We start from the raw sequence: 990,867 nt of genomic DNA, 5'->3' as shown, positions 1-990,867 counted from the left end.
TACAAATATCGAATCATGTTGTAAACCTGAAACCAATATAATATTATGTCAATTATACTGCCATAAAAAGCAAAGGGAAATAACTTTCCATGGGAAACAGATTCTAACTTCAGTGGGCAAATCACTCCAACTTGCTAAACTACCTTCTGTCATAAAGATATGAGAAGGTTGTTTTTCCTCTGGATAAAGCTGATTAGTTAACACAGATGGTCACCCCAATTACAAAATAAAATTAAGATGAATTATGCATGCAAATGATATTGTCAAGGCCTCTTATTTGAGAACTGGTTATTGTTTATCTTGAAAACTTAGGTAATGGGTTGTATTTGCTTGGGTATACAAAGGGGTGAAATTTCTTTCTGTCTTTACAATCTCTTTCCTAATTGCCTATAATGCACATCACATTCTGGTTTAATGCTGTGTTTTATTCCTTCATTACCTTTGTGGAGAGGATTTCTGGGTTGGGAGAAGATTTTGTTTTTAATTCTATCTTCCCGTATACTTATGGCCAAAATATTGAGACTAGGAAGCTAAGGAAAGTTGTTATATTTTAGCTTTTAATTTGTTCTCAAAAATGATCTCAGATGATACCTAATTGCTGAATTACAAATACATTTTAATAGAATCAGAAATGATAACAAGGTTAATGTTTGGTATGTATTTTGTAGTGACTGCTAACTGCACAAACTAAGCATACGTGAATAAACCTCTTAAAATGGAAATTAATTTTATGTGAATATTAAGTGTTGTGATATATATCATGTCAATATAAATGAAATTCATGAATGTCTGTGCATTAAATAGTTAGGTAAAGCCAAAATAACAGCTTTGGGGATTGCTCCGCCGAGGCATATCTTTTCCAAGACCCTGAGGATTTCTCTATCTTTATATAAAGGGAATCTAAATCTAGAAAGATGTGTTTGGTAAATTAGTTATTACATATTTGGAGAAAGTAGTTTCAAATAAAAGTCTAATGGTGAATTAGAACGGTTTGATATACATTGTGTGTGTGCCTGTTTATATGTTTATAAGGAACTCAAATCTCTGAAAACAGTAAGAATCTTTCCAGTTCCTCAACAATTTTCTTGGCTCTCACCTATTCACTCAAGAAACTTAAAAACTGCTTGCCATATGCCAACCATTGTACTAAGAAATGCAATTTTGAGTGAATGTACTTGAAGTAAATGAATATGGCAAAAACCTATACTGCATTTTTGAAGCTGAAAAAAGCAATTACAGCAAATCCAGTTTAAATTTCCCATCTGTTTTAATTATCACTTTGCATTGCAACAAATTTAATAAACACTTGATTTCATCTGATTTCAAAAATACTATGCAACTTTTCTTACATCTTGTAAAGTAGGGAAAGTATGGAATAATAAAGGAAAATAATTTCCTGTCTATGTGATCCATAGGCTTTATAAAATACTAGACACCCCCACAGGGCCTGGAGGGATATGTATCTTAGTTGAAGTTGTTAGCATAGGATTTAAGAGACTCTTCTGTCATTACATCTATACCAAGTACTACCAAGACTTTTAAAATGCCACAGCACTGCCTAGCTATAGATAAAAAAGTCCTTAGTATAGATTCCATTTTACCAAATACCAATTTTTGTCTGTTCTAATAACATTACTTACCTGGACAAATGAATATAATAACGTGGATGTCAAACCTTCAGCAATTAATTAAAAATTATTTTAGGGGCGCCTGGGTGGCTCAGTCAGTTAAGTGACTGGCTCTTGACTTCAGCTCAGGTCATAATCTCAGGGTCATGGGATGGAGCCCTCTGTGAGGCTCCATGCTCAGTGGGGAGTCTGCTTGAGATTCTCTCCCTCTCCCTTTTGTTCTTCCCTCCCCCACTCTAAATAAATGAACAAACAAACAAATACATAAAATCTTTTTTAAAAATTATTTTAGAAGTTCTTTCCTTATCCTGTCTCTCCACCACTTACACCCTCCTCTCCCATTTCCCTGTTTAATAGTTTCTCATAATTCACTTCATGGCTTCCTTTATTTTACAAATGTGTGCAAGGAAAATAAAGGAGGGGAGAAAAGAAGGTGAAATAGAGTTGGAGGAGGAAAATCTCTATTCTGTCTTCAAACTAGTCTCAAATCCATTAATGCCATCTCACAACCCTCCCTCCTAGCAAAAGACTGGCTGTCCTCTAGCACTCTGATACTGCTTCCCCTGCTTCCCTGCCCTGCTCACCATTGAGAAATATGACTATCAACATCCCCAATCAAGATATGTCCTCCCCAAAATGCCCCTGGATCACTCAAGGCCTGTCCCTTTTTATGTCATCCTTTTCTCAGAATTTACCTATCCTTTTCCTCATTCCCTTCTTCCTAGTTCACTGGGACTTCAAAGGTAATTGTCAAATGTGTACCAGAGGGTTAGCGCTGGAGTCATGACTTCCAAATGTGGATTAGTACACTAGCTTCATCAGAAGTACCTGAGAACATTTTCAAAAATACATACTCCTCAATTTACCCTCCAAAGATTCCAACTTGAAATGTCTGGGAAGAGTTGAGAAAATCTGTCTGGAATGAGAACAGTGAATCTGGTCAACATGGTGGATTAAATACAGGCACTTATCTCTGCTCCTTCCCCAAACTCCTTGTCACAACATAAATACAGATCCAGATCAGCAGGAATCCAAGGCCCAGGGATCTCTGAAGGCATTAGTGAGAAGAAAGGCTGAAAACAACAGAATTGGTTGATAATCTATATCAGGAGTCAGTAAACCTTCACATCACTTCCCAACCAAACAGCTGGGTAACATACTGCCCTAACCTAATCCAGAAACAATAAGATATACTCCCTGGTGAGGGTGAACTGGAGAAGCCCTGGCCTTGAAGACATAGAGATAGCTAGCTGAGTGTAAGGGTGAGGTGACTTACTGCACACTGGGGTTAAGGGAGTAAGTGAAAATCTGCATACTGAACTATGAAAGTTCCTCTCCCACTTGGCTCCTATAATGGCACTTTCCAGATTTGTATCCAGCAGACAGGATATCAGAGGATTCCTTTCAAAGGAAACTGACTTGCCTAAGGAGAAATACTTTTATGGATACTGGGAGGTGGTTTTCAACAGTGTGATCACCTGCCTAGTCACATCAAAATGAGGTCTGCCAATCCACAAGTTCCAGCTAGGTAGACAACTTCTCTCACTCTTACATATGAATAGACATCTGGGGATCACCAGGCTTTTTGAGGAAACCCACAGTCATGAAAATCAGACAACAAAACAAACAAAATCGGGGTGGGGGGGTACTGAATGTAACCACAGCAGAAAAAAAAAAAATCTGAGAACTGTTAGTGATAGTCTTAAACAAAGAAAAGATCCATGATTGAAAACAGATGGTCTTTTTTTAAAGAAATTTTCAAAGGAAAAAAATGATCTTTGGAAATTAAAAAATAAGAAATTTTAAAGTTCAAAAAAAGATGATAAAATGAAGTTGTGAAGTCTCCGAAAAAAGAACAAAAAGACAAACAGTTGAAAAACATGAGAGAAAAGAAAATCTAGGATCAATCCAGCTGTGTCCGGTATTTTCATCATAAGCATCTTTGCTGTAAGTCATCATTGCTGCAAGCATTTTCTCACATAACTGATTAGCTGTAAGGCAATTTTGCCATAAAAGATAAAATAACTGGCTGACAGTTTGGTTTCAATTCTCCAGTGACAAAGTTCCCATTTTTATATTCTATAAATCTTAGCCAGCCCTCATAATGGTCTATACAGTAGACGTGGTGGTCTTAAAATAGTGGATGATAACAACTATGTTTATCGACTTGATAGAAAATACGGTGATAAAATTTGCTGGAAGTGTGAAATAATAGAGTGTAAAGCCAGATTACATGCTGTCCTAGAAAATGGTAACATATCAGTTACAATGATAACAAAGCTCAGAAATGCATTACAGCATTAGCATCTCTTCCACATTTCCCATTGAACTTTAGAATATCTATCAAGGAGCATGTGACAATATGCCAAGAATAAACAACAGTGTAGAGGGCTTTCACAACGCAATACAAAGCTCAGTTAAAAATATTGCATCTTAGGGCGCCTGGGTGGCTCAGTCAGTTGAGCATCTGCCTTCACCTCAGGTCATGATCCCGGAGTCTTGGGATGCGGCCCCGCGTCAAGCTCCCTGCTCGGCCAGGAGCCTGCTTCTCCCTCTCCCTCTGCCCCTTCCCCTTGCTCGTGCTCACTTGCTCTCTCTCACTCTCTTTCTCTCAAATAAATAACTAAATAAAATCTTAAAAAATATATATTGCATCTTAGTATTTGAAAGACTGATGCCTCTCTTAATGAATGAAGAAATTAATAATTTTATTAATTTTTTCATGTTTTGCTAGGACCTTTTTAAATGTCCCTCTTTTATTTTTATTTTATCTTTTATGCAAAATTGCTTTAGGGCCAATTAGTTATGCAGCAAAAAAGTTTGTGGCAAAATGCTTGCAGCAAAGATGTCTACCACAAAGATGTTCATGGCAAACTACCTAGAACCCAATCCAGGAGATGGACCATCCAGCCTCTAGGAGTTCCAAAAAGAGAAGAAGAGGTGGATTGGGTGGGCGGGGGGTGGGGGGGGGATTATCAAAGAAAGACATTTTCCCAGAAGCGAAAGGAGTATTTTTCCAGATTGAAATCCATCTAATGAGTGCCTTGCAAAATGAATAAAAAAGACTCACAGAAAGGCATTTAATCCTGAAATGTCAGAAAAACAGAGATAAAGAGAATCCCTTAAATACTTCAGATACAATAACAGACTGCAGACAGAGGATTAGGCATTATAACAGAGAAGAGAACTGGGCTTTTCAATAATGATACTGTAAACCAGAAGAAAATAGAGAAATATCTTTAAACTCCAAGGGGAGAGTATTTACAATCTAGAATTCCCTACACACCCAACCAATCAATCGAGTCTAAGATTAAATAAGCAATCTTAAAAACAACTTAAGGTTATATATGAAAATGATTAGCCAAGAGTAATAATAATTCTGACAGGAATGAAATGAAAATGAAACTTTTACGAAAATATACAGGTTATCGTTAATTATTTTCTACCAAACAATTCATTTGCTAAATTTAAATGCAGCCTTTTTGCTAAGGATCAACTGAAGAGCTCTTAATAAACTAATACCTTGGGCAGTGGTGTTCCAGGGACCCAGGAAAATATGTAAGCTTGATGCTTCCCTCAAAGATTTTAAGATGGTAAGTTTACTATATACAGAGTTTTCCCATACATACATTAAAGGAAAGGTGGGTGCAGCCAGGGAGGTTGATACAGGTAACAGTGCAGGTACAATGCAGTTATACAGGTCTCTGCATTCAGAGAGGCACAATATATAAAAGAAAAAAATTGGTAGATTAGACTTGATCAAGGTTAGAAAATTTTCTCTGTGAAAGATACTGGCAGGAGAATGAAAAGACAGGCTAATGAAACAGATAGACATCCCAGAGATAAGCCCACACTTATATGGTCAATTAATCTTCAACAAAGGAGGCAAGAATATACAATGGGAAAAAGCTAGTCTCTTCAACATATGGTGTAGGGAAAACTGGATAGCCAGATGCAAAAGAATGAACCTGGACGACTTTCTTACACTATAGACAAAAATAAACTCAAAATGGATTAAAGATCTAAATGGGAGACCTGAAACCATAAAACTCCTAAAAGAAAACATAGGCAGTAATCTCTTGGACATCACCCTTATCAAAATATTTATGAATATGTATCCTCAGGCAAGGGAAACAAAAGTAAAAATAAATTATTGGGACTACACCAAAATAAAAAGCTTTGCATAGCAAGGAAACCATTAGCAAAACAAAAAAGCAGTGAATGGGAGTGGATATTTGCAAATCAAATATCCAATAAGGGATTAACATACAAAATATAAAAATCTCATATGACTGAACACTAACAAAACAATCAGAAACCAAGAAACAGACTCTTAACTCTAGAGAACAAACTGATGGTTACCAGAGGGCAGGGGGTATGGGGGATGGGTGAAACAAGTGAAGAGGATTAAAGAGTACACTCATGATGAGTATTGAGCAATGTATGGAATTGCTGAGTCACTATATTGTACACCTGAAACTAATATAATACTGTATATTAACTGTACTGGAATTAAAATTTAAAAATTAATTTAAAAAATACCAAAAAAGAAAAAAAGAAAGAAAGAAAGAAAAATCAAGGAAATAGAATTTCAAAGGGAATACCAAGTGTGAACGTCCTGAGTGGGAATGTAAATAATAAAAATGACAGCTTCGAATTAAAAAAAATAGGAAGAGGACATGAATAGACGTTTCTTCAAAGAAGACATCCAGATGGCCAACAGACACATAGAAAGATGCTCAGCATCACTCATCATCAGGCAAATAAAAATCAAAACCACGATGAAGGTATCACCTCACACCTGTCAGAATAGCTAGTATCAAAAAAACAAGAAATAACAAGTGTTGGCAAAGATGTGGAGGAAAGAGAACACTTGTGCACTGTTGGTAGGAATATAAAGTGGTGCAGCCACTCTGGAAAACAATATGGAGGTTCCTCAAAAAATTAAAAATAGAAGTACCATATAATCCAGTAATACCACTACTGGATATTTACCCAAAGAAAATGAAAACACTAATACAAAAAGATATATCCATTTCTATGTTTATTGCAGCATTATTTATACTAGCCACCATATGGAAGCAACCCAAGTGTCTACCCATAAATGAGTGGATTGAGAAGATTATATATATAATATGTATAATAATATAGATAATAATCTAGATACTATATAATGGATAAAGAAAAGGGGCGCCTGGGTGGCTCAGTCGTTAAGCGTCTGCCTTCGGCTCAGGTCATGATCCCAGGGTCCTGGGATCGAGCCCCGCATCAGGCTCCCTGCTCAGCCAGGAGCCTGCTTCTCCCTCTTCCACTCCCCCTGCTTGTGTTTCCTCTCTAGCTGTCTCTCTCTCTGTGTCAAATAAATAAATCTTAAAAAAAAAAAAAAAAAGAATGGATATACATACACACACATATACATAATGGAATATTACTCATACAAAAGAATGAGCTCTTGCCATTTGTGGCAACATGGATGGACCTAGAAAGTATTATGCTAAGTGAAATAATTCAGAAAGAAAGATAAATACCCTATGATTTCACCTATATGTGGAATCTAAAAAACAAAACAAACAAACCCAGACTCTTAAATACAGAGAACAACTGGCAGTTGCCAGAGGGGAGGTGGTTGGGGGGATGGGTGAAATAGAAAAAGGGGATTAAGAGGTACAAATTTCCAGTTATAAAATAAATAAGTCATGGAGTTGAAAAGTACAGCATAGGAAATATAGTCAATATTGTAATAACATGGTATGGTGACAGACGGTGACTATACTTATGGTGAGCTCTGACTTACCATGTAATGTATAGAATTGTTGGATCACTATGTTGTACACCTGAAACTAATATAACATTGAATGTTAATTATAGTTCAACGACAAAAAAAAATTAGAAAATTTTGCTCTGTGAAAGATATTGACAAGAGATGAAAAGATAAGCCAGAGAAAATCTTTGCAAATCACACATCTGACAAAGGGCATGTAGCCAGTATAAAACTCTCCACTTTCAAAGAAACACTTTCCATTCTTTCAGGCTTAACTCAAATTTCATCTCTATGAAAACATCAATGACCAGATGAGCTAGAATTCATATGTCTGAACCACTAGTGGATGAATGAATGAGCATTTCTCAGCCATTATTACTTCCTATAAAATAATACACTCTAATAAACATACACTAGTGTAGGGCGCCTGGGTGGCTCAGTTGGTTAAGCGACTGCCTTCGGCTCAGGTCATGATCCTGGAGTCCCGCATCGGGCTCCCTGCTCAGCGGGGGGTCTGCTTCTCCCTCTGACCCTCCCCCCTCTCATGCTCTCTCTATCTCAGTCTCTCTCTCAAATAAATAAATAAAATCTTAAAAAAAAAAATACACTAGTGTAATAAACATATACTAATATTCTGGTCCCCTTTTTAACTAAAAACCTATATGTATTTGCCAAACACTTGTCATATTGCAGTATGTTACCATGGAATGACAGGAAACCCTACTGACTGAAATAAATAAGTACCATGGTTGGATGGGTTCACCTTACAGATCCCCCATTGCTCATTTTAATGGCTTAGCTCTAGGGAAGTTATATCTAATCAAGGCAAGTCTCAAAAGGTGTATTTTTTAACTGTATATAATGTCTTGCATGGACCTGTGAATGCATATTTGTCTATACACAGTTATAGAAAGTTTTAAAAATTGGAAAAATTCTAAGTTACATATTTCATTTATTTTGTTGAAATAGCAATGCTCCTATTCGGTTTTAGCTCTTACCAAATACGCTGTTGCATTATTACTTTCTTTGAAAATCAAAAGCTTTTGGCTTTTGTGGAGACCATTTATTCTGACCTTGTTTGTTAAAAAGCCTTGATTTGCTAAATTTAAATGCAGCCTTTTTGCTAAGGATCAACTGAAGAGCTCTTAATAAACTAATACCTTGGGCAGTGGTGTTCCAGGGACCCAGGAAAATATGTAAGCTTGATGCTTCCCTCAAAGATTTTAAGATGGTAAGTTTACTATATACAGAGTTTTCCCATACATACATTAAAGGAAAGGTGGGTGCAGCCAGGGAGGTTGATACAGGTAACAGTGCAGGTACAATGCAGTTATACAGGTCCCTGCATTCAGAGAGGCCCTGACCTTGATTTAATGCTCTCCCATCACCATCTTAAAATTTTTTTTTTTAAAGATTGTATTTATTTATTTGAGAGAGAATGAGATAGAGAGAGAGCATGAGAGGGGGGAGGGTCAGAGGGAGAAGCCGACTCCCTGCTGAGCAGGGAGCCCGATGCGGGACTCGATCCCAGGACCCTGGGATCATGACCTGAGCCAAAGGCAGTCGCTTAACCAACTGAGCCACCCAGGCGCCCTTAAAAAAATTTTTTTAAGACTTAAACTCACAACCCCAAAATCAAGAGTCACATGCTCCATTGACTGAGCAGGCCAGGCGCCCCACCATCTTGAAATGTTTAATAATTTTATCTTTGAACTTGTGTTTTGTAAATAAAGTCTAAAGGGACAATGGAGCATAGAAGTAAACAGAGAAGATATGCACAATATGTGTGTCCACTGTTCCTTTCCCCTCTATTCTCATTAGTATTCTCAGGGCCTCATGAGTACAGCGTTCCAGTGGACTCACAATGCGTGAGATTCAGCGAGTCTGAAGTGAGTATAAGATCAGTGTGTTATATCTGTCAGTGAGTAAAGAGAGGCACTGACAAGCCCGAGAGAACATGCTTGTCATTCAAATCAGAACTTGCTTCAAACGCAGAGAGAAGCAGGGGCATTCTAAGAAACATTAGCATCCAAGGAACAGTATATTCTTTGTCGCCTGTGTCACTTCCTGTATTGGCCAACTACTTATACTAAAATGAAGACACAGGAGGAAAGGGAAAGACAGGACACCAAAGATTTAATTTCCCTTTTTGTCCTTTCTTACTTATCAGAGAAAGCTAGAGAGGGTTGATAGATGTGCACATATCCAAGAAGCGAAATTAAAAAGTTGAGTTAGTTTTGTGTAGTTTTCACTATCCTGGTATACGAGCTACAAAATGTGAATTCTGTAATTTTGCTGATTCCACATACAAGTTAAATGATCTTATATTTGCATGAAAATTGCATTATACAATAGAAAGATGAACAATAAAAGTCATGCTAATAATTTAAAATGAAAGATTCTCTACTTAGCAAATAAAACCCACCATCATAAATTGGGGGAGAGAGAGAGTGGCTGAAGAAGAAAGGAAAAAACCCTTCTATTTTAGCACCTGAGGCATTTTTTTCCTGCTTTTTGAGCAAAGGGAAAATTTCATTTTATACTGAGGGGTACTGCACAGGTCCATCAGCTTAATGAGAAGGAGAAGCTATTGACAGAGCCATTCATTTACTGAGCCAATCTGTTTGTGCTGGCATGTAGTTTATAACCATAGTTTACAATTTGGATTACTACAAAAGCCTCACAGAGGGCAGGTGAAATATGTATCTCAGTAGTTTGTGTTTGATCGCATTTCCAATTCTAAGTTAAAAAGAAATAATTTGAGATTATAATTTTATCTACATCATCTCACTAACTGAAGGATATCTAGAATATCAAAAGAAACTAAATACAGGAATATTTTTTCATTATTTATTTCTAGGGGCATTTTTGAGGAAAACAATTGAGTTTGTCCTTACTTGAAACATAGTCTGCTCTTTAACAGCTTGATTATCACTAAGAAGAAACTGAGTAAGGACTCATATTTAAATAACTCATATTTAAAATTTTTAATTTATCATAAAGTATTAACCTGAGAGACCTTCTCCAAATAAGAGTGATAGAAATTATATTCTAGTTATCCAACCTCCTTCTCCCATCCTGGCCAAAACTACAGTCCCCCCCACTCCCCAGAAATCATTATGTTTCATTTACAGAGAATTGTTTTTTAATTGTAGTTAATGGGATTTTCCCTTTTTATTTTAGTGAGCTCTAATTAACACATAACACTGTATAAGTTTAAGGTGAACAACAGGTTGACTCAATACATTTATATACAGCAATACGATTACCACCTTAATGTTTAACACCTCCATCACATCACATAATTATCATTTCTTTTTTGTGGTAAGAACAATCAAGATCTAGTCTTAGCAACTTTTTAAGTTTATAATACATAATGTGGACTATAATTACTGTGCTATAATTACCGAGCTACACATTAGCTCTCCAGGACTTATTTACTAGTTCTAAGTTTGCACCCTTAAACACTAGATCCCCAATTCCCCTATCCCCAAACTCTGGTAACCATCATTCTACTCTGTTTTTGCAAGTTCAGCTTTTTTAGATTGTACATATAAGTGATATCATACAATATTTGCCTTTCTCTGTCTGACTTATCTCACTTTGCATAATGCCCTGTAGGTCCATCCTGTTGTCACAAATGGCAGGATTTTCTTCTTTCTCATGGTTTGAATAATATTTTATATATATTTAATATATATCACATCTTTATCCATTCATCCATTGCCAGACACTTAGGCTGTTTCCATAACTTGGCTCTTATAAATAGTGCCATAATAAACATGGGAGTGCAGATACCTCTTCAATATCCTATTGCATTTCCTTCAGATATATACCCAGAAATGGAATTGCTGGATCAACAGTTCTATTTTTATTTTTTTGAGGAACTTCCATACTGTTTTCCATAGTTCCTGCACAATTTATATTCCCACCAACATTGTGCAAGGGTTCCCTTTTCTCCACATCCTTCCCAACACTTGTTATCTCTTGTCTTCTTGATTATAGCCATTCTAACAGGTATGAGGTGATATCTCATTGTGGTTTTGATTTGCATTTACCTGATGGTGAGTGATGTTGAGCATCTTTCCATGTGTCTGTTGGCCATCTATATGTCTTCTTTGGAAAAATGTCTATTTAGTTTCTCTGCCATCTTTTAATCAAATTTTTTGTTATTGACTTGTATGAGTTCTTTATATATTTTGGATACTATCCCCTTATCCAATATATGGTTTACAAATATTTTCTCCCATTCAATAGGTTGCCTTTTCTTTTTTTTTTTTATTGTTTCTTTTGCTGTGCAGAATCTTTTTGGTTTGATATACCCCCAATTGTTGATTTTTGCTTTTGTTGCTTGTGCTTTTGAAGTCATACCCGCCCCCCCCCCCCCCCAAAAAAAAGTCATTCCCTAGACCAGTGTCAAGGAGCTTCTTCCCTGTTATCTTCTGGGAACTTTACAGGTCTTATGTGTAAGTCTTCAATCCATTTTGAGTTAATTTTTGTGAGTGGTGTAAGATAGTGGACCAGTTTCGTTGTTCTGCATGTTTCTCCAGTTTTCCCAACACCATTTGTTAAAGAACTATTCTTTCCCCACTGAGTGTTCTTGGCTCCCCTGTTAAATATTAAATATGACCATACATGTGGGGGCTTATTTCTGAGATCTCTATTCAGTTCCATTGGTCTATGTGTCTGTTTTTTTTGGCAGTACCATATTGTTTTAATTACTATAGCTTTGTGAGAATTTCACATTTAAATAAGTACTTTGAAATCCATATTGCATTTTATGTTTATGACTTTACCAAGTGGTACTTTATTAAGTTTCTAAAATGTACTAGCAGTTAATCTTCCATTTCAGTGGGGGAAGGATAATAAACAATTAAGTAAATAAGACCATTTTCAGATTGTGCTGAAATTATGTAGAAAATGAAACAAAGTAATATGAGAAATGGCTTATGTGTTACTAGGTGCAGAGATGGTCCTGCTAAGTATTAGATGAAGAATCCGAGAAGGTGACACTTGAAATGAGACTTGGAAGAGAAAAAAGGAGCCAGTCATAGGAAGGTCTGGAAGCAGAATGTTCTAGACAATGAGATGGGAACAATTTAAAGTGTCGCAGGGTGGCCCCTGGATGCTGCAGTTGGTTAAGCCTCCTACTCTTGGTTTCCGCTCAGGTCATGATCTCAGGGTTGTGTGATAGAGTTCGCACTGGGCTCCACGCTCAGCGGGAAGTCTGCTAAAAGTTTCTCTCTCCCTCTCCCTCTGCTCTTCCCCGTGCTCGCATGGTCTCTCTCTCAAATAAATAAATAAATCTTTAAAAAAAATATAGTATCCCATGAACAGAAAGAAAGAGGACCAATGTGAATGGAACATACTGAACCTAGGGGAAAGGAGGCAGGTAGATATACCGGAAACTGAGCACAGCCTATGAGTAAGAACAAGACTTTACATTTTATTCTAACTGCAATAAGAAGCCAACAGAGTTCAAAGCAGGTTAATAATGATTAGTTTTACTTTTTGAAAAAGGATCATTTATGCTACTACGTGGAAAATGAATTGCAGGAGAGAAGGGGAGACGGTGGAAGTGGTCTAGGAAGTGGTGATGGTGGTTGGTTTGGATTACCACGGTAACATTAGGATGGAAAACAGGGAGGGAACACAGGATATATTAAGAGGTATCTTTAAGATGATAATATTATTGTAAAATAATAGATTCTAATATACCCAAACATAATTGTAACAAAAATGTAATTCAACTTGATCCAACAATGATTTATTACATAACGTGTCCCTGGTTTTTTGTTGTATGAATCCTTACTCATAAAGTATCTCTGCTGTCAAGAAGCATAGTACTGTATTTGTGGAAATATCTGTAGTGATAAAACAATCTCCAATAAAGGACAATTTTTAAAACTTATCCAAAAACAAAGTCCATTAAAAACTTAAAAATAAAAATAAGTAACTTTATCACAGGCTGTCTCTAGAAGAAGTAATAAAACTTTAGGGAAAGAGTTCTGACCTCAGTTCTCTCTCTCTCAAACTGTCAAACTTCTGGCACTTAAGGAGATTCAGATACCTTTTTTGGGCACTTTGAGAACTGACAGAGTTCTAAATAATCACCAGGAATCCTGTAGTATGATATACAAAAGTAATATGTAATTTTTCTTACGCAATCGTTAGAAAGAAGCTCCATGGCATGCTCTGTAAAGAAAATAAACTTGGTATTGCAATGTGCAAAAACCCAAAAGCTATGCTGTTATGGGCTAAATTGTGTCTCCCCCAAATCCATATGTTGAAAGCCCAGTACCTCAAAATATGACTGTATTAAGAGATAGGCCATTACAGAGGTGGTTAAGTTAAAATGAGGCCCTAATCCAATCTGACTTGGTGTCCTTATAAGAAGAGGAAATTTGGACATACAAAGAGACACCAGGGATGCGCACCCACAGAGGAAAGACTGTATGAGGACACAGCAAGAAGGCAGCCATCTGCAAGCCAAAGAGAAAGGCCTCAGAAGAAATCAAACCTGCCAACAGCCTGATCTTGGACTTCTAGACTCCAGAACTGTGAGAAAATAAATTTGTTTTTTAAGCTACCCAGTCTGTGGAATTTGGTTATGTCAGCCTTAGCAAACTTAGATATAAGTCAAAGCATTGACTCATACCCATAATGTCAGCTCAATAATATTTTTTATAAAATAAGCATTTTAAATATAAAATAATATTTTGAATATATTTTAACATAAATACAATTTTAATATAAAATATAAATATAAAATATATTTTAATATAAACACAATTGGGGCACCTGGGTGTCTCAGTCAGTTAAGCATCTGTCTTCAGCTCGGGTCACCATCCCGGGGTCCTGGGACTGAGTCCCACATCAGGCTCCCTGCTCAGCGGGGAGTCTGCTTCTCCCTCTCCCTCTGCCTTGTTCGTGCTCTCTCTCTCTCTCAAATAAATATATAAAATCTTTAGAAAAAAATAATAAACACAATCTTTTACTATAAAATAATCTTTTTAAAAAAGATTTTATTTATTTATTTGAGAGAGAGAGCAAGCGAGCACAAGCAGTGGGGAGGGGCAGAGGGAGATCGTGACCTGAGCCAAAGGCAGACACTTAACTAACTGAGCCACCCAGGGGCCCAAACACAATCTTTTAAGACTTAACACAAATGAAAATAAAACAAAATAGAAAAATAAAATAGAAAAATGAATGTAATAGATATATTTAGAAGTACTATTAAAATAATAAAAGCTATAGTGGCATGATGCTTGCAATAGGCAATGTCAAAAGATGATAACGTGTCATTAAAGGAAATATATTACATGCAAGCTAAAATCTGACAATGTTAGAACCTTAGTGTATGGCAGCATCTGCTGGAATCACACAGCTTAAGTGGACAAAGCAGTTCTCCAAAGAAGGGATAGGTGCTAATACAGACTACCACTACCAGGAGCTACAGAAAAACTGATTATGGTTCACTAAAAGAGGACAGTGTGGGGATTCTGTATGTTGTTTTCCATTTCAGAACATTAGAACCTTTATATAATTAAAATTTTCCTAAAAGATTGTTTATATTTTTGGAATACACACATGTACATTAGAGATATTTACTATTTGTAGTAGGTTTTATCATGGGGTTTATAATTGGACTTCAGGGAGTCCATGTGCCCTAGAATGGTATGGAAAATTGGAAGATTATGTGATATGGCTGGGTACAATAAGGCACACTTTCCTGGAAAATGTTTGAGTCAAAGCTCTGGCTCTGGAGACAACCTGCCCAGGTGAAATCATAGCTAGGTGATCTTACTCAGGTTATTTAAACTGTGCACTTCAGTTTCCCAATTTGTAACATTAAGATAATAATACAAACAACTTCAAAGCGTTATCTTAAAAATAAATACACTAATATGTATAAAAACTTAGAATGGTAAGAGTTCACTAAGCTGGGGCGCCTGGGTGGCTCAGTTGGTTAAGCGACTGCCTTCGGCTCAGGTCATGATCCTGGAGTCCCGGGATCGAGTCCCGCATCGGGCTCCCTGCTCGGCAGGGAGTCTGCTTCTCCCTCTGACCCTCCCCCCTCTCATGTGCTCTCTCTCTCTCTCTCTCTCATTCTCTCTCTCAAATAAATAAATAAAATCTTTAAAAAAAAAAAAAGAGTTCACTAAGCATTCACTACTGTTTTATCAATAGCACTCGATTCACAGTAAAATTCAAATGCCAAATAAGGTTACAAATAATGGATTTAAAGAAATCCTTTTATGAATCCTTTTTAAAATAAACTTAGACTAATTATATCCATAAGTATTTGTTTTCCGAATCTGGATGTTCATACTAGGCTTTCTACAAACCACAGTGCAGCAATAATGACCATCAATATTATGTGTGTTAAGAAAGATCTACCAGAAACCTTAATAAGCCAGGTTTGATTGGTATGACAAAGGCATTCTTTATAAATAGCTTCCTTAGAGAGTGAGCCTGAGTTTTTACTGCGTATTTAGTGATGTTAATGAGTGTTCAAATTTAGAAAGAACTCTTCAGTACTTAGTCCATCACTAATTGTATGCAATATCCAGAAATTGCTTTTCCTATAGCAGTCATAGATTGTATTTAGTCACCGATAAAGTTTTACTTATCTCCTCTTCCCCAACCCTGAGGGAACTACTCACACATTCCAAAGGCAGGTAGAGGGAAACATTTTACTTCTTTCTCCTACAGCAAATGCCAGCTTTGCCTCTGAGTCTTCACAGACTCTTGTTATAGAATGCTATCACACGCACTAGTGGGTTTCAGTAAAAATGAGAAACTGAGTACTTACGTGCTCAGATACTTACCAACTGTTTTTATACACACTCTCACTTAAGTATTATTAAAATCCTATGGGGTAGGCACTAATATTATCAGATGTAAAAAAAAAAAAAAAAGCAGAGAGGTTAAATACATGATTCGCAGTCTCACAGCTTATTATTAGTAGGGATATTGTGATTTGAATCCAGGTGATCTAATGATATGCAAAAGTCAGTCACGCAGCTGCCTGGGTAACTAGGTCTATTGATTCAGAAGAAGAGGAGTGATTTTGAGAGGAAAGAAGCATGACCACTATCTAGGCAAAATGACAAGACAGTAAGGATGATCAGCTCTTTTAAAGTAAAAATGAACATAGCTGATATAAAAATCCCTGTATAGCTTTAAAAATCAGACAAACCTAAGTTTGAGAACATGCTTCACAATTTACCACCTTGGGGAAACTACCTAACTAAGTCTTAATGAGGATAATAAAAGCACCAACTTCGTAGGGTTGTTGCGAGGATGAAATGGCATAATGCACATAAAATGATTATCATGGTGCCTGGCATTTAATAAATGCTCCATAAATGTTAATTACTGTTACTATTATTTTTAGTATTGAGCTTCACACCCTCAAATACCCTTTTTCTTCTGTCTTTGTGATCTAAGTAATTTTTCCTACAATGCTGAGCGGGACTTGAGTCCTACTAATAAAACAGGCAACCAGGTATCTTCACTTTCTTCCTGCAATTCTATTTGCCACCCACTATATCTCCACTGATTTAGTGCCAGATTATAGATTTTCATCCACACATTTTAATTTAGAACCTTTCCTTTTATCTGGGTTTAAGCATATTGTATTAAATTCCCAAATGATACCTTTACAGTTTGCTACAAAGTCCTTATCATAGCTTTCAGAAAACTTAAAGTTGTTCTTAGGGGAACAATCATTGCTTTGCATTTCATTATTGAATAGAAAATCTAGAATACCAACTTTAAATTAAATTATACTCCTGGAAGGGGAGTATAAATGTAAAAAGGAGAGCACCTCATTATCACTCTTTCAAGCTGCTAGAGTGAAACTTGAGTCATTGCATATTCCAACATCAAAAACTCTCTTGGATATACTAAAGAACATCATTATGCACACAGCAATAAAATGAGGACATTATTAGAAGGAACCACTAAGAATAAAAGATTGCCAAGACAGATTCCTAAAATGGATAATATAATAAGCTCGTTAATAAGTATTCTGAAATAGCTCTAATACTTTCCAACTGAAACTGAATTCCTTGGGGTTTTTACCTAGTCAGGGGCATCAATTTTTTTTTTTTTTTTTTCTGTTTAGTTAAAGTATCCATACCTCTTTGCTGACCCATGCAAGAATGTTTCTACCTATACCTATCTAAACATAAAGAAACATTTAATTTTGGTATTGGTATTTATCAGAGTACACCTATGAAAATAAATGGAATTAGGCTTCTTCTTAAAGACCGGGGGAACTGACAAAAGCCTTTTGAATGAAGAATAAGCATATGAAGGAGTCACGCTTCACCATCTTGTTAAAATCTTCTAAATTGCCTTCATAAGGCAGAACCTCTTCTAACTGCAGAACATCTAAGAACTATTAATAATTCTTAATACACATTTTTAAAAGTAATCTCTACACCTAGCATGGGGCTCGAACTCAGGACCCTGAGATCAAGAGTCATCGACTCCGCTGACCAAGCCACCCAGGCATTCCAATAATTTTTCATAAACCTGGTCATGAAGACTGTTTTGAATCAATAATTGTACATTTAGAAATACACATACCAGTTCATTTTCCTTGCTATTTCCATTTACCTCCTTTTTTGGTTACCATTTATTTCTATTTCCTTTTGCGTTCAGTGCTCTGGACTCTATGCCTGCTCATCTTTAACGTTTGTGGTTCTAATGGTGCAGCCTTTTCCCCCCTCTCCTCCATCGTTGTGTACTTAACAAAGTCTGAGCTAATTAATTGAGTTGGCTACAGTATAGGTAGTAGAGCAATTGTTTGATCCTTTCTTTAAGGCTGTTAGCTCTGCTTGGAGAAAGAAGTCCTGGTGCCATATTCAGCCCAATGTTTAGGGAATTGCAGAAAGGGTAACTTTCAAAATGCTTCCATCACATCAAAGCTTCTACAGCAACAATTAGAAACAAAATCAAGGGAATACACAAGAAATCCCTGGAAAAGAATAAAGACTAAGAAATGGTAGGTTTTGGTTTTTTGGTTTTGTTTTTTTTTTTTTTCCTTCCTGCCACGCAACAAAGGAGGCGGAATTTTGTGCAAACCTGACTGCGCTGTTCTCCAGGATATTAGGAAATCAGGTCTTCCAGAGACAGCGAGTGCATGGAGTGGAATACAGAGGCCAGAGCGTCCCCCGCTCCTCCTCGCCTTCTCACAGGTCCTGCCGCAGCTCGCGGGCTGGAGAGTTGAACGCCTGGCCTGCGCCTCGCGACGGACTCGGACCAGGCCCAGCCCCCAGGTGGGCGGCTCCCGGCCGGGCCTCCCAGTCCCAACCACAGAGAAGAGACCCGCCCCTCGCCGGCGTCCTAGAGCGGCCGCGGACCGGCCGCGGGGTCCGGAGGCCCGTTGCGGGTCGGGGAACTTCCGCTGCCCGCTCCAGGTCCTTGAGGTGGCGAAACCTTTAGCGTTCTGGGCGCTGGCCACCCGAGTCCCCAGATCGGGATGCGACCCTCAGGCGGTGCAGTTCCCTTCCACGAGCGGGGTTCCCGTCCGCCTGCCTCCTCTGGAAGGTCTTCTTCGCGACCTCGGCGCTGCCTCCCGCCGGGGACTCCTTCCCACCGCGGAAACAGGCTTCATCTGCGGCAGGCCGGCGGGGCGGACCGAGCCGCGGAGGGCGAGCCTGGAGGCCGCCGCCTGGGGTGACCGAGAAGAACCCGGCCGGGGGGTGGACGGGGCTGGCACCCACGCCCGGCGCTGTTGCTCGGGGGTCGCCTGACCTCGGCGGGTTGCTTACCTTGCCTTAGTTTTCTAGACCGCAGTACCGGGTTTAATAAGTCTCGGGTTTTGTGCAAATTAAATGAGATAATGAATGTGTATATCAGTAAGTTCCGTTTATTTGTGGAGTCCTTCCTATGGGAGCATTGTTAAAAGTTAACACAGGCCCATTCATTGATCCAGTAAATGCTTATTGATTACATGCTGTGTCAGTACTGGGAGGCACTGAAGATGAATGCCCACCCCGTGGTGAGAAAAACTGAGAGTCACCAACCTCTGCCCTCCTAAAAATTATTTAAGGATGAGAGGTTGATTGGAGTATGGAAGAGAGAACTAATTAAGCACGGAACACATTATTTAATTACAACTTTGAGAGCTTATAGCAGGGAGATACTTCTAGGATGGGGATGGAGACGGGGCAGAACAGAAAAGGGAAGGCTTTCCTGAGGAAGTACTATTTCAACTGAGACCTGAACGATGAGCAGGAATCAGCCAGACTCAGGTGGTATTTATCTAGACCTAGGGAATCGAATGTGTGAGGAATTGAGCTGGAGGACTCCGGTATTGGCCTAGCACCAAGAGTGGGACTACTCAATACGTTCTTCTCTGCCCATTATCTTCAGTAGCCCCATAGTAGGGCAGTGAAGCGGGCAGCTAATTTTGGTCCTAATAGTTTTTCCTTACAGTAAGCACCATGCAAGTCCTTCCTATCTCCTGTTCGATCAAAACATATTTTTGAAAAGCTGGAAAAAAAATAGTATATCAGGGCGCCTCGGTGGCTCAGTTGGTTAAAGGTCGGCCTTCGGCTCAGGTCATGATCCCAGAATCCTGGGATTGAGCCCAGCATTGGGCTCTCTGTCCCCCTCTCCCTCTGCCCCTCCTCCAGCTTGTGCTCTCTCTCTTGCTCACTCACTGTCTCTCAAATAGATAAATAAAATCTTTTAAAAAAACAGTATATCCTCTATGGTTTCTTACTGTCTTCTAAATCAAATACAGTAGGAGATAAGACCCTGGCCCCCAGGGGATGCCTGAAACCTAATCCTATATGTACACAATGATTTTTCCTATACATACATACCTATGATAAAGTTTAATTTATAAATTAGTCATAGTAGGGGCGCCTGGGTGGCTCAGTTGGTTAAGCACTGCCTTTGGCTCAGGTCATGATCCTGGGGTCCTGGGTCTGGTTCCCTACTCAGCGGGGAGCCTGCTTGTCCCTCTCCCTCTGCCCCTTCCCCTGCTTGTGCTCTCTCCCATGCTTTCCCTCTCTCTCTCAAATAAAATCTTTTTTTTTAAAGATTTTATTTATTTGACAGAGAGAGACACAGCGAGAGAGGAAACACAAGCAGGGGGAGTGGGAGAGAGAGAGAAGCAGGCTTCCCGCTGAGCAGGGAGCCCAATGCGGGGTTCGATCCCAGAACCCTGGGATCGTGACCTGAGCTGAAGGCAGATGCTTAACAACTGAGCCACCCAGGCGCCCCTCAAATAAAATCTTTTTAAAAAAATTAGTCACGGGCGCCTGGGTGGCTCAGTCGGTTGAGCGACTGCCTTCGGCTCAGGTCATGATCCTGGAGTCCCTGGATCGAGTCCCGCATCGGGCTCCCTGCTCGGCGGGGAGCCTGCTTCTCCCTCTGACCCTCCCCGACTCTCATGTGCTCTCTCTCATTCTCTCTCTCAAATAAATAAATAAAATCTTTAAAAAAAATTAGTCACAGTAAGAGATTAACAATAACTAATAATAAAATAGAAGTTATAACAATGTACTATAATAAAAGTTATGTGAATGTGGGCTCTCTCTCTCGCCCTTAAAGTATCTTATTATCCTGTCCTCACCTTTCTTGTGATGCTGTGAGATGGTACCTACGTGATGTGGTGATGTGAGGTGAGGGACGGTGGCGCTGTGACATAGCATTAGGCTACTTGCTGACCTCACAGTGTATCAGAAGGAGGATCATCTACTTCTGGACCACATTTGACCACTGGTAAACAAAACCGTGGAAAGAGAAACAGAAGATGAGGGAGGGACTCCTATATAAACAACTAACTTGCTTGAAAAGTTCTCTGTCAAACCAAGGATCCATATTCAATTCCAATTCTGCTGCACCCTTCACTATATTCTTCAGCTGATGTTGACTTCTTTTGGAACTATGTACTCTTCCTCTCAATAATCTACAAGCTATTCAAAGCATAGCCCATTATGAAGCACATTGATTCATGGTATCCCAAATATCTCCTTACCTCCACAAAATGTTTATTTCTTAACCACTTTCTGCTAACACAATGGAGTAATAATAGCACTTTAAATAGTTGCAACTATTTATCCCAGTCCAACACATAAATTATTTATTGTGCGCTGATTCTTTTTCTTCCCACTCAGGAACCTTTCATCTCCTACTTTTCCACCCCAGATGCCAGCCAGGCATTTCAGAACCATATGATGGTAACAGGATGGAGACTGATTCAACATCATCCCACCATCTACCTTCTGCCTCTTTGATTTCCTTTGCTTACTGCTGCTCACAACACTGTAATTCTACTTTAGGCACCATCTATACAGTCATGTCCATTTTTTTCCTTCTTTCCTGTTTATGATTAGAAAATTACTTTATCAGTTTTATTTATGAACCAAAAAATAGAGCTAAACATGAAGATGGTGTAAGCATAGTACTATAGGATACTAGTAATACTAGCTAGTACAGCTAATTGTTCCTGAGCTTTGTTCCCATAATATTGTGTGGATGTGTCTATGATTGTATTTGCTACGTTGTGCTATGACCGGTTGTGTTGTTCTCCACTCATTAATTAGACTTCCTTGAAGATAGATTGTTTTTGTTCCCATTTGTTTTCACTGTGCTTAATGTATTCATTGATGTATTTTGAATGAAGAAAAAAAGGAATTCATTGTTAAATCAGAGTTTTTAAGTGAAATAAGTATAAATGGGAGGCTAACTTCTACATTGTGAACATGCCTAGAAATTACCTTTAGAATCTCCACACACCATCTATCTTCTTACCCTATAAATAAATATACTTTCCCTCAAACATTAAAGATAGTAGTAAAATGAATTCTTACTCAAGTTTTTCTTCTATTGAGTTGGGGTGTGTATGTGTGTGTTACTTGTATTTAAACTAAAATAAAGAAAAGGACCAATATGAGAGGTATCAATTCCCCATTTTACCAAAAGAAAACAGTCTCAGAATGCTAAAAATAGTAATACTTTCAGTGAAAGACAACCAGTGTTCAAATCCAGTTCCTTCTGATACCAAAACCAGTGTTCTTTCTTTCTTTGATAGAAACTAAACTTTGTATTTTTCTTATAGTTCAAGTAATGTAATTAATGATAGAAAAAATCAGAAATTTCAGATAAGCAAAATAAAAGGAAAAAGAAATAAAATTCATCCAAGATTTCAGCATTCGCGGCCAACCACTATTAATTTTTGCACATATATACACTGTACTTACACTCACACTTTTTTTTTTTTTTTACAAAAAATGGGACCACACTAACTTTAATCTTTTTTGTTTAACAATATGTGATAACTCCTCTCTCTTTGCTCATTTATTCCAGGGTTTTTCAACCTCAGCTTTATTGACATTTGGGGCCAGATATTTTTGTTGTTGTTGTCAGGGGGCTTTCCTGTGCATTGTAGGATATTTAAGAGCATCCCTGACCTTTACCCAGTAGGTGCCATTAGTACCACTCCCCACTTCACTGCCCCAACCAAAAATATCTCCAGACATTGCCAAATGCCCCCTGGGGGACTGATTAATTAATATAATAACATAGTAGAATATACAAATTTAATCATTTTTTCCTCAATACTATCTACCTAATGGCTATTAGAAAATCAATTGCAAATGCTTTTCTCTTTGATTTATATATATATATATATATACACACACACACACATACATATAAAATATATATATATTTAGAAATAGTTAATATCAAATGAATACTATAAATGTTTAAAAATTAGATGTTAAACACTTTTTATTAAACTCTGAAGTAATGTCACCAGACTCAGAGGAATTTTTCATCATTTTAGACTATGCCCTCTTTATGACCCATGGATTTGTTGTTTAAAATTCAAAAGTTGATTTTGAATGAACAAAGCAAAAATTATCTCAAAGCAAAGACATAGTAGCATCATAAGAGCAATAGGATTGATAGCCTTTGAGAGGAATGAATTTGCTAAATGAATGATCTTGATAAAGTCTCCATGGGCAGATATAATGTATTTGACAGATTTTTTTTATCATTGTAACCTCTTATATTTTTAGTTTTCAAGACTTCTAAAACAAGGATATTCTTTTTTATAAAGATTTATTTATTTATTTGAGACAGTGAGAGCGGAGGGGAAGGGCAGAGGGAGAGGGAAAGAGTCTTAAGCAGACTCTGCACTAGGCACGGAGCTGCTGATGGGGGCTCGATCTCACAACCCTGCGATCACGACCTAAACCAAAACCAGGAGTTGGATGCTTAATGGACTGCACCACCGAGGCGTCCGTAAAAGAAGGATATTCTTATACTAAAAATTCATAAATATCTTCCAAAGTCTATTAAAAAATTCAGGGGAAGTTTTTAGAGTTTGTTATATTTTACTTTAAAATGTTTTTACTGTTAAATAAAACATGTAAATAGAAAATTGCATGAAACATAAACATGAGTTTAATGACTAAACTACTGTTAACATCGTGTAATCACCAATTCAGGTCAAGAGGTAAATCAGTGGTAAAGCTCAAGAAGCACTACTTCCACACGCATTCCCATCCACAGCATCCTCTCTCTCCTCTCCTCCCCTCCTACCTCCATCTCTCTTCCTCCCTATTCCCTTCTCTCCTCTTTCTTATTTTGATGGGAAACATTATGTAGAATTTCCTTGTTCTTTTTATTCTTTTACCATCTAAGTGTGTATATACTTACATTAAAGTTTAGTTTCACTCGTTTTTGAAGTTCATATAAATGGAATCAACACTGCGTAGTCTTTTCTCTTTAGACCAACATTATGTTTGTGAGATTCATCTGGGTCATGGCTCCCATTATAATTCATTTATTTGCATTGGTGTATTGTTTTACACTCTATGAATATATCACTACCATTTACAAACATTTAATTGTTTCAGGTTTTTAGCCAATGACATTCTTAAACATGAGTGCTGGTAATCATATGCACACATTTGTGCTGGGTATATAGGTAGAAATAGAATTGCTACCTCAAAGAGAACACATTCTTCAACTTTATGACATGATATAAAATTGCTTTCCAAAGTGGTTCTACAAATTTATACCCCACCATCAGTGTGTGAGACTTCTCACATCTCTGTATCTTTGCCAATACTTGGTATTTTAAGTCTTTTTTGATATTTAGCCATTCTGGTGGGTTTATAGAGACTTTAATTTGTATTTTCCTATTAATAATGAAGTAGAGTACCTTTTCATGTGTTCATGAAAAGATATACTCCTTGATAGTATCTGGGCAAGTTTCTTGCCCACTTTTCTATTGAGTTTTCCTTCAATCTTTCTTAATATTTTGTAGGAAGTATTTTCTCAATCGGTTATTTGTTTCACTCTGTGACTTGCTTCTTTACTTTTTAATTCTCAACTCTTCTAGGTAGTTTGTATTAGGTATATCTTTTATCTCATATTTAATTAGATTTTGTTTCATAATCTTTTTGAGGGTCATTTTGTTTCCATAGGTAAATTTATTGATATAATAGACATTCCTTCTGATGTTTTCTAATTTCTCTTTTCCTGTATATGATATCTATATTTTTATATTTGTATTTTATATTTTATGTGTGTGTTTCTTCTGAACATGTAAAAAAATTTGCATTTTAGGTTGTTTTTAGGCTAAAATTTACCATAATTTTATATAATATACTTTATTTTCTATTTCTTTTTACTTTACATACACTCCCAACCATGAGTAATATCTCCCTTTTCCCACTCCCTACCCTCTAAAACCTGAGTTTAATTAACTGAATTATTTTTCTACATTTTCTAATATTTATTTTTTTAAAAAGATTTTATTTATTTATTTGAGAGAGAGAGAGAGCCATGAGTGGGGAGGAGGAACAGAGAGAGAGAGAAGCAGACTCCCCACTGAGCAGGGAGCCCAAGGCCGGGCTTGATTCCAGGACCCAGGGATCACGACCTGAGCCGAAGGCAGATGCTTAACCAACTGAGCGACCCAGGTGTCCCTCTAATGTTTACTTTTACATCTTGAAATGTGGTTGTAAATTTATGACTTGATCTGTCAACTTTAAAAGCTGACTTTATAACCTTCATGGCAATATAGAGAAAATCAACATCTCATCCACACACCCCACTTCTTCACCCCTTTCTCCTAACCTCTTTTGTTAGTTACTTTGTTTCTACATTGTCATGATTCATACACCTTACATTCTAATCTGTAACCATAATTTTCATGGTTGTTTTAACCTTAGTCTTAAATGGATTTCCTGCTTACAAGCACTGTTGGAAACAATACTAGCTTCCCAGGATTGTCAAGAGGATCAGATGAAAATACGGAGTCAACCTTAATGAAATTTAACTGCGCATTTAATATATTGCAGGCCCTGTGCCAGGGACCTGAGAATACAGAGGGCAACAACATTTCCTCTGCCCTTAGGAAGCTCCCATGACTCACGGAAGAGACAAACCATTTCAGTGTGATAAGAGGTGTGCCAGAGAGAAGTATGATGTGCTCCAGACCAGAGAGAAGATGTCCTAATCTAGGCTTGGGGATGAGGCAAAGAAAGAATTCCTGAAGAAGATGGACTGATAAGACATGTCCCCCCGATGTCGGGTGAAAGGCATTCCTGGCCTAGACCACAGCAAAGGAGAAAGAATCTAAGTTCAGGGATTGGTAGTAGTCCTGAATGTCTGCACTTGAGCGTAAGGTGTAGATGGGAAAAGAGAAGTGATCAGGCTAAAGAAACAACGAGAGGAGAGTCATGAAGGCCATGTGGAACCACTGTGGAGTCTTACATAAAGAAAAGACTAGTTGAGAATGCAGCATGAAGTTCCCACTTACTGAAATCTAAAAAGACTCAACAAGTCAAACCAAGAAGGTGGTGAGAGTAGCTCCTGGAACAGCAGGGCACAGGAGAGGGCAGGCAGAGGCCGGTGGGGGGAGAAGGGCTGCCTCAGCCTCACCTGGGCCAGCCCAAGTGGCTTAGGGACAGACATCTGATGAGCCCTGCCTGAGGTTCTCAGTACCTCCCGTGATGGACAGGCCAGCTGAAGGTGGGCTTGGAAGCTGAATGACTGCTAGCCACATCTCAGGTCATGGCCAGGCAATCAGCAATTATGTACTCAGTGCGCTATCTATGAGTACCCTGTGGGTGAGCTTGTTGAATCCCCCCTAGGGGGACAGGAGGGGGAAGGACACACTGAAGGACTTTTTTCTCTACACTGTTCCTATCAGTTCCCCGCTCTGGGCCCACATTCCTGTCCATTAAACTACTTGGAGTCAACGACCATGTCTCCAAAGCCATGAAAATACATGATCATGGGGCCACGTTTCTGAAGCTGGGCTAGGTCAGGGTTGAGCCCTCTATCAGCAATATCTTCAACTTTTGCCCAGGTTCCTGCTTTTAAACTCCTGAAGATAAGCACAATTTTAATGGAATTAAAAAGAAAAGCAGCAGCAGCAGGAGCTACTGATCAGATTTGCACTCCTTATGGAATGTTGGCTGCAGCGAAGATGTGGACTCAATGAGGCCAGACTGGAAGCACATTGGTTGGAAAGTCACCTCTGTTATAGCAGCGTGATTCGTTGGGAGACTGACACCAAGATCTCAAACCCTTTGGGAGGAGAGACTGAAAGTGAGCTAGAATGAGGTTGACCCAGCCCAGCTTCCTCTGAATTACTGATGTCCCATGAAAGATGATTTAAAACGGAATTATCCAGACTTTAGGAAATGAACTGATATTGGCTAGTATATTCTGATGTGATTATCTTTGGGGGCTGATCATATCCCTATTAGGGAGGTGGTGAAGTTTTGTCTGCAAGGAATGTAAATTCTTCTGTCAATCATACTGAGAATGGAAACTGACAGATCTCAGACAGGTGAGGGGAAAATTTCCTTCTATTTCTGGTGCCAGAATCCATGTGGCATCGACTCCAAGTCCTGGAGATTCCTAGGGCATTTCTAGAGCCTTCTTGGCCAGGGATGGTTGGCTAGGAATGAGGTCCTGTATGAAATCTTTGCGTGGGTCTGGGCTTGTGCAGGTTGTGCGTGACTACATCATTCTACATCCTTTCTTTTTATTCCTAAACCTGCAGCAAAATTTTGTCAAAAATTATGGTCTGGATTTAGTTATACTGTGGGGAATTGGGAAAGGGCTAGTCCCATCTTCAGAAAGAGATGAAAAGGCCAACTCCTCCTCGAGATCAGTGTGCTGGTAACTGTTGGCAGAAGGCCAGGCCCAGCTGAACGGTCAGCGGGACCTTACAGGAAGACGCTGCTGGTACTCAGGGTCCTGCCTGTGAGTACCCCATCCAGCCTTAGTGGGCCCAAGAACCCCATGCATATTTTCAGGAGACTACACGGTGGAACCCTGGGAGCTCTTACAGGCACCTGGCAGGTAATGTGATGACAGTTGAGTTCTGGGAATTAGGATGGAAGCTATTATAATTTGTGCACTAAGAAGAAGGGCTTTCCTTATTTTATAACTCCAAGATGGTACGATTGTGGACAATGGAGTCACATAGTAATCCGGACAAATAAGGATGAGGCCCAACCAATGCAGTGGTGGTGAGGGCAAAGGGCGGTAGAGAGGAAACACCGAAGATAGAAAACCAGCGGGATGTGGTAACACACTGGAGTCTGGGCTAGAGATAAATATTTGAAAGTCATAATCATAGAGATGAAAATTGACTCTATGGGTATAGATTATATTATGTGGGAGACAGTGTCAAGAAAGTATTTATTCTATAAACAGTAAACCATTATGTAAATGTTAGCAATTAGTTTCACATGCTAACAAAGTGGTCTCATCATTTTATAAGCCCATCTCATAACATGTGTATTCAGTGTGAATAGATACACACATATGTGTATATATCTTTTATCTTTTTTTTTTTTAAAGATTTTATTTATTTATTTGAGAGAGAGAGAATGAGAAAGAGAGCACATGAGAGGGGGGAGGGTCCGAAGGAGAAGCAGACTCCCTGCTGAGCAGGGAGCCCGATGCGGGACTCGATCTGGGGACTCCAGGATCATGAGCTGAGCCGAAGGCAGTCACTTAACCAACTGAGCCACCCAGGCGCCCCTCTTTTATCTTTTTTAATATCCTAAACTTTTAAAGACAGAAATCTGTAGTGAGTCCTTTAGTTTGGGCTAGAGAAGGGTTTCTCAGTCTTGGCACCATTAATATTTTGGTTTGGGACCAGATAATTTTTTATTGTGGGGGACTGGCCTGTGCATTGTAGGATGTCTAGAAGCATTTCTGGCTTCTCTACCCACCAAGTGCTGGTAGCACTGACCCCCACCCACCATAACAAATAAAAATGTCTCCAGACATTGCCATATGTCCCGTGGAGGGCAAAATCAGCCCTGCTTGAGAACAATTAGAGGACTATTTATACCTGTTAAATTTATCGGTGAGAAAGAGATTAAAATATTTTAAAATAACAGATTCTTTAATAGGATCATTCATTCATCATTGCTATAATTATATCTAATTGTATCTGTTCTATATACCATGCTCAGGCATTCATAAGATCAGAGATACATTTCCTATACAGCATATTAAAAGTAGTATCAGAAGAATTAATGTGCATCAAACTAATTTAAAAATTTGTCAGTATTCAGATGGAGCCCAAGTTGAAGTATGCCAGTGCTTACTTAGTAAGTCTTTTCTTTTTCAAAAAATTAAGAGTAAATAAGTGACAAGAAGAATTTTTAAATTATTATTATTAAGAATCTAATTTTTAAAGTATCCTTAAGTACTTTGAATTACCATTTAGATTTTAGCAACTGATACACCAAGCAGAAATCTTTCCATATCATTCATTATATCTGGATCATAAAAGTAACAACTAGGTATTGTACTTTTAGATTGATCAAATAATTCTGAACTGAGTTTGAAAATGAGACATTTTGTCAAATATATAATTTAGACTTTTAATAAATTTATCCTGGGTGTTTCACAGTTAATGTGATTTAGAGAGAAGTCATCATAACAAACAAGCATTAAAAAAATGGCCTTCTGATGTGAGAACCTGGCTTGTATTTATGTTTTTTTTCTGTTAGTTTAATCCAGTTTCCAGTTTCCTACCCATAACCAAAAAAAAGGAATCTAAAAGTGAATGATAGTTTTATATTTTCATGCTTAAATAACACAGACTTTTAGTATTTAAACAAACTATTATATACCTAAAACTAATGCAATGTTAGATGTCAATTATATCTCAGTTTAAGAAAAAGTAATTATTTTTAGACTCTTCATTTTGAACATTAAGAAAGTGAATTTTGGAATAAGTAATTAATTCCAGTGTCCATAGTTTGGTATCATTTCTTCCTAAAAAGTCCTAAAGCTTCCTCAGAAACACATATGAAAAAATATACCCAAAGACTATAGGAGAGTGAAGAACAGGACCATCCTGTAATATAATTGAAAGCATCCCAGATGGGGGCTCAGATGACCATTAGTTCAAAGGGCTTTATTGGTACGAACTGGCTATAGGCCAAGTGGCTGGATTATTTGGAGTCAAGTTGGTTAACTTAGGTTTTCAGTGTCTTTATTTAAAAATTGAGGATAGTGATGTTTAACTTTCAGATAGTTGAGGAATCAGAATATGTGAATAAATATGTCACATATGCAAACACTAATCACAGTTGAGCCATGTAGTAAATGCTGATTGTTATTATGTATTATTCCTAACCATAAAAATATAGAATTAATATACATAATATGTAATATAGATAAAAGTCTATATCTGTATTTTTGGTTATTTTAATTTTAATGTAGTTGAATTAACTAATATTCTCTTTCATAGGTAATATACAACTATTGTATATATATATAAATTAAATGTATTTTTTCTTTATTTTTTTAATTTAAGAAATGGGTTTGAATGTATTTATTTAAGTGGGCTGATGGTATAATATCATATGTAAACCATTTTAACAAAGGGAGAATATATGTTTTTTTAAATTGTGAAGTATATATACATAAGAGTATATAAAATGTATACACACAATTGAAAGAAAAATAATAAGCATTGAGTATCTACTATTCAGGTTACAAAAAAAAAAAAAAATTGTCAATACTTGGAAGTCCCTAGTGCTTTTCACCTGAACATATCCTTTTCCCTCTCCCCAGAGGTAACGGCCATATTTACTTTTATGATAATGTTCTCTTGCTTTGTTTTATAGTTATATAACCTATGTATGCCTCCCTAATGACATACTGTTTATTTTTCTCTGTTTTTGAAGTCCATATAATGGAATCATATTTTGTGTATTCTTTTTTTTCTTGCTTCTGTCACTCAACAATATTTTGTGAGATTCACTCAATGTTGCTAAGGGTCTATTCCGTTGTATGAATAAATCACAATTTATCTAGCAACTCTACTGTAATGGATTCATTAGTTATCTCCAGCTTTTGCATATTATGAACCAAACTGGTATAAATATTATATAAAATCTTTGTGCACGTGGGCAAGAATTCTTCTAGGTCACTTACCCAGGAGTAGAATTCCTTTGGGATAGAATATGACTATAATCAACTCTACTAGGTATTGCTAAACATTTTCCCAAGGAAATTGTACCAATTAACAGTTCTACTAATAGGATTACGAGTTTCCAATGTTCACTAATACTTGGTATTGTCAGATTTGCTATTTAAATTTGCTTTTTCATGATTACTAATGAATTGAGCATCTTTTCTTATTTGTATTAGCCATTGGCTTTCCTCTTTTGTGAAGTTCCTGCTCAAGTCATCTGCCCATTTTTCTAGTGGGTCATATACCTTTTTCTATTGTTTTGTAGTTTTTCCTTATTCTATATACTAGTTCTTTGTCAATAATTGCATTACAAATATTTCCCTTCTTTGTCTAATTTGTGACTTCTCTTTTATTCTCTTAATCATGTCTACTAATTAAGAATGGAAGTTCTTAATTTTAAGGTAACCAAATATATAAATAAATCTTTTTCTTTATGTATTATACATTTTGTGTCTTGTTTTAGGAATTTTTCCTATCAAAGATCCTAATACTTTTTGTAGGATTAAAAAAAAAGTTCTTCCTTATACTAAGATCATAAGGATATTTTCCTATATTTACTTATTACATATTTACATTTTTTCTCACATTTAGGTCTTTAACTCACCTGAAATTAATTTTTGTATATTCTGTGGGGTGGGAAGTCAAAAATTTTATTTATTTATTAGTAGTAATTTCTACACCCAGCATGGGGCTTGAACTCACAACCCTGAGATCAAGAGTTGAATGCTCTTCCGACTGAGCCAGCCAGGTGCCCGCGTCAAAATTTTTTAATCCCCATATGGATAACCAGTTTTTTGGCATCATTAACACTCATCTCTTACTCATTGTTCTATAATGTCACCTCTGTTATATATTAGGTTTCCATATATATGGGTTTGTTTGTGGCCTTTAGTAATGTCTTAATTATCATAAGTTTATAATTAGCCTTGAGAATTCTAGGTTAAGTATCCTGTACTTTGTTCTTCAAAATTGTCTTGGCATTGTTCATTTGTTTTGTTTGGTTTTTCTTATACATTTTTTTAAAAGTAATCTCTACACCCAACATGGGACTCAAACTCACAACCCAGAGATCAAGAGTCTCATGCTCCACGACCTGAGCCAGCCAGACACCCTTGGTTTTCCTTATACATTTTAGAATTAGTTTTAAAAATTCCATCAAGGAGCTAGAGAGTGTTATGCTAAGCGAAATAAGTCAGAGAAAGACAAATACCATACGATTTCACTCATATGTGGAATTTAAGAAAAAAAACAAACGAGAAAAGTGGGGAAAAAAAGGGAGGGAGAGGCAAGCCAAGAAACAGACTCTTGAGGTGCCTGGGTGGCTCAGTCAGTTAAGCGGCTAACTCTTGATTTTGGCTCAGGTCATGATCTCAGGGTCCTGAGAAGGAGACCTGTGTCAGGCTCTGTGCTCAGTGGGGAGTCTGCTTGAGAATTCTCTCTCTCCCTCTGCCCCTCCTCCTGCTCGCACACACTCTCTCTCTTTCTCTCTCAAATAAATAAATCTTAAAAAAAAAGAAACAGGCTCTTAAATATAGAGAACAAATTGATGGTTAGCAGAGGGGAGGTGGTGGGGGGATGGGTGAAATAGGTGATGGGAATTAAGGAGTGCACTTGTTGTGATGAGCATGAGGTGTTGTATGGAAGTGTTGAATCACTATATTGTATACCTGAAACTAATATTACACTGTATGTTAACTAACTGGAATTTAAATAAAAACTTAAAAAAAAGTTCCATCAAATACTCTTGGTATTTTTAAAAAGTTGCATTAAATTTATGAATCCATTTTTGGGAAATTGACATTCTCAGAATATTGAGTCTACTTATCCATAAACATGGATTTCTGTTTAGAAAATTTTATATTTTTTCACAAACATCTTACACATATTTTTTACATTTGTTTCTATGTATCTGTGTTAGATATCTCCCATTTGGCTTCTCTATATCCATTCCTCACTCTTCTCCACTTTGCTCTCTACTCTGGGAGGCTGAACTCTGGGGACTTATCCATGGTCTCTTATGCTCTCAGCCAATAGGGAACCCAGCAGCTGATCAGAGAGAAGGAGAAGAGTGAGGTCCAGGTATTATTGACTACTCCAGCTCCTGCAAGGGTTGCCTTGGGTTGGCTCTGTCCCACTGAGTACCACTGAGGGTTACTTATCTCAAAGTGGTACAACTTTCTTTCCTTTTTTTTTTTAATATTTTATTTTACTTAGAGAGAGAGAGAGAGAATGCATGTGTGAGGGTGCACGGGGGAGGGGCCAAGGGGGAAGGAGAGGGAGAGGGAGACAATCTCAAGCAGACTCCTCACTGGCTGAGCACCAGCCTGACACAGGGCTTGATCCCAGAACCCTGAGATCATGACCTGAGCTGAAATCAAGAGTTGGATGCTTAACCAACTGAGCCACCGAGGTGCCCCAACTTTCTCTCTTTCTAAGTCCCTCCTTTCATCACTTTGGGCAAAGACTGATAACAGCTTCTTATAAAATAAAGAATAGCAATCCAAGGATTGGACATTAAAGATTATTTAAGGTTTGTGGCCTAGAAGAAGAAAGAAAACATATTTAGTAAGTATGGAACAGTGACATTTTTCACATGCTATAGAAATGTCAGGAGAAATAAAGACTGTGAAAGCCTTTAAAAAATAATAATCATGAAATTATTGGGCAGCAACTATGTGCCTTGCTCTGTGCTAGGTGCTTTGCATATTTTATCTCACTTAATCCTTATGATACACTTATGAGATTGATTTAATTATCCCAATTTCACAGATGAGGTTTTAAAATGCTTTCTCAAGGTCACAGAGCTAGTTAGTAAGCAGTAGACTCAGATTTTAAATGCAAGTCTGCCTGATTCCAAGCCCATTCTATTAACTATCTTGCTGGTCTGTCTACATTTTACCATTAAGTTAACAATCAGGAAATTATGTCCTTTTAGAATGTAGTTTCAGTTAAGTGATCAGGAGGTAGTTTCAAAGGAGTGATCAGGCTGGGTGATCTCCAGAGCTTAAGGAATTAAGTGGTGAGGAAATCAAGATGGCAGTGGATATGAGCTGTTTGATAAGTCTAGGAGTAAAAGTTGGGGGATTGATCGTATTAGTTGCAAAAAGTCCCATTTTTTTTTTTTCTAAAAATTTATGTCACACAAAGTCTGATCTTTCTCAACCTAAGATATGCTCAACCGGCTTTCTCCGAGAGTTCTACTACATTATTCCAACAGTGATGCCCAGATCTATAGGGGTTTCCCATCTTCATAGGAACAAGGAAGCTACACAGGCTTCTTGTAGCCAGAGTATCTCATTCATCTTTGCATTCAGACCACAGAGCCTAGTGTGCCTGGAACTAAAAATGGTGATTTGGACTCTGCTATCTGAGTCTTGTTGAAGGGCTTGTTTATCCTCATTAACATTAATACAGTGACTATCTTCCAGGTCACCTTGTCCTGGAAGCAGAGAAAAAGATATTTATGTTTGCCATCCTCCTGGCTTTCCTTCCTAATAGCTCTGGTATCTAATATATAAGCACAGACAGATGCCATTTAATAAAAACCCTTATAAGAGGGTTGGGGAAATAATTAGCTTTGACCTTGGATCAGCAACTCTAAGAGAGAAAAACCATTGCTATCACAAGAAAACAGGAAATTTTCCAAGGATAGTAGTCAAACTACAGAATGAAAACTAATACCCAGATTATTGGTGAACAGATACTGGATCAGGTAACTAGAAGCTATTTTTCCTGCTCATCTTAAGCACAGATCAAGAAGAACCTATATCAGCCTATCTTTGACTTACGGCAAGTCTCATAAGAAAGATACAGAACTTCTCGGGGCACCTGGGTGGCTCAGTCAGTTAAGTGTCTCCCTTTGGCTCAGGTCATGGTCCCAGGGTCCTGGGATGGAGCCCCGCATTGGGCTCCCTGCTCTGTGGGGAGTCTGCTTATCTCTCTCCCCCTGCCCCTCCCCACTGCTTGTGCTCTCTCTCTCAAGTAAAAAAATAAATAAATAAAATAAAATATTTAGAAAAAAAGAAAGATATGGAACTTTCCCAGTAAGAGACCACAATTCAGCTAACTAAACATTGCTTCTTTCTTTTCCTCTATCTTTTTAATTTTTATTACATTTTTACTTCCTTCAAATCACATATTTATGCTATTAAAACATGTTTTAAACAGTGTCACTGTAGTAACAATTGTTAAATCATGGAAAACAATAAATAAAGTTATTCAAATGATTGGGAAAAGCAAATATGGGAAAGGAGGTTTGTGAAGACTATAATAAAAGCCTGTTAACAAAAGATCACATACATCTAACTAGCAAGAAGGGGGGGAGATCAGCAGAACATAAGTTGTACTTATGAAAGACTAGTGATAGGAGTAACAATGACAATAATTATAGGGAAAGCTCCTATTTGAGAATGGAAATAAATAGGAAGCCACGAAGACTGCTAAAGTCTAATACAAATGTCTCCTTTTTCTGGTTTAAACTTTAGAAAGTGAATTTAAAATAATTTTTTTAAAAGACTGATTTACCATAGCATGGATAAGGAAAAGTGGTGCTTGGCATCACAGGTCCAGTAGCTTGTTTTAGTCTCCATAATTGGATGACATGACAAAGTACAGTACATGAAAATATCTGGTCTAAGTGACATTAGAGAGGTTTTCACAAGAGAAGCCCAAGAACTATAAGGTAAAAGACAGTTTGGGGATGACGCTGGATGTCTGTGTTCTTGACAACAGAGAGAAAGTGAGCCATTTTTAAGTGTAGGAGGATTCCAAAAGTAAGAATCTCTCCTATTTCATTTGGCAAGTCAATTAAATTTTTTTCCAAATAAGTGAAAAATTAGATGCTTTGTAATCTATTTCCTTACTATAAGGCATTTCTTTCTCTTGAACGTAGCCCATTATATTTGAGGAAAAAAGATGTTTCTTCCTAAATAAAGGAGAAAACTTAAAAATTAATTAGTTAGTAAAAGTTTGCTTGCAATAGTGCAAAACAAACCCTTCTAAGTTGTAGTTCAATATAAATTTTAATACATCTTTCCTTTAAGATTTATTTGGTTCATCTAAAATGTTACCCTATTGACAATATAATTTTGAATTATGATAGCATCACAATGATAAAATTATCTTAACAAAATGAGGATGAAAAGTGAATTCAAACTTCGCAATGTTTTACATAGATTTGACCTAATCAGATCCTTAATTTTGGTGGAAAAAATTAAAATCAGATCTCTACTCCTGGACTGGACTAGAATAATTTATCTAAAGTTGTTCAGAAGATCATTAGCCACTTAAAAAAATATATATCAGATAAATAATATTTCAATGAAAATAAATGACTATTATTCCAAGCTCAGTAAAACAAAAATATCCTTATTTATGCTCCTTTTCTCAGACACTGCAGCCTTTAGCATCTCATAAATCCTAGCTAATTACATGTCAAGAGAAAAGGTTAATTATAAGTTTAATAAGCTCCCCTTTTCCTATCTAATGAATCAGTATCACACGGAGAATGCTAGGGGAATAGAATAGAAATGCAAATATTTTAAAATAACTACTTTAGTGGGTTCTATATGTGAAAAACCTCCTAAACAATGATGCTGTCCCACAGTGGAAAACACTGTCTCACTAGATAGACTATTCATTCAAAAACATTTATTGAGCGCTGAGTCTGTTCCAGCCACATTATGCTAGTTTCCAGGTTGTATAAGGAGCAGGGAGTATGTCTAGCTCCCAAAGCAATGCAGTGAGCTGCCAATATTCACAACTGGTTATTATTCTCTTCATTTATGATTATAATCTTACAACATTATATTAGAACATGTTTTGATCAGTCCTAAATGAGGGAGTACAGTAGCCCTGTCCACATCTTGATTTTGGACTTCTGGCCTCCAGGACTGTGAGAGAATAAATTTTTGTTGTTTTAAGTCACAAAAATTTGTGGTAATTCATGATGGCAGCCACAGGAAACTAATACGACCTCTGAGAGAATAAAGTAGAACACAGAAACGCATTTCCATTATAATCTCAGCTATATGAGAAGATCTATGGAAAAAATTGGAAAAGAAACTCACCACCCTGTTGGCAATGACTGCCCCTTGATGATGAAATCATAGTAACTACTGTTTGCTTATTTATAATTTCTGTATTTTCCAAAATTTCTAGAATAAATATTATATTTTTATTAGAAAATAAAATATATCCCTTTGGGTCATGAAAAGCCATATGCATTGTTATGTTAATTGCACAATTTATGGTGGAAAAATTAGAGGCAATCTAATTATCTAATATTTGATAATGGTTAATTAAATTCTGGTTTGTCCTTTTGATGGAATACTAAACAGCTATAATATGAATATTATATAGCAATAAAGGAAGTCTTAAAACAACAAGGAGACAACATAGCTTAATGGTTAAGACGGTGAGCACTGGAACCAGACTGACTGCATTTTAAAAATACCTGTTTTGGAATTAGGAAGCACCTCGATAACCTCTTCATTTCTCAGCTTTCTCATTTGAGGACTAACAATTGACTTACAGGTTATTTGAGGATCAAATGGATAATATTTTATCTATTCTAAGGAGACCTTTTTCACATTTTAACATCTCTGATACCGGGCTATCACTGACGGTTGATGGTATCTTACAAGCACAGAGTTGCCTACACATGTCAACTTCATCATCACTGTTGATGTGGTTGTCACATCAACTGAATTATGTACATTGTGGTACTCTATAATTTGAATTTAATTGCTGTTTAAAATTACATTGTGATTCAGCATGGAAATAAAGGTTAGTGTGTATGGACAAAGGCACAGAAGGAGAGTAGGAGGGCTTAAATTTGATATTAGCAGAACAACCATTTGTCCCTGGAGGCAAAACTGCAACTCCCTACTTTCATGCAAAACAACCTTAAAGGGGAAGCTGTCTTACATTTTGGGACTAAAATATGAGCTTATCATACATCTGCAATGCCACTGAAAGCAAGAGAACTATGAAATCCCTTGAAATAGATGAAAGAAATTCAAAGTAATAGAGGCTGGTATAACCAATTCATGCCTTGTGAGGAACCATCATTAAAGTGTCAAGTGTCAGTATGTCAGAAATGTCCTGTTGCCTTTAGACAGAAGTTGCTTCCCTCCTAGAGATAAGAGGTTCAACAGAGGGAAAAAAGCCTAAGTGTTGTTTGTGTTAGAGTTTTAATAAGCAGTTTTTTTTTTTTAAGTTCTGTCTTAATGATACACAAGATAATGGTGCATGTTACAATCAATAGTATCTCACTTTCAATGAAATAGGATTCAAGAAATTTCTAATCACCATGCCTGGCACACGGTAAATACTTCCTAAGTGTTAGTTACATATACTGAAACAAGCAAAACAAAACAAAACAAACCCAAAAAACAAAACAAAAAACCCAAACCCCAAAAACGACTATAAAGTTGTATGCATACATATCTCACTGTAAAACTTTAATCAACAAAGATTTAGAGGGAATATGTAAAAACACAAATGATATTAAGTTAGATTGATGGGTTAATGAGTGCTTTTTTCTGTTTGCAACTTGTTACAGAAACTTGCCATTTTATTATATTTTAAAAATCTTTAATTGAAAAAAATGTATTTGATGAGCATGGTAAAAAAAAAAAGGCAACACTTTAAGGGGTATATAAATGAAATGTAAATCTCTCTCCCATCTCAGACTTTATTTCTGGTTTCCCAGAAGCAATTACTAATTTCATTTATTTAAAATCTTCTTGATTTTTTTCTACGCATAAACAAGCATGTATGTGTGTGTATATTGTTACACAAATAAATGTATACTTTACATACTTATTCTCTACTTTTAGTTTTCCACTCTAATAGTTATTGTTCTGTAGCCTATATAGATTTTAATTCTTTTTGACATCCACATAGTATCTGTCAGGGTACAGTACAGGGAAGGGAAATCACTCTAGGTATTTCAGACAGAAAGGAACTTAAAGCTGGAAACTCGGTACTTACAAAATTGCAGGATGGTTTCAAGAAGTAGAAGACAGTGGTCTGCTACCAGGTACTGATTTCCAGCACACACCACTTTAATCCACAGGTCAGTAAACTGCGGCTGTTTCCACTGCTTGAGTGCTGAACTGCCTGAATTCCCACGGAAGTTGGTGACTAGTGCCTCTGGGACACTGCCTTTGAGCATGACAAAGCTGGTAACTCAACCCTGGGATGCTGAGTCTGGCTGCAAACGCTAATGAGCTGGCAGCTCGCTATGAAGACGAAGGCCTCCCTCGTGCTTCCAACATCTCATTGGTGGAAGCAAATTCTCCCCCAGAACCAAAGCTGCAAGAGAGTCAGGGAAAAGCAGTTCTAGCCTGTGGGAAGGAATATAGAAAGGGGTAGACATGGATGCTGAGGGCTAACTGACTATAAACAACACAGTGTTCCACAGTATCCATCAACAACGTGTGTGTATGTCTGTGTGTGTGTGTGTGTGTGAAGTGGGGTGATATGTAGGCCACTTACAGTATTTTGTATTACAAACTATATGGCAACAAATGTCAGCCTAAATATGTCTTTGAGCATCATTGAGAATACCACAAATTCTGGGAAGTAAAGTTAGCGGCATTATCAGTTGGTTGTACACTTCTTTACATAGTAAGAAAGGAAAAAACACATCCCACACTGCCTAAACACAAAATGACATTAGTAGTTCAATTATGTCATCAAAGGTAGATTTAAAAATTTTTTTAATGTTGATCATGTAACATTTAAATCCTACAGAAGAATGCTCCCACCCATATTTGCTCTCCTGTATCAGGGATACACAGAAATGTTTTAGAAACACCTTCATTCCTCTATCTTAAAACCTACAGTAAAGCTGAGCTAGGTTTACAGGCTCAGGCCTCTCACCAAAGTCTCTATTTCCCTGTGGCTTCATTCTGTTTACCAGTTCTGCCCTAGGGACAGCACAAGAAGGGTGTGGCCAACAGTTCGGGGCAAAATTAACTTGGCTGCCAGGGCTGGAACAGATGAGTTCACCAGTGCAGTGTGCTTACCACCTACACCACCCACAGGCAGGAGTCATAGCGATGATTAACATTCTTGGAGTGCTTGCCAGAGACCTGACACTGTTCTTCATTTAATCCTTAGTATGATCCTATGAGGACTAGGCACCTCTATGAACCCCATGTAGGAGTGAGGAACTAATCCTCAGCAAGGTGAAGAATTTGCCCATGGTCAAGGCTGTTGTTGGCCACCCCTTAGAGTGAGAATTTATCCTATTTTTCATGATTAAGCAGGAATTCATGAAATATGAATCCAGCTGAGACAAAGGAACTCATATTTGCTGTAGCCAAACACAATGGACCCTCCGCCACAGGAGAAGTCACTTGTTTTACAGCCACAAAGTCCACCTCATGCCAATGGTTCTCATGATGATGACAAGCAAGAAAGTAACTGCAGATTAGAATAAATCTACTCCTGGAAAAGCAATGCATGGTACATATATCTATTCATTTAGTTAGCCAGCCAGCCAGTAATTCATTCATTAACTGGATGCTCTTCACAGAATCCTGGAGGTCTGTGGGGACAAAGAAAACAATACAACCTGCAGCCCCCTTATGCTGTCAAGGAATTTACAGCCACTTTGTAGAGAATAGAGAAATACATACCAAACATCTGACTAACAATTCAAGTAAAAGACAGCACAGTATCTTTGTAATGTCCTGTGCAACTTAAAAATGTATACTTTAAATTTTTTAGAGATTCTATTTATTTATTTGAGAGAGAAAAGGAGAGAGCACGAGTGGAGGGAAGGGGCAGAGGGAGAGGGAAAGGGACGAGCAGACTCCCCACTGAGGGCTCCCAGGACCCTGAGCTCATGACCTGAGCCGAAGTCAGAGGCTTAACTGACTGAGCCACCCAGGCACCTCTTTTACCCCTTAATTTTTAAACATCATTTTGAATATGTTCCTATCGTACAATCCTATCAAAGTTACAGTTTGTAACTTTATTAACTTACCAATGTGGGTTGTATGATAGGGAAAAAAATCTATAAAGTGGGCTGTAACAGTGACTGAACAGGTTTTAGCACAACTAGAATAACCAGAAAGCCATCATTATATGCTCAGTTCAAATTTCAACTCTATGAAAACTGCGTGTATTTTTAATCTTAGTTCTACTTTCTACTAAAGACAATAATAATCTTTTCAAAATATACTAGTAAGAAGTTCCCATGAAAATGACAAAAAAAAGGCCCCACTCCCATGATTGAACTTCAAGAGTGGGAAATATTCCCTCTCCCAGCAGCTCACTGACTTGGAGAGGGGGAAGGAAGAGGTGGAGGTTACCAGTCTTGGCCAATCAGATATTCCTATGTGAGGCGGGGATGGCCTGCAACAGTTGCCTCATGACAGCCAGCGCCCAGAATGTGGAGGCCAGCAGGGTGGCATGAGTGTCTGGTGGCAGCAGGCTGCTAGTGATGTGATTTTGATGTGTAACTTGACCCTGCTGGTTCCCGTCCATTTCCAGATCAGGATCCCAGCTACCCTACCAGCTTGGTGGGCTACTCGATAACTTTCCAATAGATTCATTTTGTTTATTTTTAGACTAAATCAGCCAGAATCAGTAGCTGTGATTGTCTTTGCCATGAAGAATCTAGAGGAACAGGGAACTTTGGGGCAGGGGCTTGAGAGTGATGAGTGACAGTGTGTCTCCAGTGGCAGGGGTGGGTGGGATGGCTTGAAGAACATTCCTGGGTCTCTGCTATGAACAACAGTGGCAAGAGAAGGGGCTCTAGGCTACCTCTTGAAGGTCCTTGCTTTATAGGGAAGTGATAGGCTGAAATAAAAGAACACTGAAGCCCGAGTTCTAATTCAAGTACTGCCCATTACTAGTCATAGGTCTAAGTTTCTCACTCACACTTTACAGTGAGGAGGAAGGACCAAGCACCCATAAAAGCCCATCCTGTGTTAAGATTCTATAAGGGTCTTTGATCATTACAGACATCCAAGGTTTGGATTTTTAAATCCAGTTTATTTATTTATTGTTCAATAAATATCTATAGGTTATGGGTTTCTAGTAATAAACAATAAACTTTGCTTTTATTGCTGACATAATTTGTTTTCCTGACCCTGAAACATTAACTTTCACCAAAAAGTCTGAAGAGAAAATAATTTCTATGTTACTCTGTAATATAATTGTCTTAAATATGTGTATTATAATAAAATTAATTAAACTTAATTTTATAAATTAATAATTAAATATTAGTAAATATGTTATTAAATGTCATCCAAAGATGGTTTCTCACATACTATTTCCTAAAACACTGAATTTTGAATGTGCATTAAACTTTATGAAGATTAATTTAGTCAGGACACTCTAGAGAGAAAGAACCAATAGGAAATTTTAGACAGAGATAGATTTTTTAAAGATTTTATTTAATTGACAGAGAGAGAGAGAGATTGAGAACACAACCGGCGGGGGGCGGCAGGCAGAGGGAGTGTGAGAAGCAGGCTTCCCGCAGAGCAGGGAGCCCGATGCGGGGCTGGATCCCAGGATCCTGGGATCATGACCTGAGCTGAAGGCAGACGCTTAACTGACTGAGCCACCCAGGCACCCCCAGAGATAGATTTATTTAAAAGCATCAGCTCACAAGATTATGGAGGCTGGCAAGTCCAAAAATCTGCACAGCAGCCTGGCAGGCTGGAGACCTGAGGAGGAGTCAGTGTTGCTTTTCAAGTCCAAAGGCTATCCACTGGCAGAATTCCTCCTTCCTCTGGGGAGGTCAGTCTTTTTCTATCCAGGCCCTCAACTGATTGGGTGAGGCCCACCCACCTAATGGAGGGTAATCTACTTTACTCAAAGTCCACTGATTTAAATGTTAATCTCATCTAAAAAATACTTTCACCGAGACATCTAGAGTAATTCATGACCAGATATCTGGGTACTGTGGCCTAGCCAAGTTGACACAGAAAGTCAACCAGCACGATGCATGTGGTTAAGTGTTAAAATGGAAAGCGTGGATAGTAAATGCTATCTATCCTCACTGAGGGAAAAGAACACCCACTGAGCTAGAGTGCCTGGGGAAAGTGTCATGTAAATGGTGTGGCTTAAATTGTGCAGAGGGGTAAGTGGAGCTGGCAAGAGGTTCCGCTTTCCTTTTCACCACCGAGACAGTTGCTGACAGGGCTATAGGAAAGGAGGCTGCTTCGAGATGTTCCTTGGCATATCATACTCAGTGAGTAACCACTTACCTCCCCTCTGAGCCCATTTGAAGCCTAATTTTTTTAAAAGATTTTATTTACTTATTTGAGAGAGAGAGAGACAGAAATAGCAAGAAAGAGCACAAGCAGGGAGGAGAGGGAGAAACAGGCTGAGCAGGGAGCCCGATGCGGGACTCAATCCCAGGACCCCAGGATCATGAGTTGAAGGCAGACACTTAACCTACTAAGCCCCCAGGTGCCCCTGAAGCCTAATTATTTACTTCAGATGAACACAGACTTATTAAAAATCTTTTAGAAAAAAACAGAAAGCTATGAAACCACAGCTAATGTTTATTGAGTATCTACTATATGTATTGGGCACTGTGCTAAGTGTATTATCTAACTTAACAGACCCAAGACACAACACCTTAAAGTAGGTACTGTTATTAACCCCATTTTACAGACACAGGAGACTGAAACTCAGAGAGGTTAAGTCACTTGCCCCAAATTACACAGCTGAGTAGATGGAAAGCTGGGATTTAAATCTAAGTCTGCTTAATGCAAAAGCTCATGATTTTAACCACCAAACGAGATGTAAAAAGCCGGAGGGGGGAGGGACAGTGCTACCAAGATAAGAAATTGCCAATGCTCCAAGTTTATCTTAGTTTGAATCCTCCTCAAAGCAAACTTGACACAAGGTGTTGGAAGTATGTAAGCTCATGTGGGAGGTGATCTCAGAAGTCAAGTATGAGGAGGTAAGGCAGAGAAAGGAGGGCAGTCGATAAAGGGTGTATTAGTACATTGTGTGGGCTCAGTCCCCCAGGGAACTCTGACAGAATGTAGAACATGGCTCAGAACTGACCTGCCAAGGGGCAAGGAAGCTGGCACATTAATCTACCATTTCTCATCCTTTGCTGATTGGCCATTGTTCCTAAAGGGAGGAGCTCCCTGGCATCCCTGGCCTCCAGCTTGAATGGGCTGAGCAGGAGATGGAGTCGCTTAAGGAAGGAAGCCCTTGGTGTCTGTGAGAACCACTACTGAAGTTACAGGTGAGCTGCACCTTAGCTCACTGGATCTGAGCGGGACACTAACAGCATCTACTACCGGATATTAATTAATTCAAAACAACTAATTACCAGAAATTTTACTTACGGTGTTAGAACAGTTTATTTCATAAATAAATGGATTTCTGCCTCAGTGAAATTGTATCATAAAACAAATTAGCTTTCATCCTTCCAATTTCCATTTAAGGAATCCTTATAATATAAAAAAGAAACAAAAATGATATCCATTTCTAAGAACATACTAGAACTGATTATAGAGTCACGTATTACAAAATATTTGCAGCATCAAGCAGGCCAACCAACCTGTTCTAGGCAATAACTAACCACTGTCAAATAAATTGTCGCTGCTTTTACTCATGCTGGAGACATATGGGATATGTGTGCATGTGTGATTGGATTGCCCTTTGCAAACCTGAAAGCCTGCAGTTGTCCCAGAGGACTTTCTTGTCTCTCTGAAGTGCCATCCTAATCACTTTTCAAAATGAATTGTGTGGGCACACTTGTAATGTCATTTTTGCTTGTTTTTTATTTGTTTTTTGTTATATCAGACCATCTTCAATATACCCTTCAAATTTGGTAAAATCTGCTCAGCAACTTTTTTCACGATGTCGAAGTAAGCAAGCAGAGACTCCATTTTATTTACAGAGCCCATTTTCTTTATGTCGGTAACAAACTGGATTTCAGAACTAAAATAAGCTAACGTAGTAAACAGTCAAATCACAATTTCCCCAAAGGACAGAGCTGAAGGCTGTTTTAAAATTGTTTATTTATTTCTGTATCCTAGGACTATAGTTTTTAATTGGTTTTAAATCCCGGGATCTAATAAATGTTTTCCCTGTGCTTCTTATAGCTGAGGAAAAGGAGACCCAAGCCCTTTCTTTTATATTTTGAATGCTGTGTGATGACCTAAAAATTAGCAAGTTCGCAGGGGGGTTAAGGACTGACAGTTTAAAAATAAGGCATTTGTTATGGCCAAAGTGAGAAATTTATGACAAAATTTGAAGCTACCTACTAAATGGGGAGAAAGTCAATAAAGATCCTGAAGAAAAATGGAAAGGTGGAGAGACATGCCAGTTGAGTATAATAGAGTTAACCTGAGGGTGTGCTCCTGGAAATACTCAATTATCATTCTATCCCAGGCTAAAAACACCCTTAGCTTTTTAGCCTTGAGTTTATTTCCTATAAATACCTCAGCCTCTGAGTTTATTCAGTAGAGACTGCCGTTATTACCTCATAAAAGGAAAGCATCCACAGCCTATCTCCTTAAGGAGAGAGATTGGTGTTTAATCCAGAAGTGGGTCTCAGAGGACTAAAAGTCCTCAGAGTTGGGAAAGTTGAAAACTATAGTCGTTGATGGGAAATGTGTGTACTCATTCAAGGTAATTTTTTTTTTTCTTTCTAATAAAAGTGGAGAAAAGGTCCAAATGTCCTTTAGGATGTAATTTTTATTTAAAATATGGTTGTCACTATGGATATTTTCTTTAAATCTAGAAAACTACCTCAAATGGACAATTAGACTGAAAAATAAATTGAGAATAAATAATAGAAGGCTATAACCTTTTCCATCATAATCAAAGTCAAAATCACGTTTCTAATTTAACATTCAGTATTTGAACCCACCTAAGTGGCCTATTCTTTGGGAAGATGGGGAATCTTTCTGTTGCAAGTTCATTAGGCAAAAACTTAATCTAAAACCACCAGACTTTGCACCCTGTAAATATATTACTCTTGAGAAATTCTCTGCTTGTCTGCTTTGTCTGCATTGATTTCTTGAGTCTCAGCTGCATCTTATTTTAATAATCTGTATATGTTAGGACACCGGGAATGCAGAACATATTCTACCTGTCCTTTGCAACTAATATTACCCATCTCACCATTAGAATTATTATATAGGATTATTTTGCTATTAATACCTGCTCACCAGATACAGATAAATATCTGAGGTGAAAAAAAGTCCTTTACTAGAAATAATAAAACATAACCATTTCCACAACATGACATAAAAATTTTAAATTCTACTTAGGGGGTGGTAAAAATAGCCAATCTCAGAGTCCATCTTACTTATTTTCAAAGCTGAAAAAACAAAACCTAACTACTGTGGAATGGATAAGAATGCAGGACTCCGGCATATAGATTTTTAGGATATTTCATTTGCATAAACACAAGCACAAATAAGTTTCATATAATGTCAATTACGAGTGTTTCTTTATTGATAACAAAGTCATTAAATTTCTGTCTCTATTTTCTTTCACTTTCAATTTTCACTACAAACATTTCTGCTGCTGTGTTTTAACCTATAAATTCTCTTTGAATGAAGCTTCTTCCTCTATCTTTGGCAGCATCTTTCTTCCAAGGATTTCCACATATTTATTAAGTTGTGCACATTCCACACTCTTTCATTAAGACAAGAGTTCCTAGAAGAGGCCTTCTGTAACTACAGCTTCCCTGTAACCCAATTGTAATCACACAGTACCATTATAGCTAAATAAGACAAAGAATTTATAAATACTTCTAAACGTTCAGGTATTGTTTTGTGAACGTTCTGTTATTGGCTCTGTGAATTTCAGCTTCCTCATCAGTAAAGTGAGGGGTAGGACATACAATCTCGAAGTGTTTCTTTCAGCTCTAACATTCCAGAACTTAGCTGTGGCATCAGAATGTTTAGGTTCGAATGCTGCTTATTTCTTCACCACTTGAGGAAACAGACTTAACCTATCAAATAGTGAAGATGAGAATACCATCTTCCTGATAGGGCTGTTATAAAAATTAAATAAGCTAATGCATGTAAAGCACATTGGACAGTGTCTGGCACATAAGTGTCCTTTAATAAATGTTAGCTTCTGTTATTATTTTATAATATCCTCATTTTATAAGTAGGTATTCATTTCATCTTTCATTTACTTACTTAACAAATATTTATTCAAAACCCACTTCATAGAGGTATCAGGGATTAAAAAAAAAAAAAAAAAGACCTTATTCCTGACCTCAAGGATCCTAGAATGTCATGGAGAAGAAAAACAAGTAAATAAATAATTATGATTCAGTGCAGTAAGTGCTTTAGTAGCAGAAAGAGGCTTGGGCACAGGTGGGGTGGGGTGAGGGAAGGCTTGTGGGATGGATGAGGTCATATCTAAGTTGAATCCTCTAGTTTGAGCTAGAGTTAAGTAGAGTTAGCAAGGGCACAGGGCAGTAGCAGAGGTAAGGGCTGGGGGTGGAAGGAGTGAGGAGGTCCATGGAGAAAGAATACCAAGGGCAAAGACTCTGATGCATGAAACAGCATGGACTATTTAGAACTGTAGATGATTCTGCAGGTGTGGAGACAGGGATGCATTTGGTAAGTGGCAGACAAGCTAGTGTGGTAGACGGGGACCAACATGTAAGACAGGAGCAGAGGAAGGCAAAAAAGACTGAGAAGGAGCAACCAGAGGGGGAGAAGAAAACTCCAGGTTAGCATGCTCAACTGTGTAGGGTGCAGCAGAGAGATTATGACTTTATTCCTCTTTTTCTACCTTTGGATTAAGTTTTTATGTTTCCTGTTTTATCTCCACTATTGACTTATTAGCTATACTTCTTTGTTTTATGGTGTTTTTTTAGTGGTTGTTTAAGGCAGGGTTGACAAATTTTTCTCTAAAGTTTCAGAGAATAAACATTTGAGGCTTTGTGGACCATACAGATATGAAAACAAATGGGCTTGGCTGTGTTCCAGTAAAACTGTATTTACAAAACAAATTTGGCTCACTGTCCTAGTTTGCCAACTCCTGCTCTAGGGTTTACAATATACATCCTTAACTTATCACAGTATACCTTTAAATAATATTGTACCACCTCAAAGTATCTTTTCAGCACTACACTACAGTAGGCCTTCATTTCTCACCTCTCTTTGTGCTGTTGTCATATTGTCATAAATTTTACTTCTATGTATGTTATAACCCCCATAATACACTGCTATTATGTTTGATTAATGTCAATGATCTTTTTTAAAAGATTTTTTACATGAGAAAAAGATAATTATTTTTTATTTCTGGACATATTTGCCATTTCTGCTGCTCCTCCTCTCTGTCCAGATTCAAATTTCCATCTGATATCATTTTCTTCTGCCTCAGTTGGGAATGGGATTCTGGAACCATTGGGGTTAGTCAGACTTTTGACTCTTTCTCCACATGCCCCCTTCATGTAACTAGCATGGCTGTCTAAGGGTAGTCAGATTTGTTACATGACAGCTGGCTTCCCCCCGAGCAAGTGTTCCAAGAGGGAGTCATTTCAGTCATCCAGAAAGAAACTACTAGGTTATTCATTATCTAGCTTTGGAAGTTACCCAGTTCCATTTCCATCACATACTATTGGTCAAAAGTGAGTTACAGAGTCACCCCTGACCAGGGCTACCCAGGACCTTGTATCAGGAGTTTGGTTCATGGAGGCAGCGGGAGGAGAGGGCATATCCTCAAAGACAAGCTACCACAGCTCAATGACAGTAAGAATTATTGCGTTTAGGAGATTGAGGAAAACATTTCACTGAAGAGATGGGACTTAAGTAAGGCTTTGAAAGATGCATGGGTTTTTCCTAAGGAAAGAAAAGTGCTCACAGTGAAATGAGCATATCCTCTCAAGATGATCTGGATTTGACTCCTGCTCTTCCAATTACTAATCACCTATGTTTGGGTTCAAAACCTCACTGGTTAGTTTAGGGGGTAGGGTTGGGAATAGTAATAATCTATCCCAAAAGCCTGGATTCTAGCAAGGGCTCATTAAAAGGGGAGTAATTATTAATTAAAGGACAACATTTCAAGCTGTATAAAAATGAGAACCAAAACATATGCTGAAGGCATAGTGAGTGGACTCCAACATAAAGTCAGTGGTGTTCAGAATCTTCCCCCTCTGGATGCTTTTAAGATTTTTATCTTCAGGAGCACCTGGGTGGCTCACCAAGTAAAGTGTCTGCTTTCAATTCAGGTCATGATCCCCAGGGTCCTGGGATCCACCCCGAGTTGACTCAAGTTCCCTGCTCAGCAGGGAGTCTGCTTCTCCCTCCCTCTCTGCCTTCTCCCCCTGCTCAAGCTCTCTCTCACTCTCTCAAATAAATAAATAAAATCTTAAAAAAAAAAAAAAAGCTTTTTTTCTTCAATATTCAATGTGCTCCTTTCTTTTTTCTGACTACTTTTAAGATTTTTCTGTGTATCACTTATTTTTGGCAATTTCTCTATGATGTACTTAGGTATTCATATAATTTCCTATTGCTGCAGCAACAAATGACAAATTTAATGGCTTAAAACAACACAACTTTTGTGTGTCAACTATACTTCAATTTTAAAAATACAAATTTAGGGGCACCTGAGTAGCTCAGTTGGTTAAGCGGCTGCCTTTGGCTCAGGTCATCATCCCAGGGTCCTGCTCACTGGGGAGTCTGCTTCTCTCTCTCCTTCTGCCCCTCCACCCCACTTGTGCTCACTCTCTCTTCAAATACATAAATAAAATCTTTTTTAAAAATAAATTAATATATATACAAATTTATCATCTTATAGTTCTAGATGTCAGAAATTTAAAAATCAGTCCAATGGACCTAAAATCAAGGTGGTGGCAGGGCTGCCCTCTTTTAGGGGCTCTAGGGGAGAATCCATTCCTTGTCTTTTTTAGCATCCAGAGAGTGTGTGCATTCCTTGGCCCATGGCCTGCTCCTTGCATCATTGCCACCTCTTTTCCACTGTCACATCTCTTTCTCTCTGACACTCTTGCCTGGGTCTTACAAGGACTTTATATTGGGTTCTCCCAGGTAGTTCAGATCATCTTCCCACCTTCAGATCCTTAATTTGCAAATGATATAAGGTAACATATTCACCGGCTCCAGGAATGAGGACATGGTTATCTCTGGGGGACCATGATTCTGCCTGCCAAGTGTTGAGTTCTTTTCATGTTTCTTAGCTTGAAGTGTGTTGAGTTTCTTTTATCCGTGAGTTTACAGGTTTCATTAAACTTGGGAAAACATTTCTTCAAAAAAATTTTTTTTCCAATTTTGCAGCCCACTTTTCCTTTTTTGACTCTGATACTTGTGTATGAGACTGCTTGATATGCTTCCTCAGGTCACTGATGCTCTATTAATTTTTTTAGTCTTTTTTTTTTTCTCTCTGTTGATAATTTCTGTTGCTAGTCTTTAAGTACAGCGATCTTTGTTTATCTGTAGCATCTGATCTGCTGTTAACTCCATCCAATGTAGTTTCCATTTCAGATATTATTTTTAGATTTCATTCCAGATATTGTATTTTTATCTCTAGAAGTTCCAAAGGTCTTTCTTAAATCCTTAATTTCTATTCTTATCATGTTCACATTTCCTCCACTTTCTTGAACATATGGAATATGTTTACAATAGTTGTTTCAACCTGCAGTTTTTATCTGCTGATTCTAACATACATGTGATTGATTTTCTCCTAGTTAAAGATCCTATTGTCCTGCTTTTTGCATGTCTGATAGTTTTTTATTGGATGCCAGACATTTTGAATTTTATTTTGTTGGGTGTTAACATTTGGTTGCTTTCACTTAACTATTGTTGGGCTTTGTTTAGGGACATTTAGAATTTGTTTTGATCATTTAGAGGCTTGCTTTTAAGTTTTGTCTGATTTGGCCCAGAACAGTCTTTAGCCTAGAGCTAATTTGGCCCCACCACTAAGGCAATAGCCATTTGAGAGGCCTACCTAATGTCTCACATATTAGGAAATCTTTTCATTTGGGCTGGTGTGAACATGACCCTCTCCTAGCTATGCATTAATTCTAGTGATGTTTATGCCTGTTCCTATTCCTTTATTCAGATCATTACTCAGATGAAGATTTGAAGAAAACCCTTTGCAGATTTCCAGAGTGCTCTTTCTTTGCAGCTGCCTTCTCTTCATCACTTTGTCCCACAAATTCTAGCCACCCTGACCTCCCTGGACTTTTAACTCATGAAACTGCCGGGCTCTGTTTGGGTTCTTTTACCTGTGCTGTAGACTCTCCAGGCAGTAAACGGAGGTAATCACAGGCTTCCTCTCTTGTGGATCACAGTCCTGACACTACCCATTATCTCATGTTTGAAAACCATTGCTTTCTATATTTCATCTGATTTTTTAACTGTTGAAGGTGGGAGGGCAAATCCAGACCCTATTACTCCATCATGGCAGAAAGTTTTCAGTATTTATTAAAGTACAAAACAAATATATATTAAATATATACACTTACCAGAAGAATTTATAAGCATTTATATAACCACTCCTCAGAAGTATTCCTTAAGACAGGAACTATGCCAGTTACTGTCTTAAGACTGATCTTAACTCAACTCAGTCTACTGTCCTTACCGATAGCTGGGTCCATAGATCAAAGACCAATCTCAATATGGAGCAGGCAGTACATTGAGAGCCTCATTCTTCCTCTCCAGTCCAATGAGATTCAGATTTTGAGTAGATGGCTCACAATAACCTTGAGTAGATGGCTCCAATCCCCAGGGTTGAGTTCCCACAGTTCTGTCTGTTCACTTTGACCCTACCTGCCAAGAATACAAATGACTGGACTAGAGCTGGGCTTATCAGTGAATAGAAATCATAACAGAATATTATCTATCTATCATCTATCTATCTATCTATCTATCTATCTATCTATCTAATCTATCTTCTACCTACCTTTCTAGAGAGAAAAAATTGCAGGAGACTAAGGGTAATAAAGAGACATTCAGAATCTGTGTGGCTGGAATATGATGTATATTCTAGAAGCTAGGAGATGCCACATTCTTTGTGAACCACAATGAGTTATCCACACGAATTAGGAGAGAAGAATGTAGCAGATGTACATTGAGAAAAGAAACGACAGACCATGACCTGAGTTCCTGGTGATTTTCCCGTTCTTAATTCCAATCCCTTCTTGAATTCCTGCCTTTGGGTCCTACGATACCACTTTGTGTCCCTGTCTTCACTAAAACTGGTTTGTAGACATTTGTTACCCTTCAACAGATCTGGAATTTGGGTTTTCCAGAGTCAACCACTGGGAGCCCACATTTCTGAGTGTCCTTTGCTGCCTGCCAAATCCGGAAGAGACCTGTTGTGCTCTGACAGAAGCTCTTTCCACCACTGTGTATTTCATTTTCCAGGATATGCTTTTTTCTCTGGTCCTGCTACTCATCTTTCCCTTGCAGCTGCTCCTGGGTCACTAACGTCCTGCCTCCAAACCTCAGTGATTATAGACCTTCTACCTGACTTCTAGGATAAGGCCCATCTAACTCAAGGACCACCCATTCATGATTCCTGGCTCCTGCACTCTTGCCTAAGAGGGGCCTGTTGAGTCACACTGAAAAGGCTGCCACACTTTCTACATACAAGCCAGACCCAAAGGTGATACAGATTTTCCTTCTAACGTCTGGGGCAAAGCAGACTGCTATACTTTGTAATATTCTTCTCTACAACCCAGCCAAAGTTATGGGAGGAGTTTGGCAATGAAGGAATGAGTATCATTCATCATGTCTCCCTTTTTCTCTCAAGAGAGTACCTAGCTAATGCCAACCTATATAAAAAGGTATAATCGAACACATTAATAATGAAGACTGCATTATGCTATTTTCCAGGGTTGCAGAAATGCTGAAAACTGGCACTTTCAGAATAAAAATGAACCAGTGTTGCCTCCTATACCTTGAGTATGTATTATTATTAGAACTCATTTTTCCTTTCACATACCCATATTTCTCTCCAGCTGATCATAAATTTGCTAAGCCCTGACATAAAACAATTTTTAGCAAGGGTGTGCATGAGAGTAGTCATAGTGGGTTATTAAAGCAGTGAAGGGAAACCTAAATATTGTCGAACAGGTCATAAATGAAGCTTTAAAATGAGCAGTTAAATAGCCTAACAGTACTGATTAGAGAAATAAAAAAGTGAGAAGACTTCATGTGAATTTGGATTGTAACTATTAAACTCTTTCATTAATTTACCCAAACTCCATAGATACGAACATCTTTTATTTTTTTTTTTAAGATTTTATTTATTTATTTATTTGTCAGAGAGAGCGTGAGCACACAAGCAAGGGGAGCGGCAGGCGGAGGGAGAAGCAGGCTCCCTGCTGAGCAAGGAGTCCCATGCAGGACTCGATCCCGGACCCTGGGATTGTGACCTGAGCTGAAAGCAGACAGACACTTAACCGACTGAGCCAGCCAGGCATCCCTGATATGAACATCTTTTATTTATTTTATTTTTTTTAAAGATTTTATTTATTTATTTGACAGAGAGAGACACAGCGAGAGAGGGAACACAAGCAGGGGGAGTGTGAGAGGGAGAAGCAGGCTTCCCGCTGAGCAGGGAGCCCGATGCGAGGCTCGATCCCAGGACCCTGGGACCATGACCTGAGCCGAAGGCAGACGCTTAACAACTGAGCCACGCAGGTGCCCTATGAACATCTTTTAAATAAAAGAAGCTTTTTATGTCTCTAGTGAGTTTCAGGGTTTTTTTTCATTTTATAAACTAAAAAACCAAGATCAATGTCTGTCCTATGATAATATGTCTTTCATCCAAACCACAAATATATCAAAATGAAAAGTATATTATGACCAACTTTTAAAAATGACTACATATCCTTAAATTTCACTTAAGAAAACAGTAAGAAAAAGTAGTCAAGGACATGAATAGACAATGTACATTTCACTAAATACAAATGACTAATAAATACTATTATGAAAACATGTTTAAACCCTTTAACAAAGATGCAGATTGTGATATCACAGCATGGTACGATTATTTCTCTACCACATCAATAAAAACTTTTAAAATGAGGGGCGCCTGGGTGGTGCAGTTGGTTAAGCGTCTGCCTTTGGCTCAGGTCATGATCTTGAGGTCCTGGGATCCAGCCCTGGTTGGTCAGGCTCCCTGCTCAGCAGGGAGTCTGCTTCTCCCTCTCCCTCTGCTTCCTCCCCCCTGCTCATGCTGTCTCTCAAATAAATAAAATCCTTTAAAAAAAAAGTTTTTAAAAGATAACATCTGATGCTAGTAAAGGTACATTGAAATAGTTGTTCACATATTGCTGATAGTGCAAACTGATGCAGCCTTTCTCAGAATAAATTTAGCAACAGATATGAAAAATATTAAATATGTTCATTATCTTTGACTCAGGGTTTTCTCTTCAGAGATTCTATCCCGGGAAATAATCTGAGATGTGGACAAAGATTTATGCACAAAGACGGCTGTAACAGCAAAACTTATAAAATATTTTGTGTCCAAATACAAGTACCAGAAATCCTGACACAAGCTGACTCAAATACAAGGGAAACTTATCTCACAGAACAGGAAGAACAGAGGAGGTAGCTTTCACGGTTATGATTCAGTAGTTCGTCAATGTCATCAAGAAACTAGGTTTCATTCATCTCTCTGTGATCTTCAGAACTGGCAGAAAGTAAGATGGCTAAACATTCACAATTCACAATGTCTACAAGAAGAAGAGAGACTATATCTTCTTATAGCTCTATCTTAGATATGAGAAAAACTCCCCAAATCTCTTCATCAGAACTTCCCTTCACATCTTATGGGCTAGAAGTGGCCACATGCCAGAGAATTATTTTTAGGCCACCCAGGTCCATTCCTGGAGCTCCTAATAGAATTCTTTCTCTTTGAGGTGCATGGTTATATGGAGAAGGAGTATATTCCTGAACAAAATCATTGTTCTTTTTGGAAAACAGAAAGAGCAACCAAAAGTGTATATTATATATCTAAATGAATTAAACTAGCAGTTTGGTAGAATTAGTATGGTACATTTGTGCTATATGATGGATGGCTATCTGGCCATTATAAATACTGTGTTTGAAGAATGCTTACCACAGAAAAGTTTTCATTATAAAATGTTTTCTTAGTCTGCTCAGGATACCACAGAGTGGGTAGCCTAAACAACAGAAACTTATTTCTTACAGTTCTGGAGGCTGGGAAGTCCAAGATCAAGATACTGGCTGATTCAGTTCCTGCTGAGAGCTCTCTTCCTGGCTGCCTTCTTGCTCTGTCCTCACATGTCAGGGAGAGAGAAAAGTTAAGCTCTCTGCTATCTCCTCTTATATGAGCACTAATCTCATCATGAGGGTCCCACTCTAATGACCACAACCCTCATTATTACCTCCAAAAGGCCTCATCTCCAAATAACATCATCACATTGGGGATTAGACCTTCAACATATGAATTTGGAAAGGGACACAAACATTCTGTCCATAACAAATTTTATGTCCAAAAAAAAAAAGATTAGAAAACCACATGCACATTATAGTTATATGATACATATGCGTACTGTGTTGGTATATACAGAGAAAGTCAGAAACAAATGATAAAATATTAGCTGTGGATATCTCTGTGTAATAAGATTATTGATGATTTTCATTGTCTTCTCTATTCTTTTTTTTGTACTTTTCATTCCTTTCTACATGGATACACATAAAAAAGCATAAAAGTTATTTATAAAAATTCTACTCATGGGGTGCCTGGGCAGCTCAGTGGGTTAAGCGTCTGACTCTTGATCTCAGCTCAGGTCTTGATTTCAGGGTTGTGAGTTCAAGCCCTGTGTTGGGCTCCACACTGGGTGTGGACCCTGCTTAAAAAAAAAAAAATTGCACTAATATTTGAGGTTAATGTCAGCTCTAATTCCAGTAAAGTCAATTCTTCACCTCTAATTACTCACTATATATAGTATTTTAAAATATTTGAGGGTATTCTCTTTGTCCATACTTGTGGGTTGGGTCTACAACAGACCAAGTATGCTGGATTATTTGATCAAGAAGTCTTTAAAGCCACTTTGTTTTAACGTTGACAAGTACTCAGTCGAATAGCTGTCAAGTTCGACTATTCACACCACCCAAAGATCTAGCTTATCTTTGATATCAGGACCTGCAACACCTGTGATAAACTTTTGGGTAGCTGCTGGGGCTTGAGTAAACTTTTGGTAAACTGTTGGGGCTTGAGGACATCTATTTCTAAGAGTATTGCTTAAGGTGGTGAAATATTCCTTTACAAGTCCATGGCTCAATGGCCTTCTAATTGTTGCCCTACTAACATACTGGAATAAGTGGGACCCCTCCATTCTCAGCCAGACCAGCTCATTCAACCTTCCTATCATCTGTGTCTACCTTAAAGGGATACTAAAGGAGTTAGAGGGGTGGGATGCCTGGGTGTCTCAGTTGGTTAAGCATCTGACTTCGACTCAGGTCATGATCCCAGCGTATCAAGTCCCACATCGGGCTCCCTGCTCAGCAGGGAGTCTGCTTCTCCCTCTCCCTGCTTGTGCATGTTCTCGAGCTCTGGTTCTCTCTCTCTCTCTCTCTGTCTCTCTCTCTCTCTCTGTCTCTCTCTCTCTCTCTGTCTCTCTCTCTGTCTCTCTCTCTCTCACACACACACACACACACACACACACACACACACACACACACAAGGAGTTGGAGAGGAAAAAGTCCAAGAATTGGAAAAGAAGGCTTTTAGGGTACCCTCCCACACACAGGTAGGGTGACCAACCATCCCAGTTTCCCAAGACCAGGAGGTTTCCCAGCTTGTGTGCTAAAACCAGGGAATTCCTGGGAAAGCTGGGATGGGTTGGTCTCCCTCCTGTAGTCACAGTTCCATAAACTGCTCAAGCCAAGAGAGCCACACCTGGAAATCATTGAAAAATGATTTGGGGAGCTAAATTAGTAGTTTTGTTTTCCTTTGTTTACTTATTAAAATCTCCCTTGGAGTATTCCAGGCTGTTTCTGTTGCCCTACAAAGAAATGGAATTTTTTTTCTTTTTTTTTTTTTTGCCACTTTTCAGTCAAGAGCCAAGGGAAGCAGAAAGACTCAAGAGGCTGGGTGGAGTGGCAGCATCAGGAAACCTTAGGAGGCAAAGAGAGAAGTAAAACCCAGTAGGGAAGGGGCCTACTTGCCCAGGGAGCTACAGAAAACTTGTGCATTGGAAAATTTATTTTTTAAAAAATTAAGGATTTGATCCTTTTATGAGGTCCACAAACCAAATTTTTATTCATCTTTATCCTCACTTTCAGTTTTCAAGATCTGTTGTCATGGCAACGTCATGAATTGAGTTCAACCTTAATGTTTGTTGGTATCTGCTATGTTATTTAAAACTGCAAGATTTTCTAAAAAAAATTCTTGATATTTTATTGCTCAACCTCTTCAGAAATCATTCCATGGACTTATTATAATGCTTATTCCTGACAGGAACATCAGAGCCATATTTGACAAATAAATGATCTCTAAGAATTTTATCATAGGCCTCATTCTCATGTAGAGATTATGTGCAAAATCAAACTTTGTCTTTGTAGAATGACACAAATAGATACATTCTACGTGGTATGTTATATACTGCCCTTTTTTTTTTGACTAAATGTGATTATCAGAAACATCAAGAAAAAACCTTAAATTATGAAAATCCCTATACAGCTAGCAATAGCATGTAATCAAAAACTTTTAAGAGTATGAAAGTAAAAGCATATTTAAAAAATGAATGATTACTATGGTTTCTAGTATTAGGCGCTACTGAGGAAAACAATTATATATTATTTAAATTTACTGCTCCAATTCAGACAAATCCTTAAATACTATATAAACTATATGAATGGATGGCTAAACTCAGACTCCAATGACTTTAGGCTAATGAGATGCATTTTCTTTGTTTTTCATAATTGGCACATAAATGCACAACATTAGCATCTTAATGCTTTCATGTTTGTTGAATGAATCAGCCTACACTTTAGGATGTGTGGCAGAAAAAAAATGTGTTTGAGAAATTAACTATATTATTTTTCTTTTTATTTCTTGTACCCTCTTTCTCTCCATCAAGTTATGTTAGTTTGATCAGATGAAGAATAACTCTAGGAACTACAGAATACTCATGAAAGAAATTGAAGAAGACACAAAAAGATGGAAAAACATTCCATGCTCATGCATCAGAAGAATAAACATTGTTAAAATGCCTATGCTGCCCAGAGAAATCTATACCTTCATTGCCATCCCGCTCAAAATTCCAATGACATTTTTCAAAGTGCTGGAACAAACAATCCTAAAATTTGTATGGAACCAGAAAAGACCCCGAATTGCCAAGGAAATGTTGAAAAAGAAAAACAAAGCTGGGGGCATCATGTTGCCTGATTTCAAGCTATATTACAAAGCCGTGATCACCAAGACAGCATGGTACTGGCACAAAAACAGACATATAGACCAATGGAACAGAACAGAGAGCCAAGATATGACCCTCAACTCTTTGGTCAAATAATCTTCAACAAAGCAGGAAAAAATATGCAATGGAAAAAAGACAGTCTCTTCAATAAATGGTTCTGGGAAAATTGGGCAGCTTTTACAAAAGAATGAAATTCGACCATTCTCTTAACACCACCCACAAAGATAAACCCAAAATGGATGAAAGACCTCAATGTGAGACAGGAATCCATCAAAATCCTAGAGAACATAGGCAGTAACCTCTTTGACATCGGCCACAGCAACTTCTTTCTTCTTCTTTTCTTGAACTTCTTTCAAGATACATCTCCAAAGGCAAGTGAAACAAAACCAAAAATGAACTTTTGGGACTTCATCAAGATAAAAAGCTTCTGCACAGCAAAGGAAACAGTCAACAAAACTAAGAGGCAACCCACAGAATGGGAGAAGATATTTGCAAATGACACTACAAAGGGCTGATATCCAAGATCTATAAAGAACTTCTCCAACTCAACACCCAAAAAACAAATAATCAAGTCAAAAAATGGGCAGAAGACATGAACAGACACTTCTCCGAAGAAGACATACAAATGGCTAACAGACACATGAAAAAATGTTCATCATCATTAGCCATCAGGGAAATTCAAATCAAAACCACAATGAGATACCACCTTACACCAGTTAGAATGGCAAAAATTGATAAGGCAAGAAAAAACAAATGTTGGAGAGGTTGTGGAGAAAGGGGAACCCTCTTACACTGTTGGTGGGAATGCAAGTTGGTACAGCCACTTTGGAAAGCACTGTGGAGGTTTCTCCAAAAATTAAAAATAGATCTTATGAGCCAGCAATTGCACTACTGGGTATTTACCCCAAAGACACAGATGTAGTGAAAAGAAGGGCCATATGCACCCCAATGTTCATAACAGCAATGTCTGCAATAGCCAAACTGTGGAAAAAGTCGAGATGCCCTTCAAAAGACGAATGGATAAAGAAGATGTGGTCCATATATACAATGGAATATGACTCAGCCATCAGAAAGGATGAATACCCAACTTTTACATCAACATGGATGGGACTGGAGGAGATTATGCTAAGTGAAATAAGTCAAGCAGAGAAAGTCAATTATCATATGGTTTCACTTATTTGTGGATCATAAGGAATAACATGGAGGACATTAGGAGAAGGAAGGGAAAAATGAAGCGGAGGAAATCGGAGGGGGAGACGAACCATGAGAGACTATGGACTCTGAGAAACAAAGAGGGGAGGGGTTGGGCAGATGGGTTAGCCAGTGATGGGTATTAAGGAGGACACGCATTGCATGGAGCACAGGGTGTTATATGCAAACAATGAATCGTGGATCACTACATCAAAAACTAATGATGTACTGTATGGTGACTAACAAAACATAATAAAATTAAAGAAAATTAAAGAAAATAAGTAAATAAAAAAAAAAAAAAGAATGTGTCAGAGAGAAAATCATCCTGGTTATCTAGGTAGACTGGCTCATAGACCATTTAGAAGTAAAATTCCTGTGCCCCAAATCTGGCATAGAAGCATCAGAGAGCTGCTGGCCTTGTAAGGAGTTGTGCTAACCCAGCACTATGGACCACTCTGACATAAACTGGGCTGTGGACAATTGATATTCAGAGGAGTCTACCTTAGCCCTTAGTGCCTGGAACCATGGAACAACTGGTGGGAGGTAGGTAGGGGTTGGAATGAGTCTAGCTGTTGGGAAATAAAACTCTTCAAAAAGACTACATTTACATTTTCTGAAGGCTAAGCAAAAGAGGGACTGACCAAGATGGCCTTAACATTCCCTTCAACTTGACCAAATTTCAAACTTCTTCCTGACTACAGGCTTCTGGCTGTCTTATTCTTTCCCTTCCATTTCTTTTTTTTCAAGATTTTATTTTTTTTTTCTTTTCAAAGATTTTATTTATTTATTTGAAAGAGAGAGTGAGTGAGAGAGAGAGAGCATGAGCAGGGAGAGGGGGAGAAGCAGACTCCTCGCTGATCAGGGAGCCGGATGTGGGGCTCGATCCCAAGACCCTGGGATCATGACCTGAGCTGAAGGCAGATGCTTAACTGACTAAGCCACTCAGGTGCCCTGAGATTTTATCTTTTTTAAGTAATCTCTACACCCAACATGGGGCTCATACCCACAACCCTGAGATCAAGATTCACACCGAGCCAGCCAGATACCCCTGGCTACTTTTTTCTTAGAACATTTACTTTAGAAAATTTGCAATTGTAAATTCTTTCCCTTTCTCCTTAAAATGTAAATTTTCTACTACCAGGAATGTTTTTCTCCAGGACAAGGGAGCCATCCCTTTGAAATGGAATTATCAAGAAAGAGCCCTTCTCAGTCTTTGTGGAGGGTAGGACCCTAACTTCAAAAAAAAAAACAAAAACCAAAAACCAAAACAAACAAACAAAAAAACAACACTTAGTAAATGCAGATGGCCTAATGTCATTGACTAGCTTCCCGTCAAGTTCTCCAGTATTTTCCATTAGCTCACCCCAGCATCTAGGAATCCTCCTGCCTTTTCTTTCAGTAGGGTTCACTTTCTCTCTTCTATTGCAACAGTCTTTCTCCCCTTTTGTAATAATCTTGAATAAAGTTTTCCTGCCTGTTTAACTGGTCTGGCACAATTTTTCTTTTACAGGACTCAAAAGTAAACAATTAAGCTGCCATATAAAATTAAAAATTTATATTTATTATACAGTTCAGTTTGTGGCCTGAAATTCATTAGCCTTAAAAATAGAAACACTTCAGCTCTGTAGCTGGTTTCTGAAATCCTGGATATATTGCATACTAGAATCAGATTCAAAAATAAACTGTTTCCTTATATGCCTGCTTCCTTTTTGAATGTTTTTTGTTCTTTTACCATCAGAGATGGTTGTTATTTTTCCCCCAATATAATCATTTATATTCCCTTGTAGCACATAAGTTGTTACAAGGATTCAAAGTACGATCTGTAAACTGAATAGTATAGAACCTAGTCCTTAACAGTCATTCAGCCAATGTAAAGAGAATTGAATTCTTTCTTCAAAGTGCTAACACATTCAACAGCCCATTGGTATAGAAGGAAACGTTCTAATTTAAGGACTTATTTTTCACAGCTTGAGAAGGAGATAAAAACTTTCTTTTTCAATTATAAACAACAGAAGAACTGAAATGAAAACAGCTTAAACAGTAAAGACTTTTTAAATCCTACAGTAGAAAAATTAATGATATAATAATTTCTATAATTGTTGCTGTAAATAATGACTACAAACATAGTTGTGTGGTCCTCAAGTCTGGGTCCAGCATTTCTTTCTTTCTTTCTTTCTTTTTTTAAAGATCTTATTTATTTATTTGATACACAGAGAGAGACAGCGAGAGAGGGAACACAAGCAGGGGGAGAGGAAGAGGGAGAAGCAGGCTTCCCGCTGAGCAGGGTGCCCGATGCGAGGCTCAATCCCAGGACCCAGGGACCATGACCTGAACCGAAGGCAGACACTTAATGACTGAGCCACCCAGGCGCCCCAGGTCCAGCATTTCTTAACTGGGTCTTCTACTCAGGGCCTCACAAGACTGAAATCAAGGGATCAGCTGGACTGGGTACTTATCTGTAGGCTGTTAGGAAGATTCTGCTTTCAAACTCATTCAGGTTGTTGGCAGAATTCAGGTCCTTAAGGGTTATAGAATGAGGCTCCCCTTTCCTTGATATGGCCTCTTCATCTTTAAGCCAACAATGGCATATTAAATCCTTCTCAGGCTGCAAATATCTGACTTCCTCTTCTACTACCAGCCAGAGAAATAGCTCTGCTTTTAGGAGCTCATTTTGATTACATTGAATAATCCAGGATAATCTTCCTATTGAAGGTCATCTGATTAGTAACCTTAATTACACCTGCAAAATCCATTCTGCCATGGAAAGTAACATTCCCAAGAGTAAAATCAGGAGGTAAAGGTCATGCGGACCAAAATTCTGCCTATCGTAGATGGATCTGAAATATACTTTGGAGGTAGAAGTCAAAAGCTTGTTTTGGAAAAGTATTTAACGTTTTATCTAATGAGATGTTTATCCCTTACCTAGAAACTTATTAAAGTCCCCCACCATTTCCTTCAGTGCTTGCATTCCTTAGTTACAGATATCCTGTTTGTGGGCTTTCAGTGTGCAGAAAAAGAGGAAAGACAACCTATCAGTCAAGGAAAATTTGAATGTGGTGTTAAAAAGAAACAACAGATCCCAAATGGAGTCACTTTTGCTAAGCCCCTGCAAGACTTAATACCTACCCTAACTACAATTTCAGCCTCTCCCAAGAGTGGATTTTAAACCAATCAGACTGGAATTTCCTGATCAGCACTAGTGAAGTAATCTGCAAAATAAGACCCCTTGCCCTTGCCCCGAAGGGAATGTGGCCCTGTCTGAAACAACCCTTTCTTTTCTTTTGCTAATAACCTCCTTGGCCTGCCCTATTTCTGCTAATAAAAATCCTTCCATTTTGTACAACTCCTAGGAGCTCCTTTCTGCTTGCTAGATGGGATGCTGCCCAATTCATGAATCATTGAAGAAAGCCAACTAAATCTTTAAATTTACTCAGTTGAATTTTTTTTTTTTAAGATTTTATTTATTTATTTGACAGAGAGAGAGACACACAATGAGAGAGGGAACACAAACAGGGGGAGCAGGAGAGGGAGAAGCAGGCTTCCCGCGGAGCAGGGAGCCCGATGCAGGGCTCCATCCCAGGACCCCGGGATCATGACCTGAGCTGAAGGCAGACGCTTAACGACTGAGCCACCCAGGCGCCGCTGTTTGTTTGTTTTTTTTTTTTTTTTAACAGTGGTAATAAGAATTGTGGTTTGTGAGGCAAAGACATGATGAAATTAAGCAGGAGTTTGTGAGTGTGGAAGTCACTTTTCCACTGTTCTCCCTCCATATCGGTGTGCTGGCATGAACAGAAGCAGAAGAAATTAATGCAGAGGAAAGTGATCTGGGGCTTGGGGTTACATATAATATGTAAGGAGCGAAAACCAGAAGGGTATCATATCAAAGAAGGTAAAATGTTAAAGAAGACCCAGGAATTCTTAAGTAAGAGGAAGCCAGATAAAAGTAAAAACAGTATTAGGACCACACAATGTCATCAAGTAGCTAATCTCTTTGGAAGAAAATTTATTGAGAGGTGTACATTAAAAAAAAACCAAAAAACAACAAAAAAAAACTTTTTCATAAAAGATAATCTCACTACGTAGAATCAACTCTATTTTCATAATTATATTCAACGAATTATTGAGATCCTTGTCAAGTACACTGTATACATACACATGTACATACACACATACATATTCTTTGTGGGGAGGGAGGGCTGCTATTTTGCGGAGGAAGAGCCCAAGTGAAGACCAAGTGGACAGCCTGATAGATTTAAGACAGGAAAATACACTAAAGCAAAAGGCCCCTTGAAGTGTGCTCTATTTTCTCTCATAAGCCTAGGGCCTCTGCAAAAACATCCACAACAACCACAGAAAATGCACATTTTATTCTGCTGCTCCTTCCAGCAGACAATGATTTGGATTTTTAATGAAAAACAAGCTTGCATTCATGATCCAAATTTTAAAACCTCTAGGTCACTGTGTAATAAACAGATTAATAGATTTTGCTTTCCATTGCCTTGGATCAGCTAAAACAATTATGCCCTCTAGTCTCTAAAATCTGTACTACAAAAGCCATTTTAACTGTGTGCTTCAGCTTTATCCTCTTCAACTTTGGTTCTCGAAGTCAAAAGTTGGCAAAAGTGTGGTTCAGATTCACTAAGACTTCTCCAGTTGTAAGCAAAAGCAATTAATCTCATTTGGAGCATAAACATGGCTATTGTGAGGTTCATTTGCCCTCCTAGCTCTACCAGAAAAAAATAAACTTTAAATTGCTTTTATGCTACTACATGTTTGCAGTCATATTTTTAATTTTTTACACATTATAGAAAAAAATACTCCCTAAAAGTTGCTAAGGAAAAAGTTATCCATTATTTTCCTAATAAAGGCGTATGAATAAACACATAATGGCAAGTTGTGGAAGTTGCCTGCCTGACCTTCATTAGCCATCTGGCATTTAGGATGCTGATCTTTTTTATTTATTTATTTATTTATTTGAGAGAGAATGAGAGACAGAGAGCATGAGAGGGAGGAGGGTCAGAGGGAGAAGCAGACTCCCTGCCGAGCAGGGAGCCCGATGCGGAACTCGATCCCTGGACTCCAGGATCATGACCTGAGCCGAAGGCAGTTGCTTCACCAACTGAGCCACCCAGGCGCCCTAGGATGCTGATTTTTTAAAAAAGCCACCTTGGCATCTTTTAAAAAATGCTTTGATTTGATCTATTTCTACTTCTTTGAGGCAATCAGGCCGGGATTTCTGAGAACACCTTCTGTTTGTTTATTTGTTCCTTTGATCCCTTTAAACCCTGTCTGCGGCAAGGGCACACCTCACCTTGAAAAGAACTCATCAGCAGTTCTCAGGAATGGAAGCTCAATGCCTTCATCTTGGGCCATCTTTAACAGAATTTCATTTTTTTTCCTCTTTGATTTTGAACAGTGCATATATATGAACACCCTACCAACATTCTGCCAAGTCTCCTTCATGGAGTTGGAATTCAGATCGGTTGTCAGGTTATCAAAATACCTTCCCACCTAGATAGGATCGCTGTTAATTATTCTGATCAATTGTAATACATGGTTAAGACAGAAAGAAAATATTGCAAAGAAACCTTAGTCGATTTAATTTTATTTCATGGACAAAGACTAATGACTGGTTTATTTTAGTTAGGGAGACCAGGAAGGAAGAGGAGGCAACATTAAGGATTAAATGCTTCCAGCAATCAGTTTCTGGGTCTTTAAGTCTAAATGACTAATCTCACTTGGTTATTTTAAAGGCTATCTGGAAATAAAATGGGAACAGTTTGAGATTTCTTCCTTGGTATACAGAGGATATACAGAGGATATGATTCATAGCAACAGCTATGTGTGCCTGGGCATTTTGTGTCAAACAAACTTCACATTTGACATCTCCACAAATAAACAAACGAAAATCGCCTTGAAGCTTTAAAAAGCTCAAACCACCTTGGAGCTTTGAAAGATCTCGTTATTCCAGAAATGGAGGAACAGGGATCCTAGGAGCAAGGGCAGCTTAATGGATCTTCTAAAGCCCTGGATGACTATCTTACCATGACTTAATTATTCTTTTTTCTTTTTTTTTTTTTTACATTGCCTACAATTCTCCTCAATGAGGAATTCATTTAATTTTTTAATGTCAAATCCTCTTGCAAGGATAACAAACACCTTTGGGATGGTTAAGGTAATCTCTGTCATTCACAAATTTATGTATATAACTAGGTTAGATTGGTTTAATAAATCTTGGGACAAGAAAGGATTTTTTTTTTCTTAAGTTTTCAAAATCGTATCACATGATAGGAAATTCAGTATCAGTCATGTTTAGGAGGCCCTCCTCCCGTCTAGCATTATATAAGAATCCCAAGCAGCTTGTGCAGTTCATAAAACTGAGAGAGGAGAATCTGGTGTTGCACTCATCATAGTTGCACTGAGTTCCTCCTTAATTCGTGCTAATGTGGTTTTCTGCTAGTCAGGACCCCTGCCACCTCTGCACCCAAGTTAGCCACTGGCACAATTGTCAATCCCCAGACCCCACCAGCCTTCTACTTTTTCTAGTCTCTGGAGGAAGGGCATCCATTCTAATAGCTAGGTTCTTCTCTCTTGCTCAATCAACAGAGCTCTCCCACTCTACATAATAATCCTGCTGTTAAAAAGAGGGTGGAGGGCGCCTGGGTGGCTCAGTCGTTGAGCGTCTGCCTTCGGCTCAGGTCATGATCCCAGGGTCCTGGGATCGAGTCCCACATCGGGCTCCCTGCTCGGCAGGAAGCCTGCTTCTCGCTCTCCCACTCCCCCTGCTTGTGTTCCTGCTCTCGCTGTCTCTCTCTGTCAAATAAATAAATAAAATCTTTAAAAAAAAAAAAAAAAAAAGAGGATGGGGGTGGGGGCAGACCTTTGAAAATTAAAACTTCTTAACCTTCCCTTGAGCAGAGAGGGCTCCAGGCCTTCAGAATATTTGCCATTTTGAGAAAGGAAAAGTAAAAGCCTCTTTTTTATAGAGAGATAGTCTGTTCAGGTTGTCTATGGCTAGGTAACAAACCACACCTCACCGGCTCAAAACAAAAGCAGTTCTTTATTTGGCATTCAAATATGGGAGTTGACAGGACTCAGGCAGTTTTCACTTGGGTTCTCTCATGTGGTTGCGGTGGAAAGGTGGCTGAGCCTGGGGTCATCATGAAGGCTTTTTCACTCACAGCACTGATGCCTGGACTAGGAAAACTCCAACAGCTGGGGCTAGAACAGTTTGCATTCCTTGGGCATCTTTCTCTCTTTCTGTGGTCTCTCCATGTGGTGTCAGGTAGAATTACAGCAGAATTCTTAAAAGGTGGCCAAGACCTCCCACAGTGAGTAGAGCAAATATCCAAAGAGATACCAGCACAAGCTGCAAGGCCTTTTCTAATTTAGCCTTGAAAGTGACTCAGTGTCACTTCCACTGGATTCTGTTCACGGAGGTAGTCACAAAGGTCTAGTCAGGTTCAAGGGGAGGCTCTACAGATTTCACCAGTTGATGAGAGGAGAGTGAAAGAATTTGTGGATGTACTTAAAAACCACCACAAGAGCTTATAAAATAAAAATAAAAAGAAGAAATGACTTGGTTCTCCATTAGGTTATCCTTCTCTCATAACTACCCATAACTACCCATAACTACCAGGCTGCTGCAAACTCCTTCAGGCTTGGAAATTCATCACCCTTCCATTCTCCATCCTCTTTGTAGACTTGCTTGCTCTCAGTCCCACTGCCACAAATCCTGATTATCTCTCTGCCTGGGGACTAAACTGAGCTGGGCTGGGTTCTGTTTCTAAACAGTTTTTGCAGTTCTGTGTATGTTAGAACCCATGGGCAAATACTATTTCTACCCCTGGGCAGGCTGCTGGGGAACCAGGTTCCAGCACAGGCAAGAAACAGCTTCAGTTTTTCTGGAAGGGAGACTGGGGAGGTGTCAGAGGCACCAAAATTTGAAGAGGGCTGAGCCAGAAAGAAAGATTTGCATCTGGAAGTGGCATCTCTATCTCGGTAGTTCACTGGACTAAGAATTGGGTAGAATTTCTCTGAGCTTTGTGTCTTTCCTCTTGAGTGCCATGGCCCTCTCACAGGACACACAGCACACAATGACACCGCTGGTCCTGACTGTAGCTCCATGCAGGTTACACGGGCCTCCACTCTCGCTTAGAAAATGGGCAGCCTTGTGGGATTAGGTATCTAAATGTTTCAGTATCTAAAACTCCTCTTGTGATAGCAATCTGGCCCACGCTGGCTCTCTGTCAGTACTTTTTCCTTAGCAAGATGTATCCTGAGCTCTGAACTGTCCACTTACAAAATAAATGGAAACATAAACCTACTGTAAATTGTGTATTACTTGTAAGTGAGGGTCTTACCTCATTAACAGTGATCCAGAATCAACTGGCAGCATAAATTCTTTCTGACACTGTTATTGAACTATTTTTTTAAACAATTCACAAAAAATTTAGCAGATTTGACTCATTTTGGATTTTAAAAACATTATTTTAATAAAACTTGCCCTCCAAGAAGTGCTTATTCATGACACATAATTCAGCAAACTCGTTCTTTCAGCTCCAGTAGGAAAAACACAAGGAAAGCAATTCTCTTGCCTCTTTTGTGTATAATGAATCTTTTCACATTTCTTCTAGTTAATTTCTTAAAAAACAAAAAAGACTGACAGCCTGAACCATGCTTCTCATATTTGTCTGTAATGTTGTGTACTTAATAGTCCAGTCTCACATTGGCAGGAGGCCAGCTGTCAGAGATGGCACCACAGGGAATCCACGATAATTTTAAGACATGTTGCAGAGTCACATATGTCCATAAATCTAAATTCACTAGAATGCTTATGGGAAGATAGTCATCGTCAGATTTGAAAATGAATCCTTTATTGCTTTCATTTTGAACTTCACCCTTTACTTGACTCAAATTGTCTTTATCAGATAATGGATGAAGGGCCTCATAATGAGTAAACAAGTTTCCAAGAGCAACCTCATTTGCAAAACTTCTTAAAATTCTTGTCAGAGCCCATTTTGAACATAGCCAAGGGCAATTATTTCTGTTTTCTTTAACAAAAGCCTCCTTGACCTAGCTACTATCTATGAAGTGTTACAGTTAACATGTAATGAGAACAACAGTCAAAACCATAAACTCACTTAATAGGTGCACATTAAGAAATGTGAAATTCAGGGGTGCCTGGGTGACTCAGTTAAGTGGCCAGCTCTTGATTTAGGCTCAGGTCATGGTATCAGGGTCCCTAGGATTGAGCCCCATGTGGGTCTCTGTGCTCAGCAGGGAGTCTACTTGGGATCCTCTCTCTCTCTCTCTCCCCCTCCTTCCCCCCCCCATGTGCGCTCTCTCTCTCTCTTAATAAATTAAAAAAAAAAAAAAAGAAATTTGAAATCCACATCAATTGTCAACCACACCATAAAAATATGGTGTCTCATCCCACACATAGCAAAGATTGGTATGCTCACCTACAAAACTGTCTCTACCTGCTTGATAACAATTATTTTTTAATTTATATATAAAACAGCCCTGATGTTTGTTAAAAGAGAGGGAAAAAAATGGAATTCAGCCCAAACACTTGCTCATCAGTTTTTGAAAAGTCAGTGCAGTTACTATTTATTCAATGACCTAGTATTCTAACCATGTAAGTTATAGCCTCCTTTCTTGAATATTCCTAAGAATAAGTATAAAATCTTAAGTACAGGGGTGCCTGGGTGGCTCAGCTGTTAAGCGTCTGCCTTCGGCTCAGGTCATGATCCCAGGGTCCTGGGATCAAGCCCCGCATCGGGCTCCCTGCTCAGCGGGAAGCCTGCTTCTCCCTCTCCCACTCCCCCTGCTTGTGTTCCTGCTCTTGCTGTCTCTCTCTCTGTCAAATAAATAAATAAAATCTTTAAAAATAAAATAAAATAAAATCTTAAGTACACATTCTTAAAAGTATAAAATAATATTTAGATGAGATTTAAGCATCTTCTCTCCCCACCCCACCCTAACCCCAGTCAATTCCAAACCTTGGAAGAGTTTTTCCACACACACAAGTTGAGGGAACTTGGTCATGTTTCTTAAACCTCTCTGAGCCTCCAGGACTTCATCTGTGGGCGGAAAATACTTTCATGTGGGACAATTAGACAAGATGCAGGAATAGAGATGGTCAGTTTAATATTCCTTCAAGTGGGAGTAGGTCTCTTTCCTCCAATCTGGATTTTGGTAAATCACTGTTTAAAATAAGTTAACAGCACCTTCCTCTTGCTCACCATTGTTCCACCTGACTCCCTGCCAGAGCCTGCCACTCCAACCCTGTATTATCATAGTTGTCTAACATTTCCATTCTACGCAGGGGCCCCTAGGAGATGTTGAAGAAAATTCCATAGCTGATTTTACAGATGCATGGTTCCAGCCTCAGCAGAGGCCCCTCCCCTCAGTTTTCCACATGTCCCAGAATGTGCTTGTCCATTCACCATCAGGGGCTATTTCACCCAATCTCCCCTTGGTCTCCACGATCCCTTGCTCCCCATTCTCTCTTTCAGCAGACAATCTTTTGTCCTGTAACATTAGAAAAATAGAGACTCCAAGGCAGTTGCTCAACTTCCCACCCCTTCCCTGCCCCCATCCTCACTCTGTTCCTCATTTCTTTAATTTTATCCCATTTCTGGTGTAACTTCGGTCTTTCCCTCATCCTTGACTTCTCCTCAACTTATGTGACTAAGCCTCTCTAAGCTCAAAAGAGCTCATTTCATACTGCTTTCTTTTCTAGTCACCTTCAAGACCAAATCTTACTTCTCTTTCACTTTTCTTTTTCAGTATTCCTGAAAGAGTTGTAGACTTGTCTCCCTTTCCATCCAGTCTGGGTCCCACAGCCACCATGCTATTGATGCTGCTATGATTAATGAGTGCATTGATTAATTCAATTACCAGGAATGGTGCTAGGCACTGGGGATACAGTACTAAACAAGGCAGACAGGATTCCTATTTTCTGGAACATGTAGTGGGTGCATCAGTTTGGGACCTCTGACAAACCGTTACCAAGATGGGATTAGACATGCAAGAGATCTATTGGGGGAAGTGCCTGTGCAAGATAAAGGTGTTGGAATAGGCAGAGAGAGTTTTTAAATCACATTGCAGGTCTGATACCTGTGAAAGGAGAGAAGGAAGGAAGGATTAGATGGGAGAAGCCACAGACCACAATGCAGCTCAGAAGAAAATCTCAGCTGTGCTGATTAGACATCACTGAGCCAAAGTTTCCTATTAGAGGAATCCCGTGTTGAGCAGAAGTGGACTGGCTCTAAGACCCTGCTGTACTCAGTCAGTGATTGGGGGCAGTCTGTGGAAAGTATGGCCTTAGTGCTTCCAGGGTAGAAGACAGAATTCATCCATCAACTGTGTCTCTTACAGTAGTGTGGAGATATGGACCATCAACTGTGTCTCTTACAGTAGTTTGGAGATATGGATCACCATATCTCCATGATTGCCACACTTTACACAGATTACTGCACAGATTCATTTCCCCATTCATGTTTTCCGTGGTCCTCATGTACCTCTATTCCTGAAGGGAAACTTAGAAGAGGGAGTTCTCCCATAGGGATAAACTACAGCCCCCATTGCTACCATTGATCTCAAGCCTTAATGATAATCATCTTCTCCCTCCTCTCTCTCTAAGCTATCTCTTCTGCCAGTCTTGTTGGCTGACCTAGTGCCATAACCCAAAACCTCAATCCTAAGGGATGATTTCTCTTGGAAATCATAACCTTCTCAGGCTGTGGCTGCTGCACATGTTCATTCACAGTTACAACTGGGCAAGAAAGTATCAAGACACACCCAAGCAAACCACCTTGGTTGCATACATCTACTTTCCTGTCCTCATTTTGTCAAAGCAGCCCTACCTCTTCCTGCTGGTTGTGTTAAGTTATCTCTGCCAAGATGGTGACTCCACATCTTACCTGCCAGTACTTGGACACAAGGAGTCCACAGTGATCTGGCAGCGATCATAGCTTTTAGTTCATGGGGATCCTTATTCTGTTTCTCACAAGAATGTACCCTGTTGGTGACCAGGACCTCTAACCTTGCAGAGTCCAGAGTTGAAGGAATGAGAAACACAGAGATTTCCACTGAGCCATTGAGAGTGATGATAAGTGAGGCCATTTCTATTTCTACTTCTTGGTTTCCAGATCCATGTATTCTTCCCACTGAGGTCATTTAGAGGTCTCTGATGGCATCCCATCCTTACAGAACACTGCATCTAAGAATGTTATTCAGATGTGTCTTCAGTAGGTTGTTCTTTTACAGTCCAGTATGAGGCTGGCTGATTCTGGAAGGTGCAATGGGTGATGCAAGCAGTGAATTCTTTGCTGAGCCGTGGTTTCCCTGATTAGATGCTATGTTATGTGGATTTCATCCTATGGATCAAGTATCCTGTAAGCCCCCAGATAGTGATGCCACTTGAGGACCTATTGAAAGAAAAGGCAAATTCACATCCAGAATAAATATCTATCCCTGCGAGGGTGAACCTTTTAAAGTGAAAGGGGTTCAATGTAGTTCATTTACCACCAAGAAGATAGTCAATTTGCTGAAAGGATAGTGCCAGATTGGGGGATCAACACCCCTGGCAGCCAGGAGTGAAGGTGGGATGAGCTCCCAAGGGGGTTATCTATTGCTTCATGGGGAAAAGAACTCAGCAGAATATTTCCTCTCAGGGCTTTTAACTCTTCCTCCAGAGAGCTGGGCCACCTCTTCAAGCTCTGAGATTTCAGGGGGCTCTACAGAGTTAAGAGCCACAGAAGCTCTCACTCAGATGTCTCCATTTCATGTTTCAGGGTCCCAGGTTTTCCCAACGTCAGCCCTTACCCTAGTACATAAGACGTGCTTTGACTGTGAGCATTTAATATCAGTAGAGTTCAGCAACCTCAACGATCATATTTTGATCTTGCTCCTCAGCTGTGACTGCTCTCGCACTGCAGGAGATAAGGGCTTTTTGGCAAACTCTCAGGCTTTCCAATCACCCCTCTGTAAGGCTTCAGTACAACTTAGTACTAACCAGCTAACTCCACTGTAGTCTTTTCCTTTCAGTATTTACCAGATGTTTGCATCGTCTCACTGACAAGGGCATCCTCCTCCACTGGGTATTTCCCAGGTCCTCACCTTTTCAACATCACCTCAAACAGCCTTTTCATTCACACTGTCCTTTCCATTCTCATCTCCTGCTATCTGTCTTCTCCCACAAGACCTTAAGTTCCTCATCATTCTCAAGCAATTTTTTGCTGCATCATGCCTACATGCCTTTGCCTATGGTATTGCCTCTGCCTACAGTTTTCACTTTCACCTCTCTGACCCATCATTCAAGTTCAGCTCAAGCATCATCTCCTGAGAGGGACATAAAGTAGACATGTATTTGCTTTAAGGTCAGACAGACCTGGGTTGTAATCCCAGCTCCATCTTCTTACTGCTGCAAGAACCCAGCAGCTTCCTCAGGATGTCCGTTCTGTTCACGCTCAAACTGCAGGGATAATGAGTCTCCTGGTGAGCCACAGAGTGCAGCTCTGGGCTATGGTAAGGATGTATATAGTAAGGTGCCTAGATTTGGTGTAGATGGGAGCTGGACTGGGGTTGGAGCCTTTTAAAATGCATCCAATGACTCCTGAAGGCTAGACTACCTCTATAGGCTGACCCCACACCAGTGAGAAGAGTTGAAGTAGTGATTGCTGGAGTGCTGAAGCAGTTGAGTTACTAGTTAAGACTCTGGAACCAGATGCATCTAGACTCAAATCCTGACTCTGCTACTCAGCTGAATGACTGTGGGCAATTTACTTAAACTCCCTGAGCCTCAGTCTCCTCCTGGGAAACCTGGAAACAGTAAGCCTACCTCATAGAATGGTAGTAAGGGCTGACTGAGAAAATGCATAGAAAGTATCCGGTACTCTGCTCAGCACATTGTAAGAGCTGAATGAAATGAAGGAATGACATTGATTATTCTACATTCCTGTCTCAGGTGATGGTCTCTCTTTAGGACTGAGGAATGGTCATAGATGGTGAAAGGGATATCTTAAGTTGGTTTCTTGCTTGATGTAACCTTTGTATGTAAGCTCTTTGCTCCTCCTTCTTTCCTGATCTTCTCCTGTGTATTTTATGCTCCATTTCTGCCCAAATTGCTGAGGACAGTTCTTTCTCCCCAGCTTGTGCCCAGTGCTTTGAATCTCATTTACTCTGTCACTTATCAACATTTACCTGTTCTGCCCCCCTTTGATTAAGGCCCTGCTGGGAGCCACCCAATTAATCTGGTGAAGCAATTAAGGGCAAGTCATTTGTGGCTGATAATGCTGCATTCCTCCTAGGGAATCTGCTGTACTTTAATAGGAGTCTCTTTAACTTGAAGCAAGGAGTGACTAATGGGCTAATTTCAGAACCCTTGCAAGGCCACCATCACTGGGACAACAACCTACATAAAATCCAACTGGAGGACTGAACAGAAAAGTGAGTGCCAGACACTGGCTGAGAATAGGGCTCTCCTGTCCCTGGAAGTTGGTTAATGTTGCCAAAAGTCCGGAGCTGCTACAAGGAGCACACCAAGCTAAATTGGACAGTGGAGAGTGCCCAGAAAGGTACATTTCTGAACCTTTGATTCAGAGCCTCAGCCCCTCTTGCCAGGACTGGTACAGAAGCCTTTACTCAGGTCTCCCTGACTCCTTGAATATGTCTCTTTCTAGTCTTTCTTCCATACAACTGACAGGGGACCTTTAGGCAATACCATTCTGAGAATGTCATCTCCTTGCTTAAAATCTTTCACGGGGTCCCATTACCTACAAAGTAAGGTCTGAATCCCTCAGCCTGACACAAGCCCCTCCTGCCTGGTCTTTACTCCCTTCTTCAGGCTTATCTCCTGCCACTGCCATCACACACATACTCACATTCCAGACCAAATGGGAAGAGCTGCCATTCCCTAAAGTCCCCTGGACCTAGCATTTGCAGTTCCCAACACCCAGACTGTCTTCCTCCCCCCTCACTCCCACACCACCTCATCTCCTCCTTCTCCTCATCTCAGAGATTGCCCCATGGGTGCTTGTGTAGTTTTTCAAGACTCATCTTCCTCATCCTGAGGAAGTCCTCACTATTGCCCACCCTCACTTCACCCTGGCAAAGTGAGACATTTTCTCTTTTGTCCTACCAAGCATACCTCTGTTATAATAGTTTCACCTTTTTGGGGGGGTGGGGGGGCAGATGGAGAGAAAGAGAAAGAATCTAAACAGGCTCCATGACCAGTGTGGAGCCTTACACGGGGCTCCATCTCTCAACCCTGAGATCATGACCTGAGCCGAAATCAAGAGTCGGATGCTTAACTGACTGAGCCACTCATGCACCCCATAATATTTTTACTTTAAAAAAGTTACTTGTTTTATATGTATCTTCCCACATTAAGTGAAAGCTCTTTGAGTATTTGGAGCATGTCCTGTTTGTTTGAATCCTCAGCCTCAGGGATTCAAGGTGAACAATAAATGTGTTCTGAGCAAAATGAATATGGCTATGAATGACCAGAATTTAATTTGCATTCTGGGTCTACCACTTATTACTGGACAATTTATTTAGTTTCTCAGTGCCTCCATTCCCTATTTTGGCAAATGGGAATAAAATACCTACTTATGAGGATGGAAATGAGATTTTATGTATGTGAAGTGTCCTGCCCCATTCTGGGCACAGAATACTGTCACATTGGGCTGCTGTCCCTACCTTTACCCACCTTAGTGTACATCTGAGTTGAGTTACAGTACCTTTGAGGACATGTCCCCAGAATCGTAGGAGGAACCAAGAAACTGAGGGGAAAGCCAATATTTGCTGAGTGCCTTTCATGTGTCTAGCCTTGTGCTTGACATTTTACATGCTGTTCCCAAGGCTCTCTCTTCCACCTTGGGTGTCTGACTTGATGACTGCCTATAGTTGGAGAATAATAGCGGTTGTTCAGTAAACATTTTAATTTAAATAAATTGAATAGAATCTTTTTACACTGATTCAGAGTTTGAGGACCATTCCCTTCTGCTGTACTTTCCCAGTAATTTAGTTACAGATTTTCCTTGAGTAAGTACTATTATGCAGACAGATTTTTAAGCTATAACTGCTGAGTACTTGAAAGAGACTAGTCCTTCATACTGGAATGAATGTGTTTGGCCCCCAGTTTTTGCCAGCTTTGTGAGTAAAGAATTCAAAGATATAAACTCCTATTGTAAGTCGAAATTTTCTCTACCAACAACAAATAGAGGAAATGAAAGACAGAGAGAGATTGATTCCCATATATGTATAGATACATGGAGAGATAAATGTCTCCTCCACTTGACGGCTATTCAGAGCACCCTCCAGCCTGGTATCTTAGAATGGTTTATTTGTTAAATACTAGGAGAATCAAGTAACTGTAAGGGATTCAAATTGCTATGGAATGTCAATCTTTGCAATGTATTATTTGTTCAAAAAAAACGGACAAGGAAATCTTTTAGGAACTAGAACCAAAAGGCCTTTTAGATATAAAATGAAAAACACTACAGTGAGCTCTTGGTTACTGAATAGTTTTAAAACAAAGGGAAATGACAATAAGACATCACTTCCTTGGCTTTGTGCAAATTCAGTCTGTCAGTACCTGGGCAGACTCTTTCAATCCTTCACTACCAGGTATAAATCGTAATATATGATGTTATTTATTGCTTATACATTTCTCTTAAGAAATGTATGCCCCAAAGGGTAGATATATAATGGTACTGTGCTGATGTTTAATTTGTATGTGTTCATTTATGATTAAGCAATTATTTATAGAATGCTTAGTATGTGCCAGATAGTGCTTTAGGCACTGGGTATATAGCAAAGAACAAGACAATGTCTGCTGTCATGGAGTTTACATTCTGAGGGATGGAACTGGGGGCAGATGGAGAAAACATGGCTGTTAAATAAACTAATGAACAAGAAAAATAGAGAGTGAATAGTGCTATGCACAGGGAACACAGAAGTCCCTACAATGGGAATGGGCTTGGTATGCTGAAGGAACAGAAGGCAGATGAACATTGTTGGAGAGAAGCAATATGGTAGGAGGCGAGGTAGAACACCAGACTTGGAAAATCTGAGCTTTGTATTGAATTTGAGCTTTATTCTCACTGAAATGAAAAACTGTTGGAAGGATTTTAACCTGAGTAGTCACAGAATTGGAAGAACATTTAAAAATGAGGGTGGAGAACAGATTCCAGTGAGCCAAGAGTGGAAAGAAGATTTCCAGTTAGAAGGATTCTGAGTTAGAAAAAACATGATGGTAGCATAGACTATGGCAAACTAGTGAAGACGGAATCAGTGGAAAGATCCTACATATGATTCACATTTGCTTCTGTTTATTAATCAGTCATGAAACTTTTCTAAACAAAATTTTAGGCATGGGAACAAATTCCCATGAGAAAGTATTCCAACCCTGCCAAAGAGGTGGCAAAAGAACTGAAGTATCTTTGTGTTTTTAACATTTAAATACTAAATGTAAGCCAAGCACTGTGACTTGTGCTTCATCACATTCATTCCTCATTACAACCCTATAGATTGATATTATCATTAGTCCTATTTTACGAGGTTTGGAGGTCTAAGGTCATACAGCTACTAAGAGGTATGGTCAGAACTTGTAATCCATGTCTGGTTCTACCAAAACCAGTGAATTTATACCTTAACTACAAATTTAAACTGCTTTTCAAAAATGAAATATATAAATGATTTGCTATAAATATCTAGAACATTTTCTTCCCTTCCGTCATAATTTTACCAAGGACTCTAGATTTTACCGTTGAATAAATATCAGGGTCAGGAGCACATAACTTGAGTCTATAGCCCTAACTGTGGAATGGGATATAACAAAGAGGACCAACAGACTGCCAGATGGATCGTGCATTTCTCATAGTACCTCACCAAGCACCTACAGCAGGTTGAACAATTTACTTTGAGTTGACAATTCTTGAGTTGAACAATTTACTTTGTGCTCTGATTTTAAAATCCTATTGATTCTATTTCAGTGCCTCAACCTTGTAGCCCTTTTTCTACAGCCTCTTTCAATACCCTTGTTCAGCCCCTTATCACCTGGTACCTCATCAAAATACTTTTGGTGGTGCTTTATGGTTTATAAATCATCTTTTCACATTATTACCTCAACTCTGGTAACAATGTGAGACAGATAGCAATACATTTTGTTGATTTGTTAATAAATAAATCTTTTTTCACATTTTAACATATTTGCAAGTGAAATAAGTTTTACACTCTGGGGCCCCTTACAATTGCTATTGGCCAGATAGCAGTTGCAGTGCATTTGTCATTGACTATGTTAGCTCAGTCTGACATATTTTTCCTGGTGGTATGAATGGAATTCACTGTTCTCAACTGCTAGCTCCTAACAGACTGTTTAAGGAAGGATTATGAGTCCTGATTATTATCTAAAAACCTCTATTAAACACCCTGAGATGTTTTCCAGAAACAAAATTTTCAGAATGAATGGGGCTTGGAAAAGACTGCAGTGACTCTAGTGGAGCACTCTTTAGACAATGAGGCATCACCAATGCTTTTAACGGCACACAGAAGATAACATATAGATAAAACATCGGCGCGGACTGCTCTGAATCAAAGAGTGATCCAGAAGAGTTGCTCTATGAATGTGAAGAGGTTTTAGGAACACCTCAACCCACAGATTCCTAAACTTCCCCGGTTCACTGCATTTCTAGGGTCTCAGTACTTTTTCATAGCACGAAGCCAAGAGAAATATCTAACAGTTCCATTTATGAAATACTTAGGTCCAACAATTTAGTAGCCATTTGAAAATCTGAAAAAATAATATTTTTGTTTCATTCTTAAATAACTAGAATTACTCTCTAATGTGGTAGGTATGCTTTTGGGCACCACACAACTCTTAATCCTGTTCCACATTATTTTTGCATTATTTGCTTGTTTTATGACTATAATTGACATACATATTATTTTCAAGTGTACAACATAATGATTTGATATTTATTTATATTACAAAATGATCATGACAATAAGTCTAGTTAACATCCATCACCATAGCTGTAATTTTTTTTCTTGTAATGAGGACTTTTAAGATCTACTCTCTTCACAAACTTTCAAATATCCAATAGAGCATTATTAACTATAGTTACCAAGCTGTACATTACATCCCCATGACTTACTTATTTCATAACTGGAAGTCTAGTATTTCCTTTTTTCTCACAGCAATTGCCAATACTCCGGCTTCACAAAATACAGCGTCATGAAAAGGAATGTAGAATGTAGCCTGATCTAATGTTAAAATTATGAATAACCTCAAGCTCATTGTTGGCACCATGAATAACAGATGTCCAAGGGTCACTGTGTTTCCCTTGAAAATATAAAATATCCCATGATACCGCTGTGAGTTCCTTGAGGTGGCTTGGTACATATTTTGGGAACCATGGCCTTAACCAATCCATTTGGCTCATAGTTTACTTTCATAAATGCTCAAGAGTAATATATGATAAAAATGAGAACGTCTAAATAAGTATACAAGAGCAATTCAATATGCATAAAATAGAATTCCAAAATGATAAATCATTTTGTTATAATTTTATTGATAGGAATTTTTCTTTCTTTGGGGTATGTGCTTCTTATAACTGATGGCATCTTAGATTCTATTTTATAGATGAAGGTAATCAATCATTAGATTCTGAATCCATCTCCTTGCCTCTGGGCACTTATGCTGTACTTTGTTGCCAGATCAGTTGCCCCAACTCATCATTTTCATTATGTCACTTTCCCTTATCAAAATATCCCATAATTTGCCTTTGCCTATACTATAAAATCTAGGTTTCTTAATGTGACTAAGTAAATGCTCTCTGCAGTGTATTTTAATGTAACTACTTTTGTAGCCTTAGCTTTTACCTTTCAGGGCCAGGAGACTCTCAGCCTGCATCTTCTATTAATTGGTAAAGCCACTCTATGCCTCAGTTTCCCCATCTATAAAATGAGAGTTTGGATTAGATTAGTGGTTCCTAGGCTTTTTGGGAAAAAAAAAATTGGAGACTGACATAGGGTTGCCAGAGTTTTAGTCTATGATTAATTCTGATATTCATGTAGTCTATCTTAATAGTATTGTGTTACAAATAAGGTGAGTTATAACAACATAAATAACAAGAAAAAACTGAATAAAGTTAACTATATAAAAAATTCAGTTTGTTATCTTTATTGTTTCCATTAACTACGGACTTCATAGACTGTTGAGCACTGGTTCTTAGACCGGCATTTGAGACCAATGGATGACTCCTACTACTCAAATTGAAGCCTTTGACCAGGGGCATCATATCACCTGGAAGCTTGCTGGAAACGCTGAATTCAGAGTCTGCATTTTAAAATGACCCCCATGTGATTCGTATACACATTAAAGTGTGAGAAGCCTTAGACCAGATGCTATCCAGCAGGAACATTCTCTGTTATCTATGATTCTCTTGTATGGGCTTGGCATAGCTGCCAAACCATGACTTGCCCTGTGACTTACATCAAACTAATCTTGTACTTTTCTTCCACCTCCTCGGGGCCATGCCCTCTTACCTGTTCTTCGATGGCTGGCTCAGGTTTCATCTTTGCTCCTCTGTCCTTCTGCTTTGTGTGAAGTCAGGCAAGTTGACTTCCCAATCCAAGTCACAGTTTCCTCAGCCGTGAAATGGGGATAATATCTATTTCAAAAGGCTGGTGAAAGATTAAATGAGCTAATATTTGAAAACTGTACCACAGTGCTAGACATCAATAAGGAGTAGCTGCTACTGTTGCTGTCTTTGTTCTCACTGCAACGGTAATACTAGTCTACCAAACACACAAAATTCCCTGCCCCATGGGGCTTACTTCCTAATGGGTGCTGCTAAATAAATGTTTGTCGGATACTGTAGTCACATCTTGATTTGCCAGGCAGTCGCTCAGCAGCTCAGTGGGTCCCAAAGATTGCCAGAAAGCTAGCTGTGAGATTTTTGTATGCTTATGATATTTTCCATATAATGTGTTATACCATGGATGTATTTTCTCACTTTTCAAATTCTTAAGCACCTTGCTTCTACGTACAGTCCCTTGGCACTTGAAGCATAGTAGGGATGCTTAGTGGATGAGAGAATCTTAGGAAGCCTCTCAGCTCTCTTTATCCTTCTAGTGGGAGGCTGCTGTGGTCAGGGCTGCTCAAGCAGCCATCTTAGAAAAAGGTGCTCCTAGTTCCAATCAGACACTATTCTTTGAATTATGCTGTGGGTCCCAGCTGTTCAATGAGGACATCTGTATTTCTAGCCTCACTATCTTTAAATTGCCTTGTCATTGATGCTGATGGCTTCAAGGAAAAAACTTCTAGCTAGAAAAAAAAACAATGCCAACCACAGGCTGGTCCCAAGTGCATAGGTTTTTGACCATCACATATCATTACAACATACATTATTCTCTCAGGCTTTCCAGTGTGGCCTTTCTTGTAGTGTCAGATGACTATCATTAGAAAAGATCTTGGAAACTTTCGGTTTAAATATAAAAACTATCTCTAAAGCAATTTCAGGGAAATAAAGAACTGCCTTATGGCTCCTTTTTGGCTCTGTCTGCCCCATGATCTAATTGATACCCATTCTTTTTCAATTAAATCATCAGATTTGTTTTAGCATATCTAAGGTTAATACAATTTGTAATCTTTCTACTACCCCGTTTGGTAAGGTCCAGGCTGGTGCTTCTGTGAATCAGTTTCCTGAAACCAGTTCAACAGGAGCAGAGAGGGCTTAGAAACCACAGTTCACTGGAACAGCCTAAAATCACCTCTCCAGCTGCAGTTGCCTTCCTCACTTCAGTCTCATCACCAATTTGCTGATATACTTCTCTCTCTCTAACAAGCCCCAATAAAGCTGCATCCCTCATTGAAAACACCCATGTTCTCTACATCTTCAAATCCACCATCTAAATCCGAGACGCTTGGGGAGATCATTAATTCAGACATTTGACTGAACAGAGCCCTTTATCCTATTTTCCCCCAGATAGCAAGCTATGCTAAGTGCAGGGTACGAAAACTCAGTAACTCATGGCAAATGCATTCATTTTACTTTTAAATTTCAATCACCAGGGTGAAGGGTCAAAAAAGGCCATGACAGAAATTCTTGCAGAAGAAAATCTCCCTGTTGCCCTGTAGCCAGTCATCTTCCGGCTGAATAAATCATTACATTCTGTGGAACGTCAGCTCCAGCTGTAATCCGAGTGCTGAAGAGAAGGGCTTTTCTTTAAGGCTTCTATTTATTTTGGTCAGCTTGACAGATGAACAGTCTTTTCAAAACAGCAAGATTCATGAAGGAGTCATTCCTATGCATACACTTGGTGCTGGCCTGGTCCCACTGTGGGAATGAGGAACTGCTCCGCATCTGCAGCACACGCACACTTCCTGGTCCCCTCCAACATCACCTGTAGTGGCTGTCCACATCCTCCTGCTTTACTCCTTATGTCAAGATACCACAACATTTAAAAGACAAGGAGGATGTAGACTTTGACTCTAATCTGTAGCAAATGGACAAAGGAGAAAGTCCTGCCTTTTGCCTCTCTCCCAAATGACACCATTTCCCTTTCCTCACCTGTTTTCCCAGCCTACCTGTACACCTGAGCTCATCACCCTCCCCCCAGTGCTCTGAGACTCCCACACCCGCACCCAGCCCCTTTCCTATTATGTGCCAGGCTCCTTCCTACAGTACGCCTAATGACAATATACCCCCACCATACCCCTATGTTCTTGGTTAGCACTAATGCTAAAACAGTATTCTGATTTATTCATGAAAGCTGAGAGAAAGAGATAGCAGCTCATGGGTTTGGAAGGCCCTCCCACCTTCCTCTGCTTCTGCACACCCAGAACCTGATGAGGGTCTTCACCATGACAACAGCCTCACTGTGCTCCCAGTGAAGGTGAAAGGGGAGGCATCTCATGCTTCCCTCTGTTCAGGCACAATGACCCTGTGGGAATGAAGACTGTCCATAAGACTCTCAAACTGTTTCCATGTGCTTCTGGGTTAGGGGGAGGTTGGGAGGAGGGAGTGAAGTGAAAAATTCAAGAACAGAAAGACTGAATACTTCTCCGGCTTTGAACTCCTCCCTTGCCAATTATTTTTCACTAGGACACACAAGCAAGCAAGTTAAACACAACACTAGTGCTTCTGTACCACATGTATTTCACTTAATCTTCGGGACAACCCTATGAAGCAGGTATAGTTACTAACTCTCTTTTTTCACATGAGGAAGCAGGTTTCAAAAGGCTAATAACTCAGCCACAGTCACCCAGCAACTCTGATCCACAGCAACCATCTTAGTCCCATTTTAGATGGCTTCCTTCACAGGAGCCACTGGAATGAATGTGAAAAATGTGGGGAAACGGATAATCCACAGAGGAGCTATTTTGACAACAACTAACCAGAGACTGGGGAATGGAAAAATTCTGCAGACTGGCTAACCAACTTGGAGAATTAGAATATACATGAGGAATGAAAAGGAAGAAAGTGGAAGAAATGAGAACTTTTGATTGTTAGAGGAGAGATTATGAAAAGAATCAGTTATTCACACAATCTGCCCTGTACTCCTTCCTTGTCCCTGTTACGCATCCATGGTGACCAGCTGGGCAAAACCCCAGGCCACTGATTGTCTTCATTACTGGTAGGGCCCCTACATACAACTTCTGGCCATGAACATAAGAAACAATTGGACTGGTCACTCCCTGCTTCAGGACGCTCTTGCCTATCCTGACCTTTCTGTCTCCTGGGATTACATGGGTGTTTCCCACTGTTTGGGTCTGGCTCTGCTTCTGGATTTTACTCAGACTTCACTTCCCAGCTGTCTGATAAAATCTCTACGGGGAGCACCACTTATCCTTAAACTCAGCACTGACAAGCTAAACTAGCTTCATTCCCAAATAACTTCTCCTGGCAACCCTGTTTCTCCAGTTGACCAGATTTGAAAACAACAATTATCTTTGATGCCTCATTCTCTTCCACAGAGTTTAGCCAATGACCAATTGATATGACTTACAAAATGTCTCTCTAATCCATTGTCTTTCAAATATCAGGGCCAACATTTCTAGTTCATGCCCTCATTTTCTTCTTCAAACATTATCACTGGCTCCTCTCATCTCTTGTCTGACTTTCAGTCACTCTCACCTCTGGCTCAGGGAGAGGCAGAAATGACTTAAATCAGAACAATGAGTCTCTATTCTGAGGCTTTTGCCTAAACATTTGAAAGAGAAGCTCATTTTCTGTGGAAACTGTTAGAAATAACAATGATAAAAGATTGGAGCTGCCAGGAGTTAACAAGTATAGCATGATAATGAAGCCAACAGAGAAAGGAGAGGTGAAATTTGGAGAGCAAGGTGGGAATCCCTGGATCCAGCTTTACTGAAGCCAGAGCACCCGGTCTTCCCAGTGAAATGGGCCAGTGCATGTCTTTTTGAGCTTTGTCCAGTTTTACTTGTGCTGCAGTGACCTTCAATCTAAAGAATTCTGACCAATACAGCTTCCATTTATCCTTTTGAACGTCTCCTCCTACCCTTCTACAATTATGTTAAACTATTTGCTCCTGTCTTAAAGTACAATGATTTTACACATTTGTGCTTTCGCTCCTCCTGTTCTCTGGAACACAGTCTGCAGCCATCTCCACCAGCCCGATCTTAAGGTCTCTTTCAGATGTTAACTCCCATCTGATGTCTTTTTTGCCCTTCAGCCACAGAGTGTTGTCCCCATTTGAATCCCCCCACTAACCACAGAGCCTTCTGTGCCATTAAAGATTTAACATCCTTCAACAGGGACCTACCTTAGATGCTCAGTGAGTTCTTGTGAATTAAGTCAAACTAAAAAGGAGGGGGCTTCCCACATAGAAATGAACTGACTGACTTTAAGTCCTGAGGAAAATAACAGGAAATAGCTTATCCTTCCTACATTATACCTGGCTTTTGTTTCTAACAGCAGATACGTAGACATTTTCACTGCTACTTCCTTAACCACACGTGCCACTGTAAACTGTAATTTTGCACCGTAAAAACGCTTTAGTTTGAACCTGTGGGAAGCAGCACTTCAGGGTACAGGACGGCATTTTATTTAATATTGGCTGCTTTCTTTTACATAGAGACTTTGTTGTTCTTCTGTTGGTGTCATTATCGTGTTGGTGTTTGTTTGTTTTTTCCCTCAAATTTGAAGTTGTAGATTTATTTCACTAATAATATCAGTATTCCTGAGGCTTTTGTATTGCTTTCTTCTTTGGAGTACTGCAATTCTTTGAGCCTTGTTGGTTTTACTATGGCACGATTTGTAAGGAACGTTGCCTTGTATTTGGTGTTTATATAACACCTGTCAATTGAAATGATTTTCAGCTCCTCTATGGAAGAGGAAAGTAACTACACTGTAGTCTGACTGAAGAGGGGCTCTTTCTATAAATACTAGCCTGAGTGGTTAAACATAAAAAATCCAATCCAATGCCTTAAGTCTCTTTTCTATGTGATGCCACAGACCCACTTTTTGCCCCTTAAGTTAAAATAGTTACTTTGATGTCACATAAACACAACCTATGGAATCAGACTTTGAATTGAAAAGAAATCCTAGGACTGAAATCCAGACTTTCTTCCCCCCGCCCCCTCACTGCCATAGGCTACATCTCCTTGAAGAACTGCTTTACAGTTAAGCACAAAAAAAGAATCAGAGAATGTATGTTTGTCTTGGTAAGCAGCTTAGAAAAAAAACTCTAGATAGTCTATGCTCTTCTCCATATTCAGCTCATAATATCACTGGGAAATGTTTTCTTACTGACACTGAAGCATAGGGAACTTGTAAGTTTAGGGTTTATATGTATGTGATGTGAATTTCTGAACTAAAATGATTACTGTTCCTACCTGATTTTATAAGCAATAAATATTCACTATTAAAAAAGCAAGACCCATAATGAAATACTATTTTATAACTACTTTATGGGCAAAATTTAAGAAATTTGGCATTCTGTGTATTGGAGAAGATGTAGAGCAACAGCATATTTCATATGTTGCAAGTAGGAGTGTAAATTGGTTCAACTACTTTGGAAAATAATTTGGCATTATCTTGTATAGTTGAGCATTCACATACCCTGTGGTATGAAACTGTACTCCTTAGTATATACCCAAAGGAACATGCACCAGTTTTATACAAGAATGTTTACAGCAACCTTGTAACAGCAATAAGCAAACAAAAACTGGGAACAACCAAAATGCCCAGAAACAGGGAAATGTACAAATTAATTATTGAATATTATGCAACAGTGAAAATGAATGAATTGTAACTACAGGCATAGTATATACGAATCTTGGTAATATACTGTTAATTGAGAAAAGCAAAGTTTAGATTACATACAACATGATACCCTTTTAGCAAAGTTCAAAAACAAATATTTTGATTAAGCATACATTCATATAGTGAATAAGAAAGCAAGATAATGGTAAACCCCGATTTTAGGAAAATGGTTATTTCTGGCAGGAAGGCAAGATCATGCTAAGGGAAGACATGGGAGAATCAAATCATTGTTAATGTTTTAATTCATGGATTGTGTAGTAGTTTGTAGGTATTACCAAGAAATAAAAGAAAATGAAAGAGAGCTATGAATGGACCAATGAGGGTAGTATGCCATTAACCAAGATTTAAGGTGAATCCAATTCTTTGCTTTGAAGTCCATAGTTAAACAAAGGACAACAAATAAATACAAAGATAAAAAGGAAAAACACATCACCTGAAACTTTTCGTTTTTAGGTAGTGGAAAACTCAACTACAGTGGCTTAAGCAAGATTCCTTATCCTTTCCTGCACTGACATTCTTGGTGTATAGGACTTTAATTTTCATGAAAGGTTAAAAGCCAAAGAAGCATGCTGACTAAGGCTGTCCTCTTTAAAAGGATTCCCCAAAGCCCCATCTAGCTTCTATTGGCCCATTCATTTACTTTTTATCTCTGCTTTTACTGCTCCTGCTGCTTCCAGCTACCTTCTCTCTACTTTCCCTCTCTTTTCTACATCGCTTCTTTTTATTGCCCCTCATTGCTCCTGATTATTCATGACTTCAGTGTCTTACCTTCCCTCTTTGTGCATTTTACTTTGTTCCCGAAATGAATGGTTCATTCTAATGCCATAAGTTCAGAACTCCTTGAGAGAGATCTATTTAGCCAAAGCTCACATATTGGCCCCCTAAAGTGTCCCTAACCAGTGGGTTTATTGATTGGCTACTCTGGTTCATTCCCCTGGGGCCATATACAACAGTGAGGCCCCTTTAGGGATGATCTCTTCTGAAAAAGATTGTGGGCATGGCAGACAGTCTGAAGCTTGACCCATCAAAGACAAACCAGCTCATAATGTATAGCTGACATATATGGTCAGCAGTATAGCCTAGAAGAGCATATAAATGGTAAAGAAGAGGGAGAATTTCTACATCCTTATGGTAATGGGAAATGTTACCAACTCATTTTAGAGAAATGTGTGAAGGATTCTTGAAGGAGATTTTTTTTTTTTTTGAAAGAGCAAAAGAAAGGATGAGTCTCACGTATTATTATGGGTTTATCCCTCTTCAGATATCTTTCCTGTCATTTCTATGGAGAGAAGAAATAAATACACGTTTTCAGTCAACTTCCTAAACCAGACCCTGGCTCCTGCATTTTGATGAGCTTAGTTCATTTCAACATCAGTTGCATCCTTGAAAGCAATATATTTTCACAAAATAATCCTTCTTATTGCTCTGGTAACATACTCAACAAGAAACTTTACAAGAGGTGAAATTTTGGGAAAGGCAAAGTCTGAACACTACTGTAGACAACTGAGTCAATGGGCTAATTTGTGGCTTCACTATGTGGGGAAGAACTCATCCCTTGGTAATTTTGCTGTGACTGACCATCAATGGGTTTTTCCAAATATACCTTGCACCTGGGAAAGAAATGAAGACTAATTCCTAGATGGCTGAATCATATTTTCAGGATGGGCTGAAGTGGATAAGAAAAATCTAGAAACTCAGCTCAGGTGGGCCAGCAAGTAGCATTTGTTGTCTTGTTAATTATCTTAGTGTTATCTTTTTTTCTTTTTTAAGTAGCAGCTAGTATTGATGGCAGCATAACACAACCACAGAACAAGCAGCAGCAAAATCCTAAAAACAAAAAATTGGTAATAAATTCAAATGCTTCTTCCCCTCATCTCTTACTGATATTCTTCCTCAGTGGTATAATAGGCTGTACTAAATCATTTACACTTGCTCAGCTGGTTCCTGCTCTAAAAGATGGGATACATTTGTAGGGCAGTTACAAAAGGATAAATATTTAGCCTTTGGCTGTGGGATGGAAATTTAATCTGAGTGAGGACAGTGACCCATTTGAGATTTAAATACACAATCTTGCCTCTAATCCATGGACCCTATATGGGGAAAAATCAATAGGCCACCACAAAGTACTTATCTACTTAAATATTTATTTACTATTTTCTGTAGTGTGTTCAGTATTATGGCATGTGTTAAGGATGGAGGAGTGGAATGGGCTCAGCAATCAAAAAGTAGATACACCATTTATTAACTGGCAATCTAATTAGGTAGATAAGATAGATAATGAAGCAAATTGTAAGGTAGAATGCCAAAGATTCTCAGTCTTTACCATACATTGGAATCACTTGGGGAGTGTTGATATTGATTATACAATGTACTTAGTATGTAGTAAAGTATTTGTCTGGTGAGGACTGCAAGTCCTAGTGTTTGTTTTCAACATTAGCATCATATTTAGAGTCACCCGGAGGACTTTTAAAAGTCCTTGCACCCAGCTCAATAACATGAGAATCTCTGGGGATGGGACCCAGCCATTAGTATCTCTTAAAGTTCTCAAAGGTTGAGAACCATATCCTTAGAGAAATTCATAGTAAGGGGAAAAAAACAATGTCTGGTGTAGTCAAGAAGATCCCACAAAGAAGGGCATTGATGTTTTTGGCACAGAAGAAGACGATAGACTTTCATGTGGCAATAAGCATGGGCAAAGGCACAGAGCTGGGACAGAGGCTGGTGGGAGCTCAGAACACAAGCTACACAACAATAGGATGCTCTCGTTTGAGAAGAGTGAAAATGCATTTGGAAAGACAAAGTGAATTGAAAGAGGGATTTAAAAATCACACTGTACACCTATTAGAATGAAGAAAACCCCAAATGCTAGTGAGGATGTGGAACAAGAGGAACTCTCATTCACTGCTGGTGGGAATGCAAATTGGAACAGCCACTTTGGAAACAAGTTGGGTGGTTTCTTACAAAAAACCAACCAACCAACCATATTTTTATCATACATTTCAGCAATTGCACTCCTTGGGATGTACCCAAATGGGATGAAAACTCATTTCCATACAAAAGCCTACACACAGATGTTTACAGCAGCTTTATTCATAATTGTGGAAACTTGGAAGTAACCAAGATGTCCCTTAGTAGATGAATGGATAAATAAACTGTGATACATCCAGACAATGGAATATATTATTCAGTACTAAAAAGTGCAAAAAGACACGGAGGAAACTTGAATGCACAATTCTAAGTGAAAAAAGCCAATTTGGAAAGGCTGCATTATATATGATTCCAACTATATGACATTCTGGAAAAGGCAAAACTATGTTGAAGGTAAAAGGATCAGTGGTAGCCTGGAATTAGGGAAGAGGCAGAGGAAAAATAGGCAGAGAACAGAGGATTTTTAGGGCAGTGAAACTATTCTATATGCTACCACAATGGTGGATACATGTCATTGCACATTTGTCAAAATCCAAAGAATGTGCAACATCAAGAGTGAACTCTAATATAAACTGTGGACTTTGGGTGATAATGTGTCAATGTGGGCTCATCCAGTTTAACAAATCACCACTTTGGTGCAAATTGTTGATAGTAGAGGAGACTGTGTATGTGTGAGATCAAGGAATGTGTGGGATCTCTTTATAATTTCAGAATTTTGCTGTGATCCTAAAACTACTCTAAAAAACAGTCTATTTTTGGGGACACCTGGGTGGCTCAGTCAGTTAAGCGTCTGCCCTCAGCTCAGGTCATGATCCTGGGCTCCTGGGATCGAGTCCCGCATGGGGCTCCTTGCTCAGAGCGGAGCCTGCTTCTCCCTCTGCCTGCCACTCCCCTTGCTTCTGCGCTTTCTCTCTGTCAAATAAATAAAATCTTTATAAATAAATACATAAATAAATAAATAATAGTCTATTTTTAAAAATGGGGGAAGTCAGGATGAGGAGTTGAAGGTTTGGATTAGAGGCAGCAGGGTGCTCTTACATCTCTTGAGCAGGGAACAATGTGGTAAGAGCAATGTTTTAAGAATACTTTCGGGGCGCCTGGGTGGCTCAGTCTGCCTTTGGCTCGGGTCATGATCCAGGGAGTCCTGGAATCAAGACCCACGTGAGGCTCCCCACTCAGGGGGGAGTCTGCTTCTCTCTCTTCCTCTGCCCCTACCCAGCTCCTCTCTCTCTCTGACAAGTAAATAAATAAAATCTTTTTTTTTTTTTTAAAGAACACTTATGTCACAGTGTATAGAGTGGATCAAAACAGCAAGACACTACGGCAACAATATAAGATGCAAAATGATGAGAGAGGATCGAAGATTTGGTGATGATCTGAGACTCAATGGGAAGGAAGTTTTAATGTTGACATCTCATCTTGAGTCCTATGGTTCTCTTTTCATTACATGATAAAGAAAAGCGGTGTTGGAATTATTTAAAAGGGAAGGGGGAAAGTATGAAAGAAGAGTTGAAATGTGTACTAGGCTCTGAAAAATCTGTGCTTCAGAATGAGGCTAGAAGGAGGCATATGGGAAGCACTTGAGTACATTAAAAAGCCACCATGTGAATTATTTTAAAAATCTAATTTGCAAAGGCCATTGGCATTGCTTGGGTGCATTTGTAAATCAGGCAGTCGCTAAGTCATCTTGAACAGCTAAAGCTATAATTTTCATGAAAAGGCTCAAAATATTAAAACATTAATTGAAAAAGAGCACTTTGAAAATCCTGTTTGCAGAGTTCATTCAGCCGGGCAGGATAGGGTCAGGCTAGTTTCTCATCTGCAGGGTAGGCTAAGCCTTTTTGCATGATTGCCCTGGAAAACAAATCCTTCATACTGTAAATGAATGACTCCTTGGTCTGTTTGCTTTATTAAAGTCTATTGCAGTTCTTTTTAGTTATTATGCTCTCAGATTCTACTAAACTCTCAAACTTGAATATAAAAGGTCCTGTGTTATTTAATCTGCTAGCTATTGTTCATCCCCTCGTCTTGTGAAGCCAGGGCTGGCAGACTCAGCTTTTATTATAATGGCCGTAAAGTGTCTGTGGCATCTGTGATGGGGATCAGCCTGGCAGATCAGGGGTCTGCTGTTCCCTGTTCTTCTCCTGTGGGCTGCTGGCAGGTGGGTACAGATGCTCCCCAAGCGCTCCCGCCCCAACAGCTCCTGCCAAACCTTAGATCACCTTTACAGAACAGAGGGTAACTCAATGTCAGCAACTCACAGAGCCTTATCTTTCCTCCTAGGCAGTTGACAAAAGCTGCTGAGAACAAGAAAACTGACTCTGGGTCTGAAGGTCTTTGCTGTTTCAAGGTCAGGTAGGTAATGCACATAGTGTCTTAATTAGAGTAGATGCTACAAAGTCTGGAAGGGAATGGAAAAAAAGGAAAGGAGAACTGTATGCCTCTTCTAGTCCAGGTACTTTACATTAGCAGAGTTTATTCTCTTACCATGTTAGGAGAGAAGAAACACTATTTCCCTCATTTTATAGGTGAAAAAAATGAAGGTATAAGGAAATAAAGTAACTAGCAGGCAGGCATGCTGGTAAGTTATTAGTAAATGGCAGAACTGGGGGATTAATCTAGGCCCACCCAATTTCAGACCCTGAGTACTTTTCACTCCACTAATTCTTTTTTTTTTTTTTTAAGATTTAATTTATTTATTTGACAGACAGAGACAAAGCGAGAGAGGGAACACAAGCAGAGGGAGTGGGAGAGGGAGAAGCAGGCTTCCCGCAGAGCAGGGAGCCCGATGCGGGACTCGATCCCAGGACCCCGGGATCACGACCTGAGCCGAAGGCAGACACCTAACAACTGAGCCACCCAGGGGCCCTTTCACTCCACTAATTCTTGTCTTGGTTCTGTTACCAGGCCCATCTGGACCTGCCAGTGCTCTGTGCCTCCTGTCTGTGTGACCCATTTCTGCATTACTTCTGAGGTCCTTGCCTGAATGGCAGAGCCCAAGGACTCACCCATGGAAAGTTACTTCTCTGTCACTCCCAGACTTCAGGTCAGCTGGGAAGTCCTCATTCTTGTCACACACATGGATTTTTGTCAGTGGTAGGATTAATTTAGCTCATTAAGCACCTTCCCATTAGGCTTGTGGCTTAAGTGAGGTGTCAAAATTTGATAACTAATATTTTATGAATTACACTGATGTGTTACTTCTTTGATCCCTTTTCATAGACCATGTTATGGCCATCTGGACACTTCCTTCTCTTGGAGGTTTTGGGATGGCAGCCAAAACAAGTACAGAATGCTCAACAGATCAATATAGTTAAACACATTACCATAATCCACAGACATTAAAACATCAATACCTCATTCCCCTGACAAAGCTTATATCAAACAGAAGGCTCGATGGCACAATAGATAGATTCATTAGGCTTTCACCTCTGGGAATGGGTTTCAACAGGGCTTAGGTCACTTGAAAAAGATGAGTTTCATGGTGTTAACTTTGCCAAACTTTGTTTATTGGTATTTGGGCTCCAATCACAATCCAATCACATTGGCAGCTTTTCCTTACAAAAGGGGTACTCTCCATACTTGTCTCATCAAACACAGGAATTCATTTGGGCTCTGTGTGACTAGTATCCTGTTCTACTAAAAACATCTGCAAACATTAGACTGTGAAGCTTCACACATAACCATATCAGTATGTTAAGCCAAGACATGAAGAATTTTAAAACTCAATGAATATTTCTCTGGCACTTAATCTATGTGCATAGCCCTGCTCCAAGTGCTGGAGGTGGGAGAGGGGTACACAACAGACTAGGGGCTTCCTCTACAGAATTTATGTTGTAGCTGGGGAGACAGACAAGCAAATATATACATAAAGTAAATTCAGGTAACTATAGATGCTATGAAGAAAGCAGACCTGGAAATGTGGAGTAGGGTGGTGAGGGCAGGGCTTGCTGAGACGCTGGATCCAATATGTGGAAAGAGGAGCCTGGAAGAAGTTCAGAAGTTGTGGGAGAGGGGTTCTAGGTGGGATAGGAAGTACAATGCCCTGAGGTGAGAATGAGCTTAATTCACGCGAGGAACAGAAATAAGGCCAATGAGGACTGAAGGTCAAGCTGAAGTTGGCATGGGCTAGATCATGCAGAGCCTTCCTAGACATGATGAAAGACGTGGCAAGTTACTGGAGGGTTTAAATTAGGGAAGTGACATAATTTTTTATTATTTCATTTTTTATTTTAATATTTGTATCATTATTAATCATGATTCATGTTTTAGATAAAAATTGTTCTGACTATGGCAGTGGTTCTCAGCCCTGGGTGACTTTGCCCCCCAGGGGACATTTGTCAATGTGTGGAGACACTTTTTGGTCATTACAACTGGGGAGTGCTACTGACATCTAGTGGGATACTGCTAAACATCCTATAATGCCCAGGATAGCCCCCACAACACGCAGCTAGCCTAAAATATCACTAGTGCTGTGGTTGAAAACCCCTGAGCTATATATGGTATGGAGAACAGATTATTCAGGAAGGGGGAAGAGTGGAAGCAGAAGGCTAGGACAGTAACTGATGAGAAATTATGGTTATTTGGACTAGAATGTCAGCAGGAGGGTTGGGGAGAGGTAAAATGACTCAGGATTTATTTTGGAGATAAAGTTGATAGGACCTGCTGAAAAAATTGGCTGTAGGAAGGAAAGGAAAAATGAGTCAAGGATGCCTCCCATGTTTTCACTCTGAGCAGCTGGGTAGACAATGCTGTCACTTACCAAGATGGGACAGAATAGACAAGGAACAGTTTGAGAGGGGAAAGATCAAGAATTTTATTTTGGGCATGTTAAATGTAAGATCTGTTAGACTTCTCAGTAGTGATGTCAAGTGAGAGGCTGAATATATGAATCTGAAATAAAGGTAGGGGCCAGTTATTCAGCATGTAGATAATATTTAAGTCTGTGGGACTGGGGAGGATGGCTAAGAGGAACAGAGAGGACAGTGCTGCTCTCTCCAATATTTAGGGGCCAAAATGAGGAGGGAGATCAGCAATGTACACTGAGAAAAAGGTGTTCGGGAAGGAAGCAAAAGGGAAACCAGGTGAATGTGGTATCCTTGAAGATAAGCAAGGAAAGGGTTTGTGGAAGGGAGCTGTCATCTATACTGAATGTTTCTGAGAGGTCACATAAAATGAGAAAAAGCAAAAAAAAAAAAAAAGACCTTGAATTTGGCTGGATCAATTTGGCCAATAAAGTAGTGACAGACTAGGGTAGCTCTGGTGATATGGCTGATACTGAACCCTAACTGGAGTGGGCTGAAGAGAGCATGTTCAGACGTAATCAAAGAATATGAATCCTTTCAATAAATATTGCTAAAAAGAGGAGACAAATGAGATGGTGACAGAATTCTAATTGTAGAACAACAAAAGGGTTTTTTTTTTCCTAATTGGATCCTTCCTTTGTAAGTTACAATGCATTGTTTACTTATGAAATTAACCAGTAATAATTTAAACAGGTAATTTCATGATTTTCTAGGCGTTGGTTTATAACACAACCATTTTATCAACAGAACTCCATTTCATGAATGAAACCAAAATAAAACATTCCAGAACCACTGAACAAGCATGAAAGCTTCAGAACAGTAGTTTTTCTAAGAATGTATTTGGAAAACCACTACATAAAGTTCATTTAATTTAAACAACAAAATTTCATGCACCAGTCAGTAGGGGGATAAACTTGTCCTCCCAGTAAGTTCCTTCCCCTAAACCTGAAATTATAGCAAGAATTTAATCTTGCTGTTATCACTTCTTGGTTCTTTGGCTAAGTTGCTTCGTCTCTTGACACACAAGATTCTTCATTTATAAAACAGTAGAGGTTAATGTGAAGATTAAATGAAAAAATACATGCAAATTTTGTGTGTCCCCATGTGGGGCCTGACCCTCCCTTCTTTCTGGCACCTTCACTCCAGGACTTTCTGACTGAGGCTAGCCTTGCAGTGATTTTGTGCTAGAATATCGTACGTGGCAGTGCTGGTCATCATGGCGAGTTCTGTTTTTTCCCCTGCATCTCACCTGTGATGTTTTCCCACCTGAGTTAGTACACAGTCCAGAATGCAATGGAATTTGCCTACACTTGCTGCCTATTACCCTGAAGCCTCTAAACAACATTAACACCAAAGCAAGATTTGTTTCTGTGGTTTCTGGATTTTAGTGTATGAAACATTGTGGCTTACCAAATATGTAAGCTGTAACGACTTCGAAGGGAGAACACCAAATTTTTGGTTCAGAGGTTAGATACAGCCAGGAACATAAGCAGTTACTCTTCCTCAACCATTCAACCACAAACAGAAGACTTCTCTAAGAAATAAGGGGAAAAAATTACAACAGTAGCTCTTGAATTACTTATACAAGTAGAAGTGAGAAAGTCTCTTCAAATCTAAAAAAATTGCTACTGACCTAACATTTTGATTTTCGAAAAGAATTTGTTGATTGTATTTTCTTGTCAAAAATGGGGATTGCTAGGAGAAATCCATAAAGACAAGCAAATTGTAATAACGAAATCTTTGGATAATTTAAGTAAAGCAATCAGTCCTCATACACCAAACCACAGGCCTCTAGAGTTCACCAGTTCAGAAGAATGACATATTCACAAATGTATCATTGGGATGAGCTAAAGGTTTCTGGTTTTGTATTTTATTTTTAGACAATGCTGGGAATATCTGCCAAACAGTGTTCATCTTTCTGTGCTTTCAATAAATGCATGCTGATAACTCACTCCAAGTCTCCAGATTTTTTTTCTGACCACAAGTATTTTGGAAATTTCTTTTATTTCTGAGTTGCCTAGACTTTACCCTGTCTCATAGCATACATTTAGGGAACAAATTTGATGTGAACATCTCAATAATTACCTCATTTTTAGCTTATTTCTGTGCAATTCCCAAGTTCTATCCAGTATTCAACTGATTTAAATGAACAAAAGACATCACTAAGTCATAGACTAGCATTGAAAGAAAGGTGATAAACCCAGAGGCCCATCTTTTCCTCAGCAATGTCTACAACCAGTGGTCATCTAGACCCCCATTCCACCCTATAGAGATCTAGAGCTGAATATACAATTAGGGAGCCCATGCTGATTCCAGTCTGTTTGAATGGCTCTAAATCTATCCTCTGAAGCCACTCAAAACCAAACCAATTTCCTTTTCTAGGCAGGCATTGCCCATAATGCAACTCAGCTCTGGCTAGTACAGAGTGAGGGCTAGGGGGATCAGGGGATGAAGAGGAGCTGGTTGCTATGGATAGGTCACCAGGCATAAGGGGAAGTACCTTTGCTTAACCTGTGAGAAGAGTATAGGTGAGTGGGGATCGTAGGAGTAGACAATGTCCTTTGTTAATGCTAAACACTTTTCAAGTCATGGTTTGAACCCTATGCATAGACTGAAGGATGTATGCGATTTTAGGTCCAGTTATAGCTGTTAACAAGTGAGTGTCACACATTTGTCCTTTCCAGTCTCAAATTCCCCACTACCACTCTACGTTTCTTACCTTGGAGCCTGAACATTCCAGAACACCACCTATGTGAATATTCTGAGCTGTGCCTAATGGAGGGGGGATAATGCCCTTGGATTAGAGGAAAGACTGTCATGGAGATTCTGACCTATGTTCAACAACCTTCCTACGGCACTTTCCATAATGAATGAATCCTGTCTTCAAACACGGAGCTCACTTGGGCTTTTGAAATAGAAGTCAGAACCAGGCAGAACCAATCAGGGTCTGGTAGCAGTTTCTGTCATGAAAATCTCTTTTATATAAATTGTCTTCTTAGGGAGCTTCCAAACTCATGGCGGTGGGGAGTGATAACAGAAAGTCCACAATCCTTTCTGAATTACCAGCATCTTTAGTACAAGACTTCTGATACAGACATTAACAATAAAGCAGCAGGAAGAGAAATTAAGAAAACAATCCCATTTAAAATTGCACCAAAAATAATAAGATATCTAAGAATAAACTTAGCCAAAGAGGTGAAAGACCTATTCCCTAAGAACTATAAAACACTGATGAAAGAAACTGAAGACAACACAAAGAAATGGGAAGACATTCCATGCTCATGAATTGGAAGAATGAATATTGTTAAAATGTCCTTACTACCCAAAGCAATCTACAGATTTAATGCAATCCCTATCAAAATATCAACAGCATTTTTCATAGAACTAGAACAAACAATCCTAAAATTTGTATGGAACCACAAAAGACCCCAAATAGCCAAAGCAATCTTGAAAAAGAAAAACAAAACTGGAGGTATCGCAACTCCAGACTTTAGGTTGTATTACAAAGCTGTAGTAAGCTGGCATAAAAATAAGATCAATGGAACAGAATAGAAAACCCGGATATAAACCCACAATTATATGGTCAAATAATCTTTGACAAAGGAAGAAAGAACATGCAATGGGAAAAAGTCTCTTCAACAAATAGTGTTGGGAAAACTGGACAACTACATGCAAAAGATGAAACTGGACCACTTTCTTATACCACACACAAAAATAAACTTAAAATGGATCAAGGACCAAAATGTGAGACCTGAAACCATAAAAATCCTAGAAGAGACTACAGGCAGTGATTTCTCTGATATTGGCCAAAGCAACATTTTTTCTAGATATATCTCCTGAGGCAAGGTAAATAAGAGCAAATATATATATATATAATAATTGGAACTACATGAAAATAAAAAGCTTCTGCACAGCAAAGGAAATGATCAACAAAATTAAAAGGCAATCTACTGAATGGGAGAAAATATTTGCAAGTGACATATCCAATAAAGGGCTAGTATCCAAAATCTATAAAGAACTTATCAAACTCAACACCCAAAAAATGAAAAATCCAGTCAAGAAATGGGCAGAAGACATGAACAGACATTTCTCCAAACAAGACATCCAGATGGCCAACAGACTCATGAAAAGATGCTCAACATCACTCATCATCAGGGAAATACAAATCAAAACTAAAATGAGGTATCACCTCACACCTGTTAGAATAGCTAAAATCCACAACACAAATAACAACAAGTGCTGGTGAGGATGTGGAGAAAAAGGAACCCTCTTGCACCGTTGGTGGGAATGCAAACTGGCAGAGCCACTCGAAAACAGCATGGAGGTTCCTCAGAAAGTTAAAAATAGAACTACCCTACCATGCAGTAATTGAACTACTGGGTATTTACTGCAAAAATTCAAAAACACTAATTCAAAGAGATACATGCACCCCTATATTTATTGCAGCATTATTCACAATAGCCAAATTATGGAAGCAGCCCAAGTGTCCATCAACAGATGAATGGATGAAGAAGATGTGGTATATATATATACAATGGAATATTATTCAGCCATTACAAAAATGAAATCTTGCCATTTACAACAACATGGATGGAGCTAGAGAGTATAAAGCTAAGTAAAATAAGTCAGCCAGAGAAAGACAAATACCACATGATTTCACTCATATGTGGAATTTAAGAAACAAAACAAACAAGCAAAGGGGAAAAAAATAGAGAGAGACAAACCAAGAAACAGACTCTGAACTCTAGAGAACAAACATGGTTACCAGAGGGGAGGTGGGAGGCGGGGAGATGGGTGAAATAGGTGAAGGTGATTAAGAGCTCGCTTATGATAAGGACTGAGAAATGTACAGAATTTTTGAATCACTATATTGTACACCTGAAACTAATGTAGCACTGTATGTTAACAATACTGGAATTAAAATGAAAAACTTAAACAATTACAAAAAAGACTTCTGATATAGAAAAGCTCCAAAAGCTCTAAGAAAGACTATTTATTCTTTGGGGGATGTTTCTCCATTTTGGCCATATTTTATTTCTATCTGCCTTGGCATCATTTTACGTTCTTAAAAAAACTGTTTTAAGTTTCAGGTTGTATGGATTAATTTTTAAGCCTTGAGATAAAAGTCAATTCATAGCAATTTAGTAGTGTCTAGTGATTCTCAGGATTGTCCTACTCAAGACCCTTTAACAGGTTAAAACTGTTTCTGGATCCCCACATTATCATTGCAGACATTTAGTATCCATTGCTTGAGAAATCACATCATGACAAAAGCAGAAGCATTTGAACACATCACAATAGCAACTGAACAAGTTCACTAGTTTGAAAGACAGTACAAATACATGAGTCATATTAATCATACATTTTTCAGGAAGTAATTTCCGTGCATAAGAATGAGCCAGTCCTTTAATTCAGTGGCTGCTCAGGAGTCTGTCTTTCCTCACACTCCCCCACCACCCCCATAAAGACTGCCTTAAAGCACTGATACCTTTCTTAAGCAGTGTCCCAACTGATAACGTTCACTGGTTTTTCCCAGAATGCAAGATAACTCTTCTGGCTTGACCTGATTAGATCCTAAGTTAAAACCATAGAATTTGGAGGGAAGGAGACAGTAGAAATCATTCAGTTTAACCATTCAATTCCCCAATAAGAAACCCAAGGCCAAGGCACAGGGCATGGAGAGTAGGACAGAATCAGGTCCTTCTTGTAGCATTATGGTGCCCAGTACCTGCCTATGTCTTATGTACAGAACAGCCAGGCCTACATCCTGAGCACTGGCTACTCCCTGAGGCCTGAAGATTTCCCAGTGTGCCAGGCTGTGTCCTGCTTTTAGCATCCTACTCATAGAACTCCTCTTGCTCACAATCTATTTCTTCCCACAATTATCTCGCAGAAATTTGGTGCATTTTCAAGACATGGCAAGAGTAGAGTCTTCCCATGAAGCATCTTTAGACCCTCACAAGTCAAAGATGATACCTCTTTTGTGCTTCTACTGTGGAAAAAATAATAAAATGGCTAACATTTATTGAGTACCTACTATGTGAAAGTAATGTTACAAATTATATCTCACTCAATTCTCATAACATCCTATGCCATAGGAACTATTATTTATCTCCAGTCTGAATATAAGAAAATTGAAACTCAGAGAGATTAAGTAATTTTTAAGAAGTGCTTAGAAGTAACTCACAGAGTGAGTTAATTATCTACACACTTAAGCACTGTGCTATATTGATGTATTATTATATAGTTATTGACGTATATCACCTATAACATGGGAATGTACTTATGTTTGATATTTGCCTTTCTTTCCCACTAGACTGTAAGCTCCTCAGAACAAGGGCTTGTGTTTTGACTTGTTTTCTCTCCATACCTAGTAGCTTCTGGCAAAGAGTAAGTTCTCAATAAACATTTGCTGAATGAATGCATGAATGAAAGATTCATTTTTCATAGGTGGTCCTTAAAGTGCAGTTCCAAAACAGTTCATGCATAATGATCACATGATAAATGAGAGGGCCAGACTAGTGATTTATGATTGAATAATGACTTCCCCAAATACACACTACAGATTGTTGGCAAAAATGTCAGACAATTAAAAGGCTTTATATGTTAGCAAAATCAAATACTTCTATAGATCACTATGAGAATTTCAGATTTCTCTCTCTTCTTTTCTTGCTAAGGAAGAAACAGGAGCAAGAGAGGAAGCAGGGAACAGTAGAAGTTGTATCAGAATGGAGGTCAGGAGAGATAGCCCCACTCTCTGCTCTGCAGTCACTTGGCTTCCTGTGAAATGCAAGCATGGGAGACAGCCTGTAAAAACAGCTCTTTCCATTTTAAAAAAAGATATGTTTTTAAATGCTCTCTAAGGCCTTTTAAATGCAAATGTTCTGGAATTCTAAAATTCACCTCTAAAATTCACTATGGCGGGGCGCCTGGGTGGCTCAGTCGGTTAAGCGACTGCCTTCGGCTCAGGTCATGATCCTGGAGTCCCGGGATCGAGTCCCGCATCGGGCTCCCTGCTCGGCGGGGAGTCTGCTTCTCCCTCTGACCCTCTCCCCTCTCATGCTCTCTGTCTCTCATTCTCTCTCTCTCTCAAAAAAAAAAAAAAAAAAAGTTAAAATTCACTATGGCCCATGGGCTGATCCAAAATGCAAGTCATAGGAAAAACCTTCGTTAACGTTTCTTTTAAGTACATATTTTCTTTTAAGTACATATTTTCTATAGTACAGATTTGAAGCCGCTCTTTCAAAGACAGAAAATGAAAATTTGTAAAATAAAAACTAAACCTATGCTTCATTTCCAGGGGCAGGGCCTTCAAAGATTTGTGTTTGTGGTGCTGAGAACTAGAGAAGTTCTCACCTGTAAATGGTCATCAGCCAGCAAGAGCTGAACAGATACTGTGACCTGTAGCTAACCCTCCAGCCCACTTTGGTCTGCCTACCTGTCAAAGGCCAGGTGGGAGCTCATCAAAGGTCCCTTCCAGGGCAAATGTTCCAGGATTTCACACACTCCTGAAGTCAACTCATCGCCTCCCTTTGTACGACAAGCACACATAAAAACCCCCTGTACAACACATCACTTCTTTTCCCACTGCCTTTCTATTAATGCTGTAGCTCTGGTCACAGCCATCATCTCTCCATGATTGCTGAAGTTCAAAGTCTTTCTTTCTTTGGACTTTAATTCCCCCTGCCCTTCAATTTTTTTGGATGATTGGGAATTATCTGAGGAAATGTCAATACTCACTTATGTCATCTTCTAGACATGAATCTTGGGATTCATACCCATTTCCTTACAATGACAGAAATACAGTACATATGCATTTAAAATATTACTTTCTTTGGGGAAAAAATAGTCTTAATTTCACAAACAGTTTATTGGTTTGACATTTGAAATTATCTTGAGTTTTTAGTTTTCATGATTTTCTCTTGAAATATATTTGCTTTAAAAAATACAAGTAATAGGGGCGCCTGGGTGGCTCAGTCGTTAAGCATCTGCCTTCAGCTCAGGTCATGATCCCAGGCTCAGTTGTTAAGCATCTGCCTTCGGCTCAGGCCATGATCCCAGGGTCCTGGGATCAAGCCCCACATTGGGCTCCCTGCTCCGCAGGAAGCCTGCTTCTCCCTCTCCCACTCCCCCTGCTTGTGTTCCCTCTCTCGCTGTGTCTCCCTTTGTCAAATAAATAAATAAAATCTTTAAAAAAAAATACAAGTAATAAAAATTTAGTGTTTGGAATTAACCATAAATGAGTATTATTTAATAAAAGAGGGTATGACATTTTCAACGATTAACTATGAAGCTCAGAGCATACAAGTTCCTGATAGATATTTTTGGACAACTCATGTCAGCTATTCTTAATATTATAAGCTTCCTTTTATCCTCTACCACTTTCCTTTTTAAACTTGTTAGATATATCCACAGAATATCACATTTCCCCCACAAGCTGTTTTAATTTGCATTTTTCTCAATGACTAATCCGACATACCAGATAGGGGATTCTTATTTTTTCCATCTTAGTAAATGCTAACGAAGTATTTTGTTTTGTTTTTGTGAATTCTGAGAAATCTAGCAATAATAGACAAGAAATAAAGAGTCCAATGTCTGCATGTTCTTGTTCTCAAGATGGCCATATTTTTGAGATTATCCTTTTTTGCAAAATGGCAGTCCGTGTTTCCATTTTAGTAACTTTGCTGTAATGGAAAGTCATACAAGTGTTGCCAGAATCAATATTTTAAATTCTTGAGCTGGTTTCAGACGGCAGGATTCACAGTGGTAATGCTGTATACTATGTGTTTCTATTTGAAATTATCTGAGTTTCTTATTTGTAGTTATCATGCAAGATGGTGTGATTCTGAGTCTCCTTTTCCCAAAGATTTTATTGCCTTGTTTTTTAGAAGAATGAATTTTCTTATTTGTAAGACATCGAGAAATTATTCCATTTCTCTGAATTTTTACCAGGAAGAAGGAAGCAGTTATCCATTTCTATTTTTTCTCTTATCACATTAGTTGCCAAGCTAATCTTCCTTGTGCTTCCAGCGGACGTTTGTCTCCCAGTTATTTATAGTCAACTAATGATCACTCTTCCAGAACTCTGTCTGGGTTCCACATGTTTGGTTGAATTAGGCAGTCAGTTGGCAAGAAAGTTCAACGAGGAAACCCCTCAAAAACTGACTTCAGTAATTCCATGTTTATTGTTGGCTAGAAATAGGACTCAGGAAGTACTCATTCTGCACAAGTCATCTGTAACACACCAGGGATTTATAATAAATGGAGGCATCCCCATGTGAATAGTAGTTTCGGTTCCTAAATGTAGGCCATATGTGTGATTGCACTTTTGCCATTGGTGTTTACATACCATAAGTAAATCTTGCATCTGGAAGACAGGATAAGTCTTCTAGAAAACTCTCCCGACTATGGCTGTAGAAACCATAAAGTTCAAAGGGGAGTGAAGAGTTGAGGCTGGGGGAATAGCAAAGATTGAGGAAGAGAAACTATTTCAGTTTGCAGAAGGAATGAGACAAGTAAATGACCTGACTTACTGGTAGCTTTATTTTTGAAAGAGTCATCAAGATTTTGTGAGAAATTAGGCAGAAAGACCTCAGGCTGAGAATAGGGGTGGAGATAGAGGTTAAGCAGACACCTCCAGACTAAGAGAAATGAGTAAAAACCATTTCTTTTTTTTTTTTTTTTTTTTTTTTTTTAAGATTTCATTTATTTATTTGACAGAGAGAGACACGCGAGAGAGGGAACACAAGTATGGGGAATGGGAGAGGGAGAAGCAGGCTTCCCGCGGAGCAGGGAGCCCGATGTGGGGCTCGATCCCAGGACCCTGAGATCATGACCTGAGCCGAAGGCAGACGCTTAACCGACTGAGCCACCCAGGCGCCCCAGTAAAAACCATTTCTAAAGCTGGAGAACTCAAGACTAACCCATCCATTTAGTAGCATTTATTGAGAACCTATTGCATGTAAGTCACCAATTATATTATTATGCACACTCACTCACCTCGCTACTGCACAGATTGTTCCCCTCTCCCCTTCCCTTGGGAATTGCTCCTCACTCATTTCATCCATGTGACTCTCTTGAGGGATGCAGATCATCATCCTCTACCAGGAGAAGTGGGCACCTGCCCAGGTCAGCCAAACCTTGTATCCCTTCCCCCTGGCCACAGTTTGACTGCACTAGAGTGTGTGATATATGTCAAGTCAATGAGAGCCCTTCCTCAGGATTTTCCCAGCTGGAGCTGGCCAGGAAGAACACTTTCATATCTAGTCAAGAACTTATTGGGATGTAAGCCTATATCTGGCCATCATTAGAGACGTGAGGACAGCTCTCAAAGACCAAAGCTGACATATAGAAAGAAGCAGAGAAAAAATTCAGAGACACACAGAGAGAGATTGTCCTGTTGATCTTTGAGTCTTCTATCCAATCATCCATGGGGTCAGAGCCCAGATTTTCCATGGTGTGTAGTGTGAGCCAAATAATTCCTTCTTCAGGTAGCTGGAACTGTGTTTCTGCACTTTACAACTGAAGTCTTGAGTATCCATGGAAACTTCTGCTTTACTTAAGAAAATGGAAAAGACTGCCCTATAGTTGTTATGACCATCCTAGAAGGGGTTTTAAAAAAAGGGTTGGAGAGAAAATGTGTATATTGAGAAGTTGAAGACAGAAAACATATGAAGAACTACATTCCCAATGTTTGGCCCGCTGGGTGAGAATTCACCAAACCCCTTTCTTGGTGAGAAATCACCAAGCCCTCAGTAAAAACCAGGGAAGGCAAGAACCAAATCACAAGCCAACACCAAGAAGAGATTGCTGGTTCACGATTCAGATACCAGATCTGTCCAGAGCCAGCCTCAATGATGACCACCTAATCATGCAGTAATTGCTAAAGTACAAACTCAGGTTTCTTTTCAGAATTCTAATTTGTGATTACGTGGTTTAAGAATTTACCCAATTCAAGCAGTGTAGCATTTAGTTCATCCATTTTTTCAGATCAGGCAGAAAAGCCAGGCACTCAAAAGAAGAATATTCAAACCTTGAGTCTCCTGGAAGAGGCAAGAACAATAGAATAGAATAAAGATTTAAAAATAATGACAAGGGAGGAGGCAAGATGGCAGAGAAGTAGGGGGCCCCGTTACAACTGGTCCCCTGAATTTAGCTGGATATCTATCAAACCATTTTGAACACCCAAGATATCAGCCTGAGATGTAAGAATATGTATCTGGATCTTATACAAGCAGAAAAGTGACTGCTTTTTGCAAGGTAGGATGTGCAGAGTCATGAACCTGTGGGGAGATAGCAGCAGATAAACAGAAGGGGGAGGGAGCTTCCATAAGTTGGCTCCTGGAAAGTGATATAACACCAGAGCACAAAATCAGAACCCTTAGAAACTTGCTCTAGTGAGAGACGTCTCTCTCTGAACAGGGCTCTGGAAATGAAAAGGCAGAATTCTAGGTAGGGCACTGTGGTCTCGGGATATGAGAAACCACAGAGCAAAAGGGAGTTCCTGAACCGACAGAGTGCCCGAGCAGTGAAGTCAGGAAGCAGGTTATGGTCAGTGACCCCAAGAGGGAACTCTCAGTTCTGATGTTATGTGTAACCCGCGAGCCGGGCTGGTTAATCGCTCTTTTCTTGAGCAGCCTGAAAAAATCTAGAAACTGTGCCCACGACTGGGCAAAAACTCAGAGTGGTAGTGGCCAGGAAAGGTCTTTAGAGTGGCGTCCAGACAGGATCCAGGAAATTCAAGCATGCGCGTGAGCCCACAGCCGTTTGCGGTTTTAGAAGCACAAAGGGCAGCGGCACTTCGGAGCCCCTGGGTCTACCTCTGGGAGAGTTGCTGTGGGCGAGCACTGCAGGAGGCTGCGGTTTTCGGGGCGCATACAGAAGCGAAGACTGTCCTGGAGGGTTTATTACAGAGGACAGACTGCGATTTTTCTGCTCTGGGCCAGGGGTTTGGGTGCGGTGATTTTTGCTCTGATCCTCAGAAGAGGCACGGAAAGCCTCCAGGGAACAAAAGTCACAGAGAGGACCAGTTTCCACTGAGCCCATCCCCCTGACAGGAGGCGGGGCAATTCCGCACAGGCAGGGATACCTGAGAAACAGCAGGGCAGGCCCCTCCCCCAGAAGACCGCTTGAAAGAACAGGTGGAGGACAATCCTATGGATCCCATAAGATTGTAAAATCCCAAGGCTAGGGGAATATTGTATATTGAGCTCCAGGTGTGGCCTCAAGACTTGTTCATTTTTCAGATAAAATTCTCCTTTTCTTTTTTTCTCTTACGCTTTTTCGCTGTTTTTTTTACCTTCTCCTCATTTCAACTAGATGTTTATTATATCAAATTTGTATTTCATAGTCACTTTTTAACTTGTATTTTTCACACCTGTATTTTTTATAGATATATGCTTTATTTTAGTCTTTTTTTCACTCTATTCAATTTTGCCTTTATATATATACAAGTTTTACTTTCCTTGTAATTTTGGGATGTAGTGTCCTCTAACACACAGACCAAAATACACCCAGGAACAAGTGAAACACCCTGCTTTGTCCACACTGAGAGATTATAGTCCTCCCTCCCCTCTCCCCCTTAATTAATTAAAAAATTATTTTTTTAATTTTATTCTTGTGTTTCATTTTGGCTTTGTTTTTCAGTGGTGGCTTCTGGCCACTCTGGATTTTGCTAGGGTGCATCTTGCTTAGGTCATGGTTTATATTTTGGACACTGCTCAATCACTCAATCATCCCTCGACAAAATGACTAGGAGGAGGAACTCTCAACAAAGAAAAGAACCAGAGACAATGTCCTTTGCCACAGAACTAATGGATATGTATATAAGCAAGAAGTCAGAGACAGAATTCAGGATAGCAATCATAAAGTCAATAGCTAGGCTTAAAAAAAGCATTAGTGACAATACAGAATCTCTAAGAGCAGAAATGAGATCTAATGAGGCCGAACTAAATAATGCTATGAATGAGATGCAATCTAAACTGGATACTCTAACAGCCAGGGTAAAAGAGGCAGAAGAATTAGTGATCTAGAAGATAAGCTGATGGAAAGGAAGGAAGTTGAGGAAAACAGATATAGCCTGCTAGTAGCATATGAAAAAAGGATTGGAGAGAATAATGATGCCATGAAACGTTCCAGTGTCAGAAATTACTGGGATTCCCCAAGGGGGTGGAGAGAGAGAGAGCTAGAAGGTATATTTGAGCAAATCACAGCTGAGAACTTCCCTAATCTGGGGAAGGAAACAAGCATTCGAGTCCAAGAGGCAGAGAGGACCCTTCCCAAAATCAATAAAAATAGATCAACACCCCGACATATAATAGTGAAGCTAGCAAATTTTACAGCCACAGAAACTATCCTAAGAATAGCCAGGGAGAGAAGGTTCCTTACATATGGAGGGAGGAACATCAAAATAACATCAGACCTATCAATAGAAACCTGGAAAGCCAGAAAGGGCTGGCAAGACATATTCAGGGTACTAAATGAAAAGACCATGCAGCCAAGAATACTTTATAAAGCAAGGCTGTCATTCAGAATGGATAGAGATAAAGAGCTTTCAGGACATGCAGAAACTGAAAGAATATGTGACCACCAAGCCAGCTCTGCAAGAAATATTAAGGGGGAATTCTGTAAGTGAAGAGAGACCCCAAGAGTCACATAGACTAGAAAGAAACAGAAAATCTACAGAAACAGACTTTACTGGAAATACAATGGCACTAAATTCATATCTTTCAATAGTTACTTTGAATGTAAATGGGCCGAATGCTCCCATGAAAAGAAACAGGGTTTCAGAGTGGATAAAAAAACAGGACCCATCCATATGCCTGTCTACAAGAGATTCATTTTGAACCTAAAGACACCTCCAGATTGAAGGTGAGGGCATGGAGAACAATTTACCACGCTAATGGGCCTCAAAAGTAAGCTGGGGTAGCAATCCTCATATTAGACAAATTATAGTTTAATTTTTTTTTCAGAAAAATTAGATTTTAAACCAAAGACCATAGTAAGAGATGTAAAAGGACACTGTATCATACTTCAAAGGTCTATCCAACAAGAAGATCTAACAATTGTAAATATTTATGCCCCCAACATGGGAGCAGCCAAATATATAAACCAATTAATAACCAAAATAAAGAAACATATTGATAATAATATATTAATAGTAGGAGACCTCAACTCTCCACTCACAGCAATGGACAGATCATCTAATTAAAAGATCAACAAAGAAATAAGAGCTTTGAATAACACATTGGACCAGATGGACTTCGTAGATATATACAGAATGTTCCATCCTTAAACGACAGAATACTCATTCTTCTCGAGGGCACATGATATTTTCTCCAGAAGAGACCACATACTGGGTCACAAATCAGGTCTCAACCAATACCAAAAGATTAAGATTATTCCCTGCACATTTTCAGACAACAATGCTTTGAAACTGGAACTCTACCACAAGAAGAAATTTGGAAGGAACTCAAAACACTTGGAAGATAAAGAGCATCCTTCTATAGAATAACTGGGTCAACCAGGAAGTTAAAGAACCTTCAATTTATTGAAACTAATGAGAATGAAAACACATCATTTCAAAACCTATGGGATACTGCAAAGGCAGTCCTAAAAGGGAAATACATAGCCATCCAAGCCTCTCTCAAAAATTTAGAAAAATACCAAATGCACAAGCTAACCTTACACCTAGAGGACCTAGAGAAAGAACAGCAAATAAAGCCTAAACCAAGCAAGAGAAGAGAAATAATAAAGATTAGAGCAGAAATCAATGAATGCACAAGCTAACCTTACACCTAGAGGACCTGGAGAAAGAACAGCAAATAAAGCCTAAACCAAGCAAGAGAAGAGAAATAATAAAGATTAGAGCAGAAATCAATGAACTAGAAACCAGAAAAACAGTAGAATAGATCAATGAAACTAGAAGTTGGTTCTTTGAAAGAATTAATAAGATCGATAAACCTCTGGCCAGACTTATCCAAAAGAAAAGGGAAAGGATCCAATTCAATAAAATAATGAATGAAAGGGGAGTGATCACAACTAATAACAAGGAAATAGAAAAAAATATTAGAAATTATTACCAGCAACTATATGCCAAGAAATTAAGCAATCTGGAAGAAATGGATGCATTCCTGGAAACTTATAAACTACCAAGACTGAAACAGGAAAAAATAGACAATCTGAACAGACCAATAACCAGCAAGGAAATTGAAGCAGTAATTAAAAACCTCCAAAAAAACAAGAGCCCAAGGCCAGATGACTTCCCAGGGGAATTCTACGAAACATTTAAAGAAGAAATAATACCTATTCTACTGAAGCTGTTTCAAAAAGTAGAAATAGAAGGAAAACTTACAAATTCGTTTTATGAGGCCAGCATTACCCTGATCCCAAAACCAGACAAAGACCCCATCAAAAAGGAGAATTATAGACCAATATCGCTGATGAACATGGATGCCAAAATACTCAACAAGATCCTAGCCAGTAGGATCCAACAGTACATTAAAAGGATTATTCACCATGACCAGGTGGGATTTATTCCTGGAATGCACAGATGGTTCAACAATTGCAAATCAATCAACGTGATAGATCACATTAACAAAAGAAGAGACAAGAACCATATGATCCTCTCAATTGATGCAGAAAAAACATTTGACAAAATACAGCATCCTTTCCTGATTAAAACTCTTCAAAGTATAGGGATAGAGGGAACAAACCTCAATATCATAAGAGCCATTTATGAAAAGCCCACAGCAAATATTATTCTTAATGGGGAAAAACTGAGAGCTTTTTCCTTAAGGTCAGGAATACGACAGGGATGCCCACTCTCACCATTATTGTTCAGCATAGTACTAGAAGTCCTAGCCTCAGGAATCAGACAACAAAAAGAAATAAAAGGCATTCAAATTGGCAAAGAAGAAGTCAAACTCTCTCTCTTTGCAGATGACATGATACTTTATGTGGAAAACCCAAAAAACTCCACACCCAAGTTACTAGAACTCATACAGCAATTCAGCAATGTGAAAGGATACAAAATCAATGCACAGAAACCAGTTGCATTTGGGGCGTTTGGGTGGCTCAGTCATAAGTGTCTGCCTTCAGCTCAGGTCATGATCCCAGGGTCCTGGGATCGAGCCCCGCATTGGGCTCCCTGCCCCGTGGGAAGCCTGCTTCTCCCTCTCCCACTCCCCCTGCTTGTGCTCCCTCTCTCTCTGTGTCTCTCTCTGTCAAATAAATAAATAAAATCTTAAAAAACAAAAAGAAATCAGTTGTATTTCTATACACTAACAATGTAACTGGAGAAAGAGAAATTAGGGAATCGATTCCATTTACAATAGCACCAAAACCATAAGATACCTAGGAATAAACCAAACCAAAGAGGTAAAGGATCTATACTCCAGAAACTACAGCACACTTATGAAAGAAATGGAGGAAGACAAAAAGAGATGGAAAAACATTCCATGCTCATGCATTGGAAGAATAAACATTGTTAAAATGTCTATGCTGCCCAGAACAATCTACACTTTCAAAGCAATCCCTATTAAAATACCATTGACATTTTTCACAGAACTGGAACAAACAATCCTAAAATTTGTATGGAACCAGAAAAGACCCTGAATCGCCAGGGAAATGTTGAAAAAGAAAACCAAAGCTGGGGGCATAACAATGCCTGACTTCAAGCTATACTACAAAGCTGTGATCATCAAGACAGCATGGTATTGGCACAAAAACAGACACATAGACCAATGGAACAGAATAGAGAGCCCAGATATGGACCTGCAACTTTATGGTCAACTAATTTTCAACAAAGCAGGAAAGAACATCCAATGGAAAAAAGACAGTCTTTTCAATAAATGGTGCTGGGAAAACTGGGACAGCCATATGCAGAAGAATGAAACTGGACCATTCTCTTACACCATACACAAAGATAAACTCAAAATGGATGAAAGACCTCAATGTGAGACAAGAATCCATCAAAACCCTAGAGGAGAACACAGCAGTAACCTCTTCAACACTGGTCACAGCAACTTCTTTCAAGACATGTCTCTAAAGGCATGGGAAACAAAAGCAAAAATGAACTTTTGGGACTTCATCAAGATAAAAAGCTTCTGCACAGCAAAGGAAACAGTCAACAAAACTAAGAGGCAACCCACAGAATGGGAGAAGATATTTGCAAATGACACTACAAAGGGCTGATATCCAAGATCTATAAAGAACTTCTCAAACTCAACACCCAAAAAACATATAATCAAGAAATGGGCAGAAGACATGAACAGACACCTCTCCAAAGAAGACATACAAATGGCTAACAGACATATGAAAAAATGTTCAACATCACTAGCCATCAGGGAAATACAAGTCAAAACCACAATGAGATACCACCTTATACCAGTTAGAATGGTGAAAATTAACAGGACAGGAAACAACAAATACTGGCGAGGATGTGGAGAAAGGGGAACCCTCTTACATTGTTGGTGGGTGTGCAAGCTGGTCCGGCCACTCTGGAAAACAGTATGGAGGTTCCTCAAGACGTTAAAAATAGAGCTATCCTATGACCCAGCAATTGTACTACTAGGTATTTACCCCAAAGATACAGATGTAGTGAAAAGAAGGGGCACATGCACCCCAATGTTCATAGCAGCAATGTCCATAATAGCCAAACTGTGGAAGGAGCCAAGATGTCCTTCAACAGATGAATGGATAAAGAAGATGTGGTTCATATATACAATGGAATATGACTCAGCCATCAGAAAGGATGAATACCTACCCTTTGCATCGACATAGATGGAACTGGAGGGGATTATGCTAAGTGAAATAAGTCAAGCACAGAAAGACAATTATCATATGGTTTCACTCATAGGTGGAACATAAGGAATAGTGTGGAGGACCACAGGAGAAGGGAGGGAAAACTAAATGGGAAGAAATCAAGAGAGGGAGACAAACCATGAGAGACTCTGGGCTCCAGGAAACAAACTGAGGGTTACAGAAGGTAGGTGGGTGGGGGGATGGAGTAACTGGGTGATGGGTATTAAGGAGGGCACGTGTTGTGATGGGCACTGGGTGTTATATGCAACTAATGAATGGTTGAACACTACATCAAAAACTAATGATGTACTATATGTTGGCTAACTGAACATAAAAATAATAAGAAAGAAACAGACTCTTAACTATAGAGAACAAACTGCTGGTTACCAGAGGGGAGGTGGGTGGGGGATATGAAAAAAACAAAGCAAAAACAATGACAACAACAACATATTTTAGGGCTTGTATCGGTTTAAAGAAAGTAACTAAACGTAAGTAAAAATTCAATGGAAAATAAGTAACTATAAATAACTGAAAATGCAACTCAATCTTGCTTAAGCATGGAAGGGGGATTATAGCTTATATCACTTATGTTTGGGGATTCAGGTGAAGTTTGATCAGGGTTTCATCCTTCTCTCTGTTATTCTCTGGGCTTTTTAAACACTGCCAGACTCCAGATTATCAGGCTTCCAGAGAGGCCCTCTCTTAGAAAGTATATACTTTCTGCTTTGTTTTTGTACAAACCCTCTTATGCCTAAGTTTGCCTTTTTATTTTAGAATCATATTGAAGACCACGTGGCATTCTATCCTACTGAATTTTTCTTACCAGGTTTTCTAATAGCCTCAGCAGGCACATGATAACAATTCCTGTGTTTAACTAATTGTTTTGCTATCACATGACAATTACTGCCAACTTCCCAGCCTAGAATAAAAGTGTGTTCACTGCCTTCCATCTAATTTCCACTCAGCAACTCCCACTTTTTATAGTTCTTTTTTTTTTTTAAGATTTTATTTATTTACTTGACAGAGAGAGATAGCAAGAGCAGGAACTACAAGAAGGGGGAGTGGGAAAGGGAGAAGCAGGCTGCCCAAGGAGCAGGGAGGCCCATGTGGGGCTCGATCCCAGGACCCTGGGATCATGACCTGAGCCTAAGGCAGATGCTTAACGACTGAGCCACCCAGGCACCCCTATAGTCTGTTATTTTCAACACCTTATTTCTGGGAACTAATTCTGGATCCATTAAGATGTATTTGGTTGGAAGTAATACAACATGCATAATGGCTTAAACATCAAAAGTGATTTATTGGCTCATGTAATAAACAGTTTGGCGATCATGTAGGCTTCAAGCATGGTTTGATCAGGGCTCTGGCTCCTTTTCTCCCTGGTCCTTGGCTCTGCCCTCCTCCTTGTGTTAGTTTGGTCTCCAGGCTGGCTTCTCTCATGGTAGTGAAATGGCTGCCAATGGCTACCAAGGTTACATGTTTACAAATAATAAACTTCTCTCTAAATTTCACATCATTTCTGTCACACAATAGAGAGACAGGAGCTGTGGTTCACAATTGGGTTGTAGTTTATGGTTTCCACATCCTTATGTACTAACTCAACAGGTACCTCCTGACAAAATGTAATTCCTCACCAAATAAGGAGATAGGAAATCTCAGTCCACTTACCTATTTTCACAAGCATTTTATTTCAGGATACTTCATATTAAGCAAGCTTTTCTCTTACTAGACTCTAAGATCCATTTCAATTTTCCTTTTGCCCTCAAATAGAACAATTTTTCTTATTTCTAAATTGATGTCTGAGAGCAAGAAGGATGGCTGTTGCTAAAAATGGAAAAGCTTTGGGAAAGAGGTTGTCCCAGGACAGAATATTTTATTATGCTATTTCTTCCTTTATGACTCTCGTCCTGCTCTTAGAGAGGTCAGTAGACAGAAAAGTCATCCTTCAAAGGAGAAACAGCTGTTGAGATGATGTTACCACCTTACCCATACACTCTGGAATTTAGATATCTGGTTGTGATGAGGAAGTCTGATCCTTCACCTCTATGTCAGCTCTACAGAGGGCCCCTGGGCACCACTTTGTACCCAGCACAGCTATATTTTAGAATCAGTTCTTGTTACTCTATTCCTTTTCACTAAGGTATAAGCAAACGCATTATGGTTTTCAAATAGAATTCAAACCACTTCCTTATGAACAGACTCAAGTATTAGAAGTTAATGTATAATATGGTTTCACTTAGAATGTCCAACCACATGTTCAACTAAGAAGGAAATAAAACAGGTTATGAGAAAGATATAGTTAGAGTGGTACCTAGAAATCTCCCAAGGCAGAGGTCTAACCCTCTGACTCCGTATCTGTGAAATGTATTGAGGTGTACAGAAGAAGACCTGGGAGGAAGTCAGGGGAAAATGCCTTTTCCTTCTTAGAACTTCTGAGAAATTCTAAAAGAGACCAAGTAGAAAGGAATTTGGAAATTTAGAAAACACAACACAAATAGCTCAGAAGTTGCAGCAAACATTATTAGATTTGGTGGTTCAAGTTCATAATTCTCTCCGAAAATGCCATTATTGGGGACCATACATGGAATTATGTCTTACAACACAGATTTTCCCCATCACAATGCCCTTTTTGATTTAGATACCACAACTGAGCTGAATACAGTCTGACACCACCTCAGTAGTGACAACAAATTAGACTATTCCATCCACTGCTGGAGTTCAGTTAGTGGACAACAGGTCTAAATGGCTCAATGCTCAGGTGGCCAGGGTACCCATGTAGTCTCAGAAGAGCTCTCACTTCTCTCCTAGACAGCTCTCCTGTTTCCCAAGCTGCTCAAATGGCCAGAAATTCAACCATGTGATAAATACAAATTAAACTTTTGGCTATCCCCATCTTTCCTTATTATGATCACTCGGGTGGAGCCAATTTAAGGGAATAAGCATTCAAGGAAAGAAACAGTTATTCTGTTATCATTGTGTACAAAAACAGGTGGATGCAAATTCCTTATTTTATTGCTTTGTTTGCTTTGCTTCCTTTCCTCCTATCAAAACCTTCTCCCTCTTTCTATAACCTGTTTTATATTCTGCTGGTAGATCTGGTTCCTCCTCAACATAGAAAGAAGGCTAAATTGTTTTTAGATAAAAATGTCATCTGCCTCCCTCAAAATGGGAAATTCAATCATACAAATGACTGTACAAATGACTGTGGAGGCTGGTTCTCCATTTTCAATGTGGTGTCACTTAGAATGAGATGTTCTTCAGCAGCTGTTGTGCATTATTATGGAGGCTGAAAGCCCATTCCTCCAATCATGGCAAAGGACACCCAAAGCTGCTGTTCCCTCCCTCAAACAAATCACTCCAGGCTGTAAAATCTTAATTGTCAACAGTAACCAAGAGAGCAGACTTCATTGGGGAAATCCAGTGCACCCAGCTTAGAGTATGGGCCAGAAACACAAAATAGGAGCGAAGACTTGCTGTGTGATCTGGGGACAAATAAGTACCTCTCCCAGCTGTGACATCCTCTGTGAGGTTAAGGTATAGAGGGTCTGAGAGCCCTAAGAGGGAAAGGAACCACAAAGCTTGGTAAAGCTGGCTTCAACCAAATTTCCACTCCTGCATTCCAGCTGAATATTTCCTTGGGATTATTGCTCTTCTCTGTTCAATACTTTTCTTTAGGTAATTCAAAACATGTTTTAAAGACCCTCCCTTTTAGTAGATGCAGCTTAAAAATAACTTTAATTTATGAAATACCCATATTATACAGACTCATGATTGGAGGGGAAAAGGCTAATTATTAAAGACATCTGCCAAGGAACAAGTCTATGGGAATGTATAACCAATTCATTCTAATATGTTCAGATATCTGTTATCCCCATCAAGAAGGGGAGCAATAAATTAAAGTGTACTAGTTTCCTCATTTGGCATCCACAAAGATGGTGAAAGTTGCCTATTTGAGTGCTTATTTGAGGCCAGGCATCAGAGTAAGGGATTTTCATATACATTATCTCCTACAGTCCTAGAAAACCCTGTTAGATAAAAATTATAAGTCCCATTTTTACAGGTAAGAATAGTGAAGCTGACAGTATTTAAAATGACCAAGTTTCTAGGCAGAGAGTGAGTGAACTAGAATTTGACCTGTCTAGCTCTATGCTCTTTTCATTACATATTTCAATTTTGGGTATGTGACTTCAAGAAAGTAGATTTAAGTAAACCTTTCCCACTGTGGGCCTTATCAATTTTAAGAGTAAGTACTATATGGGAATATTGTGCCTGGGGGGAGCAAATTACTAATACCTCAAGTAATAAAAACTTCTCTCCTGTTTTTCCACCTCTACAACCTTCTCTTTCTTTTCCCCATTTCCATAAGCACGGGAATTTGCAATAGAATAAAACAGTAATTCTAGGGCACCTGGGTGGCTCAGTTGGTTAAGCGACTGCCTTCGGCTCAGGTCATGATCCTGGAGTCCCTGGATCGAGTCCCGCATCGGGCTCCCTGCTTGGCAGGGAGTCTGCTTCTCCCTCTCCCACTCCCCCCTCTTGTGCTCTCTCTCTCTCTCTCTCAAATAAATAAATTAAAAAAAATCTTTAAAAAAAAAAAAAAGTAATTCTAGGAATTCTATATTCCTCTAAAAAAGTGGCCACCCAGGAGAACCCATATAATTTCTTCCTTCATCAAAGTCACCATTCTTGGGGCACCTGGGTGACACAGTTCGTTAAGCATCCGACTCTTGGTTTCTGCTCAAGTCATGATCTCAGGGTCGTGAGATCAAACCCTGTGTCACGCTGAGCGTGGACTCAGCTTGGAATTCTCTCTCCCTTTCCCTCTCCCTCTGCCCTTACCACTCATGCTCTCTCTCTCTAAAAATAAATAAATAAATCTTAAAAAAATAAAAGCCACTATTCCAAAAAACAAATACAAAACAAACAACCAAACAACAACAACAACAAAAAACCCAGATGGGAATGAACACACACACACACACATACACACACACCTCTCAGAAAATTTCTGAATGTGTCTCCTAGTCTGGCTGGTGAACTTACAGAAACAAATCATTGGTCTTACCTGGCAGGCCAGAAAGGACTGGCAGGATATATTCAGAGCACTAAATGAGAAAAATATGCAGGCAAGAATACGACATCCAGCCAGGCTGTCATTGAAAATAGAAGGAAAGATAAAAAGCTTCCAGGGCAAACAAAAACTAAAGGAATTTGCAAACACGAAACCAGCCCTACAAGAAATACTGAAAGGGGTCCTCTAAGCAAAGAGAGAGCCTACAAGTAACATAGACCAGAAAGGAACACAGACAATATACAGTAACAGTCACCTTACAGGCAATATAATAGCACTAAATTCATATCTTTCAATAGTTACCCTGAATGTAAACGGGCAAAATGCCCCAATCAAAAGACACAGGCTATCAGATTGGATTAAAAAACAAGACCCATCAATATGCTATCTGTAAGAGACTCATTTTAGACCCAAAGACACCCCCAGATTAAAACTGAGGGGGTGGGATGCCTGGGTGGCTCAGTCGGTTAAGCATCTGCCTTCGGCTCGGGTCATGATCCCAGGGTCCTGGGATCGAGTCCCGCATTGGGTTCCCTGCTCTGTGGGGAGCCTGCTTCTCCCTCTGCCTCTGTCTCTCTCTCTGTCTCTCATGAATAAATAAATAAAATCTTAAAAAAAAAAAAAGTGAGGGTGTGGAAAACCATTTACCATACTAATGGACACCAAAAGAAAGCTGAGGTGGCAATCCTTACATCAGACAAATTAGATTTTAAACCAAAGACTATAATAAGAGATGAGGAAGGACACTATATCCTACTTAAAGGGTCTATCCAACAAGAAGATCTAACAATTATAAATATCTATGCCCCTAACATGGGAGCAGCCAACTATATAAGCCAATTAATAACAAAAGCAAAGAAACACATCGACAACAATACAATAATAGTGGGGGACTTTAACACCCCCCTCACTGAAATGGACAGATCATCTAAGCAAAAGATCAACAAGGAAATAAAGACTTTAAATGACACACTGGACCAAATGGACTTCACAGATCTATTCAGAACATTCCATCCCAAAGCAACAGAATACACATTCTTCTCTAGTGCCCATGGAACATTCTCCAGAATACATCACGTCCTAAGTCACAAATCAGGTCTCAACTGGTACCAAAAGATTGGGATCATTCCCTGCCTATTTTCAGACCACAATGCTTTGAAACTAGAACTCAATCACAAGAGGAAAGTTGGAAAGAACTCAAATACACAGAGGCTAAAGAGCATCCTACTAAAGAATGAATGGGTCAACCAGGAAATTAAAGGAGAATTAAAAAATTCATGGAAACCAATGAAAATGAAAACACAACTGTTCAAAATCTTTGTTATGCAGCAAAGGCAGTCCTAAGAGGAAAGTATATACCAATACAAGCCTTTCTCAAGAAACAAGAAAGGTCTCAATTATACAACCTAACCCTACACTTAAAGGAGCTGGAGAAAGAACAGCAAATAAAGCCGAAACCCAGCAGGAGAAGAGAAATAATAAAGATCAGAGCAGAAATCAATGAAATAGAAACCAAAAGAACAGTAGAACTCATCAATGAAACTAGGAGCTGGTTCATTGAAAGAATTAACAAGATTGATAAACCCCTGGCCAGACTTATCAAAAAGAAAAGAGAAATAACCCAAATAAATAAAATCATGTATGAAAGAGGAGAGATCACAACCAACACCAAAGAAATACAACTATAAGAACATATTATGAGCAACCATACACCAGCAAATTAGACAATCTGCAAGAAATGGATGCATTCCTAGAGATGTATCAACTACCAAAACTGAACCAGGAAGAAATAGAAAACCTGAACAGACCTATAACTACTAAGGAAATTGAAGCAGTCATCAAAAATCTCCCAACAAACAAGTGCCCAGGGCCAGATGGCTTCCCAGGGGAATTCTACCAAACATTTAAAGAAGAATTAATACCTATTCTTCTGAAACTGTTCCAAAAAATAGAAATGGAAGGAAAACTTCCAAGCTCGTTTTATGAGGCCACCATTACCTTGATCCCAAAACCAGACAAAGACCCCATCAAAAAGGAGAATTACAGACCAATATCCTTGATGAACATGGATGCAAAAATTCTCACCCAAATACTAGCCAATAGGATCCAACAGCACATTAAAAGGATTATTCACCACGACCAAGTGGGATTTATCCCTGGGCTGCAAGGTTGGTTCAACATCCACAAATCAATCAATGTGATACAGTACACTAATAAAAGAAACAACAAGAATCATATGATCCTCTCAATAGATGCAGAAGAAGCATTTGACAAAGTACAGCATCCTTTCTTGATCAAAACTCTTCAGAGTATAGGGATAGAGGGTACATACCTCAATATCATAAAAGCCATCTGTGAAAAACCTACAGTGAATATCATTCGCAATGGGGAAAAACTGAGAGCTTTCCCTCTACGGTCAGGAACACGGCAAGGATGTCCACCATCACCACTGCTATTCAACATAGTATTAGAAGTCCTAGCCACAGCAATCAGACAACAAAAAGAAATAAAAGGCATCCAAATCGGTAGAGAAGAAGTGAAACTCTCACTCTTCGCAGATGATATGATACTTTATGTGGAAAAACCCAAAAGACTCCACTCCAAAACTGCTAGAACTCATACAGGAATTCAATAAAGTGGCAGGATATAAAATCAATGCACAGAAATCAGTGGCATTCCTATACACCAACAACAAGACAGAAGAAAGAGAAATTAAGGAGTCGATCCCATTTACAATTGCACCCAAAACCATAAGATACCTAGGAATAAATCTAACCAAAAAGGCAAAGAATCTGTACTCAGAAAACTATAAAATACTCATAAAAGAAATTGAGGAAGACACAAAGAAATGGAAAAACGCTCCATGCTCATGGATTAGAAGAACAAATATTGTGAAGATGTCAATGCTACCTAGAGCAACCTACACATTTAATGCAATCCCTATCAAAGTACCATCCACTTTTTTCAAAGATATGGAACAAATAATCCTAAAATTTGTATGGCACCAGAAAAGACCCTGAATAGCCAGAGGAATGTTGAAAAAGAAAAGCAAAGCTGGTGGCATCACAATTCCAGACTTTAAGCTCTATTACAAAGCTGTCATCATCAAGACAGTATGGTACTGGCACAAAAACAGACACACAGATCAATGGAACAGAATAGAGAGCCCAGAAATGGACCCTCAACTCTGGTCAACTAATTTTCGACAAAGCAGGAAAGTATGTCCACTGGAAGAAAGACAGTCTCTTCAACAAATGGTGTTGGGAAAATTGGACAGCCACATGCAGAAGAATGAAACTGGACCATTTCCTTACACCACACACAAAAATAGACTCAAAATGGTTGAAAGACCTCAATGTGAGACAGGAGTCCATCAAAATCCTAATGGAGAACACAGGCAGCAACCTTTTCACCTCAGCCGCAGCAACTTCTTCCTAGAAACATCGCCACAGGCAAGGGAAGCAAGGGCAAAAATGAACTATTGGGACTTCATCAGGATAAAAAGCTTTTGCACAGCAAAAGAAACAGTCACCAAAACCAAAAGACAACCGACAGAATGGGAGAAGATATTTGCAAATGACATATCAGATAAAAGGCTAGTATCCAAAATCTATAAAGAACTTATCAAACTCAACACCCAAAGAACAAAGAAATGGGCAGAAGACATGAACAGACATTTTTCCAAAGAAGACATCCAAATGGCCAACAGACACATGAAAAAGTGCTCAATATCGCTCAGCATCAGGGAAATCCAAATCAAAACCTCAGTGAGACACCACCTCACACCAGTCAGAATGGCTAAAATTAACAAGTCAGGGAACGACAGATGTTGGTGGGGATGCGGAGAAAGGGGAACCCTCCTACACTTTCGGTGGGAATGCAAGCCGGTGCAGCCACTCTGGAAAACAGTATGGAGGTTCCTCAAAAAGTTGAAAATAGAGCTACCTTATGACCCGGCAATTGCACTACTGGGTATTTACCCCAAAGATACAAATGTAGGGATCAGAAGGGGTACGTGCACCCTGATGTTTACAGCAGCACTGTCCACAATAGCCAAACTGTGGAAAGAGCCAAGATGTCCATCGACAGATGAATGGATAAAGATGTGGTATACATATACAATGGAATATTATGCAGCCATCAAAAGGAATGAGATCTTGCCATTTGCAATGATGTGGATGGAACTGGAGGTTATTATGCTGAGCGAAATAAGTCAATCAGAGAAAGACATGTATCATATGATCTCACTGATATGAGGAATTCTTAATCTCAGGAAACAAACTGAGGGTTGCTGGAGTGGTGGAGGGTAGAAGGGATGGGGTGGCTGTGTGATAGATATTGGGAAGGGTATGTGCTATGGTGAGCACTGTAAATTGTGTGAGACTGTTGAATCACAGACCTGTACCTTTAAAACAAATAATACATTATATGTTAAAAAAAAAAAAAGAAGAAGAAGATAGCAGGAAGGGAAAAATGAAGAGGGGGACATCGGAGAGGGAGACGAACCATGAGAGACTATGGACTCTGAGAAACAAACTGAGGGTTCTAGAGGGGGGGGATGAGTTAGCCTGGTGATGGGTGTAAAAGAGGGCACGTACTGAATGGGTGTTATACGCAAACAATGAATCATGGAACACCACATCAAAAACTAATGATGTAATGTATGGTGATTAACATAACGTAATTAAAAAAAAAAGAAATCATTGGTCTTAGACTTCATCAAGAACTGTGAAACTTGTATAGGAAGTGAATGGTGGTTTGGCTGGCTTGGCCACTGCTCAAATTGCTGGGGTGGATCTGAGGATTTGTCCTGAGGTTGGTTGCTCAGGGTTTAGAGAGCCAAGGGATAAAGGAAGCCAGCCAACACTCTGCAGGAGATGTGGGACAGGGTCAGAGGTAGGACTGAAGCTGAAAATGCAGAGCCAAGAGGTTAGTATCTGGTGGAAGCAGAAATCTAGGTAAGGGGACCACCAAACAAGAGTGAGGACAATCACCATAACAGCTTTGAATATGTAAATCTTTCCACTTTGGGATGGCCCGATTTTTAAAATATACCACATGTAATGTGGGTGGTATCTGGTAGAACGCACAAATACCTAGGATGGAGACTCACAGAAACGATCCATAAAATACATGTGGGTTTTATCATTGTCCTTGTTATATGACCTTAGGTCAGCACTTCCCAGTCCCAACAACTAACAGCTGCATTCCTTCCCCTAGAGAATGAATTTGTTCTTTTTCTTTCTGTGAAGATAATCTTCCTGATGCACACATGTCATTTCACTTCAGTCTTACATGTTTTCTTACCTCCCTTTTCTTGACATGTTTTCTATTATCTACATTATTCCAAATGTAACTTGCATGCATTCACATTTCCTACTTAGTTCTATAGTCATTCATCTGCCTCCTTTTCACAAAATTCCCTGAAAAAAGATTTACAGTCTGTGGAAACCGTACATTATTACCTGTAAAGTAAAATGGAGACACTCAGAACATCAGCATCCAGATAATTCTTTAGCCATGAAACCCATGGAAACCTGTTCTCTTATAAAAACATTCCCCTTTAGTATTACACATAGAATAAACTGGTACATAAAGAGTTCTCCTAGAAATTAAATAAGCACTATTATAAACATTCTTTGCAACACCTATATAAGGGACATTGTGATTCAACCTTGAATAATAAAACATTGAAGTACAAAACATTTTTGAGCCTGCTATTGTGCTCTAAATAAAAGTGACACAATTCTTAAGCTAAAATTCAGAAAGTAGATTGTTACCATCTAAAAGTGGGCTTGGGTTGGAATGAGAACCCTCTCAAAGTGTTTGCCTGATTCCGTACTCCTCCTTAAGGAAGAGTAGCACTTGGAGCTATCTTTCCCTCTGTGCACACTTCAGAGAATCAGAGAGGTGTCGAGACCCTAGGGTCTGCAACCAGGTTGATTTCAGCAAATCTCTGAAACAACTCTAAGTCCCACTTGGGGCAGAAATTCAGAAGGTGATATTTTCTGCCCTCTATAAAAGGCAGAGCTATAGCTCTGGAACATACTTGTCTCAAATAAATACAATGCAAGTCACACTCTAAAGTTCTTTAGGACTAAAATGTACCTGAGAACAGGTTGCCAGCATATGGAGCCAGAATTCAAAAATTTCTTCTTTTGAATGAAGAAAATCTCCTGAGGTCGCTTCACTACATCACCACACAGTCCCCTTAGTGGGCTCATGGTGGTTGGGCTGGTTAAGGGCAAATCTGAACGCTACCTCCCCTAAAATATCTGCTCAAGGCTGAGAGACTCTAACTTAGTATTTGTTGTGTTTGCAGATCTTTTTTGGTCTCTTATGGTTTGGAAATGGGAATGCACAGCTGCAGTGTGGCAATCAAAGTGGGGGAGGTGATCATTTATATTCTAACACACAGAGACTTCCTAGTCAAGGTTACTTATAAATCAAATAGATGTCATTTCATAAACACCCCCAAACAACTGTACTCCATTACTGAAATAGGAAGCAGTGCTGTTAATGGGTATCTAAGGACTGAAATCAATTTAACTTACAGGCACTCAGCTGCTACAACAGTTGTGAACATGTCTGAATGTTAATAAATACTGATTAGTATTAATATCATACAAGGCTTTAAATGTGGCTGGCATGAAATTCTCAATCTAATGAATAGATAAGCCTGTTGACAAAGATTTATCCCCTATTCCAATGTCTAAAGAAATTTTCCATAGGTTTGACAGTATTAGCATCAGTTTCACAAAGATATTATGGCATTTTTTTCAGTTTTAGATACTATAACACTCTCATGAAAAGAGAGAAAGTTGAAGACTCACTTGTCACTCAGAGACAACACTGAAATGACACACAGCAAACCCAGAAGCAGCAAGTGGAATGTGAAAATTAGGAGGAAAGACAGTGAAGATATGCAGACCGTGATGACACACACAGCTGGGGAATAAGGGGCTGCTCCTTAGAGGAGAAGTTGACAGCAGCCGTGACCTGCGTAATAAGCGATAATGCTGGGACATGGCTCCACTTTTGTTTCCTTTCAGCTCGAGTGTAAAGGAGCAAAATGAAGGGAAGTGAAACATATCAATTGGAATTGCAAAGAAGTCTGATTTTAGCAAGTTTCATGTGACCCCTGAACTCCTTCTCTTTTCTCACTCACCATTATTTGCCTTGACTACCTCGTGATGTGAAACAATTGGACTCAGAGTGGATAGTTAATGTTAGGATTAATATGAATCAGTGGGTTTTACTTGAATAATATCTGTTATCTAGCATAGCTATATATATGTGTATATATATATATTTAAGAGATATACTGAAGTATAATTGACAAAAATTATATATATTTAAGGGTACTACTTGATGTTTTGACATACGTATACACTGTGAAATGATCACCACAATCAAGCTAAGTAACACATGCATCACCTCACAGAGTTACCATGCTTTTCTTTTACTTTTTTTTAATGGTGAGAGCACTTAAGCAAATTTCAAGTATACAATACACTACTGTTAACTAGCGTCACCATGTTCTACGGTAGGTCTCCAGAACTGATTCATCACAAAGGTGACACTGCAGTGCAATGGAGGAAAGGATTATCTTTTTAATAACTGGTGCTGGGTAAATTGGATACCCGTATGGAAGGAAAAAAAAGAATCTATAACCCCTCCCCAGCCATATACAAACAGAAAATTCTAAAAGGGCTGCAGAGGCTAATGTGAAAGGTAAAAGTTTCTGAAGAAAACAGAATATCTTCATGACTGTGACTCGGGCAACAATTCCTAAACAAAACACACCAAGCACTTAACTGTATAAAGAAGACAATTGACAAATTGGACTATAAGATTAAAAAACTGTGTTTCAAAGGACACCATTTAGGAGTAAAACTACAGCCCATGGTGAGAAGAAAGATATTGGTAATACAGAAAACCAACCAAAAACCTGGAAACAGGTTTGTAAAGAATCTGCAATGTAAAGAATGTAAAGAATCATGCAAATCAATAAGAAAAGGACAGACAATACAAAAATAAGCTTTTACTTGGACAGAGAATATCCAAATAGCTAATAAACACATGAGAATGTATTCAAGACTTCATTGGTCACACACACACACACAAAACGCCACACTGAATTAAATAAAGCAAACCTGTCGAAAGTATGTTTCTTGTCACCTTTGAAGACATTTAATAATTTTATGTTCTTTCCCCCATGCCCTTCTGTTAGTACAATATGGTCCACTGTAACAGGTAGGTCTTGTGTTAGTACGCATACTGGTAAGGAAAGCTGCACTTACCTTCTTCTTGGCTCATGTGTATAACCATTCCCCCCCACTCGGTACGTTGACTCAGAATCTATTCTACTTCAACACCATCTCCATTCCTTATTGTATTTCCACTTCCACAGTGAAAATTCTGGTTCTAAACATTAACACATTTAATCATTGGCTGCATTCTATAATAAAAACAAAATTATTTCAGAGTCAGGATACTTATACTACTACCGAACTTCTATTGGCATATGGAGTTAAAGTAGTAATCTAACCTTTTCGTGTTTCTAAATAGATAACTAGTTGATCCAACTGTTACTAAATAACCTGTCGTTTACTCACTCATTTAGAACATCTTCCTTACCTTATTCTAAATACCCATAGACACTTGGATTTGTTTCAGAACTCTCAATTCTGTTCCACTGATATATTTTTAAATGGCTCCTCAAATACCACACTATTTTTAATTGCTATCTAACGTTATACTATTTTGGGGTATGTCCTCCACTTGTTCTCAGTTTGTGAGTTTCAAGATTCCTTGTAGGCAATTTTATTAAACTTGCTAATTTTGTGGGCGCCTGGGTGGCTCAGTTGGTTAAGCAACTGCCTTCGGCTCAGGTCATGATCCTGGAGTCCCGGGATCGAGTCCCGCATCTGGCTCCCTGCTCGGCAGGGAGTCTGCTTCTCCCTCTGACTCTCCTCCCTCTCATGCTCTCTGTCTCTCATTCTCTCTGTCTCAAATAAATAAATAAAAATCTTTAAAAAAAAAACTTGCTAATTTTGTTATTTAAATACTATATACTGTTACTTATTTTTCTGAGAGAAGTTGACATCTCCTATTAAAATTGTTGTGTTATTGATTTTTCTTTGTTAACTTAGAAGTTTACACATCAGTAACTGTCAACATACTTCAAATTTATCTTTTCAGATACATACAGTTTCCTAACTATTATGACTTCTTGGTGGATAACTTTTTGCTAAATTGAAGTATCACTCTCTGCTTCTTTTTCTTTCAAATCTATTATGTTTGTTTTCCTTTGTATAGCATTTGTCTGAAGTATCTGTTTTTCACGTTACTTTTTAAATTTCTGTCACTTTGTTTTAAGTTTGTCTCTTGTAAATAGCATATAGTTGGATTTTCTTTCTATAAACCTGGAGTAGTATCTTATTTGGAATTTAACTCATTCATATTTTTGGCATTATATTTAAGCTTTTTCCTTTTACCTTGTATTATTTTTTTATTGACCATTTTTATCATTTCTTTTTTCATATTCCTACCATTTATCGGCCAGACTGAATTTTTATTTTCTCCTCTAATATTTCAGCTAATAATCTGGAAGTCAGTCATATTGATTCTAGTCTTCTAGAAATTGTTTTTATGTATTTAATGGACAACATTATTATTATTATTATTACTTTGGGATAACTTTCCATGTATCTTCAGTTTTATGCCTTCTCTCTCTTTCTTTCATTCTTTCTTCCCTTACTTTTTCTCTTCTTTTTCTTTGCATTCTAGGATATTTTCTAAACTTGATCTTCTGGATCACTAATTTGTTTCAGTCTCATTCATTTTATTATTAAGCCCTCTTACTGATTTTTTCAAATTATAACAATCATATTTTTAACTTAAAATAAGTTTTTGTATTATTTTAAAAATCATTATTTTCTTATAGATACAAAATCTATAATCTTACATCTTTCTGAGAATACTGGTAAGATTTTTTTTTTTAATTCAATTAGCCAACATACAGTACATCATTAGTTTCAGATTCAAAGTTTAGTAAGTCATCAGCTGCACATAACACCCAGTGCTCATCATATCACGTGCCCTCCTTAATGCCCATCACCCTGTTACCCCATCCCCCCCCACCCCTCCTCCAGTCACTGTCAATTTCTTTCCCGTAGTTAAGAGTCTCACATGGTTTGTCTCCCTCTCTGATTTCCTCCCATTCAGTTTCCCCTCCCTTCCCCTATGATCCTCTGTGCTGTTTCTTTCTTTTTTTTTTTTTAAAGATTTTATTTATTTGACAGAGAGAGACACAGCGAGAGAGGGAACACAAGCAGGGGGAATGGGAGAGGGAGAAGCAGGCTCCCCGCTGAGCAGGGAGCCCGATGCGGGGCTCGATCCCAGGACCCTGGGACCATGACCTGAGCCGAAGGCAGACGCTTAACGACTAAGCCACCCAGGCGCCCCCTCTGTGCTGTTTCTTATATTCCACATATGAGTGAAACAATATGATACTCGTCTTTCTTTGATTGACTTATTTCGTTCAGCATAATACCCTCTAGTTCCATCCATGTCAATGTAAATGGTAAGATTTCATCCTTTCTGATGGCTAATATTCCATTGTATATATGAACCAGATCTTCTTTATCCATTCATCTGTTGATGGATACCTTGGCTCTTGCCATAGTTTGGCAATTGTGGATATTGCTGATATAAACATTGGGGATCAGGTGCCCCTTTGGATCATTACATTTATATCTTTGGGATAAATACCTAGTAGTGCAATTCCTGGGTCATAGGGTAGCTCTATTTTTAGCTTCTTGAGGAAACTCCAAACTGTTTTCCAGAGTGGCTGGACCAGCTTGTATTCCCACCAACAATGTAAGAGGGTTCCCCTTTCTCTGAAACAACAAATGTTGCTACGATTTTTTTTTACAGTTCTTTTCTGTCCTCTGAATTAGCTTTGCTTTCTCAGAAGCTGTTCTCTTCATTCCTCTTGGTCCTTCTTGTTCATGCATTTGGTATCCTTGGTTATCAGGGCACTTCAATGACTGAAAAAACTAGGTCAAATAAAAGGTAGTACATTCCTTTTCTATTGCTACATAACAAATTTCCACAGATTTAGCAGCTGACAACAATAAAAATGTGTTATCTCATAGTTTCCATGGGTCAGGAATCAGCATGGGTCAGCTGGGTCTTCTATTCAGGGTTCCACCAGGCTGAAATGAAGATCCAGACCCAGAGTCTCATCTGACACTCAGGGTCTTCTTCCCTGCTCACTGGTTGTTGGCAGAATTCAGTTCCTGGAGGTTGTAGAACTGAAGTCCTTGTTTCCTTGGTGGCTTTCTGCAGGGCCACTGTCACCTCCTAGATATTTGTAATAAGCAGTTGACCACATGATTTTTTTCTTCTTCAATGACAGTAGGAAAATACCTCTGCTGCTATAAACTTCCTGGCATCTTTAGCAGGTTCACCGGATAATTCTAGGCCTATCCAGTGCAATCGTCCTTTTTTTATTAAATCAAAGTCAAATTATTAAGTAACCTAACCAAGGGAGCAAAATCCCATTACATTCATAGGTCCTACCCACATGCAAGGGAAAGAGATTAGGATGTGTACACCAGAGGGCAGATATCTTAGGTGCCATTTTAGAATTCTGCCTATCACAAGTGGCATGAGTTTCTATTTGTAAGTCTAGATCTTTTCCCCCTACAGGCTCTCATTTCTCTTATAGGATGGTGAACTGAAAACTCTAGCAAAGTGGATTGGGAGTGAAGGCATGCTGGCTGGCTGGTTTTACAAATTATTTAAAATAAGGAAGCTTTACATTAGGAATGAAGGTCCTTAGGACATTTTATTCCAGGATAAAGGAGCTTTTTCTGTTGGATATCCAGTAACCATAAAGTCCGTTCTCCTTCCCTTAATTCCCTACACTCAATGGAGAACTTCTTTAGTAGGTAGTTCACTTCCTTTAACACGTAGGTCTTGGGTTTTAACCTAAGATCAAGGACAGAAAAGAACTGTAAAAAAAAATCGTTGCTACATCTTACTGCTGAGGCTGAGTTGGGAATCACACTGGCCCTGGCATTCTTCATTCATCTCTTTATTTAATATTTCTAATAGCTGCCCCAAGACCCCCTCCTGAACGTGCTATTCACTCAGTCAGAGCTTGAAGTTTCTCTGGATGTGTCATTATTACCTTTAAAATTGTTGTTGGTGGTGATGGTGGTGGTGGTGGTGATGGTGGTAGTGTGTGTGTGTGTTTGTGTGTGTGAGGCTATTTTTTTCCTCCATTTTTGTCCTATCTGCTTTCTATATTCCAGGAATTTCCCACAATTTTTTATCAGTTGATAGCACAATTTTTAGATTTGCTTTCTTGTGCTGCTAAAGATTTATTCATTGTAAAATATATTTTCTATTGCTAAAAGGGATTTGAGGTAGTGAGAGAAGTAAATACATGTGCTCTTTCCATTATTTTGCTCTCGTTTCTATTTTGATTCTTTTAACTTTTCATCAAGATTTTTTGCAATTAGAGTCAACTGTGTACAAGCAGATGATTTAATCAACTCTCAAGTTGATATCCCCACCTAATTCTTATTCTTCCCTCCTTAGTTCCCTAAATAAAGAGAACAGAGAGAAGGTAGTTATGAAAATCAAATACCACTTCTCCTTCTGTGTTCATCCACTGTGGGAAAAAGCTGATTTTGGTTGAAATTTCTGGCTAGAATGAAGGCCCTGCAGTATTAGTAGATTTCCTCCCCATCTGAATACCCAGTGCATGGATAACAGAAGCACTGTCATAACCTTCAAGTGACTAGAATATTTTGATGAAATAGGCTTATTCAATAAGCCATCAAAAGCAAAAAGAAAGTGGAATCAAATTGGTAACCTCTTTTAGGGAACCAAGATGAAAGTACTGACAGAGTACAACATCACAGAGAATAATGAAGTTTCCTAATTGGATTACAAAGTGCAGAATGTCTTATCAACACATAACATGGCATAGTTTAGCCCATGATTTAAGGGAAAGATGTTAAAGAATCGGGTTTTGAAAGGGACATGAAAGTATTTAGATCAAACAACATATACGACTTATAAATATATACAAATATATACACAATTTGTTTGTCCAAGTCACAGAACAAGATGGTTATATTTGAACTAAATTTATAGCAGACTTGTATGCTAAATGCATATGAGAGACCAGAGCATAAATTCAAGCCCTGAGAGAGTAATAGTAACTGACATATAGGACAGAGGAGAGCTGTTTTACACGTTCTTTCAGCAGAAAGTACAGTAAAGGGAATCAGAGGATAAATGTTTCAGAGAAATCCAAGTCTTGCAAAATGGACCAGGTGAAAAGAATATTAATTCTAATATACAAGGCAAGCATTCAAGGGTGAAGGACTAGAGATTATAATCCATTCTTTTCTATGCCAGATTGAGTGCCACCCATACCATGCCAGGAAAACATTCTATTTAGGGCCATGAACTCTGTGGAAAATTGAGTAGCATCTATAAATTCTATTCCCTCCCTTTTCCAGATCATTAAAGGCATTAAACTAGACCAGACCCAACACAGACCCTTGCAACACCCGACTACACATTGCCCTAGAGTTAATTATGCTATCATTAATCATTTGCCCATTGTTTATAATCACCCAAGCATTTTTAATATAACTAGATTCTTATTCAAGTCTGTTTTAAATTAATTTTGCAAATAAAATTTGGAGGGCTCACATACAATGATAGATTGACACCCACATCCATCAATTTTGCAGCATTCTCCCTCTTTCCTCCCTGGGAGTTTTTTTTGGTAGGATGTACCCTCCCCACAGATCTAGCTTTATGTTAGACATAGCTCCTCTGTCTAGTTGTTTACAATTTTTCTCTTTCAGTAGCTGCACCATAACTTTTTAATCTGTTGACATAAGAACAACCAGATGATAGTGACCTGAGTCACACTTGTTTCTTAAAACCTGATTACACATTTGTTTTGTTCTATATTCACTTTTCTACCTACCATGCTCCTGTCTTTGTTTTCAGCAATATGCCCTAGTTCTCCATGGAAGTGACTAGTTGATATATTTCTTTAACACCATTTAGGTCCTTTTATGCTCAGATGTGTGTCATACATTGCCATTTTGGATTTATTAAATAAATGTCTTATAACTTTCTCAGGCTACATTTTGAAAAGAGCTATTTTTCATATTATTTTTCTATAGACTTTAAAAACATTCCATATCTTCCTTTTTAAATAAGGTATGCACCTCTGCATTTATTACTGATTTTATTTTTCTGGACTCTATTCTTTTCTAGCTCTTTGTCTCTTTCCCTATTTTTAATTAATAAAAACTAAGTTTTATATGCATATACTTTAGAATTAAATAGTTCTACAAGGTTTGTAATGAAACAGAATACTCTTCCATCCCCACCCCAAAATTTACCTCTCCAGGAAACAACCAATTTAAACCCTGTTAAGTATTTTGGTATTTACCTCCATGACTCAAAATAATGTACTTGGATTTTTACCATTGATTTATATTTTAGACATTATCTAATGTCTTCCCACTATGGAAGATGAAGGTTTTGCTCTTTTTCCTTCTATATTCCTACCATACATGTATTCCCTTTCCTTTATCTCATCCTTCCAATATGATCGTATCATAATTTTAATTAGGTTAATACCAGAGTTTATTTTGATTAAGTAAAAGTTAGCTCTAGTAGAAATAAATGGTAAACTCTAATGGCTTATTCTTTCTTGTATAACTTTTTTTCTCTGGAATTAATGACTGTCTTAATTTTTTTATTTTCTTGATTTTTTAATGTACTTTCCACTAATTCATCCCTAGACTTCTCATCAAAAGACTGTGAAATTCATTAGCATTACCTCCATTTTATCTTCCTAATGAAGGGCCTTACAGAGCCTCTGACTGCCTCCAATCTGGAATGGTAGCACCCTAGGTCTAAAGGACAGCTCTCATCCTGGGACCTTCATTCACCATCCTCCTGGCATTCTTTTACTCTCCTCTTCGGTTGGCTCTCCTGGTCTTTGTCCTGTGTTTTTCTCCTTCTTGACTTAATCTCCAAGAGTCCTGAAAATACAGAAATGGGAGGTGATTTTCTGTGAAAGCTGCATGTTCTGAAGATGCTTTATGCTGCTCTAAACATTATTGGCTGGGAACAGAAATCTAAATTGGGACAAAATTCTTTCAGATTGTTTGAGGCATTACTTCTATCAACCTCTAGAGCTTCCAATGTTACTGTTGAAAAGTCTGAAGTATTCTGAGTCTAGCTTCTTTAGTATTAGACAAGTTCTTTTCCCCCTCTCTTTGTTTTTGTTGTGCCCTATGTTCTGAAATTTCACAGTAATAAACCTCAGTATAGTTCTCTTTTCATCCATTGGTGCTATATACTTGGTGCACTCTTTCAGTCTAGAAAAATAAGTTGTGCAATTCTAGGAATTTCCTCCCTAATTACTTTGTTGATGATTTCTTCCTTTCTATTTTTCTTTTTTTCCTCTTTCTGGAATTCCAATTATTTGAATATTAAACTTAATTATATATACATATATATATTTATATACATATATATATTTATATACATATTTGTGACAATATGGATGGAAATAAAGGGTATTATGCTAAGTGAAATAAGTCAGATAAAGACAAATACTGATTCCACTTACATGTGGAATCTAAAAAACAAAACAAATGAATAAACAAACAAAAACAAACAGACTTTTAAATACAGAGAAAAAACTGGTGGTTGCTAGAGGAGAGGTAGGTGGGAGGATGGGTGAAATACATAACAGGGATTGAGAGGTACAAACTTTGGTTATAAAATAATTAAGCCATGGAGATACAAAGTACAGCAGAGGGAATATAGTCAATAATAATTATAATACTGTCATACAGTGATACATGGTGACCACTTGTGATGAGCACTGAGTAATGTATAGAATTGTTGAACCAACATATTGTACACTTGAAGCTAATAAAACATTGTATGTTAATTACACTTCAAAAAAGTTACTTTACTAAGATTTTCTTCAAGTTACATTGTATAATAAGAGATTGATTTCTCTTGATGGTTTTTTTTTTTAAAGATTTTATTTATTTGTCCGACAGAGAGAGTGTGAGAGGGTACACACAAGCAGGGGGAGTGGCAGGCAGAGGGAGAAGCAGACTCCCCACTGAGCAAGGAGCCTGATATGGGACTGGATTCCAGGACCCTGGGATCATGACCTGAGCCGAAGGCAGACGCTTAGCCGACTGAGCCACCCAGGTGTCCCCTCTTGATGGTTTTAAAATGAACAATGTATTTGATCATTTTCCTATTGCAGTAATATTTAAAATTAAAAGTGATTCCTGGCAACTTATTTTCTAAACTCCCACACAAAACATCAGATATATTTTTACATATGTTAAGAACTATCTCTCTAAATTTATTTCCTCTTTCCAAAATGCAGTATTAGTGGAGGTGTTTATCAATGTGGCCTCTCTCTTCCCTCTAAAGGTCAAACCTCACTAGATCTGGTGGGCATCTGTCCCAAATGCTGGTGATCCAACCATAGACATGTGACCTCCTTAAAAAAACAAAACAAAAACAAAAAAAACTGGGTCAATAGGATTCCTCTTCTGTGAATTTGGAATTGGGAAATCAAGAAACTGAATCAGTTAGTAGTGACACTGAAAGAAAAGTAGGAACAGAGAGGCCTTGATGATCCATGTTAAGAAAGCCAAAGTTAGGGGCACCTGTGTGGCTCAGTCAGTTAAGCATCTGCCTTCGGCTCAGGGCATGATCCTGGAGTCCTGGGATTGAGCCCCGCATCGGGCTCCCTGCCCAGTGGGGAGTCTGCTTCTCCCTCCCCCGCTGCCCCTCCTCCCTGCTCCTGCTCTCTCTCTCTCTCAAATAAATAAATAAAACCTTAAAAAAAAAAGTCGAAGTTATGGGAGGAAAAACTGTAAGCAAAACTGAGAAAAGCAAATCAAGTAGACTGCTGCACCAGGGCAGTTTTCCTCCTCCTGTTCTCCCTTTCAGGGAATGGCACCATCTTAGAAGAAAACATAAGTATAGATTTTTGTGACCTTGAATTAGACAATGGTTTCTTAGATATAACACCCACCACACAAGTCATCAAATAAAAAATACGTAAAATGGATTTCATAAAGATTTTTTATTTCATAAAGAAATACATTTATATATTTCATAAAGATTCTATATATTTCATATATGGGAGAAAATATTTGCAAATCACATCTAAAAAGCATCTAGTATCCATAATAAATAAAGAACTACTGCAACTCAACAATAAAAACAATTTTTTTAGGGGCACCTGGGTGGCTCAGTCATTAAGCATCTGCCTTTGGCTCAGGTCATGGTCCCAGGGTCCTGGGATCGAGTCCCACATCGGGCTCCCTGCTCTGTGGGGAGTCTGCTTCTCCCTCTCCCACTCCCCCTGCTTGTGTTCCCTCTCTTGCTGTGTCTCTCTCTGTCAAATAAATAAAATCTTAAAAAAAAAAATTTTTTAACAGGCAAAAATTTGAATCCACATTTGTCCAATGAAGACATACAAATGGCAGATAAGCACATGAAAAGATGTTCAATACTGTAAGTCATTAGGGAAATACAAAACAATGAGATATACTTAGCATCTACTAGGATAGCCATAAAAAAAAAACAGAACAAAAAAGGAAAATCACTGTGGGTGAGGATATGGATAAATAAGAATCTGCATACCTTGCTGGTAGGAATATAAAATGGTGTAGCCACTTTGCAAAATAGGTTAGCAGTTCCTCAAAATATTAAACCCAGAGTTTCCATTTGACCCAGCAATTCCACTCCTATGTGTATACCCAAGATATTTGAAAACATATGTCTATACAAAAGTTTGTACATTAATGTTCATAGTAGCTAAAAAGTGTAAACAACCTAGATGTCCATCAATTGATGAATGAATAAACAAATGTGGTATATCCACACACAAAATATATTTATCCATAAAGAGGAATGAGATATTCATGCTACAGCATAAATGAACCTTGAAAAAATTACACTAAGTGAAAGAAACCTGATACAAAAGACGATATATTGTATGATTCCAATGATGCCATTTATATAATATTCCCAAAATAGATAAATCCATAGAGACAAGAAGCAGACTGGTGGTTGCCAGGGGCTAGAGTAGATGGGGAATAGAGAGTGACAGTTAATGGGTAGAGGTTATCTTTGTGGGGTAATGCAAATGTTCTGGAATTAGACAGTGGTGATGATTGCACACCAATGTGAATATACTAGAAAAATCACTAATTATATACCTTAAAAGAGTAAATGTGGGTATATGAATTATATCTCAATAAAAGAAAAGAAAAAAACCCAAGTACAAACTACAAGCACATTAAAAATATTCCAGTACAAGGGCATTATTAGTTTTCTCAATTTGAGCCATAGTTTTCTTTTCAATTATTTATTAAATGTTTTAATTAGCTTTGGAAGACAACTAGTGATAATTTTCTATAAAACAAAGTTAAGGTAAAAAACTTAGAACAAAATAATTTATGGGGCACCTGGGTGGCTCAGTCATTAAGCGTCTACCTTCGGCTCAGGTCATGATCCCAGGGTCCTGGGATCGAGCCCCGCATCAGGCTCCCTGCTCCGCTGGAAGCCTGCTTCTCCCTCTCCTAATCCCTCTGCTTGTGTTCCTGCTCTCGCTCTCTCTCTCTGTCAAATAAATAAATAAAATCTTTAAAAAAAAAAAAGAACAAAATAATTTAGGTCATTTTGTACTTCGTCATTTTGTACTTCCCATGTGGCCACTGTATATATGAAGAAATCTGCTCCATAACCTGTTGCCTTCCCAGATTTCATACTTGTTCTCATGATGTCCTGCTATAGTGTGGTTCCTATCTCTTGATTTCCATAAGAATCTTGCCTCTGTAGCTAAAATAATCGTCATTTAAATGGACTGACATGGTTGAGTTACTGAAATTTGTAGTCATACAAACATGATAAGAACAACCATTTATGGAATACTACTCAGCCATCAAAAAAATGAAATCTTGCTATTTGCAAGCACATGAATGGAACTAGAGGGTGTTATGCTAGAAATAAGTCAATCAGAGAAAGACAGTTATCACATGATCTCGCTGATATGTGGAATTTAAGAAACAAAACAGAGGATCATAGGGGAAGAGAGGAAAAAACAAAACAAGATGAAATCAGAGAGGGAGACAAACCATAAGAGGTTCTTAATCATAGGAAACAAACTGAGGGTTGCTAGAGGGAAGAGGTTGGGGGGATGTGGGTAACTGGATGATGGACATTAGGAGGGCATGTGATGTAATGAGCACTGGGTATTATATAAGACTGATGAATCACTGACCTCCACCTTTGAAACCAATAATACATTATATGCTAATTAAATTTAAATAAAAATAAATTGGAAAAAACAGAACAAGCATTTACTCTACCTTCTGTTTTTTAACTTTTTTTAGAAGTTTTTTTTTCAAGATTTTATTTATTTATTTGACAGAGAGAGAGAGTACAAGCAGGGGGAGTGGCAGGGAGAGGGAGAAGCAGGCTCCTGCTGAGCAGAGAGCCCGATGTGGGGTTCAATCCAGGACCCTGGGATCATGACCTGAGCCGAAGGCAGATGCTTAACTGACTGAGCACCCAGGCACCCCCGTGTTTTGCAACTTTTTTTCACTTAATCATATAGTGTGAAAAATCTATTCAATTTCAATAAACATATATATGGATCATTTAAATGATGACATAGTGCTCCATTGTGTGACTAAAACAAAATCTGACCAGTCTTCTATGATTACACTTTTAAAGTCAGGGCACGTGGGTGGTTCAGTTGGTTAAGTGTCCAACTCTTGATTTTGGCTCAGGTCATGATCTCAGGGTGGTGAGATTGAGCCCGGTGTCAGGCTCCGCTCTAGGCATGGAGCCTGCTTAAGATTCTCTCTCCCTCTCCTTCTGCCTCCCCACCCATCAATCTCTCTAAAACAAAACAAAAACAAAAAACACTTGCCCACTTTCTCCCATTTATTTTTTTATTGAATCCCAAACAGGTTTTTGATTAGATGAACCCTGAAAATTTTCTTTGGAGAAAACAAAAACCTAAAAAGATGAAAGACCCATAATGAAATGATTAAAATTAACATTTTGACATTTTACTTTTCCATGGGGACTATAATATGATTGAACATGGACCAGAATTCTATCAAAGAGAACTAAAGTCACAGAGTTAATGTCATACAGCCTGTGTCCTGACTGGTATTAAAAAATATATATATATATGGAGCCAAACAGCAGCTCTCTAATCTCCTAGGTTTGGCAGAAGAGTGTGCTTTTAGAAGCTAGATTTTAAAACTTGGATACTAATTATCCATAATGAGGATCCTTCTTTTGCAAGTGTAAGTTTGAGAAGTGCTTTACTAAAATGTCTTATTCCCTAAAATTAATTTTATCTTTAACTTTCTTTTCAGTTAACCCTAATCCAGCTATGGGAAATTGGACTCAGGTAAGTATGGATGGTATTGGAATTCTTTTTCTTTCTTAGCTTGCTCACCTCATTATTAAGCTTTTAAGAATAATACATTCTAATGGCTCAGTATTTGTCTGGCCAAATTGCTTATTTCAGATAAACTGGATTTTCAGGGTTATATACATTTAGGAAGAAAAATGTCAGAGGAAAGTGTCTGACCAATAAGAAGGACAGAACTATGAGCCTAATGAAAGGGTTGGCTAGATGCTCTCTAGTACCTCCTTAAACTGAGATTTCTTACCCAGTTATTCAAGAGAAAATTTGAAACCTTCTTTCACCCAAATTCTCACTTACAAAATGGATTTGGATATTCCATATGTAGGATTAATATTTTGAAAAAAATCATTCCCTTAGTCATTCCCAATGAATTGTTTTTAACCTGGCTTAGAGCAGGGAATTAATTCTGAGTTTTATAGTAAATGTATTTTGTAATGTCTAGGTGTGTGGAAGTAAAGCTCTGCTCAAGGGCATGCCAATTTTCTAGTAGCTGCTACACATTACTTAAAATATTAAGAAAGAGTGATTCTGAGTTTTCTTCTAATGTTCTTCCAACCTGATTTTGTATCTTGGTTTTTCTTCTTTTCTTTTTTTAAGAGTTTATTTATTTGACAGAGAGAGAGAGAGAGTACAAGCAGGGGGAGTGGCAGAGGGAGAAGCAGGCTCCCCGCTGAGCAAGGAGCCAGATTTGGGTCTCTTATGATCTTATGATCAAGCCCCACATTGGGTTCTGTCCTCAGTGTGGCATCTGCTTCTTGCCCTCTCTCTCTTCCCCTCCCCCTGCTCGAGCACACACTCTCTCTCTAAATAAATAAATCTTAAAAAAAAAAAATCTCAGGGCGCCTGGTTGGCTCCATCCGGTTAAGCGTCTGTCTTCAGCCCAGGTCATGATCCCACGGTCCTGGGATCGAGTCCCGCATCGGGCTCCCTGCTCAGCAGGGAGTCTGCCTCTTCCCCTCCCACTTCCCCTGAGCTGAAGGCAGACACTTAACCTACTGAGTCACCCAGGCATCTCTCTTGGTCTTTTTCATTCACAATCAACTCTTTGACCCACCATTGAGCCAAGTTAGGATTTTAGACTTTTCTGGGAAGATTTATTAGATTTTTGTTGTTGTTGTTTTGGGTTTTTTTTTTAAGTACATAAAGATTTGTAGTTGAAAGTTCTTTCTTCCTCCATGTTGAGGAAGCATGTTGAGCCTGCTAAATGACTGGGGAAGGAAAAAGGAAAGTACATTCGTATTCATTGTGTGCCTGTACTTCTCTGCCTAGATGAATCCAGTCTATTGGTATCACGACAAAGTTTATTGTTGGCATCTTTGCCATCTGCATGCTTTTCACAGTCGTGCTGATTGCTTTTCTCGGCTTCAGATTTCAGCCTTCATTTCACATGGGCAATGCAAAGATGTGAGTCACTGTGGCTTAACAGTGTGAATAATAGCCCCTCAAATAGGATCTTTGTGTACTCTCTGCTTGAGCAGAGACTCTCCTTGGCACAATGGACATGCAGCCTATGCCCTGTGTGAAGTCAAGAAAACAGTTTGAAAAACAGAGAGGTTAGATTTAGTATCTTGGTTGTCCTCTTTTAACTGGGGTTGTGACTTCATAAGAAGAATGTTCTTGGCCTGGTGGTCTGTGAGTCAGGGCAGCTTTGCTGTCATTTCAAAAAATTCCATTGAGTTTAATACCAAGTGTTTAATTCAACACACTGAGCCCTCAATCTGTCCTAGGCACAATGTGGGCATAGACATGGGTCTCTGTCTTGTGTTTATTCAGCTGACCAGGTGAACTCTTGCCTGAGTTAGAGACTTCTCTAGCTGTTCCTTCTTCTCTTTCATGGTTGCCTTGGGGACAGTGAGGTGGTCTATAGGAGCTGTTCGGAGGTCTGGGGGACAAATAAGAAGGATGTATAAGTCAGACTATAGAGAGTTAACTTGGTTCTCTTTCTCCCTCAAAGCAAAACAAAACAAAAAAGAATGTCTGTTTCTCCAAAACTTCGTCAATAGCATATGTTGTCAACTTCTGAATTTTTGTCTATCTAATGGATGAAAAATGATATCTCAGTTTCGAATATGTACCCAAAATAGAGCATCTCTTCCTATTTAAGAGCACCTGCCTTTCTATACAGGTCTTTTGCTAATATTTCCTTTAAATTTTTGTTCAATTTCTGCTGTTTTCAAGACCTCTTTATATATGAGGAATATTAGTTCTTTATCTGATGAGTTGCAAAAGTTTTCTTCCAGCTTGTCATCTGTTTTTGACATTGGATTTTTAAAATTGCTTTGATTTTTGGTAGCTTTATTGAAATATTATTCATACACTGTATAATTCATTGGCTGTAGCTTTATTGAAATATTATTCATACACTGTATAATTCATTGGCTTTTAGTATATTCACAGAGTTGTATATTCTTTACCACAATCAATTTTAAAACATTTTCATTGCCCTAAAAAGGTATCCCACACCTCTTCCTCCCAGCCCTAAGGATTGATTAGTTTCTATAACTATTGGTTGAGGTTTTTTTCTCCCAGTTTTTATGTAGTCAAATTTACCTCCCTTTTTTATTGCTTCTAGATTTTGAGAGTTTAAAAATCTTTCCTTATTCTCAATTTATAAAGGAATCTACTCTTGACTTCTTGTAATACTTGTACCATTTCAATTTTTACAGATAGAGCTCTAATTTATTTGGTGTTTATCTGGTAAATGACACAAGGTATGGATCTAATTATTTTTTTCCAAATACCATATAGTTATAACACCTTCATTGAGAAAAGCCTCTCATACTAGTTTCCTATTGCTGCTGTAACAGTAAAGTCGCTCTCCTTTTATTAGATATTTCTATTCTCATTGCATTTCCTATAATTTCTGTCTTATCTAGCTGCTGTGTTATTTGTGCATAGGTAATTATAACTGTTACAGTTTCACTGTGAATTATGGCCTCTAGGATTATAAAATGCTCTTCCTTATTATTTACTGCTTTTTTTGTTTTTAAGATTTTATTTATTTAAGAGAGAGAAAGAGCAAGAGAGAGGGCAGAGGGAGAAGCAGGCTCCAGGCTGAGCAGGGAGCCCACCACAGGGCTTGATCCCACGATCCAGGGATCATGACCTGAGCCAAAGGCAAATGCTTAACCAACTGAGCCACCCACATGCCCCTCATTTACGGCCTTTTTAGTTATTCTACCATGTTACATATCAAAAACACACTTTTTTTTTTTAAAGATTTTATGTATTTATATGCCAGAGAGAGAGAGCACAAGCAGGGAGAGTGGCAGGCAGAGGGAGAAGCAGGCTCCTCACTGAGCAGGGTGCCTGATGCGGGACTCAATCCCAGGAACCTGGAATCATGACCTGAGCCGAAGGTAGACACTTAACCGACTAAGCCACCCAGGTGCCCCACTTTTCTTTTTTCTATTTTTTTTTAGCCTAATATACCTTTACCTATTTTTAGTCTTTTGAAATTACTTTGTTTTAGGCATATGTCTTTGCTTTGTTTTATAAGACATTGAAATCCTTTATTTTAATAGCTGAGTTAAGCCCACTTATATTTATGAATAAAGATGCATTTGATCTCAGGAGTGTAATGTGTTTTATGTGAATGTATCTTTCAATATGTAATCTGTTCTCTTTGCTCTTTTAAAACTTAAAGAAAAAACTAAAAGTTTGTTTTTGTTTCATGGCGACCTTTATACTAATACCTTTAGATAATGTCTAGCCCCCCGTTTTCTTATAAACTTTTTCTATTCATGAAAACTTTACAGTCTATGCTTTGACTGCCATCAGTTCCTTCTACAGCAATCAATGAGATTTTTCTACTTCCTTTCTTTCCCCTTTTTCCTCATATTTTAGTTTTATTATTTTTATTGTCAAAACATTTAACATTTTTATACTATTCTTCCACTCTTCTCATCGTTTTAATTTTAGATCTTCAATTAAATACTTTCAAAGCGCACCACCAGTCCTTTTGCTGAAGTTTCTCTTTAGTTGAACTCATTTCCTATAGATTCTTTAAGAAGAGTTTTAGAGTTCTGTATTTTTCTAGTTAACTATTTTTGCACAATAAACTTCCCCCAAACCTAGTGACTTAAAAAAAATCATGTTAGGGGTGCCTGGGTGGCTCAGTCGGTTAAGTGTCTGCCTTTGGCTCAGGTCATGATCCCAGGGTCCTGGGATGGAGCCCCACATCGGGCTCCCTGCTTGGCGGGGAATCTGCTTCTCCTTCTGCCCCTCTCCCCTCTCCCGGCTCATGCTTTTGCTTTCTCCCTCTGAAATAAGTAAATTAATTAATTCTTTAAAAAAAAAAAGGAAGAGGGCGATAGGTTTAAATCTATCAATCAATCAATCACATTATCATATTTCATGATTTTGTGAACCAAAGCTTCAGATGGAGCTTGTCTGGGTGATTCTGCTGCCCCATGTAGTACTGACTGATGTCACTACATGGTATTCAGCTGGCATCTGTGCTAGTCTTGATGGTTCAGTGTGGCTTCACTCATATGGCTAATGCCTTGGCAGGGATGGCTGGAGGCTGGGCTCAGCATCTTTTTCTCCGTGTAGTCTCAAGGCCTCTTCAGCTCTTCATATGGTCTTCCCAGTAGGGTACTGGACTGCTTAAGTTGTAGCTTTAGGGCTACTAGGAATAGTTTTTCCAGATATAGGAAGTGGAACCTCTCAATATCTTAAGGCCTGAACCTAAAAACTGACACAGCATGACTTCCACAATATTCTATTGGTCAAAGTAGTCATGGAGCCCAGATTCAAGGGGAGGGAACTTAGAACTTAGAACTCAGTGGGGTATTATGCTGAGCAAAATAAGTCAATCAGAGAAAGATATGTATCATATGATCTCACTGATAGGAATTCTTAATCTCAGGAAACAAACTGAGGGTTGCTGGAGTGGTGAGGGGTGGGAGGGATGGGGTGGCTGGATGATAGACACTGGGGAGGGTATGTGCTATGGTGAACGCTGTGAATTCTGTAAGACTGCTGAATCACAGAACTGTACCTCTGAAACAAATAATACATTATATGTTAAAAAAAAGAAGATAGCAGGAAGGGAAAAATGAAGGGGGGGGAATCGGAGGGGGAGACGAACCATGAGAGACTATGGAGTCTGAGAAACAAACTGAAGGTTCTAGAGGGGAGGGGGGTGGGAGGATGGGTTAGCCTGGTGATGGGTATTAAAGAGGGCACGTACTGACTGGAGCACTGGGTGTTATATGCAAACAATGAATCACGGAACACTACCTCAAAAACTAATGATGTAATGTATGGTGACTAACATAACATAATAAAATTTAAAAAGGGAGAAAAAAACACAAAACTTAGAACTCAATGGAAGGAGTGTCAAAACAATTTGTGACCATCTTAAATCCACCATAAATATTTTCTGAACTATTGCATTTAAAAATAATGAGAGACTATGGACTCTGAGAAACAAGCTGAGGGTTCTAGAGGGGAGGGGGTAGGGGGATGGGATAGCCTGGGGTTGGGTATTAAAGAGGGCACGTACCGAATGGAGCACTGGATGTTATACGCAAACAATGAATCATGGAACACTACATCAAAAACTAATGATGTAATGTATGGTGATTAACATAACATAATAAAATTTTTTAAAAAGTGAATCCTCAAAAAAAAAAAAATAATGTTTTATAGCCGTGAAAACTTAGCTGGATTTAAAATCTTTGGCTCATATTTTCCTTAAGTGTCTTGAAACTGTTTCTCCACTACTGTCTTGCTTTGTTTGTTGCTATTGAGAAATTTGATGCCAATTTTATTTTCTTTTGTAAGTGACCAGAGAACCCAAAGAGTATTTTTTTTTTTTAGAGATTTTATTTATTTATTTGACAGAGAGAGACACAGTGAGAGAGAGAACACAAGCAGGGGGAGTGGGAGAGGGAGAAGCAGGCTTCTGCAGAGCAGGGAGCCCGATGCGGGGCTCGATTCCAGGACCCTGGGATCATGAACTGAGTCGAAGGCAGATGCTTAACGATTGAGCCACCCAGGCACCCCTGTCTCTGCCTTAATTTTAAAAAATTTCTTGGCTCTTTTAATTTCTATTCTCTAAGATCCTTACTGTACTTGGTCCTATACGTTTTTTCTGGGCACCTTATATCTAGTCTTCACCATCAAAATGATTTTGTCTTTTAAAAAACTTTTTCCCTCAGGGCGCCTGGGTGGCTCAGTCATTAAGCGTCTGTCTTCGGCTCAGATCATGATTCCCGGGGTTCTGGGATTGAGCCCCGCATCAGGCTCCCTGCTCAGCGGGGAGCCTGCTTCTCCCTCTCCCACTCCCCCTGCTTGTGTTTCTTCTCTCGCTGTCTCTCTCTGTCAAATAAATAAAATCTTTAAAAAAAATTTTTTTTCCCTGAGTTTATTCAGATCCTATATCATATTTTCCTACTACTTGTTCATTTCTATTCTGAATTTTTAATTTCTGATTTGTGGTGTTCATTCACATCTGCAATTGTTTTTGTGATTATATTTAGTTCGTCGTAGGATTTTTGTTTCATTTTTTATTTTCCTTCATTTTGTTTTTTAGTGTTTTCATCTGCAGTAAAGTTTTGAGTGTCACCTTTTTTTTTCACATAACTTTGCATGTATCCGAAGTAATTTTTCATGATTATTTGTATTGTGTGTTCTAGGTCCAGAAATAATAAGCAATCCAAAGCAAGTAAGAAGGAATTTGGTGGCTTACTTTGTTTCTTAGTCCAAGATTACCTTCTTTTGTTGCTAAAATACAGTTCCCTTAATAAACTTTGCTTTAAAAAAAATGTTACTTCTAATTTTTATCTTACTTTAAAGGTCCTTGTATTGAGCCACTTCCTTCTTTGCCTTTACCGCTAAGCTAATAAGAGACACCATCTCCTTCTAAACCAGAATTAGTGCTTTCCCAAGACTGACACCTCTGGCTTAATACACTTTCCAACCCCTTTCTCTTTTCTTTCTTTCTTTTTTTTTTCTCCAACTTCTTTCTTTTCCCTAATGTTCCAGCTCACAGATTTTCTGTTAGGATCTTCCCATGCAAGTAGAACTCTCCCCCTTTTTAGGTGAACTCCATCCTCCACATGATCCCTCCCCACATGCTCCCCTCTATATGATTTTTTTAGGTGAACTTCTCCTCCACATAATCCCTTCCTAACCACTAAATCTCCTGTGTGATTTGGAATTGACAGTGCTTGTCTTGGATATTTGTTTCTTATGTAAACTGAAGTTTATTCTGTCTCCTATTATGATATAGATATGGGCTACAGGTAATTTTTACTGTTCTGCCCAATGCTTTTATTATAAGTAAAATATAATAACTACCAAAATAAATAACTACCATTTTCCCTTCTCTCTCTCTCTCTCTTTCTCTCTCTCACACACACAAATACTCTTTTCTGAAAGTTCTCCTTGAAGAGTCTGTTGCATCCAAACAGCTTTCTTTTGTTTTCTTGTTTTAATCTGTCATGTTGGAAGTTCTCACCCAATGACTGGTTGTCCTCTGAAGCTTTTAGCTTTCTGTATGGAAAAACAATCACTTAATTGCCTCATTCTCAGTGTCATCTATTCTAGATACCTTCTCTTTTATTCTCTTCAAAGAAGCCTTTTGCTGCCACAGGGCAGCATCAGGTACCTGGCTAAGCAGAGCTGGGGAGAAAATATGGGGATCTAATTGCTTCTTAGACTGTCACCCAGACTTCCTTATTTTCAGAATTCCCCTTACTCTCACCTTTAGAGATACCTAGTGCTACCTTTTTCTGAGGCTTTTGGGGATTCTGTGGTATAAATCAGATTGTTTCTCTGCTTTCCTCACAGCTGGCTTAATGTATAGTTTTTTCATATCTGCCCTGATACTTAACACTTACTCATCTACTTTCTGGCTTCCAAAATGTTTTTGCTGTTTTGCTCCTAAACTGTTCTCTAATGTCCTTATAGGTATAAGTCTTTTTAAATCCCATCACTGACTTAGTGAGGATGCAAGAAAAAAATATCTGTTTTTTGCAATGTGCTACCTTTATTATGTGTCCTCAGTCTGGAACTTTCCCTCAAGGTATATTTTCAAATCATATTTAGTCTTTATCCTACTAGTCAGTATTACCTCATTCTAATGTAATACCACTCTTACCAAATCCCAACTCTCCATTTTCATCTTTATCCAATGCTTTTTCTGAAAAAGCATTTTCTTATTCAGCTGCTCCCTCTCTTTTTATCCTACATTCAATAGTAGGAGCCTCAGTGCTCCAAACTATTCTTCAGGGAACTGTATTAGAGACTCCTTGTTTGTCACATTTCATTTTTCAGAAGAATCACATATAGATGGGCTTCTGGGAAGATGATAGAGTACGAGGATCCTAGGCTCAGCCCATTCCATGGACATACCTAGATGACAACCACATCAGTGTGTCCAATTCAGAAAATGAGCCAAAGACTGGCAGAACAGACTCTCCACAGCTAATTGTAGAGAAGAAGCCACATAGAAAAAAGGGTAGGAGGGGCAGAGATGCAGTTGGGAGCCAAACTCCCAGTGAGACTAACCACAAATGGGAGGGACTCCACAAGAATGAAGAAGGAAGAAAAGAAGACCCCACACCAGGCACCCTGGACATGGAGGACATGCACTGGGAAGATCAGTCCCCATAACATTTGACTTTGAAATGCAGCTGGGCTTAACTTTGTAAGTATTTATAGCCAGCAGGGCTTAACTCCCAATACTTTAAAAATCAGCAGTCTTAGCTCTGGCAGAGCTGGAGGGCTATAGGAAACTGAGTCCCCACTCTTAAAGAGCCAGTATAACAAACAACCCTGCTGAGATACAGCATAGAAGTAGAAGTTTGAAAAGCACCTGGAATTTACATGAAGATTTATTTACTGAATACAGAATGAGCATTGGAGGGGCAGGGATCTTTAGGAGACTTCTCTAAGAACAGAAGAGCTAGTGGAAGCCATTTCTCTCTCTCCCCACCCCACCCTGAGCCTAGACAGTCAGACATTTGTGGGAACCAGCATGAACACCCTCCACCTACCTTGTTTACTGCATTCCTGCATTCTTCTGGAGACCCACCCCATCCAACCTGCCCTACCTGGCAGGAGTCCCTCCAAAGTGGCTCCTACCATGTCCGGCAAGCAGCCCCAGTAGGGACTGACACTACTCCAAAGTGACTCCTGTGCTGGGGAGAAGAGAAGATAACCACACACACCAGTTTGACTGCAGCCTCAGCAGACAGACAAGAAGCAGCCATCTGGTCTGACCGCTGCTCAGCTGACCAACAAAAACCTCTTTTGTTGGGGGGACCACAGGGAGAGAACCCTGCAGTTTGGTGCAACCACAGCCTTGGCAGACAGACTAGGGGCAGGCATTGGGTCCAACTGCTGTCACCTCCCAACTACAAGCCCATGACAGCCTCAGACTTGCCCCTCACCAGCACAAGAATCAAGCCTTGCCCAAAATAGGCTAAAAGAGCCACTGCAGCCAATTGGACTGAAGGCAAACACAGCTCAGCCACAATAGGATACACACAATACACACAGAGATGCTCTTAAAGCACCTGGTTCTGATGAATAGGGCACTCTGAGCTATAGGACACCACAGAACCTCTTCTTCATAAGGGCATTACTTTTAAGATCGGGAGATGTAACTGACTTTCTTAATACACAGAAACAAATAGAGAGTTAGACAAAATAAGGAGAGAAAGGAATATGTCACAAATGAAAGAAAGACCACAGCAAAAGAGCTAAGTGAAATGGAGATAAGCAATATGCCTGATAGAGAATTCAAAAGTAATGCTCATAAAGATACTTACTTGACCTGAGAAAAGAGTGGAAGATCTCCGTAAGACCTTTATTTAACAAAGAGATAAAAAATATAAAAGAGAACCAATCAGAAATGAAGCACTCAATAACTGAAACTAAAAATACACTAGAGGGAATCAACAGAAGTTTAAAGGAGGCAGAAGAAAGGATCAGCAATCAGGAAGACAGAGTAATGAAAAGCAACCAAATTGAACAACAAAAAGAAAAAAGAATAATAAAAAATTAGAATAGGTTAAGGGAACTCAGTGATATCATCAAGCATAATAACATTTGCATTGTAGGAATCCCAGGAGAAGAGAAAGAAAAGGGGGCAGAAAATTTATTTGAAGAAATAATAGCTAAAAACTTCCTTAATCTGGGGAAGGAAACAGAAATCCAGATCCAGGAGGTACAAAGAGCCCTCCTCAAAAAACCCCAAGAAAATCCACACCAAACACATAATAATGAAAATGGCAAAAAGTAGTGATAGAAAGAGAATTTTAAAGCAGCAAGAGAAAAGAAAGAAATTATATACAAGGGAAACCTCACAAGGCTATCAGGTGATTTTTCAGCAGAAACTTTGCAGGCCAGGAGAAAGTAGCATGATATATTCAAAGTGCTGAAAGGAAAAAAAACCTACAACCAAGAATACTCTATCCAGTAAGACTATCAGAAAAGAAGGAGAGATAAAGAGCTTCCCAGACGAAGAAAAGTTAAAGGAATATATCACCATTAAGCCAGTCTTACAAGAAATGTTAAAGGGGACTCTTTGAGTGGAAAGAAAAGGCCATAATCAGGAGTAAGAAAATTAATAAGAGAATTAGGAATTTTCAGATAAATGCAAACATAATAAAAGCAATAGATTAATCACTTATAAAACCAGCACAGAGGTTAAAGCACAAAAGCAGTAAAATCAATTCTATCTATAAAAATCAGTCAGGGAACTCACAAAACAAAAGGATGTAACCATCAACAAAACAAAAAGACAATCTACTGAATGGGAGAAGATATTTGCAAATGATATATCCAAAAGGTCTTAATATCGAAAATATAAAAAGAGCTTATACAACTCAATACCAAAAACACAAACAATTCAATTAAAAAATGGGCAGAGGACCTAAATAGACATTTTTCCAAAGAAGATACACAGATGGCAAACAGATACATGAAAAGATGCTCAACATCACTCATCATCAGAGAAATGCAAATTAAAACCACAATGAGATACCACCTTATACCAGTTAGAATGGCTTGTATCAAAATGACAATAACAAGTGCTGGCAAGGATGTGGAGAAAAGAACCCTTGTGCACTCTTGGTTGGAATGTAAATTGTTGCAACCACTGTGGAAAACAATATGGAGGTTCCTAAAAAAAATTAAAAATAGAAATACATGAGCCAATATTTCCATTACTGAGTATTTATCCAAAGTAAATGAAAACACTAATTAGAAAAGATATGTACATCCCTATGTTTATTACAACATTATTTACACTGGCCAAGATATGGAAACAACCTAAGTATCCATCAGTAGATGAATGGATAAGGAAAATGTGGTATGTACACACACACACACACACACACATTAACTATGGAATATTATGCAGCCATTTAAAAAGTTGAGATCATGCCATTTGAGACAACATGGATGGATCTAGAAGGTATAATGCTAAGTGAAATAAGTCAGTCAGAGAAAGACAAATATGTGATTTCATTCATATGTGGTTTAAGAAACAAAACCTATGAACAAACAAAGGAAAAAAGAGGCACCCCAAAAAAGAGACTCTTAAATACAAGAACAAACTGGTGGTTGCCAGTGGGGAGGTAGATGGGGGGATGGGATTAAGAGCTCTCTTGATGAGCAAAGAAATGTATAGAACTGAATCATTATATTGTACACCTAAAACTAATATAACACTGTATGTTAATTATACTTGAATAAAAAAAAGAAGAATCACATACAACTCTGTTCTTATTATGATACCATTTAAAAGAGCATATTAAAATGCTCTTTTTAAAAATTTTGGGGGCATATGTTCTACAACTTACAGATTTCATTTGATTTCTAAATTCCATAGAAAATTCTATTCTCTGACTTAAAGACACTGAGTCCATTCTTTTTAACATGATCAAGAAATATGCCCCATGTTTACACCTAGCCAATGGAATCCCACTCATGACGATGAGCAAAGCAACTTTCTTAGCACTATTTTAAAATTATCAACTTCTTAAATGAGTATTCATGGTTCAAGCAAAGTTAATGGAAATTAAAATGTGAGAAATGTTCTTACACTAAATCTTGACAAACCAATAAAACTTTGAATTTCTTTCCAGTTTCTATTCATATGCATTGATAAATTTTTCATAGTTATCAAAGTGTAAACACAATTTTATGCTCTGTTTTTCATTTAATGTCTCATAATAGTTTTCCTTCTTGTTGAATAGTCTTCAAAATTTTAAATCATAATGACTACACAGTATCACCAACAGGTCACTTTGAAAAAATGCACAGAAAGGTAATAGGGAAGTCCACATAGTTTCTCCCAAGCATGCCTAAATATATATGAGAAATCTGAATGGAACTTTTTATTAAAAAAAAAAATACGCTTTTTTCCCTAGTCACAGTTTTCCCTAGTGTCAGGGAAACTCTCCTCCCTTCTCATCCGTGATTGTTTCAAAATAGATCTACAAAATCTCTGACTGCTCCTTTCAGAAAATGGAATCGAACTCCCCTCTTCTTGATTGTAGACAGAACTCCTAACAAATCATGGTGGAAATAATGCTCTGTGACTTCTGTCTGGTTTCTCTTTTAGGATGCTAGCCACTGAAAAACAGTCACCGTGTTGTGAAGCCCAAACCATATAGAGATGCCACATGTGGGCCTACAACCTCAGCTAGGTCCTCAGCCAATAGCCAGGACCATCCACTAAACATGTGAATAAATAAACCTACAGAAGATTCTAGCCCATGGGTTTCAAACCTTGCATCTGGAACTCTAAACACTGTGGAGTAGGGACAAGTCATCTGCACTCATAGAAACTATGAGAGATAATAAATGATTATTATCGTTCTAAAGGCAAGCCTCTTCAGTGAGCCTGAAATAGAAAAACACTTAACTTCCCCCCAGGAGATGTATTGAGACTTCCAGAAACTTTGGGTTGACCTCTCTTTCAGGAGTCAGGACAAGAAAAAAAAGTGCAGTAGTTGGCTTTTTATTTCTTAGCAAATCATCATGTTGTTCAGTTGATCATTCATGACTCTTTTGGTTACAAGTTTCAGAAAATTCAGCCCCAAAGTAGTTTATACAAACAAAGGAATTTTTTCTTGTATCTGAAAGGTCCAGTGTGGATCTAGCTTCAGAGACAGCTATATTAAGAAAATGAAACAGGGGATTAAGAGTACACTTATCATGATGAGCACTAAGTAAGGTATAGAATTGTTGAATCACTATCTTGTACACATGAAACTAATATAACACTGTATGTTAGCTCTACTGGAATTTAAAAAAAAAATGAAACAATCTCATCACAACCTAGTGTGTCTCAACTTTTTGTGGCTCTGCTCCTCTCCATTTCTTCATTCTTAGTTTCCCAATGGTGACAAGATGGCACCAATAATTACAGGCCAACAATCTTCCAGGTTTATTTAAGTCTAACAGAAACAAAAATGTACCTCCCTGTCAGCAGACCCAGCAAAAAGTCTGATTATTGGCTCTGACTGTGTGTGTCCATCTCTGAACCAATTATTACAAATTAGGAAATTTAGTGCTAGCTGAGTCACCTGAATTTCCTTGAGGCATATGAAATGAAAATTGAGATTATTCTGGGAAGAAATCAGGACTTAGTAACCAAAGAAGTATAGATAGGTGGGTAAAAATAATTGTACAGTAAAGTTAAATGAAATGAACATAACATACAGAGCAATGGATAGACTGAAATTTTCTAAGACACACTAGCAAAACACCTTCTGCAATTTCTTTCCTCCACCTCCTTCAATCCAATGAACAAGTACAGAGAGTATACTATTCATAGAGGTGGTTTAGAATTCCATTTCTAAAGGCTACATTTTCCATCAATTTTTTAAAGCTATTTACAAAAAGTATTATTCAACTTCTACTTTTAAATATATCAAGCACTTCTAAATATCTAGAAAGATTAGATATTTCACATAAAAGCTTACTTGCCCACCATGTACACAGCACTGTTAGATAAAATTGAATGCATGTAACAAGTTATAATCTGAGATATCTTCTAAGTGTAACCATTTGGTCTTATCACATTCCCTCTTCAGTGCCCTCTTTTCCACTACACCAGTAGACAAGCATGGGCATGTGTAATGCTTAGAGGTGATTCAACAAATTCATATCCAAAGGCCACTTACAAAAGACAAGCTTTCCTATGAATTTCAAGACAAAGGGTACAAAATGTGCTAATTTTACTACTTTGTTGTAGATTGGAAACCTCTTTAACATCTAGAGACTAGATGTTGCAACACTAGGATTCATTTGTTCATTAAACTATATACACAGCAAAAAAAAAAATGCACGTAACGTATAAAAAAATAGGGGTTTTTTTGTTTTTTTTTTTTGTTAAGATTTTATTTATTTATTTGACAGAGAGAGACACAGCGAGAGAGGGAACACAAGCAGGGGGAGTGGGAGAGGGAGAAGCAGGCCTCCCGCGGAGCAGGGAGCCCGATGCGGGGCTCGATCCCAGGACCCTGGGATCATGACCTGAGCCGAAGGCAGATGCTTAACGACTGAGCCACCCAGGCGCCCCTAAAAAAATAGTTTTGTTGGAAATGTCAAAGAATGAACATATTAGCATATTAACTTTTGCAATTCTTTCCTTCCAACTTTCTTCAAACCACCGAACAAGTACAGATAATAGTATACTGCTCACACAGGTGATTTAACAATTCCATTCCCAAGAGACAATATTTCTTATGAATTTTAGCAAAAAGATATTTACAAAATGCTATTTTACTACCTCTTATACTTTAACATATATCTGATATTTCCACTAGATATTTCAAATAAGGACTTAATCTGTTCACTGTATACATAGCAATCATTGAATTAAACTGTACACATGTAACAACAGTTATAATCTGAAAGCGTCTTCAAACTATGAACATTCTGGCCTAAAATCTTCCTTTCTCTCCTTCTTCCACTAACCTGGTGGACTATAATATTCAAATTTTCAGAAGACAATCTTTCGTAGGAATTTTAGCACAAAATGTAGAAAATGTATTAATTTACTAACTCTACTTTTGTTGTATACTGGCAACCTCTTTAATATCTAGAAAAACTAGATGTTGTAAAGGATGACTCAATTGTGTATTTATACACTATATATCCTGCCGAGTTAAAAGAAATGCATGAACATAAGGAACAATGGTTAATTTTGCCTTACTATAAACACACTGGCATAGAATTCTCTGCATTTCCTTCTCCTCCCTCCTCAAAACAGTGCACGAATACAATGTGTACTGCTTGAAGAGACAGTTCCTCCATCCCCTCCCCCCCAAAACAATATTTCATATGAATTTTAACAAAAATATATTTACAAAATGTGAGATTTTATTATCCCTACTTTCAACATCTATCAGGCACTTTAGAACATCTAGAAAGATAAGATATTCAATAAAGCACTCAGCACTCTCAACCATATATACAGTAGTGAGGAAAATGCACACACAAAACAATGGTTATAATATGAAGATGTCTTCCAAATATGATCAGTCTGGCATAGAATCTTTTTCTTTTCTTCTTATACAACGTGAACATCTAACATCTGCCTGTCATTCCACTTCTTGATATTTCTAGTCCTATCATGCAACCTGCTTGTGGCTGACATCATCAATTATCCGTGATGCTGGGACCACTATCTGATTTTGTGCTTAGTTTTCCTTCCCAATTCTTGGCCTGTATTTGATGTTATGGCATTAACCTTCCACAAGGCTTCACTCTTTCGGCCCTAGGCCAAATCCCAACTTTGGAAATAACATCCCAATAGAAATCTTTACAGACTTTAAATTTCCCTAAGTCTCAGCCAATATGCTTGTATAGTTTGCTTTTTTACAAGTTGAGGCTGAATTCTAGATAAATATAGCATTTGGTTAGTCCTTGAAAGCCACCCTAATTGGATTTGATTTGAAGATTCATATTATAAAACTCACTCAACCAGACCTTTCAGTCTCTGAAATTCTTAACCATAGGAGGATGATAGGAAGTCAGAAGTGTAAATTCAATGACATTTTTTAACAGCAAGAAAATTGAAAAGTAATCTAAGAATTGGAAATTTCTTCATCACATGTAAACTTTTAAGAATCTGCTGTACATGGCTAAGTTTTTATTTGCAACATTATATAATTCAATTCACCAGTGTTTATTTAAAAGAAAAAAGTGGCCTAATATTAATTTTTAATCATTTATAATGAAAAAATTTCCATATTATGATTTGTGAGTCAAAACAAGCAAATTTTTTTTCTTTAAAGGTTTTTTTCTATGTTCTGCAATCATGCTAAACAAAAAATTTTCTATTCTTCCCCCCATTTTGAGATTTGTTTACTAAATAAATCATAGGATGTTTTATCATATATTCAAAGAATATCTAGCCAAGGAGCTTATATGTATAAACATAAGTGACACAATATTTTACAAATACTGACCTACCTCTGAACCGCAAATATGTTTTGCTCAGTACAGTGATACAACTATGACTATGGATCTAATAGCACAAAGAGGCTTAAATTTACATACATTATTCTTTAGGAAATACATAAGATGCAATCACAAAAATGTGTTTGGAGTATTTATTTTTCTTTGTAGTTACATTTTAAAATACATACTTTCCAAAAAGTTTTCTGCACAAATTTGACCATTTTAATTATTAAATTTCTGCTATCAGAAGACTGGTCCTTTATCTACTATGTGCAAGAACCAAAAGAACCCTGAGTTAAATAAACTGAGGCTTTGGAGCTAACAAAAAGAAAGGTGTATTTACACACTGATGCTATCTATGCCTCATGAAAATAGAGAAAGTGTTGAGCTCTGGAAATGGTGATCTCTTTCACTTACCAGTTAGCAAACCCAAAGAAGGATTCTAAATTGCATGTAATTCTATGTAGCTGACAAATACATACACATTTAGGATCTAGATGCATTCTGGTTTAGGTTTTTTGGGTTAATGCCTACTGGTTGTCCCTTTTCTCCACATGATGGTACTCCATAAAGTGGGACATGTAGTGTTGGTTCCCATACACGGGGCTCACAAGGCTTATAGCTGGGCTGATGACTGCCACACTGTGCCAGAAATTTAACTCTTGTAAGTGGAAAGGAATGTTCAGGTCTGAGTAGGCCTCTTGCTTCTATACTCTCTAAAACTATTTTATTTGGTAGATCCACTGATTTCATAAATCTATATTAGGTTAGGCTGAAATCAGAAATATGTGTCTTACTTTGACCATCAAACATTTCTGGATATAAGTGTCAGAGATGAACTGCATAAAAAAGATGAAAGGCCTCTCCTGGTGGGCCTGCTTCTTTTCTTGCTCCATTTTGGTATTAAAGGTATTTGGCAAATACTGCTAATTATCCCTCATTCATTCTCCTTAATTCCCTTTAATAAAAAAAGATGCCCCAAGTTTTAGCTTGGCACATCAACTAAGCAGCTAGATATTACCTTTCTCAGCCTATCTTACAGCTATGTGAGGCCAAATGGGATTCAGGTCATTGGGATGGGAATATAACTGATGTGGGAACTTCTGATTATGTCCTTAAAGAAAAGCCTCTTCCTCTGGGCTCCCTCTTTCCTCCTTCCCAACATCAGGGAAAATGGCAACAAATAGAGGAGCTGTCTTGGACCTAGAGATGGAGCTGAATATTAAGGATGGTTGGGCCAACCCAGCAGCCTGGTCTCTAGATGAACACAAAGAGCGGAATCATCCCTTTAGTCTCACAGATGTTTGCTTCTGGACTGTTAAATGAAAAGGAAAGAAACTTCTATCTAAATTAAGCCACTGTATTTTGAGATCTCTTTGTTACCACAGCTTATTCTCTGTTCTAACTAATGAAACAACCCAGAAAACCTCAACTACTAGCACATCATCATCATTTTCATTGTCATGATGATATAATATTTGTTATCAACTGATGTATCAACTACTAAACTGCTCATGTCAAGATTACTTTCTTAAAAATCCACAATAACAGCATACAGGGTAATATATGCAATAGAACACACGGTGCAGGTTATAATGACAATGGCAAATGTGCATCCTGAGCAGCACGTTTGTGCTGAGTACTGTGCATGTGCAGACTTCACATCTCTTCATTAAAGACTGGAGTATCAGAGAGGAGGTGACATGCCTATGGATCCTTTGAGAAAGGCCAGAATGTAAATGGGAAATGAAAATGGAGAGATGTGACTAAAGTGTGGAACCACAAGTTCTATCTCTCTTAGACACACATTTGCTGCTAAGGAGCTGGTACTAAAATAAATCGTTAAACTAACATTGACAGTTTCAGTAAAACTTGAGGGCAAATATACTACCCACAGAGGGCAAAAAGGCACAGGAATAACATGCATCATCCAATTTGTGCCTTTAGGTAAAATCCATCAAGCGTTCAGACTGCTGTGGATCAGACCTGTGTTCTGCCACTCCTCAGACTCAGAGCAGCTGCAGGCTGACAGGAATTCCTGGCAATGAAGTTGTCTTTAAAGTTTTCTGTGTTAACAGAATTCCATTTCCAAGGATTTTTAATGCAGCAATGGAATATATTAGAATACTTGTATTATGCACTAGTCCTGCTTAGCTACACACAAAAGAGTTTATTCTGGATTCAGGGCAATGTCTCTGGATCTTAGAAGTTTCACAGATGTGTGTAGGGTGCCTGGGTGGCTCAGATGGTTGAGCGTCTGCCTTCGGCTCAGGTCATGATCTCGGGGTCCTGGGATGGAGTCCCGCACCGGGCTCCCTGCTCCTTGGGAGCCTGCTTCTCCCTCTGCCTCTCTCTCTCTCTCATGAATAAATAAATAAAATCTTTAAAAAAAAAAGAAGTTTCACAGATGTGTATATTCCTCTGTACAATCTGGAAAAGGGGCCAATGTGAGAATTTCTCCTTGGAAGAGAAAACAGCCTCAAGCATCTGAGAGCTTCCTGCCACAATTGTGCCCTCCCCTGAGAAGCTCTAAATCTCCTCTCCAAATGTATGAATATGTATAGAGGATCTTACCTTTCATGCCTGAATACATGGGGCATGTACTGCTGAAAATCCCTGAAAAAAACAGACAATACAGGAATGTGTCTGAAAACACTCATATAAGGACAAATCAAATGACTCTAACTTTGTACAGCCCAGCAAACTGAATGCCTCCTGCCCACAGATGTTGAAAATACAAGTTATTCATTTTAAATGTGTATATTTACAATTCACATTAGTGAAATTATCATATTCTAGCAAGGTCACTCTAACACTTTTCTGACCTCTCTATTGTGTCTCATCAATCATTCAATGTATTAAGTCACTCTTGAGGGCCAGGCACTGTGACAGGTCCAAGTCACCCGTGACAGGAATGCCTTCCCATTTATACCATAATACCAGCTTTTACTGTGTGTTAGAGTTGGCTGGATCCAGGGGTACCTGGGTGGCTCAGTTGGTTAAGCATCTGCCTTTGGCTCAGGTCATGATCCCAGGACACAGAATCTCAGGACACAGGATCCCAGGAGGCAGGATCAAATCCTGTGTCGGGCTCCTTGCTCTTCAGTGAGCCTGCTTCTCCCTCTGCCTGCCGCTCCCCTTGCTTGTGTGTACTCTCTCTCTGACAAATAAATAAATAAAATCCTTTTTTAAAAAAAGGGGTTGGTTAGATCTAAAGAATAATGACAATTTGTCCCTGCTTTTATGAAACTTAGAAGAGAGTTAAAGAGAAAGACACAAATATGACAAGTTTAGCACTTTTTCAGAGATTTCAAAGGCCAGACTAATTAACTGCTAAATAGAATGAGTGGTATAAAAAATTAGTCAAATTCCTAATAAGGCGCCCCTGCTGGGGGCCAAGAAGGACTTTCCAGTTATTGTCTCACCTAATCTCCACAACCTCTGAAGTATTATCCCCATTTGGGGAAAATGAAGTTAGAGAGATAAAGTAATTTGACTAAATTCATGCAATGAGTAAGTGAGGGGTCTGGGACTGGGATCCAGACCTGAATCCTCCAATGACTTGAATTCAGTGGACCAGTTAGACTCTTCAGGAAAAGTGACCTGACCTAAGCAGAGTCTTAGAGGAAGGCACATTTGAACAAAAGAAGAACAAGGGCCTTCAGAGTTAGTGTCTGAGGTAAGAAAGGACTGGTAGGTGGGAGCCTGAGGCTTGCCTGCCTATCCAGGAAATGCCTCAAATCCCAGGAGTGGTTACTTCCCTTTTGTTACAGTATACAGTGAGCTAAGCACTGTACTCACTTCCCATGTTTACATTTGCTTTCTGTTGCACTGGTGGTCTAATCATGTGGGTTCACTTTGGGGACAGAAAAAACTGCATTCTATAATTCAAATTAAAAGCTCTCAGTTTCTTTCTATAGAAGGGCATCTGGATATTAGCATTTCCAATTGTGCCTAGGAATCAAGAAGTAGATAAACACATCGAAAAGTTGACTTTTCATTATGTCCTTGAGCAGATCATTGCCATGAAAACTTTAGTCCAATTACCGTTTATGCTGAAGACCTAAGGTTCCAATAAAGCTACTAAATTTGTAAAGAAGATTCTGTTTTAAACCTGCTGGAAATTTCAAGCTGGTATCTCCTAGTGTTTCCAAGATACAGTTGTCTCCAAATTGGCCCTTTGTGTTGTGCCCTAGGGCAGCACAGCAGTGCTGCAATTGTGTCTAATTAACCTCCTGCTAAACGCAAAATGTCAGAAAGGCAAATCACCAAACTAGAGCAAGATGCTGGGTTGTTGTTATTTTCAACAAGGGTAGAACTAGCTGTTTTAGGTTTTGAGGCAACTACTCAGAAATCTGGCAGGATATTAGCTCATTAGTATTAGGGTATTTGCATGTCAAAGATGAGATTTGAATAGGTCTTAACTTTGATGAGGTTACATTTTAAAACCAGTAGCTGAGAAAGACAAAGATTATTATAGATGAATATTAATTTAAAGGAGAAGACTTTTTAACCAAGTTTGGTTCCATGCAAAATTCTGTCCTTTGTGTAACCCGAGGTGACTATCATATATCACAGCTGGATTTTTTCTTTATTTAATAATGTAGGTAACCAAGGGGGGGGGAAGCAAAAGACAGGCACTATAATTCAGCTGGTAGAGGCCAAACTATTCTGCAGCAACAACTCCTAAATCACAGTGGTTTTAAATACCAAAGTTTTCTTTTCTTTTTTTTTTTTAAAGATTTTATTTTTTTTAAAGTAATCTCTACACCCAACATGGGGCTCAAACTCACAATACTGAGATCAAGAGTCGCATGCTCCACTGAATGGGCCAGCCAGGCACCCCCCAAAGTTTTATTTTTCAATAGCACTACATTTTCACTGGGTCAGCTGGGACCCAGTTTGTAGGAGGTTACATCTCTGTACTGCCACAATTGCCAACTAGTTTTCTATCGTTGGATATCAAATTATCACAAATTTAGCAGCTTAAAACAATACACACTATCATCTTACAGGTTCTTTGGGTCAAAAACCCAGTCATAGTTTAACTGGGTTCTTGGCTACCTGGTCTCTCACAGCGCTGACATTAAGATGTCAGCCAAGGCTGGGACTCTCATCTGAAAACTTGAATGGGGATGGATCCACTTCCCAGCTGATGTGGTTGTTGGCAGGATTCAGTACCTTGCAGGTGGCTGGAGTGGGGGCCGTAGTTGGTTGCCACGTGAGCCTCACCACAGAGCAACTCAAAACATGGCAGCTTGCTTCACTAAAGCCAGCAAGGGAGAGAATGTGCTAGCAAGACAGAATTTACAATCTAATGAATATAATAATGGAAATGATATCCCATCAGCTTCCCTATTTTCTATTGGTTTGTATCAAGTTACCAGAATAGCCCATACTCAAGAGGAGGGATTGCACAAGGACATGAACCGCAGGGTGTAGGGATCATTGGGGGTCATCTTAGATTCTGTCCACCACCCAGCAAGACAAAAAAAAAAAAAAAAAATAGTGAACATGAGAGGCCATGGACTGGCTCTTAAAGATGTAACACCTCCACTTATATTTCATAGGCCACATCAAGTCAAATAGCCATATCTCTCTTGGGAAAGGGGGCATGCAATCCTATGATATGCTTAGAAAGAGGAAAAACAGCGGGTATTTGGGTGGCTCAGTTGGTTGAATGTCTGACTTTTGATCTCGGACCAGCTCTTGATCTCAGGGTTGTGAGTTCAAGCCCCACATTGGGCTACATGCTGGGAGTGGAGCCTACTTGAAACAAAAAAAGAAAAAGAAAGGAGAAACAGAACATTTGCCAATAGTCCCAATTACAACCACATTTTGTCTATGAAATAAAATCACTTTGGTCTCTATAAGGAATTCACTAGTTACAAACAGTGCATAAAATAACAGGTTAAAAATTAACCAATGGGAAGCCAGGCCTGCTGAAAATGTCTCCAGATTTTATTTCTTTAGAAATATTCCCAGAGGGGCCCCTGGGTGGCTCAGTTAGTTAAGCATCTGCTTTCGGCTCAGGTCATGATCCCATGGGCTCAAGCCCCAGGTGGGGCTCCCTGCTCAGCAGTGAGTCTGCTTCTCCCCCTGCCCCCCTCCCCTGCTCATGCTCGCTCTCTCTCTCTCAAATAAATAAAATCTTTTAAAAAAATTAACCAAGAAAATTACACCATTACACACCATTGTCTTAATTTGGGTTCCCCTAAAAGCAGACTCTGAGATGAGAAATTGAGTGTAAGTATTTATTTTAGAAGTGATCACAGGGAGTGAGGATGTGAAAGAGGAAGGGAAGAAAGCTAAAAAAGGGTGTGTGTGTGTGTGTGTGGGTGGGTGGGTGGGTGTGGGTGGGTGTGTGAGTGAGAGAGAGAGAGAGAGAGAGAGATAACAGTTGCTATTGTGGGCAATTGGGGCTCCAACCTTGTGGAGTATTTCTTGCACATGCAGGAGGAGCGGCAGAGGGAGAGGAAGAAGCAGTCTCCCCACTGAGCAGGGAGCCCAATGTGGGGTTCAATTTTAAGACCGTGGGATCATGACCTGAGCAGAAGGCAGACACTTAACTGACTGAGCCACCCAGGGGCCCCTCTGGGAATATTTCTAAAGAAATAAAATCTGGAGACATTTTCAGCAGGCCTGGCTTCCAGCTCCAACATATTATTCAAAGAAGCTAAGACCTCTTGAATCTTATTTTCCTTATCTATAAAACTGAGGAAATTTGCTCCAAAATTTTCTTAGGTCTTGTAAAAATAATTTATTTCTGATACACATACATCATTATGTTATTTAATATGAGATCTACTTTACTCTGGTGCCTTTGAGTCTTTCTGTGACATTAGAGAGAAACTGAAGTCCCACCATGACAATGTACTATGCTAGACACCTTTAGGCAGACATATGAGTAAGAATCATGACACCTCTCCTCAGAAAAGCTTTTAGTCATATAGGAGAGACAGACATGTACACCTTTATCCCACCCCCTTCCCCCCTCCCTCTTAATATCACCCACGTCTGTACTTAGTATTCAGAAGAAATATGTGCAGCAAAAGATACAATAAAGTGCTATATTATTTCTCTATTTATCTTTATTATCTCCAGAGAGAAAAACATGCCAACGTGAAAATCAGTGACAGGTTAACTGTCCCTTTCTCCTCACAAAGGAAATGTTTCAAATGGTTTCTTAGAAAAATTCAGTCTTGGACCCCTTTGTGACTTCCTTTAAAATAAAATTAGCATAGCGAACTGAATTACAAACAAATGCAGCGCCATAGGCAAGTTTGGACTAATCCCAGAAAACAGTGTCCTGTGTTAGAGAACTTCTGCATGTTGCGGGCAGTGGATGAAACAAAGGGAAAGCGGCTCTGCCTCACAACCTATGCTGCCTCTTCTCATGAGATTCTCACTGTTCCCTGGAGTCATGATTCCAGATGTTGAGGTCTTGAGAGTAACTTGCTGAGCAGAGCTTCTCAAGAGATTGGTACCTCCATCTAGGGTATGGTTGCCAGATTTAGCAAGTAAAAATACAGGATGCCTAGTTAATACGAATTTCAGAGAAACAATAATTGTTTTTACTGAGAGTATGTTCCAAATATTGCATGAGACTTATTTATACTCAAAAATGTTTTGTTGTATCTCTGAAATTCAAATATAATAAAGGCATCCGTGATTTAATCTGGCAACCCTACCCTACAGAGCCTTTCCAAAATTTGTGGAGGGAAACTTTTTCATCACAATGATGGAGGGAGCAGGGATGCTGGATATTATTCATGTGTTGAACAATCTTACATAATAGAGAACTGTCTCATAGCCACATGACTTTTGAATATCTCATTGGACACTCATTAAAACAAAGTAAGCTGGGATGGTTTTAAGGTACAATGAGGTTTGTTTTTTTTAACATACAATGGAATCTTAAAAATAAGAATGCAACAACTATGTAAATTAAGGGATAATTTTACTTTTTGCTCAGTATGTTACCAATAGCTGTTCATCATTCCAGAAAACCGTGTATCACCTGTGGCAACAGTGTCTGTGGTATTTGAGTCACCAATATACCACACCTGAATCATTTGTAGCTGTCACCATCACAGTGCTTGGATCTGTGTGTGCAAGCACCTGATTCTTCATTATTCTTGCAGTATTATTGAGCTCAAGTTCTTACATGTTAAAATATTGTATTATGAATTACTTCCTTTTATTTCTCTTTTACATTAAAATTAGGGCGTTATATATTTTGTTCATATTGCAGAGACAGATTATGTTACCTATGAATTTCATCTCAGGACAGTAAAGCGGCTTGGGTCTGATCAAGTCAATACCCACTGCTAGAGGTGCCCAGGAATTTAGATTTGTCTACTATGCCACATGGGTAGGCTCCAGGGCAAAAAATAACTTTGAAGGGAGAAAGGCTCTAAAATTTTAATAGGAAAATCAAGATGACATCACTATGCAAACACACTGCAACCTCTTCACCTCTTCCTTTCTCATCTCTATAAATCCCTCTAAGAAGCATAGATGCTCAATCTTGATTCTGCTTTAAAATTTTTTAAGCGTCATTTTTTTCCTAAGCTTTTGGATAAAAATTACATCATTGTATGTTGATGTATTTCTTTGCATTAATCAAAATTGTGTTTTATGAATCCTAGCAGATCTAAATGTAAAAGAAATCAAACCCTGAGGCTGTCCAAGGTTTATTAATACCAACACTTCAGTCAGCATAAGTAATGATAGTGTTGATGAGGGCTTTTAAAAAAATCTACTTCTGAGTGAACACAATGTCTTACCAAGTAGAAGACAGATCTAGATCCTAAAGATATCCAAACATAATTATTACAATTCATATCCTATGCCATTAAGCAATTTGTCTGGCGATTAGCTTTCTATATGGTTCCTTGAAACACTGTTATCATAAAAATAGCATCTGGATATAATCAATGTTGGGGATGCTATGAGACTGTCCTCAGGAGAAGGGGAAAAAATAGATGCTGGTGACAAAAAGGAAAGACAGCAATGAGCCTGGGTGTTCTGGTTATGAAATGTGGTGTAATAAAGTCCTCCGAAAATTGGTGACTTAAAACAACAGTTAATTTAATTATATCGCATAATTGGGGAGGGGTCAGGAATTCAGGTAAGGCTCAGCTGGGCAATTCTGCTCCACAAGACATCCACTTGAGTCACTTGGGTATTCAACTGGAATTGGTCTGGAGGGTTCAGGCTAACTTCCTTCACATGCTCAATGCCTTGACAAGGAAAGTTAGAAGCATAAACATAGCTGGACTCCTTGTCCTCTGCATGTGATCTTTTCTGCAGGGGAACTGGGCTGCTTCCATGGTGGTTCCAAGCTGCAAAAGTGTTTCCTATGAAGTGATAGTAGCTGGTCTTTTAGGGCCTTGACCCAAATACTAGTGCAGTGTCATTTCTGCTGTATTCTATGTTGCTATCACAGATGGTGCACGGATTCAGAGGGAAGGAAAATAGTCCTCACTTCTCAATGGGAAGAGGATCAAATAATTTGTGGCCACTTAACCCATCAGATTTGAAGGAAAAAAGAAGATAAGCAGGTTGATGTACACACATTACACCACCCCAAGATGCCAAGTACCATGTCTATGCAAGAAAGACACTGTAAAAAGAGAGAGAAATGGTGCAATGCAGAATGAACAATAAGATCAGCAGAGATACTGCTTATACTGTGGTTCTGAAGAAGTCTGACAATAGGTTAAATTTACAATGTCATGAAAGATAACAGCATGATGTAACATGATAATGTCATACTAGCTAACACAGAAAAGTACAACAGGCTCATATTTTGAAATACTATACCATGGAGATTACTTCTCTAAAGGCCCTCTTCAGAATAAGGAAAGAGCACAGCAAAGACAAAAGATTAAATGTTCCCATTCAGACTTCCAAATTAAGTTCACGAAGTTCACTTCATACAAGAGTGTAAGGGTCAGGTTGTTTAGAGCAAGAAGAAATTGCAGTATTAAATGAGCCTGAACTTAGTGAAATCAAAAGGAACAGAGGCTATAAAGTTGACCACAGAGTAGTAAGGATACAGATGTGACAGTTTTGCCAAGAACTTGGGACATGTTATGCCACTCGCACAGTGACCTACAGTGACCTATTCTTTATATGTGTATACCGCAGACATGAGGCTTCTGGGCAGAGAAAAGAGTTCTCTATTGATACAACCAGATCAACAGGAATAACATTACAGCATCTGTCCCCCACACCGATTTCCCAGAATTCTCAATGAGAGCCTTGGAATCTTTTAACTTAGGTGGTAGGGGGCAGAGACTAATGGATTTTCTCCATGTATACACAGGAGAGAAGCAGCTGCCTCAGTGCCCATCCCCAAATAAGAAAGGAAAAAAACCAAAAAACTTCTGATCTTTTGAGGATGGAAATGATGCTGAGTTCTCACCCTAACTGTTTGGATTGTAAATAAAATCTTCCTAGGTGTCAGAAAGCCTGGAGTGTTCCAACTTAGAGAGGTCCTGGTTTCATCTCTCTCTCTTTTTTTTTTAAAGATTTTATTTATTTATTTGACAGAGAAAGAGACAGTGAGAGAGGGAACACAAGCAGGGGGAGTGGGAGAGGGAGAAGCAGACTCCCCGCCGAGCAGGGAGCCCAATGTGGGGCTCAATCCCAGGACCCTGGGATCATGACCTGAGCCGAAGACAGACGCTTAATGACTGAGCCACCCAGGCGCCCCTTCATTTCTTTTTATATATAAATTCCTAGGAGCTAACCTAGGCGGCCATCTCAGAATGTTTGGCTTTGGGGGAGATAAGAGAAGTTTTATGATCCTTTCAGATCAGAGCTTTAGCTACATCATTAGAAAAATAAATGGCTACAGAACACGAAAATGCATCCAGGGGAAGTGAAAGCCAATATTCTCGATCTTTGTATCTTTTACATTTCTGTGTTTCAGGAGACTACAGCTTTTTGCAGGAGCACTGAACAATCCAGGGAAGTTTTATTTACCCACAATGATATAACAGTGGTTTCCTGACACACAGAATGTCAATAAAAACACTTGCTAGTCTGGGGATAAAAGTGGAAGTTGGGAAGCCATACATATTTTAAAATGGCAAGACTAGGATATATATGGTGCCCAAGTTAATCAATTTTTATTGCTTTTAGATACATGTACAAGTGACATGATCACAATGACTTAAGTAAATAGGGGTTATTTTTTCCCCCTAACAAGAATTTTGAAGATAAGTAGTTCATCAGCAAGTCCAGACTCCTCCCGGCATCCTATTGCAGTGTTAGCTTATGGCTTGCCAGTTACAAGAGGCTACTCTACCTACTATCATCATGTATGCATTTCAATAAGCAAGAAGGAGAAAAGTCAAAGGCAAAGGTTCATGTCAGCTTTTAATTTTTTTTAAGTCCTGGAAACAAAAGCTTCTGAGAAGCCTATCCAATTATTTCCATTTATATCTTTTTTTTTCCATTTATATCTTATTGCCCATCCCTAGTGAAAGGAAATCTGAGAAGGTGAATATTGATACTAATCACACTGGTACCCTGAACAAACTGGGTTTCTTTCAGCAGGAAAGACCAGAGGAAGAGCTATCAGAACAGCAATCAGCAATGTCCCCCATCCTCTAGGCCCCAGTCTAAGGAAGAAATGTAAGACTACAAACATCCCAGGTGACTTGGAAGTAGGCTGGACATGGAGAAGGTTTCTGTCCCACTTGCCGTCTGAATCTGTGAAAGGAGATTTCCTCTCAGTGTGTTAGCATTGTCACAGGGTGGATGGAGTGGGGTAGGAAGGCGGGAATGGCATGTTTAAGCAGGGAGAAGACCTAAGCACAATATGGTGGTCATCCAGAAGTCCATGCCTCCCTTACATGGTACTGAGAAGGGCCATAAGGGCCAGAGGAATGAAAGAGGCCCCAGTTGGGGTGAGGAGATATAGAAGACATGGACTCAGTCACCAGAGGCTCTGGCGGGGACAACAAACATCAGCATCATATTTCTGTCCAAGTTCCCCAAGCTCCCCATATTTTTGCCCAAGCAGGTGTGACCAGATACACCAGCAGCAGATATAGTGCTTCAGAGGCCGATCCCTAAAGAGCCAAAGGAAGCTTCTGAAGAGCCAAGGCAGGTCTGTAAACCAGACATGCTACCCTGACATAATAGTACATATTGAGGAATGGAAAGAAAGGCTACAAACTGAATTGTGTGACTCTAAATCCTGAACTGAATATAATTAGCTGAGAGACTAAATTTTAAACTGAATGTGACTAAATTACCTTTAATCTGCAAAATCAAGCTCATCTTTCCCAATATCTGAAGAAATGGTGAGTAGAGATAGGGTCCTGAGTTAGTTGAATTAAATTAGGGAGATATAAAAAAAACTACATTTTTGCACACTTCAGTAGTATATAAATTTAGAATCTACGGTCACAGGTAGAGTTATGATTATGGTGTAAAAGTTATTAAAAGTTAGAAATAAGTGACCATTTCTGATATCTAAGCAAAGTGTAATGATTAAGCTAATTCCTTTATTCAGGGCACAAACAATGACTGGGCTTCCCATGAAGAGATTCAGTGCTTCATGCTGGTGGCCTGATTTGAACTACTACAGTGGAGCTACAGACTATCTCTGGGGCTTTCTGAGCATGAGAGAGGGGGTTCCACACAGGTGAGTGAAGCAAGACAGCTTCTGCATGTTCAGGTTCTGAGTAGGGAGACTCTTGTGGAGTATGCATTAGAATGAGGAATTCTCAGCAGTTTGAGGTAAGTTTGGGGGCTAGACCACCTGAAAAGAAGAAACAGAATGTTCCTCAGAACTTGCCTGTCACTGGAGAATTTGTAAGAAATTCTCAGGAGGAAATGATTAAGAGAGGGAGCTGGTAAGTTAATAACAGTAGTAATAATAATTATGAATACTTACAACAGCTATTATTGGCTATGAATTTCTACTCCGTGGGAAACATGAAAAATAGTTTATATCTTCAATTCTTACAACAATTCTTTTTTTGAGGAACTAAAAAAGGTATTTGTTTATTGAGGGTAAGAGGGTACAAGCAATATAAAAATCAAAAGCTTATCTGACTTTCTCTACTTCTCAAATGGGGGTTGGATTTTATTTGTACATTTTCTGAGGGTCCCGATCTGCTCACGGAATCGTTTACACAGGGTGAAGCTGTGGGACAAATTCCTAAAGAGACCCTTCGGGAGAACTCTCATTGGGCAGGCGGGAGTGTTGCTCATGTTGCCTACTTCTTTGCCTTCTGCTTCATGTGTATTACGAAATAGTCATTGCATGCGATGGTGAGCCCAGCAATTAGCGAGAAGTTCTGGAAGCCCACTCTGCCGTCTCGGCACTGGTCCAGGTCCTTCATTATTTTGTCCACAGCCAGAGGGTCTTTTTGATTTTCCAAAAATCCAGGGAACTCCTTTTCCATGAGTACTCTCAGGTCCTCCTTTGTTAAGTAGCCTTTATCCCCAGCAAACTTGTGAAACGTGAACATCATGGTTTCCATGGCATGTTCCATTTGAGACGGCATTTTGGTGAGGTCTGTTGAAACCTTGACCTGAGGCGTGGCAGGGACGATTGGCTGGCTGGGACCTCTCACAACAATTCTTGCAGGGTAGGTATTTTTATCCCCAATTTTGCATAGAAGGAAACAGACTCAGGGAGATTGAGGCATTTTCCTAGGGCCACACAGTCAGTAACAGGCAGGGTTTAAATCCAGGTCAGTGAGTCTGATACCCAAGCAGGGTTCTTTTCACTGTGCTGTGTCTACTGCACATAACCAGGGAAACAGTCATTTTTAGCCATTTACCTAAACCCTCTCACTCTGGAAATGGGAAGAGGTTCTTAGACAGAAGCGGTGGGGTTTTACCCCATGTCCCTAGATATCCCACCTCCCATTCCTGCCAAAAAGGCTGTGGCTGAAGGTCCCCCATACTTACATGAGTTCCTAACCAACAAAATCTGGGTATATAAGTAGGAGGAACAGGATCTTCTTCAACAGACAGTTTTGTGGTAACAACAAAAGACTCTTGATTCCTAAAAGATGTTCTGTCTTCCTAGTGTAAACACAGTGAACTTTCTGGGATTCATAACCAACTACATATGCATTTGGGATTTTTCCATTACATTCTTTGAGCTACTCCCTCTTAACCTCATAACAAGTGATGTCAACCCTGGAGGGCCACCAGGGAGCACAGGGATTTCATGTGTTTTAAATCTGTAATCTAGATTACAATGGTGTAACTAAGTCACATTACAGTATTGGCAAATATTCAACTCATTGTTTTCTTTGGATCACTGGAGTGCAGCACTAAAATAATCCAAATTTCAATTTTTGGTTTATTTCCCAGAATAGAATTCATTATGTCCAGAGCTTTATGGGTCCCTTTAGGAAGACAAGGGCAGATCTCATTCTACTCAACACAAAGGAAAACAACAATTAAAAACAACCTGTGGCTTGCATCTCCTATATCTAACTTCCTCCTTTGATCCAAATTTCTAAGGGTTCCCTGGGGTGAAAAGATAGGGGAGCTTGGACAGAAAGGAGAGAATGACAGTGCAGTTTATGTCACTAGCCTACCCAGTGCAAATCTTGAGAAGACTTTGTGCTTTTCAAATACAAAAAAAAAAAAAAAGAAAAAATGTGGTATTTATTGACATGTTTCATTAATTAAATTTAAAACTTTGCTGCTGGAGGCTCTTAATTGAAGTTCTTTATAACTTAGCCCACACTTAGATGTCCGATGATATGGATTTAAAATGGAATAATGTCATATCTTGTGTTGCTCACCAGATCCTCAAAAGTGATCCTGCAATGGTGCACCTGGGTGGCTCAGTCGTTAACTGTCTGCCTTCGGCTCAGGTCATGGTCCCAGGGTTCTGGGATCGAGCCCCACATCGGGCTCCCTGCTCAGCAGGAAGCCTGCTTCTCCCTCTCCCACTTCCCCTGCTTGTGTTCCCTCTCTCTGTGTGTCTCTCTCTGTCAAATAAATAAATAAAATTTTTTAAAAAAGTGATCCTGCAAGAAGAAGGGAATAAGCCCAAAATGGCAGGATCAAGGCTGGGCATGATTTCACAGTAGGACAAATCACAATGTTTTAGGGGGCAAGCACACCTGGCCTTGGTCTTAATTGGATCTGACAGATGAAGTTTGCCAGAAAGAATTTCTGGAGTAGATTAAGGCAAATTATGCTTGCTGGGCCAAGACTCTAGCCCAGTGTTGGAGTAGAGCACAGGGTGGCTATAGGAAACAGATTCTAGTCCCCTAGAGAAGGGAATGAAAAGAGCTAGGTGGGGCTTAGGCTAGGGTTCTAGTATAGCAGGACAGAATACATTCAGAAACTAAAGCAAAAGCCAAGTTATAAATTACAGAAGCACCATCAGGGTGAAGTCTGTAGCTGGGTAAGCCCAAGAATGCCTGGGGGCTTACCCTGGGCACCACAGGTCATGCCACATGCAGGAAGGGGGCATTTAATAGGTTCATGAGTTGATTCATGGATGGTAAGCAACAAGGCTGCCTCATTCCACAACTTCCACGGGACATGTGAAGGACACTCCTTGGCTATCTAGTGGCTGGGACTCAAAGACAATACAATATGAATGAATGGTGTCTACTGGAGTTGTTCCATGCAGTGGCCCTGAGTGCCAGATATTTAGTCTGTACACTGGAGGTCTTTAGCATGGTGCAGATAGAACAGAGGACACTGAGTGCAAATTTCTATTTATTTGTGCACATTTTAGACTGATTTAGAAATAATTCTAAAACATCTTGCTCTAAGTTGAGCAGAGCATATTGCTGAATGTGAAGAGCCAGAGATGCAGTTCAGTTGATGCAAAATTTACCGGTTAAAGGTAAGGACCACAGATTTTTGAATACTAAAGTGCTTTGACTCTGATCCTTAGATTTATTTGTACAAATTGCTCACATGAATCTAGACATTTTTACACAAGGGAGATGAACAAGCAGCTAAGCAGTGAAGCTAAGGAGGCTGAAAATTTGAACCCACAGCATTTCCTGGCTAGTGGAGTACATTTATTTCCCTTCATTGCTAAGTCTTCAGGGTATGTCTGTCCATAACTCCTCTCTACTTTTTTATCCTGGAGTCCAAACTCACCCCCACTCAGACAAAATGATAAACTACACTCTGAAGAATTGTAAAGATATGCCCAGAAAATAATTCTCGCTCAGATTTTTTTCTGGCATCTTGTTTGGTCCAGTGTCTGAAACTATGATTGATGAAAGCTGATTGTGATGGCACAAAGCTGGAGTTGTGATCACTCAGTGTTCCTTCATCTGAGAAAATAAATCAAGAGGAACAGCATCATGTAGTAGGGAAGTGAGGTATCCTAGAGCTATTTCTGTGGCAGGCCAGGGAACAAGTCACAGTCTCCCACAGAGCCTGAGCCTCTCAACTTCATTTTCATAATCAGGTTAGCTACTTTTCAAAGATGCTCTATGACACTCACATGGGGAAAAGCACGTGTTGCTTGGCTCAGCCTAATACGCTGACAGTGAAAGACTTAGGAAAGCACTTCCCCTCCTTTTTTCCCTTAGTGAATTGAAAGGCACTTTGAAAATATATTTAGTGTCTCTGAACATTTCTGGGCTCACTGCTGGTAGCATTTATAGAAGCCACATGGTGATATAGAAGCCTCACTCTTAAAAGCAAGCTTGAGATGAGTGAAAATAATGATCTAAATATTCTGCCCTAACTTGGGTGAGAAGGCGAGCTGAGATGACAGTGGATCCTAGTTACCAGAAACCCAACACTCCCTTTGAGGCCTTCCTCTCCGTCTGTACCCTTTCAATCTATCACCTAGCCCTACTGAGGTTTCCTCCTAAATCTCTCTTGAATCCCTCTACTGTTTCCATCTCCATCACTAATACCCAGCCTTCAGTTCTCATCAGGACACACACACACACACACACACACACAGTGCACTAAGCCATGGTCTCCTTCCTCCTGTTCTGTGCTCTCACAGTCCATTCCCCACACAGCCGCCATAGGTGTTTTTACAATATCAATCCATTCCTTTACTGGCCTCCATTCATACTACAAATACAACCCAAACTTCTGACCATGGCTTTCCAGGCCTTCAATTATCTGACTTCTGAATCTTTCTCCATTTTCATTTCCTACAACTCTCCCATTGTTCATAGTGCTCCAAACACCTTGACCTTCATCCTGTTTGTCCTACCTTGCACTTACTTCTTTCTCTTTCCAGAATGTGCTTCTTTCTGATATTGGCTCTTCTGTACCACTCTGATAATCAGATTAAATGCCCACTATATACAGAGTTATTCCTGACCATCAGTAGACTTTCAATCCCTGCCAATCTGTCATATTTCATAGGTTACTTAATCATTTACCCATTTACTGTTAACCTCCAACAGACTATAGGATCCATGAGAACAAGTGTCTCACCCTTATGTCTAGTACTAACTGGCAGGTAGTAGGCACTCAGTAAGTATTTATTAAGTGGAATGAAGTGAATAAATGAAGGAATGACATTCTGGCTCTAACACCTGACTCCTACTTGCTGAGTCCTTGTTCCAGCTAACTGGCTAACCTGCTGTCCAGTACTACATTATCTTGCTTTCCTCTGGTTAAAGGCACCCGAAGAGAGAGTTGAATATATCAGTCCCATTTTGACCTATTCTGCTTTGACTGAGCTCTGCTTATCTCAGTGTGCTAAGCATGTGTATGGGGACCTGACAAAGAGTACCAATATTCCTAATCCAGTTTAACTAGCTAACAGGGGAAAAGGATGGTATGATGGATTAAAGACTGTAACAAATTCATCAACCTTCCTTCTTGCTATATGTTCAGGAAGATATATTCACTCCCCTTGAATGTGGTGACTTCTGTGACTTCTTTGGCTGAGAGAACACGTTGGGAGTAAGGCTGTGCCAGTATGGCGTCCAGGCCTTGGAAGACTAGTAGCTCCCACTTCCTGCCTCTAGGAACACACTCTCTTAGGGCCTTGAGCCTCCATGTGAGAAGTTCAGTTACTCTGTGGAGAGGCCATAAAGAAGCCCTGAAACTATAAAAATGGGAGAGAGGCCCAGCTGAGCTCAGACATCAGTCAGTACAAATAAGGCACCACACCATGAATGAATCCTTCTTGGAGTCTCCAAAGCGAAACAGCCATTAGGTGAATACAACTGAGTGATCCCAATCAGGGCTCCCTGGGGCAGAAGAGTTGCCTATCTGAGCATTGCCCAAAGAATCCAAAAAAAAATCTTCCAGCAATCTCTACCAGCCATCTACCAAACCCATTAACAGCAAGTAAGAGAGTCTATTTAGCAATTTTTCTTGCAGAGTCAAGATTTCCTTTAGATTGTCTGAATCTGATATGCACTGGATTATAGTTTCTGTCTGTTTTAATCATTGATGTATCTCCAGCAACTAAAACAGGGACGGGGACATAAATACCTCTAATAAAATAAATCATTGCAGGGCGCCTGGGTGGCTCAGTTGGTTAAGCGACTGCCTTCGGTTCAGGTCATGATCCTGGAGTCCCGGGATCGAGTCCCGCATCGGGCTCCCTGCTCAGCGAGGAGCCTGCTTCTCCCTCTGACCCTCCCCCCTCTCATGTACTCTCTCTCATTCTCACTCTCTCAAATAAATAAATAAAATCTTTTAAAAAAATAAAAATAAAAAATAAATAAATCATTGCATTAGAAAAAAAATCAAAGAGGCAATTCTGACCTGAGGCAGTCACTCTCTAAAGGTATCAGATCACCAGCATTTCTTCAGGGCCTCAAGCATGCCCAAGTGCTGTTCAGAGATTATGACACCAAAATATTTCATTATAAAAGCTTTACAGTATATTTTATAATATTTAAGAAATAAAAAAAGAGAATGAAGAATAATGTAACTAAAACTCATACACTACCACTCAGCTTAAGAGACAATATATTGCCAAAGTTGTTCAATTCACCTAGTGTGGCCCTTTTTAGGTGTCTTCCCCACCCTCCCCTGCAATATAACCACTGTACTTAATTTGATGTTTATCAATCTCCATATATATATATGTATATATATATATGTATATATATATATTTCACATATATACATACACACCCATATATATATTTCATATATATACATATACATACACATATATATAGCATATATATAACCTCTTATACATATGATCGTTTTATAATAATGGTATTATGTGGATATGTATCTTTAAGTACTGATAGTATTGTTTCATGTTTTAAATTGTGTTACTTTACAATATGAATTCTTCTGCAATTTGTCCTAGTCTATATTTAAGAGTACATCCTTCTAGAAATATATACAGTATATATATATAGAGAGAGAGAGAGAGAAAGAGTATATACATGACACACACTGATACAGACATACCATATATGCTACTTTGTAACATTGTTTTTTTCTTTATGGTCTTTCATTCTGAAATACTTCACAAATACAAAAATGTAACAAACTCAGGTGGACATACTCCAAGAGGTAAAACACTGCAAATATACTAGAAGCCCTATGTGTATCCTTTTTCCATTGCATTCACTTCCTTTACTCTCCCTCCTGGACTCCTCCCATAGGCAGAATTTGGTATTTATATTTTATATCTCCCCCAAATATCTAAGATAATTTTTTATTTTTATAAAATATATCATTCTCTTCTACAAAGAAAAAGAAAATACTGACTTTTTGAGGGTCTGGACTTTATGCAGGTGTGTAAGTTCTTTCTTCCTATGTGGAGAAGGCTCTATACCAAGTCTCAGGTCTCTTCACAGCCATTAAACCTCTCCTCTCTAGATTCCTTAAGACTTGAGATGTCCCAAGGCAGCCTGTGGGCATCACTACCACTCAGGTTTTCTCTCTCTCCATTTTTGACACTTGTAGATTTCCAGTGTTTTCTTGTGAGTTTATCTATATATTTTAAAAGATGTATATTTGACCTTATGCAGCACTCCTAGGTGCTTATAGCAGGAGAGTTTTCAGAATATCTACATCTGCCAAATTTCTAGAAATAAAAGCCATGAAAATATTTTAAATATATTGTAGTCAGCACAAGCATAAAGTCATTTCCCATAAGAATGTCACAATTTAAATAGCTGACATTTATAAAACACTTGCTTGCTTTTTAAAGAGGTGTATCAATTTCATCTAAATAATTTACTTCATTTCAATGTTAATATCTTTATATGATCATTTTGCTTACATAAATATATTTTTAATTTTTTAAAATAAAGAATAACAGGGCGCCTGGGTGGCTCAGTTGGTTAAGTGACTGCCTTCGGCTCAGGTCATGATCCTGGAGTCCCAGGATCGAGTCCCGCATCGGGCTCCCTGCTCGGCAGGGAGTCTGCTTCTCCCTCTGACCCTCCTCCCTCTCCTGCTCTCTCTCTCATTCTCTCTCTCAAATAAATAAATAAAATCTTTAAAAATAAATAAAAATAAATAAAGAATAACAACACATGCCTAATATATTAAAAAAGAAAACTAACAGACTTTCCTTCATTAGGATAAAAACAGAGGGAAGTATTTCAGAGGCAATAAGTAGAGAAGAAGAAAGAAGAAAGAAGAAGAAGAAAAAGGGGACAATCTCCAAAGTGGTTCGGCCAGGCTTAGAGAGAGAACATTTGTGAATTGGGTTGACTAACACAGATATGAGGAAGGGCCCAACGTCTGGAAAAAGGAGGGTTCTAGTGATGATGGTATAAGCAAGTATAACTCTTAGTTATGGCCAGTGGAAAAAGGAACTCTGTGATACCTGGAAGTCTTGTTCTAGAACTGCACATAGCATATCAAGCAGACTATTATTCCATCTGAAGTTCAAGTATTATGGTTATAATTGTTTTTTATTGGATGTATGAAGTTGTTTTTATTTTGCTTTGATACTCTTTCTATATTTGAAAATTCTTCCTGATTTACTAAGTATCCTAGCTATCTTCCATTTGTCCCTTCCCCATTATCTAGCCTTTGCCCTGTTCTGGAGGGCCCCTGGAGGCTGATGCACTGTCACCGTGGTCTCTTTTGGACCCAACTTTCAGCTGAGTTCAACCAATGAGAGGTACCAGGATGGGACTGGAGTGTAGAAAGAGAGTAAGTCGAGTTACTTATTTCCCCAGCACATTCCCTGACAAATAGTCATAGATTATCTGCCTTCTTCTACTCAAAGCCACAGCTCCTATCAGGCAATATTTCTATACAGTTACTGTCTCCTGGTTAGGGTAATTCATCTTTCAGGCATCAGGTGGTCCCAGTATTATTACTACTAGCCCCAGGGGGCATTAACACTGCCTATAACTTTATTAGCCTCTCCTCAAATTATCCAACTTGATTATATCATCTCATTTGTGAAGGAACCCTGCATGATATAGAAGAATAATTTTGGTGTAAGATGAGACTGAAGAGATAGCTAAGGAAACAATCATACTAATATGATCAGATTTTTTTTTAAAGATTTCTCTGGGAGGAGGCTGGAAAGATGCTAGAGTAGGAGGACCCTAGGCTTACCTCATACCACAGATACAACTAGATAACACTCTCATCAGTATAAATAACCAGAAAATGACCCAAAGACTGGCAGAACAAACTCCACAACTAAAAGCAGAGAGGAGAGCACACTGAAGAAGGTATGAAGGGCAGAGACATGGTTTGGGAGCTTAACAGACTATCTTCAGTCAGGAGGGAGCCAGTGGTATGGAGAAGGGTGAGAAACAAACTATCACACTGGCAAGTCCACAAGGAGAAGCTGAATCCCCATAACATTTGGTTTTGAAAGCAAGAGAGGCCAAATTTCATGAGTTCTTACAAGCAGCGGGACTTAAACCCTGGAATTTTAAATATCAGCAGCTTAGCTCTGGGAGAGCCCAGAGCGTGTTAGGAAGCAGAGTCCCTACATCTAAAGAAACAGCAGACAAACAGCCCATGCAAATACAGCATAGAAGCGGCACTTTGGAAAATATCTGGGGCGTATGAGAGGGAGAGTTATGTACTCATCTCAGAGCATGGGATGGCAGGGAGAGCCCTCCAGGAATAAAGGATCTGGCAGGTGCCATTTCCCTCTCCTGCCCTCTAGCATAAACACACAGCCACCTGTAGGAACCAGTGCAGCACTGATTCTTGCTATTTAACTTGCTTACACCAAGCCCCGTGTCACCCCATTTCCTCTGATCCACCCTTCCCAGTCTGCTTGCTTCAGTCCCTGTGCTGTAGGGCCCCTCCCCCAGGAGACAGGTGCAAATCCTGCCAACACCATGACTGACTCTTGCGTTTAGTGGGGGCACTGGTTCCAGGGGCAGGGGCAGGTCTCATTTCACAAGCAGACCAGCGTGCACACTGTTAAGATGTGCCGCACCCCAGGTGGAACTAAACATTGCCTACAACAGGCAAAGAGAAACTCAGCAGATGACTGGACTGAAGAAAAAGCAGCCAGGACATACAGGGCATAGGCAACACACACATACTCCCTGAAGCACCAGGTCCTGGGGAACAGAGGACACTGTACTGTAGAGCACTACAGAACTTCTTCATAAGACCATTACTTGCAAGAGCAGGAAGAGTAGATGACTATCCTAACACAGAAACAGATACAGATAGTCAGACAAAATGAGGAGACAGAGGAATATGTCCCAAATGAAAGAACAGGACAAAACCACAGCAAGAGACCTAAGCAAAATGGATGTAAGTAATATGCCTTATAGAGACTTTAAAGTAATGATCATAAAGATACTGAACTTGAGAAAAGAGTGGAGGACCTCAATGAGACCCTTAACAAAGAGATAAAAAAGAACCAAGCAGAGATGCCGAACACAATAAATGAAATTAAAATACACTTGACAGAATAAATAGCAGGCTAGAGGAGCAGAGGGATGAATTAATGACCTTGAAAACAGAGTCATGAAAAGGACTCAAGCTGAGCAAGTAAGAGAGAAAATTATGCAAAATGAGAATAAACTTAGGGAATGCAGTAACTTCATCAAGCATAATAACATTTGCATTATAGGGATCCCAGAAGAAGAAAAAAAAGGAAAGGGGGCAGAAAATTTATTTGAAGAAATAATAGCTGAAATCTGGGGAGGGAAACATATCCAGATCCAAGAGATACAGAGATACCTCAACAAAATCGACCCAAGGAGGTCCACACCAAGACACATAGTAATTAAAATGGTAAAAAGTAGTGATAAAGAAAAAAATTTTAAAACAGCAAGAGAAAAGAAGACAGGTACATACAAGAGAAATACTATAAAGCTATCAAGGAACTTTTCAGCAGAAACTTTGTAGGTCAGAAGACTGTGGCATGATATATTCAAAGTGCTGAAAGGGAAACTTCTGCAGCCAAGAATAATCTATCCAGTAAGGTTACTACTCAGTATAGAAGGAGAGATAGTTTCTCAAACAAACAAAAACTAAAGGAGTTCATGACCACTAAACCAGCCCTACAAGAAATATTAAAGGGGACTCTTTAAGAAGAAAGGAAAAGACCATAAGTGAGAATGTGAAATGTAGGAATCACAAAAGCAGTTAAAAAAAAAAAAGTATGTCTATAAAAATCAGTCAAGGGAGGGGTGCCTGGGTGGCTCAGTCGGTTAAACATCTGCCTTCAGCTCAGGTCATGATCCCAGAGTCCTGGGATTGAGCCCTGCATCGGGCTCCCTGCTCAGGGGAGAGTCTGCTTCTCACTCTCCCTCTGCCTGCCGCTCTGCCTACTTGTGCTCTCTATCTCTCTGTCAAATAAATAAATAAAATCTTTTTAAAAAATCCAGTCAAGGGATTCACAAAATGGAAGAATATATGACACAATATACCTAAAATGTGGGGGGAGAGAGTAAAGAATAGTTCAAACTTAAAGAATCATCATCTTCATATAGATTGCTATCTACAGGGGTGCCTGGGTGGCTCAGGTCACGATCTTGGAGTCCTGGGATGGAACCTCACATCAGGCTCCCTGCTTGGCTAGAAGTCTGCTTCTCCCTCTGCTCCTCACCCTGCTCTCAGGCTCTCTCCCACTTTCTTTCTCTCTCTCTCAAATAAATAAATAAAATCTTTTAAAAAAGATTGCTATATGTAGAAGATGTTATATACAAACCTAATGATAAGCACAAATAAAAAACCAGCAATATATATGCAAAAAATAAAGAGAAAGAAATCCAAGTATATCACTAAAGAAAGCCAGCAAACCATAAAAGAGAGCAAGAATCAGAGAAAAACTACAAAAACAACCAAAAAACAAGTAAAAAAATGGCAATAAATACATATTTACCAATAATGACCTTGAATATAAATGGACTAAATGCTCCATCAGAAGATATACAGTTACATTAGAATGGGTAAAAAAACAAGACCCATCTATATGTTGCCTATAAGAGACTCATTTCAGACCTAAATAAAGACACCTGCAGGTTAAAGTGAGGGGATAGGGACGCCTGGGTGGCTCAGTCGGCTAAGTGTCTGCCTTCGGCTCAGGTCATGATCCTGGGGTTCTGGGATGAGTCTCGCATTGGGCTCCTTGCTCAGCAGGGAGCCTGCTTCTCCCTCTCCCTCTGCCTATCACTCCTCCTGCTCATGCTCACTTGTGCTCTCACTCTCTCTGACAAATAAATAACTAAATAAATCTTTAAAAAAAAGTGAGGGGATGGAGAAACATTTATCATGAAAATGTATGTCAAAAGAAAACCAGGGTAGCAATACTTTTATCAGACAAAATAGACTTTAAGGCAAAGACTATATAACAAAAAAACGAAGGACACTAATAATAAAGGGGATAATCCAACAAGGAGATATAACAATTGCGGTCTTCCCCCTAAGATTTTATTTTTAAATAATCTTTACACACAATATGGGGCTTGGACCCACAACTCTGAGATCAAGAGTTGCACACTCCATTGATTGAGCCAGCCAGGCAGCCCTTAATTGTTTTTTGGAGATTTTATTTATTTATTTGAGAGAGAGAGAGAGTGAGACACAAGCAGGGGGGGAGAGGGAGAAGCAGGCTCTCCGCTGAGGAGGGAGCCTGATGTGGGGCTCAATTCCAGGACCCTAGGATCATAACCTGAGCTGAAAGCAGACACTTAACCAACTGAGCTACCCAGGCACCCCTAATTTTTTTAATAAGTAATCTCTATGCCCAACTTGGGGCTCAAACTCAAACCCTGAGATCAAGAGTTGCATGAAGACATAATAATTGTAAATATTTATGCATCCAACATAGAAGTACTCAAAAACATACAACATTTAACAGCAAACATAAAGGAAGTAATCAATAGTAATACAAAATAGTAGGGGATTTTAACACTCCACTTACATCATTGGACAGATCATCCAAACAGAAAATCAACAAGAAAACAGTGGCTTTGAATGACACACTGGACCAGATGTATTTAACAGATCAATTCAGAACATTCCATCCTATAAGAGCAGAATACACATTCTTTTCAAGTGCACATGGAACATTTTCCAAAAGAGATCACATATTAAGCCAAAAAACAAGTCTCATCAAATTCAGTCATACCACGCATTTTTTTTTTTACCAGAACACTATGAAACTAAAAATCAATCACAAGAAAAAATCTAGAAAGACCACAAATACATGGAGGTTAAATAGTATGTTACTAAACAATGAATGGTTCAACCAAGAAATCAAAGAAGAAATTAAAAAGTACATGGAAACAAATGAAAATGAAAATACAATGGTCCAAAACCTCTGGAATGCAGCAAAAGCGATTCTAAGAGGGAAGTTTATAGCAATACAGGCCTACCTCAAGAAGCAAGAAAAATCTCAAACAACCTAACCTTACACCTATGGGAGCTACAAAAAGAACAACAAACAAAGACTAAAACCAGGTGAAGGAAGGAAATAATAAAGATTAGAGCAAAAATAAATGCTATAGAAACTAAAAAAAAACAATAGAACAGATCAATGAAACCAGGAGCTGGTTCTTTAAAAATATCAACAGAATTAATAAACCTGTAGCCACATTCATCTAAAAAGAGAGAGAGAACTCAAATAAACAAAATCATAAATGAAGGAGAAATAACTAACACAACAGCAATACAAATAACTGTAGAGAATATTATAAAAAATTATATGCCAACAAATTGGACAACATAGAAGAAATGGGTAAATTTTTAGAAACCTATAACCTACCAAAACTGAAACAGGAAGAAATAGAAAACTTGAACAGACTGATTACCAGCAATGAAACTGAATCAGTAATCAAAAATTCCCAAAAAACAAAAGTCCAGGACCAGACGGCTTCACAGATGAATTCTACCAAACATTTAAAGAAGAGTTCATACCTATTTTTCTCAAACTATTCCAAAAAATAGAAGAGGGAGGAAAACTTCCAAATTCACTTGATGAGGCCAGCATTACCCTGATACCAAAACCAGATAAAGACACCACAAAACAAGAGAACTACAGGCCAATATCTCTGATAAACATAGATGCAAAATCCTCAACAAAATAATAGCAAACTGAATCTAAGAATACATTAAAAAAATCTTTCACCATGATCAAGTAGGTTTTATTCCTGGGATGTAAGGGTGGTTCAACATTCACAAAGCAATCAGTGTGACAAATCACATCAATAAAACAAAGGTTAAAAAACATATGATCATTTCAGCAGATGCAGAAAAAGCATCTGACAAAGTAAAACACCCATCCATTAAAAAAAGAAAAACAAAAAAAAACTCAAGAAAGTAAGGTTAGAGGAAACATACCTCAACATAATAAAGGCCTTATATGAAAAACCCACAGCAAACATCATACTCAATGATGAAATACCATTTTCCTTAAGGTCAGGAACAAAACAAAGAATCCACTCTCATCACTTCTATTAAACATAGTACTAGAAATCCTAGCCACAGCAATTAGACAACAAAAAGAAATAAAAGGCATCCAAATTGGTAAGAAAGAAGTATAACATTCACTATTTGCAGATGACATGATACTCTATATAGAAAACCCTAAAGACTCCACCAGAAACTACTAGAATTGATATATAAATTCAGTAAAGTTGCAGGATGAAAAATCAATGTACAGGAATCTGTTGCATTTCTATACACCAATAATGAAGCAGCAGAAAGAGAAACTAAGAAAATAATCCCATTTACAATTGCATCAAAAATAATAAAATACCTAGGAATAAACTTAACGCAAAGAGGTAAAAGACCTGTACTCTGAAAACTATAAAACACTGATGAAAGAAATTGGAAGATGACACAAAGAAATAGAAAAGCATTCTGTGCTCATGGATTGGAAGAACAAATATTGTTAAAATGTCAATACTACCCAAAGCAATCTACAGATTTAATGCAATCCCTATCAAAATACCATGAGCATTTTTTTACAGATCTAAAAAAAAATCCTAAAATTTGCATAGAACCACAAAAGATCCTTGAAAAAGAAAAGCAAGGCTGGAAGAATCACAATTCTGGGCTTCAAGTTATATTACAAAGGTGTAGTGATCAAAACAGTATGTTACTGACACAAAATAGATACCTAGATCAATGGAATAGAACAGAAGACCCAGCTATAAACCCATAGTTATGTGGTCAATTAATCTTCGACAAAAGAAGAAAGAATATGCAATGGAGAAAGGACAGTCTCTTCAACAAACAGTGTTGGCAAAACTGGATAGCTACATGCAGAAGAATGAAACTGGACCACTTTCTTAAACCACACACAAAAATAAACTCAAAATGTATCAAAAACCTAAAAGTGAGACCTGAAACCATAAAAAATTCCTAAGAGAGAGCACAGGCAATAATGTCTCTGACATTGGCTGTAACAACATTTTTCTAAATATATCTCTTAAGGCAAGGGAAACAAAAGCAAAAATAAACTACTGGGACTACATCAAATGCAAAGCTTCTGCACAGCCAAGGAAACAATCAAGAAAACTAAAAGGCAATAAGAAAAGATGTTTGCAAATGACATATCCAATTAAGGGTTAGAATCCAAAATATAAAAGAACTGATACAACCAAACAACCAAAAAACACATAATCCAATTTAAAAACGGGTAGAGGACCTGAATAGACATCTCCCCAAAGAAGACATCCAGATGGCCTACAGACACATGAAAAGATGATAACATCACTCATCATCAGGGAAATACAAATCAAAACTAAAATGAGATAACACCTCACACCTGTTAGAATGGCTAAAGTCTACAACACAAATAACAATAAGTGCTGACGAGGATGTGGAGAAAAAGACACCCTCTTGCACTGCTTATGGGAATGCAAACTAGTACAGCCACTCTGGAAAACACTATGGAAATTCCTCAAAAAGTTAAAAATAGAACTACCCTATAATCTAGTAATTGCACTACTGGATATTACTGCAAAAATACAAAAGCACTAATTCAAAAAGATACATGCACCCCTATGTTTTTTGCAGCATCATTCACAATAGCCAAATTATAGAAGCAGCCCAAATGTCCATCAACAGATGGATGGATAAAGATGATGTGATACACACACACACACACACACAGTGGAATATTATTCAGCCATAAAAAAGAATGAATCTTGCCATTTGCAACATGGATGGAGGTAGAGAGTATAATGCTAAGCGAAAGAGGTCAGAGAAAGACAAATACCATATGATCTCACTCATATGTGTAATTTAAGAAACAAAACAAATGGGGACGGAGCAAGATGGCGGAGGAGTAGGAGACCTGGATTTCGTCTGGTCTCAGTAATTCAGCTGCATAGGGATCAAACAATTCTGAACACCTACAAACTCAACAGGAGATCGAAGAAAAGAATAGCAACAACTCTCTGAACAGAAAAGCAACCACTTTCTGGAAGGTAGGACATGCGGAGAAGTGAATCTGAGGCGATAGTTGGGAGGATAGATGGCAGGGGAGGGGCCTTCATAGGCCGCTTCTGGCAAGTGATAGAGCCGCGGAGAACAAAATCAGAACTCCGCTGAGGGACGTTGCTCCAGTGGCTAAGCGGGGGGTGGAACCCTCATGGGACAGTATGGTCTCAGGACCCTCAGGGTCACAGAAAGACCAGGGGTGCCTGAGTGTGGCAGAGCTCCCAGGTATCGGAGCAGGGAAGCCTGTGACGGAGACGGAGCAGAGGAGCGGGCTCTCAGCTTGGGGTTGCCATAAACCGTGATCTGGGGCACAGTCGGTCCACTGCTCCTCCAGCGGGGACACAACAAGTGGCAGATCCGGGGAGACTCACCTTCCTCCCCCGGGAGGAGCGGCGCGAGAGCACACCGCATGGATCTGCTGGGTTTGGAGACTCCACACTGAGTTGGGTGCCAGATATAGAAACGCTCGGTCACAGGCCGGGTGAGCACGGAGTATGGCTGGAGACCCGGGAGACAGGAGTGATTGCTTTTCTCTGGGGGCGCACTGAGGAGCGGGGCCCCGAGTTCTCGGCTCCTCCGGGTCGGAGATTGGGAGGCCACCATTTTCACTCTCATCCTCCAAAGCTATACGGAAAGCTTGCAGGGAACAAAAGCTCCTGAGAGCAAACCTGAGCAGATTACTTAGCCCAGACGGGCAATTCCGCCTCCGCAAAGACATTTGGGAACCACGGCAACAGGCCCCTCCCCCAGAAGATCAGCGAGAACAGCCAGCCAAGACCAAGATTACTGATCAATAAGAATGGCAGAATTCCCGCGCTAGGGGAATACTGCACATAGAATCCATGGCTTTTTTACCATGATTCTTTAGTCTTTCAAAGTTAATTTTTTTAACTGTTTTTTTTTTTATTTTTCTTTTTCCCTTTTTCAACCAATATCTTATCAATCCCTTTTTTAAAAACATTTTTATTTTTCATTTTTAGAGTCATATTCTATCCCTTCAGAGTAGTTACCCGTATTTTTGGCATATATATATAAGTTGTTCTCTCTTTAAAATTTTGAAATACAGTTTCTTCTAACAGATCAAAATGTACCCTAAATCTCTAGTGTATGGCTTTGACCTACTCTCCTGCCTGATCACATTCTCTCCCTTTTTTTTTATTCCTCTTCTTTCTTTTTTCAAACAACCTCATCAATTCCTTTTATAAAATTTTTTATAATTTTCATCTTTACAGTCATATTCCATCCCTTTATCATATCAACCCTTATTTTTGTACATATGTAAGTTTTTCTTTCTTTAAAATTTTGGGAGGCACTTTATTCTAACACACCAAAATACACCCAAAATCTAGTATGTGGCACTGATCTATGCACCAGCCTGATCATATTTGATCATATTCTGTTTTTTTGTTTTGTTCTGTTTTGGGTTTTATCTTTTTCTTTCTTTTTCTTTTTTCTTTCTTTCCCTTTCTTTTCCCCCGGCTTCAGGTCTTTCCTGATTTGTTTAGAGTATATTTTCTGGGGACGTTGTTACCCTGCTAGCATTTTGTTCTCTTATTCATCTATTCTCCTCTGTACAAAATGACAAGATGGAAAAAATCACCTCAACAAAAACAACAAGAGGTAGTACCAACTGCCAGGGACCTACTCAAAATGGATATTAGTACGATGTCAGATCTAGAATTCAGAATCATGACTTTACAAATACTAGCTTGGCTTGAAAAAAGCATGGAAGTTATTAGAGAAACCCTTTCTGGAGAAATAAAAGAACTAAAATCTAACCAAGTCGAAATCAAAAAGGCTATCAATGAGGTGCAATAAAAAATGGGGGTGCTAACTGCTAGGATAAATGAGGCAGAAGAGAGAATCAGTGATATAGAAGACCAAATGATGGAAAATAAAGAAGCTGAGAAAAAGAGAGATAAACAACTACTGTATCACAAGAGCAGAATTCAAGAGATAAGCGATACCATAAGACGAAACAACATTAGAATAATTGGGATCCCAGAAGAAGAAGAAAGAGAGAGAGGGGCAGCAGGTATATTGGAGCAAATTATAGCAGAGAACTTCCCTAATTTGGGGAAGGAAACAGGCATCAAAATCCAGGAGGCACAGAGAACCCCTCTCAAAATCAGTAAAAATAGGTCAACACCCCGACATCTAATAGTAAAACTTACGAGTCTCAGGGACAAAGAGAAAATCCTGAAAGCAGCTTGGGAGGAGAGATATGTAACCTACAATGGTAGAAACATTAGATTGGCGACAGAGCTATCCACAGAGACCTGGCAGGCCAGAAAGGACTGGCATGATATATCCAGAGCACTAAATGAGAAAAATATGCAGCCAAGAATACTATATCCAGCTAGGTTGTCATTGAAAATAGAAGGAGAGATAAAAAGCTTCCAGGACAAACAAAAACTAAAGGAATTTGCAAACACGAAACCAGCCCTACAAGAAATATTGAAAGGGGTCCTCTAAGCAAAGAGAGAGCCTACAAGTAACATAGACCAGAAAGGAACACAGACAATATACAGTAACAGTCACCTTACAGGCAATATAATAGCACTAAATTCATATCTTTCAATAGTTACCCTGAATGCCCCAATCAAAAGACACAGGCTATCAGATTGGATTAAAAAACAAGACCCATCGATATAGTGTCTGCAAGAGACTCATTTTAGACCCAAAGACACCCCCAGATTGAAAGTAAGGGGGTGGAAAACCACTTACCGTGCTAATGGACACCAAAAGAAAGCTGGGGTGGCAATCCTTACATCAGACAAATTAGATTTTAAACCAAAGACTATAATAAGAGATGAGGAAGGACACTATATCCTACTTAAAGGGTCTATCCAACAAGAAGATCTAACAATTGTAAATATCTATGTCCCTAACATGGAAGCAGCCAACTACATAAGCCAATTAACAACAAAAGCAAAGAAACACATCGACAACAATACAATAATAGTGGGGGACTTTAACACCCCCCTCACTGAAATGGACAGATCATCTAAGCAAAAGATCAACAAGGAAATAAAGACTTTAAATGACACACTGGACCAAATGGACTTCACAGATCTATTCAGAACATTCCATCCCAAAGCAACAGAATACACATTCTTCTCTAGTGCCCATGGAACATTCTCCAGAATCAATCACATCCTAGGTCAGAAATCAGGTCTCAACTGGTACCAAAAGACTGGGATCATTCCCTGTCTATTTTCAGACCACAATGCTTTGAAACTAGAACTCAATCACAAGAGGAAAGTCGGAAAGAACTCAAACACATGGAGACTAAAGAGCATCCTACTAAAGAATGAATGGGTCAACCAGGAAATTAAAGAAGAATTTAAAAAATTCATGGAAACCAATGAAAATGAAAATACAACTGTTCAAAATCTTTGATATGCAGCAAAGGCAGTCCTAAGAGGAAAGTATATACCAATACAAGCCTTTCTCAAGAAACAAGAAAGGTCTCAAGTACACAACCTAACCCTACACCTAAAGGAGCTGGAGAAAGAACAGCAAATAAAGCTGAAACCCAGCAGGAGAAGAGAAATAATAAAGATCAGAGCAGAAATCAATGAAATAGAAACCAAAAGAACAGTAAAACTCATCAATGAAACTAGGAGCTGGCTCATTGAAAGAATTAACAAGATTGATAAACCCCTGGCCAGACTTATCAAAAAGAGAAATGACCCAAATAAATAAAATCATGTATGAAAGAGGAGAGATCACAACCAACACCAAAGAAATACAAACAATTATAAGAACATATTATGAGCAACCATACACCAGCAAATTAGACAATCTGCAAGAAATGGATGCATTCCTAGATGTGTATCAACTACCAAAACTGAACCAGGAAGAAATAGAAAACCTGAACAGACCTATAACTACTAAGGAAATTGAAGCAGTCATCAAAAATCTCCCAACAAACAAGTGCCCAGGGCCAGATGGCTTCCCAGGGGAATTCTACCAAACATTTAAAGAAGAATTAATAACTATTCTTCTGAAACTGTTCCAAAAAATAGAAATGGAAGGAAAACTTCCAAGCTCGTTTTATGAGGCCACCATTACCTTGATCCCAAAACCAGACAAAGACCCCATCAAAAAGGAGAATTACAGACCAATATCCTTGATGAACATGGATGCAAAAATTCTCACCCAAATACTAGCCAATAGGATCCAACAGCACATTAAAAGGATTATTCACCACGACCAAGTGGGATTTATCCCTGGTCTGCAACGTTGGTTCAACATCCACAAATCAATCAATGTGATACAATACATTAATAAAAGAAACAACAAGAATCATATGATCCTCTCAATAGATGCAGAAGAAGCATTTGACAAAGTACAGCATCCTTTCTTGATCAAAACTCTTCAGAGTATAGGGATAGAGGGTACATACCTCAATATCATAAAAGCCATCTGTGAAAAACCTACAGTGAATATCATTCGCAATGGGGAAAAACTGAGAGCTTTCACCCTAAGGTCAGGAACACAGCAGGGATGTCCACTATCACCACTGCTATTCAACATAGTATTAGAAGTCCTAGCCACAGCAATCAGACAACAAAAAGAAATAAAAGGCATCCAAATCGGCAAAGAAGTGAAACTCTCACTCTTCACAGATGATATGATACTTTATGTGGAAAACCCAAAAGACTCCACCCCAAAACTGCTAGAACTCATACAGGAATTCAGTCAAGTGGAGGATATAAAATCAATGCACAGGAATCAGTGGCATTCCTATACACCAACAACAAGACAGAAGAAAGAGAAATTATGGAGCCGATCCCATTTACAATTACACCCAAAACCATAAGATACCTAGGAATAAATCTAACCAAAGAGGCAAAGGATCTGTACTCAGAAAACTATAAAATACTCATGAAAGAAATTGAGCAAGACACAAAGAAATGGAAAAATGCTCCATGCTCATGGATTGGAAGAACAAATATGGTGAAGATGTCAATGCTACCTAGAGCAATCTACACATTCAATGCAATCCCCATCAAAATACCATCCACTTTTTTCAAAGATATGGAACAAATAATCCTAAAATTTGTATGGAACCAGAAAAGACCCTGAATAGCCAGAGGAATGTTGAAAAAGAAAAGCAAAGCCGGTGGCATCACAATTCCGGACTTCCAGCTCTATTACAAAGTTGTCATCATCAAGACAGTATGGTACTGGCACAAAAACAGACACATAGATCAATGGAACAGAATAGAGAGCCCAGAAATGGACCCTCAACTCTATGGTCAACTGATCTTTGACAAAGCAGGAAAGAATGTCCAATGGAAAAAAGACAGTCTCTTCAACAAATGGTGTTGGGAAAATTGGACAGCCACATGCAGAAGAATGAAACTGGACCATTTCCTTACACCACACACAAAAAGACTCCAAATGGTTGAAAGACCTCAATGTGAGACAGGAGTCCATCAAAATCCTAAAGGAGAACACAGGCAGCAACGTCTTTGACCTCAGCCACAGCAACTTCTTCGTAGAAACATCGCCAAAGGCAAGGGAAGCAAGGGCAAAAATGAACTATTAGGACTTCATCAAGATAAAAAGCTTTTGCAAAGCAAAGGAAACAGTCAACAAAACCAAAAGACAACCGACAGAATGGGAGAAGATATTTGCAAATGACATATCAGATAAAGGGCTAGCATCCAAAATCTATAAAGAACTCATCAAACTCAACACCCAAAGAACAAAGAATCCAATCAAGAAATGGGCAGAAGACATGAACAGACATTTTTCCAAAGAAGACATCCAAATGGCCAACAGACACATGAAAAAGTGCTCAATATCGCTCGGCATCAGGGAAATCCAAATCAAAACCTCAATGAGATACCACCTCAAACCAGTCAGAATGGCTAAAATTAACAAGTCAGGAAACGACAGATGTTGGCGGGGATGTGGAGAAAGGGGAACCCTCCTACACTGTTGGTGGGAATGCAAGCTGGTGCAGCCACTCTGGAAAACAGTATGGAGGTTCCTCAAAAAGTTGAAAATAGAGCTACCTTATGACCCGGCAATTGCATTACTAGGTATTTACCCCAAAGATACAAAAGTAGGGATCCAAAAGGGTACGTGCACCCCGATGTTTATAGCAGCAATGTCCACAATAGCCAAACTGTGGAAAGAGCCAAGATGTCAATCGACAGATGAATGGATAAAGAAGAGGTGGTGTATATATATACAATGGAATATTATGCAGCCATCAAAAGGAATGAGATCTTGCTATTTGCAACGACGTGGATGGAACTGGAGGGTGTTATGCTGAGTGAAATAAGTCAATCAGAGAAAGACATGTATCATATGATCTCACTGATATGAGAAATTCTTAATAATCAGGAAACAAACTGAGGGTTGCTGGAGTGGGGGGTGGGGTGGGAGAGATGGGATGGCTGGGTGATAGACACTGGGGAGGGTATGTGCTCTGGTAAGCGCTGTGAATTGTGCAAGACTGTTGAATCACAGATCTGTACCTCTGAAACAAATAATGCAATATATGTTAAGAAAAGAAAAAAAGAAGAAGAAGATAGCAGGAGGGGAAGAATGATGGGGGGGAATCAGAGGGGGAGACGAATGGACTCTGAGAGACTCATGAAAGACGATGGACTCTGAAAACAAACTGAGGGTTCTAGAGGGGAGGAGGGTGGGAGGATGGGTTAGCCTGGTGATGGGTATTAAAGAGGGCACGTTCTGCATGGAGCACTGGGTGTTATGCACAAACAATGAATTATGGAACACTACATCAAAAACTAATGATATAATATATGGTGATTAACATAACAATAAAAATTTAAGAAAAAAAAAACAAATAAGCAAAGGAAAAAAAAGAGAGAGAGAGACAAACTAAGAAATAGACTCTTAGCTCTAGAGAACAAATTGATGATTACCAGAGGGGAGGTGGGTGGGGAGATGGGTGAAATAGATGATGGGGATTAAGGAAGGCACTTGTGATGAGCACCGAGTGTTGCATGTAAGTGTTGAACCACTATATTGTAACACTGTATGTTGACAATACTGGCATTAAAATGAAAAACTTAATTAAAAAAATTTTTTAAGATTTCTCTGGCTGTAATTAAAAAAAAAAAAGACAAGAGTAAGGAAAACAGAATGACTGGATAGATGGATTAGCAAACTTTATCAACTGTCCAAGAAACACTAGTAGCACTTGTCATAGATTAGATGAAGAGATAATGAAGATTAATCCTAGGTTTCCAGCTTGCATACCCAGATAATACAGTGGCTGTAACATGGAGGATGCTGGAAAGAACCATGTATGTCTTCAAAGTCCATTCAAGCAAGTACAATGAGAAGTTCCTTTCGTCTGATTTAGAATGTTTAGTATGAGAAGCATTTGGGACATCTATGATGAAGGCAGGTAGCCAGCTGGATGTAGGGTCTGGAGCTTGGAAGAGAGGGTTTGAAAATGTACATTTGTGAGATATGAGCATGGATTAGATAACTAAAGGACAGAGTAAAGAGTAAAAAGAGAGGAGAGGTAGGGATGAGATTTGAGGAATCCTATCATTTAATGACTGGTTGAAGACAAAATATGCAAATGAAACTGAGAAGAAACAGCCAAGAGAAAAGAGGAAATCCAGCTATTGAAATAGGTCTGTGTATATACAAATATCCAACAGTCAGAATGCTGAAGAGTTTTCCCAATTCAGACCCAACTCACCTGGTGATGACAGCCCAGAGTTACAAAGTTAGGTTTGCATTAGGTTTCTCTCCAACCCTAGAAGGCTATAGAGACAGTGTAGTGAGGGCAGGCCTTAGGAATAGTGGTACGGAGTCAGATAACCCAGATTTGCATCCTAGCTTCCCTCTCCATTATGACCTCAAGCAAATTGCTTAACCAATCTCATCAGTAAAATAGGGATAAATTATTATTTCTATCTCAAAGTTTTGTAAAAATTAGACAACGTAATGTATTCAAAATCTATAGCACAGTGTCTGACACACAGTAAATGTTGGATATCATTCTTATTTTTCATGAAGAGATTAGAGAATTACACTAGGAAAACAACAACAAAAAATAGAAGAGGGCTAAAATCCAATAATGGAAAGCCTGGATGCACATCCGTCAGTAGGTTTGAGATACTGGGACTGAGGGAAAAGCAGGGTCAGAACACCAGTAGCAGCCCTAACCCACAGAACCAACAGTTTTCCCACTAGCTTCAGTGCCCTCTCTGGTGCTCTTGCAAAAAAAAACAAAAAAACAAAACAAAAAAAAAAAACAGTGAAGTGGCCAAAAAGGTAAAGTGGGAAAGTGAAGGAGGAAGCTGGGCCTTCCATAAACTGTGTAATTAGATTTCACATGACTGAGAACATGGTATATTTTTTTCTCCCACATCATTTTCCTTCACCATAAGCAAACAAACTCACAAATGCACTTCTGCAATTCAGTGACAATAATTATATGTGTCTTACATTGAAGTTTCTGATTCTAGAAATTTTAGAGACCTACAGAATCATTCCATTTTGGGAAGTGGCTGCCCTGTCATGGTTTGTCTAGGACTTTCCTGGTTTTAGAACTGAAAGTCCCATGTGCTGGGAAATCCCTCACTCCTGGAAAAATTAGAATGGTTGGTCACCTAGTGATATTTCCCTCTAACACTGGAAAAGAAGACTCATCCCAATCAGTCTGACAGCATGGGATATAACCAGCTTGCTGTTTGTGTAGAGAGAGGAGTTGATCCCTACAGGGTATAATTTTAAGGGATATCAAAATCCTTTTGCCTCTAACCCAAACTGCTCCTGACCCTCAGCCCTCTTTCTACTCCCATTCCATTGACGGAGACTGCCTCAAATTCTGAACTGGCAAACTCTTGGGTTGGGGCTACCTGAAGCTTCCTTGCAATGCTAATGTGGTTTGGGAAGTAAGAAAGTTCTTATCAGGACATTTTAACTGAATATAATCTATCAGATTAGCCAAAACCCTGGCAGATTATGGTGGAAATGAATGGAAATCATGTAAATTTTGATGGCATATGGAGCAGGTCAAGAAAGATTTGGATGATGGAAGAGATTCCACATGCATTGGTGTAGATAAGGTAAAACTACAGAAACCTCTAGACAAGAATTTCTAAAGTGTTTTCCTTGGAGTACTTGTCCCAATTTTCTCTGTATAAAAGTGTTCCATAGTAAATTAATTTTGGAAAACCCCACATGCTATCTTTCCTTTCTTTACAGATTAAACATGAGAGCAGAACATTAAGAGCTCTGAGAGGTCCAGCATCAAAGAATTCTGTTAAATTTTAACTCAGCATTTCCCCAGTTTATCATTCAACCCTCTGTGGTAGCATCATTCAGATATAATACAGCATCATTCAGAACAATTTTGGGAAAGATGCTATTATTTTTGAAGAGGAAAGAAATTTTTCCTTAGCCTATTTGAGGTAAATAGGTATTAAAGGAATAAAATGATAAATCAACCAGATGGGTGGTTCTTTAAAAAAATCTTTTCAGGCGTGTGTGGGTGGCTCAGTCGGTTAAGCGTCCAACTCTTGATCTCAGCTCAGGTCTTGATCTCAGCGTTATGAGTTCAAGCCCCATTTTGGGCTCCAAGCTGGGCATGAAGCCTACTTAAAAAAATTTTTTTCATGTACTTTACAATATGATGAGACACATATTCATTCATTCATTCATTCATTGCACAAATACTTATGATTACTCGATATTTAGGATCGTCCACTATGTGGCAGGCAAAGTTCTAGATGCTGGAGATACAAGCAAGAGCAGAGAAAACCCTGCTTTCATGGAGGTATCATTCTAGTGTGAGAATAAAACATTGAACCCGAGCTTTTAGCACATCTTGAAACATGTTTGTAAAATAAACCTCAAGACCATTATGTGAGTTAAGAGCTCCTACCAGTATTTGCTAACTCTTGACCTCATGGACTTGGTTCTGAATCCCCAGCTCTATAAGCCCTTCCTTCAACTCTTTTCCTATGTATTTGCATCTCAGCTTTCCTCCACAGAATCATCATTCTGGATGTCAGCATCCTGAGGTAGCTTCAGCAAAGTAATCAGCTCTAGCTCTTGACGGACAGTTCCTACCTCTGACATCTCAAATGTATGAGCCCTAGATCTTCAGAGGGCAGGGTGGTGATGGGGTGGTAGTGCTGAAGGAGGTATTCAGAAAGAATGGGTCCCACAGAGCAGCAACAGTGAATAGCACATTGTGAGGATTTAATAAATATTAACATTATTAGTGTTAGATGCCACTTCCAATGAAATAAAAACATCACATTGTTAATTTAGGGGTTGGATCAGCGGCAAAGGATGAGGGGATCTTGGCACACTAGAGTCAGCAGAGAGGAGTGACCGGCAGAGGCTGTACTTGCTTACCCAACAACCAAGAATGGTCTCCCAGCCCCACAACTTACTGACTTTACCTCTCTAAGAACAAAATTTCTCATATGTAAAACAGACATGATAATAGCACCTACTCATAGCATTGTTGTGAAGATTAGTATAAATACATATAAAACACTTAGAATAGCATCCTGGCATACAGTAAGAACTCAATAAATATTAGCTATAATTATTTTTTAAGTCATAGGCTATGTCGAAGAGGGAGTATGCTACAGTTGTAACTTGGCTAAAAGTACAAGCAGCACCAAATGATGGCAGGTGACTCTAAATATTGTTACTGCCTCCCACTGGTACGGACTCCAAATGGTGTGGAATTGCATATAAGGACAATTGTTTGAACTAAATCAGGAAAGAAGAAAAACAAGCAAATGAGTTATTGCCTGAAAAAAATAATTTCATACCTTTTCCAATAATTAATCCTAAAATTGTTATGATGACATAGTTTAGTATTTCTCTGGCTAATTCTCCATGTTGTATTAATAATTGTCTTCCAACTTGTCTCAAATTGTCTCTGGGAGCTACATTGCTCCTAGAAACTGTACTGTGCATTATCCCATCTGGAGTAATTCTAAAACACACTGATGCCTAGGAACTTTCAGTTATTCGCACGTAGGATCTGAACATCTGCATTTTTTTGAAATAGCTCAGATCATTTCAGTGTGCAGGTAGGCCTGAGAACTTCTATCCTAGAAGACAGTTCCAGAATCAAACCAGTGGTTATCAAAAACCTTTTTCTCACTGCTAGCTCTGAGTACTTTTTAGCATAATGAATAATTACTGTGACTGTCCCTTTTTCTAACATTCTATTGAAATCAGATTTTAATTTATATTTCTTCCACTAAACAAAGGGAGAGAGGAGAAAGAAAGAAACACTTCCTTAACCCAAGTTTTTACCTTCCTTCAACCAATATTATTGAGCATTTGCTATAGGACAGACAAGCATTTGTTGGGTTCTAAGGATCCAGTGATGAATAAAGTGGATTTCACAGCCTGGTAAAGGAATTGTGGTCTAGTACTTTGCTTACCTAATAGCTTCACATTCTACATATATGAAGTTCAAAGTGTAACCCTTACCTGGTTAAAATTAATCTGTGAATTCTTTATGTGAATCTTTTTTCTTTAAGTTTTTTATTGTGGTAAAACACACATATCATAAAATGGTACCATCTTAACCATTTTTAAGGGTACGATTCGGTAGTATTAAGTACTATAATATTAATATTTTCATATTGCTGTGCAACCATCACCACCATCCATCTCCAAATCTTTTAATCTTGCAAAAATGAAACTCAATTTGCATTAAACAATAACTTCTCATCCTCCATCCCTCCAGGCCCTGACAACTACCATTCTACTTTCTGTATCTATGACTATTACCACTCTAGGTACCTCATATAAGTGGATTTATATGGTATTTGTCTTTTTGTGACATAATGTCTTCAAAATTCATTCATTATAGGCTATGTCAGAACTTCCTTCCTTTTTAAGGCTGAATAATATTCCATTGTATGTATATTCTGCATTTTGCTTATCTATTCATCTGTCAATGGACACTTGGGTTTCTTCCATGTTTTAGTTATTGTGAATAATGGTTCTAGGAACATGGGTATACAAATGTCTCTTTGAGATCCCACTCACAATTATTTTTGGTATATACCCTGATGTGAAATTGCTGGATAGTATGGCAATTCTACTTTTAATTTTTTGAGGAACCACCATACTGCTTTCCACAGTGCAGATGCATCATTTTACATTCCCACCAACAGTGTGCAAGGGTTCTAATTTCTCCACATTCTCACCAACACTGTTATTTTCTGGTTTTGTTTTGCTTTGCTTTTTATAGTAGCCATCCAGTAATGGACGCAAAGTGGTATCTCACTGTAGTCTTGATTTGCATTTACCTGATGATTAGTGATGTTGAGTATCTTTTCATGTGCTTGTTGACTACTCATATATCTTTTTTTGGAGAAATGTCTACTCAAGTCCTTTGCCCATTTTTAATCTGGTTTTTTTGTTGTTGTTGCTGTTGTTGAGCTTTATGAGTTCTCTATATTTTCTAGATATTAATCCCTTATCAGATACATGATTTGCAAATATTTTGTTCCGTTCTGCAGGTTGCTTTCCACTCAGTTGATTGTGTTCAATGATACACAAAAGTTTTTAATTTTCCTGAAGTCCAATCTATTTTTTTTCTTTTGTTGCCTGTACCTTGGTGTCATATCCAAGACATCACTGCCAAATCCAGTGTCATACATCTTTTTCCCCACATCTTTTTCTATGAGATTTATAGTTTTAGCTTTTATGTTTAGGTATTTGATTCATTTAAAATTAATTTTTGTATGTGCTGTAAGGCAAGGGTCCAACATCACTGTTTCGAAGTTTTTTTTTTATTTGAGAGAGAGAGCAAGCATGAGTTGGGGGTGGGAGGGCAGGGGAAGGGCAGAGGGAGAGGGAGAAGCAGACTCCCCGCTGAGCAGGGAGCCTGATCCCAGGACCCCAAGATCATGTCCTGAGCCAAAGGTAGACACTTAACCTACTGAGCCACCCAGTGCCCCTAACATCGTTTTACATGTGGATATCCAGTTTTCCCAGCACCATTTGTTGAAAAGACTATCCTTTCACCCACTGAATAGTCTTGCCACCCCAGTCAAAAATAAATTAATTATATTTGCAAGGGTTTATATCTGGGCTCTATATTCTATTCTGTTGGTCTGTATGTCTGTCTTTATTCCAGCTCTCCAGGTGAAATTTTGATGAGAGAAAAGTAACTATAGTATCAGTAAAGGATCAAAAGAAATATCAGAGCTATAGAAATATGGGCCAATATTTTATTTTTAGCCTGGCAACATTTAAGCCATATATACTTATTATAACCCAGCTTCTAGCCACCTCCAGTTTGTGTTGGTCTCTTTAGAAGAAACAGAAGCAAAAGAAATAGCACCATATAACCTCTGATGTTCTCTTATCATCCCTCTTCTTGCATGCCTATGTGGTCTCTGCTTGCTTTCTCTGCCCTTCTCCTAATTCCAACAAACAGGCTGAGATGGGAGGGCAGACTTTTATTTTTAGGTTTTGAATGTATTCTGTGTGGGATAAATTTAAAAACCTAGTTGTCAGTCATTTATACTTTAGTGTAAAATACAGAATGCTGAGACTTTGGGATACATAGAGACCACTGAGATGTAGAAACATCTTACCTGACATCTACTTCATTGTAGGGTCAAAACTATAAACACCTAGATATCCATTCAGTGTTTTCCTCACCCTATTGCCTCTTCATGGTGGAGACACGAGTACGTGTTTTACCAGAAGGGGGGTTAAGAATCCTCAATGATTTGGGCTAAGTGTGAATGCTAACAATGTGGGAAAGGGTACAAAAAAAATAGAGATGAAAAGCATTTCCTGGCTTTTGTATTTTGCTGAGATCTAGCTCTTGATCAAATTTGATTAAGAGAGACAGTTGGATATTTTGGAATACTGAACTAGCCTCAAAAAAGCTGATGTGTGCCTCTTCCTAGTGAAGTTTTGCAAGATGCTCTGAGGCTCTTCAAAGCACACATACAGAGCATGTATTTGAATATCAACAGTGAGGATAATGCTATTCTTGTCCTAAGGTTGAAGAGAGGATTTCTGGCTCATGATTTCACATTCTGTTTGTTACAAAAAGAGAGAGGTGAAATTCTCTCACAGCTGCTAAAGCTATTTCCTCATCTGTAAAATTTCTTACATGCATTATGGCTTTTAGCTATTCTCTTAATCTCTGTTCCCTTGATTTTCTGATTTCATCATATTTACATGGAAGTCTTATACAAAGGGCATCACCCATGATGACAGTTTAAAATAATGCTATGCAAAAAAATAAAAATAAAAAATAAATAAAATAAAATAATGCTATGCAAGAAAGAAGTCTTTGGTGGGTTTGATATGTAAAGCAGGCAAAAAAATAAAACTAAATAAATTTACAAAATTCATACATTTTCTTCATGACATCCCAGGGATTCAGCCAAAGTCAAAAATTAAAACTGATCAAATTTAGGTGGGAACACACTGTACTGCTACAGCTTACCTGGACTTCCTGCCTTTGGAGCTTTTTTGTTCCTCATTTGTTATTTTCATGGGCTATCACACTGATATAAATTTGGGTATTTCTAAAATCCAGATTGGGTGTGAAGATTTCTTATTAAAAATGAAGTTAGAACAGGAAGACAAAATGTAATTCCACCAACTTGAGATTATGATTGGATTGTATTTATTCAAAGAAGAGTTCTTCTGCCATCGTTCTTAATAGCCATTAGTAGTGGTATAAGGTCAAACTTTATGCATGCCTTTTAAAATCAAGATATTTTAAAGAGGCCTTTTTGACACTGTGTGTTCAGCCTTGAAATTATTTGCTTGGATGTTGCTGCCACAGGCTCTCAGTGATGTACTTGGAGAGAAGTTTCAATGGATAATCATCTAGAACATTTAGAATACTCAGAGGAAATGAGCATTTGAATGAAATCATTGACCCAAACCAGAAAAGCTTCCATGTTATTTAAAATGCATCAGAAACTCTAAAATAATTAGTAGCAAATTTGAGTACAGTGGAACATCCCTAGATCTTTGCTCCAAGAGCAAAGTGATGAATCACTCTTCTGGGGCTCATCTAAAATTAATATTCTTCAAAGCTCTCTTTATAGCACTTACTGTAGGGTTTGTTTTACTTTACCAGAAAAGAATACAAGTAAGCTAGTATTAAAATATGCAATCTCGGGGGCACCTGGGTGGCTCAGTTGATTAAGCGTCTGTCTTCGGCTCAGGTCATGATCCCAGGGATCGAGACCTGCATCCGGCTCCCTGCTCAGTGGGGAGCCTGCTTCTCCCTCTCCCTCTGCTCTCCTGCTCCTGCTTCTCTCTATCTCAAATAAATAAATAAAATCTTTAAAATAAATAAATAAAATATGCAATCGAGCCAGAAAAAAAATCATTATTCCTTACAATTTTCTGCTCTTTTACAAAATACAACTTTTTGATATCACTATCCAAACAACTCCACTAAATAAATAACGAAAATTAACATGCTAACTGTCTATAGTCACTAACCTATCCAGAATGGTTTATCTGTTTGAAAGATTTATTTCTGCATTTCTTTTTGGAATTAACAATATTTCCACAAATGCTGAAAACATTATATTTCTTGATCTGGATGGTATTTACATGAGTATCCTCGCTTTAAAAAAAATCACTAATTTAAGTATGTTTTGTGTGTATGCTATACCTCAATAAATTTTTTTTTAAAAACAGCTACTATAAAAGCCTCTACGGTAACAGACTTGGAAAAAGTATTCTCAGATTATATCAAAGACCAAGGGTTAATTTTTCTAATTATATATAAACCTTCTAAAATAAAAAAGATCCACAACCCAAGGAAAAAAATGTGCAAATGATATGAACTTAGAGTTCACAGAAAAAAGAAATACAAGTGGGTCTTAAACATATAAGATAATGTTAAATCTCATTTAGAACAAGAGAAATGCAAATAAGACTTTATTGAAATAGCACTTTTTGTTTACTAGCTTGTCAAAAGTCAAAAAAGTTTGATAACACTATGTGGTAGGATCAAGGAGATCAATAGACACACTTCCACACTGTAGAGAAATGCAAACTGGTAACATTTTCACAGAGGACAATTTGATGGTATCTATCATCTTTACAAATGGATTTTTTTGACATAGGGCCTCCACTTCCAAATATTTAACCTATAGGTATGTTTAAGCATGTGCAGGGTGACACATATACAGATATATTTATGGCAGCATTGCTTGCAAAAGCGGAAGATGGAAAACAACCTAAATGTCTATCAGTAGACTGGTTAAACAATGGTACATTCACACAATGAAATATTCTTTTTTTTTTTTAAGGTTCTATTTTTTTTTTAAGATTTTATTTATTTATTTGGCAGAGACAGAGCGAGAATGAGAGTGAAAGAGAGAGAGCACAAGCAGGGGGAGGAGCAGAGGGAAAGAGAGAAGCAGACTCCCCGCCGAGCAAGGAGTCCGATGTGGGACTCGATCCCAGGATGCTGAGATCATGACCTGAGCCGAAGGCAGACGTTTAACGAACTGAGCCAACCAGGCATCCCCACAATGAAATATTCTTAACTCCAGAAAAGAATGGAAATGTTCTTTATGAGCTGACATAGAAGGATCTCCGAAATCTACTGTGGGTGAAAAATAAAAATAAGGTACAGGACAGTGTGTATAGATAATACACTATCATTCACTCAAGAGAGAGACAGTATATATTAATATTTTCATGTATATTCACAAAATATGCCTGGAAAGATATACCAGAAACTCCTATCATTGATTGCCCAGAGAGGGGAGTTGGGTGGCTTGGGAACAAAGGTTCAAGGAGGACTTTTCACTATTGGTCTTTTGCACCTTCTCAATATTGAACTAAGTGAATGTATTGTTTCCAAAATAAAAGGATATATTTTTTTAAATATGCCCATGAATTTCTTCCATTCAAGTAATCCTAAAATGCCTTACATATTGGAATAGATAAGAAGCACTATAAGTGCATAAACTGATCTCATCCTGCTCTAAAGGTTCAGAAGGAGAGGTACCTGGGTGGTTCAGTGGGTTAAGTGACTCTTGATTTTGGCTCAGGTCATGATCTCAGGGTCATGAGATCGAGCCCTACACCGGGCTCTGCTCTGGGAGCAGAGCCTGCTTAAAATTCTCTCAGATTCTCTCTGTTCTTTACCCTCTGCTCCTCCCCACCCCCACAAGCTCACTCTTTCTCTCTCTGTCTAAAAAAAATAATAATAACTAAAAATAAATAAAAGGGTCAGCGGGAGCACACAACCAATGTATGGGGTACAGTTATGTGAAAATTCCAGAGATTCTGTTTTGTTTTGTGCTGTATGCTGATTTTTAGAGATTGTTCACAATCCTAATGAGGTGTTTCTAGCGAATCAAATTACTAAAAGACTACAAAAATTGTGGTAGAGAATTATGCTTTCTCTTTCAATAATAGTTCCACTACTCTAAGAAATCCCAGAAATCAGTTGAAGAATGTGGGTGTTCATATTCTAATTCTATGTATTGAAATACTGCTCATCTTTCTGAAGAATGCCCTTTTACAAAATGCCCTAAATAGAAACTATAGGACATAAGAAAAGACAGTCTTGGGATTAAGACAACCAACTTACTGGGTTGATGTCATATCTTATTTTGTGTTCAGCAGGCTTCTAACACTCTGAAAATAATCAAAACTGGTTTTGGAAGTTGATTATTAAATGGTGGGACTATACAGCCAATCTGAGTTTATTTACATCATTTATTAAAGTAGTTAGAAAAAAAATCAGACCACATGTAGCAATGGCCTTAATTACTCTATGGTGGTAAGATAAATGCTTAGGAAAATTATTTAAATTTTTCATACCATTAGGGCAGAGAGATCATTTTGTAGTGACCACATTAGGTTTCCTGCATGCAAAAAAACTAAGCAGATAATTATCAGTTAGTGGTCCTGCTACAAAAGACAAGACATGTATTGAAGGCCTACTCTGCACCAAGCATTTAACTTGGGCTGAGTAGCTTTATAACCTACATGAGGTAAGTTTAGTTATCTACATTTTCAGAGGAGGAAACAAAGACACAGAACTCATACATTTAGGAGTTGTGGAGCTAGCATTAAAACCAACCTCTGGCCATAGGGACAGACCAATCTTCTTTTTATTTATTTATTTATTTTTTTTTAAGATTTTATTTATTTATTCATGAGAGACAGAGAGAGAGGTAGAGGGAGAAGCAGGCTCCCAAGGAGCAGGGAGCCCGATGTGGGACTCGATCCCAGGACCCCGGGATCATGACCTGAGCCGAAGGTAGACGCTTAACCATCTGAGCCACCCAGGCGCCCAGGGACAGACCAATCTTCTTATGCCACAATACTTTTATGTAAGCTACTGACTGCCTATATTTCGAATTTGCCAGCTGACCTATATAGCACTTTTTCCTTCTCCAGTACAGGACTGAGTCTAGGGTTGGGTAACTGCATGTAATTGCCATGCCTCATTAGCCTCTTTTAATCTGAAACATCTCCACAGTCTTTCTCTCTTTCACAACATTGACATTTTTAAAGAATACTGTTTCTCTGCACACTTTTCTTTTTAAATAGAAAGTTTCTCCTTTTGTGTTTGTCTGATGTTGTCTCTTGATTAGATTCAGGTTTTGTATTCTTGGGTGGAGTACTACATAGGACAGTGATGTTGTGTTAGAATATATCATTTGGAAGCACACAATGTACATCTGTCCCTCACTGATGATTTTCATCACCTGGTCAAGATGTTACCCAATTTCTCCACTCTATAATTCCTGCGATCTTTTCCTCAGTTGCAACCAATAAGTCTGTGGGGGAGATACTTTAAGACTATGCAAATATCTTGTTCTTCACTAAAATTTCATCCTAAGTTTAGCATGCATTGATGATTCTTGTATGATCCAGTCTTTACTATTATAGTTGCAAATGATGATTTCCTAAATCCAGCACTCCATCTACATTTACCAGTAAGGCCCAGTCATTCTACTTTAAGCAAGAGAAGTCATCTATCTATCTACCTACCTACCAATCATCAATAAAAATTCATGAGTTCATTTTTTTTTGACCATCGGTAAATGTTTAGATGTTCAAATTGTCAAGATTTGGTGGTGGATCCTTTCAGCCAGCTTCTACATCCTTGTGACATTTCCCTATCATGTGTTTGGGTATTTCTTTACTTTCTGGAATAGCAAAGGTTGTTCCTGTATCATCTTGTACCTACCTGCTCCAACCCTGGAATCAACCATTTATCTGAGAGGCCCTAGTAGTTTTTACTGAGAACGGTATTAGAGACCAAAATCTGGATGCTAGGTATGCTGATTGCTACTGCCATGTCTTTGCTTCTTGGCTCTTTTGGTAGACAGAGCCAGGAAATACATGTATGTGTAGCCATATATACATGCACATCCATACAAATAAACATATGGACATACATATATATATATACACGTACACATACACGTGCATTATGACAGCCAGACTCCAAGTTGGTGCCCAACGATCCCTGCCTCTTGGCATTCACACACTGGTGCGAAGTTTTGTGAGAGGTTTGGTCTGAGTGACCATCAGGACAGAGCAGAATTGATGATATGTCACTTCTGAGACCAGGTTATTAAAGACACCGTGGGGCTTCCATTTTGGTTTCCCCCTCTTCCTCTCTCCTTCCCTTTACTCTCTGGGAAGTCAGCTACCATGGTTTAAGCAGCCTATGGAGAACCCCACATAATGCACAACTGAAGTTCTCAATCAACAACCATATTAGTGAGCCTGGAAGTGGGTCCCCCGGCCTCAATCAACCTTTTAGATGACTGCAGCCTTAGTCAACAGCTTGACTGCAACCTCATGAGAGACAGAGTCCGAACCAACCAGCTAAGCTATTCCTGGATTCCTAACCCACAGAAACTATTAGATAAATGTTTGTTGTCTTAAGCTGTTAGCAATAGATTAATATATGCATCTACACATACACATATACATAATAGAAATCATAAGTATACCCTGACATCTCCAATTCCAATCCCTGCTCTTATTCCATATTTGTATGTCCCTTCTTCCTCACTGAGAACTCTTGCTTCCAACATCAACATATTTACTCATTTGCTTAATCCTACTATACATCCAAAGTCATCTCAGAATTTCTTTCCATTCTACCACATAAATAAACCTACTTAAAAGTGATCACAGGGGTACCTGCCTGGCTCAGTCAGAACATGCAACTCTTGATCTTGGGGTTGTGAGTTTAAGCTCTCCATGTTGGGTGTAGACATTACTTAAAAATAAAAAATCTTAAAAAAAAAAAAAAGTGATCACAGCCTCTTCCCTATTCCAAACTGAGGGTATACAGGTAAAGTCCATGTGCATAAGTTATTTGTATTACTTCTTTATTGATTTCTTTGTTTTCTCTCCCTGGGTATGGTTCTGGCATTTATTTGATATAAAATCAGTATAATTTCTTTCAATTTTAAGACTTTTTCCCCTGTTCTCATACTGATTTAATTTTACTTTTGAATATGTAGGATATTAACATGCTTTGAAAAGCCAAAACTATACAAAAAGTTACACTCAGAGAAGTGTTACTCTCACATGTGGCCTTTCCACTTTATCCCCTCCCACATGTTAAAGATTAAAAAAAAAAGATTTATTTATCATTTCTGCTTTTTTACTTTGCAACAAGATGCGAGTATGATGTTCTATTTTCCTTTCTTTTACACAAAATGATGCATACACTATATACTCTTTTGCTATTTACTATTATTTCCTGGAAATCATTCTATATAATTTCATAGAGATTGTTCTCATTCTTTTTTACAGTTGCATAGTGCCCCATTATATGTACCATAGTTTATGCTGGAATATTTACACAATTCCCAATATTTTGTAATTATAAGTAATGCTAAAGTAAATAAGCTATGCATACATATTTTTATATGGTTGGAGGTGTATCTTGAGGAGAAATTCCTACAAGTGAGATTTATAGTCAAAGGATAAATGCATGCATAATTTTGTTTGACATTGCCAAACTCACTTTCATTTTGCATTCCCACCAGCAGTGTATGAGAGTGCCTATTTCCCCACAGCCTTATCAACAGAAAGTGATGTCCAGCTTTTCAATTTTAGTCATTCTGTTGAGTGAGAAATGCTGTCTCAGTGTAGCCTTATTTTGTATTTCTCTGATTATGAGTGATGTTGAACATCTTTTTATGTTAAAGAGCCAGTTTTATATCTATCTTTATGAACTGTCTATGTCCTTTCCTCAATTTTTTCTATCAAGATTTTATCTTTGGGGAGTGCCTGGGTGGCTCAGTCATTAAGCATCTGCCTTCGGCTCAGGTCATGATCTCAGGGATCTGGGATCGAGCTCCACATCAGGCTCCCTGCTCGGCAGGAAGCCTGCTTCTCCCTCTCCCACTCCCCCTGCTTGTGTTCCCTCTCTCTCTGTGCCTCTCTCTGTCAAATAAATAAATAAAATCTTTAAAAAAAAAAAAAAAGATTTTATCTTTGGGGTGCCTGGATGGCTGTAGGTTAAGTGTCTGCCTTTGGCTCAGGTCATGATCCTAGGGTCCGGGATCAAGCCCCATGTCGGGCTCCCTGCTCAGCAGGGAGCCTGCTTCTCCCTCTCTCCCCTGCTCATGCTCTCTCTCAAATAAAATATTTTACATTAAATGGCAAATTTACTTTTTGTCTCTCAGGAGTGTTTTATAGTTTTTTTTTTTCATATAAGTTGTAGTAGGCATAAAATGGGTCTCCCACAGATGCTGATCTACTTCCTAATCCTCAGAACTTACGGAAATTTTACATTAAATGGCAAAATGGGAATTAAAATAGCAGATGAAATTAAGATTACTAATCAGCTTCTCTTAAATAGGGAGATTATTCTGGATTAACTGGATGGGCTCAGCATAAACAACAGAGAGAAAGAAAGAAAGAAAAAGAAAGAAAGAGAGGGAGAAGAAGAGAGAGAGATGCAGAAGTGCAGAAACGCAGAAGAGGCAGGCAGAAGGGTCAATGTCAGAGTGACATGGTATGAGAAAGACTCAACCAACAATTGCTGGCTTTGAAGGTGGAAGAAGGTCATGAGCCAACAAATGCAAGCAGCTTATACAACTTAAAAAAGACAAAAACCAGATTCTCCCACCACCTCTCCAGAAATCAATGCAGCCCTGTAGATACCTTGATTATAGGCCATTTCTCACCATTTTGGACTTTGAACTTCCAGAACTATGAAATAATAAATTTGTAGTGCTTAAGCCACTTAATTTATAGCAATTTGCTATAGCAGCAACAGGAAATTAATAATAAATTTTGAACATTTCTTGTTAGGTTTACTCCTAAGTATTTTCTGTTTATTGCTATTATTGTGGATAGGGTTTTTCCTATTTGTTTTACCTTGTAACTTGCTATTACTCCTGTATATAAATGCTATTTGTTTTTGCATGATAATTGTATATGCCACTACCCTTCTGTACTCTTTATTTTGGTTTTATCATGAATCTCAAGAATTTTTCAGGTACACTATCATGTAATCTGCAGAGATAAGTTTTCCTTTTCTTTTTGTACTTACATCTCTAATTGTTTTCTCTAATTATATTGGCTAATGCCTCCAGAATAATGTGAAATAGTGGAGTTTTATAGACTCAATGTTTGTATCTCTTTAAAATTCATATGTTGAAACCCTAACCCCTAAATATGATGACATTAGGAAATGGGGCTTTAGGGAGGTAAGTAGAATTAGATGAGATCATGAGAACAGACCCCTCATGAATGGCATTAGTGCCCTTATGTGAGTCATGAAACTCATTAACTTTGAGCCTTTGAGAAGTAACATGATAGTCAAGACAAACTCTTGTTTAAAAACTCAGGATAAGGGCACCTGGCTGGCTCTGTTGGAAAAGTATCTGACTTTTGATCTTGGGTTCGTGAGTTTGAGCACCACATTGGGTGCAGAGATTACTTAAATAAATAAAACTTCAAAAAAGAGGGGAAGGGCAAAGATGGCAGAGGAGCAGGAGACCCTATTGCAACCAGTCCCCTGAATTCAGCTGGATATCTACCAGACCATTCTGGACACCCATGAAATCAGCCTGAGATGTAAAAAGATATATCTGGATCTCTAAAAACAGAATATCGCTGGTGTTGGTTTAAAGGTATGAAGCGGGGGCACCTGGGTGGCTCAGTCGTTAAGCGTCTGCCTTCGGCTCAGGTCATGATCCCACGGTCCTGGGTCCTGCTCTGCGGGAGGCCTGCTTCTCCCTCTCCCTCTGCCCCTGCTTGTGTTCCCTCTTGAGCTGTATTTCTCTCTCTGTCAAATAAATAAATAAAATCTTTTTAAAAATAAATAAATAAAGGTATGAAGCGGGGAGCTGTGATTCCATGGGCACATATCAGGAAATAAATGGAAGGGGTGGGAGCCTCCAGGATCCTGCACCGCCAGAGCGCAAAAGCCTCCCATGCTGTGGGATGGGGCACAGATTCGCAGACTGGTAGCAGCAGGGAAAGGACATTAGGGCAGCCCCCCAGACTGAAACCTGGAGTGGCGGGGCCACGCATGCAAACTGGGAGCAGCTGGCAGTTTTAGGAGCACAAAGGGCAGAGACATGCCTGGACCTGGAAGCAAGGGCTGGGAGTGCCGCTATGGGGCGTACAACCCAGGAAGCTGTGGTTTTAGCAGCACAGACAGAAACAGAGACAGTGTGGCCTGGAGAACTCACTGAAGAACAGACTGTGATCTCTCTGTTCTGAGGCAGAGGGTTGGAAATGGTCTCTTCTGCTCTGACTTTCAGAAGAGACACAGAAAGCCTCCAGGGAAAGCTGCCAGAGAACAAAAGCCCCCCAAAAATGGTTTTCACTGCCCAGACAGGGTTGCCTGAATAACAGCGTGGCAGGCCCCTCCCCTAGAAGACAGGCTGGGAGAACAAGAGGCCAACAACCCTAAGGTCCCTATAAAACAGGTGCATCTTGCTTGGGTTATGGTCAATAATTTGGACTCTGTACATTCCCTCAACCACCCCTCAACAGAATGACTAAGAGGAGGAACCCCCAAAATAGGAAAGACTCAGAGACTGTGATTTCTGCCACAGATTTACAAATGGATACAGATATAATAAGCAACATGTCAGAAATAGACTTCAGGGTAACAGTTAGAAGATGATAGCTAGAATGGAGAAAATGATTAATGGCAACACAGACTCTCTAAGGGCAGAAATGAGAGCTGAACTGGCAGAACTTAAAAATGCTATCAGTGAGATCCAATCTAATCCAGATAATCTAACAGCTAGGGTAAACAAGGCAGAAGAATAAATTAGTGATCTAGAGGACAAACTGATAGAAAAGAGTGAACATGAGGAGGCCTGGAAGAAACAGCTTAAAATCCAAGAAAACAGAATGAGAGAAATAAGTGATGCCATGAAACGTTCCAATGTGAGAATTATTGGGATCCCTGAGGGGGCAGAGAGAGAGGACTAGAAGATATATTTGAGTGAATCATAGCTGAGAACTACCCTAGTCTGGGGAATGAAACAAACATTCATGTCCTAGAGGCAGAGAGGACTCCTCCCAAGATCAAGGAGAACAGACCAATGCCCCAGCATGTAATAGTAAAACCCACAAATCTTAGAACCAAGGAAACCATCTTAAGGGCAGTTAGGGGGAAGAGACTCCTTACGAACAGAGGGAGGAACATCAGAATAACGTCAGACCTATCCACAGAGACCTGGCAAGCCAGAAAGGGCTGGCAAGACATATTCAGGGTACTAAATGAGAAGAACATGCAGCCAAGAATACTTTATCTAGCAAGGCTGTCATTTAGAATGGATGGAGAGATGCAGAGCTTCCAGGACTGGCAGAAACTGAAAGAATATGTGACCACTAAGCCAGCTCTGCAAGAAATATTAAAGGTGGTTCTATAAAAGGAGAAAGACCCCAAGAGTGATATAGAACAGAAATTTACAGAGACATCTATAGAAACAAGGACTTCACAGGCAACATGATGACAATAAATTTGTATCTTTCAATAATCACTCTCAACGTGAACGGCCTAAATACTCCCATAAAATGGCACAGGGTTGCAGATTGGATAAAAAGACAGGACCCATCCATATGCTGTCTTCAAGAGACTCATTTTGAACCTAAAGATATATCCAGACTGAAAGTGAAGGGATGGAGATCCATCTTCCATGCCAACAGACCTCAAAAGAAAGCTGGGGTAGCAATTCTCATATCAGACAAATTAGAGTTTAAGCTAAAGAGTGTAGTTAGAGACACAGAAGGACACTATATCATTCTTAAAGGGTCTATCCAACAAGAAGATCTAACAATTGTAAATATCTATGCCCTCCCCAACATGGGAGCAGCCATCTACATAAGCCAACTGTTAACCAAAATAAAGAGTCCTATTGAAAATAATACGTCAATTGTAGGAGACCTCAATATTCCACTGTCAGCAACAGACAGATCATCTAAGCAGAAGATCAACAAAGAAACAAGAGCTTTGAATGACACACTGGACCAGATGGACCTTATACATATATACAGAAGATTCCACCCTAAAACAACAGAATACTCATTCTTCTCAAGCACACATAGAACTTTCTCCAGAATAGACCACATACTGGGTCACAAATCAGGCCTCAACCAATACCAAAAGATTGAGATTATTCCCTGCATATTCTCAGACCACAATGCTTTAAAACTGGAATTCAATCACAAGAAACATCTGGAAGAAATTCAAACACTTAGAAGCTAAAGACCACTCTGCTCAAGAATGTTTGGATCAACCAGGAAATCAAAGAAGAACTTAAACAATTCATGGAAACCAATGAGAATGAAAACACAGCGGTCCAAAACCTATGGGATACTGCAAAGGCAGTCCTAAGAGGGAAATACATAGCCATACAAGCCTCACTCAAAAAAAATAGAAAAAATCCCGAATTCACCAACCAGCTTTACACCTTAAAGAACTGGAGAAAAAGCAACAAATGATGCATAAGCCATACATTAGAAGAGAAATAATTAAGATTAGAGCAGAGATCAATGAATTTGAAACCAGAAACACAGGAGAGCAGACCAATGAAACTAGAAGGTGGTTCTTTAAAGAATTAATAAGACCGATAAACCACTGGCCAGACTTATCCAAAAGAAAAGAGAAATGACCCAAATTAATAAAATTATGAATTAAAGGGGAGAGATCATGACTTACACCAAGGAAATAGAAACAATTATTAGAAATTATTATCAACAACTATATGCCAATAAATTAAGCAACCTGGAAGAAATGAATGCCTTCCTGGAAATCTATAAACTACCAAGACTGAAACAGGAAGAAATAGAACCATCTGAATAGACCAATAACCAGTAACCAGATTGAAGCCGTCATCAAAAACTTCCCAAAAACCAAGAGCCCGGGGCCTGATGGATTCCCTGGGGAATTCTACCAAACATTCAAAGAAGAAATAATACCTATTCTCCTGAAGCTGTTTGAAAAAATAGAAACAGAAGGAAAGCTTCCAGACTCATTCTATGAGGCCAGCATTACCTTGATCCCCAAACCAGGCAAAGACCCCATCAAAAAGGAGAATTTCAGACCGATATCCCTGATGAATATGGATTCCAAAATCCTCAACAAAATCCTAGCTAATAGGATCCAAGAGTACATTAAAAGGATCATCCACCACGACCCAGTGGGATTTATCCCTGGGATGCAAGGGTGGTTCAACATTTGCAAATCAATCAATGTGACAAAACACATTAATAAGAGGAGACAGAAGAACCATATGGTCCTCTCAATTGATACAGAAAAAGCATTTGACAAAATTGGCATTGAAGAAGTCAAACTCTCTCTCTACACAGATTACATGAAACTTTATGTGGAAAACCCAAAAGACCCCACTCCCAAATTACTACAACTCATACAGCAATTCAGTAATGTGGCAGGATACAAAATCAATGCACAGAAATCAGTTGTTTTCTTAAACACTTACAATGTAACTGTAGAAAGAGAAATTAGAGAATCAGTTCCATTTACAATAGCACCAAAAACCATACGATACCTTGGAATAAACCTAACCAAAGAGGTAAAAGATTTATACCCTATGAACTACAGAACACTCATGAAAGAATTTGAAGAAGACACAAAAAGATGGAAAAACTTTCCATGCTCATGCATCAGAAGAATAAACATTGTTAAAATGTCTATGCTGCCCAGAGAAATCTATACCTTCATTGCCATTCCGATCAAAATTCCAATGACATTCTTCAAAGTGCTGGAACAAATAATCCTAAAATTTGTATGGAACCAGAAAAGACCCCAAATCGCCAAGGAAATGTTGAAAAAGAAAAACAAAGCTGGGCGTATCACGTTGCCTGATTTCAAGCTGTATTACAAAGCCGTGAACACCAAGACATCATGGTACTGGCACAAAAACAGACACATAGACCAATGGAACAGAATAGAGAGCCCAGATATGGACCCTCTACTCTATGGTCAAACAATCTCCGACAAAGCAGGAAAAAATATGCAATGAAAAAAAGACAGTCTCTTCAATAAATGGTGCCGGGAAAATTGGACAGCTATATACAGAACAATGAAACTTGACCATTCCCTTACACCATACACAAAGATAAACTCAAAATGGATGAAAGACCTCAATGTGAGACAGGAATCCATCAAAATCCTAGAGGAGAACACAAGCAGCAACCTCTTCGACCTCAGCCGCAGCAACCTCTTTCAAGACAGGTACCCAAAGACAAGGGAAACAAAAGCAAAAATGAACTACTGGGACTTAATCAAGATAAAAAGTTTCTGCACAGCAAAGGAAACAGTCAACAAAACAAAGAGGCAACCCACAGAATGGGAGACTATTTTTGCAAATGACACTACAGACAAAGGGCTGATATCCAAGATCTACAAAGAATTTCTCAAACTCAACACCCAAAAAAACAAATAATCAAGTCAAAAAATGGGCAGAAGACATGAACAGACACTTCTCCAAAGAAGACATACAAATGGCTAACAGACACATGAAAAAATGTTCATCATCATTAGCCATCAGGGAAATTCAAATCAAAGCCACATTGAGATACCACCTTACACCAGTTAGAACGGCAAAAATTGACAAGGCAAGAAACAACAAATGTTGGAGAGGTTGTGGAGAAAGGGGAACCCTCTTACACTATTGGTGGGAATGCAAGCTGGTACAGACACTTTGGAAAACAGTGTGGAGGTTTCTCAAAAAACTAAATATAGAGCTACCCTATGACCCAGCAATTGCACTACTGGGTATTTACCCCAAAGACACAGATGTAGTGAAAAGAAGGGCCATATGCACCCCAATGTTCATAGCAGCAATGTCTGCCATAGCCATACTGTGGAAAGAACCAAGGTGCCCTTCAACAGATGAATGGATAAAGAAGATGTGGTCCCTATATACAATGGAATATTACTCAGCCATCAGAAAGGATGAATACCACATAAAGTATCATATCATCTGCAAAAAGTGAGAGTTTCACTTCTTTGCCAACTCGGATGCCTTTTATTTCTTTTTGTTGTCTGATTGCTGAGGCTAGGTCTTCTACTATTGTGTTGAATAGCAGTGGTGATAGTGGACATCCCTGCCGTGTTCCTGACCTTAGGGGAAAAGCTTTCCGTTTTTTCCCATTGAGAATGATACTCGCTGTGGGTTTTTCATTGATGGCTTTTATGATATTGAGGTATGTACCCTCTATCCCTATTTAATCAAGAAAGGATGCTGTGCTTTGTCAAATGCTTCTTCTGCATCTATTGAGAGGATCATATGGTTCTTGTTCTTTCTTTTATTAATGTATTGTATCACACTGATTGATTTGCGGATGTCGAACCAACTGTGATATGATACTTTATGTGGAAAACCCAAAAGACTCCACCCCAAAACTGCTAGAACTCATACAGGAATTCAGTCAAGTGGCAGGATATAAAATCAATGCACAGAAATCAGTGGCATTCCTATACACCCAACAACAAGACAGAAGAAAGAGAAATTAAGGAGTTGATCCCATTTACAATTGCACCAAAAATCATAAGATACCTAGGAATAAATCTAACCAAAGAGGCAAAGGATCTGTACTCAGAAAACTATAAAATACTCATGAAAGAAATTGAGCAAGACACAAAGAAATGGAAAAATGTTCCATGCTCATGGATTGGAAGAACAAATATGGTGAAGATGTCAATGCTACCTAGAGCAATCTACACATTCAATGCAATCCCCATCAAAATACCATCCACTTTTTTCAAAGATATGGAACAAATAATCCTAAAATTTGTATGGAACCAGAAAAGACCCCGAATAGCCAGAGGAATGTTGAAAAAGAAAAGCAAAGCCGGTGGCATCACAATTCCGGACTTCCAGCTCTATTACAAAGCTGTCATCATCAAGACAGTATGGTACTGGCACAAAAACAGACACATAGATCAATGGAACAGAATAGAGAGCCCAGAAGTGGACCCTCAACTCTATGGTCAACTGATCTTTGACAAAGCAGGAAAGAATGTCCAATGGAAAAAAGACAGTCTCTTCAACAAATGGTGTTGGGAAAATTGGACAGCCACATGCAGAAGAATGAAACTGGACCATTTCCTTACACCACACACAAAAAGACTCCAAATGGTTGAAAGACCTCAATGTGAGACAGGAGTCCATCAAAATCCTAAAGGAGAACACAGGCAGCAACGTCTTCGACCTCAGCCACAGCAACTTCTTCGTAGAAACGTCACCAAAGGCAAGGGAAGCAAGGGCAAAAATGAACTATTGGGACTTCATCAAGATAAAAAGCTTTTGCAAAGCAAAGGAAACAGTCAACAAAACCAAAAGACAACCGACAGAATGGGAGAAGATATTTGCAAATGACATATCAGATAAAGGGCTAGTATCCAAAATCTATAAAGAACTCATCAAACTCAACACCCAAAGAACAAAGAATCCAATCAAGAAATGGGCAGAAGACATGAACAGACATTTTTCCAAAGAAGACATCCAAATGGCCAACAGACACATGAAAAAGTGCTCAATATCGCTCGGCATCAGGGAAATCCAAATCAAAACCTCAATGAGATACCACCTCAAACCAGTCAGAATGGCTAAAATTAACAAGTCAGGAAACGACAGATGTTGACGGGGATGTGGAGAAAGGGGAACCCTCCTACACTGTTGGTGGGAATGCAAGCCGGTGCAGCCACTCTGGAAAACAGTACGGAGGTTCCTCAAAAAGTTGAAAATAGAGCTACCTTATGACCCGGCAATTGCACTACTGGGTATTTACCCCAAAGATACAAAAGTAGGGATCCGAAAGGGTACGTGCACCCCGATGTTTATAGCAGCAATGTCCACAATAGCCAAAGTGTGGAAAGAGCCAAGATGTCCATCGACAGATGAATGGATAAAGATGTGGTATATATATATACAATGGAATATTATGCAGCCATCAAAAGGAATGAGATCTTGCCATTTGCAACAATGTGGATGGAACTAGAGGGTATTATGCTGAGCGAAATAAGTCAAACAGAGAAAGACATGTATCATATGATCTCACTGCTATGAGGAATTCTTGATCTCAGGAAACAAACTGAGGGTTGCTGGAGTGGGGGGTGGGGGGGAGGGATGGGGTGACTGGGTGATGGACACTGGGGAGGGTATGTGCTCTGGTAAGCGCTATGAATTGTGCAAGACTGTTGAATCTCAGATCTGTACCTCTGAAACAAATAATGCAATATATGTTAAGAAAGAAAAAAAAAAAGAAGAATGTAGCAGGAGGGGAAGAATGAAGGGGGGGAAATCGGAGGGGTAGACGAACCATGAGAGATGATGGACTCTGAAAAACAAACTGAGGGTTCTAGAGGGGAGGGGGGTGGGAGGATGGGTTAGCCTGGTGATGGGTATTGAGGAGGGCACGTTCTGCATGGAGCACTGGGTGTTATGCACAAACAATGAATCATGGAACACTACATCTAAAACTAATGATGTAATATATGGGGATTAACATAACAATAAAAAAATTTTAAAAAAATGTAGGAAACTAGGTCAAATTTAAAAAAAATACTTTGTGGGCTAAACAATTTGTAATTAGGGCTGCATTCAGACTCTCAGTTTATAGAACTGACTTACAGTGACCTCATGATTGTATAAGTATAATAACTGAGGTTAGGAGACCTGCCCAAACATCACTGAAGTCCTCAATGTCAGGGTTTAAAATAGAACTCCATTCTTGTGATCCCTAGCCCTCCCTTTATCTTAAATAATCATTCAACTTGTTCCACTGTTATGTATTCAAATAACCCACTTGAAATTCACAGTGCTTTAAAGAGGTTGATCATTTCTCAAGATATTCACCTTTCAAACTAAAAATTTTGAATAATTTTCCTTTCCTTTTATCTTGAAATCAAATACCAAAAGGCAGATTTTTATTCATGGTTCCTCTATTAAGACAAGGTATAATTTATCAAGTATTTGTAACACTTTGAGTATTGCTTTTGAAAAAAACATCTGCCAAGAGATAAATGATGTGTTATCTGGATAAACAGCTGCCTACAAGTTGAGAAGCAAAGGTTCTTCTCAATTAACTTGTATCACATTAGACATTTATGTCAAGGGGTGCTTCATGGAATTTGACATCAGAACAAATATTATTAATAATAAATCTATCTTTCAGGTGTATTATAAAGTATAATTAGTTACCATCTGAAGAGTACTTTGTACGTAGAAATTACTTTACAAATCCCAAGTACAGTTTCTCATTAATAACCCTGAATGCATTTGACATTAATCAAATGTGAATTAATTTGACATGAAAATTGCCCATGACCCAGGAGTGGTATAAATGATGTAATTATACAATACAGTATTATTAACTATAGTTGCCATGCTGTAAAGGTGCTAAGAGAGTAAATCTTAAAAGTTCTTATCACAGGAAAAAAAAGAGAATCTGTAACCACATATGGTGATGAATGCTAACTACACTTATTCTGGTGACCATTTCACAACTTACATTGTACCTCTAAAACTAATATAATGTTGTATATCAATTATAACTCAAAAAATAAACAAATGATATATTATGAAACTCAATGATTCTAGCCAAATAGGAAGGAATAAATAGTGGAAATTATAAGTATTGGGAAAATAGTTAAACACTAAACCAAAACAATTTGGAAAAACCCAAGGAAAACTGTTGCACAGAAAAATAAAATTTTAGGGGGAAACAATAAGATTTAGGTATTTGACTATGGTGTTGGGTTAAAATGAGTCTCTTCTTTTTTAGAATTAATCATTTGACTTCATGTGAAAATCCCAAAGGAATCAAATCAAGAAACTAACTAACCCCCATAAATCCTTGAAGTACTGGAAGACTCATAAGAACATCCCAGGGGTTATAGACAGGCATATTTTATTACTGAGCTGAAGAAGAGCTCCTTTTCAAACCATTGCCCAGCAGCTTTGGATTAAAACTACTGCTGTGGGGGGCACCTGGGTGGCTCAGTCATTGAGCGTGGGCCTTCAGCTCAGGTCATGGTCCCAGGGTCCTGGGATCAAGCCCCGCATCGGGCTCCCTGCTCTGCAGGAAGCCTGCTTCTCCCTCTCCCACTCCCCCTGCTTGTGTTCCCTCTCTCGCTATGTCTCTGTCAAATAAATAAATAAAATTCTTTAAATCAATCAATCAATCAATCTACTGCTGTGGGGCACCCGGGTGGCTCAGTCATTAAGCGTCTGCCTTCGGCTCAGGTCATGATCCCAGGGTCCTGGGATCGAGCCCCGCATAGGGCTCCCTGCTCAGGGGGGAGCCTGCTTTTTCCTCTCCCACTCCCCCTGCTGTGTTCCCTCATGCTCTCTCTCTGTCAAATCAATCAAGCAATCTATCTTTAAAAAAAAAAAAACTACAGCTGTTAGAACTTATATGACTCAATAATAAAAAGACAAGCCAATTTAAAAATGGGCAAACGATCTACATAGACATTTCTTCAAAGACATACAAGTGGCCAATAAGCACATGAAAAGATGATTAATATCATCAGTCATTAAGGAATTGCAAATTTACTTTTTTTTTTACAGATTTTATTTTTTAAGTAATCTCTACACCCAATGTGGGGCTTGAACCCACAACCCTGAGATTAAGAGTCACGCACTCCCACTGACGGGGCCATTCAGGCTCCCCAAGGAAATGCAAATTTAAATCACAATGAGATACTACTTCAGACCCAGTAGGATAGCTAGAATCAAATCATCAGGTAACAAGTGTTGGCAAGGACATAGAGAAATTGAAACCATATACTGCTGGTGGGAATATAAAATGGCATAACCACTTTGGAAAATAGTTTGCCAGTTTCCCCAAAAGTTAGAAATAAAACACCACTTCATACCTACCAGGATGGCTATAATTTTTTTTTAATGATAATAACAGGTGTTGGCAAGAATGTAAAGAAACTGGAATACTCATATATTACAGATGGGAACAGAAACTGGCGCAACCACTGTGGAAAACAATTTGATGGTTCTTCAAAAGGCAGACATAAAATTACCATATGATCCAGTAATTCCACTCCTAGATGTTTACTGAAAAGCACTGAAAGCAGGAACTCAAACAGATACTCATACATCAATGTTTATTGAGGCACTGTTCACAATAGTCAAAAGGTGGGAATGACTCAAGTATCCATCAACAAATGAACTGATAAGCAAAATGTGATATGTATATATACACACAAAATGAAATATTATTCAGCTACAAAAACAAAGTTCCAATATATGCTTCAACATTAATAAACTCTGAACACATTATCTAAGTGAAATAAGCCAGACATAAAAAGACAAATACTATATGATTTCAAATATATGAGGTACTTAGAATAGGCAAATTCAGAGACAGAATTTAGAATAGAGTCTACCAGGGGGTGGGGGAGGGGAATTGGGAATTACTGCTTAACAAATACAGAGTTTCAGTTTAAGGTGATGAAAAGTTTTTGCGGTGATGGTTGCATAACACTGTATTAATGTATGAATGCAATTAGTGTCACTGAATTGTACAGTTAAAAATCATTAACATGGCAAATTTTACAGTTATATATATACAAAACCACAATTAAAAATTAATAATGTAACATACCAAAAACTGTTGGTTTGTACACTTTAAATGGGTAATTTGTATATTATACTTCAATAAATCTTTTTTTTAAAGATTTTATTTATTTATTTGAGATAGAGAAGAGAGCATAAGCAGGGGGCACAGCAGAGGAAGAGGGAGAAGCAGGCTCCCCCCTGAGCAGGGAGCCTGACACGGGGCTCAATCCCAGGACCCTGAGATCATGACCTGAGCCGAAGGCAGACACTTTACCATCTGAGCCACTCAGGCGTCCCTCAATAAATCTTAAAAAAAAAAAAAAAAAAAAACAACTATTGCTGGGGTGCCTGGGTGGCTCAGACTGTCAAGCGTCTGACTTCAGCTGGGGTCATGATCTCGGGGTCATAGGATTGAGCCCCACGTGGGAATCTCCTAGAAATTCTTTCTCTCTCCCTCTGCCACTCCCCAAGCTCATGCTCTCTCTCTCTCTTTCTATCGCTCTGAAATGACAGAGAGAGCATGAGGGGGAGGGGCAGAGGAAGAGAGAATCCTAAAGCAGTGGAGTCCAATGCAAGGCTTGATCCCAGGACACTGAGATCATGACCTGAGCAGAAATCAAGAGTCAGCCGCTTAACAGAGCCACCCAGGCGCCCCAATAAATAAATCTTAAAAAAAAAACCAAAAAACTATTGCTGCTGAAGCCGATACTTCTCAAATATCATTTACACACATGTACCCAAATAAATATATTTGCATATTGCATCTGTGATCCCAAGAAGCTTTCCTGAACACCTCTTATACCATCAGAGTTAATTCCATGCTTTTCCTTTACAGCACTTATCACATTTGAAATTTTTTCCTCTACTAGACTCTTAACTCCATGAGAGCAGGGATCAAGTTTGTTTTTAATTCACTACTGCTTCACAGTGGCTAACACAGTGTCTGGCACGTAATTGGTGTTGAACAAATGAATGACTGGGTGCAGAGTTTGCATGAATTGCTGTGGGTTTATCAGTTGATAAAGTAACACTTGCAGAATCTATGAGTTGACAGCGCAAAAAGTTCATATACAGCAGTGAATAGCACATGATTTTCAAAACTGCCTTAGGAGCCCGCCCCAAAAGATAGATCTTTAAACATACTAATTACAATATGTGTATCTATTAAAGAAAGGTTCACCCAATTGTGATTGGAAAAGTGATGCAAGGGTTTTCACTACCAAATGGTTAGGGTGCTATTTTATATTTGGATAAAAGATGCATTTAGATATTATGTGAAAATTGAATTTCGCAGATAAAATATTGAGAGAAACCTTAAATTCTAGAAACAAACAAAAATAGTTGCTGATATGAGAAAAAAGCTACCAAAAAGAGGTCAAGAGATCTGATTTATTTAGATTAAAGAAATGACATTTCGGGTAGAAAAACACTTTAAAAATGTGCCTGACTTCAGAGGAAAACAGACTTCGGAATGAAGAGGTCTGAAGAACAGTAAAACAAGAGCAAAGGGCAAACTCAAACTGAAACTGGGAAAATATTCCTGGAGCTAATTACAGTCAGAAAGTGGAACCATTTCCCTAAAGAGGTAACTATAGCAAACTCAATAGCAATGTTCAAATGAAATTAAATGTTTATGGAAAATGTGGTGGTCATTTTTCTGATACAAGAAGTTCTACTAGCTGACTCATGAATTCATTACCTTCTCCCATCTACTCCTTTTATACTTTTGCTTCCTGTGAAGTTTTTCATTTTATCTGAGCCTGGGTCTGATGAGTGTTTTACAATTGTGTGCTTAGTCAGCATTTTATATTTTACAGGAGGCATCTGTCTGAATGCCATATTTAAAACTTCATCAAAAGACTAGGCCAGTGAAGGTTATACAATATGATTTTCTCAGCTTAAGTTCAGTGCAAGAAGCTCTACCTTAGGCCAAGATTTCCCAATCTAAGTGACACTGTCACTTAGTAAAATAGTTATTTCTCTTATTTAACATTCTATGGGAATACAACACATGTCTTATATATTTCAAGATACAAATTGGGATTTCTGGTTCAAGTAGCAAATTCAGAACAAGTGCTTATCTCCTCTCTCTCCCTAGACCCCAATCATCTAGTAAAGGGATAAACCTAGTGACAAATGGTAGCTATACTTACTGTGGTGAGCATTACACACTGTACAGAATTGTCAAATCACCATGTTGCACACCTGAACCTAATATAACATTGTACATCAACTATACTTCAATTTAGAAAAAAGGAATAGATGTATAAAGCATCAATGTAGAAGAGATTTTGAGAAATTTCTGGAAGATAAAAGATGCTATAGGAAGGTAGGAACCTAAAAAGAGAGGGGTTGATGGACCACCCAGCAGCGTCCTCCCCCAGCTCTCCACCCCTCTGTCCAGGCCACTCAGAAGTTATTCCCAGACAAAAGCAGTAAAATTAATATATTAATAGTAAAATTTAGTGAACATCCTAAGTAGAATTAGAGTTATTAGGATAGCCTAATAATTGTAACCATTACCATTTTGACATTTTTTTCCCAATTAAGATCAGATTTTTTTTCAATACATATATTTCATTTTTTTAATAGTTACACAATCCACTTCTTTAGGTTTTTATTTAAATTCTAGTTAGTTAACATTACATGGTATAATATTGATTTTAGAAGTAGAATTTAGTGATTCATCACTTACATGTAACACCCAGTGCTCATCACAAGTGCTCTCCTTAATACCCATCACCCATTTAGCCCATCCCCCAGTCATCTCCATCAACTCTCACTTTCTCCTCTATGGTTAAGAGTCTCTTACCTTTTGAATGAGATCTTGCCATTTGCAACGACGTGGATGGAACTAGAGGGTATTATGTTGAGCTAAGTAAGTCAAACAGAGAAAGACATGTATCATATGACCTCACTGATATGAGGAATTCTTAATCTCAGGAAGCAAACTGAGGGTTGCTGGAGTGGGGGGGGTGGGAGGGATGGGGTGACTGGGTGATAGACACTGGGGAGGGTATGTGCTCTGGTAAGCGCTATGAATTGTGCAAGACTGTTGAATCTCAGACCTGTACCTCTGAAACAAATAATGCAATATATGTTAAGAAAAAAAAAAAAAGAAGATAGCAGGAGGGGAAGAATGAAGGGGGGGAATCAGAGGGGGAGACAAACCATGAGAGAGAGACGATGGACTCTGAAAAACAAACTGAGGGTTCTAGATGGGAGGGGGGTGGGAGGATGGGTTAGCCTGGTGATGGGTATTGAGGAGGGCACGTTCTGCATGGAGCACTGGGTGTTATGCACAAACAATGAATCATGGAACACTACATCTAAAACTAATGATGTAATGTATGGTGATTAATATAACAATAAAAAAATTTAAAAAAAAAAGAGTCTCTTACCTTTTGCCTCTCTCTCTTTTTTCCCTTCCCTTATGTTCATGTTTTGTTTTCTTAAATTCCACATAGGAGTAAAATCATATGGTATTTGTCTTTCTCTGATTAACTTATTTTGCTTAGCATAATATACTCTATCTCTCCCCATGTTGTTGCAAATGGCAAGATTTCATTCTTTTTGATGGCTGAGTAATATTCCATTGCATATCTATACCACAACTTTATCCATTCATCAGTCGATGGACGTTTGGGCTCTTTCCATGGTTTGGCTATTGTTGATAATGCTGCTATAAACTTCAGGGTGCATGTGCCCCTTCAAATCTGTGTTTTTGTATCCCTTGGGTAAATACCTAGCAGTGCAATTGCTGGGTCATAGGGTAGTTCTATTTTTAACTTGCACTCCATTCACATGGCTTTCTTTCCTTCAGTCTGGGAACACAATTCTTTCTCCTGCCTCAGGTCTCTGGCATCTGCTGACTACCTACTGTGGCACCTCTTTCAGCAAACTGTGTTTTATTAAACCTTTGGATTTCATTTCAAATGTCACTTCTCAAGGAGAACTTTTCTGATTGGGTCAGGCACTGATGCCATCAATTCTTGTGCTTCTCCTTCCTCATCAATCTCTTAAACTCTGTGATGGAAGGAACAGTATCTATTTTGCTTAGAGCCCCAGCACTTACAACAGTGCCTGGCATACAATAAGTCTTCAGTAAAGTTGGCCTTTCCCTCTCAAGCCCCCAGCTCTGTATCAGTTCACCACCACTGAGGCAAAACTCCCAGGTCCAAAGACAAAGCTCCTACACCCTGTAGAATGGGGGATAACAAGTACAAGAGGCCATTCAGAAGTCTTTTAAATAACTGCAACAATACTTAATTTTTTTAAAGATTTTATTTATTTATTTGACAGAGAGAGAGAGAGAGTACAAGCAGGTGGAGCAGGAGAGAGAGAAGCAGGCTTACTGCTGAGCAGGGAGCCCAATGTAGGGCTCGATCCCAGGACCCTGGGATCATGACCTCAGCTGAAGGCGGACCCTTAACCAACTGAACCACCCAGGCACCCAACAGTACTTAATATTTATTGGGCATTTAGCATGTGACAGGCACTGAGATAAACATTTATTTTATCTCTTTTTAAAGACTTTATGTATTTATGTGAGAGAGAGAGATAGCACAAGAAGGAGGGGCATGGGGAGAGAGAATCTCAAGCAGATTCCATTTTGAGCACAGAGTTTGATGGAGGGCTTGATCCCAGGAACCTGAGATCATGACCTAAGCTGAAACCAAGAGTCAGACACTTAACTGACTGCATCACCCAGGCTCCCCAAGATAAGCATTTTAAACATATTAGCTTATGTAATTCTATCAATAATCTGTGAACTAGGAACTATTATTTAACCATTTTACAAGTGGGATACAGATTGAGAGAAGTTCAGTAATTTGCCTTAATCTCACAGATAAATGACAGAATCAACTCTCCTATAAAAATCACTGTGCTATACTGTGTTGTTACAACATGGATCTTCTAATGGTAAAAGTGGTGTAAATTACTACAATTTGTGAAAGCTTGGCCATTAACTAGGCAGTAAAGAGGTACTGTTGGGCAATTTTTTTTAGCAAACATAGACTCATGCCACCTTTTTTTTAAGTCACAAACTCAGAATCTTTGCCTTATATTTGTGGTTGTGTTTAAACCAACATTACACATATGAACATAATATACATGATTTTAGACGTGCCAGGCACTTCTATAGGAATGATTATTCCAAGACACAGAAGCTGTAAATGTGTTAGAGAGGACATGGACTCTAATATGTTCCAGTATTGAAGAGTTTCTGTCTTACAGTTCCTATAGCTGGATCAATACTGGACCATTCTGATTGGCTTGGTATCAAGCACTATATCTGTGCACTACAATGGCTAAAACTCCCAATTGTGGGTATATGCAAAGTGGTGGAAATTGATGAGTGCCTTGTATCTACTCACCCCCCAACCATGAGTGAGAGACATGGCCCTGCAACTAGTCCCCACCACTCCCAGATTTCACTAATTTTCTGTCAATGTGGTCCTGGGCAGCACAGAGAAGTGGAAGAGCCCAATGCTGTCCATACAGAGGATTTCACGGAAAAGATTTTAACCTTTGCCTTCTCTATTGTTTTCTAGTTTTGTGTTCCATGTAGCTCTACCTTCAAGTAAGAAGGGAGGTCTGGCCACATGCCTTTAAGTCTATATAGATGGTGCCCTCTCCTGGCTGCTAAAAGTATGACATATATAGCTAAATCACTTAACTCTACCCCAAAAATGCCCAAAGGATTTAGAGGACTAGTTGACAAATTAATAGAATTACAGTTGGCCCTTGAACAACACAAGGGTTGGAGCGCTGACACCACCCCCTCCCTTTGCAGACAAAAATCCATGCATAACTTTTAACTCCCCCAAAACTTACCTACTAATAGCCTACTGTTGACACGAAGCCTTACCAACAACATAGCTGATTAACATATATTTTGTACATATGTAATATATACTGTATTCTTATAATAAAGTAAGCTAGAGAAAAGAAAATGTTATTAAGAAAACCATAAGGAAAATAAATTTACAGCGCTGTACTGTATTTATCGAAAATATCCATAAATAAGTGGACCCACATGGTTCAAAAAGGATTAACTGTATTTACCGGTTGTAAGGAATTACTCTAGTGTTGGCACACCATGCAATGCAATAAGAATACTTTTAAAAATTCTGAAAGCTGGGGTGCCTGGGTGACTCAGTCGCTTAAGCATCTGACTCTTGATTTTGGCTCGGGTCATGATCTCAGGGTCATGGTATCAAACCCCATCAAGTCCCGTGTCAGGCTCCACGCTCAGCATGGGGTCTGTTTAAGATTCTCTGCCCCTCCTGGGGCACCTGGGTGGCTCAGTTGGCTCAGGTCATGATCCTGGAGTCCTGGGATCAAGTCCCACATTGGGCTCCCTGCTCAGTGGGGAGTCTGCTTCTCCCTCTGACCCTCCCCCTTCTCATGCTCTCTCTCTCATTCTCTCTCTCTCAAATAAATAAATAAAATCTTAAAAAAAAAAAGATTCTCTGCCCCTCTACCTGCACCCCATTGTTTACAGCAGCAATGTCCACGATAGCCAGACAATGGAAAGAGCTCAGATGTCCATCAACAGATGAATGGATAAAAAAGATGTGATATATATATACATATATATATAATGGAATATTATACAGCCAACAAAAAATGAAATCTTGCCATTTGCAACGATGTGGATGGAACCAGAGGGTATTATGCTAAGCGAAATAAGTCAATCAGAGAAAGACAATTATCATATGATCTCACTGATATGTGGAATTTAAGAAACAAAACAGAGGGTCATAGGGGAGGAGAAGAAAAAATAAAACAAGATGAAACCAGAGAGGGAGACAAACCGTAAGAAACTCTTAATCACAGGAAACAAACTGAGGTTGCTGGGGGCGGTGGGGTGGAGGGATGGGGTAACTGGATGATGGACATTAAGGAGGGCATGTGATGTAATGAGCACTGGGTATTATATAAGACTGATGAATCACTGACCTGTACCTCTGAAACCAATAATACATTATATGTTAATTAATTGAATTAAAATTAAAAATTAAAAGCATATGGTCACAAAAACTTGTACACAAATGTTCAAAGCAGGATTATTTATAGCAGCGAAAAGGTGGAAATAATCTAAAGGTCTACTAACTGATGAATGAATAAAAAATGTGGTATATCCATAAAATAAAATATTATATATATTAAAAAAAAGAGAGATTCTCTGCCCTTCTCCACTGCTTGCGTGCTCCTGCTCTCTCACTCTTAAAAAAAAAAAAAAAAAAAAAAAAGGATTCTAAAAGCTTCCTACCACATGGTTTCTCAGTGTAAACTATTATTATGAAAACAGTTCACCTTTGCCTTATAGATGAGAGGGTGAAAAGTCCAAACTACTTGTATCAAGCAAGATCTGACAATTAAGGCTTTGTCAAACCAAAACAGTGAAAACGTATTTCATAGGCTCTGGACCCAGCCAGCAGTTGGGGTCTGAACCTGGTTCTATCATTTACCATCTGAGTAGCTTTTGGCAAGTCACTTTACCTGTCCTAGTTTCAAATACCATAAAATGGGATCATATACACTACCTACTTCATAGAGTTTATTGTGCAGGTTAGATTTAATACATTGTGACATAAAGCACTTAACACTGTCCCTGGCACATATTAAATACTCAATAAATGGCAGCAATTATTATGATAATGAAAATGATATAAAACTAAGATCTCCAAAGGTCTTTGATTATTCACTTCTACCAGAAAAAACTTTTTGAATAATGTATCCCCAATATATATATTTCTTTATAAATTATATTCACATACACCAATGTGTTATATATAACATTTAAAAGAACAGGACTGTTTGAAGGGTGCAACACAGTGTTTATATTTATAAACACAAATATAAATAAAAGTTCTACTATTTTCTTTCCACATCCCAATGAATTGCCTTGTGCAACTCCTGGTATGTGTGCATCCTACTGGAGACTACTGATCCAAAGGCTCAAAATAAAAGGCATTTCCCAGATGATCTACGTCCAAGTTCAATTCATGTTTCTCCTCTAAAACCCCTTACCAGCCTTCTCTCTAAACATATCTTTCACAAAACATGAAGTCCTATAGACTAGTGTGGGGAGCTTGCTTTCTGCCTCTCCCATAAGTCACAGTCACTTGATGGCTTTGCTCACATCCAACCTAAACCCAAATAGTAGGGCCCACCTTAGCAGTCCTGTCCTGTCTATTGTTAACCCTACATGAATACGTGCTATCTTGGTCTCTACTTAGTTTATATTTCTACACATCTTATCTCTCCAGCAAGGCTATAAGACCTGAAGACAAGAACCATGTCTTAGGCTTCTGGTGATCTCTGGTACCCAGATAGCCCTGATGCTGGTAAATATGAGATCTTCAAAAAATATTTGTTGAAACATTTACATGCAAGTTTTCTTTTTTTAAAAAGTATTACAGGGGCGCCTGTAACCAACTCAGTTGGTTAAGCGACTGCCTTCGGCTCAGGTCATGATCCTGGAGTCCCGGGATCGAGTCCCGCATCGGACTCCCTGCTCAGCGGGGAGTCTGCTTCTCCCTCTGATCCTCCCCCTCTCATGCTCTCTGTCTCCCATTCTCTCTCTCAGATAAATAAATAAAAAATCTTTAAAAAAAAAAAGTATTACAATGGCTTTCTTGTCTAAAAGTTTGTTCTATCACATAAATAAACCATAAAAATTGAAGTTTCTTTCTACACGTTATTCAAATTTTTTTTTTTTTTAAGGGAGAGAGAGAGAGTGCGAGTGGGGAGGGGCAGAGAGAAAGAGAGAATTTTAAGCAGGCTCCATGTCCAATGCAGAGCCTGACGCAGGGCTCCGTCTCACAACCCTAAGATCATGACCTGAGTCAAAATCAAGAGTCAGACGCTTAACCGACTGAGCCACCTATGCGCCCCTAGAATCTACTTCTTAGAATTAAGCAGTCTTAGAGGTGAAAAGAACTGCCTTATTTTTCAAATATGAAAGGCAAGATTTGGAGATTAAGTGATTTCATTTTTTTTTAAACACTTTCCAAAGGAAATTTTCAGAGTTCAACATAATTCTTAGTTCATCAGAATAAAAATGTCTGGAGTGGCTGGGGAGAGAATTTAGACATTCCTTTTATATCTTGGTTCAAATGAGATCCTTGAGGACAGGAAAGCCTTTTTCTGTCTTCCTTGTCTGTGTACCTCATTTGTCTATGGCTTTAGGTATTTTTTTTTTTTTGTACAATAGCATGAGGCTTTCAAAATCTGTCAAAATAATAAATAAATAAGCTGTCCTTGTTATATAAGGTACGCTGAGAATTGAACATAAGCAGTACTAGGCAGTTAGATGACCTAAGTATAAGATGATGACTATCGAATACAGAAAATCAATTGCCTTTTTTTCCCCTCCTCAGAAAGTGTCCTGTAGGGGATAGATAAGTGCAGGCTGTAAATAGTTTATTACTTGGTAGTTCTTCCTAATGGCAGGCAGCACCGAAGCTGACAAGGTAACAAGTAGTCACTCAGCCAAAGGTCACTTTCTGTGGCCCAGCAGCCTTTCCACTGGAAATACAATCTGGGTCTAACGCTGATTTGAAAGGAGAGGTCATTATACCACCCAGCTCCAGGCATCAACTTTCTAAAGGTTTTTAAATTGTGCTTCTTTTAAAAATGAACTCAAACCTGTGATATTTGTGCTTTATTGCTAGTGAAAAGACCTGATTACTGTGGTCAGCTTAACTGCTTTTATTGAGAAGTGGAAGCCAAGTAGTGGAAAATAAATCTTGTGGCTCCGTGTAGGAAGTCTGAAATAAAATTCATCACTCCAGTTAGCTTTCAGAAATAAAAGGGATAAGGATGGGGCTCTGGTTTCTTCTGATTTACGACTGCCTGTGCAAGTATAGGGACACTGTGTGGGGTCTGAAGGCTGCTGTCCTGAAGAGGGTCACTGGGGACTACTGAGCAGAAGGGAGAGACCTCTGGACAGCACTGGCTCTTGCACAGTAGCAAAAGACTAGTTCTGAGTCACGCTGCACTGAGCAGAAAGACTAGACCATCAGAGACAATTAGATTTACATTTGAAACTCCCCACCACCCTCCTCCCAAATAAACCTACCCTTGAGGGTAAAACCTAAGCAATTCTACTAGGAAGGGGACGTGGAATCTACATGTAAAGATATAATTTGATACTAATAACAAAAGTGATGCTGGCCACAGTCAGTTCAGTCATTTGGCAATGATTCAGGTTTGGCTATTTGGGGCCAATTAGCTCCAAGTTGAATAATGCTGATTATTACATATGATCTGTTTTTCCTAATTATGTCCCCTGTTCAATCTCTTACACTATCTATATTCACAAATTGTATAACACTGGCTTGAATATATCTCCCATACCTGTGGGTCTTCACAGCAACTCTGAAAACAGAGGTGGACTAACTGCTTATTTCATAATTCAGCCCATATTGCCTGAAGAAGGAAAAGGACTCAAGCTGTGCACTTCCACGGTTTACATTCTGAAACCTAACTACAGGCAGATTTATCAGCACATTCAATAATTCTTTTGGGAATTTTTCTTGATTATGTGAATATACTTCAGAAGTAAGTTATTCAAGCTAGCTTGGGTTTGTGTGCTAAGCATGTAATAACTCTACAATGTATCAGCCATCACGACTTCAGGTGGATAGCCCCTACTTGTCCCTTGCTGCAGCAATGCAGCCTTATCTTGGGGACATCATTGTCATCTCCACTCTTCAGAAGCACAGCATTACAGGCCATTTTGAAGCTCACCAGGCTGAAATCAGAGCTGCAGCTTCTATATCTCCATAAGGAAAATGTATTCCTCAGTTTTAAGCTGACTAAAATAAACAGAGTTGGCTTTGCTTCAAGGAGAGTAAGTGCATTCACAGCAACTTACAGTTTAAGAAAACCAGAGGTTGGGAGAAAAACTGCCACAAAAATGATGACGGGTTTTTATCAGTATTATGAAAGGAGTGATACGCATGAATAAGAAAAACAAAAGACTCTAACAAATGAAGTACAAAATGAACAAAAAGACAACCCTCAAAAGAATAAATATAGCCAGTATGCAAACTTGGGAAAAATGTTCAGTACTACCAGTAATCTAATAAATGCAAATTTTAAAAAGATATTGTTTTCATCATTTAAATCAGCAAAAATAACCAATGCTGCTGAAGTGGCAGTCTGTCAGTCTGACGCAAGCTACCACATTTTAATTGCCTCATCCCTTTAAAGAACATTTTGACAATAAGCATTGAGAATGTTAAAACTACATATTTTCAGTTCAGTAGTTCCTAAGAAAATAACCTAAAATGAAGAATCTCATGCATAAAGACATTCATTTCAAAATTATTTACATTAGCACAAATTTGAAATAACCTCAGTTGTCAAAAATAGGAAAATGTTAAACAAATGGCTTATTAGATAGCCATAAGCCAATTCTATCATGAATATTTATTCATACCTAAAAAAATTGTTTATAGACTTTTGGTCAGTATGACAGTTTTGAGCTGTGTGAAATATATCTCCTTTGACTCAATACATTAAAATTTTGCTTAAAATATAACTTAAAAAATTTTAATCTATAAATAAGCTCAATTAAAAATTTTTTTAAAGTCTCAATGCACAAGTTGAACAATAAACTAAATACATCCTAAAAGGAAGTAATGAATTGGGAGACAGATCTAGAAATCTCACCGAGAATTCAAAAGCAACATAAAGACAAAGAAAATATGAATGAGATAATAAGGGACATGGGGGATTAGAAAGATCAGGACCAAAATGTAATTGATATTTTAGGAATAAAGAATAGAGACATTGGGAGAAGCAATATTTAAATAAAAAATGGTTTAGATTCTCTAACTGTAGAGACATGAGGTCACAAATAAAAGGGATACACCATGTCCTGAGGAGAGTAAAACCAATGCACATCTAACCACATCATAGTGAAACTGAGAATGTTAAAATCAAAGAGAAAATTCTAAAAGCTACCAGAGAGAAAAGTCAGATTACCTACAACAGAATAATAATGGGCTTGGGTAACTCACCTCTGAAGTGTATTCACATAATAAAGAAAAAATCCCAAAGATACTACTGGAAATGCTGAAGCCCTTCACCAGCAGTTGGGTTTTTCAACACTGCTTATCTGTACCTATGCAGGGATACTTATTTCTATATGATTGTGTATCCTGCTGCTTTACTGAATTCTCTTGGTGTTTACATAGTTTTTCATTTGCTTCTTTGGTATTTTCCATTATATCACCTAGAAATAACAATATTTCTACCTCCCTTTTATTAATGTTTATTCATTTGGTTCCTTGGTTTTACCTAAGTGTGTTAACCAGAACTTCTGGAACAATATTAAATAGGGACATCCTTGTCTTGCTTGTCACTTTGTGGACGATTTCCAGTATACAATCTTTTTTTTTTAAGATTTTATTTATTTATTTGAGAGACAGAGAGAGCATGAGCAGGGGAGGGGCAGAGGGAGAGGGAGAAGCAAGCTCCCCGCTGAGCAGGGAGCCAGACGTGGGGCTTAATCCCAGGACCCTGAGATCATGACCTGAGCCAAAGGCAGACACTTAACCAACTGAGCCACCCAGGCACCCCTCCAGTATACAATCTTAAATTAACATGATGTACTTGAAGGTGGAGATGAATTCTTCCTTAACATGATAAAACACATCTACTGATTCCTATTTTATATATTATTTAATAATGAATGGATGTTGAGTACTATTAAATACATTTTCAGCATCTATGAAGATAATCATGTAATTTTTCCATTTTGATTATTATGATAAATTTTATTAATAGTTTTCTGATGTTGAATTATTCCTATACTTCTAGATAAAATGCTGTTTATGATTTATTATCCTTTTAATATGCTGCTGAGTTTTGCTTATTAATGTTTTATTTAACTTATTACATAGATAGTCACAAGAAAGAATGACCTGTCTTTTCTTTTCTTTTTTGCTGTCTTGGGTTTTGGTATCAATGTTTTCTCGTTTTAAAAAAGGATTTGGAAGCTTTAGTTCTTCTATATTCTGTAACAATTTAGATAGTATTGGAACTATCTGACTTCTAGGAGCTAAATAAAATTCACCTGTGAGAACATCTGGACCTGATGATGTTTGGGGGGTTGCTTTTTGACAACCTTCAATGCTTCTCTGGTAATTCCTGTTTGAATTTTCAAATCTCTTCTAAGATCAGTTTTGCTAATTTAATTTTTTTCCTATGAAATTAACCAATTCATCAATATAGTTATATTACATTATACATCATATATATATACACATATGTATATACATAAAATCTCAAACTTACAGAACAGTTGCAAATACAAAGTTATTTTTCTTTTCTCCAAACCCTCTGAGTGTGACTTGACATGATGTATCATCATCCCAAGTATTAGTGTAATTTTCCTACAAACAAGGAAAGTCTCCTCTCTAACCAAAATACAGCATCAAATTCAGGAAACTAACACTGATATAATACCACCATCTAATCATCAAACTTCATTTAGGTTCCACCCATTGTACCAAAAATGTGCTTTACAGCTGAAAGATCTAGTACAGAATCACGTGTTCCATTTAGTTATTACATCCCTTCAGTATGGAAAGAGACTCACTCTGTCAGTGAGTTTCATGATCTTGTCACTTTAAAACATTATCGACCAGTTATTTTGTGGAACACCCCTCAATTTAGGTTTGTCTATGATTCCTTATGATTAAATTCAGATTAAGTGTCTTTGGTAGGAATATCACAGAAGTGATGAGAAAAAATACTGATTTTTGTGATTAAATTCATCCCTCTTGGGATGCCTGGGTGGCTCAGTCGGTCAAGCGTCTGCCTTTGGCTCAGGTCATGATCCCAGGGTCCTGGGATCGAGTCCCGCATCCGGCTCCCTGCTCAGCAGAGAGCCTGCTTCTCCCCCTGCCTACTGCCCCCCTGCTTGTGCTCTCTCTCTGACAAATGAATAAATAAAATGTTTTAAAAAAATAATAATAATAATAAAATAAAATAAATTCATCCTTCTTTTTTATTGTCTCTAGATTTTTATTCATAATTAGATTTTCAACACTAAGATTAAAGATGTATTTACCCATTATTTCTTTGTACTTAAATTGTTAGAACTTTACACTTTGATCTCTGATGAACTTGACATTTATCCTTGTGCATATTGTAATATCTCATTTTATCTTTTCCCAGATGGCTGCCCAAGTCCATCTATGACTCAGTGATTTGAGATGCTAACTTTATCATATACTGGATTTCTGTATGAACGTGGATCTCTGTCTGGGCTCTCTATTCTATACTACTTCTCTATTTGTGCACCAGTACCATACTACTTTAATTACAGGAACATTGCATTGTGTTTTAATGCCTGGTAAGAGTAGTCCTCCTTCATTTTTTGTTTGGTGTTTTTTTTTTCCTAGAAATTTTTATGTTTGTTTTTCCATAGGAACTTTAGGATCAACTCTTCTAACTCCATATCAAAGCATGGTGGTGTTTTATTGGAGTTGTACCATATTAATAAATTCACTTAGGGAGAATGTCATATTTTCCTATTCAAGAATAAGAGGATATACTTTGCATTTGTTCAAGTCCATGTTTGTGTCTTTCAGAAGTGTCTTAAGGTTTACTTTGCATAGGTTTTGGACATTTCTTAACTTTATTCTTAAATACCTGTTGCTATTATAAAAGGGAATTTTCCCTATTATGTAGAGAACTTTATTTTGAAGCAAGACAAAACTGCTTCACCTTACAGTTCCCTCTCTTTCTTCTTCTACCTAATATAAGTTGTTTACTCTGTAAGTCATCCCTCCTAGGCACAGGGCCACCACATCTGGTCTATGTAGGTAGTGCATTGCCTGTCTCCAGAGCATACCATGCACCTGTAATCTATGGTCGTATGTGAAGGCCTTGTCAGGAAGCCTACAACATTACCTATGATATCCATACAGAAAGGATATAGTAAGATCTGTAGAGTATGACTTGTCAGAGTATTACATTTGGCAATGTTTAGCAAACATTAGTCATTTTGTTCTCTGAGCAGCTCATCTAAGCAGTTATAATTAATTATTTGATTATATGTCCATCCTCCTTCAATCTGAATCCCTCTTTGAGAGGTATGATGCCTTAGTTATTTATGAATTAACAGTACTTGGCACGTATAATACTAGTTGCTCAATAAATGTTTATAGATCAAATAAGTGAATGAGTAAATTATGTCCATCATAAACAGGCTCTACTCTATATAAGACATAGATGTTGCCTCTTGTCATGGTTTTATTTTCTGTCCCATGAAAATTTAAAATTGAGAATATTTTCCTCAGAGTAAGAAGAGAATATAGAATTTTATAGTATTACATTATAAAATGTGGTATTTCTCCCTAAAGTGTCCTCAGAGTGTAGCTAACCCTCCACAGATTGTTAGATCTTCCCAGTGCTTCTCCTTAGTAGTCATCTCGATGTATCAAAGCCACTGAATTCCTTATGAACATTTCACATGTTTTCAGACCTCACAGTTTGTAGATTTGCTGTCACTATCAAAACTCCTCAAGCTAGGGACACCTGGGTGGCTCAGTTGGTTGAGCATCTGACTCTTGATTTCGGCTCAGGCCATGATTTTAGGGTCATGAGATCGAGCCCCGTGTCAGGCTCCCCACTCAGCACGGAATCTGCATGTGTCTCTCTCCCTCTGCTCCTTCCCCCAATCCCAGCTTTCAGGTGCATACCTTCTCTCTCTCAAATAAATAAATAAAATCTTTAAAAAATAAAAACAAGGGCGCCTGGGTGGCTCAGTTGGTTAAGCGACTGCCTTCGGCTCAGGTCATGATCCCAGGGTCCTGGGATCGAGTCCCACATCGGGCTCCCGGCTCAGCGGGGAGCCTGCTTCTCCCTCTGACCCTCTCCTCTCTCATGCTGTTTCTCTCTCACTCGCTCTCTAATAAATAAATAAATAAATAAATAAATAAATAAATAAATAAAATCTTTAAAAATAAATAAATAAAAATAAAAACAAAAACAAAAAAACTCCTCAAGCTAGGCAAGAAGGATTTCTCTCTGATATAAAAACCAAGGATATTAAACAAGAGTAACTTTTAGTTGAAACCCACTGAACTGAGCACAACTACATTCTCTCACTCTAGTTCTCACCTCCTCTAAAATCTGAAATTGAATTCGTGGAGAGTTTTTAAAGCTTCCGGAGAATACAGTGCTTTCTCACATTTTCCTGGTTTTCTTTTCCAGGCAAAGTTGTTCAATCTCATTCTGAGAGGCATTCAATTTGGCAAATCTCTTCACAAATCCAAAAATAAATAAATAAATAAAAATGTTTCATGGCTTTTCCAAGCACATAGCATTTTTCTTCCAAGAATCTTCAAGTAGTAAGCAAACAAAAGCCATATTCTTAGGAATGATTATGAGAGGAAGTAGATGTTACCATTGAATTTCTTCTCCTGTTGAGAAAGTATGACATGAGAAGGTAAAGCAAAAAATGTCAAAGAAAAGGAAAGAACTTCAGAATCTGATCAAATCAAAATCTCTTAAGTATGTGCCATCTGTCTTTCAGAATCAATATCCTAATGGTCATCTGTCACCTGATGGGCTTTGGTTTTCAGAGTGTGGGAGTAGGAAATGTGAGGGAGAGGGGATTGTATGATGACTAAGGCCAGCTCATTTCGGTTGAGCTAATTAGGTGGTGGATCTTCAGCTCTTCTGACTGGATGGGGAAAGCCAGTGCTTCTCATGAAGCATGAGGAAGGGACATTACGCACCACAGTAGAAAAAGGAGGGGAGAGCATTCCACTTTGCACTATGAGAAAATGCACTTGAAATGGCCAGACAGGAAACACCTACAAAAAAACAGTAGAGGACATGCCACTGTGGCTAAAGCCAGACTGAGGGCAACTAAAAAGTGGCCTTTCATTCTTGCCCCTAAAAATATAGATTGTTGTCTTCTGTATTCTAACAAAAAGGGTTTTAAGAAATGTCACTTGACAGAGTTTGTGGCAATGAACCTTCATCCTTATAATTTGGGAGAGAATATTACATTTCAGACTTCCTAAATCCATTTTATCTCTGTTTATATTAAAAATACAATTTAGTCATGAAAATTATCTCCAAATATTAGGGTCTGGGTTTCCTGTCATTTCAGGAAAAAAAAAAAAAAGGTAGACAAGTTAACAGGTGATCCTAGCATAGACAGCATGTGTTTGGGTATACAATTATTTCTACAACTACTATTTGATCTAAATATACATTTTTAATTCAAAATGCATAATGTCAAGGTGAAAAAAGATCATTTTCTTCCATCTATTTTAAATCTTTCAGTGTTTCAAAATGTAGAAGTTAAAACTTTTCTTCAGATCCAAGCCAACACAAGAATTTTTGAAAAACACTTGGGACTCATTTTATTGGAACTCATTTTACTCTAAGGGAGGTTTGCACAGTCTATGATCACTAGAGGCTTAACGGCATTTAGAGCTGCTATTTTCGAATTGCCTGAGAATCTAAATTAAGTCTTGATCATAAGATTAAAGGTTATCATCACCTTAATAGTAAAATCAGGATTTTTAATGTTATAGTTCTATTGATACATCTTGGTTAACTGGAAAATAATTCACCCAGTTGTCTTTTATATTATTGCAGCCATTCTTTTGATTTTCCCTACAGCAATAGAACATACGATATCACAAGAGGAATGACCATTTTCTCTGCTTTGGTCAACTTTCTTTCTAGGAATCAAAACAATAAGTAAATGAAGCTACTTTAATATACATAAACGTACCAAAAGTTTTCAAGTAAGCTTTATAAGGGATCCATAATTACTTCTCCCTATAACTTGAAAACAAGGAGAATATGCAAGAAAACCAAAAAATATATATATGGATTTAAAATCCCTGTGGCAACTGTTAATCAGCAAAAATCAGGTTACCTATGGCTAAATTCAAGTGATTATTATGGTCAACAATTCTGATATGAAATTGTTGCTATCTGCCACTACACAGCTTATGTACTTAGTTGTGGAGAAACAGCTAAACCACCTTTGCCAACTTTAGAGACTCAACTTGTGACTTAAGTTCAGTTGCACTGTATGGTATAGCCAGCACCTCTCTGATCAACAGTGGAAAATAAGAATGTTCTCTTGTAATAAATATTAGCAAAGGACACGTATATTTCTGCTCTTCAGATGACTGTTTCATTTTAATCTAATTTTAGTTCAAAGAGTCATTCATCTCTGGTTCTGCATCAGAGACAAAAATTACTCTATTTGATTAACTGTGAGGACTGGGAAGAAGTCTTCCATATATCTTAATATTCAATTCTAATGCATTCATTAGGAAGAAACAATTCCATAACCTCAAGTAAATCGTCTCAAATTGGAATGGTCAAAACAAAAATGTTAATATCCAAATAGAATTTAGTGTGTTACATAAGCATGTGCAATCATCTAAATTAAAACTAATCACTCTGTATCAGAAGCAGTAATAAAAGCCAAGTTCTGCCTCATTGTTCTCCAGCGAAGCATAAGTAATTCATGACTCAGGTAAGCTTCCCATCTCCCCTGCGTCTTCCACAAGATTTTACCAATTTTATTATTCAAACTGTGCCTCTTTAGAGCACTTTAACCAGGCTAGAACTGAAATACTAGACGTCACAGCTTCTGATGTTATTCTTTGTAGATCTGTTCTTAGGCCCTGATGCAAAGCAGAGTTTGACCAGGTCTTACTGGACAAAACAAGATCCCAGAGCTGAGTCTTGCCTCAGGGCTTTCCACTCTCCCTGAGATTCTGCCCCATTCCTCTCCATATTCTCCAACACTTTCCGTGGATTCAAATCTTTTCTCATTCAGAAGTATCTTGTCCCACCTAGTCTTTCCAGAAAGCTGCTCTATAGTGGAAAATTTAAATTACCCTGTTTTATAAGCTGAAAATTCTTTTAATAGCACTTTCTACTTTACATTAAATGTGCTCATCAATAGTATCACCAGTTTCGTCTATCACATTTATGCATTCAGCAAACCTTTATTGAGCTCCTACTGTGGGTGCTGTGCTAATGTCAGAAAAGACTCAAACTCTGCCTCCAAGGGGATAACAAATGTAGTGAACCAAATGTTAAAATACCAGTGGTAAGAGGTGCTATCAAGAACAGGAGATGTGAAGAAGGATTCCCAGAGAAAGACACTTTTACTCTTCTTTAAGGATGAGCAGGAGTATCCAGGTGATTGCAGAGGAGAGAGAATAAGGAAAAGAACTCTAGGAGGAGGGGATGAACATCTACAAAGGTGGACAGTTATGGACAAAAAACAGATTTTAGGGTAGAGGTTCCAAAGTCAGTATAGATGAGCAAAGCCAGCTCAGTGCAGAGCAGTAAGAACTGGGGGGCACAGAACTGACTGGAAAATGCCGGCCATTTCAAAGGCACGAGCCTATAGCAGCCATGTGGGGAGCAGGCCCATAGAGGTCTCAAAAGAAGCCAAGTATCTGGATTTTCATGTAATAAATTTTTCCATGGTTAGCAAGTTTTCTCTTTTTTTTTAAATTACCACTCTGTAGGCAAAATCAAACGTATTATGTATTTTGTGGGAGGCTGAATAATGGCCCCTAAGATAGCTAGGCCTAATCCCTGGAACCTGTACATGTTACCTTACATGGCAAAAGGGACTTTGAGATATGGAGATTATCCTGGGTTCTTTGCGTGGACCCTAAACGTAATCCCAAGTGTCCTTAGAACGGGGGGGATGGGGAGATTTGACTATAGGTGGGAAATGGGAGAGAAGATAATGGAAGCAAGAGGCTGGAGAGATGTGAGGAAGGGATCAGGAGCCAAGGAATGTAGGCAGTCTCAGAAGTTAGAAAAGGCAAGAAAATGGATTCCCCCCTAAAGCCTCCAGAAGGAACCAACCGGGTAACACCTTGATTTTAGCCCAGTGAAACTTCAAATTTGACTCTAGACCTAGAAAAGAATTAATCTGTTTTTTGTGGTTTTTTTAAAATCTGTTTAAGATTTTATTTTTTTTTTTTTTTGTTATCCTCACAAAACACTTTTATTACCGATTGAGAAAATGGGAAAATATTTAATACCCAAAAGATGCCATGAATTTAGTTATACTTTTAAATACTTTTTTATCATTCATAGCAGTTTACACATGCATATGGAAGATGATTTTTAAGTAATCTCTACACTGAATGTGGGGCTCAAATTTACCACCCTGGGATCAAGAGTCACTTGCTCCTCCAACTGAGCCAGCCAGGTGCCCCAATCTGTGTTGTTTTAAGCCACCAAATTTATGGTAATTTGTTATAGCAGCCGCAGGAAAATAATACATCTTCTGACCTGATTCAGCTCTTTGTCAATTGCATGTATGTTTATGTGCCCAGCTTGACATTAGACTACAGAGGTGAGCCTGGACCAGGCTCTTGGTATTCTATCTGCTACCCCATTTGGAAACATTTGTTTATATGTCATTCTACCCTATTCCTTAGAGACAGGGACTGCATCTCACTTTCTCTGTGTCTCCATTGCCCAGCAGAGCACTTCGCACATATTCTTTGCTTACTAAATAAATAAAAGGCAAGGTAGAAAGGGAGGCTAGAGCCAAATCACCAAGGGCTTAATACTGCCATGCCAAGAAATTTGAATTTTATGTTAAGATGGGGAACAAATAAAATATTTTAAGCATAAAAGGGACATGATGGTTTTGCTTCTTAGAAGCTGACAATACCCGGGGTGCCTGGGTGGCCCAGTCAGTCTTCTCCCTCTCCCTCTGCCTGCTGCTCCCCCTGCTTGTGCACATGCTTGCCCCCCAGCCCCGTCAAATAAATAAATAAAATCTTAAAAAAAAAAAAAGAAAGAAAGAAACTGATAATACCTTAAGGACAATTTAGAAAAGCACAAATGAAAACAGGAGTTTGGTTGGAAAGCTGTTACAATAATATAGTAATCCTATAAACCAAGACTAAGTCAGTGCCAGTGGGGATATAAAGAAAATTGATCATACATTGGGGTTTAAATTGATGGTACTTGACTGGCTCAGGGGCACGTGGCTGCCTCAGTCAGTAGAGCATGTGACCGTTGATGTAGGGGTCATGAGTTCAAGCCCCACACTGGCCATAGAGCTTACTTAAAAAAAATTTTTTTAAATAAAAAAAATAAATAAAGACTGATTCAATAGTAAGAGAGGGAAAAGGAGAAGTCTTAGTTGACTCTCAGGTTTGTGGTGGTGAAAGTAAGGTGGTTTGTGGTGGTGAAAGTAAGGTGGAAAAGGAGAAGTATGGGAAAGATGAGATCGGTTTTGACAGGCTGAGATTATAGTGCCTATGCGAGATCATGACCTGAACTGAAATCAAGAGTTAGACACTGAACCGACTGAATCACTTAGATGCCCCTCACCAGTTCCTTTTTAAAATAAAAAGTCTCAATTCTTATATCACAGAGAAATAAATGTTGTGAAAGCCATTTGTTTTACTTGCCCGACATCCCCTGCCCAACATTATTTCCCACTGCTTATCTATCATGTACCTCTGCAATGTGTCACCTGCTTCCCTGTCTGATTCATAAATGCTCATATTCATCCCCACGTGTTCTCCATGTGTCTCCCTCATCTGCAATATTTCTCCCAAATTTTCCATTTAAGTTAGTTCATTCTTCATGGCCTAGCTGAAGTTCCATTGATCCTATGATGTCCTTCCTTAACTATCTCTGAATTAGTTTTCTATATATTATAGCTTTTAGAACCATGCTATCTCATAATATTCTCTGACAGTTCACATGTGCTAGACCTATCTTTTTTTTTTTAAAGATTTTATTTATTTATTTCAGAGAGAGAGAATGAGAGACAGAGAACATGAGAGGGAAGAGGGTCAGAGGGAGAAGCAGACCCCCCGCTAAGCAGGGAGCCCGATGCGGGACTCGATCCCGGGACTCCAGGATCACGACCTGAGCCGAAGGCAGTCGCTTAACCAACTGAGCCACCCAGGCGCCCTAGACCTATCTTTTTAAATAAGGTTCCTGAGGACAGAAATATTGCTTTATAACCCTAGACTCCCATAGTGGTTTGTAAAGTATTGAACACACAGTAGGTGTTTCAGAGGCAAATTAATATGGTAGAAAGTATATGAGTCAGACCTCATTTTCTAATTCAAGCTTTGCTCCTCAGACTAAATTCTTTTTATTTATGAACTGAGGAACCTGTATCCTGATCGCTCAGATCCCTTTCACCTGCTGCAGTGTGATTCTAACAAATACTAATTATTTTATTTGACCAGAAGTTGTGATAGTGTACATCAAGCACATCTTATTACTTTGATTCTAAGATTCTAACACATAGCATGCACCATATTTAAAAGGATAATGGGTAAATCTTCAATGTACACTTTAATTGTAAGAGTCAAGTTCATTGTAGGGTCTAAGATAGACATTTAATAAATATTTAGTAAATTCATTCATTTATTCAGCAAATATTTATTGAGTTATCTAGTACATGTCAGGCATAATTCTGGGCTCTGTAGGACACAGTGGTTAATAAGCTACACAAGGTCTTTGCTCTCTTGGAGCTTATAGTCTAGTGGAAACAAACAGTAAATAATCATATAATATAATGTCAGATGTGCTATATTACTTATGTCAATAAGTGCCATGAAGAAAAAGCATAGAAAAGGAATATAGAAACATGGGATTGGCTATAGATGAGGCAGTCACCCTAATTTTAACTTTTCTTTTTTTTAAAGATGTTATTTATGTATTTGAGAGAGAGAGCATAAGCAGGAGGAAGGGCAGAGGGAGAAAGAGAAGCAGACTCCCCACTGAGCAAGTAGCCTGACACGGGGCTCCATCCCAGGACTCCAGGATCATGACCTGAGCCAAAGGCAGACACTTAACAGACTGAGCCACCCAAATGCCCCAATTTTAATTTCATACAGGAAAGATATGGGCATTCTTGTAGACATGAACACAGATATGTATATAGATATATAGATATAGATACACAGGTAAATATAGATGTAAATGTTCTAAACATAGCACTATGTGCCATGTAATGAGCTAAAATGTGTCATGCTCACAAGTTTATTTAATCTTTCCAACAATCAATCCTCTGAGATATACTATCCCATTTTACAAATGAAAAAACTCATATTCAGAGAGTAATATGCCCAAAGCCACTTAGCTAGAAAGGTCAGTACTGGAAACCACATGGCATTTGCATAAGCATGCATATTATGTTAATGTTCTTGAGCAAAAATACTTTAAATTAGAATAGGAAGATAAACTGATTACCAGGAAAATAAATGTATTTTCGTTTGAAATATGTCTTAAAAGATCAGAGGTCCTTTGTGCATTTAAGAATTGTGATGGAATATTATATCCACCATAAAAGTCAAAAGAATTGCTGAATATGAAGAGATCCCCAAGATATGTTGTTATATGAAAAAGCAAGGTGGATTTCTTTGTGTATATATGCATAGGATATCTCCAGAAGGTAAAAGAAATGTTGGTAACAGTGGTTGCCCTAGAGATGAGTAAGGAGGCTCACTTTTTACTGCATATATGTTTTTTATAACTCTTAAAATTTTTTCTATGTAAATGTATTGCTTACGTAAAAATAAATTTTTAATTTTTAAATGGGATAACTGATGTCAATAGGACACCCAAAATTGTTAATAGAATAATCTTGTACAAATAGATCCTTTTTTTAATAAGCCATAAAAATTTTCCATGAGAGAGCTTTCATTAATGTGTGGCCACACTGAAAATTGATAAAGATGGTCTACCGTATGATTGCTGAACCACAATCCTCTATAAGCAAAGAGTAAATGAACAACTGGACAATACCCAGAAAGTAGAAAGTGACAACAAAAACTAAGTACTACAGTTATAAACAGTTATTTTCCACCAGACATCTAAAAAATAAGAGCTCAAAAGTTGCTTGTAAGTGTAACGGAATAAAAATTTGGATTATTTTTCAAACCTTTCCGCTTATATGACATTTTCCCTTCAAATTTTCAAATCTCCACCAAGAACCTATGAAGGAACATGTTATTCACAAGAAAGGGGTGGGAAATAAATGAGAAAATATCAGAATTCTCTTTGAATAAAATTATAAGAACACCAAATGCCAGTATTATCCTGTTATTTAATGTATTTTAAATACAAAATACAGTTTATACTAATCCTTTAAATCAAGAAATATAAGTTTTTAGCTATAACAGGTATAGTAAGAAGTTTTACCTAATTCAAATTCATGCCTCTACATTGAAATAGGAGGGAGTACAGGATACAACCTCAGTATAACCTACTGGGAATTTAGACCTGTAATTATCCATCCTTGGGTATCCTCACTTGCCATTCAATCTGACTGCAACTGAGAAAGCATTTACCTGGCAATAAAAAGCTTTTATGTGTTATATGTGTCTGCTTTGTGTAGTTAGATCTGTAATTAACTCTCCTTTATAATAAGCTTTGGGGAAGAATGTAGGAGTACAGGTGGTGAAATCATGGCAGGTTGATGCCCTGTGTTATCTTGTGGGCCAGTTATGGCGCCAGAAGAAGAATGGGGCTGGGTCAACACAAATTAGAACACAGCATTGCAGAAATCTTTAATTTCTGAGATTATTTAGAAATAAATATCCATAGTTTGACATACACTGACCCTGAATCTATAGAAATGTGGGCTCTTTGCTTTGGAACTTCACACACAGTTATGAGGCTGCCACTCAGTTCCTTCCTGACAGGGCAGGTGGATCATTGAGATAGCTGCCTACACTGAAAAAAACAGTGTACATATTTAGAGCAGAAATTTCAGCAGCATAAAACTAACTGGGCTGAAATGAGGCTCTTTTGACCTTACCATCACTAGCATCCTGTTGTAATCAAACAACTGAGATACCTTTGAATCCTTTACTGGGTTCCATGAATTATTAAGTGGAGACTCTGATGGCTTGCCCAATTAATGATATACATTTTATTTCCAGGAAGGATTTTATTCATCTCTAATAAGTGTTTACCATGTTGTGAGATTAAAAAAAAAACAACACTTGGAATTTGGGTCAAGAAAACCCATAGGATTTATGTGACTCATTAACATGTAGTTAGAGTAAGAGGAAAATAACTTTCATCTGGAAGGTAAAAAAAATCAGTAGAGCAAATTTTCCATTATAGTGGTTTCAAAGTGGAGAAGAAACATAATGGAAAAGATTCCCTTTGACAAAACATAAAGATGGGAGACGGGAATAACAATTATAAAAAGATGCTCTTCTAAAAAATGATGCTCTTCCATAATTGGACATATTAATGGTCCATGATTAGAGAATGAATCAATCATATATCTGAACCATATGCTTAAGACAAGAAATCCTCTATCTGAAAAAAATGCCTGAAACCATCCTATATTTACAAGTGGACCTGATATCTCACTTCTGTGTAAGCAACTGGATCCTTTGAACCCAAGTTTCCTTTAAAGCCATATACATGAGTGATCAAGGAATTGCTTCTTTCCACCCACTCCAATGAAGCATGACAACATCCAGACTCCTTTATACAAAGAAGGCTTTGTATAAAGATAAGACAAGATAATGGGAAGAATATAAAAGAGATATTAATAATATTCTTTTCTTCTCTGCACTGAAGAAGGAACATACATTTGCTCAGAGTAGAAAACAGCATAGAGATAATAAGCATATATACACCCAAATAGAGATTGATAAGTAATAGTATTTGATCAGCTCCCCAATGGGAAAAACTATGTAGTTACAGGCAGTTAGAATGGGAAGTAATTCATGTGGTCCAGAGTTAAGAGTCAAGAAAACATCTGTCTGTGAGATGACTTAAGGAACATGGGAAGAGGGGAACCTGGCTGGCTCAGTTGGTAGAGCATGCGACTTTTGGTCTTAGGGTCATGAGTTCCAGCCCCACGTTGGGTGTAAAGATTACTTTAAAAGGAAGGAAAGAAGGAAGGAAGGAAAGGAGGGATGGAAGAAGGGAGGAGGAAAGGAAAGGGGAAAAGAAGGAAGGAAGGAAGGAAAGAAGGGATGGAGGAAGGGAGGAGGAAAGGAAGGGAAAAGAAGGAAGGAAAGGAAGAAGGGAAGGAAGGAAGGAAGGAAGGAAGGAAAGAAGAAAAGAAGAGAAAAGGAAAAGAAAAGAAAGGAAAGAAAGGTAAGGTTGCGAGGATAGGAAAACATGCCTCAACTCAAAGCAACAGTTTAAATATTACATATAAGCAAGGTATACCCAGGAAGCAATAATGAGGTCATGATTGTCTTGGACTGATAGAGAAGGGAAAGGGATAAATTTGGAAGAACAAATGATACAAAATATAGAATCTAGATATGTTCCTCTTGACATTAAATACTCCCATTGGAAGGACATACTCCCATTGCAAGTAAAAATAAATTATGTATAAGTATAGAGCTTAGCTATAGAAAAAGTCCCTGAAAATTTTAATTTGTTATTAAAGCATATTATTTAACCAAAGGCTACATCCTCATCTGGATATGAAGAGAAAATTGGAAGTCAGTAACTTCAGAAGCCTTTAAATATACAGGGGGAGGGGCACCTAGGTGGCTCAGTTGGTTAAGCATCTGCCTTCGGCTCAGGTCATGATCTCAGGGTTCTGGGATCAAGCCCCATGTGGGGCTCCCTGTTCACTGGGGAGTCTGCTTCTCCCCCTCTCCCTCTGTCCCTCCCCCTACTCATTGTTGTGCACTCACTCTCAAAAAAATAATAATAAATAAATAAATACAATTTAAAAAAAAATATCCAGGGGGAGAAAATCACAAACCAACACTCTAATGTCACTCAAATTCACCGTTACAAAATTGACTCTTATTCAGAGCGTGTTTACTTTTATTTTAGAAAGAATCTGGGGCACGTGGGTAGCTCAGTCCATTAAGCATCTGAATCTGGATCTCAGCTCAGGTCTTGATCTCAGGGCTGTGAGTTCAAGCCCTATGTTGGGCTCCACGCTGGGCATGGGGAGAGGGAGGAACCGAGGGAGAGAGAGAGAAAGAGAGAGAAAGAAAGCAATCAATCAATCTAATTTCCCTCTCCACTGCAGATTAGAAGCAAGAACCTTGGCAGTCTGACAATGAAGGAGGCAGAAAAGTATTAAAAGCAGTCATAAATGAGAGATATGGGTAACTATTTACTCAAAACTGTTATCAATTACCTTGGTAAAAAAATCACTAAATTATTTTAATGCTTTATTTTCATTCTCTAATTTTTGTTCCTATATCAGAAGTTCACACTGAGCAATTCAAGCTAACAAATAATGGATAAAAATGAACCAAAAAGCCAAGCGTTCCATGATTTTCCCAATTTTAGATGTTACATCCTTTTACTTATTTCCCATTATAACATGTGGTTGTACTTACACTAGACATCTACAATATTTGCTTGAAGAGAGCTGAATGAAGGCTATTGTGCAACTACAATGTCTTCCTTGTACTGCTATAATCACATTTTTGCAAGGAAATAAAAATTTTTCAATAACAATATTTAAAGGCATACATAGTCTAAGAAAACACTTTTTCTAAAATTTACTAGGCATAGTTCTTGCCAACACAGTTCTCTTCTCATTGATTTCGTATCTTATAAACTGGTGTAAGTGAACATATAAAAATGGAAATTGCTTCAAGGCTGAATACAATCCTGATACAGCAGTCATACTTTGTTACATTTCTATATCAACCATTAACCCACAAGAAACTGAAAACATGCTGAAGTCTAGCCTAGGGTCTGTCTTTGTACCTTGAGCTGCCAGACTCATGTCCAAACTTGTCTAGAGAAACAGATGAGGATGGTATCATCATGTACAAATCTGGAGTTCCTCTCTGGGACCACATGTTGTAATGCCTAAAAACACAGGGGAATGATAATCATAACCAATGTATTTTGAGTACTTACTATGCCCAGGCACTGTTCTAAACTTGTTCCTTAAATTAACCCATTTATTTTTTGTAAAAAGCCCTATTAGGCAGGACTATTATATCTAGTCTAAATATGAGGCAAATGTGGCTGAGAGATTAAGTAACTTGACCATGATCACAAAGCTGGAAAACAGAGCCTAAATTCAAAAGCACGTCCATCACAGGGAAATTCTTTGGTACCTCAAGTGAAATTTCCCCTTCTACTGATTAATTACTGTATCTTTCAACCAAATACTACGATTTGTTTTATGATTACAGAGTTGACAAGATGATATACCACCAGCATTTCCCTAATTACTGTTCTCTGCCACTCTAGTTTTACAAATAGGATAAGGGATAGAAAAGCAGAATTCTAAAACACAGCACCAGCAACCTGAAGCACACTTTCTGCTCTTCAGGAAAATGTCAACTGTTTACATCCTTGAGAAGGCAAATATAGCCACATCACTGTTCTTGAGATGTGGTTTCTAGTCATCCTCATTATGTTATTCAGGATTCTTTTGGTTGCAAAAGGCAGAAACCAACTCAACTAACAAGCTAATGTAACTTAAGCTAATGTAATATTAAGGTTTTACTACCGGCTTCCGGTGAAGCTAGTAGGTACTCAAGCAATGTAGTTTGTATATTCTCCATCTCCCAGCTTGGCTTACTCCATGTTGCTTTCATTCTCAGGCTGAGCTCAAGTGGTGGCAAAATGACCATCAGAAGGTGTAGGCTTAGCAACCCCAGCAAACAGAAGACTTTCTCTTTCCCACTGGTTCCAGCAGAAAGTCCTCAACTGATATTTACAGCTGTGACTGGACTGCCTGGATCACAGTCTTTATGAACTACCTCTGAACTAGTCTCTACGGCCAGGGCATATTATTGCTCTCAACTTTCATGTACCAACTACTGGCTCCAGAGGAAGGTTCAACTCCAGCTGAACCATAGGCCTCAACTGAGTCAATGAAAGACAGTGGTTCCCTAAAGGAGGATATTTTTACCTCAATATAGGGGAATCGATGCTGAGTATGGATAAATCACAGATGTCCATTATATCTACCCTGGCATGCCAGAAGAAAATTGCCATCTTGTCACACCACTTTAAGGAGATTTTAAGTTCTCCATCAAAATGACCTCCCTATAATGAATTAATCTGTAGTGAGTCAAAGCAAGAGTGAGCTGAAAAACATTAACAAGGTTTCACAGAATCATATCAATGCTGATGTGTAGACAAAGCAGCAGCAAAATTAGCCAACTATGGCAATCACAGATGATGAGGCTATTTGGGCAAAGGCAAATTTTAGCAGAGAGGGTAGAGAGATACTGCTTCTAAAGTACTTTGCCACACCACAGTCAAGAGATCAAATTCACATGGATGATGTTTATTGTGAAAGTAACTGCAAGTAATGCATGCATCAGACTTTGTAGTTTTGCAAACAGGCAGAGAACAATGCTGTCAGCATTAATATCTTTAAATGCCAAGAACACTATTTGGAAATAAAATATTCTTCAATATTCTCCTGCACACAAAAGTTATTCTAATTTAATCCAATTTGTCATGCTGCATAGGTTTCCATTCATTGCAGTCACCCAATTTAGGTAGTTCTCTTCTTATAAATATATTGTGTTAAGAAGTTTCATTTGTGAAGAAGAAGAAGGAAAAGGAGGAGGAGGAGAAGGAGAAGAAAAAGAAGAAAGAGGAAGAGGAGGAGGGGGAGGAAGAGAAGGAGGAGGGAAAGCAGGTGGGGCAGGAGGAGGGGAGGGGGGAGGAAAAGAAGAAGAAAAAGAAGAAGTTGTTTCATTTGTTAAGTCAGTGCTTTTAAAGTTTGAGTCCATTTTCTCATTGAAAATGTATCACAGATAGTGACTGGGTTCCGAGGCTAGTCCATTAGTATCAATCAAGTAATCTGAATGTGCTTGATTAATGTGCCTAGCACATTGTAAACACTTTATAAATTATAGATATTACTGGGGCTCCTGGGTGGCTCACTTGTTAAGCATCTGACTTCGGCTCAGGTCATGGTCCCAGGGTCCTGGGATCAAGCCCCACATCGGGCTCCTTGCTCAGTGGGAAGCCTGCTTCTCCCTCTCTCACTCCCCCTGCTTATGTTCCCTCTCTTGCTGTCTCTCTCTCTCTAATAAATAAATAAAATCTTAAAAAAAACTACAGATATTACTATTAGTTATAATATGGTAAGGATGAACAAAATAATCAAAATTATTTTTTAAAATACTAAGAGCTAAACTAATGAGCATTTACAGAAATGACAGACAGGAACACTCAGTGAGTTATAATGAAAGAACAAGCTATTTGTTTTAATTTTTAATTCCACTTCATATAAGAAGGTATTTAATAGTTTTCAGCTTAACGATTGTTTATTATTGCTAAAAAAAAAGAATGTAGAGAATTATCTTAATATATTTCAGAACAGAATACTATTTAAGTTATATTATAATTAAATTTTGGGATTCTATGTAGTTGCAAAACTGAATCAAATATTCTGAGTACACTAGATCCATACAGCTGGGAATATTTAATGAACTGCTTTTTATTTACCAAGAACTTTTCATAATTTCTCCTTCCACATGCTTACATCCAATCGAATTCCATTTATAAATTGAGAACACGGTATATTGCTATTACCAAAAAAAGAACTGTAATGGGGACATAGCCATAATTGAATTTACATCTTAATTATTTACACTCTTCTCTTTGCAGCCTGAATATTCTATGCCTCAGAGCTGTTTTGCAGACAAAATAACATCCAGGATTAGTAATGCAGATACTCTTGACATAAGTGACAAGTTCTTTTTGGTAACTTGCATAACTTCTCAGTAAAATTTACTTCATCTAAGAACTAATTCCACAGATCTATTATAGAATAATCTGATGCTAATTTTGATGTTTTTGAAATTACTTAAATGCTAAAGATACCTAATTGCTATCATTTATCTGACCATTTTTGCTTTAGTGACAATTCGGGAAAGAAATCAAATGTCTTTAATAAATAAATAAACAGAGATAATCATGGGTGTCTAAAAAAATTCAATGAATTAGTGTCAGTAAGCCTGCCTCATTAGGGTTTAGACTGCTACTTTCCAAGTACCTGGCATACTGCCACATACAAAAAGAGATGAAATAGAGACAGCAGGGGTGCCTGGGTGGCTTAGTCAGTTAAGCGTCTGCCTTCCCAGGGTCCTGGAATCGAGCCCTGTATTGGGCTCCCTGCTCAGTGGGGAGTCTGCTTCTCCCTTTCCCTCTGTCATTCCTCCCACCCCAGCTCATGCTCTCTCTCTCACTCTATCTCAAATAAATGAATAAAACCTTCAAAAAAAAAAAATAGAAACATCAGATTGACTGAACTTTGATTCACTTTTTCATTCATTCAACAACTAGTTATTGAGCACCTATTATGTGTCAGGCATATTTCTAGGTCCTAAGAGGAGACGGGAGTAAACAAGACAAAGTCCCAATCCTCCATGGAACTTAATTGTGCTCGAGAAAAGCAAACAATAAATTATTAGGTAGTATTATTCTTCCAATGAAGAAAAAAAAAGCAGGGCAAGGGTAAGGTTGGGGGGAGAAGGACAGTGATCAGGAAGTCCTGTCTGAAGAAGTGACACTTGAGACTTAAATAAGAAAGTAAACTACGCAAAAATTAGAGACAATCGGGAATTGCAAAGGCCCTGAGGTGGAACAGTCTCACTGTGTTAAACAGCAACAAGACACTGGTGGCTAGAACAAAGTGAAGAGGCAAGAAGGAGAATGATAAGAGATGAGGTCAGAAGCAGGGAGGGCCAGAGGTCACAGAAATAGGGAGGGCCAGACCCTAGAGAGTGTGCAGGTAAGGAGTTTGGCTTATTTTAATTGCAATGAAAAGCCACAGGATGGTTGGGTATAAGAGAATGACATGATAGGAAGTTTGGAAAAGAGGCTCTAAGGAGGCAAGGAGACCATTTCAGTCTGGGCAGGGTCTGACACTATTACACTATTATAAAATTGACTCTCTACTGCCTAATTTCTAAGATGAAAAATAAAATTTGTTTCTATGCAAGTGGCATGTTGGGAACAGAAAAATCAGCTATTTAGCTGGAGTGGAACAGATGTAGCTAGAATAAAATACCTGAAATTGCTTACCTGAAGGCTTACCTCAAGTACCAATTTACAGAGGTTCTTTGTGGATGGTAAATTAGAGAAGAATGTAAAAGGTCAGAATATTTTGAAATACATACACCACCTTGTCTCCCTTCCCCTCTCCCTATCGACAGCCTGGCTCCTGGGTGCTGTTATAAATAGAAAAGCATGATAGGTACTACAGGCAATAAACACCTTCTTCTAAAGTAAAATGCTGCCATCTTGAGGTTTCCAGAGAACAAAAATAATGCAAAAAACAAAACAAAAAATCCTGTTTCTGTTTGTCATTTCTATATACAAGGTATTTGATTTGGGGAAAAAATTATAAAGGCCATTAATTTAAAAGAATCAAGAAGTAATCTAACCAGTCACACTCTCTTGCTTTGCTAGATCCAACCTGTGTGCTATTAAATAAAAACTGTTTACAGTTGATTTTGAAAACTTTTTTAGTGGGCCTTAAGTTCATTATAGGAATGTTTGTTTTGGATTTTTTTCCTCCTTCGTAGCAACAAACACTAGGCCTAGTACCATTTCGAATGATAAATCTGCATCCCTTTCATGATGCTGGACCTATTCAGATTTTTTTGTTTATTCAATTTTGGTAATTTAGATTCTTCTAGGAAAACAGCAATATCTCAGATTTCTAAATTGTCAGAGTTATAGATAATATTCTTCCATAAAAGTTTTAGTCTCAAAAAAATGTTTTTAAAGGTTTAGTCTCCATCTACCTATTGATATATATTTATTCTTTTTCTTTTCTTACTTTCTCCTTTTATTGTAGGATTTTGAGCAGAAGAATGATAAACCTGGACTCTGTCCCAGAAAGACAACAATCATGATAATGTACAGAATGGACTGAAAAGGAGAAGACATGGGAACACCATTTAGGAGACAACTATGCCATCTCAAATTACTGATGACCAGAGTCTGAGCCAGGAAAAAACAGACTTAATGGATCCTGCAAAATAAATCAGTAGGAACTGATGACTACTGATATGTGTGTTTATAAGAGAAAGGAAAAGGTTAACATGATCTGCAGTTTTTAGCCTAGGATGATGGGAATGTCCTTAACCAAAGTGGGGAGAATAATGATTTCCTCTGAGGACAGTTGAGTTTCAGGAGACAGAAGGATAGCCTTGTGAAAATGTCCAATCAGTTTGGAGCTATAAATATAAATCAAAGCTAGGGCTATAGCTGAAGCTGTGAGAATATACGAGATCAGCTGGAAAAAATACACAGAGAGAAAAAAGTGAGTGTATTAAAATGTCAATAATTGAGAATTTTTTCTAACGACTTACACTTTAGGGCACCTGAATAAAATCACAGAGCACATAGAGAAGCCAAAAAAGTACAGAATTTTAAGGAAGAGGTTTAGAAACAGCATAGCACAAAACATGTAACATACTAAAATGATGATGTGACTACACAAAAAGAGAAACTTTGATGTGGAACAAAGTACCATGAATAAACTAACATAAAAATTGGAAAACTACTTCCAATACCCCTGACTGTCATAGGACTATTTCCCTAATACATGAGCATTTAAAAATCAATAAGGAGGGGGCGCCTGGGTGGCTCAGTTGGTTAAGCGACTGCCTTCGGCTCAGGTCATGATCCTGGAGTCCCTGGATCGAGTCCCGCATCGGGCTCCCTGCTTGGCAGGGAGTCTGCTTCTCCCTCTGACCCTCCCCCCTCTCATGTGCTCTCTCCCTCTCATTCTCTCTCTCAAATAAATAAATAAAATCTTAAAAAAAAAATCAATAAGGAGGCCATAAAAGAAAAACTGATAAGCTAAAGTTTATCAAAACTTAAAACATTTGCTCTGTGAAAGGCTCTGTTAAGAAGGTGAAAAGACAAGCTGCACCCTGGAGAAAAATAGCTGCAAACCACCAGGGAATTTCATCTGGAGTATATAAAGAATTCTCAAATCTCAATAGCAGAAACAAACAAACAAATAACCTAGTAAGAAAATGGGTGAAAGGGACCCTTGAGTGGCTCAGTTGGTTAAGCGTCTGCCTTCAGCTCAGGTCATGATCCCAGGGTACTGGGACTCCTTGTTCAGCATGGAGCTGCTTCTCCCTCTGTCTGCTGCTCCCCCTACTTGTGCTCTCTCTCTCTCTGACAAATAAATAAAATCTTTAAAAATAAAAAAAGAAAGAAAGAAAAAGAAAATGGTGAAAGACATGGGTAAAGAGACATTTTACCAAAGATGAGTTATGAATGGTAACTAAGCCCACATAAAGATGTTCAGCATTATTAACTGTTAGGGAAATGCAAATTAAAACCACAATGAGGTATCATTACACACCTATCAGAATGTCTAAAATAAAAAATAGTGATAATTATCAAATACTGGCAAATATGCAGAGAAACTATATCATTCATACATTACTGGGGGGATGTAAGATGGTACAGCCACTCTGGAAAATAATTGAAAGTGTCTTATAAAACTAAACATTCATCTGCCATACTACTGCCCAGTAGTCACACACTTAGACAATTATCCCAGAGAAATGAACACTTACATTCATACAAAAACCTGTGCATGAATGTTCGTATCAGCTTTATTCACAACTGTCAAAATTGGAAGCAACCCAAATGTCCTTCAATGGGTGAATGGTTAAACAAACTCTGGTATATCCATAGAGTGGAATACTACTCAGGAGTAAAAAGGAATAAACTATTGATGCAAACAACTTGGATGGATCTCAGGGTCATTAGTAGAAAATTCCAATCTCAAATAGTTACATACTATATGCTTACATTTGTATACCATTCTTAAAATGACAAAACTAAAGAGATGGAGAACAGATCAGTGGTTGCTAGGGGACAAGGACAGGTGTGAGTGCAACTATAAATGCATAGTACAAAGAAGTTCCTTTTTGGGGATAAGAGTTCTGTATCTTGATTATGGTGGTGGTTACACAAATCTATATGCGAGATAAAACTGCATAAACTTTAAATACACAGAGGAATAAAAATTGAATAAAGTCTGTAATCAAGTTAACAATTTTGTGCCAATATCAATTTCCTGGTTTTGGTATTGTACTATAGCTATATAAAATGTCATGATTGGGAAAAACTGGGTAAGGGGTTCACAGAGCTCTGCATGCTATTTTAGCAATTTCCAGTGGAGTCTATAATTGTTTTAAAACAAAAAGTTTTTTTTTTTAAGTTATGAAGAAATGTTATTGCCTAGACTGAGGGATTGATAAATATGGAAAAATTGCTTTTAACTTTATTTAGGTAGTATATGCGGCTGTTTTTGCAACATTTAATTTCATTATTTAATGTGTGAAAATAAGGGAAAAATCACTATGAAAATAACACATCAATAGGAAAATAAGCAAAGAATTGTAACAGGCCTTTCAGCAAGAGACATACAAAATGGTCAATAAACATGTGAAAAATGATCACGCTCATTCCTTAATAAAGAAATACCAGTTAAGGGACACCTGGGTGGCTCAGTCAGTTAAGCGTCTGCCTTCAGTTCAGGTCATGATCCGCCCTGCATTGGGCTCCCTGCTCAGTGGGGAGCCTGCTTCTCCCTCTCCCTCTGCCTGCTGCTCTCCTGCTTGTGCTTTCTCTGTGTCAAATAAATAAATAAAATCTTAAAAAAAAAAAATACTAGTTAAAATCAGATATCATTTTTGCCTAGCATATTAGCAAAAATTTAAAAGGTTTCTAATATTTAGAATTTGTGTGACCCTGGGGAAATAGGGACTTATATGTCCTTGGTATATTCTTGGAAGGCAATCTAGAAATATTTATTAAATTTGTGAGTGGTCATTTTATGTAATGCTACTATCCTTCTCAAGAATTTATCTAACAAAAACAGCTAGTGTTCAAAGATCTATGTACACAGATGATCTCTGCAACACTGTTTATCACAGATAATTATTACAAACATTATAAATTTCCAACAATAAGGGACTATTTAAAAGTTAAGATATGGCCATACAATGAAATATAACAGGGCATTCAACTAATGCTACTTACTTACTAATTACCTATTATTTGTTCTAATTGCTTTATAGATACTAACTCAAATAACTATCACAGCATCCCTATATGGTAGATACCATCATTATCTCCATTTTTCAGGTGAAAAAAAATGAGCCATAGACAGCTGAAATAACTCACTCAAGATACTCAGCTAGATGCAGGTACTTTACATAGTAATGTGGACCATAAAATGACCATGCATGCTGAATATGGTAAAGTGAGCTTGATAATCAATGAGAAAATAATGATTTAAAGTTTTTTATCAAAAGATTACAAATAATTATACTGTCTATTATAAATGCACAGAGAAATGAAAAGAAAATAATACAAATGATAGGGTGCCTGGGTGGCTCAGTTGGTTAAGCCACTGCCTTCAGCTCAAGTCATGATCCTGGAGTCCCAGGATCGAGCCCCACATCGGGCTCCCGGCTCAGCGGGGAGCCTGCTTCTCCCTCTGACCCTCTCCCCTCTCATGCTCTCTCTCTCTCTCAAATAAATAAATAAAATCTTTTAAAAAGATAATACAAATGATAGTACACTCCAATTTAAGTATTAGAAATTAAAAGTGTTTTCTTTCTTTGTAAAAATACTCATCAGGAATAGTTTGAACATTCGTTCAAATTGTATCTCATATAACTTATGTTAGGGAGCATTTTTCTACGCCTTGGCAAATTGCAATGTCATTTTCCTAATCTCCTTTTTTTTCGGGGGGGTGGGGCAGAAGGAGAGGGAGAGAGAGCATCTTAAGCAGCCTCCATGCCCGACACCAAGCTCAATCTCACAACTCTGAGATCACGACCTGAGCTGAAATCAGGGGTTGAATGCTTAACCAACTGAGCCACCCAGGCACCCAAACTGTAATGTCATGTTTAAGTTTGGATCACTTTCTAATATTTTATCCTTTATGCTTTCAATGTTGTGAAATATCTCCCATGGTGTCTATGATGTGAAGTTTTTGCAGGTGTCACTTCGATATCTTCCTCCTTTCCATCACAAGCACTTTCCTCATTTAGGTCAATGCACCCTCACTAAGTCCCTTGGCTGCATATATAGGTTCTCTCACATGGCAGCAATGTCAACGTTCCCCGGTCAGTCATTTCTTCTAGAAATTCTACTTGAATTTCACTTTCAGCACTATCACTTTTTGTTTCTTTGCTGCTTTTTCATCTTTGTTAGCCAATTCTCTCTTTTTTATTATCCACTTTTCTAAAATGTCACATGGGTTTGTTAATGGGAAACATGGAAGCAACATAATTATGTGCTTTATTGTGTGTGGGTGAACTGAATAACAGATGTACAATGACCAATCGCCAACAGATTTTGAAAGAAGTGATGTGATTGGTCACTGGTCTGAAAAGCTAGCAGCAACATTTCTTCTTTGAGCAATTAGTTACACGGTAACTGAAATCTGAATTGTGCTCAGGTTTTTGTTTTTGTTTTTTTTTAAGATTTTATTTATTTATTTGAGAGACAGAGTGAGCGAGAGAGACAGCACACAAGCAGGGGCAGAGGGAGTAGAGAAGGGAGAAGCAGGCTCCCCTGCTGAGCAGGGAACATGACATGGGGCTCTATCCCAGGACCTGGGATCATGACCTGAGCCGAAGGCAGACGCTTAACCGACTGAGCCACCCAGGCGCCCCCTGAATTGTGTTGTTGAGAGTCTGGTATTGTTTAACTAAACCACAGCAACTGAAATTCATGCAAAACAAAACTACACAAAGAAAGGACTGACTGTTGTAGCTTAGCCAGGCTTTGAACCCAGGCAGTCTGACACCAGAACACTGTCTCTTAATCATATGGCAATAATACCTCTTAGAAAAGAAAGGGCAGATATATTAAAATTATAAATATGTCATTAACAATGGAAAAAAATTAATGGCCAACATATAATATGATCTGATATTTGAAAATATAAGTTATTGCAAAAACAGTCATTTATGTGTGTATTAATGTATGAAAAATCTGTAGGAATATCCACAAACTGTTGACAGCAGTAATTATCACAGGGCTCGGGTGCAGATTCTGAGAACTTTATATTATATGTTCTCTCTCCATACAGCCAGCATGAAATATTAAGTCAATGAAAGGGAGGACAAGAAGATAAAGGACAAAGGAGGAGGAAGTGATGGAGGACGAGACTGTTGTCAATGTGGGGGGCTGTACAATGCAAATAAGACAAGGCTTGTGACACTGAGAAATTGCCCTCATAAATCCTCTCGTCTCTTCTCTTTCAGTCCCTCTCCTTTCTAATATGCTCAGATATCCCTCATCTTGGTTAAAAATTTAAAAGTTCCTTCACCCTGTGGATTCCTCTACTTCCCATTCTTGGGATTTTTTTTTTTTCTTTTCTTAACGGCCAAAATCTCAAATGAACACTTTTTCTTCTCTATTTCCTCTCTACCCAGTCCTTCCCGTCATATCATAACCCCATTCCCAGAACAATATCTATGCTGATACCGTTCTCTCAAAGGTCAGCACGTGTAGCAAAACACCCTCCTTCCCACTGCCGCCCCTTCAAACCTGGTGCAGACATGGCGTCAACCTTCGGGATCACGGAGCAAAGTCTGCTGTGTTCTGCGAGCTGTTATGGTGAGACGGCCACCGCGAATAAAGGCCGCCAATCACTCAGGAACAAGCAGGTCCCCATCCCTAGACCGGAAACCGGAACTCAGAAGGGGACATAGAGGCGGCGGGCGGAAGTGCAAGCGGAGGAATCCTGCCTGCGCTCAGGCCCTCAGCGTTGCTGCAGGACCCGGATGTTGGAAATGGCTGGAGCGTGGCCGGAACGAGATGATGAGCTGCGAGTTTAAAAAAAAGGGGGGGTGGGGGAACCTTCCCCGCTCTGGTGTCCTCCAGCATGATCATTGCAGGACAGGATGTGATTTTATAAAGAAAACAACAGTCTTTCCTTATAAAATGATGCCTTTATTACCAAATTCAGAGTACTGTTATCCCCTTTTCCGATACGTACGTATAACGCGAGTTAATCAAAATTGGCGGGTGGGGGGGAGGGAATGTCCCCAGATCTTACACAGGTGAGAACATAACTCATCTTCCCCTCTGATGGAAGGAATAAAGGAAAAGCCTAGTATACGGAAACCCCTTTCTTCTGGCTTCACGTGTTTTTCTCCCTCATCCAGAGCAGCCCAGAGTGGCGGCCTGAAGAAGCTCCAGTCCATGGGGCTGTGACGAGCAGAAAAGGGGAGAAGAAGCCCTAGTAGGGGCAGCCACTGGGTCTCCCCTCTTCCACCCCGGCCTTTTGTGCTTTGAAAAAGGGTGGAAATGAGACCCCGCTGGCTGTGCAGCAGGGAAAAGGATGGATCCAGAGGAGGGGTTTAGATTGCATCAAAGGGCATCTACCACAGCGCTTGGGACTTCAGGCAGTGATCCTGGGGAGGCCAAGTCCCCGAAGACTACCCCCAAGCTCCTGTCGTGCCTGACCCCAAAGTAGTAAAGCCCACACTGCTCCGCAGACCCCCTTCCTTCTCAGTGGACAGAGTCCAAATTCCAGAACCAAGAATGGTGCTACAACCAGATATATTTGGGCCCTGTGGGGATGGGGGGCTGCTCTGGAAGAGAAAGAAGTATCCCTAAGAGCCCTGGGATTGTGGTGACAGGAGAAAGAGCTTCATGGGAAAGGAATTTTCCCTCTATCTCTTCACATACCTGGCTCCTTCTTTTCAGCCTCAGCTTATAGGTCACCTCCTCACTGAGGCCCTCCAAGATGGCCCAGACAAGGCCCACTCCCTTCCAACTCTCCAATAATCCTGGTTATTACCTTCTTTGGGTCCTGACAATAATCAGAATAAATTATTTTGTATATTTATTTCTTTGACTTGTTTATTGCCTCTCTCCCAAGTGATAAGTTCCATAAGAAGAAGACCGTATCTGCCTTATTTCCTGCTGTCTTAGTTTGGTTTACCCCCCCACCCCAAAACTGAAAAAGATTTGGTGATGGGGAAATAAGCCCAGACAACACTGCAAGGGAGGGAACAGGGAAGAGAGACAGGAAAGGGAGGAAAGGCAATGAAGAGAACGTCAATGAGCAGGTCACCACTGGGAGCGAATTGGGCCTCAATCCTCCAAGGGTAAGGAGACTGGGGCATTTATCAAACATCTCCTGGGTCTCACTGGTTGAGGAGCCCATCAGAGGTGTTAACACATTTCTGAGCATATGCCCAGGCCTGGCAAAGACCCTCAGCAGAGAAACTTAGACAGCCATCAGCCTGCGTAGGAGCTGTGTACAGGCAGCTTCCAGAGAAGGCTGGGTAAGCATGGGCTGGGCAAGAATGGTGCAGACTAGGCCTGTTACAGCCTCAGTTCCCAGATCAGGCTCTGGCACCTGGTGTGTACTCCATAAACTATAGCTGAATAAACAGAAGATTGATACATGAATGAATAAAACAGAAAATGAATGGGATTCTAGTAATGATAATGTCAGAGAGGACTGGGTTTTCTTTCTTGGTGTTGGCCTTAATTTTTTTTTTTTAAGATTTTATTTATTTGAGAGAGAGAGAGCATGAGCAAGGGGGGAGGAGAAAAGGGATAGGGAGAGGGAGAAGCAGACTCCCTGCTGAGCAGGGAGCCCAACATGCAGCTCGATCCCAGGACTCTGAGATCATGGCAGATGCCGAACGCAGATGCTTAACCGACTGAGCCACCCAGGCACCCCTTTGGCCTCAATTTTGACCCCAATTCTTTGCATTGCCTTTCTGCCAGATTGAGAAAGATCTATCAGATTTTTCCTGCCATGTGCATTTTACTTCTTTTCCTCCTCACCTTCACTGCTTTATACATCTTCCAGAGAGAGGCGTTTCCCTATGCTCATTCCACCCTCAAAAAAAGCACTTTATGGGGCACCTGGGTGGCTCGGTTGGTTGGGCGACTGCCTTCGGCTCAGGTCATGATCCTGGAGTCCCGGGATCGAGTCCCACATCGGGCTCCCTGCTCAGCAGGGAGTCTGCTTCTCCCTCTGACCCTCCCCCCTCTCATGCTCTCTCTATCTCATTCTCTCTCTCTCAAATAAATAAAATCTTTAAAAAAAAAAAAAAGCACTTTATGATTGACTTCATCCCTGCTCGTTTTTCACTGAGAAAAATATTGCTAGGTTTCTTGAAAATAAATACAACATTACTTATTGATCCAGTTTTCCTGGTATGTAAGCTATTGCCTATAAATTAGTTGGCCTACTTTTAGAAGTTGCATTAATTCTTTTGGGCCAATTGAGTACCCTTTAATGCACAAACAGCAAGAAAAGTTAAATTTACAACATTGCACACTGCAACCATTAATCTAGATCAACACATACTAAGGATCACTTCCACCCTTCCTCCTTTTTATATAGTTTTCATCTGGACTATGAATAGGACATCTTGTCCTGGGCAAAGAAGTATTGTATCTTCAGGGTTTTCAAATTCTTGATTAATAATAGTAAAAATCTTTTAATTAAGTGAAATTGCTGATGCGCATATTCTTTTTGCTTTTCTCCCACAACTCTTGGTTCACATGAGCTTGGCTTAATTCTATTACATAGGAAATGCTCTGTGAGAGTGAACTTTCTTTGTGTAAGCAGTAATAATGAATGTGAGGTTATCAAACACATCTGATTATATTTTCTGATTGTTTTCTATAGGACCTCTCTCTCATTTGTCATAATCAATAGTTTTTTCTGGCTTCATGGTGACCTGCTATAATACTGAATAATAAATGCAATTTTCCTGGCAAAGGTCATCTAAATAGTATTACTTGAACTTAAAATTATTAAATAAACTCACTTCTCTTTACGCTTCCTCTGATGGTTAAGTTTATGTGTTAAATTGGCTAGGCCATGGTACCCTAGCTTTTGATCAAGCACCAATCTAGATGTTGTTATGAAAGTATTCTTCAGGTATGATTAGTATTTAAATCAATAGACTTTGAGTAAAGCAAATTACCCTCTGTAATAAGTCCCATTCAATGAGCTGAAGGTCTTAAAAGAAAAGAAGGAAGAAGGAATTCTGCAAGTAGATTGCCTTGAGATGTGAGACTGCAGCATCAACTCAATTCCTGGGTCCCCAGCATGCCAGTCTGTCCTGCAGATTTCAGATTTGCCAGCACCTGCAATTTCATAAGCCGGTTCCTTAAAATAAATCTCTCTCTCTATATATATGCAGTTCCTAAATTGCAGAGAAAGCAAATCTTCAGAGGAAAGTCCTATATCAATTTTTGTACATTTGGAAGAATTGCTTCCTTGCTTCTCCTCTGTCCTTCCAGCCATCATATTGAGTACTAAGGACACAAAAATGAAAAGTCATGGGCACTGTTCTGAAGTTCCAATATGATAACATGATGGCAGAGCTAGATATAAGGGATGCAGAGACATACTCAGGGAGGTAGGCACTACCTAATGTCAGGAGAAGCTGGGGAAACAAGTCACAGTTAAGCTGGTTCTTGAGAGATTTAGTAGGAGTTGACTAACTGGTATAGGAACAAGATCTTCTAGACAGGTATAATATTTGATTGAAAAATATGACAACTACCTGTTATATTCATTAATTCACTCAACAAATATTTATTGACTGTATGTTTTGTGCCAGAGATGCTTTTGTCCTTAATTTTGACTCATATTTTTACATCCCTCTTCCCAGGCTACAGAAAGTCCATCACATTTATTCTGCTAGATGGCTCTCTTTCACAGTTCAGCTCCCATCACATCTCATAGCAGATGTTGGGGATAAAATAGTGAGCAAAAACAAGCAAATAAAAAAGAATTGCTTAGGATTCACCTTAGCAACCAGTGACAGAAGCCCCAAAATAACAATGGCTTAAGCACAATAGAATTTTATTTTTCTCTCTTCGAAATGTCCAGATCTATGATCTAGATTGGAATGATAGAATTAGACTTCATTTACCTTGCTGCTCTTTCAACCTCATCCTGCAGCTATCACTTGATTCAAAATGGCTGCTCCAGCTCCGATTCTCTTGTCTATCTACATTAAGCCAATAGGAAAGAGAAGAGGAGGAGATGAACATTCATCTTCTCTTTACAGACACTTCTGGAAGTCACATATATTACTTTCACCAAAATCCCATTTTCCAGAACTTAGTTATACAGCTACAACTAGTCTTCATTAGTGGCAGCCATATGCCCAGCTAAAAATTGAAGAAAGAAAGACAAATTTTGAAGACAATGGACTGTGTTGCAGAAGGGAGAGAATCAGAATGAATATCACTCTGAAGACTACACCCTTAGGCTGAAAAATAGAGTTGATAAACAGAAGTTAATTGTTGTTTTAATGTCTTTTAAAATCTTCACTATATAATTATATTGTTTTATTTTATTTTATTTTAAGGATTTTATTTATTTATTTGAGAGAGAGACAGAGAATGAGCAGGGGGAGGGGCAGAGGGGGAAGGAGAAGCAGGCTCCCCACTGAGCAGGGAACCCGACATGGGGCTCCATCCCAGGACCCTGGAATCATGACCTGAGCCTAAGGCAGACGATTAACTGACTGAGCCAGATGACCCTACATTGTTTTAATGATAGTCATTTAGAGCTTAGTTATTTAGAAGAAAAGTGTACTTGAATTCCTCCAAAAATCAGAAACAAATTTATATTTTCTGTGCAAGTCAATTGATCAATGGTTAAGACAATTGGTTTTTTGAAGGTGAATCCCTACCCAATAGGTATATCTTCATTCTTTCTTATTTTGAATCCTTTAAATGATACATGTGAGAGGACATCACAGGCATTGAAAACTCAAAATAGAAGTCAATAACAAGGTTTCTCACTAATAGCAAAAGTCTGAAACATTTTTAATTATTGTATTAAACCATATCTATGTGGTGGCCATGGAGGAGTGCTGCTCATTCTTCCTTCTCAGAGAAACTGCCATGAGGAGTATTATTGACTAATATGCCTCTTGATCCTTGCAAGGTTCACACCAAGGCCAGAGAGCCTCCATCTGTTCCTAGCCATTGGCTGAACACAGTGAGAGTATGAGAGAAGTAACCTATGAATTTCCAAGCCTGCCCCAAGGAACCTTTCAACTTCTGCTCTCAGTTTTCACATGCCAACACCACATGAAGAAGCCCAGGCATCATTCTTGAAGACCAGAGACTATATGGAGAGAGCGGCTCAGTCAATAGCTGGCAGTAACTGCCAGACCTAAAAGGATCTTGAACCAGCTAGTGCCAGTCAGATTGCCAGGTGACTTGTAACCACATGAATAATTCCAGGCAAGACCTGCAGAAAAACTGTTTGTCTGAGTCCAGCACACATTGCTGACCCACAGAAACATGAACAAATCCAGTAGTTGCTCTAATAAGCTACTAAATTTTGGAGCTGCATGTTAAGGAGCAAGAGATAACTGACACACACCAAAAAAAGAAGGTACATGGTGCCTGAAGATTGACTATATATACACACACACATACATATATATACATATATATGGCAAATGCTAACAAGATGAAAGTTCAACTTTCTATATTAATATCAAACAAAATAGATTTTAAGACAAAAGCCATTGTTAGAGTTAAAGAGAGTCGATATAAATTTAAACTGTACAAACCTAATAAAATGTTCTCAAAATATATAAAACAGGAGAAAAAGAAAAAAGATGGAACTACAAGAAGAAACAGATACACCCATACTCCACACAACTGCATTAGTGATTAAAATACATCAAGCAGACAAAAAAAAAATAAGCATAAAAGAGATTTGAATGCACAGTTAAAAAGCTAGATTTAATCAACATATAAAGATCCTTACACTCTGCAGTAGGAAGAATCTGAGGTGGTCCCGAAGATTCCCACCCCTTTATGTGCTTGCCTTGTATAATCCCCTCCCCTTTAGCTTGTGCAGAGCCCATGGATATGATGAGATAGTTACTTATTTGATTATATTATGTTACATAGGACTCCCGCTTTTCAGACTGGACAGAGATTTTCCTCCTGGCTTTAAAAAAAGTAACCTGCTTGTGTGAAAGGACCACATGGCTAGGACCAGAGGGAGCTCTAGGAGCTGAAAGCAACCCCTGGCCAACAGCCAGCCAAAATATGAGGACCTCAGTTCTATAATGACCTGAATGAGTTTGGAAGACCCTGAGCTGCAGATGAGAACACTGCTAATAGATACTTCGATCTCAGTCTTATGACACCCTGAACAGAGAAGCCATGTCCAGACTTCCAACTTATACAAATGTGAGATAATAAAAATGGATGTCATTTTAAGTCCCTTAGATTGTGTTAATTTGTTACACAGGAATAAAAATCTAATATACACTCAAACATTAGAAAAGCATATTCTCGGGATGCCTGCGTGGCTCAGTCCTTTAAGTGTCTGCCTTCAGCTCAGGTTACGATCCCAGGGTCTTGGGATCCAGTGCCACATCAGGCTCCTTGCTCTGCAGGGAGTTTGCTTCTCCCTCTGCCTGCCACTCCCCCTGCTTGTGGTCTCTCTCTCTGACAAATAAATAAATAAAATCTAAAAAAGAAAGAAAGAGAGAGAGAAAAAGAAAGAAAAGAAAGAAAGAAAAAGAAAGAAGAGAGAAAGAAAGAAAGAAAGAAAAGAAAGAAGGAAGGAAGGAAGGAAGGAAGGAAGGAAGGAAGGAAGGAAGGAAGGAAGGAAGGAAAGAAAGAAGGAAGGAAGGAAGGAAGGAAGGAAGGAAGGAAGGAAGGAAAGAAAGAAAGAAAAGCATATTCTGGGGCGCCTGGGTGGCTCAGTCAGTTAAGTGTCTGACTTCGGCTCAGGTCATGATCTCAGGGTCCTGGGATAGAGCCTGCTTGTCCTCTCCCTCTGCCCTTCCCCCGACTTGTGTTCTTTCTTTCTCTCAAACAAATAAAATCTTTAAAAGAAAAAAAAGAAAAGCATATTCTTTTCCACCCCACATGCAATATTTATTAAAATTGATCACAAACAATATCTTAGAGCTGGTCCCAGCAAATTTCAAATGATTGATGCCACATAAACTATATTCTTTGATCCCAGTACAATTAAAACAACAATCTGTTCATGAATTTCAGGGGATCCAGAAGTTTTCAGTGTCCAAATGTAGCCTAAAAGTGCTAAGACAGCTGACTATACGTGAGCAAAAGCCTGAGGTCAGGAGAAAGAGGCCACCGTGAATGGAAATGTTGGACCCAAGGACAGATGATTATGATCAAGGACTCAGCAGTGGTACCTGTGCCCAAATAGCTCACAACAGGCCAGGGACTAGCTTCCCTTCCATAGTCAGTGGTCTGGGGCAGCCAAGCAGCCACTTGGCAGCAAGACCAGCAATGAGTCTGAGGATATTTTTCTCCCTATCATCCCAGAGTCAAGAAAGCCCCCCAAAACACCTAACATTATCTGAAGAGAAGCAGGTAAGAAGGAAGAGAAATAAAAGATTGAGCACTGAGCCCAAAGAAAATGAACATCCTCAAAAGACAATTAAAATGAAAACAGATACTATTTGATACAATTGATTGACAAGTTTAAATTTTGTTTATTTTCCCTGCCATGCAGCACAGGTGGCTAGTGAGGTATTTTTTTCCATACCTGAGAGGAATGTAATTAAGAATTTTTTAACACACTACAAAAAATTTTCTTTAAAGCTCATTTAAAAGAACAGTACTTAAATCAATTATAAGATAGCATCTCGCAGCAGGTGTCTGTCGATCCTGTCTCTATGCCAGGATCTCAAACTCAAGAGCTTAACAAGGACCAGGCATATAACATAAATGAAAGAAGCAGACTAAGTTTCAAAGAATAGGATATGGTGGAGTTTTTGGTAACCTGAGGAGCATATGCCCCAAATAAAAGGATCTCAGATTCTGTGGACTGGTTCCAATGGGCCACTATTTTGCCTCTTCCATAGTATGTAATATGCATGCATATTCATTATCTCTAATACAGCTTGATCAAAGTAGTTCATAGTTACATATTTTTGTATTTGTTTCCCTTGCAGTGATATATTCCAAATGCTGGAACGGTTTCTTATTCATCTTTATATCCCCAGGACATATCCCTTAGCATACAGTAAACCTGTAGTGAATACTAGTGGTGGAAATCATGAATGAGGGACGCATAGCAGCAAATCATCCAGATCAATGCATTCAATGAATGATGGCGAGTGTCATCAAATCACAGACATGAGCATGAGGCACCTCACAAAGTTCTGCCTCTCTGTGGTGTGACATGCAAACAGCTGACAGCTCTCTACTTAATGACAGTCTGTAACCTGAGATTCTAGAAGCTCAGTGTTTGGAAAGGCACTAATTTCTTTCATTTTTAATTAGGTGACCAGTGATTAGATTATTATTGCTAGAGACAAGCTGATTAAGAAGTCACTGACAAGTCGTTTGTCCTCCTCCAAGGGCTGTCACAAAGATACATTTACATAATGACGGCTTCCCAGCTGGGAACTCTACTCTCTGCTAGTGTCACTTCTGGCAATAAATGCTGGTCCCTCACTATTTGGGACTTCAGTAAATTTTCCAAGCAGGTGATCTTCTAGAGGAAATTCTTATTGAAAAACCTTAGAAATGGAAATGCACCCAAAAAGAATTTGCTAAGCTCTCTCTCTCTCTCTCTCTTTTTCCTAGAAAGTAAGTTTCTTAAGGATGGTGATGATAGGGTGGTGGAGGAAGGGGAGGGTCCATCAGTTCCATCTTAGAAAGAATGCTTTGGGGAACTGATTAAAAGAGCATTACCTTAAAGGGGGTGGGAAGTATAGGGGAGTGAGTGAGAGAGTGTGTGTGTGTGTGTGTGTGTGTGTGTGTGTGTGTGTGGCTGGGGTAGGAGTTGGAGAGTGGGGGGATGAGTAGGAGGTTCTCTCCTAAATATTGTTATATTTGAAAAGCAGGAAAACATCTTTTCACTTAATATTTGTTTTAAGTAGTCTCCATGCTAGAGCCCAATGTGGGTCTTGAACTCACAACCCTGAGATCAAGACCTGAGCTGAAATCAAGAACCAGACGCTTAACTGACTGAACCACCCAAGTGCCCCTCACTTGATAAATTTTTCTAACTAGAGCAGCCCCAAGCCTCTAGGTTGCCTTGTTACTTTTATTTTTGCTTATTTTTCATTTTCAAAGGCCTTTCAAGGTTCATTGCGTTTCTCCATTTTTACATAAACAGTTGATTACATTCATTAAATGAAATGTTCAGTGGTATAAGACAGAGAGAGAGAGTGAGAAAGAGCAAGAGAGAGAGACAGTCCCACCTTGGATCATTTCAGATTAGTGAAGCCTCAGTTGTTTTCTAAATGGAATGCCATAATCAAGTCCCTAAGTTGAATCACAAAAAAGACAAATGGAAAAACTGAACTTCAAACACAACCTTCAAAATAGCTGTAAAATATAGGAGAAACTAGCTCGTTTGGAGGAAGTGTTCCAAATTAAAGAAAATTCTAATTATGTAAAATAAAGCAAACTGTATTTTTCAGCGTTGCCAGCCAGGAATTGCTCTGGACTACTTAATGATGTTCTACCCATATGTCTGAGATTTTCTGAAACAGGTGAAACATCTTTCATGCATTTTTTACGTTATTAACTTGTTTGGTAAATTCGTTTTTTTCCATAAGTGATGATGATGCTCAGAACAGTGTCCAAATGGTGGGAGTGCATCAAGATAGAAAAGGGTACGTTCCAAGAACATAGGAGTTTAATATCAGAAAATCTACTTATGAAGTTCACCACATTATCAGATTAAAAGGAAAAAATGTGACACCAATCATTTATTTGCTCATGAACTTGTGATTTGGTCAGGACTTGGTAGATATACTCCACTTCTGCTTCCTCCAGCTATTTTGAGGTGGCTTGGCTGAGGCTGGCAATTCAACTTCCAGGTTAGCTCACTTCGATGGCCAACAAGTTGGTACTTACTGCTGTCTAGAAGGCTAGCTACAATTTTCAGGGGAGCCTCAGTTCCTTTCCACAGGGCTGCTTGAACTTCTCTCCAGCATGTAGCTGGATTCCACAAGCAAGTGTTCCAAAAGACCTGGGTGGAAGTGGCAAGGCTTCTTAGGATTTAGCCTTGGACATCAAATGCCCACAGCAATCTATTAGTCAAGCAAGTCTTTTAGGCCAGCCTAGACTCAAGGGGAAGGGACTACATAGCCTGGTTTGGGGGTGTCAGCTTTTATAGGAGTTGTGTGAGAATACTAGCTGCTTGTACTTGGGGATGATGGGGTCTGTGGAAAGGGATAACACCCCCTTTTCCAGGGAACAGAAGTCACTGATCCCATGGGAAGCAGCTTCTCCAGTTGGCAGAGAAAATAAGCTGGATGCCAGGTAGCTTGTTGACCAGATGAGTCAGTGAACACCACAGTGAGAATTTTAGCCAATCTCACTGCCTTTCAGGTCTATTTGCCTATTTTCATCTGTTGTCCTTGATGCTTCTTGGGCCCCTTCAATCAGGAAACTCACATCCTTCGATTTTTTGAATGATTCTGTTCTCTCTTTTTTTCTCTTCTTGAAATTCCTATTATTTGGACATTGGATTCCCTGGACTATTCCTCTAATTTTCTTATCTTTTCGTTCCTATTTTCCATCTCTTTATATATTTGCTCTGCTTACAGGGACATTGTCTCAATTTCATCTTCCAACATTCTATTGAGATTTTTCCCGCTGCTATAATGTGTTTAATTTCCAAATCTTCTTTTTTGTTGTTGTTGTTCTTTATAAATTTTTTAGCTTCCTCTTCTTGTTTCATAGTTACAACATTTTATCTCTCCGAGAATATTAAAGATATTTTGATTTGGGTTTGGTTTAGTTTAGTTTTGTTTTTTAAGTTTTCTTCTACCTGGATAGCTTCTCTTTCCTCCAAGCTGCTGTTTTCTGTTTGTTTTTGTCCTTATTTTCTTTGTTAGCTTTCCTCATAAACCTGGAATCCTTGGCTGTCTGCCATTGATTAAGATATAGGGAACTAAAAAGCTCATTAAGAAGCTCTGGGCATGTGAATGAGACCTATCAACTATGGGCTTCTCTTAAAGTTTATCTGGACGAGTCATTTGTTAGGAAAGCCCTGGTGTTGTTATATTTAGGTATTTCATTTTTGCCTAGTCATATTTCCAAGAATCTTCTGACCCTGCCTGGAGAATGACAGTCTGGCTGACTCTTCTGGAGGCCAAGTAAGGGTTCTGCATTCAACACTAAGTATATGGTAACTCATTCCCTGTGTTTTTGGCATTGTAGCCATGTTCCCTCAACTGTGCTTAAAATGCCCTTCCCCATCACCCCCTGTGCAGAGATCCTGTTTTACACTCTCTAGAAATAAACCTCTAGTCTTCTATCCAGATGGACAATGAGCAGTTGCACACAGCCAAGGAAAGGAGGAAATTTTAAAATCTAACAAACAGCATTCACCCATCCTTTTTATTATAGCATGACTCCAACACACACACACACCTCCACAACCTGGCACACTTCACATCCAGTTCCAAAGGTACCTGGAACTAACAATTCTAGAGCTTTTTCAAGACTCTGGAGTTTATTGGGAATTGTATTTGTTCTCAGCCTTCTAGGCTGTTAGCTTGAGATCTGGTCTTCCAGTTAGTTTGCTCTCAACCATCTGATTTCCACCCTACAAAATTTTGTTGCTGTTTTCTCCTATCAGGTTGTCACCACATTGAGTTTTTGATTATTTAAAATATATCTTGTCTGTAGTTTTAATATGGTTTAGGTAAGGAATTAAATTAGATGCACCATCTTATCTCAGTCAGCATCTTTTTTTTTTTTTAATTTTGGTATAGTTGACACGCAGTGTTGCATTAATTTCAGGTGCACAACATAGTGATTCGACAAGTTTATATATTATGCTATGTTGACCACAAGTGTGGCTACCATCTGCCCCATATATCTCTATTACAATATCATTGACTCTATTCAGCATCTTAACCTAGAAGTCTTAATAGTTTTGTTTTAACAACTAATTTATATGTATATATATATTTTTTTCTTCTAGCTGCTGAGCAGTGTTTAAGTTTCTTCTCCACTAGAACATTTGATTCTGAAAGTGAGTAGGCAAGACTGACACAAGAATAATCTGGCCTGTAAGCTGAAGTACATAGGTTTCATTCCATATCACACTTGTAAAACCACCATAAAATGGCTAACTACCATATATTCTGTGGTAGCTTAACTTCTACAAATTTTTAAAAGTTGATTGGTGTATAAAAGTTTACTGGATGGCATAACAGTAGGTTGGAATATGGCATGGAGCAAGAGTGACATCTGGTGACCATATAAGTTATCACATATAATTATGCCCTTGGAATTACATTTGTGCTCTAAGGCCCCTTTTTATTTAAAAAAAAAAAAATTATAATAGAAACAAAAAATTTTAATTGAGTACTTTTATATTTTATGAATTTCAAAGTTGTTTTTAGGTAAAACATGTAGAAGATTATGAAGGTAATAAGAGATTTGCTACAATGAAAATCAACTAGGGGATATTTTGAACTCCAAAAGCACAAAAAATGGCAATTAGATATATTTTATTTCATTGGTAGGAAAGGCGAAACCTGCTTTTTATGCTACAAAAAGTGTATTCACTCTTCTGAAACTATTTGGGGACTTTGTAGAAGACTCCTCCTATAAATGAATTTAAAAGAATTCAAAACATGAAGGGGGGAAATTGGAGGGGGAGATGAACCATGAGAGACTATGGACTCTGAAAAACAAACTGAGGGTTTTAGAGGGGAGGGGGTGGGGGGATGGGTTAGCCTGGTGATGGGTATTAAAGAAGGCACGTACTGCATAGAGCACTGGGTGTTATACACAAACAATGAATCATGGAACACTACATCAAAAACTAATGATGTAATGTATGGTGATTAACATAATAATTAAAAAAAGAATTCAAAACAAAAAAAATCCAACAACAAATAAAAGCAAAGTATAAAGAATTTATCAACACTGAACAAAGGAAACATATCTGATTTTTGTCTACAAACTTCATGAGGTATCAATGAAGAATAATTCAATTTAGAGCAGAGTAAATGTAAATATCAAAAGTCAAAGAGCATTTCCTTTCTGGAAAGGTCAAAATGGTAGAGTAAGATATTGGAAAAAACTTCTTTGGTGCTGTCCAATTCAGAAATACCAGGACTGATGACAGTAGCATTCTAGGAGAAAGATACGGAATATATTCTTTGAAGTCCACAGATTAGAGTAGATGAAGGAAGCATGACAACTAAATGCAAAGTGGGTTCCTGAATGGAGTAGAAAAAGGACATTAGGGAGGAAACTGACAAAATTTAAATAAGAGCTAAAAAAATGGGGGGTGCGCCTGGGTGTCTCAGTTGTTAAGCGTCTGCCTTCGGCTCAGGTCGTGATCCCAGGGTCCTGGGATTGAGTCCCACATTGGGCTCCCTGCTCAGCGGGGAGTCTGCTTCTCCCTCTGCCCTTCCCCGTGCTGTGTTCCCTCTCTCTCTCTAATAAATAAATAAAATCTTTTTTTTTAAAGATTTTATTTATTTATTTGACAGAGAGAGACAGTGAGAGAGGGAACACAAGCAGGCAGAGTGGGAGAGGGAGAAGCAGGCTCCCCGCTGAACAGAGAGCCCGATGTGGGGCTCGATCCCAGGACCCTGGGATCACGACCTGAGCCGAAGGCAGATGCTTAATGACTGAGCCACCCAGGCGCCCCTATGTAAATAAAATCTTTAAAAATTTTTAAATAAGACCTGCAGTTTAGTCAATATTATTGTTTCAATGTTAATTTATTGGCTTTAATAATTATGATTATGTAGTATGCTGCTAACATTAGGGGAAGCTGAGTGAAGGGCATATGGGACTTCCTCTACTATTTTGCAACTTTCCTGGAAGTCCAGAATTATTTCAAAATAAAAAGTGTTTTTAAATCCATATAATTCATTTAATCCTGACATAAATCTCTGTAGAGGTACATTGTCCTTTGAAAGGGGATGGTCCCTCCCCTCAGTGCCTTCCCAGCCAAGTTTGTCCCCCACTTGGGCTCCTTGGGAGAGGAGTTTTTGGTGCTCAGCTCCTTCCATTTTTCATATACAGACACCTCTCAGGGTTTCTCTTAGGCCAGAAGTACTGGGGCAGGACTGGGTTCTGGTTATGGTCTCTTCGTAATGTCAAAACCATGTCTGCATTTTTGTTTTTAATTCTTAAAACACAAAGGGTCTGGGGGCACCTGGGTGGCTAGTCGATTAAGTGTCCTGGGATTGAGCCCTGCATCGGGCTCCCCAGTCAGCGAGGAGCTTGCTTCTCCCTCTCCCTCTGCTGCTCCCCTTGCTTGTGCTCTCTCTCTCTTTCTCTCTCTCAAATACATAAATAAAATCTTTAAAAACAAAACAAAACAAAATTAAAAACCCCACGAAGGGTCTGATTATTATCCTTTTCCTAAGCTATCCTCCCACTACTTTAGTCCCTCTGTAGTCAGCAAGCATGGTTGGTCCCCATCCCCCGTCCCCTGAACCCCATGAGTTTACTTGCATCTGCCGTGGACAGTTTCCAACATGGTGGGGTGCCCACCTCCAGGGCCTCTTCTCACTTCTTTGCCTGAGGCTCTTGATGGCACCCGAGAGCTTACTCCTGGCCAGCAGGAGTAACTGGCAGTATAGGGGAGTAACAGCCCCTGAGGGGCAAAGCAGGGAGAAAGGAAGTGGATGAATAAATGCTCCATCCTTCTTCCCTCCAGGACCAAACTCAGAGGTATTTTCTAAGCACTTACTCATTGGGCTCTGGGGGCCTCGAGCCACAGCTGCTCCCACTTTTATCCTGTCCACTGTCCACTTTTATCCTTCTCACTGTCACCCTGTCTCACTTTTACCACTTTCTCCACGTGTCCCTCCTGAGATCACCCCCCCAAAGAAGCCACTTGCACACAAATTGGGACAGTTATATTTAATGATATAAAAAATGTTTTCAAGTTATTCTGAACTGAAAATAAAGCATATTAGAAAGCAGTATCGCCAGTTCCTAACCAGCATGGCCTGTGGCTTCCTCCCCTACAACCAACCACATATGTGGTGCTAAAGCTAGAGGGCAGTTGGTGTGTCCCAATGCTAACCCCAACTGTGGGAAGCACACGGGTCCTGGAGAACGTGCCTGGAGGGGATAACTTCATGGAAGGGAGGGGGATGTGTAGGTTAGAGTAGATGAAGGCCAGACGCAAGGGACAAGCATGGGCCAGAGAGGGCTTCATTAGTTCTTCTCCTGGATCTCCCCACATTTCCTAGACAAGCCCATTGGCTATTGCAATGCCTTGGGTAGCAGCTCCATCCAAGTGTCAGGCAGGGGTGTTGGGTACATTGGTTAGTGTAAGAACTCAGCTACAGGCTGGAGCCGATAAGGGCCAACATTCTCCCTTTCATCACCTTTCTATGTCATCAGGGATCCACCCACACTCCCCACCCTCCACAACCATGGACTAAGTCGTTACAATAAAGGGAGGCAGCCTCTCTTCCCTGAGCAGTAGTCCTAGGAGATAAATGAGTGGTCCAGCCCCGATTGCTTTATTCCTCAACACAACACCACTTCTAACTAATCTAAGATGGCACAAACTAGGCCCTAGGTTTATATGTCTCCCCCAGCTAAACATTTTCAGTCAAGGCTATCAGGCCCCAGGGAATATAAAATGCTAAAAGGAGACCCCGGAAAAGCGCAAGCACTATAAGCGAGATTACTTTTGTAATTTTAAAAAAGTTAGAAAAAGAAATTATAAGACCCACTTCACATGATTACTATGATGATAAAGTGTAATGCATGGACAGGACTGCCCAGTATAAAGTTCTGTGTCAGCGTAACAGGGATACAGAGTATGGGGGAGGCTGAGTTTGAATGTTTGGAAGTGGGAAGAAAGCCTCCCTGATTGCTTCTATTTTCTTTGTGAAGTAAGGGATGAGGTAATGACTTAGAGCAAAGGGGAAGGTTTTGGGGTGCTTGAGGGGATACAGAGGGGAGCCAGGAAGATTGGAAGTTTAAGGAAATAGCCTCGTAGAGCAAGACTGTGAACTGCCCAGATAAATCCAGCAGGACTGAAGTCAATAATCACAAGTTTGTAGTAGGGACAATCTTCTCTGTTGTGTGACTTCTGTCATCATGGTTCAGCTGTGCTTTTGTAGACATGAATGGAGCACGTAGTTGGGTTTATCCAGGATAAAGATTTTGCCAGACATGGACGAAAAGATAAGAGGGCATAGGAGTTTAGAGAATTGCGGAAGGTGTTATTAAAACAATAAACCATTTAAGTTAAGCTGGATAAAGTGAAATGCAGAAAAATGCCTGGCCAACAGGGAGAACAAGGAGAGGCCAATGACTAAGTTTATCCTTATGCATTTCTGTCTTTACAGATTTCCTGCAGCTTGCTGAATGAATCAGTCATTCTTCTTTCAAGAGGCTGAGGCTTTTATTTTATTCTTTATACTTTACATGTTATATACCCTTGTTGGTGTTTAATTTTAATTACCAAATATTTTATAAAAAGAGAACGCAGAGGTGAAATTGTAAGATTTATTTCTCTAATAAATCTCTTTGTATGGCAGATTATATCGACAAGCCTTTTGTTTTACAACTGATGACACCCATGCTTTGTTTCTCAAATAGAGGATTTCCTTTTCTTTTGAAGAGAATAATCATCCTTAGTTGATAATTATTGACTAGAAACTCTGTATCTTCAGGTGCCAGTTGGAGCAAGAAGCTTCCAGTTGGGGCAAGAATTCAGTTGCAGGTAAAACTGACAAAATGAATGCCGTATCCCTCTCAGAAGCCTTGCTGATCAGATGGTCACCATTTTCCAGGGACACCACCTGAATCATGCTAACGAACTCTCCTGCTGCTGTGGCCTGTCCAACAAGGCCAGGTGGAGTTACATGACAGTCCAGGTAACGTCAAAATGTCACTGACAAGTTGGCATAACCCTGGGGCCGCAGGGGAAAACTTCATAGAGATCTGCCAAACCCTCTCTGGACGTCTTCCGAATGCAGCCAACTCAGCATCCAAACCAAATCTGCGGCTGCCCGTGATTTTGCAGATTAACAGCCCACTGGAATCTAATCAGTATCCTGCTGTCATCTAGTGACCATTGATGGAAATGCAGACCCAAAAAACTCACGGAAAGACTGCAGAACAATGGTATGGCTCTGGGTTAGAGGGGACCATAAGAGAAATAGGGAAGAGATTTGGAAAGTTAGAAGTGAAGCGGCAGCCATTGCTCTCTCAAGGTCACTGGGGTTAGAGACCACGTGTGAGACAGACACAGAGGTGCCGAGGGGATCCAGTTTGTACTCATTCTTTCTGGCCCCATTCCCAGTCCTGCCCCACAGCTGGCAGTTCTTACCAACAGCAAAGCAATCGCAGGCCCACCATCAAATTCTTTGCTGTGAACCCAGAGATGACAGCCAAGGTGAGGGAACAGCTTTCCATAGACTTCAACACCAGCCTTTCAGGGTCCCATTCCAGCAGCTGGATGTGCCTGGCTTCCCACAAGGTCTGACTTGTTCACCTGTCCCAGGACTGCAGAACCACTGGCCTTTTCCTTGATCTTCCAGTGTTGGAGGGGATCTTTACTGCCCCAGCCCTTCTTCCAATTGTGAACTGTCCAATTCCTACAATAAATCCTTATTTCATATACTCATAGTGATTCCTCTTCCCTGAATGAACTTCACTGACACACACCCTCTACAATAATCTATGACAGCAGAATGGGATGCCCTGTACCCTACTCATATCCCTGCAAAACTCAGCTCCAAATGCAAATCCCAGAAGGTTGCATCTGATTGGTGGAATCTAGTTCATGTTTGCATTCAAGCAAATAAGGAAACTGGGAAATGTATGGGTGTTGTCTTTTTTTTAAGTATTAAAATGTGGAGATTGTGCTTGTCAGGGTCCTGTTTGGAACAGACATCAACCTTAAACGGGGTAATTTGGCAAGAATTTAAAATGTGGGTAGGATTTAAGGAAAGTGCGTAATGGTTGGCAACCCCTTTACTTGAGAGGTAAGTAAAGGGAGCAGATAATACAAGCAAAAGGAAGGGCATGGAGGGGGCATCTGACAGGCGCTGGGGCCTTCCAGAGAGGTACAAAGCTAACCCACTTCCACATGGCAAGGATAAACATCCTGACCACTTTCTCTTCCTGCCCTCTGGACCCCCTCTGGGGTCTGTATGACTACAGGGCCTTTGCTCATGCTATTGTATACACTTCTCTGTACAGTTAATTTCTCAAGACCCTTCTTTTTTTTTTTTTTTAAAGATTTTATTTATTTATTCATGAGAGACAGAGAGAGAGAGAGAGAGGCAGAGGGAGAAGCAGGCTCCCAAGGAGCAGGGAGCCCGATGCGGGACTCGATCCCAGGACCCTGGGATCATGACCTGAGCCGAAGGCAGACGCTTAACCATCTGAGCCACCCAGGCGCCCAAGACCCTTCTGATATTACATCAACTATTACTTCCATCAAGAAGAAAAAATAATTTGCTCCTTCTGCTAGAAAAAGACTTTCCTGTATTTTCAGCAAAATCTTTAAAATCCATGTTGAAGGTATTTAAGCCCTTTTAATAATGATTCTCAGTTTTAAAATTTCACTTGATTATAGATCAAAATGTTGGTAAATTACAAATCAATTAATTAGAAAAAGAAATAAAAATAAAAATAAAAGCAAATAAAATACAAGTCAAAATATTTTACCATCGAGACGCCCAGGTGGCTCAGTCAATTAAGGGTCTGCCTTCAGCTCAGGTAATGGTCCCAGGGCCCTGGGATCGAGCAACGCTTTGGGGGTCCCTGCTCAGCGGGGAGCCTGCTTCTCCCTCTCCCTCTGCTGCTCCCCCTGCTTGTGCTCAATCTCTCTCTCTGACAAATAAATAAATAAAAATTTTCTAAAAAACATATTTTACCATAAAATTCAACAGCATAAAACTATTCTGTCAAATTGGCCTTAACAGTTTTTTGTCCTTTAAATTTTATTTAAATTCAATTTAGTTAAATAGTGTATTATTTAGTTAAATATTGTATTATTAGTGTATTATTTAGTTAAATAGTGTATTATTAGTTTCAGAGGTAGAATTTAGTGATTCATCAGTTGCATATTACACCCAGTGCTCATTACATCACGTGCCCTCCTTAATGTCTATCCCCCAGTTACCCTATCCCCCTACCCCCTCCCCTCCAGCAACCCTCAGTTTGTTTCCTATGATTAAGAGTCTCTTATGGTGTACCTCCCTCTCTGTTTTCATCTTATTTTATTTTTCCTTCCCTTTCCCTATGTTCATTTGTTTTGTTTCTTAAATTCCACATATGAGTGAAATCATATGGTATTTGTCTTTCTCTGGCCTTAACAGTTTCTTAATACATATCCTCAATTCTTTGCAACCATTGATTTATTACCTCTGCTACATTCACAAGGATAACTTGAAAGAATCACCTGGGAAGATTTTTTTTTTTTAATAGTGCTAATTCTTTATACCAGACCAACTAAATCAAAATCTCTGGAAATGAGGCCTGGCATATGCATACATTTTTAAAATTCCCCTCTAGGATTCTAATATGAGACTATGGTTGACCATCAATTACCCAAACTGATAATAAGTTAGCTAAAAAGAGAAACTGAATCTTCTTTGTATTTGCTTAGTCATAAAGTCTAGGATGGGTTTGCTTTTTAATACCAAAGGGAGGCCTGAATGAGAGCTACCCTCGTAGCCTTTTGCCTGTACAACTCTGCCCCCTCTTGGTCTTCCCGGGAACCTGATCCAAGTTTCTACCGGAATTTCTGTCTCCCAGATTGCAATTGTAATTGCCCAAATATATGCCTATTTGCTTAAATTGTCAGTGAATTCTTTCTTGGTCAACAGAACTCTAAAGATTTTAAAGAGTCTTCGTGATGGTTTTAGGGGTTCTGGAAAATTATTTAGGAGAATTTGAAGAAGACGTTATTTTTTCTTTGCCAAATTTATAGTCTTAAAGACCTACGTAGATTTTTCTAAATGAGAGGCTTCAAAAAATTTGATCTCTTTTTCTCCCTATTTTCTTTCTTGACAGAAATTGAAAATGTCATAGGAGACCCTGGGGAATACTTTAGGAGGCTGTCTCCAAATCTACGTCCTTCTCTTCTACTTAATAGAAGTTTTTTTCCTTCTTCTGGGTTAGAAAGAGTTTTTTAATGAAAAGTTTTCCCCTCCCAGTAGCCTAGTTTTAGAAGTGAGGGTGAATTTCTTAAACATGACAATTTTCTGGGGCTCACTGCTTCTTTTTCACCTTTAACAGTTACGGGCTTCTTGTGAGAAGTCTGCTTTAGTAAATCTCAAAGGCACTGGGGAATTAATTATTGAAGAAGTTTTGCATGAAGCCGTATCCTTCCTTTCCCCTTCAAATACCCTGCTCTTTCTGCAAGCCCTAAGACATGAGATGGTGTTCTCTGATGAAGAACGGCATCACGTAATGAAAAGCACTGACGCAACCCAGTGAGGCCTCGTGGTTGTGAAATTGAGGGAGATGAAAGAACATGGATTTTAGAGTCAGAATACAGAGTTCAAGTTTTCTGTCCCTACCCCCTATTAACTGTGTATTTGTAATTGATTTGCTTGGTCTCTCTCAACCTTATTTCTTTTATCTGCTTGGAGAGGGGATTATATCTACTCCCTCAGAGTTCTTGGGAGAATTAAATTTAATAATATACGTAAAAGGGCCAAACACTTGACTTGGCACCTAAGAAGGCATCCAGAGGAGAAGTAACCAGGTCCTGATATGCAAGAGACCCGACCAGGTGGCTGGGCTATTGACTGGTGGGAAGAGAGAACATCAAACAAGTCAGTCTCTTCGACTACCTTCAACTATGCCTGTGAGAGTCTTGTTACATGCCTTCTCTAACATGGTAGTTTTTAATTCTGGCTCCGCAAGTAAAGACTTAAGGATCTTGAAAAAAACAATTGGTGGAGGGGGGTCCACTGACAAATGAAATCAGAATCTTTGGAGGGGGCAGGCAAAGATATTCATTGTGCAAATGGTTCCAATGTGTAAGTCAGGATTAAGAATAATGAAGTAAGCAATTTTATACTAAGGAAAGATATGGTGACTTTAAGAACAATTGTCTAGGGGCACCTGGGTGGCTCAGTAGGTTAAGTGTCCCACTTGTGATTTTGGCTCAGGTCATGATCTCATGGGTCTTGGGGTTGAGCCCCGTATTGGGCTCTGTGCTCAGTGGGGAGTCTGCTTGAGATTCTCTCTCTCTCTCTCCCTCTGCCCCTCCCCAACTCTCTAAAATAAATAAGTAAATCTTTAAAAAAAGAGAAAAATTGTCTAATCGTTAACAAAAAGACATGTCACAGTTGGGAGACTATATTTGCAAACCACAAATCTGATGAAGCTCTATTATCCAGAATTTATGAAGAACTCTTACCGCTCAGTAGTAAGAAGACAAACAATTGAATTAAGAAGTGAGCAAAAGATACGAACAAATAATTTCAGTAATCATTTTTTTAAATTTTTCTCTATTTTGTGATATTTTGACATCTTACAAAGCTTGCTAGCCTGGGAGAAACTGTCCCTCCCAGGGCTAGCCAATTCTTAGAGATAGCAAAGACAGGGCTGGGAGCACTTCATATGCAAACCGATCAATCAGAAGTCTGTAGCTCCAACCAGCTCCTTGTCTAACTCTTACCCCCCAAGTCAATATTTCCCCTGCTTAAATCATCCCAGGGCCAGGTACAGACAACCAGAGATCACTTCTGTATGTTTGGAGCTGGAATTATTCAAACTAGCCAATCCTAAACTGTTACTCTGCCCAAGGAAACCTCAATAAAGCTGATTTCCACTTCCCTTTCTTTTTGCCCAATCTCAAATGGAGGGGTGGGAAGAGGGTAGATTTAGATTTAACAAATGGCATTAGAACTGCTCTTTTTGGAAAATTGCAAAGTAGATGTGTATGTTTGGATTCTTCGGCAACCTCTTTGTGCTCTCGCCCAAGTTTCCCAAGGTCTCCCCTTCTCCCTGTCTTCTTGTTCTCCCTGTAGGAACCAAAGGCTCCTCCCAGTTCTCTAGAACAATTGTTTTCAAACATTTTTGTTCATTTATCCCTTAAAATAAATATGAAAATCTGTGTACCCTCCTGCTCGTTTTTAAGGTAACAGCTAAATTGTTATCATATATTTAAATAAGTTTGTTTCTTGTTAATAGAACATACAGACGATTAAGTATTTTATAAGATGAAATAGGATGATTGATTATAATTGGAATCAATGACGGAAGGTAAGATTTGATGAAACAGGTCTAAACTACTTTTTGAATAAGCATATTCCACCTAAAGAAGCAATATTACATTTTTATCTGTGGGTTTTATCCAATATATCTCAAAATTTTGGTAGCTTCACAAAGCATTCCATTTCTGTTTAAAAGAATAAGAATCAGGGCGCCTGGGTGGCTCAGTTGGTTAAGTGACTGCCACCGGCTCAGGTCATGATCCTAGAGTCCCAGGATCGAGTCCCGCATCAGGCTCCCTGCTCAGTGGGGAGTCTGCTTCTCCCTCTCCCGCTCCTCCCCTCTTGTGCTCTCTCTCTCTCATTCTCTCTCTCAAATAAATAAATAAAATCTTTAAAAAAAAAAAAGAATAAGAATCATCATCTACCCTTACTTTCTGTTGTAAATTCAATGCTTCAACACGGGTCAAACACCCTATTTCTCAGAACTTCACCTTTTTTCTTTTAAGATTTTATTTTTAAGTAATCTCTACACCCAACATGGGGCTCAAATTCACAACCCCGAGATCAAGAGTCACGTGCTCCACCACGTGGAGCCAGCCAGACACCCTTCAGAACTTCACCTTTAACAGAAATGTGTATAAGATACATATGCCTTAATTAATCACTGCCAGGGATTTCCTTGAACAAAAAACTTGAATATTTCTTTGTTTGATTCATCATAGGTGTTTACATTCCTGAGCCAAGCACTGTAGTGAGATTTGGGGTGGAGAAGGAGATGGGTATGCCATTCTTTTATACCAATGGCGAGTCAGACATCTCAGACATCTTTTATCCTCCAGGCAGCAGAGAAGCTTTCAGAGAAGGAAAACCTGTGTCTTCTGATAGAGGAAATGGGTGGCATTGATAAAATTGAGGCTTTGCAACTTCATGAGAACCCTCAGGTTGCTCTGACTGCTTTGAACATTATCGAGAACCATTTTTCTGAGGGAGAAGAAAGTGGCACAGTATTACCAGCCCTGGACCAAGATCATGAATTCTTAAACCGCTTAACAAAGCAATACCAAGGCCCTACGACTCCTAAACCAAGGAGCAAACCCTAATGGGTAACTTCTTTAAGAACCTTCTATGTCTTGGCATGGCACAGGTGTAAAGCTTTTTAAACTAAATGTTAATAAAATTTTCGACACCTTCACCTCCATCTATCAAAAGTGCCGTTAAACTGCTTATGTCTTGAAGTCCTGTGGAAGTCATCTCCTAAGAATGTGTAAAAAATAATAATAATAATAATAATTAATTAATTAATTAATCAATCACTGCCAGGGATTTCCTTGAACAAAAAACTTGAATATTTCTTTGTTTGATTCATCATAGGTGTTTACATTCCTGAGCCAAGCACTGTAGTGAGATTTGGGGTGGAGAAGGAGATGGGTATGCCATTCTCTTATACCAATGGCGAGTCCTGTGGAAGTCATCTCCTAAGTATGTGTAAAAAAAAAACCTCCCCTCTTGTGCTCTCTCTCTCTCATTCTCTCTCTCAAATAAATAAATAAATAAATAAAATCTTTAAAAAATATATATATGCACGCACGTGTGTACTACCCTGCTTGGTTAGTGAAAAGATTTAAGGCAGAAAAAAAATATGAGTAAAACATCTGGGAACTGTGAAGACATTTGAGGATAAAACTGAATAACTATTGGCCAAACTACATAAAACCCATGATAGCTTTGGAGCCTCGGAAGCCAATCACAAAGGATCCATAGTGTGCGGAAAAGGTGCCTTCGAACTGGGCTGGAGCAGAACTGAGTTGATTATGAACCTACAGGCTGTGAGTTAGGTAGGGCCTCTGAGAATTGTTCATTAACCATTTCAGAGATCTGTGGTGCAGAGCTTTTTACAGATAAGAAAATTGACTCCCAGAGAAGGAATTTGCCTTAACTTTCTCTTTCTTATGCACCTAAACTAGCGATTTATAAATGGTAGGATTACCAAGCGAATTTATAAATGGTAGGATTACCAAGCGAAAAAACAGTACATTGGTGGTGTTTTGCAAAATGAAATTTTGCTTTCCTGGAATTCTTCCAAGCAGAAAATGCGGATAAAGGGGACCAAGGGCTGACATTATCGTTTTTCCTAACGATTTGCAATGGAAGTAAGACAGGGAAATGGGTGGGATTTGTTGAAAACTGAAAGTCAGCCTGGAGAGAGGAAGTGAATGGAGAAGATAAATGAGAATGTGAAGGCTTCATTTCTTAAGAATTAGTGGTATTATCCGTCTTACTTAGCATCTTTATAAATGATCTGGTGGAGGCTCTCTCAGAGAATTAATGGATTTAAACAGACTTTTCCTTTGCATAGCAGGAAAGTTTTAGATAAGAGATAGCCATCATTGGGTTGTTAATGAATCCTATCTCCACCTGAGGGATTTGAATAGCTGACATTGAACAATTAAATGCACTATTACCATCCAAAAGAGGATGTGTGTGTGTGTGCGTGTGTGTGTGCGTGTGTTGTGGGTAGTGGGGGGAGTATCCACTGACTGAAGTACTGACTCACTGACGACTGAAGGTAGAACCAAATGGAAAATTTTGGAAGGCATGGGGACAGAATGAGTTTTAGGTTACAAAGACTATTAATACTTTCTAAGAGGTAACTGAAACCTCTCCTAGGAAATTCTGACACCACCACCACAAATCACAAAAACAAACCCTCTTTTCCTGTTCTTATGTAAAAGTGTGGGGTTGATATAGTTGGAATATTGTGTATTCTTTATGATTGTTCATTGTGACAGATGGGATTTTTGAAGGGCCACTAAACTTACTAGGAAGCTGTGGGTAGGAGGTAGTTGTGTTATGGCATCTGAGAGAGCTTAAAATACTCAGCTAAGAAGAATAGACAAATAATCATAAAGGGTGAGGAGAACAGTGACTTCTGTCAGGTAGATTTTGCCAGTCAAGATCTGCTAAGGTTTGCATATCTATTGCTGAGTCCCCAGTGTAATTCCAGACTTAACATAACTTGGATTTAAATTACCTTTCCCAAATTATCTTTCATTCCAGCCTCAGACCACCACTAGGCAGCATCGAAGAGCATCTAACTAATATGTGTTCATTGTTGTCATTGTCAGTATCATCCTTTAAAAACCAATTCAACTGCCCTATTCTAAAGAAGCCTTTTCAAAAGATCTCTCCCCCTCCCCCAATCGGGATTGGTCCTTTTTTTTTCCTGCCCTTCCAAAAGATTTGTTTTACTCTTCATTCTCAGTATTCCTTTTATTCTGTCTCTTTCCTAGCTACTTGTTTATTCCTGTCCCCTCCCCATTATTAGTTTTTCAAGTGAGGGCATCTTGACATATTCAACTTCAGTTTGTTTGTTTGTTTATTAAAGTAATCTCTACACCCAATGTGGGCTTGAACTCACAACCCTGAAATCAGGAGTCACATGCTCTTCTGACTGAGCCAGCCAGGTGCCCCTCATGTTCAGCTGCAAAATTTGCTATGTATCTCCTTAAGATTTCTACCAGATGTACAAAAAGAGGGAACACTTTAGTGTTTTTCTAAGATGCAACTGATTTCTCACAAGATTTGAGGAACATTTAAAAGACTTGGGTGATGGTATATATATATATATATATATATATATATATATATATATATATATATATATATATATTAGATTTTATTTATTTATTTGAGAGAGAGCACATGAGAGGGGTTAGGGTCAGAGGGAGAAGCAGACTCCCTGCCGAGCAGGGAGCCCGATGCGGGACTCGATCCCGGGACTCCAGGATCATGACCTGAGCTGAAGGCAGTTGCTCAACCAACTGAGCCACCCAGGCGCCCTATTTATGACTTTTTGACACAGCCAGGGTGAGCCATTAATTCCTGTCAGAGGCAAATGATGGCAAATGAGAAAAATTTGTTATGCTATGGCTTTGACATATACCTTTGGTACTTCCTCAAAATAGTTTTAGAAATTCAGTTTGGAGAAAGGAAAGAGAGCTAGAAATGAATTCTAGCTGTCTGAAGATAGTAGATCATAAAATAGAGATTGAAGAGATGATAAGATGAATACTAATCTTTATTGATTGCTTTCTCACAAAAAGGGGAATAATGAGAATCTTTCCCAAAATAACACCTGTCAACACTTCTTTCTTTTCTTGTGTTTCCTTAATTAATGAAAATCAAATACATAATTTTCCCTACAGAGTTTTTCTCTAAACCATTGCTAAAGAAAATCAAAATCAATGACACTTGTTAAAGATGGTAAGGTAGATTTTATTCAGGACCATCAAGTTAGGTGTAGGGGTCACTGCAATGGGATTTTATAGTTGGTTTGGGGAGAGGGCTTGGGTTCCACTCTATAAAGCACAGGCCAGTGGTCACTTATAGTCAGGAAGTAGGGTGGGGGTCAGTGAATGGAAAATTACCAAGGAAACATCAGGGGTGAGGGCGATCATGGCTAAACCAACCTAACAGGATTCTTGCTGAAGACAGGACAGGGTGATCAAACATCATGGGGTTGGGAGGGGGGTGATGAGGAACCTGATCAGATATCAGGGGTGATCAGATATGCAGGGTTGTGGGTTCTAGTTAAACTAACTTGAGTTCTTGGTAAAACTAGATTTTACGAGGAAGTGCGTGGATGGGCCTAGGAAAAGTTTCAGGAGCCTGACTAAAGTTTAGTGAAGCAAAGAATATGTGTCACCATAATCAGTGAGAGAAAATATTTCAATAGCTTAAAAATAGACATATGTAGGGGTGCCTGGGTGGCTCAGTCAGTTAAACTTCCAACTCTTGGGGCACCTGGGTGGCTCAGTTGGTTAAGCGACTGCCTTCGGCTCAAGTCATGATCCTGGAGTCGCAGGATTGAGTCCCTCATTGGGCTCCCTGCTCAGCAGGGAGTCTGCTTCTTCTTCTGACCCTCCCGCCCTCTCATGCTCTCTCTCTCTCTCTTTCTCTTAGTCTCTCTCTATCAAAGAAATAAATAAAATCTTTAAAAAAAAAATGTCCAACTCTTGATTTTGGCTCAAGTCATGATCTCAGGGTTGTGAGATCAAGCCCTGCTTCAGGCTCTATGCTAGGCATGGAGCAAGCTTAAGATTCTTTCTCTCCCCCTGTCTCTGCCCCTCTCCCCCTCAAAAAAAAAAAAGACATATGTAGTAAGTTTCAATAAATTCCAAAATGTTAAAAATGCCAGGAGATGGAAAAAATGTGAAAATAAAAATAATATTAAAGAATGCAACATTGAAAATTTAATTATGTTAACTCTTTTTAATAAAAATAGGAAACATTACCAAATTAAAGTACTCTAAATCACCACATTGAAGTATCTACTTTTGTTTTAAGTAAATAAAAAAACTTCATAACAATTCTACTTTCTACAAAATTGGAAACATATTACTCATAGCATTTTGTCACCACAAGATGACTTGCATAAACAAAAGATTTTCAATGACCAGAACTTAGTCATTTACTTAGTGATTATTGTCCCCTTCAGAGAACAGACAATTACAGATTTCTAAACATGCCACTTATAAAAAACCCACGAATATACCGCGGGGTACCACTGACCTCCCCTTTACTCCCCTGACCACTGAAACTCATATGACCTTTGCTGTGAATTTGTCTCTGAAATTCTGAAGTCAAGAACAGCCAGGGTTGGACTGCCTAAGGGTTTGCCCCACATCAAAAACTTGTTCCCTGTAAACAGTCTGAAGAATTTTTACTTCACTTTGCTAACCATTAAAAAATACTTTGAACTAGAGATTTCACTTAGGACAATAAGCAAGCATCATTACTATTGTTACTGTTAGCAAATCCACACCTTTGGGCAGATAAGGTGTATAGGGTTGATAGAGTCTTATAAATTCTTTCTTTTTTTTTTTAAGATTTATTTATTTATTTGTCAGAGAGAGAGAGAGAGCGCACAAGCAGGGGGAGCGGCAGGCAGAAGGAGAAGCAGACTCCGCACTGAGCAGGGAGCCGGATGCAGGGCTCCATCCCAGGACCCTGGGATCAAGACCTGAGCCGAAGGCAGATGCCCAACTGACTGAGCCACCCAGGTGCCCCAAATTATTTCATTCCTAGTGCTTCTTCTGAAAGTTAATGGAGATAAATTAGATAGAGCTAAAGGTGAACAGGACTGATGTTGAGGGAGGAAAAGGATGGAGAAGCAGAAGGGTCAGCCTCCCTGAGCTGCCTCTGAGGATACCTAGGAAGAGGCTTGCTGAATGGTGGAGAAAATGTGTCAGAGAAGATTGTGGAAAACTGAAAAGAGGAGTAAGAGATTCCTGGGGGTTCTGTGGAATGCTATGATGTCTAGCCTAGTCTTCCTGGTTATCTACAATTTTTGTTGTCTCAGAGCTATCTTACTGTTCTGTTAGTTGTAGTAAGTAGATAGTGATATGATGGGGTTAAGAACACATTAGCCCCAAACACAGCAACTCAGCAGATTGAATACTTGAAGCTGTGTTTGAGGAAACGGCAGAAGCAGAAAGGTATCTCTGACCTTCCCATCCACTGCCTTTCTCACTGAAGCAGGTTGTAAGATTCTCATGTGAGAACTGCCCTCCTATTCCCAGAAGAAAGGAATTATCTTCATCTCCAAGACAGAGGGACATTGAGAAGAATCCAGGGGCACCTGGGTGGCACAGTCAGTTAAGCGTCCGGGTGGACTCTTGATTTTGGCTCAGGTCATGATCCCAGGGTTGTGAGATCAAGCCCTGAGTAGGGCTCCACACTTAACGGGGAGTCTGCTTGGGATTCTCTCTCTCCCCCCCACCCGTCCCCCACTCACGATTGCTCTATTTAAAAATAAATAAATAAATCTTTAAAAAGAAGAAGAATCCAAACCAGCAGGTCTTGCTCAATTTCCCATTTATTACACTAACCTCATACTCTCTGTCCTATCATATTTTTCCATGACTGTCCATCTACTCTTCATCATACCTAGCATGTAAACATTCAGGTTTAACCACTTCTTTAGGTCTTCATTACCTTATAAAGTCTCCCATGTCATATAAAACTAATATTAGGGGTATTTGGGTGGCTCAGTCCGTTAAGTGGCTGCCTTCGGCTCAAATCACGATCCCGAGGTCCTGGGATCAAGTCCCACATGGGGCTCCCTGTTCAGCAGGGAGCCTGCTTTTCCCTCTCCTTCCTGCTTGTGCTCTCTCTCACTATCTCTCTCTCTCAAATAAATAAAATCTTTTTAAAAAACCCCTAATATTAAAAGAACTCATGCTTTTCTCCTGCTAATCTGTTTTGTCAGTTTAATTTTCAGACCCAGTCAGGCACCTAAGCTTGTAGAAGAAAATTTCTTTCCTCTCCAAAAAACCAAGTAATTCTTGTCCATAGAAACAGGAGTGAAGTTTTGATACTCGGGATGTGATTCATTATTGCCCTGTGAATGTTACCCAATTTTGCTTCTCTTACCAACCTCATTTCCATGTGTCTGTCTTTATCTTTGTCTGCTCTTTGACTTCTCCTTTGACTCGTTTTTTAACACTGGCCTGATCCTCTCATTGACTGATGGGTTTTTAAAAATCTTTGGCATGTGTTCGTGTTACATTTGATTGACAACAGTGATTTTCCTTGTATAAAATTTTAAATTTCAAAAGTTTAAGAGATCATCCTCCAAGATGCCCAATGGCTTCACCTGGCAGAGCCAAGAAACATGCACCATGGAGACATGTATCTCAAAAGCAGCCCCCCAGCTCATCTGCTGTGGCTCCCACAGGTGAATACCAAGCAACAACAAAACTAATTTTGCCGACTTTTCCCTCCATTAGCATATATATACAGACCAGGGCACTTAAAGGAAAATGAATGGCTTTTTAGAAAGATAAATAGGCAATAGATGGGAGATATATTTATGACAATGTCTGTTACAGGTGGTAGAAACTCTCATCTTTTATGATAAGAGTCACCAAAGATGAGAGTTATATGGTTGCTCCGAGGGATGGGATTTATGACAGTTGGGTTCCTTTGAGTTTCAGGGGGGTCAGGGGTTTCTGCTTTTAGGCAGATAAGGAAATTAAGGAACTCAAATACCTTCTGCTCAAAGTAACTTTTATTCCACAGTGGGTGGCATATTTTGGACTCCTTCATGTCCATTTTATTTAATTCGGATTTGTTTTATCCTAAGCTTCAGGTTTATTAATCAAATAAGCTGACATCACTCCTACATGATGTATAGAATTTTTTTAATGTAAATATTGTTCAACTAAATTGAGCCATTATTCTGACACACTTAATTGCAACAGTAATTTTGTTTTCTAGTATGTCAGCTTCAAGATAATTTCCAAGATCTTTAGGTAACTTAAAACATTGGACTGTTATTAAATTGAGTTAATTAATAGGTAATCACCGAATACCAGGACAATTTCTAGATAAATCAGAATACTGGACCATTGATTATGAAGCAAAGTTTGAAATTTATCTACTTTTCATCCTATTTCATATGCTACAAAGAGGCTGTAACTTTCAGTCATGTTAATGAAGTGTTCCTTTTTGCCATCTTAACAAGATGTAAAAGAGATATATGTTGCTGTAGAAGTTATGTTGCATGTGTTCACATGCTAGTTTGCTCAGATGATTGTGTATGACAAACAGTTCAACAATCCATCCCTGTTGGGAGAGAAACTTTTCCTATAGCCATTTAGGTTCCTTTCATAGGGACCTGCAAATCAACTAACAATAGACAGGAGAAAAACAAGGTTTTTTTAGATATGCTCACAAAAGTCACCAGTAATGAATGACTTGCTGAATAGACAGAAGTAAAGGTTTATATACCAAATTAATAAAGAAATAGGTTTAGGGCTTCAACTGGAAAGTATGGAAGGTTTCATTGCTCTTTATTATTTTTTTTTCTATTGGTCTTTATGATGCTAATGGACAGCTGACTTTGTACTTCCTGGTGGTAAGGGCCAATCTTCTTTCCAATGAGAAAATCTCTCAGAGAGAGGTCAATGGCAGCTATATTTGGGGGGAGTATTTGCTTCAGTTTAGATGTTTCTTTCTGTGGCTGCTGATTGGTCAGATGTTCTAAGTTTAAAGTAATTTTAATCACTTCCCCCCACACCATCATTTTCTCTGTGAAATAAAAGCCAATTTCTTTTTTTAAGGTTAAAATTACTAGGCGTGGTTGAGGCCATAATAGGAGCAAGAGTGACAGAGAAGTAAAATTATGCATGTGCTTTTGTTTTTCAAAGAAAGAGTAGGGTTTTTTCCCTTAAAAATGTAATTTTTAGGGGCATCTGGGTGGCTCAGTTGGTTGAGCGTCCAACTCTTGATTTCCTCTCAGGTCATGATCTCAGGGTTGTGAGATGGAGCCATGCATCGGGCTTGTGCTGGGTGTGGAACTGCCTAAGATTCTCACTGTCCCTTTCCTCTGCCCCTCCCCCACCCTTCTCCCTCTCTAAAAAAAAATTAATTAAAAAAAACCTCCATATTTGTTTACACTTAAAAAATTATTGAGGACTCCAAAGAGATTTTGTTTATGTGAAAAATGTAAAAAATATTTATTTTGTGAATCTTTGGAAAAGAGAAATATCATATGAACCTATGAACCTATTGCATGTTAAAATAAATAACATTTTAATGAAAAATATCTATATTTTCTAAAACCAAAAAATTTGAGAAGAATAGCATTGTTTTACACTATTGGGAATCTCTTAAACATCTAGCTTATTAGAAAATAGATGGATTCTCATATCTGCTACTGCATTTAATCTGTTGTGACATCACACTCTGTATTATATACTTGCAAGAGAATGAGAATGAAAAGGGCAAATAGCATCTTAATATTATTATGAAAATAGTCTTTACTTTGTGCATCTTCTGAAAGAGTTTTGGGACCCCTACAGGTCCTGAGACCACACTCTGTCCTCTCCATAGATTGAATGTTTGTATCCCTCCAAAATTCATATATTGAAATCTAATCCCCAATGTGATAGTATTAGGAGGTGAGGCTTTTTGGAGGTGATTAGGTCATAAAGGTGGAGCTTTCATGAATAGGTTTAGTGCTTTTATAAAATAGACCCCAGAGAGCTCCCTTACTCCCTTCCAGCCATGGGATGACATAAAAGTTAGCTGCCTATGAACCAAGAGGAGGGCTCTCACTGGACACTAAATCTGCAGTGACTTTATCTTGGACTTCTTAGCCTGCAGAATCATGAGAAATAAATGTTTGTTGTTTTAGCTGCCCAGGCCATGGTACTTTGTTATAGCAGCCCGAATGAACTAAAACAATCCTTAAGAAAAGGGTCAGTTTATCTCAGAATATAAAATAATATAATGGAGAAGACTTATAAAGGGAATTTTACTTTCTTTGGTTTTATAATACTTCAGTCTGTAAGAGGCTATAACATATGTTAAATTTTAGCAAAGACTACTCAGTTTTAATAGCTTATTTCCTTGGCTCATTGATTAACAGCTAGTACTTATAAGATGAAAGCTCACTCTTCACCTTTTGTATTATCTGTCTACATAGCAAAAATTCTGTGGCTTACCAGAATAATTTTATTTGTGCTTTATGTTGATTTTATTATGTTCTTGATTATTTAAGAAAAAAAAGAACAAAGTCTCCCCACTTTTGAAAGTGCTAAGGTTCTTTGCAATCTTATTAACTTTCTAGGTTTACTTTAAAAATCTCTTATTGTCACTTGGATTAAATAAGAATATTTAAGTATTGTTTCTCAGTAACCCATGATCCTATCTTAATTGTCTACGTATCCTCTGACAACTCTTTTGAAATTGCCTTCCTCAAACCAGAACCCTAAGTTCACAAATAAATAAGTAAATATTTCAAGATATCTTTTATACCTATAAGCATCTTTGAGATTTTCAAACGACCCCAGGAAAAAAGTCACAAAGATTTGCTTTCTCACCTTATAGAAAGAGAGATGCTAGAAATTATTCAGTTTGTTTGAGATGTTTCTATTGTGAGAAGTGGATGGCAAGAGTTGTCAGATCAGAAGAGATGTTCCTCTTCTCTACATAGATTTGTAGAGAGAAACGTTATTGTGATACATTTTCAGAACTTGCATGCTTTATGGGACATCCTTAGATGTTTGCTGTCTATAACATTTTTGCTTCCAGGGGAAGTCAGAATACAACTCATGAAATAGTTATGCAGTGCAACTCAATAGAGAATTTTACTTTCTTCCATTCTGATATTATTGGCTGCAGTAATAAATGAACCATAGCCACTGAGTCTTTGTCATCTACAGATAGGTTTGTTTTGTTTTATTTTGTTTACTCTGAAGCTTGCCTAAGGACTGTTAAAAATTACAGCCAGAGTTTGTCTTCAACAAATAAGGACTGTGTTAGAGACTAGTGGAAAAGGACTATAATAGGTACTTTCAATTATCGGCAATTCAAAAAAGAGACTCTTGCTCAGGCTTCTGAATTGATAGCACTTAGATAACTTTCTGATCTTACAAATGAACTGAGTCAGAATTTTCCAACTCTTTTTCGTTCAGAGGCTGGTGTCTTCATGAGCACAGACTACTAACCAAGATCCAGCAAAGCAAAAGTTAATTACAGGGGGATGAGTGGAGTGATGAGGGAAATTTTATTGTGGTTATTTGTTTGGAATACTGTTTTTTGTGTTATTATTCTGTTTTGTTTGTTTTTTAGGTATATGAAGATGTCCTTTTTCTTTCTTCTTAAGCAATCTGTAACCCAGAACAATTTATCTATTTATTGTTTTTATTGTATTTTCTTTTTTTTTTTTTAATTGACTCCATGCCCAACATGGGGCTTGAACTCACAACCCTGAGATCAAGAGTCTCATGCTCTACTGACTGATCCAGCTAGGAGCCCCTGTAACTTACAACAATTTAGTATACTGCTTTTATAAGCTGAAATAAAACATTTTCACATATTTAATTCTCACTGACACACCCAAATTCAAAAACTTTACTAAGTCTCATTGCTTTTCATAACCATTTAGTTGCATATGTTCAATAAGAATCTATCTACCTTTAAACCAGGATATAATTAGAGAAATCGCCTGGAGTGTATGATTTGAGAGTGGTGCTTTTAAAATTAGCGATGACAGGTCATTTTAATGGAAAACAAAGGTTGACAAATGGTAAGAGGAAGTTCACTTACTGGCAAGCCAGAAAACTTGGCGCATTTTGAGGACCTCAAAAATGAGGCAACCACTGAATTTATAGGTACTGCAGAAGAAGTCCGGTTTTGGGAGAGAGGTTTTGGGACTTGATTTCTTAGCCCTAGGATAGCCAATAGTAGAAGCTTTTATAATTCCAGTCCAAGACTCCTTATTAAATCTCCCAATCAGAGGTTTATTTTGTGGTCTTGAAGCTTAGTGCTTAAGTTGAAATAGCAACCTCAAGGCAGCTTCTGTGATTGGTTAATACTGTTATTCATAAACTTTTCTCCAAAAGCCAGTAGTAAATAATTTAAGCTTTCAACAGAGCCAGGAACAGGGTGAGGTGAGGTGAGTGAGGTGTAGCACTGCTTTGCCAAGCTATACTGGAGCCTGAGGCAAATGGAAAAATGAGTAATAGTCATTCTGTCTTTGTTTAAAACTTGGACATTTTGGTTTGGTTTTTTTGTTTTTGTTTTGTATGTTTTGTTTTGTTTTTGCATTCCTTTTGATTTTTAAAAATATTGCATCAAAGTAAAATTCATTCATTATTCATTCCTCAGGGTTTTTTTTCTTTTTCTTTTTCTTTTTTTTTTTTTTTAAGATTTTTTATTTATTTATTTGAGAGAGAGAATGAGATAGAGAGAGAGCACGAGCAGGGGGAGGGTCAGAGGGAGAAGCAGACTCCCCGCTGAGCAGGGAGCCTGATGCGGGTCTTGATCCCTGGACTCCAGGATCATGACCTGAGCTGAAGGCAGTCGCCAACTGAGCCACCCAGGCGCCCCCTTCAGGTTTTTTTTTTCAAGTTTATTTATTTATTTTTTTAGTAATCTCTACACGCAACGTGTGCTCAAACTCACAACCCCAAGATCAAGAGTTGCATGCTTTTCCTACTAAGCCAGCCAGGCACCTCTGTTCATTACTTAGTTCTTGGTGCCCCCTCAAACCTTGTGCCCAAGGCAAGTACCTCAATTGCCTCACCCTAGTTCTGGCCTTGTTTTGTGAGCTTGTGACAGCTTCTCAGCTCTGACATTGTCGTTGGAAAGCAGCCACAAACAATATGTAAATGAATAAGCATAACTGTATTCCTATAAGCCTTTAATTATGGAGACCAAAATTTGATTTTCACAGAATTTTCATATCACAAAAAATTATTTATCTTTTGATTTAAAAATGTAAAAAGTACTTTTAGCTCCAGGAAGTACAAAACCAGGGTTTGGGCTGGAATCAGCCCACAGGTTGCAGCTTGCTGTGTTTAAAAAAAAAAAATTCAACTGAGATCAAATTGGCTTTATTCAACAATTCACGAATCAGGCAGCATCCCATCTAGCAAATAAAAAGAAGCTCTGAAAAGCTGAACAAAACAGGAGACTTTTATAGGCAGAAAGAGGCAGGGACAAGGAAATAGTGGATTGTCTCATCTTTCCTTGGGGGACACAGAAGAGGTCTATCTGGTGGATTACCTCACTGAGGCTGACCAGGAAATTCCAAATATGCTGGTTTAAGATAACATTCCTGGGAGAGGTTGAAACTGCAATTAGGTTAGGTATAAGTCTCAGATTGGTGACGTTGGTTTAGCACTCCATTTGGGGGCTGTCGTCTCTTTTGTAACAGCTAACTCCTCCTGCCCTTGCTTCAACTATGTAAACAATGAAGCCAAACCTAATAAAACCGGTCTTTTTGTGTGATTAAGAATAATCTTTGAAATTATTATTCTCACAAGAAGAGACTGTCCAGAAAAATTGTGAAAGACTTTGAAATGACAAAGGAAAAAATATCACTGAGTGTCCTATGAAAGACCCAGTGTTGCCTAGCCCACTCTTCCTCATTATTTGTATCTTTCATTGCATCTGAGTCTTTATCACTCTGTTAGTTGTAGTAAACTACTGGTAATGCAAATGACTTTTTTAAGATTTTATTTTTAAAGTAATCTCTACACCCAACATGGGGCTTAAACCCAGAACCCCAAGAGTCACAGTTTCTACTGACTGAGCCAGCCAGGCACCCCAACACAAATGATTTTTGCTGGTGAAGATGTAATTGATTATTTCCCTGTGAATTTTGACCATTTTTTTCATTTATTAACAAATTCATTTTAGCACTCCTCATTGCCTATATTTGTGTCTTGTCTTCCCAATCTCCTTGAACTGGCTTTTACACTTTTCTAGTTCCCTCAGTAATTGAGTTGAAACATTCTTTAACAAGTTTATTTTATTTTTGTACAAGGTTCGTGATTCTATCTTTAATTTAATTTTTTTTATTTTGTTTTATTTTTGGAAGATTTCATTTATTCATTTGAGAGAGAGACAGACAGAGAGAGCACCAGCAGGGAGAGAGGCAGAGGGAGAGGGAGAAGCAGACTCCCTGCTGAGCTGGGAGCCTGATATGAGGCTCCATCTCAGGACCTGGAGATCATGACCTGAGCCAAAGGCAGATGCTTAACCATCTGAGCCACCCAGGCGCCCCTCATGGTTCTATCTTAAAAAAAAAAAAAAAGTATCCTTTAGCAACAGGTTAAGACAAACATAACTTACTGTTAAAGTCCAGTTCCATACCCAGGTAAAATGAGGATAGCTTTTGGATTATTCTATTCATTCAACACTTATTGATGACCAAGTATGTGGCATAATGTTGGGGATACAAACATGAGTAAGGAAGACCAGTTCCTTTCTCCCAGAGTTCACAATCTAGTGAACCTCCTGGTCCTTTCTATTGATTTATCCATTCACTCACTCTCGCATACTACAGATATTTACTGAAGCTTACTGTTAGTACTATAGCTCCGTCATATTTTGGTTAAATAAACTTTTCCAATCTGGCTTTCATGTCTTACCAACATGTTTAACAATGTTGTGTGGGGGAAATGGTGTTACGGATTCTAAGCAGCTTTTGTTGATTATATAAAAACATTAGTAACATTTCTACAGCTTTCTCAAACAAAAGAGGAAAAGGTCCTGCTTTCATAATTTTGTATCATTACAAGACTAGTAATAATTTACAAATGAATTTTCAACTACTCTGTTGTATTGGAAACTGCCTATATTATTCATGGATTGCATATCTTTTTCCAATGATGCTGTTATTGCTGAAAATGTTTCTTGAAATTCTTCTTTAAGATTGCTTTGAAATGTAGACATGTTCTATTACGAATACCTCAGAGTAGATATTCATTTGCTTGAGGAGGATTTGGTTTTAGAAAGAGTCAAAAGTCTTTTGGAAAGAATTTTAATCTCATTGTACAGATATGAAATTAAGGATTAAAAATAAGGTTTTAGATGACCTCCTTTTCTACTTTCTTTCCACCTTGAGTCTTCTACCACAAGAAAAGTAGAAATCATCCAAAAGCCTTTCAGCATTTTAAAGTGTAATAAGTATTTAAAGTATTAAGTATAGAGTACTAAATACAATTTCTATTTGGGTGTTCCAATTTCTGCTCCTTCACCTCATTTACCAGTAGGTACTACTACTTCATTATCATGTGTATCAACACCAAATTATTTGGGAACTTAAAAAGATTGATCTATACATACTAATCACATATATATTTTTAAAACCTAGAATCATGCAATATATATTTTCCTAGAATTTTCCTTTTAATCATAACCCCTAAGGGCATTTGGTATATAATAATGGTAATATCTTGGTCAGACTGTTATCACTACACTTAAAAGACATTTTTCTGATGAGTGCAACTCATGTCAACAGATTCCTCACCTCGTTTTAAAGATGATCAGCATTTGGGGGCACCTGGGTGGCTCAGTCTGTTAAGCATCCGACTCTTGATTTTGGCCCAGGTCATGATCACAGGGTTGTGAGATAGAGTCCCGGGTTCTGCACTAAGCACGGAGCCTGCTTAAGCTTCTCTCTCTTCCTCTGCCCCTCCCTGCTCCCCGCCTCTAAAAAAAAAAATAAATAAATAAAAATCAGCTTTTTTGTAGTACCATTTGAAAGTAAATTATAAATATCATATTTCACCTTAAATATTTCTTTTTTTTCTTAAAGATTTTATTTATTTATTTGATAGAGAGAGAGACACCGAGAGAGGGAACACAAACAGGGGGAGTGGGAGAGGGAGAATCAGGCTTCCCGCGGAGCAGGGAGCCTGATGCGGGGCTTGATCCCAGGACCCTGGGATCATGACCAGAGCTGAAGGCAGATGCTTAAAAACTGAGCCACCTGGCGCCCCTCACTTTAAATATTTCAGTATGAGACTCCTAACAAAAAAAGACATTCTTCTATATAATATTCTTTTGATGCTTAAGAAAATTAACAATAATTATATAATATCATCTAAAACCCAGTCCATATTCAAATCCCCATTGTACAAAGATAATTTTCTTAGTGGTTTTGTTAGATTATTTTAAACCAGAATCCATTGTAGTCTCATACATTTCATCTGGTATTTTTGTTTCTTCAGTTTATTTAAATCTAGTTCAGATATCCTACTTCTTGTTTTCATAACCTTGAATTTTGAAGAGTCTAGGTTAGACGTCTTATAAATTTATGTCCTAAATTCCTTCTTTTAAAGTCAGGTTTATGGAGATATAAATTATACAGTGTAAATTTCATCTTTTTCAGTGTATAGTTCTATGATTTCTGACAAATGCATTTAGTCTTGTAACCACCACCACAATCAAGTTATAGAATACTTCTTTCCCAAAGGTTCCATTCTAGCAACCATGGCTCTATTTTCTGTCCCTACAGTTTTGCCTTTTGGGGAAGGTCATATAAGTATAATCATACAGAATGTAGCATTTTGAATCTAACTTTTTTCACTTGGTGTAATGTGGTTGAGATTTATCCATTGTGGTGGATATGTTTATCCATTCAGCAGTGGAAAAATGAGTTGTGTGCATCTCATATTCATATTATAAATAAAGCTGCTATAATTATTTACATATAGGCTTTTGTGTAAACATATGTTTTTATTTCTCTTTGGTAAACACCTAGGACGGAGATTGCTGGATCATATGGTAACTATGGGTTTAATTTTATAAGAAATTGGCAGCATGTTTTCCAAACTGGCTACCATTTTGCATTTCCATCATCAGTATATGAGAGTTTTAGTTGTTCGCTATCCTTGCCAACACTTGCTATATTGATCTTTTAAATTTTAGCCATTCTAGTAGGTGTGTGAGGCTATCTCATTATGAATTTAATTTAAATTAGTTTAAGGATTTTGAGGTCTATGATTCGGGGATAGGAAGGGATAGTTTCTGGACTACGTGCCATTAGAAAGACCCTACCCCACCAAAACATTAAAGTCATTCCTCTATTGTCTTTTTTGTTTCCTCCTTTCAAGCTTTCTCTTTTTTTGCTGAGATTATAAACCCAGCCCCAATGCCTGTCTCAGTCTTGTCAGAAGGGTGCTAGAATTTTTCCAATCCTGAAAATTTTTACTTGCTTGTATGTATTAGAGTTTCTCTACTAAAGGAAGAGACTGAATTAAAGGTAGGAATTGTTTGGTATTTCTTGAAAATTATTATTGATGGTAGCATAATACACAAGGGGAAGCTTTCTCTTTCTCTCTCTGTCTTTCATACATACACATTCCCATATACCTCATGTAGTCTAAAAACTGATGGCTTCCCAGAAAATGTGTTGCAGGTTCATATTTTATTTGATTTTTAAAAACAATTTTTTAAAGTTTTTATTTATTTATTTTAGTAATCTCTACACCCAACATAGGGTGTAGGGCTTGAACTCATGACCCTGAGATCAAGAGTTGTGTGCTCCCCTGACTGAGCCAGCCAGGCATCCCCATATTTTATTTTAGAAACTATTATTCCCCCATTAACCCATTCTTCAAAATTTCTATTCAGAGTAATCATTATCTAACTTGATCTTAGCAAATATTTCCTATAATGTGCCTGAAAAGGATTGTTAATTTTCTTCATAGACTATTCTCTAAAACCACATCTCTAAGAAGAGACTATGAAGCAAATTTTAATATTGTTGAGGTGTTGTCTGGAATAGAAAGGCAGTTAGAAATGAGACATTTCTGGAGTGAAGGGAGGCTGGTTGTTAATGAAAGTAGATGAAACAGCATGAAATAGGCAATACTATTTAAACTAGGTCTTAGGGTTAATTTCCCTTAGAATTAGAGTTTTTTTTGAAATAACAAATTTATTGTAATTCTCTGGTCACTTTCCACTGGCTATGTGCTCTATATATCTTTTTGGTGAAGATCCTAATACACTTTGTGGCCCTAAGACTTCTAAAGTAAATTTTCTTCTTCCTTGTCTTCTTCTTTTTTATTTATAAGAATATGTAGAGTGTTGGTGATTGGGGGAACTACTTATCCTTTCAAAATTGACATGGAAAATGACTATATTAATTTTAGAAATAGAGTTCCTCTAGATCCACAGCACTTGAAAATGGCATCTATCACTATCTGCATTTGTTATCTGTCAGTAAGCCAGGAGTGAACACCTTTGATTTGTAGTCCAATAAAGATTCAAATTACTTGGGGCTCCTGGGTGGCTCAGTTGGTTGGGTGTCTGCCTTTGGCTCAGGTCATGATCCTGGATTCCTGGGATCAAGCCCCGCATAGGCTGGCTCTGCAGAGAGTCTGCTTCTCCCTCTACCCCTCACCCTGCTCATGCTCTCTCTCTCTTCTCAAATAAATAAATAAATAAACGCTTTAAAAAAAGATTCAAATTACTCAACCTAGACCTAATTCATTACTGTTTCAGGATGTTACTTTTTACAAACATGGAAGAACATTGAGGAAATATATTGATCTGAAAGGGAAAAACATTGGCAAAACAATAGGAACTGGAAAGAAGCCCTGACTCTCCAACACACAGAAACATACACAGACACACATACACACACACTCTTCCAAAATAAGATTGAAATTAATATATAAGGCAGTGGGGAAAGGAAAAGAAGTCACAAAGGACAGTATGCTTCTTATAACAGTGGTTCTCAAGCTCTGGGGATCAGTTCCCTTGGAGGGGACAAAAGACCCTGACATCCATATTTTACTCATTCCCATTTTTCAGATGGGGGTAGGAAAGGGGATTCAATAACAAGTGTTACTGACCAACCAAATTAAAGAAGATGTTTATGTTTGCTTTAACAATTAGGTTAAAGATAATATAATTTTTAATCCCTGTACTTGGATCTTAACATGTAGTTAGTAGAAAATAATGGACCCTAAACTGGGCTGATGCATTTGTATCATTATATACTGTAAGCATAACTGGACAAAAATACACAACAAACTAAATTTAAAATGATTAAACAAATGTGTAATTAAAAAGCAAGTGGAACAAAATTGAAATGCAAAGCTTCTGGAGATAACAAAGGTGATATATTGATAAAGTGTTCTTCCAGAAAGTCGAGGGAATTTATATAATTTATGAGGTTAAAGAGAACTGATTCCCAAATCATTTCTTCCATTGTTTTCACACTTGGGTATGACTCTAACTTTCTATTTTTAGAGAGGAAAAATAACTTAAAGTACTTTCGCCCCTTTCTATACCTAAGGAGTATTATCAACTCTCTGAGGAGTAACAAAGAACAATGTCTCATCACTTGGCTAAGGAGGCAACATAAGGCAAAAAGTCCCCTGATCCAGGGATTAATAAAGCCAGCGTATCAGAGGATCAGAGGAGAGGTGGGTTTTACCCCTGCATCTCCACTCCTGCCACCCTTCCTGTGTCCCCTACCTGTGCCAGGAGGCATTACACATGTAACTTGAAAGGTTTTTTAATTTTTTTTAAAAGATTTTATTTATTCACTTGAGAGAGAGAGAGAGAATGAGTTGGGGGAAGGACAGAGGGAGAAGCAGACTCCCCACTGAGCAGGGAGCCTGAAGATGCGGGGCTCCATCCCAGGCCTCCAAGATCATGGCCTGAGCCACAGGCAGATGCTTAACTGACTGAGCCACCCACACACCCCGTGAAAAGGTTTTTTTAATTCCTTCAGTTTGTGGATCCTGGTTATGAATGGGAGATAAACCCATTTTATATAGGGAACTGGTTAGGAAGGGGCAACCTGTGACAAGTAATCAGACCTGGGAATGAAGCAAACAAAGCTAGAGCCCTGACATTCAGTTGATTATTGTACTGATGCCACAAACTGTCAACACATAGAATTGTGGCTTGCCATTTGTGAGTCACTAGAAGTAATTATTTTAGGGGGGTGAGGGGCCGCGGGAGAGGGAGAGAGAAAGAGAATCCTAAGCATGCTCCACACCCAGCGCAGAGCCAGACGTGGGGCTCAGTCTCACAACCGAGATCATGACCTGAGCCAAAATCAAGAGTTGGACTCTTTATCGAGACACCCTTAAAAGGAATTTTAATTATCTGGCCTTTCTTTGTTTATTGTGAGCAAGTACGTATTTTAAAATTATCTAATAAGAAACCCAAATGCTTTAAACTTAGGAGGAAAAACACAAAATTTGACAGGGAGACACATGTAACTCAATTACTTTATCTAAAGTCCCTGTTCTAGCAGTTGAAAATGAGAAAAACATCAATTACAATGGAGGATATAGCTGGACACAGAACTGAGGGATTATAAATAGAAGAACATCTTTGTATTGTATTAATTTCATTTAAGTAGAAGAAAAGATAAATACGTGAATCTTAAGCGAAAGAAAACTAAACCCCCAGATTGCCTCAATTATCCCATTAAATTTACAAAAAAGTGGGAGAACAATGAATTCTCTGTTAAGTCCTGATTGTCTCCTTTCTTGACCTTGAATTAATCTTTGCAGTGGTATGGATAATTGATTGTTTTGCTTTCTCCTGATAAACTACATGAAGTCTTGGTTTCCACAGGGCTGTGTTTGCTGGCTGAGTATATTTCCTATCCCCACCACAACAAATTATTACAAATGTAGTATTTAAAACAGCACTTATTTACTATTTCATAGTTACATATATCAGAAGTTCTGGCAAGGGGTCAATTGGATTCTCTGCTCAGGTTCTCACGAGGCTGAAATCAAGGTGTCTGTGGGTCAGTGCTCCCTTCTGCAGCTCGCGATCTTCTTCAGAGCTTATGCATTTGTTGGCGTAATTTAGAACTCTATAGGACTGAGGACTGGCCTTCTTGCTGCCCATCCACCAGGGCTACTTGGTCACCAGCCACATAATTCTCTCCACAACATAGGAGTTTGGTTCTTCAAGGCCAACAGTGAAGCACCTGCTGTTGCTTTGAATCTCTTGGACTTCTTTACTGATTTCTAGACCTTCTTTTAAAGAGCTCACCTGATAACATCATGTCTACCCAAGATAATCTCTCTTTAAAATGCAACTGATTAGCGAGTATAGGTGCTAGTGTTTCAGGAGTAAGCTTAATTTGGGAGTAGGGATTAATTCTGATGTAGGCAACAGTCAACCAATACAGAAACACTGCCACTGCGGACTGTGGGAGCTGCTGAGACGGAAGGGAACGGTGCACTGTGACAGAGCAACTAGGGAAGAGCTCTTGTGACAGGTGATATCTGGGCTGAGACCCAGCAGAGTAGCATCAATCAATCATGAGATGAGCTGAGGGAAGAACAGTGCAGGCAGCAGCTGAACTTTTTTTTTTTTTTTTTTTAATAAGCTCTATGCCCGTTGAGGGACTTCGATTCATGACTCTGAGATCAAGAGTCGCATGCTCTAGCCATTAAGCCAGCCAGGCGCCCCAGCACCAGCTGAAATTTATACTGTGTCTGAAACAAACTGTGCAAGAGTACAGCTTGTCCTCCTGAAGGGAGGTCTCTAAAAGCTTGATTTCTTTGGCTTTGAGTATTTCAAAAGTGATTTGTGTATTATTTGGTTTTGAGTATTTCAAAACCACAATCCAATCAGGAATTGAATTTATTGAACACTTGGGGTGCTGCATGCTTTTTCCACACATAAGACAATGTCTTCTGCTCCTAGAGTGTTCTACTAAGCCATCTGTTGCACCTACTGCAATCAGTGGGATCAATGGCATTTTATTTGTGTTCTACTTCTATCACTGGTGCTATAGAATGTTTTAGCTGTTTTAACAACTATCATTACCCAACTGCAAGCATACTTAAGTGTCTTCTTACAGATAAATGTGAATTTCAAAGTGAGTATATTCTATGTCAGCAAAGAAGAAAGAAGAGGTTTTTCTTTAAACTGTCTTTCAACATTTTAAATTTATATACCGGCTTTCAGTGTGGATCTATGTCATAACACAAGTCAACCCCAGGTTTGAATTTTATTCAAATATGAAAATATTTTATATTATAGAACCCCTATTTCACCACAATTAGCTGTACATTGAAAAAATCATTTGAATAAACAAGTCATTATTTTGGTGTTCTTCATTTCCTCCCTATCCATCATCCCCTCTTCTCTACCTCATTCATAAATTATGAAATCCTGAAAACTCCACATAAGAAATAATTCTGAATCCTACCCCTACTTCATTCTCCCTGCAATGATTGCCTTATCATGCCATTAAGTTCTCTCCATTGACCCTTTGAACAATCTCAACTAGTCTTCCTGCTAAGAGCCTCTTCCTTCTCTAGTTCATCTTTTATACAGTTACCAGATTACGTTTCTAAAAACTGAACAAAGTCACTGTCCTCCTGAAGGTTACAAAAGTCAAAATAAACGTGATAATGAGGTATAAAGAAAATAAAAACAGGATAAGAGGAAAGAATAAAGGAGGGAGTAATTAAAATTTTAATGATAAAAATGACATATAACACTATATAAGTTCAGGGTATATGCATCAGGAAGGAGTAATTTCAGGTAGGGTGGTGACCTTTGATTATAACAAGTGTTAATGACCTTCAGCCAAAGGCCAGCAGGAACACACCCATAGTCAAACCAAGTTGGGTTTATTGACTTGTCACAAGGACACAGATAGCACACCAAGAGGAACTGTGGAGAGTCTCAGTAGAAAAGATGTTGTAAAAGACCTATTAAAGGATTGGGCTTGCGTTAGGTGATTCTAGGAAAGTTCAAGACTTTGCTCTGGATTGGGTGCTGTCAGGAAGCAGGTAATTCTATGATTGAATATTTTAATAATTGTTTTCTAGAGGGTAGGAAGAACAGAGCAAGGCTAGGTTATAACTGGTTAAGAAACAGAAGTCATTTATATTAGCCAGAATGCTTGGTCATTTTTGTGGTTTGGGGAATGTTCTTGTATTTGCTTTGTTCAGACATGATTATAGAAGGGTCTTATTTTTGGTTGGTCTATTACGGTTACAGAGTAGCCATGACTGATGTTGATGTTTTGTGAGATTATTGATGTTCAACAGAACACTCAGACCTAGCTGAGAATGCCAGTAACACCAAGGCCTAGCTAATAGTTCCAGGCCAGCTCCTGGTTGTTCAGGACCTGCTTTTCTTTTTCTAACTAACAAAACCATGAAGTGCTATAATTGTCTCTAAATTGCTATTTATAACTCTTACTCATAACTCTTGTTTCCTGAATATTTAGAATATTTATCAGGGTTATTATTTAGAGATATTAGTTCTAAAACTCATCATAGCTCTGGTGACCACAATGGTAGCTTACTTAATCATTCCTAAAATACACAAGATCCTCTGCTACATGCTGTGGTCAAGAGAAAATCAGCCACCTCTTTATGGCTGAACAGCTCTGGAATTGGAAGAACTAGTGCTGTAAATTTCAGAAACCACTTCAAAAGTCTGCCACTTGACTCATGTTCTGAAAGCAAGAAGTTAGAGTTAGATTATAGGTGTAATTCTGATAGGTCTGCATGGTGCCTAGCTGTGTAGTAATCACATGGGGAGCTTGTTAAAATCAGGTAGAGACTCTAAGGCCCCAACTCTAGAGTCTGATTCAGCCTAAGTTTTTGACATTTATCCATGTTTTAAAATTTTCTTTCTTTTTAATTGCTGAGTGGTATTCCATTGAATGAGCTTATTTATCCATTCTCTATTGATGGACATTTGGGGTGTTTACAGGTTTTGGTGATGGTGAATAAAGCTGCTATGAATATTTTTGTGCAAGTCTTTTTGTAGATATATTCTTTTCTATTTCTTAGGTAGATATCTGTAAGTGGAATTCCTAAGTATTAGTATATGTTTAATATGAAACTAATGGGTCCACAATTTTGACATGAAGCAATAAGATTTAGAACACCTCCTACATTTGCTCCAAGTGCAGCTTGGTAGAGATGGCAAAAGACCCGTTATAAGGCCTCAGGCAACCCCTGTCACTACTAACCTCTTCACCTCAGCATCGAGCTCTGGAGCCCTAGAAGATTCCCATACAGTCCCAGAGGGATGAAAGCTATGTGTATAGTATCTGTAGAAAATGTAGTTTGGGCAATGCATTTGATAGTAATAAATATGTAAAACCCTTTGACAAATCTTTGCCTCTAGGTTTCTTGGAATTCCACCTCACTGTGATCAAGTTCAGAAACAGAGATCCCTGAATGCTGGCAGACCTAAAATAAAAGTCATTCTTGACAAAGAGGCCATTATTAGCAAAAGTTTGATGGTATGTTTGGGCAAAGGCAGGGTGAGGCTGGCCACAGGAGTGGGAAAGTCACACAGGCTCAAACAATGGGTCTCTAAGCTGAAGGGCCTTGAATCTTGAAATACTGCTTCCTCAGTTCTCTCAAGTTATTCTTAGCAGCTTTTTAAAATACTGCCACTTTCCTTCCACCCTTTAGCAGGTAACCAGGCTCCACTTAAAGTAAAATACAGACCCGGTGAAAGGAACTTTTTCACTTTCATATCTTTCAATCTGCGTCCATTCTTTATCTGTCTTTCCCTTATCCCTCCTACTCAATGAAGACGGTATCTCTCCTAAGGTACTCTGCCATTCCACCATCTCAGGGGCCTTGTTGTATTATCTTTTTTCATCTCCTCACCTCCTCCTTTATACTGACGCGCGTATTCCCATCATTTCAGCCTCTTTCAATTTGTCTCTCAAGACAGGTACCGCTCTAATCATTGCCCTATTTCTTTGGTCTCATGAGAGTCAAACCTTCTAAATGGTTGTCTGCAAAGCCTATTTCCTCTTTCTCATCTGGGTCACCAAGGTCCGCCTAGAACCGTTTATCATATAGTAGGCACTGCACAATCATTTTTAAGGCGTACGATGGATGGATAGGTGGAACTCGGAGAGTGCAGAGGCTCATCTATAGCTTGCAGCCTGGAATGCTGGATGACTCAATCGGTTGAGAAACTGTTTATCTTTTTGGCGTGCATAGGTAACCTGATACATGCTTTCACTTTTGAAATAAAGTTATGAAGTCAGCAGTCGGCCACAAGCAACAAGTATAAGAACAAGTGGAATACACAGCGGTGCGGCACCACTCATTAGCCCCTCACGTGAGAACACAGGGCCACACATCTGGAACTGCACCGGAGAAGCAGCAGGGGACCCAAGTCGGCCTTCCGGCGGAACCCTGTTTACGGCTCCTCGGTGGCCTCGGTCTCCGAGTCTGGGGGTGGGGGTGAGGGGAAGAGCGCAGCGGCTCGCGGCCAATGGCAGTTCTTGAACTTACACCTACAGACGTCAGCGCGGCTGTGCAAACGGATGTCACACAGCTGGCTCGGAAGCGTCTCCTCCCGTCCCAGAAAAGAGGCGTGGACCCAGCGGCCTCCGCGAAACCTTGGGCGAGGGAGGGAGGAGCGCGCGCCGCTCCCCGCGAGCCCCGCGCGCTCACCGGCCCGCGTCTTCCCAGCAGTCCCTGCCTAGCGGCCGTCCCCGGTGAGCAGCCGGGCGCCCGCGCCCCCGCCTCAAGCGCGCCGCCGCAGCCAGCTCCGCCCCCTCCCCGAGCGGGCCGCGCGCTCCTGCGGCTCCGAGCTGTGTCGCGGGCGCGCGCGCCGCCGGCGGAGCCGCAGTTAAAATGGTCCGAGCGGGACCCCGCGTTCCCCCCGCCGCCGCACTGACTGACTGAGCCGGCGGGCCAGGCTTGGACTGGTCGCGTAGCCGGCAGGCTCGCTCCCTCCGTCGCGTCCCCAAAGCTCGCGCCCATCGTTCTCCCGGCTTCCCGGGGCAAAGCATGTAGCCCCCGTCGGGCGCCCGGGCGGCCCGCAGCTGACGCCCACCCCCCACCGTCGCGTGTGTGCCCGTGTGTGCGTGTGTGTGCGCAGGGCGGGCGACCCCGCCGCGGGCCCGAAGCCGAGGCAGCGAGCGGCCTATCCCGCTGCCGGAGCTCGCTTCTCCGGGCCTCCCTACTTCCCCGTCCCGGTCCCCCTCCTCGGGGCCTTCTATATGGGCCACCTTCTCTCGAAGGAGCCGCGTAACCGCCCGAGCCAGAAGAGGCCTCGCTGTTGCAGCTGGTGCCGCCGCCGCCGCCCTCTCCTCAGGCTGCCCCGCCGGACCCCGGCCAAGGCGCCCCCCCAGCCGGCGGCGCCCCGGAGCCGGGACTGCTTCTTCCGCGGGCCCTGCATGCTCTGCTTCATCGTGCACAGCCCCGGCGCGCCCGCCCCCGCCGGCCCAGAGGAGGAGCCGCCGTTCTCGCCGCCGCCGCGGGACGGGGCCTACGCCGCGGCCGCCTCCTCGCAGCACCTGGCGCGGCGCTACGCGGCCCTGGCTGCCGAGGACTGTGCTGCCGCCGCCCGCCGCTTCCTGCTATCCTCGGCCGCCGCCGCAGCAGCTGCCGCTGCCTCGGCCTCGTCGCCCGCCTCCTGCTGCAAAGAGCTGGGGCTGGCTGCGGCCGCCGCCTGGGACCAGCAGGGCCGGAGCCTCTTCTTGGCCAGCGTGGGGCCCGTGCGCTTCCTGGGGCCGCCCGCTGCCGTGCAACTCTTCCGGGGGCCGCCGCCGCCCGCCGAGCCCCCTACGCCCCCAGAAATGGTGTGTAAGCGGAAGGGGGCCGGGGTCCCCGCCTGCACCCCCTGTAAGCAGCCCCGCTGCGGCGGTGGGGGATGCGGCGGCGGCGGCGGCGGCGGAGGGCCTGCAGGGGGAGGCGCCTCGCCGCCGCGGCCCCCCGACGCCGGCTGCTGCCAGGGCTCCGAGCAGCCACCGCAGCCGCTCTGCCCCCCGCCCTCCTCTCCCACTTCCGAAGGTGCCCCCACAGAGGCCGGCGGGGACGCGGTCCGAGCGGGGGGCACCGCCCCCTCGCCCGCCCAGCAGCAGCATGAATGCGGCGACACGGACTGTCAGGAGCCCCCCGAAAGTCCCTGCGACTGTCACAGGGATCCACCCCCTGAAACCCCAGACATCAACCAGTTGCCGCCATCCATCCTGCTCAAGGTGGGTCTGGGCGAGTGGCGCAGGGATGCGTGCTTTCCCCCAACCCCGGCCCCCACCTCGGAGGTTTTCTCTCTCCTCCCCCTAAGCGCGGAGGAGGGGGTTCCCTCATAGCCAGAGAAGTCCGAAGGGGAGAAGCCAATGGGGAAGATGCTTATGGCCTGTTTTTTTGAAGTAGAAAAACTTGGGAGTTTGGTCAATGTCTTTTAATAGCTTGGGTTTGTCACCACAATTCAGGATTCATCTGTTACTAGATTCCCAGTGGTTTAGAAACTATTCGTAGATTTTCTGGGAAATATTTTTATCAATTGAGCAATTTACATTTACTGCTAAAGATTTTGTATATTAGTATTTGAGTCTTCAAACAGTACTTACCGGTTTGATAGCTGCTAGTTGATGTCAGTAACTGTGACCTTTAATTGAACATTTATTATGATCCGGCGCTGTGCCTGAGCTTTATATACATAATATCTCAATCACCCAGTTAACGCTGTGAGATAGGTATTAATAACCCCACTTTATACAAGAAGACACTGATATTTCAATGCTGTGTGCCTACAGTAGTAACTCAGGCAGAAGTGGTCTGTGCTCTGTGGAGTTTAGAATCTAGTGAGGCTTGAAGAGGTTGAATGACTTGTCCAAGGTCACACACACAAAGGGGTGATTTGGGGAATTTAGGCCTGCTGGAGTTGAAAACCGTTTGGTTTATGTTACGCTTTGTTGCCTTTCTACATTTTAATTCTTACATACAGTTTGTCAGAAGGTAGAGACAAATGTATTTTTGGGGGGGAATATGGGTGAGGAGGAGACGAGGGTGTCCTATGGGAGCTTTGTCTCACTTTCAACTAAGTAAAATTTGCAATTTTGTTAATGCTAGTGAGAAATTTAAATAAGTGACAAAGTTAGTGTTATTATTACTAGCAAGTTATTTTTTCCTCATGCCCCTCCCCCTTCCTGGAACTTAATAAATATAAACCTTCTTTTTCAGTGTAGGAGATATTTAATACCAGTCAAAAATAACCTAGATAAGAATTTGGCTACTTTTATTGTTACTGATGGAACTGTCATCAGTTACAATTGTTACTCTCACAAATACACCTTTTTGATTAGAGTTTTTGCACATTTATAATCCTGTGTGTTTAGATCTGTTTTACTGTGATATCAATGTTCTTGTAAATAATATAGCAAAAGAATGGGAAAGCACAACTTTTCCTTGAGTCAAAGTGTAATGATTTAACTCTTAGCGAGGTGTACTTCCTGGAGGAGTAATTTCCTCCTCTGTGTTCAGGGTGCGCTTTTTAGGCCAGAGGGAGCTTTCTTGAGTTCTCTATCTCAGCAAATGACAAATATCAGCAAATATTTGGTATAGAAGTTTGATTGCTGTCTTGTTATTTGGCAAGTACGACTGTTTAAAAACCAAAACAAAACCCAGGTTCTTTCTCCTTTCCACCCAAATCATCGTATCAGGAGGTAGAGAAGAACATTTTAGTGCCCAACAAACAACCAACCCCCAAAAAACCCATGATCTCCTAATAAAGAAAATTTCTATAGAATAAATTTTGCTAGCATAGATTATCTGCTAAAAATGTTTTTCAAATTTTGCTGTGGACTGTTGAAAACTTGGTCTGAAGGACATTTGAGGATTTTACTCATCAGATTTGCTCTGTTGTGTTGGAGTATTTATTTATTTATTTAAAAGGGAAGTATTCTTTTTTTAAAAAAGATTTTATTTATTTATTTGACAGAAAGCGAGAGAGGGAACACAAGCAGGGGGAGTGGGAGAGGGAGAAGCAGGCTTCCCACGGAGCAGGGACCCGATGCGGGGCTCTATCCTGGGACCCTGGGATCATGACCTGAGCCAAAGGCGGACACTTAATGACGGAGCCACTCAGGCACCCCTTGCTGGAGTATTTAGACACGTTAGGTAGATTTCCTTGTATTAGAAACTTGAATAAAGATTGTGTGTGTCTTATAGTCATGGTGGTATTCAGCATGAAATGAGTTAGACTATTGGAATGAATTGAAATTGAGGTTTTTCAGTGTTTACCAATCCATTCCAACTTTTAGGAATAGGGCTTTTGATGGTAGAGGCTCTATCAACATAGATTTTATTCACTTTTCTATCCCCTCCCCTAAGTGCAGTGGCTGGTATTTAGTAGCTCTGAGTAAATATTTATGAACAGGTGAATGGCTAGGTGCTTAGGGAGTCTGGGCTGATATTCTGGGTGAATATGCCATGCCACTAAGAGAAGCCTCTTAGAAATGTTTATATCCTGCCTGAATTGTTTTTTGAGCCACAATAAAAGCCACATGATGGTGAATGGGTTCTGGCTCAATTTTTGGTGAGAATCGGAGGTGTTTGGCTTGTAGAAGAGAAGACTGGGAGCTATGATGATGTTTTTATTTTTAAATTTTATTTATTTATTTTTAAAGGATTTTATTAGAGAGAGAGAGGGGATGAGCAGGGGGAGGGGCAGAGGAAGTGGGAGAAGCAGTCTTCCCGCTGAGCAGGGAGCCCAATGCGGGACTCCATCCCAGGACCCTGAGATCATGACCTAGGCCAAAGGCAGATGTTTAACTGACTGAGCCACCCAGGCACCCTATGAGGATGTTTTTATAGTACAAGAAGAATTGTTGCGTAGAGAGGTAAAAATCCATCACCTCTATTGGAAAAATTCTTAGAAAGCATGCCCTTTGTCCCTAATAATGGGTCAGTAGCCTTTATGACTGTATTGCTGTATCTTTTGTACCAGAAGTTACTGTAGTTGTAAAAAGGGGGGAGGGTGTGGAGGAGGGAGAGTTTGGAAGAGAAATGTAAGGAAATGCGATTTAAAGGTTGTTTTTAAGGAAAACTACCAACTTTTTCCAGGTAACTTCTTTTTTTCCAGGCAAAAAGAAAACAAAAAAAAAAAACCCAAAACAAAACACAAAAAAAAATCCTACCTAAATTCTTTTTATGGCAGTTCATAGGGCAGATTTTTGGTTCAATATCAAAAAGATTTTCCTTTTAAATTTTATATTTATGTAACTTGCCTTAAAACATTAAAATAATGCAGGTAGGGCAAAAGTTTGCCTAGATTCACCCTTACCTTCTCATCTGGTTTCCTCTCCAGAGGTAACTAACCACTGTTACAAGTTTAGATTATTCTTCTAGAACAGCTCTGTAGAGTACAGTGGCTTAAAGTAGTTAAAATTAAATCAAATTTAAAATTCGGTTTCTCAGTCACAGTAGCCACATTTCAGAGATTAGTAGTCATGTGTGACTGGCTGCTACCATACTGGACTGTGCAGATCCAGAAAATTTCTCTCACTGTAGAAAGACCTGTGTAAACCTTCATAGCTTTTTTTCATAAATGGCACCAAAATGTACATGTTGTGAATTTTTTTGTTTTGTTAGTAGTATGGTTTGGAAGTCTTTTCTTATTAGTAAGTAGTGTATATGGTTTCCTTCATTCTTTTTTTTTGGTAAAAGTTTATTTATTTAAGTAATCTCTACACCCAGCCTGGGGCTTGAACTCACAACCCTGAGATCAACAGCTGCGTGCTCTACTGACTTAGCCAGCCAGGTGCCCCTTCCTTCATTCTTTTTAACTGCTGCATAGTATTCCATAGTTTTATACCATACTGTATTTTTCTGTTATTGAATGGTTCTAACTTACTGCTACTACCAACAATGCTAATAGATGTTTTCTGTGCACATATAGTCATTTTTTTAGTGTAGATTTCAACAAAGTGGAATTTTAGGGTTGAAGAATGTGTACATTTGGAAATTTAGAAAATCCTTTCTAACAATAAGAACTGTGTAAAAACAATGAATTCTTTCTTGAAATAGTGAGCTTCACTGGAGATCATAATTTAACTTCAGAACAGGAAGAGACCTTTGAGATCTGGGTATTCCCCACTTCTTTTACATGAAAAAACAGGCCTGGAGAAGTGAAATGGCTTACCCCAAGACATTTTACATAGTGAAAGGCAGACCTTGGTCTAGAACCCCTCTCAATATTTGCAGGCCTAGATATCTTTTCAATATATTATGAAAGAGGGTCTCAGTAATCTTCTCTCAGAGATTTTATGAAAGAGATTTTCCTGAATTGGGGGTGGCAGGGAGGAGCTTACACCAGACAACTTCTAAACTATTATGAGTCAGAGGCTAATTTTATAATTGGGTCTGTAGGGTTGAAATGTGGTCTTTAAATATAAGAAATCTGAGAAGTAGGGAATGGCTCTTCAAAGGTCATCTATGGAAATAGCATTTTCTTAAGGACTCAAGCCTGTTATAGTTGATCTTTGTTTGATGGACTGCTTTGGATCAACTAAGGTAGCTTCAGTCTTTGGTACCTGTTGCCTTTATAACTTAAAGCAAACCGCCATGTGATATCACAATTAGATTTTTATATTGTGGAGCCACTATGCAACAATTTTACCAAATGATAGCAGTGGAATACTTTTCTTTAAGTGTTACTATTTGAGTAACTGGTATTTGAGATCTGTATTTAATATTTAGAGACTTTGTGTGCTTTATGTTGAGATATCTTGCTCTCTGTCAGCAGACCTCTTCCTTTCCAGAGGAAACGAGATGAGAGGTCCAGAATCTATCACCACAGTTAGAAAACTGCTGCACCATGCGTGCACCCCTGATAATGTGTTAGTAGGTATTAAATCTTGATTTTTACAGCTTTATTGCCAACAGGTTCCTTTAGTTATCAAGAAAGAATTTTGTAAGAGAAATGTACTTTGGGGGAAGGCTTATTTTCTTGATCTGTTTGGTTTTTTTTAAATATGAAAATAAGGTTAAAAGCAATGGAAATGGGAGTCAAAGAAAAAAGTAATACTGCTTTTTAAAGCTTTGAATGTAGATTACTAGTAGGTAAGAGGAACTAAGTTTTATGTAGCATTTCATGAATGCTTGACTTAAGGACTCCAGTACCAGATAACCTCTAGAAGGTATATCTCTGTAGTTCTAGGGATGAGTTTAGTCAACTCTGAAATGGAATGTTGTTAGTTAGTCAGGTTCAAAGTTTTTCTTTGTTGAAGAATGCCAAGTAATCTTGATTAACTTAGGCCACAAAAGGTGAGATTTGTTTTTTTCTTGAGAGGTCTAAAAATTTTGGTGCCTTGTAATGAGTAGCTGTCAAGGGGATAACCCTGAGCCTTTTTTTTTTTTTTTTTTTTTTTTGGCCAGCTTTGGGATACCAGCTTGTATAAATGATAGCAAATACGAAAAGATAAGTGAGGGCATATATGAAAGTATTTAATATTAGCATAATAGTTTCCTAAAAAGTTGCTTAATTTTGACTGAATATTATTTTATGTTTGTCAAGAGTCTTGCCCAAGTTTGGAGCCAAGTGGTGTGCTAAGAGAGTAGTGATGGGTGATTGGTTACCTACATACATATATATATTCCCTAGCTCTGTCCACTTGAGAGGGCCTTAGAGAAGCAATGCCCAATAACAATGTGTGCACTTAGTATCCAGATCTTAGCTTCTAAAAATCATTCTCTGCTAAAAGGAATCAGTGTTGTTGGAGAAATGGCTGATTACAGAGCTGGTACACCAGGAAAGTACAAGATAAGCCTAGAATATTTTGTCCTAGAGCATAAGGAAGTGCTCAAAGAATAATGGATATATGTCAGAAGGACACATCGTTTCATAGTATCTCCTCCCAAAATACTTAAAAAAAAAAAAGTTTTGTGCTTTGTTCAATTTTGTGACTGGCTTTAGAGTAAAACTTATTCTTGTGTAAATTTCAAAATACCTGACTCTAGAGTAGCACTCTGTATAATAGTTTGGATTTTATGTTTGCTGTGCCTTAAATTTTAATAATTAAATTGCAAGAAATTATTTTAAATTATAGATTAGGAAGTAGTTTTAGAGTCTGTGACTTCCCTGTGGCTGTGTGGTTAGAAAAGTACCAGAAATATGTTTTGTGCCTCTTTTTCTAAACGGTGCTTTATTCAAGACACTATTTTTTTTTTTAAAGATTTTTTATTTATTTATTTGACAGAGAGAGACACAGCGAGAGAGGGAACACAAGCAGGGGGAGTGGGAGAGGGAGAAGCAGGCTCCCCGCAGAGCAGGGAGCCCGATGCGGGACTCGATCCCAGGACACCGGGATCATGACCTGAGCCGAAGGCAGTCGCTTAACCGACTGAGCCACCCAGGCGCCCTCAAGACACTATTTAGTAAATGTTATTTTCAAGCTTTTGGTAGGTAATATAAGTAGAATATTTAAGAAGCAAGGTATGATATACATGGAAAAAAATTGAAAAGGGCAGAAAAGTTGATCTTGGTTGAAATAGTTAATTCTGAGAAGATTGCAAAGAGGGAATTTATATGAATCTTAAGGATATTATTTGCTTAATTATTTATTATAACGTGTGATGTTTGTGTATGTGCATATATGTTTTCTCAAATAGGAATTCAAAGATTCTGGGAAGGAAAATGATAGAATGATAGAAAGACACAGCTTATGGATGTTTTTAAAAAACAGCTATATTGATATTTAATTTACTCATTTTAAGTATACAGTTTGAGTTTTTTTTTTTTTAAGATTTTATTTATTTGAGAGAGAGAGAGAGAGAGCGCATGAGCAGGGGGAGGGTCAGAGGGAGAAGCAGACTCCCTGTTGAGCGGGGAGCCCAACGTGGGGCTCAGTCCCAAGATGCTGGGTTCATGACTTGAGCCAAAGGCAGATGCTTAACCAACTGAGCCACCTAGGCACCCCTACAGTTTGAGTTCTAATAAGTGTTTAGTGTTGTACGACCATCATTATAATACAGTTTTAGAACACCTCAAATAGTTTTCTTGTGCCTCTTTGCAGTCAATTTCTGCTCACACCCCTAGCCCCAGGCAACCACTGATTTGCTTTCTGCCTCTATAGTTTTGCCTTTTCTAGAAATTTCATATAAATGGCGTCATACAATATGTAGTCAAGAATATTCTGGGTTTTTTTTTTCTTTTAAGATTTTATTTATTTGACACAGAGAGCACAAGCAGGGGGAGCAGAGGAAGAGGAAGAAGCAGGCTCCCCGCTGAGCAGGGAGCCTGACACGGGGCTTGATCCCAGGATCCTGGGATCATGACCTGAGCTGAAGGCAGACGCTTAACCAACTGAGCCACCCAGGTGCCCCAAGAATATTGTGTTTTATCTTGAATACCTCTGTATCTCTCATGACACCTAGCATAGTCCGTGACACAACAGGACTCAATATAAAATAGCTACACAAATTTACTTCTTTTCAAGTATTATTTCTATAACTTGCATGCCATCTGCTTACTCATAAACTTTTACAATAGTATTTGATAGCAGATAAGATCTCCTTAACAAAAATTAGATGGCCAAATGTAGGTATTGGCCTTGTTGATTTTCAAGTACTCCAAGGTTCTGTGGAATAAGTATGATCAAGTGTTAAACAACAATGCATTTTCTGGAAGTTTTTTCAGTCTGAATTCTCTTCTGAAATTTTACACTAATGCCTTGCTCAAAAATAGAATCTTTCAAGGCTCAGGAATATTTGGATGTTGCTGGTAGTGATTATTTCAGATTATATCTGTAATATGATATGTACCTTTTCTGGTAATTCATATTTTAGTTGTGTTTTCCAGGTCTGCCACTAAAGATAAAGAATATTACGTTTGTTTTCAACCCAGGTCCTGACTAGAAGTCACTGCTGTTTCCCGGTATCCATTCCCCTCATACTCTTTCTAGTAACGGAATTTACCATGTTCTAGCTTGGCACATGATCACCTAATTAGAGGCTGGTTTTCAGCCTTTCTTGTAGATAGGTGTAGCTCTGTGACTAAATATTAGGTAACAGAATATGAGTGGAAGTAATGTGTACAACTTTTTAGTCATACCATAAAAGCAGCTGCTTGCCCTTTGCTTCCTCTTCCCCTTTTCAGGGCTAGACCACCTGGATTATGAGAGTAAGCCATCCTCTACTCTGTAGCTGAAGGCAGTGATGGCAGAGCAACAAGGTACAAAATGATAGATCCTTGGATCTTCCACATCCGTAGAATACCTACACCTACTTAGTTTGAATTTCTGTCATGTTCAAGCTATTGCTAACAGGCCTGTGTTAAAGTAAGCAATTTCCTGGCTTGATGCAAGTGACATCCCAGTTTTTTTCAGTGTCCTTCTTCCCCTTCGTAGTTTTCTTTATTCAACAAAAATGTTGTTACAGGTCAGTCCTTGACAGACCAACATTCTCTTTCTTCAATCTTTGAAATACTCTTTCTCTTGAATCTCTCAAATTATCCAAAGTTAATTTGGAAATGCCTTTGACTATATAATCTTAAAGCCAGTGAACACATCACAAGTTGTAGTGTCTCTCACAGAAACCTAGGTACATGTGCACAAATGTTGGTTAAATGAGTTAAGAAGATAGTTTGGAGGAGAGGTAGTTACTTTCTCAGGAGTTAAGATTTGAGAGAGAGGGCATTTTAATGACAGAAAGAAAAGCAGGGATATTTAAATATTGTGTTAGGTATCTTTATGTAACAAATTATGCCAACACTTAGTTTAAAACCACAAATTTTATTATTTCATATTTTCTGTGGGGTAATAATCCCTTTGAGACTTGGTCCCATTTGATCCCGGGTCTCTTATGAGGCTGTATTCAAGGTGTTGCCTGGAGCTACTCAACTGGGGCTCAAGAATTCCTGTTGAGACTTCCTTGTGAAATTGTTGGCAGGCCTTAGGTCCTCATTGGCTGTTGGCTCTGTGCTTAAGTTCCTTGCCATGCCCTGTGGCTTCTCCATAGGGTTAATAGCAGCATGGCAGCTCATCCTCCCAGAGCAGCAGATCCAAGAACACCCAAAATTGGAAGCCATTTTTTTTTTTTAACCTAATCCCAGAAGTAACATCCTATTAGTTTTGCCATACTCTGTTCATTAGAAGTGAGTCAGTCGTTAAATCCAGCTTGCACTCAAGGAGAGGATTGTACAAGTGTAAATAAATATCAGGAGGTGAGTTCATTTGGGGCCATTGTGCAGGTTGCCTACCACAAACAATATGCAAAGATCTATTATATATGCATTGGAATATAAGCTTAATATTTTGTCTTTTTATTTTTATCCATCTTTTCTGGTACCAGTTTTATCTACCCTTCACCCACTTATTAGATTTCCTTTCAGCTGGATAACTAAAACTCATAGAGATCCACCTAGATTTAGTCAGTTATCTGTATATTATAACAATCATCTCACTTTAACAAAATAGAAAACTAATGTTCAAAGAAAGTACAATCCAAAGTCAGATCTATTTTAAACAAGGTGCTTCTTGGTTCCAGTGACCATGGTCTACATATCTTCTATTTGTTAAGGGACAGATTACCCCTTTAAAACCACGGAGTTCTTTTTTTTTTTTTTTTTTTTTAAGAAATCATATGATTATGTTTTAATCTAGTCTTTTTTTTTATTCTTATGTTAATCCCCATACATTACATCATTAGTTTTAGATGTAGTGTTCCATGATTCATTGTTTGTGCATAACACCCAGTGCTCCATGCAGAACGTGCCCTCCTCAATACCCACCACCAGGCTAACCCATCCTCCCACCCCCCTCCCCTCTAGAACCCTCAGTTTGTTTTTCAGAGTCCATCGTCTCTCATGGTTCGTCTACCCCTCCGATTTCCCCCCCTTCATTCTTCCCCTCCTACTACCTTCTTCTTCTTCTTTTTTTTTTTTTCTTAACATATATTGCATTATTTGTTTCAGAGGTACAGATCTGAGATTCAGCAGTCTTGCACAATTCACAGCGCTTACCAGAGCACATACCCTCCCCAGTGTCTATCACCCAGTCACCCCATCCCTCCCACCCCACCCCCCACTCCAGCAACCCTCAGTTTGTTTCCTGCGATTAAGAATTCCTCATATCAGTGAGGTCATATGATACATGTCTTTCTCTGCTTGACTTATTTCGCTCAACATAATACCCTCCAGTTCTATCCACGTCGTTGCAAATGGCAAGATCTCATTCCTTTTGATGGCTGCATAATATTCCATTGTATATATACCTCATCTTTTTTTTTTTTTTTAAAGATTTTATTTATTTATTTGACAGAGAGAGACAGCAAGAGAGGGAACACAAGCAGGGTGAGTGGGAGAGGGAGAAGCAGGCTTCCCGCCGAGCAGGGAGCCCTGTGTGGGGCTCGATCCCAGGACCCTGGGATCACGACCTGAGCCGAAGGCAGACGCTTAACAACTGAGCCACCCAGGCGCCCCTATACCACATCTTCTTTATCCATTCATCTGTTGATGGACATCTTGGCTCTTTCTACAGTTTGGCTATTGAAAACCATGGAGTTCTTTAACCTTAAACAAATGATCTACATTCCCTGAATCTTTACTTTTTCATCTTATAAAATGAGGAGGATGAGCATAAAAATAACCACAAAAGAGGGACTTCCAGCTATAGTTGCAGGAAGAGTTTGGTGAATCCTCTCCACAAAAATAAAGTAAAACTAGGCAAAATTGCCTACAACTATTTGGGCTTCAGAAATTGACCAAAGGCAGAAAAAAATTGAGAATCATTTATTCTTAGGAAAATTGCTAATGCTTTTAAGAACAGTTGATGTCTACAGCATTCTTGCTTTCCCCAATTCCTTTGGCAAGAACCAGAGTTTGGGAAACCAGCAGCCTTGCTGCCAGAGGCTAAGTCAGTTTGTGGCAACAAGTAAAAACCTGTATTTGTCAACTTAAAGTGATAAACTTGACAGGAAACAAATAGTGAAAACCCACATATTTGCAAGTCTTAGGTTTTGATGCCAATTGGGATGGGTCAGGGGATTTAACAGGCAGACCTTGGAAATGAGAAAACCATAAAGGGATAAGCTCTCCACATGTCCCTCGTTTACTGTGAAACCGTGCACATATACAGGGGAGACCTGAAGTTTCTAGCAGAAGGCAAGGGCCAAGGCAGACTTGAGAAATGGCTAAGCCTTGAATGTGCTCTTCCCATCCCATGCACAGATTGAAGAGCAGTTTTGAGATGTGTGAGTATACCTTTGCCCAGATAACTAGCTGAAAACTAAGCTATGCAGACATAGGATAACCTCTTTAGGAAGCCAGAGTAAAAAAATATGTAAGTATTAAAACCTGAACAGAGACATCAATACTTCAGGGGACATAGATCCCATAGTTTAAGGCCAGGGAAATTAAAATGTCAAAAAAATTCCAGGGGTGGCTGGCTGGCTCAGGTGGTAGAGCGTATGACTTGATCTCAGGGTTGTGAGCCTACCCTGGGGCTTGAGTTCATGACCCTGATATCAAGACCTGAGCTGAAATCAAGAGTCAGATGCTTAACTGATTGAGCCACCCGGGAGCCCCTAAAATGTCTAGTTTTTTTTTTTTTTTTTTTTAAAGATTTTATTTATTTATTTAAGAGAGAACATGAGCGAGAGGGAGAAGCAGATTCCCCATTGAGCAGGGAGCCTGACGTGGGGATCGATCCCAGGATTCCAAGATCATGTCCTGGGCCAAAGGCAGACACTTAACTGACTGAGCCACCCAGGTGTTTCTAAAATGTCTAGTTTTTAAGAAAAAGCTATGAGACATGTCAAGAGACAGAAAAATGTGACCTATACTGAAAGAAAAAAAAGTAGTTAATAGAAAATGACTCTGAGTGGGCTCAGATATTAGACTTAAAACTGTAAACATGTTAAAAAATAGAAGGAAACATTTAAATTATAGGAAAAAATATGATGACACTGACTCTCAACAAATGGTGAATCTCAATACAAAGAAATGGAATCTATAAAAAGAGTATTTCATTTTTTGGGTGTTATAAATGGAAATGCTTTCTTAATTTCATTTTGAATTATTCATTGTTAATGTGTGGAAATATTTGCATATTAGCTCTAAAATTTTTTTTGTGTTCTCTAGGATTTTTTATATATAAGATCATGATATCTGTAATTTTAATTCTTCCTTTCCTGGATGCCTTTCATTTCTTTTTCTTGAATAGTTGCCCAGGTTGGAATCTCCAGTACACTGGAGAGAGCAGACATCCTTGTCTTGTTCCTCATCTCAGGGGAAAAATGTTCCGTCTTTCACCATCAAGTATAATGTTAGCTTTGTGTTTTTAATAGATGTGCCATCTATCAAGTTAAGGAAGATTCTTTTTATTTCTAGTTTTCTGAGTATTTTTATCAAGAAGCGGTATTGGATTTTGTTGAGTGGTTTTTCTGCATCTATTGAGATGGTCATTAAAAAAAAAAAACTTTTATAACATCTAAAAGCAGTGAGAGGAAGATAGCGCTGTATATAAATGGAACAATATTTCAAAGGATTCATGGCTTCAAAAATAATGGATTTTAGGGAATATTGAATGAACATTTTTACAGTGATGAGTGGGGGGAAAAAAGCACAAAAAACCAAAACTGTCAACCCAGAATTCTTTATACAATCAACAGTTGTATTAAGAAATAAAGAAACAAAGAAACAAAGATAATATGTCATGAACAAAACCTAAGAAAATGTTCATCCACTCATTTGAGGTACAGGAAGTGCTAAAAAATGTACGTTAGGTTGAAAAGCAATGAAACAGATGGAAACTTGTATATTCCAGAAGGAATGAAAACCATCAAAAATGCAATTGCATCTGTCTTCTTGATCTACTGGAGAGAGAGTGGAATTCATAGGTAATAAAATAAAAATTTGATATCAAAAAATCTCCTTTATTTTATTAATATGGTGTTAAATGGGTTTCTTTCTACATTTGGGCCACTTTTGCATTCCTGGGGTAAATCCTACCTGGCCATGGTATATAATCCTTTTAATATGTACTGGATTCAGTTTGCTAATATTTTGTTGAAGATTTTTGCATCTGTATTCGTAAGGGACATTGGTCTGTAGTTTTCTTTTTTTTTTGAAGATTTTATTTATTTATTTGAGAGCGAGAGAATGAGAGAGAGCACATGAGAGGGGGGAGGGTCAGAGGGAGAAGCAGACTCCCTGCCAAGCAGGGAGCCTGATGCGGGACTCGATCCAGGGACTCCAGGATCATGACCTGAGCCGAAGGCAGTCGTTTAACCAACTGAGCCACCCAGGCGCCCGGTCTGTAGTTTTCTTGTGATGCCTTTGTTTGGCTTTGGTATCAGGGTAAACCTGACCTCATAGAATGAGTTAGAAAGTGTTACCTCATCCTCCAGTTTGGAATAATTTAAGGATTAGTCTTAGTTCTTCAAATGTATCACTAATTATTTCCTCTGTTCCTTGGCTTTTCTTTGTTGGAGGTTTTTTGAGTACTGATTTAATCTTTTTACTTATAGTTCTATTCAGATTTTCTATTTCTTCTTGAGTCAGTTCTTTTGTACTTTGTATGCTTCTAGGAATTTGTCCATTTCATCTAGGTTATTTAGTTGGCATAGTATTCTATAATTTTTTCTATTTCTGTAAGGTTGGCAGTGGTATCTCTTTTCATTCATGGTTTTAGTAACTTGAGTGTTCTCTCTTTATAGTCTGGTAAAGGTTTGTCAGTTTTGTTGAACTTTCCAAGGATTTTCCAGCTTCTGTTTTCATTGTTTCTATTATTTTTCTAGTCTATATTTTTTATTTGCTCTGATTTTTAATTTCTTCCTTCTGCTTGGCCTGTATGTAGTTTCCTCTTCTTTTTTCTGTAAGGTGGAAGGTTAGGTTATTGGTTTGAGATCTTTATTCTTTTTAATACAGTTATTTACAGCTATATTCCATAAATTTTGGGATATTGTATTTTTGTTTTCATTTATCTTAAAATATTTTTTATTTTTCCCTCTGAGTTTTTCTTACTGTTTTCAAGTGTGTTGTTTAATTTCCACACATTTCCAGATTTCCTTTTGTTACTGATTTCTAATTTCATTCCACTGTGGTCAGAGAAGATATTTTGTATAATTTCAATCTTCTAACATTTATGAGACTTGATTTGTGGCCAACATACAGTTTATCCATGTTCACTTGAGAAGAATGTATATTCTGTTGTTGTTTAGTGGAGTGTTGTATAAAATATCTGTTAGGCCTAGTTGGTTTAAGTGTTCAGATTTTCAATTTCCTCATTTATCTTCTGTCTGGTTGTTTTATCCATTATTGAAATGGAGTGTTGAAGTCTCTAAGTATTGTAGAACTGTTTATTTTTCCCTTCAGTTCTGTCAGTTTTCGATTCATCTATTTTGGACCTCTGTTGCTATATGTACATATATAATTCTTTTATCTCTTTTAGGGGATTTACCCTTTTATCATTCTGCAATTTTTTGGTCTCTTGTAACAGTTTTTGTTTTAAAGTCTATTTTGTCTGACAGTGTGGACACTACAGTTCTTTTTTGGTTACTATTTGAATAGAATACATTTTTCCATCCTTTTACTTTTAACCCATGTGTGTCCTTGGATCTAAAGCGAGTCTCTTATAGACACTATGTAATTTGATCATCTTTTTGTTCCATTCCTTCATTCTCTGTTTCTAAATTGGAGAGTTTAATGTTTTTATATTTGATGTAATTACTGATAAGGAAAGACTTCTGCCATTTTCTTATTTGTTTTTTCTGTCTTACACTTTTTGTTGAATTCCTCCATTGCTGCTCTTTGTATTAGATATTTGTAGTGTACTATTTTGATTCCCTTCTCTTTTCTTCGTGTGTGTGTATATTTAGTTACTTTTTAAATATTTGCTGTGGGGTTATAATTAACATCATAATTTAACAGTCTAGTTTGAGTTAATACTGTTCTGTTGATCTTGAGCCTATTGATGGTAGTACCCCCTGTCAGAAATGCCTGTAGTGTTTTCCTAGGCACACATTACTTATGGCAAGCTACACAGATATTTCTGCTACCAGGGCCCCTATGTATAGCTGGGCCAGGTCTTCTGCTTTGTATTATGACATATGTAGCACACCAAGCACCATCTAACTAGGTTGAGGGTAGAGAGAAAGAGTCTGGGAGCTCTGCCTTTATTAGAGTCCAAGGGTGGAGTGTCTAGGGTTTTGCAGGTTTACTCTCTATTGGCTAATTTAAAGCAGAAAAGCAGGAATTAGGGCATAAGAAGGGAGAAACAGGGTCACTCAATCAGTCAGTTATCTAGGTAACCTGGGGTTTTCTGAGAGACCTTAATTGGTGGTGGTTGTTTTTTTTAGTAGCTGTGTCATACAGCTGGCAATATGTTTATTCAGGATAAATGTTTTTTTTTTTTTTTTTTTTGAAATGGGCGTCATGGCAATTAAAAGCTTAATATTAGACATAACAATCAAAAAAGCTTATTGTCAAACACTTAAACTACAAATACCAATATAGTTTCAGTGGTATATAAAACCTTGGTTCCTATAGTTATGTTGTTATTGTCACAACTTAGACTTTTATGTGCTTTGTGCCCTTTCATAAAGATTTATAATTATTATTTTATGTAGTTGCCTTTCAGTTGTGTAGAAAATAAAAGGGGTACAAGCCCAAAATACATTAATTCTGAATTTTATATTTACCTACATAAATACCTATCTTTATTGGTGTTTTTTATTTCTTCCTGTGGTTTCAAACTATTGGCTAATGTTCTTTCAGTTCAGCCTGAAGAGCTCCCTCCAGCATTTCTTACAGTTAGGTCTGCTAGTGTCATACTCCCTCAGTTTTTGTTTATCTGGAAATATTTTAATTTCTCCATCATTTTTGAAGAATAATTTTGCCAGATATACTGCTTTCTTTCAGCACTTTAAATACGTTATCTCATTGCCTTTTGGCTTACATAGTTTCTGACGTGAAATCAGTTGTTAAACTTATTGAGAATCCTTTGTACGTGATGAATTGCTTTTTTTGCTGCTTCCAGGGTTCTCTCTTTGTCTTCTGACAATTTGATTATAATGTGTCTGGGTGTAGAGTCTTTGAGTTAATCTTACTGGTGTTCATTGAGTTTATGAATGTCTAGATTTATCTTTCATCAGGTTTGTCAGGGAACAGCATTGTTTTATTGATTTTTAAACATTTTTTAAAGATTTTATTTATTAGATCGAGCATGCACAAATGGTGGGGGGGGGCAGAGGAAGAGGGACAAGCAGACTCCCCACTGAGCAGGGAGCCCGACATGGGGCTCAATCCCAGGACCTTGAGAATATGACCTGAGCTGAAGGCAGATGCTTAACTGACTGAGACACCGAGGTGCCCCAGCATTGTTATATTTAGACTGAAATTTCTATCTTACCTTCCTTGGCCTGTGATTATAGTTTTGGCTCAGTTTTTTTAAAAGACTTTGCTATACTACTGGGTTTCTTCTGTACAACTTTGGGTTTCTTCTGTACACATGCAGCTTTGTGGTTAACTTGGGATTTTTGTCACTTTATATACAGTTAGAGGTCTTCTTTTCTGATCCTTCCTTTACTCTTTGACTTAGAGTCCCCTTTCCTTGGTTCTCTGGCTGGAAAGATAGAGTTTCTCTCAGAGTTAGAGCCACCTCTGCTGCTATCACTTTTGTATAACTAGGGCTAATTTATTTTATTTTATTTTTAAGATTTATTTATTTTACAGGGGGAGGGGCAAAGGGAGAGGGAGAGACAGAATCCTAAGGAGACTCCCCGCCGAGTGTGTAGCCTGATGTGGGCTTGATCCCATGACTCTGAGATCATGACCTGAGCCTAAACCAAGAGTCAGGTGCTTAACCAGCTGAGCCACCCAGGTGCCCCTGGGGCTACTTTTATGGTGAAATGTTAAGAAAAAGGTAGCAAGGATTCCTTTCACACTCTGGTCACAGAGTTCTCTGCTAGTTCTACTGGCTGGAAAATGGTTTCATTTTCAGGCTTTTAGGTGCCTATATAGCTGCCACTTTGCAGCTCTGTGACTGAGGCTGTATTTGGAACTTGGCCAGCAGAGAGGAAAGAGAAAAGGGAAAGAAAAGAAAATCCCAAATGAGGATTCTTCTTATATTCTGTTTCACATTCTGTCCAGAAAGATGGCTTTCTCTCTGTGTTTTAGTTGTACCTTACGTATACTTCTGCACAGGGGCCATCCTGTTCCATGATGGGAGATAAAAGGAGAAAAACCTCAGGAAACTCATTACTTTTATTAGTCATTCATTCATTCATTCATTCATTTATTTATTTATTTTTAAGATTTTATTTATTTATTTGAGAGAGAGAGAATGAGAGAGAGCAAGCACATGAGAGGGGGGAGGGTCAGAGGGAGAAGCAGACTCCCTGCCGAGCAGGGAGCCTGATGCAGGACCTGATCCAGGGACTCCAGGATCATGACCTGAGCCGAAGGCAGCCGCTCAACCAGCTGAGCCACCCAGGCGCCCAGTCATTCTTTTTTTTAGAGATTTTGGTTTTTTTATTATTTATTTGAGGGAGAGAGAGTGAGAGAGCATGAGGGGGGGCTCAGAGGGAGAAGCAGACTCCCCGCTGAGCAGGGAGCCTGATGCGGGACTCGATCCCTGGATGCCAGGATCATGACCTGAGCTGAAGGCAGTCGCTTAACCAACTGAGGCACCCAGGTGTCCCTATTAGTCATTCTTTAAGTTTTGGCTCACCTCCCCAGTCCATCTGTTATTAACCTTTTAGAGTCCTTAGTTAGTTGCTTTTTGTATGTTGTCCCGAGGTTTTAGTTGTCATGAGTGGGAGTGAGAAGTTTTAGTGGGCTTAACTCCATCTTTGCTGGTGATTCTTAAACATATATTTTATTTCTCACTAGACCCTTGGAAGAGGAATGATAGTTGTGCAGAGGAGGCAGTTATTTTCCCCAGGTTCAAGATTTAAGCACAGTAGACTTTTTAGCTTAGATGTCTACAACTTTTGGCTGCATGGAGGTTTATCATTTTAGGTCATAGTTGTGATAGGAATCATTTATATACTACTTACTCTGTTTCAGATCTTGTTCCCAAAACTTTACCTATACTTGTTTGGTCCTCACAGTAACTCTGTCAGGTCAATACTATATTATCTCAATTTTAAAGATAAGGAAATTGGGGGGTCTGGGTGGCTGAGCCTTCAGCTCAGGTCATGATCTCAGGGTCCTGGGATCGAGCCCGTGTCAGCTCTCTGCTCAGCAGGGAGTCTGCTTCTCCCTCTCCTTCTGCCCCTCCCCCTGCTCGTTGTTCTAACTCTCTCTGTCCCTCTCTCAAATCTTAAAAAAAATAAAGATAAGGAAATTGAGGTACAGAGAGAGAGAGAGGTTAGGTAATTTGCACAAGGTTACATAGATAATAAATGGTGGAGCCATGATTTAAACTTAGCATAAGATAGTTTAGTTTTAGAGAACATGTGCTTGTTAAAATTTTCACTTAGTATTATGGAAATTTTCATATACAGACCAAAGTAGAAAATACTATAATGAACCTGCCCCCTGCCATGTATCATTCAACCAGTTTTAATAGTTTTCAATATTCTGCCTTTCTTGTTTCTTTCACCAACTTTGTTTTTGATCAAGTATCTGAAAGCAAATTCTAGATATCATTTTAGTTATAAACACTAAAGTATGTATCTAAAATGCATAATAGCTTTTAAAACATAATATAACTACAGTATGAATATAACCACTATATAATCAAAACCTACAAAGTGAAGACTAATTTTCTTTAAATCATCTAGTATCTCTTTTGTGTTCAGTTTTATCTGATTGTCTCAGAAGATTCTTCTTATAGTCCAGTTCAGGATTTCAATATGGTCCACACATTGTATTTGTTGATACATATCTTAATTGTAAAAATTCTGTATTGGTCCTAATCCTTTACCCTAGTCATCTTTTTGTGATTTTAACTTTTTTTTTTTTTAAGGATTTTATTTATTTATTTGACAGAGAGAGACACAGCGAGAGAGGGAACACAAGCAGGGGGAGTGGGAGAGGGAGAAGCAGGCTTCCCACTGAGCAGGGAGCCTGATGTGGGGCTCAATCCCAATCGTGACCCGAATGAAGGCAGATGCTTAATGACTGAGCCACCCAGGCACCTGCGATTTTAACTTTTTAAAACTCTTAAAAATAAGCCTTTTATTTTAGAATAATCTGAGAAAAGTTGCAAAGATAGTAGAGTTCCCACATATTCCTCAACTATTTTCAATTTTCCCTAATTTGATTATCTTACATTACCATGGTACATTTACCAAAACTGTGAAATCAGCATCAGTATAGTTCTTCTGTTGATGTTTTTCCAATTCAGGATTGCATTAGTTGTCATTTCTCCTTATTCTCCTCTGATCTGTGATAGTTTCTCAATCTTTCCCTTTTTTTCTGACCTTGAATTTTTTGAGGAGTTCTTATCAGGTATTTTGTAGGATGTCCCATAGTTAGCATATATGATATTTTTCTCAGGATTTGATTGGGGTCATGAATTTCTGGAAGAAATACCATAGAGGTAAAATGTCTCTTATGATTTATTTTCATTATTCTTTTAAAAAATTATATAAAAGTTCACCAGGCTCCAAGGTCAAAACTGTAAAACTATATACCTTTTTTTTTTTTTAAAGATTTTATTTATTTATTTGACAGAGAGAACAAGTAGGCAGAGAGGCAGGCAGAGGGAGAGGGAGAAGCAGGCTCCCCGCTGAGCAGGGAGCCTGATGCAGGGCTCGATCCCAGGACTCTGGGATCATGACCTGAGCCGAAGGCAGCCGCTTAACCGACCGAGCCACCCAGGCACCCCTATATACCTTTAAAGTAGTTTCACTTTCATCATTTTTCCCTTCCCCTAAAGGTAAGCATTTTTATTAATTTTTGGTTTCTCCTTCCCATCATTTTTTTTTTTAAATATTGGTAAACTCTGTTCCCTCTGCTTCCCCACTCCATCTTTTTACATGAAAGGTGATATTAGCACATGTTCTTAGCTTTCATACTGTACTTCCTCTTTAGGGTACTCCTTAACAATGACTTTTCTAATAATGGCCCTTGTATTCAAGATGGTTTTCTGTTTTAAAAGTTAATTTTTTGGGGGGCTCCTGGGTGGCTCAGTCATTGAGCGTCTGCCTTCAGCTCCAGTTATGATCCCAGGGTCCTGGAATCGAGCCCCGCGTCGGGCTCCCTGCTCTGCGGGGAGCCTGCTTCTCCCTCTCCCACTCCCCTTGCTTGTGTTCCTCTCTCTCTGTGTCTCTCTCTGTCAAATAAATAAATAAAATCTTTAAAAAAAAAGTTAATTTTTTCTAACTAATAGAACCTTTTCCTGTGCCTTTAAAGTGTTTAGCACATATTATATGGTTCCTTTTTTATTTACAGATATTTTCCAATTTATCCCTGGATGAGCGTTGCCTTTCTGCCTCATTGGTTTGCAAGTACTGGCGTGACCTTTGTTTAGATTTCCAGTTTTGGAAGCAGCTGGATCTTAGTAGTCGTCAGCAGGTATGGAATCTAATTCTAAGAAACACTCACTTTGACCTACTCAAAAAATATCTTTATTCCTCTTCAGAAATCACTTCTTTCATGTTATAGTTTTTAAGATAGTTCAAGTGGATTATAATTTATAATTCCACGCTTTAGTAATTTTTTGTGTGTGAATTATGTTAAGCTAGGTTCTTGTGGTAAAGAAGGTATTTTTTAATGTGGATTGGTAATTTTGGGTTGCTTCTTAATCTTTGTCTAAGTCCTCTTCATCTTCTCCCTTTTTTCATTACCTTCAAAGAAAGTTACTAAACTTTTTGCCTTTTTTGGGGGGGGTTGTATCATTAATATTAGTTTAATAGAAAACGATGGCAAATGTTTATATAGTACTACTGATATGCTATATACTGTTCTGTGGGCTTTACACATAATAAAGCATTTGATCCTTCTAACAATGTCATGAGTCGATACAATTATTATTCCTTTTAATATATTATTGCACTATTGATAGTATTCCTATGCTGTTGTTATAGGTGAATAGTATAAATATACAGTTGTTATAGTTGAAGAAATAGAAGCAAAATGGGTTAAGATACCTTGTTTTAATTTTCCAGTCCTCCCTATTGCCTGGCTTCCTAGTGTGTTTATATGGTGGCATAGATTAGGAAAAAAGGTAGAGTTAGTAGTATTTATTGCAAACAATTTGTTGGAATTGTTGGATTCTTCTTTTAGACCTGGTTGTTAGTACTTGGCATTGGAAATACATAAAATTATCTAATAAGAATAGAATTTTATTGGAGTACTGAACCTGCTCTAAATTCTTCCATGATATTTTTAGGTAGTGGTGTGCTGGTACATGCTGAACAACTAGCTGTGTATTATAGTATTTGCTAGTTTCTGTGGTGCAAATTCTCCCACCATGGCCAATTTCAGGCTACCAATGTGATACCACTGAATGCAGGGATGTCACTGATTTGGAAAGAGGTATACATTACAGGCTCTTGTAAGTTCGTATAAGCCAACTTCAGCACACCACTGGTAGTTTGTGTGTGTGTGTGTGTGTATGTGTGTGTGTGTAACTCATACACTTTAAACAAAATAAGCGAATTCCTGAGCATTTGTATGTAAGTTTCCTTTTTGTTTTTCTGCCTCGTTGGTTAGAAGTTGAAATAATTACAGAGTTAGTAATTTCCCTGCCTGGGTCCATGAAATTTGTGTCTAGGAATGGTGAGTATTTAGTTAGTTGTTGCTGGTCGAGTGGAAAGAAGTAATGTGAAATAATACATTGGCTCTTTACTTCATTAGTCTTGGATATCTGAGCTATTTGTTTTAAACTCAGACTAAGAATAGCTTTTCACCCCTACTGGTAGTTAGGTCTGGAGATGGAAAAAAAAGAAAATAAAAGGAGAGGTATGTCATAATTTTAGCTTTGAAGGTAACTGTCTGCATTTTTTTTTGCTTTTTCCAACAAGCATAAAGGTAGTTGCAGCCTTGGCTCTTACTCTTAGTGCTCCTGAACACTCCAGTTCTTTCCTTCTTCTGTTCTAAATTTCATCATGTGCATTTTCTTTCACCATTATTTGTACTCAAGGGACTTGAATAATATTAACTTTGTTTTCTTTTTTCTTTTTATTTTTTTGTTAACGTTTACTTGATGCACAATGTTACGTTAGTTTCAGGTGTACAACATAGTGCTTAGACAATTCTGTATGTTCTGCTGCGCTCATCACCATACAGTGCTGTTGCCACACCATTGACTATATTCCCAGTACTGTACCTTTCATCCCTGTGATTTATTCATTCCATGATTGGGTAGGGAATATGTAGAGGTTGATTTTTTAAAAATTATGTTTAAAATTCAGATGGCCATGTGAGTTTTTAACCACATGAATTTTAAGGTTACTTATATTTAAATATGTTTTGAGTTTTCTGATAAGAGCTATTTGATATGGACATTTGTATGTAATCTTTCGTGTGCTGATAAACAAAATGATATATTTTCTAAGCTATGAATTTGTTATATGAGGTAGTATTCTGAAATAAGTAGTAAAACAATTAAAATTTATATTTTGTGGTAGGTATCATCTAATTTGATTAGGTATAATAAGTTACGATTCATATAGCATGATGACTGATACACTATTTGCTGGGCTAAAAATAGAGAACAGAACATTTAAAATCTCAATACAGTTTTGTTTATGTGGATTTTTTGGTGAGTTTGAAGTTAAAGTAACTTTCCTAATAAGGATAGATCTTTAGGCTTCTAATGAAAACTAACACATACGTTCTTGCTTGGTGTTTTTTGACAGCACTTCTGACACCAAATGTGTGGAGTTTTTTTCATTCTAACAAATTCTCTGATAACACCTGGGTGTCCAACAATTCAGTTCAATTCTGAAACTAACTCCTGGGGTTAGTGCAAAGCCTCTCAGGTTATTGGCTTAGTCCCGTAAGCCTGTCTCCACTTCATAGGCCAGTCACAAGTCCCAGGAGTCACCTGTACTTCTCACTGACCAGCTCTTAATTCAGGAGTTCCCTTGACCCTTTCCTCAGGTTTGATAATTTGCCAGAATGACTTACAGAACTCAGGAAAATACTTACGTTTACTGGTTTATTGTAAAGGATACAACTTAAGACTGGCCAGATGGAAAAGATGCATAGGACAAGATAAGTGGAGGAGAAGATGTGGCACTTCTGTTCAGTCTGTGGGCATGTCACCCTCCCAGCACTTTAAGGTGTTCACCAACCCAGAAGCTCATCAAATCTCAATGTTTAAGAGTTTTTATAACCCAGTCTCTACCTCTTCTACCCTCCTAGGAAGTCAGGGTTTGGGGTTGAAAGTTGCCACCCTCTAATCACATGCTGTTTGGTCTTTCTGGTGACTAGACCCCATCCTGAAGCTATCGGGGAGCCTCAACTTAAGTTATTTCATTAGTATAAACTCCTGTGTGGTCAAAAGGGGCTTGTTATGAATAAGAAAAGACACTCCTCTTAATCAGGAAATTCCAAGAGTTTTAGGAACTCTGTTCCAGGAACTGCAAGAAAGACCAAGTATGTATTTTATATTATACCACAGTCCTTGTTATGTTTAATATTAAATAAGGTTTTCTTTTGATTGTGCTATTATATTATTTATTAGGGAAAATTTAATAAAAGAAAGGAAAGTAAGTTTCCTACTTGTAACAAAAGTTTAAATTTATTGCTTTTTTTCTCTCATAGGTCACTGATGAATTATTGGAAAAAATTGCATCAAGAAGTCAGAATATAATTGAAATCAACATTTCTGATTGTCGCAGTATGTCTGATACTGGCGTATGTGTTTTAGCATTTAAGTGTCCTGGACTTCTTAGGTATACAGCCTACAGGTGTAAACAGCTTTCTGACACTTCTATTATTGCGGTTGCCTCTCATTGTCCTTTACTTCAGAAAGTTCATGTAGGCAACCAGGACAAACTTACTGATGAAGGACTCAAACAGGTAAATTTTAGCATCTGTAAAATGGTTTTACTCTGATTAACTCAAAACGTTTGCCTGAAGCTACACTTTAAAAGATTATTATGTTAAAAATAATGCACAGAGACTAAAATAAGCCATCTTTTTTTTTTTTTGTACCCATGAATGTTTGTTTTAGTGAACTAGAATGTCATGGTTATAATTGGTAAGTTAACTTTGTTGTGTTTTGTAGTGAGTGCCTGAACTTCTGTGACAAGCCATTTATTAATTCTTTTGTTACTTAAATTTTATACCAAATTTTGCTTTAGATACCAGTAGTGTGCAGTTTGGGTCAGCATGAGATTGTAAAAATTAACTTTTAATTCCCCTTTTATGTTACTAGAAGATACACTTATGTGCTTTAAAATGTATGTTTTAAGGCATAAATGGAAGTCCAAATTAAAGAGTATAAAATGAAGTAAAAGGTGGTCATTACCTATATTTAAAAAAATACTTGTATTGAAAATACTGTTATATGTATTTTTTTCTTTGATACACTTGCTTTGGAAATGGCGTTTAAGATTTCTTGTCTCAGAGTGGATTATTCATTCAGTGAATATTGAATGGATTCCAGTGCCAGGCCCTGAATTTGTGAATATTTAGTTATGTTCCCACTATTGTACTAGGCCCTTACTGTATTTTAACATTTAACCCTTGAAATAACTTTGTGAAATAGTTGGTATTAAACTCATTTTATAAAGGAAGAAATTAAGGCTTGGAGAGGTTAACTTGCCTAATGTTTAGCAAATGATGGAGTTGGGATATAAAGCCTGGATTCTTCAAAATCTCTTCCATCTTTAAACTTTTCCACTCCAGTAGACCTACTCTAAAAGACCTTGAATAAAGGGGCCATGCACATTTGCATGGCCATGCACATTTGCCATTCTACCTACCGTTCCTTTGGCAAAAATTTTTGGAAGAAAGAATTAATAATTTCATTCAAGAACTTTGTTAGGATTAATGTTTAAATTCAGAATTGGGGTGCAGTTCTGACATTTCCCAATGAAAGTAGAATATTAGTAAAGGCCTAGATTTAAATCTGATCTGCAATGAACTTAGAAATAAATTGAAGAGCCCTAAATTTAAACACTACGTATGAATTAATTGGAAGCTCAGTATTAGATGAAATTTGAGAATATTCTGTCCTAAAAAGTACTTGGGTGTGTCAGTCCAATTTATATATTAAGAATGCTAAAATGTATATGGGAGCCTGTTCTGTCTGTAAAGGGAAATTGTGCAGTAACATTGTTACTTGTTTTAATATTTGTCCTGATCCATTTCTTTTATATGTAGGATTACTCACTAGCAGCATGAAGTTCTTTTTTTTTTTTTTTTAAGATTTTATTTATTTATTTGAGAGAGAGAGAGCACACCATGAGCAGGGGAGGAGCAGAGGGAGAGGGAGAAGCAGATTCCCCACTGAGCAGGGAGCCCTATGCCGGGGCTTAATCCCAGGACCCTGAGAACATGACCTGAGCTGAAGGCAGACACTTAACCGACTGAGCCACCCAGGTGCCCTGTACTATGAGGTTCTTAAATGTATTAGAACAAAATAATCTTTAATGGGGAAATTATAAATTTTATTGACATGGTACGATTTTTTTATGGTAGAAATGTCCCAGCAAATTATACTTCACAGTGAAACATTTTTAAAGGTCTGTGTATTTATTAAGAAATGGACTAAATCTGTTGTATATTTAAATATGATATAATATGAATAGGTAACAGTTGAGCAGAATGTTAAGGGTGTTCCTATAAGAATAAGATCCATAGTTATGGTTGAAATAAAGGGAAAATAAAAAGTCCTTTAAGGAGCTAGACTTAAATATGCCAGTCAAGTATCATGAATTTATCTTATCTTTACAACTTTGAGATTAATTATGTTAAATCTTCCCTAGGATGTAAGGTATTTTGAAACCCATTAATTTATGATAAATTAGATGTTTGCTTCAGATTTTCATGGTTTCTGAATTATAAATTAGTTATATATGAGGTAATCTGATAAAAGTAGTAAAACAGTCTAAATCTTTTTCATCCATAAGTAACTTTCTTAAGTAATTAAATTATGTTAAGTAATTACATAGGAACTTCATTGCAGTATATTTTCCTATACATAATACTTTCCTATGCTCAATGTATTATGTACTATAGCAGGGTGTGTCCTATTTTAGCTTCTTTTTTCTGATAGAATAGTGTTGTGGTATAGTAGAAAAAGAATGGCCTTCATATATACATAAAATAGAATAAAAGTTTAGTGAAGCAATACATAGCATTATATGCAGTATACATTAATATTTTCTGTTCTATACTATTATGTTATATAAATGTTGGCTTGACCCACTCAGTAAATTTATTTCATGTCCTATTGATGTTTGATGAGGTGTGCTGTGGAATATGCTATAGTTTTAGTGAACTAACAATTTAGAATTATTATATAATGTTTCACAGACCTAGAATGGAACTGTTCATGAATGATGGATTTTCATGGGATTATTTTTTCTTTTTTTACTCAAACATAGCATTTGATTGAATGGTTGATCCTTCAGCTAAAGTTGCAGGGTTTTGGGTTTTTTTTCCCCCTCTTCTGTTAGTAAAAACTGACAAATGTTTTAGAATGGTATACATGTATTGATGATAACGTCTTTATATTTCCATCATAATAGTTATAATTTTAATTGACTTTAGCAAATACATGAAATGTATTTTTGAGTTCTATATGTTTTTAAAAGTAGTTACATAAAGTATTTCAATTTGGAGTTCTAATGGATCTAAATTTTAGTATTTTAAATATTGCATTCTACTTAACAATGTTTCTCAAACTTAGGTGAAACACCTAAATATCAGACTGTTCTTAGCTGAACAATATGTTCTTTGTGAAATACCACCTTGAAATCTTGATATTTTTATTTCCATAAAAATATTTATTTGAGAGAGAGAGCATGAGAAGTGGGAGGGGTCAGAGGGAGAAGCAGACTCCCCACTGAGTGGGGACCTGACACGGGGCTCGATCCCGGTACTCCAGTATCATGACCTAAGCCGAAGGAAGACTCCTAACCAACTGAGCCACCTAGGTGCCCCAAGAGTCTCATTTTAGATACAGACAGAATGAGGTTGAAAGTAAAAGGATGGAAAAAGATATTCCATTCAAATGCTAAAAACCAAAGAGAGCTGGAGTAGCCATATTATCAGAAAAAAATCAATTTTAAGTCAAAAAAGTTTGTTATATATTGATGCAGGCTTCAATTCCTCAGGAAGATGGAACAATTATAAGCATATATGTACTTAACAACAGAGTGTAATATATGAAGCAAAAATGGAAAGATTTGAAGGGAGTGACAGGTAGTAGTTCTCCATTAATAATTGGAGACTTTAATACTGCATTTCAGTGATGAATAGAACAACCAGACTGAAGATCAACAAAGAAATAGAGGACGTGAACAATGCTCTAAACCAATTATACCTAAAACAGACATATTAATACACTGTACAACAGAATATATATCCTTTTCAAGGGCACATGGAACATTTTTTTTTTTAAAGATTTTATTTATTTATTTGACAGAGAGATACACAGCAAGAGAGGGAACACAAGCAGGAGGTGTGGGAGAAGGAGAAGCAGGCTCTCTGCAGGCTCCCTGCAGAGCAGGGAGCCTGATGTGGGGCTCGATCCCAGGACCCTGGGATCTTAACCTGAGCTGAAGGCAGATGCTTAACAACTGAGCCACCCATGTGCCCCAAGGGCACATGGAACATTTTCAAGATTAGACCATATTTGGACCACAAAACAAGTGTTAATAAGTTCAGAAACATTAAAATCATGCAAGTGTCTTCTTTGATCACAAGGAAACAAATCTAGAAATCAGTAACAAAAGGAAAACTCAAAAATATGTAAATATGTGGAAATTAAACAACATACTCTTACACAATCAGTGGGTCATAGAGGAAATCATAAGAGAAATTGGAAAATACCTTGAAGTGAATGAAAATTAAGATGCAATATACCAAAAGTTATGAGATGCAGCAAAAGCAGTGCTCAGAGGCAAATGCATGGCTGTGAAAGCTTACATTACAAAGGAAGAAAAATCTAAGATAACCGAGAAAACTTTTAAAGGAAGAAAAATCTGAAATTAGTAACCTAAATGCATACCTGAAGGAACTTGAAAAAGAAGAGCAAACTAAACCCAAAGTTAGCAGAAGGAAGGTAATAATGATCAGAGCAGAGATAAATGAAGTAGGAAAAGGAACAACTATAGAGAAAATGGGTGAGACCACAACTAGTTTTTCTGAAAATATTAACAAAAATGACAAACCTTTAAGTAGTCTAAGAAAAAAAGAGGGAAGACTCAACTTACTAAATCAGAAATTTAAGCATGAACATTACCACCAACTTTATAGAAATAAAAAGCGTTCTAGAAAATGATGAGCAATTACACACCAACAAACTGGAGAGCCTAGATGAAATGGGCAGATTCCTAGAAATACACAAATTACAAAAACCAACCCAAGAAGAAGTAAAAAATCTGAATAGACTTCTAACAAGTAAAGGAGATTGAACCAGTAATACAAATCCTCCCAACAAAGAAAAGACAGAGACCAGATGGCTTCTCTGGTGGATTTGCTGAATCATGTAAAGAGTTAATACCATTCCTCCTTAAACTTCCAAAATGTTTGAGGCAGCAGTACTTCCTAACTCCTATGAGGACAGTATAACCCTGATTCTGAAGCCAGACAAGGAACTACCAGAAAAGACAACTACAGACCAATATCCTTAATGAGTATAAATGCAAAAATTCTCAACAAAATAGCAAACAGAAGCCAGCAGCATATTGAAAGTGATTTATTCCTTGATTGCAAATGTGGCTCAGCATATAAAAATTGATCAATCTAATATACCACATTACTAGAGTGGAGGAAGAAAAATATAATCCTCTTAATTGGTATAGAAAATGCATTTGGTGATTCCAGTACCTTTCCATGATAGAATCACTCAATAAACTAGGAATAGAAGGATACTTCCTCAACATAAGAAAGCCCATTTATGACAAAATTTGGTTAATACCATACTCAATGGTGAATGATTGAAAATTTCCCCTAAGTTCAGGAACAAAACCAGGATGCCCATTTTGGAAATTCCAGCCGGAGTAATTGGGCAAGAAAAAGAAATGAAAGGCATTAAAATTGGAAAAGAAGTAAGACTATCTCAGTCTGCAGATGACATGGTTTTATACAGCATACCTCAGAGATACTGCAGGTTCGGTTCTAGACCACTGCAGTAAAGTCAATATTGCCATAAAGCAAGTCAAATGAATTTGATTTCCCAGTGCATATAAAAGTTAAGCTTACACTAAATTGTAGTCTGCTAAGTGTGCAATACATTATGTCTAAAATAATAATGCACATACCTTAATTAAAAGCTACTTTATTATTGGAAAGTGCTAACCATCATCTGAGCTTTCAGGGAGTCATAATCTTTTTGCTGGTGGTTTTGCCTTGGTGTTGCTGGCACTGATCAGGGTGGTGGCTGCTTAAGTTTGGGGTGGCTGTGGCAGTTCCTTAAAATAAGACAGTAGTGAAGTTTGCTGCATCAGTTGCTTTTTCCTTCATGAATGATTTCTCTGTAGCATGCAGTGCTGTTTGATAGCATTTTACCCACGGTAGAAATTCTTTCAAAATTGGAGTCAATCCTCTAAAACCCCACTGCTACTTTATTAGCTAAGTTTATATAATATTCTAAAACTTTTGCTGTCATTTCAACAACCTTTACAGCATCTTCACCAGGAGTAGATTCCATCTTAAGACTTTCTTTGCTTATCCATAAGAAGCAACTCTTCATCTGTTAATGTTTTATCATGAGATTGTAGCAATTCTCTCACATCTTCAGGCTCCACTTCACATTCTAAAGAAAGTATAAGTGTATATCTTTATGACCTTGAATTTGGTCATGATTTCTTAAATATGACACCAAAAGGACAGGCAACAATGTAAAAAACATAAACTGGACTTGATTAAAATTAAAAACTTGTGTTTCGATGAATATTCTCAGAGAGTGAACAGACAACCCACAAAATGAAAATATTTGTAAATCGTATATCTGAAAAGGGTTTAATATCTAGAATATCTAAAGGACTATTACAGCTCAAGATCAACAAAACCTCTCCCAAGAACTCAATTGTAAAGTGGGCAAAATACTTGAATTGAATATACTTTTATCCAAAGAAGACATACAAATGGCTAAGAAGCACATGAAAAGATACTCAACATCATTAGTCATGAGAGAATTGCAAATCAAAACCACAATGAGTTGCCACTTTACACCTTCTCTGATATAAATAAGCCCAAACGAACCAAAAAAACCCAGAAAATAACAAAGTGTTGCTTTGGATATGGAGGAATTGGAACTTTGTACATTGCTGGTGGGAATGTAAAATGGGGCACCTGTGTGGAAAACATTACACAAAAGATTACAGAATTACCATATGACTCAGCAATTCTACCCTAAATATATACCCCACATAATTGAAAACAGTGACTGAAATAGGTACTTATTTATATTAATTTTCATAGCAACATTATTCATAATAGTCAAGGTGTGGAAGCAACCCAAGTGGCCATTAAGAGATGAGTGAGTAAACAAAATATATGTATATGTGTAATGGAATATTATTTAGCCATATAATGGAACGAAATGCTGATACAGGTTACCACATGAATGAACCTTGAAAACATATGCAAAGTTAAATAGGCTAGACATAAAGAACAAACATAGTATGATTCTACTTATATAAAATATCTAAAATAGACAAATTCATAGAGATGTAACATAAATAGAGGTTTTCAGGGGTTGGGGGAATTAGGGAATGGGGAGTTGCTTAATGGGTAGAGAGTTTGGGGTGATGATAAAGTTTTGGAAATAGATATGGTGATGGTTGCATAACACTGTGAGTGTAATTAATGTCGCTGAATTAAATACCTAAATATGAGTAAAATGGCAATTTTTATGTTCTATATATTTTACCACAAAGGAGAAAAAGAAATATGTGCTTCTAGGTTCTAGATTTGTATAAGATAAAGGAAAATGTCAGTCTCATCTAATCTATCTTTACATATCCCAGTGATGTTCAGTCAATTAGGGAATGTATTGAGCATCTACTTTGTGTCAGGCACTATTCATATATTCTACCTATATTTTCATATGTTTAATTCCTTTTGTGATTCACATCCACTCTATGAGATAGGTATTAATCCTTTTTTATAGATGAGGAAGCAGTTACAGAGAGATTATAAGTAACTTATCTGAGGTGAAGTAGTAAGTGATAGGACTGACACTCCTATCCAGGGGTGTCTAGAGTTCATACTAAATCTACTTAGTTCTTCCCTCCACTTTTCAGATGACATGGCACATGTTTTATCCCTATAATGATAATTGATGTTTATTAGACTGAAAAACTAGAGATCTTGAAAAGCCTTTTTTATCAAAATGTGTTTAGTTAAAGGATATTTTAAGTATTCTCTTTCTAAATTAGCATCACAAGTAAATATATGTTGGTTGCTTTTTGTATATGCTACACAGTTGAGTCTTCACAACAGCACTGAGATGGTATTTCAAGGTGAAAAATGGAATCTCTTGTAAGTTAAGGAACTTGTCCAAGTTCATATAGCTGGGAAGGTACGGAGCCAATATTCTCTTTCAATTCTGCTTGATCTCTGAATCATATCATGTGGTATCATATCTAGGATTTTATGCTGGGATGTCCAATTCTAGAGAGTCCAATGACTAGAGAGTATTTTTCATCTATAACTAGAAATGTAGAGCCTTTATTATAAGGCCAAGAGGCTTTTTTGTCCTGGAAATTCATCTTTATAGCATTTCTGAAACATTCCCTTTACATGGACCCTAATGAAGAGTTTTCTAATAGCTTCCTTCTTTATCCATTAATAATAATTAATAATGATACATAACATTTATTAAGCACTTTTATATGTCTTACAGTATGCTACTTAGCATTTCTATGTGCACTGTCATTTTTTAATCTTCTCAACAACTCTGTGAGTATAGGTAGGCATTGTTATAATTCAGTATAAGCCTGATGGGCCTGAGAATAGAAATGTGTATCATAAACATTTTCATTAAAAAACTATATAAATGTCATTCATTAGTGAGTCTTTTGATATATGGTTAAGGCCTTTTTCTAGAGTTAGAGATGGAAAGAGTTTGGAAACTTTTTTTTCCTTAAACTATAACAATGATGTGGCCTCTGTGATTTTTAGTTGTTTTTTCATTGAAATGGTACAGGAACTTAAAACTACTAATGAAGAAATATGAGTGCAGCTTTGTTCAGAATGTGATTTTTCCAGTATAGATCTTCTTCAGCTTACCATGGGATTACATTCAATGAATCCATCATAAATTGAAAATCCCCGAAGTCAAAAATGCATTTAGATTTTTTTTAGAGGAGAGGGAAGGGCAAAGGGAGAAGGGAGAGAGAGAATATTTTTATTTTTTTAAAGATTTTTTTTTTTAAGTTATTTGAGAGAGAGAGCAAAGTGAGTGAGAGAACATGAGTTGGGGGGGAGGGGCAGAGGGAGAGGGAGAAGCAGACTCCCTGCTGAGCAGGCAGCCTGATGCGGGGGGCCCCTGGACCCTGAGATCATGACCTGAGCCAAAGGGAGATGCTGAACCCACTGAGCCACCCAGGTACCCAGGGAGAGAGAGAATTGTAAGCAGGCTCCATGCCCAGTATGGAACCAGGTGCTGGGACTGGATCTCTCGACCCTGAGATCATACCCAAACTGAAATAAGAGTCTGATGCCTAACCAACTGAGCCACCCAGGTGCCTCCAAAAATGTATTTAATACACCCACCCTACCTAACATCATAGCCTAGCTGACCTTAAACTTGCTCAGAGAACCCTTACATTAGCTTACAGCTGGGCAAAAAACGTGTAACACAAAGTTTATCTTGTAATAAAGTATTGAATATCTCATGTAATTTATTGAATATTGTATGAAAGTGAAAAACAGAATGGCTGTATGGATTAGAATGATTTTAAGTGCACTGGTTGTTTACTGTTGTGATTACATGGCTGACTGGGAACTGCAGTTCCCTGCTGCTGCCCAGCGTCAAGAGAGAGTATCTTACTGCATATTGCCAGGCTGGAAAAAGATCAAAGTTCAAAGTTCGAAGTAAGGCTGAATGTGTATTGCTTTCGCACCATCTTAAAGTAAAGAAATCATAAGTCAAACCATCCTAAGTTGGGGACCATATGGTTGTCTTACCCAAAACTAATTCAACAGCAGCTTTTTATGGCTTGCTTTCATTGAATGCAAAACATTCAACCTAGTTTTTATAGCAACAGCTTTCTTTTTCCTTCTCATTGAGTCAGTTTATTTATTTCTTAATGTAATTATGTTATAAAAATTACAATCAGAAAAAACAGGTTTGGGAACAAACATCCCTGCTTCTTGGTAGTTTCTTTTCTCACTTTTATTGACACTTGCTATTTCAGTGTGTTGATAACATTTACCATTTTAACCATTTTTAAGCATACAATTCAGTGGCATTAAGTACATTTACAATGTTGTGTAACTATCACCAATATCTATTTCTAGATCTTTTTCATTATTCCAAAGAGTAATTCTATACCAATTAAACAATTACTTTGTATCCTCCTTTCTTTCTCCCTCATCTCCCAGTAAGCTATTTTGAGTTCTCTTTTTATGAATTCTATGCCTGTTCTAGCTATCCCATATAAGTGGAATCATACTATATTAATTATTTTGTGTCTGGCTTATTTCACTTGACATGTTTTCAAGGTTCATGTATGTTGTAGCATATAACAGTTTCATTCCTTTCCATGGCTGACTAATATTCCATTGTATGTATAAACTACATTTTTTTCTATTCATCTGTTGATAGACACTTAATAGCTTTCTGTGTTTTTAAAGTTAAATTGGAAAAGTTTTGTTCACAATATTTTCCTAGTTGAAACATAAGTGACAGAGGCTTTTGGGGAATTAGTGCTAACATAGCATTTTTGTTGGTTTTCTAAAAAATAAAATATCTTTTCAGTGTAATAGAGTAATCAAGTGATTAGTCCATATATGTTAAAATATATTATTCCATATATGAATTTTCATTTACTTTGAATTTTAATTATACACCATGCCAATACAATGAAAAAAACTAGTATTGGTACATATTTTGGGAACTACGTGGCATATTTTCATTGTATTGAATGGAATTTTTTTTAAATAAAGCAAAGGTGAATGATATAAATGTAGGGAAAAGATTCAAATTTGAGTCCTTAAAGTGGGTCAGATGAGTGGCATTTTGAAAAATTTGCATTGCTTTCTTCCATATCTCATTGTCTGTGCTACTGTACTACAAATGATGAAACTAATGAATCAAATTATAAAATTGACATTTTTATGATTTTTATAAATATGAACAGTTAGCCTAGTTGGGTGAAGTTGCTAGAAGATATGGATTGAATTTTATTCACTGTTCTCATTTGCGTGTGTATAATAATTACAGTGGTGACAGTTGGGAGTGGAAAGTAGAAGGAATAACTTTGCTTTTCTATCAAAGGCAGCATATTTTAAAAATACTTTCTTAATAATGGTTTTGAGCAACTTTCATGTTGACATTGGAAAACCTAATCTTATTTTTATCCCATAACACTGTTGTTTCAGTTGTCTAGATCCATTGTCCATTGACATGGATTGTTGTTGATTTTTCAGTTTGTTAAGATTTTGTTTTATTATAAAAATAACCTGGTGATAACAGATAGCTTCTTTTTTTTTTTTTTTAAGATTTATTTATTTTAGAGAGCGTGAGAGATAGTGAGCAAGTGGGGGGGAGGGGCAGACAGAGAGGGGGAGAAAGAATCTCAAACAGACTCCCCGCTGAGTGTGGAGCTCTATGTGGGGCTCGATCTCACAACCCTGAGATCATGACCTGAGCCGAAACCAAGAGTTGGCTGCTTAACTGACTGATCTACCCAGGCACCCCACAGATGGCTTCTTAAAACAGATTCTCTTTTATAAATTCTCAAGGGTAGTGTGCAATATTTTAATTAAAATTTGAAATGGCTGGGAAAGTCATCTCCCAACATTTTATAGAAAAATTCGAAAAAAAGCTTTGGATGTGTTTGAGCAAATTTGTGAATAATCTTGAATGATTATTATAAAGAAGAAGAGAATGAATCAAGAACAATCCATTTTCTATTTATTTACTTCAGTTCATTTGTAGTTCTGATTGCTGTCACATGTGAAAATGAACTATGGCTTAATGGGTGGATGGAGTAGATTCTTTTAAGTGATGGAGTGACCACCGGCACCCTTTTCATTAAACACTTTCCTTCAGGGTGGGTGCCTTTGACACATTATATTTCTTCCTGAGTTATAGAGGGGTCTTCTATCACTATTCATCTGACTTTTACCTTTTATAGGTACCCAGATACTGAACTGATGTTGGTAAAAATTCAGAACTTCTTAAATGATATACTTGGGTTCTATGTCTTAGGTCCATAAGACCATTTACTTGGGTGAAGAGTGAGAGTTAGGACTATACCTGGTATGAATGCCAGATACAAGTAGCAATGAAGGGCAGGCTGGTGAGAATGGAGAGGTGTGGTTAGAGCTAAAATTCCACAAGGTTGATAATCTCCATTACCTGGAAGGGCCCACAAGCAGCAGTTTCCCAGTACCCAACCAAGGTAAGTGGTGATATTCATCTAGTCAATATCAACCAGATAGGTATTTTTATCTGATGATGAGTAGTTAACATTTCAGAGTGTTCTTTGGTAAGGTAGAAAGTAATATGGAGATAATTTTGAGGTGTTTGTAGATCCTTTAGGTACTGATTTTTGCTGAGATAAGAATTAATGAGGGTAAACTATTTACTTGATACAGAAGGAGATGGATTATAATTTAGGGTTTTCTACCTTGGCACTGGTTCCTGTGGGGGTTTCTTCTAGTGGATTTCTGCTCTGGTAAGTTGTTTTTCTGTGTCCACCTTTTTGTCCCTCCAATTTCGGGGACAGAGGTTTTCTTTGTAACCTCACTTCTCTAAGAAGAGTTGTTGATTTTTCAGTTTGTTAAGCTTTTTACTGGTTGTTAGTATGGAGTGGTGACTTCTAAGTTCCTCACATGCTAGACTGGAAACTGCAGGTTGATTTTTTTTTTTTTTAGGCATTACTATTGTATGATGATCTTGATCTTATTTATACTCAGTTTTATGCTTTCATATGGTATATTTGTGGAAAGTCCAAGGTCTTTAACTTGAATAATCTAGAATAGTCCTTTACTGGAGCTTGGTTCTTACTCCATAGTACCACCTTTTTGGTACCTCATCTGGTAGCCAGGACTCTCCATCTTGGTAGGGCCAGAGCTTCAATGTCTCTAGCACAGTCTTTCTGAATAGAGAATTCCATACCTAGAAGAGTTATATACCCTTTCTATGGTTTTTAGGTAGAGGACTGATTGAACTAAATTTAGGGCATGCTGACAGGGATATGCATATAAGGCTTGGTTGATGCCCTCTGAATGTTTTCCTATGGACAATGGACAAGACAGTTGCAGCATTGAGAGATCTGAACAACATTAGCAAAACTGGGGAACATACTGGATAAAATGACTGATTCTCCAATGACTGTATAGTTGGAACCCTAGGACATTTATAGTTGGGGTAATGTGATTAGTTCAGATAGGCACTCATGGAAATGCAGTCTTGTCTCTCATGCCCAGTGATGATGTCTAGAATAGAACATCAGTTTCTGCAGTGAGAATAAATGACAGTAATTATTCCCTGAGACACTCTTTTCTGATAAGTTTCTGGGGCTCTCCTACTGCTAATGTCTGTTGAAGCCATCCACATCGTTCTTATTTGTGTATGGCTACCCATGTAGCCCCTACTTATATGGAAAGTCATTTGTTTGTGTATAAGTCCATCAAAGACACTTGTTAAGGTCAAAATACCAGGTAATTAGCTTAAAACGTTCTTGTAGGCTGCAGCAGTGTGACTTACATGTGTTAACATGAGACTCTGCCAACCTGTCCACACAAACTAATGTCTAAGACCCTACCAGATACTTATTCACTCCTTTTTTTTTTTAAGGTTTTATTTATTTAAGAGAGAGAAAGCTTGAGCGCATGAGCCGGGGGGGGGGGGGGGAGGGAGGGGCAAAGGGAGAAGCAGACTCCCTGCTGAGCAGGGAGCCCAATGTGGGGCTTGATCCCAGGACCCTGAGAGCATGACCTGAGCCAAAGGCAGACGCTTAACTGACTGAGCCACCCAGGCACTCCTCATTCACTCCTTCTGTGTAGATTCTGTTGTATATTTCAGTGATCCTGGTTGGTGCTCTAAGTGTTGAGGCCTCTTTACTTCCTAGGATCTGAACAGATTAAAAGGAAAAAGGAATAGAGATAGAGGAAAAATATCAAATCAACTTTATTACTCAGAAAGCCTAGATTGGAGAATACTGCTTAGAGATAGAGTTAAATGGGCTTGTTAACTCCAGAGTTTGACCAGCAGACCCACTCATCATCACCTAGGCCAGACCAGCAGAGTGGCCTGCAAATGTAGAAGGGATGCTCATTTGCCATGGGCAGTTTGTTTCCAGGGGAAAGAAGGATAGAGATGAGCTGAACATGTCCAGTTCATTAAACACAAACTAATCAGTGGAGAGACAAGGAATTAGACAAATTGGACTTTCTTCAGAAGGAAGCAATTCCCTTCCAAGCCCATCTGTATTTTCTTGATTTATCCATTTTAGGCTATCTAGGCTGATTCCTTACTATGGAAGATGAGAATTTAGCTTATTTACCCTTCCTTGTCTAGGATCCTATTTTCTTATCTTCCCAAATAATTCTTTTAAATTTTGATTAAATAAGTATTTGGTATTTGTATTTTATAATTATGTACCTACCTTTTTTTGTCTATGGAATTTTGTTATTATTGCAATTAATATTGCAATTGTCTTTTCGTCCCCTTTAGTTTACTTATTTTTAATGGTCTTAACACAAATGGAGCTAAAAGTTTTTCCACAGTTGCATTAGTATATTGATATATAGATACTTAGTCAAATATATCTTCTTATAGCAGATTTTCTGGGGATAGTCTGAAGGCACCATTTTGAACTTTTTGCATACAAGTGCTCTTACATTAATGGTCATCTGAGTATCTTAACCTTTACCATTATCTTTAAGGTTTTCCTGATCTTGTAGTTGTATTAGATATCCTATTAGATGTCCTATGTTCTTTCTCTTGGTGTACTCTTATGTTTTGTAGAGCACAGATTCTAGTAGCTTCCTGATAAAGAATATATGGGAGGTAAATCTTTTGAGAACTTGCATGTCTGAAAACGTTTCTGTTCTATCCTCACACGTAATTCATAGTCTGAATCCTGAGTATAGGATCCTAGGTTTGAAGTGCTTTTCCTTCAGAATTTGATTGGCATTGCTCTGTTGCCTTCTCTCAGTGTTGTCATTAAGAAATTTGAAGCCTTTTTAATCCAAACCCTTTGTATGCAATCTGTTTGTTTCTGGAAGTCTGTAGAATCTTTTTTGTACTCTTTAATTCTGACATTTTGTGTTGATTTGCCTTGCCATGGGTCTGCTTTTGTCATTTGTGCTGGACATGTAAGTGAGCCCTTTCAGTCCATACCATTTCATCCTGGAACATTTTATGGAATTATTTATTTGAATTTCTTCATTTTCACCTTATAAACTTTCACATCATCCCCACGTTTTTAGCAGTATGCTTTTGCTGTCAGCTATGCATGGTGTACCCCAGTCCAAAAACCCTGTGTTTTACTGACCCCAGTGAACTCGTCTTTTTGCTTTGTGGGAGAGTGGACTTTGCAGTGATGGGGAGGTGATCTGAGTGGTTAACTACTCTTTAAATAGACTTTAAAGAATCCTGGTGTTTTTAATGCCAACTGCATCCTCAATGACAGACGTGTGTGAGCCTATGAGGAATTTTGTTGTGATTATCAAGTTGCTTTTACATTTTGTCCACTGTTGGCTTTGGAGTCAGCCTTTTTAGGTGTAAGTAATGTGCCATTGTACATTTGTTCTTGAAATATATGTGCTTTTATGCATTATAAGATCTGGTAGTGGATCTAATGAATATAATGAATACTGATGAACAAAAATGGTGTTTCATGATATCTGCAACAGCAGTAATATTACAGTACACAAAATCATATGTACTGCTAAAATACTGTGATTTTTTTGTTTACATTAATAAGTGAAGCAAAGGCTAGAGTTCATTTAGAGGATAGTATGAAAATTAAAATGTATTCCTTTTTCTCATCTGCTTTCCTGGAAGTCTATCTGTGGACCCAATTTAGAATTCCTGAATTGATTGGAACATGGTGGTATATGAGACCATAATCATGGTTTCCCACATTCGTCCATTTTTCTCAAAGAGGCCTCTTTACATTACATAATCAGGATTAGCCTTTTCATTCATTCAGCAAATATTTACTGAGTATCAGCTCAGTTAAGCATGAGACACTGGGCTGCAGGGATAGTTATCAGGCAAACTTCTGTCTTCATGGAGTTTACATTTCTAGTGGAATATGTAGTTGGTTATAGTGTGGCCTAGATGAAAATAACATAGTGTAACTATATCAGTGCTCCTGGAAAAATAACTGAATTCACATATCATTGCTTTACTTGAAACTAGAACTTGAAAGTTTTATTTAATCATTAAAGTAACATTTATTTTTAAAAAGATGTGAGAAGATTGATAGGCAGAAAAGAAAAAAAAAAACATGCATTACTGCACTAATCAGAAAAAAGCACTGTTAACACCTTGGTGTAATTTCAGTCTCCTTTCTATACACATATGCATGTATGTATATTTATGCATAATTTGTTAATGAAAATTGGATTATATTATAAAAACTTGTGTAAAATTTTCATTTTTGTCAAGTGTGTACTTCATTTTTAATGGCTGTATAATCAGTTTTCTGAAAACACTGTAATTTGTATCTTTAGGTTGTTTTCTATGCTTCACTATTAAAAAAATCCCTTTTGCTAATTTCTTATAGCTAAATCTTAACCAAATACTTTTATTTAATTCCAACAGTTTATTAAAAAATTTATATAGAAAATTCAAAAGAATTTTACAGGGAACACCTATATAATCCACTACCTCGATTGTATAATTAACATCTTTTTTTGTATTTCTTTTAAGATTTTATTTTAATTGCAGTTAACATACAGCATTATGTTAGTTTTAGGTGTACACTATAGTAATTCAGCAGTTCCATACATCTCCCTGTGCTCATCATGACAAGTGCACTCCTTAAACCTCATCACCATTTAACCCATCCCTCTACCCTATAATTAACATTTTAGTATGCTTACTCTATCACATAATCTATCCACTTATCTATCCCTCTGTAGTTAATTTTTTGGTAAAGCTGAGTCATATTTTTTCATTTATGCTGAGTAGCCCTCCAGGAAGTTTTTAGTATTAATTTATACTCTTATTACCGGTGGTATATTGCACACTTCAAATCCTTGCTGACACTGAGTTTTATTATTTAATGTAATTTTTTAGATAATATTTGATATGTAGGTTTTTTCTAAAATTTATTTTATTTTATTTTTTACTTTTTAAGATTTTATTTATTTATTTGACAAAGACATAGTGAGAGGGAACACAAGGAGGGGGAGTGGGAGAGGGAGAGAGAAGCAGGCCTCCTGCCAAGCAGGAGCCCGATGTGGGGCTCAGTCCCAGGACCCGGGACCATGACCTGAGCTGAAGGCAGATGTTTAACGACTGAGCCACCCAGGTGCCCCATAAGTTTCTTATTTTCGCTCTAAAATGACTCTATTCATATGTAATACTCATAAAACAGCATTCATTTATAGTTTGCTTTGATCATCTAATCTCCACTGTAGCTTTTGAAAAGAAATGTATGTAATTTGTTCTTTGTGATACTTAATGGTTTTAATGGAAACATTTTACCTGTTCAGTAACTATTTAAGGTACATTTGGGATTTCAATCAGGAAATCATTAGTCCTTTTGTTTTCAGTTTATGCACTGCCTTTGTAAGTACTCTAAAATATTATCTATAGCATATTCAGACTTTTTTCTTTTTCACAGAGTAGGTGAGCTGATGGAGAGAAATTATTGGGGTAATCAGAAGTAGAAGTAGAGTCTAATGAATTAAATATTCTTTCACTCATTAGACCTTTGTCTCACTTCTTGGACCTTTGTTTTATTCCTTGGAACTGAGTCCCACTAGTGTAACAATATAACTGATTCAAGAGAAATAAAAATGTTAATTTGAGGTAAATGTTAAGGAATCTAGGCATCTTGGGTAGGCATATAGTATGAGGTAGTTGAAGCAAGGAAGTAATTAGAAGATGATAAGGCTTACGTAATACTGTTTTAAGTTATAGATTGCCTACATTCTGTTTTATTAAAAGTAGTTTATATTTAATTTTGGTATGGCTATTTAAAAAAATTATATGGAAATCCCACTAGGAATATGTTATCTTTGTTATTTTCTGAGCATTCAGTCAAATCTCTTTGTTTACAGCTGGGCTCAAAGTGCAGAGAACTCAAAGATATACATTTCGGCCAGTGTTACAAGATCTCAGATGAAGGCATGATCGTCATAGCTAAGGGCTGTCTGAAATTACAAAGAATATACATGCAGGAAAACAAATTAGTAAGTACTTGTTATCATCCTTGTGTTTTTTATTTTGTTTCTAACCTTTGATTTCCTTATAACTTAGCTTACAAATTTTTATCCACTTATTTTGGTGGTTCAGAGGCAAATACTACTTAAAGGAAGAATCCTCTCAAAACAATGATTTTATAAATTGATCCTATAACTCTGTAGGTGCTTTTATGTGGTACTGCATGTTAAAATTCCTCATTACCATATGCTAATATGTTTTTGTCTAAGTTCTGACACTGAACTAACTCACATAAATTGGAAAAAAATATATTTAGTTGCTAAATATAAGTATGTGGTTGTTGTTCCTTCTGATTCCCTAGGGATTGTAATACTTCTAGGTAGAATTTTTTACTTTTAAGGAAGATGTACACATGTTAAATAGAGCCTTTCACTTAGTATGGTGAAAAATGGGATTTAGTAAACTGAGGCAGATAATCTTGGTAGTTATATAGATTTTATATTCTAAGCGCATACATATATAGCTCATTCACACTTAATGTATGATATATATTTAAAACCATTTAATTTTCTTTTATTGAGATATAATACACATACCATAAAATTCTCCCTTTTAAAGTGTTACAACTCATTGGTTTTTAGTATATTCACAAAGTTGTGCAATCATCATCACTAATTCTAAAACAGGTTCATTATCCCCAAAGGAACTCTGTGCTCATTAGTTGTCACTCTCCATTCCACCCCCCTTCCTCCAGCTCCTGGCACCTGGTAATCTACTTTCTGTCTCTATGGATTTGCCTGTTCTAGGCATTTCATACAAATGGAATTACATAGTATTTGGTATTTTGTGTCTGGCTTCTTTCACTTAGCAATGTTTTCAACATTCATTCATGTAGTAGCATGTATCAGAGCTTCAATCTTTGTAATGATTGAGTAATACTCCAAATCTTTTAAATTTTGATGATAGGTACATAGTATAAGTTAACAGAAAAAGTTGTCACTAGGGAGGCACTAGTAGATTTCTTAATGTTGAGAAATAGTATATTTAAAATGTAGGCAAGGTGGTGTTGCATATTTACAAAGGAGACCTGCTATTTAATTGTATTTCCCAAATAAAGAGATTTTTTTGTTGCCCCTTGGAATTAGTTTACAAAATTTGATAAACATATCTCATAAATTAATATAAGTTTTGAAAGGTCTCTAGAAGTGTCAGCACTTCAAATGAGATAATGCTACTATTTATTTATTTATTTGAGAGAGGGTGGGGGCAGAGGGGCAGAAGGAGAGGGAGGGAGAGAATCTTAAGCAGGCTCCGTGCTCAGCACTGAGCTGGCCGCGGAGCTCGATCTCTCAACCCTGATATCATGACCTGAGCCAAAATCAAGGGTCTGACACTTAACTGACTGAGTCACCTAGGTGCCCTAAGATAATGCTACTTTATTATTTTTTAAAATACTTATTTATTTTTGAGAGAGAGAGAGCACAAGCGGGGGAAGGGGAAGAGGAAGAAGCAGGCTTCCCGCTGAGCAGGGAGCCTGATGTGGGGCTGGATCCCAGGACCCTGGGATCATGATCTGAGCCGAAGGCAGACGCTTAATGACTGAGCCACCCAGGCGTCCCAATAATGCTACTTTAGCAGAAGATTCCAGTTAGAAAAATCAAAGCACTATGAATTAAAAATAAATGCTTTTGTTACTCTATAGAATAATATTTGCAAGTAGAATTATATTTTCTTCTGAAATTATATAGTAAAAATCCTTTACATTTAATACAAATTTAACAATTTCTTTTAAAACAGCATGATCTTGCAGAATGAATAAGGTCTTCTGGGTCAGAGAGAGTGAATTTTTTAAACCTGGTATTCACTCGCTTGTATTGTGATTTTGGGGAAGTTACTTAAGCTCTGTGAACCTCCTCTGCAGATAGGATTATTAATACTTGTGTTTTTGAAGGGTGTACCTCTGAGAATTAAATGACAGTGTCCTTAAATTGTATAATATAAACTCTAACCCATAGGAGGCACTAAAAAACTAGTAATTTTTATGACATTCTGTCTGTATTTGTCATCTTTGGTTTCCACTTTATACTCAAGATAAATTGAAGGATGGTAAACCCAACTTAAAATTTTTATATTCTTCACATAATGGGAGTATTTGTTGAGTAGTTAGTATTTGTTTCCTTGTTGAGTAAACACAGAGAAATATTTTTCTTAACACATGAAAATTTTTAGTCAGTAGTTTCCCAAAGGAATTAACTGTATATGTTTTGAAGGTTCTACTTATGTTCACATTTGTTTTTCCCTAATATTGTGGTCCATTAAAAAGATGTTATATATGGGCGCCTGGGTGGCTCAGTTGGTTAAGCGACTGCCTTCGGCTCAGGTCATGATCCTGGAGTCCCCGGATCGAGTCCCGCATCGGGCTCCCTGCTCGGCGGGGGGTCTGCTTCTCCCTCTGACCCTCTTCTCTCTTGTGCTGTCTCTCATTCTCTCTCTCAAATAAATAAATAAAATCTTTAAAGAAAAAAAAAAAGATGTTATATACTTAAATGCTAAGGGAATCGGTTTTGTATGTAGTATTACTCAGTGAACATTTGATTTCATTGGAAAGTTGAAGTAGTTTTAAATCTTAAAGTTCAGTTCAATAAAGTTCCTTCAATTCAAGGTTCTAGAAAGGGGAACTTAGAATCATTTGAGCTCTTTGCACTGAGCAATTGAATTATTAACTATCCTTCTATAGGAGCTTTGCTCTGTAATTTTAGAATTTATGAAATAATGAGAAATATTTGAATTCTTACAAAGTTGTAATTTTAAGTAGTTCCGTTATTTTCATTCTGAGAACTATTATTAGTCCTTTAACAACAAATGTTTTATATGGGGTGAATAGAAATAGTCTGGTTAAAGGCAAATAATATTTATATACTTTTATATATTTATAAAATTATACTGCATATGTAATAATAGGCAGGAAATATCACTAAACATCACTAAATAGGAAAGATTTTTTAAGTTAACAACCAACAGAGATATTTAGGAGAATGCTGTGTCTGGAAGGATGCAAACAGAATTTGACCTGTACAGATATCGATCATTAATGAAATTATTTTGCTAATTCTCTTATTATATTGTATCTTCTCAAGAGTTTTAGAGCTTGGTTGTATAGTCTAAAAATAATAATAGCATAGTGTTTCTTTAAAAGTGTATCAAATTGACTGTTTTTATATATTGGTAGTATTTGTTGACTATTATATATTGGCAGTATTTGAGTATACGTATTTTTCATATTCTATCTTGGCCTTTAGATGGCAGCATTGTCTTTGTATATTTCAGTGACATAGCTTTTGTGTCCTTGATATAACTATAAAGATATAATGCTTGTACATAGTTTCTGCAGGTATTATGTTTTATTTTTAATTTATGTCCTTTAGATGGGTTTAATAGGAAAATTTCTTTAAAATTTTTGAAATATTAGTTGCATCTAGAATGTTACAAGATAAACTTGCTATTTTACACAAAATAGAAAGCTATTTGAACATTCTTACTTGTGGCACCGATTTAAGTAAGATAAACTTTAGGGGAAGGATTCCTGTGTGTGTTAGAGGGAGAAGTTTTATTCAGGTGGAAAGTGAGGACAATGACTTCACATTTTAAGACTCAGTGAGTTATGGTGAGGTAAAGCATTGAGAGCTTACATGTAAAATCTTCCTCAACAGAAAATGGATTTCTGTTTCAGTCATTTTTGAGTGAGACAAGTACCATGCTCCTATATGAAGTATTTTGTATTTGCTATAAATCTGTTGTATAGACTTTAGAAATAGATTTAAAGAATGCAACTATGGTGATCTTCTAGCTTATTGTATACAACTATCTCCCTTCTTCTGGTGATAGCTTTTATATCACTTCTGTGTAGTATTGGCTACAAAGTTATTATTATTTTTTTTAAAGATTTTTTATTTATTTATTTGAGAGAATGAGAGACAGAGAGCATGAGAGGCAGGAGGGCCAGAGGGAGAAGCAGACTCCCTGCTGAGCAGGGAGCCCGATGCGGGACTCGATCCTGGGACTCCAGGATCATGACCTGAGCCGAAGGCAGTCGCTTAACCAACTGAGCCACCCAGGTGCCCGGCTACAAAGTTATTTTTAAGTCATATTTTGTTTGTGTGTATAGTTATTGATGATCTGGATATGTCTTTAAGTATATTCTCTTTGCTTTTTTACTCTTCTTGCTCCAGATTCTGCTTCTTTACTAAAATTTGGACAGAGAAGCTCTTTGGGCATCTTCTTATTCAGTTGTGATGGGGTCAGATGGATTATCTGTCAATTATTATTCAACCTGACATTTTAAAGTACTACGATTTTATAATTTATTTAAAAAATAGCTTCTGTGTGGGTCAGTATATTTTATTTAGATCTGTATTTAGTCTTTTTTTTTTTAAAGATTTTTATTTATTTATTGAGAGAGAGAGAGCATGAGAGAGAGGAGGGTCAGAGAGAGAAGCAGACCCCCTGCTGAGCAGGGAGCCCGATGCAGGACTCGATCCTGGGGCTCCAGGGTCATGACCTGAGCCGAAGGCAGTTGCTTAACCAACTGAGCCACCCAGGCGCCCCTAGTCTTTTTTTTTTTTTTTTTAACACCTTCTACTCTATAGAGTTGGGTTGTGAACTAGTATAAGTTTCTGAATTACCAAGAAAGTAGTAATGTATTATGTGGATGCTAGTACACATAATGTATTTTTAATAGATTTTTAGAAAGTTTTAGGGAAGTGATAAATGTTTCCTGGTTAAAACTTGATGTCCTGAAAGTTAATTGTGAACTTTTTTTGTTGTTGTTGTAAATATTTTATTTATTTGACAGAGAGAGGGAGGGAGAGAGAGCACAAGCAGGGGGAGCGGCAGGCAGAGGGAGAAGCAGGTTCCGTGCTGAGCAAGGAGCCTGATGCAGGACTCGATCCCAGGTTCCTGGGATCATGACCTGAGCCGAAGGCAGACGCTTAACCGACTGAGCCAGGCGTTCCTCTTTTTCAATCTCCTGATGAATTGTTACTTTATTAGTTTTATAATTACATGACATCTCATAGAGTTCTTTGGCTGTTGCCATGACATTTTTTATGATGTTGTTTTTTATTGTTTCTCATTTTATTATATTTTTGGAGGCTTACATGTATGAATTTATCTCTTCAGGCCTCCTTATAGGCTGTAATAAGCATTTTGAGGGGTGATTGAGGCAAACATCCTATTTGAGTTGAACTAAATTCAGTTCATATCTTGATCCTAATGTTTCTTACTCAGGTGACTTGGGTTAGTTATCTTAACTTTTGTGCTTTCATTTCCTTGTTTGCAGAAAGGATATAATGCTACCTCAAACATGTTCTTATGAGCACCAGACTAAATGAGATTTAGAGGTAAAGTACCTAATGTGTTTTATGGTCCCCAAAATAGGAAGTCATCAATAAAGGTTACTTTACTTCTTCTTCCTTCCAGAGTTTACTTTCTGGAGTCTACCAATTTGAATTGGGCTGTCACTGCCTAATATTACCTACTGTATTCTGATTTCACCCTTTAGCTATTCACAGTTTCATTCCTCTTTGCTGCTTGGTGTGATTTGAGGTTGTTGCAGCAGCTAAGTAAATACACTGGTAGCCATGTTATTATCATCAACTGGTGTGTAAGGTAAACATTTGCATCAGAATTTAAATAGCAGTAGCTAATTCAACATTATATTAAGGCTTGTGTTTCCTGATTCTTTTGCTTTTCAACTTAGAATTAATATATTAAGGGATTTAGTCCCCCTCTTCCCATCAATTCCCCCACTGCATTTCTTCTGTCTTATTTCTCAAACACTCCTTGTGTAATGAATTTACTTGTAATCCCAGACTTAAGTTTTAATTTTCATTTGTGAGGGATTCCCTTTTCTAAATACTCATTTCAACTTCCAGATCTCCTGGGGTAGATATTTGCCTTCATTGTCCCTTACCCTCTTTTTTTTTTTTTTTCCTTTTTTAAAGAGGGAGAGAAGTGGGGGTGGGGGGAAAGGGCGAGGGGAAGAGAGAGAATCTTAAGCAGGCTCTATGCTCCCAGCGTGGAGCCTCATATGGGGCTCGATCTCACACCCCCGAGATCATGACCTGAGCTGAAATCAAGAGTTGGAAGCTTAACTGACTGAGCCACCTAGGCACCACCCTTTCCTCTCTTAATGGATTAGGCATTTACTTACATCCAGAGTGGTAGTTTCCAGTAAACACTGGTGCATGAATGTGGCACTCTAAAGAAGGTGACCTAAAGATACAGAACTTTATCTAATTATTGAATGCTACATTTCAGGATTTTGCTGTCATTTGTTGATATTTAAAAATATTTAATAATTACTTTTTGAGTATAATGTGTCACACAGTATGCAGTTTTACATAATTAATCCTCAGAACCATCATATGAGGCAGTCTATTTTTATTCTATTTTACAGATGAGGAAATTGAGACCTAGAGAGGTTAAGTAACAAGTAAGTGTCAGAGTCAAGATTGTAACCCAGATCTGTTAGATACCCAAATTTCTGTCCTCAAGCCCTTTCATGGAAATCACAGATGGAGCTAATCTATTTGCCTTTTAACCGTGCAGTAATTTCCAAAAGACATTATCCTCCTTTAAAACACTTACTGACAGGTGCTCTGAGACATCAAAGGAAGAAGTTAATTATTAGCATGAGTAGAAAAGCAGCAGATCTTTTTGCTAGGATGATAACTGATTTCAGGGGACATACCAATGGAGACATATTGAAATCTTTTCCAGGAAAATTAGTAAAATTATCAAAGGAAAACTGTTTTAAAGATGGCATTTAATATTCATCTTAATCCTATATGAATATGAACATAATTAACTTTAATAGTAGAATTGCCTTTTACTTTGTAAAATCATAGTATTTTATATATTTTGTGAAATTTGTATTCAGAAGCTAAATACCATTTCATTTTTGTCCAGATTTAAAAGAAATTTGAATGAATCAGTGAACTGATAGCTTTCTACTCTGTTCCTTAATGTTGTTTCAGATGTTCATTCAGTTCATTTAGTATTTGAATATCTAACATGTGCCAGCCTCTATGAGAAGTGTTGAGAAATTAAGTTATACTGCTAAAGGGAGGAGATCCCTGTCTAGTTAGAAAGTGCTATGGAAATGCCAATTACAAAAGTAGTTACTTATATAAGAGATAAGAGAAGAATCTGGAAATCCTGTAAATAATAGGTGACATTTGAAATGGGTTTTGAACTATATATAGTGTTGTGATGATTATGGTGCAGGTGACCATTTTTTCGGGTGATTGCAATTGTGGGAAACAGTACTAACAAAGACAAGACACTGGGGGAAAATATGTGGAATGTTTAATATGTTGTAGGTGTTAAAGTAAGATTAGTTTTATAGGCAGGGCAGGGGGAACTGTTCATATTTGGGTCTGTAAAGGAAGGTTGGGATCAGGATAAGACTTTTGAGTGTCATGCTAAGGAATTTGTATGTTTCTAGGTAATGGGGATTATAGCATGGGATTTCAGCAAATGTGAAATGTGATCAAATTTTGGGATCTTGTATTTTTTTTTAATTTTGAGAAATTAAGAAAAATACAGAATACCAAAAAGAGTGATAACATGTATATGCCCATTACACATTGATAATTGTTTAACATTTTGTTAAATTTGCTTCTTTTTGAATTAATAAACAAATAAACTTTAAGTCTCTTGTCTTGCTCCCCATGTCATTCCTACTGTCTCCTAGAAACAACTACTATGCTGACCTAAAATGCTTTAAAAATTAAAAAGAAAACTTTAACATACATAATAGATACCATGAACAATATAGTCTTGTTTAGTTTGTAGTTATATATAGTTTATATCTGATGTCATAATGTTAAATATCTGTTCTAAAAAAGTATTTATCAGCATACAGTTTGCATTTTTCCTTTTTTTAACAAAAGATTTTTTTTATTTGACAAAGAGAGAGAGAGCACAAGCAGGGGGAGCGGCAGGCAGAGGGAGAGCGGCAGGCAGAGGGAGAGCGAGAAGCAGGTTCCATGTGGAGCAGGGAGCCCCATGCAGGGCTCAATCCAAGGATCTCAAGATCATGACCTGAGCTAGTAGGACGCTTAACTGACTGAAGCACCCAGGCGCCCCTGCATTTTTACATTTGAGTTGTTTTTTTTTTTTTTCCTCTAAAGATTTTATTTATTACTTTGACAGAGAGAGAGAGAGAGCACAAGCAGGAGGAGTGGCAGGCAGAGGGAGACAGAGAAGCAGGCAGAGGGAGAAGGGGAAGCAGGCTTCCCGCGGAGCAGGGAGCCCGATGCAGGGCTCCATCCCAGGACCCTGGGATCATGACCTGAGCTGAGGGAGGACGCTTAACAGACTGAGCCACCCAGGCTCCCTTAAGTTGTTTTTGACATCCAGCTATAATGAATATGTAATTCATTCTTTGTAACTGTTAGTATTCTATATAGGTATATATCTCCTGTTTATCCATTCCTTACTTACTGGAGGACACTTCTATTGCTTCCAGTGTTTTACTGTTAATAGGCAGTGTTGCTGTAAAATCCTTGTGGATCCTGTGCTTATCTGTAAGAATTCTCTAGGATCTATACCTAGAAGTAATTAACATATGTATATTTTCAAATTTTTACTACATCATGCCAAATTGCTCTTCATGAGTAATTGAAATCATGGTTTGCAGGTTTATCTTGATAGATTGTCAACTCTTTTGAGGGCAGGGAGTATCTAGTATTCTTTTATCCATTCCCCCTCATCATGCACATAATAGACTTTCAATAAATGTTGGTTTAGTGACAGATGGATTACTACTGAATTGAACATACTTTTAAAATGTATTTTTTCAAGTATTTTGCGAATATGCTTTAAAAAGAAGATGGATTTAAGTATATAAATAAAAGCTTGAAAAATAGCTTAAAGATTTCGGAGTCAATTTCTGACTTCTCACATAAGTAAATTTCTTTGATCTAGATACTATATTAGTGATACCATTCTTTATATATCAAATGTATCCAGCCAAAGTCATTAATATACTAAAGGAGTATTTTCTAGGATGGTTTCTTTTAACAACATGCAGTTCTGAGCCACTAGAATATAATTTATATTCTTGTCAGAATTACATGGACTTGTACATTCTTACTGTTAATAAAATTAGTTTTATTTTGTTGAATGGTATTTGAAAGACCCACTTTAACTAAAAGCAAAAGTTATTTGGCAGACAAAAATTTGAAAAACAAAGTTAAAATGTTATTTGGCAGATATTTCAATCTGAAGAATAAGTATGTTTTTACTCATTATATATTCTTTGCTAGAGCTTATCCTATTTCTTTTTAATCTATTGTTATCTTTTTCCTGTGGGTATCCTTTCTTTTATGTTTTTTTAAATTACTTTCTCTTTTTAAAAAAATCATAAAAATTTTATTGAGTTTTTTATTTTAATTCCACTATAGTTGATATACAATGTTATATTAGTTTGAGGTGTACAATGAGGTGATTCAACAATTCTATACATTACTTAGTGTCATCAAAAGTATACTCCTCTGGGTATCTTTATCAGGTATTTTGGTAAGAACATAAATGAATTGTATTCCATCATTTGAAAGGCATAGAAAACCATAAAGAGTGTGATCCCAGGGCCTGGAATTGAGCCCTGCATCAGGCTCCCTGCTCCGCGGGAAGCCTGCTTCTCCCTCTCCCACTCCCCCTGCTTGAGTTCCCTCTCTCGCTGTCAAATAAATAAATAAAATCTTAAAAGAAAAAGAGAGTGTGTGTGTGTGTGTGTATTTTGTGTGTGGTGTGTGTACTTTTTCCTTCCCTGTGTACCAGTGTGGCATGGAGGACAGGCAGTGAGTTGGATAATATCCAAAGAATTTTTATTCAAAATGCAGTAATTTTTTGCCCAGCATATTTACTTGCCTAATTGTATTAGTTTAGTAAAATTAAAATTAGTTCACAAACTTGGGACTTATCAAGTGATGATAGGAGTTGCTCAAATGCAAATAGCATCTCAGGAGGAAGCTAACCTATTATTAAAAGTTCCAATACAGATATTCCAGTGTTGACAATGCAGAATTTATTATGGTTAAAAATGGGAGACTCCAAATGGTATTTACATAGTCTTAAAAAAATTTTTTTTCTGGATGAAACTCTAGATTACTAAAAATATCCAGCTTGTTTTGGGTTTAAAAGTTATAGTTGGTAGGTTATTTCTAGTGTTGCAATTCTTTTGCTGGTGTTATTTTCCACTTACATATTCTTTACTTTAGATATTATTTTTTTTTAAAAAGATGTAATTTTTGTTTACTTTCTTTTAGCACCTCATGTTTAAAAAATCAAAGATTTGGAGCAAATCAAATTATCTCTCAGATATAAGTGTGAAAGTGCCCTAGGGTTTGTGCTCAAGTGTTGGTAACAGGAGATAGTGGATTGAGATAAAGAGCCTAGTCATTAGACTTAACAAATAGAAATTTTATAGCATTGGATGGCATTGGGATCCTGGGAGTGCATTAAGCCTGTCATTTATGAGCACATGTTCTTCAACTATCTTTCTAGACTGTCAGTCTACAAGTAAGATGTATTGTTTGGATCTAGAGAGAAGTTTTGGTTTGCGTTTTTTTTTTTCCACAGTAATGAAGTGCTAAGGTCTTAGGATATCCAAGACTGAGTCCCATTTATTATTTTAGTGGTTAAGCTTAAGGGGAAAAGAATTAGTGGGTTCAGTTTTATTTTTTGTTTGTATTTTTAGATTTGCCTTTCTGAATATCATTTACAAACTGTAGTTGAATTTGGCTACCAGGTGATAGGATGCTTTTCTAGCATTTTTTTTTACAGTTATTATCAAAAAGATAAGTTGTCATAAAAGTGCTATGCCACTTGGGCTTTCAGCAGTGATCCTGTCTTCAGGCAAAAGGTCTGCAGATTGTGATCCTGTCTAGGTAATTTGTGTGGTAAGTACTGTTCGTATTCCTGCTACCAGACTTTGCCCATTCATATTACTGAGGTTGTCTTCCTTTGCTGTCTTTCTTGAAGTTCTTGTTAAAAGTCTAAATATGAAGTTGCCTGCTGGGCAGTAGAAGGATGAATCGTCATGAGAGTATTGGGGTAAATTCTTTTCCTTGGACTGTACCTTCTGGTTTTTAGTAGTTGAGAATTTGAAAAGCCAGATGAAGGTTGTCCAATTTGGTATGTACTTACTTTTTAAACTCTCTTATTGCATCTTATTTGTGTAGCCACATCAAATTTAGATCACAGAAAATATCAGTATAGTATTTTTCTTTAGTAGCTACTGTATTTCACTATTTTGGGTTTCTAAAATATGATAGAAGTGGATTACTTCAGGGGAGTTCTTGGCGATAGAAAATTTACAGTGTCTATTACCAGGTTTTCATGGACTGTTTTTGATTTAAGCATAAAATCTAGATCTTTATCATTCACTTTAATATAGTATATAAATGGATATATTGACAATGTGTAATTCAAAGAAAAATAGTTACAAATCAGAGTCTTTCTAGTTGAACTACATTTGGGTGATTATTATCTTTTACTGAGTATATCTTTGAGAAAATAAAGAGGAAGTAGTTTATTTATGTTCATTATTGCTTAAATGCCTATCTGAATGCACACAGATTGTAAAATTATTTGCATGATGTTATTTTAGCTTTTTATTTTGACTCATCTGAGAACATGGTAGAATTAGGTTAAGTTTTGATTTGTAGATTCTCTGAATGGGGAGTCAAAATATATTTCCAGTCTTCTTACTAGGTTAATGTTAACTTTAAATATTTGAATATTACCTTGAGTAGTTTGATATTTCATATGTTTTAAGGTGTTGCAGGACATAATTTTGTGCACATGTACATGCATCTCTACTGTTGATGTATTAATAAGTATTTTTCTCATTATATATAATTGTGGGCAGTTCTATTATGTGATCTAGTATATATTCCATAAATTACAGTTGTTTTAAGCTTATGAGTAAAGAACTTAATGCAAAACAGTGTGAAAGGTAAAGATATATATTCTACTGAATTCAGTCATGACCTAAGACATTTCCAAAGATTGACCTTTTATTTTTCACATACACAATCCAGGAATGCTCTTGATAAAATACTATTTTTATCATTTCAGAAATCTGAAATGGCTAACTTCAAGGAATTTTCCAGTTACTAATCTCTCTTCTCATTACATTCTTTTCTATTTACTCTTCATTTTTTATCATCTTTCTTCTAATGTTTATATGTTCAAGCTCAGTTAAATATTATTTTTTGTCAAACTTAAAGAATTCTACCACATTTATTACTTTCTCGTATACTATTAGCTTTTCCTGTATTTTATAATTTCTTATTAATCCATTGATACCTTGTTGTAAGTTTCAAGGCCTTAGTTTAATCATGTAATCTCCTTGTAAATGGGAATGATAATGTCTTTTTTTCAACATGTAGTTAGTATCTGACCATATTGTCAGTGTTTTATCTAAGTAGATTTTAGGAGTTCTTAAAAATTAAAGGTCTTCTACATAAAAATCGTAAAGTTTTTGAAAAGGACTATTCATGAAAATGAACCATTCTATACTCAAGTCCTTTTGATTTGGTTCTGGAAAAATTACTTTTGTGACAAGGAAGAAAGCTGTTAAAAATTAGCATTTTTAATGAGACACATGTCAGTAACTTTTTAAAAAAAGCTTTATTTATTTGACAGTGCGAGAGAGTGCAAGCGCACAAGCAGTGGGAGAGGCAGAGGGAGAGGGAGAAGCAGGCTCCCTGCTGAGTAGGGAACCTGATGTGGGGTTCGATCCTAGGACCCTGGGATCATGACCTGAGCTGAAGGCAACTGCTTAACCAACTGAGCCACCTAGGTGTCCCCACTTGTCAGAAACTTTAAAGATGATTGTTTATACTTTGGTATGTATATATAGTGTAGCTTTTAGTACATATGATTCAGTTTTTATTAGCAACTGAATTGGTGAAATGTGCTTTATTCTGTAGCAGTGTCAAATGATTCTTCATTAGTGTTCATACCAGAAGAATGTCAGTGATAGCTTGAGGAAGCAAAATCCCAAAGAAGTCTGAACTCTTCAAGAATTAAGTAGTTTTCAGGAAATGATTTCTTAAAAGTGAACATTGAAACCTGTGTCTTTAAAATTTTTTTATTGCTAATTTCATTTCTTAGTTTACATCCCATTGAGGATATTTGACTTTAGTGCTTCCACCATGCATTTTTTCCCTGCTTTCTGACAGCTCTAACAAAAATCTCTCCAAGACTGCTAGGAATTGTGTTTTTTTTTTTTTTTTCTTTTTAAAAACTTTAATCACTTGTTCTTGAGAAGATGAAAGTTATCAAGTTGCTTCTGTGGGTGAGTTTGTTTAGAAGAGCTTGATTTTATTGTTGCAATTAGAAAGAGATAGATGAAATATAATATTTGATAAATATCTTGGTTGCTTGGTACCAACAAAATGCACCAAGCAAATCTGGTATTAAACTTAGTTAGAATACTGATGTTGCATGGTTAGAGATTAATATACTATGCATAAATGACACTGGCAAGTATTCTTTCAAAAATCCTTTTTTTTAAAATATTTTTTTAAATATTTTATTTATTTGACAGAGAGGGAGAGAGAGAGCACAAGCAGGAGGAGTGGGAGAGGGAGAAGCAGGCTTCCCGCAGAGCAGGGAGCCCGATGCGGGGCTCGATCCCAGGGCCCTGGGATCATGACCTGAGCCGAAGGCAGACGCTTAACCGACTGAGCCACCCAGGCGCCCCTCTTTCAAAAATACTTTATGTAAAAGTCTTAGTTCTTAATTTCATAAACTGATTCCATTTATATTATTATCTTTTTGTTCTTTAAAATGTCCTGATGGTTTTATAGAGTCAAAAACTGGGGAAAGAATAACCAAAAAGAAGCATAAATAAGCATTTTACTAGGATAATGCAGTTTGTATCTTCCTTTTCTTGGAGATTGAAGTGGCATTTGGAAAACTTAAGGAAAAAAAAAATAGGCAAGTATTTGGTCAGCCAACTGTATTTTAACCTTGGATTAAATTGTGATTTTTCAATCGAGAAGTGATATCTTTTTCTAGTATGCCTAGATGGCTTTCGGCTGTAAAGTTAGTCCAAGCATATAGGAGTCATCTCTGTTTCATATATTAAAGTGTATTTAAACCAGTCATATTTTCTAATTTTCTTTACATTATGATATTTTTTGATTACAAAGTCAGAGTCAAGAAGTTTTTTTTTTTTTTAAGAATATACTTGTGCAGACTGCTGATCAGTATAAGAATAGGAGATATTTCATGTATAATCTTTTCCATAGTGGTAAATCATTTTCACTCCAGTGTATGCATTTGTCTAGTGTCACAGGTTAATTCTTTAAATGTTTGTGCCTTTCTCTTTTCTTTCTATTAAAGCATACCTTTCTCCAGCTGTTGTAGAAACTAACTTCTTTCAGTTATTATAATCAACTTATAATCACCTTAACGCTTACCTCCCATCTTTGAGATTCTGTATTTACACATGTCTAATTATTTATTTGTTTTTATGCATTATAATATTAAAGATGCATTAGATTTGCTTGCATATGTTATTGATCATGCACTTTCTTCTTTTTACCTTACTTTTAAAAAGTTAAGAAAAGTCCTGTTTCTTAAAAAAAAATGATGACTTAACCTTGAAAGTGATCTTAAAGGCTTCCAAACTTGCTTCCTATAAATCCCTTTATTGCATGCCTAATAATGAGCTATCCATCCTTTTGCATGTGTGTGGAGAAGGTTATTTATTGATGAATACTCAAGAACTCATGCAATATTTTGATGACAGTTGAAAAATTACTAATAGAATGGTGCCCAAATGATACTTGACCAGATTTTTCTTCTTTCTAGCATTTAGAATTATTAATGTCCTTTTTTAAAAAAAAGATTACATAAACTTAGCACATGATTTAGACATGACTAGGGAAACTTATTCTAACACCAGATTAATATGAGAATCTAATTTAACAATGGAAATGATTGCTTCTTGTGAATATGTGCATTGTTTTAGGAGATCTTTACATTTTTAGGTGGTGTATGACAATATCCACTAAATCATGGTCCCCATAAAACTTTTGTGGTTTCATTTACTATTAACATGCTCATTGACAGCTGGCCTTTACTAATCTCACACTATGGGTTTGAGACTTTTTCCTTAAAGCTTTATAGTTGAATTACAATACAGTTTGTCCTTTGTTTTCTCCTGGAAAAGGATTTAAACAAACTTTCTATTGCACTTGTTGAATATGTATTTCATAGTAACCACCATGAAGTTTGCAGCATTTAAGAAGATGAAGAGGCAAAGATAAAAGATACACATTCAAGAATGCTTGGTTTCACAGTTGCTGCATAATCCTTTCTGCCGTCATTGGTACCCTAACCCTGTACCTACCAGAACAAAAGAAACTGAATTGGAAATTATGGGAGCTGGGGAACATTCAGTTGGCAGCCCATCGCATGGCCCATAGGCGTTGTCAGGTCTCAGTTTGATGCCCTTTATTCTTTCTGACAGATGTGAGGTAGGGTCTATGAGGGGGAAGTCATTACTAGAGAGAGGGCAGTGTCAGATCAAAAGTAACCAGTGATCAAACAAGGTAAAGGGCTGTGGAAAATAGGCTCTCTTTCTGGCCTCAACACCTGCCTGATCACTGAAGGGAATAGTCCTTATGTGTCAGGGAAAGTTGATTTTCTTTGATGTACAGTGAATTAGGAGTCAGAATGGAAGCTTAACTGGAGTACAGAAGATTTTTACTTCCTAGTTCTTGGGCAATATGGGTGTTTAAATTTTTTACTTTAATTATCTAGAAGTTATAGAAGTCATTCTCTGTTGAATAAAATATTAAAGTTTTCCCATATTAACTTTATTAATACTAATATATTTAGAGGTAGTACTAATAAACAAGTTTTAGTACAGTATTGAACAGGCTTTAGAAGTCACCAAACTCTTCTTTCAAGCATGAAGCTTTAATCAGAGCATTTGTATAATTATAATAGTGAATACAAAGTGGAGAGTGCTAAGCTTGGCACATAGTAGGTCACTGCATGATAAAGTTTTGGAAGTTACCTTGCTAAGTAATCTCAATAAGTTTGAATTAACTCTTTCTCTGTAAGTGCTTATTGTTATATTTTCTCTTAAGGTAACCCTTTCTAATCAAGTCAGTTGAAAGAAAATTTAAAGAGAATCTCATTGAGGTTTTGTATGTATGGTTCTTTTTCTATGCCCTTTCATCTTTAGACAGCATATGACTAATCCAGAAGAAGGATGCTATTTTTATCTTTCATTAGCTTGCTGTGTTGATAAATTGACAATTGAGACATATTTCTAAAAATTTCAATTATGTTTTCCTTTACATTAATCGCAAAGATTTAATCTCTACTAGTTTTCATCGTCTCAACTTTCAGTTTTTTAAATACTGCTGAATTTCATACAATTTATAAGTAGTTAAGTCATTTTGTCCTCAAATTCTAGAAATAAGATTTTTTTTAGAATTACTGATTTTTGAGTAAGAAGAATAAAGAGTCTTAGTGCCTCAGCCTTTTAAAAGTGATTTTTAATCTAATAATTTGTCTGACTCTACATCTTTTCATGAACTCTTATATTTGTTTTTGATACTCTTAGATAACCTAAATCTTTCTCCTTTATACATTTAGAGTTATAAAAGAATGTAAAATATCATATATATTATGTTGTATTACCTTCATATTAAATTAATATTTGGCTTCTAGGCTACTCTTAGCTATAAATATATTTTATGCTTGAGAAATTTCAGAATAATATATTTGAGCATACTCCTAACTACTGATATTTCTGATTTGGCTTTTAAACAAACTTTGCTTATAAATTATCATAAATATGTTTAAATTTTTTTAAAGGAATTTGACTTAGGAGTTCTTTTTATTTTTTTTAATAAGATGTATTATAATTTTTTATTTTATTTTATTTGGAATAAAATGTCTTATAAGTTAAGATTCTGCATCTAGTCCTGCAGCTTTTTGAAATTTAACAAGTTTTAGTACAGATGCATCACACATTTAAATACAATTAGACTCATTTTTTTACTTTTTAAAAAATTATGTAAGTTTTAGGTGTACAGCAGTATAACATTTTTAACATGTTTGCCCTGAACAGCCTCCGAAGGACTGCAAATTGAAACCAATATGATAATGTTACTCTGAGTTAGGGAGGAGAATAATTTTGGTTGGAGACTTGGTTCTTGAGAACATTTCTCCAGTCTCCCCTTCATTCTGAATATTTGCAAAAAGGATTTGAGTGTGCTGATATTTTAATAATATTAAGAAGAAACATTTATGAAAAGTAAATTTCTGTAAGTAAATGTCCATTGTTTTTTCAAAAGGGACCTCAGCAACATAAAATTTTACTAGTCATAATCTTTGGTTTATGGCATACTATCATAATTGGTCCATGAGTGATCTTATTTTCTTATAAAAGTTAATTTATCTAAAAATTATTTAACATTTACTCAAGAACCTCCTGTCTTAAAGTAAGAACTAGTGTATTGCCAGTAACTTTCATTTACCCATGTATTCCTCCCTTTTCTCATCTCTGACTCCCCTTTATAGGTAACTAGAAGTAACCACTATCCTGAATTTTATGTTTATCATTTTTCCCATTTTGTTACATATGTATATATGCCTGAACAATAAATAGTTCAGTTTTTACTTGTTTTTAATCAAGTAAATTTCTGAAGAGGTCATTGATGAACTGGTAAAAACAGTGCTTTCTCAAATATTTTAATGTATTATTTAAGAGTAATCTAATTTAGTCAGTTAATATAAGGAAATACCTTTCTGAACTTAAACTTGATATTATTTACATTCAATTTGTGATATAGTCTCTGGTGTATTTTCATGTTACTTTAGATATTTTGATTAAATGTATAATATCTATATGTTGGTCCCTTACAGTTTGCATCTTTCATTTATAAATGATACTTATAAAGAAGTCTTTTCTTAGTTTTGATTTATAGCAATTGTAGCAATTTCTGTGACCTGATGTACAGGTTTGAAAAGTTCCTCTTCTAGGTGATAGAGGTAGTTGGTTAGGAATAGCTAAATAATTACCAGTTTGGTATGGAAGTAAGTGAATTTTAAGCTTACCAAATGACTTTATGTTTTACTTATCAGTTTATCAGTGTCATTAGTCATATAATAAATCCAACCATTGCCATTTTTCATAGGGATAAAGTGATTGAGCTAAATTTCTCTGATTGCTAGATATACTGTTGATTTAAAAACAGCTTTTGGGGGCGAGAAAAATTGTATTAAATATTTATATTGATTTTTAAGACTTCCTGTGATTTCAGAGCTACTAATTTGCAGAAAAGCATCTTTTTTCCCCCCCAGTGTAGTTCATTAGGTTGGTTTGTAAGTAAGTATTGGTCTGATACACAAGTTTTGGTGAAATCAAATCAAACAGCAAATTTGCTTGACTACAGGTGGATTTTTCTCAAGTTTCTATTTTTTAATATGTAGTCCTTGTAAAATAAAAATATTCATATTACCTTCATGTTTTTGGTAATCCTTTGGAAATATGGTTGATTATACCTAAGAATACTCAGTATTCAGAATGGCTAATGATTTGCAAATATATTGAGTGAGCTCATTAATATCATTGGAGAGCAAATTAGCACATTTCAACTTTGATTACAACAGATTTTTTTCCCTCTTGAGCAAGTTATGATCAATCCCATTTACAAGAATGTAGGATATACGTTTAATTTTTGTACCAGTATTCATTTTTAGCAGATTTTTCAATCCAACTGGAAAGCTCATGCATATTTCTGTGTGTGTGTGTATGCATACATACATATATTTGTATAAGTATATATTTATAAGATAAGGTTGGTGAAGTGACTTCAGATTAATGTAATTGGAATTTAAAAGGGAGATCATTTTTTTCCCTTCTTTATACTGATGAACTATGCTTTTCTTGCTCTATAAAGGAGTCCAAGAAGTTCATTTAGTGAGTGTTGATTCATTTTTTCTCTCCAAGATATATCTTGGTGAGATTGCTTATAAAGGATAAATGCATTGGCAAAAAGCATTTAGGGTTGTAGTTTGAGAAGCTACACATAGTTCCTTCCATTGCGGTTTATTCAGTGTTTTGTAATGTGAGGTACACCTGAAGAAGCAAAACAGTGTGCCCTTGCATGCTTTTTAAAAGAAGTATCACATAGTTTTCTAAACATATAATGGTATTGTTCCTTGTTTTTTCTCAATGTAGACCAGTCACTTGGATGATTTAATGGAAAAAAGTTATCACATGGTTTATAGCAGTCATTAAATACATTGATTTATGATATTTGGGAGAATAGAAGCTAACCTTACAGGTAGAGATTGAAGGTGGAGTGACATTTTATGCCCTAGAAAATGATATGAAAGCTTGGAAATAAATGATGCTGTAGTTTCAGTTGGTATAATTCTGTAAAATATATTCTCTTTGGTTTCTTTATGGTTAGTAGCTACATGGATCAATTAAATTTTTTTATAAGCCCTTGGGGCACCTGGGTGGCTCAGTCAGTTAAGTGTCTGCCTTCAGTTTGGGTCATGATCTCGATCCTGGGATCGAGCCCTGCATCGCGTTCCCTGCTCAGTGAGGAGTCTGCTTCTCCCTCTCCCTCTGCTCCTCCCCCTGCTTGTGCTCTCTCCCTTTCACTCACTCACTCTCTCAAATAAATTAAAAAAACTTTAAAAAAATAATTTTTTTAAGCCCAATATCATACTATTCACTCATTTATTTTTAAGCATTTCTTGAGTACTAATTATAATACACAGCACTGTGCTTCTAGACCCATTTTTGGGGGGTCATGCCAGCCCATTTTATAGTAACTTTTAAGTAATATGAGAAATTTCTTTGTATCTTGTATTTACCTTGAAAGAACCTGCTGCAGAGGAAAGTAATACCCCTTGTCAAAGCCATTGCTCCAGGGCCTGTACTCTTAACCTTTCATATGTTGAATATTACATTTTAAGACTAAGAATTTGAAAATTATGGCATCTAGATAATATTTTATTTGCTAATAATCATAACCCTTGTTTTTTATCTTACCTAATTAAGATGAAATATTTTGAAGGTTAAAATTAAAGGAGCTTTTATTATATAGTATAAAACATGTATTCATTACAATGGCTTGTTCTGCTAGTTTTTTTTTTTTTAAGATTTTATTTCTTTATTCGACAGAGAGAGAGCACAAGCAGGGGGAGCTGCAGGCAGAGGGAGAGGGAGAAGCAGATTCCTCGCTGAGCAGGGAGCCTGATGTAGGGCTCGATCCCAGAACCCCGGGATCACAACCTGAGCTGAAGGCAGATGATTGACTGAGCTACCCAGGTGCCCCTCTGTTAGTTTTTTTAATTTAAAAATTTATTTTTTATTTTATTCATTTTTAAAGATTTATTTCTTTCAGAGAGAGAGAGCAAGAGAGAGAGAGCATGGGAGGAGGGGCAGAGGGAGAAGCAGACTCCCCGCTGAGCAGGGATCCCGCTATGGGACTCTATCCCAGGATCCTGGGATCATGACCTGAGCTGAAGGCAGATGCTTAACTGACTGAGCCACCCAGGCGCCCCTTTAAATTTTTTTTAAATTGAAGTTTTGTTAGTTGTTTAAAAAGATATTTTGCTTTAAAAAGATTTTGTTTATTTATTTGAGCGAGAGAGAATGTGAGAGAGATCATGAGCAAGGGGGAAGGGTAGAGGGAGAAGCAGACTCCCTGCTGAGCAGGGATTCCCACTATGGGACTCTATCCCAGGACCCTGGGATCATGACCTGAGCTGAAGATAGATGCTTAAAGGACTGAGCCACCCAGGTGCCCAGGATATTTTGCCTTTTTTTTTTTTTTAAGATTTTATTTATTTATTTGACAAATAGAGACACAGCGAGAGAGGGAACACAAACAGGGGGAGTGGGAGAGGGAAAAGCAGGCTTCCCGCCGAGCAGGGAGCCCGACATGGGGCTCGATCCCAGCATGGCCTAAGCTGAAGGCAGACGCTTAACGACTGAGCCACCCAGGCACCCCAATATTTTGTTTTTAAAGAAAAACTTGTTTCATTGAGCCACAGTAGTACTTGGATAATATAAGGTTGCAATACTTAAATAATTAAATATAATGAATTGAGTTTTGGCATTATTCCATTGAGTTAATGTTTTAATTATTAGGATATTTATAAGGACATTGTTAACTATATCACATAGAACCCTCCCTTATGAGAACTTTCAGTTAAATATTCCCCTTGGTCATAGTACTAGTGAAAGCTAGGCTTCTGAGCAGTTGTTTTCCTTTATTATTTTATTACTGTGAATTTTATAAAAGACATTTTGGTTTACTTTCCATCTCTACTTTGGCATCTTAGAAATCAAGAAACAAATTAGTAATTAGTAATTCATCTAGGGCAAAGCATTCAGGACTTTTGTCCTTTTTTTATAGAGTAACTTTTATTTTTAACCCTTATTTTCCGTTGCCTCAGTTTTTATTTCTACCTTTTTTTCTTGTAGGGTTAAAGTTTCCATGAACTGCCTCAGTTCCTTTTTGGAAGAGGAGGGATATACCTGAATAACAGAATTACTTACCTAAGCACACTTTTCATGTTAACACTTACCTTCTTTGAATAGGCAGTTGTGGTATAATGGGAAAAGCTTTGGAGCTTGAATTAGGAAGATATAGGTTTAAATATTATCTGTATCCCTTAGTTGAGTAACCTTGAGCCAGCGTTTTTGAGGTGGTTTTCTTGTTTGTAGCATGTATAAAAATATTACCTTAGGTAGCTTATGTACAAGTAGTAGCCTCATGTTAATGATCAATAAGATTTTTCCTGTAGTCATTTATCTGTCAAGTTATTGTTAAATATTAAAAGCTGATCATAATTTAAAAAATATTTGGGGGGCTCCTGGGTGATGCAGTCAGTTAAGCATTGGAGTTTTGATCTCAGCTTAGTCTTGATCTCAGGGTTGTGAGTTCAGGCCTCGCATTGGCTCCATGTTGGACGTGTAGCCTACTTAAACAAAACAAAACAAAACAAAACAAAACATTTGGGAGGATTCTACAAAATACTGAGAAATAACCCTGTAACCCAGCAATTGCACTACTAGGTATTTACCCAAAGGATACAAATGTAGTGATCCGAAGGGGCACCTGCACCCCAATGTTTATAGCAGCAATGTCCACAAATAGCCGAAATATAGAAAGAGCCCAGATGTCCATCAACAGATGAATGGATAAAGAAGATGTGACACACACACACACACACACACACACACACACACACACACACACACTGGAATATTACTCAGCCATCAAAAAAAGAAATCTTACATTTGCAATGACATGGATGGACCTAGAGCGTATTAGGCTAAGCAAAATAAGTCAGTAGGAGAAAGACAATTATCATTATTTCACTCATATGTGGAATTTAAGAAACAGAACAGGATCATAGGGGAAGGGAGGGAAAAATAAGACAAAATCAGAGATGGAAACAAGCCATAAGGGACTCTTAACTATAGGAAACAATCTGAGGGTGGCTGGAGGGGATGTGGGGGGATTGGGGTACCTGGGTAATGGGCATTAAGGAGGGCACATGATGTAATGAGCCCTGGGTATTGTATGCAACTGATGAATCACTGAACTCTACCTCTGAAACAAAACACTGGATGTTAATTAATTGAATTTAAATAAAATAATATTGAGAAATATAAGAAAAGAGGCCTAAATAACCCTTACTGTCATAAAACAATACATGTGCATGGTTGTGAAATTCTAATAATATAGAAAAGTAGAAAATGAAAAGTGAAAGTCTTTGCTAATCGTTCTGGTAATTATTTCCAAACAACTTAACTTTTAATGAATATACCAATATGTATGCATATATCATTATTTAAAAAATTTATACTACATATTCTGTTCTACAATACTTCATTATTGCTGGATACTTAGGGTCTTTTTTTCCCCCATAACAAATGATAAAGCTGGAAATTTCAGGTTTTCTATTTTCCTATGGGCCCCCCCCTTTTTAAGATTTTTATTTATTTGAAAGAGAGAGCACACGCTTTTGAGAGAGAGCAGGGGATAGAGGGAGAAGGAGAGAGAAACTCAAGCAGACTCTCCGCCGGGTATGGAGCCCGACTTGGGGGTCAGTCTCACGACCCTGAGATCATGACCTGAGCTGAAATCAAGATTCAGATGCTTAACCAACTGAGCCATCCAGGTGCCCCACTATGTGCCCTTTTTATGATGTGTTGTTGTTAATTTTGATTAAACCAAGAAGAAGCATGTCTTCTCTACATATGGCTTTTAATTTCCATTCATAATGTTTTTGTGGTTTCTTTTAAACAGTGACTCTTTCATCTGCTGGAATTTTCTGAGACCATCAAATAGTTTAACACCTGGAGGCAGAGATAAGAATAAACAAGGTGCTTTAAAAATAATTGATACTCTATACTCAGTCATGTCATTAAGGAATGTATTTTTCTTGCGAAAAGTAACTGATGCTTTCCTTTGGGCCAGGCCAAAGGGACACATTGTGACAGACCTCTTGAGGTTTACTCTTACCAAGAGTTTTGCAGAAAGGCAGCTTTTGTGCCAGACAGATATGGACTCCAATTCTAGCATTACCAGTTTACACGTTGTGGATTCCTTATTAAGCACTTAAATATTTTGGGAGATTGGATTCCTTTGTTTATAATTGGAGATGATACCATCTGTTTTGATCATTGAGAAAATTAAATGGACTGAGATATAGTATATGTAAATTGCCCAACAAAGCATCTTGGCATCATGAAATAATAGTTTTTTTCATGTTAACTTCCCAACTGCCATATCCCTTCTCTCTCTTCATGACCAGAGAAATTGGGCAGGAAATCATTGCTAGAGCTTTGCTGGTAGTGAATACTTTTGTTACTGAACAGCTTGGCAAGGAGGAGAGGTAACTGCTTTATGTATTTGAGAAGAGTTCAGTGAGCCTTTCATCTTGGGGTGAATTCTGCAAGAATCATCTTTAACCATTAGTGTTTATTTTTTAAAACTCTACCTGTCCTTTTTACTGGTTTTGTATTTTGTATTCCTAGTAACATATACAATTGTTATTCTAGTTGATTTTTTTTTCTTGGGTTCCTATGATTTTCTTTGTCATGAATCTTCATTCTTAGAAGTTAAATTCTCTTACTATTTAATGGGAAATACTGAATTCATTAAGTTATGAGGTACATCATACCATCTATAATTCATTTGATTGCAAGAAAACCTCGCTCAACTTGCTCAAATAAGTTTATTGACTCATGACTGAACTGTGTAGAAGTAGTTCAGGCTTTCGGGTTGATTTGATTCAGTGTCTTTTACAGTTTATTTATGGAACTGGTTCTTTTGACTCTTACTTTCTGCTTTGCTGTCTTCAATCTCAGTTTGGATCCACTTATAGTTCAGAGATTATTGACAACAATTCCTAAGTACATTTTGTGTGTGTGTGATCATTAATTCCTTTTTATTGCTGAGTATGTTATACTCAATTTGATGTTTGGTACAAAATGTAAACATACAACAATTTATCCTCTCACCTGTTAATGGATATTTTGGTTGTTTCCAATTTTTTAACTGTTGTACATAAAGCTGTTATGAACATTCATGAACAAGTCTTTGAATGGACAAAGGCTTTCATTTGTCGTTAGTAAATGCCTAGGATTGGTATAACTGGGTTATACAGTAAGGGTTTGTTTAAATTTTACCTTGTGAGAAACTACCAGAGTTCAACGAAGTGGTGTTCTGCTGTTTTATGCTCCTTCCAACAATGTTTGATAGCTCCTCGCCAACAGGTGGTAATGTCAGACTTTTTGATTTTAGGTATTCTGATGGGTGTGTGGTGGTACCTTACTGTAATTTTCATTTGCTTTTCCGTGATGTCTGATGATGTTGAACACCTTTTTACGTACATTTTAGCCATTCCTGTCTCTTCTTTTGTGAAGTAGCTGTACAAATATTTTGCCCATCTTTTTTTTTGTTTACAAATTTGGTTTTATCGAGTTATAAGAGTTCTTTATATGTTTTGGATGCAAGTTACTGTATCAAATATATGCACTCTGATTACTTTTTGTCTGTCTTTTCATTTCCTTTCATTTTCTTTTGAAGAGCAGATTTTAATTTGGATGAAGTCAAATTTATCATTTTTCCCTCAATGGTAAGTGCTTGTGTAAACTCTTTGCCTAGTGTCAGCTGTTTTTTTCTCTATTACTGTGTACTGTGCTGCTCCACTAGGGTGTGAACTCAGTAGGAGTAGGGAGCTTCTCTGCCTTATTCACGGATGTATCCTCTGCCTAGAAGATTGCCAGGCACATGATAGCTGCTCTAAAGTAATTTTTGAATGAGTGAATTTTTTTGGTCTCGTAAATTAAAAAATTTTAGCCATTATGTCTTACTCTCTTCTGTCTTCTGTATTTCACTCAGGGTTAGACTGTCTTGTTTCCTTTAACTGATATCTTGCTTTTCTAGTCCAACTGCTAACTCTTTAGTCCTAGCCCCTTTGTTTTTGTGTGAATTGTGGTATCTCATTATGCTTGTCAGATGTCACCCTTTCCGCCTTGGGTTTACCTATAAATAAATTCCAAACAAATCAATAAGATATTTTACTCTGTTTCTCAATGATAATACTTTCTTGCTAAAGAACCAGTTAAAGCTCTATTATAGATGGAAAGTTGTAGAAGTTGCTATCTTAGTAATTCTCTTTTCCTTTGTTCTTATTTTTCATAGTTTTTCAAAACCTTTGTTTATTCTTCTCTTTCCTGGAGTACTGTCCCTTTCCCTCCTATCAAAATAAATCCCAGGTATTCTTAGGTCTTTTCACTTCCTTTTAAGATCTGGTTTTTGCCTATCATCTTGCTGAGTATTGCTCAGTATTGTATTTTTGCCTGTCTGTATTGTTTCTTTCTTGAGGTAACAGTTGATGCATTCTGCTTCTTTTGTAGGGTTTGATTACAAGGTGTTACTTTTTGGTTGATCACTCCTTTTGTTCTGTGACTGAATTTGATGGTGGCACTGAATGGGAAGGTAGAACCTTTATATCAGTTTTTCACCTCTTTAAAAAATTATTTCATTTTTAGTTGTGGTAAAATATGGTAAAACACATATAAAATTTGCCATCTTAACCATTTTTAAGTATGCAGATCACTAGTGTTAAATTAGTTCACATTGTTATGCAACCAATCTCTAGAATTCTTTTCATCTTGCAAAATCGAGACTTTATACCAATTAAACAATAAGGTTTATTCCTTCTCTCCCAAGCCCCAGGCAATCACCATTCTACTTTCTGTCTCTATGAACTTGATTCCTCTAGGTACCTCATATAAGTGGAATCATACAATATGTGCCTTCTTTCACTTACCATAATGTCCTCAGAGTTCATCCATGTTGTAGCATGTGTAAGAATGTCTCTCCTTTATAAGGCTAATAATGGTTTATATACCTCATTATGTTTATCCATTCAATAATCAATGGACACTTGGGTTGCTTCCATGCTTTAGTCATCGTGAGTACTGCTTCTATGAATATGGATGTACAGATATCTTTTCAAGAGCCCTACTCTAAATTCTTTTGGGTATATAACCAGAAGTGGAATTGCTGGATCATATGGTAAATTCTATTTTTAATTTTTTGAGGAACTGCCATACTCTTTTCCACAGTGGCTGCACCATTTTCATTTCCACCAACAGTGCAGAAGAGTACCAGTTTACCTGCATTCTTGCCAACATTGTTATTTTTGATAGTAGCCATCCTAATGGGTGTGAAATGTCATCTTATTGTGATTTTGATTTGTATTTCCCTCATGATTAGTGATGTTAAGCTTCTTTTCATGTGCTTGTTGGCTACTTGTATATCTTTGGAGAAATGTCTATTCAAGTCCTTTGTCCACTTTTAAATTGGGTTATTTTGTTGCTGTGGTTGAGTTCTATGAGTTCCTTTGTTTATTCTGGATATTGACCCCTTATTAGATATATATATGGTTCACAAATACTTTCTCCCATTCTGTAGGTTGACTTTTCACTTTGTTGGTCATATATTTCAATGTGCAGACATTTTTAAATTTTGATATAGTTCAGTTTATCTCTTTTTACTTTCATTGCCTGTACTTTCGGTGTCACATCCAAGAATTATTGCTAAATCCATTGTCATGAAGTTTTTCCCCTACGTTTTTTTTTTCAAAGAGTTAAAACTCTTTTTTATAGTTTTATCTCTATGTTTTAGGTCTTTGATCCATTTTGAGTTAATTTTTATATATGGTGTAAGATAAGGGTCCAGCTTCATTTTTTTCGCATGAATATCCAGTTTTCCCAGCACCATTGGTTAACTAGATTTCTCCATTGAATGGTCTTACCACCCTTGTTTTGAAAATCATTTAACTTATACATATGAGGATTTATTTCTGGGCTCTGTATTCTATTCGTCTATATGTCTTTATGCCAGTATCACACTTTTGATTACTGTAGCTTTATAATAAGTTTTGAAATCAGGAAGTGTGAGACCTTCAACTTTGTTCTTTTTCAAGATGGTTTTGACTATTCAGGGTTCCTTGAGATTTCTTATGCATTTTAAGATAGATTTTTTTTTTTTAAATTTCTGCAGAAAGTGCCATTGGGATTTTGATAGGGATTATTTAAATCTCTAGCTCAGTTTGGGTGGTAGTGACATTTTAACAGTATTGAATCTTTCAATCCATGAACATGGACTATCTTTCCATTTATTTATACATTTAATTTTTTTAAACAATATTTTGTAGTTTTCAGTATACAGGTCTTTGACCTCCTTGGTTAAGTTTATTTTTAAATAACTTATTCTTTTAGATGCTATTGTATGTGGATTGTTTTCTTATTTTGTTCATTGTTAGTGTAGAGAAATACAACTGATTTTTGTATGTTGGTTTTGTGTTCTCTAACTTTGCTGAATTCCTTTATTCGAACAGTTTTGGTGTAATCTTTAGGGTATTTTATATATAAGATCATATAATCTATGAACAGGGATAATTTTACTTCTACCTTTCCTATTTGGATGCTCCCCCCACCCCAATTGCTCTGGTTGTGACTTCCACTATATTGAATAGAAGTGGCAGAAAATGGCATCCTTGCTTTGTTCCTTATCTTAGAAGAAAAGCTTTCACTCTTTCAACATTGAATGTGATGTTAGCTGTGGGCCCTTTCTATCAGCTTTTATTGAAAAATACTAGTCACATTCATTGTAGAGTATACTTTTTTCTAGCTATAAACGAATCATGCTATATTGGCATTAAGTAAAGTTTTGGGGGTTTGTCTTTTTTATTTTTGCAGGAGGCTTGCATACAGTAAGTTTCCAAGTAATATTTTTAATGACTGTATAGGTGTTGATATGACCCTTGCTATTTCATTACTTTCTTTGGAAACATCTATTAAATAATTGATGGCAGTATTACAAATGATTTAAGACAGCTGAAGTAGTGGTTTTTCCTACTCACATCTAGCAAAGTCAGCACTTTTTGGAAAGGTTACTGGTTTGAAAGGTATTTACACAAAGTATTTACACATAGGATAGCATGCTAGTTATACAAGTTAAATTACTATGTGTACTGCACTTTTATTTTCTTTACTTCACATATCTCTCAAAACAGATGCATAATATCTCATTTTTTACTCTTCTATAACTGATATAGTAGTTTATTATTTGGAGGTGGCATAATTCAGCACATGATTGTTGGATACTTAGGTTATATCCACTCTTGCTATTACAAGAATTGTCAGGTCATTTACACATATATTATTTTGTACAAAATATAAGTGTATTTGTCGAGAGATTCTGAGAGTGGGATTGTTAGGTCAGGGGGTACAGACACCTGTGATTTTGGTAGATATTGTCAGATTTCCCTCCTTAGGGGTTGTGTTGTTTTGTGTTCCTATAAGTAGTGGAAATGGATGTAGAGTGCTTGTTTCCCACAGCGTTGCCTGTAGTGTGTTGTCAGTGTATTAGATTTTTGCCATTCTGATTGGCAAGAAATGGTATCTGACTTAGTTTTAATTTTTATTTCCTCCTTTATAAGTGTGATTGGGCATCTTTTCATACGTTTAAAAACCATTGGGATTTCCTTTTCTGTGATTATTCATCGATGGCTCATTTTGCTACCAAGTTGCTGATCTTTCTCTTATGTGTTCCTGAGCACTTTTTATTTATTCAAGATTCTAGTTTCTTGAATGTGGAGTCTAAATATTTTTTCCCAGTTTGTCATTTGGCTGTAGCCCACTTTTGCCACATATAAGTTTTTTTGTTTGCTTTTTTTTTTTTTAATTTATCACCTTTTCCTTTTCTGGCCTCTGAAGTTTGTTATATAGTTAGAAAGGCAGAAGCAGCACTTTATGAATGGACTGGAATAGCCTCAGGTAATAAGAACATTAGCAACATGAATTGTACAACTTGTGTGGCAGAGACATTGGAACATTTTTAGGACAATAGAATGCAGTTGCACTTTTATATAATAGCATTCAACATCAGTCTGCGTTTCTGTGAATCAGAGGCCATTTTTTTATGTGAAATAAATGTGGAAAGGATGTGTACCCATTCTTTCAAATCTGCACCAATAAAAGACACACTTAATTTGGTCAGCATTTGGGAAGAAGCCCCTTTCTCCACTCTTCTGTCCTCAAAGAAGAAACAGAATGAATATTTTAAAACTTGTGAATATATCTCTGGTTGGAGTCACTTTGATAGCAATTTCTTATAATTCAGTGCCATACCAATTCAATAATTAAAGATTTTAACTGTGAGTATTGCTATAGAATTAAACATATAACACAACAAATGCATATATGCCATATGATAGGTAAGTAGTAGTAATATAATATTTTTATAAGCAACAATTGTAGGCAACATCAAAATTATTCTCATTAGATACGTTATTGAATACATACCCTTAGGACATCCGTGCTAGGTAAACTAGTTGGTCATCATTTATTTAATTTTAGATATTTGTCATAAAGCTTTGTTTGCAGATAGGCATTAAACTGTGCTTTTCCTTTAAATAAATTTGTATGATTGTTCTGAAATTAAAATCAGCATTCTCTGTAAATTGTTAAGAGTTAATCTGTTTTTAAAAACACTGAAAGTAGCCAACTCAAATATGGTATGTCAAAAATAAAGTTTTTAAAGGCTTTGGGAATTACTTTAGTTACTTGGTTTTTTTTAGTTGCAAATCTGGGGTTTTCATTTTTGAATAATCAAGCAATTACATATTTAGTAATTGATACTCTTATTAGTTGGAGCAAAAATGTGTGGGAAGCAGAAAACAGTTTAGCCTTCCCTCAGATGTTTAAATAAAAGCGATTAAATAAAATTAAAAATTGTCAAGACATTTAGAGTCCTAGCTTATAAAGATTTTATTTGAGACATTTTTGTGTTCAATAAACTTGTGAAAAGAGATTGAATTGTTATAGCCCAATTATGTTTTTAGTTCTCTTTTCTAGACAAGAGAGAGGACACCAAAAAAATTTTTGGATGCTTTCCAAGAGCTCTATGTGTGTGCACGAGAAGTTATAATCACTTGATTCGAGTCTGAGTTTTATTGGACAGGCTTGTCTGGTGGGTTAAACCCCTCATCCTCTCCCCAGTGATAACTGGCTTGTTTTTCTTCCCTTAAAAACAGTAAGAATCTGTTTCTTATAGCTATCATAGACCTAGTGTGACATAGGTCACTTTGACTTCATATGCTGCTGGCTTAAAGAATGAAATATGAAAAGACAAAAATAAAGAAGAGCGTAAAAGAGAAGGTAAGGAAAGGAATAATGTTCAAGGCAAAGGAATAGGAGAACACTAAGGATTAAAAATGATGAAATAAGTTGAAAGTAGTAAGAGATAAGTATACAGTGCTAAATGAAGAAAGATCTCATTATCATCTTAGAAAATGCTTTTTTAGCTAAGAGAATGGATTTTTTTAAAAAGAATATAATATCAAAATTGAGTGTTTTTTATGATGTATAAATAATATTCAAGGCCAGTAGATCACTTTTGGATCTTAGGAAACAATTTTAGGTCATGTTTGATAAACTTATTTTTTGCTGCACACATTTCAGACATACTTATTTGAGGAAAAATATTGCTGTTCACTTTTTGGTGGTGTCTAGCCTAGATTCTAGAGGTAATTATTCTACTTTGTGTGGTAATAGTTACACATTTACAAATAACTAATTTAAAAAGTGAAAGTTATCAAAAACTTTAAATTATATTGTTTTTCTGAGAGATAATTTTATCCAACTAAAATAATTTTCGATTATTGATTTTTGTCTATTTAAAATATATTCTTAGGGGTGTTTATAAGTATTTTCAAAATTATTTTGCATATAAGAAATACTAATTTAATGCTGCTATGAAAACACTGAAATGTTATTTCAAATGTCTTATAAGTAAATTCTGTTGAAAAAAATTAAGTAATTCAAGTTGTCTCATTGTTAATACTTTTTGCATTGCAGTACACAGTTAAAATTCATTAGATACAACCTCCCATAATGGCGGTTGTTTGTTCTAATCAAATTGGGAATGCTTTAACCCAAGAAATATGATGCTTAATTTTGTTTTACTGTAGGAGTAATGCAACATTGATAATTTTCCTATCTAGGAAAATTTCATAGAAAGTACATATTAATGTATTTAAAAATGTCTTAATGGGAATGATGTTTTTTTCCCTCTGTTACTATCTCTGCCCATTCTGCACTTAGAATGATCAGTTTCAAGAATAGGATTGGTTATGTAATTTAACACTATTATGTAGAAGAAAAATTTAAGTAGAATGGCTTATTTAAAATACTTGCTTTGTTGTCTGTATGTGTAGAATAAAACCATTGGAAGGCAGCACTGTTTGTTGCCACCTTGTGTCTTTTAGGGGGAGTAGACAAAGCAGAACGTTCCAGCTGTGTCAAATCAAGCATAGTCAGTCATGGTTGGGTTTGGCCTTGTTTTGGGGATGTGCTATAACTTATTTTTTAAATGAATATTTGATTTCTTTTGTGATTTTCAAAACAGTAATGTTAAAAACCTTTTAATAATTAATTGCAGTTGTCCTATCATAAATATAATGGATGTTAGGCAGTTGTTTTCATAACCATTACTTGTTTGGCTTATGATTTTAATGCTGTGGATGGGAATGTTAAACATTTCACTCTGAGAGGAGTTGTATTATATCTTTACCTTGTGTGCTGTTGACATGTACTCTGATTCTAAGTCTCACAAGCCTGTAATATTGGGCTACTGTTTTCTGTTTATGATTGCATACAATACCCAGAAGAGCTGAATTAAATACAGTTTTGATGAGGAAGACCTAAGATAAAACCTATTTGAAAATACCATATACAAATAGTAAAAGATACTAAATGCTATCAGTCTTATTTAAAACCAGTTTTCACTTCTTGCCTCAGAAATTTCAGGGCCTCTTTGCATGTTGGTTATTGAGGAACACTTTTTTCTATATACTTTTTTTTTGCTTTAAGCAATATTGGATTATTTGGGATTTATTTAAAAATAAAAATAGAAATAAAAATGACTGCAAAAATATTAACACATAGCACCATGTAAGGTGTATAATAGGAGATTAGTAAATACTTTTGCTTGATATTTGTGCAACTTACTGTTTCATTAAAGACATAGGAAGGGTGAAAACCTGCTAAGACATTAAGTTACTGGATGTGGTATAGTTCTCTTTTTGAGTGTGATTTGTGGGTATATAACTCATTACTATTATTTTAAAATAAATTAGTTGAAAATGATTAAGAATACAATACATCTTTTTGTTGTGTGTGTGGGTCTTCTATCTTAGAGAACCTAGCGTCCATCTGTTAGAAAGGAAAAACGTTCACACTCTTTATGGCTGTCTCTTAGTATGTTAGTTTATTGTATGTACAGGCATTGAAATGTTTTGTGAACTGTTTCATAAAAGTCATTTTAGGCTAGAACCATGTATTTAATTTTATTATTTAATGATATTTTAAGGATTTTATTTTGACAGATACAGTTCCAATAAAAACAGTTAAGTTTTATGTGGTTATTTGCTGATACATAGACTGGATAGATAGGATGCATACATAAAATGCTTTTGCATTTAAATCACTGGATTTGTAAGGTACACATACTTTGACATTATATTATACTGTTCCATTTGATCGCAGGGATAGGTCTTGGGATAGAAATTTAATCATATTGCTTTTAAGATAATACATTTTTTTAAAGATTTATTTATTTATTTATTTGAGAGACAGAGAATGAGAGAGAGAGCGTACATGGGTGGGGGGGCAGAGGGAGAAGCAGGCTCCCCGCTGAGCAGGGAGTCCGATGCGGGACCCGATCCCGGGACTCCAGGATCATGACCTGCCTTAAGCGTACGCAGTCGCTTAACCAACTGAGCCACCCAGGCGCCCCTAAGATAATATTTTTAATATGACTAAGTGTTATGTGCATACTGGTATAATTTTTTTATGAATTTGGGCATATTAAGATGTATGGGAATGTTTTCTTATGTACTTAATTAAGGTGGTTAATCTTCAGTATAATACATCTTAATTTTTATACCAAAAATACTTGAGTATTTTCTTCAGCAAATTGTAGAAAAATCATTGTTATCATTGAAAGTGCTCTTTGTATCTGATTTTTAAAGAAGTTATGACCAAAGTTTTGGTAGTATGACTGTAACAAATAAATGAATACACAGAGGATTAATTTTTGGAGAACTAATATGTCAACTTTACATGTTTTTAAAAACTTTTTAATGGAAAATACAATACAGAAAATTAACATTTAGCAAGACACCCATTCCACTTAATACCTGATAGGATTTGATAGAAACATAACTCAGAACTAGAAACTGAAATCATTTTGTATGATTTGTAATTATTATCATAAAGAATTTTAAATGTGATGGATAAATACACAAGTAATTTTTAAAAACCTAAATTGGAGCAAATTATATTGGCTCAATGTTAAAATTGGTATTTTGTGTAATTGGGTTTACAGTAAGTTACAAGATTGCTAACAGTTTGATAATTTGGTGTAATTTAGTGATTACTGATCTCTAAAATGTCAATAGTATAATTTCCAATATGTATTATTTATTTATGGTCTCTTCTGATGTGCTGTTATTTAATTCATCATTTGTTTATTTGTATTTAGAACATGATAGTGCTGTTTAAAAATGAATACCTGATTGGCAAGGCTAAACTATATGGAATCTAGTTTGTTTAATAATGAGTAGACATCATCAAACACAAGAAATCAGTATTCTGAATTTGAAGATGTTTCTCACTTTTTTGTTTTGGTATTTTAATGTTAAAAGCAGTTCATATTTAAAGACAGCTATTATTTATGTATCAATTTTTGAATGCCTACCATACAAATGCCATCTACACAGTGATGACTAGTGCTTGTGTTGTGAAAGGTAGGATTTTACTCATCATCTATTAAGTGTCTTTTAGGTTTAATTTGTAATCTATGACAGAAGTAATTTGTTATAAGGAGTTATTTCGTGAGAAATTAGAACTTAAAATTGATATTGCCATATAAACATGGGTTATATTTCCAATACAATTCTTTGGTTGTTGGTAATCTTTTAAAAATGTATTTGTCTTGTAAGTATTTTAATAATAGTGGATCACCTTTTTATCTCCTTTAAAGTTTTTAGTGGGTCAGGTAAGCAGGATGAAAGTCTTAATCTTTCTTATGGGTAGTTTCATTGGCTTGATATTATGTCATTTTTCATGAATCATAATACATCCCATTTGGGATAGATATGTGTGGAACATGATTCAAAGAGGTTTCATTACTGATGACCCTTGTTAAATAGATGTCATGAGATAGCCTCATCAATAAAGTGTGTGTGTTTGCAGGGCAGCATTATCATCAGACTTCAGTTATATTTTGTGCTCATTTTGGGACATTTAAAAATGAAGGCTATTTACTTATTGGATTTATTCTATATATCAAAGACAGATGTTTCCTATTTATCAATTCTAAAGTATTCTGTAGATTTAGAACATGTTAATTTGTTTTTAAATATTCTAAATATTTTTAAATACTTGGAAGACATTAGATTTATATTCTTTTTTTTTTTTTTAAAGATTTTATTTTTATTTGAGAGAGAGAGAATGAGAGAGAGCACATGAGAGGGGGGAGGGCCAGAGGGAGAAGCAGGCTCCCTGCTGAGCAGGGAGCCCGATGCGGGACTCGATCCCGGGACTCCAGGATCATGACCTGAGCCGAAGGCAGTCGCTTAACCAACTGAGCCACCCAGGCGCCCCAGATTTATATTCTACTTGAATTTCAAATGATATAGATTAGCAAGCATAATTTCAATTGTATTTGAAGATTCTTTGAGTTTTTATGAGACTATGATGCTGAATTAAATAAGCATTTGCTTGATGCTTGGTTGCTTAAAGGATATTTTTTTTGACAACGTTCATGTTTTTGGAAGAAAATAAAAAGTCTCTTAGGTTGTAATTGGAAGAAAAATACTGAAGGAAAATTATTACCAGATTTGATTAAAATTATGCAAGTTTGGGGTGCTTTTTAGTGTGTTATTTCAGTTTTTTGATATAAGAAAATATTTTGAAATACAGTATATCTAACACAGTTTATTGATTGCAACACTACCAAAATTATACATAAGTATTTTCACCTCACCGTTCAGAAGCACAAAATATTAAATTATAAGTGAGAGAATCTTCATGATCTTACTAAGGTATTTCTGTTTTTAACAACAAATTCAAAACGAATAAAACTGAAAATAGATTGCTCAAGAAAATTTTCTTCTTGTCTAGATCTCATAAGTTCTAGATAGATTCTAAGGAAGAGACATTAGAATTTTTTGCAATGTGTTTATCTTTTTTGCTTCAATAATAATCTGACCTAACATATGCTGTTTTCTAAGTTTGGATAATTTTCACTTTCTAATGAGCTGCATTTTTGCAACCTTGCTAATTGATCAGTTTCAAAAAAAAATTCATTTATCATTCTTGATTTTTAGAGAGCTCATAGTGAACATAATGATGTATAGCATTTCTCTTTTTGTTCATAAAAATAAAAATGGAAAAAGTTTTTTAAATAGGAAAATAAGACAATAGATGGTCTTAAATTTAATATTACAATGGGTTACAAAATTTACCTATTAAATTGTTATTATGATACCTGTCTTACCTAGCATGCAAGATTATAGACTAAAACAAGATTATAAATTTTAGAGGATTTTATAAAGTATAAATGTTATACAAATATGATACTATTATTTCTTAGGACTCCAGAGATTTTCTTGCCTTATTTTAAAATAATAAAATGAAGTAAACATATTTCATCACTCTTAAAAGTAGTAATTTCAGAAACTGAATGTAACGTTTTAACTTTTTTTTTTTGGCCTAAATTCTAGGTAGTATAGACCATTTAATTTTCTAACACTATATTAATCTGAGTTAAATTTATAATGGGGAAGAAGAAATATTCAGCTAAAAACAAAATTTAGGATTAAAGAAAATAATACCAATTTGTTATTTGGAACACACCATATGCCAGTCATTGTAATAGAATGGTAAATTATAAATTATTTCCCTTTTTCTGCTAATTTTCTGAATTCCCTTATGGGAAAATCTTAGGAATTTGCTGTTTCATACTGAATTATTTTTCTTTTATAAATCTAGTCTTACTAAACATAATTTTACATTTTTTTTATTCTTATGTTAATCCCCATACATTACATCATTAGTTTTAGATGTAGTGTTCCATGATTCATTGTTTGTGCATAACACCCAGTGCTCCATGCAGAATGTGCCCTCCTCAATACCCACCACCAGGCTAACCCATCCTCCCACCCCCCTCCCCTCTAGAACCCTCAGTTTGTTTTTCAGAGTCCATCGTCTCTCATGGTTCGTTTACCCCTCCGATTTCCCCCGCTTCATTCTTCCCCTCCCGCTACCTTCTTCTTCTTCTTCTTTTTTTTTTTCCTTAACATATATTGCATTATTTGTTTCAGAAGTACAGATCTGAGATTCAACAGTCTTGCACAATTCACAGTGCTTACCAGAGCACATACCCTCCCCAGTGTCCGTCACCCAGTCACCCCATCCCTCCCACCCCACCCCCCACTCCAACAACACTCAGTTTGTTTCCTGCGATTAAGAATTCCTCATATCAGTGAGATCATATGATACATGTCTTTCTCTTTTTGACTTATTTCACTCAACATAATACCCTCCAGTTCCATCCACGTCGTTGCAAATGGCAAGATCTCATTCCTTTTGATGGCTGCATAATATTCCATTGTATATATATACCACATCTTCTTTATCCATTCATCTGTCGATGAACATCTTGGCTCTTTCCACAGTTTGGCTATTGTGGACATTGCTGCTATAAACATCGGGGTGCACGTGGCCCTTCGGATCCCTACTTTTGTATCTTTGGGGTAAATACCCAGTAGTGCAATTGCTGGACCATATGGTAGCTCTATTTTCAACTTTTTGAGGAACCTCCATACAGTTTTCCAGAGTGGCTGCACCTGCTTGCATTCCCACCAACAGGGTAGGAGGGTTCCCCTTTCTCCGCATCCCCGCCAACATCTGTTGTTTCCTGACTTGTTAATTTTAGCCATTCTTACTGGTGTGAGGTGGTATCTCATTGAGGTTTTGATTTGGATTTCCCTGATGCTGAGCGATATTGAGCACTTTTTCATGTGTCTGTTGGCCATTTGGATGTCTTCTTTGGAAAAATGTCTGTTCATGTCTTCTGCCCATTTCTTGATTGGATTCTTTGTTCTTTGGGTGTTGAGTTTGATGAGTTCTTTATAGATTTTGGATACTAGCCCTTTATCGGATATGTCATTTGCAAATATCTTCTCCCATTCTGTCGGTTGTCTTTTGGTTTTGTTGACTGTTTCCTTTGCTTTGCAAAAGCTTTTTATCTTGATGAAGTCCCAATAGTTCATTTCTGCCCTTGCTTCCCTTGCCTTTGGCGATGTTTCTAGGAAGAAGTTGCTGTGGCTGAGGTCAAAGAGGTTGCTGCCTGTGTTCTCCTTTAGGATTTTGATGGACTCCTGCTAAACATAATTTTAAAACTTGTTGATTTTACCACTTCAAGACTGACAGTGCAAAGTCCTTGATTATTTTTAGGAGTGTTTTTGAAGTCATAGTTTTTTTTCTTTTACCACAGTTCAGGAGACTATATTCAGAAGAATGTGAAAAAGTGGTAGCATTGAAGGCTGCTCAGTTACTTATTAAATATTGGTAGTATTAAAGAAAATGTTTTAAATATGGTCTTTTTTTGCTTTCATTTTAGGTGTTTAAATTGTTTTATTTTGAAATAACTTTAAAGTAGAAGTGTCACAAGAATAGTACAAAGAACTCATATATGCTTTACCCAGACTTACTAATTTTTAACATTTTGCCACCAAATATGATATTTCCCATCATCCTCTATTTTGATTGTGAAAGTATGTGTTTTTCTTTATGGTTAGTATTCATAGTACTAGGAATTTTATTTTTTATTTTTAGATCTTTTTTTCATCAGGTCCTTCACCTAATCTTTGTAAACTTTTTATTATAAAGTAAAATAAAAATACTGTAACTATTGGATGTTCAAAAAACATTTTTAGATATGGTTTGGGACTGAGGCATTAAATAACTACAATGTATAGAGCTGTAAATGGTGATATTTACCTAAATATTTCACAGAATGTGTTGTGTTCATTATCACTGAGGCTGATGAGTGAAATGATAGCCCTTATTTTAGTGTAATAGGTAGAGAAATAATGGAAATATAGTAATATATAAATATAAATAATTGAAGATAATCATCAAACTCAATACTAGCCTTTGTTTCATCCTTCTTTTGCTACTATGCAACTCCTTCTGAAATGTAAATGAGCAGAATAGTTTAGTATAGCTACTTAAGGGCATATTTTGCAGTTGTTAGCTTGCTGTAAATGAGTGACGGAACTAGGTCTTTCTGTTTTAATTTCTCCCTCACTAACACAGGGATGGACTTCCATGTGGCAGAAGTTAGAGTTAGAATTAAATGGCCTTCAGCTTCTACTTTTTGAAGATACATGCCCCATTGTTTCCAAACTGAAATATGTGCTCTCAAAGCATGTTTATCCAGTCCAGGTACCCAAGTTTGGAAGTGAATGTAGGTGGTTGGTAGGACTTATTCCAGAGGAGTTGGGATCCCAGGTACTTACCTGAATAGGACAGCTTATACATCAGTGTTGTTAGGATTATCCATCAGGTAGAAAGTTGGAAGAGGTGAATTCTTCTTTCTAACAACTGGTAATTGTCTAATTTATGCAATGTTTAAAAACAAATTTCTCCTGTCTATTCAGTGAAGTAAGAAGTGAAGAAGAACTGAAAGTGGAAGTTGGAAAGACAAATAAAAGCAGTGTGAGCATTGGATAGTTGGATCTTCAGTAACCGATATTTGGCTTTATGTGAATGTTCACTTTCATTTAAAAATATGACAGATATGATTAGGTGGAGTTTGTTAACTGATTACATTTAAATTCAAATTGTATTTCATATGAGTAACTTTGGTCTGACCTAAAAACAAAAGTCAAGGACTGCCATTAGCTTATTGTGGTGCAGTGAAGGAAGAATATGTTAACCACTACAGTGACTATGTACTAACTTAGAAATTGTCAGTATTGGGGCCTTTTAATAAGAGGGGCCTGAAAAAAAGGACATATCTTTGTGAATATGTTATATAGAATAACATGTGTGTGTGTTTCCTCAGAGTAGTGAAAAATTTCCATAATTATTTTTAAGGATAGAAACAATTTTACCATATTATCTGTACATTTGAAGTAACAAATTCAGGATTAGAATTGCAGGCTTTAGTTTTATAGAGCTCTTCAACTGAAACTTAAATTTATAAGAGTTAGGTTTTTTGCTCACACTTTGGCATTTGGGCAGTGTCATAACATGTGTGACTGCTTAAATAGAAGATACGTGTGAAATTACTCTCATCCCACTGTTGGGTTGCCTTCCAGGAATGGCTTGGACTGCTACAATGAGGCAATCTGCTACTCAAGATATTTAAGTTTAGAAACCGGAGATTCTTTTTTTTTTTTTTTTTTTTTTAATAGGAATAAAGGAAACTGCTTTTCTACATGGAAAGGTTGCCATACTAGCTGTGGTTGTATCAGAAGTATGGGTAGTTCATGACCTACAAATGAGCAGTGTTTTAAGAGTTAAATTTTTAAAGATGTGCATTTTTAAGGAGTTGAGTGGAACTAGGAACACTTTTTCTTTCTAGTATTTTATGTAATGTGTTTCTAAGCTCATCTATAATAAATACCCTTTCATATGAACTATAATAATGCTGGTATCATGAGGTCTAGCTACATTTAATAAGAATGTTTCTATAGAAAAATATCTTCAGAGCACTAGAATAGGAGATCCAGAGGACACATTTCTGTCTTCTCATGGTGACTCCAAAGACCTGGACAGAAACTGTAGTAATGAGGTAGCTGGAGGCACAGGAGAGGAAGCTAAAGAGTCTGACTAGAGCTCTTCCATTGAAAATACCTAGAGCACACTCAGTATTTCGTGGCAGTGGGCCTTCATCTGTCTTCTCTTCTGTAGGTTTGTTACTAGCCTCTTATCACCCATTCTTTTTGTAACTAAGGTTTCTTTTCTTCAACTAAGACACAAAATAGTGTTAGCATGTCCTTCTCTTTTCCTGTCATCAGAGCAAATTATCTTTTTGGGGGGTTTTCTAACAGTATATACAAATAACAGATTTGGAGAAGGAATAAAAAGATTCTTATGGAATAAGGTAGTAGTGGTGGGTATTTGGAGATCCAGAAACCAAAAGTCATTTTCTGTGTATTTGGAAGAACATTCAGGCAGACTTCCTTGGAGCATTTCCAAGAGCATGTAAAGAATTAGTGATAAAAAAGTATGTGAGTGAAGGGTAGGTAAGTAACTTTTCTGTAGTGAGGAACTGAAAGTAGATTGTGATGATTTCAGTGGTACTTACCTTCCCATTATTTCCTTTTCCCCTTTAGTCCCAAATTTAATTTGTGTTGACCTGGTCCTGAATTTTTCCCTATTTCAAGCTAGAATGGTGATGGCTAGTTACCTGAAGAAGTTTGCCACCAGTGTGGCTAGGAGAGGAAAGGAGGCTAAGTCTATATTAGCATCCACAGATAGTGAAGGAAAGTTATCTGTTCAAGTTCAGTCTTGGGCTGTGTAGGACATGTGTAAGTAGGGGATGTTTGCAAGTCACATACTGCTTTTTGTTTAAAACAAAAGAAACTTAAATTCCACACTTTGATGTTAAATAATGATGTAATGGTTTTTTAATATGGCAGTGGCAGAAGGCCCTACAATAAAATTAAGTATTCTAATATACATAATTTATTAATTCTTCAGTAGATATATCTCTAAAGTGGTTTTTTGGAAACAGTTTAAAAAATATCTCAAAGTTCTAATGGAATTTATTTTTTTTATAAGCAACTTAATAGAATTTCAAATTATATACAGTGTAACCACAGGTTGTTTATTGAAGCTACAGAGTTTTAAATGGGCAGTTTCTGACATAATTAAACATCTTGGGATACAGAGCCTAACAGGATTATTATTATTTTTTTTTACAAAGTGTGTGGAATCTTTTTTTTTTTTTTAAGATTTTTATTTATTTGTTTGACAGAGAGAGAGAGAGAGAGAGAGCAGGAACACAAGCAGGGGGAGTGGGAGAGGGAGAAGCAGGCTTCCTGCTGAGCAGGGAGCCCGATGTGGGACTCAATCCCAGGACTCTGGGATCATGACCTGAGCCGAAGGCAGACGCTTAACGACTGAGCCACCCAGGCGCCCGCCTAACAGGATTATTAAATGAAAACAGGGTGAGTAAATTTGGGGCAGAGGCTGTTTTAAAAAATTATTTCTTAGAGTAAAACAATTTTTAAATTTTGTAATAGGGAGCTACTTTGGGTAAAAAAAGAATGTTTAGTTCATATTTTAGTGGTCAGGGTAAACGGATAGTGTGGAAAGTGCTTTTTCTTAACCTTCCTGTCCTTTTGCAGCTATTGAAAAGGGTAGTCCACTCAGAAATTTTACCTGTTCTGTGAGACCTCACAATTTTGAAACTGTGATCTTCTGTAGGAAATCCTATTCCAGAAAATCCTGGTGATGCTCAGGAAGATCTGGAATTATTCTCGAACAGACTTATTTGAAAGTAACCCGTGATGCACAGAAATTCACCTGCCTTAAAAAAACTTTAAATATTTAATTTATAAAATGATACATTGCATTTGATAGAAATTTTCAATTTAAGAAAAACTTTTTAGTGATTTTTAGGTGTCGGACTTATGCTAAATAGAATAGTTTTAACTTGAAGTATAGGATATAGAGTATTTGTTATTTTAAACGTAAGCAGTTGAGAAGAGGTAGAGAATCCTCTTATTTTTTTATTTTGCTTTTTTAAATTATAAAATTGATACATCATCACTAAAGAAAGCTTGGAAAACATAAAGCAAAAATGGTAGAAATCACAAATTTCCCATAACCCACCACCCCAAGACAAATCAATCACTGTTTATACGTGAATGAATATTGTCCATATTTTTCTATGTAAATATAATTTGCATTTTTCAAAAAATGTTATATTCTATATATGACTTCACTAATATATTTTAAACATTATCCTATAACAAGAAATAATTTGGTAGAACATCTACAGAAGGGTTTACACCCTAGACTGGATAACTAGAGGTCACTCATTTAAATTTAAACCTTTTCAATCTTTCTAAAATATTTTGTTAAAGAGAATATATTAAGATAGACTTTTCTGGTTCAGGGTCGTCACTATAAATATCAGTAACATTTCTGTGCTATTCACAGTGATATACTCAGGGACAGCTGAGAGGTATAGGATGACTTGACTCATAGTTGATGGTCCTAGACTATTATTTTTTAGGTTTCATGATGGATACCTAAAAACAACGTGTACCACACAAAAGAGAGAGATAGTATAAGAACCAATAAATGACAGTGATTGAGGATGTCATAATGATGACAGTGAATTAATACATTTAATGGCATAGGGCAATTACTAGTGTCAATGTTTTGGATTTTTTATATACTAACTAGTGATAATTAGGGAAGAGAGAGAGTATGAAGGTTCAAGTTCTCTTTTATTTATGTAAGACCTTTAAGTTGCACACAGCTGAAAATACTATGACTCAGCACTCTGTGGACCTCATGATGGAAAAATGGCAGCCTTATTCTCCATACTGAGAATGATAAAATACTTGACAAAGCCACAGTGAAAGGCCCCTTTACTTAAAAGAAGTACAGTCTGGCTGGATAACTTATTCTAAGGTAAATAATAATAATATTTAACATTTGAATCCAACACTCTGTGATGACTTCACGTATTTTAACTAGTTTAATTCCTAGATCATTCCTATGAGGTAGGTATTGTTATTATATTCATTTCTCAGATGAGGAAACTTGAAGCTCGGAGAGATGAAAGCTAGTAAATTTCAGGGCCAAGCTTAGAATCTGGGCAATTTTGTCATTAAAATCCATGTTCTTAACCACTGCTCTGTGCTGCCTCTATTATAGCAAATTAGGTCCAATGTTTTAGACATAAAAGTAGTAAAAATTCCTCTTGGAGACTTATATCCTTTAATAATTTATATAAAATGTATAACCACCAGTGTTTCTTTCTTATTCATTTCAAAGCATTTAAAATTAAGTCTTCAGGCCTACTTGAGGCATTGGGAAATATATTTTCCCTATATCTAAATGCTCACAGAATAATAACAACAATAAATACACTTATGTATTTTTCAAGAAAATGTATAAAAACTTACCTTTAAAGTAAAAAGATCCTTTAAAAATATAGAAATTCATGTATTTCTCCATTTATGTAGACAATTATGGATAAGATTTAAAAATTCAAATGGAATGGCCCTTAGATATCATAGTCTGTTCTGAGTAAAACAGTACCTTAGATCAGTATTACTCTGCTGGTAAAGGTGCAGGTAGTAGGTTTTGCTATTAGACCCAAACTGGCAAGTTGGTTTTTATTTTTGTTTTTGTTTTTAAATAGAAATAGAAGTGATCAGATATATTACACAGTAAAGGTCAATATTGTTTTAACAGACTTTAATTTTTGGAACTAAATAGATAAACGTATGGATGTTTTTTTCTGTGGAGGTTGGTCAAAACAGTTGGAAAAGGCCACTTAACAACTCCTTGAGTTTTGACTTCAGCTACTTCCTGTAAACAGAATGCTGAATATGTCTTAGTCTTATTGTCTTTATGTTTGAACCTTTATTTTCAGTTCAAACTGAGCAATGCTCACAGCTCGACTGGACTGAATTAATAATCTTATCTACCTCTTTCTCTCAATTTATTTTTCTTTGGTGTTCTCATTCTTGACTAAAACCGTTCAGTGTTTTTTTTTCCTCTCATAAAAGGTAGAGACTCCACATTCCTTAGAATGGTTGGCAGTATTCCTCTTGGCCTGACTTCTGCTTAGCAAATCTTGGTCCTACTGTGCCCCTACAAACCCACTCTGTCTTAGCTGAATCCATGTGTGGTTTCCTGAACATGCTGTTTGCACTTAATTCTTCCTGCTCAAAATTCTCTTTCCTCTCTTTTCCATCAGGCTCATCTTTTAAGACTTGTTGGTTTATGACAGCTTTATCAGGTAGGTATTATTATCTGTCCATCTTTCAGATGAGGAAATTAAAGCTTAGAAAGTTTACCTTTCTCAGGAACTGATCAAATTCCACTCTTGGGAATTAGAAATTGGGAAAATGAATCACTTCCTCATAGAAAAGTCTTACTGTAGACATACAGTAGAGAATCAGTTCCCAATGGAAAAGTTTTATTTTTATTTTATCAGAGAGAAAGATCAGGAAGAGGTCTCCCTCCACACAGGGGTAGGAAATTGTTTTTTTTATAGAGTATGTATGAGGCTGAGACAGAAAGTAACAGGAAAGAAATAAACAAGTAATTGAGTGTGAGAGATCGAAACACCAAGTGAGGGAGAGAGGATAAGAGCTCTCCTGGTTCGTAGGTCTTTTCATTCTTGTGTTAATAATTGTAAGAGATTTTCTCTCTTTGGATTTCATTTGAGTTGATTTTTTTTTTAAAGATTTTATTTATTTATTTGACAGAGAGAGACATAGTGAGAGAGGGAACACAAGCAGGGGGAGTGGGAGAGGGAGAAGCAGGCTTCCCACTGAGCAGGGAGCCCGATGAGGGGCTCGATCCTAGGACCCTGAAATCATGACCTAAGCCGAAGGAAGACGCTTAACGACTGAGCCACCCAGGTGCCCCATTGAGTTGATTTTTTTATCCTTTGCAACCTAAAGGGCCAAATTAAAGCGGATGTATATATTTGTGTATATTTGCTAACTTAGTTTCAATTAAGTAGAGGAAATCTTCACTGAAAAGCGATTATATTCCATAGATGTAATTATGAATTCGATTGGAATCTTCATGAGAAAATGGTTTCTCATGAAGACAATTGTAAGTGATAATTGTTTCGTTTGGTTAGCTCATGTAGGTTTTATATAACTGATAAATATAATATTTGCTAAATATTATAATGTAATAAAAATAGATAAACTATTGAAGTGTGATTATTAAAGTAAAGTCAGTGATTCAAATGAAGACAAAAATAGTTTTTCTCAAATGCTAGTACCTGAAGAAAAGCAGATTTAATTAAAGAAGCATAGGGTAGTAGATAAAAATTTACATGGCAATTTTGGCTGCTTCATATTTATTTAAAACAACTGTATTGAAAGTGTTTAGTGTCCATGATAGATTATATTTGTTTTGTGTTTAAAACTGTAATAAAATTGAAACGGATGGAGATACATGTTTTCGGGCTATGAAAGATAAAGAGGAAGGAACATGATACATGATACTCCCCTCCCTTAAAAGCAGTATTGGCAGGGACCAAATTTCTTCTGTTCAGTAGTTCTCAAACTCTTTGGTCTATGGACCACTTTATACTCTTAAAAATTATTCAGAACTCCAGAGAGCTTTTGTTTATGTTTTTATATCTATTGATATTTTTTGTACTTAAAAAAATAAATTTTGAATATAGAAGCATTCATTCCATTAGTCATCAGAGTGATTATGTTATCACAGGGTCATGTAATTTCTGAAAAACTCCACTGTATACTCAGAAAGTGAGTGGAAAAGGCATTTAACCTATTATTATTAAAATAGTTTTGATTTTATAAAGATACCCTGAACAGGTCCTAGGTGAGAAACCCTGGACCAAACTTTGAAAACTGCTCCTGTAGTTATAATACTTTTGTTTTGAAATTCTTTATTTTAAATGGGAGACGACTTTAGTTGAAGCAAGAAATAAACCATCTTCAGAATACATATATTTTATGTTGAACAAACTCATCTCTTTTAAAGTCATTTATTTTCCACAGTAAAAGAAAGCAATTTGACTTGGCTTTGTTTATACTTACTTTTAGATTGACAGACCAAAATATGAAAAGAAAAAAAAAAAAAAGAGATGTATGTGTATGTGTGTGTGTGTCTGTGTTTTGAGAGAAGTGATCTAGTCAAATGGAATCGAGCCTGGTACTAGAAATGTAGTCTGGGTGGCTCATCTAATGGTAGTTGTTTGCTTTCTATTTTTAGCCATACATTATGGTTCACTATATGGCTGTTATCTGAGCCCTCTAGCCGGTAATTTAGAGACCACAGTTCGTAAAGGGAGTATATTTTGAAGCATTCTTATATATGAGAGAATCTCATGATCTTTCTGAGCCTTAGGAAGAATCTTTATATTAAGACCTCAGCATTTTGTGTTGTTACTAACCCTAACTGGATTAGAACTAGGGACTTGAATATAATGGTGAAGCTGTACAATTTCGTGTGCAGTTGTATTTTTATAGGTAGAAACCGAAACGGTAGTATTTGCAATTTTATATGTTAAGTACTCTAGAAAGTTAATGCAAGTCATCTTCTCTTTTTCTTTTACATTGAATTACATGTTAATTGTAACACTTTTGACTGAAAGAAATTCTGTGGCCTTTTTTTCTTTTTTTTTTAAAGATTTTATTTACTTATTTGACAGAAAGAGACACAGCGAGAGAGGGAACACAAGCAGGGGGAGCAGGATGGGGAGAAGCAGGCTTCCCGTGGAGCAGGGAGCCCAATGTGGGGCTCGATCCCAGGACCCTGGGATCATGACCTGAGCCGAAGGCAGACGCTTAACAACTGAGCCACCCAGGCGCCCCTTTTCTTTTTTCTTTTTAAGTAATGCTATGCCCAGCCTGGGCCTGGAACTAACAACCCCAATTTCAAGAGTTGCATGTTCTATTGACTGAGCCAGCCAGGTGCCCCGATTCTTTGTTTTGTTTTGTTTTTTTTATAAAATAAAAAATTATTTTGAACTGTGAATTATCACTGATTTTTCTTTTAGCATAGGTTTGTCTTAAAAAAAAAGAATTATATCTATATATGAATTCCATAGGGTGCATTATAGAAAAAACTATTACTGTATATATATATATAAGGGCTAAATGCCAATATCTGAAAAACATTTTGTATTAAAATATCCCACAAAATACAAACATCCTATTCCTTTAAAGTATTATTTAAATGTAGTAAATATCACATAAATTAAAATACTGCATATATTTCCTAAATGGTTCAATTAGATTTAGGGGTTTGATGAGGAAAATTATTATATTAATTATAGTTGTTTTGTAAGAAAAAAACTTCCAAGTTTTGTATGTAGAATTACATTTTGTAAGTATCTTAATTTTTCAAAGCTTCTCTTAAGCCTAGGCAGTGATAAGCTAATTCACTTTTTTAAAAGGGCTAATTTGGAAGTGATTATTTCTTCAGGTTCAAGATTTATTTGGAGAGTCTTTTAAAGACTTACCTGAGTAGAGTCAGGAAGCAATCTGTATTTCTAACTTTCTTTCTGGGACTTTGAAGTAGTTATTCCAAAAATCATAGATGAACCTTCCACTCACTTCTTTTGAGGGAAATTACTCTTCAATTACGATGTATTGATATAATTCACAGAAGTATTTTAGACTAATGATGACTTTATATTCATATAGGTATAATCATTACACTATCTTTGTCTCTATTGTAGTGTAAACTTTTGTTTTTCCTTGGATGTGTCAATTTAGTTACATTGATGACATCTGTATTTTCAGCTAAATTAGCCTTGACCAACTGCTTTATTGATTGGTCCAAATTTGTGGCATGTTTTTCAGAAAGACTTATGATGGGTTGGCGCACAGAAATGTCATATTCCAATCACGACATGAGAAATGGTTGGATTGCCTGTCCTACTAGGAGGTATTCTTAAAATTAGTTATCCTGTTATATTATATCAATACTTACATCTCCCATTAAGAATGAGAAATATTTAGATTTTGTTATTAGCAGAGTTTATTTATAAATTCGTAGAAATTATCATTTTAGGAATTAAATTGCCAAACTTCTTTGGATTCCAAATTTTTGATTGTTCCTCTAAATAGAAAAATATGTTTCTTAGTAAATAATTATTAACCTACTCCATTTATGCTGATAACTTATAATTGATATAATTGACTCAAACTGGTAACTCCACTTACTGATAACTATAATTTTCCAGGAATAATGAAGTTTTGCCACTTAGAATTGATGCAAGAATGAGTGTTATATCTCCAGTGTTTGTCTTTTTTCTTAAGACTAGATCTGTGGTACTGCAACTAAAAACAAAAGTACAAAACTTACCTCAATTAATTTCCATTACATACTCAGATAGTAGTTAACATAGTATTTAAATTTTTGCCCATGAGAAATGTGATTTCAAATACTGTGTAAGGAAGATTTAAGAATCTTGCAGCATAGGTAAGCTGTAGTAACTGTGTGCTAAAAGAAATTTAGTAAAATTACTGGCTTAAAATTGTTTTGCAATTCAAATGATGCCAACAATTCTTCATGAAAAGATGACTTGTTTTTAAAATTCTCTTTATTAATATGCATTTTTAAAGCTTTTAAACTCATTTTAGGTTTTTATCAATTTATTTATATAAATATGTGCCTCCTCCATTTTAAGACTAGTTAATAGGAAACCGAGCAACAAAATAAAGCCAAAGGTTACAGAATTAACAAGTGGTGGAAATAACAGAATTCAGAGATCCCTGAGTTTTATTTGTTACTGTTTCTTAAATTCAGTAGACAAAAATGCAGTGAAAAGCTACAATTAAAATGCTACGGTGGTTACTCCATGAATCAATTTCATTTCATAGAAAATACCTTTGGTAGGTCTGTTGCTTTTTATTATGTTCGTGTATATGTATATTTTAATATATTTTACTTTCTATAAGCTAATTATAGACCATATTTTAAGCTATTATTTTAAACTATAAACATATTTAAACATATATATATTCTTTAATATTCATTTATTTTCCTAACTATGATCTTATAATTATAAATCATTTTGAGTCAGCAATGTTTTGGAACTAGCAGAACTCTACCCTTATGTATATAAAACAATCCATATAGGCTTTCATTATATAAATTCTAGGTAATAAAAATATTGCCAGATATATACATCTTTATTTTTTCCTTTTTCTTTGTTGCCTTTTTTTGTGTAAAAGAAGCTAAGTGAATTATTTCATACTAATGAATAATTTTTAGGGCTAGGAGCTGCCCTCCAGGTTTTCTCAAATTGCTGCCATAGCAAAATAAAACTAAGCAAAACTCCATAGAATGAGTACATCTCTTCTGTATATAGAACATTGTTAAACATATTTAGTTTACAGTAAAAATCTCCATATGGAGATAATTAAGTAATATAAAAGAAATATCTTTTATAGTCATTAATTTTTAACAACTGCCCTGTAATACAGCAGGTAACTTGGTCTGCACGTTTAATTAAAACCATTATCTTTCTTTTTGGAAGTATTTATTGTACAATTCCAAAAACTGTTCATGAAAAAAATCATGGATCTATTTGTCTCTAAATTGGGCCACTTTGAACAAGTAGGAGAAGGAGAATGTGTGTCTCTTGTATAAAGAGTTGTTCATTTTAGATATTTGACATAGCTGAATATTAAAGTATTTGAAATTATTTTAGTTATGTCCCTAAATTTTTTGAGTCAGAGATATAAAAATGAAACCATTTAATCTAATCATTAGCAGAACCAACAATTAGTTTAAAACATTTTTTTAAAATTTCAAGCAAGACAATGATAAGTAACCATCTATTTCTGGCTTTAAAGAAAACTGTAATCAGAATTCCCTATGATAATGGATACATTCCTTTTGAGCTCTAAGAAGTTCATTTTCTGAAACCTTTAAGTTTAGGGTCTAAACTTGCACATTTAGGTTCATTTGCCCATCATTTCAGATGTTCTGGGAAGAAATATCTAATGATTTTTCCATGACATCTACCCTTTTTTTCAGATTCTCGACTGACATTTTATCGTGTGTTATTGTGTTCCACGCTATTTAGTTCCTCCTGGAGCCTTCCGAATTTCACATGCACTACTTCCATCAGCTCCTGCAGAGTGGATAACTTACCTAGGGATCCAGGTCTTACTGGACAAGCAGGCAATTGTGAACAGGGGCAGACTGGCTTTGTTTGGTTTTGTTTTTCTTTTTCTTTTTTTAATTTAAATTTTTATATTTTTTTGTATTTTAAAGTGTAGATACTCATTTTAGCAATTTATTGGAAAGTAAAAGCCAGTGAGTTTTCTTTAGGAAATATATGTCTTAATCTAAAATGGAAGGATTGTGTAGAAATGAGCCTACCTGCATGCTGGCTTTTCTTTCCATATTCAATAACTTTTACATTGTAATTGAAGCATTTTTCTATCTCTAAAAACTAAGTATATCTTTGTTTTCTAGTACATATTTCTGTAATGTAAACATGCTTTACATTGTGTAGATATGAAAACAGAAATTGTTCTGTATGCACAAAATATAACTTACTGGTATCTTGTTGGGAGATAAGAACCTCAAGTTTACTAAGGAAGTAGAAGAGAGGGATTTATTTAAGGAGCTTTAAACTAGTTGCAAATTGGGAATTTATCTTGTATATCATAAAGATAGAACTCTGCCATCAGTTTAAAAGAAAAACAAGATTTTGGTAGAATCTCGACTATATGACTTTAACAATATTCAAGGATTCTAAAAACTATTGTAAATCAGACTGCTTTAGAATAGCAACAAAAAATTGGGGCTACTTTTTCAGATGTGTATCCATTAAAATGAGGTGTCTCTATTGGCAATTAGGTAACAGGAAAAATTGCTATGTTGTGTTTTAATGAAATACTGGCACTTTATAAAACTGAAAGTTAATTTTAAATATTATTATTTAGATCAGTGAGCCAGAATTTCAATGTGGATATGGAAGAAAAGACTCACTTTATTAACTTCAAGAATAAATATATATATATTTTAAATGCTGAAATACTAAGTTTAAATTTTTTGTTGCATTTTGAAAATATGTAAGAACTAAAATAGGTTTTTGATTAGTGGCTAATTAGTGACAGGGACTAAATCATCATGAATCTAAAAATTAGAATGAATTAGGAATTGTTAGACATCTGATGCTTTAAAATTCTGTATGAGGGACGCCTGGGTGGCTCAGTCGTTGAGCGTCTGCCTTCGGTTCAGGTCATGATCCCAGGTCCTGGGATCAAGCCCCGCATTGGGCTCCTGCTCGGCGGGAAGCCTGCTTCTCCCTCTCCCACTCCCCCTGCTTGTGTTCCCTCTCTTGCTGTGTCTCTCTCTGTCAAATAAATAAATAAAATCTTGAAAAAAAATAATAAAATTCTGTATGGGAAAATAGTATATTATCAAGGGATGAATTGTGTTTTGTGTTGATTGAGAACTTTGCTATTTTTAAAAAGTTCATTTATATATTTTCTACCATTACAACATTGTTTCCCATCTCTCAGACTGAATTTGAGCTGATTTCTTCTTAGCACCATTAAGTGACTTAGTAATCAGTGGCATTGAATTTTTGTAAAGCAAAACTTAGGGCTTTAGATGCTTCCAGTTGAACTAAAGCCCATTGAAATTGTTTTGTTTGGATTTTAGTGTAAATCTCTGTCTATCCTGCTTTATATCTCCACCTTTGACTAATAAATTGGTAGTATCTTTTTCTATATACAAGTTTTATGCAAAAAAGTAATTTTTCTTAATGTCCTCTATCCTTTTTTTTTTTTGACATTCAGAAGTCAAGTACTGTGTGCCTTCTTATCTTTCACATTAAGTAGCAAGAAGACTGTAACTTGAATAGACTAAAAATTACTGTGTTGGGGTATTTTCTATCATATAATGCTCTATGTTTTGTAGAATTTCTGTAGTACTTAGAAGAAAGAATTAGTTGTATAATAGATAAAATTGTATAATAGAAGCTCTAATTGGATATTTGTGGTAGTGCAAGAGTGAAACTGTTTTAGCATCTTTCCGGTAAGAAGTAACAACATTTCTTTTGGTGAGAGTGGCACTTAGATTTAGAATTCAGCCAGACAATTGGGTCTTAAACTGTTTTTACAAATAAAAAATAAAATGCCATATAGAAACCTGAATTTTCAAAAACATACTGATTTCTGGCTTAGCTGAATTTCTTAGCTTTTGTTTGTTTTTAAAGCATCTTTCTAGCAAAGGACAGAATGTTAAATAGTAAGAATTTTGAAGCATGAATTGGTATAAAATGACCTAAAATTATTTCTAAATTTATGATGAACACTGGGGTAATTTTTTAAGGTGTATTTCTGAATTGCTTAACAAATTTTTATAGTATTCAATGTTAATTTTTAAAAGAAATGTTTCCACAACATTTAAACTGTTTTAGCAGGCTTCTATAAATGAATGGGCAGTGTCAGTCTTAAAATTCTTTTGCAAGGTAACCAAAATAATTTTCCTCTGCACAGTAGAAACAGTTAAAATAATGTTTATGCATTGGGTTTTTTCCTGATGTTTGAGTTTTTAAAATTGCCACATAGTCTGATAATGATTTCATTATGTTGGAAATGCTTTTGGGAATGTTTATCTTTATAAGTGGAGACTGAGCACCACCTGTTGGTCAAAAAAATATTTTAATTTGTGATTTCAGCAAAAATAGTTTGTTGTGAAAAATTACATTCCTTAACAATTGAGGTCTTATATAATTCTATCACAGTATAGATTTATGTCTAAAAACTGTACTTCATAAAACCCACCAGAATGCCTTTATCATTATAAATAATAAAATGATCCACCTTTAACATCTTTACTATATAAGTTTTCCTAACTTTATTGCTGTATTTTACTGAATTACATAAGTTATCCTTTTAAGGAAGTGGATGGTCTTAACCCTGTGTTTACTTATTATTAAGAGGGATGATTCTTTTATTTGCCTTATGTGGAAATTATCAAATTGAGGAAGAACAGTTTGGTGATTCCTGTTTTATGCATTATCTGAATGATGCTAGATTTAATATTTAAGAAAAAGAAATCCTTTTTTGTTTTTCTTAATAGCAGTTTGAAGTAGAAAAGTAAGAATTTTTGTACTAAAAACAGCAATTACTATTTTTCATTACAGTTACTTTTTTATAATTTTACACTTTATCATATTGAATGTTTTATTTTGTTTGAAATAGATACCACTTGAGGTGGCATTAATAAAGCAAATTATTAATTTTTAAATGTTAATTTTAATAATTGATATGAATACAAATATTAAAACAAACTACTCAGAACAAAGCAAAAAATATCTGAAGTGACATTTGATACTCTCAAAGATGTGAAAATTATATTTTCATTAAGACTAGATACAGAAGGCAGCTGTGGTATTTCTTTCACTACTGACATCAAAGTAAGTGCTACAGCTGTATCAAAGTCTTAACCCTTCATCCATTAATAATGTACAGTAAATAAATCAGTCCTTTTGGGTTTTAGGGAGGTTGATCTTTTTATTTTAGGTTATACTAAGAAGAAATTCCATGCTTAGTATTAGATATATTCTTACCAGGAAAACGGTATAAATAAAGCCAAAAAGATAAGTTTAAGAAATTTACATTGATCTTTTATGTATCATAACAAAGTAACTGATTTTTTATATAAAAATTAAGACTGGTTGGGCGCCTGGGTGGCTCAGTTGGTTAAGCGACTGCCTTCAGCTCAGGTCATGATCCCAGGGTCCTGGGATCGAGTCCCGCATCGGGCTCCCTGCTCTGCGGGGAGCCTGCTTCTCCCTCTCCCACTCCCCCTGCTTGTGTTCCCTCTCTCGCTGTGTCTCTCTCTGTCAAATAAATAAATAAAATCTTAAAAAAAAAAAAAAAGACTGGTAGTGTCAGCTGTATTAGATTGTTTCAAATCAAAAATCATACCCTGGTTTCCTTCAACTCCTCTTGCTTTTTCCTATATCCATTTAATTTCATCACTTCTTGCTTGTTTTTTAAGCTAGAAACTTCAGTCAGTCCTGTCTCTCATCTTCACCATGAAATTCAGTTTCTAAACACTGGAAGTGGCTCCTCATTCTTCTCTCCATACTCTTGCCCTCCTTCAATCTTCCTCATCCCTCTGACTATTCCAGTAGCTTACTAACTAATTTTATTGTTTCCAGTCTCTTTCTTATTTCACCCTATCTTCGATAGCACTTAGACGTTTTTTGGGTTTTGTTTTGCTTTTCTACTAAAACACTTGGCTGGTCATATTAAAATTTTTTTGGATCTTAATTGCCTACCACACAATCAAATCTAAATTCCTTCAGGGTGGCATTCACTGGGACCTTAGGGTCAGGTTCCAGTCTAACCTTATAGCTTTACTTTGCCCCCTTCCCTTTCCCACCCTTTGAAACCAAATGTTATCTCCTTTGTGAAGAGTCGCTTTTTAAGAATGAATGATATTGATTTGAGCTCTACTAGCAATTGGGTCATATTACTAGAAGGTCTCTTATCACTAGAACAATTCTTTATGCAGGTATAAATAGCTAGGAAGTGTCTGAAAGCAGTGACTGTGTGGTTTGTTTGTTTGAATTTTGAATTTGAAGTCCCAACCATAGTCTGTGGCACACAAGAGGTTGTAAACTTATGGTAAAGAGTTTGTCTACTTTGTCTCCTGGAGCGATTTACTTACTCAGACCCTAAATGTGTTTATATATGTAATATGTTTAGAACAATGCCTGGTATATAGTAAAGCCTCAATAAATGTTAACAGTTATTATTTTAAAAAGAAAATGCATCATTTAAATATATTCCAGTATTGGAGAAAGTGTGCAAATTTGAAGCAAAGTTCTTAAAGGCTTTTTTTTTTGCAGTGAAATATCACATTTTAAAGCTGATTTAAAATCTTGAGTATATGAGAACCATTTTGTTTAAAAGCTTTGTAACAGAATTGAATTATGTAAAGTTTTATTGAGTTTGTCTTTTAGAGTTAAAAAAAAATGTACACATATATAAGTAACTGCTTAATCTTGTCTTAAAGTTGTTGCTGTATTATGTTAAAGTAATTTCACTCTAAACTATTTACCAAAATGGTTTTTGGCGATAAAGAGAAATAATGTTAAGAAAATAAATGAAAAATTGACATCTTATTTTTTTAAGTAGACATTTAAATTACAAAATGAAGACCTAGCATAGGGTTTTTTTTTTCTTTCTTTCCAGATAGGCTGGATTATACTAATGTTAGTAGAAGGTTTTGAAGGACAACTGTGGGATGTTTGAAATAAGTCATTCTATCACAAGGCTTATGGCAGAAATAGATTTGGTTGTGACTTGACAGTCTTAGATTTACTGTTTTTTTGGTTTGTTTGTTTGTTTTACTTTCTTCCATCCTTCTTTGCTTGATGAATTTTCTCATTGGTTCCAGTCGAGTTCAAAGTGAAGATTTCTTTGACTTTCTTTCAGTGGTTTTGAAGGGAGGGTAGGTGGGTACATGAGGAGATGTCAACAGAATATTTTTTATAATATATGTTACAGTTAAATCTGATTTCTTTATTAGAAATCTTTATTTACGATGTGGCATTGGAAGATGAAGGTTAAAAGCATCCATTGGGATATAGGCCTCTGAATCTAGACAGTTCTCAAAAATTCATAAAAACATAATGAATGAGAATCACTGAGTAAGGTTAATATTAGCTTAGGTTGTAATGCTAAGTATTTTTAAGGAGTTTACAACTTTTTGGAAATATAAAAGGTATTTTTTCAGACAATAAAGAGAAATTTGATTCTTTGTTGGGTTGGATCTTATATTTTGCAATCTAGTATCATTAACAGTATCCATATTGCATAACTTTAAAAATATCTTTGATATGTATCATTTTCTTTCTGTGATTGAATGCCTATGTTGGAAATAAGTATAGCGTTGAAAGTCTGTGTTTAATATTATGTGTGTCTGCTTTGAAATTTTATTTGATTGACATACATTACTCCTGAGTGAGACGCTTACTGTTGATAGTATTCTTAAATAATTTGTGCAGTCTACAATTAATAATTTAACTGCAGATGGCTTTCTTTTGACTCTGTTATTTCATCTTATGATTATAAAATATGCCATAATTTAGCAATTATTTGGGGGATTTAATTAAACATTCAAGGATGAATATAGTTGGAAGTCTTATGATCTTGAATTTTATTTTATTGTTAAGTAAATTGTATGTTATTCCCTAAAAGTTGTGTGCTCAGAATAATGTAGAGATGTTAAAATATAGAGGAAACAGAAACATTTCAAAACTATTTTCTAGCAATAAAATTCTACATGTCTCCCTATTTGAAAATATCTTTAATTATTGGGTTTACAGTTTTCACAGTTTGGTTTAGATCAGAAAGTTTTCAATATTCCTTAAATGAATAAACCAACTAAAATTAGTGTAAAATATTTCAATATTATATTTTTATATCCAATATATAACCCATATTCATTTGTAGTATTTTGCTTTATATTAGAAATTTCTCATTGTAAGATGTAATCATTCCTACCAAGAAATATTTTAAAGTATCAGTGATAGTCATATTTTCAGATTAGTAAGAAGCTAATAGAAATATACAGTGCTTATTCAACAAATATTTTGTGTCTGAAAAATACTGAGACTCTGATTTAAGTTGGGATATTTCCTAATTAAGTATTATTTAGGAAGAAAAAAACATTAATAGAGAAGTAAAATGCAGTGTTATATGTGCTATAACACGTAATGCAAAAGAAACTTAGAGCAGTGCTTAAGTCTTCTTGAGGGTTCACAGAAAGTTTTTGTGAGATTATGATGCATCAGCTCATTTAGAAGGAATTGAAGCATATTTCCAGATGGTAAGAGAAAATAAAGAAGGGGTTTGTTGTTCAGGGAGCACTATGTGCAGAGGTGTGGAGGCATTTAGAGAGCAGGGCTTTGGAAGAGGGGACTATGGACCATGAGGCTGACTGGAGATGTGGGTGTTATGCCAATAATTTTTGATATTATCCTGTAAGCATTGGTGAGGGATTAAAGAATTTTGAGCAGGAGAAGAACATGTACCCACTTACATTTTTGGAAGATTATTGTGGGGTCATACTGTGGAGGATGAGGGTAGAAAGGCCGATTAGGGAAATTACTACAGTACAGGAAAGAGAGTACTTGAACTAAGTGGCAGTGAGAGTAGAAAGGGAGGGTATTAAGGAGACAGAGTCAGCCCACAGGTCTTGATGATTCATTGGTTGTTGAGGTTCACAGTCATTTTTTTGGAGTACTCAAGGCGGGTATCTAGTTTGAGCTACTATTACTGACATAGGGACTGATGGAAAGAAGGCATAGTTTTGGGATAGGGGTGGACTTAGTAGTAAACATGTCCTTTTTTGTAATTTAAATTCAGTTAATTAACATATAATGTATTATTAGTTTCAGAGGTAGAGTTCAGTGATTCATCAGTCTTATATAACACCCAATGCTTATTACATCACGTGCCCTCCTTAATGTCCATCACCCAGTTACCCCTCCCCTCCAGCAACCTTCAGTTTGTTTCCTATGATTAAGAGTCTCTTATGGTTTGTCTGCATCTCTGATTTCATCTTGTTTTATTTTTTCCTTTCTTCCCCCATGATCCTCTATTTTGTTTCTTAAATTCCACATATGAATGAGATCATATGACAGTTGTCTTTCTCTGGTTGACTTATTTTGCTTAACATAATACCCTTTAGTTCTGTCCATGTCGTTGCAAATGGCAAGATTTCACTTTTTTTTTGATGGATGAGTAATATTCCTTTGTATACCACAATTTCTTTATCCATTCATCTGTCGATGGACATCTGGGCTCTTTCCATATTTGGCTATTGTGGACATTACTCCTGTAAACATTAGGGTGCAGGTGCCCCTGTGGATCACCACACTGGCATCTTTGGGGTAAATATCCGGTAGTGCAATTGCTGGGTCATAGGGTAGCTCTATTTTCAACTTTTTGAGGAACCTCCATACTGTTTTCCAGAGTGGCTGCACCAGCTTGCATTCCCACCAGCTGTGTAGGAGGGTTCCCCTTTCTCCTCATCCTCATCAACATCTGTCATTTCCTGCTTGTTAATTTTAGCCATTCTAACTGGTGTGAGGTGATATCTCATTGAGGTTTTGATTTGTATGTCCCTGATGCTGCATGATGTTGACCATCTTTTCATGTGCTTGTTGGCCATTTGTATGTCTTCTTTGGAAAAATGTCTGTTCATGTCTTCTGCCCATTTCTTGGTTGGGTTATTTGTTCTTTGGGTGTTGAGTTTGATAAGTTCTTTATAGATTTTGTATACTAGCCCTTTATCTGATATGTCATTTGCAAATATCTTCTCCCATTCTGTCGGTTGTCTTTTGGTTTTGTTGACTGTTTCCTTTGCTTTGCAAAAGCTTTTTATCTTGATAAAGACCCAATAGTTCATTTTTGCCTTTGTTTCCCTTGCCTTTGAAGATGTCTAGCAAGAAGTTGCTGTGGCTGAGGTCGAAGAGGTTGCTGCCTTTGTTCTCCTCAAGGATTTTGATGGACTCCTGTGTCACATTTAGGTCTTTCATCCATTTTGAGTATAGTGTAAGAAAATGGTCCGATTTCATTCTTCTGCATGTGGCTGTCCAATTTTCCCAACACCATTTGTTGAAGAGACTGTCTTTTTTCCATTGGACAGTCTTTCCTGCTTTGTCGAAGATTAGTTCACTGTAGAGTTGAGGGTCCATTTCTGGGCTCTCTATTCTGCTTCATTGACCTTTGTGTCTGTTTTTGTGCCAGTACCATACTGTCTTTTTTTTTTTTTTAAAGATTTTATTTATTTGACAGAGACAGAGACAGCGAGAGCAGGAACACAAGCAAGGGGAGTGGGAGAGGGAGAAGTAGGCTTCCCGCTGAGCAGGGAGCCCGATGTGGGACTCCATCCCAGGACTCTGGGATCATGACCTGAGCTGAAGGCAGCCGCTTAACGACTGAGCTACCCAGGCGCCCAGTACCATACTGTCTTGATGATTACAGCTTTGTAGTAGAGTTTAAAGTCTGGAATTGTGATGCCACCAGCTTTGGTTTTCTTTTTCAATATTCCTTTGTCTATTCAGGGTCTTTTCTGATTCCATACAAATTTTAGGATTATTTGTTCCAGCTCTGTGAAAAAAGTTGATGGTATTTTGATAAGGATTGCAGTGAATGTGTAGATTGCTCTAGGTTGCATAGACATTTTAACAATATTTGTTCTTCCAATCCATGATCATCGAATGTTTTTCCATTTCATTGTGTCTTCTTCAATTTCTTTCTTGAGTGTTCTATAGTTTTCTCAGTACAGATCCTTTGCCTCTTTCGTTAAGTTTATTCATAGGTATCTTTCAGTTTTTGGTGCAACTGTCAATGGGATAGACTCCTTAATTTCTCTTCTGTCTCATTGAGTGTATAGAAATGCAACTGATTTCTGTGCATTGTTTTTATATCCTGCCACATTTTTGAATTCCTCTATGAGTTTTGGCAATTTTGGGGTGGAGTCTTTTAGGTTTTCCACATAGAGTATCATGTCATCTTCAAAGAGTGAGAGTTTGATTTCTTCTTTGCTGATTTGGATGCCTTTATTTCTTGTTGTCTGATTGCTGAGGCTAGGACTTCTGGTACTATGTTGAACAGCAGTGGTGATAGTGGACATCCCTGCCATGTTCCTGACTTAGGGGAAAAGCTCTGTTTTTCCCCATTAAGAATGATATTTGCTGTGGGCTTTTTGTAAATGGCTTTTATGATATTGAGGTATGTTCCCTCTATCCCTACACTGTGAAGAGTTTTAATCAAGAAAGGATGCTGTACTTTGTCAAATGCTTTTTCTGTATCAATTTAGAGGACCATATGGTTCTTGTCCTTACTTTTATTAATGTAGTGTATCACATTGATTGATTTGTGGATGTTGAGCCACCCTTGCATCCTAGGAATAAATCCCACTTGGTCATGGTGAATAATCCTTTTATTGTGCTGTTGGATCCTGTTATCTTGGTGAGAATTTTTACATCCATGTTCATCAGGGATATCAGTCTGTAATTCTCCTTTTTGGTGGGGTCTTTGCCTGGTTTTGGGATCAAGGTAATGCTGGCCTCTCTAGGTGTCTCTAGGAATGCATCCATTTCTTCCAGATTGGCATATAGTTGCTCATAATATGTTCTTATGATTGTATTTCTTCAGTGTTGGTTGTGATCTCTCCTCTTTCATTCATGATTTTATTTATTTGGTTCCTTTCTCTTTTCTTTTTGATAAGTCTGGCCAGGGGTTTATCAATCTTATTAATTCTTTCAAAGAACCAGCTCCTAGTTTCGTTGATCTGTTCCTTCGGTTTCTATTTCATTGATTTCTGCTCTAATCTTTATTAATTCTCTTCTCCTGCCTTATTTTAGGGCTTAGGCTTTATTTGCTGTTCTTTCTCCAGCTCCTTTAGGTGTAAGGTTAGGTTGTGTATTTGAAACCTTTCTTGTTTCTTGGGAAAGACTTGTATTGCTATGGACTTTCCTCTTAGAACTGCCTTTGATGCATTCCAAAGGTTTTGAACAGTTGTGATTTTATTTTCATTTGTTTCCATGAATTTTTAAAATTCTTCTTTAATTTCCTGGTTGACCCATTAATTCTTTAGTAGGATGCTCTTTAGCCCCCATGTATTTGAGTTCTTTCCAAATTTCCTCTTGTGATTGAGTTCTAGTTTCAAAGCATTGTGGTCTGAAAATATGCAGGGAATGATCCCAATCTTTTGGTACTAGTTGAGACCTGATTTGTGACCCAGGATGTGATCTATTCTGGAGAATGTTCCATGTGCACTTGAGAAGAATGTGTATTCTATTGCTTTAGGATCCAATGTTCTGAATATATTTGTGAAGTCCATCTGGTCCAGTGTGTCATTCAAAGCCCTTGTTTCCTTGTTGATCTGCTTAGATGATCTGTCCATTGCAGTCAGTGGGGTGTTACAGTCCCCTACTATTAATATCCATGTGTTTCTTTGCTTTTGTTATTAATTGGCTTATGTAATTGGCTGCTCCCATGTTAGGGGCATAAATATTTACAGTTGTTAGATCATCTTGTTGGATAGACCCTTTAATTATGATATAGTCTCCTTCCTCATCTCTTATTACAGTCTTTGGATTAAAATCTAATTTGTCTGATATAAGGATTGCTACACCAGCTTTCTTTTGATATCCATTAGCATGATGTCCATTAGCATCATCCCCTCACTTTCAATCTGGAGGTGTCTTTGGGTCTAAAATGAGTCTTTTGCAGACAGCATATCCATGGGTCTTGTTTTTTTATCCAATCTGGTACCCTTTGTCTTTTGATTGGGTATTTAGCCCTTTTACATTCAGAGTAACTATTGAAAGATATGAATTTAATGCCATTGTATTACCTGTACAGAGATTGTCTCTGTATATTGTCTCTGTTCCTTTCTGGTCTAAGTTACTTGTGGGCTCTCTCCGCTTAAACGATCCCTTTTAATATTTCTTGTAGGGCTGGTTTAATGATTACAAATTCTTTTAGTTTATGTTTGTTGTGGAAGCTTTTTATCTCTCTTTTTATTTTGACTGACATCCTAGCTGGAATAGGTATTCTTGGCTGTGTATTTTTCTCATCTAGCACCCTGAAAATATCATGCCAGCCCTTTCTAGTCTGCCAGGTCTCTGTGGGTAGGTCTGCTGCTGGTCTAATGTTTCTACCCTGGTAGGTTACGGACCTTTTGTCCCAAGCTGCTTTCAGGATTTTCTCTTTGTCTAAGAAATTTGCAATTTTCCCTATTATATATTGGAGTGTTGACCTATTTTTATTGATTTTGAGTGGGTTTCTCTGTGCCTCCTGGACTTGAATGCCTGTTTCTTTTCCCAGATTAGGGAAGTGTTCTCAGCTATAAATTGCTCCAATATACCTTCTGCCCCCCTCTCTCTTTCCTCTTCTTCTGGGATCCCAATTACTTTAACATTGTTTTGCTTTATGGTATCAGTTATCTCTCAAATTCTCCCCTTATGATCTAGTAGTTGTTTATCTCGCTTTGTCTCAGCTTCCTTATTCTCTATCATTTTGTCTTCTATATCACTAATTCTCTCTTCTGCCTCATTTATCCTAGCAGTTAGAGCCTCCATTTTTTGTTGCATCTCATTAATAGCCTTTTTGATTTCGACTTGATTAGATTTTAGTTCTTTTATTTCTCCAGAAAGGGATTCTCTAGTGTCGTCTATGCTGTTTTCAGCCCAGCCAGTATCTTTATAATTGTTATTCTGAACTCTAGTTCTGACATCTTACCTATATCCATACTGATTACATCCCTGGCAGTCAGTACTGCCTCTTGTTCTCTTTTTGGAGGTGAGTTTTTCCATCTTGTCATTCTGTCTAGAGAAGAATAAATGAACGAGAGAACAAAATACTAAAATGGCAACAGGGATCTCAGAGAAATATATACTAAACCAATCAGAAGAGGCCTTAAGGCAAAAAAATAAATAAATAAAAATTAAAAAAAGGAGAATATAAACAGGTGAACAGAATAGAGCAATACACTGGACACTGTGTATTTTTGTCTGTTAGAAAACTAGATCCCAAAATTGTAAAGAAAGAAAAACTTAAATATGTACAGAGATAAATTTAAATACAATGAAAAGATAGAATGAAAAGATAGATAAAAATGAAAAAAGAGAAAAAAAAGTAATAGTTTATATTGAATAGAACAGAGCAATATGCTATATCCTGGGTGTGTTTTGGTCGGTTTGTTAGAAGAAACTACATCTCAAAATTGGAAAGAAAGAAAAACATATATATACCAAAAAAAAAAAAAAAATTGAAAATATAGAATGTAACTATAAAGATGAAAATTAAAAAAGACTAACAAAAAACAAAAAAGAAAAAAGAGAGAATATGATCAGACAGGTGAAGAGAACAGAGCCATACACTAGATTCTGGGTGTATTTTGGTCTGTTTGTTAGATGAAACTGCATTCCAAAATTGTAAAGAAGGAAAAACCTATATATATGCAAAAATAAAATTAAATACCATGAAAGGATAGAATGTAACTGTAAAAATGAAAATTTAAAAAGATTAAAAAAGAGTTGATAAAATAAATTGGTTGAAAAAGGAAAGAAAAAAAACTTAAACTTGAAAGACTAAAGAATCATGGGAAAAAACCATGAATTCTATGTACTGTTTTCCCCTAGTCAGTAGTTTTGCAGTTCTCTATGATCTGTAAACTTGGTCTTAGCTGGTTGTTCTTGCTGATCTTCTGGGGGAGGGTCCTGTTGTGTTGATTCTCCAGTGTCTTTGCCCCAGTTGGAATTGCACTACCCTTGCCAGGGAGCCAGGTTTAAGTAATCTGCTCAGGATTGTTCTATGTGGCTTTTGTTCCCTGAAGGCTTTCCACACTGCTTTAGAGGATGAGAATGAAAATGGCGGCCTCCCAATCTCCAGCCCCAGAGCCGAAAGCTTGAGGCCTCACTCCTCTGTGCACCCTCAGGGAAAAGCAGTCAATCATTCCTGTCTCCCTGGTCTCCCTTTGCACTCTGTGCTCACCCAACCTATGACCCAGCATTTCCATCTCAGGCTCGTGACCCCACTTGGAGTCTCCAAACCCTGCAGACTCCTGCATCGTGCATCCGTCCTGCTCCTCCTGGGGGAGGAAGGAGGGGTCTCACTGGTTCTGCCCCTTGCTGGGCTCCTGCTCCATAAGTGGTTGCCCAAGGGTGCTTGAGTTCCTGGTTTATGGCAACCCTGAGCTGAGAGCCCACTCCTGGGCTTGCTGATCGCAGCCGGCTTCCCTGGTCCAATGCCTGGGAACTCAGCTGCACTGAGGCACCCCCTGTCTTCCTGTGACCCTGAGGATCCTGAGACCAAACTGCTAGGATTCTGCCCTGCTTTGCCACCTTTCAGGCAGGGATGTCCCTCACTGGAGTCGACTTCTAAAAGTTCTGATTTTGTAGTCCACTGCTATATCACTTTCTGGTAGCCAGCTTAGGGAGGCTCCCCCCACCCCACCCCCGCCCCAGGTTTATCTTCCCATATATCGCCTTGGATTCACTTCTCTGCACCTCCTACCTTGCAGAAAATGGTCACTTTTCTATTTGTAGGGTTGCAGCTATTCTTTTCGTAGCTCTCCCGTTGAGTTTTCAGGTGTTCAGAATGATTTGATAGCTATCCAGCTGAATTCCTGGGACTAGGTGAAACTAAGGTCTCCTACTCCTCTTGGACCTGTCCATCATTTTTGAGATGTCATAGAACAGTAGCTTAAGGAATGTCCAACAAGGCGGTTGAATGTCTATAGATCTGGAGCCCAGGAGATAGAAATTTGGAAGTTAGCATACTATTCCCAAACTCATTTCATCAATTTTATTTTTTAGTTTGTTAATGGCTCTCTAAGAAAAGGGTAAAAATAATGAGAGTAAGAAGAATTTAGAAATTGGGTTAGAGAAATTTTGGAAAAATAAATGTCTGTATAGTCTGTTTTGGATTTTAAGGAAACTGTCTGGGATTCACTTCTACTGCCAGTAAATTTGAATTCTCTGCCACCAGCTGTTTCATGTGATCAGTGAAGTTATCTTAAGGGAAAGGAGAGCAGATAATGACCCAGCTGTTCTGGATACATACAAATTTAGGGGATGCCTGACTTTTTAATGTGTTTTCAACTCACCTGGGTGCATTATCTGTGGGGTTTTTTGTTGTATGCGCCAGTATTTCAGTTGGTGTGGGACATTGAGAGTTGACAGAATAAAATCACTACAGTGAGCAAGAAAAATTGTTTTGATGCTCTTACCACTCATTTATTTCAAGCCTGCAGAAAGAAACTTGGTCCAATATTTAATAATCCAACATTTTTTAATGTATCATGTATTATACATGAATATGAGTTTTGGATACTGTGTTATTTCCAGGACAATTTAAATCTGTGCTTTAATTATTTTAAATGAAGTTGCATATGAGTTAAGAATTTTATATTTGGACTTTTGAAGTTTCAATATTCTGTGTGTCATGGAAATATTTTTGTTAATTTTTAAATTGTGATATGTATGAACATACAGAAAAGCAAGCTTAAACATATTGTATTGCCATACATATTTGAGATTGCTGAATATTCCATCAGCTTACAGAACATAATTTAAACACCATTTATAATAACCCCAAAAATAAATACCAGGGACTAAATTCAACAAAAGATGTGCAAGACTTCTATGGGAAAAATTGAATAAATTTATTGAAAGATGTAAGAGCTAAATAAATGGAGAAAGATACTATGCTTTTGGCTGGGAAAACGTAAGAATGGAAATTCTTCCAAAATGAAACCATTAAGTTCAATATAATTCTGATCAAAATCTCAACTAGTATTTTTTTTTTTTTTACAGCGTTAGACAGTCTGATTTTAAAATTGACATAGAAGAGTAAGGGCCAAGAAGAACGAAACAGTTTTGAAGTGCAATATTGTAGACTCCTCCTACTACATATCAAATTTATACCTTGCCATATAAAACAATAGTAAATGAACTAGTGTGATAATGACACAGTTATTATAATAATATAATGGAATTATATTATTGGGATAATGGAAAGGCTACCCTTTCTGTCTTTGCCTAACTCCTCATCATATACAACTACGTGCTAGCCAACTCAAACTGTATATGCCAACATCATGCTGGGAATTGCAGTACTTTACCTTTGGTATTGCTACTCTCTGCAGAATTCCCTTCATCCCCATAGACTGTACTTTACTGAATCTAAGATGCATTATTATTTTATGTACTCCTAAGAAAAAGTTGCCAATTAAACTGACAATTAACTGATCATCATTGCTGGTATATTCTGTTTCAGAGGTTTTGAAACATGAAAATATGTGTCTTATGATCTTTGGAACATGGTATTTAAAATGCCAGGGTCTCCAGAAAGAATATTCCCTGGTTTTTCTTATCTGAAAGTAAGTTCTCTCACTAAGAATTTGCAGAGCATTTATTTTATCTTTTTGTGAAAATTATACAACCAATGTATACAAAACCTTTTCCTCTCAGTTTTTCTCTTTCTGAATGTATGCCTCTTTGACAATAATCCTAATAAGACCAAGAGTTAACAAATATTGAGCACCTACTGTGGGGTGCCTGGGTGACTCTGTCAGTTAAGCATCTGACTCTTGATTTTGGCTCAGGTCATGACCTTGGGGTTGTGAGATCTAGCCCCATGAGACCTCTGAGCTAGGCATGGAGCCTTCTTGGGATTCTCTTTCTCACTGTGCTGCACCACCCCCCTCCTGCCTATGCTCTTTCTCTTTAAAAAAAAACAAAACAAAAAAAATTGAGCACCTACTGTATATCCTGTGGTAGTTGCTTTAAGGATATTATCTTGATCTTTAGGCAACTCTGCAAGGCAATTACTGTTATCCAAATTTTTATGTAGGAAACTGGATCTTGGAGTTTAAGATTACAGAACCAGGATTGGAACCCCAGACTGCTTGACTTCAAAGCCATGACGTATCACATCACACTGCATTCCTGCCTCTCTACTTCCCTACCCTGATTACAGTTAGTTGAGTGTAGAAACCATGTATTTTGGATCTTTATATTCTCCATACCTTCTTACTCATTTCTTGAACATACTGAGTGGTTATATCTATAGATAAAATTAGAGGAGGAGATTAGGGCACCCCTTCAAGAATTCTTTAAATATTTGTTCAGTGTTCATTTCTGTGTGGGATCAGCACAGGGCAGGGAAAATTGAGGCTGAACTATTCTTTTGATATCAACTAATAGATTAAATAATAAATACCACTTCCCAATTCAATGAACTTTTGAATATTTAAAAAAAAATAATTTCAAGTAAGAACTTATATATTCGGGTACCTGGGTGGCTCAGATGGTTAAGCGTCTGCCTTCGGCTCAGGTCATGATCTCAGGGTCCTGGGATCGTGTCCCGCATCGGGCTCCCTGCTCCTTGGGAGCCTGCTTCTCCCTCTGCCTCTCTCTCTCTCTCATGAATAAATAAATAAAATCTTAAAAAAAAAAAACTTATATATTCATGATAGAAAAATTAAAAAGTGAAGAAAAAAAGATTAACACATATATCAAGAATACACTATCAAGTACTTCACTTGCATTATCTCATTTAGTTCACAGAATAACATAATCATAATCACTAATACTATAGTTATCCTTTTTTCATACATAAGAAGACCCAGGCAAAGAGCTGGTAAGTCATTGTCCACCATGTCACTGTTGGTAAGTAGAGGAGTTCCAGTTTGTCTGACAAAGGCTACATTCTTCCCTCTCTGTTTTGATTTTTTTGTTTTTAAACTTGGTACAAATGGTATTAATAGTGAACTTAACAGTCTGAAATTTCCCTTTTTTTTGCCCAGTATTATTTTTGAGATTTTTGTCAGTGTTGATTCATGTAGCTCCACTTCATTCGGTTGATTTAAAAATTTTCAGAAACTGTAAATTTACATAGTTTAAAAGTAAAGTATGTCAGGCTTAGAATGAAAAATGGATACCTCCCTCTCCGTTCCTTAGTCCTTCTCACAGAGACAACTGCTTTCAACTTTTTGTTGTTGTTTTCCCATTTTTATTTACTTCCGTATCTGCTCTTCCCATCCATACTAGCATTTCCCGACATTTCAGTTTTAATTATGTTGTAATGTCTTTCTACTGTGAAAGAATGATTTTAGCATCTCCTTTCCCCCTACCATTTTGTTTTCTTTTCTGTCTTCCCATTTTCCAATGTATTTATGTCACATTATTATGACTATGTAAACACTTAGAGCTATATGTAAAGCATGATGTTCACTTTTTTCTTGTGTGAATTTTTTTATGTTAATAACTTTCCCCCGTTTGCTCAGTTTTCATTGTACCAATTTCTAATTCTTACCTTAAACTTTGACCAAACTATAAACTCTTTTCAAAATGACAAACCAATAATATAGTGTTGTTGTTATTGTTGTTATTTTTTCTTAGAGACATTCCTTCTGGATCCCTAAGCCCTCTTGCTTCAATTTAGATTTCTTTTGAATCTTTTCTTTGCTAGATCCCTGTTTTTCCTGTTTTCTGTATTTCCTCTTGTTTTAGTTCCTCAATTTTAATTCCTCTAATAGTTTTTTGAGAAAAAATGCATGAAGGTTACATTCTGCCTCCCTGGAGAATTTAAAATGATATATTGATGTGGAGTTAATTATTCTCTAACTGCAATAAAATCTGATATTTTTTTCAAACTGCCCAATAGTAAGAGTGAATTGTTTCTTATTCTGTAGTTAAATACTTCAGGAGGAAAAATATGATGAACTTTTAGCTTGTTGAAACTTTTTTCCTCCAGTTTACTACTGTCAAAGATTTCAGGTCGAATTTAACAAATGATGAAACACATGGAGATTTAGAGAAAGCATGGTTAACATCACTCCTTATATAAAAGAGGTAATGTCAGTTGTAAAGAGTGTCATGGTTCTGTTTTCATTGATATAATGGCATTTACTTTAAATAATTCTTGGTTTAAATGAAAACATCTAAGTTGTAGTGTTTAAAGGCAATTATAATCTAATTTCCATATAAAGATGTCCAAGGTACAATCTAAATATAGGTTAAATGGAAAAAAATGTCTTTTATAATTGCCTATGGAAAAAAATTAACCAGAGTATGCATGTTGCCTTATCTTTTATGGTTTTTAAGTGGAAGCTTTCTGTTTCTGACATTGCAGAGAAGCCTTTTCACATAAATAACCTCCCATAAATCATTTCAAAATGTCTAAGTAAGGACCTGAATAGTTTTTTTCTTGAGTAGTCTGCAAATGACATCTCAGTCATTAACTACTTTAGGATAAAAGCATTTTGCTAACATTGAGCTTCACTCAGAATTCTTAACTTGTTTAGATTGGCATATGCTGTTTATAGTATTGTATTTGACTTGTTTGCTAGATGTCTTTTTTTTTTTCCCTTAGTAAGAAATTTTACTGTTAGTTAGCTTGTCAGACATCATTATAAATAGGGGGATAAAAATCTTGGTGTTAGATTGCGGTGTTTTGTACTGAGCATTATTGATCCATAAAGACTTATAGTATGTTATTCTAAGGTTGTCATTGCTAGAAAGGACTAAGGAAGGATTAAGGAACTACATTGACAGAAGTCATCATTTTAATGACAGGCAATTTAGTTTGAGGTAACTGAAGCAGGGAAAAATGCAATCAATCATCACAGCAAGGATTTTCACAAATGTTTACCAGTCTATAATGAATGTTGTGTAGATCATCAAGGTCATTTGATAGCTTCTCTGAAAGTAATGTTTTCATATTCTAACAAAGCAATTCTAGTATTTTAAATAAGCTATGTCCAATTCCTAAAGTTCTATGGTACATTGCATTAGTGAAATATGAAGTTTTAACAGGTTGGGAAACATGAAAAAAAATTTCAGCTAATTCATTAAGCATTTTATTTCATTCTTGGAATTAGAAATGTTATTTTCTCCCCAGTGATAGTTTCCTCAAGTGTCTGGCTAAGGAATACACATAAAGGGTAATTTAGTATTGGATCATATTTACTTTATTGTTATTTGTTTTCAAGTTTAATACAGTGTTAAAAATTTTATGTGTAACAGCTCTTCAAATTGTTTTCTTTTGATTATCTTGAAGGGGAAATCTACATGCAGTATATAAATTCCCTTCTACCTGGGATTCCCCATCCAATTAGTTCTGGAAGCGTACATGTTAGGAGACTAAAACCAGTTAAGAAAGTGAGGGTATATGTTGCTCACTGGTTGAGAAAGTTTTGGGTTCAAATTTAGGCTCTTTTACTGGATGGGTGATCTAATCAAGACGAATAAATCTTTTCTGCAGATTAGGAATAATCATACCTTGCCCATGTGGTGGTTGTGAGGATTAATCTCATAGTTTTTATAGGGGTCTTACAGTTCTTGACACAAAATAGCACTTCAAAGATGTTTAATTTCATTCTTCTCCACCTCTCCTGTATGAGAGCAGAGATAAAATGGTTGATCCCTTCAATGGCAATAGTGGTAGGTAGAAGGGAGGCATGGTTATTATTTTACTTTCCAATGAAAATATACTCAGGGTAAGTCACAATAGGCTTACAATAAGCCAAGACTATTAGAAGGTAACAATTGTGACTTAAAAAATTGTTTTAATGATTCATGTAACTGTTTTGATTTAAGTTACTACATCCCCTCCCCACCTCCCCAAACAAAACAAAAGCCTGGCTTAATTTATTTGACCAAATGGTTTATTGGAATCTTGTTCATAAGTACTACCTCAGTCAACCAGAACTATCATTGTAAGTTTTATGGTGAAGGAAGTATCCTTGTCATCTACTTTATAAGTTACACATTTGCATTTCATTCAGCATTTATGTAAGTAATCTTAAAGGAAATTAAATTCTTTCTGTCTTTTCCCCTACCTATCTATCTAGAATTCTGAGTGAATTGATAGTTATTTGTGGAGGGAGTGTTCATATAGTTGAGGAGCTCTGGTTTTGGGTTTGCACAGACCTGAACTTTAATTGTGAGTCAGTCACTTCTTGTGTGGACTTACGTAGTTATTTAACCTCTCTGCTCCTCAGTTTCCTTATATCCTGAACTAGAATACTAATAGTACATGGGGCACCTGGTGGCTTAGTCAATTAAGCATCTGACTCTTGATTTCAGCTCAGGCCTTGATCTCAGTGTTGCGAGTTCAAGCCCCATGTTGGGCTCTGCTCTGGGTGTGGAGCCTACTTAAAAAAAAAAAAAAAAAAGAATGCTAATAGTACCTATATTTATGGTTCTGTTTTTACTTAAATAAGATAATATATGTGTTTTGAAAAAAGAGAACAAAGCTGGAGGATCGCACTTCCTGATTTCAAACTATGTTAAAAACCATAATAATCAAGGGGCGCCTGGGTGGCTCAATCACTAAGCGTCTGCCTTCGGCTCAGGTCATGATCCCAGGGTCCTGGGATCGAGTCCCATATCAGGCTCCCTGCTCAGCGGGGGGCCTGCTTCTCCCTCTCCCACTCCCCCTACTTGTGTTCCTGCTCTCACTCTCTCTGTGTCTGTCAAATAAATAAATAAAATCTTTAAAAAAAAAACCCATAATAATCAAAACAGTATGGTATTGGCATAAAAAAGACAGGTTAATAGAACAGAATAGAGAGCCTAGAAATAAACCCCACATAGATGGTCAATTAGTTTATGACAAAGAAGCCAAGAATGTACACCGGGGAAAGGATAGTTTCTTAAGTAGTGATATTGGAAAAATTGGACAGCCACATGCAAAAGAATGTAACTGGACCCCTATCTTACACCACACACAAAAATTAACTCAAAATGGATTAAAGACTTGAAAGTATGACCTGAAACTATAAGACTCCTAGAAGTAAAGATAGGTGGTAAGCTCCTTGACATCAGTCTTGGCAATGATTTTTTTGAATTTGATACTAAAAGCCAAAGGCAACAAAAGCAAAAATAAACAAGTGGGACTACATCAAACTAAGAAACTTTTGTACAGTGAAGGAAACCATCCACAAAATGAAAAGACAACATACTGATGGAAGAACATATTTTCAAATCCTATATCTGATAAGGGGTTAATATCCAAAATATAGAAAGAACTCGGGGTGCCTGGGTGGCTCAGTCGTTAAGCGTCTGCCTTTGGCTCAGGTCATGGTTCCAGGGTCCTGGGATCGAGCCCCGCATCGGGCTCCCTGCTCGGCAGGAAGCCTGCTTCTCCTTCTCCCACTCCCCCTGCTTGTGTTCCCTCTCTCGCTGTGGATCTGAATAGACATTTTTCTAAAGAAGACATACAGATGGCCAACAGTTTCATGAAAAGGTGATTAACATCATTAGTTACCAGGGAATTGCAAATCAAAACCACACAATGAGATAATGTCACACCTGTTAGAATGGCTGTTATCAAAAAGAAGAGATAATAGGTATTGGTGAGGATGTCGGTGGTAATATAAATTGGTGCAGCCAGTGTGGAAGTTCTCAAAAAATTAAAAATAGGACTGCCATATGATCTAGCAATTTCACTTCTGGATATTTATCTGAAGGAAATGAACATGCTAACTTTAAAGATACATGCAACCCTCATGTTCTGTGCAGCATTATTTACAATAACTAAAACATGAAAGCAACCTAAGTGTCCATCAATGCCTGAATGGACAAAGAAAATGTGGTTATATATACAGTTGACCCTTAAAAATCGCAGGGGCTAGGGGTGCCAACCCTCTGTGCAGTTGAAAAATCCATGTATAACTTTTGACTTCCCCCCAAATTTAAGAAAATGTATGTGTATTATGTACTGCATTCTTAAACTGGAGAAAAAAATGTTATTAAGAAGATCATAAGGAAGAGAAAATACATTTGTGATACTATATTGTATTTATTGAAAAAAACCCACACTTAGGTGGATCTCTGCAGTTCAAAGCCATGTTGTTCAAGGGTCAGCTGTGTGTGTGTGTACATATACACACAGTGGAATGTTATTCAGCAATAAAAAAAGGAAACCTTGCCATTTGTGACAACATGGATGGGCTTTGAGGGCATGATGTTAAGTGAAATGAGGCAGAGAAAGATAAATACCTTATGATCTCACTTACATGTAGAATCTTAAAAAAAACCCAAACCCAGCCTACTCATAGATAGAGAATAGATTGGTGGTTCTGAGAGGTGGGTGAAGGTGGTTAAAATGTGCAAACTTCCAGTTAAAAAATAAATAAGTCATGGGATACAACGTATAGCATGGGGATTATTGTTAATTATACTATGTTATATATTTGAAAATTGCTAAGAGAGTAGATCTTAAAAGTTCTCATCACAAGAAAAATTTATAAATATATGTGGTGATGGCTGTTAACTAGACTTGTGATCATTTCACAATATATACAAATATGGAAAATATGGAATCATTATATTCTATACCTGGAACTAATGTAATGTTGTAGCTCAATTATATCTCCATTTAAGAAAGATAATATATGTAGAAGTCCTAATATGCCAAAGTACCTATTGTTAACTGTTAATTATGATTACTTTTTTCATACCATACTCTGGATTAATTTATTTTTATATACATGTATACATATATGTATAAAAATAACTATTCATAATTAACTTTTAACAGATCACTAATATGTAATACATTTCTGTCAAAGAGAATATTGGTCATATTTTAAGTGATGTAAGAGACCCTGTTACTTGGAAAGTGTGGGATAATTTTTTATAAAAGTCATAGCTAACGTTTGTTGGTTGCTTTGTAAGTGCCCCACATTATGCCAATATATTAGTTCATTTAATTCTCACTATGACCCTATGAAGTCCATATTGTTACTAGCCACATTTTATAGATGAAGAAACTGGGACACAGATTAATTTGCTCAAGGTCACATAGGTAGTAAGTGGGGGAGCCAGAAATTCTTGTTCTGGAGATCTTTGAAGAGTTCTTACCTATGTTTCCTCTCTGGTTCTCTTACTAAGTACTTGGAAGGTTTTTTCCAACAGGGTGAAAGGAATTTCATGAAATATTAATATGTCACAAATAGATAACATGGCAAAACCTCCCATTTATACCTGAGTCTCCCTGAGCAGGTTATTTTATAGTTGTTATAGTTTGTAATCTGTTGCAGGGATATCAAACTCAAACCATGTACCAGTCCATAAATGTGTTCTCATGAAGTTGCCTGTAATGATAGTTTCCTTCATGGGAGAGGCCCATCTCCACAATGTGTGCTTTGTAGCACCTTCCAGTCTTTTCTCCACAGTGTGATTGTAATGAATAAAGATAACTTCTATGGCTTTCCCAGGTTCAGGGGCTCAGCAGCAATCTTAACCTGCTTTGTTCTTTGTGTACATGGTGTGTGTGTGTGTGTGTGTGTCTGTGTTTCTATCACTAACCAAATTACTGAGTGGGTAGAGGAAGAACAGAAAAAGCCTAAGAGAGTCCAGAATTATTTCACGGAGTAAGTCTTGGGTTTGGAGCAACCTCTCTCCTTTTCAGTGTTTCTTCTCCGCAGCAGTGATCCTTCCCTAGCTGAGCTTGGGCCTGGAATTTAAGAGGCCCTTAATAAAAGTGTGATGAATAAATATAAATGAATGGGTGAACTGAATGTTCTCTTGAGCCTGTAGCTTTCTTTTCTCATCACAATCAAACAGATACTGGATAGAGAGTGGGACGAGAAGCAGCTGCCACACATGGATGTGACTTGGATCTTTGTAGGATTATTAGAGAAGATAGGCCTTTAACAGACAGAAAGGGAAGCGAGCTCCAATTTTAGTGATTTATTTCAGTGGTTCACTAGGGATAGTGAGCCTATCAGATGTCATGATTTCTATCATGATTTGCTTAGTTATTAGGTATTGATTTTCATTAACTATATCCTTTCCTGTTGCTATTCTTATTTTTCTTTTTTACATCATCCTTATTCACCGAATCATTTGTCTTCATCATTTCTACTGTTCACTTGGATGTAATTATTGGGAAAGAGTGGACATGCATGTGCACACCAGGAGAAAGGCAGAGGAGACAGAGAAAGATGTTTACCAAGAATTAGACTTTTGGGGGTGAATTTCAGCAATCTGTTATTCTTTATCATTAAGTGATTTTCTTCCTTCTGGTAATATTAAAAGGGGATATGAGAGAAATATTTTAAGAAAATATTGTTAACATAAAACTTTATATAAACTTTGTACTGAGAAAAGAAATTTTAAATGGCATTTATTCTCAAGGTTTATGGCTAACGAATGCTGTTTCTTTGGTTTTAATAGATAAATTTCCTGAGGAATGTGGTTTTTCACACAATGAATCTAAAGCTGTTAAATGCACGACTTAACTGCATTTGGAAATGTGTTAGGGAGGCACCCTCTTTTCAGCTGGTCACTGTAGTGGAGTGTAGAGAAATGCATCACTTCTTCATGGGTGTCTGCAGACATGGAGAGTTTCTCAATCTTTAAGGCTCCCTTTTCATTCTTAAGTGCTTCTACTGTTTTTAAGAATCTAACTCTTTGTGTGATAACATGCCTGACATCCCTTCTTTTTACCTCCCATGGACGTCTTATAAATGACTGGGGACTGTTTACTTCTCTAGTATCTTTCAATCTACGTGTTTGAAAACTTCGTTTCAGAGTTGTTGAGGGAGACCTATTAGCTTTGGATACTTGCTACTGCCGCTTTTTTTGGTTTTGTCGGGATCCGCCTAGTCTCCCATGAGGGGGCTGTAGCCACGATACTTCACACTGATACTTGTAGTAATAGTAGAGGGAAATGCTTTTCAGGGTAGTACCAGCGTTTTTTTGGTATTTCAAGTAATAAATGAACTTGGTAGGAAAAATCTCATCTAAAAGATTTCAGCTGACGTTCTTTATTCTTTGAATGTTTGTTTTGTGGCAGTACTATCTTAGGTGTTGGAGATTCAAAGATTAACAATGCATAGTCCTCTTTTTGGGGAGATCTTTGGGTAGTAGTGGAGGAGTAGAGAGGATGAGGAGGAGATCCAGTAATACTTTCATGTTTTTGCCTCACCTCAGATTGCTACAAGTGTGGAGAATTGAGATTCTTATGTGCACCAGCTTTATGATCATATGGGGCCAGTGCTGATATTAAAAATAAAAATGGGGGCACCTGTATGGCTCTGCCGGTGGAACACGCAACTTGATTTCAAGGTCGTGAGTTTAAGCCCCATGTTGAGTGTGGAGATGGCTAAAAAAAAAAAAAATAAAGTAAATCTGCATTAAAAAAAAATAAAAATGAAGGAGTTTGGTGGGAGGAGGCACAAATAGGTAGAGCTCAGAGGATTTTTGACAGTGAAAATATACTGTATGTTACATAATTATGGATACATGCCATTCTACAGTGTCTAAACCCATAGAATGTACAACACCAAGAGTGAACCATATTGTAAAATATTATGGACTTCAGTCATTGTACGTTCATCAGTTGTTAACAAATGTACCACTCTAGTGGGGGAAGTTGTTAATGGAGGAGGTCATGCATGTGTGGGGGCAGGGGATATCTGGGAAATACCTGTACCTTCCCCTCAATTTGTTATGAACCTTAAACTGCCTTTAAAAGGAAAATTTTTAAAAAGATTTTATTTTTAAGTATTCTCTACACCCATCGTGGGGCTCAAATTCACAGCCCCAGGACCAAGAGTTGCATGCACAACCCACTGAGCCAGCCAGGCACCCCCAAAAAAGAAATTCTTCATTAAAAAAATGAAGGAGTTCACACATTTATTCATTTGTATCCAATAACTAAGCTTGATTGAATTAGCATATTGTGTACATCCTTCTTATTAAATTCTTCAGATTATTCCTGTCTTGGATTATCTTGGGGTAATGATCTTAGTACTTTTGCTCTGATCATGGATCTCATCTAATCTATTGATAGAAAATTTTCATAACAGTATAAAGAAATAATACATTCCAAGATAATTCATATAGTTTATTTTAAAATCCTTGGATTAAAAACCTATAAAAAAGAGTTATAACATGTAATAATTGATACCAACCTCTTTTGAGTCGTGTTTATAGATCATTAAAGAAATGAATCTCTCCCCTTTGTCATTTTTTTCAGGGGTTGAAATTCTAGCTTTTTAGTTTGATACTTAAAAATAAATTCAACATAGTTCTGACTGAACAGTTTATCAGGGAAGGAGTGAAGAATCAGGCTTTCTGAAATGACTGAAGCATTGTGCCAAGTGGCTGATGCATCTCGGAAGAAAAACATGAGAATTTATATAATCTAAAGTTCTGGTCCTTTTCTGATAAGGTTGAACCAGAGCCATTTCATAGTTACAGATTTGCCTTTAAACCTTATCCTTTGAGATAAAATGCTTTGAAAATAAAAAGAGGAAAGTGCTAGGTGAAGTTAGGTATAAAAGCCATGGCACATATATGCATGTATGCATACACACACCCCACTCCATCAAAATTGCTACCTTTTTGGAATAAAATGAAAATAGAAATGTCATTTACTCATGATTTATTCATGAGCTGCTTATCCAGTTTATGGATCATCCAGACCCTTTATTTCTCTTTATTCTTCTCTTCTCCCATCAGCTGCCTACTCATAAACCTCTAGTTCTTTTTCTTATTACCAACTCTGCTAGAGGGTGGAACATGCCTGCCTGGGACACACAATAATTTAGCCAACTTTGTACCTTGTTAACAGTGATCAAACAACCAAAATTAGTTGGGAATTATCTTTGGCATATTGCTTATGCCATCCCTGTTTATTATTATAAGGAATAAATGAAAGTTGATTTTTTAAATAATAAAATTTAGAAAATGTATTTGAAACAAAGAACGTGATCATTAGTTTTTCATAACATCCTAAAGGTAGGTCTCCACTCAAATGTTACTTCCTCAGGTAGGTCTTCCCCGATATAACATGGTCTAATAAAGCAGCCCTACTCATTTTTATCCTCTTATCCAACCTTATCTGTCTTCATAGGATACATTCATCTACTTGTCCATCCACCTGTATATTGTGTTCGTCTTTTGGTTTAGATTGCAAATGCTGTGGTGGATAGTTGTTCTTACTCACTCCAGCACAGTGCCTGCCTCAGAATAGGCACAACATTTTTGTTGAATAAACCATAGACAAAGAAAGCAATTTTTGCCATGCTATAGACATGAAAATTAATAATTAAAGATAATAACTTTGCCAAGGTTACATTACTACTAGTAGGGGTAGGACTAAGTAACACCCTGAATCTTACAATGCATATCTTGAAGTGTTCACAATTTACATAAACAAGAATTTCCAACTACTTAAATTTGTTAATCTGTATCTAAACTAGAAGTTGAACAATTTGTGGTTATGTATTGGGCGCCTGGTTGGCTCAGTTGGTTAAGCAACTGCCTTCGGCTCAGGTCATGATCCTGGAGTCCCAGGATCGAGTCCCATATCGGGCTCCTTGCTCAGCAGGGGGTCTGCTTCTCCCTCTGATCCTCCCCCCTCTCATGTGCGCTCGCTCTCTCAAATAAATAAATAAAATCTTAAAAAAAAAAAAATTTGTTGGTTATGTATCATTTCATAGTGGAGTTTTGTTTTTTTTTTAAAGATTTTATTTATTTGAGAGAGAGAGTGAGAGACAGCACAAGAGGGAAGAGGGTCAGAGGGAGAAGCAGACCCCCTGCCGAGCAGGGAGCCCAATGCGGGACTCGATCCCGGGACTCCAGGATCATGATCTGAGCCGAAAGCAGTCGCTTAACCAACTGAGCCACCCAGGTGCCCCATAGTGGAGTTCTTTGATTTTCAGTTCAGTAGTAAAAATTTGGTCTGTTTTATCAATGTGTTCTAAAGCATATCTTGGAAATATTGCTTTATGTTTGGAGAATTTTGTGCATAAATGTTTCAGAAGTGCTGGATTTTCTGTTACATGTTAACTGAGAAGTCTGTTGAAAAAGTAATCTCAAAGATTTAGATTTGTGTGTGTAAATTTAGAAACTTTGGACTAACAGTAAGGATAAACATTTTAGAATATACACTTTCAAACTTAAAGGTATCAAGGTGGCATTTGCAAGTGATGTTTAACAAATTTACAGTCCATACCAATCCAGAAAATTAAGATTGGATGTACACATTATGCAGAATTTTCTACAAATACTTTGAGTATTTAGATATAAACATGTTTTGTTGTTTGATAGATTATGTAACATAATGCCAAATACACAAAGTATTAATAATAGAATTAGTTTTTCTTAATTTAGGTTGTTATTTTTATTTAGGGAAATTGGTTCTCTAATGCCAACTAGATTTTTAATGATTCCCTACATAATTTTTAATATTTGTTAGGGGAAAATCCTGAAAATATTATGCTAGTTAAAAATTTTCCCAATGTAATGTTAAATACATTTAATAGTAAAAACCTTGTTAAAATAATTTTTTGTGGGAATTGTAAGTAGTTGCAACTTATTATGCTATAGAATAAATCTAAATTTCCCAATCATTAGAGTTGTTAAAAATTATTTCCCAGTATTCAAACATTAAAATTAGTAATGTAGTTACTGTTAATAGTTGCACCTTACTTCAAGCTACAGTGTGAAATTTCAAGCAAATTTTGCTTCCTATTTTTAAGTCTTGAAAAGATTCTTATATTTATCTATGCCTCAACTCTACCACACTCATTCATCTATCACATTCTAAAATTTAAAACTTAAAGGAATTTGATTTAGTTCACCTGTGTCAGAGAAAGCCAAAGGACATTTAAGTATCTAGATGAAAAGAAGTATGTTGCATTTCTGTAAAAGTTAAATTTAATTGTGGTCTTGAACCTTGCTATTCAAAGTATGATTTGAGAACCAACAGCACTTTAAAGTTTGCTAGAAATATAGAATCTCAGGTCCCCACATCAGACTCAACTATATCAGAATCTGCATTTTAACAAGATGTGATGTGTATACACATTAAAGTTTGAGGTGCTCTGGTTTAGAATAAGCTGGTCAAGTAAAAATGAAAACAGGACTGGACTTTATGATAGTGAATGTTGTTTTTCAGAGCTTATTAAGATATTTAATAATAGCACAAGTTCCATAAGTCTTGTTGGAAGTAAGCATGTTACTGTATATGTGAGCCCTGAGAACAGTGGTTGCTTAAGTTATCTCTTGTAAATGATACAGAGATTGATAAAATGTAATTGAGCTTTGGGAAATCACAAGTAGGATCTTTTCAGTGTGTGCTGATTTTTTTTTCATTAAATCTTTATAAAGTGGTATTAGGTTGAACATACTCTAGATATAGTAAATGGGAATAGTTGAGAAGAGTAAGTAGTTTTGGCTATAATGGCTTTTGTCTTCTGTCATTTAAAAATGTATATGGTTAATTGGGTCATTGTCTAGATTTAAGAATTGTATTAGGATCTCTAAATGTCAAAGTGAAAGTCCTTTCCTGAAGATTGACTATCAATAGTTTTGTTTTGTTCTTTTCCTTGATTAGGTAGAAAGATAAATCAGTATTTCAAGAAATCAGGGAGCTACCTTAGGTTAGTCATATCATCAAAGCAACTAAAAGGGCAATGAAATAATAAGTGTCCAAACATGAAAACAGAAAAAATCTTTTTAATGTAGACAAATCATTGATTAAAACAAAATTCTAAATTATTCTTTTGCTTTTTCTAAAAAGAGTTTTGTGTTCTTGACAGTATTAATTCATCTAATAGTTTTTGAATATAGAACTAATCCGTGGATCATGGATAAAAGAAATACAGCTTTGACCCTATCCCAGTGTCAGTGAAAGTTGAAAATATATTTCTTATAATTGTTGTTATAATTGTTGTTATAATTCTCTTCAATTTTTTTTTATTTACTAATATTACATAACATTAGGAAATATAAACTAGGGAAGTAGAATATAATCAACTGGTGGAGGGCCTGGCTGGCTCAGTTGGTAGAGCATGTGACTCTTGATCCTGAGATTGAGAGCCAGGATGGGTGTAGAGATTGAGTTCAAGCTCCATGCTGGGTGTAGAGATTACTTAGAAAAGTAAAATCTTTTTTTTTTTTTAAAGGAAAGAATTGACTGGTTTATTCTTCTTTCATTGAAATTTGAAGAGTTATAGTTGGTACTTTCATACTAGTAGATTTGTTCTACTGAAGTTATCGTCGTGAATCTGTAAAGCTAGCAAAGTTTAAAGAGCTGATCTTGTCTTTTCTCTCAGCCTTGAACCTTTTTTTATTTAAACAAATGAAGATCTACTTAGAAAGGCTTGCAGAAAATCTTGAGTACTTATTCACTTGAGTGTCAGGAAATTTTAACATTTTGGATTGGAATCACTTCATTTTCACTTTAAGTCTCTATCTTCCTATAAATTTATAAACATTGAAACAAAGAACTAGCATAGAGACAGGGACCAACTTGTTACCTTACTTTGTGTAATAATTCATAAATTTGAATATATTTTGTCTTTTAAATAATTTTAGTTCTGTCATTGGTTCTCCCCTTATCTTTTGATCATTTGGGACAGAGCACCTGACCCATTGAAGGTGCTCTTAAATTATAGAGACCAAACTGGGACAAGAGTACCTACTGTCTTTCTGACTCAGTTGGGACCAAATGATTTAATTGAAAAGAATGTGTTAATTGAAACAGGGTGTAGAGATTCTTTAAAAAAAAACTTTAATTACTGAACATTTCTTTCCATATTGGGTGGTGTGTTCAAATCAAGATAATTTTCTCTTTCTCCTTAATTATGGGTTTTGAAGAATTGATTAAACGTCATGAACATGTCATGGCAATCTGGTGGAGACTGTGGAAACTTTCTCAGGATAATGTTAGAATACAAAGATGTATAAAAATACATAGATGTGCATTTCTTTTTAATGTATTAAATAATACTACTGGCCAATAACTCTGATAATTTTGAAATAGTAATGAAAATTAATGCTATTTCAAGATATCTGCAACAACTGTAATATGATATTGAAACAACTATAATTTCTGTTGGTGATAACCACTGTATTTTGTTGCCTATATTCATAATAGAAGTAAGTGCTAAATAGAGGAAAGTGAAAAAATGTAGTAGAAGATAGGGATAGTAAATAAAGGTTGTTGAGTATAAAAATGTAATTTATTTTCCATCCAAATGTATGGGTCCTTTAGAGCTTACAGACTCAATGATAAGAACCCTTTAATTTATCTGACAACTCTCCTGAACTCTTCTGTTTGAAACTTTAAAAAATGTTTTTGTTCTTTTTTCTTAGGTGGATATTTATATCACCTAAAAATAATGTTTTTTCCCCTTTCTTCCCAAGCTTCACAAATTTTCTTTTCTATTTTATTTTGACCATAACCTCTAGAACTGCATTTACGAGTGGTGATGCTAATAGTTTCCCTTCTTTTGTTCCTGATCTTAAAAAGAATAAAGATTCTTCATTAAATATAATGTTCCATGTAGGTTTTTGCTATACAGATATTCTTTGCTATCCAAGATTACTTGGAGGCTGAATTCAGATAGTTGGTTGGTGGTAGAGCAAGGTGATCTCAGTTAATTGGGTATATATGGTTTATGAATTTTGGATAGTGAGTGGTGACAGCTAAGATAGCGAGGAAGATTGAAAACTGAAAATTTATTTGAATTGATTTTGTTACTGACTTTCAGCAGTAGGTGCTCAGCTAAGTTCAGGTGGGACAGTATCCCTGTATAGTTTATACCAACTTAAGGAAGTTCTCTTCCATTTTTTTTTAAATTGTGACTAGCAAATTTACTTTATTAAGTGCTTTTCCTGTATTAATTGATATAATCATATGATACTGAACCACCTTTGCATTATAGAATACCTCATGATGTCATTATATATTATCATTTTTAAATGTAATCATGGATTCAGTTAGCTAATATTTTATTTAGAGGTTGTTGTTTTTTCCTCTCCATTTAACTCATAAGTGAAATGGACCCGTATATTTTTTCTTCTTTATAAAGTCTGATTTTAGAATCAAGATTCCATTAATCACCTTCTGAAAATGAACTGGGGATTTTCACACTTCTATTTGCTGGTACAACTTATAAAGTCATTAATGTTTCTTAAAACCTGATTGCAACCCCCTCTTTTTGGGCCTTGGGCTTTTTGAGAGAGGAGTTTTGACTGTTTCACATTATTTCATGATACTTGGTTTATTTAGGGTCTCCATTTCTTTTGCCAATTCTGGCGTGTTATATTTTTCTAGGAATTTATCCATTTTATCTTGATTTTCAACCATTAGCCTCTACTTGTTTTACCACTTAAAAAAAAAAAATCTAACACTTAACACTCCCCCTTTTCATTCTGTATTTTACTTCTTTGTTCTATAACCCAGCCTCACACCTATCTTTGATGAAAGGGTTGTCAATATTAGTTAATATTCTTAATCTTCAGAAAAGCAACCTTTGTTGTTTATATTGCTTTTTTGATTGGTATTTTGTTGATTTCTACTCTTTATTATTTCCTAGCTTCTTGTTCTTGTTAATGTTATATCCTTGCTTTTTGTTCTTGCTTAGAGTTTTGGTTCTCAGTTATTGTGGGTATTCTTTGTCTTTTCCTTCTCTTTGTGTTTAGTTTATAAGACAATAACAGTAAGATATTTGATAACCGTTATAATCCTGTATACTTGCATTATCTTCCTGATTTAGTTTTGCTTGCTCGGTGTTTTGAAAGTTTATTTTATTTTTTAGTAATCTCTACACCCAATATGGGGCTCGAACTCACAACCCTGAGATCAAGAGTTGCCTGTTTTTCCGACTGAGCCAGGCAGGTGCCTCTGTTTGTTTGTTTGTTTTTTAATAAAAGTTTTATTTATTTATCTGAGAGAGAGAATGGGAGACAGAGAGAATGAGAGGGGGAGGGTCAGAGGGAGAAGCAGACTCCCCGCTGAGCAGGGAGCCCGATGTGGGACTCGATCCCGGGACTCCAGAATGATGACCTGAGCCGAAGGCAGTTGCTTAACCAGCTGAGCCACCCAGGCGCCCTGTTTGTTTTTAGTTTAAGTACCTTCTCTAAGAATGTTCTCAGTTTCGGTTTTTGTGAGCATCTGTGCTGAGTAATTTTTATTCTGCTCCACCTTTGAGAAATAATTTGACTTGATATAAAACTCTACAGTCAAAATTATTTACTATTAACACTTTAAAATGTTACTATATTGTATTGTGTCCAGTGTTGTTCCAAAGTTTATCTTCTTTCTCTCTGGAGGCTTTAGGAATTTTATCTTTTTGTTTTTGCTTTAAATTTAACCGTACTATGTCATGGAATAAAGTCTTCTGTATTTGTCCTATTAGAGACCCCTTATATTTCATCTTTCTTAGTGGAACATTTATTTCAATAATTTCTTCGAAGATTTTCTTTGTCTCTCTACTTCCCTCCACCATTTTTCCTGGGACTCCTGTTATCTGGCTGTTCACATCTGCTTCCATCTATTGGCTTCCCTTTCATGTTGTTAGTTCTTAACCTTTTGTATTGCCTTTTAGGAACAATGTCCCATCTGATTTTGTAAATCAGTAGTTCATCCTTTAGCTGTATCCATCCTGCTATTTCTTTCCTCTATTGTATTTTTTATTACAGCTGCTTTATTTTTATACCACTATTTTAAATTATTTTTAATGATTTCTTATTTATGACTCACACTGCTGATAACTTTATTGCCTTAGTCTATTGTGTTTTTTTTAATTATTGGTACAATTCCAATAATTCTGCTCTAGTAGATACATAAAACTCCTCAAAAGATCATAAAGAGAGTTCAGATTTTTAACTGTGTAGGTGCCAAAATATATAAACTTGATATTGATGAAATGATCAGAGGAAGCCTGTGCAGTTTGCCAGCCAGGATTTCTGGGCCTTGGTCTGAGAGCCCAAGTGATCCTAGTCCTTGCTGTGGTTTGGTGCCCTCTAGCGGCCATTTCCTCTTTTGGCTTAAATTTCCATGAGCACAATTTAGTTTTCTTTCCTGAGCTCCAGGACAGCAGCAGTAATTATAATTTTAAGTTAATTGTCTTTCATTTTGTGTGTCTGATTGGAATGATTAGTCTTTGAAAAATAGGGGAATGTAGGAACCCACTTTCCCTCACTCCTTCTAGGAATGGTGTTACTTGACATGGCTTTGCCTGCCCCTTCACTTCCTATCTCCTCCTCTTTCCTTACTCCTACCAGAAAGGGAATCCAATGCTATATGTTTATATTTGTGTATTTATTTAATTATGGATGTTCTTTATAGTTGTCCAACTATCTAGATACTTGTTCTCAGGACATAGCTACTATGTCTTTTTTTTTTATTATGTTATGTTAATCACCATACATTAAATCATTAGTTTTTGAGGTAGGGTTCCATGATTCATTGTTTGCATATAACACCCAGTGCTCCATGCAGAACGTGCCCTCTTTAATACCCATCACCAGGCTAACCCATCCCCCCACCCCCTCCCCTCTAGAACCCTCAGTTTGTTTCTCAGAGTCCATAGTCTCTCATGGTTCGTCTCCCCTCCGATATTCCCTCCTTCATTCTTCTCCTCCTGCTATCTTCTCTTTTTTCTTGACATATATTGCATTATTTGTTTCATAGGTACAGATCTGTGATTCAACAGTCTTGCACAATTCACAGCGCTCACCATAGCACATACCCTCCCCAGTGTCTATCACCCATCCACCCCATCCCTCCCACCCCACCACCCACTCCAGCAACACTCAGTTTGTTTCCTGAGATTAAGAATTCCTCATATCAGTGAGGTCATATGATACATGTCTTTCTCTGATTGACTTATTTCGCTCAGCATAACACCATCTAGTTCCATCCACGTCGTTGCAAATGGCAAGCTCTCATCCCTTTTGATGGCTGCATAATATTCCATTGTATATATATACCACATCTTCTTTATCCATTCATCTGTCGATGGACATCTTGGCTCTTTCCACAGTTTGGCTATTGTGGACATTGCTGCTATAAACATCGGGGTGCACGTACCCCTTCAGATCCCTACATTTGTATCTTTGGGGTAAATACCCAGCAGTGCAATTGCTGGATCATATGGTAGCTCTATTTTCAACTTTTTGAAGAACCTCCATACTGTTTTCCAGAGTGGCTGCACCAGCTTGCATTCCCACCAACAGGGTAGGAGGGTTCCCCTTTCTCCGCATCCCCGCCAACATCTGTCATTTCCCGACTTGTTAATTTTAGCCATTCTGACTGGTGTGAGGTGGTATCTCATTGAGGTTTTGATTTGGATTTCCCCAATGCCGAGTACTTTTGAGCACTTTTTCATGTGTCTGTTGGCCATTTGGATGTCTTCTTTGGAAAAATGTCTGTTCATGTCTTCTGCCCATTTCTTGATTGGATTCTTTGTTCTTTGGGTGTTGAGTTTGATGAGTTCTTTATAGGTTTTGGATACTAGCCCTTTATCGGATATGTCATTTGCAAATATCTTCTCCCATTCTGTCGGTTGTCTTTTGGTTTTGTTGATTGTTTCCCTTTTGCTGTGCAAAAGCTTTTTATCCTGATGAAGTCCCAATAGTTCATTTCTGCCCTTGCTTCCCTTGCCTTTGGCGATGTTTCTAGGAAGAAGTTGCTGTGGCTGAGGTCGAAGAGGTTGCTGCCTGTGTTCTCCTCAAGGATTTTGATGGACTGCTGTCTCACATTTAGGTCTTTCAACCATTTGGAGTCTATTTTTGTGTGTGGTGTAAGGAAATGGTCCAGTTTCATTCTTCTGCATGTGGCTGTCCAATTTTCCCAACACCGTTTGTTGAAGAGACTGTCTTTTTTCCATTGGACATTCTTTCCTGCTTTGTCAAAGATCAGTTGACCATAGAGTTGAGGGTCCATTTCTGGGCTCTCTATTCTGTTCCATTGATCTATGCATCTGTTTTTGTGCCAGTACCATACTGTCTTGATGATGACAGCTTTGTAATAGAGCTGGGAGTCCGGAATTGTGATGCCACCAGCTTTGCTTTTCTTTTTCAACATTCTTCTGGCTATTCGGGGTATTTTCTGGTTTCATACAAATTTTAGGATTATTTGTTCCATTTCTTTGAAAAAAGTGGATGGTATTTTGATGGAGATTGCATTGAATGTGTAGATTGCTCTAGGTAGCATTGACATCTTCACAATATTTGTTCTTCCAATCCATGAGCATGGAACGTTTTTCCATTTCTTTGTGTCTTCCTCAATTTCTTTCATGAGTATTTTATAGTTTCCTGAGTACAGATCCTTTCCCTCTTGGGTTAGATTTATTCCTAGGTATCGTATGGTTTTGGGTGCAATTGTAAATGGGATTGGCTCCTTAATTTCTCTTTCTTCTGTCTTGTTGTTGGTGTATAGGAATACCACTGATTTCTGTGCATTGATTTTATATCCTGCCACTTGACTGAATTCCTGTATGAGTTCTAGCAGTTTTGGGGTGGAGTCTTTTGGGTTTTCCACATAAAGTATCATATCATCCGTAAAGAGTGAGAGTTTGACTTCTTTGCCGATTTGGATGCCTTTTATTTCTTTTTGTTGTCTGATTGCTGTGGCTAGGACTTCTAATACTATGTTGAATAGCAGTGGTGATAGTGGACATCCCTGCCATGTCCCTGACCTTAGGGGCAAAGCTCTCAGTTTTTCCCCGTTGAGAATGATATTCGCTGTAGGTTTTTCATAGATGGCTTTTATGATATTGAGTATGTACCCTCTATCCCTATACTCTGAAGAGTTTTGATCAAGAAAGGATGCTGTACTTTGTCAAATGCTTCTTCTGCATCTATTGAGAGGATTGTATGATTCTTGTTCTTTCTTTTGTTAATGTATTGTATCACGTTGATTGATTTGTGGATGTTGAGCCAACCTTGCAGACCAGGGATAAATCCCACTTGGTTGTGGTGAATAATCCTTTTAACGTACTGTTGGATCCTAGTGGCTAGTATTTTGGTGAGAATTTTTGCATCCATGTTCATCAAGAATATTGGTCTGTAATTCTCCTTTTTGATGGGGTCTTTGTCTGGGATAAGGTAATGGTGGCCTCATAAAACGAGTTTGGAAGTTTTCCTTTCATTTCTATTTTTTGGAACAGTTTCAGAAGAATAGGTATTAATTCTTCTTGAAATGTTTGGTAGAATTCCCCTGGGAAGCCATCTGGCCCTGGGCACTTGTTTGTTGGGAGATTTTTGATGACTGCTTCAATTTCCTTAGTGGTTATAGGTCTGTTCAGGTTTTCTATTTCTTCCTGGTTCAGTTTTGGTAGTTGATACATCTCTAGGAATGCATCCATTTCTTCCAGATTGTCTAATTTGCTGGCATAGAGTTGCTCATAATATGTTCTTGCAACTGTTTGTATTTCTTTGGTGTTGGTTGTGATCTCTCCTCTTTCATTCATGATTTTGTTGATTTGGGTCATTTCTCTTTTCTTTTTGATAAGTCTGGCCAGGGGTTTATCAATCTTGTTAATTCTTTCAAAGAACCAGCTCCTAGTTTCGTTGATCTGTTCTGCTGTTCTTTTGGTTTCTCTTTCATTGATTTCTGCTCTGATCTTTATTATTTCTCTTCTCCTGCTGGGTTTCGGCTTTATTTGCTGTTCTTTCTCCAGCTCCTTTAGGTGTAGGATTAGGTTGTCTACTTGAGACCTTTCTTGTTTCTTGAGAAAGGCTTGTATTGCTATATACTTTCCTCTTAGGACTGCTTTTGCTGCATCCCAAAGATTTTGAACAGTTGTGTTTTCATTTTCATTGGTTTCCATGAATTTTTTAAATTCTTCTTTAATTTCCTGGTTGACCCATTCATTCTTTAGTAGGATGCTTTTTAGCCTCCGTGTATTTGAGTTCTTTCCGACTTTCCTCTTGTGATTGAGTTCTAGCTTCAAAGCACTGTGGTCTGAAAATATGCAGGGAGTGATCCCAGTCTTTTGGTACTGGTTGAGACCTGATTTATGACCTAGGTTGTGATCTGTTCTGGAGAATGTTCCATGGGCACTAGAGAAGAATGTGTATTCCGTTGCTTTGGGGTGGAATGTTCTGAATAAGTCTGTGAAGTCCATTTGGTCCAGTGTGTCATTTAAAGTCTTTATTTCCTTGTTGATCTTTTGCTTAGATGATCTGTCCATTTCCGTGAGGGGGGTGTTAAAGTCCCCCACTATTATTGTATTGTTGTCGATGTGTTTCTTTGCTTTTGTTGTTAATTGGCTTATATAGTTGGCTGCTCCCATGTTAGGGGCATAGATATTTACAATTGTTAGATCTTCTTGTTGGATAGACCCTTTAGTAGGATATAGTGTCCTTCCTCATCTCTTATTATAGTCTTTGGTTTAAAATCTGATTTGTCTGATAAAAGGATTGCCACCCCAGCTTTCTTTTGGTGTCCATTAGCATGGTAAATGGTTTTCCACCCCCTCACTTTCAATCTGGAGGTGTCTTTGGGTCTAAAAGGAATCTCTTGCAGACAGCATATCAATGGGTCTTGTTTTTTTATCCAATCTGATAGCCTGTATCTTTTGATTGGGGCATTTAGCCCATTTACTTTCAGAGTAACTATTGAAAGATATGAATTTATTGTGCCATTGTATTGCCTGTAAGGTGACTGTTACTGTATATTGTCTGTGTTCCTTTCTGGTCTATGTTGCTTTTAGCCTCTCTTTTTGCTTAGAGGACCCCTTTCAGTATTTCTGGTAGGGCTGGTTTCGTGTTTGCAAGTTCCTTTAGTTTTTGTTTGCCCTGGAAGCTTTTTATCTCTCCTTCTATTTTCAGTGACAGCCTAGCTGGATATACTAATCTTGGCTGCATATTTTTCTCATTTAGTGCTCTGAATATATCCTGCCAGTCCTTTCTGGCCTGCCAGGTCTCTGTGGATAGGTCTGTTGCCAATCTAATGTTTCTACCATTGTAGGTTATAGATCTCTTATCCCGAGCTGCTTTCAGGATTTTCTTTTTGTCTCTGAGACTCGTAAGTTTTACTCTAGATGTCGGCTCTTGACCTATTTTTATTGATTTTGAGGGGGGTTCTCTGTGCCTCCTGGATTTTGATGCCTGTTTCCTTCCCCAAATTAGGGAAGTTCTCTGCTATAATTTGCTCCAATATACCTTCTGCCCCTCTCTCTCTTTCTTCTTCTTCTGGGATCCCAATTATTCTAATATTGTCTCATCTTATCTCTTGAATTCTGCCCTCATGATCCACTAGTTGTTTATCTCTCTTTTTCTCAGCTTCTTTATTTTCCATCATTTGGTCTTCTATACACTAATTCTCTCTTCTGCCTCATTTATCCTAGCAGTTAGAGCCTCCATTTTTGATCGCACCTCATTAATAGCCTTTTTGATTTTGACTTGGTTAGATTGTAGTTTTTTAATTTCTCCAGAAAGGGTTTCTCTAATATCTTCCATGCTTTTTTCAAGCCCAGCTAGTATCTTTAAAATTGTCATTCTGAACTGTAGTTCCAACTTCTTACTAATGTCTGTATTGATTAGGTCCCTGGCAGTCGGTACTGCCGCTTGTTCTTTTTTTTTGAAGTGATTTTTTCCGTCTTGTCATTTTGTTCAGAGGAGAATAGATGAATGAGAGAACAAAATACTAACAGGGTAACAAGGACCCCAGAAAAATATACACTAATCAGATGAGACCTGAAACTGGGGGAAAAGAAAGGGAAAGAAAGAAAAAAGAAAAAAGAAAAAAGATATAAGAAAAAAACCCCAAAAAACAGAATATGATCTAATATGATCAGGCTGGTGCATAGATCAGTGCCATACACTAGATTTTGGGCGTATTTTGGTCTGTTTTAAGAAGGTGCCTCCCAATATTTTAAAGAAAGAAAAACTTATATTAGTACAAAAATAAAGGTAAATATGATGAAGGGATGGAATATCACTGTAAAGATGAAAATTAGAAAAGATTTAATAAAAGGAATTGATAATAAGTTGGCTCAAAAAAGAAAGAAGAGGATTGAGGATTTAAAAAAAAATAAAGGGAGAGAATATGATCAGGCAGGAGACTAGAACAAAGCCATACACTAGAGATTTAGGGTATATTTTGGTCTGTTAGAAGAAAGTGTATCCCGGGCGCCTGGGTGGCTCAGTCGTTAAGCATCTGCCTTCGGCTCAGGTTATGATCCCATAGTCCTGGGATCGAGTCCCACATCGGGCTCCCTGCTCAGTGGGAAGCCTGCTTCTCCCTCTCCCACTCCCCCTGCTTGTGTTCCTGCTCTCGCTGTCTCTGTCAAATAAATAAATAAAATCTTAAAAAAAAAAAAAATCTTTAAAAAAAGAAGAAAGTGTATCCCAAAATTTTAAAGAGAGAACAACTTATATATATATATATACCAAAAATAAGGTTAACTACTATGAAGGGATAGAATATGACTCTAAAAACGAAAAATAAAAAAGATGTTTTTTAAAAAAGGGATTGATAAGATGTTGGTTGAAAAAAGGAAAAAGAAAAAATAAAAAAAAAAAGAAAATTTAAAAAATTAACTTTGAAAGACTAAAGAATCATGGGAAAAAAGCCATGAATTCTATGTGCAATATTCCCGTAGTGCTGGTGTTCTGCTGTTCTCATTGATTGGTAAACTTGGACTTGGCTCGCTGTTCTTGCTGATCTTCTGGGGGATGGGCCTGTTGCCATGGTTCTCAGATGTCTTTGACCGAGGCAGAATTGCCCCGCCCTGGCCTTGTCTGGGCTAAGTAATCTGCTCGGGTTTGCTCTTGGGAGCTTTTGCTCCCTACAAGTTTTCCCTACAGCTTTGGGGGACTTGAGTGAAAATGGCAGCCTCCCAGTCTCCACCTTGGAGGAGCCGAGAACTCGGGTCCTCACTCCTCAGTGCACCCCCAGAGAAAAGCAGTCAATCACTCCCGTCTCCCCGGTCTCCAGCGGCACTCCGTGCTCACCTGGCCTGTGACGGAGCATTTCTATCTCTGGCACCCAACCCCATGTGGAGTCTCCAAACCCAGCAGATCCCTGCGGTGGGCTCCCACGCCGCTCCTCCTGGGGGAGGAAGGGGAGTCTCCCCGGATCTGCCACTTGTTGGGTCCCTGCTGAAAGGGCAGTGGTCCGACTGTGCTGCAGATCAGGGTTTATGGCAACCCTGAGCTGAGAGCCCACTCCTCGGCTCCGTCTCTGCAGCCGGCTTCCCTGCTCCGATACCTGGGAGCTCTGCTGCACTCAGGCACCCCCAGTGTTTCTGTGACCCCGAGGGTCCTGAGACCACACTGTCCCAGCGAGAGTTCCACCCCCCGCTTAGCCACTGAAGCGACTTCCCTCAGCAGAGTAGACTTCTAAAAGTTCCGATTTTGTTCTCCGCTGCTCTGTCACTTGCCAGTAGCGGTGACGGATGTCCCCTCCTCCCCATCTATCTTCCCAAATACCGACTCGGATTCACTTCTCTGCATGTTCTACCTTCCAGAAAGTGGTTGCTTTTCTATTCAGAGAGTTGCTGCTGTTCTTTTCTTCGATCTCCTGTTGAGTTTGTAGGTGTTCAGAATGGTTTGATCCCTATCTAGCTATATTCCTGGGACCAGTCGAAATTTAGGTCTCCTACTCCTCCGCCATCTTGCTCCTCCCCCCCATTACTATGTCTTTTAATGTGAATTGGGAAGGGCTGAAGGCCAGCCTCTGGTTGTTAATCTGGCCTTGAACTACAGGCACCACTGGCTTCCTGTTGATCGATGGGATTTCATCCCCTCCTCCCAAGAACCTTTAAACTGCCCCATATTACCCTGCTGACATTAACAACCAGCTCTCTACTGCCCAATTTCTATGTTGTGGTGGAGGTGCATACTTTGTTTATCTCAGAGGAGAGGTGGGAGTAGCACTGAAAAGTTTTCCAACAGCCTGTTTCCTTCCAACTTAATCTCCAGCACCCTGACTCCAGCGTACATAGCTTTCTTTTGGTTGGTCAGCTTTTCTTTCTTTTTTTTTTTTTTTAGGTTCCTTGTAACTACTTCCTTTTCCAAGCTGTAGTTTCTCCAGGATTGATTTTTGTGGAGGAAGCCAGTAGTGGAGGGAGTTTACCATCTTGATAGAAACAAGAAAATATATTACCTTATAGGTAACCACAAAGCAAGTTTTATCTTAGCCTAGGTTAAAAAATGATTAATCTGAAGTTGGTAAATTTAAAAATAGTATTTTGTTGTATTGCCTTCTGGGATTTAAGTTTTGATTTCACTAGCTATTGAAAAAATTTCCTTTTGTGGTACTCTATTCTCATATGATTCTTCCACTTTGGGAATTCCTTTTGCCTTTTATTTTGTTTTGCTTTGTATTTTTTATCTTATACTGTCACATCTTTGACATTGAGAAATTGAATATGCCTTGGACTTCTTAGAAGCTCCTCACATTTTTTAGCAACATTTTTACAAAGTCCTTTCACATATATTAATTGTATTAATTTATAACTGACATTGTGTGGAGGTGACTCTAAAGCTCAGAGAGGTCAAGTTTGTTGGACACAGTGACACAGCAAGTAAATGTCAGGCCAAGGATGTAAACCTAGGGCCAGCTTCAGTTCCAGGGCTCTGTCTGCTACACTATACCTACACTGGGAGTAATTTTTCACATTAGAATCCTCTGATTTCTTTGAAAATTATTCTTTATTTTTTATAGTGAAATGAGTCTCACAGTTTTTTGCTGCTTAGAAACTTTTAAGTCAAAGACTTTCACAAACCCACATATTCTATATTGATAGGAATTTTTGATGGATTGTACTGTATTTTTTCTTAAACCAACATACTTGCTTTGTACTTTACTTTTCTCCTAGATCAGTCTCTTCAATTCTTGATTTTCACAGCTGGAAAGCACAGTGTTTGTGCTTTCTTTTTCCAATTCAAATTATGCTGAGAAAATAGTTGATAGCAGCCAAGGACTTATTGTTGGTGGGGGGCATCTATCACTTTTGAATCACAGAAACTGGTTATTTAAATGGAAATTTTGTAATTGCTTTCATTATGATCTATAGACTGCCTTGGAAATATGTAGTCTGGATATAGCCTCTCGTTTTTTTTTGGTTTTTTTTTTAATATGTTTAATTTTTCTCTTGATTACTGGGATCTAATTTGTGTTATTGGAATTTCTTTTAAATTATTTGTTACCACTTTAGGAATATATCTTGAACAGACTCTTCATTGGTTAATTTTCCACCACCTAGATTATAGGATCCTACAGTGTTTTAGCAGAAAAGAAGTTAAAGGTCAGCTAGCCTGACTTCCTTGATTATATCTGAGCAAATGGAAGATTAAATGACTTGGCCAAAGCCATTTTGCAAATAAGGGCCCAAGCCTCCCCAGGGCCCAGGTTTTTTGACTCCAACTCTTGTTCTTTACACTATATCACTTAATCTCCTTAATGAATGGTACACAGAAATTTTGTATTTTTTATTTGATCTGTTTCTCTTGTGGGAATCTCACATTATTTTTCTTTTCAACAACTGACTAGTTCTTTGCTATTTATTTTTTCCTCCAACATATGGAGTGTAGAAAGAAGAAAAGAGAGCTAACATTAAGTCCCTTCTACATTGATGCTCTCTGTTAGTTAGCTTGAGCTGCCATACAAAATACCACAGACTGGGGGGCTTAAACAATATAAATTTATTTTCACACAGTTCTGGAGTCTGGAAAGTCCAAGATGTAAATTTAACAGAGTTCATTCTCTTCCTGGCTTTCAGACTGCTACTCCTGCTGTGTCTTCACCTGGCTGGGAGAGGGAGTGGGAAGGGAGAGAGAGAGAGAGAGAGATCTTTCTTTTCTTATAAGGCCACAGTCTGGTCTCATAAGGGCCCCAACCTTATGACCCTATATAACCTGAATTAATTCCTAAAGACCCTGTCTCCAGATGTAGTCACATGGGGGTTAGGGCTTCAACATAGGCATTCTGGGGGAACACAATTCAGTCCATAGCTTGCTCTGTGTATCATAACCCTGTGAAGTAGCTAGTATTCCTTACAGCTGTTGATATGGCTGCCTCATCATCCTTAATGGGTCAAAGGTCTGAGGAGATGGCAGGTTGATGCAAGCACAGTTTCTTCTGCAACCTTTGGCAAAGCACACACAACTTCATAGGATTTTTCCCAATTCCCTAATTCAGGCACAAACAGGGTTTTCCTTTAAAAAAATTATAGTATGTGTGTGATCAGTTTAAGATCATTTTACCTATTTAAATCGCTGTTTAAAACTTAGTGGGAGGCATTGTGTGTACATGTGCACGTTCTTTGGCATCAGAATTCCTAGATTTGAATCTTGGGTCTGTCACTTAGCATCTATGAACTTGGATAGGGTATTTGTCGCTCTGCTTCAGCTCATCTGTAAAGTGGACAAAATTACCTCTCAGCTGACACTGAGGAATAAAGGAGTCAGTGCCTGCTAAATAGTAAGTATTCAGTTAATAATGATTATTATCTTTATTTGCTACTCTTCCTGACTGTTGGGGCCCAAATGACTCTAGCTTATTTACTTTCTGTAGTAGCCCTAAATATGCTTCCCTTTGTCATTTAGGGCCTTGGTAAATTTCAGTTAATTCTATATCGTGTCTTGGAAAGATAAATGATTATGGGCAGTTTTATCTCAGTTTTTTTATTCTTAAATTATTCCAGTGGGTAGAGAAATCAGAAATTAACCTATAATATGCCAACAATCCCTATGTTCTAGATGAGGAAACTGAGGCTCAAAGAAGTGAATGACTCCTTGTTCACTTACGATGAGCCAGAGTGCCCTGTCAGCTCTGTCTGTCTCCATCTCTTGTGCTATTTCCTTTATAGTCCATTAAAGAAAATTCAGCACTTTAAAAAAAAATTATATATTTATTTTAGAGAGAGCGCACGCGTTTGGGGGTTGGGGGAAGGGGCAGAGGGAGAGGGAGAATCTCAAGGAGACTCCACTCTGAGCATGAACCTTGACGCAGGGGTCAATCTCATGAGCCAAAACCAAGAGTCCGACGCTTAACGGACTGTGCCACGCAGGCGCCCCCAAAACAGTTCAACACTTTTACATGATATCTGATTAGTGTAAAGTTCGTAACAATCTGTAACCCATATAAAGCCCAGGCAATTTGTTATCCAGGCCTAACAGAATCCTATTCAGTGAAACAAGAAGTTGGTAACTAAAATACTGTTAAAAACAATTTAAATATTTGTGGTGCTCCTAAAAATGTCAAACGGTCACAACAGTCATAATGAACATCAAAATAATGAACATAATGAACATCAAAATAATCATCTGAAAGAACTGAAAATGCTCTTACTTCTTGGAAGGGAAATGGGGGTGAAGGGAGAGGAGTCTGCTATTTTTTTAAAAAACCTTCTGAAGTTATTTGCTAATTCAAGCCAGATACATATATAATTTTAATAAAATGAAAGCTAAAAATAAAGAAAAAACAAACTTTTGCCCAATCATAAATATTTTGACTTTAACTTAGCTGATGTTTTGTTTGAATGTCAAGATAAGCATTGATTTTCTTTAGAAGGCATCATAATTAATTTGCCTAATATTAACTGAATGTCTGCAATGTGCTAGGCATAGCAGGGGATATAAATGTAAATTAGACAATAATCCCTGCTTCCAAGGAACTTGTGATCTAGTCAGAGATGAGATATATGTAAATAACCTAAATGGAAGATGGTACAAAATACCTGCCGGGAGAGCAGGCTTCCTGCGCCTTCTTGACTCTGTGGTTTGCCTCAGGCCTTGGGTTAATAATACAGCTCATATTTCTAGTGATACTGGCCTTGTTTATGATTTGCAGACTTGGCCTCATTCTAGATCTTAATCTGTTTCTAGTCTTGGTGATCTTGACCATTTTTTCTCAATGGCTTCTCAGCATTTTGTTTGGTTTGTTTTTTTGAGTGGACTTTACCTAGGAAGATACTTACCCAGTTGGAGAAATCCAGTAGGCAGGATGTCTTCATCTGTTGCTCCATTTTCATTTCAAATTTTATTCTCATATGAGGACAAATGTTTCCTCATTTGTGGACCTGTTTTTTGAGTACCTATTTTTTTTTCCATTTTTTTATTCTTATGTTAATCCCCATACATTACAACATTAGTTTTAGATGAAGTGTTCCATGATTCATTGTTTGTGCACAACACCCAGTGCTCCATGCAGAATGTACCCTCCTCAATACCCACCACCAGGCTAACCCATCCTCCCACCCCCCTCCCCTCTAGAACCCTGTTTGTTTTTCAGAGTCCATCGTCTCTCATGGTTCGTCTACCCCTCCGATTTCCCCCGCTTCATTCTTCCCCTCCCGCTACCTTCTTCTTCTTCTTCTTCTTTTTTTTTTTTCCTTAACATATATTGCATTATTTGTTTCAGAGGTACAGATCTGAGATTCAACAGTCTTGCACAATTCACAGCGCTTACCAGAGCACATACCCTCCCCAGTGTCTATCACCCAGTCCCCCCATCCCTCCCACCCCAACCCCCACTCCAACAACACTCAGTTTGTTTCCTGCGATTAAGAGTACCTATTATAGGACAGAGATAAAGGTGCTGAAAGCTTGTTTATAATATTTATATAAGATAAGAACAAGATGCCCTCTCAGATTTTCTTCCAGACCAGTCCTTTAAGTCAGAAATTCTTCTAACCAGAATGGTTAGAATCCAGGAATATGGATTGAGATTACAGATGAGAAAACAGGCCTAGAGAAGTTTAATAGCTTATTTAAAGGAAGGGAACTGGTTATTTTTGGAGTCAACAGGGAAGCCAGTATTTGAAGTTTTTGTAAATGCTTATCATGTGCCTGTTTTTTTGCTAAGTACTTTTTAATAAAGATTTTATTTATTATTTGACAGAGAGAGAATGAGAGAGAGAGAGCACATGAGAGGGGGGAGGGTCGGAGGGAGAAGCAGACTCCCTGCCGAGCAGGGAGCCTGATGTGGGACTCGATCCAGGGACTGCAGGATCATGACCTGAGCCGAAGGCAGTCGCTTAACCAACTGAGCCACCCAGGCGCCCGCTAAGTACTTATATAAAAGATTCCCACTTTATCACAAGATCTCTGTGTTTTATTTCTGCCTTCCCCAATGACCGGGTTAAAAAAAAAAACATGGAATCTGTTTTTAGCAACACCTTAAAATTTGAGTTTTCCTAAGTGATTTGTCTAAGGTTGCTTTGCTAGAAAGATGCTTTCGAAAAAAAAAAAAAAAGATGTATTGTTTATAAAAATCCTTGGAAAAATTTGCATTATTTTGGGCTTTAAGACCCTTGGTATTTGGTTTACAGCCAATTTAAAGCAATATAATGTATGAAAACAAACTTAATGTGTGGAAATAAATTAACATGCTGGGCAAGTTACAAATGACATCCTGGGAGGTGGATCTAGATCATATAGTGGGCCTGGTCAGTCTTTCTCTGAAAAGGAAGCCAGAGGACTGCTTGGGGTTGGGCCTAAATATGAACCCAACATAGTTCTATTATATTCCCATAAACCTACTGTGGGAAAATAGGAAGTTGGAAAATCTTTTGCTACTGAATTAAAAGTCAGTTATTGGATTGTGTTACAAAACAAAACAAAACAAACCACCCCAGCCCCCTGAAACCTATTCTTTCTCTTTTATGAATTTGCCTTTGAAATGCCTGCTTAAATATGGGATTAACAAGCAAGCATTAAAAATCATATCATTTTCTAAGTTTCTGATTTTATAAAATATTACAAAGAAAAGATTATAGGAACAACCAGATGAAAAAGTTAAAATCCATTCTATGGGCCACTTGGGTGGCTCAGTCGGTTAAGCGTCTGACTCTTGGTTTTGGCTCAAGTTATGATCACAAGGTTGTGAAATCAAACCCTGAGTCTGCTTGAGATTTTCTCCCTCTGTCCCTCCCACCCCCTGCTCATTCTCGTTCACGCTCTCTCTCTGTCTCAAATAAATAAAATCTTTTTTAAAAACCCATTTTACAGTGTATATATATTAAAACCCTCTGCATGTTGAGCCTTCAGGACACTGGAACACAACTTCTTTTTATTTATAAAATAATTATCTTCTGCCACAATTATGTTCTGCCTTAATGTTCTTCAAGATTTTGAAAAAAAAATGTATTTCAAGTTGCCAGAGAATAAACAATAAATGTATATTGAGATATATGTATGTGAACTCTTCTTCAAGATTGATTACATAATCTCTTTGATGGAGATAATGCTCAACACTCTTTTTCCATTAAGTTATACAAGTTCTTCATGCACTCAAAAAGCCACATTAATTATCTCACATAGCATAGATATGTGTGTAAAGCCACATATTTCGTATGCAGATTGCACAGTGCCCTATTGCAATAAATCTAGTAGCTGAATAGCATATGTGTAGTCAATTTGAGGAGGAAGACATTAGGATTAATTTAAACACTGAGACTGAATGGTTTTCTGAAGAGTATAATGCAGTACCTCTGATAGCTCTAATTGAGTAAAAAGCAGAGAGTAGGGCTGTCCTTTGTTCTCTGTTCTCACCATTATAATTTAGCTCACCTTTGTGGGATAAAGCTATATTTTTGTGAAAATATAGCTTATCTTAAATTATTAAGTATTATTCCTACAAATTATTATATCTTTCCTTGAATTAAATAGGAATCTGTCACTCTTCAACATTATAGAATTGATGCTTGAGAAATTAGAGGCATTTATGATTTCCATTTTCTCTCAGTGTTTGATTCATCCTTTGGGAATAAGTGATGCCTTTAGGATGTCTTGATGATTATTTCATATCCTTGCTAGATCATCAAACTTAGTCACATCAGTCTTTTAAACAGTGGAATAATGGAAAGCATGGGGGACAGAGTTTTCTTTCTAGGTGGATATTGAATTAGGGAAGAAGCTATGTATAGGCAGAGAATTTTAGACATTAGTAATTGGTGTCTTGTCTCATCTGAAACATGAGAGAATATGTAATTTAGCCAATTGAGGCTCAACTGGGGAAATTGACTTGAATATGTTGCAATTTTTTTTAAACCTTATTCCTCTTTCTTTTTTAGAAGCACAGTTTACACTAGTTAAGAGCTGTTTTACCAGTAAGTTTTTTTTAATATAATGCAATTTGAAACTCCTTCAATTTGAAGTTTTAGATTTTATGAAAAGTATTCATGTCTTAATTGTTACCATGAGTGCAAAACACAAATTTGCCTAAGGATACCTATATTGTGGGAAAAGGTGGTTTCACATTTATTATTGCTTTTATGTGGATACTTCTTTGCAAGTTTTAAATTATTTGCCCAATTACTTCTTGAATTATTCCTACCTCTAATTATCTATTATGGCTAGTGCTAGGTGTTAGAGCCAAGGACGATGGGCCAAGGAAGGGGGTCAGCTGGTGGCAAGATCTGGTATACTTTATTCATTTTCTCTTGTAAAGAAAACAAAGAAATAGACTTTTATGAATCATATTGGTAAGCAACATAACATTGAAGCAACCATTAAATGATAACGTAGTACTTTTGCACTTTATATTATACTTTAACAAATATAAAAATACTAGTGAGGATTTAAAATAATACATTTAAGAGTATGAAGCGTTTGAAGACAGTCTTCAATGAGCCAATTCTACATGCTTAAACACAAGAATTACCATTATAGAAAATCTGCTGAGGCACGGAAGAAGAAAAAATAACGCTAAAAAAACAAATACCTTTTTTTTCTATAAGGTGTCCTTTTTAAAAAAAAAATCGTATGACCTGTCTTTAAAGGAAATTTTCATATCCAGGTTGGGAAAGCTCTGCTTTTCTACATTAGCTTCAACAGTTGCTTTGATCATGCAGTAACAATTTTGAATGTTTGTTTTGGGAATGTTTTATTGATATTGTGATATGCTTTTACTTGATGAGCTGGTTTAATGATTGTAGTTCTTTGTAATCTTTTAGATCATTGATAAAGAATCTAAGTAAGTCTTGTAAAAGATGCAAAGACTCGAGTCAGGGACTTCAGATCATCTTCACATTACTTACACCTTATCTAAGACTGCAGGTGTAATATATTTATCTGGATGGTTGTTCAGATTTGCTATGCATAATGAGAATTTGAGAATTTTCTAATTAGAGCATAAAGAACAGTAGCAGTACCTTTTACCCAGTTTTGTGAATAAAATAGTGTTTACCTCCCTGCTTTCGGGGAAATTTGGTATCTATACAGCTTTCTTGCGGACCTAGAATTATTTCTTTGACTTTTTACCCTCATATCAAAGCAAGGCATAGTCTGATAAATTTTCATGCATCTTTCTGTATGTAGTAGAATATACTTAAGTGGTATTAAATTGTCAGGTATATGTGCATTGCCAACTTTCAGATAACAAATGACTGCTGGAATCCATACCAAATATATTACTATGTTTTTACCTCATTTTAATTATTTCATTTGTTCTAGAAATTTTAGGAGCAGTTTGAAAGTGATGTTCTTTTAGAATTCTGGTTTATCAGAATTTGTTATCAACATGGTATTCTGTCTTAACAAAAAGCTTGCTGATTTGATTTTGTGCTTATGATGCTTTTTAACCCTATCAAGCACTGTTCTTCAGTCATGTATTAGTATGTTTCCCATTGTTGCTTAATTGCTCTGAATCTTCAATACCTAAGCCAGTTCTGTATCTGATAACAATAACAACAAATCTCCTGGTTAGGAAATTATGAATGGGAAGAATCTTAGGAATAAGCTAATTCATAGTTACAGATTAAGAAACTTTATCAATATATGGCCAAATTGTTCTCCAAAGTGCCTAAGCCATTTTATGCTCTCACCAATAATGAAAGGGAGTTCTCTTTATATCCTCTTCCACACTCGTGCAAGAACTTTTTTAAGATTCAGCAATTCCACTGCTAGGTACGAACTTGTATACACATAAATGTCTTACAGAGGCTGTTGTACATGTGTTCAAAGAGACGTGCAAGAATTTTCGTTGCCACATAATAATTTAAACATCAATTAATAAGATAATTGACAAATAAATCACTGTATATTAAAGAATTGGAAATGGTTAAATTAGTGGAGTAGATCTACATGTATCACCATGTCTGCATCTCAGCAACATAATATTGAATGAAAAGATGAAAGCAAATTGTAGAAGGATATATACAATATCCTATTTATATAAATAGTAAAACCTGTAAAATACCACTGATAAAGGATGGTGGAATATTATTTGGCTTTATACAAAGGGTTTATACAATGTGGAGAAATGTGTGTTATGTATAACAGGGTAGAAGATTGTCTGTGATTATAGCTACAGGAAAATGGCTGTATAATGTGTTTACTGTTCTGTGTCCTTCTGTTTGTAACTTGCTTGTCCTGTAGTTTTGCCAGCTTCTTTTGGCTCAGTGTCAAAGAATCTTGTGAATTTAGAAAACCAGATATTAGATTGTATCAGAATAATAAAGTCTGGCTGTGGGAAGATTTCTATTAAACTGTTGTTCGATTCATCTGATAAGGGATCAGGCATTTATTGAGTAGCTGCTATACATCAAGGGATCAGACTTGATTTTCTTGTTCTCATTAAACAAGAAAATAACTGAAAACAACCATTTTTGAATAAACATACGAGATTTACATCCTTATTATAGTGAAGAATCTCTAAATGAGAACAACGTTGAGATCTTACTTTGCAGGGTGGTCAGAGTAAGAAGTGAGATAATTCCCTCTGGTGGATGTGCAGGAATGGGCATTCTCTTCAGTGGCTCCTATCAGTCAATTCAGTCTTCCTGAAAGACAGTGTAGCAAAATCTCTCGAAATTAAAAACACACGTATTCTTGGACCCAGGAGTTGCATTCTAAGGAATCATTGCAAATAACTACAAAATGTACCTATCAGGATATTCATTGAAGTATTGTTTGCAGTAACCAAACAAAATAAACAACAAAAGGGGAGACAACTTAGATACCCGTCAGTATAGGATTGGTTAAATAAATTTGCATTTTCACATGCTAGAACACCATGCAGCTCTTCCTGTGCAGTGACCAAGATAGACCCGTGCATGTTGAGATGGAAGGGTCTCCAGGGGGTTGTAAGTGAAAAAAGAAAGCTGCAGAACAATGTATCAAGTATGAAACAGCTGTATAAAATTAAAAGGAAAAACAAACAAGTACCTAAAAACAAAACAAATACATTAAACAATTTTTTTATAAGCAATTATAAGGAACCTAAGGGTGATTACCTTTGGGAAATGAAAATGAAGAAGAGATGGCTTTTACTTTTCATTTTGTACCTTTCAGTACACTTTATACTTTCTATAGTAAGACATGTTTATCTAATATTTTTTGAAATGGCAGTAGAGATTACCTCAGATTTTTGTCCCCTCACCCTCCACCCTTATTCCTCTTAATGATAAAATAATACCAGCTACAACAAGGAAACAAGCAAAAATGAGCAAGTGAGAGGTTATGTAAAACACAAAACAATTATGTTTTCAGTGAGCATAGATGGTCACTGAAAAACACCCTTCAAAATAGGTCATTATTAATAGTTATTTATTGTCTTGATAGTTTAAAACATGATGTAAAGGGCAGGACAGTAATGGCTAAAGCCAATTGGTCATTAACTGTGGTAATCATTGACCTTAAAAAGGAGAATTGGTCTTCTAAATGATTTTCTGAAGTTGTTAATAACTGTATTTGAAGATTAGCAGTTATATTGTGTTGGTGACAAGTGTGCCAAAAGACATTGGCCCCATTCATATGAAAAATTATGTTTTTAGTGTGTAATTTGCAATAGTATTCAATCAAAATTATTCATTCTTTCTAAAAAGAAAAAAATTGATTGGTAGCAGTCACAGTGCCAAGGTTAGCATTAATGGTGCTGAAACATCTAAATTTCCTGGCTTTTAAACCTTTTAAAAACCTTTGAAGAGATTTATATGGCTGCTTAGATATGTAACAATTCTTAAAAAATAATAAGGTCACTTTTTTCTTGCATGCAAAAAACGTGTTTTGCTAGATGTAGAGGAGAGTTGTCAGCTTTTCCTAACTATTTTTACAATCTCTTCATTCATTGGGGTTTACTTTTGGGTAAAGGAAAGAAGACTTACTTAGTGGTGGCTCTGATGGGATTTTCCCTGCACTCATATTTTGTTAGTATGGGAATATGTCTAATTGTGGGCAGGTGACCTCTAATAAATAGCATGTTCTTAGAAAATATGAGTCATAATATGTTTTGTTCTTAGCTTTACACTGCTCCTCAGGGCATCTTGCTTGGAGTAGTACATTATGAACTGAGGCCAGAGTAGATAGCATTTCTGAATGCAGGGGTGCAGTGCTCCCTTTTCTTTCTGTTTCTGTGTAAGTTGCATTCTTATGCAAGTTTATCGCCTTACAAAGGTAGCAGATCAACCAGCTTCATTCTTTGAATAAGTTAAATGTAGAATTCTCCTAATTTATAATAAAATATGCATGGTGCTGTTTGTAATACTGATTAGATATGTTTTCATAAATTAACATATTGGTACAGAATAAAGCAGTATATTTTGTAGTGTTTGGCCAGATTGTAAGTAGAATCAGCCTTCACTTTTAATCATTTGTTCCTGCCATGATTGAAAATCATCTTAAGGGTTTTCTATCAGGCAGGTGCTTTCCTGGCTTGTTGCATCCCTTTTGTAGAGGGAGAGAAACTGAAATCCCCCTTTCTTAAAGCAGTAACAGAGACAAAGCATGCCTACTCCTTACAGTGCAGGATCAGGAAGGAGTTAGGTCTCTAGGCCAGGGGATCAAGATCATGTGTCCTTTTACTGGTTGAGAGAGAAAAGGATGGGAAAGGGAATTACGATGGGTTGAACCTGGCTTTTGAATTTTTCTCGGTCTGTTCTTGCTTTAATGTTTCGATGTCAAATATAATACAGAAAACTCAAAAGGAGAAGGAAAGTCTAATTTATTTATCCATATTTTAACTTTTTCTGTTGCTCCTCTGTACTTTCTAATGTTCCAAGATTATTTTTTTTTATTGTGTCCTTTCCATTTCAAGATCTTTCTCTTGTTCTTTAGAGTAGATCTGCTGGCAACAAATTTTGTAAGTTTTTATCTGTGAATGTCTTGGTTTCCAATTCATTCCTGAAGGATATTTTTGCTGGCTACAGGATCCTGGCTTGAAAGTTCTTTTCTTTCATCACATGAAAAATAGTTGTCCCATTTGTCTCTGGTGTCCATGTTTTCTGATTAGAAACCTGTTGTAACATTGAATTGTTTTTCAAATTCTAGTGTGGAGAGATTTTGCAGCTTTCAAGATTTTTTTTGTCTTTGGTGTTTAGGAGTTTAATTATGATATGTCTTGGCATGTATTTTTGGGGCTCATTCATCTTGAATTTGTAGGCTTATTTCTTTAAATTTGGGGAAATTTCTTCTATTATTTCTTTGAGTACTCTTTAGTTCCACATTCTTTCTCCTCTTATTCTGGAATTCTGATGATATGAATGTTCAATCTTTTGATTTAGTTACACAGGTACCTAAGGCTTTTGTCATTTTTTTTTTTTTTTGTCTATTTTCATTTTGTTTTCCAGATTGGATACTTTCTATTGTTCTGTCTTCAATTTTATAGATTCTTTCCTCTCTTGTCTTTATTCTGCTGTTGAGAGTATCCAGTAATTTTTTTGGTTATTTTACTTTTCAGTTCCATTTGGTTCTTCTTTATATCTTCAGTTTCTTTAGTGATACTTCTATTTTTTTTATTTGTTTCAAGAATATATGTAATTGTTCACTGAAGCATTTTTATGATGGCCAATTTAACATTCTTCATCAGATAATTCCGACATCTGCATCATCTTGGTATTGGCATCTCTTGATTGTCTTTTCCTGGGAACCTGAATACAACACAGTGGTGAACTCTCTGGATTGTCTTTTTTCCCTTATATATCCTTGACTGGGTGCTGGAGAAGCCAGCAATCTGGAAACATCACTGAGCATAGACAACAAACAAACACCCTTCAAAAAATGGCCTCAGGAAAACTCTGCTGTGCTGATGTTTCTAGTCAAAGGATCAGAGTCTGAATGTGTTTGTTTTATATCTGATGCCCAGGGTTTTTGCTGTACTTAGTGGGACGAGTAGAATAGTTCGTCCTATTCTGTAACCACAGTGCTAGCTTGAATGTTAATTCCTGACACCTGACAGATAGGAATCATGTCCCACTTCCTAGCTTTGTGTAGATAAATGATACAAGCTGTCAGAAGCCATGAATACTCTGAAGATGTTTAGAAGGCAGTAAAAGGTAAATGGCATGAGTAAAACTAAAATATGCTCAAAACTTCGTAAAAATCAACTTTGAATATCAGAAGTTTATATATTAATTTTATAAAGGCATATTATGTTAAAAATTTCAAATCTGAGTTTAGAAAGAATCTGATATTAATAGTAAAATAAATTTAATTGTAGTATCTTATATTTTTATGAGAATGAACTTATTTATGGGAAAGCCTTAATCTGATAGTCTTATCTCCATTTTACAGAATATGAAACTGTGGTATAGAAGATTCAGTATTATATCCAAGCTGGCCACAGTCCTGCCTAGGGCAGAGCCAGAATTTGATACCTGGATTTTTTCATTCTTAGCATGTATTTTGTACATTCACATCTCTGGACCCTTGTACCTCTTGTTCTGTCATGGTCCTACCTTATCTCCATGCCTGTGATGCTCTTTTAAAGGTGTCTCCTTTTGCAACTTTTCAGATACCTTTTGGTCCCTCTACAAATTTATAAAACAAATTGCTTTGTCTTCTGTGATCCCAAAGTAATTTTGCAAAACTATTTTAGCATTTATTTCATGTTATTATGGGTATTTGTGTATATTACCTTCCACTACCACGTATACACATACATACTAGACAGGACCTTTACATAGCTGATGATAAACATTTATGAACTGAATTCAGATTAAAATCTGACTTCCAGTTAGGCACTTTACTATGTTCCTTTGCATCCTCTGAATATAATGAACTATACAATGTTAGGTGAGTACAGATTGCCCAAGATTTTAAGAGACCAAGCCTCCTCAACTAAACCAAAAACTTCATTGAACAAAGCTATGTTTGTTTTGATGCTTTAGTGGTTTTTTTTCTTTATGAAACTGAAAATATAGGTTTCACCCCAGACTAACATATAATCTTTTGCATCTTTTGCCAAATTAACAGATTCATTTGAAAGCAATTGTACTGAGCTTGTATTACATGGGTCCTTTATATGCATTATCTCTTGTAATCCTCACAACAACTTGATGGGGGCAAATCATATATAGTAGCTCTATTTAAGATGACAGTATTGGGATTTGGAGAGATTAAGTATGTGGCTAGTGTATAGTGAAATGAGTGATTCAGATCCAGTTTTTGTGACTCCAGATTATAGAGATGCCTGTTTCACCCATTTCTTTTTATATACATGCTTGTACACATAGCGTTTGCCAGTTTCTGATGTCTACATTTTTTTTTTAAGATTTTATTTATTTATCTGACAGAGAGAGAGAGCGAGAGAGCACAAGCAGGGGGTAGCGCCGGGGTTGGGGGAGCGGCAGAGGGAGAGGGAGAAGCAGGCGCATTGCTGAGCAGGGAGAGCAACGTGGGGCTCGATCCCAGGACTCTGGGATCATGACCTGAGCCAAAGGCAGATGCCCAACCGACTGAGCCACCCAGGCGCCCCTGATGTGTACATTTTGAAAACATGCAGAAGTGGGGGAGATTTGTGGTAGAAAGACTAAGGAAAGTTACAAGTTGTATGTCATCTCTTCCTCATTCAACCCCTTGTACTTAGTTTTAATTCCAGTGGTTAGAGGGAGAGGGCCACAAATTGTATATGAGAGACAGACAGACACTGTGAGATGGTGGGCCCCAACAGAAAGGCTCTGGGGACTCAGGTGGGGAAGGTTGGCCAAAGTCAAGGAGGACGGATTCCCCTGGTTCCGTTGGTTCTACTTCTGCTGTGCAGGGGCACTCCCAAGGGCTAAAATCTCAAGAGCTGCAGGAGATCACACTGTGACACTGGGGTGGTGGTGAGAGGCAGGACAAACCTTCAGCTCTGTTGAGTGGCTCTGCTGTAACAGACACGGAGCAACAGGAACCAGAGAAGGAGGAGCAGAACAAGTCAACACCTTGTGGGAATAGCAGCTAACAGATGGGCATTGGGCAGGAGTGAGGCATTGCTTTGGGCATCTCAGATATGACTATGGAGAAAATTAAGAGATGCTAATTTCCATCAGACTAGTGGGGTATTTTAGCTCCCTAATTAGGTCATTAGAAGCAAATTTGACCCTATTTTATAGTCTCATATGAGTGAGGTCTGGGATACATTTGGTTTATATTGTTTTCAGACAAAATACAGGTGAGAAACTATGTGATACAAGCATCTTATCACCATGTTGCTGAAGCAGTTGGCTTTGTGAACTTCTGGAATGCATCCCTCCACTACATGTCTCATATTTGTGTACATTAAAAGTACCTTTTAATACTGAGTTCTAACTGTATATCTTGTTTTGTAATCTAGCTGCATGTTGGAAAAATTTCTGATTTGTATTTTGGTTCTAAACTAGTGAATTGACTCTATACAGTATTCTTCCTGTTCCTTAATAATTTTGAAAATTTTACATTTTTTTTAAAGATTATTTATTTATTTATTTGACAGAGAGAGAGAGAGAGCAGGAACACAAGCAGGGGGAGTGGGAGAGGGAGAAGCAGGCTTCCCACCGAGCAAGGAGCCCAATGCGATGTTCGATCCCAGGACCCTGGGATCATGACCTGAGCCGAAGGCAGATGCTTAACGACTGAGCCACCCAGGCGCCCCTGAAAAAATTTTACATTTTTTTAAATGTAAAGGAAAAAATATAAGCAGATTCTTAAAAACTTGGTTTTGGTCTACCCAAGCAAAGTGTACCTAGATGTACTGTATATTGCTTTATAGTACATTTACTTCTTATTGCATAGTTTATAGAACGATTTTAGAAGAAGAAAGGCCACTGGGGTGCCTGGTTGGCTCAGTCGGTAGAGCAAGCAACTCTTGATCTTGGGGTTGTGATTTTGAGCCCCCCACTGGGTGTAGAGATTACTTAAAAAAAAAAAAAAACCTTAAAAAAAATAAAGGCCAGGGGCGCCTGGGTGGCTCAGTTGGTTAAGCGACTGCCTTCGGCTCAGGTCATGATCCTGGAGTCCCGGGATCGAGTCCCGCATCGGGCTCCCTGCTCGGCAGGGGGTCTGCTTCTCCCTCTGCCCTCTTCCCTCTCGTGCTCTCTGTCTCTCATTCTCTCTCTCTCAAATAAATAAATAAAATCTTAAAAAAAAAATAAAGGCCAGGTAGACATATAGTACTAATTTATATTTAATATCTTATATGTTAAAATAATTTATATTCTATTTTTTCTGATTTCTAAGAAAATGTCTTTTTTTCCTTAAATTTTTCTCAAAATGTACAAAAATTTTAGGTTAAAATAAAAGAATAAAATTTAAAAAGCCCTCTCCCATGTTTTTTTCCCTGCATTAGTACTTTTCTTCTGTGACTACAAGAATAAAAATATTGATGTAGAACTTTGGAAAATAAGATAAGCATAAAGAAAATTAAAATCACATTTATATAATCCCAGTACAAAGATGTGGTTAACATTTTATCTCTCAGTTTTTTCTCTCTGCATATATGCTTAATAGAATCATATATCTACTCCTAATAATTGTATATTCTGCTTTTTCAATTATGTTGTGTTTTCCTCCTTCATTAAATGTTTTAAAAAATATGATCTTTCCTGGCCACATAGCACTTTATCAAAAATATACAGCATCATTCAACCACTGTAATGTATTAGGGAGGTTTCAGTTTTTCATTACTATAGATAGTGCTGCAGTAAGTATTCTGGTCCACAAATCTGTCTGCTTCTCTGCTTAGCCTGTTGCCTAGAGGTACCCAGAAGTGTTTTTCCTGTGTTTAAAATGTGTAAACATCCTTAAGACTTTTACACTGTAGTTTAAATAAATATAAATGAAATCATCTAGCATAGTACCTGGCGGACAGGCACTCAAATACTGACTTTTTTTTAAACAATAGAAATTCAGCACTTTATTTGTTGTTTCGTCCTCAGTGATGATGGTTTTTCCAGTACCTGCCTTTCCTGTAATGTTTCAAAAGTAAACTCTACACCTGAAGTGGGGCTCAAACTCACGACCCTAAAATCAGAAGTCGCATGCTCTACCTACTAAGCTAGCCAGGTGCCCCTCTTGGATTTCTTTTATTCATTCATTTACTCCATTCATTCATGCATTCATTCATGTACTCAGTAAATGTTTATTGAGCACCTACTATCTGTCAGGCCCTGTGCTACTGGTACATGTTAACTTGGACTTGGGGAAAGCATTATGAAAATACTTGAAAACGTCCTTGATCCCTACCTGGAGAAATGAATCTGTTCTTGACCTTGTACAGCATGAGCTCTCCCCTTTCTGAGCTTCTAATTTAAAAAATGAAGTGATTTATACAATATGCTTTCTTTTCTCTGCCAGAATGGACAAAGAAAATGCCTTCTTTGCATTCATGTTACTTAGCATGGCTGCTTTTGTGAAGGTTAAGTGTGCGTACCAAGTGGACTGAGTCAAGGGTGGGTGACGGACTCACCGTCTTACTTCCAATTATTGTGGAAACCTTATTAAATGAGGTGGGATTTTATAAGCTGTTTGAAATGTAAGAAAGAACATTTAGTGAGCTATGAATGTATTTGTCTGACATGATGAAAAATGTATAACCTAATTTTAGGTTTTGTTTTTTGATGATAGTTTTTCTTGTTTAAAGAATGTTAACGTGAATATGTAAGAAATGTTCTATATTCATACATTAGATGTTTGTACTTTTTTTTTAACAAGTGATTATTGTCTTTCATTTATGATTAAAACACAGATTGTTAGGGCTTTATACCTTGGTTAGATTTTATTCATCCTGGGAAGCATTTTCTCCTGTTAAAATATTAAAGCTTAATCTGAAATATTTTCACAAACACAAGTGACTTTTTGAAGGTTGTGCTCTTGCTTCTGTGCATTTTCTTTTTGCATATTACACATTAGCCTCCCAGAGCAGGGGGGTGTTCTTTGTTGCTATAGAATATTAAACATTTAAATGAAATCCACTTATATATTCATGAGCTAAAACACCTTTGTAGAAACCTTCCTTATAATTACAGATAAAAAACTTCGCTATTCTACTTATTACCCAACACCATGTATATTTAAAAGCATTACAAAGCCTAATTTTGGGTGTATATACTTTGTTATGCCTTACAAAGCCTTTAACAATAGGAATGTGCTGTCATATCTAAGTGCTTAGAGTAAAATAATTTGTCAAGTTCAAACATTAATAATAGAATCAATGTACCCTAACAAAATTATTTGGGTTATTTCCTTTTATTACCTGTTACTTAAAATATATTGCAAAATACAGGTGAACCTGTCGTGTGCTTGTTAAACTTGTTACTGATATTTTACCAACCAGAAGTCTCATTTAACTTGTGTTCTCCACCCCACCCCCCCACCCCCGCCATACGTAACTTCAGCCTGGTGAACATGTAGAGAGTAGAACAGTTTATGAATTGTTATTTCCATTTACAATGACTTGGTGGTGGCCGGTGGGACATATTACAACAGAGATTTTCATTAAGTGCTAATCTATTTCTATCAAGTATAATGATAAGAGTAAAAATTAACTTAGTACAATAATGTTCCAGCTTCATGGAATTGGGGAAAGGAAATGTATACACTGAGTAGTGGCTATTGTTTTTTGAGCACTTTGCATGGTAGGTGCTTAGCACATTGATTCTCTTGGAATGCTCACAAGAATTCCATTAGGTTCATATCTTATTTTCACACTTTTTAGATCATAAATAACTTCCTTAAAATGACACAGCTAGGAAGAGGTGGAGGTGGATTGCAACCTAGGCAGTCTGAGTTCAGTGATTTCTTAGACAGCCATATAATCTGATGTTTCTATTTGAGATAAATAAAAAGTTTAATATCACTGATTTGAAATTAATACAGTAACTGCATTTAAGGGATGCCTGGTTGGCTCAGTCAGTTAAGTGTCTGCCTTTAGCTCAGGTCATGTTCCCAGGGTCCTGGGATCAAGTCCCGCATTGGGCTCCCTGCTCAGCAGAGAGCCTGCTTCTCCCTCTGCCTGCTGCTCCCCCTGCTTGTGCGCGCTCTCTCTCTCTGACAAAATCTTTTAAAAAATTGTGTTTAAGGGGCGCCTGGGTGGCTCAGTCATTAAGCGTCTGCCTTCAGCTCAGGTCATGGTCCCAGGGTCCTGGGCTCGAGCCCCACATTGGGCTCCCTGTTGGGCGGGAAGCCTGCTTCTCCCACTCCCCCTGCTTGTGTTCCCTCTCTCGCTGTGTCTCTCTCTGTCAAATAAATATCTTTAAAAAAAAAATTGTGTTTAAAATGCTTTCATTCCATATTATGACCAGCCGCTTAAGAAACGGTACGACAGTGGGCATAAAAGATTCAGGAGAAACATGAGGACAAGGAAAGGCAAGACCCAGAGAAAGGAGTTGAGTTGAGGTGAAATGACAGATGGAAAGGGGAGAGGAAAACAAATGGCTTTCAGAGAAAGAGGGATTCTGGCAGAGGTTGGGGAAGGAAGCAGAGGATGCCTAGTTACATAGGTAAAGAAAGAACCAGAGAAAGTTTGGAAATCTAAGTAAAATTACTTTTATTATGGCTGGCTTTTCCCTTTGTGAATTTTAGCACGCTTTTTGAAATACTAACTAGCTTTTCTGCTATTCAGAATTCTTCCACTCTTCTTTGTGTGTTAGCCCTCTGGGACTTAATTTCATTTCACCCTTTATGATGAAACTTCATTTAAGGTTAGATGATTCAGAATTCAAGTTATATGTATTACTTCTATTTTTTCCTATTTTCTTACATAACACGATACACATACGCATAATGAAATTTTCGTAAGTGATCTGTCTGATGGATTTAATTTAGTCTTCAATCATACTCTTGTGAATTTCTCTTTTATGCTCTTTGAAATGAATCCTCAAACTAACCATATCTGTTAATTTAAAGGATTTATTTAGAAATGAAATAAAGTTTGACAGAATGGAAAGACTTTACTTTCAGAGAACGGAAACTTTTTTTGGTGATAGGACCAAAGAATTAATTGTATGTGTATGAAACAACTACTTTGTTTTCAATTATGTGTACTTATTACTTAATTGATCCCAGATTTAGTGCTTAAATAGATTCTTTGGTTTTATTTTGAGTATATTATTGATTTTGTTGTAATGAAAAGAGTATGGGGCTCATATGTAACCTTGGGCAAATTACTTTAACTTATCTACTTCTTCATTAGTAAAATAGAAACCATACCTGCCCATTTATCTTACTGAGTGAGTGTACAAATGTGTATGTGTACTAGAAAATACTTTATAAATATTATTGCTAAATACATCTATGATTGTTACATTAGTAGATTGCTTTTAGATTCACCCTTCCATTAATTAAAGGATGAGCAGATGCAGAATAGACTAATTCTTCTGTTTCATTTAGATTATCCAAATATTGAATTTCAATAAACTAAAGCATTATTAGTCAAAGAAACTTGGTCAGCAAATTACAAGGAAGTGGTTAAGTTATACCCAGCCTATCATAGATCTTTTTAATAGGGACAAATATCTGTGCCATTAGTTCTGGACCAATGCCTTTCCCTTTCACAATACTTTTAATGCATAATTTATAAATCTCTTTTTATCAACCAATCTGACTTTTCCAAACCCAGACTAACATTAAGCAAGATAGAATGAGCAAAAATCAGGGAAGGTCAAATAAGCCATCAAATGATCAGATTCTCATTGGACGCTAATGGAATTTTAGACTTTTAGAAAATGATTAGTTATGAATTTCAATGCCCTTGTTGACAAAGGGTCAGTTTTTATAAAATTATGGTAAAATCTTAATGAGATTTTTAAAGCACTGTGTTGGATTATTATCTCCATAAAAACTATACATGGTTCATATTAAGTCTTACATGAACATTTTTGCTGAAATGATAATGACATCATGGCTATGATCTTTAAAAGAGCCTTATCTTTTAGAGATATACTAAAATATTTGCTGATAAATGTGATGTTTTATAAGTGGATGGGGTTATTGATGAAACAAGGTTGGCCATGAATTAGCAATTATTGAAACTAAATGATTGGCAAATGGAGGTTTATTTTACTAGTTTGTCTTCTATTGTATATTTTTGAAATATTTTTTAATAAAAAGCTAAAAGAGGAGAGGTGGGTAGGGGGATGGGTGAAATAGATGAAGGGATTAAGAGAATTAAGAGGTACAAACTTCCAGTTATTATAGTAATAATATTGTTATAATGTGGTAGGTGACAGGACTACATTTATCATGGTGAGTATTGGATATATAGAATTGTTGAATCACTATGTTGTACACTTGAAACTGATATAACATTGTATGTCAACTATACTTCAATAATAAAAAAGCTAAAAATTAAATTTCAGTGCTTTGTGCTTCTGATTTAATGAAATAATTATATCATGCTAATTTAAAGTCAGAGTTGTATTAGCAAATATGAGGTCTTGAATAATCCTTGTTTTTCTCGTGATATATAAAATCAGTATTTATTATATCTCTCTACTGAAAAGATATCAGGCATCTAATTAAGACTTAGCTTCAGATGTTTGGAGGAAATCTTATTTGTAATAATTAAGTGTAATTTTTAGTCATATTTTTGGTTCCTTTCCATGTGAACTACGTAAGAATGCCATATATAGAATGTAATAATTCAGTGACTGTATTAATATAGTGATCACATTTGCATCAAATGTTAAACATTTGTCCTCCTCACTAAATTGTTTATAAACTCCATGAAGGCAGTCTGTATGTCTTAACTGTTGTGTGGTACAGTGTATGTGGCATATAGCATGGGCCCAGTAAATATTGTTGTCTGATCATGTTTTAAAAGAAAATGATGTTTAAATAATCTGCCTTTAGATTTCTTTTAAAAATCTATTAAAGGTATGAAATTTTTATTAAATGAAGAGCACCGTGGTGAAGGTCTTAACTGAAATGACTTATAAAGCAAATCTATACTAAGTGTTTTGTCTCCATAATTATTTCCTGTTATGTGACAATTGCCATTTTTTTGGTGTTTTTTTGCAATATTGTTTCACAGAAGGCTTTCTAGTCCACTAATTGTGAAAGATATACAGAAAAGCAAAGGAAGATGAAAATGAAAATGAAAGATCTTTTGTAGATCTTCAAGATTTGATGAACAAATGGAGAAATTTTTATTGTGTTCCATTTTTAAAGATCCTATACGTATAATGTGTATTTACTGGGTATTTAAATAAAAGTTACTCCATTTGGGATTTTCACCATCGCAGTACTTGACATACTCACTGTCAGTTGTCAGGTGTGGGTGCTCACTGATTCTGGTGTGTGGCTGTGCCTCACCAAGGCGACATGGACTCTGCTGTGGCCACAGCCTTCTGACCAGCTTCTTTGAAGCCAAACTATCCATTTGGCTGGTCCTGTGTATACCTGCTGGACTTTGCTGTACAACTTTCCCTTCATCACCCTTCTCTTAGAGCCTTTAATGAATGGCTCCATTAGTCATGGGCCTGCAGTATGTTTTAGCTCTACATTTCTTATATTACCAATAAAACAGATTCCTTCATTATCAAGTCAAAACCATTCTGCCTGGCTTTCAGCCCTTCATAATCTGGTTACGTCTTCAACCTTGGTTTTCAGATCTAGTCAGAAGGCCTTGGGAAACTGAACTGAATTAAACTGGGATGCAATGTACAGACTGAAATATTCCCAGGAATCTCTCTGGTAGTTGTGGGAGCCAGACCTGTTCCTATACAGCCTTTAGCTTCTGCTCTTAGAGGCAGGGACTGTGCCTTATCTTCATACTGTGTTAGTACTTAACATGAGGTGACCTGCCCTCCTCTCATGCTCTCTCTCTCAAATAAATAAATAAAATCTTTTTAAAAAAAAAAAGGGATTTAAGAAACTGAGCAACTCTGAATGAAATAAGCCCTTCATTAAATACTGTATAAACATGACTTTTTTATTTTTAAAGATAGTGCTGATTTAGTAGCCTGGGGTAGTCATTTACTACTGGGGTCACTTCTCTTCTGCTTTCTTAAACCCATAATCCATTCAAATGGTTACTCCCAAATGGTTCCTCAAACAACCAAACTCTATTCCACCTGGCTCCTGCCTGGCATCCATATGGCTTTTCTTGTCTGGTGAATCTTACTAAACTGGAACACATGGAAATGTTTTGCCCTTCGGTTATAATGCTCAGTTAGAACCCCACCTAAGCAGATTGCTTTATGCTGGCTCTGTTTTGCATTCAGAAGATGAGGGCACCCCACAGGCCCACTGACCACTTTGGCTGTAAGAGATGAAAAAAATAATCAAAGGTTAGCATTCCTCCTGAAAAATTCCCTAGGAAGTAGACTCGTGATGCCCTTGATCCCTGTTGCTCTTTTTCCCTGAGTTAGAGAGAAAGCCTTGAATGGGTTCTGAGGTCTTGAGTGGGATTTACCAGGGATGCCGCTAATTTCCCCACTGTAGTTTTCCTGTCCACTCCAGATTTTCTTTGAAAATCCCATCCTTAGCTTCATGAAGCCATTTGTCTCATTCTTTGATGCTTGGAACAAATAAGATAAACAATTCACATTTTCTTGGCATTAGAAGGATTTGTTGTTTTTCAGTACTGAACCAACAAGCCATTAACGTGCATCAAAACAGTACTTCAGGTATTCATTAGTTTTTATTTTGGGGGCTTCTGTGGTATGCCAGGTCCTGTGCCCAGCACTGGGGGTAGAGTAGTAAATGGGATAGATGGGGAGACCAAATATGAATTTAAGAAACAAAACAAATGATCGTAGTGGAAAAAAAAGAGAGAGGCAAACCAAGAAACAGACTCTTAACTACAGAGAATAAACCAATGATTACCAGAGGGGAGGGGGGTGGGAAGATGGGTTAAATAGGGAATGCGGAATAAGGAGAGCACTTGTGATGAGCACCAGGTGATGTATGGAAGTGTTCAGTCACTAAACTGTACACCTGAAACTCTTATTACACTGTATGTTAACTAACTGGATTTTAAATAAAAACTTAAAAAAGACCCCCAAAATAGGACTGTTTCTGGATTGATTCTGTAAGAATCATTAAGAAAACTTATTAAAAGTATGTATCTCTAGGTCCTGGATTACTAGGTTTGGGTGAAATATTTTTTTAAGTTTTTTGAGCAAGGTCAAGAAATAGTTTTATATTAGTACACTCATGTACATTCTATAATGCCAGCAGTATAGCCATGTCCAAAGGGTGCTCTACCTTTTTAGAATTAGTACTGCAAATTCCTTTCATTCCCAGGTATCTGATGAAGACAGATCTCTCCCACATTCCAAGGAAACATTTAAGTGTTAAAATAAGAATAAAATTGCATCTCTTCATTGAGAGTCCTGAAATTTATGTAAAAGCTTCTCCCATCCTTACTTTTTTTTTTTTTTATTCTAATCCTTTCTAGATGAGGGCGTTTTCTTGGATTATCAGTTTCTACTTCTGTGGCTTTGTAATTCACTACTATTAATCCTGCTTCTTTAACAGTTCTGAATTAGATTACTCCAACCCTCTCCTATGCGTCCCTCTTTTGGGAGTGTTCTCAGAATATACAAGACTATCACAGTGGTGGCATCACACCTCTCCTACCTACAGAGATGAAAAAAGTAATCAAGGGTAGCCCTTCTCTTCACCCTTCACCCTAGCACTTCACCCATTGTGCCTTGATCCCTGCCACTCTACTTCTTTGGGGCTGAAGGGAAGACCTTGAATTTGCTCTTGCATTTGAGTGAGATTAGCACCATGAAATGAATCACAACCTAGTTTGTATAAGGTAAAGAACATGTGTTTTAAAACCTAAAAGACTGAAGTTTAAGCCCCACCTTTTTTTGCCACCTTGTAGTTGTGTAATTTTGGGGAAGCCCGTCTCTAATAGGCTTATGTTAGTTACCTATGAAATGGAAGTAAGGGTACCTCTTACAGTTGTAATGAAGATTCCAGATGATGCAGAGAGAGGACTTAGCTTGGCATAGGGTAAGGCCTTGATAAAGTAGGCATTTTTATTTTCTAGCTGTTTTATCACCTACTCCTCTTCAACTCTGGCTGCGAGGACCCCAAATCTTTACTGAGTATGAGCTGTGTGCAGAGACTGAATACACAGTCCAAAATCACATTTATAAACAGCTACTTTCCAAGCAAAATTAGTGACCCTGTACTGCTCATCTTCTGCTCTTTCTCTTCCAGTCAAAAGAGTTTTTTAGTCATATATGGCCATCTCCACCACAGTGACTATTACACTTCTCCCCTATATCAGAATTTTTATTTTTTATTTATTTTTTATTTTTTTATTTTTTTATTTATTTGAGAGAGAGAGAATGAGAGAGAGAGCACATGAGAGGGGGGAGGGTCAGAGGGAGAAGCAGACTCCCTGCCGAGTAGGGAGCCCGATGCGGGACTCGATCCCGGGACTACAGGATCATGACCTGAGCCGAAGGCAGTCGCTTAACCAACTGAGCCACCCAGGCACCCTATATCAGAATTTTTTAGGCCTATTATTTCTACCTCCTGGAGATGTTTCTCTCTTGTCCCCATGTTAGATCTCACAAGAAAGATATCTGATGAGTGCAGCTCCCAAGAGTTTATAAGAAACAGCATCCTCTTCCTTTTTCCCTTTGCTCCCTGAATTACTGGTTTTCATTTGCTTCTAGGTTAGCCAGTGGAGAAGGCCCCCTTAAGATTCACAAACCGAAGCTCTACTAGAATCTTTGTGCATGTTTGTATTATTTAGGCTTTTCATGGTTCTCTCAACTCTGAAGACACAACCGACATTCCTTACCACCAATGCTTTTCTCATCGTAACACTAAATGCACCTGCATCCTCTTTATGCAGGAGTAAAAGTGTAGCTTTTAGAATACCAATTTAGGGATATGGTCCTTCTCTACCTCTGCCATGTGAGGAGATAACACTATTGAATCTGAGTTCATCTTCCTCTTTCTCTCCATCACAGCTTTGACTAAAAGATCAAAATTTGCTTTGCAAGCTGATCTCATTCTCCCCTTCTTTTATGATGTTTCTTTCCAAAACCTGAGCTACATTTCTGTTTGCCTACCAGTTCCTGTCTGCTGCCTGGTTTTCCCAGTCTTTGAGTATATATGATCCTTCAAGGCCAACCATTCCAGGTTGGAGTCTAGTTTTGTTTTGTTTTGTTTTGTTTGTTTTGGGGTTTTTTTTTCCCCCTAAGCAGGCTCCATGCCCAGTGTGGAGCGCAACATGGGGCTCGAATTCACGACTGTGAGACTGAACAGACTGAGCCACCCAGGCATCCCCCAAGTTGGAGCTTTTTAGCATTCTTCCATAGTATATGGTTTTTTAAACAAATGGTGATAGGACAATTGGATGTTTGTATGCAGAAAAATGAACACTTTGCACTATTGACACAAATTAACTCCTAGAGCACCGTAGACCTAAATGTTAGAGCTAAGATCACCATTAAGAAAATGAAAAGACAAGGCACAGAATGGAAAAAAATATTTATGAAACAAATATCTGATAAAGGACTTTGTATCCAGAGTATATAAAGAGCTCTTACAACTTAATAAGACAACCCAGTTTTTAAAATGTGTAAAAAATGAAACTTACATGACTCAGAAATTCTTCTAGATATTTATCCAAGAGAAATGAAAATGTATGTCCATACAAAGTATTGTATGTGGATGATCACAGCAGCATTCTTTACCAAAGCCCAAACTGGAGACAATCCAAATATTTATCGTCTGGTGAACAGATAAAAGGTATTGTCACTATATAACGGAATTCTGCTCAGCAACAAAATGAGCCAACAACTGATACATGTAGCAGCAAGGATGAACCTCCAAAACATTATGCTAGTGAAAGAAGCTAGAAACAAAAGACTGCTTATGGTATAATTATTTTTATATGGAATTTCTAGAAAAAGCAAAAGTACAGTGATGGAAAGCAGGTCACTGGTTCCCTGGAGTGGGAGCTGTGTTTGACTGCATATGGGCAAAAGGATAAAGAGAATTTTGGGGGTGGTGCAATGGAAGCACTCTAAAACTGGATTGTGGTGATGGTTGCACAGCTGTATAAGTTAATAAAACTCAATGAATTATGCCTTCAAATGAGTGAATTTTATAGTATATAAATTATAACTCAATCAAGCTGTTTAAAAAATTGTCCATAGCACTTGGGTTATGAGATAGCTACCCAGTTTTTGCTTCTTCTGTCCCCAAGAAGATGACATAATCCCTTGTCCCTTCAGCAGTATTTCTCAAGCTTCTGGTGCATAAGAATCACCTGAGGGGGTGCCTGGCTGGCTCAGTCCATAAAGCATGAGACTCTTGATCTTAGCGTTGTGTGTTTGAGCCCCATATTGGGTATAGAGCTTACTTATAAATAAATAGATTGGAAAAAAAAATCATCTGGGGATCTTATTAAAATGCAGATTAGGATTCAGTAGGTCTGTGGTGGGGTCTGAGATTTTGCATTTTTAACAAGTTCCAAGTGATGCCAATGCTGTTGGTTTGAGGACTGCACTTTGAATGAAAGGCCTTGGAACTTGTTTATAACCCAGGCTGCATGCACATTAGACTGTCTTGGGGAGCTTTTCGAATAAAATTGATGCAGCTCTCTGCCAGAAATTAAATTGGGAAGCTCTTCAGGTGATTCTGATGTGCAGTCAGGCTGAGAACCGTAACAAAATGGGATTCTTTTTACCATAGTGGATCAATAATAAACTTCTACCTATGTCTCCCTCACTCTCATCCCACAGTTTAGCCCATAACCTAGAGCCCCCAAATTATGATCAGAATCTCTTGGAATAAGTAGGTGAGTAAGCTAGCACACTTTGACTACACTTTTTTTTGAATTATTTTCTTACACATGACAACCCCTTAGTCCTGGCTAAGAATTAGAATACAGAAGAAAGGAGAACATGCAATGATTATGATGATAATAGCTAAAATGCATTGAGCAATTACAATGTACCTTGCACTGTTCAAAACATTTTACATGCATTATCTACCCTCATATTTTATCCTGTGAGCTAGGTACTAGTATCTTCTCTGTTGTATAGAAGGAACAAAGTATAGAGATGAAATGACTTGCTTAAAATCACACAGCTAATAAGTGGCCCACCTGGGATTTGAAAAGAGGCAGTCAAGCTGCACGGTCTCGGAGAAGCTGACACTCACCAGTACCTGCCTCTTGTTTTTGCCAGACGTTTAGCCTCCAATTTCTAACTGATTTTCTATCCTTGGGAATGGAACCAGACCCCACCCAAATCTTCAAGGCCCTTTTATTAGTCTTCTAAAACACACCCAAGCCTACTAGTGTTTCTGTACCCCAAGGACTTACTCGGTCTTGCTTGACTTATGTTGATGCTGGAGGCTCCTCTGAGCTCTCTTATTTTGATTGCTTGAGCTGAACGAGAGAGACCCGCAAACCAAATTTTTAATACCCTTTTTTCTTCTCTGTGAAAGATTTAACACCTTGTATCTGAGCTTTCTTGTGTCCTAAATCCTTATCTGAGTTCCTCTTCCTTCCTTGACGACAGATGCAGGAAAGGCTAGATGTTAGAGTGAGACTGGGCAGGGTATTTAACAAACTGACCACATGTATTTAACCTCTGTTAGCCCCCACCCCCTTTTTAAATAAATAGAAATTGGTTTCCATTGGGGTTTCAGGTGATTTTAGTGCCTGCAATATTCTTTGTTAACATAATGTTTTTAGAAAGCTGAGTGTCAGGAAAGCCCATTTTTAATTTATCAATGGCACCCTTAGTCTTAATATGCTAAAGCATACTTTACTTTTGAGCAGAATTAATCTTTTATCAGATGTACCATGGATGCTGTTGGTTTCATTATTTTAGGAAAATGTTCTTGTGATTGTTTTAGAATTAATGCTACCCACATACCTTTATTTTCCAATATCTATTCAGAATAGATAAGGAAGATACAAAGAGTCACCCATAATAAAGCTAATGCAAAGGAGATTTGTCTCTGCTGTTTGAAAAACTAACAAAGGTGTTTAACTTGTTGATTTCATCTTGACTGCGAGGAAAGTGAATCTGAAATTAAGCCTGTGGTAGAGAATATTTGGACCTTCTTTTACAAATTACCGCTTTGTGGAACAGTGAAGAAAATTTTAGCACAATTACAAGAGGATAATTTTATACATTGAAATTTTCCAGAGGTTGGGGGGAGACAAAAAAGCAGTTTCACTCTGCCCTTTGTTTAAAGCAGGGTCAGGTAGAAATGTCAAAAGCTGTCAAGGTAACTTCTTTGCAACACTTTTCACACGCCTACGAGTCACTCAAGAGCTTTTTAAAAATACAGATTCTTTGGCCTCACCCTTTTTGGTTCTGAAGTTTTAATAAACTCCTCAGGGGATTCTAATATGTATTACATTAGTCAGGGTTCTCTCGAGAAACAGAATCTGTATGAGGGTGTGTGTGTTTCTATAAAGAGATTATTGTAAGGAATTGGCTCACACGTTTATGGAAGCCAAGAAGTTCCAAAATCTGAGGCTGCAAATCTGGAGACACAGGAAAGCTGATGATAGAGTTCTGATCGGAGTCTAAAGGCCTAAGAACCAGTAGAGCCAACAGTGTAAGTTCCAGTCCAAGTCTGAGTCTGAAGGTAGGAGACTGCTGTCTCAGCTTGAAGATAGCCAGGTAGAGAGAGAAAGAGCAAGAGAGAGAGAGAGGGAGTGAGCAAATTCTCCTTTACTCAACTTTTTTGTTCCATTCAGACCTCAAATGGATTGGATGAGGCCCACTCACATTGGGGAGAACAGAATGCTTTACTCAGTTTACCATTTCAAATGGTAATCTCATCAGAAATATCCTCACAGTCACACCCAAGAATACTGTTTAATCAAATATTTGGGCACCCCATGATATAGTCAAGTTGACACATAGAATTAATCACCACACTACCCAAATTAAAAGAATCTGAAGCCGTGAGGGGCAAAATTGGATTTCCTTGGAAGAAACACTTGAAAGGAGAAACCTTATAAAGAGAACTTTGTTGCATTTTAGGAACCAATTAGATAATTTGCATTATAAAAAATGTTCAGACTTGGCAAATCCTTAGAGGCAGAAAGTTGCCAGGGGTTGAAGGCAAGGGGTGGAGTAGGCGAGTGACTGCTAATGGACATGGGGTTTCTTTGGGAGTGATGAGCATGTTCTGGAATTAGATATTGGTGATGTTCGCACAACCTTGTGGATATGCTAAAAACCACCGAACTGTACCCTTTGAAAGGGTGAATTTTATAGTATGAGAATTATATGTCAGTAGAAAATTTATATGTTGAGAGAGATTGGATAGGAAGAAGTTATGGTAGAGATGTTGACATCTTTGAAATACTGAATGGAGCACTGGGTGTTATACGCAAACAATGAATCATGGATCCCTACATCAAAAACTAATGATGTAATGTATGGTGATTAACATAACAGAATAATAATAAAAAAAATGTTTTCTATGAAGACGTAAAAAAAAATGGGGTGATAGAGAAAAGGGGATGTGAGATGAAGGGAGACTATTTTTTAACTGCAGGAGATGGGTCCCTGGCTGGCTCAGTAACAAGAGCATGAGACTTGTGATCTTGGGGTTGTGAGTTTGAGCCCCACGTTGGGTGTAGAGATTAAATAAATAAACAAAAAAACTCAGAGGAGATATTGCTGCATGTTTGTAGACAGATTCAAATGCTCCAATGGAAAGGGAAATATTAATGATGCAAGATAGGGCAGAGGGAATTTGCAGGACCAAATCCTTAAACTGACTGGAATAGCACCTTGAATAACGTTCTTCACGTCCTTTCCCTAGGTGACAGACCAGTCGGTGAAAGCATTTGCTGAGCACTGTCCTGAACTTCAGTACGTTGGCTTCATGGGTTGTTCAGTTACTTCTAAAGGAGTCATTCACCTCACCAAGGTAGGTGCCGTGGCTCCATCTCAGCGTTCTCTTCTTCCTTCCTTCCTTCCTTCCTTCCTTCCTTCCTTCCTTCCTTCCTTCCTTCCTTCCTTCCTTCCTTCCTTCCTTCTTTCCTCCCTCCCTCCCTCCCTCCCTTCCTTCCTTCCTTCCTCTCACTCTCTCCTTTCATCCCTTCTTTTTTTTTAAAGATATTTTTATTTATTTGGGAAAGAGGAGCATGAGCACGAGTGGGGCAGAGGGTAAGGGAGAGGGAGAAGCAGACTCCCTGCTAAGCAGGGAGGCCAACGATGCGGGGCTCCATCCTAGAGCCCTGAGATCATGACCTGAGCTGAAGGCAGATGCTTGACTGAGCCACACAGGTGCCCTCTGCTTATCGTTTCGATTATTCATGTCAGTGCCCTGGCATTGTTAAATGTCCTTGAGTGAGGAATAGTCAGACCATTACAGAAGTATACTAGGGTTTGAGAGTTAAAATCAGTTTAAAGCAACAATACCAAACTTAGCTTTTCTTAAATGGGACATTCATTTAAACAAGAAGCTTACTTTTTTGCTTTTACATTGCTAATGACTATGAAATATATGCATTAAAGAAAATTATCTGTATGACAAAAATTATTTAAATGTTAATTTATTGCATTTAGAATATATTTTGATTGAGGTTTTAACTGCTTACATATAATTAGGTCCTTTGAGCATTTGGCTTTTAAAAAGTGAATATGGTCAGTGCATATGATTAAGCTGAATATGTAAGGTGAAATGAGAGGTAAATGTGTGTCAGAAATTAACCTTCTAGTTCAGAGAGTTCACTTATGTACCAAATATATGAAATCTTATATTTTAGCAATGATGACAATGCCAGTTCCTTTGTAACCTCTCACTTATGTGTCATCTTCACTCCAGAGCTTTAAAATAATTAGGAACAAATTCTTACATGTGTGTAATGGAAAACTGGCTACTATAAAATTTACCTGTGTATTATCTGAAATTTGTCACTGAATAGATTTTAACTGTACCGTACAGTACTTAGGAGAAATGGGTATGACTCTTGCCCCTCGCATTTAATAGCTGAGTAACCTTTTCATTCACCCTTTCTTCATTTCACCACTGTTAGGAAACTGCTGTGTTAGTAGCACAATGTTGAAATAAAACAGGTGAGATCCCAGGTCTCTGTGAGCTTAGTCTCTTCAGGTCTCTTTAAGCTTACAGTTTAGTGGGAAATAATCTTTTTCTTTCCTTCCTAGGAAAAAAGCAAATGATTGTGAGTTACTTAGGACTCTGGGGGGAAAAGAAAAAAGGACTCTGGCAATAAGACACAGTGGATAGGAGCCTGGGCTCTGTTGTTAGCTTGAGTTTGAATCCTGGCTCTGGCGCTTATTAGCTAAGTGGAGAAATTTTTTTTCAGGGTATTAATTGAAGGCACTTGACTCAGTGGGGAGATTGCAGTAAATGCTAAGCAAATGTTAGCTATTAATATTAAAATGGATTTTGTGATATCTAAGTTGCTGAAAAGTCAGAGCAAACTTTGGGAAAAAAATACCAAATCACTGTTTTGGTCCAGTATTTCTGAAACAGATCCTGTGATTGTCCTGCGTCTCCAAGTCTGATAACTGATCAGCTTTAGTTGTATTTTGAGGGTCAGAGCCTAAAGCTAGTGGAGAAGAAAAGCATGTTATTCTCAATAACTGTTCTATCAGAATGTCTTAGTGTAACCAAAACCATACATAACCATAATTTTTATTCATTTCCTATAACCTTGGCCTGAACATCTTGGTGGATGAATGGTTTTCTAATCACATCTAATGTTGTTTGTAGTGTAGAGGAGAAATGCCTTTGGATGAACAGATTGTGCACAACAAGTGTTATAATGACCATATGTGGGATTTTTAGGATCACTCGAAATTGTACTCATTTAAAGACAAAACAAGACTTATTAGATCAGTAAGTGCTTCCCTGAGCATTTTGAGATGGCCAAAAATTATGGTACACTGGTTCTTAACAGATCAGAATGACTCTCTGACAAAATAGCAGCTATAGCAAATAGCAAATGTCTGTGTTGGAAGGCTCAAATTGCTGAGAATGTTCTTCTAAAGATGATTGGCCAGAATGGGTGGTTTGGACTGTCAGTAGTCCGAATCTGCTGGATTAATATCAAAGTTGGTCCACAAACTTTTGAGGATCATCTTTGTTGCTCAACAAAGTCTTTTGCTTTGATAAGACTGATTTGTGGTATAATATTGCTTAGCTTCCTGGTTTCAAGTGAAGGCAAGGTAGCATTTTAAGCATGCATAGCTTCTGCAAAGCTGTTTTAATTGTTTTATCTATTGAAAACTAGGAGTAGAACTCAGATTTTAATAAAATAAAAGCTTTTTTATGAAAATATTTGCATTCTGGCAGTTTTCATACTACGACATTACACAAAATGTAATTTACATTCACAAAATGTTTATTAATATATAAATGCTCTTAGGAAGTTGTGTTATCCTTATTATCATCATGGCGTGTTATTTTTAAGTAAATGATTAGAGAGATGTGAGATACAGAGTGTTGAGAGCTATTGGTCTAAATATGTTTAATTTTATATGGTTTAGAAATTCTCTCCAACATACTACTTTTCTAAGTCTCGGGCTCTCGGTTTGCTAAAAGGCAAATGGCATCTCCGTGCCTTAGTTTCCTGTCTATGAAGAGATGTGCCTGAATTAGATGATCTGTCTCTAGAGTTTCTTGTAACCAGAAGAATCTATGCATTTAAGAATCATTGACCTGGAAGGGACTATGGGGGGCTCTCCCTGAAACTAAGAAATGTCAAGTCTTTAGTAATTTAGAAAGGAAAATTGGGGATTTGTGATAGCTCAGATTGTTATACCAAGGGCAAGGAGACAGAAGATTGGGAATAGGTGGAAGGATATTGATATCCTATAACTATGGTTCCTTGGGCCTAATTTTACTTTGATGTGCTCAGTATCGGCTAGACTCTTATTCACTGTGCAATATTTACTGACGACACACCTTTAGTCTTAAGAGAACTTCTGCTAATATCAAACAATATTGGAGTAGGAGGTCTTCCTTCTAGGCTCCTATAACTGTAAATTAGAGTCCAGAAATAGCTAAGACTGGATAAGCCCAAGTTGAGAAGATAGTCAGGTTCACTAGACTGTGTTTGGAAACTTTAGATCCATATTTAGGAAGCAATACTAAGATCTTCATTTAGCAGTTGAGAACGTTAGTGACTTCTTGTATGTGACAACTGAGTCTTTTCCAACACAGGTGTGTTTGTTCTTTTCACTGCAGTGTACCTATTTATAAATATAAAATATTTTTATCTTGGTCTCCCTCCTATTTTTTAAAAACAGATTCAGCAAATGCAAATATGTAATCAACTCCTGATATCTAGACTGTAGTGCCTAAATATCATTTGCCACTAAAGGAACTAGTAGAAACATGTCAAAAGGACCCAAAACGAACATGAAGTTTTTCCCACTGGCCTAGGCTGGCATACTTTGAGCATCGAGAAGGAAAATTACTGCAGTGGATTAAAACAAACCAAATATATAAAAATCTTGAATTCGTAATGATATATATAAAAAAAACCTTTCTTTTTCCAGCTAAGATGGAGTCATAGGGACCAGATTTACTCTTTTCCTTGAAACATCCCCAAAAACTAGACAAAATATATGAAACAGTAGTCTTTAAGACACTGGATGTCAGACAACTAAGGACAGTGATCCCTGAGATAATGAGAAGCAAGAGCAGTCCTATGACCACCTCCATCTAATGCACTGAAAGAATTTCCAGTTTGCAGCACGGGAAGGGGTAACCCAGGCAAAACTAAGCAGACACTCTGAGTTGAGAAAAAACAGAAAGTCCAGGGAGACCAAGGCAGCCAGAGTTCAGGGGACAGAATACTGGAGTGGACAGAACTCCATAGAGAACTATGTAGGGAATCCCAGAGATCTGTAGATTCTGAATGAGAATTAAAACACAACACTGATGATTTAATGTGATGCTGCTAAAATACACTTTAGGTAAAATTAATAGCACTAAGCACCTATATAAGAAAAAAGGAGAGACCTCAAATTAGTGACTTTCTACCTCATGAACTTCTACCTTACGAAACTTAAAGAAAAAGAGCAAATTAAACTCAAAGTAAGCAGAGGCAAGGAAGTAATAAAGATCGAAGGGAAGTCAATGAAATGGAAAACAAGAGTAAAAGAAAAAATTATTGAAACCAAAAAGTTTATCTATGATAAAATAGATAAAATTGATAAATCTCTATTTAGACTGATTAAGAAAAGGAGAGCGAGAGAGACTAAGACACAACTTGCCAATATCATGACAGAACTACGGATTCTACAGATGTAAAAAACTATGGATTCTACATCTACATATGTAAAAAAGATGTTATCTACAGATAACAAGGGAATGTTATACATGTTTATGCCTATAAATTCAACAAACCAGATGAAATGAAAAATTTATTTGAAAGACACAGACTACCAAAGCTCACTCAAGAAGAAGTACATAACCTGAAAACTCCTATATCTCTTAAAGAAATTGCATTTGTAGTTAAAAACCTTCCCTCCAATGATATTCCAGGCCCAATTGCTTCCCTGGTGAATTCTACCAAATACTTGTTATATTTAAAAACTTTGGGGTACCTGGCTGGCTCAGTCGGTAGAGCATGTGACTATTGATTTCGGGGTCGTGAGTTTGAGCCCCATATTGGGTGTAGAGCTTACTTAAATAAATAAATAAATAAACAAACAAACAAACAAAACCCAACCTTATCTGTAAGAGATACACAAGAGTATTTACTAGTGAAGTGGCACAGTGTTTAGGCATTTGGTTTAAAATACTACAAAGAAGATAAAAAGAAGAAAAAGAGAAAAGTGGATAAGCCAATAAAGGAGACAAAAATGGCAAAATATAGATAATTGAGCTGGGTTTTAGGACATGGGGATTTATTACCTTATTCTCATTACTATTATTTATATTTAAAAATTTCCATAATAATAAAAAAGGCTTTTTAGGGGTCAAAAAATTAAAAATGTTGATATTAATATCACATGATAAAAATCACACTATTCAATATCATACTTTTTTAAGAATGCATAATAACATAGGAGATTTTCAAGATAATAACTAATAATGTATATTAACATATAATATTTAAAAATCAGTTAATTAAATAGACCTATGGAGCTGAAATGTCAAAGTGGCAAGTTATTTTTATCTGTAGAGTACAAACTTCAGAAATGTGGGTTCCTGAATTTAATGCCACAGACCCATTGTGAGTTTACATCAGATCAGTTCAAATGATTTTAATCTTTTTCTTTTCTTAAAAAAGATTATTTATTTGAGAGAGAGAGAAGAGAGTGCCCAAGCAGGGGGAGGGGCAGAGGAAGAGGGAGAAGCAGGCTCCCTGACATGGGGCTCGATCCCAGGACCCTGAGATTGTGACCTGAGCCGAAAGCAGAAGCTTAACACACTGAGCCACCCAGGTGCCCCCAAATGATTTTAATCTTTTATTAGATCTTATTTTAAATGACTACTAAGAAAGATGGAGAAAAATTTTTGATAAAAAGTTCATTTTTATTATGTGACATATAAAAATTCATATTTGCCATAACTTAGTGGTTGATGTATTTTTTTTAGATTGTTGATATATTTTAAAGTTGTGTTAATATTATATTAAAATATGAATAATATAATAAGACTACTAAATATTATAAGGTATTACTTAATATTAATTCTGATGCTACATTAGATCTTATTGTTGCTTTATTCAATTTATAAGCATGATCTGAATTTTTAGGATATGTCAGGTATGGGTTTGGTTGAAGTTTTTAATGTTTGTTTCTGTTTTTAAACAGATTTTTTGGGAAAGGTAACAGACAACTAAACAAAATGCCCAAACTTCTGATATTTTCTTGGACCATAATCATATTTAAAGAACTTAAAAAAAAACCCATATATTTTAAAAGTGCTTATGGTTGAAAGTATGAAGTGTTTTCTAAAGGAAAACAAAATTGATTTTTTTCAGTCAATTTAACATAAGTAACTGAAAGAATGTTCATTCATGCAACTAACTCAATTTTTGTTTTCCTTTTCTTGTATATCCAGAGACTAGAAATGAAAGATGAACTTTCTTGCCTTTTAAATTTCCAAACAACTGATTAGTTTAGAATTCTAAAGGAAGGACATACTATTTTGCTACGGTAGGGGTGATAATGCTGTTTAGTCATAGTTTATCATTTCATTTCTAAGTAATTATAGTACTTGAGTGTTATTTTGAGATAGGGAAAAATATATATTCTTAAATTCATTCAGCTCTAAAATATCTTGTGAGTATGAGCCAGTGAGTATTATGAAGGGGTGTTTGTTGGATGACCATGCTTTTGGTTCCTTTTAGCCTTTCAGAACTTAAGAGTTCAGTGCAAAACCTGAATGCTGAGAATATAAGCAATGATTATCTAGTTTTGGCTTGATCCATTAATCAATTTTTTTTTTTTTTAGAAGTTTGCAGGGGACACTAAACCACTTATTTCTGTCATCAAAGCTAATGGCATGACTACTGATTGTATGGCCAGGGGCAAATCACCAAATTTCTTTGCCTCAATTTCCTCATCTATAAAATAACAATAATAATAGCATCTACCTACCTCTAGGGTTGTAGAGTAAGAGTGCTTGGGACGTAACTAAAGATGTAGTTGAAAAATAACTAAAGTAATAAGAAAAATATTCATCTTGGTGTACAAAAGTTCCCTATAACTCTTTAGTCCTAATCTGCTCCTATTCTTTCATCAAAATAAAAATGTACAATAATTTTCATGAAAATAAATCTTATTTAAAATATTTGTGACCTTTTTTTCTACCTGAGTGCCAGTGCTAAACCTTAAGATTAATGACTGTGTGTCTGCTCTTCATTGTTTTGTTTTGTTTTCCTTTCCCTGCTTAACCCCTTAAGGGTTATTTAATGATTTAAGTTCATGCACTGAACAACTAAAATAGTATTTTTAATAAAATCATTTTAAATAATTCCTACTCTAGCAATATACTGAATTGGGTGAATATACTGTTGTGTACCTTATTATTACTGTGTGAATTAGTGACTTTGATTTTTACTTTTTTAAATTAGTATAGGCAAGGTCTACATAAGCTGTAGCAATTTATCACATTTAGTTTTTCATTCTGTTAAATCAGTAATCCCTGTTCAATGATGCTAGTCTTTTTATATTTTAGAACTCTGTTACTCATACTCCAGTTGTAATATATATTTGTTTATGCTGCATTTTCATTTCAACATCTACAATGGCAGGGTATATGACACTAGTAAAAATGAATGAATTCATCTTTCAAATGACTCAGTTTGTGAAAGTCCTAACAAGTATAATGAACAAATGAGTTTCTTTGTTGTATCTATCCTTTGATAAAATGGTTGCTTCAGGCTTTAATATAAATATACAATACAAAATGAGAAAGTTGGCAATCTTTTTTGAAAGAGCCTTTCTTGGATCTTGGCTTTTATATTTTAAATATTATTTTACTTTGCTTATATTATCCTCATTTCACTCCTTGAATTTTTTTTTTTAAGGTTTTATTTATTTATTTTGACAGAGAGAGAGAAACAGCGAGAGAGGGAACACAAGCAGGGGGAATGGGAGAGGGAGAAGCAGGCTTCCTGCCGAGCAGGGAGCCCAATGTGGGGCTCCATCCCAGGACCCTGGGATCATGACCTGAGCTGAAGGCAGACGCTTAACGACTGAGCCACCCAGGCGCCCCTCACTCCTTGAATTTTTATCACACACTTATTATTCATAAATTGTGGTTTTGTTGCAAATATTCTTATAAAAAGGGATTCCAGCTTTATTTATCTGGTCTCTAACACATGAGGTCAGTCTTTATCTAAGAAAGATTAGGAGATGTTGCTTTCATGCTTTCTTAGACTTTCAAATTCGTTCACACTGTTTCGTGAGAGAAATTTTATTTAGGGATCAGTGTGAGTCTACTTCACTTAGTCTTGTGGTTTATACATAAATAGTGATATTAGACACGGATGAGGTCCCAACAGAACAGACTGCCCGAATTAGAGAAACCATATTTGGAGTCTAATGAGAATAAGTTATAATGAAACTTAATGAGGAAATATATTACTGAGAAAAAATAAAGTAAGCAGATCTCATTTATTAATTTAAAATAAACATTTATTGAGAATTAGAGTTAAATAGAATCCAAATTGATTTAAGGGACATATTCAATTATATAAAACCATCGACAGTTATATTCAGTTAATAGTTTTGAACGATTATACAATATTTAACAGTTCTTTTATTAATTAATTTAACTACCAACTTAAGTACTATTTTCACTGCACCTGGGCAGGTCTTGTCAGCCACAGAGAAGTGCCTGTGTATGAACACATTATGTATTCATTCACACACATACTTAAACACAGTACACGCCCACACCATGTCAATCATTAATCATTACTCAGAACACAAATAATCAGATTTTTCTTTACAGTTTTGGGTAACATTGTGTGATGTTTGTAATGAAGATCTAAGGGGGCTCCTGGCTACTGAAAGGAAGATAAATTATGTTGTATCTTTATTGTGGTCGCGTTCTTGGACAATAAGGAATTCATTTCCATAGTAACTCTCTGTTAGTCAAAAGCTAATTTATTTATGTGACAGTAGGGGTGTGTGTTCTGAAATTGTAGCTTGAATCCTCAATATTTAATCAGAATTTGGGCCTATATAGTATTACTCATTATTTTCCACAACAATTTTTGGAATGAAGTTTGGTTCTGAGCTCCCTGTTCTCCAGACACACTGGCCCAGTAATAGAGGACAATAGAGGCCACTGACTGAAGGCAATTGAGCTCTTCGCATGTTTGCTCTCCAGCCCAGAGGTATCACAGGCATTTACACAAAAGCTGTTGATCACACTGTATTTACAAAACCTTTAGGAACATAGCTGCTTCCCTACTGTAGACTTCCCTTCAATTGATTATATCCTAGTGGGATGATTGGCCATCAACATTTTTTTTTCTCCTAAAGAAAGCTTCCCACTGGAACTTTCTCTATTATATTTACTAGAAGATATGCTTGGTTATTATGTTTGATCAGAAGTACTTTTTCAACATGCAATTGGCTCTCAATCTTGGATCTTTAAAAATTAAATAATACCCCTGTGCCTGAGAAAGCAGTGCAAGTGATGACTTTTACAGCTTTCATCTGGCTCGAAAAAGAAAACAAAGCTGGTTAGCACCCTGTGTTTCTCAGGCAAGTTGCAGGAATACTCTGGCATAATTATGCTTCTGGGTTGTTATAAAGAACTCCCATTAGATTGACTGCTTTTTTTCATTGTTGGAAACTGGATCCCCTTTCCCCCTTCTTTCCTTTTGCTTTGTTCTGATCCTAGGTCTCTTAGCCCTCAGATCCTTTTTCTCTCTAAGCATGCATTTCTACATCACTGGGGGCTTCATTCTCCAGGCTGCATTTAGTGCGAGGCAGCCAGGCCAAAGGGAGGGGGAAACTAGGGTATTTCTTTCCTTCCCTTTTTGTCTCAGAAAATGTTACTGGCAACAGCTGTATTTCCTCCATGGTTCTAGCCCTGGACAGATCCCCTGCAGCTCCAGCTTGTATTGAATGGTCACAGCCTGTGGGTTTCAGTAACACTGACTCTTCTTTTGTCCCTCCAGCTTTGGGGTACATATTCTTCCTGCTGTTGTGAAATCTCTGGCTTACACTAGCCTCTCCAGTATTTCTTCTCAGCCTCTGCTTCACTGGAATAACCAATTTCCTTAATGAAATTCCCTTCATGTAATTTAATGGATACTTATAGTGGTTTCTGTTTTCCTGTTTAGACCCTAATACATCTTTCTGCATCATTCCAGGTTTCTTACATGAGAGCCCACTTAAGAGAATAGAGCCAATATTTATTTCCTTTCAGAGAATCTTCTAACAATGGTGATCAAAGCACAAAGCAGAGAATTACACATAATGTAAGATTTAAGTTAGTCTTGACCCTTCCTCACACTATCACTAGCCATACTTCTGTTCTGGATCTAGACAAGCTATAGCTAGAGAGGTAAGGGCAGCTAGCTATGTGACAGTTAAGAATAAGGAAGCTACAATGGTGACTCCCAAAAATAGGATAGTGGGCTAGCTGCTTAAGTATAGAAAGAGTTTTTATACACGCTCCTAGCAAAAACAAAATTTAAATATTTTCTTAGTGCTATAATCCGTAATGTCAATTCACGAAGGTAAATGTAAAGAAAAATATTTGACTAAACAAGAAGCTAAGTTGTGAACTGGTCATTTGACTTACTGGTTATCAGGTACTAGTTAATTTAAGTTCTATCTTAGATGGTTTTGACTGATAGTTTAAACATAACATGCTATCATGTCTACTTCTGTTTATTTTTTAATTTTCAAAAATCTCCGTCATGCTTTTTTCACTGGTATGAGAAGATATAAGTGACTCAGAGTACATATTATTAGAGTTCAATCATAATTCGATATTTAAAATTATACCCTAGATGTACACTAGCTATTGTTATTTTAAATTCATCTCAACTGGTTTAAGCTTTTACTCTTAGATGGACAAAATAGATTGAGAGGGTAGAATTACAGATGGATAGTTCTTTGTATCAGAAAGTAGAACTTTAATATATAAATCAAGTTGCAAAATTTTTGCAGTTTATTTTGGAAAAATTTGTATTATCTGTTTTAATGATAATGTGATTTCATGATCTACATTACTTAATATCATAGAAAATTTCCTAAAGACCTTCTTTCTAAATACCATTTCTTTTTTTTATATGTTTTTTTTAATTATGTTATGTTAATCACCATACATTACATCATTAGTTTTTGATGTTGTGTTCCATGATTCATTGTTTGCATATAACACCCAGGTCTCCATTCAGTAAGTGCCCTATTTAATACCCATCGCCAGGCTAACCCATCCCCCCACCCCCCTCCCCTCTAGAACCCTCAGTTTGTTTCTCAGAGTCCATAGTCTCTCATGGTTCGTCTCCCCCTCTGATTTCGTCCCCTTCATTTTTCCCTTCCTGCTATCTTCTTCTTCTTCTTCTTCTTTTTTTTAACATATAATGTATTATTTGTTTCAGAGATACAGGTCTGTGATTCAGCAGTCTTACACAATTCACAGAGCTCACCATAGCACATACCCTCCCCAATGTCTATCACCCAACCACCCCATCCCTCCCACTCCCCACCACTCCAGCAACCCTCAGTTTGTTTCCTGAGATTAAGAATTCCTCACATCAGTGAGGTCATATGATACATGTCTTTCTCTCATTGACTTATTTCGCTCAGCATAATACCCTCCAGTTGCATCCACATCGCTGCAAATGGCAAGATTTCATTCCTTTTAATGGCTGCATAATATTCCATTGTATATATATACCGCATCTTCTTTATCCATTCATCTGTCAATGGACAACTTGGCTCTTTCCATAGTTTAGCTATTGAGGACATTGCTGCTATAAACGCGGGGTGCATGTACCCCTTCGGATGCCTACCTTTGTAACTTTGGGGTAAATACCCAGTAGTGCAATTGCTGGGTCAGAGGGTAGCTCTATTTTCAACTTTTTGAGGAACCTCCATACTGTTTTCCAGAGTGCCTGCACCAGCTTGCATTCCCACCAACAGTGTAGGAAGGTTCCCCTTTCTCCGCATCCCCGCCAACATCTGTCATTTCCCAACTTGTTAATTTTAGCCATTCTGACTGGTGTGAGGTGGTATCTCACTGAGGTTTTGATTTGAATTTCCCTGATGCCGAGTACTTTTGAGCACTTTTTCATGTGTCTGTTGGCCATTTGGATGTCTTCTTTGGAAAAATGTCTGTTCATGTCTTCTGCCCATTTCTTGATTGGATCATTTGTTCTTTGGGTGTTGAGTTTTATAAGTTCTTTATAGATTTTGGATACTAGCCCTTTATCGGATATGTCATTTGCAAATATCTTCTCCCATTCTGTCGGTTGTCTTTTGGTTTTGTTGACTGTTTCCTTTGCTGTGCAAAAGCTTTTTATCCTGATGAAGTCCCAATAGTTCATTTCTGCCCTTGCTTCCCTTGCCTTTGGTGATGTTTCTAGGAAGAAGTTGCTGTGGCTGAGGTCGAAGAGGTTGCTGCCTGTGTTCTCCTCAAGGATTTTGATGGACTGCTGTCTCACATTTAGGTCTTTCAACCATTTGGAGTCTATTTTTGTGTGTGGTGTAAGGAAATGGTCCAGTTTCATTCTTCTGCATGTGGCTGTCCAATTTTCCCAACACCATTTGTTGAAGAGACTGTCTTTTTTCCATTGGACATTCTTTCCTGCTTTGTCAAAGATCAGTTGACCATAGAGTTGAGGGTCCATTTCTGGGCTCTCTATTCTGTTCCATTGATCTATGTGTCTGTTTTTGTGCCAGTACCATACTGTCTTGATAATGACAGCTTTGTAATAGAGCTTGAAATCCGGAATTGTGATGCCACCAGCTTTGCTTTTCTTTTTCAACATTCCTCTGGCTATTCGGGGTCTTTTCTGGTTCCATACAAATTTTAGGATGATTTGTTCCATTTCTCTGAAAAAAGTGGATGGTATTTTGATAGGGATTGCATTGAATGTGTAGATTGCTCCAGGTAGCATTGACATCTTCACAATATTTGTTCTTTCAATCCATGAGTATGGAACATTTTTCCATTACTTTGTGTCTTCCTCAATTTCTTTCATGAGTATTTTATAGTTTTCTGAGTACAGATTCTCTGCCTCTTGGGTTAGATTTATTCCTAGGTATCTTACGGTTTTGGGTGTAATTGTAAATGGGATCGACTCCTTAATTTCTCTTTCTTCTCTCTTGTTGTCGGTGTATAGGAATACCACTGATTTCTGTGCGTTGATTTTATATCCTGCCACTTTACTGAATTCTTTTTTTTTTCCATTTTTGAAATGAAAATGAAAATTCTTTTCATTTTACTGAACTGTATGAGTTCTAGCAGTTTTGGGGTGGAGTCTTTTGGGTTTTCCACATAAAGAATCATATTGTCTGCAAAGAGTGAGAGTTTGACTTCTTCTTTGCCAATTCGTATGACTTTTATTTCTTTTTGTTGTCTGATTGCTGTGGCTAGGACTTCTAATAATATGTTGAAAAGCAGTGTTGAGAGTGGACATCTCTGCCGCGTTCCTGACCTTAGGGGGAAAGCTCTCACTTTTTCCCCATTGAGAATGATATCACTGTGGGTTTTTCATAGATGGCTTTTATGATATTGAGGTATGTATCCTCTATCCCTATACTCTGAAGAGTTTTGTATTGTTTTGTTTTTTTTAAAGATTTTATTTATTTGACAGAGAGACACAGCGAGAGAGGGAACACAAGCAGGGGGAGTGGGAGAGGGAGAAGCAGGCTTCCCACGGAACAGGGAGCCCGATGCGGGGCTCAATCCCAGGACCCTGGGATCATGACCTGAGCCGAAGGCAGACGCTTAACCGTCTGAGCCACCCAGGCGCCCCTGTAATTCTCCTTTTTGATGGGGTCTTTGTCTGGTTTTGGGATCAAGGTAATGGTGGCCTCATAAAACGAGTTTGGAAGTTTTCCTTCCATTTCTATTTTTTGGAACAGTTTCAGAAGAATAGGTATTAATTCTTCTTGAAATGTTTGGTAGAATTCCCCTGGGAAGCCATCTGGCCCTGGGCTTTTGTTTGTTGGGAGATTTTTGATGACTGCTTCAATTTCCTTAGTGGTTATAGGTCTGTTCAGGTTTTCTATTTCTTCCTGGTTCAGTTTTGGTAGTTGATACATCTCTAGGAATGCATCCATTTCTTCCAGATTGTCTAATTTGCTGGCATAGAGTTGCTCATAATATGTTCTTGTAACTGTTTGTATTTCTTTGGTGTTGGTTGTGATCTCTCCTCTTTCATTCATGATTTTGTTGATTTGGGTCATTTCTCTTTTCTTTTTGATAAGTCTGGCCAGGGGTTTATCAATCTTGTTAATTCTTTCAAAGAACCAGCTCCTAGTTTCGTTGATCTGTTCTACTGTTCTTTTGGTTTCTATTTCATTGATTTCTGCTTTGATCTTTATTATTTCTCTTCTCCTGCTGGGTTTCGGCTTTATTTGCTGTTCTTTCTCCAGCTCTTTTAGGTGTAGGGTTAAGTTGTGTATTTGAGACCTTTCTTGTTTCTTGAGAAAGGCTTGTATTGCTTTCCTCTTAGGACTGCTTTTGCTGCATCCCAAAGATTTTGAACAGTTGTGTTTTCATTTTCATTGGTTTCCATGAATTTTTTAAATTCTTCTTTAATTTCCTGGTTGACCCATTCATTCTTTAGTAGGATGCTCTTTAGCCTCCATGTATTTGAGTTCTTTCGGACTTTCCTCTTGTGATTGAGTTCTAGTTTCAAAGCACTGTGGTCTGAAAATATGCAGGGAATGATCCCAGTCTTTTGGTACCGGTTGAGACCTGATTTGTGACCTAGGATGTGATCTATTCTGGAGAATGTTCCATGGATACTAGAGAAGATGTGTATTCTGTTGCTTTGGGGTGGAATGTTCTGAACAGATCTGTGAAGTCCATTTGATCCAGTGTGTCATTTAAAGTCTTTATTTCCTTGTTGATCTTTTGCTTAGATGATCTGTCCATTTCAGTGAGGGGGGTGTTAAAGTCCCCCACTATTATTGTATTGTTGTCGATGTGTTTCTTTGCTTTTGTTATTAATTGGCTTATATAGTTGGCTGCTCCCATGTTAGGGGCATGGATATTTACAATTGTTAGATCTTCTTGTTGGATAGACCCTTTAAGTAGCATATAGTGTCCTTCCTCATCTCTTCTTATAGTCTTTGGTTTAAAATCTAATTTGTCGGGCGCCTGTGTGGCTCAGTTGGTTAAGTGACTGCCTTCGGCTCAGGTCATGATCCTGGAGTCCCGGGATCGAGTCCCGCATCGGGCTCCCTGCTCAGCAGGAGGTCTGCTTCTCCCTCTGACCCTCTTCCCTCTCGTGCTCTCTGTCTCTCATTCTCTCTCTCAAATAAATAAATAAAATCTTAAAAAAAAAATCTAATTTGTCTGATGTAAGGATTGCCACCCCAGCTTTCTTTTGGTGTCCATTAGCACAGTAAATGGTTTTTCACCCTCTCACTTTCAATCTGGAGGTGTCTTTGGGTCTAAAAGGAGTCTCTTGCAGACAGCATATCGATGGGTCTTGTTTTTTTTATCCAATCTGATAGGCTGTGTCTTTTGATTGGGGCCTTTAGCCCATTTACATTCAGAGTAACTATTGAAAGATATGAATTTATTGTGCCATTGTATTGCCTGTAAGGTGACTGTTACTGTATATTGTCTGTGTTCCTTTCTGGTCTATGTTACTTGTAGGCTCTCTCTTTGCTCAGAGGACCCCTTTCAGTATTTCTTGTAGGGCTGGTTTAGTATTTGCAAGTTCCTTTAGTTTTTGTTTGCCCTGGAAGCTTTTTATCTCTCCTTCTATTTTCAATGACAGCCTAGCTGGGTATACTACTCTTGGCTGTATATTTTTCTCATTTAGTGCTCTGAATATATCCTGCCAGTCCTTTCTGGCCTGCCAGGTCTCTGTGGATAGGTCTGTTGCCAATCTAATGTTTTACCATTGTAGGTTACAGATCTCTTATCCTGAGCTGCTTTCAGGATTTTCTTTTTGTCTCTGAGACTCGTAAGTTTTACTTTAGATGTCGGCTCTTGACCTATTTTTATTGATTTTGAGGGGGGTTCTCTGTGCCTCCTGGATTTTGATGCCTGTTTCCTTCCCCAAATTAGGGAAGTTCTCTGCTATAATTTGCTCCAATATACCTTCTGCCCCCCTCTCTCTTTCTTCTTCTTCTGGGATCCCAATTATTCTAATATTGTCTCATCTTATCTCTTGAATTCTGCCCTCGTGATCCACTAGTTGTTTATCTCTCTTTTTCTCAGCTTCTTTATTTTCCATTATTTGGTCTTCTATACACTAATTCTCTCTTCTGCCTCATTTATCCTAGCAGTTAGAGCCTCCATTTTTGATCGCACCTCATTAATAGCCTTTTTGATTTTGACTTGGTTAGAATGTAGTTTTTTAATTTCTCCAGAAAGGGTTTCTCTAATATCTTCCATGCTTTTTTCAAGCCCAGCTAGTATCTTTAAAATTGTCATTCTGAACTGTAGTTCCAACTTCTTACTAATGTCCGTATTGATTAGGTCCCTGGCAATTGATACTGCCGCTTGTTCTTTTTTTTGAAGTGATTTTTTCCATCTTGTCATTTTGTCCAGAGGAGAAGGTAACAAGGACCCCAAGGTAACAAGGACCCTAAAAAAATATACACTAAACAAATCAGAGGAGACCTGAAACTGGGGGAAAAGAAAGGGAAAGAAAGAAAAAAGAAAAAGATAAAACAAACAAATAAAACAGAATGTCATCAAATATGATCAGGCTGGTGCATAGATCAGTGCCACACACTAGATTTTGGGCATATTTTGGTCTGTTAGAAGAAAGTGCCTCCCAAAATTTTAAAGAAAGAAAAACTTATGTATGTACAAAAATAAGGGTAAATATGATGAAGGATTTAATATGACTATAAAGATGAAAATTATAAAAGATTTTATAAAAGGAATTGTTAAGAATTTGGTTGAAAAAAGAAAGAAGAGAATTTAAAAAAAAAAAGGGAGAGAATGTGATCAGGCAGGAGACTAGAACAAAGCCATACACTAGAGATTTAGGGTATATTTTGGTCTGTTAGAAGAAAGTGTATCCCAAAATTTTAAAGAGAGAACAACTTAAATATATATACCAAAAATAAGGTTAACTATTATGAAGGGATAGAATATGACTCTAAAAATGAAAAATAAAAAAGATTTTTTTAAAAAGGGATTGATAAGATGTTGGTTGAAAAAGGGAAAAGGAAAAATTGAAAAAAAAAAGTTAAAAAAAATTAACTTTGAAAGACTAAAGAATCGGGGAAAAAAGCCATGAATTCTATGTGCAATATTCCCCTAGCGCTGGAGTTCTGCCGTTCTCATTGATCGGTAAACTTGGTCTTGTCTGGCTGTTCTCGCTTACCTTCTGGGGGAGGGGCCTGTTGCTGTGGTTCCCAAATGTCTTTGCCAGAGGCGGAATTGCCCCGCCCTTGCCGGGTCGGGCTAAGTAATCTGCTCGGGTTTGCTCTCGGGAGATTTTGTTCCCTGCAAGCTTTCCGTACAGCTTTGGAGGCGGAGAGTGAAAATGGCGGCCTCCCAATCTCCACCCCAGAGGAGCTGAGAACTTGGGGCCCCAGTCCTCAGTGCACCCCCAGAGAAAAGCAGTCAATCATTCCCATCTCCCCGGTGTCCAGCTGTACTCTGTACTCACCCGGCCTGTGACCGAGCGTTTCTATCTCTGGCACCTGACTTGATGTGGAGTCTCCAAACCCAGCAGATCCCTGCGGTGCGCTCTCGCGCTGCTCCTCCCAGGGGAGGAAGGTAAGTTTCCCCAGATCTGCTGCTTTTGGGGTCCCTGCTGGGAGAGCAGTGGCCCGACTGTACTGCGGATCACGGTTTATGGCAACCCCGAGCTGAGAGCCCATTCCTCTGCTCCGTCTGTGCAGCCGGCTTCCCCGCTCCGATCCCTGGGAGCTCTGCCGCACTCAGGCACCCCCCGTCTTTCTGTGACCTCGAGGGTCCTGAGACCATACTGTCCCACGAGGGTTCCACCCCCTGCTTAGCCACCGGAGTGACGTCCCTCAGCAGAGCAGACTTTTAAAAGTTCCAATTTTGTGCTCTGAGGCTCTTTCACTTGCCAGAAGTGGCCGATGGAGGCCCCTTCCCCCCTGTCTATCCTCCCAAATATCGCGTCGGATTCACTTCTCTGCACGTCCTGCCTTCCAGAAAGTGGTCGCTTTTCTGTTCAGAGAGTTGCTGCTATTCTTTTCTTCGATCTCCTGTTGAGTTTGTAGGTGTTCAGAATGGTTTGATCTCTATCCAGCTGAATTCCTGGGACCAGACGAAATTTAGGTCTCCTACTCCTCCGCCATTTTGCTCCGCCCCCTGATTACCATTTCTTATTGATAACTGATACACTGCCTGTAGCATAGATAATAACCTAGAATTTAGGTTGTTCACTTTTAGCTCTTGAGTGTGATTAGCAGAGTCAGGAACTAAAACTTACCAATTCCAAATTTAAATATATTTTAAACCAAATGCTGTTGCTTCTTGGAATAGTGATTACAGAACAAAGGTAAAACAATTTAAATCTGATTTAGTGTTTGGAGAGTTCCTGACTTGGATTTTGAGTATACATCCTACATGCCCTTTAGAAAGTTTGAGTCTTCTAAGATTTTTCTTACCTGAAAAGTGTTCATTCTTTCATTATCATAGGCCATTGGGACACTTGGATAATACCATGAACAGTTAAATCAAGTACAATGCCAGAAATGAACAAATAGTATTTTTTCCAATCTTATATCTTGATTTAGGATGGATTCTGTGACTCCTTTCTCACTAGTAGTGATGACCCGATTGATTAATTTTTAGATTGTTAGTTTCAGATGTGTTTTCCAACTAGAAGGAATATTTGGGGTTTTATTTAGGGACTAGAAGGGGGACAGTAGGAAAAAGAGTTACATATATGTTTTGGAATATTTCTTCTCATAAAAATGGCTTAGCGCTTGAGAGGAGAGAAAGCTGCTGATGGATGCCTGGGTTAGCCTTTTCCTCCTTGGTGACTCAGGGTGCTCCAAACCTATAGGGCAAACTGCAGAGAGAAGCTGTAGGTACCTATTGACAGAGGCCTCATGGTGTTTCTCCATGTGTCAGGATATCTTTTTCTGGTGGTATGGAAAGCCCAAAGATGGGAAGTGGCTCAGCTGGTGGTTATTCTGTGCACCAGGGATTTTTGGTTCCCACTCCCTGGAACAGTACTGGTCACAGAACAGGAAGAATCATTTCTGAAATAAAAGTTGAGGCACTTTTTACTCTGAGCCGTGGCTTTCGGCTGAGGCCCAGAAATGAGAGTGTAAGGCCAGCTAAGATATTCTCAATGTGAAGGTCAGTCCCAGTTGCATATTCTAAACCAGGAAGAAAGAAAAAAAATAGACATTTTATTTTAGAGAGTAGGTACAAGATTTCTGTAATATTTCTGGAATGCCAGAAAATAAAAATATGTCAGAATATTTTTTAATTAAAAAGCATTAATGTCATTCCTTTGTTTTCCAGTTGCACACATTTAAAAATAAAGAATGGAATAATATGGTGGTTTTGCCTTAATAGTATATGATCAAGAGGTCAATGTACAGGTCCCTTGGTTCGGATATGCTAAGCTTTTGCCGTGCGCTAATGTTCGGGTTGTCCTGGGTTAAGTTTCATTTATTTTAGTACTTTAAAAAATCAGGTTTTAAAACTTTTATTTGGAATGCACTTCCAAAACTTTTGACACACTAAAGCACACTCTACAGTGCTAGTGACTGAAATGGGTTCAGAATTCCATGAACTGTCTTTTTTTATAGCAGATCTCTGACCTTGGTCTGAGGAAATGAAAGAGAAGTACACAACCAGTCCAGTGAGATGAAATAATCTCTCCTGGCTTGCATTCACATTTGACTTAATTTGCCCTTAATTTATTTAAGCTTTGATTTTTTTTTTTTTCTTATTTAAGTGAAACAGTGTGAACATTTTATTTTTTTAACTGAAGAGAAGTTCTGTAACTTAGCTCCTGCTGGGTAAAAAAGTGACAGGGCTGCTTCGTGCAGCTGTTTGTAGTTCGTTCGGTGCTCCCAAAATCTTCTGTGGAGAAAAGGAAGGGATTTGGGGAAAGGAAAGTCCTAGGAAAAAGTCAATTAGAGACTGCTGCCTGCCAGAGTGAGAGAGAAGGCGCGGAGCATTGGTACACTAAGACGCAGAAATCCAATTAGCAAATTCACATTTCTTCAGCAGAATACAGTGAGTAAAATTTTGGTGAACTAGTCAGAATTCCTGCCACAGACATCAAAACGCTGACAATTTACAGACTCTTAAAAAAAAAAAAAAAACTGTTCTTCATTTTAAAAACGAACACGTAAATAGGGAACTGATTATACTTCTTGTTCTAAAATGACCTTTAATTGTGTGGAATGAGATTGTCGCTTTTCATTATTTAATCCTCACATGTTGTGAAATTTATGTTCAAATATATCACCTTTAAAAACATGGAGCTTCAGAGCTATAGATCTTGCATTTGATATAGTTAGAGGGACAGATACCTGATCTCTAGAAACTTAAATCAATGAAATTATCTTTAAAGTTTGGTCCTGATGTCAGATTTACTCACTCAGCCGTAAGCAGTTAATAAATGGGTTTGATGCACCTAGTCCTGTGTTAGGCCCCAGTGACACAAAGGTCATGTCCCTGACCTGTAGGAGCTTGCCTGTGACTCTCGTGGGAGGAACAGTCTCCTAGGCTGTGGTGGGAGAACGAGCAACATCAGTGGGTGTACAGAGGGCAGTCTCTTACTCTGACCGTGGGCATCTCAGGCAGTTGTACAGAGGATGTGCACGGGAGCCATGAAGGCTGAATTATGCTTTGATAGGGAATGAAGCCAGCCTGTAACTGCCCCGGGTGGCTCAGGGTACTATTGCTGTTAATGCATTTTTAAATTTTTTTTAGAATCAGACTAGCTCACTATATATTATATTTTATGACTATGGGTTTGTATGCCTGCATGTTAATTTAATCAATTATTTTATTTTCTTTACTCACTACAAATTAGAAGGCTACTATCATTGTACCCAAAGAATTTAACATATTTATATATAATTTATATTTAAAAAATGTATAATTAAATATATTTATACATTTATATTTTATATTAAAAATATGTAATTGAATATAAATATATATAATTTGTATATAAAAAGGATTTAGCATATTTATATATAATTAATACTTTTATATATTAAATTTAGAAGTATAAATGCCATTTGTGTGTTGATGACTTCCGAGTTTACTTGACATCTTTTCTAGGCTATCTAATGGGCGTCGCAGACATAACATATTCAAAACCAAACTCTTTTCCTACCTGCTACCAAAACATCTTAGTTATTGCAACGGTGCCTTCCAGGAGCTCAGACTAAAAACCTTAGCATCAGCTTTGATTCTTCTTTTTCTCTCATGTTCCTTCATATATTTGTCAAAAAATTCTGTTGATTCTACTTTCAAATATATCCAAAATCTGATCTTCATACCACATCCAGCTGCTGTCACTGTGTTCCAAGTCACTGATATTGACTGGGTTGATTCAATGTAGCCTCTCTGTGCTTCCACCTTTGCTCCCATTCTAGACTCATACATAGCTTGAGGATCACGTAAAAATGTAAGTTAGATTATGTCATACTCCTACACAGACCCCTCCAGTGGCTTCCCAAATTCCTCAGAGCGATCCGTACTTGGTCCTACAGGGTTTCATATAGTCTGTCCTTCACTCACCTCTTTGGCTATGTCTCCTGTTAGTTTTCTTTCTGTTCACTCTGCTACAGCACCTCTGACTCCTCACTGATCCTCCAAAATATTCTGCCTGTTCCCATCCCAGGGCCTTTGCACTAAGTCTTGCCCCAGACATCCCCATGTTTTGTGTGCTCCCTCACCTCCTTTGGATCTGTGCTCTGTGATCACCTTTTCAATGAGATCATCCTTGACTGCCTATTTATTTATTTATTAAAAAAATTTTACTTATGTATTTGAGAGAGAGAGTGCACAAGTGAGAGAGACAGAGAGAGAGCATGCGCACAAGAGGTGATGGGGTGGGCAGAGGGAGAGGGAAAAGCAGGCTCCCCGCTGAGCAAGGAGCCCAACTCCGGGCTCCATCCCAGGACCCTGAGACCATGACCCAAGCCGGAGGCAGACACTTAACCGACTGAGCCACCCAGGTGCCCCTTGACTGCTTATTTAAATTGCATCCCATCTCCCTTCCCTCCACTGTTTTCCATCTGCCTTGCCTTGCTTTATTTTTTCTCTATAGTCCTTAGCACTTCTAACATACTGTATAATTTGTTTACTTATTTTATTTATTGTACCCTTCACCTGTTTCCAACTGGGAGTATAAGCACCCCATGGATAGGGGGTTTTGTCTGTCTTGTTCACTGCTGTATTTTTAGCAGCTAGAATAGCCTCTGGTATATAATAGGTGCCTAGTAAGTACTTATTGATCATATGAATAATATCTTCTGCATTCTTTTTTGAGTGATTGAAAGAGGCTGAGCTTTACAAATTATTTTTACACATTTAGGGTTTAAATATCAGTAGCTGTGCATTAGAGAAGTGATTCCCAATTCAGGCTGGGATCAGCTGGGTATCTTTTTTGGAAATACTAACAACTGGCCTTACCCCAAGCCAATGAATCAGAATGTTTAAGGATGGGGCCTGGTTATCAGTATTTTTTAAAAAGTTCCCCATGTGATCCTAATGTGCGGCCAAGTTAGAGTCAGGTGCTTAGGAGACGTTTAAGTAAGTGAATGAATGGATGAAAATTCACAACTATCCAGATTTGGACCAGCTCAAGCATTAAGATTGGATGTCAAGTGTTTGGGATGAGAGCTTGGTCCTGAACAGCACAGACTGGGAAGGGCTGGTTGGGGAGGAGGAGGGGACAGGGAGGGGAAGGTGAAGGAGTTGACAAAGAGGGGACTTCCACGTACTTGTCGCAAGAAGGGAAGGTTGTTCCCCTGGTCCCTTGGCAGCTGCTGCCAATTGATGATTCCTATCTAAAGGGCATAGTTATGTTGGGGACTGTCTAGTTAATAATTTGTGTTAGGCAAGTATATTGTATTTTGAAGCCTCACTGATTTTCTGTGAAGTAATTGAGAAGGCTTTGTGGAGAAGATGAGGTAGGAACCAGGCAGTTGAATAAATGGCAAGGAGAGAAGAAGACACAGTTCCAAGTTATCTGAGTAAAAAGAGTAAATCGAGAGCAGTTTTAAAGTAATGAGCACAGCTCTTTGAGTACACTGAGAACAACCTCTCAAAATTTGGGGAAAGAGATTTCAGCTAGCTGAAAGATTTCAGGAAATGGTGGGGTAGACAGTGAAGGGCTTTGATAGGCAAGTTCTGGGATTCTTTTTTTGCAGTTGAAATATTTTTGTTTCCTAAAAGTTTCAGAGAAGGTGAGAGATAGGTCAGAGTTATTTAAGGAAGATTAATCTGGCTGGTAATGTGCCAAGAAGGAGTTAGAAGGGACAGCTCTGGGAAGCAGTGCAGTAAAGTGTGCTAGAAAGCAAAACAGGATGTGAATAAAATGGCAAAAGATGTCAGATCTAGTAAGAGAATGGCAGAATGAAACAGACCTTGGATTTGGGAATAATGCAAAGAGACAGCAGCCCAGTGTGATTAAGAAGGCAGTGGTTGGAAGGAATTCATAGAGAAGGTGTCAGAAAATTAACATGGTAGCCACCGTGGATATGATAGCATCCAAGACCCTGGGAGTCCTTTTTTCATGGTTAAATTTAGAAATTTTTATTGTCTGTACTGGGATCTCAGGCTTTTTGAAAGATTTCAGTTCTACCCTGAGGTTCCTGGTTCTATGAGGTGCTGCCCGATATCCTAAATGTGGCTTATCTAGCTCTTATTACCATTTCTATACTTGAGCGCAAGACTTAATAAAGCTGAGGTTCAGACCAAGGTGATGAGTAGAAGGGGTGCCCTTCATTCTCTGCCTTGTTCAACCAAGTTCTCTAAATGTAGATATCAGATCCTGTCAAGGTGGAGAAGCCGTCCTGTGCTCATGGACAGAAATTCCATCTCTGCCCCTTTCTTTTCTGTTCCCAGCAGTCTTAGTTTCTTCCCTTTTTTCCCTGTTTTACCCATATGAGACCTGTGCTGCAACTCCCTTCCTTTATTACTTGTGTTCCCCTCCTTGTCCTTAAAAGGAGACTCTTCCCCAGGGAAACTGCCTTTCTCGGACCCTTCTGTCTCCCATGTGCCTCTGCTCTCTCCCATGATCTCCATCTTGGCAGGTGACAGATACTTGCCAGATGAGTGTGTGGTGCTGATCTACATCCCCAGTAACCCTGTCATCAGCAAGACAGCCTGTTTTAACCTTTGACTTTTCTCCCTGCAGATTACACCTGATTGCTTCGAAACCCAGTCCCAATAAAACCAACATCTGCAGGGCTGGCAAGAAGTAATTTAGGACTGGTTGGCATTTGAACATATTTAACTATGCAGAAGTTTTTATTCTTCTTAAAAATTATCACCTCCAACTAGCTTCACCTAAGTAAGTTGTCCTTGTTAGCCCGAAATGGTGGTCCTGTGAGGCCTCTTACGTTGGTTCATCCACCATAGTCAATCTGCACAATTGAGGATTTTGTTTAATTTTTTACTTTTCCAGGGTCTTAAGAGAACTTGGAAGCCATTTGAGGTCTTTTTATAATCCTTCAAGACTCTGTTTCCTAGGTAACATTTTAGTGTCTCATTTTATACTTAAGTACATACATGGCTGTACCAATCATTGACTAATTTTAGTCTTTAACCTGAATTAGTTATAAATAATATTTTTTCTCAATAAAAGAAGAATTAACCTGAAAGTTGATTACCTGCAGTCTACATTCTGACTTGAGTTTCTTTTAAAATACCTTACTAAATGTTTAAAAATTAGAGTGAAGCATTTAGGAAATCTTGATTGTAAGTCTTTGTTTATTCAGATCCTCTGTGATTTGTATAACCCAAGACTACCAATGAATTTATAAGGAAAGTAAGTTTAATTAAAATGTCAGTTTCCTAAATGTAATTGTTTGTTTCACACTATGAAGGATTAGTTTAGGGAGCTTTATATGAAACCCTGGAGGGCGCTTTTATGACATGCCTATAGCAAGGGAAGAAGTGTGATGGATTTGACAGAGCTGTTTGTAGAGTTTTCAATAAAAATGCTGTGTCCCATAGAGGAGCTCAGTACGTGTCCTAGTAATAATGCTGGTTTCCAGGAACTTGCCTCCTGGAACTGCCTTTGGATACTGTCAGATTTCATGTTGAACTGGCCAGAGTAGTCATAGGGAAGGCCACATGAGCATAGTCAGTGACTGTCACCTGATCATAAAATGAGCTTTAATTGAATCCGAGAGTAAAACACTCTCAAGATGTCAGAATGCTACCTGTGAGAGCCGAAGTAAATCTGTTTCCTCATGTATGAGTTTGTGCTCCATTGGAAGGGTGAGAAATGTTCCATTTATGGATAGTAAACAGGGCACTATCAGCCAAAAGTGGGCCAGTGTCATTTTTTGACCCACCTTGCATTGAAGAATGGGGCTGGATGCAGGATTTCTAAAAGTTAAAGAGTCAATCAACTAGAATTAGAGTTTTTATTACATATAGATAGTTTTGGGAATTGTTACTTTTTGCTTTTCCATGAGTTGTAGCAGATATCTTTGGATTTCCCCACATCTGTAAGATAATTTAGATTTACCAACATCTCTCTCCCCATTATCTGTACTCTGATAAGTTATTCAAAACTGTTTGGTCCTCAGTTATCTTTCCTAATGTGAGGGGACTGAAATGGCATAAACAATTTTAAATTTTCCTCTCTACAGAGATTTATTACAGCCTCCTTCTATGTCCTGGTTGATGAAGTGATTTTTTTTTTTTTTATCGTGGTCAAATGTACATAACCTAGAGTTTACGTTTTAAACATTTTTAAGTGTACAGTTCAGTGGTATTAAGTACATTCACAGTGTTGTGATAAAGATAATTTACAGTGAAGGAAGCTAAGAGCTGTGTAAGAATTCACATAAAACTTTGTGTCAGAAGCTGTGCTAGCCCCCAAAATATACATGTGTAGGAAATATTTATGTGGCTGGGTAAAATTTTTATGATTTTGTGTCCTCCTAGTGACTATAATAAAGAATAATTGGAAAATAAAGTGATGCTATGTATGTATTATATATGGCTATATTTGATAGTTCACATATGCATATGGTTACACATAGCAAAATTCATCCTTAACATTCATAGGCTTAATAGTCATGTTTCAGAGTATTTTCCAGCATCTCTAAGGTCCATTTTATATATTTCTGATTTTGTATGGTACGGATATGAGTAGGGCTGTACAGATATGAGTAGGGCTGTGAGGACATAAGCCCAGCAAGCCATCCAGCACCTGCCACTCAGAGAGGCTATTTGGTTCTTTTTGTGTTTCCAGATAAGTATATCTCCAACAGTAATAAAGACTTTTGGATGTTGACACCTAAAAGAGCTAGAAAAAGAACAAAGTTCAAAGCTAGTAGAAAGAGGGAACTAATAAAGATTAGAGCAGAGATAAATGAAATAGAGAACAAACAAACAAAAAAACCAGAAGAAAATATCAATGAAACCAACATCTGGTTCATTGAAAAGATAAACAAAATCGACAAACCTTTAGTCAGACTCATCAAGAAAAAAAGAGAGGACTCAAAATCAGAAACGAAGGAGGAAAAATCACAACTGACACTACAGAAAAACAAAAGATTCTAAGAGAATATCATGAAAAATTATATGCCAACAGATTAAACAACCTAGAAGACATGGATAAATTTCTAGAGACATACAATCTAAAACTGAATCAGGAAGAACTAGAAAAGTTGAACAGACTGATTACTAGTAATGAGATTGAATCAGTAATCAAAAAACTTGAAAGTAAATGTAAACTAAACAAAATGAAATAAGATAAAAATTCAGGTCCTCCCTCACACTGGTCTCATCTTAAGTGCTCAGTAGCTGCATATGACTAGTGGTTATCATACTGGACAGCAGAGGTATAGAACATTAGCATCATCAGAAAGTTCTCTGGGACAGTGCTGTTTTAGAGTATTTCTTTCTCTCTGACCCAGCGGCAGTGGAGATTCCAGTGTCTTGTCTTATCTTGGGGTTGAAGCTCAACTGACTCTCGGGTGGAACTTGGCTGTCTCACTTCTCTGAGGCCTTTGGGTAGGATTACAGCTGCAGGGCAGCTTCCTGCAGGACTAACCTGCTCCCTCTACAGAAGGATTTGAGGGTGGCGTAGAAAAGACTCGCCAGTCCTGGGTAAGAGGGGATAGTCTGTTTTCTTGCTTCTTCAGGTTTTTGATGGAATTCAGTTCTTTAAGGTTGTACATCTGAAGCCCCTATTTTTTTTTTTTTTAAGATTTATTTATTTGGCAGAGAGAGAGAGAGAGAGAGCACAAGCAGGGGGAGCGGCAGGCAGAGGGAGAAGGGAGAAGGAGGCTCTTTACTGAGCAGGGAGCCTGACGTGGGACTCCATCCGAGGACCCTTAACGAAGGCAGACGCTTAACGACTGAGCCATCCAGGCGCCCTGAAGTCCCTATTTTTTTACTGGCTTTCAGCTCAGGGCTGTTACCGTTTTTAGAGGATGCCGACATTCCTTAGCTCCTTGCTCTCTTTCTCCATACTCAAAGCCAATCGAGGCAGGTTGAATCCCTTTCACAATTCACATGTCTCTTGCATCTTCTTCCATTACATCCCTCTGATGTTAGCTGCGAAAGGTTGTCTGCACATAAAGCCCAGTAATTAGATTAGGACTACCCTGTTAATCCAGGATAATCTCTCAATCTCAGAATCCATAACTTTATTTTATTTTTTTTCTAATATTTTATTTATTTATTTGTCAGAGAGAGAGAGAGAGATAGAGAGGCAGGCAGAGGGAAATGCAGACTCCCTGCTGAGCAAGGAGTCCAATTCAGGACCCGATCCTAGGACCCTGGGATCATTACCTGAGCCGAAGGCAGGCGCTTAACTGACTGAGCCACCCAGGCGTCCCAGGAATCCATAACTTTTTACATCTGTGAAGTTTGTTTTGCATATAAGTAACCTATTAGGGCATAGACATATTTGGAAAGGGTGTTACTTGGTTTGCCACTTGCCTCCAGATTAATTCTTTGCATGTTATTAAGCAAAAATAGCTTATTTGATTTGTAGCTTATTTGAAGAAGATAATTTCTATCTTTGTGTAAATAGTATTAGTAATTTTCTTTGGAGACTAAACATCAGGGGAAGACAGGAAGCTTCAGGAAAGGAGAGAAAATAGAGAAATGGGGAAGGTGAAACCTGGAGAAAATCTTTTTTTTTTTTTCTTCAAATTTTTATTTAAACTCTAGTTAGTTAACATATAGTGTAATATTGGTTTCAGGAGTAGAATTTAGTGATTCATCACTTATATATAACACCCAGTGCTCATAACAAGTGCCCTCCTGAATCCCCATCACCCATTTAGCCTGTCCCCCTGCCACCTCCCCTCTAGAAACCCTCAGTTTGTTCTCTATAGTTACGAGTCTCTTAAGGTTGCCTCCCTCTCCTTTTTTCCTCCTTCCTTTATGTTCATCTGTTTTGTTTCTTAAATTCTATGTATGAGTGAAGTCATATGGTATTTGTCTTTCTCTGATTCATTTATCTCACTTAGCATAATCTACTCTAGCTCCATCCATGTCATTGCAAGATTTCATTCTTTTTGATGGATGAGTAATATCCCATTGTGTATATATGACACCTCTTCTTTATCCATTCATCAGTTGATGGACATTTGGGCTCTTTCCATAATTTGGCTATTTTTGATAATGCTGCTGTCAACATTGGGGTGCATGTACCCCTTTGAATCAGTATTTTTGTAACCTTTGGGTAAATGCCTAGTAGTGCAATTGCTGGGTCATAGGTCAGTTCTATTTTTAACTTTTTGAGGAATGTTTTCCAGAGTGGCTGCACCAGTTTGCATTCCCACCAACAGTGTAAGAGGGTTCCCCTTTCTCCACATCTTCGCTAACACCTGTTGTTTCTTGTGTTTTTAATTTTAGCCATTCTGACAGGTGTGCAGTGGTATCATGGTTTTGATTTTTGTATTTCCCTGATGATGGGTAATGTTGAGCATCTTTTCATGTGTCTGTTAGCCATCTGGATGTCTTCTTTGGAAAAATGTCTATTCATGTCTTCTGCCCATTTCTTAAGTGGATTATTTGTTTTTTGGATGTCGAGTTTGATAAGTTCTCTGTAGATTTTGGTTACTAACCCTTTATCAGCCATGTCATTTGCAAATACCTTCTCCCTTTCCATAGATTGCCTTTTAGTTTTGTTGATTGTTTCCTTCAGTGTGCAGAAGCTTTTTATCTTGATGAAGTCCCAATAGTTCATTTTTGCTTTTGTTTCACTCACTTCCAGCAACATGTCTAGTAAGAAGTTGCTACAGCTGAGGTCAAAGAGGTCGCTACCTATGTTCTTCTGTAGGGTATTGATGGTTTCCTGTCTCACATTTAGGTCTTTCATTCATTTTGAGTTTATTTTTGTGTATGGTGTAAGAAAGTGGTCCAGTTTCCGTTCTTCTGCATGTATCTGTCCAGTTTTCCCACCACCATTTGTTGAAGAGACTGTTTTTTTTTTTTTTTTCCATTGGCTATTCATTCCTGCTTTGTCGAAGATTAGTTGACCATATAGTTGTGGGTGAAAATCTTTACTTCTTAAACAACATTTTATATTGCTTTCCACATGGTGAAACACACCACCCATAATAGTTCAATTTGGAGTACATTGATAAAATATCATCAGGGTATCCCTGAATTAACCATTTACTCATATCTCATCTTTTAAAAAGTGAGAAAACCTATATGAAAGTGGCATTATAATCATGAAGATAAATATCCGAAATTGAACAATGTTAGAATAATCTTATCAAACTGTAGGTACTTAATGTAATATATTTAACAGCCCCCCCCCCACCTATTAGGTCGCTAACTTTTGATTTTCATGAAACATTAATAAAATCTGTTTGATTTTAATGTTTATTGCCATTCATATATTTACCATAGATGTCTGCATTCATTTCTAATTTAGTATGTAAAATATTATATGAATGAGTGTAATTTAATTAGATATTATCTATTTTGAATATTGCATGGTGATACTCTACCTTGTAATAAACTATATAATTTTTGAGAATGAATATAACATTTACCTTTCTCATCTTTCATTTTATTTATCTTATTAGCTACGAAATCTTTCCAGCTTGGACCTACGTCATATCACTGAACTGGATAATGAAACCGTGATGGAAATTGTCAAAAGGTGCAAAAATCTTAGCTCTCTCAATCTCTGTCTGAACTGGATCATAAATGACAGGTAACCATTGTAACATCTTAAAAACACTTTTCCAGAGGGAAACATATGTTCCATTGACCAATACTAATTATCATTATGACAAGGCATGTCAATTTTAGAAAATTTAATGTAGCCATGCCTTTTAAAATAGGTATGTTTAAGATTTGAAAGCCATCTAGCTGTATACTTTTCATCCATCCATTGCTCATATTTCTGACAAGGTTATATGCACTTTGATTCAAATGCAATGATAACAACAGCAGTCTGTCGAATTTTTCTTTGTCACCCACCCAGGTATATTGCTTATTTGTTACTTTAATATTTTTGCAACTTTGTGGTTGATTTGCTGTTCACTTGTCAAAGAAAATGATTCTAAGAAACCATTTCAAACATGAGACGCATCAAGATCCTTTCTAAAGGATGATATTTTGTTCTTTGTATCAATATAGTTTGTTTTGGAAATGGAAGTCATATGATAGACAGTTTAACATATAGTGTAAAAATGTGTAAAATGGATAGTTTTCTTCTTATAAACAGTGATGAACCCATTTTTCTTTGAAATATTGCATGAAAGAAAAAAGATGAAAGAACCCTTGAGAGTAGACTTCTTTATAACGAAAACAAGCACAGAGTAGCACTATTTTCATTACTGTCGATTAACTGAGGTGGGTTCTGAAATACAGGCATGAGACAAGATGCTTGCACAGTGACTTTTAGGGGTAAGTGTTTTCTTTTTGAAGATAAGCCCCCCAAAATATTTTGCTTTCGAAATAGAAAGTAATATTTCGGCTAAAATTAGAACCTATTTAGATTTAAAGACTTTTTCATAAATAGGAGCAATGATTTATTAAGTTTGTGTCAGATAATGCTTTAAATTCAAAATACTTTCTCTTTCCTCTTTTAATTTCCTTTTGTACTTAAGATGAAAGCTATATGGACTCCATTTTCTCCAATTATGTTAAAGTTCTAGTGACACTTTCTTAACTTGACCCACGTGACTCTTATGATTATATGATAGCCTTTGACTTGGCTCTTTCTTAGTAAAATTTCCTTGAAAAACTTTCTAATCTAGTCATATGGTCATCATTTATAAAAGGTGTTTATTGGCTTTGAGTAATAGTCATACAAAGTACATCGACAAAATCTACAGAGAATTGATAAGAATTAAAAAAATAAAATTTTTCTCTGTAGTCAATATTCTTCTACATTCGATTAGATGACAACTTAAAATAATCTTTTAAGCGTCTTTTGTAACATCTAATGAGATAAAGTGCATAAGGAAACATTATCCTATGGTGTTTTGCATTACTTTAATATTGAGATAAACCGCTTAGTAATGTATCAAAAGGAAAAAACTGTTTCTCCAACAAAATGAGTAAGAAAATGATTGCCTTTTATTCCACAACAGTTTTCTGTGTACTTGACATATGTAGAAGAATCAGTAATTAGAGAATACAGGGGTAAATAAGAAGTGGTCCATATATGATTAGAAGGGTTTTCTTCTAAGAAGTAAACATTTTGCTTAGGTTTATATCATTTAAATAGAGATATTTAGAGATTTCTAATCTTCTAGCTCTTCAAATGCTTATTTAGTCGTAAGTATTTACAAATGAGAAAGTGGGCAGCCCTCACTTTGTCTTTCCTTCCCTTTGTTAGGCGCCATGTATTCAAAGCTCTTGCTATTTCGATAATTCTTTCCTACTTAACTCTGATGGTTATTTGGTATTTGATCCTAAATATATGTACTGTAGAGATTTATTTGCGAGGAATGAAAGTGTATTTTTATGTTTTTAATGTAAAAGTTTGGATTAATTGAGAAAACATGCATTTTAATGAGGCTGAGCGGTAGAGTTTTAAAAATCAGACTCTTTTAGGTTTTAATTACACTCCTTGCACTTATCCTGTGTACTGTAATAGAAGTTTCAAACATTAAAACCCACTTTGCAGTATCATCTAAATTACTCATCTCATTGTTCTTGCCATACTCTATCACTAAGCTAAGTAATATTTGTAATTATATTGGTATAAATCTAGGACTTCCCATCAGACTTAATTATAATTTCAGCACTTAGCTGAGATGGGTTAGTCACCTTTCATATAGAGGGCACTGGAATGCACTAATGCATTTAGCCTATCAATTAGCGTGTTTTACATTTGTTCGTTATTCTTATCCTCTAGTAAATCAGGAAGCATTTATTAACCCTCTACTAAATAAGTGGAACTATGTCTCAGACTCTTGGACACTGAGTCCCTCCTGTTCTCAAAGGTGCTCTCTTGAGGTGACATAAGACTTAATGAGTGAGAGAATAGTGAGCCTTGGAAGGATAGAGGAGGAGGAAAGTAACCTTTATTGCCCAGGTAATTGATAGGCACTTTACATGTGTTCTCTTTTAATCCTTTCAACATCTTTTGTTTAGTGGAAGGTCATACTATTCCTATTAAATGCAGACCATTTGTACGACTTTTCTTTGGCTTTGCCAACAGATGTGTTTTTCCATCATTGCTGCCTGAAAAACTGGGGGAGGACAAACGAGAAAAAGCAAATGGTGGTTGATGGGTCACTTTTCGATTTCATAGTTGGGATTCACATAACTAACATTTCTATGTAAAATTCTTAGTTTTTAAAAGTAATGTCATTTTCTCTTTCATAATAAAAGTGTAAGAGGAACTTTAGATGTTATTTTATATATTGCACATATGAAAGGGATCAATGTTTAATGCTGCTGGCTTTGAGAAAGGATTCCTTGCACAAAGATAAACTTTGATAGTCAGATCTTTAGATATAAGACTTATCTTGGACTTTAAAAGTTCTTATCTGTAAACTTTCTTTTGAAGTTCAAAATTTTAAAATATGTAGTAATTGAAGGTCTTTAGTATTACACTCTTGGTATCTTTTAGCATTTTGTGGTTCTTGAAGTGATGTGTCTAAGACACGCTGTTCTTTATCTTTGTTTTTCTAAAAGCACGTTTTGTGTTTAGAGAGTTAAACAGCATGATATTTTCTTGTATTCAGAAGGATGGTCTAGTAGTCATTTGACATTTACCATTGCTTTTGAATACAAATAAAATCCAAGTGGTTTATGAAAAGAGGACACTGACTATTTCTATCAGTGACTTAAATTAAACATCTGGTTGTTACATCTTCTCTACTGTCTCTGACTCTAAGTTTATTGAAATGTTTATTTGTCTTTGATATAAATCTTTTGTTATTTCACATCCAATTTGGTATTCATCGTTTTTGTATGTTTGGCACAGAGTTAGCCTGCTTTGGATGTAACAAGCTGATAATGTGAAAAACTGAATGGTTCTGAACATCTTTAGTGATAGACGTGTAATGGCTCTTTTGTTCTTTTTTGCCAAGAAGAATTAAATGAAATCTAATAGATCTTTACAAAAGCTATTTAAAAATTTTTAATTGGCGATCAAAGAAGGAATTAATCTCCCCATTTTCAGTTTTTAACATTAGTCCTGAGAAAAGTTGAATCACATGATCTATATACCCATTATCAAATATATGATCCATTCATTAACTGTTGACCATGCTTGCTAATGAATCAGGATAACAATTTAAGAGAAATGAAAATTTCTCTAGCATCCATCAGCTAATGTTACAAAACATAACAAATACCAGGCTGGTTGTTAAAATAGGTTATGTTGCCAACTAGTCGAACTTGCCTAGCTAGCGATTTATTCTTTGAATTTGCAGTAAAAAAAAAAAAAATTGAATGTATTAAACTTGTTGAACATCAATAACTAAGGACACTTTCTTTAAAGAGTTAATTTTGTTGTGTGAATTTTATATGTATGTCAAGAGAGCTATTACATCAGTGGACATTCTAAAATTCGGAAAATTATAAATCTTAAACTATTGTGACCAGTTTCTTTCAAATATAAAATAGCATTTATAATATGTTGCCATTTCACTTTATATGTACTGGTGTTTGGAATAATAACTATGGGTATTTTCTCTTAAAATAAAGCTTTTTGATAAGACCAGTTGAAGTTGCAAACGTGTGGGCTACGGCGGAGTCCTGTCCATGAAGCTATTTTGTTTGGCCTATGGAATATTTAAAAGTTGAAATAGTTGTGAACACTTTAAAAATTGGAATAGTTTGCATAAAATTCCGAAGTTGGGCTCCCTCTTGGAGAAGTTGCACATCTAGCAACACTGGACTCACATTCTTTCCAGGATGAGGAATAGGCTGTTCTCTCTGGCCATTCTCCAGTCCTTCACCATTGCTACCGGGCATGATACATTCTTTTGTATTATCTGTCTATTCCCAGTCTACAGACTGAATTCTCCTTTACCAAAATCAAGATTGTAGAGTTTTGTTTTGTTTTTTTTTAGATATTTCTTATTTCAAACCAAAGAGTTCTCTTTAAATGGAGTCCAATAAAATATATTAACAAATAATAGTTAATTGGTCTACCTACATTAGTTCTTCATTATTTTAGACATCAGAACTTTGGCCAATGGGTGGAAGTTACAACAAGAAATGGAATTCAGCTTAAAATGAGTTAAAAACTTTATTTTCATCCACTGCCATCCAAAATGGACACCTCCACTTAGTGTTCAAACAAGAGTGTTATCCAAAAGTCTCCTGAATTACAAAGAGAGCTGCTGGTTTATAAACTTCCCTCCGAGTTCAAGGCTGTGATTTAAAATTATTTATTTATTTATTTAAAGTTATTTATTTATTTATTTGACAGAGAGAGAGACACGGCGAGAGAGGGAACACAAGCAGGGGGAGTGGGGGAGGGAGAAGCAGGCTTCCCACTGAGCAGGGAGATGGATGTGGGGCTCGATCCCAGGACCCTGGGATCATGACCTGAGCAGAAGGCAGACACTTAACGAGCCACCCAGGTGCCCCTAAAATTATTTATTTTAAAATGAATTGATTTCCAGTGTGCAGTATTTGACTCATGATTTCTTTGTTGATAGCATTAAGAAAAATCTTAACACTGTTCTTTCTCTTTTCTTCTTCTGTGTATAACCCTTTCTAGTCTTTTAGGGGTACTTGGGTTGAAGTAGTAGAATGACAGATTACTCCACCACCCCTTTCAGGGAGACTGACAGTGCCCTGGCTCATGGAAAACTCAATGAGGCTTTCTATAAAGATTTTTCTAACTCCCTTGATCTTCTCTGGATGTTTATTCTGTTTCTTCTTTCAAATTTCCGTTGATTCAATAAAAAACGGTGACATTTAGAAATAAAGTTCAGAGAGGATTTGAGCAGGTGTTGGTGATATAAACTATTTGCCGAGTGCCCATTGTGTTTTATTTCCAAGAATTGTTTTGTGAACATATGCTATATATTGTATTTATAAGTGTTCGAGGACTGGGCGGATAATCTACCGTCTTCCTGTGAATGTCATGTCACAGTGGACTTAGAATTTTATTTCATTTCAATCCCCTAATATTACTTAATTCTCCTAGAGACTGAGGTTTAAAGATTGCCCAAGGGGGACAGACCTATCCATTAAATCCAGCAGGCATAGTTGAATTTGAGTTTGAGAATATTTTGTTTTCTATTAAAGTTAAGTGGTCTGGAGGAGAGGAATACTTTTCACCTTGGAGTATTGAGGGTGGAGTTTGAACACTTTTCTCTAGTAAAAGTCTGAAAACTTGGACATCAAGAGGCGGCAAAAATCACACTGGCTTTGGAAGCAGCTCCGAGGTGGTGTTTATAGCAGCACTGTCCTGCCTGTGTAGAATGGGGAGAAGTCTGTCTGCATGCTTTTGGTACCTAATAATGTGGCTGGGCTGGTCAGCGGGAGCTTTTGTAAAACTGAGTTCTAGCTTATTCTTGTAATCTACTGCATAATCTTATACTTTCTCTGATATTTATTCATATCTTTGCAAAAAGAGTAAGAAAGGTTTTATTGAGTTCTGAGGGAGTTGTAGAGACACGGTGGAGTCTTTCTGTGCTAGTGACACTTATTTAAGCTTGGCATATTTTTTGACACTCTTTTTATTTACAATTATTTGTAAGACCATCCCTGGAAGAATAGTATGGTATTAGGGTAACTACGATTCAGGTTCTCAAACCATCTGTAAAAATATGTCTTCTGTGTCTTTCTACAGAAGGACCCTCTCTTTTAAACTATGATTGGTGCTAGGGGCATCTGGCTGGCTCAGTCATTAGACCATGCGACTCTCAATCTTGGGGTTGTACGTTCAAGCACCCTGTTGGGCATAGAGCCCACTAAACCAACCAACCAACCAACCAACCAATCCCTAATTGGTTCTTGTAATACTAGAGAGGTCAGAGAGTATAATATTTTCTCTCTTTTGTTTTTTGGACTAAGGATCATAACAATAGCTAATAATAGCTATATCATTTATTATAATTTGTGCCAGACATTGTGCTAAGTGTTTACACACATTATTTCATTTAGTCTTTACAACAACCTTGAGGAAAAAGTTAACCCCATTTTCAAATGAAAGAATTAAGGTCCAGGTAGCTTACAAGTAGTTACTGGTGGAATCAAGACTGGAACCTATTTTAATATGTCTTCAAAGTCTGAGCTCTAACCACGAAGGGCTCATCTCTCTCAGTACCTTATTCTGCCTCAGACCTGGAATGACCCTAATATCTGGATTTGCTTATGTCATTTCTGGTCCATTCTTGTTATTTTGAAATTCTGTCAGGTTTAGTATCTGTGCTGTGCTGTTCTCTTCTGTGTTCCAAAGTGTCCTGGTTTGGGTGATAAATTACATGGTCATCCTACCTCAGGCATCAGACTATGTTTGATCATCCTAAACATCATTAGAATGTTACCTTCTCTTTTTCCAATGGGATATCTGATAGGTGACAAGTTTTGGATATCTTACATAGAATTGTAGATTTTCAAAATAGCTAATTTTGTAATGAAAAGCAGTTTTTCCCCAACAACCCCATTTGTAAATACTCTTCATTTCTTACTAAGTTCCTTGAGGAAAAGTAGAAAGTCTTGCCCATTTTTGTGTCTTGTACCATGCCTGGTTCATAGTTGGTATCAAAAAGAATTTCACAAATGATCTTTGAATAGGCATTCATTTAAGCGTATGATGACACACATTTATTTTTTAATTTTTATTTTATTTTATTTTATTTTTTTAAAGATTTTATTTATTTGACAGAGAGAGACACAGCGAAAGAGGGAACACAAGCAGAGGGAGTGGGAGAGGGAGAAGCAGGCTTCCCGCGGAGCAGGGAGCCCGATGCAGGGCTCGATCCCAGGACCCTGGGATCATGACCTGAGCCGAAGGCAGACACTTAACGACTGAGCCACCCAGGCACCCCTTAATTATTATTTTAAATTTAAATTCAAGTTAGTTAATATATAGTGTATTATTAGCTTCCGGGGTAGAATTTAGTGTTTCATCAGTTGCATATAACACCCAGTGCTCATTACAAGTACCCTCCTTAATGCCCATCACCCAATTATCCCATCCCCCCACCCACCTCCCCTCCAGCAACCCCCAGTTTGTTCCCTCTAGTTAAGACTCTGTTATGGTTTGCCTCTCTCTGTTTTCATCTTATTTTATTTTTCCTTCCCTTCCCCTATGTTCATCATTTTTGTTTCTTACATTCCACATATGAGTGAAATTATATGATATTTGTCTTTCTGACGCAGATTTATTTTTGCACATATTTTATTATCTATAAATGCTCCATGTCAGTTGTAGCAAATACTTAATCATTGCAGAGTAAAGGAGAATACCGGGTATATATACTTTGAGCAAGTTGTCACTGAGCTAAAAAGAAGTTGACTATACTGAAGGTTTCAGTACCTTTGGTAAGATATGATTGCCATAACTAATTTGTACCGTTTCCCCTAGTATATGTGATTTTTTAAGTAGCTGATGATATAAAATAATTTTTGCATCTATCCTCAGATGAAATTTTTAGTGCATTCAAATTCAAGGAACTTTTTCATTGTTTGGTACACAGTAATACTGAATATTGGTTCTTTCGGTACTTCTAGTAATTGTCGTTTTTAAGGAACTATTAATTGATATATATTCTGGAGTATTTAATCTAATAAAATCCCTTGAAAGGAAAAATCTATATGAGATGTATATGTCTCAGCTTGCTTTGATTTTTAACTCCAATTCTGGAGAAAGGTCGGAAGCTGGATTTGATGTGGATTAATTTGTCTTTTTGGTTCTCCATGTTCACATTATTTTGTCTTAAAGAGTAATGTGAATTTTTATGGTAGTTCCGACATATAATGGTAATTTTAAATTTCTGCTTTGTCTTTGGTTCCTATTGAGCAATAATACGTAAATAAACATTTCTACAAATAATAATTAACAGAGCTCCTATAGAATTATATTGTTAACTTTTCTGGATGTGCTACTCTAAATGCTGCTATTGCTTTGTGTTTTTGTGTTTTTCAGGCAATATAAATGTGAGTAAACATATATTAATCATTTCATTTGGGAGATTAAAAAACGTGTGTCTTACATGGTATGAAATCAGAATTCATGATCAGATTATGGGAAGAATGGGACATGTTTTATGTGATGATGAATGCAGTGCTGTATCCTCATGGATTTGGAGGCTTCCTAACCTCAAACCTGTTTTAAAATTGCCAACAGTGAAGAAAAATCTTCATTTATTGATGAAAATGATAATAGCTTATTGATTGCTTGGACGAATTTAGGACCATCCCTCGCTTCTCCAGTTCCCCCGGGAGTTGTCTTATTCTTAATCCACAACCAGAAATGGTAATTAAAATAACTCGCTGTTGTCAAAATTTTTGAACGTATGATAAATGAAGCCGAGTAAATAGTGAAAATATGAGAAAGGTGATTAAATCTGACAATTTTCCTGTAACACGCTTGAGATGATAAATATATCTTGTGATTAGTTATTAATTTAGTGCAAGGGATTTGCTTCAGCCTAAAATATTTTATAAACTGTGGCATAAAGAAATATTTTAGAAGATAGGTACACACATGTTTAACCAGAGGATAAATTGCTGGAATTTGATTGGTAATAATTAAAAATGGCAGAGCTGACACATATGTGCCTGGGCTATTTTCTGTGTGACAGTCCTTTGAGAAATTAAGAAAGAAGACATGAAGATGTGAAGACAAGAAGAATGACAGAGTACTTTCTGCTTGAGCCCTTTGCCTCATGAAAATGGAAGGGCTTTACGTCTATTATTCCCCAGCTGATAAAATATTTCATTGAAGGTAGTATAAGATAACTCCTCACTTACTGAAGTCAGAAGAGCAAACTTGTTTCATTAACAGTTATAGTTGCACTACTGACAGTTTCCCTTAAAATGAATGGGAGTTTCTTTAAAGAAAAGATGAAATAATAGTGGTGGTTGTAACGAGGTCTGCGTCATGTTACTGTCTGGCTGAATCTGCGGCAGTCACTCTGCAGGTGGCATCTATCATTTTGTGGCTGCATAATGTTTTGTGTAGGAGTTTCTCTCCTGGTAAGGAGGGCCTGTGTCTTCGTCTTGGGCCCCTGCCCCCATCTCAGCCCCTGGCACCTCGCATAGGGCCGAGCTCAGAGAAGTAATTTAATACCTGCGTGGTGAGAGAATTATAAATGCTGCTTTTGTAGGATGTATAAATCTGCTTTTAAATTTGGCTTAAACTCTGGCTGAAATCCAGGCAATTGGTTCAAGTGCCCTCTTTCTTCCAGATTTATTTATTTCTGAATAAAGTTGATATGTAATAAGGTGAGGATTTAATGTCATTGTCTGGCTTCAGATAGAGCTTGCTTTATGTATTGCATGCTAGTTATCTGAAAGCCATAGCCTCCCTTTTTGAACAATAAATAGGATTTTAATTTTGAATCACTGGGTTTGCCCTTTTAATAGGGTTTTTGGAATACTTCTAAATGAAGAACCAGCAACTTCACTTGCCTTTCATATGTAATGATACTTTGTGTTAATTGAAAAGAGGCAGAGGAGACTGTTACAGCTTTTTTCTGCTTCTTGGTGAGAAAAGTACGGCTGAGAAAAAAATTGCAAGTTTTTCCTTAACTCTTCTTGTAGCACTTTTAAGTGCTGCTCTTTAAAGTATGTTTAATATTTGGTTAATTGCTACTGTGAACCTAAACACTGATTAAGGCCAGGTTCACATTACAACAATTATCTGGTTAATTGCTCTGGTGCAAAAATAGGCTAAAAAATCATCAGAACATCAAGTTGTGAAAGCACTGGCAGGAGTTTCAAAACCACCAAGCATACCTACTGCAAATCACATCAGCAAAGCAATTAATTTAGGCTAATTGCTTTTCTGTTTGTTCAAGATGCACTTTGGAACTGTCTTTTGAAATTGTGGCAATTAAGATTAGTAAGCAGTATAATTAAAGAACGTTAGAATAGTCACTATTTTTCAAAAGTGATAACTATTCCATACGAACCTGTAGAGTATATCTATCACTCGTGTAGGGCTTTGAAATAATTAAAGCGAAATAAGAGTGTTTTAGATATTTACAGGATTTCCTGTAAAAATAAATTGCGAAGTAGATTATCTGTACAGGAGCTATAGCCTGGGGTTATCTTTAATCTGAAAGTATCAATTAGAATGATCTAATTTCAATATGCACGCTAAATTGCCTTGTTGATGCCAGAGGAGAAATAACCTCGCCCCCAAAGATGGCACTGGCTAGCGATATCTTCTCTAGCTGAATGTGTATTTGGCTTCTTATGTGGCTTCTCATAAAATAATCAGGACTTTTAAATGTCTTAAAAACCGGATTAGGCACACTTCATGTTACTGAAGTTTTCCGTTATTGAGTATTATAATTTTGGCAGCATCAGTTTGTCTAAAATTGAAAACTCCTTGAGTTTCCAACTGTTTCTCTATGAAGCAATGTTATAACAGATTCTCAGCTGAAAAAAAATGGCAAGTTTAGGATCGGTTCTTCACTGGAAAATGTAGAAATGTCAGTGGGGGAATTAGCCATTCCTCAAACTGCTTCTCGGCTCGCCATATTGTCAAACAGCAAGAAGCTCTTTCTTTCACCTCTCTCCTTCCATAAGGAGCAATTCTTATCGTGCGGTGTGTTTAGTGGCATATCCTGCCCCGTGAAATTCTCCAAAACAAACAGATTTTATTGTATTAAGGACTGTGACTCTCAAGATAAATCTTTTGGAGACACACATCTTAAAGGAATTGTAGCAATTATCATTTTGTGACTTCCTGTGGCTGTGATAAGAAAGTGAGAAAGATATTTGTTAAAATGATATTTGACACAATAAAGTAAAGATACATTTCAGGTTTTGTTTTGGCATTCTACTTTTTGTTTCTTACAAGATATAAAAATTATTTTCTTTAATTTATTTCTTCTTAGTCTCTCCTTAATTCAGTATGAATAGAGCTCTGGGCCTTGCTAATTAACAGCATCACAAAACTGAATTTTCCTTTGTGATCGTTTTCATGGAGAAGAACAAAAGTATATATACTTTTTACAATGATATATTTTTCTTTATTTTCTTTTACATACTACATAGTTTCTAGAAGTACTTCATACTCGATCCTGATTTCTATTTGTTGTGGAATCTTCTATTAGAAAACTGCTTGTTGAAGGTAAAACTATTAAATCAGATGAAAATAAATTTATTGAATTAAGCCAATAGAAAAGGTTAGCCCAGAAAAGCAACCAAAGAAACCTACATGATGGTATCAGTCACTGGGACTGGGTTCTTCGTCTTTTGAAATCTGTCACTGAAGCAACAGAACAGATGTTACTCTAGTTTGGAGTAAACTCAAACTAGCACTTCTTTTTGGCCTTCAGAACTTGAATTCTGCAATTATTTAATGTTGAAAGATAGCCTAGGTGCTATAAAAATTTGTCACCCTTTTGCAGACTTTAGAACATTGCAAATTACAGCCACAAGTTTTCCCCATCCCTGTATGCATGCCTTTGTGTGCTGTGACATTGCCTATCCTCCCAACAACAGGTGGCACCAATTTCCCTATCCTCCTGCATCTAGGCTGGCTTTGTGACTCTCCCTGACCAGTAGTACCTAGTGGAAGTTATGTTGTGGGCCTCCTAAGCTTTGGCTTCAGGATCCCTTGCAACTTCTGTTCTTGCCTTTCCGGAATGCTGCCACCACCCAAAGAAGCCCAGGCCAGTCTCTCTGAAGATGAGAGACCACATGGGAGATAGAGGGTTGGTCAACAGCCAGGATCAACTGTCATATGTGTGAGTGAAGTCATCTTAGACTACCTAACTTTAGTCAAGCCTTTGGACTCCTGCAATCCTGTGAATGAAACCAGCAGAACTACTCAGCTAAGCCTAGTCCAAACTGCTGGCCCGTGGATTAGTGAGCAAATAGAGCGTTTTTTGTTTGGTTGGTTTTTTTTCTAAAGCTACTAAGTTTTGATTGGTTTGTTATATGGCAATCAATTACAGAGACTTTGTACCTACTCTTTGTTGAGAATTTTATATTGTTAGGCAAGGTGCCAAGAGTGTTCTATTTATTATCTTATTTAATTATCACATTAACTCTATGACATAGGTATTTGACATAACCTGTTTTATAGATGAACTAAAATGATACTCACAGAGGTAAAGTATCTTGTTGACGATCACAGCTAATAAGTGCAGAGTCGGGACTGAATGTAGATCTGTTTGACCTCAATCCCATCTATCAAACTGCCTCCAACAGCTTATTCTGAGTTTAAAAATATAGTCGGTTGCCATAAGCAGTTAAATCTACCAACGGAGTCTGTTGAATATAAGTGCTAGCCAAATAGCATTATAATAAAATAAATATCATTGAATAAAATAAATATTATAATAAAATAACCTCCATTTGCAGTTTCTAGTGTTACTATTTAATCTTGAGTATTTGTCTAAAAAATGCATGGGAAAAAAGACAGCTCTTCTGGTCTCATAAGAGCTTTGAGTCTGAAGGGAATAGTTGAATACAGATTTAAAAATACATGAATATAAGGCCTCAATTCTATGTATACAGTTGAGCCTTGAACAGTGCGGGGTTAGGAGCGCTAACCCCCTGCACATTTGAAAATTGGTGTGTAACTTTTGACTTCTCCAAATCTAACCACTGCTAGCCTGCCATTGATTGGAAGCCTTAAAGGTAATATGAATGGGCAGTTAACGCAAATTTTGTATGTTGTGTGTATTATGTGCTGTCTTCTTACCATAAAGTAAGCTAGAGAAAAGAAAATGTTACTTAAAAAATCATAAGGAAGAGAAAATACATTTATAGTACTGTATTGTATTTATAAAAAAAATCTGTGTATTAATGGACCTGTGCGGTTCAAATCTGTGTTGTTCAACTGCTATATTAAAACAGTTTTAGGGGTTTTATAGTTTCAATAATATATTCTTTTTTACTCAACTGTCATATTAGGGAGAAATGGAAAGGAAGAGACCCTTCCTTGGAAGTGTTGTGGCTGAGGCTTAATCACCATTATATTTTTACCTTCAGCACTTATGTCTTCTAATAATCAGTCTTGTAAGGACTTAGCTTCTATGTCATATGTAAGCAGTGGTACTTAATACCTACCACAAAAAATTCCACAAAAAGAAGTGGGGGTCTTTTCATTTTTGAAATACTTTTATTTTTAATTTTAGGTATCACTTTAATAACTATACATCAATAAACTGGTTAAGAGTAGTAGTTGATTCTGACATATCTATCATTGCTCATCTTATCATTTACCATAGCGGCACACTAATCGGACCTGCCTCAGGGCTTTATTGTCTGTTAAATAAAGCCGGGGAGCATTTCCTCCATGATTTATTATAATATTTTGAGAATTAGTTTCATTTGGGAAATACAATCTCCATTTCTTTTCCTTTTAACTTGAATTTAAGCTGAATTCTTATTTTTGGTTTTGATTAATCTCCTTTTCCATCAATAAATCACTAGTGTATTTTAGTATTTTGATGTTTTATTGTATTACACATATACAGACAAACATTTTGCTTTGTGTGAATATATATCTAGAAAATCTCACTTGATGTTTGGGGAGAGGAGAGAGAAGTTGCATTTTTGTCTTTTAGTTTTAATTTACACTCAGGTGGCTTATAAGTTTCTTAGAATGTTACAGTGATAGCAATATAGGTATTAAAACTATATCTGGGGGGTGCCTGGGTGGCTCAGTTGGGTAAGCCACTGCCTTCGGCTCAGGTCATGATCCTGGAGTCCCGGGATCGAGTCCCGCATCGGGCTCCCTGCTCATCGGGGAGTCTGCTTCTCCCTCTGACCCTCCCCCTTCTCATGCTCTCTCTCTCTTATCTCATTCTCTCCCTCAAATAAATAAATAAAATCTTAAAAAAAAAAAACTATATCTGGGAATTGTGACTTTTCCACAGTCCTGGACTCCTAACCAGAAGCTCAGTAAATGTATATTGATTGATTACCTGGCAATCAAACCGTAAACCTGTGTTCAAGGTAAAAAAAAAAAAAAAGGAATTGCTTAAGTTGGTCAAGAAATAGAGCAAGTCAAAATAAGTCATTCAAAATAATCAAGTTCATTTAATGGGTAGAGACATAACCTTTAAAGATGCTTTATAAATGTAATTGAAGAGTTAAAGAGGCACTAACTGAATTCTCTAATAGAGAGTGGTAGTTTGTGTGCGAGGGACATGGATACAATTTTAGTCTAACTGACAGCATGTTAACCTTCCTGGATTAAGAAAACTGAATGAAGAAGGGGGAGGGGAGGAAAAACCCTGGAGAAACATGATATCCTTGTGGCAGCAATTTATTCGGAAAGGGGATGACAAAATGTGTCAAGACAATGTCCTGGCTTCATTAAATTGAGTAATGAATTTGAAAAAAAAAAAAAAAAGACTAGAGTTGTGTTCTGTAACATTTCTTTCTGCAGATTTATAGACTTTTGTGGGATAACTGTCTTTGAAAATATATATTACTAACCATAGAGTTAATATTTTGGTTATTGTAGTCTTACTGAAATTAGAAATGTTTAGTAATTTATATATTTAAAGAGATGTCCATCTTCTTTTTGGTTCCAAGAATCTTCTTTCACTAGTTTATTCCCAGTACGGAGACATCATTATGTTATAGAGGAGCTCTTTTGGGGGTGATGGCTCTTGGCAGCCATCCATCTCCAAGTAGAATATAACAGTGAAGCTTGTTAGAAGAGGAGAAGCATAAAGTATCACCAAGCAGGCCCTGACAGACATTTAGACATCGACACAGACGTTGCTGCCACTTGATGGTCCTCTCCCATTTTGAAAATGTAGCTATTTAGAAAAGGGACAAGGTTCCAGTAACTTTACTGTGTTACACTCCTGTTGCTTACTCTATGCACATTTATTTTACTTGTGATTTTTTCCCCCATTGACAGTATTTTTCTAATGTTCACTTTGAATGGCTGCATTTATCTTTACTAACTTGTCACTGTTAGTTGTACACTATATTTCAATCCACTAGGTAAGTTCTGTATGTGCATATTGCATTTGATAAAGTTTTTAGAATTTGTGGTGAACCACATTGATGAGCTTGGGGGGGTATGTATGGGAGAGAACATAGGATAGTAATTCAGGGTAGCAAGAGATCCCAACATGCACTTCTCTCAGCTTTATTAACACTCCTATTAGAATTGGTTTTGCTTCATTGTTAGGAGGATGGGTGTCCTGTAAGCATTTAGTTAGAACAAACTGCCTAAGATTAAATCTGGACTATGGTTAATCTTGAAAACAGTTTATCCTCAGGCAGATAATCAAAAGTGTGTAAACATGTTATTTTGAAGGTTCTATTAACGCTTTAGTTAAAAGTGCCAATCATATACAGATGAAAATTCCAGAATATACAAAAAATATATCCTAATCATCAGTAATGAACTACAGTAACTGATTTCAGTAATCACATTTGAAGCTAGGTCCATTTTATTTTTTTAATTTAATTTAATTAATTTTTAAAGCTAGGTCGATTTAGAAAAAAATCCCATGTCTTAGTAAAAATAATTTTCTCAGTGAAATCACATACATATGTATATATAATGCATATATATGATGTATTTATATAAATTTCAAAAAGGTAGACATGATCCAACTGGATTGTTTGACCTTAAGTATTTGTACAAGTGAAACTTAACTTCCAAAGACTTCTGAATGGGGAAATCAACAACTTTTGACTTTATATTTTAAGGGCAACAAGGAGGAAATTTTTGTTCAATTTCTATTTAATTTGCTGTGACTCTTTATGACAGTCACAAATTATGCCATTCATTTTGACATGCAAATGAGAAAATGAGCGACTTTGGGATTCAGATCTGAAGAGCTCTCACAGGTGCTTAGACATGTTGCCTCCATCTCCCTATTCCTCTTTCCCCCAGAAACAATAGGGTGATCTCTAAATGAAACCTAGTTTTTCCACAGGCCTCCATAAAAGGAGTCTTTTTTCTCCTTTCTGATCCATTAGCGAGCATTGGATTCTCAGGTAATTTTTTTTCCCCTTTGATTTGTGTCTTCTTCTTTTATTTAAAGCTGTGGTCTATTTTACTTTTTTGTTGCTGTAGTCACTGATGACATTTTCTCAGGTGATTTTTTTCCCCTTTAACTTGGATCTTCTTCCATTCCTTAAATCTGTAGAATATTTTCTTTTATTGTTGTCAGTGTCACCGATGACATTTTCATCTGATTCTTGACATATTCATTTTATAATACATGGCATTGTAAGGAGTTTTTTGGTCAGTGACATTTTGGCAAAACTTGCCAGTGGCCACCAGAGAAGGTCAGTTAGAAATAAATTACTCTGAAAGACTTCTCTGAAATACTAATGAATAGGGTTTGCAGTGGGAGTTAGGAGTCTGGGGTCCTTTGTGTTGTTTATTTTGCTGTTATTCCAAACTTTCATCATTGAGTCATTCACCGTGTTACCTTGGTAAACTTATTTAAGTTCTCTTTTTTATAAGATTGGGGTAATGAGAACCTACCTTAGTGGAATGTTTGGAGGCTTAATCATGTTTCAAAAGCACCTTGAGTATGAGTCATTTGTTCATTATTAGAATGGTGACTTGGGGGGGTACCGTTTATCACTGATGCTTTATCACCATTGTATCCTCATGGTTTCCTGCAAATTGACAGCGGACGTCTTAAATCAAACTTTGTAAAGTCACGAGCAGATTCTTGAAGGTTATTTAATTGCTTATTGTGTAGTGACACTGAAGTGTTCACAATTTTACAATTATCTGAAGAAAATAAGACAACTAGAGTATACTAATTATTATATATTTTCCTAAGTGTCTGTTTTCAGCTTAAATGCACAAAGTACATTCAGATTTAGAAATAGAGATTTAAACAAGAACAACAATGTTCCCTACTTATATTGCTATAAAATAAGATTCCTTAATAGAGAGCTACATTACCTTTGTGAAATGTTTTTCACTTGCAGTTTTTATCCAAACGTATTTTAATGAGTTACACTATTCAAAAATACTTTCACATTATCCACACACCTACACATATATGCACGATAGGGGTAATGAGAGATTAAATAAAATTCAAAATATTCTAGGAAGCAGGGCTTTTAATTTCTAATTTCTAGTTCAGTTGAGAGAATATAATGATTAAAATTTAAGAAAAATTGACTATTTACTTTGAATGTTTATGTGTAATTCTGAGTTTGATATATTCCAAGAGTCACAGGATTTGATTTGGAAGTAGTTTCAGCCTTCTGTGTCAAATCTCCTTGTTCTCCGTCTTTTGCCTATATTCTCTCTCTTTGTTTTTCCATCTTCTTACCACTTTTTCCTTCATCTATCATCTGGGTCCATTAAGTTAACATATAAAATCACAGTCTGACTACATGACACTCAAAATGCTTCTTATAACTACAAGATCAGCAGTTTCTTAGAGTATTTTAAAAATCAGGTTATTTATTCTTGATTTAAAAAAAAACTGTAATGCATTCTTTTAACTTTAGAGCTTGGGCAGGTCTATAAGAGGTTTTAAAATACAGAGAGGTCTCTCTGGAGTGCGTGTTTTGCGGGAGTGGAGCGGGGAGGACATAGTGGACTGCCAAAGGGCAAACCGCTGGAGGGAAGACATTGCACATGCTGATTTCCTTTTGCTCTGTCTTGCTCAGTTTTTCCAGCCCTGTGGCTTGCAGGTTTATTAAAATGCTAATGATGTTTATTCTCTTTTTATTGGCAGCTCTCCAGATTTGATTATTGATATATTTGAATAACAGTGGAATGCAACATCAAAGTCTCACTTGACTATTCCTTAGGTTTTTGTCAGTAGACATAGAAATACCACAGTGTCAGATGGATCATATGTACTTTCTTCTTTTAAATCTGTATAGAAGTGAAATGTTATAAATGAACTGTCAACTGTTTGGAAATGAACTTTTATTGGGATGATGAGGTCTCTTCCTTAGGAGAGTGTACTGTCCCCACTCTCTGAGGAACAGTCATATTTCCAATAACAAGTTGCCCGACTGTGTTTGTGAGTTTCCACTGTTGTTCTCATTTTCTGGACTTTGATATTTCACGTCCTGTACAAACAGACTAAAGTGTAGACTAGTAATTAATCCAGTGTGACTAGCAAGGGATAGAGGAGTTGACCTGTTCCTTCCTACCTGTTCTTTCTGAAAATTTTAACCAGAAACCCTTAGAAATGAAAAGAACTTCTCAGAACACCCCTATATAACTCCTTCATTTTGCAGTCTTGAAATAGGTTCAAAGATCATCTGTAACTTGTCTGGGTTTACTCAGCTTGCTCGCAGGGAAGGTAGAGCCGACTGCTCCTTCCTCCTGCCTCAGAGTTTGCTTCGGCTCCTTGCTCACCTTTCTTACTAGCTCGCCACCTACTTGCCACCAACACTTGTTTCCGTTCATGTCCTAGAATGGACGGAGTGTCTCTGGATGGTAGGCTCTTGTATTTCTTTTATGCCCCTTTGAATGACAAAATAACACACACACAAGTAGATTTTCGTAAATATTTTTAAAACAATGAGACTACCTAAATTCCTGCTATCCAGACATTTCTACTGTTTACCTTTTGATGAACATGTTTTCAGATAGGCACATATGTGTGTGTACTCCCCCTACCTCCTTTTGGAATTTCATTATGCATACTGTTTTGTAGACTAAAAGTCAGCAATATATTATGGATTTATTTTTGTTTTAATAACTATAAATCTATGTTACCATTTCTTATGGATCCACATTAGTGTGTTAGCACACTGTATTTAACCAGTCTCTTACTGGTAGACATCGAATTATTTCCGATTTTTATTCCTATAAATAACTGTACAATGACCATTCTTATGCTTGTTTCTTTGTATACTTTTATTTTTGTCTCCTTAGGGTCAAATACTTGAAATGGAATTTCTGCATTGAAATGTATACATATCTAAATTTCTTATACATCTTGCTTAATTCCCTGCAGAAGATTATATCAATACATAAGTCTAGATTCCTGCAGAAGAGTGCCCATTTCTGCAGACCTGTGCCACTTCTGGATGTTATTGCAACTATTCTGGAGAATTTAAAAATGGCTTTAAGGTTTAATAGCTGAAAAAAACATGTAATAAATTATTTAGGCACGAGTGTATTTTCCACCAAGAGGCAGGGTAGCTTAGTGGTGATAAGCCCAGGCTCTGGAGCCGGACTGTCTGGATTGATACCTGGCTCTGCTACTTCCTACCTGCTTGTCACTGGGCAAGCTACTTAACTTCTTGTTCTTATTTTCTTTTCTGTAAAATTGGGATACCAGTAGTACTTAACTTATGAAGTTTTTGTATGATTTAAATGTGCTTATACTTGTAAAGTACTCAGAACAGCTTCTGGCACATAGGTAATAACTCAATACATGCCAGCCACAATAATGAATATTATTATTATTTTTTAAGATTTTATTTATTTATTTGACAGAGAGAGACACAGCGAAAGAGGGAACACAAGCAGGGGGGTAGAAGAGGACGAAGCAGGCTTCCTGCAGAGCAGGGAGCCCAATGCAGGACTTGATCCCAGGATCCTGGGACCATGACCTGAGCTGAAGGCAGACACTAAATGACTGAGCCACCCAAGTGCCTCAATAATGATTATTATTGCTATCAGCCAGTGAGCATTTGATTTCTGTCTACAGTTTATAATACAGAATGCTGGAATGTGGAGTTTGAAAAGAAACATGAGACGTCACAGTGATCAAAAACATTCACCATATACCAGAAGAAATAAGGCATAAAGTAGATGAAAAGTTGCATACTTAAGTTACATATAACAACACAAAACTACAGCATAAGAGCAGACTTGGGCTAAAACATTAGGAGTTACCAAATCTTTGATATCTTCATGAAACAGGATCCTTTTATAGTACTTGGAAGGGCAATACCGAAGTTTACTCTCCTGTTTTGTGTTCTTATTTTCCAACAGCACCAAAACTTCTTGTAATGTAGGGTGACCATTTGTCTCAATTGGTATAACACAGTCCTGATTTATGTCTGGCTTAATGTCATGGTTGGATGATCAGTTAGATGGTTACCCTGTTTCCAACTGGTATCTTCTTTCTGTTGATGTCATCGTGATGATGTGATGTCAAATTCTTGTGTGGCCTGGGAGCTATTTTGATTATTATCATTGCTCATTTGTTCTATTTTTGATGCATTTCATAGTTTAATTTAGGAGACAGTCTTATTTCTAGGTGCTCAGGGGAAAGCTCATTCTTACCTATCATGTACTGCTTAAAATGTTAGGAAAGAAACTATGGAAAAATGTTATTGCCGGGTTTTAGATGATCCAGCATGTTATATCAGGGTACTAATTGAGATTTTATTTTTCTGAAACCAAAGGGAGAAATACTTCAGGGTGAATAATGGCAGTTAGGTGGAAAATTTTAAATTTATAAATAAAACAAATCCACTCTTTGTTAGAGTTCTAACATGTTATTTTGCACAGAAGTGTGCTTGTAATGCTAACTGCATTTGGAGCAATGTGTAGTTTTCCATATCTTAAGTACAGATTTTGAAAAATGTTTTAATGTCCTGCATTGTTGACATCTTAGCTCATTTCCCAATGTTTGATTGTCAGTTGAACCTTCTTATCTGCTATCCTTGTCATTGATGTCACAGTAGTACATTTAAAGGATTGAGAGTTTAGTTTTTGCATGATGAATAAATGGTAAGGAAGAGTATAAAGGAATAGAGGTTGACTGTATGATGGGCCCTGGCAAAAATGAAATATTTTAAGCTCTTTCATTATAACTGTCTCGTAATTAGATATTATCAAATGTTAGAGGGAAATGCTTGTCACATTTGGATTTATTATGTAGGAAATTCATGCTCTGAATCATAATGGGCCTAGATAACTTTTTTCCTGATGAGAACATTGTAATATTAGGGTTTGATTCAATACAATTTGTATTCCTTTTTTTCTTTTGGACCACTTATGTGCCAGGCGTTGTGCTTAGTTAGTTATAGTTAAATAAGAAATGGTCTCTGCCGGGGGCCAGGAGAGGGACTAATAAGACCAGTGAATAGCCATAGGGTTTTAAAGACCTCCCTGAATATTATTACAGAATAATGGCAGAAACCACTAACACTTATATAGTATCGGCTCTGCTAGTCACTGTTCTAACTACATTCCATATACTGAACTCCCAAAGACGCTGTGAGGCACCTACTGTTACTATTGCCATTTTTCAAGGGAGCGAACCAGGGCACAAGAGATTAAGTAAGTTGTCCAGAGTCACATAGGTAGAATACAGTTTTCTATCCCAAGTGAAGTCTTTAGAGAAGCATTGTTCACATCTCTCCGTTTTGTGTCTGATAAACATTATGAGAAGTAGTTACTTGTGTGATCCAAGACTATGTGAGGGAAAATTACTGAGTCTGATTTCATTTATTTTTCATTCATTCATTTATCAGGTATTTAGTAAGCATCTACCAGGACTAGGCATTTGGGATAGGGCAGTGAGCAGAAGATTTGTGTTCCCTGCCTTCATGGAGTTTATAGTTTAGTAATACTTACCTCTGACACGGTCAAGGGATTTCTGGATAATTGTATAATACTTTTGTCACTTTTCATTTTCATTGTTTGTACTCACCCCTTTTAACTCCACTGAGCACACTCTGAACCTTATTTGCTATTCCTATAATTTGGAAAATGAATGGTCTCCAATTTGCATGTGTGGATAATTTTTAATTACTGTACATTGCACTTCTCTGTAACCTGGATTTTCACATATTGTACAGTGACTTCATTAAACTCCCTTTCATATACCAAATTTCATTGTTCTAGTTGATAAAAGATGGTCCCCGGCTCTCATTGAGATTTTCCAACTGATTTTCAGTGACAAATAGAAATATATTGTTTAACTAAAATTCCTATTACAACTGTATTTCTTTTTACATATCGGGAAAATGAGTAAGCTTTTACTGTCCTCACGAGAACATAATCCTCCGTCTTGAGTTGATTGATCATTGCCCAATGGTGTGGCTACCCTGTCAGCTGCCGCAGCTGGAACACAAGAGTCTAACCTCTGTGAAGGCCTTAAGATGCCACTTGCAACAAAAACTGACTCACTGGTTGAGCTTGCATTGGTTTTTCTTTCAGCATGCCATGATTTTCTCCCCAGGGTCTCTCAGACAGGTGATCGCTTATGAACAGTCTTGGCTGCAAAGAAACAAATCTTGAGCCTTTCCTCCAGGGACCTAGTGTTTCCCACTGAGGAGGCTTAAAGGGTTGAAATATGGCTGACCTTCCCCAGAGGCCCAGAAACAGGGTGGAAAAAAGGGTGTTTGCTCTCAGGTAGGAGAAGCAGCTCCCTTCACAGCCTGAGTCATGAGTCCTCTGGGATAACTGGCAGCTGACTTTTCCCCAAGGCCTCAGTCAAGATTCTTACCTCCATGTGGAATTATGTGAGCCCAGGGAAGGCATGTCTGCACGGATCATTATTATTTTTAGATCTCTGGGAGCAAACCTTCTGTCCACTCCTGCCCTTCTTCTGACTGCCTCAAATAATATCCTTAATTCAGGTTTTTGACTTTTTTTCTTGCCTTTTTTAAAAGATTTATTTATTTTTATTTTGAGAGAGAGAGAGCATGGGGAGGGGCAGAGGGACAGGGAGAGGGAAACTTTAGCAGACTCCTCGCTGAGTTCAGAGTCCAACACGGGGCTCTCTACCATGACCCTGAGATCATGACCTAAGCCAAAACCAAGAGCTGGACACTCAACCAACTGAGCCACCCAGTGCCCGCCCCCCTTTTTAAAGTAACGTCCTGCCCAACGTGAGGCTCGAACTCATGACTCCAAGATCAACAGTCACATATTCCACCAGTTGAGCCAGCCAAGCACCCCTTGACTTTCAAACTTGTTTCCAGAATTGGTTTTTGTTCTCAAGTAGGGGGATTGCCTAAGTATACAAAAAGGGCTTTCCTCTGGGATTTTTGTCCTTAGCTCAGATATGAAGCTAAACATAGAACATAATTTATGAAAAACTGTTTTTCTTATTGATAGCTCATTTTTCCCCAGTAGAATGCCAATCCACTGCATTCTCAGAGCTAATGACTGAAAGCTTTCTTCCTCTACTCTTTATTTCAGAAGTAAGTAGTGGTTTGTCTAATTACTGTACTGTAGTTACAATTATAGAGAAAAGGTCAGTCTAGTCATTGCCAATTAAAGTAGGAAAAAAGCTACATTTATAACCACTAAGAGCCATCATGTCAATTTAATGCTGTTCATCAGCATGTAACCCATTTTCTAGGATATATAAATCTAATCTTGGTATTATAGTATATGCACCCTATTACAGGCCTTTGGTACTGCGGAGAAGAGATTATTGCAAGCAAGTTGTATTAATTGTGCATCCTTTCACTGTGTCTTGTCATAGATTTTAGGACCCTTTTATTTTTAGGTATTGGACAAAGTAAAATAACTTGTTGAGATTTAGGTTTTCTAACTTTTTTCAGTGACTTTTTCATGGATATACAATTTAACTAAAATTCTCATTGCAGTCGTGTTTTATTTTATATATTGGGAGAATGTATGAACTTTTACTCTCCTAATGAGAAAATAATTCTGGGATCTAAGTTGATTTATCATTGTTCTTTTCACTTTTATAACAATGTAGTATATATGGATTTTTAACAAGACATCATGGATTTAGTACAAGTTAAGAAAATATCATAGAAAATGAAATATTTGTGTTAATTTCACCCCTTATGAAAAGTCTGAACACTTCTCAGTATATCTTTATATGTTGTGTAGGATGTGTCACATATCACCAGATTTATACAAATCTGAAATGTTGTCTTCCTAAGTAATCCTTTTGCTTTAGTAGTTTTTGAGTTGAATTGCATAGTGTTTTGTTGAGCAAAGAAAAGGGGGATGAGAAAGTTAAGTTTGTCTGCTTAGACCTGTGGAGGATATGAGAACATACCTACAACTCGATATTCTAGAGTACATATCTCTATTCAGAGTATTTATTTATGATATTAGGCCAAACACATTCTGATCTTTATTCTTTGAGACCTTTATAAATCTGAAAGATGGATTGCTGATTGAAATACCACCATTTACTTGCTGGGAACCTCCTTATTACCTTGGTTCCCTTTTCCTTGTTCCAGTAGGGTTCAAGGTATACCTTTGGGCCTTTGAAGCTTCCCATAGCTGTATTTGCCTCTTCTGGTGTCTTCTATCCCCAAGAGAAAAATGTAAGACTGAATAGATTTGCCAAGGCTTTCTTTTCTAGTTTTAGCTCTCAGATGCTATTGTCTTCAACTCCCTAATCTGAATATGTCATGGTTGATTACATTCAGTTTTTAAGAAAAATCAAAGTTGAAGTCACTGGTTATTGAGTCTTCACAGACTGTTCCTAAAACTCCATAGAACACAACAAACACGATCTTTTAAAATAAAAAAGTGTTGTATTGATTTTGATGCATTTTCTTTAAAAAAAAAAAAAGGAACCTTCCTGTAGGAGATACCGTGGGCTATTTCCATGACTAGATCTGTATATAAAACATACTTTCCTAGTGATTTAGACTTATAGAATATTTGTTGACAGAATGTATTTTAAAACTCTGTGTTGCACAACAAAATGAATTATTTGGAATGGAAAAAAATTAGGGAAAAAAACCCCTGCCCCCTTCATTTATTTATTTAAAAAAAATTCCCCAGTTATTTCACATTTGTATGTTGTCCATAGCTTACTCTTTTTTTCCAGTTTGTTCAGTGCCATTCATAGGAGTGCATGAAGTGAAAAATCGAATACTACATGATGCATATTATCAGATGGTGGATATTTGCATATCTAACAGCTAAATCTAACTCGTGCTTTGATTCATTATATAAAGTAGATTATTGAAACTCTTGTTTTTTAATTTGAATAAATAGATCATTTCAAGAATGATTAAAAATAAAATTATATAATTTAAGAGGTTTTCAATTTAGCCCTTTGTGTAACTAATACTCATCCTCACTATTTTAATTTTCTTATTTTTTTGGTATTTGTTTGCCATGCAACAGAGCTAACATTGCATTAGAATCAAATTGTTATTTTTGGAACTTCAGAGTAGAGCAGAAGTATAATTGCTACTACTATTTTTTATTTTTGTTTCTTATTTGATATGTAAGGCTAGAAGTATATTTTAAGAAAAACTTCATCTAAACAGAATCATACAATGATTCCTAAACTTGTTTGTATGAAAATAGATGAAAACTTGTTGGTATCAAGTGCTTTTATAACAACACATTTATAATTTAAGCAAGGAAAAATAAACAATAGAGGTTGATTTAGAGCAAGATGGTAAAATATCAGCAAGCTTTGATACTCCAGGAATTTTTAAATCCTTAAGTTATAAAAAAAAAAAGACAACTGTTCTTTTTTATACTTCAATATAGTATGTCTAGGATATACAAGTAGGATTTTGTAGCTAGAACCACATTAATGTACATTTCTCCAGAAATTATTTATTGATAGCAAGTACCTAGATTTTGTTCCTAGGTTGAATATATTTATATTTTATATTCCATGGAGGATTTTGCCCTCTCAATTGATTTCATGAACTCAAATTTATATATATTGAGCACCTATTAGATGCCTGTTCTAACACTGTGCTAGGTGCTGGGCACAAAAAGGTAAATAAATAATGTGATTTCTTGTCTTAAGTTGCTCATAGGTGTCAATAAGGGGAAAGGCAGATTTATGAATAAGTAACTCTAGCATAATATGATGCTTATTATACTAGAAGTCATAAGAAGCAAAATATTGAAAACAAAAAACCTAACAGGTTAGAGCAAATATGCACCCTACGTTTTAATAGTTCGTGATGGATAAGGCTTGTAAACAACTAATCAGAACTACAATTAAGTTGCTTCTATAAAATTAAAATAGGTTTTAATCAGTGCCCCATTTTTGATAAAAGGTAGTCTCTTTATTTATAATCTCTAGTCGTAGTTTCTTGACCCCGATCTTTGGTTTCTTGCCTTCAGAGCAGTCTGGGAAGATTATGGTCCTGCCTGATTTCTTTAGGCAGGTCTGTTCAGAGGTAATGTCTGGGTAAATCTCCATGTTTCCTCTTTTGACCCCTTTTATTCATGTTCTTTTCCACCATCCTTTGGTCTCTTTTTTCTTTCTTTTTTTTTTTTTTTAAAGATTTTATTTATTTATTTGACAGAGAGAGACACAGCGAGAGAGGGAACACAAGCAGGGGGAGTGGGAGAGGGAGAAGCAGGCTCCCCGCAGAGCAGGGAGCCCGATGCGGGACTCGATCCCAGGACGCTGGGATCATGACCTGAGCTGAAGGCAGTCGCCCAACCAACTGAGCCACCCAGGCGCCCTGGTCTCTTTTTTCATATCTCCTTCACCCCTGCCCAGCTCTCTCATTTCATCTTTTTTTTTTTTTAAGATTTTATTTACTTATTTGAGAGAGAGAGAATGAAAGAGAGAGAGCACATGAGAGGGGGGAGGGTCAGAGGGAGAAACAGACTCCCCACTGAGCAGGGAGCCCGACGTGGGACTCAGTCCTGGGACTCCCAAGATCATGACCTGAACTGAAGGCAGTCGCTTAACAAACTGGGCCACCCAGGCGGCCCTCTCATTTCATCTTTGAGATTATCTGTAACCCTTTTCACACCATTTTCTTCTTTCCTCTCTTGAATTTACCCATCTCTAGTTGTGTATTTTACCTTTCTCTTGTCTGTCTTCCATCCTTCCATTTTGAAGTTAATCTTGTCTTCCAAATCAAGTGTTCACATCTCAGGTATCTCGTAGTGGGTGGAACACAGTCAAGTCAGTCTCTTGATACAAACATCACGCTGACATTCACTTGACGGCCCAGTTAGCAGATTGGACGAGCGGGCCTTTGGGGTATGTGGGAGTCCCTACACAGCCCCGGAAGAAAGCACTGCCTGCAAGGGGCAGCTTTTACAAGTTGACTGAGCCCTGGACACCAGTGTAGTACACACAGACATCAGTGTCAAAGGTATTTGAGCGTTTTGGGCTTTTAAAAAAATTTTAAACACATTTTTACACAATAATTAACCATCTATCAATAGTCCTGACAACAGTGAAAGTGAGTGTTCTTGTGAATTTTACCCTTTAATCAGAGGATAAAACTTTGTTTTTAAGAAGGCAATCTAGGGCGCCTGGGTGGCTCAGTTGGTTAAGTGACTGCCTTCGGCTCAGGTCATGATCCTGGAGTCCCGGGATCGAGTCCCGCATCGGGCTCCCTGCTCAGCGGGGAGTCTGCTTCTCCCTCTGACTCTCTTCCCTCTCATACTCTCTCTCATTCTCTCTCTCAAATAAATAAATAAAATCTTAAAAAAAAAAAAGAAGGCAATCTAGTCCTTGATATTTTTTCAGTGAGATTTCCTCTTAGTCACAGATGCCATGGTCCCTGGACCAAGTGCTATTCTGTGAAACGGTGGGGTTACCACCTATTAGATCAGCAGTATAGATGTTGGCTTCCACAATAAAACACTGCTTTATCTTAAATTCTTACTTCACTAATGCTTGTACCCCATAAAGCATTTTCAGGAATATTAGGTTTCCTGAGCCTGCCCACTCTGCAAGGTATCTAGGGTAAATAATATTAAAATATTGAGTGGCAATACTCACAGAAGTAACTCACCAGTGTTAGCCACCTAGTTTGTGCCAGAATTGTATTTGAATTCAGTTCAGTGCCTTGTGTCATAATGCTCTCTATTTATTGAATAGTAGTTTCAAAACAGTAAAATAGGAAATTCTTATTTAGATCCATATTTCATAATTCAAGTAATATACTACCTATCACTTTAGGATTGCCAAATAAAGTACAGGATGCCCAGTTCAATTTGAATTTCAGATAAAAAAACAAATACTTTTTAGAATAAATATATCTCATGCAGTGATGCCTGGGTGGCCCAGTCGATTAAACATCTACCTTTGGCTCAGGTCATGATCCCAGGGTCCTTGGGATCGAGTCCCGCATTGGGGGGGGGGAGTCCTTGCTCAGCGGGGAGGCTGCTTCTCCCTCTCCCTCTGCCTACCGCTCCCCCTGCTTGTGCTCTCTTTCTCTCTGACAAATAAACAAATGAAATCTTTAAAAAAAATATATCTCATGCAATGTTTGTATTTCTATTTGATAATAAGTCTGGGCTCTACCCTACTTCCAGGAGTCTGTTCCTAATTTTCATCCCACCCCACCCCTGCCTCCAAACAGGAAGCTCTGATCTCCCTGAATTCTAGGATTTTTTGTTTTCTCTCCATGGTACTTTGTATTTCATTTTACTTTTTTGTAAAACTGACTCTTCATTTCTATGAGACTGAAATCTCCCAGAATAGAGGAATTTAGTTTTAAACATTTTGGTGCTTTACCTGTTGAAAGAGTGGATCCTAAACCCAGTACCCTACTGAGCCATATTAGAGCCTCAAGCAAAATTACTAAAAAAATGTGTGCCCTTATATGCACTTATCAAAATATCCTCCCAGATTTTGTATCAAGTGGAAAAAGTCAATAAAAGCTCTCTAACACAAGCATGACCATATATAAAAGGCAATTTGCCCAATGTGTTGGACACAATTCGCAACTCTTACAAACTTTCCTGGCAGGAAATAGCCTCCTGGACTGGGAATTGCTAGCTGTTACACAGTAACGCAGGGTCATCAAACAAACAACAACCTGTCTTTGTTTAAAATTTTGGTATTTTGTTTATCATGATTTGTGCTTTATTTTTAAAAAAATATTGTACTATTAATTATTTTGATTACTGAGTATTTTTGGTGCCTCTTTAAACCTTGTGCTTCTGGTTAAATCTTTTGGGGGAATGCAAGGGGTTATTTTATTTGAGTATCAACTTATGTTTTCACATCTTAGTCACCAGTACATTTAGGTTCATAGATGACTCCGAACATAACATCTTTAGAACTCATCAAGTCTAATCTTCTTTTTCATAGATGAAGAAACTGATCATAGTAGCAAAGTTGAGACTAGAGGTCCTTGCTCACTTGTGGTTTCTGCTGGCCATTTAAGCTTCCTGTGGGAGAATGCATAATTTAAGTCACACGGTTTTCTTTTTTTTTTTTTTTTTTTTACCTTTGGTATTAAAGTTTCTGAGAATAAGGAATGTCATTGGAGCATATTGTGTTCCTTATTGGAGGTGTTAACGCACATTGTTCATCCCTAGATTACTTACTTAAAATGTCTGCAGGTGTTTCACAGAGGAAAAAATATAAAGTGGAAAAATCGGTGTCCTTATTTAAATTGCCTTTCCATTTTGCATAATAGAAAGAACAGTTTTGGTTTTTATGGGTAACATTTGAGCCTAGGTCACAGTTACTTTCTCAAAAAGTTCCACTATTGTAATTATCTGTCTTAGCAAAGTTTCTTCTAGGTGTCTACAGATGGCTATGCTCTTCCTAGGATTGCCCTCTTGACGTCTGATTTGGGAATTAAGATTTTGATAGAAACCTTATTTCACCTTCCTATGTAGCTTGCTTCATTAGAGCTGATAAAGTAAGATCCACAGCAAATATAGAACGCTGGAGATATGACAGACAACCTGGTACAAATCTTTTAGGAGACAAGCTAAGAGTTTGATTGACAGATTGTCCTGTAATTTTGTGAAGCAAAGAGAATTTTCTTTATTAACCAATGAGACAGATGGGCTCAAATTTGATGGGCTTAGTTTAGTTCTGCTTGTGTATGGATAACTTTTTTTTCTTTTTATAGAAAGTAAGACAAGCAAACAGAATAGTTCGCCCAATATGAGCAATGAGGCAACTACTATTTAAATACTGTGTTTGGAGCTCTTATTAAAAGAAAGTTCATACGACTGAGAAAGGGGAAAAAAGGAAGACTCTTTATACTGAGGACTTCAGCAGACCATTACACTAAAACTATAGGCCTCACAAAAGAACCTTATGGTACGTTACTTAGGCAGGTATTCTGAGAAGGACAGATTGATTAGTATAGCCACCAAAAAGAATAAGGGGCCCACATAAAAATTAAGGTTGTCATATTCATCAGTAATGCTAAAAGCATTGTATGGAAAGTTGTAGGGGAAAAGATAGTTTTATAATTATTAATCATGAAGGGCAAATTATTAATTGTGAAGGGCAAAAGGTACCTTTGCAGTGGTGAAATCCAGCAGATTCTACCTTAATCAAGTGATAAATCATTACTACTAATAATGGGGAAAAGGGACATTATTTGCCTTCAGATATGATCCTTTGAGAAGTACAAATCTCCTATTGTATTCATTTCAACAATGCTTAATCTGGATTTAACCACAAAGTCATAATCAGACAAATCGAGAATGGGACATCCCATAAAACAATTGATATGGATTCTTAAAAAATGCGATATAATGAAAGGCAGGAGTAAAAGTTAAAGGAACATGACAATTAAATGTAATGCATGATCATTTGATCCTGGATTGAAAAAACATCTGTTAAGAACATGATTGGGACAAATGGAGATAGCTGTATTAGAAGAAAAATGATTGTATCAAAGTTAAATTTCTTGAGTGTGATAGGATATCGTTACTTAATAGGAGAATGTCCTAGTTCTTAGGAGATATATGTTGAAGTATTTATAGATAAAATGTTTTGATGTTTCAAATTTACTTTTAAATGATTCTGCAGAGGAAAAAAATGTATTTTGAGAGTGCAATAGAGCAAATGTGGTGAAATGTTAACAACTGACAAATCTAGGTGAAAGGTTCATAGGTATACATTCTATTCTTTCTTCTTTTCAGCATGTTTGAAATTTTTCAAAAGTAAAAGCCAATATCAAACAAATAAGCTTCACATCCCTAATTAAAAGTTAAGGGGCATGGGATCAGGGGAAATCTCCCAAGCGTTCCCTGCATTGGACTTCTATGCATTGGACTTAGGAGCAGAAAAATAAAGTATTGAGGATTTTTTTTTTAAAGATTTTATTTATTTATTTGACAGAGAAAGACACACAGAGAGAGGGAACACAAGCAGGGGGAGTGGGAGAGGGAGAAGCAGGCTTCCCACGGAGCAGGGAGCCCAATGCGGGGCTCGATCCCAGGACCCTGGGACCATGACCTGAGCCGGAGACGCTTAACGACTGAGTCACCCAGGCGCCCCGAGGATTATTTTTAAGACATAAGTCATATGGCACATGAAAAAACACTTAGAGAATACAGGATATGTTAAAGTTAGGGCTTTTTTTCTCATTATAATAAATTAATGGATAATTAACTTGGACTTAGTATGACAAGAAATGACTATGACTTCCTGAAAGTACAGAATATGGACTGTGATTAGCATCTATTACTAACCCTGGTGGGATGGTATTTGGAATGCAAAGCTGCAGCCACCATCATGGATTATCCAGTGTCAAGGGTAAGAAATGAAGCTAGAACCAGAGCCCAGCTCTTTTATGCTTAACACATGCTTGACACACTTCAAAGTGGAAAAAATTTGTAGCTAAGACATACTCCAAATGCCAGTTTCTCTTAATGTTTACATGTAATGATAATTTATGTTTAATTGCTTATTTAGTTGTTCTATTTTGACTATTTAATGAAAGTCTGCTCCTCCTCCATCAAAGCCTATAGAATGTACATCATTAAATGACTTGCTCCAAGGCAAAGGTAGGTTCAGCATGGTGCTGGACCCTCTAACTCAGCAGTTCTTCATTTCAGTGTGCCTTCAGTGGACCTCCCTCAGAGAATTTGTTCGAATGTTTAAATGAGATCATGTCTGTGAAAAGGCTAGAGAAATTAAAATGTTTATTCCATACATAATTCGGGTATTTTAAATGGAATGTTTACTTTGAAGGCTATAAGGACAATGAATCAGATAAACATCCTACCCTCGGAATTTATAGGTTTTTGAATGAGATATAGTATGTTTACAAATCATGGTTATCCTACAAGCTGCACTGTGGTACATGCCACAAAACCATGGTGCTAAGAGACCAGGCTTTGAAGTCGCATAAGTTGAACCTGTCATTTACTGTGTGACCTTGACAAAGTGACCTGAGTCTTGGTTTTATCATGAGCAAAATGAGAAACTCCCGCTTTGCTTATGAGTCATGAGGAGTGATAATGTCTTAACATAGCACAGTGACTGACTCATAGTTAGCACTTCATAGGTAATAATAATAATAATAATGATATCTTTGTGGCCCTTGTTCAGCATTCTTTATTTTCTCCAGAACCTATGGCACCAAGTGCCACTTGATAGCAACTCTCAGAATTACATGTGTTAATGTGGAGTATGAAATCACTTGACTGTTGTGCCCTTTGAAACCTCCCTGAGAAATTAATGTGTAGTCTTTGTGGGTACTTATTTATCCATTTTATTTTGTATATTTGGATGGTTTCCAGTTTTAGGCTATTGTGAGCAGTGTTGCTCATGTGAATGTTCTCATGCATGTCTCCCAAGCTCATGTACAAAAGTTTCTTGAGGGCATATACTAGGAGCAGAAGAGGTGAATTGTAAGATTGTGCATGTTTCACTTCCCAATGGGATGCCAAACTGTTTTCCAAAGTGGCTGAATAAATTTACACTCAAAGCAGCAGTGGATGAGCGTCCCTTGGCCCCATATTCTCACACATGCTTGTGGGACCAGCTTCTTAATTACTGCTCAAACTAGTGAGGTTTAAAAAGAAATCTCATTGTAGTTTAATTCGCATTTTCTGGGTTATATAGCATGCTTTTCAATTTACTTAGGTCTTTTTTTTATGTCTTACAATGAGATTTGATAATTTTTCCTCATCAAGAGCTAGTACATATTTTGTTAATTATTCCTAGATATGGCATTGCTGTTGTAAATGGCATTTTTTTAAAGCTTTTTTTTTTTTTAAAGATTTTATTTATCTATTTGAGAGAGAGAATGAGAGAGAGAGAGAGCACAAGAAGGGGGAGGGTCAGAAGGAGAAGCAGACTCCCTGCTAAACAGGGAGCCCGATGTGGGACTCGATTCTGGGACTCCAGGATCATGACCTGAGCCGAAGGCAGTCACTTAACCAACTGAGCCACCCAGGCGCCCTGTGAATGGCATTTAAAAAAAAAAGTTTTCTCTTACTGGTATACAGAAATAACAGTGGACTTTTTAATGTTGATTTTCATATCTGATAACTTTGCTATCATTTTTTTATTAATTTATCTCTAAATTCTTTGGTGTTTTCTACATAGACAGTTGCAACATTTGTAAATTATGGCAGTTTTGTTTCTTATCTATTGCTATGTAACTCTTTTTGCTTTAGGCTTTGTTATTAGGATCTTACAAGTTTAGAATTTCTATATTTTTCTGTTGAGAATGTTTTATTATTCTATCATGACCCTCTTTTTATCTATTAATTCTTTTGACTTCAGGTAGTCTTTTGTCTGATATTAATATAGCTCATTGGCTTTCTTTTAAGGAGTTTAATTTTAGCTGCTGAGTTTCATCCATTTGCATTTATGTGACTTCTAATGTAGATCTTTTTTAACTTACAGTGGAGTTATTTCCCAATAAGCCCATCTTAAGATGAATTTATACTATGTTGAAAATGCATCTGGGGAACCCTGGGTGTCTCAGTCGGTTAAACCTCTCATTCTTGGTTTTTGGCTCAGGTCATGATCTCAGGGTCTCATGGAGTTGGGCTCCTTGCTCAACACAGAGTCTGCTTGAGATTCTCTCTCTCCCCCTCCCCGACCTTCCCTTGGCTCGAACATGCGCTCTCTCTCTCTCTCAAATAAATAAATAAATCTTTAAAAAGAAAAGAATGCTTAAAAAATGTATTTAATAAACCTAACCTACTAAATATCATAGCCAAGCCTACCTTAAATGTGCTCATAACATTCACATTAGCCTACAGTTGGGCAAAATCATCTAACAAAAGGACTATTTTATAATAAAGTGTTGAACCCTTCATGTAATTCATTGAATAGTGTACTGAAAGTGAAAAAAAGAATGGCTGTATGGTAGAGAGTCGTTGTAATTGTATGGGTTGTTTACCCTCGTGATCATGTGACTGACTGAGAGCTGTGGTTGCCACTGCCCAGCATCAGGATAGAGTGTCAGAGCCCACCTCACTAGCCTGGGAAAAGATCAAAATTCTAAATTTGAAGTGTGGTTTCTACTAGATGGGCATTGCTTTCACACCACTGTAAAGTTGAAAAATCATAAACTATTTTAGCCAAGGACTGTCCATATATTGGATTTTTTTGACCAAGTTATTTTATTTTTTATTTATTTCACTCTCCCAACCTTTCTGCCCATTCCCCTTACCTTCTTTTGGATTCACTGACATTTATTTTTTCTGTGTTTGTTCTTTAATGGTTACCATGCCTATTTTATTTTATTTTATTTTATTTTATTTTATTTTATAAATTTATTTGAGAGAGAGAGAGAGAAAGAAAGAGCACACACAGTGGGAAGAGGCAGAGGGAGGGAATCTTCTGGCAGGCTCCCCAGTGAGTGCAGAGCCCACCATGGAGCTCAGTCCCAGGACCATGAGATCATGACCTGAGCTGAAACCAAGAGTTAAACACTCAACCAGTTGAGCCAGCCAAATGCCCCTATCATGCCTATTTTAATATGTATACTTAACAAGGTATAAAGGTAGTCATTATGTACAAACTTACCTTTCCCTTCTTGTGTCAGAAATTGTTTTATACATATGATGCTTATTTAATCTTACCCATATATTTACTAGTATTTTCCATTACCCTTTCTTCTTGCATTTCTGCCCTTCTGTCTGGGATCATTTTCCTTCCTCCTCCAAGGTGTTCTTGAGAATTTCCTTGGATGAGAGGCTCTTTTAGTTTTTGTTCTTTTGAATATATCTTTACTTTTTCATTTTTCTTTTGGAAAATAGTTTGGCTGAGTGTTGAATTCTAGTTTACAAATTATTTTCTTTCATGTCAATAAAGATTATTTTAGTGCCTTCTGGCATTCTTTATTGCTATTAAGAAGTCATTTTAAGTCTAATATTCCTTTATAGATGATCAGTCTTTACATTCTGGCAGGTTTGAACATCTCTTTGTCTTTCATATAGGATGGTTTCATGATGTATTGAGGTATGGATTTCTCTTTATTATGCTTGCAATTCATTGGGCTCTTTAAGTCTCATCAGTTCTCAAACACCTTTGCCATTATCTCTTTGAAAATTTTCACTTTCCCATATGCTGTGTGTTCTTCTGGAATTTTAATTATATATGTGTTGCTTCCTCCTATTTAACTCCTCCATTCTCTTTACCTATCCTTGTTTTCATCTCTTTATTTGTCTGTGCTCCATTCTGGGTAATTTCCTCAGACCTATTTTGAACTACTTTGGTCTTGATTTTGATTGTCTCTAAATTATAAAAAACTATAGTGAAGGCAATTGAGATTTAGTATTATATTCAGTAAAAATTTTAGGCATGAAAGGGAATTAACTTGCTCTTCTCACCATAACTTACTCCAGTAAATAAACACATGGTCCTATAGAAAAATGAAAAAAATTACATTTCTGGGGTGCCTGGGTAGCACAGTTGGTTAAGCATCTGCCTTCGGCTCAGGTCATTATTCCAGGGTCCTGGGATCAAGCCCCGGGTCGGGCTCCCTGCTCAGCGGGGAGTCTGCTTCTCTCTCTCCTTCTGCCTTTCCCCCCTGCTCGTTCTCTCTCTCTCTAATAAATAAATAAATAAAATCTTTTTAAAATTACATTTCATACATAAATAATTATGTGGATTGATATTTATATTTATTGTATCTAAAAATATTTTCTGCTTTAACAGAAATGTCCTATGTCACTTTTTTTTTTTTTTTATTTAAGAGAGGGAGAGAGAGTGAGTTTGGTGGAAGTCGTAGAGGGAGGAGAGAGAGAATCCCAAGCTTAATCTCACAACCCTGAGAGGATGATCTGAGCTGAAATCAAGAGTCATGTGCTTAACCAACTGAGCCACCCAGGTGCCTCAAATGTCATTTTTTAATTTGAAAAGAAAGTCAAGTGCTTTTATTTTCTGAGATATATTTTAACAAATTTAGTTAGAACCAGGGCTAACTTCAAGGGATATATTTTTTTTCTTTTTTGCATCTTTTACCTTTTGTGTATCATCTGTATCAAATTCTTCTAAAGTGAGTTTAAAAGAAATCTCTTATTTTTTAAAGTCCTACTCCAGCTCGAGGTAGGTGCATTTTATACATTTTTCTTCATCTTTTTTCTTCTCATCATCAATCAGAAGTTTCTTTTTTTTAATCAGAAGTTTCAATGACGGGCACCTGGGTGGCTCAGATGGTTAAGCGTCTGCCTTCGGCTCAGATCATGGTCCCAGGGTCCTGGGATCGAGTCCCGCATCGGGCTCCCTGCTCCTTGGGAGCCTGCTTCTCCCTCTGCCTCTCTCTCTCTCTCTGTCTCTCTTGAATAAATAAATAAAATCTTTAAAAAAAAAAAAAAGAAGTTTCAATGACTATTTTATAGGAAAGTGGTTGTGTCAAATAATTTCTTAGTATTAGTCATTTAATTAGTCATTTAAATTAGTCATTTACTAAATTAGTCATTTAATAAGTATTTATTAAATAAATGTATTACAATTAATTGATTTGATTCACTATCATTACACCAATAAACCTTAACCATCTTATTAAAACTGAAAACACTTACGTTTAGTTGAATTTGAGTTGCTGAATAATTTGACATTCCCTTTAAAAATTCAATTAAATTTCAAGAAGGTACATAATGAACAAAACAGAAAGGTCCTTTAAAAGAAATAAGAACCATGGCCATAGATTTTATTTTAAGGAAAGTTCTTTGAAAAGGAGAAAAAACTTTAAAATAACAGCACTATAATTACACATTGTTAAAAGTTGTATAAAAGTATATACATACTATTTAGAAGACAGAAATAAGCCTTCAAAAGTGTAAATAGTTAATAATGCCAAAAAGGAATATCTGTAAAAAATATAAGCTCCATAAAACACAAATGAAAAATATGATTTCATAAATTATGAATGTATCTTATTTTGGAAAGATAAGAATGTATTTTTTTTTTTCCTCTGAGATGAAAGGTCATCAAAATTATGTTCCTGCCAGTTTTCTCTAAGCACAATATTTTCAACTGATGGTTTGGTGAAGGAGAACAGGGGCAGGATGAGAGAGGAGGTTGTTGCGTTAGCAGATTCTTATTCTGTTCCCAGTTCATGCTTCATGTGGAAACCTGAGTTCTTAATTGTTCTTCTGGCCTTTGCTAGACAGGATCTCTTCTTTTCTGTTTGAATCTGTGTAGGGGTCTGTAGCCTACATGACCAGTGCACTCACCCAGGACCCAGCTTTTCTGAATTTGTATCTCGTCGTCTTATGGGGAAATTTTACATAGATCTTTGATTGATGGCATAAACCACGTAACTCAAGTCTTTAAGGTTTTTGAAGCTTAAAAACCAGGTCATTGCAACTCAAAAGCCTGGGTTTATGAAACTCAAAGAAGGGATGTCTGGGTGGCTCAGTTGGTTCAGCGCCTGCCTTCAGCTCAGGTCATGATCCCAGCGTCCTGGGATCGAGTCCTGTGTCAGGCTCCTTGATCAGCAGGGAGCCTGTTTCTCCCTCTGCCTGCCGCTCCCCCTGCTTGTGCACGCTCTCTCTCTCTCTCTCTGATCTCTCTGATAAATAAAATCTTTAATTAAAAAAAAAGAAACTCAAGGAAGGGTTTGATTCTTGTTTTCCTAAGATTCCTTTTCCAAAACCCTGAGGTGTATTATCCTAGCCACTTGGACTAGGGGAAGAGACATGGCATACCAGGACCTGAGCTGGAAGGGAGAAACTTGTTATGTCCTACTACAGTGATAATGAAACAGAAAGTAACTCCAGAGTTAATTTAGAGGCATGAATTAAAATAATCCTCATTTAAATATTTTTTATGCTAAAGAGTGACAATTTAATTCAGATTATAAGGTTCTGCTTGGGTGATGAGAGGCTTAATAGCTTATGCTTACTAATAGTATCTTTGTACATTTCTCTATCAGTCTCGATAGTGATTGTCTCTAAATTATAAAGTTTTGTTTTTTAGGCAACAGGGATAATAGTGCTATATTCTATAAGGGTTCTTTCTCTGTCCTTCAGAAAGGCCCTTTGGCAACTAACTGAGGCACCTGAAGTTCTAATTTCAAATAAGTTTAAAACTAACCTTTCTGTTGTTTAGAATAATTCTCTTTATTTAATAATTCACTTTCTTTATTTGCAAAACTCAGGCTAAAGACATAACCTCTTTCATATCCTTGACTTCTGCACAGTAATAAACATTGTAAGACGCTTTTTAACATTTGTGTTAGTAAATGAAAGTGATTGGAGAATGAAGGAAATTGGTGAGTTAGTGTGAGTTTAATGTAGTATGTGCTTAACGAGGGAAGTTTTTAAGTAGGCTGGTCTGGTGAGGTGATAAAATGTAATTTGTCTTGACCTATCTGACATTGGATTATACGAACTTCAAAGTTCTGTCTCGCGCTAACAGTTCTGAGAGTGGGGATCTGAGATGTTGGTGTCCTTGAAGTATAGAGTTCCGCTTGTTGCCACGTGATCCCTACTCATTTACTTCTATGAAGTTGATTGTTTTGTTCTTGATGTATTTATTCTACAAGTACTTCTTAATGTACAGTGACAGAAGTAGAAAATGATCTGTCAAGTAAACTTAATGCACACGTTTTAAGTCACAAATTATGTTTCTCAATTCATCACTGGCAAGTGCCATAACTAGAATACATCAAAGTATATGGAAAATTGGGTCCTGTTTTACCATTAAAAAAAAAAAAAAGCTTTGTGAAACTCTGATAATGAAGCAACTGTTTTCTCTGTTTCATGCCATTAATATCTTGGTTCTGTGGGTTTGGACTGAAAGTACATAATTCTAAAACAATGTGTTTAAAATGTTATTGTGCTTCTCTATTGCATTTGCATTTTTAAATATAGAAAAGTTTGCAAAATTATCAGTCTGTGAGTCTAACCAGAGTACTTGAATATTAAACATGTTTATTTTCAATATATATGGAGATTCAGTCATGAACCCTATTTTACTAGTTTCTCCAGGTAAAATAGGCCAACTAAAAGATTTTGTCAGTTTCAGTCCTATTATGATTTAATTTAGTTTGAGAATTTCTGTAGATTATATATGTTAAAGAAGTTTCTGATAAGAAAAAGTATGCAAAATCTATTAGACATACTGTATGAGCAATGTTATGAAATAGTTTAAAATATATTGGCAGTACAGAATTACTAGGTACAGTTTTTTGCCTACAGCAATTGACTATCAAATGATTAGAAATGTTGGAATGCTTGGTATATCTTTGAAAGAGAAATCTGCGAAAGTCTGTATCTACCCTTGGCAAGTTGCCAAATCCATGTACTATGCCATTTTAATATAATTTTATTCTCATATCAGATTTTTAAATATTTTTAGCTGTGGGAAATTGCTTTCTCCAGTTGACAAATTATTAAATGAGGGCTTTTTCATGTTAGAAATAATTCCAGTATATTTATATTGGTCCATGAGAGTACATAAATTTAAGCCAAATAATTTAATGTTTATCATATCATTTTAGGTTCATGTAGGATTAGCTCATTAAACACCTTTTAAGAATCACCTTCCCTCATTGCACATGCATTAACTCTTTGAGGGCATTGGGGTATAATCAAATGTACTAGGTTACATTAATCTAATGATATAGTCAGTTTCCTTTTTTGAGAAATGGCTCAAGTAAAATAACTTTTATTTAACTTTTGATTCTTTTCAATTTGGTCTAAGTGTATAGGAAATACCAAAGAATTATAAAACCAAAGAGAGGGTTCCAAAGGTATCACACATCCTTGGTTCTACTATCATTTTAGAAACATGAGTTGCTAGTTGATTTTTTTTAAGATTTTATTTATTTATTTTAGAGAGAGAGAGCAAGAGCACAAGTGGGGTGAGGAGTAGAGGGAGAGGGAGAAGCAGAGACCCCGCTGAGCAGGGAGCCCGACGTGGGGCTTGATCCCAGGACCCTGAGATTGTGACCTGAGCCGCAATCAAGTCAGACACTTACCCGACTGAGCCACCTATGTGCCCATCTAGTCAGTTTTTTTAAAGCTGAAAGTGAAAAGCTGTTACATTTCTCTATAATTTTTCAGTGTTAAGTTCTTTCCATTACCTCAGATTTTTTAAAAATCAAGATTTCTTTACCAGCTTCCTGGGACACAAATGAAAAAATTAAAGAATATAAATTTTATTTTTCCTGCCCAGATGGAGTCTTCTCACAATTTCGCATGGAGACAAATTGCTGAAGTGCACCCATAGGCAGGATGGGTATCCATCTAAGAAGGCAGCTGTACATATTTTGTTTTCATGAGAAATGTAAGGTCACAGGTGTAAAGAGCAGTAGAAACCCCTTCACTTCAGTTAAGGGGCTCAATGAAGGTTTTTAGGATGTGATTTTGTTAGGGCTGTTGGGCTTCAAAATATATTTAAATATTCACATATATGAATGAGGATGGAAGGATTTTTTGATGTAGACATTAGTAAAAGCAGAGGCAGGAAAGAGCAGGTTACAGTCAGAAGACCAAGTATTCCATAATGACTGAATGTCGTTGGAAGTCTGGGCATGAAGAGATTCCTGCTGTGGAACTTGAGATTCTTTATAAAATTCTGTAGCAATGAATAAATACATTAATAGCATATTCTTCTTACGAATATGTGAATACCCTTTTTCTGATAAAACACATTAGTAGTCCATATTCATTTATTAAAGAATATATTTAATACCTCAATAATTCTACGTGGTGCTACCTGTAATGTCAGAAATTTCTTCTTTTAGCATTGAAATTCATCATGTAAGGACTTTTTACAGTTAAAAGAAATCTTGCCACAATTCCTTATCAACATATTTATTTTTCCTGTGGTTTTCCTTGTTTCCAATTAGTTTTTAAATGCAGTGATTCGTATTACTTATGTAGGCTCCGGCGGGGGGGACATCAGTTAACAAATTGGTATTTATTTATAAACAGCATTTTTTGGACAGAGGTGCTCTTGTGAATGCTGGTGAACTGCTGCTTTGAGTTGATTTAAGGAAATAATAAGGAGCATCTGGAAATCCAAGCCCAACTGATTTACCATTTACTGTATCATTTTGGGTCTGTACAGATTTAACTCATTAAACACCTTTTAAAAACTTCCTTTTGCTGGAAGTAGAGTGGGAAAAAATTCCCTAAACAGTCTTTGAAAAATTACTGTTTGCAAAAAAGATTACCAGGGAAGCAAAACATTGAATTCAAAATAATTATAATTAGAGTGTAGCCTCTTATAGTTTCTGAAGTGCCGGTGCTAAAAATGATATGAATAGAGGGGGAGAATATTTTAAGTGTAGACAAGTTAATGCCAAGTAAAATGAGTTAGAATGTGTTTGTGTTTTTGTGTTTGTGTCTGCTTATCTTACTCTTCCTGCTAGCACTTGAAACGTAGGCTTTTATGTGCCAGACATTTAAAGATTAAATGTAACAGTCTCCACTCCGGAGGAGACATTCTAGTAGGAGAAACAAACTTTTAAACAAGTAAGTTAAAGTGCGTGAATTAAACAGAAAATATAGAGTTATGTGAAAGGTATACCAGAGAGCGGGTGAGTCAACTCAGCCAGGGGTGGGAGTGGTGAGGTCAGAAATGCTTCATAGAAGTGTGATTCCCAGGCACTAAATGCTTCACAGAGGTGTGATGTCTTGAAGGATGAGAGGGATTTTCTTATTTCCCCAGAGGAGTGCAGTATCCATGTGGGCGGGCCTGGAGACATAAAACAACATATAGTCTGATACTGCTAGAAGGTCTGGTTTGAGAGTGAAGGAGTAGAAAGTGATTGTGGAGAAGCAAACAAGGATCAAGTAGGTCATGTAGTGACTTGGATGCCAAACTGAGGTATTTGGAGATTCCTTCCTCATTGCCTTTAGATTAATCAGGGGAGTAACCTGATCAGATCTGCTTTTAGAAATAGAACTCATATTATGTATGGAAGGAGAAAAGTGATTGGAAAGAGAAAAGATCAGTGCCCTTTTATCAGTGAAAAAAATATTGATTGGTTCCTACAGTGGCCTGAGCATGGTACGAAACTGGGGTTACAGAGCAAAGAAAACCTGGCCTGACCGTGTTCACAGAATAGCTGGCAAACAGGCATTTCAACAAACTAGAATATAGTGAGGAGAGGTCTCTAGTCAGAGCAGTCGTTTTGACAAAAGGAAAAGGAATGCGAGAAACTTCCAGGTCTTTGTGTGTGGCGGGGTAGTGGGTCAGGGGAGGGAATCCAAAGATGGTTTACACTGGACCTCAGACCCGAAAGCTGAGAGTAATTTTGTGAATCTCCTTCACAAAATGCTTCTGCCAGGTAAATAAGCCATTCTGAGCAGACAGAGTTAGACCATAGAAGGGAATGTCATGTATGGAGGAATAGAGATAGTTCACTGATACTAGAGCATAAAGGGTAGGAGATGAAACAAGAAAAGTATTCAGGGGCCACCGTGAAGAAAACTCTTAAGTTGGAGGAGTGATATCATCACATTTCCATGTTAGGACAAATAGGATCAGGATTCAGGATCATTGATGTAGGGAGACAATTTGGGTGGTCCAGGCAAGAGATGACGATGACTAGACTTAAGGCAGGGATAGGGAAAGTATTAGGGGAATACATTAAAAAATTAGGAGATGGAATTAATGAATTTTGGCATATGGTTTGATGTGGGGAGGGAGAAAATGGATGACTCAAGTTTCTTATGTATGTAATTGAGTAGTGCCACTTATTCACTGAATAAGGTAGGGTATCCTTGAGTTTATATCTACTTGGCTATTGAATTTAGGGAGTAGAACTTGAGAAAGAAATCTGAGTCAGGTATTAGGAGATGTCAGTATTCAGTGGCTCTTAAAGCCTTGGGTGTGGATGTGCTCTCTCAAGATTACTAGAGTATAAGTTTCCAGATATAACCTCAATGAATACCGTTGGTTAAGGAGTGGGCAGAGGAACCCGAAGCCCAAGAGAAAATGAAAAGGGGAATCAGAAAAATAGGCAAGTTGTTACTTGAAACCAAAGGAAGAGAAAATTTCAAGAAGGAGGTGAGCATGCTTCAGTGATAGTTATGAAGTTGAGGACTGAGGAAAGACCTTTGGATTTAGCATTTAGGAGGATCTTGCTGATTCTAGTGAAAGCGGTTTTAGCAAAGAAGTTGAGGGGGAAGACAAAACCCAGATTATAGTGGATCAAGGAGTTTTATTTACTTTTTTAAGGTGGGTGACACTTGAATATGTTTATTAGCAGCTGAGGTGAAGGAGATAAGAGGATGAGAGAGATACAGGTGAAGGGGGGGATTCATGGAGCAAGGTCTAAGAGGAATTCAAGGGGCCTGGTTAGGAATAAGGGAATATCAAGATGAATTAATTTTGAGGAGAGAGAGAGAGATACTGTCTACCTCTGAGAATAGAGGGTGGGTGCTGATTAAACACTTGTAGATTTTACGGAGTATAAGAAATTGAAAGAGTGCAACTTGATGGCCCCTAATGGTTCTTTGAAGCCAGACAAGTTCTGAGATGAAAGCCTGAGGCAAGGAAGGAGTTGGGTGGGCCCCTTGGTACAGGAGCTAACATTTGGAAGAGCTGCTGTGGCAGAGGGAGTTGACCAGCAGAATGTAGAATTGCTGAGTGGTTGTGAGAGCTTGCAGACCATAAATTTGTAGCGGCACCAGGCCACATGATTGTTGTATTTCCTCCAGCAGAACTCAGCAGCCCAGTTACGAAAACTCAAAAAATGTTGATTGAAACTGAATCTGGAGATGCTGTGAACCAAGGATGGTATAAGACAGCTATCAAATTCCATGAATTCAGATTTGTAGATTTCAGAATAGACCGAATAATTCTGTGAATTCTAAAATTAACAAATGCTGTATGTTGGGTCTTAAGTGGACATAATTTGTTTCCTGTTTAGTGTTTCTTATTCAGGAATATCCTCAGTTCCTTAAACACTGTTCATAATCACCACACATGTCATCCCCTGCCTCCCACAGTGATGTGATCTTAATTCTAAGTCCACTGCCTATTTTATGCCTGGAAGTTTCCTTATTTCGGTCAGATCATTTCATCTGAGTATTAAAGATTTCCAGATTGGTCATGTAAGAATACAAGTTTACTCCTTGATGAATGAGGTGCCACGAAGGAAGATAAATGCTTATTCCCAAATGAATTAGTAAATCTGAGGTACTTCTTACCTCAGAATCTAGCTCTTATGTGGCGCTCTCCATAAAACCTGTCCCAGGTTTATCTCCTCTTTGGATAGACAACCTGATCTCCTCTGCCTGCCTGTTCTTATAGCCTCTTTTCCTTACTTTGTCCATAGAGCAGTTATCACAGAATTTCATGCTTTTTCTATATATTTTTGAATTCCACGAATGCAAGGACTGTCTTACTCATCTCTGTATTTAATTCCAGTGTCTCCTTGTTGCCTGGCACAAATTAGACACTGAATCAGCAGTAAGTAAATAATAAAGGTATAAATAAAAAATAACAACAAATGCATGAATGGCTTATTACTTCTTCAGTGTAAAAGCATGAGTGGGAGAGAGGAAGAATAAAACTTTATTTGTGACTCTAACTTCTTTTTGCCTCTCCTCCCCACTGCTGTATCATCTGGTTTACTTTTGACCAATTCAAGAAGAGATGTTTACTTGTATGTTTAATATCAGGCCCAATTATTCTAGGTATTGGAATAGGAGAAAAGCATAAAATCTGTATAAAATCCAAAAGCCCAGACAGTCTTTTACCTAAATTACTGTTGGGCAAAAATTAAGAGTTTAAAATTTTCTCTTTTGTTCTCTATGCTTAAGTTCTATGGGTAATGCATAGTTCAAGCAAAGTCAATGAAAAATTAGTCAGACATATTACAGAGAAAAAGAAAATGGGAAGAAGTAAAGATTTTCTAAAAATGTCAGTCATTTGAGGTTTACAGTATGAAACATACTCTCTTTGCTTGACCTTGCTTTACTTTTGCTTATAAGACTGTGGCAATGAGCTAGAGTCTGTTTTTATAACTTTGGACAAATTACTGAACAGTATATTATCTTGCCAATAGTCTTATTGTCCTTTTGATTTAGAATCTTTAAATTATCTTTGGGGCTGCCTGGGTGGCTCAGTCAGTTAAGCGTCTGCCTTCGGCTCAGGTCATGATCCCAGGGGCCTGGGATCGAGCCCCGCATCGGGCTCCCTGCTCAGCAGAGAGTCTGCTTCTCCCTCTCCCTCTGCAGCTCCCCCTGCTTGCGCACTCGCATTCTCTCTGTCAAATAAATAAATAAAATCTTAAAAAAAAAATTTTTTTTAAATTAAAAAAAAAAATTATCTTTGTATCATGAAACCTCCTAGTCTTGAAAACTTTTATGGGAAGTTACAAAAAATAGGCACAAAGATTCTAGAAAAATAAGGCACCTTAAAAGTCAAGTAGGAAGCAGTTATAAATAGTTTTAATAGCTGTGGGGCTTTTATCTTAGAAGTTGTACTCAGTAGAGCATGTGATTCTTGATCTCAGGGTCGTGAGTTTGAACCCCACATTGGATATAGAGATTATTTAAAAATAAAATCTTAAAGTGTTGTACTCAAATTATCAATAAACGCAGTATAGATAGTGTATTTCTTAATAACTCACCTAATTTTCACCGGACCTAGAGTTAAATGTGATGCTCTTCTTTTTCCCATATTTGAAGTTTTACTTTGTTCAAGAGATATTGTATGAAATAAATGCATAAGTGGTCATGCTAGACTATTTATTATGAGGAAGAGGGGCACTGCTAAGATACGTGTCCAGAAATTTCGGTTGTCAAACTGATTTCATGACTTTCACTAGAAATAGATAATTCACAAGTATAGTGCATTTTATGAAGCAGATAATTGTCCGGCAGTGATAAGCTCTGGAATAATTAAATGCTCTCATCAGTGTGCAGTTATCGTCTATGGCAGCTTTTTCAAAAGTGGCATGCCACTTTATTCTCATGCATGATTACTAGCAGGTGATCATGCCAATTTTTAAAAACACAGAGGTTATTAGTGATGTTCCTGATTTTGTGAATGTGGGTGTTGGGGAGATAAGGAGCAACATGTCACAGTGTGGAGGCAAAGAGCAGGGAGAGGGCTTTTCCAGGTAATGCAAAAGGGAGAGCAGTGTCTGATCCTCATACCCCCCCTCCCCCCACAGCCTTAGGTTGCCAGTACGTGCTGTATGTCTCACGCAGATAACCAGTTTCCACAGAGTTAGAATGAAGTAAAATATACTTGTAAGAGAGTACACTGAATATACACTGAATTACATTTTAGGATGTTTCCATATTTCATGATTAACATGATTTTCATCATAGAGGAAATGTATTTACTTCATAGAGAATTTTAGTTAATGGCAACTTTTACAACACTATGGGTTAATATCTAATTTCTGATGACTCTATTTTTAAATTTTTATTATCCTTTAAAAAACTGGATGATATTATCTGATTATTAAAATGAGTTTCTTGGAACTGAAGTAAATGTTACCATACATATATGTATATGTATATAAAATTTTAAATTATAGTTTTAAAGTAATCAAAAAACTAAAACTGGATTTCAATCTCAACAATCCTGGATTCATTAATTTATCTTTTTTTTTTTTTTTTTGCTGTGTTAAGAAAAAGTAGGATGATCAAAACAAATTTTCAGATTAACTTAGAAATATGAGGGTCCCTCTGAGTTTAGACCACATACCTAATAATAGTCACTCCTAGAAAATTCTGTAATTACCCTCTAAATTTTCACTAGGTTGGGCTCTCTTCACAGTACAAATTTATTATAATTTTAATTTTTTTCCCTGAGGGATCAGTTTTATGTATTAGTATATATATTTTTTGGTATGAACGAAGTACTACCAAACACTACATTGTGCTTACATGAATTGGCTACAGTAGTTCTTAAAGCCACTACTTTGACCATAGTCTTTCATTCCATATTTCTTAACTTATCTCCATAATCCATTTTGAGTCAAGAAATACCATTGTTTAAACTTGATTGCAGCAGGGCGCCTGGGTGGCTCAGTTGGTTAAACTTGATTGCAGCATACCAAGAAACCTGTTACTGAAACTTGCTATCACTATAACTTAGTGGTTTTGAATTTGATATTTGAATACTTAATTTTTTCACATTTAGCAAGCTTAACATGCATTAGCCCATTTTCCTTTTTGTGAGAATGAATGAAACTTATTCAGAGGAAATGAACGATTTAAGAAACATTAATCAGTAGTAGTTTGAATTAGTTCTAGAATTAAGTTTATAAATAGATAAAAGAGGGTCTTTCCATTTTTAAATTTAAGAGGTTTAACTTATCTGCAATTTTTTTCTTTTACATACACACAACACACATATATACATATATTTTGAGATGAAAACAAAATGTTTTCTTCAAAAGTAATCCTACTTTTTTTCTCCCCTATGCTGAAACAGAAACCATTGTTGCTCATTGATGATTGAAATACCCCTTATCCTTGCCATGACTACAAAGACCTATGTTGGAGGTATTGACAACTGGATGGTGTCAGAGGACGAGGTGAATATTTTAGAACTTTCACTCCCTCTTTCCTGCTGCCTCCTAAAATATTCATCTAAAAAATTCCTTTTTGGGGGAGATCAGAGATGTTCAACTTTTTATATAGATTGATTAGAGAGGAAATAACTATCTTATCCTTCTACCCCGAGGCCTCTGTAAGCCCCAAATCTAAATTTGAAAAGAAAAGGGAATGCCAAATACAGATATCACATTTTGTTTTTTATTTATTACTTATTTATTTTTTAAGATTTTCTTTTTAAGCAATCTCTACACCCAACATGGGGCTCGAATTCACAGCCCTGAGATCAGGAGCCACACGCTACTCTGACTGAGCCAGCCAGGCACCCCCAAGATGTCACATTTTAAAGTAAAGATCCTTTTAGCCCCCTTTCTCTCTTTGGTTTTTCAGAATTTCATGTGTAGCCTAATTTCCTTACTGTTTACCTGGAAATAAATGTTTAGGAATATAAAGAATTGTGAAGGAGAATAGACAGTGGAGAATCTGATCTGTTCACTTCACTACTGATGAGTATTTAAGACATTAGTGGAGGATTGAATCTCTTACAAGCACAGTTTGAATCTCAAGGATGTGTAAAGTTAGCCAAGGCCATTTTCTCACCAAGGTCCAGATGCTTGCATAATCCTTACCCTTTGGAATATCAGGGTAATATTACCAGGAAAAACACCAGCACATTGTGCGTAAACTTCCCTTGACTCCTGCCTTCAGTCCTACTCATTGAAACCATCCCCTTTCAACATGAAGGAGCTGTCTCAAGGAGTGATTTCTGGGAGCCTTAGCTCTTCTCAGAAGCACCACCAGCTTTATGCTCTACAACTCTAGAACTATCCCAAATGAACAGATAAAAGCTGTTAGGGCAGTTATGTTAAACACACTGGTAAGATCTGTGGGTGCGCCTCCTCCCATCTGATTGACATCCCCAGTCCCCTTCTTTAATGAAATTGTGAAGCTGCCACTAAATATATGGAACATAATAGATAGGTGGTTGCTAACCTTTTTAAGTCTGTACGTCTCTGATCACAAAACATTATTTTGGACCATAAGAAATAGCAGTAATACTTTCTACCTGAACATATAATGAGAAAAAATTTATTTAGATGATGTTGTGATTGGTAAAATACAAATTAAACACTTTACTAAATTCATAGCAGCTTTTTTTTTGTTTGTTTTGTTTTTTGCTCAATAAGGAAGAGAAAGAAAAGGAAATGCAGTGTAGGCTTAACGTGGAACAGAAATGGAGGGTGAGGAATCAGGATCTGAGGATTTCTACAGAAGAACCTGCCAACCTGTGGGTGACTTTGGGAGCCAGGAGGCTGTTGGAATTAGGATAGGAAATCAATGGATACATGCATGTAGCACACATCTTCCACATATGTGTGAGTTTAAGATGGACTCCTTCATGGAGAGCTTCCAGTGTTTACTGTTGTTACAGTGTTAGTCCCCTGTGGTGCCTCTGCAGACACAGTGGTGCTTTTCTTTCTTTCTTTGTTTCTGTGTGTGTACTTTTCTTTTTATCACTATGCTGTGCCAGGCACTCCTTGGAAAAAGAACTCTGTTATTATCCCAGAAAGAGTGGCTACAGTTCAGATATGTGGTTTGAGGAAAAAGGGAGTTACTTGTTTTATTTGTCATTTTCTGAAATTACATCTGTTATTTTTAAAACCTATGAGTAAATGTACAAGTATGCCCCAGTTTAAGAAAACCTGATATCTTTAATTATAAACCTAAATATGAGGCAAAGTTATGATGAGATTATTTTCATTATAAAATGATTTCTTAAAACAAAGAAGAGGATTCCCTCTTTGGATCCCCTGATACATTTTCTGTTTTTGTTACCATATATATATATATTCATATATTCACATTCAGTGCTAATTTTGAGGGGTTTTTTTCCCCTCCCATATAATTTCCCTCAGTGGACCATTATGGTCATATAATAAGTACTAAAATTGTTTGCCATTGGACTTATCTTAAGAATTGCCTTTCATTGATTTTTGCCATTTTTGGAAAAAATGAAGCTAGATCTTTGGGCTTTTCTAAATAATGGTTATAAACCTTCAAAACAGCTAATAAGGACAGCCGATGTTCAGCCTCACTTTACTGGCAGTGCTTAAATTTGTAATATTAGAACATTAGAAGTGATTTAAAAATACAAATTCTTCCAAGTATATTGAGGTATTAGTGGGGTAACCAGTTATTGAGCACCTACTGTGGATTGGACCCCTGCTAAACCTTTTACAGATACCAACTCATTTGACTCTCATTTTAACTGCTAAGGAAAAGGGAACATAAAATTTTAAATACATTCAAGATTTTCAGCTTGTAAGAATTAGTTACAGAGTCCATGCTGAGATGTTTGACTCCAAAGCCGAAGCATTTTTAACTCTTTTCTTCTACCTTTTCTTTCCCTTCTTTTTATTTGCTACCTACAGATCACCCTCCTTTCCTTCCTTCCCTCTCACCTCTCCATTATCTTCTTCCTCTATTCCAACAAATCTCTTTATACTGTCTGGATTCCTGACATTGTGGTTGGCACTGGGTATTTAGTGTTGCTTACCCTCAGGGAGTTTAAAATTCAGTCTCCAGAATGGACTGCTCATTTGTACTCTGAATGAGTGAAAAAATGAATGAATGGAGAAAACAGCATAGAAACTTTAGATTTCTTTCATAACTCCAAACAGCTTATCATTGCTATTAGTAAATAAGACTAAATTGGCAGATAGAATTCAAATGCATAAACTATTAGGAAATATTTAATATAGCGTACTAAAATCTCAGTGGTGGCCACTTCCCTCAGGCATAGTACCATTTGGTGACCCCTCAAAGAAAGAGCCAAACTTAGGGACAGTCTGAAAGAGGAGAGTTCAGAGAGGAAATAGTTTATGGGAGAAGTTTAAATTTTACTTTAAAAATTTCAGAATTTTTAATGTTTTTTTTTTCTTCCAATCCTTTATTAGTAGTGCTTTTTAAATTGTAATTCAACACTTGTACGGTTTCACTAATGTTTGCCTCCATGTTCCTCCAGAATCTTTAGAGCAATCAAATTAATGACTAGATCGCTGCCAGATGTGCCTCTGAGTGGATATTTACCACAGTTTACTTAACCATTTCCATTTTCCTCTTTGAAGGGAAAATTTATTAATGTTATTTCTCATTTTTCCCTCTGCTAATAATACTGCAGGTAACCTCTTTATGCATAGAACATTCCTTTCTTTTGGTTCCATGTTTCTGTGCTGGGTTTGAGGCAAACTAATGCAGGATATCCAAATGGAGATGTTCTGTTCATATTTGGGATTATGGAGTGTTGGTGAGATCTGGTTAAGTAAACTTAAATGGTTTGTGGTGTGTTTACCCAAACTGTCCGGGGGAATCAGATTACTTTTTGTTTTGTAAGACCATTGTTATTAAACAGTTAAATGCTGTGTTTGTTAAAAGGAGGTAGGGGCACCTGGGTGGCTCAGTTGGTTGAGCGACTGCCTTCGGCTCAGGTCATGATCCTGGAGTCCTGGGATCGAGTCCCGCATCGGGCTCCCTGCTCGGCGGGGAGTCTGCTTCTCCCTCTGACCCTCCTCCCTCTCATGCTGTCTCTCATTCTCTCTCTCTCAAATAAATAAATAAAATCTTTAAAAAAAAAAAAAAAGGAGGTAATAATGAAAGTAAAGGTATTTTGTAGATCACTGTTTACTTGAGTGAAAGGCTACTGAAATGTAAACTTTTTAAACTTGCCAATCAAATCAGAAAGTCCCTCTTAAAGAGAAAACATTATTTATGTAAGTTTGAATATTTGTAATAAACACATGTTATATAAAGCAAAAAAGTTTATTCATTTATATAAAACACACCCAAAGAGGTGGGCCTGGCTGGCTCAGTCAGTAGAACATGCAACTCTTGATCTCAGGGTTGTGAGTTTGAGGCCCATGTAGGGTGCAGAGTTTACTTAAAACACACCCACCCACCCACCCACCCAAATAATATTCCTAGGTAAATTTTTAACTTTGGCTAATAACCATTAATAGGGTGTAAATATTAGTGTATTAAGTAATTAGGGCTTTCCATTATTTTGTATTTAATAATAGCACAGGGATTTCAGTCGAATGTGGTCATTGTTATCTGTATGTAAGAGATAATTTTAAGTTTTCAGAGCTGTGTGTGAATTGTTCATGTTTTTGCATTTCTTAAAAGGGACTACCTTTAGTCAAAGTTGATCTAAAATAATTCTTTTGGGAAAACATATGATTATGCTTCTAATAGAATACTGGCTTGAGTATGATTGTATGTGTAAATTTGTGTGCCAATTACTCTAAATAACTAAAATGATTTTATGAAAAAATCCCTAAAATTCAGCCTTGACACTTCTTGAGATAATTTTAGAAATTATCAGAGAAAACTAGAAGTTATAATGGAACCATAATTACTATAGTATATAATAATTAACGTTCATAATTATAACAAATACTATAATAATTCTTTCTTTCTTACTAACCAGTCTGTGTTCTAAGTTCCCTCTGTAGTAAGAATTTATATTTTGATGAAAATGTAGTCTCTTGCTGCTCTGAGAATGTAAGAGAATTCACAGTGGTGATTAGCTTGTAAGGAGTATATCCTCTCCTCACCACTTTTTTTCCTAATGGAATGTTTTATTAGGATTTTCCTTCAAAGGTGTGGGTTCTCATTATTAAAACCAGTAACGCCCATGTAAGTTGTCTTTTGATAGAAGCATCTGCCTCACTACAATGTTAAATCATTTATAGTCATCCTATTAATGAGGACTCTGGGGGTCTCTTCATTTGTGATTTTGGTACCTGTATCTTGGGCTGCTTGCAAATCCTTCACAAATCACACTTACAGCAAAATAATATTACCAAACAGTCATGGATTTATTTATAATAGAATTCAGAACTTCCAGTGGTGAATAGTCAAGGAAACACATTTATTATTTAAGATTCATTAGATGCTCAAGGAACCTTTTAATGTAACCAGGAAGTAATAATTTACTGGTGTCAGAAATAACTTGAACCAAGAAGTTTGTGTCAGAATAGACATAAAACAGGAGTAGATCTAACCCTGCAAAATTGTTGCTATTCCTATTTGAAATATGTTATTTATTTTAGTAGCGGAGTCAAGAATGGCATAGAGATTTATGTGGATAGTATGTCTGAGTTTTGCTGTTTTTCTAAAATTTGAAGGTTTAGAAAGACTTGAAAAATCTGGAATAATAAAAAATATTAGTCTATCTTCATTTTTCAGAAACAAAATCTAAATGAGAAATACATGAAAATTGAGAACTGGAACCTAAAGTCAGTCTTTCAGGTTAGGGCACAACAATATCGGGCTATTAATTGAATTTATAAGAACTGTCCTAATCTTAGCACACCTGGCGAGTGTGGTTGTGGCCATCTTTGAGTGAATAAATCTTATTATGAAGTTAGAACACAATTGACAGTCTATGTAAAGTTAAAAAAAAAAAAACTACAGTGGGATATTAAAGCAGATATTTTTTTTAACACTTTAAACCCTAGAAGTTGATAAATATTTCTGTAAGGTAGAATAGAAAAGAATGGGTTTGGGAGATTTTTAGCATACAGGAAAGCAGTCTTTACAAATGAACTTGTTCTAGGTTTTTACATTTAACCATCTGGAGCAAAATCTTGAACAGATAGCCTTTTTTCCCTTTATCTATGTGAATTGAATCCACATATATATATATCAGCTCCTAACATCCCATCCATAGGCCTAATAATTACATTGATATATAATTATTTCATTGTAATTTTAAGGGCCTCTCCCAAAATTGTATGACTACTTCCAGATATTTATGAATATTATTTTTCTTTTTCACTCCCATCCACAGCTTCTTAATTACTAAGTAAGATATGTGATTTTTTTTGCCAGTTTTAAGGTTTGCCATTCTTAGAATGGCAAGTTCACGTGTGTGTATGAAAGAGAAATTTTACTTTCTCTCATTTCTTTCCTATTCTAAGTCTCAGTTTTGACTTCATGAAAACTTTTTAGTGTTTTTTTCTCACCTCTAATAAAAATTACATATCAAAAGTCAGTTATATTTATTATTATATTTATGATTATATAAAAATGTATGGCAAAGTCTGGATGGGAACATGAAAAATACAAATAGTTCATGTACAATTATCCTCCCTTTAAAATAATTTATCTCCTGTTAAAATATTATTTTAATAAATAAAATCATGAAAAATAGAATTGTTTATATAGACTTATCAGAACTTGTATAAGTTCTTACATTGCCTGGTCATTTTTATTTTATTAGGTTATTAAGTATGTGGGATCAAAAGACATAGTTTATTTAGATAAAAGACTATAAGGCAGTCTCTAAAAATCCTCTCTGGAAAAAATGATAATTTAACATTATTTTAAATTTAAAAGATCTTAGTATACCAGCCAATAATTATTTTCACTTATTTTGAAAAAATCCTTGTTCTAGTCAGATTTTAGAATAGATTTTAGCCATCTTCCATGGTAATGAATTACTGCTTTAAGGAATGCTATCTGATATATTCTCAGGAGTTATGTAACTACCATGACATATTTTTACTCAGTAATTTTCATCTCAGTAGAGACATATTTAAATAAGTAATGTTATTCAAAACTGTTCGTGAAGTCTTTTGACTCCTTTTCACTGTTTAGAAAATATTAAGGTTAAAACTGCAAAGTGATTGAAGCTAAATGGGAGCCTACTTTGATTATAAAGGAAAATGATATTCAATTAGACAATTTCATACCTGTGAGACTTTTCAATAGATAGTGGTAGGTTGTCTATTTTAAGAGCATAAATCAGACTGCAAATGGATTCCTTGGAAATATGTATGCAACTCTGCTCGAAGATGCATCCCCTTAATTTACAATACTGTCATTCTGTGACTGACAACTAGTGAATACATTGCATTGATTTCATAATACCTGACACCCTATACAACTGCAGAACAAATTGGTAAAATCCTACTTTGTGAAAGATGGTGCTAAAAGAGCCTTTCTTTTGGTTTTCTTTTTCTTAACGCATGTGCTCCGTCAGGATGTAATATAGGTAGATTGATTGCTTACAGTTGAAAAAAAATACTTAAATTCAGATTTTTTTCTAACAATAATCAAGACTTGAGAGCATTTTTAAGTCAATCTATTTGATGCAATTCTCTGGGAATGCAATTCTCAGTAGCAGTTTGTATCACATCTACTTAAAAATCACATCAACCGGGAAATTCCATTTAAATAGCTAGATGGGGAAATGAATTTCTACATACTGTGAACATAAATGTAATAATTGAACTTGGTTTAGCTTGTTTTTATACTGCAGATATTTAAATATCCAGATGTTCCTGCTGAAATTATATATAATATTGAAAAGTTTATTTTCCTTACAGTTGGCATTATCTGCACAAATTATACATTGGTAGCTATACTTCCTGGTGTATCCCAGTTGCTTTCTTTAGCTAGTGTGTGATCTATATCTCATTAATATTTTAAAAATGCTTGAAAAAAATTGTGCTATGGATCTTCACATAATTGTTAACTGTGCTTTGTAGACTCTTGTTGGTTTTGGGATTTTAATCAGCTGTCATGACAAGGCATCAGAAATGCTGGGTTAAAGGAAGTTTTCTTGGTGGTGGTTTTTATCGTGGAGTTTCTGTGTGCCACGGGGCTAGTCATAGTAAGGTGATAAATTATTGTTGATATATTAACCCTTTCACTTTTCATCTATTTCATAGCCTTCTTTCTTATTGTAATAGCATTTTTAGTATTAAAGCTGAGGCAAGCTAGTTGACTTAAGGAATCCCCAGTAGCACTACTGGCTGTTAATATTAGAGGAAACAATACCAGAAATGAAGAACATACAAAATTGACCTTCATCACAGGTGAAATCCAGTGAAAGCAGAGTTACGATTGGATGATGATTAGGTTTTCTGGTTAATGGAGGCTTAAGGAGGAATTCTTAATAATTGATAAGTAGAAAAAGCAGGAACAAAATATTGTTTTATAAAAACTCACAACTGTAATTTTAAAACCTTTATGTGGGCTTATTATTCAAACATTTTTCAGTGTTTGAGTGCAGTTACACATAGCATGTTTAATAGTAGATTGATTTCATTAAAAGCAATTGACATTAGGGAAGATGTTTTTTTAAAAATGCTAAAAACTGATCTCTAGTTCCTGTCATATTACATATAGTTTTTTAAAGCAGAATTTTAAAAATCTGTTAAAGATTTTTTTTTTATTGGAAAAATGGCCTGCTACAGAATTTCCCCTTCCTAGCTTCTTGTATTTCTAAGCACCTCTTTTCTCATCATCTTTCTAACACTGAAGCACCTCCCTTTCTCCCCGGGGAACAAATGTGTGTCAATAACCTCTGAAACTCAGAGCTCTGTTAGATATGCTGACTCTGCGGCTCACTTACAAGAGTGGAGGGCACAGGGATGGCAGTTTTGAAAAGGGAATCAAGATGCATAACCCCCTTGTGCTGCACAGCTGTTCTACACTGTTCTCCTTCCTATCGTGTTTTGGACAGGACAATGACAGCAGTTTGGTATTTGTCATCATGGTAGTTGAGAATCAGAATTTGTCACTGGGGCCTCACCATAGCCTCAATTTGTACTGTAGGGAGCATGAGGGGCAATTTGAAAGCAACTTCTACAAAGGCATTCGTGTCTGAATCTTCCAAATTTGGAATCACTTTCTTAGACAAAAATGGCTTTTCAAATTTCCTATTGATATCTTCCTTCTTACTCCTGTTGGCATAAGCCAAACAACCACCACCACCACAAAGCATGATACAGAGAAGCAAAGACAAGACTGAAATTGTATTGACCTGAGGATTTTAGATACCTAAAGGCTTCTGGTGACTTTAAATAGAATCTGTGTGGTGATGTTTGTAATACTCTCTTCACTTTCTCCCCACAAATGTGTCTTTCAGTGAACTAAATAGACCAAACCTGGTTATCTAAAACGTGTCTTGGTAGCTTTAAAGTCAGTAAGTATTTTCATCTGACCCGTCTTTTAGAAAACAGGCCTTTAGCTGACTCATGCTCTATGTTTACTCTAAGAATTAATGATACACACACACACACACACACACATTTTATATATATATGGTAAAAATATAAACTGGCAGTTTCTCATAGGGTCTTAGCTGTCTAGAATGTTAATAAAATCATTTTTAATCTTAAGTCAAAAGAGTCTGATTTGAATTAGATGAAAATTTCCAGTTTAGTACTTTAGCAGACCAATTAAAAAAAAAAATGCTTCATGGTTTATAAAAGAAACTGAATCTTAAATGAAAAGAGAGAGAAGTGAATAAATCTTATCTAGTTTCACCTACAAAACCTCCAAAATAGTTTTTAAGAAAATATGCCCTTGGACTGATATCTCAAATGGCAGGTTCTAGCCTAGGGCCCATTTTTTTTTTTTCCTACCTGATTTTTAAACTGATCAAATTAGAGACTAAATTATGCTCTCTATTTTAGTTAAGCCATGTGCTATTAGCAGGGAACCCTAGGACTATCTCCAGTCTACAGCTGACCAGACAGTACTTGCCTCTGCACCTCTCATAACTGCACATGATTGCTCTAGAGAAAATTCTCAAAAGCCCCATTACATCAGAGCAATCTAAAATTAAGGAGTTGAGAAATAGGATTTTCACACTTGCGGGCTTTCAGAATTTTTGTTGACTCTTTGGGCCCTTTGGACTGTGAGAAAATACAGGTGTTATGTTTCACTTGGTTACATTTCTCAGGAAAGTAGAAGAACGTGTACAGCTAAGGAAAGGTTTTCTAGTTGCTTCTGGGGTTTGGATATTATTTAGATGATAATAACATAAACTATCTAGCTTAAAAGGGATCCCCTCCCTCCCCTACACAAAGCATAACATAGTTCTGGTAATACCATAAAATTATATGCAAATATCTGCCAAAATATCCATTAACATAGCCTACCAAATCAATCACTGTTGATCAAAACTACCTGCCAGTTTTAAAAGGATTCCTAGAATTCCATTAGCTGCCTCCTCCCAGAGACTCCTATAGTTACTCATAGATATAAATCTTGAATATCTCATTCAGGAAGTTCTTATTTCTGTCTCAATTAATGTTTAGGTCTTACTCATTTTGTTCAGTTTTGACCCTGATCTAATTCTACTGATTTTTCTGGAACTTTCAAGTTTGTCTAGTTTATTTTTAATGTACATTCATCATGTCTTTCTGAATAGTTCATGCAGAAAAAGCTCTAGTGGTTATGATCTCTTATTTATATTGCATTAAATTTTTTTATGTTACATAGATCTCTATGTCTATGCTTTTATTTTTTTAAGATTTCATTTATTTGAGAGAGAGAGAGAGATAGAGAGAGAGAGCCCATGGCAGGGGGAAGGGCAGAGGGAGAGAATCTCAATCAGACTCCATACCGAGCACAGAGCCTGATATGGGGCTCGATCCCAGGACCCTGAGATCATGACCTGATCTGAAACCAAGAGTCAGCCATTTAACCGACTGAGCCACCCATACCTTGATGCCCCTATTTCTTTTTTTTCTTAAATTTTTTTATTCTTATATTATCCCCATACATTGCATCATTAGTTTTAGATGTAGTGTTCCATGATTCATTGTTTGTGCATAACACCCAGTGCTCCATGCAGAATGTGCCCTCTTCAATACCCATCACCAGGCTAACCCATCCTCCCACCCCCCTCCCCTCTAGAACCCTCAGTTTGTTTTTCAGAGTCCATCGTCTCTCATGGTTCGTCTACCCCTCCGATTTCCCCCCCTTCATTCTTCCCCTCCTGCTATCTTCTTCTTTTTTTTTTCCTTAACATATATTGCATTATTTGTTTCAAAGGTACAGATCTGAGATTCAACAGTCTTGCACAATTCACAGCGCTTACCAGAGCACATACCCTCCCCAGTGTCTATCACCCAGTCACCCCATCCCTCCCACCCCACCCCCCACTCCAGCAACCCTTAGTTTGTTTCCTGCAATTAAGAATTCCTCATATCAGTGAGGTCATATGATACATGTTTCTCTGTTTGACTTATTTCGCTCAACATAATACCCTCCAGTTCCATCCACGTCGTTGCAAATGGATGCCCCTATTTCTTGATTTTAAGTGCATTTCTTTTTAAAAAATAAAATGTAGGATTTTATGACTTCTAGTACCTTGATAACAAGGAAATATATTATTAGCTAGGTTTCCACCTTGCAGCCCGTTTTGTTGGGTAATTAGCTAGATAATTTCAGGTATGGTTTAGTTAGACACGGAGTTTTATACTTAGGATATTACCCTAGTCGTTTTACTTTCTTGAAAAGAGGATATTTGATTGCAGTTAAATTGTGAAGTTCTAAAGCTATGTTAGCTAAATTTTTTACTATGTCAGCAAGCAGAATATTGTTTGCACTTCTTTGCTTTTTAAATGCTGCTCAGGGAGCTGCGTAAGTTATAATTGATGCACAGAAGAGATTTCGAATTTTATATGCCTATAAATTGGCAGTGCTACATAGACTAGAAAGATGAGATTGGAGAAGTTATTTTCCCGTGAGAATGATACAAATTACTGTCAAACTGTTTATGCTTGCTGTAAAAATATTTTCGCTGTACAGGTATTTGCTTACTAGCTGGGTAGCACTCTTATTAAAATAGAATAACATTTTAAGCCAAAGTGAAATGTTTTTAGTAGTATTGCATATTGTTGTAATAGGCCAATTTAGTCATTTCAGGGCTTAAATACCTGTAATTATGTTTTTTCTTTAAAACTCTGATAAATTTGTTTAAGTTTGGAATTTAAGAATTTTAAGGAACTATAGAGTTTATCTGGTCCAGCCTTCTTGTCTTCCATATGAAGAAACTGAGGCCCAAGGAGCTAAGGAATATATGCCAAGGTCAGAGACCTAGAAATTTGCATGAATGAAACTAAAATTAAGTTTTCTTTCATTACTTTGGTTCTTTTCTGATGTATTTCCTATCTTATGAATTGCCATACTTCATATGTGTTTATTTCAGGAATATAAATGCCTTTTCTTTTTATCAGCTTAACTTAACCTCGAGATGACCTGAAATTTGCAGTGTTTTAGATGAATTTGTAGAACTTATTTGAAGTTGGTTAAAACTTTAAAACCATAGGCCAAAGTAAGCATAAGCAAATCCAGTGTTTATCTTACTTCATCAAGGCAGTTTAATAATGTCAACAGAGAGAATGTGATTTTTTTATCCCAAATAAATTGATAGTCACTGACTCAAACTTAGTGCATCCTTTAATACAGTTTCAAAAAGAATACAAGTTGGTAGGCGCTCTGTCATTGGGACTCAAGAGAGGAACTTACAGCCTGAGGTTACACAGGAACTTCATTCAGTTCTTCATTTTGTGAGTGGCTTCTCCTAGTAATAATGTGATGTGTTTTGTATATGAAGATATTGATTTTGACCATTTCAGAGTGTAGTTTCTTGGTTTGCTTCCCCTTTACCCAAGAGCAGAAACTAGGAAATCTCATGCTTTGCAGTGTTTTGTTTTTTTTTTTCCTTTCTCTATTGGTATATAGAAGAGACACAGAAATTGGGAGCATCAGCTAATAAAAGGTGACATTGGGGAGGGTATGTGCTATGGTGAGCACCGTGAATTGTAAAACTGTTGAATCACAGACCTGTACCTCTGAAACAAATAATACATTATATATTAAAAAAAAAAAGAAGATAGTAAGAAGGGAAGAATGAAGGGGCGGAAATCAGAGGGGGAGATGAACCATGAGAGACGATGGACTCTGAGAAACAAACTGAGGGTTCTAGAGGGGAGGGGGTGGGGGGATGGTTTAGCCTGGTGATGGGTATTAAAGAGGGCATGTATTGAATGGAGCACTGGGTGTTATACGCAAACAATGAATCATGGAACACTACATCAAAAACTAATGATGTAATGTATGGTGATTAACATAACATAATAAAATAAAATTTTTAAAAAAAAGATGACAATGAGACGACAGGTGGCGGTGTGCTGAAATAGCCTGAAACTGCGGTTTGCCTTCATTCAGACTCCTGTTTTTTTTTTTCTTTCAATCTGGAAAGTAAGCTCTAAGGAGAAGTTTCAGTGATGTGTCTCTACTAAAAATTCAATAATACAAAAACACCAGCATGTAATTTGTTTGCGTTAAAGTTATCAAATGGAAATGTAAACATATAGCTGAATGTTTCGATGCCTACAGTGATATTGAAGATTTGTCTTTAGGAATTGGCAAGCATACTTAATTGCTGATCTTTAGGTAGCGTCCTTTGATTACTTTAAGAGTGGCTTGATGTTGCTGGATGTTACTTTTCAGAGCTTTGCCTGTGCTGAGAGGAAAAAAGAGGTGAGTTTGAGGGAAATTAACAGGCTAATGCACTTCTCCCTGGAGATAGCTGTATTAAAAATAGAGATATTTGAGTAATTCCTACAAAATCCTGACTTTCCTGTGGAAGATTTTGCCAAAACCGTGTGGTGGCAATTAAAAAAAGAGAAAAGCAAAAAGCTCAACCAAGCACATACACATGCAAAGCAGCACCACCACAAAAACACCCTTTTCCTAAAAGATCCAGCATGGTGAAGTAGGAAGTCTTCTATGCAGCTAAGGAATAAGGAGTAAAAATCAGGCTAGAGATGAGAAATAATAATGCTTATATCCCTCAGCCCAGGTTAACGTCATGTGTTGGCAGGATCAGAAGCAGATGCTCTAGTGAACTAAATGTTGGGCTAATGAATTTGATAGCCCCACCAATAATCAGGAGGTAACTGTGGGAGCATGCTGTTTCCTTGCACACGCTTTTCCAAAATGCCATAGGACTAAAGCACGCCCTGGGAAGAAGCCAGGGCAGCACTGTCTGAGCAGCTCCTCGTGGTGGTTTTCTGTAAAGCCTTTTGCTGACAAACAATGCAGTAGACTCTATTGAGAGTCATTTGCATTTGCCTCACGGACTTTGAGTATATGTTACGCAAAGGTCTTGTTTTCGTATGAAGACAAAATTGGCATATAGTTTTAAATTCCTATAATGTTGATTTTCTAGTTTTAGATATTTCTCCTTAGGGGTCATTTCTGTCTCTTTCCTCCTTTATGTATGTACTTCCTATTTGTGGTAATACACGTTAGGTCCACATTTGAAGGGCAGTTCATAAGTGGATTTATTAGAAGGCATTACAAATATTTAACCTGATATTTTCTAACAATGTACTTAATTTATGATACTTTCACAAAAAATTAAAATCATTTCTTTATAAAATACAGCATAGGGATTTAGAATATGAACTCAGGAGCCAGACTGTCTGAATTTAAATATTGGTTCTGTTACTTATTAGCTTTGTGACTTATTAACAAGTTATTTAACCTCTATGTGCCTGTGTTTCCTCATGTTAAAAAATGGAGGAAATGATGCTATTTACTTCATAGGATTTTTATGAGCACCAAATATATATATATATATATATTTATGTGTGTACATGTATATGAGTATGTACATGTATATACGTATGTATTATATATAACTTGGTATTTTATTTTATGTTATACAAATTACATGAAAACTGTATATATTATAAATGGTACATAATAAGCTCTTCATAAGAGTTTGCTATTGCTTTTGTTGGTATTTTCATTCTGAAGGCCCAATATATTGTCAAAATTTGGCTTATAATTTATTTTTTTTAAAGATTTTATTTATTTATTTGACAGAGAGAGACACAGCGAGAGAGGGAACACAAGCAGGGGCAGAGGGAGAGGGAGAAGCAGGCTTCCCGCTGAGCAGCGAGCCCGATGTGGGGCTCCATCCCAGGACCCTGGGATCACGACCTGAGCTGAAGGCAGACACTTAATGACTGAGCCACCCAGGCGCCCCTGGCTTATAATTTAGAAAACAGTGTTTTGATGCCTTTCACAGATGTTTTTAGTATTTATTAATTTGATTCCACTCTCTTCCAGGGGCTGGAATTAGAATATTACTTATCCAAATAAATTTAAAATGTTTAGGCTGGAATATAAAAATGCCAAGTATAGTAATAAAGTGTTACTTTTCAATATCTTTAAAAATAAGATGCAGAAAATATTTAAATTGTAAACACATTTTTGTATGCATTAGATTTATGTAGCCTTTTCCTTGTGTAATGAACAGTTATATATTAAAATATGCATAGGCTCATTCATATAACTTAGAAATATTTCTTTTCCTCCTTTCTGTTTTTGTCAAACTTTTGTGTATGTAAGGGGTATACATGTGTGTCTATCTATCATCACTCTATATATTCCATTGCCAAAAAACATTAAAATTTTCTTAATTATTGTAGCCTATTTACTTGGAAATTATTTAATAGTGACAGACTAAATCTGAAACCCCTTTATTGTCTTAAGCTTTTGACTAATATAAAGAACATAATAAACATGGTGGTAAGGATAGACTCATTCAATCAATCAATAAATCAATATTTGAACTATTCTAGGCTCTAAGGATACATCAATGAAACCTTTGAGTTAGAAATAAATTAATAGGTTTTTTTTTTATCATAATTGTTAATACCATCCCGATGCATATTCAGGACACTGAGCTCTTCTTTGCCTATATTATGTGGTTCAAATGACTTTTTATTCCCTTCCATAAAATACCTTAGTTATTGTATGCAGTGGTTAAATCTGAAACACTGTCTCTTACAAAGGAGAGATTAACCACAATGGGATTGTTCATAGAGCTTCCATCTTGATATGAGCCACCTTTTTCATCAAATTTGGATAATAAATGGTGCTTGCTACCTGATTTAAACTCATTTTATTTAGCCCGTGGACTGTCCTCTTTGTTCCAAAAGGCCAAGGAGCTGGGACTGGGGAATTTTCTCCCCTTCCCCATCCCTACAGGGAGTTTGTGTTCCTCCTGATAAAGATAAGGTACTTCTCTCAAGCAAATTTCCCTTTCCCTAACACCTTGCTTTTGGAATGGGATGAAGGGTAGATGAATGTTAATTGTAAAGGCAACGGGAACGGCAGCATATGCTGACACTACAGCAGTTTAATGGTGAGCGGCAGTTTAATGGTGAGCGCACGGCAGGAAGAAAGGCTAATGCCAGCGCCTGATTGAGCAGTGCAGCCAGGGGGCGACTCAGCAGAGCCCACTACCCCAGCCACCTTCTGTATTTCGTGACGTTCTCTACCATGGAAATCTAGTCACAGGTTAATTTTTACTGAATCTTCTTCCCTGGAATGATTTGAAAATGTAGAGAAATGAACAGTAATTGCTGTTACTGTTATAATGTAAGGGGACTAAATAAATATCAAACTGAGTAGACCATGCTGGCCTGTATGCTCATTACATAGAAACTTCTGCAAAATGTCTAATACATGTAACAAGTGACTATACAGCCAACTCCTCATTAGAGTACTAGATGTACTTATTTAATTTTCTGACAAAAATATGAATGCTACAATTTTATTAATCCTTAAGGTCTACATTCCAGAACTTTCTTCATTGAGTTTTGGAGAGATGGAAAATACATTCTTTCTAAAGTTGAGGCTCCTGATTTTTCTCAGTGTTAACAATGGGCCCTATTATGCTGCTTCCAACTGAGCAAGGCTAGGAAGAACTTCACAGCTGGCTGGGCACCTGACATGCCCAAGGCAGGTACTCTGACCTGCTCATAGAGCCCTGGTTCCTCCTGGGGAGAATAGCAGTTTCCATTCCCTGAAGTGCCTAATTTATTCCAGGCTATGAATAGAATGAGCTTGTTGATTTGGGACTCGTGGCATTCCCCTTGCACAACCTCAGGACATGATTATCCATGCCAGGGTCAGCTGGGAGCTTCCCATCTGACCCTGTGCAGTCCTCACCCTGAGCACTTAACAAGAGTGATAAGAGGCTATTGGAATGTCACGTTCTTTCACATTTATTTGTATTTTTAATAAGGTACTGACATCCTCGTTTGCTTTTATCTGAGCCTGACTGTATAGTAACTTGATTACAAAAGGGATGTTAACCCAGTGAGTTGTTAGATGAAAGATATTAATACATGAAAAATCATAATCCTGGAATATTACCTTTTAGAACACATGTGTTTTCTGAGTGTATAATGTATGCAGAGCACTGCACTAGGTTCTATCTGGGACAACAAAAATAAAACAGGAAACAATGGTTCTGTTCCTGAGACAAGAAAACCTAGGGAAATGGAGAAGTTGAGAAACAAGTGGAAGGGAACATATTAATGAATAAAATCTTATATACTGTGGTCTAACCAAATGCCTGCTATATTTAAACACAAAGGACAAATCGCAGAGAGAAAGTGACTAGGAAAGGTTTCTTGTAGATAGTAAATTGTACTGGAAGTCCTAGAGTATTTCAGTAGGGTCCAAAAGAATGAAAGGCTAGCTGTCATGAGTGGTTTTTGGCAGGTAGGGAAAAAAGTATCTTCTGAGCTGGGGCTGCATCTCTCCTCTAAGAGTGACTTCTACTCAGTGGTTGCTCAGTAAATATTTGTTTAATTGAATCAACTTTCTCCTTAAGGGAAGTGAGACGTAGGTCTCTGACACTTTCAGCAGATTTAGCCAAGCCCCCCGGTTTCTCATATCATGCAGGCATGTGGATTTGTGATCAAGAGAGACCTATATTAAAATTAAGATATTTGAAACTTTAGTATATTTTGTCCTTTAGTTGTAGAATTCTTAGGGGACATTTATGACTTACTGTTGGCCAAGAAAAGAAAAGAAAAAAAGGAAAAGGTAAAAAGGAAAAGAAAAGAAAAAAGAAAACAAAAGAAAAGAGGAGCGCCTGGGTGGCTCAGTTGCTTAAGTGTTCGACTGTTGTTTTTGGCTCAGGTCATGATATCAGGGTCATGGGATTGAGCCTGTGTGGGGCTCCGCACTCAGTGCGGAGTCTGCATAAGATTCTTTCTCTTCCTGTGCCCCTCCCCCCACTCATGCACACTCTCTCTCTCTCTCAAATAAATAAATAAATAAATAAATAAATAAATAAATAAATCTTTAAAAAAAAGAAAAGAAAAGAAGTTGGTTGAGAAGTAGATGGAGGATGTAAGATAGGCATTTCTGCTGGAGTTTCTAAGAGGGTTATTAGAACAAGGCAAAGAAGGAAATGATCAAATTACAAACTTAGGATTTTAAAAACTTATTTTAGGAGATATTGACTTAATGTAGGTAACTGTACTAGATATTTTTAAAAAAAAATTAAATACCTAGAAAATAATCCATGCCACCTGAGTCTTAGTGGGCAAGGAAGCTCTGTAAAGCGAATAATCACAGCAATTTGTAATGAGTGCCTTTTGCGTATTTGAATAAAGTGCAGTGAATTAGCATAAACTGGAAAGTATTCAAAGGGTAGATGAAGCTCCCTGAGGAGAAGACATTTCACATGAGTCTTAAAGGATGAATAGGAGTTTTTGGAAGAAGAAATAAGGTCCCATTGTGTAATGGTTAGCACTCTGGACTTTGAAGAAAAAATAATAGTAAAGGCACTCCAAAAAGAGAAAACCACACGTGAAAAGATTTAGAGATTTGAAGGGTTATGGCATATGCTAGGAAGTACACGAAGTTGGAAGTTTCTAGAACATAGGGTTAAGTATGGAGGCCATAATGAGAGGGGGTCTAAATAGGTAAATAGGAGACAGAGCATGTGGGCCAATGGGTATCATATTAAAAATTTAAGAAATGATCATGTATGGATTATGGGAAGGCATTGAATGTTTTGTACCAACAAACAAAATAACCATATGCAGTGGATTAGAGGGCAGTGAAAACCAGGGAGACGTGATAGAAGACTAATGCAGTGGTCTGGGGGAAAATTATGACATCATGAACATCACTAGTGAAAAGCAGAATGGAAAGGAAAGGATAAATTTAAGAGTCATTAAGGGTATATGGGTCTTAGTGATATGAAGGCTGAGAGAACTTATTATAGATTTTGGCTTGGGCATTTGGGTAGGTGGGATGCCGTTACTGAATTGTGGAAAACTGTGGAGTACAACCAGATTTGGGGTGGGAAAGAATGAACCCAATTTGGGATATGTTGAATTTGAAGTTAACATGGGTCACCCAAGCAGAGATATCTCTTAGGAATACCTAGAAAGTTTTGTCTGAATCCAAAGATGGAAGTCAGTACTGGAGATAAAGATTTTGAAGCCATCAGGATATAGAACATCATGCAAATCATGCCTATAGATGGGGTTTAAAGAAAAGAAGAGGCTCGGGCGTGATAGTCAGGAAAGCACAAACCATGATTGTGGACCCTGGCAATATATGAACAACTGCTGGGGCAGAACGATCCCATTTCATTAAGGCAGGCAGCCTGCCTACCATCTGTTGTGTGATATTACCAAATCATGGAGACTCTGATCCCCTATAAATGCTCTTTGATTCTTTATGGTGCCAGCATTCTGACAAAGAAGAGTCCTTGAAGGAGTTTCTCACAACTGTCTAATGTAGGGTTTCCCAAACCGTGTTTCATAAAATCTTCTGCAATTCTGCAAGATGTTAAAAGGCATTCAAGGAACTTTCATGTTCAAAAAGGCAAAAGTGAAACATTACTTTATTCCGGGATTTCTCAAAACCTTTAATAATGTACACTAGAAATTTCTGGGGGAAGTGATGTAGTTAGTAGTTCCTTCCTGAGGTTTTCTCTCTTTTTTTTTTTAAATATATTTTTTTATTTTATTATGTTATGTTAATCACAATACATTACATCATTAGTTTTTGATGTAGTGTTCCATGATTCATTGTTTGTGTATAACACCCAGTGCTCCATTCATTATGTGCCCACTTTAATACCTATCACCAGGCTAACCCTCCTCCCACACCCCTCCCCTCTAGAACCCTCAGTTTGTTTCTCAGAGTCCATAGTCTCTCATGGTTCATCTCCCCCTCTGGTTTCCCTCCTTCATTTTTCCTTTCCTACTATCTTTTTTTTTTTTTTTTAATGCATAATGTATTATTGGTTTCATAGGTAAAGGTCTGTGAGTCAACAATCTTACACAATTCACAGTGCTCACAGTAGCACATACCCTCCCCAATGTCTCTCACCCAGCCACCCCATCCCTCCCACCCCCCACCACTCCAGCAACCCTCAGTTTGTTTCCTGGAATTAAGAATTCCTCATATCAGTGAGATCATATGATACATGTCTTTCTCTGATTGACTTATTTCGCTCAGCGTAATGCCCTCCAGTCATCCATGTTGTTGCAAATGGCAAGATTTCATTCCTTTTGATGGCTGCATAATATTCCATTGTATATATATACCACATCTTCTTTATCCATTCATCTATCGATGGACATCTTGGCTCTTTCCATAGTTTAGCTATTGTGGACATTGCTGCTATAAACGTCAGGGTGCATGTACCCCTTTGGATCCCTCCATTTGTCTCTTTGGAGTAAATACCCAGCAGTGTAATTGCTGGGTTGTACGGTAGCTCTATTTTCAACTTTTTGAGGAACCTCCATACTGTTTTCCAGAGTGGCTGCACCAGCTTGCATTCCCACCAACAGTGTAGGAGGGTTCACCTTTCTCTGCATTCCTGCCAACATCTGTCGTTTCCCGACTTGTTAATTTTAGCCATTCTGACTGGTGTGAGGTGGTATCGGGGTCTTTTCTGGTTCCATACAAATTTTAGGATGATTTGTTCCATTTCTTTGAAAAAAGTGGATGGTATTTTGATAGGGATTGCATTAAATGTGTAGATTGCTCTAGGTAGTATTGACATCTTCACAATATTTGTTCTTCCAATCCATGAGCATGGAATGTTTTTCCATTTCTTCGTGTCTTCCTCAATTTCTTTCATGAGTATTTTTTTTTTAAAGATTTATTTATTTATTTGAGAGAGCGAGAATGAGAGAGAGTACATGAGAGGGGGGAGGGTCAGAGGGAGAAGCAGGCTCCTCGCTGAGCAGGGACCCCAATGCAGCACTCAATCCCGGGACTCCAGGATCATGACCTGAGCCGAAGGCAGTTGCTTAACCAACTGAGCCACCCAGGCGCCCCTTTCATGAGTATTTTATAGTTCTCTGAGTACAGATTCTTTGCCTCTTTGGTTAGATATATTCCTAGGTATCTTATGGTTTTGGGTGCAATTGTAAATGGGATTGGCTCCTTAATTTCTCTTTCTTCTGTCTTGTTGTTGGTGTATAGAAATACCACTGATTTCTGTGCATTGATTTTATATCCTGCCACTTGACTGAATTCCTGTATGAATTCTAGTGGTTTTGGGGTGGAGTCTTTTGGGTTTTCCACATAAAGTATCATATCATCTGCAAAGAGTGAGAGTTTCACTTCTTTGCCTATTCGGATGCCTTTTATTTCTTTTTGTTGTCTGATTGCTGTGGCTAGGATTTCTAATACTCTGTTGAATAGCAGTGGTGATAGTGGACACCCCTGCCGTGTCCCTGACCTTAGGGGGAAAGCTCTCAGTTTTTCCGAATTGAGAATGATATTCGCTGTGGGTTTTTCATAGATGGCTTTTATGATATTGAGGTATGTACCCTCTATCCCTATACTTTGAAGAGTTTTGATCAAGAAAGGGTGCAGTACTTTGTCAAATGCTTTTTCTGCATCTAGGAAGAGGATCATATGGTTCTTGTTCTTTCGTTTATTAATATGTTGTATCACACTGATTGATTTGTGGATGTTGAACCAACCTTGCAGCCCAGGGATAGATCCCACTTGGTCGTGGTTTATAATCCTTTTAATGTACTGTTGGATCCTATTGGCTAATATTGTGGTGAGAATTTTTGCATCCATGTTCATCAAGGATATTGGTCTGTAATTCTCCTTTTTGATGGGGTCTTTGTCTGGTTTTGGGATCAAGGTAATGGTGGCCTCATAAAATGAGTTTGAAAGTTTTCCTTCCATTTCTATTTTTCGGAACAGTTTCAGAAGAATAAGTATTAATTGTTCTTTAAATGTTTGGTAGAATTCGCCTGGGAAGCCATCTGGGCCTAGGCTTTTGTTTGTTGGGAGATTTTTGATGACTGCTTCAATTTCCTTAGTGGTTATAGGTCTGTTCAGGTTTTCTATCTCTTCCTGGTTCAGTTTTGGTAGTTCATACATCTCTAGGAATGCATCCATTTCTAATTTGCTGGCATAGAGTTGCTCATAATATGTTCTTATAATTGTATTTCTTTGGTGTTGGTTGTGACCTCTCCTCTTTCGTTCCTGATTTTATTTGGGTCCTTTCTCTTTTCTTTTTGATAGGTCTGGCCAAGGGTTTATCAATCTTATTAATTCTTTCAAAGAACCAGCTCCTAGTTTCGTTGATCTGTTCTACTTTTCTTTTGGTTTCTATTTCATTGATTTCTGCTCTGATCTTTATTATTTCTCCTCTCCTGCTGGGTTTTGGCGTTATTTGCTGTTCTTTCTCCAGCTCCTTTAGGTGTAGGGTTAAGTTGTGTATTTGAGACCTTTCTTGTTTCTTGAGAAAGGCTTGTATTGCTGTATACTTTCCTCTTAAGACCGCCTTTGCTGCATCCTGAAGACTTTGAACAGTTGTGTTTTCATTTTCATTGGTTTCCATGAATTTTTTAAATTCTTCTTTAATTTCCTGGTTGACCCATTCATTCTTTAGTAGGATGCTCTTTAGCCTCCATGTATTTGAGTTCTTTCGGACTTTCCTCTTGTGACTGAGTTCTAGTTTCAAAGCATTGTGGTCTGAAAATATGCAGGGAATGATCCCAGTCTTTTGGTACCAGTTGAGACTTGATTTGTGACCTAGGATGTGATCTATTCTGGAGAATGTTCCATGGGCACTAGAGAAGAATGTGTATTCTGTTGCTTTGGGATGGAATGTTCTGAATAGATCTGTGAAGTCCATTTGGTCCAGTGTGTCATTTAAAGCCTTTATTTCCTTGTTGATCTTTTGCTTAGATGATCTGTCCGTTTCACTGAGAGGGGTGTTAAAGTCCCCCACTATTATTGTATTGTTGTCGATGTGTTTCTTTGCTTTTGTTATTAATTGGCTTATATAGTTGGCTGCTCCCATGTTAGGGGCATGGATATTTACAATTGTTAGATCTTCTTGTTGGATAGACCCTTTAAGTAGCATGTAGTGTCCTTCCTCATCTCTTATTAATAGTCTTTGGTTTAAAATCTAATTTGTCTGATGTAAGGATTACCACCCCAGCTTTCTTTTGGTGTCCATTAGCATGGTAAATGGTTTTCCACCCCCTCACTTTCAATCTGGAGGTGTCTTTGGGTCTAAAATGAGTCTCTTGCAGACAGCATATCGATGGGTCTTTTTTTTTTATCCAGTCTGATAGCCTGTGTCTTTTGATTGGGGCATTTAGCCCATTTACATTCAGGGTAACTATTGAAAGATATGAATTTATTGTGCCATTGTATTGCCTGTAAGGTGACTGTTAATGTATATTGTCTGTGTTCCTTTCTGGTCTATGTTACCTGTAGGTTCTCTCTTTGCTTAGAGGACTCCTTTCAATATTTCTTGTAGCGCTGGTTGCAAATTCCTTTAGTTTTTGTTTGTCCTGGAAGCTTTTTATCTCTCCTTCTATTTCAATGACAGCCTAGCTGGATATAGTATTCTTGGCTGCATATTTTTCTCATTTAGTGCTCTGGATATATCATGCCAGTCCTTTCTGGGCTGCCAGGTCTCTGTGGATAGGTCTGTTGCCAATCTAATGTTTTACCATTGTAGGTTACAGATCTCTTATCCCGAGCTGCTTTCAGGATTTTCTTTTTGTCTCTGAGACTCGTAAGTTTTACTATTAGATGTTGGGTGTTGACCTATTTTTATTGATTTTGAGGGGGGTTCTCTGTGGCCCCTGAATTTTGATGCCTGTTTCCTTCCCCAAATTGGGGTAGTTCTCTGCTATAATTTGCTCCTATATACCTACTGCCCTTCTCTGTCTTCCTCTTCTGGGATCCCAATTATTCTAATATTGTTTCATCTTATGGTATCACTTATCTCTCGAATTCTGTCCTTGTGTTCCAGTAGTTATCTCTTTTTCTCAGCTTCTTTATTTTCCATCATTTGGTCTTCTATATCACTAATTCCTCTTCTGCCTCATTTATCCTAGCAGTTCGAGCCTCCATTTTTGATTGCACCTCATTAATAGCCTTTTTGATCTTGACTTGGTTAGATTGTAGTTGTTTTATTTCTCCAGAAAGGGTTTCTCTAATATCTTCCATGCTTTTTTCAAACCCAGCTAGTATCTTTAAAATCATCATTCTGTACTCTAGTTCTGACATCTTACTAATGTCCGTATTGATTCGGTCCCTGGCAGTCAGTACTGCCTCTTTTCTTTTTTTTTGAGGTGACTTTTCCGTCTTGTCATTTTGTCCAGACTACAATAGATGAATGAGAGAACAAAATGCTAACAGGGTAACAACGACCCCAGAAAAATATACACTAAAAAAATCAGAAGAGACATGAAACCAGGGGAAAAGAAAGGGAAAGAAAGAAAAAAGGAAAAAAAAAAGAAAAAAGATTAAAAAAAAAAAAAGAATATGATCAAATATGATCAGTGCCACACACTACATTTTGGTGTATTTTGCTCTGTTAGAAGAAAGTGCCTCCCAAAATTTTAAAGGAAAAAAATATATATGTACAAAAATAAGGGTATTTTAAATATGATGAAGGGCTGGAATATAACTGTAAATATGAAAATTATTAAAGATTTTATAAAAGGAATTGATAAGAAGTTTGCTGAAAAAAGAAAGAAGAGGAATTAAAAAAAGGGGAGAGAATGTGATCAGGCAGGAGACTAGAACAAAGCCATACACTAGAGATTTAGTGTATATTTTGGTCTGTTAGAAGAAACTGTATCCCAAAATTTTAAAGAGAGAACACCTTATATATATATACCAAAAATAAGGTTAGCTATTATGAAGGGATAGAATATGACTCTAAAAATGAAAAATAAAAAAGATTTTTTTAAAAAAGGGATTGATAAGATGTTCGTTGAAAAAGGGAACAGGAAAAACTAAAAAAAAGAAAATAAGAAAATTTAAAAAATTAACTTTGAAAGACTGAAGAATCATGGGGAAAAAGCCATGAATTCTCTGTGCAGTATTCCCCTAGCTCTGGTGTTCTGTCATTCTCATTGATCAGTAAACTTGGTCTTGGCTGGCTGTTCTTGCTGATCTTCTTGGGAAGGGGCCTGTTGCCGTGGTTCCTAAATGCCTTTGCCGGAGGCGGAATTGCCCCGCCCTTGCCTGGTCTGGGCTAAGTAATCCGCTCGGATTTGCTCTCGGGAGCTTTTGTTCCCTGCAAGCTTTCCGTACAGCATTGGAGGACAAGAGTGAAAATGGCGGCCTCCCAATCTCCACCCTGGATGAGCCGAGAACTCGGGGCCCCACTCCTCAGTGCACCCCCGGAGAAAAGCAGTCAGTCACTCTCATCCCCCCGGTCTCTGGCCGTACTCCTTGCTCACCCGGCCTGTGACCGAGCATTTCTATCTCTGGCACGTGACCCCATATGGAGTCTCCAAACCCAGCAGATCCATGCGGTGCACTCCCGGGCCACTCCTCCCGGGGGAGGAAGGGGAGTCTCCCCGGATCTGCCACTTGTTGGGTCCCTGCTGGAAGAGCAGTGGCCGGACTGTGCTGTGGATCACGGTTTATGGCAACCCTGAGCTGAGAGCCTGCACCTCTGCTTCGTCTCTGCAGCCAGCTTCCCCATGCCGATACCTGGGAGCTCTGCCACACTCAGGCACCCCCGGTCTTTCTCTGACCCTGAGGGTCCTGAGAATACACTGTCCCAGCGAGGGTTCTACCCCCCGCTTAGCCACTGAAGTGATGTCCCTCAGTGGAGCTGATTTCTAAAAGTTCTGATTTTGTGCTCCACTGCTCTATCACTTGCCAGAAGTGGCTGACGGAGGCCCCCTCCCCCGCCATCTATCCTCCAGAATATCGCCTCGGATTCACTTCTCTGCATGTCCTACCTTCCAGAAAGTGGTCGCTTTTCTGTTCAGAGAGTTGCTGCTATTCTTTTCTTCGATCTCCTGTTGAGTTCATAGGTGTTCAGAATGGTTTGATCCCTATCTAGCTGAATTCCTGGGACCAGACGAAATTTAGGTCTCCTACTCCTCCACCATCTTGCTCCTCCCCACAAGGTTTTCTTTTTTTAAACTATAGACCCTTCCCTTCTTGGAATACCTATTGATATCTCAAGGTATTGGGAAAGATGCTTATCCCCTGATTAGAGAAATTAATGTTGTCTTCATACAGTATTTGGGCTTTTAATCTTTGAGAGTCTTTTATATTTTAAAGGAAAACTCATATTCCTTGCATTTTTAATGATTATTCATTTTTTTTTAAGTTAAACCTGAGTTTTTTGAAGCCTTTAAGCTCAATTTACAAATCTCATCATTTTAAAATCTAGTACTTTTAGGGGCACCTGGCTTGCTCAGTTGGAGGAGCATGCAACTCTAGATCTGCGGGTCATGAGTTTGAGCCCCAAGGTGGGTGTAGAGAGTACTTACATAAATAAATTAAAAAAAAAAAAACTTGAAAAAATAAAATCTAGTAATTTTAGGTGATATCTAAACATTCACTTTTCATTTGTTCCTTGATTAATGATCAATTAGCTTATAAATTTGACAAATTCTCCTAAACATTTTATATCATTTTTAAACTTGATTAAATTCCTTTAAGCATTTCAAACTTTAATCTCTAATATACTTAATTTTCCCAAGCACTTTAAACCTCTAACAAGACAGCCTTACAGATCTTCCAGAAATCTTTCTGAGCATTTAAACACAGTTTACAAACTGAAAGCCTAATGTATATATCAGCCAATCAGTTTTTCAAACATTATGCCTAAACTTAGTCAATCAAACTATCCTTAAATATTTCAAATGAAAATCTCAAGTTTACTATCATTAAACTTCTTTTAAATAAAAGTCGCAAGCCTAAAATGGCAGATTTCCTAAGGTTCAAAGTCTCTTAAATATTTCAAACACCCTAAATATAGAACAAAACATCCTTGATCCTAACACAAGTGTGATTTTTAAAATTGTTTTGATCCACTCCTTCTTTTTGTATGTATCCCTTCCCTTTTTGGGGTTGCAGAGTCACATACATGACAAAGTATGTGAGAGAATGTGTCAGCCTTGCTGAAGCTAAGGATTCAGGGTTGTTCCAAACTGGGAAGGAAAAACCTGGGTGTTCGTTCCAGGATGGATCTATCTGAGCTGCTTTTTAGAGTGAAGAGATTTTTTTTGTGCCCATGGCTTCTTGTGAAAAACTGTGTCATGCATCCTTCATCCCTTATTCTTTATTTTAATCTCTTTTTTTTTTAAGATTTACTTATTTTTAGGGAGAGAGAGAGAATCTCAAGCAGACTCCTTGCTGAGCACAGAGCCCAACAGGGGACTCAATCCCAGGTCGGTCCCTTAACCATCTGAGCCACCGAGGTGCCCCTATTTTAACTTCTTTTACTATTTGTTAATTGTCCAGTTGGATTGATGATGTTCTTTATGTGTCCATGGATTGCTGTTAATCTCTCATGACCTGCCTTGGTTGGCATTCACTTCCTAATTTGCTTCTCTGTCTTTCTCCTAGAGCTCCCTTCTGGAGTCATTTTCCTGCTGTGAGGCTGAGAGACTTCCTGCCTCCCACATTGTGTACTTACTTGATTTTAGGACTTCTCTTATTTCTTTCTGTTTTCTTTCTGGTTTACTACATTCCTTCTAAAGAGATTTTGTTCCCTGTCATCTTTATTTCAAAATTTCAGTTCTATCTTTTCAACTTTTTTTCAAGCCAGGACTTGTCAGTAAAATTTCTAAACCAGTGGTTATTCAGCTTAAAAACCAACCAACCAACCAACCAACCAACCAACCAATAAAAAACAGTCGTGGAAAGTGGTCAGACTGTGTTATGTTATTTAATTTTGGTGTGATTGTGTCCATTTTAGTCCCTTTGAGCCTTGGCTGCGTCAGCTTTTTAAGCCTTTTAAACTCAATCTTACCTGTCTGCGGGCAGGGAGCCAGATGAGACAATATTTTGGGGCTTCTCTTTCATCTCTGATGGCTCCAATTCTTACTCCTTTTCATCTTGCTTATTTGCTCATTACTGACATGGTCTGTATGTCATTTTGTAGAACTACTCAGAGAAATAACTTTCTCAACTTTGAATTAGTTGTAAAAATTTTAAAATTGGGAGATTTTCATTTTTTGCTTTTTTCCTAAAAATTGGAAGATGTGGAAATACCATGTCTGTATTCGCACTTCTCCCCCAGCAGCTTGAGCTGAATATTGGCTTCCACCTCTGGATGGATGGGCCTGCATTTTCCAGTTTACCCCAGTCCCCACCACACCCTTCTTATAATGAAAAGAACCTATAGGGTTTACATAGAAACAAATCTGAGAAATGAGGCCAGTCTAGAAGCTAAGGATTAATGTTTGTGTATATGACAGTATGTACATTTTAAAGAAAAAATCATTTTAATTTACTATAATTTTTGTATACCAGATTGAACATACTCAGACATGAAATTGTCACATATAGAAGACTTAGTCTGAAAATCAATGAATGAAGCCAATGTTTTTCCTGTTTTTGTTTTTTTTCCTCACTAGTAACAACTTTGTGATTTTACGATGGGTACTTGGACAAATATTTTTGTTTGCATAACTGGAATACCTACTGTTCTATCTGATTATTGCACCTGCACATATATTTCCTAATGATTATTCCTCAGTTTTTTCTAATATGTCTTGAGTTTGCCCAGTTGTCAAGGGATTAATGCATTCTTTTAGAAAATTACTTAGGGATTGTGATCCTGTATACACTTTAAAGAGTTCATACCTTATTGAAATGGCTATGTTTTTCGGACTGCATTTTTGTATAGGATTAGAGGCACTCTATTCATATTCCAGATAAGAAAAGAAATCTGCAACATGTTTGTCATTTACCGTGGTTCTCTGGACTTAGAACATGAAATTCTATCCAGCAGCTTGAGAGCAATATTAAAAAATGATGTAGCATCACAAGTCAATGATAAATATGTTCACCCTAAGAATTTAAATGTGGTGAGTAGATGCAGCAGTGTGATTAGCATTCAGTGGCCTCTCTCTAATTCCCTTTTCAGGCATTTAAAAGTCAACCAAGCTTGAAACATTTTGCAGTGTGCCAAGCATTTGTGTGTTCCATTCAATATCAGGGTAGATTTTGCCCATTTTAATGTCTTTCTGATATACATAGTTTGAAAAACAAATGTCCACAGATAAGAATATGAAAGTCACTTGATATCCTACACCATCACAAACAAAGAATGTGGGGCTACTGAACATAAAACAACTTTATTTCTCATTATTTCTCATTATTTCTCATTTGTTTCAGTCAGACATTTAGTGATGTGTACCTAATTGTCTTTCAATAACAATAACACTCAGTTAATATAAATGATGATTTATGCTTGATGTCATGCTGAATTTATAGTAATTTGGAAGCCAGAGACAACAACTTATAGGGAATTGACTGAAATGAATTCACTAAGATACTAACAAATCAAAAGTATTTTAAGAATAAATGCATTGTTACCATGCACAATAAATCCATAAACAATTGTGAAGTTCTAGGAGTTGGGAGTATATAAAATCTATAGATGTTTTAATCACAAAATGGTATATAAACTCCTTTGGGGAGGTTTTTTTTCTAGTTTACTTATTACAGTTAATGATGACCAAGATTACCTTTATGATCTTCATATATAGCACTACTCTGTAATCCAAATAGTTATCACCACAAGTCTGTTTTTCTCTAAGTGAAAAAGATACATAAAGGATTATTGTTTAAATGACTTACAAAAGTATTATAAATTTCTTCTGTATGCACAAGTTCTAAAAAAATAGAAGAGATTAAAATGTGTATTTCATAATTATTTGTGCCTTAATTCTGTTGTGCTTTTTCTTTTGAAAAACCAATTTTCTGAAGAATAGCTTACACAGCTACATTCCTGGGATGGTTATTTCAGGTGTAGTGTTCAGGAGTTATTTCAAGGCAGAAGGACATACTGTGTAGAGAGATTCTGGGGACAGACTTTCCAGTTTCACAGTGTTAAATAATAAAAATGCAACTGAGTAAATTTTAAAGATTTAATTGGCTTTACTAATTGATTCATGAATGGCACAGTGTACAATTTAGCAAGTAGAGGGGAGCCCTAAAGGGCTACAGAAAAGGAAAGGCTTTTAAAGGTAGAGAGGGAGTGGGGAAAAAGGAAATTATTAGCATGAATCCTTTGTTTTAGGCAAGGTCGCCCTTGTAAGGGGAACAGGAGGGGTCTATCAGTAAATTTCCTAGTGCTGACCAGGAAACTCCCATGTTGACTGGTTAAAGGTTACATTTCTTGGGGGTTGAAACTAGTTAGTTAGGTACTAGGTCTTGGTTTACTGACTTGGGGCCTTAACCTAAGTGATGTCATTTTGAGCATATGGTTTTCTGTTTAACAAAAAAGAAAGGATTTTAAAATAGGCATCCCTAGAATTGGATTATTTTAATGTAAGGAGTGTTTACTTGTAAGGGGATTTTTCTCAGAGACTCATCCATTTTTGATGGTGTCTTGATGTCTGTTATGAGAGTTCCTCAGTAGTTTTCCTGCCTCCGAGAAAGACATCTCAGAAGTACTTTTTTCTTTCCACTTGCCCATATTTCTCATTTACTGGATTGACTCACATATATTCCCCCATTCATATTTCCTCCCATCCTTGACATATTCAAAGCAAAATTTAAGGAGATAGAATTTTCCCATCACATGATTTTATATTATCTGCAATGGTTAGTGACTCTGTTCTATATTCACAGATACCAACTTTAGTCATTTAAAAACTACTATGACTATTATTAACAAATACTCATTGCTAAACTTCTGACTATATTAGCAGTAACCTGGCCTATATATGGGACCTGGATTGGGACAACACAGTAATATTTTTCTGATTATCAGAGTGATACAGCATACTAATTTGATACTAATAAACACTAAATCATACCAACTCTAATAAAAGATAGTATGTTGTCCCTCTCCACCCTTCCCATCTTTCCTCATTCATCTACAACCTTCTAGAAGGCTAACATTATGTCCCTAGTGCCTCACCGAGGAGCTGACATATAGCAGATACTCAATAAATACTTGTAAATGAATGAGTGAATGCGTCTGACATTGGAGGTGACTGGTTGAGATAATCCATAGTTTTAAAACTAGAAACCCAGGGGGCGCCTGGGTGGCTCAGTTGGTTAAGCAACTGTCTTCGGCTCAGGTCATGATCCTGGAATCCCGCGATCGAGTCCCACATCGGGCTCCCTGCTCAGCGGGGAGTCTGCTTCTCCCTCTGATCCTCCCCCTCTCATGCTCTCTGTCTCCCATTCTCTCTCTCAGCTAAATAAATAAAATCTTAAAAAAAAAAACTAGAAACCCAGCACCAGAAGGGTTGGAATATGTGAGAGGAGGTTTGTTTAATCTCTTCTGCGCTTTTCCTCCAATACACACACATACACCCATTCCAAAGTCCATAGCGATGTCTGTCTTGCTTATTTGGCTTGAAGGGCTCAATGGCTGGAAAGTATTTAAAAATTGCTGATTGAGATAATATTAAGATCTTAATCTAAAAATTAAAGTTTATCTTCTCTTTAATCTAGAAGATAAAGAGACTGGGACCCAGCCACATTAGCCATATGCCCTTGAGGTCCTCAGACAGAGAAAGAGACCAGTTGGGAGTTTGTGTCTCCTGATATCCTGCCCACACCTTCTTTACAACACCAACACATCTGGAGGATAGAGGCCTAGATAAGAGTGAAAGTATGAGAAAGATAGGATGAGGTATTAACAAAATCTAGATTGCATTCAACTGGATCACTATAAGCTATGTAATTTTAGAGGAGTAACTTTATATTTGTAAATGGGGGTGGAATGATGAGAAATATTAGAAAGAATGATGAAGACTATGAATATCAGATTAAGACAAAGTTTGGAACCAATGAGTGTGACATAATTACCCCCATTTTACCCTTATTTTAGGGTTCAAATTTCAGAGGAAATCAGAGGAGTAAGTTAAAGATTTTATGAAAATATGATATTTGTTAAATGTAGAATATTTTGACCTTGAAGCATATCAGCATATTATTTCATCTCTCAAAGTTTGATTTGGGTCTTTTTCCATCTTGCTGTTCTCTCCTGATCATGCTGATGCTTTTCTTTTCCTTTTTGAGCAGTAATATATTTATAATACTGATTAAATGTCTTTGTTTACTAATTCTATCATTGATGCCATTTCTGTGTCTATTTCTAATGATTTATTTTTCTTCTGGTTCTGGGATATATTTTATTGCTTCTTTTCACAACTAGTAATTTTGTTTGGATGCCAGAAGTTGGGAATATGAGTTTGTTGAGTACTGATTTTTTTGTATTCCTTTAAATATTTCTGGACTTTGCTCTGGGATGCAGTTAAGTTACTTGGACACAGTTTGATCATTTGTGGCTTGCTTTAAAGCTTTGTTCAGTGGGTCCAGAACAACTGTTAGCCAAGGGATAATTTGGCCACACTAGCGAGGCCTTGACTTTCTGAGGCCTGTAGATTAGGAGGTCTTTCTGTCCTGGCTCCTGGAAATTTCAAGTATCGCTGGGCCTTGGTGAGCTCCAGATATTGTCCCAGTTGCTCCTTAATGATGATTCTTTCTCTAGCCTTGGTAGCTTTCTTTTATGCACAATGAGCCCAGTATTTAGGCAAAAACTTGACCAGACTCCGGTGCCTATTTCCAGAGCTTGCTCTTTTGCTCTTTCTGTGTAGCTCCCTTCTTTCTGGTGCTCTGTCCAGCAGACTCTGGCCACCTTGGTGTTTTAGAACTCTGAATTTTGTGTCCTCAGCTGATTACTACCATTGAGCTCTGTGTGAGCTCTCCTTCCCCAGGCAACAAACTGGAGAGTCTTGAGGCAGTGAGTGTTTTACATGTAGGGCTCACTTGTTTTGTTCTCCCTTCTCGCAGAGATCACTGTCCTGCATTCCCTGTTCAGTGTCTGAATACCAGTTCTGTTTTTTTATATATGTTGTCAGGCTTAGTGGTTTTCTCTAGTAGGAGGGTAAATCTGGTTTCTTTTCTCATCATGGCTCGAAGCAGAAGTTCCAGAATCCAGTGAAACTTTATTGTTACAACATTTAAAAGTCTTTAACCTGAATTTAATTTATTTAAGATTTTTGATCATCTAATCAGTAGCCTGAAGTCAGAATTTTCATTAGTTCAGGGGACACCTGGGTGGCTCAGTCAGTTAAGTGTCTGCCTTTGGCTCAGGTCATGATCCCAGCGTCCTGGGATTGAGCCCCGATCGGGCTCCCTGCTCAGTGGGGAGCTTGCTTCTCCCTCTGCCTGCTGCTCCCCCTGCCGTGCTCTCTCTGAAAAATAAATAAATGAAATCTTAAAAAAAAAAAAAAAAGAATTTTTGTCAGTTCAAGATAGGATATTGGACCCTATGAATTTGTGACACAGAATTCTAACATGAGCCATGTAGTGGGTTCTCCATGAACCTGACTGACCTTCTTTAAGCTCCTCAAGAGCTGGAACTAACTAATCAATCCGTATGGCAAATATTCATTGAGAGTTCATTATGTGGTAGGATTTTGTCAGTCATGGAGAATGTGAAAATGAATAAAGCATGATCCCATAGCCTAGTGGAGAAAGCTGGCATGTACAGTTTTATACATTGACTGAAAGATTATGAGAATGAGGAAGACTCTTCCTGAGAGATCAGAAGGTCTTAGACAACTTTGTGTTTGCTGGATGTAGCATATAATTAGATCTTGCACACAATAGCTCTCAGTAATTACTCGTGGATGAAGGATGCTGCAGCTAATTTGTAGGCATATTCTGCTCAGAAATATTAACTTGTTTATTTCTTAGTCCTCTAGAATAAAGACAGTTTAAATAAATACACAATAAGAATATAATGCGTGTTTTAAGAAAAACCTGGTTTAGCTTGCATTATCACGAATATTATTTATTGAAATCTCAAGGACTTTAAATATAACATTGACATCTAAATTATGTAGACCTGCTTTGTTTCTAATTGTCATATCAAACAGTCGAAAAGTACCAATTCAGTCAAACCTTCGTTTTTAAGTACTGCTCACCCCTTTTTTGGCTATTCCTGTTCATATTTTGAAAAGCAGTGTCTGCAGATAGTTATTTATATGTATGAATTCACTGGTTCATTCTAGTGCGAAATAGGTCATTCTGGAACAGTGAGAAATGTGATTGCTGAATTTCAAGCGGTTTTTGCTGCTCAGCTGGATCGTAGAAAAAGAAAGGGGGTCAGGCCAGCACTTGTTGAAGATTTCTTGTTTCCATTGTCCTCGTGAAAGAGGCTTGATGCTGGGAATATGGACTCTTCAGTGTATTGGCGAGAGGGGTAAGGAGGCTTAGATCCCAGGTTTAGTAACTATTAGGATATTTTATTTGAACCACTAATTAGAATCAAGGAAACACATAAAATGCCATCCTAATTAAAATAGTGTGGGGCTTTTTTGTTTTAAAGAATTAAGGTACAGCAAATGGCTGTTTGATATTTTTCAGGCAAAATCTGTTTTTTTTTTCCTTCTTCAGAGCCTGCCAATGTACTAAAAGGAAAGAGAGCCGCAGTAGGATTGGCAAGTGATGAGTCTCATCAAAAATAACAAATTCTTAAATAGTAAAATAAGGAATACTTTGAAAAAATTCTACATTACCCAGCATTTGATAATTGAAATCATTCAAAGCCTTCTTTTCCTCTGCATGGAAAGTAGAGCTCTAAACAGGAAGCTGTTTTTCAGCACTAAACTTTATTTACAAACTTGATAAAGGGCCCATTAATTAAAATCCAGTTCCTACAGTCAGGTAGCGTTTTTTGTGTATGATACATGTATGAATTCATTTGTTTCTTTTTCTTTTTTAAATGGCATAGCTATAATGCACTGTGGTTATTTTTATTATTATCCAGTTAAGAAATACCAGAAATCTTGTATTTGGAAATATATATCTTTTAGTCCATTTCACTTGTTAATATAAATAAATAGCTTCCATCACTCAAGACTTTGTTTCAAATTACTCAAAGAGAGGATCTTGTAAGAGATTAATTCAAAATTATGCTTTAGATTCTGCTGGGGTGTTCTTGAATCCGCTGTTTTTTTTTTCACATCCATTTTTTTTTTTATTCTTATGTTAATCCCCATTTTCACATCCATTTTAAAGTGAGTGAGAAAGAGAGCTCACGGAGCAGTGAGATCCTCGCTAGGCAGGTCCAGGAGCCAGAGTGAGCTGGGAGCACACCCATCCCATCCAGGTGTGTGTGAGGAACAGCAACCATACTTTAGTGTCTGTAAATTAACATGTTAATTGCCTTGTTGGCCTGTAAGCTAGGAGAAAGTAAAAGCATTGACTTTGTCATATGACAGACTTAAAATTTTTTTTTAATTTGAGTATAGTTGACACACGTTGCATTAGTTTTAGGTATACAACGTAGTGATTCAACTTCTCTATACCTTATGCTGTGCATATGATGCACGTTTAAAGGAAAATCTTTATTATGCAGAAAAGGAATTATTTCTCTGACTAACCGAATGGATGTATCTCTTGCTCCTCCTCCCCCAACTTCATGTATGTGTATGTGTGTGTGTATAGGTGGGGTGGTGGAATGTATTTGATGTGTGAAAACTGATTAGACAAAATGTAGTATTCCTATCAAAAAATATCATTAAATGTCTTAATCATATATTGTCTTTGTATTGATATATATTGCTTATATTAAGCATATGCAATAAAATATACAGATCATAAAATTGCATGTTTGGGAATCCTGGGAATGGAGCTCTGGCCAGTATTCCATTCTCTCCATCACCCTTTATCCTTCCTTTTGCAAACCCCAGGTGTTTTCCTGCCCGTTCTCCCTTTCTACTTTCTTGATAGGTCTTTGTCTGAGGGTGTGACTCTTTTGGCCCACTGGGGAACCAGATCTAATGGGTGTGCTTTCCCTCAATTTGTCTTGTTTTAAGTAAGGACACAGATCCAGGTTTATGTAAAGCGTGTTCTACTCAGTGCTGAAAAAAAAAAAATGGAGATGAACAATTTTTTTTTTACAACAGGAAAGCCAAAGGAAATTTTTAAAAATCTTTAGTAATAGCTACTCGTGTCTTTATTCAAACATATAGCTCTATCCTAACCTGATTATCCTTAAACATAGTAACTTCATTCATTCATGAATCCATCTGTCCATCCTTCAGACTTACTAGACGCTCAGCCCTAAGGGCACAAGGATGATTGCTGTATCTGAAGAGCTGATAATATGTCATAGTTTTCTAAGCACTTTCACTGAGATTCATCTGATTGTTTATTTATTTATTCAACAAATACTTGCTGAGCTCCCTATTCTTGGCACTGGAGTTACAGCAGTGAACAGAACAGATAGACCCTGCCTTCGTGGAGTTACATTCCAGTAGGAGGGTTGGATAATGAACAAGTCAAAATGTTTTTTACATCAGATAGTGGTAAGAAAATTATAACAGTTTAAGTGGCTATAGGTAGTAGCCTAGGGGTATTGCTTGCAGTTTTCAATAGGGTGGTAAGTATATGACTCATCAAGGAGCTGGTATTGGAGCAGAGACTTGAAGCAGGACGACATTTGTGTGTTTGAGAACCGGGGGTGGGGGGTGGGGTGGGACAGCATAGCCAGAGCAAAGTCAATGAAGGAAGGAGGGGTAGGAAATAAGGTTGGAGTGCTAGCCAGCAGGCAGATTATATTGGGCCTCATAGGTCATGTGAAGGGGATTTTTATTTTATTTTTATTTTTTACTATTATTTTTAAAGATTTATTTATTTATTTTAGAGATAGAGAAAGCATGTGAATGCATGAGTAGGGGAAGAAGGAGAGAATCTCAGGTAGACTCCCTGCTGAGCTTGGAGACCAATGCTGGGTTCGGTCTCACGACCCTGAGATCATGACCTGAGCCAAAACCACGAGTTGGAGGCTCAACCGACTCAGCCACCCAGGAGCCCCAGGAGGGATCTGGATTTTTAGATGTGATGGAAAGTTGTTGGAAGATTTGAATGAGAGGATGGCATGATCTTGTTTATCATTTAAAAGAATCATGCTTTAGAGAATACACAGTAGCAAGGAAAGGATGGAAGCAGAGAAATTAGTTAGGTGGTATGGTGGTGTGGACCTGGATGATAGGAGTGGAGATTATAGGAAATAGTTAGATTTAGTATGTATGTTAAGGCTACAGCCAACAGCATTTGCTGCTGGATTGTATGTGGGGATTAAAGAGAAGAGTGGAGAATGACTTCTCTTGACCTCTCTTGGTACATACATCAACCTTAAGTTGCTGCTCCACATTGTAGCTAAGGAATGGAGTTTCCAAGGTGCTAAGTATAGTTAACCGTTGAATAACTCCAGGTTAGGGGTTAGGGGCACCGATTGTCCTGCACAGTCAAAAATCTGCCTTTAACTTTTGACTTCCCTAAAACTTAACTACTAATAACCTACTGTCAACCAGAAGTCTTACTGATAGCATAAACAGTCGATTAACACATATTTTGTATGTTAGATGTATTGTATGCTGTTTTCTTACAATAAAGTAAGCTCTCTAGAGAAAAGGAAATGTTATTAAGAAAGCCATAAAGAAGAGAAAATACATTTATAGTACTGTAAAAAAAAAAAAATCTGTGTGTAAGTGGACCTGCAGAGTTCAAACCTATGTTGTTCAAGGGTCAGCTGTACTTTCCCAAACTTTGTTCTGTTCCAGAACCTGGACTACAGCTGAAAAAAGTGTTAAACTCTTTTTTTAATCCATTGCTTTTTCCATTTCCTCCTACACAGAAAACTAAGAGCATTCTGCATTTAGGTGAGGAGGCAATATTCTGGATATCAACATTACAAATATAGTGAACAGTTATATTACTATTTTTTCACTATAAGGATTACAGAAATTTTCATTTTTTTTAAACACACACTCAAGATTCTAGATTAATTTCTCTTTTTTTTTTTAAGATTTTATTTAATCATAGAGAGAGAGAGTGCACAAGCAGGGGGGAAGGCAGAGAGAGAGGGAGAAGCAGACTCCCCACTGAGCAGGGAGCCCGATGGGGGCTCGATCCCAAGACCCTGAGATAATGACCTGAGCCAAAGGCAGATGCTTAACCAACTGAGCTACCCAGGCACCCCTGGATCAATTTCTTTAAGATTGTTTCCTCCCTTCTGTTACATGTAACCCATTCCTAAGTAGTGGTATAGCAATGAGTGACTGACAGCTGTGTGTGTAATTTTAGAGGAATACTTCGAGAGGACTCTTCCAGAGTAGGAACAGAATAGAAAATGGAGGCAATAAGTGGATAGTGAAAAGGAACATTGGGTATTAAAATGAGTTTATGTGCAGACTTTTTTTGTTATGTATTATTATCTGTGGAGTGATGGACCCAACATCCCTTCTCTCTTATATGGGCCCACAGGGCAAAGGATGATTCGGTGGTTTCAGTGGAGTGGGTGAAATAGGGAACAGAAGTAATAGTCCAGCTGCTCGCCCTGTGCTCTGTCAGCCTGGATGCTTACCTGGGTTAAGGCTGACCCTGGCGCAAGCTGTAAATAAATCAAAGGACTGCAGATTGTTCCTGTTTTCATTATTAAGGAATTAGCTAACTCTTAGGCTTTGCTTATGTTGTATTATGTACATGGTACTGATCAAAGTGCTTTACATATATTAACTCATTTAATCCTCACACAAGCTTGCAAGGAAGTTTCTACTGTTTTCCCATTTTACGATGAGGAACCTGACCCCAGAGAGGCCAAGTGATTTACCTTGGGTTTACAGAATTACAGCTAATGAGTAGCAGAGCTAGGTTTATAACCCAGGGAGTCTGGCCCCACAGTGCTGCTCTTACCCTCTATGCCACACATCTCAAAAGCATGTGTGTTGAAGTGTGAATAGAAAGGGAGAATGTTATTTACATTTCATAGTACAATTCATTTCAGATTTTCAAGTTAGAGAAAAACAAAAAGGAATATAGGCTTAGAATAAAATGTTGCCTAGGATATAATTAATTCAATTTCAATAAAAACAGAATCAAAATAAGAGTGTTTGTTTGGCAGACATCCATTAGAAGAATACATGACATCAAAGAGTGATGAGCTGAACGAAGAGGTGGGAAGGACTTATATGAGTCAACACTGAGGAAATGGGTGCCCATCCTGACCTGTCCAAGTCCTTATGGCTCCCAAGATGTGTATTTACTTTATGTATGCATCATATGTCCCTTTAAAAATATGTTTCAGGGGCGCCTGGGTGGCTCAGTCATTAAGCGTCTGCCTTCGGCTCAGGTCATGGTCCCAGGGTCCTGGGATTGAGCCCCTCGTCGGGCTCCCTGCTCCTCGGGAAGCCTGCTTCTCCCTCTCCATCTGTCTCTCTCTCAGTCAAACAAAATCTTAAAAAAAATATATGTTTCACTTTATCTCTCTCCGTGTTCCATTCAAATGAAGTTTTTTTTGTTTGTTTTTTTTTTAATTGAGAGGCAGGGTGGGGCAGAGGGAGAGGGAGAGAGAGAATCTTAAGCTTGCTCCACGCCTAGCGCGGAGCGCATCTCTGGGCTCAGTCTCACGACCCTGAGATTATGACCTGAGCCGAAATCAAGAGTCAGATGCTTAACCAACTGAGCCATCCACACGCCCCCAAATGAACTTTTTATAAAGACAATTTGATTCTGTAATTCACCTTCCTTGTGTCTTTAAGACTGGTGAAATTAAGAGTGAGGTTTCCCTTACAGGAAGGAAATGATGTTGAAATGATGTCTTTAAGCTGCAAAGGAAATTGAATTATAAAATAATACCTAATCATAGTTGAAAAACTTTCACTTCATTATGTCATTTAATTAACCAAAAAAACCCATAGTTGTGTTTAAAACTCGAAGGTTGTTAAGAGAGAAATTCTCTTTTTTGTAATATTTTCTTTTTAAAAATTTTTCTATTTTATTTTTTCACCTCTTTTTAAAATAGCTTTATATAGATATATTTCACATACCATAAAATTCACCATCTTAAAGTGTGCAATTCAGGGGTGTTTACTATATTCACAGGTTGTGAAGCCATCAGCAATATCTAATTTTAGGATATTTTCATCAGCCCAAAAAGAAGCCCCTGTAACCAGTTGCAGTCACTCCCCATCACCCCCTTTTTCCAGCCGTTGGCAAACAGTCTACTTTCTGTCTCTAAATGGATTGGCTTATTCTGGGTATTTCATATCAGTGGAATAGTATGTACCATTTTGAGTCTGGTATCTTTCACTTAACATTTTTTTTTTTCAATGATCTACCCTGTTGTAGCATTTATCTTCATTCCTATTTATTGGAAATAATATTCCATTGTATGGATATACCACATTTTGTCTATCCATTCATTAGTTGATGGATACTTGAGTCCTTTCTATTTTTCAGCTATTATGAGTAATGCTGTTGTGAACATTTGTGTACAAGCTTTTATGGGAACATATGTTTTCATTTCCCTTGGAGATTTTTTTATACAAATATATATATATTTGTCTATCTAGGAGTGGAATGGTTGGGTCATATGGTAACTTTATGTATAATATTTTTAAGGAACTCCAGACTCATTTCCAAAGTGGCTACACCATTTTACCAGCAGTATATAAGGGTTCCAATTTTCCCATGTTTTTGCCAACATTTGTTATTGTCTGTCTTTTGAATTTTATTTCCTTTAATTTTCATATTTACGAGAACCAGAATCCTGTCCTGCTTGGTTATTTTATACTCTTAGTTTGTCTGCTACATTACTGTGCTGGAGTTGTTAGCTGTGGTATATAAGGAGCGTTAAATTTAGAAGAAGAATTGGCTTCCAGATCCAGCTTATTACTTACTATCCAGCTTGAGTCCTTGAGTCAATGAATCACTTTACTCCTGAGAACCTCAGTTTTCCACACTTCAAATAGGATCAATCCCCCACTTTCTGACAATGGTCCAATAAAATAATATGGTGAATTAATTTGCAAAGTATAGAGCATCAGATTCTTCTTGCTGTTCCTTCTCTGTCACCATCTCTTTTACTCTCTGCTTCATACTTGTTTCTTAAGTAAATACAGGGAAATATTAAGTATTTTTGCTTTAATGGCCTTTTTCTAATAGAATATAAACTCTAAAAAGGCTTTAAGTTTTTTTTCTGTCATTTTTATTGTTGGTTAACTTTAGAAGTAGTTATACCAGCAAAAATGTTGAAAGCAAAGCTTGTCTTTTGTCCTTTTCCTTTTGGGAAGAAGTTTATAATTTGTCTAGGATAAGAAATGAAGCACATAATCTATATACACAGTAGAAAAGCAAGAGTTGAAGAAGTAGCTCTCTTTGTAGCATTTTAACTTTTTTCCTGCATTTTCTCTATGTTTATGACTTGGATATGTTATCCAAGGAAACCTTTGTTTTCTCCTTTACCCTCTTTGTAGTTAAAAGCAACTTTGAGAAACATATGCAAGATCTAATGGCTTAATAACAACATCATGTCAAAGCCAGCAGCTTACAATAGCCTGAGTTTTCTACTACAGTTTTACCTGAATCATCTTCTGAAACCAGACTGACATAATTATAATCTTTTGCAAGTGCCAAAACTTTGCTTCCACACAGTACTTTGCACTTTCTCTGCTGCCAGCCTGGCCCATCACCCCCTGCCTGTTCTTCAAGGTCCACTCCTGTTCTGCCCTCTCTTCTCTTTACCCATAGGAGTAATTTTATTTATTGTTCGTTCTTTGTTAATACAAACAGCAATTCATACTTTAAAAAATCGGACATAGCCAAAGTATGTGAAGACAAAGGTAAAGTCCTTTCTGCTCCCCAGCATTCTCTGGATGTATCCTTCTGGTCATTTGTACCATAGAGCCAAATACATTTTTAACAGGAATGGAAGCATCCTCTACATGTTGTTTTGTCACACTTGCTTTGTCACAAAACTATGAATCATTTATGACCTTCATCGAATGAATCCTTTACTCTTTACATCTGTTTTTATTTAATTTTTGCATGTGTCTTACTCTTCCAACTAAAATCAAAAGCTTCTTGGAGGGCAGAGGCTACTCTTCAGCTTTTGCTCTTCCCCATCTGGGATGCACAGAGGTCTGTCTTGGAGGAGAGACTCACTAAGGATTGTTGGTTGAGTTGGACATTTTGAGCCTGTATCTCGGTGTGATCTTCAGTAAATTCAAGAGAATTCTTAGAGCATTGATTAATCTCTTTATTTTCATTGTAGGTAATCTTTCTAATGAAAATAACATTTAGAAATGCGGTAAAATTACCTTACACCAGTTAGAATGGCAAGGATTAACAAAACAGGAAACAACAAATGTTGGCGAGGATGTGGAGAAAAGGGAACCCTCTTACACTGTTGGTGGGAATGCAGGCTGGTACAGCCACTATGGAAAACAGTATGGAGATTCCTCAAGACGTTAAGAATAGAGCTACCCTACAACCTAGCAATTGCACTACTGGGTATTTACCCCAAAGATACAGACATAGTGAAAAGAAGGGGCACATGCACCCCAGTGTTCATAGCAGCAATGTCCACAATAGTCAAACTGTGGAAGGAGCCGAGATGCCCTTCAACAGATGAATGTATAAAGAAGATGTGGTACATATGCACAATGGGATATTATTCAGCCATCAGAAACGATGAATAGCCACCATTTGCTTCAACATGGATGGAACTGGAGGGGATTATGTTAAGTGAAGTAATCAAACAGAGAAAGATAATTATCATATGGTTTCACTCATATGTGGAACATAAACAATAGCACAGAGGACCATAGGGGGAGGGAGGGAAATCCAAAGGGGGAGAAATCAGAGAGGGAGATGAACCATGAGAGACTGTGGACCCTGAGAAACAATCTGGGGGTTTCAGAGGGGAGGAGGGTGAGGGGAGGGAGTAACAAGGTGATGGGTATTGAGGAGGGCACATGCTGTGATGAGCACTGGGTGTTATGCTTAACTGGTGAATTGTTGAACACTGCGTCAAGGACTAATTATGTACTACACAGTGGCTAACTGAACATAATAATAATAAAAAAAAAAAGAAATGCGGTAAAATTAATATTTGGGTGAGGGGAGAGAATAAAATTGATGATGTAAATTTGAGAAGGTCCAGCACAAGGCTTGGTGTCTGGCACAGTTTACTTTGTGGAAGAAGGTAAAGGATAGCAGCCAGAGGGGAATAGAAAGGGAAAAATCAACAAAAAGCCTAAGAGCAACTTGTAGACCGAGAAAAAAGGTGAAGAAAGGGAAACTTTTCGAGAAGTAAAATAGTCAATACAAAAACTGCCGAAGAGACCTGTTTTCCTTTTAACTATAAAGAGCCCTACTGCCTTCCCAAATACCTCTTCCACCAAAGTAAAAAGATACAAGTTTTGTGGTAAATGAAAGAGAAAATATCTTACTGGGCCTGAAACAGTTGAAAAATAAAAAGCTGTACTGCAAAAGTTTATGAGATTCATTGATAAAATACATGACCTGACATAAAAGATCAAAATTAATCTTCTCACGAATTTTTCTTTTGATGCTCACAATCATCTGTTGACCATTGTTATGTTTTATTTTTTCTTAGATTAGTAGTGTTTTATACTAAAGGTTCACATTGAAGGTACCAGTGATGGGATCCCCGACCAAGTGATCATTTAAACAACAAAAACAACTGACATCCTGTTTTTGAAGCAGAGGCAATAGCCCAGCCTTGTGCTTTTTTCTAAGGAACTCTGAATTTGAAAGTTCTTCATGGAAAGCCAAAGGGCTGCAGCTGAAAATCCTGTGCTGCAGCAAGTCTTCTGAAGTTTTAGAAGGTGAATTACTGAATACAGGTTACCTTCTGCATAATTGTATAAAGCTGATGTAATGGGTCTCTTTGGCTCTGATTGCTTTCCAAATTCTATCCAAGTGAATTCACAGCCGATGGTTTTTTTTTTAGGCAGAGTAAGAACAGATTAACGGGCTCACATAAAATAAAACCTTTAAAGACAGAAAAATTAAATAGTTCCACAGCTTCACAAGATGTTATACATATTTGCAAAGCACCCAGTAATTTTGATGGCAAATATCTTTTTCTCTTCCTCTGATTGGCTTCATTGTGGTGCTTATAACATATTTACCTTTTCCTACTAGTCAATATCACCTCTTTTATGCAGTCTCTCAACTCTGACTTTACAGTGTTCAGAATAGTAAATGTTATTGACAGAAAAAAATGTCATGAGAAAATTGCTTTGTCATAAGATTCTCAGTCTTGTCAAAGGTACGATTTAAATATTTCTTCTGCCAGGAATTGTTTAGACAATTAAGCATTAGTGACACACAGGGAAAACTCTGCCTGTGTTGTGTTTGCAGAAATGTTTTCTCAGGAAGGTTTTTTTGTCTTATGTTTTTAGTTGTTGCGCCATATGTGTACCCTAGTGAACTTAAATCTGAGCAAAACCAGTGAAAGGGCCAATAGTAGGAGAGTTGCTTTCGGACTGGAGCATTTCTGATCAAGGGTAGACTAAGCTAAAATGGAAATAATCTCACCAGTACACACCCCAAATTCGAAGCAAGAATGTAGGCATTATTTCCATTTTACAAATAAGGAACCTGTGGTGAAGAAAGATTAAATAATTTGCCTAACGTCCCAGTTTGTGTTGAAAATCAGGAGTAGAACTCAGGTATGTCTGATTCAAAATTCCATCTGTTTACTATTTTGTTTCCTCAATTCTAAAAATCTGGTAGAAATAAAGCCCCCTTTCAGGTCATGAGCTCATGGTCCTAGGATGGAGCCCCGTGCTATGAGGTCTCTCCTCAGCAGGGAGCCTGTTTCTCCTTCTCCCTCTGTCCCAACCACCCCCCGCCACTTGTGCACATTCTCTCACTCTCAAATAAATAAATACAATCTTAAACAAAAAAGAAATAAAGCCACTTTTAGTCAAAGGGAATTGAAACTTGTAATAAATTATTTTCCTAATCTAAGACTGAAAACTGTTTTGGGACTAAAACTTTTACTATTTAAAAATAGTACATGTCATAAGTTTGTTTCATTTGGGGATTAGCATCTCTGATACCACCTGTATTCTCCATATTCCCTTTCCATGGATCTCACTCTCTGCAGACAGAAACCCTTTAGTTTGTAATAGCCACCTCTTCTGGGGGCGCAGGGTTGGTAAACTGTATTTAATCCTCATTCCTTGAGGACGAGCTGCCCAAAGTGATTCAGCTCCTCTCATTTGAGCCCCAGCTGCTCGGGAGCTCAGCTACCCCGGGAGCTGGTGAACCCGTTACCACAGGTCTCAGGCAAATACACCATTTTCTCAAGAGCTTTTTGCTTCTGTGATGTCTATTTTGAAATTTTTGCAAGTATATCTTTAGCATTTCTCCCAACTGAAGTGGCATCTTTTGTATATTCCACTGTATATTTTTAGTGTTTTTGAAAATTTTTGTTAGTTAAAATAAAAGCAACAGATTAGTGTAGGTGATGACTAGAAGTTGGTACTTGTTGTCCAGTTTCCCTGCTCAAGTGATTCTGCAAGAGTGGGAGAAGATGGCTTGGAAAATCACTATTACAAAATATATTTTCAAATGACTAATTATAAACATTTTCTCCTTTTTGTGCCAGTTAATGTTAAAATACAGCAAAGAGGTAACTCAATTTAGTTCAAAAGCATTTTCTAAATGAGAATTAGCTGGGAACAGTGTTACATTAATAGACACTGCCAGTGGCTGGATTCTGCATACAAAACACTCGTTCATGTTTTCCTTGAACTCTTTTGATTGGGCCCAGTGCTAAGTTTATACTGAATGGGCTCAGTCTGGTCCTTGGCAAGCATCAGGGAGTAATGAATAGTGGAACATCGAAAGGCTTAAATGTCCTGGCACAAGCCCTGTGTCGGTGTGATGAGCTAACCACAGCATTGTTCAATGAGAAGGCCTTGTGTCCTTTGGAAATAAAATCTTGGCCTGTGGACAGAGGTCTGTGTACACACATTGAATTTCTGTCTTCCTGCTATGCTCTTCCATTCATAATTAAACTTTGAAAGCGAAGTTCTGAAGAGGTTCTTGAATGCCTCTCTTCCTAGCATGCCCAGAAACAAGTGGCTGATGTAAAAATGACATAGCCCAACCCTTTTATTGGATAGCTCTCCGAAATTCACATCAAAGACTCGCAGAACAAACTCTTTAAACTAGAGAGCAGTGTAGACATTCACTGTTTTCTCCCCCATAAAATGTCTTCCCTCTGAAAGCTGTGGTAATTTGCCACAGATTTTTGCTATGGAATTTCTGATGTTCTGATCTTTTATGTTTACAGTTCCATCTGTATTTGTAGTGAAATGTCTAAATTTGTCTCAGTACATCCAAATTCTAAGAATGAATTGATCTTCTGAGTATTTTCTCCTTGAATGCAAAGAATGGAAGAAAAATTAAGCCCTGGTGATTGATTAAAACTATGACATTATAGCTTGCTTTTCCATTCTAACTTTTATTCTTAAAAACAGAACAAAAATTCTATAATCAGCGCCTGCCAGAAAGTACCTGAAGAAGCCAGGAATAGAAGCTATTTTAGCTGTTTTAAAACTGGTTCTGATTTTGTAAATTATCGAGAAGAGCCTCCTAAGAAGTCCTTTTCAAGCATATTTTAGTTCTGTGTTATAAAACCAGGCTCCTAGTAGGGTATAGGCAGCTAAATAAAAGCATCAAAAAGCTGTATTATATAAATATTAAAGCTCTGAGGATCTATTAGAAATATATTTTGAAATACTTATAAATATAAGAACAATTTCTCAGATTTGCTTAAAAAACAATCTGAAGTGGAGAAGGGAGTTGGGGATAAGTAGGTCGGTGTATAAATGACATAAGATTGGCTGTGAGTTATTCATTGTCGACCTGGTCACTGATGACCTCGGTGGTCATTCATACATGAATGTTCATTATACTATTTCCTCTACTTTTCTACATGTTTGAGATTTTTCATAATAAAAAGTTAAAAAATAATTTCTCATGGTTCAGAATGGTTTCATAGAATGAAATGTCTTCTTGCTAAAGAAATCCAAAAATCTAAGATACTTTTAAAAATTTTAAAAAGTTTTATGATATGTAAATACTCCTATGATATATAGTTAATTTTTCCTTTGTGATTGTATTTAGAATGCTAGTGGTAGAAAAAAAATCATGTTATAAATAGTGTCTTCACTGAAATGCAAGGGTCCTTGACATAATTAGGATAGTTCAATTCGTCTCTAATTCAGGTTATGCACAGATGAGTAATCTAAAACACTGCTATATTGTAATACAGGCAGTAAACCCATACCAGACATAATCTGCTCTCCATAAAGTAATTAAGAAAATGGTGCATTTTTATGGTTATGACTTATAATGTTGTGGACATGGAAAAGTTTTGGTTAACAGAGTCTCAGTTAAGAGAATGAAAGATGGTCTAGGTACCAAAAGTCACTGGTAAGTATGTTGATGTCTATTTAATCACATAATAAATTATTTTATACTTCATTTTTGTTTAGCTTAGTTTGACCACTAATCAACTGCATTAGAGTTCAGCTTTTTTTTTCCTTAAGATTTTATTTACTTGACAGAAAGGGAGAGAGAGAGAGAGAGAGAACACAAGCAGGGGCAGAGGAAGAGAGAGAAGCAGACTCCCTTCTGAGCAGGGAGCCAGATACGGGGCTCAATCCCAGGACCCTGGGATCATGACTGAGCCAAAGGCAGATGGGTAGCTGACTGAGCCACTCACGTGCCCTCTAGAGTTCAGTTTTTGAAACTATGTTTAGAGTGTCGTCTAGTTGGAGAATAAGCATATTTTGGTGAATTCCCAGTGTGAAAGCTTTACTCCAGGGGGGCTGTCAATTTGGTGTCAGAGGCAAAGGAAACATCAGGGAGATGCCAGTGACTCTCAGGTAAGCACAATAAGGCTTTGATGACTCCGATCTGGTACTGCTCTTCTGTTTGAGTAAAGTATTTTGAGTATAGTTAACCAGTCCTCTGTTCTCTGAATAATGCTACCTTCTTCATGTATTCATGTTTACAGTTCTTTACTCCCTCTCTATAAAAAAAGTTATTCTTTTCTATTTGGAATGTTTGGTGACATTCCGTTCAGGAGAGATTTAAAAAAAAAATAGTGGTTTTTGTGGCAAGTTAACTCCAAATTAAAATGGACAGCAGGCAAATGCTCAGAGATTGAAGCCTTAATTTAAAAAAAAAAATGCATCTGTGATATCACTTTGGACTTTATGATATTTGAAAATGTCTGTAGTACTTGGCAGTCTGGATTAAACTTCTGGTCCTTGAAGAGTACAGTCAATCATCAAGTATTTATTGAGGATCTACTGAAGTAACTGTGTGTTTATTCATCTGACCATACACTTGTCCATTTGTTCATTCAACACATGTTTATTTAGTTCCTACTAAAAGTTTACTAAGTGTGTAGGAGAACCAGTGGTGAATAAGATAGGCAAATTTCCTGTTTTCATGAAGCTTTTGTTTTAGGGGTTGTGGGTAGATAAATAAGTAAGAAACCTATTAAAGCGTATAAAGTGTTATTCGGGGAATTAGAGTAGCATGATGTGATGGAGAGAAACGTTGGGTGGTAAGGGAGGGGCACCTGTGCAGATTTAATCTTTAAACCGAGATCTGAATGTCATAAAGAGGCAGTCATGCAAAGGTGATTTGCTTAGTTCTTTGTATTAAAAACTAAAATCTTAAGGCTCTCCCTCACTTTCATAGTGGCAAGGTTCTATCTAAATAATATGTGTACTTTGATTTTACTTGACCAATCAGTGGACTTGTTAAAATGTTCCACAGAAGTGCATTGAATCCACACCAGTCCCTCATTCAACAACATTGTGAACTGGCTTTCTTTCTCCTATACTGCACGGCTCTGTAACTTCCCGTGCAAAACTCAAAGCAGGATGATTATGTTTGGTTTGCTTCTTTTGGCCTTCTGGCCATTGCTGTGGGGCCTGCCCTCTCACCTGAAACTTCATCCTGCCTTCTGGTGGCTCAGACAGCTCCTTATTTCCTGTTCTCTTTCATACTGACTGGCCATCCAGGTACATTGTGGGTGCTGCCTAAACCCCCATGCCCAAAATAAGGGAAACCTATCTTCTTGTCTTCTGTCTGCTTGATGCCAAACTCTTGTTCTTCCAGAGGTTACTTCTGGATAATCTAAGGTCCAAATCTGGGCCATATGTGAATGTAAGAAAGCTTAGCTACCGTCTCCTCCTCTGTCTTCCACTCCGCTCCCCTGTGCTCTCGATCATGTTCTCTCCCTTCAGGGTAACATCAGCACATTTTCTGGTGGTCTTTTGGGACAATGCCCACAACTTTGGTGTTAATTTTGGGCTGCCAACCGCAGACACTCTGGAAATAATGGGTCTTGTAATTCTAAGGCTGTTCTATGTAGGTAACTGTCTAAATTAAGTGCTGTTCCTGCTCATGTCTGAAAAACACTGTATTTTCCATTTGCACAGGAGCAGTGTTATTGATAATGAATTAATGGCTTCTTCCTGGGCTGAAAAATCACTTTGCTAGTGTTTCATGTGTGGGATCTCCATTCTTAAATAAATTGTTGCTTCGGCACCTATACAAAAGGATGACTGACATTTAAAAGCAAAATCAGATAGGATAGTTTGTGTTGAGGTAATCGATCACATTCTTTTGACTCCTTAACTTTATGATATTGCTACCAAGCCTAACAGTTTTAGAACACTGAGTCTATATTGAGGAAGATAACTAGATTGATATGGTAATCATGCTGTTTAAACAGACCCAGAACATTTTCAGCTCTTTAGGATTTTAAACTTTAAAAAAACAATTTTATCTATATTTTTTAAGGTTATGTTTTGACATAGACAGCATGTCCATGTTCAGCATTGATTTTGCCTGTCTAGGATATTGATTTATCAGTTTTTCTTATTTCTAGGAAGACAGTTCTCTTCATAAAATTCCCTAGTTCTTTTCAAACAATTGATTGAATTTGTGTCATTTTGTTCTGACATCTGACTTAAAGGTGAAAACTCTATGAATGATGCCATTTATCATCACATCAGCCCTTATTGTGAATAAAATGTAAATACATTTGCCATTTATTACCTCTGGCTTAATATTAGCAGTGATAAATGATACATAAAAATTCCCAACATAGTATGTTCCTAACACAACAAATATTATTAGATTTGTTGAAGTAACAGGAAAAGGATCTCATTTGTCAGGAGATTATCAAGTCAGTTCGATGCTAGATAGAATTTTGTTAATGTGAGTAGCTACTCAGTTGATTTTTTCTATAGAGTATATGGGGTTAAGGCTGGAAGAGACTTCTGTTCTCTAATTTCTTTGTTAATAGCTTACTAAAATAACATATTTAAATTTTACATAGCTTGAGTTTTCCCACATAATGGACATAAATATCATCCTCTCTTCTTTCTAACAGTATGGTAAAGGTTAAACAAATACCACATATTAAGTGAGAAAGCATCTGAGGTTTTCACTGATTTCTGCTCCCCGTTCTTTCTTCATTTTCATACTGTAGGTAAACAACTTTACCTTCTGATGGTATTTATAAAAGTTGCTTAGAGATAAAAGGTAGGATTCTGAGCACATGTAAAACACTATTAATAGGAAGAAAAATACATGTCCTCCTGTCCCCCAAGTGTAAAGATCCTACATGTTATGATTTTTATTTTTTATTTTTTTATTTTTTTTTTAAGATTTTATTTATTTATTTGAGACAGAGAGAATGAGAGAGAGAGAGCACATGAGAGGGGGGAGGGTCAGAGGGAGAAGCAGGCTCCCTGCCGAGCAGGGAGCCCGATGCGGGACTCGATCCAGGGACTCCAGGATCATGACCTGAGCCGAAGGCAGTCGCTTAACCAACTGAGCCACCCAGGCGCCCCATGTTATGATTTTTAAATGAATATCATAAATAACACACTTGCTTTCTATAAGGACTCACTTATATATAAAATAGAAAAGCTAAATATAATCACGTAACAGATTTGGCCAGAGAAGCAAGTTTTTTTTTCCTCCCTATGATGATTGGTAGCATTGCTTCCCTATCAGTTTTGAAATGGTCTGATAAAACACATAAGAAATAGGCAGGCTGAGATGAACCTTTGGTTGACTTTTTGTAAGAGGTCACTCACTGATTCACTTAGTCGTACCTTTGTTTCTATCGATTTGGATGTGAGCCTTTCCAAATGTAAGCTTTTAAAGTCATTTTCATTTTTGCTTCAGTTTCCATAGGTTCCTAACCATAGCAAGTCCTATAATAATTAGTCCCCAGAAATGGTTTAGAACAGTAACATCTTCACATCTTCAGAGCAGAAGATGAGCGCCCGTCCAGATGTTGAAAATAATGTATTTCCAGTTACAGGAGGAGCACATTCACAGCTTTTGTTCATGTTATTTCACCTCAAGACCCATTTCTATATGTGAATGAGAAACTTCTAAATATTTATTGTTCACAGGAATGTGCAAAACGGAGTTTAGAAATAGTCTTGGTATTCTTTAAAGATCAAGGCGAGAAGGAGAATGAGTGAGCAGGGAGATGTTTCCTGGATTCTTCTCCGAATCGCACATACTGTTCACACAGTGTCAAATGCTTGTCCTGCTGGCATTTGTAATTTGGAAGCGCGAGCATATAATAGTTGCTTCTCTCAGAACCACTGAGTTTACCAGGATTTGGACAAGTTTCTGGATATAAGATACACAGAGATACATAATTAATTTTGGCCATTTTATCAGAGAGATGATTTTGTAACTTGTTTGTGCAGAAGAGCTTCTCCCTCGTGTTTTGCCCTTGCTTGATGAACTAACTGGTCGCAGGGAGCTTAATTTGCACAAAATAATGACTGAAAAAGCACACGCTGCTAAGTGCCACAGATTGTGTTCTATACCTGCACTCTAGTAATCGTTTTAAGTGTACGAGCCCAAGGCTCTTGACCGTGCAGCTCCCAGAGAGTGTACTGCGTGCAAGGACAGATTTTGATGTTTAAACCACGACCCTGTGCTGCTTCTTTGGCACACTGAGTGATCGAGGAACTACCGACGGGAATATGGACGTCTAAAATTAACGATTATAGTACATGCAGATGTGGTCTGGCTCCAGCATCCTGAATCTGTGGCTTTCTAAGTACCTGATGGCTTTGATTTTTTAAAAATCGTGCTCCTTTCTTTCCACATTATCATACATTTACATTACATCTTGAAATAAAGTTAGGCATTAGAATAAAACATAGACGCCCTGCTGAGTTAAAGATTTTAAATCTTACTCTATTGTCCTTACCCTTAGACAGATCCACCCACTTAACTCTCAGGTCTGCATATAATCATTGCAAATATAAATGCACTAAAATTACCAAATCAGAAGATGTTAAAAACTGTCAGTGTGGGATTGTGAATTTGAATGGGGAGTAAAGGAAAAAGACGCTAAGATGCTAAACACGGTATGATATATTTTTTCATTGGTGACCCCTAGGGAATATCTGGCAGCGTAAATTGCCTTTTCGGCTTTGGATACATTTCAAGATGAGTTCCTTATTAGAAATTCAAAGGAAATCGTCTTTAGTAATCATTTTAATGCTCCACATCAGTAGATTCAACTGAGCTTCCTCATAAAGTTTTGCTTTTCCCTAGTAAATTCCGGACAAAACACCGTGGGTCATGGTGCAGGCCTGAGTTTTCCTATAAAACTCAAGGGGGCAGTAGTCTCAGGGGAAGGAAGAGAACTGTCTGTGTGAGCTACTGTCTTTTATGTTTTAAAGTAGATTAAGATTTTTAGTGCAATTATTATCATAAAAGTTGATTATGGCATGTAAAATACAGAAAAAGGGATCTTTTTCAATGGGGGAAATATTTACCACTTTTTTTTTTAAGTTTTTATTTATTTATTTGACAGAGAGAGAGAGAGAGAGACACAGCGAGAGAGGGAACACAAGCAGGGGGAGTGGGAGAGGGAGAAGCAGGCTTCCTGCCGAGCAGGGAGCCCGATGCGGGGCTCAATCCCAGGACCACGGGATCATGACCTGAGCCGAGGCAAACGCTCAACGACTGAGCCACCCAGGCGCCCCTATTTACCGCTTTTAACAAATTATAAAAATTGAATTTTAAGTGACTCTCCTTAGAAGGATACTTGGATGTGTGCATGACTCATGGTACTGGGGAGGAGGGTGCGCGTGAAGAGGCCTGTGTGTGTCAGGTTAAAAATTATTAAATGCTTTATCATTTGTCTAAGTAAATGGTTTAGAAATGTTTTATTCCCCTCTCCATTGCTGATTCTCTGCATAATTATCTCACAGAATTGATTATATACTTATTTATTTTGGGAATTGAAGAGAGCATACTCTAATTAGTTCCTCAATTCATAGTCTTTTCTTTCTTTAAAACAAAAGAAAAATAATCAAATTTTCTAAAATACGTAATACATCTTAACAGTATGTACAAATCCAGTACTTACTGCTTGTTTTCATTTTCTTCCCTTTGGGAAGTATTCATCCCTCAGGTATGTAATTGAAAAGACCTATTTGTGTACTCATTTAGGGGAAAGCCTTTAATGAGACCTTTAAATGTTTCTTGGCAATGAAAAGAAAACAACTCCAAATTCTGTAAATTTCGTATTTATGTAAATACAAACCCACTCAGCTCCAGCCTCACCCTCTAGTTTTTCAAGGCCAACTGTTGGTCTCATTTAGCTGCTGTCATTGTGAATACCTTTCTCTGGCATGTGAGAGTCATTAGGAAAAGTCCAGATATGGACTGGTCCAAGTGTGCAAGATGGGGCTTTGCAGAGGCGTTCTTTGATCTTTCATTGCAAAAAAAGACACGGATTCGTTGTTGTTGGCACAGTCAATTAAGTTTTGTATGTAAAGGAATATATGGAACTAATTGTGTCCAAAGTCACAATTTTTCTCAGCCTAGCAGATTGCAGGATGGTGCCAAAGCTAATGCCATAATATAAACATAGGAGGGATATTGTGTTTTCTGGACAGAAGAGTTTGACACATAAATTAACTAAAGAAAACAAGTTGCTATAGTTTTTTTCTGCTGTTACTAAAACTAAATATTTTATTTTGCTACCCACATATTATTCTGATCTATAACATAATGTAAAGATTAGAGTTTATTAAAAATTTACAAGAATTCCTATATGTACCTCAGTTTAACTGAAGTGCATTTAAGCAAAATGTACATTTAAGGAATTCACAAATTAATTAAAAATTTGCATCTATAATCAGTAGTCTATTTCTTGGGGGCCTGCTGTGTGCTAAGCCCTGCTTTAGGGGAGTATGTGGGATACATGTTTTGTGGATAAGGATTGGAGATGTAGCATAAAGAGTGGGAGAAAAAGCATAAGGCCTGATGCCTATCCTCAAAGACAACTGATACTAACAGAAGCCAGATTTGTATAAAACAAACAGCAGAGCAGCAAATAATAGGAACATGAAATAAAGTGTCAGAGTGGGTGGCATATTAAAGGAAAAATAAAGGCAGACAGACTTCCTTTCTAAATGAAATTGTATGCAAAACGCCAACATAGAAAACAGATAAATGTGGATTTTGGGTACTATTAATTTTGTCATACAAGTTCAGACTTACATATTTACTCAAGAAGTTATTAAAAAAGCAAGGGCATTTAAATGAACCAAAAAATTTAAATAAGTAGCAAAGGGGTTGGCATATAGTAAGGACTCAAGAAATGTTAATTACTCTTGTTATTGCTATTAGTTTTAAATTCTGTGCTTTGGGTAGCAGTTACAATACAATATGAGCCTCAGCTTTTAATTTATTTTTATATTTTGTTCAGGTCGCAATTTCAGAGAAAAATCTTGACTCACACAGTTAAGTAGCTTTTGTTTGGTTTTCATAGCTTGCTTTGCTAATATTGCATTATGACAGTCTTCAGTTAAATCTAGATGGCAAGAGAAGAGATTCTTTTAAGCAGAGCCCTCCCTCCAACAGGAGTAAAAAACAAAACTTGGTGGCACAAGTTTATTCATTGATTTCTTTACTGTACAAAGAAAAGTGTGTGTGTGTGTGTGTGTGTGTGTGTGTGTGGTGTTAATGTGTAGCAACCTACAAAATAGAACCAGACATTTGAAAACCCCTTCAGAAACCCTCATGTAAGTCAAACTTAGTAAGGTATACAATTTTGAGAACCCCCCTAGTGTGTCTTGTAAGACCCACGTCAACAGATTGCAGCCCATAGAGTCAAATCTAACTCACCACTTGTGAGCTAAAACTGGTCCAAGAGCTAAGAGTTGCTTTTACATTTTCAGTCATCAGAAAAATAAATAATAAGAAGAATTTATCATCGTGTGAAAATTTTGGAGGCTGAACCAACAGGACTTGATGGTGGGTTTGGATGTAGGGAGACAGTGAACTAGAGGGAGATATCACTAAGGCTCTTTGGTTTGGGTTTTTCATTCAGGATGAAGAGTAGTACCATTCTCTGAGATAGGCAACCTGGACAAGGGCTGTCAAAGAGTTCAGTCTTTGGCACGTGGAACTGGAGGTGCTTCTAGGTGTTTATCTGAAGTGTTCTGTGAGTGGTCTGCATTTGAGTGGATTATGTGCATGTGTGTGATAGTCACCTGGGATAGATGTTGCTTTAGAACCCTGGTGTGGTGTGGACACCAGAAATCGCTTACAGAGTGAGAAGAAGGGCAAAGGGCCTCAGACCAAGCTTGAAGGGATGTCTTTTAATGACTGCATGGAAGAGAAAGAGCCTGGAAAGGATAGAGGGCAAGGAGAAAAGGGAGAGTGAAACCAAGGGTTGTTGTGTGGTAGAAGTCAGAGAGGATTGTCGGGGGAATGATAATGCTTCAGAGAAGTCTACAGAAAGGGAGTGAGGAGGGTCCGTGGAGTTGTGATGTGAATGTCTTTGGCGTCTAGAGCAAAAAATGTTTCGATGAGGCACTGAGAATAGATTGCCTAAATTGTTGTTTTATTGAAGTTATTTATGTCTTTATATTAGTTTTAAAAGAAAACCTTCACTCCCAGGTGTGATCTTTTTATTGTTCAATTGATCTCCAACTTTACAATGGCAGTTAATTAAAAAATAGGATTCACTTAAAAGAAATTTGCTTCACAGCAAATTTTGATTGAAAACATCTATTTCCCATCACCTACTTAAATCTTACCCAGATTGTACATCAAATCCCCTTTAATAAAAAAACGATAATCATGAGAAAAAGGTTATTGTTGAAACATTCAAAGTGACTAAAAACCACAACTGGTGACTCATGGGAAATATCACATTGCTCATAGGCCTCATCAATTCCTAGCCAACTTAATTGTATTAACTCAAATTTTTAAAAAATGCCTTCCTCCCTTACCAAGATTTCTTCTGGAGGTGGCTGAAAGAACTTGTATTATCAAAGGAAGTTTGGAAAATGGGAAGTCTGGGACGGGACAGAAGAAAATCTGTGTTTCGCATTTTGTTTATAGGCCTTTGGTGAGGATTTGCCTTATGTGGTCTCACATCTATATTTGTTTATCTTCTGTGTTCTTATTTTGTTATAATGTGTTCTAATGTGCGCTTGGACAGAGACTCTGTCACCGTGGGGTTCTTTGGCAGCAGACACTGAGATGGAGGTCAGGGTCTAAGCGGTTTGTTAGGGATCAGCCCCTGTGAAAGGAAGTATGCAGGAAGAAGGATTGGGCAGAGGCAAAGTTCAAACTGTGATGCAGGCCCAGCAAGGTCTTGGCCAGGCCTTCAGGGAGTTCCGTCGCTGGCCTTGCCTGTCCAAGTGTCCTGCTTAGGGCTGAATGGGTGGTTCTTTCTGTCCCCTCCTTGCTCAGCCACAGTTGCAGGCTGCGGCTTGAGCAAGGTGGCTCTCTGTGGGGCGGTCGACCCTATGGCAGAGGCCAGCAGCTGAGGCTGGTGCTGCCCATACTCCACACCGGGCAGCAAGGCCTCGCTAGAAGGAGGATCTGAGTAGCACATCTTATCTCTAACATTACTGTCATGTAATTTCCCACGTATTGAAATCGAATGCTCTGTTTCCATTTACAGTGGTTTGAATCCTTTATGTTCTAAGCAACAACAGCCACTCACACTTCTTCAGCCGGTCCAGGACTTCACTGGCTCATGTAAACAGAGGCCCAGAGGTCAGGTGGGCTTCCCAGTTCCCTTAATGCAGCTGCTCCAGCTCCATTCTCTGGGATTCTCTCTCTGTTAGCTTCAGCATACTTCAGGCTTTTCCCCTCTGGCTGACCTCCGCTGGTAGCAGAGTAGCAAAGAGGCCGGGGACCTCCACCTGCAAACCACCCTGTCCCGAGCAGGAAGGAGCATCTGCTATGTGCTTTGAGAGCTCAGGGCCCATCCTGCGAGCCCCCTGCCTGACTGCAGGAGCTTGGTCCAGCGGGAGTGGTAGAGGAGACTGCCTGACTTAGCCATGGCCTCTTCCTGGGGCCAAAGAGCAAAGAAAAATGAATAAAACTGGCATATAGGAATTGTAAGTGTTAAAATATTTATCTACTTAACAAGTTCCTGGTCCCATCTGGGACACCTACTGTATAGATAGGAAGTAGACTCTATAAAAATTTCATTTTCTTGGCGATTTTACTGGAGTTTTTATAAAACATCAGCATTTGATTTCTCTGCCTTTACTAAGTGGTTGAGATTGCAGACTGACACTTATTAATTATACCAGATTTCTGGTTTTAATTAGAGAATGTCTTCTGAGACTGAACCTTTTTACCATTAGGCTGTTTGAAACCTATGAGATAAAAAGGGAGAGTTCTTTCAGAAAATTATTTACATGATTTTAATTAATGATTATAATCTCCATGGTCATTTTTCCAAAAGAGCATTTAATCCCTTAACCAGTTTTCATGATTTGCATTTTGCAAAAACACGTCGGCCCTGCAGGCTTATTATCTGAGTTGTTTTTTTTTCCCAGATGAAACTTATTTGGGGTGAGTTTTATTTTGCTACTGCTTCGAGCCTCATTTCGTACCTTAACACCTGTTTCTCATGCAGAGCAAACCGATTGGTAGAAAAGTAAAGTTTGCTTCCTTTTGCCAAGACAGAACATAGCCCTTGGCAAGGTTACCTTTGAAAACAGTTTTTCATGCAGAGACCGTATACAAGTAGCATTGCTGTTGCCAAGATCCTCTGACTAATGAAGGGTCGAAGCGATGGTGTATTCTCTCATTGCTTGCGGCACGTATATGTGGCATTTCTTCTGAGAAAAGGCACTCTAGCGTTTCAAACAAGCTAGAAGTTTAACCTTCCAGGAGGAAGGTCAGTGTTAGTTTTTATTGATAACAGAAGAAAGCCACTTTATATGAATATGAAAGATAAATTCTTTGCTAAGTAGAAACGATTAAACACAGTGAGTTTTCCACCTTTCTTATGAAAATCAGTTTGAAACTATTTTCCATTTCCAAAGTTGCTTTTTTTCCCCCCTTTCCTAGCCAAGGTGTCAGTCAGATCCTTCGTATTGATGATACTAAGCACTGGTCTCCAAACTATGGAAGCTTGGTTAGGATTCAAGGTCCAGGTCTCTGTATATAGCTGCCCGCTCTGTTTTGTTTGGTGCAATTATGCCATCTATATTTTTGTTTATATGTACTCCTATTTTATGAGAACATTTACATTTCCAGTATGCTTTAAGCTATCTATAGTTTAATGGTTTCATAAACTATGAGACTGATGCTTTGTTTCACAAGTGGGAAAATCCTAAAGAGCAATGTTTTGTGAGTACTTATGGAACTCGGGAGGGAATGGAAAATGTTTATTCCTGTGTGCATGATCAAAATAGCTGTTACTTTAGTGTGTGTGTGTGTGTGTGTGTGTGTGTTTTCTGAGGTGAAGGTGAGGGAGAAGCTATGGAGAGGGGTCTAGTGTTTCTTGCTTTATTTTCCTCTTCCAAAAACAGTCATTAGGTGGATGCTTTCAACCATTTACAGATTTTTCGTATTTTATACCTTCTTAAACATTATTATGGGATTATATTTTCCATTGTTTTCCCTTGTATTGCCCCCCTACCTTCAGTCGTGGGCAAAGACAAGTTAATGATTACTTCCATAAAATTTCAGCAGTACTGATGTGCAATGTTGCCTTCCTAAACAAATGCAAATAGCTGATTGACAAGTGCAATATTTCTTTAAATAACAAATTTTATTATCCAGATACTGTTGAAAGCCTCTACTTCCTACTAGGCATTGCAAGAATTCAGCTATTTCCACTTTTGTTCCACAATATTTTCTTATTACTTTTGGCCAAAGATAAAACTGATCTGTTTATCAAAGGTTGGGAAATAAATTTTAAGAAAGAGACTGGAGACAAAACAATGATGCTATCATTATAATCTTTTTGTTTTCATTATTGTTATTATTCTGATGTTTTACAAACAGGAATTTATAGATTGCTGTGGGTTGTCATTGCAGTTCATGTTCTTAGAGCACATTGCAGATTTTGAAGGAATATTTCTGAAACTGGAAGTAAGAGGGACGCCTGGGTGGCTCAGTTGGTTAAGCATCCAACTCTTGGTTTTGGCTCAGGTCATGATCTCAGAGCTGTGAGAACGAGCTCCATGTCAGGCTCCATGCCCAGCGGGGAGTCTGCTTCTCCCTCTCTCTCTGCCCCTGCTTGTGCTCTCTCTCTCTCTAAAATAAGTAAAATATTTTTTAAAAAATTTAAAAGAAGAAACTGGAATTAAGAAAACTTGAAATAAGTAGAAGAAATTGCTACTATGTGGAATTTTGTCTACTCTGAAACAGGCAGCATAGTCACGTGGCTCCTTGCACTTGTCTTTGGTTGGAAATGTTTAGAGTAACAATGAGAACAACTAACATGTATTGAGCACTTAATATGTGTCAGGCGTTATTCTAGGCACTTACTGATAATGCTAAGTAATTTAATTTTCATAAAAATGCTATGAACTGTATCACCATTTTGGATATGAGAAACCAGTCATCTATTGTCAGGAAGTGCCCAAGGTGAGATTTGAACCAGGCAATGTGAGCCTACAGAATGTGATGGAACCACTGCTCTTTCTATGTGTCAGCAGTAGAAATAGTGTTTTGGTACCAGAGGGAACTTTGAGAAATCCTCTATAGCCCTTCACATTTTATACGTGTCCTCATATGTAAATATTTAACTGGCTCTGAGACATTATCCTTTCCAAGGACAGATATTAGGGATAGAAGTAGAATAGAGTTGAGCCTGTGTGCTTCCTAGTGTCAGGTTTTCTCACCCTCTGGGGCTCTCACCTGGTAACAACATTGGAAATCTCTTCTATCAGGAAGCCTCTTTCCTCAAGGTGTCTCTAGAATTGAGAATTGGCCTTTAGCTTTTTCTTCTTGATGAAGTTACAGTCCACAGAGAGCTGGAGTTTAAGCAGGTAGAGTGGAAAGTTACTTGGAGAGGGGAGAAAGGGAAGGGAAGTTGGATGGGTATAGATGGAGCAGGGCCTGGGCAATGACTTGGACATTATTTGCCAGGCAAAGCTCGCATACTATCTGAACGTAGGAAACCCCATGACTGTTGCATGGTTTTTATCTTAGAGGAGGCAGTCTTAGCGGACAGGGCCCTAACTTCTCAAAATGCAAAGGTTGTGTGACATGGCACTTGGTGTGTGACTGCTGATTCCAGATTTAGCCTCTACTAACAAAGCGCATGATTTCTTCTTAGCAGAATGGGAAGTGCAAGTCCCTGTTGAAATTTAAAAATTGTTCCCGTTGCCAATTTGTTTGGAGACATCTAATGGCAGAAGAAAATTCTACTGTCACTATACACAGGAATAATTCTTAGGCCAGATCATTTCTTTTTTATTTCTATGAGAAAATTAAGTTTTAACTGTAGTTAGGCTTTTATTTTTATTTTATTTTCCAAGTTATGTAAATTCCAGTTAGTTAACATACGGCATCATATAGAACTTAGTGATTCATCACTTATATGTAACACCCTGTGCTCATCACAAGTGCCCTCCTTAATCTCCATTCCCCACCCTCTTCCCCTCCAACAATCCTCAGTTTGTTCTCTCTAGTTAAGAGTCTTTTATGGTTTGCCTCCCTCTCCTTTTTACCCCCCTTCCCTTAGGCTCATCTGTTTTGTTTCTTAAATTCTACATATGAATGAAATCATACGGTATTTGTCTTTCTCTGACTAACTTATTTTGCTTAGCATAATCCACTCTAGCTCCATCCATGTCATTGTAAATGGCAGGATTTCATTCTTTTTGGACGGATGAGTAATATTCCATTGTGTATATATATGCTACATCTCCTTTATCCATTCATCAGTTGATGGACATCTGGGCTCTTTCCATAGTTTGGCTATTGTTGATAATGCTTCTGTCAACATTGGGGTGCATGTACCGCTTCTTTTCACTACATCTGTATCTTTGGGGTAAATACCTAGTAGTGCAATTGCTGGATCATAGGGTCATTCTATTTTTAACTTTTTGAGGAACCTCCACACTATTTTCCATAGTGTCTATACCAATTTGCATTCCCACTGTTAAGAGGGTTCCCCTTTCTCCACATCTTCACCAATACCTGTTGTTTCCTATGTTGTTAATTTTAGCCATTCTAACAGGTGTGAGGTGCTATCTCATTGTATTTTTGATTTGTATTTCGCTGTGATGAATGATATTGAGCATCTTTTTATGTGTGTGTTAGCCATTTGGATGTCTTCTTTGGAAAAATGTCTATTCATGTGTCCTGCTTATTTCTTAACTGGATTATTTGTTTTTTGGGTGTTGAATTTTATAAGTTCTTTATAGATTATGGATACTAACCCCTTTCCAGATGTGTCATTTGCAAATATCTCCTCCCCTTCTATAGGTTGCCTTTTAGTTTTGTTATTTCCTTTGCTGTGCAGAAGCTGTTTATTTTGATGAAGTCCCAATTATTTATTTTTGCTTTTGTTTCCCTTTAGGCTTTCATTTTTAAAAGTATCTCTTAATAAGTTAAATTTATCTGGTTTCAATTTTTCTCTGAGATATTTACTTTAAGTCCTATTCATTTCCATGAGCCATACGTCCAGTGTCACAAGGATGCACTGAATAAATCAAGTGCCTGCAGGCAGTAGATGGTGGTGTTCAATCCTATACAAAAGTGCTGTGTAATATAGAAATACTACACTTAATATCTGCTTCCCTGCCTTGTTTCTTAATTGGATCTGTGCTCTAGGGGGCATTAGGTTGAAGTGAACAATGTAGAAACAACATTGCATTCCTGAAGCCAAGTCAATTAATCACACAATACATTTCAAAGGAGTTACTTCTAAGTAATTGTTGTGTAAATTAGGCCCATTGCAATTGCTGGGTAGTAAACAAGAGACAGGCCTGCTTTATGCAACCTAAAATACATCACAAGTTTGCCATTTCTAACCACCCTGTGAGATAATCCTTAAAACCTCATTGCTCGCACCCACAAAATAACCATACAGTTTTTTATTAACCACTTTGGTTATGTTTTCCCAGTGAGCCTATAATTACACATATAACTTTTTCAAACAGAGGTTAATAATGATGGGATTTTTGAGTCTGAGGTTATTTTATTTTTCTCTAATGACCTTCTCTGGTCCTTGTATAATACAGACGACTAAAATACAGGTAAAGAATGTCTTGTCTTTAACAGCACTGAAATTCCACCCTATGGCTTTCATCACATCAAACAATATGAAATACACTATTTATATTTTATTTTTAATCGGGAGTCAGCAATTATATCTTGAGACTTCCTGTTTCAGTAATATATCCAAAATTCTTAAAGGACCCTCACAGAGAGAGTTTCAGGATCAATTTGCCCTGTTACCATACAAATTATTTTTCAGCTAAATAACCATACTCAGTAAAAGTTTCTTTGGGAAGCACCCAGAATTCTAAAAGTAAACATGTCCAGGAAGTACAATTCCTCCTGAACCAGGACTAACCACGTGAACTTTGCTGTTCACTTTCTGCCATCTTCCCAGAAATCACATGTATTTGGCTTTGGACCTCTAAGGTAGTGTTCCTGAGAGTGATTATTCTGGATCAACTGTAAATATGGCTCAAGCTCACCACTCCAATGCAAAGGATAGGAGGGTATGGGCCCAGAGCTTCCTCAGCCGTGGTTCTGAGTTGTGGACAAAATGATTATGAGAGAATGAAGCCAGTTTAGAGAGAGAGAAGTGGAAAGAGAATCAGAGAAAGGGACTTCAGTAACCCTACTTCCAGTCACTCCTGAATATGCCTTACTTTTGTGTAGAACCCAATTTATTGGCGTTTGATCCAACCTACTTTTTTTTGACTGGGTACAGTATACTTTACAATGATACATGACAAGGTAGGGCTCCCCAGACCCCTCCACTTCTTCAGGGGTCTGGAATGGAAACTGTGGAGGTTGAGATTCTCAGTGTATTGTGGGATGAGTTGGGGCAAGGACTCCCTGGCAGCTGAGGGGTCTCTTTCTCTTGCTCTTGCTGGGGCTGGTAGTTCAGGGGGCTCTTACTCCTTGGAGGCCTTGTGGACCGTAGGTCCAGCACCCTGTTGCTGTAGCCAAATTCATTGTCATATCAGGAAATGAGCTTGACCAAGTTATCACTGAGAGCAATACCAGTGCCAGCATCGAAGGTGGAAGAGTGGGTGTCACTATTAAAGTTGCAGGAGATAACCTGGTCCTCAGTGTAGCCCAGGATGCCCTTGAGGGGGCCCTCTGATGCCAGCTGCAATACCTCCTTGATGTCATCATATTTGGTGCCTTCTCTAGGCAGCAGATCAGGTCCACGACTGACACATTGGGGGTGGGGACATGGAAGGCCATGCCAGTGAGCTTCCCATTCAGCTTAGGGATGATTTGCCTACAGCCTTGGCAGTGCCAGTAGAAGCAGGGTTGATGTTCTGGGCAGTCTCATGGCCATCACGCCACAACTTCCCAGAGGGGCCGTCCATGGTTTTCTGGGTGGCAGGGATGGCATGGACTGTGGTCCATGATGCCAAAGTTGTGATGTATGACCTTGGTTAGAGGACCAAGGAGTTGGTGGTGCAGGAGTCATTGCTGACAATTTTGAGAGAGTTGTCATACTTATCATGGTTTATGCCCATCATAAACATGGGGGCATCAGCAGAAGGGGCAAAAGATGATGACCTTCTTGGCCCCACCATTCAAAGGAGCCTCAGCCATCTCCATGGTGGTGAAGACCCCAGTGGACATCACAACATACTCAGAACCAGCATCAGCCCATTTGATGTTGGCAGGATCTTGCTCCTGGAAGATGGAGGTAGGCTTTCCATTGATGACAGGTTGCCCATTCTTAGCATTTACTGTGCTGTGGAATTTGCCATTTGCATGTAGACCATGTAGTTGAGGTCAATGAAGGGGTCATTGATGGTGACAATATCCACTTTGCCAGAGTTAAAAGCAGCCCTGGTGACCTGGCACCCAATATGGCCAAATCTGTTTATTCCGACCGTCACCATTATGTCTCAGGGAGGTGGCTGGCCCTGCACCAGAAGATGCAGCTGTCTTTTGAACAGGGAGGAGCAGAGAGCCTCATCCAGCCTACTTCTAATTGAGTTTCCTTCACATTAAATAAGAGAGACCTGCTGGGATAGGTACATCTCCCCAAGGCTCCCACAGCACCCTCACAAAAAACCTTTGTGATGACACTCACCATATTGCATGGCCTTTGTTTGTTTCTGTGAGGAGAGGTACTGTCTTCATTATTACTTAGCACCAAGTCTGGCAGTTAATGGGTAATAGGTAAAAATTGGATGAGGAGTGAATGAATGAGCAACCATAGAGCTTTCAGTGTCCTACTCTTTTTCTAGCAAGAAAAGGATTTACTTTTTTTTTTTTTTTAAGATTTTATTTATTTATTTGACAGAGACAGAGAGCGAGAGCAGGAACACAAGCAGTGGGAGTGGGAGAGGGAGAGCAGGCTTCCCGCGGAGCAGGGAGCCCGATGTGGGACTCGATCCCAGGACCCTGGGATCATGACCTGAGCCGAAGGCAGACGCTTAACGACTGAGCCACTCAGGCGCCCAAGAAAAGGATTTAAATCTACTTGATTTTGTATGATCTGGTCATATAATGACTTATTATAAAACATGTATAGAAACTGCAAAAATTTTCATATTAACCAATTTTTTCCAATAGTATTTCCATTACCATAAAATTGTAATAATGCGGGCGCCTGGGTGGCTCAGTTGGTTAAGCGACTGCCTTCGGCTCAGGTCATGATCCTGGAGCCCCGGGATCGAGTCCCGCATCGGGCTCCCTGCTCGGCAGGGAGTCTGCTTCTCCCTCTGACCCTCCTCCCTCTCATGCTCTCTGTCTCTCATTCTCTCTGTCTCAAATAAATAAATAAAATCTTAAAAAAAAAAAATTGTAATAATGCACCCTCTGTTTTTCTTACTTCTTTCCTAGCTAAATATAGTTAACTCCTGGAGCCTAGTTTCATGAGATTGACCTAATCCTCAGTAAGAATTTATATCTATGTTATTCCAAGTATAGAAAATGCATTATAAATATAGCACTGAATGCTTTCTGTAATAAGGACCTTAACATGTTGGATTTAGGGGGAAACTTGCTTATGCTATAAAGGCCTTGTTACTGTTTTGTCATTGTCATCTGCTGAGCCCTCCAGGTAGAACAGGTTAATTACTTATTTATTTTTCAGTTTTGGTTCTTTCATTTCCTCATGTAGAATATTTTTCATGTTAGGTTTTGACTTCAATTTAGGCCCCTACAGATAATACCTTATAATTGGTAGTAATTAAATTCATGAGTAACATTTCTTTCATTTTACTTGTGTCTCGAGTCTTCATAGATGTTACAGAAAGTAAGCAAGGTGTTAATAACTATTTAAAATACTGTTCTCTTCACCCCTTGTCTCCACTTTAGGTCTGAATTTCAAAACCAGTACAGTTCAATCTTTATCCATTAAGTGTAGTTTCTCCTAGATTTGGTGTTATACACACAGAGTTTTTCATTTTTCATTTTGTCCTCATTACTGTGCCATTTAACCACCTATTACTGTGAAATATCATTAAAAAATAGCCTTGCTGGCATTCTAACTTTTGTAACTTGACATAGGACTAAAAGTGTTCTTACTGAAGCAAAACTATGTGTATGTGAAATAAGGCTATCATAAAATAAGCATATGTATTTCAATAATTTTATGGACATGATCCTATATACCTTTATCTTTTTCATTTGAGATGGGGTCCTTTTATTTGTTTCGCTCCATATCATCTTTCTGCTAAAAGCAACATATTTCATGTTGAGAGAGTTGAGTGCCCCTTAGCTTGCCTTTAGACATTTGAAGTGTTCCTAATGCAAAAGAGTTAATGAGGAATGAGTTAAAAAGTGTTATTAGTGGTTGAGATCAAGATATGGCTGAGGACTTCCTTGTCATACTTTCTAGGAGAGTTTCTGCAGATCGTGACAATGTATCTGTTCCTGACTTGCTGTTGCTCATACTTGAATTTGTAGTAATAGCTCTCTCATGTACACAATGTATTGTGAGGATTTGGGGGTGTAAGATTTTTTTTTTCAGTTCTTAACTCATTTCATTTTGTCAAGTGAGCTCTCTAAAACTTTAGCTAGGTTAAAGTATGAGGAGAAAAAGACAACTGGTTTTAGAAAAGTTGAATCTCAGTTTAAGTCTGTGTAGACAAGTGTTGCAGGCATGAAGATTAATAATAAAGATCAGGGCCTAGGATGCATTTGGGAGTCATTCAGGCAGAGTGATATACCCATCACTTGGAATAGGTGAGGTCACTCTGTTCAAGGGAACTGAGGAAACACCTCCAACATTGTGTTGGGAAACTTAAAACAATCAGGATGATAGGAGAAGAACTGATCTGTTGCTGTCCAAGAGAAGATGGTTTCATGAATGAGGTATTTGGCAAATCTGGATATTATGGAAGTTATGTTAAGATGAAATTCTGATCTAGACTTTTGATTTAGGGAATCCTATGATAGGCAGTTTTACTGGGGCTGTACTCTAAAATGTAGGGGATAGAAAGTGAATTATAATGTACCGAGGAATAAATGAAAGATGACACAAGAAGAGACGGCAAGTTTAAATGATTTGGCCTGTAATCATGAAGGGAAGGGGAAAATATGTGATAATGATTTCACAGTCAGATAGAATAAGGGACGTTCCTTTCAGAATTTGAGAAACACAGAGACAGAGAAAGACTGACTGAGGTTGGGAGAGAGGAATAAGAAGGAAAAAAATGGTTGGGTCTGGAATGAGCAGCTAAGGGTTCCAATCATCAATTTCAATGTTTGGGAATTTCTCCCATACCAAGCAAGCCTCTGACACCAGCTGGGTATCCTGCAGTTCAACTCAATTCTGACACTGTTTACCCAGAGGTAGCATCAGATCCCATAAATTAGGGACTCAGTCCCACGAGGCTGCCCTCTACTTCAGATGCCAGTTGCAAGCTCAGCTGTTACCTGTGCTTCTGACCAGCTGGCTGTAACTTGGAGATTCCAACAACCCCCTCCTTGGGTTTGATTAATTTGCTAGAGTGGCTCACAGAACTCAGAGGAACATTTTATTTACTAGATTATTGGTTTATTATAAAAAGATACAACTCTGGATATATAAAAGGATATATAACAGCAGATGGAAGAGATGCAGAGGGTAAGTTCTGGGGAAAGGGCAAGGAGCTTCCATGCTGTCTCTGAATGGGCCACTTTCCCCAAATCTCCATATGTTCACCAACCTGGAAGCTCTCCAAACCCCATACTTTGGGGCTTTTATGGGGCTTTATTACATAGGCATGATTGATTAAACCATTGGCCACTGGGAATAGATTAAACTTCCAGCCGCTTTCCCCTCCCAGGGGTGGGTTGGAGCAATGACAGAAAGTTAGTTACAACCCTCTAAGCACAGGGTTGGTTCTCCTGGCACCCTGACCCCATCCTTGGGCGCAGGACCAAAAACCACCTCATTAACATAACAAAAGGCACCTTGATCTCCCTCACCACTTAAGATATTTCAAGGGCTTTAGGGGCCCTGTGCTAGAAACAGAGAGGAAGACCAAATATGTATGTATTATAAATCACAGTATCACCAGGGGACCAAAAAGATTAGGCTTGGAAAGAAGTAGAGCTACTTCCTCTGTGACATCAAAGCAAGTTTCGAAGAGGACAGAATAACTCTCACCACGCGCCTACTCACAGGAGTTGTGGATGAGGAAGGTGACTTGGAATCAGACTGGTGTCAGTTTGGATCTGGATTGAAACTGGACCGAGAGGAATCCATGCCCTTTGCTGAAGTCATCCTCACAACTGGAGATGCTAGTAAAGTTTTTGGTCTAGTTTCACGTCTACATGTGCGACATGAGATACAAATGGAGTTTTGTTTTTCAGATGTTCTGAGTCCTAAAGCAGGTAATGCCTGTTACAGATTTTGCTCCATTGTCTTTTACCTGAAAACATACAGATATACTTCATTTGAGTATAGTAGGATCATGAAAACCGTAGTGCCTGCATTTCTACTTTCAAAACAGCGTGTTAAAATGCGTGTTTTGGCAGCTCAGCCAAGTTATGCTTTGGGGATTTGAGCGAGTCCACTGGATTTGTCCCAGCAGTGCCACCTATTGGTGGTAGTGCTGTTTGTAGCTCAAGAACATATAATACTTTCCCGAATTGATCTTTTATTTTGTGAAATTTTATCTCAAGATGCTTTGGATTCTAATTAGCTCAGATAGCTCTTTCTCCATCAAGAAACTGCATTTGGTTGGTTTTAAAAAGAAAAGTGTTATGGCAGTGCCTTATCTGCTTCATCTGCAAAATTACTAAATTTCTTTCTTTCTTTCTTTTTTTTTTTTAAGGATTCACTTTTATTTACACCAAAGTGTTTCCTTAAGATCCTGCTGCAAATTAAAATTGCATTTCCCAGTGGTAGTTACATGGTAGTGGGTATTATGGGTTTGGGCCTCTCTATTTTAGAAGGCCTAAAGGCTCTGCTGCACTCTGGAACTATTTAGCCCTAAATTATCTTAATCTCACTAGTCCAGATAATAAGGATCAGGGTTAGTAAAAACTGTCCAAAGCAAACTATATATTTTTAATTAAGTGACATTAATTTGGATATCTTTATATCTATGTTTTCAAAAATGCTGAGATCCTTGCGATTGAGGTTTGGTTTACCCTAATGAATTTACACTAATGAGTACTGTTTTGATTTATGCAGTAGAAACGACAACAGGAAAGCAGATGCATCTTGTGAGATGGGTTCGAAGCATTTGTAGTGATGAAGTATACCCCTGTGAAATAAGCCCTGTCGGTGACTTAAAAACAGTATAATTTTTCAGTTTTCATTTTATAGCAGTCTCTTTCTTCATGCTATCATGAAAAGCTCTTTGCATTTGCTAGCATGAAAGATAAGATTTTTAGTAATAGGGAAGAACTGTTAGGAGTATCTTTAAAAGTTACTGTCTCAGAACCAAACAGTGGTTTTCAAAGATAGTTACACTTCATGAAGATGAATGTAGTCCTGACGAAAACCGTTGTTAACCTGATCAGAGCCTTAAGATTAGATGTGTTACTGAATCTTTTGCCAAATTTGGCTTTGCAGGACCTTACTGGGTGTCATGGAATGACATGGGGAACATATCAACGTATGTTGAGATTTCCAATATTGGTAGATTCATTTACGAATCTGTTATTTGGAGAAGTAATTCTACTTAATATGCTGTTCTAATGCATAATATTTTAATTTGAAATATATGCCATGTGTCTAAAAAAACATCTTAGGACAGCAATAGAGGAAGAATCAAGCAACTAACATATATGGGTAATTCTCTTTGTAAGAATATGCTACAGATTAGTTTTGTTATTTGACCCCTGGAGTACTGTGGTCAAAATAGCTTGAATGTAATTATAGCTAGTGGTCTAGAAGATGAAATGAAAAAAAAATCAGTTATTATATAAGTATATATATATATATATATACTTATATAATATATATATATACTTTCTAGGAGAGTTTCTGCAGATCGTGACAGTGTATCTGTTCCTGACTTGGTTTTAGGCTTCTGCATGAGGAAGGTTTTGAAATTAGAAAGATACATGTAAGGAGTCATCAGTTCTCATTTCTTCCTCTGGCTGTATGGGACATGACACCCTCTAAACCAAGAAAAATAAGACACTTTTCCTTATGGATGCTAACCAGTCCAGGGTGGGGTGTGAGGGTGCAGGAAAAATAATCTTCCTTTCCTCCATGGATCAACAGGAAGTTTACCTCTGTGATATCCTGATTTACAGGAATCTAGCTTTTTAACGAGAATAATTTTCATGACTTTCTCCTATGAGTTCTTATTTTCTATGTATACATACTGTTGGCATGGTGTGTATACAAAAGCACATTAACAGAGATTACACAAAATTATCCTTTAAAACTGATTTTCCCTTATTCGTTCTTTATATACAGACGTTACTCATATTCCTTATCTTCTTTGACTTAAAAAAGGTATGTCCTTAAGGTTTCTATTTTCAGAATAAAACAAGCATTCCCAAATAGCCAAGCTGTTAAATTAAGTTCTTAAATCCTTAATATCGATACCCCTTTTAAAATACAGAATCACTTATTTAATATAGATATAGCATGACACAAGAAGGAAAAGCAAATGATGTTATACCTGCAGTAAACATGATTCAGTTGTAAATTTTAGGGCATGTTCTCTGTGTTAAGTTTTTCTTATTTCTCTTAGCTTCTGCTCCCCAAATAACAAAAGGTCCTATGAAAAGGATCAAAATATTTCTTGCTGTATACCATGATGTGTGTGTGTGTGTGTAAAATATTACACACCTTCAGGCATTTGTTTTACAAGAAATCTAATGATCTTATTTTCAGTGGAATCAGATGTTCTTTAAATATTTTCTTACATTATTCCAAGGCCAAGAGTATTCCAATCACCCCATTAGCTAGCACGAATGTTCAAGTTTGTGTTTTGTGTTTTGTTTTGTTTTGTTTTTGGTTAAAACTGTGTCAGTGTTTCCATTGTAAATGCTATTTTCCAGGCATTCATTGCTCAGCATAGGCTGTAAATATTCATTTTGGGCTAACACTTGTCAGAAAAAGTCTGTTAGCAATTAGGAGTATTTATATTTTATTGGTGTAAAGAGAACTTTTTTTGTATGCTAGCTTTAACAAAAACATCATTGACTCAAAGTATTTCATGATGCTTTCATGATAGTTGACTTCAGATATTTTGGTAGAATAAGTGTGTCAAAATATTTAACTGAGAATTGAATGTTATATGTGTATTTTAATTACTGTATACTTTTAAATGAGACATTAGATCACAGAGGCAGAAATCAACAACTTTATGATATTTTCACATGTTGAATGAAACATAAAGAATTTAAGAAGTAATATCGAAGTGTTTTCTTCAAGTACTCTTAGCTATCTGAAAATATGAGGAAATGTGAAATGTCAACACACAAAATAAAATAAGTGAACTACTAGAGCAGCTGTTAACTGTCAATAAATGTCCAAGCAGAATTACCAGAAAAGAAAACTGCAATTTGAGACAACGTGCTGATACATGACTGAAATCTCACATGACTGGTTAGATGATAAAGTATATTTCAGAATACCGTGCTCTCCCATAACTTAGAATTGGCCCTATTTTGATTTTTCAGCAAACAGTGCAGGTCTTTATGAATGTAAACTAAATCTTTGTTACCTGCCCAAATGTTGGTTTAGTTTCAATTCTTGTGTTAAGTTGTCCTCGGGGTGTTAGGAAAAGATGGAGATGCAGATCCGAGTTTGTGGAGCCTGTCACTTTTATAACTTTCCCTCTGTCCCTTAAGAAATCAAATATAAAATTACAGAGAAAAAACTAGACTCTAAATGTATAGTAGTCTTAGTTAGAATTTTATACAATAAAAATTTATGAAAACATATTAAGAAGCTCATACAATGCGAGACTGCTCCCAGGTTTGTGTGATCTAGACACCCTCAAGCTCAGGAACTAATTTTCTAGTAAATATAACTATTCCTTTAAGTTTTTGTTTTCTAGTCATGTATAATAGTATTTTTTTCTCATTTTACCACTATTTTAGGAGTGCTTATGCATGTTTTAGCTGAAAATTAAATGTTATAGTCAGTTAATTTATTCAGTATTCATTGTGTGATCATTTATTGAACTTCTACCATTCATAAGTTTTGGTGCCTACTAATAGGAATACAATGACATATATGTTCTTGGACAGAAAAATTTTAAAAGTACATATATAACAATAAAATGATATGAGGTAGATACTGTCTATTTCACATGACTCAGATATACCATGTAGTTAGTGCATAAAAACCCCACATGGTTATAATAAGTTGTTCTGTTACGTAAATTATTAATGATATCCACCACATTTCTTTTAGAATATCTATTCAATAAGATACAGGCTAGTTATCTCTTTTAGGACATCTATTTAAAATATAGTGTAGATTCAGAGTTCTAGGATACCGTGACCTTGCATTATTGTAGATATAAGAAAATTAATAATTCATTTTTCAGAAGTCAAACTAAATAATTCCATTTGTAAAATATATTTTTGCTTTAAACTGTTATTTAGCTTTTACACTTAAATGCTCAGAGCTTATTTTCAAGATCCAGTGCTTTATTTAAGATATAATTATCTCATTTACTTTCATATACTAATCAGAAAATCATACTCTGAAAGCATATATGTTGTGTTTTGAAAATTGAGAATAAAAGTGAGAAATTCTTAAATCCTACTTTAGGTAAACACTATAATTATAAAACAGGTGATAGCTTTGTGAAAATATGCAAGTTTGTAAAGCAGATAATAAAATGGGAGATAATTGTAATTGTTCATCTTCCAAAATGATACACAATGAAAAGGACACTTTAATATTGTGACGCCATCCTCAAATTTTAGATACAAATTATACACTTGAAACCTATTTTATATCCTTCTTTATTCAGGAAAATTCATATATAAAGATTATAGTTCCCAAGATTTATACAAGTTGTTTGAAGTCACTTTAGAATGGAAATTATAATTATTATGATCGATGCTTTTACTTTAAGTATGTGATAAAGCAGTGGGGTCATATCCATGTATTAGACCATGCCACGTATATATCCCAAACTTCTTAAGTAAAAGATTTAAAAGATAATCTATATATTTTGTTTACATATATATTACATAAATTCATGGTTATTATATCTTGGAGATTTATTTATTTATTTATTTATTTTTAAAGATTTTATTTATTTATTTGACAGAGAGAGATAGCGAGAGCAGGAACACAAGCAGGGGGAGTGGGAGAGGGAGAAGCAGGCCTCCCGCCGAGCAGGGAGCCCAATGTGGGACTCGATCCCAGGACCCTGGGATCATGACCTGAGCCGAAGGCAGACGCTTAACAACTCAGCCACCCAGGCACCCTATCTTGGAGATTTAAAATGTTACTTTCATAGGGCAGCATAGTGACTTAGTTAATAATAAACAGTAATAGTTAGCAGACTCTGAGTGATCCCCAAGATTTCATAACCTTCCTTATAATCAATGTCATGATATCTCCCTTGTCCTCAGGAGAGGCATTTTGAGTTTCAGAGCCAAGGTCTGCCCAGTTTCTCTTCCTCCCTTCCCCTTCTTAGTGTTTGGAAGATATTCTTATCAGGAAGGGTGTAAGTGAAAATCCCTGAGAGAAACCTGACCTGCAATAGTCCTCTGACCCCTTATGAAGCCATTCCTTCCCCAGGTACTGTCCGCATTTCCGTTGGTTACCGTCCCTTCCTTGTATGAGACCTATCGGTAACTGTAGGATTTCTAGTTCAAAGAGTCTTGGTGGTTTCATTTCACTTTTCTCATTTTTTTCTTTTTTCTCTTCACCTCTTGCTTGAGAGGAATTTTGCCCTGCAACTTGAAGGTTACTGGAAAAAGCGACTCTTTTAAAACCCAGATTTAAAATCTTTTCTTTCATATTCAAACCCAGGTAGTTTTCTTGTTTTCCTGTCTATCAGGCAGTATATTCCATGTGACTGATGCCTTGTTTTCTAGATCTGTAATCAAATATATACCTTGAATTGTTAGTTTTGAGAGCAAGAGGGTAAGTAGAAGTAAAATTTATTAATTTTGAATTGTCTTCCTCCTCTAAAAATTCATAATAAATCATTCTATACTCACAACATGGAAAGGGTTAATTGCCATATTGTGTTTTTGAATTTCAAGTTTTTACCATTATAAAACATGAGGAAAAATTTGGCAGTAATTTCCAAATAAAAAATGTGCACACCTTTTGACCTGGAATTCTACTTTGAGCTATTTATCTAACAGATAAACAACCATGTGTGTAAAATAATATTTAAGGATATTTATTGTATGTGTTATTTGTATGTACAATGTACATGTTAAAACTAAAAAGTTCTGTGTATGGAAAGTTTGAAAGTAAAATGCATCTTTCTTTTAGACATTAAGTATTTTATTAAGATTAAAAGAATGATCTCATGTCCACTATCACCACTGCTATTCAACATAGTACTAGAAATCCTAGCCACAGCAATCAGACAACAAAAAGAAATAAAAGGCATCCGAATTGGCAAAGAAGAAGTCAAACTCTCACCCTTTGCAGATGATATGATACTTTATGTGGAAAACCCAAAAGACTCCACCCCAAAACTGCTAGAACTCATACAGGAATTCAGTCAAGTGGCAGGATATAAAATCAATGCACAGAAATCAGTGGCATTCCTATACATCAACAACAAGACAGAAGAAAGAGAAATTAAAGAGTCAATCCCATTTACCATTGCACCCAAAACCATAAGATACCTAGGAATAAATCTAACCAAAGAGGCAAAGAATCTGTACTCAGAAAACTATAAAATACTCATGAAAGAAATTGAGGAAGACACGAAGAAATGGAAAAACATTCCATGCTCATGGATTGGAAGAACAAATATTGTGAAGATGTCAATACTACCTAGAGCAATCTACACATTTAATGCAATCCCTATCAAAATACCATCCACTTTTTTCAAATAAATGGAACAAATCATCTTAAAATTTGTATGGAACCAGAAAAGACCCCAAATAGCCAGAGGAATGTTGAAAAAGAAAAGCAAAGCTGGCGGCATCACAATTCCGGACTTCCAGCTCTATTACAAAGCTGTCATCGTCAAGACACTATGGTACTGGCACAAAAACAGACAGATCAATGGAACTGAATAGAGAGTCCAGAAATGGACCCTCAACCTTATGGTCAACTCATCTTCGACAAAGTAGGAAAGAATGTCCAATGGAAAAAAGACAGTCTCTTCAACAAATGGTGTTGGGAAAATTGGACAGCCACATGCAGAAGAATGAAACTGTACCATTTGCTTACACCACACACAAAAATAGACTCAAAATGGTTGAAAGACCTAAATGTAAGACAGCAGTCTCCTAGAGGAGAACATAGGCAGCAACCTCTTCGACCTCAGCCGCAGCAACTTCTTCCTAGAAACATCGCCAAAGGCAAGGGAAGCAAGGGCAAAAATGACTATTGGGACTTCATCAGGATAAAAAGCTTTTGCACAGCAAAAGAAACGGTCAACAAAACCAAAAGACAAGCGACAGAATGGGAGAAGATATTTGCAAATGACATATCAGATAAAGGGCTAGTATCCAAAATCTATAAAGAACTTATCAAACTCAACACCCAAAGAACAAAGAATCCAATCAAGAAATGGGCAGAAGACATGAACAGACATTTTTCCAAAGAAGACATCCAAATGGCCAACAGACAAATGAAAAAGTGCTCAATATCGCTCGGCATCAGGGAAATCCAAAGAAAAAACCTCAGTGAAATACCACCTCACACCAGTCAGATGGCTAAAATGAACAAGTCAGGAAATGACAGATGTTGGCGAGGATGAGGAGAAAGGGGAACCCTCTTACTCTGTTGGTGGGAATGCAAGCTGGTGCAGCCACTCTGGAAAACAGTATGGAGGTTCCTCAGAAAGTTGAAAATAGAGCTACCCTATGACCCAGCAATTGCACTGCTGGGTATTTACCCCAAAGATACAAATGTAGTGATCTGAAGGGGCACATGTACCCTGATGTTTATAGCAGCAATGTCCACATCGCCAAATTATGGAAAGGGCCTAGATGTCCATCAACAGATGAATGGATAAAGCAGATGTGGTGTATATATATACATGGACTATTATGCAGCCATCAAACCCCCCGAAATCTTGCTATTTGCAACAATGTGGATGGAACTAGAGAGTATTATGCTAAGCGAAATAAGTCAATCAGAGAAAACATGTATCATATGATCTCACTGATATGAGGAATTCTTAAACTCAGGAAACAAACTGAGGGTTGCTGGAGTGGTAGGGGGTGGGAGGGATGGGGTGGCTGGGTGATAGATATTGGGGATGGTATGTGCTGTGCTGAGCTCTGTGACTTGTGTAAGACTGATGAATCACAGACCTGTACCTCTGAAACAAATAATACATTATATGTTAAAAAAAAAAAAAAAAGAAGAAGAAGAAGAAGAAGAAGATAGCAGGAAGGGAAAAATGAAGTGGGGGAAATTAGAGGGGGAGACGAACCATGAGAGACTATGGACTCTGAGAAACAAACTGAGGTTCTAGAGGGGAGGGGGGTTGGGGGATGGGTTAGCCTGGTGATGGGTATTAAAGAGGGCACGTACTGAATGGAGCACTGGGTGTTATACGCAAACAGTGAATCATGGAACATTACATCAAAAACTAATGATGTAACGTATGGTGATTAACAGAACATAATAAAATTAAATTAAAAAAAAAAAGAATGATCTCAGGTAGTTAGCCACAGTCTAGGCCTCTTAGAAGCTGAAATTATTCTCTAGTCAAAGATACCTAGAGAGGTATATAGACCAAATATGTAAGTAATTTATTAGCATATCTTTTTCTTCAGGTTAAAAAAAGAAAATAGAACCAGAAGATCATGGGAAATTGCCATCAGACTTTTTGGTCCCACTGATATTGGCGGTTGAATTAGGTGTTTCTCCTACCGAACTTGTCTTGATAAGTAGATACCTCTCAGGGGATAAAGTCCAAGAATTTAACTGTCAAAGATGGAAGAAGAATAAAGAAAAGCCCAAGAAAAATGTTCACGTGAAAACCGGTAGAAAGAGAACTGAATTTACCTAAGATGTAGGTAGGGGGCAAAAGCACAATCAGGGGAGCCAGTAAAAAAATCCAACAGAAGGAAGTTGGTAAAATGTCCAAAGAAAAGTTCTCCCAATGATTCTGTGACTCAACTCTTAAAAAAGAAAAAAAAAAAAGTAAAATGCAGAAACCGCATGTATGCGCTGCTATTTATAGGGAGACAAGTTATATATATACACATACATATGAGTATGTATATAGATAACGTACACATGTATACACACACACACACACACACACACACGGCATATATTTGTAAATGCATAGTTTATCTTTGGAAGGCTATTCATGAAATTGATAATAGGGTAGATAGCTAGCCTCCAGGGAGAGAAACGGGGCATTTAGGGTTAGAAGAGGAGGGGAGGCAGACTTCATTTTCACTGTCTTACAGCTGTATCATTTAAATGTAATCTTTCTAAAAATATATATCTAAAAATAAATAGAATGTTTAAAAGTAAAACTAAAAGGAAACAGGCCAGGTGAGAACCTTTGACAGAAGAAAGGTACAGGGAGGAAGACTGCCCCAACCCGGTTAAACCCAGGCACCCTGAGAAAAGACCACAAACCGTTTAGGGCTAAGTGTCTGTCTCACAAACTCTGTGCTGTGAGTCCCTCTGTGGATTAGAATGCCCTATCTGACAAGGCCAGAGGTCCAGCTTGCATTATAGGCAGGTGTCATTCTAAATTAATGAGGTAGCATTATAGGAGTTCAGTTTTCATGAGTTTATCCCAGATAGGCTTCTCAATTTCCCTATAAGCACAAAACCATTCCTGGAGTCCCGACTTTGGTGACACAGATGAAGTGTTGCCCTCTAGAGGCCTGCCCAACCTCCTCTCGGCATCCAGAGATGCCATGTCTGCTCTGTGACTTAACAGGGCCGGATACTTATGGTGTTTGCCACCGATCACGGTCTCCCTTGCCTTGGAGTTTAGTTTCAGTTCTTTAGTTGTTATTTCATAGACTAAAATAGGCTCAAATCCCAAGAGAAGTGAGAAAATGCGTGCTCATTATCTACATTAGAAATTGTGATATTATTTCTCAGAAAGTGAAACTTGATGGACTCATAAAAGAATATTATCTCTGTGCAGAATACTTCAGAATAGAATAAAAAGTGATTGACTGACAAATATAGGTGTGCCTGCAATATATATTAATAAACAGAACCATTATATTAGGGACCAGAGCAATCTATTTCATATTTAAAATATCAAGTAAAAATTATCTTCACAATTATGAATATTTACACAGTATTATTGCTTCTCGATATATAACACATGCAAACGTACCACATCATTTTTATTGCCAAAAAGGAAAAAATAATTAAAACTATAAAAAGCTGTTCTTAGTGTCATTTTAATGTCTTTGTTATTGCCATTTACCTCTGAGAGATAATATGAAAAAAAAAGTGAGAAATAATGCATCAGTAGATGATAAATTTTATTCATAGCAAACTGTTTTAAAAAAAATCACTTGTTTTTCATCCAAGAGAATGACAGAGAAAACAAGAAGGACATATCTGTTATAAATGCCTGTTTCATATTTACATCATTTTAAAAGCAAAGGTTTGCTTCTTCAACTTTTCAATTTAGTTTCCCTCTTTGTTTCATTTTCATCTTACCTAATTTCTTAAATTTAGGGAAGAATTTTATTCATTTTAATGAATGTACATATGAAGGAATTTCTCTCCAATACATGCTTGTGTTATACGTACCCATATAGACCGTTCACTCATGAGTCTGACAGATTAGGGATAGTAGTTCAAAGGTTGGGCTTCTTACTTCTCTGCAGGTTAACAGTAGGATGAGGCCTTGAGGCTGGGAGATTGACAGTTTGGGTCTTTAAAAGCCAAGTTAAGCTAAGATTACTGAATGGCCTGTGCCTCGTACTGAACCTCACCTGGACTTTCTTGTAAATGAGATAGGAGGCTAAGTTCTCAGCTAGGAATAGGAGTAGGAGAAAGGTTGGTGCCTCACTAAGTTTAGATACCAGTTCCCTGTGGCCTCTCCTTTTCTCCCAGTGTTCCAAATAAGACCACCACCATCATTTCTCAAGCCATTGGGAAACAGTCTGTAGGAGAAATGACAAAGTTCTGGGGAATGTCAGCTTTCCATTGTGATTGATAAAGCAGTTTTTTAAAAAGGAAAAAATGAAGTTTAAATAAAGAAGAAACACACATGCTTGGGGTATAAAATGTTTCTTGATTGAAGAGAGTGTGTGAGATACAAGAAAGAGAAACACACACATACACAAACACAAAAAGCTACATAGTGGAAAACAGTAAGAGGAAATATGTAAAAGGTGACTGCATTAGACTCATAGGATTATTTTCTTTTTTCTCTTTTTACTTTCCTAAACCCCAAACTTTCTTTTATGAGCCTGTATTGCTTACATAATAATGAGGTGAAAAGAAAGCCTTGTCCTTTGGAAATTTAATACTTTTATGTTGTCTGTGTTTTTGCAATTACTTCTTTGTGCACTCTTAAAATTATCTAAATTTGGGTATTATAATGTCGAAAAGAAAAAGCGAGAAAGGAAAATAAGCCGTAGAAAGGAATAAATACAAGAAAAATATTTAATAAATGGTTTATTCCCCCAAAAAATGTTGGCATAAAAATTGCCTTAGTATTTTAAATCCTAGACTGAGAACAGTAGGTTCATTAGGCTAGGGAGTTTATCTATTTAATAGGTTTTCTATAACATGGAATCCAGCGTACTCCCAGCCACTAATAGTTTATGATTATTATTTGTGGCTCTCTTTGGAGATTCTCTCCTCATTCCTTTCTTTTCCATTCTTGGTACAATAGCCAACTTTGTTGTTAGAAAAGTTTGCATTCTTTTTAATTGATATCTATACTGTTAAAAATATGAATTTTATATAACTGAATTTCTAGCTTTATGTTAGATAGCCCTTGTATCCATGGCCACATAAGCATGATGTCTGTATGCTAATATGCTTACTTAATCTTTAATACATTATATTTTAATAATATAGGAATGCCAAGCTACGGAAGAGCAAATGAAAAGGTCATTTTTTATTCATGTACTACTGAATGTACCTTCTGCTTGTAGCTCATTATACATGCAGTTGAGCCCAATTTTTTAAAAGTGGAAAGCATACCAAATTAAACCACAAGTTTCACAACTGATGTTCCTTTTGTAAAAGGAGTGCTCTCCATCTTTTCAATTTTATTTATTCTGACTGCTTGTTACTCATTTGTGCTTCTCTTCTCTGTTATAGTCAGAATTTCTAATCCCATTTCAAGCAGAAGGCTGCCACTTTTCATCAGAGGAGAGGCAATAAACACGCATCACACTTACATATGCGGGCTTTCATCTGGGGAGCTCAAAGTGTTTTATGCATAAGTAGCATTTCCCCTGGCTTTTTTTTTTTTTTTTTAAGTGGGAAAAATGAAGTCTAGAGAGCTTAAATGACTGAAGGAAGCCCACACCTGCAACAATGGAAGTTGTGATTTTAATTAAATATATATGTGTGAAAGTATTCAGGATTTCTTGACCTGGATATCAGTTTATATGCTGTGCTCAAAGAGTAACAAAATTGTGGGGAGTAAAAATTGGTACTGGCACATTCTTGTCATAGCCCAGTTAGGGGAAATGGTGACATAATGAAAATGAGCTCTAATATAGAGTAACTTCATGAACTTGACTATTCATTTAATGCCTTTAAATACTGAAATTATAAAAACTCAACAGGAAAGGGAAAGTCTTTACAGGGTCTTTACAGACTTTTCAAAGTTTTCCAAACTCTATACATCCATGTAGATATATACTTAGCCCCTCAAATAGAGAGGGCCAGAGAAAGAGCAGTCTGTGGATGGGGTCTAGTCAGGGCAGTAGGAAAGGTCTGGTCTCAGGAATTAGCCCCTCTGTCATTTTATCAATCTCAGTCTTTCTCTCTCCCTCCTATCATTCTTCCCCATCTCCCCCTACCTTTTTTTTTTTTTTTTTTTTTTGCCAAAGACATAAATAATCTCAGTGGTACTTCAAATGTGGAATATTGTTATAAAAGCATGAGTAAGAGATAAAAAAAAATTAGGGAATTAAAAAATAATAATAATAGTAAACGACCATCTTGTTTTGAATATGTCTGGATTTAGTTCTGTGATTCTCAACCTGCCTTGCACTGGATCTGTGGGGCAGGGCTTTGGGGATGTAGACAATCAAAGGAATGAGGACTCAGAAGGCCTTTTTGTCACCTCCACTTTTGGTGGTGTTGTGCAGACTGATTTAATACGTGTGTGGGAGTCGGGGTGAAAGTGGGGGAAGTTTGACTCACATTAAGAAGGGACATAGGGTGTGAAGGCCTGGATGGAATGAGAAAAGTTAAAACCAAAAAAGGCTGTGTCCGTGAGAGAGTGATGGGTGAATTTAGAGATTTTAAATGTTGAGGTCAGAGGTCATTGCTTTCAGTGTTGAATGGGGCTTTTGGGAAGATAGTTTTCTGAAAAGGATTTTCAGAAGTATAACTAGATAGTGGGAGTCTAGTGGCTAACGTACTAATACGTAAGAGATTACTGAACTTGCTGGCATGTGACACATTCTGCCTGGTGAAAAAAATAGGTAAAAAAGTGCTGTGTGAAGCCAAATAAGTCAATCAGAGAAAAACAAATACCATATGATTTCACTCAAATGTGGAATTTAAGAAACAAAACAGATGAACATAGGGGAAGGAAAGGAAAAATAAAATAAGATGAAAATAGGGAGGCAAACCATAAGAGATACTGAACTCTGGGAAACAAACTGAGGTTTGCTTTTGGGAAGGTGGGTAGGAGGTAAGGTAATTCGTTGATGGGCATTAAGGAGGGCACTTGATGGAATGAACACTGGGTGTTACATGCAACTGATGAATCACTAAATTCTATCCCGGTAACTAATAATACAGTATATGTTACTAAATTGAATTTAAATGAAAAATATTAAGAAAAAGTGCTATGTGTCCCATAGACTCTTATTAGAACTGAGAGCTCAGTATATCAAATAATGGATTGGTTGAATAGCAGAGGAATGTCCATGTGATCTCACTGTACCTCTTTACCCTTTATAATGCAAACCAGATTAATTTCTTAAATAATATAATTACTAAATTAACTCTAAGAAAAACTTTAATTTCCATTTAACTGAAAAATGGCATGAAACAGAATTCACTAATACTGATCAATGTATTGTTTAGCTGTGCTGTGTCTCTGTATAAACATATTTGGATACAGAGATATTTAGATAAAATGTAGATATATACTTAGCAAATATTACCGCATATAAAGAAACGTACAATTTCTACCTGAGTTCCAGGGTATATATATATTTATTTCCCCTAGAAAACCACTTTAAAACTACTCCCTATGCAGATATGATGAAAAGCACTTGACTTTTCCCCCAAATTATCCTTATAAAATTTAGAAATACTCTTGGGTGTCATAAATGCCTGTCAATAGAGTAGTTGGGGGAAAACTGTGGCTGTATTAGCCTAGAAACAAATATCTAAGATGTCAGACACTTGCGTGATATTCCCACTGCAAACATTTCATGCTCAAAATTGCAACCTGACCATGATGTTTGGGATGGTTCCTCTGGAGAACAAAGCAGCATAGCACAAAAGCAGAACGACAGCATCCTGAGGCAATATTTTACGATGCCCATGGCTACTCCTTCCTATCCTGGTGGCTCTGGACCAGACCAGCAGAGAATGCCAGGCAAGTGCTGGATGAGAAGCCCCTGACATATCATCCTACTAAGGCACCATGGCCAAGTCTGGTGAGGAAAGACCATCACTCTTTAGCAGTGCAGCCACTTTCCAAGGCCCAGTGACCTTGGAGCAGGTTCTCAATCCCTCTAGGCTCTTGTTTCTTCATACATAAATGAAGGGATGATAAGACCCTTAAGGCCCTGCCAGATTTAATATGCAGAGATTATGCTATTTAGTCTCATCTGCCCTGGGGCTATTCCTTGTCTATACCTTTAGAAAATGTACTACAGGTCTGTACCTAGTAGATGATGTACTAAAGATTCCTCTATGTAGTAATTATTGTAAGAGAAAGACACAGTGTAGATTATTATAAGAATCAAGTTTGAAATATCAGAAGTTCTGTAGAACAATTTACACTTGGGTGTAAGGTCTTTACGCTTGGGAACACTTGTTCAAGCCAAGTGAAATGGGCCTTTGTTCTGCAATACTGCTCATAGCTTTTTCTGTGCTTATATGCACTGTGACCCACGGATCTGTTTTTTCAACTGATTTGAATGAAGTCTGTCTTTTTTGTGTGTAAAATTCTATACCCTGGCAAACTGTTTTTGGCTGTTCTCAGTATTCAGCTAAATAATCATCAAATACAGTGTTTTTCTTCCTAAAGTCTATTCTTCTCCTAGCTTGCTTTAGTCTCCAGAGGCAAGTTTTTTAAAAGTGTCTCAAGGCTAGGAATTCAGTTTGAGGAAGAAGTATAGGAATATCAGAATAGTAGAAGCTACAGACCTGACCCACATTTACCTGGCGTTTTGAGTTCCTCCCCACCATCCCCTTTGTCGTATAAGTTAGCTTCCATGTAGTTAACTAGTCAGGGCGGAGGGCATATCACAGCTTCGGAATTATTTCTAGCTTTTTTTTTTTTTTTAAAGATTTTATTTATTTATTCATGAGAGACAGAGAGAGAGAGAGAGAGGCAGAGGGAGAAGCAGGCTCCCAAGGAGCAGGGAGCCCGATGCGGGACTCGATCCCAGCACCCTGGGATCATGACCTGAGCCGAAGGCAGACGCCCAACCATCTGAGCCACCCAGGCGCCCTATTTCTAGCTTTAAGGTCTTTTCGCTTAGAGAAAAAGCACAAACTTTGTAATTGTAATCATGCCAATCTCAGTTTAAATCTGCCACTTGCTAGATATAACAATACAACTGAGCTCCTATTTCTGCACTTGTAAAATGGAGATGTAAAATGGTAGGTGGAGTGGAGTAGTGTTTCACAGAATTAAATAGGTAAATATAGCAAATTACCAGTTATTGAATGCTCACTAATGTTAATTACTTTCATTGTTTCATTGTCTAGCAGAGAGGTCCTAGACAGAGGAGCGAGTGAACTGGTCTCATGCCATTACTAACTCATTACTGACTATCACAACTAATAATATTATTGCCCCCAGGACTTACTATCTCTACAACTGAGTCCCCTGAATTATCAAATGAACATAAAACCATCATACACAGTGTTTTCAAGTATAAAGTGAGATAATAGATGTGTAATTAATTTCAAAAGATTTTTTTTAAGTAATCTTTACACCCAACATGGGGCTCAAACCCACAACCCCAAGATCAAGTCTCATGCTCCACCAATGAGCCAGCCAAGCACCCCAATTTCAAAAGATTTTTAAGGTACCAATTAATAATACTATTTTTTAGTAGTAGTAAAATTATTATTGACTACTACTCTGACAGTGGAACCTTTTTGTTTCCAGTGAAATATCTATTGTAATGGGATTGCTGAAAGAGCATGCTATTTTAACAAAATCCCTTTGGACAGATTTAAGAAAAAGTACTGAGCCTCTTGTTTTCCATCTTACATAGAAAGGTTTATATACTTTTAAACATTTGTATACAAGTTCTTTCATCTTCAACAGCACAACTGTAAAAGATTTAGAGTTTTTGAAGATTGTGCATTTAATTTTTAGCTGAATTGTATATAGATCAAATCCATGCATCAGAAAGGCTCCAAAAAGAGAATTTATAGAGACTGGGGAGATGGAGTTAAAATTTTATACGTCGCTGGGAACTTTAAATGGGAAAGATGTTAAAAAATGTGTTTTTGAGGCACTTAAAACTACATTTTAGAACTATGGGAAACTAACTCTTGGTAAATTCTTAACATGAAAATTATGATGTTAATTTCTTCTGTTACATTAAAGACATGTCATTATTAAAATCATTAATTTCAGAATGCAAAGATACTATTGGCATTGAAATTTTGTACAAGTTATCTTAAAGCATTTTGTTTTGAAATTAATTTCTGATGTGACATTTTAATAGTTTAATACAATAAGCTTAAGCCTTTTTTAAAAAACAAATTTTAAGGCGCCTGGGTGGCTCAGTTGGTTGAGCGACTGCCTTCGGCTCAGGTCATGATCCTGGAGTCGCAGGATCGAGTCCCGCGCCGGGCTCCCTGCTCGGTGGGGAGTCTGCTTCTCCCTCTGACCCTCCCCGCTCTCATGCTCTCTCTCTCTCTCATTCCCTCTCTCTAATGAATAAATAAAATCTTAAAAAAAAAACCAAATTTTAAAATTTGTTTTGACACATATGTTTATCTTACTTTATGTCAAACACTTTTTTGCCTAAGTGTTTCATTTGTGTATCTAACCTCTTTGAACAGGACTGAGGGTTTTGAAGGCATTCGCAAAATGCTTTTGGGTGGTAGATAGCTTACCTGTCTTTTTTGATAAATCTCCATTTCCTTATTGGATATTTAAGAGAGAGAGAGATCTAGATTACTCTGGTATATGTCTCTAAAGCCCTGGCTGCTTATTCTGTCTGTTGTAGCCATCTATTCAGAATTCCCTTTCCAGGTGCCAATAGTTGTAATTTCCTGTAGGAGTTAAGTGTGCAGACAGAAAAAGTCCTAAAATTGTATTATTGAGAAAAGATTTCAAAACATGTAAATCATTGATAACATTGTGTTCCATCTAAGATATGCCTAAATGGGTAGAGATCATAGGCCTGCTGTCTATTTTCATGCCATCAATGATGACAGAGTGCTTCACAGATGTTTTTACAGGAGTTTTTTGTAGAGCATGTCCATAAATTTCTGTTTGCTGAAATTTCTGGGCACAGCACTGTATCAAAACCATGGCATGAGAAATCTTTTCTCCTTAACACCCAATTATGAAATTTGATTAAACATGAGCCTCCTTTGTTGGCAAGAGGAACATTCTCATGTTGATAATTTTAATACTTTAAATTTAATAATAAAATACTAAAGGAAAAAAACCCTAAAATATTTTCTAATTTAAAAGTATTAATAATAGCTACCAATTGAAATAATTGAGCACCTATGAATATGAATCACTACACATGTATTATACCATTATATCTTTACAATAACACTATGAAGTCATTATCTCCATTTTGTTATTAAGGCAAGAGACCAGAGAGGTTAAATAACCTGGTCCATAGTCATACATCACAAGACAAAATCAGATGTGAACCTAGACCTCTGATTCCAAGCCCTGTGCTATAATGCTTCATATTTATTAATACATTATTACAATTTTAATAGCTGCTTTAGTGCTCAAAATATCTGAACCAAATCACTCCTAAATGACCAAATCTGCACTCTGCCTTTATATTCTTACATATTTAATGTCTGGTGGTCAACTTTCATGGTAAAAATCTCATGCCCACAAAACCTCAGAAATTATCTCCTTATTCCTACAAATCATTTGGCAAATAACAATGTTTTGAAAGAAAGATATTGAATCCAAACCAACTTAAGAATATGTAAGAAATATTAAAAAGCTGTCGTATAGAAAGGATCATGTTATTCATGCTGCTTTGTGACTTTATTTCAACACTATTTCTTGAAATTTTGACATGTCAAGGAAAAGATATATCATCCTATTACATGCCTGCATCTGGATACCATAATTTATTTAATCTTTTCTATTTGTGTTTGTGGTAATAGAATCTCTGGGTCATAGGACATAGTCACTGAAAGTTTTCTGAGTTTTGTTCATCCTGTATCACTAGGATCCAGTATATCCCTAGGCTGTGTTTGTTGGTCCGTAAGTACATAAAATGAAGGAATGAGTAATACCAGACTACATTCCAGAATGGTTTTGATAATTTATGCTCCTGCTACATGTGTGTCTGTTTCCCCATATCCTTTCCACAGCCAGATATGAAAGTTGACAACTAAGTCCATGTTGTCTTTTTATAAATAAACTGCTTTTAGAGTGAGGGTAGAAGCTCCAAATGATCAGAAACTCTTAGAGGCAGCTGTGTTTGAGGTAGCTCCTAGACAGCAGTCATAATACCCACTGCAGTTTTAAAAGGCAGTGAGATTCTTAATCTCAGGAAACAAACTGAGGGTTGCTGGAGTAGTAGGGGGTGGGAAGGATCGGGTGGCTGGGTGATAGACATTGGGGAGGGGGAGGGTATGTGCTATGGTGAGCTCTGTGAATTGTGTAAGACTGTTGAATCACAGACCTTTACCTCTGAAACAAATAATACATTATATGTTAAAAAAAAAAAGAAGCTAGCAGGAAGGGAAAAATGAAGGGGGAGAAATCCAAAGGGGGAGGAGAACCATGAGAGACTATGGACTCTGAGAAACAAACTGAGAGTTCTAGAGGGGAGGGGGTGGGGGGATGGGTTAGCCTGGGAGTGGGGGGATGGTTTAGCCTGGTGATGGGTATTAAAGAGGGCACGTATTGAATGGAGCACTGGGAGTTATACGCAAACAATGAATCATGGAACACTACATCAAAAACTAATGATGTAATGTATGGTGATTAACATAACATAATAAAATTTTTAAAAAATTGTTGGGGAAAAAAATAAAAGGCAGTGTCGGGTTTCTAAATGCTTATTCATAATTCAAGATTTTATGATACCTAAATGTGTAACTTCTTATAATTTTGCAAGTTTGATTTAGAGAAACTACAAAGTTTTCTATTTTGTTTCCCAAGATATAAAGTAATGTGTTTCAACATTTTTATTATTTTTAAATAAACCACCAAACAATGTCATTTTGAAATTTATGATGATGAGTTATTCTGGCGTGAGGCTTTAGGCACTAATTATGTATTCATTTTGTGCTGATCTGCTGCATTGTCATGTTTTCCAACAGCTCTGAGATAGGGGCTATAATTAAATCAAATCTGTAACAAAATATATTTTACTGAGACCAATTTTTTCTTTTCTACTTCAGTTTATTAGAACATACAGACTAGGATTTTGGGTAGCTTTCTGTGATTATATTATTGTCCCCAAAGTGTACGAATAAAACTCAGAATTATGCTAGTGCTGATACTCAACTGTACAAATGAAGACTGATAATTTTTAACAGGAAAAGATATTTAAATTCTGGTACTTTATTATAGTGACTTCGAATATTTTACATAACTTGGCTTTGGAAAGAAAGCTTATTTTAAGCATTTTTTTTCCTTTTAGAGCAGAGTTCAAAGTCATCATCTCATTGCCTTATGACTAGCTAAAATGAACATTTACTTTCATTTTAAGCTATTGCCAATTCTTTTGTCAAGTAGGCAGAATGTAAATAAATAACTTGTCATTTTCTGAGTTTAGTTGATATCAATACATTTTACTGTGTATTTTGTCTTTGGTCAAATGCAAAACACAGCTTTTTGCAATTTAGAAAGGCCTCCAGCTTCTGGATTTGTTGAGGCTCTAGTTGTAATATGATCTTCATTCTAAAACTGTAAAACATCATATCATTTTCTCAATTTATTCCACTTTAATCTTATATTATGAATCAATCAATTAATTTAAATAGTTGAAATAATATTTTGAACAGGATTTAAAACAGAAGTAATCTTTGGATTTCATTAACTTAAAAAGGGGTCTAAAACGTTTATTAAAGAATAGGCAAACTTGTAACTCAGTAGAAACCTTTTCTGCCTTGACGGGGATTAGTACTTTTTTATTTAAAGAGTTAAGGGGGGTATGATGGGAATTGTAAAATAAAATTTTTAAATAATTTGCATCATTTAAAATTCTGTAAATGCCCACTTATTGACCAGTCTTCTGCTGAAGGACCAAGACCTCTTATTTGTATAAGGGCACGCCCGTCCATGGGAGTTTCATATCATCTTCCATAAACCCGAATTGCATCACCAGTGATTTCCAGCTTTCAGCACATCAAAGTGGAATGAGTGCTAAGACACTGCGAAGTGATATAAGTAAAATACTTCTAAATTTTACAGACTTTCCCCTAAACTTTTAAGATCATCTCACACCTAATTCAAAAGCATTTTTTAGTGAGTTGCCTTTATCAAATATGTGCAAAGCATTCAACATAGTTTTATAAAAATAATTATCTCTTTTTCACTTTCACATTTAATTTATTATAGCATTTAGTTAAATTGCACAATTAGAATAACAAATATGCCTGGCATAAAGAGATTTGAGGGCAAACACATGTTAAATCCATCATACAATAAATGTTTTAAATTTAGAGTTCATCAATGGAAAGTTTCAAATACACATAAATATAGAATCAAAAAATGAACTTTTGTGTGCCCATAACCCAAACTAAACAATGACCAACATTTTGCCATTCTTATTGGTTGATTTCCCTCCAACTTTTTTTTTCCCTATTTCTAAATTCTTCAATTATCTCTAACAGATGAAGATTTTTTTAATGTACACACACAGTACTATTATTACAGCTAGCAAACATAAGAGTAATCTCTTAAAATCTTTTTTCAGCTTATTTATTTGAGTTAGGATCCGAACTAGGTCACATATTGCATTGGGTTAATGCATCTCTTAGGTTTCTTTTGGCGAATAATACCCCCTACCCTTCCACCTTTGCATGTCATTTATTTGTTGAAAATCATGAATCGTTTGTCCTGCAAAATTTCTTACATTCTGGATTTAGCTGATTGTCTTCTTATGGTGCCATAAAATGTGTTGCTACTTGCCCACCCCTCCATATTGCCTGTGGATTGATAGGTAAATTGATTAAATTGGGTTCCTGGTTTTTAGCTATATACTGGATAGGTGGTGCTAGATATGTCTTCATTAAATCAGGAGGCACATAACGTCTAGAGATAATGGAAATTTTAAATAAAGTAACAATAGCTAAGACATGTATCATTTAATATGTGCAAGGCACTATTCTAAACACTTTATATATTTCTTTTAATCTTTACAAAACATCTTTGAAGTAAATGTTATTATTACCCCTGCACAGTTAAGGAAAGTAAGGGGCAGGGAGACTTAGTAACTTGCTCAGGTTCCCAAGTCTGGATTTGGTCTGGTCCCTGGCACTCAGACTGCTGAATTTGTGCTCCATAGCAGCCTGTCATTCTGTCTCTTGAAAGCACTGACATTTCTAAATTACACTAAAAAGAAGTGTGTTCCAGACCCTTCTAGTAAACATACTGTCTTAATTCTGTAAGCAAATAAATGTTAAAGGGTATGTATTTTAAATAAAAAAGTACTTTTAAACTCTGTTGTTTACCTCATCTACCTTCTTTGAAAATAATACCTTGTAAAACCCACATTTATTTTCTCACTCTGATATTTACTCTCACATTGACAAATTGTGATATTTTCTTTGTCCTGAAGTGGAACTTTTCATGGAAAATGAATTTACTTCCCTTAGGTAGATATTTTCCAATATCAAGAAGTATAAGGTGAGCTCCTTGAAATTAATAGCAATTTATAATTTTCAATAGCCATAGCATTTTAAAAAAATTTATTAGTTTTTGTTGCTTCTTTTGCTTACTTAAGAATGAATATTATAGCATCTTCTCAATCATTTTGCCTTATCTAGTATAGAAGATATGTCTACTAAAAGAAATTTAGCCAAACCCACTTTATGTTTCCATTACACGTTCTTATCTTTTTATTATCCTTTAACTTTATGGATCTTAATGTACAGTTTTTCTCCTTTTAAATCCCTTTATATTTTGTTATAATGTGCTCTTCATCCTTTTTATTAGCCAGATTTTACATAGATATTTCTCTTTGTAACTACAAATAATATAGTCCTTATGCCTAAAAATAATGCCCTACTTTGTTGACATATTCTTAATAAAAATGATGCATTTGTTCTTTTTATTCAAAATTCTAAGTATATACAAGGGCATGACTTATCTTACCAGCATCTTACCAGCACCAATCCTTCACTCAGTCATTCAACAAACCTGCCTTGAGCATCACATCAAAGATGAGTCAGACATGGACCCTGCATGAGGTTGGAACTAGAAGTCAGGTCAGGATGATGACATATACTTCATACAGTGGTCACAACAGAGGGGCGGGAGAACTAGGGGTCAGGAGCAACAGTTAGTCTGAGAAGAGACCAGCACTGATTTAAGGGTTTTAAACTCACGTGGATGAATGTACATGGTATTTTCAGGGGTTGCAAACCTAAATGTCCATAAAAACCAGACAACAAATATAAATGAGTAAAGTGGATCAAATGTATTCATTAGGGAATGGTGGGGACTGTTACAACTGAGAGCACATTCTAAAGGCATTTCTATTCAGATGTTTGTTTAAAACATAGACTCAGGCTGTCTCTTTGTGGCTCTGGTAAGTCTAAGTACATGAAAGGCATAGTGTTTAGAGAAAGGCAATAAATGTGTTCAGTGGACCAAGTCAGACAGTTATGTAGAATATGTGGGCCAAAAGTGAGTACCTGGGGTTTCAGTCTACATTGAGAGAAATAGATGGGGGATAAAATTTGAACAACAACAATAAAAGTGACAAAATCATTTTGATCCATAAAATGGGGCGATAGTGTTCCCAGTGAAGTAGCAGTCAGTTGCTACAAGATCAGAGATTCTACTGGATTACTGTTAAGCAGACCAAGTGCATGCTTAGTGTATTAGCACCAGAAGGACAACATAAACAATCTGAAACAAACAAACAAATGAAAAAAACAAATCCAAACAACTTTGGTCTTCCTTTCATGAATTGTACAGTTTAGTGGATTTTTAAATTGTTACACAATTACAGATGGAAGAGGAACCATATTTTTTTCCCCAGGACTTCCTGGCCTCTATACACCTTAATCTGGTCTGAATGAGGCAATAAAATTTAAGATTCCAAGAATTGAGGAGTTAGGTGTTTGGCTGAAGACCAGACTCAGGGTGACTGGGCATGGGTGTTGGAAGCTAGGCTCAATAACAAATATGGCCATATTCTGTTTATATGAATATATAGCCACTGGACATTAAGACTTCTTCCTCCCCCAAATAATTCTGAATGCCTCTTTATAATTAATGTTTGATATTGGTTGTACTAGCTATTAAGAGAGATTCCCAAACTTACAGATTTGGGCTCTGTACTAATTTTTGCAGCTGACATGCATTCATTCTCCCTTGCAGGGATTTGTAGACATTGATTCTAATCGGTGCTTAAAGTTTACTTTAAAAAGAATTAGGTTGAGGGCGCCTGGGTGGCACAGTTGGTTGGGCGACTGCCTTCAGCTCAGGTCATGATCCTGGAGTCCCGGGATTGAGTCCCGCATCGGGCTCCCTGCTCGGTGGGGAGTCTGCTTCTCCCTCTGACCCTCCTTCCTCTCATGCTCTCTCTGTCTCATTCTTTCTCTCTCAAATAAATAAATAAAATCTTTAAAAAAAAAAAAAAGAATTAGGTTGAATGTTTTGAAAGTTATATGAGATAATTGAATAATGTAGATGTGTAAAATGACTTTTAAAAGTTTTCATACAGTTAATAACTTTGCAATTATTTCTCTAGGGTTTCCATTTTTAAATATTGATATTATGAAAAATAATGCAGTAACTCATAGAATTCTTACTGTATTTTTACATATTAGTGAAATAAAGATACTTTTTCTCTTACTGAATACCAGACTTTGATCATGTAGGGTTCATAGTAATATGCATAAAGTTATTAATACCTTCAAGTTATCTTTATATTATATATGAGAAATGTCTTTCACATGTAGCAGAAATCCTCATATATGTGCTTGGCACATTGTAGCATGGCTTACCATGAACTTTTGTATATCTTGAACCTTAACTTTAAAAGATGTGTGACTATTTCTTTCCTCGTTCCTATTTGGAAGCCATGTTTACAAAGAGTTCTTTAAATACCTGGTGTTTGGTTGCTTTACACAAATCAGCTAGGTTATAGGTGAATCATTGTATGTGAGACATAAATAAAATTTACAATGGAGTGAAAAAAGATAAACTGTCAGGTTAAATTCTCTTTGATCTTTTTTTGTTCTGTGTTCACTTATGATTAGAGAATCTCTAATTTGTCTCTTCAGCAGTACTAACCATCTTTATATTCATTTGAAAATGTCCATGGTTTCCAGCATGTTTCAGTGAAGATTTTTATTTTATATGTGTTTTATGTAGCTATGAAAATCAGTAGATTGCAAGTTTCTTAAAATTGGGCAATTCACTTAAATAATTAGAAACAGTAAAAAAAAAATTCCATTATTTTTATCCTCCATGATTGAAGAAAATTCTGCTGAGAGATCCATGGTATCCAATGTTTACTATTTGCTGACTAATGCCAGAGTCCTCATCCAGTATCCAGTTTTTGGCTATATATATATATTTTTACAGTGTTCTTGATGATAGAATAAGCAATCTACCTTGTAAGTCACAACATTATGTAATGTCTTCCACCAAATATTCTTTTGGGTTAGAAACCTTAAATGAAAATCTTGATGCTTATAGAGGAGGTCATAGTTTGGAGCTGATTTTAAATTGGTTTCCAGCTTCTAGTTCAACTTATGAGAGATAATGTGGAAGGCAACATATAAGATAATGTTGAGGGCTACATGAAATGACTACAGCTTCTTTTCTAAAGTTACCTGATTATTGTTGGATAATTAGGTTGTCTGCGATAAAGATGATTAAAAAAATATAAATAGTCATGAAGATATCCCAAAGACCTAGTAGATGGAAAATAGCTATTGCAAAGAGTTTATACCAAACTTTGTATAATGAGGAAATTATATCATATATATACTTTTAATGTTGTATGCATTTAAAAAACTATGAAGTATAAGATAAAAATATTGATTAGTTTCCAATTATCTTTTGTCATTATGTAAATATTTTCTTAAAAGATAAAAGAGTGGGGCGTCTGGTTGTCCAGAAGAGCATCCTTCTCTTGATCTCAGAGTTGTGAGTTCGAGCCTCATGTTGGGTGTAGAGATGCTAAAAAAAAAAAAAAAAAACACCTTAAAAAAGAAGATGTAGAAAGTAGAATTATTATCATGGTAGGATCTTTGGATTTTTTAATGTTGAACTAGTCCTTATTACGTACTCACTAGAATGACTGTATGTCTGATAACATCAACATTGGAAGGAGATTTGACAGTTTCTTCTAAAACTAACCATCTACTAAATACATACTACTAATACTCTAAGACCAAGCAATTCCAATCCTAGGTTTTTACCTATGAGAAATGAAAGCATATGTCCACAAAAAGATTGTACAGGAATGTTCCTGGCAGGATCATTCATAATTGCCTCCAAATTGCAAATAATTTACATGCCCTTCCAGAGAAGAATGGATAAAGAAACTATGGTATATTCATTTAATGGGATACCTCTTTTCAATTGAAAGTTACAATCAGGAAAAACTACTGAAATATGAAATAACATAGATGAATCTCAAACCTTTATGCTGTGTAAAAAAAAGCCTTATAGAAGAGTACATATTGTTTGATTCGATTTTTATGAGTGTTTAGAACAGTCAAAACTAAGCTATGGTAAAGTAAAAAATAACAAAACATCTACAACTCTCTTTGCCTTTGTAAGTGGGTATGAGCATTGACTGGAAGGGGGCATGAGGAAAATTGGTGGTGTGCTAGCAATAATTTTGATCTTGGTAACAGTTCAAAGTAGACAGGTATGTGCATTTGTCAAAACTGATTGCATTTAAGATTTATGCATTTCACAGTAGGTAAATCTTTCTTAAAAAAAAAAAAAGAGGAACCATTACAAACATTGAACTCTAGTCAATGATGTATATGCTGAAGTGGTTAGGAATGAAATGTACTAATGTCTGCAGTTACTTTGAGATGCACCAAAGAATAAGATAAATTGATGGATAGAGACCTGGTTGGATAGAGAAATGGATGGATACATCTGAGATAAAGCAGATGTAAAAAATGCTAATTATAAAATTTAGGTGGTGGATAATGGGTTTTCACTGAACAATTCTTTCAACTTTTTGGTATGTTTGAAAATTTCCATAGTAAAATGGTTGGGAGGAAGATGATTGTTTATTCTATTTTTTTTTTTTAAAGATTTTTATTTATTTATTTGACAGAGACACAGCGAGAGAGGGAACACAAGCAGGGGGAGTGGTAGAGGGAGAAGCAGGCTCCCCACTGAGCAGGGAGCCCAATGCGGGGCTCGATCCCAGGACCCTGGGATCATGACCTGAGCCGAAGGCAGACACTTAACGACTGAGCTACCCAGGCGCCCCTGATTGTTTATTCTAAAAAAGACATACCTTTTTGGAATTTATTCTAATTCAGGCTGAAGATATAGTTACATTGTGTAAGTTTTTCCTTTTTCATCCTTTTCACAAATTAAAATTTTGTCTAATCCAGTAACGTCATCTTAATTGCATTTAGCTCGTTAACCTTTACAAATCATATTCCTTGGTTGCCACATGTATAATTCAGTGATTAATTTAATAACATTTATTGGGTACTGTATTTATTTCCTGTTTATAGTATAACAAATTACCACAAATTTGATAGCTTAAAAACAGCGATGCCAGAATACGGGCCTCATAGTCCAGCTTTCCCTCTCACCCACAGAAAGGCCTGGGCTGAGTCATCTCCTGGCCTCAGCTGCAAGTATGAACGAAGATAGGTGTTGACATCCCAGGGCTCTCTACTTCCCCTTCACCGCATCCTTCCAGCTAAAAGGTGCCCCTTATGCAGAATGGCTTCAACAAGAAAAACCAGCCATCCCACGTGAAATATTTTTGGTGATTTCAGTGATATTTCCTTAGAAAATGCAAAAATGGAAGAAATCAGAAACTTGAAATTCAGTAGAAGTCTTACCAAAATAGCACCCAGTCATAGCAGATTTCTAAAAAGAAACCAAACTATGGGTGTAAAACACTCCGGAAAGAGAAGGCTGATGTGGGGAGTGGGCTCAGGCTCTTCTCCTGTAGATGTCCGACCACCCCCTTGGAAACTAGGACCAATGCAACACCCATGAAGTGGCTTCCTCCAACTCGGAATCTGACCGGAGGACCTGTGAGGACAGTCTTCCAGGGACAGCTGAGATAAAACGTCCCAGAGACAAGCCCTGGAACCCCCTTTCGTGGAGAATGGGAGGGGCAGTAAGTTTCTAAAGAACAGAGCCATCCTTGGAAAGTATATCTCCTGAAGCACATTTTGGGAAAGAGGAATTTCAAACACCCAAAGAGAAAGAGCCTACTAGAAAATTGGATTCTCCAGTCATGAGGAGGAAATGAAAGAGTTGCTGGGAAGCTTGATGGAATCATGTAGAGAATAAGAAGCAGGCGAATCAGGGTTTCCTGAGCACCAGTCAGTGAGAGAGAACAGAGAAAACTGTGCTGGTAGGATCGGATCCCAACCTAACCGAGAGCCGCCCCACTCCCCCCACCCCGCCCGGCCCCAAAGCCGTTCTGCACAGGGCATCGGCCCGCCTCACAGTTGGCAGGTGGCACTGGGGCGGCTGCCGCTGAGAGCTCGCTCTACACACACTCGCTCTTTGGGGGGTACAGCCTCCTGCAGGTGTCGCTTCCTCACCTTGCCCAAAGTCTGGACCCTGGACACTGGGGCTCGGCAAGCCCTTGCCTGCCTGCAGAGGAGAGAATGAGGTGGGGTCTCCAGGTGAGGTGCTCTCAGAAGCCGCCTGTGACAGGCCAAACACTCACTGCGGCCGAGCGCCAGGCTGTCGCCGGGCAGGGAGGGTGACACCAGCTTTAGGGTCACAGGGTATTGCCACGTGGACTACAGGGCAGGCTACGCTGCTCCCTCAGCTTTCTGACCTGTTCTGGTTGAGGGGCAAGTCAGATTTTTGCTCTGTCTTTAAAGTCTTCATTGGGTAACCCTGAACAATTACAGAGCAGTAACACCAAAACTAAATTCTTCTGCAGCCACCTACACCAGAAAGGCACTCCTACTTTTTATAAAAGAGAAATTTGTCTCCTTTCCTTTTTAAATTCACAAAAGGAAATCTCTCAAACCAGGCACAAAAACCAGACAACAAAACCCTCAAATATTTATTCTCTCACAGTTGTGGAGGCCAAATATCCAAAACCAGTTTCACTGGGTCAAAATCAAGGTTTCAGCCCCCCTCTGAGGGCTCTAGAGAAGAATCTGCTATTCCTCTTTTCAGCTGCTGGTGGCTACCAGCATTCCTTGGCTTGTGGCCAAATCACTTCTATCTCTGCCTCCAGTAATTTTGCCTTCTCTCCTGTGTCAAATCTCCACCTGCCCCTCTCTCATAAGTACACTAGGTATTGTTTTAAGAACCTACTCAGATAAACCAGGATAATCTCCCCATCCCCAAACCCTTAATTTAATCACATCTGCAAAGAACCTTTTTCCATATAAGGTAACATTTACAGGTTCCGTGGATTAGGAGTTGTTATCTTTGGGGGCCGTTCTTCAGCCTGCTACAGGCATTTTTTTTTATGTGCCAAGTTCTGTGCTAAGGCCTAAATAATATTAATTAACATTTAATTGCTTACTGTGTCCCTGGTGCTGTCCTATGTGCTTTACTTTCCTTTTACTAAGGAAAAAAATGATTTAACATGAACTTATTGAACCATACATTCTTTCTTGTATATGCCAACTATTAAAGCCCCAAAGTGCTAGTTTTCTGAAAAATGTATGTTAGGAAATTATATTCTGTTCTAAATAACCCTGTTTTATTTGTGTGGAGGATGTTAAAGTTGACAAGATTGTGAATTCCTCTTGGGAAGAGACTTAGCTTATCCATCTTTGTATCCATATAGTTAGTATCCATAGTAAGGGTTAGTAAATGTTTGTTGAATAACTAAAAGAGCCTTTGCAAACATGAAATGTAACCTGTATAAAATCCTTGGAGGTAGATATTGTAATTTCCATTTTACAGAGAAGATTTAGAAAAGTTGAATTACATTCCCAACACCAGGACTGTGTATACACACGTACATACACGCTCACACAACTTTGACAGTCTGAGCATCTGAAACATATTTCCATTATTCGTAACTGATTGATTTTGTGCATGAAACATTAAAATTTAGCAAAATTCTGATGTAGCTAAATCTGTTTTATTATTATACTATGTTATTAATCATGTGCAATATAGTTTTAATTTTCAAATTTTTTGAATGGCCAGTTTCTCGTGGATTAAGTCCATTGTGTTAAGAAATGAAAGGAAATTTTCTAAATGATGCAGAATATTTTGATACTTTTCTTGAAAATTTAGCCTTTCCCCAGAACTGCCTCAAGCATTTCTAGTCTTTTTTTATTTAAATTCAATTAATTAACATATAGTATATTAGTTTCAGAGGTAGAGTTCAGCATATCTAGTCTTTTTCGTAGCTTCTTTTGAACATCTGATTTTTTTTAAGTCATTGATATTATGAATCTAAGAAATAATCGTACTTGCCTCTTTACTTTGTTTCCTTGAAAGCTGTTCCAAAATCTTAACCCACTTGTAGAGGCTTTTCAGGACTGAATCATATGAATCCCTTTAGGATGAGTATACCCCTAACTCACTTACTATCCATATTTCTTACCTTTCTTGCCTTAAATATTTCTTTTATAATTTTGTATGCATTTCTAGTGGAATAAGGCCGGATATAAGTAAACAGATAAAATAAATTCAGGTCCCTTACTAATGATGAAATATATGAATATGTTATATATTATTACATATATGTTATATGTAACAAGAATTATTGTATATGTCTGCTATATATAACAAGAATTATTGCATATATGTTATATATTTGTATTGTTATGCATTGTGTATATTGTTTTCTTCTTTTTCCTCTTTACGATATTCTTTCCGCAACCTTAAGTCAAGCCACTAATTCAACTAGTACATCCCTGAGTTTATATCACATTTGCTGACTTGCTTATACTATTGCCCTTTGTATTTGCTTTCACCTTTTTAAAAGTATGATGTGGCATTAAGTTGCCATTATTTTCCCCCAAACCCCCAATTTTGCCAGATGGCCTAAGTGTGTTGTGTGTCTGATGACTATGTATTGACCTTTCAGTAAACGATCACAAAAAGGAATTTGTGCTCTAATTTTATTTTACTTTTTAATAAAATTCTGTCATTACTAGGGCAGAACTCATTATACTCTCAGGACCCATGGAAGCACAAAACTGAGCAATTGATTCCGAGCACATTTACCTGACAGCCTTTTTCAAACCCCTGGCATTGCTCTTGCCTCTTTATTCCACTAATGACTTTTAAAAACAATAAACTCTCTCGTCAATTCTCAATCTTGCTTTTTTCTCAGAATAGCAGAATGTATTCCTTTATTGGGTACTTGAGAGAAGTGTGTGTGTGTGTGCGTGTGTGTGTGTAGAGCAGGAATCTTAATATTGTTACTCCATTTTGCTACATGGTTTGTTGCTTATGCAGACAGAACTGAAACTATAATCAACAGTAGAGCATTGAGAAATATGCCAGAGATGTGGTGTTCATTTTGATTTGTCATTTAAAATAACATAAAGCTGAGTACTGGGTTTGGGAGTGTTGCTTGTTCTTGCTGGCTGTCAGACATGATGTTGCCTGCAAAGGTACCCACTGTCTGAAACAAATGGTGAAATGACCTTCTTCCTTCTTCATGCTTTTGCAACTTTCTGCAAGGGGAAATTGGGTAATGCTTCCCTCCATGGTTTCGATCAGTCTTACACACTGGTTTCATTAGCTTTCCACCACTCTCCCCAGAAACAGAGATGTGGTTTTTCCCTTCATAGAGAATAGACTGATAATTTGTCCAAGCAAAGCAACCCGGATTTTAGTGATTATGATATTTCAGGGGCTAGGCTGCTAAAATTCTTTTACTAAGTGCATTTATAACAGTTATATGTTTGTTGATTTAATGACAGTATTGGTAATGGAAAACGTATTTGTTAAGAATTATATTCATAAATGTATATACGTATATGCACACATACATACACACATACATACCACATACCCTTTTGAAATAAAAATTAAATGGTTGATGAACAAGTCTTTTCATTGATGGATAGAGTTAAGAGGGAATCCTCTAGATAGGTATTTTATAGGCAAGTGGACTTTATATTAGGAATTATTGAATTGGCCTGGTAGCCAGAAAAACTAAGTAAGGTTCAGTAGCCTTGCCCTGGAATTTCTAAATTTCATTATATTGTATTTACTTAAATGTTATTTAAGAAGAAAATTTGGAGGACTTTGTTTCTATATTCTTCAGATAGATAAAAATTAACTGAAACCAGCCATCATCCTTCTGTTGGGATTTACAAAATGTAAACTGCGTATTTTTCACAAGAGAAGTCTTGGTTGATGACCCTTATTGTCATTTGTAGAAATATGTGGACTGTTTTTTTCTTTTTTTGAAAAAGAAGTGAATTCGTTCTTTTTTTTTAAGTAAAGAAGTTATCTCTCTGTGTGAATTCAGTGTGCTAACACAACTAAACGTGACCTGCTTCCTCTCTTTCCTGTAAGAGCAAAGATTATTTTACCTCTGACATGAACATTAATTATGTAATGATATGGGAAAAAATAAGAATAAAGCAGTGGCAGTTTCAGAGCTTTGGAAGTAGGTTTTATGAATTCAGCATTGATGATACTTAGGCCTCAGAGGGTTCAGAGTTCAATCTAGCTAAATATTAGTGAAGTCAAATTTATGTAATGTGCCTGCCTCCATCAAGCCCATGTGATCTTTTTGCTTCTTCGTGAATAAATTATGTGGGTTACTTTGTTACCACTGCCTGCCCTTTTCCAGCTCCCCAGTCCAGAACTCCTTCCTCATCCCTTCTTTTTTAGAAACTAACAAGAAGCCTTCACTATGCTTTTCTCCCAATTGCAGAAATCGTTTTATGTAATCACTACTGAAAATCACCTGTAAAAATTCTTCTTCTGGTTTGTGATCAGGACAGAAATTTTCTAAGCTTAAAAATTAATGACAAAGTACAGGCTTCCTGAGTATGAATGCTTGAAGCATATAGAAAACATTTGGAATGGAGAATGTTGACCTCCTTTCCTTGTGTCTTATTATTGCTATCTAATTATAAGCTTTCAAAGATATCGAATTAGGTGCTTTCTTCATTGCATTTTAAAATAAGTAATCTATTTCTTTTCTTATCACTAAAACCATTTCTCAAACAAAATTTTGAATGGTGCATTTGGATATTTGGAATCATTGTTGGCCAAAGTGAAACCATTCTTCTGACTTTTATAAATTGTCTTTACCTTCTGTGTTTTATAGTCTTCTGAGGATTTGGCTTATCCAAAAAGAGATTGTGTGCCTTCCCAAGTAAGAAGAAAACCTTTTGTCAGCATCTTGTCTGAATTAACTCCTTGGCTACGCAGGTCATGGGAGGTCTATGTTGAACATCAGTCTTTGGCTCTATCACAAAACTGGTATTGAAACATAGACCAGCTCCCAGAGTACAGAGGTTAAAGAGGCAATTAGTCACTACAAAGCCGACTTGTGGCGTCTTCTGGTAAAGAAGTGCTTAACTCTTTCCTGAATGATGCCTGAAACCTCATCTTCTGGGTGCTTTTATATTCCACTAATATAATTTAGTTTTAAGTCTTAGCCATTTTAAATCAAAGGTGAGTGTAAAGTATATGATGTCTCTTGAATTGAGACTTATCAGTACTTAGAGCAATTAGGGTAAATGGGATAGAGATGGGCAGGGAGATTATTATCAGTTATATGTTTAATAGTCCACCTAAATTTCATTTTAGTTGTTTGGAAGCCTAACAATCTCTTTGAAATATTTCTAGCTTTACCGTTAAAGTTGTTATTTATTGTTGGTGGTGGTGGTAGGGCTTGGTTTAGAGCTTGCCAGAATATTGCCTCACTTTTTTGCAGAAAAGGAGTGGCCTCTGATGAATTATAATTCACTAAACTGGACCATAGTTTTATATGTTTTTATATTCCTGAGTTTTTTTTAAGGGCCTGGGCTTTTGCTTCCACACAATAAATTTTTGTAACATGTAGTAATAAAACCTTCTCTTCTGTCCTCTATCTTAAAATATGCCAGAAAACCATAAAGATAGCACCAGTCTTAACTGTATCAAAATTGTGCAGTGCCTGGATTCCCCCAGGGTTATTGGTCATAAATTGATGGAACCCCAAAAAGCTGAAAGGAAGGAGGAGGATTCTTAACTTTTCCTATATCAAAGTAACTGCATTTTTCCCCATTGAAGAACGAATAAACTGCTGAAATAGGAAGTCTTGCCTTTATATTTCCCTCCCCTTTTCTCTTCTAGCATTTCCTTTAGTCCTGAAAATATACCTATTTTCAGTGATACGATTTTTCTGCTCCTAGGTAGGAATATTATTATCAACAATAACAAAATAAATAGTACCTGATCTATCAAGGTTATAAGCATTAAATCCATCATTTTATAATAATGTGGCTTTCTGATTATATCTTTTAATATTTCTAACACATAGTTCTCACTCAATAAAACATGGTTGAATTAAATAAATAAATAATACCTTATAATCTTTTTTCTGTCTCTTGCATATTTTAAGGAATACTTAGAAGTGAGCTCAAGTTGTTATGTAATGATTTAGTGTAGTTGTGGTAAAAGGATGGAACAATGGCTAAAATTAAGACTTTTTGATAAATATATCTGAAATATTAAAGCCAAAGCCAAGTTTATCACAAATTTGTTAGTTTAATCTCCCTCCCCCACCCACTTTGGAAGAGCCTTTAACCATCTTGTTCCTCAGTAGCTTAAAGAAGATGTGCGTTTTTAAAATACTGCAGGCTTCATTCTATCTGAAAAACATTTTTAAAGTACTATAAGAAATAAATTAAACCTTGTTTTACTATATAAATGAAGAAACAAAATATTTCTGTAAGAGCTAGGTAGTAATGGTCTTTCCTAAGTATATTAGAAAATATTATTGTTGTTGTATAACTCCTTTTTTCAGTGCTGACTCCTACTTACTCACCAGTTGGGAAACCTACCTGATGTTAGAGACACAGAGGGAAAGAGTGGTCCAGAATGAATCAGCAATGACAACATCTGCTCGCCTTCCTTAAAGGTGTAACACCTCTGTGGGCAAAGGTGCAAACCCATAGAACTTAAGTTTCATTTCCATTTATTTCCATTTATAGGCTACTTATGGTTTATTTGTAGGCCTTTCCAGTGGACAGAGCTGGAAAATGGCTTATTTGTATTCATATAGAGTCATACATTCACATGCATTCACAAACACTGCCAATTCCAGAGTCTTAGACTGTCATGATGTTCCTCTCTGGGTCTTCTCTATTTTTTTTCTCTATCCATTAAAAAGTACAGGGCGAGAGGCAGAGTATAAAACTAAGGGAATAAAATACTAATTTTTCAAGAAAAAAAACCTATTCTCATTTTGTAACCTTTCGCTATCTCTGTGTGACAAAATGGGCATCAGTTCTCCACTGTTTTAAGTAGCAAATGCCTAAATTAATCTTAGATTCACTAATCAGATATTGGCTTTCCGGAGAATAACATTTGGTAAGTGAGAACTTAATGAGTGTCCCAAGATAACTGTTGTTAACTGGTAGAGCTGGTGACATTTTGCATGTCACTGCTAGTCTTTGCCCCTGTGGTATATTAAGAACGTGCTTTGAGCAAATGCTTTAGCATTTTCATCGCAACTCAACCTTTAAAAAATAATCTCTCTTGCAGTGAACATCTATGAGAATATTTTTGGAAGTTTATGTGAAAAATTGACTTGTGTATGTATTTGGTACTGTGTTGTTAATGGGATGGAATAGAAGAACATTTACAAGAAAGTGTATCATAAAATACAAAGGTCACTCCATGTATCATTTTGGTTCCTTGTGTCTTTCATTTGTCATTATGTGCAGTTGTTCAAGTTAAAGACAACAATACTGCATATTATTTCTGTGAGGTTAAGTGTCATATTACTAGAAAAAGTAACTATAAATAGAATGCTTATAGATGCAATTATAGTCCTATGTAATAAGGGGGAATGTACTATTATTAATAGATTATTGAATTGATTGATCTTGTACATGTTTACCTGTAAATATGTCTTTTTTGTGTAAGTAGAAATCTTTTATATGGGGCATTTTCTGAAAGCAGGATGTACCTGTAAATCATGCCAATTCATTTGCTACACCGGGATCGGATTATTCTTCAGTAAAACTCAATTTGAGGATTTAGAAATATCAATCAAATATCATTATTCTTTCTATATGATGCCAAATTGTGTTTTGGTGACCTCTGCTATCATTTAAATGACCTGAAGTCAGTATGAGCTTTCGTAGCACAGAATTGGACTAAGTTTGCTCCTTTGTTGCTCTCTTTAGATCTTGTAAGTCCTTTGTATTCCTTTTTCATTTGTATGTGTCTGTGAGTTGCAGCTTCTTATGCTTTTACCCATTTATAGGCTATATGACATAGGGTGGCTTATTGGCTTGTTTAGTTTCAAGAAATGATGAAAATGAAGTTCCATTCCTTAAATCCCCCAATATATCACTTTTACAATGTGTTTGCATTTCAGGAGTTTTAAGGTTTGATCTCCATGTTTATTCAGTCTTAAAGATATCTAGCTCCCCGTTGTACTTACTTGCCAATTACTTTACAGCCCTTTTCATACTTTTTGTTTTAAATCTGTGGGGTTGTTTTGTCTTGTTGCATTTTTTCCTCTGCTTGAAGATATATTTATTATTCAAATATAAAAGTGACTTAGGAAAGAACATCCTAAAGTTTATTTAGAAATTCACCAAGCCCATACTAATGCATCTCTAATGGGGACATTTCTTTCCACACCCCTAAGGTGACTGAGCCTGTCCTTTAAAGTGAGATTTGCGAACCAGTGTCTGGCAGCTCCAATTAGCTTCTTTGGGGTTTTAGGCACATCACAAACAGTAACAAGGTCTCCTAGGACACTCCTCTTGCAAGCACTGTAGTCATATTTCCTCATTAGTTCTTTTCAATTGTCACTAATGCCATGTTTCAGCTTCTGAGTAGGAGACAAAAAACATAAAAATTTGTTATGTATGTAGAATGGGCCATTGTTTTCCATAATTCAAGGCTCTTTTGAATTCCTTTGATAGTTTTGAAGCTTACACAGCTTAATTCATTAACCTTTACCCTTCACATAAATCAGGTGATTAGGAGTCTATTGCTAAGGAGACAGGTTTTCCCTCCACTGAAACTAAGTAAATGCCTTCTCAAAAAAAATTCCTATATAGCTGACAAAAGTAACCTTTTTGTTGCTTTTCACATTTCATCAGATATTTCAGGTGCATTTTAGAACATTATCAAAAGCAAGTGAGCATAACATTGCATTATTATAAATAATAATTCTGGATGCTTTGGATACTTTGGAGCAGGTTTTCTTATGCTTTTTGGAGTTCTAGAAGAGTTTATATGTATATATGTATGTATACACACACACACACACACACACACACACACTCAACAACTGTTACTCAAGAATTTACAATGGTTGCAATTAAAAAAAAATTTCTTCAGGGGCACCTGAGTGGTTTAGTTGGCTAAGCGTCTGACTCTTGATTTTCGGCTCAGGCCATGATCTCAGGCTTGTGAGATGGAGCCTGCTTAAGATTCTCTCTCTCCCTCTCCCTGTGCCCCTCCCCACTCCCTCTTGAAAATAAATAAATAAGTAAATAAGTAAATAAATAAATAAATAAATAAATAAGTAAATAAAATTCTCTCCCTCTGTAGCACCCTCCCCTCACCCCATGTTCTCTTTCTCTCAGCAACAAAAAATTTTTTTTTCTTCTGAACCCTGTCAAAGAATAAAAGAAGAAAATAATTTGAGGGGAGGCAATTCAGAATAAACTAAAATATATTGAACCTAGGACATTGGATTTGGAGAAAGTCTTCATATAAGGCTTCATGTTATAGAGAATGAGAATATGGGGTTTCAAAGGAGGCAGGTGGTTCTATGTTTCATGGAGGTGAGAATAGAGTGGATTTCTCCAGATTTTTTTATTCCTTCTTGTGAAGATACATCTCACTTTGTTTCTCAGAATTTGGGAAGATAGTTTAGTAAGCTTGTGTTTGACATTCATGGAGTAGTCTAAGAATATTTGATTTTCTGCAGTTTTCCACTATGCCATTTTCCCATTATTAATTTCTCCTTAATAATCTTATAGATTGTTACTTTCCCTAAGGATATAGTTCTTTGCCCAAGTTTTAGAATTCTTTATGTTGGCATGCATAAAATGAGAAATCTTTGAATGTGCTGACCCATGGAGGATGTCAGTCATATGATATTCTGAAGTTTGTCCTTAGGGATAGCGGGAACAGGGGTGAAGAATGAGAAAAGTTTGAATTCTAGATTCTGAGTTTAGGGACTCCTGGCTTATCCCTAGGGACAAAACTATAATTTATCATTGAGATTAATGGATACTCTCCTATGCATTATCTGTGAATAGGAGAGGGGATGGAGAAACAAAGGTTTTAAACGTGGCCTTTGATTCTTTCACTCTCCTTCTTTTCTTTCTTTCTTCTTCTTCTTTTTTTTTTTAAGTAGGCTCCATACCCAGCGTGGAGCCCGATGTGGGCCTCAAACTCACTCCTGTGAGATCAAGACCTGAGCCAAGATCAAGAGTCAGACACTTAACTGACTGAGTCACCTAGGCACCCCTTTTACTCTCCTTCTTAAAGATTATATCACTTTACAAACAATTCTCTATTTTATTGGTACCATTTAAAAAATACCCTTTAAAAAACTTACATAAGTACCTATCGTCAAAAAGTTTCAATAATTACTAAGCTTTACCACCTTGTTTGTTGCCTGCATTCCTACTATACGGTGAACTGGGAAATGCTCTGATGTTAATAACACTAAAGGTCATGACTAGAGCCAAGACTCTTTTAAAACAGAGAATTATTTAGAGTAAATGCAGTCCACAGACCAGAGTTATGTTCATGTACTTCCCGTAAATACATACTATAATGGACTCTAAAAGTTTCAGGAGGAAAGGATAGTCACCATGCAGGCCTCTTGTCAAGACGTGCTGTCACTGCAGGCTGCGTGGGAGGTAGACCTGGACTAGCCACCAGGTTGCAGGCACTAGCCAACTGATGTGGGGTTCCATTTCCGTCAGTTTGCAGTAACAGGACAATACAAACCATTTTCACTTTCAACTCTCAAAACAATAGCTATTTTAGCTATTTATTTGAACCACTCAATTTTGTGTAATATTATTGTGTTGAGAGATTCAGTCCAGATTTACAGAACTTGGGATTTCTCTCCTCAAATACCACATCTGGGAATGATGTGGTATTTAAAGAAATTACATTTTGCTACAAATCTTCCAAGGAATGTTTTTTTCTCCACAAATTTTTATTCGAGGAGTACTTCCGTGTTATGTGTAACTTCTAGCACACTGGCTCTGATTACAGGGTAATTAAAACTGTTTGGAAAACCTTATGCAACTGAACTTTTAAAAACAGAGCAAAAATCCTGGTGATCCTTTGTAAAAGCAAAGTGCTTTTCTCTTATATTTCTTTTCTCTTTTTCTGTCTAAAAGATATTTACTGCTTATTTCCTAATCATGTGTTATCTCTTGGCTATTGCCTCTTGAATATTCAAGCTAAATTTACTTATGATATCTATTCATAAAAACTTCCCTCTGACACACAGGGGGGAAACCTGATGCTCATGGCCGTTCATCAGTTTTTAGAGAGTTTTCATCCAGTGATTGATTATCTTATTTTATATGAATACTGGTTCTTGTTGCCTAAGAAATAACATTTGATCTGGCTTATACAGTGAAATCAATTTGTGTTATTTGCTCTTTGTAGTGGGCTCTGTGTGTCTTTAAATATTCCTGTGTGCTTGTAGTGTATCTTATATAGAATCAAGGGCAGGAATGCAGGTAAACATTTGTTTAGAGTTTTTTCACAATCAAATGTGGCTCACAAAAAATCAGGCTTTTTGGACTATTTGGAAAGAGCATGAGAACAAAATAAATGACATAAACATTTTTTCTGTACTAATTTACTTCATTTTGTAGTGGTCATACAGAATACTGCATCTGTTAACTTTGGGTAGGTGGGAGAGGAAGACTGAAATATGTATCTTTGATATGACAGAAAGTAGTCAGACTTTTTTTTTTAATTTAGGATTTTGTAATCATCTAGGGTCTTTATTTTTATCCTTAGCATGTGAAAATTTATTTTTAAAGTTGTAAATAAAACACAGTTGTTGCCTGTAATATCTTATCTGCTTTTGTCCTTCCTTTTTTATGAGTTTATTCAAATATTACATTAAAGCCAAATGACATGGAATTAGGTTTAAAATTTTCCCTTCATAATAAGCTGTGTCAATGGTAATTGCATTGTATTGCTGTTTTAAGTTTTCTGTTGTAGCCATGGAAGAACTTCTCCGTTTTTGTCATAAATCCTTTTTTTAAAAAAAAAAGCCAAAAAAGAATGTTTATTCAGTTATTCCAAAGAACTTTGAAATGTTTATCATTCCATTAAAACAATATTCTATAAAAATACTTTAAAGGAAAGAATATGTCTTCTTTATAACTAATTTAACCTTCAGTAATGAATTATGTGAAGTAAAATTGTATAAAATTTTCTGACATTTTATGAAGATTCCTACAAATAAGCCAGACAGCAAATAAAATATCTGCAAGACAGAGATGGATACTCTGTAATTTTTTGATGGATTGTACACACAGGTATCAAATTACTTGATCCTTACTTCCTAGAAAAGGTTAATGACTCTTGTTGCTTTTACCCTTTTACTTAACTGTTATTTATAAAGATTAAAACAGCGACTACATTGAAGGATGCATATTCCTGTGTGTCAGTATGACTGTACAGGTTTTTCTGATATTATAGGAGACTGAGCCACAAAATGGATGGCGTTGTTAATCATTATTTTTAAAGTTCATTCAATTCTGTAGTACATGTTCTGCTATGGCTATTAAATCTGAGTGCACCATTCAAAAACCTTTTAACTTAAATGAAACCAGAAAAGACTTTAAATCTTACATATCTATGTCTGTATTACATATCTATGCAATTCATTTAAAATACTAAGAATTAAAAATTTTAAAGTAAAAGATCTTAAAGTTCTTACATGTGCATATTTTTTTCTTTCATCTATAATCAGTTAGATTTTTAAATATTTCTGGTTTATATTGAATAAAATACACAAAAATATGTATTTTAGTGTTACCAGACTCCATCATTAATAACTGAACCATGAATAATATTACTGTCCACCTATAATGACCATCCATCTATATTCTAGTTTCATTAAAATTGTTTTTATATTATTATATAAATGACATGTTCATTATATAGCCTATGTTTACTAGTATATGACTAAAAGTGATATTACTCTTATAGAAATACTTCTTTTTCATCACTTTGGTTTTAAAATATACACAAGTCATAAATACACTTAATTAAAGTCATTTAGGTATTAGGGCACTTGAGTTTAAAGTAGGGAATGTAACACTTTTTCCTGAAACACCTTGAAAGAAGTTTGTTGAAAGAAGAGAGCTGTGGCATTCATCAAACGCTGACCTCTTCCTGTTACAGTCATGGCCAAACTCTTGCTAATTTAACTTGAAATGCATTAATGTAACTCACCACTTTTTTGTGTGTGTTTTAGGTGTGTGGAGGTCATTGCAAAGGAAGGACAAAACCTGAAAGAGCTGTATTTGGTGTCCTGTAAAATCACAGATTATGGTATGTAAAGAGTCATTGTCCTAATTCTTTTCTAGAATTAAAAAGTTACAAAATCTTTGAAAACTTTTTAAAAGAAATCACAAGCTACTATCTCATAGAGACGATTTATCTTTATTTGTGCTAACTCTGGTCACACCAAAAGAATTTAAGAAATCATGAGACTAGGACCCAGAGTAAAATGAACACGTGTATCAGTTTGTCACCACATGCAATCGCACACGCATGTGCATCTGTGCACAAACACACACACTCACGTAGGGTTAACATGTATGGTTAAAAAAGCTATACAATGAAATAAACACTAAATATTTGATATAATAAATATAACTAAAGAAGTTACTACTTGAGTTAATTTGCTTAATTTAATGTCATGTCAAATACATTCCCTGCTGACATTCCAAATGGCACACTATTTAATGCTTTACATTTTTTAAAGCGTTGGAAACTTCCACATTTAGATATGTAGGAAGTGATGGGTATACATGTGTATGCAAGATTGTAAATTATCTTAATTTTCAATATCTCTTTAAAAGTGGAGAAAAGCAAGTTGTTTTATTAAAAAAAAAGTATGAAATCGTCCTGTTGGAGTAATAAAAGAAAAATAACCTAGCCTTTCCTTTTTTATTCAGCTTTATTATTTCTTTCTTATTAATTTGTGTATTTAATCTAGAGTTTTAACCAGGTATTTGGCTTTATGGGAGACTGAATTGGTTTTCTTTTCTCTTTTCTGATTTCTTAATTTGTTTGTTTAAATTTGAGACTGTGCTTTCTACCTTGAGGGAAACTAATAATTCATCAAGGTTTTTTATTGTTAACTCTGACATATGCTAATAAATGACTTCAATCTTAGGATGTCATGCTGACCATCTGTCCTGGGTGGGAGAATTTTATTTTATCAGCTCCTAAATTCAGCCTTTAGAAAAATTCTAGTACAGCTATGATAAAAAATAACATAAAAAATATTTGACTTAAAATAATGCTAATTTCTTTTCAGAGTTTATTTTTTAGAACGGTAAATGAGTCTTATGTGGGTTTATTCATAATGTTTCTGGGTTGTTGGGTTTTTTTTTCCTGCTTATACCATGCAAAAGGAGTATTTTCATATGTTTTTCTTTTCTTGTAGTTTGTTTTCTGGTTTGGCATGTTAGATTGCCACTTAGATACAGTAATTCTAAAACCTATAACTATCTCCCTCTTTTCTAGCCCTTAGAGAATTCTCTCTGTCCAACCCAGGACATATACTCAATACAGGTAGATTTGTTAATTAATATATTCATTCATTCCAGACTCTTTCCTTGGCATTCACGCTCCTTTACCATTAGTCTACTACCTGTCCCTCCAATCTTATTTTATATATTTCTCCCCTTTACCTATGCAGTGCCAATGTCAGATTGCTAATTGCCAGGAGAGCTACAGATTAAGTTCCTTAGAATGAACTCTTCAAGGTCCTACAGTGGAAAATGATGCTAAAATTACACTCTGTCTCAGCACATGTTAAGTTCACAAGTGCAAAGAAATATTCCAGGAGATGTGGAGAAGAGAAAAAAGCTTTGGACTTGAGATACATCTGGGACCAAGTTCAGTCTTTGTCTTTATCTGTTCTTTGGCCTTAGGGAAGTTCCTTCACATCTGTGAGGCTCAGTTTCCTCATTTGTAAAATGGGGAATTCATGTCTGATGTCATATTTATGTCCCCGGCACCAAGTCTAATGATTAGCATTGGTGAATGTTGCCTTCCTACAGTAGAGGGACAGAGAAAAGATTTTATGCAAAATTCTTCTACCCTCTTTCCTCTCCTAGGTTTTGGAAGAGGTTTTTGTTGTTGTTGTTGCCATTGTGTATTATTGTTTGTTGATATTGTTTCTTGATATTATCATGTTTTGGTGTTTAGAAATTTTAGGATTTTTTTTCTCCAGGTGAGGTGAAAATGATGTTAAAATCTTGCCAATATGGTTTACATTTATTCACTTGGGTTGGTGGATCTCTGCACATTAGGGTCACCTGGGGAGTTTCTAAAGCATACTGATGCTTGAGTCTCATTCAAGGCTGATTAAGTAAGAATTTCTATGAGGTGAGACCCAGGCAAAGGTTTTGTAAAACCTGCTTAAATGATGTTACATCAACCGAAGTTGAGAACAATTGATCCAGTCCATTTGAAAGGGCCAGATATTGGACATTTAGGGGACTTCCCTGCCATGGTGATGAGAAATCTATCACAATTTTTCTGGTACCTTAGTCACTTCAGCTTTAAGCTCTCTGCCTCACCTCATCTCTCTTCCGTCTTTCCTTTGGTTTTAGCTATTCAAAGGGTTCATGGAAAGCCAGTTTTCATCTATTGATTCTGTTCTTCAAAATGTTGGGGCACAATTGAGGAGGGAGGGGTAAAGGTCAATAGTTTATGAAATTGTAGTATAATTGCTATTTGATTATAGAATTTAAAAAAATCACTGAAAGTTCAGCTCAGCTCAGCTCTTTTTCCCTGGTAACATGCCAATAACACATGAATAATTTTTGTCAAAAAAGACAGCGAAAAGGATTATTCATTGTAACCAGAGAAACAGCATGTTATTGGAGGTAACTGCTCTGCTGGGGGAGGCTGGCTGTGATCCCTTGCCCTGCATTAATTATAAATTTTAAGACGGAAAAACAGATGCCTGTTTTCTTCTTTAACTGGATAAGTAGAGATAGATTCTGTAGAACTTTTAGATTATTGAAGCTACTTAAAAACTGTAAGATTTGATGTACACCTGATCCTGGGGGAGTTTCATCCTTTAAGAGACTACTCCATAATTCTTTTTCCTGTTGCTTTACTCATATTCGCGCTAGTCTCATCCTCACCTCCTCCCTCTGTGGTGCTGTGTTTGTATATGCTTTCATTATAGTATATGGAGATTTTTGAAGTTTTTTGCAGAATGCATAGATTCAGAAAGAGCAGCTCGCCTGGCATATCATTTGTAATTTTTGTGAAGATTCTCACAGATGTTGAATGTGGTATCATAGTACTTAGCAACACCTGGCCAGGCTGTTAGGAAGTTATGTTCATTTTAATTGATATATGATATAGTTATCATGAAGAAAACTATCATTCTAATAGGCTTCTTATTCCCCAAATTGAACATAGATCTTTATGGTAAAAGATGGCAATTATAAGCAAATCAATAATTCAGGCACAGCTAAATGGAAAATACATTCTTGGGAAATTGCTCCCTGAAGAGAAATCTAATATCGTCACTCTTCTATCACTGAACAAATATATGTTATATAGGCAGTATTGTGGGAAAAAACTCAAATTTAGGAGTCAGAGGTTTAGGTTAGAATCCAGCTTTGCCTCTTCTTTTCTTTATGACCTTGAGCAAGTTACTTAACCTCCTAGTTTTGTCATCTGTTAAGCACATAATAAAATGTACCATAAAAGGTAGTGAATATGAATTTAAAACGTCTGTGTCATGCCTCATGGCATAGTGGGTACTCATTAATTGGCAGTTCTTAAAATAATAGAATCCTCTCTTTCTCTTAAAAAGAATCAGTTCTCCTTCCCCTCTTCTCCCCTCCTCCTCTGACCCCCCCCCCCCCCCCCCCCGCCCCAAGTGTGGCTTTCCTGTCTGTGGGAATCATGATCTAGAAGTTTGGTCTGTATTAGTTTGTACTTGTCTTGTTGACTTCTATACCTAAGCTATCTAAGCCAGATTCTTATTAGTAGGAAATAAAGGGAAAGATGCAGCAGAAAGTTTAAAATCTTTCATTTGCCTCCCTTTCTTAGATTTCTTCCTCATCTCTTCTTCATTTTTGTTTGGAAAATTTTCTCGTGGCTCCCCTTATGCTTTCTTTTGTTCCTAGAATTGTCAGCTAATCGTTTTCAACCTACCTTTCTATTTGCCTTCAAACACTTTTCTGTTGAAAGTTCTCTTCTGGAAAATTATATCCTTAGGATTGAAAGGAAGACAAGGAGTAGAAAGTGACATATATCCTTCAAGCCTGTGAAGGTCAGAGCCAGTCTGTCTTGGGCTGCATGGCACAGAACAGGACATGTAATGAACAGAATGGATGAATAAAGCGCTTGCCTCCCCTGGTGTCTCCAGAGTGAGTTTTACCAGTGTGACCCTGTGTCAGGGAGCAGTTGTAAAAAGGACCCAGGTTTCCTTCTGGGTTATTTTCATATTTCCTTTGACTTCAGCACTCCTGGGACCCCTAGAAATATACTCTAGAGGATATCTTTTGATTTCTCTCTCAAGTTGTCAAATAAACTTTAATTAAAGAGGACTGTAAACACATAACTACTGACATTGATATTTGGGGCCTCCAAGGTCACTGACAACCCACATTCTCACTCTGTACAACTCCGTGGGCTCTCTGTCACTCCCACAGGCTCTGGGGCTACTATTCCAGGGCAGTGTTTGGTTGGCAATTGGTCTGCTTTCTGATTTGGGACTTTTAAACCTAACCTCAAGGCTTGCCGCAAAACTTTTGGAATGCCCTGAGCAAAAGGTCTCCTAAGTCAAGGAGGTCACTGTTCCCACAGTTATCATTTGGGATGTCATTTCAATTGGTCTGCCACACAATAGACATGATACATATTCATTCTGTCAGCAGATTGATTCAGCACCTACTATGTGCTGGGGTCTGTTCTAGATGCAAGACATAAATAGTTTCTATATTTCTGGAGCTTTCATTCTGATGGGATTGAGAAGATGGGCTAACCTGCTCATTAAAAAAAAAAAAAAAAAAAAAAAAAGGTAATTCATCTCCTTCTTCCAGACAAGAAGAATGGCAAGGAGTGGCCTGCTGACAGTAATCTTTGCTTTGGTGTAACCCACGCCTCACCTCAGCCTTGCTGACCTTCTAACATTTATTGAATATCGTACATTCCCTATCTCTTCTTGGGCTACCAGATCTCTTCAGCTGTTAGTTAACCCAAATTGGGATCCTGGATGCGTTATCAAAATAAGTAAGCACGCTGAAGAAACAAAAAGAAATCCTAACAAGCATTCTGGATTACACTCCTATCAAGAGTGCTTCATCTTTTCTTATCAAACCAACACTGATAAATTATTCAAGAAAAAGACTCATACCAAAAATAATTTTGCTCTTTTTTAATATTACTTTATTTTTCATATTATTAGGTATGCATTACATACAATGATGTTCCATTTAAAATTAAATTCCTGGTTTTCCTTTTACATTTTGTTTCATTTTAAAATTGTATTTCAAACTGTTACAAGATTGCTGGGTAAAATTCAGCTCCTTTTGTCAGCAGGAATAACTCTAATAGTTGTAAAGTGACAGAGAAGAACTTTAGAAAATACATTTGCAAGTCAAAAAGAATGTCTTCTTGTTTACTGTTGATTATTCATGCTTTTTTTTCTATTCTGTCATTTAAATACAGATAGCTTTTATTGTTTCTAACAAAATAGTACTAAATTGCTAAATCTTCTATTGTTGCAAATTTCCCTTGTTTATATGTCCATCTTAAAAGTTATTTCTTTTCACTTCTAATTCTCTATTTTTATTCCTGAGTTCCTTACTACTAGATTGATATGCCTACTGTTGTACTTAGCAAATATTATATTCTTTTTTTCTTCTCAGTAATGGTTGTAATTTCTCACCAAAAATTTGGTATTTAATTGTAACTTTTTCTAAATGCTTTTCTTTGCTTAAGAGCAAAGACATTGTTGACTTTCTTCCTCAGTTCCTAGGTCATCCTAAGACTGCAGCTACATAACCTTGAAATAAAAGGCTGAACAATAATAATGCTTATCACTGTGGCTTGCCATAATAGACCACAAAATCTCAAATCTTTTGAGAAGGACTTAAAGACATTTCTTCAAGAAAGTACTCCCATAACCAATTCAAAGACCAACTCTTGCTTCATATATAATGGAGTTTTGTTTTGTTTTGTTTTGTTTTTAATTAAGAAACCTTTAACCTACATTTAAGAGACAAATGGACCGATTTCTATTTGATTGCTCCTAACCTTTCTTATACCTCCAAATGCTTATCTGTTGTTGCTCTAAATTAATTTATTATTTTTTTATAAATAAATACTAAGTTTCTATATTTAACTGAATTAAGTGAAACATTAACTTTCCAACTTTCCTCAGTTACTTTTAGCATTTCTAAAATTTAGTATTTAATTTTAATTTTAATTAGCTGTTTTTAACATTAATCCTGTAAAAGAAATTTGTCCCAAATCACATAGTCATTTTTCAGAGTTTTCATCTTTAACCCGCATTGCCTTGTGTCCTTGAGTATGCAGACTAAGCATTTGTTTTCCTTGCACTATGCTGTATTATAAATAGAATTATTATTGATTATTATCAGTGATGAATCGATCTAAAGGGGACTGCAATGAACACCAAGATAATTGTAATAATCCTAGATCCTATGTGAGAAACAATTTCCTCATGTTAAAACTTCTTGAAAATAAATGTCTTGAGTAGTAGTGAGTTCTCTGTTACAAGAATTATTCAAGCCAAGGGGCATCTGCTGGCTCAGTCGGTGGAGGATGGTACTTTTGATCTCAGGGTTGTGAGTTCGAGCCCCACATTGTGTGTAGAGATTACTTTTTAAAAATTTTAAAAAAGAATTATTCAAGCTGAGATAATCTCTTTAGGAGAATGTGGAAAGATGGAAGCATTGATTAAGGAATTGACCTATATGATGTTTAAATTCCTTTCTAATCCTGTGATTTAGTCTGGACTGGTTTTGTGTTTCATTTCATTCAACAGATATTTTCTGTGTAAGTGCTGGCTGGGTGGTGTGGAGAATATGGAGATGGATAGAAAGTATACACTCTTTTTTTTTTTTTTTTAAGATTTTATTTATTTATTTGACAGAGAGAGAGACAGTGAGAGAGGGAACACAAGCAGGGGGAGTGGGAGAGGGAGAAGCAGGCTTCCTGCCGAGCAGGGAGCCCGATGCGGGGCTCGATCCCAGGACCCTGGGATCATGACCTGAGCCGAAGGCAGACACTTAACCGACTGAGCCACCCAGGTGCCCCGAAAGTATACACTCTTATGTTGAGAAAGAAGATAGAAGCATCGAAAAGTTTTCTAACATATTAAGCAATATGATGAGGTCAAATAAAAAAATAGGCCCTATAAGATATAGGGGCTCAGGAGGGCAGATCATCAGAGATTGAGATCGTTGGGGAAGTATCGGTGGTGGAAGAGGCATGGGAGGACAGAGATGAGAAGGAAGGGCATTTGAGGTAGTACAGCCCTAGGAAAGGCTCAGAGCAAGAACAGGTGTCTGAGTGGATGAGTTTGTATGCGTTGGTTAATCTAAAGAAAGAACAGAAATCATCCAAAGTGATTACGTGCACACACGGGCAAATTTTGAAGAAACCTTATGAAAATATTCTAGTTGAAAATTCAGGGTAAGTTCCAACTTTCATCTCAACTTTTCCTGTCTTATTCACCATTCCCATGGTAACAACTTCCCTTAAAATATATAAAAGGAAACACTACTTTGAGTTCTAACTAATCAAGTATCCAGTTCAATTGAAAGAAATCAAATGTAAATTTTCATGACAATAATCGTAATAATAGAAGAGTTAACATTTTTTAGGTGTTTTCTGTGGGCATTGTTTGGTTCCCTTAACACCCCACTTTAGATAGTACTGTTAATATTTAGGCCTACAGATGTAGAAACTGAGGCCTGCAAAGGCTCAGGTTCACATAGTTTGTGAGTAGTGATGCAGTATGGGTTCAATGTTAAGTCAGTCTCTTGCGTAATCACTCATACGTCAGTGATGTGCTTACAAGTATTTATTACTAAAAAGCGTTGTTAGGTCTTCCCAGTTCTCAGAGCTTAAAAAATATAACTGAATCCTGTGCTACCATGTCTGTCCATCCGTGTATAAAAAACGGTATGGGTGCCTGGGTGGCTCAGTCGGTTAAGCGACTGCCTTCGGCTCAGGTCATGATCCTGGAGTCCCGGGATCGAGTCCCGCATCGGGCTCCCTGCTCGGCAGGAAGTCTGCTTCTCCCTCTGACCCTCCCCCCTCTCATGCTCTTTCTCTCTCTCAAATAAATAAATAAAATCTTTAAAAAACAAAAACAAAAAAATGGTGTCACAAAGCAGCTACCCCTTAAGATCTAATTATATCGTTACAGAACTTAATAGGTTTAATGTGCTTATTCACTGCAACTTTGTTATGCCGACACCAAATACCAGTTGCATGCTGTGATTAAACATTCCCTAGCCGGAAGGTAGAGGCTCTCATTGATGTTCAGTGTGTATTCATGTATCCAACAAATATTTTCTTAATAATTTCAAAACTGTATATAATTCTTCATGAGTAAAAAAAGTTTCTTCTCCTTTGTAAATTTTTCCCAAAAATTTATGAAGGAAGCAGAAATACTATTGCTCTTTTTTTAATAGAGGAGAAAGTTGAGCCCAGGCGGTTTTAATTAATTAGCAAAGCTGGAACTAAAATCTCCTGCTCTAAATCGTTCACTGGGTTATGTGCAGATAACTCCTCAAATGTCTCTGCTTTTCATATAGAAATAATTTCTTCAATGAAACGGTTCTTTAAAAGCAATTTTAGCCAACACTAAATGACATAATTTCATAGCAGTTTTTTAAAATACAGATATTTCTAGAGGCATGCAGTTGTACCATTCTCAAAAACATAAGTAACCGTTCTCTTCTTTAAGTTCCTCTCCCTTGAACCTGAGCTCAGAAGTTCCTCAGTGTCATCATCTGTCTCAGGTGCCCGTTACTTTTCTTCCCTTAAGGAGAGCCTCTTCCAATAGTGTTCTCTGAAAAGTCAGAATGGAATCTCTCTTTGGTGTGTGGCTTTGCTCTCTACCTCCTCTATGCTCTTTAACTTTAGAGCACCTCATTTTTTGAGATACCATGAAAAGTAGGAGCAGAAAGGGAGGAAAATCCAAGAGCTGCAGCTCCTCCTTCTAAAGCGTCAAACCACATCACCTCCACTTGCAAGTGTTTTCTTAGGGTTTTACCTTCTCTTTGAAATGATTTTGCCCTCCCCAGCTGATGTTTGACTAAATCCTTTTCATTATTTGCTGGTCAATTAGCATACTTAAGGTACTTGGCATCTAATTTATTTTGAAACAAAACAAAACAAATATTTATTAAGTTTCCCCTTAGAAAGTGATATTAACACTTATAATAAAATATAAATTGAACATTAAAATAATTGATTTTACTGTATGTCTGTCACTAGTTAGGCTCACATCATTATGTCCACTAACATTGATAGGATTGAGCTTTATAGAAGGTCTTTCTCTTTTCACTTATTAGTAGGACTACCTTATATTAAGAGCAACTTTCTCTTACTGACTTTTTGGTTTACCTGAGTTAAATTAATACAGGAAAGAAAAGAATAGTACATGATTTTTTTCTCTTTATTTACCAGTTTTCAAAATTAGGTTTCCATCTTCTAAACGTGACCAGTGAAGAGTTATTGTTGTTGAATTATCATTATAAACTCAGCAATCCATTGCAGTCATTTTCTTACTGATGTTCAGTTTGTCCTGTCTTTGATAGTGGAAGCTTCTTCAAGTTGGTTCCTGTGTGCTTTTGATATAGGATGATTATGTCAAGATACAATAGGCTCACTTTGTGCATTTCATAATGGAGACATGGCATCAGCTGCTTTTCTAAAGAACTCTGGTTCTTTGATGAATTAGGCTTTTTTTCTTTTTTAATTTAGAGAATTTCCTCCTTTAAAGTCTGTTGCACTCTGAATCTTGTATCACTGTGTTTTCTGTCTTTTATTCCTCCAGCTTAAAACTTACTCTATTATTTCATCACAAGTCCAATCCTCCTATTACAACTCAGTGATATCCGCCCCTGAGTTCTAAAGCATCCTCATTTAGGGATTTCCTACAAACTAGACACTTCTAGTTTCTTATATCCAACACTCTCTTAATCTTAACTGCATGTTCTGCTTTTGGAGAAGCTGGAGTTGGGACTGAGGAAGGAGAAGTAGTTTTACATTTTAGCTACTCCATCAGCTTTTTGGAGATTTCCTTCTGATTTTGTTTGTCTCTGATTTTCTGCATTTGTTTTAATTAAGGGCTAAAATTAGACTCCTTGGGTCCATTTGGAAATAAGTAGAAAATTGTTTAAACTGTATGGTCCTATATAATCTCATTCAGGGGCTTTCAAACTTTGTCCTACAGTGAAAAATATATTTTGCATTTATAGTGCTTGTTGTACTCTCACTAAATTGATTTCATCTCTTACTAGAATGACCAGCAGTTGACACTGCTGTGGTTCAACTTCTTCAGTGCATAGATAAAAACTACATCTGTCAGTCAATGACCTGCTCAAGAGTAGAAAACTGATGGATTTCCTTGGTACAAAATGGTCACTATTCTTGAGGTAGAACGTGCCAACCTTCCCATGCTCATCAAATCCCGCATGTTGCTTTTATTATCTGTGAAATAAGGGATTAGTAGTGCTTCCCTCTTATATTTTTGGAAGTAAGAGAATCAAAGAGATTCTCTTGATGATTGATTTCACCTTAGATAGATACTAAATGGAACTTTCTCCTGAGGCAAAAAAGGTAGTTTTGTTAATTTCCTAATTTGGTAAATCAAATGTACTTTCAATTTATATATTAAACTATTAATTTTAACCCTTATCCTAATACGTTTCCTTGGGTTTATAAGATTCAGTCACCTAAAATTTATCTGTCAAATGTGTTCCTTTTCTTGGGTTTATCTTCATGACATTAAATAAATAGTTTGAACTTTTCAACTTTTCAAACAATTGTGTTGAATTGACGTGGCTGATCCAGCCTATGTGTGTCTGTGTGCCGAACACCTGAAAGCAACTTGTCTTTCAGTTAGAATGACTGAGTATGGGCAGAGAAAAGGAGATTTTACAAATTAGAAATAAGAAGTAAACAAAAGAAAATTCTGTTTGTCTTCAGGGAATTACGGTACTTTTCTAGTTGATATATATGTATATATATATAGCCTTTCAAAATGAACTACATTCATACTGATACAATGTAAAATTTCCTTCTCATGAAATTTTTAGATGGTAAATAATTCTTAGAAGCAGAAAAAAATTACATAGAAAACTAGCTAAGTATCATTTGATGATTGAATGATGATTTTTAGTCATGTCTGTCTCTTTCTTAGATGAAATTTCCCTTTTTTTTTTTTTTCTTCCTACTATCTCTTTCCTCACCTATATGTAATTCTAGGAGGCTCTCCAAGAAAGCAGTTTGCTTTGAAGATATTTTATTTCCTCTCATAAAGGATTCTTCTGTTCTTTTAGATTTAAAATCACAATAATACCCTAGTAGGCCCCAGCCCCTTCCCTGCCCTCCGTCTGTCTGAGAATCTCTCTGAAGTCAGCTTTGGAAAGTCAGTTTTGGAGATTGGAAGTCCAGAGATGCTTCTCTGGTATACTGAGGACAAGATAGTCGTGCATGAAGCAGCTCATGACCAAGCTGAAATCATCCAGAATGACACTTTCTGAATGTGCTTGAGGAGAATATATTTGAAATTTTAAATCATGTATATCCTATAGTAACCAAAAACTTCTTTTAAATGAATGAGAATAATATATATATTATAATTACACATATATAATAGCATACGATTCAAGCCAATTTTGAACAGCAATAAGGAACTTAACATTTCAGCTCTACAAAATAAACGAAGACTTTGAAATTCAATCAGTCTTATTTTATGTTGAGGCAAATGTACTTGGCTTTTTCTGAGAATCATACCTTCTGCTCTAGTTTACATAAGCAATTGCATGAAATCCTTTAAAGCATTCATTTTCAGCTTTGCCATTACAACACACCTTGCATTCAAGGCTTGGAAATAACTTACTTTCTAAAGAATTATAAATTAGAACAAATTAAATGATTTCTTCTTTTCACTCACTTGGATTCTGGTAAAATTTTCTTGAGCAGCAGAAGGAGGGGTGAGTTTAGCAAGCATGTTGAAATTTGCACATAATTTGTGGGTTCTTTGTTGTCACAGCTTTTGGTGTATGCTATTTACCAGTGTACTATTATTCATCATTTACATGCTTGTGAAATGTGTTATGAAAGCCAGTCACCTCTTCTCCATATGCATATTCCCCCCAAATTTCTGTCATGTTCTTTTACTTCAGCACTATTCTGGGGCTAGAGCAAATTTAGGGAATGCACCGAGTAGGTGCTATACGTGTCAGTGTTATCCATCATATTCATCATTTTGTGGAGGAAAACACGGATTCTAGGGCTGGGGGCCCTTGAGCATAAGAGGACACCAAACAGCATAAACCTGAAGAAAGACCCTCTCAACTACACACACAAAGGCACAAGAGGCTGTGCCTTTCTACAATATGTTGCTTTTCTCTTGCAGCGCATACTTCATCCTTTTGCTAGGTTGTTGATGTGAAACTTACTCTACTCTTTCAGATTTATGAAAAAATATAATTTTTAAATTTCTATTTCAAAGAAGTGGTCTTTATTTTTAATAGCCTATATAGCATATACTTTTACATTTGTTATTTTAAGATACAACATTTAAATTAGACACCTACTATAATTTCTTACAGTTTCCTGGATATAGCAAGGCTCTTGAAGACATTTTTTACATGCAGTGGGCTCTACAAATATTTACCTCTGTTTTTCAACTTTAGGAAACCAGCTGAAAATTGTAGAATAGGCTTTGAGGCTGTGTAGGGTATTTTCTGACTATTACAAATCTATCTAAATCTACAACCTGCTAGGAAAGATCGAATCCCTTCCAGCTTGTGATTGTAATATATGATTTGTGTGGACTTGAGTCTGTCTCACAAATGCATTTAATATTTCTGAACTGAGCTTCTGTTCTGTGCCAGGCAGGTTTCTAACTGTGCGTGTTCAGTCCACTGATTGACTGACTGAGAGCCAAATTATTCTTGCTAACACATACTCAGTTCCCAACTACTACAGAAAAGATGGACTCCTGGGCCAAAATTGGACCCTCACTAACAAAGCTTGCTTTCTGCCACTAGTAATACACAATGAATGAAAATTCCGTGACCTATATTCTTCCATTTAAATCCTTAAAAATTTAAATTAAAACTTTGTCAACAGTAATTCTAACCATACTGAGGCAAAGAGAGTGTTCCCTGCAATCTGGCAGCACTAAATGTAATTCATAACTATCAAAAATCCGTTTTCTCTGCATAACTTTAAAGAACGCTCCTGATGTCTTGAAAATTCCATGCAATTTTCTTTAAAAGTTGGTTTGGAATGCCACTGTGCATCTTGAAGCCCACATACAGTGAGTTAAATTACAGCAATAGCATATTTCTCAAGCACCATATAGTTGCAAATCCTTATCCTGAAGTACATAGTGAAGGATTTTCTCCTTGAACAGTGAAGGAAGTTGAACTTTGGGCTTGTTTCAATTTAACACATGATGTGCTGCACACTTAAAGCTGTGTTTTGCCTTTCCTACCTTTTCTTCTATATTCATCCCCACTTCCTGTAAAAGGAATTAAGTATATAATGCCGATTATAAAACTGGATCCGTATTATCACTTTTCTCAAAGCATCATTTCCCCACGCTGCCGAGTGTAAGTACTTACTTTTCAGTGGGTTAATCTACATGCAGAGTAGAAGGCTGTTTATTCTTCACCCCCATTTCTGTCGCTTCTTTATAACCACTACTGGTCTTCTCTGAGTCAGTAAATGGCATCACCATTCACCTTGTTATTCCAGCCAAAACTTAGATGTCCCTCATGCCTCACTTTTTTCTTCATACCTCTCATCCATCCATTAATAAGCCAGGTCAGCTCTACCCTTGAAATATATCTCAAATAGAGCCAACTCCACTGATAACTGCACTGGCCACTTAATTGTATTTCCTGTTTGTCTTATTTTACAGTCTGTTTATCACAGGGCAGCTACAATGAACCTTCTAAAAAATTCCTGAATGAAGGAACAAATTAAAATGTTATCTAAATTCATTAGTTCATGACTTTAGCAATATGCTATTTGTCCTGGGTTATAGACCTAAAACCATGAGAAACACTAAAAATTAAACATGTAGACGCTTTGCCTACCATGGGATCTTACTCTGTGCAACTTTAAACATTTAGACATTAAGCCTTCATAGGCCACCGTTGGCACAGGCTATTCAGAATGATGAGGATGGGAACCTGAGCTTGCCAGAGGGCAGTGTCAGGTAGTCCTTTTCTGTAGGAGACCTTGCAGCAGTCCATGTCACAGCTCACCCAGCAGTCAGGGAAGTATTTTCTTTTACCACCAGAGGAAGGCTCAAGTGCAAGGAGATGAGATCCACATAGTGTGGTTATGGGCGCTGCCCTGGCTTAGAAACATCAAACTTCTGAGAACTAATATCTCATGGAATGATCTATATAGGCATAGAATCTAGCATCCCTGAAAGTTACATGACTAGTTACAAGAATGACTGCATTGAAGGAATCCAAAATTTTTTTTTTAAGAGAAAACTATTTTTTAATTTATTACTTAAATTTTTAATTCCAGGATAGTTAACAGAGTTATATTGGTTTCAGGTGTCCAACAATTCTACATATCACTCACTGCTTGTCACGGTGAGTGTACATCTTAACCCCCATCCCTTATTTTCCCTGTGCTTCCACCCACCTCCCCTCTAGTAACCATCAGCTTGTCCTCTATAGCTAAAAGTCTGGGTTTTTTTTCCCCCCCCAGGCAAAGAACTTTAGTAACCTTGTTTCAAACTTTATTCTCAGGCTTCTTCAGCTTAATTAGCTGCAAAGAATGAATTGTGTATAAGCAAAAACTGAAAAGAGCTGCAGTGTCCAAGGGGCTTGGGCACTCTCTAAAAATATTAGAGATCTAGATTTTATCAGATCTGTGAACAAAATTTTAAAAAGCAGGCATAATATAAAATAGCAGCTCCTAATAACTTCTTCAAGTTTTATCTTCTTCAGAAGTAGTGTCCCCATCAGGTATTTATACTTCTCTTAAACTACACAGATACTATCTACCAATTAGCTGTCATTGTTACTTTAAAGCAATGTTGCCAAGTAACATGGTTAATGTACCATTTTCGGGGAACAGATCTGGGAAGTTAACCAAAGGTCAACTTCTATTCAGAAAAGGAAACGTTTGTTAGCTCTTTACCTACTACTGTAGGATCTTTAAATCAGCTTTAGATTTGACATTAATTTTAACATTATTTTGTATTTATTAGAGGGCAGATATCTAACTACCGTATTTCTTGCTTCTTCTGCCCAGTGTTGTTTTTGTTTTTGTTTTTAAAGAAACAGACACTTTACTCCTAAAGTTTAGATGAAAGGAGTAAGCCATTTGGCAGGATGGCACTGCTCTCTCTGTACACCTCTGTTCCTGCCTCTAGACTACTCTGGTCCAGCTGGGCCTGGCCTCACTGGGGACTCTAAAACCTTACACACAGTCTGGACTTAGTGGCAGGTACAAGCACTTCTAGATTTCCTTTTTGTTTTTGCGTGAGGGAGAAGGCCTAGCTAACACCAGGCAGCAAAATCACTAAGACTATTGCTTGTGCCTCATATATCAGTCTGGTCCCAAAACGACACAACTAAACTAAAAAAAAGTCATTGCAAATTTGCCACTGTAGCAGTTCGCTTTGCTATTGTTGGAAAGACCTGTAAACTGGCACCTAGTATCCCCTAACTAGCACAGTGTTCTTGGAAAAAAAGCTGTCAGTTTTGTAAACATCTTTTAAAGCAGGTGTTTCTATTATTAAATCTCCTGGGGCTGGGGGATGAGGAGTCAAGATTGAAAATTTCTGGCTAATACAATTATTAGTAGGAAACTATTGCAAGAATGTGTTATATAATGTGCTACAAATTCCATCTAGAAGTATTTCCAGCTAGCTTTATTACAGGTTCTGAGATTATGGAAGACAGAAATTTCATCCTATAGGATTGGGCTAAAAGATTATCAGGCTTGAGAGCTATAGGAGCCATCAGAAAATATTGATTTCTTTGAAGCTCCTGCTTTTTAAAGAGGAGGAAACTGAGGTTCAGTTTCCCCCAGCTCCAGAACCAGAACAATGCTGTCCTCTTTCCCCAGCTGGAGGCCTTGTTCTCCCACAAAAATCACCTGGTTCCCGCATCTTCTAACCTCAGGCATCTTTGTGAGACCAATCAGGCTTACTTTTCCTCAGAATTGGGAAGGGGGTAGAAAATATGTTTATTATTCAAGTAAATCATGTTATAACAGAATAGTATTTCTTTGCTATATTGATTTTAGAAATGTTCTTTATTAACTTCTTATATAAATTAAAAAAATAATATATAATTTCTTACCTAGTAGTTTAGGTAGGATAACATTATTTGTCAGTTTATTCAAGAATGGGGAGAGTTGTGTTTGTGAAGCAAAATGTGTAGGGCTTTTATGAAGAAGTATTTTAAAAATATAAGATCACAACTTTAGTTTACCCAGTTCCTGAATGATATTTAGCTGTGTATACCATATTAAAATTACAGTTATTTTCTTTCAGTATTTTGAAGATATTGTTCCACTGTCTTCTGGCTTCCATTGTATTGAGAGAACTGACAATCATCATTCCTTTGTTAGTGATTCCTTTTTTCTCTGCTAGTAATACTTTTTTTTTTTTTCCTTTTAGTGGTTCTGCAGTTTTTCTATGACAGCTCTACTTATATATTTCTTTTTTACTTATGCTTAGAATTTGCAGAACATCTTAAATCTGAGACTCAGTTCTTTAATCAGTCTGGGGCAAGTTTCAGTTATTTTGTTCTCAAACATTGCCTTTCTTCCATTATCTCTGTGCTTTTCTTCTGGATACTTAGTTAACTTAATTTAGTTAATCACATATTAGACTTTCTTGTCTATTAATCTCTTTTATATTATCCATCCCTGTGTTATAAAGGATGCTATCTTCAGATCTGTCTCCCAATTAATTAATTTTTTCTTCAGCTCTATCTAATTTACTCTTTAAGCTGTCTGTTGCATTTTGAGTTTTGGTGATCATAGTTTTAATTTTTAGAAATTCTGATTCATTTTTATATAGTCTTTTTATTTATTCATGTTTTGAGTTTCCTTTTTCTTTCTCAAACAGTTTAAATATACATTTATTACATTTATGATCTTGTAATCTAAAATCTGAAGTCCTCTTGGGCTAATTCTTGTTTTTGTTTTGCTTTGTGTTTTAATTGTGAGCTCCTTGAGCTTTATCTGTGGCACTGCAGTCGGAGTTGGGCTAATGGACATGCCTCCAAAGAACTGTGTTTGCTTCCACCAGGAACTCTGGGGCACTACCAATTTGGACAGATGAGTTTGAGTTTATTTCTTGGGTAAGGGTTTCCAAGAGCAGTAATAAAGGGTAATTCACAGTCCAAATTTATGTGAGGGATGGTCTAGGGCTTCAATTCTCAGATGAGATAGCTTTCCCCTCTCAGCCCTACATGGCCATTAAACTCAGACTACCAAGATTAGCAAATCTCCCCCCCGGTAATTGTGGCATTCTTCCTTAATTTGGGGGTCCTTAATTTTTTTCACTTTCTTTTTTTAAAAGAACTTTATTTATATATCATAAAATATATAAGTGCATTTTAAGTGCACAACTCGATTATTTTAGTAAATTAACAGAATTATACAACTATCATCAAAATCCAGTTTTAGAATATTTCCACCACCCTAGTGAGATCCTCTTATCTGTTAACAGTTAATCCCTATTCCCATATCCAACCCCAGGCAACTGCTGTTCTACTTTCTGTCTATATAGATTTGCCTTGTGTGGACATCTCATAAGCAGAATCATACAAGATGTGGTATTCTGCATGTGCCTCTTTCACTTAGCATTATGTTTTTGAGATTCATTTATGTTGTGGCATGTCTCAATATTGCATCCCTTTTTACTGCTCTATAGTATCCCATTGTATGCACATACCATATTTTCTTTATCTATTTATCAGCTAATGGGCATTTGGGTTGTTTCTACATTTTTACTATTATGAAACACTATTATGAACACTCTCATGCAAATCTTCATATGGGCACGTTTTCATTTATCTTGAGTGGATACTTAGAAGAATTGCCGAGTTATATGGTAAATTTTTATTTGCTTTCTTACAAAGTCAGCTGTGTAGTTTGAAGAATGCTTATTATATTTCATCCAGCATTTCTAGCTATTTTGTAGTAAAAAGATTTTTTGGTATATCTTGAGCACAACAATGTTTGAAAAGAGAAGTTTTTTTGTTTGGGTTTTTAATCTACAATTTAATAAGGGAAATTTGTGAGTTGAAATTTTTGTCATTTGAAAATATTCACTTGCAAGATAGTGATCATATCCGTGTGTATACCTTTCCCTCCACTCTCTCCCTCAGTGTGTGTGTGTGTGTGTGTGTGTGTGTGTGTGTGTCTTTCTCCCTTTTTTTTGTAGTTATTATAGTCATCAAAGGCCCTTACCAGTACAGTAAGAAAACACCAATAGAATGTCAAATGTATTAGCCACAAGATATTTTTGTTTGTCATTTGTTTTAGTTTTTATTGTAGGACACAGGGTACTGCCCCAAAGAAGTGAGTTTCTCTTCTTCCCTGTCAGCCAAAGAATTAAGTTGAAAGAAATACATTTTTAATTTATTCAAATATCCAAATTTAGACTACTGAAATTCTACTTGTGTTATTAGAATGAGCATTGACTTAAGAAATTTGTAATGCTAAAGTCATTTAATTGGAAATTAATTCCATTTCAGAGACTTGGTTTGGACTTGCTGTGCTTTCATTAAAAACATAAAAACATCTACATTTAAACCATCCTTATTTTTCTTTTTGGGATCTTCTTTTCCCTAAAGTGAATCACAACAAGTAATTACAGTTGTTATATATAAAAAATATTGCAAAACTAGCAAAGTCTACTACCATATGTGAAGAGAATTTTTCTTCCCTCCACCCTTAGGTTATTTAGGACTATGAGGACAACAGTTTGTTATTGTTATTCCCTTTGAGGTTTTGTAATTGCAGATGAGCATAATGATTCTGTGTACCAGCTACTCCATAATTTCATGTGTCTGTGGTAGATGGAAGTGGGCACAGGTATTTTTGATTACCTGTCACCTATAAGCACTTTGTGATTCAGGGGCTTGTGTTATATTCCACCTAGTAGATGACATTACTTCACTAGCTAAATGATTTAAAATAATTTATTGTGTTATGTTTCTTTTTTTCTTTACAACAAAATCATTTTTGTAAGATCTTTCTAAATGGATTTTGTTTTTGTTCATGGAAAATTTCAAGATCATAAGGTTGATTTAAATGCTTTTAACCAATCACTTATCATTAATGCACTGAATCATCATGGAGATGCTGAGAGCAATTTAACAATCTGGTATATGATACTCTCTGGTGAGACTTTATTGTCTTGAGATTCTGGCATATCTGTCTTAATATAAAGTTGAAGATAGAGTTTTTAGTCAGTGTATGGATTACATTAGTATAGGATGTTATGAAATATACTCTTCCATCAAGTATATGTATTAAATTTTAGCAGTAATCAGATATCCGTTGTCATTTCTAAAATATTGTTATTGTGTTTTTGAGTGTGCCATTTAAAAAAGAGACTTTATTTTTCTTGGTAGAGTCTCTGAAACAAACAAGCAACAAAAAAAGATGATTAACATATAGATGTAAGTAGAATTCTGTCTTTAGAAGGAAGGAATCTGTCCTCATGTCTTCCTATGTATTCCCCATTACTGACTATAACCACTTCCTTTGGTTTCTACCCTAGCCTGAGGAAGCCTCAGCAGTAAATGTACAAGAAGCTTCTGGTTAGACCAGAAGTCAGCCTCATCTTCAAGGTTGCAAGGGTGATATTGTTGTTATTGTTATTATTATTTGCATATGCATGTAAAATAATAATAAAGCAGCTTTCATTTATAGAGCATACTAGAAGCTCATTTATAGCAAATCTTGACGGGAGTATTATTCCCATTTACAGATAAGTAAATGGAGAGGCCTGGAAAGGTCTGTAATTTGCCCAAGTTATTCAGCTAGGATGCAAATCTACATGTATCCGATTTTAAAACTCATTCACATAACCTCTATTCCCAGGCTACCTTGACTTTTTTGGTTTGGAAGATTCCTGGTTTCTGCCCTCCTTGTCCTGCCTTTCATTATCTCCTTCCTGCTTGTTCTTAATTGATACCCCTTTTACTTACTTCTTTGCCTTGACTGTGGTATATGAATGCATCTCCACTCTAAAGACTGCTGAATAGTTTATGCTTAAGCACCAAAGAGCATGAATATTCACTTATCCATTCCTTTAATCAATTAACAAGTGTTTTTTGAGTATCTATTATGTGTAAAGTACTCTACAAGATATTTTAGGAAGCATGAAGAATCGGATAAACCTGCCTTCTTTTGCCTATGTGCTCTTTGAGAGCAAGGTCTAAGAAATACAAGAATGAAGGGAAGAATAAAAAGAAACACCTAAAGGGTTGGAAGTGGTTGACTTCAGGAAGTAGGGCTTGGAAATGAGGACATGTACAACATGAGACTGCTGGTTGTGATATATATTTTTTTTAACATTTAAAAAAATTTATTTGAGAGAGAGAGAGAGAGAGAGCATGGGGGAGGGGCAGCGGGAGAGGGAAAGAGGGAATCTCAAGCAGACTCCACATCAAGTGCAAAGCCTAACAGGGGACTCGATCTCATGATCTTGAGATCATGACCTGAGCTGAAACCAAGAGTCGGACACTTAACTGACTGCACCACCTAGGTGCCCCTAACTTTTTTTTTTTCTCAAACAATATACAAAAGTATAAAAGTAAAAACAAAAAGAAACAAATTTCGAAAAGAAAAACATTCCATTGGGGCACCTGGGTGATTTAGTCAGTTAAGTGTCTGCCTTCGGCTCAGGTCATGATCTCAGGGTCCTGGGATTGAGCCCTGCATCAGGCTCTCTGCTTAGTGGCAAGTCTGTTTCTCCCTCTCCTTCTGTGATCTCTCTTGCTTTAGCTCTCTCTCAAATAAATAAAATCTTAAAAAAGAAAAGAAAAACATTCCAAACTGTGGTAGAAGAGTAGGGATGTAGGTCACAGTTGTAAGAAAGCTCTAGATGTTTCAAAACTATGAGACTCTTATGTGGCTGATACCTAAGATGAAGGGGAAATATGAATATTTATTGAAGACCTAGTTCATGCCTGTCACTATACTAGATCTAGGAACACAAAGGCATAATATTAAGGTACTTATCTTCATCTCCTCCCTCTCAAACTGATCTTGGGTAGAGTGATAGCCCTGTACAGTATAATGTGATGAATGGGATATATGATGATATCAATATCCAGATATCTGAAGAGTGTAGAAAAGTATCTGGGGGTATCACTGAAGGCAAGGACAGATCACCAGCAGACAAGGAGGGAGATGGGGGCACAGCAGAGCTCTGAGCAAGCTTGTCATAATTGAGAAGAACAAGGCAATTGCCTGTGGTGAATTCTCAGAGATGAGAGTGGAAAGAAGTTTGGAGTGAGATGTTGGCAAGCTTTAACTCTGAAGAATTTAGACTTTATGCTATAAATGTTGGGACTTATTGGAGGTGTTGGAGGAGGAAAGTGACAAAATCCAATTTATCTTCCAAACCAGAACTCCAGCAGTGGTGTGGAGGATGGGTTGCAATGAGAAGAGATTGTGAAGAGACCAAGAAAGAGGGAAGATATTGGAGTAGTTTAAGAAAGAGATGACAAATCTCGGGTTTCTCAGAGCTTTTGCTTTTGCTTTTGCTTTTGACTTTCTGACCTCAAAGTAAACAAACACACACATATACATATATATACATTTATATACACACACACTCTGAAATCTGGTATTCTAGTGACATCTATGTCACTAAATATATTTAGAATTAATATTTAAAATATATATTTAGAATTAAGTTCTTCAAATCTTATCTCTGTAGATCACTATATTGAAGAGCAAAAATGTTTCAGGTAGCAATGTAACATGCTGAATACCTACTGAATCCTATTACATGAACATCTGTGACTCAGGAAACAGTTGGCAAATGTAATTCTTAATGAAGTTCAACTCCTCTTGTTTGAGTTGAAGAGAGTATTTCTCATATATTATCACTTCCTTGAATGGGAAATATCTTTCTCATTCTAGGCCAACACTGTCTAATAGTAATGTAATGCAAGTCACAAATGTGAGCTACATATGTAATTTCAGATTTTCTAGAAGTGCATTGAAAAAAGTGAAAAGGAATTGGTGAAATTCATTTTAATAATGTATTTTATTTAATAAAATATATCTAAAACATCATTTCAACATGTAATCAAGTAAAAATATTACTACTGAGATATTTTACATTTTCTTTTATATACTACATCGTTAAAATCTGGTGTGTATTTTATATTTACAGCATATCTCAATTCTGACTATCCATGTTTCAAGTGCTCAATAGCCATGTGTCGCTAGAAACTACTGTATTGGAGTACAGCTCTAGATTATCAATCTTTAGTGTAAAACTCCATTTTAGGATTCATTCTAAATTTAGTGACATATGAGAAAAATGGATGTCAGTGTGACTTTTTTTTTTTTTCCTTTGTGGCAAAGATGTAACCCAGTCACTGAACATGGATTTCATTTATTTTATTATCTTGTTGAATCAGGTTGTTAATTCATCCATCTAGTTAATAGACCTTAAGTTTACTTCCTTCTTCATCTTTCTGAGGCTTTTTTCCCTCTTTTTATAATCTCATCCTTCTGTTCTCAGCTGTAGGATAATTTATAAATAAAGTGGCTGTTCATCTGACATCCTGGAAGATAGACAGGAACAAATTAGACAGAAATAGAAAGGAGCCCATCTCCTTCACAACTCCTTGCCCTCTTGTAATGAAACCTGTATTGTTTGATATGATAATGAATTCTGGAAATTATTTTCAAGAGACCATCTCCTGAATACTCTTGAGTATTGAATAGCAAGAAGCACTATTCTGCATGGGGACACATGGAGGGGTCATGGAGGCCCCGTGGAGTAGATACCGTGTAGAGGACATGTACCTGATTTCTGGACCATGTGTTAGATGAACTCCTGCAGATGATGACGTGTCAGTAGAATACCAGAGTTCAGCATTTCACTATTACATGTAAGTTGGGAGAGGGCAAGAAGACTAGCTCTGAGTATTTTATTAGTAATTTAACATTTATTGGATCCCTTAGTCTTCTCATTATAGATCTTCAATATCTTTATTACTGTTGTTGTACTGATAAGGAAATATCTGAGTATATGCAATTGTTGCCTAAGGATACAAAGTAATGCTAGAGATAGGATTTAAACCCAGATTTCTCTGCCCTAAATCTGGTATCCTTTCCATCACAATATGCTGTGTGCTTAGATAAAATCTTTCATCCTTGAACACTCTATGCTATGAGTGTTCAGTGGAACAAGGTGCAGAGGAGCTAGGAGACAGTTTCTAGTCTCTGCCCTACCATTAACAAAGTATATGAACATATGCAAATTCCTTATCTTCTAATATTTTACATCTAAATCTGTCTCAGGCAATGTGCAAGGAGTAGTGAAGTTAGTAATGCAACCCATTTTCTAGAAGAGGTACCATGGTAAAGTACAGTTCTCTCTGTCCTTCAAGGTCACCATCTGCTTGAAGGCAGTTGGAGGCTTTAATATTTGGGAGTCAAGCAGGCCCATGTTCAGAACCCAGTCTTGCTTCTTAATATCTGTATGAAGATGGGCAAATTATTTAATCTCTCCATGAGTCTCAATTTCTTCATCTATGAATCAGACTGTTAGAAAGATTCAATGAGAAAATGTAGTAGATGGAATTTGTCCTTTACTTTTCCTATCAGAAAAAAAAATGAGTTTCATTCATAAAACACATCTTATATACGGGTTCAGTTCTTAGTGTCAGAGGATTCAGAGAAGGAAAAAGATCATTGGGAACTGGGGTGTGATCAGAGAAGATTTCAGAAGGGATGAAGATGTCAGGCTGGTGGAGGAAGGAAGGAAGGGAGGGAAGGAGAGAGGGATGGAGGAAGGAAGGAAGGAATGAAGGGTGGAAGGGTGGATGGATGGATTTGGACAGGAAAACTGGGTAATACAGTGAGCAGTATCACAAGAACAAAGGTGACAACGGACATGGCATATATAAGAACATTTGGCATTTGTAATGATTTTGAGCATTTTGACATGGTTCAAGTTAATGAGCTTTTGGTCATAAGCTAACCATAAAATTAAGTACCTTCTTCTGCCTGAGTGTTTAATTGTATCTAAACAGATAAATCTGTTGTAGTGGGTCTCTTCCAGACTCAGCTACCACATGTACTTCACCAGCTGCCAATTTCAGGTTTTTGGTCTGAATGTCTCCTTTGATGTCTGCATTTTTCCATTTCAGTGTTCCATGTCCAGAACTTTCACCTTCTTTTAGGATAACAGCTTTATGTCTTTTATTAGGTTTCATAGAATTAATTTAAATGTTCATTGACCTAATACTATTTATTTATTTAATTTATTTAATATTATTTATTTTTATTTGATAATATTATTAAATTAAACTTTAAGTGAGACCAGACTACTTGATTATCTTACTATACATCTCATATCATTTTTCAAAAATAACTATTTTAAAGGTCTTGAATAATTTATTAAAGCCCTCAGAAATTTGAGTTCATTAGGCTTTGGTTACATTAATGCATGCATATCCAGACTTTTATAGAACATGTGACTTTTTTTTTCCTTAAAAGTAAGGGGAATGTTGTAGTCTCTAAAACAAGGCCTGTTAGAATTGATGAAGAATATATCCTTGTTTTTTGGGTCTTTTGGTTTACCTGATATAGTTTAAATATACTATACTAAAAGAGTTCATTTAGCCATCTTTACTCCTAATGGAGGCTAAGTCACATCCAGAATTATTCCTAATTCCTCAAAGAAATATGTGTTTTAAATAAACCAGATTAGGTAAGAAATAATTTGTCTTGTATAGCACTGACTTTAAAAGAACCATTTCTATATTTTATATATATAAAATATATAATATATATATTTTGAAGTGGTTCTTTTAAACCACTTTGATATTTTATATATATATATATATATTTTAAAGTGTATATATATATATGTATATATATATACAGACTTTAAAAGAACCTCTTCAAAATATATATAAAATATAGAAGTGGTTCTTTTAAAGTCAATGCTATACAAGACAAATTATTTCCTACCTAACCTGATATATATATATATATAAAATGAATGTGAAAATATTTACTAATATATACAAATATAGAAAATTTAAAAATGGTCTAATATTTTAATTCATTTTCTACTTAAAAAACTTTTTAAGGATAATATAAAGTTCAGAGAATGTAAGTTCAGAGAATCTTGACAAACTGAATACACCCTGTAACCAGCATCCAGATCAAGAAACATTTTCACTACCCCACAGTCCTCACCTGTCCTGACCCTTTCCAGTCATTACCCTACCCCAAGGAGAATTGGTATCATTATTTCTAATAGCACAGATTAATTTTGCCCCCTTTTCTGCTTAAAAAACATTTTTCTTTAAATATATGTGGCATTATGGAGGTATCTAAAATTTTATTGTTTATTGTCTTTTATGTTTTATTTTAAATATGTAATTTTAATGCTGTCTTCAGCCTGAAGATAAACTATTTATAAATTAATTACCTGTGGCCTGAAAGGGCGGAAGGAAGGCTAATAATCTGTGCATATGTGAGCACACACGCACGCACACACACATAGACACACACATACACACAAAATAAGATTTTGCCCTATCACCAATTCATCTGACTTAAAGCAGTGCAATAGTAAAACACACTATTCACTGATTTTTTTTTAACATTTGGAATTATTTGGCATCAAAATGGAGGATTTTCTTTTTAAAAACAATTTTTATGATACCATGTCACTATAACCTTTATTGAAAGTAATTTTGAAACCTTCTTAGAACAGTCAGAGAAAACAATCCAGCTCTATGAATCAGTGGTTATTCTATTTATGAATCAGTGTTATCCTGCCTCTTTCAAGCCTTCTTTAATAAAAGACACAATTTTTACCTTTAAATTTTGTTTTTAAATATGTAGAATTAACCATAAGGATAATTTCAGTATGATTTTAACGTAATATTGAGAATCGCTACTACCTCTTCGAACTCTGCACCACAGTCACTTATTCTTGAGCTAAAGGATGTTAATTTGAAGTGAGCTTGACCTGGTAGGAGGGGGTCTATTCAAAAATTGATAGGCTGTGGAATTCTCAAATATAAATTTTGATTTACCACCACATTTTGTTTTAGCACTTCTATGACTTAACTATGTGGGATGATAACATCATGATACAAAGGAGTATGATTTGAAGGAAGATTTCTGAAGAGTGATAACCCATACGCTCTTTCTCAACATACATGTTATATTAAAACAAGATATTACATGTAAAAATGGAACACCCTAGAAAAAATATATATTAGATTAAACAATTTAAGGAAAGGGCGCCTGGGTGGCTCAGTTGGTTAAGCGACTGCCTTCGGCTCAGGTCCTGATCCTGGAGTCCCGGGATCGAGTCCCACATCAGGCTCCCTGCTCAGCAGGGAGTCTGCTTCTCCCTCTGACCCTCCTCCCTCTCATGTTCTCTGTCTCTCATTCTCTCTCTCACAAATAAATAAAATCTCAAAAAAAAAATTTTAAACAATTTAAGGAAAAATAAGTTTTTCCCATTTATGCGGGCCTTGGCTTTTAGATACATGAAAATCATCTGCGTAGACTATTTACTTCTTAGTCAAATGAAGGTAAAGTGGAGGCTGCACTGACACTGAACTCTCCTGATGTATCAAAAATGTCATGGGGCGCCTGGGTGGCTCAGTCGTTAAGCATCTGCCTTCGGCTCAGGTCCTGGTCCCAGGGTCCTGGGATCGAGCCCCGCATCAGGCTCCCTGCTCATCGGGAAGCCTGCTTCTCCCTCTCCCACTCCCCCTGCTTGTGTTCCCTCTATCACTGTGTCTCTCTGTCAAATAAATAAATAAAATCTTAAAAAAAAAAAAAAAGTCAGGAAAACTGCATGTATTAATAGCTTTGTTTAGAATGTATTTGCAGATGGGGGTTTAATAAATCAATTTTGCCAATGGGTTAACTGTTGAAGTTAGGTGATAGATATATGGAAGTTCATTGTACTGATTTTTCTACTTTTGTGTAGGAAATTTTTCATGATAAAAAGTTTTAAAAATTTGTCCCCCAGAGCACATTTAGAACTTACATGAATAATTCTTCCTGTTTCCGTGTGCCATTAGTTACCGTTTACATCATGTAGAAGGACAAAGAGGAAAATCTGCTTAATAACAGAAAGGTTTTTTAACATTAAAAAAATGATGATAGAAGTTGGAAGAGTCATAGCCTTGTTTATACATCTTTTTCGAGGCCAACAATTTTGGAAGTCTAGTTCCAGTCTCAGGGAGACAAAGTGTTCTTGTTTGATGTGCAGTAGTAGGAAATTTCATTTTTCTTTGTATTTAATTGTACTTTTCATGTTAGTGAAGGATATTTCTGATATGTTGTTTTCCCATAGTGGAAAGTTAGTTCCTTCCCAGTCTGCCTAAATCTATTAATCATTAAACTGTATAAGGAGCTGATCTGTACCTTGTTCTTCCTAGTTCTTGTTTGTTATAAGGGAAATCTCAGCATTACATGGTATTATATTGCCTAGATGTTCATATACCTGCCCCAACTTTGTATCTTTTTTTTAAAGATTTTATTTATTTATTTGAGAAAGAGATAGTGGGAGAGGGAGGGAGAGCATGAGCATGGGAGTGAGAGACAGAGGGAGAAGCAGACTCCCCACTGAGCCAGGGGTGCCCAATGCGGGGCTCAATCCCAGGACTCCCAGATCATGACCTGAGCTGAAGGCAGATGCTTAACTGACTGAGTCACCCAGGGGCCCCCAACTTTATATCTTTAAATGTGCATGTATGTGTGTGTATGTGTAATTTTTTTTAAATTTTATTTTATTATGTTATGTTAATCACCATACATTACATCATTAATTTTTGATGTAGTGGTCCATGTTTCATTGTTTGTGTATAACACCCAGTTCTCCATTCCATATGTGCCGTCTTTAATACCCATCACCAGGCTAGCCCTTCCCCTCACCCCCTCCCCTCTAGAAACCTCAGTTTGTTTCTCAGAGTCCATAGTCTCTCATGGTTCGTCTCCCCTTCCGATTGTAATTTTTATCTCAATATTTTTAGATGCAAATAGGTGAAGTCCTATTTCATCACTCCTCTCACTTCATCTGAAAGAAATTCTGATATAGGTAATTCATTCTTATTTCACTAAATACTGTGATTAAATCTCCCTACCCTAAGCACTGGAATGATACGCTTAGATATGTTAAAGCGTGTTTTATGTAGGGTACCCCTGAAAATAAATTATGTTGACTCTTCATTTTTCTAAGCTGATGAAAGGATATTGTAAAAAAACAAAAAGCAGATAAACCATGCAGTATTGCTTTTCTCCCAGCATAAGCAATATCTAAATACCAAAAAAAGAAAGAGATAAAGTAGTAAGAGAAACTTAGATCTGAAAGAGCAGTCTTCAGGTTATTTCTCAGGAAGGAAGTGGATGAATATTAAATAGTACATTTGTCACGCTAGAAATTAATTTTTTAATCTTATCTATAATTTGGCTTCGTCAGTAGTTGGGATGTATACCCCAAGTTATGTCTGTGTCTTCATTCAGTGCCGTGGCTCATGCAGAGTAAGAGTTCATGGAACTTCTCCTGGTAACGACAATGGCATATCTTAGCTTTGAAGCACGGAAATCACATCCAGTTCTGTAGTAAAGTGCTCAGAAGGAAAGTGTTGAACTAGGCCCATAGTCCATAGGTCTGACTGCACCTTAGAATCACGTGGGCATGCCTTATTAAAATACCAGTGTCGGCTCCCACCCTAGACTGGTAAAACCAGAGTCTCTATAGAAGCTGGGGGCTCGGTGATAATCCTGACGATCAGATTGAGATGAGTGCATCCAACTGTAGTAATATCTTCAAATACTCTGGGTGGCTCTGGGAACAGGAAAACTACAAATGACCATCTTTCTATCAGACCTACTAAATCTGACTCTTGTCGGGAATGGGGTGAGGGTTAGGGGTGGTGAGCAGAGCACTGTGGTGTTTTTGTTAATGTTATTTAGTGTTTCTCTGGTGAGTTTTATGATTGGTTATATTTAGGTATCACTGCTTCAAAGAACACTCTGCTGTTTTAAATCAAAACAAGGTGAATTTAAAAAAATACATCTTCTCTGTGCATGACATTGGCTTTTGGTGATACTTCCCAGGCCTCCAGGACTACAACCCATGATGCCTCAGCCTTGCTCCTTAAACTCAGCCTTTTATGTTCCTGTCTCTGCTTCCAGAAGGACCATTTACCTGCTCCGTCTGTTCACACATATAGCCGTGTTAGCTGTGCAGTCATGTTAGACAAACCAGAGGCTTTTGGAAAACAAGACCGTATGATGGAAGACAGGCATAAGTAGCTAAGAAGAAAGGCTGGCATCCTTTGTGTTTTGGGCCTCCATTTATTTGTAGGTACATATGTTTTAATTCATTCTCATGAAGTTTGACTTTCAGGTATCTATTTAATATTATCACTTTTAAAAATTATCTGTTAGTAAATCAAGCTTGAAGTATAAAATTGGGCCTCTTTAAATGTATAGAAGATTTTAGCCAGTGAGCCTCAGATTTGGCCCTGGTCTTATTCTGAAAGTTGATGTTTGTTATAAAGATAAAATTTTGGATTGTTATTAAGATGGTACTTTACCTCAGGAATCATGACTCAGACAAATCCTAGCAGTCCCAAGAAGATGAACACTTAGTACTGTAAGATAGGTTCTCTGGGGGCAGGGACCTTGTCTTTCATGTGCATATTTGTGTCCTCCCTTGCTTAGCTGCTTGCCAAGCAAGACTAGCATTATTAATATTTATTGTAGTAAATAATTATCAATAATAATAGCTAATGTTTATTGAGCACTTGTAATATGTCGGATCTATTTTAAGAGTTTCCACATTTATTAACTTAATCAGTTCTTAAAACCACCCTACTGGGGAGTTATTATTTTTATTATTCCCAAATTACAGATGAGAAAACCAAGACACAAAGAAATTAATGCTCAAAGTTATGCAGTTTTTCAGTGATGGAGCTAAAATTCAAATTACAGAGACTTAACTCTAGAGTTTGCACCCTGAATTATTACTCACCTGATAATACTGAATGAATAAATGATAATGAACATCTTTGGCCCCAAACCTAACATAGAACTCTTAAAAAAAAAAATACATGGAGTGCTCCTTTTGTCCAAGGAGGAAACCAAGTGGGTTTCTGCCCCCAAACACCAATCCTTAAAATTAGTAACCACATTGAAACAAAAAGGCACATCCATCTGCACCCTCTCATGCCTGGGGCAGTAGCTCCAGTTCTGGGCCCATGCTGAAGGAAAAGGGCTGGTGGGGAGGGTATTGAGTAGAACCTCATTGAAGGATGCCAGAAGCAAGCAACCACCACACTGGGTAAAGAAAAGTTCTTACCTCTTGTGAAAGTTCCATCCCTAGAACTTATTACTCATTTACCATGCTAGAATCCAACTTGAGGTCCACATACTTCCTCCATGGAGAGAAACTTGGGGAGGTTAGGGGAGGAGCAGAAAGGAACTTCAAAGCTCCCTCTTGGAGTCTAGCAGTGGTGACCTTTTTGAATAGAGATCTACAAACAGTTCCAACAGGGAGAACCTAGTGGAGAAATTAACTCAATTCAGGGAGTCACAGTATGTCCTTATATTTATCTAGAAATATTACAAACTCCAAATACATCAAATAGACTCTTATTTAGATGTTCAGATGAGAACACTTTGTGGGCAAATAGACATGATATGAGGTTAAATAGCCATTTGGGATTATCCTCTTCCTTATTAAGTGTAGTCAAAAGTTGACTTCTTTGCACAAAATTCTTTCTCTGCCAAATTTCATTGCTAAGAGAAAATTTAGCTTGGGGTTAAATTCCAGGTGGGTGGTTACCTACATTAGGCTAAACAAAAGATCAGATTATCATGCTGTTTTAATTAACGAATCATTTTTAAACTAATGGATCAAAACATTTAAATGTGCTGCCATATCTAGATGAGTAATTTTATTCTTTTAATCAATTTAAGCAAAATTTTGACATTTAAAAAGTAAACATCCAGGCGCCTGGGTGGCTCAGTCGTTAAGCATGTGCCTTCGACTCAGGTCATGATCCCAGGGTCCTGGGATCAAGCCCCGCATCCGGCTCTCTGCTCAGCGGGGAGTCTGCTTCTCCTTCTCCCACTCCCTCTGCTTCTGTTCCCTCTCTCGCTGTGTCTCTCTCTGTCAAATAAATAAATAAAATCTTTTTTTAAAAAAAACTAAACATCCAAATTTGGTCTATTTTCAATAGTACTGGTTATCTGTGTTTGAGGTTTCATTCATATGTAGTAAATGATCTTTAAATGTATTGCTCTACTTTTTGTGAAATCATTTGTTTGGTTCTGCAAGAGTACTACTTCTAAAACAGAACTACTTAGAAAAGGGACTATTTGTAGCAGCCTATATGTTCAACTCATTTCAGTGCTCTAAAGGTGTTAATTGTGCTCATGAAAGCATTAGCACCCTGTATGACATCTTCAAGGAAAAATGATTGAAAAAAATTTTAATTGCAGAAGTGGAGGAAAAGTGTTTGGCCAGTAAGTTCTCAGATTAATCTGTTTCTGCAGCAGAAAAAAAGCGTAATGAGTTGAAAGGTGATATCTTGCTAGACTCCTTGGTATAGAATTACTTGGTTTCAGACTAATTGTAGAATTCAGGATGTTGTAGCTATATTACATACAGCATATATTATGAGGAGGATTCTGAATTTTTTGTCATTTGATCCTTATTTTTTTAAAGTTTATTTTTCTTTAAAAAAAAAGAAATATATTAAAATTGTCCTGGTGCACTAAAGAAAACCTGGTGATACCACTTGTTTGTATTGGTGATTTTAAATTCTCATTATTAGATTTTTGTTTTCAAGTATATATATATATATATATATACACAAAAAAATTCCAACAGTATTCTTTGGTAACCAATATTTCTACAAAAGGATCTAATTAATTTAGAAAATAATTCAGCCATCAGCATCATTTCCATTTCACCTAATGCATCCATGATGAATTAAACACTATCAAATATTGTCTTTTATTATTAAGATAGATATAGATTTAATCATTGCTTGGCCTGACCGGAGCTTCTTATTCATTCCTAAGGACACTCAAAACCCATTTCCCAATTTTCTCATACTCAGCCATGGTTCAGAGCATCTATTCAACATATGCTAAGTTATGCTAAATTTCTTGGCTTTGAATATTTTTATTGTAGACCTTGTTTAAAAACAATAAACAAGGGGCGCCTGGGTGGCTCAGTTGGTTAAGCAACTGCCTTCGGCTCAGGTCATGATCCTGGAGTCCCGGGATCGAGTCCCGCATCGGGCTCCCTGCTCAGCGAGGAGCCTGCTTCTCCCTCTGACCCTCCCCCTTCTCATGTACTCTCTCTCATTCTCACTCTTTCAAATGAATAAATAAATCTTTAAAAAAATAAATAAATAAATAAACAAGATGCCCACTGAAGACAGGTTTTATTTTTTGGACACACAATATGCAAAGAGCATGAGCCGACATTGAGCCAATGCACTATGACTGTCTTACTAGATGTGTGTCTTGAGCTGCTGAATTTACATGAGCCTTTTTCCTAACCTGAAAATAATACAAGAGTTTAGGAAGGAGGACATGAGAGAACTTATACGAAGCACCTAGTATAAAAAGTTTCATTCTGTAATTGCTGTTATTCTTTTAAAAATCTTTCTTTTCAGGATAGGTTTTAGCACTTAGGAGAAATGACCATAATGCATCTAAAGGTTTTTTGTTTTGTTTGTTTTTTGTTTTTGTTTTTGTTTTTTTAAGAAAGGAAGAGTGTCAGCTAAAACATTAAGAATAACAGATATGAGTAGCTGAACATCTACACTACTTATGTGCTTTGGGGCTTTTCTATATCACTTAAAAATATCTTTTCTCTTAATGCCACCTTTTCTTTTTTTTAATAATTAAAGACTATACAGACAAAATATCTAAAGTGTATAAACTGGAATATACTTTTAAATTCCCACTCCTGTGTTTCCCTATTTCTTCTCGAAGATGCAAATCATTCCCAGTCATCCTTTTATAAATGCAGTCTCTCGAAAATATGTTAAAGTTTCAATAATGTGACTTTTTTGCCTGTGTTTATTAGTAACTTTTTTTAAAGATTGTATTTATTTATTTGACAGAGAGATAGAGAGAGAGCACGAGTAGGCAGAGCGGCAGGCAGAGGGAAAGGGAGAAGCAGGCTTTCCTCGGAGCAGGGAGCCCGATGCGGGGCTCGATCCTAGGATCCTGGGATCATGACCTGAGCCGAAGGCAGATGCTCAACGACTGAGCCACCCAGGCGCCCCTATTAGTAATTTTCAACTTAAGATGTCAATAAATTTGTATAGACTTTTAGGAAAATTTGGTAGTATTGTGGCATCTGGGTGGCTCGGTCGTTAAGCAGCTGCCCTTGGCTCAGGTCATGATCCCAGGGTCCGGGGATCGAACCCCATGTCGAGCTTCCTGCTCAGCGGGAAGCCTGCTTCTCCCTCTCACACTCCCCCTGCTTGTGTTCCCTCTCTCACTGTCTCTCTCTCTGTCAAATAAATAAAATCTTAAAAAAAAGAAAGAAAGAAAATTTGATAGTATTAAAATTAAAAAAATATGCTCAGCCATATCAATAGTTTTCCCACAATTGATCTTACAGATAATAAAATTATATTATTTGTTAGATATTTACTGATTTTTGGAATTTTTTTAAATTTTTGAATGATAGTTTTTGAAATTCTCATAAATAGGGCTGCACATTTGTAAGTGTATCACTCTATTAACTATTAACTAGAACACTTAGTGTGTTAATATATGTTTTTTAAATGAGAATAATTATCAAGTTGTCAAATAATTCTAATAAAATATGATTTAAAAGACTATTCTACTTAAACTTACATTTTAAGTGATGCGATTCGGTCTGTCTCAAAGAGTTTACTTGATTTCAGTGTGTATCCTTGTTACATTCAAGGACTATGATCAATGAACACTACATCAAAAACCAATGATGTACTTTATGTTGGCTAATTGAATTTAAATAAAAAAAAAGATCCCAAAAAGCTTTAGTTTGGGGGGGAAAAAAAAACTACCAAGATATTATATGGAGATCTGAGTTCTTTTACTCTAAGTGGAGATACTTCTTGCAACCTTATTCATATTGCAAATAAAAGGATAAATATGGCTAAATTAGTGTCAAGTTTATGTAGGTTGTTCTAACATTTGAGTAGACTGCTTTTTTGTCTGTGTTTAATTTTATAATTTTCCTTAGCCTTAAAAAAGGGTTAATTTGAAAGCATTTACATCTTTTGTCATTTGAAATTAAACATGACACAAAAAACGTTTCTATTAAAATAATTGTTTCTTTCAGGTTTCCTTGTATTACGTTAGTTATGGTTGGTTTGACAAGGCAAGAAGTAGATTTATCAGTATAAAAAGCATATATCTACATTAGACATTGAAATATTTACTCTAGCTACAGATATATTTTATCTCATGTATTTATTATGGTTACTGTGTAGATTCGATACTGATGATTCAGTAGATTATATTTCTAGTCTGAAAAGTGAATTTATTTCAACCACATTGGATAATATAACCTTCCAAAGTTGCTAGTTTTCATGTTTTAAAATGTTTTTATTGTGGAAAATTTCAAAAGTTAACAAAAGTCTCTACAGAAAACTGTAATGAAAGCCTGTGTGCATAGTACCCAGCCTCAGCGGTTGCGATAGACAGCTAAACTGCTTCTCTCTCACCGTCCCTACTGTCTTCCCACATACGGAATTATTGTGAAGCAAATTCAAGAGACATTATGATATGTTTATAATTAGTAATTTGTAGGATATTTCATTATTCAACAGCATTTTTGGTTATGTTTAATATTTGGCTCTGTTTGGGCTAGCTGCAAATTTATAGATGCTTGGCCATTGACCTCTATGTAATAAACATGTTATTGTTTTCAGCCAAGTGGAAAACATAAAGAGTTGTCTTTGGGATTAGTTGCCATAGTTTAATGCCGGATCACTCTGACATGTATAAATCATAATAAAGGTGGAAAAAGATATGTGGATATAGATGGCCTGATAAAATGCCTGAAGTTACCTTATGTTTCTCAGCAGTATGGCAAAAGTGAAAAAAACAAGAGACCAATTTAAGAAGGTCCATTTATGGCAGTCTGCAAACATACATCACAGGCACAAAGAGAATAGATATCAAACTCTGACAAGCTTTCAACAGAAAAGCCAGAATGTTCTCTGAGGTAATCCTGGAATAGCTACACCGTCTGCACCACCTCCACTGAACTTTTAGCTTTCTCTTGAGACACTTGGCAACATGCCATATCAGTCTGATGCCAGCTGTAGAAGGACTAATCATCCTTAGCCATGGCATGCTCTGAAGGTGCATATAATTCTTTCAAAAACTGAAATAGGATCACAAGACTGAGGCATCTATTTCCAATTAATTTGGTCACAGGAGTTTATCTGTCATCTTTGTTCTGTCACAGCAGTTTGTGGTAAACCTGCTTCACATGGATTATCAAATATTAAGAGCAGTGGATTGCAGAATTTTCCCCCCAGTCAATTCCTATTTTGTCACTTTTGGTTTAAAGTAGATGAAACCAGCCATGAGTTTAAAAATGAACTTGACATTTTCAAACTTCCATGAAAAGGAATTGGTCAAACTTCTGGCATGATGACATAGTAGGTTATCGTATATACCATACTAATTCATTCTGATTTTCTACAAAAGGTTAGTATAAAGTTTTTACTCTAGAAAAGTATATACAACTTTAGCAACAAAAATACTTTTTTCCTTTTGTCCAGAAATGCATATATGAGGATTCTATGCATAATATTCTTACTGTCTGCTAAATAAAATGGATACTAGTTTTCTGAATAGTATCTCTCAATATTTAAATATCTACTGTAAAAGTGTAACAAATTATTTTCCTTTATGGTCATATAATACCAGTGCAAAATAGGTAAGAATTTAGATGGCATGATAACCATTTTTTAATTTTTATCTGACTTTGATTCAACTGTTTTAGGCTATATGGGTTGCAAGAGCAAAACCTTGCTCAGGTTTGACCAAAGGGAAAGGTCATTAGAAGATGGAGTTAATGTTGTAGAATGTAGGTAACACGAACTCATGGGCATCTTGGGAACTGAAGTTGTACGTCTGGCTTCTTACACTGTGGAACTAGATCCAGAATATCTCTGCGGACCTCACAGTATGAGGGACTAGACCTTTGTTAATATTGTCATTCCAACAATATTTACTTGCTAGTGAATAGTAATAAACTATGTCTGAGTTTTGTAAAAATAAGACTTAAGTATAACTTAGATTACAAATTTATAAAATTAAATAACTTGAAATTTATATAACTTGAAAGGAGATAGAAGTGGGACCATGACTCCTTGAAAGTATTTTAAATATCGAAGCTTGCTCTTACAATAGCTCTGGGAAGTTAATATTGTTGTTCCCAGGTAACTCTTCCAATTTGATGCTCTCAGCTCGTGGGGGGAAGCTGAGAATCAGAAACCTCACCTGTACAAACCCTGAAGGCTGTGCTTGCTCACCAGACGACAAAGTCTGCCTGTGATGGAAATAACAAGATTTTTCAAAATTGCTAATCCGTGAGGGGCATGAATGGCAACTCTGTTTTTTCCCTTTTTCCTTTTTGGACCTCAATCCTTTTTACTTCAAAGCAGGTTAAACCAATCCAGAACACCCCTCCCACCTTTTTTCTCATCGTGTCTTCCTCTTTTTCCTGTCTCTCCCTCTACTTCTGTTATTCTACACACTACCCAAACCCTTCCATTTCCATTTCTGGTGAGTCTTAACACACGTGGGGTGTGATGCATCCACCCAAAAGAACTTGAGGGAACGTGACACGGCGTCAGTTTCCCATCCTACCTGGACTCTGCCCTCCTCCCCTGGCTTAGCTGTTCTGACGTTCCTACTGTTAGAAGTGCTACTTTAGAATGGCCCTTAGAGACTATTGTTCTATCCTCTGAATTTTCTGGTAAATTCATCTATATTTTGTGGAGAGAGGTTTCCCATCAATCATATTTACCTCTCCCTTTGCCATCTTCATATTGGTTTTGTTTATGAACTTCATTCATTGTTATTCAAAGGCAAAGAATGCTGCCACTGTGCATGTCAGGTTTGGGGCAGCCAGGCTTCTTCCAGAGGAAACAGCAGGGCAACGAAGTCTGGGAAAGGAAATGGCATCAAAGAGGAGCCATCAGGCCCGCTCCTGATGAAGGGAAATTCGATTTTATGAGTGCAAAAGGGGAGAGCAGACACTCATGGAAGGAGCAGGTGAGCCTGGAAAAGAAAGGGAACACTTCGATTGAAACGGAGGTTGCTAATAACCAAACAGCAGTGTTTTTTTGAGTCTAGCCTCATAGGTGTATTCCCCATGGCCCGAAGTGGCTGTGGGAAAGAGGGGAGCACTGTGGTGAGGGCTAGGAAACACAAAAACCACTCCTTTTGTTCCCTACCATGAGTCTTGGTTATAATGGAAATCCTGCCAGACCCTTAATTATGAAAGTACAACAGGGCATTAACATAATTCATCATCTGTTAAAAGGAGCACTTGTGGGCTATTTACTAGAAATCTATTAAATATGACATGAAGACAGATTGCACTCCATTTCTTAACATGACATTATAATCAGGATGTATGCTCAGTAAAATGGTTTATAGAACCCTTGTCTGTGAGTCCTATCAATTAACCTAAAATCTGCATGAATGAAGTGTAGCCGGGCAGCGCCCTGAGCAAATGGATGCATTCTTCCTCTGGTTCTCAGCAGAAGAAAGTTTCATTTTGAAATATCAGTTGTTGTTTTCATAACAAGTTCATTGCCATGTATTATATTCAGCAATGCACAGAGTGAAGGGATTATAAAACAGAGTACTCGCTTCATAGTTGTGTTACTCAGTGTTGAAGGATTTGTTTTTGTATGAGCCTGGTGCATTTCCTTGACATCCTAATATAAAAATCTTTTGTATAGATAAGGTCAATATTGATGGCCTAGTACTATAATCCTGTAAAGTATGCCCTGATGTACCTTCAAGTACAAATATCCCTTTCAGCTTTCCTGCTTACAAATGAAAGAAAATTCATTAATGTATTATCTGCATAGCAGTTAAAGATGAGAATCTCTTTGACTTTAGTGGAGAGTAAGTATTCTCAAATGTATTTTATTTACCTTTGTGTTCAGGATTCATCCTTGCCTTTTTTTTTTCCACCTAAAAAATATTATGTGAAACTCTCCTCATTGTCCTTATAGTTAGTACCCCACTCTGTAACACCCGGTATTACTCTAAAATTATATTAGAAATGTTACACAGTAAACAAGCAGCCATGTTTAACATTTTCTTAGTCAGGCTTAGTTCAGATCTCTGCTCATATTTCTCTGGTAAAGTTACATGTAAACATAGCTCCATAGGGAGGCATTGTGTTTTCTGCTGCAATGAAGGGAAGTAGTGGAAGAGATCAACCAACATGGAATAGAAAAGTCATCTGGGTGTGGCTCTAGAATAAATATTTGGTTTTACTTACTATGTTTATTCACTGGTTTCTCTCCTCTTCACATGCCAGCAAGAATGTCAAAGAGAATGTTTTTCTTGTATAATGTCCCCTGCCCTGGTGCCATATTGTGTTATGCTTTAAAATAGAAGCTGCCACTGCCAACCCAGATTTCTTTAGAGAGAGCATACTGTCTTCAGGCCAGAATAGAGCAAGCGTTCATTAGACGAGTGGGACACTCGAAGCTGAATGGAGGGGATGGGGGATGACCTTGTTAGTCCTTCCTCCACCATTCCTTGCCCTGACCAAGCAGCTTTCCGCCCTTACTCTTTATGTTCTGCTCCTAGCAAAGGTTACTTTCCTAGTCAAATCTTGGTGCCTGCTGAGACAGAGAAGAGCCTGACCCATGCCTGTGGCCATTCCTTGTAAACATCTTCCTGGGTATATCCACGAGTGGCACAACGGTGCAGAAACAGTAAAGAACAAAAAACTGTTATGATGATATTAGGATTCTGGCTAGCAAAACCTATGGCTATGAACGGGATAATCAGGTCCATAGAATTCATTTTCACCCCCAGGTCTTCTTTTATTTCACAGTATCTCCTATTTCTCTACAACATGAATTCCTACTCAAGCCAGGCTGGGCTTCTTCTCACTATACTGTAAATGTTTCATCCTCATTCCAGTCTCTGTGACCTTGGCCATACCCCAGATGCCCTCCCTTTTCCCCTCATGATTGTTATCTCATCTCCTCCATGAATTATCAGTTCCCTAATAATAGTCAAGCGCTTATTCACTTTCGTATCTCTCCCAGAATTTACTAAGGAGACATAGTAAATATCTGTTGAGTTAAAAATTATATTAAGTAAAATTTCTGTGTAGTTTTAGATCCATAATATTTTTTAAATTAAGTTTAAGGATTTGTGAGAGCATGATGATGCATTTACATTTAAAACTGTTCTTACCTATTTTTAAATCTCTTTGTACATCTTCAATATAAGTAAACAGGATATATTTCTTGAAATCTGAAGGCATGGAAATAATCTTTTTGTTATGTTCTTGTGTATAACATGCATCTAAAATTAATATACTCTGAAAGATAGTTCAGGGTTCATGAGGAATACTTGTTAAAATGAACAATGTAAGTCCTAGTTAGCTGTTAGCCCCAAAATAGAAATGGTCATTATCAATAATCAAGCTCCTATAATAGATTCTTACTCTTTTGGAGGAGACCATGATGTTTGCTGCCTCATTTCCAGAAGGGGCTTGTGAGAGAATCAGTGCCTGAAGTCACAGCTGTCACACTTTGGAGTCTCGGCAAGGCATGCTGGGTTGGAAAACTAGCTTTCCAAAGGGTCAAGGAAGCAGAAACTGATTTCTCACACACCATTACACAGTTTAACTAACATAACAAATGCCAAATAATTGCTGGCACTGATGGGTAGGTGGATGTTTACTTTGTGTGGTTACCATGGATTCTCTTAGCATTGACGGGCCTGCCGTGATTGAGATGCTGCAAATTTAAGGAAATAGCAATGATATGATTAGCTTGACTCAATAATTTAAAAAGGGCTTATTTATCTGAAAGACAATTAAAACTGTCTTAACTATACTATACTCAGCTTGCTTTGATTTAATATATTATCCTATCCTATGGGAGTTGTTTTGGTATTTTATAACTCTAATCCAAGTGTGTGTGTGTGTGTGTGTGTGTGTGTGTACATACATATATATAAAACCTATTAGATATGTATATATATGTTTATTGAGCTATTGAGTTTATTGATTTATGTGTGTCATACACTGGAATAAACACATGTGTTATCCCATTTAATTTTATTAGATATAATCATGCCCACTTTACAGATTAGAAAACTGAGGTGGGGATAGGTTAAGTAGCTTGTCAATGATCCCACCCTCGTAAGTAGTAGACTAAGGATTTAAACCCTATTGAGTTCCAGAGTCTGTGTCTCAACCCAGTGTGTTGTTCCCTATCCAGCAGCAGCAGCATTACCTGGAAACTTGTTAGACATGCGCATTCTCAGGCCCCACCACAGCCTGACTGAATCAGGAACTCTGGGGATGGAGCTCAGCAACCCGTGTTTTAACAAGACCTCAGGGTGATTCTGACGATGCTGAAATTTGAGAATCATGGCCTTCCATTATTCTCTCAAGCTTAAGTTTCCAGCCAGCTTTCCCAGCCTGCATCTGTCCCAGCTGCAGGTGCCTTCTGGCTTCCCTGCCACGCCCCCCCAACCCCACACCCCCCCAGCCCCTCCTTTAATCACTTTGCTGTCTTTAATGAATCCAGCCATACAAGGAATACTGCTTAAGTTAAATTGAAAGAACAAACTATATACTAGGTTTCTCTCATGAACAAGCACTTTAATCATTATCTGATCAAAGTTATGAAACTCTTGCCCAGACAAATATGTCTGTGCAGACACATATGTATGCCCATGTAGAATTTGTTAATCATGTTTGCCTGGAGCCAATTCATGAGATGTCCCTGGGATTTAGGTGAAGACCCTCAGGTAGCAGCTATAAGATTTGTCAAAGTAATAATATCCAAGGCCTATAAATGCCCCTCACAGCAACAATAAGCAGTTCATTTCTGTTCTTTAGTATTTTTTCTTTAAAAAAATCTGACCTGTGACATTTAATTATCTATGCATGAACTTAAGCAGGGCTAACCTTCTCTGAGCCTCAGGGTTTTTTTCTCTAAACCTAGGGGTAATAATACCATATTGTAGAATCATTGAAAATTTAGCAGTAATAAATTTAAAGCTCCTATCATTATAGTAAGGCACTCATTAAATTGTGTGTGTGTGTGTGTGCATGTGGATGTATGTGTATTCCTTATCAGTTGGAAAATACAGAAAATTACAAAGAAAATAAGTGATAACCCAGAAATAAAATAAATGATAACTCAGAGATAACCCACTTGCCTCTCATTTTTTAAAACTGCATTTGGGATATGCACAGTTTAGTAAACCCTGCTTTTACTAAACAGTTTATTATGATTCTTTGTCAACCTGCCTAGAAAGAATTATGTCCAATGAATAATTTAGTATAATACACAAATAAGACTTAATCCCTGTCTGCCTACACCTAGCTATATATTCTTTGTCCTATAATAGTGTCAGGGGATACACGATACACATTCTTCAATTTTAACTTGTACTTAAATAACAGACACCCTCGAAATTTCTAACCCCCTTTTCTAGCCAATTCCCAAAGATACTAACCTTGGAAAGAGGGAAGAGAGTGAAGGTGAATGTGGACTTAAAATGTCTCTTATTCTTCTATGCAAATACACTAGAAGTACATTCTAGTACTTAAAATATCCCCTCCTCCCAACCCCCCCCCCCCCACGCCCCGCTCGGCCACAAGACTAGAATCAGTTGTTTTAACTCTAGCTGTTATATTTTGAGACCTCAGTTTAAACACTATTTATTTATACTGAAATCTGTTCCATGATCTCTTTTATTGTCTTATCCTCCCCCCGCCAATTGCTTGCTATAACATAAAATGTCTCGAAAAGAGGGAAAAAAAATGTCATTAAAGCATTTTTAAAAAATGAAATGTGTTCCATTTTCTACTTATATCTTATCTCCTGTGGTTGTTTCTTCACTGTTGTCTGGAATGAGGCATCTCTAAACACGGTGAAAGCCCACACACAGGATCATGAGAAATCACGACGGGCAGACCCCCCTGCCCTCACATGCCTCCCACCGCTGTCACCACCAGCTAGACTTTGAATTCATACATTAGGAGACCCTGAGAGGGAAAGGGTAGGGTCTTTTTTTTTCTTCATTTTTATCCACCATCTAGTGCTGAGTAAAATTAACCCAATAACTCTTCGTTGACTAAATACTATGAATTTGCTTCAAATCGCACGAACAATTCAAATATCTTTTGTTCCCTGTATTTCAGACATTCTTACGTCAACTTCAGTAATTGGTTTGAGGGAAATCTAGCAATGAGAAGAAAAATTGCAGATAGAGAATCTTAGATTTTTCTGCTTCCTTAATGCCTAAAATGTTCTTTATACTTGTAACCAGTGGAGATAAGATAGACTTTTAAAATAAAGTCATGATTCTTCCAAGTGATTGTATATCAGCCTTGAGAGAAGTCAGCGTGCATCATATATAACATCTGGAGATTTATGATCCCTTGGAGAATGCTAGCAGAAACCTTCCAATCTTCTCAGAATTGTATTTGGTTTTTAAACTTTTTTATTTTAACACCTTTTTATCTGTCTGTAAAAATGATATCTATTCATAGTCAAACGTTTGAAAGATACAGAAATCGTAGGGGGAAAAAATCATCACCAGCAATTCAAACGTACGAACATAACCATTCTAACTTTTGTTGAATTTCCTGCTATCATATCCACATTTGTTAGATATATTATAAAACAAAGGGCTGGCATAAACTATTATGTATATTCATTTTGATATTACACAACAATTTTACAACATGCCTACCATTGGCATAATATCTTCATGTTGACTATTAAACATTTCCCCTGTAAAATTTTGTTACCTGTATTAGGTCAACCATCTTTAAGTTTCTTTTCTGAAAAATCTGATTTAACTAAAGTAGGAATATCAGAACAATCTAGTAAGAACAAGACTCCTCACTGAACTGTACAAATGGAATCTTTGATATTATTTATAAGCCTGTTATCTGAAAAACTCTAATTATCATTCGTAATAAAAATGAACTGTCAAATTTACATCTAGATTGATTCAGGTTCCATGCATCTTTTATCTTTTGATTTCTAGAATTCTTTGTGTGTTACTGAAGAAAACAGTTAAGTTCATCCTGCACATTTCAATTCATAAGTTAAATTCTACTAATCCTCATGCCATTACCATTAAAAAAAACCACTATAATAAAATAATATCCAAATCTCAGACAATGACAAATTTTTTCAAGTACTTTTCAATGTAATAGATTGTGCCCAAGCAAATAAAAGACATGTATTAATTTTTAAAGGTTTTACCTACATTTTTAATCTCAAATACTATATGTAATTAAAAGAAAAACAAATACCAAGTAGTATTTAGTAAGAATACATTATAAACTGATAGTATGTTAGAATTAAAATTATATTTTATGGTATTATTTCTTTATATGGCTTGTTTACTTGACCTTGAACTTAATCCTGTTAATTAAACATATTTCAAGAACTGTAATGAAAAACAAGATTACTGAAGGGAAGTGAATTTCCACAAGTTTTTGGCAAGGCTTCTAAATTGATAGATTTGCGTCACCCAGCCCATCTTGTCCTGGATGTGCTAATGAGCAGTCAAAGCCAATACATGAAGAAAAGGAAGGAAGAGGGGGAGAAGTATTTGAGTATTTGAGCATGTTTATAGGCAATCCATAGCTCATTGACTAGACATTGAATATCTGGGAATTGATTTTATAGAAGAGCATATTTTAAGAATGAGAATTTTCTTAAGTTCCTTTACTACCAGAACAAAGTAATCTTACTATATTTTTAGGATGCTTGTCTAGGGAAGGCTTTGGATATAAATAAATGATGCATTAACATTATATGCAGACAGAGTGTATATGCCAGCAGAAAACTAAATGGGGGAGAATTGTATGTTTATACAGTACAATTCCAAGGTCAGTTCACTCTTTGCTGAATGCACAGCTCAGATTTTTCTCTTCTTTTTGATATATGTTCCTTTTTCTGTTAACAGAAGATATCCCTTTATCAAACATTCCATAAATCTGAGTCTGGGGAGATAATTTTTTGTAATTCTTCCTTGGCCCATGTCTGTGCAGTTTTGAAAACATCTAACAAACAGCTGCATAAAACAACCTAGTAGCCTAAAATAATAAAATAGCTGAATGTGGAGCTTAAAGAAATTAAGAAATAATCAAGTAGAGGTTCTATATAGCAATTGAATTTTCAGTCAATAAATATTTTTGATTGAGCACTGTTCTTTAAGGACATTGTTCTTAATTATCTCTAGGTGTATTGTTTATATCTTTTGGAAATTGTTGCAATAATGATAAAAATGTTGTCTGGTGGAAATTGCTCTAGGATCAAATATTTTTCAGTGGAAATTAAATTTACTTATCTAATTTAAAATTACCATTGAAGAAAGCCTTTACAACCATTAAGACATAATTGCTTTACTCTTTTTTGTTTAATTGTATAAATAGGGTATTTAAATACATTTGAAGTTTAGAAAGTAATGGAATCTTTTTAGCGAATGCATTTAATTTTAAAGTTACTTTTCACTAGTTTTTGCCTTTCTGTGCAGTTACACAGTAAGTATTTTGTTGAATCATTCAGCAACTTGATCTCAAGACAATACGATTATCACAGTCACCTAGATTGATCAGGTCCCTATATTTAGCTTTTTGTATTGACTTAAAAATCTTTTTACATTTTACATTTTAAATAATTAATTAGGTATTGATTTATTTTTAAGCTCTACAGTGACAATAACCAATAAAGATCACCATTATAAAACCTCATTATAGGAGCATCTGGCTCTTGATCTTGGGGTTGTGAGTTCAAGTCTCACATTGGTCATGGAGACTACTTAAAAAAAATGAATAAATAATAAAACCTTGGCTATAATTTTATCTTTCTGTTTTTTGAATAGGAAATCCATCCAAAGTGGTATAATTTCCTTCTATGGTGAAATATTAAACTACACAGGCTAAAAGGAAAGCAATGGATGGAGTAATTATCTATTTGTGATCGCCCTTAAATCCACCCCATAAACTGCTACCCTTTTACCCTTTATCAGTAAGTAAGAAGATTATGTCAAAGTAGATCCCATCACAATTAGGTAAACATGCTTTTTTTCCCTTTTTTTTAAGATTACCCTCTAAAGTCCTTATCATAAGCCATAGGGGTCTGTTAATTAGAGATCTTCAGGATTCAGTCCTGGTGCCTGTGTTAGATTCCATTCTGCATTTCATTATTTCCTGGGTGACAGAATGAAAAGCATACTGATTAAGTTTGGAGATTACACTAAGCTAACAGGGGTTACAAACATTTGCAAAGCTAGAACTAGAATTCAAAATGATCTTAATAAATTATATAAATCACATTTCAAAAAATGGAACACATTCAAGGTTATATCCTGAGAGAAGAAAGTAAACAGTACTCTCAGCAGAGGGAGGGAGATTATTCAAGCCCCAAAATGACAAGAAAACGGCTGTGAGCTCAAGGTGAGTCAGCAGAGTAGTGCCCAGCCTAAAACAAGATTACAAAGGCCAGCTTTGCTCTGCCAAAGACATGCTTAGCTCCTTCGTGGCCTGAACTATAGAAAATCAGGACGAGGCACACTTGGAACATGCTGCACGCCCCAAAGCCCTAGTTTGGCAAGCTGGTGAAAGCAGGCGCGAGGGTACCGCATGTGCCTGGGGGCACCGTGGAACACTGTGCATAGAGAGAGTGTGGGTGCCAGGCCCTCTTCAGACACCACACGTTCAGAGAGTATGTGAGGACTGACAGGCACGGAGAGGTGGTAAGAGCTTGTTGGCTTTTAGCAAAGCGTGCTATAAAACTCATACGATATTGGGATTTAGGGAGTTAGGAAATAATCCTTTGTTATGTTGGGCGTCGTATAAGCTTTTATTAAACTGTTTTGTCAACTTTGAGTTTCCACATTTTAAAAAGAACTGTGAAAATTGAAAAAAGTCTGTAGAAGAACAATGGAAATGCTTAATGGGATGTAAAATAGGTCATGTGGGGAAAGATTAAAGGGGTTTCGTTGCTTAGCCAGGAAAATAGAAAGCTAAGAGATGCCTTAATAACTGTCTTATGGTATACAGAGGTTTATAATAAGAATGCTGACCAGTTCTGCATCCCTACAGAAGAAAGAATAAAAGAAAATTAGTTTAAAATAGCAAGGGAGAGCTTGCTTTTACATCGATGGGATTTCTTGATTATAAACTATCATTAAGCATTGTCTAAGCCTACCAAGAGACATAATATCATCTCTGAAGGTGTTTAAAATGGAAGCAGCCTTCCAGGTTGGAAAGCTTAAGAGTTGACCTGCTTGATGGTAGAACTAAGGCAGATCACCTCTTGAGGAATTTAAGTGTTATTTCATGGTTACAAAATGTCATCGTCCTCTTCCTTTCTTATGCATCTATAAAGTTAAATATACATTATGTATATTAAGGCTTTATTTGACACGTTCAGGAAATGACTTTGCTTGCCGTTTTCCTGTCTAAATAAGCACACTTCTTGTTTTCTGTTTTCTGTCGTTTATTCAACAATGTCTGTTGAGTGCTTGCTCTGTGCAAAGTGCTATGCTCGGCGCTGTGAGTAATACAAATAACTGGACATTCCTTTATTCTTCCTTCACAAACATTTTCTGGGCACCTCCCCTGTGCTAGACACTATGCTACATGCTCAGAATCCAAATCCATGTGCAAAGACGTCTCTCAAGAGCTCACAGTATAGTGAATGAGAATAATAAGTAAACAGAATTGCACTGTGATGTGATGAGGCCTGGGCCAAAGGAATGAGCAGACAGCTTTGAAATACATGGGACATAGTGGATGCATCTAATATAGATCAGGGTGGTTCTGGAGGCTGGGAAGGGTTTGCTGGAGGAGATGACATCTGAGCTGAATCGAGGTGTTATGGGAAGGGAGCCCAGTGTGCTCTAAAATACCAAGAGGACTATCCTATGTGAACTGATTATTTCTACCTAGCAAGACACATAAAAACATTTGTTTCATTTTATCAACTAAAATGTTATTGATTCTGTCCTCTGCCCTTTCTCTGATCTTTAATAAAACAGTGAAATCTGATTTACAGTCAGTTTTGTTACAAGGTGACATACATGTTTCTAAATTCATCATGCTGCACAGAAAATTATAGCTTAGGGGAAAATGGGGTTAGAGACAAACATCCAAAAACTTCATCAGGGACCTATACAGTTTTAAAAAGATAAGAACCTAATAAAAAGTAGCAGCATTAAAATTAACAAGTCCGGAAACAACAGATGTTGGCGAGGATGCAGAGAAAGGGGAACCCTCCTACACTGTTGGTGGGAATGCAAGCTGGTGCAGCCACTCTGGAAAACAGTATGGAGGTTCCTCAAAAAGTTGAAAATAGAGCTACCGTATGACCCAGCAATTGCACTACTGGGTATTTACCCCAAAGATACAAATGTAGGGATCCAAAGGGGTACGTGCACCCCGATGTTTATAGCAGCAATGTCCACAATAGTCAAACTATGGAAAGAGCCAAGATGTCCATCAACAGGTGAATGGATAAAGAAGATGTGGTGTATATATATATATATATATATAATGGGATATGACGCAGCCATCAAAAAAAAAAAACGACCTCTTGCCCTTTGCAATGACATGGATGGAACTAGAGGGTATTGTGCTAAGTGAAATAAGTCAGTCAGAGAAAGACATGTATCATATGATCTCACTGATATGAGGAATTCTTAATCTCAGGAAACAAACTGAGGATTGCTGGAGTGGTGGGGGTTAGGAGGGATGGGGTGACTGGGTGATAGATATTGGGGAGGGTACGTGCTATGGTGAGCGCTGTGAATTGTGTAAGACTGTTGAATCACAGACCTGTACCTCTGTAACAAATAATACATTATATGTTAAAAAAAAAAAAAAGAGAGAAAAGATAGTAGGAAGGGAAAAATGAAGGGGGGGGAATCGGAGGGGGAGACGAATCATGAGAGACTATGGACTCTGAGAAACAAACTGAGGGTTCTAGAGGGGAGGGGGTGGGAGGATGGGTTAGCCTGGTGATGGGTATTAAAGAGGGCACGTATTGAATGGAGCACTGGGTGTTATACGCAAAAATTGAATCATGGAACACTACATCAAAAATTAATGATGTAATGTATGGTGATTCACATAATAAAATAAAACTAAAAAAAAGTAGCAGTATGGTTTTTACACTTGTTAAATAGTTAGGGAATACATACTAGTAGTACAATATTACATAGGTACTACAATAAATATGGCAGTGTACCATGAAAAAGACTTGCTTTTGGAAGTTGGAGTCAGAGGGTGAAGTAGTGGAAAGAAGTGATCTGAAATCTGATGGGAAGTCGTGACAGCAGATGGGCAGGAATGTGGCTCATAACTAAGTCATAACACAAGAAGTGAAATGAGAAGTTCGAGATGTGTGCTTGTGTGCATTTTGTAAATTTCTCCACAATTCCGTTCAGCTGGGTACAGTTTTCTGTGCTCACCTAGCATTTCTTACCAAGAACTCCATTTAAGCAAATGCAAAATCTGCATTATGCTCAAATTATTCCCTAATATATCAGTCCTATTGGAACAAATTTTCAATTTTAAAAGGAGCGTTATTACAGAACTGACTGTATATTGTTGCAAATTAAGTTCATAATTTTTTAATTATATCTCCTGATATTTCAAATATAATGTGTTTAGATTCTACTGGGCATATCAGGATTCCTCATAAATTTTGTTTTCTACCTAACTAATGCTAACAAAGGGGCTTCCATTTCTTCCAGAGCAACATTTTCCTGTAGGGTCTCTAACAGGGGCATCCACAGGGAACTAGGCAAAACAGGTGAAGGCCATATGAGTGCAAATAGTGTCTTGCAGTCTGAGCCTCCATGTTTGCAACAACCCTTGGGGAGACTCAGTAACAAGGACAGCAGGTCTGTTTGTTTGTTTGTTTGTTTGTTTCATGCTGGCAAGGTAAATGGCCAGAACTACAAAGGAATGATCCAGGAGACTGGGGCTTTGGTCATGGATCAGTCTCCACTACCAGGCACGCAGAAAGAGTGATGCCTATTGGGATCAAAGTGTTGCCTTTTAGTAGGGAGCCAGTAGGTCCAAAGAACTGGTCTTTACTTTCTGCTCTCTGCTTTTTGGTAGTGGGCATAGATTCAGGCCTACAGGAAGAGGAAAATCTCAGTGGAGGATGTTATACTTAGGGGCAGAGGAGCTGGGTCAGGCAGTGTCCTGTATTAGGCCCCTATGTCCTTCTGAAATATTTTCCCCCACAAAAAATATAAGGAAGATGATTTTCATCTATGCAATGTGGTGGTGATTTTCTTTTTCACCTAATTCAAGTGTTCCTGTAAGGAAAACAGCTCTTAGTTACACTAAGGTAGAGGAGAAGAGACAGTTTGGGACTTGGATTTGGTAGCAGAAAGAGTCATCACGAGCCTTTCATGGTGTTCTTGAAGTGGCCAGAGGCCTCTTGTTCATGCTAAACCCCCCATTCGCAGGCCTCTCTCCCAGGTTAGACAGCCCCTGCATAAAAATTGGGAACTGAAGGGTTAAATTACACCAGATGATAAAATCCTTACATAGCCTCAAGCAGACATTCAGCTGACAAAAATGTTATTGTATATTCTCTCATGAAAGCTTTAAGATATGCTTGGGTTAATTAGATTTCCAAATATGCAAATATGCCCTAGTGAGGTTTTTCTGAAATGCACCATTTTAAAATTATGTAGCATGGCATTAGTGTTCAAAATACTGAATTGTAAGACTTAGCCTGAATAGCTTAGCAACATATCATATAAATTCATAATTGATCAAACCCATTTATTCCCCACTGTCCACATTATACTGTTCAAATTGGGTTAGAAAGTTTTATGGAAATTAGGTTCTCTGGCATGCTTTGGGGAAGATCAAGGAGTAGTTTAAATTACAGCAGTAGTTCTTCAAAAAATGCCGATTCACTTGTCTGATATCAGTGTTTCCAATGTGCTCAGTTTAGGGAACATGAGGCTTCTATAGCCCCAAGACTGTGGATCACCTGAAGGAAATTAGAACACAAACTTTGATCTTAAGGGGAAAGAATATTGTAGCAAGGGCATCTGAAATAATTTCATTTTGTTGACCTGCTTGTGCCAGTAAATAACTTTAAGATTTTAACTTCTGAATAGCTTTTTTTTAAATATTAGATTTTCCTTTAGAAACATAATTCGTTCGGGTGTTCTATAGGAGCAGTTTTCTGGTTAACTGAAATGTTTGTTCTGTGTCAGTTAAAAATGATAATTTTTCCCAGAAACCTTCATAAAATGGATTGTAGGCTTCAATGCTTTATTAATTAGTACATACTGAAGTATACTAAACATAAGCCAATAATTTCTGGCTAACTCAGACGTACTATGACCATAGGCCCCAGTGAGGTATGGGAAGCTATTTATCCAGGCTTTTAATGAGCTAGACCACAGAGTCAACAAACTTTTTCTGTAAAGGGCCAGATACTAATATTCTAAGTTTTGCAGGCAATGTAGTCTCTGTTGCTGCCCCTCAGCTCTGCCAGTTGCCCTGTAAGAGCAGCTATAGGTGATACATAGTGAGTGAGCATAGCTGATTTCCATTAAAACTTTGACACTGAACAAACAGGAGTTGAATTTGGCCTGCAGACTGTGGTTTGACAACCTCTGATGTCAGTTACCATCTTTCTTGAGTAATTTTTTAGGAGTTCATTATGGTCATTTATTTATGTTTTGATGTTCTTGTGTTCCTTATTTTAGTAGTATCTCATCCCTTTCTGATTATTACTTTTGATGTGCTTTGGGTTATAAGGAAAAAAAATAACTTGTTAGAATTGTCCCTAAAATAAGAGTCACTGGACTCCCCAGGGAGGAGCCACGGGCTTTCTAGTAGAGAAAGCACACAGTGCATTTACTAGGGCTTTCTTCTCCATGCTTGCTCAGAGGCCATTTTTATTCATTTCCAGATTCTTGACCAAATTGTTAATGTGTAAAATAAGTTTTGTGTTAAAATAATTTTGTTGTGGTTCAATGGGTTTTTATAACTCTACATCAAATTCACTTAAAAGTAAGAACAGATTTTTCAACTACATTTTCATAGTTTAGTGTGTCTCGTCCAGTGTTTTCCATATTTATGACTAGTTATCAAGAGTAACAGATGTGTGTACTCAAAGAGACTAAATTGCCTTTCAAACAAGAAGAAATTGCCCTGCCCTCACCATGATCAGTGTACTGTAGTATTTTGTGCTTACTCTCGATTTACTTTATTCACATAACCAAACTTTGTTTTTGAGTTCCTGGGAACTTTTTAAGCCTACCCACAGAACTGAGGTGTCGAGAGCACTGGATCTGGGTTCAGATCATAGCTGTGTGATGTTAGGCAAGTTACATGACTTTTCTGAACCTTAGCTCTTTCATCTAGAAAATAGAGGTGACAAAGGTACCTACCTGAGAGCACTGTTGTTCTGTTTCTTTGATGTTTTTGCCCTCATTCTTCTCTTTTTCCTCCCCTTTTCTTCCAGCGGCGCTCAAATTAACAATAGGTTTAAAACTTAACATGCCTTTAAGTTACACTGTTGAGGCTCTTTTTCTTTCCAGTTCATCATTGAAGGAGGTAATACCTAGGATTAAAATAATTTCTCTCACTTTAAAATAGGTGGCCACAATGATACATGGAATATAGGGATAAGGCTTTGTAACATAAAAAGCCACATCCTAGCACAGAAAATGTAATTTTATCATTTTTGCTCTTACATTATTAGATGTTTTAAATATTATCTACATCAGGTTTGGGATGCATGCTCAGCGAAATATAGAACATTTTGTATTACACAGGTCCTAAAATAAAGTCTGCCAATTCTAGGAGAAGGTGATAAGTTTAGCTGTCAACATTGGTCAGCAAGTTCTTCCATGACTGCACTTCCAAGAAGTTCCAGAGATTTAATTCTATTATTCAGTTTCCTAGTTGATGTCACCACAGGAATTTAGGAAGATCTAATTTCCTGAGCATCAACTGTCCAACAGTTATTGTTCTCATAATTGCTATAGAAACACCATCTTTGATCTCTGTGGTATACATAATTTAAAATTGTGTATGAAAGAAAGAAAGAAAGAAAGAAAGAAAGAAAGAAAGAAAGAAAGAAAGAAAGAAAGAAAGAGAAAGAAGGAAGGAAGGAAGGAGGAAGGAAGGAAGGAAGGAAGGAAGGAAGGAAGGAAGGAAGGAAGGAAGGAAGGAAGGAAGGAAGGAAGAAAGAAAGAAAGAAAGAAAGAAAGAAAGAAAGAAAGAAAGAAAGAAAGAAAGAAAGAAAGAAAGAAAGAAAGAAAGAAAGAAAGAAAGAAAGAAAGAAACCTCCTCCTCATCTCCACTGTGCCTGGTCATATGACCTCACCATTTCCATCCATACAGGAGCTTACACGCTCAGGAAGACTGAATCAGAGCCTCTCAGGACTCGGAGACTACATGGCCTGAAGAGGGTGAGCGACCATATAGAAAACACAAGTGGGGGCGCCTGGGTGGCTCAGTTGGTTAAGCGACTGCCTTCGGCTCAGGTCATGATCCTGGAGTCCCGGAATCGAGTCCCGCATCGGGCTCCCTGCTCGGCAGGGAGTCTGCTTCTCCCTCTGACCCTCCCCCCTCTCATGTGCTTGCTCTCTCTCATTCTCTCTCTCTCAAATAAATAAATAAAATCTTTAAAAAAAAAAAAAAAGAAAGAAAACACAAGTGGGGGTCTAGTACTAAATGTGAGGTCTTTTTCCATGATGAGCCCCAGAATGCAGATAGTCAGGGCTTATCCCTGTGAGCTATCTTACTAGAGGAGTCATAGCTGATTTAAAAACATGGAGGTGCAGAGCCAGAGCAATGACTGAAAGAGTCAACAGTCATTTGCTTTGGAGAGGAGCAAAGGAGGGGTTGGGACAAATAACCCTAGGGGTTTTTTTCTTTTTTATTGACATGTAATTAACATAGCGTTATATTGTTTTCAGGTGTACAATATAATGATTCAACAATTCCATACATGACTCAGTGCTCATCGTGATAAATGTGCTCCTTATCCCCTTTATCCATTTCATCCCTCCCCCCACCTGCCTCCTCTCTGTGTCAACTACAGTTTGTTTTCTGTACTCAAGAGTCTGGTTCTTTGTTTCTCTTTAGTTACCCCTAAGTTTTTAACAGGCCTTTTATTATTATTTGACTTCTAAACTATATGCATGTAATACTTCAGTTTTGTAAATGATTAAAATAAATTTAAAAGACATAAAACAAGGGATGATTTCTAAGAGCCCATCTTGCCTTTTATTTGTTTCAGTCATATTCAGTCATTGTCCTCTATAGAAAATACTGTTTCTAGATTCTTGACTTTTTTCTGCAAGGGAAAAGAAATTCACCAAAATAGCTATTTCTAAGGAGTGCTAATTGGTGTCATCATATTTTATGTGTAGTGTATGTTTCTACTTAGATACATATTTTTTCCCTCTGGTAACTTTGTGTCTGTACACCAGACTATGTGTACTTCAAGAGCCCTAATTTGGTCCTAATTCAGAATGTCTAAGAGTATAACCAGAGTGGGCCTACTTTCATTTATGATTTTTTTCTGAGGAAGCCATTTACTAAGTAATGGAATAGGGTATGTTTAAAAATATGTTTGAGGGAGAAATGTCCTATCTAATATCCAGCCGCTTTGCATTTGCATAGAAAATGTGTGCTAATTTCAAAGGGCCTTATCTATACCTTAGAGGAGGTCTGGGATTTTACATTTTGCAGTATCTTATTTCCATATAGAGATATCTCATTGGCCTACTCATTAATAGGCTTATATTTTATTTCATTTTTATGAATCTAAACAAATGAGTTGATTTTAACAGACATTGTTATAATAGGTATTTTTCAGGGGACTCCTACAGCTGATTTATGCAGTTCTTCATGTTTGTTCCCATGAAAAGACCATTTTCATCTTTTGTTTTTATTTTCCAAACATACAAGGGTCACTAAACCTCTTTAGAAATTGCTTTTGAATAGTCATTCTTTGTTTGGAAAAACTACTGTATATTCCTTAAGTGAAATTCAATCAACTACTTTTATGGTAACTGGGCTTAAAAGACATCAGTGAAAATACCCACACAAGCTCTTAAGATCAAGGCATTTGTTTCAGCTGACTTTAGTATGTACTTAGCCATTGTGCATCAAATAATGAGCAAAATAGCCAGACTTCTAATAAGCAAGTACAATATAGACAAAAGAGAATACTGATTTAAGGTCCTAGTGTCAAATGCGGTAAAACACTCTGTTTATAGCAGGTCAGGCTTGGGTTTACAATTAGCGCTAATTACTGAGAAAAAAATCAAAACCCCAGCTTTAAGGAAGGACACTTTTCACTGCAAGATCAAAGGCAGACTCTGCAGAATAGGGAAGCCTCTACCACTTAATTGCACTGAAGTGCTAATTGGATTGTAAGGAACTTTCATGAGTTCCTCCAATTAGCCAGCCATCCCTGACCAAATCCGAAAAGAAGAGATTATGAGTTCTTAGGGCTTTTGTCTATATGGTTGCCATTTGTATACCTGAGTGAATGTAGCCTTGCCTTCTTTTTATGCAAATTGAGGTCTTTGGGGTCTCAGTTATTAGCTTCCTATAAATAGCCTTGAAGGTAAAGTTATTCATTCTATACAAAGTCGTAACTGTGTGCTAATGATAATGGGACAACATTTAATGGAACTATCATTTTTATTAAGCTACTTTGTTTAAAATATGTGAGTTGGGGACAGCCTCTTGGCTCAGGATTGTCATCTCCTGCAGTTAGGATCCAGTTAGGATATTTGTATTTTGTTTGATATTTGTATTACGTTTAAGTACTCTTCACTTTGGGTAATTTTATGAAAGGAATAGATAATCAGTAATTTCATGGTGTTTATTCTCCAAGTAATCATTTTTATCCCTGAGAATTATTCATGGCTCTAATTGTGCTTTGCCCATGCACTGCATCCCCTGTGATTTTTATTGTTGTTGTTTGATCATATAAGGCGACAACAAATCTGCCAGCTCACCACATGAAAGCTCATATGACAAAGTGATCTCTTTGGGCAAAAATTATCCATTTGGATAAAGAAAATGCTTGATGCCAGGTTGTCCCTACACAAAGCGAAATAAATTGGCAGCTGTGCAGTGAATTCACCTATGTTAGACTGGGACTATAATAAATCTTAAAAAACTCTTACTGACATAAAAAGTATTCTACTTTATTCATATCCCTCAAACTTTGTTCATTTGGACATTTGCCTCGGTGATAAATGTGCTAGTTCTCTTTTGTACCAGCAAAGGAAAACAAATTTAAGCATTTGTTCAGAATTTTTAGATGTTCTAAATTACCTGATGATTAACCTCATTAACTAGAAAATGATCTACTTACCACAATTTACTTTCTGTTACGTAAACCCCAAGGCGAGTGTCCAAATAATAAAATTGTGGCTTTGCATCTCCAAAATTTGAGTACAGATCTTCCTTAACTTACAGTAGGGTTGTCTCAATAAACCCATCCTAAGTTGAAAATACCATAAGCCAAAAATACATTAATAACACTTGTTAGCTTCAGTTGGATAAAATCATCTAACAACAGTCTATTTGATAAGAAAGTGTTGAATAACTTGCATAATTTGTTGAATACTCTACTGAAAGTGAAAAGCAGAATGTCTGTAGGGATTCAGAGTGGTTTTAAGTGTATGGGTTGTTTACCCTCATGATCACGTGGCTGACTGGGAGCTGTGGCTCACTGCCCAGCATCAAGAGAGAGTATTTACTGTGTATCACTAGCCCAGGAAAAGACCAAAATTCAAAATTCAAAGTGCAGTTTCTACTGAATACATATTGCTTTGAACCATTGTAAAATCGAAAAATTGTAAGTTGAACCATTGTGAGTTGGGGGCTGCCTGTGTGCTAACAATGACAGAATGACCGACTGTCATAGAGAAGTAACATGATTTTCCATGCTCCCAGAGTTAAATGTGTTTCATGCTCAGTTTTTGTACTTTATAATAAATGGAGGTATTATGATAATAATGACACCTACTATGCATTTCATTGATTTTATTAGGCATTTTTTATACTTTATATCTCTTAGAATAACACTCAAAGAAAAAGGGCTATCCTCATTTTATAGGTAAGAAAACTAAAGTTTAGACAGGTTCAGTAGCACAGCTGTTAAGTAACACAACTACTAACTGGAGAAGCCAGGATTAGAATACAGTTTTGGGGAGCACCTGGGTGGCCCATTTGGTTAAGCATCTGCCTTCAGCTTAGATCATGATCTCAGGGTCCTGGGATCGAACCCCACATCAGGCTCCCTGCTCAGCGGGGAGTCTGCCTCTCCCTCTCCCTCTGCTGCTCCCCTGCTTGTCTGCCGCTCTCTCTTTCTCTCTGTGTCAAATAAATAGATAAAATCTTTTAAAATAATAAATAAATAAATAAAAAATAAAAGTAAATCTTGTTCATTAGTGCCTAGAAGATTGACCCACAGTAGGCCTTCAAGGAACAGGTGGATAGGTGTGCCAGTCCCAGAGCCATGGGCTTCTGACTTTGAAGCTATTTCTTTAAGTATTCTGGTAAAGTCCTGGTATTTATAAAGTGTGTGTAGTTCAATAAAAGATCAAGATTCTAGAATCCTACAAATAATAAAAAAATACTTTATTCTTTAATAGTGTATGATTACCTCTTCCAAATATTTTACATGTTTTTTTTTTCTCCATCAGGAATAGATAACTTCTTGTTACGAATAAAAAAAACTTTCCTAAAGGAAGATGGGTTTTGTGCTATGAAATTATTCAGATAGCTTTTTAAAACTAGACTATTGGGTCGCATGCATTGTTTAAAATGACTGTCTTCTCTACAGAATGTTATCCTTTTGCCAAATTCAGACATATCTATGAGGACTCCTCTTTGGACCTTGAAATTACCGAAGTCATTAAAAGAAATTCATCAACTATGTAAATTTATTGATAACCACTTCTCTGTTCTAATTTATGAAGAAAATAATTAGCTTATGGTTAGACAAATTTTTAAAAAAATAAAATGGAAGGTTGTTCATTTAAAAAACCTGACACTTACTTTGTTATTAGTTTCAAAGAAACTGGCTCATAGATAATTTCTAAAGTACATTTAGGAGTATGGGAAATAAGGACAAAATCCCACTTGGCATGCGAGGTAATAGCAATAACTTCTACTTGATGGTCTTCTAATTTTGCTTGTAAATGATATTTGTTACCCTAATAATATGCATTCCTCATCTGTAAAATGGGATTAATACCAGTATCAAAAAGCATGTATTGTGGGGCGCCTGGGTGGCTCAGTTGTTAAGCGTCTGCCTTCGGCTCAGGTCATGATCCCAGGGTCCTGGGATCGAGCCCCGCATCGGGCTCCCTGCTCAGTGGGAAGCCTGTTTCTACCTCTCCCACTCCCCCTGCTTGTGATCCCTCTCTCGCTGTCTCTCTCTCTCTCTCTCTCTGTCAAATAAATAAATAAAATCTTAAAAAAAAAAAAAGCATGTATTGTATGTTGTGTGGGAGGCCTGCCAGAGTAGATAGTCAGTAATGGATATCTATTTATAGAGTGGACTGTTCAGTCACAGTGAAGGCATGGGTTATTAACTAATGTTGTCAATGGTGTTTTACCCTACGTAAAAAGTTTTGTACTATAAATCCTAATTTACATAAGGTGTATGTTATATATTACATGTAACATATAATATATATGATATTTCCCCCTCATCTGCAGTTTTACTTCCCATGGTTTCAATTACCTGTGGTCAACCATGGTCCAGAAACAGATGACTCTCCTCTGATGTGTCATCAGCAGGTCAATAATAATAGGCTGTGTCCCAATGCCTGTCATTCACCTCAGTTCATCTCATCATGTAGGCATTTTATCTGCTGTATTCGTCACAATAAGCAGAAGGGTGAATACAGGAAAATAGGATATTTTGAGAGGGAGGGGAGACCACATTCACATAACTTTAATTATTACAGTATATTGTTATAATTGTTCTATTTTATTATTAGTTATTGTTGTTAATGTCTTACCATGCCTAATTTATAAATTAAACTTTATCATAGGTATGTATATATAGGAAAAACACAGTATACTTTGGATTAGGTACTATCTATGGTTGGTTTCAAGCACTCACTGGTGGTCTTGGAACGTATCCTCCATAGATAAAGGGGGACTACCGTACATAACTTTATGTATATTTTAACTTTCTGGTAAAATGTGCATAACAAAAAATTTGCTATTTTAATCATTTTTAAGTGTACAATTCAGTGGCATTAAGTACCTTCACAATGCTGTGCAGCTACCATCACTATCCATTTATAGAACTTTCCAAACAGAAACTGTGTATGTATTTTATTTTTAAAGACTTATACAACAAAAATGTATTTAGCAGATCTGTGGTGAACATTTATTGAGTTCCCCCTTTTTTCCTGAAGGCATTTCACTCTCTTATAAGTCACATTTACTATAAGGGATTAATGACTAAAAGTTCTCATTTTAAAGATCTTGATCTTCCCCAAACTCCAAGAACCCATCTTCTGTCCTTTGCTCCCTCCCACCCAATCCCACATACATATACCCCAACCCATGGTCACTTGAAATTAAAAAGTTTAGCTGAGAAAGCTGCGCAACTGAGAGAGTCTTCCTCAGATCTCAATGAGAGCATTCTCAGACCAGGTGTCTTTTAAGAAATAAGTATTTATCAGGACAAACATTTTATATTAGTTCCATTTTATCCACATTGTGCCAGGTTTGGATTTTGTTTGAACCACGAGTTTGAATCACCTATGGTATTTCCCCTGTCCTTGCCCCACCCTTTTGGTGCCCATTCCCCTCCTCATTACCTTGGTTAATCTGAAGTTGACTGAACTTGAGTTTCCCATGTCTGTGCCTTTTTCATGTATTGCTTATTTCACCTAATGTGTCCCTCCCTGGCTTGGACTCCCACTTCTTTGCAGACCGGCTGGTTCTTACTATCACTTTGTGCTAAGCTCAGACTTCACCTTCTCAAGGAAACCTTCTCTGGCACTCAGCCTATCTGCCTCCCCTCTACACACCCATACCTTCCTATTTATGCACTCTGGTCACCTGCATTACACCCCTCTGAGAACTAATACTGACTGTCCTGCTTCCCCTGTAGATTGGGAACTCCCTAAGTTTTGGTATTAAGACTTAAAATGTTTGCATTCCTATGTCCTGGCACAGTTCATGCGCAGAGGAGGCAGTCGGTAAATAGTTATTAAATGAGTTTTATAGTATTAGAATTTTTCCAGTTGTATCCAACCTGTCAGACCCAAGAACAATGGATTGCTATATTTGTATTTTCAGTCTATCAGGAACCTTTGGGGGTTACTCTTAAGAAGAAACTAGATGAATGAGCAACCATGCGTGTCAGGAGACTTACTTAAGGACAAGTTGAATCCCAGGACCCTGGGTAAATGAGTGAGCTCTGGCCCACATGAAAAGCAAGGTATTTAGAGGAACAAAAATAAAAAGGAGTTGAAAACCCCAACAGGAGCCACAAAATTCTCCAAATTTGCCTTCTGCCCATATCATTCCTGTTCTTGATTAATCGGAATATCAGTTTCCACGACAGAATAAGGCCCTGGGACTTGTGTGTCACGTGAGAAGGAAAGTACACAGATTAATTTTAGTCATTGAGAACAGATCTACTGAAACTTTCCCTGAAGTTAAGTATGGATTTTATTACAAAGTGCTGAATAAACCTCCCAGAGCTTTTCTTGCCTTTGTGAGACCATGTTAGTTCCAAAGACAAAAAAACAAAGTATAAAAAAAAACAAAACAGGGAACTCAGAGGCCATTTCTCAAATGGAACTCAAAGTCACAACTTTAGCAAACCACTTTAAGCTCTATTCTGCTTCAATCAAGACCACATGGGAAGGGATGTGAAACTGTTTTTAGTAAAAAACAGCAGACATAGTCCCCATGTTGTAAGAACCCATACTTTGTACATTGGGGATGTAAACATTTTTGCCTAATAAAAGCTACTGCTATTAAAATATAACATAAGGTGGAGTGATTAACATTGAAGTGTGACCAAGCAAATAAGCTAGTGAATTTGATGAATGAATGAAAGGAGATACAAGGTATTGATTAGAACCAGGTGAAAGGCAGGTGAGGCACATCACAAAATGCATATGGAAATAAAATCTTTCTCAATAATGAAAGTTGCTTCTGTGTGTGTGTGTGTGTGTGTGTTTGTGTGTGAGATTATATAGCAGCCCTGTGTATTAAATAGTGATCATGGCTCAAACCACTTTAATTTTTTTGTGTAACTGAATAAAAGTAAGTTGAAAATACATGAGGTTCTTCTAAATGATTCGTGGGCATTCCTCTGTATACAAAGTGGGTTTTGTACTCTTGCTAGAGCCAGAGTTCTGTGATTGATAATTTCTCCCATAAGTATCCCAAACTTAGGTTAATGAGCAGCCCTGAATTCAGAGGGTCCCCACCTATGAGGAGAACAATCCTATGGCCCAAGCGCTCATCAGAAATATCGTGGGGTATTGTGCATGTAAGAGAAGGCCCTTTGATGTAAGCACCAAGGCTGTTACCATGGAGACCACATGATTCAAGTCACTTCCTGATGCTAAAGCACCTGATCTTCACGTCTCCACTAATTTCCACAGAACCTTGACCACACTTGACATTTTAAACTATAATGTGACAGAATTTATTTTAAGAAAATGTGTGATTACCCATCATTCATAAAACTGAAGATGCAAAATTTTGAAAGATGTGCAATAACCCCTATAAACTTAGAACTTGATACAATTTTTCCTTCATTTTCATATGGCTTAGCTTTATGACAGGATCATTTTGCATGTAATTTTGAAAGTTCTCCTTTTAATTTAGATACCTCTGAGAAAGCAGAGGCCTGTCTAATGGAAGGAAAGCAGTTCACAGGCTGTTAGCTGGCAGCCACATTAAGTGGGAAGACGCAAGGACCAGAGGAAGAGCCTACTGTTTAGGGGTGTGCTGGGAGCATGCATAGGAGTGTTCATTTTAGAGCCCTTGCACCATTCCTTAAAGAAGTTAGACCAGAGCTTGCATGGTCCTCAGACCTCCATCACATTTGTGTAACACATAGGCTGCTGATGAACAGGTCGCTGCTTGGGCATGAGCAGTGGTCATTGAAAGAGCAGCCATTGAAGGATGGGGGGACTCCAGTAACTTTTCACATGGGGATGAGGAAGGAGCTCTTCATAAGGTATTTTTTGAGGTGTACAAAATGCAACCATGCTGTAGGTCACATCTTTAAATAAAATAAAGAACATGTGGTTTCTTGTAAATTCTAATTTGTCGTGTTTTTACTGACCTCTAGTTATGTAACATCAATTTGAAATAAAATTAAAGAGGAAATGGAGGATTTAAAAAAAAAGGTGGGGCCATAGGACAGAGGAGCATGGAACATGTATCTCTACATTAAACAGCTGAGTCATTTGTGTTTTGGTGCTTTTTAAGGACAAGTTAATTTTGGCTGGAATTACTATAGAGGGATAAATAATTGAGGTTTTTCTTTCTTCGCAAGAGGAAGGAGGAAAAGCTATGTGAGATGTAGATTCTCAAATTTTGAGCTGGCTGGTGCTAGTGCAGATCATTCTGAGATCAGTACAGTATATCTTCAGTTCTCAGGGTAAAGATTTTATATTAGTCAATCGGAGTCTTAAAGCCAAATGAGGGGAAACATTGATGGCTACTGAGAAGAAAGGAGATATTTAAACTTTACAGACAGATAAAGGAACAGTTCTTTTTCATTAAAAAAAAAGGAATAGTTCTATATCTCTGTGCTGAGAACAAGTGATAAAAAAAAAGTCTGGGTTATCTTTTCTCCTATTTTTACTCATGACTCACTTTTTTTCAAGCCACTCCATCTCTGTGTACCATAGTTGACTCAATCTTAAGGGAGATAATTGTGCTTTCTACCTATACTACATGTGGCCATTGTACTGTTACACCTTAGATCTTTTCTCTACCACATCAGCAGTTAAAAATTCATTACGTCGGGACTCCTGGGTGGCTCAGTCAATTGGGCGTCTGCCTTCGGCTCAGGTCATGGTCCCGGGGTCCTGGGATCGAGCCCCGCATCGGGCTCCCTGCTCCGCGGGAAGCCTGCTTCTCCTTCTGCCTCTGTCTCTCTCTCTGTCTCTCATGAATAAATAAATAAAATCTTAAAAAAAAAAAAATCATTACGTGGGCACAGGGCCTCACACCTTGCCCAGGATGCCTGGTTCAGAAACTGCTGTTTCAGGACACATTTTACATGTTGATGTACATCACCCCATAGAATCAAGTAGATCATCTTAAACCTGCTCTGTGAAAACAGGAAATGGAGGTTCATTTTTAAACCCCTTTTGTTTTTTCTCAATCCAGTTGAATCACTAGGAAGCTTCTACCACAATTGTGTTTTAAATATTCACCAACTATATGCTGTATAGTCAAAATACAACCAAAACTGTTTCCTTTTGTTACATGTGTACATAAGTGTGTGCTTTATATGCTGTGTTTGGACATACGGAGCCGCTTAGGTTGTACCTGAGTCGATGTGGGCAGAGAGCTACATGGCTATGTTAGATGGAGAAAAAGAACGTACCCCAGTTTGGGGAATCAAATATCACGAATGCATTAAAGTCTTTATGAAGCTCCGACAGATGACATGTAACATTTTCTTCACTAAAATATCACTTCTAGCCCTTTTTAAGTAATGTATTTCTAAATGTATATTCTAAATAGGAATTAAGGAATCTCCTTCCTGAGTGATTTTTTGTTTTTGTAATTTAGCCTAAAGCCATGTCTTTCTAACTAATGAAAATACCTTGTTTCCTTTCTCTCCTTTCCAGTGTTAGAACTGTTTATTAGCATGTTACTTCCTGATCACACTAATTGGCTGAGTATAGTGGAACAGTTGGTGGAGCCAGATGCTGTTTATACCAGCTCTTCCTGGGTCTCTGTCTCCATTATCCTCACCTGGATTACTTATAAAGCCAATGCCCTTTGTCCTCTTGGTTTTGTATGTCTGGTGTAAGGACTCTTAATCAGTGGCACTAGAAGACTGAGAAAGCACAAAGGAAAGAAAGGAATAATCAAGAAGTGACTATATTAAGCAAAGCAGTGAAACCAGGTAAACTTAAAATTAAAGAAATCAATCTCATGGTCCTGAAGGTGACAAATTATGTCCTAAGTTTAAATGTGAAATCTATGCAAATTCACTTGCTACCTTCCCAACACTATAGGTCCCTAGATTTGGGCACAGAGAAAATGCAAAAATTTATCTTCGTTTTAGAATCATTTCTTTTCGGTGCTTTTGTAGACTTTCCCCTAAACTGTCCAATAAACAGTGTCTCTTCTACCTACTCCCACAAAATTAACTTTGTGAAGCATTAGTAAAACTTCTCAAGGTTTCATCAACTCACCATGTCATGGGGAATAGGAACACACAACCCCCAAAAGAGCCCATTTCTTTTCTTGGCTGCTGTTTTGAGGGACATTCTGTGGACCAGCTGCACAAGGTAATTGTCACTGTGGGGACTGAACGAATAACGCTATCTTTGAGAGCCTCCCATGTGCCAGACTCCGGACATAAATTCTCTTTAATCCCCATTGCACCTCTATGATGTATTAAAAGCTTTATTTTCAAGATGAGGAACCCAGATTTCGGAGAGTTGGAATAACTTGCCCAAAATTAGACTGTAAAGGGAAGAACGAGAGTTGGGGCCTTCAGTCCGCCTGACCTCTGATCACTACACCTTATTCCTTCGGAAAGAAAGCCAGAGATTACCAGTACCATGCCGTACACAGGTGAAGTGGCTAGCCAAGTCCTTCTACAGCAGGGGTTCTGAGACTTTATTGTGTGAAATAATCACATGGGGAGCACTGTAATAACTTTGCCATACTTGCAGATTCTAGGACTCTGAATGTTTTTTTCTAAGATTTTATTTATTTATTTGAGAGAGGGAGTGTGGTGGGGAGGGGCAGAGAGAGAGGGAGAGAGAGAATCGTAAGTATACTCCACACTGAGCACAGAGCTCGACATGGGGCTCCATCTCACAACTGTGAGATCACGACCTGAGCTGAAACCAAGAGTCGGACGCTTAACCGACTGAGCCACCCAGGTGCCCCTAGGAATCTGAATTTTTAACAAGCACGCCAGGTAATTCTGAAACAGATCTCCACATTGTGAACCACTTTTCTAAAGGCATTAATAAATTATCTGTACCTATCTATCTAATTATCTATCCATCCTGTGTATATCTATCTGGAAGAGTTTCCATAATAATTTTTACTTTAAGGAAAAAGAAATTGACTTCTCTTGCCACACGATGGTTAAGATTTTGAAGGTTTTAATGTCAGCCCCTTCACAATCTAAGCATTCCTTCTCTGCCCACTTTCTTCTTTCCAAGAAAGCTGAAGCTGTTGGTTTGCTCTCTTCAGATTAATTCAAGAGGTCATTGATTTGAGCTAAGTCATTTCAAGTAATGCTAAAGATGTTTTCCTTTTGATGGGATCAGAATTTTATTTAAGATTGGTATCTGTTAGTATTTTGGGGAACCTTTCTTTGGACACATTTAGCCACAGACATTGATTTTAATTAGTGGACACAACTTATTTTAAAAGATTTTGGGAGGTGAGCTCCTTCTGAAACCAGATATAAGAGTGAGCGATCTTGAGAATCTGTGTCTCTGAAATAATAATGAACTGGGGAAAAACAGGTGTAGCGACACTTTTTTTTGTTGTTATAAGACAAATTTTTAATTTAAAAAATTAGTTTTCCATAAGCCAGTACATTTTTCATGGAGAAAGGCGGTTGGTGACACTCCCTAAAGTGCTGCAACATTTTGCTAATTTAAAAAAGGTCTGCTTCAGATCGATTGCGACCTTATCAATAGGATGATCTCATTCATCTCCTTTGGAGACTCCTGTCACAGGGAGCAGCAATAGCTCTGAGCTCCTCTACTCTGATTGCAAAATCAACACTAAAGAGGGCTTCAGAATCAGTTTGTGGTAAAGTGAAGCATCTTTGTGATCTTTCTTAGTCATTGGTTGTTAAAAAGTGAAACATCTTTGTAATCTTTCTTAGTTATTTCTTTTTTAAAAAATCACAAACTCATGCTACTGGTATGATTCATTCCAATTTTTTTTTCCTCTTACGCTGTTCAGGTGCAAGGGAGGATGATTTTGTGAAATGTATTGAATTTGTGGTTCTTTTGGAACATACTTCCTCCTCCTTAATGCATTCATTTTGTTTATGTAACTGACTGTATTGTTTATTGGAAATAATTTTCAAGTATCAGCAGATATAATAAAAAATAAAATTCCTTATAGTTTGCTAGTTGTCAGGATTTACTTCTTGTGAGAAACTGTTTTGTAATTTAAAAAAATTATTTCCTTGAAGTTGGATAAAATTTAGAGAGTCAATTTTCAAAATGCATTACATGTTCCATACTTAATATATCTAAGGTCTGTCAGTAAATTAATGAGAGTAAATTTCCCGGGTGGCTTTTGGAGTAAATCTCTGGCTTTAAAGTCACATTTTGTATCAGAGCAGCAATTATACAACCTAGAGTTAGTTCCTTGAGCCTAGTTTTTATAGATAATAATAAAAATGAGAAAGTTTTCCTATAATTAACCTCTTTCCATTGCTTTTCTGGTTTTCAGATTTATTAATTTTGTGCTGACCATTTCAGCTTTCTAATACTAGTTTATCTCAATTTTCCTTCATTTCTAGTCATCTGTGATCAAAACCATTTTCTCTCCATCTGCTATCTTTTCATTCATCTCTTCTTTTAAAATCTGTTTCCTCTCCTGTAGACTCATGAATATGCCATGGTATGTCAATTTTCTTTGACTAATTAGGAGGGGGGAAAGAATTCTTTACTTTTGAGATTGTCATTCTCCCTGTGTACCAGTGTGAACAATTAAAATCAGCTGTCTTTGCCTACTAATGATTCTCCAACTTAGATGTGGGAAATTGAAATGGGATGTTTTCCTTTTGAGGACCCCTGCACTCTGTAACCATGCACCCCCCATTGCCCTGCAGGCTCAGTGACTGCTATTCAGTGCATGAGTCAGCCTACTTTCTGAACTGATCTTTCCTAATGAGACAGCACTGACCTCTTAAAGCTGTTGCTATTTTAAATTATTTTTGTGTGTCTCAAAGATGTGTCAGGAAAAACATTTTGGTAATACTTGATAGAGTTATTTTATATCCATTTTACTTTGTGCAGAACTTGTTTACCTTTCTTTTCACTTGGAAATATTATATTAAATAAGATGCTCTTCTGAAGAAATATTTATTCAAAACTCAATTTTTTGTTTTAATATTCAAAACTCTCAAAAAATATTTTTAAGCATCTTATTCAGATTTTAGGGATGTGTCAGCCAATAACAAGTTACAAAGAAATATGATTCAACAGTGAGGATTTATTAAGTACCTACTATATGCATAAACTTTTCTAGGTCTTTTGAGAAATACAAAAAAAGTTTATTAAAGTTTGGTATTTGGTGACACAGTAAGATAAATGATTAAGTATCAAAATAATGGGTAGACTCAAGCAATGCTCTATGATTTCAGAGGAAAGAGAAATTGAGGGAAGCCTGGGTGGCTCAGTTGGTTGAGCATCTGCCTTTGGCTTAGGTCCTAATCCAGGGTCCTGGGGTCGGGTCCCACATTGCTCAGTGGGGAGCCTGCTTCTCCCTTTGCCTGCCACTCCCCCTGCTTTGTGCTCTCTCTGTCTCTCTGACAAATAAATAAATAAAATCTTAAAGAAAAAAAAGAGAAATGAGTATAAATTGATGACCTTGGAAAGCTTGGTTGAAGAGCTAGTAGTCACACTTGTTCTTGAAAGATGGGTGTATTTCTATATCATCTCTATATCAAAGACCTCCTATTAATTATATTAAAAGATAAAAGGAAGGAATCAATGGTGATCTTAAGATTTCATGCTAGGATAACCCGGAGAGTGAGATATCATTAGTGAAAAAGATGTCATGGGAGCTGGCTTGAGACAGAAGGTCAAAAATCTGGTTTTGGACATTTCAAGTGTGATATCCAGTAAGAAGGTAGAAATATAAGAGACAAAATGAGACACCAAGGCTAGAAATGAATGCAGTATTGTATGGTAGAGAGCAGACAACGGGAGTCTGCGAACACCTACGCTCTACTGCTCTCCCTGATGCCAACCAACTGGGTGGGTAAGTTTAGTCAAGTGACTTCAGGGCTTCCAGCTTCCATTTCTCATGTATAAAATAAGAGAGTCCTGAGATGCCTTGCATTTTAACATTTCACAAAGAAACATTTCAGACTTGCCCACATATAAGTCGTAGTTGAATGCATAAAAGGACATTGACCTTTGAGAATAGAGGATGTTTACCGAGACTGAAGGAGGAGGGCTGAGCCTGGAGGAACACAGCAGTTTTGAATTGGAAAATAAAGTAGAAGGGAATGTGTTGTCAAGGGGCAGATAGAGTGTTGAGGAGAAGAGATAACCGGCATGTGAGAGGACAGAGAGCTTAAGCCGAGTAAGTAAGGAGAATCACTGGAGTGACGGGGCCTGGCTCCTGACTATCTGTCCAGTCTTTGTGGCTGAGGAGATAGACATCGTGCTGTGGCATTAGAGAAGTGTTCCCTAGAAGGTTATAATTACAAATCACAAGACATATATACAGATTTCACCTTGTTATATGAATTGAATATTTATATCTTATGCATCAGGAAAGTCAAATTAACATATTGCCTGTTCTAAGAAAGGCTGGGCTTATTTAGGCTAAATCATATTCACATACCCAGTATAGTTTAGTCAGAATATGTGAATGTTTATTTTTTAATTTTTTGTAAAGATTTTTATTTATTTTTGAGAGAGAGAGAATGAGAGAGAGAGAGAACATGAGAGAGGGGAAGGTCAGAGGGAGAAGTAGACTCCCCGCGGAGCAGGAAGCCTGATGTGGGACTCGATCCCGGGACTCCAGGATCATGACCTGAGTCAAAGGCAGTCGCTTAACCAACTGAACCATCCAGGCGCCCCTATGTGGATGTTTTAATATCCCATGTATGCCATTTAAATAGTTCCTATAACTTCAGTTTAATCTCTGATGACTTATTCTAGATCCATATTTTGGAAACATGCCAACATTTTAAACAGAACACCTGAAAACATCATTTGATTATCTAAGCTCTTTGATGATGTAGTAATGTAATACACATTTTTGAATCCAAAATTTGATATACATCAGAAAACTAATTCATAGAGGTCCTCAAAGCCCTAACAGTCCTTTTTTCAAATTTAACCTTTCAGTAAGAAACAATTATATTAACATACTCATCATTTCTAATGAACTCTGTGACTCTCAGAGATGATACTCAGCTAGGTGCAGTAATGTTGGAGGCAGATATGGGAAAATTGCCAACACCTAAAATATCCACTTTAGTTTTAAGACTATTAGCAATGCAAAAAAAAAATCCAATTTTTATCCTATCAAAAGAGATAAAACCACACAAATGTCATTACAGAAGAATGCAAAGAATAAATGTAAAAATGTTTGAAAGAGAGGAGCCATCAATTATTTTATGTTTCGACACTTAAATTGGCAGATAAGTTGTTACATACACCAATGACTAAGGGTAGAAAAGGAGTTTTGTTTTTGTTTTTTAATGTATGTGTATTCCCATCCTTGCTGTTTTACAGGTGTTAAAGTAGTCAAGATTTTAAGAAGTTTGTTGAGCTAAAATCAGGCAAGAAATATTAACTCTAATCAGTATTTATTCTCATGAGAATTTACTGTTTGGGGGGAAAAAATTTTAACCATTATAAGAAAAATGCTAAAAATCCAATTAGATTTTTTTCTAAGTACTTGGAACAAGTATAGGTTATTTGTATTCACCTCATCGGGCACCATGTGGGAAACTTTTGTTGCCACCTTTGATCTAGGAAAAATGACTATCTTGGACTTCTTCTGTCTTCCCCTACCTTATACTCCTTATACTTATACCAAATACATAAAAAGGTATTTGATGCAATTTTTAGCACAACTATGTATGAAATGCTTTATTCATTATTCAGTTTAATCCTCGCAATTGTTTTTCATTTTCGCAGAGAAAAATTGAAACTTAGCTGAAATGAGGTGCCCAGGGTCACAGAGGTTAAGCAGTGGCAGAGCCAGGATTCCAAACCTAATTGCTTAACTCTCTTATATAATATATCCTTTATTTCTTGGCTGTCTAGTCCAGGCCCCACCCTTGGTGCCAGGGATGTGGAGATGAAAAAGACTTTCTTTCTGATCTCATGGCACTCAGGCTGGTAGAAAAGGGTCATTGCCTTCCCTTGTGTGGTTCACCTGGCAGTACCAGGCCTGCCAGCCCATGCTAGTGTGAGTGCCCACCCCTCTCCCCCGCCAGCCCACCAGGTATCGAGTGACATCAGCTAAAGCCCCTGTTCTCACAGAATCTGCAGGCAGTTTTCTATCTTAACTCCAAGGTGGCTGTGGCCTAATGCAAGTTCTTGCTGTAACCCTACCAAGTCTTTTAGTATTCTCTCAATGGAAAAATAGGGAAGAAATGTTGCATGAGAATAAAGCAGGAGTATTACTTATATGCATTGAAAATGTGTTTCTGCGGTGCGAGTCAGAACTGACAGGCACATAGAGCCCTGAGCTGAGCCTGTAATGAGACTTACTTTTTTCCAGCACCCTGTGACCCACTGCCTGACTGGTCCATTATGACAACAGCAGCAACTGTGCTCAGCTCGCCACACGATGACAACCTTTCCAGTGTGTGCCTGCCATTTATTAGGACATTAGTGGACGGCCATCCTCCAGATGCCCAGCCGTGACTATCACACAAAGAAAACATTAGCTTTCTTGGATGTTGCTATTATAATTCAAAAATTAGTTTTGCCTTCATGGCTGCATCACATTTGGAATCTCTCTTTGATGTTGTTATTAGTTTGGCTCGTGGTGCTCATAACTGTCACACATTAATCACGTCCATCACGTGATTCTTAATTTGCTCTATTATGACAAATGGATTTAGACACAAACTTGCAATTACCTATTCTGAGGTTAATAGCAGATTTGGGGTTGTAATTGGTTCCCAAATATTCAATTTAGGGAAATTATTTCTCACCCAGCTCTAAAACATGTTCTAAATGAGCAAACTGTATTTTTTACTATCACTGCAAAATTGTGCCAGATGAGACCATATGAGACATTTGAGCATAGTAATACACCCAAAAGTTTTTATCAGAACAGAATATCTCTGCATTCTATGGGGTGTTCTGCTCTTTGTCATGATCTCATTCATCCACCCCATTTTTATCTGGATCTCAAAATACTCCAGAAAATTTTACTTTATAAACTCTCTCCTTATGGAGAATATTGTGTAGTAATTCTGTTTTCAGAATGTTAGCAGTCTTAATAACTACCTGCCATTACCATTTTTTTAATCTAATGGCAAGAAGAAGACATTTGTACAGGTTGGTATATCTTTTGATTTTTCTCTTGGATCTCTTTGTTGAGTATTGCATATTTTAAATGATTGTATATCTAAAACCATCTCAGAAATTCTCCTTCTGAATCTCTTATAAGAGATTATAAGAAATCCAGGGAGCTCTTATAAGGTCCTTTTTGGTTACAGAGACTTATTTCCCTTGGAGGGTTTAGGTATAGATTAATGTTGCCCTTCTGCTACAACTATCTCTCCAACCTATGAATTCCTGTAAATCTCCAAGAAATGGTACACAGTCATCTATTCCAGAAAACCTGCCTTTTCTAACAAATCTTAGTGACAGGAAATTACAGGCGTATGGGATTCCAGTTAACAAGTGACTGCAGAAAGTTGTGAGAGATGCAGACATGGGAATTATAGGTGGAGAACATTCAGAAATCAGCTAGGTTAGTAGAAGTTGTGTAGCAAGGAGGCTGAGTCCAAGCCTGTATTCGACTCCTGTTTCAGCTATTTTCCTGTTGGACTATAGGCAAGTCACTTAACCTATATCAATTTTCTCATCGGCAAAATGATAGTATCTATCTCATAGAGTTGTTGTGAGGATTAAATGAGTAATTTTCTAAAGCTCTTAGCACATCATTAAGTGCTTAGTAAATATTAGCTATTATTATCCAGTCCCCGCTCTTACCCAAAAAGGAAATTCTTTCCACATGGTTCTTAGAAGATGATCATTCAGCCTGTATTTAAACTTTCCCTGTGAAGAGCCATTTGTTATTCTCCTAAGTATTTTCCTCCTATTTTTGAGTAGTTCTAATGATGAGAATTGAAGTCTTCTTTCTTGTGACTTTGGTTCTAGCTCTGCTCATTAGGATATATATAATGTGTTTTCTATAAAAAGACTTTTCAAATATTTGAAATATCTCGTCCATCCTCTCTTTCCGGTCTTTTCTTCCCAAGGCTAATTACCTCAGTTCTCTTGACTATCTCATATATAACATTGTTTGCATACCCCTTACCTTCCTACTTGTCCTAAATTCATCCTGAATTCACATGTGACTCCCACTATTAAAATGTAGTGCCTAGAATAAAACCAAATGTTATCTGACCAGTGCAACACGTGACTTCTCTTGCTTTAGTTCTAAATAGTATCATGGCCTAGGATTTCTTTATTTTCTGTGTGTGCATTGGGGTAGGGAGGCAGTGTGGAAACCACTGTGCTGTTTTCTCTTAGCTGCTTGCAGTCACCTAAGATTCTGAAGGTCTTTTTACATTAGCTGTGAAATACCCTAAGGCATTTTTGGTACTGATATTTTAACCCAAGTGTAAGACTTTATATAGTTAAGTTAAATGTAGTAATCGCCTTGTTGACATAGCAATGAGAAAAGGATATATGATGGGAGGAGTATTAGAAAGGGTTTACTAATTTTTTGAAGTGCCTAGCTTGGTGTACTACACAGAATGAATGTTCTGTGAGTCTGTTAACTATAAAATATTCAGATAGTTAACACTCACTGGGTGCTTGCTGTGTATCTGGAACTACCATAAGCACTTTACAGGCAGGTTCTACTCCTTAGCTGCATTTTATAGCATATGATTTATAATGTAAAGAGAGGTTTCATAACTTGCTCAAGCTCGCATAGCTAGTTAATGATGGAAAGGTAGACAAGAACCAAATCCTGTATGCTTGAAGGCTAGGGAAGGAATGTAGGTTTGATTTAAAAGCCACTAATATGACACTGAAGAGTGATTCCTGGGGAGGGGCACAGCCAGGTCTGTGGTTTAAAAGATTGCTCTGGGGTTTGCAGGAAGGGAGAGGGGAGGGGGTGGCTGGATGATGGACACTGGGGAGAGCATGTGTTGTGGTCAGCACTGTGTGTTGTGTAAGACTGTTGAATCACAGACCTGTACCCCTGAAACAAATAATACATTGTATGTTAATTTAAATAAATTAAAAATAAATTAAAAAAATAAATAAAAGATTGCTCTGGCTGCTCTGTGGAGAGGAGATTGGAGGATGGCCAGAGGGCAAAGAGGCCACCACAAGGCTTTCAAAGAGTTTAGACAAGACGTGGCTGGGTGGGCAGAAAAGCAGCAGAGAAGTAGGCAGTTCAAAGTCTCTTCTGGAGTTTGAGTCAGGGTTTAGTGGTTAGGTGGACATGTGATCAAGGAAAGGGAGGACTCCAAGGTGACTCCCAGGTTTCCAGCTTCAGCCACAAGATGACAGTGGTGATTAAGAACACAATTGGTTAAGGAGAACTTACTACTTAGATGACTGTGTGTTTAGAAACTATCTTGGTGCTACGTGCATGGATGCTTTATGTTAAAGTAAAAGTAAGAGACTACTTTCAAAAGGTTTAGTTCTCGGTGACCTCATCCTTAGAGAAGTTATATAAGACAGTGTCCTTCTGAGAAAACAGAGGCTTTTTTATAGCCGTAGTACCTCAAGAGACTTTTCTCTCCAGGAGAGAACGCCTTTTTTCCCATGAGGAAAGTTGGCAGGCAACAATTCCCACTTGTGACTTTATATTTCCAATCTTTTTAGTCTTCTTTGATTTATTTCTATGAGATGAAATCCTGGGTACATGTGTCTAAGCTCATCTGTTCTATTCAGAGCATGTTTGAAATGTTTAGGTGAAAGAAGGAACAGAACTGGAAGGAGGTAGAAGGGAATTTTTTTAAAAAAGGAGAGTCATAGAATGTTAGCTCTATAAGGAACCTTACAAATAATGTCTACTAAACTGCTCATTTCAAGTTGAAGATATAAGGACCAGGGAAGTTGCTCTTCCTGTCCAGCCGGGGAACCTTAGATCCTCAGTCGAGGGATCTCAGGGGCCATGACTTTTCTTAGAGTCATCTTCTGAAACCCTGCTCTTTAGAAAGGAGCTGTAGAAGAAAAAAACCAAATTCAAAGTTAAGGAAGAAGTAATTTCCACCTGAGTGGTGGTAGTAATCATAGCAGAAAAATATATCAGCAAGAACTTCACATTTTAGGGATCAGTAGGTGAGACGTGAGAAGAGAGGGAAAGGAGCTTAGCATAGATACCCTAGTGAGAATCAGCAGCACAGGGTCAAGGTCGGGCAAATGAGACAGAGTAATAAGGGCCAATAAGCACTGGGAGCTAGGGCTTAAGGGGTGACAACCTTGCCAAGTGGGCTGGCAGGTATATTCCAGACACCAAAAGAAACCTGAGCACCTCACAGCCCAGGCAGGCCCTGGCACCATTTTACCTGCCAGAGCTTGAAGAGCTTTCCTTAGTGGCAAAAGGCTATAGGCATTAAGCATCTCAACTCTGGAGCTAAAACCAAAGTCTTAGTACATAAGAAGCTGAGCCCTTGATGTTGGGGCCCATAGCAATGCCAAAGTCATGGCCATTGTATTCCACCGGTCAGGCCCTGACCATCAGCCATCATTTTCTGATCAGTCCATGAAAAAAGTCATGTAAGCATGATAAGAAGCTGGAACTAGAGTTTACTGAGAGAAGAAGGTGAGAAAAATAATGTATCTTTCATAATAGAGGAGTTGTAAAAAGGTATATAGTGAAAAGTCACCTTCCAAATCATGTCACCTCTGCCCTGTACCCATTCTTCCTAACAGCTAACCACTGTCCCAATTTATCCTCTGTGGGTATTTTTCCACATATGTGAGCCAAACAAATACATTATTCTTGTTTCCCTTCATTTTTTAAAAAAGTGGTGCTGTATTTATATACACTGTTCTGTATCTTCCTGTTTTCATTTGATAAATAATTGTAAGGACTCAGCACAGAGCCATCTCAAGTCCAGAATGTATCTAGGGGCTTTCTGTCCTTAATGAAAGTTTCAAGATACATACTTGTGATTCAAGCTTAAGTAAGATTGACAAAAGTAATAATCCTGGGAATGTTAGATATTGTGCTTGAGAATGCCCCTATTTAATTACACTCTGTGTCTCAGGCTGTAGCAGCTAGGGCACAGATCCAGCTGTTCCAACCCTATCACTAGCCAATATGGACTGCGTTATTCCTGCCATTTCCTTTCTTGTAAAGGGGAGAGGGTTAGACTGGCCAAACTTTAAGGTAAATTCTAATTCTAGGACTGAAAAACACTGAGCACTTTAAAATCTCACCAGTTTGTTGTCAGGGACTGGAATATGTCTGGTTGTTAGGTTCATATCGTGGAGGTACATGTTATGGCAACTTCCTTCAAAAGGAGTGGTCTTCAAAGTGATTGACTTTTTAAATTGTGAAAATTCCAGAGAGTCAGAAAAGCATAGAGAATAGTATAGAACCATCAATACACCTTCGCTGAATAAAGCAAATGATTGCAGATACAATCAAACTCCCTAATCACATGCCTGCCTTTCCCCTTCAAAAGCACCACTCTCCTGATTTTCGTATTTATTATTCTCGCACACATCTCTGTCTTTTGGCTTCATTTGCATCCCTGAACAATATAATTGATCATTCCTTTGCAGGTTTTAAATTTTTACATGAGTGGCTGCTTCTCACTTTTTTTGGTTATTATTCAGCATTATGCTTTTGAGATTATCCACATTGGTGTATGTGTCCTAACGCATTCATTTTTGCCATTCTGTAAAAAGATCCCAACTCAATTTCCCATTCTCGGATCGAAGGACATTTGCGTGATTTTTCTCTTTTCTATTACAAACAGTGCTACAATGAATATCCTTCTGGGTATGTGTGTGTCTCTTTGTGTCTAAGAATAAATGTAGGAGTGCATCTTTGACTTTATTAGATACTGCCAATTTGCTCTCAAAGTTGTGCTAATTTACACTTCCAACCATCAGGTATAAGATTTCTCATTGCTCAATATCCCTGCCAACACTTGGTGTTGCCAGATTTTTTAATGTTTGCCAGACTGATTGGTGTGAAATGATATCTCATTATGACTTTAATTTGTATTTACTTGATTTGTGATGAGGTAGAGAATTTTTAGGAATGTTTATTGGACCTTCAAGTCCAATCTTACTTTGGATTGCTTGTTCATGTCTTTTTTTTTTTTCCTGTTTAGGCGATTGCTTTTATCTTATTGATTTGCGGTCATTGTTAGACAATCTGGATGTTAATCTTTTGTCAGTTGTATGCTTTGCAAATGCCTTCTTTAAATTTATGGTTTGACTTTACTTTGTTTTTGGTATCTTCACGGACAAGTTTTTCATTTTAATGGAGATGAATTTATCGTCATTTGCTTTGTTTTGTTTCTTCTCTTTCACCTTTTAGAAGCTTTCCCCATCCAATATTTATAAAGATCATTTTCTCCTAAAACGTGTTTAGTTTGTGTTTATACTTAGTCTGTTATCCACCTGCATCCAATTTTTTGAAAATGTGGCTAACCATTTATTGAGTATTCCATCCTTTGCACAGTGTCATTTCATTGAACAAAAAAATACATTCTGGACCACAAAGCATTCCCATCAAAGTTAATAGCCTAACAGAAGTATTTATTTCAAGATGGTTGCCATCACTGAAAATATTTTTTGAAATTTCTCTTTTATAAATTACATTCAAAGCCTGCTGTAAACTATTTTAATACCTACCATCATTGGTAGATTTTTTTCCTTTAAGGTCAGATTTAATTTAGAATAAGCTTGGTGATGAAGCTGGAGAGTGACTTTATTTAACTTAAAATGAGATATAACTGCAAATTGCTAAGATTGCTTTCCTTGCGTGCTGAAGGCAGACATCTAGGAGAAATTCTCAAACTATTTTGAAATAACAATAGCCTCAATATAAATAGGAGCATAAAATCTTCATTATGTTCATTGGAAAGTTTAAGCCAGTTTCTTATAACTTAGCAAGTCAGCCAGATATGTAGATAGATGAATGAGAGAAATACCAAGTAATAAATGCAAATAGAAAAATATATAAAGTGCTATGGAAATAAAGAAGGTGTGCATATGCAAGGCACCTTCAAGAGCAGGAGTTTATTTAGTGTCGTCAGAAATACTATATCTGGCAACTACAGTTTGGTCCCTCACTACCAGATGTAGCCACAGAAGTCTTTTAAGCATGGAAGCAGTGTGATCAGATTTATACTTTTGATCAGAATCATCCTGGCAATAGTGCAGTTGGTGAACTTTCTCTGTGAAGGGCCAGATTGTAAATAATTTAGGTTTTGTGGGCCGTATGGTCTCTTTCTCCATTGTAGCATGAAAGCAGCCGTAGAGAATACGTAAATGAGTGGGTGTGGGTGTGTTCTGATTAAATTTCATATACAGAAACAGGCAGAAGGCAGGATTTGGCCTTTGGTCATAGTTTACCGATCACTGGATAGAGGATATATTGAGGAGAAGATGTAGTAGAGACAGGAAGATCAACTATAGAATAATTGGACTGGATTGGGTTAAAAAAAAAAAAGATGAAGTTCCAAACCAGGATTATGAAAGTCGGGATAGAGGAAAAGGGATGGCTGAGCAAATGTTGCAGAAATATACTTGGCAGAACTGGTGGTGATGGTGTTCTGGAATGGAGGGGGCTGGTAGTGAGGAAACAAACAGCTGTGGGACCTGTTTCTGGGAAGCCTTAAATGTCGATGGAGACCCCCTCCACCTCTTCTCTGAACTCTTCAAGAGAACAGTCTTGTTTTTCTTTTTAGAGCCTGCCTTACATGATTTGAAGGGACCACGGTGTTGGGGAAAGGCCTAGTGAGGGAATGTTAGGCACTTTAAGGCCAGTTATGGGAGCTCAGTAGATTTGCTGGTGTTGCTCCATTAACCTTGTGCCAAGAGATAGAAGTTCTATGCAGGAACATCTGTGTACAGCGGACTTCCATGGGCAGCGACCATCATGGCATCTTTGAGTTGACAGCAGACATTTTCACACGGAGCTGCAACCCTTTAGGGATTTGAGAGCTAACAGTCAGAACCACCAAAGGCCAGTAGTTCAGTAACAGAACTTGCAGGCATGGCCGTCACTGAATGAGGCCTAAAAATTTCTCTTCCTCTCTTCTAACAATTGAAATAGTTTAGCTGTATTCTGCCACTTGAGCTCTTTTGGGGGATGGGGTGTGTGTAAGATGCTAAATTAGGTGCTGCTTGAATTCTTTAGTCCTGTCGACACTGAAAGGTTCTTCTTATCTTTTGAAATGTGAGTGCTAAGTTGAAGACAGTGGAGAGTTTCTCTTTCTATATCTCTAACATGGGATCAGGATTATATCCATCCTCAGCCACCAAGTCTTGTGTTAATGGAACTAAAACTCTCTGGGGAAGCATTCCAAACCTATTTAATGTTCCCAAGCACTAACGTTTGCATTAGGACTTCTACATTAGCTGAGGTGTCTATAAAAATGCATGCTTGCAGCCAGGTCTCTGGTGGCTCCACATCCGAAGAAACTGTAGAGCATCTATCATTCTACCCAAGGGCTGGAATAACTTTCACTGCTGCACATACTTCCATTATGTAACTCAACTGAGCGTGTTCCAGGGTTTAGCCATGATTCTGTAGAATCATGTAAAGATAAAGATGATTTTTAACTATTGTCACCCAAGATACATTGGTAGAGAATTGTGGCATTTTAGGAAAAGAAGGTTTTTCAGATGAGCGGTTGATTTTCTTTTTACCCCTTTAAATGTCGTGGCTTCTCCACGCTGTTTCATCATCTAGTGCTGTAACTTAACACCTCAGCATTCTGGCACATGTGTGGCCAGCAAACCCTTACCTTTTGCATGTAATCACAGGCAAAAGTGGTCTTGTTTTCGAATTTCCACTTTATTTAGCAATAATTTTGTTTGAGATATTTAGAATTATATCTTAGGTGGAATCTTCTGGATTGGTGGTTATGTTTTGCTTTTGTGTGTCAAATGCTTAGTAAAAATACATTTTTTTATAAATTAGACACCAGAAGCCCAGAAACTTTGGTTCTCAGCCTGGACTGCATATTTGAATCACCTAGGGAGCTTTTTAAAATACTGATACCCAGGTCCTCCCTCAGATTAATTGAATTTGATTCTCTGGAAGTGGAGTTGGGGCTCCGGTAGTTCTTTAAAAGATCCCCTGATGATTCTAATATGCAGCCAGGTTTGTGAACCCCTGCCTTTTAAAATGCAAATCTAACTGTATGCCTCTACACTTCGAAACCTTTTTTGACAGAAAACAGCCTAACTCCATAGGGTTTAAGATTCTTCCTAGAATGGCTTCACTACTTGTCCGGTGAGCTCATGCTAGTCTGCTCTATGTGCATACCCGCTAACTCCTCCACTTTTTTCTGCTTCTGTTGAGACGTAATTGGCACATGGTACTGTGTAAGTATAAGGTGTACCGCATAATGATTTGACTTGCATATATTGTGAAATGATTACCACAGGAATACTCCATTTTCTCAAACAGGCAGTCCGACCTCCATCTCTGTGTGTTAGCACATATTTTGGAGCAGAGACCCTACCCTGGCCCACTGAAGTCTTTCCATTTTTTAAGATGCCCCTTAGGCATCAGCACCCTTACTTAGCAAACCTTTCCTGTTTCTCGCAGGCAGCCTTCGCTTCTCTTTGCACCGTGTATCTTTATCGCCCTCGGTTGTCTCACTTACTGCTGTTGATCTATGTGGTCCCCACCTCCAAAACACCAAGTTACCTGAGGATTGGGTCCAGGCCTTGCTATTCTTTGTATTATTATACAGTGCCTAAAACATAATGAGGACTCAACATATGAAGGAATGAAATTTATTATAAAAATTCATTTTATGAGCAATAACATGGGTTCCAGATCAGACGGGCTGGGTTCAAATGATAGCTCTGCCACATACCAGCTGTGTAATCTTGAGCAAGTTATTTAATGTTTCTGAGCCCCAATTTCATTGTCCACTAAGTGGGAATAATACTATTTCCTACTTAGGGCTTGTGAGAATCAAATGGGATCGTACTCATAAAGTGGGTAGGATAGTACCGAGTTCATAGCAGGCATTAAATGCTCACTGGTATTATTCTTACTGCCTCCTAATTGATTTCCATCTGGATGTAACTATAAGGATTATCTGTGATAGGGATAGAGCAGGAAACAGGTGAAACATGGTCAATGAAGCTTGCATTCATCTGGTGTAGGTTGGCTAAGCCCTCCTACCTCCTCTTCCAAGGGCTTACTGGCTGGCTTGGAGAAAGGAGTAGACAGCTGCATGGAATCAATTGGTAGAATACTTTGAAAGACAAGCAAAGGATCCTGGATTTCTAAAGGATATGCTATAGCAAGAGAGTGAAACAAATGAGATTGTATATGAACAGAATTATTTTATACAATTTTATGTGATTGGAAATAGGAAATACTGGAAATAGGGTAATTCCTCCAAAATCTGACATGAGGTAATGAGAATCTACCAAGGGTTGAGACTGGCTATGAATTTCTGACTCCAAAGCAGAAATAAAAAATTGTATACACACTAATATTTTATGGCTACAGTCATCTGCCAAGAGGCATTTATTGAAATCAGATCATCACAGCCCTTCTTGATTCCAGGTTTGAGTCTGGAGATTCTGGTAGTTAGAAGGTTAGAAGAAGAAAGAAGGAGAAAAAAGACAGAGAGTAATCAAAGAATCAGATCATTTATTCACTCTTTCCAATGTTGCGTGCTCCAGAAGCATCAGGATTGTCAGGGTCAGATATATGCAAAATCACCATTGTGATGACTGAAAATTATAGTACTTCAGCCTTAAATGATGTAGCTATAAACATCATTACTACATTTTTTACTACATTTTACTTGTAGGTAAAATAAAAATGACATATTATGTCCCATAGCACAATACTTGGCATGCCATCTGTACTCAGTAACTGTAAAACTGTTGCTGATCTCATGAGGTTGATGCTGATGATTGGTGATGATTGTCCACGACTCATTCGTCAGTAGGAGAAAATCCTCCACTTCCAGCGTATGCTTAGGAACATTGGTTGGGATGATACATTAAAATTCATGCTAAATTCTGTTTGACCCAAATTTAAACAATAGCACTACCTTGATACTCGAGCTTGAGAATTTTAGTATTACAGAAAGAAGTTTGTAGGTCCTAGAAATGCAATTTTGTCAATAATAGGGATTACTTTCAACTGATTTTAAAATAATTCTTTTTATATTTAATTCCTATAAATATTTCAAAATCCACAGAAGAGAAAACAACCAAAGGATAAAGAAGGGCCACTATTATTCAGGTATAAAAGTAAAGCATATGGCTGTTTTCCAGAAGACATGTTTATGGTAATATAACATATGGTTAACATATGGAGAAAATCAAGTTGGAAGCCCTCTGGAGATTAGACTAATATATCACCACTAAGCAGATGTAAATTGCAGTGCCTTAGTCACCTACTATCTCTCTTAGAATTAAAGGAGCTTTTCAATAGCTAAAAGTGAAGTTATTTTTAAATGTAAAAATCATTTAGACATATATTTACATACAGTGTATTTGTTTTTGTCCTTAGTGTTTAAAGATCATGCCACTGGTTCTGACTACCGTTTGTGATGACTGATGTGGCTAAAAGACAGACAAGTGACTAATAACCCTTTTCACCCTAGATTCATAGAAACTGGTGACTCTGATGCCTGGAATCATGTGTTCCCACAGTTTTTCTCAGTATGAGCTGTCCCATTTCTTTATTACTGATAACCAGATTCATCTCATCTTCTCTGTTTTCCCAGGATTTTTTTTTAATGGCGTGGCTATATCATTTTGCATGGTACTTCATTGGGTTCTTTAAAGAATTTCTAACACTCATCCAGCTTCCTACGTTAATCCCATTTCGGGTCACCACCAAGCAGTTGTTTTCATGTCTAATCGGCAGGCTTGCATAATCCACAAGAAGCCTGTTGTCAAGTGCACTTCTTCAAGCTGGTAAATTTGCTGCAGTCTGGGAATGTATTATTTGTGCTTCTCTCCCATCGCTTACTAGCAGCTAACATATTACTCACAGATGATGCTGATGAAATTGCGCAGATAATCCGATGTGGTCAGTTCAGGTCTCTAGCCATGTACTAGAAGGTTGGACATTCGTCACTTTGATCTTGACCTTGTTGCTACAGTGAGTGCGCACCCTGTCTGCCTGACACAAAGGTCATGGTGGCCTTCTTGATTTGATTTTCTACTCTGTCAGTCAGCACACCATTAGGCAGAGTGCTGCCAGTGACCCCTGTAATCTCAATATTGGCAGTGAGCGGTGTGTGGGGTTTTGCTGATGGGGACAAGTACGTGATCTCATGCTGTAATTCAATTCAGCATCTATTTATTACACACCTGCCATTCACCTAGACACATACAAGGTGCCACAGGATAGAAAGAAATACAGGCACAGTTTCTACCTTCAAGGAGCTTATAGTATTACTGTGTGATGATAAAAGTCTATCTCATGATTAGGAGGGACAGACAAAAAAGGGCTACTGGAGGTCAGAGTAAGCTTTTCAACGTTTTGGCCATTGGACTTTTTCTATGAAAAGATCTGTGACCAAGAGCTGTCTTTCTGTGTGTGCATTTTGAAAGCTCCCACGTCAGCCTACAGCAGTAGCCCTTGAATGACTATCTCAAAGGCTTTTAATGATATTCAGAACTGTTAAGTGGTGTTTCCCAGAAGACAAAAATCACAGTCTAACACAGGCTTCTGAGCCCTTTATTCTACTCTCAGAGAATCACTGCACACAATGGATTGAATAAGACGGAGCTGATTTGCATCCCTGCTTCACCGATTGGTGACTGAGCATCTCAGCCTATTTATGTTCAGATGATTATTGGATGTTTCACATACATCACTTAATATGTTTTTATCACTAAGTTAATTCACACCCTTTTGTGTTTATAAATGAGAATATAGAATTTTTGCATAGTAATAAGGCTTGTTACTCAAGTTTTATCTTGACTTTTTTTTTTTTTTAATTTAGGAAACATTTTCCTATGCTAACGTTAGCCATTGTGTTTTTTTCCCAGCCATTTTTCTTATCCATGGTTATTTTTGGTAATGAATTGTTTAATCTAGTTTTCGTTCCTCTTTGAGTTTCTTTATACTGCTAGTTAAACTCTTGCTAGCCTGCTTAATATAATACAAAAATAAGTGTTAAAGACAAGTTCATGGTGGGTAAAGCTGATCATCTTGTTCCTGTTGTAATTTATAACCTGGAGAGTTTACCATTATAAATATTTAGGAAAGTGGTTTTGCCACCCAGCCTCATATTTACACATGGGATTTACTGGTCCAATGTTAGGTCAAAAGTCAATATAAAACAGGAATGGAGGCCCTGATGTCTTGTCCCTTGGAAATGTTTTCTGAAAATTCCACAAGCAGATCACTGTACTGTAAAAATAGTGGGCTGCTTAGCACATCTCCAGACTTCACCTACATCGGGGCCTTTGTGTAACACATCAGTCATCCTTCTAATGTAGAGTCATCAATAGTTTTCAATTCAAGAAAAGTAGGACAAAAGAATACTTGTTAGATCTGCCAAGGTAGAAGATGGCACAAGGGGAAGAGGAATAGTTAGCCAGAAGGCAAAAGAAAAGTAGCAAACTTAAGAGGAGTCTCAGGCTGTGGGAATAATTTTAGAAAAAATAAATAGTAAATTGAGTTGACTTATGAGCTTCTTTGACCCCACTCAACAATAAGTTGAATAATCTCGGCACACAAAACAAATAAATCTTAGGAATAATTTATACTTTGACTTCTTAAGCTATTAAGAATTTGAACAGATTTAAGAGTATAAAAATAAACAGTTATGTAAACATTAAAGCTACAGGATGCCTTAGTGAGAGATTGTGTTTGAAAAATCAAGGCCAGGGGTACCTGGCTGGCTCAGTTGGTTAAGTGTCGGACTCTTGATTTCCGCTCAGGTCATGATCTCAGGGTCATGATATCGAGCCCTGCGTTGGGCTCTGCACTGGGTGTGGGGTCTGCTTAAGATTCTCTCTCTCCCTCTCGCCCACCCCCATCTCTCTCTTAAAAAAAATCAAGTTCATTTTCAAACTTATCCGATAGTGCAATTTAATGCAAACTAAAAGGAAATTATCAGTGCAGCCTTTTTTAATGGCTGTCATACTTACAGTAATAATATAAAGAAATAAGATTTCTTTGGAACAGATGGCATACAGCAAAATGACTGGTATAAAATACAGTAGTATTAATATATGGGTGTTAGCAATATGACAGAATGTTATAAGTTGAAAAGAGAATTCTGAATTAAGTTTCTCTGTGTTACTTGACCCTTAACTATAGCAATATCTACAGCCCTACTCAGATTCTCCAGGATTTCTTGAGCTTGCAAACAGTTCTCCTAATTGATTATTAGCAGGTGGCATGTGGTTCCCTGCCTTTCCCCACCCTCTCAGGTTGCTATGGTGATACAGTCTTAGCTTCCCCTCCTTTGCTTCTTCCCCTGCTCAGACTGATCTGAGAGAGAGATCAGTAGAATGAGATCTTGTGAACCTGTTGGACAAACTGGTGCTGACATTTCTATTCAGATGTGTTACCTAACATTCTATTCTATTCTATTCAGATGTGTTACCTAACATTCCTTTTTGGCTTAGTAAATGGAAAGTGGTCCTATATGCCAGCTAACATGTTTACATTTTACAAAAGTGTCTAAGAAACAAAAGATGTAATTCTATTTTATAAAGCTTTTATTTCATCATTGCCTCTAAAGCAGTTCAGTATAAAATATTTTTTAAGGTAAACCTTGAAAGCACATTTACCTTCTTTCTTAAGAGATTCCCAACAATCACTGTGGCAAGTGTTCTGTTGTCACTGACAACACTTTCGAGAGGAGTCTGTGTGTGTGTGTGCATGCCTTTTATTTTAAAGTTGTTTTGAGAATCAAAAGCATTGTTTTGTTTGCTTTAGTTTGGTTTTTACGGAAAAGCTAAGGCAAGTCAGTAATATTTGTATACATTTCTATAGTCTCCTGCTAAAGCAAAAAGGGCAGCAATTACTTTCAAATCAATTCCTAAGAGTCCTTGATTTTTGAAGGCAGTTATTCACACGTAACAACCAAAGAGATTAATCTAGGCATGCTTTGCATCTTCTGTAAGGAAACAGACATTTAAGTAATATATAAAAATACTACTTTTTATTTAAACAGCACCTTGTTTGTAAAAAGTACAATGAAACAAAAGACGTCATCTTACTGATCTACCGACCATTCTTTACTGTAGACAGATGGCAAAAACCTCCTTAGTACAATTCATTTCACAGGCCGCCTGACTTGAAGTCCACATTTTCAGGTTTTCTTTCCAATCATGAGAGTGCCATGTTTTAGGGTGACATTTGGCACCTACCTTTTTAACATGACTTTATGTACTTTACAAAGCACATTAAAAAATGTGATAAAATGCGTATAAGTAGGGCAGTAGTTCAGGATGCATTCCTGTACTTTTATAGGAAATACAATACATAGTAAGAGATTCCAGCTTTTGAGACTCCTGCCATCAGGGCCCAGTCTGAAATGTACTCACAGCGATGGCTGGAAATCCCCCTCTCCAACTCTCTCCAATAGGGACCACATTAACCAGAGTCACTCTGCAGATAAAGAGTGCATAGTGAAAGAATGAAAAGAAAATGAAATTAAGAAAACAAAATAGGAAACAAAATAGGAAAGAGAGTAAGAAAACAATCTTTAACATTGAGAGTTACGTACCTAGTTTCAAAAACGCCTTTGGTGAAGTTATCCTGCTTCAAAAAAGGTTTAAGGCTTAATGGAATTTTCAATAACTTTGTTATTAAAAAAAAGTATTTTTTTTAAATATCACAATATCACATCTGCTTATTCTGTCATATTGACTATTTTGAAATTAAGAAAAAGATTCATTTAACAGATATAAAATTCTCATTTAATGTATTGGATGACAATCAGAAAATGATTACCTAGAATTATGGGTTCCATACCACTTCCCACCTCAAGTAAGAAAACCGAAATTTCTTTTAAAGTGACCTGGACAAGGTCATGTTTCTGGACCTCAGACTTGTATATTCTAATTCAAAGTCCTGTCCTTTCTTTACTTCTGCCTCCTCCTGTCTTACCCTCTTCAAACCAATTCTATCTCTGTTTTTACCCTCATAAGAACCATAACCTTATCCCCAACTCCTAGAATTCCTGTGTATAATCCAGTCAACACGGAACTAGACTCTGAGTATTCCTTCACAGGCTCCTTACTTTTGGTAGTGATAGATTTTTCAGGCTTAGAGTAATTTGGATTCTAGACACTGTTTTAGAGATAGTTTATGGGGTTCCTCACCCCCCACCGCCGTTCTTTCCAGTTTCTCTTTAAACTTATTTTAACAGATATCTCTTATTTTGAAATAAATCATGTTCAATTCGAATATTTTAAGATTGTCTTTGATTCTTAAAAATCTTTTCACCATATGCTAAAGAAGAAAAAAGACTATCTTATTTTGAAATGAATCTTGTTCAATTCGAATATTTTAGGATTGTCTTTGATTCTTAAAAATCTTTTCGCCATATGCTAAAGTAGAAAAAAGACTGCCTTAGTTCAGTGATTTGAGATACGATAATGCTTTTAAAACAAATCAAATTTGTTTTATTAAATATATTTGGGGTTGAGAGTTCAGTAGACAACAGTCAGCACTTTATTTCAAGCCGCTTAATGGAATTGCATAAAATAGATCAAGTAGTAAAGAGTGCTTTCCTATTCTTCGCAGTATTTCCACCTGCTGCTAGCCACATGGAGGTCATTAAAATATCCAATTTCATTGTATTCATAGAAAGTTTTAAACATAAATGTATTCTTTAAATGTAGTTCTTTTAAAAAAAAACTAGTATTAGCTAATATTACTATTCAAAAGATATATTATACCAATGAGAATATTCCATTAGATGTTTCATAAAGTCATATAATAAACTTTCTATTCTCATGAACAGTTCATTCAGTAAAAACTTATTGATACCTATGAGATGCCAGGTAATGTGCAAAGTGTTAAAGGAGACATTAAAAAGTGCTAGATAAAAATCCTTCTGCAAAGGAAGAAAGACTAGACCAGTGGCTTTCACTGTGTGTGTCTCTTTCCATTAGCATCCACGTTAAAAATGCAGATTCCTGGACCCCACCCCAGATCTACTGATTCATAATCTGCAAGTAGGGCCCAGGAAGATGCACTTTTAAATAAGTTACTCAGTGATTCTCCTTAATTTGAGAGGCACCTGTATATCAAGAAGATAGACACAAAAAGAAACTAGTGTAACACTAAGTGATAATATTCTAGTAGAAATGGCATTGATAAATACTTGACTTATTTATTTTTTTAAGCATTTTATTTATTTATTTGAGACAGAGAGAGTGCACAAGCAGGGGGAGTGGCAGGCAGAGGGAGAGGGAGAAGCAGGCCCCCTTGCTGAGCAGGGAGCCCGATGCCGAGACTCCATCCCAGGAATCTAGGATTGAGACCCAAGCCAAAAGCAGACACTTAACCAACTGAGCCACCCAGGCACCCCAATAAATACTTGAATTTAAATTTATGTTTCTAATGAATGTAAAATGTGAACATGTGACCTATCCTATGGCGTGACAACACAGATAAACATTTATTTAGAATTCCATGCCTTAGATGCCTTTATATTTTATTTTATTTATTTATCTTTTTTTAAAGATTTTATTTATTTATTTGAGAGAGAATGAGATAGAGAGCATGAGAGGGGGAAGGGTCAGAGGGAGAAGCAGACTCCCTGCCGAGCAGGAAGCCCGATGCGGGACTCGATCCCGGGACTCCAGGATCATGACCTGAGCCGAAGGCAGTCGCTTAACCAACTGAGCCACCCAGGCGCCCAGATGCCTTTATATTTTAACAAATTAATTAAACATATTGTTCTAGAGATTCTGTCTGTTTTGAACTAGAAATGTCATAATGAAATCATGTTTGCAAGAAGTAAGAATAACTCTGCCATGCAATAAAGTAGAAAGGTACCTGTTTAAATTATTCAATTAAAAACATTCTCTTTAGCATGAATAGCTCAAAAATACTAAAGAGGTCTTGGCTTCTTACACAATTCATGGCAAAAGCAGTATCAAGTGGCTTGACTTGAGGCTAACCCCACTGCCTGATCTGTTTAGATGTGCAACTGGGAGCCTCAGAAGTATCCATCACTTGGTTTTATGTTCTGCTCAGGTCAACCAGCTGCTCTGCTCAACCACAAGTGGTGGCTCCCAAAGACTAGCCACACAGGCTGCATATATAGCCCCAAGGAAAAATGTCCTTATTTACTTTTTACCCAGCACTAAAAAGTGATAAATAGAGCTAAATTCCAAAAGATGCTTAAAAATCAACAGGAAATGTCAAGGTAGAAAATATTGACAAACTAGTATAAATAAAGGTTTTTTAAAAAATGTATAACGGGGGCACCTGGGTGGCTCAGTTGTTAGGCGTCTGCCTTCGGCTCGGGTTATGGTCCCGGGGTCCTGGGATCGAGCCCTGCATCGGGCTCCCTGCTCCGTGGGAAGCCTGCTTCTCCCTCTCCCACTCCCCCTGCTTGTGTTCCCTCTCTCGCTATGTCTCACTCTGTCAAATTAAAAAAAAAAAAAAGTATAACTTTCCAGTATTTATGAGTAAGGTACTAATTTCTAAAATCAATCACCTTTTATAGATAAGCATGCAGTAACAGTTTGAACTGTAAGTCATAATTACATACACACAGGTAGCACAATGAAGTGAAATATAAAACACTTGGATGCTTCCAGATCTCCTAGTCCCCTCGCTTTCTTCTTCTGTGTTTATTCATTTAACAAATTCTTATTGAGTCGCAATGCCAGGTACTGTCCTAGGCACTGGGCTGCTGCCCAAAATAAACATACACATAACCATGCCCAGCACTGGGGATGTGTATACTGGTTGGTGAGTGGTCCCTAGCAGTAGGAACAAACCAAAGAACGAAATAGTTCTTAAGGAAATTTAAGGACTCTGTGACACAAAAGAACAGGGTGGGGGACAAGCTTGACACAGAATTATCAGAGAAGGCCACTCTTAGAAGGTAACACCAAAGCCCCAACCTGAAAGATGAGAAAGAGGCAGATAGAGGAAGAGTTGGATAAACAAACTGAGGGAACAACAGCAGGAGGCCCTGCACAGGGAGAGAGTTTGGCGAGTAGAAGAACTGAAGGAATTCCAGCACAGCCCAACTAACAGGGAAAATACACAGAAGAAGTCAGACAGGGAGGTGGACCAATCCTGTTTAGGCAGTGGTAGTGCCCTGGGCTTTTATTTTAAAAGCAGTGAGAAGCCATTGAAGGGTATTATGCAAAGCAATGTGATCAAAAATACTGCTCATAAAATTTCTTTGGCTACTGGGTACAGAATAGATGGGGGGCAGGGGTTGGAAAGATGACCAGTTAGGGGACTGTTGCTGTGGTCCAAGGAGAGATGATAGTAAGTATGGAGATGGACAAAAGTGAAGGGATTCAAAATACATTTTTGGAGGCAGAATTAAGTGGACTTTGCTGAAGGATTGGATTTTCTTCTGGAATTTACATAACGCTTTAGGGTATTATTTTCAGGAGAATATATATAAATCCAGACTTTATAGGTATAGAAATGTAAGGAAATAGGGACTAACATTTCACAGGGGCTGGCTCCCATCCCTTCTCCACCCTATGCTTTGTCCTCTTTGGGGAGGTCATCACAAAAGCATATGCCTTTGCATACACAGATGGGGGAGGAGACGGAGTGAGCCTTTCTCTCTTTGATTCCTCCCACAGAGATCTGTAAGCATTATAGGGTCCTGTAATTGTATCAGCAAATGTTTCTTGGAGCCATTGTGTTTCACAGGTATCTGATTCCAACTCCTATTTTTGCTTTTAATGCCATGTTCATATTTTTAATAAATCATCATTTTAGATTGAGACTAACATCCAAGGAAATCTGCTGAAGTGTTTAGAAGCTCTAAAAATTGGGAAAAAATATGTATTTAAAATATTTTCATTTTTACTAGCACACACTTACATACCCATCATAGTTAAATGTTGTTTTCCTAATAATTTAATATGTTTCTCCACTAAGTAGTAGTAAAAGTAATTTTACAGCATTTAGGTTAATTTATCAGCGTTAATAATGCCAAACAAATGTGGCTCATTTTAAGTAATGAGACTAGATAGAGTAGGAAAAGAAGCATCGGGAAAGATCCGGAAACCGCAGAATAATTAGATTTAGGCTTTCAAAAGCACTTGACTCCATATCCTCCCCCCTACCCCAGAGGAAATAAAAGACAAGCCATTTAAAAATGAATTCTTTTCTGAAGACTTTCCCTATTGTGTCTGTTTAGTCTTCACAGTTTTCAATATTGACAGTGAGTTTCTTTTCACTACCAATATAGCAAGTTCCTTTGAGGTGGAGAGAGATTTCACCTTTCATTGCCTTGTGTTATTTCCCCTCTACTGAACTATGTAAAGAAAGGTAAATGGTAAAATGGCAGTGCACGAGATGGAGAGCCTTAGATTATTCACTCCTGCACAAGGAGATTGTTTTCTTTTTTCTGGTGTCAGTGTGCATTTAGAAAAAAAAAAAAAAAATCTGCTTTAGCAAGAGATTCTTCTTCCAGAGAGGTAATTAGGAAATACGTAACTTCTGTTTTAAGAGCACGTTTCCTACAAACGGCTGCATGCACTTACAGTGATGATTGCATAATCATAGGCAGGCCTACAGCTAAATAGCAGATGAAAGAACTTTACTTGGAAGATTAGGGATACATGCCTTCTTGCTCTCATAGTAATAATATGTTAGGTATTAATCCTGTTAAAACCACTACCTCTTTCTCTTCAGACACTGTCCTTCCCATAAAATAAAATTTTGAAGCTATTGATCAGTGAACGAAATGTGCAAACTACATGCCTTCCTGAAATCTGAGCATATAAGATCATTTAGAAGTAAGAGTAATTGTTGAGTTTCTGTACGTAAAATTAAAAATATAATTTTATTTTTGAATGCAGTGTAGCTTCTTCAAAAGGAATAGCTAGCGATATTTTGGTAGGTCATCTTTGCTGACTTTTTTTAAAAATCAAAGTAGCTTTTTGTCTCTTAGAACAAATCCTAGAGCCAAACCCTCTTAAGTAAATAAAGGTTTAAAAGAATGAATGTTTCACAACCAAGGATGTGATGGATTGCTACTGTATATGTATTTTCCTGCAAAGCTAGTCAAAGGCTTTTTTTCTCCCACTACCTCTTTAATCTTAGTGAAAAGCTTTCCTTAGAGCTTGAGCAGGCCCCATAGGAGCCCTATTTTCTCTTTATGTGTTTCTACACGCTGCTTTTCTTTACCAGACTTTAAGATATACCCACGTTCCCTACACCAGTGCTCGAAGAGCAGTCATATTTTCTCCTATTAATTATTATTTAGAATTTCCTTTGTCATGGTTGAGAGGAACTATTCCAGAATTTCTTTTCCCAGGGTAACCTTAATATTTTTAAAGGCTCTGTAGATGAATGGTGGGAAATTAGTTATTTTATGTATCATTTGCCACCCTTAACATATTTGGATATTTGATATCTAAATGCCAAATGAGGTCAGTAAGAAGAACAGGCAAATTTAAAAGAGTAATTGCTAACATGATATGAAAAAGAGCAGTGTGCCACCTCCTTCATTCTTGCTCCTTAACTTTTTGGAAGACATGTAGAATGCCAATCAGCAAGTGTCAAGAGAAAAGGTTGCTTATGTTGGGTGTCAATTTATCATAATTTTTTTAATTGAGGGGTTTTTCCCCCTAATAACGAATACTTATCTAGAGTTGAAGAATCTTTTCTTCAGAAGAAAATTACTATGTTAGTGAAAAATACAACCTTGTGGTAGATAAAAAGCTCTTTTATATCTGGCTTTATTTACTAGAGAATCCTTATGTGTTTATAGTTACAGACTTATGAGAGCATATTAACTGGAGAAATTCTTCTCTGTATGTTTTGGTTTTCACATTTGGTTCATAATCGTTTGTATAAAAGGAAGTGATTGTTCTTAGCTATTGGACAGATGGGATGCTCAGGAATGAGACTTTACAGCTTTCCAAAGAGTCTTAAGTACTCGCTTGCTCCTCTACAAAATCTTGGGTAACAGAAGTCTGTAGTACGAGTCACCGTTGCATTTTTTTTCCCTCATGTAGCTAATTGCCTATAGCATGCAATGTGGCTCTGAGCCATTATTTAAATATTGCTATTATGTAATGTAGTTACAGTTCTTATTATTAGAGGTCGTTTATTATTTACAGCATGTCAGTCTGTCATGGCTAGTTCACCCAAATAGATTAACCTTTAACATTTTAAATATTTGAAGAGAAATTGATTTAGCATTTATTTTTCTATGAAGTGGTTTTATTAAAAGTCATAGGACTTTAGGGGCATTATTTTAATAACCACTAAGACCTGTTCTATTATAGGTCACTCTAAGTTTAGCTTATTTTTTTAATTGCTCATTCACCTGTGTAATTTATAATTGTTTTTAGATACATCATTCATTGTTTTGTTTTCTTTACATGTTTAATTAGTAATTTTATTGTGCTTTGTTTTTAAACCAAATTCAAGTCAGTAGTCCAGCAAAAATAAGTAAGTTTCCAGTTGATGGGCTAGCAACATCATTAACTTATTAAAGAAGTAAGGTATAGATAGCTCAAATATGTGCATTAGTAACTGAAAAAAAATTTTTTTTCTGACATACTAAATGTTCCTAATTTATTTTGAGGCAGAAAATAAATACTGCCACTACTACCACTTCTACCTGCTTCTCTCCATACTAGTATTTTTTAATGAGAATAATGATGATGAGAGTAATAATAAAAGAAAGTATTTACATATTACCTAGCACAGGCAGGCTAGTTACTCTGCCTTTCTAACTTTCAACCTGAGAAATGGCTCTCAGACAAGTAGGACATTTGCCAGGGATCGCAGCACGTGTTAATCACCAAATGAAATGGTGGCATGCTCTTACCACACGTACACAAGGACTGACACATGGGTTTGCTTATTCAGAAGATGCTGGGAGAAAGAGTAGGAAAGGATACAGGTAGCCAGAAGGATTATGACTGCTATAATCAGTAAATGAAGATGCAAGGGGTGCAGATTTAATGTGTGTGTTACAACAGCTATGTTAGCCACCCCACAAATAACTTAATCTCTCTGCAAGTCCAGAGCAAATAAATATTTATTAAGTGGACTCCCTAGTCCTCTTCCTCATCTAGGCCATCCTCTAGGGGGGTGGGGGCTTAAGAGCTTGAACCCTGGCAACAGCTCTGCGGTTTATAGCTGCAGAACCATTGGCAAGTTACTTAACCTTATCCACCTCACAGGGCTGTTGAGAAAGTCAATCGGATATAAAGTTTGGCACAGCGCATGACACAGATGTGTTCAGTCGATGTTAGATGCTTTCTTCATCATTGTGCCACATTTTATGTACAAAGGCACTGCATTAAGTGTTTTAAGAAATGCAAAAAAAAAAAAAGGTCTTGTTTTGGACCTACTCTTTAGCATTAATAGTTTCTTTGCATATTTAAGACGTAGATAGCTTCAGGTGGTAATTCCCAAGAGACTCTGAGGCAAGGATTTGAATGCAAGTAGTTTATTTAGGAGGTTATCTCAGGAAGCGCTGGTAAGGGAGTAGAGATGGAAAACAGGGCAGGAAAGGAAAGCCGTCAGAAGTTACATCAATGAACCCTTCACAGCAGCAGGCAACTGGGACTCTGTGCCACTTGGGGGTCTCTAGAAGAGGACATCGAGTATGCCTCTGAGTTGTATCCCCAAGGGGAAAATAAGCTGGGGAATTTTTCCACCAGTTGCCTTTCTATCATTGACCAAAGGCTGCTTTTGGGGAGTTAATTCCGTAGCATTTCCGTCCAGCACCATGTGCAGTCCAGGCATGCTCTGGGGCCAGAGATGCTCTCAGCAATCACAGGTGCTTGCAACAGGGAGCCCGTGGCCTTTTCAGAAACAATGATTTTTGAAAGGAGCTGGGAGGGCACCAATAGCATTTGCTACATAGATCTTTGCCCAAAAACTACAATATAAGGCTGTAATGTGGCACACTCAAAATACATAGAATCATAAGAGGAGTGTACAAACACTGGATTTCTAATTCCTTTTTCAGAATAAGAGTGGAACCATTAGTAAGGAAACACAACACCTGACTTACATAAAGGAAATATACTTGAGCGTTTTTCTTCCTAAAAGCATTACCAGTAATTGTTTGGCACCAAGGAACATTTCAGGATGGTCACCACATTTTGATCAGCTCTTTTATCAAATTAGAACTTAATTACATAACAGCTATATGAAAAAAAAAATCAATCTTTTTTTTTTTTCTTAGTTGCTGAAGCACTTGGACACTCCAAAGTAAATTGAATCTTTACATCAATTTTCCAGGAAAAGAAACAGTAAAATCTTTGTCCTTGAGGTTCCACTTGACAGGGTCAGAAGCAATTCTTTCATCGTATTATACCATAACACAAATCAGAAAATGCAAAGATTTCAGAATCGCTCTATTTCACATATTATCTTCTTAACTTTCCTTTGCAGCTGAGCAAGGGTGTTATTAGGCACAAGAAATGTTGTTGAATTCTTAAATTGGTCTCAAGAATTTTATGATGGATGGTTTACTCAATTTAAAACAGATCATCTGGTGAAATTGCTTTTAGGTTAAAAGGAGGGTTCCTCAGACTCTTTTAGGGCAGATCCTTTCAATTACTTGGTTAAGTCCAGAATTGCTGAACTGTAAAGTTTGAAGACTCTGGGTACATTGGTGGTGAATATGATAAAAAAAGAATTCTAGAAGGAGATTTGAGTAGCCTCAAGGCCATACTTTGTCTACTTGAAAGTTTCACAGGGGGTTAGTACTGGCCTGACCACTTGTTTATCTTTGTTCAATCCAGCTTATTCTGAATAATCTAAACCTTAATTAATGATTATTAATTTGACATGAAGCTCTGTGCAAATGCTCAGATACCATCTGGAGTATTTTACCCAGTTTCATGTAATAAATATTTCTCTAATAAGACTCCTTGTACCCGATTAGAAATATATGTGGCTCTCTGCCATGAAGCTCAGCTTTTGGTGGAACCTAAGCCACATAAATGCAAACAAATACAAAGATATTTTATGTACTTCCTTCATACTTTTCGTATTTCCTGGTGAAAGCTACAAAGTGAGATCTCAAAGGAACATACTCTCAAAAGTCGAGTCTCACTGAGCCCAAATGTTACCTCCTCAGGTAGAACCTCTCTGGTTATTTTGTTTAAAATAGCCCCTCGTCCCAGCCCCTCATCTCCATCACCTCACTGTTTTATTTTCTTCAGCACACTCATCACTATCTTGTGTTCTTTATTTATTCTTTTTCCTTTGTTTGTATGTTTTTCTGACTTCTCCCACTGGAATGTTACTGCCATGGAGGAAGAGAATTTATCTGTCTTATTCATTGTTATCCCCTAATGTCAAGGACAATGCTTCCCACAGAGTAGGCGCTCAATAAATTTTTGTTGAATGAATCAATGAAAGAATGGATATTAAGAATCCTGTGTTCTTGAAAATAAATGTAGCATATCAAGTACCCTAGTGTTTTAGGGAAGAACCTTAACTCTTTCTAGCTAAAAAAAATGCATTTTATTTCACTGCAGCAATAATGTAAAAATCTAAAAAAGAGACAGCCTCTCAATAGAGTGTTGAGCTGCTGGGCACAGGTTTTCTGACAAGGGAACAGTACGTACAGGGGTTAGATGGCCAGAAGCAGACCCTCGTGGTCAGTGTGCCAGGCAGCTGTGGAGCTGTATTTGGGAAAGTACCTTGGACTGAAGGCAACGTGAAGCAGCAAAGAAACAGGAAGAATCAAAGGCTCAATAAATCCCCACCTTTTCAGGGCTTAGGCACCTCAGGCATTCCCTGGTTATAAGGGCCTTCTTACGGAGACCAGGAGTAGATGAAAATGCCATAATAGGCCAGAAGAGGAAAGGACAGGCTGAGTCTATTTGAGGTAAACACACTGTGGGACTCTAGAGCAATCCGGTCTGTCCTTTCTTGAAATGATAGGCCATTTATTCTTTTAACAAGTATTTCTCAAGCAGCTCCTGTGCACTAACTAGCACTATTTAGACTCCAGCCTCCATTGTCTCTTCCTTCGCCCGCCTCAACACGCTTGCATACCCATTGCTACAGAGACACTCTGCTTTTGATTTTACTATTTGTTGACCTTCTGTGTAAAATTTAGTTTGGAGAAAGGGCTTTGCCACTATAATAAGGCCAACAAGTCTTCTCTTCGTACCTTATTAACACTAGTAGGGAGTACTTTAGGTACTAGGTAAAATATATCTTTTCCAAAACACAGAATGAATGCTGTGTGACCCACTAGAATATTCCTTGCTGCCCCCAACAAGTTGGAAAGTCTCCAAGCTTATTCTTGGGATCTCATCATTTATGTGCAGGCCTGTTTTTTTCAAAGATGGCAGGTGGCCCTGTGCCTTTTGGGTAGTTGAGATTGAAAGTTGGGTTTCTGCTGTTGTATTAAACTGACTCTGGTTTCTTATTTGACTGAATGTGAAAAAGCTAGGATTTTAGGATTGCTTCTGTTATATTTCCCAAGATGTGAGTGTGACAGGAAATTTTTATTTTAAAGCAATACCGTGATCCATGTACTTAGAGAAGACGTGGGTTTAAAAAAGAAAAAAAAAAAAAAAAAGACAATGTCAATCTGAAAGAAATTGGGTGCAGCTAGACTGTTAAACAGACAAGTCAATTGCTGAAGATATCTCATCCTCATTCCCTGAACTCTCAGGGAGAGTTTTATTAACCTACTGTGTTTTCAGGGTCTATACAGTCTTCTGCCCAGTGGGCCATTACCCAGTAGGATTGAACTGGGTGAGATCCTTGCACAGACTTAACATCTTCTTAACAAAAATGAAAACAATATCATATTGCCTTTTGAATCTGTTTGAGGGGAGAAATATTTTTAGGGGAAAAAAGATAATTGAAAAGCTCTGTATTCCATCTTTCTGTGCCCTAGGACATTGATTTTTCTGACGTTGTAATGTATTACATGGTGAAATAGTCCCACGGACTTTCATACATATTAGTGACTCCAGTGCCCAGAGCACACATTGCAAACCTTTCACATTCAGAGATTCAGCATGCCTTGTGGTATTTCTGTCTGTCCTCAATCCATTTTGGAAATAAAATGTTCCATACACTAAGGGAAAGAAGGTCTTAATGGCCTCTCTCTGGCTTTCCTGTCAACCCTGGGTACCTGTGTAGGGAAGCCAACAGCAGGCATCCTTGCTCAGAATCTGCCTGGTGATACCCAGGTCTCTGCCAAGGGCTTTAGGATACGTGTTTCACTCTGCTGGCTCCCAGCAGTACTGTCTACCCGTGTGGTCACAGGAAATGTGAGCTTTGTATTCAGCAGGTGCTCCGTAGATATTAAAAATGAGTTGAATCAGGATTTAGTAAATCTGAGCCAAATCAGGTTTGAGGTATGTGAACTGTATCTTCCCTGGAAAGCAAGAGGTGGAGGGAGGAGTAGCAGAGATAGCAGAAAAGAAGAGAGAAATCAAGTATTTTTTGATTTCAGGTACAGTAGACCCATGTACAATAGAAGAGAAGAGATCTCCTTTATGTATAGATTGAGGGAGGGGGAGTGTCTCCCTCCCCCATCCTAGAGTGTGACTCTCCCTGGCCAAATCTCTGACCCACGCTTGATTTTTATTATCAGATGCTTCTCTTCTGGTCTTACCTCTCAGTCACCCAGCTTTCTGGCCAAGAGCATGGATGTGATGCAGTATTGGTCCTGGGTCCCTTTCTGGGATCACAGGAGACTACCCCAGTCACCTTAACCCCCACCAGGGACGCCTAAGTGTTGGCTTGTTCACCCTGGCTGCTCCCACTGCCCCTTCCGAGTTTTCATTATCCATAACGACAGCCAGCTTAGATTTAACTCCTCAACTTCTATGTGGAGTTGTGTTTTGTATAATAAGTATGAGAATTTTGGCTTGCTGCCTCCATTTTCTCCATTCTCTTCTATGACTGGCCCTTTCCTTCATGCCATGCCACCTGCGTGCCTTGCTCTTTGCCACACTGCTTTCTGCTTCTCAACTGCATTGCTTTCAGCTATGAAAATTTCATTAGAAGAGCTGATCAATACCAAGTTTTGTGTTGTTGATATCTTAATACTATATGTGAAAATATGTGGAATCATATGGGGATTTTTGTGAACATGGGAATATATGTGCCCAGCCACTGCCCTCTGCATCATATATGGTACTTAAATTGGAGATGAGGGAGGTGAGAAGCAAATTTCATTTCTAAAGCAAGCACTTCTAGGCCAAAATCTGCAATGTTAATCAACAGTTGGGGGTATATATTCAGAATTTTCAAAAACTAGCACCAAATCTCCTCCTACCAAACCCTACCAAAGGATGTTCTGAAATGAAATCTGAGAAAGTTCCAGTTTATCATTAATGATAAAAAGCTCCTCATACCCTTACCAGTCCTCTTGTGAAGGACTATTTGCTAATAAATAGTATTGTAGTAAATGAATGTCTCCCTGAAAATGGACCCTGATATCAAATATATATGTGTGCATCTTGCACAATTTGGTTTGTTTTTAAAGCGGAATAAAAGGAAAATAAGTCTTTGCCAACTGTGTCTTTATTTATTCTTTTTATGTATTTGGCATGTAAATACAAAAAAAGAAGTTCTCTTTATATTTCTGCAACACTAATCTTGAACACTATTGCTCTTGGTAAATTTAGCACACATTTTCTTTTACAGCTAGTATGATGAAAAGGATTCAGGGATGTTCAGCCTTACAGAATTCCTGAATAAGCCTCACAGACTATAATATAGTCACTGTGCTAAGAGCATGTGAATAATTAATTTTTTGACTAGGCTGGAAATAAAAATTCAATGACCATCTCCCCCATTCCCATTTAAATTTGAAACCTTCTATTCAAATTGTTGTGCCATGTCATATAAACAATATAATGCTGTTTTTACTCAGTTTATTATAGTCAAGCAGTGCTAGTTTTTAAATATTTTATCCTCTGAATTTTCATGTGACTACATCCTGTGGCTCTGTAGTACATATAATAGCATATGTTTTTTCAACAAGGAATAAACAAAGAAGTGCTATGAAAATAGAAATGAATTGTAAACCGTGGTCCTGACATGAGCAACTTAGTTCCTGGTGGGATTGTGGAGCAATTTTCATGGCTTTTAAAGGAAAGGAGAAACTTGTAGTGGTGATAAATTATACCATGGAGACCTCTTAAACACTTAGCCTTGGTGAACATTAAACCTGTCTCTTCAACAGGTTTATTGCAGGATTAGGCACTTGCTGGAGAAAGATTCACTCTGCCTTTGGCATTGATGTGAATTTGGTTTCTGCTAGATTTATAAAAGGTGCTGTACAGAAGTCATTCAATTTTCTCAAAAGTTCACTTCAGAATTTGGGGTGTGGATTTATTCATATCCCAGACATCACACCATTGTCCTTAAAGTTGACCATCTAAAAAATCTTCGCAGATTCCTATTGAGCTAGGCTTTCCCAGACCTTTGTAGCCTAAACATTGTGTTAACTCTTTCTGGCCACCAAAGTTGTGCTGATTAAGTGACAAAATCAGTGCTGCCAAGACTTGTGGGCCATGTATTAAGATTCACATCCACAGTTTAGATATGAATGTGGCAGGCTCAGTCACTTTTGCTCTCAAATTGCAAATTTGTCAAAAAGAACTAATATGTCATTAAAAAAATATCTGATGGCTGAAGAGTCAGGACACTAAATAACTTTGCTTTTTTGGTTTACCTTTTGAACATGCATTTTGCAACTTGTAGCAAAAAACTAGATCTTAAAAGGCTACTTGGTTGCACTATTTAGCTGCCATTCATTTATTCTTTAAGTGTTTACTGAGCAGTGTACCCCAGGTTTGTCCTGGTAAAGCAGTGAAGAAAACAGACAAAAGTCCTTGTGGGGAGGGAAGGGGTTACATTCTAGTTTAAGTAAATATATAGAATCAGCCGATAAGACAGGGCAGATGGGGGGGATAGGGGAGGGTGGGAAGAAGTGTCATTTTAACAGAGGGAGTGAGGAAAGGCCTTAAGGAGAAGGAAACTATGAAAGAAAGGTCTGAAAGAGGTGAGAGTGTGAGCTATGAGGATCTGGAGGAGGGAGGATTGAGCATATCCGGGTAAAGGGAACAACAGGTGCAAAGGCCACAAGATGGGAGGATGGTCCATTTGCTGATAGAACAGTGATGAGGGCGCTGTGGCCCGAGTGGAGTGAGCAAGAGCAGGAGTAGGAAGAGATAAGCACCAGGAGGTGAAGAAGCCCAGAGCCAGAACGTGTAAAGCCTTTTTGGCATTACTCTGAGTGAGGTGAGAGCCCTTATAGATGGCTGATGTGCAGAGGGACAGCTTAAGTCTGATTCACTTTATTTATTTATTTATTTATTTATTTTAAATTTTATTCTTATGTTAATCCCCATACATTACATCATTAGTTTTAGATGAAGTGTTCCATGATTCATTGTTTGTGCATTACACCCAGTGCTCCATGCAGAATGTGCCCTCCTCAATACCCACCACCAGGCTAACCCATCCTCCCACCCCCCTCCCCTCTAGAACCCTCAGTTTGTTTTTCAGAGTCTATCATCTCTCATGGTTCGTCTACCCCTCCGATTTCCCCCGCTTCATTCTTCCCCTCCCGCTACCTTCTTCTTCTTTTTTTTTTCTTAACATATATTGCATTATTTGTTTCAGAGGTACAGATCTGAGATTCAACAGTCTTGCACAATTCACAGCGCTTACCAGAGCACACACCCTCCCCAGTGTCCATCACCCAGTCACCCCATCCCTCCCACCCCACCCCCCACTCCAACAACACTCAGTTTGTTTCCTGCGATTAAGAATTCCTCATATCAGTGAGATCATATGATACATGTCTTTCTCTGTTTGACTTATTTCACTCAACATAATACCCTCTAGTTCCATCCACGTCATCGCAAATGGCAAGATCTCATTCCTTTTGATGGCTGCATAATATTCTATTGTATATATATACCACATCTTCTTTATCCATTCATCTGTCGATGGACATCTTGGCTCTTTCCACAGTTTGGCTATTGTGGACATTGCTGCTATAAACATCGGGGTGCACGTAGCCCTTCGGATCCCTACTTTTGTATCTTTGGGGTAAATACCCAGTAGTGCAATTGCTGGAGTCTGATTCACTTTAAAAGAATCTCTTTGGCCATTCATGAGAATAGATTCTAGAAAGACAAAGGCAGATAAGGAGGGACCAGTCATGAGTCTGTTGCATTCATTGGTAATTGAGGCAGGAAAGGAAATTGGCTTGGACCCTGGGTGGGGTGGGGGGAGAATGCATAGTAGAGGGGGGCAGGGAGAAGTGGCTGGATTCTGGATCAGTGGAAGGCAAAGCGGGCAGGACTTGCTAATGGAGCAGAATATGGCTGTGAGAGCAAGAGAGGAGTCAAGACTGCCAGCCTCATAGTCCCGATGACTTGTTATGTATGTAGTAGCCAAAACAGGGAATCGAATCCAATCTCCCCTTTTTCAGGCCCCTATGTATTTTTCTCTTACTGACTCAGTGAAAATCTGTTTCTTTGTCTATAAAAAGAACAACATGATACAAGAAGTATTTGTTGCAAGGTAAACAAAGTTTTACTACTTTAACATAAAATAGAGATGCTGCTTGAAAACTGAGTTACCAAATACAACCCCTCGGACACAACCTCTCCCCCAAAGTGCAGTCCATGAGTAATGCAAGTGGAGAGAGGGTCAAGTTTGAAATATAAGTGGAACAAAAACATGAGCTCATGCATGACTTCCCTGGATCAGGAGACAAAATCCAGAGGCAGGCTGAGCAAAGATTGGTTGGTATAGTTACTCAGTCTGCAAGACTAAGCGCTGGGAATCAACAAAGGGATATGACATATTCCTTGTCTTTGAGGAGCTAAAAGTCTAGTGAAAGCACTTTGCCTCCCATGACTCAGTATAGCACTAGGATTTTATTTATATCGTTTGCAGAGATATATGTTAGTAATGGAATTTACAAATAAAGATATAGACATATTAAATATAGATTCATATAGATATTTCAATGTATGATTTTATGTGTATGTAGGCCAGCAGTATAGTTATATGAATACAGACCTACGCATATTCTTGTTCCAAACTTTAGTATGCAAAACTTGTTTGGTTACAATGATCAGTAAAAGCAATAGTAAACTAAGAGTACATATAAGCTACTCAAAAGGCTTTTTGTCCACAAAAAAGTTCAGTTTGGAAACTTAATAACCCAATTTAATGAGAGTATATTGAGCAAAAAGTTTTGAAAAAAAATCTCTGTGCAATGAATAATGGGTAATGTAATCTCAGCAACTCTCCCAAATGTCCCAGGAGTCCCCAGCCAGCTCTGAAAGGTGCCCATGGCAGTTACCGCTGCCCAAGGAGGCTGGAGAGCAGTTGTGTATGTATTCTCCGAGTCATTTCTGTCTTTGCCACCTAAAGGGCTCATCTCGGCCCACCAAGGGAGATCTGCCTCTCCTCCTACAGAGCAGGCCCCCATTGCTCTGACTCTCCTCCCATGGGGGAACCAAGGAACAGCTTACTTTCCTAAGCATCAGTAGATGTGCCTGTCCCCTCACTGAAAGGCTTGTACAGCGAGCAATGAAGGGACACTAAGTTGGCAAACCAAGGTGAGGAATGTGGAAGAGGACCTTAGCTAAAGGTCATCACTCATGTTTCTTTGCTCCTGGGCTAAATAGAAATAAACATTCAAACCATGATTCCTCAGTCTGCCCAGCAGAAGGTAAATTCAATAACCTATTTGTTTTTTAATTTTTCTTGTGAAATTTTGTTGCTTTGTAACTCATATAAGTTCTTGAGTTATTCCTCCCCTCCCCAGTTCTAAGCTTCCTTTAACTTATTTTGGAATAAGCCGAAATGAAACAAAATCATACATTCTAAATCAAGCTCTTAAGATGGAACTGAGTTCATTGACTAAATATGAGAGGGAGCATCTTTAGCAAAATGAAAGCCAAGCTTTTAAGTCTTCCCTGAACATTGGTTAATCTTAAACCGTCTTGGCACTAGTTTCTTCATACAATTTTGCATATCAGGTGTTTACAGACTAAACAGCAGATGAGCTCCAAGTACACTATGTCATTTAATGTCAATGAGCTAACCCTGTTTATTCGGCTCTGCGCTTAGCAATTGAAATAATCTGCATAAAAGTGCACAGTATGCTACAATTAAGAAGCATGCTTGTGGAAGGCACACTTTTGGTTCATTTCTTAAAAAGACCATCTGTTTCTTGGTGTGCTACTTGTACAGATTTTCCTTTCATCTTTCACCTTCTTAAAAAAAAAAATCCACAGCTTTCTAAAGCTTTTGATACTATTGCATTCTTGGGCTTTATAGAACGCTCATTCTCTGGATTTTCAGCTGTGGTTTTACAGCACAAGATCACTTTAAACCCTCAGGAATCTTAGAAATTAGAACAGGAAAAGAGGAAGCCTCTCCCACCCTGTATCTGTTCGCTTCTAGTGAGTTGACAGTTGCTATCAATAACCAGTAATAATACTGGTAATAGTAATGGTGGTGGTGGTGGTGGTTGTAATCTATTAATATTTGCAAGTTAACAAGGTGAAATATATTTAAGGTTTATATATTCAGGAAACTTTACTTATTTTTTTGAAGTACCCTTAGGAAAGGATAGAAATGCCCTGACAGACTGTGAAATAGGAAATCCTAAATAAGATTCTTAGACCAAAAGTTGCTATGTCTTAGTAACACACCTTTGATCATGCTCAAAGACTAAATTTTTAGCATGCTGAGAAAACAGTTTCTCACTCTGAGTATTTTTAATTCAGAAAACAGAATTCTTTAACCACATATGTTTAAGGCATTTCCTTATTCGATCTATCTGAAGGTGAAGTGTGTACATTATTTTGTGGGAAATGAACAAGATAAAGGGAAGAGGTAAAATATCCTTCAGTTAAACAGCACATTTTATGCCCAGCAGCTATGGGAAATAGGTTAGCTTGTTTAAGAAGTTTATTTCCTTATATAAGAAAGAAGAAAGATGTTTGTATAGCCTGTGCTTTGGAATAAAAATAGCAAATTTTAGATTTGACTTCATTTAAAATGATTAAACATAATGCCTATTTACTGCTGAATTTCTTGGAGGGAAGAACAATCTTGTCAGAATTGTATATTCCCAAACCTCTTTATTTTGTGTCATTTTTATCTCATGAAACTACATTTAAAAAGGCAAGTAGGGGGGCACCTGGGTGGCTCAGTCATTGGGCATCTGCCTTCGGCTCAGGTCATGATCCCAGGGTCCTGGGATCGAGCCCCGCATCGGGCTCCCTGCTCCGCAGGAAGCCTGCTTCTTCCTCTCCCACTCCCCCTGCTTGTGTTCCCTCTCCCCCTGTGTCTCTCTCTGTCAAATAAATAAATAAATTCTAAAAATTAAAAAAATTAAAAGTCAAGTAGGAAGTGATGCAGCTTCAAGGAAAATCACAGCATCAGAAAAGAGATTGGGGTAAGTGGGGTAACCCTACCCACCCCTGTTCTCCCCTGGGATGTGGATAAGGTGGGGTCCTTACAGTGACGTCAGCCACAACTAAGAGCCTTCCCAACCTCTGTTGTACGTTTTGTTTTAGACTTTAAAAGCATGACCTTACATGTATTTAGGTGGTCTTGCATTTTATAAAACCTTGTGAAAACAAGGGATTGATTATTATAGTCCCTAGCCAGGTAGTCTTTACTGAATAAATATGGACATAATACCTGCAATTTGGACTTCGTGTTTACTGCACCATCTACACTACCCAGTCGGGCTTAGGTGAGGTCTGCACCACACAGAAGATATTTAAGAAACCAGTTTAGGTTCTTATCAGACTGCCCATCACCAGAAGAAAAATCTATTGTTTGAAGCAAAGAAAAGCATTAAATGAGCTTTTATACAGTGAGAGAAAATACCTGCAAAACCATGAGGTGAGAAGTCCAGAGGTGCCTTTGGGTAAGCGTGGAGATCTGGCACCAAACATCCTTTGTCTGCTGGCAGATGTGTAAAGGTCTTTGAACCAATAGATGTCAGCCTGATTGAACACAGACGGGAGACAGCAGGAACTAGCAATAATGGTGAAATGTTTGGGAAGTCAAGTTTGGATTAAGGTATTTGGTTCTAGCAGTTGAACAAGACAGCAGACAAGGCTAGAGCAAACACAGCTCTCCTGTTTAGCTATTGATTTATTATAAGTACCAACCAAAATTACTTTTATTTTTACATGCAGAAAGGTACATTCAGGTTCTAAAATTATATGTCCCAAGACTAGATGACGCAAGAAACAATGTGGCTCACTGTAAATTTCTTAGAAGCTAAGGGGGAAAAAATCTCATTACTTTCATAAGTTCTTGTAGAAAAGACTGTTGTATATTTTTTCCAGACTATTGGTGGAAATTTTTCTTAACATATAAAGAATAAACCGTTCCCCCACCCCAGCCCCTACACAATCTGGGAAAGCGCTCTTATGAAATAGCAGTTCTCTAAAATAAAAACACCAAAGACATATTAACTAGGGTTCTTTTTTCTTTTTATTGTTGGCATTGAATACAAATCAACATTAAATCTGAGACCATTTTTAGTGTCAGATTCCCAGATCTAAAATAGGGTATACAAATAAAAAAAAATTGGCAAAAATGTTTTACTTATGTTTTATGCAGCTTGTAATGGTTGAGACTCTTCATTTAGAATTCAAACATCCCCCCTCCGTATTCCATATGGAATAAATTTTAGGAAGTGCCAAAAATAATGAAAGGATGCTTGGGTCTAAGCAAATAATATATTTTAAATTTTCAATTATAGTAAGAAACTAGTTTTTCTCTACACAAAAGATAGTTTATTAGCCTCTCCATCAAAGACTAAAATGTTATTTCAGTGTTCTAGCCATATTTTTAAAACCATTAATCAAATAAATGGAATACTGTCAGTTGGGAATCTTTTGGTTGCAATTAATAAAAACGCCAGCTTACCTGACCTAAACAAAAATGGAGGGGTGAATCTGATTGGCTCACGGAACTGAAGAAGTAGTTGTTAGTTACATGTGAGGTTTGGACCAGCAGTTCCAGATTCTCAGCCTCCAGCTCTGTATTTCTGCAGTTCTTCTCACTTTGCCTCCTTCAGTATATTGATGGGTCCTTAGGCCATCTCCTTGCGGTAGCAAAAAGGGCCCTAGTAGTTCTGGACCTAAAACATCATAAATACCATCCTAAAAAAAGAAAAAAATCTGTCCCAGCACTCCCAGCAGAAGCTGTGGGATTTACTCTGGTGGGATTGGCTAATGTCAAATGTCCACTAATCACTGTGGCCAGGTCGATGGGATTCACAGGTGTGCTTTAGCTCTTCAAAGCCTTCACCCCAGTGTTGAAGATGGGTTTAGTCCCATCTCGTACAGCTAAGAATTGGGGGACAGGTTGATTCTTAAAGGAAACTCTGAGTGTTCTTAGGACAAGGGAAGGAGGATGGAGACCAAATAATTAGGAGGCAACCAGTGAATATCCTCTGCAACTATGTACCTAAAAAAAGGATAGTGTCTTACATACCTACGCTTAAATTGGTTGGGGGAAGTTTATCTTGCCCATCATCCCCTTTACCTCTCAGCAGACAATGCAATCCCATTATTTCGGTATTTCCAGTAGGGACGGTGCAACCTTATTTCAAAATGTTAACTTTTAACTCTATTAGAAGCAAATCCACTTTTCAAAGGAGGAAAGTCATCCACAGACATAAGTAGAGTCTTCCGCATTGACTCTAGTACCTCAACAGCCCACCTCAATTGACTATACTCTGGTTTGAAACACTGTTCTGGTTTCAATAAACTGCTTGTAGGATTTAAAGAAAAGCTTGATTCAGCTGAACTTTCGTATGATGGACTTGTGGTTGCGTTTTATATTCATGTCATTGTGTAAAGTGTCTCTTGTGCAAAAAAATAAAACAAAAACCCTCATAGAATGAAATCAAAAGTTTTTCTCCTTTATTTTTTTTCTGTTTCTCTGCATAAGTCATCCAAATAGGTCCATTTCAGTCTTGTGTGGCACATGTTCTTACATGTTTTTAGCAGCCCTAAACTGCCCTAGTTGGTCCTAATTTGGATTTGTATTTCCACCCACCACTGTCAGTATTTGCAGAATGAGCAGTGATACTGTTACCCTCAGCAAATAACATCCTCCTGTGCTGACTTTATGAAGCCAAACCCTGAATGCTCTCCTTAGACATAAAAAGGGGGGAGTCTTAGGATTAGAATATGACCTTTCATCCCTACCAACCTATACCCCTATTCTCAGAATGGGGTGCAGTGAAGAAATCGTGGATCTGCTTCACCTAAGGTTCAAAAATTCTTAAGGCATCTCTAAGCCTTTAATACCCACGTAGGTTTCCCAGGGGATCAAGGGAACCTACAAGGTGACACCATCATCATCATCATCACCATCAGGGTGACGTGATCATCATGATCATCACCATCATCACTATCACCACCATCTCTTCATGGTTCTTCTTTTCCTTTGGTCCTACCCCAGAAGAAAATGTTACTTCTCTTTACCCAATAATCTGCACATATGCTTTTCATGTCCCATGTCCTCTGCCCAGCTCCAAGACTTGACACCATTTCTATACCTCCTCCTCTACCTATTCAGAACGCAGTGAAGGAGCAAAACAAACCTCTTTTCAATCTGTCAGTCCCACAAAAAGTGTCACCATCTCTTCTTCCTTCATAGGCTGCTGTCTCTGCAGTCAGTCATAGTCCATACCAGCTTCCTCTACTTCTACCCTCACAAACACACGTCCTCCTCAAGTCTCTAATATTTAGTAAATATTTATTGTAAGCCTATTGTGTGAAAAGCTAATTACTGTTAAGATATAAAATAAATACAATATAGTCTCTGCTTTTAAACCACTTACAATCTTATGAGAGCTCTTTCCTACCTAGTCATGCCACTGAAATTCTCTCAGAGGGACCCAGGGCTCACCTAGACATCGGACTATAAAGTCTTCCTTAAGTACTTACAGCACACCTCTTTACAACATTTGATTCCTTGGCCTAATATGGAAATAAGTGACAAAACTAGAATTTGAACCCAGGCCTTTTGGGTACCAAATTATGAACTTTATTATTACATTTTAATTGCACTGATAATACATGAGTACTTTGTCCTTTAAAAACGTGTATTATGGGGGCGCCTGGGTGACTTAGATGGTTAAGCATCTGCCTTCAGCCCAGGTCATGATCTCAGGGTCCTGGGATCAAGACCCACATTGGCCTCCCTGCTCAGCTGGGAGTCTGCTTCTCTCTCCCCACTTCTTCTCTCTCTCTCTCACTCACTCTTTCTCTCAAATAAGTAAATAAAATCTTTTTAAAAAACATGTATTATGTTGCAGATGAAACTGAAATTCCTTTTAGCTACCACCCTACTTCCCAGTGTGACATGTGTAGTTCTTTTAGACTATTTTTATACACATTCATATGTGTATGTACTCCTAGATAGTATTGTTTTTATTTTTTATGCAAATGAATTCTAGCATAAACATCTTTTTTTTTTAAGATTTTTTAATTTATTCATTTGAGACACAGAGATAGAGAGAGAGAGAGAGAATGAGCAGGGGGAGAAGCACAGGGAGGAGGAGAAGCAGACTCCCCGCTGAGCAGAAAGCCCGATGTGGGGCTCGATCCCAGGACCCTGGGATCATGACCTGAGCCGAAGGCAGACGCTTAGCCATCTGAGCCACCCAGGTGCCCCTAACATAAACATCTTTTAACAGTATCCTTCTTCCTACAACAATATTCTTTTGAGAATTGTAAAGCAATGTGTTTTGCTGGTTAAATCCCAGCTCTTGACCTACTGGCTATGGGACCTTGGATGAGTTACCTAAACAATCTAAGCTTCATTCTCCTCATCATAGAGTTGTTTTAAGGATTAGACGAGTTTGGGTATGAAAGGTGCTGAGTTACAGGCGTGGTACATAGTAAGTGCTCCATAAAGTGAGCCGTTGGTATCATAAATGCCTGGATCCTAAATTGTACTCATTTTCAGTTTAATTGGTACTTCCAAATTGCTCTTTAAAGTGGCCACATTGATTTATAATTCCCTGAGCAGTATAAGAGAGTATTCATTTTCCTAACACCTCCTAAGACATTGTATTATCAAACCGTTTTATTTGCTTTTCTGTCCAATAAGAAACGTCCTCTAAGTGATGTTTTAATTTGAATTTTCCTGATTATTAATGAAGATGAATACTTTTTATGTGTTTATGAGCCCATTTGATTACTCCTTTAAATTATTTGTAGCCTAGGATGTTTTTCTATTTTTGTAGACTATTGCCAAATTTTTAAAAATGTACTGATTTTGATACTCATTCTTTTTTACATGCTGCAAATGTTTCCCCCCAAACTGCCACTTATTTACCTTAGCTTAAAGTATCTTTGCCTTTAAAAAGATGGAATTTTATAGGGCTGCATTTGCCAATCTTTTGTTTTCTGTGCTTTAGGCTTTGACAGTTGGGATTAGAGTCCTATACATGCCACTTACTGACTCTGAGGCCTTAGGCAACTTACATAACCTCTTGTTGCTTTCATTTGCTCAGCTGTAAAATGAGGATAATAATAGTATCTACTTTATAGGTTGTCATAAGGTATATGAATTCATACATGTAAAGTGCCTGCCACAGAGCCAACATAGTGTGTTTTCTATTATTAAGTAAGTGCTACCCCAACCCAAAGTCAAGAAGATACTCTCCTATAGTATTGTACTTATTTCAGTTTTCTTTTAACATTTAGGTCTTTAATCCACCTGGAATTTATTTTATTTATGAGGTTGGGATCTACCTATTTTTATATAAGGATCATGAATTGTCTCTACACCATTTATTGATATCTTTTCCCCTCTGACTGGATATGGCTCTTCTCTCATAGACAACATTTTCATATGTTCCGGGGCTCGTTTCTGGGATCTCTTCAATTTGTCTATTCTGTCACCAGTAAAATATACTATTTTAATTATCATAACTTTACATTGTGACTGGACATCTGGTAGCTTTATCCCCCCTTAATTCTTTTTCAAAATGGTCTTCCTTCTTACACAGTATCTTTCCATATTAATTTTATGATCAATTTCTTAAATTTCATTTAAAAACTATGTTGATATTTTGGGGGGATTGCATTGAATGTATAGATTTTTCTGAAGTGAAAGGACATACTTATAGCATTGTATTTTCCCATCCATAAATTAGGCGTAGCTCTCTATTTCTGGTCTTTTATGTCTTCTAATAAAGTTTTACAGTTTTCTCTACAAAGCTATTTCATGTTTTGTAAGGTTTAGTTCTTTTTTTTTTTTTTTTAAGATTTTATTTATTTATTTGACAGAGAGATACACAGCGAGAGAGGGAACACAGGCAGGGGGAGTGGGAGAGGGAGAAGCAGGCTTCCCGCCGAGCAGGGAGCCCGATGCGGGGCTCAATCCCAGGACCCTGGGATCATGACCTGAGCCGAAGGCAGACGCTTAACGACTGAGCCACCCAGGTGCCCCTGTAAGGTTTAGTTCTGTATAACTTTTGTTGTTGTTGTTACTATTATCAGTGGGATCTTCTTTCTATCTTAAATTCTAACTGGTTGTTGTTACTAAATCAGAAAGCAGTTGGTTCTGTGGATGTTGTAACTGCTAACTTACTAATCTTTCTTAGTATTTTTAATAATTTGTTGATTTGAGTCTCTTGCAATCATAATTTTTGAAACTCCTGATCATTTTCTCTCCTCCCAATTTTTATGCCTCATATATCTTCTTGTTTTATCACCATTTTCTAGGACCATGAATATGCTGGATGCTAGGAATGTCAGAGACATCTCTGGCATGTTTCTGGCTGTAATGGATACTTACAGCATTGTATCATCCAGTCTGATGCTTGCTGTGGGTTTCAGAGGGACCCTCTTTCTTGGGACCCTGTCATTGCTCATTTTGTACTTTTGAAGACTGAAACAATTAGCCTGAGAAGTCTGTTAGTCTTCTTCATCTGTGTCCTACTGGAAGCCCTAGTAGTTTTACTTGTAATTTGTCAATGATTAAGTTTTTCAGAGTGTAAGATTTTAAAATTAATTTCCATTTGCTTCTTTCTTAGTTTTCAGAAGAGGTCCAATTCCATTATTTTTTTTCTTTCTGTAATGGTTTTTTTCTTGAATTCTTTGAGTAGTTTGTCCCCTAATCCCCCATGGCCAGGCGTTCACCCAGTCTGAATAACCTCTTTTCCTACAAGCAAGTGACATTGGAAATTCTGAACTGCATTTATTTGAGGGGCTTATGGTGAGGTCACTTTAGTTCAGTGTATGTAGCTCTCCAAGAATAATTTAGTGACTTTACTTTTCTAAAGAAGGTGTATTCTTAGAATGCAACCAATATATGTTCTATATATTAAGCCATTAAGCCTCAATAATAGTAAGGTAATTATAAACATACTTGTCTACCTTCTTCAAGATTGACTTGCATCCCTGAAATGGTTAAACCTTCTTAAAGTAGGGCGCCTGGGTGGCTCAGTTGGTTAAGCGACTGCCTTCGGCTCAGGTCATGATCCCAGGGTCCTGGGATCGAGCCCCACATCGGGCTCCCGGCTCAGCGGGGAGCCTGCTTCTCCCTCTGACCCTCTCCTCTCTCATGCTATTTCTCTCTCGCTCGCTCTCCAATAAATAAATAAATAAAATCTTAAAAAAAAAAAAAAAACCTTCTTAAAGTAGAGGCCAGATCTGGTCTGGTCCTAGCACATGGAGCATGAGACTTACCAAATTCTGCCCAGGATTCTTTGGGAGAAGCTACGTTAACACAGGTTGACTTTACCATCCTTCCCATCTTTGTATGCAGCCTTCCTACTTACCTCTCTTATCTCCGCATTCGAGCTTTATATTTTATTTAAAGTCTCAGAATTCATTGGGCAAGGAAGTGGAGGGGATGCTGCCATTTGTATTGTGTTTTCCTGAACAATCCCTGAGGCAAAAAGGCCTTAATTAGTGAGAAAAGTAAGATTTTGCTACTTAAGTTTATGATGCAGGATAGGCTGGCGAAATGTTTTAGTTCAGGAGGAAAATGTTTCAAAGGCCTGCAAAACTAATAGCTTATTCTTTGTATTTCCATCATTCACACAGTTGCTTAAGGATTTTGAAGATGATTTCATTCAGTCACCTTCCTGAAGTTCCATGTGCTCATTAGGCAAGGCAGCTAATTATGGTTTAAAGCTCTGTTAGCCTAAAGAATATTCAAGTAATGTGTAGCCACTGGGCAATAAACATTGTTCGCATACAGTAAGTATCATTATTCAAACTAATGTGACAGTCTTGAAAGCACTGTGCACAAATTGTGGTGCTTCCCATGGAAACTTGGCACAACTGGTCTGAAGTACTCAGGACCACTTAAAGGAGTTAATAATGAGACTTCAAAATGGTCGGACTGGAAACACTCCTTCTCTGTGTTTTCAGTCAGTCTGCATTTGTTTATAGTGTAGAATTCTGTTTAATTGCGTTCATTTTTTTTTTCACCAGAATCTCAATATAGGCTGCTCTAAACATCTGTTTATGTTCATTTACGTGTACAAGTGGGATCGTCACAGGTTTGGTTAGTCATAATTAACATGGGACAGAGTTTCTCACCATGGCCACTTGCTATGCTACAGCCAGCAAAAGTGTGTATCAGCACAGCAAAAAGAACCATTTCAGAAGGAGATCACTGTCCCGGGTTCGTAAGTGTAAGGCTGTTGGGAGCTTTCAGTACAGTTCATCTTCCCAAACTAGCACTTAAGACCTTCCTAGGAAGACCCCAACCTGCATTTATTACCTTGATGCCCACTATTTCTCCGCACAGATTCCTGTGCTCACTGATATGTTTGTTGAACTATATTCCACCATGTGCATTCCCTCCCCAGAGCCTCTGCTTCCCCTCCCCCCTTTCTAGAATGCCCTCTCATCCCTTCTCAGCCCACGGCCTCATAGCTGAGCTTATGGCCCACTTCTGCTAAAGTCTTCCTGACTACTCTAGCACACATGGTATTCTCGCTATCTTTGAACTCATGGCTCTTTATAGGGAATTACTCTCAAACAGATTTTTGGTCATGTTTCTCAGTTTTTATATATATCATTTTTTTCTAATGGGCACAAGGTTCCTTTAAATTTGAACATATGGACATTTTGGCTTAAAAAATAATATATTTTTAACAGTATCCCACCCAATCCATTCTTTCATATTCCAGTGCCTAAGAACTGTGCCTGGAACCTAGTAGATATTTATAATCATTTGTTGAGTAAATGAATGGATTTCTCTGCATGCAGAAGACAATATTTGAATATTGGTGAAATTAGCATATAAATCTAGTTATGACTAAGTAACCAACATAAGGAGAATTATAGTTATTGGCATATTACTAAGTATAGGGGATACCAAATAGAATCCTGTGGGTTGTTTGCTTGGTTGGTTCCATTTTTTTGTTTTCTGTGTTTTGCTTTGAAGAGGGATTAGTTTGCATCCATCCTGAGCTGGGATTACACAGATGTTTAGTACTGAGCTTATATGAACATAACAATAATTTGTGGCTACTGCATAATTTCATTCACAATGCACAAAGAACGTCTATAATGTTACTAATCTTTAACCAACATACTAGAACTTCCTTATTTCGATCACTGTTATCTCCTTCAAATTAGTCATCTTTTGAGACTATTTCTTAGTAATTACACCGTAGTCACACTTCATAGATCTTTATAAGGTAAATGTGTGAAGTGTGAATGGATGATATGGCCAAGGAGAGGTAGAGGACAAGAGGGTAGGGAGGTACAAATTAGCTATTAATATTTTGCTCCATATATCAATGAATTACTGTACATGTCATGGGAGTTTTATCTGTTTTACTGAGATATTAATTGTGACTCAGAAGTTGACTATATTTCTAAGTCTGACTAGGAGATATCTGCCCTTGCATTGTAGCATCACATTACTTTCCATGCAGAATGGAAACTGCTTTAGAGATATACCTAATTGAAAGAAAATTAAGTTTAATGTAACAGTAGTATTATAAGCTACCAAATACTGCATAATGTTTCTGACTATGTACTTTCTTTGTCTTGTTCAGACTGCTTAAATGAAAGGCTATCCCATTCCTTAGTTGTTTTTGAATCTCTTTGGTTACTTCAGTTTACTATTTATAACAATTCACATTTATTAGCCATCTTTATAGACATATTCTCTCCACCCACTCTTTTGCCTTCTTTCTTTCCTGGGTTATATCTAATTACTTAGTGGTATGAGGTGAGATGGAGTCTGAGACAGTCGATGGACCTGGGTCCCACTCCTGGCCCTACCTCTTATTAACTGTGGAACTTAAGTTGTTTAACCTCATTTGAAATATAGCCTCCTCATTTATATAATACAAATAGTGTCTCTATCACAAGAATGGGATGAGGATTAATTGAGTAAATGTATAGAAAAGCACTTACCAAATATGTATGTGAATGTATTTAAAAGCACTTACCAGATAGCACATGGTCATAAACTATTGCTCCTTTAGTTATTATTATATTATTCATAGTCTCTTCAGTGGATACTATATTGCTTTATCTTTAATTTGCTTTTACTTTTATTTAAAATAGTTTTTACCCATTCTGCTTTGGTATATGAAGCTTAAAATAATAATTTCCAATATATTTTATTTACATGTAGCATGTACCTGCTAAATAGAACACATCTTGAATGCTTGTGATGTTTAAAGAACATGCTTTCCAAAAATATGAATTAGTAAAAATGATTTTCACTCCTTGACTGGCTTGTCATCTAGTTTCCAAGAAAAGGTCAAAATGTACATTTGGTTCTAAGGAATTTAACCAGATTTGCTAAACTTCCCAAGAAAAAAGTTCACGCTAAGCATGTAGTCTGCCTTTCTTCCTTTTCAGTTCATTTGGGCATAGTATTAGATTGGTTCCCAGCATGGCCATGCCCTTATATTCCTGCTGGGTTTGACTTCAGTCCCATACTTCATTCTCAAGAAATGTTGCCCAGAGGCACAAAGTTAGACTCAAAAATTACCATAGGAGGCCACAGCTGCCTGAGGAAGATGAGGCCCAGAGAAAATGTGAAACATGTAGAATTTATTAAAAGGTAAGACTTCACCCCCAAAATATGAAATTCCATTATGAAAATAATCCAAATGGGCAAAGACTTAAAAATTCCAGATGGGCAAAGGCTTAGCGTAGGTGAGTTATAACCTCATCTATGTATTCAAAGAGAAAAGCTGTATAGATATATACATACATAGACATATATACATACACACACATTGTGATTGTATGTTCAGTTTTCCATGTCGCTGGCCGTATTTAACTACAAATGTCTGCCATTGTCCATATTTGATGTTTTCTTAAGGTCTCATTTTCATAGTATATACTAAGAACTAGGTATACACTATTCCACAAATAGTAAACAAATAGTAATATAGAAGTCTGGGGAAGTATTCCGTAGTTGTTTTTGAATCTCTTTGGTTACTTCAGTTTACTGTTTATAACAATTCACATTTATTAGCTATGTTTATAGACATGTTCTCTCCACCCACTCTTTTGCCTTCTTTTATGGCTACTCTTGTTGAATAATCAAAAGTAGATCATGTGAGAAATCAAAGCAAAGGGAATTCATCAGAATAATGTTGGAGAAAGTCTTCAGTTTGGGATAAACTCCTTTTAAAAATGTATTATCTTGTACAAATAATGCAATATATGTTAAGAAAAAAAAAAAGAAGAAGAAGAAGGTAGCGGGAGGGGAAGAATGAAGCGGGGAAAATCGGAGGGGTAGACGAACCATGAGAGACGATGGACTCTGAAAAACAAACTGAGGGTTCTAGAGGGGAGGGGGGTGGGAGGATGGGTTAGCCTGGTGGTGGGTATTGAGGAGGGCACATTCTGCATGGAGCACTGGGTGTTATGCACAAACAATGAATCATGGAGCACTTCATCTAAAACTAATGATGTAATGTATGGGGATTAACATAAGAACAAAAAAATATATATATATTATCTTGTAAATGGAAAATCTTTAAGAAGACGCAGAAAGAGTAGTTTTATATTTATGGAAGGGGGATAGGCTTTGTGTTAATGGTTATTTAGCAAAAAGCTGGTTTTTACATACACAATTAGTTACTACACTTTAATTGAAATATTTTTCATCTACTCTAAATTTTTAGACTATAGAGCATTAACTTTTAAATAACTATTTTAAGCATTATTACCTTTTTATAATTAAATCTTATGAAGAGTCACGATATATTTAGCAAAAAAAAAAAAAAGTTGAGCTGTCCTGTTTGAGATGGAAGCAGGTACCAGGAATCTAACTTACTTGGAGTTCCCTTTTCTCTTCTCTCTTCTTCCCTGTGCTTCTCTCCTTCACCCTCCTCCTCCTTCACCCCTCCCCTCCAGAATTGGTGAAATATCTGGAGGTACTTCAGCAGAATTCAGCCTTCTTTAGCAATTTGCTGGAGTGTTGCTCCTAAAGTAAAAAGTCTAAGAACAATTCAGCATAAGTTATATTTATATAAGTTTATATAAGCCTTGAAATTGTTGCTGTTGTTATTGTATTATACCTTTAATCCTTTAGTGACTTTATTTAGGGAAAATATATTTTAGTTTTTGCCATGATATTTGATAATTGGCATGAATTAACACTCCTTTAAGACCTAAGTGTATAGGCCCAATCTTATATAGGCAGGTATTCCTTACCTGCCAAGAAATTGAGTTATCTAGTATTTATTATGTCCCTGCTTTGGGGTTCAAGCCCCAAATTAGCATATGTAAGTAAAGAAGGTTGTTTATCTTTTTTTAAAATTTATTTTATTATGTTATGTTAATCACCATACATTACATCATTAGTTTTTGATGTAGTGTTCCATGATTCATTGTTTGCGTATAACACCCACTGCTCCATTCAATATAGCTTGATAGGCCTAGAAACTAGAGAATGAACGTATCAGAAAGCTTGCTTTCTGTGAAGGCTAGATTGAAGTGGGGCAAGACTAGAGGCAGGGAAACCAGTTAGACTGGGTCATTGGTCAGCAAGAGATGATGAGGATCCAAATTAGAATAGAAGCTTTTGGGATGGAGAAATTGAGGGAGACTGAAGAGCTGTTTAAGAGCCAGAATCAGCAGTAAGTTACTGATTGGATATGAAGGCCAGGGAAGAGGAAGAACAAGGGATGACACTCCTGACTCTGACCTGGGTGACTCATTGGTACCATCACCTGATAGGGAATAGGAAGAGTAATAGGTTTGGAGTCCAGAATGGTGAGTTTATTTTTAGACACGTTGCATTTGAGTACCTCTGGAGAATTTAGGTGAAGCCCCAGATGCAAAAATGGAGTGTGTAGCTCTGGAGAGGTGTTAAGGCTTAGAGTCATTAATTTATTTTATAGTGAAATATACTGATATTGAAGTCAAAATGTTACCCTTATAAATGTGTGATCATAAATGTATTAGAGAAATTTGCCCTTGTAGTCCTTGGTTCATAGGACCAAGGCTTCCCTCCTACGAGCACATGACATGATGCCCTGGTGGCCTCGGGAGACTTCCTAGGGAATGAGTAGGGACAGAGAAAAATTGCTTCTGAATTTGCAATAGTAAACTCAAGTCACAGTGTGAAAGCAAATGTCCAATCATTTTGCACTTTGTGGTATGATGGTTTCTATTTTTCCTGGTCAATTTTGATATTATTATTTTCTTCTCAAGCAAACTATAAACCCCTTAGAGTTAAGGGACTATCTTCTACCTTTCCCTCTTAGTTCTGTTTCACCTATCATCAGGTGCTCCCACCACAGTTCCTTAATATAGGACTACAGACTTTAGGACCAGGTGGACCTGGATGTGAATCCTAGCTTTGCTGTTAACTGGCTCCATGACCTTGGATAGGTCTATCTATCCACCTCTGTCTGCTCAGTTTTCTTTTCTATAATGTAAAATCATGCTAATATTACTTATTAGGTTGAGTCATTCTCAATTGCAACCTTATAGTGAGGATGAGATACTGTGTTTAAGCTACCTTAAAGGTGCTCAGTAAGTAATTTTTTCAGTAATTATTATGTGACTGACTACTACTACCACTATAAATGTACCTCAATTAATTATATTCAATGATAGTTTTTTTAAAATGTATAAATATCAAGGAAAGCTAAATTGCTTAAATTGGAAATCTGAAGTGTTGGGAATGTCTCACTATACGGCCTATGAAATATGAAATATTTTCCAGAAGTATGTTGCCTAAATCTTTTTGTTTAAGCTTAGATTATAAATTAAGTTACAGTTACAAAGACAAAATTAAAATGACTTAATGGTTTTCATTTTTATATATAAAGTTTGATGAAATACACAAGGTAAGTTCTTTGGTCTCATAAATTACTGAGATAAAACACAAATTTCTGTTCTCTTCACTTTTTATTTAGTCAATGCTATGAATGATGATTTTTATTATACAAACTACAGTAAAATTTCAGTTGTCTGGAGATCAATTATCAACCAACCTCAACTAGAACACAAACCAAAAGCCTGCAAGTTATTAAAAAAAAAAACAAAAAAAAAAACGAAAACGCTTTGTGCAATTAAAATAGATACCACAAAGTACATGCATAAAATCTCTTACTTTTGTTTTTAAATTTCCATAATAAGAACTTTTAAAAAATAAATAAAGGCAGATGAAAAGAAAGTATGAAAAGATATTTTTAGATGGTTTTCAAGAGTGCATCATCTTCAGATAGCTTTTTACATTGTGGAAGGAAGAAAATAGACTCTGAGCTACCCATGCTTTTTGCTTAGGTACTGAAGGATAATCCTAACTTAGCTGTTTGGAATCTTACAGTGTCAACAATTTTTACTGCAACGCCTACCCTAAAGGGGGGATGCTGTGATAGGGTAATAATGCATGGCAACCACTCTTCTTGCCTGTCTCTCTGACATTCCTAATTGCATTAGTACTGCATCAATAGTAAATATTTCATTAAAACCCATACTGTGATGTCATGTTGGAATCAGTAAATTAAATTAAAAATAAATTATATTCAAAGAAACCTCTTGTCCTTCACTCCTATAGAACCCGTTCATTCCAGCTTTATATACAGTTGTGACAAGTGAAATTATCTGATTTCTCAAGCCATCCAACAATCTTAGGAGACACTGAAAAATAGCCATGATGAAAAGGAAGAAAGAAATACATAGAACGACTTAAATCAACCCAGCATGGTGTAAGACCAATTAGAGCAGAGATTCCACATTAGTGCTTAATAGGCCATATTCATCTCACAAATATGTTTTGTTTAGCTCCCATTATGTTGATCTACACAATATTTCTTTTTTTCAGTTGCTAACACTTAAGTATCAGATTCACATTTTAAAAAATTGATTTCAGGCCCCTCTTGAAGATTGAAGATCTAGCAGCACTGAATTTACGTTGGGAGTTCAGACTGACTGCAGTGTATGTGGTATTCAGTTTGCCAACCCCCCACTTTTAGGGAGGATATTTCAATATTCACAGTCCCCACTCAGCCCCATTATCTCCCCAACACTGAGGCTTAGTGTTGGTTGCCATTTATCGTTGTATATTTTTTGACAGTCTGGTTTAAATTATATCTGAGTCTCCATCAAAAAGAAGGAATGGGGAAACAGGCTTAGTGGGCTGAGTGGTATAGAAAGAGAGCAAGTACCTTTTTTATGAAGGAGAAGAATTTCTGTGTGAAATATGCAAACAGTGTATCAAAATAATATAATAAAGCAACTTTGCTCATTTACTTTACCTATATGGCCCATTAGGCAGTTGGGCTTACTCAAGAGCCATTCTATAGTTCTGAGCTTCCTATTACAGTAGAATAAAATCATGATAATCAAGAAAGTTTGACTGGGTACAATAAATGCTATTTAAAAAGATGAAGAAATAGGTAAAACTTTCCAGAACTATTTGTCTCCAAAATAGTTAAAATAAGAATCATTTGGTATGGAAATGTTGAACCATGTGAAATTGCCATATTTAATAACTTTTGACCCACAAAAATGGCAACTTCACATCAATTAATCTATTGTAAAGTAGTGTCTGCTACTTGTTTATTTCACTTATAAGGTACTCTTTCTCTCCCGCAATTCCAAATTAATGAGACAGTGCTTTATCTGGTTTAATAAAATTCATAATATACTGAATAGTTACAGATATTATATGAATCTTATAAAAACAATTAAAACATACAATACCTTGCTTGATTACAGTCTGAAATATAGCTTATGTTCATGGATGTGATAATATACTCTGAGTGTAATGACTGAAAATATTTTGTGTAGATAAAACCTTCATTATGAGAGGATAGTAGCTTTATAAATCTCCTCACCCCCCGAGATGTAATGTTCTCTCCGGAGGGGCTTACTCCATTTAGCATTTAATAAATATGTTCTAGAAACTAACTACATTGCGCTTTGTTGGTTCTCCTCTATGGGTGCAGAGTTCTGCTTGAATTCATTGGGTTCATCTTAAAAAGAAATCATTAGCCGAAATTCAGTAGATTTCAATAATGCAAGGCCTTAAAACAGAAGCTTTGGGGGGATGCAATTTTATTTAAAATCTTTCATTTCTTGACGTATGAACAGTTCTTAAATTAATGTATTTAGTGCACACAAATAATTTTTAACCACATAGTGGTTACTACATTCTGCATGCATATCAAAAAAAAAATGTAATGGTTAGTAAATAGAGAACTACATTATCTGATATTCTTTAGTTAGAACAATTTATTTTTATTGAAAGCATAAAATTCCAGAGAACTGAAATGTTTAAATTCTGCTTTTTAACTTTCAAAGCTTTTATCACTGAGGATGACTTTCATTTCTTAAACTAATAATAGTTTGTTTATAACTGTATATATAAATATTTATGATACTGCTGATTTGAGGGAGATGTCCGTCATAGGCTATTTTCTTAAAGACATCTCTCTCTGAACCTGAAAAAAAGTTGTCTGAATTTCATGACTATTACATACTTTGTGGATAGATGATGGAATGAAGTAAATGGAAGCACAATTCTATTTCATTAAGATTTGTTACAATTAACCAAGTTGACACACTGAGCAAGTCATATTGATATACTTATTTTAGCAAAAATAGCCTCTTTACTGAGAATATCCTTTTGCATAAAATACCAGGTGTTTACTTGTTTGTTTTCAAATATCTTAAAATAAAAATATTTCGTGTATTAAGGGGTTGGTGAAATCAGAAAAAGTGTTTCAAATATATTATGAAGGAAACATCCAAGTCACAGAAACTATTCCTTGAGAATATAGGGAGAATTTTCAAGCATCTGGGATTTAATTTCAAATGTTGTTTTACTCAGTGGTAAATACAGTATTCCACTTGATAAAATAAAGTACATCCCAATAGACTTTTTTAAACAGTCTATTACCCACATGAATTAGCCTAAATTTAGAGAAGAGTAATATAAAATACAGAGCAGAATAATAGTTCAGGAGCCAGGAATAACTAAAACAATATTATTATTTAATTATTAAGTTTACTTACATTTTCCAGGATATGCTGGTCACCCTTGATGTTGCCCTGCTTTTACTCTGCCTTTAATAGACTGGGTCTGTAACACATTCACATGTAAAGAGACTGACCTTTCCTTTAATGATACATTTCACTCAAGCTCAAAGGAAGCAATTTTTAATGAACACCTAAAACTGGGAACACTTAGGAAAGAACATACATTTCCCATGCTCTTTCTCACCAATTAAAATTGCCAACAGTCCACATGCATTAATCTTTTCTCTATCATAAAATCTTGCAAAAATGATGTTAAAAGGATTTTTTTTAAGACAAAGAAAATAGGAAAGGAGATAAGAAAGGATGAGCGATGTCAACACATTTTTGGAAATCAGAAGGAGTGCTGACTGTCTTAAAAGCAGAGGAACTCACAGACTACATGGTTTGAGAGAGGGATTCCATAACAGGTGAGCTAATTGGCCTACAGAACCCCGGCAAAGCTTAGCCCTCAGAGGCATCAGATACTCTAGAAACCCCAAGTGATATGGTCAAAGATCCTTAGGTGACCAGCCTTTTGAGAAAAGCATCCAACATAAAAGAAGATATTAAAACAAACAAACCGAAAAATCAAGCTAAGAGGAAACAGAAGCAATGCGGATAGCGGAAGAAAACATTAAAAACCATAAGTACTATTCTCAGAAATAAGAAAAGCAATTCCATCCTTGAAAAAGAAGAGGCTGCTATGAAAGAAAGAAGGACATGAGTTTCCAGATTGAATGGGCCCACCAAATGCCCAGAACCATGTAGGACAATAGATCTACATGAAGGCAAATAAAGATGATTTATCTTGAATTTTAGATTGTGAAGGATGAAAAGGAAATTTTAAAAGTTTCCTAACAAAGAAGATAAGATCCTTGCTACAGGTAAAAGAGTGACTCCAAATCTTTTACAAGCAATATGGATAGTAATCATTTTGCAATATGTAAGTATATCAAATCAACACATTGTATACATCAAACTTACACAATGTTCTCTATCAATTAAATCTCAATAAAGCGGGGGGAAAAAGTAATATGGGAAGCTAGAAAACAATGAAGCAATGCCTTCAAAACTAAGGAGAAATAGTTTTCAATCTAGAATTCTATACAATGCCCTACTATTAATTAATTGTAAAAGTAAAATAAAGATGTTTTAGACATATAAGGGATCAAATTTTGTCTCCCATTAACCCTTTAGAAGTTGTGTTTCATCACAAAAATGAATAAAACCATGGTAAGGAGAAGACATGGAACCCGTAGGAGAGCTGAAAGGCGAAGCCTTAGAATGACTGTGTACTTATCCCTAATAGCCTGCAACTCAGCCACAAGCAGGAGTTAAGAGGACTTCAGAAAAGAAGGCATGGAGACAGGATGGTGTGGTTGGGTAATGGAACTAATCAGTTGATTTATTTTTTGAGCTTTTGGAAAAATATGGACAGGGATTTGGACTATCTGTAGGAACATTTAAAAAAATAATAGACAAAAAGTAAACAAATAAAATGTAAGGCAAATATAAACTCCAGATAAAAATTGAGAAATGAAGCTTGGTCATAGTACACCACTTGGCTCAGTGGTGAACAGTATTTATGTAGTCATAATAATATAAATATCTTCTATTTAATTTATTCTCCCTAATCACACTGAAAGCAAGGACAAGGACTTTGTTTTACTCATCTTTTTATCCCTGTTGTTATTTTGCATGTGGCAATCATCCAATAAATATTAGTCAAATTAGCCTACAATTCAAGAATTCTCTACATAATTTGATATTTGTCAACATTATTGACTCTAACTTCATAACTCTTAAAAAAATCTTGGGGGGGGTGCCTGGGTGGCTCAGTTGGTTAAGCGACTGCCTTCGGCTCAGGTCATGATCCTGGAGTCCCGGGATCGAGTCCCGCATCGGGCTCCCTGCTCAGCAGGGAGTCTGCTTCTCCCTCTGACCCTCCTCCCTCTCATGCTCTCTGTCTCTCATTCTCTCTCTCTCAAATAAATAAATAAAATCTTTAAAAAAAAAAAAAAATCTTGGGGGGGCACCTGGGTGACTCGGTTGGTTGAAAGGCCAACTCTTAATTTTGGCTCAGATTGTGATCCCAAGGGCCTGGGATCGAGTCCCACTTTGGGCTCCATGCTTGGCATGGAGTCTTCTTGAGGATTCTCTCTCTCCCTCTGCCTCTCCCCCTGTTCACTCTCTGTCTCAAATAAGTAAATCTTAAAAAAAATCAGGGGATACTTCTGATTAACATGAAATAGGTATCCCCATTCAGAAAGGCACAGCCAGCAATTCTTTCATTTGAGCCATGAATCTCCATGCCTGTGTAGAATCCCAGTTTTGCATTTCAAAATGTCAGAGAAGAGGTCACCAAAGGAGAAACCATGTTAATGAGCCATCTTTGTCATCTGCCGCCTTTCTTCAGAATTGAGGAGACTGACAGAAGTGAAGTGGGTGAAAAAGGGAGAGAAGCAGAAAGTGCCAAAATTCAACACAAGAATGGCTCAAACGGTTTTGTTATCAGTAACACATAACATCTTGAACATAGAAATCTGAGAGAACAGGTGTGTCAGGATAAAGGAAATAACAGACTTGTAATGAGGATACTGGACACAACGATTCTCAGTTACTTCCAGCTTATTACTCACATCCCCATATTCCTGACAGATAGCCATCCTCCATTAATTAAAGTAGGAGAATTTGAGAGGAACAAACATAGGACCATTTATAGCATCTATTCCTAGCATTTTATTTGAAGGCATCGTTTGCAAGGGGTGGGGCTGGGGGGAAGTAAGGCCAACAGAACAAGAGTGAAACACATGGATCTTATATCTAAAGAGTTCTAAATCTACAACAATCAAAAGCATCTGCCATGTTCCAGGAAAATAAATTGCTGCAGAATAACAAAGACTTGTCCTGATAAAGGTATTGATCCTAAGAGATAAAGGAAGAATCCTATAGCTTCCGGGTATTAAAGCAAGACATGTATGAAGGGGAAGAAATCAGGTTGGATTTAGTTTCTCCACAGCAAAACTGAAGCACCTGTCTATAAAGCTCAGAAGGTTAAAAAAAAAAAGTGTGACCCAAAATTTAATACTTAGCCAATGTTGTTCCTTAAACATAAGTATAACAGTCTTTCTCTAGCATTCAAAATTTAGGGAATATATGATGAATCTTTCTAAAAAAAAGAAAACTACTTAAAGATGGTATCTAGCCACCCAAAAGATTAATTGAAAAAGACCTCAGGAATGAAAAAAGAAAAATCATGAAGGAAACTCACTGTATTTAGTCCATTTAATATAGAACCAGTTCAAAACAAACATGACAATTATGGTTACAAAAGCAGATGGGAACATTGAAGCCTGACAATGTAAAAATAATAATATAGCTGATAAATATGAAAGAAAGAAGGAAGAGGGAGAAATGCTTGCCAGTTTTCTTTTTTTTTTTTTATTTTTCTAGAAGGGAGTCAGTTGATTCTGTCTGAGGGAAAGTATAGAATTTTTTAAATGACTCCATATTCTTAAAGGTTTTAATAATTTTTTCTGTTTTTTTTCTTTATAAGATTTTGTTTATTTTACAGAGAGAGAGTGAGAGAGCATAAGCTGGGGGAGGGTCAGAGGGAGAAGCAGACTCCCCACTGAGTGTGGAGCACAATGCAGGGCTCCTTCCCTGGACCCTGCGATCATGACCTGAGCCAAAGTCAGACACTTAACCAAATGAGCCACCCAGGCACCCTCATAATTTTTTTTCTTAATTTATGTAGACTCTTTGAAAAATTACCTTATATGGTAAAGAAATACTTAACTGAAGTTTTGTGATTCTTTTTCAATTCAATTTCTTTATTTTGGTTAAATTCAAGTAAAAACAAGTTAAATACTTTTTAAAAACATGCATAATTATATACAAGATTTCCGATACTGTTTTTCTCTTTCTCTTGTGCTGTCTGTATGTGGAAGGTACTGGAAGAATGCTTACCAAATATTAGTGATGGTATTTCTTGATGATGGGATTTGGGATAATTTTGAAGTTTTATTGTACTTTCCTTTATTAATTTAATTTTTACAGTAAGTTGTGCCGTTTTTATGCAATCAATAGAGTTATTATTTGAAAAATTTAAAAAGACATCATGGAACTGAATAAAATTTGACTGCTAAAGAATGAGTACAGATATATCAGAACATCTACCAACAAAACAAATGTTTATTTACTGAGCCATATTTATATTTTCTGCTAGTGTGACTCTTTCAGCTGGGCATCGTTGAGAATACATTTGGACTTTTTGTTATTGTGGAAAATAACTGAGTTATCATAGTTTGTATGCATAGTTTGTATTAGTTAAGCATAGTTTGTAGCATAGTTTGTATTAGTTAAGATTCTTTGGTTGCAAGTTACAGAAACCAACCGAGGCTACTTTAAGTGAAAACAAAACCCAGACCAAAAGCAAAGAAATTATTGGAAGAAGATGGGGTAACTCTCAGAATCAAAATAAAAACTGGGCTGTGAGAAAGACAAGAAAATGGGATCTCTAGGTGGCTGAGACTAATGAGAGTCTCTTTGGGGAACCTCCCCCAGATGGTTGTCTCCAGCTGCTTTTCTTCTAAAGTCATTCTGGGCAGAATTCAGATATTAGGGAGTGAGTATGCTTAGATGGGTTTGGGTCCCATGCCCACCTGCATCTTGGAGAAGGGAGGAAACCTTTGATTACAGCCTCTATACTGAACCTTCAGAAAGGAAAATTAAGGGTTTGTTACCAGAAAGTGAGAATGGAAGCCAGGCAGGTGAAAACCACCTATGCCCCCTATCTTTGCCTCCCTCTAAACTGGCAGTAAGGTAAGCTTCTCTCCCACTCAGTATGCCCCTAGAGGAATTAGCTGATTTAGTTTCTTTATCAGATCTGTTCCTTCATTCCTTTCAAAGTAATTACAGGCTGCTTCTTCCCTGTCTCGTGACACTGATTATTAGCAAAAGCTAATTCATCAGCTAGATATAGGTGAAACACCTTTAGCTATCTTTCAGGAAAAGCTTAGTAAATTATTTGTCATTCTCCAACCCAAGAAATATTCTCCCTGTAAGTAAAAGTTTATTAGATACCGTGAGAGGTCTTTGGGTTCAGTCGTTTTCTGTCCCGGCTATAATTAGAAAGCTAGACAAATTATATCAACTCCTAGGGAAAAAATCCACACACATACTCTTTTTAATAAATCCAATTTACTCTATTTGCTTGGTATTAACAACTGTTAATGTTATGTCCAAATTCCCTTCCTTCCTCATTGAAAAGAACTTTATCGCTACAGCCAGTACATACAAATGGATAGTTAATTACTCGGCACAGAGGGTTATGTGATTCATCACTGCAATGTGGAAGTGAATGTTGCCAATTGTCAGCTTTTTCCAAACTACATAGTGTTATATGGTTTATGTCCCAATCAATGGTGGCAGAGCTCCAGAAAGAAATACTACCTAGATGTCAGGGACTCATTAAACTGATCAGTCTGTAGTCCTTCATCAGTGATTTCCAAACCTGGCTGTGTATCAGAATCACTTGGTGACATGAAAAAAAGAAAGAAAGAAAAAGATACAGCCTCCTGGTATCCACCTCCAAAGCCACTGAATCAGAATATTCTCGGTTGGGTCAGGGACAAATTCAGGATTTTTCAGGGCCTGAGGTTTAAACGATTTGAGGTCTCTTCTTTAAGAAAAGAATAGAAAAGCATCTTGTTTTTACAAATTTTACAAAAATACATTACCCTGTGATTACATTTCTGTGACCCAGGTCCTCATGACGGTCCATGTAAATGATGGACCCTGAAGCTTCACCTTCAGTGGCTTCAGGGTAAGTCTACCTGTGAGTTAGGGCCTAAGAATAACATATGTACGTATGTAGGTCTGTGTCTGCGTCTCCCTGCGTGTGTGAGCATGTGCACTAGTGTGCATGGTCCACGTTTGCAGGTGAGTGGATCCAGAACTGGAATTCTCTCTTCCCCCTTGAAAACAAGAAGAATATAGACAGTTTAGTGTTCTCTGAATTTTAATCTAGTTCTCCACTAAACTTTAAAAACTCAAATTGAGGGCGCCTGGGTGGCTCAGTTGGTTAAGCGACTGCCTTCGGCTCAGGTCATGATCCTGGAGTCCCGGGATCGAGTCCTGCATCGGGCTTCCTGCTCAGCAGGGAGTCTGCTTCTCCCTCTCCTGCTCCCCCCTCGTGTGCTCTTTCTCTCTCTCACTCTCTTCTCAAATAAATAAATAAAATCTTTAAAAAAAATAAAAAAATAAAAACTCAAATTGAAATGTTTTGAATTTCATGATTTTATTTCCTTTTCCCTTCTTATGGCAGAGAAAGGTCCATAAGCAAAAATTGCTGCCAGTATCTAAGCTAATCCTTGCTCAGGACAACAGCCCCTGAGTTATAATTGTTCTGGTTATAGTTAGGGAGGAATAAGTGAGCTTACCTTTTTGTGTTTAGTTTTAGTTTGCAAATACCTTTATGCTTTTTTTCACAGGATTTCACATGATTTTAGGTATTGAATTTTGGCACCAGTAAATGTGTTTGTCTCTAGGAGCCTAAGGTTAGAGAGAAACCCCACTGTCAGAAATGTTAAGTTCTTCCCTTCGCTCTGGGAGAATTCAGAAATATATCCAGTACACCTTTTTAAAAACTGGTTTTTACTTCCTTTGTAAAGCAAAGCATGCCTAGTGTTGAAAATTTTTAAATGCAGAAATATATAGGGGAAAATGTTTATTACCTATCATCTCCCCCAAAGATACCTGCGGACATCATAGTGATTGATATACTGCAGCTATTCAGTGAATACTTTCGAATAAAAGAATGAGTATAAACTCTAGAGAATGCAAACAAGACCCCTTTCTGAGTTTTTTCCCTAATTGTGATATGTAAGATGCACATATTTAAACGAACATATATTGAATACTAACAAGTGAAGGCTCTGTGCTAAACAATGATGATATAAAGATGAGTAAAGGTGGTCTTTGCCCCTCTTGGAGTTTATATCCCGGAGAAGAAATCAGTATATTCCTACTATTGCAAGGACACTGAGACACACGAGGACACAAAGAGCAGCTATGTAAAATCCCATGCAGGAAATTTCTTTCAAATCTAAGTGTCAAAAAAAGATTTCTTTTAACATCCTTGACTCTTCTCTTTCTCTTACTCCACATACAATCCATCAGCAGTGTTGTTGGTCCTAAAATAGTCATAATTCAACTCCTCCTCCCTGTTTTTATTACATACCCCTGGGCCAAGCCATTGTCACTTCTTGTCTAGATAATTGCAGTGGCCTCCTTCTTGGTCTCCTTGCTTCTGCTCTTGCCTCCTTACAGTCTGTCTTTAACCCAGAAGCCAGAGAAGTCTTTTGAAAGTTTAAGTTAGGTCATATCACTCCTCTGCCCCAACTTCTCCAGTGGATTCTAATTTAATTTAGAGGAAACCCAGTGTCATTAAAATGATCTATGACATGATTTTGACCACGCCCTTTTCCATTACCTCTCCCAGTCTCATCTCCACCACTCACCATCTTGCTCTTTTGCTCATTCTAAAACAAGCCAGCAACCTTCCTATCTCATGGCCTTGACATTAAGTTTTCTCTGCACATAATGCTTTTCCCTCAGATATCTGTATGGCTTGTTCCCCCACCTCTTCAGATCTTTGTTCAAATGTCATTTTCTCCATGAAGCCTTCCCTGCTCACCCTAATTAAAATTGTAGCACTCCCACCCTGGTCCTTGCTCAGTTTTTCTCCAAAGCCTCATCACCACCTGACAAATTATGTATTCTCATTATTTATTTGTATTCAGAATACAAGCCCCACAAGGGCAGGAATTTTATCTCTTTATTCCCAGCTCCTGAAACGCTCCCTGGTGCATAGTAGGTACTCAATTAGTATTTGTTTAAAGAAGGAAGAGATCATATATTCACTCTGCTGACATCCCCATGTGTTCTTCCCTCTTCCTTTGGTTTCCTTCCCTTCAGTATCGAGACACTTTTACAATGTGTGTTGAGCAGTCTGATAACACATTTGTTGTCACCAGCCTTGGTATCTCTCAGATGGTAGTTACTGCAGTCACATTCTGCTCTGCCCTGCACTGGGTCACATAAATATTTGTGTCTGATGCCCACTTGAAACTGATGCTGTGTCTTTAGGGTGGTCTGGAAAATTCAGCTCAGAAAGATGGACAAGGCAGAGGTATGACAGAAACACTAATGTACTTTTCCATATCCATCAACCAACATATTTAAGCTCAGAATTCACTTCTCATAAAGTGGGGAAATCTAATATAATGTCAGGATTTTGAAAAAGATGCATAATTCTTTGATAAGTAATGTATGTATATATGCAGGCTACAACAAAAAAGAATCATTAAACCAGGGACTTTAAGGTTCTCAGCTAATGTTAAGAGTAGTAATGCTTTTTTTCTTCTTCATCCTGGATTCTAAAATTTAATAAAGAGATTATTGGGGGGACCTAACATTCCACTCAGAGCACTGGTTACTACCAAACACAGCACCACTGAAAACCAGGGCAGTGGATCAGATTCCTGTTAAATGAAGGTTAGTTCTAAATATGCCTTTTGTTTATTACATTTTCAGAAGTCACGTACTCAAAAATAGTTTCTACCTACCCAATCAGATTTGTGTCTTTCTGCTATTAAAATAAAAATAATGTGAAAAGCATAAAAGATTAAAAAAAATACTTATCCTCGCTTCTGATGAATTTAAAGACCTTTAAAAAAATTCTTCACTTGAACTCTTACTTTTCCACCAACTTGTTTATCTCATAGGAAGGAAAGCAGGTGCAGCCTATAAATAATGTTGCATTTCCATCTCAGGATGTACAGGGCAGGAGAGTCTTCTCCCCGAAAGGTCAAGGGCCACAGCCAGCTTGTTCCCTTTGTCAGATAAGACTTGCATGTTGCTACTCCGAACTCAGTAAACAGAGTTCTGTAAAGTGAATGCCCCTACGTGCAGTGTCTTGAAAATTCTGCCATAATTCAAAGTTTTCACTCTAATGTTATCCACCATTGTTGGGCAGTTTTTGTATTATATTTATTTTTCACTTGATTTTCAGAGATTTAGAGTTCCTAAATAAAGCATACTCCACAGTCTTTGAAATTCCACAAATAAATGAGCATTTGGAAAGCTTTCTATAACTGTAATTTTTTTTGAATTTACTTTCTTATTTTAAGAAACTTTAAGTTAATTTTTCATGTCTCCAGAGGATAGACTAAGTTTATTTTACTGGTACTTTCCCTCAAATTATGTGGAAAATTATCTGTTGTCTAGAAAGCTACTGTTTGCTATGTAGTTTAATAATAGAAAACTTACGTGCCTTTCCTTGTTTATCAATTTAATTTAATAAATATTTACTGAGTACTTGTAAGGATAAAGGCACATAATTTTATGCTAGGATTTTAGAACAGTGTATGACAACATGACAAGATGCATAACATCAGTGGTCCTTAGGGAAATGAAAATTAAAACCCACAATAAGCTAGCACTTCACACCCACCAGAATGGCTATAATCAGAGAGACAGATATTACCAAGTATTGGCAAGGATGTAAAGACCCTGGAATCTTCATACATTACTGGCAGGAATGTAAATGGTAGAACCACTTTGGAAAACATTTCGGCAATTTCTTATGAAATTAACATACACTTAACCATACAACCCAGAAATCCCACCTCGCTTCCCAGAGCAAGGAGGATGAAAGGAAAACATACATCCACACATGTATGTTCATGTTTATAGTAGCATTACACATCATAGCCAGTAGAATGGAATGTTACAGAGCATTGAGAATGAACGGACTACCAGTATACATAACAATGTAGATGGATCTCATGAACATATAATGGACAGCTGAAAAACCAGAAACAAGAGTGCTGGGTGTTTAACTCTATTTATATGAAGTTCAAATGCAAGAATACACATCTGTGTGTTTGGAAGTCAGTATAGTGGTTATCCTTATTGGCAGGATAGTAGTGACTGGAGTTGGGGACGAGTGAGCTTCAGCGGTGGTGGTCAGGCCCTGTCTCTCAATCTGGATACTGTTATACAGCTGGGTTAACTTTGTCAGAATCCATCAAATTGTACCCTTAGGACTTGTGCAAATTTCTGCATGCATGCTATACTTCCAAAAAGTTCATGGAAACCGTGAAAAATGAGTGACACTTGATTTTCAGAGATTTAGAGGTCCTAGAAAAGAATTCTCCACATTTGCTGCTTCAGAGACTTTACAATCTAGCAGGAAGACAGGCGTGTTGATAAATAATTCTAATATGAAACAAACTCTGATAAGTGCTGCATTTGAAATATAAATAAGTGCAATGAAGTAAAGAAATATTTACTAAAAGGGACAACCTGGAAAAATAGAATATGGTCACTGTCAGGTTACTACCTAATAATATGAGGAATATAATAGTAATGTATAAAAATGGAAGGAAAAGATATAAATTAGAAATAAGGAAATTAGAGGTATTGGTTTCTATACAAGAAGTCACTACTGTTTGAGAGATGAAGTTGTATTAAAATATCAGAACACAGAGCTGTGCATATCCTTAACAACAAGTTCTTTTTGTTTTTAGTCGACTGACTTTGCCCGAGTTGTAGGTTGTTGTGTTCCAGCAGTTCTCAGCCCTGGCTGCACATGAGGCTCACAGGAGCTTTTATTGCTTCTCCTGAATCAGAATCTCCAGGGATGGGACTTAGGCATCTGTACTTTTTCTAGGCCCCTGTGATTCTCCGCAAGCGCCAGGGCTAGGAACCACTGCTGTAGTCCCTGCAGGGCAGAGGGAGCCTTCCTGGGGACCATCACACCGCAACAAATGTCTCCGAAAGTGTCATTTCTTTGTTTTTGGAGCTTCTGTGGCTTCTACAAAGAAGAGCACTTTTCATATTTATCTCTTTGTACCCATGCCAAGAAATTTCCTTGCAAATGGCTTTTATCCAAGTATTACATGAAAGATGTTAAATCTACTGTTAAATTTTAACCCTAGCTCTTTCAAGCACTAGGGCATTTCTTCTGATTGTATTGCAGGTACATAGATCCATAGCAGAAGATAGAACTGGAAAGGACAAAATGGCATATGCAGGTCACTTGTTAATGCACTCATATGACTAATCTTCCTCCTATGAAGAAAAAAAATGTATTTTTAGTGGTAACATTTGTATCAGATTGTTCACTGTGAAAGTAATACCTGCTTTCACTTAGAAAATGTTAGTTCTCTCCTTAGTTCATTCACTCGTTATCTGTTATTAGCTTATCTATGTGTTTTAAATCTTTGCTTCGAAATGCCTTTTTTTTAAAGAGTCTATTTTTAAGTAATCTCTACACCCAGCGTGGGGCTTGAACTCACAACTCGGAGTTCAAGAGTCGCATGCCCCACCAACTGAGCCAACCAGGCACCCTGAAATACTTTTAGAATTATAGAAGAGTGGCAAAAATAGTAGACAGTTCACATATACTGTTCCCCTAGCTACCTCTGATGTTGTCAACTCATATAACCGTAGTATAATTATCAAACCAGGAAATTAGCATTGAAACAGTGAGATAGCTAAGTTCCAAATCTTTGCCTGATGATGTTTTGTATTTCCCCCATTCCTTCTACACTTATTAATTGGAATTGTTCTGTAAGGAAGAGTTGTCCTTCCTTGACTATATACCCATCTATCTGTCTATCTCTACAGTATAGACTTGTGGATGCTTATCCAGTTTTCTCAGGTGTAGTCCAATACTCATTATTTATTTTGATGCTCAAATGTTCCAGCTGTGGCCATTGGCAGCTTCTTCTGATTGGATCCTGTGTCCTTTGGACATGCCGCCATTCTTTTTTAAGCACTTCTTTTTTCTGTTATCACAAGATGTTTCAAACTCATCTTGTATTTTCTCTGCCCCAGTCTAGGAATCAACCATTTCTATAAGAAGCCCTAATTCTTTTTATTGGAGAATGATATTTATAAACCAAGTTCTGGGTGCTAGTAGATCACTGCTATTGGAGCATCATTGCTCCTAGTCTCTCTCAGCTGAAAAAGATAGGAAATATATGTATGTATACTAACCCATGCATGCACATACATCATATTTATTAGTTATTTCTATATCTGTATGTCCGTTATATATATATATATATGACCATGAGTTCATTCTAATATCTCTGATTCCAATTCAGTACCACTGGGATCTTTATGAGCCTTTCCCCTTTTCTTGTTTATAGCTTCTTTCTCTAACAGTAAAAAGACCAGCTCTCAATATTTATAATCCTAGATTACACATAAAGCAGTTACTGAATTACTAACTCATACCCCTGTGAGAAATAGATTTAGTAACTAGAGTACAGTATTTACTGACAGTTCTTTTTGGGTTTCACCTTACAACATCCTGCCGAAATAATGTTTTCCAAAGTGACTTAATTGTTAATTCCCATCCCCTTCTGTGTGGTTATCTTATTTGTCTGGGTCATGCTCTTCATTTGTAATACAGTTAGCTTCATTTGTTACTGTTTGTATTCTATTTCCCTTTCCTCCAGATCCTTGCTGGTTTTAATTTTTTTTATTTGGGGAGGTATGTAAAATGTTACTGTGATGCACAGTCAAAGCTATATCCAAAGAGATACTCCCAGAAGTGTTCATCCCTCCTGAAACCCTCACCCCCTACATTCCATGCCCCCTTCTTCCCTCCCCTTTCCCACCAACCCCGTATAGTTAAACAGTCTCCATATTTTCTGGTTTATCTTTCCCATATTCCTTTTTCACAAAAGAGCAGATTCATACGTGTGTGTTTTTTAATTATATTCTCTTTTTATATGGCGATAGCACACCATATAAATCCTTGCACTTTACCTTTTTCACTGAATGATTTGAAAGTTCCTAGTGATCTTCCCCCCTCCGTTTTTTTACAGCTGCCTAGTATTCAGTTTTGAGAGTATAGCATCATTTAACCATTCTCCTACGTATGGGTACTTAGGCCATTTCCATTATTTTGCAATTATAATCAGTGCTCCAATGAATAAACTTATATATATATGTAATTTTGTATTATTAAAATATATTTTTGGGGTAGATTCCTAGAAATGGAACTTATTAGTCAAAATTAAGTACGTATGTTCTCATGGCTTTCAGATGCTCTGTATGCCTATGGAAATGCCTCCTGGTGGGTTAGTGTATATTCTTGATCATTATATGAGTTACTGATTTACAGTTTTTAACTTGTGTAACTTTTTAGAATTTAACTTTTTGTTGTTGTACTTAGCACATTAAAAAGTATATTAAATTTGCATTGAGTTTAGGGATTAGTCTTGCATAATTTATCCCTTTTCAAGGCTCAGTAAATATCATTATAATGTGTTGACAGGTCCTAATGAAGGTAGTAATCACACATTACACTTACAGCCCTATCGTCCTAGGTGCAGTCAGTGAGTTCATGCTCACCAATGGAGAGTGGGCAGTTCAGGAACTGGCATTGACATAATGACTAAGTGCTTATATAATGCTCTCATTGGCCCAGAGCATTTTATTTTTCAAAACTCTTTTAAGTCTTTTCATTTTATATCAACTGCACCACTGTAGAATGCTTTCGGGAAATATCACATAGCTCATGACATTTATGTGGGACAAAGTCCCTTCCATGTATTACATCATTTGAACCTCCAACCAACCCTGTGAAGTAAGCAGGACATAGAGTCAACTTCCCCATTGTCCAGGCGAGGAAGCGGAGATTCAGAAAAGTTACTCTATAGATTGTGGAAGTTAAAGATTCTATGGGGCGCCTGGGTGGCTCAGTCGTTAAGCGTCTGCCTTCGGCTCGGGTCATGATCCTGGGATGGAGCCCCGCGTAGGGCTCCCTGCTCGGCAGGAAGCCTGCTTCTCCCTCTCCCACTCCCCCTGCTTGTGTTCCCTCTCTCGCTGTGTCTCTCTCTGTCAAATAAATAAATAAAATCTTTAAAAAAAAAATAACTTCATCAGAAAGACTCTCCCTCGTGCCCCCCACTTAAAGGTTATTCTTAAAGTGACCAGTCCCTTTCCTTTGGAGCATTTGTTACAATTTAGAATTATATATACTTTTGCATTTGTTTCACATCTGTCTCTCCTACTAGAATATAAGTTTCAGGACATCAAGGGCTCTGCTTTTTTTGCTACCCTTTGTATCTCTTATGCTTACCCCCAGTGCCATTAATCATTGAATAAATATTTCTGAAGTGAATCCCGCCACATCCTTGTACTTGTTTTTAGGTCAGCCCCACAGAAAGGCCTGCAGCTGCCCTATCCTTTCCCATCTCTCTGCCCTTCTGTATGCCATTTTCTTAGCCCCACATACTTGCCCTCACTCTTCATTTTTCTGGAGAATCCTTACTCATCCCTTACAACCTAGTTCAGCTCTTCCATGAAGGCTCCCATGATTTCTATTCCCCCTTGAAGAGTGAGAGGCTCCAGTGCCCCCCGGGCATGCTTCTCTAATAGACCTAAACCACACTATAGCCATTGGTGTGTTCAGCTAACGTTTTTAAGAACCAACTCCTCCCCAGGCACAGGCTAGATGCTGGGCATACAACAGGAATAGGAGCTGTCATTCTAACGGAGAGATGGGCCACAACAGCATAAACAAATTAATAATTACATTTCCAATAGAGGTAAATGATAGGATGATGAGTTTTGAGAAGCTGACCTTTGACTTGAGATATGAAAAGTGAGGAGTTAGGAATGGGAAGAGGTGGGGGATGAGCATTGTATTGTCACTGTTTACTTGGGTGATCCTCATTTCTACCCCACCCTGCCACCCTCCACCCCCAATCAGCTGGCCTCTGTGCTCTGTGCATCTTTCTATCCCCACCACCTAGTACACCTGGCCCAGCACGTGCCACATCGCAGGTCCACACGCCAGTGATGCAGCATGTTAGAATTGCCCAGTGCCTGGCCCCAGCCTTCTGACTCAGTACATCTGATATGTGGCCAGGGCTGAGAGCCAATTCTCAGCCTATTATCTACTCTCCCACTTAGTATCTTGTGACTGGGAAAGTTATTCAGTCTTTCTGTGACTGATCCTTAAAATGGAAATAATAATAAAACTCCATAAGGTTTCTGAGAGGATTAAATGAGACAATATGCCTAAAATTCTTAGCCCAGTGCCTAAAACGTGGATGGTCAATAGATATTGGACAAAATGCTCTAGAGTGAGTACTCATAAGGAGTTTGCTGAATAACTGAAGGAACTAAGGAATAATAAAGTTTAATTCTTACTTTAGTATATAGAACTGTGTCAAAACAAAAACTGAATACCCTGATTTATCCTCAGCTGTCTTATTTAGTGCCTATTTTAATTTGGACAAGAAAGGAAAAAAAGGGGGAATACTAAACACCAGAGTTTTTAGCAGTTAGAATCAATAGCTATTGACTCTTCATTTGCTTATAAAGCAGCCTCTGAACAATCCTCAGATCATTTGTTTTTACCCTTTTCTGGCTAGTACAGGGCTTTCATATTCTAGCCCCAAACCTAAATAAAAGTACACAATCCTTTGTCGTCTTTTGAAATCACAGTTTGAGCACTCTGTATTCAAAGAAATTTCTTTTATGTATCTTCTACTTCATTTATCATAGTGAAAATTATGACAATACCAGAGATAACAGTTTTCTTAGGGCAAAGACACCAATGGGATTAACCTGGGATATTGCTTCCACATACAAAATATCACTCAGAGCGTTTAGCAAACTTTTGGCAGATCCCCCTCCATCCTGCTCCCACTTCTTTAGAAACTAAATGTCGAAGTAGCATGCAAAAATGAGAGCATGAACAAATTCGTGGCATGAGGAACTTCTAGGAGAAGAAAAAATTTGTCCTTTGTAGCATTTTCACTGGAAAACACTGGGATCATGGTTGTTTTTGTAAACCTTAAATGTCTGACTACTTAGAAGTGCTTTGATATTTGGATGCATGGGCATGAATTTTCTATTTAAGAAAAAATTACTGAGGTAACTAGCAAAGAGATTTTGCCAAGTTCTTTTCTGTGAGCTCTAAGAGTTAACATTTATTTACATGAGTAATTCACTCTGCTCTTATCAATCTAGTCAATTGGAAAATATCATCCGCCTTTAATGTCACAGAAATCAGCGCATCCTATCTTAGAATGAGGAAATAATTAGCAAACAATTTCTTTCCTTTTTAATATGTGTGGCATTGTTTTCAGGGTTTTCATTTACAAACCAGTGCACCATAAACTTGTTCTGGCTGGAGGTATTGAAGTCTGTTTTCCTGCTCCACAAATGTAGAGGTGTGCACGTCTCTCAAATCAGAAGTCCGTAGCAAAGAGCCACCTTCACTGATTGGTCGCTCTGACAGGGTGAGGGGTAATGGAGCAGCGATAAGTAGTGCACATCGTAGATTATGGGATAAGCATCTGCACTTTAGTTTAGCGGTACAACGCTAAACAGTCGAGAAGACTAAAGACACCGATAGTCTGCAGATGACAGGCTTCATCTTATATGTTAATAGAAGGAAGACTTCTGATAATGGTGAGGAAATTCACCATAACAAATGCATTCCCTTTACTGCACTCCAGCATGGCACCAATTAAGTTCAACTGTATGTATAATGTACTCTTAATTCCTAACAGTGCCAAGAAGGACTAATGTGAAAAATATTATATAGTCTTACATTTTACAGATCATGAACAGATGGAAAAAATTATGCCAATCGGTAAAGAAATTCACTGCACTATAACACACCTCAAAATGGTGCTTACATGGATTTTTCTTTTTAAAAATTATTCACGTTATCTTGGGTAAAGTTTAGTTTTCTACTTGGGGTTTTCTGTAACCTTATATATGTAATTCGTTTTAATTTATTCCTTCTGCAGATATGAATGTTTGAAAGTACAGGTAACCTTGTAATGAGTAAAACTGATAAGAGGTTGTGTTCTGACAAAAGGGGAATTATGGAATGATTATTCACTTGGTGAAAGGGTTTGTCATAGAGCAAGCTTTCCAAAATCATTTCAGATTTAATTTCATTTACAAAACACTCGTTTACACACAACCTGTCAGGAACAAGTTTAGTGGGGAAATGAGAGGAATAGTCATAATAAGATAGAGGCCCCTTACACTGCTAACATTTATGCTTGCTTTCTCTCTCTCTGTCCCTCCTTGCAGCCCTGATAGCCATCGGCCGGTATAGCATGACGATAGAGACTGTGGACGTCGGATGGTGTAAAGAAATTACAGATCAAGGAGCCACCCTCATTGCACAGAGCAGCAAATCCCTGAGATACTTGGGGCTGATGAGATGCGATAAAGTAAGAGTTACCTCTCAAATTTGTTTTCTATATATCAGTGTAGGTAATAGCTTTCTATCATACTCTCTCTCCCTATATGTACAAATGTGTACATGCACATACATGTACTATTACAGCTACGCATTGCAAGATGCCTGGTTTTCTAAATGAATCTGAGATTATTTTTGCATTTCTCTGTTTAAAAATGAATTTTGTGCTTATGCAGAAAGGAAAAGCAGTCATACACACAGTCAAATTAGATTTTGGCCTCCTCTCCCTAAGTCCATGAACCAAAATTAAAAATGTTTGCATGGCACCCAGCAATGTGCAGGGTCTAACAGTAAAATTCTTTTCTGGGTTCCAAGTTTCCTGCAACAGTAAGGTGGAAAGAACAGTGCCAAATTGGTTTCTCGCAATTTGAAGTGTGTGATTTCAGTGTTCAACATCTATGTATTCTAGCCATCTGGGGGCAAGAAAAGGCCAGTGAGGGGATATTATGTGGGAGTTTGCACCTTTCCACACTTAAGATGCCACTTTTAGCACATGATGAGAAATGGTCCCAGAGGTCCCACTGAAGGTGTATGGAGCTGGCCAGGAGATGTGGGTGTGAGTTAGGGAAATTGTGCCACATTTAATATGGGGCCCTTTGAAGACTGAGAAGGAAAGCTGATAAAAATCTGTACCGATCACCAGCCACGACAGAGGTGCTTTCCCCCTTGTTACTTCCATGTCTCCCCTGTAAGTCTAACAAGTGGTTATCTGCACTGTGACGGGGAGAAAACAGAGGCTCAGAAAGACCCAGGCACTGGCCAGAGGCCACTTATCCAAGATCTGACCCCAGGTCTTTGGAGCCTGGGTCCGGTGCTCGCGGCACACCCTGGATGCAGTCTCCGGGCACAGGGACTGCTTTCTTGGGAAAGATCAACCTCAGATACTTGCTCAGAACTTGCTAGCATCTTAAAATAATTTATACATGTGTGCTACTTTTGCAAATGGTGCTTAGGGACAAATCTAGCAAAAGAGAGTGAAACTAAATATATGTGTCTCTCCAAGGACATGCATTTTTCTAAACGTAGCATATTTGGGGGCAAATAGGAGAATGGCCCAAATCCTTTGTGTGCTATGTCATTTTTGTTAATTGACCTAGTTCCTGTCTCCAAATGCTTTAAAATCCCGACTTATACTGGGCCTTTGCCAGCTAGTTATGTTTAGAGAGAACTTACTGTATATTCTCAGCCCAGCCTCAAAAGCTGACTGACTGTTACTAAGCAACAGCACTGAGACCCAGGGGTTGCAAGTCTCCCTCAAATTTCACTACTAACCAACCTGATGCTGCTACTAACATCTGTCACCTTAAAATGACTTCTTTTAGGGCCTCCTGGCTGGCGCAGTCAATGGAGCATGTGACTCTTGATCTTGGGGTCAGGAGTTCGAGGCCCATGTTGGGTGTAGAGATTACTTAAAAATAAAATCTTTTAAAAAAGAAGATTTCTTTTTAAAACAAGTTGAAGAGTCTACAGTAGACAGAGTATTCTAGAAACGTGAAACAATGACAACAGCTTTGCTCAGTGTCTGCCAGAAGAAACTGCTACCTGAGTACTCCTAACCAAGGACACCAAAATGTATGCATTCAAAATATATCTGTGTATCCACAAGCATTCTTGGAAATTACCATATTTCTAGTCCATACTCTTTAGATTTGTTGAGGTCAGCTCCACCTTCAGAGATGAATTGTAGAAGTTTATGTTCCAGTTAGTACAGGAGATTATTCCAGACATACTTGCTGACCAGCATTTTGCTAATTTTAAGTTAAGGAATGGATCCTTTTCTACCCAAATGCAAATTACTCCAAAATGAGATGGGGAGGCTGTTCTGATTAGCGGTATCCCTGAGAGAGTGTTAGTCCTTTGCTCAGGCGGCCTCTGAATCCTTTCTCCAACCAGTGAGCTGCTCTGAGAGCTGCACCACCCTGCCTGACCTTAGCCTGCTGCCGTGCGGCCTGGCCCGGGGGATGCTGGGTCCAGCCTTGCTGCCTGGCGTCCTTAGGCTTACGGCAGCTCAGCGCCAGACATGAGAGGTTCTGAGAGGACAGAAGAAGCTTCCAAACCACCCACAAAGTGCAAGGAAAGCCTTACACGTAATAGCCTGTTTGTTGATTTATTTGGATGGAAATCTAGATTAAGTAGCTACTCAGCTTCAAAATTTGTGTTATGCAATCTGTCTCCAGATTTTAAATTTTTATCAAGACTCAGAAAGACTCCAGTAGCAAAGAGATTAAAATAGTTGATAGGTCATGGACTTAGAGGCCAGAGTTCAAATCTGGGCTCTGCTCTCCATAGTGTCATCTTGGGCAGTTGCTTACTCAGTGCCTCTGTTTCCTCATTTGTAAAATGGGAATAATAATAGTATCTATCTTATAGAGTTGTTGTGAGCATTTAAATATACCACGCTCTTAGAATAATCATGTTTGTTGTATGTAAAATACTGAGTGCTACTGATTATTATCATCAATGTCACATTAACCTGTGTTTTGATATTTGAAATTTCCAAATGAGAAAAAAATTGTACTGCCTGCTATCCAATTTTGAAAAGAAATTAAAGAGAGAACATATAAACTGAGATTGGAGAAGACATTGTCCTTTTACTTTTTCCTCTGTTAAATTTAAAATTAAGATTATTATTTTCTATACTAAGATGTCAATAATTACATTTTCTACACATTCGACAAAGGAAAACTAATACCTCCATGGGACACTCTGTATTTCGAATCAACTTACAAACCTGGCATAGGGATGAAGAAAGATTTGCAGTGGAAGAAAAGGCTGAGTTGAAGATAAGACAATTCAAATAGGCAGGGAAACAAAAAGAAAGTAATAATGATGGAGAAAAATAAGAATAGAAATAGAAAACCCAGAGAAATCATGACCAGGATATGGAGACGAAGACCCCATTATCTATCCCAATGTAATCATCTGTGCCAACCAATAATTGAAGACCAAAACTAGTTTGGGTCTATCAGCCTTCTCTCTGTACCTTAACCAAATTTGCTAACCTATTATAATGCGCCAATTTGATTTCCTCCCCTTTCTGCATACCAACTGGAGCCAAAGGAGAGGCAAGAGACCTTGATGGTCTACACAGTTAACCCCCTTGTCAGGAATGTTGTCGCTGGGATCCTGCTCTGGGGAGAGACGGGGTTTGTGACGTCTGTGTGTCCCAGGGCTTGAGTTCTGTGATCCTGTGGTTCTGTGACATACTGAAGGCTAGTAATATTTTCTTTCACATGCAGCCATTTATATTTAATTTGGAAGCTATATTTTACCAAGCTTGAGCTTTTTTTCCTCACGTGGGCTTTTGAGGAATTGCAAGAATAACAAAATGCATTTGTTGTAGGAAAAGGTGTTTTCCTCTGTCTCCCTCTTCTTTCTCTCTCTCATTGGGTAAACAAAGAACAGCTGAGAAACATTAAATGTATTCTTTGCAATGAAAGCAACGCATGCTTAGATTGTCAGACAATGTCTAAACTAAACTGCAGTGAATGTGTTTGGCTGAAACACTGGTGTCTCCTAGGGAGGAGTCCTCCAGCCACTCCTCAAACGCAGCAGTCCCCGAGCACTTGTAAAATTAGGCAGTGCATTAAGAAGCCCGCGTTTGAGTAGCTGTTCTGATTGCTGGATGGATAAGCATGTTAGAGGCATTACTTTGAGTTTTAAAACCGACTCCACTTAATCTCCTAAACTTTAGTGCATTGTAAGAACGAAGAGAAGAAAACGCCGTGTGAGACGGCTTTCATGAATTGGGGTGAACTTATATTCTTAAAGACTGTTCAAAGCTTACTTGACCTTGGGAATTAGAGTTGACCCGAAATCACCTATCAACTTAACACTCATTTATTTGGTGATTTAGTTAAAACCGCTTGTATAATCAATGGGACTCTAATAAGAGCGATATGTTTACTCTGCTTTCCACGATTATAGACAGTCGATGGCTTTGGTCATAGAAATCATTTTCACAACTTCAGAATAGAATATTTTATAGAACTCTAGATTCCATATAGATCTGTTTCTTCTAATAATATGATATTTTCCTCATTTCTTACAAGGCAGTTTGGATGGAGAACAAAACTGAAAAGGACCAAAAAAATCATGGGAAAGCTGTAGGGCAAATGGAAATACAGTGTTCAAGGTTAATGGAAAATGTTTGGGGTAACAGGGTTGATGAGAAGGGAGGCAGCCCAGTGGCATGGCACTGGCTGAGAAACTAGACCTCGCCAGAGGCAGCCTGGCTGGTGTGGAAAACCTTGGTGATAAAATGTCGTGGTGGGAACCTCTGCAGTGTGTGTTAATACAGAAGTTTGGAGACAGAGGGCCTGAATTATGAGCAGCGAATAACATCATAAATGTAGCAATTCTCAAATGCCAAATCCTTGTGAAAAGCAGTTGGATGGAGAAATGCTGGAGCTTTTAAAAGCTCCCTTTCACTCTCTCTCTCTTTTTTTTAACTTCATGCAGAACTAATTTTATACACTGTTCATTTGATTTGAAAATGCCAGCGTCTGGGGTATCATTAAAGAGCGTTACTGAGGGAGCCACTCTTGGCAAAGCATTTTGCTTAAAATGCTTATTTGTTCTTATGTCCCTGCAGAGTTGTAGACAGGAAGGAGAAAGTATACCTCGATTTACCTCACGCCGTTCCTCTGCCTCAGCCTGGAGCAGGTAGTTTCTGTGGGGAGGCTCCTTCTCCTTGGCCTCTAGAGGTGCCAGGAGGGTCGTGGGGGCCACATTACTTAAGGAATAGACATAAATAGATTTTGAAAGGTCCACCCCAATGTCCTATGACCAAAGCCTCTTGGAATTTCTTTGATTTCTAGTTGACATAAATTAGAATTACACAGGCGTGAAGAGTCCGCCCAGAAAAGATCAGAGAGGCTGCCGGGGGAGGAGAAGCCTCTGTGTGATCCTATTGATTATCCAGCTGCCTTCAGGCCAGGGGCTTCTGTGAGGCTGACTGTTATTGATCCACACCATGGAAATAATCGAATTAATTCATTTCTCATCAAACCGCCATTGCCGAGACCTTTCTCCTCACCTGCTCCAATTCCTGAAGTACTTAGTTGAGGAGTGAAATAGATGATTTCTTTCAATAAGAAATGATTTCTTCAGGTCAGAAGAAATTCTTGTATTCACACAGAGTTCCTCATTTAAATGGTAAAGAGATTTAATCAAATCAATGAGAAGCCAACATGGAAAGCAAGTAATAGAAACCAGTCATCTCTTTAAAGCCAGAAATCTACTTTACAACCTTAAAATATCAAGGGCCAACTTTTGTGTGCCCAGTTTAATGTAAAAATATTCAGGGAAAAATTGACCACTGCATTTTTCAGGAAGTAATTATGGTAAGAGAAAGCCTCAACCACCTAAATATTTCTGTGGAGAAAATGGAGTTTTTATCAGCTTGTTTAGGAATCAGGAGCAGGAAAGCCCTATGGGGAAAGTAATATAGGACTCTGTAACTAATATACAGAACTAACTGGAAAAATCAGTTTAAAGGAAAAATAATTTGTGGGGCGCTGTGTCCAGGACTGTTTTGGTAGCAATTCAGCCATGAAACCGAGTGTGTACCTGCAGGGACTCCCCACTCCCCTGCAATGCATGCACAGCTGTTTCCAGATTGCCCGTAGCCAAAATTGAAAATTGAGAATTTATGCCTTATCAAAGAAAATAAAGTGAAGAACAGAACAAAACAAAACATTCTGTCCTAATAAGGCAGGAGTGGTGTTGACTGTATTCGATTGTGCTGTCCCAGACCCAGGCGACGTGACCATTACCTGGTTACGTACCAGGAAGCGCACCGTTGTGTGTGCTCAGAGGAAGAGGGAAGATGAAAAACGGTTAGAGAGCGTGGCTGGGCCTCGAAAATCTGAACCTCAGTCCTTCACTTGAAGAATCAGCATCTTGTTCCTTTTGCTGATAAAACAGTTTCTCCAGGTGATTTTCACATAGGAACGCTTTAAAACACATTTCTACAACCCTCTCCTGATTATTCTTGGTAATTGAAACAGAAAGACACATCAGCTGAAATTCAGAAGTTACCTCACAACCTCACAACCTCACGGTAGCCAAGCGTTCCCATCTCCTCTTCTTCCAGTCCTATTCACCTGAGAGGCCTTCCCTGTATTTAAGTATTAAGCCAAGAAACACAGCATGTTGCTGTCAGACTGCGGGGTTTTCAAATGCTACCTCCTTTGCTTTACTGTCTGTGGGATTTTGGACAGCTTAATCCCTAAAAGCCTCAGTTTCACCATCTGAAAAATCGCGATATATTTACTCCATAGGGTTGTTCTGAGATTAAATGAGATAGTGCAAAAGAACGCTTAGCCCAACATCACATACCCTGTAAGCCCTCGGTAATGTCAACTACTACTACTATTATTTATTCATATGTACATATCTGTTGTGGAATTTTGTATGTGATATTTAACCATGACGTGAACTACCTGGTTCGTAAGATTGTAGCCGTGAATATAAATTCACATGCTTATATCTTACAAAGAAAACAAGGCCCTGAGACTTAGCAGTTCTCAGGAACAAATAGGATCTATTTTTTTCATACTTAAAACCCATTAAATAACAATTACACTTATAAGGGAAGAAGAAATTCAGAGACCAGTAGGTCGCAGTCCTTTCCTGTGAACAGAGTAAAGACTTGCCAAGTTACATGGCATGCAATGTCCAGGCTGGGACTTGTTTCGTTTGCTTCTTCAGGAAAATCGACATCTCCCCTAGAACACTTATTTAAGGGAATGTGCTGTAAGCTACTGCTTATGTTTTGTTCACTTCTGTTATGGGATTGATGTACAGTGAAATTTTATTTTTTTTTAGAAAGGAGAAAAGAGAGGGTCTGCTGTTCCCCAGATGCTGTAGGGTGAATAGAATGTTATGTTAGAGTTTGCCTGAAGGCACCCGGGAGTGTCATTGCTTTGCAGTAAATAATCTCCTTGGAACTTTGATTTGGCTTAAGTAATTATATGAAAGAATTAGGTTGCAGGATCATATTATTTTTTTTAATTTGTAAATAGAAAAGGTAACAGCAATTGCTTAACAGGGCTCAGATTAGATCCCAGAACTCCTAAGCACCTGACTTCACAGTAGAAGCAAGGACAGCTTGCAGTGGCTTAGGAGACTGAGGGACAACAGCCCCTCGGGAAGGAACCGGCTCAGTCTGCACGCGAGGCCCAGCCATTCAGCAGGGGAAAATTTTGTTTGACAAGTAGTTTTTCAAGAAGAAACCTAAACTCCCTCCCCTGTCCCAATTTTTATCATCTATTTTATCCATTTATTGAAGAGATATCCGTTGAGTTGCTTACTTGCGTTCCAGTCACTGTGATAGGTGACAGATCAGAAAAAAACAGTGAATAAGACCGTCTCTACCCCCACGGAGCCCGCAGCCTCCTGGGGGAGACAGACAAGCAAGCAGGCAATTATAGTGCATGCAGTAGGACTGCAAATTAGCTGTCAGAAATGGCACCCCAAAGTATATTTCTTCTGCATAAAGAACCTTGCTTTGATTCCCACATCTGCTTTCAGCCATGGTCCTCTGTGGTTGTCTTCCGCCATGCTACTGATTCCGCTCTTTCCAGCGTCACCGGTGACTTCCTCGTCACCACATCCAGTGGCCACTTCTCTGTCCACAGTTTGCTTCATCTCCTAGCAGCTGCATCGCCGTGGTAACCATGTCCTCCTTCATGAGAATACTTCTCCCTTGCCTTCAATGTCACCATGCTCCTGGCTTTTCTATCTCCATCTCCCGGACTGCTTCCCTCATCTGTGAAGTGGAAATAAAAATAACACCTCTCCCATAAACTATAGAGAGGATTAAATGAGTTAATGTGTGGAAAGTTCCTTACACAAAGCAAGCAATAAACATTAGCTCTTATTTGCTGTGACGGTGAATGCTTACCTTCCTCGTCCCCATCCCCCTCCCCCTCATTAGAATGTAAGATCCATGGATTTCTGCTTCTAGATTGTATTGCCAGACCTGGCCACAGTGGCTGGTACATTACTGTTACTAAACAAATGTGTATTGGAGGATGGATGGATGGACTGTGTTTCTCATCTGCATTTTGTATAGCTCCAGGGTTCTGAGGAGGTTCTGAGGAGTCTCTGGGAGTGACAGAGTGGGGCCTGGTCCTCTCACCTAACTTCAACCAGAGCAGCCCCACTTTCATTGCTTCATTTATTTAGTTTACTTATTTGGTTTGTTTATTTATTATTTTGATTTGCAGAAGTATTGTACAGCTACAAGCAAGTTTGAAAAACATTAGATCCCACTTTCTCCTAATAGTTTTATAGATTATAAGAAGTATCTGGAGGGGCGCCTAGGTGGCTCAGTCAGTTGGGTGTCTGCCTTCAGCTCAGGTTGTGATCCCAAAGTCCTGGGATCGAGCCCCACATCAGGGTCCTTGCTCAGCGGAGAGCCTGCTTCTCCCTCTCCCTCTGCTGCTCCCCCCACTTGTGCTCTCTGGCTCTCTGTCTGTCAAATAAATAAATAAAATCATTTTTAAAAGAAGTATCTGGACAGAGGGAAATAAATGACTAAAAAAGATGATACCTTGGATTTAATACCAGTTTCCATAACTGGGGGGTTGTGAGTGTAGCCAAAAGCCCCTGGGGTTCATGATAATCACGGACAGAGTCCAGGCATCTGCTGTATGATTGGACTCCAATTCCTTCAGAGCCTGACCCCAGAATGCTCTGATTTATGTAGAGTCTCTCTTCTGAACACCAAAAATATCACTTGTTTTCAGGTGTTCTTTTTTTTTTTTTTTTAAGATTTTATTTATTTATTTGACAGAGAGAGAGACAGCAAGAGAGGGAACACAAGCAGGGCGAGTGGGAGAGGGAGAAGCGGGCTTCCCGTGGAGCAGGGAGCCTGATGCAGGGCTCGATCCCAGGACCCTGGGATCATGACCTGAGCCGAAGGCAGACGCTTAACCAACTGAGCCACCCAGGTGCCCCTCAGGCTTTCTCATCCACAGATTTACAGATCACTTTTATGCAGAATAAATTTTTGCTGGTAATAAATTTGTTTTAGGAAACAGATCAAATCCATCAATTCTACCTGATGGAAACCGCCGTTTTAGAAGGATATTTTTTCGTTTGGTGTCCACTGGTGATTACCACTGCCCGAGGCTTTATGTAAGAAAATAAAAACTGAAATCAAGAAAGCCATTAAGCATGAAAGAAAAGACGTTTTTAGTTCTAAGAGTCTTCTTTCTCGATTGTGTTTTTCAGCTTAACTTTGAGAGTTGAATTTAGAAACACCCAGATGTGTTCTATAAATACATTGCACTTACTGCTCAGTTACTGACTACATTAATTATCTTATTAGGGCCAGTGTTTCTCAAATAGTCAATCTTTTGCTGAACCATTTAGAGCATCGCAGATGACTCCCCAAGTGGCTTTCTCCACCTTGATGTCCCACACAGGTCTGCTTTGGTTCTCATCTGCACCGCACATGCAAATCTATACAAAAAATGTATAGATTCGTGCAAAGGGTCAATTCCATGGCCAGTGGTCTGTGGCTTTGGAATGGAACACGCAAGGCTATACACAGAGCTTACACTTGACTTGAAACATCCTTCTTGGTGGAAGACTGCTTGTTGGAACAGGGAATGAAAATGTCACTAATTTCTCTCCCTGACAGTCTGGTTGTTGGAGTCCTGTGACACTAATCTCTAATTAGAGGCTTCAGGTTGGCGAGCCCCGATTCTCACTTAACACTGCAGGCGTTTCTGTGATCCTCATCCTCCCAGGTTCTTTGCTGCTTTCTCACTATGCTAATTCAAGTGAATAGAAAGCAATGCTAGTGTTAACAGGCAACCCGCATTTCATGAAAAAGAGACAGCATGAAGCCAGGCCTGTTGTGATATTGACAGAGCATAGCACTTCCAATCATTGCAGATTCTGAAATGGAATGACTGCATTTGACAAAGTTGACTGAATTTATGAGCCTGCCTCTGTCAGGTTCATTGCATTCTCAGTATCTGTCTCTTTCTAAGCTTTGGGACTTTTAGATGAGTTTTTTGCCACCAAGAGTAATATTTCTTGCCTCTCTATACAAAAAAAAAATACATCCATAAAGGCCTCAGGCCAGTAGTATGAGGTTCATACATGAAGCGAAGTGCATTGTGGGTGGCCTATAATCAATCAACTGACTCCCATATTTAGCAGGTGGCCTTTAGTCTCCAATAAGATAATCCATTTATTTAATATTTAATATAACTAAAATTATATTAAATATTTAGTCATGTGTGCTCCATCCTTCCACCTCATGGGTGGTCCCTTGAGGAAGCACTACATACATCCATGTGACACCTGGGTTTAAGGGAATCTTCCCTTCCATTAGCTATTGGGAAGGTCAGGAGGTGGCCTCCTTTGGCTGTGCCCAACTAGAGTTCCAATACCAATGCTGAAGGAGAGGAAACCACTCTGTTTTTACCACATTCAAAAAACGTACCTTGTGTTTCATGTAGTGATGAGTATTTGTAAAAAGATGGGCGTATAAGCTGTAGGAGCAGCAGTTTCTTTTCTCCAGAAGCCCTGACTCAGTTTAATGTAGAGGGCAATATGGGAGTCAAGTGCATACTTGTTATCTTTAAATAATCTTATTTCAGACCTTGCCTTCAGATTCCCAAGAGCAGAAATCACCTGTGCCCTCTACAAGCTCTTCAGTTGAAAGCTTTAGACCAGTAGGTCTCAACCTGAGCTGCACAGGAATCTCCTGGGGGCGGGGAGGGCTTTAAAAAATACTGGTGCCTGGGTCCCAGTGCCCCAAGATTCAGATACAGTCAGTCTGGGATATGACCTGAGCATCAGGATTTTTAAAAGATCCCCAGGTGATTCTGGTGAGCAGTTGGGCTGAGATCCACTGTATTCTTGTTTGTGTTCTTGGTTGCAGACACAGTTGAACTCATCCCACTTCAGTAAACACATATCAAACGTTTGTTATGTGTGAGTTACTGTGGAGTTCGTGGAGAAGGACGTTCATTGGTTTGACTGAGAGAGGCGGAGGGAAGGAAAAGAATGTGAAGCTGCCTGTACAGTAGAGACAAAGAGCAGGTGCTTCGGCTCACACCTAGAATCATTTCCACAGGCCTCACCAGTCTGGGGAAGACCCTTTCTCTTCATTGTGGGCTCTGCCCACAGTCTGTTCGTGCCTTACTGCTGTATCCTCCTCCAGACTGCTGGGAAGCTTAGCCTTGCTGCTGAAGAGAAGGGTGAGGTGAGAGAGTGTAAAAGTCGCTCCAGATTTTTGGCGTCCTGGACCTCCGTGTTCTAACGTAGGGCATCATCAGCAGGACATGGCACGTCAGCCAAACCAGGGACGTGAGAAGTCCTGCTGCAAAGTGAAGGATATAGAATCGCCGAAGAGAGCCTGGTGCATGGTGTTGGCTGTGCAGGGTCCCGGGAAAATCAGTGTATCATCTGCTGTTTTATTCTTTTCTTAGTATCCTATTTAAGAGATTTTAAACTGCACTTAGATGACTCATCTCATTTACATGCCAATTTGACGTATTACTAGGGTTCATATTACTCTCATTTTATCCATTTTGCTACGTGCCCATCTTGGGGCCAGTGGGCACTTGCTTAAAGAGCATTTGGGCCTTATTTGAATATGCATTGTCCACGACTTTTGCTACACCTTGTGAGTGCCAGGTTCCACAGACAACCAGTACAGTTTCCCAGAGAGCCAAGACACTCAGAGAGAAGCAGATTCCAGAGGCGGATTGCCCGACAGACAACACTCTGCCTCTGGGCCGCCAGGAGTCAGCCTCTGGGGCTGTTAGCAGTGAGTGACATTGCCCAGGGAGTCTGTGAAGAATGACAGACCAGCGTGAGGGCAAGAGCCCTGAATTAGGAGAGAGGAGTGTAGTTGCTATTTGCAGCACCTTCACAGTGTACTGTGGGTTCCTTACTCTCCCCACTCCCCACCTCAGATAGAGGGGTCCGTTTGCTTCACCTCCTCTCCTCAGAACAGAGCTTTGTGAAGTGAGAGCCCCTTCAGTTATACCCTTGAGTTTGCTAGATGAGCTGGAGAAACATCGCCTTACAAAGCTTACAGAGTAAGGGACACATTCGCGTTTTACTCTGGCTCACGAATGGGCTTCCCTTCTTCCCTGAATAATATGTGTGTATTTAACGCATATGTACACAGACCGATGCCTCCTTGTCCTTCAGAAGTTCAATTAAATATTACTTCTTTTGGAAAGCCTTTTCCCACCCTCCTGGAGAAGGCTGGGTGCCTCTGTCCACAGCAACCTGCGCTTCCCCTAGAAAGCACTTCTCAAGCTTTGCTGTGGCTGGTGTAATTGTCCATTTTCCCTGCCCCCAGAGGACAGGGACCATATCTGTCATGTTGGTCATTGTACCTCTGGGACACACAAAAGTGTTTTGATGGGCCGGAGACTAGAGAGAAAGCAATGCCTGTGTATGTCATGGGGCAGTGTGTCCTGCTGGGAGGTCCCTCATTAGTCCCGCAGTGTCCTCATGTCTCTGTCACGTTTCAAAGTCTCCTGCAACCACAGCTCCACAACAGAATATTCCCCAAGCCAAGTGAGATCCATTAGAATTTACATTTCCACAGAACAGCCATTTTGGAGAAATTGTAAAGGACTTTGACATGTATTTATATGTAAATTGAAATCATTTTTCGCCATGTAGATGGAAAGTGCATGTCGGTGAACATTTTACTGGGGCAGGTGATTGGTTAGGCTCCAGTCGGGCACTTCCTGCTCCTCGCTGTTACCTGTGTGCTGGGCCAGCATGGCACAGGGCAGAGAACATTTGTGTTTAGGAGTTCTGGATTCAGATCCTGGCTCCCATTTACCAGCTGCATGACCCAGTGTGAAATACCAGTTCTTTCTGAGCCACAGTTCATCTGTAATAAGGAACATTAATGCTTATATGACTGGAAAATAGCAGATGCTCATTGAATATTTTTCCCATTCCCTCCATACTGGAATGGGGACATGCTTTTGATTTGCTTCTGTTGGTCATTAGGATGAAAAATTACCAAATTATTTCAAGTATTTCGTCAAAGTAAACCATGGCAAAGAGAAGAAATGTGTTTGACTTATCCCCTACCACATGGGTGCCTAAATCTGATGAGTACAGTGCTTCTCAGCGGGGAGCATAGGACAGTTTGTGTTGAAGAATTTTTCCTTGTCTGGGACTGTACCAGGAGTCACAGTATTACTATCATGCTATCTGGAACAACAACAAATGCCAAACACCACTGTGATGACAAAACCATCACCAACAAAAAGCTCCTCAGATTGCCATTTGCTCCCAGGTAGCAGTGAAGCAGGTAGAATTGCTGAAGCCCAAGAAATTATAGGAGGTAGTATTGTCCTGAGTCAGGAGATTTGCCCACGGTTCACCTTCTGCCACCAGATAACTGTGACATGAGAACGGACCTTAAATGTCACAAAATTTCAGAGTCTTCTGTGGACCCCTCCCGGGTCCACCACGCTGAGCAGGGTGCTGATGCTGTAAGCAGAAGCATTAAATCTTCTGAACCATGTGGGTTTTTGCGAAGTTTTGGAAACTGGCTCATATCTAGTGACCACAAACATCTTTCTCGGTGTTATCCAGCCAGTGTAGTAACCCCGATCTCCAGTAAGGAAGGCTGCCATCAGTTAACTGAAGCATAGTTTGGGCATTTCCTGAGTACTGCCTGACAGCAGCATGACCCAACAAATGGCTGAGCCACCATCATGAGCTACTTTGGTCTCCTGTGCAAAGTTGTTGGAAACCCCAGGGAAGATGTATCTGGAAAGACATACCCAGTGATGTCAGATGGAGAGGAGAGTAGCACAAAGATCACCTTGGGTATGAGCTTCAAAGGACAAAAGGAGTTTTAATATCAAGACTTGAGAGACTGCTGCCACTGTAGCTGGAACGGTCTGGGAACAAGGTGAGCTTATCTGGCGCAGTACTGATCGGCGCTTCTGTGTTTACTCAATACCTATTCACGAATGACTACTACAGTAATTGAGCCAGCAAATATTTATTGAGTCATTACTCGGGGCTAGACATTCTGTAGGTGCTAGGGATTTGGCCATGAACAAAACCAACAGAAACTCCTGTCTCTTGAGCTCATAATCTAATGGGGCAAGAATACAGTGGGGAGTGTGCATGGGACTGAAAACAAAGGGATGACTCAAATACTCTTTGCTGTCAAGGAACTTACAGTCTAGCAATAACGCAATACATGGTATTGGTATTTTCAGTAGTGGTCACTTTCTGCAGGGAAAATTTCTCCATCTAGAAAAAAGTAATTTTTAAAAAAGTGATTTTAAGTGGTTTGTTATATTCATAAGTGTATTCATAAGTGTGATTTTAATATACTCAGGTGTCAAATATTTCCTCCCTCATAAGAAACAAGTCCTATTTTAAAACATAAGGCAAAGAGGAAATAAGAGTCACGTAATATAAATGGTTTCTTTGGCAAATTTTATTAGAAATAGTATTTTTTGAGCCATAGTTATCATTGGGGAGATACTTCAGGCTTGGGCTTACACTTAGCTGGAACGTTCTGGGGAAAGTTTTGATGAGGAGGTGAAACAGCGGTGCGATGGTCTAGATAAATTAGCTCAGCTGAACCTCAGAAGCTCGGAAGGTTCTCTCCTCACCCTCCCATAGTAGCAGCAGCAATAGAATGAAACTATGGTGTGATTTACCTTAATTAGCATAGCAATTTACCTCACAGTTTCAAAAAGTGCTAATAGATAGATGTTAACTCAAAACTGATTAAAATACCAGACAAATTGCTACTACCGTGAAAAGAGTTGTAATAATTTTGAAAATGTAAATTATGATTATGCAGTCTTTGGAGAGAACCATAAAATCCAATTTTTCTTATATTTAAAAAAAAAACCTGTGGTACACACTTTTTTCCCTTTAATCACAGTAATTTCTTCAAATGACACCACTGCCTATTTCTTAAGGAAGATAGGCTGCATTTTTCAAATCTCCTGTGTAATATAGGAGTTGCCATTGATAGTTTTCAGCAAGAGGAAAAGAAATTGAATACAGAAAACCAGGGATCATGGGGAAATTAAAAAAAATTCATCTATGTTCCTTTCTTATATTACACACATTTTATGAGTTGGAACAGAGAATGGTTCTTTTCATTCTAGCGAGTGGGGTTGTGCATGACAAAATGTCTGCAGAAATGTGTATGTAGGCGTAACGATTTAAAATGATTTGGACCCTCCTGGTGTCTAACACCGAACTCTTTCTCTAAGGCACCAAAGTGCTTATAGATTCTATACAAAGAGGTGAGCATAATTTGTACTTCTGAGGAGTAAATGAAAATAACTTTAGTATACAATTTGTCACACCATATCGCCAGGAGACACTATAAGTAAAAGATAGAACCTTCCCTAGTGGGAACACATGTATTTCCCCTGAATAGCTTCTACCCAACAAAGCTCTAAAATGGAATATTTGCATTTTCCCCTCTGCTCTGTTTTCTAGAATTTACAGAGCCAGTTAGCAAAAAGATTGCTTAGAAGACATATTATACCCTCAGAGGATTACTTGTTCTGTTTTTCATACAGCCATATGAAGCCAAGTTACTGTCTATTCTTGCTCAGAACCTGTGAAAGCCAGAGAGCTAATATACTCTATATTCTCAGCTACAGGTAGACCTTACTTAATGCAACAGAAATAGGTAAATTGAATTTTGGTAAATCAAAGGACATATAGAAGACGTTGGGAGAGCTGAGAAAATAAATTAACCTGACCATGAAAGACTTTACCAAGTCAACAATTATCCACTCATTGATGTACTTCATAAATTTATCTTCAAATATCAAGTTTGCTTAAGGTGAATTATATCTCTCTTCCTGTAGAAGTTATCACATAGAGATATTTTCTGTTTTTAAAAATTGAATCTCCAAAACAAATTGCCTGTCAGCCCTAGGTATAGGACTTTATACAGGCCCATGTGTAGATTAGAAAAGATGCAGCACAGAAGGCAGGCCCCATCTTTAGGGTGGGCTTAAATGTCTTATCTTCTCCATTCTTTTGTCATCGCTTTTCAGGTAGTTGTTCCTTGGATACCACGTGGTTTGGACCACACTTTCTTCTCTTGCAATGCAATGTAGATTTTCTGGGTGTCCTCTCTGACCAAGTGATTTCAGTTCTTTCTTAGTGAGACCTGCATCCTTACGGGTTTGTTGATGGCAGGAGGGAGGAAGGTAACCTAACAGCAGAATGGGAAACATCAGGTAAAGAAAAGGGAGCATTTTCCAAAAGTAGATATTTACAACCTGCACTGTTTTATTAAGGAAAGTTCTAGACTCTCCCCTAGAGAACAATAAGATATAATAGACTCTGCTTGTATATGAAGTATGTTTTAAAGGTTACTTCTTGCCCTATGATTATTTTACTTTGAACATTACAACTAATGTTATCAGAGCTCATTTCTGAAATATCTCAGAAATTGAACAATATTGAGCATCGCTATAGAGAATTTATTGAGTGCCTGCTGTAATAATAAGAGCTACCATTTGGGGACCTTTTTAAGTCAGCCACAGTGTTAAGCATATCATTACACTTAATCCTTATAACAATCCTATGACTTAAGTACTTTTATTCTGTGCATACAGTTGAGGAAACTAAGTCTTGAAGAAATAAAGTGAAACCAGGGTTCTAACCTGTTTCTGGTTGACTCTGAAGTCCATGGTATGAACCACAGTTGCCATGTTTCTTCTTTATGTTGTGCACAGCTTGATAGCTTTAAAGGTAAAAGGCAGTCCCCTGGTCCCCGGCTTCTGTTCAGGTGGAAGGCAAAGGCAGGTAAAGAGATGATTGCAATGTGAGAGCGCTTAAGTAAAAGAAAAACCATGCAGGGTGCCCGCCACAGGTGCACAGGGAAGGGGATACCTAACCCAACCTCTCTGGGAGACAGGATTGCTTAGGGAAGACTTCCTGAAGGAGGGAATTCCTGAGCCAACTAGGAATTCCCCAGTGAATCATTGGTCTTTGTGATTAGTATTTGAGTGTATGGCTTTGCCTTGCTTTGAGTTTCTATTTTTTATTCGTCATTTGGTATTTATTTTATCATTCATTCACTAATCACAAGGCCTGACTTAGGGATACAAAAATGATCTTGGCTTTTGTGGATTGTACATTGGAGCAGGAGAAACAGACATTAAATGAAGCAATTATAAACTAACTTTATAAGTACTAGGAAGGCAAAGTGGGCAATGTTAAAAGAATAAATAACCTGGAAGCCTTACCTAGCTTGGGGAGGGGAGCAAGGATAGGGCAGGCAGTGATTAAAGTTTCCTGGGGAATGACATTGAAGCTAAGAACTCAAGAATGACTAGGAAGTGGGCATAACAAAGGGGTTTTTAGGAGAAACTGGATTAAAAAGTATTCCAGGAAAGAGAATAGCATGTGCAGAGACCCTGAGGCCAGAAGAAACTTGGACAGTTTGATGATCTGAAATTAAGTCAGGTGACTGGAGTATCAACAATATGCTAGAGAGATACGCAGGGCTAGATGGTGTATGACCTTCTAAGTGTACTGTTATAAGCTGCCTCAACTCAAGCAAGACTTAGAGCATAAATTTAAATTAAAAAATTAAAAATATTGCTTAAAAATCCTCTTAGGGCCCTCAGTTCATATTCTCAACTCTAATTTATGTATCAGTTTTTCCTTTTTATTTAAGATTATTTTCTTCTTGTTTTTGAAAACAATGTTATACACTGTATCTATATCACAAAAAAGAATTAACTACATGGTTTGGTTGAATTTGGAATGAAAGTTGATTTAAATACAAGCAAGTCTTGAATAGAGACGTATTCTGACAGATTAAGTATCATCAATGCAATGTTGAAATATCAATTCCCAATTAAAAAAAGATTATATATAACATAGTTTTCCAAATCACCTAAAAAACATCATGTTATTTCAGAAAAGTGCAGATGACTGAATGTCATGGTCATCATACTTCTAAACAGGCTTTCAAAGCAAACAGCAAGGGTTTGATGTTGTTTTCGGTTTTTCCTGGTGGTCCTGATATTTTTCGATAATGAACAGACATGGAGAGGGAGCACAAAATTGTGTATCATAAGCACCTTCTTTCAGACCAGCTTACTCAGTATAAATGAAATATTGATGTATTTGAAAATGCCCAAGTGTTCAATAAAGATTTTAAATAAAGCTACCTAAAAGTTGTGGTTCTTAGGTTAATCATTTATTTATCTAAAGGATGAAGGAAGCTGTCTACTTCTGTGATATGAACTGCAATCAGCTTAAAAATAATTGACAAATTAATCCCTTCACAGCACAGCAATTGTAAAGGTGTTAGTTTTAATTAGGCCTGTCTGATTGCCTTGTCTAATCAAGAATCAAGGTGGTATCTTTGATGGTTAAGGTCTGTCGGGGCCATCCCTGACCTGCCAGCCATGTATGTTTTAATTATTGATTCCTCACATTTCAGCCCTTTCCACAAAGGGACTGGAAGTTTGCAATACCTTAACATTTAAAGGAAAGAAAAATAAACATTTCCCCCAACACTTCTACCTAGAATCCTGTGGATCTTCTCTACCAATCTACAGTTTTGTCCTAAAAAAGCTGTCAGGTCGATGATGAAGTCAAATGCACATAAGAATGCTGTCTTACTACTGCCTCTTCTCCCAAGCACTAGCTTTTCAATGGGCATTGTTAAGATCTCAGTAAGCCACTATCATTTATGCTTCTAGAAAACACATTTGATTTCTTGATATGATATATACGTCTTTTTGAAAAATACCCAAGGGTGAACGCCAGTACTTAGGAAGTCAGGAAGGTCAGACAAAAAGGAACACGTGTCTTATAAAACGCTTTCTCACGCTGCTGAGAAGGAACGCGGCGAGGGTTCCTCGTGCCACCATAAGCACGCCAGAGAACGTGGGCAGCTCGTGGTTTCAGTGGTCCCCATGCGTGACGGCGGCTCTTCTGTGGTTGCAGGTCAGCGAAGTCACGGTGGAGCAGCTGGTGCAGCAGTACCCCCACATCACCTTCAGCACCGTGCTGCAGGACTGCAAGAGGACCTTGGAGAGAGCCTATCAGATGGGCTGGACCCCCAACATGTCTGCCGCCTCCTCCTAACACTCCTGCTCATGCCTACGGCCACTCGGGGCATTCAGCAGCGTGGAGAGGACCTGGAGATTTGGGGTCGGTGATCCCTTGGAAAGGTTTTAACTGTTCCATGTCTGTGGGTGTACCCCAGTGTGTATATTTGTGTCTTGTTTGCATACTGCATAGCCTAAGCGCAACTGCTATTTGTTCCCAGGTGAGCTGGGGTTTGTTTGTTTGTTTTTTTCCTTAAAAAGTAAAGATTTCGAAAGCCACAGACCCTTTAGTTTTTAAGTTCAAAGGCTTGTTTCTCTAAAGAAAAAAAAAATTTACTGTAAAACCAAAAAACTTTGGTCTATTATTTTGAGCTTCTAATTATTGCCTCTTGAAGATGCCCTGACAGAAAGGCATGTGCCTTCTCTTTTGATGGGATAGAATTGTGCACTTCTCCTGATGATGACCAGACCAGAAGTGATGTTGCACTAATTAGAAACCAGGAAACCAGTACTTTGCAAAATTTCAGGCACATACACACATCCAGGTTCTCACACCCCCTCCTATACGTGTACACGTGCATGTGTGCACAAACTCCAGGGCAGTTTCTTTCTAGATTGTTTTCTGACAGAGGGGCCTCCCTCCAGGTCACTGAGGGAACGTGTCATCCACTGTGGCTCTGCCTCAGTCTGTCCACAGAGGGCTGACTTGTTATCTGTAGGTGAGGTAGGGACTAAAGGAAATAAAGCCTTCCGTGAAGTTTTTATATGGAGGCAACACTCTGAACTCCCCTGGCCAGCTCACAAAAGTTAATTATTCATTATTCTGTACATGTGTTCTGTTGAGTCCTGAATATTTTAGTTAAGTTTTATGTTAACATTGTATTAGCTTTTATTTCATGGGTAGTAACTGGTCCAGGTATATTTTAATGATATTTGGAGCTAACCTTAGCATTATCCACATTAAAGGCACCAGTGTAATTAATAGTAAACAGTTATTAAAAAACAACAACAACAAACCCTACAGATCATTTAATTATTTTAGTTAATTTTGATAATTATGAAAGTATATTCCTGAGATTTGGAGGTAGTCACATGAATAGAAGATTAATGAGTGAGATATAAGTAGACAATCTTTCTATTGATTTATCTTTTTTTTTTTTTTGCTTTGCTTTGGGCTTTAGAACAGGTGTTTTGGATATATGCATGTTATTTTTGAATAGTTCTTGTGCTATTACAAAGATCTGTTGCTGGTTAATGTATGAGTTAAGAGGAAAAATGAGAAAATCTTTTCATTAAGATTCTGTTTACACTCGTCAGAAATAAGCATTTCTTTGTTTAAAGATTGCCAGCTTTCAGTTAAGACATATCTATCAGTAAATGAATATATGTTTTGATTTCACACATCTTTACAATTAATTCATAGTAGGGACTCAGGCTCAAGTAAACTTTCCTGTGTCTAGATTTATAATCAAGACAGCAGGGAGCCTTTTTAAGCTAAAGAGTGATTATCTTTCACAGTAGAGCTAGATACAAAACCCTGCCTTGTGAGTTTGCTATTTATTCTTCCCCAGTGTGGACATAACTGTTTTTTTGGTCTTTAGCAGATATACTAAGGTTTGAGTTTCACTTTCGGTAAGTCCCAATATAGCTAAAATGATACTAGCTGTAAGAAACAAAATATAGCTTTACATTCAAATACCATTCACTTATTTATAATGACTCCTTTTTTGTAAACACTGTTTCCTTTGATCATGTCAACATGTTTCTGATGTGGCATGTTTTTTGCTTTTAATCCCAGTCAGTTAAGAAAATCTAGTTAGTAAGCACCAAGGGTATTTTTTCCATCACTAAATAGGTTACTAATTTAGTTTGAACGGAATAAAATTTGTGTAAGGAAAAAAAACTTTATTATTAATAAAAAAGTTCTTCTTGCACATCAAGTGTTATTGTTTTCATATTCATTTCCCCACCACTGAAAAATATTTTAATTCACAATATTTTAACTGGTTTTTAATCCAAAACTAATTTATGACAGTGTGTATAGTAATAGTAACTTGAGTGAATAAACAAAAGTTTAATTTTTATATATGTCACACTATATTTTAAATAGTTAAAAAAGACAAAAGAAGGGAGAGCCATTGATGATATGGATGGTGCCATTTCAGTTCAAAGTTGTAATAATCTTTAGAGTGTTACAGTTTGGTTGTCAAACGGTTTCAGAAGTGTATAATTGATTTTTTTTTTAAATGTTGCATTTTTCGAATCTGAAATACAGCACTATAACATGCTTTAGCTTGGGGGTGGGGTGGGGTGGGGGACTTGCACTTATTCTTTAAGATGTTGACTAATCCAGAAAGCCTGATGCAACATAACCTGGAAAACTGCTTTGGTATATTTGTAGAAATCTGTAGAAATATCGTATCCAGCCTCAAAAGCATTAATCTCAAAAAACAACCAGAAAAAGAAAAAAAAAAAAAAGCATCACCTTGAGTGATCCTGTGATGGTTGTTGAATGTGTTCTCATTAGATGCTTTGAAATGAGGCTTAAAATGATTTCTGGGCAATATAGAATTTCTTGTTTGCGTAGAATGTCATAAATATATGTGAACACGTTTAATGCAGGGCTTTTTATCTCTCCAAAATGTCAACAGTATTTTCAGAATAAAGACTATGAAATATATTGCTGTAGTGAAAAATTCTGGTCCTTTGTCTTTAATGTCTTTTTGAGTGGATAAAGGAAATTCACCCAGTTTGTAGTTTCTATATTTCCGTGAATCTTTTGACCTTGCAATGGGTTGCAATAAAAGAGAAACAAAACACTGTGTCTTTTGTTTTATTTTAGAGACAATAAATGGCCTCCCTGATGCTGGTTGGGTGTGATGCATGCATGGTCCATGTCCTTGTGTGTTTCACTACTGACTTTATGTAGGTTTGACTAACCAGAATAATAAACAAGCCTGGGTTTAGGAGGTTCTAATTTGGCCAGTGATTACTGAGATAGATTAAAACCTTAAACAAGGGGTTTGTTTAAAATCCCATTCCCTAAGGACTCATTCATCTGCTTAGCCATTTATTCATTTTTTCAAAAGCAAATAAATAAATGTATTGAGTAAAAAAACATGTACCGGGCACTGGTCATTTAAAGATAAATAAAACTCATTCCTATCCTCAAGTTTCCTGTAGCCAGCAAAGAGACATTCTTGGAAACTAGCGATAGCAGTGCTATACAATAGGTGTAGTAATGGGCATAGTTAGAACACATAGGACACAGTAACAGCTTTGGGAAAGAAGAGCTTCACAGAAGAGGGACTTTTAATGAGGGTTGAAGGAGTAGCAGGAATTTGCCAAACTTACTGTGCAGAAGGAAGGGAGAGCAACCTGGAAGATGGAAAAATATATGCAAAGTCATGAGGGAATGAGACAGCTAGGCAAGTTCAGGGTATTTGAGGCAACCAAGTCAAGCAGAAGAGTATGTGTTCTGTAGGGGCTGGGGGTAGAAAAAGCCTCGACAGAAAAATAAGGGCTAACCAGAAACTCTTCATCGACTACTAAAGAGACTAGACTTGTAGGAAAGATCATTTCCACTGGAAAAGTCTTGCCCGAAATTCTTTCAACAAGTAGAAATTTAAATGCAGAACTTCTATTTCTGTCTGTATGCTAGAATGAAGATCCTGGAAGATTTTCTGTTATGTAACATCTAAAACTTTTCAGTAAAATATTTTTGTTTGTTTGTTTTCCCAGTGTATTCTTTTTTCTTTATTTTTCTTTCTTTATTTTTATTATTATGTTATGTTAATCACCATACATTACATCATTGTTGGTGGGAATGCAAGCTGGTGCAGCCACTCTAGAAAACAGTATGGAGGTTCTTCAAAAAGTTGAAAATAGAGCTACCATACGATCCAGCAATTGCAGTACTGGGTATTTACCCCAAAGATACAAATGTAGGGATCCGAAGGGGTATGTCTACCCCAATGTTTATAGCAGCAATGTCCACAATAGCCAAACTGTAGAAAGAGCCAAGATGTCCATCGACAGATGAATGGATAAAGAAGATGTGGTCTATATATATACAATGGAATATTATGCAGCCACCAAAAGGAATGAAATCTTGCCATTTGCAACGACGTGGATAGAACTGGAGAGTGTTATGCTGAGCGAAATAAGTCAATCAGAGAAAGACACGTATCATATGACCTCACTGATATGAGGAATTCTTAATCTCAGGAAACAAACTGAGGGTTGCTGGAGTGGTGGGGGGTGGGAGGGATGGGACGGCTGGGTGATAGACATTGGGGAGGGTGTGTGCTATGGTGAACACTGTGAATTGAGTAAAATATTTTTAAGCCCTTTTAAATGACTAGCTGTGACCATAAGAAAGCAAAAGAAACCTCTTGTGACCAGGAACAGAGTAAGAACATCAATCTAGAGCAAGGGGTCAGCCAACTATGGCCCCAGGCCAAACATGGCCTGATGCGTATTTTTGTAAATAAAGTTTTATTGGAAAACAACTGCACGCCTTTGTTTATGTATTCTCTGTGGCTGCTTTTATGCTACAACAGCGGAATTGAGTGGCTGTGACAAAGGACATGCAATCTATGTTTTAGAAAATCACCCATTCTGGGTGATTCTGATGCATGCTAAAACTTCTATCTCTAGAGACGCTTGGAAACCGACAAAATATGGGAGACTATATTGTTCACTGTAGCCTAGAGAATGTGCACAAAACTTCAGGCCAGTGAATAATAGGGAGGCAAATCAAGAGTTCATCTCACATAAAGCCAGAATCCTGAAAGGCAATACCCTTTTACAAACAGTGAACTAAAATAAAACAAAAATTGAAGACACAAACAGTAAGGAAAATTGTCATTTTCAGCCTTGGCTATTCATGGGCTTGGGGTTTTTTTTGTTGTTTTCTTTTTTAAGGTTTTCTTGAAAATTAATAGCCACTGGCTACCATTCACATGGTTTAGTACCTGAATCTACACTATTTGCATAGTTTGTGTTGCTTATTTGTATTTTTAAAAGGATTCATTACAGGAGTGCTCATTGCCTGACAAAAGCAGAAAAAAATCATCCCTTGAGAAAGGGACCCTTTAATCCAGGCATTAAAAGAAACCCCACAAATAGAGTGGCAGCAAATATAAACTCGTAATCTAAAATCACAGAGAACAACAGAAAATAAGCCAGCACTAGTGCAAGTCAATAGAAAAAAACGAACAATAGACCCCCATTCTCAAAGGCTTCAATATTAAATTTTCAAATACATAATACAAAATAAAAGTTTGATATATTCAAAGATATAAAAAAGTTATTTAAAACATATAAGAAAAAACTATCAAAAAATGAACAGATATATTTTTTAAAGAACTAAATAAAATTTTTAGAAATGAAAAATGTAAAGATGGAAATTAAAATAAGGCTTGCATAATATTGGTAATCAGCTAAGGGAAGGATTTGTGAACTGAGAGGTAGATCTGAGTAAAGTAAAAAGGAAGTTTAAAAAAAAACAAAACAATAGTCTTTTTTCTTTTGTATGGATAATTTCCAGGTGGAAGACTGAGAGGTTAAGACACATGGGATGTAGTATGAGACTTTTCCAACCTATCTATCTAGTCTTGCAAAAGGAAAAATAGAATAGGAGACAGGCAATATTTAAAGAGATAATGGAGTTTCTATTTGTTTGTGGAGAAGAAAAAAATTTTGGAGAAGAATATCAAGGGCTCAGTTTTGGATGAGTTACTTTTGAGGTGCTTATTAGACATTCAAGTGAGTATGTTGAGTATGCAGTTGGATATAGGAGGTCAGTTCGGAAGAGAGGTTTATAGGTGGCATTTAAAACCATGAACCTATCTGTAATCATCATAACCCATTAGTTTAGCTAGAAAGAGGTCTCAGGACGGTGTCTTTGGGCACTCCAAGATTTGGAAGGCTGGAAGAGCAAAGGAATGAAGATGGAATAACCTGAAAGGTAGGAGGAAAAAGGAGGAAAACCTAGAGTGTGTTCTAGAATCAAGTGAACACAAGCAAAATTAAGTAAGCTATTATTTAGAGACACACACGTATTTATAAAAAGGGAAAAAGAAAAAGGTAACAATTGGAAAACTGCAGAGTGGTGGTTACCTTTGTGGGGAGCAGACAGTGGGTTGGGATTGCAGGACCACACAAAGGACTTCAAACTGAATCTGTAAATTCTCTTTTATAAGATGAAGGGTGGCTTCACCAGTATTTGTTTGATTAATCTGCTTCATAATGTATGTTTATGTAAAAAATTATGTTGTATCAAATATTCTATTTAAAGTTTAAAGGAAAAAGGTTGTATACCTTGTTTAAACTGATTATCAAGAATTGCTAAGCCTAGATGCAAGGTTCCCTACCAGTTCGGTCGCGGAGGTTAGCTCTGTGTGCAGCAGAGTTTACACAATCCCATGTCTAAGCTGGTGGCAGAGGTGGGGCACAGACTAGTCTCACCCGTCTCTTCTCCTGTGCTGGGAGCATAGCATTGTACAACTTCCTGATTTCTCTCCAACTATCATTGGGATTCCAAGCAGAACAGCTGTCCATGTGGCGCTGAGACAGCTGTGAGAATTCTTGTGGCATATCTGTCATGTCATTACCACAGGAATCAAAGGACCTCTACACTGTTTTGTAAAGCAGTGGGGGACCCTTTCATTATCACTTCATTTTTAATTACACAGATAAATCTGGTATCAAACCTCTTAGTAATACAGAGACTTGTCTGATAATGTGATTACCTATAGCTGAAATGAACAGTTAGGGTCAAGTCTATCTATTTCACTATATGAAAAAACCATAATTTATTTACCCATGCTACCATTTGTGGATTTTGGGTTGCTTTCTGTTTGGAGCATCATGCTTATAAAAATTAATTCCAGTTTCTTGATATATTTTGTAGTTACAAATGTAGCAATATAGCTTCCTCAGTCCCTGAAACACAACCATCTCCAGGAAAAACAAAACAAAACAAAAAAACTTCAGCAAACTAAAATAATCTCTCTAAGAACTCCAAATAGCATCCCCTTTTTTTTATGATTCTGCTTGGCTAATAAAGCTATGTATGGATGCCATTAGCCCAAGAAAAGAGAAACACCCAAAGGGCAAGTGTTTGTTTGGGCTCTTTTATTCACCTCATGATGGATAGATGTTTCTTGTACTTTTCCCACAGTTTGGCATCACTTGAGAGATCTGGAGATGAGAGGCATTAACACTGAGTGGCCTGGGAATGCACAGCTAGACAGGCTGATGGGCACTTACTGAGTTCCTTTCTCTAGCTTAAAATCTCCTAATGGGGTGGCTGTGGTCCTCTGTGTGTGTGTGTGTGTGTGTGTACATGCTCGTGTGCTCACACGTAACATCCAATCATAAATGATACTCACTGAACTCAGTCTATTCAACCTTCTGTTCTTTCTTCTTTGGAGTTTTTAGTGATGAACATAATGGAAAATGAAAAATTAGTGCCTGAAGAAGGGCTTTTTAAAAAGAAGTATTATTAAAAAAAAAAAAAAAAAAGATGCTGCCTTGATGATCTTGGGTGGCTAATGATAAGAGTAATTTTTATAAATAATGCCAAAATAAATGGAAAAATCTCAGCAAGCTTGGTTTTGTTGATAGAAATGATTCTACTGTATTTTAAAGCAACATCTTGCAACTGAGTCACTTATGGGCTTAAGTGAAAAAAAAAAGACATCTTGATAATTGGATTTCAATAGAGGTTTTATTAATGTTTCTTTGATTCCAAATCAAAAGTTGGATTACTATACTGGATGTGGAGAGACAAATACCAGGAAGCACCCTTATAGATAACTTAAATAATTGGGCTCAGTGTGAAAATTAAGTTAGCAGCACCCCTCTCTATTAGATAATTTAAATGACTGAGTTTGCTCAAATGTATACTAATGAATGATTAGTCCACTTCTCTCTTCTTTTCCCTTCTATTGAATGTTACTATTCCTGTTTTTTCCTAGCTATAGTTCTTTCTTATTATTAACCAAAGAATCTAAGAAAATTAGTGATCATAATCTTCATGCCTCTAAGGATGAATGATGTATTTGAAACTGATCCCCAAACATGGAATTGGGAGCCTGGGGAGATGATGGTGGCAAGGAAAATTAAATGAATTAGGTACAACATTCAGTATTTTAAAACATGTTGCTGTGAGCACAGCAGGGAATATAACACATACATGTAAAGTTGTAATAAGGTTGTGAAGGAAGTTCCTCTTAAGTCAAGAAATAGAGCATGACTGGCACCCTAGAAGGCCCCTCTCCAAGCCCCCTCCCCCCCGGCCCAAGCATCACCCTACCTCCAGATGTAACCACTCTCCTGGCCTCTATGGAAATAATTTTCTTGTTATTTTTGTTGTACTACCTATTGCATCCTTAAAAATGTAGTTTGGTTTTACCTGGTTTTGAACTTTATATGAAAGAATCAAACTCTGTGTATTGTTTTGTGACTTTCTTTTTTTTACTTGATAGTGTTTCTAGGATCCATCCATTTTGTTGTGTGTAACTCTAGTTTATACAGTTTCGTTGCTACTTAATACTCTGTTGTGTGGATATGCTACCATTTATCCATTCTGCTATTGAAAAAGCATCTGGCTTATTTCCAATTTGGGACAATTACAAATCCTGCTGCCAAAAACATTCTTGTACAGGTGTAAGCACACGTCTCAGGACACAGACCAAGGAGAGGAAGTGCTAGTATTTGCATATCTTCAATTTGATTAGGTGATGCCATACCATTTTCCAAAGAATGAACCAATTCACATTTCCCCCAGCAGAGGATGGAAGTTCTTCATGATCACTCATTTGCTTCTGATGGCCCTGTAGTGGTATCTTATCATGGTTGTAGTCGGCATTCTCCAGAATATTAAAAAAGCTGGGTACCATATCATATGTTTATTGGCCACTTAGGAAAGAATGATTGTAAAGGTCTTTAAACCAATGTTTGCCTTTCCATTTCAGAGAAAAGAAAGAACATAGAAAGGGAAGGGGTAAGAGGATTGCCACAGTATCACTGTGGATTTTAGCTGTTGGGGCAAAAGCTAGACAAAGAGGGCAAGGAAGGTGAGGGACCCTTTAAGAGGTTTATAGATTAAAAAGACAAAGCTTTACCTTCCTTTATTACATGGACTTTATCGTGACTATGACTTTATTACATCTTGATGGATGTGGAAGAAGGCCATTATCTTGGACTTAAATGAGACGTTACAGGGATCTGAGCAGTGCGTTAATGCAAGACTGTATGGTTATTGTGATGGTGTAATTAAATTAAATATGATGTAAACGAATCAAATAAGAATGGAAAGAGAGTTGTCACTCCTCTGCTATGAAAACAAAGTCGAATGCTTTGGAAATTGAAATGGAAGGAGAAGCATAAAAAAATCTTTCAAGTCAGTGACAGGACTCACAAGATGTAGAATGTGGGAAAAATTATAAAACCTAGAAGGAGTTTGCATTTAGACTGCTTCAACAGTGAATTTAATTTCTTACTCCTTTTTAAAGAAATTGACACTAGAAATCATAGTTGATATGTTATGGTGATGATTTATACAAGAATGACAAGGTAGAACACAAATCAAAGAAAAATGGCCTTAGCTATACATCAAAAGATTAGCCAATGAAGTGTATATGTATGTGTGTATGTTTTATATTAATATAAATGTGTATCTATGAGATATATATGTTTATATTAAAATAAAATATTGAAATAATATATGAACATATATACTTTTAAATGATTTTTTTTAAAGATTTTATTTATTTATTTGAGAGAGAGAGAATGAGAGACAGAGAGCATGAGAGAGAGGAAGGTCAGAGGGAGAAGCAGACTCCCTGCCGAGCAGGGAGCCCGATGCGGGACTCGATCCCGGGACTCCAGGATCATGACCTGAGCCGAAGGCAGTCGCTTAACCAACTGAGCCACCCAGGCACCCCTTAAATGATATTTTAATAAACTTTTTCAATTAAGTGGCCACCTAGCTGTCCTGACTTTGCTGACAAGTGGGCTTTTCCTCTACCTGCTCAACCAAAACAGATATCCAACTGATGAGAATTCATGTTTTTTCAATTGAGGTGGAGTTCACCTACAATAAAATGGTAGAGCTTTTATTAATGTTTCTTTAATTCCAAATCAAAAGTTGGATTACTATATTGGATGTGGAGAGACAAATACCAGGAAGCACCCTTATAGATAACTTAAATAATTGGGCTCAGTGTGAAAATTAAGTTAGCAGCACCCCTCTCTATTAGATAAATTTAAATTTATTTAAATTTAAATAAACACATATATTAAGGTACAGTTCTCTGCATTTTGAGAAAGGTGTAGACTTTTGTAACAAGCATTACAAGCAAGCTATACAATTTATTAAAAACAATATATACAATGCATATGTGTGTTTGTGTATACATATACACACGTGTGTATATACCACCCCAGAAATTTCCCCAATCCTCTCGCCCCACCACAGACAACCACTATTCTGATTTCTATCACATATTGTGTTTGCCTTTTATTGAACACCTTATAAATGGGATCATACAGTATGTATTCTTTGGGTCTAATGTCTTTCCCTCACATGACTGTTTCTGAGATTTATCCATGGTGTGTATCAATTGTTGCTGAGTAGTATTCCATTGTATGAATCTACCACAATTTATCTATCCATTCTGTTGTTAATAGACATTTCATTTGGTACCAGTTTTTGACTACTATATATAATGCAGCTATAAATAACTTTGTACAACTCTTTTTATGGGATATATTCCTAGGAGTGAAATTATTTGGGAAATACCTAGGAGTGGAATTGCTGAGTGATAGGATATGTATAAAAACATAGACCTTGTAAAAAAAAAACTATCAAACTGTTTTCTAAATTGGTTACACCTTTTTCTACCACTACCAATACCAATGAATGAGAGTTCCAATTACTCCACATCCTGACTGTCATTTGATGTTGTCAATCTTTTAAATTTAGCCATTTAAGGATCCATTAGAACTTTAATTGGGGTTTTATTTCAAAGTCTGGATAAAGTTGAGGATAATAGACTTACCAACAATACTGGGTCTACTAGTCCATTAACATATTTCTCCATTTATCAGAGTCTTCTTTAATTACTCTCAGGATTTTGTAGTTTTCAGAAGTCTTGTGCTGCTTTTATTAAAATCATTCCTATATAGTTTAGGTACTTTGATGCTACTGTAAATGGAATTAAATTTTTTTTTCTTTTTAAATTGTTTGCTACTAGTTTATAGAATTGCCATTTATTTTTGTGTATTGTCTTGCATCCATCAAACTTGTTAAACTCGCTATTACATCTTAGTTATTTTGCAGATTCCTAGGATTTTTTAAACCAAAAAATTGCAATAATAAGCAGAATGCTTATTTCTTTCCAATCTTTATGCCTTTTATTTCCTGTACTTGATTTATTGCCCTGGCTTATGAGTTCCAGTACAATATTATTGAACAGACCTGGTGAGAGCTGACATCCTTGTTCCTGATCTTAGAGGGAAAGCATTTAGTCTTTCATAATTAAGTATGTTCTTAGCTGTAGAGTTTTGTAGATGACTTTCATAAGATTGTAAAGATTCACTTCTATTTTTAGTCTCCTGAGAGTTTTTATTGCAAATGGGTGTTGAATTTTGTCACGTTTTTCTTAAACTTTTAATAACTACCCTCATATTTATTATTTCTGGTAGTCTTCATTACTTTATATTTATATAAGTATTTATAAGCATATAAATACTACATATTTATATAAGTTTATATAAATTTCTTCTAATATCATTTTTCTTTATCCTGAAGAAATTATTTTTAGTTTTTCTTTAAGTTGATATGATCATATAGATTCTCACATTTATTTTTTCTGTTATATTATGAACTCATAATATTTCTTTATTTTCTGAAAGACTATGTAAAATTGGTATTATTTATTTCTTAAATGGTTGAAAGAATTCCCCAGTGAAATCACAGGGCCTGGTGTTTCTCTGTGGAAAAGTTTTCCATTTTTTGTTTTGTTTTGTTTTCTCTTATATCAGAAAAACACAAGAGATTTTTTTCATTGCATCTAACTATAGAATTTATTGGCATAAGATTGTTCATAGTCCCTTGTTAATTTTTTTTTTAATGTTTGTAGGATCTATAATGATAGCCCTTTTCCATCCTGCTATAGGTGACTTGTGTTTTCTCTCTAACAAAGCCTTCATGAGTTCAAAGTCATCAACCAATAATCTCACTGCCTAATGGAAAAAAGTGAAAAGTCAGCACAGGAAGATAACAGAAGCCAAATCTCTGCAACATATGATCTATACAGTGTCCTGTGTACAATAAAAAGCTAATAGATACGTGAAGGAAAAGGAAAAGCTTACTCATACTCAAGAAAAAAAATCAGTCAATTGAAATAGGACTGATACGATCCAGATATTGGAATTAGCAGACAAGAACTTTAAAGGAACTATTATAAATATGCCCTAGTACTTGGAGAAAAAAAAAATGATCATAATGAGTGAACAGATGGGGAATCTTAGCAGGGAAATGGAAACTATATTTTAAAAAATGGAAATTCTAGAACTGAAAAGTACAATATCTGAAATAGAAAATTCATTGAATATGGGTTTAAGAGCAAATGTGAGTTGGCAGACGAGTCACTGGATGTGAATATATAGCAATAGAAATGATGTAATCTGAAGAATGGAAAGCAAAAAAAAAAAAAAAAACCAAAACACCAGGGAAGAAAAAGAACAAAGCCTCAGTGGCCTGTACTTCAAGTGGCCTAATATATGTTCAGTTGAAATCCCAGACAAAGAAAAGAAGAAAAGAATAGGAGAGAAAAATATTTTTAAAAACAATAGCCAAGTCCCTCTAACTTGGAGGGCTTTAAACTCCCAACTCTTTCTTGCCTGTGTTGACAGAGCTGAAATACCTTTTTAACATTTTCAGCTTTCCAATTGTTGCTTTTACTACCAGAACCATAACTCCTACTGTATTGGTTTCAAAGAGGCTAAATTTAGACATACCAGAGGAGGGCTTTTAGGGCTACATATAAACTGTACCACGGCAGAGACAGCTCATTGCCACCCAACACCCATGTTCTCTTCCTTCCTCAGAAATAGAGCCCCAATTTGATATGGAGTCACATTTCCCAGTCTCCCAGCAATATAAGTTCTGACTGGTGAGATATAAGCAGAAATTGTTGGAAGGAAATTTGTGGAAGTCTTCTTAAGAGAGAAAGAGACAGCAGAAGAAAGACCCTTTACCCTTTATTTCTTCTCAACTTCCGGTATATAGTGTGGACATAATGGTCAGAATTTCAGCACCCATCTTGGGTCATGAATTGACAATAGAAAGATGGAGCAAAAAGTTAAAAGGAGAGTGGTTCTTAATTTCTGGGGAGTCATCCTCACCAGAACTGCCTACCACCAATCTTCTTTCAAATAAGTGAAATATGAATTTTTATCTTATTTCAGCCATTGTTGGTAGTAGTTGATGCTAATCCTAAATGATGTAAGTCCAGTGAGGCCCTCATATAAGTAATGCACCAATAAACACCAGTATACCCAGAGTATAGGACTTTTGTCAGGGAAAAAAGTAACTGCGGTGGAAAGACCGTTAGCCTGCAAACCGGGGATGTGACTTCTAGTCCTGCCTCTTCTAACTGTAGCTATGTATTTTTGAGCAAGTCTCCCTCTCCAGGCCACAATTTCCTCATCTGTGAAAATCTCTCGTTACGTTAAATGGTCCCTAACTTTTCTCCCCCCATCCCACTGAAACTTTCCACGATGTAAATCACATTTTTGCAATTTTAAAGAGTTTGGGATCTTTTATATATTTTTTCCCTTTAATTTGATCATAAATCTTCCAAACAAAACTCTCTTCATCCTTCAGGTTCCAAGGAACTTTGGTGACCAATATCAAAGAATCCATGTTCACACTGATTTGAGTCTGCTCACCTTATGTTTGGAATGGAAAGGATAAATTTTTGCAGTGTACCTCTCTGCTCGCAAATATTTCCTTAATTTTTTAAGAGGCTAAAACCAGTCAGTGGTACAAATAAAACACATTTTCAACAGTGCTGAGGCTCGGAACTGTGGCTGAGACGATGAAATGGTTTTATTTTCTAGACGACTATTTTTCAAACTAGAAATATGTTTTGCATCAGTGATGTGTTAAGGTCAAGTCAAGAAAAGAGACAATATGTCCCATGTCACGGAGACCAGGATAATGAGAGTGTTCTCTGGGAGCTGGCTCAGAGGCTGTTCATTTCACCGGCAAAAGGTTATACCAGACAGATTGTTTCTCATTTGATGTCTTAAATTAAACTGCTGACATGACCTGCCTCGAAGTAAGAAACATACGTGTTTGCCAAACAGACCCTAAAGAAAATCCCTGTTTTGAGAGAGTTGGTTCCTTTAGCTGCAGCCTTTGAGGCTTTTCTGTTTTTAAGGTATGCTTAGGAATTGAACCAGGTTTCCAACTGCAGTGCAGCTCCTAAAGTCTTCTTGAGGGAGGCTGGTGGATCTGAGGCTTGGTGGCTGGTCGAGGTGCTATGGGACTTAGAATTTAGAAATATCATACATCCAAGATGCTCATGAGATCACAGAGAAATTACCAAGAATAGAAAATTACCTGTAAGAGATTCGTTTTAATTATTCCCCTCCATTCTATCCCTGCCTTGCCCTCCTCTATGGCCATCTCCACCCATCACCCAATCAGAGCTAAAGGAACATCAGTGGGAGGTGGTCCCCTGACCAGCCACATCAGCACCACAGGCCCTATCCCAGGCATCAGAATCTGCATTTGCACAAGATCCCCAGATGATTCAGAGGGCCTGGTCCACACATTTTGAATAGGATTAGGCAAAGGTGATGTGCCAGGCACAGTTCTAAGTTGGGAGGATACAGCAGTAAATATAACAGACAAATCCTGCTTACATTGGGTTTACATTGTGGTGGGGGAAGGAAGAAAGATCAATAAACAAGCAGACAAGTAAGTATTAGTATTTCCGAGGGCCATTAAGTATTGGGGCAGGGAAAGCGGGAATGGGTGCTGATGTGGAGTGAGGGTTCCTATTTATAAATGGTGATGGGGGCACCTGGATCACACAGTCCGTTAAGTCTGACTCTTGGTTTCAGCTCAGGTCGTGATCTCAGGGTCGTCAGATGGAGCCCCATGTCAGGCTCCTGCTCAGCGTGGAGTCTGCTTGAGATTCTCTCTCCCTCTCCCTGTGCTCCTCCCACTCATTCTCTCTCTCTCTCTCTCTGTAAAAATAAATAAATAAATCCTTTAAAAAAGGGTGATCAGAGAAACCTTCACCTAAAGAGTGAAATCTGAACAGAGATATAAATGAAGTGAGAGGGCAAACCAGTGGGTGAGTGGTCAGAGGAGCTGAATCCAGTGTGGTCTCCCTCTCTCTGTGGAGTACAACATTTTACAAGCTGCAAGCTTTTCCAACTTCCTGGTCCTTGGTCTCCTCATCTGCCAAGTAGAAGTGAAAACACTCATAACAAATTTGTGGATGATTTAAAGAATCAGATATGATGCATATATGCACAACTGCTATTAACCCTGTGGGCCAGGGTCCAGGATCCTTGGTCCTTGGCCTCTGACCCACAGGAGTCCAAACGAGTGTGGTTCACAGTTACAGATGGAAGTATGAAAAGTTGAGCTTTGCACAGTCACCCTACTCTCCGTCTTCCCTGAGTGCCGTACATAAGCTCGGGCCTCACTTCCCAGAGCAGAGGCACCACCACATGACCATCCTTCACTGACTTCCTACCCGACATGCTTCCTACACCTCCTCCTTGTCACAATCTCACCTCCATGCCCAGCCCTTTAATATCTGCTCTCCTCTGACATCTATATGTCATCTTCTTCCCAGGCAATGGTCCTTGCCCTGAAGCCACTTCTACTTTCCTCTGGCAGGGAGTGTCCCCTCAGCTCGGTAGTTCTTGCCACATCTTCATATCCATTCCTTTGGGGCTCTGCAAGGTATAGCATCTGTCTGCTTTGTGAACCTGGGAGCTCTGTGTAAGCCCTCTTCTAGGATGTAACCGTGCATTGCTCAGTCCTGACTGCCGGCTGGGTCAGCAGACAAAGGGACAGTAGTGCCGCCCCCCCAGTGAGGGGCCCCACGAGTGTGATGTCTGATGGAAGAGAGCCCGAGGCAAGGGCCATCCTGCAATTCACCTGGTAGCATTTACTCCTCACAAACAATCAGTTCTTTCTGGCTAATTTGAGAGAATGTCTGTATTTGGTGTTTCTGTAATTTTGTTTTGTGTTTCAGTTGAGTAAGTGTTGTTGAATATCTGTAGAATGTGTGATAAATTTTTTGTAAAAAACTCAATAAAAGAAACATTAGCATAGGAAAATATTTTATGTTGTGTAAAACACTTGGCTGAGGAAATGTTTTAATGCATTATATCAAAATGTTACAGACGCTCTGCAGCTAGATTACAGGAGTGTTTGGCACTGAAGGACACCCAACTCAGCATTGCCAGGTTGGGAGAAAGGCACTGGGGGAGGCCTGGATGAGAAAAAGAATTAGGTCTTAGAGGTTTTCTCTTTGACTAAATCAACATTCATTCAGCACCTTTAGTGCAAAGCGCTGTTCTAGGCTCCTTGCAAGACATATGGATGAAAAATACAAACAACCTATCCTCCTGTGGCTTACAAGCTAGAGATGGTCTGGGTGTAAGCATTGATTCATTTGGCCCATCTTTAGAGGAGCTACTACGAGCAAAGCACTGTGCAGGATGCCGGGAAATAAGAACAAGACAGATGTGGACTCTGCCCTTGGTTCTAACAGGGATGAGGAAACATGTTCACAAGTTGTCATTAAAAATGTCAAATGTGATGAGTGGTAGATTTTGACATTAATGGTTTTATATCATACTTTTAAACCCAGCAACTCCCAACACTTTGCAGCCCTGTTTATTGGACTTTGGTTCATAGAATTTGGGTGACTTACAGTGTGGCAGAGATCACACTTGCCTTCTGTTGTTCATGCTGCCAACTCTCACCAAAATGCCCTTCACACCCCTTTTTTATCTGACCTTGTGGGCAATTCACATAGTAAATGCTCAATAAAAATGTGTGCACTGGATGAACTGGACCTGCTATGTGTTTGCCAAATATTATCCTAGTATCCCTCTCCATTTAGCACACATGTGGTCTCCTGACCTTAATTGTAATTTGAGCTGCCCCACATCCACAGTATGAAAAGAAGTTTAATAATACCATTCCCTCCACCTAGGAGGACATACAGCCCTATATTCATATGTCAGTTTCAAGTCTCAATGGTTCCCTTGCAGAGGCTGTAAACTTGCAGAATCCAGACCACAGACATCAGACATGTTTTGTTTCTTTGAAAACATTTGGTTTTGAATGGTTGAGACATTTACCACCAACTCCACTTCTAGTATTTTCTGCCACCCCCTCCCTCTTTTTATATTACCTGACTGCAAACTACACACACTTGAGCTATCGATTCCCAACTCAACCCATCTGCATACATCTTGGGTCTGCATTTTCAGGGACCTGTGGACCATTGCGGCTCTAAGTCCGACCATTCTTACACCATGAAATTTAGCACTGCAATAACCTCTGCTCCCAGATCATTGGAGAAAAAAACTGAACATCTTAGCTCACTTCTAAAGGGTTGCTGATCCCCTGACCTACACAAACGCCATAGTCATTGAGAAAATGTTGGGAGAGAGACCATAAGGGAGGCCTAGGATATTGGAACCTTAATACGCTGCTATCGAGGCTTTAAAAAAATAATTCTGTGGGCGCCTGGGTGGCTCAGTTGTTAAGCAACTGCCTTCGGCTCAGGTCATGGTCCCAGGGTCCTGGGATCGAGTCCCATATCGGGCTCTCTCCTCTGCGGGAAGCCTGCTTCTCCCTCTCCCACTCCGCCTTGCTTGTGTTCCCTCTCTCACTGTGTCTCTCTCTGTCAAATAAATAAATAAAATCTTTTAAAAAAATAAAAAAATAATAATAATTCTGTGACTTAAAAGCACCAGTTTTTTTTATTTTGCATAAAAATAATCTAACATTGGAGTAAAAAAATAGGAAGTATATCAATTTTTAATAAATACAAGCCACAAAATAAATTTAATAAATTATAAATGATAAAATTATTGAAAAATTAAATATTAAACATTCCCACATAAAAATGTAGAACATTTATTAATTAGGGAGCATTTTTAGAGTAATACTTGCACTTTAAATTGGTCTTAACTTTTTAAACATGCAATGTTGTAGACCTATAGAAAATGCCTCACTGTATTTGCACGGCTGGTCATGGCTTGGTCAGTTTCCTACAAGATGGTCACAGTGTCGAGGGCACAAGATGGTTAGGGGTAGGGTGGGAAATGGGACAAACGGTGGGATTCCTGGGACTGGTATTTATGGAACACGGTAAGAGAGCTCTCTTTTCCCGTTTGGATTTCCAAATGCAGTAGTCCCCCCTCTTATCCACTGTTCAGTTTCAGTTGCCCGTGGTCAACTGTGGGCCAGAAGCAGATGACCCTTTTTCTGGCGAATCATCTGACGGTCAAAAATAGTCTGACTTCACGTCACTACACCTGCGTCATTCACTTCCCATCTCATCACAGAGGAATTTTATCATCTCACATCATCACAAGAAGAAGGGTGAGTACAATACAGTAAGATATTTTGAGAGAGAGAGGCCACATTCACATAACTTTTACTACAGAATATTGTTATAATTGTTCTATTTTATTATTAGGTATTGTTGACCTCTTACTCCACCTAATTCATAAGTTAAACTTTACCACAGGCATGTATGTACAAGATTTGGTGCTCTCCGCGGTTTCAGGTATCCACTGCAGGTCTTGGAACATGTCCCCCGCAGGTAACCGGGGACTACCGTACAAGGGAAAGCAACCACCGTGTGAACATTCCTGGTAAAAATTTGGAAGAAAGGTCCACACAGATATGCCTGGTTCTCTTCCTGGAGGCTTTAGGGAAATTCCCAGCTCAGATGCTCTTATTCTGGGGTTTGGACACATGCTATGCAGATTCCTGTTCATGGAGGGTCCTCCCGGCCGGCCTTAGGGAGTGAGTGCAGTTAAACAGCCAGCCTCCAGCTGTCAGCGACTTCGGCATCAGCCTCAGCTGCAGAAGCCACGTGGCCAGTCACACTCTTCCAGGGCAGCCTACATGGGACTCCCTAGACAACATTTATTCCAGAGCACTCTGCCAGGTTGGCCAAAGCTTTGTCAGGCCTGCATCTTGGGCCATTCCCCACTCTTCTCCCTTCCCTTTATGGGCATTAATCCTTAATAAATATCTTGCTCCCCAAACTGCCTCAGCCGCTGCCTCTGGAGAATCAGTCTTTCAGTACTGAGAGAAGTCTGAGAAGGCAGGAGGGTGAGAAGATGGAGCTCTAATGCCAAATCACTCACCACCTGGCTGGCAATTAGGGCCCATTTTCTGGCACCAGCTGGTGGTCCTATTGTTAAAACTTTCCTCAGTGGTGGATTGCTATGGCATATTGGTGGAAGAGAATGTGCTAGTGACAACAATATATAAGGCACCTGAAACTTAGGATGCTGTGGACGTCAAGATAGGGGGATTAGACAACTACTCTAAGTGTCACTGATACTCCAAGGAAAGATCACGAACAGCTGAAGACGAGTAATGGGGAACTGAAAGCCAGAGATGAAAGCCTAGGGCCTCTTTGTTTGCCTGCAGTAAAGTTCTCCTCTTCTGTAGCTGGAGAGTGCAGCAAGGCAAGGACCAAGCCCAGGACTTCAAGTCAGAGTGGATGAGCCAACCAAGAAAGATCTGTTGAGCCAAGGTCAGGGTCCTGGCTGGGAAACCTGGCGCCTTGACACATGAAAACATCTGAGGGGATGCCCTCAAAGAATCTATGGCAAGTCCCAGTGGGAGAACAACAGTGCAGGCTTCTGAAGTTCTGGAACAAAGCCATGGTATTTTCACTGTGGAATTAAGTAGCTTGTGAAATACAACTCTAGCATACTAACAGGGCCCTACTAGTTACGAATGTCTGACCACAGGTAGGATGACCAATGCATCATACTTTGCCCAAGACTTTTCTAATTTCTCAGTTTCAGCAATGAAAGTAAGTCCCTTGTTACAGGAATCCCGTCAGTCCTGTGCAAATATGGTCACCCTAAGCGCAGGACACTAAGTGCACGGAGCCTGCTCTGCCCATCAAGGTCTGGTTCCTGTCAGAGCCACCGCATCAGAAGGCCCAGCAACAATCCATAATAAGAGGGACATGATCCATCTGGGATCAAGCACAAGCAGGCCCGAATACATAAGCAAACTACCTGACCAGGTAGCCCAGACCCATGGTATATCCCCTTGTTGCACATGCCCTTGCCTCAGCTCTTGCTTATGCATGTGTGGGACATCTTGTATGATTGGATGGAGATGGGCGGAAGAGCCAGAATCTGGCTCAGTATGTGGGTTTAAACCAAAAATGGAAGGCAGCTTTGATTTAGCCTCATCAGCAATGGCCTTGAAGGACAGTAGCAAGAGAAAATCTTCCAAATGGGCAGTCTCATGTGGTATACCTGGTCATCAAACTGTAGGAAGAGAACTGTCCCAAGATTAGAATATATATTGTGGACTACAGCAAATACGCTGGCTTGCTGGTCAGATGCCTAATAGGAAAAAGATTCAAAGGTTGAGGATAAGGCAGTGTGGGGCGGAGGCACGTAGATAATACACAGGCGTGCACAGGAAGTGTGCAGATCGTTGTACAACACGATAATGCCTGCCAGAGAACAACCCCGACAGAAGCACTACAGGAGCAGGTAGATAAAACGACCAGGCCAGTTGAGCTTATCCAGCCTTTGTTATCAGCCACATGGGTGCTGGCCTGATGGGCACCTGAATGAAGGGGCTGCAGCAGCAGAGATGGGGTCTATGTGCTGGACATATAGCAGGGACTCCCACTTACCAAGGCTGTCCAGCTCTGCCAGTCCTCCCACCTTCCAGCAACAGTGACTGACCCTGAATGCCCAAAATGGCATCATTCCTCAAGGAAATCAACTAGTCCCTTAGTGGTAAGTTCACTACATTGAGGATTTTTCATCCTACAAGGGCCAACAAGCAGTCTGTTGTCACAAAATAGATACATATTCTAGGCACGACTTTACTTTTCCTACCAACAGGGCCTCAGCTAATACTACTCTCCAAGGCCTCGTGTAGTAATACTTGATCCATTGGCATAGGAACCCATGTAACATTGCATCCCATCAGGGGACCCACTTTATAGCAAGGGCGTGAGGAATGGGCATGTGACCCTGTGACCCATGGTTTGATCATGTTATATTCCACACTGCCCAGGATATAAGACATGCCTTGAACAAAAGGCCTTTGTAGGGCACTGTGTCCCTGCAGCACTATGCTTCCAGTAGGAAGAATTCATGTGTTCAGGAACCAAGGAAGAGAAGTAGGAGTGGACTCCACTTCCAGTGACCCACTGGGGAACTTTGTGCTTCATGCACTTCCTGCAACCCAAATTTGTCCCAAAGGGGACAGACTTCCTCTAGGGGACACAGCAAGGATCCCATTAAATCCTAACTACAGCCGCTGTCTAGGCATTTTAGGATCCTTGTATTTGGGGAGAAATACAATGGGTACTCTTTGTATGCCTGGCCTAATTGTCACTCTAAATAGACAGAATCCGCAACACCATTAAAGAAAGATATGGTAATCCTTAGAGAAGATGATCTGGGTCTAGCCACCAAAGTTAGCAAAGGTGGTCCCTGAGGGTGACTGGAGGGTAAGAAAATAAACCTCATTATGGGCCCTGAAAGCACTTGCCTTGCTCAGATGACCACACCGGGAGCTGTAATTATTCACTAGTTTCCCCTTTCTAAAAGAGGCGCACGGGATTCCTGAACACATACAGAGAAGTAAATCCAAGCAGCTCAAAGGGTGGCATGTGGTGGACACTGAGACGTGCCCCCAGATCCCTTTTAGGGAAGAAGTTGCCGCCCCGCCGTGGGAGCACAGGGGACACGGTGCCAGCCGCCAGCTTTGTCATGGTCTGCCTCAGCTGTGGAGGGTGTCCTGCTCGCGATCACACCCTTCCCGGGGCACCTCTCATTTGGAGACTGAGCAAGAGGACCGGTATAAAGTCCTGGCCATTTCAGCCCAACACCATCTCCTCTGAAGGGCAGTACTCACACTAGGTTGGTGGAGGTTGGTTGGTCCTGCCTCATAGTGTGACTTCTTCTTCTGCCTAATCCAACCTTCTCTGCTTTCCATTCACAGCCATTATTCCCTAAAGAAAATCTTGTACCCCCAAACTCTATATAAGCATCTGCTTCTGGACAATCCATTCCATTTCCAGCTCTGAGAGGATCTTTGGCCCCAGAGCCAGGAATCAAGGGACAGAGATGAAGACTGCCTTCTAATCAGGAAGCCACCTGCAGGTAAGAACTGTCCTGAAACACTCATTGTCTAGACATGAGCAAAACAGGGCTGTAACGTGGCAGGTGGAGAGTTAAAGAAAAGCTCCAATCCACCTCCAGGCATCAGTCTAGACCTCACAGAGCTAAGCCACTTTCAGGGCTTGATGAATCGTTGGCTATGAGGGTTTGGAGCTTATAAGATAGGCGCAGCCTGCTGTGATGAGCAGCCAGCTTTGGACACAGGTATTGTGGGCAAAGTGGAGTCCAGAAGAGAAGATGATGAGAAGCTGCAGGGGATCTGCAGATCACAGTGGCAAGCCCTGTATTCAAGTGGCCTGTTGATTTGTCCATCTCACCTCCCTGCCCAGCCCCCCTGTCTCTTCTTCATGGCAGTGACTATGTGTCATTCCCTGCAGCCACTGTGGCGCCCAACATAGAGCCTATACCCAGGAGATGTATTTTTAGAAGGACTAAACTGAAATCCTAAAAGTAGCCAGCAAAGAGGCCCTATAGCTCAGATGACCCTCAGCTTTCCGGCCCTGCCTTAGAAGACTCAGTGTGGCCTCCTGGGGGAGGCAGTCAGTAATAAAAGCAGCACCAGTGATCACTGCCTGGGATGATTTGGGGGAAATTTGGAGTGCCAGAAAATCCTTGTATAGCTTTAGTTAAAACTACAGAGTTCTTTTGTTTGGTTTTGTTTCCTGGAGCATAAAAATGAGATGTTGATTATCTCACATAAGAGGAATTCTGGTGACAGGCTCTTCTAGGTTTAATTTTGGGGTTCAGTGATATTCTCAGGGGCCCCCTTTCTTTGTTCTTATGTCTTGGCATTCACCTCTGACTTGAGTTGACCCAGTCTGTCCCCTCGTGGTTGCAAGATGGCAGCAGCAGCTCCAAGTGTCATATCCTCACCAAAGAGTCTCCAGGGCAGGAAAGGAGACTGTGCCTTCTTGCATCTTATGTCTGTTTCTCAAGACTGAGAAAAGCTATATCGGTCATGATAAAATAGATTATATTGGGGCGCCTGGGTAGTTAAGCGTCTGCCTTTGGCTCAGGTCATGATCTCAAAGTTCTGGGATCGAGTTCCGCATCAGGCTCCCCGCTCAGTGGGGAGCCTGCTTCTCCCTCTGCCTGCCCCTCCCCCTGCTTGTGTGCTCTCTCTCTCTCTCTCTCCAATAAATAAATAAAATCTTTAAGAAATAGATTATCTTGTAGTAACAAATAAACCTCTAAATCTTAATGGCTTAAGACAATAAAAGTACACTGCTTCTCACCCTCCATGTCTTGCACAGATTTGCTAGCTCACTGTAACGGACCCACGCTGACTGAGGCTCTCACTTTAAAAAGAGCTTCAGATTTTGTGGTGGCAGGGAAGAGAAGGTTGGAAACTTTAGCTCCTGTTGTCAAATCCTTTGGCCTAAAGTGATACACGTAACTTCCTCTTCGATTTCATTGGCCAGAACTCTACCAAGGCCCTGCCTCACTTCAAGGAAATAGGGAAGCACAATTTGCCATGTATTTGGAAGTAGAGGAGAAGCCGAAATTAGTGAACATTAGTTAGGTCTTCCAAAAACAGCCTTCCCCAGAAGTTCCAAATCTTTTATAGCTCTTGGTCTGGAATTGGGTCACATGGTCATGACTAAATGAAAACCCTATTCAGGGAGAATGGAATCACTATCAACCCTCTGGGGCAATTCCGAAACATTTGTGCCAGCAAGTCATGGAGGGCGTTGATCTGGGTAGGCAAACAACAATACCTGTTGCTTGCTATCAAAGGGCTTATTTGGCAATATCTGTGAGTTAAAAACGTCCTCCATAGGAAGATTTATTTGCTCCTAGATTTAGAAAATAATGCTCCCATGAGTTAGCACCTTGCTCATGGACAATTCCTTAATCGCCATGGGAGGGTCAGATCCAAACAGATCCCGCAGTAGGTACTGTTAAGGATTTTGCCTTCATCCTCCAACAGCTCTGAGAGATGAATGGTGAACTTCAGGCAATAAGAGAAATTCCAGTTTGTTAGTTTTTCCAGAAAAATGAATTCAAACAAACAACCAAACACAAAGTTTTTGGAAGAAGCCAATTAGGTGTTTTTTACTCTAAGTTAATGAGGGACAGTTGAATTCAGAAGGTTCTGCCTTCTCCCTTTTCTCTCTACCCATCTAATTCACTCATAAAATAAAACTACACAAAATGCCATTGCCCTATTTTGCCATGGTTTGGAGTCCCAGATGTTTATGATTCTGTGGCAGCGTGAGGGCAGTTTAGTGAATGGTTGAAAGGGGAGGGGGAGAATTACAGCAGATGGTTGAAATTCCAGAGAAGTCAGCCGTAGCACCCCTGCTAAGATTAAAATTGCTCTATTTCTGGGTAGGCCCAAACCTGTAAGTTGTTTACCTATACAGCCTCCTTGAGAGAAAAAGCAGGGGGTTGGAAGAGGAGCCCAAAGCCTGTAGAACCAACTTGATCCCAACCCCAAAACAGGCATGTGGTGTGTGTGTGTGTGTGTGTGTGTGTGTGTGTGTGTGTGTGACATATGGCAACTTAAAACAGTTAAACATATGAAGAATGTTTTTCATTCACAGATGGTTAAAAAAAAGGCATTTATTTTTTTCATATGACACATTCTCGGGGTTTGGAGCCAAGCGCCTCCAGGGAGGGTCACCAATCCACTCAATGCCCCTGACGACTCGGGTTTATGTTTGAAGGTCTGCTTCAGCTGAAAGATGAGTAAAACCGTGGTTAAGTCAGACGTTCCCTGGTGGCTCTGGGGCCTAGGGCCACTGATTATTTCAAAAAGGCTATATGAAAAAGTCCAATTCAGAGCATTTGCTTCAGATGGATTCACCTGTTCAAGGCAGTCGAAGGAACAAAATTCATCCACGGAGTTAAATCCTTCCCATGGCACTTACCTGGCCCTGTTTACCTAGCCTCAGCTCTTCAGGAAGGGCTTCTGGGGCTGCGAAGAGAGGGAGAGAGTGGCTTTCCCTTTTCCTTTTCTCCAGTGAATAAAGTATTGCTGTTGCCAAGGTCTTCTCCTGCTGCTATGAGAGCAAATGGGGACCCTGAGTGTCCAATCAGGGCACCAAATCTCTGCACTGCTTGCAAAGACAACTATTCCACGTGGGCTTTTGACAGTGGAAAAAGAGAATTAATTAAATCTCATTGTAAAATTAAGTAGCATAACTATATATTTTAGAACTAGTGCAATTATGCCTTATCTTGGAGTATTGTAAATTTGTAACTGTGATGTATTACTAGAAATTTTCTTAGAATTCTAGAACTCAAGGGTCTTTAGAGATATGTAACCAAGCAACTTCCTTTTGTAAAGATGAGAACAAGCCCAGAGAGGTTATGTGACAGATTGGAGCCTACAACAAGTCTCGCGACTCGAAATCTAGTACTTTTATCATTTCGTTTGATTTGCATTTTGCACAGAGATAAAGTCTGCAGCAGGTGAAAATAGCAGGTGGTCAAAATGGCCTCCGAAAATCTCTTAGAAAGGCACTATGCTGGAAACAAGCACGTGTCCTCCACTGAGTCCAACACAGACACGTTTGCCTTCAGTCTAGAGCTCTATTTCTCAAGTTGTGCACCAAATGAAGCAGGGAGTTGGGGCTAAGAGGCTCTATTGTGTGGAAAATGGTCTTTAAAGTCAAGGATCACAATTTTTAAAGATGCTCCCACCATGAGGGGCTGCTACAGTTGAGACCAACTCATGGATCAAGAGTGTTCTTAGGCAAAGACTCAAAGGGAACACTAATCTCTGAAGTGTTCTCTCCCCAAGCTCTTACCTCCCTGGTACTTTGTCCTGGGAAGTTGAACCTCCCTGAAATCTGAACACTGTCTCCTCAACTTAACCAGGCTGCAGGTGATTTGGGACTCCCCCGTCCCAGGGCTGGAACCTGAAGAGTCTCTCCAGAATTGGCTCATGAAATTATGGAGTCTGACAAGTCCTGAGATTTGCAGTCAGCAAGCTGGAGACCCAGGAAAGCAGATGGTGTAATTCTAGTCCGAGATCTGGGGGAAGAGCCAGTGTTTCAGTTTGAGTCTGAAAATGGGGAAAAATGATGTCCCAGCTCTAAGGCAGTCAGGAAGGAGTTCTTTCTCACTCACGGGATCCTCTTTGTTCTATTCAGGCCTTCACCTGATTAAATGAGGCCCACCTACCCTAGGGAGGGCAATCTGCTTTATCCAGTCTACTGAATATGGCTCATCTGTTAATCTCAACCAGAAACACCCTCACAGACACATCTGGAGTAATATTTGATCAAATATCTGGGTACCCTGTGTCCCGGTCAAGTTGACACATAAAATTAACCATCACGGATGTTCTGTCTACTGTGGTCCAGTGGATAAACATTTTTGCCTCAAATATGTCCTCTATTTGTCATTGCTATTTAAGGTGAGAGAGTACATTCAGTCTCCTCCTGCCCTGCCTCTCCAATAGAATGTGTTGTCCAACTTCTGGATTATTGTCTATCTCATGGAAAGAAATGGCATCTCTGTACATTTTTATTTTGCTTTTCTCTTGTAATGAGTGACACTGATCATTTTGATATATGTTTGGCATTTGTGGTTTTTTTTCTACAGACAGTTTTTTTTCATGCTATTTGTTCATTATTCTGTGTTGGATTCTATCTTCTTTTCTAAGGGTTCTTTTTATAGAGAAATTAGCACTTTGTCTGTATATGAGTTGCAATTATTTTTTCTCTTTGACTTTCTTTATGCTACTTTTGCATGGAGAAGGTTGTTTTTTTTTTTTTTAATGTAGCTGAATTTATCAGTTTCTTTCTTTATGGATTTTGAATTTTTAGTCATAGTTAGAAAGGGCTTTCCTACACCAGGATTCTCCCATTTTTCCTTCTAGTACTTTTATGTTCCATTTTTCACATGTAAGTAATTAATCTTGGTGTATTGTATAAAGTATGGATCCAGTTTTATCCCTCAGCACATGATACTCAATGGTCCCAATGTCTAGTATAAAAAGTCAATCTTTATCATATACTAAATTCTATACATATATGTATTTTATTCTTCTATAATTTCTATTGTGTTCCAAAGGTCTATCTTTTTATACGGCAGCATCACACTGTTTAGAAACTGGGACTTTTGGGGCCTGATCTCAGGGTCTTGAGTTTAAGGCCTGCATAGGGCTCCCTGCTGGACATGGAGCCTACTTTAAAAAAATAAATGAAAATGTTTAAAAATTGGGACTTCCTATTAATATCAACTAGAGCTGGTCTCTAAAAATCCCTGCTCTGGCCAGTTGTTTTTCAGAAGTTTCTGGGTTATTTTGATTATTTGTTTTTCCATATGAACTTTAAAATCAGCTGGCTTATTTAAGTCCAGGAAAGAACTGTTAGTACTTTTACTGAGGTCATGTTGAATTCATAACTTAGTTTAGGGAGAAGTGAGATATTTATGGTGAAAAGACTTTTTGATCAACAACCTTTCGGGTCCTTCATTTGTAAAAGGTCCAAGGGGATCCTGATGGTTTTCTACCACTGCCCTCCAGGCTCAGCAGTGAGCTCTGCTGGACAGATATTAGGATTGTGTTTTACTCGAAGGCTATATAACTCAGAAAGCCAGAGCTGGAGAAGGCCAAGTGTGTTTAAGGTGTTTTGGGGGGAGTTCCATAGACATCCACATCATTGTTAATAATGTGGAACATATAAGATCTCTCAACTGATAGATTAGCCTAAATGACCTCCACATGGCTCATCAAAAGCCATTTCATTACTTTTGGATAAGACTGGCCCCATGGAAAATTATGAAGTGGTCAACATTTAGCAGCCTCACCTTTCCCATTTTTCATCATTTTCCCCAACACAGCACGCCCTCCCTCCCCAAGGCACAACTGCAGCTATTAGTCATAGCCCCATGTTCCCTCCTGTTTTCCCCTTATCAAAACCCATTCTAGGAAAAGAAGCCGATATCAGTCATTTATACCTTAATATGAAATTCTTTCTAGCAGTGGAAAGAAAGATTCTATTTATTTAAAAGAGTTTTGAGCACCTGGGAGCAACTGGAGGAGGCAGGAGCCTTCCAGGTGTCCCGGAAATATTACCAGGTAGATCTGTACCTTCTAAGGCCCTGCTTTCGGGCATAAGAGAACTCTGCAGACCCCAGGAGATGCTCTTGTCATATCCCTTCCCATACTCTGAGAGGAATACTGAGACAATGTGAGTGATTTCATTCTGACCACAGATTACAGAGAGGTTGTCCAGAAGGAATACATTTCCCTTATCTGCCAGGCCTGCCAGCATGCATCCGGGATCAGAGAACTCCTCTGAAAGCCAGAAGTGGTACGATTAGAAGCAAAAATATGAAGTGCATTACATGCAACTCCTCTCACAACACATGCAAAGTGATCAATCTTAACCTCCGGCAGCCACACCAGGGAGTCTGTCTTTCCCTTTTATTTATTGACTTGCCCTTGGCCAGCCCTTAACATATTTGTTTTCATCGTTCCAAGGTTTTTGCTTAACATTCAGCCAGTCCTGTTTCCTTCCTGGGATATAGATGGCTCATCTGTCAGCTGCCTTCAGGATTAGTGACCAACACCCATACCTTATTGCAAAATAAAGCCTGCTTTATTATGATTTCAGGATAGTCTGTCCAGCTCAGCCATTCAGTGTGTTAATGAGCAGAGAGTCTCCCCTTTGGACTCGGGCTCGTCGCGGCTCCAGTTGGAGGGTCTGAGTCCACAGCTCCTTCGGGAGCTGCCTTCTGGGGGCGCCGACGGGACCAGGGAGCCGGCAAGGAAGCCTTGATGTGTCTCGGGCTCCACTCCGCACTGCTACTGCTTTGGAAGGGAAACGTGCCCGACTCTAAACACTGCATTTGAACAGTTGAAAAACCCAGAGCTTCACCCTCAGGAGTAAGGGGAGCCTTTGGAACAAATGTGAAAGGGATGTGAGCTCACTGAAGTTCCTGCATGCGGGGTGCTGAGAGTGGAGGACTGCACTTCGTTTTTTAAACACCTCGGCAGTTCCTCTGCTTCAAGAACTAACTGCAGCGCACAGTATTAAAGGCCCCAATTCCCTCTGACATGCCTTCTTTTCTCTCAGCTTCAAAACTTAGACAGAGCTGTAAATGAGACTCGGGAAGAGAGCAGGGAGATGCGCTTCTGACGGCGGGAGACGGTCTTGCCCCATCCGTGTTCCGGCTACTCCTTCTCCCACCTGCTATTCTCCCTCAGGCAGGCGATCTGGTTTCATCTTGGGACTTTTTATTAGGCTTCGATGAGATGGCACATCACAAGTCAGGTGTGCGAGAACGTATTTTTCTTTCACTCTGGTTAATTTTGTATTAAGCCTTGGCTCTGCTGAGGTGGAGGAAATTTACCCTGCACTAATCTAAAGGGGTGGCATCGGTGGGCCAGGGATTCACAGAGGGTACAGAGGGGCAGGTGGAAAGCTGGTGGGAGGGAGCGCTTTTGGTCCTTGGAATGTCTGCCACCCGAGTCTCTACTTAGCACTCTATCTTCAGTCCTTTGTCCCTGTTCACCGGGGGGCCTGGGGTCAAATCTCTCCATTGCTCGGTGCCATGCTTGATGTCAGAGCCATCATTCACCGAACTGCCATTCATCCCTCGGGAAAAGGGTGCAGCTGCCCTCCGGCCTCAGACTTGGGAAAGCACCTTGGCTTTTCCTGCTTCCACAGGGCTCAGCCCAGGAGACAGGACCAAAAAAGCCTTGTGTCCGGGAGCCACCATCATCTATATTCTGTGGATTCCTCCCTGTCTCTCTTCCATTTCCCCCGTTTTTTCCTAGTCTGAGGAGTTACAGGTAGAGAGGAACACATTTCTACATTTTCCCACTCAAATCCATAGCTCTCAAACTTTTTGTCCCTTCCTCTCCCCAGGACACTCAAGAGCCCAGGCTTTTGGATGACAAAAGCCAGGAATGTAATTTTGATTTCCACTTCGTGTAGCATCCTTCCCTTGAAACGATGAGCATAAAGTGGCCCAGGTGCTTGAATGGGTATAAAATACACTGATTAAAATTTCACAAGAATTATTCTGCTACAAGGATAAAAGAGCTTAATAAACAAAAATCTCTCGGAGGATCCCTCTGATGAAGCTCCTAATGCCTGCTGGCTGAAGGGTGCAGCGCAGCAGTGTATCGGGATGAAGGCCCTGGGCAAACTCAATGAATTTTGGCACCAGTTTTTTCAAATATGACTGCCTTTTGGCACACTAACGTTTGTTCCTGCTTTCTGAAAGAGTTGTGTTCTAACGTCCCAGCTTAAGCAAAGGACTGCAGACACTTTCTAAGACCATATTACCAATATGTAACCCTGGGACTTTTTCTAGCATGATCTGTCTTGTTCCCTACCTGTCCTTGCTCTTCCTGGTCTATCTTGAGGGCAAAATTCATATGAAAATGGAGAATGTGACCCTCAGTACGATTCTGCTCTCTTTTCTCTAACATGTCTTTTAAGTATTTTCCTTTAAAATTTTCCCATTTCGAATTCAATATTTTCTTTAATATGTGAGCAAATTTGCAATAGACACACTTTTTTCTTTACATGCTTAATTTTTCATCATATTGTCAGATAAGCTCCAAGTCAAAGGAATTTATTTAGACTGTCTTTTTAAATTACAAGTCCCTTTTACATACTTTGGCATCAGGGATCCCTCTTTTAAAAGAATATTTATTTTTACTGATTGTACCAACTGGAAACAAAAAAAAAACTATTAAAAAATTTTTAAAAGACTTATGTTAAGCAACGTAAAAAGGAAGTTATTTTGAAATTCCTAAAGGTAGTGCAGGAAAAATCGCTGTTGAGCTCAACATTCGGTGGTATGCATATAAAGACATAAATCCCCCCATTGTAAGAACACCTAAAAATGTACAGATATACTCAAGAGTGGGATAATATAGAGATGAGAAGTGGGTTGATCATGGAGCAAAAGAACAGTGCCTCGTAGAGAAGAAAAGAGTAAATTAGCACATGGGGTGTGCATGCTGTGTGCCTGGTACTTCTCAAGTCTGTGGTGTAGACATTATTGCTTCCACTTTGTGTAGAAGGAAACCAAGGCTCAGTTAGGTAGCCTGCCCAAGGTTACATGTCTCCTCAGCAACAGAGCTTGGCTTTGAACCTTGGTCTCAGGGACTCCACAATATCCTCTTTTCACCACAAAACCCAGCTGTGGTCAGTCTAGTGCCCACAGAGTGGCAATATAGCTGTTTGGGGATGTCTACCTCGGTTATTTTATATGCCTAGAAATCCACGGCAAAGGATTAGCTAGAAGGAATACAGTAAAAGGAGATAGCCAACTGTATGTTCTTATACTATATCCATTTCACACATCGAAACAAGGTTGGCTACAACAAATCTTGTCAGAAGATATTGATTTGATCAGTGCAATCTTTCAAGATATGATCCAGGTCTTTAGCACGAGCTACACTATTTTTGCAATCCATTGAGTGGTGACAGGAGTTCACTTCACACCATCACAAATTTCCCACGAGAGCTAACAAAAGCTTGCAGCTTGGGAACATATGGGAAAGTGCAATGTTCTACTCACAAAGTAAAAGTAATATGTCACCATTGCATGATACGGTAATAAACTATGTGTGTATTATAAGTGAAATGGACCTGGGCAGAGGCGGCAGGAGTTAGTCCTCATACAGAGGGTGTATTGTGAACTTAGAAACAGCAGAAGATAGTGCATTCCTCACAAAAGATTCGCTTCTGACACTCAGTCTAGCAGTCTGTGGCCTAAATGCCTTTGTTTCTTTACCTTCAGCACAGGACTGAAACTCCGACGTTTTCATTGTAAAATCCGTTTTTATAAGTGTCACTCGTTTGATGATACCTTTGGTCCATCCAAAAGAAAGAAAATGTACTTAAGTTTGATTTTCTTGAAGATCTAATCTTTTGCATAAGATGCTTGATAAAATATACAACCCTTGTACAGCTAATGCCTGAAGACTGACTTGAGATTTTTTTTACTCTTGCATTTAAGAAACAAAAAATTTAGATAATCCATGTCCAAATCAAATAGAACCAGCTTCCTTTTATTTTTATTTCTTTTTATTTCAGCAGCAGCTCCTTGCTCTCTTTTAAAATTAATCAGTATGTTGATTTCAAAACCTGACCACTATAAAAGAAAAATTTTCTTAAAGATTGTCATTATCTAGAAATGGAACCAAGAACTAGTAAACCTAGTAATATACGGATAACCAGCTGCTCATCCCCTGCCAGTAAAAACTGCTTCGGGATAAATTTGTCCTTCTCCAAGGACATTTGCTCTGTGAAGGCCCAAGGAAGAAATCAAATATACCAGGAACACTGGAAAGTTCTAGGTAAGCATTTTATTTCTAATTTTAAATAAAATTCCGTGCTTTAACACAGTAGCTTCTATCACCCCAGAGATACCGGAGACCGTCTTGTGTAGAAGGAAGAACATGGGCTCTTGCAGCAGGAGGTTACCAGTCCCACCACCACCACTTCCTAACCAGGTGCTCTCTACCAAGTCCCTTGGCCTCACTGAGCCTGGTTTCTTAATTCATAAAAACTGAGATCAATAAGCCTCTGATCTCATGGGGTCAAACAAGGTAATATTTGAAAGTATTTTCTATACTCTGATAGTACTGACTTTTAAAAAAGATGAAACTCATATGTCACGTAGTATATACATTTACAACAGTGCGGTTTCCTTTCATTGCCTGAAATGCTCTGCATCCCGGAGAATTTCAACCACGTTAGATGTTAAACAAACTTTCATACGCCTCGACATGCAACCACCATTTTGTCTCTGAAAAAAATGTGAATCAATTTCCAATCAAACAATTAGCCCTCCCCTCCCTTTTCTTTTTAAACAAAGCCTACTTGTTAGTTGGGGATTCACCTATTTTTCTCTGCTCGGTGCTACCTGGGGTACAGGGCCCTTCTAGGAAGGAACTGTAAGGAACTCACTATTCCATGAATTGTTGACAGCAGGGACTATTTTTGTGTATCTAGCACACAGCACAGAGCTTGGCACAGAGAAGATTCGGTGAATGTTGGTTGAGCTCAGCTGTTGAACAGAATGGCATTGTGAGGACAGATGCATATGTATTATTTGGCAACCCTCTCGAGCTTCTCGGGTGGAATCTGAAACTGGCCCCTGTATGCAAAGGGCAGGGGGAGACCGAAGAAAGTAGCCGCCTCTCCGGGTTGGTAGGTGGTAGGTTTTTTTGGTTTTGTTTTTAATTTTATTTTTTTTTAATTTTTTAAATTTATTTATTTGACAGAGAGAGAGAGATAGCGAGAGAGGGAACACAAGCAGGGGAGGTGGGGTAGGGAGAAGCAGGCTTCCCGTGGAGCAGGGAGCCCGATGCAGGCCTCGATCCCAGGACCCCGGGATCATGACCTGAGCCACAGGCAGACGCTTAACAACTGAGCCACCCAGGCACCCTGGTAGGTGGTAGTTTTATGAAGCAAAGGAACTTACACACAAGGCTTGCCTTGGGTAGCAGCAAGATGAGCACCTGCCCATCAAATTGGAAAATTTACAGAGACCCTAAGTAGGTTCAATCATGTACACTACACAGGTGTTCTCAATACCACATCACGCTCTCAAGGCTACGGCCGTGGAGCAGCCTCTGGGAGTGGGAAAGGCAAGCGGAACCCACATTCCAAGGGCAGAGAAGGGGATGAGAAGCCTTGGATTGCCTGCAACCAGTTCATGGGCCAGCTGGTGGTCGTGTCTTTCAGTGACCTACCTCGACACTGTGACAGTATAGCAAAGTGAGGGGCAGGCTTGCAGCTGGCAAGCGTGGAGCAGAGACTTCTGGCCTGGAGATAGCAGTGGTCACCCATCAGAAAGTAAGAAGGCCAGTGGTGGAGGTGAGTTTCTTATTTGTGTGTAAAGGCAGAGTACAATTCTCCCTCTGTGAGGCTGTGTATACATTTTTTCTTTGTATAAATGTGTATATAGATAGATGATGGAAATTTTGATGGCTAGCTACACATACAGGTCCATTTAAGTGACATTTTGGGTAAAATCTGTTAAAAACAATCAAGACCTCTTCCTTTCTCTAGTTGTGAAAGTTTATCTACTTTGTCTTTTTATTCCAATTTGGCTTTTCAATCAAAATCTAATTTTACTGATTTTATCATCTTATCACAGCTTATATATAGGTATATATTAAAAAAAGGAATAAGCTATAGATGAAGAAAAAAGCCAGTCTGTTTGTAAATACATTAGTGTGTTTCATTTCACTCAGATGCCTCCCTGGTCTGAATTAGGCTATAATGGGGCCAAACACTGAGCTTAGGGTTGGTTTCCTGGGGAAAGCCAAGTAGTCAATTTTAATTACTTGTTGCCGTATCCTTAAACAATGCACCAAGCGTGGAAATGTTCAAAATAGCTTTCCTTCTGTCTGATTTCACTTTAGTTAATCCAAATTTGGCATCACTGCTTTCTGAAATATTTTTGATTTTAGAGCAGTTGGTGATTTTAATAATTTAGTATAGAGGAGAGAATGAAGAGAAAGAGATTGGAATTTAAAGCACAATGGCAAAAAAGTTAATTTAAAGTGATGTTTGGTTAAAAAAAAAAGGTTCCCTTTGCAATGCTGTTGTGTAATTGAACGGATTAAGGGAACTGATGGGAACTTCACGGGTGTCTCAGTGGAGGTCTCTGAGGTCAGCCCTTGGCTCTTGTGCCTCACGTTAAACAAGTTTGTCAATTTTCCATCAGATTGATTTTTCTCACAGGTCTGAAGGCCTTGTCTTATTTCGCCTTATTTCCACAGGGGTTCTTAGCATTGCAAACTTCCATTTACTTTTATTTCAAATTGTGAAGAGTGATTTTTATCTCTGAGAGATCATCAAAAACGATAACTCTGGAGTTGGAACACCCTGTTTAATATGTAGACCATGTTGGTTGTCTACCATTTTCTTTCATTTTTTTTTTCTTTTGAAATGAATTGCCCTTTAAGGATAATTGTGTTTATCTAGATTACCTGGAGTTGTCTTTTGCATTTGATTTTTTCAAATATTTACTTACAACAGTGGTTTTGAGAAAAATCAGGTGAGTTGCCCCTTTCAGGATAAGTTGTTAAGTGACTATGGGCAGATTCCAAATAGACCCCTCGGAAATACAGAGACTTACTAATATTTAAGAGTTGATCTACCTGGCCCAATGACATCTGCAAGAACTCAAGCACTGAGCAAAGAAGCTATTTCTTGGCTCTTCATTTTTAGTTCCTTTGTGATAAATATTGGATCTCTTAGGGTTTCTTTTTTCTTTTTTTTAAGTCGTGTTCTGTTAGTTCCAAAAAAGAAAAATCACTTTTACTCCAATTAAAAAAAAAAAAAGTTCCTTAAAATGACTTTTATTCTTATGACTTCCTTTTGAGTTTTTTGGAAAGCATATAAGAAAAAAACCACATTTACATAAGCAGAATCAATTATGTCTTTCATTGCTGTCCTTACACGCGCTTGACTATTATTTAAATAGGAAACCACAAAAATATACACATTGTACATTTCTGTTTTCTTAAACTTTCAAACATTTTCTTCAATACATGATCTCATTTGCTCCTCCGAGCAGTGCCGTGAATTAGGAAGAATGAATATTACCAACTCCATTTACAGATGGCATGAGTATGTCCTCCCCCAACATGTATTAGTAAGTGCAGAGTTGGATCTAGAACTCAGGTCTTCAGACTCTCTAGGCTGTGCCCCTTCTACTACATCCTACAGCTTGAAGAGGCTGGATCCCTCCAGTTGATTCCCTGGCAATTTTTCTTTCAAAACAATGGAAATGCTTGCTTCATCCTTGACACTACAATCACTTCATCACCTTAATGGAGAAAATCTTCTCGTTTCCAGACTTTTGACAAATAGTTATCAGTGGATAAACGAACGCTGCTCTTGTCTCTTACCTGGTAATTTATTAGCTGTTTTCATACTAATAAGGCCAACCTTAGGAGGAAGCAAAACAGGTGTCCATAATGCCTGAAATTCTACTATTATAATATTGATTTCTTTGCCTATTTTTGTCCCCATTGGAAATACAAATAATCCTCAGAGAAGCATGAAACGTTAGTTAAAATTTTACTATGTGTTAGTCTCTGTGGTTATAGATACAAGTAATAATAGCATGTACTGAACTCTTAGTACCACCAGCCACTGTGCTGAGCACCTTGCACATATCTCATTTAACTATAAAGCCACCCAGTAGGTAGGTTCTGTTATCCTCATTTTACAGATTTGGAAACTGAGACTCGGGTTTAAAAGCATGTCCAAGGCTCGCAGCTAAGTGAAGAGGTAGGGTCAAGATTTTGAACACTGGAACTGGGCTCCCAATTCTTTGCTTTTAGTGATCGTGCTCTAAGAAACAAGTTTCCTGCCCGAGAGAAACTCGCGGTCTGGTCAGAGACAGGATGGGGTGATGGGGGTAGAAAACTGTGGGACCACAGAGGAGGCAGTGCCTCACTTTGCCTGTACCAGAGAAGGCTTTCCAGAGAGGAAGATTGGGGCCTGGGCCTAGGGCCTGAAGAATGGGTAGCAGTTTTCCAGGAGGCTGAGGAGTGAGGTGGAGAGGGCATTCCAGGCAGAGGCAACAGCCAAGACCAAAGAAAAGAACATAAAATATGTGGTGTGCTTGGGAATGGCATGTAATTTGGTGTCATTGGAGCAGAGACGTTTAGTAGTGGTAGCACTAATAGGAAATAGGTTGAAAGGCTGCAGGTAAATGCCCAATTACCAAGGACCTGGGATGTTCTGTCCGGGATTTTTAGAATTTTAATTTTGGAGCCATAAGCATCCATAAAGTATTTTTAGGAAGCTGAGTATGATTGGATTTGTGGTAAGAAATAGAGTGTGGAGCAAGAATACCATTTATTAGACTGTTACAATAAGCTAGGAAACATAGGACTGGCTGTGTTAGTTACCTATGCTGTATAACAAATTATCCCCCAACTTATAGCTTTAAACAATAAACAGTATTTCACAGTTTTTATGGGTCAGGAATCCAGGCATGATGTCTGGGTGTTTCTGACTCATGGGTTCTCACAGGGTGCAATCAAGGGGTCAGCTGGGATTGCAGTGTCCCCAAGGCTGGACTGCGGGAGGATCCATCCTAGGCTCACTCACATGACTGTTGGAGGGTCTCAAATGATGCACTCCAAGCTCACTTTCAAGTGTGGTTGTGGCAGGCCTCAGGTTCTCATGGGCTGTTGGCCAAGATACCAGTTTCTTGCCACATGGGCCTCTCCACAGAGCTACTCAGAACATGGCAGCTTGCTTCCCCCTAGAGCAAAGACTCTAAGAAAAAGAGCCTGAGCAAAGGAGAGAGAGAGAGGATGAAGGAGCAAGAGTGGGCAAGCAACACAGATGCCAGAGTCTTTTGAGAACCTAACCTCACCATTAATATCCTGTAACTTTTGTTACATTCTATTTGTTAGAAGCTAGTCACCAGGTCCAGCCTGCTGCAGGGGAGGGGATTAGACATGGGCACGAATACCAGGAGGCAGGATCTGGACCACTGGGAGCCATTTAGGGGCTGCCTACCACGCCAGCTTTTTAGAATGTTGATTTTGAGCTGCTTATGGGGCCTTAAAATGCTGATGTCAGTTGGGTGGTTGAAAATATAGGTTTGAAGTTGAAAAGGAAAGTTGGATCAAACTAATTGTGTGTGAAGCAGGATTTTTTTTAGAGAACTCTATGGCAGCTGTGTTTGAATGCGTGGCACACCACAGATACATTCTCATTTACTTAGGAAATAGTCAAGCACCCTCTGTGTGTAAGCTGCTATGCTAGGCCTTCAGGTAAGAATTTGGTGTGTTGCTCTTCTGTGTTTTTTTTTAAAGATTTTATTTTTTTTATTTATTCATGAGAGACAGAGAGAGAGACAGAGGCAGAGGGAGAAGCAGGCTCCCCGCGGAGCAGGGAGCCCGATGCGGGGCTCAATCCCAGGACCCCGGGACCATGACCTGAGCCGAAGGCAGACGCCCAACCGACTGAGCCACCCAGGCATCCCTGCTCTTCTGTTTCTTAATGGGGCTCAACCTCTTGTGGGCTCATAGAAATTAAAGGCTTTTCGATGGCATGAAAACATGAGGTTGCGAGCCCTCACACCCTCCTGTAAGTGGCCCATATTTTTGCCATAAGCATCGTCGCTGTAGACATCTTTGCTGCCAGTGTTGTCACCTCACACATTTCGCCGCATAACTAAGTGGCCATAAGGCAATTTTGCTGTAACAAGATAAGGAAATGACTGGTTGACGGCTTGGTTTGACAGTTTGGTTTCATTTCTCCACAGACACGGTGCTCCCATTTAGCCCTTGTGCTGGCCCACATACAGTGGTGCAAAGTCTAGAACCCATGTTTCCCATGGAACTTTGGAACACCTACCAACAGACATGTGACAATATGCCAACAACAAAGAGCACTGGAGAAAGTTTTCACAATGCAATACAAAGCTCAGTTACAAATACACATTCTAATATTTGAAACGGACGCCTCTCTTTATGAAGGAAGAGACTTTAGCAAAAAAAGACAAAGTACAATGCTGAGCAAGGAGATGAATCAACAGGTAAAAAATAAGAGTAATAGGGGTGCCTGGGTGGCTCAGTCAGTTAAGCATCGGCCTTCAGTTTAGGTCATGATCTCAGGGTTGTGGGACTGAGTCCCACGTCAGGCTCCCAGCTCAGTGGGGAGTCTGCCTCTCCCTCACCCTCTGCCGCCCCCCCCCACTCTGCCCCCTCCTTCTCTCTCTCAAGTAAACAAATAAAATCTTAAAAAAATAATAATAAGTAAAATACTATGAATGAAGGGCTTTCAAGACAAGTGCTTAGGTAACACTCACAAAACAAAATCAGTTATTTGCACAGCACTACCATGAATCTACACACATTTTAAATGTACTCAAATAATTGTATTTTGCAATAAAGTCCTTTTAATTTCATAATTCATTTTTCATGTTTCATTACGTCCTTTTAAATGAATGTCCGGGGGCACCTGGGTGGCTCAGTCGTTAAGCGTCTGCCTTCAGCTCAGGTCATGATCCCGGGGTCCTGGGATCGAGCCCCGCATAGGGCTCCCTGCTCTGCGGGAAGCCTGCTTCTCCCTCTCCCACTCCCCCTGCTTGTGTTCCCTCTCTCGCTGTGTCTCTCTCTGTCAAATAAATAAATAAAATCTTAAAAAAAAATAAAAAAATAAAAAATAAATAAATGAATGTCCGCCTTTATTTTTTGTGATTTTCTTTTATAGCAAAATTGCCTTACAGCCAATTAATTATGTGGCAAAAATGCTTCCGGCGAAAATGCTTGGGGCAAAGATGATTCCAGCGAAACTACTTAGAACCCCTCTCGTAGTATTGCCTAAACGTGGCCAGAGGGAAAGCCAGGCACTGGGAGTGATGACCTTGGCACATGAAGCAGCTCCTATAATCAGCCCAGAGGAAGGGCCAGACTAAGGAAAGGCAATGCTCAGATACAGCTGAACTCCACCAGGTGCAAGCTGATCTAAACTAGCAGCCTGGAATGCAAAACTGACTAGGATGAGGAGCCCAAATGCACTGCTGCCTTCATTTCAGTGAACTCGGAATAGTTTTGCAAGAACCACGATTAGACTATGGCAGAGTTTATGGACAGCAAGCCAAAAGACCAATGATAAGGGCGTTTTCTGCTTCTCTTTACTCAAAGTGGATTACATACTTTTAAAAAAATGAAGTGATCATGTAAGGCCATTTTTCTAGATAGTTTAAGCGGTTAAATCTGATTATAACAGACACCATTACAACGATAACAGCCAGTATAACAGAGTCCTAATGCCCAAATGATGATGTACTTCTTGCAAACAATTAGACAGGGTCTTAAAGTTTGTTGAAATTGGATTTTACTTATATCCAGATAATTAAGACAAGTCAGTAGTTTTCCTGACATCTCCAGAAAATTGCTTCACTTACCCCCTTGGGGTACGTGTAAATAACTGAATCCCCATGCAACTTAAGGAACAGTCCCTGGTGTCTCAGAAAAGTTCTAAGTACCTCACACTTTGGTACAGGATCCAGTTCATTATTCAAGAAGGAAAGAAAGTACAGCCATCCTCAAATAATTAAATGCCTAGCCTGTCAACACTCAATGTGATACATTAACACGTGAGAAAATACGTGAATTACAACTTTCTGGAGAGATGTATGACTAAAGCTGCGCACAGCCAAGCTCTGGGGAAAAAATATTGCTAGAGCCAGGGAAGTAATATCACTGTTCTACCCAAATATGACTCAGGTCCTTCCATGTGGCTAATTTAATTTATATCCTGTTAAGTTATTCTTTGTTTCCCCATTCAAGACCGCTGCATTGTGTGACATGAGATGGAGCTCTAGCTCCAGTTAGGAAGTAGAGCCTTGTCTATGGAGTGCTCTTCTCCACCATGACTACTTCTTCGACTTCATGGCACCATCTAGATGTCTGGCCTAGCTTCTCCTTCTTTACTCCTCTTTCTTCATGTACCTCTACAGACAGCTTGACTTGCAACATGCCAATGGTTGAGGTTATTGTTAGGACCAATGTTCCAAATCATTTATGTCTCACAAAAATCTAGCAAGTAGTTAACGCTGGTGTCCCACGGGTCTCCGCATACTTACAATTTTCTGATATTTGGAATATCAGAACTGAGAACATGATCTGACTTGATATAGGAGTATCATAATCATACCTTATATTGTTGAAGCATTTTAAAACTTTTCCAAGCTTTCAAATTTTTATATATATGTGTGTATATATATAATATGTATATTTAAATATATATTAAAATTTTATTATATTTAAAATTTTATGTTATATATATATTTAAATGTATATATAATATATATTTAAATTTTCATTGATACACAAGGCAAGTATTATTGAGTTTATATTTTAAACGAAGAGATGGCCACAGAAAGTTGAGTCATTTATCTAAGTTCAGACACATTTGGTGACAGGACTGCAATGATATATTATTCCTTTCCAAGGAAACTGGTAAAAAGAAATTCACAATACCTCTCCTCCCCATTTTCATCAGTCAGTGCAGCAAGCATAAGCCCCATACTGAATGGATTCTCAACAAAGTCAGATCTTCACATCCGGCTGAAGTGATTCTTCCTTGCTCCTGCCCTGGCTCCCCCGTCCTCCCCCGGCACCAACAACACTCTACCTTGCTGCCTAGAATTGCCGTGTTCCCAAAAAACCCCACAGATATATACTCTTTTCTCAGAGTGCTCTCTTTAACTCTCTCCCTTAATTGACAATTGGATCTTCCCCAAGGATTTTGCATCCCCTACCCCTTTCAAGACCTGGCTATTAATTCTCTCCCATCTAGGGTGCCTCAAGGCTGTCAGGAAGGCTGAGTCAGTACTCTCTGCTTCCTGCTGCTACCCCTTGACTGTAACTGGCCCGCCTTCTTTCCCTGCATGCCAGTTCCATTGTGAATGATACCACACAGCACTAGCACCCTGTTCTTTTTCCAGCCACACTGACCTATGGGTGCCTCCACTTGGTCTTTCTTCAATTTTTTTTTTTTTAAGCCAGCTTAGACTCCTTGACTCCTTGATATATCTTTTCAAAAAGAACATTCTTTTTTTTTTTTTAAAGATTTTATTTATTTTTATTTGAGAGAGAGAGAATGAGAGAGAGCACATGAGAGGGGGGAGGGTCAGAGGGAGAAGCAGACTCCTCGCTGAGCAAGGAGCCCGATGCGGGACTCGATCCCGGGACTCCAGGATCATGACCTGAGCTGAAGGCAGTCGCTTAACCAACTGAGCCACCCAGGCGCCCTCAAAAAGAACATTCTTTCAAGTACCTCAACTCTTTTATGCCTCTGTTTTCCTTCATGATGCCTTTTCTGACCATCTGAGCCCATAGACCCCGTTCACTACTAAGCTTCCGTATCAGTTCCCACCACTGCCATTACGACCACCCCTACTACTACTAACATTGCAGTGTCTACGACCTGTATTACTGTCACCAGCCACCATTGATCAGGGGGATACTCTGTGCCAACCCTGTGCTAAGTGCTTCATAGGAATTATCTTTTCAAATCTTCACAACAACCCTGTGAGGGAGGTATTGTTATTATCGCCACATTATAAATAGTCTGGGATTCAGGAAGGCTTACTGTCTGTAGCCCTTACCGTGCACTTCCATGAATTTTTAATACATTGGCCCACACTCAATAGCTCAATGAGTTGTCATCAGTGAGGGTGACTTCAATGAAATGCAGCTCATTTCAAGGAGGATCAATTATATACCAGGTTTATACCAAACACTGGAGATACAATGATAAACAAAACAAATAATTGCTTCTTCAAAATTTATGGTAGCCTGGTAAAGACAGATAATTAGGTGTGTAATTGCAATCAGGCAGCTCATATTTTGGGGGCTGGGACAAGAGTACAAATAAAAGCCCACATACCATACGCCTAAATATTTAAAGCTAATAAGCTGTTAAAATATGTTCTATTTCCCTGACAAATATATTTTGTAGAGACAAAATTGAAAAATATAAGTAAAATTATAGGCTTTATGTGATTTAAAGTTGGCAAAATGTCAAAAATGACTGAATTAATTGTTATTGCATGTCTGGGTGTTCTGTTGATGAGCTAAAGATGTTTGAATGAATAATGAAATAAAGACGTACATAATTCATAAACTATCATACATTTATTCCATAAATTTTTTCCTTCATTCTAACAAAATCACTAATTAAGATGTTATAGTTAACATTTTCATATAATTTGTGTTCTGCTGCGAGTAATGTCTAAATATCTTAAAATATTAAGATATAATTATATTAGCTTACATAAAAATTTGAATTTATTTTCACAAAAGTGCAAATGAAAGTAAAACTTAGAAATAAAAAAAGTTAAAATTGTTTTATATTTTTAAAATAATTTTTCTTTTAGCAGAAGGTAATATGGTGGTTGGCAGGATTTAGAAAGAGGAGAAAAAAGGGAGTTATTGTTGAAAGGGTATAGAGATTGGGCTTTGTAATTTGAAAAACTCTAGAGATCTGTTGTACAACAATATGCATATGGTAACGCTATCATACATTTAAAAATGACTAAGATAGTAAATTTTCTTAAAGATTTTATTTATTTATTTGAGAGAGTAAGAGAGCATGAGTCGGGGGGAGGGGCAGAAGGAGAGGGAGAAGCAGACTTCCCGCTGAGCAGGGAGCCCCAGTGCCAGGCAGGGTTCCATCCTAGGACCTCGGGATCATGACCTGAGCCGAAGGCAGACGCTTAACCGACCGACAGAGCCACCCAGGCGTCCCTAAGATGATAAATTTTATGTGATTTTTTTTTACAATAAAAACACTGTTCTTTAAAAATATTCAAAATAACCTATTAAAGTTAAAAGGCACAATACAAATTATAATAATTTATTATTTTATTTTATTTTTTTTTTTTTAAGATTTTATTTATTTGAGAGAGAGAGAATGAGAGAGAGCACATGAGAGGGGGGAGGGTCAGAGGGAGAAGCAGACTCCCTGCTGAGCAGGGAGCCCGATGCGGGACTCGATCCAGGGACTCCAGGATCATGACCTGAGCCGAAGGCAGTCGCTTAACCAACTGAGCCACCCAAGCGCCCTATAATAATTTATAATTTTAATAATTATAAAATAAACATTTAAAGGCTAGATTTTTATTTTAATTTTTAAACATAAATCTTATCATATGTTTTTATTTAAAAAAAACTATTTGTAGCTCTACTATTAAATTCCCACCTAGCTGCCAATGTAAAGCATCAGCATCATGCTTCATTCATGTTACATATAGACCCATGCCTATATACAAATTTCAGAGTAATACACATCAGCAGCCATGTGTAACTGTTGTGAATGTCATGTTAATGTGTGAGTACCTTTGGAATCCCCAGTTGGAGTAAGAAGAGAAGCAAGCAAATGGACACTTGGTACCACTGGGAAATGGCGCTTTGTTAGGTAAGAATGCACTGCATTCAAGCTTTGTGAGAGGACAAATTTGACAAGTTAATTTGTCATTTCTCTTACCTAAGTGCTTCTGCTGGTGAAATCTTCCTTGTATTCTGAGCAGAATCCATCCCTTCCATCTCCCACGTGAATGTAGACCTTCATGGCATTCAGATGTGGCGCCATTTGTTTTGAGGACCTAACACAAGACATGTAATCAAATGCTTCCCTGGGGCTTACAGGTATTATTCAGGAGACTAGGTATTTAAGAATGCAGATAGCCAACCATGTGCTAGCACTGAACTTTGGATCTCAAATGGCAGAGGGGCCCACAGAAGTGCTAAGTAAATACAATTTAGCATCTCCTGGCTTTCCCCATGTCTGGAGCTCCTTTCCTGCTCACAGCTCTGGGAGCTTCTTACTTCCCACTCAGTACTCACTGTGGCTCCCTCTCTTGTGAAGGCCATAGGTTTTCTCCCTTTCCCATTACTTTCCCCTCGCTCTTCTCACAACAGAATTTCTGCTACTTCTGGTACAAAACTGGCAGTTAACCTGTGATTTGTTCTCCTAAATGGTGCAATAGACACCACTTATCCTAAGACTAGACAACGTAAGCAGGTTCCTTCCCAGATTACATTCTTGAGTTTGGTTGATGTCTTCTGGATTCAATGCCTTTTCTCCAAAGATCAACTTTAATACTCAAATTTAAGTTACTGGAGGCTACGACTGGGGTACATAGTTTGGGAAAGATGGGTGGGCCTCAGCAATTCTATAACATTTGTTATAAAGATGCCACAATTGTGAATTCTTTTTTCCCAGTTCAAATATTTTTAATTCACTTAAGTACTTCTCTTCCACTTTTGCATTATGTTAGGTCCAATTTAGCCTAATTTTCAAAGGTCAAGTTGCTATATCCCTTAAGGAAGCTCCCTGTGTTTGGTATTCCTTCGTACTTAACAGTTGATCCTTTAGAGATGTGAAGGAAGTCAGGAAACTGCCTGGGGGCCTGATCCTCCTCTACGTTCTGATCCATGCATTTAATAAATTACACTTCGGACAAGCCCAGACCCTCACATGTCCCATGTTCTTTTAAATCAGGCTTTGTAAGAAACCCTACCTTATATGCTAGTGATCTTAAATAACAGCAATAGCACCATTAGTGACTATTGAAAATGCCATTTAAAGATGACAAGAAAACTAAAAATCTTTATGAAAGGTAATGAAAGTTAATTTCCACAGACACTTTTCAAAATTAAATACTTGAGACACCTTACATTTTTCTTATAATTCTAAAAATAATTGGATCACAATGTGGATTAATTTCTTGTCACATTTAATTTTTTAGACAAAAGCTGTTGTTCAGTTGAGCACCAAAAAAAAAAAAAAAAGAATCCCCAAATGAAACCATTCAAAGAATATTGCGCCCTTTTCCTTCCCCTGGCATTTTTCTCCAAAGAGATAAAGTTTAGGTCTCCTAGCTTTTGGAGTGTAGACCAAGATGGGATTTTTAGTCTGGTTCCCTGTATCTTAAAAAAAAGTCATTAAAATAATCAAATTGTTGATTAAGAAAGAAATCCTCACATTAACTCCTTATAATATTATAGGTAATGGATCTGACTATTCAAAAAATCTTATTTTCAAGAGCCCAAAATGGAAAAAAAATATACATGTAGGATCCTGGCAGCCATGGTGAACTATAACCCAGAATGACCTGATTGCTAAGATCTTGAACTCTACATTTAGAAAGATCTGAGTTCTGATCCCAGCACCACCACTCACTCCCTGATGACCTTAAATAATACTGTCACCCTTCTGAGCCTTGGTTTCTTCATCTGTAAATTTGAAATACTAATACCTACTCATCGGGTTATTGTGAGCATGAAACAATGATAAATATAGAGCACTTAGCTCAGGTAAGGGTTCAGTTCATTGTAAAAAACTATTCTGATGAAGCCAGCTTGACTTTCAGGACATTACAAAATATTGTTCACTTGGTATCAAATTAAGTAAAGAAATGGCTTTGACATAGAGAAAGTACCAGATTTACAGGGGACCATCTAAATCCCAGGCCCTGAGAGGTCACGGGGCACTGCAGATTTAACCATGTGGTGACAATCTTTGCGAGTTCCATCTTCTGCATTTCCCGGGAACTCTGTGACCCTTGAACTCCCAGCCACCTGGTTTCTCACCTGTTGTAGGGAAGCTCCCAAGAACAGGGCAAAGGTCAGGGGTGACAGCAGGGAAGGCTTTGTAGGGAGCTGGAGGGACCTGCTGCTGGGGGGACACCTGCGGAAACATTCAACAGCTTGAACTCGGCAATGCGCAGTTGGGGAGACCAGTCCAGACGGTGGGCAGCATCTGTTAAGGACGACCAGCCTCATTCACTGGCTAAAATACTCTCTCAACAGCTGAGATGGAGGCAGGCTAGTGGTGAAGCCAGAAATCTGGCCCCTTAAGCCTAAACAGAAGAGAGGATTTCCATTTATCTCCCACCCTCCCACCCCCAACCACTTTATCCACCATTTTCTCTGCCTCCCTCTCTTTGGGCCACTCTGCCTTCCTCTTCTGCCACCAGGCTCACCCTGTGGTCACTCCCAGCCCATGCAAGGTAGAAACGCATGGACTCCAGAGTCAGACTAGCAGCATGGACTCCAGATTCAGACTAGCGGGATTCGAATCCCAGCTCTACTACTCATTAGCATTGGCAAGTTCTTCATCCTTTGATTCTCCATTTACTTACCTGTAAGATGGGATCAATCAATATTATTTATTTCACAAGTGGTTGTTGAAGGTTCAATTGTATAATATAAACTTCACAATAAATATCAGCTCTTATAACCCTTTAAGAAACAGCTATTTCCTGAATATCTAGTATATGCAAGGCAGGTGCTAAAAGAAGGAAATTCAGTGGAGAAGAAAGCCATTCTGCTGACTGTCCTCTGGAAAGGAACACATATAACACATATCCATAAGCAATCATACAAGGAGAGTGGGGATGTGAAGAAAGATGTATGGTGTGATGAAAATATATAGCAAAGGGCTAAAAAAGCCTTCCTTAAGAATGTGGCAATGTGGCTGGCCTCTGAGGAAAGCATCGGCAGCTTCTGCCCAGCCCTGTCTACCTGCCCTCTGCCTGGGCCCCACCGGTGCTTCGGGATTCATCTGCCCTCCCCCTTCACAGTGATCTCCGTCCTACCTGCCCTTGGGCCTTCCCCTTGCCCATGAAAGAACCAAACAGTCTTTCGGTGTGTGTTAACACAGGAGGACGTCCTGTTCCAACAGTTGCGTGCTAGAACTTTGTCCACTTTGTGAAGGGTCCCTCAGTGACAGGCATGTGTATGCATTTACAGTGAAGTGTGTGGGTATTTTGGGAAATAACCTTGATGGGGTCATGGTTCAAGGATGACTCCTTCATCGGAGATTTAAACTATGAGAGATTTAAATATTCAGGTCAGCCTACGTGAGGTAAACAAGAAAATGGTAGGATTCTTCAGGTGGCAATCAAGATCTGTGATACCTCATACTTGGTTCACTGTTTCCTAGACCAGTCAGAACTGCACATTCTCTTCTACCTGACCTCCTGCTGTCCGTATAGCCTAAACTGCCTGGTCTCCTCTCTGGAGACCTCCATGACTCTCTTTCCCAAAAACAAAATTGGCCATACTCCACCTTCTACAACATCTCCTGGCCCTCACATGTCTGGTTGTCTCACTAGCCCAGGAACTGATCAAGGCCAGGGGATATCTCTTCGCATTCCCTGCCTGGCACATAGTTGCACTCAATTGATTCCTATAAAATGACTTGATATTCTCTTTGGCCATCCCTGCGGCTCTGATACCATGTAAAGGAGAGCCTGAGTTTTTATAAAAACCAACAATAGTTAGGAAGAAAACACTTCTATCATCTCCTCATTACCTATTGGCTTCCAAATCTTTACTGCTTTCACATATTTTCCTTATCCTAAATCCTAGGATATTCAAGTTCAAATCCTTCATTTGAACTCAGGACACATTCTTGGTGCTTTGTAAAATTTAATAACAATGCATTTTATTGTATATTTATTTGCCCCCAAACTGCTCTCAAATATGTACATATATGGAGGCATAGCCGAGTCTCGTAGATATTTATAATGTTTGACTCATTCCAGAATGATTCCTGGGATTTTTGCTGGGTCAGCCATCTGGCCCCTGTACTACGGGCTGTCTGGTGTCCCACTGCGGTGTCTCCCAACCTTCTATCCCTTTGTTTAGTTGGGTGACAGCTTGCCTCCGTGGTCACATCCAGCCCCCACCTCCTTGAGCCCCTTCTCCCACACAAGTCAATCTCTGAGTAGTTATAGTGGACAGAGCTGAGGTGGTGGCCACATGTCACAGGTGGGGGGTGCAGAGGGGAGAAGAAGGATAAGGGAGTGCTCCCAGCTGCATGACTGTCAGGGGCTTCTGGTGGGGGAATCTGATGGAGTCAGGAGGTGAGAGGAGGACCAGCTGCTTAGGAGCTATTTATAAGACTGTCAGATGGGGAAGTGTGTCGGGCCGGCAGAAGCAAAGGGGGGTGGCGGACTGAACTGGCTCCTTATTTAGCTTTATGACACACACGCAGCCCAACTGTGAGAACCCACTCTGTGTGGAGACACCTGGTCAAATCTGCCACTGCCAGACAGTGGGAAAGAACATTGACATTTCTCAATGGGATTGAAAAATGGTGGTGCAATTGAATTTTCAGCAAGAACAATAAACTTTTTTCTATTTTCTTTTCCTTCCTTGCTCAATCTCTTGGGTCTCCCATCAAATGGACTGGTGTTATTCCCCTCCTCCCACCCCGAGGAGTCCAGGCCCCCAGCCTGATAATAATACGGCGCCAGGCAGGAAAGAATGGGAGCGGAGTTCGACTCTTCTTTAAGCTGGGCAGGAGCAGTCAAAGTCGGGAGATTTTTACAAAACCAGCTAAGCAGCAGGAAACAGTGTCAGTTGGTCTCCTGGAGTGGAGGGAGGTTAATAATGTGGTGCATTTGGGGTCCGTTTGGGGACCAATGTTATTTAATGTGTTTATTATTGATTTGGAGGAGCAAGTGGGTAGTACGCTAGTGAAGGCTGTGGAGGGCACTGAGTTATTTCACTTAGTAAACACCACAGAGAGTTGTAGAGAATTCAGGAAGGATTTTCCATAGAGTTAAAGAAATTAGAAATGAAAACGTCTTGTTAGATGATGTACTCCATCCCAGTGGGCCACCCCAGAATTGTTGCCGACAAAAGAAAATAGTTCCAAGAGTTTAATTCAACCTCCATTTTTAAATGCCTTGAGTGTGCTCACCTTCCCCTTGGAATATGGAAGTTCTGTCTCTTCCCTAATGCCTGTCTCAAATTTTTCTTTTTAAATTCCTTCTCTTACACCCCACAGTTATTCCATGGGGATGAGTGTTCTTTGCGGCTTCTCCGTATTTCTCTTTCTATACACCATAATAAAAGCAGACCATTAACATCCCTCCTGGCCAACTCTGCTCCAAAGTAATTGTTTTATCTTTTCTTAAACCATTTTGTCATTCTTCCCAGTTCCCAAATCCTGGTAACAGACTCATCTCCTAAGTTCTTTTCGGGTCCCCAGACTAGCCTGGTCCTAGGTCTGGCAGGTTGTCCCAGTGGCTTCATCTCCCGTTCCCTTCCAGAGTCAAGAAAACAATGTAAATGTTATACAAACATGTATTTAGACAAATACCTATTTGGATGTCCAGTGACCTGTGGCTGAAGCTCAAAGGCCTAAAACCCAAGTGAATAGATTGAAAACTCTTCTCCACCTTGCCATCTAGGCTGACCATCTGCCTTTTCAAGTTCCAAGTGCCCACCGAGCTCGACCATCTGTGTTTCAGCTTGCTTTCCCCCCGGAGAACTGCTCTGCAGTTTTCAGTTCCCAGAACAGGGAGTTGTAGGCTCCAGTGAAGCTGCATGAGGCATGTTTTGTTGTTTAAAATATTCTTGACCATTCTGAAAGATGGAGCAGCTTGATGAGAGATGGCTCTTTAAATAAATGTAAAATTGTTTTTAAAAATTGATGCTCCCATCCTGATTGCGTAACTGCATCCATAGCATGGGTAAACATGATTTGAGGATTAAGTGTAATATATGTCCAGCCAAGACAATGGAGGAGGCTTCAACTTTGTACCCAATTTCAATCACTTGTTTTCTTCCCATTGGTATTTTCTTCCTATTTGCAGCCCTCGTTGTGTATAACTACTTATTGACCTCCCAACTCCAGTGTGGACACAGAAGCGATAGCACTGGAGAAGCTGCATGGAAAAAAAATCTCCTTGCAGCCTTGTTTTACATAAGAGGAGTTTTACAATCCTTCCACGACAGCAAAACGGGCTTCTGTGTGGAGGCCTCCTTACATTGCCTCCTCTGGTCTGGGAGGAAATATGGTTCTCCCGGCCCCAGATAAATACTTAAGGGCTCAGAGACCGTTCGAGCCGGAGAGATCTTAAAGGTCATTTTAATTAGCCCCAGCGTTTCTAGATGCTGGAATGGAGAAGCACCATTGTGTAAGCTCTTTGTTTGAATGCATGAAACAACTCTAGCAACTCATCCTTGAGTAGGAAAAATTTTCAACAGATGTAAATGAAAGAACTCCCACTTTTGATGTGGTTGCCCTATGACTCCGAGCGGTACCTGTCAGCTGGTTTCATGTGTATAGCAGGAGAGCTCAGCCCCGTTTACGTCTCTTACCAACTGTTAGTCGATTCGTTAGTCTCTCCCTGGAAATGTACCTTCTTAGCCCAAGGGGGCAGGTTGGGGAGTTTTGCAGAAGGATACGAGAAGCTTTGGGGGACCCAGGCAGCCAGCTCAGCCTCATCAACTGTGGGGGATCACGGGGTGACATATACCACAGCCAGACCATTCTCACGTTGAAAATGCATAAAATTCAAAAGCCGCTATCAAAAGCAAATATATTTATGGGTTAATAATAGAAAATGAGTAACTTCTTATCTTCTGCAGTAATTTCCAATCTCCATCGCCATATCTATTTCTGTAGGATACTGTAGGGGATGCTGTGGTGTGCCACCCAGATGCCCCTTTAGGACTGAGGGGTCTCATTCCTTCTGCTAGTGGGAGTGCGGCTGGAGGTGGTAGCTGAGCGCTGGCAGCTGAGTCCGGGAACTGGCCCAGAGCTCGAGTGAGCTGCCTGGCCCCAAGTCACGTCCTTGCCAGGGAGGAGCCGAGGACTGGTCCATTTCACTCCCAACGATGGCTTCTCCTGAGAGCACTCCTCAAGAAACTTCCCACATGCTCTTGGAGTCTGCTGCCTCGGGGACCTGACTTAAGGTAGCTATATAGGACAAGTATTATTGCCATTATAAAAATATAGGACCGGAAGCTGAGAGCAAACACTTCTCCTTTCATAGCACTCGTCATATTTTATTGTTTAATTATATTCTCTCCCACTCCTATCAGAAACCTTCAGATTACTGAAACACTTTCTCAAAATGCATCAGCCCGGGTCCTATCCTGGAGATGCTACCAGCTCTATTAAGTCTGTGAGTGTGTTTTGCAACTCTGAGGGACATCCCTGTTTGAGAACACCTAGGTAGAAGGATCCAGTGTTTCTTACTCATTATTTCCCTCCAGCGCTTAAGACAATGCTTGGCATATGGCAGCCTTCAGTAAGTGTTAAATTAACGAATGAATTCCCTAAAGTCATGGATTGGTTCATAAAAAAGGCCTGGCACTCCTGCCCATTGCTTTCACTGCTGGAGGTATTAAAAAAAAAAAAAAAAAAAGCGCCACAACCTTCTTAGCAATATCTTAATCATCACTCCTTTGGCAATTGTTTATTTAACTTCTTAAAATTCCTCTCAGCCATGGTAACAAAAATAAAACCACAAAAAAAGCTACATGCTAATGGGCCCTCTTAATAATTTCACCACCAAATTATATTGTACACTCTCCACTGTCATCCCCCACTTCAGAGTCATCTGCGCTAGAAAGATGATGGATCCACATATTAGTCTCTGGTCGTAATGAACACATCCATTATAAAAGCAATAGTGACGGCAACAGGGATTATGTGCTTGGTGAAAACATCTCCAGTGTCTTGTAAACACCTCAGCCTTCAGGCAGCCCCCCTGTGGGCCAATTTACTGCCTCTACAATGCAAGGTAGCTACTGTCTAATTATACACAACTGGCTTGGTTAATCCTGTATCATAATTAAAAACAATTCATATTTTTTTCTTTTACTCTCTTTATTAACTTTAAACTTTTAAAAGCCTCAGAGGTCCCTGTAGAATCAAAAGCTTATTAAAATATCAAGACATGCGAGCCTTTTCAAGTGCGTATCATTACATTTGTTTTTGTTAACATGACAAGGCCCAAAAGAAACTCAGCAGACTTCTGTAGATCAAAACAAAGGCGACATGAGAGAAAATGGAGCGTGTGTGCCATGTCAGCCATAGTCATGCCGAAAACAGCAGGCCCCAAGGGGCTGCCCTCAGCGCAGCCCCGATGGGCAGGACCACGGCAAGGGAGAGAGAACACAGCTCGGGGAGCTGCCCCACCGTGGCTGCTTCCTCGGGGACACCTGTCTTGGCTCTGCGGGCTCTTGGCTGCCTTGGTTACCTGGCCCGAGGGAGCGGGGGCCCAGTGTCAGATGCATCCTGTAGACAGGAGGGCTGGAGAGAGGGCAGGGGAGGGAGGAGAAGGCACTGGTCCCGGCTGCCGGGGGCCAGCATACTCTGAGTGGACAATAGAAGGAGGTGGCTGCTTGGCTTGTGGGGAAATAAAGGAGTCTCACCTACATACATAAGCCCATGTGCACTTTCTGGGAACATGTACACAGTGGACACTTCCTAGCCTCTCCATGCGCCTTGGGTAAAACCCTGCCCTCCAGGCCACATCCTTCCTTGTTTCCTTTCCCTTTTTGGACACTCTCTGCTTTATCTCACCTCCTTCTCGGTTTGGGAGGCGAGGCATCAGGCTGAATTGTGTACATGGTGGGATTGGGCGGCCGGCCTCCCGGGGGTGACCTCAGGCCCCGAAGGCTCTTGGGTCAGCCCATGTAAAGACTAGTTACTAATTCTTAAAGTGGACTCTTCTTGTTCCCTAACCACAAAAAAAAATCCACATAACCGATGGAGTATCAGAGCTTTAGACTGAAATGGTTGGAGTGGTAGAGAAAGGAAAGATTCTCTTGCTTACCCACACCAAGTAATTAGCACTAAGTATTTTAATTGGTCTCAGGAAGCAGAGGAGAGTGTGGGTCCACATAAGCCACACATAGGCAATTACTATTCTGAGCAGAGAGGTAACATTATCTACTAAGCAGCTTCTGGGGTCAGGCATCGAGCCAGGTAGCTCATACATATGTAACCTCCTATTTGAGGTAGGGAGTTTTGTTACTCAAAGCAAGTAGGGAGAACAGCAACTGCACTTAGTATCTATTTATTACATGGATTAACGCATAATCCTGACGATGAGGCCAAATGAGGCATTAATATTCCCATTTAGCAGATATAGAAAGTGCAGCTCAGTACTTTGCCTGAGTCCTTGCTTCAAACACATGCCCCCGGCTTTCGGGTCCCCATATGCTCTCGGTTTCCCTCCTACCCACCCTTCACCCATTCCTCCTCTTCCTCCTCTTCTCTTAATTTTGGAGTAACTTCTTCTCTAAATTTACCCCCTTGGTGATCTCACTGAACCCCATGGCTTGAAATACTGGTAACGCCCTCACTTCTATTTCCTCCCCCATCCCCCCCCATATATATATCCCCAGACTTGTCTATCCAACTACCATTCAGCATCTCTCATCTCTTTGGAGGCCTATTGGATATTTCCATCTTAACATGTTGAAAATTGCCCTCTTGATTCTCCCCCCACCCAAATCCACTTCAGGTATGCCCTCCACAGCTCAGTGACGGCAACTCCACACTTCCTGTTGTTCAGGCCAAAAGCAGTGGCACCATCCCTGGCTCCTGTCATTCTCTGGTACCCTATCCAGCCTCTGTGCTCAAAATATGTCTAATTTTGTACTTCTTGTCAGACCTCCAGCATGGATACCCAGATCTGAGCCTTCATTATTGCTTGCTTGATTTATTGCAGCAGCTAACTAGACTCCCTGCCTTTAGCCTTGCCCCCGACACTGAAGCTAGATCATGCCACTCCTTTGCTCGAAATCCTAAAATACAGACTCAGAGTAAAAAAAAATTCAAAATCCTTCGACAACCTACAGGACCCAACATGACCTCCTATCTCCCTTACTTGCAGGACCTCATCTTTTTAAATTCTCCCCTCGCTCCTTGAACTCTAGCCATCTGGTCTCCCACCTTTGTTCTGGCTGTTTCTTCTCCCTAAAATTCCCTCCAGAAATTCACCAGGCTAATGCACCTTAAGTCTTTGTGCAGATCACACTTTCTCAATGAGGCTACTAGGACAGTGTGGCTTAGTCAATGAGATAAAAACAGAAATGGAGAGTGTGTAGGAACATTTACAGCCACTTGACATTGGCCTGACATCCATGCATATGGTCTCTTGAACACGGTATAAGCCAGTCCAGGTATTGTTGTCCTGCAGGGTGAGTCACACGTGGCATGAGCTTGCTCACAGGTCAGGCGCAGTGGAACCATGTGTTGGTCTGCAACGGACTGGAATGTCCAGAGCTGCTTCCTTGTCATGGTAACTTTGAGAACTGACTGTTCTGAAGAGCATGTGGGCACTGAGGAGATTGTTCCTGTGAAACTGGGACTTGGAAGTTGGGGAAGAATTCTCTCTATTGTCTCCAGCAGACCTGACACTTTGAAGCTCCTGCCAGTTCATTTCTCCTTTCTTCTCTCATGTTATCCAGAACCTTTATTCCCTTTTCCCCCCTTGAAGGTTGAATGTGATCCACTGAGTTAACTCAGAGAGAGAAGGCGGAGAGGTAGAGCTAGAGACAAAGAACACAGCTGCTGCTTCTGTTACTGAAACTGGGAATTAACTGAATTGGAGAGACTGGATAGAATTAGCAAGCCGTGGGATGGATCTGCTGGGAATTGGCTTTCTTCAAGCTGGTAGAGATGGGGATTTGGGAGGCAGAATGGAGAGGGAAGCCCCCTGCAGACCTCAGGTGGGAGCACTCACTGTGCTTCAGCTGGAGCTGTGGTCTGGTTGGCTCTCCCCTGAGCCGAGGGGGATCCGTTTCCCCAGCGTTGCCCCCTTCTCGGAATCCTCACCTCTGCTCCCCACAACAGACATTTTCCTCCTTTTCTTTCTATCACCTGTGGTCAAGTAGTTATCTTGATCAGGGAAGCATGAAGGGCTCTGACATTTTAATTATCATCTGTCTCCTTGAACAACAAGAATAATAGGGAAAACAAATCCCTTAAGAGTTACCTGCTGGAGGGTTTTGCCAGGCCTCCTTTTACCCTACCTCCTGCAGAGTTAAGTGGGGGGTGAGGGGGGGGCGATTCTGGGCTGCGAGGTAGGGAAAGGGGGCCTATGAAAATGCAGAGCTGTGTGTGGCCCGCAGCGTGGAACTGAGGAGGACCCCAGGAGGCTGGGTAGAGTGGTGTGAAGAGGCTCGTACTGAGCGCTGCTATGGATCATAAGCGAGTTACATAATTTCTCTTTGCTTCTGTTTCCTAATCTAAAAGTGGGGCTCATACCAATTTCACAAGACGGATGTAAGGATTAAATGCATGCGCAAAATATACGTCGGCCCCTTAGCACAGAGACAGATGCCTTACAAGCGATGCTCAGACAAGGAGGCAGTGACAGCAGGTGTTCTCAGTGAGCTATGTTTGTGTGAATTTTACCAATTTCTGGACACTTTTTTCTCTCTGGCTCCCTCAGTCTGCCGGGCGGGATAAGCTTCACTTCCTCTCTCAAGATGTCTACATCCTAATCCCTGAAACCTGTGAATTTGTTATGTTACTGGGCAAAGGGGAATTAAGGTTGCAGGTGGAATTAAGATTGTTAATCAGCTGATTTCATCGTGGATTATCCAGGTGGACCCAATGTAATCACAAGGGTCATTAAAAGTGGAAGCCGGCAGCGTACGAGGTGTGCAGAGCGATGCTGTGTGAGGACTCGACCTGGCTTTGGAGATGGAAGGAAGGTCATGAGGCAAGGAAGGCAGGGCACCTCCAGAGGCCGCAAACAGCAAGCAAAGGGATTCTTCTAGAGCCTCCAGAAGGAAAGCAATCCTACCAACGCCTTGGGCTTAGCCTCATGAAATCCATTTCAAACTTGTTGTTTTAAACCACTGTATTTGTGGCCACGTGTGACAGCGGCAGTAGGAAACTAAAAGCCATCTCACTCTGCCTGGTGTTTGTAGAACTGCGCAAAGGCTGGCTTCTCGGGTCCTAGTCGGCAACTATTCAGCACGTGCTCACAGAGCTCCGGCTACATACACAGCATCGTTGTCTGGGCTGGGCGAGAAGGGAAGGAATGCAGGACGTCAGTCTGCTAGGTCTGACCGTGGAACTGGAGAACATGGGCAGGTATATGTGCAATTCATGATTCAAAGTGGTTGAAGACCTACAGGAAAGAAGGGGGCCTTTGCTACAGAGATAATGAGTTTGAAGCGCTGGCTAGTATCTGAATATTTCACAGGCTTGACATTCATCTGAAAGAATGTATGTTGCATGATGTCCATTTGGAGGAATGCAGCTGGTTTGCCTTCCTGCCTTTATGACTGGCAGAGATAGACAATGGGTAGAAGAGAAGAGGTGTCAATGCCGTTGCTTCTTAGCTGACGACCCTGGGATACATCCTTTATCCTCTTCATCTATAGAATGTGGAAGATACCCAGAGGAATTCCATAAGGATTAACTAGACATGACCTGTGCAAGTACTTTGTAAACTATAAGGAATACATACAAATAAGCTTTTTGCCTCTAATCTCTTTTGTAAAAGTTGGTAGCCTATATCCAACTGGCATCCTCAATAGTTAGGCATAAAAGTTAATGCAAGCAACCTCTGGCTTAATCCACAAACTGTCAGATAAAGACTTAGGGGTGCTTTTGGGAAATTGTTAATTACAAATAAATAGCTCCTCTCCTATAGCCAGGCATCTCTGTAAACACCAGAACAGGGCAGCTTCTAGAAGAGCACTCCTGGGAAATAGAAACCATTTGCTCAGGATCACAGGATAAGCAATGCATAGCACGGGGAAAAGGCAGGGCTTTGAGGAGTCTGTCTAGTTATGAGACTGCCTTCATGAATGCTGGGACTTAAGGAGAGCATTCACTGTACATTCTCTGGGGGTGTAAGGATGTATCTGTTATTGGAGCATCAGAGTTGATCTTGCAAGGGAGTACAGATAAATCCCCAGGGACTGGACTCGAAGGCAGTGTCCGGTCTGACACCTATTTTTATTTCTTCCCTGGTCTGAGATGGTACAGGTGTGCAGGCCATCAGTTACCCTCAGACCTTCCCAACAGTCCCAGAGTTCCCCACAAGGTCATCATGAGGAGCGAAGGAGCTGAGGCCTAGAGAAGAGTTTTGCCAGCTGGAGAGCGGTGTCTATCAAAGTGTGATTCTAGAGCCGTAGCGTCGCCTCTCAGGTGCCTAGGTGGCTCTGTTGGGTAAGTGTCTGACTCTTGGTTTCGGCTCAGGTCATGATCTCAGGGTCTTGAGATTAAGCCCTGCATCACCCTCTACACTGGGCATGGAACCTGCTTAAGATTCTCTCTCTCCCTCTGCCCTTCCACTGCCACCCCCGACTCCCACTCATATGCACATTCTCTCTCAAAAAAATATATGCAAATTCTCAGCTTCCACCCCACACCACTGAGTCAGAAATTCTGAGGTGGTGTCCAGCACTCTGTCTCAACAAGCCTTTCAGGGATGCTGTGCCCGCTACTGCTTTAGAACCCCTGCTGTCCAGTTATGGCATTACCTCTTTTCCAAAGGTTTCCTGGCACCTCTGCCTCCCCACCTTTGTGATGTAGGACTCTCTCCTCTGGGATCCCTGTAAGAGAACCAACAGTCCCAGTTACGTCACTGAAAGTTTCATGTTACCCCCAAACCCCTTTGTTGCAGGAAAATCAGGGTGGTTGGTCTTCCTAGAAGGGACTTCATTAACGCTGCGGCTCTCGCTCACCAGCTCCTCTCCTGCCGGCCCCTCCATCTCCTCTCAAGACCACAGCTCAGCTCAGACCCTTATTGAGCCTATTGTTGCCCATGGAAACCTCTTCGATCAGTGGGAGGTAAAGAACATTGGCTTTGCGTGTCCCAACTGATTCAGCACTGGCTCCATCCATCTCTCCATTCAGTTCTTCATTCATGTGTTCCTCTTTGTCTATACTCTGGCAACAAACACTTATGGTGCAAGATGTCAAGGACACAGAGCCAGCTTAGCAGTTTACTTGACCAACTCTGTCTGAGCTTTCCCCTCCATAATTAAAACAAGAATTCTAGCAACCTCTTCATAGAACTGTGAGGATGAAATGAAATCACAGATAAAAAGCAAACACCGCAGGTCTGGCATACTTCACAAGTGCTTGTTTCTCACATCGCGTTTCTCCCCTCTGATTTCTGCAGCTATGCACTGTAGTCAGGCCCTGATGATGTCACTCAGCTGCTCAAAGACCTCCAAAGGGCTCCCATTGTTTAGTTGCCTGAGTGCCTGCTTCTCAGCCCTGCACGGACAGTCTTCCCCTGTGCTTTAGACACACCCTATCAACTCATTGATCCCTAAATGCTCTCCATTTTCTGTCATTTCCATCTGGAACGTATCCCGTGCCTCATCTTTCCCACAAATACCTTCACAAAGTATTTTGGATATCAGTGGCTCTAAGTCCTTCCTGGTCTCCTTAATTGGATATGAATATGGCCCTTAACCGATTTCATCTTGTATCTCTTCCTGGCTTGGGGAACATGCTTATACTAGTATTCCTGCAGGGCCTACATACAAACCTCGGGGCAGTAAACACATGAAGCCATCATTATAAAGCACAATGACAGAGATAGGTACGGGAACCTGTGGCCATTAAGACACTAGACCTGTCTTCAGAGGAGTAGGGAAGGCTTCCAGGAGATGAGGACACCTAAGACCAGGTGGAATTCTGCAAGCTAAAGGATATTGGGTAACGTATTCTCAAAGGCCAGCATCAACTCAAATGCCTACAGGTGTGAGGAAGTTAACAGGTGAGTGAGATAGGCAAGGTATGAGACACGGTGGACAGACCATGCGCGGTCGGGTCTAAAGGGGGCAGGACCCTTCCAGTGCAGCCTCATATTTCCTGGTAGGAATGCACACTCTGGTTGCTGGGTTGTCCAATTCTGTAACAGGAGGCAGAACTTCTGAGAATTTTCTAGCACATGTCCTTCCCCACCCACACTCCTGCTCCCGTGGCTCAGTACCTGCTCCATGGATGATTGTTCCAGGATTGGTAGGGTTCTTTCCAGAGCCTTTAGTGGGATTTACTCTGATACCACAAGGATTTGGGGAAGTACAATGGATTTCATAGCCAGGGGACTGTGAGTATCCCAATTTTCCTTATTATTTTAGATAATGTTAGTTTATTTCTTGATTGTGGCAAATTATACAACGATTTTTGTGACCCGATAGATGTATAAGTAATAGGTATACTTTTAATTTTAATATATGAATATTAAGATCAAGACTCTTAGGAGAATTCTTTTCCAGGCAACACTGTGTATTAAAATGTGGCACTATTACTAAACATAAAGATAGAGCTATCGCTAAGATAAAATTTCTCAGATTTTCACCTTTAATCTTGCTTTGTTTTTAAAGTGACATTTTGAGAGAATGCAGACTTGTTCTAAAATGCACCCTGCATGCACACACACTCACAAGTTTTGCACTTGTGTATGAAAAGATCCTGGGGCCTGTTTACCTGAGATTATTTTTTACTCTGTTACTTTGATTGGCTTGTCTTGCAATCCAAGGAAACTCTCAGCAGCTTATGTATCTTGAGTGATTACAATGACTTCATAATAGAAATCGTACAATTTTCACATTGATGGCTGTGTTAATTAACTTCTGAAAAGAAGTATGAAAATTTTTGTGAGAAAAATATTAGAAAATGTTGTTTATCCCCATGAAAATTTTAGACTATGTTTATTGAAATATCAGTCAGAAACCATGTGAGGCTTACGAAGATAAAAGAGTTCTTTAAATTCTGGTCTGTTTATTTTTTCTCAGCTAAATTGCTTCTCTACAGAAAATGCTACTGACAAAAAGGTGAAAATAGGCCAAGAAACACCATGGAAATTTAAAAAAGCCCAGAGTGCTCTTCTTAATAGAAGGTATCCTCTATGTGTCCAGAATTTTCAAAAGTGAATGAATCCAGTGTTGTATAAAATGGTCCCATGCAGTATTTAACTTCATGAGAATTTCTGCCTTGCAAATATTTTCTGGTAATTTTAGTGAAATTGTCACTCATGCAACAGCTTTGAACTAGTTAACTCCTGGATAAAAGAAATACGGTTTATTTTGAAGGACAGGAAAAAAAAAAAAAAAACGCAAACCAGTTGTAAGCCACATTGACTTCTTTCTAGTTGTGAAAGATTTTTCAGCTTTTTAAGAAAAGAGAATTAGCATAAAGTATTTCCTGGGCATCTCTTAAGGTCGAAAACCGAAGAAAATTGAAATAATGGCCCCTGTGTTTGGCTTCCTTCCTCCATAACTGAAAACTCTTCCATATGTTTGCTTTCTTACCCCTCCTCACCACCCCCCCCCACCCCATCTCTTTTTGATTTCCGGGATGGCTGATCTTGTTTTCCTGTTTCTCTGTTTGGCCGCTGTTGTTTGAGAACAGCAGGATGTCCACAGGAATCGCTCTGTGAGGACTCAGAATATCTCTGTTCTTTGGGATGTTTTGTCCTCCCGTCAGTGACTAGAACATGAAGAATTTAGGGGGCTCAAACCATTTACAAGGGTACAAAGTGCATTTTGTCATTTACATCCTGAGGTCCACATCCTTCTTCAGATTTCAAATGAGCCAAAAATTAAACAAAAAGAAAAAACCAGTTCTTTGAGCTGTGGTCAGTGATAAATGTGGCACAGAGCAAGAAGACGGTGCCAGACCCACCCAGGACCACTAGTTAGCATTCTCAATAATGCGTTGACTGCTGCCTCTTTGGGCTCAGAAAACTGGACATGCCACTTGGGCCATATCTCAGACTTAGGTATAAGGAATTGACCAGGCCTGAGCACCTGGCTCAAATTAGAGCTTGTTAAGGGGCAGCTGGGAAACACATTGAATGGACTTGCCTCATACCAGGGATGATTTAAGGCTGAAACCCACTTAAGCTCCTTATTTCACCCAAAATCAGGACAATCATTTGAATTTTTTTAAATTTTAATTTTTATTCCAGTATAGTTAACACACAGTATTATATTAGTTTCAGGTATACAATATAGTGATTCAACACTTCCATACATCACCTGCTGCTCATCACAAGTGCCCTCCTTAATTGTCATCACTTATTTCACCCATCCCTCCACCCCCCTGCCCTCTGGTAACCATCAGTTTGTTCTCTACAGTCGAGGACATACATTAGAATTTAAAACCCCTATCAAACTCACTACGTAAGTTCTTTTGTGAGGGCAAGGACCCTAAAACTCCACATCCCCAATGCACTCTATGCTCAAGTTTAATTCATACATCTAAAAGTAAACTGTTTAAATGATAGACTCCAGCATTTTCTGTACCTTTTGCCTACTAACTCCTAGTTAGTTGATTTTCTTATCTCCACTGTGTTCATATATGTCTTAGATTTGGTCGTCCTCTACTTAAAATTGTTCTTCAGGAGTGATATGGAGTCAGTCATTTCTACCTTAGAATTTAAAACCTGTATATAGCTTCTCCCGGATATTGTTATTCATCAGTAACAATAAGTATGCAGAGGCAAATTTCAATGGTAAGAAGGTCTAACATTCAAACAGGACTAAGAGTGAACTTAGATCAGTCATAAACATTTTAGTCCTCTGCCCCAACCATTCTCAGTTAGGGACCTGACATCCTCCTCTGTTGCTGGAATAGCCTTGAGTGGTCAGTCATTAGTGTGATGGCTCTCTTGCTGTTTCCACCTAACCATTTAGAAGTTCTATGCCATTTCCCACATCACTCCATAGAAATCCTCTCCCTTGCAATGTACAAATTAGGTAACTTACGGTCTTCAAAAAGATAGAATAAAACTTAAAGAGGCCTGAAGGTCAAGGAGCTAAGATTCACAAATCGCTTCTTCTGCCTTTATAACGTGGGTTGCCATGGTAATGGGAGTGTGGAAATTAGGAAAAGTCAAGGAGATGCAAAAAAAAAAAAAAAACCCCCAAAACAAAAGAAAACCTTTGTGATGTTTCCTCCTGAGTCCCGCCTGAACCAAGATATTGCTTGAGTCTCATTTTCTGGTGAAAGGTGGTCAGTAAACACACTTGGATTCTTTGTCTTATCATCTCTACCTTCTCTGTGCTACCCTGAAACCTGAGTAGGACCAGTGCTCTACGCACTGATGAAGCTCCTCTTCAGTAGGCTGGTGCTTCTATGGTTTGCATGTTAAATCTCATTTTTAATTGTGAAATGAAAGACTGTTGGAATTTCAAGCCTCATCAAGTATGTGGATGATTTTGGTAAGGGTCATGCAGTAGTGTGCTTGACATTGTATTGTACAGTGGGTAATGTAGACCTTGTTGCTCCATCCTCAGGATCCATAGCAAGAGGGGAGGGAAAGAAGAATGAGTCTTTTCTTGTTTTTTTTTTTCTAAAGGGTGCAGAAATAAAACCTTTGAAATATTTTTCATTGACTCTGTATTCTCAGTTGAGGGCCACAAATCTCTTATGCAGAGAGATGGCCAGAACCCCCAATCACCATTTCATTGACCATTTGCTTATAGCCACTCCAGGTTCACAAGGGAAACGCTAAGCAAATGCACATATTTCATGACTAGAGGAATTTGACTGCAGAGGGCTCCACGGAGCACCTGGCCCTGGGAAGCTGGAGGGCCCATGGTCTGTGGATCAAGCATGTCACTTAGAGCCTCATACTTGTGTTGGTCCTCCAGATCTTACTAGTCAGAAGACAATAAAAGGCAGAAAATGGTAGATACAAGAGCAAGAGACAGCAGTGTTCTTCCTAAAGTCTAGAGTATGTGGTCTCTGCCACCTACTCCATGGGTTCTGATACCTGAAGCCCATCTTATACCCACTGGGCTCTTTACAAGGGAGAGAGAGAGGGCAGCAGTCTTTGTCACAAGCTGGAAGAAGTCTGCCTTGTCTCGTCATACCAACTCTGTGAGAGGGGACGGAGGGACTCAGGGATGAAGATAAACGTTTTTAGAGAAAAATCCAATGAGGATATGTGTGGACAAATGTGCTTTAAAATTCTTGGCCTGCTTGAGTGTCCCACTCCCCAGAGTCTATTGGCCTAGTAGCATCTGTGGTCTTGTTCGACATCACTGACCCTCCTGGTCCTCAAAGCTCCTTCTGGCCCAGGGCAGTTTCACAACCCCCAATGCCTACATGGTCTAGGCATGCAATGTCAGCATGTGAAAAGGACCATGGAGGGACTTGGAATTAGAGGGTGCAGTGGGAATAGCTATTCAGGTCTAGCTGATGATCATCATGAGAAAATGCAATGCCAGATACTCCAATTTTTAAAGTAAAGCTACAAATTCAGGTTTTTATGTAGATCTCTCATTCTTAGAATGCTAGCTCCATTTAAAAAACAAAAAACACTTTATACCAGATATAGGTGGATGGTCACCATGGTTTTCCCTGAAGCTTACACATGAAAACACCGCTATCCAACATTAAAAAGTAAGTTTGGGAAACTCAAGATAGAGCGCATCACTAGCATGTGGGGAAGGCCATGCAGGAGCTTATGCCTTGGGACGCTCCAGTATAACTAAAGCAGAGCACAGTCCCAAAAACCTATAGGTACAGTCCAATTGCTTCTTCCTATTTTGGTCCAAGCTGCCATCATCTCTTGCTTCGATCACTGTAATGATCTCCTAAGTCATCTCCTTGTGTCTGTAATTGTCCCTTTGCTCAAAGCTGCCATCAGATAGATCTTTTCAAAACACGTTAAGTCCTGTCTCTCCTCTGCTGAAAACACCGCAGTGGTTCCCATTTCACCCAGACCCAAAGCCAAAGGCCTTATTATTGCCCACAACATCCTTGGTGTTCAGGCCCTGTTCTTCTCTGACTTCATTTCCTACTCTCTCGCACTCTTGCTCTCGCTCTCACTCTTCCTCTTCCTCTTCATGCACCTCCCAACTTTGGGCTTTGCACTGGCTCTTCCCACTGACTTAGATACTCTCCCCCCTAATATCCATACACTCCCTTTAATGTAGAAGCCTGCTCTGATCACTTGATTTGGAATTGTCATTCACTCCTCCCTGGCAGTCCCTATCCCCTTTACTCTGCTTTTTCTTTTTTTTTTTTTAAAGATTTTATTTATTTATTTGAGACAGAGAGAATGAGATACAGAGAGCATGAGAGGGAGGAGGGTCAGAGGGAGAAGCAGACTCCCTGCCGAGCAGGGAGCCTGATGCGGGACTCAATCCCGGGACTCCAGGACCATGACCTGAGCCGAAGGCAGTTGCTTAATCAACTGAGCCACCCAGGCGCCCCTTGCTTTTTCTTTTTATCCATAGTGTACACCCCTTCCATCATAATATATAACTTATTCTGTTGTTTATTGATGATCATTTCCCACTGGAATATAAGCTCCGTAAGGGCAAGAATATTTGTTTTGTTCACTTATAGATCTCCGGTACATAACCAAGTGCTTGCATAAAGTACAGTGGAAACACTCACTATATCTTTGTTGCGAATTAATGAATGAAAACAATTACGCTTGGAAACCTATTTCCGCAGAAGTCCCAGTGCCCTAACAGATCGTAATGCTGTGAATAATAACAGGTGCAGCCTGAGGCCTCTTGTGTGGCTGGATTGAATCTGGAGATTCAGTGGCTCTTGAATGTGTCAAGGACCATGGGCAATGAGTAGCGAGAGAAAACAACAAGTTTCTTGAGTTTTGCTCTTGTGAAGGTGCTACGGGAGCAGACAGGCCTGGAAGATCTTGGTCTGAAACAGCGTACAAGGAGCAGAGCCCCACGCTCGCACTGACTCTTTGAAATCTGGTTGAGGATGACATTTCCTTGTCAAAAGCTCAGTCCCCACAGTCCTGACTAATGTTCCATTAAGGCCTTGAGGTAGCAAAACCATTTCTCCTAGGAGCTCGGTTTGAGCCCCGGCAGAAAGACAGGCAATTTATCCCTGTGTGCTGGCAACTGGCCTCTCCTCAACATCTGTTCCTTTCATTTTTCCTGTTACCACACACATGCCAATTAATTTTTAACTCCATTAACACATACTTCCTGCCACATCACCCACCATCCCCGCTCTCTTCTCAGTGAGCTTCCTTCAGACCTACGCTTGGGAGAGGGAACATTCACAAGGCATGATCCCAAGTCAACTTTACTGAGAGAGTTGAGGTATCAGTGGAATCTTATTTCATTCTCAGCCCACTACACACTTTTTGAATGAAAACTACACACAGCACAAGACATACCTTACTGGCAGGACTTTTAACTTGAAAACATGAAATGCATACCATCGCAGGGAGGCCCTACCCCTGACTGAGACTGCCCTCCTATCACCTACCCAACCTCATCCCACCTAGAGCAAGCCTGTGGTTGATGACTACTTGAGGAAGGGCCTGAAAGCCAGCCAGAGGCTATAAGGTTTGGCAAAGGAGGTGGCAGGGAGCTGACCTGTGAGAACAGAAGACAGGACTTCATTACCTTGAGGTCTGAGAGGACAGCTTTCAGCCTCTGGAGCTCCTGAGTGTTAGGAAGGGAATCAGATTGAATCACTTTAATGGCCACAATGGCAGAGGAAGTCAAAACTTCAAGGTTGGCATGCTTGGGTCTTTCAGCTGGACTGGTCTCACATTCTCCCCAGTTGTGGTCACATTAGTGACCCTCCCTCCAGGCCTTTGCTCACTTTATGCTTCTACATCCCAACCCAATTCCATTCATCTCAAAAGCCAGCCATATGCCTCCCTCTTTTGTGGACTCTTCCTGATTATCCTTGTCCAATAAATCCAACATCTAGAGATTGCCGTGACTCCCTCAACTTCTTGCCATACAGCTTAGCATTCCATGTACTATTTCGTACATATCGATTGTTGCTCCTACTACCTTATCAAATCCTATCCTCTATAATATAATGCTGTTACAATAATGTTGAAGTGAGGACCTCAGAGAGATCCAAGCTAACCAGCAATGTGATATTAAGGAATTGGGGTATGGTTTCAGTGTGGAGAATAATGATATCCACATAGAAGGTGTGTACGCAAGTGATTCGCAAAATGATCCACTCAATTAAGGAAAGATAGTATTAGAACTTCTACTTACATTTACTTTTCAATTTCATCGTTCTAAGATTTCTATTGTGTAACTTATCATACTTGCATTATATTAGCAAAATAGTATAGGGGTACATAATTTATAAATAAGTTAATACACATAAATTAGAGGGGCTAGGTCAAAGTTATGTTAGAAGGGTGTGTGTGATCAAAAAATCTTGAGATTACTGGCATAAGAGTCCAAACAGAAAAATAGACCTCTGGATCTGTCTACATATTCCTGAATAAAATAAAAAGAGATTATCTGACTTCAGAAGGAACCAATCTGATGTATTTGATATATTTATCATATAGTGTAACTCCAAACCATTTGCATTTCTTGCTATGATAAGTGTATTGGCTTTTGAGAAATCTTCATTTTTAAAAGTGTGGGTTCTAAGATTCTAAATTATAGCAGTTTATTGACATTTATGAATTGTGGGGCCAGAAATAGCAAATCTTAATCTCTGAATGAGAGTAATCAACAAGTTTACACTAGATGGATCCTTTCAAGTCCTGAATTGCTAAATGCTGCTTTCTGGCTGTGAGGATGGGTGTGTAAAGGAAGGAGAACTGAGTGACAGCCATGAGACAGGCCTAAGAAATTGACCCAAGAAATGTTACAAATTTCATGTAATCTCATTTTGTAGTAAAGGGTTAACCACCAGGCCTGGGTTGTTCATACTCTTCATATTCTAAAGAAAAAAACTGGTCCTTGACTGCTCCTGGGACATAACTTCTAAATCCTTGGGATATCCTGCTTGATAAGGGGCCCTTTGTATACCTGGGGCCTTGGGGCACGCCAGATAGTTTATGCTAATGACGTGATCCATGGTGGGGGCCTTGGGCCATGTTGTATCAGTTTGACCTTGGGAGAGGTGGGGTACTCCAGGCCCACATTACCAATTTCCGATGGTAAACCCTGGACGCCAAGGCTCAGATAAACTTCCCTGGTTGGCAATACTCTGTACATGTTGTCACATATTATTACTGGGAGAAATAAGCGTTGTCTGTAAACTCCACTGAGAGAGGAAACTTGTACCTGCCCTATCCTCCTTTTCCTGATTTTAATGTGTATCTGTTCCCTATAATAAGCTATAGCCATATGTAAAACAGCTTTTCTGTGTTCTAAGTCCTTTGAATCATTGAATTTGGGGGAACTCTAGCACAGTGATGAGAGTATCTATGATGGGGATCATCATCTATCATATGATCTTATTGCATGGAATAGGAACATGAAGCTCAGAAAGGGGAAGTGACCTGCCAAGGTTGCACAGCTGGGAAATAATAGAGGGAAGGATCTAAATCCAGGAGTGTTGGATACTGAAATTTGTCCTCAGATTTCCTGCAATCAAATACCAGTTCTGCCACTTACTAGCTGTGTGACTTCATCCAAATTATTTCACGTTTCTGTGGCTTCAGTTGCTTCCTCTGTAAAGCAGGGATGATAAAAGCAGCCTCAAAGGGCTGTTGCAGTTGTGAGGAAAATGAGACAGTGCATGTAAAGATATTTGGAAGAGTGCCTGGCATATGGTGAACACTTAGCAGTTAGTAGTTTATGTAATTATGACGATGAAAGCAGTACTTGAGACTAGAATTATTCCAAACCGAAGAAACAGGACACTAGCTATGTGAGTGTATATGCGCAAATATATACATTTCAGCTATTCCTAAATCTCATCCCTGCTCCTCCTCTACGCAGTCATTTGTTTTTATGTGTTTTGGTCCCAGCTGATCCTATCAAACTAAAGAGAAAGACCTGGGTTCTCTGCTCTTTCTCTCTCATGTGAGGTGTAGCTCCCATTGCCAAAGGCAGCCATCTTGGCCTCAGGCTGAAGTTGATGCTGATGGCAGAATGGACAGACAGAAAGAATCTCACTTCTCCTCCTCCTCCTTTTTTTGTATAATTGATATATAACATTGCATTAGTTTTAGGATATTTATATATATTGGATATTCATATATATTGCAAAAATGATCACCACAGTAAGTCTAGTTAACATCTCTTACCACACAGTTACAAGAAGTTTTTTTTCTTGAGATAAGGACTTTTCAGATATACTCTCCTAGCAACTTTCAAATATGTAACAAATTATTATTAACTGTAGTCACCATGCTGTATAGTATATCCCCATATCTTAATTATTTTGTAACTGGAAATTTGTAGCTTTTGACTACCTTCACTCATTTTTCCCATCTCCCACACTCTACCTCCAGCAACCACCAATCTATTCTTTATATCTATGAGTTTGGTTTGTTGTTGTTGTTTCTAAATTCTACATATAAGTGAGGCTATCATATCAGTATTGTCTTTCTCTGTCTGACATATTTCACTTAGCATAATGCTGTCATGGTCTATCCATGTTGTCACAAATGGCAGAATTTCATTCTTTTTTATGACTGATATATACATATATCTATCTATCTATCCATCTTTTATATATATAAAGGATATATATATCTATCATATATATATATCAGTCATAATATATATATCAGTCATATATATATATATATCCATCTTTTTTATCCATTCATCTCTCAATGGATGTTTGGGTTGTTGCCATATCTTGGCTATTGAAAATATGCTGTAAAATATTCAAAACATGAGATGCATATATATTTCAAATTACTGTTTAGTTTTCTTTGGATGAATACCCAGAAGTGAAATTCTGGATCATATGATAGTTCTAATTTTTTGAGGAATGTTCTACCGGTTTCCATAGTGAATATACCAATTTACACTCTGACCAACACTTCACAAGAGTTCCCTTTTCTCCACATCCTCACCAGCACATATTATTTCTTGTCTTTTTGATAATAGGCATTTTAAGAGGTGTGAGGTAATATCTCATTGGGGTTTTGATTTGCATTTCCCTGACCATTAGTGATATTGAGCATCTTTTCATGTACCTGTTGGCCATCTGTATGTCTTCACTGGAAATATGTCTATTCAGCTCTTCTGCCCATTTTTAAATTGAATTGTTTGAGTTTTTGTCATTGAGTTGTAGGAGTTCTTTATATATTTTGGATGTTAACCACTTATCGGATAAATGATTTACAAATATTTTCTCCCATTTCAGTAGGTGATCTTTTCATTTCAGTGATGGTTTCCTTTTGTGTGCATAAGCTCGTCAGTTGATGTAGTCCCATCTGTTTATTTTTCCTTTTGTTGCCTCTGCTTTTGGAGTTAGATTAAAAAACTCATTGCCAAGAGCAATGTCAAGGAGCTTACTGCTTATATTTTCTTCTAGGAGTTTTATTGTTTTAGGTCTTACATTCAAGTCTTTAATATGTTTTGAGTTAATTTTTGTGTATGGTGTAAGATAGTGGTGGAGTTTCATTCTTTTGCATGTGGTTGTCAACTTTTCCCAACACCATTTATTGAAGAAACTTCTTCCTCTTGGCTCCTGTGTCATAAATTAATTGTCCATATATCTGTGGGTTCACTTCTGGGCTCTCCATTTTGTTCCATTCATCTCTTTTTTTATACCAATACCACACTGTTTTGATTACTGGTTTGAAATCAGGGAGTATATCATGAAACTCCAGCTTTGTTCTTTCTCAGAATTACTTTGGCTATTAGGGATCTGTGTGGTGCCATACAAATTTTAGGACTGTCTGTTTTATTTCTGTGAAAAACACCATTGGAATATTGATATGGATTGCACTGAATTTGTAGGTTGCTTTGGGAAATATGGACATCTTAAGAATATTATTTCTTCCAATTCAAGAGCATGGAATATCTTTCCACTTATTTGTGTCTTCTTCAATTTCTTTCATCAATGTCCTAGTATTTTAAGTGTACAGGTCTTTTACCTCCTTAGTTAAATTTATTCCTAAGTATTTTATTATTTTTGTATCCAGTTGTAAATGGAATTGTTTTCTTTCTTTTTGATAGTTTATTATTAGTGCATAGAAATGCAACTGATTTTAGTGTATTGATTTTGTATCTCACAACTTTACTAAATTTATTTATTAGTTTTAATAGCTTTTTTTTTGGTGGGGACTTTGGGTTTTCTAAGTATGTCAACTGTAAATAATGGAAGTTTTACTTCTTCCTTTCCAATTTATTTCTTTTTCTTGCCTAATTGTCCTGGTTAGGACTTCCAATACTATGTTGAATAAAAAAGGTGAAAGTGGGCATCCTTGTCTGGTTCTTGACCTTTTTGCCATAGAGTATGATATTAGCTAGGGGCTGTCATATATGGTTTTTATTATGTTGAGGTACCTCTATACCCACTTTGTTGAGAGTTTTTATTGTAAATGGATGTTGAATTTTGTCAAATGCTTTTTTCTATATCTATTGAGATGATCATATGATTTTTATCCTTTACTTTGTTAATACAGTGTTATATTGATTAATATGCAGATGTTTATCAATCCTTGCATCCCTCAAATAAATCCCACTTGATCTTGGTGTATGATCCTTTTAATGTACTGTTGAATTTGGTTTGCTAATAACTTGTTGAGGATTTTTACATCTGTTTTTATCAAGCATATTGGCTTATAAATTTCTTTCCTTGTGGTGTCCTTGTTTGGTTTTGGGTTCAGGGTAATGCTGGCCTTGTAAAATGAGTTTGGAAGTGTTCCCTCATCTTGCATTTTCTGGAGGGGTTTCAGAAGGATTGGTATTAATTCTTTGATTTTTTTTTTCTTTCATAATTCAGCAGTGAAGCTGTCTGGTCCTGAACTTTTTTTTATTACTGATTGAATCTTTTTACTAGAATTTGTCTATTCAGATTTTATATTTCTTCATGATTCATTCTTGGAAGGTTGTATGTTTCTAGGAATTTGTCTATTTTTCTCTAGGTTGTCCAATTTGTTGGTAGAAAAATGTTCATAGTAGTCTCTTACAATCCTTTGTATTTCTGTGGTATCAGTTGTAACTTCTCTTTCATTTCTGATTGTATTTATTTGCGCCCTTTATTTTTTTTCTGGTGACTCTAGCAAAAGGTTTGTCAGTTTTGTTTGTCTTTTCAAAGAAGCAGCTTTTCGTTTCATTAATCTTTTCTATTGTCTTCGTGGTCTCTATTTTACTTATTTCCACTCTGATCTTTGTTACTTCCTACCTCCTAACTTTGGGCTTCATTTATTTTTCTTTTTTGAGTATTTTGAGGTATAAAGTTAGGTTGTTTCAGATTTTTTTCTTAAGGTAGGCATTTATCACTATGTACCTCCCTCTTAGAACTGCTCTTGCTGCCTCCCATAAATTTGGCATGTTGTATATCCATTTTCATTTATCTCAAGGTATTTTTTTAATTTCCCCTTTGATTTCCTTAGTAACCAATTGCTTGTTAAGAATCTAAGTTGTTGACGATGTTCTAGAGCCACTGAATTCTTGGATTCTGCCCTACTTTTAGATTTCCTTTTATAAAAATAATACATTACGTTGTTACTTCATCACTTTGACTTAGGGATTTTTGTTTATCTGTTCATTTGTAACTTACAACTGAAAGCATCTTAACTAACACAACCCAACCCCCTCAGTTGACTTTCAACTTTGCTATTCTGTCTTGAAAATTCTAAAGACAAAGAAAATTTTCTTCCCTTCAGTCAACTAGGATTTTTTAGTTGCAGGAAAGAGAAAATCAATTCAGGCTTACTTGACCCTCAGTGAGTTACGTTGTTTCACATCACAGAAAATTCCTGAGGTAGAATGAACTCTAAGTGTGGTTTGATGGGGTCTCTGGCTCCATTTCTCTTTGTCTGCCCAGCTCTTTTTCTTGTGTTAGCTTCATCTTCGTCTGTCTTTGCAAGGTAACTAAGTGGGTGATTCTATCTGTCACCCTTCCAGAAGCCATTTCCCACCCCTTCATACCTCTATACTAGGTGGAAATCTACTTTTGTTTAGTGTGTAATAGAGATCCCCTTATCTCAGGGATCATGGTTCTGGGTCTAGTTTACAGGTAGGTGTGTAACCCAGTCCTTCTTCTAGGGGTGTTTGAGAATGACCCTTTTTCGTCCTGATGGGAGGAAGGCATGTGTGAGGAGAAATGATGCTTTGTGTTTTGTGTCCCCTCTGGCCCCTGCTGCTGAATACAAATGCATGAGGATGGATCTGCTGCAATAATAAGGCCAAATGAATCATGGAGATGTTGCCTAAAAACCATCTAACTTTAGCCAGCAAACTCCTATCTCTGATTACTTGTTTTTATTTTTTTTTTAAGAGTTTATTTATTTATTTGACAGAGAGAGAAAGACAGCTAGAGAGGGAACACAAACAGGGGGAGCAGGAGAGGGAGAAGCAGACTCCTTGCTGAGCAGGGAGCCCAATGCGGGGCTCGATCCCAGGACCCCGGGATCATGACCTGAGCCAAAGGCAGACACTTAACGACTGAGCCACCCAGGCGCCCCTGATGTACTTATTTTTTTAACAGTAACAAACTACTTTAATCAGGTATTTTGGTTGCTTTTCACTGAAAGTATTCTTGACTAGTACGGCCCCACCAGCAGCAAACGGGGTTATGTGCTTCCTTGTTTACATCCAAGGAGACAGAACCTACTACTAATTGTACCCAATGATTAAAAGTCCTAAACCTCATTCTGACTGAACCATCAATGCACCAATCACTATGGCACTGGGGATGACATAGTCCTGATTGCCTTAGTCCAAAATGGAGTCCATCTCTACCAAGCCAAAAGTGTGGGGAGTGGGGAAGAGGGGATGAAGGGAAAATATGTAATGATTTGTAGGAATAAATCACAATGTTCATCACACACCTCCAGTCACATAAGCAAATATTAATAAGCACTGTGGTGGCCATGGAGGTGTACTACTCAGATGTTTCTTCAAAAGAACTTTCTGTGTACATATATTCAGTTGATGGCCTCCAGCTTTGGCATCTGTGGACCCACCATGGTGTTTGTGCTAAGACAGGAGTATTAGATTCCAGTCATTCCTGCTCACTGAGGGTCTCCTCTATTGTCAGTCTTGCTCCTGTTGGCCAGGCTGAGACTTTCACAGAACAGCACTGTATTCTGAGGCTGCTCCTAATTGAGCTTTTGTCCCTCTCTCCTGTCAAAAGGGTCAGGGTTGCATAATAACCTAGGACCTCTGCATGCACCTACTCCTGCTCCTTCTTTCCTTTACTCTGGACGGGCATTTTCTTAGGACAGGCATAAATCCTTACATATCTAAATCTTTTATCACATCTGTTCCTCACAGGCCCAAACTGATGCAAGAATGTACCAGATGGTTCAGTGCTACACATTTTTGAGCACATAATTGTCCTGAGAGTGAGTGCTTCTCTCCTGAGAGTGAGTGCCCTCTGATGGCCTCATTTGCCTCCCTAGTCCCAGCCCTGTGACATAGTAAATATTTTACACTTTCAGGTTATACAGTCATTATCATAGGTACTCAACTTTGTTATCACAGAGCAAAAACAACCATAGACAATATATAAACAAGTGAGCATGAACATGTTCCAGTAAAACTTTATTTACAAAAACAGGCAGCATCCTTTGGGGTGCCTGGATGGCTAAGTTGGTTAAGTTGTCTTGATTTTGGCTCAGGTCATGATCTCAGGGTCATGGGGTCAAGCCCTGTGTTGGAGGCTCCTTGCTCAGCAGAGTCTGCTGGAGATTCTCTCTCCCTCTCCCTCTGTCCCTCCCCCCACGCCCCCTTGCTCACTTGCTCTCTCTCTCTGAAATAAATAAATAAAAATCTTTAAAAAAAAATGGGCAGCATCCCAACAGGGCTTATTGGCCATAGTTTGTTAACTCCTGATATGAAGGATTGATTGGAGGTAAAAAGAAAGTAGAGTCAATTACAATAGTTTAGATGAAAAATAATGATTAGCAGATGTTGGTTAAGAAAACAAAGTGAGGGTGCCTGGGTGGCTCGGTCGGTTAAGCGTCTGCCTTCAGTTCAGGTCATGATCTCAGGGACCTGGGATCGAGTTCCGCATCGGGCTCTCTGCTCAGTGAGGAGCCTGCTTCTCCCTCTCCCTCTGCCCCTCCCCCTGCTTATGCTCTCTCTCTTTCTCTCCCTTTCTCTCAAATAAATAAATAAAATATTTTTTTTAAAAAAGAAAACAAAATGAAGGAGACAGTTGTCACTTTCTTCATACTATAAAATTCATACATGTTAATTTTTAAAAAATGAAATTTATAGGAAAATGCAAGGGAGAAAAATTAGTCATAAAATCATAAGATATTTTTAATGTAATTTCCTTTTAATGTAATTTTCTAATTTTCAGTAACTTGCAGTAATATTGCCAAATTCTCTTTAGTAGTATATTATCCTTACTCAATATTCTTATATTATTAACATGTCCTCATACCATTAAAAGATCTTTAAAGAATTATTTCTGATGGTTGTACAATATTCGACTGTGCATTCTGTAATTTATTTAGTTATTCCTCTATTCACATGTTTAAGATTGATTCTAGAATCTCAACAGAAAGGGAACTTGGAGATTAACCCGATAAAATCTGTTTTCATTTTTTTAAAATATTTTTTTGAATGATTTTACAGTCTCCAATATTTGGGAAAAGTTTTAAAGGTCATGGCCTTTTTAGGAAGTCACAATAACATTAGCATATTCAAAACCTTGAGAATTCTGTAGTAAACAATGAAAACTTACCTTATTTTAACCCAGAATTTCCCAAATACACTTGCTTATTAAATCATGCCTCCCTTTATTTTGGCCAAAGACCTATTGTATCCTCCAGGACTCTAATACTTTAAGGAAAACACTTTGGAAAAAACTGCTACAAGGCTTTTCCATTGCAAAATGAAATTAGAAGGCAAGCAGTGTTAGCAGAATGCAGTTCTATTAAAGTTCAAATGATGTGGTAGCTTTAATAGGTAAACCTGGAAGACAATCAATGGATGTGAATATAATGCACTTATTTTGTTTGTATTATTCCTAAAGAACCTTTTTATTGAAATTAGATTAAAAATATGTCAAATAGAGATTAGAGATGGCCCCTGAACTGAGGTAAGAAACAAATTTATGAATCCTGCCACAATTGCAGTCTCAAAGTAAATGAAAGAGTTAGAACTTGCTGGTTTAAGAGTTACAGATTTCTATAGTTAGAAGCAAATGATAAATGATGAGCATCGATAGGATAATTTCAGCATGGAACATAACAGCTGAATATTATTTATATTTTATTATATATCAAGGGTATTGCAGTGTAAAAATTTCATCTTGAAATATAAATCTAAAGACATATTAATCTGCACCTGCATTTCTGAAATAGTGAAATCCTCAAATGAAATTGGTACTTTGCGCATTTGTCAGTTCATTGATACTCTTGTCATTTTGTGGAAACAGAAAAGAGAAAGAACATTTTCTATTTTCCAAGGAGTTATGCTTCATATTTTTCATGAACTTACATTAGCAGGAACCAACTGAAGATTCTTTTGTTGCATATAGTGATTTCAGCAGCTGTCTGTGAAAGAAAATGACTATTTTATAGCCAATGACAAAAATTAAGTCTGCATTTCTAAACACAGGGAGATCATACAAAATATCTACAGTGCCTTCACAAGAGGGCCAACTCCAGGCTATATCCTATTTAAACAAATTTTCAGACTGTACTATTAGGAAGAAGGGGGGGTGTAATGAAGAGTCTGAATTAAATATCATAAGACTGGCAAATGGAACCAAAAGCTCATATAACATTTCTAGTTTTAGAACTAGCCACCTTTACCATAAAAAGTTCAAAAGGAAAAAATAAATAAAATTAGAGAACTACTTAGTCTTTACCCCCATAGACAGTGTCCTTGGCCTAGATTATTAGATAAGAAATGGTGAACTGGAAAACCATGTACAGGTTTACACATAATCTTCATTCACATTTATATCCATGCATGTAGGTGCCAGTTGTAGGTAAAAGATGTTTCCCAGCAATGCTGTTAGATTACAGTGTCACAGCCCTAAACTCTGACGTTATCTCACCTAAGTCTGGAATGCTCAGTAATAGTTAAGTCTGCTTTAATAGACGTTCCATTAGCCTTACTAACTCATTGCCTAAGCTCTTTCAAGACTGAAATTCTGAGCCCATTTACATTTTATTAGTGTTAAGTTGAGCTAGACTGCAACATATATATATATATATATATTTATGACTTTAGTTTACCAATCTTATTCTAGATTGTGCTTTCCAAGTATTTCTTTTCTGTGTAGAGTGGATTCCATTCACCTTCCTCTGATGGGACCAGATTGGCATTTCTAAAAGTCACCAGGGCTGTAGGAGGGAGTTTTGAGTTTATTATAGAGATAGGGATTATAGATTTTTCTAAATATTTTTTAAGAAGAGAAGTATCTGCATTGAAAAATTGATCATGTACTCTTTTGTCCTAGATCTTCCATTGCTCCTCCTTTACCCCAATGCCATTTGATGATATCTGAGCATGGGAGATCTCTGTCTCCCCATTTCCCTTGTCAAAAGAACACACCAATAGTCTCCTCCTTCTCAGAAGGAGTCAAGTGTTTCTTTCAATATCATACACCCATCCTACTTGGGGCTGGTACTATAATCTCCTGGAGCAAATTTTACTTTCAAAAGATCTAAAAATTCATGCCTTTTGGTAATGGAACAGATCCCAAGTATACAAAATTAATGGAATATTGGGATTGGTTTTCTAAATTAAAATTACATTGCTATAGACTCCTGGTATGAACAGAGAGCATAGGTCAGCATTGTTTCCCTTTCATCTATAAGAAAGTAAAAGTAAACAAAATAAAATTTCAGTGAATATCATTTTCAGTGAGAAGACAGGAGACAGATGTAATCAAATTCTAGGATACATATGAGGGGCATAAAGCTTCTAGAGAAAACATAGCAAAGATCTTTATGACACCAGAACAAGGAAAGATTTCATAAACAGATCACAGAAAACAAGAGAAAAAAATAATGAATTAGACTTCTTCTGAGTCAAAACTTCTCATCAAATTATACTGTTAAATAAATAGACAAACCACACACAGGGAGAAAATGTTTGCCCTAGTTATATCTGGCATAGTGCTTGTATTCAGAATATGTAAAGAACATCTATAATTTAATAACAAAATGCCAAATAATCCAATAAAAAATGGGTATACCCAAAGTTAGCTGAACTGCAAAGTCTGAGGGCACGGTCTTCCACAACCACTCTCACTTCTGACACCAATTTCAAGTTTGGTGGGGAGTGGTTTCCAAAACCACCTTCATGTTCAGTAATTCTCTGGTTGTACTCACAGAACTTACTGAAAGCTATTATACTCTTGGTTATAATTCATTACAGAAAAAAAAAAATACAGAAAATCAGCCAGAGAAAGAGACTGCTAGGGCAGAGTCTGGGTTAGTTCCAAATGTGAGGTTTCTGTTGTCCCCAAGATACATTACCCTCCCAGCATTGATACTTGACAATATACATAGAGTAGTGTTAATTTTGAAAGCTCATCTAAAGTTTGGGATCCATAGTTTTTATTTCATTGCATAGGCATGATTGATTGACTGCCCACATGGTTGATCTCAGCTTATAGGTGAACTGACTCCACATGACCCAAAGCACCCACCCTCTATTCATAGGTTGATCTTTCAGTGGCCAGCACTCCTGTCCTAAACAAAGACATTCCTATCAGGTATAATAGATAACTCCCCAGAAAACAAGCACAAAGGCAAGAATTTCTCTTTGGTGACTTTTTTATGACAAAGAGCAAAGGACCCTCTGCAAAGGAAGATATGTGATTGATCAATTGGTACACCAAATATTGCTCAAATCAGTAGGTCATCAGGGAATGCAAAGTAACACCACAGAACCACTACAATCCACTAAAATGGATAAAATGAAAATGACTTGACACCTTGAAGTATTGTTGTGAGTGTGGACCAGCTAGAATTCTCATAGATTTCCTGGGCAGATATAAAATTGTACAAAACCTTGTTTTATAAAGTTAAAAATACATATGACCCAGCATTCCACTCCAAATTAATGAATACATTTTTCTATAAAAATATGTGTATAAGAGTTTTCATACCAGCTTTAGTCATAATAGTCAAAACTAGGTACAACCCAAATGTCCATTAACAAGAGAATGCATAAGCAGCTTGTGGTATATTCTTATAATACAACCCTAATTCTCAATAGAAAAGAATAAACTACTGTTTTACCCAGGAACATGAATGGATCTTAAACAATTTATGCTGAGTGAGAGAAGCCAAGTACAAAAAGAGTACATAGTGTGTGATTCCATTTATACAAAATCATAGGACTGGCAAAACTAATCTATGCTGATAAAAATCAGAATAGTGGTTGATGTACAAGAAAGTGAGATGGGAGAGGGTCGTGACTGACAGGGGAGAAACTCCAAGAAACTTTCTGGTGTGATGGAAATGTCCCATAACTTGGTAGAGGTAAGGGTTGCAAGTATAAAGTATAAGCAGTTGTCAACTCATCAACTTGAATACTTAAGATTTGTGCATTCATTGTGTAAATTACACCTCAGTTTTAAATCCACTTTCTGAAAGTGAGGCTCATCTAGAAGAAGACAAGCTATAAATTCTTTGTTTGGAATGATGGATGGGAGCTGTGCATAGACTTCTACTGGGCTGGTTTCAATTCAGAGAAAAAGAGGAAGCTATACAAGTGCATAGCTGATCCAGAAAAATCCAACTCATTCAGTAATAAGAAATAGGAATAGGCCCAACATCAATATAAAGATTTTATTTTTTTAAAAAAGGCAGAGAATAGCAGCAACAACCATAACGGACTGAATTGTGTTCTCCCAAGTTCCTATGTTGAAGCCCTAACCCCCAATGTGACAGTATTTGGAGATAGGGTCTTTAAAGAAGTAATTAAAGTTAACAGATAATAAGGTGGAGTCCCTAATCCGATAGAACTGGTGTCCTGGTAAGAAGAGGAAGAGACACCAGAGGAAAGGCCATGTGCAAGGAAGGAAGGGAGGGAAGCTTCAGGAGAAACCAAACCTGTCAACCGCTTGATCTTGGACTTCCAGACTCTAGAATGGTGAGAGATAAATTTCTATTGTTCAAGCCACCTCGTCTGTGGTATTTTGTTAGGATAGCCATGGCAAACTGATATACCACAGATGAAGAACATTCACAAAACAATTTTCCATAGAGAATATGAATATGGTTACAAAATATTTTTCTATTTTTTTTTATTTAAAGAAAAAATTGCCTCCAGGGAGATCACAATAGAGAAATGTAAAAACTACAGAAAGACATGAGCCAACAGAGAGATGAAACGACTTGGCAGAATTAAAAGAGGCATTAGAAGAAAAAGCAAAACTGTCATAAAAATGAAAATAAAATTGGAAGGATTCCAAGGAAGAAAAGACAATAAGAGAATATAAATTAGTAATGAGAGTGAAAAGAACTAGAAATTTTGGAAGAGTTAAAAAGCATTTGGAAAGAAAAATTATACGTAGAGATAGATACAGGAGATAAGCAAGGGAGATCCACAAGCCAAATAATTAGAATTCAAAAATTATAAACTCAGTAATGGAAAAATAAATATTTGATGATCTAATTCAATGTTTTTGCCATGATGAAAGCATGCATATAACTCTATCAGTTGAATGGGCATCCACTGTACCGGAGAAAATTGAGCCAAAATGGTCAAAAAAGAGACACATCATTATAAAGAAATAGATGGAGACTGCTTCTGGGGTTGAGCTGAGGATGCTTGCTGAAAGAAAAGACAAGTTCTTCCTCTCAGATAACATGAATGTTACACATTCCTGCATAAGAATGTATCATTTTGCAAGGTGCTGAACTGCAAAGTGGCAGGGCTAGCTCATACCTGCTCCCAAGAGCCAATTGTTAAAAAGGCCGGAATTTTGCAAGCTAGTCTTTAAATCACTGATAGCCTGAAATTAGCCATTGTGCGAACATTTACACCACAGAAATTGGTAAACACTACTAATCAGGGCACTTTCCCTCCCTCCCTCTCCTGGCTTAGCAGCACACCACTGGCTAGAAGTATCTATTTTTGTTTCTTCTAGTTATGTCCTTATTCACTGTTCTGGAAGTACCCACAACTTAGCCTGGTATTTGCAACAGTTTTATATGGTAGCTGAGGAACATTTTGGAATATTAAATAATTAATGTTACTACTAAATTTGAATGTTAGTGTTATGTATATTTAATTTTTGTAAAAATAACAAAACTTCAAAAAATTTAGAAGTGAACATTATTTTTTAAAATTTACTTAAAATCCTGGGGCGCCTGGGTGGCTCAGTTGTTAAGCATCTGCCTACAGCTCAGGTCATGATCCCAGGGTCCTGAGATTGAGCCCCACATCGGGCCCCCTGCTCAGCGGGAAGCCTGCTTCTCCCTCTCCCACTCCCCCTGCTTGTGTTCCCTCTCTCCCTGTGTCTCTCTGTCAAATAAATAAAATCTTTAAAAAAAATTAAAAAATTAAGTTTACTTAAAATTCTTTTTTTTTTTAATTTTTTTTAAAGATTTTATTTATTTATTTGAGAGAGAGACACACAGCGAGAGAGGGAACACAAGCAAGGGGAGTGGGAGAGGGAGAAGCAGGCTTCCCACTGAGCAGGGAGCCTGACGAGGGGCTTGATCCCAGGACCCTGGGACCATGACCTGAGCCAAAGGCAGGCGCTCAACCGACAGAGCCACCCAGGCGCCCCTACTTAAAAGTCTTATATTCATAATTATGATTTATATTTTGCCTTTTAATTTTAATATATAATTTTAACATTGTAGAAGAAAATTAGTTTCTTTGAGAAATCTATGAAAACTAAATGTTTATGTTTGATTTAAAGTTTTTGATGAAAATGTATTCAAATTTCCTATTTGATTACTATTACCTTTTACATTTAACACTTTAGATCATTTTTGGCAATAGAACAAAAATTATGTGAAAATCTTTTATATTTTTGTTCATGGCTGCTAGAGGCTGGGGGGAGTAGGAAATGAGGAGTAAGTTCTTAGTGGGTGTGGGTTTTTTGGGGGGTCATAAAAATGTATTGCAACTAGATGGGAGTGGTAGTTGCACAACATGAATGTACTAAGTGCCACTGAATTGTTCACTTTAAAATAGTTAATTTTATGTTATGTGGATTTCATCTAAGTGAAATTTTTAAGAAATAAATAAAACAAGATGATGTTGCTGAAAGGAAGGCAAGAACAGAATTTTAGGGGATAAATATATAATAATTCATGAATTGTGTATGTCTTATTATTTATCCAAACATCAGCAACAAATCAGCAAACCATCCAGACATGTGCAAAAGGAACTAAATTCTGTCATTTTTTTAGTACTTGGTGGACTTTTAGTCCTATAAAAACTATGCCTTTTTACCTATTACTCAATTTGTTATTATGAACATATATTTATCAAGATAGAAGAGCAGACATATTTTATTAAGAGTGCTAGTTTTAGTGTAACTTTTTAGACATAATGTGTAACTTTTCAATATTTAGAAAGATGTTGTCCTACATTTGTGCTCCTGCCTCAGACCCCACCCACCAATGGTAGGGATGGGCCCATCCTATATGCTTGACTTCAAAAGCCAGTGCAAAGAACAAAGCTCTGGGCAGTTCTGGAAGCATGAGAGACTGTTAGATACCAGGAGATATTTACAAAGTACTGTTTTGGAATAAATGTGAAATTCTCAATTATGGATTAATTTGTCAATCTGATTTCCATATGTTTAATGTGCATGATTCATTTAGTGATATTTCAGAAGCCAATTTACACAGAGAAGGATATTTCAGTTCATTACACCTGCAATATCATTGCGGAGAACTTTGCCAATCCCTTAGAAAAATGTACTATGATACATGGGAATGTCTAAATACCAGTACTTAAAATAGGCGATTGTTTATCCATCAGTAAATAGAGATTTACCTAACCACTGGTTTTTTAAGGCTATCCAATAAGATAGAGTTGGAGAAAAACAGGGTAGGTTTGTACCTTAAATTAAGAGGGATGGCCAAGCAAAGACCTCAGTATCATATGGCTGTCATAGAAAAGCTAAATGACGACTTGGTAAATGTTATCTGGAGTTGCTGCCACTACTTAGAACTGTACTTTGAAATGGCATTCACCAAAATGACTCTCCCCTCCCCGTCATTGCACCCAGTTTTGCCATTACGAAATAACTTTAGGCACATGACAAAATCCTCTCGTAGCCCTAACTATAGAATAATTGTTAGTCTCAGTCCTTTACAAAAGTCAGAGACCGCAAACATTTTGAAGGTCAGGGAAGGGACCTCCGTTTTGGGGTTTTTTCTTTCTTTCTTTCTTTTTTTTTGTAGCTCACTTTCAGCCCTCATGACTCCGGCTGTACTGAGGGCTAATGTCACATTACAATTCTAGGAGGGTTTGATCGACAATGCTGCATGATAGACCATCCAAAAAATTAATCTGTGTTGGAAACAGTGAGATGCCCTCCAGACACTCAGTCCGTTGGCCCTTTTTTCACTTTTTCCTAGAGATAGTAAGGATTATAGTGATTCTCCTCAGTCCTTGAGAAAAGATACCACGTGGACATCAGAGCAGCATCTTATGTCTGTATTTTCAGCAGGTCAGCTATCTGATCTGGGAGCTTTAGTTTTCTTCACAATCATACTGAAATGTCGGTGTTGTCAAAAGAGAGCATCACATCTCTGCCGAATGTCTAGGTGGTGGGGCTGCATTGGGTCATGGCGACGCGATCTGTGATGATGGACGAGCCTGAAAGGTGATCACAGAGGCATTGTTGTTGTGTCCAGAGCATGTTCCTTTGTCAGCTCTTCAGAAACTCCTTCGTAACCATGGCATTCGAAATAATCTCTCCTGTGAAACATTTCAAAATGTCACATTACTATTGTGATTCTTCCAGAGAGGGTTGAATTTTCATGGAGCAAAAAGAGCAAAGAGGAGAAGAACTTTTGAATGTAAACCCTGAGAAGTCAGAGACCAATCCTTCTTCATGATCTGATAGCTATTTGAGTTCTCAGAGAGGCATAGAAGGATCCAAGCTTTGGCATGACTTCCCAGTTCCTGTACCCTAAATGACTAGAATGGCCTTCAAGGTGAAACCTGCCCTCAAACCTTCATGCCTCCTATTTAGTTTCTCCATCCCCTCCGACCTGCAGCTACACTCTACAGTCTCTGACTTCAGCCGTGACCTCTGTAATCCAAGGATACACCGGGTCTAACATCAAACCAAAGTCTCAACTTCCACTCCTCCTACCGACTCCAAGACACGGGAGAACGACAGCCCGCCTTAGCTTGTCTCTTGCAAAACACAAAGGAAAATATCTGGGTGAGGAGAAAAATAGAGATAGGAATATAGCAACAGACTGTCAGAAAGAGCACCTGAGATAGGAGAGGGTTCGTTCATCTCAACCCTGAACTATCCAAGAAATGATCGAGAACAGATCTGGAATGCAATCCCTTTGGGCTGCAAGAGAGACCTTAAACTCTGCCACTGGAGTTGCGCCCTGTCTTGAAGAAAAAAAGATCACAGCTATTTTACTTAGCCAGAGATAAAAATACCATGTGCAGAAAGAGCTTGGCCCAAGAGCTGTCATTTCCCCTTTGACTTCTGCTAGCCGCAGTGCACTGAAAGATGTTACGGCTGACTGCCCCTCAAAAATAGACACTGTGATGGTGATATATTGTGGCCCTTGAAGAATTTAATTGTCAAATTGACATTTATCAAAAGCTTTAGTGCATTTGAAAGATAAATTGTGCGAGTTTGGTCAGATCAAAGAGCCCCCGTCCTTCTCCATTCATGGAGCAGGCGGCTTCCACAGGCGAGTCATGGGTGAAAAATGATCCCCTTCCCGGCCCACCCCTTTAAGCACTGCACTGGTGACAGATAATCACAAATTTAAATGTTAGCCTCCTCTTCAGAAAGTTCTTAAAATAATGGAGAACCCATTGAGACCATTTGTATTTGAAAGGAGTGCTAAATAATTTAGAGTTCGCAAGCAGGATGCGCTGCGCTGGGCAGATAAATGATGAAATCCCAGCGCAGACTTTCTTCAGCAGTTGCCACACTAATTACAGATCAATTACTTCCCAGTTGTTTGCAACCTTATCAAAGAATGGTAAATTTACTGAGAGCAAAGTGTGATAAGATGACTTTTCATTATTACAGTAGATTTGTTGAAACAGCTCTGACACTGAGATTAATAAGAGCTCTCCCAGAGGTAATAGGATCCGTGAGCATATAGGGAGAATTTAAGAGCTGAAAACCGGATGCTAGACGCTATCATAAAAACCCTTCCTCTCAGTAACTGTTATCATGAGTGTGTTCATAATGCAGAAATAAGGCAGGGAAATGATCCATTCACTGAAACTTGCCTAAAACAATGTAGCTCTTTACTCCCAAAGAGGCATGCTGAAAATCAAAGGAAAGTGAAAGTATTTGGGTTGGGAGGCAAGAGAAGAATGTGTGTGTGTGTGTGTGTGTGTGTGTGTTCTAGCTGAATTCCATTTTCATTAGGACAATCACAAAGAGATGGTCTGTCCAATGTCATTATAAAAGGAAGTGTCAGAGTTTTTGAGGTGGATGTTAGTGGAATCCCTAAAGAGCTGAGACCAGGAAAGATTTGGGGTGGCTGTTAGGGTCACACAGAGCAGGATCCCTCCTGGGGTGGGGACCTGGGAGGAAAAATGAAGGGTTCATAGAGGCCAGGGAATCTCTCAAGATTTGAATAAGCAATGTATAATGTTCTTAACACAGTGCACGGTAACTTTGGAACCCTATTTTTGTTTGTTTGTTAACTGAGAAATAACTCATTGAGGAACATTTACACTGTGTTGATTTTAACACCAATGTGCCAGTCTACCAAACTTTTAGAGGCCATTCCATGCCCCCTAATAACCCCAAGTCCAGTGGGCACTTGGAACTCTTGTGGAATTGTTTATTCAAAGTTGCAAGCTATTGCTATCTGAAATACACACTCTGCTCAGAGGAATCTGTGGGAAATGGCAAGAAACTTCCACTGTGACTTGAGTAACTAGAGTGAGCTTCCAAGTCCCATTGGAAGTGGATGAAGAGAGAAGCTGGGAAGCAAGAACCAGCTTTTAGGAATGGGCAGGCTTTCATAAGACATTTTAATGAAGTCTGCCATAATTTTTTCCTGACTTTTAAAGGAAATGTGAAACCATAAAGATCAGGTCTCTTTGTGAATTGAATACCAGTCAGGAAAGGGAAGGACCAGGGGCTATGAGGCAGCATTTGTGGTAGGATGTTCATCCTCACCCGTGTTAAGTGTTGCTGATGGGAGGATGGACTGAGGGTGGTTCTCCATAAATGATGTGCAACTTAACTTCTTAGGAGTTCTATTCTAATAAGCTCTGTACAGTTATCCTTATTTTTGGAACAGACTCAAATAAGTAAACTAACGCCCAAGGACAGAAAATAATTCCTCCCAGATTACATTCAGAACCAAATTTAAAGACTTGTTATAGATGTTCAAGGCCAGTGATTCTGTTCCTTCAAGGATAAGCCATGGCAAGTTTGAAGACTTTTCAGATACAACCAAGGAAATCGGGAAAGAGGCCAGGGACAGAGTATGTAGTATTTAATTTGGACAAACAGAAGGAAAGATGATAATGACTGGGGAAAGATAATATGAACTTGGTCTGCTTCAAACTTAATTCTTAAACCGGCAAACTTAATTCATACACATCCCTATGGAAGGGCCTTGGGAATAACTGTCAACCAATCAGTACATTTTTCTGAGCCACGGACACCAAGAAATCCAGATGAAAAAGTAAGTCAGTGTGGCATCACGAGTAATGGCTGTTTTGTGCATTCACTTTGTGTGTTTTTGCCATGACAAAGGAATAAAGCAAAAACTATAGGGGGATGATAAAATATCTTCTTTAAAAATGTTCTCCACGAACTCTAGAAAAAAAGATAGCAAAACACCCCAAGACAAATATCTGTATTCTCTTCTACTCAATGGGCTATTTGTAAGGTGATAATGGAGAAGAGAAAGCTCAGAAAAGCCTTTGGAAAACCTACACAATGGAATTTCCAGCCCAAATTTCTCTCCTTTTCCCCCGTCCTCTCCGCCTTTCCCATCTCTCCTCTTACTTTGCTGAATTTGATTTATTTCGCTCTTGGTGGTTATTTGGACATAGAAGCATACTTCTTTGCACATTCTTATTGCGAATTTATTTTCCTTCATTTTAAAAATCAGGCTGGGAAAACTAGTGTGTGTATGCGTGAGCTGCTATTATAAAGGGGACAGGCGAGGAAGGGAGCTGGCATGGTATATGAATTACACATGTTGAGAATATTCAGCATGGACTGTCTTGAAGCAGATGTGTTCGATGTATTCAAACACGTGCATTTTCAAAAATCACGAGAGGTGTTAGGAAAGCTGATCAGTTCTCTCCATACTTCCTGCCCAGAATGTCAGAACAAAGATCCCTTGATGAAATTGAAGGGCAGAGGTTTATTAAGGAAGGGGGTACAAAGTGAAAGGAAATTCCACTTCACATTACATTCATTCAACCTTCTGAATCTGCTACCATGGAAAGCCCTGACTTCATACTGTAGTTGGATTTTAATAAGTTTAATTTTCTGACTGATTGTACCACTTGTACAAGCTTTAGCTAAGATTATGATTAAAAAATAAGAAAATCTCTTGCTTTGGGTTGTAGACCATCCTTGGAATGATTAACTTGATTCTGTGCATAGTGTTGGCAGAGTTATTCGAGGAAGAGTTGGTTTATTTTCCCTCCTCAGAAGCAGTGCTTTTGGATCATCATTGACTGGATGAACCTTTTGCTTTAGAAAATCCTGTTCATGACAACCTGAAATCCACTTTGTTGAAGAGACTGTTTCATTTTGGTGTTAGCTGTCATTTTCTAAAGTAGCATTAGGGCTAGTCCCATTTTAAACTTTTACCATTTTTTTTTAATTATAAAAATAATATATGCTCATTCGATGAAATGCAGAAAATTAAGGAAAGAGGGAGGAAAAGTACTCTCATTCAGATACAGCTACTTCTAGCTTTCCAATAAATTTTCTCTAATTCTGTATTTCCTCTACAAAGGAATTTTTTCCACCTTTTTTGGGTGGGGGTGGGGGAAGGGCTGGCTGGCCGGCTGGCTTCTATAATATATAATCATGCTTATTTATAATTTTGCATCTTGCCTTTCTAACTACATTTTAGCATAAGTATTTTCTACATTATTGCATAATGTTTATAATCATTGCAATGGTTGTGTAACATTACACTGAGATCATAAACTGGTGTTTACTTAACCATTCCACTATTATTGGATATTTAACTTGTTTTCTATTTTTGGTATTGCTTAGAATTGTTTCCTTGGAGTAGTGGTGTTACCAAGTCAGAGAACATGAATATTTTAAAAGATCTAACTAATTTGAAATATAAATTACTGGAAAAAAAATAGATTGATAGGTTGGTTTGATTCCTTGTTTCAATATTCAAACAGTAAGGGACCCCTTTAAGTAGGACAAGAACAAGGACATCAGTTGTAAACCATTTTGAGTAAACTGATGTCTGCTTGCGTTAAAAATAGGACCTGAGGTCTACACCATGTTTCATTGCCTTTTATGGCTACCATTCCAGCCAAGTGGCCACCATGTTTATGGGCCATCAGCTTCCAGACTGGTTTGTTGACTCTTGGTAGCAAACTTTTGTCATTTTTACAAAGCACATTCTCAAATTCCCTTTGTGGAAAACATCTACAATTGCTGCCCTGAAACTTCCTGGTGGTATTTTTCTTTCCCTACTTATGTAAAATTGAATTTGCTTTCTTTTGCCTCTTAGGTGACAGAATAAACTCACCCAGGCTCACTCAAGGGCAAATCCGCTAACTTAAAGGGAGTTGGGTGGATTTCAGAAAGAATATTTTAGAATGGGGGAAAAAAGATTTTAGACCATCTTAAGTGAATTTTTTTAAGAAGGATAATGAGACCATTTTCTGATCTCTCACCCACAACTGCTTTGGCCTGAGTGCTCCTGTCAAAGGAACCAACATTCTACCAGGGAGGCACAGGGCAGGTGCTGTGACAGAGAGTACTAATCATAGCCCTATAGCTCTAGGGCTCCCCTTATATTATCACAGCAGCAGGATCAGGAGGTCAAAATGCCCCTTTCTGTCTATGGCAAAATTGGGACTCTCCTCATTCTGCCCCTGTCCCGAGGTCCTGCTCATCTTTTGCCCCGGGGTAGGGGCTTACACTTGTGCTGTGCTGTTCCATCAGCACCAGGTATCTCGCAGGCTTCCCGTTGGGATGGAGATGGGTAGGGGGTGTCAGCACTTGTAGAGTTAAAGCAATGGGTGTCCTCTACTAGGAGGTTTTTATGAGAGAAAAATAAGGCCATCCTCTAAGGAAGCTTATAGGCAAGTTTCATCAGTCCAGTGTTGTTAAATCTGTTAACAAATTGCCAACATTTAAAAATTGGGCACATTTATATGAAAATTTAGGTTTTTTTTTAAAAAAACATCTCATTAAGAAATCAAAAGTTAACACTAGGCTGCATTTCCATAAAGCAGTAGTCTGAGGAGCAACTACCCCTCCCCCCACAGCGTGTGCCCTTCATTCCTATTCACCGTGGTTCCCACCGTTGCCTCTTCACTTCTGTCACCTGCCCTCTTCAGTGACTCAGACTCCTCTCCTGGCCACTAGGCACCTGAGATGGTGATCTTCGAGATGCGAGAGCATGCCTGGGAAGAAATGTGGGGTATGGCATCCTAAATCAAGAGTGACAAAATCTTAACGTTCCTCGTGGGTGCTGTGGTCTTTTTGTTAGGGGCCAGGTCTGCTGGCTGCTCTAACCCATTGACCATATCAACACTCTCCACAGCTGTGTGCTTTTCCCTCTATAGATTTTTGGTTGTTCCCCTGCACAGTCACATACAGCAATCCTACTGACATTAACAATGAACCTGTCTTTGCATCATCTTAAAAGTACAGTATGGGAACTTCCCCTTTTTCGTTAACTAAAATTCTGTGAGATGTTTTGCTCATTGCTGTAGTGTGATGATAATTTAGTAAGAAAGTGTGGCCCAGTCACTAAAAGCTGATGTCCTCAAGAAACTGTTGACATGGTTACTTAGCTCTGGGGAGCAAAACTGAGGTCTACGAAGGGAAGAAGAGTTCCTTCCCATCGTGTCGCAATTTGCAGTGAATTGATGTTTTTTTTCCCCATCATGTAAAGGTATAATTTTCATTTACAAAAAGTGAATGTTAATTTTTAAGTAATATGATAATAACATGGGAGAAGGGGTTTAATGTTGAATAAAAAATCAGAGTACAATATTGTGTTTATGGCAGGAACCCAACTTTAGAAAAATGGCATTTAATGTGCACAGAAAAAGCCTAAAAGAGAGTAGTTCACAGTGTTCATTGTGATTACCTTTAAGTGGTAGATAGAAATAAATTTTCTTCCTTAAAGTATATTTTGATTATCATTTTGGGACCAGGGCTATTTTATGGGTGAATGTTGCTCTAGAAACTCTTATCCTTATACAAATTGAAATAGCATTCTAAAATCTTTCTTTAAAAGATATCAGTTGTTAATATAATGAGACCATGCTCTATATTGGTGAAATTTGACATTCATATCAAATACTTAAATATATCTATTTGTTTCTCCCTCTACAATAAGAGGAATCATACTTGCTTTTGTATTTCCAAGTTGAATATGGGGCCAGCCTGTTTCACAGATAACAACTGAGGGAATGCCAGGAAATGGGAAGGAGAAGGGGAGACAGTATATCTGGAATACTTTTTGGCCACCTGGCAATTCTATCTCACTCTGCCTTCTGGGTTTCAGGGCAGAGGGATACATAAAAATGGCAAAAGGAGTTGAACGTAATTCATTCATTAGTATGGAAGGTGAACTCTGTCTTCTCTCTTTATGGCCTGTGCCACGTGATGAAGCATTTCTAACAATAAAGTGAGAAACCGGGATGCATTTTACGATGAGGATATTACCAAAGTGTGGACAGTCTTATATAGAACACTCTTAGGTTTTGTTTGATGAGGAAAAAAATAGGCATTGTGCTAATAAATTAATCTTTCACTTCAAACTCTTAGTAATAAATATTAAATATTGTGTATCAACAGGACAACCAGGCCTGAGATTTTTAAAAACCAACATCAAATTTAACAATATCCATTGATATTAATGAGCGGAGATGTCGAAGGGGAGAGTGTTCCAGAACTTTTCACTGATTTATTTATTCTACCAAGAAAAAGCACTGCATTGGATCAAAGTTAAGCTAATTACCAGAATGTATTTAGACATCCCTAAACAGAGGCTGGGATCTTTATAAACATCTCTTGCGTTCTTGTCTGGAAATGAAACAGGGATATACCATTTAGGAGCCCATGTAAATTATTTCTACTAAATCACTGAGCAAGTTTGAAATGACTTTACAGCAAAGTTTCTCCCTCAGGTATCAATTGTGTCCTGGTGTCCACAGAGCTCTGTGCCCCTGATCGACCCTCTCAGTTCTCTGCCTGGCTTCATCTCTCTCTCTCAGCCCCTACTTCAAAAGCAGATGATAAAGGCCATTCTCTCAGGCATATTTTTTAGCTGCAACTATTAGCCTTTTCTTCTCATTCTTTTTTTGCAATTAGAAAAAAAAAAGAAAAAAACTAGAGCTCTTTTCCAAAACCATTGCATTCCTTCCGGCTGAAGATGGGGCCACCTGCAAGTCATTCTGCTCACTCTCCTTTTCGACAGAGGGGGAAATGGCAGCCATTGTGTTTTCTGCCCCTTGACGCCTCATCCTTGTGTCTATGGAAGGACACCCCAGAAACACACTTGTCACATTTTAAGCAAGTGGGTGGAAAGTGAAATTTAGACATTTCCTATCTTTTTTCCTAATCAAGGGACATTCTCTCTTGCCAGCTCCCCTCTGGTGGAAAAGGGGTTTGGGTCTGACAAGTGTCTCTCTCTTTGTGCCAGGGAGGCTCAGGGTGATGCAAAGACGACAGGGTTGGACCAGAGCTGGCTTGTTCCTTCACTAATTCAATGACCATGAAAAGTAAACTTTCCTGACATAGTTTTGTGGTTCACTGCTTTTATTTCCCGTCCTCCCTGAGCACAGAACAACTTTTAACTTTACCTCAGTAATTAGCTAGCCTCAGACAGTTGAAATTTAAATCCCTCTGAGAGGTGGTAAAAACATTTTAAAGAGCTATGACTGAAACTGTTAGCCTATACGGCATTTTTAGAAGCCTATGAAATCCTTCTTTTTCTTTCAAAAATCTTCCACTCTGAATTTGAAGAAACCTTGGCAGAGTAATAAATACTTAATTCTCGATAGATGGTTCCTAAATTGCTCAGGCCAACTTGTAAATGATCCAGCCTACAAAGAAAAATGAACTACTTGATCTGTTTACTGTGCCCGTTAACAATCTAATTCCTGGAAACATCACACTTTCAAAACTTCCCCCTAAAAATCTATTGCTCTCAGGCAAAATGCCAGTCACCCTATTAAAAATCCTGAAAAACGGATTGGTGATCAAGACAAAAACCACACTCTATATTAGGGGCTAGCCTCTGACTTTCCATTTACTCCACAGGCGAAGACTGGCTTCATATGCGATCCATCAACCATGCTTTAAATGAACTGGGATAACACTGGCGGATTTCAAAATCACTAAGAAAGCCAACTTTGGAGAGAATTTACTGAGTAATGAACCCCCGTGGATTTCTCCGTGACTCCATTCTTCTTCCTCAAAAGCTCATCTCCTGGGTCTCTTTCCCTAAATCGGTTCCCAGCAGCCCGGGGCTCTCGTCAATCCTTCACCGGTTCTATCACCCCTTGCTTCAAACCTCCTGCTTCTCCCTCCCTACTGCCACTGAGCTCCCAGCCTCCCCTACCTCTCTTCAAACATACCCAAGATTCCTGCCACTCTCTTGATACAAACTACTAATCTAAGACCCCAATCCTAATTCAAGTTCTAGGAGAGCATCTGAAGGAGTCCGCTAGCCTTCTCTGTCCTCAAGAGTCTCCTAGAGAGGATACCCTGTCTTTACCTAAATCCTGGAAATGAGTCTAATAGTAGAGATTCCTCCCCAGCCCAATCACAAGAAGAAGGTGGCTGCCAATTTCTCCCATGCAGTGGGCTGGCCCCGGCCATAAGTATATGTGTGGGAAATTGAATTGAAGTTAGTAAACCTAGTATTTACCCTGACCTAAAATTATTTACTTGGAGGTCTTGTTGATGCTTCTTTTCTGTCATGCTTTATAAACACAATTCTCCAAACTATTTATGCTTTTCCTCTTTCAGCTACAGGAACTGTTGTAATGCACCCTCCACACAGGTGTGTCGTGCTCGGTTGTGAGATGTCACAAGAAATTTGTTACCCGTAATAGTTTTTCTGAAGCTTGCAAAGTATTTGGTTTCTTTTTCTAAGAAGAGTTTTCCAGGCTATAGCAAACCATCTCCTAGTCTTGTTACAGCTAGAATAACCCTGACAGAACCCTGGAATGTGTGTTGCCCGTGTGAAAGTCATCTACCGGGACGAGAAGGAAGAAAAACCATTGACGGCCTCCGTGCTACAGCACTGGATCCACTAATTGAATATAAGGGAGATTACTGGATCATTTATTCCAATGGGCTCCTGTTCAATTAAACCATATGCCCGGAAGAGCAAGGCAGATAATGCACAGGGAGGAATAGGGCACTGTGCTCACCTCATGACCTAGAGAACATACCAGGTCAAACAAAAAGGGCAGTAGGTCCTCTGCTCTGGCTGACCGCTGCCATGGGAGAAACAAGAGCCCAGTGTTGCGAGCACTCCCAGTTTTTCCAAAGAAACTAGAAATGCAAATTTTAATGTGGAATCTCTCCATTCATAAATGTAAATATCTATGTTACACATCCAATCGAATTCACAATTTGTTAAATTCTGTTCGGGTCGAATGATACACAACCAGCCAGATGGGTCTGCAGGCCACAGTTTGCAATCTCTCAATTCAACGAAACATGAACTAGCAAGACTCAGCATTCAAAGATGAGTGTGACCGAGTCCCTATTGCAAGGAATGGATGAGGAAGAGAGGGAAAGCGACAAACGTGGGTAGCTTAAGCAACACATGGTAAACTGCTTTACAAGAAGCACGAAGTACCATTTAGCCAGGAAGTAGAGCAAACAGAGTTGGGAGAGTTCGTGTGGAATCCCAAAGTTTGCTTGCAACTTAGGCTTCTGACCGGGGCCGAGAAAAGTCTGGCACCTGAGCCCTCCCCCAGCAGAGAAACCTCCTCCAGTAGATCCCGACTCCACTGAGTGTTCTCTGAGAGTGCCAACATTAGCCTCTCGGGTGCTTTGTGGACACAGCCCCACGTGCGCAAGGGTTACAACGTGGGTGATGTATTGACAGAGCAGGAAAAAGGTCTCCTCGTCTAGGCGGTTACAACCCCATGACAGGATGCTCGGCTTGGCCAACAGATGACGTGATGGATTTTGTTCCCTAGCCATGCCTTTGGCTGGGGGCCCTTTCACAGGACACAAAATGCGAGGCACATTCACTGAGCAGCCCAGCTTCTTATCAACCTAGGTGTGCGTCTCGAGATGTGCTTTTCCTGAGCCCAGTAAAATATAGACCTGTGTTGAAAATTACTTTCCTGCAGTCTTCCTACCTGCCGTGTAGATGGAAATCAGGAGCCCTTGGGATGTGGAGCTATTTAAAAATAAATGTGGCATATGTAACCATAGCAAGCGATTATATCAATTCTAAATGGACTTTGCCCTAAGAAAAATAAAAAACCAAGCTTTGGGTTTTTATTTCATTTACCAAAACCCAAGTGAATTGAGCGTGATTGAAGTGCCTGTGTTTGGCTGGGCTCCTCTCTGTAATGCTGGCTTGTTGGACTGGTTTGAGTGGACCCAGCTGTAAAACTAAGAAGCCCCTCTGGACACAATCTCTTCCCAGATGCCAAAAATACCTCCTCTTTGAGAAGCTGGAGGAATAATTCTGCTCCAACAATAGGACATTCTTTCTTCTTGAAGGTTTTATTTTTTCAGGGAATAGGAATGGAGCAGGAGGTTATTCTCCACCACAAGGCAATGCCCAGAGCAGGGACAAAGTCCTAACCTAGTTAGGAGACTGGGAATTTGATCCAGCATCCCAAAGAGAAAGTCATTCTATTTTTCTCTTTAGACACAGCACCCTTGTCCCTACGGTGCATTTACTGTGTGTGTGTGTGTGTGTGTGTGTGTGTGTGTGTGTGTGTGTGTGTGAGAGTGAGTGTTGCCAGATGGGAACGAGAATCATTCAAATTCTTGGAACCAGACTTTGTTTTTATTTCTGAGGGCATCTCACTCACAGAGTTCTTTCCAAAACCCCAGTGCAGAAATATTTCACCAAGCCGCATTACAGCGACGTGGATTGGGCTGCAGGAGGCATGTACGTTCTCTTCCTACACATTGCTTTGCGGATTGTGGTATGGCTGCAGCCTCCTATGGAAGCCTACCCTTCCTTTCTGTTTCTTTCAGGGTCTACTCAGCAGTTCTCCCACACAACCTTGTAGAGCGGATGTCTCCTGGTTTTATTTTAGCTCCCCACTTACTTTGGAACTCTTGCTTCTTGATTCAATTTGAACAACTGTGAGAGTTCAGATTGAAACAAAACAAAAAAGCATTACCTCTCTGTCTGATGTTGACTTTCAAATTGGCTCGAGGGCTCCTGGGATTAAACAGAAGATGTATGGTATCTTCTTGTAAGGATCATTTTTTCTTTCTTTCTTTTTAATAGAAAATTTCTGACTGAGATGGAGGCCAAGAGAGTCTGTTGAAAAATCAGAACATCTCATGTGGCTATTCCAATGGAAAATAAAAAAGAAATGCAAATCCTGTACAGCACCTCGGTCCCTATGCAGGAACCATGAACTTAGGAAGTTGGGAGTGGCGACTCACCTCACTGGGGATCTAAAGTAATTAAACGGGTGTTGCAAAACCAAACTCTGAATGGATTTAAGCGTCACTAGGGACGTGCAGCCCCTTCCTTGGGAAGAAGGTGAAAATACGCATCCTGATGGCAAACAAGAAAGCTTTTCATTTGACTCTGTACTTACTGAGAGCGTTTGCTACCTTCTGTCACATTTGAGCTTATCTTCCTTATTCTAGCCACAAGGAAGCAATGTTACAGCTTGTTATGTCAAAGTTATGAAGGAAGTACGTACCTAGCTGAAGAAAGCATGTCGTTATTTTTCTTAATTATTTCAGAAATGTCATTTCTGATACCATCCAGTCTTTTGTAACTCTGAGGAGAAAATTGAATAACCGCCCATTTCCCAAGAACCACTTAAAAAAGTTTGCAGTCAATTTTTTCAGATGGCCATGAAACAATTCAATGATATGGGTAAGCTTGCAGGATGATAGGAGAGCCATTATATGTAATCAGGAAAAAAATATGATGGTGTATACAGGCAGACTGTTTCACATAGTTCAGTTAGTTTAGGTTAAGAAATGTTTTCTCTCAGGAAATGCCTCTAAACCAGGGCTACATTTTATTTAATGATGTGGAAAAATTCCACAAAATATCCTTATGAGAAATGTATTTAATTTTCTCTTTTTAAGCCAGTCAGCAAGTAAAGTGAGCTGCATATTGCTCACATTACTAACACCGCCTGGCAGAGCATATTGAAATATGCCTGGTCATGCACATTCAGAGGTAATGTTAGTTGGGAGCACTTGGTACGGTTGCTTAGCACTTTCCAGAAACTGATTGACTTCAGCTGCTGGAAATTTCTACCGGGATATTGACAGATGTTGAAACCCAGAGTAGACTCCCTTTGCCTTTTTCTGTCCCTGAGTACAGAGGAATAAACAGATGTGCATCTTAGCATCACTACACAAGAATCTCACCTTCTCCTGGCTTACTGACTGCACTGAGGAAAGAGCATTTATGCCCTGATCCTAAAAAGCAGTTATCAACTTGGCATCATCAGGGTAGGTGGAGGGATAAAAAGGCCCAGGCAATGGGACTGTGCTCTAAATGTGCATCTTTCTTCCCTCCCGCTCTGGCTGCTATCCTAACTCAATTGATCTTTTTTAGCAGGTTTAATTATGAATAGGTCACATTCTGTCCTTCACTGGATCATTTGGTTTCTCTCTCTGACCTTTGGTGGAGGTGGGCTTAGCTCCACTCTGCTCTATAAACACTGCAAAGCAGTAATGACATTCTCAAAATATGTGGGATTCGGTTATGAAAACCACTGAGTTGACAGCGATAAAACAGTGTGCTAAATTATCTTTTCCCCTCTATTTACAATTTGTAAACTCTAATTTTTACTCCAGGTAAAAAGTAAACAGTAAAAATAGGCTGATTTTTCTGATAGAGGTAAATGTGATGGAAAATTCTTGGTGCAAAATGAAATGTATCTGATTTGAGATTTCCTTTCTTATTTGACCTTCACTCTTGCTTCCAGCTCAAGGCCACTTGCTTGAGCACTACAAAGAGAACGTGTGTTTTTCAGAAGTCAGATATGCAAAGGAAGAATTGTATTGGCAGGGCTGTTTAGTCATTTTCATTCTATTAAAGCTGTCACAGGATAGTGTTTTTCATAGAATCGACTTCTACAAATTTTAAATATGTACAGTCTCAAGTTCATACATGATCAGCAAATTTATAGAAAATTTATGTACTAACTAAGGGTATGAGCACAATAAAACAGTAGTCCTTGACCCTGGCAAAGACATTAATCATAATTGTTTATATTCCCCACCCCCCACCAAGGTTAATTTTTGCAAGTTTTGAGTGTGCTAATAGCTCTTAAGGAGGCTGTCAGCTATCAGTTAAAAATGAAGTATTGTTGTTACATGGAAAGAGCTTCTTGCCCTCCAGACTGTTGATTGACACTAGGCCATGGGTAAACGTTGGGATATAAGATAGGTGCAGGCAGTCACTTGAAGCCAAATGTCTATCTGACTTTATCTTAATCCAATGGGAACAAAAAGGAACCGGTGTCCTGCAATACTGTATATCATCTCTTTGACCTGGAGACAGATGTTATCTCATGCTTAATAGAGGTTATTTTACACAGAGCTTTCATTTCCCTGGAAAGTATACTGGTCTTCCCAACCAAAGACTAGGAGCTTCTTTTAAAGAAAAATCTTGCAAGAAAAATAGGGATCTCCCATAAATGTTCAAATATGTGGTCCCCAGACCAGGTGTCCTGTTTCATTCTTAGCCAATATCTAATAATACCAAAATAAGTTGGTCATTGGCCCCATAATACAATAACCGATGGGTATGTGTGATATTGCTCAGCAAGGGAAATAAATGGAATCTCTTTTGTAGGTACTCAACTAATATCCCCTTGTTTTTGATAGCTTCGGATTATGTATAAGAGATTGATAGAATAATTTTTTATACTATGGAGAAAAATATAATTAATGATCATAAAATATATACCACCATGATTTTTCTACTGCAACCTTTGACACAATATTCTATATTTTAGTTCTATGCAAAGTGAAAAGTAGTTTACATTTTTACTAATTTTTTTGGTTATTAATTTCATAGTGTCCTTTTCCTCCTTAACACAGGTTAAAATGCGGAGTTGCTCAGATTTCATTTAGCATTTAAATAGCTCAATAAAGGCTCTAATAATTTTTCTCTATTCTAGTATAAAATAATGCTAGACTGTTCAATTTTATACCGTGTATTGGACCATCCATCTTACAGTCTCTATTTGGAGTCTTAATCCAGAGAGGTTACCTTAACTCTTATTATGCTTGACTATCCTAAATCTTTTTGAGTAAAGCCACCATGATTAATTATACTCTTAAAGATAAATATTTTAAGAAATGTTTTAATATTGGCATATCATAGTTATTTGTCTCAACCATCTCTCCTGATTATAGAAATAATACATATTCATAATAGAAAATTTGGGGGAAAAACAGCAAAATATAAATCACTTCTAGAAAGTAATGTTGGATTAGTTATATTCTCCCCATTTTGTTGTACTTCCCCAGAAAGAATTTAAATTGAATATTGATTTTGTTTTTTTGCTTCAGAATATATCAAGATTATAACTGCATATTGGTTCAATTAGTCTTTGAAGCAAGTGTTTTAGAATTCAAGAGGCTCAGAGTTCTTGCATCTCCTGAGGACAAAACACCTTTGTAATTTCCAGAAATAATCCCTCTGTGCTAATAGATGATGGGACCCAATTCTCAAACCTTTACTCAAGAAAAAACTCCCAGTGGAGCCCAATGTTTAGGTAAGAACGCAGCACTGAGGCTGTATTTTATGTCCTGACCAATGCTATGGCCATTCACATATGAGTCCTCCCGGGACCCCACAATGAATACCATCTGGCTTTGGAGAGTTGAAACACTTACATGTCTTAAGTGCTATGTAATGACTTCCTGGAAGACTTTATTCTCCATCAACATTTTACGAAAAATGATTGCAGGAGAAATTTTTGTTTTACCTTAAACTTCTTTTGTTGAAACTTCATCTCTTGAATTCTCAGCTTTGTATCATATTCTTTGCAAAATTTATCTTTAGCAACAGACTTTTTCATCCAGCTTCTAAACTACAATACGTAGTTTTCAAAAAGTTTCTCAACAATCTATCTTTTGTACCATCTGCTTATCTACCCCATCCCATCTGAATTTAATATATGTGCTTAATGCTATGATGACTATAATTAGAGCCAGGTAGGTTTTTATTTTCTACATTATATTTTACTTTATAGAATTTCTGGGTTTTGTTTTTTGTTGTTTTTTTTTTCTGAAGAAATCATCTCTCTACTTCATCACACAGGGATTGCTCTTTCTTGCCCTTACACTCTACTTTTCAAAAGTATAGTGACCTTCAGTGCCTTTAACTCAACATGTTTATGCAACCTCGAGGCTGATTCTAGGCTGCTGAGTGTTTTTTATGTGTGTGTTTTTGTTTTTGTTTCTTGTCTGTACTAAATTTGTCCACTGGGCTATTGCTGCTGCTGCTGACCATGCCAAAAATTATAGAATTGTAGACTCTCAGTCACTATTGAAAGGCTTCTCTTAGGTTCATTTTGCACAGTGGTTCTTAATCTTGTGTATTTTTTGTTTTTAACCAATGGGAATAAATTATAAACTCCTTGAAGACAGGGACTGTAGCTTATTAATATTAATCTCAATATTTGCAGTGCTTAGCACAGTGCCTGACATATGAAGTACTCATAAGTACTGAATAAGAGACTGAATGAGTGTCCCTTGACCTTACCATGACTCAAACTGTTCACTTTTTTCTCAGTTGACTTTTATTAGTTTATGGTAATATATGTATCATCTACAGATGGCTTTAAAGATATTAAAATGGCAGAAGTTTTTGGGAGTGAGCTTTAGTGCTTTTGCTAAAGCAAAACCAAAGATATTTCCATTTAGAATATAGAAGTAGTCATGACACTGTTGCAAGTGGGGATAGAGATTACACAGAAGAAATTCTCTACGGGTGTTCTGAAATCCTGTGTCACCCTGCACTACTTCTCCAGCCCACAGGTGGTGTGCTGCTGAAATCCATCAGTCTGACGCCATTGCCCTGCGACCACATACAAGTCCTGAGTAACTTCGGAATATTTGCATTAGATGGTGCTGCTGATATGTTGCAGACCCGGGGAAGAGATACATTTGAAATTAACAAGAACTATCACCATTTTCTAGGAGAGGCTTATGGTGTCCATGGGGTCACCACTAGACTAGGAACTACCGTAGAGATTTTGACACATCATCATCTCTTCGTGCTTGTTTGGTTTTTGGCTCTAAAAAAAAAAAAAATCTACCAGTAATAACAGTGCTTGGTGGCTTATCAAGAAGGTAAAATGATGAATTGATATCAATGTAGTTTAAAATGTACAAAACAGGGGCGCCTGGGTGGCTCAGTCGTTAAGCGTCTGCCTTCGGCTCAGGTCATGATCCCAGGGTCCTGGGATCGAGCCCCGCATCGGGCTCCCTGCTCGGCCGGGAGCCTGCTTCTCCCTCTCCCTCTCCCCCTGCTTGTGTTCCCTCTCTCGCTGTCTCTCTCTCTCTGTCAAATAAATAAAAAATCTTTAAAAAATAAATAAATAAATAAATAAATAAATAAATAAATAAATAAATAAATAAATAAAATGTACAAAACACCCAACAAATATTGTTATCAGGTAGGCTCAGTCGGCTAATCTTTTCCAGCCATCCGTTCCATGGAGCAGCCAGGGATGGGGAGAAATGCATGGCAATCATTTCCTCTTATATGTGTCACCACGGTGTGTGGACATAGGAGGCCCTGGGACTCAGCATGAGTATGAGTCTATCTTGTTGAAGAGACCTCAGTCTCAAAAATTTCCCAAATTCCTCTAAATTGAAGATTAGATAAGAAGGATCTTACCAAACAAACAACAAACAAAAAATAAAAGTAAAAACAAGCAAAGAAGCAAACAAAACCCTGAGAAGGATGTGAAGACTATGTGGGGGGAACTGTCCCTTATTCTGGTATAACTAGTCCCTCCCCTGAGAAGCTGACTCTGGACAATTGTGTGGCACCCCTTCTTTCCTGCAATCCTCAGTGGCTGTGAGTGTAGTCGTGGACCAGCAGCATCGACATCACCTGAGATCTTACTAAAAATACAGATTATCAGGCCGATACATACTGTATCAGACACCCAGGGAGTGGGATGCAGCAATCTGTGTTTTAGCAAGAACATCAAGGGCTTCTGTTGTGTAGTAATTGAAAACTACTGGTTTAAATCAGGGAGAAGTACAAAGGCTGATCCTCCCAAACCCCACAACTATATTCCAACAGTCTCATATTTGGTGAAAATGCCACATTTCAGTCTCTAAATGAGAGTCCAAGAGACATGGCCTAAAATCCCCCGAATAGTCTTTGAAATTTCAGGCCTATCATGTTGTTCCTTTTGCCTTTCTTTTATCTCCCTTGTTTGCATGGAAAACTCCTATTCACCCTTTATCCTGTTCAAATGACATTTCTTACGTGAAAACTTCCCTGACCTGCCTCCTTCCTACTCCAAAAGCCATAACAGAGTTATTTGTACCCTCCTCTATATGAATTTTGTCATTTGTACTTTTGAGAACCACAGATAATTCTCTACATATTTCCTCATTGGCCTCATTTGCTTTATCCTCTTCCCCAGCTAACCCCTGAAGTGTCAGTAACCTCAGGGTTCTCTCATTTATGTTCTCTCCCTGTACAGTCTCATTCATTGGCATGGCTTCAACTAGCATCATTTAGTTGATGACTTTAAAGTCCTTATCTCCAACCTAGATATCTTCTCTGAACACTAGAGCCATATTACTAAAGCCACGTGGACATCTTCACCTCAGAGAACCACAGTGAACCTCAAAGTCAACATGTCTAATATGGAATGAAACATCTTTTCTCATCCCCTGCACCCAAGCCCTCATTTGCTTAGTCTCTGTTTTCTCTCAGAGGCTGTCACTGCCATTCACTCTGTGAACAATACCAGGAGCCATCTTGAACTCGTTCCTTGCCCTCTCCCCCAATATCAAACTGTTACCAACTGTCATTTTATAGAATTTACCCTGTTAAATCTCTCACAAAGATACTGGAATAGCTTCCTAACTGGTCTCCCAGCCTGAAATTAGTTCCTACCCCTATGCCTATAATTCACCCTGTTCACTTCAGGCAGAAAGGTCTCTCCAAAACGTAAATCTGATTATAGCATTGCTATAGCCACCGTCATGGCTCCGTATTTTATATTCAACAGAAGAAGGACCAAACTCACTCATCTGGGTCTTGGCTACCCATTCAGCCTTAACTTTTCCCCCCAATATTTTATTAAGAAAATGTTCAAACTTATAGAAAAGTTAAAAGAATTTTACGGTGAACACTCCCATACCCTCTACTTAGATTATGCCATTTACATTTTACTATAACTACTTTATCACATAACAGTCCATCTATCCATCCCTCAATGCATCTATCAGTCCATCTTATTTGTTGATGTGTTATAAAGCCAGTTCAAACGGACTCCCCAAACATTTCAGCATGCATATCATTAGCTGAGTTTCAGTATTTGTTTACAGGGATTTTATTTGAGGCAAAATTTACATATAATGAAATGCACAAATCCCAAGTAAACGTTCTCTGACAAATGTATGTACTTGTTTAACCCAAACCCCTATCCCAATATAGAACATTACCAACAACGCAGAAAGTCACCAAATGCCCATTCCCAGTATATTGTTGCTTAGCTCAGGCACTCACTTTTCTGACATTTTCCACCATATATTAGTTTTGCCTTTTCTAAAATTTCTGTAAGTAGAATCTTTGTGTAAAGATTCTTTCCTTCAGCATTGATTTTGAGATTCATTCAATATACTCCCCCCACCTTTTTTTTTGAGAGAGAGTGTGAGTGGTGGAGGGGCAGAGGGAGAGGGAGAGAAAATCCTAAGCAGGCTCCATGCCCAGTGCGGAACCCATCATGGAACTCTGATCTCATGACCCTGAGATAATGACCTGAGCTGAAATCAAGAGTCAGACGCTAAAACGACTGAGCCATCCAGGCGCCCCTTAGTTTTCTCCCTTTTTATTGTTAAGTAGTATTTCATTGTAAGAATAGAGCAGAGTTCTTTTCTACATTATTCTGTTGATGACCTACTTTCAGTGTTTAACTATTATGAATAAATCTGTGAACATTATCATAGATGACTTTGTGGACACATGCTTTAATTTCTTTGAGTAAATACCTAGGAGTAGAATTTCTGTAGACATAAAGTAGTTTGTACCCACTCTAGATTGTACCATTTTTTTGCTCCTACCAATACCATATGAGAGTTCTGATCACTCTATACCTTTGTCAACTTTTGGTGGTGTTTGTCTTTTTAATTTTAGCATTCCTTGTGGATATATAATGGCATTTCATTGTAGTTTTAAGTTGCATTTCTCTGATGACTAATGCTATTAAGCATCTTTTCATGTACTTGTGGCCATTCCTGTATCTTCTTTTGGAAAGTGTCTTCAAACCCCCTCCTTAATGAGTTGATTGACTTCATGTTACTGAGTTGTAGAAGTTCTTTATATCCTGGATACCAGTCTTTTACCAGCTATATGCTTTACAAATATTTTCTCCCAGTCTTCAGTTTGCCTCTTCATTTTCTTAGCAGTGTCTTCTGATAAGAGGAACTTTTCATTTAATGAAATTGACTTTATCAAATTTTTTCTTTCATGGTTAGTGTTTTTATAATCCTATCTTTAAAAAAAATTAACCTACCCCCAAATCATGAGGATATTCTCCTATCTTTCAAAATTTATCTTCTAAAAGTTTATGGTGTTAGCTTTTATGTTTAGGCCTAGTATCTATCTTGAATTAATTTATGTGTATAATGTGAGAGAAGGGCCAATGTTCACCCTTTCTCCATGTGGATATCCAATTTATTGATATTTATTTCCTTTTATTTATTATACCATTTATTGATAAGAATGTCTTTTTCCTATTGGATGACTTTGGCATCTTGTTGAAAACCAAATGACCACCTAAGTGGGAATCTATCACTGTGCCCTCTATTCTGTTCTATTGCCCTGTCAATCTTTATGCCAGTATGACACTGTCTTGATTACTGTAGTTTCCCAGAATATTGAAATCAGGTAGTGTAAGTCCTCCAACTTTGTTCTTCTTTTTCAAGATTGCTCCAAATATTCAAAGTCTTTTGCATTTCCATATAAATTTTAGGATCAGCTTGTCAATTTCAAGAAAGCCTGTTCATTGAGCCTTAACTTTTGATCTGCCACACTCCACTCTACTAGAGAGAGTGAAGAAACTGCTTTCTTTAATAAACTCTTAGCTATATAGGGTTTTAGCCAAAGGACAGAAATTTTAAAATACTGCATTTAAGGTTTGTTCTTAATTTTAGGTAAAAAAAAAATTCCTCTTTTCATTCTGACAAAGTGCATATGGCCCCATTTTACAGTGACTATTTTTCTACAAGGACAGGGAAAGGAATGCACCTAATGCTGCACTATAATACATTTTACCCTTAGTAAAAGAGGATTTTCCCATTTTTTTTTACCAGACAATTGTTTCTCAGGAGTCTCTCTCTAAAGATTTATTTATTTATTTTAGAGAAAGAGAGAGCACATGCACAGGGGGAGGGGCAGATGGCGAGAATCTCAAGCAGACTCCCCACTGAGCACAGGGCTCAATCTCACGACCCATGAGATCATGACCCATGAGATCATGGCCTGAGCCAAAACCAAGAGTCAGATGCTTAACCAACAAGCCGCCCAGGTGCCTGTCTCAGGAGTCTCTTTTAAAAGGATTATAGATTTGGGTCTTGCTGATTTTATTCTTCATTCTCTTCCTCCTCCCCTTTTCCATCATTTTCACCTTCATCATTACAACATCACAGTTGCCATTTATTGAGCCCTTACTCTGTGCTGCCAAACCTGTGCTCAGGGCTTTTTTCATATCTCACTGAACCGTCACATCAGCCCCAGGTAGTCGGGCTTATTATTGTGTTCACTTTAAAGACCAGGAACCAAGAGCTCAGTGAGATGAAGGACTTTCCTGAGGTCCAGCCGGGGAAGTGGTGGTGCTAGGGCTTGACTCAAATGTTCCTTACTCCAAAGACTGACATTTTAGGCAACTTCTATAAAAGAATGCTTTGCTAAATCTATGCAATAGTATTTCCCTTGTCCAGCCTAGGGTAATGTAAGACATGTATCATTATGGCTGCTGTTTCGGTAGCAAAATATAATGCATACCCTGAAATCTCCAGATACTCCTCCACCTTCGGCAATCATGCAGTTCTAACGGCATCTGGAAAACAAAGTTGGTTCAATTGGTTTTTGCACTACGTGGGGTTTTAGAGCCAAAGTAATTTAACCTTCCCCTTTTCTCTTCACAGTGGTAAACTATTTTCATAGTGTCGAAGGATTCCTTTATACATCATGTATGTCTCATTCCAGTCCTAAGCTATCTTTATGTATAACTCAAAGGAAAGATTATCATGCCCCACTGATTTCTATCACCCAACATGTTGCTGAAATTCCAATTATGATGCCTCTTTCTGACTCAGCCATATAAATTCAATCCTACAATTTGGATTTTTAAATTTCACTATTAGCATAGAGATAGTCATCAATATATTTTCATATTAAGCTATATATAACAGTTTGTACTGAACTCTTTGTTTTGCTAAGAATGGAACATATGCCTCATTATCCTTGTTCCTGAGAATCCAAACTTTCCTTAAAAAAGGAAATATTTATGTACACACACACACACACATACATACACACACAAACTCTAATACAACCACATAGGTAGCATTCTCTGCTTTTTAACTGACTCTCAAATGGGGAATTGAAATCTTACCAGATGTCTATATTGATATACAGTAACTACTGCCAAGATCAGAATGATGATGTCTTCACCTAACATAAACAGAGAAGAGTTAAAGGATTCACATACTGGGATCCTTGAGAAAATGGCTTTATCTGAAGGTAAATGGTAGAGGAAGACAGAGGCAATGACCAAGAGGAAAATATTCTTTGTTTATTAACCACTGTCTACAAATAGACCCTCTATCAAAAGTTCATCAGATGATGAGAAATACATTATAGCTCAAATTGAACATGAATACATTAGTTGGTATAAATACTGTTTTTGAAGATGTGAAATTAAATACAGGAATTCTTTCCTATATCCATTCATTTTATTAAACAGACACCGTATTTGTAAGCTTAATGGCTTTGGTGGATAGCATAATGAAAAAAAGTTGGTACATTCTCAGCTTAATTTTATAAAGATCACATAATAATGGTGACAGGTGGAGCCACGTGGGGGTGGAGGCAAATTGGTCTTCTGTCCCAGACGTCAAAGATGTGCTGCAGACATCAGGGAAATGTCTCATGGTTGGGAAAGGTACGGAAACTCAGCAGGCTGGTCTTTGATACCTAGGGCTTTCATTTTTAATTAAAGAACAGAACTCTGGTGAAAAGTCATCATATCATCCTATCTTATACAGGGCTTGGATGATAGCTCTGTAAAGGAGATAATTGGGAATATGCCTAATGTAGTATCTAAAAGGTTCTACATATATAATAAAATAATAAAAATTAACATTTATTGAACATCATTTCAGTGACTACTCACGTCTCCGTGAAGGAGGCACAACTGTTATCCCCATTTTGCAGATGAGAAAATGGATTCTTAGAGAGTTGAATAACTTTTCCAGGGTCACAAAGCTAGGAAGTGGGTGATCTAGGAGAAGTAACCAGAATATCATCTTGAAGACTGTGCACCTATCCACAATGTCATATTCTTAGAACTTTTCTTCCTTCCTTGAGGAGAGATTAGATTCCTAACTTATATTTTATGAAAGAGCTTTTTATATACTGTGAGGTAGAATTATTTCTTTCTCCATATGTATGACCTCATTGAAATACAACCCTAAATGAGCTTTATCTCCAGTGTCTTTTCTTCCAGCCACAGAAAGATGTCTCTTCTTCCTTTCTTTGACAACATGCTATCATACCCCACAATTTTCCGAATTTTAGAGTCTTGGAAACTCTTCCTCATGTCTTCTTTGTAATCTCTGTTGCAATAGCCCAAAGCATTTGTTCTCCTCTAAGTAGGAACATGAAACAGCTGCTCACTGTCACTCATATAATAGTTTTTTTAGACACTCAGAAACTAATTGCTAACATTTCCTGCCCCTACCTTTTCTTTTCTGAGTCAGATAATTTGCCCTCCTCCTTGTCTTCATCCTCCTCCTCCTTCTTCATATATAAATTACTTCCACATAGAGCCTGTTTCCAAAATTGCTAATCATTTTTGTTCCGGTCCTCCAGACTCTTTCAGCATCTGGATGTTCAGTGGATGTCATGAAGACATTGCCATACAGTACTGAAATTATGGCATCTGGGAAAAATTTTAAACATGTCCACAGGAATATTTTCTGTTGTTTTACAAATTACAGGCAAAACATTAAAGAAAATTATGGTTTTCCCAGTTCTCAGATGGTGTTTTGTCTAAACTAATGCAAGACAAGAAAGGTGGGTGGTTCATATTGTTTTCCCTGCGTAGAAAAAATGTAGTCATTTTGGAAAGATGTTATGCTCTCTAAATTTAGTAATTATTCACATTTGTGTATCTGAATGTATACCATGAGGGATGCCAGTCAACTATAGAAATTTAGAGGGAAAAGAAGTTATCATTTAAAGAAACCAGGCAAGGCTTCACAGAGGTGGCATTTGTGATGGATCTTAAAGAATAAGTAGTACTATGACATAAAGAACTTGGAAGGAAGAGAAGTTCCAAGTGAAAAAGCAGCATAAGCAAAAACTTGAAGAAAACATTTTCTTTGGAAAAGAGGAAATGATTCCATTTTGTGCCATCCACTTTGGTTGATATGTCAAGGAACATTAGATAGTAAGGCTGGAAATGGATACTGGGGCTAAATTATTTAAGATATTTAAGCAAAGTTGAGTTTCCTTTAGGAAAATAACTCTGGCAATGGAACACATGATGAGTAGAGAGATTATCAGTAGGGAGAACAGTTTTGAAGTTGACACTATTATGATAACAGGACTGATACATATTGAGGACTTATGTGTCCAGGAGACAGTTAGGAATATAAAGTGTAACATGAAAAGGCTAAGCTTCCAAGAAAATGAAAAATAAGAAAAGGCCTTTGGGTTTGATGATTAGGATATCATTGACTAGCTTTGAGTGGAAAGTTATCAGGAGAATGCAGAAAAATGAATACATGGGGGTGAAGCAAAAGAAAGTGACATGATGGCTACTTGAGGGTCAAGGGATGTTTTCTTGTTAGTTGGTTTGTAGGATGTGAGACTTAAACTTTTTTGGCTAACATCATAGGGCTAGTAGAGAGTGACACATTAAAGACTCAAAAGAAATGTAAGTCCCAAAGCTGCCAAGAAATGAGGTCAAGAAGAGGGAAGTTGAGGGAGCTCATATTGTCTAACATTAATACTTTTAGTTAAATGGATGGGGAGTCCCCTGTGGGGGGTGGGTGATGGGAATAAATGGTGGTTGGATTTTAAGGGGTAAAGATCTGGTATAAGCTCCATGAAAAAACAATAAAGAACAGGTAAGAAATCAATTGCCAAACAGCAGTGAGTGCCCAGCCAGGAAGGATGAATAGCATATATGCATAATGAGCATCTGTAGGGTATTTAATGCAATAACAGCAAAACATTCAATAAATTCTTCATTTGCTTTGATGATAAGTTCATCTGTCATATATAGAGGAGTTGACCAAGGAATTAGTAATCTCTTCTTAATTCTGATCATCAGGAACAGTGATTATGTCACCTGAAAGTATGTAGCATAGTTGGACAGATAGCCTGAATATTAAGCAAGGCAGTGTCTGGAAAGTTCCATGAGCTTAGCAATATATGAATATAAGAAGATAGAAGAAGCACATAACCATGGTAAATGTAGAAGAGAAGCATAAATCTATTTTAAAACTGACACAAAGACCTAGCTAAGAATAAATTTGGGGAGACATGAATTAACAGGAGCATAAGTTAAATGACTTAAGGGAATTGACATATATCCCTTATATATCATTGACATGATGTAGCCAATGTGAACTTGGACTGCATTACTAAAAGCAGGCAGAATAAAGCACAACCATCCTATTGGATTGAGTTTTGGTTGCCATGTCCAAATGATATTAAATATAACTCTTCTCTTCTCTTGGATTTTAGCAACAGGCATCAAAGACATGAATAATAGAAGAGGTATCAAGTTCTCCCATATCCCAAAGGGATGTGCTAGATCACTTCTATGGAAAATGCTAAGAAACCATAAGTCCAGTTTGGTCAACATGAGCCCATCACCCACCTCAGTAGAAGAAAAGGGAGGAGATAATGTTGGGAGGGAACTCTACTGTCACTAGCTGTAGGGAAAGAGTAGTCTCTTGGGCTATAGGAGATTTGTGGGCTCATCTCAGCAGGAAAACACAGAACTAGAGGTGCAATGTGCCCAGAAACCTAGGGCATGAGCAAAGTTGTAAGTGGTCAGCCAGAGGAGAGGAACCACTTTCTCAAACTTTAGCCTGCATTAGAATCACCTAGAGGGCTTATTAAAACAGATTCTTGGGCCATACTCCTAGAACTTCTAATTCCTTAGGATGGAGGGGCCCCAAAATGTTATTTCTAACAAGTTCCCAGGTGATAATAACTTCATCATTTGTGGACCACATATTTGAGAAGTTTAGATGTCACCAGCAGGGCATCTCAGAGGAACATGTGAAAATACCACATATGAGAAAGAATAAGCTTTGCATATCTATTATGCCTAGAAGTCATCAACAGACTTAACTGCACCAACCAGTTTCCCCTAGTCTTTTCTCCCCCAGTGCAACCCTGGAGTGATTAAAAACAGCAGCTAGGATGAAGGAGGAAGAGCTATGATACAGAAAAGGAAACAATCGTACTCTGTCCCCCAACTCCACGCTACAAAGACTGAGTTAGATCTGAGCAGGAACAGGGGATAATCTCTTCTGGACATGTATGTGGAATTTTAACTAAACTGCGGTAGATTTGACTGGAGTTAGAAAGTTCTGAGATTTGTGGTTCCCAAACAAAGGAACTAATATTATTTCCCAAAGTAGAAAAGCTATGGTGTCTGTTTCAGATTTTGTACCCTGATGGAAAAAGAACTGGTTTGAGAAGAATGAATACAAGAATAAACTTAATTGAGGCAAGATTGTTTAATCAGTCAATTACACACATCTTAAGAATGGTATTTCTCAAACTCTTAGCAAATCCAGTAAGTACAGCTAGGACAACAGGATCCTGGAAACCTCACCAGAGAAGCATCCCTACAAGGTGATAGGGAGCCTCAGCCTGGAAAAGATTGAGGGAACATAATGCCACGCTTGAAGTATTAATGGGCCATCTTGTCAAGGAAGGAGTAGCCTTCTGTGCAGTGCCAGAGGCCGTAATTAGCTTAAGTTAGGTGAAAGTCAAGAGAGGAGTCTGCTTAGGTTCCACGTAAGGAAGATCTAACAAAGCCATATTAGTGACACCAAGTGATGGACACTTGACTGGAATGTCGAAGAGTTTTACACATGGCAGAGCGTAGTTTTGGATGGACTCTATGCATATCAGCTCTCCAGCAACATTTTGCGGCAGGTATGGTGAAGGGCGGGGTGGGGTCATCAGGACCCACCTGGCTCCCTGTCCCTGCTTCCCTCCATGTACTTCGCTGAGACTGCCTCAGTCTTCGGGACCACTCCCAAAGTAGCCTGGGGGTGACTTGGGGTTCTGATGAGGGCAATTGTTCACTCATGGTTTTCGTCCCTGTTAGTTGAAATTTGGTAAATGGGCCTTTGCAGTTAGGCCTTTCTAAGGCAAAGTGACAGACTGGTCAGGATGACTGGATCCTGCCTGGTATCCAAGGCTCTGCCCTGCTCTTGCCATTCCTCCCCTTGCCCTGTGCACTCAGGCATCTTGTTGAAATAACTGACCAGGGCCAGGGGGTGGGGGTGGGGTGGTCTAGGTATGATGAGAAACCAGAGAAGTCAGAGACAAGAGGAGTCCGACATGAGTCCTGGACACGTGGAAAGTCAAAGCGCAGGAGGGAAACTGGAAAGACCGGGAGCATGTACAGTGACAGAGGTGGAAGGAAGAGAGGGTGACATGCAATGGCCCCTGACTGCAAACTGCAGAAGTTTGTCTGTTAGGCCTGTTCGTACTATCTCGGACAAGAACGGTTATGATAGTTATGCCAGTCAAAATTCTGAGCAGACAGGAAGGCATTGTGTTTCTCTTCCAAATGTTGACATAATCATATAATAATCCAGGATCAAGAAACTCCTAATCCTCCATCTAAAATAGCTTCCAAATGTCCACAGGGGTGCAGGAAAATATTCGTGGGGTCAGCTGACCACAGGTAAGTGATTGTGACAGCTGCAGGCCTTAGCATTTACTCAGTGAAACAATGGCTTTTAGACAATGTCTTTCCAATTTGTTTTCAACATTGCATCCAGAGTGCTCTTTTCAAAACACAAAGCTGATCATGTCACCAACCTCCTGAAAACCCCTGAATGGCTTCCCACTGTTCTTGGGATAAAGACCAAATCCTTAACTAGGAGCTGCTTGGGCTAGGCCCCTGTGGGGGTTGAGCGTGGGGGTGGGGTCCTCCTCTGGGTATGCTCTTCCCCAGGTCTCAAGTGCTCCCCCCCTTTCTCTGTTAGCTTTAACTCAACCTTGCTCGTTAGATCTCAGCTCAAAGAGCCCTTTCTGCAACCCCACCTGGGCTCCTTTGTTCTTTACTTTTTATAGGACTCCAATCTTTCTTTTAAAGCACTTATTTCAGTTGTAATTATGCATTCATCAGTGCCATGATTCGTTGACTGCTCTCCCATCCCCACTAGCCTCTCAGTTCCATGAGTGAGAAAGGTCTCTTTTTGTTCTCCTTCTTCTAGAGCCTAACATTGTGCCTGGCTCACGGGAGGCCCTCAATGCCTTTTTTGCTGAATGAGTAAAAGGACTGCCTAAATTGTGCTTTCCTTCTGAAATTCTGAATTCTATAAAGGGAGGAAAGTGTTAAGCAGGCATCAGAGCAAAATTCTTAGTAATATTTCCTCTGCTTCCATGCAGTGATTTATTTTAAAATGCAGAACCCTATGAGCTCTAATCTTCCTTTATATTATATAGAAATCAGTTCATCAAAATAACCCTCTAACTCTACCTGGTATTCTCATTTATTCCCCATTTTCTCTGGAATGAATTTAAGTAGTCTTTCTTAGGGTTCATCTTCTTTTGGGAACTTGTGTAGAGAACATTTTATCTTAGGTTAATTCAGTTGAGATTTTATTTAAAGGCATCCTAAGTTACAGACATTGACAGGTAAATGTTTATGAAAAGGTCATATACATACACTCTGTATTTGTGTATGTCTATCAATCCATCTAAAAATATGTGTTTGCATGACTTGAAATAGAAAAGATTGGATTTAGGTAAGGAAATCATTACAGTGTCGAAGTTTCCACCCCCAGACTCTTCCCCTCTCCAGCTAAATTCTGCAGGATTTGGTGGAATAAGCAGGCAGTCATGATTTCCTGATGACTGACTGAAGGACGTGTTACTTCCTCTCCTAATGAAATCCTCAAATAGTGAGTCATAATGCCAGAAGTGCTGTTCTCCAAGATGCCATCCCTGCCTATTTTCTAATCCAAATTCTGAAAGGAGCACAAGCCTAGATCCAGCCCTTTAGATCACTGTGTGGGACTGAAGTATACATTTCATTTCCAGCTTCTCATTTTCTTTCTGCAGCAGAAATGACAGTCACTGGGCAGGAGTGGTCAACATTGATGACCATGATGGCAACAGAGAATAAAGAATTCATTGTTATTTGCTGACTTGGCCATGGTGGTGAATGTCTCTTTCAGAAAGTCATAAAAATGGACATTTACTGAGTCATGAAAGAGCCCAAGCCAAATAATCTAGACAAAAAACCTCTGCTATGACTATCTACAAATGGCCACATGTTATAGAAATCTGGTTATTTCCTTTAAAGTATCAATCTGGTACATCCGGCCCTCGGAAAATAAATTTTCTTAAGGTACGTGAAAAGAGAAAACAATCCTTTGTTCGATTCTACAACACCCTCTAGTTGTCATATTTCTCGCCATACTTTTAACTGCCAGGTTTCTTAAAGAGTGGGTCTACGAGCCCTGCCTCCTTTTCTTCACCACCTATTTTTTCCTCAACTCCTTGTTTGTCCTCCCACTAAATGGTTCTTACAAAGATTCAAGAAATCCACCTAATCACTTTTTAATATTATTTCCTAACAACCCTCGGGAGTTGGCCGTTCTCATTCTAGCCTCCCTAAAGCTTCCAGTTTCACCAACTCCAACTTGACCCTGAAGCTTCAGGGACAGTGCTCTGAGGAGATTCTCTTCTTCCTCATGAGACAACTTTCTGGATTTTAGCTGTCTGTGCCCAAACACCATCCAACTCTAGTGCCCAGCCTTGTTTGGGCTTCCTTTTTCTTTCTTTCAGTTCTCATTCATCTTCACATTTTTGACTATCACCTTTTTCAAGTGAATCCCCAAATTTTCTTCCCTAGCACTTTTTCACAGCTTCAACCTCACAACTTGATCATCTAATTAAATATCCCTCTATCAATGGCTGTCTTGCTAACACTTACCTATCATGTTCCCTGTGTCCCCTTCCATCCCTCCAACTCAATGTTTTCCCTTCACTGAGACTTGAAAGCTCATGTTTGCCTTTGACTCCTCCTTCCCACACAATGTCTATATCCCATCAGTTACTGAAGTCTTCTGTTTTAAATTTTTCATTTTTATTCAAGTATAACTAACATCAAGGGTTATATTAGTTTCAGGTGTACAATCGAGTGATACAGTGATTCTATACATTACTCACTGCTCATCATGGTAAGGGTGCTCCTTAATCCCCATCACCTATTTCTCCCATCCCCCTACCCACCTCCCCTTTGGTAACCATCAGCTTGTTCTCTAGAGTTAAGGGTCTATTTTTTGTCTCTTTTTCTCTTCATTTGTTTCTTAAATTCCACATATTAGTGAAATCATATGGTATTCGTCTTTCTCTAACTTATTTCACTTAGCATTATACCCTGTAGGTCCATCCATACTGTTGCAAATGGCAAGATTTCATTCTTTTTTATGGTTGAATAATATCCCATTGTGTATATATACCACTTCTTCTTTATGCCTTTATCTATTGATGGACACTTGGATTACTTCCATATCTTGGCTATTGTAAATAATGCTGCAGTAAACATAGGGTACATATATCTTTTTGAATCAGTGTTCCCATTTTATTTGGGTAAATACCCAGTAGTGGAACAACTGGGTATATGGTAATTCTATTTTGAATTTTTTGAGGAACCTCCATGCTGTTTTCCACATGGCTGTACCAGCTTACGTTCCCACCAACAGTGCATGATGGCTCCTTTTCTCCACATCTTTGCCAACACTTATTTCTTGTGTTTTTTATCTTAGACATTGTGACTGATGTGAGATGATATCTCATTATGGTTTCAATTTGCATTTCCCTGGTGATGAATGATGTTGAGCATCTTTTCACGTTCTGTTGGCCATCTGTATGTCTTCTTTGGACAAATGTCTGTTCAGGCCCTCTGCCTATTTTTTAATTGGATTATTTGGGGTTTTTGGTGTTGAGTTGTATCAGTTTGTTATATAGTTTGGATATTAACCCTTTATTGACTATATTATTTGCAAATATATTTTCCATTCAGTAAGTTATTTTTTTTGTTTTGTTGGTGGTTTCCTTCACTGTGCAAAAGTTTTTTATTTTGGTATAGTCCCAGTGCTTTAATTTTGCTTTTATTTCCCTTGCCAAAAGAGACATAACTAGAAAAATATTTCTATAGCTGATGTCAAAGAGATTAATGCCTATGTTTTCTTCTAGGAATTTTAGATCTTTAATCTAGCTTGAGTTTATTATTTTTTATATGGTTTAAGAAAATGGTCCAGTTTCTTTCCTTTGCATGTATTTTTCTAGCTTTCACAACACCATTTGTTGAAAAGACTGCTGTTTTCCCATTGTCTATCCTCTCCTTTGTCATAGATTACTTGACTATATAGTCATGGGTTTATTTCTGGGCTCTCTAATCTGTTCCACTGACCTATGTGTCTCTTTTTGTGCCAGTACCACACTGTTTTCCTTACTACAGCTTTGTACTACATCTTGAAGTTGGAGATTGTGATACCTCTAGTTTTAATCTTCTTTTTCAAGATTCGTTTGGCTATTTGGGGTCTTTTCTGGTTCCATACGGATTTTAGGATTATTTGTTCTAGTTCTGTGAAAAATGCTGTTGGTATTTTGATAGGAATTGTATTAAGTCTGTAGATTGCTTTGGGTAGTATGGACATTTTAAAATATTGGTTCTCCCAATCCATGAGCGTGGAATATCTTTGCATTTGTTTGTGCCATCTTCAATTTCTTTCATCAATGTTTTATAGTTTCCAGAGTATAGGTCTTTCACCTCCTTGGTTACGTTTATCCCTAGGTACTTTATTATTTTGGTGCAATTATAAATGGGATTGTTTCTTAATTTCTGTTTCTGTGACTTCATTATTAGTGTATAGAAATGCAACAGATTTCTGTGTACTAATTTTGTATCTCCCAACTTTACTGAGTTCATTTATCTGTCCTAATAGTTTTTTGGTGGAGTCTTTAGGGTTTTCTATATATAGCATCATGTCACCTGTAAATAGTAAAAGTTTTACTTTTCTTACCAGTTTGGATGCCTTTTATTTCTTTTTCTTGTCTGATTGCTGTGGTAGGACTTCCAGTACTATGTTGAATAAAAGTGGTGAGAGTGGACTTCCTTGTCTTGTTCCTGATCTTAGAGAAAAAGTATGAGGATGATGTTAGCTGTGGGTTTTTCATATGTAGCATTTATTATGTTGTATTATGTTTCCTTTAAACCTACTTTCTTGGGAGCTTTTATCATGAATGGGTACTGTACTTTGTCAAATGCTTTGTCTGCATCTATTGAAGTGATCATATGATTTTTATCCTTTCTCTCTCTCTCTCTTTTTTTTTTTTTTTTTTTTTGAGTGAGGGAGAGCATGTGTGTGAGCATGAGTGGGGTAGGGACAGAGGGAGAGGGAGAAGGATCTTAAGCAAGCTCCACACTCAGTGTGGAGCCTATATGGGATTGATCTCACCCTGAGATCATGACTTGAGCCAAAATCAAGAGTCAGATATGTAACCTACTGAGCCCCCAAGGCACCCCATCCTTTCTCTTTATAATGCGATGTATTACATCAATTGGTTTGTGAAAATTAAACCATCCTTGCATCCTTTGATTGTGGGCAATTTTTTTAATGTATTGTTGAATTTGGTTTGCTAATATTTTGTTGAGGGTTTTGCATCTATGTTCCTCACAGATACTGACCTGTAGTTGTTTGTTTGTTTATAGTGTCTTTGTCTGGTTTTGGTATCAGGGTTATGCTGGCCTCATGGAATGAATTTGGTATTGACTCTTTAAATGTTGGGTAGAATTCACCTGTGAAGCTACCTCGTCCTGAGCTTTTGTCTTTTGGGAGTTTTTTGATTACTGATTCAATTTCATTGCTAGTGATCAGTCTGTCCAAATTCTCTATTGCTTCCTGATTTGGGAAGTTAAGATGTTTCTAGGAATTTATTCATTTCCTCTAGGTTGTCCAATTTGTTGGCATATAATTTTTTATAATATTCTCTTATAATCCTTTGTATTTCTGTGGTGTTGATCATTATCTCTCCTATTTCACTTCTGATTTTATTTGAGTCCCCTCCCTCTCTCTCTTTTAATGAGCCTAGTTAAATGTTTATCAATTTTGCTGATCTTTTCAAAAAACTAGCTCCTGGTTTCACTTATCTGTTCTATTGGGTTTTTTTAGTCTCCATTTCATTTATTTCTGCTCTAACCTTTACTATTTCCTTCCTTCTACTGGCTTTGGGCTTTGTTCTTTTCTTTCCTCCTTTAAGGTCTAATTTTAAGGGTTTATTTGAGATTTTTCTTGCTTCATGAGGTAGGCCTATATTACTATAATCTTCATTCTTAAAATAGCTTTTGCTGCATCTCAAAGATCTTGGACTGTTGTGTTTTTATTTTCATTTCTATTTTTTAATTTCCTCTTTGATTTCTTGGTTTACTCATTCATTATTTAGTAGCATGTTATTTAACTTCCATGAATTTGTGTTCTGTCCAGTTTTTTTTTTCTTGTGATTGGTTTCTAGATTCATACCTTGTGGTTGAAAAAGATGCATGATATGATTTTAATTTTTTGAATTTGTTGAGACTTGTTTTGTGGCCTAACATATGATCTCTTCTGCAAAATATTCCATGTGCACTTGAAAAGAATATATATTCCACTGTTTTAGGATGGAATGTTCTGAATATTTCTGTTAGATCCATCTGGTCTAATGTTCATTCAAAGCCACTGTTTCCTTGTTGATTTTCTCTATGGATGATCTATCCATTACTATAAGTGGGATTGAAAGTCCCCTATTATTACTATATTACTATCAATTTCTTCCTTTATATCTGTTAATAGTTGCTTTCTGTATTTGGGTGCTCCCATATTAGGTGCACAAATATTTACAATTGTTATAACTTTTTGTAGAATTGTTCCCTTTATGATTATGTAGTATCCTTCTTTGTCTCTTATTACAGTCTTTGTTTTAAAGTCTGTTTTGTCTGATATAAGTATTGCTACCCCAACTTTCTCTTTCCTTCCATTCACATGAAAAATGTTCTCCATCCCTTCACTTTCAATCTGTATGTGTCTTTAGGTCTAAAATAAGTTTCTTGAATGCAGCATCAATGGGTCTTGCTTTTGTATCCATTAATCACCCTGTGTCTTGGTTGGAACATTTAGTCCATTTACATTCAAAGTAATTATCAATGGGAATGTGTTTATTGCCATTTTGTTACTAATTTTATGGTTGTTTTTGTAGCTCTTCTCTGTTCCTTTTTTCTCTTGCTCTCTTCCCTTTCATTAGTGATATGCTTAGATTCCTTTCTCTCTCTCTCTCTCTCTTTTTTTTGCATATCTGTTATAGGTTTTTGATTCATGATTACAATTAAGTTTATATATAAAATCCTATGCATATTACAGTCTATATTAAGTTGATGGTCACTTAAGTTTGAAACCAATCTAAAAGTACTAAATTTTTACTCCTCCCTCCATGTCGTATGTACTTGATATCATACTTTATATCCTTTTATTTTGTGAATCCCTTGATTGATGTTTATCAATATAATTAACTGTACTGCATTTGTGCTTTAACCTCTGTACTGGTTTTTATAAATGATTAATCTACTACTTTTATTATGTTTGCATTTACTTGTGAAATTTTTTCCTTTCCTAATTTTCTTACTATTGATTGTGGCCTTTTCTTTCTACTCAAAAAATCCCTTTAACTGGGGCACCTGGGTGGCTCAGTTCATTAAGTGACTGCCTTCAGTTCAGGTCATGATCCTGCAGTCCCTGGTTCGAGTCCTGCATTCGGCTCCCTGCTCAGCAGGGAGTCTACTTCTCCCTCTGACCCTCCCCCCTCTCATGTGCTCTCTCTCATTCTCTCTCTCAAATAAATAAAAAAAAAAAATCTAAAAAAAAAAATCCCTTTAACTTCTTTTTTTAAAGATTTTATTTATTAGAGAGAGAGCAAAGTGAGAGGGAGGGCATGAGTGGAGGGAATGGGGGAGTGTCAGAGAGAGAGGGAGAAGCAGACTCCCTGCTGAGCAGGGAGCCTGATGTGGAGCTTGATCCCAGAACCCTGGGATCATGACCTGAGCTGAAGGCAGATGCTTAACCCATTGAGCTACCCTGGTGCCCCCCTTTAACTTTTCTTATAAGGCTAGTTTAGTGGTGATGAACTTCTTTAACTTTTGTTTGTCTGGGAAACTCTTTATGTCTCCTATTCTGAATGGTAGCCTTGCTGGATAGAGTATCCTTGGTTGTAGGTTTTTTCCCTTTTGGCCCTTTGAATATATCATGTCCCTCTCTTCTGGCCTGCAAAGTTTCTGCTGAAAAATCAGCTGATGGGGCGCCTGAGTAGTTCAGTGGTTAAGCGTCTGCCTTCGGCTCAGGTCTTGATCCCAGGGTCCTGGGATCAAGCCCTGCATCGGGCTCCCTGCTCAGCAGGAGGCCTGTTTCTCCCTCTCACACTCCCCCTGCTTGTGTTCCCTCCCTTGCCATCTCTTTCTCTGACAAATAAATAAATAAAATCTTTAAAAAAAATCAGCTAATAGCCTTATTGGGTGTCCTTTGTATATATCTGTTTTCTTTTCTCTTGTTGCTTTTAAAATTCTCTCTTTAGAAACCAATATTATACTATATGTTAACTAACTAGAATTTAAATAAAAATTTGGAAAAAAATAAAATTATCTCTTTACCATTACTTTTGTGGACCTCCTTGAGCTGATTTTGGAGGGAGGGGGCTCTTTATGCCTCCTGAATCTGGATGTCTGTTTCCTTCCCCAGATTAGAGTAGTTTTCGTTTGTTATTTCTTCAAATAAATTTTCTGCCCCCTTTTCTCTTTCTTCTCCTTCTGGAATCCCTATAATACAAATGATTTTGCACTTGATAATGTTGCTGAGTTTCTTAACCTATTCTCATTTTTTTATTCTTTATCCTTTTTGCATTCAGTTGGTTGCTTTCCATTACTCTGTCTTCCAGCTCACTGATCTCTGATTCCTCTAATCTACTTCTTATTCCCTCTAGTGTATTTTTAATTTCAGTTATTGAGCTTGTCTCTGATAGGTTCTTTTTTAATGTTTTCTCTCTTTATTGAATGTCTCACTAAGATCCTCCACTCTTTTTTTTATTATGTTATGTTAGTCACCATACAGTACATCATTAGTTTTTGGTATAGTGTTCCATGATTCATTGTTTGCATGTAACATCCAGTGCACCATGCAATAAGTGCCCTCCTTAATACCCATCGCCAGGCTAACACATCCCCCCATCCCCCTCCCCTCTAAAACCCTCAGTTTGTTTCTTGGAGTCCATAGTCTCTCATGGTTCATCTCCCCCTCCAATTCCCCACCTTCATTTTTCCCTTCCTTCTCCTAATGTCCTCCATGCTATTCCGTATGTTCCACAAATAAGTGAAACCATATGATAATTGACTTTCTCTGTTTGACTTATTTCACTTAGCATAATCTCCTCCAGTCCCATCCATGTTGATGTAAAAGTTGGGTATTCATCCTTTCTGATAGCTGAGTAATATTCCATTGTATATATGGACCACATCTTCTTTATTCACTTGTCTGTTGAAGGGCATCTCTTCTCTTTCCACAGTTTAGCTATTGTGGACATTGCTGCTATGAACACTGGGGTGCTTATGGCTCTTCTTTTCAATATATCTGTGTCTTTGGGGTAAATACCCAGAAGTGCAATTGCTGGGTCATAGGGTAGCGCTATTTTTAATTTTTTGAGAAACCTCCACACTGTTTTCCAAAGTGGCTATACCAACTTGCATTCCCACTAACAGTGTAAGAGGGTTCCCCTTTCTCCACAACCTCTCCAAATTTGTTGTTTCTTGCCTTGTCAATTTTTGCCATTCTAACTGGTGGAAGATGGTATCTCAATGTGGTTTTGATTTGAATTTCCCTGATGATCCTCCACTCTTTTATCAAGTCCAGTGTCTTTATGACCATTACTTTGAATTATCATATCAGGCATATTGCTTATCTCTGTTTCATTTAGCTCTTTTGGTGTGATTTTGTTTTCATTTGGGACACAGTTTTCTGTCTCCTCATTTTGTCTAACTCTTTGTGTTTGTTTCTATGTATTAGGAAAGTCAGCTACATCACCTGATCTTGAAAGTAGTGGCCTTATGAAGAAGAGGTCCTGTAGTGCCCTGCACTGCAATGTTCCCTATTCACCCAAACGTGGAGCTTCAGGGATATCTCCTATGTGTGCTTCATGCATTCTACTATTGTGGTGGAGCCACATTTGCCTTCAGTGCAGTCAGCTGCAATGACCCTCTTTGCCTGTTGTGGGCAAGGTTTGGTCCCTGTGCTGTTAAGGGGTGAGTCTGGGGCCACCATGAGCTGGTAGTTGGATCAGACCAGGAGCCTGCCCTCAGCCTGTTTGCCAGGCCTGCAACTGCACTGAACTACAGGGCATTCTCCCTGTATTGTCCCCTGAGAGGCTTCTGTTAGTGGGCAAGGTGTGCAGTCAGGTCAGATGTCTGCCCCCCCAGCCCACTGCTGGGACTGCAGTTGAACTGGCATGTATGGTTATCTTCCCCTCTGCCTAGGGAAAGAGTCACTTTGGAGTGGGGCTGGTCACTGTTGGAGCTGCTTGCAGAATGAGAGATGTCAGTCATCCATTCGGAGGGACTCTTGCCAAATGGGGTGGGTTCAGTGGAATAGATCTGCAGGAGAACACAGGGGCAGGGTGTGCAGTATTAGCAAGCTATGTTGAGAGAGTTGGTATTGTTTCCCACAGGTGTCCAGGAGTCTAGGGTAGGGGGAAGGGAGGAAATGGCACCTGCCAGCCCTTCTCTTCTTGAAGACGTCTCCTAAGGATCCCTGCCCCTCCAGAGTCATCAGGATTAGTAAATAAATCTCCTTCCCATATACCCAAGGTGTTTTTCAAACTGCTGCTTCTATGTTGTATCTCAGAGGGGTTGTTTGTTACGCTGGCTCTTTTAGGGCAGGGACTCAGTTTCCTACCACTCTCCAGATCTCCCAAAGCTAATACCGCTGATTTGTAAAGTTCCCACTGGTAAGGCCCAGTGACTGTAAAATCTCACAAAGTTAAGCTCTTCTGGTTTTCAAAGCCAGATGTTATGGGGATTCATCTTCCCGTGCAGGTACCCCGTGTCTGGGGTGCCTGGTGTGGGGTCTGCTCCTGTCCCTCTTCTGTGCTTGTGTTGTCCTTCCCATTTGTGGTTAGTCTATCAGGTTAGTTTGGTTCCCAACTGGGACTCTGTCCTTCCTGCTGTTTTCAGTGTGGCCTCCTCTCTACCATTAACTGTGGAGTGTCTGTTTTGTCAGTTTTTGGTTTATTTTCTGGGTTAGTTGCTCTAATATAGCTGTTGTCTAGGTGTACCCATGGGACAAACTGAGGTCAGAATCCTCCTACTCTGCCATCTTCCCAGGTCCCCCTAAAGTCTTCTTTACATGCTTCTAATGTCTGCTCTGCTCCCCATGTCCACTGCCACCACTAAGTCTCACATCATGTCTAGATTTTGGCAATACACTTCTAACTGGCTTCCCAATAATGCCTTCTCCTCCCCAAACCATCCAAAATCTATTATCAAAAGAATTATTTCACCTTATTGTCAATAAGAAAAATTTCAAATATCCAGGTGCAGCAGGAAAACACTTTGAGATATTAATTAACAGGGTTTACCCCATCCATTTTTCTCCTCCCCATTCCGAAAAGGCAGTCCAGCCTTTGGCTCTCTTCTTCCTTAGTAAGAAAGTTTGTATTAGTGGGTGCCTGTAAGGCACTTCCTTAAAACCTGAGTTCCCTGAAGACTTTGAAGGTAGCTAAAAGAGACAGAAGGTGATTGCTTCAGATTTAGAAAAGGGCTTTAAGGGGCGCCTGGGTGGCTCAGTTGGTTAAGCGACTGCCTTCGGCTCAGGTCATGATCCTGGAGTCCCTGGATCGAGTCCCGCATCGGGCTCCCTGCTCGGCAGGGAGCCTGCTTCTGCCTCTGACCCTCCCCCCTCTCATGTGCTTGCTCTCTCTCATTCTCTCTGTCTCAAATAAAAAAAAAAAAAGAAAGAAAAGGGCTTTAAGTTTACTGAGGTAGGGAATAGAGTGTGTCCTCCATGGCAACGGCCCCATAGGAGGTAAGACTTCAAAAACAATGGCTTGGGACACCTGGGTGGCTCAGTCATTAAGCATCTGTCTTTGGCTCAGGTCATGATTCCAGGGTCCTGGGATTGAGCCCCACATCAGCTCCCTGCTCAGCGGGGAGCCTGCTTCTCCCTCTCCCTCTTCCTGCCGTTCCTCCTGCTTGTGCTCTCTCTCCCTGTCAAATAAATAAATAAAATATTTTTTAAAAAAGCAGTGTCTTTAGGGTCTATCTAGGAGGTGAGACTATGTTCACAGTCTTAGTAAAGATTTCTGTAAGCCATTGTGTCCAAAACAGGAGGGAGTCACAGGACTTTAAGGAGCTATTATGGGCTTAGTAAATAAGAATGGTAGAATACCCTCATACACATTTTTAATAGCATCTGTTAACTGTGTTAAGTGCTCCTAAGGAAAGGTAGTTTTACATTTATTTGAGTGATTATTTAATTAATTATGTCAACTCCAACAGACTGTAAGTTCTATGAGGGCAAAGGCCATGTCAGTTTTTGAGCAATAAATGTTTGGAAGAAATGAAGGTCAAACTCAGGTAGGTCCTCAAAAGTCAGATCAGGATCTTAATCAACTGTCATTTAAAAGACTTAGAAAAGACCTAAAACAATGTGGAAGCTCACGGGGCATTAGTTGTTAGCCACTATTAGGGCAGTTAGGCAGGGAATGCTTGATGATGACATAAAGAAATTGCAGCTGTGGCACAGTAATACTCATTTTGTAACCAAATTAATTAACTTTAAGATTTTTATTTATATATTTATATGGCAGAGAGAGAGGGCACAAGCAGGGGGAGCAGCAGGAAGAGAGAGAAGCAGGCTCCCCACTAAGCAGGGAGCCCGATGCAGGGCTCGGTCCCAGGACCCTGGGATCATGACCTGAGCTGAAGGCAGAAGCTTAAGCGACTGAGCCACCCAGGTGCCCGTTAATTAACTTTAAAATGATTATTTTTATTTTAATGGTAATAATAGCAAATACTTCTGAGAGCCTACTGTAGACCAGGCATTGTGCTTAGTGTTGCTTACATTATGATTGTCATGTTCACGTATGAGCATGGTCTATGATTACTTTCATTTTATAAATAGGGACCCAGAAGGACAGAGACTTTATATAAGTTGCCTAATGTAACACAAATGATAAATGATGGGGTTATGATGTAGAGATAGCAGCCTAACTCCAAAGTCATACTGTCAACCACCTGGTCTACAGCTTGATGCTGGTAAGAGATTGAAGAGCCAACCAGAGAGAGGTTTAAATACTGAAAGAATCTACACATGTGAAGTGATGAGTGACTAAGGAAATCCCACGGATGAATGCAACTAAAATATAGAGCTATAGTTTCTTTTCATCAGGCAGGGAAGGACACAGGAGAAAAGAAATGTTCGAAAGCAAAGGCATTCACAATACCAAAACCAGAGCCATAAAGCAAATCCAAGACTCTTCATTCAGTTGTTTCACAGCATGGATTGAATGTCTCTTGTTCAGATATACCCAGAGGTCTGGCACTGATCAGTAGGAATGCTTGTTAATCTTAGCATATCATTGCTCCTAGCTACTTTTCTTAATTTATTTTAATTCCTTAAACTTTAATCCTGGAGTTGTGGTTCATTCAAAACACCCTTCAGAATTTCTGAAGATACTCGCTTTCCTTCTTCTAAATGCAGTATACGGTTTCACTTTTATTGGGTTGTCTAATTTTCCAGTATGTTTCATTCTCCAAGTGATCTTTTTCATTACTCCACTGCTGGTTCTGTTGGACAGTCTAGGCTGCCCTCCAGTTGCTGATTATTTGGTTAGAGGTCATCTGGAAGTTGTTTGGAATGTCTCAGTGGCCATCCTCTGAGCAGCGCTCTGATGGGATCTCTAGAAAAATACATATCCAGTTCCAGAAAACACATATTTTTAACTTATCAAGAGCATTCCCCAGTGCTTTTCTTCATCCAAAGACAGCTCCTACCATGTAGCTGAATCAGGGCCCTTTCACTGATATTATGTGAGTGCATGTTAGCTGAGGCCAAAAGGTGACCCTGTCATTTTCTTGACAGTTCAATTCAAATTCCAAAAAATCTCCCTTAGTTAATTCCACCCACTTGGAATCTCTTCATCTAGCTTGATAAATATCACATAGTGAGCTTGACTATGTAGCTCTCATGTTTGCTTTGAATATTTCCTAGATGATACACCTCTTGAAGACTGGAATTGTGTCTTCTGCACCTTTCTTGTCTCTAGCTTTCTCATTACACTTCTGTGCTAAAGTGTTCGATGGAAACCTGTGGAGCTGAAGTGAATGGAGCTGATCTTTAAAATTGAAAGGGACAACCTTGCATCTGAATGGTTTTGTGTAGCTCTGCTATAGATGGACATCTCAAGACCCTGTTAGTTTCAGAACTCTAAAGTCTCCGTTTCTCCCATGCATCTAAAGCACAGAGAACATTGATAGCCTCAAAATGTTCAGAAAGCAGCTTTAGCAGTAGCCACGCAGCCACCCAGATACTTTCTTTTATTCCTAAGTAGGGGCTATTGATAGTTTGGCCTCACATTAAAAATAGAGATTTTAAGGAAGTTCCTTGCTAAGTTTTGTTCATCTTTATTTGTGCCAAATGAAAACTTTCCAAGAATGTTCATTTAAAATCCAGAAAGATTTATTAAGTATGTATGTTTTAGTGTCAGAAAAAATTAAATTCCAAAGAAAATCATTCATTATGTAATATGGAAAAAGAACAACTCTAAAGACAAAAGTCAACTGTATTTGAACGAATTATCCATTCATGTTGGGCTCTGTCTCCCTACTCTTCATTAAGAATTTATCAATTCCTTAGACAGAAAACCTACTATACAGTGATGCTATATCAATATTTAATGTAATAGTACCTGGAGCACTGGATTGACTTTCTTATAGTGAAAATGGGAAAGGAAATTAAGACTCAGCCCTATTTTCTAATGGCAAGACACTCAGATAAATTACAATTTTGTTGTTGTTCTTTACATCCTAGGAGTGATAATGATCAGATTCTTTGTGTTCACCGATATGTTCTTGCTAGTTTCATTTTGTCAGACTTAACTGCAATGTTTAATGTTATTGATCAGTCTGGAAAGTGCTAGGATGTCCTAACATTCCCATGATTATATGGCTTGGCTCTAGCTTGTCCAAAAAAAAAAAAAAGTGGCTTGTTAGTCTTCTCCACTGGGTTCCTGAAATGTCCACTATTTTCCCTACATTCTCTGAGGGTAGTCCCTCATGTCTTACTATGCATAGCATATTAGCAAAATTCCCAACAGATTTTTGCTTTTATTTTCACATCTAGTATATTCAGTGAAAGTGTAATATATTCCTGACAACTGGCAGTCCTCTTGATATTTCTCTGCTGCTTGCCTACCTACCTTCAAAATAAGATATAATGATTCTGTTACTATCCAGGTATGGACTCTGGTATAACATTAAGTTCACACAAAATCAGGACATTCTATAAAGTAAGAACAGGAAAAAGACAGACACTACTTGGTATGTATAGAGGTATGCAATTCAGGCCATGGCCATATTGTATTGTTTGGGGTAGTCAAGCAGGAGAAGTAGGGTCCTGACAGCATGGACATAAGAAAGCTGTTCTCATCAGGCAGTCAGACCTGAAATGTCCTCATTTAACCATTGAGTCTGGTTACAAATGATTCTGGATCAACTCCATGATATAAAAATTTCCCAAATTTTCTCCTCCAAAAGCAGCCCTTAATGTCTCCTAAGAGCATTTTCTCTAATGTTCACCACGGCATTTTCTCATTAGCAGGTTTGTACTAAGTGAGTGAGACTTCTCCATGGATTAAATGTTGTCAGAACATATAAAATTAAGTGCGTGGAAAAGTGCCTTGGTGAAAAACCAGTTAGACTATTACATGCATTTAGGGAATCCATCCAATAGTAGATCCATCTAATAATAGATTCTAATAGTTATATTAAAGCCAAAATATAGCTCTTATTCTTATAGCTTTCAACCTGGCATTTTGTTTTGCTTTAACACCACTATATTCTGGATCGTGTATTACCATTGTCATCCAAATGAATCAGGACCAAGAAATTATCTCTTCATAGCAGGACAGCTCACCACAAAATGCATACATGATATCCCCATCCCTCATCTGTAGATGACTCTCTTGCCCAGATTTCTGCGGTGAGTGGGTTTGAAGTCAGCTGGCCAGCTGCAGAATGGAGAACACTTACTACTCATTCCTATAGAAATAAACTTCTGATGATACATTGCTTACCCAAGCAGAGCATCACTTCCAATTGCATAATAATTATATGTGTGTGTGTGTGTGTGTGTGTAGTTATAGATAAATAAAATAACTGGCTATATAAATGTTGATATAAAGTGAATGATCCTTGAACTGTGGGTAACAGTATATTCAGGAGATAACTTTCTGGAACAGTATGATCAGGAGGTACCACTGAGAAGTAAAACACTTTTCTTAGGTATAGGAGATATCCATTTGTTCTTCCTTTGATAGCATCATTATCTTTGAGGTTTTCTCAATTCCTGTAATTTGGGTGGAGCAGCTTCAAGTGATGCAGGGCTGGCCACTCAGATCATCACATCCCTGGGTTTGGTTTAGAGATGGGCTCATGATCCTGTCAGAGACAATAAGACTAGGTTCTCAAATGATAGAGGAGCTATTGGGAGAAAAACCCTCTAGCTGCTGGTAGCCATCTTGATTTCAGGAATGGAGAGATGGGGTAAGAATGAAGCCAACACAGAGGATGGTAGAGAGAACCAGTGCTCTGATGGCATGGAATATACAGTTAGGTGAACCTATAAATGATCTCTTTTGCCTAATCTAGTTTAAATTGAAATTCTGTCATTTGAAACTGAGGCAGAACTGAATAATACATGGGTTTACTAATCAGGTAAGTCAAGGAAATGCTGCACACACCATGTGTTAGTATTTCAGCAAGGAATCTGACAGTGTTTCTCAGGAAATCCTTGTGGATAACATGCAGAAACGTGGAATGGATGCAAGTACAGTCAGGTGACTTCATCAATAATTAAAGAGTCATGTCCAAGAATGCTAATTCCATGTCAACCTGAAGGAAATTTTATAGTGGTGTGCCTCGGGGTTCTTCCCTGGCCCTGTCCTTTTTGACATATTTATCAAAGTTTTGGATGAGCACACTGATGGCCTTCCTATCAAATTCTACAGATGACAAGATGATTGGAGCACTAGATAGAATGTTGGATAACAGAGACAAGTCTCTAAAACTCTTCATAAGCTAGAGCATCAGAATGGAAGTTTAAAAAGAACAAATGTAGAATCTTTGAATTAGATCCAAAAACTAATTATACAAATAACTGGGTAACACTAGAAGCTTAGTTAAGTGTAATTTCAAAATGGATTAGGAAGGTAATACAGCTGTCTAAATAAATAAATAAGGAAATACATTAGATTGCATAAATAGGATACAACAGTGATGGAGGCAGATGTCATATTGAACAAATCATGGTTAGGCTGGTAGGGCAGAAGCATATAGAGCCAAAGGAACTAAAGTTTTGCAAGTATTTCTACCTGCATATCTAATGATCTGCCCCAGTGTGCTGATTCAGGTAAGCAGAAAGGATACAAATTACCAATGGGAACGTTCATCGCCCTTTTTTCTGTTCCCACTTGTTATTTGGATATTCTGTTTTCTGCTTCCCAAAAAGGAAGGGTTGGTTGTGTTTCTCTGAGAGCTAAGTTATGCTACCTAATCAAGTAGGAAGGGAGGATAGGGAGAGGAAGAGACAGGAAAGCCAATGGGCACATGCTGAGAAAGAGTTTGGGGGTGTTTAAAGATAGCACTTTTTTCCAGAGCAATTTTAAGGTGTAGGAGAATAGAGAGAAAAGAAGGAAGGGGACTCAATTTGGATTATGGTAACCACTCAGGTACACATAAAACCAAAATGCATCTTTACCATAATTACCCAGCTTTTGGTATGAGTCCCTGACTTTGTAAGTATTATTAGGACTCTTCATGTATTTCTTTCTCAGCCAGGTTCTGCCTCCTCCCCATTCCCTACCACAGGCAAATGAAAGGCTTATGGGAAAAACTACCACATTCTTAACCAAGAATATATGATAGTGGATTTCGTGCCACAATATGACTGGGTCTGGAAGTAGACAAGGCTAATTTCTTCGAATGCTACTAACCAACATAGTACTGGAGGTTTGGGCCAGTACAATTAGACAATAAATTAAAATAAGAGAGACAAAATTTGGAAGGGAGAAGACAAAATTGCCATTGTTTGTAGATTATATAATAATTTACATTAAAATGCAAGAGAAGTTACAAACTATGAAAATGAAGGGAGTTCAAAGTCAGCAAGATTGAGAAATAAAAATATGATTAAACAAAGACAAATAGCATTCCTTTATACCAGCAATAACAAATTAGAAAATGTAATAGAAAATAAAACATTATTTACAATAACTCAAATACTAAAAACTATGAACTGGCCTAATGAAGGTCTTTATAAAGGAAATTTTAAATTTAAAAGAAGAGAGCAGATTTGAATAAATGGAAAGTCACACATAATGATGTGATAGCTTTACAATTTAAAGATATAGATTTCCACAAATTGATCCTCAAATTCAATGTAATTACAATAAAAATTTCAGCAGAATGTTTTGGGAAAACTTGATAAAACTGCTTCTTATATTAATATGGAACAATAAAGGCCCATAAACAACTAAGATAGTTTTGAAAAAGAAGAACAAATAAGGAGCTTGACCTAAGCAGATACTAAGAAATACTACAGATATTAAGAAGAACTATAATAGTTAAAGCAATATACTACTGGTAAAAGAACAAATGAAAAATAACAGAGTTATGAAACAGACCCTGTATGAGAACACTTGAGACCTTAGGGTAGAAACAGATGTTTTAAAATAGACCCTCAAAGTATAATCCCTAAAAAGAATTAAGGATGGAGTTTGGCTGTATCAAAACAATTTGAAGTTCCTATTGAATAGGGAATACTATATACAATATTTAAAAGTGACTCATATACTGGAAGATCTTTACAACATCTATAACAGACCATTAGTTTCTAGGATATATAAGGAATTCTCAACAATCTGCCAGGAAAAGACAGAAACCCAAGAGAAAAATAGATGAAAGGTATGAATAGGCAATTCACTGAAAATTTAATCAGGAAAAAAAAGACATTTGAGGTGTTTAATCTCACTTATAATTAAAAAAATATATTAAGACTATAGGAGATATCACTTGATACTATTCATATTGGCAAAATTTAAGCATTGAATATATCACCTGCTAGCAAAAATATGGAACCCTCTTGCAAACCAGGTAGGATCATAGGCTGGAATGACCATTTTGGATCACAATTTGGCAGGATTTAGTGATCCTAAGTATGTGTATACCTTGTGATTCAGAAACTCCACTCCTGGTACAGTGGTGTATGGGGGCCATGCAAGGAGGACACTGCATTATTATTTTTGGTGGTGGGAGTTGGGGGCAACATGTGTGTCCTTCACTAGGGGAAGAATAGAATTGAGTACTTGTTTAAGATGGAATAATATGCAGTGGTCAAAAGAAAACGAGTTAGATCTTCATATAATAGCACGGCTGGATCTCACAATAGTATATACATACAATGGAATACTATTCAGCCTTTAAAAAGAAGAAAATTCCGCAATAAGTGACAACATGGATGAACCTTGAGGACATTATGCTAAGTGAAATAGGCCAGTCATAGACAGACAAATGCTGCATGATTCCACTTACATGAGATATCTAAAATAGATTCGTAGAATCAAAGAGTAGAATGGTGGTTGTGGGACTGCGGGGAGAGGAAAATGGGGATCTATTAATCAACAGGCATAAAGTTTTAATTAAGCAAGATGAGTAAGCTCTAGAGATCTAGGTACAACTCTGTACCTATAGTCAACAATAACGTATTGAACACTTAATTTGTTAAGAAGGTAGATCTCATATAAATGTTCTTACCACAGTAAAATAAATGAAATAAATGAGGTTTATAGCAAAATAACAATTGTGTAAATTTCTAAAAAACAATTTCACACATACCAAACAATATTTTTACAGCTATACTTATATACACGTAAACAAAGGTATAAAAGTAGATTGGAAGTATTCACATTGCAAATAAAAGAATGGGGAATCTATGAAAGGATGGGAAATGGGATCAGGGATAAGGATGAAGGAAAAGAATAAATTAAAAGGCAAGAACTTGCATGGACCAATTAAGTGCTGAGAACTAAAGAGCATAATTAATTCTATATAGGCAAAGACCCAAAAAAAAGGGAAAGTGGAGGGAAAAAAGACTACTTAAAGGATACCGATTTAGGATCTCCTTCTCTGTAAAACATTTAAATGAGGTTTCATTATCCAGATTTCAGGCAATAGCTACTTTTAAATGGTCTATGGAGGAAGTAGCCTTTTGCTCCTGAGGTCCTAAGTTCAAACTGTCTACACATCAAAAGAAATCAACTTAATTTATAAATTATGCATTCTCTCTTCCTTTCATATGTCTGTCCATCTAGTTATATCCTAAAGCATAATCATTTATAAGGTGCCATAGTATATAAAGCGTTTTCATGTGAACTATACCATTTTTTTGAACTATACGATTTGATCTTCACAAAAATATGTAAAGGTATTATTAAAGGTGAGTTAGATATTATTATTGGTTTCTCCTTTTACAGATTGTAAACACTCGCATTTTGCCCAAGTCACGTTAGTGGAAAGGGCCAGAACCAAGGATTGAATCCAGATTGCGTGACATAAAAATCTCATGATCTTTCCACTGAATCCGTTCTCCAGAGGTGAATATGCCCATTACACTATTTTCCTCAATCACAGAGATCTCTGGGAGGAAGGAAATATTACAAAACTAGGAAACTGTAGCTCAGAAAGTTTTATCCAAAGTCTGACATTAACAATTGCAGGACCAGAGACTCAAACTCTGTTTCTGTGCCTTAATCAGCAAAAGGCCAACACTGAAACAATGTCAGACCAAAGGTCTCTACAAAACGGGCTTCTTAAAAGTATAGAAGCCAGTGTTTAAAAATTTACTAGCAGCTCTGAGTCGTTTTGAGGGCCCACTGAGCCCTCCAGAGGCTCCTGCAGTCTCTCAAACTCGGCTTTGGCTTGCAAGGAAATGCAGTAGACCCATAGAGCTGGGCTCAGCACCAGGGTCACCTCCAAGTCTCTGTGCAGGGCCATCCAGCTCTCTGCTCCAAGAGCCAGAAATCAGGGATGATGTTTCCCTGGTATTGTTGAACACATTTAATGCACAGGCAGGAGTTTAGACAGAATGTGTGTTAGTTCCTCTATATTTACAACATCTGACAGAGTCAGTGAAACTTCCTAAATAGGTATTAACTCCTTAAACAGGGTTGGAAGGTCTGTAACCAAATGCAGGAACTGTGGTTCTCAACCCTAGCTAGGCAATAGAATCACTTGAGGAATTTACAAAAACACTATGCCTTTACCCAGTAGACCAGTTAAATCAGAATCTCTTGAGAGTAGAACCCATTATCAGAACCTTGTTTAAAATCTCTCTAGTGATGAATATGTTCTGTAATTAGATAGTGGTGATGATTGTGCGACTTTGTGAATAAGAACCACTGACTTGTACACTTTAGCAGGGTCATTTTCTTTTTTCTTGAATTTTGATCAATAAATGATTCTTCTTTCCACCTGCAGCGATTTGAGAACGTTGTTGGAAAAACTTCGATATTTTAGAAAATACATTGTTTAGAATTTTGTTTTCTAAGTTTGTAATGAAAAACCTAGATTTAGGGCACCTGGGTGGCTCAGTCGTTAAGCGTCTGCCTTTGGCTCAGGTCATGATCCCAGGGTCCTGGGATCGAGCCCCACATCCATCTCCCTGCTCAGTGGGAAGCCTGCTTCTCCCTCTCCCCCTCCGCCTGCTTGTGTTCCCTCTCTCGCGGTTTCTCTCTCCATCAAATAAATAAATAAAATCTTTAAAAAAAAAACCTTACATTTAAATTTGTAGTGAAGATTTTGAGAGAAATTTTTTCTACCTGCCAGCCCACAGTTGTGAAATATGTTACTGCATCATTAATTATAGACTCTTTTTTTTAAAAAGATTTTATTTATTTATTTGAGAGAGAGAGAATGAGAGAGAACACATGAGAGGGGAGAGGGTCAGAGGGCAAAGCAGACTCCCCGCCGAGCAGGGAGCCCAATGCGGGACTTGATCCAGGGACTCCAGGATCATGACCTGAACCGAAGGCAGTCGCTTAACCAACTGAGCCACCCAGGCACCCTAATTATAGACTCTTAATGAAGCAGATTTCCCTAGATTTTCAGCATTTGTGGCAACCTCTTAACAATACTGATCTAAAATCAGTCTTTGGAGAAATGGCTACATTATTCGTCCTATGATAGGTCACTTTGATATAAGGAGGTTGTTAATAATTTATCCCCCTAACACTGATTACTCCCAAATTACATATAGAAGACTCAGAACCTATTGTTAAGCCTAGTTTATTTGAGAGCATTACAGTATCTCACACACACACACACACACACACCCCTACACATACCCCTCCAGGCTCATTAACACAAGGATGACACAACAATATTTCTGGGGCCTGAATTTTGACCACCCTTTCATTTTAACAGAGAGAGAAGTTGCAAATCCAAGATTATGTCCTTGAAATAGTGCCTTAAATTTGGCTTCCAAGGCCTGTCAGCATCAGAATGTAGTTTTGTATACCTCTGTCTACCTCTTACTCTCCCAACTAAGAAGACTTCAACTCATGCTGTTAGACATATGCCTCAGCCCTTGAGCCCTATGCCATTCCCAGTGGGACCTTACCCTGGTACGCCATCACCGTGGTGACATTCAGACATCCCTCATGAGGCCTGAGCAGGTGAGTCAATGCGTGGAGCTCATTATCCCACAGAGCCAGAAAAAGAGAGTAATGCATAAAAGAGTAGTTGGAAATCATGTCAGATAAGTAAAAGATAGTTATTAGGACCATTTATAGTAATTCTTTAGATGAAAGATAAGTAAAATCAGAAAAGAATGAGGTTGAAAATAATTGGAAATAAGGTCAGTGAATTGGGTATGAAGGAAATATTCTCTAGTGAAGAATGAATCTTGAAACACCAGATAATCATTTCTATAAATTTATTGGGAGTTACTTTCAAAAAATCCTATGTGAAAAAATTCTCAGTGAGTTGGTAGGATCTTTCTGCCTTGGAGACCCTGGGAAGTCCTTGTAAATGTGTCTCTCACTAGTTCTCAGGACTCCCTAAGTCTTGAAAATAGATATCTACTCATTCTCCATGGAGTTCATTGTCCAAATATTATTGGTAATATTTTTATAAAGATATAATCACACATAGTGACTGGTCCATTATCTTTCACTCATAACATGTCAATAATCTCCCAAAGTAGATAATTATATCATTATATGCAACATGATCTCTGAATATAACAGGTGTGGTTAGAAGGAGGCAGAGATGAGATGACAGCGAAAGGTCTGCTCAGGGATGAACACTTTTTAAAAAATTGCCTAGTTTTTCGTAAACATTACCACCTGAAGATAATAAAAAAATATAGCTGATAGCATATACTTTGTTTTTCTTCTGGTATTTGAATTACTCCTTCTGTGATAATTTTTAAAAAACACATTGAAAAAAGATTTCGTTGTATAACCAATCTAAACACAGTGTATTATGTATTAGCATTAAAATGAAATTACATACGGTTTTATACTCATGATAGCCTAAATAAGAGATTAATAAAATAATTGTTAACATATATTCTTTTTAGAGCCTTGGTAGAAATACCAAGAAGCTAGTTTTAAGACAGTTAATAAAATATTTTTCTCTCTAAAAATCATGGAGGATTATATAAAAATATGAAAAGGAAATCTTTTAAATTATAATGGAAGAGGGTGTATATTAACTCTCAAGTAGCATAAGAAGAGAAGTTCTTTGTATTTCTGCTATGAAAAGAACTATTGCCTTAAGGCTCAAAAAATAAGAGACATCGTGATGTTAATGATTCCAAAAGAAATTGAATAAAGCCATCTCTTTCTAGTTTTCACAGATAGTTCAATGTGTAGAGAAGATCTAAATGTGAGTGTAAAAATTGGAATGTTTCCTGAAACTACTTTTTAAAATTAATAAACCTTATTTTTTTAGAGCAGTTTTAGGTTCACAGCAAAACTGAGCAGAAAATACAGAGTTCCAGGACACATTCTGCACCCTGCCCTATGCCACATGACCTCCCCTACTGTTGACTTCCTCTACCAGCGTAGAACATTCATTACAATTGATGGAATTACATTGACACATCCGACACATCTGTATCACCTAAAGCCCATAGTTTACATTAGGGTTCATTCTTGGCGATGTACGTTCTACGGGTTTGAACAAGTGTGTTATGACATGGATCTATTGTAGTACCATACAGAGTAGTTTCACTGCCCTCAAAATCCTCTGTTCTTGGCCTATTCATGCCTCCCTCCTCCTTAACCCCTGGAACTACTGATCTTTTTATTGTCTCCATAGTTTTTTTGTCTTTTCCACAATGTCAGTCACATAGTTGGAAACACATAGTAGGTAGCCTTTTCAGATTGGCATCTTTCACTTAGTAATAGACTTTTAGGATCCACTCATGTCTTTTTGTGGCTTGATAGCTTATTTCTTTTTTATTGTGAATAATTAATATTCAGTTGTCTGGATGTACCACAGTTTACTTATTCATTCACATACTGACAGATACCATGAATGCTTCCAGGTTTTGATAATTCTGAAGAAAGCTGCTATCAACATCCACATGCAAGTTTTTGTGTTAATATAAGTTTTTGGTTCATTTGGGTAAATACCAAGAAGAGTAATAGCTGGATAATATGGTAAAATATGTTCAGTTTTGTAAGAAACTACCAAATTGTCTTCCAAGCTGACTGTATCATTTTGCATTCCTGCCAGCAATGAGTGAGGTTTCCTGTTGCTCCATGTCTTTGTCAACATCTGGTGCTGTCAGTATTGCAGATTTTGGCCATTCTGGTAAGTGTGTAGTGGTGTGTCATTATTTTATTTTGAATTAGTCCTGATCTTAGTGGGAAAGCTTTGAGTTTCTCACCATTAAATATGATGTTAGCTGTAGATTTTTTAGAAGATATTCCTTACCAAGTTGAGGAAGCTCCCCCTCTATTCCTAGTTTGCTGAGAATTTTTATCATGTGTGAGTATTAGATTTTGTCAAATGCTTTTTCTGCATCTGTTAGTATGATCATGTGATTTTTCTTCTTTAACCTGTTGATGTAATAGATTACAACAATTGATTTTTGAATGTTGAACCAAACTTGCATACCTGATATGCTAATCCCACTTGATCATGGTGTATAATTCTTTTTATACATTGTTGAATTTGATTTGCTTATATTTTGTTGAAGATTTTTACATTTATGTTCATGATATTGGTCTGTAGTTTTCTTGTAATAGTTTTGTCTGATTTTGGTATTAGGGTAATGCTGGCTTCATAGAATAAGTTAGGAAGTATTCTGTCTGTTTTATCTTTTTGGAAGCCATTATAGAGAATTAGTATAATTTTTTCCTTAAATGTGTGGTACAATTGACCAGCAAATCCATCTGGTCCTGATGCTTTCTGTTTTGAAAGGCTAATTATTGTTTCAATTTCTTTAATAGATAAAGGTCTTTTTAGATTGCCTATTTCTGTTTGTGTGGCTTTTGGTAGATTGTGTCTTTCAAGGAATAGGGTAGCCAAATTTGTGGCCATAGAATTGTTCACAGTATTTCTTTATTCTAGTGTCCATGGGATCTATAGTGATATCTCCTCTTTCATTTCTGGTATTAGTTATTTGTGTCTTCTCTCTTTTCTTCTTAGTTAGCATCTTTAGAGGCTTATAAATTTGATGATCTTTTCCAAGAACCAGCTTTTGGCTTTGTGGATTTTCTCTATTAATTTCCAGTTTTCAATTTCATTGATTTCAGTTCTAATTTTTTTTTTTTTGCTTCCTTTGGATTTAATTTGCTCTGTTTTCTAGTTTCCAGTTTCTTCTTCTTTTTTTTAAGATTTTATTTATTTATTTGACAGAGAGAGACAGCTAGAGAGGGAACACAAGCAGGGGGAGTGGGAGAGGGAGAAGCAGGCTCCCCTCTAAGCAGGAGAGCCTGAGATCATGACCTGAGCCAAAGGCAGATGCTTAACGATTGAGTCACCCAGGCACCCCTCTAGTTTCTAGTTTCTAAGATGGAAACTTAGATTGTAGGTTTCAAATCTTTCTTCCTTTCTAATACTGTATTCAATGCTAAATTTCCCCCTTAGCATTGCTTTCATTGTATCCCGCAAATTTTGATAACTTATACTTCATTTCTGTTTAGTTAAAAATATTTTAAAATTTTCTCAAGATTTCTTCTTTGATGTCGATGTCATTTAGATATATGTTGTTTAATCTCCAAATCCTTTGAATTTTCCAATTATCTTTCTGTTATTGATTTCTAGTTTAATTCCATTGTGGTCTGAGAGCAGACGTAAATGATTTCTCTTCTTTTAAAATTGTTAAGGTGTAGTTTATGGCCCAGAATGTGGTTTATCTTAATGAATATTCCATGCAAACTTGCAAAAAATATGAAATCATCTGTTGTTGAATAAAGTAGTCTATAGATGTCAATTATATCCAGATGACTCATGGTGCTGTTGACTTCAACCATATCCTTACTGATTTTCTGACTGCTCGATCTGTCCATTTCTATCAGAGTGGTGTTAGTCTCCAGCTAAAATAGTGGATTCATCTATTTCTCCTTGCAGTTCTTTCCGTTTTACCTCAGGTATTTTGAGGTTCTGTTGTTAGGTGCATTCCCATTAAGAATTACTATGTCTTCTTGGAGATATGAAGGCCAGTGTCATTATCGCACCCCTCTTTTTTTCTTTTTTTTTTAATTAATCTTTTTCTCATTTTTTTTAAGATTTCTTTTTATTCATTCGAGATACAGAGATACAGAGAGAGAGCGAGAATATGAGCAGGGGGAGAAGCAGAGGGAAGGGGAGAAGCAGGCCCCCCGCTGAGCAGGGAGCCCGATGCGGGACTCGATCCCAGGACCCCGGGATCATGACCCGAGCGGAAGGCAGACGCTCAACCATCTGAGCCACCCAGGTGCCCCTATAGCACCCCTCTTTATCCCTAAAAACTTCCCTTACTTACAGTCTGTCCTGTCTGACTTTAATATAGCTACTCCCCCTTCCTTCTGACTAGTGTATATCTTTCTCCATCCCTTTACTTTTAATCTATATATGTCTTTATATTTAAGTGGGTTTTCTGTAAAAACCACACCATATAGTTGGGTCATGTTTTTTATTCATTCTGGCAATCTTTGTCTTTTAGTTAGTGTATTTAGACCACTGATATTCAAAATGATAATTAATCATGGTTGGATTAATATCAGCCATGTTTGTTACTGTTTTCTATTTGTTGCCTTTGTTCTTTGTGCCTATTTTTGTTTTCCACACATTTCCTGCCTTCTATGGTTTTAACTGAGCATTTTACATGATTCCGTTTTCTTTCCTTTCTTAGCATATCAATTATACTTTTTTAAAAACTTTTTTAGTGGTTACCCTAGAATTAACATATATATTTGCCACTAACCCAAATACACTTTTAAACAAAACTATACTGCTTCATGGGTTGTGTGAGTACCCTATAATAACAAAAATATTCCTAGTATCTCCCTCTTCTCTCTTGTTTTACTGTTGTCATTCATTTCACTTATACATAAGCATACATAATCACATATGATACATACATAATTAAGTCTGATATATGTATATATATCCTCAAACATTGTTGCTATTATTATTTTGAATAAGCTGTTATCTATTAGAACAATTAAGAATGAGAAAAATAGAAAGTTTTCATTTTACTTTCACTTATTCTTTCTCCAGTGCTCTTCCTTTCTTTAGGTAGATCCAAGTTTCCAACCTACATCATTTTTCTTCTCTCTGAAAAACTTCTTTGAACATTTCTTGCAAGACTGGTCTACTGGCAAAAAAATTATTTAATTTTTGCTTGCCTAACAAAGTCTTTATTTCTCCTTCAGTTTTGAAGGACACTTTTGTAGGGTGTTGGGTGTTCTTTTTTCTCTCACACTTAATATTTTACTCCACTGTCTTCTTGTTTGCCTAGTGTTTGAGAAGTTGGATGCAATTCTTATCTTTGCTCTTCTATAGGTAAGGTGTTTTTTCCCCTTTCTTTCAAGATTTTTTCTTTACCTTTGACTTTCTAGTTTGACTATTGTATCCCTAGGTGTAGGGGGTTTTTGTATTTATCCTTCTCGATAGCTCTGTGTTTCCTGGATCTGTGGTTTGATGTCTGACATTAACTTGGGGAAATTCTTAGTCATTATTGCTCCTTTTCCTTTTACTCTTTCTTCTCCCTCTGATAGTACCATTATGCATATCTTACACCTTTTTTAGTTGTCCTACAGTGCTTGGATATTCAGGGGTTTGTTTGGTCTTTTTTTCCAATCTTTTTTGTCTTTGCTTCTCAGTTATGAAAAGTTTCTATTGTCATGTCCTCAAGCTCAGAGATTCTTCCCTCAGCCATGCCCAGTCTACCAAAGAACCTATCAAAGGGATTCTCCATTTCTGATACATTGTTTTTGATCTCTAGCATTTAAAAAATTCTTTCTTAGAATTTCTATCTCTTTGCTTACATTATCTATCTGTTTTTGCATGTTGTATGCATGTTTTTGCATACTTTTTTCATTAAAGCCATTAGCATGTTATTTATAGTTTTAAAAAATTCCTTTCTGGTAATTTCAGCATTCTTGCCATATCTTACTTGGGTTCTGATGCTTGTTCAGTCTCTTCAGACTTGTTTTTGTCTTTTAAATGACTTATAATTTTGTTGTTGTTGAATGGTGGACATGATGTGCTGGGAAAGGAACTGCAGTAAACAGGCCTTTAATAATATGATGTAAGGCGTAGGGGAGGGGAAGCATTTTATAGTCCTATGATTAGGTCTTATCCTCTGGTGAGCCTGTTTCTCTGGATTGTGTACTTCACCAGTGTTTCTCTCTCTCTCTCTCTTTTTTCCCCTCCTTCGGTAGGGCAGGATAGCCAGACGGGTCTAGAGTTAGACATTTCCCTTCCCCCAGATAAGTTAGGCTCTAATAATACCCTAGCAGGTTAGGGTCTAGTAAAATTGTTTCTCTGGAGGGCAGGCTGGATTAAGAATAACAGAATGCTTTGTTGTATTTCAAAATGATTACCTTTCCCCTCTCCCTGCCAGAAGCACAAGGGGACTTTTCCCTGATATTCACAATTAGGACCTGGTAAAACTCCTGGAGATACAGAAGTGTTATACCATCTATGGCTAGGTCTCTTGGAGTTTCTTAACTCTCAGACTTATCCGCACTGAGCCTCCAGCAATTTGTGAATTACAGTTTTGGTTTTCCTACCCTGGTACTGGTTCTGTTGAGGTTTCTGCTCATGAATTTCTGTTCCAGTATGTTGGGATTCTCTGTACCTTCCTGTCTATCTCTCCAGTTTTGGGGCCAGTGGTTTACCTTATGATCTCACTTCTGTCACAAATAGGAAATAGGAAAGAAGAAAGAGCTGATGGGTCCCAAGCAAATCTCAAACCTAGCAAGGCAAATTCCACTGGTTAGATGTTCAGGTTCAAGAATAATCCCCTTTGGCTACAGGTCCTACCTTCTAGGTCCACTAAAAGCCACAGCCTTGCCCCTGGACCTGTGGTGGGAGTGGCAGCCATGTGATCTCTGAATTGCCTTCTGGGTCATTCTTCCCTTACTTGAAAACTAGTGCACATTCATAGCCAAAAAGCTCTATGGTCACATCACAGAGAATCCAAGAAATCTGACAGCCTGCCTTCATTCTGTTCTAGTTTCTCTGTACCCTTTTGTTCAACCTGGCAGTGTCTCTGCTGGTATATTCCTATTTCTGGCCCTGGTTTCTGCTGTGATGTCCGTGAGTTGCACCTACAATCTCTTTTATCAAATGTTTGTTCAGCCACATTCTCAGTGTTCTCTTCCCAGCTACCTTTCTCATTTTTTGCTGTATAGGATAGGCTGAGAATTTTCCATATCATCCATCAAGTTCTGGTTGATCACTTCTTTCCTCTCTTGTTTTACTATAAGCAGTCAGGAAAAACCAAGCCATGACTTCAAAACTTTGCTTAGAAATCTCCAAAGCTAAAGATCCAATTCCTGTACTCACAATTTCTACCTTCCACAAAACACTAAAACACAATTCAGCCAAGTTATTTGCCATTCAATAACAAGAATTACCTTTCTTCCAGTTTCCAATAACCTGGTCCTCATTTCTGTCTGAGATCTCACCAGAATGAATGGCCTTTAACATCCATATTTCTACTGACATTCTGTTTATAGATATCTAGGCTTTTTCTAGCATGCAACTCAAAACTTCTCCAGCCTCTATCTATTACCCAGTTTGAAAGCCATGTTCACATTTTTAGGTATTTCTTATAGCAGCACCCCTTTTCTCTGTCTTAATCAGCTCAGGCTGCCATAACAAAACAGCATAGACTGAGTGATTTAAAGAACAGAAACTGGCTGCCTCAGTCGGCAGAGCATGCAACACTTGATCTCAGGGTTGTAAGTTCAAGCCCCATGTTGGGTATAGGGTTTACTTTAAAAAATAAAGAACAGATATTTATTTTCTCACAATTCTGGAGGCTGGGAAGTCCAAGATCAAGGTGCTGGCCAATTTATTGTCTGGTGAGAACTCCCTTCCTGGCTTTCAGGCAGTTGCCTTTTCATTGTGTTCTCACTTGGCAGGGAGAGGGATAAAGAGGAGGAAGGGATGGAAAAGAGGAGGAAGGAGGGAGAAGAGAGAGGGAGAAGGGACGGAGGGGAAGGAAATGGGGAGAGGAAAGAGAGTGATTGAGAGAGAAAGAGAGAGAGAGATTAAGAGATCACATATGCAACGAGTGCTCACCCAAGCACTGTTGTTATTTCTGGTGTGTCTTTTTATAAGGACACTGATCCTGTTGGATCAGGACCCCACTCTTATGACCTCATTTAGCCTTAATTACTTTCTTGTAGGTCTTATCCTTAAATGCAGTCACACTGGAGGGTGACTTCAACAAATGAATGGGTTGGGGAGAGCACACAATTCAGTCCCTAGCAACAGGGTTTTGACCTTGGCCCTTTTCTCTTTTGTATGTATATTAGCAGTTGACAACCTTCATATTATTATAATCATCAGGGAAATTTTTTTTTTTAAAAGGTCTTTTTTTTTTTTTAAGATTTATTTATTTGAGAGAGCGAGAATGAGAGAGAGAGAGAGTACATGACGGGGGGAGGGTTAGAGGGAGAAGCAGGCTCCTTGCTGAGCAGGGAGCCCGATGCGGGACTCGATCCAGGGACTCCAGGATCATGACCTGAGCCGAAGGCAGTCGCTTAACCAACTGAGCCGCCCAGGTGCCCCAACATCAGGGAAATTTTTTACAAATCCTGATTCCCAGACTACACCCCAGACCAATTAAATCAGATTCTCTGGGGAGGAAAACTAGACACTAATCATTTTTGGAGCTTTGCAGGGATTCCACTATGTAGCCAGGGTTGAGAGGCTCTGCCATACTGTGTCATTGGGTGATCTCATTCATCTGATAGGTTTAATTACCATCTATAGCAGTGGCTGCATATTAGAAATCCCTGGGGAGAGATGTGCATTCTTTTTAAATAACTGCTTATACCCCTCATTCCCAGAGCTTTACTTAGCCTCAGGTAGAGTATTGTCAGGGGTCTTTTTCAAAGCTCTTCCATGTGATTCTAATGTGTAACCAGCGTTGACAACCACTGACCCACAGACTGTCGACTTCCCAATGATATATCTCCAGCCCAGATCTTTTTCCTGAACGTCAGCCTATATGTCCAATTTCTACTAAACTGTACCATTAAATGTAACATGAGTATGCCATTCATTTAGTAAATCCTCCTTGCTCCAAGATCCTCATGAAGCCATTCACCTTCGGTTCATCTTTGGATACCTCCATTTCTGTGGATACAAGCAATGATTGCTCACCATGTCCTGTTAATTCATCCTCCTAATGAATTCAAAAGTTTATCTACTTCTCTTCATCACCATGCCATTATTCAATCATTTCAAAATTATTGCAACAGCTTCCTAACTAGTCATCTATCCTCTAGACTTGCACATGGAAGCTTGTGTAGTCTTGAAAAAAAAATACTGGGGTGCCTGGGTGGCTCAGTTGGTTAAGCATCTGCCTTCAGCTCAGGTTGTGATCCCAGGGTCCTGGGATTGAGTCCCACGTCAGGGTCCCTGCTCAGTGGAGAGCCTGCTTCTCCCTCTCCCTCTGCCTGCCGCTCTGCCTACTTGTGCTCTCTCTCTATCTCTCTGTCAAATAAATAAATAGAATGTTTAAAAAAAAAAGACAAAAACTAAATTTGATCACTCACCCCACCCCCTTGCCTAAAACCCTTTAATAATGCCCCCTTGTCTTTTTAAAAAAATATTTTTTTTATTTATTAGAGAGAGAGAGAGCACAAGCAGGGAGGATCAGAGGCAGAGGGAGAAGCTGCGTCCCCACTGAGCAGAGAGCCTGATGCGGAACTCGATCCCAGGACTCTGGGATCATGACCTGAGCCGAAGGCAGACGCTTAACTTACTGAACCATCCAGGTGCCCCAACACCCTCTTGTCTTAAAGATAAAATCCAAAGCTCCCACCTGTAAGTCTCTTCCTGTTCTGGTCCTGTCTATCTTCACCCCTCTTCACTTCCCATTTGTCATCTTTCCTCTATTCTAGGAAGTGGGAGGATGTCTTCCTAAGGGATACATAAGAATTTCTGGGATAGGATAGTGTGTATTTTGAAAAGCCTGTAACTTTCTGATATATATTCCCTCATCCCTCTTTATGTGGAAATCACTGCTCTAAGCCTTAACTCCTTGGGGACAGAAATCATGTAATTCATCAGAACATCATACTTATCACATTACTTGGTACAACCAGCAAGATATTGTGAATGAATAAACATAATTAAATGAATAAATGAATGGCTGATTGAATGAATGTATCTGTTGTAGTTGTGGAAATCAGATGACCAAGTATATTAGAAATGTGTTTGAAATAAGAACAAGTAGGCACTGAAAGAGAACCTGAGGAATTCTCTAATAAGTAAAATTAATTACTACTAGTGCATGGATTTTCTGATATAATCTGCCTGCTAATAATCTAATTTGCCTCCTTTCTGACAATTGCCCATATAATATTAAAATGTGGGTGAGTAGCAGTCATATTTAAAAAAAAAAACTTTTTATTTTTAAATAGACTCACAAGGAATGGCAGAATTAATATACAGAGTCCCATGAACACTTTACCCAGTGTCTCCCAATGGAGACATCTTTTTTTTTTAAGATTTTACTTATTTATTTGAGAGAGAGAGCACAGAAGGAGAGTGAGAGGGAGAAGCAGACTCCCTGCTGAGCAGAGACCCCCCCCCCCCGACGACATGGGACTCAATCTCAGGACCCTGAGATCATGACCTCAGCCGAAGGCAGATGCTTAACTGATTGAGCCACCCAGGTACCCCCCAATGGGGACATCTTATTTAGCTATAGTACAATATCCAAACTAGAAGACTGACCTGAGGGCAAAACTATTTAAGACTGTAGATTTTGTTCAGTTTTCACCAGTTTTTATGAGTAGTTATTTGTGTGTTTGTGTGTGTGTATTGGTCTATGCAATTTTATCTCATGTAAAAATTTCTGTAACTACTACCACAGTCAAGATACAGAACTGTTCCAGCAACACAAAGAAACGGGAGTTTCTTTGCTATCCCTTTATTAGTCACACCCACCTCCACCCCTGATAACCACTAATCTTTCTCCATCTCTGTAGTTTGTCAGGTCAAGAATGTTCTATTAATAGAGTCATAAAGTATATAACCTTTTGAGGTTGGCTTTTTTTTCACTCAGCATAATACCCTTGAGACAAATCCAAATAGTTGCATGTAATAGTGTTTTTTAAGTCAGAAATGGCAAAAGAGATATAAATGGAGTTCTGAAATTTGCATAAAACTTCTTTTATCTGAAATATATTGACTTGACTCTCTTAAAAGGCATCTGGGTTTATTCATCCTAGTTAGTGATTAAAAGTATATTTTAAAATTCAGGTGAGATTAATTTTTATATTGTTGGAGAAATATTGATGGTTTCAGATATCATCTGGAAAGAAATATAAACTCAGATTATGCAGTTTTGAAATTATGCTCTGCAACTTGATACATACTCTCAATATGAAAATTCACAACGTAAACTCAATTTGCTATTGCTACCTACTACAAAGGGCCAGTGAATATTTTATTGACTCTTATGTTTGGTGGAAATACCAGTCTGGTAAGACTGATTTAGCAGCTTATTTAATCTGAAGAAAGTTTTCTTGATTTCCCTATTCCTGAGAATTTTTCTTGTCTGCCATAATCTCTTCTTATTGTCACCTCTCTACAAAATGCTATCATGGTTTTCATATTCAAATGCATTTTCCATTTTATTCATATTTTTGAGCTACTGACAGCTATCAGTCTTGTGACAGGTAGCACTTATGATAATACACTCACAAACTATTTGAAAGAAAAGAAAAGCGAGTGATTTATGTCTTGAGTTTAAGAGGTTAAATTTTATTTTATTGTAATAAGACACTTTGAGGCAGACTTAGCTCTGCTGCTGTGAGCCTACTAGAGTTATTAGGCCACATTGAGTAAAAGCTTTTATCCATGTTTAGCCAAAAGACTTCTTCATTCTGCAAAAGAAAGATTTCTATCATGGTTCAAAGAATTAACTTCTGAGTAGATTTTTGAGAGAGACTTTATCTTGTTAATGCTCTGCTTACATAATACAAATATATGGGGAACTCCCCAAAATATATGTCCTACATGAGAACCATTTTCTTCCAGCCTTTTTCCCCCTCTTGATTTGCTGTTGCCATCTTCAGCTATGTTTTTCAAATGTAGCCTCATTAAGGTAGTATAAGCTTTCTGTCAATTCCTTTGACCCTGTTCTTCCACTTAATCTTTCTGTTCACAAACGTTCCCTCATGCAGTTATGCACAATTCGTCAAAGAAAAACAACAAAAAAGAGAAAAAGCATTTAGACATCATTTATCTTAATAACCTTAATTTATTAAAGCTCTTACACATTAATAAGAAAAAGAAGGAAACCCTAAATGATACTTGGGGAAAATATCATGAATGGGCAATTCAGAAAAGAAGAAAATAAAAATGCTGATAATCACACAAAGAAATGTCCAACAATATGATAAACAGAGAAATTCAAATTTAAAAAGCCATGTTACTTTTTTTCTTTTCGATTGTTGAAGATTTTATAAAAATGAACATTTCCAGATTTGGCTTGGGCTCCATGAAAAAGACACTTCACTCAGAGCCTAATGTGAACGTAAATTTAGATAACATTTCTAAAAGGCAATTTGGCAATAAGAATCAGATGCTTTAAAAATGTACAAATGTTTTATGTTATTATCATAATTTATAGCACTTATAACATTTTTAAATTGACGCAAACTAAATGTCCCACAATAAGATAATGGTAAATAAATCATGGACTATCCATATGATGAAATATGATGAATTAAAAATGATTGTATATATAGAAAGATGACCACAATACATTATTAAGTGAAAAAAAGGCTCAAGCTTGTGTATACAGTATGATCTCAATGTTGTCCCCCAAAATGTATTTATGATGAGAGAGAAAGATTAGAGACTTTAAGAATTCCTAACTAGGGGCTCCTGGGTGGCTCAGTCGTTAGGTGTCTGCCTTTGGCTCGGGTTATGATCCCAGGGTCGTGGGATCGAGCCTCGCATCGGGCTCCCTGCTTGGTGGGAAGCCTGCTTCTCCCTCTCCCACTCCCTCTGCTTGTGTTCCCTCTCTCTCTGTGTCTCTCTCTGTCAAATAAGTAAATAAAATCTTAAAAAAAAAAATCCTAACTAAATATCAATAGTGATTACCTCTGTGCAGAATAATCATGGTTGATTTTTCTATTTGTGTCTTACGGTATTACCCAAATTTTCTACTATGTATGATTTATCTAAGGAAATAGGGAAGCGGAAATGATTTTGCAGTGATCACATACAGTATTCTAAAATGGATAATACAGAGGCTTAAATGATAAAAAGTGCTATGATATATTAAAAGACCTGTCTCTTACTTACAAAAGACTGTCTCTCTTACTGTTTTGTTTTTGTATTTTAACCACTAGGGACCATATTTATTATTCTCTCCCTAATTTTTTTTTCTTCAAATTTTTATGTAAATGCCAGTGGGTTAACATACAGTGCAATATTGGTTTCAGGAGTAGAAGTCAGTGATTCCTCGCTTATATACAACACTCTCTCCCTCTCCTATAGACTTCATGTTTTGAAATGTTTCATCTACCAAATAAAATTAAGTGAAGGTTAATTAATGTGTCTTCTCAATTTTCTTCAAAAAAAATTATAGTTGTCAATCACTTTTCATGGGGAAATAGTTGTTACCAAGATGAGTTGATATAATCTTGTAAAAAAAACCTGAAAAAACAAAAAAAAAAACAGTGTTGCAGTCACTGAGCAGCCTTGTTACCAAACACGACAGGTGCTTCCCAGGCTCAGACTGAGCTTCTGGAAGGTAAGGACCGCTGTGGCCTGCTATGGGCATGTTTGCCTGGAGTGACTGAGTTGTTTAAACATCTCTTAACTTTTATTGACTATCTCCCATTTGTTTGTTCTGTTTTCTAGATAATTTCCTTAACTTTATTTTCTATGGAATTTTTACATTTTACCTATTTTTTTTCCTCAAAGACTATTTCTGGTTCTCTGTTCTTTGTTTTTTTTTGTTTTGTTTAGTTTTTAATTCCTGCTTTCTATTTCATAGATGTATATATCCTCCTGACTCGCTGGAAAAAATGATAGTCTGTTTTGTTTCATCTTGTTCTGTCTTAGAGATTTTCTTCAAATATGTCAAGATCCTAGCTGACACTTATTAAAAAAAACCTCCACATTTTTTTCATTGAGAATAACGTATATTCAGTCACGTGTACTGATATTAAATGTACAACTTGATGACTTTCAACACATGCCTGAATTCCCATGACCAATACACAGTCATGGTATGGAGCACTTCCAGTACCATAGAGAAGACTCCCCCCCACCCCTTATTCTCACTGTAGTATCGTAGATACTTAGGCCTGTATTTAAACTTCATATATACTGAATCATGTAATATATACATTTTTATATCTGCCTTTCACTAAAAATATTGCCTGTGAGATTTATCGATGTTGTTGCATACAGTAGTAATTTATTCTTTTTTTTAACTTTTTAAATAACTGTTTACTATTCCACCATATAAGTATACTACCCTTTTTTAATCCATTTTCTCACAAATGGTTATTTTGATTATTTCCAATTTAAGGCCTTTGTGAATAAAGTTTCAATATTCTTTTTTTAATAAAGATTTTATTTATTTATTTGACAGAGAGAGAGAGAGAGAGAGCACAAGCAGGGGGAGCTGCAGGCAGATGGAGGAGCAGGCTCCCTGCTAATTCAGGGCTCCATGCTAGAGTCCTGGGATCATGACTTGAGCCGGAGGCAGACGCTTAACCGACTGAGCCACCCAGGCGCCCCTCTATGAATATTATTTTACATGTGTTTTGGTAGACATATAAACCCACTTCTTTGGGGTATATAGCTAGGAGTAGAATTGGTGACTTGTAGAATAAGTGTGTATTTAGATTTAATAGGTACTGCAAAACGGTTTTCCCAAGTGGTTGCCTCAATTTATACTTTTGTCAGTTAGTGATGTATGAGTTCAAATTGCTCATAATTCTCACCAAAACTTGATATGGTCTTTTTAATTTAAGCCATTTTTGTGGTTTTACAGTGATTTCCCACTGTCGTTTTAAATTATATATCCCTGATGACTGGTGATGTCAAGTGTTTTTTTCCTATGCTTATAGGATATTTGGATATACTCTTTTGTGATGTTTGTTTTCAAGTTTTCACTTAATTTTTACTTTAGGTTGTCTTTTATTTATTTGAAGAAGTTTTTTGTGTGGTCTCATAAGTATTTTGTCAGATATCTGCATTACAGATATATTCTTCCTGTTTGTGTCTTTATCTTTCACTCTCTTAATGGTGTCTCTGGATGAACCAAGTTCCTTAGTTTTAATAAAGTCCAATATATCTGTTCTTTTAGGATTAGGGCCTTTTGTGCCTTTTAAGAAATCTTTGCTACTATAAAGTCAAGAATATATTTTCCTATCACTTCTAAAAGCCTAAATGTTTTATATTTAGGTCTATGATCCACCTTTAATTAACTTTGCGTGTGGTGTTAGGTAGGAGTCAAGGTTCATTTTTTTTTTCCTATGGGTATTCAAACAAAATTGTCTTTAGTCTCCATTGGTCTTCTGCATATACTGTGCTACATTCAGTCAAAAATCACACACACACACACACACACACACACACACACACACCCAAGGGAAAAGCAACTTATGAACAAGAGATAAAACAGTCAACAGAAACAAACATCAAGAGTGATGCAGTAAGATCTGACTCTAAGCTCTGCGTACGTGGGTGGGATTGTAGACAGGCACCACTGTGTGATACTGGGTGGCTGTCTGGCTTTTTAATGGGAACCTACGATGTCAGTTATTGTATTTTTTCAAGGCCATTCAGTTTTTGCTGTTAAGAATCCTCCAATCCTCTGACCCATTTGGGTGTTTAAAATCTCCTTTCACTTGGTGTGGTAAAAGGGAGCTAGTGGTCTAAATTTCTTCTCTCTAGTCTTTCAACCAGTGAGTCAGTGCTACTTCTCACTCCTCTTAAATGGAGAGAATAATGCGACTTACCTCACAGTGTTGTGGGACTTAACTGAATTAAATTATGTGAAGCTTTTATATAATGCTTAGCACATGGTAAGTGCTCAAAAATCGTTAGCTATTATTAGCTTTCTCTATTCACATTCAGTTACCGTTCCATTTGCTTTCATCTTCCAAAAAATGAGTAGACATGTCTCCTTAGCTACTGTCTTCTCTCACATTCTCTTTGTTCTTTTAAGTATCTTTGTTGTAATTTTTACAAGATTTATGGAGGAATTTGATGTAAAAATGTGTTCAATCAACATATTTAACTAAAATTCCTCCAAATACAAATTTAAAAATTTAAATTGCAGCACAGACTCTCTATAATTTCTTAGACTGTTACTGTGTAATCACTGAGATAGATGGTTCTAGTTCAAAGATTTCTAGCTCTAAGATTCCTTCCAGCTCAAAAATTTTTATGAATTGGTGACATTACAAATCATGCCCATGAAAATGGTGAATTCTATCTTTCTAAAGAAACCTCAGATCATTTATTTACTTTTTTTTCTCCTTTTTCCAGGGTACCCATCTTCCTACCTGATTGGATATTGGTTGGTTGATTGACAGGTGTGAAAAACACTTCAGGGAAGCTCTTTGGCAAGGACAGGGAAAGCTATATACATTCCTTGATCAAATTTAAATACCTTTAAGCAACCTCCATTAACCTTGAACACCCCAAGCTGTTCCTTCAGGCTCTCCAACTTACTCAAAGCTCAAACCAAATTTAGTGTAAGAATGAGTCCATCCACAAAAAAAAAATGAGTCACTATTGTTTCAATGAGTGCAAAAAAAGTTTGAAAAAAAAATAATTTCTATAACTATATTTATGGCATTAGTACCTAATTGTGTATCCATATTATTTACACTGAATAAGCTATAGTAAACATGCTAGTAAAAGATCGTATTATTTTACTCATTCCCAATAAGTATAATATTCACAAAGTGAAATAACATTTAGGTTTATTGTTTGTTGCTCCTTTATCAGTTAAAAGCAATTGATAATTGTTTCATCGATTAGTGACCTAAAACTTAGGGATCTTTATTAATTTTTCTCATTGCAGCTGTGTAATATTTTCTAATTGTGTATATGTGTGTACATGTATGATGTGTATATGTTTGTGTGTGTATACGTATATTTAAGAAGGGGGGTTGGGAGGAAGGGGGGAGAGAGAGACATTAGACAAAAAGACCGAGACTCAGCTGGGTTTGATTATTTAAATGTAGATTGTACCCATTTAAAATTAAATTCAATTAGTTTTAAGGTAGATTGGGGAAATACAAAATAGAATAATGGAAATAAGGCAAAAATATACATGGGGGGCTCCCGTAGTAGTTAGCTACTTTAGACTGTGAAGTGATATCCCAGGAGAAGCCGAGAAGCCTCCATCACTTGAATCATTTAAAATTGGACGAGACTAAGCTCGGGAGAATATACCATTGGGAGTAATCATGCTTTGACAGAGAAAGGCTGAGAGATCTTTTTCAATTCTAATTGCCATGATCCTGTGTAATTCAATTTGAAATGGCCTTGCTATTCTAATTCACAAAGATCCTATTTTTACTAACTCTTTCTTTTTCATAATCCTGTTTCTGGTATCACTACTCCTTTTTTAAAAGGAAAAAGAAAACCTCAAACTTGGTTCCCAAGTATTCATTGAATTACACTCTCCTTGTTTCCGTGGTGTGTGTGTGTGTGTTTGTGTGTGTGTGTGTTTCCCCTCCAGACGGGCTGTTTTGCAGACTCAGGCACTGCGCTCACTTGGGGCTGGGCAGACAGTGATTATCATCACCCCCTGCTTTCATCCATTAGAGCTGGGCGTTAGCAGGTAAGGGTGAGGGCTGACAGAGAGGTTTTCAGAATGGGTCAGCATAAATGCTTCCAGGAGGCCAGTTCAGGATAATCTATTGAAATATGGATCAGAAATATTGCCAGCTGAAGCTGAATACCTCTATCTGTGGCATTTAAGTCAAAGCAATAGAATGCTTTCATGGGGAAAAAACAACAAAAGCCATAATTACATGGGGAGAATCGTCTGTTCACATCGTTTGGGGGTTAATTTTGTGAAATGGTTGCCATTCTGTCTGGGTCCAGCATCTGTCTCAGCCACTTTATTTGTTTTGAGATGCTTCAGGGGTAAGGTCCCTGGAGACTTGAGTCCAGGAGGCCTTCTGGTTTCCAGGAGCCAATTTGTGACAAGATCAAAGGGGTCTCTAGTCCCAGGAGCCTGAGTTACACTTTGGAATTTACAGGTGTCCCTCATTTTACACAGCACTTGCATGTTTGAAATGTATTGGAAAGTACATTTTAGTGAATTGAATTTTATTAACCCCCTCGCACTTTCAGTTGGCAGTGGCCTCTGATCATTTAATTAGTGGTCAAAATTAAGAGGAGCCATTCAATGAATTTTTATAAGCTAAGAACGCTTTTGTGATCTAGCTATCAGTGCTTTATGGAATTTCACTTCCCAGGTAATTTTTATTCAACAATTTCTGAAATGGAGAACTAAAACCAAAACCAAAAAAAAAGAAAGAAAGAAAGAAGAGAAAAACAAAACTCTGAAAATTTGAAGTAAAATATCCACACATTGTCAAGACAGTACTTATAATTTGTTAAAATTCAGTTATACATAGGTAATATTTAAATTATAGAGTGATAACAATTTTCCCACTTTACTAACACCAATTCTTTATTTTGATATTTCAAACATACAGAAATATATAAATAGCAATACAATATTCATTACCCATCACTCAGATTTTCTTTATTGTTAAGAAAAATAAACGTAGGCACATACAGTTTAAGAATGTTTAAACCCTTTCCTGGTGTTATTTCTCTTCCTCTCTCTCTCCAGAATAACTCCTGTCCTGAAGTAGGAATATACCCTGCCCACCTATTGTATACATTTTTACTACATGTATATGAATCCATAATTGGTATATGGATAGTATTTTTGTAAATTCTTAAAATGTTCAAAAATGATGGTATCATACTTCAGTCTTGCTTTTTTCATTCATTATTTTGTTTTTAAGTTCTATCCATATCGATGCACGTAGATCAAGGTTAAATAAATTTAACAGATATGGGAGTTCCATCGTTATTTACTTTACCTCATTCCTCTAGTATGTCTTTATGTTGCTTCCAATCTTTCACTACTATAGACTGTACAGCATATCGCCTTATGTACAAATGTTCAAGTTTCTTTAAAGTTTACAACAACAGTTGGAGTTTCTGGGTCTAGAACACATGCATCTTCAGCTTTCCTAGATACTACGAGGTAGGCTTTCCAAATTTAAATCTCACCAATAATAACCTGAAATGCCAATCTTTTCCTTTATGATTTTTACTTTCTGAGCTTGGTTTAAGAACTCCTTTCCTCTATAGTTCATAAACAGATATTTATTGTGTGTTCACATTTATTTCTTTAAACCACTGGAATTCATTTAGAATTTTTTTTTTTTTTGGAAGTATGAGAGGTAGGATTCTAATTATATTGTTTTCCATATGGATAGTGAAGCTACTTAAAACGCCTGCTGGTTTTTAAGGTTACCTCTGCATGCATCAAAGTCCAATGTAAGATTGGGTGTTTTCATTCATTGATAGGTCTGGCTTCTTTTCCATTCACTGATAGGTTGGTCTTCCCCTAACACCACATTATTTTAGTTGATGTAGTGGTACGCTAACTGTGATAGCTAATGGAGCAAATCCTTGCTTCTTTTTTTTCTTCAAATTTGTCTTGGCTATCTTTGGAACTTTGTGGTCTTATATGAATTTCATAATCATTTTTTAGAAAAATCTCTAAAATGATAAAGTGGTAATTAAAATGTGTAATCTATTCTTATATCAAATCACTAAATCTAATTTATTGCTCATTAGTCAATATTAATAATATCCTGCCATGTCCTGACACTTAACTTCTTTGAAAAATAAGCTTATCATGTTCCTTTTCTTCTACAAATGATTACCATCTCTCAATTTCAGTAATTTTCATGTCATTCTCATTCTCCCAACTCATGGGCCTCTTAAGATCCATTCCTGCACCAAGTTAACAGATTCAGTCCTTCCTGACGCCCTGTTGTGAGAATGGCTTTGTAAATATAACTCTTTGTCTATCTTAGTCCTCCTCTGTCTAACTATTTCCCATTCCAACACATTCTGCAAAGAGCTTGAGGAGCAGCTCTTTTCCTGGTTTAATCATGCCACTTTTATGCCCAAGAACTTAAACTCTTATTTGCCACAGGTCTTGAGTGACCCTCAGAGACGACACATCCAATTTCACTGGTGAACAACTGAAGTCCCAGAGAGGATTTGCTCTGCCTGGAGTCACAGAGTTATCAGGAGAGGAATTAAGACTTTAAGATAAAACTTAGTCTAGAATGCAGGTCTTCTGACTCCTGAACAATTCTCTTTCTACCTTTTACTCTCCTCCACCGAACCTTCAGATATTATTTCCTAAACGATGTCAACACTGCATTGATTTTATTTCATATAAATCCCCCAAAGGAACTTCCCTTTCTTAGTCTTACTTCAAAATGTGACTCATTCTTTCCTACTGCTTTGGAAATACCAACTTTTGCCTTGAAATCCAGTCTCTTTACTTTTCATAGAGCTATGTCTTGCTTTCTTGGAAACATGCATCTTTTTCAGGATACTTAACTATTGTTACCATTATCCCTCCTCCTAACGATGATGATAAAATCACTACTTATTACACACCTACCATGAATCTAGCTCTTGAAAGACATGACCTCACCTTGCTTTGCTCCACAGATGCAGGATTTGAAAGCCAGAGAGGGGAAGTAACATGCCCAGGGTTCCACAACGGGGAGTAGAACCCCGGTCTTTAACAGTCCAGAGCCCCCAGAGCCCATGAATTTATGACCTTGTTCTGGGCCTCCTAACACTAAGGATTTGGCACTTTTTGCACTAGCTTACTCTTGAGTTCAGTTGCATTTACTCTTAGCTGCATTGGGTGTATTCTTAATGTTTGTCATCAATGAAAGCTCTTGCCTTCCAACTAGACTATATATCTTCTGAATACAGGATCATTTAAAACTTTCTTTAGATTGCCCTTTTCCCTCAGAACATCTAATATGAAGCCCTGCTCAGCCCTCCTATGACTAGTAAGGGTCCAGTTAGCATGGAGAGCCTCTCACAACCATCCAAGAAGCTTCTATGTTGAAAAATCTCCCATTAAAACTGGGACCAGTATTTTTTATGACAAGGTGAAGAGAATGTCACTGAGCAAACATATTTACTCTATATTTTAGCACAATGACTTGTTTGCTGTTACATAGATAAAGTTCAAGAAAAAGCTCTCTGATTCATCATTATAGTTTCTCTAGCCAATATTATATGCTGTTAATTAGAAACAAATTTGGCCTATCATGTGAAATGCGTTATAAACCATTCTGAGTGAATTTTACTTTAAAAGTGATTTTGTGAGAAGAAAACATAAAAGCATATGAAATTGCTGAGATGAAGAAAATGCATAAATATAATGCAATTTGAGGCCCACTATTCACAAAGCTCAAAGAATATTTTCGATGAGTTTGAATGACAGCACTCTGTGGCCAGGCGTGGACAAGGAAGAAAGCCTTGTCCTCCCTCTACTTCATCTTGAACAATCATCTTCTAGCAGTGAGTAAGCAGGGCATGGATCAATTTCCAAAAGGCCTAGTTAAAAAAAAAAAAAAGACACAAAGAATTTTAACACTGTTGGGCTTTTTATTATAAAATTTACAAGACAGGGGTGCCTGAGTGGCTCAGTCGATAAGCGGCTGCCTTTGGCTCGGGTCATGATCTCAGGGTCCTGGGATCGAGCCCCACATTGGGCTCTCTGCTCAGCAGGAAGCCTGCTTTTCCCTCTCACACTCCCCCTGCTTGTGTTCTCTCTCTCGCTGTGTCTCTCCCTGTCAAATAAATAAATAAAATCTTTAAAAAATAATAAATAAAAATAAATAAAAATAAAATTTACAAGACAGACTTTTAACATTTAATAAACTTTATTTTTTAGAGCAGTTTAAGTTCTATAGGAAAAGTGAGCAGAAATTTCCCATATACCCCCTCTACCCACACACCTCTACGCACCCTCCCCAGATCCCCCTATTGTTAACATCTTGCATTAGTGTAATACATATTTTACAATTGATGAGTCAATATTGATACATTATTGTTAAGTCAAGTCTATAGCTGACATTAATGTTCATTCTTTGTATTGTACCTTCGACAGGTTTTGGCAAAAGGACATGTATCCACCATTACATTATCGAAACAGATTTTATGCTAACAAAATATAAAAAGAAGGCTAGAAGAAACCATTTTGAAATATTTAACTGGTGAAACAAGTTAAATAAACTCAAACTCAACCAAAAACTTAGTGAACTTATTCTTTATCGTTCCTACCAGACAGAAAAGCAATATAGTAAAAATTAAGTAGTCTTTTCTTTGAAAATTGTAGTTATTTTGATAAACAGTGCTGTCAAAACAGCAAACATGAACACCACATACTCTAGCTCATTCTCTTTCGTGTACTGTTCTCAAGATTTGGTGTGAATACTTCATAGTTAAAGTATGTCTTCCCTTGAGGATCACATAGCCATTTAATTTCTGTTCTGGCATTTGGCCTATTGTGTTTATAAGGTTCTATTGATAAATGGAATTGATGATTTCTTCCATAACCACAGAAAAATTGAAAGTTACTGATTTCAAACTGTTATTATAACCTTTCTTGTTTTTCTGGAAAAATGTTTTCTTTCCAAAATGGAAAGAAAAAAAAAATTAAATGTCTAACTGTTCAATATCAACTCATCTTTCAATATATTGAAATTTCACTTCAGATTTGGCCAGAGGAAGGCTGGAGTTTCCCATCTTTAGTTTGGAATCTACCAGATGTTGCTGCCTGGCCTGATAGATCTCTATTAGGATCCTGCTTCTTGACGCATCATTGTCAAGGAAAAGAGTGGATTTCACATGTAGGGCCAACACTGTCTGCCCTCCATGGCAACTCTCTTGTCAGTGTAGATTCACTGCTTTTGCCTCAAAGACTTCCCTCCCCAGCCCCCACAGTCCCTGAGAACTTAAATGAAGTCAGCAGTGATGCTTTTTCCAACATCTTTCCCCTCGTGTGAAGTACCATTTTAATACTTTTTGGAAGAATCAAAATCCAAGTTGTGATATATAGAATTTCCTCTGAAGCAATGGTTCTCAACGAGGGACAAGTTTGGCCCCCAGGAGATATTTGACAATGTCTGGAGATACTTTTCTGTTGTTTCAACAGCAGTTGAGAGGGTACGGCTGGCCTCTAGTAGACAGAGGCCAGGGATGCTGCTAAGCAGCCTGCAGTACACAGGACAGCCCTCCCCTCAGAAGATTAACCGACACTAAAAGTCAATAGTACTGAGGTTGAGAAATCATGCTCTAAAGATTTAGTATTCAGCCATTTTTGCCATTTTTGCATTTCAAAATATTGCATTTGTTGAAATATTAAAGCATTGTGTCTTGATTTTTTTAAAGTTAATGCCCAATAATAGTGGAAAGTAATGTGTTTTTTTATTACCTTGCTCAAGAATAAAGCTACCATGTTTGTAAAGTAGAAAACCTTGGTTGTCACTCAAAATGTAAACTGTCATAAGGGATAAGAGATTAACTGATTCCACTGGCAACTTTTATAATGTCATTATTTTCCCCTCTAACTACCTCCTTAATATCTTTGCTGACGAAGATGTTTTAAAACGAAAGACAATTAGAGGCTTTTTGTTTATGAAAAATGAAGTGTTCAGGCTCAAAAGCATGCACAGTGGACCTCTTACAGAATGTTTAAAATCTCCTTTCATTAAAAGATGTTCTTAAGTGGCCATTTGTCACTTAATAGGAATTCCTGTTGTTTCTACTGTTGTTTTTATGTATAAATACCAGCATCGATAGATTTCCAGGATATCCTCTACAATTTCACACCCCTTGATTTCACGTTGGCTTGATTTTGGCTTGATGATTTTTCCATCTTAAAATCACATTCTGCAAAAGTTTACCTGAGAATGAATGCACTAGAAAAGCCATTGTAAACCAGCAGCCAGAGAACCACATCCTAGGCACAGATGCATTTTGTTTAACCAGGAGAGAACTTAAATTTTTAAAAATTATTTGCCAACATTTTTTTTTAAGATTTTATTTATTTATTTGACAGAGAGAGACACAGCGAAAGAGGGAACACCAGCAGGGAGAGTGGGAGAGGGAGAAGCAGGCTTCCTCTCGGAGGAGCAGGGAGCCCAATGCGGGGCTCGATCCCAGGACCCTGAGATCATGACCAGAGCAGAAGGCAGATGCTTAATGACTGAGCCACCCAGGTGCCCCTATTTGCCAATATTTAAAAAATTAGTAGCTTGCTCACAAGAATCCAGATGTCTCTTTTTTTTTTCTTGAAAAATGGAGAGATCTAGCCCTTGGGACCAGTATTCCCCCATGGTAGCAGTTCACTTCAAGAGAAGAGCTGCTGGACACTTTTGCCAGGCGCAGGTGCACACCATCCTACCTATTCATGCCCAGCCTGCTTCACTCAGTCACCCTGCCAGGCTGCCCTCAGCGACCTTTGGATCTGCCACCCCAGCTCCCTTACAACTAAGTTCTGCAAGTGCAAATGTTTGGTAGAACCCAATCTTTGGCTTTTAACCCAATGTAGCAACTCATATGTGAAGAAAGACGGAGAGCTGAGACAGTTTTTAGGAGGTTGCTAGGAAAGGTGATGAGGAGAATGGGAAACTTGAACTGTGACTGAATGCACGGGGAGGGAGCAGTCATGAAAAGAACTGTACTTGAAAGTGAAAACAGATTCGCTTCCTCGGATCAGCCCTGCACAGAAATCTTCTGAACTTTGGTGAGGAGAAGACAGGTCAGGTAGTAAACATGAAGAAAAATCAAGGACATTTATGGCCACATCAGAAGCTCTCTGTGTATCATCTTTGCTCCAAATGGTAGCTTCTAGTCCTGGCCTGCGTTCTTGAGGAGTCACCAGAATTAGAAATGGAATCCGGGAAGAGCTCCAGGAGTCAGTCCAAGGAGGGAGGATGATAACGTGTTGGAATTATGATACAAGGCAAAGGTAGAGGGCAAAGCAAAGCCGGTACCAAAACACGAGGAGTGTCAGATACAGCATTAGGATCCACGGTATAGAGAGTCAAGCCAGAAGAAAGGTCAGGACAGGGAAGATGTAGATAGCAGTTTCTGGCCTCTGTGTTCCCCTGTGCAAAGTCTGTCATTTGGATGAATCTAGAAGACCTGTGGGGCTCCACGTTCTTCTGTCTGTAGTAGTCTGAGGTCCACGCCTTAGTGAGTCTCCATTTCTTTATGAATGTGGTGTTCGATAGACCTTTTTTCTAGTCATCCAAGGTCTGGAGAAAAGCAAGGGGTGGTCTGACCACACAGAACTTTAGGTTACTTCCCCCTCTCCCTGCCCCCCAAAGAGGACAAACAAGATAAAATCTTGAAGCTGCAGCCTCCAGCTGTGGTCTACAAATGTGAAGGCAAAGGGAAAAAATTCTTGGGGATATGGGGGTAGGGGGTGGGGTGGGAGAATGAGGAAATGGACTGTTTGGAAGGTGTTTAAGCCTTATCTGATGCAAGCGAAAGAAGAAGGGACTAGAAAGAAAGACGTCTGAGAAGGAAGAGAGTAAAAGAATATTAAAATTGTTGCTGGAAGGAATCTCAGAAAATACTACCCCAGGCTAGGTTGGGCTTTCCCTGTTCAATATGTGTAGAGGGACCATATAATTCACCCTCCAAATCTGTACTCTTCCAAGAGTGAAAGAGGAAACTCAGTAATTTTTCCAAGACCCCAGCAGGACCTGAGACTGGCTAGCAAATGTGCGTCCTGTCTCAATAGTTAAAGACAAAGTAAGGAACCTCCCTTGAGCTTCAGGGCCCCAGGCTACTGACTACATCCTAGAGGCCTGAAAGCCTCAGACTGAACCTATTGTGTTATGATGTGGAAAGCAGAGACTCCAGCTCAGTTAGGATGAAAGAGAGAGTGCTTCTCATTTCCCGCTAAGCCTCGCAATCATCCAGGGACTTTAAAAAATTACAGATGCCCAGAAATTCACTTTTAATTATTCTGGATTGGGCCTAAACAAGGGTTTTTTGTTTTGTTTTTTTTTTAATTTTTAAAGCTGCCTGGTGATTCTAATGTGCAACCTAACCAGAAGGCAACAGTTTCTCCCAGGCTTCTAGGGGACCGTAGCTTGCTCTTGCCTCTCCCCAGTGTTAGCCTATGCTGACAAGGTGGTGAGCGCCCTGCAACTAGGGAGTTTCCTCCCTGCTTCCCCACCCCCACCCACCTGCCCAATTCTGGGGCGGGAGGAGGTAGCGGCTGACGTACAGTGAGCTTGTGTATTTAAGCTGAGAATGTGTATTTCTTGCCAAGAACAATTGAATATTAAAAAATGAAACAGAACACAACCTGAACAAAACCCCTTAACCAGGCGGATGACGGCTCTTGGCATCACACTACTGAAGGCTGAAAAAGTCGTGTTTGGGCTCGTGTTTTATCACTACCTAGAGCCACACAGACACATTTATTAAATTGGTGGCAATACCTATGTAGTGTTTGGAGACGGCAACATCGAGTCTACCCTCAGACCACAAAGATTTCTCATTTAACCCATATTTCTGGAGCAAATGTTGGGTTAGGGTGCTAGAGACTGCAGCTGCGCTCCAGAGGAACTCACAGAAGTCACTGTCAAGACAGTTACTGAAGTAACACATGGGACCCAGAGGGAGCCAGGCTGCTTTGAGCTGTTAAAAGGTAAACTGAGACACATTAAAAAAAAAATTTTTTTTTAAGAGTTTGAGCAGAAATCGATAAGAGAGAGGCAGGGCCAAGCCAGAAGTGGTTAGGAGCACTCTGTGGCAGGAGCTTGGGGAAGGACTTCTGTAAAGAAATTGCAGAAGCAAAGAAAGGAAATTCTTTGATTGTCTATGGCTTAAAGCCTGGTTGACTGTTCTTGATTGGTTGTCCTTAGCGTTTTGATTTCCCAACTGGGAGGCATTTACAGGCTTAGGTTTGGGTTGCTTCAGTAGGCCGCTGGGGCTTTAGAACCAGATCCATCTAACGGCCTCCTTGTTGAATTAACTTACCAGAACTGCTCTCACCAACGTGTCCGTGGTGACACAGTCAGGAGAAACACCAGCCGGACAGGCAAGAATTAATGAAAAGCATTTTAAATCCTCATTTCAGCCTCTCTGAAAATCACCGAGGGATTATATAACCCTCAGCCAGGCTTCAGTCCGCCTTCCTCTCTCTTCGCTCTAAGAATCTCTGTACCGCATCCTTCATCAATAGTCCAGGATTTCAATTTCATCTCACATCTCAATACCTAGCACGGTTCACCAAGGTAACCATTCTCTATTTCCTTTCTCTCTCTCCACTCCCCCAAACTCAGCTTCCCAACTCCCTCTTGGAAGCCTTTTCTTCTCTCTCCTCCTCCTTTCTGGGACCCGTTTCTGGGCCTGGGGCTCCATTTTCTTTAAGATGTAAATCCTGCAGCTCAGCTCAGATTCTAATCAGCACGACAAAAGGCCAGGCCTGAAGCTGTCTGAGCAGCAAGACTCCTTCCTCTTAGAGCCTGGGGGTGGGAGAGCTGGGGAAATGCTGTGATGGCTCAAAAATGAACTTATTTGCGCTGCATCTTGGTATGCAAACGTATTTGTATATATGCATATATACAAGCATAATTACAGGAGGGTCATAGATAGGTGTCATGAAATACTGTGGAAGGATTCGGGAATCATTTTGTGTGAGAATGATATGTATGATATAGAAATACATGCCAGTGGAATGTTTTGAAATTAATTTTTGTTACTGACACATTCACAGTATCTTAAAAATGAAATTTTCACCGAAGGAACTAAAAATGCCTTTCAATATCCCACTACTGTTAATTTTCACAATAACAAAACAGAAATGATTGTTTCTTATTCTAATAAGGGTCAGATGTGGGGAGGTATATACACATTCTTTGAAACATAATGTCTTATAGTTCCATAAGAATAACATAAATAAAAAATATAAAAGTTTGCAAAATTTTTCTTGTTACTAATTCGTATTAGGCTGCGTACTAATTACACTGGATTGTTTTGTCACTGTAACTCTAGCATCTAGTATGTGGCAATCATTGAACTTATAAATAATACAAGCTAGCATTTACTGAGCATTTGCTAAGTGCCAGGCACTGTGCTATAAATATAGAAACCCAGTTTCTTAGATTTTCTGCCTTTGGTGTTATGCATAGAAAGGACTTTTCCACTATAATATCTTTTAAGGCTTATATCTTAAAAAAATTTTTTTTATTTATTTGAGAGAGAGAGAGCACGAGCAGATGCAGGTTTTAGGGAGAGGGAGAGAGAATCTCCAGCAGACTCCCAGCTGAGTGCAGAGTCTTGTCACAGGGCTCCATCTCAGGACCCTGAGGTCAAGACCTGAACCGAAATCAACAGTCGGATGCTCAACTGACTGAGCCATCCAGGCACCCCTAAGGCTTATATCTTCTAGTTCTTGAAGATTCTTTTTTTTCCTTCCTTCCTCTCTCTGTCCCTCCCCCCCACCTCCCCTTCTTCTATTTCTCCCTTTCGTTCTTCCTTCCTTTCCTGTTGTAAATATTTAGACCAGTGCTGCCCAATATAAACATAATGCTTTCCACAAATGTGAGCAACAAAAATTTAATTTTCCTAGTAGCTACATTAAAAAAGTAAAGAGAGGGGCGCCTGGGTGGCTCAGTTGGTTAAGCGACTGCCTTCAGCTCAGGTCATGATCCTGGAGTCCCGGGATCGAGTCCCACATCGGGCTCCCTGCTCAGCAGGGAGTCTGCTTCTCCCTCTGGCCCTCTTCCCTCTCGTGCTCTCTGTCTCTCATTCTCTCTTTCTCAAATAAATAAATAAAATCTTTAAAATAAAATAAAAAAAATAAAAATAAAAAAGTAAAGAGAAACAGATGAAATTCATTTTAATAATATATTTTATATAACCCATTATATACAAAATATCATTTCAATGGGTAATCGATATGAAAAAATTTTAATGAGATATTTTGCAGTCTTTTCTTTCTACTGAGTTTTCAGGATCTGGAGTATATTTCACATATTATTATATCTCAACCTAAAATAGGACATTTTAAGTGCTCAATAGTCACATGTGGCTAATGGTTATTGTATTGGACAACACAGTCTTAGATCATCAAAGCTGGAGATAGAAATTACTAACCAGTCACTCCCAGCCATTTTCTGAATAACCCATCTTTTCCCTACTTACATCCAAAATGACTTTCATTTACATACTGATATCTTTTATGTAGGCAGAGCACTCAATACACATTGTAGAATGAGTGAATGATAGGATGACATTATGATTTATTTTAGAAGGATAAGATATTAAGGAACTTCATTGAGGGGGAGGACTTAGCATTAATAACACCTACAGAGCTGAACACGTGTTGAGTCCCTGACATTAGATCAGTTACTTGATACACATTATCTCGTGTACTGCTCACCGCGTATTTTATTGAGATTGTAGTGATCAGACTCACTTTCACAAAGAAATTGAAGCTTAGCCATGTTTAGTAACTCGCTCAAGGTTACAATCATAGTGAATTGCAGAGCCAGATTTGTAACTATGTTTGTCTGAGTCCAGACTGAAGCCTTCACCATCCCATACTGCTTTTGTAAGATAAAACCATCAGGCTAAAGAAATAGCAGAGTCTGTGTTTATTCTATCAAGTTAGAAAAAAGACCATCACTTATGGTAGTTGTTGACATTTTCTCTCTGATTTCACTAGACAGAATAGTTTAGTTGAGAGTAGCAAATATTCTTTTATTTTTGCAAGGTTTTAATTTGTTTCCAGAACATTTATTGGAAAGGCATTTAGAAAATTATTTTAAAGATTGCGGGAGAGAGAGAGTACATAATTTACATTTTGTGGTTTGAAACCTTGAGTGATTAAATAGTCACACAAAGATATCAGTAGTAGAACCAAGACGTTAACATCATTACATTCCTCTTCTGAACCTCCTCTAACCACCAAAAAAAGGCCTCTTTAGATTGAGGTTACAAATTAGGATGCTAAATTAAGTAAGAGTCTTCCTTACTTATTCTGTAAGGTAAGCTGCTTGTTGAAAGTCAGAAAATAATGCATTCCTGTGCATATGTAATTGTACAGATAATTGCCTCTATCATTTAAAAATATCATTTGCCAAAATGGTGTCTATGATTAATCATGTACATTTATCATTGAGTCGACTGGGGTACATTATAAAATCCTTTCTCTAAACTCATGCATCTTTCCTCCCTTCTTGTTTTTTTCAGTGTAAGTTATTTAGTAGTTCAGAATTTTTTATTACTCCTTGAGCCATAATTCACCTGTGCAGGAACCAGCAACGAACTTGCCCTTGGGCTGCAGAGGGCTTGTTTTTTGACTTGTGACATCAAGGAATAAGGATGATGTTTAAAATCTCCCTTCTTGTTTCGTGGATGCTTCTAAAACTAAAATCCTTGGAGAAGGATCATTTATCGATATTAAATATGTCTGTAACCATTTCCTCAGCCCAAAACTGTACAGTGTTGGACTTCAAAGTCAGATGGTACTAAGGAAAGAAAAAAATACTTAAAAATAAGAAAGTAAATAGTAATCCTGAAATCCTGACATGTAGAACTTACCTAATGTAAATACAGTGTGCTTAATGATAATAGCAACTGTCCGAGAACATCTTTGACATGAGGCCTTCTGACGGTCTGTTTCTGCTCCACCCTGGATTCTCAGAAAAACGTCCAGACTGATGCTGTTGTATTTTTATTTGTTGAAGTTTAGCAATCCTATTTTCCTGAGTAGGAAAGATGGTTGCTGTCAGCCCCGAACCTGTACCCACAGAATTCAAAATCCCCAAAGAAGCCTTCTCAATCCCAGCTCCATTTATAAATCTAGCAAGAACCCCGATTGCTTGGGGCGCCTGGGTGGCTCAGTCGATAAGCAGCTGCCTTCCGCTCAGGTCATGATCCCAGAGTCCTGGGATCTAGCCCCGCATTGGGCTCCCTGCTCAGCGGGAAGCCTGCTTCTCCCTCTCCCACGCCCCCCTGCTTGTGTTCCCTCTCTCTCTGTGTCTCTGTCAAATAAATAAAATCTTTAAAAAAAAAACAAAACCCCGATTGCTTGATTGACCCCATAATGGTGATGGGGGAGTCATGTTGGGGCGGCATGCTATCTGCTTCATGGCAGTGGATAGCATCACCAGGATCAGAAGGATGAGAAAGGAGAGGTTCTCCAAAGAAAGAATTTTAGGCAAACAGGAGGTATTCATCTGCTCTAGGACCCAACACTTTTATTGCTTTCTTGTCACTTGAAAAGACTGTATTTTAAGCTCTATGAGGGTGGGGACCAGCTCTGTCTTGCTAACCACTATATCCTCAAGGCATACTCATTATTAGATGCTTAATAAATTTATGAATGAATGAATGTCAAGCTACATAGGAGGCAAATTATTTAGTTTGTTTGGCAGCCTGAGAACAAAAGAGGGCACGATGTGGGTTAAATGGTGGTGTGCTGAGACAGCTGGGGGACCATTTATAATTTGGATTTACCTGTCAAACCCTACCCCCACCACAGCTTGGGGAATAGAACTGAGAATGCGTCTCAGTTTATGTCACTTTCTTTGTACATCTTTGACTGGCTCCCTTTGAGGTTGGCACTTCCCTTCTTTAGAAATGGAGATATATTTTTTCGATGGCAATTTATTGGGTGCAGCTTCTCTGCTTAAAACTTCCAAGGGAAATCTTTCATTTCCAAATCTATGAGAGGCACTTGATTTCCTCCCTCTTATACCCACTGCCTTTGTATAACTCTGAAATCGGGTTCCTCATAGAAACCACATGGGAAAACACAGTATTTTCATTCATTCATTCCATTCATATTAACAGAGAGTCTACTATACGCTGTGCACAATGCTAAGCTTTGGAGAGGTGAACCTGAGCAATTGGACTAGAAGAGGAAGCAGACAAAATGCCACACAAATACTCAATTTAAATCAGGAGACAGGTAGTATGAAGAAAAGGAGCCATGTGGTTATTTAGAAGAATCCTCCTCTATTCTATGTGATCCGAAGAGATTTCCCCAAGGAAGTGACATCTGAGCTGAGATTTGAAGGATGAATACAAGTTAAACAGGTGGGAGCCTAAATGTTTCAGGCAAAGGGGATAGCATAAGCAAAGACCCAGAGATAGGGAAACGCGTGGGAGAAGGTCAGAGTGGCTGGAGTTAGTGAGTGTGGGGAGGATTCTATGAGATGAGGTCAGAGAGGAAGGTAGGGATCAGCTTATGCAGGGCTTTATAGCCATGTTGAGAATTTTATCTTTACTCTGCAAGGCATGTGAAGCCTTTAAGTGGTGAAGGATGACGTCTGTTTTCCCTCTGGAATAGATCACTCCAGCGGCAGAATGAAGCAGATATTGGACAAGGGTAAAAATGGATGTCTGAGACCAGTTAGGAGCCAACTTGGTATAGAAATGAGAAATTAGGGGCACCTGGGTGGCTCAATCGTTAGGTGTCTGCCTTCGGCTCAGGTCATGATCTCAGGGTCCTGGGATGGAGCCCCGCATCGGGCTCCCTGATCAGTGCGGACCCTGCCTCTCCTCCCAATCTCCCAGCTTGTGTTCCTTCTCTTGCTGTGTCTCTCTCTGTCAAATAAATAAACAAAATCTTTTTAAAATTTAAAAAAAATGAGAAATTAGGAAACTGATTTTTGCATTTCTTAACGTAATACTGAGTCCTTTGTTTTATCAAGTCTGTCAGCTAGAAGTTCTCATCTGAGAACAGATGAAGGACTTTATCCTGACCTTGTCATGCTAGAGAGCACACCAAGAAAGGGCTGTCCGGGTGTGTTGAATGATCAGATGCACTTTTGGGGCTTGCTGTTTTGGAGGTATCAGAGTACAGTCATGTAGAAAAATAAACGAAAAGGCTGGGAATGTGGGTCTGATGATGGAAAAAAATAGATGCTAAAGCGGAAGGCTTGGGAGACTTCCACAAAGAGACTCTACTTGGAGCTGGGAGTATGAATGACTGTTCAAGATTATGTTAGGGAAGAAGGAAGAGATTGCTAAGGAAAATACCTATATTTAGGGATGGATATTCATTCCACAAATACTAAGTGTTCACTATGTACCTGGCCCTGGGCTGTGACTCAGAATTGACAGCCAGAAGAAGCTAGTTGAAGATGAAAAAAGAGGACTCTGAAAATGTGGAGTAACAAACAGCAAAGGATAAGAAAGGCTCAAGAAGGAAGGGTGGCCAATGGTTTAGTTCCTGTGGAGGACGGAAATACAATGAAGGCTGAAAAGACAGCTCTGGGCTAGTGGAGTAGTCTCCACCCCAGATGGCACGCATTATAAAGCTGGTCTAGTCACCAGACTTAGAGGGAGTGCACATTAGGGACCTTGACAAAACCCTCCTCCCATTTGGAACTTTAAATTACAGGAAGATAAGACTCGATATATAAAATTTCACTTTGTATCTCACTTCCTTGAAGTGCAACTATTCTATCTACAGAAAGAGAGCTGTGCTTCCCCTGTCCTGCCATGGCTGTCAGCCAAAAGCAGAGATGTCGTAATTTGAGGTTGACAGCAGGATGACCCTTACAGGGTCACTACGGCTTCTGTCCTGTGGCAGATCCTCCTGCTGAAATATGGAGGTGCCATGATGTTAAATCAATAGTCGTGAGTGATGTGGAGATTTGAGATGAAGCTAAACATAGCTTCCTTTGATTTTACCTTTTCATTTTTCCTGCTGGGCACCACATTCTTAGAAGAATGATTTACCTCTGGGTAAATCATCTGCTCAGATTTGCTATTCTAACCAAATGATACTATCCTAAGAGGATCAGAAGGGCCTGGATGTTAACTGTGTTCATTTAGGGTCCCATGTTAAGTTTCTGTGACAAAAAAAAAAAAAAAAAAAAATAGATTCCCCATGAAATTTATAAAGTAGTGGACACAAACATTTCTGTTAGAAATATTCAGGAAATTCTGATTGCCAATTACATATTTAACACTGGGTAACTCAGTAATGGAAATCAAAGTTGTAAAAGAATAACATGTATTTGGGCTGAATAATATTCAAAATTTTATTCCCAATAATTTAAGAAGACGTAGCTGTTATCTATTACTGTATAACCACCCCACAATTTATTGGCTTAAAACAAGAACCGCTGATTCAGAACATGATGCTGTGAGTTGGCAGTTTCAGCTGGGCTCAGCTGTACAGTTCTTCTAGCCTAGGCTGGGAATGTCTCACACATCTTCCAGCAGTTGCCAGGCAGCTAGATAGCTCTGCTTCTGGGGATTGGTAGGGACAATGTGGGTAGAGGAGCTCTAGGTATCTCATCAACCAGAAGGCTAGCTTTGGCTTGTCCGCCTGGCAACTAGGCCGGCTTCCCAGATAAAGAGTGGAAGATGGAGTGCCTCTCGAGGCATGCCTCAAAATTGGCGCAACATTGTCCTGCCACATTCCGTTAGCCAGAGCAAGCCACAGGGTCTGCTCAGGTTCAAGGAGTAGAAAAACCAACTCTATCTATTGATGGGAGGGGTGAACTACCAAGTTACACTGTAGCAGGGTGAGGACATTGGCCATTTTGCTATCTACCACAGATGATGCATCATTCTTATCTTATTTGTCTTACAGATAAGTAGGTAAAATGTATACTATTTAAATGATACCTTTGGAAGGAAAGGTCTTTTCATTTTTTGCTTTGAGGGCAGTATCAAACTAGAACCTCTCTCTCAAATCAACCAGTTAGGATGAGATTGTGTTAATTGAGTATCTTTGGCATCATTTTTGTTTAAGTGTAAGGAAAATCCTCATGTTTTTAGTGGCTGTTAGTGTAGGTCTGTGAGACACCACTAATCACAGACAAAGCAGAACTTCTTAATGGAAAGGAACACTACCTAGCCGTTGGCCTACTAGTCTTATATAAAGATTTCACAACTGCCATTGGGAAAAGGCATTTACTTGACAAATGGTGCTATTTCTGTTTTTGTCTGCCCAGTTTTAAATTTCTTCTTATTAAAATGGCAAATTCAGATCCCAGAATAATTTGAACAAATGAAATACATAAATGGAAGATACACACTTCACCACTTCACTTTGTAATATGTAGACATCTTATGGATGCAAGGACATTTCATGGAAAGAGAGTTTTAAAATTACTTTGTATGCGTAAAGAGAAAATAAAACTTTTTGATGTCTTGACTCAAACTGAATAGGATCTCACTTAATAGCCCATGTAGTACTTTAAGATGATTTATTATTGTGCTAATATTGTAATGTAATATTTATTAAGCATTGAAAGTGTGCAGAATACTAGATAGTCCACATAAAAATCCTGGTGGATTTCAGGGAAAAGGGCTAAGAAATGCATCTCCTAATCCACAGGAAAAGAGAGCAATTCAGAACCTAGCTGAACCAATGAATCCTACTTAATTTAGTATACAGCATATGTCCAAAAAAAAAAAAAAAAAAAGGTAGACTAATAGAAATGGAGAGTGAGCATCTCTGATTAGAAGGCTGTGATCTTAAGAGCACACTTTCCTCCCCAGACCTGATTTTCTTTTTTTTTTTTTGTAAAGATTTTATTTATTTATTTGAGAGAGAGAATGAGAGAGAGAGAGCACATGAGAGGGGGGAGGGTCGGAGGGAGAAGCAGACCCCCTGCTGAGCAAGGAGCCCGATATGGGACTCGATCCCGGGACTCCAGGATCATGACCTGAGCCGAAGGCAGTCGCTTAACCAACTGAGCCACCCAGGCGCCCAAGACCTGATTTTTAAAAGGGTTAATTCAGTAAAATATTTCTCATTTAACAGAAGTTTTGGCCAATAACCCTCTGCATTATCATCTGATGTTCTAAGATCATAAGTTACAGTGGTTTCAGAGACCAGCTTTATAACTATTATCCCAAACTACAAGATGAAATGCTTTTAAAAAATTATACCTTAACTGTAACTTTACAGCATCACAATAAAATTTACAATGTTGGCATAAGGTATGTGGAAGTCTCAGAATAGAGTTATAAATTTGCTGTAAGAGGACAATTTCCCCCCCAAATTAATAGCATATTTAAAAATATCATCTCTACTGTGGCCAAGATAAATGGGGGGGGTAACCCGAGACAATGATTTAGGTGACTACAAAGAAAAATGCACATTCCCAAATAGTAGGACCCAAATCCCTCCACTTTTATCTGAAAAAATGCACATAATTTGAGAAAAGATTTTCTTAGTTTGCCATAATTCTACACTTTGCTTAGCCAGTTTAGATCTGGGGGGAAAAGTAATGCCAAAGCTCAAAAGTGGCTTAGGAACAGCATTTCCTATTTCATGAAATCATGTTCACTGACTAAGGGTTTTATCTTTTACTTGTCTTTAAATAGAATTCTCCCAGAAGTTGGTGAAAGTCTTGGGTGTAAATTGATTGGGGGTGCCTGGATGGCTCAGTCGGTTAAGTGTCTGCCTTCAGTTCAGGTCATGATCCTGGGATCCTGGGATCAAGCCCCACATTGAGCTCCCTGCTCAACAGGGAGCTTGCTTCTCCCTCTCCCTCTGCCTGCCGCTCCCCCTGCTTGTGCTCTCTCTCTCTCTCTCTCAGATAAATAAATAAAATCTTTAAAAAAAAGAAAATTGATTGAAAAACAAGTTCTCTCTGTCTCTATATATGCTCATATCAATGCTATGCATGTATGTGTGTGTGTATATATATATATATAATATGGATAATTTTATATATATATAAAATGGCCTCAGTGAAGTAAAATATAGATATTTTAGCTTCTTTTGAGTCCCTAAGCAAGTAAAAGAATACAAAATGCATACTTATATGCATACAAATGCATACTTATATGCTTTTTGGATGATGGTAGATTAAGCTAATGGGATAAAAGTATCCTAATTATCAGTCTGAATATAGAAAAAAAAAGCACAAATTAACTTTATTTCTGAAAAGATTCCTTATATTCTTTTTATTTAAATAAAGTTATACTGGGGTGCCTGGGTGGCTCAGCTGGTTAAGCGTCTGCCTTCGGCTCAGGTCATGATCTCAGGGTCCTGGGATCGAGCCCTGTGTTGGGCTCCCTTCTCGGTGGGGAGTCTGCTTCTCCCTCTCTCTCTCCCTCCACTGGTGCTCTCTCTCTCAAATAAATAAAATCTTTACAAAAAATAAATAAAGTTATGCTATAGATGTCTATGACTGCCATTGTAATAAAACATAAGTACAAGCTTCTTTTGGTAATATGCATTCATCTCCATGTATAGTCTTTTTTTTTTTAAAAAAAAAGATTTATTTATTTGAGGGAGAGTGCGTGCGCACACACACATGAGCGTGGGAGTGAGGGTAGGGGCAGACAGAGAGAGAGAGAGAGAATCCTTAAGCAGATTCCCCGCTGAGCTCGGATCCTGACCCTAAGATCACAACCTGGGCTGAAATCAAGAGTTGGCTGCTTAACCGACTGAACCACCCAGGCACCCCCATCATGTATGTTCTTTTAAGGAAAGAATGTAGTGTTATTTAATAATTCTCAAAGAACATTTTAGGACCGTATACTTTATGCTAGTTGATGGATTAGATTTGTAAAATGCAGATACATTTTATTTGGTGATTTTTATTTAAAAATTTGAAGAGGGGAAACAGCAGTGAAAAATACATTCAGTTCAAGTAGTAAAGACAACATGAAACTTTCCTAGGGGAATAAAATCACAATTTCAGCGTTATAGTTAAAAACTGGTCACATAAGTCTATGGTCTATAGAATGAAGTTTAGATAATGAAAAGTGATATGGAAATTGGTTGAATCAACTAGTTCTTGTTGGCTTCTTTTTAAATTACCTGTAATCACATAGTCATCTGTAGTACATAGGAACGTAAAACATATTTTCATATATGTCTAATTATAGGGTTTAGTTGTTTATCAAAATGACCGCCCAAGCTTCTGTATGTTTAAAAAGTTTGCTCTGCAGATCTTATTTAAACTATGTTTTCAAACAGGCAAAACAATGACAGTTCATAAATAAAAAATTTAAAAAATGACTTTTTCAGAATATTGTGGCAACTTGTAAAACTCCTGCTTATCCGCACACTCCTACTTATCCACAGACTTTCTGAGAAGGGATGCTGTGAACCAAACTCCAGGAAGCACCCAGAAAGTAAAGAAAGAATGAGCAAAGTAGAAAATTCATGATGGAAGTTGAAGGTCACAAGACAGAAGGTAGAGACGTGACACTCTCTTTAGTAGACAGTTTTTTTTTTTTTGCTTTGTTTTGTTTTTTTTTCACTTTTAGGTTGTACACAGAAGAAACAGCTAGATCAGAAATAGAAAAGGAGCATTTCCTTAGGTCTCCAAGGAGAGAAATGCTAGCAAATAGTTATTTCTAAAAGATTCTGAGAAACCTATTGTACAAAGGGGTGAGGAGGTGCAAAGGCTTTATTAAATAAATAGTTTGGTGATAGAACCTGGGTTTCTTGGGGCTTTGGAATGAATTCTAAATTTTTAGGAAGATAAATAGCAGGATTAGATTAAATACCATTTTGTTAGTCATCTGTGAGAAAGTTTTGTGTCTAATTGTTATTTCTTTCATCTTTGTTCTTGAGTTTGTTTCCTATTTCTTCTGGGTATCAGTTCTAGTTTAACTACTGTATTAAACTACAGTCTGTGGACTGTGGGGTTTCATTCACCAGCTTGTTTCATTTCTTTATCTGGACACCTGACCCAACAGAACTCTACTTCAACCTGGAGACGACTAATGCAAAAATGAAGTTTAAACTAGTCCAAAAAAGATTAACCCATATTTGAAAGCAAGCTTTGCCCCTGCAACCCCATCTTGGAGATGGCATTCTCGTTCATGCCATATGAAAACTACTTTTAAAGCATCACTCATTTTAATAAAGAGGATCATAAAATTCAGTTCTCTAAAGTATCAACATTCTTGCCTTGACGGTTAATTGAAACATTTCAGACAAGTAAGTACAGAATTTACTTTTTTGCCTGAACTAGTGAAGTAATTACGGTAAAAATAAATTACCTGGATCAGTGATTCTTAGTTTTCTATGCTCCTTAGAATTCCCTGGGGAGCTTCTAAAAATTACAGATCCCAGGTCCTTTACCCTAACAAACTAAAACCGGAAGTGGGGTCCTGGCATTGTTCTTTTTAAAACAGCTCCCTATGTGGGGTGCCTGGGTGGCTCTGCCTTTGGTTCAGGTCATGATCCCTGGGTCCTGCTCAGCAGGGACTCTGCTTCTCCCTCTCCTTTTGCCCCTCCCCCCTCATGCTCGCTCTCTCTCTCTCTCAAATAAAAAATATTTTAAAAAATACATAAAAAATAAAAAAGCTCCCTAGGTGACTCTAATTTGTAGCCAAGATTAGAACATCAATCTAGATAGTTCAAAGCCAAAAAATAATGAACAAATAAGGAAACAAGTAAATCCATTCCAATTTGTATGTTGAGGCATAATGATTATTACTTGTCACTTGTTTTAAAACCACCAAAAAAAAAAAAAAAAAAAAAAAACCCCACCAGTGGGGGCTCCTGGGTGGCTCAGCTGGTTAGGCATCTGCCTTCGGCTCTGGTCGCAATCCCAGAGTTCTGGGATCGAGTCCCGCATCTGACTCCTTGCTCAGCGGGGAACCTGCTTCTCCTCTCCCTCTGCCTGCAGCTACCCCTGCTTGTGCTCTCTGTCAAATAAATAAATAAATAATAAAAAATCTTAAAAAAAAAATAAAACCACCAGGGCATTTGGTTGCCTGTATTTAAATTCAAACATTTGTAGATTGCAGTTAAGCCCTTCTACAGTCCATTCTTAACAGACTTTTCAGGTCTCAGCTCCCTACAACCCTGTTCAAGTCTTGTCAACTCAGAGCCTTCTAACACTCCCTACCCTTTTACTCTGTGTTTTTAGTTTGCTGTTTTCTTTCTCTCATACCTCAACCTCATTCTGTACTTGGCAGAATGCTATTTCCCCTTCAAAGACCAGCTTAAGAGTCATTGCCTCTGTGACATTGGAGTAATCATAATATAGTTATTTTATATAATGCTGATTTGTATAAATTCAAATCCCTTAAATATTTTCCTGAAGAGACAAAGTCACATTGTCTGGCGATAAGTGAACGGTTAATAATACCTCTTCAAAGTCCATCTAAGTATGTGTCTATCATATTGCTGCTTAGTTACCTAGGTATATCAATATCAATAATTATCTAGGTATATCATCCCAGAAGGAGGCATTTGATTTAGGTTTATGAACTATTTCACATAGACATTTGAGTTATGTTCTGAAATAGTTGCAAATTCCAATGTCTTATTCCAACTCCCTGAATCATTTTAAGGAAGACCATCATTATGATTTTTTTTTTCCTGCTTAAAATTGGACTATCCAGACTTTAAGCAAATTAGAGATATTGAAAATATTAGGACATCTATATTCTTTGATATGTTGAATTTTCACATTTGAAGTATGAGTTTCAAATAGGAACTAAGTGGATTTAATTTCTTTTTCCTTACTCCTTTGGCTTTGATGCCACAGGAAGCCAGCTTGCTAACTCCCTGATACCTGATATTTCCCTGACTGAAAGGACTTTCTGATGAGGATCAGCATTTTCCCCAAGACAGGAGTGTGAATTTTCTTCTTCCTAAAGATACACATGTCCCTTAAAAGAGCCCAGAATATTTCTTGCAAAACTTCCTCAGTCATTTGAGCACTTATTAGAGCTACTATCAGAAAGGCTGAGGGAAGAAATGCATCATTCCTGCAAAGGAAAAAACAAATGCACCCTAAAATAGGCCAAGAACTTGAACATCAGCAAGATTACAGGCCAGGGGGTAAAAGTAAATCAAGCTTTGAATAAAAATTTGGTTTCAAAAATAAATGCTTATCCTTTAGTTCCCTGGCTTAAGTTTTCCAACTTTCTCACTGCAGGAATTTTGTGAAATATACAAATGGTAGACAAGTATTTGTGTTAATATTCTGAATTTACATTTTTTTAAAATTAGGAATGTGGTTGGTTTGTTGCGGTGGTCTGTCATGAAGTCTGTAATTATACAGATTGCAATTTACACCTAGTCACAAATAGAGGAGTTACTCTCCTAGGACAATTTCAGGATCTCTTCAGGTAGGAAAATTTTCTGTAACTGAGGAACGACTCAACTTTTAGGCAAGAGCTCATTATGTCCAGGTAATTCCATGCCGATGTGAGCTCTTCCTTTTCCCTCAAGTCTTTATTGATCTTGACCCCAGGTTCTCCATCAGACTCAATCCTGACTGAGCTGCAGGCAATACCCCCGCTGGGTGCGGACTTCAGGCCCACCACTGGAGGGCGTCTGGACGCTTCCAAACAATTCCGAAGCTCCTGGAAAGTCTGATCTAGAAAACTAAAGCACAGGAGGGAGAACGTGATATTTGATTTTATTGGGCTAATAAGTAAAGGGGATAACAGGAAGGTTTGGGAGCAAAACTAAACCGATTTCTTTCGTGGGA

General features: G+C 37.8%; 2 protein-coding genes and 1 pseudogene across 5 annotated transcripts; 1 reads left to right on the top strand and 2 right to left on the bottom strand.

Moving 5' to 3' along the window:
* Positions 1 to 166,364: 166,364 nt before the first annotated feature.
* Positions 166,365 to 166,960, bottom strand: LOC123852861 (protein S100-A10-like). Its single transcript, XM_045887217.3, has one exon. It carries the CDS (start codon positions 166,901 to 166,903, stop codon positions 166,613 to 166,615), a length of 291 nt encoding a protein of 96 aa, XP_045743173.1. The 5' UTR covers positions 166,904 to 166,960; the 3' UTR covers positions 166,365 to 166,612.
* Positions 166,961 to 303,070: 136,110 nt separating this feature from the next.
* FBXL17 (F-box and leucine rich repeat protein 17) lies at positions 303,071 to 818,259 on the top strand. Of its 4 annotated transcripts, XR_010413178.1 has the most exons (10): positions 303,071 to 304,696; positions 324,838 to 324,960; positions 328,159 to 328,416; positions 345,994 to 346,125; positions 469,762 to 469,869; positions 499,809 to 499,939; positions 547,746 to 547,848; positions 657,494 to 657,570; positions 796,189 to 796,331; positions 815,339 to 815,383. XR_010413178.1 is itself a non-coding variant. In XM_045899676.3 (9 exons), exons 1-9 carry the CDS (start codon positions 303,716 to 303,718, stop codon positions 815,477 to 815,479), a joined length of 2,040 nt encoding a protein of 679 aa, XP_045755632.1. In that variant the 5' UTR covers positions 303,077 to 303,715; the 3' UTR covers positions 815,480 to 818,259. The 4 variants fall into 4 exon arrangements, 3 of the variants coding, with proteins under 3 accessions (XP_045755642.1, XP_045755632.1, XP_045755623.1); XM_045899676.3 differs by lacking the exon at positions 547,746 to 547,848 and having other exon boundaries at positions 303,077 to 304,696; positions 499,809 to 499,885; positions 815,339 to 818,259; XM_045899667.3 differs by lacking the exon at positions 547,746 to 547,848 and having other exon boundaries at positions 303,080 to 304,696; positions 815,339 to 818,259.
* LOC123861014 (glyceraldehyde-3-phosphate dehydrogenase-like) lies at positions 611,281 to 612,252 on the bottom strand (annotated as a pseudogene).
* Positions 818,260 to 990,867: the final 172,608 nt, after the last annotated feature.

Source organism: Mirounga angustirostris, unplaced genomic scaffold (genome assembly GCF_029215605.1).
Source record: "Mirounga angustirostris isolate CCGP_5_RB_7025 unplaced genomic scaffold, mMirAng1.0.hap1 SCAF_7, whole genome shotgun sequence".
Taxonomy (NCBI): domain Eukaryota; kingdom Metazoa; phylum Chordata; class Mammalia; order Carnivora; family Phocidae; genus Mirounga; species Mirounga angustirostris.
This window is presented reverse-complemented; position numbering and strand designations above follow the sequence as displayed.

What these genes read in the sequence shown, in the direction of transcription:
- FBXL17 (XM_045899667.3), top strand. Translation starts at nt 303,716, where the DNA reads ATGGGCCACCTTCTCTCGAAGGAGCCGCGTAACCGCCCGAGCCAGAAG. An exon ending in ACATGCAGGAAAACAAATTA is followed by an intron (nt 346,126 to 469,761) that starts GTAAGTACTTGT and finishes TCCTTTCCCTAG; the next exon opens with GTGACAGACCAGTCGGTGAA. An exon ending in GAGTCATTCACCTCACCAAG is followed by an intron (nt 469,870 to 499,808) that starts GTAGGTGCCGTG and finishes TTATCTTATTAG; the next exon opens with CTACGAAATCTTTCCAGCTT.
- LOC123852861 (XM_045887217.3), bottom strand. Translation starts at nt 166,903, where the DNA reads ATGCCGTCTCAAATGGAACATGCCATGGAAACCATGATGTTCACGTTT.